At 48.2% G+C, this 1,153,433-nt stretch overlaps 1 protein-coding gene across 3 annotated transcripts; it reads left to right on the top strand.

The window, feature by feature from the left end:
- Nucleotides 1–228,217: 228,217 nt before the first annotated feature.
- On the top strand, nucleotides 228,218–1,132,091 carry HEXB (hexosaminidase subunit beta). Of its 3 annotated transcripts, none has more exons than XM_069627487.1 (14): nucleotides 228,218–228,584; nucleotides 303,538–303,686; nucleotides 346,242–346,307; nucleotides 403,176–403,222; nucleotides 473,751–473,861; nucleotides 526,218–526,319; nucleotides 658,785–658,917; nucleotides 793,410–793,590; nucleotides 793,687–793,773; nucleotides 801,962–802,034; nucleotides 951,693–951,867; nucleotides 1,101,347–1,101,437; nucleotides 1,104,822–1,104,926; nucleotides 1,131,799–1,132,091. In XM_069627487.1, exons 1-14 carry the CDS (start codon nucleotides 228,265–228,267, stop codon nucleotides 1,131,860–1,131,862), a joined length of 1,704 nt encoding a protein of 567 aa, XP_069483588.1. In that variant the 5' UTR covers nucleotides 228,218–228,264; the 3' UTR covers nucleotides 1,131,863–1,132,091. The 3 variants fall into 3 exon arrangements, with proteins under 3 accessions (XP_069483588.1, XP_069483587.1, XP_069483586.1); XM_069627486.1 differs by lacking the exon at nucleotides 951,693–951,867 and adding an exon at nucleotides 996,531–996,705 and having other exon boundaries at nucleotides 228,246–228,584; XM_069627485.1 differs by lacking the exon at nucleotides 951,693–951,867 and adding an exon at nucleotides 1,097,310–1,097,484 and having other exon boundaries at nucleotides 228,249–228,584.
- The last annotated feature ends 21,342 nt before the right edge of the window (nucleotides 1,132,092–1,153,433 follow it).

The following is a 1,153,433-nucleotide window of genomic DNA, read 5'->3' as shown; positions in this document are numbered from 1 at the left end:
CTTTCCTTCATTTTAGGCAATCTCAGGCATCATACAATGTATTCCTGATGTTGCACATGATCCTCGTCAGAAAGGAACCCGTTTCTCTCATTTAACGCTTGTGTCTTCAATCTCTTGTACGGTCTCATTGGGGGCATGATCTAATAGCCACAGCTGTTTCAGATGAAATGTCTGGTACTGATGAAGTCACTGGGGGTCATTACGAGTTTGGAGGCAGCCCTGGTGCTATTAGCGCCATGGCTGCCTCCAAACTCGTGTCCGGGTCCGGGTTTCTTGAATGGGGATTTACCGGGAAATTCCAACCTCTAAGGACCCGGTAAATCCCCATTCAAAATACCCATCCCCATTCCCATTTGAGCCCCCATAGGGCTCAATGGGAATGGGGAGGGAGCCAATAACGGGCCCGTTATTCACGGGCCCGTTATTAGCTCCCTGGTCCCTTAGCAGCTCCCGCTAAGGACGGCTGGTAAAACCAGCTGGCCTTAGCAGGACCCGCTAAGGGACCTCGTAATGCAGCGGTAAGGGGTTAACGGCACCGGCATCCTTACCGGCGCCGTTTACCCCTTAACGCTGCACGCGTAATGACCACCACTGTGCCTCTGTCTGCTTTCATTGTATTACACAACAATTTGAGAGCATTTATAAATGGCCTAACTTTATCATTAAAATACAAAAATGAAACAACAAGCACCCTTGACTCGCACATGTTGCTGTTGTGCAAACTACCATCTGTGTATTGAAAGGGACACAGTTAAAGTAAGAGGAGTGGGAGGCAGCCTTTTCGGCTAGTCACGTGCTGCTGTGGCCATAGGAAGACATACAGACCTTGCATGTTGTGACATAGTTTGAACCATACCAAGTTCGGTTTGGCAGAAGAGGCACACACTCTCTATCAGGCACAAAACATCAGAGTATATGTTATTAGGGTTAAGCTACATTATGCAGTAAACACCTAGAACCCTCAACCTATTTAGAGAATAGCTTGCTTTGTTTCTGTCAGCAAATATAGCCACTGGCCTAGTTTCTCTTTTACAACGACCTTTCAGTTATACACTTTCATAGAGTTGTTAAAATCATTAAATAACCTGCTTTGTCTATTCACAAAGAATCTCTTTGTTTAAATGAAAACAACCATTTGCACAGCAGTTCAAAACAGTATCATGCACATTATCGCAGAATTTATTTAATATGCATTTTCTTGTAAAAAATGATTCGAACATGAACTTCACATTAACGTGTTGCTATTTACACAGTATTACAATTCTTCAATCAATCAACCAATTTCTTCCTTATTTCGAAAACATTAAGTTACCATAAAAGAATAAAATAGGCAGATCAAATGAAAAAACACTTCAATAACATTTCTTCCAATACTACATTTCTATCATTTCACCTAAATAGCACAAACATTATTAAGATTACTTTTCAGATAACAAACAATTTAAAATGTTATCCTACAGATAATCAAATTCAGTAGCAAGCTATATGAACGTAAAACACATGTTAGGGAGATATAAGAAAATTCAACCTTTACTAGCGTAATCCTAATAAAGGATCCCTAATCGTTAAAGAATCTCAAATATAAGAATAAATAGAAAGTGCTGAGTACAAATCAGGCAAAGATAGTATGCATGAAAAAGCCATTCTGGCATGCCTTAACGGCTGCCCCACCTTCTCAACATTGGTACACGATTTATTTTGTCCATAAACCTAAATAGGCGGGGCTGTCAGGTGCTAAGTCTTGCGCAGGGGCAGCACGTACACCTACCTCCCCGTTGGGTCTTGGCACCCGGTTTGGTAGACAACACGGGTCACCGCGACCCGCCGGGGAAAGAGGGTTAGGGTCCGTTGATTGGATAGGTAGAGGGTTGTTTGGGTAACCGGGTAAAAGGGGAGGAAGGGTAGGAATGGGTTATAGATAAGAAGGGATTTTAGGAAAGGTCCGCCTTGGTGTTCTGCCTGGGACTCCTGAGATCGACGGTACTCCGCCCATGCACGCTTCCACACTCCCAACCTACTTGCCCCCAAAACTCTGTGACTTCCATACACGGTTCACTTACAGTATGGAAACACCATGGGAAAGGACATTATGAACACGCTACAGTTTCTGACATAGAGTTGGCAGTTTCATCTACCAACCCACAAGGTTAGCATTATCAATAACACCCAACACCTTTAAAAGTAACCAAATGAGCACTTAGCTTCGTTTGATGGTACCGGGTGGCGTGCCAGGCGACTGCCAGAGTTCGTGCCGTTAGACTACGGCGGCGCAGCGGGTTCTGGCCACTGATACAGTGGGATGCCGCTACAAGGGAATCAGAAACAAGAATGAGCTCAGGTCGCGGACTGGGCCCGTCACATTACTCTCACACGCTGATGTGTTCCCCCTAGAATCTGCAAGGGCCGTGTTGCTTCACACGGCAACAAATAGTGTAGACTGGGTTACGATCGCCCCAAGAATCTGCAAAGGCCGTGTTGCTTCACACGGCAACGAAATAGTTAAACTGAGTTACGAGGTGGCCACTTGGCCTTAACTAGTATCTCCGGAGCTTTCCTCAGCCCGGCGCTCATACTGGCTAGGAAGTTGTGGGAGAATGAACAACGTTGCATGCACTACTGTTTTGTTCTGTGAACCAACGGTTCGTAAAAGCAGAGAAAAGCACTTATCTTGCCGGAGGCGCGGGGCCTGCAGAGGTCACAGGCGGGGAATGGCCCCGCGGGTCGCAGCCTGCAGGAGCCCTCAGCCTACACGTCCGCTCCCATCCGAGTCTGTTAGCGCAAGCGGGGATCCGTGCGCTCGTCGCGCGCATGTGCGGACCGTCGGGCGTTGTCCCACGTAGTTCCACTGCTTGTGAGCAGGCGAGCTTGCTGGGACTTGTAGTTCTGGCTACCGGATGGCGTTTTCTGCCATCTGCAGCCAATGTTCTGCAACGAGGACACAACAGTGTTCTGAAATATAGTAATTTATGGCTCCTACCGGACCTAATCCCCACACTGGACACAGCTGAGGCAGTGGGGGTCCTGACAGTACTCCCCCTCCCAACAGGTCCTGCTTTTGCAGGATTGTTTCTATGAAACAAGCGCACTAGTCGGGGTGCATGTACATTTAACGCTGGTTCCCATGAGCGTTCCTCGGGCCCATAACCCAACCAGTCCACCAGATAATACAATTGTCCCAGATGCAAGCGAGAATCCAGAATCGCTTTCACCTCGAACTCAGGAACCCCATTCACAGTTATCGGGGGAGGTCTTTTGGAACGTATGGAAGCCGGGGCAGGTTTGAGTAGTGCTACATGGAACACAGGGTGGATTTTCATTTGTGTTGGTAAGGTGAGACGGACTGCTAATGGATTGATGATTTTTTCTACAGGGAACGGGCCTATAAACCTGGGTTGGAATTTGCGTGGGCCTATCAAATGCAGGTTATGCGTGTTTAACCATACCTTGTCCCCAACCCTATATGTTGGAGCGGGTTCCCTGTGTATATCTGCATATTTCTTATAGGAAGCTTTAGCCATGTCTAGATTGACTATTATACCACGCCAGACATTCTCTAAATGTGTCTTGAGCTGGGTCATAGCGGGTACATCAATATTGGGCAAATGTGGCACTGGTTGGAAACGGGGATGAAAACCATAAGTCCCATAAAAAGGAGTCACCTTAGTAGAACTATGTACAGCGTTATTATACGCTAGTTCCGCCAGCCAAAGAACATCCACCCACGTGGATTCGTTATTGTATGTTGTCATACAGCGGATGTACTGCTCCAAGGTCTGGTTCACCCTTTCCGTTTGCCCGTCTGTTTCGGGGTGATAACTCGTGGATAGTTTCAATCGCATCCCTACAGTGGCACAAAAGGCCTGCCAGAAACGTGAAGTGAACTGCGCTCCTCGATCTGAAACAACATGTAATGGCATGCCATGTAAGCGGACAATATGTTGAAGGAAAAGGTGAACCAAAGCCCGAGCCGTAGGGATTCCTTTGCTGGGTATGAAATGAGCCAATTTTGTTAAAGAATCCACTACCACCAGTACAGTGGTATATCCCTGACTTAATGGCAGGTCCACTATAAAATCCAATGATATGGTGTGCCATGGTACTGGCGGAGTGGGTAGAGGGCGCAAGTGCCCAGCTGGTTTTCGATGGTCTGATTTGTTCCTCAAACAACATTCACATGTTTGTATATACTGTTGAACATCTTGCTTGAGACCTGCCCACCAGAAATGTCGAGTTAACAATTCACAGGTTTTTGCATTGCCGGGGTGCCCCACAAAAGGAGAATCATGACGGATAACTGGTGTGGGTAGATATAAGGCTGTTCCAAAAAAGGGTAACCCATCCTTCACGGTTTTCTTCTTGTTTGGGTCGTTCCACTGGGCCAATTCCTGTGCGGTTAATGCTTTCCTGATTTCCGTGAACATGTCATCTACCACTATAGATCCAATTATACGAGTTGGTGGTACGATAGGCTTTGGCTCTTCCGATTGATCGGTTTTCGAGTCTGGTTCTGGGTAGCGAGACAAAATATCAGCCTTCCTGTTCTCCACTCCAGGGCGGAATGTAACTACAAAATCGAAGTCCGCGAAATACATGGCCCATCGCAATTGTCGGGGACTAAGCGCCTTGGCGGATTTCAGGAATTGCAGATTTCTGTGATCAGTCAGGATTGTTATAGTGTGCTGGGCCCCCATCAGATAGTGACGCCATTCACTGAATGCCGCTTTAATGGCTAGTAATTCTCTGTCCGCTATTACGTAGTTACGTTCTGCTGGTAAGAGGGTACGAGAGTAATACGCTACTGGGTGCAACTGGCCGGTGTTATTCCGTTGGGACAAGATAGCTCCTAGAGCGTAACTTGAAGCGTCGGTTTCGATGACATAGGGGCGAGTAGGGTCCGCATGTGACAACACTGGGGCTGTAGTGAATGCCTTCTTTAAAGCTTGAAAGCTTGTTTCTGCGGCCGTATCCCATTGGAACACTACTCCTTTCTTCAATAGGCGAGTAATTGGTTGTACTTTTCTCGCGAACCCATCAACAAATCGGCGATAAAAGTTTGCAAACCCCAGTACTGTCTGCACATCCTTAACTGATGTTGGTGACGGCCAATCCATTATAGCCCGTACTTTGTTTTGGTCCATGGTTACTCCTTCTGGTGAAAGGATTAATCCTAGGAATTCCACCGTTGTTTGATGAAAAACACATTTCTCAAGTTTTGCATATAATTTGTGTTCCCTCAAACGTTGTAGTACGGCTTTTACATGCCCTTGATGCTCTTCCAGATTCCGAGAGTAGATGAGGATATCATCGATGTAGACGATAGCAAAGATGTCCAAATATCCCCGCAGAACCTCATCCAGGAAATGCTGAAAGGCGGCGGGTGCGTTACAGAGGCCGAATGGCATAACCTGATATTCGTAGAGCCCATACTTGGTTCTAAAGGCAGTCTTCCATTCGTCTCCCTCACGCACCCGCACCAAGTGGTAAGCCCCTCTTAGGTCGAGCTTGGTGTAAATCTTTGCATTCCGCACCTGGTCTAATAGAGTGGGTATTAAGGGCAGAGGGTACCGGTTCTTGATCGTTATCCTGTTGATTGCCCTGTAGTCAATACAAGTCCTCAAGTCCCCGGTCTTTTTTGGGACGAAGAACAAGGGCGACGAAACCGGTGACATTGAGTGTCGAATAAACCCATTAGCCAGATTAGTCTCAATGTATTTCCGGAGGTGTTCGTTTTCAGCCTCTGTTAAAGCATAGATCCGACTACATGGCAACGCTGCTCCAGGCTCCAAATCTATCCTGCAGTCAAACGTCCGATGAGGCAGTAGGGTTTCTGCAGCAGCCTTACTGAAAACATCCCTGTAAGCTTGATAGACAGTTGGTAGGGCTTCCATGCTCCCAACCACATGCCCTTGGTTTGACACTGGCTGGATTTCCGGGATTCCGGCGGAGGGTCGACAGCAATGTTCTGAGCAATAACTGGATGTAAAACGCACTGAGCCCTGAGTCCAGTGCACTTCCGGATTATGAGTTCTTAACCAGGGTAATCCTAAAATCATTCCAAACTGCGTTGCCACAATTACATCGAATCGTATGTCCTCATTATGTCCAGAGGTGCATTCTAAATGTACCCACCTGGTCTGCTTGGTTATAGGACCCGACGTGAGCGGTGATCCGTCCACTGATTTGACCTCCTCCGGACACTCCTTGTTGCTAAGAGGTATTCGTAATTCTGATGCTAAGTCTTGGTCAATAAAATTGCCTGTTGCTCCAGAGTCCACCATTAAGGTTACGGGCACTTGTTGGTTTGCCCAACTAACCTGACCAGAAAGTGTCACATGAGTTACCAGCGCATGATGGGTATTTGCCAAAAGTCTCGGGGTGTTTTCTAGTTGGCTCGCCCAGGCCACCCTCACTGGCGAGCTCTCTCGTTTCCCGGCACGTCTTTCTTGGGTTTGTTTGGACATTCTTTAACGAAGTGTCCCCCCTTACCGCAATACAGGCAGAGTTTTTCTCTGCGCCTCTTGTCTTTTTCCTCTTTAGTTAGAGGCCCACGTACTGTTCCTATCTGCATGGGTTCTTCAACTGATTTCTCGGGTCTTAATGCCTTAGGTTGTTGATCTAACCTAGCCACAGGCCTTACATCCCATTTTCTTTTATCCTGCCTCCTTTCGCTTTGCCGTTGATCCAGTCGCAACGCAAGATCAATCATTGAGGAACAATTGTCCGGTTGAGGATCCACTTGTACAATGAGATCTTTCATCTCATCACGTAACCCTTGATAAAAGAGGGCTAAACGTTTTTCTTCCGGCCAATCTGTTTCCACAGCTAAGCGGTTAAACGTGGTTACATAAGTCACGAGATCCTTTCCACCCTGACGCAGAGAAAGCAACTCCCTATCCTTGATTAAAGTTGCAGCTTTGCGGTTAAAGATCTTTCCAAATTCCTCAAGAAAAACGTCCCAATCATACAGTATAAGATCATCCTTAGACACAAGGGGGGTGGCCCAAGACGCTGCGTCTCCACCCAGATACGATATCACAAATGCAGTCCGAGACTGGGCGTTGCGAAAAATGTTCGGCTTGGTGATAAAATGCAATTGACACTGCATGATGAACTGGTTGTATCGTTGAGGGTCCCCATGATACCTTTCTGGAGCTGCTAATGGTAAAGGAGGTTCCGTTGACACATGTACTTGGACTGGGGTGGGTAGAGCGGGATCCCTGGGCAAGGGGGTAGCTTGAGCAGTACTTTGCAGAGTAAGTGTGTGCACCTGCCCTGCCAGATTTACATAGTCCTGGCGAGTAGCCTGTAATTCCCCTTTTAAATCTCGCAGGGCCGCTAGTACCTCCTCCATGGTGTCGTGCTACCCAGGCGCTTGACGATCCTTGGGCTTGCGCTACTGTCAGGTGCTCAGTCTTGCGCAGGGGCAGCACGTACACCTACCTCCCCGTTGGGTCTTGGCACCCGGTTTGGTAGACAACACGGGTCACCGCGACCCGCCGGGGAAAGAGGGTTAGGGTCCGTTGATTGGATAGGTAGAGGGTTGTTTGGGTAACCGGGTAAAAGGGGAGGAAGGGTAGGAATGGGTTATAGATAAGAAGGGATTTTAGGAAAGGTCCGCCTTGGTGTTCTGCCTGGGACTCCTGAGATCGACGGTACTCCGCCCATGCACGCTTTTACACTCCCAACCTACTTGCCCCCAAAACTCTGTGACTTCTATACACGGTTCTATTACAGTATGGAAACACCATGGGAAAGGACATTATGAACACGCTACAGTTTCTGACATAGAGTTGGCAGTTTCATCTACCAACCCACAAGGTTAGCATTATCAATAACACCCAACACCTTTAAAAGTAACCAAATGAGCACTTAGCTTCGTTTGATGGTACCGGGTGGCTTGCCAGGCGACTGCCAGAGTTCGTGCCGTTAGACTACGGCGGCGCAGCGGGTTCTGGCCACTGATACAGTGGGATGCCGCTACAAGGGAATCAGAAACAAGAATGAGCTCAGGTCGCGGACTGGGCCCGTCACATTACTCTCACACGCTGATGTGTTCCCCCTAGAATCTGCAAGGGCCGTGTTGCTTCACACGGCAACAAATAGTGTAGACTGGGTTACGATCGCACCAAGAATCTGCAAAGGCCGTGTTGCTTCACACGGCAACGAAATAGTTAAACTGAGTTACGAGGTGGCCACTTGGCCTTAACTAGTATCTCCGGAGCTTTCCTCAGCCCGGCGCTCATACTGGCTAGGAAGTTGTGGGAGAATCAACAACGTTGCATGCACTACTGTTTTGTTCTGTGAACCAACGGTTCGTAAAAGCAGAGAAAAGCACTTATCTTGCCGGAGGCGCGGGGCCTGCAGAGGTCACAGGCGGGGAATGGCCCCGCGGGTCGCAGCCTGCAGGAGCCCTCAGCCTACACGTCCGCTCCCATCCGAGTCTGTTAGCGCAAGCGGGGATCCGTGCGCTCGTCGCGCGCATGCGCGGACCGTCGGGCGTTGTCCCACGTAGTTCCACTGCTTGTGAGCAGGCGAGCTTGCTGGGACTTGTAGTTCTGGCTACCGGATGGCGTTTTCTGCCATCTGCAGCCAATGTTCTGCAACGAGGACACAACAGTGTTCTGAAATATAGTAATTTATGGCTCCTACCGGACCTAATCCCCACACTGGACACAGCTGAGGCAGTGGGGGTCCTGAAAGGGGCAGAACAGAAGAAATTAAATGAATCCTCTATGATTGACCCATTACAAAAGCACCTATTCTTTTTGAGAAGGACTGTTAACTGGGCTATCCCCACTATCTGCTATGAATAGCACATTTGTCGTTAGGCGCATAAAAATGTCTCTTTCTGCAGATAAACAAACCATGTCAAATAATGTATAGCTTATTCTCTGGCAGAGAGGAATTTCTGAGCAATCTCCCTGCAAATATCTTTATAGTTCTTCACAGACTTACTTTAAAAGTCCTCAAGGCCGAATTTGCTTAATTCTCAGTCGCAGCTTTGATGAACATCAGAGTTCATGATGTCTTCAACTAACAATCGGGTTAAGGTAAGGTGTTTACTCTTCCATAAACGAGCCCAATATATTACTGGCTGTATGCCTATATGGACCTCAATGTAATTCAGGCTACATTCCATGTGCACTGGATAAACCGGGAAACCCTGCAGTAGACCCATTAGTGCACGTAGGAATTGATTTTGTTAACCTGAATTTCCCCAGGTCTAAAATATCACCAGGCGCCTGAACCGTGAACTGTGTTCTAATAGAATATCTCACATTTTTTCCCCAAATCTCAGCACACATCCATTCACCTGTATTAATTTGGAGACTTGGTTTTTATTATGCTGAAGCCAACTGAGGTCTCGGGACAGAGAGACACCTAAATAGGAAAAGGAGGATACCCAATAAATGTTCTCTCCCATGGCTGCAATGGGTCCCAAAGGTCCCTTTAGTCCCCAATGCACATGACCTTTGATTTCTTGTTTTCCTTTATATCTCCTACTCCCATGTAATCTACATAGCCCTTTACCAAAACTTGAACAACTTTATGCGTTTGTGCAATCGACACCCCTTCATCAGCATAAGCAACAACACAGATTTGTCCAACCATCCCTGGAATATTATCTGTCAAGTTCTGTGGGGAGAGAGTAAACATATAAATTAAATAATAACGGGGTCAAGACACACCCCTTTCATACGCCATGCATACTTTGAAACAAAAGTGTTAATCTACCACATCAAACTCTGGCTGTTAACGCCTGAAGCTTGTTTTTGAGTATTGAACATAGTGATGTATAGGGACAATTTGTTTCTTAGTGAAAGTAAGCTATAGCCTATTAGAAGATCAATCTTTGGCCTGCTCTGTATAAGGGCACACAAGCAAAAACTCTACTAAAATCTATATATTTCTTAGTTTTAACAGCCCCCATGCCCTATGGGTACACCACTGTGTCATAAAATCCTGGCTATGCCGCCACGTGGGGACCCTCCGATGGTTGGAGGGAATCTCTGGCACCCTTCCTGTGGAGGAGATGGCTCTCCTGGAGCCCTTCCCCCAAGTAGTGGGTCTCAGCAGAACCCATGCGTGACATCAGTGAAATCCACCAAACATCAGATGGAGTCTGAAGTGGTCTCAAATTGGATGGATTTTGTTGTTGAAACACTGCTTTTGTAATGCCAAATCAATATTTAGAGATAGCGGTGTGTGAGACCTGTGCAAAAAGATCCTGCAAAATGTTATGTGCTAACTATGCTGTACTCAATTAGCCTAGATAGACCATATATTCCTCCGTCTAAACTAATACTCATTCTGAAAAATAATGATTTGCTGTCAAGCATGCTGTGACGAATCCCAAGGTATCGTCACTGCTTTAGATGGGGAAGACAATCCCCCCATGAGGCCAGGGAGGTGAGGCAGCTACCCGATAGTCCCCCTGAGGGTGTTACTCAGTGGGAGGACCTCATGGGGAGGGAAGACCCCGTCGAGAGAAGTGACCAAACAGGTAGAACACAGTACTCCTTCAATCCTCCCACCCTTACACCAACCCCTTTTCTATACCCTTGCCAAGTACCACAATGTACTGTGGCAATATCTTTCTAGTGGAACCCATTGAGGGAAAAGACACTGGCACAGTATTCAATGGTAGTACTGAGACGAGGAAGAGGACGCGAGTAAGGGAGATCACAAGAAGGAACAAAGGTACAGAGTCTAGCCTTTGTGGCAGTGTGGTTGGTCAGCTGTCATTCAAAGACCGATCGGGGAGAGAAGGATGGCATCTTCATTCAAAGCTTGATGTGGCCTGAGCACTTCGCAAGGGCTCTGCAGACACTCAGCAGGGAGAAGCCGACGACACGCAGGAGGAAGGCAGACATGTAGGGAATCGATGAAGTGGGAAGCAGACCGTGGGAGAGGAAACTTACTTGCTGGTTACCAGTGCTGCCGCGCCGACATCCATGCAACGGGAGACTGCAAGGAGTGCACATGAAGGACAGCAGAAGGTCCTGCTGATCCCAAAGTGCTGCCATAACTCCTGGGCGACCTGCAAGCAACCAGAGAGGCAGGGCCAAAGCCCTACAGGTACAGGGGTGGCTAATCTAAAGGTTGGGGAGACCTACAGAGCACATGGGGCACAAAGAGGAGTGAAGAAAGAGCAAATACCCAGCTGAGAGTCCTAGTGGATAGGGTATGGAACCCAATGAACTTCGTGGAAATAAAATAAACTCACAGACCTTGGCAGGAGAGTAAACCAGAGCTGTGGAGTGAGGCAATATTGAAGCAGGATGCTATTGTGAAGAATCCAGTGAAGGGGGTCTGGGACCCATATGGGAAAGAGATACCCCAATCCATAAGAGGGAGAATTATGAACGTTAAAGAAACAAGAGACATTCACTGACCATGGCAGGAGAGTAAACCAGGGCTGTGTGATAGAGAGAGATTGGAAAACCAGAGTGTTGTGAGTGCATATGTGAAGGGGGTCTGGAACCCTGGCTGGGGGAGTGTTCCCCAAACTATATTCAAGAGGTGCTGCGAACACGCAGAGACCTTGGCAAAAGAGTAAACCAAAGCTGTAGGTAAAAGTGGATGAAGAGAGACAAAACTGGCAAGTGAAGAACCTGGTGTACCCTACTTGGCAAGAGAATGGGCCGAGAAGGGGGGTATTGTGAATGGTGTCTGGGTCTTACAATAAGTGAGAAGAATAATTTTCTAGGAGTTCATTTTGCTTACTTCGCCTTTGCAATTCATTCACGTTATCGTTGCAAACAATGAGCCTTTCACAGAGACTTTCGAGTGGGCAATGAGAGAAACCTTAGGGTGTCTCCCTGACTAGTCCCCGCTGATCTGTCATCCAGGTGGCCAGGACACGGCCATTGCTATTGGATACAGTTCCTGGGGCTGGACCAGTGAAGAAGGATCACCTGGATGGGGGGTCCTCGGGGAGTGGAAGTGGGACACCGACAAGTGAGATGCGGTATCAGCCTCCTTACAACACCCTTTCCCTAGGATGTTTTCCTACCATGAGGAAACTCAAACACTTTACCCCCCCTCCATCTTTTCCAACACAAACACTTTTGCATATCATAAAGGACGACGGACTAACACCAGAGCCGTTTACCTGATATGTCCCAAAACAAAGGTCAGACAAAGTCAGGCAATTGACCAGAATAACACACAGCTGGCAGCCCTTTCCCTTCCTCACAACGATAAAAGGTGGAGCATGAGTGCACAATACAAAGAAGGCAGACTGCATGACGAGATAGCTATTCAGACAAAGCAGTTAAAGAGGAGGAGAAAGGCGGTGAGAACCGAAAGGGTGACAAGGAGAGAAGCGACCTTGCCCTTCCTGACCCAAACCCGCGAACCTTCCGTGGAAGGAATTGTAAGACCGCGAACAATAGCCAGACTATGTTGCAGCAGATGTCGACGGTATACAGAGCATGCCTACACTGAAAAGCAGGACAAAGAAAGATGCCTGCTACTGTGGTACCGTCCTTGACTCCAGGTATGAGGAAAGCCAAACGGTTCATCACAGCCGGTGAGTTGAGGGGAGAACTGATAAGAAACCGAACTGTGTTGAATGAAAGTCGCAAAGCGGCACATTGAGGAAAGTTCAAAGAACTGTAAACTGTTAAGGGAAAACCAGCTGCAGAGGGGTTTGGCACCATGTAGGTGCTCACTGAAGAGACCCTGGTTGGTCCCGCGTAGAATGAAACTACTGATACCAGAAGGCTGTAGGAGAGCTGCAAGGAAAAGGTCAAAGTGGTCAAACAGGGGTCTAGCAAAATCCCTGTACAGTCGAAAGTCATTGACCGACAAACCATTGAGAACGCAAGGGAAGTGAATCCCACATTTTAAGAAAGTAAAAGGAATTGTGAGTTGGCAAGAGTGAACCTGACGAAGGCATGGCAATGGAAAGGGGTGAAGTCTGAAGTCCCAATGAACAGTGTGTTGACAGGAGTGAACACAAAAGAGGGATGTCCACAGTGAACTGTTTAAAAAGACATTAAGATTTGTGAATGACACAAGTAAAATTGATTTAACAAAAGCTGTAGTGAACCCGACTGAGGGAGGCAAACATTCAAGAATGGTATGAGCCCGGAAGAGGGGGATGCAGGGGTGAAAAGACATCACCGAACACGAAAGCAGAAAGGAACTTTTGTTTACTATTTTGAACACATCAGATTCTCAGAGGCAAGAGACTTTTTGTAGAAAAGAGACTTAACCAACGAAGGTCCCGATAGCTGAGAGCAGAACTGTTGTCTCGTGCTGGGAAAGCTCGAGCATGTGCTGTCTTTAGGAGTTCCACACTAAAAACATGGGGAAGGAAGAACCCCGGCTACCACATCCTGACTTATCATTTGTGAACACTTATTTCTGTCCTGTAAATCCTATCCAACACCCTTTTGCATTAATTGTAAGGATTGGCAATAGGTTTTTCTTAGTATAGGCCTTTTTATTTGACAAGACGCCACTAGGACTGCCTTATGATTATTTGATGGTCGTAGCTTGTTCCCATCTTAGATTTAGGTTTAGATTAGGCTTTTCAAAACCCGCATATACAGATTAATAATAACCCTTGAACTGTGATCACTTGTGTCTGTCTTTACTGTTGCCATCATGAGTTCCTTACAGCTACTTCCTTTCGCCGGACCACTCCGTTATTCGGTATTGCTGATTTCACAGATGTCCTTACTTCAAAGTTAATTCACAGGTCTGCCTTTCTTCGCATCTCATAATCTTGCCACTTCAAACTTTCTTTAACACACACCAGTCTTTCATGTCACTTGCCAACTCAACGGCTGTGTGCATTTCTTTCTTGATGGTACAATTTCTAATTCACAAGTCAAGGTTAGTAGCACAGGCTTGGCCTCGCAACTCTGCCGTTCACCCGGGAGGGTCACTGGCATCCTTGAAACACAATGTAGCCTTTGGATGTGGGATCTGGCCTTCTCCACGTGTCTTTCACCAGCTGGTGGAAACGACCTCCAGTAGGGAACTCTTGTGTTTTTCGACCCGTTGCTCTCGTCCTTTGGTCTGTCGCTCTGCTCCAGTAGGTTTGCATTTGCCCTGGAAGTAGTGCTCGTACTCGTGTTCCGCCTTGTTCAGGGTGTGTCTCTCAGTTCGGCCTTTTATTCGTGTGAGGAGAGCTAACGGGTATCAGGCGCATGCACTTAAAGTCAAGTGCCTGACTTTGCCTGACCCGATTGTCAGGATGTGTACAGTACGATGTATGAGTGTTTGTGTTGTTACTCTCAGTCACCCTCTTCCTCGGCCGAGTGGTTGTGTAAAAAGGGGGGGAGAAGTTGGGACCTCAGAGAATCCTAAACAATAGGACGGGCTAGATGAACAAAAAAGAGGAGAATACCACATTTCAACATTGGCTGCCTCACCCACACTCCCCGAAGACCCCACAACCAGGTGATCCTCCCGCACTGGTCCACCCTGTTGGATATATTTTGAAGTTATATCTATTACTTTGTGATATTTTTTTATTATGGTGGTATTTCTTGTTAATATATTGTGGTAACTGATTGGGGTATTTTTATAGTGGTGAGACTAATTTCATTGCCTAATAATTGTTTTTTTACCAGCGTCACTAACAACAAACAAAATACTGGACTTGATACACTCTGGATGAATGGATGAATGGTTCATGCCCCCTTGTGGTACCTTATGTACAATATCACACTACACCCTTTTGGCTGAGTTTCAACAATTGTAAAGCATGCAACTGAAATACTGCACATTCATTCAATCGCTCTAAATAAACAGCACACAGCAGCTACTTAACTTTTGAGATATTTCTTACTGCGCACATCTCTCTTTTTGTTTCTCAAATAAAAGGGAAGAATGTGGAATAAATGTAAAGAAAGTTAAAGTTACTTTAGAATCTGTTTTTTATCGTAAAATAGAAATATGCAATGTACACAGAATGACACTTATGATGTCCACACTGTATTTCACAGTGCAATAGCTTTTAGCGCTTTATCAGTGCCAAGTCTTGTCAACTGTCCTTGGCATAGTGGAAATACACTTTAAAAAAAACACAGTGAGACTTTGCTATACATAAACAAAGGATTACATGAATGTTAAAAATAGACAGCACCTAAAATGAAGTGACCTACTTAATCTCGACTACCTGATTCATTCAAAACAACAGCCCCTCACTTAACTTCATATTTACCTAGCTATGTTGGCAGTATTTCTAATTAAGTTTGGCATGGAGATCTTCCTCAATCTTTCCGCATGCCTCTCCCAGGGTCACTCAGATAACGACTGCTTCAGCATCAGACAGCCTTCCAGCACTGAATTCCGTCTCTAGCCAGCCCCTGCTTCTGCGTCTCTCAGTGCCCAAAGATGAATGAAAGTTACTCCCTCTCAAAACCCTTTTCATCAAATCCCCTTGTCACTCAAGGGAAACACCTCCCCTTGAGCAGATCACTCCACTGAAATGGCACTTGCTTTCATTGCTGGAGAGCAAAAGATACATCTCTCCTTGAGCTTCCTGCTCTAATACAATGCCCTGTTTTCAGTAGAACGGATCTTCACATTTATTTTGTTTATCCCCAGCGCAGATTCAGCCTGCACGTTTAATTTCCCATTTCCAGAGCATCATGCATTTTCCCAATATAAATTCAACTTATTTCCTCATGGACTAATTTGCACTAAATGTTATTAAGGGATTCAGTTACATGTTAACTGGGGTTGGGTTAGTATGTTCATTTATGTTAGTATTATGTTAAGTGAAGCTCAGTCCATTGAAATAACATCCTGAAGCAAAGTGCAAATTTCAAGCATGTGCTCTGTGCATTGGCATCTATTTAATTCTGCCTAAGACTCACACTCTTGGGTCCAGAAATGAGTTTCCCCCCCTTGGATCCCTATTGCAGTTCAAACCCACTTAAACATGTGCATGCTAACATTTTGAACCTAACCATTGAAATGTAGGGTCTCAGAGCCCCTACACCTACAACACCCAGGAACTGCATCTAAAAGTGATGACCATGTCCTGGCCACCTGGATGACAAATCCCAGAGGACTAGCGGGTGAGACACCCTTTGGTTTCTCACACCTGTCATCTAACAAACGGTTTGACTTTTAGAAAACCAACAAATGCCCCTGTTTTCCAATCCTAGTAATGCTCTCCAAACAGAATGTCACAGTTATTGCACAGTTATGTACCCTAACATGCTTATACTGCAGCAATACTAACCTCACTGTAAACCCGGTGTTTCCTAATACGCCTATTTTCCTTTTTAGTGCTAGTGCTGCAAACCTGTTTGTCAGTTTGCATTAATTGGGGGCCTTTTTAGGAGTATATTTACAACTTGTGGTTAGTTAGTAATACAGCGCTTTCATCGCTAACTGGAGCCACTGAAGGAACATGTTTAAAAAATTGTTTCCAAGTACCAATTCCTATAAATGCAGCTTGTGGCTTTAGCGGCAATGCATTTCAAACTGCTGTTCAAAATGTTATGCATCATTGCCAGATCTTAGGAACCACAGTTACTAGTAAATATGTCAAACGAACTGCTCTTATTTTCCCTAACTAACACAACTCATGACATGTCTCTCAATCCCTCCAAACTATGCAGAAAAGCTGCTTTGCAAGAGTATTGTTTACCTAGTGTCCATTATTCGGAACCACAATATCCAATACATTTATCAAAATAACTGTTCCCATTTTTTTGAACTAACAGGAATGTATTTTACCAAATCTACAAAGACCTGACACAATTTCAAACGTCATTGTAGGTAATATGTGATTAACACCAATAGTACGACGACTTACAAAATGAGTTTGTCAACTGTGCTATCCACTTGTATGCTATGCAAAAGCATCATGAAGAAGGACACATACAACAGATTCCAAATGCAAATAAATCAATGTTATTAAATCAAATGTCTGGAAGGAAAAAGGATTAACTTTCCCTGTGTTAAGGTGGGATTTCCCTATCTAAATAAAACTAAGGAGAGTCCGAGTCATAAAGTTCAACTTAAAAGGTTGTCCATGTCCAAAACCTATCCTTGCCCTCACAATTACAATTAACTAATGTGTAGGGATGTCAGCAACCAAAGGAAAATAGTGTTTAAGCAGTTGCACAAAGAAAAGTCTCAACATTCCCCTCCTTGGATTTAGGATGCACTGGTATTATTCAGGTTTCAGGGTTTCTTTCCTCAAAGCAGGACTCAGAGTTCCCTTCTCCAAGTTCCAAATCACATAGTTCAAACAACCTTGAAATAAAATGCTCCTGTCAGGACTCAGGGTCCCCTCCCCAAGCTCCAAATCAGCCAGTTCACGCAACCTTGAAATGAAATGCTCCTGGTCAAAACACAGGATTCCCTTACCCAAGTTCCAAGTTACACAGTTCAAAGCAAATACAGAATACCCTTGTCCCACAGTTCAGTTAATGTTGTTTTTAATGTTGTTTTAAATATTTGTTGAGTTGATTTGCAGTTTTTAGACAGGTTGAGAATTTCACTATAAATCAGATTTCAATATCCTTTGTTCGCATACTATGGTTGATTTAGAGTGATAGTCTCTTGTATTTTAAAGTTCCTTTTCCCGTTTGGGTTTCCCACACCTTAATTCTGAATTGTAGCAAGGTTTTACTTCAGTTCAGTGTTTCCATGCAGCCTTCTGCTGTTATTGTTGGGACTCCAGTTCCTGCTCCTCAGCCACTCCTGTGGTGGTCCTCCAGCACAGGGGAACGAGCACTTCAAACAGGAAGAAAAGGGACAGCCTTCCCATACGGCTCCCTTCACCTCTTCCAATTTGTTCCTCTCCCATGCCACGCAGTATGGTTCTCTGCTCATGCACCGGCCTCCTGGTCCTTCTCCTATTGGTCTCTTTTGCTGTTGGGCTGGGCTCCCCTTATACACCTGCAGCCTCTTGACAGGCCGCAGGTGTGGCTGACCAATTACCCTTGCCTGACCTTAATTAAAGGGACATACCTGACCTTCACTACACTTAGCAACCATCTTCCTCGTCCCAGTACTAACGTGGTAAAAGAGAATAGTCTTCATTGCTCTTGGGGGCCTCTTCTTCATCCCAGTACTGTGTCAATTGTGGAGACATGAGGGATGGTAGCTTATAACAGCCCATGAAGGTTGGGGAAGGGCTGGGTTGGTTGTCAATAGGGAAAGGGGGAATACCATGCCTCGCCCAAGGGCACCCCACTCCCAGTCCCCAAGGACCCTCCAACCAGGTGATCCTCCTTTGCTTCTCCACCCACAGGGTCAGGATTCCAGAGTGATGGCCTTTCACTAGCCACCTGTGCAGAGGATCCAAGGGGTATAGGAGTGAGAACACCCTCAGGATTCTCAAAGCGACCTCTAAACATATAAACAAGCATTACAATTAATGTAATCTTTCCTTCACTGTTAAAAATATACAATCCTCTTACCAAGATATGTAGATATTACTGGGTTATTACATGTCTAAAGTGAAAAATTCACCTAGGATGTAAAATCGTTGTATGAACCAGAATTGTAATCTGAAGTTATAATACTGTATCAAAATGAAGTTACATACAACATTTGTCACTTTTTAGAAATGGTAGCAACATACGTTGATCCATTTGTAGCAACATAAATTACAAAATGTATTTTTGATACATTCTTAAGTTTCAAATGGATATTTCTCATGTAGAAACATAGTATTTCAAGAATGTCTCACAAAAAACACCTCGAATCCCATTCACCATCATGCCTTTTCGGGTTCCTCGCCTCCTATTTGGAAATCCAATATTTCTCTCTCTGAGATAATAGTTGGCTAATTTTCCTTCAACATTACTATTGTGGACAACTTCTAAGATGAGAAACTGCATTTGTGCCACTATATATTGTTGTTCTTTAAAGTGTAAGGCAAACAATGATTTTTAAAATATATCCTCACATTTGACTTATGCTCTGCCCACCTCTGCTTTGCCTTGATTGTGGTTAAATCCACATAAATAATGTCCACATGGCATTGTTTTACACAGACAATGTTTTACACAGAAACACTTCAGTATAGGCGCGTTATAAATGACTTATCATATCATATAGGTCTCGATTCATGGAATTAACGTGCGCCGAAAATTCCCGCACAGAGGTGCCAAAATGTGCGAATTGCAGTAAAAGTGCGAAAATCGCAGTGCAAGTGCGAAAATCGCAGGGAAACCAGCGCACATCGATTCATGGAAGTCCGTGCGCGAGAAAAACATTGGATGTGTGCTGAAAAAGTGCGCCGCGCACGCCGGCGCACAGGTCATCCAACAGCGTGCGCCACGGCGACTGCGAAATAGCACATAGCGCGGCGCACATCACAAAAGTAGGCGGAACACGGGGCGTAATACTCGGAATGGGGAACAACGCGTGAAAATATGGGCGTCACGGGGGAAGTACAGGAGGCAAGTGCGCGGAACGCCCACACGCTCGCCTACAACCCGTATTCATGGAATCGAATAGGGCAAACCAGCGCACGGTGAAAGACGCGCACAGGGCCAAACAAGTATGCCACAAGAAAGCAGGCGGTAGCGTCCCTGCGCCTGAAATAAATGTGCGCCAAAATGTGCGCTAACAAAAAGCACCCATATACAGCCATGATGAATGGTCCATACAGTGGCCCTCTAGGACAAATGAGGTGCAAAGGGGTACCGACAAACACGGACACCCGCTGTGTGAAAAATAGCACGTGCGTGTGTTCCACACGCGATTGGCCTGGGTACGTGTGTTTTGGGATGCACGGGAAGTTCCACACGCGTTTGGCCTGGGTACGTGTACTTCGGGGTGCTCGGGAAGTCCCACACGCGATTTCAGCAGGGTACGTGTATTCCGAGGTGCGCGGGAAGATTCACACGCGATTTCAGCAGGGTACGTGTATTTCGGTGGTGCCGGGGAATGCTACACGTGATTTGGCCGTGTGGGTCCTCCCAGGTGTTCCCTCTACACCCTCCACGGCCCCTGCAGGCAGCCCACACCACAGGGGACTACCCTGCACCCCTGCTCATGTCCCACAGGCAACCCATCCACCATGGCCATGCCCCCCAGCCAACCCACATGTCACCTTGCACTACTGATCACCAACACATGTCTCCCAGCACCCCCACCCCCCAGCACTGTGGGGCACCCTCCACCAGGCCCCCACTCATGTCCCCCTGAACCCCCACCCCCAGCAGTGCAGGGCACCCTCCACCAGGCCCCCACACATGTCCCCCTGCACCCCCACCCCCCAGCAGTGCAGGGCACCCTCCACCAGGCCCCCACTCATGTCCCCCTGCACCCCACCCCCAGTATCCAGGGGCACCCTCCACCAGGCCCCCACTCATGTCCAACTCATGTCTCCCAGCACCCCCACCCCCCAGCACTGTGGGGCACCCTCCACCAGGCCCCCACTCATGTCTCCCTGCACCCCCACACCCCAGCAGTGCAGGGCACCCTCCACCAGGCCCCCACTCATGTCCAACTCATGTATCCCATCACCCCCACCCCCCAGCATCCAGGGGCACCCTCCACCAGGCCCCCACTCATGTCCCCCTGCGCCCCCACCCACCAGCATCCAGGGGCACCCTCCACCAGGCCCCCACTCATGTCCCCCTGCACCCCCACCCCCCAGCATCCAGGGCCACCCTCCAACAGGCCCCCACTCATGTCTCCCATCACCCCCACCCCCCAGCAGTGCAGGGCAACCTCCACCTGGCCCCACTCATGTCCAACTCATGTCTCCCAGCACCCCCACCCCCCAGCATCCAGGGGCACCCTCCACCAGGCCCCCACTCATGTCCAACTCATGTCTCCCATCACCCCACCCCCCAGCACTGTGGGGCACCCTCCACCAGGCCCCCACTCATGTCCCCCTGCACCCCCACCCACCAGCATCCAGGGGCACCCTCCACCAGGCCCCCACTCATGTCCCCTTGCACCCCCACCCCCAGCACCCAGGGGCACGCTCCACCTGGCCCCCACTCATGTCCCCCTGCACCCCCACCCCCCAGCATCCAGGGGCACCCTCCACCAGGCCCCCACTCATGTCTCCCTGCACCCCCACCCCCCACCAGTCAGGGGCACCCTCCACCAGGCCCCTACTCATGTCCCCCTGCACCCCCACCCCCCAGCATCCAGGGGCACCCTCCACCAGGCCCTCACTCATGTCCCCCTGCACCTCCACCCCCCAGCATCCAGGGGCACCCTCCACCAGGCCCCCACTCATGTCTACCTGCACCCCCACGCCACACCAGTCAGGGGCACCCTCAACCAGGCCCCCACTCATGTCTCCCATCACCCCCACCCCCCAGCATCCAGGGGCACCCTCCACCAGGCCCCCACTCATGTCGCCCATCACCCCCACCCCCCAGCAGTGCAGGGCACCCTCCACCAGGCCCCCACTCATGTCCCCCTGCACCCCCACCCCCCAGCATCCAGGGGCACCCTCCACCAGGCCCCCACTCATGTCCAACTCATGTCCCCCTGCACCCCCACCCCCCAGCATCCAGGGGAACCCTCCACCAGGCCCCCACTCTTGTCCAACTCATGTCTCCCATCACCCCCACCCCCCAGCAGTACAGGGCACCCTCCACCAGGCCCCACTCATGTCCAACTCATGTCTCCCATCACCCCCACCCCCCAGCAGTGCAGGGCACCCTCCACCAGGCCCCCACTCATGCCCAACTCATGTCTCCCATCACCCCCATCCCCCAGCAGTGCAGGGCACCCTCCACCAGGCCCCCACTCATGTCCAACTCATGTCTCCCATCACGCCCACCCCAGCACTGCAGGGCACCCTCCACCAGGCCCCCACTCATGTCCCCCTGGACCCCCACCCCCCAGCACTGTGGGGCACCCTCCACCAGGCCCCCACTCATGTCTCCCAGCACCCCCACCCCCCAGCCATGCGATTTGCCTGGGTACGTGTATTCCTGGGGTGCGCGGGTAGTCTCACATGCGATACCATCAGGGTACGTGTATTATGGGTCCGCGTGAACTTCCACACGCGATACCAGCAGGCTACGTGTATTACGGGGTTCGCGGGAAGTTCCACACGCGATTGCCCTGGGTACGTGTATTTCGGGGTGCGTGTGACATTTCACACGCGATTTTGCAGGGCACGTGTATTTCGGTGTGCGCGTGAAGTTCCACACGCGACTGGGCCTGTGAGAGTGGGGTACGTGTATTCCAGGGGTGGGCGGGAATATTTCCTCGCGACTGGGCCTGAGAGAGCGTGTTACGTGTATTCCTGGGGTGGGCGGGAAGATTCACACGGTCGCCTACAACGCGCCAAAAAATAAATGGTCCAATCCTGAAACACGTACGCCAGCATGAAGCAGGCGTACGTCAACCCGCGCAGCATAAAAGTGCGCGCAAACAACAAACAAGCTCAGACGCCAGGATGAATATACCGTTCCTAGCAGCAGTGGCCGTGGGCTACCAAAGGAGGAGGAGGAGGATAGTGAGGGTCCGATTTTTCACTCCCAGAACCAGCCTTTTTGGGATGCCTGATGACCAGGTGTATGGGAGGTACAGGTTTCCACCACACATAATACCGGACCTGGTCAGTGAGTGGGAGGATGACCTCACATCACCCACCCTGTGCTCCCAAGCACTCAGCCCCCTGGAGAAGGTCCTTAATGTACTGCACTTCTTGGCCACTAGATCATTTCAGCGGACAAGTGCCATAGTGGGTGGTGTGTCACAGGCCACGCAGTCACTCTGCCTACACCAGGTCTTGAACATCATCACTGCACGCCCATCAGTACGCAGGCACATATACCTGCCCAGGACACCTGCAGAAAGGCAGGTTGCCACCCTGGATTTCTACGGTGTGGCACAATTCCCCAAAGTGCTAGGTGCCATTGACTGCACCCATGTGGCACTATGTCCCCCCAGGGCATCTGAGCACATCTATAGGAACCGCAAGCACTGGCATTCCATCAACGTCCAGGTAGTATGTAATGCCAAGGGAATCATCACCTCAGTATATGCCAACTATCCAGGGTCCACCCACGACAGCTTAATTTACTGAATGTCTACCCTAAGCCGGGACCTAGAAGCTGGGCGGCATGGCGATACATGGCTGCTTGGTGAGTATGAATGCCACTGCACATGCATGCATGTCAGATGCAGAGTTATGTCACTACCCCACTAATGATACCCATCACCTCCTCACCAGGGGACAGTGCCTACCCTCTGAGCACCCACATGATGACGCCAATCCGGAACCCCATCACACCTCCCGAGGTAAGATACAACACAGCCCATATTGCAACCCGGGGCATAGTGGAGCGCACATTCGGAGTGCTCAAGTCATGCTTTCGCTCCCTTGACCGTTCTGGCGGGCAGCTGTTATATGCGCCCCCAGTAGTGTGCAGGATCATAGTGGCAGCATGTGCCTGCACAATGTTGCAACACGCCGGGGCCTGGCTGTGGACATGGTGGTGCCCCCACATCCCCAACCACATGCACGCCAGCTGCGCATTGGAGGGGAAAGGGCACGGGGTGAGGCAGCCCGTATGCAGCTGGTGGCTAATTACTTCACATAGAAATCACACCCCTGTGGAGTGCACACAGCCCTGGCACATACCATCTGATAAGCAATGATGACTCGACCTGACAATTATGATGAACAAAGGGACAGTCAACTGTCAGAACCATAGCAGCCTGAGATTGTTCATGTAGAAGTGTCAGAATGTGTGCATCCCTACCTACACAAACACCACCAATGCAGTGTCATCAAAAGACACACTTCCATGCAGCAGAAATGAATACCCACTTGCAAAATACTACATGAGAACAGTGCCATGTCACCCAAACCCTCCCCGGCACGGCCACACAACACACCATGGCATGTCATGCAATGTGAGAGCAAACAAATTAATCCCCACAACATGCCCCAAGTGTCACCAACTACAGTGTCCCTAAAGGAAACTGGCCACACATGAAATGTTCACAGTAATGCAGGACCTACAAAACACATTACCAAATACTTACCATGAATACCAATCACCTACACAACCTCCAACCTACCTTAAACATGACATTACAGACTTAAAGAAATTGGTAGCCTCACTACCTGATAATGCCAGCACTTCAAACACTTCCAAGTATACAGTGTTAGCGCCACGCAAGAGTGTAGGTGCACTGCTTACAACATGGACTCCAGTTCCAAGGTAGACCGCCTTGTGAAGACATGAGAAATGGACCTGCAAATTAGGAGGATGAGATGGATGCAGAGGCACATATCAATACACCATGCAGTGTACAATACAACAACTATATGCACTATGAATGTATACACAGTATTGACTACAGACTGCCCACACATCAAATGGGAGTCCAACGTCACCATGTACGTCAATGTCACTTGGGCACACCCTTTGCAAGCCCATGGAAACGGGAAGCAGGAGGGGTGTGTGTCACACAAACCCAAGCATCTGACCCAAATTCATGACAAGCCTGCATGTGCCCAGCCACAATACAGCATATGCCCATGGGAGCCACACAAGGCAACACACTGTCCAAAAAAAAAAAATTTAAAAAAAAGAAAAAAGAAAAAATTCAAAAATGTCCGTTAATGGGCCCTGAGGTGTGGGGGAGGCCACCCAGGAGGTCCGAGGACAGGGTGCACACCAAAACCCACCTGTGTGGATCTTGCGAAAAAAAACACCTCCATGGGCTCATGGCCTGCATGGCTACCCTATTGTGAGAGAATCACTGCTGTCGCTCTCCTCACCCTCTGCAGCTGTATCAGGAGGTGGTGGCACTATGGGAGGCAGCCCACGCAAAGCCCTAGTGTGGTCCTCCATGGCAGCAAGCATGCGGTGTGGAAGGTCTCGTTCTGGAGGATAATTGTGCATAGGTCCCCATGCAACAACTCACGGGATGCCCGGACCTCCGCCCTAGTTGCCTGCATCTCAGCTGAGAGCGTACGTGTGAGACGCTCCAGCTGCTGTTCTGTCCTTCTGTTTGTTGAAGCCTCAAGCTCAACAAGAGTCGTCCTGAGGTGAAGGAGTTCCACCTTCAGGGCTTCCCTGTGGCCCTGGGACTCTATGGAAATGGCTTCCCGCAGAGTCGCCAGTGCCGCCCGCCTGTCCCTGTCAGACGCCAACAACTCCTCCGTGTGACTGGCAGATGGAGTCTGTTGCCTGCTGTAGTCGCTCCATCAGCCTTTCGGGGGGACAATGGAAGTGGCCACCCTATCCATGGCCTGAGCCATCATCTCTGATGATGCTGCCTGTTGGGTTGCCATACCGTATATGGATTGCTCCCATGCGGTATTGCCAGGTGGCGTATGGCCACCACGTCGGCGGCCACCACACCTGTCTGGGGCAAGGCAAACTGCGCCTTGCTGTGCCGGCACTGCCTGAGGCTGCAGGACTGCATTCCCCCTCTGATCTGCTGGCCCAGGAACAGGATCAGATGTTGCGGAGTGTGACCCTGCATCCGTAACCACCAAAGGCGTACCTGCCAACAGTGACATCCCCATTGAGGGTTCTAACCCTGGTGCAGGTGGGTCAGACAGAACAGAATCCCTCCCAGGAACACTCACCTGCGACGGCACATAGGTCTCATCATCCGAATCGACACCTGAATACAGCTCGGGGGAGGCGCAGCCAGAGACACCCCTTGAGAGCACGACCTGCAGCAGTTGTGGGTTCTCACCCACCACCACACCACGTCCCTCACTGGTGGTCGGTCGGGCCTGAGACCCCTCCTGGGTCTGCACCATCTCCACAACCCCAGCAGTATCAAGTGCATCATCCCATGCAAAGACATAAAAGAAAACAAATGGAAACAGGCATTAGCACTATGGCACACAGGGCTGAGAAGCTACAGAAACAGTACTTGATTGGCACATGTCACACATGACTAAAACCCTCCCATGCATGCACCATCACTGCGTGTGAAAGGGAGGCAGTTGGTACACATTGATGACACCAAGATGGAAGATGAACACATTTGCTGCATGCTGCCTAGCAGTGGCATCACACATTGGCCTGTGATTGGCAGGTCAAATACACATGCCATCACACAGATGGCATGTACCCTAGCCATCAAGTGAAGAGGGAGAGGAGGGCACCAATTGTTCATTCAGTCTAGGGTGCTCATGAAATTGATTTTTTCATTGAAATGGTTCAAATGTTTAACCTGGAGCTGCCAGTCCAAAATGGTCCTATAGCACAGGGACATGTCTAAACAAATCATATCCAGGAAACAAAGCCAGTCCACTGTACCATAGCCATGTCAGACATGTGACAATAGGACTGAGAAATGCCTAGTAAAAGTGGTGGTATGCAAACAATCTGCCTGAATAAACAGAGGAAAATAAGCAACAATGTTGTGGCAAGATGACACTTCAAGGGCAACTGGCGTGGTGTTGGGCTAGATGTCTAATGTTGGCAGAAGGGATACTGCTATACCCAAATGCTGGTGCGCAGAATGTATTGGATGAGGCACATGGGTAACCCAAACCACTCAGGCACACACACCCTCACCTGGCACCCAAACAGAAGCCCTCACACACACACCATGCACATGGATGACACACACATGCATGTGCACTCACCGGACAATGCCTCGTAATCTGCCAGTTCTCCCACGCCTTGGATCTGTTCATCCGTGACGTAGGTCCCAGCAACATGCTCATGTGGAGTGAGTTCTATGTCCTCTGCTGGAGACCCACCTCCAGTCACTAGAGTAGCCGCATGACTTGAGGCCAGCTCATTCTTTGCCCTGCGCTTCAGGTCATTCCAGCGCTTGTAGCATTCATTAGCTGTGCGCCTCACGATTCCAAGGGCACTTATGATGTCCGCGATGGTCTGCCAGTATGCCAGACTTTGTGCAGGTGTGGTCTTGGATCCTGCAACAATCACCATTTCGCGGTCATGTGCGGACACATACTCTACAAGTGCATTCAGTTCGGCCTCAATGAAGCTGGGCTTCCGTGACGGGCCGGACTGTGAAGCCGTGTCTGGGGCATCAGCCTCTACTGGACGAGCACTCTTCCTCTTCCGCTTGGAAGGTGGTGGGGATCCTGAGTGTCCTACGCCGCTCTGGACACTAGGGGCAGGAGCCCCGGTGGACTCTGTACTAGGAGTGTGGGATTGCACACTCAGCATGGTAGTTGGTGCAGGCATTAGCTCAAGTGTGATGGTGTCAGGGGGAATGTCAGCAGGATGGACGTGGACCGACACTGTCCTGGCTGGGTGTGTGAGAGGTGGGGTGGATGGAGCCGCAGCTGCCCCTACAGCCTCCCCAGCCTGCCTAGGCGGGGCAGCAGATGACCTAGCTGCCCCTGATCCACGTGGCCTGATGACACCAACGTGCACCGGTGCACGTGGCCTAGACCTGCTGACCTGGAAGTCAGCCATGGAGTCACCCTGTGCCAGGTCTGGTTCCACAGCGGGCTGGTCCAACAAGGGCTGAGCATGGATGGTGTCAGCCACGTTACCCTCAACCAGGGGGGGGGCATGGGTGTCCCTGACTGCTCCTCCACACATGGGGGGCTAGGGGCACCCTGCAAGTCAAGGCCACGTCCCCTACCGGATCCACCACGGCCACCACTTGGGGCTCGGCCACCTTTGCCACCCTTACGGCTTGTTCGCCTCCCAGCCATGGCACTGATGTTATTGTGCGTATGGGAGTCGCTGTGAACTATTGTCCTGGGCAATTGGGGGTCAAAGGGGTTGGGTACCAGATGGTAATCATACCCTAGTGCTCTAGCAAGGCTGTATGTCACCCCTGGGGAAAGATGACGGGTCACGCAACGCACAGGCACCCCAAAAAAGGGAAGTAAGGTGCACGCAACCCCTCCTAGACCACGTGTGTGGAAAAATAAACCTGCACTACGCTGTGGCACCCAGATACACAAGAATGAATGTATGCGTGTCACACGCAGCCTAGAATGACCTCTGAAGGGGTATGCGACACACGGGGCAAGCACAGATGTTAAATACGTGCGCGACTCACCGTCTGCAAGGAACAAAAGCGTGAAAAAATGCACGTGTGCGCGTTGGCAACACCCCCGCCAAAAGAAGAATTGTGCGCTGTCTGAGGAGACAGGACAACAGTAGAAGGGAACGCTGTTTGAGGAAACAGGCCCAGGAAAAAGAGCAAAAGAGAAAAAGCTGTCAGAGGTAACAGGGAGTACGAACTTTAAACGCTGTGAAGTAAATCGCGTGTGAACCGACAAGAAGTACAGATTTCACCCACTCGCTCTCCACGAAAAGCACGTACAAGGAAATGGCGTTCTACACGTATCTTTTATACACATGTCACAGATGCGCACACGCGATGAGGCCATTTCCACAAATTACACGCTTTGACACTCGGACGTGTATCTTTTTTTTTACACGCGCCATTCTCTACAGCCATGCGCGTGACATCATAGATGCGCATGGGGGCCTTTGGGCCAATGAATTAACGTACGTGTGCTGACGCGCTTACGCGCTAAGGGCCTTTCCTCGAATTACACACAGACGTGCAGGAATTTCACGTGCCAAATCACTCCGTATCAAGCTGGCCATGCGTAAGCACACGGAAGACCACGCTCCTGCCCAGAAAGCCAATTTACTGCCCCCCAGAGCCCCAAGCACGCTCCCACCTGCCATCTGCTGCTGCCTGACTGCCTGCTGCCCACGTGCCCTGCCATTTGCTGCCTGCACATCAGCCAGGGGTGCTGTTGCTGTGACCACCCCTGCTGGAACCGAAGACTCCCGACTGGGATTCCATCGCTCCACAGCCCAGCCCCAGGACCCAGTTGCCCACCCACTCCTGCCTCTGGGGTTGTCATGTCGGGCACTGCAACATCTGGCACCACTGACAATCCCCGGCCAGAGAGGCAGAGGGGCACCAGCTTCACTGCCACCGAAGTTGGTGTCCTGGTGAAGCAAGTCCTGGGGCAGTATGATGCCCTCTTCGGAGGTTCCCGCGCCGACAAGGAAGGACGGACTCGGATCTGGACGGACATCGTGACTGCCATCAACGCAGAGGGGGTGGCAGTCCGCGACTTCCAACACGTCAAGAAGCGCTGGGAGGACTTCAGGTCCAGGACCCTCAACAAGGCCCGGCGCCTCTTGAAGGCAGCGGATGCTAAGGGGCGCCGGGGCCACTTGTCGGAAGATCAGATGAGGGTCCTGGAACGCATATCCCCAGTGCTCCACGTCCAGGTCCTTGAGAGGCAGACCCGTCTGGAGTCGAGCGGTAAGTGTACATGCATCATGATTGTAAGCTGTGCGTGTGCTGATGTGCCAGTAGTGTGCAGGTTGCACATCTGTCTGTATGGGGCCGAGTATGGGTGGGGGTGTACAGGGCCATGAGGCTAACACATGCGAGGGCTGTCATGTGTGAGACATGGATGGTGCTTGTGTGTGTAGGCTTGCATGCCAAATGCAGTTGTGTGGGCACACATGTTTGGATGAATGTGTATGTAAGTAGGCATGTTTGTGATGTCACACATGTATGTTGTTTTCAGCTGCATGTATCAGCACTGTGTACATGTGCATGTGTGTGTATTTGACAAGGGTGCAACAGTGATGCAACATGGATGCATGTGACAGCGGGATGTGGAAGCCTGATTGGCAGATGTGACATGGATGCCCATCTGAACACTGCGACAGTTGGCAGAGGTGTACACATGCATGCAAGTGTGGTGGTGTGCGTGCATGTGTAGTGTACTCCCTGTGTTGCATGTGATGTCTGGCTCATCTTTGCCTGCTCATGCTGTTGTATGTGTATGGATGGTGCTGGCAGTTGTGATATGGCTGCGGTATGGCTCATGTGTGCAAGTTGAAATGACATGTGTGTTGGCGATTGTGATGCCATGTCTGAGGTTTGCCAATGCCACTCATGTACAACTGTCATGTGTGTATGTGTCCATTGTACAGTGCCCTGATGCCTTTGTTTTATTTCTCCCTGTCTGCAGCGTCAACTGATGAAGAGGGCGGAGAAGGTGCTGTGGAACACAGCGGCGGGGATCGCACTGCCAGCCGGGGACGCAAGGCCCGGCTCCCCTCCCAGGTTGTGATCTCGTCGGGGAGTGAGGAGTCCGGTGCCGTGTGCCAGGCCGCAGCTGCCGGGGGGAGGTCCAAAAGGCGGAGGTTGGAGTTGGACTCCTCAGCAGCAGAAGGGGCAGCTGGGACCCCACAGGGCCCAACGGGGGAAGATGGCACGGAGTCATCCAGGTTGGTGGGGGGTTTGGTGGAGGAGGAGGCCGTGCAAGCAACAGAGACGGGGTCTGGAGGTGGGGATTCCACTGGTGCTAGTGGTGCAGTGCAGGACCAGGGACAGGAGGCAGCAAAGGCCGCCGCGGAGGTGCCTGTGTGCACTCCTGTCCCTGATCCTGCCACTGCATCATCTTGCACCAGCAGGGATGCCCAATCAGACTTCGTCGCCCCAGACTTCGTCGCCCCATCCAAGGGAAGAGGGCAGGAGCCCTTTCCCCATCGCTGGAAACCGTAACAGCTGGTAAGCTGCAACGAAGGCCTGCCTGGCCTTGTCCTACTTCCTGCCTGACCCCCGCATGCCGGGCGCATCGCGGCGCCACAACGAGGCTAAGCCTCGCTTATCCAGCTCACTACATCCGCCGGCAGGCGGATGTGCCGGCGGCCCTACGAAGGCCATACAAAGGCCTGTTGAGAGCCTGTCTGGCCTCACTTCGTCGCCCCATCCAAGGGAAGAGGGCAGGAGCCCTTTCCCCATCGCTGGAAACCGTAACAGCTGGTAAACTGCAACGAAGGCCTGCCTGGCCTTGTCCTACTTCCTGCCTGACCCCCGCATGCCGGGCGCATCGCGGCGCCACAACGAGGCTAAGCCTCGCTTATCCAGCTCACTACATCCGCCGGCAGGCGGATGTGCCGGCGGCCCTACGAAGGCCATACAAAGGCCTGTTGAGAGCCTGTTCGGAGCCATAGGGGCCAGGAACTCTGCCCTAACCGCTCCAGCCGCAGCAGCACACCACGGAGGAGGGCAGGAGCACTAGCCTCCTGAGCCGAGGAGCATCTTCAGCTACACACGGTTCGGCCGTGCTTCAGATCACCCTGCCTCACCGAATTCCCTCAAGGGCGAGGGTTGCCATCATATCACAGTCAGGTACGCCCATCGTGCATATTTATTGATTTCCAGCTGCACGTCGAGTTCTGAAGCGCAACGCTTCTTGAGAATCGACTGACTTCGGCAGATTCTTCCGCCTGGCCCAGCAATGGCGGGCGCATCGCGGCACCAGAGCGAGGCTCTGGCCGCACGAATCAGCTGTTGACCTCCCCATTCATAATTATCCCCTTCCGCCGGCAGGCGGGAACGCCGGCCTCTCAACAAAGGCCCGCACTAAGGCCCCTGTTTGTCCCCTGTTCGCCTCCGGAGCCTTGGAGCCAGTGTCTACTCGGACCTTTAATCCATTGTGAGTAGAGGGGATACCCTCAGTCTACACTTTTGTGCTTTCTGGTATGTCTTCTGCTACTCCGCAATCACAAACATTTGAACTCGGTTATTTTCACCTTCGATAACTGTTTGCTACATACGCTTATGCCTCCAACTCCGCCGCCTCTATGCGTTACTGCTGCCACCTCTTAATAGTACAGTCATTTTCAGCCCCTAGTGCTTTATGCCTCATGACTGCTATTGGTTGTGCCCTTTGGTCGCTTACTGACCACTGTAATTGTGTTGTGCCTTATGGTCGCTAACGGACCACTGTAATTGTGTTGTGCCTTATGGTCGCTAACGGACCACTGCAATTGTGTTGTGCCTTATGGTCGCTAACGGACCACTGCAATTGTGTTGTGCCTTATGGTCGCTAACTGACCACTGCAATTGTGTTGTGCCTTATGGTCGCTAACTGACCACTGCAATTGTGTTGTGCCTTATGGTCGCTAACGGACCACTGCAATTGTGTTGTGCCTTATGGTCGCTAACGGACCACTGCAATTGTGTTGTGCCTTATGGTCGCTAACTGACCACTACAATTGTGTTGTGCCTTTGGTCACTAACAGACTACTGTAAATGTGTAAGTGTCATATGGTCGCCCTCGCGATCCTTACCAGACCACGCGCGCTTAGACTCTACTAGGTCAACATGCCCCCCACCAACAGTCTAACTACTGCAAACTCTCCTCTGTACTCTTTCAGTACCCTACTTACCAGACTGCTGCCCACCCTTCTCCTCCTTATACTGCACTCTGGCTGCATTGCACTATACCATACCACCACCCCTATCTACCACTCTTACTTGCATCACACCTCAACTATGCCATCCCACGCTCACCACACCAACCCTTATCTTAACAACCCAGCCCTCTGGATCCAGCACTTCGCCACCAGACCTTTACCTAACCTACCCTGCTCTATCTCCTTGAGAAATGCTAGAGTTGGCTCGCGTCTTACCCACGCTTCCCATCATTTAGCTCACCGCATCAAACTGCCTCTCCCTTTGTCACCACCCACACTTTCACCTAATCTACCACCATCTTCCAACTCCCCTAACTCAAACAATATCAAAGGCGCGCTAATCAACGCCAGATCACTCCCGGCTCACGCCCTAGAAGTAGCTGACTTGATCCTCAACCTTGACCTCGACTTTATAGCAATCACTGAAACCTGGCTCCACCCAGCTTCAGGTCCTCTTCTCTCCCTCGCTATCCCTCCAGGCTACAACATTATCAGACATGACCGTAATTCCATCCAATCTAAGGAGGTGGCATCGCCATCATCCACAAAAACGCTCTGAACTTCCACATCTCAGCCACACATCACTCCTCCACTCTGGAAGCACTGACAGCTAAACTAGCTGTCACACCTAACCATTCTATCACCTTCCATCTACTCTACCCGCCACCCGGCCCACTATCCACCTTCGCGGAGGACCTCTCTAACATCTTCACACACAACACCAAAGCTATCTCCCAGGTCATGATACTGGGGGATTTCAACTTAGGCCTCCACGACCCCAAGGACACTGCTGCTTCGTCTATTGACAACATCCTCACTAATGCTGGATTCACTCAGTTCCTAAACCAACCCACCCACAACAAGGGCAGAACCCTTGACTGGCTAGCCGCCCTCAACTGTCCCATCAACATCACCTCTAACCAACAGTGCGCCTGGACAGACCACAACTTAATTACATTCAATATTGAGTCCAAACCTATCAGCCTCCCTCACAACATTGCCCCGGCTATGGCCACCCGTAACAAACGCAACATTACCTGCGATAGACTCCTCCCCCTCCTCCTTCCAGCTCTCAATGACCGGGATCCCTCATGATCTGACCCTACGGCCCTGGTCGACACATTCAACCGGGCCATGCTTATAGCCTTAGACACCATTGCACCCTCGAAACTGAGAAAATCTAAACCTCAAGCCCACCTAAACTCTTGGTTTACACCCCATCTCAGAGCTCTACGCAAAGAAAAACGAATTGCAGAATCCCACTGGAGAAGCAATCACTCTCTAGCTAACAAATCACGCGTACTCCTGGCCACCCTTAACTACAAGGAAGCTATATTCCAGGCAAAAAAAGACACATACAACAAACGCATCGAACAAGCCAAATCTAACACCAAAGAATTGTTTAAAATCCTAAAAGAACTTGAAACTCCTGTTACTCCACCTGACACCTGTACCAAAGATAGCACCTGGTGCTCCAAAATCCAAGAAGCTCTCCTAGGTAAGATTGCCACTCTCCAAATTAAAATCAACAACAAACAATCTAGCCTTCAATCCAACCCTCTACAGATCCCTATACCTACCATAAACCTCTCTATCACAGACTCTCTGACTCCTTTTAGCTTCTCTCCACTCTCCATTCTCGAAGTGGAAAAGATCATCACTAGCCTTAAACCGTCCAATTGTCAGGGTGACCTTTGTCCTGCACCTATTATTTTTTTTTTTTTTTAACTTGTTTATTTTCGGTTGGCATACAGGAGAACAGTTTAACATGTCTAATCAACACTTTATCACAGCATAAATATAACATCGTCTATCCCCCGGCACCCAAACCCACTTCCTAGTCCCAACAGTTCACAGTGGATTGTCCCTTTTTTCCCCCCCCTCAGGTCCGATTCAGGGCTCATACGCTCCTGTCTCCTCCTACCTCGGTTCGACATCCCCACTCTTCTCCGGGCTTACGTCTCCAAGTCCTGTAACTGGCTATCCTCCGGGGCCTGCTCCTCGCTCGTCTGAGACTGGTCTCTATCCGCAGCTCGTTGGGCCTGTTGCACTAGGCGCGGCTTGTATGTAAGCGCCGGGAAGCGAAGGTCATAGTCTATCACCGGCGACCAAATGTTCGTGAAACGATGGAGGTGGCCTCTGTTTGCCGCCATGACTTTCTCAGCAATGAAGATGTCCCAAATTTTTAGCCACCACAACACTGTTAGGGGACCCTCTGGAGCCTTCCATGCCCGGGCTATTGTGATTTTAGCGGCTAGGAGTAATTGAGTGATGAGAGCTGCAGATGTACCCGATCTCGGGTAGGTGTCCGGTATCGGGGTCCCCAGCAGCAGCGATTCTGGTTCCAGTGGTAGCGGGATCTGGGTTATGTCTGTGATGGCCGCTATACATTGGGTCCAAAAGGCCTTCACCACCGGGCATGACCACCACATATGTAGATAGGAGCCTGGCAGGCCACATCGACGCCAACACTGTGGGTCTAGCGACTGATTGAAGTGGTGTAGTTGCAGGGGCGGGTAGTACCATCTCATGAGCAGTTTATGTGCGCATTCTCGGTTGGTGATGCAGAAGGAGGATGAGTGCGTGCGGGACCAGATATCAGTCCAGTCTTGATCCTGGATTGGATGCCCCAGGTCCTTTTCCCACCGAGCCATGTAAGTCGCTCTATTTGTCAGGAGGTCCTCCTGGAATAATCGATATAGTGTCGAGATCCTCCCTCGGGCTGGAGGGTCCGTCACCGTCAATTCCAAGGCGTCCTGGGCCCGAGTGGCCGCCTCCCGTGTTTGGGGTTGTGTGCACCAGTGTCTGATTTGGCAGTATGAGAACTGTCCGACTCCGCTAGATTAAACGCTCTTTTGCATTGGGCGAATGTCAGCGGCTGTGTTCCCTCAAATAGTTGGCTTAGGGAGCTGAGGCCTCCCGCGATCCAATTTTTAAAGTTCGAGGGGTGAGCTCCCGGCGAGAACGCTGGATTGTGGAAGACTGGGGCTGAGGGGCCCAGGGTTCTCGGAATACCTCTGAGTTTGCGGGCCCAATCCCATGCCTTCAGCGTGTGCCTGGTTGAGGATAGGATGGCTGGCCATGTCCGGCGCAGCGCAGATGGGAGGTGTAACAGGAAGCGCAGTGGGAGGGGTAGTCGGGATTGCTCTATGTCCATCCATTTGGGGCGTCCCAACGTCATAGTCCACGCCCGGGTGTGGGCTATCTGCGCCGCCATTTGATATTTTTGAAGGTCCGGGACCCCTAGGCCCCCCTGGCCCGGAGCGCAGAGCATGGTCCTCCGTGGAATGCGGGCCTTTTTTCTCCTCCATATGAATTCAAGTATCTTTCTCTGCAGTCTCTGTAGTTGTGGGCGGGGGACAATGACGGGGAGGGCTGAGCATGCGTATAGGAATCGTGGCAACAGATTCATCTTACAGGCCGTGATACGGCCTATTAGGGATATTTCCTGCTTGTGCCAGGTGTCTAGGTCTTTTTCCAACGTTTTCATCAGAGGCGGGAAGTTTGTCCGGTAGATGTCTCCCGGGTCAGCGGGGATCTGCACCCCGAGGTAGGGGATGGAGGTGTCATTTAGTGGGATTGCGCATTGGGCGCTGAAGGATGCCTTGTCTCTTTGGTCTAAGCCTATCCCCATTGCTGCCGATTTCATCAGGTTAATGGCGAATCCGGACACCCTTCCGAATCGATGGATTTCCGCTAGGGCGGCTCTTAAGGAATGTGAGGTGTCTGTGATGGATAGCATCACGTCATCAGCGTAGAGCGCGATCTTGTGCTGGGTGGTGCCTACTTGGGGGCCTTTGATTCTGGAGTTGAGGCGGATCCGCTGGGCCAATGATTCCATAACCATAGCGAATAGCAAGGGAGAGAGGGGGCACCCCTGTCTGGTGCCGCAGGTTAGGGAGATCGGGTTAGACAGGAGGCCGTTCATTTGGAGGAGGGTGGTCGGGGATTGGTAATTCGCTAAGGTGAGCTTTAAGAAGGTGGGCCCAAAACCAAACGCTTCCAGGGTGAAGCGGAGGAACGACCAATCCACTTTGTCGAAAGCCTTGGTCGCGTCCAAGGCTAGGAGGGTGAGTTTCTTCGAGCTCTGTTTGGCTATCTCGATTAAGTTGAGGACTCTGCGTGTATTATCTGTGGTGGCTCTGTTTAGGATAAATCCAGTCTGGTCTGGGTCTATGATGTCTGGAAGCAACTTCGCTAATCGGTTCGCCAAGACCTTCGAGTAGATATTCGTATCCAGGTTTAATAAGGAGATGGGTCGGTAAGCTGCAATGTCGCTGGGGTCTTTTCCTGGTTTCAACGCTAATACCGTTATTGACTCTTTCATTGATGGAGTTGTTGATCCAGATGCGGCGAAGGAGTTGAAGAGTGTCATCATCGGAGCTAGTAGCTGGGGCCGGAAGAGTTTGTAGAATCGGGATGAGAAACCATCTGGGCCCGGGGCTCTAGTTCGTAAGCTTTTAATGGCCTCATCGATCTCTTCACTGGTGATCGAGGCCTCCAACTCTTCTCTACTCGTGTCTGAGAGCTTCGGTAAGGCGGCTTCCCGTAGGTAGGATTGCTGTTCTTCGCGGGGTCTCTGGGTAGCTGACATAGTTTCTGTTATGTGGGCTTCTGCGATTCTCAGCTTCTCCTGGTCAGCAAATTGGACTATACCCTGAGGGTCCCGGAGGCTTAATACAGTGTTCCTTCTCTTGGTTCTTGCCAGTTTTTCCACCAGGAATTTATTTGCTTTGTTTCCTCTGGCGTAGTAGCCCTGCTTCGTTTTGGTTAGCAGCTGGGCTGTATCCTCTGCGTAGTGGGCCTCTAGCTTCTTCCTGGCCATCTGTAAGGCTCGGTAGGTTCTTGGGGACCAATTTCTAGCCTTGCACGCCGTCTCTGCCTCCAGGACCTTGTCCTCTAGCGTGCGTCGGGCCTGTTGTTTTTGCTTATGGTAGGCTGCTCCCCGGGATATCAGAACTCCTCGCACCACGGCCTTCATTGCGTCCCATGTGGTCGCTGGGGAGGTGTCTTCGTTTTTGTTGTCCTCGAAGAACTGTTTAATTGTTTTGGCTATCACGTCTCTCGTGGCCATGTCATTTAGGATCAGGTCGTAAAGGGACCATCTGCGTCTTGGGGGTGGGTCCGGGTTGTAGGCTCTTAGCGTTAGCGTTACGGGTGCATGGTCTGAGTGGAATCTGGGGCCTATGAGGACGTCGTCTGTGTATGATAGGATCTGTGGGGATGCTAGCAGGAGGTCAATGCGTGAATAAGTTCTATGCACGTAAGAGAAGCATGAGTAGTCTCGCTCTTCTGGGTGGAGGATCCTCCTGGTGTCCACCACTTCGAAGGTTCGGAACAATCTCAGCAGAGCGATCGCCAAGCCGAAGTCTCCGCGTGCGGGGGGGTGTGATCTGTCTACTAGTGGGTTGGGGACTCCGTTGAAGTCTCCCCCGATGATGGTCTGACCCTCAGCAAATGGTAGGAGGGAGCTTTCCAGAGCTGAGTAGAATGCTGCCTGTTCTTGATTCGGAGCATATATTGAGATCAGCGTATATAGTTGGCCGAGAATCCGGCATTTCACCGCCACGAAGCGGCCATCGGGGTCCTGCTTAGAGTCTAGAATTTGCGGCCTCAAACCTTTGGCGATTAAGATAGCCGTGCCACCCTTCTTCGTTCCATTTGATGCTAGGAACTGTGTTGGGAATTGCCGATCTCTGAGTCTTGTGAAGTCCGCTGGGATCAGGTGTGTCTCCTGTACGAAGACAACGGAGGCCTTGTCATTCTGGAGGCGTTGTAGGATCGCTTTCCGTTTCTGTGGGGCGTTTAGGCCTCTTACATTCAACGTTAGGAACTTTAGTTTCTGGATCGGTAGGGGGGCCTCCTCCTGGGTGTCTTCTGGGGTGGGGTACTGATCCTCGTGGGAGGGCTGGGGGTATTCAGTCTTCATTTTGTGATTCCGGGTTAGCCAGGTCCTCCTGCAGCCAAATTTTTTGCATCCTCCAACGGGAGGGTAGCTTTTTATCTGAGTGGGCCAACCAACGGGCAGGCGAATTTAAACGGGTGGGAGAACTCCCAACTGTGTGGGGGGCCGAAGTTTTCAGCGCAGCCTCCACCACGGCCAACAGGGCCCAAACAGTTTTCCTCGCCAACGGGGCGGGGGTCGATCCATCGAGATCGGTTCGGCTCCAAGGGTGGGGAGGTGACATACTCCTTGGAGAGGGGACTGGGCCGTTCGGGGCCCGCGGCGCTGCCTTGCTTCATTTTGGCTCCAGAGTCGGTCCCTGCGCTATGGGAATCATTTTGCCTTACGGCGTCTCTGTGCCGTCGACCAGGGTTGCTGCCGTCTCTTGGGTGATTGATCCGGTTCCTCTGGCGGGAGGTGTGGACTGGGGGTGGGTGAGGTCCCCGGGGAGCTCGGGGGTACGATTGACTTCGCGTCCTCCGGGTGGCTAATTTTACGTAGAGTACCTTGGTACGAGAATTGCAGTGTGGCTGGGAAGAGCCAACGGTAGCGGATCTGCTGACTCTGGAGGAACTGGGTCAAAGGCTTGAGAGCTCTCCTTTTCTGTATGGTGATTGGGGAGAGATCTTGGAATATTTGCAGGGGGGTGCCCATGAATGACAGTTCATCTTTGGTGCGGCTTATCGCCGAGATGGCCTCCTTGGTAGCGTAGAAGTGTACTCTAGTAATGACGTCCGGGGGGCCGTCTGAGTCTGCTCCCCGTCTCGGGCGTAATCTATGAGTTCGGTCCAGGACGAGTTGGGGTTTGTCCATGAGCGGGAGGAGAGCTTGGAAAAAGTTGCCTATATATTCCGGGAGCTCTTTATCTTGGACCGTTGTCGGGACTCCACGGATGCGCAGGTTATTCCGTCGGGCTCTGTTTTCTAAGTCCTCTTGCTTATATGTGAGGATCTCATTGCTGGATTGAAGAGCTCGGATCTCGCGTTGCATTCCTATTATTGTTGCATCATGGTTCTGGGTTAAATCTTCAACCTCACCTATTCTCTGTTCCGCTTCTGTGAGTCGTTGATCTGTCTGCTCTAGTCGAGTGGTGAGCTCCGTCATGCAGGACCGGATCTCGGTTTTAATGTCCCGCATGAAGGCCATCAAGTCATCTCTGGTAGCGAGATTACCCTGTTCTTCTGGGGGCTTTTGCGGGGTGAGTTTAGGCGTGGAGTCCGGTTTCCGTGTCTTGTCTGTTGTCATGAGCATGGTGGAGATGTCTGCAGTTTTGGCTGGTCTGGTGAGTCTCGACATTTTGCTCAAGCTGAGAGCCCTTGGAAGGGCGCTTCGGGGGGGATGGTTAGGCTCCAAGGTAGCTGCGTGGCCCCCTTCCTCCGCCGGCTAGGTCTTTGGTGGGCAGGGGCGCCCCAGGAAGCCGGAAGGGGGTCTGTATCCGGAGCGGGGGACCTCCACTCCCGGGGCCCAAGGTGGAGTGTTGGGAGGCCGGTGGAAGACTCCGGTCGTCGTCTCGCCGATTCCCCCAGCTGATAGTTGCCAGTGATGGAAGTGGGGGGGGGGGGGTCTAGGAGTTGGAGGGCTCCGGGGGCTCGGTAGTCTCTCCAGGGAGCCGGGAGCTCAAGACGGCGGCCCTCCGAAGAAAAGAGCAAGCTGGGAGCGACCCTGGCCTCCGCTTCAGCGAGCTCCGGTGGGGGAGGGGCGGGCCGAGGGGGGGCCCGGAGTCGAGCCCCAACCCCAGGCCGGGGGGGTAGAATGGAGCAGTCGACTCCTCAGCAGTCCCCGACCACGGGGCTCAGGATCGGGGCGGCGGGAGAGAGCCGGAGGTGTTATAGGCGTCTCATCGCTGGATGCTGGGGACGATGATGAGGGATCCGGGTCGCGGCCGCCATCTTGGCCCGTTGTCGTGAAAGATCCGCGCCAAGTTCTGCGACCTCGTTCTCGGCGCTCCTGGTATGATTCTCTTCAAACTTGGAGCGGAGGGTGCGGGAGAGGTTCCGCCAGCTTCTCCCGTCAGAGGGACGGCAGCAGCATTGCTGGAGCCGGCTCAATCTTAGTTGAGGCCGCGGGTCCCTACGGAGGCCATCAGCGGAGCAGCCTCATCCGTGGCGCTCCAGGCCACGCCCCCTCCTGCACCTATTATTAAGGAAGCAGCTCACGACCTAGCACCATTCATCACTACGCTCATCAACTCCTCCTTTAGCTCTGGGATTGTACCGGACAATCTTAAGGATGCGTGGGTCATCCCGCTTCTGAAAAAACCTACCCTGGATCCCAGCATACCCACAAACTACAGACCAATTACCACTGTACCTTTTTTACTAAAAATCCTTGACCGCGCGGCCTACCTACAAATTCAGGAATACCTTGAATCAAATAAACTTCTGGGACTCAGGCAATCAGGGTTCCGGCCTCGCCATGGCACTGAGACCGCCCTTATCGATTTAAAAACGCAGATCGAAGATCTCAAAGACAAAGGCAAACTGGCGTTATTACTTCTCCTGGACCTCTCTGCTGCTTTTGATCTTGTCAATCACAAAATTCTCTGCCATCACCTCAAATCAGCCGCACATTTCTCAGAAAATGCCTCTACTTGGATCAGATCCTTCCTGGATAATAGATCAATGCGCGTGTTTTCCCCACTTGCGGCCGCACCACCCGCTCCGGTCTCTTGTGGTGTGCCTCAAGGGTCTTGTGTCTTGCCCACGTTATATAACGTGTTTACCAAACCCCTTTTTGATATTTTGGACCATTTGGGCGTCACGTATACCAATTACGCTGACGACACACAGATACTAATCCCCATCACAGGAGACTACACAACTGACTCCCTCGCCATCAACGCCATCTACCAGGTCATCCAAGCGTGGATGGCCCAACACGGCCTCTGCCTAAATGATGAAAAGACAGAGCTCCTCATTCTTGGTTCACCTCAAAAACTCACTAAACTTGACCCTGCTTTCAAGTCTTTCACCATTGATGGGAACACCATCCCTATTGCTAAGGACACGAAAACCCTAGGGATTTACATCGACTCAACCCTATCCTTGACTAGACAGTCCAACGCAGTCTCATCTGCAGCAGCGTATACTTGCAAGCTCATCACCGCCTGTCGCCCGTTCCTAACCACTGCCAACTGCGTAACCTTGGCCAGGACCCTCGTACTATCCAAGGTCGACTACTGTAATGCCCTCTATCTAGGTACTAATCTCCGCAACTTAAACAAGCTACAAATTGTCCAAAACAATGCGATCAGAGCGGCCCTTAACATTCCTAGGCGCCAGCATATATCTGACACCAGGCGCAACCTGCACTGGCTCTCTATCCCATATCGCATCTCCTTGAAGTCCCTGGCTCTCACACACAAATGCCTCCACAACCAAGCCCCTCGCTACCTGGCAAACAGATTCTCTTTCCACAATTCCACCAGACCTCGCAGAGCGGCCCAAGCCAACTGCCTTGTCATCCCGCGTTTTAATCTCCAAAGATCAGGTGGAACCAGCTTCCCCATCCTGGCAGCCAAACTTTGGAACTAACTCCCCAATGACCTTAGAGCAGAACCTTCCTTCCTGAAATTCAAACACCTTACCAAAGCTTGGCTATCCGCCCAAGACAGCTAACACCAGTTTACTGCCCTACTTGCACTTTGACCTACTCTGCATCCCTTATTAACTATCCTGTAAATCACTGCCTTATCGATATTCGCTTGAATGTATATTTTGTAAAATTTGTAAATCTTCCTGTAATACTCCTGTAATACTTTGTCACATTGCCTTGTCATGCTTTCATCTTGTTGTAACTAAGTTAAGCGCCCGGTTGCCCCTGGGCCTGGTGCGCTATAGAAATAAATAAAATACTAAAAATACTAAAATACTGCATCCAGACCCGTTTTCAGCCAGGGGATGAGCTCACAGCAACTGGTTTTCCTCTGCCTGCGGACGTGGCTATCCGGGTCCGGGTTGAGCCTGTCCTGACTGGTGTGGCGTTGCGTCAACGGGCCATGCGAGGTGACCTGCAGTCTTTTCATGAGGAGACTGCACGTCATCTCGAATGGCTCGTTGTCCGCGTTGGCCTACTGGGACAGGTCACCCAGGCCGGATTCCTCCGTTTGATGGGGCTTGCTCCGACCCCCTCCTCAAGTGAACCCCTATGCGCCAGTCGTCCTCCGTGCCTTCTTCCCACCCATTAGTCACCTGGGTGCCCTGTGGAGCTGCCTCTGACGGTGCGGCCAGGCTGGTGGAGGAGGCATCCCTGCCACAGTCGGGAGTCGGACGTCCAGCAGGGGTGGCCACATCAACGACTGCACCCCAGCCAGCAGAGGATGTGCAGGCAGCAGGAGGCAGTGCACGGGCAGAGGCCCAGCAGCAGCAGCAACGTGGTGGGAGCTATGATGGCTCGGGGCCTTCGACATCGGAGGGGCAGGCATCGGCCGGAGGGCAGGAAGACCCAGGACGGGAAGTGTCTTCCGTGTGGCAGCGGTTGGGCCACGCCATAGATGCGGAGCGGCAGCGGGCAGAAGAGGCACGGCTCACGATGGTCAGGGCGGAGAAGGCGGGCCGAGTGCCTTGAGGCAATCCGCAGGGAGTTGGAGGTGAACATGTCGACGGCCCTGCGGACCCTCGGGGCCATGCAGGAGGACCGCCCCGGGACATTGAGCAGGAGTTCGATGATGCCCTGGCCCGGAACATCCCGAAGTGAGCCGTCGGACTAGCCCGCCGCCCCTTGTAAATAGTTCTGTAGTTAGTGTTTCCTTTGGTTTTGCATTTTTTTTGGACCTTTTGGATAATGGGCCACATTTTTGTAAATAGTTTTTTTTTTATTAGGTAGTGTTATTAGATAGGTTTCATTTCTTCTGTTGGGATCATGGACCCTGGATTGTTTATCTGTATATAGTTGACTGTTGTATTTTCATGTTTTTTTATGATTTACCCATGGAGCAATGGTTTTCGATTTTATTTTTCCATTGGATTTACTTTTGTGGACTGTGACTTTGGACACCTTTGCTTTGGATTATGATTTGTGGTTTTGCATTATTTCACGGACATGCTGTTATTTTTGATTCAATTTATGTTGCTTTTAATACATATTTTTACTTCAAACTTCAATGTGTAGTATCATCTCATTGGTTTCATGCATTTCATGATATGGGTTTTGACATTCACTGACACCCATTGGGTGTATGTGAGGGACATGTGTTCATTTTCCAAACTTGCAATTGGGGTTCTATCATGTTATTGCCATTTCTAAGTGGGTGGATGCAATACTCGGGTGGGTGTTTGGCCTTTGGAGGCTGACCATAAGGGCCAGGGATCTAGATTGTGATGACATGTTGGCTGAGGGACATGAGTGGGGGCCTGGTGGAGGGTGCCCCTGGATGCTGGGGAGTGGGGGTGCAGGGTGACATGAGTGGGGGCCTGGTGGAGGGTGCCCCTGGATGCTGGGGAGTGGGGGTGCAGGGGGACATGAGTGGGGGCCTGGTGGAGGGTGCCCCTGGATGCTGGTGCGTGAGGGTGCAGGGGGACATGAGTTGGACATGAGTGGGGGCCTGGTGGAGGGTGCCCCTGGATGCTGGGGGGTGGGGGTGATGGGAGACATGAGTGGGGGCCTGGTGGAGGGTGCCCAGCACTGCTGGGGGGTGGGGTGCTGGGAGACATGAGTTGGACATGAGTGGGGGCCTGGTGGAGGGTGCCCTGCACTGCTGGGGGGTGGGGGTGGTGGGAGACATGTGTGGGGGCCTGGTGGAGGGTGCCCCTGGATGCTTGTGGGTGGGGGTGCAGGGGGACATGAGTGGGGGCCTGGTGGAGGGTGCCCTGCACTGCTGGGGGGTGGGGTGCTGGGAGACATGAGTTGGACATGAGTGGGGGCCTGGTGGAGGGTGCCCTGCACTGCTGGGGGTGGGGGTGGTGGGAGACATGTGTGGGGGCCTGGTGGAGGGTGCCCCTGGATGCTGGTGGGTGGGGGTGCAGGGGGACATGAGTGGGGGCCTGGTGGAGGGTGCCCTGCACTGCTGGGGTGTGGGGGTGGTGGGAGACATGTGTGGGGGCCTGGTGGAGGGTGCCCCTGGATGCTGGTGGGTGGGGGTGATGGGAGACATGAGTGGGGGCCTGGTGGAGGGTGCCCTGCACTGCTGGGGGGTGGGGGTGATGGGAGACATGTGTGGGGGCCTGGTGGAGGGTGCCCTGCACTGCTGGGGGGTGGGGGTGCTGGGAGACATGTGTGGGGGCCTGGTGGAGGGTGCCCTGCACTGCTGGGGGGTGGGGGTGATGGGAGACATGAGTGGGGGCCTGGTGGAGGGTGCTCCTGGATGCTGGGGGGTGGGGGTGATGGTAGACATGAGTGGGGGCCTGGTGGAGGGTGCCCCTGGATGCTGGGGGCTGGGGGTGCAGAGGGATATGCGTTGGTGGGCAGTAGTGCAAGGTGACATGTGGGTGGGCTGGGGGGCATGGGCATGGTGGATGGGCTGCCTGCGGGACATGTGCAGGGTAGGCCCCTGTGGTGTGGGCCACTTGCAGGGGCCGTGGAGGGTGTAGAGGGTACACCTGGGAGAACCCACACGTGCAATTCACGTGTGGTGCTCCCCACGCACCCCTGGAATACACGTACCCTGATGGAACTGCATGTGATACTTCCTGCGCACCCCTGAAATACACGTACCCTGCTGCTTTTGCGTGTGATACTTCCCGCGCACCCCTGGAATACACGTACCCTGCTGCTTTTGCGTGTGATACTTTCCGTGCACCCCTGGAATACACGTACCCTGATGGTATCGCGTGTGATACTTCCCACGCACCCCTGAAATGCACGTACCCCGCTGTTTTTGCGTGTAATACTTCCCGCGCACCCCTGGAATACACGTGCCCTGATGGAATCGCGTGTGTTACTTTCCACGCACCCCTGATGTACACGTACCCAGGACAATCGCGTGTGAAACTTCCCGAGAACCACTGAAATACACGTTCCCCGCTTGGCGTTTGCTGTTTGGCAGCCCTGTGAACTGGTCCTGGGTTAGCGCAGCCCTTTGCAATGATTTGGGAATTTTGAAGGCTTTTCCTTGCGCGAGGGCGTTCTTGGGGGCGTAACTGGCGCTGCTGCAGGGTCGCTGCGCCACTCTGCGCCACGGCTGGTTTCGGAGGCTAAAATCCATGAATACGCTGTGCGATGAAAAGGATTTTTTCGCACGCGGCTGGCGCAGTGTATCGCACGGGGACACTGTGCGCCAGTCGCGTGCGCCACTTTCTATGAATTACCCTGATAGTGTCACATGTAGCAAAGTCCTATAAAGCAATTACTCTCTCTGTATATGGATGTGGTATCATCTCCCCTCTGATAAGGTTATCAAAGTGTTGGTAATTGTAACAATGATATGTGCCTTGTCTTGTTTGGTAATGTAGGACGCCATTTCCACATCAACTAATCTACTGGTAGAATTTTCCCATTTTTCTGTATGCTTTTCTTAATTTGTTTTACTTCCTTTTGAAAGGTGGTAACGTATGTAATCCCTAGTTGCTTTTTTTGCTTTTGGCTGAAAAAAAGTGGTGCTCTAAATGCCCACTGTTCACTCAACAGTCGGTTTTAGTAACATTGCACTATAACCACATGCAGGATTAGAAATAATCCTTCTAACGCAAAGAAATTCACTGTACAGCAAAGTCTTGGGATGAAACTCCATGCATGCAATAGATTATTTGTATCAGTTCTCTTAACACATAACACAGTAATGTTTTGTCACTCATAACATTTATCTTCACATCCAGAAAATGAACACAGTGAAAACTGTAAGTTTCTGTGAACTTGATTGTTCATCTTCTCCATTCACAAGATTCTCTTTCAAAGGTGCTATTGACCCTTGCTCGATACCAATTATATTATCTTTGTACCTTTTCACATTTTCAAATTATGCTGTAATCTCAGATTATATAGTATAAAACCTGTCTCCAAATAAAACATACATCTATTCAGTCAGTTAAAACAGATTTATTTTGGTAAGATAACATAAAATATCATTCAGTACAAAATGTACATAGAATGCAGAATAATCTGTTCAATTAATAAAAATTAATTATCAAACAAAAAGAAACATCAGATTTAAAAACACTTTAAACAAGAGAATGACATAATTCAAATACAGTTTGCTCAATAAAACATTAAAATCAATACATTTCTTCCTTAATAAAATGTGCCCATTGACATATCTTCCTCTTATCACTACTGCTACTCTTTTTGAATGAGATAGATATTTTCACATAAGCATGAGCCATGTGTCTCCCATCAACGTTCCTGATATATGAAGGTAGAATTGATCTGTGTATCTGAAGTAGTGTTTATTGAGAATCAGCTTCATTAAACTAATAACAAAAATTCTTTTGGGCTCTACAGTGCCATGATGAAATCGAAACCACTCCAAGACCAGTAATCTCTAATCATGAGGCATGTATGCATATACACTTGTTAAATCCATGGTAAGCAAGACGTCAGTCTCAGGATTAAAGATGACAATTTCAAGTGTCCCTTAAATATGTCAAAGTGTGTTGACTACATGGGTGCTAATGGGGTGTTTAAAAAATAAAATAAAAAAAGAAACATACCTTTGCTGGAAGGAGCCAGTCCATCACAGTCATCAACATTGAAAACGGACTTAGCAACTGCGGCGCCGGGCCGTACAGAAAAGGCACGTTTCTTTTTTTCTTTTAAAAAAAGACACACCATTAGTACTCGTATAGGGAACTCTTCAGAAACCTGGAAGCTGTGTCCTGGTGTAAATTAAATGTTTCTTTTGGCTGTTGACAAAAAGAACTTCAAATTATATGACACATGAACACAGCAGGCCTGCATAACTCTACTGCTAAAATAATACAAGTTACAATAAAGTGATTGTCTCCCATGTGACAAATTGCATAAAATCCCTGGTAGAAACCAATAATTGCATGTCGGTGCAGCATGCCAAATGTGAAGTGAAATCATTAAGTATGTGCAAATTGATGCAGGTGCTCTTTTATAGTACAATTAGCACTGGGCAGACTGTGAAACATAGGGGGTCATTCCGAGTATGGCGGTAGGGGGTAAACGGCACATTCCGAGGTCCCTCAGCGGGTCCCACCAGGAACGGCTGGTCCAACCAGCCACACTTAGCGGGACCCGTTAAGGGACCATGGAGCTAATAACTGGCCCCCAATCTGCAGGCCCGTTATTAGCTCCTTCCCCATTCCCATTGAGCCCTATGGGGGGCTCAAATGGGAATGGGGAATGGTTTTCGGAATGGGGACTTACCGGGTCCGCATAGGTCGGAATGTCCTGGTAAGTCCCCATTCCGACTACCCGGACCGAGTTTGGAGGCAGCCATGGTGCTAAAAGCACCATGGCTGTCTCCAAACTCGGAATGACCCCCATAATTTCGGTTTGAGCACTGGGGTGCAGCACTGCCACAGGATCAGTGCAGACATCAGATGTTTAGCAACACTGACGTAAACACCTGTGGCCTCAGCACACAAAGGATGCATGATCTCTATCGGCAGCAGAACAGGGCAATATCAGTTAAGAAACCAGTCATGCTACAACTCCATCTAGTATTCATCCCTAGAATTTCACCTTCAGGTGGCCTAAAAAAATAAGACATTATTATTGTGGGTTACACGCATTTCCTTAGGGGAGAATGTTCTAGGAATTTAAAATGATGCTCCATCTTTCAAGGGGAGACATGTGCAATTCAATAATAAGAAGTTACTGTATGTTAATGACAGATAACAATGGCTTTATCCTTCAACCTCCACAGAGTGCAGAAGGCAATATATTAGTTGGCTAACATTTTCTGAAGAGTAAGCATCATTTGTAGACCAGATGTTTGCTGTCTGTTTTGCATCTATTCCCATTGCAATGGAGATTAAATCTATCTCTAGCCCTATGCTTAGTTGCAATTATTACTTTGGCCTGAGATATTTTCAGGCGGATACCTCTGTTATTGTCTAATCAGGGTGCTCAGTGGTCTGGCAATGCACACCCACAAAACACCCATTGGATTTTAGCTGGGGAATTCACATACTAAAAGGTTAATGTAATTATTTCAAACCTCCCCTATACCAGAGAGAATGGACGTTCTTGGTGCTCGTTTGAATGATAGAGAAGCTGTATGGGTGCAACACTGGTGTGGTTTGAGGCTGGGGAGTTTGCTAAGCAAGAAGAACAAGTTACTTTCCCCTGGTAATGTTCTTTCGACTGGATGGTCCTCCCACGTATTCCTCATCTTTGATCTTTGATATTCAATATCTAGCTTCAACTGCTTTGGAATTGTTTTTTCGGCAGAGGGCGCTGTGCGTCGATGCAGTCAAATCGATGTCCCTGGAGGGCCCCCGTCTCGAGGATGATTTCATCGAAGGCATATATAGCCCGTTGGCTTCAGTTCTGTATTTTCGTACCATTCTCAAGTAGAAATTCCCGCATCAACATGGGTTTGACCGTACTAGGCTCTGAAGGAGCGGAAGCTGCAATAGCATGGGAAATTCTACTGCAGGTTAGGCTGGGAGGGCGATGAGGAACACATGGGAGGAACATGCAGTCAGAAGAATGCTACCAGGGGTAAGGAACCTGCCCTTTAAATGGATTGTGTCCTACCACGTATTCCTCATCTTTGATAGACTCCCAAAGCAGTGTTTGTTTTGGTGGAGGGAGTAATAATTTTGTCATCAATGGTTTCCATGAACAGAATGGAGGACAGCTTTTCCAAAGCTTCCATCCTCAGTTAGGGTAGAATCAAGGCAGTAATGCTTAGTGAAAGTGTGCATTGTGGACCATGTAGCTTCCTCACAAATGATTTTAATAGGAACCCCTCTTTCTAGAGCAGAGGAAGTAGCCATGCTGCTAGTGGAATGAGCCCTCAAACCTTCTGGAGGATCCTTTCCCATCAGCCTGTAGCATTCTGAAATAGCTAGTATAATCAACCTGGATAAGGTCTATGACCCAGTCTATGACCTATATAACCTATCAAGTGTTAGTCATCCAGACAAAGTTTTGTTAACCTTGAAATGTAGAAGCTCAGAGCCCTACGTGGATCGAGCCTGTGCAACTTCTCCTCCTCCTCCTTGCCAAGCTGAGGTGGAGTACAGAAAGTGGGTAACACAATGGGCCTCATTATGACCCAGGCGCTAAGTGTTTAACGGCACCGTAAAAGGCTGCGGCGCCGTTAAACACTTAGCGCCTAATTACGAGGTCCCTTTGCGGGACCCGACCTTAACGGTTGGTTTTACCAGCCGTTAAAGTAGGGACCCGCAAAGGGACCTTGGTGCTAATTACGGTACCGCAATTAGCGGTACCGTTATTAGCGCCTTCCCCATTCCCATTTAGCCCTATGGGGCAAAAATGGGAATGGGGAAGGGCCATGGCGGCATGGGGAATTACCGCCCCACCAGCCTCGGAATGGGGTGGTAATTCCCCATTCCGCCATGGCGGACTCCGGCATGGAGTCCTAATGAGGCCCAATGTTTTGTCCTTATTGAAAGTCTGAAATGACCTTAGGTAGAAATGAAGGTTTAATCCTCAGGAAGACCTTGTCCTTGTGAAACACTGTAAATTGTGGTTTAGAGGAAAGTGCCTGCAACTCGCTCACTCTACGGGCTGAAGTTAGTGATACCAACAAGATAGTCTTGAAAGTTAGTAACCTTAACGGACATGAATGGAGAGGTTCAAAAGGTGCACACATAAGATAACATTTTAACACCATAATGAGGTCCCAAAAGGGAACTGAAAGGGAGATGGAGGGAACACATTAGTGAGTCCCTTCAGAAATGGTATCGCTAAAGGTATCTTAAAATATGAAGATTCCTCAGACGAGCGCTTGTAGATGGATAGCACCGTCAAATAACCTTTACTGGTCCCAAACTGGAGCCCCAGATTGGCTAGGTACAGTAGAAAGGATAGCAAAGAGTCCACATTCTTGTTGATGTGCCAACGGCAGCGGTACAAAGACTTTGTTGCTGGCCTTCTGGCCGACAGCAAAATCTTCATTAAGTCATCCGGCAGGTCCCATTCCTTGTATCTCAGCCTCTCAGAAGCCATGCGTGAAGGCTAAGGCTGAGTGTCTTCACCCCTGGATGGAGAATCCAACCCTCCTCTTTTGAGAGAAGGTCCTCTCTTTGTCGAAGACGTATTGGAGTACAGATGGACATGTCCAGAAGGTCCGGGTACCACAGCCTCCTGGCCCAATCTGGGGCAATTAGGATCATGGATTTCCTGAATCTTCTCAACCTCCTGATCATGTGAGGAATGACAGGGAGTGGAGGAAACACGTATCGGAGTGGAAACTCCCAGTCCACCACAAATGCATCTCCTAGAGCTCCTCTTGGGGGAAGTTCCGTGGAGCAGCACAGTTTGCACTTCCGGTTAACAGTGGTCACGAACAGATCAACTTGAGGGGTTCCCCAAAGGGTGAAGATCTCTTGAAGGACTTCCTGAGCTAGTTCCCACTCGTGGGAGACTGTGCTTTGCCTGCCCAGAGCATCTGCCACCGTGTTCTCCTCTCTGGCTAGGTGAACTGCTGATAGACAGATTTCTTCTTGTATTACCCAGAACCAGAGCTGCATTGCCTCTCTGCACAGTGGTAGTGACCCTACACCTCCTCTCTTTTTGAGGCAGTACATGGCCACTGTGTTGTCCGTCATTATCAGCACATTCTTTCCCCATACAAAAAGCCATTCTTTCAGATGCTGAGACAGTCTGCCTCCCACTGGGGTGTCATGACTCAAGACCTCCTCACAGAGGTTTTGAGGCAGCTGAAGCTGTGGCTGTTGGTAAAGATACAGCTGCCTGAGAAGGCTTTGCATTGGTCCCTCACTTAGGTCTTGAAGATTGACCCAAAGTGTATCTTGCTATCTTGACATCGAATGCACCATGATACTTAAATGCTGCCATGTATCAATTGTCTTATTCTGAAACTGTGGTTCACCACACCGTTCACCACACAGTTCATATAGGCTATCCAGCTTTTGTTGTCCAATGGAGCTTATAAAAACAGTGTCTACTCAAGTTTCAGCTCGGTAATCTAGCTATGTTTCATACCCAAGCCATCTTCAGGACACATAAAATCATTCCTGATCACATTGGTGTGTGTTACCAACTTGACACAGTAAGTGACTAGACTTGATTTTTTCATATCTGATAATATAAGTGATGTAAATCTCAGCAGAACACTCCATTTATTTGGTGTGCTGGACAAATGTCTTTCGCACAAAGTTGTGATCATCGTCCTAGGTTTCATTTCTCTGTAGTCTGTGCAGTTCTTTTTCTTCACCAATCCTTTGTCCTTTGCTAAATGGCCATAGAGCCATTAGCGTCCAACAAACGCATATGGAACACCACTGAATAGAATGGGTGTGCTATGCTGAAAATTAGTTTGTTCACAATAAATTTTTTATTTAGGATCTACGTGTAAATCCTCAACTTTAGTCAAAGTTCTTTTTTGATAAGTGATGAAATTTGATGTGGTATTCTCTTCAAGTTAGGAAATGTCTCTGCAATTGTTGAAATTAGCAATACAACTGTACAGCTGGAGGTTCACACTCTCAGTATTCGGAAGTGCTGCAGTTTCCATGGCATGTAAACCTTGCAATGATGAATATTCTATTTATTCGAGTTGAATCAGGGATCTAATGGGCATCTGGGACATGCCAGCATTTTAAGAGGCTTTCATTTCCATGAAGTGTGTTCCAGTCGTTGCAATCTTCATCACCAAAATGTGTTGACTCCAGCCTCCTCCCATACCTTCAATGTCCACCATCTGGTTATAGCATTCAACATGCGGTCTTCGTTCCCACCATAGAAATGCAGTTCCATAGAGTGTATGAAAACTGAGGGGGCGTGGCCAGAGCCGATGCGGTGAGGCGCGGCTGATTGTAGCTCCTGCCGAGATCATGTTCTGATCCTGCAAGCGGCAACCAAAACGACTTAATTCCACACCAAAATACACTCTAACGCACCTCAATCCAAAGAGAATCGGTGTGAGTAACCGGGGAATCCGACGGGGAACTGGGGACCCTCGTGCTTCAAGATGGCCACTGGGGCGTGTGGGAGAAGAACGCAGCACGGCCCGTGAGGGTCGCTGGCCCCGTCGGGCACTCGGGTTCGGCTCTCCCTTGCGGGTTGTCAACTGCTTTTTGGTACACTGCCCTGATCGCCACTTGAGGAGTATTGCTGTGGCCCGCCCTGCGGGCCGGATTCAGATATTGTGAAAATAAGGTGAGCCATCTGCACCCCACTGCTGGAGAGCAGAGATACGTAGGAGCTCCTCCTTACACCTATTCCCACTGCCACGGCCGGCAGGACGCAGGACTGGCATCCCTCAACTTTAAACAACGCAGTGAGTTGCTTTGCCTGCTGCAGCACCCCGGCCCCCCAGACTTGCACGGAACTCGGAGAGGCCAAATTGTGGCACCATACAGCTGTGGGAGTGGGTTTGGGTGTGGGCGTGGTAGACCCAGATGAAATTCATCCCCTCTCCTCTTCTCTTGAACACCTGCAGCATACTGTCCACTGTTGCCCCTGCTTATGGATCCGGACCGCACAGACCCTTTGCCCTGCAGACACTGATCGGGAGACCCAGGAAACTGTGGTACAACCTGGCCCCTGCCACAAAGACCTGCCCCAGTTAAATTCCCGAAGCCACGGGCAAACACGCTGGCATACACGTTTTGGAACATTGACAGGGAACGCCTCCAGACCCAGAGCCCTGGACCCTACATTGCACGCCACTGCACTAGTAACCCGCACAAGGCGCCTTGACTCCTGGAAATGTGGGCACCAATTTGCGGATCCCTATAACACCTGGAAGCCCCGTCCACCTGGGGACCTATCTACCGCACACCACCATTGCACTGCAATGGCACAGGCAGGACCACTAAAACAGCACCAGATGGAGCAGTGCCTGGTAACATACTACAGGAGTTGCAAGATCATCCTAACAGTGAGATAAGACATTGAGGGCATATCCCTCATACGAGTATACTGCATTATGTCACCTACCAAGAGAAAGAACAAAACAATGACCATGGAATCATTCATGGTCCAGGGCAAAACATGCTCCCCCATGCAAGTCAAAAGCACAAGCCAGCAGCAGGCCCCCGCAACCCTACTTGAGCGACAAGAAAAACAGGTTCTTGCAGCAATAGCGGGCCTAGGCTCGCCCATGGAGACAAAGATTGACATACAGCTCCTACGGCAAGATGTCAGACAGCTAGCTGAAATAGTCACATCTTCTGAAATGCTCCTGAAAGAGACATCGGACCCTATCAAGTACCTAGAAAAGAGGGTCAAGGAACTCAAAAAACAGAACACCACACTGGAACTACGTACGGAAGACACAGAGGGCAGGTTGCAAAGAAACAATGTGGGGGTGCTTGATATACCAGAAGGACCAGACCCTACCTCTTACGTGGTAAACCTGCTGTTTCAAGAGATTGGGCCAGGCAAGCTCTTGCATCACCAGGATCCTCAACTTTCGTGACCATGCAGTCATTCTACAACACTCCAGAAATGGGGCGAGATAACATGGGACAACGCAAGGATCGCTATCTACCAGGACTATACACCAACAATTCAAAGGGCCAGGAATATCATGTATACCTATAAAAGCGAGGCTAAGACAATTGGGACGAAAATACATGCTTCTATATATATCCTGCAAGAGTTGACATCCTTTAAAAGGCCAGGCGCAATTCTTAGATTGCCCAGAGGGTGCGGTCATGCGGATGGATCATAACGACCTGACCAACAAGAAAGATGCAGATCCGTGATACGCAGGGTGCACAGTAAGTCCTCCACAGCAATGGTGGGCCTAATTGATGCGCCTAAGTGCTCAAACAAACTGCATGTGTACCACTAACAAACTGCATGTGGGTGAACTCCCAACTCTGAGCCCATATGCTAAACTCCAACCACCTTTAAACGAGATACACCATTACTACCCGGCACTCTGTGCCCCTAGTCTAGCATGGAACACTAATATTTGCTGCTGCTAATGTCCTCACCCTACCGTTGGGAGCGGAACCCAGCTACCCACTGTTGATCTTCTTAACCCACCCAAAGTTGTTAAAGGGCTCCAGCCCTTTTGCTGAACCCTATACCTAGTACACAATGGCCAGACCAGGCCTTGAGGATACAGGTTCACCTGAACAACCTGATGTTGTTGGACATCAAGTTCCAGTTCAGTTATTGTTGTTCAGTTTACGGTTGCTCCCTTTCTACAAAATCCATACAACATGACTCTTAAGGTGACCCATTTGGCAAATGAGTCGGGCACCGGGGGTCCTGATTTGGGCGGTTGCAATATCCAGGCTCACACCGAAAACCTGCCGAACTTCATTCAATGCCGGCAAGAGGCTAATAGAAATATAGCACCTGAACGGTATACCGGGATGAGACACTTTGGCCTTGAGAGGGCCAGCCGACACTTAGTGCAAAGATGACCACTTTAAAAATAATGTCCTGGAACGTATGGGGCATCGGTTCATACTAAACAGAGTGAAATCCTATGTACAATGCAAAATAATATAAACACCTACTCCCCGAAGGACAGGAGGCGCTGCTGGCCTACTGGGGTGGAACGGGATATGGGGCCACCTATTCTAAGTTTGCCAGAGGAGTGCTCACCTGGTTTGACAGCACACTGCCCTTCCAGCTAAGGTAATCAGGGATACGGAAGGGAGATTCTAATTGTCAAGGAGTACCTTGAACATAGGGACATTTGTATAGTCAACTCATACTTCCCAAACCACAAAGTTCCTGCTCACACGCACCCTCCAAGTAAACCTGTAGCAGCCAAAAGCAAGGGCTTTATCCTATGGGGCGGGCATTTTAACTGTGTAATAAACCCTATGAGGGACAGATTGACTCCACCAGGTGCCAGTCTCTCCCCGGCCTCCATAGCCTTGAATGAGATGCTAAAAGACGTTGACCTGGTAGATATTTGGAGGGAAATACACCCTGACAATAGGGGTTACTCTTATTATTTATCCTCCTAAAAACTGCACATACAAATTGATTAATTCTTTACGACATCAGTACACCTTGCAAAACTCACCAGCGCAGAATACTTAGGCCGTACAATGTCAGACCACTCCCCGCTGGTAATTGAGTGGTGCATGGCATATCCTAGACCGCCTATCCCGACATGGCGCATTCCTACTGGGGCCCTAGCTGACGCAGCCTTTAGGAAGACACTATCAGACTCTCTACTTAATTTCCTTGAACATAATGTCAGAAGCGTGAACAGTTGGGGCACCATTTGGGAAACCATTAAAGTGGTGGCCAGAGGTAAGGTCATAGCCAGTGCTGGGGGCATTTGCCGGAAACTGCGGGAGGTCCTAGAGTCCACAGAAGAGGAAAAATAAATGCTAGAATCCCAACACCCAGGTCAGCAGTCACTGGAAGGGAAATTGACAGAGGTATGATCCAGGTGCCGCAATGCCTGAGAAAGACTGGCCAAATTTGACTAAACTGCACAGATAACCCGAGCTCACACAGAAGGGGACAGGCCTGGGAGAATACTGGCATGGCTCTGTAAATGAAAGCACCCCAAACCACGATGCTCTATGACGAATGCGGGGCCTCATGGAGATGCCAATTAATGATTAATTAGACCTTTACCTCTTTCTTTACACAATTATACAAACATGATAACCCAGTTCCCCAAAAAGATCTAGATGAGGTGTCAGACAGCCAACGAGATTCCTTAGACCTGCCCATTACTGTTGAAGAACTAAGAACAATGGCACCTACCTATGCAAACTGTTTTATGCATAGATTCAAAAGAGAACACAGCTTAGATCATATGGTTTGGAGGAATTATATATCACTATGGGCCCGGTACATAGATGATATCTTTGGTATCCGGACCGGCATACCTGAGTCGCTGCAAGAATTCTTCATATACCTCAATACAATTGATCCGAGAATTCAAAGTTCAACTTCTGACATACATTTTCTTGATGTTTCCATTCATGTGAACCAGGACAAATATCAGACAAGTATTTTCCAAAAAGAGACGGACCGGAATAACCTACTTCATTAAGCTTTCATCAACCAAGCTTAATAAAGAACTTACCATACAGCCAGATGATGAGGGTAAAGCGGATAGTGAATGATCGGCAATTTATGATAAGGAAATAGAGAATATGGGGAAGAAATTTGAGGCGCGAGGGTACAAACTAGAAGAAATAACAGCAGCTAAAGACTGTCTGACATCCACATTGGACAGAACTAAACTTAAGGATTCAACAGGGACACCCATGGTTTTTGTCTCCTGTTTTTCTATACAAAGCAGTCGCATCAAATCTGCAATCAACAAGAACTGGCATACCTTAACCAATGACTCCAGAGTGGAACATTTGTTTAGGGACAGTCCCATATTTGCATACAAAAGGAGTGCAAATTTAAGAGACAGAGACTCTTCAAGACTAGACCACCTGCCCGCATGTTATCAACATCCAGGAAAGGTACCTTCCTGTGTCTACATTGTAGCAACTGCAGCTTTATCACAAAAGGAGACACTGTAAATCACCCCCGCACAGGAGAGAAGATAGGACTGGACTGGAGAGCTATGCCTTCTGTGATACACCGAACATAATATATGCGATCAAGTGTCCTTGCTGAATTTATTACGTTGGGCAGTCCAAAAGACCAGGAAAAACACGATGGAATGAACACAGATCCTGTATTCGCACCATAATGTGAACTCGGCTGTAGCCAGACACTGGAACACCTTGAAACATAATATTAACCAGATCCGCATCCAGGTTTTGGAAGTGATAAGGCAACATAGTGCACACAAAGACCTTGGTAGACGTCTCAATCAGCAAGAGACATAATGGATTGATCAACTGGACTCTTTGAGACCAGGGGGAATCAACGAAGAAATTAATTATGTGTGTTTTGTGGAAGGAGAAGACCTGCCTAAGTAGAACGCACATCTTATGAGTGCCTAAAATTAGCGGTTTCATCCACAATAGCCTCACTACACTTTACATAAGATACAGAGGCCATGCAAAAATTGGAGGAATTAAACCACATCGATCTACACATAAATAGACTAACACAGTTTATAGACAGTGGGTCGGCTTCCGGCAGTGGTGCCAACTAGGGCCCTGCAGGACACGAGGCAAGGGTGACACAGTTGTCACCTCTTGCTTTGCACTGCCTCCCACTTTACAGTACAATGACACAGCGTCGGTGTCGGTAGCCTGTTGTAGCCCGCATATGGGCCCAGCCGACTTCTTGAATAGGACAATGCCTACAGGGGGAAAGTGAGTTGCACCACAATCATGATGTTATAACATCAACCTTTGTGTAAAGACAGCAGCATCTATATTATACAACTAACAGTATACATTAGTTTGCAGTTAATCCTTCTATGGCATATAACATGATAATTAGCATTTAGTATTATAATTCCCGATTTAGCATTTTTCACAAATTGAAACCGTAATCAGCCTGTCACGTCTACAGATGCGGCAGCACATGCGTCGGCTGCTTGTCAACCGGCCGACACAAGGATATCAGCATTTACTACCATAGATGCTGGCTCTTCCAAGCGGCACACACCACACTAATTTGGCAGGAGTTAAGGTAAGCATGGATCAACCTCAGCGCAGGAGACATTTATTATGCTAACAATTATGCTAACAATGACATTTTGTTCACGTAGTAACAAGTGCTTCCATTTATTTTGCACACAGAGCCATATTCGAGCAAGCAAACATTAACTCCTCAGGTAGGAATGAATTACCCCTTTCTAGCTGCACACGGTTGGCATTGAATGCTGATTATCAACATTACTATGTCTTTTGTGAACCTGAGATACATAGCTTTTCGCTTAAACTCAGGCATTGCCATCTGAAAACACCATTATTTTTTACATATCTAGGTGCTTGACGCTCCTAAGAATACATGCCACTGTCACACACAGTGACAAACAAGATTCAGGTATTGATCATCTTGTCTGGTATAGAAATGTAATATATCAGAAACATGAGGATGAGAGTAATGTACATGTTGATTCCCAGTTTTGTTCTCACTTTCATTTTTTTCTTCTTTTTCATTTAATTTTTCTTTTATTTTTATACTTTCTTTGAACTGAGCATTCTTCCAACTGATGGTATGTGGTACTTATAATATTATTATTGTGTAACACGATGGACAATTTGACTATGATTTTTCATGGCTTATCTGCTTGCATGAATGAAACATTTGAAACATATTCCAATATTGATTAACCACTATGTCGAATAGAATATAATGATGAGGAACTGTATGAACCATATACAGTGCCTTGAAGACCTGATGACTGACCCAGTCCGAAATGTATTGGCAAAGACAAACCTGGCACTGAAAATCAGGCAATCTTCATGCCTCGATATTAAAGTTTGGAGAGTGGCTACTTCACTATAGACATACAAGCTTTGGTTTTTGACTTTCATTGTGTGAACATTTGACATTAAGGAATGTCTTTGAAGCAACTCCATAAGGAGAGCAGTAAGTGAGCACACTTTGAATCAGATTGGCTTCTGGTTCTCTCTTCTGTTTGAAGAACTAAGTGAAGCCATAGCCTGCTTACCTACCTGCAAAGCCCCAGGCGCAGATGGACTCCCCTCAGAATTCTACAAGGCATACACTACCACTCTGACCCTGGTGCTTCAGAAAGTATTTGCAGAGGCTTACAACACTGGCACACTACCATCGGGCATGAGGGAAACCCTAGTGATATCTATCCCCAAATCCAGGAAACCAATGGGCAGATGCGACTCATACAGACCTCTGGTCATGCTAATCTGGGATATAAAGATAATCACAACAGTACTAGCAAAACGTCTTTGTAGAGTTATTACAACATTGGTACATGTAGATCAGACAGGGTTCATACCCGGTCGCTGCACGGCCCTGAACCTCTGAAGACTCCAGCATATCATAGACCAAACACACACCAGCAAGGAACAGTATGTGGTGGCATCCTTAGATGCCACCAACGCTTTTGACTCTGTCTATTGGGAGTGGCTGCTTTCATTGTTACATAGCTTTAGGTTAGGCCGGGAGTTCATTCACTGGATTAAACTTCTTTACTCTTCCCCGGTGGCACGACTGAAATCAGGTAAACAAATATCTGGAGTATGGTACATACAGCAGGGTACCCGCCAGGGCTGCTCGCTTTCACCCATGTTGTACGTACTGGCCATGGAACCCACTGCAGTGTTCCGACGACAGGAATACCTGGCAGCGGACATCATGATAGGCAACTCCAAACACTTAATATCGCTCTATGCAGACAACGCCCTATTCTACCTTTGTGAGCCCCCAACATAATCTCCCCATAATTCTGGAGGTACTGGACAGATTTGCAGAACTATATGGGATTTTGATCAATAGACAAAAATCCTGCCTCTTTGACCTGGCTGGTCTCCGAGAGGTAGACGAGAACACTTTGATCGACATGCGACTCCCCTGGAAAACTATATCGCTTAGATAGCTAGGCATCCAAATTGCACACACACCTATAGAAACACACAACTGCAACACGCTCCGGGTGATGGGAGGCCTTGAGAAATCCATTCCCTTCTGATCCAGACTGCCACTGTCAACTATGGGCAGAATGATCGTATTCCCGAGATTCCTCTACAACTTTACAAATATTCATCATTATATATAGGGCAGCTTTCTTTCGTCATCTCGACTCAGTGATCAGAGACTGTATATGGGGTGCAGGTCGATTCAAACTAGCTCTCAATGTATTGCAGTCACCTTACAAAGACGGAGGGGTACAGTTACCCAACCTCGAACTACATTACCTGGCTGGCTTTGTTACAAAAAGGCTAGCAGATCCCCCCACACCAGAATCGAGACTATTGCAATAACTGGTGGCCCCAGCCAGGCTCAACTAAATCCTATGGCTCTCTGCGAGCTGCGCAACCACTTCCCCATTGCTGGTGAGACTAGGCAAGCAGATCTGGTATAGGACAATGAAACTACTTAATATACATAACCCATACTCGCCTACATACTGATAATTGCCGATGTGTGAAAAAGCAGGGCAGACCAGGGAGCTGCTAAGCGTTGGGAGGAGTGGGGGGTCTACATATGGGGGGACATGAATGACAACGGCCAATTCAGGGACATAGACAATTTAACACAACAGTCAGGCCTGCCCAAAGGACACTTTCTGCAATACATGAGAGTAAAGGGAGCTGCAAGATGCAAATGGGAGGGTGGCCTGCTGAACCGGAAGAGACTGGGCTACTAGCCTTAATGTACACGCTAGAAGGTGGTTGGAGACCTGTGACCCGACTACATAGTCTCCTGCTGGAAGGGGTCAGCATTGGGGACCCCAAACTGAAATTAAGATGGGAAACAGACATGGGTTCTGTCATCACTGACCAAGAATGGGAACAAGCACTTAACTTACCCAAACAGGTGTCCCAAAATGCCAGGTTCAAATTACTCCAAATTAATGTGCTTCATCGTACATACATGACCCCCAACAGGATAGCTAAGTTCAACAAGGAAGCACAGCCACAATGCTTTCAATGCCACCAAGATGAAGCAGACCTCATGCACATGTTCTGCGGGTGCGTCAAGGTGCTAGCCTTCTGGTCTCAAATCGCACGCGCATGCAGGACCGCAGGGGTTGTCAGATACTCCTGGAGCTCACGGAAGTGTCTATTGGGAACATACCCTAGACAAAGTAAACATAAGCATGTCACTAAATTCATGGACCTAGCATGCATACTCACGAAACGAAGGATTGCACTGTCCTGGAAATCACTAACGGACCTGCACTACACACTGGCTCCATGACTTGAAACCTGGTGTGAAGCGCAGTCAAGGGCCTGGGCAAAATCCAGACCAGCACAAGATGATAATCTTGCTATCACCTTTGAAGCCTGGACATCGTTGGTTGAAGCTATGTTCCACCCGTCAGACAACAAACCGCCATTAAAAGTCCAGAATGTTTAGAATACAGCAACACACAGTAAATGCAGCCAGACCCTGGGCTAATGGGTCACCCCACACTGAACTGGTAGATGAGTCTGAATTTGTATGGAATGTTTGTTTGTTGTTCAGTTTAACGAGTTCTATTGGCTTTTCTGACCTACTATACAATTAGTCAAGACATGACTATCATTCCCTTGGTCATTGTGTTTTACTGCAATTGTTACACTGTATTTGAAAATGCCAATAAACACCTTTTAAAATAGAGTGTATGAAAACTTTGCCAAGGCACATGTGGAGTTGGCTGATTCAAGAGCCATGCTCCCAGCAGAAAATACCTTTCTTGACCAGGCATCTACCCTTTTATCATCCCTATCCGGAGGGATGGTCGGATAGGCTGCCTGTTTTGAGGTAGTGATTACCACCTGCACCACCAGACTTACTGGGTTAGGGTGTTTCGATAAGTAGCTGGGGCCAATACTTGATGGACAGTGTTCTTATTTACTGTCGGACTAGACTCCGGTGCTTCCCAATTGGCACTTACTCTCTTCTGAAGAGCAATGTCAAAAGGTAAGATGGGATCCTTTTGTGGACCTTTACCCAGGATGTCTATAAGGTCATCTTGTTCAAAAGGGACTGCAGGTTTGCTCCATCCCAGGTAATTGCTACCCTGGTCATCAACTGCCTGTAAGAGGCATCTGGATACTCATCTGTCTCAGGCTTTCCAAATTCTAATTCCGGTGAAGTGCTCACTCCACTGGCAGTCTGCAGATTTTAATATAGATCCTTCAGTCAGGGACAGTTGGTGTGCCATACTACAAACCAAAGGGCGCATCATTATCAGATGGCTCATTGTCCTCATGAATAGAGGTCAGAGATTTAAAGAAATCCTTTCTTGGTAAAGGAGTGAAGCTTTTTTTAGGTAAAGGCGTTGAAGGCTTCGAAAGGTTCAAGCCTAATGCCTGTGGAGTCGTCCATGTCTTTGAGGAAGATGGTTTCAACTTCGATGGCATTGATGGCATTGATGGCCCGCTGGCGCTGATGGCGCAGCTGGCGTCAATGACCTTGTCTTGTTTTTCGACTTATGACTCAAAGGATTCCTCGATGATTTCTCATTGTGTCAAGGCCTCGACTGCTCTCGATGTGGATCTGGCCTTTGTCCCGGCCTAGAGGGCCCTTTTCTTACCAGCTTTAGAAGGTGCGGTAGGAGCATGGCTTGTTGAGGGTTTTTGGCTCTCGAATATTTTAAGCATTCCTTGCCGGAATGCTTCCAATTCGGCAGGTGTGGAGTCCTTAATCAGACGAGGAAGTCGAAGTAGGCGATTTATGGTACCGCTTCTTCGACTTCGACGACAATGAGTGGTGGGAGCCACTCCTTGACCTGGACCTTTTTGCCTTTTTTCTTTGAGGAGAGTCGTCTCTCACTTCATCAGAAGAAAGTTCCTCTGATGGGATAGTCGATGGGGATTTCTTAGAGAATCTACCGACCACCGATTTCCCCTTATGCTCCTTCAGAGCTTTTCCGGTCATCGATTTACACTTTGAGCAGGCCGAGGTCTTGTGTTCCACACCGAGACACCACAAGCATACTCCATGTGGATCGGTAGGTGACATTTTGGCGTCAAAGTCTTGACACTTCTTAAACCTGGTCTTCGGGGTTGTCGGTGTTGAAGACATGTTTGTATATTTTGCGAGGAAATAATGAAGTGAGCCGTAGTTCTCGAAGCGTAAGCTTGCTTGGAAAAACGGAACTGAAGTCAATGGGTGCTGCTTGTGCTATATATGCCTTTGATGACATCATCCTCGATGCAGAGGCCCACGAGGGACATCGGGTCGACTGCATCGACGCACAGTGCCCTCTGCTGAAAAAAACATTCTGAAGTGGCTCAAGCTGGATTTTGAATATCAAAGATTAAACATGAGGAATATGTGGGAGGATGCAATCCATTCGAAAGGATATGTTTTCTTAATGTGGCATGGCTTTTATTTACTGCCATTAAGGCAAAGCCAACAGGAGTATGTCTTTACATGGGGATACTGGCATATAGTTGCATAGCCAGAGAGATGTGTCGGAAGCAAGCAGTGTTTGGTGCGGCTTGACACAGTGTGAATCGTAGTGAGGAACTTTAATCTAACAGACCCCTCTGTGTTCAATGTTCCTCAACAGCGGTTGGGCCGTATGGTGTCCTGATGGAGTTGGAGCTCCGATACCGTACTCCTCGCTTTTTGGTCCTTTTGCCAGCTGGCAGCTGGTGCTTGGAATCTAGCAGGCATCCACCAGGCAGAAGTAGCGGTGCAGATTTAGTGGAGTTAGTGCAACATAAGAGGGGCGGAGCAGCAAAAATGCAGCGATAACGCTATTACCACTGGCGAGTTTCTGCCCATTTGTAGCGCTATTACCGCAGCGCAAATAGCACCACGGTAATAACTCCCAGCATGCCCCATAGAGTCCAATGGACTCTTAAAAAAATGGTGACTTACAGCCTTAACGCAACTCGGGATCCAGGGCTAATAGCATAGGACTGAGTTGCAGTAACGTTATTTGCATTGGCGGTATCCCAGCGGATTTACCGCCGGGATACCGCCAAAGCTCTGATGAGGCTCTGAGAGGAGCCAGAGCACCTGGGGCTTGGTGGTAGCTGGAACACCAGAGGAGAATCTCAGGGGTCTAAGGACCGTGTAAGGAACATGAGTTTAAATGGTAAGGGAACTTGGTTCCTTGGGACAGTGTTCACTGGGCCTTTAGGTAAAGGCTTAGTGAGAGTTGCATATACTGCCCACGGACTGTGGTACGTGGAGCTCACCAGTGGCATACAAAGTGGTAGGGTATAGTAATGTTTAGTTGTATAGCGCCTATACACACGGCCAGTGTTTCAAAGCGGTCAATAGCCTTAGGGTGTGCTCAGCGGCAGCAAAGGTCCAGGAGGAGGCCAGGACGCTAGGAGGATGGGTGAGTTGGGCTGCCTCTTAGCAATAGATAATATGTTATACAAACCAAGATGTTCTTGTTTGACCCTGTGCAGCTCTCCTGTTGAACCCTAGTTGCATTCATATGCAATTCTTTCTTTCTTTCTTTTGTAATTTGACAATAGTGGTCTGAGTACCCCCTTAGGTAAATGATTCTCCTGTGTATGACTTGAGGAGCTGCACCCCTAATATGGAGACCAAGGCTGATACAAAGGTAGACCAAATGGAATTACAACTACATGGCCCAGAGTTAAATCAGCCTAACCAGGTACATGAAGATGAGGGACTCATTAACTCTGAGAGGCAAACCTCTCCTTATAAGAGGTACTAGAGTCTCTTGGCATAGCTTACCCCCTCAAAAGAGTAGGAGGGCAGGTGGAGTTCGGAGAAATATCAAAGCATGCAATTTTGCAGTGCAAAGCAGTCGACCCTCACAAGAAAGAGCATCAGACATGGTGATAGATATGGAGAGGAACCAAGTATGTGAAATTGTAGGAATTGATACAAAGAGCAGTGATTGTGAGACTCCAGAAGATAATCTAAAGAGGCACGTAAAGAACAAAATATCTTTGAAAACAAAACTGGAAACAAGAACAGCAATATGAAAAATTACTGACTTTTACCCTACGGCAGGGAGAAGCACCACAATAGTTAAACACCCAAGCCCTGCAATGACTCCAGAGACACAAATATGAGAGTTAATCACAATATGGTTAATGGTCTAAGCATACTCGAGCTGGCGAAAACAGAGTTATAGATGCAATTATTTGATCCGATAAAGGAGTCCGAGTATTAACAGATGCTGGAAAATTAAACGATGCACGTAACAATGAATCTCCAGATTCTTTGATTAGCACAGTCATGGATTCGATCTACACAGAACATAACACTCCGAGCTCGGCATCCACGAGTATATCGGAAACTTCCAAACTTCACCACACAGTGAGGGATCAGGATAATAAAACTAAATTGCCTTTTCCTTCCATCTCAGCTTTAAATATGGTGTTGAGCACATTTGCTCATCTTTATGACAACATATACATATGGAGGTAAAAGCTCAGAAAACTGATACTAACTGAAATTAAACACCAACTGAAAGACCTCCAGACACCAACAGCATTCACTAAATTGACATCACCTAAACAAGGCTGGGTAAAAAACCTAAATAACCCAAATAATGAATCAAAGCAGTTAGAGGTTTCTGCGGAAAGTCATGCAGTGGTATAGTTCCAACAACTGATGTCGAAACAAATCAAATAACCGGAAACAAACCTGAGTCTAAACCAAGTAGCACCAGCAACAGTAACAACACTTTGTGAGAATCTAAAATCACTGAGCTTCCTCTGCGGTCAAAGAAATCCAAAAAGCTAAAATGTAAAAATGTCAGTAAACATAAATCAAGAACATTTCTAAGAACCTTGATGGAGGAAGTAGAGAGCATAGCAAGAGATGCTGATGGAAGATACGTCAATGATATTTGACACTGTTAATCGAAGGAAACTGTGGCATAAATTCCATAAATGGCAAATATCTAATTGATTACTAGCAGTACTGATGGCAATCCATGGCGATTCTAAAATACGAGTAAGATTGGACACACAGAGTGCCATCACCAATGACATCCCATCATTTAAAGGCTTGAGACAGGGATGCGAGCTGCCACCCTGTCTGTTTAACTTATACGTGTCAGACATGGGCGATTGGGTGATTTCCTGGAAAGGGTCACATTTAGTTCTCCAAAATTGGGGGTTAAAAAATGTGTTGGTTAACTTAAACCAACAAAAGTCATCCTTCTAGATCACATGCAAACAGGCCTTCAAATTCTAATTGAGTCTTAGAATGTTTACAGCTGAAAATGATCTGACCATTAATTCCCAATAAACCCAGGTCAAGAGATTTACCAGACTTAAATCCAGAAGATTAGAATATATAAATAAAGTAGGTGAAATTCGACTCACCACGGTGGAAGAACTCACTTAAACTTAGATCATACCCAAGTAAGGGAGCACAAAGGGCTGACATTGTGGCAAAAGCAAAACCATATGTCAGTCAGTTGAAGTGGGTCAATTCCAAGTATGGAAGGTTCTCTTTATTACTGATGATACCATTTTACAAAAGTAAAGTTGAGCCAGCACTGGTATATGGTCTTGACATTAATCATCAAATGAAAGATTTGATATAAAATCAAAGGCTTAATTTTGAGAGGTGCCCTATGTAAAAACTGGAGGGGGGTGTCTGTACTTCTGCTTTCTATATAGTAGAGGAGAGGCACAGAGGCGCCAGCCAAGATTCTCTAATCCGTAGCTATGGTCGAGCAATCAAGGTCTAGCTTCTCAGAAGGTGATGCAGGCTGGTTCTTAAGTACAATGTAGTCACCAGGCCCCCATAAAGGAATGTCCACACACTGTATTAGTTAAAACACAGTCTTTATATAATTAATATTCAAGGTTATGTACACTATCACAATAACTCACTTAGTGCTCAGAAAATCAATAATGGTAAATATATACAGTTCTAAAGTGGTACCACAATTATAATCAGATCTCATTAAAGTGCATCAACTATACTGTCAAAATGCCACACAGATCAATAAAGAGGAAACCAGCAGTAGAGAGGGGAAGGAAAACAAGATGGTTGAACAATTGGCAGAATACTGACCTTTACCAACTAGGCACAATTCCGTGTGGAGTTCCCCCCACCTGGGCAACCTGTAAAGCAAAGATGTATCACAAGCCCAGTCCATATATTGTTCTACGAGTCTTATTTCCCTCTACAATAGTTCTACAGCCCCAATGTACCTGGAATTGTAGAGTTCATCGTCGGGGAATCGACAGCCCTTCTTGAGAGCCCTCCCTTTAAAGCATGAGTCACGGGTTGTCGAACGTCCGACGGAGAACAGGGTGAACTACGGCGGTGAAGTGGCAGCTTCGTTCCTAGCGGTGCTCGTCGACGACGGAGCATTGGCGTCCTGCAAGGAAGAGGTGTGCGGGGCACCTCGGTGACGGTAGTTCTGGACCGCAAAGAGATGTTGAAGAACTGTGGCCCAGCAAGAGCGTCGAGTCGTCGGCGTCTCTGTGGTCTTTAGGTGGCGGGAAACCCACCGGCGGATGCTCTTCGGCGCGTCCACGGTCGGGCCTTCTCCACCGGGATAAAGCGGGCGGCGAAGCAGATGAGAGCGTCCTTGGATCAAATGAAGTTCTTAGGCAAACGGGAGCACGGCGGCTCCATTCGGCGACGGCGGTCGTCGACAGAGGCGGACAACAGACGGGCGCTTCTCTTTGGGATTCTGCAGCAGTCCCCGACTCCGGTCAGCAGCCTGTCATAGGTCTGTCTACCAGAGAGCTTTGGCAAAGATCAGCTGGTGCACGATGGTCCCTCGTAGCTCGGGAAGAGGGTGCCTTACCAGATCCTCTCTGGGTCAGTCCTTGGAGACACAGCAGCTTTCAGATTGATGAAGGAGAGCAACAGCAATTCTTCTCTTCCAGCAGGGCTTCAAGGTTAAGCTTCAGTTTCACTCCAGTTACTCTTCATCTTCTGAACACGAATTCTAGCAGTGAGAGGCCCGCAGATATACTAGTTGATCTCCCATTCATTCTGCTGGGTCACACTCAGGCAACCAATCGGACCAATCGGTCAGAAGGGCATTCATGCAGGCAAGCATCCAATCAGGTGCATAGTGCATTCAGGCCATTCACTCCTCTCCAGACACTCACATTAAGTTATGCGTATTGGGACAAGTACCCAGCCATTCAACCCTCCACACTGCATTCATACCAGTTTCGGGCAGGGCTGTCTCAGTCATTGTGTCAAACACCAGATACTAGACACCCACAACACAGAATGCGTTTTCGTCACACGTCACACACTCCATTCACCCAGGACCCACCCACAGGGTGTACCCACAACATACAGTCACTGGGAAGGCTCCAGCCAGTCTGGCCTGGACTTGACAACAACTCCATATATGGAACTTCCACCCAACAGCCGGTCAGGTCGAAGGGACAGAGTCGGGGCTTCCCAGGACTTTGGGAAAACAAGGTAAAAGGCAATAGAAAGCAAGAGGCCATGGGGGCCATCTTGTTTCCTATCAGGAATCAACTGATTCCAATGGCAGGGCCTGGGTATCCCAAAATGGAGGATACTCAGAGGACCTGTCAAATTCAGCACGGAGCTGCCACCAGTCCATACCCTGCTCTGTGGGCCACACACAGGTGCCCAAAAACATACACTAGGGGCACAGGGTTGTACCCTCACCCATGGGTGCCATAAGGGTATCCCCTGGGTCTGTTCACCAAACCAAAATAGAGAGCTGCACCGCCAGGAGTCCCACATGAACTCCTGCACGAAAAACATGACAGAACACACGATAAAAAGCAGTAAAGGACAAGGATACGGAGGCCCTGTCCCTCTGATGCATTTCCAGCATCACACCCTATTACTCCCAAAGTGTGTCCAGCAGCAGTGATCAGACACAAATTAGGACTGTAAGGACTGATCTAGTTAGAAGGCTGGTACCATTGGCGGAGAATTCAATTATACAGGCACATTTTAATGCCTATTACAGACTCATTATATTTACATCTGAAGTTGAAAATGTTAGAAAAATAGAAGTGGGCCATTTCAAATCCTGTGAAACAATCTTGAAGATCATAGATTTGAATAGTGATACTCTCGCTGTTAATCCAATTGAGATTAAGAATAAACTGGTTCAACACGAGAAGCGATCCAAAAATACAAGCTATATACTTTCTATGGATATTTAGAGCCTTTGATTTTATTCCAAAATACCTAGGCAAATTTTCCATTTCGTATTGGCACTCACATATTATGCGTTTTTGATTTAATTTACTGCCAACTGGTTAAATACATACTCTAAGAAGCCTTCAACCTAATACAATTGGTAATTGCCAATACTGAAAAGTAGGAAATGAAAAAGAAAGTCTACATCATTTGGTCACTGTGTGTTCGGGCCTAAATCTATTAAGATATCATTTTTTTCAGAGGTTTGTACATTGTGTAATCACAGATTATATTTTGTATCGAGTTTTAACAGGAAAAAAAACGTCATTAACTATTGCACTGATCACATTTTTAAATACTATTAGTATACTTAAAAACTAGCTTCAACATACATTTTATGGACTGTGAAAGATCTGGGGATTTGTATGAAATTCCAACAAGTAACACCAATGTGAATAGTAACTGTTATCATCACTTAACATTATGTTTTGTGAACATAGTGTGTCATTTTTTTAAAACAAATATATTTGAATTGTATGTTTTTGTAAAATAAAAGGTGTGAGGAACTTCTTGAGGCATACCAACGTATGGGCCTCTGCGCCCTAGGGTCTCTTGTAGTTCGAAAACGGTGACGCATGCATATGAAATTCAAAACAGAGAAATAAGTCCCTCAACTCCGTTTAGCATAAAGTAGTGCATTGTTACTTCATATTTAATCATGCGCCACAAGAAAAGTAAATATTTTCACACAATTATTTTTCTGTGATCCAACTCAAATTTTATTTAGTAGCAATTTGTATTTCAAAAAATGGCCCTTTGTCATAACACGTGATTCGGGGAACAAAGCCCATTCTAAAATCAGGGCTAATTTAAAAAAACTATATTTTGTATCATTTTTCAAACAGCTTGAGTAAGGGGTATGTCATGGGTTAAATCCCTCCAGAAAAGTCCTTTGTTTCCAAAGTTTGTGCGTTCCTACCCGCGTTCACTGAACGGGTTATCACAAAAGGCCACTTTTTTAAAAACAAATTGACACTCAATAAATTTTGAGTTGGATCACAGAAAAATAACTGTGTGAAAATCTTTACTTTTCTTGTGACGCATGATTAAATATGAAGTAACAATGCACTATTGTATGTTTTTGTACTTTGATATGTGTGAAAGGTTTCTTAGTAAACTATAACACAATAATTTTTATTTTTTAATTTTTTTAATTAATTGTGTTTAATCAAGTGTGATTTTTACAAGATTGATTTCGTATCAATTCAAGTTGAAGTCAAGTTAAAACCCCAACAGCCCTGTAGAGTCCTCACAGCGACCGACCATTCATGTCCACACTGAGCAGCCTACTCAGGTTTCACTTTGGTCCTGGGCGGTCTTTTGCGTGTTGATGTTTTTCAATGCCAAGTCCACCATTCTTACAATTGCCAAAGACCATCTGGTGGTTTCACCTGAGATTAATCAGTTCCAGATCGTGTCTTCATTGATGGTTACCGATCCTGTGAGTAGCGGCCAGAGGTAGACTGCTCTATATTGGCTCATTTTTGGGTATGACATTACCAGGTGTCTTAATGTTTTCCGGATGCTCCAGATTTTTGCAAAGACGGCAATCATTCGAGCCTGAAGTTGATCTTATGGCTAAAATTTCATGCATCATTAGCAGATTGAGTCTTGCTTTCATGAATGTTTTTCGTAGCAATTTGTTCGGAAATTTAATGCATTAGTTCAGAGGGGTTTTAACTTTGTTAAATGTGTGAGGAAGGTGCATTAAGAGTTTGTTCTCCTTTGTTTTCTTGATGGTGTCAATCCAATCTTTGTAGTCCATTTTTGTTTTTACCCTTTGCGGGTTGTTCTTCAGGTCGTCTTCTGTGCAAGCAATGCCATTCAGTTTTGTTTTTTGATGTTTGACCCATTTGTTGAGTGTTTTACATTTCTCACCCTTGATTTCATCAGCTATCAGTTTGTAGATCGGTAATGAGTCTGGTAGCAGTATTTTCCTGTAAAGTTGCATAGAACTTTGGGCTACGGAACCCGCTAGTGATACGAGGCCCAACTCGCGCCTGATAGCGATTATAGACGTCGATTTGGGCAGACCCAGAACTGATTTCCAGATCATTCCTTCTAGCTTTGACCATATGGAAGTGAGCATCGTAAGGGTTGCATCCATTCCGTATATGAGTGAGGGGACTGCTTTTGCTTTATAAAATTGAATTGCCGGTAGCAACAAAAAGTTTCAGAATTTGGTGTCAATAGATCTTATTTGGGCAGCTAGCTGCTTTGCTTTAACCCATAACGTTTCCTGCATCATTGTCTCTTGAGTTGATCCATCAATGATCACTCCCAGATATTTGTAGTGGGAGACTATTTCTAGTTTCAATTCGTCCAGGAACCAATTCTGTTTCTTGGCATTTGCACTATTGGTCTTCTTTTTATCCAAAATCTAGATTTTTGTTTTGTTTTTATTGATTTCCAGGTTGTTGTCGTCTATATAGCGTGCCAGGTTGGTCAATTTGCGCTGTAGACCGATTTGGGTGTGGTCTATGAGAATCAGGTTGTCAGCATATAATATTCTTGAGATCAGTGTTTTTCCAATTTTCGGGGGAAACGCTCTAATTTTGGCTTCAGAGTATTGGTAGTCCCCCAAGAAAGCAGTGAAGAGAGCCGGGGCTAGAGGACATCCTTGCTTCATGTTGGAATTTCTTCAGAGAGGGTCCCTTGGCGATTCAGTCATACACGTATCTTTGTGTTTGAGTGTAGGGCAATAACTGGGCCTAGAATTGAATTCGGACAATCCCAGGCTGCCAATTTGTACCACAGATTTTTTCGGTCGACTTTATCAAAGTCTTTGGATAAATTGACGAACGCCAGGTAGACTTTGGGCGACCCGGCCTTTACTTTTGATTTTAGGATGTTCAACAGCAGGATGTTCATGGATGTACCACCGTTTTTCTTGAAACCCATTTGGAAAATGTCTGTGTTTTTTTCCCATATTTGTAGCCTAGTCAGCAGCAGGGAAGCGTATATCTCCCCGATAATGTCAAGGAGCGCTATAGGTCTATAGCTCTCTGGATTTTCTCGACTTCCTTTTTTGAAAATCGGGACGACCGTCGCATGCTGCCAAGACTCTGGGATCATTTTCGCTTTTCCACAGTGTCCAAAGATTTTACTTATAATGATTGCCCATTCGCCAGGTGATTGCTTCAAGTCAATTTTGGTCAGGCCGTCAGGGTCAGGGGCTCTGCAGTTTTTGAGTTTGACTATCACGTTTTCAACGTCTTCCGGATTTGTCAGATCAGCCCATGTTGAGGCTAGGTCTCGTTGGGGCGTTTGGTTGCAAAGTGACAGAAAATCAAAGAGGGATGCGAAATGTGTTATCCACTTCTCGTCGGTTACTGAGTTTGAAATGTCATTGGTGGTCTGTTTTTCATTAAAGCCCAAAAGTCTTGAGATTTCTTTGTACTTAGAGTTCTCAGCATTTCCTCGGAGTCTTGTTGGTATAATGCGAGTCTGTGGTGTTTTGTCCATCTAGTGTAAGCCATTGATTCTGTTTCAAATAATGGCCATAATTCGGCTGTGTTTGCCTTTTTTGCTTTTCTTTTCAATTTCCTAATCCATCTTTTTTTCCCACCATGGCCTTGTCATATGTATGTTTGAACTGTTCCCCGGTGTTTTTCGGTCCTCCAGGCTTTGTTTTGTAGGCCACTAGCAGTGGTGGATAGTTAGGTCTCGATTCTTTTAGCAATGTAGAGTTCTTAGCTGCTAGAGGATTGTATTTAGTGTTGATCTCCATTACGTCTGCTGCGGACAGACGGAGTCGTGTTTGTTGTTTGCTTACTGCAACATTGTGGTTATAGAGATGTTTTGTGGGTCGATTTCCCAGACATGAGAAATGAAGGAGATTATGATCGCTATGGGTCGTTCTTTGAAACTGAAAAGTTTGTATATTGGGCACAAGTCCATTGCTTACAAAAATGTAGTCCAGTGTTCCCTTTACGTTTTCTTGTTCCCAGGTTGGCTCAATTTTTTGGTACAGAAACATTTTTGCCACGTTATGGAGGTTTCTGGGGGTAATTAGGGACATCCATGCCTTGCCTCTTTCCTTTGCTGTTGCTGAAGGTTTTGATCCACGCTACTCTTTCCTTGTTCATCACATTTGGTGTTCAAATCGCCGCAAATAATGATGCCAGTGTTTTCATAGTCGGCATATATTTTATCGATCAAGTCTGCTGCCTTTGTGCAGAAAGCTTTATTTGTTGTTCCTTGTGGGTTCCAGTAGGTTTTAATAATGACTTGCCTTGAGGAAGTTGTTCTGTCTAGTTCTGGTGATTTATGAGTCCATATTGTTGTGATTGCCAGCATTCCGTAGGATTCTTCTAATTTTTCAATTGGTGTTATTCCCGATCCTATACGAATAGCTGTCAGCAGACCCGATGATGGGCGCTGCATTAGTGTTTTCACGGCAGGAGATATTTCAATCGTGTAGCCGTCTAAGGATGGTTTTTCACTCAGCCATGTTTCTTGTAGGCAGAGAATATCAAATTCTCCCAAGTCTACATCCCCAACATTCGTAAAGTGTGAGTGACCTCTCGTGTTCCATGAGGCCAAGGTAAATACTTCTCTGGGGTTTGCGTCCGCAGTTTGTTGGGATCTTGTGATTGCAGGTGCTGTGGACGCTGGTTGTTGTTATTTGTCCCCTTTGCTGGAAAGGGCTGATTTGAAACAAGTCCATAGGCCGGTTGGATTTTTGTCTTCTGTGGAGTTCTTCCGGTTCTCGTATCTTGTTTTTCCATTTCTCTCTTCTGAGGGCTGTGCGAGACGTCTGGGTGCGTGTTGTATTGGCGATCTGCCTTGTTTGCCTCTTGTTGAATGGGTATGAGGAGAGCTCTTATGTCTTGTTGGGGACTCGTTTGTCCTGTGCGTCCAATCCTTGTTGCTGGACCTATGTCGGTAATGTCTTTCGTTCTGATCCTTGATTGATTTGTAATTATACAAATCTTTTCGACCAACGGTATAGCCTATCCGGTTATTTCTGTACAGCTCCTCTGTCTTTGATGTATATCGATTTTTATGGTGGTCAGTTTCTGAGATTCTTTGATGGTTTTTAACGTTGTTTACCGTGACTGCGAGTTCAGTTAGCGTGAAACGTAACTGTTTGATTTCAGAGGAGGGTTCTGGGGTGATGTCACAAAGGGCGTGTGGCTTGACATGAAGATAGGCTTTCGCTATGTTTTTTCTGTAGTAAGGTTCCAAGAGTGCCAGGTCCTCAGTCTTCATTTTTTTCAGTGTGTGTTTCTTACTTGTAATTTTTAGGACCGTTTTTCTATTCAGGACCATGTTGCCCTCAGTGTTTTCAGATTGCTCTATTTTGAAGATCCGTAGTGATTCTTTTGGTCTATCATTTTTCTTGAGGTAGTGGCTGACGTCTTTTGTGGCTTTTTGAGCTTTTTTTATTGAAGGGATGTTCCTCTGGTCCTCATCTTCGTTCTTTCCACTTTCGCTTTGATCATAATCCTTGTTTTGTTCGCATGAGTAATTTGTTTTTTCGGACGGAGGCCTTCTAGTTGTTTCATTCTGGGCTGGCTGCCTATTGTGTTGCGTTGCTGTTTTAATTCCCTGCAGTACGATATCCGGGGTCCCTGGGGTCACTTCTTCCACTGGAGTCTGAACGTCGGTCTCAGGTTCTCAAGGCCCCGAGTCCCAGTGCTCGGTTATGTTCATCAAGCCCGAGGCTGCCAAAAATTCTTCTGTCGATTTGGGTGATCTGGTCAGATCTACCACTTTTGTGGACCTCGGTGGATCACTAGTAACGCCCTCATGTATTCTGGCATTATCAATATTAGTCGTGGATCCTACTTGGCTCTTCCCTTGAGTAGTTGGAATTTTGAGTATGATCTTTGTACATCCGAGCTTCAGTAAGGGCTGTTTTTTTTTTGACGGTTCTTGACTCCGTGTAGTTTCTCTTTCTCTTATAAGATCCGTTTGGTCAAGCGCTGTCTTTTTTTCTTTTCCTTCTTTGGGTTTGGAAACACCTGTCAAGGTGTTGATTACGTCAATTGTTGATAGTGGTTTTGTCGGTTGTATTTTCTTTTCCAGGGTCGTATTCTGGTTGGTCGTTGCTTTTTGCATATTCTTTATTGCTTCTTCTAAAGTTGCCACTTTTGTTTCCCATGTTTTCAAATGGTTGGTGTTAGTTGCTTCCATCGCGGTTATATAACCCTCAAGAAATGTCAGTTTGGTGTTCATAGTGCCAATTACAGATGTGTTGTCTTGTAGCGAGTTGTTAATTGCTTCGTATAATTTACAAAATGGTGCCAGGGTGATTGTGATGGCCGACATGATTGTCAACATGTCTGTTTTTTTTTGTTGGTGAGTCTTTTTGAGGCACTGTGGATATTTCACTCTGTCTTCTATTTTTTGGTGAAGAGTGAATGATGACTGGCCGCTTGTTTGTACGTGATGAGTCGAAGTTTGCTATCTCCTTCGAGTAATTAAAGTCCTGCCCTGCCCCAGCTTCTACCGGAGCTGACGGTTTCCTTTTTCTTGGTGGCTCTGAGGTCGAAGTGTTGGTTTTCTCTGATGTTAAGAGTTCTCTACCCGTATTTAAATGTGGATTTGTCCAGGCATATTGTTGGTCCTTAGCCCCAAGGTCCTTTTCGGACTCGACTGATTTTGTTGAGGAGGACCCAACGACCACAATCAGATTGTTCAGTGGGTCTGAGGCATTGTTTGATTGATCGAAGATGCTGATGTTAGTGATACGTTCCATGGGTGGTCTTTTTTGGGCTTTTGTTTGGCCGCTTAAGGTCGCTTGCTCAAGTGACTTATAGTCATGTCCGCTTTAGGTAATTGCTCCAGTAACTAACAGCCTTTTTTCTGATTGACCTCTTGTGCCTGGTGTACACTGGGTTGTTCCTGAAAGGAGACGGCAGTCTGAGTGCTCCTGGAGCGTGTCTGTTTAACATGATTTGTTAGCGAGTGATGTATCTTGTATGGCCTCTAATATTTCAGCGTCGGATAGCCCCATAGCTGCATCTAGTTTCCGTTTCTGATGTTTTGTGAAATAGTCTTTCAGTAGGCACAATAGCAATGGGTTAGGTGGAAATTTGGCAGTTGCCCCCTTCTTTCTCAGGCCTTTTAGAGGGTTTTTTACTGACGATTTTTGCGTGCTAGTGTTTGGCTCCTGTGTTTCCTGGTTTGGTCTACTAGGTTTTGGTTTTGATTTATAACGCCTTTTTTTTCCTGTTTGTAAACTTTTTTTTCACGTAATGTGAACTCTGTCATTCATTGGGGATTTGGTTTCTTCCCCTCCCCCATCCTCACTACTGGAGTCTTCTTTGCTGTTGACGAGGTCGCTTTGAACCGCTTCCTCCGAATGCTCCACTGGACCAGAACGGGGGATGGGGCCTTCCTTATTGTTGGCATAAGCGGAGGTGGGAGTAGGGGTGTATATTTCTTCAGGATGATCTAAGGGTTTCATTCCAGTAGGAGGGGGATGTACCAAAGCTGTTACCTTCTCTTGTTTATTGTCCGTTGTTACCTTCAAAAGTATATCTTCTTTGTTGTTATGACCCAGTTTAGCCTCTTCTGGGTCATGAAAGTCTGACATAGGCTGCCGCGTTCGTTCTAGTGGTAGGCTCTGCATTTCTGGCTCCAGAGTGTAGACCTTGACAGTCTTTTCCCCGCCTAATCCATTTTCTTATTGTTGATCCGGAACCTGGACCGTACCCCAATGTGATGGCGGGACCAGGATTTTTCCCTTCTCTTGGTCGCGGCCCGGCACCAGTACAGTTATAACACACTAATACAAAATAAAAACATTCAATAGCCAGCATGAACATGCTTTGTTATGGTATCATTACTGGCATTATGTGCAAAGCAAACATGAGTATGATCTTATGTGGGAAAGCTGGCATATATTGGTGCACTAGCATGGGCATGTGTGGGCGCAATCCGTAGGAGTGATAGCATACTGTGGGCAAAGGCATTATGAAAATGCGTTGCAAAAAGCTCCTGTGCATTGGTGGTGACTTGGCATCTAATGGATTTTTTTTCATGCTTTACCCTACAAATCCGTTTGTAATCAATGTTGCTTTTAACTGATTTTTACGTAATTTGTCACAGAAAAGGTACTGCAAAATGCACCACTTTAACCTAGTATTTAAAATAAATTCTTGGGAGGAGAACGCTCCTCCCCAGATCCCCCTTCATTTGTTCAGTCTTGCTCCTTACGTTCATACGCTCCTGCGCATTTGTCCGTGGGCAGAACACACATTTCCTCTGTGGTCTCCCCTTAGGGTGAGCTCTACTACATTGGGACCAGGACCCACTTTTTGGGCAATCCTGGCTATGCCTCTGCACCCCCGCTTCTCTCATTTTTTGGGGAGTGTGACACACCTGAAGGAGTCTCACCAGCTAGTCCCCTGGGATCTGTCATCCAGGTGGCCAGGACAGGGCCATTGCTTTTGGATCCAGTTCCTGGGGGTGAACCAGTGCGGGAGGATCACCTGGATGAGGGGCATTTGGGGAGTGGGAAACTGGATGGTGAGACGTGGTATCCCCTTACCTCTAACATCTTTTCCCCATCCTACCAGGTAGGACTAACACCCGAGCCGTATACCTGACATGTCCCAACACAAGGATCAGGCAGAGTCAGGCTATTACTAATCATTACACACACCTGACTTCCATCACACTTCCCCACATGGAAAAAAAGCGGAGCACGAAAAGCACACTTTGAGCAAGGCAAAGCACATGAGGAAGCAGCAGTTCCAAAATGGAAGTTTAATACGAGGAGAAAGACGAGAGGGTTGCAAGGAGGGAAGTGCCCTTGACCTTTTCAGAGGAAAACCGTTACTTTCACAAGCCTCCGAATATAAGAAACATAAGACCTGGAATTAAAGCTGGAAAAACCTGCAGTGTGTCTCAGGTAAACAGGGCTCCCCCGTGCCGATAGCCCAGTTGGGGAGGAGCGTTTGCCGCTGTGGTACTGTGCATGGCTCCTACAACAAAGCAGTGCCAGTAAAGACAGCACAACCGGTGAGTCGGGGAGACTGATTGCAGACGGTCTGTATCAGAACCAAGGTGGCAAGCAGCAACATTGTATGGAGAAATCTAAAAGAGAACAATGTGTGAAGTGTATGTGACGAGTGACGTGAATGTGATTGAACCGCAAAGAACTGATTGAACTTTTGAAGCCAAGATAGATACTGTATGCAGAGTGGTCTGGCGCCACGTGGGTGCTCATTCAAAGGTCTCTGTTAGATATCCAACTGAGAGGTGGCAAATGTAAAAAGGGAATTGTGAAATCTAAGTGGTCCTGCAATAGGTCAAGCTAACCCCTGTGCACATTCGAAAGTCTTCGATAGTTAGTACGAATTGAAATTGGTCCGAGCCCGGCTGAGGGAGACTAATTGTGTAAAAGGAATCTGAGCCCGGCTGAGGGACATCCGGAGTGTACCATGAGATACCCGAGAAAGAATATTCTCTGAACATTGGAAACAGGGATCTGAGCCCAGAAGAGGGGGATCTAAACTAACAATAGTTGTATAAAAGGGATCTGAGCCCAGCTGAGAGGGATCCAGGGTGAAGAGTGAATAACCTGAATGGAGTACATGTAAGAGGAAAGGAACTTTTCTTTTTTTTTTTGGTAGATGAGGCCCTCTGAATCAAGAGACATTGATGAGTAAAAAAACTTGGGCACAGAAGGCCCTGTTGCCGGTAATTGAACTGTATCCTCGTGCTGAAGAAGACCGAGAGTGTGCTATGCTCGAGGGAACTGCCTTTTCCCGTGCTGAAAACATGGGGAAGGGAGGCCAACGGCCCGAAGATCTTGACATATCATTTTTGTGAACACTTCTTTCTTTTTCATAAACACTACCCCACACTATTTGTATTTAGAGGTAAGGATTGGCAAAATTCTTTTTTAGTATAGCCCCTTTTATTTTTACAAGACTCCACTAGGACTGCATTATTATTATTTGATGGTCGTAGCTTGCTCCCATCTGTAGATTTAGGATTAGATAGGTGTTCATCACCGCCTTGTTGAAGTTCAATAAACACCCTTGAACTGTGGTCACTTGTGTCTGTCTTACTGTTGATACCATGCCTTCCTTACAGGTGAGACCATGAAGTTCCAATTCTTCTTCACACAAGGATTAGAGATGTTAATGTTAATGTTAAAGGACATTTGTACCGCGCACTATCACCACCGGAGTGGTTGAGGAAAACATACAAAGTCCTCTCAGACACAAAGCTGCAACCTAATTCCTCTACCATGTAAAAGGGTGAGGCAAACAAATGTGTAAATCCTCCTTTACCAATGCTAGAAGGAGGCAATATATGTTCCACCGCTCAGCAGAGCCACTACAATGGACCAGACAAAAACACAATTGGGAATCCCTACCATGTGTTATGAAGAGATTTGGTCTCAGTCTCAGAAAGGATGTGTGATACTGAAGGCTGGCGAGACGGATGAGAACAGTTATGTTCTGCAGCTCCATTCAACGACTACATGGGGGAAGACGTGTCCTCCATGCTGCCTTCGTCCTCAATGTCCTCGGGCCACTGTGGTATCTCTCGACTACTTAAAACCTGGAGCTTGCCATGGCCACCTATTTTCTTAAAATGTGTCACATTTGCTGTGATCTGCGTGTGCCCTTGTTTTACAATTATCATGGCCCTGTGACAGTCAATGAGGTGCTCAAAGGGGAAGCTTGAACCCTTCACCTACCTGAAGCAGGAGAGAGCAGGCATTACCGTTCACTGGGGAAGATTCCAGCAGACACAAGAACAGGGAGGAGCAGGAATCCCTAGCTGGTTCACAAGCCCGCCAGCCTAAACAGACTTCCACTGTCATGCTTTCAGCTACAACCATTTCCAAAGGAAGTGCACTGACACTATCAAAGGATGGTCAAAATAGGGGCATTAATTGATTGCAGGGGTTCTAACTCTGTGAGGAACTGAATACATAGATTTTCTTGGGGATAGTGAAAATACCACAAATGAAAATCAGTGTTGTGCTGACTGTGGAAATGTATATAATTTGGTGGTCACAAGCGCTTTATAAATATTGATACAGATTCATAGATGTATGTTTGATTGCTAGTAATGATTCCTAGTAATTGCATGTCTGCCAATACAATATTGTTCATACAGGATTACCGTATGTGGCCCATAAGCTATTGGATGCAGCATCCCTGTGTTTTGATGTTTCCGTGATAGAAACCCCTAATCCAAAGGATGGCATGGGAGGAGAAGATGGGTACAGCCATTCTATGTCCAGGTACTATCAGTGCATGCCCATGTGCAGCATCACGCCCGGCTGGAGCCTGGAGGACTCATATAGAGCAAACATTTTCCGAATCCTATCAATATTTCTCCAGGCAGCCATTCTGCACCTAAGCACTGCCATTAAAACATACCACAATTGTAGCGCCTCCCACCCAGATCTACTCTAGAACTGTAGGCAAGGCATGAAGGCTTTTGATGCATCACCATACTTGAACTCAGAAAGAAAAACAACACTCTTTTTTTGTCAAAAGTATTTTTATTGATTTTCCTCATTAACAGAGTTAATATGTATCCCTCAAATCGGCATATCATTGAAATGTCAAAATCTCTTTCCAGCAACAGACACTACCTTGTTTGTTTCTATCTCAATATGCCATTATCACTTTCATCCATGACAAAACTTAAATGCTTGGAATACATCTGTGGACCCCAGGAAAATATATCACAACTTCCCAGCTACATTTCTTTTTTGCGGCCAATATGTGGACTCACTCGATAGAAAGTACACAGAACTCCAGTAGGTCAAGAGCCCTCGGGTGCATTGAACACATCAGCTCCCACTTTTCATGTACAAGTTATCAAGCAATAAACTTTCAAATTTGAAGGCAGACAACAAAGGATCACCTCAAGGGAATCGGGAATAGCGCTATTAAATATCGAAGAGGACACTCAAGGCGACCCCATAGAAGGAGAACAGGCGAAATCGATGACGCATACGGTAAATCAAAGGCAGGTGAATGGTCCTCCAGCAATCGACAAAAGAGGTCTTGCCGAGGCCTACAAAAAGCAGACTGGAGAGCTCGACTAAGAGGCCCACCGCATAAACTCAACACTTGACTGATGACTAGGGTGCCTTGGAGAACAGTAACAAAGCAAACATGGTCAAAATACGCAATAAAACACAAATTGAACGGTTCGAGACATCTTGGACTTTTTTCTGTTCAGGTAACCGATGGGAGAGCTAGGACTCTCCGCACCTAACCCTGGGAAGATGGGTGAGCCACAGTCGGAGCTTAAGACTTCGGGATTCAATAGGTACTGTGCTCACACCAGGGGTCTGTTATAAGGAAGGGGAGGGGGAGGGGAAGAGGGTTCTTCAATGAAGTTACAAGAGAGGTTACAATGTTGGTATGGAGTGAGGGGATTAAACAGTTCTGGGGGGGTGGATTTCCCATTTTGCTGATGAAACTGATAGTTACCGCAACAACTACATGCTGGAATGTATCTTGCTCAACGCATAAAATGCACGCAGAACATAATTCAAGTGTCTATCCTGGAAAGTGCAGGGACTTAATACCCCACAGAAGCGCAGCAAACTGGAACATTTCTTGAGGCGTCACCAACCTGACTTGGTGGCACTCCAATAAACCCACATAAGGAAGGCGGACAGAGGCAAACTCCGACAACAGCAATACCCAATTATATTACAGGCGTCAGCTGATTGCAAAGTGGCGGGGGCGCTTATAGCAATCAGAGAAGGCCTGGGGATTCACGTTATCTGTACAAAATTCCATAAAGAGGGCACATTTGCAATATTAAAAGGGTTGGCCACCAAGATGACGGTAGCTACCATATATGCCTCAAATACTTGCCAAGAGGGCTTTTTGACACATGTTGCCGGGCAATTAGAAGCTTTTATGGAGAGGGAATTGCTATTGATGGGGGACTTTAACATAGATTGGGATCCAGAGCGGGATCGCAGCAAGTTAACTAGATTTGGTACACTTTCCCCCTCGGTAACCCTGAAGAAGAAATTTGCAGATCTGTCCCCGGTGGATGCTTGATTAACAAAGAAGGGGGATGAAAAGGGATACACATTATTTTCGCATGTACACAAATCATTCTCTCGAAAAGATTATGTATGGATTTCCACTCCACTCCTGGGCCTAATTTCAGAGATCCAGACCCATACAATCACCCTCTCAGATCATGCCACAATTGTGGTCGATCTTAAAATCCCTAAAATAGCAAATAAATTGTGGTCATGGAGATTCCTGCTAGCTCTACTACATGATCAGGTGGTAAAGATGAAACAGCACAGCAAATAAAAGACCTTTGCATTGAATCAGGTGGGGGAACTCTCAATGAATTCCATATTGGATGCCTTTAAAGAAACCCTAAGAGGGTCACTTATAGCAGCAGAGGCTAATAGATGCAAGAAAAGCATAGCCTTAGAAGTAGAATTGGAGCAGGAAGTAGCGCAAATCCTAAAGAAAATGGAGATGAATTCAGACACCTGAGTGCATAAATAAAATAGAGCTGCTTCTGTTCTGCAGACCAGCTGCTAGTTAGTAAGCTTCGCCAAAAGGCAGCCTCAAGGATAATTCAACAGATTAAACTGACCTCAGGGGAACTTACTTCAGAAACTACAGACTTTCTACATCAATTCCATTTCTTTTATTCTACTCTATATCAATCAGAAGGCCCGATGCGCAATCACAAGTTGATTACTTGACGTCAGTCAATCTTCCTCAAATATCATCGTCAGATAACCAAAAATGAAATGCACATATTACACAGGAAGAGGTATTTTGCGTTATCTGTGATCTCCCCTCGAATAAGTCACCTGGCCCAGATGGCTACCCAGCCAGTTTTTATAAAACATTTAGCAATATACTGGTCCCCACAATGAACATTCCGTCTTGGACTCTGGACAAATCTCCCCCTCCATGGGCGAAGCGAAAATAATTATTTTTCCAAAACCAGGCAAAGACTTAACCAACTTCGGATCATACCGTCCCATAACATTAATACATTTGGGTGCAAAAATGTTCACCAAAGTTCTGGCCCACCGATTAGCAGCATGTATGCCTTTTCTTATTCACCCAGATTGAATGGGTTTCATCAAACACAGGCAAACACATGACAACATTAGAAGAGTATGCCATGTTCTGGAAAAGGTGGAAAAGAAACAGATCCCAGCGGTGTTAGTATCTATATACAACTAAAAGGCTTTTGACCGAGTAGAATGGTCATTTCTTTTTCTAACCTTAAATAGGATGGGATTCGGCCCAAAATGTATACGCATGATTAAAGCCAACTATAGTAATCCAACCGCCCGCCTATCAATAAACAGTCACATTTCTCCTCCTATCTATCTGCAAGGGGGAACCAAATCAGGGTGTCCTTTTTCACCATTGCTGCATACACTCCACCTAAAACCATTCTTGACAAAATTCCAACAGTCACAGGAAATAAAGTGGATACAATTTGGCGGCGTCCCTCACAAAATCATGGCATACGCTGATGACATGTTGATCATGGTTACAGACCCAGCTCACTCATTACAAATTGCTACCCGTCAATTGGCAGATTTTGGTAAGGTGGCAGGATTCAAAGTTAACATGACTAAATCCGAGATTCTAAACTTATCCCTGTTAATTGAAGAAATGCAGGACATTCAAACACGAACAAAACTGGGGTGGGCCAGACCGGCATCAAACTATTTAGGGTGATAATCACTCCCACAATTAAGAATTTATACACCACTAACTAGTCCACGCTGTTAAAGACTATAGAAGCACAACTAAAAAGGTGGGACCCAGTTAACATCTCATGGCGGGGAAGAATAAATTAAATTAAAATGGTGACCCTTCCTAAAGCGTTATCAATTTCAAGCACTTGCAGTCAAGGTACCGAGGTCCTTCTTCCATAGAATACATAAAGCTGTTTCTGCGTTCATTTGGCAGAATAAAACCCTGAGAATTGCACTAAGTACACTAATGTTTCCAACTGAAAGGGGAGGGGTGGGGCTCCCAAACTTTTCAAAATACTACAGTGCAGCCCAAATAAGGGCGATTAAGAAATGGTCAATGGGTGGGTCGGAAAAAAGATGGGTACAGGTGGAACAAGCATTGGGGGGACCCAAGGTCCGGGAAATATTGTGGCTCACGAAAAAAGACAGACCTCCCAAAATACATGCGAGCGATATAACTGGGGTCACAAAGGAGGTTTGGGATAATTCTGTAAAAAAGTTCAAATAGACAACATACCCCTCTCCTCTTACCCCCATTTTCTTTAACCCAAACTGTTTCAGAATGGTTTATCAAAGTATGGAATTTTTTGGTGCTGGAATGGATAACTTACTCGATACAAGGAGATCATAATGCATTCTCCAGGGAATGACGTGAAGGGCTGGATTTCCTACACCAGGACTATATTGTGATTTACTGCCCGCGAAAACTGTGCATATTAGGCATTGCTTGATTTACTATGTAAATGTGGAGCATATATGCTGGAGGTACATTCAGTTCTTTATGTGTGATAATCAGTTAAAATGGGAAAGGAAGTACGGGGGTGGGCTTATAGGGGTTGGGGTTAGGGAGGGGTAGCGGGAAGTTAAATTGTACACGTATTGGAAATGCAAATAACACATATTAAAAAAAAGTTATCAAGCAATAGACATCATTTATTAATCAAGAATGTCACCACTTCACTGAGAAGGCCTGAGGTAGAACACACTACAGTGCACGCTTCCATTAAAGAAAAGGGCCTTACGTGTAGAGTGATTCTTGCTCAATCATATTGCAGAAAAGGCAGAGCGAGAAGCATACCACAGAGGAGTAGAATGGCAGGGGAAAAGAAAAAAGGACACACTAAGGTTACAGATCAAAGGTAATCTGAGTGGTACTATAGTGGAAGATGATGATGATTAGAGAGACAATTTAGCCCATTTACTGATTACTTTGTAAGGCTTTTGATAAATCTATGTCCTCATTCATCGCGGGCCTTTCATAGGGTTGAGGAAAATCTGTCACCGAAATAGTCCTGGACAGGTTTGCAAAGAAATACATAAATTGATAAAGGCGATGTGGGGTGTTGTTGTCAAGTTTTACATGAAGGTGAGGCAGAAGGGAAAACACCAAGCGTACACCCTGGAGCAGCGTGGCGACTGTTCACACCAGTCTATACTAAGTTTCTTTAAGTGTTGGATGCTTCAGTCCCCTGCACACATTCTGTACTTAACTGGTCAGTCAATAGTTAATACATTTAATGTATATTCGTTCTTGTAAAAAAATGTAATTTCACATATGTTATACTAGCTACATGATATCAACACATATACATTTTACATTGGTTATTCAAAATAAACCAAATTAAATCTTTTTTGTCGAACTTTTAATCACATAACAATACAAATCTTGAATCTTGAACTCTACACATTTCGGGCTCGGCCCTTCCTCAGGAGCATATAGTTTTTGGTGGTTTATACTTCTTCACACCTTGTATTATATCTGGAGAATAAGTAAAAGTGAATATATTGTAAATTAACTCAAGTTTATCAAAAAATCTCAAATTGGTCTACATTTTCTTTGCTCGAACAAACTCATCATTGTGGATTAATCACCTGGTTGACTTCTGTAACTACATTAGGTTGGAAGTATCTTCTCTTTACTTCAAGTCCGTTAGCTCCAAAGCACTTTAAGAAGGGAGACGATTCACACCTATGAAAAATTAAATATTAGCCAATGTGATTTATGGTTCTACCACTGTCAAATAATATCCTGTTAGAAAACATGTGGTAGGAATCAAAGATAATGGGCCTCATTACACGGAAGGCGGTAATCCAGGGTGCTATTAGCACCCTGGACCATGCCGGTAAATTACCGGCACCGCCTTGGCGGAAAGGGGATTTACCGCCCCATTCCAAGGTTGGAGGGGCGGTAAATCCCCTTTCCGCCATTGCCCTTCCCCATTCCCATTTCAGCCCCATAGGGCTCTATGGGAATGGGGAAGGCGCTAATTACGGCACCGCAATTTTGCGGTGCCGTAATTAGCTTCGAGGTCCCTTAGCGGGTTGGTACTTAACGCCTGCAAGAAGCAGGCGTTAGTTCCTCCATCCCGCAAAGGGACCTCGTAGTACGGCGGTAAGGGTTAACGGTCACCGTTGCCATTAACGGTGACCGTTAACCCTTACCGCCGTCCGTGTAATGAGGCCCAATGTGTGTACCACTCAGTTGCTGTGACGATTGTGACGATTGTGTGCCAATCTTGAAATATGTAGCGGTCATACAACTTGAATCAGGTTCTGATGTAAGCTTCTTGAAAACACCTCTAAAAGCAATGTGTTTGTGTGGTTAGGAACAACCAACTGTAAAATATAGTCATTCTTAACTAAATATAACAAGTGTGAAGAATCTGAGGGCAGACGCTTCCTGATCCTGACCCTGTGGGTGGTGTACTCAGGGAGGATCACATGGAGGGGCAGACCTAGAAGACTGGGATGAACCCCTTTTTTACCTTTCCCTGTAATCCCAACCTTTTAATAGCTTTTTTTTCCGCAAACTAAAGAAGTGGAAAACCCGAACTTTGATGAAACAAACATGTCCCTGAATTCCAGGGGAACTGAGACGAGGAACAGAGATGAAGAATCATGTAGATGTAGTAGTCAGGCAATTAGGCCTAATAGCCATTGCAGGAGTCAGGCAATTGAAACTATTTGCTCACACCTGAAGCCAATTGTCAAACCTGTGAGGCATGAAAGGGCCCAGCAGGAAAGCAGGGGAGGAAGGAGTTGGAGCAAGAGCTGGAAAGCTGGTAGTAGTAGTAGCAGAGGAGAAGCACAAGGCTAGCAGTACATGAGGAAGTGGGAGCGCAGAAGGGGCGCCGGAGCATGGAGACAACAGATTTCACCTGCAAGTTCTGAGAGGGTCCTATTGCAGAGGCTGTGTAGAGGAAGACATGCTGGGAGTAAAGTTTTCCCGATATGAGCCAAGGTGCTGTGATTGTAGAGCTGTGACCATGCAGTAGCCCAAGGCCAGAAGCAGAAGGCAAGCAGAGGGTCTCGGGAGTGAAGGAGACTCCCAACTAACATGGCCAGATCGGAGACACTCGTGCTGGAGAAGGGAGTGTGTCCCAAGTGAGCCCAAAGTAGTATCAGAGGTTGAGGAAGTCGGGGAAGCAAAGCAACCCCCAAACACAGTGTTCCTGAAGCTGGTGAGTGAAGCAGAGTGTTCAGATTCACTCAGCAAGCCTTGCCGGTAACTGTAACCAGTTCTAAAGTGACTTGCGTATACCTAAGTGAGTAGAAGTTGTTTGTTATCCTAAAACAGACTCTTAACAATGGGAATGAAGTGTGCACTTATTCGGAAAGCTGGATTGATAGCATGTGAAAGTAAAGATCATTATATCCATTGTTGAACTCTTTTTGTATCACTGGAGTGGTCGCGTGTCCTAATTGTAAAAAGAGACGCTTGCTGAAACCATTCCGAAAAAACCTAACATTCATGTATCACAAGAGTTACAAGTAAAAACTGCATGAAAGGAAGGTTGTGCATGACCAATTGTGTTTCCCGAGGGAAGTCAGAAGTTACCTCTGTGATATTACACGGGAATACAATTACTTTCACTGCATTAAGTCTACAAATCTACCTGAAAGAGTGGTTGTGTGTGCCTAATTATGTTTTCACTTTTAAGACCAACTTTGTACTGTTCTGAATGGACATTCTTTATTTCAAGAAGTTGTTATACTGAAGTAGAGAACAAGCCAAGAGGTGAACCTTTTTCATAGTGAAACAAGTCCAGTTTTAACCCGTCAACCTAATCTGTGAAGTTGTCAACGGTCCAGTGGCCTTGTTACCTGAAGCTGAAAGAGTGGCACTACAGATTCTGGGTAATTACTTGGACAAAAAAGGTGTGAGTAAAGCTGGGGTAGGGGAGCTGGGTGCTTGTAAAGGATAATAAAGAATATTAAAGAAGTAACCTGTAATGCTGAACACTGTTGAAGCTGAGAGGAAGTCAATCTTGTTGGCAAAGGTAGGTTTATCTTTGTGGCAGTCAGACAGACGGAAGAGGCAAAGGTCCCACAGACATTAATGAAGAATTTTCTTTGTTACCGTTTCTATAAGAACTGAATGTACAAGACACATGAAAATGCAATTGATGGTTGTTGGATGTAGTATGATTTGTATAAATATGATTTCCTTGACACATTGCAATATCATTATAACCAGCGGAGAATTTCCACACTGTCAATACATGGAAAACTGATGGGCATGTAGACTAATCTACCATCCATAACTGTTGGGATAAACACACTGTAGGATTCTCTGCTCAATCAAGTGAGCTTTTGATGTAACATTGTGATTTGACATTTGATTTATTAAGCATCATGTTGACTTCTGTATTCTACTAAAATCATGTTACACATAGAAGCAAGAGTGGACATGGGTATACTAACCATAACCATCAATTGTGACAAAGGACTCTATTTGTCCTACAAACAGATCCCGAACTTAATGCGATGTATATGGACCATATCTATCAATTGTGACAAAGGACCCTTTTTGTCCTATAAATAGATCCTGCATTTAATATGACTTAAAGAATACTTATCAAGCAAAACGAGCTAGTCCCCATTGAGTGAAAAGACATTTTTTCATCCTATAAACAGATCCTGAATTGAACATGACTTAAGGAATACTTATAAAGCAGAACTCGCCATAGGCCTACACCAGAAGGACCAAGCCGTAGCGCTGACTACGAGATGTCAATATTTACATATCCCGAATTACGTCATGATGCTACAGCATCAACATCTATGACATTGTTCAAAGAGAGGCAATTTCGGGCTGCATGCAGGACGTGACATTTCTGATGAGTGGAACGCGGGAGTGAGAGGTATGCTTAGCGTTCAGATATAGACCATGACAGTCTATTGAGCAGCTTTTAACAGCTTGATTATGGAATCATCAGAATATTTTTTACTGATCTCTTTCAGGAACATCCTGTATGGCCTGAAATTAGAGATTTATATCTGACCATCAAAGGACACAAAACATAGAAATAGCTAGGTGCACTTGAGGAGCCCCCCTATGACTGGTGAGTGGTTTACACTTATCCTAGTATGGACTGTAGAGTTGAGAGTAGAAGAGTCTTGTCCACAACAGAGAAACTACACTGACTTTCCTCCATAGTTTTATCTGTTGGTTGTAAATCGAAATCTGAGTTTACCATCTGCTCAAGTGAGGCGAATAATAGATCACAAGTATTGTGTAATGTAAAAGTAGACATATTTGAGATTTTTGGATAAAATTGCGATTTTCTACAATGTGTTCACTTTTATTTATTCTCCAGATATAATACAAGTAGTGAAGAAGTACAAATCACCAAAGGATATATGCTCCTGAGGAAGGGCCCAGCCCGAAACACATAGCGCTCAAGAATTTTTATTGTTCACTGATTAAAACATCATATACACAAAACAGTTGGAATTTTGTTTATTTTGAATAACCAGTGTGAAAAGCCTATGTGGTGATATCATCTAGATAGTATAACATATCTGAAAAAAATTGTTTACAACAACAAATATACATTAAATGTATTAACTATTGACTGACCAGTTCAGTACGGAAGGTGTGCAGGGCACAGGAGTGGCCAACACTTAAGGACACTTAGTATAGATTAGTTCAAGTTACAACTATCTGTGCCAGAGCTGTCTTTTTCTCCCCCGCACTCCAAAATATCATATGAACATTGTTAGGAGCTATTTTTAAATATCTAAACTTGACCTCCTAATAATGGTGTGCCGGCCACAATAGGTTTTTCTAGACTGTTCACACCAGCCCAGATATCCCAGGCTGAGATGGTGCTGGGCACGTCATGTAAAGGTGACAACAAGCCACCAAGGATACTGTGACTGCTTAAGCTGTCGAACCCCTTCGTCTTCCCGTCCCTCCACACTCTCCTCACCTGAGTCTTCAGAGTGACCTGAGTTTCGTAGATTCCGCCGGCTCAGGTAGTCCCGTTCTTTTTTAGGTAGAACTTGCCTGTCTCGGTGAGAAGCCACAGTGACTGCTGAATAGACAGCCGCCCTGGGGCCCCTTTTCCTGGAACAGGCCGGACAAAAGGGAAAAAACCCACACGTGGGAAAAACCCTTAGGAGGCTTCTGGCAATGAAGTAGGTGAAGATCCAATTTGTAGCAGTAGGACTGGAAGCAGAGACGAGATCCACAGGGTTGAACACAGGAAGCAAGTCCAATGCGACACAACTCGGGGTGAGAAGGAAGCCAATGAACAACCGGCCCGAGGGAAACACAGGCGCGGTAGGAAAAAGAGAGAACCTACAGGAGAGAATACAACAGAAAGAAGAAAAGGAAAAACTGGAGAACCGCGAGTGAAAAGAGCGGCAAAGAGGAGAAAAAACACCCGCCGCCGGAGCAGCGAGACTAGGAGGAGGAAGCGAGGAAGTGCCGAGAGGTCGGCGAGGAAGAGACTGGAAGAGGTAAGGCCGCCGCCGGTAAAACAAACCGGCCGACAGAGAAGGAGAGGAATCTCGTACCCAAGGATAAGGAACGAGCAGGCAGAAATGACCCGCCGCACGCCGAGGCGGGCAGAGGGCACAGCTGGGAGAGCGCAAGAACCAGAGCCGCTGGAGCGAGGACCAGCAAAGGGTTGAAACGCAGCGACTGCCGGGCTTGAGGGGCAGATAACTTCCGGCAGTGCTGCGATAGGCAAATAACTCGAGACCAGACACAAAGAAGGGACTAAACCGCCCTACCTGCCGGGTTGCAGCCTCCAACGTGGAAGGAGCCACCACCCGCGGTAGCGATTGCGGATGACAGATACTTCAAGACCTTTGCAAGGATTGGGCAGATGACTTACAGAAAAAAAAGAAAGGCACTCTAGACTCATCTCCTTCCTCTGACTTTTGAGATCTATTCATAATAGATTAGTCTTGAAAAAATATACCACTACTGGACCTGCAAGATCCTCTTGCGATCTACACATATGATACTCCAGATGGAGACTAGGTGCCTCTACTGAGGATCCAGTTGACCAGATGGGCTCACTAGTGTTTAATCCTGCCAATCACCCCCATCCCAATGGCAAAGAATGGATTCCTCTTAATCATGTGGAAACCATTAAATATCATTTCCTTATAAACTGGTTGGAAGATGCATTAGAAAGCTCATGTTACCGAAGTTATTGAACTCAAATTAAAGGCCTTTTTTTCAAAATCTATAATCGACATAACAAAATGGGTAAACAGGATGTGGGCATGCTGCCAGGACAGGATGCTAAACAGAAAGGGTTCAGTTATTAATATTTTGGATATGACAGAAGATGGCAAAGGCAATGAGCAGTCTTGGTCCCCAAAATCATCAGTGGTTGGGTTCAAAGAGTGATTTGCACAAAAAGGGATCACATCAAGGAGGCGCGGCAGAAGATGGCCGCCTAAGCACGTAGCTCCCGCTCCCTCAACAAAACGGCGATGATATGGAGAGATTCTACCTAGTGAATTTGTGTTAAACCACACCTACGAAGAGACGACAGCGAGAAGAGTTGGAGAAGTAGGAAAAGAAGCAGTTAAAACTGACTTTAGGGGACAAACTGGCAGCACAGAGACGGGAGGCCCGCCGAAAAGCAGAGCAGAGGAGCATCCCAAAGTTGGTGACCGACGCAACTGCATGGTGAAGCCGTGAGCAAAAGACTTACAGACCGTAAGGAAACATTATTATTGGTCACCAGGAGAACAAGGCGAGCCGGACAGGCGTGAGCCCCAAGTGCCGACGAAAAATAGTGGCTCAAGTAGAAACTCGGAATGGCACCTCGTTGAGAAGAGCCTGGTGAGGAAGACAGCAGGGAGAAGTGGCCTCGCTGGCAAAAGTAGCAACAAAGCGAAAGCAGTGTGGAATGAGCGGCCGACAGCAGGGAAGGAACAAGCAACCCTGTTGCTGAGAAGTAACCCAGTAGTAGAGTGGGCGGAGTGGGCGCCGAGGGAAGAGGCTGGAGTACAGACGGAGCAATCGATGAATAATTGGGGTACGATCGGGCCCCCCTGGAGCCCAGATAATCGCACCACAGACGGCGGCCTGTTTCACAAGACCCCAGGGAGTGGGACAACTGGGGGAGACCGAGAATGAACACGAATGGGCCAAGCCCGTAGAAACTGCAGTCACAACTCATGCGGGGGGACACAGTAGGCACTAAAGTGACATACGCTCTTTAAGGAACAGCCCGACACGGTAGGCATGGCGCGCATGCGCAGAGGCTGCACCGACCACTGATAGCCCATCAGCCTCGTACAGTAGGGGCACCCCTGCGCTGAGGGGGACAGTGAATAGTTAAGAGTTAAATGCCTCCCAGCGGTCCGAGTGAACTGGGTGCGCAGCGCATGTGCGCCTCTGCCTCTGTGAATGTAGGAGGCCCAGAGGTGCGGATCACCAGTGACGAAAGAGTGCGTTGAGACTCCCCAGGGAGGGAACGTTGCTCTGGGTTCAACAGGACTGGAGTGTTAACCCAGTGGCAAAGCCAGCTTCACACAGAAGCGATGAAGAGGATAGGAAGGGGCGGAGAGATACTGAGAGGAGAGTGGGGGACCCCCAATCTGGGCTCCTTGAACTTGAGAAGGCCACCAGCCAACAGGACCAGCGAAGAGGGGAAAGAAGTGCCTAAATAGGCAACCAGGAGGAAATACAATCAAAAAGAATCTCCTGGCCAGAACAACGAGACGCACGAAAAGGTGGACACAGCGGACTCTGAGGCCGGGCAGCACAGGGTTAGAGAGTACAGAAGCGGTGCACATTTAATTGGGTTGAAATAACCCTGCAAGTCCCACACCCTGCTGCACACACAAGGTACGAAAGCAGCAGGGAGGAAAATGCTGGGGGATCGGCAAGGGCAACCGCCCGATACCCACGGAAGTAATATGCAAGAGGGAGAGAGGCCTGCCCAAAAGGGACCACAGGCTATGCACAAGTGCAGAGGACATAACCACAGAGCAATCCAAGGGGGTATGAGAAAGCACTGCCAAGCGAAGTGGTGGAAAGAGGAGGTAGCCACACACAGGCGGAGCGTTGAGAGAAAGTACGGACGGAGAAGGGAGAAAGTGGCACTGCCACGGCTGGAGAAGGGTGGTGGAACACAAGACCACAAGCAGGTGGAGATAGAAGCTGGAAAAGAAACCCATGTGGAAGATCAGAGAGCTAAAAGGAGAAAAGGAAAAAGAACTCAAGGGCCGGGAAGGAGGGGTCATGGAATATAAAGAAGACAAGGGGGGACCCACATCGGGAGGCAGGAGAACCATGAATGGCACAATTCTGCAAGTAGGGAAGCAAGGTGGGACGACAAAGAGACCCCTAGAGGTGATAATGACGATGGAAATGGACATTTCCATGTTCTCAACTAAAGAAGACTCAGGACACATCCTAGCGGAAATCAAGGCTCTCAGAGAGGACATACAAGCCTCACTAGCCGACCTGTCTGGCAAAATGACCACAGTGGAAAGCAAAGTGGAGGGGCTTGAACACAACCAACTCAAATCAGACGTGGTTGAAATGAGACTGGATGCCGGGATGACGGAGCTGGAGCTTCAGGAGGAGAAAGTGATGCTTAAAATGGATGACTTGAAAAAACAGAGAAAGACACAATAACATAAGGATACTAGGATTGAAAGAAGCGGCTAGGGAAACCCTAAGGCAAGTGGAGTAAAAGGCCCAGGCTCTGGTGCATCAACTCTTTGAAGCAGAAGGGGGAAAGACAGTGCAACTCGAGACAGCACACCGAGGAGGTGAAGCCTATGGAAATGGCACCTGCTCCATAGTGGCAAAATTCCTGCACTACAAAGTGTCATGACCTACAGAACTTGCCCCTTTTGGACTTCCTGGTCCTTGTCTCAACGGGGCTTGCACTCCCTGGTACTCCCAACATGGCGTCCAGCATGAAACACCTTCCTCGCTCTACACGTTGGAAGTAGCGTGTTCTATTAATAGACCATGCCCACCGCGGCTCTGCGCGTCTCAATGCTATTGCGAAGTAGCGACCAGACGTGTGCTCCATAGCTCACGGTATTGCTTCCCTGATTCTGTCCCTACTAACTCCATTCCTATTCCCTCTCCTTTCTTTCTTACTTCCTGGACTCATGTGCTGAGTGGTGCACTTTCTTAATTTCCTGGATTCCTGAATCGTTGCATGCCGGAACTTTGAATGCACGCTGGAGTCGGAAGAGACTTGTGCAGCCTTATTCAAGACCCGATCCGTCCGCAAGAAGGCATCGACCAAGAAATCCAGCAAAGATCAGACACAGGTGGGAAGGGGGGAAATCCTTGACACAAAGACAGAATAGATGTCCTGAATAGGGCAAAGGAACAAAGGGAAGTAGACTTCAAAAGCTCAAAAGTCATGTTATACCAAGATTTCTCGAGCCTCGCGCTCACTAGGCGCAGAGACTGTAGACCTCTCACGAAGTGGTTAAGGGAAAAAAGAAATTAGGTACAAGTGGGGCTACCCTTTTTCACTGCAGTTTGTGGTGAAAGGAGTGGACTACCGCATAATGTCAAAAGAAGAAGCGGAGCAGGCCCTCGGTCACCTCACAGCAGATATCGAGGCTACACCAAGGAGTCCCCAAGGACCATCCACGAGTGGAGATAGAACGAGACCTGCACCAGGCCCTCAAAGGAGGAGAAGAGGACAAACAGGGAGGAAAAAGATGCGACTAAACGGACCATCACCCCGTAAGACAACCGAGACCTTGAAACAAAGTTCAGTTATGGTTTTGAAAAAGCGGTTAACTCCAGGGAAGCATGCATTAGCCGAGACGGAATTGGATTCCAGGTGAAGGGAGAGGAAATCAAGGGAGAGTCATTAATCATGAGAGGGTGGAAAAGAGGGCAGGAGGGTTCAATCACAATGGGGAAAGGTGATGCTAAGAAGGGTCTGGTTGTGGTGGGCATACTAAACGTGAAAGGTCTTAACTCCCCAACAAAGAGATCATTATTTGTGAGGGAGTTCCGCAAGGTCTTGCTAGACGTTCTCTTCTTGGTGGAAACCCGCCTAATACAAGGGGAAGAACGAGCACTGAGAGGAGGGGGAAAAGGACTGGTCCACTGGGCATCTGGGAATATCAAAAGGGGAGGTGTCGGTATAGTGCTACACAAACAGTGCAGGCTACGGGACTGCATAGCCACAAGCACGTTTGGAGGGAGCGAAAGTACTACTGGCAGCAGTTTATGCTTCCAATCCGGGACAAGAGGAATTCTTACTCAGGGCGTTCAATGCAATACAAGGCCTCGATGCGGACTTGTATATAATAGCAGGGGATTTTAATTCATGGGCAAATGAAACCTGGGACAGGAAAATGAAGGGGGGCTGGCTGGAAAAGGGAGAAGACACAATGGGGCACCTGGGAAGGGCCATGGAGATGCAGGGCCTAGTGGACGTGTTGAGGAGTCAGCACCCACAGGAGGAGGGATTCACCTTTTTCTCAGTGCCGCAAAAAACATGTACAAGGATTGACTACCTACTCATAAACAAAGATCAGGGCACAAAGGTGATGAGTAGTAGTATCAGGCCGATGGGTTGGACTGACCATGATATGGTCATGATGACCCTGGATGTGGAAGGGCTGCACAGACCAGAGGGTACCTGGCGCTGTAACGAATCACTCTGGGGAGACCCACTCTTTGCGGACCAACTAGACAAGGCAATAACTGAATACTTTGAATTAAATGACACTGGGGAAGTATCCACAGGGGTGGTCTGGGATGCGGGAAAAGCAACCTGGAGGGCCCTCCTGATCAGGGAGGGTGATAGGAGGACAAGGGAGAGGGGACTGAGGGATGAAAGACTGAGAAAAGAGATAACAAGAGTCGGAGGAAAGGGTGCATGCTACAGATGGGGATGAAGATGAGATTAGGGAAGAGTTGTTATCAAAGAGGGCGGAACTAAAAGCACTGGGGATGGGGGAAACCTTATGGAAATTGAGATACCTTAAAAAGAAATACTATGAAAAGGGGAACAAAGTGGACATGCTACTGGCAGCAAGACTTCGAGCACAGAGGGCAGAGAGATGGGTGTCCACACTGGGAGGCCCCGAAGGAAGTGACCGGTTATCGCCAAAAGATATTGCTGAAGGCTTCGCCTGATACTTTGAGACACTATATTAGTCTGAAGCCCCCGGGGTGGAAAATATAGTGGGGAAATGCTTGAAGGTAGTGAATATGACTAGACTCACATGCCCAGAGGTGGAGTTCCTGGAGAGTCCAATAACTGCAGAAGACGTGCAAGACGCAATATCGTGTCTTCCTAACTGAAAGGCCCCGGGAGAGGACGGATACACCATATGATTCTATAAAAAGTATGCTGGGGTCCTATCACAGCACATGGTGAAGTTATACAATCATATTTTGGACACAGGGAAAGCGCCAGCAACATTCAGTAAAGCCCTAAGATCGGTTATCCCAAAGAAGGAGAGGGATCCGGCCCAATGCTCGTCATACCGCCCCATCTCACTTTTAAATGTGGGCGAGAAAATATTCCCGAGAATCCTAGCGACATGACTTGAAGGGAAATTACCCTGTATAGAGCACCCGGATCAAATGGGGTTTATAGCGGGTAGACAGGCCCCCATGCGATTCGAACGACACTAGATCTTGTGGAACATATTAAGGGACACCCGGGGGGACAGGCACTACTAAGTTTGGACACGGAAAAGGCCTTTGATAGGGTTGAGTGGGACTTCCTCTTCGCTATACTACAGAAGATAGGGGTGGGAGATAGAATGTGCCGCGCGATTGGGGCAATCTACTCGGGACCTACGGCACGGGTGGTTGTAAACAGGACGAAGTCAAGGGAGTTTGAGCTAGGCAGAGGTATGAGTTAGGGATGTCCCCTATCACCCTTATTATTTGCATTGACAATGGAACCACTGGGGGGAAAAATACGGGACGATGACCAGATAAAGGGGATTAGGGTGGGGGCAGAAAACCACAAGGTGAGCATGTACGCAGATGATATACTGCTATATCTCTCAGAGGTAACGGGATCGGTTCAGAAGGTACTGAAGACACTGGAAGATTATGGGAAGGTATCAGTTTTTAAGGTAAACATCAATAAATCAACTCTCCTCCCCCTGCAGGAGCAAACAGAGGAGAAAAACAGGGAGTGGGCGGGACTAGGGATACCAGTGGAAAGGGATAGCATATAATACCTACGGGTAGGATACCAAAAGACCTGGAGAACCTATACGAGTGTAACTTCCCTCTGTTGTTGCACAGACTCTTCAGTGAGCTGGAGACTTGGTCTAAATTAACGATCTCCTGGCTGGGAAGGTTGAACTCAATAAAAATGATGCTTCTCCCCAGGGCGTTATACCTATACCAGGCACTGCCAATAGAGTTGCCTGATTCGCATTTTGCAGAACTGAAAAAGAGAACAGTAAGGTTTATGTGGCAAGGGAAGAAGCAAAGGGTGGCCTACAGTCTACTGGTGCAACCCAAAGAGAAAGGTGGAGTGGGGCTACCTGAGATGCACACTTACTACAGAGCAGCCCAATTTAGAGCTCTGATTCCACATTTGCAAATGGAAAAAGGCAAGCAAAGAGTAGGCATAGAGAACCCCCTATTTAGAACTGTCACGTTGAGAGAATAGCGCTGGGCACCTGGCGAATGCAGCCCCTAGAGGAGTTCACTCACACAAGATATTAGGCCCGCTAAGGAGGCTGTGGAGGGTCAAAAGGGAGATGGTGGGAGTCACAACTTGGCCATCACGGCTAAGTCACATATGGGCCCCCCAGGTACAAGATTGTATACCGGGCCATGAGAGATTCCAGGACTGGTTTGACGCAGGATTGGAGAGAATAGGCCAGTTCCTAAAGAATGATGAATTTATAGACCTAGGGGAACTTGAGGAGATCCTGGGTATAGGGAAAATCTCAGTATTTAAATACTTACAGCTGAAAGGGGTATTAACGTCAGACGTATGGAAGGCGGAGATACAGAGGGAGCTGATGCGGATGGAGAGGATACTAGACAACGAGAGGGAAATGAGGTGACTCATCTCCAGGATGTATCAGGCATTATTGGAGGCACAGGGGGGAGTAATTGATACATTTAACAGAAAATGGGAAAAAGACCTGGGACTGGAAATGGAGGCAGAATAATGGAGGAGGTTATGTGTAAGTGCACGCCGTACATTGGTGGCCTGCCAATATAAACTACACATGCTCAAACTTCTATATAGGTGGAAGTGGGAACCGGTGAGGTTATCTCAGATGTTCCCAGAAGCGGGCCCTCACTGGTGGAGGAAATGTGGGCAAGTGGCGGACTACTGGCACAGGTGGTGTGGGTGCGAGAAGGTGCAGAAGTACTGGAAGGAGATCCTGGGATGGATAAAGGGCCCGGAGGGAGTAGACAGGTGGCTGGACCCCCTATTAGTACTGTTTGGAATGGTGACGATGAAGGGGCACTGGGTGAAACTCCTACATATGCCTCACTACCTGCTACTGGCGGCCAGGGTATGCCTGGTAGAGGGATGGAAGAGAGAGGGGCTTCCGAGTGAAAGAGAATGGGCTGTGAATGCACTTGACCGGTACAGAAGGGAGCAACTAACGAGACAAATCCATGACCTGACCCTGACAAGGGCACTGGAATGGGTGGCCTTTCTCGAGAACTATGACCCGGAGAGGCCACAGATGGAAAGTGAGAGGGAGGTTACGGGGGACAGGGAGGGCCTAGTGGGAAAGAAGTGACTACAGTACCCTAGTTGTGAATAGGTGGAGTGATGATTGAGAGGCGAGGCTAGAATTTGATACTGGGGGAAGGAGAAACAAACAATACGGGTGCACCTCAATGTAGACCCTGCGGAGGGGATAAAGACCCCATGAGTGACCATGGCAGGAAGACTCTCAGCAAATGGTGGAACAGGCTGTTGTAGGAGCTGGAATATGGGCACTGAAGGAATCCCTGATGTTGCAATCCTGGAGCCACACAAGACTCAAAAGCGGGAAGTCTAAAGGGTGGGTTTGAGGAGGGGGAGTGGAGACGGTGAGTTAAAAGTTACTGTTGGGGGGGAGAAAATGAAAATTCATATGGTAAAGTTTTGTTCAAAACGTGAAATGCTGGTTAAGCATGTTGTAATTATGCAAATTCACCAATAAAAAATATATTTGAAAAATAAAAAGGCATCACATCACGACAAGAAGAAAAGTCCATTGGCTGCCCATTAGAGAAAGAGTCCTGCTCAAAACATTAGCCATTACTCACAAATGCCTAGCCAACTCAGCCCCGCTTTATCTCTCAGAAAAAAGGTAGAGTCCACTCCTTTAGGCCCACTAGAACACCATACACCGACAGATGATTGATTCCCAAAGTCAAACGCACCAAGGCAGGTGGAGCTAGGTTTCCTTTTATAGCAGCAAAACATTGGAACTCACTGGCCCCATTGCTCAGAGCTGAACCCTCCCATAGAGCCTTCCGCAAAGCACTCAAAACATGGCTGTTCGTATAAGACCAATATGTATTGTGTATTACCTCATGCCAAAACTCTATGTGTATGCCTTGTATCATATGTCTAAGATTCCTGTATATGCCATGTACCATATGCCTAAAACTCCTGTAACAGCGCCACGATGCATGCTTTATAAATTAATAAAATAAATAAATAGAAAATGTGCTATATGGGTGTTGCAAACAAATCTATATCCAACCCCAAATTAACAGGTTTGGCTGATCCAATGTTACAGATTCCTCTGGAAAAGCACTATTCAGAGACTTCATGATGAAAGATGTAGGTAAATAGGTCTCTCCTTTTATGTCCCTGGACAGAGCGGGAACTTCCCTACAAAACCAGGTATTTACCTAGTCCAGTCATGACAGGGGCCATTTGGCGGGCCAAGCCCAGGCTTCCGATGGTCCCTACAGTTCCAGTGTCATGATTCCCTGTTATAGGGAAATCTTGTCTGACCGCAACACTTTTCAGAGAGGCATTGTAGAATTCAAGTTTGTTACACCTAATGCGTAGCATGTCATCACGCAAGACAGGAGAGTCTACAATCATGTTTTACCCCACTGTGCCTTACCAGAGGAGTACTATTTGCATATCAGTCTGGTCCCACCCACAAGGGCAGCCAAGAACTGACAGGAGCACCATCAGCAACCTGTGGCATGTATGTCTGCCTTGTTGGGCAACAACAGTGAGGTGAGACTGTGTCTTTCGAAAGACAGAGGGCAAGCAGACCGCATCTGTCGATGGGCAAAACCCCAAACTTTTCAAAATTGGACAAAAATGTGATATCCCCCCTACTGAGAAATAACATAGCCAAATAAACCTGTTCTCTGGAAAGGTGCCCACTTGGGAGAGTCTACAATCATGCTTCAGGTCACTGCTTTATGTTACGATGATTTGGTGGGTTTCATCAGAGTTTCAGATGCTCAAGTAGTGGATTGCTTTTATCCAATATTCTCTCCTCCAGGGTTACTTTTCATACATCTAAACATATGAAACCTGTTTCTAGAGGTATTGAAGACATGTCTTTTCTGGAATACAATGAATTGCCTCAGAGACTACGAATCGGCTGGTCTCTGTTCAGCTTCCACATTTGTCACTTTTTAAGCCATTCTATTCGCTTTCTTCCTTTACATTATCTAGATGTATCAAATGGTATATGGCGCAGGCAGATATTGACGTATCTGTTTATGGGTTCCATTGCTCTAGAGGCCCCATGGGACCCCCAGGCCTTTTTGTCTGCTGTCAGATTGGAAGATGTTCTTAAAGCAGATGAGTGGTAAAATGCTTCAGCCTTCTATACTTTTTACTGTAAACCTACTGTTATGCCACTTACCTGGGGGGAGACGAGACGCTCCCGGTCCTGGCGGATCTATCCGAGGTTTCGGTTAGCAGGGAGAGGAGTCTCCCGGCGCCCGAGACCTCGGATAGTATCCGTTGTGCGCATGCGCCACAGCCCGCGGAGGCCAACGGCTTGCGTTTCAAGCCTCGTTGTCGCTCCGGGGTTACGGGCTGCGCATGCGCAAGGCGGCCTGCGCTCCACGCCTCGGCTTCATGCCGAGGGATGTAAATAGCGGCTGTGTCGGGAAACGAATCGCGTCTTAACGTGGTTCGTTCCTGACCAGCCGTAGCAGCGCCTACCTCCTGTTTGGCCATTCTCCTGTTTTGCCTCCAGCCGGGTTCCTGTTCTTGGTCCTCTTCCCTGCCTGCCTTCCTGGGTACGGTCCTCGTTGGCTCTCCCGGATTCCAGCCCTCTCTGGGCTCTTTGGGAGCCTTCCTTGTTGCCTACCAGGAATCAGTCTCCTTTGCCTTTTGGACTCACCCTGCATTTGCTCACCCCTTGGCTTCCCGGACTATTCTGCTACCATTGGCAAGCCAATCCCTTTACCCTGATTTCCTGCCTACAGGGTTTCGTTTTGTTCTCTGTGGTACCTTGCCCCTTCATGTTATCAAACCTATTGGTTGTCCCCAGAAGGATCGGTGCACTTACCTGGTACCAATAGCCAGCGATCAGTCCATCAGCCTGGCCTCTCCTGTACGGACGTCTTTCAAAAGTCCCGCCACCACAGGTGCTGTCCGACCCAGGGACACACACCTTAACACCTACCAGCCATGCCTCAATTGTAATTTTAACGAAGCTTTGAAAGTGCACAATACGAAAATCTGTGCCTTTCCATATCATTTTGATTATTCACGATTGAAAGCAATCATTCTATCAAAGAAACAGAGGCGAGTATTATTCCTCCTCTCCCTCAGTTCATTATATTTTCTCTTGTCCAGCCAAACCCCCTCGGATGCAACTAAGGGTTTTTTCCAGATTCAATGTCCAGATTTGGCAATGGCTATAAACTGTTAAAATGTAAATTTAAGATCATCACCTTTATTCTAGTCCTACCTAAATGACAAACGTATTGTGTCTGAGGATCGCTGACTAAAGAGGATGCATATTGCAAATGGGAGAAGATATTGATAAGAAGGATAGCAGATTGGGCAAGTACACTAGAGAAAGGACTAAACACATGGAGATTCTGGGACTGGTAGCTCAAATAAAATGTCTTTCTATTCTACTGGGAATAATAGAAACTTCAGTTGCTGTAATCTAAAATCATAGAAGCACCTGGAGTGTGCTCTAGTTAGTCAAATAGCATGTGCCATTCGTTTCAAGTTTTGGCATTGATCCTCAGAGAGTTTCTTTAATGATCTATATACTGCAATATTATTTTAGAATTGGGTACGTTCAATGAAGGCGAAAAGGTATGCACGAAAACGCTAGCGCAATGAGCTTTTATCTGTTTTTTTCAGTCTAATAAATGTTTCTTTAACTGTTAAAAATGAATTAATATTTATGTACAATTTTCAGATACTCCTTTCTGTGTTAAAAATAGATGATCTGTCTGTTTTACGATGCGCTTTTGCACACGGTTTCTTTTGCAAACAAGATTTACTAGAACAGAAAACAGGACAAAGGACAGCATAGGCGTGGCAGTGTGTGGAATGCAGAAAAAGGAATTTGACCAAAGATCACATGGGTTTAAGGAGTGGCTCCAGCGAAAAATAAGCAGCCACAGTGACACAAAGAATACAAAAAGTGAACTAGAAGCAGGAAACGACTCTAAAAAATTCGGCACTAATTTGCTAACTCGAGTCACCTATTAAGGATTTATTTAGCAACTGGTGCCATTAATATGCCACTTCGCCATTTTGCAGTGAAAAGGGATCCCACACCCTAGAGAGCACGTTTAGATTGCCTTTCTTAAGTGACTGTTTAGGATATTGGCTCACCTGATAGCTGCCTTTTTGTTTTGCAGTGCAAAAAACAATTACCCATGACAATCATGTGCACAACAAACACTGTGATCTTTAGCTAGGTTTTAAGGAGAGTTTCTGTGATGTACATAATCACTGAAGTGCTGTGTACCAGTAATAAAGGGCATCAAAGGAACACTAGATGCTATTGTGTGAGGCCTCGGATCTCAGCCAGTAACCAAGGTATCTTTTTGTGGTGGCGCATAATGGATTTGGGTTGATTTACCGAAGTCAAAAATATTGCTGCAGAATTGACCGTAGTCGATTTCGCAGCGATTCTGTTTGTACTTCAGCAAAACCACCCTCATTTTACCCCTAAATCAAACCCCCAAACTCCCCACTTACCTTTTCACTGGCCGCCGCAGCCGCTTCTCCTATACCCCTGCAGCGTCAGTTCCGTCCGTCTAACGCGGGTCCGATCTGAAGCCACAGGGTCCCCTTTTCTTTTCTTTTTTTTTTTCTCCCCTGCTTCCATTGTCAAGGAAGCTGGGAATATCCCCGCAACCCTGAAGCTCATAATACCGAACATGAGGAGCGGGGGACACCACCGCAACTCTGCACCTCATATTCGGTATTTAGAGCCAGCTAACTGCCCACCAGAAATCCAAATGATTCAAGGTCAGTGGGGGATGGTGAATATTTCCATTGAAAGGACATTAATATTTCCCCCATTAATTAGTGCAGCTAAAACTTGAACTCGTGCATTTTACAGACCACTTTTTTGAGAAAAATGTGGTAAAAGCCATAATATTTACAATTGGTTCTGAAGGATAACACATGAAAATAAATCCATTACATGCCAAGCAACCAGTAATACACAGAAGGATTTTACTGTCATGATACCTATATGCCCATAATACATGCCAGCATTGCCACTGCAAAACACTGTCATGCTATTGCTCCCACATTACATGCCAGAATTGCTACTGGAACACACTTTCATGATGTTGTGCCCACAACAAATGCTACTGTTGCCACTGTAAAATACTTTACTGATGTACCCATAATATACGCCAGCATTACCACTGTAAATCACTTTCCTGATGTCACTGCGCCACCCTCCCACTAAACAAAAACATGTCCTCATCACACACACACTGACACAGACACACAGACTCACTCACACACGTGCTAGTTATTCAAACTGTAGGACACATGCATTGCACAACATTCGAAATGCTCTTGCATGCACCAAAACAAACAAAAACGTTTAAAAAATGTACCTTTATATGTGCTGATTTTCTTCACTCTTCTCTCTGGTCTGAGCAGGGCAGCAACATTCAGAATCATGGCAGGCAATGGAGGGAAGAGGTGAGACACAGGAATCTCAGAATGCTGCAATCATCCTGTGGATAACAGGTTGTGAGTGGTGCTTGTGTGGTATTGCTCAGCTCAGTCCAGCCCGCAATCACAACTGTTTTGTGAAACAAGTTTCAGCCAAACCTCAGTTCGTTAGGCAGCAGTGAGCACTGAGGAGCATTGAGGAGGAGCAATAGTGCCTCTTGCATAACATCCTCTTTAACATTGGAATATACACAACTTCAGTGTTAAGTTTTTTTGGTCACTAGTCCACAGAGATTGGGGTCCTGCCAGGATCGCAGCATGCAGTAATTGTTTTTCAGCCTCTATAGTATAGAAAAGATAAGTCGGGCGATAGTTCTGGGTGTCTGACCTGTAGGGATTGGAAGGCGAGGAATGGAATATTGTAATGGAATTCATTGTGTGCCTCTGTCACTCTGTATCATCCAAGGAGTTATTACCATGTGCATAGTGTCATTGTGGCAATCCATGTTTTAAAGTCTGTCTATAATGGTGTTGTTGTCACTGTCTGGCTTTCCAGCATGCCTAAAGAGGCTTCCTCAATCTAAGGATGAAATCTCCACTTCTTGCAAAACACTGATTTGTGGATAACAAATTCACATAGGGTTTCAAAATTAATTACTGTGCATGGGTGACAGCTAACAGGGCCATCTGAAGTACAGTGGTAACTTTCCCTTGGGAGTTCAGTTCCATAGACTGGGTGAATGGAGGGCACTTTGGCATGCCACTTGGCACACAGAGTGCAGCTCTTCCTCCTGCACATTTCACTTGCCTCGTTCATTGATTCCCCATGTGCCCAAGAATTGTGAGCTGGGATGGAGGAGATGGCACAGTCTGTAATGAGCATTTAAAGAGTACATTTAATGGGCCACTGATGAGTCATTCAGCAGTGTCTTAGACTTGCTGCTGGATGATGGTCAGACAATTGCCACGTCAAGATGGCCTTGCGATTTCTTTTACAGCTACATTAGCATGGCATTTGTAATAGTTGTCCATGGTATCTGTGTACCTACAGATCTGATTGTAGATAAGAACCTTCTTCAGTGTTCTGTACGTTCTGGGGACCTGCTTTGATTCCCTCTTGGCTGAACACACAGGAAAATAACTCCTTGTGTAGTGTGAGTCCGTAATCGGTCGCTGAAGCCTAGCCCTCAATTTGGCTGGTGTTCAACTTGTGTTGTCATCAACTGAGAATTATGTCCTGTCCTGAAACACATCTGCTGTGGACGAGATGCCAAGTCCAGTCTGCCATATTTTTGCAGACCGATATTCATGGAGAACTTTGTGATTAAACGGTATTGCTTATTCAGTTTCAGCTGATGGTAGCTGGCCTGCTTTTCCAACAAGGAGAAAGCTGTGGCTCCTGTCAGGTCAGCAATCGAGTCCTTTATTTTATTATTACATTTTATTTTATGTTTTTATTAAGCATAAATCTAGTTTTCGTAAGCAACATAGCTTTTTACATCAGAGGGGGTTACAGGCGTACATTCGATGGTTATCCTGGGAATAATCCTTACAAAATTGCTTTTATTACCAGCATTCTGTTTAGGGATGCAGGAAGAGAATGTATGGAATGAAGTCCTTGTACACCCAAGTAATCAACTGAGCAATTTATTAGGGATCAGAACAGACTTATAACAGTGTTCATCATCGAAAAACAATTGATAATTCGCTCAGTGCTGAGAACAAGTTACTTACCCGTGGTAACGTGCTTTTGATTGGATGTTCCTCCCACGTATTCCTCATCTTTTGATAATATCTTTCCAGCTTCAGCTGCTTCGGAAAAATGTTCTTGACAGGGCGTGTTGTGTGTTTTCTCATCGAGTAGATGTCCCTCGTGGGCATCCATTCGACTGTAAACATCATCATCAGTATATGTAGAGCACACAGCGCCCGTTGGCTTCAGTTCTGTTTTTCCCCCTCCCATAGAGGAATTACAAGGCGTGCCATAGACCGTAGGCTCATTGTAAAGACACGTACATTCTACGGTGAGGTAGGCTGGGAGGGGCGATGAGGAATACATGAGGGGAACATCCAATCAAAAGAACGTTACCACGGGTAAGTAGCTTGTTCTTCTAATGTATTGTGTCCTCCCATGTATTCCTCATCTTTTGATAAACTCCCAAAGCAGTTATAATTTTAGTGGTGGGAGTATGAATTTTATTTCATCCTTAAATGTTATCATGGACGGAATGATGACTGCCTTCCCAATTTGTCCTTCTTGACTGGAAGATGAATCCAGGCAGTAATGTTTCACAAAAGTGTGAATAGACAAGCAAGTGGCCGCTGAATATATGTCTTTTATTGGAACACCTCCCTGAAGAGCAGCTGAGGTTGCCACCCCCCTTGCAGAATGTGCTCTTAAAACTTCCTGCAGGTCTTTACCCACTAACCTGTAACATTCCCCAATAGCCAGAATAATCCATCTGAAAGGGTTTGTTTTGTGATAACTAAACCCAATTTAGGACATGTATAGCCAATGAATAATTGGTCATTCTGACGAATTGTGGACATTCTTGATATATAAACATTGAGAGCCCTTTTGGGGTCCAGCCAATGTAATCTTTCCTCCTCCTTTCCAGGATGAGGAGGTGGGTAGAAAGATGGTAAAATAGTTTTTTGTGACAAGTGGAAGTCAGACACTACTTTTGGTAGAAAAGAAGGTTTCACCTTGAAAACAACCTTGTCTTTATGAAAAACAGTGTATGGGGGTTTACAGGAAAGTGCCTGCAAATCTCTTACCCTGGGGGCTGACGTCACTGCCATTAGCAAGACCGTTTTTAAAGTAAACAGTCTTAATGGGCAAGAATTAATTGGTTCAAAAGGAATGCATGTTAGAAATGTTAACACCAAATTGAGATCCCACATAGGTACTTGGAATGGACCCTTTACAAATTGAGCAATCAGAAGGATTTTAAAATTTGATTCCTCCTCCGAAGAGTGCTTAAAAATTGAAAGCGGGGATTCCAAGATGGCGGCATTTGAGTGAAGACGTGTCGCCCCGAGCTCCCGCACCGCATTTATTAAGTAGCATGCAGAAGCAGCTACGACGGCGAAGTTGCCCTCCCCGGGAACCGTTTGGTGTGGAGGAATCACCCAGAAGACGTACGGCCGCTGCAATACCCCTGCTGCAGCCGCCGCACTCCGACGCGAAAAAGGGAGCCCCGGGGCCTGCCGCCTGCAGTGGAAGAGGCGGGCACCACTCCGAGAGACTGCCATGGGCCGGAGCAGATCCAGCGGCCTATGTGCCCCCCTAGGGGATATTGGTGAGCCGCGGCCACCGCAGAAAGTGATCGGTGGTGTCAGACCCGGGGTGCCGCCGCTGAGAATCGCGGGCCTGCAGCCTCCCGTGAAACAAAAGGGGGGCGCCGGGAGCCAGCGCACCCAGATCCAGGAAGGTCGGCCGGTCTGCAAGCGGCAGCAGGACTGTGGCAACGGATTGGTGGCGAGGCTGACACTGCGAAGGCGCCGCGGCGGTGCGCCTGCTGAAGTGAGTCGGGACCAGCACTGGACGAGACCTGGTCCCGGCATGGCAGCTGGGTGCAACCCTCAAGAGGAAGATATCTCCCCCCAGCAGGGGGTGGAGGTCTAGCCCCAGACCGTCACCTCACGTCAGATATCCAAGTAATTGGGGGGGGTAACAGGGGACCACAAATGAGTAGTAATGAAGGTGGGGCCCCCTGCTTGCCCCCTCCCCTCGCAGCCGTGACAGTCTGGAGCCCGAATAGCGGGTGAGGAAGTGATCCCCCCCATGAAGAAGGCAGCTAGCAGGGGCCATGGGATCCGGCACCGCTTCACCCATCCTCTTAGTTCTACAGTCCAGGGCTGACTTGGGCTCAGGGAGCCAGAACGAGACCCCAAGAGGAGGGCAGTCTCAAATAAGCATTGTGCCTACACGGAAGTCTTCATAAGTGGGGGAAGGCCCTGAACTGCTAGCACACGGCTAGGTAGCACTGCAGACGCATCTGCCCTGATATAAAAGAGGGGGTGTCTGGGCACAAAAATTAACGCCGGAATCAATATTGTAGAGCAGTGGAAAGTGGTACCTTCCCGGAGGTCCCCCAAGCCCCGGCAGGATGTCCAGAAGTAAGTCTAAGGACACCCCAGCCTCATCTAAGATGGTGAAAAAGTTTCAGGAGGGGTCACTATCCCAGATCTGGGCAAAGGATCTTGGAGAGCAGAGACTTCAGGATCCCAAAGACGGGTTCATGCTGGCTGCCCTGGTCACCACCCAAGAACCGCAAGACCCGCCTGTTACCCAAGTACTACTCAGCACCCTTCTTGGGAAATCGTAGAGAAAATCACGGAAGCAGGGCAGAAACAGCTGGACGCGTTAAGGGAAGACATAGCCGAGGGCCTACAAGACATAAAAAGGGACCTCAACAAAATGCAAGAGAGGGTGGACACGAATGAGAGGGCCATACAGGAGTTGACAGAAGAAGCACGAAAAGCAGACTCCCTTTTGGAACCCCCAGTTGCAGCAACTCATAACCTCGAATTGTGGGCTGAGGACTTGGAGAACAGGTCCAGAAGGTCCAATATACGGGTTAAAATCATTGCCAGAAGCAGTCCAGGATCACGATCTGGTCGAAACAATGAAATCAATATTCAGAGACCTCATGGAAGCTGACCATGCGCCGTCTCCTATTCAAGGTAATTTGAGATAGATCTTGATGTAACTGAATTTCTATACCATTGTGGGTTATCTGGCCCGCCTTCCTGGCTGCTTGCAGGATCCTCTCTTTCTGTGTATAACTATGGAATGCCACTAGTATATCCTTTGGTCTCACTTGCGGTTCCTGGCGCTTCGGCCCAACCCTGTGGCCCTGTCGAACTTAATGTCATCGATCTGGTTTATGATTTATTCATCATTGCCGCGGGTCTCCTAATGGATCGATTTGCGGCATCCCCCGGCTCATAAGCAAGGCGAATCCCTGAGGCATCGACTGCTGCCTGGCAAGGCGACATCATCATCCCTGAAGTCCGATTTTGGCCCGTTGTTCCGAGGCCCCCTGCCTCCTCACACAGCTTCCAAGATGGCGGCCGGAGAGTAATCATCCCGCCGTCCCCAGAACGGAACACAGTGAGCAGTGGAGCGGATCCCCTGCGGCTGGACCCGGGCTGACGTGGGCCCCCGGCTCACACTCCGCAGCAAAGAGGTGGCCCGCTCCTCCCATATCGGTGGTCCCGCTGCCCACACAGCTTTGTGGAGCCGCGGCGGCTCCCTCCCGGGGAGTCGGGCGAGAGCGGTGGTGAGGCCGACATCCGCCCACCCGGATCGGCAGCGGGAGTGGACCCGCCGAGATTCAGCGGGGCAGCGGGCCTCGCTCAAAGGGAGGGCCCGAACGACACACTGAGGCGGCGACTCTGGAACCTCCAGTCTGGCCTTCACTGGCGACCAAACGACCTCCTGCGGGATCCTGCGGGCGCTGCCACCGGCCCTGCTTTGCCCCGCTACCCCACGCCAGGATTCCGACACGAGAGTCGAGGCCCCCCTCCATCAGACGGCCCGACTCCTTTCAGGGGCGCCCCGGCCCACTCTCCTTTGGCAGGCTCCCCATAAGCCGGGCCCACGGACCTCCCTGAAGTTCCTACGCAGAAGCAGCTGCTGATCTACTGCTCCCCAGCCTCTGAGCCCGACTCAGCGAACCCGAACGAGGTAGGAACCTTCCTAAGTTTTGAAGGGGCTATATCCACCCGCTGCTGCCCAGAAGACCTGACGGCGCCCTCTGTCCAGCCGGAGTTCTCTCGGTGCCCCATCTCTGGGACTTCCTGGGGCGCCCCGGCCCACTCCCGCTGCCCATATTGGATCCTGGGTCCCGTCCGCAAGGCCCCCCCAACCGGACATGTTCCACCTGCCCTCCTACAGAACCCGATATTGGCCGCGCCGACACTGCGGCCCTCTTTCTAACGCCACGGAGGCAAAGCCTGGTGATCCTAATCCCGTCTAACGCTCTGCCTGTTCACCTGAGTCTCTCTACCCCCTCTGACCTCGGGTCCTCTGGCTCAGTAAGCCTCACCTCGAGAACCCTAAGCATTGCAGTCACTGCCGCCCGGATCTCCTAAGCCCGACACAATGTCGAAGCCAACGAAAGCAGCCAAACCTTTGGACATCTCCACCATGCTCTTAGCGGCGGACAGGACGAAGAAGTTAACTCCACAAAAACCCCCTGAGGAGCAAGAAAAGTTAGCCACCACGGAAGACATCCAGGCCTTCATGCAGGACATTAATCTTGTATGTCTATGTATGTCGGAACTTACCACGCGGATGGATCAGACGGATCACAGACTGACCGAGGCGGAACAGAGGCTGGGCGAGGTCGAGGACCTGACCCAGAGCCATGACGCCGCGATCCTAAACATGAGACGAGAGATCCTGGTGCTGCAGACCAAGAATGAAGTTGTGGAATTCAAACAAGAAGACCTAGAAAACAGGGCACGACTAAATAATCTGCGCATCAGAGGAGTTCCATCAACTATCTCAGACAAAGAGTTGCCAGAATACATTGGCAATTTCTTTCAAGCCCTTCTTCCAAACATGGATAAATCCCAACTTATCCTTGACCGCACTCACAGGCTACGACCAAGACGGGGGGTGGACTCAGACGGCCCCCCGGACGTAATTACCAGGGTCCATTTCTACGCTACTAAAGAGGCCATCTCTGCCATTAGCCGCACCAAAGATGAACTCTCATTCATGAGCTCCCCACTGCAAATTTTCCAGGACCTCTTGTTAACAACCTCACAGAAAAGAAGAACCCTTAGACCCCTAACACTATTTCTACAGAGCCAGCAAATCCGCTACAGATGGCTTTTCCCCTCCACTCTCCAATTCACGTTCCAGGGAACTCAGCACAGAATCAGCCACCTAGAGGACGCCGAGTCCATTCTGCACCCACGCTCGCCGGAGGCCTCGACCGCTCAGTCCCCGCAGCACTCGCCCAGGAACAGCAACCTTGGTCGAGGACTCAGAGACACCAAAAGATGAAATGATACAGCCCAGTCCGGGGCTCTAACGCAGATTGATCCAGAGAAGAAATCAAGATCCAGTAACGCTGCGGGTCCCGAGCGGCCTATACCCCACTCCAAGGAGTATGTCACCAACTCACCCTAGGAGACCAACCCCACATAGTGGTTGGACCCCAGCCCTGTTGGCTGGGGGAACAGTTAGGGCCTTGTTGGCCCTGTTGGCCCGCTCATCGAAAAGTTTACCCTCCCGTTGGAGGATACAGGAAACCCAGCCACAGGAAAGCTTTGCTGACCTTGAGCCACAAGATGAAGAATTAATACCCCCATCCCCCCCGCGGAGAGCAGAACCCCATCCCGGAGGACACACAGGAGTCCCCCCCCACACCAGAAACTAAGATTCCTGACCCTGAATGTCAGAGGCCTCAAACCCCCACAGAAGCAGAAAGCGATTCTGAGACGCATCCAGAATGATAAGGCTTCCATTGTCTTCCTACAGGAGACACATCTGATTCCAGCTGACTACACAAGGCTCCGAGACCGATAATTTCCACTACAGTTCCTGGCGTCTGGTGGAACGAAGAAGGGTGGCACAGCGATCTTAATCGCCAAAGGCCATAAGCCGCAAATTCTGGACACTAAGCTGTGCCCTGAGGGCCGCTTTGTAGCGGTGAAGTGCCGAATGCTCGGCCAACTATACACTTTGATCTCAGCATATGCCCCGAATGAAGACCAGGAGGCATTCTACTTGGCCCTGGAAAGCTCCCTCCTGCCGTTCGCTGAGGGCCATACCATCATCGGGGGAGATTTCAACAGAGTCCCCGATCCCTTAGCAGACAGATCACACCCTCCGGCCCGCAGAGACTTCGGCTTGGCAACGGCTTTACTCAAAATGTTTCGAACCTTAGACGTGGTGGATACCTGGAGGGTCCTCCACCCAGAGGAGCGAGGCTACTCGTGCTATTCCTATGTACATAGATCCTATTCACGCATCGACCTCCTGTTGGCATCCCCGCAGATCCTGGCATACAGAGATGGAGTCCTCATAGGTCCCAGAATCCACTCAGATCACATACTCATAATGTTAACGCTAAGAGCTCATGACCCTGACCCGTCCCCAAGACGCAGATGGTCTCTCTATGACCCGATCCTAAATGATATGGCCACCAGAGACATAGTGGCTAAAACAATAAAGCAGTTCTTTGAAGAAAATAAAAACGAAGATACCTCCCCGGCGAATACATGGGACGCTATGAAGGCCGTGGTGAGAGGCGTGCTAATCTCCCGAGGAGCGGCCTATCACAAACAAAAACAACAGTCTCGCCGCATCCTAGAGGACAAGGTCCTGGAGGCGGAGACGACATGTAAGGCCAGAAACTGGTCCCCAAGAACTTACCGTGCCTTGCAGACAGCTCGAAAGAAATTAGAGGCCCATTACGCGGAGGACACAGCCCAACTTCTAACCAAAACAAAACAAAGTTACTACGCCAGAGGAAACAAGGCGAATACATTTCTAGTGGAAAAATTGGTAAGAGTCAAGAGGAGGAATACTATTATAGGCCTCAGAGACCCCCAGGGTGCTGTCCAGTTCGCAGATCGGGATAAGTTGAGGATTGCAGAGGCCCACTTGACGGAGACAATGACGGCTACCCCAAGACCCTGTGGAGAGCAGCAGTCCTACCTGCAGGAAGCCGCCTTACCCAAGCTCTCAACCCCAAGGAGAGAAGAGTTGGAGGCCCCGATCACCAGCGAGGAGATTGACGAGGCTATTAAAAGCCTAAAATCAAGAGCCCCGGGGCCGGATGGTTTCTCAACTCGATTTTTTAAACTCTTTCGACCCCAGCTCCGAGCCCCAATGACTACTCTCTTCAATTCCTTCACCACCTCAGGATCAACCACCCCATCGATGAAAGAGTCGATCACAGTACTAGCGCTGAAACCAGCAAAAGACCCCAGAGAGATTGCGGCGTATCGACCCATTTCCTTATTAAACTTAGATGCGAACATTTACTCAAAGGTCTTGGCAACCCGATTAGCGAAGATTCTCCCGGACATTGTAGACCCAGACCAGACAGGATTTATTCTAAACAGAGCCACCACGGATAACACTCGTAGAGCCCTCAACCTGGTCGAGATAGCCAGGCGAGCCTCGCAGAAACTAGCCCTGCTAGCCTTGGACGCGACCAAGGCTTTTGACAAAGTGGACTGGTCATTCCTCTGTCTTACCCTGGAATCGTTCCGCTTTGGGCCCACCTTCATAAAGCTAGCCTTAGCAAACTATCAGAGCCCCTCCACCCTTCTCCGTTTGAATGGCCTACTGACCAGCCCGATCTCCCTGACATGCGGCACCAGACAGGGCTGTCCTCTCTCTCCCCTACTTTTTGCTATGGTTATGGAACCCCTGGCCCAACGGATCCGCCTCAGCACCAGAATCAAAGGCCCCACCCAGTATAAGATCGCACTCTACGCTGATGATGTGATGCTAACCATTACAGACACCTCCCAGTCCTTGAGAGCCGCCCTAGCTGAAATCCATAGATTCGGAAAGGTGTCAGGATTCGGCATCAATTTCGTGAAATCTTCAGCATTGGGGATAGGCTTAGACCAGAGAGATAAGGAATCCTTCAGTTCCCAGTGCGTGATCCCACTAAGTGACAAATCCATCCCCTACCTCGGGGTTCGGATCCCCGCTAATCCTGAAGACACCTATCGGATAAACTTCCCACCCCTGATTAAAACCTTAGAGAGAGACCTGAACTCCTGGCTTATGCAGGAAATATCAATAATAGGTCGCATCACGGCCTGTAAGATGAACTTATTGCCACGATTCCTGTACACCTGCTCGGCCCTTCCCATCATAGCCCCTCGCCCCCAGCTGCAGAGACTTCAGAGGAAGATATTTGAATTCATATGGAGGGGGAAGAAAGCCCGCATTCCATGAAAGACCATGCTGTGTGCCCCGAACCAGGGAGGCCTAGGGGTCCCTGACCTCCGAAAATACCAAATGGCGGCGCAGATAGCGCACACCCGGGCCTGGACCATAGCGTCGGGGCGCCCCCAAATGGATGGACATAGAACAATCCCGGATACCTCTCCCCCTGCGCTTTCTCTTGCACCTACCGACTCCGCTGGGGCGGTCGTGGCCAGCCATCTTGTCCTCGACCAAGCAGACGTTGAAGGCATGGGATTGGGCACGCACATTCAGAGGCATCCCGAGAGACCTGAGCCCCACAGCTCCAGTCTTCCACAACCCGGCCTTCTCACCTGGAACTTCCCCCGCGAACTTCAGAAACTGGATAGCCGGAGACCTTAGCTCCCTAGGCCAACTATTCGAAGGAACCCAGCCGCTGACTTTCGCCCAATGCAAAAGAGCTTTTAATCTCTCAGAGTCAGACAGGTTCTCTTACTGCCAAATCAGACACTGGTGCTCACACCCCCAGACTATGGCTGCTACCCGAGACCTCGACGCCCTGGAATTAACTGTGGCAGACCCACCTGCCCCAGGGCGTATCTTGACGCTGCATTGACTACTCCAGGTGAACCTATTATCAGCCAGAGCAACTTATATGTCGCAGTGGGAGAAAGATCTAGGGCATCCGATCCAGGATCAGGCCTGGACCGATATCTGGTCACGCACACACTCATCCTCTTTCTGCATTACTAATCGGGAATGTGAGCATAAACTTCTCCTGAGATGGTATTTCCCACCGCTTCAACTACACCACTTCAATCAGTCGCTGGACCCACAGTGCTGGCGCCGCTTCGGCTTGCAAGGCTCCTACCTACACATGCAGGGGAGGTGCCCCATGGTGACAGTCTTTTGGACCCAATGCATCGCTACCATCACAGACATTACCCAGATCACCCTGCCACTAGAACCGGAACCACGCCTGCTGGGGACCCCGATTCCAGGCATTTACCCAAGATCAGGCGCGCTTGCGGCCCTTATCACACAATTGCTCTTGGCCGCGAAAATCACAATCGCCCGGACGTGGAAGTCCCCAGAGGGCTCCCTAACGGTGCTGTGGTGGTTGAAAATCTGGGACATTTTCATCGCTGAGAAAATCATGGCGGCAAATGGAGGCCGCCTCCACCATTTCACAAACATTTGGTCCCCGGGTATAGACTACGACCTGCGCTTCCCAGCGCTGACATACAAACCACGTCTGGTGGCAAATGCCCAGCGGGCTGCAGACGGGGAACAGGCTTGATTGGCAGAGGAGCAGGCCCCGGTAGACAGCCAGAATCAGGACACGGATACGGAAGCTCGGGGATAGAGGTGGAAGACTCTTTTGTGTAAGATATGACAGGGGATGAGAAGCATGGGATCGAACTTAATTGGCGAAGAGACAGTCCACAAGAGGCAGACAGAACTAAAGGGTGGTAGCGGGTAGTTGGGGATATTCAACTATGTGTTAATGCTGCTAAAAAGTGCTGAATGTATAAGCAAATTTTGTTTTCCTGTGTGCTAACCAAAAATAAACAAGTTAAAAAAAAAGCCTTCTCGGCGTTGATCGCCAGGAGAAGGGCCGGTTTGTTCTTTTTCTGTGACTTTTCGACCAGGTGGGCCAGTCTTCTAACATTGTCCGATGTTTGCCTGCCTTTAATAAACCCTGACTGGTCACTGTGTATTAGTTTGGCATAGCTCTCAACTCACCCGCTTTTGGCAGGTGTCGCTCGCCTTGAAAGCAGATGAATCACCCGCCAAGTCCCTCATACACCCATTTACTTCTATGTGCCTCTCACCCGCCAAAAAGAAAATCGGGGGTTTTCACCCGCCTTGGTGACAAAAAAGGTTGGGAGCTATGAGTTTGGGGAGGATTGATTCAAGGCGATTGGCTAGAACCTTGGTGTGAATTTTGGCATCCACGTTTATTAAAGCTATTGGGCGGTAGGATGTGCAGTCGGTCGGCTCTTTACCCTTCTTGTGTATTAGAATGACTTTGGCTTCGTTCATAGAGTTGGGGAGATTTCCTGTGGATCCTAAACAATTTGGTAAGAATGGGGCTTAAAACTTCTTTGTGTGTCTTATAAAATTCGGATACAAACCCATCTGGGCCTGGGGCTTTGCTGTATGGTAGGTTATTAATCACCCTTCTAACTTCGTCCGTAGTGATCTCCACTTCCAGCGCATCCCTATCTTCCTGAGAAATCCAACGGCACCCTGCTTGACGCAGATAAGCCTCCTGATCTGCACTTGTAGGTTCTCCTGATTATAGAGGTCAGAGTAAAATTTGCAAAATTCCCACTCAATGTCGGGATTCTTGGTAAGGTGGCGCCCTCTCTCCCCCTTTATTTTTAAGATTGTTTTGTCGCCTGCCACCTTCCTTAGCTTTCTGGCCAACAAGCGGTCCGCCTTATTGCCTTTGATATAGAACCTTTGACGCAGCCAGAGGAGATTTCGCTTGGCAGCCCTTGTTTGTATAAGGTTCAGCTGACCTCTCACTGCCCTACATTCCCTTTTAGTGGCTACTGACATCCTAGTGCCCATACGAGCCATGACTTCCTTGAGTCTGGCTTCTAGTTGTTGCTCCTCCAATCTCAGCTCCCGTTCCCTTCTGGCCTTGATTGCTATGATCCTACCTCTAATAGTAGCTTTGAGGGTATCCCACCAAATTTGAGGGGTCGTGGCCTCCCAGTTATTGTGGTTGGTGTACTCAAGTACTTCCTCCTCTATTTCCTTCACCAGGATTGGATCACAGGACAGCGCGGCCGGGTATCTCCATTTCCAAATACCTGGGGGCCCCTTTGGTCTAGCTATTGAAAGGGTAAGTGGAGCGTGGTCACCAAGGGTAATTGCCCCTACTTCCAAGGCTATAGCTCTTCCGAACAATGGTTTTGATATCCAAGCATAGTCTATCCGTGAGTGTGACCTATGTACATGTGAATAGAAAGTGTATCCCTTAGCATCGCCGTAAAGTTCTCACCATGCATCAACCAGGGTCTGAGCGCACATTTTCTTCACCAGGTCCCCTGATGGTCCCCCCTGTGCATCCCATGAGTTAGAACTCCTGTCTTTGATGGGATCCAAGGCTAAATTAAAGTCTTCCAGTAGGAGGATATTCGCCTTGGCAAATTTCCCTAAGCGGGTGACAATGTTTTGTATATAGGAGTCTTGGGCATGATTGGCTGCATACAGGGATGCTACCGTGAAGGACTCCGCCTTTCCCTCGAGTATCACCGCTAAGTATCTGCCTTGGTTATCCCTCTGCAATGCTTCGATGGTCAGATCGAGCCCATCTCTCAGGGCGATTAAGACTCCCCCTTCTTGCTAGCTTGTGTAGCCTGTACCTCTCGTGAGTATCCCCAGAATCGTATCCTACCGGTGTCCCTAGTATGCATATGGGTCTCCTGCATTGCTACTACATGGGGATGTTCCCGCCTGAGGAACCTCTCCGCTTTCTTCCTCTTAACCTGGGAATTAAGGCCATTCACATTTAGTGAAAGCACCTTCAGTGCATACGAGCTAGCTATATGAAAAGGTTATGCGAGACCTAGTTAACCCAGTTGTACCCCCTGAGCCCCTCGCCGTATGCTCCTTGATGTGTGCACTCGATTCGTGGGCCACTGGACGGGCCCTCAAGACCTGAACCTTGGATCGGCCCCCCCTCCGCACATCTCTGCCGCCTCCTCCCACCGCCCCTTCCAGGCGAATCCGGCTGGCACCGAGCACCCCTCGTGATATCACTACGAGAGCCGGACTCAATAACAAACCCAGAAACTCCCCACGCGGAATTTGCGGGAACTCCCCTTCCCATTCCAAGATGTCGGTTCCCTCCCTCCTACCCATTGCATCCCGCTCTTGTATAGGCGATAGCCTCTGATAGTCTTATAAGCACTTTAGTTCCAGTCTGTGTGTGTCCTCCCCAGGGTTGAAATAGGGATATGGTTTGTGATCCTTAATTTTCTTGTAGAGCCCTCTTCCCAGGTTGGTCCCCCTGACCTGGCACCTGGTCTTGGGATTGGGATCTGCGATGGGATTGTTTTCGCTCCTTCCTTGATTTCTTTGGGCCCGCTTCTGACCATTCCCAAGGCTTCTGGGAGACTGCTCGCCCAGTCGGGGACGCTCGTGGCGGTGGTGTGTCGTTCTCGAGGCCTAATGGAGCTATTCCTTGGTCACAGGTTGGAATTTTATGATTCTTCTCCTGCCATAGAAAGCTGAGGACAAATGGATGTAGCCACCTGTACCGCACTTGATTTTCTCTTAGATGGGCCAGGATCAGGGCCATGCGCCGTCTCCTATTCAAGGTAATTTGAGATAGATCTTGATGTAAATGAATTTCTATACCATTGTGGGTTATCTGGCCCGCCTTCCTGGCTGCTTGCAGGATCCTCTCTTTCTGTGTATAACTATGGAATGCCACTAGTATATCCTTTGGTCTCACTTGCGGTTCCTGGCGCTTCGGCCCAACCCTGTGGCCCTGTCGAACGTAATGTCATCGATCTGGTTTATGATTTATTCATCATTGCCGCGGGTCTCGTACGGAGGCCATTACAGGAGCGGCTGCATCGTTCGCGCTCCAGGCCACGCCCTGCCAAGAAGGCTTTTGATCGGTTCGAGTGGGGGTTCCTGTTTGCGGCTATGGGTGAAATGGGGTTTAGCCTGGGTTTCATCACGCGAGTAAGGGCAAATTACCGAAACCCAGTAATCCGGCTAACAATACACAGCCAAATATCAGTCCCTCTTAGGGTAGGAAAGGGCACTAAGCAAGGCTGCCCGATGTCACCGCTCCTCTACGTGCTTCACCTAGAACCATTTCTGCAGACGGTGAGAGCAGCCGAGGATATAGAGGGGGTCCCATTTGGAGGCGAGGATCACAAGATCGCTGCCTTCGCAGACGACATGATATTGTCACTGACCCAACCGATCACCTCCTTGCTAGCAGTGGTGAGGGAATTGAACAGGTTCAGCCAAGTAGCAGGCCTAAAAATCAATACCGACAAATCTGAAGTGCTCCCTCTCACCTTGTCAGCTAGCGCGGTCCAGGACCTCAGGAAGGCTGATAACTATAGATGGGTTGACTCTTCACTAAAGTATTTGGGAATTCATCTGACCAAGACCACGGGGGATTTATACACGGCAAACTTCCCTCTGCTCCTTCAGAAGGTGAAATCGAAACTGGTGGATTGGGGCCCCCTCGAAATCTCGTGGTTGGGTAGAAGAACAAGTTACTCTCTTACCTGGTAACGTTCTTCGATGGGATGGTCCGACGACATATTCCATTTCTATTACAGTAATCACCACAGCTGTGCTGCCTCGGAAAATCTTTCGGCGTCTGCGTCCTGCGTCGATGACGTCGATACGACGCCCTCGAGGACCTCCTCCGGCGGCCGACGTCAGTGGATGTTATAAGTAGGACGCACAACGCCCGTAGCCTCAGTTGTAGTTTTTACCCAGAACATGTGGCACCAGTCTTCTGCCAGTCTGACCACACAAAGCCTTGCGGAAACGTAAGCTGCAATCGCATAAGAAATTCTGTAGCGGGGAAGGCAGGGAGGGAGCGATATGGAATACGTCGTCGGACCATCCCATCGAAAAAAAGGTACCAGGTAAGAGAGTAAATTGTTCTTCGAAGGGATTGGGTCCTCCGACGTATTCCATATCTACGACAGACTCCCAAAGCAGTACCAATGCAAGGAGGTGGGAAAATAATTTGGAAAACAGAAATCAAATTGCGGAGTAAAGGACCGCCTTGCCAAAGGCCAGATCCTGCCCCCGGATGGAATCGAGGGAGTAGTGACGTACAAAAGTATGTACCGAAGCCCAGGTGGCTGCATCACAGATGTTATGAATAGGAACACTCCTCTGTAGGGCAGTAGAGGCAGCCATACCCCTGGTAGAATGGGCCCGTAAGCCAACCGGTGGGTCCTTACCCGCCAAGCGGTAACACTCAGAAATAGCCAAAATAATCCAGCGAGACAAAGTCTGTTTCATCACAGCTTGTCCCAAACGCTTTCCCGCGTAACCAATGAAGAGTTGATCGTCCACTCTGACACGGGACATGCGTGAAATATAAAAGCTTAACGCTCTCCTAGGATCAAGCCTATGGAGCCTCTCCTCTTCCTTACCAGGATGTGGAGGAGGATAAAATGCCGGAAGAACAACCTTCTGGCCTAAATGAAATTCCGACACCACCTTCGGAAGAAAGGAAGAACAAACTCTAAGGACAACCCTGTCCTTATGAAACACAGTGAAGGATGGCTTAACTGAAAGTGCCTGTAACTCACTCACTCTGCGAGCGGAAGTGACCGCAACCAAAAATACAGTTTTAAGAGTTAACAGTCACAAAGGGCATGAATGCAAAGGCTCAAACGGAGCACCCATCAGAAACTTGAGAACAAGGTTCAAATCCCAACCGGGCACCTGGAAAGGTGACAGAGGGAACACATTAGTGAGCCCTTTCAGGAACTGAGAAATTAAAGGAATTTTAAAATAGGAACACTCTTCAGACGAGTGCTTAAATATGGACAGCGCCACAAGGTAACCTTTAACGGTACCCAATTGTAGGCCCCTGTGGGCCAAAGAAATCACAAAAGACAGAACTACAGGAATGTCACATGAAAAAGGATCCACATTCTTAACCCTGCACTAGTCGCAGAATTTACACCAACGGCAACGGTACAGGGACTTTGTTGCTGGCCGTCTGGCCGAGAGCAACACCTCTATCACGTCTTCAGGGAGGTCCCAATCCGTATACCTCAACCTTTCAGAAACCAAGCGTGAAGGTTGAGGGATCTGACCTCTGGATGGAGAACCTGACACCCCTCCTGTGAGAGCAGATCGTCTCGTTTGGGAAGACGACGTGGAGGACAGATGGACAAGTCGAGAAGATCCGGGTACCACGTCCTCCGGGTGTCATGATGCCTACCCCCGGGCATCAAGACCAAGCCCATCAGCTCCGGAAGCAGGCATCCAGATACTTATTAAAACCCCAACAGCCCAGGCTGGGGGTTGTTTGGGTTCAGTCCTGGCGCCTTAGGCGCCAGGCTCATCACAGAAATCAGTTCATAGACTTTACTTACCTGATGCAGACCATGCTACTAGTGAGTCCAAGCCAACGTGAGGCCTGGATGGGACTATTTTATTACAGGGACTATTTTTTACTCGAGCGTGGTTCTAGGGAACTTCTTACCTGGAACTACTTTGGAGGCTATTTAAAATACACCCGAACAACTGCACACGCTTCGCGTTATTCTGCATCCAGCAGCGTAACGCTCACCATGCCTGCAGTCTGCATCCAGTCTTCTGCCACGCCCGCCTCGAATCTGGAAGCTCCTAAACAAAGAGGAAAGAAAGGGACAAGGTTAGAAAACAAATTATTTTTGAATTCCTCACCTGATTCCGGATCCATCTCGCCTCCGGACCTGGAAAGAACACCATTTCTGTACGCGTCGCATCTCCAGATGCAGCGCTGCGCCATACTCACCAGTCCTCGCTGCATCCTTCGATTCGGCGCTGCCTCCATAATTTCTTCGCCAAACTCCGGCACCTGGGGGACAAAAGAAAACAACAAGGTGAGCCGTGAAAACCAACAAATATAACTCTTATCACCATAGACTTACCTGATTTACCACCGGAGGCATTATTCTATAACTCTCCACATCTTCATGTGCCGCACCTGCAAAGAGAGAGAAAACAACACGTTAAACACGTGCAACATTTACCGGACAGTGTCAGGTAATACAGACTCTTACCTGAGCGCCACCAGCTGCCACAAGAGCATCTTTTCACAATCTCAGCTGCAAGACAAGGAAGGAAGGGGGGACAAGAGTGAAACATCGGACATATTGAACTCTATGAACTTGATACTTACTGGGCCTTGCCAGGAACCTCAGAGTCAATACTCTCCAGAACTATTCCACGCGTTCTAACCAGTGAAGTAACTGGCATCAACGCGCCCCTGCAATCCATGCAGGATGGAGAGCTCATCTTTCAAGAATATATGGTGAGATTGCTGAGGGGGCACTTCGGAGGTGATTAGTTGGGAGGACTGTGGGGGGTGCCATCACCTGAATCCACGGGTGGCTAAATCCATCTCTCCACTTGCAGGAGAATACTTCTACGGGTTAAGCAGACAAGATTAGGAGGGCCAGTCCAGTCAGTCATCTCTGCACTACGCATCACGTTGGTGGAGACCGCAGCTGTCCGGATCCGACCGATGCCCCTGTGGGAGCCAGGTGAGCATAACAGAACGCGAAGCCTCTCTATAAATCCCCACCCGGGCGTTACGGAAACCTCAGAAACCGACCAACTGGCCCAATTATTGGGGGAACTTAGGGCGGAAGTGCTCGCCAAGAGACTAATGCCCTCAGGAGAGAACTGATTGTCTGGAAGGAGCGCACTGACGATCTGGCTAGGCAACTGCTGAAAAACCAAGCAGGGCAAACACCTTTACCAGGACTCGGGGGGAATCCAACTCCTGTTTCATCAAGCAATCCGGTGCAAGTGGTTTTACCAGGGGCTATTCCTTTAGCTCCACCTGAACGCTTTGCTGGGGACCTAAAAAGGTTGGCCATATTCCTGAACAATGTCACTTGCACTTTTTGTGCAGACCTGGAGCTTTTCCAAATGACCAAGCCAAAGTAGCTTTTGTATTATCATATTTGAGTGGCAGTGCGGCTGACTGGTCGATTCCACTAGTCAATCAGGATGACCCTCTTCTCCGGGACTTTCAGGGTTTTCAAATGAGCATGCAAAGACTATTTGCCAGACATTCCCAGGGACAGGCCCTGGATAACAAACTTTTATCCCTACGACAAGGTAACCATGATCTGTTAACCTATATCGCAACCTTTAATAGGTTGGTGGTGGAAACCGGATGGCCAGAGGTAAAACGAATTACACTATTTCATCGTGGACTTCGGGGAGAAACGATAAAGATGTTTTGGCCCAAGTTGTGGACCCACCCCAGGATATATAGACTTAGTGGTCCAATTAGACCACCGACTTCAGAATAGAAAGGCTGACCGAGCAAAGTTCGAGAATCGGGTATTGGTTAAACCCAACGTCACCCCCAAAGGAACAGATGCAGCAGAACCTATGCAGATCGGGGGGGGGGGTTAAGGGACCCTTAACTCAAAAGGAAAGAGAAAGGAGACGGCAGATGCAATTGTGTCTATACTGTGGGGCCTCAGGACATTTTCTACGGGATTGCCCTATAAAACCATCCAAGAAAGTAGTCGGAGTTGCTGATAGAAATCAAACAGAACCTGATTCGGGAAACGACCACGCCCGACAAGCATAGAGGTCCGCTTGCCGAGCTTGAAGAAGGACACTCAGACCTCGCACCTAACCATACCAATGGTCCTTATTGATCAAAGGCAGCCATCACGTATGCACACAGTAAGGGCATACATTGATAGCGAGGCCGTAGGAAACTATATGGACCACGAATTGGCTTCTAGGATGAATCTACCTTTCTGCAAAAAAACCTCTTCGGATGTCATCACCACAGTTGATGGAACTGAAATTGCCTCTGGGCCTGTAACTCATTGCACCACAGAAATGACACTGTTGGGTCAAGATGGGCATCGAGAGACTATTCTGTTTGATTTAATCAAAGCCCCGCAGTTCCAAATAATACTGGGGATACCTTGGTTGGAAACACGTAATCCTTGTATTGATTGGCGAGAGAAGAGAATAACCTTCCCGGATTGTGCACACACCTGTTACCCTGAAAAACCTTGAACAAAGGCCTGGCCACAGTCGCTAATCCAGTCGTGCAGTTACCTCAGGAATATCAAGAATTCCAGGATGTTTTTCAAAAAGAACAGGAAAACACCTTACCACCTCACAGATCATACAATTGTCAAATCGACCTCAAACCCGGTGCACAACCTCCATGCAGTAGGATCTACGCCCTTACGGAACCCGAAAACCTTCACCTACGACAATACTTGGACCAATACCTTGTTAATGGCTTCATTCGTCCATCCAAGTCCCCTGCATCCTCAGCTTTATTCTTCGTGCCTAAAAAGGAAGGTGACCTCAGAAAGTTCATAGTCTACTGCGCATTAAATCAGATTACGGTGAAGAACCGATACCCATTGCCTCTAAACCCCGAATTACTAGACCAAGTAAAGGATGCTTGCATCTACACCAAATTAGATCTCCGAGGGGCATATCATCTGGTACGTGTAAAGAAAGGCGACGAATGGAAGACTGCCTTTCGCACCAAGGACGGATTATTCGAATATCAGGTGATGCCCTTCGGGTTGTGCAATGCACCAGCAGCCTTCCAGTATTTTATGAACAATTTCCTTCGTGAACTCATTGACGTCTGTGTTGTCGTATCCATAGACGATATTCTAGTGTACTCCTCCTCAGAATCAGACCATGTTAAGCACGTGCGTGCAGTCCTAGAGAAACTACGCCAGCAGCAGTTATATGCAAAATTGGAAAAATGCGTTTTTCATGCTACAGAAGTTGAATTCCTTGGATTTATCCTGACTCCAAAAGGAGTCCGAATGGACTCTCGAAAGGTGGATGCAATTCTCAAGTGGCCATCACCCAGTTCAGTTAGAGGGGTACAAAGCATGCTCGGATTTGCTCATTTTTACCGCAGATTCATTCCGGATTTCTCTCATGTTGTACACCCTATCAAGCACTTTTGCGAAAAAACAAACGCTTCTTGTGGACCGAAGAGGCTGAAAAGGCCTTCCAAGAGCTGAAAGCGAAATTCACGTCTGCACCTGTCTTAAAGCATCCACGCCCTGAACTTCCATACATAGTTGAAACTGATGCATCCAGTTTAGCCATGGGAACTGTCCTGTGCCAGAAGGATCCTGAAACCGGTCAACTTCACCCAGTAGCATTTTGGTCCAGAAAGTTCTCGGCACCCGAGTTAAACTATGCCGTTACCGATAAAGAGTTATTAGCCATCAAATCCGCCTTCAAGGCTTGGCGGCATTATCTTCTCGGTGCCAGGCATACCATTACTGTAATCACCGATCACCGGAACTTGCAGTATTTAAAAACAGCCAAGGCCCAATCGTTGCGCCAACTTCGATGGGCATTGTTCTTTGCCCAGTTCAATTTCGTGATCACTTATCGACCAGGCTGTAAAAATGGCAAGGCAGATGCCTTATCCCGAATAGGGATGGGAGAAGCATACGCGAACCCGTAACCGGTGCCTATAATTTCAGAACAAAGAATTCTTGGCACAGCTACTCTACAGACACTAGAGGATATTCATGTAAAAATCCAACAACTCTTCGATCCAACAGCCCTGCAGGACTGGGTAAAGAAAGGCCCGGACTACTCAGTCATCAATGACCTACCTTATTATCAAGGGCGACTATTTCTACCACACAAGGAACTACAAGAACTAGTCATCTACAATTATCATGACACCCTGATGGAAGGGCACCCAGGTATCGCAAAAACTGAAGCTAAAATTAAGAGACAATTCTGGTGGCCCACCTGGCGAAAAGACGTAAAGTCATTTGTGATGTCTTGTGGCATTTGCGCCCAAAACAAAAGTCAGAAGAAAAAAACAGCTGGCCTTGGAGTAAGTCCCGGTTTAAGTCCAGCTTTGCCGCTACATGCTGTTGCTGCTCACTTGGACTCCTTGTGTTTGCTGCATCAACGTTTGACTTTTGGACATTATACTACAGCCTCCAGAAGGTGATTCTGAACAGCAGTATACTACGTTTGAAAGTAGTATATTTGGACCTTATATTTACTGTGTTTTCCTTTTCTAGGCTTTGCTTGCACTTCTGCGGGCGGCGCTATAAAACCGCACCGGAGTAAGTCTCGGTTTAAGTCCCGCTTTGCCGCTTCGCCGCGGCGTCGCGAGTAGGGAGTAGGAAAGGCTATTTGTGTGTTGAACTTTATGGTCTTATGGTGTTAGAGTGCGAATAAGTTGAGATTAATAAATCAAAAAATCTTGCTGGGATTGCATGGTTAGCCATATTATATGCGCTCATTACAAAGAATACACCATCGATTCATGCATTTTTGCCCGTATACTCTAAAGACAAACATGCCGGATACAGTTAACGGTATAAGCGTTTCAGGAATCACTGATTTAACAACTCCAAAACAAAGGAAATTAGCCTGTATTTCCAAAAAGTCTATTATCCTGACTCCCATTCTTCGGACTCCACTTGAAAATAGAGATATCCGCTCTTTCTGTGCAAAACGTAAAGAATGTATGTCTGAAGAAATCTCTACCGTGCCGTCCTTGTTCACATTAACAACGCCCAAGGCTAACACCGTAAGTACTGTATCAAGTGTGCCTGTAGGATATGAGCCTATTAATTGTTTGCCTATTGTTTCAGATAATACCATACTAGCAAACATGCAATCTGAGTCAATATGTCAAGAGGCAAGAAATGTTCTGCCAATGGTGTGTCCGCTAGCCACAGTTTTTGAGGTGTCTAGTCATGGGCATGACTTACCTGATTTTTCTGATGTGTCTAACATATCCTTACACGTTAATGATGAAAAAATAAATAAATCCCATGAAGAATTGTCGTCTGGGGCAGCAAATCAAGGTATCATGGGCTCAACTATTAATTCTGTACATGACTCTTTTTTATTACCCACGCCCAGACGTTGTCTACCAATTAATACTTCTGCAAACCCAACACAAAATTTGGCTCTAATTGAGATCACGTTAGCAGCCGTAAATACTACACTAGCCAGTTTGTATAAATTGTTTGAATCTCTTGATCAAAAAACATCATCTCAAGCTTTACAAATACAGCAGCTGGCTGAAGGAATCGTGAGCTTGTCAGATACTATCCAATCGCTCCCAAAGTGTATTAGCAAGGTTGACATGGCTGTAGGTCCTGATCAGCCCATGATTGTTACACAAGAACTTAAAAAGGCTGCCGCCCCTAACTCGGCGTTACCCTATTTCGAAAATATCATTCGCCCTGTAACATCCTCTGCCCCTGACTGTGTGTCTATAAATGACTCTTGGATCAATCTCGACAGGAGTCCAAAGCAAATAGCGAAAAATAATACGGGCATTACCAGACAGCCTTTTGTTTCACTTGTTGACTTGCAGAAAATAGCCAAAGTCCGCAGCGCTCGCTTAACAAAGGCAAAATCCAAAATTAGACCCAAAAAGAAGGATGTGATGAATTGTCAACGTCAGGTGGTCTTGCAAACTTCATCACCAGTTTGCATGTTCGATGTCCCAAACAATATCCCAGAACCTCCCACCTCTAAATCTACTGTCTCCATTGGTGTGGGCGCAGTGCCCGTTGTGAATCCAATGACACCCCATGCACCAACTGAACATGCTCCTCTGTCAGAAATTATTGATTTAATTAATGAATCAGATAATAGGAATTTGCCGTCTAACTCCACCTCTTCTCATCCTTCACAAATTCCGATGAATATTGCCTTGAATACTAAACATGGTCAATCTATTGTAGGATGTCCAATGGGAAGGCAATCTATTAGCCAGTTTGAATTACAAGAACAGATGTCCGCTATAAAGGTGGCTGTAGAGGCATATTTGAATGAACGTGCAGCATTATGCCCCTCTGCTAATATTGCAAATGGGTCCAATTTGAATTTGCAAACACTTACACACCTAACACATACTAATTCTAATCTCATGAATACTGTGCAAAATCCATCAAATGATCATTTGGGTGGTTGGAAAAAAGTACGTTTTGCAGCTGAGTTTGGCTCCACCAAAAGAAATGAGGACATTGCTCCCGTCCCCACACCCAGAAAACAAGGTGTGAAAAAACGTAAGCAGACGAATGGCAATACATTTGCGAATTGTCACTCTCTAATCTTAAAATGTAGAGATGCGCCCCATGAACAATACGATCTATGCAGGGCTAGCGTCCTAAACATCTTTGGGGACGTAAGCAACCTCCAGGATATTGCGTCAAGTGATATTGATCAGGCCGAATTTGTTTGCAACCAAAATCTCGCAATTGTTCGACTCTGGATCAAATCTGGGCTACTTCTAAATTCGATCTGGAAGGAAAAAATGGCACTCTTTAAAATGGGCTTCCTTATTGCCCAAGATCCGGAACGTTTGATCGAAGAAGCGAAAGAGTCTGAACCATCTGTGCCCACTCCAATTGTGTCGCAAAACTCCTCTGAATGTCTCTATTCTTATTGTGGTCCAGCACAAATTCCAAACAAATTTACTTCCAGTAACTTCCAAACATAACCATTAATCGAACAACCTCAGCTAAAATATAGTTTACTTTCATGGAATACGAGAGGCCACTCCCATTTGCAATGGGCAGGTTCATCCAACATTAATAAATATGATAGTGTGGCCCTGCAGGAAACTTGGCTGGTGACTACTCCCACATGGGATGATCACGATGTTATTTTGCTCCCAGCCTCTACGGCCTCCAGAGGGAGACCAACATCTGGCCTTTTAGTGGCAGTAAAAACGAGTAAAGGATTAAGGATCACTCAATGGGCCTCTCCCAACAATTTCACTCAACTAGTTAAAATCAAAAGCTCTGTGCAATCTCTGGCCTTAATAAATCTATACCGTAATCCATTAGGACTGACTGAGAACACCTTTTATAAGGATCTGACTGCAATGCTGGAATTAATAGCCTGTGACAACTCTGTGGGTGACACACTGATGGTTGGGGATCTAAATCTCAATTGTATTAGCCCGAAAACACCTAGTCAAAAGCGTGAGACCAAAGTTTGTGAAAGATCATAATTTATATTTGGCTAATGGCGCTATCTCAGGCGATATTCCAGCTAGTGCAACTTGGGAAAGAAGAAAATCCCAGTCAATTATTGACTATGTGTTCGTATCTGATAGCCTTTTTCATAAGGCTACCCAATTGAAAGTTATAACTCAGACTATCAGTGATCACCACATGATAACTTTTGAATGGGATGGCCTTCTTGATTCTATAACATCGTCTCAACGATGGTCAAAACATGTCTTAACTGTTAATACTGCGAGAACCCGTTTTAAATGGACCCCTGCATCCCTCTATGATCTTGAGCTTGCTACTCAAGGATTGCTCATCACTAAAAAGGATTTCTATGCAGATATCCTTCCAAGCTTTGGTACAATGTTTGCTGACAAATCATTTGATATTCGCGTACATAAATATCAATATGACCAAACTATGCAACAAGCAAAACGTGACTACAGAAAATCTATAAGAGCTACACGAAAAATGCCTTTGGGTACTCGACAAGTGACACAACAGAGAATTAAATGTCAGTATAGAAACTGGTGCCGCTTTAGAAGGGCCACTTTATATCGGCAGGATGGTGAAGCCTTTCTGGCGGCTGCAAATAACAAAAAATCAGCTCAAATATGGTCCTTACTTAACAGTGCAGTGTCTCCATCTCAACTGAACCTACAACTATGTGGAGTCACTGAATCTCAGTGGCTTGAGCACTTCCTGAAATTGTACTCTGACCCGATGTATGCAGATTTCAAGTATATATCCACTACATCGAATCACTGGGATTTGGAGTGCTCACCCAGTATAGTTGAGGGTTTAATTAAAAAGTCTTCTTCCTCTCGTGCTGCAGGGCCGGATGGGCTAAGCAACTTTATGTTTAAACAGAACCCCTTGGAATGGGCATTGATTTTGAACAACTTATTTCATCATATTATCTGTTGTAAAAAAAATTCCAACATCATGGCAAAGTTCTATACTGGTTCCTATTTTCAAAAAGGGCGATAGGGAATCCCCGGGGAGCTATTGTCCTATTGCCCTTCTTGATGCTCCCGGGAAGATCTTTGCTCGCCTTGTCTTCCGGGATTTTTCGCGTTGGACTGAGACCTATCAGCAGCGAGATCCTTGCCAAACGGGTTTTGTAGCCGGTTTGGGAACGTCTGTCAATTTACTAACCCTCAATGCCCTGAAAGCCCAAGCACAGTATTCTAAACAGTCAATGTATTTTGCATTTGTTGACCTTCACACAGCCTTTGATTCTGTATCTAGAACCAGACTGATGAACAAACTACATCTAGCTAATTGTCCTAAAACCTTATGTGACATTATATATGCCTTACACTCATCGACCCCCATCATGATCCGTTTGACTGTTTCAGGCCTTCTGTCAAGTGCAATTCCGACATTTTGGGGGTTGAAACAAGGCTGTGTGTTGGCCTCTGCTATTTTTAATTTCTTTATACAAGACGTTAAATACATTTCTTCTGATGTGATCTCAGATTCGCCAAAAATGAATGGTACCTCTATGAAAGCCCTGTGGTACGCCGATGACTTAGTGTTGGTATCCAAGACGCCCATAGGCCTTCAAAAACTTCTGTCTGCTCTTCATGAATATTTAATATTGAATGAGTTGATAATCAACCTAAATAAGACGCAAGTGGTTGTTTATGCCCCAAGGTCCACCAAAAGAAGATCTTTTGAGTGGAGAATTGATAACAGAATTGTTGAAGTTGTTCCAACATATTTATACCTGGGAATTTTATTTGATGGCTCCTCACCTGTGGATTCGCACTCAATCACATTGGACCATAAGGTCAAGTCTGCTATTTCACAAACTAAAATTATTCTGCACAAATTTGGAAAATTTACGATTAGCCCGGCAATAACATATTGGAAACAGAAAGTAGTCCCAACTATATTATATGGCCTTGAAACAAAAAAAATCGTCTGTTCAGAAAGCTTGCATAAATTAGAGGCAAAATACTGGCAAGCTGTACTACAACTTCCTAAATGTGTTCCAGGTCCTTGGTTAAGATTTGAATTAGGTTTGACATCGTTGAGTGCTGAATACCATTGGAGATTATGTGCCTTGTTTCGGAAATGTCTCATCTGTGATAATTCCAACACTATATTGGCATCTCTATCTCACTATATGTAAACCTCGGACCATCACTTTGTCAAAACATGGATGGCTCAGATTCTCAAAATCTTGGCAAGAATTGATTTGCCCCTAGAAATGCTTATAGGTCAACCAAAAAAGGCAAAAGAAAAATTGTTCAGATTTGATTGGATTGAAACAAGAATGGGATGTTTATCATATAAAGATTTCAAAATGCTAGCCCATGAACATAAAACGCTGGCCCCATATCTAAAACAAGCTCCCTCTCTGCAGTTAAGGTCTACTATCTTACGGCTATTGGTTTAGGCCCTTTTCTTCTCTTCTTTTTTTCAAAGATTCTCCCTTATGAATTGCTTTTAAAGCTCTTTCTATTTTTGAATTGATTTTATTTTGTTTCAAATTTTAATATTAAGTCCGAATTGTTTTAGATACTATGTTTTACCTATTTGGACTAATTACTGTACTTCATTTTTAACTAAATGTTTTGTTGTTTCTTTTATAATGTTAACGTTGAATTTTGCATATAATTGTAAATGAATTTGTTCAAAGATTGAAAAAGTTGTTCATTCAACTATATTCAATAAAAAAAAAAACAGCTGGCCTTTTACAACCTTTGGATATTCCACCTACACCATGGCACACCTTATCTTTAGACTTTATTACAGATCTACCTCCATGTAATGGATTTAACACCATTCTAGTTATTGTGGATCTTTTTTCCAAGATGGCCCACTTTATTCCTTTAAAGGGATTACCTTCTGCTTCAATTCTGGCCAAGGAGTTCCTCGAAAACATTGTTCGAATACACGGATTTCCTTCCGTATTGATCTCTGACCGAGCTAGTCAAATCATTTCACATTTTTGGAAGAAATGTTGCCAATTGGCGCAAATCGACGTGAGGTTATCAACCAGTCACCATCCCCAGACCGATGGTCAGACGGGGAGGACCAACCAGACCCTTGAACAGTACCTACGTTGCATGCTACACCAGACCGAAAGTAATTGGAAAGATATTTTATGGATTTCCGAGTATGCATACAATAACTCTGTACATTCACGAACCGGACAAAGCCCCTTTTATACCATATATGGACATCACCCTCGAACCTCAGAACTAGATTCGCCTCAGCACTTAGCAATGCCCGCAGTTAGTCATTTGCACTCTACTATTACACAAGCCTTTAAGGAGGCAACAGAACATTTGAAACAAGCAAAAGAGAAATATAAGAAAAATGCTGATCAACATAGAAGTGAAACTCCACAATACCAGATTGGGGATCAAGTTTGGCTGGCTACAAAACACATACCTTTGAAGGGAACTCGGACTTTTAACCCTAGATATTTGGGACCTTGCACCATTAAGGCCATTATCAACCCGGTGGCCGTCAAATTGGAATTACCCTCTAATATGGGAATTCATCCTGTCTTTCATGTTTCACTTTTAAAACCAGTTCAACCAGGAACAAGATTAACCAAACCACCCGACCCCATCTTGATAGATGGAGAACCTGAATTCGAGGTAAAAAATATCCTGCACTCCAAAATGGTTAAATCAAAACTTTTTTATTTAATCGATTGGAAGGGCTACGGTCCACAAGAAAGGTCATGGGAGCCTAGTGACCACGTTCATGCACCTCGGTTGGTGAAGAGATTCCATCGGGACTTCCCAGACAAACCAGGGCAAGGGGAAGAACAACTTTAGGAGGGGCCTTGGGGGGGAGTGCTGTCATGATGCCTGCCCCCGGGCATCAGGACCAAGCCCATCAGCTCCGGGAGCAGGCATCCAGATACTCATTAAAACCCCAACAGCCCCGTGGGGGCTGTTTGGGTTCAGTCCTGGCGCCTTAGGCGCAAGGCTCATCATAGAAATCAGTCCTGGCGCCATAGGCGCCAGGTTCATAGACTTTACTTACCTGATGCAGACCATGCTGCTAGTGAGTCCGAGCCAACGTGAGGCCTGGATGGGACTATTTTATTACAGGGCCTATTTTTTACTCGGGTGTGGTTCTAGAGAACTTCTTACCTGGAACTACTTTGGAGGCTATTTAAACCATGCCCGAACAACAGCACACGCTTCGCGTTATTCTGCATCCAGCAGCGTAACGCTCACTGTGCCTGCAGTCTGCATCCAGTCTTCTGCCACGCCCGCCTTGAATCTGGAAGCTCCTAAACAAAGAGGAAAGAAAGGGACAAGGTTAGAAAACAAACTATTTTCGAATTCCTCACCTGATTCCGGATCCATCTCGCCTCCGGACCTGGAAAGAACACCATTTCTGTACGCGTCGCATCTCCAGCTGCAGCGCCGCGCCATACTCACCAGTCCTCGCAGCATCCTTCGGTTCGGCGCTGCCTCCATCATTTCTTTGCCGAACTCCGGCACCTGGGGGACAAAAGAAAACAAGGTGAGCCGACAAAACCAACAAATATAACTCTTATCACCATAGACTTACCTGATTTACCACCGGAGGCATTATTCTATAACTCTCCACATCTTCATGTGCCGCACCTGCAATGAGAGAGAAAACAGCACGTTAAACACATGCAACATTTACCGGACAGCGTCGGGTAATACAGACTCTTACCTGAGCGCCACCAGCTGCCACGAGAGCATCTTTTCACGATCTCAGCTGCAAGACAAGGAAGGAAGGGGAGACAAGAGTGAAACATCGGACATATTGAACTCTATGGACTTGATACTTACTGGACCTTGCCAGGAACCTCAGAGTCAATACTCTCCGGAACTCTTCCACGCCTTCTAACCAGTGAAGTAACTGGCATCAACGCACCCCAGCAATCCATGCAGGATGGAGAGCTCATCTTTCAAGAATATAAGGTGAGATTGCTGAGGGGGCACTTCGGAGGTGATTAGTTGGGAGGACTGTGGGGTGTGCCATCACTTGAATCCACGGGTGGCTAAATCCATCTCTCCACTTGCAGGAGAATACTTCTACGGGTCAAGCAGGCAAGATTAGGAGGGCCAGTCCAGTCAGTCATCTCTGCACTACGCATCACATTGGTGGAGACCGCAGCCGTCCGGATCCGACCGACGCCCCTGTGGGAGCCAGGTGAGCGTAACACCGGGCCCACGCCGGAGCAATGAGGATCATCCGGGAACCGAACCTCCGTAACCTCCGCAGTACTTGCAGGATGATGGGGACTGGAGGAAACGCGTACAGCAGTGGGAATAACCACTCCACCACGAACACGTCTCCTAAGGCTCCTTTCTGAGGAAATTCCCACAAGCAGAACCTCTCGCACTTCCGGTTGACACTGGAGGTGAAGAGATCCACTTGAGGGGTCCCCCAAAGGGCGAAGATCTCCAGGAGAATCCCCTGAGCCAACTCCCACTCGTGAGAGATCGCGCTCTGCCTGCTCAGAGCGTCCGCCGTCTCGTTTTCGTCTCTGGCCAGATGAACTGTTGAGATCAAAACTTCCTGCTGGATTGCCCAGAACCAGAGCTGCATCACCTCCCTGCACATAGGAAGTGACCCTTTTTGTTGAGGTAGTGCATGGCCACTGTGTTGTCCGTCAGGATCTGGACATTCTTCCCTCGCACAGTCGGCAGAAAAGCCTTCAGGGCTAGCCTAACGGCCCTCAGCTCCAACAGATTTATATGGAGTCTGGACTCCGACGGAGACCAACGACCGCTGACTGTCAACTCGTGGGCATGAGCGCCCCATCCCGTGAGGGATGCATCCATCACGATCGTCACCTCCGGCCAGGGTATCCAAAATGGAGCCCCCTTCATCAGATTGTCTTCGACGGTCCACCACAGAAGGTCCTGGGCGACCGAGGATGGCACCTGAACAGGGTCTGACATCCTGCCGGAGGACTGAGACCACTGGAGCTTGAGTGCCCATTGCAAAGATCTCATCCGCAACCTGGCCTCCGGCACCAGAAGAATGCAGGATGCCATGAGGCCGAGCAATCTCAAGAACTCGAACGCTGGGAGACTCTGGGCAAGCTGAAACTTGTGCACCATCTGCTGAATGTGATGATCCCTCACCTGGGGAGGAAAACAGTGCCCCAGGGACGTGTCGAGCACTGCTCCGATGTACTGGAGCCTCTGAGTTGGTGTCAAATGGGACTTCTTTAAGTTGAGGGAGAAGCCCAGCTTGTGGAGGGAGTGGCAGGTGACTGACAGATGATCCAGGACTTGCTCGGGAGAGTGCGCCCTGATCAACCAATCGTCCAGGTAGGGGTAGACGTGAATCCCCCCTTTCCTGAGGTGGGCTGCCACCACTACCATGAGCTTGGTGAAAACCCTTGGGGCGGAGGTCAATCCGAACGGCAGGACCCGAAACTGAAAGTGCGCGTCGCCAACCACGAACCTCAGGTACTTCATGTGCTTTGGATGTATTGGCACATGAAAATAAGCGTCCTTGAGGTCGAGAGACACCAACCAGTCCTGAAGTTGAAGGGCCTGGAGGACTTGAGAGAGAGTAATCATCTTGAACTTGTCCTTTCTGAGGAGTTTGTTCAAACCGCGCAAGTCCATGATGGGTCTCAAGCCCCCTTCTTTCTTGGAAATCAAAAAATAAGGGGAATACCATCCCTTGTTTCTCTCCGCTACAGGCACCAGTTCTATGGCGCCTTTCTCCAGCAGGGATTGAATTTCCTGCGCAAGGAGCGGATCCGGACTCTTCAAAGAGAGATTCCCCGGTGGATTGTCTTGAGGCCTCTGCCAGAAAGGAAGACAGTAACCGTGGGTTATGATCTCCAGAACCCACACATCTGAAGTAATGGCGCGCCACTCTGCAAGATGCTGCGCCAGCCTTCCCCCAACCGGCGAACCATGGGACATGAGGCAACTGCCCGAGCAGCCTTGGCACCTCGAGTACCTTGTTTTCCACCTCTGGCACTCCTATGGTGGCCCCTTTGACTGACCGCTCCTCTCGATTTACCAAAGGATGAGTAATAACGAAAGGAACCTCCCCTCCATTGCTGTCCCCTAGGACGAAAAGCCAGAGGTTGTCGAACCCAACGGCTTTGCTGCAGCTTTTGAGGTCTACACCCTCTCAAGGCTCTCGTCAGCCTTGCTGCCAAAAAGATGTTCCCCGTCAAAGGGCATGTTGAGGAGCCGGGCCTGCACATCAGGAGGAAACCCCAACTTACGCAACCACGCAAACCTGCGTATCATGGTCCTCTCCGCCATGGACCGGCTGACGCAATCTGCCATGTCCAAACCCAACTGAACAGCCTCACACATGGCATCCTTGCCATCCTGAACAATGGCAAGGAAACCATCCCGTTCGTCCCCTTCGGGAATATGTTCAGCCGCTAAGGAAACACAGTTCCACGGAGTGTGCGTGAAATGTGACAAGGCACATACGGAGTTGGCCGCATGAAGCGCCATACCCCCTGAAGAAAACACTTTCTTTGCCCAGCCGTCAAAACGCTTGTCGTCCCTACCAGGAGGGATGGTATGATACAACGCCTGCTTTGCCGGGGCCGTAGCCGCCTGCACCACCAAACTCTCCGGATTGGGGTGTTTGGGCAAGTAGCAGGGGTCGCTACTGGCTGGGCGGTATTTTCGCGGCAAAGACTTGCCCACTGCCGGGAGACTCTCCGGAGCAGTCCAAGCCGCCGACACCCTCCTCTGTAGAGCCATATGAAACGGCAGTACCGTGTCAGTTGGTGGGCCAAGGTCGAGGATATCCGTAAGGTCATCCTGAAGAAACTTCCCCGGGGGAAAAGACCATCCCAAGTACTCAGTGACCCTCGACATAAGGCGCCGGTACGAGGAGTCGGCATGAGTGCCAGGCTCAGGCCTACAAAACTCCACCTCCGGAGAGGTGTCCAGCCCGCTAGCATCGTGCAGGGACTGCCTCAGGTCCTCAAATTGGCTATGGCCCGAGAGAATCTCGTCTGGCACCGTATTAGGAACCATGCCATCATCAGAGCCCTCATCCACCTCTGAAATAAACTCAAGATGGCGGTAAGAAGGCACAGAATGTGAACCAAAGCCATGCTTGGCCTTGGCCAGAGCCTTTCTTGGGGGATCCACCGAGCCTCGGGGTACCCCCGTCGACACAGCCTCGAAAGGCGTCGAGGGCATCGAGTGAATCGGCGTCGACGCCAAACGCGGCGCCGACAGCATCAATGGCGTCGACACAGGCCTCGAGGCCGGAGCCCCCAGCATGTCCTTCGACAGCCTGGGTGCCGATGGCACCGATGACTTCTTCGGAGTCAGTCGACGACCTCGGTGCCACTGACGTCGACGTCTTCCTCGAAGACATCACAGGTTCACACGGTCTCGAGCGCGTCGAGGACCGGGACCTGGACCGGGCATGATGAGAACGATTCCCCTTGTCCGAGCAGGACCTCTCCAGCGAATCGTGCTGACCACCCGAGCCCGAAGGCGGGCGAAAGGTGTCTTTCGACCGATCACGACCGACCCCACTCGAAGGCCCGGACGGACCGGTGCCCTGCGATTCGAGAATCGCTAACATTTTCTTCCCGAAGGAAGCCCATTCCTCCGGCGTCGCCTGCTTGGTAGGGTAAGCGATCTGCCGACGGGCAGAGTCCTCGGAAGAGGACGGGGAAGGCGACCGATGATGGCGCTTCCGGGAGTGCCTCGAAGAGGCAGAGGAGTGGCGGGACCAACTCTGGGATCGAGACCCACTGGACTTCCGACGACGACACGGAGATTCGCCTCTCAAATCGTCTGTCGAAAGCCCTGCAGACCTCAACTTCTGTGGCTTAGACACCTTACCTACCGATAACTTCTTCTTGCGCTCCCGCCAGGCTTTAGACGTGAGCGACTGGCAGTCGACGCAGTCATCCGTGTCATGGACCTCCCCGAGGCACCAGAGGCAGGCGTTGTGCGAGTCTGTAACCGACATCTTGGACCCACAGTCCCCGCACTTCTTAAATCCCGGACGCGGGGTGGAAGACGAGGTAGACATCCTTCACGAAGAAGAAACTTCACAAAACGAACAAGTTCGAAGAACCGTGAAACAACAGAAACTCCAAAGAGTCGAGGCGCGCCGAGATTCCCGAAGCAAACACGTTTGCGGAAAAAACGGAACTGAGGCTACGGGTGTCGTGCGTCCTACTCATAACATCCAGTGACGTCGGCCGTTGGAGGAGGTCCTCGAGGGCGGCGTATCGACGTCATCGACGCAGGACGCAGATGCCGAAAGATTTTCCGAAGCAGCACAGCTGTGGTGATTACTGTCATAGATATAGAATACGTCAGAGGACCCAATCCCCTCGAATCAACGCCTTAAAGATGACAATCTTGCCCCTGCTCCTTTATTATTTGTCAGCCCTCCCTGTTCGAGTCCTGGCGACTTTCTTTAGGACACTACAAAGAATAACCAGTGGTTTTGTCTGGAACCAAGAGTGGCGGCTTCACTCGTGAAAGCTTTGTCTGACAGGGGTGGGGGAGCAGGACTTTAGGGTATACTATCTTGCAGCATAGATTAGAGTCATCAGAGATTGGCAAAGAAATGACAGAGGGAAGGTGTGGAGGCAGATGGATAGAGCGGTGGTGGGAAAGGACCTGGAGGGGGTTCAGTGGTTGCCGAGGCATGATATGCCTTCCCGAATGTATTGCAGTGATATAACATCAAATACAGGCGATGCATGGGATCAAGCCATTAATAGGGCACACATTACCACGTTCCCATCCCCGTATACGCCCCTACATGGTAACCCACAATTCACTCCAGCAGTCACCAATGCGCTGACCTTTGATCCTTGGTTCCAGGGGGGCTGCCAGATTGTGTGGGATATGTTGGTGGGGGTCGAGGTGAAACAATTTGAGCAGTGCAAGAAAGACTTCGGCTTGGGGGAGAAATAGAGATTTTCCTATCTCCAGATCAGGCACTGGGTCTCCCAGCAGTCGCTCAAGCAGGCGGGCTTGTGCTCCCTCACCCAGTTCAAAAAGTACTTAGACACTGACACGGGGGACAAGGAGGTGTTGTCGTCCATTTATAAACTCATTAAGCGGCAAGAAGCCTTGCAGTCCAGGAATTATATGGTCAAATGTGCGCCGGATGTAAGGACGAGCATAGAGGAACCGGAATGGGTAAAGCTGTTGTCTCAGATCCCGAAACTTGCAAGATCCATTCAAATTCGGGAGATGTGGCTGAAACTGATGCTGAGGTGGCACCTAACCCCAACCACGTTAAATAAAATATACCCCAATGTATCATGGTTGTGTTGGAGGGATGTGGCGCAGTGGGCTCCTGGGCTCATGTTTGGTGGGAGTGTCCAAAAATTGACCCCTTTTGGTCTCAGGTCCAGAGTTCGGTCGCCCAGGTGCTGGAGTTTAAGCTGGTTCAAAAGAGAGGACTGGGCTTATTAGGCCTTAACGGGATGCTGACAACTCTTGCCACTAGAGCGGACTGCAAACTTTACGTGATAATGATGTTGGCGGCTGCGCTGGTCCTTGCTCGGAAGTGGAAGTCGAGGGATCCACCACAGGAACATGAGTAGGTCGCTAAACTGTGGTCATTGGTGGCCATGGAAAGGCTCACCTACTCTATCCAGGGGTCTCACATGCGATTCACGTCGGACTGGGCCAATTTGCTAGCATACCTAAAAGCGGGAGCCCGCCGGGCCTGGTGTCCCAAGGCTATGGAACTACTGGGCATTATTAGCCCACAGGACGAATCGGACCTGTGAAGACATGTGACTGTTGGCGCAGCTACCCTTTGGGGAGGCCGGTTTGAGAACCTGATTCAACGACCCACCCTGGCAGCCCAGCAGATTTAACATGCATTATGTTTCTATTTCTAATGTCGATGTTATGCTATCAGCAGACCTCTTGGATCTGGAGGGGGGGTGGGAAGGGAGGGAGGTGGGGGGGAGATGTTGCGGGAAAGGGGTTTTTGTGTACTTGTTTCACTGAAAACTGTTAATAAAAACTTATTGGAAAATAAATTTGAAAGCGATGCCAGATATAATTTAATTTTGGAGGGCAGATGAACATGTCCAGAACGTCCAGGTACCACGTCCTCCTGGCCCAATCGGTAGCAATTAGGATCATGGATTTCTCGAACTTTCTCAACCTCCTGATCACATGAGGAATGACAGGGACTGGAGGAAATACATACAGGAGCGGAAACTCAACTCACAGTCCACTATGAACGTGTCCCCTAGAGCTCCTCTTCGGGGAAATTCCGGGAGCAGTACATGTCACATTTCCGGTTGACACTGATCATGAACAGATCCACTGGACGGGTTCAACGAAGGGGAAAGATCTCTTGAAGGACTTCCTGAACTAGTTAACACTTGTGGAAGACCATGCTCTGCCTGCTCAGAGCGTCCGTCGCTGTGTTCTCCTCTGCTGCTTGGTGAACTGCCAATAGAGAGATTCCCTCTTGAATTGCCCAGAACCAGAGCTGCACTGCTTCTCTGCACAGTGGTAGTGTCCCTATACCTCCTCTCTTTTTTGATGTAGTATATGGCCAATGTGTTGTCCGTCATTAGCAGGACATTCATTCTCCGTACAGAGGGCAGAAAGGCCTTCAGCACTAGTCTGATGGCCCTCAGTTCCAAAAGATTGATGTGTAGTTTGGACTCCGATGGAGACCAATGACCGCTCATTATTAGATTGTTGGTTTGTGCTTCCCAATCCGTGAGTGAGGCGTCCGTAACTACCGTTCTCCATTCGGAATGTGGTCTTTGCAGGCCCACCACATGAGATACTGTGCTACTCTGCTTGAGACCATTGAGTCCTGAGAGCCCTTTGGAGGGACCTCATTCTCAGGCACCAGATAAATGCAGGATGCCATTAGGCCGAGCAACCTAAAAGAAATCAACGGCCGGGAGACACTTGACACTCTGGAATTTGGTGACCATATGCAGAATGTGTGGAGCCCTAACCTCGGGTGGCAAGGCTTTTCCCAAGGATGCATCCAGGACTGCGCCGATGAATTGGTGCCATTGAGATGGTATCATGTGGGACTTCTTGTAATTTAGGGAGAAGCCCAGTCTGTGGAGAGAGTGGCAGGTTGCGCTGAGATGTTCCTGGGGTGATCGGGTGACCGAGCCCTGATCAGCCAATCATCCAGATAGGGGTAGACGTCAATCCCCCCTCTCCTGAGACTCGCTGCCACAACCTCCATAAACTTGGTGAAAACCCTCGGGCGGAGTCCAGCCCAAAAAGCAAAACTCGAAATTGATAATGAGAACCGCCAACGGCGAACCTCAGGTACCTTCTGTGCTTGTGATGGATTGGCACATGAAAGAAATAACATTGGGTCAACACAGCACATAGGATGGGCACAGACTGCAGGACCTGTCCGTGATGATAGTGAAAAGTGGCCTCTTGAATAGCATACAGGAGAGTTTGGAAGCTCAAGTACTAGATGTTCAATGTTGTTCAATGATGTTCAATCTCAAACACACATGTCTGAACATAGATATAAGATTTATGGGACACTATGGACAACTTTGAACCTGGGACCATCAAGGCAACCACACCAATGACAAACCTGCCAATACCAGCAGCAGTTGTGGGGCACTACATTTCAAAACCCTTAATGGAATGAATGAGGACACAATACACTAACAATGCCAATTGATTGGCACCCTTTCTTGAACACGAGGCATATTTATTGGGCATTACAAATAGTCACACAATATGCATGCTAGAAATCATAAGTGACTGCATACGGCCAATAGGCTGCCAACATGGACACTTACCTCTTATTTTATGTTTCAGTGTACACAGTGGTGCAAAATGTAGCTTTATTCGACACGTCATTAAAGCAATAACAGAAAAACAAAAGTACAATCTGGTGATAGACAGTGCAAGTGCAATACATAATATACATACATAAATTCCAATCACTGTAAGAAGAGAACTAATATCATAACTAATAGAAGAAACGCGATAAAATTGTAATTTCATTATAATACAGGTCAATAACATTAAAATATAAAATAGTAGTAGAGAAACATTTCTTAGCACGTTGAAGCCAAGCTCTATAAATAAAGTTTGCAACAACTAAAAAAATATTATTGTGCAGGGTAGATTTACATAAAATAAGAGCATAATAAAGATTGCCCACGCTAATAGCTCAGGAAGTCTTCATTCTATTAAAGACAAGGAGGCGAGCATTATGCTATTTCTTTCTTTATTTACTGCCATGTCAGCACTTTAAAACTTTCAACTTTAATACTGAACATTTCTGTTTTTTAGAAACAAAGTTTGGAAAACAGAATGCAGAAGTTTAAAGATCCTCTAGTCCATAGTCTTATTCGATCCATCTGCGTCAGGGAACTACAAGCCCCATGAGTCTTAGGTCTGAGGTAGTCCTGACCTTTCCCCTCTGCCCCTATCCGAGGGCAGCCCTCTCCATAAGAACCCCTCTGGCCAGGTCCTTTCCTCTTTCTTTATGTCTGTCCACTTGAACAACTTCATTTCTGCAAACCGAACTGTCCATTATCATTGAACAGAGAATTGTTCCTTGAAACTGGGAACTCTTGCGGTCCAACATGACCAACTTGAACAGGTTTCCTTCCACTGTTGAGTAGTGTTTCATCCGGCCGTCTTTTGCTCTTCTCCTGTAAATATTGGAGAGCAAATCATGAGGGTGGGAATGAGCAAATGAGTTATCTCATAACAAATATAGCAATGCAGACAATAATCTTGCCATTCTGGGTGGGATATAATGCTCGCCTCCTTGTCTTTAATAGAATGAAGACTTCCTGAGCTATTAGCGTGGGCAATCTTTATTCTATGACAAGACAGGAGGCTCGCATTATGCTTGTTCAACGCTTGCTACCACCATATTCGTAATCTCAGAAACAGGCTTACAATAGAATGTCTTAAAGGTTGATTCGGAAGACCAATCTGCTGATTTCATAATGTCCTGAAGAGACACTCCTGTCGCAAAAGCTTTGGAAGCCATCGCTCCACTAGCAGAGTGCGCCCCAAAAAGTGACAAATCAATTCCAGCCCATTGCATAATCTCTCTCACCCATCTAGCAATGGTCGAAGATGCTACCACATGATAAGGCTTCCTGCACGCTATAAGCAGCTGTGACACCCCTCGCGGTCTAAGATGCGCTGTTGCTTTTTCATAATCTTTAATGCACTGCGCAACGCAAAGCTTCTTATTACTTGTGAAGTATGGGTAGTCTATTACTCTCGAATCTGTCTTAGTTCTCTTGAAAATGGTAAATGATACCCCGTCTGGGTAGAATATTTTCCTATCGACTTCAAGCGCTTTGACATCAGAAACTCTCCTACAGGAAGTAAGGCAGAGCAGCATAGCTAGCTTTCCTGATAGCTGAGATCGGGATACATTTTCGTTATCTGACCATCTGAGGAAAAGACGAAATACGTCTCTCACATCCCATAACACTTTATACTTGGGTTCCGGTGGCTTCTTAAGCTTCATCCCTCTTAGCAATCTCACGACCGCTGTTGGTGGTGTTCTCCCACCGTGTTACCTTCCACTTTTTCGTGACCCGCTGAGATAGCGGACCTATAGACACCCACTGTTCTGAAGGCGCCGCCTTCTTGAAATTTAAAAGCTAAGAAGTTGAGAACCTCTACTACAAGAGCTGAAACAGGATCCACACCATGGTCCGAACACCAGGTAGCCCACCCGTTCCAAGCCGCACCATAGCTCCGAAGGGTGGAAGGCGCCCAGGAATCTCTGATGCACTCTGCAGCGAGCTGTGAAATTCCTGGCAATTCCCATCTTTTCCTGAAACTCTGCAGGCTATCAATTGCAGCGTGCCGGCTGCTATGCGTGGGTGAGGTTGCCCTGATGGGTCGAGAAGAAGGTCCGGCAGAATGGGAACTATCCTCGGAAAATCCGTAGAAAGTTCCATCGCTACTGGAAACCAGGGCTGAGCCTTCCACAAGGGTAGGACTATTACGAGCTCCGCTTGATCCCTGCGAATGTTCGCTAGCGCTCTCGTTATCATAATGAATGGCGGGAAGGCATAATGCACTGCTCCTGTCCATGATTGCAGAAAGGCGTCCGTGCCCGCTGCATCCGGGTCTATCTTCCAGCTGAAGTATACTGGCATCTGAGCATTCAGTCTGGACGCAAACAGATCTATGTGGAGGGGCCCCCAGAGTTCCTGCAATTGTTGGAAGACTAGGGGGTGAAGTTTCCAATCGCTGGAGTCCACAAGATAACGTGAATTCCAGTCTGCCACTTCGTTCAGAGTCCCTGGCAAATACTCCGCTGATACGGATATTCTGTGCTGGAGACAGTAATGCCAGAAGCTCTTCGCTAATTCTGCCAGCATTTTGGATCTTGTTCCGCCCAATTTGTTTATATACCTTACTGCAGAGATATTGTCCATCTTGAGCAGGACACATCACTTTACTCTTTCTTTCCTGAAGGCACGAACTGAGAAAGGGCCCGCCAGTAGCTTGAGGCAATTTATATGGAGCTGTAACTCTTCCTCTGACCATTTGCCTCCTGTCTGCACGTGTTTGCACCTGGCTCCCCAACCTGATCTGCTCGCATCTGATTCTATTACCAGATCTGGGGCGTCGGCGAAAATGGCGCGACCGTTCCAAGCCTCCATATTCTGTAACCACCAATGGAGCTCTGTGAGGGCTTCGTGGTCCAGAGTTACTAGCTGGTGGTATCGAAGGCCTTCTTGCAGATGTTTTATTTTGAGCCGCTGTAGAGCTCGATAATGAAGCGGTCCCGGAAAAATCGCTTGAATAGAGGCTGCTAGCAGACCTACTACTCTGGCTAGATTGCGAAGCGAGATAACCCTTTTCGCTATCACAGCTCTGAGCTCCTTCTTGATCGCTCTCACTTTGTACCCTGGGAGCTCGAGAGATGCCTTCACAGAATCTATTGTGAAACCTAGGAATTCTATTCTCTGGACCGGAGTCAGCTGAGATTTCCCCAGGTTCACTAAAAAACCGAGCGAAGTCAGAAGTGAGAACACCCACTGGACGCTCTTTGTCAATGATAATTTGTCTGGGCCAAAGACGAGGATGTCGTCTAGATAGATAATAATACGAATTCCTCTCTCTCTGATGGCAGCTGCCACTGGTTTCATGAGCTTGGTGAAGGCCCATGGAGCGGAGGAGAGGCCGAACGGGAGGCAGGAGAAACGCCATACTTCTCCGTTCCATAGGAAGCATAGATACTTCCGAAACGCTGCTGCTATCAGAATCGTAAGGTATGCGTCTTTGAAATCTAGGCGGACCAGCCAATCTCCGGTACGCAACAGATCTCGAAGAAGATGAATCCCTTCCATCTTGAAATGGTTGTATACCACCCATTCGTTTAGATCTTTCAAATTTATTACGGGCCTTATTTTGTCCCCTCTGTGAACCAGGAACATGGTGCTGAGGAAACCGGGAACCTGTTGGGACTCCCGCTCTATCGCGCCTTTGCTTTCTAACTTTGTGAGCTCGCAGTGCAGGAGCGCTGCTTCCGCTTGCGTCATGTGTATGCGGCGAGGTTCTGCTGTCTGTACGGGTGTTCCTATAAACTCTAAACGCAGCCCCACTACTGCTTGCAATACCCAAGCATCGCTTGATAAGGCTTGCCATTCGTTCAGGTAGTGGAGAGTTCTCCCTCCCACACGCAAGCTTGCGGTACTCACCCGCTGACTGCCCCGGTTGCCGGTACGATCCTCTTCCTCTTCGCCCTCTTGGAAATCTTGTTCTGGCAGGGAAGAAGGTATCCTGCTGTCTAGACTCCCAGTAATTTGACCGTTGACCTTGGGGTCTTCGCTGGAAGGTATAGCGACCGGACGAGCGTCCCCTATGTCGTCCGGATCCGGCAAAAACTCACCCGGGAAAGATCTTCCTGATGGAACTCTGTGCTCTCTCTAAAGCAGCATATGTGCCTACGAATTGAGACATTTCTTTAGCAAACGTTTCGCCGAACAACAGTCCTTTGGCGCCTTCACCTGCCTCATAGCTGGTGAGATCACTGAATTTGTTATCTATTTTTAACAGGACTCCTCTTCTTCTTTCTGAAGAGATGGCACAGTTGGCGCTGCCTAGGGGGCATACCGCTCGCTGCGCCCAGTTACCTAAGACTGTCACGTCTACTGGGATACCGGTATCTTTTGATTTCTCCGCCAGATCCATGATCTTGGCTAGGGGCCCTGAGATGTCTAGTAGCTTGTCTTGACACCCCCTCCAGGCACGGTCTACTCCTTTCCTTATATCACGAGCTGCTTTGGTCACAAAGGTGACCATCTTGGGGTCTAGGTCTGGAGTATCTGCAAGCTTATTCGGCAGCTCTGGTCTAGGGCACTCCGACCTCATGCGTGACCTTACATCCCTTTCTAGGGGTTTTCTAATGTGCTGGGCCATGTATGCTGCCACTCTGGGTGACGGCTCCCAATCCGATGACTTGGTATGCCGAATGGCCTCTGGATCGAACATGTCTGTTGTATTGTCGATACCATGGGGGCCTTCAACATCTCCATCGATGTAATCTTCCTCCTCACCCCCTTCATCGTCGGGCGAATAGCCCTCGTCTTCGTCCCCTAGATTGTACACCCCTAGGGCAGGGGGTCTGTCCTGACTTTCTTTTTTCTTTGCCAGGAAGGCTTATTTAAGTCTGGCGACAGGGTCGCCTTCCAATTGGGGAACAGTGTTAACCCTTTCATCAATACCCGGGGGGGGGGTCAAAGAGTGCTTGCTCTTCCGGGCTACTTTACACCCCTTCTTTTCAACCCCTTTCTGGGGGTGTCCTGCCGACGTTCCTTCCTCAGGGCTGCTAGCCCGCCTTTTCCTGGCTGTAAGCTGTTTCTGCTGTTTAGCCATAATCATTTCTAGAGTCTCCAGCCTTTTCGTAATAGGTTGCACCCCCTGTGGGACAGCTTGAATCAAGGAATCTCCAAGTACCTTCTTAAAACTTAATGATAAGTCAGAATCTTGTTGGGAAGGGTCTTCTACCCACTCTTCTTGGCTCCATTCTGGGGAAGAGGAAGGAGTATTAGTGGGGATGCCAAATGTAGCCATGTCCTTGGTGTTGGCAGAGCCAACTGTGAGGAAGTCAGCAGTTGGAAATGCTTCTGCACACTTGTTAACACGTGCTGTATTCCCTTTTTTTTTTTTTTTTCTTAAAATTCTGACTGGAGCTCTATCCAACCAACTTCCTTCGTTCTCTGTTCGTGCGCAATGCGCGCGGAAGCTGGATTCCCAGGGGACGCTGGGAACTGTGGAAGGTTCCAGCTCCCCTGGGTCCTAACGGCCGCCGTGTTCGCCGGCGCTGAAATACGGAGAGAGAGAGAGAGCGGGGCGCGGTAGTCTAACGCGGGCTAAATCTGCACGCGACTCCGGCCCCAGCTCGCTCACAACACTCTTCTTACCCGCGTTGTGTGGGAAACTCGCTGCGCTCGCGCTGCCCTAATGATACGCGCCACAGTAAGAACACGCGCGCGTTCTGAGGCGACTACAAAGTCATTGTAAATGCGTTTCGTTTTCCTGCGCGAGCCGTTGAAAATGAGCAATAAGCATTACTAAGTGTATTACAACAATATCCAAGCAATTAATATCCATATACAAGTGATATAGAGTTCATCTATCTCTTCTACAGAAGAAACAATAAATCATGTCACCTATCTGTTGGCAGCAGAAAGAAAGAGGAAAGGACCTGGTCAGAGGGTTTCTTATGGAGAGGGCTGCCCTCGGATAGGGGCAGAGGGGAAAGGTCAGGACTACCTCAGACCTAAGACTCATGGGGCTTGTAGTTCCCTGACGCAGATGGATCGAATAAGACTATGGACTAGAGGATCTTTAAACTTCTGCATTTTGTTTTCCAAACTTTGTTTCTAAAAAACAGAAATGTTCAGTATTAAAGTTGAAAGTTTTAAAGTGCTGACATGGCAGTAAATAAAGAAAGAAATAGCATAATGCGAGCCTCCTGTCTTGTCATAGAATTGACACAGTTAACATCAAATTATTTCATAAGTGGAATCAAATAGGCCCAAATTCGCAAATCACTCGGTCCTTAACATCAACGTGGATGGCCATAACCTTGAGCAAGTACATTCTTAGGACTATTTGGGGCTCAGGGCCATGAAAATGGGTTTTGGAACTCGCAACTGGACATAGCGCGCACCAGCCTTGAGAAATCTAGTGGTGGAGTGCAGAGCTTTTTTAATTCTCATGGCATGGGGGCACTTTGCCCAGCTATTGAATTATATAGGAGGCAGGCACTTACATCTGCCTCCTATGGGGTGGAAGTATGGGGCTATAATCACTGGCAGTCTGGATTTAGTAGAAAATAAGTTCTTGAAGTGTTTATTATTATTATGTTCTGGGACATCTAATGCCTTCGTCCATATGGAGGTTGGTCTGTGACCCATCGGCCACAAGCTTTCAACAAAGCTGGTCTTGTATTCACTAAAACTGTGGTGCACCCCTGTGGTTGAATTATATTGTGAAACCATTGAACACTTGATTAGCAGGGATGGGACTTCGGGCTTACCTTGGGTTATGCACATGAAGAAAACCCTAACCAAGTTGAATTAAAGAAATCTCTGGTGTCATCCAGAGACTATCAACAAAGTCACTGTTTCAAGATTTTTGAAAAGCGATACCAATTCATAACAGGAATGAAAATAGTGGTTTGTCCAAATTTGAAGTTAGGCCTTTAGAGAGACTCAGCTTCACCTTACCGAGGAGGCCCAAGAAGGCCGGAAAATGTGTCTGGGTTGCTGATGGTACTCTTGTTCAGAGGAGAATTGCATAGCATGTTGGTGCTGGGCTGCCCTTGTGGGTAGGACAAAGACTGATATGCAAATGAATATTTCTCCTCTGTGAAGGGTGCAGTGAGCTAAAACGTGGTTGTAGACCCTCCTGGGTGGAAGAAATTGCACAGAACAGGGTATTTGACCCATGTTCCTTCTCAGTAAATGGGCTCCCACACTCCTTTTCAATTTTCCTTTTCCCCACACCCACCCCAACCCTAAAACCCTAACCCTAATGTAACCCTGAATCTAACCCTAGCCCCAACCCTAACACTAACGCAAATGTAACCCTTAATCTAACCCTAGCCCCAACCCTAAACCTAACCCTAGCCCCAACCCTAACCCCAACCCTCACCCTAATGTAACCCTTAATCTAACCCTAGCCCCAACCCTAACCCTAACATAACCATTAATCTAACCCTAGCCCCAACCCTAACCCTAATGTAACCCTTAATCTAACCCTAGCCCCAACCCTAACCCTAACCCTAATGTAACCCTACTGCGAAAAAACAAATATTATTCATTTCGATACTACCATCGAAATATAGTCCACGAAAGGGTACTTCGATGGTAAGGCTTTTCGTTGCATATAATTCGATGGTATGGTGTTAGATGAAATTACATTCGATGGAATGACTAGATACCGTTTAACATCAATGTACTGTTCTTATGATCTGTTATCTTTTTAAGAATCTTTTACCACGACTGTTGATGAATTTTCTTTGTAGAAATACGTGTTGTAATGGATTAGCACTGAATAAATTAAATTGATGAATTAAAAAAAATGCATAAAATAAGCAACACTCAAATCTGTATAAACTAGGCAGACAAATAAGAAATGGAACAAAGGCTCAGGGGCATCATTACAGGAATGGCATACAGAATTATAGGTCAAATTCCAGGGCTTCTTTAAACAACCGGAAGGAAGTGTACCTAGTCTAAAACGTATATATGATGATCTCGCAAGTTGTGGTTTAACAAGATATAGGCATGGTTGAAGCCATGATCGTGACAAAAAATATTAAATAGACTACACTGTTTGTGCAAGCCATTTAGTGTCATGGAAATTAAAACCTCATCATTCGCAAATAGAAGTAGTGACAACCTGTCAGTACCCAGCATATGGGCATTAACCCCTCTTCTGCTGGGAAGACCGTGGAGCCAACCGGGATATCAAGAATGTCGAACAGTGGATTTACAAATAAACAAAACAAGGTTGGCGCAAGGACGCACCCCTGATGGACTCCTTTTTGAATAGTAAAGGAGTCAGTCAGGTCTCCTGCAGGGGACCATCTGATTGCAGCTACATTGCTGCTGTACATAGACATATAGACATAATGGATTTTACTAGGGAAATCGGAATGCTGATAGTTAAACGTAATTTTCCTGCAATATACAGGTCCTCAGATTTTTTAAAAATGTTTATGTAAAACGTTCAATGAAGACATTTCTGATTTTTTTGTTAGTTTTGATGTACATACTGATCATAAAACAGACAAAATGAAAAAGTAACTTTGACCATTAGAGATGCAATGCAATTACACCACATGGTGAAGTCCCCTGCGTGACTTTTGATAACCAGAGTGGGGTCATCAATGGGGCCATGTGCTATCCGAGCTAATGAATGCTGGGCCCCGGGGAAGGTATAGGGGGAACCCCATACCACCCTCAAATGGTCTCCACGCTATTGCATGTGTCAATCACTGGTAAGACCAACCCTATACCATCCAAATTCACATCGACAAAGGGGGTAGTCACAGAGGCTATCCAACCCCTATCCACCATACCCCTCCCAGTGACCCCCACAGGAAGAGGGAGATGGCCTTGGCCCTAGCCCTAGGGAGACTCATTCACATACGGTGAACATAGTTAGAGGGATGTTCAAGTTCTCGGCCAGAACCAACAATCTAGTTTCGGTAAGGAAGACTCTCCCTTTAAGGGAACAATGTTGCAACATTTGAAAGTCCCAGTGTGCCAAATTGACTTCTGCCCCGCATCAGTACAACAATGAGTAGAGGCTATACCTTCTACTCAGCCCTCACACTTCTACAAAACAAAACAATCATAAAGGTAAAACAGGCACAGTTCATTGATATACCTTCTTCGCCTTTTGTGGTAACATGGGCGAGGGAAGTGTGATGAATCCTGTGGAGCCATTACTAAACCCCAGCCTAAAGTCTCCTCCCATGAGGCCATGGAAGGCAGCCGCTACCTGATGCCAACCTTGGGACTAGTGTCAGAGGAAAGGATCACATGGGAGGAAATGGCTATTCAGGGGAAGTGGTGACTCCACTAGGAGAGATGCAGTATTCGTCTTATGAAGATGAAGATGAAATAATTCCAAGGTATTTAATGGCACACTATCAATACTTCAATCCTTTTAATTTCAAGGTTCCAGAAACCTGTTATAAAGAACCAGTTAAAAAGAGTCAAATTGGTACCTTAGAGGCTCAGGGGTTAAAAACAGGATCATTTGAATTTCGTGATTCTATCCTAAAGAGAACCTTTCCATGTAATGTGAAATTGCAGTCTCTTTATCATGAAACCCCTTTCTCTGGTACCTCACAGTCTATAGAACAATCAAATGTATTTGAAAATAAAAGAGAACAACTTAATTTCATTCATTCTCTTAGAAACTCCCAATACCCATAATGCCAAAGGTACTGGGGAGAAGAAGAACTCAGAGGCCATGGGGACTCAGACCTCAGAAGTATGAGTATCCAAAGGTGTGGTCTCGTCATTGCCAATTAGAGCACCTGAGCTGGATATTTAAGTCCCAGGATAGGAGCCAGCAGGAGTAGTCATAGTTTTGTTGTAATGGTCTCGGAGGTATAGCTCAGGGGCAAGGCGCTCGCCTTGGAAGCAAGACGCTGATGCAGAGCAACACAGGCTCGATCCCCGGGTCTGTGATTAGATACCTCTGGTTATTAAGCACATTATAAATGACCAATTATAATAATTAATTAATATTTAAGTTGAAGTGTCCTTGCATCCTAGTTGCCCAACTTGCTATAAGTCTAGATACCTTATCTAAACTTTTACTCTCAAAGATGCATTTTAATGGTTTGTGGTCTGTCCTTATGACAAATTCAGTCCCTCACACAAAGTTCTGAAATGTCTGCACAGTCCAATGGCACTTCAAAACACCTCCTTTTCCAAGAAAGAATAATTCTTCTCCGCACCCCTCAATGCTCTCGAAGCATGGGCAATAATCTCTTTGTCACCACCATTCTCCACTTGCGATAATACAGCTCCAATGCCACAATCACTTGCGTCCAAGGTAATTATACTCCTTCTATGCATATTAAAGCTTTTCAAAGGTTGAGCTAAATCAATTTCCTCTTTTATCATGAAAAACTCTCTTTCACATTTTTCATCCCAGGTAAACTCTTGCCCTTTCCTTCACGATGTCTTCATCTCACACACTTTATCAGCAAAACTCTTCATTAACTTTTGGCAGAACTAAATCATACCTAAAAATATACATAGCTCTCCTTTTGTTTTCGGCCTTTCTACACTTCTTATTGAAGCCATCATGCTCCTTTTTCGCCTTACCCCATCTGCAGACACTTCATGTCCCAGGTACTCTACCTAGCGTGCTTTAAAAATAAATGTGTCCTCCCTCAATGTCAAACCTCTTCCAAAATCTTATCATGGTCACTTTCCGGCTCTCCACGTACCAACACATCATCCTGGAAACAAAACACACCTCTTATTGCTCTAAACAACTTATCCATAACTTTCTGGGGGACCGAAGACGCCAATACTAGACCAAATGGCATTCTTCGAAATCGGAAAATCCCTTCATGCGTTATAAACGCTGTTAGTTTTCTACACCCCTCCTCCAGCTCTATTTGATAGTATGCTGAGGCCATATCTAACTTAGAGAAGACTCTGCCATGGCCAACATCTCACACATATTTGGCAATGGGTGCCTATCCACCACCACGCATTTATTCAGTTCATGCAGATCCACACATAATCTCAAATCACCCGATGCCTTCCTCACAACCACCAACAGTGAAATCCATTGAACACCTCCAGCCCTTTTGATAATACTCATTCAGAGTAATTCACTTTTTAGTCAGTTTCTTAAAACCATTGGAAGAGGACGTAACTTGGCAGATACAGGTATACTCCCTTTTTGTTCAATTATTTGGTGCCTCATCCCACTCACTTTGCCCACACCTTTCTTAAACAAGTTTTTTAATCTTTCACACAACGATGAACCCACATGTAACACTTGATCAGCTGTGTTGGGATCTAATCTTATTTGCAATCTCTTCTGATCACGCAACCCCAACAATGTTTCTCCTTTTTTTTAGTCACATAGACCTTTCCTTGTGAGTCCCTTGCTTTGAATTCAATTTTTGCCGAGAAATACCCAAGAAGCTTAATCTTATCTTGATTGTAACCTCCTGGTTAGATACCTGGTTCCATCAAATTCAACACATCTCCCCCAATTTATTGTTCAAAAACACAGCATAAGTGACATTTTCGAACCAGAATCTGCCATCATAGACACCTCCTTGCCATTTACAGACACCACAGCCGCTCACATTCTTCTTCATCCACACCTTGAATAAAATTCCTTGTAATGTTCTCAACATGACAACTTTTCTCCTCTTCAGAGGATCCTCCTTGACCTTCCTCTTCAGTCACGTATAACATCCTTTTTTGATTAAATTGATAGTTCTTGCAACAATTCGCAAAATGCCCTCTTCTCTTGCATTTGGCACATGGAACTTGTCAACCGGGGCATGACATTGACCCAGCAAAATGAGAATAACTGGCCCATCGAAACATAACTGCAGTCCTTTCATGCAGTTATTTTTATTGTGACCAGCAATGTTCCCTCTAATTATTTTTCTCTAAGTGCGGAACTGGTTGACTTTCGTGCACACTTTATTGTCCATGTGCGCAACTGACTCACGAGGTAAGCCATTTTGTAAGCATGCATAGTTAGTGAGCTACCATCTCCGAAGACAGTTTGGAAAGGAATTACCACTTCCAAACCACTGCAATTCTTTACTAATCTGCATAGAAGGAGCATCTTACAACACTGTTTCCAAATACATAGGTTAAAAAAAAAAACATTTTATATGTGATTATAAAGAGAACCCATCAACCAGTTCAAGACCTCAAGATATACCAGAGTAGCTAGCAAAAGTACTCCTGTGCAGAGTAAAAAGTGTGCTTTATGCCACTGGAAAAACACTCATGTGTATTACAAAAGTTTTGCATTTCGTAACCGATGTGGCTATCAAAAATCAGACCAGATACAATATTTGCAGATGGCATAAAGGCAACTAAAAGGAATGTGTCAGAAAACATGCCAATAGGAGTTCATGCGCAACTTTAATTAATTCAAGGGCCATGAGAACATGCCTCTCATAATTTGTGTATGTCACGACCCTTGCCCCTGGCCCTCACTGGCAAGTTAGCCTTCCAGTTAGGGCCAGGTCATAGGCCTTAAAACCTCATCCAAGACTCTCTTGGAGTCAGTCCTGGCGCCAGGGTCATAACCATCATGAAGACCAACATTAGAATGGGACTATTTACTTGTGATTATTTAACTTGGGGGGCGGGGGAGGTTCAGCCAACATGGAGGAACACACATAGCTCAGTTACAAGGAACTGAGCTATGCGGTCTAGTCTTTTGGGTGTGGCAGGCCTGGGACTACTTTACCTGGACTACTTTCGGTGTGGCAGGCCTGGGACTATTTTACCTGGACTAATTTACCTGAGACTATTTAAACCGCACCCAAACAGCAGAACAGGCTTTGCGTTATTCTGCTGTGGGCAGCGTAACACTCACTGGGTCCAGTTCTTTGATACCAGCTTACCTGAAACCAAGGGCCTGCAGAGAGAGAAAGAACACTACGAAACTTACCTGGAACAGTATCCTGTCTTCAATCCATCGCCGACTTCAGTTCCACTCACCTGAAGGTACGAACTCCATCATCCAGCACTGCATGCATCCTGGAATACCATAACCTGGAAAGAGGAGAAAGAAAGACAGCATTGGTCAGCGTTTACTCACGTTTCCTCCCGAATGAAGAAAGCCACACAATTCTTATCTGGTTAGTCATCTCCTGGTCAGTATCATTGCTGGAACATTACGGCGCTCGGCGAGGAACATCACAATCTGCAAGGAGAGAAAAGACACAGGTTAGCAATATAAAAGGCGAAATAGCACCACGCATCGCGCATTACTCACCGGGCAGCATCGCGCACACCGCGCTTTCGCCTACCGGCCCATGCTCATCTTCAAACTGCATGACAACACCACAATACCTTTCCATACCTAAAATGAAAGCAGCAAGACATTATTATTCGAGCTAAGAGGAACATAAGAACTGCATATAAAGACTGTAAAGCAGCAACCTACGGAGTCGCAGCAGGCCTGGATTCCCACAGGGGGGCTTGCACCTGTAAAGTAACTTGGTGTTAGGGAGAATTCTCTTATAAGGCTAATTTTCCAAACCTAGTGAGTCCCCCAGCAGCTTTGCTGGATTTTTGGGGTTTGTTTTTTTCTCCTGCTAAGAGTGAGACTCTTTTCCTCCCACTCTTAGGCATGATTTGAGGTATGTCTTTGACTCTTTGTGTGCTTATGGGCTATGGGTTTTTCTTTTTTTACTCCATAGGGTATCATCTATTTTTTATGTGTGCGTTACACAGCACCCTCAGTGCAGTAACACAGGGGTGTCATAGTGACCCCCAAACATAGACCCCATACCCTGGGACTGACTACTGTCTCCCAGGGCTTGTAAAGTCACCATTGACTTCACTAGTCCTAAATTGTGAACAGAACCAGTACAAACCATCATATTGTGGAAGTACCGGAAGGGGTTAATTATATTTCCCCTGGGTCTGTTTTCAAGGGGGCACTGTCCAGTCCCCCCTTGTCGAGTTTCTGGCTGGTGGCAGTGGTTACCACGCGAAATATTCCACCAAATGGTGCCACTCTATCTGGGTTCCACAGGATGGGTGGGGAGGGGAATTGGCACCCTGAACTGCGTTGCCTTAGCAACTCAAGTCGCACTCTGTTCTGATGGGGCCAATGGTGAGCGGCCCGGCTCACCACTTAGCATGTTTGCGTGATAGCTAGGCTGTTGAATGGGGGTTTTTCTGCATAAAAGCAGGGCCTTTGGGACTGGAACTTCAGAAGTTGCCACAGGACCTAAGAATCCAAAGAGGGAAGAAGCTGAGCCATCTGCAACGATGACACCACCGGTGAAGACCTGCTGCAACGAACTCACCACTTTCCCAACGACAAGAGAAGATCTTCTGCTGGACGAGTCTTCTTCCTTTGAGCTGGTGGGACCAACCAGTTCGCCCCTTTCGCCTTCCAAAGACGTCTCTTGGTCGATTCGCCCGTGCCAAGCACCCCGGTGGCTGGATAGCCAAGCTTCACCACTTTGACCGCGAATAAAAGGAACGCACCTTTTACCGACAAACTCTGCAGCTGGTTTCATCCCTGTACGGTGCAACCACTCTACGTTTCCTCCTCGATGAGATCCTCTCTTCCCCTGGTCGAAACAATGAACTGCAACCACGGCCAGGAACAAGTGCCACCGCTGGAGCTTCCTCTCTCTTTAAGGTACTGTGTCCTGCCTGGCCTCCCTTTCTTCGGTTTGCCCAAGGTGACCCTTAAATCCTTGGCTTTCCAACTGGGTTGGCCCCAGACCTTCTAACTTTACCTTCTTGAATCACCCCAACCTCTTTTGAACATTCTGCCAAGACTTTTAGTGCATTTTAAACCGTGTGATCCTGGGCACATTTCGCTTTGCTCCATTTAAAGTGGGCCTGGCCTATGAACTTTGGCTCTACAGTGTATACTGCCTTTTTTCCCCTTGCTGAGAACTCCTAAAAGTGTTGGGACCTGTTTTATTTCTATGCTCTGCCTTTTTCTCTCCCTTTAACTGAACTATTGCAGTGCCATCAGGTTACGCGCTCACATCTGTTTTAACAAATCGTGGTGTTTTAACTCTGACTTGTCTGATAGTTATCAAGGGAGGTGTGTATACTTTACCTGACAGTGTTTTAACTTGCTTTTGATTTAGAGTGCTGGTATATTGCCTAAAGTGTGTTTTAAATAAATAATTATACACTCTTTATACAAAGCTCTGGTCAGTGTTTGTTTGCTCTACTGTGTTTCTAGCCCTATTGTGTATACTCTATATACTGCCCTTCTCTTCTTGAGAGAAGTCTGACTTCTCAGCCACAGCTACCAGGTAAATCTGGGTGGTACAGACTGCTACCAATTGGGTTTACTGCTTACTCCTGTAGTCTTAATCTTTTTGCAGTATTCCCCAAGGGAACTGCACAGGATTCTGCCTAACACTGGTGTACAGCGGTGGGATTTGTATTGAGTATACATTTTAGAGTGCTTCTGATACTCTAGTGCAACTAACCACAAAGCTTAGCACTGTAAACGCTACAAGTCAACTATGGAAAGTTACAGCCAGGAGTCCCTTTCTGCAAAAACTGCTGATTGTTTAAGAGTTCTTTGTAGACATAAGGATCTTCCTGTAAAAGGCAAGAAAATGGAACTGATAGAAAGATTGTTAGAGAATCAAAGTCTGGGTAGTGGTTCAGAGGAGCCTACCTCCCCAGCAAATGGAAACCACAGTCATGAGGATGATATGAATCAAAGTAATGATAGTATTGTTGTAGAGTTAGAAGAGGAAGAGGACACTAATGTAACTGTTCCCACTGGCCCTCTGCCTGCTTGCGCACCTCAGCCTGTGTCTACTGGACCTTTGTCAGGTCCCACACTAAGTCCTGCATTCATTGAACTGGAAAAAATCACACTTGAATTAGAGTTCAAAAGAATTAGTGCCCAATCTGAACAAAAGCACCAAGAACTAAGGCTCAGAGAAATGGAGCTCAAGCATGAGCTAGAGATGAAGACATTGTCTGTTGAAAATACTTCTCTCCCGGATCCTCTAGAAGTTCCAGTCCCAAAAGACCCTGGATGCCTAAAGAGATTGTGGGTATGTATGAACCTAAATTGGATGTGTTGGATTGGTTGGCTATGTTTGAATATAATCATGGGCTCCAGGACATCACAGGGAATCAGTTGCTTCCTTGGTTGTTCTCTAGGCTCCACCCTGTTGCATCTGATGTGGTAATGGAGTTGGGGGAGGTGGATAGGATGGACTATGAATGTGTGAAGCTAGCTTTAATAGCTAGATTTGGGAAGACCCCTTCCCAGTACCTTAAGAGGTTTAGGACCCTCAAAAAGCATGATGGTACCCCTTGGGCTACCTGGGTGAGTGAAAGTTTGAAAAACTTAGAGGGATGGATTAAGGGTTACAGAGTGAACACTTATGAGGGAATGAGAAATCTTGTTATGTTGGAGTCAATTTATGATGCCTGCTCTCCTGAGCTCTGACAGCACTTGGCTGATTCAAAAGAAATAGATTCCAAGAAGCTAGCTAAGGCTGCTGACTTGTGGGTTGCCAACAGGGCTACTCACAAGGATTCTGGGGTAACTTGGAAAAAGGATGAGGGAAAACAGCCTAAAAAGGACTCCAAAGAGAATTGAAATACTTCCAATTCCAAAGAGGGCCCCAAACAGCACCATAAGGGTAAGCCACATGGGAAACCAAATCAGGCTAGTGTACCTTCTGGTCCCAGACCAGAAGGATGTCAGAACAAGCCACCATTCCAGAAAGCATTTGGAACATGCTATGTTTGTAAGGCTACTGACCATGTGAAAGGGGATCCCAGAGGTAAGGGTAAACCTTCAGGGGTCCACACTGTCTCCCTAGCCTTCGCTCCAGAGGAGGAAGTACCAATGACAAGTGGAAACTTTCTACTACTGGCTGATGATCCCATTGGAGTCTCAGCCAGTGTTTCTTTAGTGTCCCTGGGGTTGTGGGAACAACAGAATTTAGATGTATATAATTCTATCCCAGATAATACTAAAGAGTATTATAAGGACAGTGTCCAGGTGAATAGTCAGGAGACTCCTGCCATTAGGGACACTGGGGCCAGCATAACTGTGGTGGATGAATCTTTTTTCATGGCAGAGGAGGTTGTTATGGCACCCAAATGCAACACCAAGTTAGCTGGAGGGCCTGTGCAGATGTGTCCCCAGTTACCAGTTCTCATCCAGTGCAATGATATGACTGTAAAGATACCTGTCAGTGTACAATGTGAGGTACCAGGAAGTGTTCTGTTGGGAAATGACCTGAAAACTCTTGGAGTTGTGTCACATACCCCCAGACCTCTTAGTAAAAGGTTACAGGAACTAACCAGACCTGCAAGGGAGAAAACCCTGAGAGGTTCTCCTAAGGAGATGATAGAAGAAGAAATCACTTCTACTCCACTGGAGCTACTTACTGCTATAGCTGAACAACCAGAAGCAAAGGGGAAACCCAAGACTTCTAGAAGGAAACCAGCAGCAAGCACTCCAGTGCTTCCTACAAGGACTTCCCCTAGGTTCTCCAAAGTTACACCTGTAACTCCACCTCCAGCTGAGGCTGAGAGGTCGGTACAGCCCTGTGTGGTTGAACTAGACTCTGAAGAAGAGCTAGTAGGAGGCCAAGAACTTATTGGAGATCTGGACCCTGCTGACCATCCTGAGCTGCAGTCTTTACTGGCAGAAGGTGGACCCAGCAGGTCAGCTTTTCGTAAGGGACAAAGAGAATGTCCAACTCTGGAAGGTCTCTGCCACCAGACAACTTCTCAGGCTGATGGACAAGAGCCTGGGAAGTATAGGTTGCACTGGGAAGATGGCATCTTCTACAGTGAACCGACTGAGTCTGCACCTGGAGACTACAAACGACTTGTAGTCCCTCAAGAAAACAGACTCCAGTTCTTGCAGCTAGCCCATGAGATTCCTTTGGCTGGTCACTTGAGTTTCAAGAAGACCAATGAAAGGCTCTTACTCTACTTTTATTGGCCAAAGATGGGGGCTGAGGTAGATAAGTTCTGCAAGAGCTGTCACACTTGCCAAACTTCTGGTAAGAGTGGTTCCAAGAATGTGGCACCTTTAGTGCCCCTCTCAGTATTGGGAGTCCCATTTGAGAGGGTAGGGATTGAAATTGTTGGTCCCCTTGATCCCCCAACCTACTCAGGCAACAGGTTTATCCTTGTTGTAGTAGACCATGCTACTAGGTACCCAGAGGCAATTCCTATGAGGACTGTTACAGCTCAGGCTGTGGATAAGGCCCTCCTTGGTATTTTTTACCAGGGTTGGGTTTCCTAAAGAGGTAATCTCTGACAGGGGGTCACATTTTATGTTCCACTACATGAAAGCCATGTGGAAAAACTATGGAGTTACCTACAAGTTCTCTACCGCCTACCACCCACAGACAAATGGATTGGTTGAAAGGTTTAATAGAACAATGAAGAGCAAGATAGGTGCTTTAGAGGAACCCCTTAAAAGAAAGTGGGATATTCTACTGCCATGCCTTCTATTTGCTTATAGAGAAATCCCTCAGGAGGGAGTAGGTTATAGTCCCTTTGAACTTCTTTATGGCCATCCAGTCAGAGGTCCATTGGCCCTGATTAAGGAGGGGTTGGAGAGTGCTCCTACCCCCAAGCCAGTCAGAGTGACTGACTATGTGATAGGACTCCGGAGGAGAATGTCACAGATGATGGGCCAAGCTAGTGATAATTTGAAGGCTGGTAAAGCTTTGGTCAAGCATTGGCATGATCAAAAGGCTAACATGATGAGTTCACTCAAGACAAGGTAGTTCTTGTTATGATTCCAACAAGGCAGAGGGCCTTGCAAGACAAATGGATGGGACCCTTCAAGGTTGTGGGAAAACTTGGAGAGGTGAACTATCTGGTGTACTTGGGCAATCCCAAGGAGGCTCCCAGAGTCTTTCACACCAACAGACTAAAAGCGTATGTCTCTAGACCTGAAGTAGGAGCCTTGATTCTAGCTTCAGCAGATGAGGAAGAAGGGGGTAAACCCCTCCATGATCTCCTCAGAGGCTTACCTTTGGATGAAAAGATTGAAGGAGTTAATCTCTCTTCAAATCTGACACCTGAGCAACAAGAGGAGTGCAAATCTATGTTAAACCAGTTTGCCTCCCTGTTCTCACTTTCACCAGGCTTGACCCCTTGGGGCCAGCATGATATACTCACTGGTGACTGTCTGCCAGTAAAAAGCAGAGGATACAGAATGTCAGAGAATGTAAGAACTCACATCAAAGGAGAGGTCAGCAAGATGCGTGACCTCGGGGTAATAGAGCCCTCTACTAGTCCATGGTCTAGCCCAGTTGTGTTAGTACCACAGGCAGGATCCAAAGAATTGAGATTATGTGTGGACTATAAGAGCCCTTAATGCAGTCACCAGGACTGATGCCCATCTTTTGCCAAGGACAGATGAGTTGGTGGATAGACATGGTACAGCCAAGTACCTCAGCACATTTGATCTGATGTCAGGCTATTGGCAAATAGCTCTGACAGACCATGCCAAGGAGAAAACTGCATTTTCTACCCCATTTGGCTTATACCAATTTAAGGTTATGCCTTTTGGACTGAAAAATGCACCTGCTACATTCCAAAGGATGGTAAATCAGGTTCTGGCTGGGATGGAGGACTTCTGCATGGCATACTTGGATGACATTGCAGTTTTCAGCCAATCCTGGGAAGAGCATGTTGACCACCTAGGACATGTTTTGCAGGCTCTAAAGCAGGCCAATCTGACCATAAAGGCAAGTAAATGCCAGATTGGACAGAGTAAAGTGGTCTACCTTGGACATGAGGTAGGAGGTGGAGAAATAAGGCCTTTGCCCAGCAAGATTGAAGCTGTGCAAAATTGGACAACACCTACTACTCAGGCCCAGGTGAGAGCTTCCCTAGGCCTCACTGGGTACTACAGGAATTTCATAGAGAACTATGGGACCATAGCTTCTCCACTGAATGTGATCTCCTCTCCTAAGTTCCCTAAAAAGGTCAGATGGAATGAGGAGTGCAAGCAGGCTTTTGAAAACCTGAAGAAAGCCCTTTGTCAAGCTCCAGTGCTAAGAGCTCCTGACTACCACCAAACTTTCATTGTACAGACAGATGCTTCTAATGCAGGTAAAGGTGCAGTCCTTAGTCAACTGAATGGGAAAGGTAGGGAACACCCCATTTGCTTCATCAGTAGAAAACTGAAGGATCCTGGGACAAGGTCGGCAACTATTGAAAGAGAGTGTGTTGCCATTGTGTGGGCTCTGAAGAAGTTTAGGCCATACTTGTATGGTTCTACTTTTGTTATTCAGACTGACCACCAACACTTGAGATGGTTAATGCAAATGAAAGGGGAAAACCCAAAACTATTTAAATGGTCAATCTGCCTCCAGGGGTTTGATTTCACCATTGAGCACAGGTCAGGGTGTCACCACCAAAATGCTAATGGTCTCTCTAAGATGTTTATAACCGACTAGAGGTATGAGATTCATCCAGGAGTGGATTCAATCCTCCTGTCCCTTAGTAAAGGGGGGAGGGGCGAGTGTTAGGGAGAATTCTCTTATAAGGCTAATTTCCCAAACCTAGTGAGTGCCCCGTCGGCTTTGCTGAATTTTTGGGGTTTGTTTTTTTCTCCTGCTAAGAGTGAGACTCTTTTCCTCCCACACTTAGGCATGATTATAGGTATGTCTTGAACTATTTGTGTGCGTATGGGCTATGGGTTTTTTTATGGTAACATCTATTTTTTATGTGTGTGTTAAACAGCACCCTCAGTGCAGTAACACAGAGGTGCCATAGTGACCCCCAAAACATAGACTCCATACCCTGGGACTGACTACTGTCTCCCAGTGCATGTAAAGTCACCATTGACTTTACTAGTCCTAAATTGTGAACAGAACGAGTACAAACCATCATATTGTGGAAGTGCTGGAAGGGGTTAATTATATTGCCCCTGGGTCTGTTTTCAAGGGGGCACTGTCCAGTCCCCCCTTGTTGAGTTTCTGACTGGTGGCAGTGGTTACCACGCAAAATATTCCACCGGAATATTCTCTATGGGATTTTCCCATTGATTTTAAACGCACCACTTTTTGGTGCAATGTTAAAGATACCGCGGGTTTATTTATTTAATATTAAATCAACGGTTGGGTCTTTTTGCCAGAACTCTTTTCTAAAATGCCGTTTGTGTCTGTCTCTGTAACTCTGACCAAGGTCGAGCCCTTTGTTTCACTTTTTGGCGGGCTTCTCCACAGAAGCGCTCCAAATGGTGCCACTCTGTCTGGGTTCCACAGGATGGGTGGGGAGGGGAAAAAAGCACTCTGGACGGCGTTGCCTTAGCAAATCAAGTCGCACTCTGTTCTGATGGGGCCAGTGGTGAGCCGCCCAGCTCACCACTTAGCATGTTTGAGTGACAGCTAGGCTGTTGAATGGGGGTTTTTCAGCATAAAAGCAGGGCCTTTGCGACTGGAACTTCAGAAGTCGTCACAGGACCTAAGAATCCGAAGAGGGAAGAAGCTGAGCCATCTGCAACGATGACACCACCGGTGAAGACCTGCTGCAACGAACTCACCACTTTCCCAACGACAAGAGAAGATCTTCTGCTGGACGAGTCTTCTTCCTCTGAGCAGGTGGGACCAACCAGTTTGCCCCTTTCGCCTTCCAAAGACGTCTCTTGGTCGACTCGCCCGTGCCAAGCACCCCGGCGGCCGGATAGCCAAGTTTCACCACTTTGACCGCGAATAAAAGGAGCGCACCTTTTACCGACGAATTCCGCGGCTGGTTTCATTCCTGTGTTGTGCAACGACTCCACTTTTCCTCCTTGACGAGATCCTCTCTTCCCCTGATCAAAACAATAAACTGCAACCACTGCCAGGAACAACTGCCACCGCTGGAGCTTCCTCTCTCTTTAAGGTACTGTATCCTGCCTGGCCTCCCTTTCTTCGGTTTGCCCAAGGTGACCCTTAAATCGTTGGCTTTCCAACTGGGTTGGCCCCAGACCTTCTAACTTTACCTTCTTGAATCACCCCAACCTCTTTTGAACATTCTGCCAAGACTTTTAGTGCATTTTAAAACGTGTGATCCTGGGCACATTTCGCTTTGCTCTTCTTGAGAGAAGTCTGACTGCTCAGCCACAGCTACCAGGTAAATCTGGGTGGTACAGACTGCTACGAATTGGGTTTACTGCTTACTCCTGTAGTCTTAATCTTCTTGCAGTGTTTCCCAAGGGAAGTGCACAGGATTCTGCCTAACACTTGGTCGCTGCTCCCTCCCCCACATCTACGCGCCCCTGCCACGAGGAGCAGGACGGAGAATCCACCTTTTACAATATTAAGACCCATCTTTAACCAGACACCTTACCAAGGGACCGGGAGACGGTTTGAGAATGCAAATCATCCAACCAGGGCTGGGTGGCGTCCCCGTGGATACTAGGTGAGCGTAACAGTGTAAGGATGATAATTGCATCAGAATAACTGCACCACAGAATATGATGATCAAAATCCCCTGGCTTCCACATTATGTTGTCCTGTGAGTTACTCCAAACCAGCCTTACAGCTAAGAGACTTATACACCACCCATTTTTAATCCCTAAAAACAGAAACATTTGCCTAATAAAAAAGGGAAACAATGAACACATAGGACCCAACCCCTGTCTTCTGCCCAAAAAGCGCCACTGATATTTTTTCTCCTCAGTGACCAGCATATCAGTGACATAGGAAGGATCTCTAATAATAATTCTGACCAATCTCAAGAGGAATTCTAAGGGCAAAGAACATCTTTTAATAAGCATGAAGTATCTCTGTTGGCAAAGATAATTACTTTTTTTACGCCCTGAAAAATAATTTCACTCTAAGTAGGAAGCAAATTCTCATCGGAGCCTTACTTGTAACCCTGACATAGATGTAAAATGACACGGTACATAATACAGACTATAGTTTTTCTGCCCACCCTTCCTCACCACAGCCCAGACAACATTCAACAAGAGATTTACTGAGGTTTCCTATAGAGCCCTGTTGAAGTGAATCATATAATGTATTCCTTTTAGGTTAATAGCATTAATGCTCAGAGGTACAGCAGCTTGAGAGACTTCTTCTGTAACTAGGGTTCCGTCTGTAATTCATTGTTATCAATTAAACAGGATGCAGTGGGATGCTACAGTCAGTAAACACAGAACGCATGTTTATATTGAAATGCCCTCAGCAGCTGAGCATAGAAAGAAACAGAAAGTGTTTCTAGACTGTTACTAGAGTTTCCTTTTCCTTCAGCAAACAAAACACATTTTCTACACTGTACTGTACTGTACTGCAAAACAACTGACTTGGTTTTTGACAGTTACTGATTTGTTCATCACCCGCAAGGAGGGTTCTCCTGAGCCCTTTCACCCGTACCCTTCCCCAGCTCCTGTATTCACCTCCAATACTAATTGACAAGGCATTGTAAAATGTGAGAGATTGTAGCAGCGAAACGCTTATTGGCATATTTTCACACCCATAATACTTTTAGTGCCTCACCTGTTACGCTCACCTGATATCCAAGGGGACGCCACCCAGCAGTAGGGACTCTGGTATCCTTCTCTGCGGTTCCCAGGTGTGACCAGAGGGAAAGTTCTGCCTTATTGTTAATTCAGGTGTGCTCTCCGTCCTGCCGTCTTAGAATGCGATCTAGTTACTTCAATGATGCCGGTCCGTTTTGAGTCTTTCAGGTAGGTCTTATTGCTGTTGTATTTTGTTGTTATTATTGCATGCCTTTCTTGGTTTAAATAATGTCTTTTTCTCTTCCTTAGGTGCGCGGAAGTCCAATGTGATGCATTGGCTGAATTGGGTCTCGCCGGTAAATGATGGCGTATTAAGAGCGCCTTGATGCGGTAAGTAGGCGCTATGCGCAGCGCTATGATGCCTTGCCTTTGCTAACCTGGTGTCTTTTCTTTCCCATAGATCGCGGTGCTCACCCGGTGTATGAAATCCCGAGGCAATGCTGGTCGAGGGGTGACTTGCGAGGTAAGATTTTCGGCACAATTCGTTATGTTGTAAAAGTGTCTAATGTCTTGCTTTTTCCTTTTTTGCAGATCCACCGGTCCGGGAGACGTGCTGATCCTAGGATGCTGTTCGCAGGAGCTGTGGGCGGCTAACGATGAAATTACAGGTAAGCTGCTGCTGTTAACGATGTCCTTTTGTCTCTTTACAGATGCTGTTCTTCCGAGGTTTGCGGGTACAGCTGAACACGATGAGCGTCACGTTGCAGGATTGCAAAGTAACGCGAAGCGTGTTATCCAAGTCGGGTGTGGTTTAAATAGATTCAAGAAAGTAGTCCAGGTAAAGTAGATCCTAGGCTACCACACCCAAAAAACTATACCGCATAGCTTGGTTCCAAGGAGCCAAGCTATGTGGATGCCTCCATGTTGGCCAAAGGCGCCAGGACTGGCCCCAAGACGGCCTAGGCAAAGGATGCCTAAGTTTGTTGGAGACCCGAGCCAAGACCCCTCCTGGCCCATGGGCTTGCCAGGGGGGTTTCTGGATGTGGGTCGTGACATCACCATGATATTATAGGCATTTTAAGAAAATGTGATGAATCTGCAGGTAAACAATTGTTTTGCAGTGCACACAAGATCGTTTGCAACCTATTCCACCCTTATATTGTTGGGTAGGATTATACAACTGATAAGTGAAATCATTGTTGTATAGCATTGAGTTACAATATCATTTGTTAAGGTTTATGCCCAATGCAACTCTGAACACTTAGAAAGGATGCAGATTGTTTGAAAAGCATTCTACTGTCTGAATATCCATTGCCCTAATACTATAAACAAGTAATACCTGGCATAGCCCATGCCCATTATCCCTTGCAGGCCAAGTAAATGATATGCAATGTTGCTCTCCACTTATAGAGTAATGTTAGCAATGCTAAAGTAGGAGACTCTGAGTATGACATTGGTCTTCTCAAATTCCTTAAAGGGCAAATTAATATTTGAGTTTTATAATGTGTTAACATGAAAGGAACCACTTCAAGGCGCTTGCGTGACATACGTACTAAGAATAGGAAGCATGGGGTGAGGTTATACATCCAAGTAGCCTATTTATCTACAGTCAGTAGCTGATATTTGAGATGATAATTAGGTTAAAAAGTGTGGGTGATGCTTTTATTATTAATATTATTAGTGTATTTATTGAGCGCGGACCTGGCTTCGGGAATCAACAGAGTGCTTTGCACTTGCAGGCGGAATAACACAATGAGGGAAGCAGAGAAAAAGGGGGATGGGAGCTAACGGGGGAGGGCTATAGTGTGCAATTTGCAGCAAGGGATTTACAAGCAACCAGGGGAGGAGACAATGTGGGGCAGATCACAGAGTCCCAGGTACAGCGGGAGTGTAGGGTATGTGGATGTATGTGTTACAGAGGAGCCATTCCTTGAAGAGGAAGGTCTTGAGCTCTTTCCTGAACTGTAGCAGCAATGGGGTGAGTCTGATGTTGACGGTAGGAGGTTCCAGAGTCTTGGAGATTAGACAGAGAAGGATGTTCTTCTCGTTTTTTCCTTCCTGCACCGTCAGTTTTCAAGCCTTCACATTTCCTTACTTCTGGTGGATTGCAGGCCTCTGGAGATGCTGAGTTTCTCAGTGGGGTAGCTTGGGGACCTCAGGGTGACAGCCTAGTAGATGATTCAACAGGATTTGAAGATGATACACGCTTACATAGTAGGGTAACATAAACGAGCTACACCAGAATATCATGACTAGTTAGTTATTTTAAGAGAAAGCAACTGTCAGGTAATTGCTGTGGCTTGTGCCTCAAAGTTTTTTTGCATAAGTGAGAATTGCCTTTGTGCGCTGCTAAAATTCTTCTGAGCGACACCCAGAAGGAACATTGGTCACCAGGTTCTTTGGTAAACCTCGCCTTCCCTTTCTTTCTTTGTCGTCCCTCGGCTACATTTAATTCACCTCCACTTTTGTTTCGCAATTCTCCTTTTCAGATAATTTTGCAACACACGCCATTGAGTGTTACACATGTTTAGCAATGTTCAACACCTCGTCCAATCAGGGCTCGTCCATTAGCCATAACTCTTCTCTGATTTTGTTGCTATCGCAATGGATCATAAACTAGTCTCAAATATGCTCACCAGAGGACTCTCTGAAGTTGCATGTCAAGGCCAAATGGCGAAGGGCTGTGACATAATCCTCTACACTCTCCCCTTGTTCTTGCAACCCACTCCAAAATTGTATCTCCCTAGAATGGTACTAGTTTTGCGATAGAAATGTAGGACCAGTTTGAGTAGAGCTAAATCATGTTCACTTGTATTGTCTCCCCCATCATCACAAACAAGGGGGAGTAATGTATCATAGATGCGATGTCCTACATAACCATCAGGAGCGACAACTTCCTATCAATTGAGTAAGAATTTCCACATGCTACTTTAACCCTTTAAGTGCCATGGTCCCCCCCCCCCCCAGTGCCAAGGCATTTTGTTGGTGATTTTGGTATGTCGCCAATCAATGCCTTGTAACTTTTTTGTTACATGAGATATCTCGGCCAAATTTGGCCCCTTCTTTTCCTCACATGTAGGCGGTCGTAACGGCCACCCAGGAATCCTAGGTTGCTGTAGGGGTGTCAGAGAAAATAACCAAAAAGGGGGAACATTTTGTGTTTTTTCAAAAAGTGTACAAAGAAGCCTGTGTTTTTTTCCTTGTAAGAGCTAGGAACAAATGGTTTGCTGTGAGGAATTCCCTAAATTCCTGGCTTTCAAGAACAGATTGAGTGGAAACGGAAAAAAAATATTTTGATGTGGTTATCAACCGTTTTGTGAGAGGTGCGCGATTTTGGCCATTTTTTGCCAATTGGACATGCGTGGACGGAATGGAAGAAAAGGGTAGGAAAGCCGAATTGGAGGACAGAAAGGCATACATTTCCGAAAAGGAGACAAAATTCCAAGTTTAAGAAGGGGTGATTTGCACAGGTCAGGCAACAACTAGGTAGGGGAAAATTCCATAGTTTGGGGAAAAAGCGTGAAAATGACTGAAAAAAAAGGTATGTGGTGGACATGGTTGGCTTGGTACGGCATTGGCTTCTATGAATTTTGAGAAAAACAATGCTCCGCTACATTCCGCCGACCTTTGCAGTTAGGAAATCACACATTTTTTGTAGTGTTTCAAGCAATACCACAAGCCAAACACAGAGCCATGGTACACAGAAGTTTTATGCTTACGGCCTGAACAGACGTACTTAGCATGTGTACATCAGGAAAACCAATGTGGTGAGGAATGGCAAGCATACATTTTTTGAAAGAGCACCGGCAGACCTTTTCAAGGGTAGGTGACTTGTGCAGGTTACAAAAGTGTATGGTGCCCAAAGAAGTGACTAAATGTAGGGCACATTTGGGAAATAAAAGGGTTGTGTGACAAAGGGCACCAGCAAATGGGTCGAAACGTTATGAAAACCACACAAACACAACAAATGTCATACCTTCCCGCGTTCCCACACGTGTTCCTATGAAAACGGTACCTCACATGTGTGGATGCACCTACCTGGACGCAAAGGGGAAAGCCTAAAACACGGCTAACCCCAAGTCTTTTCCGACAGCTGAATTTCACGATTTTTTTCAGAAGGGCACACCATACAGATATGGGCCTAGGGTGTCCAAGCCACCAAGGAAAACTGGGAACCCCATGCATTTCTGAAAAGAGGACACCCGTGGGAATCCAAAGATGTCGAACTTGCGCAAATCTCCCCAGAATGTATTACCCACTAGCCCCGCCAAAGACCCACATGGGAGAAGGGTGCCTAAGGCCAGGGATATTACCGCCGACTTTGCTGGAGCTCTGGCTGGTCTGCGTTACAGCTTCTCCCCACCAGGGAGTCCCGGTGGTGTGCCAATACCTCCTCAAAGGGAAAAGCTGTAATGATGCCCAGCCGCAACTCCAGGACGGTTGGAGGTGATGTCCCCGGCTTTGGACATCCATGTACCATGTGGGTGTACCGTCCCCTAAGCACAGCGGCTGCTCCAGGGATCCCCGGCAGGATCCCCATTCCTCCCCGGAGGTGACACCTGTAACGTAGCACAGCCAGAGCTGCAGCCTGGGCTTGCAGACAGACAATCCACATGGGAGGCATCCACTCCCAGGGAAACACCAATGTTCTGCTGGCATGGGGATCAATTTGTGGCCTGTCCCAGCAATTGTGTCCCAGCCCACCAAAATATCTGCCCAGACGGCCCATTCCCACCCACACCACCAACAATCCGGCCCCAGTCTCACCCACCCCACTGACAGCGGGCCCTAACCATATAATAATAAAAAACAGTACTCACATAACGTTGCAGCTGCCCATGTAGAAAACGCTGTAAACAAAACAAAAAACATGTGTTACCTACGGTCACCCCAGCAAAAACAAATCTACACTCATACTTTCTAAGCATGCCCCCCCTTGCAAGCCATCCCTGGTGGTCTACTGAACCTCCCCCCTCCCCCCCAGTGAAAACACATTTGTCCCTTCCTACGGGCAGATATCTGCCCCCAGGCCGGGCTGCATGAGGTGCCCGCCCACATTCCATTTGGAGTGGGGGGAGAAGCCCACCCCAAAACATCGGACAGGCCCCCCAATGGATGGGACAATAAGGTTTGGCCACCCTGGGGGCAGATTGGCACACCAACGTGCCCATCTGCACCAAGGCAAGTTTCGTAAACAAAGAAACAAACTGAAAATGGCAGGCTGCACTTTAGGGGGGGCTGAGGGGCACCCTAAACCGCCGGAAAATTTCTAAATGTAATGAGGGTGCACCTCTCCACCCCCACCCCAAATGGAGGGGTGGGTCATCTCATGTAACATTCCCTGGGGGCAGATAAGGGGAGGGCTGTTATGTCCTCCTCCCTGGGGTCAGGTGTCCCTTCCTAGGAGCAGATATCTGCCCCCAGGGAGGGCTGCATGACATGGTCCCCACTCCATTGTGGGTGGAGGGAGGGTGCCACCACCCCTTCCCATTACAAAATTCCCCAGCGGTTTGGGGTGCCCCAGAGCCCCCCATAAAATGCTGTCTACCATTTTCACTTTTTTCCTTTGTTTACCCAACTCCCCTTGGCGCAGATAGCCACAACAGTGTGCTATTCTGCCACCAGAGTGCCCAAAACCTACTGCCCCACCCATTGGCGGGCCTGTCTGACATTTTGTGGTGGTCGTCTCCCCCCCACCGCAAATGGGTGGGGGGGCAGCTCATGCAGACCTCCCTGGGCCTCCTACGAACGGCTGCGTGAGGTACACCACCCCTCCATTTGGGGTGGGGGAGGAAAGGGCCACCAAAAAATGTGGAACAGGCCCCCCAGTGGGTGGGGCAGTAGGTTTTGGGCACCCTGGGGGCAGAATGGCACACTATTGTGTGCATCTGCGCCAAGGGGAGTTGGATAAACAAAGAAAACAATTGAAAATGGTACACTACACTTAGGGCGGGCCACACCAAATGAAAGTGGGGCCATCTCAATCAGCCCTCCCTGGGGGCGGATAAGAGGGGGGCATCTCATGTAGCCCTCCCTGGGGTCAGATGCCCCTTCCTAGGAGGAGATATCTTCCCCAGGGAGGACTACAGGGGGTGCCCCCATTTCCCCTTGGGGTGAGGGGGAGAGGGCCTCCCCCTTTTCCGTAAGATAAATCCCTGGTGGCTAGTGGCCCCTCCACCCCCACCCAAATCTCCCTTTTTGTTTTGTTTTTTCCTTTTTTTTCATATTGCCCCCTTCCCTGGAGGCAGATGACCAGTCATCTGCCCCCAGGGGGGCCATAACCTGCAGGGAGGCCTGCACACTTATTCCTGGTGGCCCTCCCCCCTCCAATTAGATGGAGGCCACCTCATGTACTCCTGCCTGGGTGCAGAAATATGCCCCCAGGGAGGGCTACAAGGGGTGGCCCCCCTTTCCACTTTGTGTGGGAGGGGGAGGGCCAACACCCTTTCGGGCAAAATAAATCCCTGGTGCCTAGTGGCCCACGCACCCCCACCCCCATCCCCATCCCTGTTGCAGGTCACAATTATGTTTTACTTTTTTTATTTTGTCCCCTTCCCTGGGGGCAGATGATCAGCCATCTGCCCCAGGGTTTTCCATATGTGCCCCCATGCTTTGGGGGCCGGGGGGGAGTGGGCTGCTTACTGCAAGCAGCCCCCACCTCCCCCCTGCATTCAAAAGACATCCTTGGTGTCTAGTGGCATTGCTAGCCAGGGATTGAACACTCTGCGCCCGATCTGTGACAAGCAATGCAATCTCCCATTTCCAACGACACCTCCCTCGATCTCCGGCTTGAAATACAGCCGGAGATCGAGGGGGAGAAAGGTGAAGATTCACCTTTCATTTTCACTGTGGCAGCCCTGCAGGGATTGCTCAAAAGAAAGTGCCAAAAAGGACAAGCTATCTCGTCCTTGGCAACCTGGAGGTAATGTCAAGGACAAGATACCTCGTCCTTGGCACTTAAGGGGTTAATGTAATGCATATCCCCTTTTTTCCACTGGGCCCATTTCACTTTAACCAGAGGCCATGTAAACTGGAGGCCCAGGTACACCTGGCATTGCCATGTTAGGTATTTTCTATTTTTTGCTAAAGTTTTAACACTCGGTTTTTAACACTGCTTAATTTCATTGCTGAGGTAATTTCCCTTTTTGTTCTTTATAACCTCTTTTTTGTCAAGAACCTCTGCAAAGACTTTTGGCCGAAGGTCATGTGAGCACAATGCTAGCACTCCTTGGTAGTTTTGACTATAGTAAATTGCAAGACCTTTCACTTTTTGCAGCAGTGTGCCTTTGATTGTCAGACAGAAATGAAAACAAAACGCTGTACACGCATGCGCGGTAATCCTCTCATGGGCAGGCCAGGCACCGTTGTGGTCTTGTGGACCTTGTGCAGCGCTATTCTTCTGTCGCACATGGCAGTTATCCTCTGATGCACACGCCAGGCACCGGTGTGGACCTGTAGGCCTTGTGCAATGTGCTATTCCTCTGTCGCTTCTTCTGACAAAGTTACGTCAAGAGTACGCGGCTGGCCTTACTTGTATTTTCTTTGACGCCACCATTCAACAGCTTTCCCCACAGTCGTGCTTACTCTCGGATACACTTGAAGCCTGTCTGTGCCAATGCCATGCAGGTGGACCGGAAACACTTGATTGGAATTGACAGAGCGGCTAAGGCTGTACACGCTGCTGGGGGTCTATGTTTCTCCTCAAGGTATGTAAATCCTCATCGCCATTGATAAAATGATGGCACACACCCACGTGTAGTACTTTAACATAGGATTTATTAAGAGATAACATCACAGACCCCCAGCACAGCCAGCTCCCTCCCAGCTCCTTCTCCAACCAAGAACTCAGAACACAACAGAATAAATACATTCCATATGGAGGGTTTACTTCCTCACACTCCACACAACGCATTACAACTAAAAGCTTGTATTTCACATTGCCAACAGTAAAGAAATTGTGAAACCATGTCAGAAGACTGGTGTAGAAAATACTGGAATAAAACCAATAAAATGGAAGTTACTGGTAGGAGTTTTCTTCCTCGCAGACGAGTATACTAGGAAAGGGCCTGTAGTAGTTAGTCCTTGCAGGCGAGCGGACCAGGAAAGAAGTTGGTGATTTCGATAGCCTTGTGGCCGAAAGAGTTGTGAAAAGAATCTTTGTTGAATGTAAATAACTTATATGCTTTATTCAATGTTGACCAATCATAGCATCAATGAAACAAGTTGTTGTTTGCTATCCTGAAAAAAGAATGTTATTTTCAAGAAGAATTGAGAAAGAATAACGTGTTACTTTGACAAGAAGAGGTTTTCTATGATAACAGAACAATTACATTTAGATTTTGGAACTTGTATGTTAGAAGAAAGTCAAACATCCATGAAAAGAGATACTGTGGAAGACATTGGGCCTCATTACGCGGTCAGCGGTAACCCGCCAGTGCTACCGGCAGGTTGCCGCTGACCTCGTAAAACTGTTTCCGCCACCTGATATCCCGGTGCCACTGGGATATTACAAGTCCCGGCGGCGGAAACTGTATGTTCCCATTCCCGTTGAGTCCGACAGGAATCCACGGGAATGGGCACACAGAAGCACTGGCACCGTTGCAGATGGTGCCAGTGATTCAGTGGAAACCATGCATGCACGGGACGGTGCTTCCGCCAGGTCAGACCTGCCTGGAGCACCAGACACTGCAGGCGTACTCGTAGTCTGGTGGTCCAGAAAGGGTGCTGGTACGTTTTATTCCCATTGTGTTGTTTGAACTATTAATCAGTGGTGGTAAAAAGGACATTTGTTATTTTTTCCAAGGAAGACTCCGTGGTTGGAAAAAACTTTCTATTTCTCTGAATAGAACTTTGTTGGAACAGAATTATGCTTTGAGTATTCATGAATAGATCCAGGGTAAAGGAATACAACCCTGGTCACAAGGAGTGCTTGAAAGACATATTTAAGTTTGAATTGCAAAACTGTCTTTTTGTTGAATTAGACGTCAGCCATAGTTTTCTTGTAATTTGATTGCATGTATAAGTGTGAGGAGCAGAAGGATTTTGGACACTAGGTCTGTTTTTTTTCAGGTTTTGGCAGGAATCTCTCTGTTAGGTTAGGGAAAGTGAGGCGTTTATCGCAACCCTTTTTACTTTGAATAAATGTCAAACTTGAGAAAACTTTACCTTTGTGTCTGTCTCACATTTCCGACCACCCGCACAAGGCTATACTCTCAAGAGGGGTATAAATGTGAAACAGTAGCAACATAACCAGCAACATACAACAGTAAAAAAATAAAGGAATGTCCAATCAAGCCTCTATAAATATACATATACTTTAATTAAACACAGTATATGCAATAATAACTAGATAGAAAACACTACGAAAACTCACCTTTGTATAAAGAATGCAGGATGTGCAAAAATAACACAAAGTACTACCCGGGCTAATGAGATTGGTAGAATGGATTAAAGTGACCTAGCCAGTCGCTAGGCCCCATAAATGAACCATGAGGGCAGTTATCAGGCAAGAATACCTTTGCTGTTCTTGGCGGATTGACAACAAAGAACCAGGCTTCTTAGCGCTGTGCTGAAGGTTCGATTCGAATGCGACAGTTGAAGTAGTCCAAAAGGCAAGCAGATGTTGAGTTGGAGTCGAACTGAAGGTTGCTGCTGTTTGAAGCGATGTTTGAGTGATGCAGATCATGGAAATTGCCAGGTTCAGTTCGACTGTCGAGATTCGACAGTGGACAGGCTTAGGTCAGGACGTGCAAGGTTAGTCGGTTCGATGCTGTACTTGAAGGTCACTGTTCGGGAAAAACACAATGGCCAGTTCAACCATTGACTGGATCGGCAACGAAAAGGCTGGCAGTTCAACAGCGGTTCCAGCATTGCAGGTGCAACTATGAGTTTGAGTAGAGGCAACAACGGGCTTTAGCTGGCGCAGTGCTGCAGCAAACTTCTTCAAATGTGCGGTACTCCGGTTCAACGGGCAGTGAGTGCCAAAGGCAGCTCCGGAGGGTCCTGCTGGTTCGATCGGGGTCAAACTGGCTCAAATCATGTTTTGCAGCGGTGTTTGATGGCAGAATTGGAGGAATCCTGGCTGTCTTAGCTCTCAGATGCTATGAGTTCCACTCCAAGGTTTCAGGGGCAAAAGAGGTCCTTGTTCTTGGGCTACCATACATGGGGAAGGCTGGCACACACATGCAGGAGTCCTTCAGCATGGTGAGATCCTAAGTACCTATGTGGCTGGCATAGAGGCAGGCCTGGCTTCAGCAGCAGGTCTCCACCAATGTGTCACTAGGATTGGTAGGAAGCCAAGCTTGCCTCTGCCGTGGATTACCTGTCTTGACCCACAATTGGATAACTTTGGAAAGGACTTCCCCCCAACATGGTCCAAACAAACTCTTTTTCAAGGGATGAAGACCAGAGATGAATCAGAGAGTGTGGAAGATCCCTTCTTTTAAACACAAATGCCCACGGGTGATTGGACTAAAGCAAGTCTGTTTTAGGTGTCCAATTCCTGTTCTTGGAACAAGTGGCCTTTACCTTCTGACATCATACCCAAAGTGGAGGGGACAGGAAGAAATAGAAAGTATAGAGAGAAATAAGATAGTGTAACCTCTACCCAACTGTGTGGAGCTCTCTCTGTCCGCACTAACCCCACCTCCTTATCAACAGCCAATCATTCAATCACTTTATTTGGAATAAAAATGACAAAGTTCATAAAACAGTTGCAATACTTACAAATTGACCACTATGTAAAATTCATGCAAAACGAGTTTGATAAATCCCAGGATGTTGTCACTGCTTCTGTAGGGGGAGCCCCTTCCCCTGAGGCCAGGAAACTCAGGCCGCTACCCAATAGTCCATCTGTGGTGGTACTCAGCGAGAGGATCTTGTGGGAGGGAAAAACCTCTATGGGACCAGTGACGAATATTGTGGGAGAACGTGGTATCTGCCTAACACCTACACCTCTCCTTCACACCCACTCTCTCATCCCTACCCTCCTATACCATTTAATTCTATAAGACTCAAGATGTAGGAAAGACTGAGTCAAGGAAGAATAGCAGTAGGTATTATCAAGATTCAAACCAAGAAACTGTGACAAGGAAGAAGTGCAGATCCACAGGGATCAATCATCAATCAGATGAACTTGAGAGAACGGTGTAGTCTCCAACTACATAACTTACTGGATACCGACATAAAAACTGACAACGGACTCGCCGAAAGAGCAGATTCTCCCGGGAGGAACCGAGAGTGTGGTGGACGCTCACCACAGAGAACAGAAGGGGGAGACTGGAGTGCTGGAAGACAAGAAGCACGCCAAGTGACAAAGAACTGAGAGGCTGGCTGGAGAGAGCGCCGGCAGCGCAGCACTGCAGGACCATGTGGTCTGGTGGTGAAAGACGTGCCGAACAGGGTCAGGAGCTGCTCCACAGTGTCAGAAAGCCAGAGAGAGACACAGGGAAGATTGCGACCAGCCAGAGGGCTGCAGCCCAGACCCTATAGGTATTTGGGTGGCTGAGCCTAAGGTTGGGTGTCCCCAAAGGGTAAAAGGAACCCTAAAGACATCAGTGCATGTAAAGTGGGAGAAAGAGGCTAACCCCTACGGACATTAAGAGAAAACATATCAAGGACACTATAACAAGGAGAATAGGCTCTGGGAGAAGAACGTATCAGGTAAGAGGGATGCCTAATCTTCCTTATTACAGTACCTGGGGGGAAGACGACCTAGGGCTGTCAAATGTCAGAGGGGAATGAGAAAAAAGCTGTAATTCCTTTGGACGCAGAACTTGGCAGGAGAGTAAACCAAGTTTGCATATGAGATTAAGAGACAGTGAAGAGAACTATTAGAGTAATACATATGAACACAGAACTTGGAAGGTGAGTAAACCAACTCTGTGTTTGAAACTATGAGACCTGGGAGAGAAGGGAACCAGGTCAGCCAGGCAGGGTCAGGGACGCACCACAGTAGAGTGAAGGAACATCAAAACCATGCTTCTTTGCTGCAGCACCTGGTAGAGAAGAGAGCCAGGTCTGCCAACCAGAAACAGAGTCCCACCACAGTTTGGAGGAGCATCAAAACCATTCTTCTTTGTTGCATTAACTGGTAGAGAAGAGAACCAGGTCTGCCAACCAGGGACCACGTACAGTTTGGAGAAGCATCCAAACCACTCCTCTTAGTCGCAGTGCCTGGGCAAGAGGTGAACCAGGTCTGCCGACCTGGGTCGGGGACCCATATATACGGACAAGGAAAGATAGACCTTTTTCCTCACCAGTCGATACTGAACTTTGAGAACTCTGAAACCCAGAACGATCTTTCATCCAGGGGAAGGGAATAATTTCTCTGGACTAGAAAGATCCCCTTTTGATTTGATTTAATTTAATAGAGTGTGAGGGTGTTGGGAAGGAGTCTAGTGCTTTTCGTCATTCCCAAGTTTCCCAAGCGCTTTAGAATTAGACAAGACTTCTGTTAACTGTTTTACAAGCACTAAAAAGGTCCTGGGGGGAGTAGGGTCACTAAATAAAGATAGGTAGTATTTAAAATATAAGGTGCAAATAACCATTAGTTGAAAACATGTGTAAATGTTATTCTGTGTAGCTTTAAAATCTCAAAGCAGGCTCTCTGCCAGAAGGAATGCAGCCTGTGGCAAAAGTAGACTACAGGCATTGTGTCGCCAAGGCTAGCTCTCGCAGAGCACACAAAGTGACTGATTGAGCAGCTGTTCCTGTCCATCAAAAGCCCATGCAGACCAAGAATAGGAGCATGCACGTGCTCATGCACAAAATGCAACATTATGTAAAAATAAAGGTTTTTATGAGAATTACTGGACCAAATTAAAAGATCATTTTATTAAGTGAAGTGTTGAAAGTATGGCGGGAATGTGTGTGTATATATGAATGTTTACAACATAGCAATTGATGCTAAGCAAGAGCTAAAATGTATTCCTGAAGAGGCAGCAGTATGTTAAGCAGGATTGGTCTAAATGTAAACCTGGCCATGCAACACTGGAGACTACAGCATTCCTTGTATGGCAAGAAGAACAGTTTTGGATGAGCTCTGCTGGTATCCAGTGACCAAGTTGAAGAGTATATAAAGGCACCTGCTGGCCATTAGTCTGCAGGAGCCAGCCAAGTAAGACAGCATGCTGGTCGGAATGGCAGAGTCCTCTGCCATTCCCCCCAATCCTCATCCTTGTAAAGATTAAAGTTTGTTATCACTTGCAAGATAGACTAATGGCCTTAATTCCCTAGATGGATGCATTTACTCTGGTGTGAGCGTGAACAGGGGGTACCCCAATATATTTAAGAGCTACAAGTATGGGCTACCTTGCAAGGGACAGAGTTAGGATTCTAACATAGGACTGTGGACTTTTGCTTTTGGACATTCTGACAGAGACATTAGTATTTTATTTTGATGAGTCAGGGATACTCTTCTTAGAGTTAGGGCAAGATAGGGTTTTCTTTTAATTTTCTCACATTAATAAAAGCCTATAGCAACATACTTTGCGAAGCCAGGCCTAGTCACCAAGAAAAGAGCCACGCCCAACTATAGTGATCGATCCCCTTAATCAAAAATCCCATGTATATTAAGCGACTTTAGTGGGAGCCATTTAAAAAGAAATCCCTTCTGCTCACTGAAGCAGGGCGTGGCTCCAGATCGACAGGCCAGCTTCAGAACTGAGGAAATTCAAGTGAACAACGCCCACTTGAGTATACTCTTACAAGTGATAACAAAATGGGAACATGTATGTATGATATTATGGTGATGTGAATGGTATTATGGTGATGTGAATGATACTATGATGATGTGGAGGATGTGTGAGGTCAATGGAAAGGAATAAAATTGGATAGGATAGATTGAATAGGATTTCAAGTGATGTGTTTAAGGAGTAGATTGGATAAGAGGTGGGTTATGTATTGAAATTGTCATGTATTTCTGTTTTTCTACTCTTTATAATTGAAAGGGAAGGTAAGGGATCCTCAGCCATAACAGGTTGAGAAGGTAGTACCAAGCATTATTCTTTTATGACGATAAAAACAATATGTGGCATTACAAAGGATATGAGGAAAAACAGTAGTGGCTCGGTATAAGGAATGGGTTTGGGTGGTAGTCAATTATTTTTTGTATATTTTCTCTTGCTGTCTCATGTGGTAAAAAAGGAAGGAAGGTGGATGAATTGCAGTGTGTGTGTGGGTGAAATCAAAGTGAGAAAAAGTAAGGGGGTGGGGGAAAAAAGTGGGTTGATCTGTATTTTTGAAGCACGTGCAGCATAGCAGTAGGGTTTAAATGAAGCATTAGGTTAAAGCTCTCCCCCAGCTTATAGACAGAGCTAGTAAATGGATATATGAATTTGAAAAACAAACAGCAGGCGTAGCCTTAGCAGTAGGATACTTTAAGAGTTTACTGGTCACCATAGCTGGGGACCAGGCTGGGGACGGTGGGCAGTCATAATTTCGAAAAAAAAATGTCGACAGACAAAAATGTCGACAAAAAAATGTCAAAAAAAAAATGTCGACTTTTGTTTTTTTAATTATATATTTATTTCAGGGGTTCGGGAGTTAAAAGAAAAGGGAAAAATTAAAAAAATAATTTAAAAAAGGGGGGTTGGGGGGGAACCCCCCCATTTAAAAAAAAAATGCATTAAAAAAAAAGTCGACATTTTTTTTTTCGACATTTTTTTTTCGAAAATTTGACTTTCGACATTTTTGTTGTCGAAATTATCACTATAAACCGCTGGGGACATATGGGCAAGGGCTGGGGTAAGTCTTGCAGATAATGAACATGATGGAGCAGCCTTTAATGAGGTACCCAGATACCCCTGACTTACATTCTTTAATTCGGTGCACAACGGGTGATGATGAGGACCCAGTTAGGTTTATTTTTAAGTTACATGACATGTGGAGAGTTGAGACAGTACCATTTTTCAATTTTATTGTAAAGAGGGGACTACCCAAAGAGGTCCAGAACGCACTAGGTAAAATTGTGGGAATTGAAGCCAATGGGTGGCCAGAGATACAAAGTATAATAATCCACAATTGTAAGAGAATCAAGGAGCAGGACAGGGAGATAGCCCAGAAGCAGCAAATTGACGAGGCAAAACTAGTGGAAAAGAAACTAAATAAGGTTGTCGTTCAAGCACCAGTGAAGGCACTGGTTCAGGGGGAAAGTACAGGAGATACTCAACAAATTGGGAATGCCACAACTGCAGCACTATGGGGTAAAGGAGGACAGGGACAATGGGGTGGGGGGGCAGTACCCCAACCCACAGTGGCTGGTACTGTGATATGCGCATTACAGGAAGGAATGTAATCAATGAAAGATGTTACGTGTGTGCACTTATCTCGCACACATCAGGGGCGGTTGTAGGTCATTTGGTCGAAAACTTTTGGTTGACTGGACAACTGGTCGACACCATTTGGTCGAAAACCAAATGGTCGAATGTTTTTTTTTTTTTTTTACCCCTTTTTTGTTTTTTTTTGGGGGGGTCCCCCCCAACCCCCTTTTTTTTCCTTTTTTTTCCCACACGAAAACCCACAAAACACATATATAAATAAAAAAAAAAAATTCGACCATTTGGTTTTCGACCAAATGGTGTCGACCAAATTGCAGTCGACCAGTGCGCAGTCGACCAAATGACCGGACACCATCAGGGGCTCCTAAGGTTTTAGTTCCACATCCGGTCCCAGTTACAGAGGCACAATGCTTGGTACATCTTGCACTATATGGGATAAAGGGCACATTCCAGTCACATAGTGTGCAGTTGAGGAGCATTGATCTAGACCCAGCGTTATGCAATGGCAACAGAAAAATACCGCCAGTGTCTACAAGGACCATATTTCTCCTTGGGAGGTTACTCAAATGACAATGACAAACGGCAGGGCACCACAGTGATGTGCCTGGCAGATGGGCTGATCGTGTACAGTGGAGAAGAAATATCCCAAATAGAGACTATGTGTGCGCAAATATGGTCCCAACACATCACAAGGCTAACATGGATTGCAACAATGAAGAAGCCAGTGCAAGTACATAGAGCCATAGACTCAATGAAGGAACAGTTCCTGGTGGCACACAGTGCAACCACACTCTTGTGATCCCTGGTATGACAGAAGGTACGGCAGCAGTGATGGATTACTACTGGTTTTGTGGCCAACGAGCCTACCTGCACCGCCTGCCATCTTGGAGGGGCAAGTGTTCACTGGCCACCCTGCACTCAGGGCTACTAGTAATCCTGGAAGAACACCTGAAGGGAGAAGAAATGCCTGTCTAGGTGCCAACAGCTACTCTAGCACCTAAAGAAACAGAAAGAAGCTTGCAGATCTCACAAGAATTTGGTATGCTGCCAGAAAAAGGACGATTTCAATGGCGGGGAAGAAAGAAGAGATCAAACTGTCTCAAAAGACTGTTCCGCACTGCTCAGAGGAAACCTGACGAGTATCGGCTTTTTAGCCCAGCAGAGACTTTCTTTGTCATCTTTTTTGGCTCCTGGGGTACAAGCAGCTGCTGCAATCTTCTACCCCGGAGGATGGCGAGAATGAGTCACTATACCACGTCATCAAGGCCTTGCACAATCAAGGTGTTCAAATGAAAAAAGAAGGTGGAGTTCAGAACATAGATTGGCTATCGCTTGCCTCTGATTGGGTCTCGTCATGGCTGAAGGCAGCAGTAAAAATACTGGTTCCTGTGATCGTGTTCTTCTTGGTTCTCTTCTGCACGTACCAATGGGGTCTCCGATGAGGTGTTCCTATAGTCCCTAATAGTGCAAAGATGATGGTATCAATTGGGGGATCTAAAACACCTTGCCATACAATAAACAGCTAAACTTAAAAACTAATATTTCTGGGGTTATAGATATGTCGGGTGGGGTTGAGTTTGTTACTGTAGAAGTAATGAAAGGGGGGAATCTTGGGAAGGAGCCTAGTGCTTTTCGTCATTCCCAAGTTTCCCAAGCGCTTTAGAATTAGGGAAGAATTCTGTTAACTGTTTTCTAAGCACTACAAGAGTCCAGGGGGGAGGAGGGTCACTAAATAAACATAGGTAGTACTTAAAATATAAGGTGCAAATAACCATGAGTTGAAAACACGTGTACATGTTATTCTGTGTAGCTTTAAAATCTCAAAGCAGGCTCTCTGCCAGAAGGAATGCAGCCTGTGCTAAAATTAAGTAGACTATAGGCATTGCGTCACTGAGGCTAGCTCTCGCAGATCACGCGAAGTGGCTGAGCAGCTGTTCCTGTCCATCAAAAGCGCATGCAGACTAAGAATAGGAGAATGTACGCGCTCCTGCATGCAATGCAACATTATGTAAAAATAAGGGTTTTTATGAGAATTACTGGACCAGATCAAATACAATTTTATTGAGTGAAGTGTTGAAAGTATGGCGGGAATGTGTGTTTATATATGAATGTTTATAACCTAGCAAATGATGTTATGCAAGAGCTCAATATGTTCCTGCAGAGGCAGCAGTATGTTAAGCAGGATTGGTCTAAATGTAAACCTGGCCATGCAACACTGCACACTACAGCATCCCTTGTATGGCAAGAAGAAAAGTTTTGGATGAGCTCCGTCAGTATCCAGTGAGCAAGTTGAAAAGTATATAAATACGCCTGCTGGCCATTAGTCTGCAGGAGCCAGCCAAGGAAGACAGAATGCTGGTCGGAATGGCTGCCATTCCTTCCAATCCTTATCTTTGTAAAGATTAAAGTTTGTTATCTCTTGCAAGATAGACTCATGGCCTTAACTCCCTAGAGGGGTGCATTTACCCTGGTGTGAGCGTGATCAGGAGGTACCCCAATATATTTAAGGGGTACAACTATGGGCTACCTTTCAAGGGACAGAGTTAGGATTCTAACATAGGACTGTGGACTTTTGCTTTTGGATATTCTGACAGAGACATTAGTATTTTATTTTGCTGAGTCAGGGATACCCTTCTTAAAGTTAGGGCAAGATAGGTTTTTCTTTTAATTTTCTCACATTAATAAAAGCCTATAGCGACCATGATGACCCCCCTGTGTCAGAGTCTTACTTCTGCACCAATACATTTGGTGTCAGGAGTGGGATCTGGCCTGGTTGATTCAAACCGGGGAACGCTAAAATTCACCAAATTTATAGACAAAGCAACCGCACCAACAGTAGCCACCCAGGAGTACACTGGGTTCAACCTGTGTAGTAGCCAAGAGTGGACTATACGGGGTGATGTGAACATTCTTTTGCAGAATAATGGGAAACACTCTTATCTTGTTAAAATCTGGGATAAGCTGACCCAAGGGATTTTGGAAAGGGCAGTGTAGTCAGCAGATTCTACTGGCATGGAATTTTTGCAGACATTAAAAATGTTGTTTTGACGTGCCCATCATATCAAAAGACTGACCCGCAAAAACCTCCTCCAGCAACCCCTACCCATTATAGACATCCCTTTTTCTAGAATAGGGATGGATAATGTAGGGCCTATGGAACCTTCTAAACTTGGGGATCGATACATACTTGTTATCTTAGACTACGTCACCCATATACGGAGGCTTTCCACATGCAAAGCAACACCTTGCAAGAGATATTAAAACATCTCCTCCTATTTTTGTCACGGGTAGGCTTATTTATTTATTTATTTATTTGTATTGCGCCGGTAGCTCTCAAGCTTCGGGGCGCAGAGACAAGAACACAAGAGACAGACGATGAACAATAAACATGTAACATGAGACGTTAGAGAAAAAGAGGCATGGGGTGGTACGATTATATCTTTTACTTAAAGATGTAAGTTTTCAGTAGTTTACGGAAACATTGATAGTTTGGTTCTATCCTTAGCTGGCCTGGGAGGTTGTTCCATAGGCCTGCTACAGAAATGGGGAAGGATTTGCTTTCCCCGTTTTTACATCTGAAAGGGGCCACAACAATCAATCCTTGTTCAGCCGATCTTAGCTTTCTGGTGGGCGTGGATGGGGTGAGTTTGGATTTAAGATATGCAGGGGCTTTACCAAAAATACATCTGTGTGTCAGTGTGAGAGATTTAAATTGGACTCTCTCCTCAATTTTTAGCCAATGTAGTTCTTTCCTGGCTTCGCTGATGTGCTGGTTTCTGGTTTTTTGTTTGATGATTCTTACTGCATTGTTTTGTAGAACTTGGTAGCTGTGATAGCAATTTTTGTTAGATCCTAGAATGAGCGCGTTGCTGTAGTCAAGGCACGGTAAGATGTTAGCTCTTGCGACCGTGGCGCTGTTTTCTTCGGATAGGTATGGTCTTCCCTACAGAAATGCTTACTGATCAAGAAAATCCTTCAAATCAAAACCCTCAGAACATCTGTATATCACCCTCAGACAGACGGTCTGGTGAACGGTTTAACCAAACACTCAAAATAATCCTTAAAAAACTTGTCGAAGCAGACAGTAGAAACTGGGACATGATGGTTCTGTGGGCCCTATTTGCCACTAGGAGACCCTTACAGACCTCCCTGGGGTTCTAACCCTTTGAACTTCTGCATGGATGTACTGGACATGCTAAGGGAGATCTGGAAAGAGAGGGAAGAAGCCATAGTACCCTTATCCCAAACAACGCAGAGAATGAAAGCTTATATGGTGCTTGTTGGGGATACAGTAAATCCCGATTTGGCCAAGGCCCAAGAAAATCAGAAGGACCAATATTACAAAAAAACAACAACTTGTTATTTTTCCCTTGGGCAAAAGGTCCTAGTCCTCCTTCCCACATCAGAGACTAAAATGCTGTCCCATTGACACTGCCCTTATGAAATCATAGAACAGACTGGTCCATGTACTTACTGAGTCTATCAACCCAAAAAGTGCCTTAAATCACAGATCTACCACGTAAATCTCTTAAAAGAGTGGAAGAGTGATCCCGTAGAGTCATCCTCAGTGGTAATGGCTAGTCTGTTAGCTGAATAAATTGGAAGCCTTAATTTAATACCTAATGACCTTCCTCTACCACAATGAAAGAATATCCAAGATATTTTCCATCTGTTTCCCAATGTGTTCAGCTTTGAACCCGGGAGAGTCAAGGGGATCTACCACCATATTCGCAGACCCCTGGGGAATGTTATAAATTTAAGACCATACCAGATCCCGGAAACTCGAAGGGACATAGTCATTCAGGAGGTGGAGAAGATGATAGAAGACAATATTATTGAACCATCACAGAGTCTATGGTCTTCACCGATAGTCCTGGTAGCCAACCCGGATCAACGGTGGCGGATGTTTATCGACTTTCAAAAGTTGAACGCGGTGTCCCAGTTCAATAACTATCTGATGCCAAGGATTGACAACCTAATGGATTAGCTGGGCACCACCATTTACATCTCCACAAATGATCTGACCAAGGACTATTGGCAGGTCCCGCTGAACCCTGAGGATAAAGGAAAAACATCCTTCTCCACCCTAAGGTCCTTCCCTTTGGGCATCACGGTGCCCCGGCCACCTTTTAAAGGCTAATGGACCGTTGCTTCAACCCAATGCAGTTTTTTGTGGGGCCTACTTGGACAACATCGTCATACATAGCCAAACTTGGCAGGAACACATGACCCATCTCTACCAGATCACAAGAGCCTTACGGCAGGGCAGACTAACCGCCAACCCAAAGAAATGCCACCTTGGTAATGGGATGGTCCAACCACAATTAGAGAAAGTTAATGATGTGAAAGAAACTCCCATACCTAATAGGGCTAGTAGGCTATTATAGAAGATTAATTCCCCAATGGTAATTTATTACTTCATGCCGAACTGACAAACTGAAAAAGGCACAACCACAAAAGATAAAATGGGGGAAGGAAAACTAGGTCTGCTTTGACTCCCTTAAGTCTACCTTGTGTAATGAACCCGTCCTTAAAGTGGCATCTTCAACAAGGAGTTTGCACTACAAACGAATGCCTCGAAAGTGGGTCTCAGACCAGTTCTGGGCCAAGTCTATGATGGAATAGAACATCCTGTGCTGTATATCAGCCGGAAGTTATTCCCTAGAAAAAGAGTGTATGCTACAATAGAACTAGAGGCCTTAGCAATCAACTGGGCAATAGGACATCTCTGTTATTACCTCACCGGGAAGAAGTTCACCCTAGTTACTGACCACTCCCCTATCAACCCTAGGATTGTGTGCTGGTTCCTCGACCTACAGCCTTTTGTTTTAGTGTGGAACATCGCAAGGGCAAGGAACAGGGGAATGTGGATTTCCGGTCCGAATTTCCTTCAGGGGATGAGGTATCCAACAGCATGATGGGAAATGTATGTGATTAATCCCAGTATGTCATCACTGCTTTTGTAGTGGGAGCCCCTTCGCATGAGACCATGGAGATGAGGCGGTTACCTGATAGTCCCCCTGGGGGTGATACTCAGCATGTGGATCTTGTGGGAGGGGAAACCCTGTATGGGACTATTGACGACTATTGTGGGAGACAGCGGTATCTGCCTAACACCTATACCTTTCCTTCACCCCCACTCTCTCCATCTCTACTGTGTGGGGTCAGAAATGTGAGTCAGACAACTTATTGAAAGTTTTTCCAAAGATGTAATTTTATTAAACTCAAAAAGGGTTTGATAAACATCTCACTGTCCCTACCCTGACGAGGATATCCCTGCCTAAAGCAAACTAGATGAAACACTCTAACAAAAGGATTCTTTCCCTCACACTTGTACACACTTGTACATACAACAAACTCAATAAGGTACCATATGGCAAGTGAGATACAAACCAATCAGCAGTTTTATTCAAGACCAAGTAGCAGTTTCTCCTTACAACCTGGGTGAATCACCCTTTCCCAGATTCAAACAGGATTTCAACTGACATTTAAAAAGAATAAGGAAATCCCATCCTGCAACAAAGTTCCAATATAGTTCCAAGTCTTTCAAATGAATTTAACCCACGGTTCAAAATGTTCAACAATTCTTTGGTCCCTCCACTTGAAACAGATAGTTCTATATACCTTTTCTTCAAAGTATAAGGAAGTTTCCAGAGTTTATCAAGAACAACAAACAGGCTTGCGTCAGGATGACTCTGTAATAATTCACGACATACTTGCATCAGCATTGTTGGTTTTCTAGGATGTTTCCACAATTGATTCACATTGTGCTTTTGTGGACTTGCCACTTCTTCTTCAACACTTTTAACCACACAACAGTACTTCAACAACTTTTGCCTGATTCAGGCCTATACTACAAGGTTCCTTCGTCCTGGTGTACTCCCCTACCAGGACTATCAAAACTACTATTACTTCTACAATTACTGTTGTGGTTTATGTTTATCTTCAGACAACTCAAAACGGTGATTGGATCAACAACAATTTGGATTACTTCTTTGGGGAAAACAGGAGACACATTGATGCTGTTTGTTCCACACTTTTCATTGCCACGTTATGCTCCTTTCCTCTTGCACAACTTTTTTCAGAAGGGCAGCCTTCCTGCCACTCTTATTTTCCCCCTCTTGCATTCTCACTTCTGCTCCTTATGGCTTTGGAAATGCTCATTTAGGTCAGTTCCCTCTGATACTTATCTGTCTTCCTCTGACAATAGGGTTTACAAACAGCTTGTTTCCTAATTGTTCCCTCTGGGCTTTGGCAATGGTTTTTTATATTTATTTCTACAAATATTGCCCCCTTGTACTGTTGGTCATTGTTCTGACCTTTAAACTCACAATGATAGTCTGATGTTCTGCTTGCCAAGCTCTGGCACTCTCTCCACTTTGCATTCAGTTGGTATGCAAAATAATTATATTTCTGCTGTAAATCAGTTCAACATACATTTCTGACACTTTGCTTCTTTTCTACTATTTCGGTATTCAAAAGACCCGTTTCGGGCCAGCAGGTAGTTAAGGAGCACTCGGGGGTGACAACACACATGTTAATTCACCAGATTTGCTGTGCGCGTCCGTTCCCCTTGTTGCATTCGGTTCTTGGCTTCTACTGCTCCGGGCGACGTGGAAAAAAGCATTGCTTGGTTTTCTGTGGCCCACGCTGAGCAAAACAGGAGCGTACAGGGCTCCTAAGGCTCTCTGGTGCTCACCTGCCAGCGGAGTCTGCATTGTTGGCGCGGGGGGGGCCTTCTTGGCTTCACGCATCCTGCCGCGTTACCTCTGCAACCACAATCTTCAGGGGGGAAGCTTGTAAAAATAACGCATTCTGCTGCACAACCTCTGCAACCATGATTTTCAGGGGGAAAGCTTGTACAATCTCTGCACCTGAGGTCTCTGTAGGAAAAGACCCTCTAAGAACCGTACTGCAATCAATGGCGGTTCCACCTTCCACTGCTACTTTTCTCTATGGCCTGCACCTGAGGGGGCCTGTTATGCCTCCCAACTTCCATCGGGGTGGGTCATTAACCCTATTAACCTGCAACTGGCAAGCTAGAGCCTCTGCATCCCTTTTTTTTGTGCCAGTACTTTTAGCATTATGGGACTTGAAGTTCCCAATGTTCAAGTTGCTCCTATTAAGGGGATAATTAATCAGACCTTTATCTTTATTCTTAATTATCATTTTAAAAGGAGTTTCACAGGAGTCTACTAAATGGTTTGGTTCTCTAGGGGAAGCAGGACTCTCACAACCTAATAAGTTAACATTTAAAGATTCAACTTTAATGTTCCCCTGCTGAACATGGAACAGCGGCCTCCGGGGGAGAGAGTGCAGTCAGCACCAGAGGGACAGCGGAACCCACGGGAGGTCCCTTCCACCCCCCACCAGTGAACAGGAACGGACCTTAACTGCCCAGCGGGGTCTGGCGGTACACCATACCCTGTGTGTCCCGTGCCCACTCCACTCACCTAGCTGGACACCCCGGGCGGAGCGGGAGGCACGAGACCCTAATCATCCGGATGCCAGTGACCAGCCAGCAGCCCCACATCTACGGTACCCACGCCCCGACTTCGCAGAGGCGGACTGAGACGCATCCTCCCCTCTAACGCTGCTGCCTTCCTCGCTACGTCTGTGCTGGGAAATATACATCCATTGCCGATCCTCAGGATCCTTGCCAACCGGACTTGGCTCCCACGAGCCCGCTGAGAACTTCAGGGTGTCATCCCCAGCAACTTCCCCTCTTACCGTGCTCCACACACCTCGGCTCCAACTGCTCCCAAAGGCTGGTTTGCAGCTGCCACTTGAGACACCTCGGCCTTGGCTTCCACTCCTGCAGAGGTACCTCGATGAACCCCCTAGTTCCTAACCAACGCCCTTAAGGGCCTGCTCTGGTTCCAGCTTCCAAACAGGACCCCCGAACCGTGGAGCACCACAGTGGGTGAAATTACTGGGGCCTCACCCTGACTTTAACCCCTCGGAGCCCACTGCCCTCCTGTGAAGCCCTGGAGGCCCCCCCCCTGGTTCCACCAGCCTGATCTCCCACCACCTGAGTACTCGGCCCGGTGGCGATCCCATAGGGAGCCCTGTGACCCGTCTAAGCGTTGGAGGCGCTCATGAACTCCCTAACTATACATTCCAAAGTACGCTACTAGCGGCTTGTGCCCCCACAGGGGAGTTGACCAAGGCCTGACAGCTCCCCCTCCACCGACTGAAGCAATAGACATCGTTGAACTCCCTCTACCTCAGCTGCTCTACCCCTAAGGTTGCACAGGAGTCTCCTGACCAGAGCCTGAAGTGATGGCAAAGCACCCCCAAGAACTCGGACATCTCCACCATGCTGCTCTCAGCTGACAGAGGGAAAAATACTGAACCCCCAAAACTCACGCCATAGAAGCTTGCAGAAGATAGAGGAATGCTGGCAACCAAGGAGGACATTCAAGCCTTTATGTTTTTAGGACATTTAGGACATGTATGCTGGAGCTCACTACTAAACTGGAGCGGACGGATCAAAGGGTCACAGATGCAGAGCAAAGGCTAGGGGAGGTGGAGGACTTGGCCCAAGAACACGCTGCAGCCTTCGTGGAAGTCCAACACTTGATCCAGGCTCTCCTTGATAGAAATGAGATTCTCGAATTCAAACAGGAAGACCTCGAGAAAAGGGCCCGCCGCAACAACCTCCCGATCCGCAGGGTTCCCTCTTCGATTCTAGACAAAGACTTGGCTCCCCGGGTTAATGTCTCAGCCTCCCGTTGGAGGCTAATGTTAACATTTTAGCCCCCCCATTGGAGGCTGTTGTTAAAACCCTGCCCACGCGGTGACCTCAGGCTAACCGAACCTCTGAACAATGACTGACCTCCTCACTCCTTAACCCCCGCACCGGGTACGCTCAGAAGACCAAGACACTCTCCCTCCGCACCAAAAACGTAAATTTGTCACGTTAAACGTTAGAGACTTCAATTACCCTCCTAAAAGGAAATCTGTGCTTCAACGTTTACAAGACGGGGAATCTTCTGCAAGAGACGCACTTAATTCCAACTGACTTTCCCCACCTTGGCAGCAGATTTTTCCCACAGCAACTCTTGGCTTCCAACGGCACTAAAAAAGGAGGCACCGCGATCCTCTTCACAAGAGGGGTAAGACCACACATTCTGGAGACCTTGCGCTGCCCGGAGGGCCGCTACATGGGGGTCAAATGCCTTATTTTCTGGCTAGCTGTACTCTCTCATCTCAATCTATGCCCCAAATGACAAACAAGAAGAGTTCTATAGAGTTTTGGAAGAATCCCTCCTCCCATTCATCGAGGGCCAAACAATTATCGGATGAGACTTCAATGGAGTCCCCGACCCGCTGAAGGACAGATCACATCCTCCGGCCCCCAGAGACATTAAACTGGCGTCAAGACTTCTTCACCTATCCCGAACCTTGAATGTAGTGGATGCTTGGAGAGTGATTCACCCCAATGAAAGGGACTACTCTTTCTATGCATACGTGCATAGAATCTTCTCCCAAATTGACCTCCTCCTAGCCCCCCCTCAAATGTTGGCCTTCACCAAAGACATCATCATTGGTCCCAGGGTACTTTCCGACCACACACCAGTTGCCCTGATGCTCCGGGCCCATGACCCCGACCCTCCTCCCTGATGTACTGGAATCCATATGATCTAATCCTAAATGACATGCCGCTAAGTGAATCCATTGCTAAGACAATTAAGGACTTCTTTAGGGAAAACTAGAACGAGGACACTTCCCCAGCTAACAACTGGGACGCTATGAAAGCGATGGTCCGGGGAGAACTGATTGCCCAGGGAGCAGCCTTCCATAAACGCAGACGGCAAACTCGCATTGATTTGGAAAACAAGGTCCACGAAGCTGAGGTCGTCCATCAAAGGCTGGTCCCTGAAATCCCAACGAGCCCTACAAGTGGCTCGAAAAAGGCTGGAGGCACATTATGCAGAGGACACAGCGCATCTATTGGCTAAAACCAAGCAAGGGTACTACGCCAAAAGCAATAAGGCTAATAAGCTACTAGTGGACAAACTCGCCATGGCAAAAAAAGAAATACCATCCTGGGCCTACACGACCCTCAAGGCACTGACTAATTCACAGAACAGGACAAACTGCGAATTGTGGTCACCCATCTCTCGGAAACTATGTCGGCATCCCCGAGGAATCAAGAAGAACAACGAAAGTACCTGCGAAATGCTGCTCTTTCCCGCCTTAAGAACTCTGCGAGAGAAAGCCTTGAGACCCCAATCGCAGGTGAGGAAGTTGAGGCAGCTATCAAAAGTCTCAAATCCAGAGCCCCGGGCCCAGATGGGTACTCAACATGCTTCTATAAAAATATTCTGCCCCAATTTATAGCCCCCCCTGACAACTCTATTTAATTCCTTTGCCATTTCAGGGACCATCACCCCTTCCATGCAGGAATCTATCACAGTTCTCATTCTTAAACCAGGGAAAGGTCCCAGGGATAACAACTCATACAGGCCCATCTCACTGCTAAACATCGACGTTAATACACACCAGAAAATCCTCGCAAATCGATTGGCAGGCGTCCTCCACGACATTATAGACCCAGATCAGACAGGGTTTATAATGCATAGATCGACTGGGGACAATATCCGTAGAGTCCTGAACCTGATAGATGTTGCGAATCAGGACTCGCAGAAGCTTGCTCTGCTGGCCTTAGATGCAACCAAAGTGTTTGACAGAGTGGATTGGACGTTTATGCGATATGCCCTTGAAACTTTCCACTTTGGCCCATCCCTCCAAAAGCTGGTGGTAGCGAACTACCAGCCCCCAAGAACCCTTCTTAGGGTCAATGGCCTCCTGTCTGACCCGATTCCTCTGACCTATAGAACTAGACCGGGATGCCCCCTCTCTCTCTTGCTTTTCGCCCTGGCCATGGAACCCCTTGCCCAGCGAATCCGACTGAACCCACAGATTAAAGGCCTCCAAGTGGGTGTCATGATCACTGCTTCCAAGGAGCCAGGACCAGCCCAACGTCCTTGGAAGCAGGCCCCTAACCCTAACCCTAGGCACCAGCTGGTCCCCACTGGGACCTTTTGGACCTTGTCCTGGCGCCGGTGGCACCAGGCTCATCAAAACCATTGGTCCCGGCACTGGAAGCGCCGGGCTCATATTAGGTGTGAGGATGCTTGGGTGGACTTACCTGCAGCAGACCATGCTGCTTACTTACCAGCCACTTAGAAGCTATCTAAGAACAGGAACTACTTTCTTACCTGGGTGGGGCAGCTCCACTCCCTGGATACAGCACTGGAACTCTTCTGGAAACTGGAACTCTTTTCTTACCTAGGCGGGGCCGTGGAAGAAGACGCCTCATCACTCCAAGGCTATTTAAACCACACCCGATAGATGAAGCGTGCTTCGCGTTATTCTGCATCTGCAGCAGAACGCTCACCGAGTCTGCTCCGGCTTTTCTTCTTCTGATCCTGGACCTGCAAGAATCCTACTTACCATTTCAGTATCCAGACATCATCAGCACCTGCAAAGAACAGAAACAACAGGTTAGCAAGGCGAACTTTACACGCAGTACTTACTCACCTGATCCATCGGCTGCGGCCGCTTCTTCACGCCGCATCTCCACCTGCAAAGGCAAAAGCATTGCCATACTTACCGGCACGCTGTGAATTCCGGATTTCTTCGTTCTGCATCGCCGCCTGTAAAGACAAAGTATCGTTAACAACTTACTGGCATTCCGCGGACTCCGGCGCTGCAAACCAATATCTGAAAGGCAAAAGAAAAGACATTAAGCAGGTATTTACTTACGTCTATCACGCTCGTCGCAATCAAACGCCTGCAAATACTCCGGCGTCTCTTTAACACGAACTAAGCTGCAAGGAAAGAGACAGTTAGAGCGCTTGCCATACTTACGAACTTCCAGGCGCTTCACTTCATCTTCCATCTCAAGAGCCCTGCAATACATAAGGGAAAAGCATTATATAGAGTCTGCATATAAACGTGCCATGCATTTAAAGACTATAAAGACAAAAGGTGTCCAGAAACTCACCGTTCATGCAGATAACGACGGTAACCATCCTCTGAATTCAAGAGGCCTATGTTTCACCAGTGAAGGAACTGGCAACGGCACCCTGCACCAGACGCAGATGGAGAGCCCAGCATTCACCTATATAAGGTGAGCACGTTGACCTGGGGGGGGCTCTATGAAAAAGCTGGGAAGAGAGACAGAGAGAGAGGGACATTCAACTACCCAGACCATTAACCCCCATATTCTTTCACCTGCAGAAACCTCACTCTTCGAGTCCGACACACAGTGCGAAGAGGTTCGACCCCAGAAGCCAATCGAGTCCTGCACATCACTTTTCGAGTCACAGACAGCTTCCTGCCAAGACCCGCGCCTCCGTGGGAATCAGGTGAGCGTTACAGAACGCGAAGCCCACCACAAAACTCCTACCCAGGCGCAATGGAAACCTCAGACACTGATCAACTACCCAGTTGCTCGGGGAATTAAGAGCAGAAGTACATGCAGCTCGTCAGGAAACGAACTCTCTAAGAAGAGAACTGATAATTTCCAAGGAGCGATCAGAGGACCTTGCTAGGCAGTTGTTACAAACGCAGGCAGGACAGACACCTTTGCCCGTTCCAGGAGGGAGTTATCCTTCTGCATCAGCTTCAAATCCAGTGCAAATCAATCTGCCCGGTAATGTGCCCTTGGCTCCGCCCGGACGCTTTTCTGGTGATCCAAAGAAATTCGCAGTGTTCATCAACCAGTGTCGCCTACACTTCTTATGTCGAGCAGCTGCATTCCCAACAGACCAGACCAAGGTGGCTTTCGTGCTTTCTTATCTCAGTGGCAGCGCTGCAGATTGGTCGATCCCTTTAGTCACCCAGGATGATCCGGTTTTACATGATTTTCAGGCCTTCCAGTCCAGCATGGAGAAACTGTTCGCAAGACATGCACAAGGGCAGGCCTTGGACAATGAACTTCTCTCATTACGACAGGGTAGTCAAGACCTCTTGACTTATATAGCCTCCTTCAATAGACTCATAGTGGAAACACAATGGCCCGAGGACAAGAGAATAACGCTTTTCTACAGAGGCCTGCGTGGAGAGCTCAAGGATGTGTTAGCGCAAGTTGTGAATCCTCCACAAGAATGTTCCGACTATATTGACTTAGTTGTCCAATTGGACCATAGGCTACAGAACAGGAAGGCAGATCGTTCCAGATTTGATACCCGAGTGTTTTCTAAACCACAGACCTCGAATAAGGGAGCTGACACTGTGTTGATCCCATGCAAATAGGGGGCATGAAAGGACCTTTAACCCAGAAAGAGCGGGAAAGAAGAAGGCAGCTGCAATTATGCCTCTATTGCGGAAACTCAGGACACTTTCTTCGGGACTGTCCAGTGAAACCAGCTAAGAAGACTGTAGGAGCCGCGGATACCTGTACCACAAAGTCTGAGCAGGGAAACGACCTCGCCCGACAAGAGTAGAGGTCCTCTTGCCGAGCGTTAAGATCTGTCCCGTGACCTCGCATTTCGTGATACCCATGGTCCTCATTAGTCCTGAACGTCCGGATCGTTTGCATGCAATCGAAGCTTACATTGACAGCGGAGCAATCGGTAACTATGTGGACCGTGAAATGGTATCAAGGATGTATCTACCCCTTGTCCCTAAGGCAGTAAAAGACGTCATCACTACTGTGGATGGCACGGAGATAGCCTCCGGACCAGTAACGCATGCCACCCAAGAAGTGACGCTAGTGAGTCAAGATGGACACCGGGAGAGAATCGTGTTCGATGTAATCAAGGCCCCTCAGTTCCAGATCATTCTGGGAATCCCTTGGTTAGAGAAGCACAATCCTCAGATCGATTGGCGAGCAAAGACGGTTCAGTTTCCAGAGTGTTTTACCACTTGTTATCCTCGGTCTGATGTTTCACTGGCGGCAATCTCTTCTGAGGAGGTTCCCAAATTACCTCCCGAATACCAGGAATTCCAAGACGTCTTCCGGAAGGATCAAGCTAACACCCTGCCTCCTCATAGGTCTTACAACTGTCAAATAGATCTGATACCTGGAACAACTCCTCCTTGCAGCAGGATTTATGCCCTCACCGAACCAGAGAACCTTCACCTCAGACAGTACCTGGACCAATACCTAGCTAACGGGTTTATCCGTCCTTCAAAATCTCCAGCTTCATCGGCTTTGTTCTTCGTTCCGAAAAAGGAAGGAGACCTTAGGACTTGCATAGATTACCGTGCCCTGAATCAGATCACCGTTAAAAACAGATACCCGTTACCTTTGATCCCTGAACTCCTGGACCAAGTCAAAGATGCATGTATATACACAAAGCTGGATCTCAGAGGAGCCTACCACTTGGTACGGATAAAAGAGGGCGATGAATGGAAAACGGCCTTCCGCACCAAGTACGGGCTATTCGAATATCAAGTGATGCCCTTTGGACTGTGTAATGCTCCTGCTGCTTTCCAATATTTTATGAACGATGTCCTTAGAGAACTCATAGACGTGTGTGTTGTTGTCTACATTGACGACATCCTCGTCTATTCATCATCTGAAGAAGAACATCAGAGACACGTTAAAAAGGTTCTTGAGAGATTGCGTCAACATAATCTTTTTGCTAAGCTTGAGAAATGCGTTTTCAACGTAACGGAAGTCGAGTTCCTGGGATTCATATTGTCACCTAACGGAGTCCATATGGATTCAAAGAAAGTTGATGCAATTATCAAGTGGCCATCACCAACCTCTGTAAAAGGAGTTCAAAGCATGTTAGGATTCGCTAACTTTTACCGCAGATTCATTCCTGAATTTTTTCGGATAGTCCAGCCCATTACCGCTCTGTTGAAAAAGAACAAACGTTTTGAGTGGTCTTCTGAAGCAGAACAAGCTTTTCAGGACTTAAAAGCTAAATTCATTTCTGCACCTGTTTTAAAACATCCTCGCCCAGAACTTCCTTACATCGTGGAAACGGATGCTTCCAGTCTTGCTATGGGGGCAGTGTTATCACAAAGAGATCCGGTCACACACCAACTACATCCTGTTGCCTTTTGGTCCCGCATGTTTTCGCCTCCCAAGATCAACTATTCAATTACAGACAAGGAACTTTTGGCCATCAGATCGGCCTTTAAAGCCTGGCGGCATTATCTTCTAGGAGCCAGACACACAGTTACCGTAATGACTGACCACCGCAATTTACAATATCTAAAGACAGCCAAAGCTCAATCTTCCAGACAGCTTCGCTGGGCTCTGTTTCTAGCAGAATTTGACTTTATAATTACTTATCGACCAGGCAGTAAGAACGGAAAAGCAGATGCCCTCTCCCGGATGGGAGTAGATGAACATTTGACCAATCCAGAACCAATACCCATAATTCCAGAACAAAGAATTTTGGGTTTGGTCAGCGCTCAATCTTTTGAAGACATCAAGACCATGGTTAAATCACTCCTAACTCCGGGCGATTTACAAGATTGGCAATTAAATGGGAAAGAATTTTCAGTGGATCAAGACCTACCATATTTCCGAGGACGATTGCATTTACCCTGTGAGAAAATACAAAAACAAGTAATCTCCTGTTATCACGACTCTCTAATGGAGGGTCACCCTGACATTACCAAAACCATGGAAAAGATTAAAAGACATTTCTGGTGGCCGTCATGGAAAAAGGATATTAGAGACTTTGTAATCTCCTGCGGTGTGTGTGCCCAGAATAAAAGTCAGAAGGAAAAACCAGCAGGCCTACTACAGCCACTAGACATCCCTCCCTGTCCATGGCATACCCTGTCCATGGATTTCATCACGGACTTACCTCCATGCTCGGGCTATACTACCATTTTAGTAGTCATGGATCTATTCTGCAAGATGGCTCACTTCATTCCTCTAAAGGGTCTACCATCAGCCTCAGTATTGGCCCGAGAATTCTTAGAAAACATCGTTCGGCTACACCGTTTTCCCTCGGTTTTAGTCTCCGATAGGGGAAGTCAATTCATCTCTCACTTCTGGTGCAGTTGCTGTCGTCTAGCCCAAATTGATGTAAGACTTTCAACTAGTCACCATCCCCAAACTGACGGACAAACCGAAAGGACAAATCAAACTCTAGAGCAATATCTACGTTGCATGCTCCAACAAACTGAAAACCCCTGGAAGGATATTCTTTGGATCGCTGAATACGCTTACAATAATTCGATTCATTCTGGAACAGGAAAGACTCCCTTCTTCTTACTATACGGACACCATCCTAGAACCTCTAACCTGGATCCTCCCCAAGAATTCGAAGCACCTGCTGTGGATCACTTGCACTCGGAGATCACCCGTGCTTTTAAGGAAGCCTCGGCCCATCTGCAAAGAGCTAAAGCTCAATTCAAAAGAGGAGCAGATCGACACCGTAAAGAGGCTCCTCACTACGCTGTAGGAGATCAAGTCTGGCTATCCACTAAGCACCTGCCTCTAAAGGGACCCCGCACCTTCATCCCGAGATACCTTGGACCCTATCTCATATCTGCCATAATTAATCCAGTGGCTGTCAAATTGGAGTTACCTACGCATATGAAAATACACCCAGTATTCCATGTCTCCTTATTAAAACCTGTGCAACCAGAAACCCGATTGACTGAACTCCCAGAACCGGTTTCGGTAGATGGAGAACTTGAATTCGAAGTAAAGAACATCCTAGACTCCAAAATCTCCAAATCTAAGTTATATTATCTGGTTGATTGGAAAGGTTACGGCCCCCAGGAAAGGTCTTGGGAACCTTCAGAATACGTCCACGCACCTCGTCTGGTCAAAAAATTCCATCTGAATCACCCCGACAAGCCAAAACCCCCGGAGAAGACACGCTTAGGAGGGGCCTTGAGGGGGGTACTGTCATGATCACTGCTTCCAAGGAGCCAGGACCAGCCCAACGTCCTTGGAAGCAGGCTCCTAACCCTAATCCTAGGCACCAGCCGGTCCCCACTGGGACCTTTTGGACCTTGTCCTGGCGCCGGTGGCACCAGGCTCATCAAAACCATTGGTCCCGGCACTGGAAGCGCCGGGCTCATATTAGGTGTGAGGATGCTTGGGTGGACTTACCTGCAGCAGACCATGCTGCTTACTTACCAGCCACTTAGAAGCTATCTAAGAACAGGAACTACTTTCTTACCTGGGTGGGGCAGCTCCACTCCCTGGATACAGCACTGGAACTCTTCTGGAAACTGGAACTCTTTTCTTACCTAGGCGGGGCCGTGGAAGAAGATGCCTCATCACATCAAGGCTATTTAAACCACACCCGATAGATGAAGCGTGCTTCGCGTTATTCTGCATCTGCAGCAGAACGCTCACCGAGTCTGCTCCGGCTTTTCTTCTTCTGATCCTGGACCTGCAAGAATCCTACTTACCATTTCAGTATCCAGACATCATCAGCACCTGCAAAGAACAGAAACAACAGGTTAGCAAGGCGAACTTTACACGCAGTACTTACTCACCTGATCCATCGGCTGCGGCCGCTTCTTCACGCCGCATCTCCACCTGCAAAGGCAAAAGCATTGCCATACTTACCGGCACGCTGTGAATTCCGGATTTCTTCGTTCTGCATCGCCGCCTGTAAAGACAAAGTATCGTTAACAACTTACTGGCATTCCGCGGACTCCGGCGCTGCAAACCAATATCTGAAAGGCAAAAGAAAAGACATTAAGCAGGTATTTACTTACGTCCATCACGCTCGTCGCAATCAAACGCCTGCAAATACTCCGGCGTCTCTTTAACACGAACTAAGCTGCAAGGAAAGAGACAGTTAGAGCGCTTGCCATACTTACGAACTTCCAGGCGCTTCACTTCATCTTCCATCTCAAGAGCCCTGCAATACATAAGGGAAAAGCATTATATAGAGTCTGCATATAAACGTGCCACGCATTTAAAGACTATAAAGACAAAAGGTGTCCAGAAACTCACCGTTCGTGCAGATAACGACGGTAACCATCCTCTGAATTCAAGAGGCCTATGTTTCACCAGTGAAGGAACTGGCAACGGCACCCTGCACCAGACGCAGATGGAGAGCCCAGCATTCACCTATATAAGGTGAGCACGTTGACCTGGGGGGGGGGCTCTACGAAAAAGCTGGGAAGAGAGACAGAGAGAGAGGGACATTCAACTACCCAGACCATTAACCCCCATATTCTTTCACCTGCAGAAACCTCACTGTTCGAGTCCGACACACAGTGTGAAGAGGTTCGACCCCAGAAGCCAATCGAGTCCTGCACATCACTTTTCGAGTCACAGACAGCTTCCTGCCAAGACCCGCGCCTCCGTGGGAATCAGGTGAGCGTTACAGTGGGCTCCTCCCAACATAAGATTGCACTATATGCCGATGACGTGCAGATATTTATCACAGACATCTACGCTTAATTGAAGCCAGCCCTTGCTGAGATTCGCAGGTTTGGGAGGGTAGCGGGCTTTACCATTAACTTCGGGACATCAGTGGCCCTGGGGGTTGGATTGATGCCAGGAGAGAAATGGAGTGAAAAGGTTATCCCTTACATCGGGGTCCAGATTCCCGCCCGCCTTGGGCACGTCTATCAGGCAAACTTTCCCCCATTGTTCAAAGAGCTGGAGAAAGACCTTGACCGCTGGCTCTCACAGGAGATCTCACTTCTTGGCCGCATCGCCGCCTGCAAAATGAACCTCCTGCCACGGTTCCTTTATACTTGCTCCTCCCTACCCACTACAATCCCCCTCCCTCCCCTGCGTTGCTTGCAGAGGAAAATGTTCCCCTTCATTTGGAGGGGTAGAAAGTCGAGAATCCCCCAGAAGACTAGGGTGGGCAGTTCCATCTTGGGAGGATTGAGGGTACCTGACTTCCGCAAGTATCAGGTAGCAGCACAGCTGGGCCACATTCAAGCTTGGGTCATCGCCTCTCGATGCCCAAAATGGGTAGAGGTAGATCAATCTTGTCTGCTCCCTCCCCCTATGCTTCCTTCCTTACACCCCCCCCCCTGCTCCGAACCTGCCCAGGAATCCTGTCTTCTACTAAACATACATTAAAATCATGGGACTGGGCCTTGAGACATGAGGGTATCCCAAGGGGTCTAGGCCCCTCTTCTCCGGTCTTTCACATCCTAGCCTTCTCGCCAGGATCCTGCCCCTCAAACTTTAAGAACTGGGTCGCGGGACGCCTGCAGTCCCTGGGCCAACTCCATGAGGAAGAACGACCGCGCTCTTTTGAGCAATGCAAAGCAGCCTTTCAGTTGACGGAAGAAAACAGGTTTACCTATTTGCAACTCCGACACTGGCGCTCCCATCCGCTGACCCGTGTAGCTGCGCTTCGTGCCCCCAGACCCCTCGAGCTCACCATGAAAGACCTACCATCATGAGGGAAAATCTCTACCCTTTACAAGTTACTACAAGAAGACATTCTTACCGCAAGGGCCCCCTATATGTCATAGTGGGAGGAGGACCTGGGGCACCCCATAGAGGACCAGACCTGGGTAGACATCTAGTCGAGAACACACTCTTCCTCCTTTTGCATTACCAACCAGGAATGCGCACACAAGCTACTCCTACGATGGTATTAACCCCCGCTCCGCCTGCACCAGTTTTACCAGACCTTAGATCATTTATGTTGGCGCCGATGTGGTCTCCCGGGGACCTATTTTCATATGCGGTGGACCTGTCCAATGGTGAAGGAGTTTTGGTCCCAATGTATTGCTACAATAAAAAACATCACTCAGGTGACGATCCCTCTGGAACTGGTATATGTCCTCCTAGAAACCCCAATCCCGGGCACCTACCCAAGAACTGGTAGAATGGACGCCCCCCTAATACAACTCTTGCTGGCCGCAAAGTTTATGGTAGCGTGCCCCTGGAAATCCGCTGATGGCCCCTTGATGACGCTTTGGTGGCTAAAACTCTGGGACATCCTGATAGTGGAGAAATCACTGCAGCAAATGCTGGCCTTCTTCACTGCTTCTCGAACATCCGGGTGCCACTCCTTGACTATGACAAGTACTTCCCAGCGCTAACGCACAAACCCGGCTGATTGCACAGGCCCTTCAGTCAGAGAGCGAGCGGCAGGCATCTACCCACCCCCAGCTGAGGTGAGGTTTTATCTGTTGTTTTATGATGTTATGGTCAGCTGTGTGCTGGTTTAAAATAAATATGTTTAAAATATATATATATATATATATATATATATATATATTGAACTGAGGTTGAGCCAGGCGAGGGAAGCCTGAAAGACTTATGTGAATTCTTTGAACTGTGCATACTACCCACCTTGAAAGAACTCTTAAAAGAACTCAATTGACCTAAGCTTGGGGAAGGGAGCTGAGAACCAACTCCTTTTCCATTCTGAGTTTCTTTTGATACACTCTTTTATTTTTCATACATTTTCCCACAATTAGTTATTGTAAAGCATGAGGGTAAGTACAGGATGCTGACAAAGACGTTTTCCTTTGTTTGACTGACTGGCATGGACTATGTTATTTTACTGGTTGAGACTACTCCCATTATAGAATTAGGGCCAGCTAGGAAGTCTCCAACCCCATTCAAAATGTAATAAAGGTGTTGAAACTTTAATCTTGTGTCTGTATCTAACTTGTGATACAATGCCTGCCTCACAGATAGCCATTGAGGTTTCATTGTCGGGTGTTTCAGCAACTTCATCCTACGAGCCATGCACGGTGGATAAAACGAGCAGCACAAAAAACGCAGTATGCCAGGTCTTCTAAAGTTGAACGGATGCTTTCTACCCTCAACAATGGTTTCAAATACTGTCCTCTCAAGAATTTGAGCTCATCGCAAACTAATACGAAATCAATAACTGTTTCATCACCATGGCCACAAAGTAGGCAAAGACCTGAATCATTCAGACCCCAAGATTTTTATAAAAGTAGCTACTCTGAGTGTACCCATCCTAAAGCTAAGAAATAGAGCTCGGACATACGTCGGTTTAATAACATCAAGGCAACTTGCAAACCTAAAGTCTGCCTTAGACATGAGGTACTATGGCCCCAGTCTTAGCCTATGACCAGAGTACTCCAACTTTTTCCTGGCCCATATTTGGGCTGCTTTTTTAATTCTCCTTTGTGCTGCCTTATTTGTGCTCACTGGATCTTCCTACAAGTTGGGCTCATTCAGATCTAGTAAACATTTCTTTACGTGCACATGTGTGAAACCTGAAGATGTCTCACTTACTAGTCCCTGGGGATCTGTCATCCAGGTGGCCAGGACATGGCCATCGCTATTGGATCCAGTTCCTGGGGGTGGACCAGTGCGGCAGAATTCCCAGGATGGGGGGTCTTGGGAGAGTGGAAGTGGGACACCGATGGTTGAGACGCGGTACCCCCTTCCTTATCACACTCTTTCCCCATCCTACCCCGTAGGATATTTAAAAACTCTACCCCCCCTTTCCTACACAAACACTTTCTCACACCGTGAAAGACAAAGAACTAACACCAGAGCCGTTTACCTGACATGTCCCAACACAAGGGTCAGGCAGAGTCAGGCAATTGCCGATAACTACAAACATCTGACAGCCATTTCCCTTGCCAACATGGATAAAAGGCGGAGCACAAGAGCACACTTTGAGCAAGGCTGAATATACAAGAAAGCAGCTATTCCGGGACAGCAGTTCAAACAGAGGAGAAAGGCAGAGAAAACCGAAAGGATGACAAGGAAGGAATTGCCCATGCCCTTTTCCACCCAGACCAGCAAAACCTTTGATAAAGAAACAGTAAAACTGGGGATCGCAGTTTCCGAACAGTGTGACAGATGTCAATGGTACAGAGGGCCCTCCCGCATTGACAGCCAGGGTGGGGAAAAGAGCTTGCCGTTGTAGTATTGTCTTTGACTTCAGCAAAACAAAAGCCAACAAGTTCAGCGTAGCCTGTGAGTCAGAGGAGAGGGAACTGATAGTGGAACGGACTGTGTTAAGCTCATGGTTGCAGTGGCAGCATTTGTGTAAAGAAAAGAAGATAATAGACAAAGGACTTTTGTGAACAAATTAAGTATCAAAGTTAGAGTGGTCCAATGCCACGTGAGCGCTCATTCGAAAGACTCTAACGAAAGCCCCGCTCCTGAACAAGAAGGATATGTTGAATTGAGAAAACTACAAGAAACAAGAGGCCCTAGAGGATGCCGATGTGAAATGTCAAAGTGGTCATACAAGGGTTAATCCAAAACCCCTTGTACAATTAAAAGTCTTTGACGCGTTGTGAAATGAACTGTGTTACTTTGGAAATTGTGAAACCTGCACTTGCCATAGCATCACAGAGTGACCAAGCAATACGTGACCGTCCTTTGAAAGTCTCTGTGTGAATTGGCAAGTGTTGTGGAAGGCAGGTGAAGGAAGGTCTGATCCCAGATGGGGTCCTAAGTAAATGGAAAAAGGTAACCCGGAGAATTGTTTAAAAAGACATTAAGACTCCTGAATATTTTAAGGTGATGATGAATTGAAAAGCTAAGTGAACTGCATGTCCACAGTGAGTTGTTGGTCAGAACCTGATTGATGGAGGCTGACGTTGTGAAAGGGATCGGAGCCTGGCTGAGGGGGATCCTCGGTGAAGAGTAATTGCCCAACGTGAAGAAATAGAAGGAACCTTTGTTTGTTGTTTGTGATACATCAGGCCCTTGGAAGCAAGAAACTTTGCATAAAAGAGACTTGGGCACAGAAGGCCCTGATATTGGAAAAGGAACTGTAAACTCAGCCCAGAGAAGCCCAGAAGTGTGCTGTGCTGGAGAGTTCTGCCTTGTCCCGTGCTTCAAACGTGGGGAAGGGAGAGTCCGGCATTAACATCCTGACTTATCCATTTGAGAACACTTCTTTCTTTCTTTCTTTCTTTCTTTCTTTCTTTCTTTCTTTCTTTCTTTCTTTCTTTCTTTGTGAACATTATCCCACACTGTTTTGTATTTAGAGGTAAGGAATGGCAATAGGTTTTTCTTAGTATAGGCCCTTTTTATTTTACTAGACTCCAGTAGGACTGTATTATTATTATTTGATGGTCGTAGCTTGCTCCCATCTTAGATTTAGGTTTAGATTAGGCGTTTATCACACTCATTTTTACAGTTTAATAAACACCCTTGAACGGTGATCACTTGTGTCTGTCTTACTTTGCTACCATGTCTTCCTTATACATGACCCAGGGGAAACCTTCACCCGCTTCTAGATCAAGAAGATTTTTAAGCGCATCACGTTATTTGCTAAGGCCCTTTGTGCGCCATAGTCTAATCCAGTACAGAACTGGGTGAAGAGGGATTACCTGCTCAAGAGGACGTACATCAAGCTCGAGATGCACTAAAGCATTCGGGTAGCATTAAAAGATTCTTTAGGAACTTGTTTTCCACCCTTGCTATGTTCTGAGCATTAACATAGCCCTAAAGTTTGGCATCAAAAGGAGCAGCTGGGATTGCTTGTTTTTGTAGTAACTGAATGGCTGGAGACACTGCTCCCTTCCCAGGTCTATTAAAAAAGGATCTAGTTGCCCCGCTGCATTTTTCTAGGCTAATTCAAGCTTTGTCTAGTTGGCTGGTCCACAGTCCATTCTCATAGAATCTAATTCCCAAATAATCATAAGAGGGCACTTGTTCCAACCTGCAGCCGGCCACATCAATAGTCAAAGCACAACATTTAGATAACTTTAGTTTGAAGACCAATACCTTTGTTTTGTCAATATTTAAATTAACATTTAGGTGCTCAAATTACCTCAGGAACGCTGCAAGAATATTCTTAAGCCCCAGAGGGGTGGTAGACAGGGGAACAGCATCCTCTGCATAGAATAATGTGGGGTATTTGTCCCAAAACTATTTTCGGACAATCAGAGCCTTCGGGTAACAGTATATCAATGATCTCTTCTATATAAATAAGGAACAAAAGAGGGGCAAGCATGCAGCCCTGTCTAACATCTTTGGACATTTTAAAAGGGACTGTAACATCACCATTTAGTCCATATCAGACAACTGCCTTGCTGTAAGAATAAAAGGCTTGAATAAGCGAAATCAGATGCTAGAACTTGCCAAAGGATATCACAGGAGACCCCAACAAAGGCTGCCATGAGGTCCACGAATACGGCATACAACTTCATCTGCCTTATAATGTTGTACTTTTGGATTAAAAAGAACAAGCGGTAGGTTTGATGAAACGTACTCTTACGCTTCTGGGATCCAGTCCGAAGGTCACTTATGATCTCATTCTCATCAACCCAGGATTGTTAATGGGAAAGAATGGCCTTTTAAACATTTTCCCTGCACTATCCAAAAGCGAGATTGGCCGGTAATTTACTGGCGAGTCTCTATCCCCTTTTTTATGAATGGGAACAATCATGGCTTGTTGTCACGAGGCGGGAACTGTACTGAGATTAATTTCTGCATTAAAAAGTCTTGCCAGCATTTTGTCCCTAATGATCAATTTGTAATTGTAGAGACCGATTGGCAAACTATCAGGGCCAGAACCTTACCACAATTCTGTGACTCTAATACTTACAAATTTCGCTGACTCCAAATTGGAAACCAGCCTTACCACAGGATCTTTCGAGTCTGCGTGTTGTCACAAAGGCTCCATCGATGTCATTGCTGATAAGTCCATCGTAAAGTTCTGAAGAATTGTCAAACCAGATGTTCGTAGGTATACAGCGCTGTAGTGCCATGTCCCCATTAACTTCTACACCTGAAACTAGTTTTCCAGAAGGAAACACAGTCACCTTGCTCTTGCGCTTGTGCAAGCCAAGTCGTTTAGACCGGATAAATGCATCTTTTTCTCATAGAGAATTCTGTTGCAGTTAAGCCTGCAGATACAAAGTTCTGCCGTGTCAACAGCAGGGCCAACATCTAGACAGGCAAGTAGCAGGTTTTTAGCATCTCTACACTCTCCATCATACCAGCCTGCAATCTTAGTAACCTTCTTTGCAACCACAGACTTTGAGGTGGTGATGAAGGGTAGCAGTTTTTCAGTAAGATTGCCAAACTCACTTAGGATGTCCAAATCAAAAGCCCCAGTACTGCACATTTTTTCTAGGTTGCTCAGAATGGCTTCATATAAGGCACATTTCTGGTCCAGTTCCTCGATTTTACATCATTTAACCGATCTACTGGCATGACCTGTCATGGCAACTTCCTGAACATGGCTATTCATTGGATGTGGGGGTTCTATACCCTTTGCAAATAAGAAAGTAACAGAAAGTGGTCTGTGATCACCATCCAGAACTTCAAATCTTACAACCCCTCCCCAGTCCTTGGGCAGGACCAGGATATAGTCAATATTAGAAGACCCATTAGGGCGATGATAAGTCGAATTAGCTGGCTAGTCCATAGCAAATCGTCCGTAACATGCCCTTAATTCCAGGTTGAAAATGGTATGGGCAGTATCGATCGCACAGCAATGGGCTCCCTTTGGAGGAACAGCCGACAGTACTGGATATCCCAGGCACAGTCTTGATCTTCACACATAACTTCCAACTCTCTAAGGGGCTCAAACCGGAGGTAGAAATCTCCAGCAACCAGGATGTGAATTTTTGCTAAGTCAAACTCCCCCCATGAGAATATCAGGTCATGGATCTTATCTAAAAGTTACTGGTGGTGTATTTGGCCTATTCTAGGCATTGAACAGAAGAATATGGTTGCCCTGTGGTGCATAAGCCACAACATGTTGTAAATCTACAGCTCCAGTTGAGCGGGTAACATTGTTCCAATTCAAGCTTAAGTCCAGCTAGATAAGCATCCCTCAGCAGGGTCTTCTTTTAGGGCCCTTCCTGGCTGGAATTTGAATCGTTGGATAGCCCTGTAGGGCTAGTTCCTCCATAGCCCAGGTTTCCTGAAGCAATATCACCTGAAAGCTCCTTACAAAGTCGGTCCAACAGGACACTTCCATATTCTTAAAGTCCCATGCAATGTACCACAAGATCGGTTTGTAAGGCAGCCTGTGAGCAAGGTCCTTATTTCCCTGCATTAGCCAGTCTACTTCTTCGAGTCCCTCTGCCCAGGCTACATCTTCCCTCCTTCTAGGCACAAAGGCCAGGAACCTACTATTGGGGGAAGCAACACTTATCTTATGGGATCCATTCCCAGTGCACTTCCCTTGCGCGACTAGGGCCCATAGTACAGATCTGGTTAAGGGCATAGGCTCTAACAACAATTAGCGAGGACTGAGGTGGGTAGGTCCATAAATCTATTGCAAGAAGACTATCCACCAAATCTCTGGACCAAAGAAATATCTGAATATAATAATCTGGACTGTTGTGCATTCTCACCCGGATACACCTAGTGATGTCCTCCCTGATAATAGAAACACAGTCTTTCACATTTCAGATCAAATGGGCGCATTTGTTTATCAATGAATCTGGATCCTCAAAAGCACCCTGGGCCAGCCTAGGGACTTTAAACTGAGTCAAAAAAGGTTCTCTGATCATTCCTACATTATCAAAGTGGGCCCCAGGATTGACATGGACATTGAATGGCACCCTTATCCTGCTGTGGTTAGGAGCGTTATTAGACTCATAACGGTTGATAATGGCAGTAATAGAGCTCACATCAGTAGTAGGTGCCTTAGCTCTCGAGACCCAGTTAACTCCAGTGTTATTGGACAAATCCCCTTGTTGGCAGAGATTGCGATTATCAGCATGCCCCATTTATGTTTTATCCTCAGGAGTCCATGATAGTCCATTACTCATACATTCCCTCCCCGATGGGGGTTTCACTGGATGATCCTTATTATAGGAGGGAGCAAGTCTAAGTTTGCTCCGTGGCTCTGCTTTAAGTGATAACACATCAATCTTGTCTTTTAGAGACCTAACTTCGCACACCAATTCTTTCAAAAGACTGCCGAGCTTAAATTCATTTATAACTCTGAGTTCGCTGATCAGTTCTGAAATCATGGTTCGGAGATGGCTAGTAGAGCCACAAGGATTAGTATCTGAGGCTTCAATTCTCTGTACAACCATGAGTTTAGATCTGCCATTAGACTTACTGCAAGAACATTTATTGCCCTTAATCCTAGGCGCGGGCCTCCTTTTTTTTTATTGCCCAATCCTTTTAACTGGGCAACTAGCTAACATATTGGTGTCATCTAGGAGAGCAAACCTGTTGGATAGAGGGATAGTGGGGTCAATTGTAGCAACCTCCTATGCTAAAAGCCGCACTTCCCCCAGCTCCTCATCACAGAAAACTTTAATAAACTCTGGGTCCGGGTCAAAAAGGTCCACTACTTCTGATTGTGGATTAAGTTAAAACATGTTGGGTACCATACTTTGAACCTCCCTCAGTTTTTTAATTGGCAACATTTTATTTTTCTCCCCCTCTTGGTCCGGGTGCTTCTCTGCCTCAAATATCAGAAGGGGGTCGTTAGATATCCTACTATCCTTGGATACCCCACTGGCTAGCAACAAGTTTCCATGAAGGATAATGGGGGCTAAATTATCTGGGGGGCTATTAGGAGGCACAATTGCCAAATCATCTATCATGCGATTAGACCCAGCACTCTTAGCCAGCATACTGTTGCACTCCCCCAAATTCCTATTGTTCTCGGAATAATCTAGGTCATGCAACAAAACTTTAATTTCAGATATTAGAGTATTGACCTCTTTAATAGGTAGACTTTTTTTTACAGTTTCCTTTGTTTACCTTTTGGGGAAATGGAAGTAATTGCCTTTCTTTTAGACATATTAAAACTAATAAAATTGCAGAAATTGTCACACTGATACACTTGCTAAAACACCCTTAAAAACCACTGGGTAAAAATTAAAATACAGAATGAGGTCCAGATAAATGTAGACTGTGCGCCCTTCTAAAAGGGGCCCCTATGGGACCCTGACGTCTATGGAAACAAGGCGAGTCACCACACACGACAGAGACGCCAGACACGAGGTTGTATTCCCAATGCTAGGGTTTTATTGCAAAGCAAAAGTCTCAGTTGGCCAACTCGGTCTCGACGCCCTGCGACGTGTATCTGTAGACCTCGTGGGACACAAGAGAGTGAATTACGTACATCAGTTACATATATACAAAATGCATATCAAACAATCAGCTATGACATGGTTAACACCCCTCTTCATTGGGTTTCTTTGAACTTGGTGTGATGATGGACATCTCCGACCACTATGACACCTTCAAACATCTATTCTAGTAACAATTTGCAATCTGTGAGTGCGTAGGCATCTTTCGGTTATTGAATAGAACATGGCGCTTCTGTTCTTGGAAGCGAACTACACACAGAGGGAGTTGCATTACGGACCTTGCTGTCTATCAGGTGCTATTCACGTCCTGGGAGCCAACATGCTCTAGCGGGCTCAGCAAAGGGGGGCCGTTAGAAAAGCATAATTCAAGCCTTTAGCGGTATTATTCTAACATATTCTACCATATAACGAGACTGGCTGGCAGCTGTGAAAGGATTAAATGCCCTGCAGCTCTGCTTCAAGGCTACATTAAGGAGGGAGCCGGGCATTCTTCCTGGCGCTGCCTACGTTTGTGTTTCAGCGAAACTCTTGTTATCCTCTCGGCCCTGTGGCCTTGTCCTTTTCATATACAGACAGCAATGTTCCACAGTCAAGCAGTGTAAGCGGAAAATATACTGCGAAGCAATAGGAACAGAAAGCAATGAGCAATGGTTAGAAAACAAAATAGCGATTCTTGTTACATCAAAATGGCTGTTCATTAGAACACTCGAAAACCTATATTCTGTCCTATCGTGCATGAGACGGTTGGCCCACGGCCACCAAAATACATTTGCGGTCTCAAATTAGATTTCTAGACTGACACTTCTACCTCCGGGTTTGGAGCGCTATACAAATAAAATAAACAAACAAACAAACAAACTACTGAATTACACACAAGTAAAATAGCAAGATTGTCAGAAATATAACCTACTACAAATCAAATTGGAAGCAGCCATGATCAAGGCCATCTTAACCATTTTTGGAGCCTGGGGTACAGACAGCCTTGCCCCTCTCCCATGAAACTCATGTCACACCGCCCCAAAATTCATGTCCCCCCAGAAATCCATGTCCTCCCACCCCAAAACGATGTTGTCCAATGGCCACACCAAGCTACATTAAGCCAGACCAGATGTTTCAATAACCAGGATCCCCCCACTAGCAATGTACTAGTGCCTTGCTACCGCTGTGTGCTGCCCCTGCAGTCTGTCATTTCACTACGTTGCATTTTACAATATGTTTTTGCTTTATTATGGCCACTTGTCGGCCCTGAAGACGATGCTAGTTAATCGTTTTTGTGTTTGTCCTGAAACGTGTATCAGGTTGACCACATTTACAAATGTCTTTTTATGTACTCCATTAATTAATTTAATATGACCACTAGATCTCTCTTACAATATAAAACAACATCTTTTCAATTAATATGGTTTTTCTGTGATTGGATTTGTGGTTAGTAAGTTTAGTTAGCATGATTCAATGTTTTGTTTGTCCTTGTTAACTGTGTGTCACAAGTTCTTAAATTACAATTTGTTGCTTAACTCTAAGGGCCTCATCACGAGTTGGGCAGTAACGCCAGTGCTATTAGCTCCGGCGTTAATAGCCCTACCGCCAACCCCCCGGCGCTAATAGCGTGGGATGGCAGGTTTGGCGGAACGGGAATTGCCCATTCCCCATTGGGCTCAATGGGGAATTTTCACGCTCTCACCGCCGGCGGATTTCCCGCCGGCGGTGACCGTGCAAATTTTTGGCGGATTTCCGCCCAGCTTAGAGCTGGGGAGAAATCCGCCAAAGCCCTGATTTGGCGGACCCTTAAATCATGCGGTAATAGCGCTACCGCCAGATTTAAGGGTTACTGCCAAACTCATGATGAGGCCCTATGGGGCGGTAACGCCGGCGCTAATAGCGCTGGTGCTATCTGATCTACCACCAAACCCACCGGAGCTATTTCATGCTCATACCACAGGTGTATTTCCCGCCGACGGTATGAGCGCGGATTTTCAGCAGATTTCCCCCCAGCTCAGAGCTGGGGAGAAATCCGCCGAAGCCCTGATTTGGCAGACCCTTAAATCCGCCAGATTTAAGGGTTACCGCCAAATTCGTGATGAGGCCCTGTGTCTTTTGTCCATATTGAGCACTTGCATTTTGATGAGTTTGTTCTTTTGATACATTTTCATAACCTTATTACATTTTATCAAGATTTGTTCTTAGTTTCCTAAATCAGGATTTTATCAGAATCATTTTGATATTGTGGTAATTTATATGTAGGAAGGGATCATTATTTTGGTAGAATGATTCATTGTGATAACAATGTTGTATGTAAGTATTGGAGTTTTTCCCTTATTTTTGTGGAGGAGAGCGTACCTAGATTGTTTTGTTAGGTCTCTAACCCCAGCTATTGTCCTCAGTAAGGAGTTCCCCCCTTGTTTCATTTGTAGAACACATTGCATGGCACTCAAGAAACTAAAACGACTGGAAGACATCACATCAAGGCACTGCAAAACCGCTCAGAAAATGCTTTCCCTGACTCCCAGAATATCTAAACCTCAATACAGGACATCCTCATGTATCAACAATTGAAACCAAACACCTCTTACATTAATGCAACTGACAGAGACCAAAAATGCAGACGTCATATGCAAAGCCAAACAACACCCCACACATTTTGACTAACCTTCAATTTCTCTCCACCTAACTTGCCACACACATAACTTGGACTTGGATGCCTCCTATATGTCACACCTACAAAGTTTACAAGCATGCAGAGCTCAGTGTACTTCCAATCTGCAACCACAACACTAATGGACAACAATCATGCCTTTCCCTCTCCTCCTAACTAACCAAACCCACTCACTCTCTTCCAGATCCTCCAGAGCACCCACCGGCAAATCATGCAAATGGCAGTGGTGCACTGTACCAATCCTAATAACATAAGTTATATTTAGTCAGGTTAGTTTATTATGTGATTTCTGTATGTTTAAAGTAATCTCTAATTGTCAATTATTATATTGGCCCCAAGAAGCCAAGCATTAACACATATCAGTAGCGAGAGCTGGTTAGATATGTTGCCACGTTTCTAAATTGCAGACACGGGATCAAATTCCAGCTTCACTACTTTACCAAGGTGTGTGACAGTAGGCAATCATTTAATGTCACTGTGGTTTATCTGACCACATTTGGAGTCCCTCGCCAAAATTATGGCTTGTAAACAAGTGTTTGTTTTTTTTACTACAAGAAATGTGTTGTTTCCAAATGTGTGGGGGTCTTGGTTATAGTTGATGAAGCACTCCCTTGTGCACCCCCTTCTTAAGAAACCCTCTGCAGATCCCTCCTGTCCGTCCAACTATCGCCCTATCTCCATTGCTCCTTTATTGGGCAAACTCTTGGAAAAGCTGGCCATCTCCCAGCTTAAACTTCACAGTGAATCTGTTGGTTGTCTCCACAACCACCGGTCTGGCTTCAGAGCGCCCAGAAGCACAGAAACTGCTCTCCTTAACATCCATGACGACCTGCTCTCAAACTTCGATTCTAACCTTCCTTCTATTCTCATTCTTCTCAATGCTTCTTCTGCTATCGATACGGTCACCCATGCCATCCTGCTCAACCGGCTCCATGATAACCTGGGTATCAGTGATCAGGCCCTGGCCTGGCTGACCTCCTTTTTCACTGACCGACCCTCCAAGGTCCAACTGGGGTCCTTCCTCTTGTCTATCTCTCTCTCTCTACATGTGGTGTTGCCCAGGAGTCTAATCTTTCTCCCTGGCTGTTCAACCAATACATGGCACCTCTTGCCCACTGCATAGCTGCCCTCTGCTCCAACTGTCAGTGTTATGCGGATGCCAGTCAGCTCTCCTTCAGGCTGCCCTCAGCCGCCTCTACTCCTTCTCTCATTCCTGACTGTCTCCCCTCAATTCAGGAGTGGTGTGCCACCAATGTTCTCTGCCTTAATGCCAGTAAGACTGATGTCCTCCTTATCGGAACACTCTGGGTAAGGCTCTTGTAACCAGGACTAATGTCTGCCAGCGAGACTCCCAGGACCCCCCTTGTTATTTGCAGGGGTTTATATAGGATGGCTTGCTGTGATGGTGTCACTGGAGTTGGATCATGGTTTCATCCCAATCTGTCCTTTTTCCATAATAGGGATGCTCCAAAGCCTTCTTTCTTCGTTGTCAGCAGTTTTGTCAGAGCATGCTGTTGTACATTTTACAAGCTACGCAAAAACACACTGGGCTTCATTATGAGTCTGGCGGTAGCCATGCTCATAAAAACGGCACGGCTGCCGCCAGAGTCCTTTTTTAACCGGTGCCCGGCAATGGGGATGTACCAGGGCATTACGGCCCAGGTGGTCCCGGTAATTACCCATTGCCGGGCGCCGGAATATATTACTCCCCATTCCCATTGAGTCCCATTGAACTCAATGGAATGGGGAGGACAGATGCACCGACACCATTCATGAATGGTGCCGGTGCATCCATCAAGGTCTGCGAGTGGGTGCCTTACCGCCCGCCAGGTCAGACCGGCCAGGAGGAAAGGCACCCGCTCGCAGAATTCGTTGTTTTCAAGTCCAGAAACAACGATACCGGCAAGCTTACCGGCACCGTTGTTTCCGGACCGACAACCATGTAATGATCCCCACTGTAGCTCATGCTTTTCTCCATTTTGCTAACTATGCAAAAGCACACTGCAGCTCTGCAGACATTTACAAACCTTGAGACCTAGCCCAAGGAAAAACGAAACATTATTTTTATGTACAATTTTCATTAATTCTATCCATATTTCACTCCTCCTGCTAACGTTATCCGGGTCCTGTAGTTTTCTCCACACTTAATACTTATAATTTATCCCATTCTGCATTTTACCGCACAAAAACATGTGAGTCCTATTTGTAACGCGCACGGACTCTTGATGGACAGTGGACAGCTAGTGAGTACGTTCATGCTGGCCATGGTGTCAGACACCGCACACTAAGCCTGTAGTCTATTTTGAATCCCACAGGCCACATTCCTTCTGGGAAGGAGGGGGAGTTTGACCCATCTAATCCACTAGTTAAACTTTTAAAATGCCTGAGATCGGACATTACAAATGTATCCAACTAATAGTTAATGGCGCCTTATATTTAGACAATAAATACCTTCTTCAGTGCTTGCCTATGCCTGTGTATGTGATTATGTTGGGTGAGACCTAAAGTTAAATACAATATGCAAATAACAAGGGGGGACCTGGGAGTCTCTCTGCCAGACATTAGTCCTGCTTACGAGAGCCTTAACCAGAGTCTTTAGCACACTATCTTTCACAGAGGACAAATATCCAAAACATATCAGTCTTTGTCCTGCCCTGGGGCAGTCCAGCACCAAAATGCTTGGCAATTCTCCTCTGAACAAGAGTACCAACAGCAACCCTAGACACATGTTTCGATCTGGTTGGACCTCATCAGGAGGGTGGAGCTGTGCCTCTCTAAGAATAGTGAGCAAGGGGTCCACACCTGGATTCCCCTAGTAACACAGGGTCAGACCTAAAGTTCCTTACAATATGCAAATAACAAGGGGGGTCCTGGGAGTCTCTCTGCCAGACATTAGGCCTGGTTACGAGAGCCTTATGGACTACTATGGATGTCTTGGCAAATGACATTGGTGGCTGAAACCCAATCCATAGTATGGCCCAGATGATGTGTAGGGGCATGGATTTGCTGTGAGAAACATAAATTGGAAAGAGCCAGTTCTAATTCGGCAGCTGGAGGGTCCTCCGAATGTCCAAGCCAGTAGTTAAAGTCTCCAAGGATAATAAACCGCATGTTGGGCTTTAAAAGGGGTAACAAATAATTAGAGAGGACTGTGGAATAATTTGACATCAGAGTAGGTGGGCGATAAATTAATAAAGAAATCACTGTAGTTTCGGCAGTCATGCCTATTTTAATATGCAGAGACTCAGTACCTTCAATGCATGGACTTTGTACTACCCAGATCAAAAGGGTCTCTTTAAAAATAAAGGCGACACCACCACCTCTCCCTTCTAGTCGGTCAAAGTGTGACATAGTGTACCCTTCAGGAAATGCTAAATTAAGAATAGTGACAAGGAGTCCACGTTTGGAGTCCCCTAGTAACTTAGCGTGAGACCTAAGTTGTATTGCTATGTTTTGTTACTTTTACTATATAAACCCTTGCCTGAAACTACTTTGTAAAGAAGGAACAGGGAGAGGGACAGGAGAAGACCGTTCAGGCAGCAGAGTCCTTTGCTACCATCCTCATTTTGTAAGATTAAACTTGCTATCCTTACAAGATCGCCTTTTTGCCTTATTTACCTAGAGGGGTGCATTGATTCTGGTGTGAGCATAATTAGGGACATCCTTACAAGTGGGGACTATCCTAACATGCTCCCTGTTCCCCCCGTACTTTGCGGAAAGGCTCCAGGCCACGTCGCCAGGAAAAAGAGCCACGCCCACCTACTGCTACGGGTCCCCCTAAGCAAATAACATGTGTTTCCTGATCAGTTTTAAAAGGAGCCATTTAATAGAAATCTTCTTTGCTCTCTGAAGAGGGGCGTGGCTCCAGAGAGAAGGACAGGCCAGTATTGGACCCCATAATGGAGGAAACCTGGGTGAACACACATGTAAGTAGACTCTTGTAAGAGATAACAAGAAGGGGACATGTGTGTATGACAGTATGTAAGGTGTGAATGGTTGAAGTACAAGGTCAATGACATAGAGTGGATAGGACCTTTGGTGATGTGTTAAGGTATAGATACAATAGGACCTTTGGTGATGTGTTATGGTATAGATTGGATAGGATTTCAGGTGACGTGTTAAGGTATAGATTGGATAGGAGCTGGGTTATGTATTGAAATTGTCACGTATTTCTGTTTTTCTACTTTTTACAACGGAAAAAGGGAGCCTCAGCGTGTAAAGACTGGGAACAAAGGAAGCTTCAGAGTATAAAGACTGGGAGGTAAGGGATCCTCAGCCCTAATGAGAAGGTAGTGCCACGCAGAATTCTTTTATGACGATAAAAGCAATGGGACTCTCTGCATGTAAAAAAAGCTGAGAAGGTGGTACTGTGAGGATACAAGGAAAAAATAAGTAGTGGCTCCGTATAAGGAATGGGCCTGGATTTCAGTCAATTATTGTAGTATATTTTCTCTTGCTGTCTTTAGTGGTAAAAAAGAAGGAAGGTGGATGAGCGGCGGTGTGTGTGTGTGAAAACAAAGTGGGAAAAAAGGGGTGGGGGAAAAAGGATGTTGATCTGTATTTTTGTGTAACAAGTAGCAGCGTGTGCAGCAAAGCAGTAAGGTCTAAGTGAAGCATCAGAGACACGCAATATGAGCATGGGGGAAGAAACTCCAATAAGACACATGCATAGAGCCCTGCCACTGTACTGTGACAGGATAGAACATTATAGACAAGTGGTGTTGGAAACAAAGGCAGGGGAGATGTCCTGCTCCTGGCCAGAGCAGGGCTCAGATAACAGAAACACGCTAGAATGCATTTCCATCTTTTATCAGCAGAATATAAGGGAAAGAAGTTGCAAAAAAGAAAAGAGATTTTAGATCTCTGGCGGTTATTCGAGGATATGGAAGGCCAGGAAGATAAAAAAGAAAGAGATCCAATGTAAGGGGATATACCCGGTAACGCCTAAACCTGCAGTAGGGTATACAAATCCAGTCTATAAGCCTCCAGTGGTAGAGAAATTGTCGACAACAGTATCATCAGGATCAGCAATTAGGGGGGGACTCAAGAGCTTTTGCACCTCCACCTCCATATAACCCATCCACAAGCGCTGACATGTCCATAGCATCAGTGTACCTAGGGGGTTCACAAGCAGATATGAACAATTAGTTAAGAGCATTGCAGGAAAGGTTGGTCAGGTTAAAATAATCTGGAAAAGTACCACCAGAAATAAGGGTAGAAAATAGGGGATTGGAAGTCAGGAGATTTTTTGGTTAGATTCAACCCTGGGGCAATAAGAAATGTTTGTGTCGAAAAAGATGATGGGGAGAGGGTATGGACGGTTCTGGGATAAGAAGTCGAACCAGCAAGGGAAAATGAATAGGAAGATCTAGGTGGCAGAAATAATGAAGAGTCTTGGCAAGAAAGAGATCACGGAGTGGAGGCGGCGAGAATCCCCTCCCGCCATAAAAGGCAGTGGGAAGGGATAGACCTGGAAATCGACCAGATTTAATGGTGGTAGTTAAAGATCAGAAAAATACTAAAAAGGGGGTTGAAAACAAAATAGACATGCAGATGCCTCTTATACATAAAGGAGTAGGGATAACGCAGTATGTGCCATGGCCTCAAATGGACAAAAATAATTTGAAGAAAGCTCTCCACCAGCTTACAGCCGGAGCCAGTAAATCGATCTATGAATCTGAGAAACAAACAGCAGGGGTAGCCTTAGCACTAGGAGACCTTAAGAGTTTACTGGTCGCCATAGTTAGAGACCAGACTGGGGACATATGGTTAAGGGCTGGGTACCATGGGATAATTCTTGCAAATAACGAACATGATGGAGTAATCTTTATTGCAGTAAGGGCAAGGGAATGGGGTGCCCTACGAAAGATGTACCCAGATACCTCACAACTTACATTCTTTAATGCAGTGCTCAATGTGTGATGATGAGGATCCAGTTAGGTTTATTCTTAAGTTGCAGGAAATGTGGAGAGTTGAGACAGGAGGTCAATGGGACCATTTGGTACAATTTTTTCTACTTCATCGTAAAGAGGGGATTACCAAAAGAGGTCTAGAAGGTACTAGGTAAAATTGTGGGAGTTGAAGCCAAAGGGTGGGCAGAGATACAAAGTATAATAGTCCACCATTGTAAGAGAATCATGGAGCGGGACAGGGAGACCGCCCAGAAGCGGCAGACGGACGAGGCAAAACTAATGGAAAAAAACTAAATAAGGTTGTCGTCCAAGCACCAGTGACGACACTGGCTCAGGGGGCAAGGACAGGGGATACTCAACAGATTGTGAAAGCCACAATTGCGGCACTATGGGTCGAAGAAGGACAGGGACAATGGGGTGGGGGGACAGTACTCCAACCCACAGTGGCAGTAGGAAGGAGCACCAAGGGGAATAGGTAGATTTCAAGGAGCAAGAGCAGGAGGCTTTGGGGGGATAGGGCCCTGGGGAGGAGGATTGGGAACATCACAGTGCGGGTATTGCTGGAGAGCATTTTGCAAGGGAATGCAGGAAAAGGCATGGGATGGGATTTAATTATGGACCATTATCTCCAGGGCAGGGATTCCAAGGGCCTCAAGGAATGGGACATCGGAATTTGGGTGAGGGGGTCAAAATCAGTTCCCTTATGGGGCTGACAGGCAAGGGCAACGTGGGCAACAACTGCAGCAGGGTGAGGGGGAGAATGGGTGCCCCGTTTCAAGGAGTTACGATGGCGGGCGGTGGCCATTTTTCATTCACCGGGACAAATACATATTCTGTTTAGGACAGCCCACAGAGATCACTCACGTGTCCAATCCTATTGACAACTACACACCCTGAAGAGGAGCCCTTGGTGGAGGCAGAAATAGGAAACAAGCAATTTATATTTATGGTAGATTCAGGTGCAACTAAATCATGCATTATGCAGGGGAACTTTCTATTATCAGGTAAATCTCTTGACATGCAGAGATTTTCTGGGGCTTTTTCTACAGTTCTATACACTGAGGAGCTGGACATAAAAGTGGAAGGAAAGGTAGTACAAGCCCCCTTGCTATATTCAGAGAGTTCCTCTGTTAACTTGTTGGGTAGGGATCTGCTCAGTAAACTAAATGTAACTACGTAATTCACAGATGAAGGGGTAGTGTGTTCCACTCCAGGAATGTGTGTAGCTCGAGCAATGGTAATAATTGATGCAATGGCAAGAGAGTCAGTAGTCCGTGGAGTTCCTGTGGTCCCGAACATATTTGTCTATGGTCTTCAGGTGCTAGAAAAAGCAGTGCCTCAAATGGTGACAAAATGTTGGCAAGTGCCCACAGATTTTATTTTCTGACCCATGGTGCCACCCGAGGAGTTATTTGAGGACAGTGAGCAAAATGGAGAGATAATTTTGGACATCTGCAACCCATGGGATATCTGTTACGCTCACCTGGTTCCCGCAGGGGCATTGAACGGAACTGGACAGCAGTGGTCTCCACCAGCGTGACTCGTAGGGCGGAGATGGCTGACTGGACTGGCCCTCCTATTTTCGTCTGCTTGACCCGTAAGAGTATTTTCCTGAAAGCAGTAGCCACCCGTGGATTGCGAGGATACCTGCACCTAATTCGTTCCCACTGAACACCTCCGTTACTCCCTTTACTGTCCTCACCTTAGTGCTTGAAACAATGAGCTCTCCATCCTGCGCTGAGTGCAGGGGCGCGTAGAATACCAGTTACTTCACTGGATCGAAGGAATAGGATGAGTTCCAGACGAGTAAGGACTCCGGGGTAGGTGGCGCGGAGCCGTAATTATATAGTCTTTAAAGTTCCAATGTCTGCTAATCACTCTTTCCCCTTTTCTTTTATTTGTCTTGCAGCTTGGTCCGAAAGGGATTCTCCTGGTTGGCAGCAGGTTGCGCTAAGGTAAGAGTCTGTATTACACAGCACTGTCCAGTAGAAAATAATGATTCTAAATGTCTCTAACCAAGTGCTTTTGTCTTTTTACAGGTGCGGCGTAAGAAGATGTTGGATGCCGAAGAGTAATGCCTCAGGCGGCAAATCAAGTAAGTGCCTGGCGGTAACCAAGATTGTCCTTATTTGCTCTCGGCTCACCTTGTTGTTTCTTGTCTTCCTCTAGGTGCCGAGAATGCAGCTACGAAGAGATGTAAGCTGCGCCGGATCGTGCAGATGCTGCGAAGACTGGTAAGTATGGCGCGGTGCTGCTGCTAGCGGTGCGACGCGTTTATTTTCAAAGTCTTTTTCCTTGTACAGGAATGCAGTGGATTCGGGAGCCGATGAAGATTAAAAGGTATGTTCTTGCTCTAACGTTTTCTTCTTCTTCCCTTTCTTCCCAGGATGTGGTCCGGACTCGGAGCGGGCGTGGCAGGTAACAGGATGCTGACTGTAAGCACGGTGAGCGTTACGCTGCAGATTGCAGAATAACGCGAAGCGTGTTCTGCTCTTCGGGCGTGGTTTAAATAGCTTCCAAAGTAGTCCCAGGTAAATAGTTCCAAGCACCACACCCAAGTAATAAAATAGTCCCTGAAGAAAAGTAGTCCTCCTCAGGCCTCACAAAGGCCAATGCTTGAGTTCCTTGCAGCATGGTCTGCATGAGGTAAGTTTGACCGTATGAGCCTGGCGCCTACAGCGCCAGGACTGATCCCATGAATGAGCTTGGCACCTACGGCGCCAGGATTGAATCCATATAGCCCCCAACCGGGGCTTTGTGGGTTCCAATAAGGGACTGGATGTCTGTCCTCTGGACTGATGGACTTGATCCGGAAGTCCGGGGGTAGGCATCATGACAGCACTCCCCCTCAAGGCCCCTCCTAAGGTTGTCCTTCTCTCTGGTCCTGGCTTATCTGAGAAATTCTGATGGAATTTCTTCACCAACCGGGGTGCATGAACGTGGTGACTAGGCTCCCATGACCTTTCTTGTGGCCTGTAACCCTTCCAGTCGACTAAGTAAAAAAGTCTTGATTTGACCATTTTAGAGTCCAGAATGTCTTTAACTTCAAATTAGGGTTCCCCGTCTATTAAGATGGGGCCAGGTGGTTTGGCTAGTCGTGTTCCAGGTTGTACTGGTTTCAGAAGTGAAACATGAAAGACGGGGTGAATACGCATAGTTGAAGGTAAGTCCAATTTAACGGCCACTGGGTTGATAATGGCTCTAATAGTATAAGGTCCCAAATATCTAGGGTTAAAGGTCCGAGTTCCCTTTAAAGGTATGTGTTTCGTAGCCAACCAAACTTGGTCCCCAATCTGATATTGCGGGGCTTCACTTCGATGTCGATCTGCAGTTTTCTTGTATTTTTCTTTAGCTTGTCTCAAATGTTCTGTTGCTCTTTCAAAGGCTTGTGTAATAGTAGCGTGTAGATGGTTCACTGCGGGCATTTCTAAGTGTTGAGGTGAGTCGAGTTCAGAGGTCCGAGGGTGACGCCCATATATGGTATAAAAGGGACTTTGTCCGGGTCCTAAATGCAAAGAGTTGTTGTATGCATATTCAGCTATCCATAAGATTTCCTTCCAGTTGTTTTCGGTTTGATGTAACATACAACGTAGGTATTGTTCAAGAGTTTGGTTGGTCCTCTTCGTCTGACCATCGGTTTAGGGATGACGGCTGGTTGACAGCCTTACGTCGATTTGAGCCAATTGACAGCATTTTCTCCAGAACTGTGAAATAAACTGGCTACCTCGATCGGAGACCAATACAGATGGAAATCCGTGTATTCAAACTATATTTTCAAGGAATTCCTTGGCCAAGGTCGAGGCTGTAGGTACCCATTTCAGGGGAATAAAATGAGCCATCTTGGAAAAAAGGTCCACTATGACGAGGATGGTATTTAAATCTGTTACACGGAGGGAGATCAGTGATAAAGTCTAGGGATAAGGTGTGCCATGGTGTAGGTGGAATGTCCAAAGGTCGTAACAGACCAGCTGGTTTCTTCTTCAAGGTCTTGTTTTGGGCGCAAATACCACATGACATCACAAATGTTTTCACGTCTTTTCGCCAGGTTGGCCACCAAAATTGTCTTTTGATCTTGGCCTATGTCTTTGCGATTCCAGAGTGTGCTTCAATTAGAGCATCATGGTAATTGGAAATAACTCATTCTTGTAATTTTTTGTTTGGTAGAAATAGACGACCTTGATAGTAAGGTAGATGATCGTTAACTGAATAATCCTGGCCTTTGTTTGACCAGTCCTGTAAGGTTGCCTGATCGAAAAGTTGTTGGACCTTTAAATGGATGTCTTCCAAAGTTTGTAGAGTTGTTATGGCCAGGATTCTTTTCTCCGAAATTATAGGCACTGGTTCAGGGTTGGAATATGCTTCTCCCATTCCGATACGAGATAAGGCATCTGCTTTACCGTTTTTGCAACCTGGTCGATAAGTAATCACAAAGTCAAATTCCACAAAGAATAAGGCCCATCTAAGTTGACGTGAAGATTGGGCCCTGGCTGTCTTTAAATATTGCAAATTCCTGTGATCGGTGATTACAGTGATGGTATGCCTAGCACCGAGAAGATAATCCCGCCAGGCCTTGAATGCAGACTTGATAGCCAATAGTTCTTTGTCGGTAACTGCATAGTTTAATTTGGGTGCCGAAAACTTTCTTGACCAGAATGATACTGGATGAAGTTGGCCAGTTTCAGGATCCTTCTGGGAAAGAACAGCGCCCATGGCTAAACTGGACGCATCTGTTTCAACAACATATGGAAGCTCGGGACGTGAATTTTTGTTTTAGGTCCTGGAAGGCCCTTTCTGCTTCTTCTGTCCATGAAAAGCATTTATTCTTTCGCAAGAGTGCTGTGATGGGGTGTACAATATGTGAGAATTCAGGGATAAATCTGCGGTAGAAATTGGCAAACCAAAGCAAACCAAAGCATGCTTTGTACTCCTTTAACCGAGGTGGGTGAAGGCCACTTAAGGATGGCGTCCACTTTTCGAGAGTCCATTCGAACTCCATTTGGGGTCAGGATAAATCCAAGGAATTCCACTTCTGTAGAGTGAAAAGTGCATTTTTCCAATTTTGCATATAGCTTATGCTGGCATAGTTTTTCAAGGACTGCAGGAACGTGCTTAACATGGTCTGATTCAGAGGAAGAGTACCCTAGGATGCCGTCAATGTAAGCAACAACGCAGATGTCAATGAGTTCCCGAAGGACATCGTTCATAAAATACTGGAAGGCTGCCGGTGCATTGCACAGCCCGAAAGGCATCACTTGATACTCGAACAATCTGTACTTGGTGCGAAAGGCTGTATTCCATTCATCGCCTTTTTTTACACGTACCAGGTGATATGCCCCTCGGAGGTCTAATTTAGTGTAGATACAAGCATCCTTTACTTGGTCCAGTAGTTCCGGGATCAGAGGCAGCGGGTATCGGTTTTTTACCGTAATTTGGTTTAAGGCGCGATAATCTATGCACGTTCTAAGGTCACCTTCCTTTTTTGGCACGAAGAATAACGCTGAGGCTGCTGGAGACTTGGATGGGCGAATAAAACCATTGACAAGATATTGATCCAAATATTGTCGAAGGTGAAGGTTTTCGGGTTCAGTAAGGGCGTAAATCCTACTGCATGGAACTTGGGCACCAGGTATGAGATTGATCTGACAATCGTATGATCTGTGAGGTGGTAGCGTGTTTGCTTGATCTTTCTGAAAAACATCCTGAAAGTCTAGATATTCCTGAGGTAACTGAGTAGTTGAATTTGTGACTGAGGGTGTGGTGGTAGCATTTGTACTTGCATCGTCAGCAGGTCTGGGTAACATTATAACTGTCTCCTCAGGAAATTCCTTACTTATGGAGGCTTTGGACAGCTGTTGAGTAGACAACCATTTCATCAATTCCTCAAATTGTAAAGTTTGACACGTGACTTTAGAATGTAAAGATTCAAAAAGTTTACACAAACTGAACACTGCTGTATTAATTGCTGCAAGAGCAGATTGTATCAGTAGCAAAGATTGTGCACTGTGGTCAGTAGGATAGGTTTGGGTGGGACGTGGGGTTGGTAATGCAAATGATTTGAGCATAGGTAAGGCGTTCGCATGCAACGCGTCCAGGGACGCCGAGGTGGCACTGGATCTATATTCAATACCCCGAGTAGAGTGACCAGATTCATGTGTACTTGCATGAATTTAAAGTGCCATAGAGTCAGATAATAGTTGGGGAAATGCTATTGGAGAAAAAGACAACCTTGCGTTGTTTCCCCCTTGGCAATTTTTGGTGGATTCCATCATTGTCATGTCTGATATAGGCTGTGTGTTGATAAGCCTAGGTGGCGAACCGTGCTACACATGGACTTTCCCAATGGTCAGGGGGGAGGGAGTGTGTGTCTCACTTGCTGAGCTAGAGACTAGAGACACTGATAAAGGTATATCTGGTCTGGAATTTGAAAAGTTAAAAGGAAATCTTGTTTGCATAGTGCCAGACCGAGGTGTAACTGATGAGGCAGTAAAGAAGGTTTGCAAAGGCAAAGCAAGTTCAGGGGGACCTTGTGAAGTTGGATTAGACTGACAAGCAAGCGACAATGGTAAGATGGAAGGCATACATGTTGTTAGTTTATAGGAAGTATAGGACGTCATTATATTAGGTGTATTGAGAACACAGTATTATAACACAACAGAAAGAATAATAAAGATGAATAAGTAAAACAGGGTAACGTTCAGCCAAAAAATAAAAACGAAGAAAAAACAAACCACTCAGAGGTAACCACTCAGCTCTGCGTTGATCAGTCTAAAAACAGAACCCCAATATAAAACCAGCAAGAGAGCCAATAGGTGTTACAGCGGGTACTTCACCCAAACATTTAAATGTTTGTCCAAAAACAAAAAATCAGAAATACATGTAAAATTAGAGCAAATCTTCTCCAAAACTTAACAAAACTTAGCCGCAACTCCGTGACTACGCGGCTAAGCGGTACTTATCTCGAGTACTTGCCCGAGAGGCGCGCGCGCGATGCGCGTGTTAAGAGTTCAAATACAATGTCCAATGGATGAGCCAGAAAACAGGCCAATCCGTGCCAAATGGAGGTGGGCCAATAGCAAGTGTCAATCACACTGATTCCTCAGTCCTCTGCTCGTCACGGCTCTTCACAGCTCGCAGACGGCACTCCAAACGAAAAAGCGAACTGGCAGCAGAGAAAGCCACGGCAAAGCAGTACTTATCTCGAGTACTTGCCCGAGATGTGCAGCCATCTATACCGATGCTCATTTCTGATCGTAGCTTCCATATGTGGATGGGTTGTCAGATTTAGTATTTTGGATTTATGGGTGTTGATTTTCAGACCTGCCACTTCCCGGAATTCCTGCAGCTCGCTGTTCAAAGCTCTATGAGACTTTTTGGGATCTTGTATCGCTAGTAGAATGTCACCCGCAAAGGCGGCTATTTTGTGCTCAGTGCCCCCAAAAGTTATTCCCCTTATCTCACTATTCGTCCTGAATGTTTCTGGTAAAGATTCCAGGTGGATCGCATATAGTAGGGGTAATAGGGAGCAGCCCTGCTTCGTACGTTGGACTTTAATGGCGGATGACAGCTGGCCATTGATTGACAAGCATATGAATGGGTTTTTGTAATTGGCCTTAATTCTTGACATAAACCTCTCCCCAAACCCCATCTTCTGCATCGTGAGGAACAATAATTGCCATTCGACCCTGTCAAAAGCCTTTTCAGCGTCCAGGGCAGTCAGCAAGGTGGGTGCTTCACTTTTATTGGCTTTGTCTATAAGGTGGGCTACCCTCCTTGTATTGTCACTTGTTGGCCTTCCCTTTATAAAGCCTGATTGATCCGAGGAAGAATATCTTCTGGGTGATTCGCTAAGATTTTGGTATAAATCTTGGCATCTACGTTGCTCAGGGCGATCAGTGTATAGGAGGCACATGCTGAGGGATCTTTACCATGTTTGGGAAGCAGGACTACCTTTGACTCCTCCATAGATGGCGTGATGACCTCCGTTCTTCCTATTTCGTTAAAGAGGGAGACCATGTACGGAAGTAGCGATTCCCTAAAAGCCTTATAAAATGCTGTTGCAAATCCGTCGGCCCAGGGAATAATTAATAGGTAAGGATGACATAGCTTTCCTCACCTCATCCCCCCATTATCTCCCTCCTGTTCCAATATCAACCTTTCCAGCCCAGAGATTTGTGTGAGCGGCTGCCTACTAGCCAGGTACTCTTCCTGCTCTTCCTCAGATGGCCCCTCGGATGTGTATAGTTTTGAGTAAAACCTCCCAAATTCCCCAATAATGTCATCTATGTCTGTGCTCGTCCCCCCTCCCTCTATCTAGATGTTCAATAAGGTCTTGGCTTTCTCCTCCCTTTTCAACATCCTCGCCAGTGACCTATCTGCCCTGTTTGCTTTGACATAATAACTCTGTTTGAGAGACAGAAAGGAACGCTCTGCTGCTCGCACCTGTATCATCTCCAGCTGTCCTCTCACTGCTCTGTATTCCCTCCTAGTTTCTCCGCTCGAGCCTGCCCCCATTCGGGACATCACCTGCTTCAGCCTCTCTTCGAGGTCGTGTTCAATGCACCGTAGCTCCCTGTCTCTCATTGCTTTCAACGCTATGATCTTCCCCCTAATGGTTGCCTTAAATGCATCCCACCTTATCTGTTGACAGGTGTCCCTTTCCTTATTATCCCCAAAGTATTCTTCTATCCCCGTCCTTATTTCCTCCCTCAGCGTTTGGTCTTTAAGTAGCTGGGCTGGGTATCGCCATTTCCATGTTCCCGGTGATCCCCCCTTCCTCCTGATCCATAGCATAATGGGCGCATGGTCCGAGAGCACCATGGGTCCCACTTCCATCCCTGTGACCCGGCCCAGTAGAGCTTGTGATGCCCAGGAATAGTCAATCCTGGATGATGATCGGTGCATGTGAGAGTAGTGGGTGTATCCCTCCCTTTCACCCTCTCTCACCCTCCAAATGTCCACTACCCCTTCCATTTTCACCACAGGTCCTTTGAAGGCCTGCCCTGTGCTCCTAGCGTCCTCCTGCTTCTGTTGTTGCCTGGGTCCCATGCCATATTGAAGTCCCTTGTGAGTATTATTGGGCAAACTTCTCTAGCCTATTCAGGGTCACCTGGAGATCGCGGTCTTGACCTTGGTTGTGAGAAGATACCGTGGCAATGGTGTATCCTTCACCCTTGAGGTTATGTGCTATGTACCTCCCCAGGGGGTCCCTCTCCATCTCTTCTATTGCTATATCCAAGTTATTACTGAGGGCTATCAATACTCCTCCTCTTTTGGTCTTGTCGTTCCCTTGGCATACCTGTTGAAATCCCCTTAGTCGCACCTTGTCCCTGTCCCGGATATTGACATGTGTCTCCTGGAGGGTTGATATGTCTAGTTCTTCCCGTTTTAGATAGCTCTCCAATTTTTTCCTTTTTATTGTGGAGTTTATGCCATTTATATTGATGGAGATGATCTTCAACCTCTTACCCTTCAACATCCTCCCTCGGGTTGACTGCGTCGTGCTTTATTTGTGGCCACCCCTGCCCGAACCCCCTCGCTCCCCTCCCTTCCTTTGCCCCCCCTTTCCCCTGTATGCCCCCTGCTAGGGGTGCACAATCGGCCGCTAGCCCCTCTTGAATCGCTCACTCGAGAATTGAGCCCCTTCCTGTCGCCTGCACATGCACCTGCAGGTACCTCCATACCCCTTCCGAGATATCCCCCCCGCCAACCTCTCCCGGGACCTCTTTGTGCTTTCCCAGTCAAGGCCCTCCCCAGGCTTTCCCTTTTTGTTGGTTGCCCCCATGGTTCTCCATGGTAATCACTGCCACTATTAACCTGCATCACTCATTCAGGGAAGCTCTCAACACTAGCAATCTCCCACTACAAATGTATCCCCAAATCTAGGTACAACAAACCTCCGATGACTGTTACATTACGGATACCTACTGTACAATAGGCTCAAACCTACGGCCTTGTGAAGCCTAGCCCCCCACCCATGCAGGATTCTTGAATCTAGGTGTAGCCTCCTCCTTTTGTTTATTATATGTTGAGGCATAGCTCTCAACCATTTGTCTCGCAATGGCGGGTGAAATCACCCGATTTTGTTTTTGGCGGGTGAGACGCCCATTGGAATGAATGGGCGTGCAGGAGGCTTGGCGGGTGAGTCAGCCCTTTGCAAGGCGGGTGACACCCGACAAAAGCGGGTGAGTTGAGAGCTATGGTTGAGGCCTACTGCCCTTTGAAACCTGGGTATCCTGCCCACTATACAGGATTCTGAAATATAGGTGCAGCCATCTTTGTCAGCCTTGACAGCACACATGCATCTCCTAAGCTAAACTCACTAGAATTTCCAACCACATCGACTACAGTCAACAAGGGCATTCTAACCAAGGATAAAAACGCATTGAGACCACACAAGTGGGGAACGAGCGCTATATAAATAACCAAATAAATACATATACAAAATATGTTATTTTTGTAAAGCATATTTAAAAAACTAAAGACGAAAGCTAGTTAAAAAAAAAATACAAGATTGTTTTTTTTCCCTCTATCATTGCAATTGCCCTACAGTTTCCAAGAGTACAAAAAGGGGTTGGGGTTACTAAAAATGTGGGCCGGGTTTCAAGTGCGGTTTTTTACTTTAAACAAAGGTGGCAAAGCTAGCACCATACCTGTGTAGACGAGCGCAAAGAATTTAGCTAAACATAGGGATTTTCGCAACTGTGGGAAAAACGTCATTCATTTCGAAAAGGGCCCCATATCTCCCACTAGTTCTGCCCGAAGCCCCCAACTGTCCCTGCGATTAAGTATACCTGCCTCACGTAATAGACTGTGCAGACTAACTGCGCATGTACAAACTGAGACACTCCCTGGATGTCACGTGACGCGGCTCGGTCTCTATGTGCACACTGTCACTGAGAACACATCCTCACGCTCTTACCATGTTGCGGCTGCTTCTTTTGGTGCTGCTCTCGTTTTACCTCAGCGAGGGGTTCCCCGGGGCCCCTGAGATGATGAAGGAAGAACGGCAGCATGAGGATGAGGGGACGCTTCAACTGCGGCTCGAGCCTTCCGCCTTCGGCTCTCTGTGGCCGCTGCCCCAGTCGGTGCGTCTGTCCCCGGAGGTGTATCTGCTCTGTCCCACTACCTTCCAGATAGTGCATGGGACCCATTCTACGGCCGGTCCGGCTTGCGCCATTTTACAGGATGCCTTTCGCAGGTACAGTACGACAGCAGAGTGTGACTGGCTGTAACATTCTCACGCCAAGGAGGGGTTCGCTTCCCGTTGCTTGTTATATCACGATGCAATAGCCATACCAACCGTACCATGAGTGATGCATTCCCAAACTTCGAGTCATTGAGCAGTCATTAGCCCTGAATAAAAATTCAATTTGCGCACCTCGGGTAAATTAAGATTAAATACATGTGAGTGAGACTATTTACACGTTGCATCAAAAGTCACACATAGTTTGTTTGAATAGAAACCCCGTGATATTGCCATCACGTCCCCTGTTTCTAAAAATTAATTTTGTTTTGGAGAAAAAAGTCACAAGTTGACTATTCTCACGCCATAGTCTGTAAAGCAAATGTGTGTTTTTACAAATTGCACTCGTGCAGGCTGGTCTCTTCTCCGGCCATTCTGCCGTCATCAGAAGCATGAGGAAGTAAGCGGTCATGAGACACGCAGAGTTCCTCAGTCACGCGACTGTGCTGAGTGTGCTCCGGTGATCCTGAACATTTGGTGGCTTATTTTTCTGGCCACAGAAAAATGAACACATCTTGCACAGAGAGCTCTGGTTAAATGTTCTCACTGTAAAAGGTTAATTACGATCCTATAATTTGATTTGAGAGTGCTTTTATGTAAGGCACCACCCAGGATCAACATAAAGTAAAATAATGTGTACCACAACATGACCTGGAACTCTTGGTAATATCCTCTTTGACATCAAGCTGGAATGCCATTTTAATGTGATCCTTTTATACACAATTTATCCACGGGTATGCCAAGATTCACACAAGTATGGAGATGCCCAGAAAAATAAGCCACCAAACTTTCAGGTTCAACTGAGAACACAAGCATTTCAAATTAGTGTGAACTAAAACTCTCGAAATCTGCCTTGGTAATGAAACCCCATTATCATAATGCTTTTTAGAACATGTCCACCTTTTGCAGAACTATGGTACGTCTAGCAAGAGTGAGACTCACCAATGCAACCTCTCGCAAAACATTCTTCACCTGCTCCATTACGCCCTTCAAACGTTTGATGCATCTATTTTCCGCTTTCCTATCCTTTCCCTAGCACAATTTCGTGCTTCCAGTAGAAAAAAGTCTGACTCATGGGGGGGCATAGTTCGCCACTCCTTGGACGAGCTAAGTGATCCGATACCACGATGGTGATTTGGCTCGATATATAAAAGCATTTTAATATAGCATAACTAAAACTTTGGATCTCTCAGCCGTCTGCCCAATGGCGGATTTCAAATCGTTAATTTCCACAAGCTCAAGGTGTAAAGTGCACAGTTGCCAACTTTTTATTGCAGCACCAGGAGTCTGGTGACTGATTGATTTATTTGGACTTGTAAAGCGCACTAGCAGCCCAGGGGCATCGAGGCGCTGTTGCATGAAATTGTTTTAGTTACAGGAGGATTACTTAGCTCATGGTTACCGTGAGCGGGTAGCCTAACAGTGATACTTTAGCAGGGAACGTACATGGATGATTACAGATTTGGTTTGTCATACAGTCACAATGAAAGTTGCATCACATATAAAGTGGAACGTGCAGCCTAAATGGGACAATGGCACCAGGAATACTTATTTTACTTATTTAAATAAACGGCATAGTTTTTACTTCTTTCCAGAAGGCTATATGCGACTCAATACAATCAATAAGTGGGTAATGTGTTCCAATGGGTCGCGGCCATGACAGGGAAACTAGAACCTCATGCGCAAATTCTCCGGGTTTTAGGAGCGAAGATTCTGTTGGTGTAAGCCGTTCTTGTGGGTCTGACTGATAGGCTTGACTGTTCTTTGAGAAAGGTAAAGAGGTGCCAGGTTGATGAACTCCTGCGTGTGTCATGGCTGGAAGGGTGTACACAACCCCTCCCTAACCTCTAAAGTCAAATGAAATGCGACCCCCCCCCCATCATAGTTGGCCCATGTTACTGAATCGTGAATAACTGGTCATTATGCAGCAGCTAATGGGGGTGGGGAGAGAGGGTTAGGGAGAGGTTGTGAATGGGCAGGGGAAGTTAAGAAAACCGGAACAAGGATTGTGCTCTAGCACCTGCAAGTGTCTCTTGTGATAGATGGGATTACTAATAAAGATCAGTCCAAATAACTGGGCAGATAAAAGAATATGGCAAAGTACTACTTTATTCTCAATTTAATAAGGCAGGGCAAACTGGCAGACATCAGACTGATGCTTGCACACTCTCAAACTTGATTACACAGCGGTTTTATACCTCAATATGTGTCATCTATGACATCATCCTACGTGGCAAACCGTAAAACCTATTGATGGGAGGGATTGGTTAGGGGAACATATCTGCTTATACAACACATGGGAATTAGTACACCATTGGCTGTCTCTTATCTGTAAGGCACACCTCAAACTACCTCTAGATAGGTATAATACTGATTATAGGAGACAAAATGGCAGTGGATGGGTCTATGCAACATTGCATAGCAAGTTACCCCATAGACTCACTGATTGGCTGGCATTCCCACTGAAGGCACGCCCTTATACACTCACTCCAGAAAAGACAGCTAGCTAGTGAAAAAGGCCCAAGACATCGCTCGCAGGGATAACTAGTAATTGTTTCTAGAAAATAGTAAGTGTGTCATCAAAGAACTCTGCTTCTGCCAAACTTTCTGGGTTCCGTTGGTACGTGTGGCATGTTATAAGCACAAACGACATGACTGATGACGTATTTTCACACCGTACAATTCCACAATACTAATTGTTGAAGCTCTATACATGTAGGGCCGGCTACATAGGGGATGCCAGGCCATTGGTGCATCTTCATCTGTCCATCTTCGTTCACATGGGGGTTGCTGGGCTCGTCATCCACAGTGAGATTTGCCTAATAATAATTAGCTACTTGGAAAAGAAATGTTATTTTATCGTTGTAACTGTGAACCTGGCAGGCACAGAGATGGGCCTGGGGGAGAGCCGAGGTCATGCTAACTTACACACTTCACTCCTCGATAAGTCAGCAACTTCCAAGGCCTTCCATCTTCGTTTTAAGCTATAATTTGAAACCAGTCTGCACCTCACTGCGGAAATCAATGACCCATTTGTGAAGGCACGATAACCTTGCTTTCTGATCTTGGTGATCGATCGATGGGTGTAACAGTTTTATAGTCGGTGGTCTGGGTTTGGATGATACTGTGGTATTGAGGGGTCTTGGGATAAAAGCATTGTAAAGCTGTATTCTTTTTATTTTTGTTTGGGGGTCATTGGGGCAGGAGGGCCTTTCTATGTGGGATGGTAACTGCCAAGAGGTGCTCTGCTCCCTTGATGTGATATGGCATTTGTAACGCGCCTATACACAAGTGTTTCAAGGCGCGACGAGGCAGGGAGGGGGGAACAAGAGGAGACAGACAATGATCCTACTAGGCCAGGTGTCATTCAGATCGCGCAAGTGCATGGGTAGGGGGGACGGGAAAAGTGCGAGGGGGGGGGGAAAGGGAGAGGGGAAAGTGCAGTACAGGGTTAGTAACGAAGCAGATAATTAAGGGCCAGCTGGTGGCAAGTGCAAGGTAAGTGCAGACAAGTGCTGGGAAGGGGGGCTGTAGGGATACAGAGACAGTCCCGCAGTGCAGGGGTTGCCAGGAAGGCAGTGCAGGGGAGAGTGGCTGGGCCAAGGACTGAGAATGGTGAGTGGCCCAGTAGCTGATTCAGTACAGTTTCAGTGATTTAGCAGGGGAGAGGGCGAGAGAAAGCAGAAGCAAAGAGGAAGGTTTTGAGGTGCTTCCGGAACCGGAGATGGTTCTCCTCAAGTTTCAGGGAGGCAAGAAGGCTGTTCCAGAGGGAGGCCCCTGCTGCGGAGAGAGATCTCCCCCCAACTCGTTGGTTGGAGAAACGGCTGACCCTGAGGGGGTTGGAGGCGGATGAGCGAAGTGCTCGAGAAGGAAGATATTTAGGAAGGGAGAGTTGAAGGTGTTTTGGCCCCAGGCCTCAGAAGGCCTTGTGGACAATGCAGAGGGTTTTGAACTTAATCCTCGCAGCCACAGGGAGCCAGTGTAGCGATTTCAGTCCTGGAGAGATACGGTCCCTGGGCTTGAGGCCAAGGACCAGTCTCGCAGTCCTGTTCTGGATGAGTTGCAGAGGGCGGAGAGTAGAGGCTGTTACAGTAGTCCAGCTTTGAGAGAACCAGGGCTCTGGAGACAGTGAGCTTCTGGGGGAAGGAGAGGAAAGGAAGGATACCTCTGAGGAGGTGCAGCTGGTAGTGTGACTTCTTAGAAACTTCAGAAATGTGAGGAGAGAAGGAGAGTGTGGAGTCGAAGATGACCCTGAGGTTTTTTTCCTTGCAGGAAGAGGGCCAAGAGAGCCCGGCCAGAGAGCTGCAGGGAAGGAGGGAGTGGGTGTGCCGATGAGTAGAATCTCGGTCTTACTGGCATTAAGGCAGAGATCGTTGGCGGCATGACCGAGCATGAAGGCCTGTAACTTCTAAGACAAGTAGGTGTTTATGAATCTCAGAGACCTGCCTAGGGTGGGGGTAATGTCCTTGCTTGGGATGTGGATCTAATGCTAACCTATATAGTGCTGCTCACCGAGCTTGGGCCTGTGTTCCAAAACTAAGTTGGCGTTCACACTCGCATCTACTATGTAGCCTCAAATGCCTGCACTGCCGTGATTGTGCACCCACCCCTTTAATCCCTGGATGTGCTTTCTAGCGTCTGTTTCTCTTTCGGCATCGCCTCGTGGGCGTGAAGACCCTCTCTCCTTCCCAACACTACCCAAACTTGGACTTTCGGCTCGCTAGCAGCATGTAAGCAAAACGAAACCCGGGTGCTTGAGTCACGTCAGATTACTCACCACTTTCCAATTAGTCCATCATCTCTCATCAGTCTGACCATGAGCTAAAGTTTCCGGTCTGTAGTTGACCTTGTAGCTTGCTCTCTGTTCTGGGACATTCAAGGGAGTGTAGGCACATTACTATCTTCACCCACAGCTTAACGAATAGCCCTTGTTTTCGATTTCTGAATCACGTGTGAGGAGACCACAAATTTGTCCATTTCGACCTCTTATTTACTGCTATTTGATTCATTTAAGCTGGGTGTCATGGCTCCTCTTGGCCTCTGGAGACTTGCTCACTCCATCTGTAGGAGCCTTATCCATTGTTAGTTGTCCAATACTTGGCTCTTGCAAATGTTTTCTTCTTTAATTTAAGAGATGTCTCGCGTCCATAGCTTATCTGTCTGCCTCCCTCTGTGCCTTGCACATATTCTTTAAAAATTGAATCATTGACCCAGGCCAACATAAACCCTTCTTCATTTTGCACACAAAGCTGTTTTCTAGCATCCCCTCTCTCTGCAACCGTGGTCTGTCTCTGAGGTAGCTAGATTAAGTCTTGACACAAGCCGGTGTCCATTTTCCAATTCTGGTCATCCTAACCATGTTATATATTACTCTATAGCAAGCTTCTATATGTCTCATCTACCTTGCGTTACTGTGTATTTACACTTATTGGTCAGCAAGTTACTTTATCTTCTTTTGCATATGAATACTTTATCATTTTGTACAGGTTTCTCTTGTCACTTCAGTTGCATCGTCAAGTTTTTTCATATTGTTTCAATATGTCTTCGCACATATTCATGACATCACTCTGCCCTCGTCAGACTTCACTTGGCGCTCCATGTTGTCCAATGTTGCGTGCTGACATCCTTCCACTCTTTCAGTGCGAGGAGACATTCAATACCGAGTGCATATCATCTTTCGTACACTCTATGCAGTATATGGACAACACATGGAGTCCCATAGAGGGCTCTTCTCCTACTGTTCAAATATGACGGCAGTGAGTGGGCGGGAGTGAGGGACAGTGTGTCCATCTGCTCCTCTACATGATTGGTGATTCTTGAGTGGTAGGAATGGTGGCAATTCCTGACACCTTATTTAGATGCCTCTTTACCTGGTAGTGCACAGCCCTTGATTCTGTACAACAGCATAAACTACGCGAAGGTACAGCCATTACTGCTGTGCCGAGCTAGGCGCAGCCCTTTATAATTTATTTTATTTATTGAACATTTGTAAGCCGCCTATAGAGCAGAAGTGTTTCCAGGTGCCACAAGACAAAGGTGGGGGGGACAGAGGAGAAAACAATAACTGACCTTCTAGGCCTTGTGACATTCCTATCGTGCAGTGACGGTGACGAGAAGTACAGGAGAGAGGGCACTTCAGGGTGGAAGGGATGGGATAAGGGAAAAGGGAGGAGGGGGAAGTGCAGGAGGGAGGGCCCCCCCAGGGGCTGGGTAAGTGCTCAGGGGGAGCCCAGGAAGGGTAAGTGCCAGGGGAACCAGGGGTAAGGCTCAAACTAGTGCGAGGACGGTGGTGGACAAGACTTGTTGGCTAGCCGGGAAAATGCTATTTATAGGGGTGCTGGGGCAGACTGATCGAGGAGGGCCTGGCCCCTGTAAGACTCGTAAGAAACCTGGCAACCAGTCGCAGCAGCAGGGGGGCCATTAGCGAGGGAGGGGCAGAGGGAAGGAGGAGGAGAAAAGGAAAGTATTGAGAAGCTTCCAGAACTTAAGGCGATCCAGGTCAAGTCTGAGAGGGGCAGGGAGGCCGTTCCAGAGGGAGGCTTCTGCCGAAGAAAGAGATCCACCCCCCACTCTCTGCTTGGAGAAACGTCTGATCTGCAGAGAGTTGGTAGTGAGGTCCCAGGCTTCGGAAAGCCTTGTGGATGATGCAGACAGTCTTGAATTTGATACTTGCAGCCACCGGGTGTCAGTGAAGAGATTTTAGGCAGTCCCTGAGCGCCAGGCCAAACGTCTCACAGTCCTATTCTGGATTATTGGAAGAGGGCAGAGGGTGGAAAGGGGCAGATTGAGGAAGCAGCTGTTTCAGTAGTCAGCCTGGAGAGGACCAGAACTCTAGAGACCTCAAGTTTCTGGGGGAAGGTGAGGAAAGGGAGAATGCCTCTGAGGAGGTGAAGCTGAAAGTGGGCGTTCTTTGCAAGGTCAGCGATATGAGGTGAGGAGAGAGGAGTCCAAGATGACACCCAGATTTTTTGACTCGCACAGGGGTGAGGGGAGGGTGCCCAACGAGGGCGGCCAGAGAATATGAGGTAAGGAAGGGGCAGGAGTACCAATGAGGAGGATCCCAGTCTTACTGGCATTAAGGCAGAGATCATTAGCAGCACAAATGCCTGAATAGAAGGCAGACAATCGGTAATGAGAGGAGGTAGAGGAAGGAAGTTTAAATGAGAACTGTCATCAGCATAACACTGGACATGAGGAGAGAATGTGGAGATCAAATGGGCAAGAGAAGCAATGTAGATGTTGAAAAGCCACAACGAGAGTATGGAGCACTGAGGGATGCCACAAGTAGATAGTAGGTGCAGGAGAGGAAAAGGGCCAGTTGAGCTTGGTTGATCACAAAGGAAAGGGGTCAACCAATCCAGTGCCCGGTCTGTGATGCCCAGGGTATCACAGAGCCGATTTATGAGGGTGCATGTTTGACCGTGTCGAAGGCAGAGGAAAGATGGGGATTGGAGTCAAGGTTTGAGAACAAGACTTCACAGGTGTTCAGGAGAGCAGCTTCCGTGCCTCTGGCTGCTCTGAAGCCAGACTGGTGGTCGTGGAGACAGCCAACAGATTTTGTGTGATGGATTAGTTGGGAGATGATAAACTTCTCCAAGAGTTTGCCCAAGAAGGGGGTAATGGGATTGGGAGCTAGTAAGCCGGGCAGGAAGGGTCAGTAGATGGCTTTTTTAGGAGGGAGTGCTTGAGCGGTAGTGGGAAGGAGCCAGTTGCAAAGGACTGGTTGCAGAACTCGGCCAAGGAGGGAGCGAGGGAGGCAATGTTGTCCTTAATGGTTCTAAAGGAGCAGGGAAGCACCTGTTTGGAGAATCTTTCCTAGAGTAGGCTTTTTTGGTGGCCTCTTCTGTGGCTATTGGTGAGAACGAGGAGAGTAGGAGGGAAGGAGAGAGAGAGAGGCAGCTAAGGGAGGCCTGCGAGGTGGTGGTGGTGGTGGTGGAGGGAGGGAGGGAGTAAGTAGAGGAGAGTGAGGCCAGGATGTCCTGAGTTTTGGTTGTGAAGTGTGAGGCGAAGGCTGTGCTGAGGGCCTGGGAAGAAAGAGAAGTGGACGCTGCAATATTGGCAAGTTCCTTACAGGTTTTGAAAGGTTCATCTGTATTGTTGGTGGCCCCAGAATTGCGGGCTTGGATACTGGCCTGCTTCTTGGAGCTGTATTGCCTTTGGAGCAGGGGACAGGCCAGTTTGTCAGAGTGGTATGCTAGAAGCCAGCCACTTCCGTTCCGCAACTCTGCCCTTAGTTTAATACCTGAAGAGCCGGCTGACTATGCCCCCATGTACTGCTAACGCAACATATAAGCACACATAATGATGGTGTAATTTACAGAACATAAGCCACATTCAGCTACAGTACAAAGCAAGCAAGTGAAGTACAAACAAGATGGCAATTAACTCAAATACATGAGCCCTGGACTTGAGGACTGTAAAATAGTCCACTCTATTTAACCTTGTTACTTCACAGGGAAATCCACAACATCTGCAAACATGTAACCTTTCCAAAAACTCCTGCATCGTGGGAACCTGGTTAGGTCTCAACGAGCATGTTGGTACTGGCAGGTAATCGCCAGCTCAGCCCTTGTGAAATTAGCAAGCCCAGACAGCCTGCGGGCAAGTGAGTTAGAATTGGATAGCCTTGCTCAACATGTGGCAAGAATCATTGCCCTGGAACCTGCCCCGCTGCTTCAGACCGCGCTGTCTTCCTACCCGTGCCGTCACTGATAATATGCACTGGCAAGGGAGGAGCCTTTAACAGCGTGACGGATTTACTGCGCATTGTGACACGCCTCACACCTCTCCATGGGAGATGTAGCTGACGAGCGCGGTCTGGGGTACCAGGCCGACGCAACGGTCGGACTTATTAGCCTGCGTCTGGTGGCTCTGACCAGAGACCCCCAACATCCTCCAACCTACCGTTCCTGAAAGTATGTCTAACTGCTTACTTCCTCATGCTTCTGACTGCTGCAGCATGGCTGTAGAAGACCCCACATTGCACAAGTGCAATTTGTAAAATAACACACATCTGCTTTACAGACTATAAGGTGAGAATAGTCAACTAGTAACTTTCTTTCTCCAAAACCCATACATTTTTAGAAACCGTGCACATGATACCTATCGCAGGGTTTCTTTTCAAACAAACTCGTTTATGTCCACTGCTTATGAGTCAACCTGCCAAGGACATGTCAATACATACAGCTACAAAGTTGGCGAGGCAGAAAAAGGGCATGCCCTGTGACCTTTCATGTAACGTATTTAATCTTAATTTACCTTTTATTCAGGTTTGTCAGGTGTCCTCCAAGGCAAGTAACGACTGGAACACCAAAGTAATCCAAAAAGGAGCGTTTGTTTTTATTTATTGAATTTGTAATGCGCGCCAAACCCGAAGGTATCTGGGCGCAGAATACACAGGAGAGCAGGTATGTTAGGCTCATGTTACAGACAACGAGGACAACAAAGGGGAGACAAGTTAGAATATTGACATGTTCAGGATAAGACAATTTACAATATTGACATTGTTTAGGATAAGTAGTGCGGATATAGGTCCTAGTACATTACAATCCGTAGTGAGAGGTTGGACGTGGGTATAGGGTCGGAGGGGGCAGGGCCACGTCGGAGCGTGGGTCATGCAGTTTAGGAGAGTGTCGGTCATGGGATGAGGAGGGGGGTCATGGGAGCGGACAAGTCAGGAGTTTTTGGAAACAAGCCAGTTGATGGTGTTGCGCCTGAAGTGTCGAAATGGTTGATCCTCTCTAAGTGATGGATGGAGGTCATTCCAAAGTTATGTTGCCAGGACGGGGAAACTGCTCCCTCCTGCCTTTTTTTAGTTTGAATCTCGCCACGATCAGTTTGGAAGAGTTGGCTGTTCTGGTCGGTCGAGTGGGAATTTTCTTGATAATTTTTTCAGATAAGTGGCGTGGGGCCGCACCGTTCAGACATTTGTGGCTGAGGGATAGCATTTTGAGGGTAATTTTATCATTGGTGGAGAGCCATTTATTCTGTCTTCTTACATGTGAGATGTGCTCCCTCCGAGGGATCCCACAAGCTGATCTCGGTGCATTATTTTGTAGAGTCTGTATTTTCTTGATAATGCTTCTGTTGGCTCCTTAAAGTGCATTACAGTAATCCAACTTCGACAAAACAAGGGCCCTAACCAGGATCAAGCAGCTTTCTTTGGAGAGAAAGTGTTTACATGATCTAATCAGCTGGTATGTGTAAGCTGTAGAGGATGACTTGTTTGTTTAGACTGAATGTTGAGTCAAGGTGAAATCCTAATGTTTTGACCTCCTTTTGCCACTTTGATATTATTTCCATCAATATTGAATGAGGAATAGTCGGGGTTAAATTTGTTCAGGTTAGCTGCCAACCCAAGTATGAGGAGTTCTGTTGTATCGTCATTCAGGCATAAACTATGGACAGCCATCCATGCCTGAATGATTAGATACATTTTTTTCACCGGAGCCATGTATACACTATAATCGCCAGTAAGTGGAATGAGGATCTGGGTATCATCTGCATAGTTGGTGTAGGTGATACCCAGACAGTTTAACTTAATGAACAGTGGCTTCGTGAAGATGTTGTACAGTGTAGGCGAGACACATGAGCCTTGTGGCACGCCACAGGTGATGGGGATGGGGTCAGCAGAGTCAGTGGCAGAGAAGACTCTCATTATCCTATTATTCAAGAAGGATGTGATCCATGTAATGGCATCCTTTAGAGAAGTGGGCAGCACTGGCCAAGTGATGACACAGTACTTTATGGTCGACCAAGTCGAAATCGGCCGATAGGTCGAGGAGAGGTAGGAGGGCTGTTTTACTGGTGTCCTTGAGGGTGTCAATTTGGGTCTTTTCTGTGCTATGTTGTAGCCTGAAACCTGATTGGCAGACGCCTAGTAGGTGATTAAGCTCAAGGTGCTTCTGAATATGGATGTATGTCACTTTATCCAGAATTTTAAGACGAAACAATACAGTAGTGATGGGGTGGTTATTGGTAGGGATGGTGGGGTCCAAGGATTGCTTTTTTATTAGGGGACAAACCCATTATTCTTTTAGGTTGCTAGGGACAGTTCCTGAAGAAAAAGGGGCGTTGATTAGCTTGGCCATGAATAAAGATAGGTCTCTGGCGCCGTCCTTAATAAGTTGGGCAGGACAACTATCTCCCTGGCAGTTGGATGGTTTGAGTGAGAAGTTTTTGTTCAACCTCTAGCGTGGAAACTTTAGAGAATCTGAAGCTAAAGCCAGGATCATTAGCTCTCTCTGAGGGGGACAGCATTATTGTCAGTAGTGGATAAGGTTGTTTTTTTTTTAATTTTTATTTTTTTTGTTCGCAATTATTTTCTGTAGAAGGGAGATTTTGTTGGAGAGGGCATTTTGGATGTTGGTACACCAATGTTTGTCTTTTATGCAATCATCTGCTTGTAGAATGGGTGTTTCCTAGTTATCTTAGGATCGTGAAAAGTTCCTCGGAACTAGAGCTGGCCTTCTGAATCCTGTTATAGGTTTCTTATTCAGATGGTATTTCTTTTTTATAACGTGCAATACAGTTGACCAAGTTTGTTTTGTTATCTGCTGTAGGGTAGACACGCCAAGTGGATTCTAACTTCCTTTTTTCATCTCTTAGTGCTTTTAGGTGAGGCGTGAACCAGGGGTTCAAGTGTGCTTTTGGTTTACCTATTCGCAGTTTGAGTGGTGCTACTGAGTCTAGTGCACCTGGTCCCTACAGTCTTTGTTATGCCATAATTAAAAGGTTGGTTCGGTCAGAAGTATTATTGTCCCTATGGTTCGGCCATGTGTTTTAACCATAAGTTGATCGATCTTACAAACATTTCCTATGCACCTTACCAGAGTTTTCGTCTTTTGAACACCAGCGAAATCAGGCAGCAGGGTGTGGCCATATTGTGATAATCTCATCAGTTGCTGCATCGCCCTGGGAGGACTGCCTTTGCGGTACTAAATCATATCCCCCGCCCCTGAGCCTGACATCACCAAATCATTGATATTCTCTGCCTCTCTCCATGACGTTACTGGTCAGCATAGCCAAACACGCCCAGTCGTCACCTATGCGACTTGCCGCAGAACCCGGACAACAACACATGATCTCACAACACAGCGCGTCACGATTCGGAATATGAAACTGTACTTTAAAAGGAAACAGCAAGACTGTACAATTGGTAAAGTACATTTATTTCACATTAAATGCTTCGAAAACATTCGGCGATTGACATATTCAATCAAAATGGAACTTTTTTTTGTTTGCTCTCGATCTGCAAATGTTTATCGTGAGTCACGCGCTGTTCCTTTTGGGTACACAGGGTGTTCGTTTTGGGTGAAAGAAGCACTTTGGAAGCACGGTGAATTGCAAGGCTGGTACATCAACTTGGCACTAGACCAGCGTAAAGGTTATGTTCCTCCTAATCGCTGGTACAGTGTAAGGGCATATCGGCCCTTGGCGATCGTCCCAAAAAAAGAGTCAAATAAATCCAGTGATTGACATGTAGCTGCAGCTGGCGGTTGAAGAAACCATCGGTTGGGGTCTGGAATAGATGACAATCACAGAATGGCAGGATGTACCTGTTTGCAAAACATGAAAATAGAAATGTGTCTCAGTAGCCGATCTTTATTACAATTAATCATTTAACTTATTAGTACAGATGTGACACAATGTGAACGGAGAGAACACAACGTGGAAAGTACGCCGCTATTTGCTTCCGAGGATAGTGCAATGGAGTATGTTCAGCTCTAAACGTAATGCGTAAACTGAGGCAACAATTCAAGGTGCACAATGTAATGATTTATTAGCGTTGAACCAGGGGGAAACGAGTGGTGGTCCAGACCAATTTTTTTCGACCAAATGTCTGGCAACCCTACATGGTGTCCAGTCAACTGTTCGAAAAAAAACTGGTCGACTGCAATTTGGTCGACGCAATTTGGTCGAAAACCAAATGGTCGAATTTTTTTTTTATTTATATATTTATTTTCCGGGTTTTCGTTTAGTAAAAGAAGGGGTTTTTAGAGAAAAAAAGGGGGTTGGGGGGGGGACCCCCCCAAAAAAAAAAGGGTTAAAATAAAAAAAAAAAAAAAATTCGACCAAATTGGTTCGACCATTTGTCTGGTCGACCAATTTTTTTCGACCAAATGTCTGGCAACCGGTCTACATGCGTATCGCTACTGGACTGCCCACTTGCCCGGTAGAAAGACCAGCACCAAGATGAGGCCATCCGGGTCAATGACTGCACATTCAGTCAGATATAGATCAAGACTCTGGTCGCTTTTGAGCAGTGCCGCATTAAACCCTGTGGAGGCCCCTAGCAGTCAAAATGTCGCCCCCCCCTTGCAAATTATCTCCTGGTACGTTTTTAATTTTCTGCACCACTTTATTTGGATCCATTGTCACAGGGCCCCTAAAAGGAGTGGGGCCCATAGGCCGGTGCCTACTGGCCTAATGGATAATCCTGCACTGCTTTTAAGCATCATCTGGGCTTACTCCCCGGCTCATTCATTGTCCCTTGCTCCACTATCTTCTTTTCTCTCTTGACATCTACCTCTGACCTATTGCACTCCCATGTACTATATTTATTGCATCTTTCTGTACATGTTTACTGCCTGTATTCTAATGTAACTATAACTTGTTCCTTATTTGTAATGACAACCATCACTTAACTGTACCTGCCATTCATTGTTGTGCAAAGGTACGCGCCCGGATGCCCTCGGGCCTGGTGAGCAATACAAATAAATAAAATACAAATACACAAAGGTTGTACTTGCGCTTCATTGCAATATGCCCCACAGAAAGAACAAGTATAATGTAACCCAGCAATAAGGGTCAGCTATTGATATTTGGACTAGTTCCGGTATAAAATTGTCTAAAGCGAAACTTGCATTATATTCGGCATTTCCATTCTCTTGGAGTAATGCAGACCGTAACGCAGACTCCGTTCGTGTCAACGATTCTTCATAAACTGAACTTACATGTAACTAAGTCCAGTTTTGCAATGGACAACCTTATCATATCTTACGTTATTATACCCTTCCTTCAATTCAATCCCTTTCGGAATGGTCCCCGTCTCTCTAGGTTAAAAAATAATAGAAACCTATACTGTGTGTGCGACGCGTGGGCCTCCTCAGCTCCCAAGCAAAAATTCAAAGCTGCTGACCTTCACTCACAATGAACATACATTCTTAGTTTGCAACATCTCGTGTCAACCCATCCATGAGAACTGGAATTGTGAAGCACGGGCCCTGGAGGAAAAATTTGGGGGCTGTCACTGCTCGCTGTTCGTGGTGCTGCTGAGGGGTAGGGGAAACTTGCCAATGACAGAATGCGCCCAACTCCAGAATTGTATCTATCAAACACAAAAATTGAGTCAAAGTGTGTCTAGTAATAGACCCACCTCTGCTTATCTCACAGCCTCCTACCCCATGGCATGTTTTCACAGTCAGTACTAGGCACGCAAGAAGTATCTTATGTAGCCTAGGTCTCATCCCTTTTGTGTGATGAGCAGTTATTCAGCTGTTTGGGGAACTGGATGGTAAGGCAACTGCCGAAACCCAAAGATTCGTACACACTGTTATCCATCAGGCCCTACCACGATAAATGAAGGTCCCACAGTAGCTCGACAAAACTGTGAAATGTGAAAGCAGTGTTACATTGTATGGCAATTGTAAAAATGTGACTTTTTAAAAGAAAAGGACAAAGAGGATAGATTTCAAAAGAGAAATTGCTTACTTTAGAACACTTTATGAAAACTTTTTTGGCAAAAATAAAAACGGATGGTAATCATTTGTACCGGGATTTGACAGTTCAATGAGCTCTGCTTTGGTGGACATGGCACGTTTGCAATGTTTTGTGGCAATGTATGTGTGCTCTTATCAGATTTGTGCGCAATTCCATGAGTATGCATCTCTACGACATTAATAATAAGATATTTAACAAAATAGATTTCCATTTCCTCATATACTGGTTTGACCACCCATTTTTACTTCTTTTCGTAAAGGCCATAGTGTAGCGAAGCATCCCTAAGTTTCCTGCAGTCCTAGATTGTTCACGTCCTACATTCTCGTTATGCGCTAATACCCCTAGTAATGTCCTATACTTCATCCCTCCGATGCCGAAATGCAATCTCTTTGGCCTGTACTTTAGGCACATAGTGTGGAACACCTCCAAAATCTCCTGTGTGACAAAATTCTGAGAGTCCCTTCAGATCTCTTGATAGTTTTATCAAACACACACAATCTTCTCAAGGGCTTTGTGTGGAGGTGAAGATGGAATCAACCACTTCTTCTTCCGTGCCTGCTCCGGGGACAAAGGGCCATGTTCACATTGGTGGAAATGTTGGTTTTCTGTCCAGTGGTGAACGTTGGAACAGTGGTGCATTGGTGACCACCATTTTTCCAGTAGAATTTCCACAGACCGATCACATGTTTTGGAGCTCCACCAAAGATGGTTGCTGAAAGACTGGGACCAGTGAAATACTTTCCAAACCTTTTTCTTCCCTGCAGCTGAGATTTTTTTTTATTGATTTGGCAACATGCCATACATCAAATTGATGTTTAATATTTGGAAATTGCTCTCATTATCTTGGCTATTGAAACGTGTCTGTCTGTGGCTGAGGTCGATTTGCATTCCCCTCAATTGTAGATCTTCCATTGATTTTATGAAACCAGGTTTATCCATGGCCACTGAGGATTTACATTCGGACACCTGCACGACCACCAAACTCACAATTTGTTTACTTTCCATGTCCTGAAAGTGGTATGTGCAGTACTGGGCAGAAAATCCGGGGCTATCACACTGTCCATCGCCGGCTAGCCTGAACCGTTTGTCACAGAATGTACTTTGAATAGACAATTGTTCAATTTTCCAAGCTTCACTAATGTCAGTGAATAGATAATCACGTTGATATTGGTAGTACTGTGTTTTAGAAATGAAATGGAGTCCCACAAACTGACAGACTGTATAACTTCCTGAAACTGGAGCCTCTGTTGGCATTAGTGTGCACTGATTGCAGGTACACCAGGTGGAGACGCTGTTCATGCGACTAGGCTCAGGCTCTTGATCTGTTGAATCGTCCTTCCAACTGTCATCCGATGCCCCACTGTTTCCGCATCTTTCTCTTTCCAGTAATTCCTCCTCTGAATACTCTGGCTCGTACTGGTAGGGCATTATTGTTTGCCATTGTGTGGTAAACAAATGAAAATAATGTATAGTGATGGTACTGGTATCTGTTCGCACTGGCTACAAGCAGCGAAGGTAGCTGACCAAAGCACAGAAACGAGTCACAGAATACTCAAAGAAATACAGTGAGAGGAATGGAATAGAAAATCTGCTGTTGTGTGTTGTGAAACGGTCTGTTTACGCTTATTTAGGAAAGAGGCGTCCTGCCATTTCCAGTGCGACGCATCATTAGCTGAAGCGCAGAGAATGTTGATACGAGATGTGCTTTGGCGTTGTTAAATGGGCGGTACGCATCTAGTGATTTCTGGCTCAGGGGCTGGGGGGTATGATTTAGTGCCGCAAAGGCAGTTCACCCAGGGCGATACGTCAACTGATAAGATTATCACAAGATGGCCCCGCCCTGCTGCCTGATTTCGCTTGTGTTCAAAAGACGAAAACTCCAGTAAGGTGCATAGGAAATGTTTGTACGATCGATCAAGGTATGGTTAAAAACACATGGCCGAACCATAGGGACAATATTTCTGACCGAACCATTCCATTAAAAAAAAACCTCAATTTTATCTGGGGACGCATACTTCGTTATATGTTTAAATCGGGCCTGGAAGTTTGAACTCGTCCCTAATCTTTGTCTAGTGATAATGGACTCTTGGTGAATAAGAAATGGTGTACTGTCTGTGAGTGAGGAACAGAGGGAGCGAGTAGCTACCTATGCCTGGCTAGTTGTGTGGAACTTGACATTTTTACCCATGATTTAAAATATCAACTTCTGAAATTAACTCCTGGACACTCAACATTATCGTCCCATTACATAAAGAAGGATCACATACTGTGCCTAGTAATGATAGATTACTAGCTATGCTTGATGTCTTGGCTAAAATATTTGACCATTGTTTACTCCGCTTTTTCGTTCAATCTCCCTATCAATGCGCTGATTTTTACCTTGATTGTCAAAGGGAAGAACATGTACAATAAAACTATATGCAGTGCTTTGTTACCTACACAGCATCTTTTGTCTGGAATGGGAAACTGTGGGTAAAGCTGCATAAGTGGTCTATACCCCGAGTAATTTTAAAATCTTCACTGTCCTCTAGTCTGAAACTACAGTTCAATTGCGTATTCAAGAAGGCATGCTTATACATCACATGCCCACTAAGAATTGTCTAAAACATGGCAGCTGTCTCGCACTCACCATTGTTAATCATTAGCTGACTTAACCAATGAATTTTGAGGTTGTCACTCAGTAAAGGAAACCGGGATCTTGGATGGCTGGGTTATGCCGAAGACCTTGTCCTAAGCTATCTCTGGGGGAGAAATACATTTATTCTGTAACACACTTTAAGTACGACTTAGACCTGTGATGCACACAGTAAAAAATAATGTATTACTTATATTGGTCAACTAGGAAAATCTAGTCTTGTAAACGGATACCAACGGATAATTGTTGGTCTTGGAAATTGGCTGGCGGTACAGGTGTTTTGGTTCTGTAACAAAGTTGAGACTTTTTAGAATGAAGCATTAGATGGAGTGGATGTACTTTTTTATCAATTTATTTCAGAGCGAAGCGGAGTGAGGCAGAGTGTTTCAGTGTTCCAGTTTCTGGAGTGCCGAGGTGGTCCCATACGTGGGACAGAATGGAGGATTCTCCGTTTCCAATCTTTGCAGCCCGTACTAGACTCCAAACAAGATCGAAGGTGAGCAGGAGGGGAGCCTTTGAAATGGTCTTCTCAGCCAAGAGAAATCTGAGTCCTCAATCGCGGCGGCAACTCTATCCAAACCTTTACCAGCAGACCGGCTGGATAACCCCTGCGCCTGGTCTAACCTCTCAAAACCAGGTATGGCATGTAATGGCCTTACCCTGGCCTTGAAAAGGAACTTGGTCGCAGTTAGTGACACGAAAGGCCCTGGTAGACCCCCCCCCCTGCCCCCCAACACCCCCTTAAAGCTTGCCCCCGGAGCCTTAAGCAACCTGTATTCCCTGGCCCTCTTCACAGGCGAGGAAGGTTTTACTAACACCCTAGAACTAACTGATGTGGAAATTGTCAAGGTGGTTGCAGGTTCTGAGCTAACCAAAAGGAAGTCCCCCCAGGGGAATTATGCTAGACTCGGGGGAACTCACCCGAGGGGAAGAAACCAGGATTTACTATTGAAGCCAAACCGAATAAAATAAGGGGGAGCCTGGGAGAGTGGCCACTCGTGAGCCTCAATGGTGGCTCTCAGAGAGTGCTTGCACCTACCACAACCAATAAATCCTCAGAATTGGTCAATGGTGGTGACTTAAAAAGCGAACAAATAACTTCAAGGTGCGTAGACCCAGTTCCCCCTATAACCTTGCCATCTAAACTCGCTGTCTCTAATAATTCAGCCACCAAGGGGGACATTGCATTTGTGGTGGAGGAAGAGTGGCTCCCCCAGGCCTGTAACTCCCAGGCTAAACTTCTTCCTTGTCATTCCACCCCGAAAAAGGAGTTTGCCGTGGTCCGAATCAATTCGGCAAATGAGGCCCGATTGAAATATTTTCTACATCTACATTGAATGATTCCGTATTCTCACTGCAAACTTTGAAAGGGCTGGTGCCTTTAAGGCCCAGCCTTCTGTTCTAGCAGCTTTAACGTCAACCTTTACTCCTTTTTTGAGGCTGTATGATTTCTTGAATGGAAGTTTGAAGGATCACGCAACTTTATCGGCACTTATCAACTCAAAACTGATATACATGGAAATCATCACTTGACTACAGTCCAAGAGTTGACCAGGAAGCAGAGTGCTCCAAAAGAATTCAACAAAACCTTTCAACTACCGCTCTTTGGAGCGGGAGGAAAAAAAAAACCTCATGGACTCTTTGCTGTATTTACTTCAAGTTAAAACTTCTATCCAGGTACAGAAGGCACAAAGGGCTTCAATGGGCCTGACAGAATTTCCACATTTGCCATCCCGATTGCCCCCAGAATTTCCTTTAAGGGAAGAGAAACCCCAGAGCGGAAATGGATGGGGGCCCCCGAATGGCAAGTTGTCCTCCAAGGAATTGCCCTTGGACAGGGAAGCGTGCAGACAAGAGCTTTTGAACCCAGTGGCTTCTGGCTCTACTGAACTGACAAAGGAGCGGTTAGCACCCAGAGATTGTCCTGTTATGGGGCTTAAGGAGGCACAGCGCCACCTCACTGATGAGGTTTGACTAGGCCGAAAAATGTGTCTAGGGTTGCTGTGGTACTTGTTCAGAGGCGAATTGCCTAGCATTTCAGTGCTGGACTGCTCCTCGGTAGGACAAAGACTAATATGCAGGGATATTTCTCCTATGTGAAAGGGACAGTGAGCTAAAGACTTGGTTGAGACTCACACGGGGGCCATCCACCCAATAACAGGTCAATGGGCTGTGTTTGTGCCGGTAGAGGGACTCTCAGAAACCCCCTTGTTTTGCTCACTATTTGTGGCCACACTTTGCTGTGCTGTAAATACAGGTTCTCATAGTAGCCACAAGACCTCTTGCACCTTATTAACCACTACACTGTCCTGCCTGGTTATACACGAGATGGTCAAATTGCCCCCCTCGTTGCGGACTGTCTGTGCTAGAAGCCTCCCCGGCCTCTCCTGCTCCCCATATCTCTGTGCTGCTACCGCCCTATCAAAATAGCGCAGCTCTGTCTGCTGCTTCCCGGTATTCATCCAGCTGCATTTTAATTTCTCTGCTAATATGTGGCGACAGGCTTCTTTCATATTCCATCTATAGTTTTGCAAGGGATTCCTCACGCCTCCTTTTGTTCTCTCCTAATATCACTAAGTACCCCAAATTCAGTGAAATCGCGACCCACCTCATGTAAACTTTAAACGCCTGCCATAGAACAGCCTGTTTATTCACTGGTCCCTCATTGTTTTCAAAGAAGTCTGTGATATGTTTCTCCATACTTGACTGAAATACTGGGTCTAGTAGGGATGTGGCCTTGAAGCGCCATTGTGGTCTCTGGGCGGTGGGTTCCTTCTGGGATATTCAGCAATAGCAACACGGTGGAATGATCAGACCGTGTTCTGGGCAGTATCCGTGTCTCGGTTACCCACCCCAGCACCCTCTGCGATGTTAACCAGGGATCTATACGGGAATGCATATCCTACACTGACGAAAAGAAAGTAAAATCCCTCTGTGTCCCATGTAACGAACGCCAAACATCTCTCAAGCCCAAATCTTCAATATGTGCGTGTGTGTATTTTAGGTGCTGCATTCGTCAGGGGCCTGGGGTGGTCGGCGTGGCGGACGTGCGGTCAAGTTCAATGTCCAGTATAGTATTAAAATCCCTCTTCGAACTCCATCGTCGACATTAGGGCCATATATGTTCATCAACAATACCTTGCCACTCCCCATTTCCCATGTACAATCACATATCTGCTGCATGCATTGCTTTCTGTTGCGTAATCTGTGAATGGTAGTAACTTATGGACCAGGATCACCACCCTGGGCGTTGGTCGAGTATGATGTGTAATAGCGCTGTTCTGCCCAACCCGGGTCAACCCTATGCGCCTGGTGTTCTAGGTGTTCTAATAGGTGCGTTTCTTGCAAAAACAGTAGTTTGACCCCTTGTCTATTTATGTATGCTATAACCTTTCGCATCTTCATGGGTATACCCAAGCCTCCCGCATTCCATCTCAATAACTTCATCACAGTCTGTCCATTTCTAGCCATCATCCCTCATATAACTCCGGGTAATCTCCACAATCCTGTACCACCTCCCAGTTCACCCATAATATGTCGTCCTCAACGTGTGCTTTCTATTTAACTGTTAAACCCCAACTTCCCTCCAGATTCCTCCCCCCTCCCTCATAGTCCCCATACATTGACTATGTTCTGCCCCAATCCCGCTGCCCTCTCCCCCTTCTCTATCCAGTTTAACAGAACTGTGCACTTGCATTGGGAGGCAACTGCTTCCATGGTGCCCAGAGTTCACGACTTGCGCACTATTTAAACTTTAGCCGGGCTTAAAATGCTATGAACATTTTAAACCAACGTTACCAAAACGCATTGTGAATTGCCGAGTTACTGATGAGATTCAGTACATTCAACATCTTGAGTACGTTCACCGGTACACTGCCCAGCCCCTTATAGATGCGTTTCCTCCAGCACGGGCGTGGGCCTCATTCTAACTTTTCCACAACTGTTGCCAAGAACACATTATAAATTGCGCATGCACTGGCGAGGGTCAGAGCACTCAGCTCGATGAGTATCTTCACAGGTGTGCCACGCACATTCATTTTTTTTTTTTTTTTTTCTTCTAGTCGCTACTTTTCTCCTGCCATTGTTTCTCAGGCAGGGGAATGTTGGCCTCCACAAATGATGCCACCTCCTCTGGGAACGTGAAAAAAATAGACCTTGTTTTAAATTGCATATGTAGCCTGGCTGCGTATGGAATAGGGTATCTTGATACCTGATATGGCATTTATAACGCACCTATACACTAGTGTTTCAAGGCGCAACAAGGCAAGGGAGTGGGAACGGAGCAAAGACTGAGACAACAATCTCACTAGGCCAGGTGACCTTAAGATCGCGCAAGTGCAGGGGACAAGAAAAGTGCAGGGGATGGGAAAGGGAGCGGGCAGTGCAGTGCACAGGATAAAATAGAAAAATAAATGGACAATAAATACATTGCGGCCAGCTGCTGGCAAGGGTAAGTGTATACATCAGGTGTCAGTGGTGGTACGGGGGCCGATACAGAAACAGTCCCCGAGTGCATGGGTTGCCAAGGGGGCAGTGCAGATGTGCAACCGTTGAGGAGGGTACCTGGGCCCGAGATCAAACGGTAACCAGTGCAGTTTCAGGTTCAGCCAGGAGATCAGCATGAGATCAGCAGGAGAGAGGAGGAGAGAACGCAGAAGCAAAGAGGAAGGTCTTGAGGTGCTTCCGGAACGGGAGATGGTTCTCCTCGAGTTTGAGGGAGGCTGTCCAGAGGGAGGCCCCAGCAGAAAAAAGAGATCTACCACCAACTCGTTGCTTGAAGAAGTGACTGACCATGAGGGAGTTGGAGGTGGATGAGCGAAGAGCTCGAGAAGGAAGATATTTTGGAAGAGAGAGTTGAAGGTATTGAGGCCCCAAGCGGCCTTGTGGACAATGCAGAGGGTTTTGAACATCATCCTTGCCGCCACTGGGAGCCAGTGCAGAGATTTCAGTCCTGGAGAGATACGATTCCTTACGCTCCCTTCTTAACCCCAATGAATGTTCGCCTCTCCTGCTGTACCGCCAGTGTATAGTCTGGGAAGATGTGAATCACACTGGAGCCTATCTTCAGTTCTTGCTTCTCCTGCGCAGCTTTCAAAACCCTGTCCCTGTCTCTGTAGTTCATTAGCCGTGAAATTATCAGCTTTGGGAATGCACCTGGTTTAGGTCTTGCCGTCGGTGTCTTGTGTGCACGTGCCACCACAAACATTTGAGACCAGCCCGGTCCCCTAGCAAGTCAGTATTTCCTCCACATCCAATTCCATGGGTCCCTTCAGGGCATCTTCCGGCACACCTATGATCCGGATATTGTTCCGCCGCGATCTCACTTCACCTTGATGCTCCCGAAATCTTTTTCCGTGGTTGTCGCTGTGTTTTGCAATGCCACTATGGCGTCCTCCACCGTGCTGATTTGTGTTTGTTTCCATGATGCGCTGTGTAGCCTTTTCCAGCTGAGCCCGGATCATGGTGACGCTGATGGTGATACCATCTAACTTCTCATTAATGGAAGAAAATCCTTGCTGCATGATGGTCATGACTCCCTGTAGGTCGGCGGGAGGTGATGCAGGAGTCATCGCTGGTGATTCTTGACTGCTTGCCCCTTCGCTTGCAGCGTCCATTTGCTTGGCTGTTGGCTTAGTGAATCTATCCATTGTACTGCTCTTTTTCGGGGCTGCCCCTTTAGACATTATACTGGACCACTGGGTGGCTTTACAATTATAATAGGATGGTTCCCCTCCCCCCCATTCTATCTAACAATAGCCCTCAGTTACATATGCGGGCCTCCTACATGAAGAACATGCTCAGTTCTGCTGGCACAGATGCTCAATGAGTCTTGCGGCACCACCCCCATTCCTTGCACCCAAATCGTTCTCGGGTCACTCCGTTGTTCCCAAGGTGTATGTGGGAGGCAGGAGGGGGCACAGGGCAAGAGTGGAGCTGTCGAGTTCACTAAGTGTTCGGGCTGGCCCACACCGCCAGGACCTGATCTCTGTAAGAGCAAGTCTTACACCACAGGAAGGGGAAATCCAAGCGACACTGACACAGGGTGGTTGTACCTCAGTTCTTGTGCAGGCGGCACAGCTCCCAGACATCCATACCGTGGACCCTCATCTCCTGACCTTCCCCAGGAATGAAACTAAAAATATTAACAGCCGTGTTGACTTTGGCTCTCCTCCTCTGACTGAACCTGATGGGGTTCTCAGCATGTGCCCCCACCCCACAGCCAGCATCCCAGTCTTGGCCTGGCTGCAGAGCTTGATGCTATTATGTCTTGTGGTAGTTTAGGCGAAGCACAGAGATTATACTATGGTACATGTGAGTATGAACCTGTGGAAGCCAGCAGTAGTATGCAGTATCCGAGCACACCGATGCCTACCTGCTTTCGTGTGCGGCGTGGGAAATGGCCTAAGTATTATCACATATGGTGTCCCGGCGGCTCCGAATTAGCTGAGAGCCTCAGTCACTCGGCTCCATCAAGTCTCCCGCCGCACCGTGTCACCCTCCTGGCATTTATCGAGCTAGCAGGCCGCTGCCATTGGGTCGAATTTGCCCGTTCCGGCAGCCCGCAAGCAGCTTCCTACTAGTCAGCATGGCCCTACACACCAGAAGGGTCTGAGTCCTCCATACATGGGTCCGCACACGTGGTGCAGGGTTTCGGATGCTGTGATATAATGGTTGTTTAATTTCTGTTTGTATTTCGGCCCAATGTGGAATACCTTCTGTGCAGCTTTACAGGTGTTCTACACTTGCCGCACACTATTCCATGGCTGTGGCTAGAGGCAGGCCTCCCCTGCTCCTTCAGACCCCTCTGGCAGCGCTGGTAGTGCACAAGGCCAGTGATGCAGGTTACTCCTCCTCCCTTCGGCGCGGGGTGAATGCAGCAGGCACACCCACCGGCCACTGCAGAGTTGTCTGCAAGGTGGCTCGCTAGCGCGTAGCTCTCCCCGCATGCACTCATTCTCCACACCAAGCCTTGCAGCGACACGTCTCCCCTGTCCTCCGGCATTCTTGAGGGACGCCACCGCATGCGGCTCTGACGGCCGCCGCAGTTGGTCACTGTATCTACACCCCATCTGGGCCCACTAAAGTTTGCCAGATATCCCCGGCGCAGCTAAAGCAATCCTTCTGCGTCTCGATCAGGCTGTGCTAGCCCCCTTTCATACCTCGTCAGACAGTTTTGTGGCAAGACCTTCCTTATTACTGCTTAAATTGTGCCGAGAGCCCTTTACACCCACAGAGTTCACACGATGGTGTCCATTCAGCCAGACGCGTAACAGCGCCCTCCCAACCCCCAGGATGGACCTTTTTTGTTTTTGGAACACTAGAGGGTTCTCCCATTTGACCACAGAGAAGGACATCAATTCTGGCAACATGGACATTATCTGCTTGCAGGAAACGTGACTATTGATTCCTCCAGTCTACAATGGCTACTGCTCCTAAATTTAATCCAGCTTTCATTGGACCCAAAGGGAGGCCCTCGGCGGGCCTCTAAATATTGATTTTAAAAACAATTTAAGAGATTTTACTGTGGTCGATTCCATATGTACTAATTGCTTTATTCAGGCCACATGCATAAGAACGAGCACGTCTTCTTCGGATCGCCCAAAATGCCTGTTGATAATGTATACTGGAATCCCTAGGGGATTGAAAAGTTCCTCCGGGCATTTAATGACGTCCTAGACCAATTTAATAACAAATATGATTGATTTAATTTGTGTGGGTTGTGACATCAACGCCCCCTGTCTCCTTAGATGTGGGTTGTGGAACGATACAGAGGGGGGCTTGAAGGGCCCGAGATACATGAGCGCTGTGGCTTTGCTTGAGCTAATGGAAGACCTTGACCTGCATATGGTCAATGGTTACGGCGAGGCAAATGTCCCCCGGCCCCTACATGGTCCACCTGGGTACATCCTTCCACATTGGATTATGTGTTTGTTTGTTCCAACTTAAACAAGTGGGTTTCAGGCTTGAGAATCTGTCCAAAAAATATTGATCACTCTCTTTTGAGACTATCTATAAGAACTAGCGAGGGCCCCCCCGTGGCAAGATGTCAGAACTTTAAAAATTAATTTTGAAAAACTAGGGAATAGAGAAAAGGCTGTGAACTATACCCCGTTACTAGCGGCATTTAGAGCCTCGAATAACACCACAAAGGACGGCCCCAGAGTCGCGTTTATTATGCGGAAATAGGGTAGGAAAGAACAAGATGAGAGGAGAAATAGGTCGCCTAAAAGGATTAAGGTGGGGGTGGATGTATTGAATCTAATCGCTAAGAGAAAACAAATATTTAGAAACTGGGCAGCAGCATACACGGCTAAATTGTTGCAGACGACTCGGAGTCCATGCTTGCAAAGGTATTGAGGAGGTACACCAGAGCCATTTGGGAATTACTCAACCAAAAGGGCAAAGGGGATGACCCGCCAGTGATCAACATGGTTTCAAAATAGGCGACTCATCTCAGGCTCACCTTTGACTCGAGGGCAGTGGGTGTCAATGTTTTGATGAGTGATCTGCTATGGCTCATTAACAAAGTGAGCAGATCTGGACTCCCCGGCCCGGATGGAATCCCAAATATGATGCTGAAGGTGGCCCCGTATGAATCAGCGTCCTTTGTTTTCGATATTTAAACGGGTCCTAAAAAACAGACCATTCTGCAGTGACCGTCCCATTACACAAAGGAGGTGATGGGGATGAACCGGAAAATTACCGCCGCTCCTTGGCATCATGGGGAAGATCTTTTGGGGGGGGGGGTCTTGTTTCATTTGCAAAAATTGATAGTTTACTCGGATAGAGCGAACCCCAGACAAACAGGCTTTATCAAGGTTGTGGGGATGGACCTGAATTTGTTTCTATTGAATATTCTCAAGGGAAATGCAACTGATAAAATGGTATGGCCTTTATAGACATTAAGAAGTTTTTCAACAGCATGGACACGGAATTACTCTGGAAAACATGGAGTGGTGGAGGTGTCCCGATTCCCTGCTAGCTGCGATTTAAAGCTTTTATATACAAACGGCAACGTTCGAGTGAGACTTGACGCTCAGGGCCTCTTATCCCATCCTATTATTATTTATTACATTTATAGAGCGCACAAGCAGCCCACAGGCATTGAGGCGCTGTTACTTGCAAGAGCTTAGGTACAGATTACAGAGGTGGTAACAGTTGTAGGACGCATTTACGAATCGGTACATTATTACATTACTACAGTTTTATGCAATGGGTCAGGGATTAGTCATTCATAGCTGATAGATGGGACTTATGTAAAGCGAATAGTTTTCATAGCTTTATGAAGGAGATGAGGGAGGCCTCCCCTCGAAGCGTGGGAGGTAGGACATTCCAATGAGTGGGTGCGAGATATGGGAAGCTGGAGCCACCTGCTCTGGTTCTTTTTACTAGGGGCACACAGAGCATGTTGGTATAAGGTGATCTGGTTGGGCTTGTAGAGGTGGCAGGGTGGATCCTTTGTGAGAGGGAGTCCGGAGCACTGAGATGGATGCACTTGTGGGTCAGTGTCGGAGCTTTGAAAATAATTTTTCCTTTATTGGGAGCCAGTGAGCTAATTTCCTGGCCTCCGAGATGTGTTTTCTCTTGTAGATGATTTGGGCTGCATGGAGAGCATTGGTCTTTATGACTTGGAGCCTCTCTGGGTTTTTGGTGGAGGTCCCAAGAAAGAGTATGTTGCAGTAGTCTAGCCTAGAGCCAGTGATGGCTCTGGCTATTTTGGTGCAGTTCTCTTTGGAGAGAGAGGGCCTGGCTGCGTTGATTAGTTTAGCATGATGGGCAGCGGAGGATGCTATTGCACTGATTTTCCTGATAGCGTCGAGGATGAGGAAGAGGGGGCGTGTAAAGATGTTGTAGAGCATGGTAGAGAGGCAGGAGCCTTGGGGCACACCACAAAGCATGATGGTGGGCGGGGCAGAGGCCAAGTCAGAGAATACTTGCATAGTTCTGTCTTGTAGGAAGGAGGTGATCCAGGTTGTGGTGGCAGAGGACATTGTGATCTACGAGATCAAATGCAGCAAAGAGGTCAAGGAGTAGAAGTGCTGGTTTACCCAGGTCTCTGGCATCGTCCATCTGGTTTTTTAGATGAAATAGGGCGGTCTCAGTCCCGTGTCTAGGGCGGAAACCAGATTGGCGGAGTCCTAGGAATTTATTCTCTTCAATGACGTGCTGAACCTGCAGGTAAGCTGCTTTGTTCAGTATTTTGAGGAATGGGACAGTGGTGATGGGTTTATAATTGTTAGGGGAGGTAGGAGTTTTTATTTATTTATTTTAAAAACATTTTTTAAGAGGGCGGTCCCAGGCTTCCTTCAGGGAGGAGGGGGTCTTTCCCTGTGGCAAAGGAGGCATTGACAAAGGCGGTCAGAAATGGTGCTAGGGTTTCGGTACAGTCCTTCATGTTGATGGTGGCTGGGCAGGCATCACCTTTGCAGTTAGAGGGTTTGATGTTCCTCATTAGGGTGATGTCTTGTTCCTCTATGGCTTTAAAAGCGAAGGGTTTGTGGTGGTCCAAGCATGGGGGGAGAGGGGGTAGGGGCGTGAGTATTGGGCAGCGCTTGTTTAGTAGCTAGTATTTTATCTTGGAGAGAGCTCAGTTTGGTTCGCCTAGCCGTTTGGATTTCATCGCACCAGGCTTTCTCTTTGGTGATGTTCTGGGGGGCACATGTGAGAGTCTCTCTAGCTCCCTGAAGATGGTGAAGATTTCTTTTGTATTCGATTTGGCTTCTGAGATCCTGGATTCAAAGGTGATTGCCTTCTTGTATTTGTTATAGCAGGCTTTGAATTCAGTTTGTCTTTGTCAGAATGGGAGGTTTGCCACTGTGAAGTGCAGCCCCTAGAATGGGTAGTGGGTTTGGATTTACGGGGTTTGAGTGGGGCTATGGAGTTGACCGCTGCTTTGATGGCAACATCATGGGCTGATGCAAGGATTTCTGGTTCAGAGGAGAAAGGTGGTCTGAAGGCTGGGCCTTGGAGGAAGGGCAGTAGTCTTTCCTTGGTGAGTTGGCGGGAGCTTCTTGCGAGGGCTGGTGGCAGGGGTTGGGTTGAGGGGTTGGAGGAACTGTGGGTGGGGATGCTAAATGTGATGGATATGGTGGTCAGACCATGGGGTGGGAGTGTTGCCTGTGATGAGTGGGCAGTTATGCTGGGCAATCCAGTAGTGTTCTGCCCAGGGTGTGGGTGGGGTCACAGATGGTGTTCTTGTAGCCTAGTGTCTTGAGGGCTGAGTTAAGAGATTTGTCTGCTGGGTCCTTGGTGTCAAAGAGGCCTAGGTTGACGTCCCCAAGGAGAATGGCTTTCGAAGGTTTTTTTGAGGTTGTCCGAGAGGAGGTGGGTGAGGGAGGCTTGGAAGTCTCCTGTGGGGCCTGGTGGGCGATAGACGAGGTGAATAGCAATAGTACAGTGGGGGGAGAGAGGTTGATTTTGACTTGGAGGTAGTCACTGTTGTGGTTCAGGCATTTCTCTTTCTGATGGAGAGGCGGTCTTTGGCAATAAGTGCTACACCTCCACCTTTAGGTGGGCGATCTTGTCTGGTGATAGCCAGGGGGCAGTGCAAGAGAGAGCAGGACCCGTGGCTTCATGTAACCAGGTTTCGGTGATCGTGAGCAGATCAAGGTCGTGGGTGGTTATGAGGTTGTGGATGCCGTGGGCGTTAATGGACCTGGCGTTGGCCATGGTACATTTGAGATGAGGTTCTGTGGTGGATGGGGGGGGGGCATAGGAGGAGTGGGTGAGGTAGTGGGCAGAGTCATGTTTGGCACATATGCAGTACAGTTGGGGGTGTTGGGTTGTTGCATTGGGGGGCTCATTTTCAGTGGTGGCACACAGGTAAAATCACATTTGGCACAATAGCAATATAATTGGCGGTAGAAGATTGGTGCATTGCAGGTTTTGCAGGTTTTGCATTGGGGAGCTCATTTTCAGTGGTGGCAGACACAGGTAAAATCACATTTGGCACAATAGCAGTACAATTGGCGGTAGAAGATTGTGCTCCGTTGGCAGATATAGTGGAGGTAGCATTCTGTGCAGTAGGGTTTGTAGTGGGGCGGATAGTTCTGGTCTTGCTGTCACAGTGAATAGGAGTCTGAATACGAGAGCATAGCCGTGCATTGTGGGTGGTCGTTGGGAGGGGCTGGGAGTTGGTGGTGGCCTCATGAGTGCGGGAACCTAGTCTGCGTAGCGGCAAGGCCTGGGTTTGGATGGAGTTGGTAACAGCCAGTCCCCTTACCTTTTGGAAGCACATAGCGTTGTGGCAGATGGCAGATGAGCAGCGAAGATCTGCAAAGAGGAGTGCAGGCCTTTTCCTCTGGCTTTCCCCTTGCTGCTTTGCCTGTCGGCTCACTCCTTCTCCCTTTAAGGCGGGTGGGAGGAGCCGGCAGGGCTGGCAGGCAAATGGAACTGCGGGCTGCAGGCGGGAAAACGCAGCGATTTGGCGGCAATTTCAAATTTAGGAGGTCGTCACGGCGACCAGCCCGTCCATATTGTGGAGCTCTGCCGTGTGCGCAAGGCCCGATGCAGCTGGGGCACCAAAAGAAATGGATTGAGCAAAGTTCCGCTGGAACAGCTGATCGGAATGGCCCTAGACTGTTTGCCTTAAAAAAGAAAGTCTTCATACTGACATTGCAAGCTATATTATTGCATAGGAGATTTGGAAAATCTTCTTTAGAACCAGTGATTACTTTCTTTAAAGGTGACCCTGGTTTTGATCTTTGGGGCAGAGGGCTTTCTCTTTACATCTTATAAGATATGGGCCTCTTAGTTTTTTTTTTTTAAGAAAGATTTTGAAGTTGCTGAACTCATTAGATATGAATTGGGCCATATTTCAGTGTACGCAAAAACAGTTTGGAAAACGTTATCCTTATTCTGCAAGTGCTTATTGGCGCCCCCTGCAGCTCCATTTGAAATTCTCAGCTGTTGGGGGGGTGGGGGGGTCGGGGTGGGGGGTGAGGTAGGAGTTTCTGGAACCCTGGGCTCCTGGAACCCTGGGCCATTGGAGCGTTGTTGTCGAGCTTTGGTTGAATTGCTGACATTAATATTGAGGTCCTGCTGACAAACCCGGATAAAATGAAGAAGAAAATCTGGGAGCAAGACTGGATCAGCACATTTGAGGATGGAAGCAACCATTGAATGCAATTTTTATAATCGATTTACAGTCACTGTTGGCTTAATTCCCTTGGGTGATTCCTTTTTAGTGTTTAGGTTCTTGCTATGATTAGCTTTGTTGATACTTGTATTGTGACTGCAGCAATACTTGAAGTTGAATTTAAGTACCAATTGTGCGCTTAGTCCTTCAGAAGAGAACAAAATCACTTTCAGACTTAATTGTGGTGTTTAGATTAGGTTTATTCCTGTTTTATATTATGGTGGTGGTGTTCACCCTTGTTGCTTAATAAATCTGGGTCTTTGGAATAACAGGATATTGTATGATTAACAATACAATGAATCTGCATAACTTAATCTAGATGCCACAATTGAGTATGAAAGTGAATTTTTCTCTTCTGAAGGACTGTGAGCACACAATTGGTACTAAACTGAAAATAAAAACCATTGAATGCAATTTCATTTAGAGAAGGAGGTCAAGGCATTCGGCATAAGGCAACAATACCTAATGCTCTTCCCGCTCCCTGTGGTAGAGGACCCAGTTTATGAGACGAAGACTTAATTTATTCCCCACCAATGACAATTTGAAGATGTATGGTAAATCGAAGCCTGAGAATTGTAGATTTTGTAGTAGGGGGTGGGAACTGGTAAACTGTAGGAGGCTGAAGGAACTAAGAACAATGTTTCTGGGCGATTGTATAGCCAAAAGGCACAGCAAGGAGGCTGATCAGTACTGGTTGCGCCTTATGGGTGGTGAAGATTTCTCTATCTTTGCGGCAATACAATTTTTGAAGACGATATTCCAAATACAAAGAGGGGCTAACTGCCACTTCTAGGCTTTCATTATAAGTAGGGGGTATATTTGATCGCTAAAGGTGAGCATGTGCCGGTTTGACTTTAGCTTTTTTTCTTTCAGATGGGACGGGGCTTGGAGGACATTTGGGCAAAATCAATGCATAATATATTGTGGACAGTTATATTTGACAAAAGGTTTTTGATAAGTTTGTGATAAAGTACAATATTCATTAACACGAAAACAATAATAAAAAAAGCAATACTGTTCTACAGTTATCTGCAAAATATTAGGAGAGCATAACTTGCAGCCTTAACAAACGGGAGAACTGAGTTGGTCATACCATGCTCCACCAGGAACCAACTACAAAGTCTGGACTGACTTCACGTATTGTATGTATTAAGGGCTTTTGCTATTAACAACCAAGCTCTGTATATGTATCTAGATGTAGCCAACACAAATATTTTGCATGTTACTTAAACACAGAAGTGCCTCCCTTAAGCTTTGAATCCCAGCGTTAATTAGAATTGGTGTCAAATATCTCTACCTCCGCCTCGAGGTCTTATGGCAGATCAGTGCAGTGTCTTTTTTTTTTTTTTTTTTAAACAAACACCTTGGGCATAGAGCAGACTCCTGGTTTTTCCATAGGGATGTAAAGCTCGCCAGCATCCCTAATCTGAAGCGAAAATATATAAATTTGTCGTAGGCATTGCTGATTAGGTCAACATATACCTTTCCGGTCTTAAGCAATCTGTTATCAATGTTATCCATAGCGGTAAACGTGATCAGGGCAGGGCATCAGGGATTACATCGTTTCTCACCCAATTATTAATGGCTAGGCTTACTGTCTCTCTTCCACTCCTATTAAGAGATCTGATCGTATTCACCTTAGAGAGACCTCTACTGAACTCAGCCAGTTTAAGCCAACCACTAAGCTTAGAACATGCACTAGCGCTTCACGGAAGGATCTTAGCCCTTCCTTTCGCCACAGTCTTATCCAATATTTCACTGGGTCGAAACTCACTTTTTCAACACAGGCAAGATACTCAATTCCAGGTACATTAAGACGATGGCGTGCAAGGTGGCAAGAGTAACTGTTTTCTTAAGAACTTCCTTTCACACGAGTGCAAGATATTTAATTGCGTATATATCCCCATATTTCGGCCCCATATACTTCTGCGCTCTAGGATTGATTCTGGAATAATTTCAGGGTCGGGGGGAGACTGCACCCCTACTGTACATTTAGGCTTCTTCTTTCCTTGATCTTCTGTCTCTTGTATTTAGGTCTATTACCTCACGTTCCAGGCTTACATGTTTTTAAGAAACCGTGGTTATACAGAGCTTTAATTGTTGCAAAAAAACAAATATTAGGATTGTGGCAAAATTCATCGTGGGGGGCTACAAGTGTATATGCGCTGTGCCCACCTCATTCCTGTAGGCATCGCTGTGTGGAGGGATTTCTTCTTGGTTCTTCTGTGGCCTATTCGGCACTAGTGTAATAATGAAGAATGTACTGATGCTGCAGGTAAGTCCCAATATTATGTTACATGTTTCATCAGATCAAAGTACATGTAAGTGGACCCATCTGTGCCCACCATCCAGGTAACTCTCCTAAAGGTCACTTGTGGAACACCAGGGGCATGGATATTTCAATATTCCATATGACATCCAAGGCATTAAATCAGCAGTCTTGCATAGCAATTTGCTATGCAATTCTGTACGTTTGCTAATTAAATTGACAGTTGTGTAGCAAAGTTAGCTATTTAAGTTACCCTGTTCCATTATTAAAGTGCTGCTCACCCGGAATGCCTCTCTGGCTCTCAAGGATCTTGCCCCCCTCTTCTCTGTTCACTGCAAGTTCAAAGGGGCTAATGGAGAGAGTGCAATAGTTATAATTTCCTTCTTCTTAAGTGTCAAAGGCCTGCGAGGCAGTACTAGGCAAGATTCTTTTTCAAACAATTAAAAAACAGAAATGATAGCTGATACTTTTATTAAGCTAACTATATCCTCTTTGGCAAAGACCAGACTGTGTAACTTTGTAAAAGTTATCCAATTCCATTCCTAACAATTTAAGTTGTTTCATGATGCATAACTACATCATTGCTTCTGTAAAACACTGCATTGTCTCCATGGTTTACAGTAAAGATTAGGTTAGTGTATCTAAATCGCAGTGTCAACTAGATTTGTTTGTTTGTTGGGGACGATGCATCACATTGATGAGTGAACACTTTTGAACATGTACATGTCACGGCCAACTCCTTTCAATGGCAAATCTAGTTCTGTGACCTGCTATTTACATTTATCTGTGTAACTGGTGGTTTTATACCAGTTACACTGAAAATGAGATGGCAGCAAACCTACAATATTCCACCTAGTTTGACCAGTTCTCTGCCTGCTATGCCAGCTACTCTTCTTAGTCTCTCACTTTCCTTCCTCTTAAATAATGAGTGCACAAGGTGAGGATATACCTTTTGCTCACCCCAACCTGGTATAAGGGACCCCACCAATAAGACTCAGACCAAATAAGTCAAGTCATCCATTTATTCAATTTAAGCATTCGCGAAAGGGCATGACTTCTTGCCCATTCAGAAGACTGCGCAGGAGTGAGCTAAGCATTCAAATTTCATACAGCTTATATACATTTTGGTTAACATTGCATTCAATAGCTGGCACGTAGTCTAGACAAAAATCGCATAGTCATTGGCAGCTGGTTGCCCGCCCTGTCTCACATGTCTTTGTTCATGCAAAAGATTTCTTGCAAACTCATTCTGTAGTTTAACAGTTATCACACAGTTCGGGGAAATTGCTTGTGTGGTTGCATAACTAATGCATATCTTCCTCGACAGACCTGCGTCCCACCCCCACCCCTGCTCTGCTCTTCTTGAAATACCAAAGGTCTTTGACACTTCGGAGTAAGGGCTGATAGCTTGTGACTAAGGTTTCCGAGAAGGGATTATCTTGCTGAAAACCTGAGCACCAACTAAGCGACATGTCCAGCCCTCCAAATCGGAATCCACAAAGCGTCCCTTTTTGCTCATGTTTGAGCAAGATCAATATGTATCAATCTTATTTAAGTCTTGCATTTCTTTCAGCCACATTACCCACTTATACTCTGTTTGCATCCACATGGGCTGGCTTTGTGTCGATTATTTTATTCACTGTTCTACCGCAGCAATTTACAGAACACCCTACAAACATCAGTAAACGCTGCACACAAAGCTGTCATGATGCTTATGCCCGGGGACCCAGACCAAGTCCAGCAACCCCGGAAGCAGGCATCAAGTTACCCCCAAGCAAGCCCAACAATCCCGCTAGCGGCTATTTGGGTGCAGTCCTGGCACCTATGGCGCCAGGCTAATATGGAGGCTCAGTCGTGGCACCATAGGCACCAGGTTCATAGATTAAAACTTACCTGATGCAGACTATGCTGCAAGAGCTCCAAGCCAAACGAGGCTTGGAAGGGACTATTTTACCTAGGGACTATTTTTTTTTTTTTTTTACTCGGGTGGGGCTGGGGAGGAATACTTACCTGGGACTACTTTGGAGGCTATTTAAACCACGCCCGAAGAGCAGCACACGCTTCGCACTATTCTGCATCCAGCAGCGTAACGCTCATCGTGCCTGCACGTCTGCATCCAGTCATCTGCACGCCTGCCTCGAGTTTGGAGCTCCTAGAAAAAGGGAGCAAGAAGGAGAAAAGGTTAGAACAAGAGCAATACCTTTGATCCTTACCTGAATTCCTGATCCATCGCGCCTTCGAGCTGGAAGAAAGAAGTTATTTTATGCGCGTCGCCTCACCTGCTGCAGTGCCGCGCTTAACTCACCGGCCTTCGCAGCATCTTCACATTTCACCGCATCCTCCTGCATGTTACCGCCGCACTCCGGCACCTAAGGAGAAGACCAGAACAGCAAGGTAAGCCAAGGGAATACATAGAGGAATACCCCCATAGACTTACCTGATTTTACCACCCAGGGTACTATTCTTCTTCACAGGTAGGCGCAGCTTCCACTGCATCCTAGCCGAACCCCGGCCCGTAAGGCGAAACAAAAGGACAGCAAGGTGAAACCAGGGACAAACAAGGGGGAACCCTCCTCACCACAAAAGACTTACCTGATTTTACCACCGGAGGCATTATTCCCCGAGACCTCATATTTTCTCTCAGCGCCTGAATAAGGGAGAAAGCAACAGGTTACATATGGACATTATTTTATCGAACTGTGTTGGATAATACAAATCCTTACCGGAACATTACCGGTTGCCACGAGGAACTCTTCAGTAGGGTCAAGCTGCGACCTGCAAGGAATCGGACAAGAGTGAAAGTCAGGCATTTGAACTCTTACGAACTACATACTTACGGCATCTTGCCGGGAATATCGGAGTCAATATTGTCCTGGAACTCACCAATTCCTTTGAGCCAGTGAAGCAACTGGTTATCTACGCGCCCCTGCGCTCAATGCAGGATGGAGAGCTCCTCTTTTCAAATCAGGTGAGACTATAAGAGGGAACATCCAAGGTGATCAGTGGGGAGAACAGCGGGGTAAGGGGGATTTACGGTCAACTCCACGGGTGGTTAATTCCCTTTCTCCACTTGCAGAAGAATATTCCTACGGTCCAAGCAAACGAAGCTAGGTGGGCCAGTCCAGTCCGTCATCTCAGCCCTACACGTCACATTGGTGGAGACCGCATCAGTCCAGTCAAGATCGACGCCTCTGTGGGAGCCAGGTGAGCGTAACAAAAACACAATCCTGCATTTCCATCTCATTTGCCATTGCTTCTGCCACCTTACCTGAGTTTACGCTGATACCTGCAGGTTAAGTTCTGTTGCTTGGCTGGCTCCTAGTGCCTAGCGTTCTACCCTAGTGAGCAGCCTCTCGCTCTTATAGCTTACGTTCCCAACCCTATTTAAAGCTCCAGTGTCTTTGTACCCTAAACGTACAGTGCGCACCAGTGGCACTTTCACCGAAGTCCCACGTCTCGTTGTGCCTTGTCCAGGAGGGACGCTGGAGGCCCTTCAGGCTAATTGCCCGATGTCTTCAGTAAGGCTGTACAATGCTCTGATCAACAAGAGTCAATTTCTCCTTAATAATCAAAGTTCATCACACAGTTCTTACTCGTTGCCCGGCACATATATCATCCTTGATCTCAGATTGTGTTTAGGAACATCCGTAGGGAGGGGGTCTTGGGGTGCCGTCAACAGTTCCGACTGGGGGATCGGCGGATGAGAACTTGAGCCCCGCCAACTTTTTTACATGGTTTGCATGATACCAATGTGGCTTTCCATTCACCTTCAGTGCCGTTTGGGTTGTTAACAGGACCTGATACGGCCCTTTCCAGCGTGGCTGTATTCCACCTGTGCATTCAAATGCCTTGACAACCTACTCTCCAGTTGTCAGTTCGTGCCCTGGCCCAATCCGCGACACTGGGGCAGCATCCTTCACCTGCGCATGTATAGAAAGGAGTTTGTTAGTCAAAGCAATAGTATTGTTGTAGTGCTGGCCATGTCTGTTCAGACAATTTTGTAGGACTTGTGGGTGGGCGGCCAATTACAATTTCAAACGGGGATAGGCCATGCGTGCACTTTGGGGTCACCCTCCTGCTCAACAGGGCTAATGGTAACACATTGGGCCCTTTCAGGCCTTTCTCTGCACATGCTTTAGCCAGTTTGTCCTTCAGTACCCCATTGGCACGTTCAATCAGACCTGCTCACACCACCACTTGCCCTGTAAAGTGTGGCCCATTGTCGGACCATAGGTAGGTGGGAACTGTACAAAGGAACCCAATGCTTCAATATGCATTTTGCAGTAGATGTCGCTCCATTGTCTCTTTGTGGGAAAGCATCCACCCAACCAGAATACCCACGTTTCATCACCAAACAATATTTGTACTTGTTTACTGATTCCAACTGTATGAAGTCCATGTACACAACATCAAATGGCTGAGTGGGCAGCTGGCTATGACCTTTTGGAGCCTGCACGCATTTCCCTGCATTCTACAGGATTCATATTTCACATCGTCTGGCCCACCTTCTACAATACTGGCCAATATTTTTGTTATCCCATACTGCTTTCAAAGGCCGCTCCATGGTGCTCTATTCACATGCGTTTGTCCGTGGCGCACACTCACTACAACAGGGAGAAAAGCACTTGGTAACATCCATCTCCCCATGTTCTTGTTCACCCATGCTCCTGAGTCTCTTTGGTGTATGTCACCGTTCATCTGCCAATTCTTCTTCTCTTCTCCTGTCGCTTCTTCCTGAATCCGGGCTGCTTCAACTTCCTCTGTACCACCTCCCTCTTTCCCTTTATATAAAAACATTCCCCCTTTGTCATTCAGTTTTCTGCCGCAAATTTTCCACCCATATCAGACACATAATCTGTTATTTTCTGATGAGCGGTGCATTTAACTATTGCCACCCTCGTGGGCAGTGCTAGGGCTTGTGTATTAACACTGCATGCTTTACTTTCGTCCCTTGTGATGTTAGGATCCCCCTTTCCCCTCGCAGTTTCCCAAAGCTAGTCGCAACCCCATGGGCATAAGCTGAATCAGTATATATTGTTATACACATGCCTTCACTCTTCCTCAATGCTTGTATCAGAGCACTTAATGCAGCTGCTTGGGCTGAATTCTCTGTTACCTTTCCCATATCGACTGTTATTGATAATGATGTGTTATTTATATAGCGCCTTAGTCCAAAACGCTTCACAGAGCACATATTTTCATACAATATCACCCAACCGAAATTGGTACTCCTTTATCGACCTCGGAAGGATGAAAGGCTGAGTTGGCCTTGCCGGGATTCAAACCTGCGACCTACAGATCGCACTCAGATCGCAGCAGTGAGCGCTCAACCTGCCAGTTGTTACTGCATAACCTGCTACTGTTTCTCCTGTTTCCAACTTATAGCAAGATCCCATCACCATCCTCTAAGGGCTGATCCTGCAAATCTATTCTCCCTCTAGTTTCCTCTTCTGTTCTTACCACACAGTCCTGCCTTGGGCCATCACCCTTGGTTGGAATGGGTAACAATGACGCTGGGTTAAGCACATTACATCTTTCAATGTTTACATTCCTGCTAAATGTATACATTTCATACTGGGTTAGTCTGGCAGCTGTCAAATGCTGTCTGCATTCTATTCAATGGCACACCCACAGCATGATGCACTCATACAATCAATTCATTTCCTACTATAATGCTGGCACTCTTCTTTAATGCTAGTGCCGCTGCTGCTATTGCTCTCATACAAGGGTGGTAGTCCCCTTGCTACTGCGTCTAATCCTGTGGAAAAATGTGCATGGTCTTTGCTTCCCACCCTGTTCTTGCGTTAATACTGATACCGAACAACCATCTATTTTATCTATTTCATCAAGTAGTAGTTAAAATACCTTGTCACAATTGGGCGTACCCATGGCTGCAGTGTTACATAAGGCGCTCTTCAACGCCACGTACCCCTCTTTCATCTTTGTTCCATTCGAAGGGTATGTGGTGTTTCTCATCCTCCAATGTTTTTAACAGGGGCTTAGCTATTACTGAGAATTCTGGTATCCAGTGCCTACAATGTGACAAAATTCCCAACACCTTTATTAATTCCTTATATGTTCTGGGAATCGATGCTACTGAATGCCTGAATCGATGCTACTCGGTCTGTTGACAATGACCGCCCTTCCTTTGATGAAACGTAGCCCAAATAGTCAACTTGTCGCTGTGCATATTGCATTTTTGCTAAAGACACTTTGTGATTCTGTTTTGCCAGGTGAAACAGTACCATAATAGTCTCTTCCTTGCAACCTTCCTTCCTCCCCCCCCCCCCACACACATCACCAAGCTGCACTTCAGCAGAACCAGCAAAATGGCTGCGCCGGCTCCTGTGAGCACCACTGCCTCACCCCAAAACTGCATTTTGCAACGACAAAAGACGGCTGCACCACACGACCAAGCACACATTGGGCAGGGTGGAACAAGGGGGCACACCGAAAAAGCCTGCCAGGGTGTTCTCACATGTACAAAAGGAGAGTGAAAAAGCAGCGCCGCCCTGCTGCAAGCCCAAAATTCCTATTGGAAAAAGAGAATATTTCACCGTCAAAATAATCCCGCTCCGATGCCATTTGTCCCTGTCCTTCATCACACCACCTTTATCAAAAAGACTGTCATGCCCAGCCATATTCACACTGTGCTCCATCAGAAAATAGCCTTATTCCTGAAAGACTGGCTGTGCCAGCCAAACCTCAGAAGATCAAAAAAAGGCTTTCCTTTAGCTACACGGGAAACGCTTAAATTTTGTTACAAAATGTCAAAAATCACTGCTTGAAAAGAAAATCACAGCCCTCTGTGCACATGTCAATCTCATGAAGACTTTTGCCTTGTACAGAAAGTTGCGTAAAATAAGCTGACTACAGCTACAACAAAGCTGACCAGATTTCACTGCCAGGCCAAAGTATAGTTTACTCTACTCCAGAAAAGGCCTAGATTAAGAAAATCCCACTAAAATCCCATTAAAAAAATAAAAAATAAAGAGGGCAGGCTATGACACCTTAGAGAACCTCCCTCTACCTTCCAAATCTCAATTCACCAGCGAGAGACCTATTTTCACCTCTATATTGTCCCTGTGATATATCTATCCCCCAGCCCAAAAACCGCACTTAGAATTCAAGTATTTCACCCGTTTTTCCTCAAATTCGTTTGTGTCATTCTAAACGGGAATTGAGTAAATTGCAAGTTTTCCTACGTGTCATTTGTCTGCAGCATGCTCTAAACTTTCCACTTGTTTTTGAATTGTATACCTTTTGCTGATCCATTGCCTTGTGGTTGCCAGTGATACAACAGAGTTAACAAATGGGCTCCTGGTTTTGGAACCTACTCTGCCGAGTAGGGCTACTTATGAAACAAAAATACAAGTGAATAAATAGGTGGGGGTATTTACTTGAGCACTCTCCTTTCCCCTGTCATCCAATGTGTCTACACAAAGAAATCAATCTTCCGTGACCAGTTTTGTGCTTCCAGGACCCCGCGCTCCTGGAGTCACTCAGCACCCTGTGTGGACCTTTCGTCTGGATTAACACGCTACTAACGATCGTCCCCACCCGCCAGGATACCTCCTCTGGGCCAGGCAAGACAAATGTTTTTTGTTTACACCAGCGAGACTGAAGCCTCCATTTAGAGAATCCTAAGGGGACATCTACAGATGAGATTAGACCCCCGTCAAAGAGCCCGTGGCAACAATCGCCCATAGCATGAATATCAGGTTCATATAACAACCCGTCCTGAAGAAGGCCGTGCAAAAGATGAGGCAAAGCAAGCCCACAGACGGCTGAAACACCCCGGTGTAGATGCATTTTTTCAAAACCTCAGTGTACTATCGCAGACCTCGGAAAGAAGCAGTTTTATAACTTATTGTTTTTTGTCACAAATGTTCACTTGTTTTTTCCGTATATGACTGTCTTTCTAGGTATTGACAGCAAAGGATTGAAACCATTAATGACTTTGTCCCAGCCGATGGGGAGCCAGAAGGTGCGGATGATACCCAAAGCTTCACCTCCAGATTAAGTCGGGGATTTCCATTCCATGATGACAAGGCCATCTTCCCTATTTAATTTTGTAGCAGAGGAGTAGAGGAAGGAAGGTTTCCTCTACCAAAGACGGGCGTCAACTAGGAAGACAATCTGTCCCGTTGCTGGATGTGGATGGGAAGAGGGCCTGGCCTTAATGAAGTCCCCAAGCTCTGCACTATTGAATTGAGACTGACTAGAAATAAATACAGGGTTCTGGACTCTACCCTCAAATGTCTCCACTTGCAAGCCATCCCTGGATACAGGGGTTTCGGCCGCAGCAAGCAGTTGGCAAGTCCATCCTCTGACTCTATGGTCCCGCCGGTCCAAGAAGAGAGGAAGCTAGATGCTTCAGGGAAACGCATCATCTATACTGCAGCATCGACCATCAGGACTGCTAACGCTCTAGCCACGTATGATAGGGAGTTGTGGTTTAAACTAGGTCTACTCCTGGAATTCTTGCCGGATAGCAAGAGAACCGAAGCTCGTACTATTTCAAGAGGGGGAGGTGGCCTCCGATCATGCCATCACTTTGGCCATGGATGTTGCGGATTCTGGCTTCTGCTAAATGGGGAATGCAATAGCGCTTGGGCATCAAGGTTGGCTGAAGGCTACCAATTGTAGGCCTGATGTTCAGGCCAAGGTAGTGTATATGCCTTTCAACCTGGATAATCTATTTGGAAAGGCGGTGGATGAAACACTGCAGGCCATTAAAACGGACACAGAACCTGCAAAGTCTCTAGGAACCCTGCAGCAGCGCCAATCTTATTAGTTTTGGTCCTCCAGGAGTACGTTTGGAAGATCTTTAAAGGGATACGCATCCACTTCCCACCGTCAGCCTTCCCGTTCCACGGCGCAGGAATCATTCAGAGGTTGGTCCCAGGCCTTCGGTGGAGACTTGCAGCGCCGATGGCGCCCGCAAGTCAAACCGCAAACCACCAACAAAGGATTGACTTGGCCCACTTGCGCACCCCAGTGGGAGGCCGTCTGTCAAATTCCGTCGACGCCGGTTAATACAGCACTACAGACGAATGGGTGCTGGACATTCTGCAGAAAGGGCACACTGAAATTCGAACGCACGTTGTATTCCACCAGCAATCGGGAAGGAACAACACACTGCCCAGCTGCTCTGGGAAGTGCGTTCCATGCTAGCAAAGGGCGCAGTGGAACCTCTCCTGCTGTGACTCCGGAGCTCTGTGGTATACTCCAGATATTTTCTAGTCTGAAAGGAGTCAGGGGGGCTCAAATGCTGGATTTGCGACTCTTCAACAAATACCTAAGGTCCCAGAAGTTCAGGATGGTCACGTTGCAGCTAGTGCTCGGCCAACTGGAGGAAGGGGACTTCATGACAACTCTCTATCTGGAAGATGCCTACGTTCACTTCCCTATTCATCCAAAACATTGGAAATTCCTTTGCTTCGTAGTTCTGTGTAATCGCTACCAGTTCAAGGCACTACTCTTCGAACTGAAGTAAGCCCCAAGGGTGTTCACGAAGTGTTTGGCCCCGATGGCAGCGCATCTACATCTCCAGGGCATACATGTCTACCCGTACCTAGATGACTGGCTCATCCAGTCACGTTTTTGTAGACAGTGCAACACACACAGGAGACAGAGAATCTGAGCTCTGTAAGCAGATGTATTATCAGATATCCGAAATCCTGCATAACGCCATCGGAGGATGTTCTGCTTCTGTGGGCACATCTCGACACAGTGGCGTCTCTAGCTTTCCCCTCAGAAGAGCGCATGCTGGCCATCCTTGGGAAGGTGCATCGTCTCTCCACCATCAAATCAGCAACCATCCTATCAAGTCGCTGCTGGGCATGATGTGCTCCTGCATACATCTGATCCCGTACTGCAGGATGCAGATGAGGTCACTCCAGGAGTTTCTGGACTGCAGGTGGCACCAGGCCACGGGCAATTGGTGAGACAAGTTGACGCTCAACCTGTAATTCAGGCAAGCCATCCAATGGTGAGGGGTGCGCCCTCACCTTACGTGGGATTCCCCATTCCGAACCCCTGATTTTCAGGCAATGGTCACCACGGATGCCTCGCTGGATGGGTGGGGCCCACACCACACAGTCCCATGGCAGATTCCTTTGGCTGCTGGAGGAAATGGATCTACACATCAATGTGCTTGAGCTTCGAGCAATGTTCTGGGCCCTCAAGTCGTTATTGCCGCGGCTGAAGGGCTGAGTGGTAAGGATTTTCACAGACCCCACCACCACGATGTTGTACATAAGATAGCAGGGCGGAACCTGATTTCCCCCTTCTGTCGTTGGAGACGCAAACTCTATGGCACTGGGCGATCCTTCAGAACATGTTCCTCGTACCCTTTCACTTAGCGGGTATTAAGAGCTCCATAGCGGGTGCCCTCAGCAGGGAGTTTCGATCTGATCACGAATGGGAGTTACAGCAGGACTGAGTAGCCCGGCTGTTCCTCCAGTGGGGTTGTCTGGAGATCATGGCGGCGAACTCCAAATGCGAGCAGTTCCCCAGCAGGTACCCACAACCAGGGATCTTGGAGAATGCCTTCTCACTCAGATGCGAGGGTCAATTCCTGTATGCCTTTCCTCCAATTCCCCTTCTGCTACGAGTCCTCAACAAAGTGACGCGTTGCATCTGCAAGATGATATTCCTTGCCCCAGCATGGCCCAGTCAGATATGGTACCCAGACCTGCTCTGCCTATCTGCGGTGCCAGCCATCGGGCTGCCTCCTCTGCGCTCCAGGGAAGGCGGAACATCCTACATCACGATCCAGCGTCAATGAACCTCGCGGCCTGGCTCCTGCAGCCTTAGAGTTTGGCCACTACAACATTCCGGTGGAATGTTAAGCTGTTCTTGCCAAGGCCAGAGCGCCCTCTACGCTATCATGCTACAGTTACAAATGGAAACGCTTCACAATGCGTTGCAGGACGCAGGGCGCAGGGCATCATGCTGCTGCGTGTCTCTGCTCCTCGGCTCTTGCCTTACCTGCTCTCGCTGGCCATTTCACTATACACCTGTTCACCGACAAAGCCATTGTTATGGTCTCACAGGCTGGTCAACATATTCGTGAAAGGTCTCTTTACGTCTTTCTCCTCATTAAAGGCTCGGACCCTGGCATGGGAGCTCAATGTTGTCCTCACAAAGCTCATGGTACCTTTTTATTTGAGCCTTTACATTGTGCGACTCGTTTCTTTCATGGAAGGTTGCGTTCTTGGTAGCGCTCACTTCGGCCAGGCGGATCGGGGACATTCAGGCTCTTTCCTGCAAAGACCCCTACTTATCGTTGCAACCTACTAGGGTGGTACTCCGCACTCACCCCCTCCTTCATGCCGATAAGATCCGTCTGAGTTTCACTTCAACAAATCTTTAGTACTTCTAGTCTTCTTCGCGAATCCTGTTTCGGCTGCTGAATAGTCACTGCATACGCTGGACATTGCTCGTACCTTGAAGTTTTATGTGGCCCACTCGATGAATTTCTGGTAGACTTCTCTGCTCTTGGTGAAATTTGGCCCTTTGAATCAGGGGAAGGCCCTGTCCAAGACCTCCCTATCCAGGTTGCTCTCTTTATCATGCATTGTCATTGTCTGGCCGACAGACCCCTTACAGGCTGGCCGAGAGCCCACTCCACTAGAGCCATTGCTGCTACGATGGTGTTTCTCTCTGGGGTTCCCCTGCTGGACATTTGCACTGCTGCTTTGTGGAGGTGGACGCACACCTTCACAAATTTCTACCGTGTGGAGAGGGATTCCAGGGAGGAGTCAAGAGTCGGCCAAGCGGTGCTGCGAATCCTGTTTGCTTGAGGTGAGTTGGTTCCAGGGGCAAGGCATAAATTAGTTTTCAAACATGATTAGCAGTTTGCCAATTAAAATTTTGTTGATTAGCAAACTCACCCATTTGATTAGAAATTGTGTACTAATATTTTTAATGTCACCAGAAATATTTTGCATCCAAAACATAAAATGAGCATCCATACAGCATTTGTGTGCACTGCTTAAGTAAGATATTAGTGAGACAAATCGGACCTTGCAAATTCTTTAAAATTCCACTAGACCTGCAGGTTAAGTAATTTAGTTTACCTACTGAACCTAAAAGAAATGCATACAACCCACAGCAACTGGTGACAAAAACTGTAAATGCGCTTTCTCCATGTCACCACAAACCCACTTTGGCACACTATGCACAGTGAAACTTATCTGACATTTACTGTAAAAAGTAAATGTTACATAAGTTTGAAACATCCCCTGAAATTGGTAATCGCTCTTCATAAAATCTACTTGATTATGTGAGTGGGTGAGTGAACTTTGCAAAATCTGGCTGAGTGTCTAAAATGTAAAATGATAGATAAGATAAAAAGGTTCTGAAAATAATTCGGCCAGCAATCTCCTGCAGGTGCTACTATAGTGCAATCCTAATCGTAGAGCAAAGTGAGCTCTGGAGGCCAACTAAAGTGTGTGCTATTGCAATAGATGTGTCAATGTACAGTTTGGATGGAGCTATTAATAGATTTTTTTTTTATTTTTATTTTTTAAATATATTTATTGTTTTTTCAAAATACAATACAACCAGCATCATCGACATAGTAATCGGTCATGTGTCAATAGTAACTCCCCCCCCGCCCCCCCCCTCTTCCCTCCCCCTAATGCAAACCCAGACCGGGACGTTGGGCAGTCTACTGTTTGTGCTAAGGTGAGCCTGGGCTGTCCAGGTCTTCGCCTGAGGAGCTGTCCTCTTTAGGGCGGAACAGAGCTGCTGTAAGGGCTATCCATTGTAAAAGGTCCTCAGTCGCCAATTTTTTGTTGTCGGTGCGCCAGCTCCCAGGCCCCGGTTTCGGCCACAGTCCATCTACGAGGTCTTCCCACCATGTTATGAGTCTAGGGGCGCTGGGGCGCTTCCAGGCCATGGCGATACGCCTTTTTGCCAGAATGTACATTAAATCCTTGAGTCTGTTAAGGGGCTTGTTCTTTTTGCCTCGCGGGTATGAGCCCAATAAGCAGGCCCTGGGGGACTGCACGTCCAGCGTTATGTCCTCTTCTGCTACCCTAGCTTGAATTTGAGACCAGAAGGTCTGTATGGCCGGGCAGGCCAGAACATGTGGGTCAGTGAGGCTGCGGGTTCTTGGCATTTGGGGCACGTCGCTTCACTGGTGCAGCTGAATCTTGAGATGACAGCTGGGGTAAGGTAGGCTCTGTGGATGATATAGAATTGAATGAGCTGGAATCGGGCATTCCTGGAAACTCTCTTGTGGTATTGTGTTATTGTTTCCCATTCCGTGTCTCCAAACTGCGTGTTTAGTTCAGATTCCCAATTGCCTTTACATTTGAGTTCGTTTTGTGTGGTGTTGTCAATTAGGATCTCATAGAGCCTCGAGGTTTCGTGCCCTCCTTCTGCGACGCTCAGCAAGTTTTCGATGGCCTCGTGCCCAGCGCAGAGGGATTCTGCATCTGGCCATCGCTTCTTGAGCTTTTCCAACACCGCCCCGTGTAGGAGGAACTGACCCAGCGGGACCCCTGTCAGCTCGTGCAGCTCAGGAAATGTGTGGATGCCATCCACCAGGTCACCCAGGGTGGTTCCCATATGTTCCGGATCGCTTTCCGGTCCTCTGGTCTGTTGGACATGATGGCAGCTATTGGGATTTGTGGGGTGTAAGGGTCGGTCAGCTTGACCGATTTGCAGGCCCGGTTCCAGATCTGGGTGCCCAGGCGGATTAGGTGCGTATGCGTTTTTGGCGCTGGTTTGATCCAGAGAAGGTCCCTGAGCAACCACGGTGCGTCTGGGGGCTGTAAGAGACGTGTGTCTGTTGAGGCGTCGTCAGCCATCCACTGAATCACGCGCTTGAGCTGGGCTGCTATATAGTAGAGCTCAAAGTTGGGGGTTTTTAGGCCTCCTTTGTCGTACGGTCTCTGTGTTATGTCTAGGGCGACTCTGTGCCTTCCTTCCCGCCATAGAAGTTTCCTGCAAAGTTTATTCAGGTCTCTGAAGAAATATTGCGGGATATTGTAAGGGACATTGGTGTAGTAGGCGCGGGAGCGCCACCATTTTAAGGAGTCCCGCCCTACCAGCCATCGAGAGGGGAAGTTTGTACCAGAGGTCAATTGATTTAGCCAGGCCTTCCTTTGCCCTGCCGGTTTTTAGTGCGTGTTCGGCTACGGGGTAGCGGTGGATCATGACACCCAGGTATTTGAATGTGGTGGGTTCCCATTTGAGGGCTAGTGGGGGGAGGTGTTCTTTCTCAATCTCGCTAAGGGCAGCCAGAGGGAATAGGCAAGACTTGCTGTGATTGATCTGGATCCCAGTGCATCTGTGGAACCCGTCTAGTGTTTCGAGAATGTAGGGGAGGATGTGTTTGGGATCTTTTAGGTAGAGGAGCATGTAGGATCTTTTAGGTAGAGGAGCATGTCGTCCGCGTACATGGAAACAAGTTGGTTCACTCCATTTATCATTATACCCCCGTCTCCGTACTCCTGCCTGAGGTATGCCGCCACTGGTTCGATCGCCAAGATGTAGAGCAAAGGGGATAGGGGGCACCCTTGCCGGGTGCCTCTGGCCAGGCTCCATTTTTCTGAAAAGGTGTTATTGGTTCGCACTCTGGCGGTGGGATTGGTGTAGATGAGTTTGACCCAATCCATGAAAGCCGGACCGATCCCCATCTTGGATAGGGCGGCGTAGAGCCATTTCCATCGGACCGAATCAAAGGCCTTGGAGGCGTCGAGGGACACAACTGCGTATTTGCCGGGTATGCTGTTTGTGCTGTGTATGACGTGATGCAGCCTGCGCAGGTTCTCTGAGATGGAACGGCCCTGCACGTAACCCGTTTGGTCCTGGTGTATGAAGTGTGGGATGGCTGCCTGAAGCCTTCTGGCCAGTAGTACTGTAAGGATTTTGTTATCTACGTTTAGCATGGACAAGGGATGATACGAGCCGCAGTCAATGCTATCTTTGTCTGGTTTGAGTAAAGGGATGATGGTGGCTTCAGCCATGGAGTCGGGGAGGTGGCCTTTTCCGTACGCCTCGTTGTATACTTTGGACAATAGGGGGGCTAGTATGTCCTCGTAGGCTTTATAAAATTCACCTGGGAGGCCGTCTGGTCCCAGAGTTTTCCCGGAGGGCAGTGACCTGATGGTGGCCGTGACCTCGTCTGGGGTGACAGGGCCTCCGAGGGGGTCTGCCAGGTGGTCTGCCAGGCAAGGGAGCCTGATGATGTCCAGGACATCGTCAATTGCGGAGTCTAGGGGCGGGGCGGGATCGGAATAGAGGGTTTGATAATATTCCTTGAACGCTGCATTGATCCCCACTTGCGTGTGGAGGGTCAGGCCATCTATGTTACGGATAGAGCAGATGGGGTGCCTGGGGGTTTCCCGCTTGTAAAGCCACGCGAGTAGTTTCCCGGGTTTATCACCTAGGGCGTGGTTCCTTTCAGTGTATTTGGTGTAGCTTAGTTTCCCCAGTGTCTCCCAGTGTGTCAGGCATGTCTGTTTGAGTTCGATCAATTTGTGCGTATGGGCTTGGTCAGGGGATGGTGTTGCTTCGAGGGCTTGGAGTTCGGCTTCAGTGTGCGCTAGTTGGGACGTGATGAGTTTTAGGGCCCCTCCAGCGGCGGCTATAGCTATTGGTAATTCTTTTGCGTAAACATTTAGTTGGCCTTGTGCACTCCTTATGTAAGAGGAAGTAAGAGACTAAGCAGAGTAGATGGCATAGCAGGCAGAGAACTGGTCAAACTAGGTGGAATATTGTAGTTTGCTGCCATCTCATTTTCAGTGTAACTGGTATAAAACCACCAATTACACAGATAAATGCAACCAGGAAGTCACAGAACTAGATTTGCCATTAAAAGCAGTTGGACGTGACCTGCTAAAGTGTTCACTCATCAATGTGATGCATCAAGTTTAAAAAGGACATCCTTGTCTCCAACCCAGGCCTCCCTATCGCTGACACCTACACTAGTGCCTGCTCCAAGTAAACTCTTACTGACATCCTCTTTTTCGTGCCTTCGTCTGACCTATGGACCCTTCATATGGTCTCTGTGCTCTCTCCTTTCTCCTCTTCTCCCATTAATGGTGGCACCCGTTGGGATGTCCTCTTGGCCTCCTTCCACTCCTCTAAGGCTATCATTAATGTCTACGCTAATGGGACCGTCTTGGTCCAAGGTCCTCAGGCCAACCTTCACCTCTTTGATAGACGCTTCCCTCGCCTCATCAACTTCCTTTCCTCTCCTGCTGTCCCCCCTCCTCTGTCCTCGGCTACCTTGCCTCTACCCTCCCTTCCTGCCCCCTCTCATGCTCCTTCTTTACCTCCCTCTTCTACACCTTCGCAGGGCTTACCTCTGATCTGTACCCCTCACCGCAAGTCCTTCAAGGATGGCAGCCTTCTCCACATTGCCACTCTTAACTCTCGCTCTGCCATCAAGCATTCTTCTGATATCTGTCACCTTCTTGAGCAACTGGACCTTGACGTCCTCGGTCTCACTGAGACATGGTTCACGGCCAGCTCTGTCACCAGCCTTGACACACTCCTACCTGACGGTTACAAGATCCTCTCCGTGCCCAGACCCAACCGTGCGGGGGGCGGGGGGGTGTGTAGCCCTTATCTTCCCTGAGTGGATTCCTGCCACTGTCACTCCTACGCAGACCTACTCCTCTTTTGAAGGCCTTGTCTGCCGTCTCTCTCTCTCCTAGCCGTTCCCTTACCGTGGCTACTATCTATCGGCCACTCCTGTCCTCAACCACTCAACTCCTCTTTCTTGGTGACTTCAACATCCACTTGGATGCTTCCTGTCCCCCCACGGGACTCTTTCGTGACCTCTGCGACTCTCTCTCTCTTCTCCCGTCTGGACCTACTCATTCTGCATGGCACACTCTTGATGCTCTGATCTCTTCCGACCTTCCCCTCTCTGTCCCTCTCTCCACTCTTCTCTCATGGAGTGATCACTTTCTCCTATCCTCCCACCTCACCCTCCCTACCCCACAGGCAAAGCCACCCTGATCACTGCCACCCACCTTCTCGGTCATCCGACCCATGAAGCGCGTGTCAGTTGAGGCTTTCGCTGCCACCTTCTTGCCCCCACCTCCCCCTTCGGCTGACTCCCACCCTGACACAGCCCTCTCCATGCTCCACTCTGCTATATCTGATACTCTTGATATCCTTGCCGCTGTCATGAGAATCCGCCTGAAGCCCAAAGCCAAATGTAACTCCTGGTATGACTCGGATCTCGTCGCCCTTAAACGCGAGTGCAGGGTGGCAGAGAGGAAATGGCGTGCCTCATGTTCATCCTCTGATAAACTGGCCTGCCGCCTGCTCCAAAGGCAATACCGTCTCTCCGTTCTCACCAAGAAGAGAGCCCTTATCCAAGCCTGCATCGCTGCGGCATCAAACAACTCGGCCGAACTCTTTAAAATCTGCAAGGAGCTTGCCAACCCTGCTGCTGTCTCTACCTCTCCTGTCCCCTCCCAGGCCCTTTGCACTGCACTGGCCTCTCACTTCATCTCTAAAACTCAGGACATCCTGTCCTCACTCTCTTCCTATCACCTCCCTCCCTCTCTTCCCGGCTCTTCCTCTGGCCCTTCTGCAGCCACCCCTCCTGCTCTGCCTTTCCCCTTTTTTCTGCTGACGAGGTTTCCAGACAAGTCCGATCTATGACAGTCTCGTCTAAACAGGTTCACCCCTGTTCCTCAAACTATCAAGGACCACATCGACTCCATGGCTCCGGCCCTGGCTGACTTTTGCAACCACTCCTTCGCCTCTGGAGTCTTCCCATCCCCCCCCTTAAGCACTCCCTTGTGCACCCTCTTCTTAAGAAACCCTCTTCTGACCCCTCCTGCCCGGCTAACTATCGCCCAATCTCCATCACTCCCTTCCTGGGCAAGCTCCTGGAGAAACTGGCCATCTCCCAGCTTAACCTCCATGCTGAATCTGTTTGAAGTCTTCATCACCATCAATCTGGCTTCAGAGCCGCCAGAAGCACGGAAACGGCTCTCCTGAACATCCGTGAGGACCTGCTCTTGAATCTCGACTCCAGCACTCCGTGTGTTCTCATCCTGCTCGATCTCTCTTCTGCCTTTGACACTGTCAACCATGTCATCCTGCTCAACCGTCTCCGTGATAACCTGGCTATCACTGGTCAGGCTCTGGCGTGGCTGACCTCTTTCCTCTCCAATCGACCCTCCCAGGTCCAACTGGGGTCCTTCCTCTCTGACATCTTTTTCTCCACCTGTGGTGTCCCCCAGGGATCTAATCTTTCCCCCTGGCTGTTCAACCAGTATCTGGCACTCCTTGCCCACCGGATTGTCGCTCTCTGCCCCAACTTTCAGTGCTATGCGGACGATACCCAGCTCATTTTCAGGCTACCCTCGGCCTCCTCCTCTCCTTCCCTCATCTCTGACTGTATGTCTGCTATCCAGGAATGGTGTGCCGCCAATGACCTCTTCCTTAATGCCAGTAAGACTGAGATTCTACTCATCGGCACACCCACCCCCTCCTTCCCTGCAGCTCTCTGGCCGGCCTCTCTTGGCCCTCTTCCTGCTCCTACCTGCAAGGCAAAAAACCTCGGGGTTATCTTCGACTCCACACTCTCCTTCTCTCCTCATATATCTGACGTCTCTAAGAAGTCACACTACCAGCTGCACCTCCTCAGAGGTATTCTTCCCTTCCTCTCCTTCCCCCAGAAGCTCACTGTCTCCCGAGCCCTGGTTCTCTCAAAGATGGACTACTGTAACAGCCTCTATCTTAATCTGCCTGCCTCCACTCTCCGCCCTCTGCAACTCATCCAGAACAGAACAGCGACACTTGTCCTTGGCCTCAAGCCCAGGGACCGTATCTCTCCAGGACTGAAATCTCTACACTGGCTCCCAGTGGCTGCGAGGATATAAAGTTCAAAACCCTCTGCATTGTCCACAAGGCCTTCTGGGGCCTAAATACCTTCAACTCTCTCTTCCTAAATATCTTCCTTCCTGAGCCCTTCGCTCATCCGTCTCCAACTCCCTCAGGGTCAGCCGCTTCTCGAAGCTACGAGCTGGGGGTAGATCTCTCTCTCCGCGGCAGGGGCCTCCCTCTGGAACAGCCTTCCTGCCTCCCTGAAACTTGAGGAACCATCTTCGGTTCCGGAAGCACCTCAAAACCTTCCTCTTTCTCTCTCCCTCTCCCCTGCTAATTCTTTGCTGAAACTGCACTGATTCTGCAACTGGGCCACTCTCACCGACCCCGGTCCTGGGCCCAGCCACTCTCCACTTGCACTGCCTCCCTGGCAACCCCTGCACTGCGGGACTGTCTCTGTATCCCTACAGCCCCCCCTTCCCAGCACTTGTCTGCACTTACCTTGCACTTGCCACCAGCTGGCCCTCTTTATTTATTTTATTTTATTCTACTTGCCTTGTACTGTACTCCCCCCCCCCCCCCTTCCCCATGCATTTGCTCCCTCCCCCTACCCCTGCACTTGCGCGATCTGAATGACACCTGGCCTATTAGGATCGTTGTCTGTCTTCCCCTTGTTCCCCCCCTCCCTGCCTCGTCGCGCCTTGAAACACTTGTGTATAGGCGCGTTACAAATGCCATATCATATATCATATCATCCCAACAAATCTAGTTGAAGCTGCGATTTAGACAAACTAACCTAAACTTTACTGTAAACCATGGAGACAAATCAGTGTTTTACTGAAGCAATGCTGTAGTTATGCATCATGCAACAACTTAAATTGTTAGGAATGGAATTGGATGACTGTTTTCTTATAAAGTTACACATTCTGGTCTTTGCCAAAGAGGCTATAGTTGGTTTAATAAAAGTATCGGCTATCATTTCTATTTTTTAATTGTTTGAAAAAGAATATTGCCTAGTACTGCCACGCAGGCCTTTTGCACTTAAGAGTGAAGGAAATGATAACTATTGCACTCTCTCCATTGGCCCCTTTTGAACTTGCAGTGAAAAGAGAAGTGGGTGCAAGTTCCTTGAGTCAGAAAGGCATTTCTGGTGAGCAGTGCTTTCATGGAACAGGGTAACTTAAATAGCTAACTATGCTACACCAGTGTAAATTTATGTTGCAAACGTACATAATTATGCGACACTGCTTATTTTATGCCTTGCAGGGTTAAGTGTTGTACTTCTGTTGAGCCTTGCCACCTCCCGTGGTTATGTATATGTTACTGCTTTATAATCGTATTCATGAGCATGTGAATCCATGCCAGGCGCCATGCTGGAGAAGGTGCAAGTTACTTACCTGTACCTTTTGTTCTCCAGCATGCATCTGGCATGTGTTCACATGCAAACCCTCTCTCTGTCCCTGCTGTGGCTCTTCTGGGTTCATAGTAGTACCTCATGTACTTTCAATCTGAAGATGGCTGCCGGGGTGGGACTCAGGGAGTCGACAGTTATTGGATGGGTACAGTATGGCCCGGTCTTCAGTGAATATCGGGCAAAAGGTAGTATTCAAGCTTTTAAAGCAATACAGCTTTTCATTTCGTACCAAGGATTCCCGGCCCGACAAGGGGAATATTCATGACCAAGTGAATCCATGCCAGACACATGCTGGAGAACAGCTACAGGTAAGTAACTTGTTCCTTGCAACTCCTTACCAGACAGAATAGTCTTAGGACCAGCATTATTAGTAGGCTCTGTCTAATAGAAGCACCCAGGCGTCGTTATGATATTCAATACCCAGGACCAGAAAGAAGGTCCACAAGGACTCTGGGCAGACATGGAGACCAAGTATTGTGTTAAAGATGTGGTGACCGTGTCTGTGATGTTACTGACGTAGCTGGGTATAAAAGTACAGTATTCACTCTTCACATTTGGTCATGCCCTCCTTGTGAGGCTAAGGGGATGTTCAGCGCCATACTTTTCTGGAGGATCATCATTGGGCTGGTTACCTGCTCACAGGACCGCAAAGGCAGGGAGGATGCAGTAGCATTTGCAATATCCTTAGCCAGTCCTGACAGCCGGGTCAGGTGGTCCTAGTTCATCCGAACTCCGACCCATTCTGGCAATAAACACTTCCCATTTAGTGCTTCTTTATGGGCAGGGATGCATTGGGAAGGTGTGGATATACTGAGCCGCAAGTAGGGCCTAGCCCATGTAATCTCCCCTCCCACACCAAATGGGCAAGCAAGCGTAAGCTTTGTCTTCACAATTGAAATATGTGACGTACCCGGATTGGGCGAAGGTGAAATCTGTGTCAAAAGAAAAAAATGTCACATTATTAGTGACTATACTGGCATTGGTCAAAAGGAAATCTCGACACTTTGTTTCCCTTGACTAGTGTATCCCCTTTGTAGCATATAAGGCCTCACATCTCTGAGCCACTTAGTAGAGTTTTGCCTTTCTGAAATAAGTGTTCACCACTTTTGGCTGCTGGAAAGTTGCATTTGCATTTGTATGTGAATGCAGTCTGGGTAGTCCAAGAAAGGATTTATACGACATATTGAGTTTGCAGCGCATAGTTTCAGGGTTTGCAGGGCTAGCCAGGACAATGGAGACTGGTCAGTCCAAAGATCTTCCCACACCTATCAAGGGTCGCCCAACACATTACATGTACACTTGGTAGAACAGCAGGACAAAATTTGTATTACCAATTCGTACACAAAGGTACCTTCAAATCACATATTTAGCCTCTTCAGTGCCAAAGACGTCCTTGACACTACGTTCACAGTGCCAAGGATGAGATGGCTTGTCCTTTCTGGCACTGTGTTTTGAGCGATCGCTGCAAAGCAGGGATTGTGCAAAATTTAAATCCAACCCCCGGGGCTATCTGAGGGGGAGGTCCCCCCCTTACGGGCCGGGGGTTTGATTTCCCTCAGTTTCACGTTAGCGTGGGTAATGCACGCCGACATGAAACTGAAAGTAATTTTCACTGCAGCAGCCAAAATGGCTGTCACAGTGAAATTGAAAGTTGAGTCTCCACATTTCCAACCCTCGATCTGCGGCACTATTGTGCCATTCAGATTGAGGGAGGTGACGTTGGAAAGGGGAGAATCTCCCCTTTCCAACACCTTTTTTTGAAGCATCGCTGGGCGCGGATCGCTAGATCCGTGCCCAGCAATGCCCACTAGACCACCAGGGATCTATGTTTAAAGTGGGGGGGGAGCGCTTACAATATAAGCGGCCCTCTTCTCCCTCCCCCGGCTCCTGACGCCCGCAAGCCCAAAAGGATGGGGTCCCCATCTGGCCATAGGGAGGGGGAAATTATTTATTTTTTTAAATAAAAAATACAGGTGGGGTGGGCCCCACTAGGCCACCAGGTATTTATATTTATGAAAGGGGTTGGCCCTTGCCCCCCCACCCCCACCTTAGTGGACGCGGGCACCCCATGAAGCCCACCCTGGGGGCAGATTTCTGCTACTAGGAAGGGGCACCTGCCCCCAGGCAGGGCTACAGAAGATGCCCCCATCCATTTTGATGTGGGGGCAGAGAGGGCCACCAGAAAGGACCCCAAAGCATGGGGCTGAAGGTTTGGGCCCCCCAAGTGGAAGGGGCAAAACAGGTTGTTTTTTTTTTTGGGTTTTTTTTTTAAGCCTTTTCCCTTTGCACCCAGGTAGGTTCACCCACGCATGTGAGGTACCGATTTCGTCGGGACACCTGTGGGAATGCGGGAAGGTTGGAAATGTGGTGTTGACTGTGTGTTTCGGTGGATGGGTAGAGTGAAATGTCAGAAATAATTTTTTCTGACTTTGCGGGGGGTTGTGGGTAATGTATTCTGGGCCGATTCGCGCAAGTCAGACTCTGTGGATTCCCACGGGTGTCCTCTTCAGAAATGCACAGGGTTCCCTGTTTTCCATGGTGCTTTGACACCCTAGGCCCAAATCTGTAGGTTGTCCACGTGAGCAAAATTCCTCAATCTACTGTGCCGAAAGACTTGGGGTTACCAGTGGTTTAGCCTTTTCCCTTTGCGCCCAGGTAGGTGCACCCACACGTGAGGTACCGTTTCCTGTCGGGACACCTGTGGGAACGCGGGGAAGTACGACATTTGTTGCGTTTGCTTGGTTTTCATTTCGACCCATTTGCTGCTGTCCTTTGTCACACAACCCTTTAATTTCCCAAATGTGACCTACATTTAGTCGCTGCTTTATGTACTATACACTTTTGTAAGCTAAATAAATCGCCTACCCTTCAAAAGGTCTGCCTGTGCTCTTTCAAAAAATGTATGCTTGTCCTTCCTCACCACATTTGTTTTCCTTATTTACACATGCTCAGTACGTATGTTTAGGCCGTAAGCATAAAACTCCTGTGTACCATGGCTCCGTTTTTGGCTTGTGGTTTTGCTTGTTTTGTGAAACATTACAAAAAATGTGTGATTTCCTAACTGGAAGACGGGGGAATGTAGCGGAGCATTGTTTTTTTTTCTCAAAATTCACAGAAGCCATTGCCTTACCAGGCCACCCATGTCCACCACATACTTGTTTTTGTTTCTTTCTGTTATTTTGCCAATTTTTCCAAACTATGGACGTTTTCCCTTCATAGTTGTTGCCTGACCTGCCCAAATCGCCCCTTCCTAAACTTGGAATTTTGTCTACTTTTCAGAATTGTATGCCTTTCTGTCCTCCCATTCAGCTTTCCTACCCTTTTCTTGCATTCCGTCCACGCACGTCCTATTGGAAAAAAAGGCCAAAATTGCCTACCTCTCACAAAACGGTTGGTAACCATATCAAAATGTTTTTTTGGTTTCCACTCAACCTGTTCTTGGAAGCCCAGAAAATGGGTAATTCGGCACAGCAAACCATTTGTTCCAAGGAAAAGACCACAGGCTTCTTTGTACACCATTTTATTGGAATTTTCTGGAAAAACCCAAATTTTCTCCCTTGTTGCTTAATTTCTCTCACCCCCCTACAGCAAACTAGGATTCCTTGGTGGCGTTACCACCGCCTACTTGTGGAGATAAAAAGGGGCCAAATGTGGCAGATATCTCGTGTAACAAAGTTACAAAGCATTGAATGGCGATGTACCGAAATCACCAAAAAAGGCCTTTACACTGGGAGGGAAAACCCATGGCAGTTAAGGGGTTAGACTGTCCAAAACAATGGTGTGCTTACTCTGATGGTTCCTAGGAGGCATCAGACATGATGCATCAAAATTAACTGGAGTCAATTATTCAAATGGGGAAAAAAACTGCTGAAGATGTGATGTGCTTGCGCGAGGTTCTGTGCTAGGCCGAGATTGGTTCAAAGCCTTTGGGCTCGCTGCTGGGGATCCTGTGAACCTCTCAAAGGCCTCCTCGATCAGTAATGAGTCATCTTCCTCTAAACCCAACTCATCGACCTCCAGACATGAAGGTCTGGCACTGGAAGAGCTCCTGAAAAGCTTTAAGCCTCCCAAAGGCATCAAAGGACCCACCGGCCCCTGGCCTGCGGAGGGGGTTTTGAGAGGAATCCTTCCTCCTTCAGGCTGGCGTGCTACCCCCTGTGTGCTCTCCTTTCCTCTTAGACACCTTGACGCCTGACTGTGGAGCCCAGCACCCTTTTAAAACTGGCTGCCAAGGCCACACCCTGCGGAGGGAAGGTTTCTTCATCCTCTGACCATTCCTGGTCTGATAGTAGCTTGTTCTGTGCCATTTTATTATTTATCTTGTTCTTGTTCGGTTTTTTTTTTTTTTTTTTTTTTATATATATACACACGAGCTGACATCTGAAAGGCACATCTGCTGTCAATTAACTTGCTACACCTGAAAAGGAAATGAAGACATGCCTGAAAAGGAAAAGAAACACAGCCTCCCCGAAGATTGATGGAGTCATGAAAACGTACATTTTGAGGAGAAGTCAAGTTTTCCTGCATTGACTGGCAACAGAGTGTGTGGCCTGTCACTATTTCTTAACCACATCTGCTGTCAAGCCTCTTGAGGTCTTTCTTGAGTGTGCGCTCTGTTCCGTTTTCTCCCTGCGCTACCTTTCCATCCTCAGTTTACTTCTGAATGCTGGAAGGGGAACTGTGTCACAGGTGGGTGGAGGAGATGAGGCGAGAGCAAGTTACCCCCGCGTCCAGCTTTGAGGGTACCCAGCTGAGTGATCTGTTCTGTCGGCGGCTCTGTCGCCCGCTTGCATGGGCCGTGGAGTACGTCGGCACTCCTTTTCCCCTGAAGGCACCTGAGCGCTTCTGCTCGCAGAGTGGGCGCCTACCTGTGAGGGGGAAAAGGCCTAAATAGCACTGTTGCCCCCCCTATCCCACTGCAGCGATGCATTCAGCCCGGAAAAAATGTCATGGACGCTGTGGAGTGCGGCTCGCTGGAAATGAGACTGTGTGATGCGGCCCCGCTGCTGCGCTGACTGCCCATGTTGCTGAAAGACAACGTGAGTCCATTAGGAAAAAGCAGTAAAAGAATACTAAATGTATTCGTCTGCTGCTGAAAGGAAGTCTAAGGCTGTTACAGGGCTGAGAATGACCTGATTGGAGGGTCGAGGTGATGTGGTTGGTGACCTGAGCAGGGACAGAACAGACTCTTGGCCAGTGTAGTTCTTATTGTTTTGTTGGTTCATTTTAAGTTGGAAGATTTCAGCAAATATGCATCAGTGAAGCAGTTGTTTAAGGAGCGTTATGTTTGGCTGAAATTTGGCAGCTTTAGCTTCTAATAAAGAAAGAAGCACAATGCTCGCCTCTGGTCTTGACATAGAATTGTGATTTGCCTCTTGCATGTGTTTTGTGCACCTCTCAAGCTGCAGCACAGGGACTGGCACCATTCTAGTTATCGGACATGCCCTCTTCATACTAGACAAAGGGAACACTCATCTACTTTCAACCAACCACTTTTTATATCCCAGGGAGCGTCCCAATAACTCCAATAGAGGGGACAAACCGCATTCAAAAGAAAGAATATCCTCTGGCTAGATTAGATTAATGAAAATGCACCTTAATAATGTTCTCATTAAAATATATTACTGATGAAGTCCTATGTCAAAGTAACCCATCCACACAGAATAATTTCTTTATAATAGAAACATTAACTGAAAATGGTGACCACACGTAATTTGTTGAATCAAACTCGCAAAAACATCTGACATGAACCACATTGCACAAAATGTCATCATAAAGGAATACATTCTGCACATAATTCGGGAAAGGCTTTGCAGCAATGCAACACTGCACAAGACATCCAAGTACACGTGGAATAAAAAAGAAAGCGCACTGATGTAGGAATATTCAGTTCCCATTTCTAAAACTGCTGTGTTATGGAGCAAAGAGGAAGCACATTGATGTTTGTGGTCCGTTCCCAATCGTAACATAGCCAACCGGTTTCACAGTTGGGCCTCTTTTCTGGCTGTATCTTCATCAGAACTAAACCCCATACATCAATTCTAGAAGTAGAACACAACCACTTGTTCTTCTAAAAAGAACACCAAACGCCAAAAGATTGCCCTGTTCCTCTGCAAATTTCCTGTTCCACTAAAATGTTTTCTTTAGAAGGCCATCAAAGTAATCCTCCATCATTTTTCATAGACCCAAAATGAGTTGATAATTTAAACTATTATCAAGTTCTTTGTTCATCTTAGATGGAGCTGATCCGATTTCCAGGAGCACAGTTCTAAATCATGGGCATGTGTATACATATGTGCTAAATGCCATATCACGAGATTGAGGGGGTAGTGGATCTGCAACTTTGATTTGCTTTGCACTCCCAAATCCCATTTTTCAATATCCAGGGATCATTGGAAGTTTTAGTCCAGATTATCGATAGAGCCGTAGCTTCCAGGCTCTTGCGCTACACACTGTTGACTCTGAATCTCTATCTGCATCATTGCCACCGGCTCTGGTCTCAATGGAACTGTCCTGCTGTGAATTACATCCTACCTCTCAAACCGATGCCAACACATCCAGCAGAACCCCAACAGATCCCAGCATTGCCTAGTAACTTCTGGATTGTCACATCAAGTGCCCTGCCCTCTTCAATCTTAACATGGAACCACAGGTGGAACGCCCCAGCAACACAGACCTGCAGACTCACCGAACGATCAAGTGCATACACTGTATCCATTAACTGAAACATTTCTCCTTCATCGAAGCACCTACCAAAAACAAGCCAAACAAGACCTCCATACCTTCTCCCATTAAACTCCATAATGAAAGTCCAGAACTGGCTGAGTAAAACTAAGCGTAATGGATTTGCACCAACTCTCACCCATGCTTACCTTTTTGAGTCACTGTCTGCTTCAAAACAAGACCCAAACAGTATGGCATCTGGTCTCCAGTCAAGCCCTTCGTCCTTGCCCACCATAGCAGAACTGTCAACCCATGCACGGCCATCTCCCAACTGGAAGGTGGCCACACTCTGCTCACAGGTTTCCCAGATGCTACACAAGCCCCAGGATGCCTCCTCAGTGGACTAAGAAAATTCAAGCACACCATCCACATCCTTCAGATGCTGCCCTTTACGCACACATCCTGTTCGCGAGAACCCGCTCAAGATCACCTACAGTGCAGTCTCAACCATGGGTCAAAATCTGCCCTGGAAATAATGTTTAAAGTGGGCCCATATTAAACCTTGTCAGCTAGACCAACCGTTTTCCTACTAGAACACTTGGAAATAATAGTTTATCACTCAAAAGCCCATTGTGTTGAGGCCTACCGGAATATCTCCAGAGTTTCCTATAGGCCAGTCAACCCCTTGTCACAACCAAAACACCACTCTACGTGGCCGAGATACTTGTCCCCTCCAGAGGCTAGTACTCCACCAGCAGCCACAACATTGCCAGATTGGAAACCATGAATTTCAAGAGGGATGATGTGCCTTTTAAGTCTATGCGTGTCAGGCTAACATCTCTCCTTGCTGCACTTTAGGAAGGACTTGAATATTCTACTCTTGATCGAACCCTTAAGTTCCTGATCACTTAACACTCTTGTTGAGCTTCCTCCTACTGTGCTCACCCTGCGACGTCTGCTAGGCACCAAACCTGTAACATTCAGGATACATTCCCCTATTTACAACACCCTGTTGTTTCCCAGCTGGGTTTACACTTTTTAAATCCCATACATGCATGCATACCAGGGTTCGTAGAAAATGTATTGATGCACCCCATAGAAATGTATGCTGATGTATCCATCTGTTGGAATATTGTCTCCTCTGGGCCCCAAGCAATGCTACAAGTGATAGAAAGCATTACCAATGTCTCTAAAATCTGAGAGCGAACAAAATCTAAAATCGCTTGTTGTATGGGCTGCAGCTATTGAAGCCCTCCATCCCATTTTCTCCTGTTGCTATGTCAGAGCAGATCAGTCTGATAAAGCTTTCCAGCCCTTAATGGCAGGAAAATGTCATCTGAGCAGGAAAAACAGCAACTGCAGACAAATTTTGTTTCTCCCTTTTGGGCTCCATCAGCAAGGTGTTTGTGCCTCGCTCGACACTCTACAAGAGGTAGATCTCTGGATTACCCCACTCGCCTAGGGTGAAAGGTGGTTATAGACAATCGAACAAGCTAGGTTTACTTTTGGTCGTTTTCTCTAGAGGACGTCTCACCTTGTAGGGTAAATGTGAATACTTTTTTTAAGGCTTTCTTTCCTGAGTGAGAACCTTAATCCAGACGTAGACCCCTTGCTCTGGCGCCCACACCGATCTGCGGGTCACTGTCTGGGGCTGAGACGCAGAAGAATTGTATAATGTTTGCATGTGTTTTGTGACTTGAACTGTTTTAATATTGATATATTTTTATAGCTTGTAAATCCCATGTTTAAATAAGTAAAAGAAATAGAACGTAGATGAAGGGATTTCAGACCAAATAGACTGCTTTATCTAACATGTTTTTTCCATCAATGATAAATCTCTCTAGCAAAGGAATCTCTAAATTGATTGCGAGTGATTTAATTTCTGCTTCAAATAGACGAGCAGGATGACTCTTGATAGTCTAGGTGGCACTATAGCTCAGTGATCTAAGCACATGCTTCCGAGATCAGTTTGCAACCTACATTTGTACTCTTCTGGCTTTTATACTTCTGAGTTGGACAAATTGAGTAATACTGGGTATTCAGAATAACACGTATTCCAGTGCATCCAATTCTGGGGAATTTGGTATAAAGTTCAACCATGATATTTTTATCTTGTATGAAGCGTATTTTGCCTTTCCACTGTCCAAAAAATGTTTGAATTTGTATCTCTGTTTACAATATAAAATGAATTAAACATGAAAGCCTCTTAACATCTTAATATGCAGGGCGAGCACAGCTTTAGATGTCAAATTGGGGTTACTTCTCACAAATCTGGCATACGGAGATGGATGTGAGTCTCCAGTGATAAGAGGGTCTAGAATGTATCTAGGGTCTGCAGATCGGGGACTGGATAGGAAGTCCTTTGGTTTAAGCCGATAACCTCTCTGGTTTCTTCTTTTTGCATGTACTTAAATCTGCCCCCAAGACCCAGTAAAGTCACAAATGTAGAGTTACGTTGTAGGTTTAATCGTATTCCAAATTTTCAATTGCACAAAGTATTCAAATCATGGCCAAATACCTACAATTCTGGGGATTCGAACCACTTATTTTCCCAAGCCGATGATCAACAAAAAACTCATTGTCTTGTGGTTTGACCAAAATGAACCTGATGAATAGAAGTTCGACCTAAGACTGCAAAGGAGCAATTGAGATTATGTCTAAATGCACATTACCTGCTGAGTAGATCTGTATGCACGGTGCTCCACCAGGAGCAGCATGCCCCCCTCCTATTTTGCTTATCGAGTTAGTGGCAGTTGTCTCCATGGAGCAAGAGTTTTCTAATTGGAATGAGCCTTGCTTTCACTTGGGCTAAGGAGAGATAATATTTTGCACTAGAAGAGGAGGTCCTTTTTTTCACTCCGTTGTGCAGTTTCCCATCATGCAGCATTTGATATTTGGACTGCTTCACATGACAAAGTACTTTATTTATTTTTTATTTATTTGTAGCGCGCGCCAGGCCCATAGGCATCATAGGCCGTGCTCTTTGCGAAATTTGAGATGGTAACAATGAAGATTACCAAGGCTTATAGCGCCCGGAGTCTTGATTCTATTAGACACAGAGGCGAGCATTCTGCTTTAACTCTTTAATGCCACTCCTCCAGCAGCCTTTTTAGAAAAATCTTTATTTTATTTTTTTAAACAGTGAACCAAACTGTAACAAAACTTCCTCACAGGGGACTACACATCCCCAGAAGTCCCTTTGTCTGTGTATTTTGTGCTTTTTCCAATAACCAATCTGCTCTCCTCATGTCACATCCTTCCTTCGACAACTCCTCTTTCTTTGATGATCAAATGAGGAATAAAGTTCAACTGACAGTCTCAACACGCAAGTCACTGCAACGCGCGATACCATTCTGTCCAAATCCTGGAAACATCTGCATAGCCTGTGCCACCCTTGACTAATCCAACCGCTCACTTGTTCTGGTGATGGTCACCTAGGAGTCAAACAAACCCATAATTGGGAAGGTAATACAAGCTTTTCCTCTGCAATCCATCACCCAGCATATATATCAGGCAGGATAATGCTTGCCTCAGTGTCTTTAATAGAATCAAGAGTCCCGACGCTATAAGCCGGTGTCATCTTCATTCTATGTCAAGACCAGAGGTGAGCATTATGTTGTTCAAAGCTGTTTAACACCATTGAAGCCAGAGATGAAACGGGCTTAAAGTAAAATGTCTTAAAGGTTGCTTTAGTAGCCACTCGGCAGACTTCATAATATCATGCAGTGAATCCCCTGCCGCAAAGGCTTTAGATGCCATTGCCCTTCTGACCCAATGGGCTCCAAATATCTCTAATTCTATACCTGCCAAATGCATGATTTCTCTGACCCATCTGGCTGTGGTGGCTGAAGCAACCGCATGAAAAGGTTTCGTATGCGTGATCAGCAACTGATGCGCTCTGCGAGGCTTTACACCTTCGGTAGCCTTCTCATAGTCTTTTATGCATTAAGCTACACACCATTTCAGCGATTTTGGAAAATACGGGTAAGAGATGATGGATGATCTACGCTTAGTCCTCTTAGCGATATCACAGGCCACCCTTTCTGGGTAGAAAACCTTCCTGTTAATCTCTAGGGCCTTCACATTAGACATTCTTCTACAGGACACCAGACACAGAAGCAATGCTAACTTACTGGATAGCCTGAGGATGGACAACTGATCATTGGCCGGCCATTGTTTAAAAAGGCGGAAGACCACTTACACATTACCGAGCACCTTATGCTTGGTCTTTGGGGGCTTGCGCAACTTCGCTCCTCGCAATAGTCACACTACGACTGACTGGATGTTCCCAGATCGGCAGGCCGTCGCACTTCTGTGTCCTGCTGAAATAGGGGACCTGTACACTCCTATGGTTTTGAAATGCCCGCCATTCCTGGACAATTCTGCTAGAAAATTGAGGACATGAACTACAGAGGCAGAACCAGGATGAACACGCTGTCATGATGCCTAGCCCCGGGCATCAGGACCAAGCCCATCAGCTCCGGGAGCAGGCATCCAGATACTTATTAAAACCCCAACAGCCCTGGCTGGGGGCTGTTTGGGTTCAGTCCTGGCGCCACAGGCGCCAGGCTCATAGACTTTACTTACCTGATGCAGACCATGCTGCAAGTAAGGCCTGGATGGGACTATTTTATTACAGGGACTATTTTATTTATTTATTTTTTTTCTCCTCCGGCGTGGTTCTGGGGAACTTCTTACCTGGAACTACTTTGGAGGCTATTTAAACCACGCCCGAACAGCAGCACACGCTTTGCATTATTCTGCATCCAGCAGCGTAACGCTCATTGTGCCTGCAGTCAGCATCCAGTCTTCTGCCACACCCGCCTTGAATCTGGAGCTCCTAAAACAAAGGAAAGAAAAGGACAAGGTTAGAAAACGAACTATTTTGGAATTCTTCACCTGATTCCGGATCCATCTCGCCTCCGGACCTGGAAAGAACATCATTTCAGTACGTGCCGCATCTCCAGCTGCATCGCTGCGCCAAACTCGCCAGTCCTCGCAGCATCTTTCGATTCGGCGCTGCCTCCATTTCTTCACCGAACTCCGGCACCTGGGGGACAAAAGTAAACAACAAGGTGAGCCGAGATAACCAACAAATATAACTCTTATCACCATAGACTTACCTGATTTACCACCAGAGGCCTTATTCTAGAACTCTCCACATCTTCATGTGCCGCACCTGCAAAGAGAGAGAAAACACATTTACAGGACAGCGTCGGGTAATACAGACTCTTACCTGAGCGCCACCAGCTACCACAAGAGCATCTTCTCACGAACTCAGCTGCAAGACAAGGAAGGAAGGGGGGGGGGGACAAGAGTGAACATCGGACATATTGAACTCTATGAACTTGATACTTACTGGTCCTCGCCAGGAACCTGAGTCAATACTCTCCGGAACTCTCCCACGCCTTCAAACCAGTGAAGTAACTGGCATCAACGAGCCCCTGCAATCCATGCAGATGGAGGGCTCATCTTTCAAGAGTATAAGGTGAGATTGCTGAGAGGGCACTTCGGAGGTGATTAGTGGGAGGACTGTGGGGGTGCCATCACTTGAATCCACGGGTGGCTAAATCCATCTCTCCACTTGCAGGAGAATACTTCTACGGGTCAAGTGGACAATATTAGGAGGGCCAGTCCAGTCAGTCATTTCTGCACTACGCATCACGTTGGTGGAGACCGCAGCCGTCCGGGTCCGGCCGATGCCTCCGTGGGAGCCAGGTGAGCGTAACGCACACTGTACTGTGCATCACTCTTCCCACTAGGCCCAAGCATCATCATAGTTCCTAAGGGTGGAAGGTGCCCACTAGTCCTTGATACACTCTGCAGCGACTTCAAAAAGGCCAGAAAATGTCCTGTATTGCCTGAAATTCTGCACGCTAGAGGTTGCCGCAACACTGCTGGCACCAGCTGATGATTCTAACCCCCCACTAACTCCCTCCGGGCTGGTTCGCTGGGACGAAGTCACCCTCACAATATCCATCCAAATAGGAAACCACGCTTGCGATTTCCACAGCGTCACTACTATCCCTGACTCTGCTCCCTCCCAACTGTAAAGGTACGCATCCGTTCCCAGCGCCCCGGGACCCAACCTCCAACTGAAGTACCTGAGCGTCTGTGCATTCATCTTGGAAGCGAAAAGATCGATGTCGCAAGTCTGGAAGAACAAAAGTCTGTGCAACTTCCAATCGCTGGCATCCTTCAGGTACTTGGAGTTCCAGTCTGCTACCACTTTCTGCTTACCATGGAGTTATTCCCCTGCTATCTTCCTCTCTAGGCAATAATGCCAGACGTCCTTTGCAAGCTCCACTTGCATCTTCGACCATGTTCCCCCTAATCGATTAATGTAACTCTCTGCCGAGATGTTGTCCATCTTTAAGAGAATGCAGCAATTCACTCTCTCTGGCAAATGCTCTTACCGCAAACAATCCTGCTAACAGCTCTAAACCGTTTATGTGCAGTTACAACTCTTCCATGGACCATTTTCCTCCTGTCTGCAATTGCCAGCATCTTGCGCCCCACCCAGACCTGCCGGCGTCCAATTCTATCACTAACTCCGGAGATGGCCTGCCTTTCCAGGCTTCCATGTTTTGCAACCACCAGTCTAGCTCTATTTTCCCGTCCTAGTCTAACAGTACCAATTGGTGATATTTGACATCTCCCTGTAGGTGTCAGATCTTCAGTCTTTGCAGCGCTCTGTAATGTAAAGGGCCTTGGAATATGGCTTGAATCAAGGATGCCAGAAGCCCTTCTATTCTGGCTAGATTCCGAAGTGTAATATGCGTCTTTTTTTAATCCGACTTTTAACTCTTTCCTGAGCGCTCTCATTTTCTGCTGCAGCAGTTCCAACGTGGCTTTCCTGGTGTACATTTTGAACCCCAGGAACTCAATCCCCTTCCTCAGGAATAACTCTGACTTCTCCTGTTTGATCAGAAAACCTAGAGGGTCCTGCAAAGCACTCACCCGTTGCACTTGCTCCACCATCGCTGTCCTGCCCTGCGCTACAATCTGGATGTTCAAGTAGATGATCCTGATTCCCCTGTCTCCGATGGCCACTGCTAGCGGCCTCTTTACCTTGGTAAAATCCCAGGGGGTCGATGCTACCCCGAAGAGTAGACCGGCAAAATGCCAACTCTGCCCCTACCATAAGAATCTGAGCAACTTCCTGTTGTCTGGGGCCACCGGGATGGTCAGGTAGGCCTCTTTCAAATCTAGTCTCGCTAGCCAGTCTGCTTTGCGAAGAATACCACTGAGAAGGTGAATACCTTCCATCTTGAAGTACCTGTAAATGAGCCAGCAGTTCAACTCTTTTAAATTGACTTCCCCCTTCCTGTGGTCCAGAAGCACATTGCTGTAGAAGCCAGCTTGCCCCAGCGGACATTGTTCTATCACACCCTTCCCTAACGGCTTGCTCAATTCTACATTGAGGAGCTCCTCCTCCACTGACATCCATGATGTTTGTCAGGGGTCCAATAAGGTCAAGGACTTTATCCTTGAAACTCCTCCAGGTGCGGTCAATGCCTTTCTTGATGTCCTTCGCTATGGTGACAAATTTTGGGGTTTAGTTCCAGCGTGTTCGTAACCTTGCCGGGAAGTTCTGGCCTCTGACACTCTGCCTTCATCCTGAAATGAACCTCCTTTTCCAGCTGCTTCCTAATTTGCTGTGCCATGTACTGGGCCACCCTCGGAGAGGGAACCCACTCGGCAGACTACAGGTGTCGTATGTCATCGGGGTTGAACATGTCTCCCATGTCATCCGCTTCCTCCAGTTCAGCTGTGGGCAATTGTGCTGTCTCCTTAAGATGACTAGGCTTATTGCTTCCATGGCCCACCTCATCGTATAGATGGTCATCACCCTCCTCTTCATCGTAGGTTGCATCGCCTTCATCAGCGCCACTTGTATTTTCTGCCCCTGGGGTACGGGTAAGAGGTTCGGTACTGCCGTTCTCCCAAAAAAGACACTTTATAGCTTGCAAAATAGGTCGGCTACCTCCTGGGGTGTCTGATGGACCACAACCTTTTTTACCCGGTTGGGGTATAAGAGGGGATGCTCTTCCAGGTCTGATCTTCACCCTTTGACGCATCCCTTATCTTATGATGTTTGGATAACATACCCTCGCCAGGGCTGAACTCTCCTTGTTTTCTGAGGAGTCATGTTTTTGCAGTAATGAGATTCCAGCGCATGTAGGCTCTCTTGAATGGGTTGCACCCCTTGTGCCACTGCAATGGCTAGTGATTCACCTAAGAGTCTCTTAAAGCTCAAGGACATACAGGTCCTCATATCTTCTGCCCCTCCTCCTTACTGTAGTCAGGAGTTGAGCTTTCTGGCTCCTTTTTACTGCACAGTGTGGACAGGCTGAGGTATATGTGATCGGGCTCAAAGCCTGTAAGATGGCTGCCTCGTGTGTGCAATTGGCACTTTTATCTCTGCCTGAATGAAGCAGGCTGCTTGTTGAGAGAGTGCAAGTCTTCTCGTATTCCCGTGGACTGCAGCTTCATACAATCAATAAGGCGCATGCGGGCGCACCAGAAGTGAGGTGCTTTCCTTCCTAAACCGGATGCAGCAACCCAGTAGGGTTCCAGAGCCCCCAATGGACTTTAATATTGTGCGCGTCTGGCACGCAAGTAAGGTAAGGTCCTTTACTCCAAGCAATTGGTAATCGCCTGTGGACAGAAAAGCTCGCCGGGCACTCCTCCAGTGTCGCAGGGAATGCTATTGTTACCTGAGGCAAGCTAGGTCCCGGAGCGCTCCCTGGGGACTGTCACGCGTGACGTTATGTACGCGCTCCTTTTGGCAAGTCATGGTTCCATAAAGGATGGAATCTCTAATGCTACGCCTCAAGATATGAAATTAACCTCAAATGAAACGTAGACACACCAGTCCCCCATGATGAACGTGGGTATAATTAATACTGTCAACCCCCCACAAAAACATTTGTAGAAGCTACACCATCAATCTTGAAACAATCGGAGGCCATAAAGGTTGACTTATCTGCTTGGAAGAGCAACAAAGAAACAGGAGTTGAAGGCAGGATGTGACATGAGTGTGCTGAGATAGGATTGGTTATTGGAAAAAGCACAAAACTACAGTCACAGGGACGTCTGGGGATTTGTAGTCCTTGTGTGGAAACGTTTAGTTAAAGTATTTTTTTTTAATAACTTTATTTTTAACTTTTTTTTTTACTGTATCAAATAAGCAGTGCTCCAACAGGGAGCCGTCTAATGCAATCCCCAACAACAATCCTGCCGCCCCTCCGCCCCCCATCCCCGTGTCCACCGTGACTTTGAATGCCGCTATCCTTTGTCTGAGTCAAATGGAAAGTTTTCCACGTTGCCCCTGTGTACCTCCATCCCATGGTCTCTCGCTCTGGGGGCTTGGATTGTCCGAGTCTGAAGCTTCAGCATTGTTCATCAGGTAAGTGATGTATGGCCCCCAGATGTCGGGAGGGCGCGCATGTAAGGGCAGGGTTCGGATAAATTCGGTGTCCATATCTTGACAGAATGTTATATCCTTTTCCCAATCAGCTATCTTGGGGAGTGGGCCGCGACCCCACGACATAGCAATTCTTCTACGTGCCAGCACCATGAGGAGCGCTGCTAGCTTGCGTGACGCTGGCTGTAGATATTTAGTGAGGTCGAGAAGCGGACCCAGCGGCAAGGGGGGGTCATCTGTTCGCCTATAATGTCGGATGTTATTTGTATAGCGGAAGTCCAGAAGCGCTGGATACCAGGACAGCCCCATGCCAGATGAAGAAAATCAGCGTTGGCAAATGTGCATCTCTCGCACTGGGCTGACGCTTCTGGGTGGTGTCTATGTTTCCTGACTGGAGTGTAGTATGTTTGGTGCACAAAGGTAAAGTGTATTAGCTTAAATCAGGAATTTAACGCTATCTTTTGAGTCTGACGAAGAATGTAGGCCCAGTCTTCCTCACTAATCGGTCCTTGTAGCGCTGACTCCCACCTTCGTTGCACCTCGGGTTGAAGTTTCCGAGTGCCCCCCACCAAGGATCCGTATAGAGTTGACACCAGTCTACCTTCACCTTGCGCCAAAATGGTGTTGTGTAACAGATCCCAGGTGGGGGGTTGCTTAGGGAATCTGGGGAACAGCCTCTGAAGGGTGTGGCGAAGTCTGAAATAGAGACAGACATCCAGGGATGTGTTCCCTCCTCGGTCTTTTGCCACTTGGGGGGGGGGGGGGGGGTCAGAAAGGTGCCCCCTGGGAAGAGGTCTCCCAGCGATTTAATCCCTATTTTATCTATCCATAACAGGAATACTCTTTCGTTCGTGAGGGAGATGCCGGGGATACATTTTATCGTCAGTAGGGGGGAAAATCGTATAGCCACTCCGTATTCGCCAGCAATCTTTTTCCATATCGCATATGTGGATAGGACTGTATTCAGCGTTTTATGCGGCACGGGAATGTGGCTTATTATGACTGCAGCTAGCAGGTCGGGGGAAGCCAGGGCTCTTTCCACTTGCACATGTGGTCTGATATAGTGGGTTGAGTACCAGTGGCTTAGGAATTGGGCCTGTGCCGCCCAGTAGTATTTTTCTATATCGGGGAGAGCCAGGCCTCCTTTTGATATTGGTAGAGTAAGTGTGTTGTATGCTACCCGTGCTGGTTTCCCCGCCCATAATAATTCAAGGATCGCGCTCTTGATTTTTGATAGAAAGGATTTGGGGAGAAGTAGCAGGATATTTGTGAAGAGATATAGAAGTTTGGGGAGAATAACCATTTTTGTCAGTGAGGTCCTGCCCCACAACGTTAGTGGTAGAGATTTCCATCTCTGAATACGTTCTTGTAATGACTGTAGTGTAACTACATAATTGTCTCTAAATATCTCGTGGTGGCTTCGTGACATCTTGATCCCCAGATAGCGCACCTTCGAGTTTTCCCATTTGAACCCGTGGTCATCTGCAAACTCCGAAGTGCAAGGGGTCAGGGGGAACACTATCGATTTGGAATGATTGGTTTTGAGGCCTGACATTAACCCGAATTTTGTTACCTCCCGCATTACGGGGTTGAGATTGGTTTGGGGATCACTGACGAACAGCATGACGTCGCCTGCGTATAGGGAGACAATTAGCCTGTGAGGACCCAGCTTTATCCCTCGACCTAAATGCTCGGCTTGCAGCCTTGAGGCCAGGGGTTCCATCACCAGGGCAAAGATAAGGGCCGAAAGTGGGCAACCCTGTCTCGTTCCGCGTTCCAATGTGATCCCTGTGAATTTGGTGTTCCCTAGTGTAATGTATGAGCGTGGTTTGTTATATAACAAAGCTACTAGCTTCAGGAAGAAGTTACCCAGACCCATCTGCCTCAGTGTTGCGAACATGAAGGGCCACTCGACTGAGTCAAACGCCTTCTCGGCATCTAATAATACTGCTATTGCCTGCTTCGCCGGGTCCAGGGCCTCAATGACGCCAAATAGTCTCCTGATGCCGTATGTTGTACTCCGCCCCGGGATGAACCCGGCCTGGTCACCCAGCACCAGTGCCGGCATCAAGGGGAGCAGTCTGGTTGCCAGAATTTTAGCTAGGATTTTGTTGTCTAAGTTGATCAGTGAGATCGGCCTGTACGAAGCGCAGTTCTCTGTAGGTTTTCCAGCTTTGTGCAACATCATTACGTTAGCTTCGCGCATCGTGGGAGGGAGTGTCCCCGTTCCACCGCCTCCTCGTAGACCTACAGAAGGAGGGGGGCCACCACCTCCACGTGCGCTTTGTAGAACTCGCCATTGAGTCCATCGGGACCGGGGGCTTTGGTGTTAGGCAAGGATTTGATTGCTGTCTGAATTTCTTCGAGCGATATGGGCGCGTTCAAGAGTTCGCGCAGGTCCTGGCTCACCCAGTACAGTTCCGTGTCATTGAGGTACTCTCGTATCTCTACGGGATCTGATGCTCCTTTTGAACTGTACAGGTTTTGATAGAATTCTCGGAAAACATTGGAGATCTCCTCCTCTGTGTAAACCCTCTGGCCTTGCGCATCCGCGATATATTCAATGCGGGGTGGGACTTTGTCTATAGTCAGTAGCCTGGCCAGCAGTGCACCTGGTTTTTGCCCCTCTCCGTATTGTCTGATCTGTTGCCTGCGGCCCAGGAACTTCAGTTCGCGGTCCGCTGTCTCCTTGAACCCCAAGAGTTCTTTTTTGAGCTCGGCTTGGGTGCGTGGGTCTGGAGTATTGGAGAGGTTTTGTTCTAGTTCCTTCAAACGACGCTCCTTGTCGGATAATTCGCCTCGGATCGATTTCAACAAGCCATTTTCTTTAGTCAGGCAAATTCCTCGTACGTAGCACTTGAGTGTTTCCCAGATGGTGCATACGGAGTCGACTGAGTCTTGGTTGATCTCCAGGAAAGAGACTATCTCATGACGCAGTTCTGCAGCAAATACGGCGTCCGTGAGTGAACCGGGCTTGAATCTCCAGTTCAGGCCAGGCACTGTTACGCCCGCCAGGGTGACCTCCAGTAAAACCATCGGATGATCGGAGTAGGACCTTGGCAGGATATGGCACGCACCCCATCTGAAAGGGCTACAGGAGGATGCCAGGATATAATCGATTCTGGAACTGGTGTTGTGTACCGCTGATCGGAAGGTGTAGTCCCTGCTGTCCTGGTTGTGTCTTCTCCACATATCAGATAGATTGAAGGCCTGACAGATCTCTCGAACCTGAATACTGGCCTTGGATGGGTTTCCCGATGTGTTATGGGACCTGTCGAGCCTGGGGTCAAGTGTGGTATTGAGGTCTGCACCCCACACCACAGTCGTCGCGTTGGTCGCGTCCAGATGGGACATTACCCAGTTGAAATTATCAGGTCCATCTGTGTTCGGTGCGTATGAGTTCACCACCACCACCTCTTTCCCTGCGATTATCCCCTTCACCATTAGGGCCCTCCCCTCAGTGTCTTTTTTTAACTCAATAAAGCTGAAATTAGTTCTCCTGTCGATCAGGATCGCCACACCCCTGGCAAATGAGGAGTAGGATGAGAAGTACCGATGACATCCCCATGACCTGGCCCAATGTTGTTCTGACGTGGGCAGCAGGTGAGTCTCCTGGAGTATCGCTATGTTGATTTTGTGTCTCTGAAGATATTGAAGAATTCTCCTCATTTTCATAGGCTGGTTGCCACCACGAATGTTCCAGGTGGCGATTTTCAACCTTGCCGCTGCCATCTAGAGGGGTCAAGATCATCATGTCGAGACGAGGCTCGCGGGATTGGCTGGAGTCGCTTTCCATAGAGGAGCAAGGAGGACGTGGCTATTGTTAGATGCATAGTTCTTCGTGTGACTGTCGTGGAACTGGGGTATGCGGGTTGTGGCGGTTTTGCTAAACTAACTTCTCTCCCCTGCACGGGCAACCCCCAACAAGCCCGTGATCAACAAACCCATTTTAACAGTACAACAAGCATTGCTGTGCTCGGGGCGCAGGTGGCCCTCCAAGAGGGGGCTGGCTCCCTTCTTCGGATGCAATGATGAACTGTGGTGGTCGTTTCTAGTCAACCTTGAAGTCTCGTGCGGCCGTTTTGGGTGTCCTATAGGCAAATTTTACGGCGGGTTTCTTCTTGGTCTGTCGCCCCTTTGCGGTTTTCCGTTGACAGTAGCGGGTCTACAGCCAGAGCGATCCAGATAGTCACTTGTCTCCTCTGGGGTGTTAAAGAACTGGGTCCTGCCCTCGTGTTGAATGCGGAGTTTGGCTGGGAAGAGCATGGAATATTGTATCTGGTTCTCTTGCAGTCTGCGCTTTACTGCCATGAACGATCTTCTCTGTACTTGGACCGCTTGGGAGAAGTCTGGGAAAAACTGGATCTTGTCGCCGTCGTACTGGAGATCCCCTTTTTCCCTAGCCGCCCGTAGGATGGCATCTCGATCCTTATAGTTGAGCAATCTCGCTATGATTGGGCGGGGATTAGCCCCGGGGATTGGTCTGGTGTTGGGGACTCGATGAGCTCTCTCCACGACAAACAGTTTGGACAGGATTTCTGTACCAAAGAGGTCCATACATAACTTCTCAACGTAGTCTTCCATTTTCACGGTAAGTTGTCGTTCCCTGGCTCCCACGATCCTGATATTGTTGCGCCGAGAACGGCCCTCCAAATCTTCGTTTTTGGCGCTTACTGCTTTCTTTTGCACTTCTAGGGAGGCCACTCTGGTCGTTAGAGCCGCTGCACCGTCGTCGAGGTCAGACACTTTCTGCTCGACTGTGTCCAGTCTGTCGGCGTGTTTGTCCAGCCGGTGCTGGAGTAGGTCGACCTTGGAGGAGAGTGCGTCGAGTTTGCTTCCAAGACCTCCGATTCCGGCATTAAGTTCAAGGAGGATTTCCCTGATGTCGAACCCGTGGGCCTCCTCTTCATCCTGGGCTGCGGCCTGGACGGGAGACTGCGCTCCGCTGTTCGAGGTGGTTGCTTTGGTCGCGGAGCTGCCCTCGAAGTTCAGCTTTTTTTGAGATCTGTCGGTTTTCCTCGAAGTCGCCATTGGTGCTCGTGTTGCAGGGGCCAGGGAACACCGGGAGGCGGCCCAGAGGTCCCGGGGCGCCCGGCTTGTCGTTTTCTAGCGGTGTGACTCTCTGGAGGTCTTGCCGCTGGGCCGGTTTGGACCGTGCTGTGTCACGTCTCCTTCAGCGGGGGAGCCGGGGATCCACCCGGGGCGAGCGAGGGCGCGAGGGCGCACGGGGCGCGCGTACCTGATCCTCGGCGGCGCCTGGAGAGCCCCTCGGCGTCCGTCCGCGGTGGCTCCTCCAGGATTTTCCTTCGTTTTCGCCAGCTCCGAACGGCACCCCCGAGTCCCAGGCCCGCTCCGCCGCCGGCCCCTCCGCGCCCGTCCGCACGGGGAAGGGGGGGGGGGCTCTTCACCGTCGAGGAGACGGGACTCAGCGTTCGAGGGTCGACGGATGAATACCCCGTTCTGCTCGGATTCGCCTCGGCTACAATCTGGAGGCGGCTGCAGACAATTTGCGCACCACAGAAGCTTCGATTGGTCAGGATTTTAGGGGAGCTCCGCGGAGCTCACAGGGAGGCCGCCATCTTGGACGGCTCTCTAGCGCCCTCTCACGTTTAGTTAAAGTTTGGTTTACTGCTGAGGGGGATTATATATATATTTTTTTTCTTTTTTTTTAAAGCTGCTGGAGGAGTGGCATTAAAGAGTTAAAGCAGAATGCTTGCCTCCGGTTTTGACAGAGAATGTGTTGGAAAAGTCTGCTACTTAATGGAAAGCGTTCTTGCAATTTGGAACTGCAGTTTTTGAAAATATTTTGCTTTTTCTTCCAGATATTACGAATATGTTTTCTCCTATTCTAAGTGGAATGAGATTCCAGAGCAATCCTCTGCTGACGGACAGTTGCTTCAGCTTGAAGTCACAATTACTGAAGCAGATCCAGAATGTGATCACTATCCTCGCATCACTTCAGATGAGTCTTGTGAGTATACAGTGTTTGTAGAATGTACAGTGAATACAAGAAACCACTGAGCAGTTCCCAGTGTTTTGAAATGTTAATAGGTTTGAAATTCTGTACGTCTTTTCAGAAATGATTAAACTGCAATTCATGACGTGCAATGTCTGTTGTTGCTATACGTCTCCCAAAATACAACCCTCCCCATTGGTCGGACAAATGTACGTTTTTAATCTTGTGTATGCCCTGCACACAAGGCTGCATTTTAGGGATCATTGGCAACCTCTCCAATTTCATTCAATTTGTTTCTTCATGTTTCCGTTGGTGACAGTTAACCTTTTATTTGTCAGGGTCAGAGATGCTATGCCTAGACAATTGGGCATCTTTTCACATTCTACATGGGGCCACATACACTGCTAAACGTATGTGGGGGTGGGGGGGTAGGGAGGTCATGGTTTTGAGCACATCCGATGGGATTTTGGGTCTGAGGTTCCTGTGGCTGATTGACCTGTACTTTTGCATTTAACCTTTTATTGGATCGTGATTATATAAAAAAAAAAAACGAATTAGCCACAGGTTTCCAAAACATTAAACTAGATCGAGACAACCCCAACATTTAGGTCGTAGGCATGTCATAATCTAGACATTTCGTTTGTGTTCCTAAGAAGACACTATACTGTTGAACTTGTTCAGGTCACGTCTATATCTAAGACAGCCTTGCACCTTTTGGATTGTGTCATTGTAAGAACTTTTGAAAGATCAGTCTGGAAGTATTTCTGATTTGTGCTTTGAGTAATTTCCTTGATCTATGTATCTGTAATGTCTTTTGTGCTTACTCTACTTTAAACAAGCCAATTGGAAATGGCTTATTGCTGCCTTTCACTAAACATTTTCTTTTCTTTTGTTCTACAAAAGATTTTAAAATGTACATTTTTGTTTCCGGCAAGAACAATTGTGGCGTAATTTATGTTTACTTGTTAAGTTTTTTGTTAGAACTGTCAGAACATGGTAAAATAAAGTACAGTGCACGTTTAAAAACAAAAAAGAGTATGATTGAGCTTGCCACGTTTTGAGCCTGTTATCTTGCCTATGATTGACTAAATTGTGAGTCTTTGGGAGCCAAAAGGCCCTGTTACTTTTGGATGTAGTGAGCTGATTGAGGATCAAGAGTATGCTTGCAGAGTGGTGGGGAATGAGGAGCTAGAAAGACCTTTATTGGACAGTGGCACAGGAGGGTTTCACAGCAAGTATAGGACTGGCTGTGGTCTGAATTGGTGATTTGTGGGGTAGAGATTGACTATCATGGCTGGGAAGCATTGTAAAGATTTTGATGCATTGAAGTGTGGTGCTAAATGAATTTGTGGTTACTTCCCACTTTGGTACTGCTATGGGAGGTAGCCCCAGACGTAGGATTGATTGTGTGTGGTTAACCTACATACGTATAGGAACCAGGGCTAGCTGATGTATTCCCATTCTCTTGTGGATCTCGTCAGTGAAACAAAATGTTTCTAGTATGAACCTTTGGTAAAATAGTAACAGTGGCTGAATGAGCCGCCCCTCTTAGTCACATGAACAGAGACCACCCGAAAATGCCTCCAGTTATCCAGCAACTGAAGAAAAGCAACAGCATTGTAGAATGATTGGCAGGGAATGCAGCTAAGATCTGGCAGCCGGCACTCAAAGCCCCAGCCAGTCTAGAATGTATAGCACTCCCCGGGCATGCCAGAACCCCTTTTCCCCCACCCCCAAACAATTCCTTGAGGTGCCCTTCGCCTACCGGGCCAATATTTTTGTATTTCTAATTTTTGTACATCTACATTTTGCTGTCTCATGGGTACAAATGAGTTTAAGAGAAATCAGGTTGACCTGAAAGGCCCTGGCAGGAGCAAAGTCGCATTACACATTTAATATTGGGGAGATAAGGATCCTGGCTCTGAACACAGTTTTGGACAGCTGCATCTGATTGTATAGGGGGGGGGAGTCAAAGACTCGCAGATGAACCCCATTGAGGAAGAGAAGTGCATGGAGTTTTTTATTGGGAAATTTGGGTCTGAGCACACTAGCAAAGGATATGAGCAGACCATGGCTTTGAAGTAACGATTTTATTTCTTTTAAACTTTGTTTAGTAAGGGAATGGTTCACAGCAAGACAATTCAGATAAGCAGTGCAACACCGCATGTGCATAATTTCGACAATTGACAAGGGTGGTCCTGGGAGTCTCTCTGCCAGACATTAGTCCTGGTTGCGAGAGACTTACCCAGAGTCTTTAGCTCACTATCTTTCACAGAGAAGAAATATCCCAAACATATCAGTCTTTGTCCTGCCCTGGGGCAGTCCAGCACCGAAATGCTAGGCAATTCTCCTCTGAACAAGAGTACCAACAGCATCCCCAGACACGTGTTTCGGTCGGGTTGGACCTCATCAGTAGGGAGGAGCTGTGCCTCTCTAAGAATAGTGAGCAAGGGGTCCACGTCTGGATTCCCCCAGTAACTTAGGGTGAGACCCAAAGTTACTTAAATATGCAAATTGACAAGGGGGGGGTCCTGGGAGTCTCTCTGCCAGACATTAGTCCTGGTTGCGAGAGACTTACCCAGAGTTTTTAGCTCACTATCTTTCACAGAGAAGAAATATCCCAAACATATCAGTCTTTGTCCTGCCCTTGGGCAGTCCAGCACCGAAATGCCATAATTTCGACAATGACAAATATCTATGGCAATGAGGCAGGTATCGTCACCTAAGGTGATGGAGTAGGTGTTACATCAGCATCAGATCACATAGGTACAGACGTAACAGCAACCATATATCTTTGGGACGACAGGGCGTCAGGACTGATGAGATAAAAAGTTCCTCATCGTCATTCACCATACATAAGTCTTTCAGGAAATTGGATCGGGTAGGCCTTGCGGTGGATTTCCAACATTTAAGGATGCAGCGTTTGGCAATAACACACGATATATTAAAAAAACCTTCTTGTGGTTTCCTTCACCTTTCCAATGTCACCAAACAGGTATTTCAGGGGGGACAGAGCGGCTGGGATCGCCGTTATCTCCTCAAGGAGCTCAGCCACTTCTCGCCAAAAGTCTGCAATAACAGGGCACGACTAGTACATGAGATACGCTCCAGCATCGGGGGCGCCACATTTCGAACATGTCCCTGTGCAACCCTCTACAAACTTAGCCAGCCTAGCCAGGGAGTAATGTAACTGGTTCAGGATTTTAAATTGAATCAGTCAGAGTCCTGAGTTCATAGAGACCGATTTGGTGAGTTGACAATATCGGGCCCATCTCGCGTCATCGATCTGGGTACCCACATCCCGTTCCCAGGTTTCTCTAATAGTGTTTCGTGAGGGGGAATGTGTTTGCACCAAGGTGTATAGCGACGAGACTCCCTTATTATGACCATCTGTCGTCACCACAGCTCTGATGCATTTGTGTGTCTGGGGTTCTGCCGGGAAGGTAGGCCATTTAGCAGCAAAATCTGTTCTCATGCGATGGTATTGAAGGCGCTTAAGCTGGCCACCCCCGACTACATCCATGAAGTCTGAGTTCACAAAACATGCCATCGGGGAACATGTCTCGCATCCTGAAAAGTTTATTTGGGTTCCAGGTTCGCTGAAGGGCCTTGTCAAAGGTCGGTGAAATACTAGAGAAGTTCCACAGGGGTATATCTGGGTCATAGGGGATCTCCAGGCCAATTCTCCTGTAGATCCTGGACCAAGCTCGTGTGGTGATGTATACTGGGTCGAATGGGCAGATGTTACCTTAAGTGGGGTTCAGGAGGACAGATCGTATATCATTAGGGCGGACTGCGTGCTTTTCAAGAAGAATGTGTGGGGCTTTGTCTTCAGGGTCAAACAAATGTTTCACAAATTGTGCCTGTGCTGCTATACAATATAATTCAAAATCAGGTGCCGCAATACCGCCCTGTGAGTATGGCTCCACCATCTTGTCCCAGCCCAGCCTAGCAGTTTTCCCGTTCCAAGTAAAGGAAGACGTCAATGATTTAAGTTTTGCAAAAAAGGGTTTACCGGGCCAAATCGGGATGTTGTCGAAGAAATATAAGAGTTTGGGTAAAACTACCATTTTAAGTAGGGCCACTCGGCCATATAAGGACAGAGGGAGATTAGCCCATAGTTGGAGCTTGGTCGAAAGGGTCAGAAGCAATTCGCAGTGATTATGCAAGTACAGCAGCTGTCTATCTCTGGCCACCATGATTCCCAGGTATCTTACCTGAGTGGGGGCAGCCTTAAACCCTGTAATATGAGATAGGGCACCTGTACTAGGGGTCAATGGAAATATTTCAGATTTTGGGACATTGATTTTATATCCTGAATATTCCGAGAACTCGTGTATATCAGACATAATGTGTTGCACATTCTCATGTGGGTCCCGGACATATAACAACGTATCATCCGCGTACAGTGATATAATTTGGGGAGGACCAGTCCTCCTGAGACCTCTGTGCGAGTGGTGCTGACGGATATATTCCGCCATCGGTTCAATAGTGAGTGCAAAGAGAATGGGCGAGAAAGGACAGCCCTGTCTGGTCCCTCTGTGTAAATGGAAAGAAGGGGACAAGGTGTTATTAGTTAGGACCTTGGCAGATGGTTGGGTATATAGCAGCCGGACGCATATAATAAAATATGGCCCGAGTCCAAACCTCTCGAGTACCAGGAAAAGGTATGTCCAGGAGAGGAATCAAAGGCCTTTTCGGCATCTAGGGCCACTACAGCCGCTTTTGCCTCCGGATCTATTTGTGCCAGAACATTAAATCATCGTCTCAGGTTTAAAGCTGTAGATCTGGTCGGTATAAAGCCAGCTTGGTCTGGTGGTCAGCACCTTGGCGAAGATTTTCGCGTCAGTGTTGATTAGAGAGAGGGGTCTGTAAGAGGCCATATCCTGTGCTGGTCTGCGTGGCTACTGACGGACTGTAATGACTGCTTCACGCATCGAGTCTGGAAGGATACCACTATTCATAGCCTCCTCCCACACTTTCAGTAGTAGTGGGGCCAGCTCACCCTGAAATTCTTGGTACAGTTCGGCGGTCAGGCCGTCTGAGCCGGGGGCACAGCCACCGGATAAAGATTTAATGGCCGCAGTGAGTTCTTCAATAGTAACGGGTTGATCCAAAATGTTTCGTGTCGTTTGGGTAAGTGTTGGGAGATCGAGGGAGTCTAGGTACTTGAACGTGTCTTCCCTGGTTTTAACATCATGATCAGAGTACAGAGTAGAAATCAGCAAAAGTAGAATTAATGTCCCTTTCTTTATTGACCGTGACCACAGCCGGGTTCTGGATACTAGCGATTGGAAGGTGCCTGTCTGTTCTAAGCATGTTAGCCAGAAATCTCCTCGCTCTATTGCTCTCCCCCTACCTGCGGGCCTTAGCCGGGGCAGCCATGTATAAGACCTTCCCTTTTGGCTAGCTCATTGAATTCCTTGAGGGAAGCGTGAATCTTAGATAGGGTTTCCTTGTTCAAGGTGGCGCTATATTCCATCTGTAATGCGTCTATTGTGGCTTGAGCCACACCCAGTTCCCTTCTCACTGCTTTCAGCATACCCGTAGACTTACCCAGTATAGTACCCCGAATCCAAACTTTGAATGTCTCCCATAGGGTAGCATAGGTGCTCACTGAACCCTTGTTTAACTCCAGAAATTCCTCAATTTCAATATGTAGTGCCTCACAGATTATGCGGTCACTAAGTATCGCAGAGGGCATTCTCCACCAGCCGGAGGTGGGGGGAGTCATCTAGGCTGATGTCTAGTGTAATCGGCGAGTGGTCAGAGTGTGTGCGTGGTGTATTGCACAGTCAGTGATCGCCCCAGAGAGGGATGAACTAATGAACCAGTAATCTATACGGGAGTGGGAGTTATGAACAGATGAGTAGAAAGTCAATTTCCTCTCATATGGATGTAACGTGCGCCATGCGTCAACTATATTGGTCTGTTCCATCATCTGTCTAACAGTAAGTGCCGCTTTGGAAGGGGCCCTGGGGGAGGTGGATGAACGATCCAGGGAGGGATCATATTAAAATCCCCACCCCATATTTGCGCCTCTCCCGATGTGGACAGCATATCGAGGATTGTGCAGTAAAATAGCGGATCATCTATATTGGGACCGTATGTGTTAATCAGTAATATTTGCCGTCCAGCCACCTCCCCCCCATACCAACACGTATCTACCTAGAGGGTCTATCTTACTAGAAAGATACCTGAAGCATTGAAGCATAGCTTGGGATGTATAAGTGTCAGGACTCCCCTGGACTGTGCCGAATACGCTGAAGTACCTATGAGGACCCCTTCGTGGGAGGAATTTGGTATTGATACTCCCCAGCGCATGTGTTTCCTGTATCGGAAGGATGTGGGGGTGGTGGCGTGTAATGTATGCAGCAATTTTCCTTGCCTTGACTGGATTGTTGAGACCCCGAATGTTCCAGGAGAGTAGTCTAATGCTTAATCCACCCTTAGTCTGCGCCATAGTTGCCTAGCGGAAGGAGCGTTTGCCAAGTATGGCGCCATTGTCTCAAGTGATGTAAGAGTCCTGCTGGAAAATAGTCCTCTGATTTTAACTTTGTAACATCCCCAACCATGCCTGGCATAACACCAGGAAAAGCTTTTACCTGTTTCCCCCGCCAACACCCACCCGCATCATCAACCCCAACCCGATGTATCCCATCAACCATAATTTGGGAAGTCTCCTGGGGGTGTGAGCTGTACTCACGTGACCGACCACCATGAGGGGGGGGGGGCACACGGCCCTACGACAACATATGGTGGACAGGGCCACCACGCCGTCAACGGGTTATTGAACTTGTGGCAAGGCAGTGTGGAGGAAGTCTCATCAGCCAGCATGGTCCTCCGGTTCCGCCACCGACCGGGGTGACAAGTTGGGGTTAGTCTCCCGGCTCCCCGGGGGAAGTGGGATTGAGGCCTCGACATATATCATGGCTTCCGTTGGATTCTCAAAGTGTGCTCGGCCTCCATGTTGGATGCGCATTTTAGCCAGGAAGACAAGTGCATATGGGATCGGGCGTAGTCTCAGCTGTCTCTTGACCGGTTCGTAGGACCTTCTCAGCGTTTGCACATTAGTTGAAAAATCCGGATATATGTGTATCCTGTTGTTTTCATAATGTAGAGAGCTTTTTTCCCTGGAAAGCCTCAGGATAGCGTCTCTCTATAATTTAGGAGTCGGGCAATGATCGTGCGGGGCGGTGCTCCAGGCATAGGATGGGGGGGGGGCCAGTGTGCGATGGGCCCGCTCCACGAGAAAATGATCAGAGAAAGCATCGGGGCCCAAGAGGGATTTCAGGAGGTTTTCCACCTGGCGTTCCATGGAACCTTTTCCAAAGGATTCGGCTACCCCGACCAGGTGGATGTTGTTCCTCCTGGAGCGAGATTCCAAGTCCTCGCACTTATTCAGGGTTTTCTGCAGGTCACCCTTTAACTGGGTGATATCGCGGCTGTGTTGTGCTATCGAGTCCTCGTTTACTCCAATTCTGTTCTCCGCCTCCGTAGTGCGTGCCCGTTCCTTGTCAACCCTTGCTTTCAGAGAGTTGATTGTGGCCCCTATATCGTCCAGTTTGCTGTTAACCGCCAGGAATCCACTCTGGACCATCGATAATAGTTTGTCCACTCTCTCGTTCTTTGGAGATTCCGGTTGGCTGCCTGGGGGCTCAATGGGTGTCTCGGCAGACCCATGTGGCTGGGAGCTGGCAAAGGAGTCCATCGGACTAGTTTTCTTGGGGCCCATACTTTTCTTTTTGCTGTGGCGCATATATTAAATCTGTTGGGTTGCGTCCACACACGTTCTGGTGACCAGTGGTAGTCAGTGGTCAGCGATCGCCGGCACTTAGGCGTGTGACTCAATCAGCGTAGTTTGTGGGCAGCATGTGCTGCATACAGGGAGGTGAAGGCAACACTGCTTGTGTGGCAGGTAAGGTATGTGCAGAGGAAATGTGCCAGAGCGTTTTGGGAGGCACCCACCTTATGTATCAGCAGGCCCCGACGAGCGAACGCAGCTGGTACGCCGCCGTTTGCGAGGTCCGACTCGGTTTTCAGTTACGGATCAGCCCGCGGAGCAGCAACGGCTCAGGAAGCGGGTCGGCACCCCGCTGAAGAAAAGTAATGTTCTGTCAGGGCCGGACTTGCGGTGTACACCCGGGAGGAGAACCGGGGGCCAGCAGGATATATTCACCGGCAACTCCGAAGTGTGTCATGAAGACACCCGGCAGCAAAAAGGCGCACAGCGTGGCTCCTCCCCTCTCCGGCCTGTAGGCGAGCTGATGCCTCCGGCTGTCGCGTGATTTCTCTGGAACCGTGGTCCGGGTATGCCGCCGCCGCGCTCACGATGTAGGTTTCCAGTCAGATATCTCAGGATTGAGCCAGCGTTTATGCAGGGGAATCAGTGGAATGATGCCGCAGGTCTTCCGCTGCCGATAACAGATGTTTATTGGCGTGTAGGTGGCCCCGAACAAGATTAAATTTATGGTAGGATATGTTACGGGCCGGAGCTTTCCCTTCAGGTGGCAATTAACGATTTAAAGATCTTCTTGTTGGATGATGTAAGATTTGCAATGAATCAGTTTAATAAGTCAAGAGCAGCAGGTCTGGAAGTTTTGCCACAATGCATCTTGAAATAAAATTGCGAAATGTGGTCTTGTATCTTATTTGCGTTGTTTAAAAACTGTTTATTTCTGAATTGTATTCCTGACTCCTGGCGGCAAAGCATGCTAGTCCCCATTCACAAAAAAGGGCTCAGGGTGGACATTAATGACTATGGGCCTATATCTCTGCAGAACACAATTTTTGCTCTTGCATCTTGCAAAAATTACAAGCATGGGCCAGACAGAAGAACACTGAGCATTTTCGGAACCGATTTCAGGAAAGTTGTGGGCACCCAGGTGGAAGGGCTTATGTTCGTGTTCAAGGTATTTGTACCGTGCACCATCACCAACGGAATTGGTCCCCAGGCGCTCTGGAGGATCTGTAAACAAAAAAGGAGGGGTGGGGGTTAGTAGGGTGAAGTTGGAGTAGGAAAGTGAGAAAAGTGGTGTCCTGTTGGCAGCTTCAGTTCGGTTTTCACCGTGCGCTGAGCTTGGGTGTAAATTATCAGATCGATGCCGGTCCTCATGTGCTGTTGGTACGAGTTATGTGTTTGTGAGTTGTTGCAATGTTGTGAAGTATGTGTGGTTTGCTGTGCAGAGTATTGGTTGTGTGGGTTTTTGTGGGAAGGATGCATGCAGAAAGTTTCTTTGTTTAGTTGGGTTTTTTTCTTCTAAGTATTTGCATTTCTTTGTTCCACGTCTGAATGTCCTATGGAGTTTGTATTGTCGTTTGTCCGTCTAGTTGTTGTGTGATTGGGGTGGCAGGTTTCCATCTGAGCTATTTCGGAGGTTTGTGTGCCAGGTTGAGGCACGCATTGTCCCCCGCTCTGGTATTGGTGCTGTATATTTTACATTCATTACCTCCCTTCCCACCCATTTCCATGTTGGTGATCCATAGCTGCCTATGTTTGCTCTGTCGACTAAACCTGTATTGAAATGTCATCCTTACCCTTCCCTCCTGATCTCTCCATATTCATTCGTTGAGTGATCATAACTTATATATTTTTCAATTTGGTAAAGTGATATGCCTTAAATTGTTCTTCCCCTTCCCTCTGTTTATGGGAGCTAGAATAGGGAGATGGGGAGGATCTGTTCCCTCTCGGAGTATTGTTACCACTGCCTATGTGCCCAATATGCGTTCCTAATAGTTATGGGGAGAAGAGCCAGGTTTTGAGTAGTTTTCTAAATATGTGATCTCTCGTGTTAGTTATGTTTTTGGAAGATTGTTCCAGGTTTTCGTTGCAAGGTGAGAGAAGGAAGTTCCTCCGAATTTTCTTTTGTTGTATGGTTTTGGTTCCAAATGGATGTCACTGCTAGATCTGTTGTCTAGAGTGGTCTTGTTGGGCGATAGACGTTTATCTGCTCTCTTAGGAGCTCTGCTCCTTGGCCGTGGATTGCACTGTGCGTTATGCACATTGATTTGAACTTTATTTGCCGTTTTGGTAACCAGTGTAGCGTTTTCCGAGCTGAAGTGATGTGTTCTCTTCGCAGTGCTTTGAGCAGGAGCCTGGCCGCTGAATTTTGTATGCGTTGGAGTTTTTTTAGAAGTCGCTCTGGCATTCCTAGATATAGACTGTTGGTGTAGTCTACTCTGGATATGATGAGAGCGATTATGGTGAGCTTTTTGTGGGCGAATTGAGTGGAATGGAAGGATCCTTTTTACTGCTCTTAGGAGGAAGAAGCATTTCTCTCGCATTGGATCTTTCATGGATTCACATGCTGTGAATATTTCCCCGTCGTCTGGCTGGGAAACCTCTGACTTTAACTCAGCGTTTTCCTATGGAAAACTTCGACACTTTAGTGTCCTATCAATTTCCTTTTTGGGTGATTCAGGCCCCACAAATAGGACGTCTGATATAAATAGCCCCGCCCCTGCGGCTTCCCTTCTGATTTCAACCGTCTCCAAACTGTTGGGATCACCTTGTGTTTTGCACGTGCGTTTGGTATCGTGGGTGAGGATATCGTCTGTAGCCCAGAAGAATTCTCTTTTTCGGCCTTGTGCTACCTGCGGCTTGAAGGTGTACGAAGGGGATGGTCATATGGACTGTCTTTACTGTCTCTACCCCATCACTCGGCTGATACCTGAGAGATATGTCAGGGGTTTTCGCAGAAGACCTTGAAGGGCCGTAATCGACGACTCATATGTAGGCTTAATGAGGGCAAGTACCCGGCTTCTGAGGAGGGTTCGGCCTGGGAGAGCCAGTCTTCGGGAAGAGAGAAGTCCGCGGAACATCGCCGAGCAGCGTCGGCTGAACCTCCGGCGAAGAAGCATCGGGCTGCATTTCCTCAGTCGGAGGTGGGGAAAGGCAGTAAATCTTTGTTGAAGCCGCAGCAGGCGAAGACGAGTGGCTCTTCGTTGTCCAATCATGGTCGGTCGGTCCGCAGGGGGGGGTCTGGTGGTAGGCCCGAGAAGTCTACAGTGTCGTCCAGGGACCATCACAGGTCTTCATCCAGCCGAGAGTCGAAGCACGGTCTGGTTCTTCCCAAAAATCTGGGTCTCCAGTGAAAACGAAACCGGGAGACGTGGTTCAGACGACAAGCTAGTCGACGGTTACTCCGTCGACGGTGGTGCTGCAGTCTACGGTCCCGTCATCAACAGTGGGGTCATCAGCGCCGTCCACGACACTGACGAATAGTGGTTGATGCTGTCATCATCCACGCAGATGGAATCGGCAGGGCTGTTGTCGACGGGTGGGGCTTGGCAGTCCGCCGCCTTTGTCTATCCTTCCTGAGAACATTTTACAGCAAGAACCAACTACATTTTCTGTTACTTCGGAAGTGGAGGAGGAACAGGAGCAGGTGTTTGACCCGTCTGCTCTGGCTCTGCAGAGTCTGAGGCCTTCGATGTGGGTTGGAATGGGGGCTGGGCCGCCCGGTTATCCGCTGGTTAACCCGCAATCTCCGCTGTCGTTGCGAGTGCTGTCTACGCTTCAATCTTTGTTGGGGCAGGTGGATGCAAGGTTGCCTCCAGTATCTGGTCAATCCATTGAATGCTATTGCATCTAACACCAATCCATCGAATTAGAAGCATCAAAATTCCATTGAATGACCATTTTGTTGTCTATAATTCGATGGATCCATCGAAATGTGCTAAATTGGATTAGGGTTAGGGGATAGGGTTGGGGCTAGCATTAGATTAAGGGTTAGATTAAGGGTTCGGGTTGAGGCTAGGGTTAGATTAAGGGTTGGGGGGGCTAGGGTTAGATTAAGGGTTCGATTAGGGTTGGTGTTAGGGTGAGTGGGGGTTGGAGGCTTGGCGTTGGGACCCCTCCCCGTATATACTTAAAAACGTTACAAGGAGCTGGCCAGTGCCAAAATTCTAGCAAAAAAAGTATTGAAATGCTATTTATTTTATTTATGTATTTATTTTACATGTAAAAGCTCATTTCCATTGAAACCAGTCCATTTATATTTTCGATGGACTGGTTTAGATGGAAATGCACTTTTACATGTTAAAGATAGCCCGTCGATGTTTTGGCAGTTGATGCTTTGCATTAGATGGTTTGGTATGTAGATGCTTTTTGTTTTCGACGGATTGACCATAAACAGTTGCCTCCTCCTACGAGTCTGGCGGCGCCAGTGGTCGAGGTGTTGCCTGGTGAGGTTCCTAGGAAGTTTCCTCCGGCACGTTTGCCATTGCCGTTGCTGGTGGGGTTGGGCCGTCCACGGTCTCATCCTGAAGAAGGCGAGCTACCTGAATCTGACCCTGAAAGTGTCCCGCAGGACACCCTTTCTACTGTAGCATCATCATCATCGTCGCCAACGAGGGATGACGCGTGGGACACAGACGTGAAGGTGGAGCAGCGCCGTAGTCCCGCGCAACCCTTGCCTCCGGATGATTTTGGGGTGTTCCATGCCCTGATGTCGAAAGCATGTCTGGACTGGCACCTGAAGAGGAATGTAAGGACTGCTTCCTCTTCGACCATATGGGCAAGCGGAGGAAGTCTGTCTTCTCCGTGCCGATTCTTGACCACGTGTGATAGCAGGGCCTGCTCACGATGCACCACCCCTTTTCAGAGCCGGCTGTGAAGGGTCGTATTTGAGAAGAAATTCAAGGCTCCGTAGTCGACCCCTAGATGCAGAAAGGACGGGACTTCCAGGCTCAGCAAAAAAAAGTTTGCAGTCCTCTGCATCTAAGGGGAGGCAAACTAAGCCTCAACAATGACTGCCATATGGACAATCGACTGGGGGGCAGGGTCGCCATCCACGACGACAAGTGGAGAAAGTTAACATCAGATCGATGGGTGCTAGACACAGTATGTCTTGCCCACTCTTTGGCGTTTCGGCGTCCTCCGGTCCCTATTATGCCGGTGTATGAGCTGCAGCCGCATCTTCCAATCCTGCGGCTGGAGGTGGTTCTCATGCTAGAGAAAGCGGCAATGGAACCAGTTCCGGTTGTGGAGGAGGGCCAGGGGGTTTACTCCTGGTACTTTGTTGTGAAAATGCCCAACGGCAAGTGGAGGCCCATTCTGGATCTTTGGGCGTTGAACAAGACTCTGCAACGCCTCAAGTTCAAGATGCGCACCCTCCAAGATGTCATCCGGTTGGTGCAGCCGGGTGAGTTCCTGGCAAGGTTCGATTTGCAGGACGCCTATTTTCACATCCCTATGTGGCGGAGGCACTGCAAGTTCCTACGATTTGTGGTTCCCGCTCGTTCGGCAGACTATCCAGTGGATTTGGAGGACCAGTGCCGAGTGATTCTGGTGGCCCCGTTCTGGCCCAGGCAGACGTGGTTCTCCGATCTCTTACATATGGTGGTGGAAGAGCCAATTTGGTTGGGAACGGCTCAGGATCTCATGTCTCAGGACGACGGCAGGGTGTGGCATCACAATCTGGTATCTCTCGGCCTGGCAGCGTGGCTCCTGACCACTCAGAGTTCGGTCATTTGAAAATATCCCAAGAATGTCGACAGATTTTAGAGGCAGCGAGGGCGCCTTCCACAAATGTCTCATATGGGCATAAATGGACGAGATTCTGTGAATGGTGGAAGGGTCATCTTGGGGTTGAACCTTTGAAAGTTTCTCGGGGCCAGGTTCTCCGTACCTGTTGCACTTGGCAATGGGGGACTAGCATTGTCATCCATGAAGGTGCATTTGGCGGTGATTTCTAGGTTCACGAGAAAGCGCCTTGCTGCTCCCCTGTTCAGTGATCGTTTGATGAAGCATTTTCTGAAGGGGTTGTTTCGGACATTTCCTCCAGTGAAGAATGTTGCACCGGTGTGGAGCCTTAATGTGGTCCTTTCGGCTTTGATGAAGCCTCCTTTTGAACCCATGTCGACTGCTTCCTTGAGGTTCCGCTCATGGAAGGTGGCTTTTCTAGTGGCAATTACCTCGGCCAGACGGATGTCTGAATTGCAAGTACTGGTCATTGAACCTCCTTACCTGAGATTTGTGAAGGCTGAGGTTCTCCTGGCCACTAACCCGCACTTTATCCTGAAAGTGCAAACGGCATTTCGCAAACTTGCCTCTATTGCTTTACACACAAGATGCTTGTGGTCTCGTGCAGAAGGGATGTGACCTAGTAGTTCAGGCTGGACTGCCCCCTTTGGGGTGGAACCAAGCCTGATTTGCATATGGTCTTTCCCCTTCAGTAATGGCTTGGCAGGCGAAGAACGATGGTCTGGAGGGTTGCCCAGAGCAATGCCAGTGGTTAAGATTCATTCTAAACCTTCCAGCCATCACCTTTGTTTTTGCTGGGCTGGTGCTCTGCCAAGTTCGGTTTGCCACGGGATGTAATTGTTTTCTCCGTTTTTAGAGATGATCATTATTTCTGTTTTGCCCAGGTGGAGTTTGAGGTAGTTAGAGTTCATCAAGCTGTAGATTTCATGAATGCAGCTCTCTAGTGTTGCATTTTTCTTAGTGTCTTGTGTTTTGTAGACCATTTGTGTTGTCAGCGTAGTTGTAGAATGTGAGGCTGTATCTTTTAATGAATGATCTTGATTAGTTGAGCCAGGTAAATGTTGAATAATAACAAGAAGAAGGATGATCCTTGTGGTAGTCGGCATGTGGATTCTCTTGGATTTGAAAGGTTTGATCCATATGGTTTCTGTTCTGTTTGCTACGAAGGATTTAATCTATTGTAAGTCTAGATCAGTGATTCCAATTTATTCAAATCTCCTGATGAGGATGTCCTGGATGACTCTGTCGAATGCTGCAGAGAGATCTAGAAGTATTGGAGCAGTGCTTTTGTTGAATCTGCGTTTGCCTTTAGGTCATCCCAGATTGAGAGAAGTGCCGTTTCCATTCCTCTCATTGGTCTGAAACCTACTTGTGCCTGGTCCAATAGATGATCTTCTTCTATGAATTCTAAAGTTATTCTATAGATGCATGTTTCGCTGGGTATGGGATGTTGGAGATGGGTCTGTAATTGGAGAGATCATCCACGTTTCCTGCTGTGTCCTTGAGGAGCGGCTTGCAGTATGCTGATTTGAAGGATTGTGGTACGGGCCCTGCTGAAATTGAGTGGTTGAAGAGGTTTCGGTAGTAAACCTTGGGTGTTCCTTATGTGAGGATTGATTTGTATATGCCCTGGGGCAGGGATCCGTCGGCGAGCACTTTTTGTTGCTTTTGTTTACCAGTTGGACAAATGTCTCTGCTGATATTTGGGATGAATTGTAGTTTGTTTGGGTGTTCCTCGTACGGGTGGGTTGCATACTGTGGTCGCATGATCTGCCTTTTATGGTCCGTTGGATGGTGGCTTTTTTTTTTTTAAGTGGTCTGCGAGGTAGTTGCATAGTCTCTTTGATGGTATTGGAGCGTTGTTGCAGCCAGGGTTTTTATTTCTATTTTGTTTATTTAAACCATTCTTTTTGGGTGTTGGGTGCTTTGATTCTGTTGTCAAAGTATTTCCTTTTGGCTTTTTGGTTTTCCTTTTTGTATGCGTGGACTTGTTGTTGGAATTGTAATTTCATTTCATGACGCTGAGTAGGAGGGTAAACCATTTTGCTGTCGCTCTTTTGCGTGATGGGGTAAAAGGTTTTTCTTTGGGGATCTCATCTATTGTTGTCGTGATCCAATTGTGAAGTAGTTCTGTTTTTTGTCCAGGTCAGCTTCGTTCATAGTGATTGTGGTTTGCTGATTTCCAGTAGTTCAGTTAGGTTGCAATTTTTGATGATCCTCCAGTTTCTTTTCATGATAGTTGGCAGTGTCCTGTTGCTTGATTATTGGTGTGGCCAGCTTTATCACGAAAGGGATGATTAGGTAGTTGCTATAGATGATCTGAATTGGTGGTGCCATGGTAATGAGATTTTTGTTGGCGAAGATGTATGGCCTGCCATGTGGGTTGCTACTTTGACTAGTGAATGTAATTTCATTGTTTCCAGTTGTTTGGCTAATGATTTTTGTGTGGTTGTGCTTTCTTCATCGAACCAGATGTTGAAGTCACCGAGGATAATCAGGTGATCCTGCTCGATGACTAGATTGGTGAGTGCTTCTGTGAAGGCGTCTACAAAGGTTGCTTCGTAAGCCAGTGGTCTGCATTCCAATATGAATTTGATGTTTGTTTTGGGATTTGTTGATGCGCGAAGGATTAGCGATTTGTATTTTTCCATTTTTTCCGGCCTGCGCCGCTCCTACATAGAATTGTGAATGTTAGCATGCCCACACCTAGATAGAACTCTGAACATAGGCCTGCACTGCTTCTAGATAAGACTGAAGGCCAACAAGTGCACACTCGGAGGAAACTGTGAATGTTAGCATGCTAAAGGTCGGGTAACCCACTAACCACTATAACCTCAAACTCTGCATACTTATCTCACTCAAAAACTCGCACAACCATCTCTCGCACCACAAGCCGCACGCACTTCACAACACTGCAACAACACATAAGCCGGACCAACAGCACACGCGGACTGACACTGATCCAATACCTGCACCAAAGCTCAGTATCTGGTGTATACCGAGCTGAAGCTGCCAACAGAACACCACTCCTCTCACTATCCTACTCCCTCTTCACCTTACTAACCCATCCCACCTTATCGTTTACAGATCCGCCAGAGCGCCTGGGGACCAATTCCGTTGGTGACGGTGCGCGGTACAAATACCTTTAACATTTAACATGTTTAGAGGGCCTTCCAGTTTAATTTATAGGTGTTCCTTGTGGGCTATTGCCAGTCCCCCGGCTCTTTTGTTTTTCCTGTTTGCTTGGACGCACTTGAAGTTTTCAGGCAGGAAATTGTTGAGTGTGACTTTGTAGTTGTCATCTAGTTATGTTTCAGTTATGACTAGGATGGCGATACCTCTGTTGCATAAGAGGTCGTAGATTTCGATGGCATGTTTGGCCATAGACCTAGCGTTGATCAGGTTGCAGTGGATTTTGGTGTGCTTAGATTTGTTCAATGATCCCTGTTTTGATATTATGGTGTTCCGTTGCAGTGTTTCTGTGATGTTGTGCCCGATTGGTTGGGGTTCGTTGGAGGTTGCTTCATTGTTGAGTAAGTCTGTTAGATTGATAGCTGGCCTGCTGTATTCTTCGGCTTCCTTGTCTTTCCTATTTTGATTCAGTTGTTGGCATTGCACTTGTGTTCATGTGATATATGGAGTGGAGGTGTTGGTGTGTTACCATTTTTCTCTTGGATACTTTATTTTGGGACATCAGATCGTTCTTATCTTGTTTGGGCATGTCAGTGTCATTGGAGGTGTGTGACCCTGTGCTTGTAGCGAGGTATGGAGTAAGGTATAGTGATTTTTCTCTTGTGATGGTGGTTCTGTTTGTTGTGTTTGCTGGGGTGCAGTTTGTGGTTGTGGAGACTTCCATTTGCAGCGGTTCAAGGTGTGGGCCCGTTGATTGACCCTTGTTCTGATTCTCTTTGGCCATCTCCATCACCAGTTCTTCGTCGGGGCATTTTGTCTCTTTGGTAGTTGGATTGGAGTGGGTATTGAGTTTACAGCGACAGTAGCCCGCTTGCTTGGCATTGTGTTTGGTTATTTTGCGGTTTTGGTCTCTGGGGACCCTTTGATGGTGGTCTGATTAGTAGGTTGCTTTTACCGCTGTAACTCTATTTGGGGTGAGCTGTCTGGGCGGGGTACTAAGCATAGGGGGGATTGCGCTGAGGATTGGTGACGGAGGGTTGTATCACTTGGGTAGTTCATAGTTACTAGATTTGGTGATAGCTAGGTGATCTCAATGACCGTAGAGGCCTAGGATTGAGGATGGTATTCAGTGGTGATATCCACCTGGATTGAGATTCCTAGATGTGTGGGAAGGCTAAGTTTCGTCAAGTGGTTTACTGTGACCAGATACCCTTTGGAATTTGGGTTCTTATCCTAAATTGGCGCATAGAATAGTATAAGCGTTGCAGGCATCCCCTGTATATTGCTTTTTTGGACTTTTAAGTCTGGTTTTGATAGAGGGACGCTATGGAAAAAACTACAGTCCCTAAAACATTTCTTTGGACCTCTTGTATCTGATTATCATGAAGAAAATGGGCTCAGGATCTAATTGATTGAGCGGGGTTGGCTGTCAAAGAATATCTTGATAAGCTTGGTAACCAGAGAGGTGAAACACCAGTGCATTCTCTCCCCCCCCCCCCACTCCCCACCAGGTTAGGTGATCTGAGGAACAGATGGGTAGCCAATTCTGAAGACCCGATTCTTCTGGATGAAACACCAAGTGGGGTACAGCGGAGCCTGGAGTTTGCACACACATATGCACAGGATAGAATATGCCGAATCTTTGCGGGCAGGGGGCCAAAGATACTTGTTCATGATAAAGTGTGTAAACTTAAAAGTAGAAGAATGTAAATACTTGGGTTTTATTATTTCCAAGAATGCAGGCAAAATGTGTTTTCTTCAAAGATTACAACAGAAAATCATCCCATTACTATTTTGATCGAATGAGAGGACAATACTCATGGTTGCCCATGATGGAATAATGCTGGTCAAAAATGGTCCCTGTGTTGATTTATGGTTTGGCAATCCACATTAGGATTGAATGGAAGGGTATTGATAGACTTGAAGGTTTCATACTAAGATAGCTTTGGATGTCTACCTTTGTGTACCCCTGTGCAAGCTATTAGTGTAGAGTTAGCACTACCATCTTTCAGGGTACACATGATGAAAAGGAGGCTTATGCTTTTTGCAAATATGCTTCATGTCCAAGCTGATTTTTCCACTATTTGGGGCACTCTGTATATCCTACGTTCTAGGAAGATTTTCAAGACGTTCTGGAATTTCTGTCTTTATAGCAAAGCTGGATGGCTCTCTGGAATCCCCTGAGGGAATAGGTATTTTTAGGGAAAAGATAGAGCTGTGGGAAAGACAAAGTGAAAACGTGCACTTTGTGAGTAGGCATTCACTCTCGGACTTAGCACTAATATGGCATACTGCAGACAATGTTCTAGCAAGGACGTGACTAGGTGTTTTTATGCATTTTAGATTAGATTTTCTACCTGACTGGGGCAGATTGCTTGCAAGAGAAATAATTCTCTGAACACACAGAGCATGTAGGATCTGCAAAAGGATGGGAAGCGTATAGACTCTGCGCCACCTGTATGTAGAGCGTGTAAACTTGGGCCCTCTGAGACTGCAGTTTCTCGAGCTACTTCTTAGGGAGTTGAGATTAATGATGTGAAAGTTCTTTTGAAATTGAGTTTCATGGCTCTCAAATTGTTATGGTTGATGCATCCTATACATTCTGGAAAGCTGTGGAAGATCTATATTTTTTAAATTGACAATTTGAGGGAAAGTGTTTCTAGCTTTCCTGTCTTTTTGTGTCTTGTCATAAAGTTTGTCTAAATGTTCTATATTGTAAGAATGATTTTATGGAAGTATATTTTATATATGAATTTCTATTATATACATTTGCAGCTCAACAAGGCTTTCAATTAGATGTGCGGAGTTGTGTGCAGTGGTTAACCTATGTTGGTATTCCTTACCTGCTGTGCTATCTGAGAATGCTTTGTTGTCCTACTGATTACTGCTATGGCATTTAGAACACTGGTTAATATTTTTTATTATTGTGTTTAGTGCAAAGTACTTTTCACAAATAAATAACACATATAATTAAAACAAGATACATATTCAAATTAAAAATAACATGGCTACTATTACAACACCTTACTAAAAACCAACACATCAATCATTAAAACAAACTAAAAATATGAATTTCTAAAACTCATATACAATCGTCAAATAATTTCAATAGCTTTGCAATGTGCAGAGAGGTACTGCCAGAGCTAAGCCAGTAATTCCAAAATTCCTGACTCTTGATCATATCATAAGCTCAAGCAAATTAAGTGCGACACATGGTTATTACATGTTTGGCAGTTTCAGGTACATTATTCAATTTACATATACGAAGGTATCATGTCAGGGGGTAGCTTCAATTTAGAACCACACACCATTAAAACTGGTAATTGATTTATATGGTGCATTAAGATTCGTTCACGAACAGCAGGATTAGACAAGTGTGTATATAATTAGTCTGAATCCCATGAATCAAATTTTGTATGACGAGCTGGTTTCTGTTGGAAATTGCCATCCCCACTGTCCCCCTTCAGTGCCCACCCCCAAAATGCACTTTGATCAAATCAGCATATGCTTAATGTTTTACTTAAATTTCAGAATTCAAATTACTGCCAATTGCAGCCAACCGAGTACATTTAGGAGGGAAAAGAGAAGCCATAATATCTAGTTCTGCTTGCCTTTTTTTGTGCCATTCCCCGAAGGGAAATCAATCCCAATTCCAATCTTAAATATTCCATTGGTGCAGTCTGAGGGAGGTTCAAGATTTCATGCCAGAATTTCCCCTCTAATAAATGTAACCATGCAAGATCCCTCATTTTCAGAGCATCAAGACAACATACTATAGTTAGGCAAAAACTCTGCTTATAAAGAGAGGGGGTGACCCCTAGACTGAAGACTGAAGCCTGCAGTCTGCTTTGTAAAAGTATCACAAAGCACACAGTTGAGCAGCTCCTCTGCTTGTACCAACTCTTGCCAATCTCAGTGCCCAGATATGAATAACTATCAACATACTTGATTATTTCTTCCACCGTGGCCAACACTGGCCTTTTAATCCTTTTTGTTAGCAAACAGCATAGCTTAACTGTTAAGATTGGTTACAAAACTTGGTGAGATTATTTGTCCAAATTCCACGTCCTAAATGACATACGGACGACCGCATAGGCTATTTTAACATAGCAACAGTTAACTTTCATCTTGGTACACAACTATAATCACCTATTCTCCATACATAATACTAATGCACTGCAACCTGGTACAAACGCGCCTCTATAATTCTTGCTACAAAATCACAAGCGAGTGGTGCTGCGGTTCGCGCATGGAGCGCTACATGTGGATTAACCTTAAATTACCTCTAGTTCCACTGAGAAGCGCCCAACACAAGAGATATGGGTACAACCCAATCAGTACCTGGTACTGTGTTCACATTTAGTTTAATCTTTAGCGCCTTTTCTGTGTAATAGCTACATACTAATAGCTCTAATTTTAGTGTACATTCAACAGTACTTGCAACTCTTAACTTTCATGTATCCCAGGAATTGTCGTCTAGGCAGCCCTGTCTGTTGGGTTAGGTTATCTAAGTCTCAATGATGGCATCCCATGTGGAGACTCCCCATACCTCCCAGTGCGGATGGTTGCCAAATCCTCCCTAGGTTTACATACATCTGCCAAAATAGGAGTGTTGGATGATTAAGGTTGACGGTTATGGAGGAGCTTCAGCGCTCTGGACCAGATTTTCCTGGCCGGGGTCACTAGGAATGCTAGGGCATTCATGCAGCTGGCCGGAAGCCATAGGATTTCTTTGAATCGAGCGGGTTAGACTAAGCGTTGAAGCAGCATTGACTCGGAAGTGGGGTCGTCGGACAACCATTACGTGACAGTGCTTAGTTGGGCGGCCAGGTAGTATATTTCCAACAAAGGTAGTTGTACACCACCTGCACTATATGGTAGTGACAAAACATTTAGGGAGAGTCTGTGACGGTTTGGACCCCAAAGGAAATCTGAGTTGCGTGTCAAGGAGACTAAAAAACTGGGCCCCAATGTAGAAGGAGACATTTGTGAAACAGTACAGGAAACTAGGGAGGACAATCGTCGTCACAATAGCAATTCTACCCATAGTGGACAGTGGTAATGGGGACCAGAAGGAAATTGACCTTTTAAGGCCTTTCGAGACCTTAAGAATGTTAGTGTGTGGGTGCCCTTCTGTGTGTGTGATGTGGATACCCAGATATTTGAAAGAGTGCACCTCCCACCCAAGACCTAAACCTGGTAATGAGTCCTCACTCACCCTTCCGAGGCTGGCCAGGGGGAAAAGGCAGGGTTTCTGCCTGTTAAAGATTATCCCAGACAGTTCTGCGAAGTTGTCTAGTACCATGGGGAGGTTATGTTGCGGTTCGCATATAATACAGTAAGATGTCATCGTTGTACAATTGATATCAAATGTCGGGTTCCCCCCATCAGAATGCCCACGCTCAGGTATTCTTGGTGCAAATATGCTGCGAGAGGTTCACCAGCCTATTTTTATCAGATGATGAATGTCAAACTTCGGTGGCGGGAGCCGAGGCTTTGTCCGCAGACGAACAAGCTTCAGAGAGTTTTTCGTGCGACACCCTTGCTGTCTTTCAACGTCTTAACCCTGTCGTGTGGCGATCTTGTATGAGATTGCCCAGAGGGCCAGGACTCAGTGGACCGTTCACTGGGTGTAGAACATTGTCGAGTATTCGACTCATCTGTCGAATATCGACTGGGGCTTATGTGTTTGTGGTGTGCGCTTTTGTAGCGCTGCCGGGTGTAGTCCCCACAACATGGCCGCCGGCCTGTCCTACGGGGTCAGGGGCCTGCGCTTCAGTAGCCGAAGTTACTCCGGTGCCCTCACCTTCCGAAAGTACGGCATCGCTGCCATTGCTGAAGGCTCCCTCTACCTCAATGGTCTCGAGTTGCCTGGCGTAGTGGGCCCAGCGCTTAGTGGAACGGTCCTTCAACATCATAGGCTTGAAGAGCCTGCACGCTCAACAAGACGTTTCGACGTGGTCTCTGGAGACACAAGTTGCAAACTAAGTGTTTGTCTACCCTGGGGAATTTACGGTTACACTAAGGACAAGACTTAAATGGTGTGTTTTTCCCTAATTTTGGTTTATGCAAATGGCAGCTGGGCGAACAAAGTGTAGGAAGGGGAGAATATGCATTCTAAAATGGCCTAACAATGGCGGCCCCCCCTCTCTCCCTACTGTCTGGGCCGAAACTGTACCGTCTGTCACGATGGTCTCCGACGGGCAGTATTCTTTCTCTTTCCTTGGCGTGGTGTTACGGCAGTCTATGGAAAGAAAAACTATCGTAATTATACAAAGTCAATGGCTTATCACCGAAAGGAACTCCGCTATACGCGTCCATCTAGCATGGCGGAAAAGAACAATCTGAGGGGCCTCGACGCGTGAGGGATCATGGGTACAGTGGACGTCACACTAGGGATAGTATTACTGGCACGCCCTGTCGACGTCCCTTTTTCGAGTTTCGAAAACAACTGTAATACTCTGCAGCTTCTTCGAGATGTCGGCCTATGCACCGCATGTGAATCTAAGCAGATACAAGCATCAGAAATAAGATTACGGTGAGATATGTATCGACAACGGGCACCCCTGGTGAGGTCCCACGACGTATGTCCCACAATTTAGAAATCTGTCTTCCTGATGTTACCCTTGCAGTTGGAGAGGTGTATAACGGCTTCACCCAGCGGATGAAGCTTTCCAAGCCGAAGCTCCGCAGTGATGTGAGCAACCATTCCCAATAGACCGCGTCAAAGGCTTTAATGGCGTCTAATAATGCCACTGCATAGCTCTCCGTGCAGGGATCGGTCTGGTCAATGATGTGCTGTAGCCGATGGAGATTCAGGGCAGTGTGGCATCCTGGGACGAACCTAGTCTGGTCTATAGGTATCTAATTACTCTGCAAAGATGCGCCGCCAGCAGTGGTAAGTATTTTAACGTTGTAGTTTAACATGGCCAGGGGGCGGTATGAGTAACACTTGACCATAGGCTCGGCCGGTTTGGAGATGGGCATAACCAAGGTCTCTCTCATGCTAGCCGGAAGTATGCCCTCATCGAAAGCCTCCACAAAAAACGTTATCGAGCAAGGGAACCAAAGTAGCGCTGTAGGTCTTAAAAGGTTAGGGCGGAGTCAATCGCTCTCTAGGGTTTTGTTGGTAGAGAGGGAGGCTATAGCATGAGAGTTCTTCCACTGTAATGGGCTTGTCCAGTAGGGCCCGTTGTCTGTGTGAGCAAGATTAACGAGCGAGCCTCAGTGATATTATTTTGGGGTACCTGCCTGTCGTGACTATACAGCTGTGTGTAATATGTAGTGAAGACGTCATTTATTGTGAGTTGGGATCTGCATGGGGCCCCGTATTGGTCATGGAGTAAGGTAGTCCAGGGTCTAGGATGTTTTCTCTTGCAGAGCCATGCTAATAATCTACCAGGTTTTTCCCCCTTCAGCGTGCGACCAGGCTGTGCGTGTGACATAGTCAAACTTTGAGAGCATTTCCTATTCTTACAGACAGCGGGTCCGGCTCTCTTCTAGTTTCCCCTCAGCAGACCGCAGGTCTGTGTGCCAGGCCTCCTGAGTTTGAAGTTCATCCTCCATAGCTTCTAGGTCTTCCCGTATCTTCCGGCATAGTTTCTGGCGTATGCCGCTAGCACCTGCTATCACCTTGTCCCTGGTCACCACATTCATTGCTTCCCAAATAGTGCCCCATTCTTTTAACACTTCCAATATTATGTTCTAAGAAGTCAGTCAGGGAATCTTGGAGCGACTTTCTGAAGACCGGGTCAGTCAGAGCTCCCACCGGCATATGCCAAGTCTGCATGGGGGACCTTGGGCTTGTGGCGTTCCACTCAATCACCAAAGGTGAGTGGTCGGAAATGGAGCAGCCCAGATGTTCAGCGCTGCATAGCTCGGCCATCTGTCTCGACCCAGCAAAGAAATAATCGATTCTAGTGTGCAATTTATGGAGAGATGAGTAATGGGAGTAGACTCTAGTGTCGGGGTGTAAGTCTCTCCAGACATCCACCAGGTCTGAGTCAGTTATTGCTGCGTTTAAGGCAATAGTGGCAAAGGGTGGGCCCACGTGAGGGGGGGGGGTGGTCTGTCCATTGCAGCGTCCCTTAAACAGTTTGTCTCCACCCGGTAGGAAGAAGCCGTCGCATCTTGACGCAGCAGAGCTGCTTATAGTACGCACATGAGATGAGATGGGATGGTATCGTTTGGGAACTAAGAATTCACGATGCAAATTTCCCTGTGTTCTAGATAGCCTTTCAAGATTACGTACCGTCCCTCCCTGCCCCTCTCCACGTCTAGTAGTTGGAGTGGTAGTGAATCGTATTTCCAGGTGAGCACCCCGCTAGCAAACCTGGAGTATGAGGCCCCATATTCTGTGCCACCCTTCAAAATCGCTTCCTGTTGTCTGCCAGCAGGTGGGTCTCCTTAATCAGTGCTATGGATACTTGTTTGCGCTTCAGGAAGGATTTCACTCTGAAATTGGGGGTCTATATGATGCGCATGCTTTAAGACCTGCCGGAGTGCTGTAGCGAGTATAGCTGGGAAAGGAGGATTATTATACCTACCAACAGATTGGACATAGGGTAAGCACCCCAAAAATAATGGAAGGAGCCACGAGGGACATGGAGTGGGAAAGACTGCTCTAATTCGGTGAAAATAGCAGGGGGCTAATTTCAGCCATATAAAAAAATCCTATTCAGAAAAGGGGGATGGGGACAGTTGGGGTGAGGGGCAAATGGCAAGCAGGCTTAAGGAGAGTGTTCACGGACAAGGAATAGGGGCATGCTATGAAGGGGTGGTGTCCATATACCTCAGAACAGCACCAATAGCTACAACATAAGATTCTGCATAGGTGGCATTATACACCGGCACGACTTCACAAAATGTATACCTCAAACTCTCCACTGTGCTGGCAGCAATGCAGAGAGGAGGGAACGACGGAGCATGTTTGGTCGGTGTGCCCTCAACTCCAACATTTCTAGCAGGAGGTGAAGTCGAGAATCTGCGGGATATTAAGGTTTGATTTGGAGCTGGATGGGCCACTGGCGCTCCTTAACTTTACAACAGAGAGGTAACCTAAGTTGGGAGGGAGAACAGGGACGCTGTGTGAAAACCTGCTTATGGGTGCCAGGCGGCATATAGTGAAGCAGTGGAGGCAAAGAGTTGCTGTCCATAATACAATGGTCCTAGGCAATATGGGACACTATAAGCATGGAAACTATTAGGGCAATAGTTTGTGGTAAAGTGAGGTTTGGCATGGTTTGGGCACCCTTTCTTACATACACGCTGAATTACTATACTCTGTTGTATATCCCGACAAGGCTAAGGGGTGCTGACATTGAAATACCTATACTAGGGAGGGCTCGTCGGGTGGGCGACAGTTAATGCTAAGTTGCCTATATGACTTTTTTAAGGGAGAAAAAATTAATGTATTGCTGTCGTTGACATTGACTTCAAAATAAATGTAGATCTGGTTGAGCAGAAAAATGGATGCTAGTGTAACTGTATGAAGAAGTAATCTTGATTTGTGGTTGCACCTGGTACATAAATTCATTGAAATTGTGCAATTCCATTAGTGTAATGGTCCCTTGCATAAACCGAAGATATCATAGCTCGACAGTTTTTACATTCACGTGCAGAGTGTAGGACCTTCTCAGTCTCAAGGTACAGCATAAAGGTGTTGGCTTAGCTCGGTGCCATTGCAGCACCCGTTGAGGCCTGTAGCCTGGTCAGTTGCTAAGAGCAACAGCCAGGCGGACTGGGAGCCTTACTCAAGACGGATTACTACAATTCCATCGAAGAAACACTGCCTCTCGTGTCGCAAAGCCTACTGCTTGCTATGGGGATGCTTGGATTCTGGAGCACCCGATTCCTTTTGCCTTGCATCTATGCTGGATGTTTGCCCTGACTGCCTACCTCAGTTTTCTACTGTATCATGCTAGCTACATTGTTGCTGTCGTCTTTTACTTTCTGCTACCTTTCTGGGTTGTCAACATTCAATGGTTTGCACTGTCGCTGTATCACGAAAATTAGGTGGCTGGTCCTTCCGATGTGGTGTTGGGAAATCTCTTTCCTGGGCCAAGTTACCAATCACTCCATCCCAGGAAGCAGTGTTTTTTCCACGCTGCTCACTCGCAGGACCAGACTGGAAACCCAGGAGTATGACATTACACTAGACCGTCAGAAGACCTGGATAGCAGTTACAAGGGAACTAAATAACTTGACGGCTTTTGTGTAATGTAACATTCCAAGTGATTTAATTAGTGTCTTTACCAAAAGGACCCAAATCAATCTAAAGGTGACAGATGGATCGGACGCCTGTAACTGCTCTGGAGCCGATTGAGGCACGTTTGTGGGATGTCTTGCGCTAGGGATTTCTGTTGTTCTATGTCCAGACCGGAGCCGAGCATTATGCTTTTTATTCTTTATTAGCTACTCTGTAGCAGCCTTTGAAAACTTTAAATTTGTCCCTTTTTTATTGTTTATTTTTTTTAAAGCCCAGAATTCAACTGTAGAAATAACAATAAATGAACAAAAAAGGGTTTACTATCCCCCACGGTTCCTATTTTACGCAGCCCTGAGTGCCGCTCTCTTCCAATCCGTGTGCACTCCTCTCCTCCATGTCGAGCCCTGCCTGGGTCCCTTCCTCTTCTTTTTGCTGCTCTTTGGCAGATGAGTACTTCCAAAAATTCCTCCATTCGATTGACTGTTATTCAGTGTTTTATTATTTATTTTGAATGAATTGCACCGTGGCAGTGACCCTGTAAGCAGTGCACCCGATCGATTTCACTCGTAGATGGGTTTGATGTTCTTTTATGCATCAGGAATGACTGTTAATATATGACCTTGTAAGGATGGCAGCTGATACAACACCTTCCCGTGAGGAGATTTAGTTTCATGGACCAAATATATATTACACTGTCCCGTTTTATGCTCCAGAGCGCCCACAAGCAGCAAGGCTCCAGCCACGAGCACGCCGATAGAAGATGAGCTTGAAGGAACAGAACCATTGCGTTTGAGTCGGAAGCACTTGGACACCCTAGATCGACGGACTGGGGCCATCCCCCAGAGTAGCACTCTACATGGCACAGAAATGGCAAAACCTCCCAGAGAAAGGGACCATATTCCGACTGAAGGCAGAATGCCCTAGGCCAGAGCTGCCGGGTTAGGTGGCCGAGACCCCAGAGCTGGACCCAAAGATGCTCACCTTCGTGGCTAAGGCATCAAAGGATGTCAGGAAGAGCATGGCCCATGCATGGAAGTCCTGTCATGACAAGGTCCTTGACCTAGCTGGGCCCATAGCAAAAATTATGGAGCTTGCAGAGCGAGCAAGAGACACCGGCCAGCCGGTAGATGTGAAAGTGCTGTCGAACTGGGCACCGCGCACAGTATGTATGCTTGGAAACGCAAATTGCGCCATTTCCTCCAAGAGACGGAGAAGCATGCTATTAAAGATCGATAACAAGCTGGGCGACTTAGCTTCTTACAACACAGGAGAACGGCTGCTCTTTGGTGATGCCTTCGTCAAAGAAGTTAATATGTTCATGGGGACATTCACTACATTGAAAAAACACAGGTGTCCAGAGTTTTTGCTGGGACTGGCAGACGCATGGATCGCTCGACCGGTCGATTTAGTTATCGGAGGAGACCCGAGGGCGCAGTACTGGTAGACTAGGCAGCAGGATGCGGCCTTTCTGAACAGCGGCAGGAGCTCCAGAGGTTGCGAAGTAGAGGGTTCTACAGGCACTACAGGTGAGAGTGCATGGCACACAGTGCCCGCCAGTAGGGCACAGGACCAAACCATTTCTTTTTAAAACTTTATTTATTTGACTTGACAACACACAGAAAAAACAGAGGGGGGGGGGCACACAGCACCAGCAGCGATAACAAGTAACATACATCTTCACCAGTATACCTTGAATTATCTATGGGGGTTCAGGGGGATCAGGTAACAGACGGAGCATTGGCATTTGAATCAAAGGAGACACAGGTCACATGAAGAACAACCAGGAGAAGATTGAGCAGAGTTTGAAGGAGAAGACATGGCGGACATGTAATCGCGGAACCTTCGCCAGATGTCTCTTGGCCGTGCATGTGGGTGCTGCATTGCGCACCAGGCCTCTTCCGTGTCATGTGCCCATGTAATTGTTCTAAATCATTGTGTGTAGGTGGGGTGCCTTGGGCCGGAGCCAACATAACAATATGTAGCGGACCGCTAGAAACATACAGAGACCCGCCAGTTTCGAGTCACGCCCCAACTGGGGAAAGTCATGGAAGAGACAATGCAGTGGGGTGGGGGGGCAATAGTGTGCTCCAAGATGTCCGATAGCGTGGAACAGATGTCGGTCCAGAATTGGGTCAGGTAAGGGCAGTGCCAGAGCATATGGATGTAAGTTGCTTGATCCGTGCCGCACCTGGGGCAGTTGGGAGGAGAGTCAATGAACATACGATGTAGTCTCTTAGGTGTATGATACCTACCTGTGCAGTACCTTAAATTGTATTAACTTAAATTTCGAGTTGTAAGACACATCGTGGGTGTGAGCACACATTCGGGACCACCCCTCATCAGTAATCTCGACCTCAAGAACCTCCTCCCAGCTGCGTTTCAACTTAGTAAAGGGGGGGGGGCTGCTCTAGCATGCAATAAGGAGTAGAGTCTCGACCCCTTTCCTTTGAAGGAGAAATGGGAACAGAGTTCTGCAACTATGGGTTCATCAGGCGGTAGCGTGGGGAAATCGGGGTATCTGGATTTGAGGTTCCTCCGGAGGGAGGAGTATTGTAGCCACACTGTGGGCCGACGCTTGAGGGAAGGAGGGAGTTCAGACCACTCAACGAAGTTGCGCAGCTCGTATGTATCGCGGAGCGTCAGAAAGCCAGCGTCAGCCCAGTGGGATACGATAGATTGTGGGATGGGTGGGACATCAGGGAAGAAGTGCCATAGTGGCAGGTCCCCGTGGAATGGGTGTGGTATCCACCATAGCCCAGAGTTTGGCTAATGCGAAGGATGTGCTAGCTACAGGGTCTGCAGAGTCAGAGTCGGGATGTACGGGTTTAAGGAGAAGGGAGCCAATCACCCGGTCAGAAACTGTTAGTTTCTCCAGCATGGGGTCTGGCATGGATTCACATGCTCATGAATGAATATTTCCCGTCGTCTGGCCGGGAATCCTCAGTATCAGTTTCGTTTCTGATCTGTCTTTCTCAGTAGTAACCAATCCCTGGTCTTTGGGTCATACTGCCCCCAGCCAATGACTGCCCTCTCCCTAAGCCCCGCCCCTGGCAGCCATCCTCAGATTTTTACTGCACGTTCAAGTATTGGGAGTCCTCGTGCTTAGCTCTCGAGCTTTTGCTGTGTTTTTGCGCTTTTTTCAGGAGATTTTCTCATTTTTTCGGTTAAATAGAGCCTCAAGCTCCACCGTTTCTACTTCCGATCCACGGGGATCCGTTTCGGAGTTTCTACGCCCCTCAAGGGTGAAGATTTCATCGAGTTACGCTTTTGGAGGATTCCAGAAGTTCCGAGGCCTACCCCGGACATGGCCCAGGAGAAAGGGAGCTCGACGCCCAGGAAGCTGTTCAGGACCTGCCCTGGATGCCAGCTTCAGAACGTTTTCAAGGAGGACGAGCATTCGTTATGCCTCTACTGTCTCCATGAGGACAAGACGCACAAGGAAAAGGACTGCGCGTTTTGTGGGAACATGTCGGAGCGGACCATGAAGGATCGCCACCTCCGTCTCGCCAACTGGCTGGAAGGTAAGAGCCGGCCAGGCGAGAAGAAGAAAAAGAAGTCTGAGCGGTCTTCTAAGTCCTGTGAGGGTGCTCCGGCGATGGGGGCCCAACAAAAGGCTAAGCACCGCCAGTCCGCGGGCACCGGGAGTGCCGAACGGTCGGGCTCCTTGGCTGCCAGGCAGGGCGCATCCTCCCTGGCGCCATCGACCACGAGCCAACGCTCTGGCTCGGGTAAGAGGAAGTCCGAGAACCCGGTGAAGCTTCTGGAGAGGCCCCGGTCGATCTCGAAGATTCCGGCAGAGGGGGAGCGAGGCTTGGACCACCCCCCCCCCCCCAAGGTGAAGGCCCCAGGCATACAGAAGGTGACGTTGGCCTTAATTCACCCTGCTAAGACCTCAATTGAGGATGTCGCCAGGGCCCTGGCTCAGCCTGTGGAGGCTACACCAGTGGAGGCGCCCTCAAGTACCAGAGTCTCCCTGCCACCGCGGAGGGAGTCGTCTTTCAGGCCCATCGAGAAGACCCCACGAAGTCCTCGTTGGAAAGGGTGGGGGAGGGGTTGGTGGCCGTCGTGGATACGGACACGACCTCTGAAGAGGAGCTCATCCAAGTCGTAGAGGAGGCCCAGCCCATCGGGAGGGATCCCGACGAGGGCGACGACGAGGGCGATGGTGACGCAGACGAGGCTCCTCAAGAGCCCTTGCTCCCGTCATTTCCGGCGCCGCAGGACACCTCGGTGGCCATTTTGTCAGCCATCCAGTCCTTATGCTCGAAGATAAGGACTAGGTTGCCCCTTCCCCCCGACGGAGGTACCTGAGCCAGACCCGACAGGGGAACCGGAGCCAGGACCTTCGGAGAGCCCACCACTTAAGAGGAGGAGGACGCATCCTAGGCCTCCTCTCCCGCCCCCCCCCCCCAGTCCACTACCCACGGGGATGATACAGGCATGGATACGACTACGACCGGTACGGATGACGACGGAGGCGACGACGGGACGTGTCCCCCATCGCCCCCTGCCCGGGCGTCCCCGCCTGACGAGATTGGATCCTTCCATGCTATGATTTCCAGGGCATCCAAGCTATTCCAGCTCTGCCCCGAAGAAAAGAAGGAAGGGTTCCTTTACCAATGGCGCGAGGCTAAAAGGAAGACGGTCCTCGCCGTACCGCTTCTTGATGACCTCTGGGATGAGGGGCTCGCCCTCCTCAAGAACCCTGCCACGGCTCTTGCGAAGAGGGACCGGTACGAGAAGAAGAACCAGGTCCCCGACGCTGCCCCCTTGTGCCTTAGGGCGCAACCTACCCCGGATTCAGTCGTTTCGGCGGCGGCCAAGAAGAAACGCGGGGGCATCGGCCTCGACTTCAACCTCCCCGCCGGACGGCGAGGGTAGGAAGCTGGATGCGATGGGACGATGGGTCATCTCGTCTGCAGCGACGACCATCAAGGCGGCCAACGCCCTGTCCATCGTAGCCCGCTACGACAGGGAGTTATGGTTCAAGATCGCCCCTCTGTTGGATTTCCTTCCGGACGCCAAGAGGACTGAGGCCCTGGAAATCTTACAGGAAGGTGAGATTGCCTCGGACCACGCCATTACGGTGGCTACGGACATCGCCGACACCGGTTTCCGTCAGTTGGGCAACAGCGTTTGCCTGAGACGACGAGGATGGCTCAAGGCAACGGATTTCCCGCCAGGACGTACAGACCAAGGTTTTGGACATGCCCTTCGATGGGAGCAACCTTTTTGGCAAGGCGGTTGATGAGTCCCTTCAGGCGAGCAAGACTGACACGGAGACGGCCCATGCACTGGGTGTGCTCCAACAGCGACGGCTGTCCTTTCGGAGCTCCGGAGGCAGACAGGGTGCCTCCAAGGGAGCCGGCAGCAGCTCCTCTACGTACCGTCAAGCGGCAAGATCTTCGTCGCAGGAGGCCTACAGGGGACGCGGCAAGTCAGGTGGATCCCGTCGTCGTCGCCAAGGTGGTCAAGGAGGCAAAGCGGCCTCCAAGCAAGATTGAACCGACCGTCGGGTCGGGCCCCCGCCGAAGCACCCCGGTGGGAGGCCGGCTGACGAAGTTCGTCGGCGTGTGGGAGTCCATCTCCACCGACCGTTGGGTGCTGGACGCCCTGGCCCTGGGGCACGCCCTCGAGTTCCACAAGAGGTGCCCCCGCATTCCTCCCGTGGCCAGGAAGGAAAATCGCGTCCCTCAACTGCTGTTGGAAGTAAGGGCGATGCTCAGGAAAGGTGCCATCGAGCTCGTTCCAAAGGGGCTTCGGGGTTCCAGAGTTTACTCAAGATACTTCTCGTAAAGAAGACAGAAGGATGGCGTCCCATCCTGGACCTGCGACGACTGAACAAATACATCAAGGCACAGAAGTTCCGGATGGTCACCCTCCAGCACGTGCTGGGACAGCTGGAGGAGGGTGATTTCCTGTCGTCGTTGGACTTGGAGGATGCATACTTCCACATCCCTATTCTAAAGAGACGCCGTAAGTTCCTCAGGTTCGTGGTCAAAGGGTGGCACTACCAGTTCAAGGCCCTCCCGTTCGGATTAAAATCGGCGCCCAGGGTGTTCACCAAGTGCCTAGCACTGGTGGCGGCGCGGCTGCGCCTGCAGGGGATCCACGTCTGCCCTTACCTGGACGACTGGCTCATACGGGCAAGGACAAGGGAGCTCGCCGTGGAACACACTGCAAAGACCGTCCAGCTGCTCACGGACCTGGGGTTCTCCATCAACTTTCCAAAATCCCACCTGGTCCCGTCGCAAGTCGCCCTGTTTTTGGGAGCACAGCTCGACACAGTGGCGCGGCGGGCCTCCCCGTCGGATAAGGACCATCCTGGGAAAGGTGCAACGTCTGCTGGCCACGGACGTGGCCAGAGTGAGGTCTATCGAGTCCCTCATCGGAATGATGTCCTCCTGCATTTATCTGGTGCACCAATGCAAACTTCGGATGCGGCCCTTGCAAGAATTCCTCGACGCCCACTGGATCCAGACGGGCAGCTTCGAGGACAGGATCCCGCTCGACGAAGCGTTCCGTCAGGCGATACGATGGTGGGGTGTCCGCTCTCATCTGACGGCGGGAACAGGTTTCCTAGCCCCGGCCCAACATGCGACGACGGATGCCTCCCTGGAAGGTTGGGGAGCGCACACCGGGGGTCTCCACGCGAGAGGCCTTTGGCTCCCGAAGGAGAAGACTTTCCACATCAACATTTTGGAGCTCCGTGCAGTGTTCTGGGCCCTCAGGTCCACAGTTTGAGAATTCTAAACTGCCTTTCATTATTCTCATTTAAATAGCAAGGTCCTGTTTTATGTGATCCCTTGGGTAAAGGTCCAAATTTATCCCAAAAAGTCATTTCTGGTTGGTGAGTGAGCAGGTCAAAAGAAGAATCTTTGTGGGACAAGACGAGCAGAGTTGCTGCTGGGACGCAGCGCTCTGATTGCTTGAAAAGACTGTAAAAGACTTTGGTAAAACTCTGAAGTGTAAAGAATCTGGTTACAGCGTTGTTGAAAACTACATATATGTTAGATAGGTATTTAGTGAGAGAGGTCAAGAAATCAATCCTGTCAGAAGTTTAAACTGTGGAAACGTTTGTAATTAAAAGTTAAATTCAGTAACGCATTCGCTTGGATTAAAGTGCACGCTGCAACGTACCATGTGTTTCTGGACATGGATGAATGTGGATGAGTGGATGGGTAATGTGAACTTCAGTTAACGTTTAGAGACCATTCCCTTCTGTGTTCGCGCAGTGATCTGCTCCCTCAGGTGTTTTTTTTGGAGCAGTCGTGCACATGCACGTGCAAGTTATTAGTGTGCATTTCAGAAAGTCACTAATCTCCGTATGCATGTGTAGTGACGGAATCGTCGTTAAATCGAGTATTTAATGCTAGCGCTTCAGTGCGCATGTTTGGAGACTAGCATCTTTGCTGTAATTAGACTAGATCCTTTAGAGCAGTCATAACGGCCGTCATGGAGAAGTGTCTGCGGCCGTCATGCGCATGCTCAGGATCTAGTGAAGTGTTCCCAAGAGTTTTTGCTTGCTTGCGCATTCTAAAAGCACACGATTACCGAATTTCCTATGTTATTTCGTAATACGTTCAGCCTCAAGTTGTTCGAAATAAACAAGGAACAAAACTTCAAGAGGAAATTTAATGAACTATTTTGCACAAAGTCACATAATGTATTGTATTGTTTATTTATAGAGCGCGCCTGGCCGTTAAGCAACTGGGCACTTGCAGTGAAATAAATCTTGGGTTATAGGTACATGAATATGTTAAAATTCTTGGGTTACAGGATCATATATTACAGTTGCATTACATTTCTTAGGTTACAGTATCATATATTACAGGCACATATGTCGAGCATTACTTACAAGGCATTTTTACTTACAAGAGAGATGTTACATTTTATCAGAATCTATATATAGCACTGTCGGATGACTTACGGTATAGATAAGTAAGATGTTTGCAATGAATATACATAGTATTTGGTATAGTTGGGGCATTTAGCGGTCGTTATTTTTAAGCCAGAGTTTAGCGTTGGCTTTGAACACATGGAAGGAGGGGGTGGCTCTAAGTGCATCTGGGATGGAGTTCAGTTTCAGAGGAGCAGTTAATTCTATATGAAAACCTTTCAGCTCTGCAGACAGAGACTGCTTTTGGTGTTCTGAAGAGAGTTATGAATTCACCGAGGAGTGATACAACTGCTTAGTTTGTTCAGTGAGACTTTCAGTACTGCAGACAGACCGATTCAAGTGTGAGTATCTGCCGGGAATAGCGGATTGGAACTCCCACTATTTGCAGGACTCGGAAGTGGTGTCCGCACGCCTACAATGCGAGTGCCGACCATTCAGTATGGACCTCTTTGCTTTCAGGCTGAACACTCAGCTGTCGAGTTACTACAGCTGGAGACTAGATCCAGAGGCACTAGGGACGGGAAGCCTTTCTGCAGCATTGGGCATGGAGTGTTCACTACGCATTGCCTCCCTTCGCGGTGCTGGCGAGGGTCGCTAGCAAAGGTCCGCAGAGACCGAGCAGAAGAAGTGATGGTGACAGTGGAATGGAAATCTCAGGCATGTTTTCCAGTTCTGAAGGAACTGTCCTTGGATTTCCCGCAGAGGATTCCCTATCGAACGGACCTGCTGATGGGAGCAGTACACCCCTTAGTGCAAGAGCAGAGTTTGTCTCTGATCGTGTGCAGAGTTCCAGGCACAGATGGAATAAGCCAGGACATTCGGAGGAGGCTACCCAGCTCATCGAAGTGTCCTGGGCGGCATCCACCACCAGGAACTATGGTGCCGCATGGCAGGCCTGGGAGGGATGCTGCAGGAGTAGTAGTATTCCTCGCATTTCTGCTCTTGTAGTACAGGTGATAAACCTTTTTTTTTAGTGACCTTGTCCGGTCAGGCAAGAGCATCGAACGGTGGGAGTGTACAGAAAAGCCATTTCGGTGGGCCACAAGCTAGTGGATGATGCTCCAATAGGAGCGCATCCAGCAGTTATTAGGCTGATCAGAGGGGGTGAAAGTTAGTAAGCCTCCCCTACTAAAGTACTCTTCCTTGTGGGATGTAAATATGGTCCTTCAGCTATTCGACCAGTGGCCGCATGACAACCTGCTGTTGGTGCAACAACTATCTAGCAAGCTAGCTTCCCTTCTGTGCTTAGTTTCTTGTAGGCGCGTCTCAGATGTCAAAGCGCTAGAGATTGACAGAAAGCTATGTGCCCCGTGGGGAATAGCATTCAGCATAGCGCGGTGCACCAAGACCCACTCCACGATGATCTTATCCCTATTTTCCGCATAATACCAAGCTATGCGTAGCAAAGTGCATTAAGAGTTACGAAGCCGCTACGGCAGAGGTCAGGCCACACTGTGTGTTACAGCTTTTAATAGCACGCAGGAAGCCCCACTAAGCAGTAGAATCCGTCACCATAGTGAGATGGGTGAGGGAGATGTGTCAGTCTTTGGAGCACATTCCGTACTGGGAGTCATGGCTTCCAAGGCCTTTGCAATAGGGGTGTCTTTGCAAGATATTGTGAAGGCAGCGGATTGGTCAAGTGACTCCACGTTCAAGACTTTCTATTTCAAGCCGGTATTGGCAATTGCTGCGGTGGTATTAGAGGGCTTGATCGGGCTCACTACTTTGAACTGGCTTTGAACAAGCATAATGCTCGCCTCTGGTATTGAAATGGAATGTTTATCCAAGCTTACAGCAGAGGGAGTCTTGATTCTATTAAAGACACAGAGGAGAGCATTAGCCCTCTCAGCGAATACGCATTGAGTAACAAAATGTTTATGTAATTTTATTAACGAAGGAGCGTATTCCCCTCCCTAATTGTCCATTCTCCATTGCTGCAAGAGAAGACCAAAAGAACGGCTGAGCAAGTATGAAGCGATCAGTCCGGAGCGGTGGAGTTGGTGCCCCAGGAGTTAAGTTGTGATCACTCCAGAAGCGAAGTTCCGGTTCAGCACACTGGAGTGATGGGCTGTTTTGGTTTTTTGTGTCGGACTGTTTGTTCAGGAGTGTCAGTTTACGTCACCCAAAAGAAGAGCAGGGGACCCAAGCAGGGCTTGAATTGGAGGGGAGGAGTGTACCAGGAATGGAGGCGAGAGGGGCTCTCGGGACTGTGAAAAAGAGAGGAATTATGGGGTTAGTAGTCCCTTTTTTGTTTGTTTTTTCTACAGTTGATTTCTGAGGTTTAAAACAAAAATGGAAAGATTGAAAGGCTGCTAAAGTAGCTAATAAAGAAGTTAAGCATAATGCTTGCCCCTGTATCTTTAATAGATTCAAGACTCCCTGTTCTGTAATGCTGTGTAATCTTCATTCTCGCACACAGGACACCTACTACCAAATCAGTTGTGTAATGTTTGATGCTGTACTCGTACTGTTACTGGAGACTGGTGCATTGTAAGAAAATGTTATCAAGCCCATGTTCAAAGTTTCCCTAACATTAACCCTAACCCTGAAAGGTCTTAGAACTTTATCCTGAAAGTTTGGTCCGTCTGGTCAGACTTTTTCACTAGTAAGAACACCTGTGATAACTTGGCAAAGATGCAATGCGTTGCACCCTAAAGACTTTGCTGTGGGGCTTGTGTGGAGGTATTTCGGCCTCCATTAGGAAAATAGGCGAGCAGAAGTTTAAACATATTGAGGAGAGTAAGGACTTGGAAGAGAAATGCGGTGATAGTGACTTTTGGAAATTATATTTTGAGTCGGCGCTGCAGGGGCCGATTTGGTTTAGTAGCATTTTTATTAAACTTTTTTTGCAACTTTATTTAAATCAGTTGCATAGGAATAAATCTTGCAACATTGGTACATAGTAATAGCAGTTCTTTGCAATAGATGCACAGTGAACCCATCGTCCTTCCCCCACAGTTCATCTGTTACATAGGACACCTTTGCTGGGGTGGCAAGGCCTGCTAGGGGATTGAGGAGGGGGATAGTGGGTGTTGTCACTTGGGTCTCAAGAAAAGTTTCGCCAAGCGTGGTTGGTATGTTTGCGCTGGGGATACTTGCTCACATTCCAGTATTGGGGCCCGAATGTCAGTGAAGCAGTGAGGCGTTCCTTCCTTAGCTGCTGTGACCTTTTTCCGTGACCAAGATGTCCCAGATCTTGACCCACCCTAATTGTATCAGCGGGCCCTCCCAATCTTTCCACGGGTGGGCTGGAGTGATTTTTGAGTTGAGTAATTAGCCTGGCAGTTTTTCCCGTCTTTGGGTAGCTCTCCGGATGTTAAGTCCCTAGTAGCATTACCTCCAGAGTCATTGACAACACCGCATGAGTGACAGCCTCGATAGAATTGGCTACTGTCTCCCAGAAAGTCTGTGCCACAGGGCAATCCCACGACATATGAAAATAGAACCCATATGCCCCACATTGTCTCCAACATGTGGGATCAAGAAAACTCTCTCAAACTGCTGTAAGTGTGCTCTGGGATAGTACCACCGGTATTGAAGTTTAAGGGTGCATTCTTTGTTGGTAACCCATCTAGTGGCTATGTTGTTCCTGTATCAGATGTCGACCCAAGTTTGATCGTCTATTCAGTGATCCAGGTCAGCTTTGCAGTGAGCCATGTATGTAGGTAGTATGGTTAGCATATTGTCTTGCAACAGTTTATAAAGTCATTAGATGGTTCCTCTCCGAGGGCCCTCCTCTAGCGTGAGTTCTAAGGAATTCAGTTCTCTTGTGGCCCCTTGTTTCATGTGTGGTTGGGTGAGCCAATGTCGGATTTGGATGTATAAGAATCGGTCTGATTCCGACAGGGCGAACCTGTCTTTGCATTTATCAAAGGTGAATGGTGCGTCATTCTTGAAAAGTTAAGTCTGCAGCCCTCCCCGACTCCAGTTCTTAGTTAGCCGACCTCAGGCCTGGGGTAGTGTCAGGATTTAGAAAAACTGGCGGTATGGGCCCACTCCCTTAGGGGTCCCCCACACCCCCCCTTTTTTTTTTTGCCCAATTCCAGATTATCAGGGTGGTTCTAGTGGAGGCGAGAGTGTTTGTCCAGTGTTTACATGACTCCAGAGATTTGTAGCACAGAGCCTAGCTTGTTCAATGAGTACCCATTTTGGAGGGTTAGAGGCACCCATTCCACCCTCTCCCAAATTTGGTGGGGCCCGTCGCGGCCTTTTTGTGCAATCCGCGCTCCACTGCATATAAACCGGGAGACCTGTCTCTGACGTTGAAGGAGTGGTTTTAGGAGGACTTCCATTGGGAGGGTCCAGCACAGGTATAGAAATCTGGGCAGTAGGTTCATTTTACATGCCATGATTCTTCCCAAGAGGGAGATCTCTTGGGATGCCCGTCTCCAGGTCACTAAATAGTCAAGGGAAGTTGGCTGCATATGATATTTCATCGTAGATGTGCTCCATTCCAATGGCAAATAGCCGCAGGACCTTTTTTCTTTTGTCAGTCCTAGCCCCAAGGCTCCTGATTTAGCATAATGATCGCGAAGCCTGCAACCCTTTCAAAGTAATAGTTCTGCCAGTGCTTGCAGTAAGAGGATTGGCTATTAGTGAGTGCGAGCATTATGTCGTCGGCATAAAGGGGACTTTGCATTGGACCCCCTTTATCACCAATCCCTCAATAGTGATGAGGATTCGTTGGGCGAATGGCTCCGTAAGTAAAGCAAAGATTAATGGGGAAAGCGGGCAACCCTGTCTCGTCCTGCAAAGAGTGGTATGGGAGCCGTGAATGTCTGGTTAACTTTTGGGACCGTCTTTGGGTATCTACAGGTGGCTAATAGCATTTTACAGAAAGGGGGGGGGGGCAAAGCAGAAAACTTCCAGGGCCAAACGCATCAATGACCAGTCAACGCTGTCAGATGCTTTGGTAACGTCTAGGGTAAGTAAAGCTAGTTCAGTGTTCTGTTGTTGCTATTTCTATTAGGTTAATGGCTCGCCGTATATTGTCCCCAGTGCTTCTTCCTAATATAAAGCCTGTTTCGTCGGCGTCAGTGATTTTGGGAAGTACATGCTCTAGTCTATTTGGCAGCACTTTAGAGTACATATTGCAGCCTTCTTTTAATAACAGATACCCGAGGGACCTGCTAGGCCTCATGCTTAGTTCAATGCAAGCTTTTCAATCCAAATAATTGTCTTAGTGTGCAATGCTTTTTATACATGGCTTTTTCAACCCAGGAACCTACAGCTACAGATAAAAAGCCGGACAACTGCATACACATTTCATCCTTAATAGGATTTATCATTGCTCTAGGGTTTGACATTCTTGTTGTTGGAGCATGTTTCACAAAACACCAATGTTACAACCACAAGGATGTTGCAACCTTGAAACTAGTCAAACATTTGTAAAAAGTAGCACATTCGTCTCTGAATACTTTTGTAAGATTCCATTTGGAGCGTTCAGTGGGGTCCGAGACTCTAAATGTGTTTCCAATTCAATTTCTCACGCACAAAATTGTGTGCTGCATGTGCCTGCACCAACAATTGTACTCGTCTTTGGCAGGCTTGCCTCCTATCTATCCAGCAGTTTGTTTTAAATCTGGCGAAATGTGGGCAAAATCCAGTTTGTGAAATCTGGGCACATCCGCAGTCCTAACTTTTTTTTTTTTTCTTTTTTTTTTTTCTGGTATTTTATTTGTTCTCGGTATGTGGACCCAGGCCGGGTCTGTAGCAAAGTAAAAGGCAATCAGATTTTTAATGTGTGCCATTGTGGCCTATAGATTTTTTAACGGGGCATACAGATACCCAACTAGCAACATCTTTTTTAAGAGTGGGGATATTGCATCCCCTCGGCCACTCCCCAATCTTAAACAAGGTCGGGGACCTAAAGGGTTGCAACATTTTTCCATACAGGCCACTAAGTGCCAGCGTGGGGCATATTGTGACCCTCTTGGGATTGTCCTCGTCAAAATTAAGGATGTGTGCAGTATGCCCGAGAAAGGAAACTATGAATGCCTGTTGGCTTGAAACCCACGTATCCTGCAGATAATCCACACGCCACCACTCGCTCCTGCTGGGCTGGGGTGAAGCGGCTACTGGCCCTGGTGTTTTGTAATGGGGGAGAATTGTTAGTGAACACTTGAGTGGGGGCTTGCTAGGGTGAGGGGCATGGCCAATGGCCATGACTGACCAGTGTCTCCCTGGTGGAGCAGGTAGATGGTGGGTTTGGGCTGATATACAGACCCCCCGGGTAAAGTGGCTACAGCCATGGTTGTTGGCCTGTTGGCCCCAGTGCTGTTTGATTGGACCAACTAACTACCTGTGGCTTTTGGGGGATGCAAAACCTTGCCAAAGGCTATGCCCCCAGAAGGTAAGCTGATCATGAGCAGAGGCCATGACCACTGCCAACTGCAGTTGATAGGTTAAGCATAAATTCTCAAATCAAATGTATGGGACAGCCACATATGGGTGCTGATAGAATAGGGAGACTGGCTATCAGGGAAGTGCTGACATGTAATTTACAAAAGATATGTATGTCAAAAGAAGTTTTCAAGTCTATGTAGAATCTCGAATTTGCAGATCGGGAGATTATTTCTGATACGGTGGCCCAGTATGGAGAACCCTCCGTGTCCTTTAGTTAAGCAGAGTGAGGAAGGCATATGTAACAAATGTAAACAGGAGGTTGTGGCTTGTATTTCAGGAAAAGATAATTGGGTGCCGAACCGTGGATTTTATAAAATGAACACAAGACTTCGAAGGCAATCCATTAAGAAATAGCCAACCAATGCAATGATCGTTGAGCAACGGAGACACAAAGTGCATTGGTAAATTGAAAATGAGCCAGACATCTGCTTTCTTGGTAACCTGTTCAGTAAGTTATTTGAAAGTCTGGCATTAAGAACATTAGTCTATTAGAGACGGGAGTTAATCAAGGTGCTGTTGCCTTGTCTTGGGGAGGCCCACGGCATGACTGAAGATCATGCCCTGGACAAATTGACCGCTCAGAATGGCTCTAGGCCATGCCAAGGAGTAATATTTGTATGTTTTTAATTTCTTTCAAAACCTAGGAATTGAGTGGGGAAAAACCTGTGGTTAAGGGAATTTTATGGTACCGAGTTTCAATTAAAAAAAAAAAAGGAAAAACATGTTTGCAATTCAGTGGAAACCTTGTTAGAGGGACGTAATGGTTGCAGTGGAGAAACGCCCCAAATTTGATCTATGTTAAATATGCAGACAAAATTCAATTCACCACTATGCACTATTCGTGATGTCTTATCTTACTGCGTGACCCCAAAAATCGGATTTTCTAAATGTGTTTTTATTTTTTGTTTGGCCCACATTTTATTTGAAGGGACAATAACCAATTTGAGATACTAATTTTTCTTTAGCCTCTTATTTCGTGTGTGATGTTTAGGTACGTCCATGTCCTTTATGTAGGCATACGTGGAGTCACAGGCAGGGTATGGTAATGGCCAATTTCTTTAGGAACAATAATCCACTAATTGGTTGCATTTTACTTTTGCTCTTTAATCTGCCTCCTTTTTAGGGTTTTCTTTCACTATACACAATATGCAGTACAACACGAGTGGACATCACTGTTTTCTGGTTTACCCTAGACTGAGAACTTTGCAGGCACTTTGATATGTTTGCTTGGTCCAGTTTTGGTGACTTGGCTTTAGGTTCATCATGCCAGATTGTAGATCGGCTTCTTCCAAGACATACACTCAATAGACCTGTTGCTGCTAAGGTTTCTGAAATGCATTTCTTTGCATAGCCGCACTCCACCCCCTCTCCCTTCAATTCAGTCAACGTGTTTTGTGAACATTCATATAATCTGACCAAAATGTACCTTTTTCCTTTTAGACCAATTAATTGTTGAAGAAAATGTTGCTGTGTTAAACGCTAAAACGGTTTGGGGTGCATTGAGAGGTAAGAAACCATTTGATGTGTGTCAATCCATGTATACAAGTTTGCTATTACATTTGTAGTTGTGAGCTGGTGATGAATGTACAAGTATATTTCGTAAGGAGATTTAAGTCCAATTTAGGATGCTTTTTTCTTTTAACGAAAAATGTAAATGCAAAAAGAAAAGTATGAAAAAGGGGGAAAAAGGAACCGAAGCCAATACAGAAAGTGGGCAAAGGTGCTTCGCTAAAGTTGTTAAAGCATTTAGACCTTTCTGATGGTGACATGAATACTTTTTTAAAATGGATTCCATTTGTAAGATTTCTGTATGAAAGGGTCTATATTTTTTTTTAAACCACCTTCAGTTCAGAAATTAGCAGGAATGTATTCAGCGATGAATCCAAACTTTCAAGTTATCTAATTTAAAGTGTTCTTTGTAGCTTTCTATGCCACTTTGGTGGACTCTTTCTGTACGAAAAGCCAGTTGGTGTAGTCCCCCCCCCCCCCCTTTTTTTAATTACCCTTATCAACACATGCTTAATGACAGGGCACTGTACGGTCTCATGCAAAGTATCCATGGTCATCGATCAATAATTGTTTTGTATATATAATGTTACTAATATGCAGGGTTTACGAAGAGCAATAATTATGTTCCCAATTTCATATTTTGCACACTATATATACACCGCCCCTAATCCTATTCATTCAGTGTACATGATCACCTTTCTTTTGCCATGTAATGGCTAAATCACTGTAAATAAAATATAACCATTTTTATAACTTTAGTGGGATGTTGCCATTGTCTTTGTGGGCTGCAGGTTGGACTGGGCCCACTTTTTCCTGATTTTTAGATCATGCCTGAGATGAGCCGGGCTACTGCCCGACCCCCCCCCCTGTCCCAGGCTGCTCACCTATTCACACCACAAGATGAACAGACACCACTGATCCAAGCCAGCATGATGTATATATTTCTGAGGCTTGTGCATCTGCTTAGAATCGCATACTTTTCTTAGGCTGACATCTAGTGGTTGGTGTGGAGTATGATTCTTGTAATGCTATCCCTACCATGATGTGTGCTGTACCCATAATCATTCACGCGTTAAGATCCTCAGATTGTTTTTTTTTTTCACCCTCTGGTTGGTCATACTAGTTCTTCATCAGAGTTTGTTGGTTGTCATGGAGCTTTTAAAGTAGGTGATTAACAGACCGGTTTAATACTACATATCGCCTTCTTTGCCGAGACAGCTCAACCGTACCTGCCGGCTTTCGACAACAGCTTTGCAGCTTTCAAGGGCTCTGGAGGATCAGCGCACAATTGCCTACAATTGTTCAGGCTTCGGCCTACGCAGTAGACAGGAGAAACACTAACATTAAAAGAGAACGTCTCCATACATTTCCCCCCATAATATATATTCTCTCTGTTCACCAACATTGACCATGGAGAAAACTCCTTTTAAATTTTGCCCCGCATGTAACCAGAGGTTTCCCTGCCAGAATGCACACAACGTGTGTAGCCATTGTCTTCCAAGAGACCACCGGGAGGCCAAATGTCCAGGGTGTAGCCCAAGACGCTGACGTATCGATCAAAACGCTGTGCGGCCTACACAATGCAAGCTGAGGCATGGGCAAAATACCCTTCCAGCGTGTAGAAATCTGAGGCCGAGCAGGACAGTCCCGGTTTCATTAGTGACGTTGATGAGACGTCTGATTGGGATACTGAAGTTTCCCAGGTGCCAGTCCCCAGCTCCGAACGGCAGGCATCACGCTCTGTTATGGATGCTTACTCTGACAAGGCCAAACCTATAAAACGCCCGCATGGGGCCGGCGAGGTGCGCAGACGCCAAGCAAACAGAACCAGGCTGTTTCACAAACATACACATCGCCCACTTTGGCTGTTTCAACGCATTTGTCGAAAGGCACAAAGGCATTGCTGGAACACGTGCCCTCAGCAAGTGGATCAGCATCTCCAAAAACCTCTGCGCAGAGTGGTGCTCTCTTGCCGCATGTCACAAAACATCACACACACGCAGAGTCTTCCTTGTTCCACACCGAAAATAACTGCACAGTCGCATAAACCTAAATCACACACATCAAAGCCAACCATTTCGGCGTTGATGGAAATCAGTCAGGGTACACAGGTAGCACGTCCCCTTAAGTGGATGCACTTAAAAACAGGAAAGTCAGGAGGATTGTGTTTTTTTCCACTGCAAGCCATTTCTTCTAGTGGTGTTTGGGCAAAAGATGGATTTGAACAAACACTAGATAAGATGACCTCTTTCAGGGATTTCTTTTTAGACAAACACCCTATAAAACGAAAAGTTGTTGTACCGGAAGAGGCAGAGATTCCATCTAAAACAGCTATAATAGATCACGCACACACTTGTGTGCAGCCATAATTGAGCTGGGTGCAGATGAGGATAAATTGGCAGAGGAAGATCCATACACTGAGCCAGATGACTACACTGTTCCATCCCTAGATGTCCCGGATGTTCCATATCTCAACCCAATCATGATCACATTTTGCATAATCGTCATTAAAAAAAGTTGCAACTTTTTTTTTTCTTCCTAAAATTGACACCCTTGAATCTGAGGATACTGATTTCGTTGATATTCTCAAAGAGAAAAAGCAAATAGGTCAATATATCCCATTATTGGAGTCTGTTAAGAGGAGATTAATACCATCCCTCTCAGCACCAGCTCTAACCAGAGCCATTAACCCGCACATTGAGAAGGGTTTCAAGCCAGCACCTAAATACCCTCTTTTTTATTAAAGGGCGTCCTAACCCCGATTATCTTGTAGTCTCTACTACCTTTAAAACCGCTGGCATTCCCTTAGCCACATCAAAGGCACCTTGTGATAAGGAGAGCAAAAAAGATGTATGCCCTAGGAAAAAAGGTAGCAATATCGGCTGCTTTTCAAATACAGATTGCTAATATGATATGATAGAGCACAATGGGATCATGTGGAGAGCCTTATTTAATGGTACCCATGAGCCCCTTAGATCTGAAATACTTAAGACTCTAACGGAGAGCAAGCAAAGAGCCAACACCATAATCAAGAACACTCTTGATGCTATAGTTACTAGTAGAATGGTTGCAGAGGGGATCCCTCATTAAAAGACATGCGTGGCTAAGAAATTCTGGGTTTGGATCAAAAACCTCACTGCTAAACATGCCTATGGAAGACATGTCCTATTTGGCAAAGCAGTGGACGATGCTCTCGAAACTGGAAAAAACAGGAAAAAAATACTTTTAAAATGTAGGACAAATTTCAAACAAATGGCACATTCCAGCAACGACATTCGCCTCAAGCCTAATTAATACTCAGAGCGGAAATGTGGGGGTGCAGAGTTCTCATGCATCATGGCAACACTTGGGAACTCGCTCCCAAAGGAAATATAAGCAGAAGATGCCCTAAACTGCTAATAACATGGCTCTTTAACATGGCTTTTCTGTAGCCCTGATCTTCCCGGAGTGGATCCCTGCCTCTGTCATTCCTACGCTTGCCTGCTTCATCTGCATTCTCTGCCTCTCTCTCCTAGCCATTCCCTTACTGTGGCTACTTTCTATCGGCCACCTGGTCAGATCGCCTTCTTCCCCTCTGAGTGGGTGGACCTCTCCTCTTCCCTCCTGGTCTCGACCACTCAACTCCTCCTTCTTGGAGACCTTAACATCCACCTGGATGCTTAATGTCCTTCGTCTGGACTCTTTCGTCATCTCTGTGATTCTCACTCTGGGCCTACTCACTCGGCAGGGCACACTCTTGATGTTCTGATCTCTTCAGACCTTCCATTTTCTATTCCTCTCACCACTCCTCCCTCCTGGAGTGATCACTTTCTCCTTTGCTCCCAGCTCACCCTCTACTCCTCAGGCCAAGCCAACTCCAACACAGCCACTCACCTCCTTGTTTATCCGACCCAGGAAGCGTGTGTCAGTTGAGGCTTTCGCCGGCACTTTCTTCCCCCCTCTCCGCCCACCCTTGGCTGACTCACACCCTGACACAGCCCTGTCCATGATTCAGTCTGTTATATCTGATACTCTCGATGTTCTTGCCCCTCTCACGAGGATCCGCTTGAAGCCCAAAGCCAAGTGCAGCTCCTGGTACGACTCAGACCTCGTCGCCCTTAAACACAAGTGTAAGTTGGCTGAGAGGAAATGGTTGGCATCTTGTACATCCTCTGACAAACTGGTCTGCCGCCTGCTTCAAAGGCAATACCGGCTCTGTCCGGAGCAAGAAGAGAACGCCCATCCAAGCCTGTGTCTCTGCAGCATCTAACAACTCGGCCAAACTCTGCAAGGATCTGGACAATCCTGCTGCACTCTCTACCTCTCATGTCCCCTCCCAGGCCCTCTGCACGGCTCTGGCTTCTCATTTCAGCCCTAAAACTCAGGACATCCAGTCCTCTTGTTAAACTGTATTCATACAATACCGTCTTGTTATGAATATTGGCCTAAGCCCATTTGCGTTGCACAGAAAACCGCGTTTGAAATGCTCTGATTTCTAATCAACTTCACTGCCATTTTAAGAACGATCCGCCATTTTGATTTTAACTCTTGCTTTGTGTCCTAAAATGGTGGACTGTGTTTACAGCCGAGCCGAACGACCTTTGAGTTCAGTCAACATTTAGGCTGACTGAGAGCAGACGGTTTGTTCTGTGCAAATAAACAGTGTGACTCGTATGAACTGCAATCCAAGTGTTGTCTGCGCTCACAAGCCTCATCCTCAATGTAGAGCAAACTCGATCTGTGTGCTTTGGTTGTAATATATTGGTTCTTTCTTGAAACTAGGTTTACTATGAGCTGGAGATCCAACACTGCCATTGTATCTTAATGGACAAGCAAACTTGTTAAATATGTTAAACAATATTGTCATATGTGTTCTGTGAACTGGGCACGAAGCCTGTAAATTAGTTTGGAGAGGGGCTGGGCAATGATTGGAAAAATGTATAAAAGAACCTGCATTAAGATGTCCAGCACTCTAACTCCTCACTGTGTCTGCTGGTACACACTGCGAGGTGTTGGGAGCCAGATTGCTATCTGTTTTGCTTTGAATCTGTACAGAAATAAAGATACTTGTATCTTTCGACCCTTGATTGGCGTATTTCATTTTGTGGTACTAAGCCTCGATATTTCTTTGTTCTTTCAGATGGTGCCCGAATAGGGATCCTCAAGATTGATGTCACCTTGCTGAAAAGAAGACGCGGCTACCGGACCGGGAACGGAGAGTGAAAAAAGGGGGCCCCTTTGCATGAAACGGGACACCTCTACAGTACTTCACAATCCGATCCCGGAACGGTGAGCAAGCGGTTCAAGAGGGCATCTTGACGAGGGTCCCCATATCGAGGCAGGGTCTTTGCCGAAATCGCCATCCACGAGGATCCTTTGTAATCCGATCAGACCTCCTTAGATTTTGACATCCGGTGAGTCGTGCCCCAATTCCTAAGAATCCTGATATTGGTTGCAGCTTTGCACTCGCGAGTACAAACAATGCCAGGTAACACCAGTAATCTGACATGCCTGGGAAATTGCCTGTTTCAGGGGTTTATTCTGTAGAGACAGACAATCTTTGGGACGTTGCTAACCGGCGCCACCTGTTGGCTCACGGGCTTGTTTAATGTACTCCAAGTATGGCCTCAATAGTATTGTATTTAACGATATTTGGCACAGACAAACTAGACATGCTTACGAATTTCAGTGGCCAGTTCATGGTAGTTTTGAAATTGCCCGTATAGAGTATTTAGAGTCTATATTGTTGAAGAAAAAGGCTAGGCCTGCAGCATTTGCTGTAATTAAGGATTGGAGAAAGGAAGCTATACAGCAACTTAAGAGTAAAGAGAAACCTGCACGTTGACGTATGTCTAATACTGAAAAAGCATTATTGTATGATCAACAGAAACAGTCGGAATCTATTAGAAGTATGGATAGGGCTTTTCAATTTGAGTACAGAAAATATATCCGTCTCAGGATTTTCATACCTCGGACGAGCTAATCAATAAGCTTTTGAACGAGCGTAGGACAGTTGCCACTGCACCACCTCCTTATGTGACTGTCCCTGTTGTTTTACCTCTTCCCGTTGTTGCTCCTCTTCCTGTTGTTGTTTCCCCTTCTGCATCCTCGCCCGACAGTTGCTGTTCCCTTAATTCCGTCTTTATCGGCAGCGGTAGTGTCTCCCCTGCCTATTGGAACAATATTTGTCTGAACTTTCTTTCCCAAGTGGTTCTGCTCCACTTGTAGCAATTGAAGGGGCGAGTGCTGATTCAAGAATAGTGACTCTCGGTACAGTATCTTAAGCTAGAAAAAGAGAATTATATGCATGGGCTAAGAAATATATAGAAGGTGAAACATCAGCTGTCTTAACTGCGATTTCTGACCAAGAAAGTATTCCCGAACAGAATATTTTGATAGAGGGGATGGGAATGTATTTGGCTGATGTTTGGAGTGATTTGATGGACATGAATGTCCCACAGGGATTGAGGGATTTAAATGTCCTAGCTCGCTTAAGGGACACTGCAGAGAAAGTACATGAGCCTGTTGGGAGGGTATTTGAGTTTAAGAGGGAGCTAGACCGGTTACAGCACGATGAAATAGATGGTAATAGATTGGAAGCCTCATATGTGAAGGAACAATTTCTTGCTTCATGTAAACCAATGAGTGAAGAGACGCGTATTTGCACATGAGACGCGCTTAGATGGATTTGGGATGTTTCAATTTCTCCCATTGAAGTATATGACCCGTTTAGTCAGTATGCTCCGGCTATGCAAAGGAAAGTTACAGGTAATGGTAGAGTACCTACAGGATGAGTTTTTGAAGAAAAAGGTTTGTTGTCCCGCAGATTTGATGGTCATTTATAAGAGGGCATTTTTGCCTGATACTGCTTTGACTACTTTGTCGCTCGATTTAGCTTTGTTTAGTGAACGATCAGAATTGCCTACTTCTCAATTGCCAATGAGCGAGGTTCCTCCGAAATTCGTTCCTAAAGTAGAAAATCCAGCTAATGCTGCAACAGGTGTAGCAGCCGCTACTAATGAAGCTCATTATGTCTCAGTTTGTTCATGTCCCATTTTCTAGATAGGAAGTGAATACCATTAGACAAACGATTCCACATATCAGGAAAAATCCAACAGGATTTTATAAAGCAATTGAATCTGTCTTGCATTTCTTTGTTTTCACGCTGGGTGATATAGATTTGATGTTCCCTGTGATCCTACTTGCTGATTTATGGAAACTGATTAGAACTGTAGATCAGGCAGGACTGGGTGACACATGAGTTAACTTGGTACAGATAGATGGAGAAAGGAATGCTGGTGAGAAACCGCCACAGGTGATATTGACACTGCCAGACAGAATAGTAACTAAATTGAAAACTTTGGTTCCAGAGAGAAGAATAGTTTGGGACAAGCTTACAGCTTGCGTCCAGGCGAAGTCTGAGGGCGCTACCGAATTTTTTTAATCGGTTCAAACAAGTGTTTTCACATTTCAGCGGTCAGGACTTAAGTACAGAGTCAGGAAAAAGGCTGTTTGTAGACAAATGTGTGCGTGGATTGTTGTCTGATATCCAATCACAAATTATGACTTCCGAATTCGCCTGGCAAGCTAAATCGCAGTCTGAAGTATTGCACATGACATGGCTCAGTATTATGAGAATAGGGTCAATGCTGAAAAAGAGAAGCTAGAAAAGTTGACTTGAAAACAAAAGTTTTGTTGCAGCAAATAGTAAGAGGAACCAGAGGTGGGAATGCACAGGTTAGAGGTCAGTTTGCACCACAGAGTAATGCACAAATGGGTCCTGTACACATGAACCAATGTGCCTGTTGCAGACAAGGTCATTTGCAAGCACAAAACCTGATCCTTCAGCAGCTTTCGAATAACACGTATGGTACCATGGGTAGACAATCCAGAGGCCGCCCTGGGATAGGGGGTCCTGGTAGAAGTCAGTTTGCTCAGAATCAACAGGATAGTCAGCAGCATAGTGCTAATAATGGGAACAATTTTAATAATCCTTTGACTGTCTATTTTTCTGAGGATCTTGCATTTGATGATGTACTGTTCCGTTAGGACAACCCGAAGCAGAGTCTGGATCCAGTACCTATTCCCATCTATCAGAAAGGGCCCTACGTTGTGGTGAAGGTGGGGAATAGGAAGCATCTATTTCGAAGGGATTGTGTCCTCTGACGTATTCCACATCTATGACCGTAATCACCACAGCTGTGCTGCTTTGGAAAATTGTCTGCGTCCTGCGTCTATGATGTCAATACGCCCTTCGAGGACCTCCCCCGATGGCCGGTGTATATGTAGGACGCACAACGCCTCTGTTTTTTCTGTGAACGTGTTCGCTTCGGAATCTCAATCTCGGTGTGTCTTGGTTCTTCTACCTGTTGTATCGGTTTTTGGTTCCTTGTTCGAATTGTCTTCTTCAGTATCTACAGGGACGCGACCCAGCCGGTTTACTCGCTGGTATACTTCTCAGTGGTGCCCAGATGTGGTCTGCGGGGAAGGTTCTGCCTGAAAATACAAGAGGACTGTGTTCAAAACTATCGACCGGGGTAAGTATCCTCCCTCCACCCTGGTATGATTTCAGCCCCTCTGGGGCACTCTCCTCACCTTGTGGTGGAGTTAGGTGTGTTCTCCGTCCTGCCTTCTTTGCAGGGGCGCGTTGTCTTTCGTGGGCGTGTGCGGTCCAGTTACTTCACCGACGCCAGCCCGTTTGATATCGTTCAGGTAGGTCTTATTGCTGTTCTTTAGTATTGTTGCTATCCTACATGCCTTTCTTGTTTAATAATGTCTCTTTTTCTCCCTTAGGTATGCAGAGCTTCAGTGCGGCAAACTGGCTTGGTTGAGCCTCGCTGGTAAATGATGGCGCATTAAGAGCGCTATGATGCGGTAAGTAAGCGCTATGCGCAGCGCTGCAATGTCTTGCCTTTGCTAACCTGTTTTTTCCTTCTTTCCTTGTAGGTCGCAGTGTTCTTCAGCACGTGTGGAATTTCCAGAGTGGTGCCAGCCGAGAGACGACCAGCCAGGTAAACCTTTAGAGCAGTTCATAATTTGCTGTCTTATGCTTTCTTTAATGTTGTCTCTATCTTCCTCTTTCAGGTCGTTCAGTCCGGGAGGCGTGCAGATTCAAAGAAGCTGTTCTCGGGAACTGCGAGTAGCTAAAGATGAAGACTGCAGGTAAGATGCTGCTGCTAGCGATGTTCCTTTTGTCTCCTTGCAGGTTCTACTTCCCCCGAGGTTTGTGAGTATAGCTGGACACGGTGAGCGTCACGTTGCAAACTACAAAGTAACGCGAAGCGTGTTGTCTTGCTCAGGTGTGGTTTAAATAGCCCCAATAAAATAGTCCAGGTAAAATAGTCCCTAGGCTACCACACCCAAAACACTAGACCGCAATCTAGGAACCAAGCTATGTGGATGCCTCGATGTTGGCTGACAAACACAATAAAGTAGTTCCAAAACACATTTTTTTTATGGTGTATGAGCCTGGTGCCATAGGTGCCAGGACTAAGCCCCAGGAGGGCTTTTGAAGAGGATGCCAGGCTCTAGAGGCCCGAGTCCTGACTCCACCTGGCCAATGGCTTTTCCAGAGGGAGTTTTGGGCGATGGTCATAACATGTACCCTGAGGTCGGGCTTCAAGAAGTGCTGCGGCTCCAAGATGTCGCTTACGGACCCGCACAACGTCTGCCTGTGGTGCCTCAGCGAGGACCACGCTACCGATGACTGCGACAAATGCCAGTTTTTAACGTCGAAGGCCTTGCGGGAGCGGAAGAAGCTTTCTGTAGGTAGGGTTTCCAAACCCCGTAAGTTGAAATCCACTAGGCTTTCAACTGACGATTCGAGGGGCAACTCTCTGTGTCGGCGCAAGTCCAGGGGGGGTCTCGGTCCCGGAGTGATTCCCACCATTCCTCTGCCTCTTCTAGGCACTCGCGGAAGCGCCGTCACCGGTCGCCTTCCTCGTCCTAGGACTCTGCCAGACGGCGGGTAGCTTGTCCCAACAAGCATTCATCTCTGGCGGAATGGGACGCATTTGGTAAGGAGATGATGACAATTTTCGAATCGCAGGGCTCCGTTCCGTCCGCGCCTTCGAGAGAAGCCAGCAAGGAAGGAAGACGCTAGGGCCACTGCTCGCACGCCTTTGGGCTCGGGTGGTTGGCGCGATCATCGGGAGCCGTCTAGGTCCCGAACGGGCAAGGTAGATTGCTCTAGCCGTGCCCGCTCCAGGTCCCGGTCCTCGACGACCTCGAGACCGTTGGAGCGTGTGAGGCCTTCTAAGAAGGCATCGACGCCATTGGCGCCATGTCTGTCGGGACTCTCGAGGCTCTGCCTCCGAGGAAGTCATCGAGGCCATTGGCGCTGAGGCCGTCGAAGGACACGCTCTGCGTTCCGGCCTCGAAGCCGTTGTCGAAGCAGTCCGCACCTCGTTTGTCGACGCCGATTCAGTCAACGTCTTTTGAGGTGGGTTTATCGGAGGTGCCCCGGAGACCGGTGGAAACCCTGAGGAAGGCCCTGAGTAAGTCAGTGAGGCCTGTGTTTGAGCCTTTTTCTGTACCCTCACCCAGGGATTTATTCCAGATTTTTGATTACATCCCTGAGGTGGATGGAAGGGTCAGATGTGGAGGGGTTTGTTCATCCTGAGGTTCCCGAGGACCTGTTGTCTGGTCATAGCCAATTGGAAGACCTTTGTCAATCTTTACATGACGCAAGTGGTCTTGATACCTCCCCAAGGGTTGAGTTTGTCAGGCCTGAGCCCGGTACACATGCTGACTCCTCGTACAGGTGCCTCATGTCGAGGGTGACGGAGTATCTGGGGTGGCCTGCTCCTTCTGTGGATTTTTTTGCAGGATAACCTGACCAGATATCCTTGTACAATGTCCACCCACTGACCTGGTGTTGCCTTTTCATATGGCCTTACAAAGAAGCGTTGCGGCAGCTTGGACTGCTCTGGAGAGTCTTCCGGCAGTAGATAAGTCGTTACCGAAAAAATACCGTCCAGCCAGTGGCGACTCCTGCTGCTTGTCCACGCACCCCACTCCGGAGAGTTTGGTGGTACAGGCAGTTACTGCCCCAGCGAAGCAGGTGTCGTACCATACAATGCCTCCTGATAGGGAGGGCAAACGCTTTGACGGTCGGGTGAAGAAGGTATTTTCTTCTGGGGTTATGGCTTTAAAAGCAGCCAACTATTTGTGCCCTTGCGAGATTCACTACTCTGTGGAATTGTGTATCTTTGGCGGCTGAACAAATTCCTAAAGGGGAGGAACGGGATGGTTTTCTTGCCCTCGTTCAGGATGGCTAGTATGCCATGTGTGCATCCGTTCAGTCGGGTCTGGACGTGGCAGACTGTGTCAGCCGGTTCATGGCGGCGAGCACCGTGATGCGCATGTTTGTGTGGTTGCAGAAGTCGGGGTTTGCTCCTGATGCAGTCCCGGCTTCTCAACATGCCCTTTGATGGTGACCATCTTTTTGGCAGCAAGGCTGACGAGAGCCTTGAGAGGTTGCAGTCCTCAAAGCTGCAGCGAAGTCCTTGAGCGCTGCAGTGCGTCAACATCTGCCTTTTCAGCCTAGGGGACAGCAATTGAGGGGAGGCTCCTTTCGATATTACTCTTCCTTTGGTAGATCGAGGGGAGCTGCCAGTCAAAGGGGCCAACCTAGGAGTACCAGAGGTGGAAAACTAGGTACTCAAGGTGCCAAAGCCGCTCAGGCAGTTGCCTCTTTGCCCTCAGGCACTGCCGCAGGCACTTCCGCTCAGTAATGAGGCATTGTCCCATGGTTCGCCGGTTGGGGGAAGGCTGGCGCAGCATCTTGTAGAACGGCGTGCCATTCCTTCAGATGTGTCGGTTCTGGAGATCATAGCCCACGGCTACTGTGTTCCTTTCCGGCAGAGGCCTCACGACAATCCACCGGGGAAGCTCTTTGAAGAATCTGGATCCGCTTCTTGCACAGGAAATCAAATCCCTGCTGGAGAAAGGCGCCATAGAACTGGTGCCTGTAACAGAGGAACAAGGGATGGTATTCCCCATATTTTTTGATCCTGAAGAAAGACTGGGGATTGAGACCCATCATGGACTTGCGTGGTTTGAACAAGCTCCTCAGGAAGGACAAGTTCAAGATGGTTACTCTCTCTCAAGTCCTCCAGGCCCTTCAACTTCAGCACTGGTTGGTGTCTCTCGACCTCAAGGATGCTTACTTTCATGTGCCGATTCATCCCAAGCACAAGAAGTACCTGAGGTTTGCGGTTGGCGACTCGCATTTTCAGTTTCGGGTCCTGCCGTTCAGATTGACCTCCGTCCGAGGGTCTTCACCAAGCTCATGGTGGTGGTGGCAGCGTATCTCAGGAAAGGGGGGATTCATGTATTCCCCTACCCGGACGATTGGTTGATCAGGGCGCGCTCTCCCGAGCAAGTCCTGGATCTTCTCAGTCACCTGCCACTCCCTTCACAGGCTGGGCTTTTCCCTCAACTTAAAGAAGTCCCACTTGATGCCTCCCCGGCGGCTCCAGTACATCGGAGCAGTGCTCGACACATCTCTGGGGCTGTGTTCGCCTCCCCAGGTGAGGGCTCATTACATTCTGCAGATGGTGCACAAGTTTCAACATGCCCAGAGTCTCCCGGCGTTCGAGTTCTTGAGGTTGCTCGGCCTCATGGCATCCTGCATTCTACTGGTACCAGAGGCCAGGTTGCGGATGAGATCTCTGCAATGGGCTCTCAAGATGCAGTGGTCGCAGTCCTCCGGCATGATGCCAGATCCCGTTCAGGTGCCGTCCTCGGTCGCCCAGGATCTTCTGTGTTGGGCCGTCGAAGGCAATCTGATGAAGGGGGCTCCTTTTTGGCTACCGTGGCCAGAGGTAACGATCGTGACAGACGCATCCCTCATGGGATGGGGAGCACATGTGAACGAATTAAAAGTCGGCCGTCGTTGGTCTCCGGAGTCCAGACTCCATATCAATCTGTTGGAGCAGCGGGCCGTCAGGCTTTCCCTGAAGGCTTTTCTGCTGTCCGTGCGGGGGAAGAATGTCCTGATTCTGATGGACAATATAGTGATCATGCACTACCTCAACAAAGGGGGGGGGGCAGGGTCTCTCCCACTGTACAGAGAGGCGATGCAACTCTGGTTCTGGGCCATCCAGCAGGAAATTTCAATTTCGGCAGTTCATCTGGCCAGAGATGAAAACAAGGCGGCGGATGCTATGATCAGGCAGAGCAGGGTCTCTCACGAGTGGGAGCTGGCTCAGGAAGTTCTCTTGGAGATCTTCGCCCTTTGGGGGACCCCACAAGTGGATCTCTTCGCCACCAGTGTCAACCGGAAGTGCGAAAGATTCTGCTTGTGGCAATTTCCTCCAAGAGGAGCCTTATGGAACGCGTTCGTAGTGGAGTGGTGTTTCCCACTGCTGTATGCATTTCCTCCAGTCCCCGTCATTCCGCAAATGTTGCGGAGGTTACAGAGGTTCGGGTCTCGAATGATCCTCATTGCTCCGGCATGGGCCAGGAGAGCATGGTACCCAGACCTTCCCGACATGGCCATCTGCTCTCCACGCCGTCTTCCCTACCGAGACGATCTGCTCATGGGAGGGAGGTTGGGTTCTCCATCCAGAGGTCAAGTCTCTCAGCCTTCATGCTTGGTATCTGAAAGGTTGAGGTATAAGGATTGAGACCTCCCTGAAGATGTGATGGTGTTGTTGCCTTCGGCCAGACGGCCCGCAACAAAGCCCCTGTACCGTTGGAGAAAGTTCTGCGACTGCTGCAGGGTTCAGAATGTGGATCCTTTTTCATGTGCCATTCCTGTGGTTCTGTCTTTTTTTGCTTTCGTTAGCCCACAAGGGCCTGCAAGTGGGTACCATTAAAGGGGTACCTAGCGGTGCTGTCCATATTTAAGCGCTCGTCTGAGGAGTGTTCTTATTTTAAGATCCCTTTTGATTTCTCTGTTTCTGAAAGGGCTAACTCATCTGTTTTCACCGTCGCCTTTCCAGTTGCCGGGATGGGATTTGAATTTGGTTTTAAAGTTTCTCATGGGAGCTCCGTTTGAGCCCTTACATTCTTGTCCAGTTTTAACCTTTAAAAATATTTTTAGTTGCGGTTACTTCCGCACGCTGAGGTAGTTGCAGGCACTTTCTGCCAAACCACCGTTCACTGTATTCCATAAGGAGAGGGTTGTCCTTAGGGTTCGTCCTTCTTTTCTTCCGAAGGTTGTCGTAATTTCCTTTGTGCCAGAAGGTAGTTCTTCCGGCATTCTGTCCTCCTCCAGATCCTGGTAAGGAAGAGGAGAGGCTCCATAGGTTGGATCCTAGGAGAGCTTTAGGTTTCTACATCTCGCGCATGTCCCTGTCAGAGTGGACGATCAGCTCTTTGTTGGATACGCTGCAAGGCGTTTAGGTCAAGCTGTTTCTAAGCAGACCTTGTCCCGGTGGATCATCTTGTCAATCTCTGGATGCTACCGTCTGGTGGGTAAGGACCCTCGGGTAGGCTTACAGGCCCATTCTATTAGGGGTGTGGCTACCTCTACTGCTCTGCAGAGGGGTGTTCCCATTCGTAATATCTGTGAAGTAGCCAGATGGGCCTCTGTCTATACCTTTGTAAGACACTACTCCCTGGATTCTATCCATGGGCAAGATTTAGCCTTTGGTAAGGCGGTCCTCTATTCTGCAATTTGATTGGGTATTCTAAAATATCTAAATTCTTTTCCCATCTCCATACGTTGGTACTGCTTTGGGAGTCTGTCATGGATGTGGAATACATCGGAGGACACAATCCCTTCGAAGAACAAGTTACTTTCTTACCTGGTAACGTTCTTTCGATGGGATGTTCTTAAGACGTATTCCACATCACACCCTCCCAGCCTGCCCCGCTACAGAATTTCTTATGCGATTGCAGCTTCCGTTTCCGCAAGGCTTTCTGTCCTACTGGCGGAAGATTGGTGCCACCCATTCTGGGGAAAAAACTACAACTGAGGCTACGGGCGTTGTGCGTCCTACATATAACATCTGGTGACGTCGGAGGTCCTTGAAGGGCTTATCGACGTATTCGACGCAGACACCGAAAATTTTCCGAAGCAGCACAACTGTGGTGATTACTGTCATAGATGTTGAATACGTCAGAGGAACATCCCATCGAAAGAACGTTACCAGGTAAGAAAGTAACTTATTCTTTTAATAGATACAGGAGCACAGAAGTGTTCCGTTGTTCGTTTGCGGGTTCCAGATATTCCACTGTCAGGGCAGAACAACATTTCTGTAGGGTTCTCTGGTACGCCAGTGGTTAGTCCGGTCTCTCAGCCAGTACCGATTTCACTGGGGCCATTCACTGATTCATGTCCATTTCTTTTGACAACGAATTATGGTGAAAATTTGTTGGGGCTGAATCTGTTAAAAGAATTGAATGCTGTAATTTACTGTTCTCCGGATCGAGTGCATTTAACGATTTCACCTCAACGAACTCCTGTTTCACAATTCTTGACTAGGCCTTTACTGACTGAATTGGATATGGTTCCGGCATGTTTATGGGCGGTTGATGATAATGACGTTGCGATTTTGCAAATTGAGCCTGTTAAAATTGTGTTGAAACCAGGTGTTAAACTACCACGTATTCCACAGTATAAGATTTCAGCTGACGGTGAACAAGCTTTAAGGAGTATAGTTTCTGATTTTGTACATCGGGGAGTGATTGAGGAAATTGCAAGGAGTTTGTGTAATAGCTCGATTATACTGGTGTATAAGAAAGGGGATAATGCAATTCCTTCATTTTATTATTGATTTGCGTGCTATCAATAAGATTGTTGCTCCACAATTTCCGATTGTGCCAGATGTGACTACTATATTGACAATGATTCCAGCTTCAGCTACTCATTTTAGTGTACGCTTTCTTTAGTATTCCTGTACATATATTTGTTCGCGTTCACCCTAGGGGGATGCTTGTTTACATTTACTCGTGTGCCACAAGGGCACACTGAGAGTCCAAGCATTTATAGTAGATCATTGCAGGAACAACATGATACGCTGGAGTTGCCTTCTACCTTTACATTGTTGCAGTATGTTGACCATCTCCTTTTAGCTGCAGAATCTGAAGTTGCTTGCAAAGAAGGCACTGTGTTGCTGCTTATCCATCTAGCAGAACATGGCCATAAGGATTCATTAAAAAGGTTTCAATATTGTCGACGGGAGGTCGCCTATCTAGGCTATCTCCTGTCAAACACGGGGAGAAGACTGACACCTGAACGGATATAAAGCATCTCTAGCATGTCTGTCCCAAATACAGAGGTTAGAGCCTTGATAGGCATGGCTTCATACTGTAGATAGTGGATCCCTAACTTCTCATTAATGATGAACCCAATGTTGGCATTGACAAAAAAAAGGGCATTTCTTTGCCTTTACCGTGGAACATGGATTGCCAGAAAGCTTTTGATCTTCTCAAGGCTGCGTTGTGTTCAGCACCAGTTTTGGGCACACCAAATTACGACAAGGCCTTTATTTTGTATGTGCATGTGTCATGGCCAGAGGCCCCATAACACAAAAACCACTCCTTCTAGCTAGTGATGGGGGGAAATGGGTCACTTGACTCACTTATGTCCTTTTGGGACCCATAAACACAGGGCCCGGGCTGGACTCGGTCCTGGCGCCTTTGGCGCAAGCCTCATTTAGAGATGTGAGCAGGAACACTTTATTTCAGTGCAGGAGTGCTTTTATTTTACAAGAACTTTCCAGGAGCTGAAGGCCTTTATTCCAGAGCACATCCTCATGTGCTAACTCATCGGGTGTGGCAGGCAGGCTGAACCTGGTGGGTGTGGCTACAGAAGCTCAGCTATATAAGCTGCTCCATCCTTGAGGCCGGTGCTTTGCGTTACTGTGCACTCGCGTGCAACGTGACGCTCACAGCCGCTTGGACCAATTTACTTACCTTTTGAAACCAGGCGTTCTCCTGCATACTCCCCTCCAGTAAGCCGGTGCTTCATCGCTTCATCTGCAGACTCATCTCCTGACATCCAGTGATCTTGATCCCGACACTGCAGCACCTCGCTCTGCATCCACAAACTCGGACCCTGTGAAGAAAGACCAGGTTAGAACATCCAGCCTCGGGCCGCGCCGCATTTGAACCCCGCACGCCCCTAGTTAACAACTTACCAGCTACTGTACCGCTGCAGCTTTGTTCCTCGTTCCCTCCGGCTGCTGCCTCAAGCTCCGCAGCTTCTACGGCGCCGGCAACATCACCTGCAAGAGAAGAAAGCAAAAGAGCAAACCTCAAAATCGGAACGGACAGCAGTACAAGACCACAAACTTTACAATACAACAAAAACAGACGAGGAAAGACAAAGGCAAACAGGAAAAGTATAGTGGCTTAGTTGCAGCAGGACTGGACTACCATGTGCAAGGGACCAGTGCAGGAACTTGGTCCACATCATACAAGCGCCCCTGCCAGAAGCAGCAGGATGGAGTGCCCGCCAAAACTAATCAACAGGAGCATATCCGAGCAGCATCACCTATTACCACCAGTCAACACAGAGTGCAGAGGGCGAAGTCGGACCAGAGCGACCTCACCCCCGGGAGGGCTGCAGTTGTGCCCCTTCGCCTCCGGAGAGACCAGGTGAGCTTAACAGCATGAATGTGATGGAGGCGCTTTGGCTGCGTTAACGCAGGAACATGGGGGGGGGGGGGGGGGCGGGGAGGGCGATGCGGTTATTTTTCCTCCACGCTTGACCCTGTTGCATGCGCTTTGCCGAGATGTTTGAGAGCTGTTGCTGCTACCACTGCATCTGTATAACAAAGTGAGGGCATGGTTCTGGGTCACTCCTTAACCGTAATGGTACCTCACTCTGTAGAAGTTTATTAAACAGAACGCAACATCTCACATCAGCACGATTAACAAGATACGAGCTGATTCTGTCGCACCGAATATCCAAATTAAGAGATGTTGCTCATTAAATGCGGCCAAACTATTGCATCTTCCGCAAGAAATTGATTGCAGTGACACAATGTCACATGACTGCCTCTATACCACAGAACAAGAGACTAAGGGCAGACTTGATGTAAGTGATACACCGTTAAAAGATCCACAAGGGGAGATGTTTTGCCATGACTCCTGCTTCAAACTTCCGGATGGTACATCTGCTGTTTATGCAATCACTACATTAAGCACTATTGTGGAAACCAAAAGAATTCTGCATAACTCCGCGTAGGCCGCAGAGCTTATTGCATTGACTCGAGCTTGTGAACTTTCCGAAGGGCTTAGCGTGAATATATTTACGGACAGTCGGTATGCCTTTGGGGTGGTTCACCACTTCGGTCGATTATGGTCAGAGCAAGGTTTCTTGACCTCAGATGGAACAAAGGTACAACATGGTACTATGATAGTTCGGCTACTTTCAGCACTTGCGCTTCCTACTCAGTTAGCAATAATAAAGTGAGCAGCACACCAGAAAGTAACGGATGATGTGGGGAAAGGAAACGCTTTTGCTGACAGAATAACCAAAGACTTACAACGATTTGCATTCCAGAATGTATATAACGAAAGAGGTCACAAACACTTGTGTGATAGACGTACAAATTGGTTGCATAAAAGACATTCAGGCTGATGCCACTCCAGACTAACTTAAATAGTGGGCTGAGGTTTCAGTTAATCTTATGTCACCGCTATGGTTAAGATGGCTCATGGTCCAACTCTCATATGTGCCAAAAAGATTTGTAAATTGTTAGAACCTGTCGGGGGATAATGTAAATATCTCCAATTGCTGAGCGTTTTGTCCAAAATTGCAAGGTATGCTTACAACATAATGTTGGGAAAGGTACATCGACACCGAGGGGTAGTTTTGGTCCACCCCTCTATGCCTTTTGACGTTATACACTTTGATTTTTTCGAAATGGAGCATTGTCAGAATTATAAGTATGTTCTAGTAGTTATTTGCGCTTTCAGTAAATGGGTCGAAGCTTTTCCTCTAAAAGATGCCACAGCAATGACCAAGGCGAAAACCATGCTGAAGGAATATTTTCCTAGGTTTGGTTTGCCGAGAGTCATTTGGTCGGACAATGGTCCACATTTTATCGCTGCTGTTATCCTGCAAGTATGGGCGGGATTACAGATAAACTGTTCCATTCGGCCAGACACGCTCAGAGTGCTGGACTTGTAGAATGCCACAACGGTATATAAAAGAATAAGATCGACAAAGTCTGTGCAAATAGCAATTTGAAATGGCCAGATGCCTTACCAATAGCACTATTGTCCATGCAGACGACTGCACAATCAAAGACCGGGCTCTCTCCTTATGAGATAATCATGTGGAGACCAGCCAATATTGGAATGTACCTAAACTCAAGCTGCTAAAATGTAGATGATTTGCTCCTTTCTGAGTACTGTGACCAGTTAACTCAAAACTTGTATTGGATTTATCAGCAGGTGTGAGAAGCCCTCGCAGTATAGTACGAGGGTCCAGTTCATCGACTCCGACCTGGGGACTGGGTGCTTGTAAAGTCATTTGAAAGAGCCTCCTGTCTCGCACCTCGCTGGAGATGACCGTACCAAGTCCTCTTGGCCACACAGACCGCTGTACGAGTGGAAGGGAAAAGACACTGGATACACGCAACGCATATCAAGAAGATTCCTTTTCCTCCACCCAACGACGATGGGGAAGAGGAGGAGATTGTTCACTTTGATACTCATCACAAGCCTGTTTTGTCTATGGAAATCCTTCTCGAGTCCGTGGGACCTGGGGAGACTGCTGCTTTGCCTTCAAGTTCTCCTTTTCTTCACCGTTGAGCAATCTTGCTTCCACTTCATCACTTCCTTCAGGAAGCGACAACACTCTGTTTGCAGATCACACCGTACCTGGAGTCTTGAGGTACGATATGCATCTGAGACACCAGACTTGGAGCACAGCATTGGCTGTGCCCACAAGGAATCATTGTTGAACCAGTCCCTTGTCACTCTTTCGCTGAAAAATAAATAAGAGGCAGGGACTGGAAAAGTTACCTTCATGCAAGATGGACCAAGTGGTCAGGAGCCACCGACGGATGAACTAAGAGCCTAATGGAGAGGCTTCTAAACAGACTCTGAGAAACCATGTCTCTTCCTAAATCCACTCGTGCGGAGCAAGCTAGTGGTCTCGTGGCTGATAAAGAATCTGTTCATCGAAGATCATAGTCCCTGAGGATCCATTGTTTTTTAATCATAGTTCTGGTCTGTTTCATAGTTATATTTCTGCTTGGGTTCTAGTACATAGAAAGGGTGCATCCACTTGATAAACTATAACCCACTGAAATTGTCTCCACTGGGTCTCCACCTTTCTTGCATCTGCACACTCTTCCTTCTCGAGACTCCCAACATAGACAGGGTTATCATAATAACACTCTCCTAATGATCATGAATGCAACCCATGCGATTCTGAACAGAACAAATTGCTGAGTGTGGTCACACTTGCCACAACACGGCGAAAAGGGACTGGGCTGGTTTATTCATCCTCTTCCTTTAACTACTGCATGCTATACCTCGCTCGGAGCATTCTTCTGGTCGTTGGAAGGATAGTATTTCTGGGAACTTCGATGGGACTAATCTGAATAAATTTGAAAAGCGAGTCTTAACACCTAAGGGATGTTCTCTATTTGCAAATAGAAGCAAACTCAAATCTTGCTTCTATTAGTGATTGAAAAGGTCTAGAGAGTCTATCAGAAGGCCTGATTTTCTTCAAGATGGCTCCCGTAGGCAACCAGGGTGCCATGCCTCCTTCCTATACTATTATTCATAGCCTCAAATCTGTCTTTCTGTACACAAAGGGAAGGTTCTCAGCTAATGGGTACATTCAAGGGTTGTACTAACATTGCGAATCTAACCAGTGAGGACAGACCTTTGTATGAAGGAGACCTTGTTTACTTTGTTTGTGGCAATGAGGCTTATCCTTGGTTAGCCAGACATTGGCAGGGTACTTGTTACTTGGGCATCTTGTTACCAGAGGTATATGTGGCTACCACTACTGAAGTCTCTGGAGCTCATCCAAGGTGGGATGAGAATGCTGACACACCTTCACATGTCATGGGTGATGTAGCAAAATCCTTTGTGCCATTTTGGGGACAGATCATGAATTCCGAGGATATCAGAAGACTAGCAAGGGTACTGGAAAAGACCATCAATAGGACCACTGATATTCTGTACAACATGACGCTGGAGCAAAAGGCAATTAGATTAGTGGCCCTCCAAAATAGGATGGTGTCGGAACGTCATCCTAGCTGAGCGTGATGGGGTATGCAAATTGGTGGGATCCAGGTGTTGTGTTTTTGTACCCGACTCCTCCCCTACCATATTCAAGGTAATACAAAATCTGCATACCTTGAGTACTGAAGTACATGTCCCCGAGGGAAACTGGAATCTTAGTGCTTGGTTCTGGGACTTCCTACGATCATGGGGTTGGAAACTCTTTGCAGTCCTCATGATAGTTCTTGGTGTTATATTGTTTTGTTGTTGTTGTTGTGTACAGCGTCTCCCTGCCATATATTCGATGTTAGGAGGATGTTGTATGCAAGCGATAGGTACACTAGGACCAAAGGTACATGCATCCAAGGACACTGCTAATGTTTTAGTAATGAAGGATATTACTGTGAAGGAACTTATGGCGATTGATATTTCTGAAGAATGTGATTCAGGATGTATGCACATTGAGGCGTGGGTTTTTCAATAAAGTGAGAGTAATGCTCTTGGCTTGGACCAAAAGGAGGGTTTGTTGAACTGTATTAATATAATCCCGTATTGTTATGAATATTGGCCTACACCCATTAGCGGTGCACAGAAAAAACGCGTTTTGAAATGCTCCGATTTCTTTTTTTTTTTATTCAGTTTTATTAAATTTTCAAAGTTAACATTTATCTTCATTAAGGCAACACAGAGGAACAGTTACATCCATGAGTATAGAGCAGACTTATCATCATCATTCTGTTCTACGTCATATAGTATCATCAATAAACGATTAATACAACCAAGAGTGTGCACATAAAGGAAGTAAAAATAGAAAAAAAGCATAAATAAAATCAGAATATTGAACATTCTTTACAAACGTTAACAATTTTTCCCATCCCCCCTCCCCTGCCCCGAGAAAGAGTCAAGTAGTTTAGGGGATAAGGTATTATGGTGCTGCGGTCGTCAGCAAGGGTGAAGTCTTTGTTACGTGTGGTGTATTTAGGGGTTCGACATGTGAGAGGAGCGCCTGAAACCTTTGGGCGGCGTTTATGTAATGGTGAAGGGGGGGGGGAGGTATAGCTCAGAGAGGCGGAAGTCAGTACACTCTTCTCAAGAAACATGATTTATTACATTCATGATGGCGGGGGTCGTCAACATCTGAAGTTGGGTATTCATTACACGTGTGCGCTCTCAGAGTCTGACCATACGAGCTCGGATTGTGTCACTCTACCGTGGAGGGATGCAGTGATTTTTTTCCCATGGTACATATGTTCACCACCACATTGATCCACTCTTGTTTGGACGGGGTCGTGGGCGATTTCCATTTAGTAGCAAGTAAAGCTTGCGCCGCGAGCAACAAATGGGGGGGAGGGGTTAGGCCCCGTACCTTTGTCCATTCATCTTCAATTTTTTCGAGGCTGAACAAGACTAGGTGCGGATCCGCATCAGTGTGCCTGATCCATCCCAGGACCTCATCCCAAAAGATCTTGATCTTGGGGCACCCCCACCACATGTGCCAGTAGTCTGCAACATGCCCACATTCACGCCAACAGGAGGGGGTAGAAGATTGGTACATCCTGGATAATCTATACGGGTCATACTGCCAGCGATGTAGAAGTTTTATGGAGTGGAGTTTATATTGACATGATGTGGAAGTACGCGAAGCCATAGTACACATTTTGTCCCATGCACCATCTGTATCCATCACCATATCAGTCTCACATCGCCGTCTGAGTGTAAGTGAGGATCTACCACTTACGCCCAGGAGTAAGTTGTATATGAGGGAAATCAGGCTCTTCCTATCCGTCTTGGAGTCTAGCATTTTTTCGGAAGGGGTGAGATCTCTACTTAATTTTTCCTTCCACTCAGATTTGGTCAATACCCCTTTAATTTGTAAATAATGGAAGGTGGAGAGGACTCCAATATTTAGGGCTTCTATTAACTCTGGGAGGGTGATAAATGAGTCACTGCGGAGGAGCTTGCCCACTCTTTCTAGTCCCACTTCAAACCATGTCTGGAACCTCTCGACATTGGGGATATAGTTGTTAATGCCCGGGGACCATAGATGACTCAATGGGGACGGCCATGTCGTGATTCCCGTCATCTCCGAACCCTCTCGCCATATATCCCATATAGCAACAAAGAGCGGGTGGTTTCTCGTTCTCCTCAATAGCCGGTTTCGTGGAGCCCATAACCATTCCCCAAGTGTTGCTGGGGTCAAGTAATAGTTATCCATCGCTACCCATTGTGGTTCTTTGTGATTGCGTAGGTGGGGGACAAACACACGCATTTGGGCAGCGGCATAGTATTTCCGGAGATCAGGGAGTCCCACCCCGCCTTTGTCTTTGGGCAGCGTCAACATAGAGTAGGCTATCCTGGCCCTTTTCCCCCCGCCACAGGAATTTTAGAATTTCCCTCTTCACCTCAGTAAAGTATTGTTCCGGTATTTTAATTGGAAGCATTTGGAAGGGATAAAGAAACCTCGGGAGGGAGGTAATTTTGACAGCGTTGAGGCGGCCAAGCCATGAGATCGTCAGTTTATCCCACCTGGCCAGATCTGCGCAGAGCTTGGTAAGAAGTTGTGGGAAATTTGCTTCGTACAGGGAGTCTAATTGTTTCGTTATGTGTACCCCGAGGTATTGCATCTTGTCATGTTCGATCGACAGTCCCAAGGAGGAGTATTTCATAGTATTCGCCTCAGCATCTCCCTGAAGGGGAAAGAGCGTGGATTTGGCACGATTGATCTTGAAGCCCGAGAGGCGACCATAGTCCTCCAGGAGGAGGATGGCTCGGGGGCACCGATTTCTCGGGATTAACCACATGTAAAAGAATATCATCGGCATACAGGGCGAGTTTATATTCAGTGTGTCCTAGATGGATCCCTTCTATGGCTCCATCGCCCCTGATCTTATGTGCAAGCGGCTCAAGTGATAGGGCAAACAAGATGGCTGAGAGGGGACATCCCTGTCTAGTGCCTCGCTTCAGTTGAAACCACCTGGAATACTCTCCGTGGCAATAGGAGACGAGTATATCGCTTTAATTCCCCTTCTAAGGTTTGGGCCTAGTCCGATTTTAAGGACCTCCATTAAGAAATCCCAGTCCACCCTGTCAAATGCTTTTTCAGCATCAATGGAAAGCAACGCACGGTTGGTATTTAGGTTGTGGGAGGCGTGCACCAAATGTAATGTCTTGCGCATGGTATCTGCACCTTGGCGGCCAATTATAAAGCCCACCTGGTCGGGATGGATAAGGCGGGGCATGAGGGATTCAATCCTAGCTGCGAGAACCCTGGAGTATATTTTGGCATCTATATTAAGTAAGGAGATGGGACGATATGATCCACACTTCGTGGGATCCTTCCCCTCTTTCGGGATAACTGCTATGAGTGCTTTGACAAATGAGTCTGGAGGATTTCCTGTTTCTAGAATTCGATTGAATAAACCAACAAGGAAAGGTGTGAGTTGCGGGGCGAACGTTTTGTAAAAACCTGCGGTATACCCGTCCTCAACCCGGGGATTAGCCTAATGTAAGTCTCTTAATGGCCTCTTGGATCTCCTCTCCCGTTATAGGGGCATCAAGCGTATCTGATTCAGTTCGTGTCAATTTGGGCATAGCAACGTCATCTAAGTAGGATCGAATGCTGGGAGTGTCTGGGTCGTCTTCAGGGGTGTACAGGGTCTCATAGAAATCCGCAAAGGATTCCAGAATAGTGGGGTGGGGGGTTCCCACACCCGGTTCTCCTTCTAGTATCTCTTGAACCCTACGTTCTGCTCGTTGGGCACAGAGTCTGGCCACTAATAGCGCGTCAGCTTTGTCCCCTTTCTCATAAAATTCTGTTTCAAGAGGAGGAGCTTGCGGGCTATTTGCTCATGTTCCAGGAGGCGGAACTCTTCCCTTTTTTTTTCCTTGCTTCTAGAACTTTGTCAGGGTCAACAGTGTCCCCTTTCTTTGCATTGCTTTCGAGTTGGGTAATTTCTCTACGGATTCTATTTTCAATTAAGGCCCTCTTTTTTTTATTAGCTCCGTCCCGCATTAGGATTCCCCTCCATGTTGCCTTACCAGCTTCCCAAACCCCCTGTTTCGAGACTTACCCAGTATCATTCATTCGGAAATATTCTTCAATTTCAGTTTCCATCTCTAACTTGAAAACAGGATCCTTCCATAACGTCTCTTTACATCTCCATTGTCCGCATCTAACGGGCAAGGAATCCCATACTAAATCAACGGATACCATATCGTGATCGGACCATGAGATGTTTGCGATTCGTGAGTGTGTGGCCGTGTCAAATAAGTCACTGGAGGAGTAAAGGTAATCTATGCGAGTAAACGTATTGTGCGGGGCCGAAAAAAAGGTGTACTCTTTCTCCATAGGGTGCATGCAGCGCCACACATCGATCAAACCATACAAGTCCATCATAGTTTTAAATTGAGTGTGATCTCCTCCACCTACGGCCCGTCTTTCTGGGTTACCGGGGTGCCAGTCGAGATCCGGGTCTGCCCATATGTTAAAGTCACCGCCAAGGATGACGTGACCTGTTGCCTCTAGCATTATTTTGGGGATTGTTTTGGATAGAAATCGGAGTTGTCCCACATTGGGGGAGTAAATCGTGGCAATCGTAATGGACAACCTTCCAATGGTCCCCGACACCAGGAGAGCCGGACCCTCTGCATCAGACCACATTTTCGAGGCCCTGAAATCTAGCCCTTTTCTGATGAGTACTCCCACTCCCCCTTTCTTTAGGGGTCCAGAGCCCCAGAATTCTAACCCAGCTCTTTTTCCCAGGATTGCCCTTTCTTCACCCCTCATATACTTGGTCTCTTGCAAAAAGAGTATATCCATATTTGACCTTCGAAGTTCTCTAAAAAGGAGTGATCTTTTAGTAGGTAAATTAAGACCTTTGACGTTGAGCATTCCCACCCTCATGGTGCCCCTGGTGCATGGTTCAGCGGTCAGTATAGCAACATTTTTGAATGCTCGTGTGGACCTGATGATCGCTGTAACTTCAACCCCTAGAATTTGGAGACAAGCGTACCAGCATTTCCCCTTTTAAGACTTTCAAATGTTCCCTCGATTCAAGCCACATTCTCTTCCCGGTTCCCCACCCACCACCTCCCTCCCCTCCCTGAGTTCGGTGGCATTCGATCGTTCCCAGTTGAAAGCACTGGTCTGAAATCGAACCACTAGAGGGGACCGTTACCTCACGTTCCCCGTACCTGATAAACATCACTAATGTCCAATGAGCCCCCTACAAGCCACCCCCGATAATCAGTTGAGTGTCATATAGGTGGAACATTCAAAACCATTTTCACAGCACATAACTTCAAATTCTTCATGTTAAAGGTTAAGTCAATTTAAATGCATTACACTCGTTCGGTGTCAGCTGCCTCCCTCTGGGGAGCCATTTCCTCTACGGTACTTCCTCGAGCCCTTCACCTTCCTCCGTTTCGGGCCCTGCACGTGCCATTCCCCTTGGCTTCTAGGTGGTTGGTCGCGATGTTCTTCGTGTTCCTGCGGGCCCAGTAGTTCGGAGATGCATGCTTTGATATCTTGCTCAGAGTTTAGTCTAATTTGCGTACCTGCATGTTCAAAGGAGAGGGAGAAGGGGTATCCCCACCTGTAGCGTGTCCCCACTTAAGCCAAGTAGTAAGTGGTTTGCACATTTTCCGTAGAGCCAGGGTCCGAGACGAGAGGTCCTGGAAAATAGTTATTTGAGCTCCACTAAGGGTGATAGCACCCCCACTCCTCGCTTTCTCCAACACTCTCATCCTGTCCTGGTAACGGTGAAACCTTGCCAACACCGATCGCGGGCCTTCAGCTCTGTGAATGCGCTCCGTTTTAGGTTCATCAATGTTGTCTGCGACGGGGAGCTTAATGATGTCATGGAGAGTTGATTTCAAGTCCTCCTCCATTTCCCCTTCTTTCTCTGGGATCCCAAAGAAGCGCAGGTTGTTCCTCCTTTGCGATTTTCCAAGTCATCCATCTTGAGTTTAAATTTCTGTTCCCTTCGTTCCAGTTCTGTTATTCTATTGTCTAGCTGTGTTTCGAGGACGTCGATTGAGGCCTGGTTATTTTCAACTCCTTCGACCCTGTCTTCTATGCTGTCAAGGCGCTGTGTGAGCTTGCCGATTTTCCCTCCAATGTTGGCTCCCATGCTTCTTATTTCTGCTAATAAGTCTTCCGCTATGTCTTCCTTCGTAGCAGCAGTTTCTTTATCCATAGTGGAAGATGCAGCCATTCCGGACTCAACGTTGAATCGGGGTGACGTTCTGTAAGCGTAGGCAGCAAGCCTCTGTCGGGCGTTCATGCGTCTATAGACCTGTTTCCTACACGTTGGTTCATGGAGTTGCCGGAGTACTCACTACCACAGAGGAGGCACACGCCCCTGTTCTTTTCTCTTCCTTCCTTTACACCTCGGCCGGAGCAAGGTGTGTCAAGGGGCCTTTCCCTCTGCGGAGCTAATGTTTTCGCGCCTTGTAGTTCGGGCAGGGTCTCTTTCCAGTGTTAGCAATCAGTTACTGGATGTTTAATAGTTCTTCAGTGGATTTTGGTCATCTCTTCGTGACAATGCTGCTGTTAAGGCGCTCAGTACTTTCTCGACCCTCTGGGGTCATCAAAGGGGGAACCAGGACTCCGGATGGTTAAGAGGATCCCCGCCGCATATGGTGGAATCAGCAGCGTGGGGTTCCGTGTTCCACGAGGGGAACGCTCGTTAGGGCTGGCGCATTATGGCCCTCCAGGCTTGGGCCGCAGAGTAAGGTCACTGGTGTCCCAGGGGTCTGGGGTATTGGGATGGGAGGAGGCACACGCCCTGGAATCAGGGGCCCTATCCTCCCATTTGAAATGGTGGAGTTCTATGGGCTGTGTGGCTCAGTGGTGCTTAGTGGTGGGCCAAAAGTGCCCAAATGCGGCCTGGTTGAGGAGTGTCGTGCTGGTCCCCACGTAACGGGGGGAATGTTCCGCTGATCGCGGTCATGTTGGCCCACCGGGGCCCTCAGATGAGGTGGGGAGGCGATGGGAAGACTGTCCGGGCCAACACCCACAGGATATGCGGGAGGCAGCTGGAAGTCGGGCCCGTGCTGTCCGCGTTGCACAGTTAGCCGGGGCAGAGAGGGAGAAATGGAGGCCTTGCGCGGGTCGAGCTGCGCAGCGCTTAGATGAAAGCGGGCTGCAACGCGCTCCGAGGAACGCGCAACGGGGGCCGCGGATAGGCTCTGCGTATCGGGAGCATGTGGGACTCACCAGCGTGGGTCTTCATAAAAGTTGTGCCGTATCCGAAACTTTGGGTCTGCCGTAGGGTGGGCGGCGGGAGCACCCGCCACACGTCAAGGGCTCTCCCACTCCCCGAGAGCCTCCAGGCCAAATGTCGCTGATAAAGCCGGGGCGGGGAACCGGAACAGAGCCCGGCGGCGTCACTGGTCTCTGGCGGCTGTGGGCTGCTGCAAGGGTGCCGCGTAGGAGGCCCTGGGGGGGAAGTTCGGGCTGCAGCTCTTTTCTCCACCGAAAACGCTCCGATTTTCACCGGAATTTCGCCGACTGGGTGGGGGCCAGGGTCCGCAAGCTTGGGCCGTCGTTGTTTAGCAGGTGGGGGGTGGGGGGGGCAAAAGTGGGGGCTCAGAGCACTTTTTGGGGACCGTGAGACAGAGTTCACGCGGAGAAGATCTTCATCTGTGCGCCCCCTGGCGGCCACCAATGTTCCGATTTCTAATCAACTTCACCGCCATTTTAAGAACTATCCGCCATTTTGATTTTAACTCTTGCTTTGTGTCCTAAAATGGTGGACTGTGTTTTCAACTATAGCTGAGCCGAACGACCTTTGAGTTGCGTCAACATTTAGGCTGGCCGAGAGCAGACTGTTTGTTCTGTGCAAAGAACCCTTGTGACTCGTATGAACTGCAATCCAAGTGTTGTCTGCACTCACAAACTTCTTCCTCATCTAAACAACGGAACAATGTAGAGCAAACCCAAACCATTTGCTTTGGTTATAATATATTGTGTTCTTTCTTGAAACTAGGCTTACTATGAGCCGGAGACCCAACAATGCCATTGTCTCTTCATGGACAAGCAAACTTGTTAAATATGTTAAACAATATTGTCATATTTGTTATGTGAACTGGGCACAAACCCTAGCATGTAAATTATTAGTTTGGAGAGGGGCTGGACAATGATTGTAAAAATGTATAAAAGAACCCGCATTACGATGTCCAGCACTCTCGCCCCTCACTTTGTCTGCTGGTACACACTGTGAGGTGTTGGCAGCCAGATGGCTATCTGTTTTTCTTTGAATTTTTACAGAAATAAAGATACTTGTATCTTTCGACCCGTGATTGGTGTATTTCATTTTGTGGTACTAAGCCTCGATCTTTCTTTGGTCTTTCACTCTTTCTCTCTTCCTCTCGCCCTCCCCCACACCCCTGTCTCCCTCTACTCCCTGCTCTTCCTCTGGCCCTTCTTTGGCCACCTCTCCTCCCCCTTCTCACCCTTTCCCCTGTTCTCCCCAGACGAGGTTTCTAGATAAGTCCGATCTATGAAAGTCTTGTCAAAACAGGTTCCTCCCCGTTCCGGAAGCGCCTCAAGACCTTCCTCTTTGCTTCTGCTTTCTCTCCTCCTCTCCCCTGCTGAACACCTGGCTGATGGTGAAACTCCACTGGTTACCTGGCCACCCTCTGAGCTCGGGCCCAGGTCCCTTCCCCTGCCATTTGCACACCTGCACTGCCTCCCTGGCAACCCGATGCACTTGGGGACTGTTTTCTGTATTCCTTCAGTCCCCTACTAGCACTGGATGCCTGATGTCTGCACTTACCCTTACCCTTGCACTTGCCACCAGCTGGCCACACTTTTATTTATTGCTGTTATATATTCTGTTTACTTTTATTGTCGATCCCTTGCACTGCACTATCCCCCTTGCACTTTCCCCCCTCCCCTTGCACTTACGATCCCAATGACAACTGACCTAGTAAGATGGCTGTCGGTCTACCCTCTGTTCCCCCTCCCTTGCCTCGTTGCGCCTTGTAACACTTGTGTATAGGCGCGTTTATAAATGCCATATCATATCATAACTCGCCAAGCTAAACAGGAAAGATCAACAAAGGAAATTATCAACACATCGAAATGAAAACAGCAAAACTACACACAACCTGAGGAACCAAAACATGAACATCAAACGAAATAAAACATTCAACCACAAATCGCCATAGAATAGTATGAGCTCGACAGATGAACCTATTCATTGCACAAAAGGACAGACAAATCTCCACTAACCCTACTAAAAAAAAAATACTACAATATCCTGCATACTCATCGTCAAACACTGAACAAAACACACTTGTACCTCTACCGCAGCAAAAACCTAAAACCACCACAACTGCATGCACTCCACACCCAACCAGAAACTGAACCAACTACACACATTACCCATACCCACAACGCCACATAGCGTCTACCAACCATCACACAGTGACTGGTTTTTCCGAACTGAACTACCAACCGCTCATTAAAGCTCTTGCGCTTTTCTCTCTCAATCCCACTAAGCAAGTGCTCCCAGCCCTCCTTCCTTTTCAGATCCGTCAGCGCCCCTGGATACCATGAAAAGGGCAGCAGTGCGTGGTATAAATCACAATAACATAACATGTCCGCCTTTGCAACATAGAGGTTCTTTTTCGAACAGCCATAGTTTTCATAATCAAAGCTACCCTAGAACCTCAGGCGAGCCCATGCCTCGGGTACAGTTTCCAGCTCGTGATATAGCCACCAGGGACAATTATCCACATCTCAATCTTCTTTTCCCAGACAATTTAGAAGTTGCTTTAGCAGAGATGGAGGCCAAGCCGCTCGATGTTCTATCACACCCATCAAACAATGACTCCCAGTTTCAGGTCCCCTCCCATAGCACCAAAGTAAGGGGTTGCATTACATCATTCACTGGCGTTGTCAACAGTAAAACACTGGCATTGTGTGGAATTCTGTGTAGAAGCCCACAATCACCCACCAAGACACAGAAAGATACCTTTCAGCAATCAACAGATTCTTCAAGCCAAAGTCTCTACTGACGAAAAAATCAATAAAACTCCTTCCACCATCGGAGGTAAACAGCAGTATTTATTCTGTGTACTTCTTGGTTTAAAAGAAAGACGAAACCAAACGTACAATGCGCAAGCTCAGACCAGCAAATACTTATGTCAAACCACAAAAGTTCAGAATGACCACGTTGCAGGAAGTCATCCCATTGCTCAAAAAGGGAGACTTGATGGCAACACTAGACACGAAAGATGCATAATTTCATATTTCAATGCTGCCAGCGCATTGAAAATATCTAAGGTTCAAAATACGGTTGGCGCACTACCAATAGAAGGTGCGTCCCTTGGGAATCGCATCAGGCCCTCTGGTATTCACAAAGGTACTGACAGTGGTAGCAGCACTCCTCTGCAGAGAGCTTATCCCACTGTACCCTTATCTGGATGACCGGCTAATAACAGGGGAAACACTGGAAATGTGTAAACAAAATACACAGAAAACAATACATCTGCATCAACTGGATTTCTCGATCAACGAGAAAAAATTAAGCCCAATACCCAGTCAGCAAATGCAGTTCCTAGGAGCAGTTATTGACGCATAAGACACTTTGGCCTTAAACTACAATAAGAGGGTCCAAAACATACTAAAGCAAATCCCTTTTTATGCAGTCGGTCGTCAGATAATGGTTAGGAAGGTAATGCGACTTCTCGGCATGATGCAATTTCATTGTGCTGCATTCAAGGCTGCACATGCCCGCAGTGCAACAGTGGATAATGAAACAATGGTCACAGGCGAAAGGCAATAAGGATGATCTAGTGGCGATTTCGCAAACAGTGCCTAGCACTTCAGTAGTGGACAAAGGAGAATATGTTGCAAGGGAAACCCTTTGTCAATCAGTCAACACACTTCACAATCACAAATGCTGCATCACTCTCAGGATTGGGAGCCCATTGTCTCCACCATAAAGCTTAGGGCATGTGGACGGGGATATGTGCCGAAAAGCAAATCAATATTATCGAATAGCTAGCCGGTTACAAGGCAGTATAAGCTTTCCAACATCACTGTATAGGAAAGAATGTTCTAATTAGAACAGCACAACCGGCGTGTTTTAGATCAACCGTGCGGGACTCGCTTAGTAAATTTGTCATCAATGGCACAGAAGATTTGGAAATGGAGCCTCTAAAGAGGAATATATCTCCGGGGGAACACAACTGCCTAGCAGGCACATGAAGCAGAAACGCAAATCAACCCTCTGAGAACGAGTGGGAGGTATATTCAGACATAATAAACATTTTTACACGTGGTGGCAACTAAACATAGACCCGTTTGCCACAAAGGAAAATGCCTAAGTTACTCCACCAGGTTCACCAGAAAGGGTCCGAGGGGAACGCACTGTGGATCAGTTGGTCAGGGATATTTGCAGACACTTTTCCTCCGACGCCACTCTTGGACAGAGTTATCCACAAGATGCACCAAGAGCACTTGACAACGATCATAGTTGCTGTAATGTGGGAATTTCAGACATGGTACTCCTACCTACTGAGGATGTCAGTTTGCCCACCAATGAAGCTCACCTGCCCTTACAACATGTCAACGAAGCAAGGGTCAACTTTGCATCCACATCCTCAGATAACGTTTTTTATTTTTGTTCTTTTTATTGGCATTTAGAATATAACCGGTAACTACCTACCCACCCCACCCCAGGTACTACCCGACATTTCGTAAAGTACATTTTGGTCATGGTACCCTGTATGATCATGTTTACATCATACAGTGCTGCATTTGCCTCAACATTCTTGATAGGTGGGTGCTGATTGTACCTCATATTAGTTTGCTTACACAGTTCATCCATGTCCTGTTCACCCCATCAGTCCATGGTTTAAGCTAGGGTGTAGTAGGATCCATCTCCCCATCATCAGATTGTCTGATCAAGAATTGTGTGTAAGCATCCCACATACCTCAATCACCACACCGGTTACGAGTCATTGACCCCCCCCCCCCCAACCACTTTCCATATCATTACAATATAGAACATCCACCCTCCATTGAGATAGCTTTGAGCTCTGTCTCCTCGGCCCCCCACAGCAATGCTACCCATCACTTAGCCAGTATTGGGAGCAACCCAACAAGTTTGAGTGTTTGGGCACCGTTTTAGTGTAACCTAGCAGAGCCGGATCCGCTGATGGCTCTGCTATCTGCTGCCCTGTGATACCGCTGACCACCTCGAATACCTGCTCCCAAAATTTTCATATGGCAGAGCAGCCCCAGGCCATGTGGAGAACGTCCGCCAGCATACTATTACATCTGGTGCATCTACCCAGAGTATTCGATAAATAAATATTCCTTCAGTTTAGCCAGTGTGTAGTAAAATTGGTGTAAGTATTTGAAGTGCATTAATGTAAACCTTGCGTTGATGGCTCCTTTTCTACTTATTTTGTAACAGTATTTCCCCATTTCTCCTGAGATCTCCCATCCCAAGGTCTACTCCCCTTTCCTCCAAGATGAGGCCCTTGCTGCCTCACCAGATCTGATGTTCATAGCGTACAATCCTGATATTACCCTACTACATAGCCCTCCCTGAAGCAATCTGTCTAGTATGCGGGAGATCTGCGGTTGCTCAGGAGATATAGCAAACAATTGGCGCATGGCTACCTTCAGTCTATAGTATAAGAATATATCCAGAGCAGGTAGTTCCCCCTTCTCCTTCAACATAACCGATGTCATAAACATCCCATTAGGGAAGAGTTACCCACAGTGCGTCACTCCCAACCTTTTCGTCAGGGCCACAAACCCTGCCTCACTGGTGATAGGCATTCTGGTATGTGCATCACAGGAAGCTTAGGGGATTAGAGAACCTCCCCCGCCCCTACTCCCCACCCCCAGTGTTGTGTTCTATGCAAGTCCACCATATTTTACGTCCGTTCTACTCTATCTGGTGCTGTAAGGATGACTGATCACAGCAGGGCTGGCGCCGCGATTGCCCTCTCTAGCTCCACGTGTCTTCTGTCCCCCTTGCATTTCATACCAGTACCGGAGAAACCCCGCCTGTGCCACATTATAGTAGGTTTAGAATTCAGGTAGTGCCAAAATCCTCCCCCGCTCCTCCCACCCCCGTATAGGCACTGCTAGTTTGTCCCAAAACACCCTGGCTTGTTTACCCACTGATATGAACTGTAGTACCACTGATTTCAGTTCTCAGAAGTATTCCCCCAATGCCATTATTGGTGGTTCAAAAAGTCCTGCACAAACCTAGGGAGTAACGTCATTTTAATAACGGATATCCTGCCATATAGATTAAGAGGAAGGTTATTCCATCTAGACATAGCCTCCTTCGCTTGTTCCAGGACCCTTATATAATTGCTGCAATACACAACTTGGTTGTCCCTTGCTATATTTATCGCTAAGTAGCGGGTTTGGACCATATGCCACAGGAATCCCCACCCATCTCGGTACCGCTCAACCCTGTGTGTTAATGGGAAGAGGACCGTTTAGAAGCGTTTACCTTTAGCACCAAGAGTTCCCCAAATTGCTGCATATCCAGCATAATTGGATAATTGGGTCTAGATTAGTACTGGCGTCCTTAATGAACACCATATCATCTGCATACAGTGATATCACTAGCCTGTGGGCATGCAGTTGGACTCTGCGGTGCAAGTGCATTTCTCTTATTCTTTCCGCCAATGGCTCTATTGCCATGGTGAACAGCAGTGGTGAGAGGGGGCACCCCTGTCGTGTCCCTCTTTCCAGCGCTATAGTCGGTGTTAGCTGACCATTCACCCTTATCTTGGCTACCGGTTCTGTGTATAATAGTGAGACCATGGCTATAAACTGCTCCCCCCATACGTCGCAATACGGAGAACAGAAACAGCCCCTCGACCAAATCAAACGTTTTAGTGGCATCAGGTAGGGCTGCCACTATTGAATCCTCTTGTTGCACTGCTGCGATCAACCCAAACATTCTCCTGAGCCCATATGAGGTAGAGCGTCCCAGTATGAAGCCCACCTGGTCCGCCCTCACCATCGTTTGCATCATGGGTGAAAGTCACGACGCCGTTTTTTTTTTGTTGTCTCTTAAGTGATATTGGATATAGGAGGCGCAGTCATTGCCAGGCTTATCCGGCTTTAGTAACTCCACTACCATTGCCTCCCTCAGGGATTCTGGCAGTTGCCCCTCCTCCATGCTGTGTTGAAACATCTTCAGCAAATGGGGGGCAAGCCTGTCAAAATAATGTTTATAGAATTCCGACGAGAACCCATCGGGTCCCGACAACTTCCCATTTGATGGGGATTTGATAGCGTTTATCACTTCTGCCAATGTCGGTGGGCGGCTTAACTGTTTCCTTTGGTCATCTGTGCACCAATGTAAAGCCACTTGTTCTAGATACGTGTCTATCTCCACCTGGGAGGCCCGGATTTGGGAGGAGTAGTATTGATCGTAAACCCCAAAGAACTGCCGTACTATCATTGTCCTCAAACCAATCCACCCCTTGCGCATCTGCTATCGCCAGGATCCTGCCTCTAAAGATTCTCCATCTTATTTGCCTATGCTGACATCCTTCCCGGGGCCTGCCCCTCCCCGTATTGACGCATCGCCACCTGGCCCCCAATGTATTTAACCTCTTGAGTGCCAATGCCTGGAAATCATGCAGTTGTTTCAAAATCTCGGCTTGTTCTTGGTTTGTTGGGGTAGGTGCAGACATTTGCATTGCTCGTATACTACTTTGCTTAGCGGCCAGTTAACTTCTGATTTGCCTTAGTATCCCTGATTCCTTAGATATGCATTCTCCTCTAATCACACATTTGAAACATTCCCTCAGTGTCCCCGCAGATCTCACTAATCCTTGCATTAATTCAAAAAAGTTGTCTAGGGCTGTTAAGATTTCCTGAAACACTGTCTGTGAGACCTTTGCTTTTGAATCGCCAGGGGAGCTTCTCCTTCACCTGGCTCAACAGTTCAATGACCAGTAATACGGGGGCATGGTCTGACAGGGTGCGAGCTAGGATTCCTACTTCCCTCACCAGCAGTGACTGTGTCACCAAAGAAAAATCTAGCCATGATAGCGAGTTATGGTACGCAGAGTGGCATGTATATTGCCGCTTATTTTGGTTTCTGACACTCCAAACATCTTCAACCTCCCATGTGAGAACCGTACCCTGTAATCTACTTGTCCTCCCTACCCCCTGTCCGGTGACCATCCCCGGTTCGGTCGTATGCGGGGCTCATGACTGCTTTGAAGTCGCTGGCCCAGATTATCTCCCCCGGTGGCAGCTTCCCCCAACTCTGTTCTATCCAATCTAGTGTATCTACCATATCCTGATTTGGACCATAATAATGAACTAGCATGTATAATTTCCCCTGAAATAGTGTAGTGCCCTGTACAAAAAGAGCCCTACCCTCACTATCGTGGACAACATTGGTCTGGCGCAAATCAAAAGAGCTATGTATATGGGTGCCTACAGCTTTTGCATATGAGGAATGACAAATATCTGTGGCAGTCCCAGCTCTTCCCAAATTTAGACTCCACCTCTGGTGTTAAATGGGTCTCTTGTAAGAATGCAATCCCAACCTGATGCCGCTGCATATACAGCAGGACCTTCTGACACTTTGACAGGCAGTTTATCCCCCTGACGTTCTGGTAATGAAACTAAGTGTTACCATTGAACTTTGTTAGAGCATGGGTATCTCCAGGAGTTCGGGCTCTTAGACCTATTGCCCCACCCACCTCCTTTTGTTTGCACTGTGTAGGCTCCGCACAATGTGAGTGTGGTATGGTATTTGTACTGGTCTTACCCCCCCACCGACCACCCCAATTTGTCAGTATGCTGCAAGCCCTTGTCACCCCTCCGCAGGTCCCCCCAGCACACCCCATTCAACATCTTTCTGGGCTACCCCACCCCTTTCAGCTGAGAACCCCCTCCACCGCCCCAACTCATCATCTGTATCCCTACCCAACATTACGTGAAACCTGAGCTTTCGCTTGAGGGAATACCATGAGTCCAGCCCTTCCCACACGCCTATACAGTTTCGTAGTTGCGATTCGACCCTCACGGATCCGATTACATTCCAGTCCCAGTGGTGTGCATTGTTAAAGGATATGTCATCAAACTTGTTGTCACCCGTTATTTCCTTGTTACCTGGTGTTCCTTGGTTGCAGTTCCAAAAAGGCGTTGGCCTCCTATGGAGTGTGAAAGAAGATTGCTCGCCCTTCATGTTCTATACATAGCTTAGCCGTAAACAGCATGGTGTAGTGGATGCCTCCATCGCATAGTTTCTTGACTTCAGTGTATGTCCCCCTAGAAGCTTGTACCTTGTCTGAGAAGTCAGGAAAAAAATGTGATTGTCTCCTTTGTAAGTCACTGTCCCTTTTTTCTTGAGCTTTGCGTAGAGCTGTGTCCCTGTCTTGATAGTTTAACATGCAAGCTATAGTTGGACGAGGTGGTGCCCCTGGAATCTGCTTCTTCCCACTTGGTATCTAGTGTGCCCTCTCCACTATGTACACCACAGAGAACTCCTCCGGCCCCAGGCCATCCAGTAGCATCTCGTCCACAAGGGGTTCCTTGTTTCTCTGCTCCACTGACTCTGGGACTCCGATAATTCCTAGGTTGCTCCTTCGTGATCTAGACTCCAAGTCATCCTGCATATCGGCAAGTTCTTTCTATGCCCGCTTCACCAGTGACATATCTCTGGCCACCAATGCAGACTTGTCCTCCACACCGGACACCCTTCCCTCTACCTCGTCTAGGCTCTCTCTGTGCTTGTCCAGGTGAACTTGCATGTGGTCAACCTTGCAGGTAAGAGTGTCCATTTTCCTTTCAAGGGACTCTATGCTAGTTTGCAGCTGGTTAAATATTTCCTTTGTCTTGAAAGGCTCTAGCCGGATCTTGGGGTGCCGTCTGGGTCCGTACCTCTGGGAGTTCCTCCATTGGTTTGCCTCTTTTGAGAGGGTGCGTCGAAGGGCAACTTGGACTATTGCTTGTTCCCTTTGCCAGACTTGGACATCTCCACCACCCTTGGAGCCTATATGAACGCGAGGGTGCCGTACTACGTGTAGCTCTTCTTCCTGGGATGTATCCCTTATTGCTTCTGTCAAATGCTTTCCTGTCAAAGCTCCTATGGCCCTCTCCGATCAGGCCCAAGACAGATAGCCTGCAGACCTGTAATAGAAGAGGAGGCTCCTCGTATTTGATAGGATTCCATGTTATGAACAGATCGTATGTCCACTATCTCCACTAGTCTGACAGTTTTTTCCGCTTCAACGTTCTCCATACAGGCCCGTTTCCGTGACTAATCGGGGTCCAGTCTAGCCCTTGTCATGTTCAGGCGTCTCAGTGTCGGGGGATCCCTGTATCGGGTCTCCTAATCTGGTGTGGCCCTTAGGAGTACTAGATTCTATTGTTTCCACTGCTCCGGTCACTGTCTTTTGTTCACTGTAGTGGCTGCAGGTGTTCCCTATGAACTATAAAATGACATGCTGACAGACTGTTGCTATGTCCCTTATATCCAGCTGTCCAGTATCTTGCCTCACTCCACCACCATTCACATGGACCCCACTGCTGTATGGGGCCGACCCTGTTACTGTCCACAGTTCATGCCGGTTTCCACCGTTTTTAGGGTAACTCCTGACCTGATTGTTATGGTTATCATCCAAGGAGACTGTCAAGTTATAATCTCCCCTTCTCCTCCTGATTTATGCCCCGCCCACAGCCACACAAGACTCTGCCCCTTCGCACATGGCCCTGCCCACCTGTCAAAAAGGTAAACTCGATTGTTGTAGCCTTCAGTTTGCTTACTATAGCATTGAAAATAATTAATTCAATGCTATAGTAAGCAAAATGAAGGCAGTGTCGCCGCCGAAATAATAATGCTTTCAATCCATGTCATTGGATTGAAATTACTATTATTGTTGCGGCGGCGCTCTGTGTGCTTACTATAGCATTGAATGAATGATTTTAGTGCTATTGTAAGCAAAATGAAGGCCGTGCCGCCGCCGAAATAGTGCTTTCAATCCATGTCATTACATTGAAAGCAGCATTATTTCGGCAGCGCCGCTGCCGCCACCTTCATTTTGCTTAAAATAGCACTGAAAATCATTCATTCAATGCTATAGTAAGCAAAATGAAGGCGGCGCGCAGCAGAAATAATGCTGCTTTCAATCCAATGACATGGATTGAAAGCAGCATTATTTCGGCTGCGGCACTGTCTTCATTTTGCTTACTATAGCATTGAATTAATTATTTTCAGTGCTATGGTAAGCAAAATGAACATGGCACCGCTGCCTTAATAATAGTGCCTTCAATCCAATGATATGGATTGAAAGCACGATTATTATAGTGGTGCAGGCAGTGGGCACGAACATTTCGTGCCGTTTCCGGGTCCCGTCACAATCTCCACCTGATTGGCTGCCGCCGGCAGCCAATCAGGTGGAGAATATGACAGGACCCGGAAAGAATCTCAAAATTCCTGAGATTTAAGGATCTTTTCCAGAGAAATGCTTGAAATTCTGGAGTCTCTGGGAAAAATTCTAGAGATTAGGCAGGTATGGTCCAACATCAGTACCCCATGTATGTAGCACTTCACGTCATCCTGGAGGCCGCAGCTAGCCTCAGTCACCAAGCGCGGTCGGGGCTCAGTGAGTTCCCACACTTCTCCCATGCTTTCCCTATCGCTGTTGCCTTGCAATGCTATATCTGATAATGTCGCAGTTAATGGCACTGCAGTGCCGCCCGGATGAATTGCTCACAGCAGGGGCGCCGAGTATGGGGGGCTCCGGGGCCTGAGCCCCCCCCCACTCCCCTCGGCCGGAGAGAAGTGATGCAGCATCGATGGCCCTGTGGCGCTGCCCCGTGATGTAACACGCATGCGGCAGCGTGATGTTGCACGCCGCCGCCGCGTGCTGCATAAATAAACGGGGCGTTCCCGGCCGCAGCAGAGCGACCAGGATGCCCGAACTGCCAAGACGTGTGTGTCTGTGCAGTGTGGGGGCTTACGGGACCGCATGGGGGCCCCGACCGACCCCCAACAGTGGCGACGAGTGGATGCGGATGCTCGGGCCCGGCGGTGATGAATGTCATAATTTTTTTACATGGAAACGGAATGGACGGCATTTCGTTTCACGCCGTGGCTGCAGATCGCACATGCGGCTGGCGGCCATTTTGTCAGCAGGGCCGTGGAACTTCTCCAAGCTCCGTTTTGGATGGGGAAGGTGATCCAGGTCTAATTTTTGGACACACTGCTTGCAGGCAGTCGAACCTGCATATATACATGCCCAATTTTTGATTTTTACTCCACATTTGGGCCTCCTACGTCGAGTGAGAGCAAGGAGAAGGGCTAAAATGGCAGGGCCTGCCTAGCCCAGATTGTTTTTTTTCCTTCTCTTCTTCAGCCAATTTTTGGAACTTTTACACCCCCTGGTGGAGGGGCACTGTGCTTATTCATCCTCTTCATCAGGCTGCTGTGGCCTCTTCGTCCTCTTCATCAGGGCGGAGTACTGCAGTGGCGAATCCTCAAGTTGGCAGTCATCTTCTTTCTACTTCTTCAAAGCTGAAGGCAAGATTCCATCATCCCCTCCCCAGGTTGGACTGTTGCTGTGCCTGTGCAAGGGGTATCCAGGTGTGTGGTGGTGGTGGTCGTGGATGACTGAGTTGCGGCCCCCAGGTCCCAGTGTGGGGGGGTGCCTGTGCGCTCAGACCCATGAGTGGCGCTGGTGGGCAGGACGGTGGGCGCCCTGCGGCCGCACCACTACCCCAGGACGGCAGCCAAGCGGGAGGTCAACAGCAAGCTCCTCAGGCTCTAGTGCTTCCAGTTCTACAGCCAGTGGCCGCTCCACAGCTACCCCCTCAACCCCAAGTAGGCGGCCAAGCTCCTGTGCCTCAGGGGCCACCGGTGGTGCAGCCAGTGGCCCAAGCGCGAGCCCATGGAGCCCTGCAGCCCATCCCAGAATTTGATGCATCGGGCCCGCCGTCCAGCATGGGGCCTAGGTGGAGGAGGTGGGTTGGTCGTCTCGACATGTACTTCTGGGCCGCCCAGGTGACGGATGACGACAGCAGATGGCTATGATGCTGTACTCCGCTGCGCCGTCGGTCCAGGACATTTTTGAGTCGCTTCCTGCAGGGGATGGCAGCTATGATGCAGCCAAGGCGGCACTCCTCGCCCACTTCCTGCCCCTTGCCAACGTGGACTATGAGAGGTTTATCATGCTGTCGGCCAAGCAAAAGGACGATGAAACATTGGACACTTTTTATGGACGCCTACGTCGCCTCTCCCAGGGCTGTGCGTGGGGAGACGCAGAGGACATGATGCGCACAATGCTAATTCAGGCGTGCTCCTCAGGCAAACTCAGAAGGCGGGTATCACTCTGCCCCGCATCCTGGAACTGGGCCGCTGCCATGAGTTGGCGGATGCTTGAGCAACAAAGATGGAGGCGGGGTCCCGCTCAATAAAGTCTGAGGAGGTGTGTGCTATGTGGCGTGGTGGTAGAGGAGTGAGAAGACCTGGGGTGGGACCCCGGGACAGAGCAGGGAGAGCGGGGGAATCGTGCCAGAAGTGTGGATACGACCTCCCTCACCCGACGGAATGTCGGGCAGCTGGAAAGACATGTAGTAGGTGTGGCCTGCCTGTCCATTTTTCAAGAGTATGCAGGGCTGCCCTGCCCGTGTTGGTGCCGAGAGGACAGGCTCGAATTTAGGTCCCGCGCCAGAACCGCCCACTGAATGTGGCCCAGGTGGACCAGGGTGGGGAGGATGCCCAGGAGGATGAGGCTGAGGAGGATGAAGAGAACATTTTCTTGTCTCCAGTGTGGAGGTCCTAAAAGGAAAAAACAGAAGGCAGCCGAGGTGTGTGGTTGAGATCAATCATTCGCCGGTGCTGGTGGACACGGGAGCCTCGGTCAATGTGATGGACAGGGGGCACTATGATGCCCTTGATTTTCCCCCCCGAAGCTGCTCACACCGAGGGCCCGCATATTGGAGGACTGGAACCAATACCAATGGATGGTGCCTTCGTAGCGAAGGTGGAGCATGAGGGCTTGCAGATCAAAGCCCGATTCTACGTGACGCCCGTGAGCAACAACACTCTGCTAAGTTGTGCTGCTGCTGAGGCCCTCGGAATTGTCAGCTTCGTGTACTCTGTGTATCTTGAAGACATCAATGACTTGCTCGATAAATATGCCGCCCTCTTCAATGGCATTGGAAGGATGACTGGTGACCCGGTGAGGTTGCACATCGATGAGTCTGTGCAGCCTGTTGCCCTGAAACGCCGGAGGGTACCGATCCATCTCAGGGAGCAGGTGGATAAGGAGCTGGACAACCTGGTGAATTTGGACATTATTGAAAAGGTGGAGGGCCCCACTCCCTGGGTGTCCCCGATTGTGGCTAGGAAGCCCAAGCAACCTGACTCATCTGTGTAGATATGAGACTCCCCAACAAGGCCATTAAGAGGGGGCGGCATCTCACTCCCACCATCGATGACATTATTGCGGAAGTGCAAGGGGCTCGGTTCTTTTCCAAATTAGATCTCCGAGCAGGATATCACCAGGTCGTTCTCCATCCGGAGTCTCGGTATATCACCACTTTCACCACTCACTGGGGGCTCTACCGATACAAGAGACTCGGCTTCGGAGTGTCATGGGCTGCAGAGGTTTTTCAGAACATTATTCGGGGTGCCCTCGCAGATCTGGAGGGTGTCTTAAACATCAGCGATGATATTCTGGTGTTCGCGAAGACCGAGGTGGACCATCTGAGAAAGTTGGGGAAGACCTTTGAGAGACTGCAATCGCTAGGTCTCACCCTCCACAGGGACAAGTGAGTTCCTACACCCTTCCATTGAATTCTTTGGATTTGTTTTTAAAGAAGGGGGTGTGTCACCAGACCCGAGGAAAGTCCAGGACATCCTCCAGAGTCGGCATCTGACATTAGGAGTTTCCTTGGCATGGTGACATACTGTGGGCGTTTCATCCAGAACCTTGCCTCAAGGTCGGAACCGCTCAGGGCTCTGACGAAGGAATCAGTCTGGCACTGGGGCCCACTTGAGCAGGCGGCCTTTGAAGACATCAAAAGCGCCCTGACAGCGGAGGACACCATGGCGTTCTTAGATCCGGCGCTAACATCAGAGATCGTTGTGGACGCCAGTCCGTTTTGTCTAGGGGCCGTCTTAACACAGGTGGACCAGGACGGGAGCATCCGGCCAGTAGCCTATGCCAGCAAAGCGCTCTCTGAAACTGAACAAAGATACTCGCAGATTGAGCGAGAGGCTCTGGCGGTCCTATGGGGCTGCAGACACTTTCGGCTCTAGGTCTTGGGGCGTCCAGTGACGGTGGCGACGGACCACAAGCCCCTAAGGTCAAGGAAGAACTCTTTCTCAGCGTCTGGCCTGCTGCTGCTGCGAGGTGACCGGATCGTGGTCCCCCCAGTCAAAGGTAAAGGATGTGATCGTTCTGGCTCACCATGGACACCAGGGTGCCGCGAAGACTAAGGCCAGGCTGCGTCTGAAGGTTTGGTTTCCTGAACTGGAGCAGAGGGTCGATGACTTTGTGGCGGCCTGCATATGGTGCCAGGCAGCGTCTCCATTACAGCGAGAGCCCGCCATTGAAGCGATGCCCCGGGGCACGCGGCCGTGGGAGGTTGTCCATGCTGACTTTGGGTCGACATCTGTGGGCACCATTTTCTGGTAATCTTCGACGAATATTCACAATATCCAGAGGTGGAGTCTGTCGAATCGGTGGCCTTCGAGCATGTGGTCGCGGCTGTAGAGAAGGTGTTCGCAGCTCATGGTTTTCCACACACCTTGTGCTCAGACAACGGATCGCCGTTCCAGAGTGAGCGGTTTGCGGAACTCATGGAGAGCTGTGGGGTCCAGCACCGAAAGATATCCCCATTGTGGCCCAGGGCGAACGGAGATGCTGATCGCACAGGGACAAGGACAGCCACTCCAGCGAGCCCTGTATCAGTTTCTAAGGGTGTACCGCGACACCCCTCATGCATCCACGGGGGTAGCTCCGGCAGAGGTCCTGTTCAAGCGATGCCCCCGGGGTCCACTACCCGAGGTTGGGGAGAAGGAGCCCGGGGTGATTGACAGTCAACAGGTTGAGGTCGACCGGCGGGTAAGGATTGAGTAGGAAAACCTGCGAAGAGGGCTCCGGCCCCATCGGCTGGAACCGGGGGACGAAGTCCTCATCCGTAATCGACACCCCCACCCCCACGGAAAGCTTTTGCTCCCTCCAGCACACCTGTGTCCCCTGCCCGGGAGACGTCTGCTGAAAGACTTCACGTGCCGGAGGTACCCCCAGAGGGCTGGGCGAGGGAAACCCGCTTACCTCAGCGATTATGTTTTGGGACAGTTGGTCAATCAACCTGAGTAAGGGGATCCGGGTGGTTGACAATAAACAGGTTTGGGCAAGTTGTGTTAAGTAGCACAGTTTGTGTTTGTGTGGCTTGCAGTGTGTGTTAAGTGTTTATATGTTCTCCCGAAAAAGGAGGTGTGGCGCTGCCCCGTAATGTAACACGCATGCAGCGGCGTGATGTTGCATGCCGCCGTGTGCTGCATAAATAAACAGGGCGATCCCGGCCGCAGCAGAGCGACTGGGAAGCCCGAAATGCCAAGATGTGTGTGTCTGTGCAGTGCGGGGGCTTACGGGACCGCATGGGGTCCCCGACCGACCCCCAACAGGCGCTTTCCATCGATAATGCATCACTTCTCTCCGGCCGGGTAAAAGTGCGAACATGTCCGCTTTAGCCCTCCACTCTAGGACTCATTGGTGTATGGTCCTGGAGGGGAGGGTTTAGGCAGCGGTATTCAAACTGTGGGGCGCGCCCCTCTTGTGGGCCGCAGCCTCATGCACAGGGGGGGCGCGCATCCACAGTTTGAAAAACAAAAAGAGGATAAATGACCAAAGGATCGGGCTGTTGCTTCATCAACAAGCAGAAGCCCGATCCACGGCCCCTGCCACAGATGCTTAGTGCGACAGGGGCTGGGCCTTTGTGAGGTCTCAGGCTCCATTAGGAGCTTATTAATGAAGACAAAAGAAAAAGCGCACACCTTCTTTTGCCTTGATGATGGTCATCGCGGCAAAAGAATGTGCTTTTTTTTGTCTTCATGAATAGGCTCCTAATGGAGCCTGAGGCCCCACAAAGGCCCGGCCTCTGTCGCACTATGGGTGGTGGCTGAAATCGTCCCTGGGGAGTAAGGGCCGGTTTCAGGCCATGCTTGGGCCGGTTTGAAAACAACAATTCGGAAAAATTCATTTTTTTCAAATTTATTTTTTCATTTATTCTTCAAAAACCTTTCATCCTTCTTGGGTCGATATAAGTACCAACACAGGTTGGGTGATATTGTATGCATATTTGTTCTATAGAAAAAAGAGCTTAAGGGTAAGTGTTATATAATACCATATTATCATGTGGCCTTGGAAGTCTGCTTGGAGTCACAGTATTTTGACAATATGGATCTATACACACAGATATTAATGATACGTATGGTGATCCATTCTTGTATGAAATGTATATCACCTTAGTGAAATCATAACCATAATTTTCGTAGTGTAGTTTACTTGGGAACAATACTATTTGATGCCACTTCTATTTTGTCAAGGGGTGAAAGGTTATGTTTCATCGCTTCCCGGGATGTCACTTTGGTGTGGGGTCAAATTACGTCACTTCCGGTAATATCAAAGGTCAAGTGTCGTGAGGCGAGGGGTGGGCCACTTTTTTGAGGCGAGGGGTGGGCCACTTTTTTTTGAGTGACCGGGCCTATTTCTTGTCCCAGTCCGACCCTGGGTGGCAGCAGTGGTGTGGAACTGCCCAAGTGTCACAGAAGTGCTAGAACATATTTGGGCACAGGCACCTACTGTTTTACAAATTAAGCACTTGGTGTACACATGCAGTTGCAATTAAATGTTCATTAAAAAAGTATTCCCTCAAGAGTATGCTATCACAGAGAAACGGGGACCCCAAAGCCAGGTCAACTACCCCCTCCCAGGTGTGCTACTGAACAGGTAGATGTAAGTCGAGAGCCAACCAACCTCTTCCTCCGATCTGTGCTACTGTACCATACAAATTAGGGGGAATTGCTCTCCTGCAGCCTCTCACAGTCATCGATTCTTGATGATTTACTGGTGCAGTCACAAAAGATTTTTTGGGGGGTTCATTTTGTTTACAAAAGTAACACATTGCTAAACCCCCCTGGCTGCCAGTTCATTGTCCTTCGAGCGTCCGAGGCTCCCTACCCCCTGAGAGCCACCAACCTTGGGTGCTGTTTTATAACAAATGAAAGACGCAGACAGAACAATAACTGTGTGAGTCAACTAAGAGATGAATGCACTCGTGCTCCATTCAGAGAGGCTTTGAAAATGTAGCTCTGACAAATCGGAGAATCGGGGGGGCAAAGAAGCACTGTACATCTCCGCTCCCTCTTCATGGGTTTACGGTTACTACCTGAAAGGTTGCCAGCAGCTAACCTGCCATCCTGTCCCAACTCCATGCCTCGTGTGCTATTCCCTGGTCAACCAAACCCTGTGAACTCATAGGCCGCATAAGACCCACAGAAGTCTTTTTTACCGCCCGTCCTGAACGTTTCTTGCACTAGTGCTATTAACGCGTGCAGCTCCAAGGTATAATAACAACCAGTGTTTGTGGGTAAAGGGCCGGCATGAAGTCTCTATTTCAGAGCCAGAGTCAAATGATAAGGTGCTTGTGGCAGTATGGAGTTCCAGGCCTCTGCTTGGACGCCGGGTTCTGCAACCTTTAGCTCTGCAGATGTGTTGGACTACAATGCTCATCAGCCCCAGCCAGCATAGTCCATGGTGATGGATCATAGGAGTCGTAGTCTAAAACATCTGGAGAGCCACATGTTTAAGACCCCCCTGGCTTTAAGGAACAGGAAGTAAAATAATCCATGAAAGTAACAGGAGTATGACATTCCTGGATCTACATGGGTAGAATAAAAGTATACTAGAAGAACAGCCTGGGGGCATCAAGTTTATGTAGGATGGAATGGTGGGGGTCTGAGTCACCTGAGGAGACAAGGGTATCTTACAGGTCTGAAACCTGGTAATCCACTTTACAATAAAAGACAACATGGAGAGAGGTAATGTCACTGTGTGGCCTGTAAATCTGCCGAGATGCCACCAAACTGTACTACCATTACTGCCACTTGGTCTGGTGGTATTACTGCCGGATTATAAGTCGTGGTAGGCAGTGTTAGTCCCCCTTAGAGTCCATAGAACTCCATGGTGGATTTCAGCGTTATTACTGCTGGTAGTAATTTTGCTGGTGGTAATATCCCAAATTGTTCTATTTTGGGCAGTATGGTGGAGGAAATACCTCCAGCTTCTTGCTGGAGGATTTTCCTCTGCCTTTGCCCTCAAACTCATAGTTTGGCGGTGCGATAATGTGGCTCTATACAGTATTACCAGTGTTGCCAGTCAGAACTCATTTACCTCAGCAATGTATTCAGTTCTCTGTTTTTTGTCCTGACGCTTAAAATGTGCGATTTGCATTACAAGCTGTGTGCCGCAGACTGCTTCCACTCTAAGCGGGTGAGAAGTTGGGACTGTGGGGACTGAGACGGCAGGACTTTTCAACCTTTTGACACGAGGGGCCTTCACTGAGTCTTGGGGGGGGCATCACCTCCTACGGGATATGGTACAGTATAATTACCTCATTGCTTTCTATCACTGGTTCCTCTACATCAGCTTCTTGCTGACATAGAAGGGGTTTGTAGCTGTTCAGTGGGCATTCAGTGGTTAAGATTTATGCTGGCTTGCCATCTTGTGATAAAGGCAGCTATTGACCTTAAATTTGTCGCCATTGCAAGTCTCACTTCTCCCACAGCAACAGCAGAGCCTGCTTGCCAGTGCCTGATAATCCCAAATGTCTCTGTAATTTTATGCTAAGATGCATTTTATTTTTAAAAGGTTATTTTACTCACTGAATGCTGATCAAGTGTTTTAAGGCTGGACTTTAACTGGGTGCTTGTAATTGCAGCACAAGCACTCTTTACAATCTAAACTAGAGGTGTGTTTACAATGTTGATTGTTCCAAAATACATCTCCTAGTGTGCTGCTTTGGGCAGGTGGCCCCCTTTAAGCTGTACACAATGATACATTGTCTGGTTGACATACTATGTGATTTGTGTATTTTATAAAGGAAACTAAGACCACTAGAACTCGCCACCCCAGAAACTCCCAATCCCACCTTTTGGGGCATTCCTGTGGATATGGGAACACAGAGGAAATAATTAATAAAAAAAGTATTTGCCTTCAAGAGGAAGCTAGACCTTTGCAAAAGAACAGTTGGAGCTGCACCCTGCACCTCGCAACATTAAGGTCCAGCTTTGATGAATACTTCCTTGAAGTAAATGCTGGCATTAATGACTGGGTGATGCAGACTTTCCTGGCAGAGGAGGTGGTGCATCATCCATTTGATGGCCAGGAACAGCTGATTGAGGTTCAGTCGGACACTACTCTGCAATCTGAATTTAGGAACATTTCAGTGGGTGAATTTTGACTGAAGGCAATCCTGGAGTATCCTACATTGGCATGGTCTGCTATACAGTCGCTTTTACCCTTTGGGTCTTACTACTTGTGCGAAATGGGCTTTTCAGCATTGGCTTTTTTACTGACTCCTTCATTTTTTGAATAAGGGGTGTTTCAAATGAATGTTGAAAACCCAGAAAGTGGGAGTTTTTAAAACATGGAGACAACCATGGCTACAACATTTAGACGTGAGTGCTTCCATCAGTCCCAAACATCACTTGGGTGCAGGGTGAGCCTGGGTAACTGCTTTTTAACATTGTACACTACTTTACCAGAATTTCTGGTAAACTACAATTTTAAAAACAGTTAACACTCCCCCCCATAGTCTAAATCCACACTTGATTGCATTATGCTTCAGCCAGGATTGCATTATACTTCAGCAGCACATCTGATTTGTCCACTGAAAGGTTTAAGATTAAGCTACATCCCTAACTCTATCTGGTTACCCAGAGGTAACATCTTAGCAAATTTCACTTGTGGCTGGCCAATCTACAGCAGCACTATTGTAAGTTTGAATTGTTGATGTTTTACTGAACTATGGCACCACACACGTTTGCTTGGTAGTTTTTACTCAGGAAACGTCTTTACTTCTAGTTTCCCTTAAATTGGGAACTTTTTTTTTTTTGGTGGTGGTACTCCACCTTGCAGCTGTACCTTCTGTTTAGCAAGCATTTCATTCTCCCATCCTAGTTGTGTTGCTGGACGATTATAGAGCGGTGGAGTAGGGGCAGTGATGTCTTACTCGAAGGCTTAAATCTCCTTTCTTGACTTTAGTATATGCAGTGCATGCTAGCCAATGTTTCCACTGTCCTGCGCTGCGCGCGCCAACACCCGCCCGCCCCCGCGCGCCGTTGCACCAAGTTGGCGACTACATGCAAATTTGCGGTCATATAACTGCCAGTGATGTCACTTCCTGCATTTGCCCCCCCCCCCCCCCCCCCCCTTCACCCCCTGGGAAAATTCATGTCGGCTCCCCTGGCTCCCAGCCGGCTTAATTGTTGTGGTGTTTGCTGCCTCACGCGCTGGGGGGGAGGGGGGTACGCTGATGGATCCTGCAGCTATCCCCTTCGGGCCCACATGCATGCGCTCCAAACACTGCCGTTGCGGGAGATGCACACTCCACACACACTCCACACCGCCTCTGACTGCTGTGGTTAGTCTGTTGGTGAATGGGCTCTTTATGGCTCTTATGGGCTCTGGAGGATGACAGCTGCTGATAAGGAAGTCCTTTCCCCCTGCCACTCAGCATGGTCGGGTCTCCGGCGTCTTCCCCAGCTCCCAGCTGCTCTTCGCAAGGGCCGAGTACCTCTGCACACCACGTGTTAGGCCCCAGCTTCCAAGAAGTGTGCAACCGTGACGCTGCAGGCAGCATGTACATCCTTTCCCCCACTCCACAATCCGGGGCACTGTCCGCCAGCTACACCAGACCCGTAGGGGACCACAAGGAGGATTCCCCTACGCACCACCAGCTCCAACCGCCGGCTCCCGCTCTGCCCTGTGCATCCCGCTCCCGCGGGTGCCGGTCAGATAGTTTACTCAGCTCCCTCCTCCTCCAGCATCTGGGACTCCCTGGTCTCTCTCCTCGCACAGTGCCACCAGGCAGCGACCAGATACACACTCCTCTGCACTGTATAAGAGTCCCTCGTGTCTGCAACGACACCTCCACGCTCCAAGTCCAAGGATGCGCGTGCTTCCACACGCGCTAACTGCTCCTCTTCTTCCGTCACCTCCGGACACGCAGCAAGGCCTTCACATATTTCCTGGAACTGTGCTTTCCAGGCACCGATTTAACTCAGATTTCGGGCGATGTGAGGGATGAGTGTATGCATACACAACACTGCCTCAGAACATAGCTATTGTCGGGGAAGCCTCGAGATATTTGCCAGATCTCTGCAGGTGTGTAGGAGCTCACAGGCTCGCACCCATCTTGGCTAGGCTCTCTAGCCCCCCCCTCCCTCAGACAACCAACTTATCAGCTTGGCTCCTCAGGTCATAGTTTGTCCATCTTAATTTACCAAGCAGATGCATGGTAATAATAAAAAAAGCACGTACACTAGACACTGCTACTTTAACGAATGGAAAACATATTTTTCATATGGCATAAAAAATCAAATGTAAATCCAGTTGACAGTTGAACTTTCTAATGTAGCACACTATCTACTTCATGTATTGGACTCTGGTCTAGTCTTTAAATTTTTTTAAAGTCCATTTAGCTGCACTTTCTGCATACACAGCATCACAAAGTAAAGTTTCATAGTGGAAATTCCATTTGTGAAATCCTTCATGGAGGGAGTCTGATTGCAAAGCCAACGCCCCCCGCCCCCACCCACCCCGGATGGGATTTAAATACAGTTCTAATTAGTCTCATGTGTCCCCCTTTTGAGCCCATCCATAAGGAAGCAAGCCTCACATTTCTTACTTACAAAACTGCTTTTCTTATAGCTATCACTTCTGTAAGAATGGTAAGCGAGCTCCAGGCATTGTCCATTTCAGAGCCTATTGTCGCAATACTTAAGAACAAGGTGGTCTTAAAGCACCCACATTTTGCACCAAATAATTTCCAGATTCCATGTCAACCAATCTGTTGCACTTGCCGCGTTTCTTCAAGACCTACACAACTCTAGCGAAAGAGCTAGATGTTAGAAGAGCTGTCATGTACTACCTCAACAAGACAAAGCAATTTGGAAAACAGACCAGTTCTTTATTAGCTCGCTTCAAGAAAAGAAGGGGACCCTTTGTCAAAGGTAGCATTTCAAATGTCCTTTTGGAAGCAATATTCAGAGCAGCCACATGGAGTTTAGTTCACACATTCACTCAACATTACTGTGAAGATACACAAGCAAGGAGTGACTCCCAGGTGGGACACGCAGTGTTAAAACTTGTTTGTCTCTGTTATTTCTAACACCCCACCTCCTTCTCCTTGTGCTACTTGCTAGTCTATGCAAAGCATGTGATTCTAAAAAAGATCCAAAAGCCCCCCTGAAGACCAACATTACCTACCTGTAATCGTCTTTCTGATGCTTGTATCTGCTTAAATTCACACGTGCCCACCCTTCCTTCCCTTGTTGGAGTAGAAGGTACATGGACGATATGTAACTCTTCACACCTTTTTTCCTTGTGTTGCTGGAAATTCCTTATTTAGAGACCGGGCCTCTAAGTCCTTGTCTTGTCCTATCGCTTCTTTGTGTGTGTTTTCTTTGTTTTCTGCCACTGAGGACTAGCCTGGACCTCTGGCAGTGAAGCTCTTAATGTTTTCCTTTTGGTGATTGGGATACCCTTATGGCACCCATGGGTTGGGGGAGGGGGATACAGCCTTGTACCTCTTGTGTGTTTTGGGGCACTTGAGTGTTGCCCGCAGGGTATGGGCGCTACATGCTGACTTGGCAGTGGCTCCGAGTGTCATCCATTTTTGGGACACCCAGGCCCTGCCATTGGAATCAATGGATTCCTGCAGGGAGGCAAGATGGCCCCTGTGGCCTCTTGGTTTCTATTGCCTTTTACCGTGTTTCCCAAAGTCCTGGGAAGCCCTGACTCTGTGCCTTCTTCCTGACTGGCTGTTGGGTGGAAGAACCATATATGGCTCTGGGGCTGCTTCCTGTCACTGACTGGAGCCTACCCAGGGGCTGTGTTGCGGGTACACCCATGGGGTTGGACCTGTTTGAATGGACTCTGAAGTGAGCTTACATTCTGTATTGAGGGTGTATGGTTTATGTGTGTGACACAATGACTGAGACAGCCCTGACTGAAACTGACATGCATGCTGAAAGGCTGGGTACTTGCCCCAATCCACATCCTTTGTTACGAGTGTCTGGGTGGAGTGAATGGCCTGAATGCCTGGGATCCTGATTGGTTGACTGAGCCTGGCTCAGCCAGAGTGAATAGGGACCAAATGTGCAGAACGGTGGACCACTCACTCACCGGACCTCTCACTCACCAATTTGTTGAGAAGCTGAAGTCGAAGCTGAAGTAAGAAGAAGCTGTTCCTTGAAGCCCAGCTGGAGGAGAAGTCTGCTGCTGCATTTTCTTTGTGTAATCCAAAAGGACTGATCCAGAGAGGACCTATGAAGGAGACCTCTCCCCGAGCTACGAGGCACCATCGTGCAACCTGCTACTCTTCATCCGAAGTGCCCTGGAAGCTAGTCCTGTGAGCCTGCCGCCCAGGGAAGGGGCCTCCTTGAGTCCTGAAGAGGTGTGCCCAGACATCTCGAGTCGAAGTCTATTGGTGTCGCCCAGGGTCCTGAGGTGCGTTTTGTGATCGCTGGAAGCCGTTCCTGTCTACCACCCAGAAGAGGGGGTACCCTGGCATAGTGCTACTGGGCACCTGGAGCTGAAAAAGTTCCCAACTGCCTAAGAACATTTCAAAGGACATACCACTGACCACTTTTTACCACCGGAGAGATTCCAGAGTCGCTGGGTGCAGTGCATGGTTCACCAGTGCTTAGAATCGCATGCTTGTCATAGGCCGACATCTAGTAGTTGGCGTGGAGTATTGCATGACTTTTTCGAAATTGAAAAGGCACGGAGACAGGGTGTGTCTGTAATACTGCCCCTAGTGACGTGCACTGTACCCATGGTCCTTCACTCATAGATGTCCTCAGATTGTTTTTTTCCGTCATCAGTGTTGGTCGCATTTCACAGAGTTCCTCGCTAGAGTTGCCATTGATCACTAGACTTTATTATTGCTACTTCTAATTCCATTAATACTTTGCTACCGTTAATCTTAACGACTGATTTCGACGATCGCCTCCACGAGAACAGCATTGATTGACGAACGTTCAGCCATCTACACAACAACCCTGCTCGACAGCCCTTCTTCACGCCTCAGCCTACATAGTAGGGAGAGTGTGGGGGGGAATAACATTTACATTCTTATTTAGATGATGCTTCTTTCACCTTTTCCACTTTTGTCTGTCTTCCAGCCATATAATGAACATCTTGAAACCAAATGTTTCCCTGGAAGGACACAACGTGTGTAACAATTTTCTCCCTTGACCACCAGGAAGCTTGGGGCAAAACCTGGAAACTACTTCGACCGGTTTATAGTCCTAATGTCGAAAGTCAAAATGTCGAAAGTCAAAATGTCAAAAAATAAATGTAGAAAAAAAATCTCGAATTTTATTTTGACGTTTTTTATTCGAAATGGGGTGGGGTTTCCCCCAAACCCCTCTTTTTTTTTTTTTGTTTTACCCATTTTTTTTTATTCCCGGACCCCAAAATAAATATATAATTAAAGAGGGAATTCTACATTTCTTTTTTCTACATTTTATTTTCGACATTTTGACTGAACACCACTTCGACCAAAGATGCATAAAGACAGATGGTTGAATAGCTGGGCAGCTTATGCGATTCAACCCTTGACTAACACGGTACAAGCAAACTGAACCAATGTATATTTGCTGGAAAAACCTTTGTTAAGGTGCAGTTAAGTTGCACAGATTTAACGCAACAAAGCCCTTTTAGTTCGGCAGATGTGTGACGTCATCACCAGATTTACTCGGCACGTTTCTGTTGATGTCCCCCCCCAACCCCATTGTGCCATTTTGTATGTCATAATGAATCCCTTCTCTTATAATATATATATGCTCATGGGCTTTGCAACGGAAATGTGCAGACATAAGCTGGTCATGACTTCCCATATCCGCTGAATTTCAAGGGTTTTGTTGTGTTAAATCTGTGCAACTTAACTGCACCTTAACTAAGATTTTTTCCAGTGAATTTCAAGGGTTTCGCTGTGCCATTGTTTATTATGCATGTTGCACCTACAGGTTTCCTTGGGCTGACTAGCCATGGCCTGATCATCTGTATCCTATTTTGGCTTCAGCTTAAAGTAGTAAAACCACTTTTTATTTGATTGCCTCTGAGCATGAAGAGAATACAATCTGTCCAAACACCCTCTCAATTTGAAGAAAATCTAGGTCTGGCTAGAGCTTCTTATCGCTAGTCTTAAAATCCAACGGACCAAAGGTGTTTTGTATCAAATCCATAGTCCAGGGATGAATCCTTTAATTGCCCAACATCTATAGTCCCATTTGTAGGTGCGTAGATAAATGCCAGACTTTACAAGTGCAGTGTATATACTAGTGGAACTACCCAAAGGACACATTCTGTGACGCTAGTACAATGACACAAAATATCTGAGCTCAGACGGGAGCTTCTCCTCTCCGAATAAGAGAGGATCTAATTCAAACTCGATGGTATGACTTGTAAATGTGTCTATGAAGAAGCCACAAAGTGCCACAAATCTAGGGTAGATTTGTTTATCCCAGGATGAGAACAGAGAGCCTCAGTTGGTCTCCCTTTTTGTAGCATTCCAAGAATTGTATGGCTCATCATTCAGCATCAGCATAGTTATGCTTTTTAATTTAAGGCACTTGATTCTCCAACAACTCTGATTCAGACAACCGAACAATGGCAACTCCACTATTCGCTGGCATTATGTCTTTCTGAATGCTGTATCTTTTGTTCTTTTACCCTTGTGGCCTGGGTGCAAATGCTGGTGGGTTTGTGTTTGCTAGTGTTTTATTGCTGCCTTTTACCTACCCTTCCCAGCTATCCCACTTACCCTTCTGTCAAGCTCTCATGCCATGCTGCACCCTCTTTGTAGTCTGTTGCTGTGTTTACCCTTGCTGTTATTTATGCCCACTCGGTAAGAGTGTTCACCTGGAACCTGTCTTAACAACCTGCCTCTAACAATGTGAGCTAATCATTAACTTTATTTCTCAGCGAAGTCTTTGTTTCACTAACCTATCTCTGAGAGGTTTTATGTGATCTATAGCAGGATAAGGGATGTGCAGCTCTTAGATATGCCATGTCTTCACCCATCCATGGCCTCATGCCAGCCACCAACACATCAAAAGTGTTTCCCCCACCGTTTACGCTTGGCTTCTTCCTCTTGCTGGGGTGCTTTTGATAGGTCCCAGCAGTCAAATGCGTGCAGGTAGTTGCTCTTGTTGTCGGGTCACCCAGGAAAACCTTTGATGGGCTAGCAGATAGTTTGGACTTCCCATTAAGTAGTCCAAGCTTCTGCACTAAATCTTTGCTGGGCATTGTGGCCACTGCACTGCACATCCTACAACACAACCTGGTGCAGCACTTTGTGAGGTTTTGGAAGTATTTGAAAAATGGGAACTTTTGGGCGAAATGTATACACCTCTTAAAAGCTATTCCTTTACCACAAAGAAACACTTATACATTGGTAACAAGGGGAGAAAACAGGGCTTACCGGGGGGAGATACTTAAAGCATGGTTAATGACTAGCATCTGGGGTGCAATAGTCAGCGTCGATGCATTAATGTTTTGTTTACGTGTACAGATAAAGCTGTTGATTTAGTTTGTTTATACAGTCTTTCTCTAAAGGTAATAAAGCCCCAGTATTTACCTCATAGATCAACGCCCATTAGGTTATGAGGTATGTGAAAATATTTTATTTCAAGGCTAATCTGGTCAGAGATGACCCAAGATTTTTTGTAAAGATTATTAGATAATCTAAGGGAGTGATCATTTTGGTTGTATTGTTTGGTGTACTTGTTTTGAATACTGAGACCTTTGTTATTAGGATATTAACCACCAGATTGTAGTGACATTGATGCGAAATCGAATTGAGGGAAGTGGTCAATATTTTTTGCTCCATGAGTGATTACAGCAAACTTCACTTGAAAATAGTCATTATTATAATAGGACACAGTCCCTTAATGAGGTGTTACCATGTGTGGTCATAATTAGTGCAGTTTGGCTTATTGGATTTTGGATTAAGAGGTGGTGCACACCTATATTAGCAATTAGACATTATAAATTTTAGTACTTAATCGCATGCATAATACCTTAAATTGCTCTTCTCTGTTCACCCATTTCCTGTTCCTCCAATTTCGACTTTTATATTTATTATTCTTCCATTCAATATATTTAAATTAATGTTGGTTGTTGATCATTTATTACATATTAAGTCATATGTATGTGTTGGATTTGTATTTCTGTATATCGCAGCCCTGAGGAAGACCTCTTAAAGGGTTGAAACACGTGTTGGCTGTCCATGCTCAATCGGGAGCAACACTGTTGTGACTGTTGGATCAAATAGATTGTATTGTATTGTATTGGGTTGCGCTGCAGATGGCTAGTTTTGTTACAATATACTGATTTGCCTGTCCAGTACTAAATACTTTTACATGGATGCGTGTTCATTCTGGTGACTTTTTATAAATGATTGAACCTTTATAATTTTAGGGCTGGAGACTTTCAGTCAGTTGATCAACGAAGATGAATTTGGCGCAGTAAGTATAATAAAGCCGAACACTGTATGTATTGAATTCATTAAAAAAAGATTCCAGCTCCAAATTCTGCCTTGGATTACTCCTATTATGTTTGCTCATTGTCCACAAAATTCTTATTTAGGGCTAGAAACCACTTCACTTCACTTTAATTGTTCGTTTGGGATACATGTTATTTATGAATGACTAAGAACAACCATGTAGTTGGCAAGCAACTGCCAAGAGAAAACCTGAGTCTTCAGTCTCCATGGGTGGTATTCTCTTCTTTATCCAGTATAGTGTCAATTGGCTATTTTTTGTTTTTTAATGTTTGTGTTCAGAACAAACAAACTTGCATGCTGTCCCCTCAAGAGGACGAGCCCCAACATTGAAATTCGTTTTTCAGCTTTTAACATCTGGCAGATAAACAAAACGTGATAATTTAATGCACACTTGAGATATCAGCCACGTATGACAGAGCCGTATTACTTGCACAAAGCTTCAAACCATATACAAGGCCTATGCTTCTGTATTAATGCATTTTGAATATTTTGCTCTCCTATTACATTTATCCATAACACAGTGGTTCACATGTTATGTGGAATTTTAAAATGTTTAAATGTACTGTTTGAGGGGATTGGGTCCTCCAACGTATTACATATCTATGACATGTAATCACCACAGCTGTGCTGCTTCGGAAACTTTTTTCTGCGTCCTGCGTCAATGACGTTGATGCGCCGTCGTCGAGGACCTCCTCCGACGTCATCCGATGTGATAAGTAGGACGCACGACGCCCGTAGCCTCAGTTCCGTTTTTTCCGCGAACGTGTTGCTTCGTGCATTTCGGTTACCGCCTCGACTCTTTGGAGTTCTGTTCTTCTCGGTTCTTCGAACCTGTTTGTTTTGTGAAAATCCTTTGTGTGAAGATGTCTTCTACTTCGTCTTCGACCCCGCGTCCGGGCTTCAAGAAGTGCGGGGAGTGTGGGTCCAAGATGTCGGTGACTGACTCGCTTGACGCTTGCCTCTGGTGCCTCGGGAAGGCCCACGACACGGATAACTGTATCGACTGCCAGTCGCTCACGTCCAAAGCCTTACGCGAACGTAAGAAGAAGTTGTCGGTAGGTCGGGTGTCCAAGCCCCGGAAGTCGAGGTCTGTGGGGCTTTCGACGGATGATTCGAGGGGTGACTCTCCGCGTCATCGTCGGAAGTCTCGTGGGTCTCCTTCTAGGAGTCGGTCTCACCACTCCTCAGCCTCTTCGAGGCATTCTCGGAAGCGCCGACACTGGCCGTCTTCCAGGTCCTCTTCGGAGGACTCTGCCCGGCACGTCGCTTACCCCACCAGCCGTGCGACGCCGGAGGAATGGGTTTCCTTCGGGAAGAAAATGCTGCTGATTCTTGAGTCGCAGGGTACTAAGCCGTCCGCGCCCCCGAGTGGGGTCGGTCGTGAGAGGTCGAGAGACACCGCTCGCAAGAGTGGTCGGCACGAGTCACGGGAGAGGTCCCGTTCGGACAAGGAGACTCGTTCTCGACGTACCCGTTCCAGGTCCCGGTCCTCGACGCGTTCGAGACCGTGTGCACCTGTGAGGTCTTCGAGGAAGACATCGACGTCTGAGGCGTCGAGGGCGTCGACGGGCTTTCTCGAGGCTCCGGCTCCGAGGAAGTCGTTGAAGCTGTCGACGCTCAGGTCGTCGAAGGACACGCTCGGGGCTCCGGCTTCGAGGGCTGTGTCGACGCCGCCGATGCTGGCGGCGCTGCATCGGACGTCGATGCCGATTTCCTCGACGCCGATCCTCTCGGCGCTGATGCCTGTACTCGCGGCGCCGATTCGCTCGACGCCATCGACGCCTTTCGTGTCGGAGGTGGCACGGGGAACCCCCTAGGAAGGCTGTGGTTAAGAGCAAGCACTCTCGGGTGCCTTCTTTTCGCCACCTTCAATATATTTCAGAGGCGGATGAGGATTCTGATGGCCTGGTTCCTAGTCAGGTTCCAGATGAAATTGTCTCGGGCCATAGTCAGTTTAACGATTTGAGGCAGTCACTGCATGATGCCAGTGGACTGGACACCTCTCCGGAGGTGGAGTTTTGTAGGCCGGAGCCTGGCTCTCATGCCGATTCCTCGTACCGGCGCCTATGGCTAGGGTTTCTGAGTACTTGGGATGGTCTGCTCCCCCAGGGGAGTTTGTGCAGGATGATCTAACGGACATCCTTGATGTTGGTCCCCCAACTGACCCGGTACTGCCGTTCCATATGGCTTTACAGAGAAGGGTGGCGGCGGCTTGGACTGCTCCGGAGAGTCTCCCGGCGGTGGGCAGATCCTTGTCGCGAAAATACCGTCCAGCCAGTAGCGACCCCTGCTACTTGACCAGGCACCCCACTCCGGAGAGTTTGGTGGTGCAGGCGGCCACGGCCCCGGCAAAGCAGGCGTCGTACCCTACCATCCCTCCTGATAGGGACGACAAACGTTTTGATGGCTGGGCGAAGAAAGTGTTTTCTTCTGGTGGTATGGCGCTTCAGGCAGCCAACTCCATTTGTGCCTTGTCTCATTTCACTCACACTCTGTGGAACTGTGTTGCGTTAGCGGCTGAACATATTCCCGAAGGGGACGAACGGGATGGTTTCCTTGCTATGGTCCAGGATGGTAAGGATGCTATGTGTGAGTCCGTTCAGTCGGGTTTGGACTTAGCTGAATGCGTCAGTAGGTCCATGGCGGCGAGCACCGTGATACGCAGGTTTGCGTGGTTGCGGAAGTCGGGGTTTGCTCCTGATGTGCAGTCCCGGCTCCTCAACATGCCCTTTGACGGTGAACACCTTTTTGGCAGCAAGGCTGATGAGAGCCTTGAGAGGTTGCAGACCTCAAAAGCTGCAGCGAAATCGTTTGGTGCTGCAGTTCGCCAACCTCTGCCTTTTCGTCCTAGGGGACAGCAGTGGAGGGGTGGTTCCTTTCGCTATTACTCGTCCTTCAGTAAAGCGAGAGGAGCTGGCAGTCAAAGAGGGCAACGCAGGGGTACCAGAGGTGGACGACAGGGTACCCGTGGTGCCAAGGCCGCTCGGGCAGTTGCCTCTTTGCTCTCAGGTAACGCCGCAGCCGCTCCCACTCAGTCATGAGGCCATGTCCCATGGTTCGCCGGTTGAGGGAAGGCTGGCACAGCATCTTGTAGAGTGGCAAGCCATTACTTCAGATGTGTGGGTTCTGGAGATCATAACCCACGGCTACTGTCTTCCCTTTCGGCACAGGCCTCGCGACAATCCACCGGGGAACCTCTCTTTGCAGAGTCCGGATCCGCTCCTTGCGCAGGAAATTCAAGCCCTGCTGGAGAAAGGCGCCATAGAACTGGTGCCTGTAGCGGAGAGGAACAAGGGATGGTATTCCCCTTATTTTTTGATTTCAAAGAAAGACTGGGGATTGAGACCCATCATGGACTTGCGCGGTTTGAACAGACTCCTCAGGAAGGACAAGTACAAGATGGTTACTCTCGCTCAAGTCCTCCAGGCCCTTCAGCTTCAGGACTGGTTGGTGTCACTCGACCTCAAGGATGCTTACTTCCATGTGCCGATCCATCCCAAGCACAAGAAGTACCTGAGGTTCGCGGTTGGCGACTCGCACTTTCAGTTTCGGGTCCTGCCGTTCGGATTGACCTCCGCCCCGAGGGTTTTCACCAAGCTCATGGTGGTGGTGGCAGCGCATCTCAGGCAAGGGGGGATTCACGTCTACCCCTACCTGGACGATTGGTTGATCAGGGGGAGCTCTCCCGAGCAAGTCCTGGATCATCTGTCCGTCACCTGCCACTCCCTTCACAGGCTGGGCTTCTCCCTCAATTTAAAGAAGTCCCATTTGACGCCAACACAGCGGCTCCAGTACATCGGAGCTGTGCTCGACACTTCCATGGGGCAGTGTTTTCCTCCCCAGGTGAGGGCTCTTCACATTCAGCAGATGGTGCACAAGTTTCAGCATGCCCAGACGCTCCCAGCGTTCGAGTTCTTGAGGTTGCTCGGCCTCATGGCATCCTGCATTCTTCTGGTGCCAGAGGCTCGCCTGCGGATGAGATCTTTGCAGTGGGCACTCAAGATGCAATGGTCGCAGTCCTCCGGCAGGATGTTGGACCCGGTTCAGGTGCCGCCCTCTGTCGCCCGGGACCTTCTATGGTGGGCCGTCGAAGGCAACTTGATGAAGGGGGCTCCATTTTGGCTTCCCTGGCCGGAGGTGACGATCGTGACGGATGCATCCCTCACGGGATGGGGAGCTCATGCCAACGGGCTGACAGTCAGCGGTCGTTGGTCTCCGTCGGAGTCCAGACTCCATATCAATCTGTTGGAGCTGAGGGCCGTCAGGCTAGCCCTGAAGGCTTTTCTGCCGACTGCGCGAGGAAAGAGTGTCCTGATCCTGACGGACAACACAGTGGCCATGCACTACCTCAACAAAAAGGGGGGGGGGTGGCAGGGTCACTTCCTCTGTGCAGGGAGGCGATGCAGCTCGAGTTCTGGGCCATCCAACAGGAAGTTTCGATCTCGGCAGTTCATCTGGCCGGAGACGAAAACGTGACGGCGGACGCTCTGAGCAGGCAGAGTGCGATCTCTCACGAGTGGGAGTTGGCTCAGGAGATTCTCCTGGAGATCTTCGCCCTTTGGGGGACCCCTCAAGTGGATCTCTTCGCCTCCAGTGTCAACCGGAAGTGCGAAAGGTTTTGCTTGCGGGAATTTCCTCCAAAAGGAGCCTTAGGAGACGCGTTCGTGGTGGAGTGGTCATTCCCGCTGCTGTACGAGTTTCCTCCAGTCCCCGTCATCCCGCAAGTGCTGCGGAGGTTACCGAAGTTCGGTTCCCGGATGATCCTCATTGCTCCGGCGTGGGCTCGGAGGACGTGGTACCCGGACCTTCTCGACTTGTCCATCTGCCCTCCAGTTCGTCTTCCCTACCGAGACGATCTGCTCTCACGGGAGGGGGGTCAGGTTCTCCATCCAGAGGTCAGATCCCTCAACCTTCACGCTTGGCTTCTGAAAGGTTGAGGTATAAGGATTGGGACCTCCCTGAAGACGTGATGGAGGTGTTGCTTTCGGCCCGAAGGCCAGCAACAAAGTCTCTGTACCGTTGGCGTAAGTTCTGCGACTGGTGCATAGTTCAGAATGTGGATCCTTTTGCATGTGACATCCCCATGGTTCTGTCCTTTTTGCTTTCTTTGGCCCACAGGTGCTTGCAAGTGGGTACCATTAAAGGTTACCTGGCGGCGCTGTCCATCTGTAAGCGCTCGTCTGAAGAGTGTTCTTACTTTAAAATCCCTTTAATTTCACAGTTTCTGAAAGGGCTCACTAATGTGTTCCCTCCGTCACCTTTCCTGGTGCCCGGTTGGGATTTAAACCTTGTTCTTACGTTTCTTATGGGTGCTCCGTTTGAGCCTTTACATTCTTGCCCTTTGAGGCTGTTAACTCTGAAAACTTTGTTTTTAGTTGCGGTTACTTTCGCTCGCAGAGTGAGTGAGTTACAGGCACTTTCAGTTAAGCCACCTTTCACTGTATTTCAAAAGGACAGGGTTGTCCTTAGAGTTCGTCCTTCTTTTCTTCCGAAGGTAGTGACGGAATTTCATTTGGCCCAGAAGGTTGTTCTTCCGGCATTCTATCCTCCTCTGCATCCTGGTAAGGAAGAGAGGCTCCATAGGCTTGATCATAGGAGAGCTTTAAGCTTTTATGTTTCACGCATGTCCCGGGTCAGAGTGGACGATCAACTCTTCATTGGTTACGCTGGAAAGCGTTTGGGGCAAGCTGTGACGAAACAGACTTTGTCTCGCTGGATTATTTTGGCCATCTCGGAGTGTTACCGCTTGGCGGGTAAGGACCCACCGGCTGGCTTGCGGGCCCATTCTACCTGGGGTATGGCTGCATCTACTACCCTGCAGAGGGGTGTTCCTATTCGCAACATCTGTGATGCAGCCACCTGGGCTTCAGTACATACGTTTGTACGTCACTATTCCCTCGATTCCATCCGAGGACAGGATCTGGCCTTTGGCAAGGCAGTCCTTTGCTCTGCTATTTGATTGGCTATTCTAAATTTTGATTCTAAATTCTTTCCTTCCTCCTTGCTCTGGTACTGCTTTGGGAGTCTGTCATAGATATGGAATACGTCGGAGGACCCAATCCCCTCGAAGAACAAGTTACTTTATTACCTGGTAACGTTCTTTCGATGGGATGGTCCGACGACGTATTCCATATCGCTCCCGCCCTGCCTTCCCCGCTGCAGAATTTCTTTTGCGATTGCAGCTTACGTTCTGCAAGGCTTTGTGTCTGACTGGCAGTTGACTAATGTCACACGTTCTGGGAGAAAAAACTACAACTGAGGCTACGGACGTAGTGCGTCCTATTTATCAAATCGGATGACTTCGGACGTCGGAGGAGGTCCTCGACGACGGCGCATCGACGTCATCGACGCAGACACCGAAAAATGTTTCCGAAGCAGCACAGCTGTGGTGATTACATGTCATAGATATGGAATACGTCGTCGGACCATCCCATCGAAAGAACGTTACCGGGTAAGAAAGTAACTTGTTCTTCTATTCCTAGGTAACCCTTTTAATATGTCCATTATGTTTTAAATTCCTCACCTTGAATAACTCAATCGCTTTTCTGCTTTTACCTAACTTTGTATTCATTCCTTAAGACCGGTTGAAGAATAACCACATTCAAATCTAACAGTTTTCCAGGCTCGCACCCAAATCACTACTTGTTTAAAAGTATTGTTTCAGTAGTTAGGATGAGCACTTAGGCTGCATAATCTTGATTGCGGCTTCCCTGCTTGCGTGCATTCAGGTGCAATATTTGTCAATGTCCTGATTTATTGTTTTTTTAAATTTTATTTTCTTTAATGTTTTTAAACCCCAGGAGATGTGTATCCACATAACTATCACCCAGCATGGGACAATCTCTGGAGACCTGCTCCTGTTTACTGCTATGAAATCATGTGTTACTTCATTGTAAGACATTCTTAAAATATGGCCATTTATCAAACCCTTCCTATGGAATGTGGAAGTTCCATCTTTGTCCATGTGGAACAACAAAAAGTTGAGAGTTCTACTAGGCTTTTTTAAACAGAATAACATTCATTGTAGTTTACTACTCCCTCCATCAGTCTACTGAACATTATGTTGGAGTTGTGCTGAATGAATATTACTGCCTAAAATCTGGAGCGCACAATTAGCCTGCCACATATATGGGCCTGAGCATCTTAGAAGCTAGCCTCTGTGAACAACCCCTTCAATACAGTAGCATTTTATCTAATCTTGCAAAATATTTGGGCATGAACTAGGGCCTAATATTTAGGATAGATGTTTCCGGGTAGTATAAGTTGACCATTTGACCTGCCTCCAACTTTCTTAACACTCCAGTATATGCTTGTTCTTTATAAAACGCCTAAATAAATATATTTGATATTATGATCATGCAGTAGGTCTGAAGTGATTTCTCCCAGATATTTTAAAGCCTCCAAAACACAAGTCAACAAATCTTGCTAAATTGCATTGGTATGCAAAAAACATTTGCACCAATTAAGCTGTACCTGTGACTAAATGACTACTGCTCTGCAGGAAAACACGGATGAATAGTGGAAAAACCACCTCTTTGGCCCAACTATAATACTGAACCAACAGGGATCCCAATCCTTTGCCTCTCTTGGTAAAATGGACTGAGGCCAGGTTACATCTTCAGGATCAGTGTGCGCTGATAACAGCAACCCAAACAACCTAAGTAGAATGGTTCCAAAATAAAAGCATGTCCAATCGAAGTTATATCAAAATTGAGACTTTTAAACAATACAAATGTAATCGCAAACAATGCACACTTTTGAGAAAGAGCTTTCTGGGTAGGAGTCTCAGTGAGGTGAAATGAATCAGTGGGATGAGACATTCTTTGAAGAAAGAGATATTACAACTACCAAAATACATAATCTTGTTGCCTCAATAATCGAACTGATCCACCTGTTGAATACCTAAATATGGGTAATGGCACCCAAATCCCCTGGGGTATGAATGTGGAAAAAAAAACAGTCTTGATCCCATAGAGCTTAATGCTTCTCTAACTCAGAAGAGGGAAATAGCACAAAGGCTATTAATAATAATCGCCAAAAGCCTAGAAAACATTATTCTTCTTTGCAAGCCAAACTGGTATCTGTTTTGTGTGATATTCCTTCAATTAATGGTGTAGAACGCAAATCAGTAAATCAGTAAAGAGTTGGAAAAACGCACTTTGTCAAGGTCTTCAAGTCCGTAATTCCCTCAGTACTGGGACAAGGAAGAGAGATGCAGAGAAACGCTACTGTGGGAGCGGTCTCCTAATTATTGTAGCTGGACCTACACCTGAAGGGGATGGAGAGGCTTAAAAACCCCCTCACATGCAGGGAACCCTGGTTGCAGCTGAGAGGAGAAGCCTGAGGTGAGAGAAGACGCCGGCACTATGGAAACGGCTGAAGTGCTGGCAGGTCCTGAGAGATTCGGTTGCAGAGGTTGCAACGCTGGCAGCTGAAGAAAGAGCCACTTGCCCAACAAGAATTCATTGTGCAGAGTTCGAACAGCTGGAGGAACCAGGTGGCAGGGTTTTGCACAAGGCCCTGTCCGGAGCAGAAAATGCACCATTCCTCAGTGGCATGAGCGGAGGAGGACCAGAGGAGGCTGTCCACCCGACCGCAAGGAGCCACAAGTACCAAAGACCAAGCGACTTACCTGGTGAGTTCACAGCTTGCAAGGGACTCTGGAGTGCCCCAAAGCTGTCGGCGTGTTAAGGGCAAGCAGCTTCACTCGCATATGACTGAAAGCAGCAATAACTATTTTTGAATACTTAAATATATAAAACCAACAAAAGTCTTAACTGTTAAGATAAAATTACTGTGTAAAAAAGCGCATGAGATTGTGGAAAGCCCAAAGACTGTGGAAGCTGGAAAAGGTCTAAAAATGTACAAGCAATACCCAACCTAAAAGAGTGTTAATAACCAACAATCACCCTATAACCAACAGTGCTCAATGCAAGAGGGGAATACGGAGAGGCTTAATGGTTGTAGGACAGCAGCAATGCTTATATGCCCCGAGACACAGATCAGGTGATAGAAACCTCCATTGCCAATATAGAAGAAACATGAGACTGTCTTTTGGAAATTATTTGGTTGTTGGTGCAGAGGGGAAAGAAAGGTGGCAAACAGGCTTCCCTTCTGGAGAAGGTTATCCAGGTGGAGAGAGGGATAGTTGCAAACGAGTCTTGAAGAGCTTTAATGTGGTTCCTTGTTTCCCCGTAACTAGTTTTGATGCTAGAGAAGTCTAATGAAGTGGTTATTCTAAGCTGGAAGTTACCACTGAACCACTTTTTGATGAAGAAGTAGACGAGCAGGCAAGTATACCCGTATGGCAAGAGGTTTTTGCCTAAAAAGGCCTGGTAAAGGAATTAACCAGGTAGTAGTTAATGCAAGTGCTGAACTGTGGTTCTAAACAACTTATGTTAAATTGTGACACTCCAAGAAGAATTGTGAAAGCTTGTCGAGGAAAAGGTAAAATTCCTTTTGAAACCAAACTTGTTTTAAACCATCCTGACCAGGACATTTGTTGTTGCTCATCTAAACGAATAAGATGATCCCTGTTCTTACTCCAGGAGGAGTTGGAATAGACTAGGGGCCTCATTACGACTATGGCGGTATTCTGTGGTAACTCCGCCGTGGTGGATTTAGCGTTACCGCCGCGTGTTGCTGTGCAATTTCTGTCGAATTACGACCTGGCATGGTTGCGCACATACCAATGGCGGTAACGGTAATTTTGCCCAGGCAGTTACAGCTGAACAACCCGTGGTACGACCTAATTCCGCCAAACAGTAGTGGAATTACTGTTACCGCCATGGCGGTCAGCGAAATTTCCACCAGTGGAAATTTATCATCCCTATAAAAGGAAGCACCACAGTGGCCATTTGTAAATCGCAATCCATCGAATATCTTGTGATGGGAGTGCCATCTAGACACCCAGCTAAGCCCAAACATGTCGGCGGGGGGGTGGCAGGGTGGGGTGCCGGGGAAAGTGCAAAGGCAGGGTGCTCAATATAAGAAAACGTAAGCCCAAATTCATGGAACAGGAGCTCATGGTGTTGGCAGAGCAAGTGGCCCTCTCTGAGGAGCTGTATGGGGAAACACACAGGAAGACCAGCCAGCAGCGCAAAAACCAACATATGGATGGAAATCGGGGACAAGGTGGTGGCCCTAGGGCATGTCCGTGAGGTTGAGGACATGAAGAAGAGGTGGAATGACCTCAAGGCCAGGGTCGGGAGCCTCATCTCCAACCACCGCTGGGAGACCGCTCTCACTGAAAGTGGCTCAGTGGAACCCTTGGACACTGTGGGAGGAGATGGTCACAGGGATATTATGCATGGCCAGGATCAAGGGCGTGGGCACGGCAGGGCTAGGAGCCAGCAGCCAAGCTGAATTGGGCGAGTACCACAGTGACGCATCCACTGATAAATGGATAACCCTGCAGGCATTCACTAACACCCACACTGGCATGCAAGCAAGCGACGTGACCCCCAGCAAGCAATTGTCATCCATGTGAGGCACCAGGGCAAAATGACAGCAACCAGTGGCCACAGAAACCCCCCTGACATGACACCCATGCAGTCAACATAGCCACCATGCAAACATGCAACTTGTCCCTATCCATGGATGCACAACTCTTATAGTTGGGTCGCATCCACTAGCCCCTCGGCTACTATGGCCCATGTACAGACATATTGATCAGTACACATCTAATAACATGGCCACCGGACCCAAACACAGCCAAATGCACTGCACCACCAGATACCTGCCACCAAGAGACATGATGCACCACTGGACAGGACAGCCTGTAGCCAAACACATCCCAGGAATGCACCACCAAAACAAGCCGGCCGACCCACACCTGGCTGTCCAGATGCAATGTATTCCATGTACACAGCGGCAGACTCATGGCGCCAGCCCCCTGAGGAGGCCCAACACACAGTGACGACAAAGAACAAGTGACAGTGAATGTTGATTGGACAAGCACCTCTTCACCAATGTGTTAATGTACATCTCAATTTGTCCCAACAGGAACACAAGACACCCAGGAAGGGACTGAGGAGCCTGCCCCCCCCCCACGACACCAGCACCAACTACTGCAAGCAAGCAGCCAGGCCAAGGCAGGTTGGGGGAGTAGGAGTGTGCCACGAGGAAGAGGCACTAGGCCTTCAGGCCACCGAAAGTCACTTGGGCTGCCCAGACGGACAACTCCACAAGTCCACCACATATCCCAAGCGTGCAATAGGTTCCTGAGTTTGCCGGGCCTAGAGACCCAAGCTACTCCTCACTGATGACGCCCAACAAGGCTGAAACATGTCTTGGGATGCTTGTGGTCTCGTGCAGAAGGGATGTGACCTAGCAGTTCGGGCTGGACTGCCCCTTTTGGGGTAGGACCAAGCCTGATTTGCATATGGTTTTTCCCCTTCTGTAATGGCTTGGCAGGCTGAAGAACGATGGTCTGGAAGGTTGCCCAGAGCTTTGCCCGTGGTTATGATTAATTCAAAACCTTCCAGCCTTCACCTTTCTGTTTTGCCATAGGTTCCACCAGTGACAAGCCAGGACACAACCACATCAAGTCTGACTGCAGATGCATAAGTGGGTCAGAGTGTGGACCACAGACTCCATTCAGAGCAGGCCAATGCAGGCAAGGTTGCCAAGGAGGAGGGTGCCTTCCCTGCGTCCAGCCAGCTAACATTCCCCTGTCCGCTAATTCACACTGAGTCCTCCCGCTTGCACAGCCCTCCCCACTGCACACACCAACATCCCGCTCTGCCCTGTGCTATGCGGGGGACTCTTCTGACGATCAGGCCAGGAATGCTCGCTGTCAAGGTCAGCATGAAGAACATGACCAAGACCAATTACCACGGCCAGTGCCTTCCACCACACTCTAGGCCATCTGAACCGCATGGAGCAGAGGCAGGCGCAAAAGCGTGCCATTGTTCAGGAACATTTGGGGTATGTCTCTGCAGGAGCACAGTGACCTGCAATGCCAGCCTGTGCCTCACAAGCCAAAGGGTGCGGAAGCTGGCTGAACAAATCTCCTCATCACATAAGACCACGGCCAGAGCCATACATCTCGGCATGTACCATCTGCAGGGGAGCTCACAGTTTGCTACCCCTACTGAGGGGTCATTGGCTAGCACCCCGCCCAGGTGCTCGCAACGGCATTCCTCAAATGCAGCTAGGCCTGCGGACAAGGTGCACAAGCTCTGATGGGCGCAGTTCTTGGTGTTGTGGGTGGGAGTTGGTAGTTGGGGTTGGGGGGGAACCGTTGGTGTTGGGATGGGGTCACTTTGTTGCCATTAATAAACGCACTACTACATCCCATCCCTTTTCCTCCATACTTATGGGACATTCCTCCGTCCTGTGGGACGGGACCGGAGCACTTTGTAAAAAGCATCACATTTTTTTCAAACGTGTCCTTCCTCTCTTTTTACACGGGGTACCGCACGTAGCCGTAACCCTGCTCTCCTTAGCTCCGCCCAGCGCATCACCCATCAGTCCTTTTCTCCGCACGTTTGGGACTGGACGCACTCGCAACTTCAGAAGATTTGTTTCCTTCCAGTGTCCTTCTATCCTGCTCCGGCTTAGCGGTTGCGTGGTAGTCCGTCTATGCCGTTTTGGTTAGATTTTCCTTCTTGTTCTTCCTGCGAACTTCGCTTCGCTAGGGTGGATCCCCATTCTTTGTTTAGAGTGGTTGGGCCTGGATCACGGGTGGGATTCATCCTTCTACTGCGATTACCTTTCGGTCCTGGCACTTCAACGTCATCTGGGGCGGTGTGAGGAGGTGTTTCGGCACGTTCCTCCTCCGCATTTTCAGAGTTTCTCCAGCATTGGATCTTTCATGGATTCACATGCTGTGAATATTCCCCATCGTCAGGCTGGGAACCTCGGTCATTTTTAAAAAAGCATTTTCCTATGGAGAACTTGACACTTTAGTGTCCGATCAATGTCTTTTTTGGGTGCTTTAGCCACCACCAATAGGATTTAGGCTATAAATAGCCCTGCCCCCGCGGCTCCCCTTCAGATTTCAACCGTCTCCAAAGTGTTGGGATCACCTCAAGCTCATTCTGTTTCTACACGTGTTGGTGCGTCTTTGTTGTTTCTTTGTGATGTCTTCAAGAAAAGCTTTGCTCCGGCTTTGCACGACTTGCGGACTGAAGGTGTATGAGGGGGACGAGCACATGGACTGCCTATATTGCCTTTACCCTCATCACTGTCTATTCTTGTGAAATCTGTAAAGGGTTCTCTCAGAAAACGCTTAAGGACTGCAATTACCGGTTGGTGTGTTGGCTGAATGAGAGTACCTACCCCTCCTCTGAGGTGGGGTCGGTTCGTAGCCTGGCGTCTGAGAGACCTGGTCAAGCGGTTCTTCACAGTCTGTGTCCGCTGAACCACCGGCTAAGAAGTCTCAGCCTGCCTCTGGTACGGAGAAGAGTGGTTGTGCCTCTTCGGGTAAACACCTGCCGAAGGGGGCTCTGTCTTCCAAGCATGGACATTCGGACCAGTCCTGTGGGTCTGATGGAAGGCCCGAGAAGTCGACTTCACTGATGAACAACAAGAAGTACTCTTCGAAGCGTTCCTCTTCAGGAGACCATCGTAGGTCGTCCTCTACGAGAGTCGTCTAAGCACCGGTCCAGTGGGACCAAGCAGACTGGATCGCCTGAAAAATCTACACCGCAGGTGGCGGTTCCAGCTACGTCATCGTCAACGGTAGTCCGTCGTCGACTGTTGAGCTGCCAACTACGATTCCTTCCTCCACGATTCCAGCGGCTGCGGTTGACAAAGGCCTGAGGCTCTCGTCGTCGACAGCTTGTCATCGACAGGTGGGGCGTGGCAGCCTTCTGCTTTTGACGCTCTTTTACCTGACACACTCCTACAACATGAGGCGGTGTCATCGGAGGTGGAGGACAAATGGGAGCAGGTGGTGGGACCGTTGGGCCTCGGCTTGCAGTGTGTTGGTCCTTCGACGTCGAGGGGGACTGGCCCACCCAGTTACCAACTGCTGAACCCGCAGGCGATGTTGTTGCTTGAGGTCCTGTCTACACTACAGTCCTTGTTGGGTCAACTGGATTCCATATTGCCTCCTCTGAATCTGGTTCCGGTGGGGCCTATCGTCTACGCTACAGGTGTTCCTCCGCGTTCGACAGCTGCGGCTGAGTTGCCGGCACCTCAGCCGATGAACGAAGACGGTCCTTGTTCCCATCCTGAAGCGGGTGAGCTGCTGGTCTCTGATTCAGCCTGTGTGCCTAGGGACAGCATGTCTAATGGCTCGTCATCGACGTCGAGAGATCCGGCGTGGGATTCGGATGTGGAGGTGGAAACACCTCGTAGTCCAGGACAACCATCTCCGCCTGATAATGTTGGTGCGTTCCACCCCATGATGGCAAAGGCTTGTTTCAAATTCGGTTAGACTCCAGAGGAGGAACGCAAAGAGTGTTTCCTGTTTGACCACATGGGCAAGAGAAGAAAAGCGGTGTTCGCCGTTCCTATCCTGGACCATGTGTGGCAGGAGGGCCTACGCACAATGCGCCATCCTTTCTCAGAACCAGCAGTCAAAGGGAGGCTGGAGAAGAAGTTTATGTCCCGGACTCTACACCGAAGTGCTTGGTTTTGCAGCCCACCCCTGAGTCAGTGGTGTCGGCAGCAGCTAGCCGAAAAGCCAGAACCCAGCACAATTGTGTTACCCCTCCCGATAGTGACGCCCGAAGGCAGGATGCCTTCGGGAAGAGGGTTTTGACTGTGGGAGCGACGACGGTGAAGGTGGCCAATTCGTTGGCAATCATGGCTTGTTACGATCGCGAGAGGTTGGCTCGGCTGGCCCCTCTGTTGGAACATCTACCTGAGGAACACCGTAAGGCTGCCATGCTATTTGTGCGCAAAGGTGAGGAGGCGTCAAATCGCAGGATTCACATCGCCATGGATTTGGCAGAATCTGGTTTCAAACAGATTAACAATGGTGTGGTACTACATCGACAAGCCTGGTTTAAGTGCACAGACTTTCGCCCAGAAGTACATTATAAAGTTCTGGACATGCCCTATGAGGGGGAGCAGTTGTTTGGGGAAAAAATTGATGAGGCCCTCAAGGGTATGAAGGAGGACTCTGACACGGCAAAATGGTTAGGAGCTTTGCAGAGTGGATGCTCGTTTTGCCCTTTTCATCCCTTCCGTGGAGCGTCAGGAAACGCCGATTTGCTTCCTCCAGAGACCGGAGTTACAGTTGGTCTGGCTACTCCTCACAGGGGTATGGGCGGTCGGCGCAATCGACGCAAAAGAGCCGAGACTTTCAAGCCTCCAGGAGGAGAGGACAGGCCTCTTCCTGAAAAGGTAGACAAACTAAGCCACAGCAATAACTGTCTTCAGGGAAATCTGCTGGCGGCAGAGTGGCACTACCCAAATGGGGCAAGATAACCTCAGACTGATGGGTGTAGGACATGGTGCGGTCGGGCCACTCTCCCCATTCCTCCAGTGTATGCCGTGCAACCTCATCTTCGCATTTTACAGCAGGAGGTTGTACTTAAGCTACAGAAAGGGGCTATATTATTGGTTCCGGTGGCTGAGAAAGGCCAGGGGGTTTACTCCCGTTACTTTGTGGTGAAGAAACCCAATTTTCGAAGGTCCAGAATGGGTCGCCACTTGCCAAGACTCTGCAACGCAGAAACTACGGCAGAAAGTGGCAGAGTGGAAAATGGGTACAAGAGTATCAGTCAGGACATACATGTCGCTGCTGGGGGCCATGGCGTCCTGCATTCCATTGGTGAAGTCGTCTCTTCACGAGTCTGGTGCAGGAGTTCCTTGCCGATCGGTGGGCTCAAGAGTCGCGGATCGTGGACCGACCAGGTGGTCATCGATGGCGACCTGGTGGAAGCTCTTGGATGGTGGCAGTGCCCGGACAATCTGGTACAGGGCATGCCGTTGCTGGAACCAGAGATTCAGGTTACAATTGTGACGGATGCCTCTCAAACAGGGTAGGAGGCGCATCTTGAGGGCTCGCAGGTCCAGGGCCTGTAGTCTCGGTTGGAGTCAGGGTTTCACATCAATGTGCTCGAAGTGAGAGCGGTACATTGGGCCCTGAAATCGTTTCTGCTGCGCATACGCGGCTCGGTGGTGAGGGTGTTGACTGACAATACCGCCACGATGTTTTACCTCAGGAAAACTGGGCACGCATTCCAGTGCTCTAGAAAGAAGCTCAAGAACTGGCATTGGGCCATGTCGCACGACATCGGCATTGTAGCGTTTCACCTGCCGGGAGTGATGAATGTGCAAGTGGACTCGCTCAGCACGGAGGTAAACCAGCTTCACGAATGGCAGCTGAAGGAGCAAGAGGTGTCCATGATCATCCGGATCATCCTTCGGTGGATCTCTTTGCAACGCGGGAGAACAAGAAGTGCAAGGAGTTTGCCAGCAGATGGGCTCAGCCCGAGTCTCTATGGGATGCGTTCTCGTTCCTGTGGACGGACCGTTTCACTTACTTGTTTCCTCCGTTTCCACTCATTCGACGGACCCTCCAGTGGATTCGGAGATAACCCTTGCTGTGTGATTCTGGTGGCCCTGTGCTGGGCCAGGCAGCCATGGTTCTCAGATCTACTTCATCTGTCTGTGGCGGAGCCGGTTCGGTTGCAAGTGATGCCGGACCTTCTGTCTCAGGACAAGGACGCTGTCTGGCACCACAATCCAGGATCTCTCAACCTGACGGCTTGGCTCCTTATTTCTCAGAGTTTAGCCTGCTGAACATTTCTGGTGACTGTCGACGCATTTTGGAGGCGGTGAGAGCTCCGTCCACGAATGTCTCCTACGTGTGTAAATGGAAAAGGTTTGGTGTGTGGTGTAAGGGCCAGCCTCGAGAGGACCCTTTGAACATTTCACCAGAGCAAGTTCTACCCTACTTATTGCATTTGACAAACAAGGGTTTGGTGTTCTCCTCCATAAAGGTACACTTGGCAGCAATTTCTAGATTCACTCGTAAGTGGCATGCTATGCCTCAGTTTAGTGATTGTCTCATCGAGCATTTTCTGAAGGGGTTGTTTCGAAATTTTTCTCCAATCAAGAAGTTTCCTCCAAGGTGAAGCCTCAATGTGGTTCTGTCAGGTCTGATGAAGCCTCTGTTTGAACCTCTGTCATCAACGCCCTTGCAGTTTTTGTCTTGGAAAGTGGCGTTTCTGGTGGCCATTACTTCGGCTAAGAGGATGTCTGAGTTGCAAGCTCTGATTGTGGATCCTCCATACTTAAGGTTCTTCAAGGACAAGGCGGTGTTGGCCACTAACCCGCATTTTATTCCAAAAGTGCCAACCACTTTTTATAAACTTTCTTTGATTGTGTTACCATCGTTCTTTGCTTCCGTTTCCACGTCTGCAGAGAGGGTGTTGGCATACGCTGAATGTGAAAAGAGCATTAAAATTTTATCTGAGTTGTACTCAGTAGTTCAGACTTTACAAACAATTGTTTGCGGCTTATGGACCGTCAAGGGACGGGCAATCTCCAAGCAGGGACTGTCTCGTTTGGTGTCATCTGCTATTTCATTCTGCCACACTAAGGCTGGGAAAGCCTTTGGGGAGAAGTCCTAAGGCACACTCGACGAGGGCTACGGCTTCGTCGGCGGCATTATGGTCAGGGATTCCGCTGGTGGACATTTGCTAGGCGGTCTCCTGGTCAGTGCCGCATACCTTTACTCGACAATACTGTCTGGGACAGCAGCATGGTTAGGATGTACAGGTGGGACGTACAGTCCTGTAATGCGTGTTTCAGTAAGGTAAGCCCCGCCGCTTCGGGGTGTTCATTTGAATGTTGTCACTGCTGGATTTCTTGTCTCATGTATGTGATTCTATGCTGTTTTGGTTTGCATTTGCACTCCTCCAATGCATGATTGATACTGCTATGTAATCTATTCACAGCATGTGAATCCATGAAAGATCCAATGCTGGAGAAGGGAGTAGTTTCTTACCTGTAACTCCATTTCTCCAGTGTTGGTATCTTTCATGGATTCACATGCGCCCGCCAGCCGCCCCTGTATGCAAACCTGGTTCGGTTTGCCTCTACTTTGGAGGTTAAAATCTGAAGGGAAGCCTCGGGGGCGGGGCTATTTATACCCTACGTCTTAATGGTGGTGGCTAAAGCACCCAAAAAATACATTGATAGGACATTAAAGTGTCAAGTTTTCCATAGGAAAACGCTATTTTAAAAATGACAGAGGTTCCCAGCCTCAAGACGGGGAATATTCGCAGCATGTGAATCCATGAAAGATACCAATGCTGGAGAAATGGAGTTACAGGTAAGAAACTACTCCCTTCATCGACGATAAGAGACGCCCGGTAAGTTCTTGAGTTTTTAGGACACCCCGACCGGGGGACTCAGTCCTGGTCTGAGAGCGGCTTCAAAAGCTCAGTTGCCGGGGTTTCCCCTGGGGTGCCTTCCAGACCTAACAAAAGTACCAGAGTTTTCTCCCAGGGCCTCCGTAAGGGGCCTGCTCACACCAGATTGCAATCTGAGACCCCTCCTGTGGGGGCTATTCAACGGCCCAGTCGTACTGAGGCGGTGGGTACCGGAGCTTGCTTCGAGGTCTCCTTCTCTGCAGCTTCCCATACAGACACTGACGCTTGCCCCGTGGCCCCGGTAGAGGTTTTCTGTACCGATCCAAGGTTCGAGGCCCCTCATGAGGGAGCTGTTACTGGACTCTGGTCCGAGGTTCCTATGTCTGAGGCGAAGGTGACCGATGGAACTGAGAGGCCTGTCAAGGTCTTGTCTGTGTGAGGCGGATTCCTCATCCTTCCTGCCCTGGTGGTGATACCGGTTCAGTCGAGGTGGCACAAAGTGAGCGTAATTCCTGTGTTACCGGCGTGGCCGAGGTTCCTCTTTTAGAGGCTAATATGGCTGAAAGTATGTCTCAGAAACATCTTAGGCCACACAGTACCGGCTCTGCCAAGATTCCTTGTGTCAAGGCTAAAGTCAAGACCCTTGACCCGACTGTAGAGACCCCTGCCTCACACATGTGACGCAGTTCTCCTCCGGCGCTGACAAAATGGCACCCGTGCAAACTACAGCAGCCATTTTGGACTCTTCCCTTACACCTACGACCTTGGCGTTGGATGCTGGGAGCATTTTTTTTTAGGTGAAGATAGTTTTCCTTGTGCGCCGTTTTATCCAGTTTGACTGGAATGCTCGGATGCCGTTACCGCACACGGTCTAGCTTCCTGCGGCATCTGTGCCATTGATCTATATCAATCGGGCTGGAGAGGGCGCTTCTTGGCAGGCTTCTCCCTTACGGCCCTGGAGCTACTCCTCTCATGAGACCTCCACCCGCCCCAGTGTCTAAGCCTTCGGCAAATGATGCCTTTTTTTTCGGAAAATATCAGAACTCATGCACTCTGACCTCATGAAGGAGTATTTCAGAGGTCTTTTTAAGGAAATCTGTCTCTACCGTTTGGCCCCCCTCCAGCCCTTCTGCCCCTGCCTCTCTTGTCTCCAATGGACAAGTCTTCGACGGAGCCCAATGTGACGCAGGTCGATCTCGACACATTGGATGACACGGAAGGGGATCAGGATGGCGATGACCAGCCCCGCTCTGTTAGGGCGTTCAATGACTCGGACTGGACATGATGGCTCTTCTGGATGTTCCAGTACCTGAGGCACCTCCTCTGCAAGAAGGGGTGCTTCCTGGGACATTAACCTTGTCTCCTGAGGAGCACACCGGCTTGTTCTTCCAGAAGGACGTTTTGGCCGAGGTCCATAAGGTCTGGGATAAGCCACACTCTGGACTGCACGTTAACAAAAAGATTGACGCTCGCTATAGGCTTCGTACTTCGGAGGAGGTAGCCTTAGCGTCTTGCCCGCTCCCTTCCTCCGCAGTGGTGGCGGCCGCCACGCTACAATCCAGACCGGCTTCAGCATCGTCTAGAGTGGTGGCTCAGGTTCTGGCCAAAGAGGACAAGCTCCTTGACTCTTTGGGGAGGAAGATCTTTGCTAATTCGGCCCTGCAGTTGCGCCAAGCGAACTCCTTTCAAGGACCCTTGCCCACTATTGACTGTCATGACGGATTTCTCCCTTCTGGGTTGGGGTGCGACGCTCGATCCTCTTCAGGTTTTTGATCTTTGTTCGCCATAGGACCCTGGTATATTTTTGGAACATTTTGTGGGATCCAACCCTGCTACCACTTACATTTGGGATTTAACCCTGTTATTTTTTAACATTGCTGGGATCAAACCCTGTTATTACTAGTTTAAGGATTAAAAAGACTGGGAACTAGAGTGCGCTCCTGACCTTTTCTTTTTTACAGATCTTTAGAGCGTTTCATTTTGTCCACGGATAATATGTGCATCATTCAGGCGGCCAGGAAACACTCTACAAGCTCTCAGTATAGAAGTAAATGGCTTTGTTTTTGCCACTGGTGTTTGGCTATGCAGCTGGGCCCCAGGGAGGCTACTATCGACATGGTCCTGTCTTTTGTTAAGCATCTGACAGAGTCTGGCATCCATGTCTTGTCCTGCAGGACTTATTTATCGGCTGTTGCCGCTGATTTGTCCACTGACCAGTGCTCGTTTTCACTGTCTAATCCAGTCATTAAAAGACCCTTTGCGGGACTGATGCATCTTTATCCTCCTGTTCACAACTTGCATCCAAGGTGGGATTTGAATGTGATTCTTACGGCCTTGTGCCATAAGCCTTTTGAGCCCATGGCTACTGTCGATTTTAAGTACCTTTTGTGGAAAGTGTCCTTTTTGATTGCTGTGACTTAGGCAAGGCGTTTAAGTGAGCTTCAGGCCTTGTCGGTGGAGCATCCATTCCTACTTTTCATAAGGATAAGGTTGTCCTGCGGACGAATCCCATCTTTCTTCCGAAGGTTGTCTCTGATTTTCATTTGAATCAGTCAATTTCATTGCCTGTCTTCTTCCCAGACCCGGCCTCAGAGGTCGAAAGGGTTCTGCACTGCCTGGACGTTAGAAGAGCCCTTTAGTTCTATCGAGACAGAACATCTGAGCTTAGGAATTCTTTGCAGCTTTTTGTGACCTTTGGAAATCTGCAAGGAAAGCCGGCCTCGAAAGCAACCATCGCCTGATCGCTGCCTGTATTTCTGAGGCGTATACCATTCAAGGTCTTCATGCCCCAAAGGGAATTCATGCTCATATTGTGCGGGGCAAGGCGGCTGCCGTTGCCTTCTAAAAAATATGTTCCCTGGGAGACCACCGCGAAAGCGGTTGCGTGGGCTTTTGGCTTTTTGTAAGCATTACTGTCTGGACCTGAGCTCCAGGGATGATGCTCAGTTCGGTCAAGCTGTGCTTAGGAACCTGTTTCAGTAAGGAGTTTGCATCCACCCGTAATTCCTGTGAAGAGTGCTTGGGAATCTCCCATAAGTATGGAGGAAAGGGGACGGGACGTAGGAGTATAATGAAGTTACTCACCGGTGACTACCTTACTCCTAGTCTATAGTCCCCTTTCCTCCATACGCCCGCCCACCATCCCCTCTAAAAAGTTTCCTGTTATTGTTTAAAGGTCATAGACCACGCGTAAAAAGAGAGGAAGGACACATTTTTGAAAAATGTAATGTTTTTTACAAAGTGCTCCGGTCCCGTCCCACAGGACGGAGGAATGTCCCATAAGTATGGAGGAAAGAGGACTTGGAATAGGATTAAGGTAGTTACTATGGTGAGTAACTTTATTATTGAATCTTTATCCATATGACTGTTTTCATTAGATGCAATTCTGACATATGGATTCATTGCATGTATGGATGTCATGTCTCTAGAATCAGAAATAATTATCCATGAGCTCCTGGCAGACCATTCGGTCTCCCCTTGCGTTCCCACGTATGGGCTGTGGTGCCCTGTTCCCTCCATCCTCTTCCTCATCAGAGCTGGGTGGGGGGGTGTCATTGTCGGGAATTTCAACATTCCTGTGTATGCACACGTTGTGCAGCATGGCACAGACAACTGATTTTCCCTACATTTTCAGGGCTGTACATCAGTGCACCACCTGTGTGAGGTAGGCTCCCGAACCTGAATTTCAGAAGGCAAAATGTCCACTCAATATATGCTCTTCTCTTCTGTGCCTCATTATAGGCTTTCTTCTGTGGTGTAGCAGGGTTTCTCATGGGGATCATTAGCCATGCCAACTGTGGGTTTCCAGCGTCACCTGCAATACAGGGATGGACTGTGTGAGACATGGCGGTGTGAGGGCCATGGAACAAGTCAGTGGTCCTGACGTGTGCCCAAATGTGCATGACTCAGTGGATGGTCAGGGTGCACCTTGAGTGCATCAGGCTAGACGGGACATGGGCTACATGGCTTCCTTGCAATCATACACGGTGTGGGAATCGGAAGTTATGTGGTGTCTGCTGTGACATTAGCATTGCACGGTTATATGTGATATTACCGAAGCAAATTTCAGAGTGGTACATTTCTATGCAACCAAAATACTGAAAATACAGATTTCGTAATTTTTGGGGTGGGGGGTGTCATCAGTGATGTCCTGAATGAGATTTGTGATGGCATCTTTGATGTCATGGGTGTTAGTCCTTGCAGTGCACACTGGTGGCACGAGTTATGGTTGTTGAATTTTGTTTTTGTTTTGGTTTTACCTGTAACCATAACGTTCCTGTAACAATGTTTTTCCATTGAATTTAACAGGTTTTTTAGTTGTGCAACTTAACCATAACGTCCCTTTTAACAACTGCCTATTGGTGCTCTTTTCTGTAACGTACACCCTGACCACCTGATTGGCCAAAGGACACAGTCCCATGTCTATTGGCCAGCATGCTCAAAAACGCAGAATGTGGCACATGTCTTCAAGTACCACCAGGGCCGCGTCCCACTCAAGCCGGAGGAGTCCTTCCTATTGGCGCGCTTTCCTCTGACGCACACCCTGAGCAGCACATGATAGGACAATTGCTACAGTCCCGTTTCCATAGGCCAGCATGGTGAGGAGCGGCGAATGTGGCACGTGCGGGTCCCCAAGTGCGTTGAGGGCCGGTCCCCATTGCAGCAGGATTTCCTCTTCCTATTGCCTCACATCCTAAGCAACTCATTGGACGATCCATTTTCATGGCCGCCACCCGCAGAATCCCTCATGTGACTTTCCTGCTGTGTACGGGCGTGTGGGAATAACGTGCAACCAGGGCAGGGGGAGTTGGTAGTAAGGGGCTACTCTTAAAAAGAGTATTTCTTTTTTGTGTAGATACTTCTACAAAAACACCTTTTTTGTCTGTTTTCATTAGCTTTTGTTTTCTTCTACGCACATTAGTTCAGTAAACTCTTCACTGCATTCTGTAGACAAGCAAAAAAAACTGCTTTGCCAATGGATGACGACAAAATGCCATTTTCTTGGAAACACTCTGCATTTCCACAAGTAATAAGGTAATTGTTGCAGAAGAACATTGCACGAGCGGACAAAAACGTGTACATGCTTCTGTTGATGAGACACCTTTCTTCGTCTGTCACGGAACAACATCCATGAGCAGTAGGCTATACTCTTTGTGGTATTATAGATGAGAAAAGCACCTTGGCGGTGGGAAAAAACGTGCTCGCGACATCCAGCAACCTCCTAAGTCTACGGAACAAATGTAGGCAAGGCAGGTAACCCATATGCATGCCGCCATAATGAATTACGCTAACATGTACTACTGGAAACGTGGCAAGGTCTTTGCAAAGTTCATGCATATGGAAGAAATGGCACTCATGTACAGCGTTGCACAATACGTCCGCTCCTCCCGAAACAAAATTGCAGCCAAAGTTTCTTTTATAGCATAGTTGTGCAGATCTATTACAAAGGGATCACCTACAGGCAACACAATACCTTTCGCCATGTCAGCCACCCTCAGTATGCATAGTATGTGCAACCTTTTCACCTCCCCTTCCTGTTCACCACACTACCTGATTGGCTAATCCCCACATTGCCATGGCAATTGGGTAAGGAGGTGTAAAGGGCAGATTTTGCCACGTGCGCCTCTCAAAGTAGCGCGTGTACGCTCCCCTGTAAAACTGGAACAGTCCTTCTTCCCTTTGCACTATCTTCTCTACAGCTCTACTTCATTAGGTTACTGGTAAATCGGCACACACGCTTCCACCAATTGCATTAAAGCTGCCATCATCGAACACTGTCACTGCTGTAGAACAATTGAAATGTACCGTTACACCTTTACAGCACAAATGTCGTGCCATTCCAAAGAACGTCCACTTCAAAGTTCAATGAAAGTATGCACGATTTCTCCATCCACATAGCCACCCAGGATGTGGCACGTGCCATCCTCAAAGTACTGCGTAATCCACTACCTTTTCTTGACCGTGAAGGTGGGGTGGGGGTGCTTTAAACAATATGAAACTGGGCAGGGGATTCGGTCTTCCAGCGTAAATGTTTTTATTTTTTGTTTTTTTTTGTTTTTTTTTGTGCGTGCTTTTTGGGGGTATTTTCTCTCTATATGCATTTTGTTTGCTTGTCACATTTTTACAACATTCTGGTCAATGATTCTTGCACAGTGTGAAAGAAAACGGCATTGCCAATGGCGCTCAAATGGCATTTCTACAGAACCACTGCATATTTTGCGACTGCATGATCTCATAGTGGGTGGAGAACATGCCAGCAGTCTGCATAAACTGACGCATAATTCTGTTGATAACACACCTCCTGACCGCTTGCTGGGGACAAATTACACTGTCGTGGACCCACACTGCTCTTGGCGTTATGCATGAAAAAAACACTTTGGCAGTAGGAAATATATGCATCACTGCGGTCAGTAACCTCATCAGTAGACAGATTAATTGTCTGCACAACATGTACCCCAAATGTGCACTTCCATAGTGCACCGCGACACAGTCCACGTTCGTGACGGACGCCACATATCTGCAAAGGCGAACCATCCCGCCGAAACTCCAGTCGCCCTGACGGGCCCAGAAAGCGTCCACTCCTTCCAACCCGAAATTACCAGCAACACCTCTTTGTGCACCATCTGCACAGGTGTTGCGTGCAAAGGTATCACTGACGATGAGCACCTTGCGTCTCTCCATGTCGACCACCCTCACGACACAGTAGTGTGACGAAATGGTACCGCCCCTTCCTATGAACTACGCCCTAAACTCCTAATTGCCTATTTCCCACAATTCCATTTCCATTTCCACCCTGCTCGTAATGGGAGGATGTGCACGTGCACTTTCCCATTTACAGTGAGGGCCACAACCCAGTAAAGCTCTGACAATTCTTCCCTTTGCATTGTCACTTTTTGCAGCACTCAAGAAATTGGGTGCTGTCACATTTCAGAACATGCATACACTGATCACATACAAAGCCTCTCTGTACATTGCACACTGTCTTTTCTATACATCACTCCTTATTTACTGTTAAACACTCTGAGTACACGTTCCATTTGATTGCAAAGCCCCTCCACCAGAAATGTCTGCTAAAGCCGGCACTATTGCAGCATCCACACACATCCTAACACGCCCCAGCCCACCTTTAGGTATGCACACAACATTGCAAACCTTGCCACACCCACCGCAACACTACACATCCAAGCAATCGACCATGTGGGATCCTAACATTATGCACAAACATTACATACGTAGCGGCAGTTCTACCCATCTCCCCAAACTGTAAATCACTGTTCACAAAAACGTGTCACACTTAGCAGAAGCCACAAACATAGTGCAGTTTGCACTACCATTCCCACGCTATTGTGTCACTGCCAACCTATGCAGACCACCTTCACAACATTGGGCCTACTTCAATAAATCTGCACACAGCAGAGTAACCAACCACATACAAGCTGCCTTTCAACCATACCCACTTCCATACTCCCATTACATACGCACTGCACCCTGTGGCCACACTACTCATCTTCTCACTGCACCGACTGCTGCCGCCCACCAAATACTGTAGCATGTTCCAACTATCACCACAACCATAGAATGCACAATACTCTCTTTGCAAATCACTTGTTGTAACGCTCACCTGATATCCCCTGGGTCGTCTGGAAGGCTCTGGGATCTGGAACCCTCGATACGTAGTTTCTCAGCACGGAATAACGAATCTGCAATCACAGAAGGGGGGATTTGTGATAACTGTCTCTAATGGGTGAATCTCCCACCTCCCTCTGACTGATCCCTCTCCCACTGAGTCTTTCTCACCTTAATTGTTTGTAGGGTGAGCTATCCGTCCCCCGTCCTGCGTCTGGTGCAGGGGCGCTTTGCGTTTGTTGGCGATCTACCCGAGTTGCTTCACTGGTGCAGTGCGCCTTTCTTCGGGTCCAGGTCTGCTGTGACCCCGACTCTGCTGGTAGGCAGGTTGGTTTGTAAATTGTAAGTCTTAGTTCTGTTTTATGGTGGAAATCCCCTTAATCTCTATCGTCTTTTCAGGTGCGAAGGTTTGATGCTGTCGTACTGGATAAAGAGGCATGTTCTAAGGTAAGGGAAAGCGCAGTGTTCTTTATTGTCTTTTTGAAGCTAACCTATGTTCTCTTCTCCTCACAGGCTGCTGCGGTGCTACGAGTGGATGAGAGCACGATGAAAACTGACGCCAGGGATCCGTTAAGGTAAGCGCTATGCGGGCATTAAATATTGAAAGCGAACATGAATATTTCTCCTTTTCTCTTGCAGGGTGCTGCCGTGGAGTTCTGGATGCAAGCGATGCGTAGCACAATGGAATTCGGGTAAGAATGATGGAATCCGATGTTTTGGAAGCACGCGCGTTCTAATATTATTTTTCTCTCTCTTGCTTTGCAGGTCGCGATGTTTGAACGGCATCAAGGATCTATGAGACCTTTACATTTGGCAGCTGGTGGTAAGACTTTGGTGATTGGGAACCTTTGGTCAGGGATCTTTGTACAATGAAACGTTACCTAATAAATCACTGCTAACTGTGCCTTTGGTCTCCCTTTATTTTATCGGCTCACTGGCAAAGTAAGGCACCTTAAAAGCTGAGAAGTAGAACATTCAGCACTGGCTCCAGGAGCCTTTTTGCAGAAGTTTTAAGGCCCTTAGGGTTCCGGTGGGAGCCTGCTTGTGGCACAGCTTGTGACCCCTAACAGTGGTCATGACACTTGTGCTGCTGCAACATGTCTATTTCTCTGCCGCTTTCACAGAGGGGAATTAAATATATCTTTGTCCTCTGCAGCCCAGATTCGAACATTGCTGAATGTTCTACTTCTCAGCTTTTTAGGTACCTTACTTTGCCAGTGAGCCGATAAAATAAAGGGTGAACAAAGGCAGTTAGCAGTGATTTATTAGGTAAAGTTTCATTGTACAAAGATCCCTGACCAAAGGATCCCAATCACCAAAGTCTTACCACCAGCTGCCAAATGCAAAGGTCTCATAGATCCTTGGTGCCTTCCTGATGGTGCCTCACCTCTGTTGTATGGTCCCGTATTAGAACATATAGAAAATGTATTGGTCCCACCTATAGCCATTTCAAAGCAAGTGTCATTGGAACTGCTCTAAGCCTACCGGATCCTTGTTCGCAATAGTTAGTCACGGCATAGTCTGTGATTTCAACTTTTATATGAACTGAGGTTGAGAGTGGACCTAGGTAGCACTGAGGCCCTGGATCACTTAGATTTGGATCTGCAGTCTTTGATGCTATGTCCTAAAACCTTTCTATCCAGCGGTGGTGGTGTCACTCTATTATACAGAGGCACGTTTAATATTCGAGAGATCAGTCTTCCTAGTAATGATAACTGAAAACTATTAATAAAAACTGCAAGCGGCCAAGATGACTCCATCACCTTAGACCTCCTGTACAGGCCGCCAAGCCATAGACCCACTTTTGATGAAAACCTCATGCACCTGTTGGGGAGTTGCATCAAGCCGACCTCCAGATCCCTTATATTAGGGGACTTCAATTTGGGGTTTAATAACCCCTCAAACAATGTCACCACAGCGGTGGCTAAAGCCCTCACAGACCTCGGCTTCACCCACCGTGTGGCAGCACCCACCCATGAGGGAAGAACCTTGGACTGGGTAGCAGACCTAAACGACCACATCGCTATCCCATTTGTCTCGCCATGCCCTTGGTCAGACAATCACATTGTCATCTTCACACTCCAGTTGGCCAAACAAAAAGCCCTCTCCCCCACAGCCCTATCTCCTGCCCTCTCTCAGAGCATGTATAACATCTCTAAAGAATCTATCCTGCAGCCCTTAACCCCTCTCAGACCACACAATCTCCTCTCCTCAGACCCCACCACCTTGGCCAACCTGTACTCCAGCACCTTAACATACGCCATTAACCTTGTGGCCCCCTTAATGCCTAGGAAAGCTAAACCAGTCAAACATGGCAATGCCTGGTTCACCCCTGATCTGCAGGCCCTACGCACCAAAAAAGACTAGCAGAGGGGGTTTGGAGAAAGAATTAGACAGCCCAACTAAGCCGCCTTCAACTCCTTCTCCAAAGAATACGAATGAGCCACCATTACCGCTACAGCTTTTAACTCTAGAATCACCAATGCTAGTTCAAGCCCCAGAGAGATCTTTCAAATCCTACGAGAGCAAGAATCCCCAGCCGCACCACAGTATTCCATTGCCAAAGACAAAATATGGTGCACGAATATTCAGAACGCTATGCATGCTAAAATCTCCTTGCTCCAACAAAACATTGCGTCAAAACAAGCCCTCTTCTCCACACCCACCACCCACATTACCACTCCCCCACACTGCTCACCTCCATTCCACTTCAGAGTACTATCTGAATCGAAACAGTGAAGATCCTAAAAAAAAGCTTGAACCATCCAAATGCAAAGGAGGCATCTGCCCCGCAAACATTATTAAAGACTGTGCGGAAGACCTAGTCCCCTTCATCACCAGATTTATCAACACATCCTTCACCTAAAGTATAGTCCCAGATGCCCAGAAAGAATCATGGGTGCACCCTCTGTTGAAGCCCATGCTAGATCCCTCAGTCCCCAATAATTACCGCCCTATCACCACATTCCATTCCTCCTTAATATCCATGACCGAGCAGCCTATGACACAAGGCAGTCATTCCTAGAAACGCACCATATCCTAGGCGTACGCCAATCAGGTTTCCGGCTAGGGCACAGAACTGAATCTGCTTTACTAGACCTAAAAAATCATCTCAATGCTTTCAGAGATGAAGGCAAACCAGCCCTCCTCCTCAATCTCTCCGCCGCCTTCAATCTGGTCAACCACACAACCCTTTGCCAACCATCTTACTAAAACTGCTAATTTCTCCCATGAATCCTCGACCTGGTTTGTTCTCCTTCTTAAAGGGCAGATCCATTAGTGTTTTCGCTGAGACAGCTTGCACCCCCCATCCTCCTCACCGGCAGAGTGCCACAAGTATCCTGAGAACCCCCTCCCTATACAACCTTTTCACTAAACCCTTATTCAACCTCCTGGACTCCCTAAGCATAACATGCAGAAACTATGCCGACAGCCAAATCCTTCTCCCACTGACTGGCTGCTACGACACTGACTCTACCATGATCAACAATATATACTCAATCATCCAAGCCTGGTTGGCTACCAACCACTGTTACCTCAATGACAAAAAAAACGAGATCTTGGTAGCTGGCTCACCAGCCATGTTAAAGGTCAATCCTAAATTCACTGAATTCACCATAGACTGCATCCAAATTCCCATTGTAAACACAGTAAAAACTTTGGGGGTTTACTTGGATGCATCCCTCTCTCCATCCAGACAAGTGAACGCAATCTCGTCCTCTGCTGCATATACCACCAAACTCATTAATGCAGCAAGACATTTCCTCTTGCCGGCCAACTGCCTCACCATCGCCCGAGCCCTCGTAGGGGCAAGACTAGATTACTGTAATGCGCTCTTCACAGGGGCCTCACAACGGAACATCCAAAAACTCCAAGCAATCCAAAAATAACGCCCTACGGGTGGCCCCGAACATTCCCAGAAAAGAGCACATTTCACCAGCAAGAAAAAAAGGCACATTGGCTCCCCATCAGTCGTCTTCAAAACCCTATCCATGACGCATAGATGCGTGGAAAAGGTGGCCCCGGAGTACTTGTTGCAGAATTTCAGGCGTGCAAAATCCACCAGACCCATCAGATCCTGCCATGCTAACCAACTAGTGCCTCCTACCTTCAAGAAAGTCACTGGTAATGGATCAAGCTTCCATCACTAGCCGTGCATCACTGGAACGCATTCCCCCCAGCCCTATGGGCAAGAGGTCATACTGGCCCTTCTGGAAGGCACTAAAGACTTGGCTCTTCGCATAAAATTCACCCCATTTGACTGCGTATCATGTCTCTGTTCCCCTACATACAACTGGTTTTGCAAGAGCGCCTGATGCCTGAGGCGCTTTACAAATGCAAATAAATAAATCAAAGAAATACTCAAATCTGTGGGCTTTGGGAGGTCAGTTCTCAAATGGTTCACATCTCTATTGTATCAAAACATCCAATCAATATCTATACCCACATTTGCCTCAAGTTCATTTTACGTTGTGGCATGCTCGGGGGGCTTTTGCTGGTAGCCTGTTCTTTTTAATATTTACTTACAGCCTCTCATGAGACTTCTCTGAGTCACTATGTTTAATTAGGCAAGTGAAACTCAACTTCTCAGAGCTCCGATTGTCCATCCTGCTAAACCAAATGTTTGAGAAGTACAGGCATAGATGCAGGAGAACAGTCCGAAACTGAATTCCTCCAGTACAGAGAATCCGGTAATTGGTTCAGCCAAATTGTGATTTTATTCTGACCTCTGTTCTTGCAATCAACTACTCCAAAATGGCGACCAGGCCCAGACAGGGTCTCTCATGCCCCATTTTAAGACGGCAATTACAGCACTTGCATCAAGCAGAGTAAAAGAGCTGTGGCTTAAGAAGCAAAGCCTATTTGTTGAAGGAGGGAATATGACACTGACTGTGAAGCCCTATCAGGTAGAGCCACAGAAGCTACGCCTGGTGAGCCTGTGTCCGTAGATGGGGTGTATGCACAGCAGATATAAATCGGTGAACATATTGCAGAAATTACAGAAGGGTGTGGGAGCCCCTCTAATGAGCACGAACATGGAACAAATGCCCTGTTCTATGGAACTTCTTCCACTCGGGAGCGTCTACAACCACGTTTTGGCTCGCTGTACCCTTCACAGAGGAGAAATAACCATTTGCTGATCAGTCTGCTCCCACCAATAAGGTCAGTCAAGCACCAAAATGCTAGGCAATTCTCCTCTGAGCAAGAGTACCTTCAGCACCCCAGGCACGTGTTTGTCTTGTTGGGCCTCCTCAGAGAGGTGAAGCTGACCCTCTGGGTGGACGTCTGGATTACTGTGGGTTACTTGGAGTGAAATACAAGTTTTACAGAATTACAAAAGGGTGTGGGAGCCCCTCTTCTGAGAATGAACATGGGTCAAATACACTGTTCTATGGAATTGCTTCCACTCAGGAGGGTCTACAACTACTTTTAAGCTCGCTTCACCCTTCACAAGGCCGGAACACATTTCTGAGGTTACTGATGTTGCCTAGTGTTTCGGTGCTGGACTACCCTTGTGGGTTGGACCAGACTGATAAGCAAATGGTTATTTCTCCTCTGTGAAGGGTGCAGTGAGCTAAAACGTGGCTGTAGACCCTCTTGATTGGAAGAAATCCCATAGAATAGGATATTTGACCCATGTTCTCTCTCAGTAGATGTCTCCCGCACTCTTGTTGAACTCCTATAGCAGAAAATGCACACTTCGAGCGATCACTCTGAGGGACTTGATGTTAGGGTTCTTGGTGAATCTGCAGTTGTGTGGATAAGTATGCGATGAAGTCTGTGATTAGAAAACACCCTCCAGGGCAGGTATTTACTGCCATAGAAACTGTGACAAGACTTTCCCTGTGCCAAAATCTAGAGTGAAGTGCAGCACTGTCAGATCAAGCTTGCTCACCGCTCCTCTAGGCACCTCTGTGGGTGTCTGAGCCACTAGTACACCCTGCAGGGCAGTGGCTGGGTCGTGCTGGAGATCATGCGCTAAGAGGTTGGAGACATTTTCGGAATCCAGTTGTGGCTGCACAAGTGTAGGGTGTTCTATCCCTAAGCCAGTGAGCTAGGCACTATTATCCCTGAAAGTGAGCCAGGCGCTATATCCCTGAAAGTGAGCAGGGCGTTCTATCCCTTTTAGGGAACTTGGTGCTATATCCATTTAGGTGAGCTGGGCGCTGTATACCTATAGGGGAGCTGGGCACTATATCCTTGAAAGTGAGCTGGACACTACAGTATATCCCCGAGACTGTTCGGAAAGGAGTTTTCAGGAAGCATGCTAGGCGCTATGATTGTGTGTATGTGCAGTTGAACTGTTGAGCACATAGTGGATGAAGAAGTAAAGACCAGTATCCCTGTCCGACAGTGCACACTGATGTATTATAGGTTCTATTCATTGCACCTTCTGTTCCAAGAGAACACATTTGATTTTCAGGGAAACGTCTTCAACCTTTGTTCCCTACCCACATCGTTCTCAGCACTCCGATCTGTCTTCTCAAGACCGACATGCAGCACCGCCTTTGCAAGGGCACAAGAGTATTACACCTCACCCCTTCCTACCTACAAGAAAGGAATCTGCTCCTTCATTTCAGCCTTGGTCTCTGCTCAATCGACTTGACTACACCAGTATCACTACATGCACTCGCTCCACAACCTCTTCTCCACACACCAAGCTATGCTTCCACACACTTACAAAATCTCCTCTAGGCTTTCTGCTGTGGACTTGTTCAAGATCTTTAACATTTGCCCCTTACCCCCATTTAGCTCCCTTTCCCCAACACACCAACTTGTCCCTTCCCATCTTTCCTCATTTTCTCCTGCTTCTTCCACCAAACTAACCCTTATCTCAAGGACAGCCAATGCCTCTGTTGACCCATTTGCCCTGCAGACTGTCACCGAACACCTGCTTTTATCTTTCTTATTTAATTCCTCCCTTCCTCTAAGTCTTGCCTGCCTGCCTCAATGTAGCTACCATTCTAGCCATCCTCAAGAAGCCTTTGTCGTACCCATCCTGGTGCCGAGCTGCATTTCTCTTCCCAGGGGTGAAACAACTCTGCAGCCAGCTCCAGCAATCTGTTCTATTAAAACAGACAATGTGTTACAAAACTGGTCTGAGCGGAGCAACAAGCACAATTGACCGTCCACCTGTGGTGTGTTAATGGGAGCTACAGAGCACTCTGAAGCTGTGCAATTCTGCTCTTAAACACTCCTACCGCAAAGGCAGTGTGATCAGCTTTTCAAGCTGGTGGAACCTGTGCACAGCAGTTTTTCTGCCCTCTGCAGCCTCATCCACCACCCACCCCCACATAAACGTGTTCAAAGGAGTAAAGCTAGGCCTCCCTGATAGGGGCTCCTTATACTGGGGCAAGAACCAGACTGAGTACTTGGCAGTATATCGGGGGGGGGGGCGTACAGAAGTAAGCTGTGAAAGAGAGAAGACACACTACCCCAGCATGTTTGCCCATCTGTAAGTACTCAAACGTGGCAGGTGGCAAGACGATTAAACCTTCACTAGCAAATAGGATGGCCAACTATAAATCTGACAGTCACATGGCAATATAAGGAGACAGACAAAGTGGAAGTGGTTGGTTTGGAAGATGCTGTTCGAATGCAAATCATGAGGAGCTGATCCTCAGTCAAGTGATAATGAAAACAATACCAGGCGATACCACAAGCAGAAAAGGTACGATGGGAGTGGGCCCCTCTCTATCCATGCAGATCTGAGAAACATCTGTCAGAACATCTGTTAAGGACTAAGATCTCAAGCCTTGATTTCACAGTGAGAGACTTGTAGGTGCAGGTTTCCGAACTAATCTAAGATGCAAATACACTAGAGGAAGAAGCGGAAGACACAGAAGTTTGCTTACGTCGCAATGACGTTTGGATAGTTGGACATTTTCGCAACACTTTTTGGAAAGGGTTCAAGAAGCACTTCTAGAAATTACGGAGTGGAGGAGCGGACAAGTGGCCTGAAAGTGGCCTGTGTGGTCCGTGGGAGTCTGTTGAGCGGGACAGCACTGCCCCTGAACTTAGCTTCATGAGGTCTAGAGGGTCAGGGCTTAGTGTCAGCGCAGGCGGGCGAACAGATCCACACATGCAGCCCAAGTACTAAAGGAGTCTGTACCTGCTAAGGCTTTTAACCTTCGGGCCAGTGACTACAAACAAACTGGTCTTGGAGGGTTGGGTCCTTATTGTGGGTGCGGCAGCATTCTAGAGTGTACTCAGAAATAGTCTAAGATCGGGGAGACAGTGGGGAGAAGACCTTTGATCTGCTGGTTGGGCATACTAAGCTATATGCGGGGTAAAAACATGAGGTAACCCCTGAGGAACAAAGGTACGCACGCATTAATGCTGGTTGCAGAAGTGCCGATATTGCTGTGCTTGATAAGCATATGGGGACCACAAAACAACGGATTACGTACTCGCAGGCTGCTCAAACAGGTGGGGGCGGGTGGGGAGGCAATAGCCGATAATACGCTGGCAGTATAAATGAATAAGACCATTATGGATTGTGATGTTTCAGGATCTGTTTTTATCACAAGTGGAACAGGATGCAAACATATCCATACTTGAAGCTTGCGTGAGCCTGGAACAGGAAATTCAGACAATTGAAAGCTTGAGGGACCAATTGAGTGTTACCCCCGGCCTATTCGGTATTTCAAATCCGTTGGAAGTAATTCCTGACACCTTTGCACCAAATACGTGCAATACCATTGAGATGCCTGTTACAAGGGAATATATGCCTCAATTGCCCTAAGGCAATGACTCGACATTCAATGATCACTCAGAAATGGGTGAGAGTACACCTACAACACGTAACGTAGTACTGCAATGCTTCATACGCCTCTGACACTGTGGCCTATGAGGTAAGAATTAACTCTGGTCTCTTGACAGAAATAAGGACACTTCTTCAGAACGGAGCTAAGCAGCAAGAACGCTCCAGCAAGGACTTATTTGAGGCTTTGTTTTGTGATGCACCTAGTATAACTACTACTGAAATTTCAACAACTCAAACCTGAATGCCTAGCTGCAGTAAATCTAAGAAGGAGGTAATATCGGCTGACAATTCTATTAATAATAACTCCAGTCCAATATTACAAAAAAGAAAACTAAGAACATGAAACCTGAACTCTATGAGAAAAGGGTCACGTAAATTCCTGCGGAAAATCATTGCAGCTGCAGAAAAATATCTGTCAACCAAGGCAGAATCTCTACAGCAAGGGGAGTCTTTGCCAGTGAGAGGTGATGTCCAGTCAATGAAGGTGATGATGAATACTGTTGTAAACCGCTCATCTGGGTGCAAAGATCTGTCCAGTATACCTTCTCCTCTGCCTCAAACATCTGCTGGTGCCCCGAAACCAAGAAAAAACAAACAACTGCCAAAGGTGGTGGTCGGTGGGTCACCTGAACGAAAGTTAAATGATTAGGTGGTGGGATTGCAAAGGGTGAATCTGGGAGATGAACTGGCTGGAGTGGGCCAACAAGGTAATCCAAAGATTAACATAGATGTGGGTGACCAAAGGGGAAAGCGAGCACTCCACCCCAGGGCGCACAAAATACTCTCAGCCAACAAGGTGGGTGGTTCCCCACGCGCACACAGTGGGAAGGAGCATTGAACATGTACTTTCTAACGGCTCATAAGGATGTGACTAGCAAAAACGACTGCCTGAATTTGATCTTTGAGTCCGTTTTTGAGAAAGACTGGCACATACCTTTGAACCGCCGAAGACTATTGGCCCTGATGTCAACTATCCTGGAGCTTAACGCAATTTCATCAGCAGATCTAAGGTTGCTTCGCATATTTGACCGTGCTTAGCTGGGGAAATGTGCAGTTCATTTCCACTCTAAAATTATAGTTTAGTGCTTAGACAACAAGAGGAATTCCTATTGAATAGTTTTGAGTGTTACCAGTTGCACCATGGAGAAGGTGCACCTAAAAATCATCAGAGACCCAATCTTGCAGTGAATTGCTATTTTGACCAAGAACAAAGGAAGTATGTGCCATTCAAACTTGAAAATCTGAGTTGAGGATGGCTTGCTACAGCGCTCCCAGCCTCGGCAAGGAGACCCGGCTTTTAGGGACTGGAGTACTCCTAAGCTGGAACTCACAGGGTCACAACTTCTTTGAGTAGGGATAAGAGAGGGGTCTGGGACAAATACGATTTTATCCTCCTCCAAGAGGCATGGTTAAGGGAAACCCCAGTATGGGAAGATTAAGAAAACAAAAGAATGCTAATGTACTGGACCCATCTAGGGTTACTCTTTCAGGGAAGCAATATAAGTTTGATAAAGATATCCAGGTGCAAAAAATGCCAAATGAGGAAGAATGTTAGGAATTTGGTCAAATGTGTATCCAAATGTTGGGAGGAGAAACAAGGGGGTGGAAAAGGGTGCTAAAACAGCAATTTAGAAATTGATGTAAACAGCATCAGTACGGGAAATACATGGCAAATCTAGATATAATAAGCAAAATTGTTACACAGGACACCTGTGCTATATGGTGGACTCTGAATAATAAAAGCAGCTATCGGGCATACCACCAGCCCTCCAGAGTTTCGGAGGAAGTATGGGTAGACTAGTTCTCTAATAAATTTGGAGTTGATCATAGCAAGGGGAGAATCTGGAGTGCTATGAAACCCCCCTGCAAGCTTCCTCTCTTCCACTGCCTATGTTATTTGATCGACTTGATATCGAACTCACTATTGGAAGTTTAAATAATTTCTGAGCGTCTGGTCTAGATGGAGTGATGAGTGGTATTCTTAAAAGAAACCCAGCGTTGTGGGTGGGTATCTTGTACCATCTGTTCACTCACAACGTTAAGGACGGTAGTTGTTCTATCTCTTGGAAGTCCTCGACAAGTATACCCATTTTCAAGAGAGGGGACAGGGAGAACCCTTCCTGCTATAGGCCAGTTCCTGATTGACACTGCATCAAAGATTTCTGCTACACTTCTTCTTGGGGAATTGACCACATGGGCTGAGGAAGCTAATATATTAAGCCCTCTCCAAACTGGTTTTAGGAGAGGTAGTGGCACTACAGTTGGTGTGATTGCTTTGAAAGCATGTCTGTCTGAGATTGGACCCCTGATGGGTCAATCACTGTGGCCATAGTCGATCTGTCCGCCGCCTTTGACGATGTTAAAATCTCTGAGCTCTGGTCCAAGTAGTCGGCCTGAGGGATAGATCTGGGCTTGTTATGCCTGATCCAATATTCTTAAAGTCAGATTAAACATGCTGGGTGAGTTAAGGAAGATGCTATTGATTAAAGGCATACACCAAGGGTGCATGCTAGCTCCCACCTTATTTAATTCATATCTAGCTGACCTCTGGGCAAAAAGCAGGGGGGGGGGTGGTGGTATGTGCCCAAGTTTCCCAGTTTGGAAGTGAGGTGCCTTGCATATGATTTAGTAGTAATAGACTATATACAGATGGGCCTATGTCAGCTGCAAGGCCTAGAAGATAATCTGACAGCAAATCATCTGCATATCAATCCAAAGAAATCATAGGTAATGGTTAGTACAACACACAGGAAAATTAAGAGCTTTGTTTGGAAAGTGGGAAATACACACATTGAGAGAGTTTAATCAATTTGTTATTTAGGCTTCACTATATCAGTAAAAAAACATCAGGAGTATCTTAGAGCACGAATGGAGGAACAAATGTACCCTTGTATCTCACTACTGATGGCCATAAAGTTCAAACTCTGTGCATTCACTTTAATAACATTCATTAAGTTCTATAAAACCAAAGTGTCCCCAATTATTTTGTATGGCTGCAAACTGTTGAATATTCAGGACAGAAAATGTGTTAATGGTGTTGTCTAGGATTTTGAAGCAAGCACTGGGCCTTCCAAACTCTCTTCCAGTCAGTGTCATTAGACTTGAACTGGGATTGACCTCCTGGTGGGCACAATACACCAGGAGGAGTTTGTCTTTAATGGACAACTTGGAGCAGGCAGGTAAATCTGTCTTGGGTTATCATGTAAAGGTGTTAATATCTACAGAGACTAATCCTTATTTAAAGTATACTTAGGATTAGTCTGCAAATCTCACTTATTGTTGCTTTGTGCTTTGGTTAGTATGATAATGATGATTTTTTTTCAGAGTTGACTAAGGTAACAGAACAACACATTAATCTGCCTGGTATAAATGAATTCTAAAACTGGAGCCTTATAGGAATTTTTATTTTAGTTGTAAGATGTGGGTGTGTCTTTTTTTGCGAGACTTTGATTTGTGAGATTTGGTTCGTAATGTGCTTTTTTAAAATGTTACGACATATGTATTTTATAAACATTGTGTAAATGTACTTGTTGTATTAAAAACACAAATTAAAAAAAGAAAATGAAGGTGGTCCGAAGCTCCAATTGTAAGGACAATGTGTAAAGGCTATTTACATCGAGTGTAAATGGAAGCATGTTGGTATCCACAATGTGCTTTTCTTGAATTTCTTCTAGCTGTCTCAAGAAATGGGCTCTGTCTTTGAGGTAGGTGGAGGTTTGTTGTACTAGAGGTTGTAAAGTACGATCTAGATAGATGGCCAAAGGGTCAAAGATGCTTTCAGTTCCTGCAACAATTGGTCTGAATGGGGATTCATTATGTTATGTATTTTGGGAAGTGACAAAAAAACCAGAGTAACCGGACATTTTTTAATCAAGAAGTCACTGGTGTTTTCAGTAATCCATTCCATACCTTCCGCTTTTCCACAACCTCTTTCATTGTTTTCTGTATTGAAGCAATCAGGTCTGAGTCCAATATGAGGTAAGTACTTTGGTCATTTAGCAGGCTGTGGCATCCCTTGGTGTAGAATTCAGTATCCATAAGGACAAGGGCTCCCCCATTATCGGCAGGTTTAAGTGTGATGGAGGAGTCATCGACTAGTTCTTTGATTAACTTCAATTGGTGTTTTCTAATGTTGTTTTTGTCAGAGTTGGTATAATTAAATCGCCTTAAATCCTTGGTAGTCTTTAATTTGAATAAGTTAATAACGGGATGATTGACCTGTGGGTGAAAAGTACTCTTATTTTTCAACTCCAGATATTTACATGTTTTGCTTTTTTCGACTGCTTCAGGAAGCGAGTCGAATATCTTTAATTCCATTTTACGTATTAGTTTGAACAGATTAACAACTGCTTCAAATTTGTGGTGTTGTTGGTTGGTATAAACGATAGACCTAAGTCGAGGGTATCAATTTGTGATTTCGTCAGCTGTTTGATCGAAATATTCATGATAATAGATTCTGTTATTTGTGTTTCTGGCGTTGCTTTCTTTTTCCCACTTCTGGCTTTCCTCCTCCTAAAAAAGGGACTTACGTTGAAGTAGTTGGTGCTGTGCTCGGGGATGTTTATTTCTTCACGACTATTGTCTGGTTGTGTATTTGGAGTACTGTATGGTGTTTGAAGAGCCTGTAAGGGGATCTCGTTCTCACCGCTAGTTAGGTCACTGCTATCACTATTGTTGGTAGGTCCTGGTGGTCTGGGGTGGGGAGGTCTGGTTGGTGCATATCTTGAGTTATTGTAGAAATCTTGCCATGTGTAGACTGTCACGTGCATAGTCTAGGGTATCACGCCTGAATTTCCTAATTTTGCACTGATCAATGTCCTTTTTATGAGTCCAATTTCTTGTTAGTGTCTTCAAGGATAGTAAGTCATCTGCCTATTTGAGCTTGGAGAGTTGCCAATTCCTCTATCGTCAATAAAATGAGGTCAAGGTAACACTTATTTAGAATTTGTTCCCATAGTTTCACAAACGTTTGATTGTCCTTGCACAAAGTGGGTCTGAGATAGACAAGAAGTCCTCTGGGAATCTTTTTACTCTTGAACTTGCCCCCAAGAGATATTCTGGTTACCTTGGCTTCAGTTCAAGGCCAGGACTGCTGGGTGCAGACTGGTGGGAATAGTGGGACGACTGAGGCTCAATCTAGTGATTGGTCATGGCTTGCAGGTGTTAGGCAGAAACCTGTGCAGTTCCCTTTGGGAACACTGCAAAAGATTTAGGACTACAGGTGTTAGCAGTAAACCCACTTGGTAGCAGTCTGTACCACCCAGGTTTACCTGGTAGCTGTGGCTGAGCAGTCAGACTTCCCTCAAGAAGAGTTGGGCAGTATGCAAAGTATGCACAATAGGCACTCGGACACAATAGCACAAGCAAACACTGACCAGAGCTTTGGTATCAAAGTATATAATTATTTATTTAAAAACACACTGTTTGAAACACTCCAGCACTCTTATTTGTAAAACACTATAAACAGTTACTATTATGATATATAAAACCCTTATTCCTTATCAGACAAGTCTTAGTTAACACCACTTATTTCCAGACAGAGGTGAGCGCTTAACTATAGATGGCACTTCAATAAGTTCATGAAAAAGGGAGGGAAAAAGGCAGAATATGTGAAGATACACCACTCTAAGATTTAGGAACACTTTTAGCAGGCAGAAGAGCAAAAGTCACTGGTGAGCCAAAGTCCATAGGCTGGGCCCACTCTTAGAGAGAGCAGAGCACAAATGCGCCCAAGATCACACAGTTACACTAGGCTTTGAAAGTCTTGCAGAGAGTTCGAAAAGAGTTTAGAGAGGCTCAGAAAAGTTTAGCCACGGTGTCCCAGGCTAACCCAGGTTCGAAAGCCGGGGGCTAAATCTACCCCGTACAGTCGGTGGCAAGGGAAGCCAGGCGGAACACGGTACCTTAAGTGGAAAGGATCCTCGAGCAGTGGCAGTTGTTCCTGGCAGCGGGTGCAAGTCTCGGCATCGTCCAGGGGAAGAGAAGATCTCGACTTGGAGGAAGGATGAAGGTCGTTGCACTGCCAGGGGAGAAACCAGCTGCAGAGTTTTCCGGTTAAAGGTATTACCCTTTATTTCGCGGTCGTGGTAAAACGTGGTATTCCGGTTACCGGGGTGGTGGGCACAGGCAAGGCGGCTGCGAGATGCGTCGGGAAGGCGAAAAGACGGTGAAACTGGTTATCCCCACCAGTCAAACGAAGAAAACTCTCCAGTGGGAGATCTCCCCTGTCGTTGGGAAAAGTGGTGAGACGGTCCAGCAGGGCTCCACCGGTGGTGTCGTCGTGGCAGGTCGGCTCAGCTTCTCCCTCCTCGGATTCTTGGGTCCTGTGGCAACTTCTGACGTTCCAGTCCCCAAAGCCCTGCTTTTATGCAGAAAACCCCCATTCACTCAGCCTAGCTGTCACTCAAACATGCTAAGTGGTGAGCCGGCCGGCTCACCACTTGGGCCAATCAGGACGGAGTGCGACTTGAGTTGCCTAGGCAACTCAGTCCAGGATGCCTAAATCCCCCTCCACCCCTCCTAAGTACCCCAGACAGAGTGGCACCACTTTGGAGGGCTTCTGTGGAGAAGCCCGCCAAAAAGTGGAACAAAGGGCTTGACTTGGGTTGGAGTCACAGAAGAGAACTCAAACGCCATTTTAGAACCGAGTTTTGGCAAAAAATACCAATCGGAGAATTAATAATAAATAAATAAACCGGCAGTATGTTTGAGGCTATCGTAATTAAATAAATAAAGATAGTAGCCTCGAACAATGGGAAAATCCCATAGAGAAATATTTGCGGTTGAATATAAAAAGTAGTATCCACTGCCACCAGCCAAAACTCGATCAGGGGGGGACGGAGACGTGCCCCCTCGACTAACAGACCCCGGGGCAATCGAATTTCCCTGGCCAGTACGTCCACAATATGATGGTTTGTACTGGTTCTGTTCAGAATTCAAGATTAGTAAAGTCAATGGTGACTTTACATGCCCTGGGACACAGTAGTCAGTCCCAGGGTATGGAGTCTATACTGGGGGGTCACTATGACACCCCTGTGTTACTGCACTGAGGGTGCTGTGTAACACACATCACAAAAACACATGAAGCCCTATGGAGTAAAAGACCCCATAGCCCATTAAACACATCTAGAGTCAAAGGAACACACTGAAATCATGTCCAAGAGTGAGGGTAAAAGAGTCTCACTCTTGGCAGGAGAAAAAAATAAACCCCAAAAAATCCAGCAAAGCTGCTGGGGGACTCACTAGGTTAGGAAATTCAGCCTAAACAGAGAAGTCGAGGGGATTGGGTCCTCCGACGTATTCCATATCTATGACATGTAATCACCACAGCTGTGCTGCTTCGGAAACTTTTTTCAGCTCCCGCGTCGATGACGTCGATGCGCCGTCGTCGAGGACCTCCTCCGATGTCATCCGATGTGATAAGTAGGACGCACGATGCCCGTAGCCTCAGTTCCGTTTTTTCCGCGAACGTGTTTCGTGAATCTCGGTTAACGCCTCGACTCTTTGGAGTTCTGTTCTTCTCGGTTCTTCGAACCGGTTAGTTTTTGTGAAAATCCTTCGTGTGAAGATGTCTTCTACTTCGTCTTCGACCCCGCGTCCAGGCTTCAAGAAGTGCGGGGAGTGTGGGTCCAAGATGTCGGTGACGGACTCGCACGACGCCTGCCTCTGGTGCCTCGGGGAGTCCCACGACACAGATGACTGTATCGACTGCCAGTCGCTCACGTCCAAAGCCTTACGTGAACGTAAGAAGTTGTCGGTAGGTCGGGTGTCCAAGCCCCGGAAGTCGAAGTCTGCGAGGCTTTCGACGGATGATTCGAGAGGAGACTCTCCGCGTCATCGTCGGAAGTCTCGTGTGTCTCCTTCTAGGAGTCGGTCTCGCCACTCCTCAGCCTCTTCGAGGCATTCTCGGAAGCGCCGACACCGGTCGTCTTCCAGGTCCTCTTCGGAGGACTCTGCCCGGCACTTCGCTTACCCCACCAGCCGTGCGACGCCGGAGGAATGGGCTTCCTTCGGGAAGAAAATGCTGGCGATTCTCGAGTCGCAGGGTACTAAGCCGTCCGCGCCCCCGAGTGGGGTCGGTCGTGAGAGGTCGAGAGACACCGCTCGCAAGAGTGGTCGGCACGAGTCACGGGAGAGGTCCCGTTCGGACAAGGGGACTCGTTCTCGACGTACCCGTTCCAGGTCCCGGTCCTCGACGCGTTCGAGACCGTGTGCACCTGTGATGTCTTCGAGGAAGACATCGTCTGAGGCGTCGAGGGCGTCGACAGGCTTTCTTGAGGCTCCGAGGAAGTCGTCGAAGCCGTCGACGCTCAGGTCGTCGAAGGACACGCTCGGAGCTCCGGCTTCGAGGACTGTGTCAACGCCGCCGATGCTGGTGGCGCTACATCTGACGTCGACGCAGATTTCCTCGGCGCCAATGCCTGTTCTCTCAACGCCGGCGCCGATTCCCTCGACGCCTTTCGTGTCGGAGGTACCCCGTGGCACGGGGGAACCCCCTAGGAAGGCTCTGGTTAAGAGCAAGCAATCTCGGGTGCCTTCTTTTCGCCACCTGGAATATATTTCAGAGGCGGATGAGGATTCTGATGGCCTGGTTCCTAGTCAAATTGTCTCGGGCCATAGTCAGTTTGACGATTTGAGGCAGTCGCTGCATGATGCCAGTGGACTGGACACCTCTCCGGAGGTGGAGTTTTGTCAGCCTGAGCCTGGCTCTCATGCAGATTCCTCGTACCAACGCCTTATGACTAGGGTTTGAGTACTTGGGATGGTCTGCTCCCCCAGGGGAGTTTGTGCAGGATGATCTCACGGACATCCTTGATGTTGGTCCCCCAACTGACCCGGTGCTGCCATTCCATATGGCTTTACAGAGAAGGCTGGCGGCGGCTTGGACTGCTCCGGAGAGTATCCCGGCGGTGGGCAGGTCCTTGTCGCAAAAATACCGTCCAGCCAGTAGCGACCCCTGCTACTTGACCAGGCACCCCACTCCAGAGAGTTTGGTGGTGCAGGCGGCCCGGCCCCGGCAAAACAGGCGTCGTACCCTACCATCCCTCCTGATAGGGACGACAAACGTTTTAATGGCTGGGCGAAGAAAGTGTTTTCTTCTGGTGGTATGGCACTTCAGGCGGCCAACTCCATTTGTGCCTTGTCTCGTTTCACTCACACTCTGTGGAACTGTGTTGCGTTAGCGGCTGAACATATTCCCGAAGGGGACGAACGGGATGGTTTCCTTGCTATGGCCCAGGATGGTAAGGATACCATGTGTGAGTCCGTTCAGTCGGGTTTGGACTTGGCTGAATGCGTCAGCAGGTCCATGGCGGCAAGCACCGTGATACGCAGGTTTGCGTGGTTGCGGAAGTCGGGGTTTGCTCCCGATGTGCAGTCCTGGCTCCTCAACATGCCCTTTGATGGTGAACACCTTTTTGGCAGCAAGGCTGACGAGCGCCTTGAGAGGTTGTAGACCTCAAAAGCTGCAGCGAAGTCGTTGGGCGCTGCAGTTCGCCAACCTCTGCCTTTTCGTCCTAGGGGACAGCAATGGAGGGGTGGTTCCTTTCGCTATTACTCGTCCTTCAGTAAAGCGAGAGGAGCTGGCAGTCAAAGAGGGCAACGCAGGGGTACCAGAGGTGGACAGGGTACCTGTGGTGCCAAGGCCGCTCGGGCAGTTGCCTCTTTGCCCTCAGGTAACGCCGCAGCCGCTACCACTCAGTCATGAGGCCATGCCCCATGGTTCGCCGGTTGGGGGAAGGCTGGCGCAGCATCTTGTAGAGTGGCGTGCCATTACTTCAGATGTGTGGGTTCTGGAGATCATAACCCACGGCTACTGTTTTCCCTTTCGGCACAGGCCTTGCGACAATCCACCGGGGAACCTCTCTTTCCAGAGCCCGGATGCGCTCCTTGCGCAGGAAATTCAAGCCCTGCTGGAGAAAGGCGCCATAGAACTGGTGCCTGTAGCGGAGAGGAACAAGGGATGGTATTCCCCTTATTTTTTGATTTCGAAGAAAGACTGGGGATTGAGACCCATCATGGACTTGCGCGGTTTGAACAAACTCCTAAGGAAGGACAAGTTCAAGATGGTTACTCTTTCTCAAGTCCTCCAGGCCCTTCAGCTTCAGGACTGGTTGGTGTCTCTCGACCTCAAGGATGCTTACTTCCATGTGCCAATCCATCCCAAGCACAAGAAGTACCTGAGTTTCGCGGTTGGAGACTCACACTTTCAGTTTCGGGTCCTGCCGTTCGGATTGACCTCCGCCCGAGGGGTTTCACCAAGCTCATGGTGGTGGTGGCAGTGCATCTCAGGCAAGGGGGGATTCACGTCTACCCCTACCTGGATGATTGGTTGATCAGGGGAGTTCTCCCGAGCAGGTCCTGGATCATCTGTCCGTCACCTGCCACTCCCTTCACAGGCTGAGCTTCTCCCTCAATTAAAAGAAATCCCATTTGACGCCAACACAGCGGCTCCAGTACATCGGAGCAGTGCTTGACACTTCCCTGGGGCAGTGTTTTCCTCCCCAGGTGAGGGCTCTTCACATTCAGCAGATGGTGCACAAGTTTCAGCATGCCCAGACGCTCCCAGCGTTCGAGTTCTTGAGGTTGCTCGGCCTCATGGCATCCTGCATCCTTTTGGTGCCAGAGGCTCGCCTGCGGATGAGATGTTTGCAGTGGGCACTCAAGATGCAATGGTCGCAGTCCTCCGGCAGGATGTTGGACCCGGTTCAGGTGCCGCCCTCGGTCGCCCAGGACCTTCTGTGGTGGGCCGTCGAAGGCAACTTGATGAAGGTGGATCCATTTTGGCTTCCCTGGCCGGAGGTGAAGATCGTGACGGATGCATCCCTCACGGGATGGGGAGCTCATGTCAACGGGCTGACAGTCAGCGGTCGTTGGTCTCCGTCGGAGTCCAGACTCCATATCAATCTGTTGGAGCTGAGGGCCGTCAGGCTAGCCCTGAAGGCTTTTCTGCCAACTGTGCGAGGAAAGAGTGTCCTGATCCTGACGGACAACACAGTGGCCATGCACTACCTCAACAAAAAGGGGGGTGCAGGGTCACTTCCTCTGTGCAGGGAGGCGATGCAGCTCGAGTTCTGGGCCATCCAGCAGGAAGTTTCGATCTCCGCAGTTCATTTGGCCGGAGACGACAACGTGACGGCGGACGCTCTGAGCAGGCAGAGGACGATCTCTCACAGGTGGGAGTTGGTTCAGGAGATTCTCCTGGAGATCTTCGCCCTTTGGGGGACCCCTCAAGTGGATCTCTTCGCATCCAGTGTCAACCGGAAATGCGAAAGGTTTTGCTTGCGGGAATTTCCTCCAAAAGGAGCCTTAAGAGACGTGTTTGTGGTGGAGTGGTCATTCCCGCTGCTGTACGCATTTCCTCCAGTCCCCGTCATCCCGCAAGTGCTGCGGAGGTTACGGAAGTTCGGTTCCCGGATGATCCTCATTGCTCCGGCGTGGGCTCGGAGGACGTGGTACCCGGACCTTCTCGACTTATCCATCTGCCCTCCACGTCGTCTTCCCTACCGACAAGATCTGCTCTCATGGGAGGGGGGTCAGGTTCTCCATCCAGAGGTCGGATCCCTCAACCTTCACGCTTGGCTTCTGAAAGGTTGAGGTAAAGGATTGGGACCTCCCTGAAGATGTGATGGAGGTGTTGCTTTCGGCCCGAAGGCCAGCAACAAAGTCTCTGTACCGTTGGTGTAAGTTCTGCGACTGGTGCAGAGTTCAGAATGTGGATCCTTTTGCATGCGACATCCCCATGGTTCTGTCCTTTTTACTTTCTTTGGCCCACAAGGGCTTGCAAGTGGGTACCATTAAAGGTTACCTGGCGGCGCTGTCCATCTTTAAGCGCTCGTCTGAAGAGTGTTCTTACTTCAAAATCCCTTTAATTTCAGAGTTTCTGAAAGGGCTCACTAATGTGTTCCCTCCGTCACCTTTCCTGGTGCCCGGTTGGGACTTAACCTTGTTCTTACGTTTCTTATGGGTGCTCCATTTGAGCCTTTACATTCTTGTCCTTTGAGGCTGTGAACTCTGAAAACTGTGTTTTTAGTTGCGGTTACTTGTGCTCGCAGAGTGAGTGAGTTACAAGCACTTTCAGTTAAACCACCCTTCACTGTATTTCAAAAGGACAGGGTTGTCCTTAGAGTTCGTCCTTCTTTTCTCCCGAAGGTAGTGACGGAATTTTCATTTGGCCCAGAAGGTTGTTCTTCCGGCATTCTATCCTCCGCATCCTGGTAAGGAAGATGAGAGGCTCCATAGGCTTGATCCTAGGAGAGCTTTAAGCTTTTATGTTTCACGCATGTCTCGGGTCAGAGTGGACGATCAACTCTTTATTGGTTACGCTGGAAAGCGTTTGGGGCAAGCTGTGACGAAACAGACTGTCTCGCTGGATTATTTTGGCCATCTCGGAGTGTTACCGCTTGGCGGGTAAGGACCCACCGGCTGGCTTGCGGGCCCATTCTACCAGGGGTATGGCTGCATCTACTGCCCTGCAGAGGGGTGTTCCTATTCGCAACATCTGTGATGCAGCCACCTGGGCTTCAGTACATACATTTGTACGTCACTATTCCCTCGATTCCATCCGAGGACAGGATCTGGCCTTTGGCAAGGCGGTCCTTTGCTCTGCTATTTGATTGGCAATTCTAAATTTTGATTCTAAATTCTTTCCCTCCTCCTTGCTCTGGTACTGCTTTGGGAGTCTGTCATAGATATGGAATACGTCGGAGGACCCAATCCCCTCGAAGAAAGTTACTTTCTTACCTGGTAACGTTCTTTCGATGGGATGGTCCGACGACGTATTCCATATCGCTCCCTCCCTGCCTTCCCCGCTGCAGAATTTCTTTTGCGATTGCAGCTTACGTTCCGCAAGGCTTTGTGTCTGACTGGCAGTTGACTAATGTCACACGTTCTGGGGCAAAAAACTACAACTGAGGCTATGGGCGTCGTGCGTCCTACTTATCACATCGGATGACGTCGGACGTCGGAGGAGGTCCTCGACGACGGCGCATCGACGCAGGACGCAGACGCCGAAAAAAGTTTCCGAAGCAGCACAGCTGTGGTGATTACATGTCATAGATATGGAATACGTCGTCGGACCATCCCATCGAAAGAACGTTACCAGGTAAGAAAGTAACTTGTTCTTCTCCCTAACAGCAGGTACCCTGAATAGGAAAGAATTGGACCTTGTTTTGCCTTCCTCCGAACATCAGTACAAATTCTATATAGTTTGTTGTGGAACACCCGTGGCAATACCCACTTCTTCACTAACCCGGCAGTAGGTGCCTTTTATAAAGTCCAAAATGATCATAAACTTACAAGAAACCTAGTTAATGGGCCTTCCCATTACTGATGGTTATGATTGTAATTTCCCGTCAGCTAAAATGGGCCATCAGGGTGGCCGTTCGCCTGGAGGGCTACTGACCCTAGTTAAATCTAGCCTGTCATATAAAATCATAGAGCGTAAACCACACGTTTTAGCTTTATAGTCACCCATGTTAGGTCATTCATTGTTATCAATTGTGACATCTTGGTTCTTAACATTTAATGGCATCTAGGTTGTGGGAATCTAGAAATTGTTCTCAACCATAAAATGAACACAATCAACGAGTGGCTGGACAAATGGGTATGCGGTTTGATCCTCCTCTCTGGAGAATTTAATGCTGCCTGCTCTGAAGTAGACACCACTAGAACTACCATCACAGGTATCAAAGGGATGCATTATTGTAGGAATGTATGGGTAAAGGCACTTGTGGGATTAGTGATGTTGAATGGGGCTGCCACGGGTGATGCACCAAGTCACTTTACTTGGTTTACGGCCTCTTACGTCGACATTAGATTATATATTTACAAGCTCAAAATTGTTTGAGTAATGTAAATTCTTGTCCGTGCTTCCCACTGAATGTAGTGATAATGTGCTGAATGTGGTGTTTACTGTCATGATGCCTACCTCCAAGGAGCCAGGTCCGACCCAGCAACCCCAGAGGCAGGCATCATTTCCCCCAGGGGAGTGCCAGCGGGCCCAAGCTGGGGCCCTTTGGACGCAGTCCTGGCGCCTTAGGCGCCAGGCTCATGTTGGACCCCTGTCCTGGCGCCTTAGGCACCAGGCTCATAAAGCTAGACATGTGTTCAAGTGTTTTAATGTGCACTCACCTGATGCAGACCATGTTGCTACATCCAGGCCCTCTTGAGGCCTGAATGGAACTACTTTACCTGTGGGACTACTTTCCACCCGGGTGTGGTCAGGGAAGGATACATACCTGATCGGTGGAAGGATACACACTTGGAACTTCTTCCAAAGCTATTTAAACCACGCCCGATCAGCAACTCACGCTTCGCGTTGTTCTGCTCCTCGCAGCTGGACGCTCACCGTGTCAGCTCCTGCATCTGGACTTCAGCCACGCATGTCAGTATCCTGGGTCACCTGCAAAGGGAGACAAGAGACCTTACCTGCTAAATCTGCACCATGGAGACATCACACCGAAGATCCTGAAAAGGAAGACATCATTTTTGAAAGCATTTCGCTACGATCGCTGCAGCGCTGCATTTCACTCGCCTTTCCTGGGCGCCTCCATCTTCAGCAGCGATCATCCGGATCCACAGCCACTTCCCAGAGCCTAGAGAGAAAAAGACAAGAACAAAAGTGAGAGAAGGAGGGGAATGGGAAAAGCTCAGTTTCCTTCTAAGCCTTACCTGTTGGGTCATTCCCATTTCATTTCGGGTCTTGCCGCTTCCAGGCATTTTCCGGACCCCGGCCCCTATGGGGGAAAAAAGACAGACATTGAATGAGTGAATGCAAAGACATTACCCGAGCGCTCATCCAGAACTTACCTGTCATTTACTGGAACTGCACGCTTCACTTCGGGTCGGCGCCATATCTCCGGCATTCCGAACCCCGGCCCCTAAGGGGAAAAAGACATAAGCATTAGCGTTTGCTGCAATAAGACAATGAACATTATTATTAAGCTTGAACTTTTGAACTTGCAACAGTACTTTTTCAGCGCCTTACCTGAATAGTCAAGCTTATTTGAACTCCCATCAAACCTCAATCCAGTGAAGTAACTGGGTTTCAACGTACCCCTACATCAGAAGCAGGATGGAGAACTCATCCTTCCTGAACCTAAGGTGAGACTTACCGGGGAATCGTGGAAGGGTATCGTGGAGGGTTGGAAGAGAGTGGGAGGCTTGAGCATTATTCTGTCAGTAGGTAATACTCCCTTTTCACGCACAGGGGAATATTCCTGCGAGCCAGAGAAGCCAGAGTAGAGGGGCCCTTCCTGTCCATCTTCAGAGTCCTGTGCTTCACCATTGAAGAAGCATCAGCACTCGAAGCCAGACCTGCGCCTCCGTGGGAATCGGGTGAGCGTTAGTTTTGTGGGGATTGGGTCCTCCGACGTATTCCATATCTATGACGGTAATCACCACAGCTGTGCTGCTTCGGAAAATCTTTCTGCGTCCTATGTCGATACGCTGCCCTCGAGGGCATCCTCCGACGGCCGACTTCACTGGATGTTATAAGTAGGACGCACAACGCCCGTAGCCACAGTTCCGTTTTTTCCGCAAACGTGTTCGCTTCAGAGATCTCGGTGCGCCTCGACTCTTTGGAGTTTCTGTTCTTTCGGTTCTTCAAACTTGTTTGTTTGTGAAGTAAAAGTCCTTCGAGATGTCTACCTCTTCTTCCACCCCGCGTCCAGGCTTCAAGAAGTGCGGGGACTGCGGGTCCAAGATGTCGGTGACTGACTCGCACGACGCCTGCCTCTGGTGCCTCAGGGAGGCCCATGACACGGATGATTGTGTCGAATGCCAGTTGCTTACGTCCAAAGCCTTGCGGGAGCGCAAGAAGAAACTGTCGGTCGGTAAGGTGTCCAAGCCCCGGAAGTCGAGGTCTGCGGGGCTTTCAACAGACGATTCGAGGGGCGACTCTCTGCATCGTCGTCTGAAGTCCAGTGGGTCTCGGTCCCGGAGTGGGTCCCGCCACTCCTCTGCCTCTTCGAGGCACTCCCGGAAGCGCCGTAATCAGTCGCCTTCCCCGTCCTCATCCGAGGACTCCGCCCGTCGGCGGGTCGCTTATCCCACCAAGCATGCAACGCCGGAGGAATGGGCTTCCTTCGGTAAGAAAATGCTAGCGATTCTCAAATCGCAGGGCACTGGTCCGTCCGCGCCTCCGAGTGGGGTCGGTCGTGATCGGACTAGAGACACCGCTCGTACGCCGTTCGGGCTCAGGTGGTCCGCACGATTCGCAGGAGCGGTCCCGCTCGGACAAGGGGAATCGTTCTAGTCATGCCCGTTCCAGGTCCCGGTCCTCGACGCGCTCGAGGCCGTGTGAGACCGTGTTGTCTTCGAGGAAGAAGTCGACATCTGAGGCGCCGAGGTCGTCGAGGGACTCTCTCTCGAGGCTCCGCCTCCGAGGAAGTTGTCGACGCCCTCGGTGCCCAGGTTGTCGAGGGACACGCTCGGGGCTCCATTCTCGAGGCCTGTGTCGATGCCATCGATGCTGTCGGCGCCGTGTTCGGCATCGACGCCGACTCGATGCCTTTCGAGGCTGTTTCGACGGGGGTACCTTGGGTCACAGTGGAACCCCCTAGAAAGGCTGTGGCCAAGGTCAAGCATGGCTTTGTTCCCCATTCTGTGCCCACTTTCCGCCATCTTGAGTACATTTCAGAGGTGGATGAGGGCTCTGATGATGGCATGGTTCCTGATACGCTGCCAGATGAGATTCTCTTGGGCCATATCCAGATTGAGGACCTGCATCAGTCCCTGCACGACGCCAGTGGTCTGGACACCTCTCTGGAGGTGGAGTTTTGTAGGCCTGAGCCTGGCACCCATGCCGACTCCTCGTACCGGCGCCTTATGTCTAGGGTCACCGAGTACTTGGGATGGTCTGATCCCCCAGGGGATTTTCTTCAGGATGACCTCACGGATATCCTCGACCAGGGTCCACCAACTGACCCGGTACTGCTTTTCCATATGGTTCTACAGAGGAGGGTGGCGGCGGCTTGGACTGCTCCGGAGAGTCTCCTGGCAGTGGGCAAGTCTTTGCTGCGAAAATACCGCCCAGCCAGTAGCAACCCCTGCTAAGTGACCAAGCACCCCACTCCGGAGAGTTTGGTGGTGCAGGCGGCTACGGCCCCAGCAAAGCAGGCGTCGTATCCTACCATCCCTCCTGATAGGGACGACAAGCGTTTTGATGGTTGGGCGAAGAAAATGTTTTCTTCAGGCGGCCAACTCCGTATGTGCCTTGTCACGTTTCATGCACACTCTGTGGAACTGTTTCCTTAGCGGCTGAACATATTCCCGAAGGGGACAAACGGGATGGTTTTCTTGCTATGGTCCAGGATGGCAAGGATGCAATGTGTGAGGCCATTCAGTCGGGTTTGGACATGGCAGATCCATGGTGGCGAGCACCGTAATACGCAGGATTGCGTGGTTGCGGAAGTCGGGGTTTTCTCCTGATGTGCAGGCCTGGCTCCTCAACGTGCCCTTTGACGGTGAGCATCTTTTTGGCAGCAAGGCTGACGAGAGCCTTGAGAGGTTGCAGACCTCCAAAGCTGCAGCGAAGTCGTTGGGCTCTGCAGTTCACCAACCTCCGCCTTTTCGTCCTAGGGGACAGCAATGGAGGGGTGGTTCCTTTCGTTATTACTCATCCTTTGGTAAAGCGAGAGGAGCTGCCAGTCAAAGGGGCCACTGTAGGAGTGCCAGAGGTGGAAACCAGGGTTCTCGAGGTACCAAGGCCGCTCGGGCAGTTGCCTCTTTGCCCACAGGCAACGCCGCAGCCGCTTCAGTTCAGTCATGAGGCCATGTCCCATGGTTCGCCGGTTGGGGGAAGGCTGGCGCAGCATCTTGTCGAATGGCGTGCCATTACTTCTGATGTGTGGGTTCTGGAGATCATAGCCCACGGCTACTGTCTTCCCTTTCGGCAGAGGCCTCACGACAATCCACCGGGAATCTCTCGTTGCAGAGTCCGGATCCGCTCCTTGTGCAGGAGGTTCAAGCCCTGCTGGAGAAAGGCGCCATAGAACTGGTGCCTGTAGCGGAGATTAACAAGGGATGGTATTCCCCTTATTTTTTGATTTCTAAGAAAGACTGGGGATTGAGACCCATCGTGGACTTGCGCAGTTTGAACAAACTCCTCAGGAAGGACAAGTTCAAGATGGTTACTCTTTCTCCAGTCCTCCAGGCCCTTCAACTTCAGGACTGGTTGGTGTCTCTCGACCTCAAGGACACTTATTTTCATGTGCCGATCCATCCAAAGCACAAGAAGTACCTGAGGTTCGCAGTTGGTGACTCGCACCTTCAGTTTCCTGTCGTTCGGATTGACCTCCGCCCCGAGGGTCTTCAGCAAGCTCATGGTAGGGGTGGCAGCGCATCTCGGGAAAGGGGGATTCACGTCTACCCCTACCTGGACGATTGGTTGATCAGGGCGCACTCTCCCGAGCAAGTCCTGGATCATCTGTCCTTCACCTGCCACTCCCTCCACAAGCTGGGCTTCTCCCTCAACTTAAAGAAGTCTCACTTGACGCCAACTCAAAGGCTCCAGTACATCGGAGCATGGGCGTGTGGCATGGGCTACTCTCCTTGTCTTGGCTTAGGAAAGAAATACCTTGACAGAGACTTGAAGAAGTTGAAGAAACCACTAAAGTATTTTGTGGATTAATGCAGAATCATCCCGACAAATTATATCGCTGAAGGTACTCCACTCCTTGGTTCCATGAAGAAGGCTGTGACCCACTAAGGCCGAAACGTCCTGGGACTCCCTTACCCTTGTGGTGTGGCGGGGTCCCCCCCAGATCCAAGTAGAGATTCATTTCAGGGACGTCGATCAACTATATATTTTTTGGTCACCCTTTAGCCTGGCTTAGTTAGACCTATCCAAGGACTTTTACCTTCGAGGATAACTGTCTACAATTAGAAAAATGAAATGTAGTAGCAGCAACAGAATGTCGTTATACTTCTGTTAGCATGCACATGTATGACTTTGTCCTATCTTTTGCTACATCTCCTTCTTTTTTCTACATTTTTCTCTATTTAGTTTTATATTTGTTTATATTTTGTATATGTGACTTTGGTGAAAAAATGTACACCTGTATATTTTGTACTTATAATTTCTTTACAAAAAATATGTAAAAGAACAAGGACAGCCACTTAATAAAAGCTGTTCTTTTACAGACTAATGGTCTAGCACAAGTGGATTATTATGGTTCTCTTATGTACTGCTATCCTTCGTAAATACACAAATGGTGATACCCAAGGATAACACATTGTCGTTAAACCTAGGCTGCAATCAATAAGCGGCAGTCGGCTTAGACTTTTCCAGTCAGGACACCCCCACTCTTTGTACACAATTGTTAATGGCCCACAGTCCTGAGTCTTGGTAGGGCTCTCCCTCCCGTATTTTCTTGTTTTCTTCTCGACACGTCCCTAGGGCAGTGTTTTCCTCCCCAGGTGAGAGCTCATCACATTCAGCAGATGGTGCACAAGTTTCAGCATGCCTAGAGTCTCCCAGCTTTCGAGTTCTTGAGATTGCTCGGCCTCATGGCATCCTGCATTCTTCTGGTGCCAGAGGCCAGGTTGCGGATGAGATCTTTGCAATGGGCACTCAAGCTCCAGTGGTCTCAGTCCTCCGGCAGGATGTCAGACCCTGTTCAGGTACCGTCCTTGGTCGCCCAGGACCTTCTGTGGTGGGCCGTCGAAGGCAATCTGATGAAGGGGGCTCCATTTTGGCTACCCTGGCCTGAGGTGACGATCGTGACGGACGCATCCCTCACGGGATGGGGAGCTCATGCCAACGAGTTGACAGTCAGCGGTCATTGGCCTCTGTCGGAGTCCAGACTCCATATGAATCTGGTGGAGCTGAGGGCGTCCGACTTGCCCTGAAGGCTTTTCTGCCGACTGTGCGAGGAAAGAATGTCCTGATCCTGACGGACAACTCAGTGGCCATGCACTACTTCAACAAAAAGGGGGCGGCAGGGTCACTTCCTCTGTGCAGGGGGGCGATGCAGCTATGGTTCTGGGCAATCCAGCAGGAAGTTTCGATCTCTGCAGTTCATCTGGCCGGAGACGATAAACGAGACGGCGGACGCTCTCAGCAGGCAGAGAGCGATCTCTCACGAGTGGGCGTTGGCTCAGGAGATTCTCCTGGAGGTCTTTGCCCTTTGGGGGACCCCTCAAGTGGATCTTTGCCTCCAGTGTCAACCGGAAGTGTGAAAGGTTAGAGTGGTCATTCCCACTGCTGTACGCGTTTCCTCCAGTCCCCGTCATCCCGCAAGTGCTGCGGAGGTTACGAAGGTTTGCTTCCCGGATGATCCTCATTGCTCCGGCATGGGCCCGGAGGACGTGGTACCAGGACCTTCTCGACTTGTCCATCTGTCCTCCACGTCGTCCTCCCTACCGAGACGATCTGCTCTCACGGGGGGGGGGGGGGGGGTCAGGTTCTCCATCCAGAGGTCCGATCCCTCAACCTTCACGATTGGTTTCTGAAAGGTTGAGGTATAAGGATTGGGACCTCCCTGAAGACGTGATGGAGGATGGAGGTGTTGCTTTTGGCCAGAAGGCCCGCAACAAAGTCCCTGGTCCGTTGCCGTTGAAGAAAGTTCTGCGACTGGTGCAGGGTTAAGAATGTGGATCAGTTTTCATGTGACATTCCTGTGGTTCTGTCTTTTTTTGCTTTCTTTAGCCCACAGGGGCTTGCAAGTGGGTACCGTTAAAGGTTACCTGGCGGCGCTGTCCGTATTTAAGCGCTCTTTGAAGAGTGTTCTTTTTTTTAAATCCCTTTCATTTCTCAGTTTCTAAAAGGGCTCACTAATGTGTTCCCTCCGTCACCTTTTCAGGTGCCCGGTTTGGATTTGAACCTTGTCCTCAAGTTTCTGATGGGTGCTCCGTTTGAGCCTTTGCATTCATGCTCTTTGAGACTGTTAACTCTTAAAACTGTATTTTTGGTTGCGGTCACTTCCGCTTGCTGAGTGAGTGAGTTACAGGCACTTTCAGTTAAGCCACCCTTCACTTTATTTCATAAGGACAGGGTTGTCCTTAGAGTTCGTCCTTCCTTTCTTCCGAAGGTGGTGTCGGAATTTCATTTAGGCCAGAAGGTTATTCTTCCGGAATTTTCTCCTCCTCTGCATCCTGGTAAGGAAGAGGAGAGGCTCCATGGGCTCGATCCTAGGAGAGCTTTAAGCTTTTATATTTCACGCATGTCCCAGGTCAGAGTGGACGATCAACTCTTCATTGGTTACGCTGGAAAGCGTTTGGGACAAGCTGTGACGAAGCAGACTTTGTCTCGCTGGATTATTCTGGCAATTTCTGAATGTTACCGCTTGGCGGGTAAGGACCCACCGGTCGGCTTGCGGGCCCATTCTACCAGGGGTATGGCTGCCTCTACTGCCCTACAGAGGGGTGTTCCTATTCGTAACATCTGTGATGCAGCCACATGTGCTTCTGTCCATACTTTTGTACGTCACTACTCCCTCGATTCCATCCGTGGGCAGGATCTGGCCTTTGGCAAGGCGGTCCTTTGCTCCGCAATTTGATTGGGCATTCTAAATTTCTGTATTCTAAATTCTTTTCCCACCTCCTTGCATTGGTACTGCTTTGGGAGTCTGTCATAGATATGTAATACGTCGTCGGACCATCCCATTGAAAGAACGTTACCAGGTAAGACAGTATCTTGTTCTTTGAACTGGATGGTTGCAACAAAGGAGAGCTCACCCAGATGGTTAGTTACCCACCTAAACGTCCTAAGGAATAGGATTAGCTGGATCCCTTCTAATCTACCTCGAGTTTTACAAGTTCTTTACAAACTATTTCTGCTGGAAAGTGAATTTGGAACGTTCTGTCCATTTAGATCCTGTGCCCCTGTGAGGGGGAGCATTGTGTAACCAAGCACACATCTATGATGCAGAGTTAGCAACAAGAAAACATATGCAAGCACTTATAGGACCTATTAACAGAACCCCTACACTATTGGTGAAAGCAAGAAGGGTTTTATTAATAAAGTCAGACTGGGCTATAAGAACTGGCTGAAGTCCTACCATGCACTAGATGCCAAAGGGAAGCGGAAAAATGCTTCAAGCTCTAGCTAATAATACCCAAACATTTTGGTGTTTGCTTAATGATGCTCGAAGCCAATCACCGAAGAATTATGGGCATCATATTACTCGACTGTATTTGCCAACTCTGGGGAGGATGACTTGTGTGGTAATCGTGATCAGCCTTCGACTGACCCTAACTGGAAGATTCTGGTCTCTTCGATGGGATTGAGGAAGTTGTATATAGAATTAGTGCCTCCCGGGCGCTGGGGCCCAATAAGTTATCCCGCCTCCAATTCAAGGGAGACCCCCCACATGTTGGCCGTTCTTTTATTTTTTTTAACAGATTTCCAAGACATTTTGCTTCCCCACTAGCTGGTTAACTGTGCATGTAGTGTAAATCTGACCCAAGAACTGCTGACGCATTGCAATTCTGGATGCCGACTGCAAGATCTTTGCGGCCTTGCTGTTGGAGCACCTGGAGGATTGGCATTGGTCGGTAGAATTTTTAAATGGCAGACGGATTTCCGCAAATCTATGGGTACCTCATTGAACAGCTTTGTACTGAATTGTACAATGAGTCTGGTGTGGCTGGCCAAAGATGACCCAATTTTTCTTGCAAGTATTAATCTGTTGTCATTGTTTGACGCGGTCAACGCATCACTCCTCTAGGCAAAATGACATGGATGGGGGATTGCAGAGGGACGGTTGCAGCTCAACTCCGGTCTTTATGAAGGGTCGATGTACAACTTTGTTTGAATCAAGGCTTTCTCTACCGATGCAGAGATGCCTCGCGTGGGGTGATGCAGAGTTGCGTGTTAGCACCCTGCTTCTTTAACTTGTACATGTCCAACGGGGTCCTCAGGGTAATCTTTGACTCAACACTTTCCTTCTCCGCCTACATCTGTCTCTAAAAAGTCAAACTTCCTACTGCACCTCCTCAGAGGTACTCTGCCTTTCCTCTCCATCCCCCAGACGCTCACCGTCTCCCAAGCTCTGGTTCTCTCTAGGTTGGACTATTATAACAGTCTCTTTCTAAATCTACCTGCCTCTACTTTCCGCCCTCTGCAACTAATCCAGAACAGGACTGCGAGACCTGTCCTTGGCCTCAAGCCCTGGGATCGTATCTCTCCAGCTCTAAAATCTCTCAAATGGCTCCCAGTGGATGAAAAGATTAAATTCAAAACCCTTTGCATTGTCCACAAGGCTTTCTGGGGCATGGGTCCAAAATACCTTCTGCTATCCCTCTGCAAATACCTCCCCTCTCGAGCTCTTCGCTCCTCTACCTCCAACTCCCTCAAGGTCAGTGGTTTTTCAAAGAAACGAGCTGGGGATAGATCTGTCTTTGGCTGGGGCCTCCCTCTGGAACAGCCTCCCTGCCACTCTAAAACTTGACGAGAACCATCTCCGGTTCCGGAAGCACCTCAAGACCTTCCTCTTTGCTTCTGCCTTTGCTCCCCGAATCCCATGCTGATCTGTTCTCTTGGCACCTGGCCACCCTCTGTCCTCAGGGCCCAGGTACCTGCTCAACCCTGTCACCCTCCCGCACTGCTTCCGGGCCACCCCTTGCACTGGGGTCTGTATCTGTACCCATACATTTTCCCACCCCCTTTTTTCTTCTTGCACTTATCAGACCTACCCTGCCTGCCGCCTTAAACCCAGCATTTGCCACTTGCTGTCTGCTCTACCACCGTTTGTTGCCTTTATTATTTATGAATTATTTATCTGTTTCTCCTTTGCTCCGCACTTTCCACTTCTCCCCCTTCCATGCACTTTTCCCCTCCCCCTCTCCCATGCACTTGCACGTTCTCAATGTCACTGGGCCTAGTAAGATCGTTGTTTTGTTATCCCCTGTTCCCCTCCCTTGCCTTGACGCGCTCTGAAATACTTGTGTACAAGCGCAATAGAAATCAAATATCAATTCAATTGAACGTGGAAGAGTGTTGTCTGCGTTTGCAAGCCCCAAGATTGGAAATCTTAGTGTTGTAGCTTGCATATGCCGACTACTTCCTTTTATTCGATTGTACACAGAAGGGCTTACAGGGTTTGCTGAATGCCTTTTCTACCTTGCGAGGGTTCACAGTCTGAAAGTTAATCCACCAAAGTCATTCACTGTACTATGTGGAAACGTTATACTGGGTTTAGCTGGAGTTTGGATTTGGAGCCAATCAAACTGGTTGATCATTTTACCTACTTGGGCTTTCCTATTTAAAAAAACCCACTAAAGCAGCACACTAGAGAAAAGCTTAAAATACTTATGAGTGCGTTCCTAAATCAGTTATTTCAAATTGACTATAAATATGGTAAATACTGATTGGGCCTCATTCCAAGTGTGGTGGTCCGGAAACAAGGGTGCTGGAAAGCTTGCCTGCACCCTTGTTTCTGGATCGCCACACTACGAGTCTGCCTGCTGGGGCCGCTGCGCCCAACAGGTCTGAACCTGCTGGGCGCAGCGGCCCCGGTAGGCTGATTCTTCATGGAAGCACCGCTGGCAACTATGCCGGCGCTTCCGTCTCCCCACTCCCATAGAATCCTATGGGAGTTATGAAATCCGGTGCCTGATTTACCGTGCCGCTTGGACTTATAATGCCCCGGTAACACCGGGAAGTCGGGCGCTGGATTCAGTGTTATGGGGTTGGCGGCAAGCTCACAATGAGGCCCATTGTACCCTGTATTGATGTTTTTTGAAGGGACGATTGTCCCTAAACTTCTCTATGGGATTGAGCGGATGGATTATCGATCTTGGGTTATCTACCTGACCTGGAGGGATTAGTGTTTAGGAAGATACTTCGGGTTCCCAACAGTGCGTCTATTGTGGCCATTAGGTACCAGCTTGGAATTTCATCTTTAAGAGGTAGGGCATGTTGGAGGTGTCTTTTGTATAGAAAAATTGTTTACCCTACTAAGAACTTTGTTTCTTGACTTGAAAATTATTTCGGAAACCTCGGGGGACAAGTATATTAATACCGTCTTATCCTTCTGTCTATCACAACTTCTGATGGTGGGGATCTACAATGGTGGACCTTGTTGGTAACCCATGTGGAATTAAGCAGCTGTTATATCTACATGACTAGTTCAACACTTTGGACTCCATGCATTCTTATTGATCACTGAGTCACCTGTGTTGGGAAGGAACTAGGGTCTTCCTACTCCCCCAAGCGCTTTAGGATTAGGCAAGACTTCTTTTGACATCTTTCAGGCGATATAGTCAGGGGGGGCACTGGGAAGGCTTTTTCATGCAAATATAATCACATACACAGACGTGGGCAGGCACTGAAGAAGGCAGTTATTGTTTAAATATAAGGCGCAATTAACTATTAGCTGAATACATTTGTAATGACAGATCCTAGGCAAATAAAAAATCTTAAGTGCTATAGAGGAGTCGAGCTCCGTCCCAGAAGGAATGTGGCCTATGCTAAAAATGGATCACAGGGCTCATGCAGTGTAGTCACTAAAGCTAGCCCTGGCAGAGCACAAGAAGTGACTCACCAACTGTCGACTGTCCGGGAGCCCATGCAGGCTAAGGACAGTGATTTTACATGCTCTGTGCCAGATAAAAACATGAGTAGAATGAGTGAAATATGGAGAGAAAGACTGGAAAATGTTTTTATATAAAATGTTCATAGGTTGCAAAAATGAAGGAAAGCATATAGCTATAGTGTATTCTTAAATCAGCTAGCAAAATGTAGAGCAACATGTTCTGACAGAAACTGCTGACAATAAAGAAAGGAAGACTTTGGAGCATCCTTTGAATGGAAGCAGTACGGTTTGGGATGGAGCCATGACCTATATCCAGTGACACAACTGCAGCCAGCCAAGGAGTATATAAACCCCTGCCTGGCATCACTGTGGCAGGTGAAAGGAACGGATGAGGGGACAGGAGAAGACCATTCAGAAAGCAGAGTTCTTTGCTACCATCCTCATTTCTGTAAGATTAAACTTACAATCCTTACAAGATAGACTCAGGGTGCCTGCTACCTTTTTGAAAAACGTTTGCAAGGAACTTGAGGTTGGTCACCTTGAGTTACCTAGGGGAACCCAGACGTGGTCTCCCTGCTCACTGTGCTCAGAGAGGCACAGCTCCACCTCAATAATGAGGCCCAACAAGTGCTGTTGGTACTCTTGTTCAGAAGGGAATTGGAAGCATTTTGGTGCTGGACTGCCCATCTGGGTGGGACAGACTGATGAGCAAATGGATATTTCCCATCTGTGAAAGGTACAGTGAGCAAAAAGTGATGGCTGCGAACGCAAAGTGGGGAAAAAACCACAGAACAGGTTATCATGCCATGTTCTTTCTGATCGGGGCGCCTGCTTCCTTTTTTGGAAAATTATTTATGAATGGTCCTTTTTTTTTTTTTAACAACTTTATTTCCGATGGCAGCATATTCAAACAGTTAAGCACATGAGACAAACCTGTCCCTTACAATCAAGGGCATACATTAAATTGACCAATCTTCCTCCTCTTGTGTCTCCTTTCTAAATGCCCCTGGATATTCGGAGTTTGTGCATCCATCTCCTCCAGAGGACGGGGCGAGGGACTCTAAGAACGTAGTAACTTTTTCGCCAACTGTGGCTGAAAGGTTAATGCCGGGAACTGGCGTGGTATTCCAGGACCGGGGACCAGCAGTCAGTGAAGCGGTGTAAAGCTCCTTCCTTTGCCGCTGTGACTTTTTTCGGCCACCAGGATCTCCCAAACTTTTATTTATCCACCATAGGGACACCAAGGGGCCTTCCTGTGTTTTCTATTTGTGGGCCATGGTTATATTGGCCGCCAGCAGCAGTTGCGTGAGCTGTTTGGCGGTGCGTCCTGTTTTGTTGCGGTAGCACTCCGGTCTTGCTACTCCCAGTAGAATCACCTCCGGGTCCATGGGCAGCTTGCGTTGGGTTATAGCCTCAATGATGTGTGATCTCTTCCCAGAAGGCCCACGCTTTCTGGCATTCCCACCACAAATGAAAGAAGGTCCCATGTGCACCACATTGCCTCCAACAGCTCGGGTCTATGGATATTTGGAAATGGTGCAAACGGTCCAGAGGGTAATACAAGCGGTGGAGTTTCAGTGCGCATTCCTTGTTAGTGATATATCTTGAGGCTGAGTTGATCCTCGTCCAAATGTCCACCCATGTTTGGTCCTCAATGGGATGCCCTGGGTCTGCTTCCCACCTGGCCATGTACAACGGATTGGTCATCAGCATGTCCTGCTGCATCAGTCTGTCGAGCCTAGTAATCTGCCCCCCTGGACCATCCGCTAACATTTGCTGCATCCATTCCGGGGGAGAAGTCTGGGTTCCGGAGACTAGGGGAGAGAGGGCCTAGGCCTTTTTGAAGTTTCTTCCTGTGCCGGGCCCATGTCCATGTGTCTAAAGTGGTTCTGGTGGATTGTCCGCCAACGACTGCGAGTTGTGCCTGAAATGTGAAGCAGGAAGTTCAGCTGCAGTGGGCATTTAGCCTGTTCAATTTGTGTCCATTTCGGGGGTTCATCTGGTCCACACAGGTCTTGGCGTTTGACAGTTGAGCCGCTATGTATTAGTTTGAGAGGTTTGGGAGACCCATGCCTCCCCATTTGGCTGCTCGGGTAATGACCTTCAACGGGATTCTCGCTCGAACTCCCCAGCCCCCCCCACCCCCAAATGAATTTCGAGAGTTTCTTTTGTAGCTGCTCCAGGGGTGGTTTTGGGAGAGGAACCGGTAGGGTTGAGCAAAGGTATAGAAATCTAGACGGAAGATTCATCTTACATGCTGTGACTCTGCCTAGCAGGGAGATTACCTGCCCCTCCCAGTGCTTCAAGTCAGCCTCCAACTCCTTGAACAATGGGTGGAAATTTTCAACTTATAGCTGTTTCGGGTCTGCAGTAATGTGTGTCCGGAGGCAAGATGAGGACATGGTGTTCCATTTCAGTGGGCACTGCGTTTGGAGGATTTCCATGCGGTCTTTGCCCAAGTTCACTCCCAGTGCCTACAATTTAGGGTACTTTACCGTGAACCGTTCCACCTGCTCAAAGACTTTCAGTTCCTTTAGTGCGGCGGGGAGAGAGGATTGACAGTTGGTGATGGAGATCATTACGTCATCCACGTATAGAGAAATCTTAAATTGCTCGCCATTTATGTCCATCCCAGCTTTTCTGTCAATCCAGCGAATTCTGTGAGCAAACGGTTCCATCACGAGGGCGAAGATCAATGGGGAGAGTGGGCAGCCCTGTCTCCTCCCACACGAGAGTGAGATCGGGCCGAGAGTTTTGGGTTCACTCTCAGTGATGTCTTCAGGGCTTGGTAGTTGGCTAGCAGCATCCTGCGAAATGTAGGGCCAAACTGGAAGGCTTCCAGCGTGAGTCGCATGAAGTTCCAGTCCACCTTATCAAAAGCTTTAGTGGCATCCAAGGTTGGAACTGCTAGTTCCTTCCGACCATGGGCGGCCACCTCGATGAGGTTGAGGGCCCGTTGAATATTGTCCCCTGTGCTTCTTCCTGTGATAGAGCCTGTTTGATCCGGGTCTGTGATGGTTGGCAAGACCAGTGCCAGCCTGTTCGCTAGCACTTTAGAGTAGACGTTTGCATCTACATTGAGTAGACATAGTGGCCTATATGATGTACACTGCTTCAGATCTTTTCCGGGTTTCAGGAGCATGATTGTAGTGGACTCTTGCATAGGAGTTATGGTGCCTGTGTCTCGGAACGAGTTGAAAAGTTCTGTCATTGGGCCCAGGAGGAGGGGACGGAAGAGTTTGAAGAATTTGGGTGTGAAGCTGTCGGGGCCCTTGGTTTCGAGGAATTGCACAAAACCTTGATCTCTTCAGCTGTAATGGGGCCCTCCAAAGATGACCGATATGCTTACGATGAGCGTGGGAGTTCGGCGAGCGCTTCAAATTGTTCCTGTTGCGATTGCGATGTGGGAGGAGGCTGTCAGCGTGTCGGCAAGATGAGATGTAGCCACCTTTAATTTCGCCTCTTTCCCATAGAGGATTGTGCCTTCTGGGCAATTTATGGCAGTGATGAGGTTTTGGCTAATTTGCTGACCAGGAATTTGTTAGCTTTATTGCTGTTCGCATAATAGCTTTGTTTTTGATCAGGATCTGGGCAGTATCTTCCACGTAGTGAGCCTTCAGTTTGGTGTGGGCCAGTCTCAGACGTTTGGCTGCTTTGGGTGACCATCTCCTTTTCCAGCTGCTCTTTTCTCTCGGCATTCATTTTCTTATATGCCGCTGCCTGAGCTATTAGTTCTCAACCCCCTCCCTGTCAATCCTCCCGCGGATCACTGCTTTCATGGGTTCCCATGTTGTCGCTGTGGAGGTAAGGTCCGGCGAGTTCTCCTTGAAGTAGCTATGAATCGCTTTGGTTATGGCATCTCGGACCATCCTATCGTGTAGCGTTGGTTCGTAGAGGGCCCATCATGTTTTCTCCAGGGGGTCGGGATTGAAGATCCGGACAGTCAGCAGTATTGGTGCTTGGTCGGACAGGACCCTTGTACCTATCTCTACTTCATCCGTGAACAAAAGCAATTGCGGGCTTTCCAGTATCATGTCTATCGGAGTAGAGGAGCGGTGGACGTGTGAAAAGATTGAGAAGTCAGCGTTTTCCGGATGGAGGAGCCTCCAGATATCTACGACCCGAGGGTCTTAAATATGTGTTAGTGGCTTGGTGCAATTTTGAAGTCTCTAGGCACAGGGGCGCCAGACTTGTCCAAGGGTTTCAGGACCCCATTAAAATCGCCTTATATGACTACTTGGCACTCGATAAAGGGGAGGAGCGTTGAGTCCAGTTCTGTTAAGAAGGCTTCCTGGCCCTCGTTCGGGTCGTAGATCGCAATTAGCGTGTGTAGCTGGTCGTAGAGGTCGCCTTTTTATTGCAATGTAGCTGCCGTCCGGGCTTCGTAGGACCTCCTTTTCCCTAAAAGATGTTGCTTTTTCTAGTAAGATCGCCATGCCCCCTTTCTTGCTATTTCTAGATGCCAGATATTGTGTTGGGAATGCACGTCCACGCAGCCGTGGGAAGTCCTCCGATAGAAAGTGTCTCCTGGAGGAACACTACTGAGCCCTGGAGGTCCTTCAGGCGCCAGAGGATGGATTTGCGTTTTTTGGAGTAGTTCAAGCCTCTAACATTCAGTGAGTTATAACGCAGCTTCATGTGTGGTGGGAGGACATCTTGTTGTTCTATTTCAGCTGTCAAGTGGGGAGGGCTGCTGGTGGGTGGGGGGTTGTCTTCTAGTGCTGGGCTGTGGATTCTGTTCCGCTGCAACCAGGTTTTTACTTTATCTGATCCGGGACCAAACGTGGCCCGCCAAGGAAGGGCCCAACCAAAAAACTAGAAATCCAAAACTTAACTAAACTAGGTCCAGAGGGCCTTGGGTCCATTCAATCGGCTGGGACATATAGTGGGACGTCCGGGCACAGAGTGTGTTCCGGCACGGAGACCAGGTTGCTTTGTTTGCCTTAAGTGGCAGGTGGCTTTCCCCCCTGGGGACCTTCAAAGGTTTTGCTGCGATTTCGGGGTCGAGCTTTGTATTTTACCTGGCGACGGGCTTGTCAGATCCTTGTCTGGGGTCGATGGTTCCCCTCTCATAATGCCTGCCGCTTCTTCGAGGGAGTGGATTATATGTGTCTGTCATTCAAACGAGAATTGAAGTGTAGCCGGGAAGAGCCACCGGTATTTGATCTTTTGATTCTGGAGGAAGATGGTCAGCAGCCTCAGGGCCCTGTGTCGCTTGACTGTGGTGGGCCCGCCAGGTCCTGAAAGATTTGTATAGAAGCCCTCTGATATCTCGGGCCCCCCTGCGTGCGACTTGCAGACATTATCTCCTGCTTTGTAGAAAAGAAATGGACCATGGTGATTACTTCTGGTGCGTCTGTTGTGGGGGAGCCCCTAGGGTTTCAGTCTATGGGTGCGGTCCAGCATGAGTAGCGATGAATTGCAGTCAGCAAGGAGAGTTTGGAATGTAGGCTAGCAGGGCTTGGTCTGATACTGAGCTGGGAACCCCTCTAATGCGGATGTTATTCCTGCAAGCCCTATTTTCCAAGTCCTCCTGCTTGCGGTGCATGTTCTCGCTGTTTTCTTCTAGGGTTTGGAGTTTCCGCTGCAGTTCTGTAATTTGCGTCGAATGTTCTAGGACTTGGTCCTCTGTTTCGCCAACCCTGTGTTCCACCTCTTCCATTCGTTGTCTAGCCCCTATATTTTGGTCGCAACCTCTGTCATGTAGTTGTGGAACTCCATCTTAATGTCCGCTAAAAGGGCTTGAATATTGTCCTCCGTGGCCCATTGGTCCTGGGACCTTTCAGGTGATGTGGCTTGGGCTCTGGTGGGGTCTGCTTTTCTGGGTTTCTCCTGAAGGTGTAGGATGCTGGCTGTCTGCCGATTTCGGGTGCTTATGCTTGGCCATCTTAGTGCAGGGATAAGAGTTAGATGGGGCAAGAGCTTGGCAGTAATGGGTTACCAGTTTCCAGTTAATGAACCAGTGTGTTTAGTCCAATTGCGAGTACCTGGGGTGTATGGTGGTTTTGTGCAGCTCCTAAGTTGTATGTCCTTGCAATGGGACCGCAGTCTTCCCTCCCAGAGTTAGTGCAGCTTGGGACATGGGGAGATGGTCTATGCGGCTAGGCAGGACGAGACCTTCATGTCTCCCAGTGTGGTTTTGCAAAGAAGTGCTGGAGTGGGCCCCTGGCCCTAGATGCTGTGGATGGAAGGCCTACCCAGCTATTGGTGTCTCTGCTGACCGTGTGGAGGGCCCTTCTTTATATGTTGGGGCCTGTGTTGGCTTCCTCTGTCATGTGGGCCTCTATGATGGTATGCATGCAGTGCTGTCGGCTGAAAGTCCTGCTCATACTGGCCGGGGGCGAGGTTTCTGGGTGAGCCCTGGCCCACCGTCGCTGCTTCTTAAGCCCTTACCGGTGGCGCTGCGTTGTCTTGTTTTCCTTCACACACCGCGGCAGGTTGCTGTGACACTTCTGGCACGGGCTGGTCTTCACTCGTGGCGGTCTGGGAGAATCTAGGCTCTGCGGTGTGTGCAGCGGGGGTTCTCCCCTCCAGTGAGGCTTCTGACGGTGAGCCGGCGTATGTCCCAGTGAGGCGCTCAGAGCGCTTTTAGATGGGCTTGCTTGTCTGCAGGCCCACTGCCTGAGGGGCCCAGTTGCTGTGGATAGCTGTGGCGTCTACGGTGTGGGCTGGGGTTCACATGTCCTTCCCTATGCCCCGGCTTCACAGGTGGCCAGGGCAGATCTGGACCCCGCTATGGTGCGGCGGGGGTCCCTCCCTTCAGTGGGGCCCCTTTAGCTCGCTGGCACCCTTCCCAGCTGTGGCGCTAGAGATGTTGTGTCCTGCCAGAGCTTTCAGAGTAGGCTCGGGGATGCACGCAGCTTTGCAACAGAGGGTCGCATTGGATCAGGCGTTTGCTCCCCAGTGTATGGTGGTCGGGCGCGGCCTCCAGGACCTTGCCGCTTGTTCTTCTTCTTGCTGATAGATTTTTATCCATCAGCTGTGATTTTTGGATACCGAGGCTTGAGCCTCATTACTCCATCTTCTCAGGTTGAGTATGTAGTCGTGGGTTTGTATTCTTCTTGGTCTGTGTGGTCTTGTCACAGTAGAGCTGGTTTCACAGGGTCTTCGCAGTGATGGGCCGTGGGTAGCAGTTGAAGGGGTTTGCAGTGGTGGCAGAGAGTCTTCTGATCAGAGGGTTCGGGTTTAAGGGGATATGAGGACAGCAGAGCGGGAGCTGCGCTTGCCCAGCAATGAGGTGGCCAGCTCCTCCTCTTCTGATCCCGGCGTCGTCAGGGTGCCGCCGTCTTGGTCCCGAGCTTCTCCCTGGCGCTGCTTGGGAGCGAACATTTGTGGTTTCGGGGCTCTGATTTTCCCCCAGATCCAGGGCAGCTGCTCCAGGGGGGTTCCGCCCACTGCCAAGTCGTCTCTGTGCCTATTCAAGCTTTTAGTAAGGGCGTATAGTGGCTAAGACCCAGGCGTCCCACGGAGCTATTAACGAGGCGACCTCATTGGCGGCGCCTCAAGCCAAGCCCCATGAATGGTCCTTTTTAATGGTATGAAATGCATGTTGTAATTGAACTTTTTTAAATGATTGTTGCAACAAGTTTTATAATTAAAAAATAGTGAGCAGTGAATGGTGCAGACAACACACAGGGAAAGTTCCCTCATGCTGACGGATGTTAGCGTGGGTCAGTCCAGCTGGCTACCGTCCGTCCCATCGCCTTAAACTGTTTATTTTCTTCTCCCCCGATATTTAGATGAAGTTCGTAAGCAAGCCAGGTGCCAATGCTGCTTGCAGCTGAGGCTGAGCCCGGCGCTCTCAGGGCTCAGCCGTGTGGCCGCCCCTCGCCTCCACACTGCCATTGTTGGTCATGCGGTGCTCGGACCAGCGCTAGGCCAATGCATCACACCGGCCGTCATCCACTCCATATTATCAGATAAGGCCACCTCTCCGCACCTCTTCGATTTGCGAGCCGGACAGGTCTCAGTTCGCTAACCGCCTGCTCAGCAGCAGCGCATCCCAGGTGACGCCATTTTAGGATTGGCAAAAAGTCTGCGATGGTGGGGGTACAGCTCGCCAACAGGGGCACCGCCAAGCCCCAAACTTGCACAGAATTGGCATAAGGGAGTCCCCTACCCATTGGCACCATCACCGACGCTGCATCCGAGGGGGGAGAAATATGAAAGGCTGTTGCAGGCATCCCCACGATCAAGAGCCAAAGCAGAGCAGGTCTACATTGCTCTCTGGCTAAGCCACGCCTCCCCCACCACGCCTCCCCCACTCCCCCTTTAAGAAGATCTTAATAGCAGTGACATGGGCCAGACAGAGGTGGTTCTACTTTTGTGCAACACATCACATTGCCTGTTTGCCATTAGCTGCTGCCTAAGCATCAGCGGAAGGTGCTTCATCATGACCAAGTATGGCTGAGCCTGGCAATATGACATCTGAGATCATTGATTTTAACCTTTTTGGGGCAGGAGTGTGTGCATATTTTGCAGGGAAAGGGCTGTGTCCACCAGAGGCAAACAAAAAGGGAAAAGGTTCTGTGGCTAGGTTTGCTGTCGGGCTTGCACCCAATTCTGTCAGCCTCCGTTCGCGTTTGGCTTGATCTGGTTGGCAGCATTCCTGTTTAAAGATTAAACAGTCTGTCATCATTAGTTACAGAAAAAAGAATGGGGTATGAATTGTTCACGGTCCTTGAGGTTAAGGAGATTTTGAAGTGCCTGCCTAGCAGGTTCCCTGCTGTGCATCGGTCTGCTCCGACCTGGGAACTGAACATGATGCTATCCAAGCTGATGGGATCGCCATCCGAGCCTATTTATTCTTCTGACCTGCTCTGTCCCTTGATGAATATGGCATTCATTATGCCCATTAGTTCAGCATGAAGGGTGTCCGAATTGCAGACTGTCACAGGAGCCTTTTGTGCATTTCTTCAGGGACAAGGTGGTGTTGGTGATTTTCAGACAATCCGAAAAATTGTTAGTTTCCTAGCGAAACCAGAACGAATGGCATGCTGTTTTGAAGGAAACGGGCACTAGAACTTTATTTGGACAGGTCAAAGACTTTCAGACAAATGTTCATTGCCCTCTTTGCTATGAAACAGCATGCCATTTGTTCCTGTTTCCGTAGGAAACGAAAAACGTTTTAGTTGTTCAACTGTCCTAACTATCTGAAAACGTTGTTGGTCATCCAGGGAAACTGGAACTTATGGTATGTTGTTGCTAAGCGGCACGATGTAAAGTGCATTACATTTTGTAACAAAAAGGCCAGCGGACTGTTGCCAGGAATGGTGATGGAACATTCAACGAGTGGCAAGGTGCGACTTGCACCTTGTTTGCCTGCTGGAGATTTTCAAGGCAGCTACATGGAGGAACATGCATGCGTTGACTCTGCATTACCGCTTGGACTCTACATCGCATGGAGATGCATTGGTCATCCATGCAGTGCTGAACAGATTTAAGATGAGGCTCCTTTCTGCATCAGAGTACAGAAGCTTTATCATGTTTCCTTGTATTTAACATTGTTTTTGCTCCATTTGCTGTTTGGTATTTTGTATTCTAAACTATGTGAGTCTACACAATGCTACAGATTACCTACTTCCCTGTAAGTGTAGATCTCCCCGATTGGCGTATTACAGATTCACATCTGCCTCCCTCCTCCCCTAGAAGGCTTGAATATGTGGTATATAACGTGCATCAAGAAGCCTGAAAGTGATCTGTAGTTTTTGAAACGTGGGCAGGTACCACTGGGAGTACCTGAATGGCCTTTCTGTTCATGAACTGTTAAAGGAGCAGTAGCCTGTTTATGTAGGCTTTGTGGATTAAGAGAAAGGAGGGTTTACGGTGGCTCCTGACAATCGAAGTGGGACGGATGTGAAAATCTAAAAGACCCCAATACTGAATATCTACACTTAGAAGTACGTAATTAATTTGCTTGCATATTCATGTTGCATAAAGGCTATTAGTCTGCAGATGGTTTCATGGAGAATATGTATTTTAGTTCCTAGATGTTTTAATTGGTGCCCAGTCAAAGTTTACATAGTTTCGAAATGCAATACGTTTGAAAAAAAAGGATTGGAAAAAAAAATATCGAATGTTTTTTTTTGTTAATGTTTTTATTTATTTTTTGTTTCGTATAGGAAAAATTAGTGTTTTTCCCCCAAAACAGGGGTTTGGGAGGGGACCCGCCCAACCCCCAAAAAAAAGTGCACTCAATTTTTTTTTTTTTTGTTCCTTTTTTTTCGAAAGTATTGCATTTCGAAACTATGTATTTGAAACTTTCACTATAAACCGTTGTTATTTTAATGTTGTACTTTAGTTATTAACAAAGCTTTCCGATTCTGTTTTTTGTAACAGTTCCAAATAAATAAGTCTGAGATTAAGGATTTCCCAAGATTTGCACACAGAGGAATTTTAATTGACACATCAAGGCACTATCTACCTCTGCGGACTATATTTTTAAACCTGGTAAGTGTTATTAGTTGTATTGAATGTTCAGTTTTATTCAATAGGTACGATTTCATGATTGTTTGGATATGGATGAGAACACCAGGGTTGACCGGAGAAAGCATACTAAAAATATATGCTTGAAATACAAATATTTCTTCAACTGATTTATATAGGATTTGGTCGAAGTTACGCAACTCCTTCTGCATGGCTCATGGTGAATACGTCAGATCTCTACTCCCTACCCCAAGAAATCGCCTTAAAATATACCTGCAGCACCCTTTTACACCAACAATGAAACTTCTTTTTAAACTAAAAGTATAAAGGCGAGGGTGTTCCTATGGGCCCCTTACAGGGACATCCCGAGGGCAGCGAGAGAGCACCCCCACTGTGGAAGAACAGTACAAATAGATCCATTTTCACTTGGCCCACACCTATGGCGTTGGTGTGCCCCCCCCCCTTAACCTGATGAAACAAGGGGGGGTATGCCCAGCAATGGTCAGATGGCCGTGAAAGGGGGATGGGGGGGGGGCAGCTGTTTGGGGAGGTCCACTTTTGGGACTATAGGGAAGTGTAGGAGACGGGCCGTGACAGGATCTCAGTTTTTGAATACTTACAGTTGAAGGGGTTGCTTACCGGTCCGAAGTGGAACACCTGGCTCTCACGGAACCTCACCCAGTTCGAGAGGTGACTCGATCGGACCACTACCCAGAAGGGGGCTCTCTAGTATATACAAGATGCTGGTCTCATCCCCAAAGGTGGGGAGGTTTACTTTAAAGAGATAGTGGTCAGAATTAGCAGAGGGAGAAATTACAGATGAGGACTGGGCCAGAATCTTTCGGGTGACATTCCCCAGCATTCACCTCCACCATTGCACACAATTTCAAGATGCTCCAAGGGTGGCATAGGGACCCGCTGAATATTTCAAAAATGTTTGCAGGGGTGTCCCCCCCCCCTCACCCTGTGCCCTAGAGGTTGTGAGATTGTGGGGGTCCCTTGCACAAATGTGGTGGCATTGTTCCAAGATCTGCTTTTTTTGGCAGGAGCTCCTTAGTTGGATTAAGGACCTTGTGAGGATCCAGCTGAGCCTCGACTCGCTCCAGATACTACTGGGAATCCCAGCCAAGGACCGGGATGAGTACAGATTGCCTAGGGTGTGTGAAGTGATGCTGCGGGTGGGTCGACTGGCGGTGGCTCAACATTGGAAGACTGGATGGGTGCCTTCAAGACAGGAGTGGGAATGTAAACTGTGTAATATCGCCATGCAGAGATTGACCGCCACTGTAAATGATTACAGGGAGTAATTTTTGGAGGAATGAGGGTCATTGATGTCAAAGTTGAAGGGCGCAGGGGACTGACTTAGAGACTGAGGGTGCGGATGGGGTTCACCGCGGTGGCCCGCGGAAGGGAGCCAATCCAAGACTTTGATTTGTTCCACGGGACTTGGAGTACTGAGCACCCATCCCTGAGTGGTGTTACTGTTGACTGAACTTTTGGCCCCTGAATGCACTGAACAAGTATTGGGGGATGGTGAGAGGGAGTGGCGGGGTTGGGAGCTAATGTTGTTTAATAAGACTGTAAGAAACACTGTTATTGAGTGTTCAAAATGCAAATAAAAAATGTAAATAAAATAAAAATACGAAGATACATTTTAATCTGTACTGTGGTCCTAAATTAATTGCCACCAAATAGCTTTTCACCATTTATTGTTTAGATATGTTTGCATGTCTAGTTGTGTCTCCTTTAAGGTGCTTACTCACTTCAAACTGAGAAACGCCCTAATTCCATTTCTTACCAAAGAAAATCTACTTCTGCCCCAAACACTAATTTCTGAGGCTTGTAGATCTGCTTAGATCACATGCTATGCATAGGCTGACATCTAGTGGTAGTTGCGGAGTATTACATTTTTTGTTTTCGAAACTCAAAGGGACGTATACAGGTCGTCAGTAATACTATCCCTAGCTAGCCTAGTGTGAGGTCTAATGTACCCATGGTCCTTCACACGTCGAGATCCCTCAGATTGTTTTTTTCCGCCATCGTAGTCAGACGCATATCGCAGAGTTCCTGCTTGGCTGATGCCATTACTTAGTAAAAGTGTAATCTTAGTATTTCTTTGTCCTTTCGACAACTGTTTACAGCAAGATCTCCGGCAACGGCTTCGAGGACAAGGCCATTCCTCAGCGACTCCCGTCTCGGCGATCCTTTGTCTACAGCCTTTCAAGGCCCCATCGAGCCTCGACCCTACACAGTAGAGAGAGTGGGGGAGGTTCATTTTCCAGTCTCACTAAGCAAATGTATATTCCCCTTTACTAGCATTTACTGTGCCAGGCTGCCATCCTTGTACATCATGGAAAACACTCCTTTAAAATGTTGTCCTTCCTGTAACAGGAAGTTTCCCTGCAAGGACACAGTGTGCAAACTTCGTTTCCCCTGAGACCACTCTGAAGAACAGTGCAAGTCTTGCAAACTGCTCAGGCCAAAAACTTTAAAGGACAGCAAGACTAAACGCTAGTCCCACCACGCCATGCAGGCCTAGGCCACCATGGACATCGAGGGAGCCTCCAGCGATGGCCGCATCGGCGTCCTGAGTGATGCCAAGGGCGATCGGGAGCCATCTGATTCCCTTGCATGAGACCCCAACAGGCAGGCCGGCGGTTCTGCTACAGGGATGACACCCGGCGGCTCAAGCACTACCAAGTCGTATCACCCCAGCACATCCCCCACGGCCAAAAGTCGACCAAGTCGTCCGATAAGCCACACATCGGCATCAAGGGGAAGGTCCAAACGTTCTCTGTCCTCTGGGTCATCACGGTCGCCATCACAACACGACAGGCCCGGGAAACAGACATTGAAGTCTGTTTCCAACACCACGTCTATATCTGGGAAGTCCTTGGGTGCCGACGACCAAGCATGGAAAGCCGCGTCGACTGCCTCGGGAAATAGCTCAAAATTGAGCGAGTTATTTAAAAAACACGTTCCTGACGCCCTACTAAAGGCCAAAATGTTGAAAAACCATAAATCTTCGACACACCAGGTGAAAAAAGTTACAGGCTACTAAAAGCCAGGATTTCACTAAGCCTAAATACACCCTTTCAGGGGCTATGCATTATAAGACCCCTGTCCCAGAATCTACTCCTGCTCCCTCTGTGTTGCCAACCTCCTCCCAGTGGACCGCAGAACGATTCGATATGGTCATGAGGAGAATGTCCAGTTTTATTAACTTCTTTGACGACCACCCCTGGCCCTCCACATCCTTCAGGGGGACCCCACAGAGCGGGCAGCAGTCAGCTAGCCTGCTGCCAAAAAAGCCCACCTGGACACCACAAAAGCTACCACCTAGTCACATCAGGACCTTGGTCAGGACATTTGTTATTATGGCACTCGGCTCTCGGGAGACTGGGTCATACGCAGATGACAAGAGGACACTGGAGACTTGGATCAATATTATTGCGATGATGACGTATACATCATAAGTCCCCAGACCACACCGACCCACCGGTGGCTGACTCCCCGGTAGACCACCAACTGCAATATAATGACCTACTTCTAAATGCTGCAGAATACTAGACACTCAAGAAGCCCAAGTCGACAAAGTCTTTGTGGAGGACATCCTTAGAGATAAAAATATCGGCAACTCAATTTATCCCCCTATTCAATCTGTCCAGAGACGTATTCGACCCTCTCCACTTACACCCAATTTGACACAGGCAGTCAACCTGCGCATCAAAAAGATTTTTTTTTTACATTTGTTTTTATTGTTGACAACATTTCAATTGTATGGTTACTTAACGATACGGTAACCCCCTCCCCGCCCTCCCTCTCTCCCACTTCCTCAACTGTCCTGGCCAAAATGTTTTACATCACCAGTTTCATCACTGTGATTATTGTGAGTCATTTGTGTCGTCGCCTGAGGAGCCATCTCCCTTGGGGCTAAACAGCGTCACTGTTAGTGCCACCCATTGGAGTAGATCATCCGAGGTGTCCTGTCTTTGTTGGCTCTGAGCTGTCTCCCAGGCGACCGTTTCGGCATTCGTCCATTTGCGCAGGTCTTCCCACCACGTTGATGAGCACGGGGCCTGAGGGCGCTTCCAGTTCATGGCGATGCTTCGTTTTGCAAGTATATACATTAGGTCCCTTAGTCTGTTTAATGGTCTGTTCTTCTTGTTTCTAGGATATCTACTGAGGATACATGCTTTTGGTGTGTGCACCTCCAGGGTGACGGCCGCCTTGGCTTTGATTTGTGCCCAGAAGGTCTGTATGATGGGGCATCCACAAAACATGTGTGTCATCCCTGCTAGAGGTTCTTTGCATCTAGGGCATCCCACGGCCTCAGCTCCTCTGAATTTGGAGATGTCTGGAGTGAGGCACGCTATGTTCATGATGTAAAATTGTATGAGCTGGAACTTGGCGTTTCTAGATACCTTCTTGTGGTATCTCGTTATGTCCTCCCACTCCTTGTCATCGAACTGTGAGCCGAGTTCCCGTTCCCACTTCTCCCTACGCTTAAGGCTTTGTTGGGTGGAGCTGTCAAGCAGTGTTTCGTATATTCTGGAGGTCTTGTGGCCTCCCTCCGCTGCCCCCAGCAGGCTCTTGATGCTTTTGTGTCGGGTTTCCAGGTTTTCAACTGTGGGCCAGCGGGTCGCTATTCTTTTCACTACCGTGTTGTGCAGTAGGAACTGTCCTGCATCGATCCCAGAGGTTTCCTGAAGTTCGGTGAAATTTAAGATACCCTGATCATCCACCAGATCTCCTAGGGTGGCATCGCCACTTGGTTCCCATATGCCTCTTATTGTCTTGTGGCTCCCTGGCCTGTCTGTCATGATGGCAGCAATCGGGATCTGCGGGGAGTAGGGATCTGTAAGTTTGGCAGCCTTGCAGGCTCTTTTCCATATTTGGGTACCTAATAGGATCAGGTACGGGTATAGGTGTTTTTTTTCCCGGCGCAGCCCACAGCAGGTCCCTGAGTAGCGTCTGGGTGACTCCTGGCTGCAACAGGCGGGTGTCTGTTGAGGCCTCGTCGGCCATTCATTGGATCACATGTTTCAGTTGTCCGGCTAAATAGTACAGTTCGAAGTTGGGAACCTTGAGGCCCCCTTTGTCATAGGGTCTCTGCATTATTTCCAAGGCAACTCTGCGCCTTCCATCTTGCCACAGAAATGTCCTGCAGAGCTTGTGTAATTCATTGAAGAATTGTTGTGGTACGTTGTATGGTACGTTAGTGAGAAGTCTGGGTAAAGCAACCATTTTTAACAGACCCACTCTGCCCGCCACCAAAAACGGCAACCTGCTCCAGAACTCCATTGATTTTGCCAGTCCCTCTTTTGCCCTGACTGTATTTAGCGCATGCTCCGTCTTGGGGTCTCTATGAACCCTGATGCCCAGGTACTTAAAGGAGGTGGGTTCCTGTTTCAGGGCTAGTGATGGGAGAGCTTCAGCCTCCTGCACGCTCAAGGCCGCCAGGGGGTACAGACGGGATTTACTATGGTTAATCTGGATCCCTGTGTATTTGTGAAATCCCTCTAAGGTCTCTAATATAAAAGGCAATATGTGTGTGGGGTTTGTTAGGTAGAGGAGCATGTCATCTGCATACATAGAGATCAAGTGATTCACCCCGTCTTTCACTATGCCTCCATCTCCATATTCTTGTCTAAGATATGCCACCACTGGCTCAATAGCAATAATATATAACATGGGTGACAGGGGACATCCTTGCCTGGTTAGCCTCCATTTGCCTGAGAAGGTGTTGTTGGTGCGTACTCTGGCATCAGGGTTAGTGTAAATGAGTGTGACCCATTTAATGAAACTGGGCCCTATTCCCATCTTGGACAGGGTAGCCAGAAGTCATTTCCAGCGTACCCAGTCAAATGCCCTGGAGGCATCCAGGGACGCCACTGCACATTCCTCCTGTCTACCTTCGGTACTGTAGATGACATGGTGCAGTCTACGTAGATTTTCGGTGATGGTTCTGCCAGGCACATATCCCGTTGTAACGCTCACCTGATTCCCGTAGAGGCGCCGGTCTTGACTGGGCGTATACCGTATCTTCAAAGGTGATGTGTAACACACGGCTGGCTCTTTGGGCTGGACCTCTGTGCACTGTATGTCTGACTCGAAGGTTAAGATGTCTGCAGATAGAAAATATGGGATTAAGGAACTGGGTTATTGAATGTGTCTCTCTTCTTCCCTTTCTCTTCTCCTGTAGAACCCCAAAGGTTAACGCTCTCACCTTAGGTAAGTGAACGCCGTGCTCTACATCTGCCTCGGGGCAGGGTGCTGTAACCAGTTTCTTCACTGGATAAGGGGAGCAGGCCTCTTGACTTCAGAGGACTGCTGTCCGTCGTTTACTGCACGAACGGTAAGTTTCGAGTAATTCTAATGTCTTTAAAGTCTTTAGTAATGATGTTTCTTGTTTTGCAGGGTTCCGGCGATGGCGGATGACGGGCTGAAGTGAGTTGAAGATGGAGCCCGTGTGATGAATAGAAGCGCCTGGAAGCACGTAAGTAAGCGCTTGTTGCCTGCTTCACGATGCGCTCTAACTGTCTTTTTATTTTGTAGGTACAAGTTCGGAGCGGCTGCAGGGTGCCGGAATACCCACTGGGTTAGATGTGGAAAGGAGTAATGGCACGTGAGTATTAAAGTTCCCCAATGTCTTTAAACGCACCTTGTTTTGTCTTTCAGATGCGGGATGCAGCGCCGAAGGCCTCCGGAGCGTGCGAAGAGTTGGTAAGCTTTTGTCTTTCAGATGCCGGAATGCAGTGTGAAGACCTCCGGAGCGCACGAAGAGTAGGTAAGCCTTTGTCTTTCAGATGCCGGAATGCAGCGCGAGGCGTTGGTGACAGCCGATGGACCAGGTAAGTGAAGAGCTGTCACTGAAGACCGTAATGCTAACCTGTTCTTTCTTGTCTTTATAGGTGTGGCTGAAGACTGGATTCAGGATGGTAAGCCTTTTTCCTTAGGCCCAGGATCAGATGCAGAAGACACAATGAGCGTTCTGCTGCAGAGGATGCAGAATAACGCAAAGCAAGATTCATCCATCGGGTGTGGTTTAAATAGCCTCCTGTAGTGCTTAGGTGTCTCCTTCCACAGCCACGCCTAGGTAAGAAAAGAGTTCCTGCTTTCCAGAAGAGTTCCAGTGTTCTGAATCTAGGGAGTGTCTCCTGCCCCACCCAACAGGAAAAGTAGTTCCAAACAGAAGAGGATCAGAGGCTCAACTGGCAGGCAAGTAAGCAGCATGGTCTGCTGCAGGTAAGTCCACCCAAGCATTATGAGCCCGGCGCTTCCAGCGCTGGGACTGGGCATATTTATGAGTCTGGTGCCACTGGCGCCTGGACTGGGTCCAAAAGGTCCCAATTGGGACTGGTTGGCACTCGGAACCTGGGTTATGGATCTGCTTCCAAGGGAGTAGGGAAAACCCTGACCTTTTGGAAGCAGAGATCATGACACCCGTTTGGTCTAGGTGGATCAGGGTAGGAATGGCTTTGCGCAACCTCATAGCCAATATTGCCGTCAGTATCTTGTTGTCTGCATTTAGTAGGGACAAGGGTCTATATGAGCCGCACTTGGTGCTATCTTTGTCAGGTTTTAAAAGTGGTATAATGACTGCTTCCCTCATAGTATCTGGGAGTTGGCCTAGATCGTATGCCTCGTTAAGCACTTGGGAGAGTAACGGAGCTAGTACATCCTCGTAGGCCTTGTAGAACTCGCCTGGGAGTCATCCGGTCCCGGTGCTTTCCCGGAGGGAAGCGATCTGATAACTGACCTCCTCAGGGGTAACCGGACCTTCTAGGGACTCTGCTACGTGTTCCTCAAGATGTGGCAGCCTAATAATGTCCAGCACATCCTCTATTTCTGTGTCTATTGGCGGTGAGGAGTCGGTGTAGAGGGCCTGGTAATATTCGGCAAATGCTTGGTTTATGGCAGCCTGTGAGTGCGTGTCTATGGCGTTGGCGTCGCGGATAAGGCTGATGGGTTTTCTGGGGGCTTCACTCTTATAAAGCCATGCTAGTAGCCTCCCCGGTTTATCTTCTAGGGCGTGACTTCTTTCGATATGTTTGGCGTAGCTGAGCTTTCCAAGGGCCTCCCAGTGCTGTAGGCAGGCCTACTTTAGTTCGACTATTCTGCGTGTATGGGCTGGGTCTGAGGAGGCTATGGTTTCTAATTGCTGTAGTTCTTTCTCGGCACTCGCTAACTTTGACGTGATGGATTTTTGGACTCCCCATGTGGTGGCTATCTTTTCCCCTCTGACCACTACTTTATATGCTTCCCAAGCCGTGCTGATGCGCTGGACACTGTGTTAGTCTGCCAGTAGTTTGTCGTACATTGTCTAATTTGCTTCCTAAATGCCTTGTCTAACAGTGCTTCGCTTCTAAGTCTCCATGTGGGTATTGGGGGTCTGGGTGCCATCATTGTCCACGAAGTAATTAGGGGGGAATGATCTGATAGCACTCTGGCCAAGTATTGTGTGTCCTCAACTGTATCTAAGTGTTCCTCGCTCACCAATAAACTGTCAGTTCTAGTATGTACTGCGTGTGGAGGTGAGTAGAAGGAATAGGTTCTGCCTTCTGGGTGCTGGGCTCTCCAGAGATCTTGCAGGGCATATTGTTGTAAGAGGGCTTTCGATATTTTAGCTCGAGGGGAAGGGTGGGAATGTTTGCTATCCGATCTGTCCAACCGTGGATCTAAGGTGCAATTGTGGTCCCCTCCCCATATTAAAGTGCCATTTATACTTGGATGAGCCGGGTGTACAACGAACGGAAGAAGACTGTTGCATCGTGGTTGGGGGCGTATGTGTTCACTAGGCAGAGTTCTCTGCCTTCGATAGTACCGTTTAACAGGGCCATTCTACCTTTATCTATGTTAGTGTGCGTCAGAATAATGGGGATGACGGAGGGGACCCATATTAATACTCCTCGTGCATAGTTGGAATATGTGGTGCCTATCAGGGTTCCTCTCCAAACTTTAGCCATTGCTGCCAGCTTTTGTGCATTCAGGTGGGTCTCCTTCAGTAGGGCGATTCCTATTTTGTGTTGTTTGAGGAAGGTATAGACTCGGTGCTGCTTAATGCAGCTGTTCAAGCCTCTAACATTCCAGGACATGACTTTGTTATTCGTGAATGTGGTGTGGGTATATGGGTGGGCTGTATGGTGGCGCCTTCGCTAGGTCTATCAGTTTATGGCGTGGTGGCCGTGTAAAGACTGGTAGGGGGTGGTCTGTACTTCTGCTCTCTATATGGTAGAGGGGAGGCACAGAGGACCCCAGCCTAGATTCTCTATTCGGTAGCTATGGTCGAGCAATCAAGGCCTAGCTTCTCAGGAGGTGATGCAGGCTGGTTCTTAAGTACAGTGTAGTCCCCAAGCCCCCACAAAGGAATGTCCACACACTGTATTGGTTAGAACACAGTCTTTATATAATCAATATTCAAGGTTATGTACACTTATCATAATAACTCACTTTGTACTTAGGAAAATCAACAATGGCAAATATATACAATTCTAAAATGGTACCACCCTTTGTATTAGATCTCATTAAAGTGCATCAACAATACTGTAACAATGTCACACAGATCAATAGAGTGAAACCAGCAATAGAGGGAGGAGAGAAAATAAGATGGTTGAGCAATAGGCAGAATACTGGCCCCTACCACTAGACACAGTTCTGTGTGGAGATCCCCCCACCTGGGTAACCTGTAAAATAAAGATATAGCACAAGCCCAGTCCATATATTGTTCTGCAAGTCTTATTCCCTCCTATAATGTTTTACCCCCCCAATGTACCTGGTGGAGTCGAGTTCTTCGAAGAGGCTTCGACAGATCCTTCTTGAGCGACCCCCTTTCAAGCGGGAGTCACGGATCGTCGAGAGGCGTCGAGGAACTCTGCGTTTGGCGTCGGGGAATCGACGGCCCTTCTTGAATGCCTTCCCTTTCAAGCGGGAGACACGGGGCGTCGAACGTCCGTCGAGTAACTCGGGGTTCGGCGTTGGGGAATCGACGGCTCTTCTTGAATGCCTTCCCTTTCAAGCGGGAGACACGGGGCGTCGAACGTCCGACAACAAACGGGGTAGAACGGCGTCGATGAGGCGGCAGCTTCGATCCAAGCGGTGCTCGTCGACGTCCTGCAAGGCAGAGGCGTGCGGGGCACCTCGATGACAATTGTTCTGGACCGCAAAGATTGTGGAGACGGGGGCCCAGCAAGGGCGTCGAGTCGTTCGAGTCTTTGTGGTCTTCGGGTGGCGGGAAACCCACCGGTAGGTTTCTCCTCAGCGCGTTGGTCGTCCTCGACTTTCTCCGGCAGGATAAAGCGGTCGACGGTGCGGACGAGGGAGTCCTTCGATTCAAATGTTCTTAGGCAAGGAGCGGACGGCTCCGGTCGTCGGCGGCACGACGTCAAGTGGTTCCCACGGCTGGGCAACACAACTTCGACGGGCCTCCAGCGGTTACACAGACCTGCGAACCCTGGTCGACGGCAATGGACTTCGACGGCGGCGATGTCCGGGTGCTTCACTTCGATCTCCTTGGCGGTCCCGTCTCGGGTCGGCAGCCTTTCGAGGGTCTGTCTTCCAGGGCGCTTCAGCGAAGATGGAGCGGTGCTCGATGGTCCCTCGGAGCACGGGAAGAGGGCGCCTTACCAGGTCCTCTCTCGGGTCAGTCTTCGACGATTTCGGCAGCCTTCGGATCGGTCGAAGCAAATGCAGCAGCAAGTCGTCTTCTTCCAGCTGGACGTCGAGGATCAGCAGTTCCAGTTACTCTTAGAGTAGAAATTCAGCTCCAGAACGCTTCTGAACAATTACCAGTGGTGAGAGGTCCCCAGATATACTATTCTGTCTCTCATCCACACTGCTGGCACACACTCAGCAGCCAATCATACAGAAAGGCATTCATGCAGTCAGTCAGCCAATCAGGCACACAGTGCATTCAGGCCACACTCCTCCCTTTCAGACACTCACAACAAGGAATGTGGATTGGGACAAGTACCCAGCCATTCAACACTACACACTGCATTCAGGCCAGTTTCGGGTAGGGCTGTCTCAGTCTTTGTCTCTCATGCCAGAAACCAGACAACCACAACAAGGAGTGTATATTGGTCACACACTCCATTCACCCAGGTCCCACCCACAGGAGGTACCCACAACATAGTCACTGGGAAGGCTCCAGTCAGTCTACCTGGGCCTTCACAACAACACCATATATGGAACTTCCACCCAACAGCCAGTCAGGGGGAAGGGACAGAGTCAGGGCTTCCCAGGACTTTGGGAAAACAAGGTAACAGGCAATAGAAAGCAAGAGACCACAGGGGCCATCTTGTTTCCTATCAGGAATCAACTGATCCCAATGGCAGGGCCTGGGTATCCCAAAATGGAGGACACCCAGAGCACCTGTCAAATTCAGCATGGAGCTGCCACCAGCCCATACCCTGCTCTGTGGGCCACCCACAGGTGCCCAAAAACATACACTAGGGGCACAGGGTTGTACCCCTACCCATGGGTGCCATAAGGGTATCCCATGGGTCTGTTCACCAAACCAAAAGAGAGCTGCACTGCCAGGAGTCCCACATGGACTCCTGGGCAGAAAACAACACAGAACACAATATGAAAAAGGACTACAGGACAAGATCAGGGAGGCCCTGTCCCTCCAATGCCTTTCCAGCATCACAGGCCGGTCATGGCGTGCTCCCTTGGCGGCTCTAGATCGATCTGATGATGTGTGGTGATCAAGGTGGTTCAGGTTTTCCCCTTTTAAACAAATGAATCGGGATTTCAACAAACAGGTTCCCTTCCCATTGAACTATAAACTGGAGTTCAGAACTAACAAAACTAGTCTAGCGGGGTTCCCCCCGTTCTGACTCTCCCGTTTCCGCTCCATTCGACCTACCGTCTCTTGGCGCCCTGCGGGTGGGTTAATTGCCCAAAGAGATTCGGGAGTGCGGGACAAACTGCCTCGGTAGTGTCTGTTATCGGGCAGTACATGTTCGGTCAGCTCCGAGTCACTCGGTGGTGCCGCAATCTGCACGTTAGTTTTTTTTCCGTACTTTTTCAGAGGGTTATATTAGTTGTTTTTCCTGGGGGTGCCATTTTCCCCGTGTTTTGCGCTGTCTTCCTTCTATGTCTGGGATCAGCTCCCTAGCCATTCATTCGTTTACTTCTGCCGGTGTATCAAAGAGGTACGTTTTATTATTTAGGATGACCTTTAATCTGGCCAGATACAGTAGCATGTATCGCAAGCCCGCTTCTTTTAGTCTAGCTTTTATGTGGGAGTATTGAGCTCTGCTTCTTTGGACCTGGAGGGTATAGTCCGGGTAGATGGCGATTTTGGCGGAGTCTCTTTCTATTCGGCCCCCTGTTCGTGAATGGGCTAGGATCGTCTCTCTATCTTTGGAATTGAGGACTTTGGCAATTATCGGCCTTGGTGGATTCCCTGGTGGTGGGCGTTTAGTTAGGGATCGGTGCGCCCTTTTGATAGTGAACCCCTGTAATAGTTTCCCTGCTCCGACTTCCTGCAAAAGCAGATTCTCCACATAGTTTGTGGGGTCATTTCCTTCTATTCCCTCAGGCAGTCCGATAATTCTGATGTTACGGCGTGCGTGCGCGCACTTCCGCCTCGTCTGCCCTGTCTTCGAGGTTCTTTACCTTTTGGGCTAAGGCTTCTACCTCTCTCAGGAGGTGGGTTTTGGCCTCAGTGTTTTCTTTTACCTGGGACTCCAGTACCTCCGTTCTGCCTGCGATAGCGCACAAGTCTTGTCTTAGTAGATTTAAATCAATGCCCACGGCGTATATTTTGCCCTCCATGGTTTTTTGAAGCACCATGATGGCCTCGAGGAGTTGCGAGTTTGCAGGTTCGGGAGGCCCTTCCTCGACCGTAGTTGAGGTTGTGGTGTCTGGTTTAGTGGCGCCTGCGGCTGCGAAGGCCTCCATAGTTGTCTGCCTGTGCTTGCCTCTGGTGCCGTTTACAGACATCCCCTGCATGCTGGTGAGCTTGCCGTGTCCTAGTGTCAGTGGGTGCCTGTAGCTATGCAGTTTTAGTTAGGTATGTGCTCGGCTTGCGTAACTGTACTATTGTGGAGATCTTGGTATGGACTCTAGCAATTGTCTGGGATTACAGTCTGTGTGTGCTCTTAATATTCACAGCTCCTTCCGTACATTAGAGCATGTGGCTATGCAATTCTGGTTCAGTCATGAGCCCCGTAGCACTCTTTGCGTAGCTGTGTTATTCCAGTAAATTTTGTATGAGCTCCAGCAAGTGGCGTTCTCAAATCGCTGCGATCAGGTGCAGGAATACGATCCGTGTGGGCTCTAAGTGTTCGCAGCTCCTAACGTTGCCCCAAAGCATTCAGCCTGCTCTGTTACCACAGAACAATGGGGCTCTTTCCTTCCTCAAGGCCTCACCATGGGCCCTTTTTCGGTCCGCTTGGCGGGTGCAGTGGGCTCTGTCCGCTGCGTCGGGCGGTCAGCGTGTGCGGCTCTCACAGGGCGCGGTCCCCTCAATGGATCCTCGGCGAGAGGGCAGGCCGCGTTGCGTGGCGCATTTGCCGGGCTATCCCCCCGCTCCCCTTCCGCTCCGCACCTCTTGGTTCGGTGCCGCTCTCGGGCGCACCCGGTCCCTGGGTCCTGGCTCCCCTGGGTATGCTGCCGCCGTATCTGCTCCGCTGTCTGCGCTGCCAGTCCCACGCTGGAGGGGGTCACACGAAGGTGGGTCCCGGTTTCAAGTCGCCGGTTGCGGTGCAGTTTGCCCGTCGGTCGGCGGGGCCAGCTGGACGTCTCCTGTTGCCAGCACGTCGTTCGGTTGCAGCCAGGGTAAGCCTCCTCGCTTGCACTGCACCTCGGTGTCCGGCGCGACGCTCAGCTCAAATGTAGTCAGCAGGCGCCCGCCATTTACGGGCCCGCACCTTCTCCTTTCACCACGGTTTTTCTCCACTTAGGGGGCACACAGGGGTCCCAGACTTCAGTCGGTGGGTTGTTTGGCACTTCTCAGCAGTTTCGCGGGTTGCTTTTGTAGTTTCCCTCGGTAAAGGTGTAGATTGATAGCAATATGTTGGACGCATCGGCGGAGGTGAAACGAAGCTCGACTCTTACATGATGGTTGGCCACGCCCCCCGTGCATCAAAAAGATGTTTAGACCAGCCCCCTTATACATCAGGAGGCAGCTACAGCCTGACTCTCTAGTAGTCACTACTACAAGAAAGAGAGCAGGAACACCTCTGGCCTTTGCCGAAGCCCCTCCTGTCAAGGAGAGTAACAAAATCTACACCCTGAGCTGGAAGGTAGCTTCCTTGGCAGCCTAACAAACAAGGATAGCTAATAACACAACGCTATTAGCCAGCTAGAATTGCCACAACAAATGGACTCGGTCCCAGAGCCACTAAAAACACCTCTCGCTCACTATCGCTTAGGGAAAACAGGTAGCCATCTTCATCCTTAAAAATAACCTGGACGCAGCAGACAATGCAGGAAGAATCATGGCAGAAGGCACACTGATCAAACGCCACGCATGACTGTCAATCGGACTTCAAACTAGAAACCCAGACTACCCTCTTAAACATGCCCATTAAACCCAACGCTTTATTTGGCAAAGCAGTGGAGGATGCACTTAAAAGCGCAAAGGAGCAACATTATACCCTCAAATCCCTGGTACAGCTCACTAACAAACCCTTTGGGCACAGAGGGGGCTCAAACTCTCACCGGTTTAGAGGACAGAACTCCCAGCGGTCCTCTGGGCAAGGTTCATCCTGGGCTTCTTCATAAGGGCAGTCCTCCCAACAGGGTTTTCAAAGCGGCCAAAGAAGGTCTAGGAGTAGGAGCAGGTCCTGCTACTGAAGAGGGGCCTCAACCGCTCATAAGCAATGACCACCCGCTACAGTTTCCCTCTTCCATACCATTCCCGCAGGTCGGATTTCACACATTTTACCCACGCATGGGAGGGGATCACTTCAGACAAGTGGTTACTGTCTATCGTGGTGGGGGGGGATTGCATAGAGCTAATTCAAATACCAGCCAACCACCCGCCAAGACAAAGACAGACTTCACAGGAAGAACGCATCCTGTTGGAAGAGGTCAAAGCACTGCTACTAAAAGACGCCATAGAAATTGTCCCTGCAAACCAGGTAAGCAAGGGTATTTTTTCAGTGTACTTGCTTGTGATATGATATGGCATTTATAACATGCCTATACATAAGTGTTTCAAGACGCGACGATGCAAGGGAGGGGAAACAAAGGGTGGACAACGATAACATCTTACTAGGCCTAGTGACATTGAGATCACGGAAGTGCAGGGGAGGGGGAAGAAGAGCAAGTGCAGGCCACAGGATCAAAAACAAGTAGTGCGGCCAGCAGGTGGCAGTGCACGGGTTAAGTACAGACAACAAGTGTCTGATAAGTGCAGGTAAAGGGACTCTAGGGCTGCAGATACAGACCCAAGTGCAATGGTTGCTAAGAGGCAGTGCAGGTGTGCAACTGGGAGGGCGGGGATGTGGGCCCGAAGTTCAGCGGGTAGCCAGGTGACCAGTGCAGTATCAGACAGGAGACCAGCAGGGAAGAGGAAGAGAGAAGGCAGAAGCAAAGAGGAACGTTTTGAGGTGCTTCTGGAACCGGTGATGGTTCTGTTCAAGTTTCAGAGAGGCAGGGAGGCTGTTCCAGAGGGAGGTGGCAGCAGAAGAGAGATCTGCCCCCGACTCGTTGCTTGAACCGCCTGACCCTCAAGGAGTTGGTGGTGGAGGAGCAAAGAGCTTGTGTAGGAAGATATTTCTGAAGAGAGATTTGGAGGTATTGCGGTCCCAGGCCCCAGAAGGCCTTGTGGACAATGCAAAAGGTCTTGTACTTGATTCAATGCAGAGATTTTAGGGCTGGAGAGATACGATCCCTGAACTTGAGGCCAAGGACAAGTCTCACAGTCCTGTTCTGGATGAGTTGTAGAGGATGGAGAGTAGTCAGGCAGATTTAAAAATAGGATGTTGCAGTAGTCAAGCCTAGAGGGAATCGGAGCACTGGAGACAGTGAGCTTCTGGGAGAAGGAGAGGAAAGGAAGAATACCTCGGAGGAGGTGCAGTTGATAGTTTGACTTCTTAGAGACGTCCGAGATGTGGGGCGAGAAGGAGAGGAGTCGAAGATCATCCTGAGGTTCTTAGCCTCACTGGTGGGAGTAGGAATAGGGCCAAGGGAGGCCGGCCAGATAGTGGCAGAAAAAAAAGGTGCAGGTGTGCCGATAAGGAGGATCTCCGTCTTACTAGCATTCAGACAGAGATCATTGGCGGCACACCACTCCTGGATTGCAGACAGACAATCTGGGATGAGAGAAGAGGTAGCAGAGGGGAGCCTGAAAGCAAGCTGGTTGTCATCTGCATAGCACTGAAAGTTAGAGCAGAGAGCAGCAATGCGGTGCGCGAGAGGTGCCAGGTATTGGTTGAACAACTAGGGAGAAAGGTTAGACCCCTGGGGAACACCACAGGTAGAGCGAGAGAGAGAGAGAGAGGGATAGATAGATAGAGGAGAGGAAGGACTCAAGTTGGACCTGGGAGGGTCGGTCCCAGAGGAAAGAAGTCAGCCAGGCCAGAGCCTGATCAGTGATACCCAGGTTATCAGAGAGTCGGTTGAGCAGGGTGGCATGGTTGTCTGGGTCAAAGGCAGAAGAGAGATCAAGTAAGATGAGGACAGAGGGGAGATGAGCATCGAGGTTAGAGAGCAGGTCTTCATGGATTTTCAGGAGAGCAGTTTCCATGCTTCTGGCTGCTCTGAAGCCAGACTGATGGTCATGGTGACAACCAACGGATTCAATGTGAAGATTACGCTATCAGATGGCCAGCTTTTCCAAGAGTTTCCCCAGGAAAGGAGTGATGAAGATCGGGCAATAGTTAGCCGGACAGGAGGGGTTAGCTGAGGGTTTCTTGAGAAGAGTGCTTCAGGGGGAAGGGAAGGTTGCAATGACGAAAGGGTGGTTATGATATGATAGGTTATTTATAACAAGCTTAATACCCAGAGGTTGCAGAAGTCGGCCAAGGCTGGAGCAAGGGTGTCAATGTGGTCCTTCATGGTTTTAGAAGAACCTGTTTTGATGAACCTTTCATAGATCGGACTTGACTAGAAACCTTGTCAGGGGTGAAGGGAGAAAAGGCAGAGAAGGGAGGTGGTTGGCCACAGGGGGCCTGGTGGAAGAGGAGGGAGTGGATGGTAAAGCGAGAGAGTATGAGAGGGTGGACAAGATGTCCTAGGATTTAGAGATGAAATGAGAAGCCAGGGCCGTACAGAGAGCCTGGGAGGGGGACAGTAGAGATAGATTTTAAAGAGTTCTGCCGAGTGTATGGATGCCGCAGAGACGCAGGCTTGGATGTGTGGATAAAGGACTTGCGTGTAAGGGCGACGAGGTCTGAGTCGTACCAGGAGTTGCACTTGGCTTTAGGCTTCATGCAGATCCTCCTGACCGGGGCAAGTACATCAAGAGTGTCAGAGATAGCAGAGTGGCGCATGGAAAGGGCTGTGACAAGGTGTGAGTCTGCCAGAGGTGCAGGAGGGGGAGAGAAAGAGGCGACGACAGCCTCAACTGAGACACGCTTTATGGGTTGAATGACCGAGAAGGTGATGGCAGCGTGGGGGTTGGCTTAGCCTGAGGGGTAGAGGAGAAAGTGCTCACTCCAGGAGAGAGGAGTGGTGAGTGGGTTAGAGAGGGGGAGGTTTGAGGGGATCAGAACATCAAGAGCGAGTTGAGCCAGAGGGAGGAATAGAGGTAGAGGGTCGCAAAGGTTGCAAAAGAGTCCCATGGCCGGACAGGAAACATCCAGGTGAATGTTGAAGACTCTGAGGAGGAGTTGAGTGGTCGAGGCCAGGAGGGAGGAAGAGCAGCCTGGCCACTCGGAGAGGAAGGAGGTGATCTGACCAGGTGACTGGTAGATAGTAGCCGCAGTGAGAGAGTGACCAGGAGAGGGAGAGAGCCTACAGACCAGGCATTCGAAGGAGGAGTAGGCCTACATAGGAATGATAGAGGGAGGAAGCCACTCTGGGAAAATCGAGGCTACACCCCCACCGGAACGGTTGTGCCAAAAACAGATTCGACAATATACCCTGTCCTAGGCCTGCACCCTGCAAAACACCCATGTCAAGCCACATAAATTCCTCATGACAACGCTACAGGAAGTAATCCCTCTGCTGAAACAGGGGGACTTCGTAGCAACCTTGGATATGAAAGATGCATACTTTCATATTTCAATGTTCCCAGCGCACAGAAGATTCTTGCACTTCAAAATAGCAAACCAACGCTACCAATTCAAGGTGCTACCCTTCAGCATAGTCTCCGCTCCAAGGGTATTCACCAAGGTACTACCGGTAGTGGCAGCGCATCTGTTAGGCAGAATCCATTGCAGTTCCCTTAGGGAGCACTACACCAGATTAGGACTACAAGTGAGAGCAGTAAATCCCCTTTGGTATCAGTCTGTACCACAAAGATTTAGTTGGTAGCTTTGGCTGAGCAGGCAGACTTCTCTCAAGAGGGAGATGAGCAGTATTCAGGGTTTACACATTAGGTCCACTAGACTATGGAACAAGGAAACACTGACCAAAGCTTTGTAGTTAAAAAGTAGATATATATATTTATTTTATACACTTCTAATAAAACACATGTAGCACAAGTATTAAGCAAGTTAAATTAAGTCAAGGAAAAATATACACACTCCCTATATGAAAAGTGAACCAGAGTGAAAACTGAGCAAAACGGCACAGTGAAAACTACACACAAGGGATCATCTAACAATTCCTCACAAGGGAGGGAAAGCACAAGTTATTCAGAAATAGGCTCTTATACACTCTAGCAACACTCCCCATCAGTTGTGAACCAGTTCAGCAAAACTGCATCAGTGTAAGCAATACTTAAAATTAAAACCGAGCAAAATGGCATTTCACAATGATGTTGCAGTGGGAAGAAAGAGTAGTTATAAGAAAGGGGTGCACCACACAGTTCGAATGGAGAATCAATCTCGAGAAGGCAGGTCTAACAAATGTGACCAGAGTCAGTAGGCCTGTGCCAGGGTTATTGGTACAAGGCAAGGGCCCGGGAGCAAAATGTTCTTGTAGCTGCAGTCAAGTCTTTGGTTGATGATATTTGAAAAGGTGATTGCAAAGGTTGAAAAGACAACGTTAAGAGAGAGGGGGCGGCCAACCCAACAGGTAGGTAAAGGATTTAAAACACCTTTAGCACTACCGCGAAGAAAGGGCGGCCTGGCGGAGCAATGTACCTTAAATTGAAGAAGTGGCTACTGTGGTGGCAATTGTTCCTGGTAGTTCCTGCAGTTCAGGTGATCCAGCAGAGGAAGAGATGCTCTCGTCGTGGAGGAAGGTTGAGTTACTATACTACCCAGGGATGAAACCAGCCGCGGTGCTGCCCGACGAATAAAAGGTACGCTCCTTTAAATCGCGGTCCGGGTGGACTGGTGCCTGGCTATCCGGCCTCCGAGTACAGGGTATGGGAGATTCGACCAAGGCAGGTCCGGGAAGGCGATTGGCAAATTGATTGGCCCCACCAGCTCAAGGGAAGAAGGCTCTTGCAGGTGAAGATCTTCTCTCGTCGTGTGGAGAAAAGGGTTGAGACGCTGCAGCAGGGCTTCACTGGTGGTTCAGTTGCTTTGGCTTCTCTCCTCTTCGGCTTCTTAGTTCCAGTGGCGACGTCTTGCTCTTCCAGTCCTCAGGACCCTGCTTTTATGCATAAAGATTCCCATTCATACAGCCTAGCTGTCACTCACACAGTGGAGTGGCCATCTTGGCGGGAGACCCTCCAGCCTATCAGGATAGAGTGCGACATGGGTTGCTGAGGCAACCCTGTCCAGGGGTCCTACTCCCCCTCCCACACAATGGACCCACCCCAGTCTCTGGCGCCGGAAGGAGGGCTTCTGGGCAGAAGCCCGCCAAACGGACGAACAAAGGATCCCCGACCTGGGTTAGGATTGTAGAGAAAGACACGAAAAAGGTGTTATATTAAAGTTCTGGCAAATAAAACCTACCGGAGCAAAGTTAATATTAAAATGCACCGGCGGTTTGTTAGAGGCTGTCCGAAAAAGTGGTAGCCTCGAACAATGGGAAAATCCCATAGACAAAGATTTGCGGTCGAATATTTATGGTAGTAACCACTGCCACCAGCCAGAAACTTTTATAGAGAGGTACTGTAGGGTACACTCTCGAAAATGAACATGGGGGGGTGGGGGGAACTATTAATCCCTTCCAGTACCTCCATAGTAAGATGGGTTGCACTGGTTTAGTTCATAGGATTTGACTAGTAAAGTCAATGGGGACTTTACATGCCCTGGGAGATAGTCAGTCCCAGGGTATGGAGTTTGTTTGGGGGTCGCTACAACACCCCTGTGTCACTGCACGGAGGGTGCTGTGTAACACAAGTGAATAAAGATGGTTCCTATGGGGTTGAGAAGATCCCATAAGCATTAACCACAAAAATAGCCTAGAACACACATAGCAAAAATGCCTAAGAGTGGGAAAGAGTCTCACTCTTAGCATGCAAACAGAAACAAACCTTTGAAATCAAGCAAAGCTGCTGGGGGACTCTTTAGGTAAGGGAAATTAGCCATAAAATGAGAATTCTCCCTAACCGCATCTACGCAGAGAATCAATCCCAGTGTACCCTTAGTACCCTTAGCTGGACGAATGGCTGATAGCAGGGGAATTCCCCCCAAATATGCGAGCAAAATACAGAGAACATTCCTCTCCTGTTCCATTTGGGATTCTCAATCAATGAGAAAAAATCAAGTCTGTGCCAAGCAAGACAAAACAGTTCTTAGGAGCTGCCATAAAGACAGAAGAGTCTAGTCTTTCCGTCAAACGAAAGAGTGCAAAACATACTGCTGCAAATACCTCCATATCTAGCCGGTCGCCAAATAACCGTATGCAAAGCAATGCATTTGCTCGGGATGGTGGCATGCATTTACCTGGTTCCGCACGCACAGCTGCGCCTGGGTCCAATGCAAGAGCCGCTAGCAGTGCTCAAAGCCCTGCAAGCTTTCCAAGAGCACCTGTCAGGTCAGACAGTGCAAGTCCTCACGGTAGCACCACTGCCATGTTTTACATAAATAAGGAGGGGCCACATACTCTCCAAGTCCAGGCTAGCACAAAAGAATTTGGAAGTGGGCACTCGAGCGGGGCATGTTTCTAACATCGCAACATGTTCCAGGGAAACTCCGTTCTCTGGCAGACTCTTTAAGCAGAGATCCTCTACCCAGGAGCACGAGTGGCAACTCGACATAATCATCCTAAACAAAATCTTCTCCCTGTGGGGTTAGGCCCCTTTAGACCTGTTCTCCACAGGCCAAAACATGCAATGCCCAGACTTTGCATCCAGGTTTCCCCAACACAGGTCTAAGGGGAACGACCTGTGGGTGACCGGGAAATTTGCCTACGCTTTTCCCACCCAACACCGCTACTGAACAGGTTGGTGAACAAGATGCACCAGGAACAAATAACACTATTCCTAGTTGCTCCTATGTGGGCAAGACAAGCTTGGTTTTTACATCTGCGTAAACTGGCGATGTGCGATCCAATCAAACTCTCGTGCCCCTAAAACATTCTCACACAGCACGGGGGGTCAAAGATTCCACCCGCACCCTCAGTCTATGAACTTGGCAGCTTGGCTCCTGAAGTCATAGAATGTGGGCATTTAAAACGACCTCAAAGGTGTATGGAAATCCTCAAGGAGGCAAACCAGGCACTGTTATTTCAACAAATGACAAATGTGGAATATGGTGCCAGTCAAAAAATATAAACCCAATAGAATGTACTCCATCACACATCCTCCACTTACTGGACTACGGGCTGGTATATACCTCCATCAAGGTTCACCTAGCGGCTCTATCCGCGTACACCACTTCCCAAAGCAAGGTGTTTTGGTGAAAGCTCCCTGTCATTAAGGCATTCATGGAAGGAGTAAAAAGACTCTACCCTCCCATTTCAAACCCACCTCCAGGGTGGGATCTAAAGGTGGTGCTTGCAAAGCTCATAGGACCCCCCCCCCCACCCCCTTTGAGCCTATGCACAAATCCAGCCTTAGCCACCAGAAAAGCCGTTTTATATGTAAGGTGTTTATCACCTCCATAAGAAGAGTCCGTGAACTACAAGCTTGTCAGTGCACGACCTTTTCTTTGTTATCCACAAAGACAAGTTGGTATTAAGAACACACCCTCGTTTTCACCTAAGTTCATATCTAAGTTCCATGTCAACCAGTCCATTGAACTGCCAGCTTTCTTTTAAAACCCTCAAAGCTCATCTGAGAAAATAACTCTATACACTAGATGTAAGGAGGGCAGACCTTTACTATGTAAACAAGACAACACTGCTACAAAAAACAAACCAACTGTTTGTCTCCATGGCACCTGGCAGGGAAGGTGATCACGTCTCAAAGAACGCCATCTCTAGATGGATAGTGAAATGCATAAAACTCTGCTACTCTCTATCAAACAAAACTCTGCCTTTCACACCAAGAGCTCACTCTACCAGGGGTACAGGAGCTACTCTGGCATTCATTGCAACCGTCCCGCTGGATCCCATTTGCAAAGCAGCTACGTGGAGCTCCATACATACTTCATTGACGCACACTGTAAAGCAGATGCACAGGTGGAACAAGCAGTGCTAAAACATCTAGTTGCTGTCGTACCTTCTCATAACCCACCACCTTCTCTAGACACTGCTTGCTAATCAATGCATAGCATGCGATCTAAGCAGATCCACAAGCCTCAGAGGGGATACACTACTCACCATAATCTTATTACATTACTCCCCTGTGGAGTAGAAGGTGCATAGTTGTTTCTCTGGCTTTATCTGCTGTCATCTGCTTTATCACATCTGTACTCGCGCTACACTTCATGCTACCTCATGTCAGAAACAAAAAAAACAATCTGAGGGACCTCGATGTGTGAAGGACCATGGGTACAGTAGACTTCAAACTAGGGATCGTATTACTGGCACACCCTGTCTGTCCCTTTTTGAGTTTTGAAAACAAAAAATGTAATACTCTGCGGCTACCAATAGATGTTAGCATATGCATAGCATGTGAATCTAAGCAGATACAAGCATCAGAAATAAGATTGTGGGGAGTAATGTATCCCATACTGTTGTAACTGTGCAAGAAATGTTTTTACTTCAAAATAAATGGTGTTCTTGGTGTTCTCAATAAAGAAAAGTGTCTCCAGGTTTGCTGGTAACAGTGATGCAAAAATACTGTTCCAAAACTAGGGTGATGCTCCTTTCCCCTAGGTCTATTATCCGTCCAAGAAACTGGATACCACACAAAGAATTCTCTTGTACCAAGTATAGGTTTCGTTTTAATAGTTCTTTTGGTGAGTCCCAGACTCGCAAAAGTATTTTTCATAAAATGTCTCTTCTACTCGGACCCAGACCTTCCTGGCTTTAGACTTTGGTTTCTGATATGGGCACGGGTCCCAGACTCGCACAGGTTCGCTGTCCCTTGGTTCACTCTCCTGCCAAGTATGCAACTTTTTTTGTCACTTTTTGGTCCCAGACACACTTCATCCAATTCTTATATTCACTCTCGAGTTTCTCCAGACCTCCAACATTTTCTGGTAAACCTGTGTACCTGTTCTGTCTCTGTAGTGAATGGCGGGGTCTGCAGCGGTCCACAGGCGTGTCTCTGGTTCCTTGTCCTCCTGCCTTGCAAGCGGCTTTCGGATGCCCGGGTTGCCTGGTAGCAACCCTATAGGTCCTTCTCTCTCAGACCTTTGTTGAATTTTCTCTCCCCTCGCTTTGTGGCTTCCCACTTGGCTTCTCTATGCCTGCCCAGTGCAGATGCCCTGCTGTTCCTCCTCCTGAGCATTGTTCTCCTTGAGATTCACAGGAGAGCCCGTTTTTGAATTCCCACGCCAGCCTGCTGTTTACTCAGTCACTTGACTTTGTGAAAAAAAACTAGACCGCTCGCATGGTTTCCTCAGTCATCTTCCTCATCCCAGTATTGTTGTATTCACTCTGTGGCAGAATATTCAGTATTCACTACATAGAGTGGAGGTTTTCAAGTACATTAGAGTCATTAACCCTGCAACAAAGTATATGGGTTCTGCCTACAAAGGAGGGGGAGAGATTTGGTATCTGAGAGGGGATGGGTGTATTAAGTCGGAAGAATACTGCGTTCTCTGAGAATAATTGTCCCCAATTCCATAGGGGGCTTCCCTCCCCATGTTCTCCTCCCTCAGTGTACACCCCGGGGGATTTCTGAATACGCACAGCCCTTGCCCCATGGAAAAGGTGTCCCTCTGTGGAAGAAGCAGCGATAGCCTCCGATTCGTCACAGTGGGTAAAACGCCAAACAATTATTTTTAATTGGTTTTCTTATACTCCTACGTCCCGTCCCCTTTCCTCCATACTTGTGGGACATTCCGTCCTTTGGGACGGGACCAGAGCACTTTTGTTAAAAAGAATCAAAAATGAAATTTTTGTCTTTCTTTTATTTTTACATGGCCGTAACGCCCGCCCTCATGAGCTCCACCTTGCGCATTGCCTTAAGTCCTTTTCTCTGCCGGGTTGGAAGCACTAGCATCACTGGGAATTCTTTCTTTTTATTCCCTTTGTCCTTCCTTCTGGCTCCAGTTAGTCATCTTGTCCTCCGGCTGGGATTCGTGTCCTGTTCATTCTGTGAACGTCATTTCGCAAGGGCGGATCCCCACTCTTTGCCTGGAGTGTCTAGGCCCGGGACACCGTTGGGACCTGTGCTGTCCTTGCACTCCAGTGTCGTCTTGTCAGGTGGGAGGAGGTGTTTCAACACGTTCCTTCACCACATTTGCCGTTCTTCATCGGCGAAATAAAAAGAAACTTCCAGTGAGTTCTTTGCTTTTTAGGGCCCCCGACCAGGGGACTCCTTCCTGGGATCTTCCAGGACAAGAGGGGGCTCAAGTAGCTCTTCTACCCGGGATATCCCTGAGGTGTCCCGCAAGGGGCCTAATGGGTGCACCAGAGCTTCTCCGAGGGTCCCCGCAGCAGACCTGCCGAAACTGGGTCTGCTTCTGAGGTTCCCGGTTTGGGGGCTAAAGTTGGGCCCAGTTCTTCTGTGGTTCTGGGTACCAGGGTTTGCCCTGAGGTTTCCGCATCTGGAACTCCACGCACTGAGTGTCGGACTCGAGGCCCCTCTCGAGGGAGCTAAACGTACCAGGGTTCAACCTGAGGTTTCCCTTCCTGGGGTACATCCCTCAGCCTTCCCACGCTCACGTCTGTCGAAGGGGCAAAGAAGGCAGTCGCACACCACAAGTCTTCCAGTGCCGCCTCTGCTGAGGTTCCTCCACTGGAGGCTAATTCTGGGACAGTCTCTAAGGTGTCCAGTAAACAGCCTAGGTCTGCCAGTACCGTCTCTGCCGAGGTTCCTTGCTTCAAGGGTAAACTGGCACATAAGGCCCCACATTCCCCTGAGGAGACTATTGCCTCACTTGCTCCTTTAACGGAGTTCGACTTGGTTGTTGACAAAATGGCGCCCCCAACGGTGTGGACCACTGTGGCCATTTTGACTACCTCTTTTACACCAACGTTCACTACGGCTGGTGCTTGGGGGGGGGGGGCGGGGGGTTTGGCGGGGGGGGGGAGGGCTCTCTTTTTGGGCCAGAGCAGCCTTTTCCACGCTATGTGGATAACAACAATCCGTTCCGCCCTCCGATGGATTGACGTGCTCGGACATCGCTGCCTCATACAGTCTAGCTCCCTCCTGCATCCGCACTCCTGATCTATGTGGACCCAATTGGTGGAAGTCCATCCTGGCAACCATCCTCATTTCGTTCATGGGGGTATGCCCCTTCCGAGCGGCCTCTGCCCCCTCCAACGCCTAGACCTTCGTCCGAGGATGTGTTTTTTGGGAAATTTCAAATGCTGATGCATGCTGATCCCATGAAGGCATACTTTAAGGATCTGTTTAGGGGAATGTATCCTAGGCCTTCTGTACTGCCTTCTGCTCCGGCAGATCCTAGGCAGGTACCGCTGGTGCCTCCTCCGTCTCCACCTATTTCTCTGACCTCCTCCACCACTTCCTCCTCTGCCTCCACTTTCCCTGGTACACTTTAGGACCTGAGGCGGTAGGCGCCGCAGATCAGTCTTCTGCTCCTGCTTCTCTGGACGACGATCAGGCGGACCAGGACCGCAATGAACCGCCCCGCTCTATTAGAGCATTTCACGACCGGGTGCTGGACATGGCACTGCTTGACGTTCCAGTACCCGAAGGCCCCTGCTCCACAAGAGGGGGTGCTTTCTGGAGCCTTCACTGACGCCTCAGGAGCGCACCAGCCTGTTCCTCAAGAAGGATGTTTTGGCTGTGGCCTGTAAGGTCTGGGAAAAACCTAATTCCGGGCAGCATCTCCACAAGAGGATTGACGCTTGCTATAAGCTTCATACCTCTGAGGACAAATCTTTGTTGGCTTGTCTGCTCACTTCGTCGACGGTGGTGGCTGCAGCCACCCTCCAGTCCAAGCCGGCCTCTACATCCTCCACTGCAGTGACCCAAATCCTCTATAAGGAGGACAAGCTTCTTGACGCCATTGGTAAGAAAGTATTTTCCAATTCGGCGCTCAAGCTTCGTCGGGCTAACACTGACCTTATCCTGGCAGCTGCCATTGTCAAGCTATGGAGGGAACTAGCCGATTTCCAGGAATGTATTCCTGTGGACAGGCTCTAGGACTTCAAAGCCGGTTTGTCTGATGCCAGAGTGCTGGCACAGGTTCTACTGGAGACTGCGGCACACCACGTAGATTCTTCCGCTCACGGCATCATGGTCGGGGCTGACCTCTCCCGCCAAGTGTGGCTCCGTGCTACAAAGTTCTCAAAGGATTTGCAGGACAAGGTGATTGATCTTCCTTTTGGTAAGTAATTGTTCCATTCCTCCACAGATGAGGAACTAAGACCAAGGCAAGCACTCAAACAGCCAAGTCTTTATCGGTCCTGGCGAAAGCTCCAGCTAAGGCTCCTTATACACAGAGATCGGAGTCCCATTCAGGGGTTTTCGGGACCGCTGTGTGCGCCGATCTGAGGCTCTGGCTGGCGGGTCCCACCGTAAGCAGCGGAGGCAAGGTGGCTGGTTTTTCTCTCACCAATCAGTCTCCTATCCTGGGACAGGTGGTCTACCTGCCGACAAATCATCCAAATGATATTTTGTCGGTCGCACAAGACTGCGGTGGGAGGACGAATTGGGTCTCATCTGGAGGCATGGCAGACCATCACAAAGACTGATGGGTTTTGTCAATCGCATGGGCAGGCTTCCGCTTGCCCCTCCCCGCTACCCCACCTTTCATCTCTCCCTTCCAGCCGACTGGGTCGCCCTCCCTCAGAGCAGAGGTACAGAAACTTCTAGACCTCAGAGCGGTGGAGCTTGTTCCCTTCAGGGAGCAAGGGGAGGGCTACTACTCCCCATGTTCAGTGCCCAACCAACCTGGCCTGCGCACAATCCTCTAGCTTTCCCAGTTCAATCTTTCTCGTCCCTAAGAGAAATTCAAGATGATCACACCCTGCCAGATAAAGTCCTCTCTCCGGAAGGGCGACTGAATCAGCGTGGTAAACCTCCAGGATGCATACATGCACATTCTGATTTGGAGTCCGCATTGAAAATATCTGCAGTTCTGATGCTTGTTAATCTGCTTAGAATCACATTCTGTGCATATGGTCAGACATCCAATGGTAACCGCAGAGTATTGCATCTTTCGGGGACCGGAAGGGGACGTCGGCTTAGGAGTGTCTGTAACACTATCCCTAACGTGACGTGCAGTGTACCCAAAACACCTCGCGCTGAGGTCCCTCAGATTGTTTTTTTTCGCCCAGATAACTGGTGGCTCTATAGCGAAGCTCTTACATAAGAGACATTGTTTATCTTAAACCGACTTGTCGGTTATTCCCCCTTTAAGTCACTTCGACGGCAAGAACAGATTTGACGAAGACTGCGGGGGGGGTTGGGGGGGATTTGTTTACGGCAGTGGATTTTGGCGCCTAAGATCCAGCGGCTGAAGCATCCACGTGTCCGGGCCCTCTGGCCAGCCTTCACAGTAGGGAGAGTGGGGTCTTTGTATGTCTTTCCTCTTTCCCCCTCTTTACCTTCTAGGTCTGGTCATCTTTGTTTACACCTTTCACTATGGAAGGGACTCCCATTTAGGTTCTGCCCTAAGTGTAGGGGCAGATACCCGTGGAAGGACGAGCACAGGACGTGCAACTCCTGTCTCCCCTTAGATCACAAGAAGCGGTGTGCGGCTTGTAAACTCCTTCGACCTAGGGCCCTTAATGAGCGCCTTGTAAAGCGGTGGGCCGCGTATGGTATGTCGTGGACGGAACCCTCTTCCCCCACTGCCACACCTGCCGAAAGTGACGGGGGCACCTCCAATGACCAAACATCAGTTGCAGATGTGATAGACCTCGAGGCGGACACTTCTAGGTCCGCCACGCCCGTCCCCGACCCTTCAAGGCCTGATGCTACTCTCGCTTCAGGGACAACACCTGGCAACAGGGGTGTACAAAGAACGCATTACACTAAACGCACAACCCCTCTACCTATTTCGACGGGTACGTCGAAAAAGGTGAAAGCGCCTGCAGCGCCGTCGAAAATTTTGCTGGATTCCTCTGATCGTTCAGATCAACAGCCTTCCCCGCATCCACAGCAGTGTTTTGCGACTGGGCATTCCAAAACAAACCAGGGCGCTACCCCTAAATCAGGTTAACATGTCGAAGCACAGAATTTTGACGCTCAGACGGTCCCCTAAAGGGCCGGTAGGCCCAAAATCTACAAATAGGCCTCAAGGCGAAAAACCTACCGCTAGGCCCTCCAACGCCGCGGCAAGCGATAAATCTACTGATAGACATTCGGACCCACTAACTCACGCCGATTCGGCGGTGATTGAACACAGTATCGCAAGAATTACTTGGGCTGATTCCTATTCCATCAAAAAACCTGGGGCAGGCCGGGGACAAATCTATAGATACGCCATGTTGCCCCGATTCTTGCGATGACTACGAGGACAGTCTGGAGCCTCTTTCCAACACCCTGGGTGACAACTTTCGGCGCCAAAGGACAGAAGATGACGTTTTTCCACCCGTAGGCCCTTCTGGTTCCACTAAGTGGACAAGGTAGAAATTTGAAGGGTGCATGGATCGTCTTGAAAAAATTATACATTTTTCTGAACATGCTTCCCCGAAAAGATCTTGTGGAGAACCTAATCTTAAATCGGCTTCACATTTCCAAGAAGATCAGCCCGCGGTCCCTGTCCTTCATGAAGACATCGTCCAGATGGATACTTATCAGGACATTTTACAGTGAAGATGAAGAACCTTCCTTCCTGCAGGGCTACAATGAGGACCAGGCGGATGCCACGGACAATTGGAAAGAAACCCAGCAAGTGGGGATGGACCCATGGACGCTCCGCCAACAAGATCAGGATGCTGATGTTCTGTGCCTGGATTCTCCTCCGTCCACCCCGGCTCGCCAGGCCTCGCCTGTAGACTACCAGATGGCCTTCAATGTCATGTTAAGGAAGGCAACAGATCACTTCCAAATCACTACTCAGGAAGCGGTACCCGAGCAGGACTTTGTAGAAGACCTTCTCAAAGAGAAACCCCCTCAAGCCAGGCCATTCCTCTCCTTAATTTGGTTATTAGAAGATTGGGCCCCTCCATGGTGTCGCCAGCTCAGACCTAAGCAGTGCACTCAAGAGTAGAAAAGTTATTTCGGACAACTCCTTCGGACCCTCCACTCCCGACCCCCGACTCTCTTGTAGTGACTACCACCCGGAAAAGGACAGGAGTACACCTTTCTACAGGGGAGGCATCTCCGGATAAAGAATCCAAGAGGTTGTATGCCTTAAGTAAGCATGTTACCTCGGCTGCTGCATATACTACATGCATAGCGAATAACACTACGCTGCTGGCGAGTTATGCAGGTGCTCAATGGAACCTAGTACAGGAAGGTCTCCAGGAGGTTCCAGAACCAGTCAGGTCCAGGCTTCTCACCATTGTGGCCGACGGCAGGCAAGTAAACCAGAATGCATTAAAGAACACTCTGGACACTGCTGAGACAGCAGGCAGATCTTTGGCCCAGGGCACTTTACTTAAGCGGCACGCTTGGCTTTGTAACTCAGGTTTCAAGCCTGAGACACAGGCCGCTCTTATCAACAAACCCAATGAAGAAAATCGATGAGGCCCTGGAAACGGCCTAAAAAGAGCACGAGACTCTTAAGTCCCTGCAACAGATTACTCAAAAACCTTTGCCCCAAAGGGGAGAAAATTCTTGTTGGTCCTTTCGAGGGCAGTCCCGTGCAAGTCAGAACAACTATAGCATGGGAAACTTTAATGCTGGACAAACCTCAGGAAGCCCTGCATACTACCCACCAAGGTGTCGGCGACGCAGCAAAGCCAGAGGTAGAGGCCCCAATCCTAGAGGAGCCGCAGCCTCTGGTCAGAAATGACCATCAGATCAGTTCGGACCAGTGGGTCATAAAGGCGGTCGCCCACGGGTACTGCATGGAATTCGTCCGACCTCAACAATTCAGACCACCGCGCCTCTCACCGGACCGTCTGGAGATCCTGAATCAAGAGGTGGAAGCGCTGCTGGGAAAGGGCGCCTTAGAAGCCGTCCCTATTAATAAGGTAAACAAGAGTATTTATTCAGTGTACTTCCTTGTACCCAAAAAAGACCTCACCATGCGCCCTTTTGTAGACCTGTGCCCAGCGAACAAGTTCATAAAACCTCAAAAGTTTTGCATGGTAACGCTACAGGAGGTGATCCCACTGTTGAAACAGGGGGACTACATACCAACATTGGACATGAAAGATGCATACTTTTATATTTCAATGTTGCCAGTGCACAGGAAATATCTAAGGTTCATGATAGAAGACAGGCATTACCAATTCACAGTGCTCCCCTTCAGCATCGCCTCGGCGCCAAGGGTGTTTACAAAAGTCCTGGTTGTAGCAGCAGCAGCACTGCGCAGACTATCCGTCTCGGTTTACCCTTACCTCGACGACTGGCTCATAAAGGGGGACTCGTACGACACATGTTTTTTGAACACGCACAAGACCGTAGACCTTCTGTTCAGTCTGGGTTTCTCTATCAACGAGAAAAAATACAGTCTTGTACCCATTCAAATAAAGCAATTTCTGGAGGCTCTAATCCGGACGAAAGACGGCCTAGTCTTCCCCTCCAAAGAGAGGGCTCAGAACATTCTTTTTCAGACCGCTCAATATGTAGCCAGTCGGGAGGTGATGGTACGCAAAGCCATGCGTTTGCTAGGAATGATGGCGTCATGCATATACTTAGTTCCCCGCACGCGGCTGCGCATGCGTCCCATGCAAGAGTGGCTCAACAGCCAGTGGTGTCAGGCCAGCGGACAATGGGAAGATCTGGTAGTTGTCTCGACAGCCCTTGTTCTCTCTCTGCAGTGGTGGTCAAGGGAAAACCTCCAGAAGGGGAAAACCTTCACCAACCCTGCAGTGGAAGCCACTCTCCCGACAGACTCATCTCTTACAGGGTGGGGGGCTCACCTGCTTCAGCAGACAGCGCATGGAGTGTGGTCCCCAGTAGTGTCCAACCATATAAATTTACTGGAGCCATTAGCTTTGTTCAAGGCATTAAAGGCCTTTCAGATGCAACTACAAGAGAAGACAGTGCTGATTCTAACAGCACTACAGCCATGTATTACCTGAACAAAAAGGGGGGCACTCACTCTCCAGGGCTATCCAAGCTGTCCCAAAACATTTGGATGTGGGCTCTCAAACACAAGATGTTTCTGTTGTCCCAATATGTTCCTGGGGAACTCCATCTTCTGGCAGACATGCTCAGCAGAGATTTCCCTCTGCCCATAGAATACGAATGGCTTCTGCACAAAGACATCGTGTCCAACGTCTTCGCAGAATGGGGCTTCCCAGAGATCGACTTGTTCGCGACTCAGGAGAACGCCCAATTCCAAGACTACGCCTCCAGGTAGAGCAAAAGGAAAACCTGGGGGTCGTGAAGTAGCAGTGCGCTAGTAAATGCCACTATTTGATAGAAGTATGTGGATCTGCTGCGTCTCCAGGTACCCCCAGAACAGCTCCAAGGGGAACGATCTCTGAATAACATGGTCAGGGATATTTGTCTACGCTCCCCCCCCAACCCCCTCCGACGCCCCTTCTCAACAAGATAGTGCACAAGATGCACCAGGAATCAGTTACCATGATACTGGTGGCCCCCATGTGGTCTCGCCAACACTGGTTCGCTCATCTAATGGAAATGTCCCTCTCCCCACCAGTAAAACTACCCTGCCCGTAAAACGTGTTGCCTCAGGACAGGGGGGAGACCCTACACCCATGCCCACAAACTCTGAACTTAGCAGCCTAGTTCCTGAGGTCATAGAGTTTGGACACCTACAGCTCCCTCAGAGGTGCATGGACATACTCCGGGAAGCTAGAAAACCTAACACCCATTATTGCTATGCCAGCAAATGGAAACGTTTTGTCATCTGGTGTAATACCAAGGGCGTCAATCCCATCGATTGCTCACCCACACACATTGTGCTGTACCTAACCCATTTGTTGGACTCAGGGTTGGTCTTCAATTCCCTAAAGGTTCATCTGGCTGCTCTTTCAGCCTACACCACATCACAACAGAAGGTGTCGTGGTGGAAGATACCGGTGATTAAGGCCTTTATGGAAGGGGTTAAGAGGATTTATCCTCCCATTTCTCACCCAGCTCCTGGATGGGATGTAAATGTGGTTTTAACCCTTTAAATGCCAGCGACGAGCCGGCTCGTCAGTAAAAACCGCTCCAGGTTGCCACCGACGAGCCGGCTCGTCGGTGGCACTTAAGGGGTTAATGAGGGTGGAAATGTTGGTGGGTCTGGGCGGTGAATACCGCGATTTAAAAAAAAGCCATTGGCACTGGGGGGGGGGACCTCAATGGCACTTAAGAGGTTAAACAGGCTCATGGGATCTCCCTTTGAGCCAATGCATAAAGCAAGTCTAAAAGACCCTACTTATAAGACTGCCTTCCTAGTGGCTGTCACTCCTATCAGAAGCGTTAGCAAAGTACAAAGTACAGTCTAGACCCCTTTGTTACAGTCCACAGGGATAAGGTAGTTCTGCGCACTCATCCCAGATTCGCGCCTAAATTCATCTCGAAGTTCCATGTGAACCAATCTATTGAACTACCTTTTTCCAGAATCCCACTAGCATGGCCGAAAGAAGCCTACACACACACTAGATGTGCGCAGGGCAGTCATGTTCTACCTGGAAAGAACAAAACCACTGAGAAAAACAAACCAATTTTTCATTTCAGTAGCAGCTGGTAGGGGGGGGGAGATCCTGTCTCTAAATCGGCTATCTCAAGGTGGATTGTGAAATGCATCACACTATGTTAAACTCTTGCTAAGAGAGAACTGCCCTTCACGCCTAGAGCACATTCTGCTCAGGGCACTGGGGTGTCCATAGAATTCATTGCAAATGTTCCCCTAGAGTCCATTTGCAAAGCGGCAACCTGGAGTTCTGTACACACCTTTATAAAACATTATTGCCTAGACACTCATTCTAGGTTTGATTCTCAGTTGGGAAAAGCAGTACGAAGACATCTTTTCTCTACTGTTCCTTCTCACAACCCACCTCCAGCTCCGGGTACTGCTAGCTAGTCTATGCACAGCATGTGATTCAAGCAGATTAACAAGCATCAGAAGACATGCATTACTTACCGTAATAGCATTTCTGATGATTGTATCTGCTTAGATTCACATGCGCCCTCCCTGCCTACCCGCTCGGGGTGGAAGGAACATAGACTTATTTCTACTTTCTCTCTTCATGTACTCGCTCACAATAGCCTTGGGCTCCCTCATGGCAGAAAAAATACAATCGGAGGGACTTCGGCGCGTGATGGTTTTTGGGTACACTACACGTCACGATAGGGATAGTGTTACAGACACGCTTATGCCGACGTCCCCTTTCAGTCCCCAAAAGACAAGACGCAATACTCCGCGGTTACCACTGGATGTCGGACCATATGCACAGCATGCAAATCTACGCAGATACAATCAGAAATGCTATTACGATAAGTAATGCATGTCTTCTCCATGGGAGCAGAACACTTCCAGTTTCGTGTACTCCCGTTTGGTCTCAGCTCAGCACCGTTTGTGTTTACGAAGATGTCGGTCAGCATTCCTCAGACTGCAGGGGATTCATGTATACCCATACTTAGATGATTGGCTCCTGCGCAGTCCTTGTCCATAGACGGCCTTGACCAATCTTCAGTCACTCCTTCAGCTCCTGTTCCATCTTGGGCGGTCAGTGAATTGGCGGAAATCATCCATGCCGGTTTCTCAAGACCTGATCCTTTTGGGTTTGCGTTGGAATACGGTCAGTGTTCTTAACGACGGACAGGATTGCAGACTTGCCGATCACGTGTCCGCTCTTCCTCCAGTCCTCGCACATGATGGCCTGGTGGTCTCTACACTTTGCGTGTCTGAAGATGAGGCGCACTTAGCTAGCTCTTCTGAGCTGTTGGTCCCAGTCTTCGGATCCGAATTCCAAGATGATTCCATTTCCATCATGCATGCTGGCTGATCTACAATGTTGATCATCTGCCAACAACCTTTGTGTGGGCCTCCTTTCAGGAGCCTGCCCACAAGTACTAGACTCCTCCCATCTGGGGTGGGGAGCGAAGCTGCGTCACCTCGGATTATTCGACTTGTGCCCGCCGCAGGACAGATTGTTTCAGATCAATTACCTGGAACTCCTGGCTGTGTTCCTGGCGCTCAAATCTTTTCAACCGACTATAACCAACAGAGTGCCACAGAATTGTCTGTGCTAATACGGACCAATGTCTTACTTCAACAAGCAGGGCACCTCTCCTTGTGGATCTTGCCATACAAATTTGGGACTGGACCATCCAGTAAAATGTTTGGCTCCTGGCTGTACACATCCCGGGTAACAGCAATGTGACTGCAGATTCACTCAGTCGGCAGCCAGTTACAAGTGGGAAATGAACAGCGATGTCCTCTCTAACATTTTCCATCAATGGGGCACTCCAGAGGTGGTCCTCTTTGCAACTTCTTCAAACAAGAAACTTCCTCTTTATGCGTCCAGGGACGGGCTTGGAGTGTCCTCCCAGGGGGACGCCCTCTAGATTCCATGGAACCAACATGAAGGTTTATGCCTTCCCTCCATTGCCACCGATTCATCGGTCCCTCTGCAAGCTCAGGAACGCATCGAATTGCATTTCATGGCTCCTTTGTGGCCAGCCATATTCTGGTTTTCGGGAGCATCTGTCGGTTCTTCCCCCCGATCAGATTGTCGCAGATACCCGACCTTCTTCACCAGAGCAATCACCAGCTGTGCCACCCCTCCCCACAATCGTTCAGCTTGGCGCCCTGGTGCCTGAGTTCAGATCTTTAGCGCAGTTTAATCTGTCTGAAGACAATATGCGCATTAGCCAAGTGGCCAGGAAACCTTCTATGTAATACAGGAGCAAATGAATCTGTTTTTGCCACTCGTGTTTAGCTAAATAGCTCGATCCCAGGCATGCTTCGGTTCACACCATTCTATCATTTGCGCCTCAACTGGCAGCTTCTGGCATACATATTCTGTAATCAAGAATTATTTATCCGCCATTTCGGTCTACCTGTCCACGGACAGCTGTTTTTTTGCTTTGACTAATCCAGTCATCAAAAGGCATTTTGCAGGCCTTCATCTATTCCTGCCGCTGCAGATTCCTCACCCCAAATGGGATCTAAATGTGGTCCTCACTGCGTTATGTCACATGCTGTTTGAACCCATGGCCACTACCGATCTTAAGTACCTCTCATGGAAGGTTGCTTTCTGATCGCAATAACTTCGGCAAGGCGAGCAAATGAGCTCCAAGCTCTCTCTGTGGAACATCCGTTCCTCACTTTCCACAAGGATAAGGTTGTGCTTCGCACTCATCCTTCCTTCCTTTCTAAGGTGGTTACTGATTTTCATTTGAACCAATCTATCTCCTTACCAGTCTTCTTCCTGAACCCGGTATCTGATGCCGAAAGAGTTTACACAATTTGGGCATCAGGCGAGCCCTGAAGTTTTACCTCAATAGAATGAGTAACTCAGAAGCTCCTCACAACTCTGTTCCCTTCGGTGACCCTAAAGGGAAACCAGCTTCGAAAGCATACATCTCCTGCTGGATTGCCTCGTGTATTTCAGAGGCCAATAAGATCCAAGGCCTTCAACCACCAAAGGGCATCCATGCACATCTAGTCCTTGGCAAAGCGGCTGCTGTTGCCTTCCAAAAGTATGTCCCTTGGGAGTCCATTACCAAGGCGGCTACGTGTGCTTCTCAATCGGCTTTCTGCAAGCATTACTGATTAGACCTGAGCTCCGGGGCTGATGCCCAATTGGCTAGGCTGTCCTCAAAAACTTATTCCAGTAAATATATTTTCCATCCACCCGTACTACCTGTGGGAAATTCCCAAGCACAATCATAAGTATGGAGGAAAGCTGACGGGACGTAGGAGTATTAGTTACTCACCGTAGTGACTACCTTACTCCTAGTCCATAGTCCCCTTTCCTCCATATACCTGACCGCCGTCACCTCTAAAAATAATCCTCTATTGTTGCTTAAATGATCTCAGAACTGCCGATAAAAAACGACCAAAGGGCGATGTGCGGTTGCGGAGCTCAGGAGGGCGGGGTTACGGCTACATGCAGAGGTCCCACGTAAAAATAAAAGGTCAAAAATTAAATTTATCATGCTTTTTTTCAAAAGTGATCCCGTCCCGACGGACGGAATGTCCCACAAGTGTGGAGGAAAGGGGACTATAGAATAAGAGTACGGTAGTCAATATGGTGAGTAACTTTGTTAGAATAATGCATGAGAAAACACATTAGACAACAAAAGTGCATAGAAGAATATTTTCTTTCAAATACACTACCAGGATACTGGCTTTTACTATGGGGGTTAAAGAATACCTTTTCATGCGGACTGTGCCAATAATACCAGTATTTGTAATGCATAAAGAAAGTCTATGCTGGATGTGTCATTATATGCCAGTGTTCCTTCATAACACTCACATGTTGGCTTTGAATGTATTGCCACTGCAAGAAAGCCTGTCCACAGAGGCTGTGTCTATATTTCTGTCTATTCCCATGTAAGGACATGTTCCTATTGGCTTTGCCCATCATGATAGTAATGCCATTGCAAGAAAACATGACCGTATTCTCACATAGGAATACACTTGTTGGTATTGTCCCTGTTATTGTGGTAATGCTAGTAGTGCTACTAAAAAGCAAATCTGTCCAAACTAGCTGTGCAGATGTAAGCAGATTTACTCCTATGTCCCGTCCCCTTTCCTCTATACTGTTTGGGCGTCCCTTGCTTTGGACGGGAAACAGAACCTTTTTCACCAGAATAAAATGTCTTTCCCTTTAAATTTAGATGCACGCGGAGGCGCGGCCAGCGAAGCATGCACTCCCTTGACTCCACCCACTGGCACCACTCACCAGTCCTCTTTTCCACATTGGCGGGTGCGGACCGATTTCACCAGCGATCCTGGGTGAGGCCTCGAGCCTTGTAATTCCACATGCACTTCCCTGGGAATTTTTTTCCATAGTTCATTCTTTAGAATAAAGATACTCTGTCCTCCGGTGCCACGCTCCTCCCCGGCACATGGCGGCGGGATTCCGCAGGTGTCCGGCCTGCAAGGGTTCCTTCCCTGCGTCGGATCCACACACACTCTGCCTCCGGTGCCTTGGTCTAGACCACGGCTGGGAGGCGTGAGACATGCTCACCCAGTGTACGTTGAACTGCTTGGCCAGGTGGAGGGAACTGTTCTCAAGATCACCGCCGGAGAACCTTAAGGAGTATTTCAGGAGGGAAGACCAGGCCAAAGGTAGGTGCTCTGTTCTCCTCGGCACCCCGTAAGGGTGACTCCTTCCCAGGGAAGCGTCCAAGCGGGACGGGCCTTCCAGGTCCTAAGACCATCAAAGGGACCAAGGCTCCATAAACTATCGGCCACCCGTCCGAGGTGTCCAAGTGCCTGAGGGGCCACAAGGCCCTAGTACTGGGCATCTCCCAAAGGGGCTCTGGTCTTCTACTGGGCTTGTTCCCGAGGGGGCGCCTAATCTCAGTACCTGCACTATCAGCATCCTGGCAGAGGGCCCTCTGCCTCCCAGTACCGCTTCAACCTCCGGTACTTGGTCGAGACCAAGTACCCGTGCAGGCCCAGGTTCCTGCACCCTCCCCTCCGCCCAGGTGCACATCATTGCGGCTACTCCTCCCACACCACAGCCACCGGCACTGCCCAATGGCACGACACAGATGGCAATGAGGACCAGGACAATTCCTCCTCCGCCAGGGCCTTCCATGAGGCTGGTCGGCGACGCTGAGTATCTGGGGACCCCGCAGCCACAGGTTGAACAACCGGACGCAGGGGTATTGGCAGAGGTGTTGAACATCCACTCAACCACAAGGACTAGCATCCCTCTGCAAAAGGATGTTGAATCCTTGGCAAAGAAGGGCTGGGTACAGCCACATTCTACACAACCGACTAATAAGCGCCTGGATGCCAAATACAGGCAGGTGGCGGAGGGAGATCCCCTTGTGCTGTCGGTGCACCCTCAGCCTCATTGCTCAGTTATTGCGGCAGCCTCTGTATATTCTAAGCCACAAGCCTCCACACCTGCCCCTACATCCACCCTCCTAGGAAAGAAAAGCTCTTGGAGTCCTATAGAACGAAGATCTATTCCAACACTGCACTTCACTGCGACAGTCCAATGTGGACACCATGCTTGCAGTGGTGAACCAAAGGCTTTGGCGGGAGATAGCAGACTTCCTCCCTGAACTTCCAAGCACACAGCCAGGCAGATTCATGGTAGGTCTGGCAGAGGTAAAGATGGGGGCCCAGGATATCATGAGTAGACTGTGGCACATATAGACACCGCAGGCAGGGCTATTTCTGTTTCCACCGACATGAGGAGGACAGCTTGGGTGAAGGCAAATAAGTTTAACCTCTACGTACAGGAACATATTCTCGGGGGGGGGTACCTGTTTCACTTAACTATGGATGAGGAGCTGGATATAAAGAAACTGCTCCCAACAGCCAAGTCCCTGTCAATCTTGGCTGAGGCCACACCCTAGACCTATTGCCAGAGTCACCCACGCTCTAATAAGGTCGTACCTTCAGTAGCTTCAGGGGCTTTCAGGAGCGCTGCTCTAGACAGCCCAACCAGTCGCTAAGCCAGCCCCGACGCAAACGGCACAAATCCTCAGAAAGGGGTTCTTCCATTCCCCCTTCCAGGCACCAGCATCAGAAGGAAAGAAACAGTGACAGTGCCATCCAGACCCATCGTTCTCTGGTTGGGTGCAGGCTTGCCTTTTAACAGTCAGTCCTTGTGGGCAAGGTTCACAGACACATGGATTCTCTCAGTGGTTTCCTCAGGCTTCCGCCTGCCGATACTTCATATCCCAATTCTCCCCTATCCCCTCCACAGATTGGGACAGTAACTCTAATGGCGGAGATCCGCTTGCTCATAGCGAGTCGGGTGGTGGAGGAGGTTCCAGCCTCAGTGAGGCATGGGCTTCTATTCCCCTATCTTTGCCATACACAAAAAGAACCAAGCTGGCCTGAGTTTTACTGGACCTGTCAGCCTTGACCCTTTCCCTACCCCTTCAAAAGTTCAAGATGGTTACGCCTGCACTCATGGCGGAGACACTGTATGGGGGAGACTGGATGTGCTCCCTGGATCTGAAAGATGCTTACCTGCACGTCCGATTTGGGAGCCCCATAGGTCCTTCCTCCGGTTCAGGATCATGGACTTTCATTTCCAATACAAGGCCCTACTGTTTGGCCTCAATCTGGCTCCGCAAGTCTTTACAAGATTAATGAATGCGGTGGCGGCCTTCTCCATGTGCAGGGCCACCACCTTTATCCATACCTCGACGATTGGCTTGTACATGCAGATTCTCCCAAGGCAGTGCAGCACACGATGACCAGCCTCATGCACACACTGCACGAGTTGGGGTTCTCCATCCTCAAGAAATCAGTTACTTGGAATGGATTGTGTCCTCCCATTTATTCCTCATCTTTGACATTCGATATCCAGCTTCAGCTGCTTCGGAATATTTTTTTCGGCAGAGGTTGCTGTGCATCATTGTAGTCTACTCAGTGTCCCTCGATAGCGTCCGTCTCGAGGGTGAAGGTATATATAGCACACACAGCACCTGTTGGCTTCCGTTCCGTTTTTCCGAGTAACCTCACGCTCCGAGAAACTAAGGCGTGCTTCTTTTGTTCTATTTGCAATGTCTTCTTCCTTGACAACTACTAACCCGAAGACCGGGTTCAAGAAGTGTCAGGACTGCGGCTCTAAGATGTCAATAACCAACCAACATAGAGTATGTTTGTGGTGTCTCAGTGTGGAGCACAAGACCTCGGTCTGCTCCAAATGCCAGTCGATGATCGTAAAGGCTCTGAAGGAACGAAAGGGGAAATTGGTGCTAGGTAGAAACTCCAATAAATCCCCATCGACCTTGTCGAAGAAACCTTCGGTCGAGCTGAGAGGCGACTCTCCTCGAAGGAAGAAGGTTAAAAGGTCCAAGTCGAGTTGCTCCCAGCACTCCTTGTCAAGGAAATCCAAAAAGAGGCACCACAGGTCGCTTTCTTCGACCTAGTCGTCAGACACCTCACCTGAGCGGTATCTTGTCCCACAAAGGCCTCCACTCCTGCCAAATGGGAAGCATTTAGGTCAGAAATAAAAAAATTATTTGAAGCAAAAACCCTGGACAAGCCGTGCTCCTACCGTGCCTTCTAAAGCCAGTAAGGAAAGGGCTTGAGCCAAATCCTGCACGCCTTCCAGTCCGGGACGAAGGTCAGATCCTCATTGAGAGCCGTTGAGGCCTCGACGAGAAATCATCAAAGGATCCTTCGAGCTGTAAGTCGAAACATAAGTCGATTTTTGAGGTCGGCGACGCCGGCTGCGCCATCAACGCCGGCCACACCATCTACACCTATGGCACCTTCGACACCATTGATACCTTTTTGAAGCCGACATCGACTTTAGTAAAAATATTGACCACTCATCGAGTGTGGAGTTCAACATTTCTGAAACCTGCAAGGCCCATTCCGGATAAGACATATATTCCTTTACCAAGGAAAGATTACTTCAAATCACTAACCTCAATTTATGAGGAAAATGAGCCATCGGATCCCGATGCACCATTTGGGCTTCAATATGGTACACCAAATGTGCCTGATATTTTTATTTCAGAAGAATCAAGATTAAAAGATCTTTGACAACTTGCAAACAGCCAGTGGGATAGACCTTTCATCAGAGCTAGAATGTTGTAGACCTGAAGCTAGTTAGCATGCAGATGCATCATGTAGACAGTTCATGTCTGAGGTTTTAGACTACTTGGGATGGAGTAGGCTTACCCTCCCCTTCGAGCAGGATGATCTGACGGACATCCTTGATAAGGGTCTGCAAATGGTCTCTATTTGACCATTTCACATCGCTCTCCAAAAAAGGGTAGCAGCAATTTGGGAAACGCCAGAGTCTAATCCGGCAGTAAACACAAACCTGAATAGAAAATACCACCCATCTAGTTGTGACCCCAACTACTTATTAAAACACCCCACTCCAGAAAGTCTGGTGGTGCAGGCAGCTACGGCAACCTCAAAGCAAGCAGCCTATCCTACCATCCGTCGAGATAAAGATGAAAAGAGAGTAGATGCATGGGCAAGGAAAGTATGTTCTGTACGGAGCACGGCTCTTAAATCAGCCAACTCCACATCTGCCTTAGCAAAATTCTCATTCACTCTATGGGACTGTATTTCCATGCCAGCGGAGCACATTCCCGAGAGGGCGGAAAGAGACGGATTCTTGGCTATTGTTAGAGACGGCAAAGAAACCATGTGCGAGTCTCTTCAATCGGGTCTGGATTCTGCTGACTGCATCAGCAGAGCCATGGCAACAAGCGCCGAAATACGCAGATTTGTTTGGTTGAAGTCGAGATTTGCACTGGATGTGCAGCCCAGACTCCTTAAGATGCCTTTGATGGGTCTCAGCTTTTTGGCAACAAGGGGGACGAAAAGCCTTCAGAAGCTGCAGACCTCTAAGGCGGCAGCCACATCCTTAGGTGCCGCTACTAGGCAGCCTCAGCCTTTGATGTGTAGATCTTTTTGCTACTACTCCTCAGTTGGAAGAGCGAGGGGAATGGCTGGTCAAAGTGGCCAAAGACGATTACCTCATGGTGGACGAGGGAGAGGTGAAAAGTCTGCTCAAGCAGGGGCATCCTTACCAACAGCCACTGCTTCAGCTGCCTCAAAACCTCCCTGAGGTCACGAAACACCAGTGGGAGACAGGCTCTCTCTGCATCTAAATGAATGACGAGACATTACTTTGGATGCTTGGGCATTGGAAACCCTAGCCCAGGGTTACTGCCTTCCCTTCATTCAGAGACCTCGGAACCATCCAATGGGGAAACCACTGTAGAGATCCGGATCCACTCCTTGTGCAGGAAATGTTGACCCTACTAGAGGCGCTATAGAACCAGTGCCTGTAGCGGAGAGGAACAAGGGATGGTATTCTCCATATTTCCCAACACCCAAGAAGGGTGGAGGACTGAGATCCATCTTTGACTTGAGATACTTGAACAAGTTCCTCAGGAAGGACAAATTCAAGATGATCACACTTTCTCAGATCCTTCAGGCCCTCACTCCAGGATTGGATGATGTCATTGGACATTCAGGATGCTTACTTTCATGTGCCTATGCATCTCAAGCACAGAAAGTACCTGAAGTTCACTGTTGGCGCTTCTCATTAATTAGTTTTGAGTTCTGCCCGAGGGTTTTCACCAAGCTGATGGCAATGTGTCTCAGGAAGAGGGGGAATTCACGTCTACTCCTACCTGGACGATTGGCCGATCAGGGCTAGTTCTCCCCAACAAGCCCTGGATCGTCTCAACATCACCTGCCACTCTCTTCACAGACTGGGCTTCTCCCTCAATTACCAGAAGTCCCAAATGACACCTCAAAAGCTCCAGTTCATTGGGGCTGTACTGGATACATCCTTGGGGAAAGAGCTCACCACCCAAGGTGAGGGCTCAAAACATTCTGCAGATGGTTTCCAAATTTCAGAGTGCCCAACGTCTCCCGGCGTTCCACTATTTGAGGTTGCTCGGCCTCGTGGCATCCTGTTTTTCTGGTGCCAGAGGCTCGCCTGAGAATGAGATCCCTTCATTGGGCTCTCAGAACACAAAGGTCTCAATTCTTGGTAAACATGCCAGACCTACTTCAGGTTCCAAGCATGGGCGCACAGGATTTACTGTGGTGGGCCTGCAAGGACAACATTCTGAAGGGAGAACATTTTTGGCAACCATGGCTAGAGATCAGAGTAGTGACTGGTGCCTCACTCACGGGGTGGGGAGCCCACACCAACGATCTGGAAATCAGCGGTCGTTGGTCTCCATCGGAGTCCAAACTACACATCTGTCTTTTAGAGCTGAGGGCAATCGGAAGGCCTTTCTACTCTGTCCTGAGAATGTCCTGATAATGACGGACAATACAGTGGCCATTTTACTACCTCAGCAAGAGAGGTGGTGTAGGGTCACTACCACTGTGCAGAGAGTCAATGCAGCTCTGGTACTGGGCAATTCAAGAAGGAATCTTCCTATTGACAGTTCACCTAGCCGGAGAGGAGAACACAGCGGTGGATGCTCTGAGCAGGCAGAGCAGTCTCCCACAAGTGGGAGCTAGCTCAGGAAGTCCTTCAAGAGATCTTCACCCTTTGGGGAACCCCTCAATTGGATCTGTTCATGACCAGCATCAACCTCAAGTGCAAACTGTACTGCTCCAGGGAATTCCCTCCAAGAGGAGCTCTAGGAGATGCGTTCGTAGTGGACTGGGAGTTTCCACTCCTGTATGTGTTTCCTCAAGTCCCGTCATTCCTCACATGATCAAGAAGTTGAGAAATTTAATTGCCCCAGATTGGGCCTGGAGGACGTGGTACCCGGACCTTCTGGACATGCCCATCTGCCCTCCAATACGTCTTCCACAAAAAGAGGACCTTCCCTTGGGAGAGCAGGGCCGGGTTCTCCATCCAGAGGTCTAGACTCTCAGCCTTCACGCATGGTTTCTGAGAGGCTGAGGTACAAGGATTGGGACCTCCTGGATGACGTAATGGAGATTTTTCTTTTGGCCAGAAGGCCAGCAACAAAGTCCTTGTACCGTTGCCGTTGGAACAAATTCTGCAGCTGGTGCAAGGACAAGAATGTGGACCATTTTATCTGCAAGATACCCAAGGTGTTCTCTCAAACTATACCTAGCCAAGTTGGGGCTCCAGGTTGGAACAATTAAAGGCTTTTTGGTGTTGAGTCAAATGCATCAACGCCCAGCGCCCTCTCCCGAAAAGTTTTTCCAAAGCAGCTGAAGCTGGATATCGAATATCAAAGATGAAGAATACATGGGAGGAATAGCCAGTCGAAAGAACGGTACCAGGGGTAAGTAACCTGTTCCTCCCACTTGGTTCTTAACATTCTTGGGCCTAATTTGGGACACCAGGTCAGAGAGAATCTTCCCCTCCCAGGACGAGATCAATGCGATCAGGTCGGCCACAGGGCATTTCCTCGGCAGATCAGGAACATCGGCATGGTGGGTTCAACACTTGACTGGAATTATGGCAGCATGCCTCCTGGTGGTGCCACACACGAGGCTAAAAATGAGGAGGCTGCAACTACACTTTTCGGCCTTTTGGAATCAGGAGACTGGCACCCAATCAGCCTTTGTCAGCATACTACAACACCTTCACCAGGATCTCTTGTGGTGGAGGACAGACAAACCTGTTAGTGGGCAGGCCATTCCGGCACCCTCTACCAGCGGTCACCATTACCACAGACTCGTCCCTGGGTGATGGGGAGCTACCCTGGAAAGTCACTGTTCATGGACTCTGGTCAAAGAAGGAACAGCTAAAGCACATCTGTTCGCTCCAGATGATGGCCATCTGGCTGCCCTGAAAGCTTTCGTCCCTGTTATCAGCAGCAAATCAGTCTGCATTCAGATGGGCGGCTGCACCTGCATGTATTACATCCACAAGCGGGAGGAGGGGGGTCTACCAGGTCTCCTCTCTGCAGATTGTCCAACATATGCCAGTGGGCCCTTTCTCACAACATTCATCTTTCGGCGGTCCAGCTTCCGAGGGAGTCAAACCTGGAGGCAGACACTCTGCAGGGCCTTGAATACTGCCAGCAGTTCCAATAAGTTTATGTGGTTAGATGCTACCGCTGGGGGCCACATGCCATGCACCGTCTGATGAAAGAAGTCAACGATGTGGAAAAGGAAGGGGCCGGAATTCTACCCCTCGAAGCTCCCCTCGAAGCTCCCCGGCCTCAGTCCAAAAATGACCCGCAGATCTGGGTCCCCCTCCATGCCTCCCCGGTCGGGGGGCCGGCTAACATCATTTCTTCAAGCATTGGAGGGTAGAACTACAGACCAGTGAGTACTGAAGACCGTCGCTCACGGTTAATGTATAGAATTCTGCCGGATCCCCCAATTCAGACCTACACGTTCAAGACGCCCGACACCAGAACATCTGCACATCCTGCTACAAGAAGTCGAGACCCTGCAGGAAAAGGGCGCCATAGAATTGTACTTTTAGGGTATTTTTATTCAGTGTGCTTCCTTGTACCCAAAAAGGATCTCACCATGCGCCCTGTACTAGATTTGCGCCCAGCGAACACATTTGTGAAGCCTCAAAAGTTTTGTATGGTCACCCTGCAGGAGGTCATCCCCCTGCTCACACAGGGGGATTACATGGCAACATTGGACATGACAGATGCATACTTTCATATTTCAATGTTGCCGGCGCACACAAAATAGCTCAGGTTCAGGATACAAGACAAGCACTATCAGTTCAAAGTACTACCCTTCGGCATACCCTCAGCACCAAGTGTATTTACAAAGGTAGTGGCAGCAGCACACCTGCGCAGGCTATGCATCCCGGTTTATCCTTACCTTGACAACTGGCTCATAACAGGGGACTCTTACGAGACATGCCTGTCAAATACCCAAAGGACTATAGACCTTTTATTCAGCCTGGGATTCTCATCAACGAGAAGAAATCAAGTTTAGACCCCAGTCAAGTTAAGCAGTTCCTATGGGCTCTAATTCGAACAAGGGACGACCTTGTCTTCCCCTCCAACGAGAGGGTCCAAAACATGTTTCAAATCCCTCACTATGTAGCCAGTCGAGAGGTGATGGTACGCAAAGCTATACAACTGTTAGGAATGATGGCGTCATGCATTTATTTGGTTCCTCACATGCACTTGCGCATGCGTCAATGTAGGAGTGGCTCAACAGCCAGTGGCGTCAGGCCAGCGGACAATGGGACGATCTAGTGGTTGTCTCTCCAGCCCTCGTTCTCTCGCTGCGAAGGTGGTCGAGAGAGAACCTCCTTGAAGGTAAAATCCTTCACCACCCCCGCAGTGAAGGCAACTCTCTCACTACAGACTAATCTCTCACATGGTGGGGAGCTCAACAGCTTCAACAAACAGCGCACAGAGTTTGGTCGTCGGACATAGCATCCTACCACGTAAATCTGTTGGAAATGTTGGCCGTTTTCAAAGCACTGAAAGCTTTTCAGACACAACTGCAGGAGAAGACGGTCCTGATCCTCACAGACAGCACCACGGCCATGTATTATCTAAACAAATAGGGGGCACTCACTCTACAGGGCTGTTCAAACTGTCCCAGAACATTTGGAAGTGGACTCTCAAACGCAACATATTCCTGTTGTCTCAACATGTTCTAGGGGAACTCCATCTTCTGGCAGACGTACTCGGCAGAGATTTCCAACTACCATGGAGTATGAATGGCGATTACACAAAGACATTGTCTCCAACATTTTCGCAGAATAGGGTTTCCCAGGGATCGACTTGTTCGCAACTCTGGAGAACGCGCAGTGCCAAGACAACGCCCCCAGGTACCCCTGAATCGTTCCAAAGGGAACAGACTCTGGATCACATGGTCAGGGAAATTTGTTTACACTCCCCCCGACTCACCTACTCAACAAGATAGTGCACAAGATGCACCAGGAACCTGTCACCATGATATTGGTGGCCCCCATGTGGGCCCGCCAACCCAGGTTTGCTCATCTGATGGAGATGTCTCTCTCCCCCAGTGAAGCTACCTTGCCTGTACAACATGTTGCGGGACAAAGGGCAGAAACTCTGCCCATGCCCGCAAACATTGAATTTAGCGGTCTGGCTCCTGAGGTCAGAAAGTTCGGACACCTGCAAATCCCTCAGATGCATGGACATACTAAGGGAAGCGAGGAAACCTAACACCCGATATTGCTATTCCAGCAAATGGAAGCGCTTCGTTATCTGGTGCAATTCCAAGGGCGTCAATCCCATTGACTGCTCCCCCATGCACGTTATATTGTATCTGACTCACTTGACTCGGGCCTGGTTTTTAATTCCCTTAAGGTTCACTTAGCTACTCTCTCACCCTACACCACGTCACAACAGAAGGTGTCGTGCTGGAAGATACCAGTTAAGGCTTTCATGAAAGGGGTCAAGAGAATTCATCCCCCCATTTCTAATCCAGCTCCCGGATGGGACCTGAATGTGGTATTAACCAGACTTATGGGGTCTCCATTTGCATAAAGCAAGTCTCAAGTATCTTATCTATAAAAAAAGCCTTCTTAGTGGCTATCACTTCTATTAGAAGGGTTAGTGAACTACAGGCCCTCTTAATTCTAGACCCCTTTGTTACAGTTCAGAGATAAGGTTGTTCTGCGCACTCACCCTAGATTTGCGCCTAAATTTATTGCCAAGTTTCATGTGACCAATCATTAGGACTGCCTACTTTCTTCCAGAACCCTACTAACATGGCCGAAAGAAGCCTACACACATTAGATGTCCGTAGGGCAGTCATGTTTTACCTGGACAGAACTAAACCACTGAGAAAGACAAACCAATTTTTTGTTTCAGTGGCAGATAGTAGAGCAGGGGATCCTGTCTCTAAATCTGCTATCTCAAGGTGGATTGTCAAATGCATCACACTATGTTAAACTCTTGCTAAGAGAGAACTGCCCTTCAAGCCTAGAGCACATTCTACTCGAGGCACTGGGGCTTTCTTAACATTCATTGCAAATGTTCCCCTAGAATCCATTTGCAAAGCGGCAACCTGGAGTTCTGTACACACCTTTACAAAACACTATTGCCTAGACACTCATTCTAGGTCTGATTCTCAGGTGGGACAAGCAGTACTAGGACATCTTTTCACTACTGTTCCGTCTCACAACCGACTTCCAACTCCGGGTACTGCTCGCTGGTCTATACACTGCATGTGATTCTAAGCAGATTAACAAGCATCAGAAGACATGTATTACTTACCGTAAAAGCATTTCTGATGATTGTATCTGCTTAGATTCGGCGCCCATCCTTCCTACCTACTCGGATGGAAGGAACATGGACGTCTTACTACTTTCTCTAATTTCTGTACTCGCTCATGATTGTCTTAAGGCTCCCTGATGGCAGAAAAATAAATTACAATCGGAGGGACCTCGACGCGTGAGGGATTTTGGGTACACTACACGTCACGTAGGTATAGTGTTACAGGCACGCCCATGTCGACGTCCCCTTTCGATTCTCGAAAGACAAGATGCAATACTCCGTTGTTACCACTGGATGTCGGACTATATGCACAGCATGCGAATCTAAGCAGATGAAATCATCAGAAAAACCTTTACGGTAAGTAATGCATGTCATATTATCTTGTTCACATGTATTCAGAAATAGATGTTAGTCACATTTTTTGATGCACTTTATTGCTGGCTTTTTGCACATTGTAGTCAGTCATTGATGTGTTTTTTTATATATATATTTCTCAGGCTTGTGCAATCTGCTTAGATTCACATGCTGTGCATAGGCCGTCATCTAGTGGAAGCTGCGGAGTATTAGTTTGTTTTTCGAAACTTGAAAATGGGCGTCGACACAGGGCGTGCCAGTAATGCTATCCCTAGTGTGACGTCCACTGTACCCATGATCCCTCACACGCTCTCAATGAAAGTCCAAGTCAATGCTGTTATTAGCTCGGCAAACATCAATTTTAACCGCTGTGACCTCTGCTCTTGGAATATCACTGTGCCACCATCGCCAGACCAATAATTAGTGCTCAAAAAGATTATTGTAACTCTCTATATTCTGGAGCACCCAAATACCTGATCAGTCTCAAAACTGTATAAAACACAGCTGCCAGGATTGTAACGAACACATTGGGACGCATGCACATTTCCTCAGTATTTGGGAGACTCCACTGGCTGCTTGTGAAATTGTGCATTCAATTAAATTTCTTACCTTGGTTAAAAAATCTGTCCATGGACACTACTTACCCCCATTCAGCAGAAATCTGGAAATATACACCAGTGCACGTTCCTTAAGATCTATCTCCTCAAACCTACTGTCCTTTTCTAGATTTGAACGATCACAAGCTCTAGGTCGTGCAAGTACACTTCTCACAGCCAAGCTCTGGAATTCTTAACCAGACAGATTGCATCATATGGAGAAGCTTCTTCCATTCAGAAAAGAAATTGAAACCTTCATTTTCTAACTCTTAATCCCCCCAGCATTTGTTGCAAGTAGTTGGAGCGCTTAGCACAATAAACCTACAGATACAAAATAAAGCTGTCTGGAAGGTAAAATGTGGGGGTTCTTTTCAGAACCTCTAACAGAGGATGTATGTATGTATTTGATGATGGGTATGTGATCATATTGACCTTAATGTTTCCTTACTTAATTTTAATTTAAAATATTAATTTTAAACCACATTTTAAATTTAATTTAAAATTTTAACTTTACTCCTCTACTTGCCCCTCCCCCTCTTTAATTGCTCTACATACTGTTTTGCTAGTCTTCCAAATTATTTGCTTCCACTGTTATTTTGTTATCGTTAAATATGTACCCTATTTTTAAAATGTACAGCGCTTTGGTGTAAAGCGCTATATAAACCTAATAAATACTAAATACTACTAAAGGCCTAATACATCATTGTATATTTTTATACTTTTCCAGATAGAATTATTGGAGTGCTCTGCTCTCTCATTATAGCCCTAAAACACTCCCACACCCCTTCTGAGTATAAGGCTTGCTGCTCTGCTGCCTACATTGATTGTGTTTGGCTAGACTTGACTTTCCGGTTCACCAGAATAGGTTGGCCTCCCAAAATCCTCCCTAGGCTAAATTAGGAGATGCATCTGAACACCGATGAACAAAACAACTGAGGTGGCTGCTGTAAAAGGACCTCTTAGCATGCCTTCCTGTCCCCCGGCAACGTTTAGGTGCTTGAGTCATTTTGGCAGTCAGAATGGTTGCTTCTCCTTAGCCAAATGATTTATGTTGCTCTGTTAGAGCAAGTGAATCTACCCCCCCCCCAATTCCAAATTCAGGGATCTTTTATCCACAACTGGTATGCTCTCATCTGAAAACGCGGACTCACTTCGTTAGTCTCTGATTACAACCACCTATCTGCCCCAAGCAATTTGCTATTTTCTCCTCACACCATAGTCACTGAAAAAAATCAAATGCATTTGTTTGCAAGGCGTTCCCTAGAATTTTCGCCTCCCAAAGGATAGGGCTTTTTTTATTTCAATGTTTTACCTCTCCCTCAACTAATGCATCAAACTCTTGCCACTCCCTACAAGACTGATCCCAAAATCAAACCATCCATGCTCCATTTCCACTATTTCCAGTGTAGCACTGGATACAGTCCGGGAAAGCTAGTTTGAAGTGAAATGGCCAATAGTCCGGTTTGGTTTAGAATTTCGCTGAATATGTTAGTTTGGGGTTGTCTGGGACTTGCAGTTTCGCTTTACCCTTTATAGGTATGGGACTCCGTTCCAAGAATATAAATTACTGTTGGTTAGGAATCCAGAACTGGTTGAAAGTATCACACCGAGAACGTTTAGAAAGTGGTATTTTTCCTTCAGGGAAAGTGAGACTTAATAATCCTATGCTTTGCTTGCCCAAGATTATCCAGCGTAGTCCATGAGTAATTTTAGGTACTTTGCTCTTACTACAAAAAGGTGAACACTGAACACATGTATACACCCTCCTTTACTAGCCACGCAGCCTCAGCGTGGCATCCATCCCTTTTGCTGTTGTGCTTTTAACCGCCGTTTTGTCTAGAATAAGAAAATATGTATCAATTGCATCCTTATATTATAAAATATTAAGACTTATGCATTGTTAACTTCAGCAAATGTATTATTTTTGCATGCTACATGTGAAGTCTTTTTGGTTAATTCTAGCCTTTTTAGCCATACTTTTAAAGCACTGGAGCACATGGCAAAGTTAGCAGGGACTGACATATTGCACTAACCAAACGGTGAAGCACGTTTTGGTGCTTCATTACAACAAAATGAATGTTACTACTAGTCTTTTTTTTTTTAATTACCCACATACAGTGAACCATGCAAAGGTCCATACGTCTGTTATCAACATTAAACAACTCCTACCACAATCATTGCCTTTTCCAGTGCTCGTGTTAATTATTTCTTTACTGCCAACCACATTCTTTTATTCTACACTTTCAAACATAACCTGTTGATTTTAACTACTGTCCCTTGTTTGGAGAGCCCATTTTCAAGGAAAGGTTACCCACCCTCAATCACTTTGTGCATCCCAAGTACTGCCAGACTCGTAAAAGTTCTTACTGGAAAGTGCCTGTCTCCTGCTAATCAGCTGGGATAATGGCCTTATAGTTCCAGGGTGGGGTTTGAGAAACTAGTAGGAGCAAAGAAGGTTACTTGCTTCCATGTGGTTCAATATACATTTAAATCCACTGTCCTCTGTAGTAGCGCGTTTCTGAGTGAAGCCTGCTGTTTTACAATCTGTCACTAGTCTCGAAATTGATTCCGTTTTTGAGTCGTTAATTCGAAACTTTACCTTGTTGTAAGAGGTTGTCCAATGTAATCATAGATGGCTAGAAGCCGACCCGCCATAGCATGATCCCATCTGATAATCACAGTAGAGCAGCACGCCGTCTGCAATCCAGGGTTGCCATATGCAACCAGATTTCGATAAGATTTCCTTCTATTCAATCTTATTCTTAAAGTCTTTGTGTACGAGCACTGCAACAGTAAGGGAGCACATTTCTTTGCCTTTCAAAAGTTAATAATGTGACCAACGTACGCGTGGAGTAGCAGCGTTATAGCAGTGTCTGACTCTTTTGTTATTGTTAATAATTTTAAACTGTGATGTTCTGCTTGTCAAACGTAGATGTAGTTAAAGACTAACATTGTTCCTAAATCTGCTGTTTACAACCAGCTCAGTATCGATAGTTTGAAAGATTTGCAGTCCCCACATCACTGAATGTCTAACAAAAAATGTGTTCATCGTCTTCTGGAAGTTGACTTTGTCATAACGCTTATTGACGCATTTCATTAAAATCCGAATGTTTATTTTCTTTTGTTCAGGATGCAATGGCTTTCAATAAGTTCAACGTTTTGCACTGGCATATTGTAGATGACCAATCCTTCCCTTATCAAAGTGTGTTTTTTCCAGAGTTAAGTAACAAGGTGAGTAGTAACGGTTCCTGTAATAAAATATAATAATTTGCTCTTAGTAAATGAGTGGGTGTATACCCTTATGAAATGGTTATTAACGGTCCAAACCTTTACATACAACTTACCCTTCTTAAACGTCAAAGAATGGTGCAGTTTGCTTTACAACTCCATCCATTTGTCTTGTAAACACGTTTTTTGGTCAACCTTGGCATGGAGCACTTTGCTAATCATTTTGTGCACGTAAAATGAAGTGCTCTCACATTCTGTAAAGATATGGTTAATGATGTATCCCGCATCTAAGTGATGATTTTCTTTTAAATCTATTGTGTGAATAAAGAGGAAATCAATTGCGCAAAATGTTGTGGTGCCTTTCTCGCAAACTAATCTATTTAAATGAAAAAAATATTATGCCATACTTGCTCTATGTGCCTTGTTGCCCCTTGTCTGGGGTGGTCCGCTTATCTGTTTTCTTTACTATTGTATTTAATGGGGGGAAACCCTGAAAACCCTAAAATGTGCTACTCTCACGCCAAAATTGGCAACCGGAAGATTATCCCTATGTGTTCCCCCTTCCAACAAAACCTCTTCCTCTAACCCACATATGCAGTTGGTGCCTGTAAACCAAACACACCTGCACAGATGGGACACCCAAACATGTTTCGCAACTTCAAAATAAGTTATTTGATAATAATTTGAATAATTGCACCACGGCATGCTACAAATTTGCCCACGAATATAATTGGTAAAGTAGTACCGAGGTGTGCTGCATGACTTGAAACCAGTCCAGTCAGAACAATGCTTAGGATGAGAGTAATTCTTGATTGCTGCATTTGAGTGTGCTTGTGTAGTACAAGAGGGGAATGAGTCTGACAAGGTTGCGTGGCTAATCGGCAAACTTCCCCCCAGAATGTTGCTCCCGGGGTTGTGGAAGCCGGGGAGAAAAGATTTAAAAAAGCAGGCAGTGCTCTTCAATTTTGCGAATACTCCTGCCAAATACCTGGAGGTTCAGAGACCACAAGAGAAAAGTGAATGACACTTGGATCTATCGCCTAATGTGAATGATTCTATGAAGAACTTATGTGAATAGGTTAAAGCCCACAAGATAGCCACTTTTGAAGGCATGATAAACACTTGTTAAGCTGGAACATATTTTTGCTTCTTGTTCCCCTGAGTTGAACCCGCATTTGGCAGATTTGTTGGTTACAACTCCTTAGAAACTGTTCATTGCTTCTGAATATTGTTTTTTCCATAAGGACAAGAGTGCTTCTGGTAAGCATGTGGAGGGAAAACAGCAGAAAGAGTACTGAAAAACCTGGTTCCCATAAGGCCCATAAAATGTTTTACTAAGGGAATAAGTCACGTGGAAATAAAGTAAAGGGTAGTGGGGACTTACCACCCCAAGCACAAATCTGGCCACAGTAAGCCTCCCTATTTAAAAAGATCCTCCGCATCTTGTGTAATCTGTGGAGCAAGTGACCATGTAAAGCGGCCCCCAAATTTAAGGCTGTAAGACCTTCAGGTCAATTATAAGATTATCCTTATCTGGCATTCCCTTATGAGGAGGGAGATGTACTCACAGGAGCAGCCTTTTTTTCTGTTTTTTTTAAACTTTATTGAACGACTCATGTCTCAAAAACAGTCATACAGTACAGGATTAAATTCTAACAGCAGATACAGGGCAAATACATCAAATAACCAGTTTACTGTCCGGATAAGGCAGACATTTGGGCACTTAAGCTATTTTAAAAACATACATTGCTGACCGGGAGGACACAAAGGGTCATGGGGAATCAGGCCACCCTCTGGGCAGCTCGGGTGGCCCACGCAGACAGTGCAGCGACGGAACATCTCCCCTCCCCCAGCCATAACCACTAATCAGACTGGGTCCCTATTGCGGGACTGCAAATAGGCTATGAAGGGCCTCCAAATATAGGTTTTGTGGCCCGCAGAGGTTAGCATATTCTTTGTCCTAAAAGGTTAGGTCTTTTAGCCATGTACCCATCACCGGGGGGCGGGAGGGGGGGGAGCTTGTCCACTTCAATATACAGCGCCCGACTAAAATCATACAGGTCAAAGGTAGCTTCCGGTACTACTTTGGCAACCCCGGGAGCCACCCAAACATACCACATAGCAGATCACAAGGGATAGGCTGCCCCAGCATTTCGGAGATGGTATCTGCCACCCCCTCCCAGAATGAGTGCAGTTTAACACAAGACCAAGGGGGTGGAGGGGCAAGCTGAGTGCAGAGACCCCTTATTCCCGGGAGAACACCTGATGTACTTCAGTAGCGGAGTAGTACGGGGAATTTCCGGAAACCCAGGGGACCACTCTCTGAAAGCAGCTCTCATTCTAAAGTACTGTAACCTGCACTGAAAGCCTGCCCCCATCTTCTCCTCAAATAACTCCTGCCTGACGAAAGACTCATCTGGGAACATGTCTTCCATACGGCTGATGCCTGCCCCTGAATAATGGCTTTCTCACATGTCGGCGCTAGACTCTCCATATTCCAAAGGGTAATACCCGGGTCAAAGGGAAGGTCTACCCCCAGCTTTCCATGCGTGTATTGTACATGCCACAGGATCCAATTTGCATTTTTCTGACACTCTGCCAGAGATCAGCACTCCTTGAAGAGAGGACAGGTCCACCGAGCCTTGTTCTTTGCACACATGGGGGGGGGTTCCTGGGCCCCCGGCATATCCATAGCAATGCTAAATATAGTTAGCATGCTAGAAAGTATACTTCCACATCTGTGCACCGATTCCCCGCCCCCTCTCCCTGTCCCAAGGAAGGGTTAGCGTTTCCCAACTAAGTCGGGGACTCCGTGGATGCCATGCCAGCTTGACCAGTAGAGCCTGTACCTCCGTAAAGTAGCCCAGCCCAGGCCACAGTGGGATGTTGTGAAAAATATACAGGAGCTTGGGATCACTATCATCTTGGCGACCGCGACCCAACCCAGCAACGAGAGGGGGGAGCCTGCACCACCTTTCCACCCTAGTCCTCAGGGTATGCAGATATTTTATATGGTTGTGCTCTAATAGTGTTTTGTCATTTCTGCTCACCCGCACACCCAAATATATAACCACCATCTGCTCCCATCTATATCCTTCAGTGTTTGATGGTTGAACCGTTATTTCATTTAGAGGAAATGGAGTGAAATTAGCCCTGTTGATCCTGAGACCCGAATCCTGCCACCTCTTGTGTCAGCAGGGCCAAATTGCGTGCAGGTTCTTTGAAATATAAAATTGCATCGCCTGCTTATAGTGAGATCAGCTCCCTAGTACCTCCCCCCCCCCCCTCCCCCAATCACCAAGCCCCTGGTTCCATGGAATCTGCGGAGTCTACCCGCCATTACCTCTATCGCTGCCGCAAAAATCAAGGGTGAGAGCGGTCATCCTTGCCTGGTCCCCCACCCCACTCGAAGATCCGAGACCTTGTGTCACCGATACCAATTCAAGCACATGACCCAGCATACAGCAACCATACTGCCGAGAGAAAATATTGTGGGACCTCCAATTGACACAGTTCTTGGAATAGGTAACTGAATTCCACAGAGTTAAATGCCTTTTCCATGCACATTGGGGTCGATCTGGGCCGTAATTGCGAACAGCAGGCATAAGTTTGGTGATGTCGACCTACCTGGTATAAAACTGGACTGGTCCGCGTGTATAATGTGAGATATGTGGGAGCAGGCGATCCGCCAACACCTTAGCAAATATCTTTGTCAAGATTCAGTAAGGTTATTGGACGGTACGAAGCGCAGTTGAGGGGGGGGTCCTTGTCTGGCTTCAGAATTAGCGTTATTACTGCCTCTTGCATTGTTGGGGGAAAGACGCCCCACCGAAATGCCCTCTTCCAACACCGATAACGCATGTTCTTAAGCATGGGGTCTGGCATGGATTCACATGCTCATGAATATTCCCCGTCGTCAGGCTGGGAATCCTCGGTAAAGAAAAAATCAGTATCAGTTTCGTTTCTGATCTGTCTTTCGTAGTAGTAACCAATCACTGATCTCTGCGTCATACTGACCACAGCCAATGACTGCCCTTTACCTAAGCTCCGCCTCTGGCAGCCATCTTCAGATTTTTACCGCACGTTCAAGTGTTGGGATCCTCGTGCAATTGCTCTCAAGCGTTAGTGCTATTTTTCACGTTTTTTCTCAAAAAATTGCTCTTTTTTTCGGTCAAAAGAGCCTCAAGCTCCACCGTTTCTTCATCTGATCAATGGGGACCCGTGTCGGATTCTTCTACGCCCCTCAAGGGTGAAGATTTCGTCGAGCCACGCTTTTGGAGGACTCCAGAAGTTTCTCAGGCCCATCTCGGACATGGCCCAGGAGAAGGGAAGCTTGACTCCCGGAAAGCTGTTCAGGGTCTGCCCTGGATGCCAGCTTCAGAATGTCTTTAAGGAGGACGAACACTCACTTTGCCTTTACTGCCTACATGAGGACAAGACGCACGTGGAGAAGGACTGTGCGTTTTGCGGCAATATGTCGGAGCGGACCATGAAGGACAGCCATCAACGTCTCGCCAACTGGCTGGAAGGAAAGAGCCCGTCAGGCGAGAAGAAGAAGTCCGAGCGGTCTTCTAAGACCTTTGGGGGTGCCCCGGCGACGGGGGTCCAACAGAAGGCCAAGCACCGCGAGTCCGCTGGCACCGGGAGCGCTGAACGGTCGGGCTCTACGGGCGCCAGGCAGGGCGCATCCTCCCCGGCGCCATCAACCACGAGCCAACGCTCTGGCTCGGGTAAGAGGAAGGCCGAGCACCCGGCGAAGCTCCTGGAGAGACCCCGGTCGAGCTCGAAGGCCCCATCGGAGGGGGAGCGAGGCAGTGACCCTCCCCCCCCCCCCCAAGGAGAAGGCGGTGAGTGCACCTAAGGTGGTGAAAGACTTAATCCATCCGGCCAAGGCCTCTATCGAGACAGTCGCGGCGGCCCTGGCTCAGCCTGTGGAGGCTACACCAGTGGTGGCGACCTCGGGGCCCAGAGTCTCCCTGCCACCGCGGAGGGAGTCCTCTTTCATGCCCATCGACAGGACCCCCGTGAAACCTCAGACGGAGAAGAAAAAGGGGGGGCATGAGGTCATCGTGGATTCGGCCTCAACCTCTGAGGAAGAGCTGGTCGAAGTCTTAAGCCACAGCGTTGGCGTGGAAGAAGACCAGCCCGTCGGGAGGGACCCCGACGTAGGAGACGACGAGAACGTCGAGGGTGCCGACGGGGCTCCTGACCGCCCGTCGGACTCACCTCAACCAGTGCCGCAAGACAACTCGGCGGCCATTTTGTTGGCTATACAGTCCTTATGCTCGGAGATAAGGACGAGACTGCCGTTACCACCAACGGAGGAACCACTCCCGACGGGGGACCCGGAGCCAGGCCCTTCTGGGAGCCCTCCCCCTAAGAGAAGAAAGATTCATCCTCCACCTCCTTTTCAGCCATCGCGCCCTGTTCAGCCCTCCTCCCCGTCCACGACACGTGGGGATGATACGGGGACTGACACGGCCGCGACGGGTACAGACGACGAGGTTTACGACGAGGATCTCCCGTCACCTCCCACCCGGGCTTCCCCGCCCGACGAGATTGGATCGTTTCACTCCATGATCGCCAGGGCATCCAAGCTTTTCCAGCTCTGCCCGGAAGAGAAGAAGGAAGGTTTCCTTTATCAATGGCGCGAGGCCAAGAGGAAGACGGTCCTCGCTGTACCTCTACTGGACGATATTTGGGATGAGGGCCTCGCCCTCCTCAAGAACCCATCCACGACGCCGGCTAGAAGGGATCGGCGGCCCCCTTGTGTCTTCGGGCACAGCCGACCCCGGACTCGGTCATCTCCGCGGCGGCCAGAAAGAAAGCGGGGGGAGGGGCGCGGCCTCTACGTCGACCTCCCCACCAGACGGCGAGGGAAAGAAATTAGACACGATGGGACGCAGAGTCATCTCGTCGGCAGCGACGACGATTAAGGCGGCCAACGCCTTGGCTATCGTAGCCCGCTACGACAGGGAGTTGTGGTACAAACTGGCCCCCCTGCTGGACTTTCTACCTGACAAGAGGGTGGAAGCCTTAGAGATCTTGCAGGAAGGAGAGGTGGCGTCGGACCACGCCATTACGATTGCGACGGACATCGCTGACACTGGATTTCACCATTTGGGCAACGGCGTGTGCCTTAGGCGGCGTGGATGGCTAAAGGCTACCGACTTCAGTCAGGACGTGCAGACCAGAGTCTTGGACATGCCGTTCAACGGAAACAACCTGTTTGGGAAAACAGTGGACGATTCCCTTCAGGCCATCAAGGCGGACACGGAGACGGCCCGGGCTCTTGGGGTTCTCCAGCAACGGCGGCCGCCCTTTCGGAGCGGCAGAGGCAAACAGGGTGCCTCCAAAGGTTCCAGCGGCAGATTTTCCACCTACCGTCAAGCGGCCCGTTCGTCGTCACAGGAAGCTTACAGGGGACGAGGCAAGTCAGGCGGACCCCACCGTCGTCGGCAAGGAGGACAAGGCGGCAAAGCCTTGTCGAAGCAGGACTGAACCGGCCGTGGGGTCGGGCCCCCACCGAAGCACCCCGGTGGGAGGCCGGCTGGCGAGCTTCGTCAGCGTGTGGGAGTCCATCTCCACCGACCGTTGGGTGCTGGACGCCCTAGCTCAGGGTCACGCGTTCGAGTTTCTAAAGAGGTGCCCGCGCGTCCCCCCTGTGGCCAGGAAAGAACATCACGTCCCTCAACTTCTCTTGGAGGTAAAGGCGATGCTCAAGAAGGGCGCCATCGAGCTCGTCCCAAAGAGGCTTCGGGGCTCCGGAGTTTACTCAAGATACTTCCTCATGAAGAAGAAGACGGGAGGATGGCGTCCCATCCTGGACCTACGACGACTGAACAAATTCATCAAGACACAGAAGTTCCGGATGGTCACCCTCCAACACGTCCTGGGTCAACTGGAGGAGGGCGATTTCCTGTCGTCGTTGGATTTGGAGGATGCCTACTTCCATGTTCCCATCCTAAAGGGACACCGAAAGTTTCTCAGGTTCGTGGTCCAAGGGCGTCGCTACCAGTTCAGAGCCCTTCCCTTCGGATTGAGGTCGGCACCCAGGGTGTTCACCAAGTGCCTCGCACCAGTGGCGGCGCAGCTGCGCCGAGAGGGGATCCACGTCTACCCGTACCTGGACGACTGGCTCATCCAAGCAAATACGAAGGAGCTCGCCGTGGAGCACACGGCAAGGACCGTCCAACTACTCACGGACCTGGGATTCTCCTTAAACTACGCCAAGTCCCACCTGGTGCCCGCGCAAGACGCACTGTTTCTGGAAGCGAAGCTCGACAGTGTCGCTTCTGGCCTCTCCGTCGGAGGAAAGGACGAGGGCCATCTTGGGCAAGGTGCAGCGGATGCTGGTTGCGGACGCGGCCAGGGTGAGGTCCATCAAGTCCCTCCTCGGAATGATGTCGTCTTGCATTTATCTCATCCGCCTGTGCAGGCTCCGGATGCGCCCGTTGCAGGAGTTCCTGGACGCGCGCTGGATCCAGACGACGGGCAGCTTCGAGGAGAGGATCACACTCGACGAGAGTTTCCGACGAGCGATCTGGTGGTGGGGCACCCGCGCGCATCTGACGGCGGGCATGGACTTCCAGACCCCCGGCCACCAGGAGACAGTGACCACGGATGCCTCCCTGGAAGGGTGGGGAGCGCACACCGAAAATCTGCACGCGAGAGGCCTTTGGCTTCCGACGGAGAAGTCCCTCCATATCAACGTCCTGGAGCTCCGTGCAGTGTTTTGGGCCCTCGGGTCCTTTCTTCCGTCCCTCAAGGGCAAGGTGGTGAGGATCTTCACCGACACCACCACCACCATGTTCTACATCAGGAAGCAGGGCGGAACAAGGTCCCCAGCCCTGTCCAAGGAGGCGCAGGATCTGTGGCATTAGGCTGTCACCCAAGGGATGTTTCTGGTGCCGTTTCATCTGGCAGGTATAAAAAACACCATCGCCGACTCGCTCAGCAGAGAGCTGCGCTCGTGCCACGAGTGGGAACTACGACAGGATCTAGTGGACCGCCTCTTCCGACGGTGGGGCACACCCCAGATCGATCTGTTCACGACGGCGACGAACTCCAAGTGCCGGAGGTTCGCCAGCAGGTTTCCCCAGCCGAGGAGCATGGGCGATGCTTTCTCGTTCCCCTGGGAGGGCCTGTTTCTATACGTGTTCCCTCCATTGCCATTGCTGATCCGGCTCATCAACCAGCTCAAGAGGTCACGGTGCAGGATGATCCTCGTCGCACCTGCGTGGCCGAGGTAGATCTGGTTCCCAGACCACCTGGACTTGTTAGCGTCCCCGTCAATCAAGCTGCCAGTGGACGCGGATCTTCTCTCCAGGGAAGGAGGCGCCATCCTCCATCACTACCCGAAATCGCTGAACTTGCAGGCCTGGCTCCTGCAGTGTTAGAGTTTGGAGGTTACGACATACCGGCCGACTGCAGAGAGGTTCTTGCAAAGGCCAGGGCATCCTCAACTCTTAAATGCTATGGACACAAATGGAAGAGGTTCGCTGTCTGGTGCCACGCACAGAAGATTAACCCTCTACAGATTACGGCTCCCCAGGTACTGCCGTACCTTCTGACGCTGGCCAAGGCTGGACTGGCGCACGCGTCCATCAAGATTCATCTTGCTGCGATCTCCCGATACACCATAACCACGGGGCAGACGTCTTTGTGGTCTCATCGTCTGGTGAAAGAATTCATGAAGGGACTGTTCAGATCGTTCCCGCCGGTGAAGGCTCCGGCCCCGACGTGGGAGCTCAACGTGGTGCTGACCAAGTGTCATGATCTCTGCTTCCAAAAGGTCAGGGTTTTCCCAATTCCCTTGGAAGCAGATCCATAACCCAGGTTCCGAGTGCCAACCAGTCCCAATTGGGACCTTTTGGACCCAGTCCTGGCGCCAGTGGCACCAGGCTCATAAATATGCCTAGTCCCAGCGCTGGAAGCGCCGGGCTCATAATGCTTGGGTGGATTTACCTGCAGCAGACCATGCTGCTTACTTGCCTGCCAGTTGAGCCTCTGATCCTCTTCTGTTTGGAACTACTTTTCCTGTTGGGTGGGGCAGGAGCCACTCCCTAGATTCAGAACACTGGAACTCTTCTGGAAAGCAGGAACTCTTTTCTTTTTTTTTTTTTTTAAACTTCTTTTTTATTAGCTTGACAGCACAACAAACAAAAACAAGAGGGAGCCACATAGGACCAGTGCAGAAAGCACGCAATGAGAATTACAGGCAATACAATTTATATCAAAAGATGACGTTTTTGCAGAATGGAGAGTGCAAGTTATCAACGCATACATTTTAACATGACATCCACTATGGAGGACCGCCTGGGGAGGCAGTGGCAGAGGTTGATGGCGAGGTCAGGGCAGAGATATAGTCACGAAATCTCAGCCAGATATCCCTCGGCCTGGAGCGGGAACACTGCATCGCACTCCAGGACTGCTCGGTGTCGTGAGCCCATGTGACCGAGCAAAGCCATTGTGTGTAGGTAGGGGCTCTAGGGCGGAGCCAACATAATAATTTGCAGCGAACTGCCAGCAGCATACAGAGACCCGCTAGTTTCTTGAAATCTCGAGGCAACTGAGGGAAGTCATGGAAAAAACAATGCAGTGGGGTAGGGGTTATCGGGTGTTCCAGAATGTCAGACAATGTAGAGCAAATATCTAACCAAAACTGGGATAACCGGGGGCAGAGCCACAACATGTGCATATAGGAAGCCTGGTCTGCGCCACACCTGGGACAAGAGGGGGGATTAGCGTCGGACATGCGATGAAGTCTCATAGGTGTATAATGATATCTGTGCAGGATTTTGAACTGGATGAGTTTGAATTTAGTGTTAAAGGAAACCTCGTGGGTGTGGACGCACATCCGAGCCCACCTCATCAGTGATCTCTGAGTCAAGATCCCTCTCCCATTTGCGTCGAAGCTCGGTGAAGTGGGGAGCCGCTCTGGACTGTAGTAAGGAGTAGAGCCTCGACACTTCTCCTCTGAAGGAGAGATAGGAGCAGAGCTCCTCCACTATCGGTTCATCCGGGGGCAGGGCAGGGAAGTCTGAGTATCTGGCTTTGAGGTGTCCGCGGAGTGTCGAGTACTGTAGCCACACCGAGGGTCGGCGCCTGAGCAGGGGGGGAAGGTCAGACCATTCTATGAAGTTTCCCTGCTCGAAGGCGTCACGCAGAGTGAGGAAGCCCGCGGTGGCCCAGCGGGTGACCACTGAGAGTGGAACGTGCGGGACACCGGGCAGGAAGTTCCACAATGGGAGATCCCCGTGGAACGGATAGGGAGCGTCGACCATGGACCAGAATTTGGACAAGGCCAGGGATGTGCTGGTCACTGGATTCGCAGAATTCGGGTCAGGGGGGGATCGGCTGGAGGATCAGGGAGCCAATCACACGATCACATACGGACAGCCTCTCGAGGCGAACATGTGGGGGGGGGGTCAACAGTATTGAACCAAAATGCCGCAAACTGTGATTGGGCCACCACCCAGTACCTGACAAAATCGGGTGCACCAAAACCTCCCAATGCCTTAGAAAATTTGAGGCGAACAGCCCCGGAGTGCCACAGGAAAGTGTTACATATGCTGCGAAGCATTCGAAAAAAATTGTCCCCCGGCCAAAGAGGCAGATTGGTAAATCGGTACAGTAATTGGGGCAACACAATCATTTTGAGTATACCAATCCTGCCTGCAAGTGAGAGGGGAAGTTTAGACCAGCTGGTGGCCTTGGCCTGCAGGGTAGTTAGATAGGTGTGGAAGTTATCATCGCGCAGCTGAGGTGTGTGCCGGGAGACCACAACCCACAAGTAGGTAAAGCTGTCAGGACACCAGTTGAACCCATGAAGCTCGGGGGGAGCCTGTGTGGAGTCTGTGAGCGGAAACAGTACAGATTTAGAACAGTTAATCCTCAGACCGGATATGTCACCGAAATGGGCCACATCCTTCAGTATGGGCAGAAGGTTGTCTACAGGGGATCGAACATAGAGCAGAGTGTCATCAGCGTAGAGGGAGATTATGTCAGTCTGGCCCGATGTGCGCAGCCCTCTATGCGAGTGTGACTGTCTAATCATGTCGGCGAAGGGCTCCATGGCAATAGCAAAGATAAGCGGGGAGAGGGGGCATCCCTGGCGAGTTCCTCTAAAAATCTGGAGGGGGGAAGAGCACCTATCTTCTGTGCGGACTTTGGCAGACGGGGCGGTATAAAGGAGCTTTATCCAGGCACGGAAATTAGGACCGAAGTTACATTTCTCAAGAACACACCATAGGTATCTCCATGAGACTGAGTCAAAAGCTTTCTGCATGTCCAATGCGGCCGCCACTGCCTGATTGGTAGGGTCGATCCTGGTGATTACATTGAAAAGTCTCCTCAAATTCAGGGAAGTGGACCTGCCGGGAACGAAGCCGGCCTGATCCGGATGGATAATGTGGGCCATGTACGGGGCCAAGCGGTTAGCAAGTAGTTTGGCAAATATTTTAATGTCGCTATTGATCAGAGAAAGGGGACGGTATGAGCTGCACTGCGTAGGGTTTTTCCCTGATTTAAGGAGCACTGTAATCAACGCCTCCCGGAGGGACGGTGGAAGTATGCCACTGTCGCATGATTCTTCCCAAAGCATCAGTAGATGCGGTGCCAATTGGGTCTTGAATAGCTTATAGAAGTCCATCGGAATCCCATCGGGGCCGGGGGCTTTACTGGATGCGAGGGACTCAATGGCCTCCACAATTTCCTCTAGGGCGAAAGGCCTCTCGAGGGAGGCGCTGGCGTCGTCTGACAAGATCGATAGAGGAAGACTCTCCAAGAAGGAGTTGATGTCAGAGATCTGGGAACTGTCTACCTCCGAGTACAGGGACGTGTAGAATGCGAGAAACTCAGAATTGATGTCCTGAGGGGAGGTGGCAGGTGTGCCATTTGGTCTAGAAATGGCCGGGATATGGGGGGCCCCAAACTCGCGGCGCAGCAGTCTAGCCAGCACTCTGCCGGGACGTTCACCCTCGCCATATCTCCTCGCAGATTGAGGAGAATCTAGGAACCTGACCTCGCGCTCCGCCAGGCCACGAAACCTGTCCAACTCAGAGCCTAGGAGCGCCAGTGTGGACGGGGAGTGGTCCGCCGCGTGTTGGGTTTCATAGGCGGACAGGGCCGATTCGCAGGCAGCAATACCGGCACGGATGTCCCTAAGTATGCCACTGCTCTTGGAGATGGCAACCCCTCTAGTGTGTGCTTTAAAGGCCTCCCAGAGCACCGCATATGTTGGGACAGAATGTAAGTTAAATTCGAAATATTCCTCAATAGAGGTCTCGAGCTCAGACGCAAAAACTTGGTCAAGGAGTGAGTGGGGGCTAAGTCTCCACTGTCTAGTTTTATTGGCATCTAGTCCCCAGTTCAAAGAGTAGTAGAGGTGAGTGGTCCGATAGTGTCCTGGGAAGAATGGCTAAGTGGGTAATGCATCTAACGAGTATATCTGTGACAAGCCACCTATCTATCCTGGAATGGGAGTCGTGCACAGAGGAGTAGAAGGAGTATGTGCGGTCATCAGGATACATCAGGCGCCAGGGGTCTACCAATGCCAGGCGGGGGAGCGAGGTAAGGATAGAGTATGCTGCCTTAGAGAGTTGGCGGGGACGAGAACCCGATCTATCCAGGTTGACATCTAGTATCGTGTTAAAGTCACCGCCCCATAGAATGGGAATTAGGGGGTAGCTCTCGAGTAGAGTGGCCAGGTGGAGGTAGAAGTCAGGGTCGTCAATGTTGGGGCCATATATGTTCAGAATGGCTATCTCCTGTAACTGTAATATACCAGTGATGAGTACAAACCTACCGAGTGGGTCTATGTGGGAGTGCTGACAGGTGAACTTCAGGCTTTTATGTATTAGGGTGAGGGTGCCACGGCTCTGAGTGGAGTAGTTAGTATAATACCTCTGGGGGCCCCATTGTTTGGCAAAACTCGCACAATGCTCCGAGCGAGCGTGGGTTCTTAACTCCGTGGCGTTCAGCGTGAAGCTGAATCTGTCTCATCTTCCTATGGTTGCCCAGTCCCCTGACGTTCCAACTCATAAAGGTAAGAGCCGTATCAGCCATATTTGAGGGGGTGATGGTGGAGTAGATAAGTGTGGATTCCAGTAAGGTGAACGGGGTGTGCCCGTGTGGTACGCGGCCCTCCGGCCATATGTGTGAATTGATTGCACATGGTGCCTGCGGCGCCTCTAGAGGCTGTCAAGACTTTTACAAACCATAACATTCCCAATTTACCCCCCACCCACATCCCTCCCCCAATCAGAGGGACGAAACCCAAGCACAACCACAACAAAAATAAACTTTTAGGCATCAACGCCTGGGGGTCTGCTTGCGGCCGGGCCATGGCGCGCCGGACCGGGAGAGCGTAAGGAGATTTATGCTATGTAGTAGGATTAGGCAAGGCGGTTTAGAGTGCATGCGAGTTGCCTCAGGACCAAATCCGTGGGAGGGTGGGCCCAATGGAGATCGGGGTGCAGCCGTGTGATAAGACGCGGTAGCAACATAGATGGGTGCATATTTAGCTAGATGGAACCTGGGTTCCGCGATCAAATCAAACAGAGTGACTGGGATGAAATGTCGGATGACTCCGGGAAGGGACCCTTAAGAGATGATCGTTACAGTTAGTGGTGTAACAGCAGGGTGCGAGATACACCCACACAGATAACCACCGCAACATGAGCCACAATTAAGTACGATGAATAGGGGCAATCGCGGGGGGGGGAGCACCGTGGCATCCCCGACCACGGCCCAGTTACAACAGCAGTCATCGAGAAACCACACCACCAATGTCAACCCCGCCCAGATCAACCAGGAAAGTGTTCATCTATAAATTTCGAGGCTTCTTCGGGGATAGTGAAAAAGTGTGTTTGATTAGAGTGTACAATCCTCAGTTTGGCGGGGAAGAGCATGGAGTACTTGACCCCCAGGTCCCGGAGTCTCTTTTTCACCGCGAGGGCGGTCTTACGCTCCTGCTGCACAGCCACAGAATAATCCGGGTACAAGTGTATCCTCGCCGCACCAAGATGAAGCTCACCCTTGGCCCTGGCCGCACGGAGCAGGGCGTCGCGATAACGGAAATTAAGGATTCTAGCAATGATAGGGCGGGGTGGGGCACCCGGCCTGGGTCTCGCGGTCAGAGAGCGGTGGGCACGCTCCACTGCAAATTGTGCCGAAAGCTTGGGGTTATCCAGGAGGGTCAAGAGGGTGTGCTCCACATAGTCCTCCATGGGCTCACCGATATCGTCCTCCGGAATGCCGACGATGCGGAGGTTATTCCGCCTAGAGCGGGATTCAAGGTCGTCATTTTTCTTTTCAACCATAGAGACCCGGCTGGTCAGGGTGGCCACAGCCGTGCGAAGGGAGACCAGGTCGTCCTCTGCGGTGCCCACCCTTGTCTCGATCTCAGCGACCCTGCTGTCTGTCCTTTCGATATGGGCCTTTATGGATGAGATGGTCCCATTCATATCGTCCAGCTTAGTGTGGAGCGCGGTAAAACCCTCGCGCATGTATTCCAACATTTTTTGCGAGTCGTCGGAGGTAGAGGGAGTTGCGATGACTGGCGACTCCTCAGGGGGGTTAGTGAGTGGCCTGGAGGGAGTTTTAGCAAACATATTTAGCGAGGCCTGCCTCTTGTTGGACCCGGCTCCCTTGGTCATGCTGCCGGAGCGCGTGCGGCGTCCAGGATCAGGTGCAGGTATGGCGGGATGCCTCCCGATCGACGGACCTCAGGGCGACCAGGTGGGGAGAAGGGAAGGTGTGGAAAACAGCTGACGAGGCCGGGGAAGGCACCAGGGGTCCACGACAGAGCAGACAGAGCGAGACCGTCGGGTACAAAAGACCAGAGGGGTAGGCCAGGAGTAAGGTTACTTGTGGTGTGTAGGGGCGGCTCCGCAGTTGTGGGGGGCATGGACCCTTCCTCCAGGGCTGTTGGCGGGCCACTGGCAAAAGCCCGAAAGCGCTGGAAGCCCACACAGTTGAGCCGGCTGGTAACAGGTGAGGGAAGCCAATCGTCCGTGGGCTAGAGGTAGTTCTGAGAGGGGTATTGCATGAGGGTTGCCCAGTGAGGGGTCCAGATCCAGAGTTAGGGGGGGGCAGAGATGAAGGCCGGAGAGAGCTGCGGTGCCCCAGAGCAGGTGTAAGCTGGGGCTCAGGGTCCAAGATCGCTGCAGGCAGAGTCCACTGAAGCGGGTAGGGGACAGCACCGTGGTTAGCACGGCACGTAGGCTCAGCCGCGGCCTGGACCGTGGGAGGCGAGAGAAATCCAAGCGGCCCCCTCCCCCCGAACCCCCCTACCTTGTGGGTCAGGGGGGCAACGCCTCGCTGGAGGGGGGGCGCCGATGGTAGGTGGTGCGGAGAAGCGGGGGCCTGCAGCGACGACTCCGCGGCACGAGACTGGGAAGCCAGGTGGTGCGGCATCACGAGCGCCACGGGAGCCAGCAAATGCAGGTGATCACGGGCCCAGACAGGGTGCGTGGGGTCCCCAAGAAGGGTGATGAGGCAGTCGATGGAGCACAGGCCCCCGCGGGAGCCGGCCAGGACTCCGGCGCCCCTCCCCCACGGCGGCCCACAGCGCCACGCTCTGAAGTGGAGGGGAGAGCCGCGGACGTTGGAGCCGCGGGCGGGCGGCCAGGCGCACTCTATCCCGGCCGAGTCGAGGGTAGCAGTGCGGTCCCCAGGGGGGGGCCGCGAGGGCCAGAAGTCCGCAGTAGTGCCGCGGATGTGCTCAGGAGGCAGCACCGCCTGTGCGCAGGAGGATAGCAGCAGCAGAAGAGTCCTTTTTTCGGGTTAGTACGCTCTCCCAACACGGAGCTCCGCAGTTAGGCGGCCACCTTACTTCGGCGCAACAGCGCCCCCCCAGGAACTCTTTTCTTACCTAGGCGTGGCTGTGGAAGGAGACACCTAAGCACTACAGAAGGCTATTTAAACCACACCCGATGGATGAATCTTGCTTTGCGTTATTCTGCATCCTCTGCAGCAGAACGCTCATCGTGTCTTCTGCATCTGATCCTGGGCCTAAGGAAAAAGGCTTACCATCCTGAATCCAGTCTTCAGCAACACCTATAAAGACAAGAAAGAACAGGTTAGCATTACGGTCTTCAGTGACAGCTCTTCACTTACCTGGTCCATCGGCTGTCACCAACGCCTCGCGCTGCATTCCGGCATCTGAAAGACAAAGGCTTACCTACTCTTCGTGCGCTCCGGAGGTCTTCACACTGCATTCCGGCATCTGAAAGACAAAACAAGGTGCGTTTAAAGACATTGGGGAACTTTAATACTCACGTGCCATTACTCCTTTCCACATCTAACCCAGTGGGTATTCCGGCACCCTGCAGCCGCTCCGAACTTGTACCTGCAAAATAAAAAGACAGTTAGAGCGCATCGTGAAGCAGGCAACAAGCGCTTACTTACGTGCTTCCAGGCGCTTCTATTCATCACACGGGCTCCATCTTCAACTCACTTCAGCCCGTCATCCGCCATCGCCGGAACCCTGCAAAACAAGAAACATCATTACTAAAGACTTTAAAGACATTAGAATTACTCGAAACTTACCGTTCGTGCAGTAAACGACGGACAGCAGTCCTCTGAAGTCAAGAGGTCTGCTCCCCTTATCCAGTGAAGAAACTGGTTACAGCACCCTGCCCCGAGGCAGATGGAGAGCACGGCGTTCACTTACCTAAGGTGAGAGTGTTAACCTTTGGGGTTCTACAGGAGAAGAGAAAGGGAAGAAGAGAGAGACATTCAATAACCCAGTTCCTTAATCCCATATTTTCTATCTGCAGACATCTTACCCTTCGAGTCAGACATACAGTGCACAGAGGTCCAGCCCAAAGAGCCAGCCGTGTTACACATCACCTTTGAAGATACGGTATACGCCCAGTCAAGACCGGCGCCTCTACGAGAATCAGGTGAGCGTTACAGAACGCAAAGCCTACCACAAAACTCCCGTCCAGGCGCTATGGAAACCTCGGATACCGACCAGCTAGCCCAGTTACTTGGGGAACTAAGGGCAGAAGTGCATGCAGCCCGTCAGGAAACGAACGCTCTAAGAAGGGAACTGATTATTTCCAAGGAGCGAACAGATGATCTCGCTAGACAATTGCTACAGTCACAAGCCGGACAGACCCCGTTACCCGCATCTGGGGGAAATCTTCCTTCTACATCCTCTATGAATCCAGTGCAGATCAACCTACCTGGGAATGTACCTCTGGCTCCGCCCGAACGATTTTCTGGTGACCCAAAGAGGTTTGCAGTATTTATCAATCAGTGCCGGTTGCATTTCTTATGCCGGCCAGCAGCCTTTCCAACTGATCAAGCTAAAGTAGCTTTCGTGCTTTCGTACCTTAGTGGCAATGCAGCAGACTGGTCGATCCCTCTAGTAAATCAAGATGAGCCGGTCCTCCATGATTTTCAAGCTTTTCAGCTCAGTATGGAAAAACTGTTCGCAAGACATTCACAGGGGCAGGCCTTGGACAATGAGCTTCTTTCGTTGCGACAAGGTAATCAAGACCTTTTGGCTTATATTGCGTCTTTCAACAGACTGATAGTGGAAACTCAATGGCCTGAGGACAAAAGGATTACGCTGTTTTATAGAGGTCTACGTGGAGAGTTCAAAGATGTGTTAGCCCAAGTAGTGAAACCCCCACAAGATTGTTCGGACTATATAGACTTAGTCGTTCAAATAGATCACAGACTGCAGAACAGGAAGGCCGATCGTTCCAAGTTTGATGCTCGAGTATTTTCCAAACCGCCAACTCCTTCCAAAGGAGTAGACTCCGGGGAACCCATGCAAATAGGGGGTCTGAAAGGTCCTCTAACACAAAAGGAGCGGGAAAGGAGAAAACAGTTGCAATTATGCCTCTATTGCGGAAACTCAGGGCACTTTCTTCGAGACTGTCCGGTGAAACCTGCCAAGAAGGCAGTAGGAGCTGCAGTTACCAAAGTTACAAACTCTGAGCAGGGAAACAACCTCGCCCGACAAGAATAGAGGTCCTCCTGCCGAGCGTGAAAACCAGTTCCGTGACCTCGCATTTCATGATACCTATGGTCCTCATTAGCCCTGATAATCCGGATCGATTACATGCAATTGAAGCTTATGTCGACAGCGGTGCCATTGGCAATTATGTGGATCATGAAATGGTTTTGAGGATGAATCTAACTCTTTGTCCCAAGGCTGTAAAGGACGTCATTACTACGGTGGATGGTACGGAGATAGCCTCCGGGCCAGTAACGCATACCACTCAAGAGGTGACGCTAGTAAGTCAAGATGGACACCATGAGAAGATCGTGTTCGATGTGATCAAGGCCCCTCAGTTTCAGATTATTCTAGGAATACCTTGGTTAGAGAAACACAATCCTCATCGATTGGCGAGCAAGAACGGTCCAGTTTCCAGAATGTGTCTCTACTTGTCACCCTCCACCTGGTGTTGCACTGGCAGCAATTTCTTCAGAGACTCCCCAGTTACCTCCCGAATACCTAGAATACCAAGATGTTTTCCGGAAGGATCAGGCTAACTCTCTACCTCCTCATAGGTCTTATGACTGCCAGATAGACCTGATACCTGGATCTACTCCTCCTTGTAGTAGAATTTATGCCCTCACCGAGCCTGAGAACCTTCACCTTCGACAATACCTGGATCAATACCTGGCAAATGGGTTTATTCGTCCTTCCAAGTCCCCTGCTTCTTCAGCTTTGTTCTTCGTTCCAAAAAAGGAAGGAGACCTTAGAACTTGTATAGATTATCGCTCCCTGAACCAGATCACCGTTAAGAATAGATATCCGTTACCTTTGATCCCTGAACTCCTGGACCAAGTCAGAAAAGCATGCATATATACAAAGCTGGATCTTAGAGGAGCTTACCACTTGGTACGAGTAAAAGAGGGCGATGAATGGAAGACGGCCTTCCGCACCAAGTATGGGCTATTTGAATATCAGGTCATGCCCTTCGGACTTTGCAATGCCCCGGCCGCCTTTCAATATTTTATGAACGATGTCCTCAGAGAGCTCATAGATGTGTGTGTTGTTGTTTACATTGACAACATCCTCGTTTATTCTTCATCGGAATCTGAACATCGGAAACACGTGAAAATGGTCCTCGAAAGATTGCGTCAACACAAACTTTTCGCTAAGTTGGAAAAATGTGTTTTCAACGTGACTGAAGTTGAATTCTTGGGATTCATATCACCTGGCGGAGTGCGTATGGATTCAAAGAAGGTTGATGCATTTCTCAAATGGCCATCACCATCCTCCGTAAAAGGTGTGCAAAGCATGTTAGGCTTCGCTAACTTTTACCGCAGGTTTATCCCCGAATTCTCTCGAATAGTCCAGCCCATCACTGCCTTGTTAAAGAAAAACAAACGTTGTGAATGGTCTACCGAGGCGGAACAAGCTTTCCAGGATTTGAAGACTAAATTTATCTCTGCACCAATCTTAAAACACCCTCGCCCCGAACTCCCCTACATCGTGGAAACTGATGCTTCAAGCCTTGCCATGGGGGCAGTTCTATCACAAAAGGACCCGGTAACCAATCAGTTGCATCCCGTGGCATTTTGGTCCCGCAAATTCTCGCCTCCTGAAATCAATTACACAATTACTGACAAGGAACTTCTGGCTATCAAGTCTGCCTTTAAGGCTTGGCGGCATTATCTGCTGGGGGCCCGACACACCGTTACTGTGATTACGGATCACCGAAACCTGCAATATTTGAAAACCGCAAAAGCTGTAATGCTCACCTGATTCCCGTAGAGGCGCCGGTCTTGACTGGGCGTATACCGTATCTTCAAAGGGGATGTGTAACACACGGCTGGCTCTTTGGGCTGGACCTCTGTGCACTGTATGTCTGACTCGGAGGGTAAGATGTCTGCAGATAGAAAATATGGGATTACGGAACTGGGTTATTGAATGTGTCTCTCTTCTTCCCTTTCTCTTCTCCTGTAGAACCCCAAAGGTTAACGCTCTCACCTTAGGTAAGTGAACGCCGTGCTCTCCATCTGCCTCGGGGCAGGGTGCTGTAACCAGTTTCTTCACTGGATAAGGGGAGCAGGCCTCTTGACTTCAGAGGACTGCTGTCCGTCGTTTACTGCACGAACGGTAAGTTTCGAGTAATTCTAATGTCTTTAAAGTCTTTAGTAATGATGTTTCTTGTTTTGCAGGGTTCCGGCGATGGCGGATGACGGGCTGAAGTGAATTGAAGATGGAGCCCGTGTGATGAATAGAAGCGCCTGGAAGCACGTAAGTAAGCGCTTGTTGCCTGCTTCACGATGCGCTCGAACTGTCTTTTTATCTTGCAGGTACAAGTTCGGAGCTTTAGAGAAGCTGAAGGGTGCTGGAATACCCACTGGATTCGGCGTGGGAAGGAGTAATGGCATGTGAGTAATAAAGTTGCCCAATGTCTTTAAACGCACCTTCTTTTGTCTTTCAGATGCGGGATGCAGCGCCAAAGGTTCCGGAGCGTGCAAAGAGCTGGTAAGCTTTTGTCTTTCAGATGCCGGAATGCAGCGCGAGGCGTTGGTGACAGCCGATGGACCAGGTAAGAGATGCGCTGCCACTGAAGACCGTAGTGCTAACCGGTTTTCTTTGTCTTTACAGGTGCTGCTGAAGACTGGATTCCAGGATGGTAAGCCTTTGTTCCCTTAGGCCCAGGATCAGAAGCAGAAGACACGATGAGCGTTCTGCTGCAGAGAATGCAGAATAACGCAAAGCAAGATTCATCCATCGGGTGTGGTTTAAATAGCCTCCTGTAGTGCTTAGATGTCTCCTTCCACAGCCACGCCTAAGAAAAGAGTTCCTGCTTTCCAGAAGAGTTCCAGTGTTCTGAACCTAGGGAGTGGCTCCTGCCCCACCCAACAGGAAAAGTAGTCCCAAACATAAGAGGATCAGGGGTTCAACTGGCAGGTAAGTAAGCAGCGTGGTCTGCTGCAGGTAAGTCCACCCAAGCATTATGAGCCCGGCGCTTCCAGCGCTGGGACTGGGCATCTTTATGAGCCTGGTGCCACTGGCGCCAGGACAGGGTCCCAAAGGTCCCAATTGGGACTGGCTGGCACTCGGAACCGGGGTTATGGGTCTGCTTCCAAGGGAGTCGGGCAAGTCCTGATCTTTTGGAAGCAGAGATCATGACAAAAGCCCAATCCTCTAGACAACTCCGTTAGGCATTATTCTTTGCCGAGTTTGACTTCATAATTACCTATCGACCTGGTACAAAGAACGGTAAAGCTGATGCCCTTTCTCGGATGGGAGTGGAAGAACACTTGATCAACCCTAAACCTGTACCAATCATTCCCGAACAAAGAATTCTGGGTGTAATCGCCACAGAATCATCCATAGAGGAAGTTAAGGATAAAGCCAGGCAACTTGTAACTCCAGCAGACATACAGAATTGGCATCTGCAGGGAAAGGACTTTGCAGTAAAGGACAACTTATTGTATTTCCAAGAACGATTATACCTACCCAGCACAGATTTACAGAAAAAAGTAATCTCTTGTTATCACGATTCTTTAATGAAAGGACATCCCGGTATGGCCAAGACCTCAGAAAAGATCAAGCGCTACTTCTGGTGGCCGTCTTGGAAAAAAGATATCAGAGACTTTATAATGTCCTGTGGAGTATGCGCCCAAAACAAGAGTCAAAAGGAAAGACCAGCAGGCCTCTTACGCCCTATTGACATCCCACCTCGCCCTTGGCATACGCTTTCTATGGACTTCATCACCGATCTACCTCCATGCTCCGGATACAATACGATTCTAGTAATCGTGGACTTATTCTCCAAGATGGCGCATTTCATTCCGCTCAAAGGCTTGCCAACAGCAGCAACTCTGGCCCGAGAATTTCTCGAAAACATCGTCCGACTGCACGGTTTTCCTTCGGTTCTAATTTCGGATCGAGGTAGTCAATTTATTTCTCATTTTTGGCGAAGTTGCTGTCGGTCGGCTCAAATTGATGTGAGACTATCGACCAGTCATCACCCTCAGACCGACGGACAAACCGAGAGGACCAATCAAACTCTGGAACAGTATTTACGCTGCATGCTGCAACAAACTGAAAAAACTTGGAAAGACATCCTTTGGATAGCCGAATATGCCTACAATAACTCTGTCTATTCGGGAACTTGGAAAACCCCGTTTTTTCTTTTGTACGGCAGTCACCCTCGAACCTCGGAGTTGGATCCCCTCCAAGATCTTGAAACGCCAGCAGTAGACTACCTGCATTCTACAATCACCCAAGCCTTTAAGGAAGCTGTTTCTCACCTTCAAAGGGCTAAAGAACAATACAAGAAAGGTGCAGATCAACATCGGAAGGAAGCCCCTCAATATCAAGTAGGGGATCAAGTCTGGTTATCCACCAAATATCTACCTCTAAAAGGGCCACGCACATTCAACCCAAGATACCTTGGTCCCTATTCCATCATTACCATAGTAAACCCAGTAGCGGTCAAGTTGGACTTGCCCCCGCACATAAAGATACATCCGGTCTTCCACGTCTCTCTATTAAAACCCGTGCAACCTCAAACCCGACTAACTAAATCTCCAAAACCTATCCTAGTTGATGGAGAACTCGAGTTTGAAGTAAAAAGCATTCTGGACTCCAAGATCTCCAAATCTAAACTATTTTACCTAATTGACTGGAAAGGCTACGGCCCCCAAGAGAGATCCTGGGAACCTGCTGAATATGTCCACGCTCCTAGTCTAATCAAAAGATTTCACCGAACATTTCCTGACCAGCCAAAACCCCCGGAGAAGCCCGGTTTGGGAGGGGCCTTGAGGGGGGGTACTGTCATGATCTCTGCTTCCAAAATGTCAGGGTTTTCCCAACTCCCTTGGAAGCAGATCCATAACCCAGGTTCCGAGTGCCAACCAGTCCCAATTGGGACCTTTTGGACCCAGTCCTGGTGCCAGTGGCACCAGGCTCATAAATATGCCCAGTCCCAGCGCTGGAAGCGCCGGGCTCATAATGCTTGGGTGGACTTACCTGCAGCAGACCATGCTGCTTACTTGCCTGCCAGTTGAGCCTCTGATCCTCTTCTGTTTGGAACTACTTTTCCTGTTGGGTGGGGCAGGAGCCACTCCCTAGATTCAGAACACTGGAACTCTTCTGGAAAGCAGGAACTCTTTTCTTACCTAGGCGTGGCTGTGGAAGGAGACATCTAAGCACTACAGGAGGCTATTTAAACCACACCCGATGGATGAATCTTGCTTTGCGTTATTCTGCATCCTCTGCAGCAGAACGCTCATCGTGTCTTCTGCATCTGATCCTGGGCCTAAGGAAAAAGGCTTACCATCCTGAATCCAGTCTTCAGCAACACCTATAAAGACAAAAAAGAACAGGTTAGCATTACGGTCTTCAGTGACAGCTCTTCACTTACCTGGTCCATCGGCTGTCACCAACGCCTCGCGCTGCATTCCGGCATCTGAAAGACAAAGGCTTACCTACTCTTCGTGCGCTCCGGAGGTCTTCACACTGCATTCCGGCATCTGAAAGACAAAAGCTTACCAACTCTTCGCACGCTCCGGAGGCCTTCGGCGCTGCATCCCGCATCTGAAAGACAAAACAAGGTGCGTTTAAAGACATTGGGGAACTTTATTACTCACGTGCCATTACTCCTTTCCACATCTAACCCAGTGGGTATTCCGGCACCCTGCAGCCGCTCCGAACTTGTACCTGCAAAATAAAAAGACAGTTAGAGCGCATCGTGAAGCAGGCAACAAGCGCTTACTTACGTGCTTCCAGGCGCTTCTATTCATCACACGGGCTCCATCTTCAACTCACTTCAGCCCGTCATCCGCCATCGCCGGAACCCTGCAAAACAAGAAACATCATTACTAAAGACTTTAAAGACATTAGAATTACTCGAAACTTACCGTTCATGCAGTAAACGACGGACAGCAGTCCTCTGAAGTCAAGAGGCCTGCTCCCCTTATCCAGTGAAGAAACTGGTTACAGCACCCTGCCCCGAGGCAGATGGAGAGCACGGCGTTCACTTACCTAAGGTGAGAGCGTTAACCTTTGGGGTTCTACAGGAGAAGAGAAAGGGAAGAAGAGAGAGACATTCAATAACCCAGTTCCTTAATCCCATATTTTCTATCTGCAGACATCTTACCCTTCGAGTCAGACATACAGTGCACAGAGGTCCAGCCCAAAGAGCCAGCCGTGTGTTACACCTTTGAAGATACGGTATACGCCCAGTCAAGACCTGCGCCTCTACGGGAATCAGGTGAGCGTTACACCAAGCTCATGGGACCTCCGTTCGAGCCTCTGCACTCGGCTCCGTTGAAGTTCTTGTCGTGGAAAACAGCGTTTCTTGTGGCCATCACCTGTGCACGAAGAGTGGGAGAGATCCAGGCCCTTTCCTGCAAGCCCCCGTACTTGACTTTTCACGACACGAGGGTAGTGCTCAGGACGCACCCCTCCTTCATGCCCAAGGTGCCGTCGGACTTCCACCTCAACGAACCCTTGGTGTTGCCTGTTTTCTTCCCGTCGCCTTCGTCGCCGGCCGAAAGGACTTTGCACTCGCTGGATGTGGCTAGAGCGCTGAAGTTTTACGTGGTCCGCACAAAGTGTTTTCGCAAGACGTCACAACTTTTTGTGAACTTTGGACCTGTCAATCAGGGGAAGGCTCTCTCAAAGGCCTCCATTTCCAGATGGCTCTCCGGCTGTATCATGTACTGTCATCGGTTGGCAAACCGACCGCTGCCTAGCCGTCCGAGAGCCCATTCCACCAGAGCGATTGCAGCTACCACGGCGTTCCTATCTGGTGTGCCCTTGCTGGACATCTGCAGGGCTGCTACGTGGAGGTCGACGCACACCTTCACGAAATTCTACTGCGTCGATCGGGATTCCAGGGAGGAGTCCAGGGTCGGCGAAGCAGTGCTGCGCAATCTGTTCGCCTAAGGTGAGCCTGGTGAGGAGGTAAGAATTGCTTAATGTTGAGTTTGATGTAATGCTTAATGTTGAGCCTTTGCCACCTCCCGTGGTTATGCATGTGTGTACTGCTATGTATTCTTTATTCATGAGCATGTGAATCCATGCCAAACCCCATGCTGGAGAAGGAACAAGTTACTTACCTGTAACTGTTGTTCTCCAGCATGGGTCTGGCATGGATTCACATGCAAACCCTCCCGCCTACCCCTCTGCGGCTCTTCACTTGGTCATACTGCCACTTCACGTGCTACCAAATCTGAAGATGGCTGCCAGAGGCGGGGCTTAGGTAGAGGGCAGTCATTGGCTGTGGTCAGTATGACGCAGAGATCAGTGATTGGTTACTACTACGAAAGACAGATCAGAAACGAAACTGATACTGGTTTTTTCTTTACCGAGGATTCCCAGCCTGACGATAGGGAATATTCATGAGCATGTGAATCCATGCCAGACCCATGCTGGAGAACAACAGTTACAGGTAAGTAACTTGTTCCTTGTGCCATCTCAGGGCCCCACTCATTGTAGAATTCCGCCGTTATTCCATCTGTGCCCAGTGCTTTGGAAGAGGGCATCTCATCAAGTGCGATGGGTGTATCCAGTGCTTCCGCCTCTTACAGCTTTGGTTGGGATGCTTCACTGATATAGTCCTGTAGCTCTGCCCTTGACATTGTGCCCTGCGACGCATATAACTTCTCGTAATAGTGACGAAATGTGTCCACTATTGCTCTCCGGCCTCACTACCACCTCCCCCTCCACCGTTCTCACTGCCGTTCTTTCCCTGCCACCCCTTTCTTGCCTCACCGTTGCTGCCAGCAATCTGTCTGGCCTACCCTCCTTGCCATACCTACGGGCCATTACTGGGCGAGTCAGGTATTTGACCTCCCGTTCCGCCAGGTCATTAAAGCGGTCTAGCGCTACCCTTAGTTTAGCCAGGGAACAAGGACCTCCTCCCATATCCACCTCTCCTTCGCATCTTTTGACTTCAAGCTCAGTTTCATTCAGTTGCCTACTCTCCGCATCGGCGTAAGTCCAGGGGGGTCTCGGTCTCGGAGTGGATCCCGCCAATCCTTTGCCTCATCTAGGCATTCACGGAAGCGCCGTCACCGGTCGCCTTCCTCGTCGGAGACCTCCGCCGATGGCGGGTGACTTGTCCCACCAAGTATTCGTTACCGGCCGAATGGGACACATTCCACCAGCAGATGATGGCGATTTTTGAATCACAGGGTACCGTTCCGTCTGCGCTTGCGAGAGAAGCCGACAAGGAATGAGCTATAGCCACCAATCGCACACCTTTGGGCTCGGGCGGTCAGCGCCATCATCGGGAGCCGTCGAGATCCCGATCGGACAAGGTTGATCGCCATAGCCGTGCCAGGTCCCGGTCCTCTACGCCGTTGAGACTGTCTGAGCCTGTGAGGCTTTCTAAGAAGGCATCGACGCCGCCGTATCAGTCGAAGGACACTCTCGGGGCTCCAGCCTGGAAGCAGTTGTCGAAGTCGTTGGCGCCTCTGTCGACGCTGGTTCTATCGGCACCCTCGACGCCTTTTTGTGGAGAATTTACCGGAGGTGCCCCAGAGGGCTGTGGAAGCTCTGAGAAAGGCTCTCAGTAAATCTGTGAGGGCTGTTTTTGAGCCCTACTCTGTTCCTTCTCCCAGGGTGGATTTGTTCCAACCCTTGGAGTATATTTCAGAGGTGGAGGAGGGTCTGATGAGGAGAGGGTTGTGCCTCCTGAGGTTCCTGATGACCTGTTGTCTAATTGTCAAATGGAAGACTGCCATCAATCTTTACATGATGCCAGTGGTCTTGACACCTCCCAGGAGGTTGAGTTTGGCAGACCTGAGCCTGGTACACATGCCTAATCCTCGTATAGGCTTCTCATGTCGAGGGTGATTGAGTACTTGGGGTGGTCTGCTCCATCTGTTGATTTTCTTCAGTATAATCTGACAGACATCCTGGACCAAGGTCCACCCACTGACCCGGTGTTGCCATGTCATATGGCATTGCAAAGAAGGGTGGCAGCGGCTTGGACTGCTCTGGGGAGTCTCCCGGCAGTGAATAAGTCTCTTCTGAAAAAATACTGCCCGCCAGTAGTGACCCCTGCTACTTGTCAACGCACCCTACTCCGGAGAGTTTGGTGGTGCAGGCGGCTACGGCCCCAGCAAAGCAGGCTGCATACCCTACCATCCCTCCTGATGGGGACGACAAGCGCTTAGATGTTTTGGCAAAGAAGGTATTTTCTTCTGGGGGTATGGCTTGAAAGGCAGCCAACTCCTTTTGTGCCCTGACAAGATTCACTCACACTCTGTGGAATTGTGTATCGTTGGCGGCTGAGCCTATTCCCGAAGGGGAAGAACGGGGTGGTTTTCTAGCCCTTGTGCAAGACGGCATGGATGCCATGTGTGAATCCGTTCAGTTGGGTCTGGACATGGCAGACTGTGTCAGCCGGTCCATGGCTGCGAGCACCATGATACGCAAGTTTGCGTGGTTGCGGAAGTCGGGGTTTGCTCCTGATCTGCAATCCCGGCTTCTCAACATACCCTTTGATGGTGTCCATCTTTTTGGCAGCAAGCCTTTAGAGGTTGCAGACCTCGAAAGCTGCAGCAAAGTCGTTGAGCGCTGCAGTCGGACAACCGCCACCTTTTCGTCCTAGGGGACAGCAATGGAGGGGAGGTTCCTCTCGATACTACTCTTCCTTTGGTAGATCGAGAGGAGCTGCCAGTCAAAGGGGCCACCTTAGGAGTACCAGAGGTGGAAAGCAAGGTACTAGAGGTGCCAAAGCTGCTCAGACAGTTGCCTCTTTGCCATCAGGCACTGCCGCAGTCGCGTCCGCTCAGTCATGAGGCCATGTCCCATGGTTCGCCGATTAGGGGCAGACAGGCGCAGCATCTTGGAGAAAGGCATGCCATTACTTCAGATGTGTGGGTTCTGGAGATCATAACCCACGGCTACTGTCTCCCCTTTCGGCAGAGGCCTCAGGACAATCCACCGGGGAAGCTCTTTGAAGCGTCCGGATCCGCTCCTTGCACAGGAAATCCTATCCCTGCTGGAGAAAGGCGCCATAGAACTGGTGCCTGTAGCGGAGAGGAACAAGGGATGGTATTCCCCTTATTTTTTGATCCCCAAAAAAGCACTGGGAGATTGAGACCCATCATGGACTTGTGTGGGCTGAAAAAGCTCCTCAAGAAGGACAAGTTCAAGATGGTAACTTTCTCAAGACCTCCAGCCCCTTCAAATACAAGATTGGTTGGTGTCTCTAGACCTCAAGGATGCTTACTTTTAATGTGCCGATTCATCCAAAGCACAGGAAGTACCTGAGGTTCGTGGTTGGCGACTCGCATTTTCAGTTTCAGGTCCTGCCGTTCGGATTGACCTCCGCCCGAGGGTCTTCACCAAGCTGATGGTGGTGGTGGTGGCAGTGTATCTCAGGAAAGGGGCATTCACGTCTACCCCTACCTGGACGATTGGTTGATCAGGGCATGTTCTCCCGAGCAAGCCCTGGATCATCTGTCTGTCACCTGGCACTCCCTTCACAAGCTGGGCTTCTCTCTCAATTTAAAGAAGTCCTATTTGACACCTACCCAGCGGCTACAGTAGATCGGAGCAGTGCTCGACACATCCCTGGGGCTGTGTTCACCTCCCCAGTTGAGGGCTCATCACATTCTGCAGATGTTCAAATTTCAACATGCCCAGAGTCTCCCGCCGTTAGTTCTTGAGGTTGCTCAGCCTCATGGCATCATGCATTTTCCTGGTGCCAGAGGCCAGGCTGTGGATGAGATCTCTGCAGTGGGCTCTAAAGATGCAGTGGTCGCAGTTCCTCGGCAGGATGTCCGATCCCGTTCAGATTCCGCCCTCGGTCGCACAGGATCTTCTGTGGTGGGCCGTCAAAGGCAATCTGATGAAGAGTGCTCCATTTTGGCAACCGTGGCTGGAGGTGACGATAGTGACAGACGCATCCCTCACGGGTTGGGGAGCTCATGCCAATGAGTTGACGGCCAGCGGCCGTTGGTCTCTGTCGGAGTCCAGACTCCACATCAATCTGTTAGGGCTGCGGGTTGTCAGGCTAGCCCTGAAGGCTTTTCTGCCGTCTGTGCAGGGAAGAATGTCCTGATTATGACAGACAATACAGTGGCCATGCACTACCTCAACAAAAAAGGGGGGGCAGGGTCATTCCCGTTGTGCAGAGAGGCGATACAGCTCTTGATCTAGGCCATTCAGCAGGATATTTCGATCTCGGCAGTTCATCTGGCCGGAGATGAAAACGTGGCGGCGGACGCACTGAGCAGGCAGAGCACGGTCTCTCACGAGTGGGAGCTGGCTGAGGAAGTTCTGTTGGAGATCTTCAGCCTTTGGGCTCCCCGCAAGTGGATCTCTTCGCCATCAGTGTCAATCGGAAGTGCGAAAGATTCTGCTTGCGGGACTTTCCTCCAAGAGGAACCTTAGGGGACGTGTTCGTAGTGGAGTGGTCCTTCCCACTGCTGTACGCGTTCCCTCCAGTCCCTATCATTCCGTAGGTGTTGCGGAGGTTACGCAGGTTCGGTTCCCGGATGATCCTCCTTGCTCTGGCATGGGCCAGGAGAGCGTGGTACCCAGACCTTCTCGACCTGTCCATCTGCCCTCCACGCCGTCTTCCCTTCCGAGACGATCTGCTCTCACAGGACGGGTGTCGGGTTCTCCATCCAGAGGTCAAGTCCCTCAGCCTTCACGCTTGGTATCTGAAAGGTTGAGGTATAAAGATTGGGACTTCCCCGAAGACGTGATGGAGGTGTTGCTTTCGGCCAGAAGGCCCGCAACGAAAACTCTGTACCGTTGGGTAAAGTTCTGCGACTGATGCAGGGTACATAATGTGGATCCTTTCCAATGTTCCATTCCTTTGGTTTTGTCTTTTTTGATTTCTTTAGCCCACAAGGGCCTGCAAGTAGGTACCATTAAGGGTTACCTAGCGGCACTGTCCATATTTAAGCGCTCGTCTGAGGAATGTTCAGTTTCTAAAAGGGCTAACTAATGTGTTTCCACCGTCACCTTTCCAGGTGCCGGGGTGGGATTTGAATTTGGTTTTAAAGTTCCTAATGGGAGCTCTGTTTTGTTTGAGCCCTTACATTATTGTCCGTTGCGACTGTTGTCCTTTAAAACTGTATTTTTAGTTGCGGTTACTTCCGCACGCAGAGTGAGTTGCAGGCACTTTCTGCCAAACCACCCTTCACTGTGTTCCATAAGGACAGGGTTGTCCTTAGGGTGCAGCCTTTTTTTTCTTCCGAAGGTTGTGTCGGAATTCCATTTGAGCCATAAGGTAATTCTTACAGCGTTTTATCCTCCTCCACATCCTGACAAGGAAGAGGAGAGGCTCCATAGGTTGGATCCTAGGAGAGCTTTGAGTTTCTATCTCTCACGGATGTCCCGGGTCAGAGTGCACGATCAGCTCTTAGTTGGTTATGCTGGAAGGCGTTTAGGTCAGGCTGTTTCCAAGCAGACCTTGTCCAGATGGATCATTTTGACGATCTCAGAGTGTTACCGTTTGGCGGGAAAGGACCCTCCAGTAGGCTTACAGGCTCACTCTACTAGGGGTGTGGCTGCCTCCACTGCCCTAAAGAGGGGGGTTCTGATTCGCAATATTTGCAAAGCAGCCACATGGGCCTCTGTCCATACCTTTTGTGAGACACTTCCTTGGACTCATCCATGGGCAGGATTTGGCCTTTGGTAAGGCAGTCCTCTAGTCTGCAATTTGATTGGGCATCCTAAATTGATGCAATTGTAAATTCTTTTCCCACCTCCACACGTTGGTGGTACTTTGGGAGTCTGTCAAAGATGTGGAATACGTCGAAAGACACAATCCCTTCGAAGAACAAGTTACTTATCTTACCTGGTAACGTTCTTTCGATGTGATGTTCCTGTGGCGTATTCTACATCATACCCTCCCTGCCTGCCCCTCTACAGAATTTCTTATGCGATTGCAGCTTACGTTTCTGCAAGGCTTTCTGTAGTCATACTGGCAGGAGATTGGTGCCACACGTTCTGGGGAAAAAATTACAATTGAGGCTACAGGCGTCGTGAGTCCTAGATATAACATCCGGTGACGTCGAACATTGACTGAGGCCCTTGAGGGACAGCGTATCAACGTCATCGACGCAGGACGCCTATGCCGAAAAAGCTTTCTGAAGCAGCACAGCTGTGGTCATTACTGTCAAAGATGTGGAATACGTCGGAGGAACATCCCATCGAAAGAATGTTACCAGGTAAGGTAAGTAACTTGTTCTTTGGCGGCATGTCTCTTACAGTACTTATCCACCTTATGTGGGTTAAGTCCCCGCACATTTCAGCTGATCACTTTACTCACCATTGTTGGGCTGGGGGCTATTTTGGGCAACATCCCCCTCATTTTCACCTGCCCAATTCATTTGCCGATTGCTGATCAGTTTCGTGACCAACTCCCCTGAGAGCTACCCCCAATCACTCCCCCAGACCCTAAACAAGCCCCCAGCTGATCCACCCCCAACTTTCAGTGGTTAGAGCCCCCCACCCAACAGCCCTCAACATCCAAATTACCATAGGCCACAGCCCGGGGTCGCCAAACTCCGCCACCCAAGTGACCTCCACCTCTCCAGACCTCGAGGGGAGGACCTCACAGCCTCATCTTAATATGCAGCATGGCTGATTCATCACTTTCTCAGGCTTATGAAATACCAATCGGAGAAAGCCTGCGTGTGACAGCCATTTAACCAGGGACCATTTGAGCTCAACTTTAGCATAACACGGGAGCTTCATGCCTCCTCTACTCCTACTCTGGTACCCAACTTGAAAGGCCTGGTGCGTTACTTTGGCAGGGATCCAAGATTGTCTTGCACCGCACCAGGGTCCATTAAAATGAGTTTGGCCTCCATGCTGGACTCGTAGTTCGGACGGATATAACATGGATACTGCATCCCACGGTCTCGGAGCACCCTTTTGGCCGCCAGGAAGGAAAGGCGGCCTTCCGGACTAGAATGAGACTCTAGCATTTTCATATGAGATCCCCAAGTTCTCTTGCCCTGCGGAGTATATTATCCCTATAGTTCAACACTCGCGCAATTATTGGGGGATGGGGGGTGAGGGTTCTGGGCAGGTCTGGGGGCTACCTGTGACACCCGGTGTGCCCTCTCCACCAGGAATTGGGCAGAACAGGGGGGGTCCATGCAGTACCTCCTTGATGAATTTTTCCATGAAGACCTCCATGTTCTGCTGCAGGGTCGTCTCTGGGAACCCCACCACCCGAATGTTATTTCTTCGCCTCCTTAGGCCTCATTTTTATCCTTGATGGTCTTCACCTCTTTACGCAGCTCCTGGATCGTCTGCATCACTTCGCTGTTGGTATCTTCCAGCTTGCTCACCTGGAGCGCCACCTCAGAGGTTCTGCCACTCTTTTTGATGCGTTCCTGTATCCTGTCAACTTTGTATGCCATCCTGTCAAGCTTTGTGTTGATAGAAGCAAAGCCTAACCCCATTTCAGCTAGTACCAGGCCCAACTCCGACATCTGGGTATTCCAACTCGACCCAGCAAGTGCCTCGGCCTGGCTTGGGGACTGCGACTTGTCTGGCATATCCCGGGTCAACATAGTCTTCTCGTTCTCCCTGTGTAGCCCTTCTTTCTGGGTGAATGGTAAGCGGGACTGCCACGTATTTCCCTTAGCTATATAGCTCTCCGTATGGCGCACTGCATTGTCCCACCAGCACGCGCACAGTTAGGAGGCTAGTGTGCCCTAGTTGGTCTTCTCCCCAAATCAAACTCTGTCGATGACCCCTGAGCAGGGCCAGATCTTGGGGTCCCTCCCCCGTTTTCATGCACTTATATTAATTTGCAGCACAGCACTAGTGCTAATCTGCCTATATAGTCTTATCACGGGAGTCCTGTCAGATATTCCCAAGCAACTTGTCCTGCATGTTGGGCTACGTTGGGCTCCCCTTCTTTCTGGCGCCTTCAGCAGTGACGCCTTGTTCACAGTTCACATATGGCACCCCAAGTTCACCCCAAAGGGAGCATTATGGGCCGCAGGGTGTGACCTCTTACCACCCTGCATGCTCAGTGGTTTCTCAAGTGGGTATTCCAGGCCTCCGGTGTTTACTAGCTGCCTTCCTCTGCTTCAATCTCCAGGGGCTGCTGTTCTTACTGTGTTGCCCCAATGTGTCAGACCAGGCCAGGTATGCACACCTCTGCAAGTGCCTTACCACCTCCGGTGTCGAAATGTTTGTGACCAGACTTTCCCCAAGCAGTTGGCTCCAGTTAATGGGTGTGATGCAGGCAACTGTGTAAGTCTGAGGGCCTGGGACTACATCCCGTTTTGGCCAAAGGGTGGCAACCCCTTGCTGGCAGGAGCTCATGTCTTTCACCCCAAATACCCCGGGGGATACTTCTCGCCTTACCTGCTACTCGCCTGCCTTCCGCAAGTCGTCATCCTCCTCCGTAGTCTTGGTGCCCCTGCAAACATCCACTTAGCTGGTGGTGACCTCCGGCGCGTTTTCCTCCAGCGTCCAGACCCTCAACACCTCAGGCACACAGAGCGTGCACCACCACCAGCAGCATTCCAGCTGGGGAAACACGCCGGCCCATCGCGGCTCTCGCGACATTCTTGTGCAGGCTCTGCACACACTTCAGGGGCCGGGCTCCCCCAATCTCATGCGGCGGACCCACTCTTGCGCCAAACGGGGGCCGGCTCCCTCCCCTTGGTGGGAGATACAAATCCATCTGTGCCTCTGTGCAACCGGGGAGCGGCAATCCTCCAGTCTCCCCCATCACCTCAGCTGTGCTCCTCCTCTGCTGGTCGGTGGCACCAACGGAGCACCCACATCTCTCGCAATTTTGCCGGACTCCGTACAAGCTGTGGGGGGGCTGCCCTCCCTCCTCGGTCCCTGTCAAGGCACTGCCTCGCCAGGTATCCACTACGCTCGGATGCATGTATTCCGCAGCTCACAGGGCTTTCCTCCAGCCCATGCTCAGCGTTTACTTCAAGTCGAGCTCCCAGGCCATCCATGCTCTTAGGGTCGCTGTTCTAATTCAGCTCCACTGGGGCCCAGTCGAGGATCAAACTTGGGCAGCCAGCTGACTTCTTTGCAGAAGTGTTTCCCCAGCTTGGGTGCTAGCATTGTCTCCGATGGGCCACGTTTCAGCCTCCCCTCTTCACCGGTCTGCCACAGAGCTCACAAAGACGCTGCCATCTTGGCTGCGGGCTCTCTAGCGCCCCCTTCACTTCCGATTTACTGCCCTGCGGCGTTGAAGTAGAAGTTACTCTGTTGTTGCTTGGGTCCTGGGAGCCACACGTTGCTGAAGCTTAGGCTTCCATCCTTGAAGATACCATTCTTATTTTAAGAATAGTGTATTAGTAGATGGTACAGAAACCAGTGCCAACAGGGACACATAGGCTAGTACGACTGTGGTGGATTCCACTTCATTAAACTCGTAGGCTCTGGCCAGAGCTCCTCTGAGACCCACAAAGTTAGATGGAACCCCTCAGACTTCCAGCAATGCCAGTTGCCCCAGAATTGCATGAGAAGGTTAGGATTCATGTAAGTGTCCAGAGGCAAGTTCCAGGTACGTTTCTGCTGGGGAATGATCCCAAAGACTTGGGTCTTGTGGGTGAAACAGCAGAAAGACCATGTGTACGGTCTCAAACTAGGAAGGTTACTTTATCCAAGCCTAAGGGGAAGCCCAAGCCCAAGGGGAAACCTGAGGCTAAGTCGTCAAAGGTTCCTAAAAAGGGAACATTTCCTTCCCTAAATTAACTTCATCTGAGATTGAGATAACTAACCAAACCCTTGAACCTGATGAGGAAGGGTTGCCTGAAGTATTCAACCCTTATGATCACCCAGAACTGCAGAGTTTATTTACATAAGGGGGACAAATGAAGGAAGAAGTTAGTCTGGGCAGCCCTGTTGGCGGGTGAATCCCCTGGGGAAACCTAGCATGTTTTGGGACTGTGGGTTGCTGTATAGTGAACCCATAGAGTCTACAGGAGGCGACATAGGTCCCTCAGTATGTGAGACCCTTCCTCCTGAAGCTGGTGCATGAAGTCCCTATTGCCCTTGCAGGTCATCTTGGGACCAAGAAGACCAAGGAGAGGTTATCCATGTGTTTCTTATGGTTCGTGTCCTTCCACGGATTCCTCATCTTTGATATTCCCGAATTCCCTCTTGCAGCTTTAGAAATCTATCGACAGCAGAGGGCACCATGTGTCGTTGGCTGGAGGACCCTCAGCGCCTTTTATTCCCACCCTCAACTGGGACATTGACGCTGGTATAAATGGCACGCACTGCCCCCGTTGCCTCTGTTCCGTTTTTCCGTATGCACAGCACACTTCGAACGGTTCAATTGCCTCAGTAAATTTTCTACTGCGTTTCACCCATCTACGAGAATATCAACTCCGAAGACCAGTTTTAAAAGGTCTGCGGACTAAATGTCGATCAGTTCCGCACGGAATTTGCATCTGTTGTCTTGGTGCGAAGCATAGGGTCGACTATTGCTGGTCATGACAATCAATGACCGTTCAGGTCTTGAAAGAGAGGAAACTAAACTTGTCTTAGGTTGGTTGGCTTCTAAATCACCCACGTCTTCACCTTCACGTCTTAGGGGTTTTTTTCTGCAAAAGCCCAAGAAGCGCTCAAAACACAAGATTTTGGAGCAATTTTCACCATTCTTCATCATCGTCACCTCGGCAAAAATCGAATAAGAGACGCCATCTCATCATCTTTTGAATAGTCAACTGACGATTCAGAAGTGGGAAGAGTTTAGACTCAAAATGTTGGCAGTGTTTTCAAAGGCGGCTCCTACCAGTCCCTAGAAAAAGCCAGAGAAAGCTTCCAACTCCATCGCACCTATAATGGCCAAAGGGGAGTCATCAAAGGCTACTCCTCGCACGCCCAAGGTCCCGGTCGAATGCCCGAGGCCCATCCTCAAGAAGCGTTAGACTGTGTGGTTGTCACGAGAAAAGGTTTTGGTGCTGACACCTTAGACGTCTACCGCCGACCCATCAACGTCTTTTAAGCATTTGTCGAAGGACTTTTTCATGTCCATGGGGTCTATATTTGAGGAAGAGTATGACACTGATTATCCTTATGGCTATGCTTCTGGCACTCCAAATGTGCCAGAGCAGCTTATTTGTGAAAAAGCCAGGCTGGAAGATCTGGCAACCTGCTTAAAGAAGGCTAGTGGACTTGACACGTCCACCTGAAATGGAGTTCACCTCACCAGATCCTTCTGTTCATTCTAGTGGGGCTTGTAGATCTGTTATGAGAACGGTTACAGAGTACTTTGGGTGGGTTTGACCTGCCAGGGTCATAGTGCAGGATGAGCTAACAGATGTCCTGGGCAAGAGACCCCCCGCCCCCTCCTCCCAAACATCGAAAGAGCCTGTTTTTCCTTTTTATTCAGCCCTAAAGAATAGAGGCCTTTTACAATTGTTAGAAACCAGATACCACGACTGCTTTCTTCAAGGATCTGGCCTGAAAATATAGGCCTGACAGACAAGAGATTTGACATTTTAGGCAAAAGGTTTTTTCTGCTGGTTGCATGGCTCTGAAAGCTTTAAATGCTTCTTGTGCTTTAGCAAATTATTCTCATACTTTTATGGGATGTTGTGGCACAGGCAGCAGAACATGTCACTGAAGGAGAAATGAGAGGAGGCTTTCGAGGGGATTGTGTCCTCCGACGTATTCCATATCTATGACGGGTAATCGCCACAGCTGTGCTGCTTTGGAAAATTTCCTGCGTCGATGACGTGGATACGCTGTCCTTGAGGGCCTCCGTCGAGCCGACGTCACCGGATGTTCTAAGTAGGACACACAACGCCTGTAGTCTCAGCTCAGTTTTTTCCGCAAACGTGTTCGCTTCGGAGATCTCGGCGCGCCTCGGTTCTTCTGAGTTCTATTCTTTCGGTTCTTGGAACCTGTTAGTTTGTGAAGATTTCCATGATGTCTTTGTCGTCTTCTACCCCGCGGCCGGGTTTCCAGAAGTGTCGGGACTGCAGTTCCAAGATGTCGCTGACGGACCCGCACAACGCCTGCCTCCGGTGCCTCGGTGAGGACCACGCCACGGACGATTGTGACTAGTGCCAGTCGTTAACATCGAAGGCCTTGCGGGACCGTAAGAAGCTTTCTGCGGTAAGTTGGCCAAGCCCCGGAAGTCGAAATCCACTGGGCTTTCGACTGACGATTCCAGGGGCAATTCTCCGCATCGTCGGCGTAAGTCCTGGGGGTCTCGGTCTCGGAGTGGGTCCCGCCATTCCCCTGCCTCTTGGAGGCATTCACAGAAGCGCCGTCACCGGTCGCCTTCCCCATCCTCGTCCGAGGACTCCGCCTGTCGGCGGGTTGCTTGTCCCAACAAGCGTTCCACTCCTGCGGAATGGGATTCATTTCGTAAGGAGATGATGGCGATTTTTCAGTCGCAGGGCTCTGTTCCGTCCGTGCCGTCGAAAGACGCTGGCAGGGAACGTGCTAGAGACGCTGTTCGCACGCCTTTGGGCTCGAGCGGTCGTCGCGATCACCGGGCACCTTCGAGATCTCAGTTGGACAAGGTGGATTCCTCTAGCCATGCCCGCTTCAGATCCTGGTACTCGACGCCCTCAAGACCGTCGGAGCCTGTGAGGTCTTGAAAGAAGACATCGGCGCCAAGGCCGTCGAAGGACACGCTTGGGGCTCTGCCCTCGAGGCCTGTGTCGAAGCCATCGGCGCCACGCTCGACGCCGATTCTGTTGACGCCTTTTGAGGAGGCTTTATTGGAGGTGCCCCGGAGACCGGTGGAAACTCTGAGAAAGGCCCTGCAGAAGTCAGTAAGGCCTGTATTTGAGCCTTTTTTTCTGTGCCCTGATCCAGGGATTTGTTCCAGCCTCTGGATTAGATCTCTGAGGTGGATGAAGGGTCTGATGAAGGTATGGTTCCTGATGAACTCCTGTCTGGTCATAGCCAGATGGAAGTCCTGCGTCAGTCTTTGCACGACGCCAGTGGTCTGGAGCCCTCTCCGGAGGTTGAGTTCGGTAGGCCTGAGCCTGACACGCACGCCGAGCCCTCGTACCGGCGCCTTATGTCGAGGGTGACGGAATACTTGGGGTGGTCTGCGCCACCAGTGGATTTTCTGCAGGATGACCTGATTGATATCCTTGACCAAGGTCCACCAACTGACCCGGTACTGCCATTCCATATGGCTTTGCAAAGAAGGGTGGCTGCGACTTGGACTGCTCCGGAGAGTCTCCCGGCAGTGAGCATGTCTTTGCCGAAGAAATAACATCCAGCCAGCGACCCCAGCTACTTGACTACGCACCCCACTCTGGAGAGTTTGGTGGAGCAGGCAGCGATGGCCCTCGCAAAACAGGCGTCATTCCCTACCATCCCTCCTGATAGGGACGACAAACGTTTTGATGGCTGGGCGAAGAAAGTGTTTTCTTCAGGGGGGTATGGCTTTACAGGCAGCCAACTCTGTGTGTGCCTTAGCACGTTTCACTCATACTCTGTGGAATTTTCTCTTTGGCGGCTGAACATATTCCCGAAGGGGAGGAACGGGATGGTTTTCTTGCTCTTGTTCAAGATGGCAAGGATGCCATGTGTGAATCCGTTCGGTCGGGTCTGGACATGGCAGATTGCATCAGCCGGTCCATGCCGGCGAGCACCATAATGCGCAGATTTGCGTGGTTGAGGAAGTCGGGGTTTGCTCCTGATGTACAAGCCCGGCTTCTCAACATGCCCTTTGATGGTGAACATCTTTTTGGCAGCAAGGCTGACGAGAGCCTTGAGAGGTTTCAGACCTCCAAAGCTGCAGCAAAGTCGTTGAGTGCTGCAGTTCGCCAACCTCTGCCTTTTCGTCCTAGGGGACAGCAATGGAGGGCAGATTCCTTTCGATATTACTCATCCTTTGGTAGATCGAGAGGAGCTGCAAGCCAAAGGGGCCACCGTAGGAGTACCAGAGGTGGAAAACAAGGTACTCGAGGTGCCAAGGTCGCTCGGGCAGTTGCAACTTTACACTCTGGCAATGCCGCAGCCGCTTCAGCTCAGTCATGCGGCCATGTCCCATGGTTCGCCGGTTGGGGGAAGGCTGGCGCAGCATATTGGAGAATGGCATGCCATTACTTCATATGTGTGGGTTCTGGAGATCATAGCCCACGACTACTGTCTTCCTTTCAGGCAGAGGCCTCACAACAATCCATTTGAAGAGTCCGGATCTGCTCCTTGCGCAGGAACTACAATCCCTGCTGGAGAAAGGCGCCATAGAACTGGTGCCTGTAGCGGTGAGGAACAAGGGATGGTATTCCCCCTATTTTTTCATTTCGATGAAAGACGGAGGATTGAGACCCATCATGGACTTGAATGGTTTGAACACGCTCCTCAGGAAGGACAAGTTCAAGATGGTTACTCTCTCTCAAGTCCTCCAGGCCCTTCAACTTCAGGACTGGTTGGTGTCTCTCGACCTCAAGGAAGCTTACTTTCATGTGCCGATCCATCCCAAGTACAAGAAGTACCTGAGGATCGCGGTTGGCGACTCGCACTTTCAGTTTCGGGTCCTGTCGTTCGGATTGACCTCCGCCCACTAGGGTTTTCACCAAGCTCATGGTGGTGGCGGCAGCGTATCTCAGGAAAGGGGGGGATTCACGTCTACCCCTACCTGGACGATTGGTTGATCAGGGCGCGCTCTCCCGAGCAAGTCCTGGATCATCGGTCAGTCACCTGCCACTCCCTTCACAAGCTGGGCTTCTCCCTCAACTTAAAGAAGTATCATGTGACACCTACTCAGCGGCTCTAGTACATCGGAGGAGTGCTCGACATGTCCCTGGGGCAGTGTTTCCCTCCCCAGGTGAGGGCTCATCACATTCAGCAGTTGGTGCACAAGTTTCAACATGCCCATTAGGGAGAATTCTCTTATAAGGCTAACTTCCCAAACCTAGTGAGTCCCACAGCAGCTTTGCTGGATTTTTGGGGTTTGTTTTTTTCTCCTGCTAAGAGTGAGATTCTTTTCCTCCCACTCTTAGGCATGATTTTAGGTATGTCTGTGACTTTTGGTGTGCTTATGGGCTATGGGGTCTTTTACTCCATAGGGTATCATCTGTTTTTTGTGTGTGTTACACAGCACCCTCAGTGCAGTAGCACAGGGGTGTCATAGTCACCCCCAAACATAGACTCCATACCCTGGGACTGACTACTGTCTCCCAGGGCATGTAAAGTCCCCATTGACTTTACTAGTCCAAAATTGTGAACAGAACCAGTACAAACCATCATATTGTGGAAGTACTGGAAGGGGTTAATTTGATTGCCCCTGGGTCTGTTTCCAAGGGGGCACTGTCCAGTCCCACCTTGTCGATTTTTCTGGCTGGTGGCAGTGGTTACCATGCAAAATATTCCACTGGAATATTTCCTATGGGGTTTTCCCATTGATTTTAAACGCACCACTTTTTGGTGCAATGTTAAAGATACCGCCAGTTTATTTATTTAATATTAAATCACCGGTTGGGTCTTTTTGCCAGAACTCTTTTCTAAAATGGCGTTCGTGTCCGACTCTGTAATTCCAACCAAGGTCGGGCCCTTTGTTCCACTTTTTGGCGGGCTTCTCCACAGAAGCCCTCCAACTGGTGCCACTCTGTCTGGGTTCCACAGGATGTGTGGGTGGGGGAATTTCCACCCTGGACTGCGTTGCCTTAGCAACCCAAGTCGCACTCTGTTCTGATTGGGCCGGTGGTGAGCCGCCCGGCTCACCACTTAGCATGTTTGAGTGACAGCTAGGCTGTTGAATGGGGGTTTTTCTGCATAAAAGCAGGGCTTTTGGGACTGGAACTTTAGAAGTCTCCACAGGACCTAAGAAATCCAAAGAGGGAAGAAGCTGAGCCATCTGCAACGACTACACCACCGGTGGAGCCCTGCTGCAATGACCTCACCACTTTCCTGACGACAAGAGAAGATCTTCTGCTGAAAGAGTCTTCTTCCTCTGAGCTGGTGGGATCAACCAGTTCGCCATTTCGCCTTCCAGGATGTCTCTTGGTCGAATCGCCCGTGCCAAGCACCCCGGCGGCCGGATAGCCAAGCTTCACCACTGTGACTGCGAATACCAGGAACGCACCTTTTAACCAACGAACTCCGCGGCTGGGTTCTTCCCTGGGCAGTGCAACGACTCCAAGTTTCCTCCTCGACAAGATCCTCTCTTCCCCTTGTCAAAACCACGAACTGCACCCGCTGCCAGGAACAACTGCCTCCGCTGGAGCTTCCTCACTCTTTAAGGTACTGTGTTCTGCCTGGCCTCCCTTTCTTCGAATTGCTAAAGGTGACCCTTAAATCCTTGGCTTTCCAACTGGGTTGGCCGCAGACCTTCTAACTTTACCTGCTGAATCACCCCAACCTCTTTTGAACATTTTTACAAAGACTTGAATGCATTACTAAACCGTGTGATCTTGGGCACATTTCGCCTTGCTCCATTCAAAGTGGGCCTGGCCTATGAACTTTGGCTCTACAGTATACTCTGCTTTCAGTAACTTGTTTTCGTCTCTTAAAAGTGTTGGGAACTGTTTTTTATTTTTATGACCTGCCTTTTTCTCTCCCTTTAACCTAATTATTGGAGTGACATCTAAGTTACGCGCTCACCTCTGTTTTGACAAAAAGTGGTGTTTTTGACTTGGACTTGTCTAGTAATTGCTAAGGGAGGTGTGTATACTTTTCTGAGAGTTGGAACTTGCTTTTGATTTATAGTGCTAGTGTATTTTCTAAAGTGTGTGTTAAATAATTATATACTTTTGATAACAAGCTCTGGTCAGTGTTTGCTTGCTCGGTGTTTTTAGCTCTATTGTGTATGCTCTGTATACTGCCTAACTCTTTTTGAGAGAAGTCTGACTGCTCAGCCACAGCTACCAGGTAAATCTGGGTGGTGCAGACTGCTTCCAATTGGGTGTACTGCTTACTCCTGTAGTCTTAATCTTTTTGCAGTGTTCCCCAAGGGAACTGCACAGGATTCTGCCTCGCAATGCCCAGAGTCTCCCGGCGTTCGTATTCTTGAGGTTGCTCGGCCTCATGGCATCCTGCATTCTTCTGGTGCCAGAGGCCAGGTTGCGGATGAGATCTCTGCAATGGGATCTCAAGATGCAGTGGTCACAGTCCTCCGGCAGGATGTCGGACCCTGTTCAAGTGCCGCCCTCGGTCGCCCAGGACCTTCTGTGGTGGGACATCGAAGGCAACCTGATGAGGTGGGGCTCCATTTTGGCTACCCTGGCCAGAGGTGACGATAGTGACGGACGCATCCCTCACGGGATAGGGAGCTCATACCAACAAATTGACATTCAGCGGTCGTTGGTCTCCGTCAGAGTCTAGACTCTATATCAATCTGTTGGAGCTGAGGGCCGTCAGGCTTGCCCTGAAGGCTTTTCTGCCTACTGTGCGCGGAAAGGATGTCCTGATTCTGACAGACAACACAGTGGCCATGCACTACCTCAACAAAAAGGGGGAGGCCAGGCTCACTTCCTCTGTGCAGGGAGGTGATGCAGCTGTGGTCCTGGGCCATCCAGCAGGACATTTTTATCTCGGCAGTTCATCTGGCCGGAGACGAAAACAAGACGGCGGACACTCTGAGCAGGCAGAGCGCGATCTCTCACGAGTGCGAGCTGGCTCAGGAGATTCTCCTGGAGATCTTCGCCCTTTGGGGGACCCCACAAGTGAATCTCTTCGCCTCCAGTGTCAACCGGAAGTGTGAAAGCTTCTGCTTGCGGGAACGTGTTTGTGGTGGAGTGGTCCTTCCCACTGCTGTATGCATTTCCTCCAGTCCCTGTCATCCCGCAAGTGCTGCGGAGGTTATGGAGGTTCGGTGCCCGGATGATCCTCATTGCTCTGGCATGGGCCCGGAGAACGTGGCACCTGGACCTTCTCGACTTGTCCATCTGCCCTCCTCGTCGTCTTCCCTACCGAGACGATCTGCTCTCACGGGACGGGGTGGGTGGGGGGGTCAGGTTCTTCATCCAGAGGTCAGATCCCTCAGCCTTCATGCTTGGCTTCTGAAAGGTTGAGGTATAAGGACTGGGACCTCCCCGAAGACGTGATGGAGGTGTTGCTTTCGGCCAGACGGCCTGCAACAAAGTCCCTGTAGCATTGCCGTTGGAGAAAGTTCTGCGACTGGTGCAGGGTCAAGAATGTGGATCCTTTTTCATGTGACATTCCTATGGTTCTGTCTTTTTTGCTTTCATTGGCCCACAAGGGCCTGCAAGTGGGTACCATTAACGGTTACCTGGTGGCGCTGTCCATATTTAAGCGCTCGTCTGAGGAGTGTTCTTATTTCAAAATTCCTTTAATTTCTCAGTTTCTGAAAGGGCTCACTGTCTTTCCATCATCACCTTTCCAGGTGCCCGGTTGGGATTTGAACCTTGTTCTAAAATTCCTAATGGGTGCTCCATTTTGAGCCTTTACATTCCTGTCCTTTGAGACTGTTAACCCTTAAAACTGTATTTTTAGTTTCAGTTACTTCCACTCGCAGAGTGAGTGAGTTGCAGGCACTTTCTGTTAATCCACCCTTCAGTGTTTCAGAAGGACTCAGTTGTCTTTAGGGTTCATCCTTCCTTTCTTCCGAAAGTGGTGTCGGAATTTCATTTAAACCGGAAGGTCATTCTTGCAGCATTTTATCCTCCTCCGCATCCTGATAAGTAAGAGAGGCTCCATAGGTTGGATCCTAGGAGAGCTTTGAGTTTCTACATTTCACGCATGTCCCTGGTCAGAGTGGACGATCAGCTCTTCATAGGTTTCGCTGGAAGGCGTTTGGGACAAGCTGTTACTAAGCAGACTTTGTCTAGATGGATTATCTTGGCAATTTCTGAATGTTACCACTTTGCGGGTAAGGACCCTCCGGTAGGCTTACGGGCCCATTCTACTAGAAGTATGGCTGCCTCTACTGCCCTGCAGAGGGGTGTTCCTATTCGTAACATCTGTGAAGCAGCCACTTCGGCTTCGGTCCATACTTTTGTAAGACACTACTCCCTAGATTCTATCCATGGGCAGGATCTGGCCTTTGGCAAGGCGGTCCTTTACTCTGCAATTTGATTGGGCATTCTAAATTCTATACTCTAAATTCTTTTCCGTCCTCCATACGTTGATACTGCTTTGGGAGTCTGTCATAGATATGGAACACATCAGAGGATCCAATCCCCTCGAAGAACAAGTTACTCTCTTACTTGGTAACTTCTTTCTATGGGATGGTCCGACGTATTCCATATTGCTCCCTCCCTACCTGCCCCAATACAGAATTTCTTTTGCGATTGCAGCTTACGTTTCCGCAAGGCTTTCTGTGGTTATACTGGTTGAAGATTGGTGCCGCATGTTCTGGGGAAAAAAATACAACTGAGGCTACGGGCATCATGCGTCCTACTTATAACATCCGGTGACGTCGGCTCGACGGAGGCCCTCGAGGACAGCGTATCGACGTCATTGACGCAGGACACAGATGCCTAAAATTTTCCAAAGCAGCACAGCCGTGGTGATTACCTGTCATAGATATGAAATATGTCGTCGGACCATCCCATTGAAAAAACGTTACCAGGTAAGAGAGTAACTTGTTCTTCTCAACCTTATTCAGCATGGCAAAGATGCAGCATGACTATCTTTACAATCAGGGTTCAAAGCTGCTGACTGTGTTGGTCGGTCTATGGCTGCCAGCACTGTAGTCAGAAGATTAGCATGGCTATGTAAATCGGGCTTTGCTCCAGATGTGCAGTCTAGTGTGCTAGACATGCCCTTTGATGGCTCTCAACATTTTGCCACAAAAGCCGATGACAGCCTAAAAAAACACCATGCTTACAAGGCAGCTGCTTAGTCTCTTGGTGCAGCTATACGTCAGTCCCCAACAGACCCGGTCAACTTCTTCTCAGAGTTGGAGGGTTCGTTCCTTTTCTATTTTATTCTTCCGTTGGGAGAACTAGAGGACAAATTGCCCAGATGGCCCAGAGAAGACTATCATGCAGAGCAAGAAGGTGTGGCGATAGTTGCCCATGTGACATCTGCCTCTCTCCCTTCGCTGCAGCCACAGTACCAACATCACTTAAGTTCTTGTCTCACAGGACTCTGGTGGGAGGCAGACTGACCCAGCACTATGAAGAATGGTTTAACATTACTTTGGATGCTTGGATGCTGCAGATGGGAGCCCAGAGTTACTGTCATGTTTTTTAAAAAGGCCCCCATATTCCACCCCCCAAAAGGGGATGCAGTCGTAGTGGACTGGGAATTTTCACTCCTGTATTCTTTTCCACCAGTCCCAGTCATTCCTTGGGTCATCAGGATATGATATGATAGGTTATTTATAACACGCTTAATACCCAGTGGTTTCTAAGCGCGGACCCGGGGATCGAACCCATGTTGCTCCGTGTCATCTTGCTTCCAAGGCGAGCACGTTGCCACTGAGCTATCCTCCTGGGACAGGAGGTTAACTTCAGGAAATCCATGATCCTGATTGCTCCGGATTGGGCCAGGAGGACATGGTACCTGGACCTTCTGGATATGTCCATCTGCCCTCCAATTCGTCTTCTTCAGAGAGCAGATCTGCTCTCCCAAGAGGAAGGCAATCTTCTCCATCCAGAAATCCAGACTCTGAACCTTCACGCGTGGGTTCTGAAAGGTTAAGCTACAAAGACTGGGATCTCCCAGAGGACCTTCTGGAGGTGTTGGTTTTGGCTAGGATACTAGCAAAAAAAGCGCTTTATCGCTGTCGTTGGAATTTATTGATCCTTTCAATTATGACACTTCCACTGTATTTTCGTTTCTGTTACACTTGGCCAACCAGGGGATTCAGGTGTCTACTTCTAAAGGTTACATGGCTGCACAGTCTATTCTTAAGCGCCCGCCAGAGCAAGGCTCTTATTTTAAGATTCCCATTGTTATTCAATTGCTCAATGGACTAAGGACTATCTCCTCTCCGGTTTGATTCATAGTTCTGTCAACTTGTTGTTGAATTTCTTAATTGGAGCCCCATTTGAGCCTCTTGAGTCTTGTCAGCTCAGGTTACTGGCTCTAAAAACTAGTGGAGCTACAAACTAGTGAAGTGTCGAAAGCGGTTGTGCATGAAGCGTGACCCTCCCGGGAGGCTTGACACGTTTTCTACTTCCTTTCCTCTAACTGTTCCTCAGCTGTCGTTGAGAGTAGCGAGATGCAAGCCCCTTTGGGGAGACAAGCTTTTCTGCTTGCGAGCGCTCACGGCATACAGTGAGGTGTGCTGAGAGCCGAGGTGGGGGAAACTAATCTGACATTGAGTCCAACAGCATTCCTGCTTTATCTGCCATAGCAGGTAACTTTTAGGCAGCATGCAGTCAAGTTGAACCACGTTGTGCTGATGGCATTTAAGCTGGTGCATTTGCAGTCCTGATGGTGACCCTTCGGTTCCTTAAGTTGGGCTTCCCTTCAGTGGCAACTAAGGTAACTATTGTGCCTAATTAGTGGCAAAACTAGCTGTCTCCCCCAAAGTGGGCTTATTTATTGACAGAAACGGGAGTTACTGCCCCCAGATCAGTGCGGGCATTTCATAACTCTACCAGAGGGGGCTCTAAGGATTTTTAACAAGCATACAGAGAAAGGAGTTGGGCATAGTTATTTACGTTGGCTTATTGTCATAATCTGTGTGGATTGATTATGGCTGAGTGTTGTGGTGAAGGGCAGTGATGTTACTAACATTCTAGGTGGAATGTTGATGTGGTGATGTCACTGGGATTCTAGATGGAATGTTGGTGTAGGTTTGGTATGCAAGGTTCTACTGATGGCAGTTGGACATAAGATTCTGGACCAGATGGATGTCCCAGTGCTTTCTCTACTTATGAACTTAAAGAATAAACATACATGTGAAATAATTACCTTCTGGAGTTACATGATTGAGAAGGAGGCTTAGATTATATCACTTATGCAATGGTACAACGCTACTATTTTCACTTAAACGTCTAAAGTGTAAGTTTGTCTAGTAAGCAACTCCAACTTGATTTTAGTCTGTTCTGACTATTAATGCAACGCTTCAATGTTTCGGCTTCATAGCCTTTTGAAACACTCAGACATGTCAGTACGAGAGCAAATGCTGGAAATGGCAAAGGACCTGCCACTTCCTGAATCGCCCCCACTGGCTCATCAAGTAAATGGGGAATCTAATGCAATGCAATCCAAAATGACAACTATTCAAAGTGACATAGTGGGCCATGTTAATTTTAGAGTGGAGGAGCATTTACAATTTCAAAACCAAGGGGGGCCAGCGGGAAGAGGGCTCCATACCTGCACGATATCGGACAAAGTGTGAAACCGAGTCGCTGAAAGACATTATGAAAGAGGCTCGCCTGGGGTAGCCTTCTCCCCATCATTTTATTCAGAGGCGGGAGACTGCGAAGACCAAAATGATTCAAGTACTTCCTATCCCTCAACTCCCTGACTGGTATCGGGATCGTCTTTGAGACAAAACTTCTGTTGCCCACAATATCGGCAGTCATTTGAATAGGAATCCAAGGCACAAGCGCCCCTGTCAACCCTTCATCAGGTGATATCAACCTCTGAAGGTTTATATGAAAACGTTAAAGCCGAGGTGGGCTTCCATACAGTGGTATTGGGGTCATCCAAAGTAAACTGGACATTCTGTGCCAGCGTTTTGGAACAAGGGAACCGCAGTGGGTACCACAATCTGACGAAAGGTCCGATTTATGTCAAACGGTGTCTATTCTTCAAAAGTTAGATGTAGAATGTGGGAGAAACCAGTCCCAGATTCTGCTCACCAGTGGTGGAAGTGCTCATGGAGCCCCACATCAGTTATCAGCAAATCTAATTATGATAAGCGATAGTAACATAACTATGAGAAATGAGAGAGAGAGTGATAACCGACTCGTCTGTGATAGTCTGATCAGGGATATTCAAAGTGTGGCCCAAGGAAGGACCAGTAAGAAGGCGTCTGGGGGGAAAAAGAAAAGTCTGACGATGGCACCACAGAAAATAATGAAAGTCGCATAAGGAGGAAGTCAGTAAGACGTGTCCCAGTGAACGATTGAGGAATCTGACTATTCCTGAGGCCCTGGCGGCGCAGAAACAAACATATTTGACTGAAAATACAGTAAGGGTTACGACCATGACTACTATAATCGACAATCCTCCTGAAGAGGAGGAATTGGAGGCCTCCAAACTGGCTTTTGTGGCTTGCAATGTAACAGAGGGAAGGTATCAAGTTGGGAACACGGAGCACATTCCACTGATATTGGAAACAACTAAATGCTCTTTGTATACGCAGTGCGAAGGCATAATGTGTGGGGGTGCCTCTGCAAAATGCCCAGCACCAGTGAGTTAAATAGAACTCCTGGTGTAACGACGGACTAAAGCAGTGTGTCATACGCAGTAGATAATGGGCCACTAACCGAGTATTCCAGGACAAAGTCCCTGTTGAAATCGGGTATTTAATTCAGAAGGGCTTCTAGCATCAACGTCCACTAACATCAGAGAATCTGACACACAGATGGTGGGGGGGAGGGGGTGTCATGGAGCATCTGGTGAAAGGGTTCAGGTTTGGAAGACACAGGGAGAGGCCATGAGGAGAGAGGCCAGGGTGTGTTTTGAAATGAGGCATATCCCGACTCAACACAACTTCCGAGCAAAGTGCTCCACAAGCAGAGTGATCGGCCAAGTGCTGCCCTGCTATGTTTTCCACAGAAAGAACCAATGTCGACACAGAGAAATAAATAGAGCGCAACACTTTTGAGAAGTTGTGCACGAGAGGGAGAACACTACACACCCCAGAGTGGCCTCGATATCACAGTGGATGGTTTTGTCCATCAAAGAAGCCTACGAGGGGCAGCACAAGCCACTGCCAGCGAACATGCACGCCCACTCTGTCAGAGCAGAGGCCACGGCCATTGCATTCCAGCGGCAGGTTCCGTGGCAGGTCATCAGCGGGACGGCCACCTGGGCCACCCCTTCGGCTTTCTGGAAGCATTACTGTTTGGACGCCAGCTCGAAGTCAGATGAGGCTGTCAGACAGGCAGTTCTAAGGAATCTGTTTTCTTAAGGAGGGTCTCCTCTCCACCCTGGGGCTAGATTCAGTTGTAATCACCCATGCAGAATGGAGGAAAGGGGACGGGACGCTAGAGTAATAAATAGTACTCACCGTAGTGACTAACGTACTCTTAGTCCATTGTCCCCTTTCTCCAGCATTGGATCTTTCATGGATTCACATGCTTTGAATATTCCCCGTCGTCAGGCTGGGAATCCCCGGTACATTATATATAGACCCTTTCCCGTAGGAAAACTTTTTCGACGCTTATGCGTCCCATCCACCTCGTTTTGTATCATGCGTGCCCGTACCGTCAGGACGTCATGATATAAATACAGGCCCCGCCCCCCCTCAGATTTCAACCGTCTTTCAAAGTAGTGGGATCCTCGTGTTTACTACTAGTGAAAACTAGGTTGTTTTGTCTGTTTCGCTTCGGCGAAGTTCAAATTCTGGAGAATTATGTCTGGAAAGGCGTTATTTCGCCCGTGTGCAACCTGTGGCCTCAAAAAGGTTTATGAAGGAGACGGCCACATGCACTGAATCTACTGTCTCCACCCGCACCACACGGCGGATACATGTGAGATATGCAAGGGTTTCTCCCAAAAAACCCTTAAGGACCGTAAAAGAAGGCTGGTCGACTGGCTTAATGACGGAGCGGGTGCCTACCCGGCTTCGGAAGTTGGCTCCACGGCCTCCAGGAGCAAGTCGGAGCCTCCATCGAAGAAGGTACGGCCAGCAGAAATTCGCGCTGAGGACAAGCATAAGGGGAAACATGCTGGATCCTCCTCATCACATAAAAAGCCCTCCTCCTCCTCCTCATCATCTAAGACTGAGAGGCTAGCGCTGTCAAAATCCTCCTCAGGGGACCGTCTTAGGTCTTCCATGAGTCGAGAAGCTTCAGCCGGGAAGTCTGCATCGAAATCGACGACGAAGTCTAAGGGCTCGACAACGACGACTGGCTCGTCGACCTCGGTGTCATTGACGATGCCTATTACCGTTCAAGCAGCAGCGGTTGGGATTCCTTCGTCGACGGAGACTCAGTCTATGGCTTGGCTGCCTGAGGTCTATGACCCGATCCCCCCTGAGGTCTTACTGCAGCCAGACACGGCCTGCTCGGCGGAAGGGGAAGGTGACATGGTTCTGCAGCCATCGGATCTAGGCTTACGGCCTTCCACGACGACGGCGACGAGTGCGAGCGGGGGTATGGTACCTATATCATCCACGTTACTGACCCCCCAGACGGTTTTGCCTTTGGATGTGCTTAATACTCTTCAGAAGCTCCTGCAGCGGCTGGATACGCAGTTCCCTCAACCTGGGACGTCATCGTCACTTTTGTCTGTACCTTCCGTCGACGAGCAAATGTGTACGGCTCGCTCGACGGCGAAACACCCACCGGCTCCCCAGGCGCTGAAAGATCGTCCTCGAGCTCAGGAGGAGGGTGAATTGTCAGAGTCCGACTCTATACTGAATGACTCGGGGTCAGACATCTCCCTGTCACCGTCGAGGGACCCAACATGGAATTCGGATGTAGAGTTGGAGTCTACGAGGAGCCAGACACAGCCATCTCCCCCATATGATGTGGGAGCCTTCCATGCAATGATGGGAAAAGCTTGTTCCGAATTCGGCTTGATTCCTGAGGAGCAGAAGAAAGACTGTTTCCTTTTTGACCATATGGGTCAAAGGAGAAAATCGGTATTTGCCATCCCAATCCTTGACCACGTGTGGCAAGAAGGTCTCAAAACGATGCGCCATCCGTTCTCTGAGCCAGCCATAAAGGGACGGATCGAGAAAAAGTTTAAAGCTCCGGAGTCCACTCCAAAATGTCTAACATCACAGCCTCTGTCTGACTCGGTGGTGTCGGCAGCAGCGGCTAGGAAGGCCAGGGTCCAGCAAAAATGTTCAACGTCACCGGAAAGCGAGGCTAGGAGGCAGGACGCCTTTGGAAAGAAGGTGCTCTCGGTCGGAGCGACGACAGTAAGAGCAGCCAATTCCTTAGCGATAGTGTCACGATATGATAGGGAAATGTGGCACAAACTAGCCCCTATCCTAGAACACCTGCCAGACGAACACCGGAAAGCAGCTATGTTACTGGTGCGGGATGGCGAAGAGGCCTCGAACCACGCTATTAATATCGCAGTTGACCTAGCAGAGTCTGGTTTCAAACAAATCAACCATGGAGTAGTGCTTCGTCGACAAGCGTGGCTCAAATGTACTACTTTCCGTCCTGAAGTACAGTACAAAGTCCTGGACATGCCATGCGAAGGGGAACACCTGTTTGGCGAAAAGGTTGATGAAGCGCTGAAAGGGATGAAAGAAGACACGGACACGGATACTGCTAGGTCCCTCGGCGCCCTTCAAACGGGTAGAAATTTTCGCTCTTCGTCCCTTCAGGGGTGCTTCTGGAAACTCCCGCTTTGGAGCCTCGAGGGACCGTGGATTTAACAGGCCCTCGTACTCTTCACAAGGGTTCAAGGGTTTAGACGAGCGTCCCAGTCGGCACGTAGAAGCAGGGACTATCAGGCCTCCAGGCGGCGAGGCTCAGGTCCGTCGTCAACGAAGAACAAGCAAACCAGCAACCAATGACGGCCTTCGGAACGTCCTGGGGGGTCGAGTCTCATCACTTCGACCGTTGGAAATGCATCACCACAGATCGATGGGTCCTAGACACGATTCGCATGGGTCATGCGCTGCAATTCAAAGACAAGCCTCCGCGTCTTCCTCCTTTATTCTCGACACAGCCCCACCTCCGAATCCTACGACAGGAGGCGGCGCTTATGTTGCGAAAAGGGGCGGTAGAGAGAGTTCCTGTGGCACAGGAAGGACAAGGAGTTTATTCCAGGTTCTTTGTTGTCAAAAAGCCAAACGGCAAATGGAGGCCCATTCTCGACCTGAGGGTACTCAACAAGTGGCTAAAGAGCCTAAAATTCAAAATGCTAAAGCTCCAAGAGGTTATCAGGTCGGTGCAACCCATGGATTATCTATCATCACTAGACCTTCAAGATGCTTATTTTCACATCCCAATACGCCCACGACACAGGAGCTATTTAAGATTCGTCGTCGGGAGAAAGCATTTTCAGTTCAAGGTCCTCCCGTTCGGGCTCAAGTCCTCCCCCAGGACGTTCACCAAGTGCTTGGCCCCTATAGCGGCCCATTTAAGGAAGGATGGTCATCATGTCTATCCATATCTAGACGACTGGCTGGTCAGAGGTTCATCCAAGGAACAAACACGAGACAGTCTACGAGCCACAATGTCCATCTTACAGGAACTGGGCTTCGCAATAAACTTCAACAAGTCCTCCGTAGAGCCTTCGAGGACCTTGGTCTTTCTAGGAGCGGAGTTTCATACACACACGAGCCTGGTGAAACCATCCAGCGAAAGAATTCAGAAACTTCAAAACAAGGCATCGGAATGGAGAGGCGGTACCAAGGTCTCAGTGCGCAAGTACATGTCCCTGCTAGGGACCATGTCGTCCTGCATTCCGTTGATAAACAACTGCCGTCTGTTTATGAGGCCTTGCCAGGAATTTCTAGCGGACCGTTGGGCGCAGAGCAGAGGTCGCTGGTCCGACAGACTGGTCGTCGACGAACAACTAGTTCAAGCACTCGGCTGGTGGAGAGTGTCTACTCATCTAACGAAAGGGATGCCTCTACTGGAACCAGAGTTCCAAAAGACGGTGGTGACGGATGCATCGCTGAGCGGATGGGGAGCTCATCTGGATACGTTACAGGTACAAGGCCAGTGGTCTTTGCAGGAGTCCTCCCTGCATATCAACCTGCTAGAACTGAGAGCAGTGCGATGGGCTCTGAAGTCTTTTCTTCCTCAACTGAGGGACTCGGTGGTGCGTGTCATGACGGACAACACCACTACGATGTTCTACTTGAGGAAACAAGGAGGGAAACGTTCCAGGTCCCTATCGACGGAGGCACAGAAAATCTGGCATTGGGCCCTGCAACACAACATGCAAATCTTAGCGTTCCACCTGCCAGGAGTGAGAAACGTGGAAGCCGTTGCCCTCAGCAGAGAAATGAACGAAGTTCACGAATGGGTGCTGAACGACCAACAACTTCAACAAGTATTCAAGGAATGGGGACACCCTTCCATAGACCTGTTTGCAACGATGAACAACAAAAAATGCCATCAGTACGCAAGCAGATGGCCTCAGCAGGGCTCACTGGGGGATGCGTTCTCATTCCCATGGACGACCAAATTCCTGTACGCATTCCCTCCATTTCCCCTTGTCCGGAGGACGTTGCAATGGATCCTCAGGTACCCATGTCGGGTAATTCTGGTGGCCCCATACTGGGCCAGACAGGTGTGGTTTTCAGACCTACTACACTTAGCAGCGGCGGAACCGATGAGATTCCAGAAGACCCCCGACCTTCTGTCTCGACAGGAGGGTGCCGTTTGGCATCACGACCCGGACAGCCTCAAGTTGACGGCCTGGCTCCTGACTTCGCTGAATTTGGTCGGCTAACGATTCCGGAGGACTGTCGGCGTATCCTGCAAGCGGCAAGAGCACCTTCCACAAACGCCTCATACGCGTACAAATGGAAAAGTTTCTGTCATTGGTGTGAGGATCAACCAGGTTTGGCCCCGCAATCGATTAAGCCGGAACAGCTCCTTCCATACTTGCTGTTCTTAGCTCAAAAGGGCCTGTCGGTATCGTCAATAAAGGTACACCTAGCAGCCATTTCCAGGTTTACTCGTCGACGGCACTCGGCACCATTGTTCAGCGACCGCCTGATTAAGCACTTCCTTAAAGGCCTCTTTCGGAGTTTCCCTCCAGAGAAGAAATTTCCGCCGGAGTGGAGCCTCAATCTGGTCTTAACGTCTCTTATGAAGCCTCCTTTTGAGCCAATGTCATCATCGTCTCTAAAGTTTCTGTCGTGGAAATTGGCCTTCCTGGTGGCCATCACTTCAGCCCGACGTATTTCAGAAGTTCAGGCTCTAATGGTAGACCCACCATACTTACGATTTTTTAAAACCAAGGTAGTCCTAGCCACTAACCCACAGTTCATACCAAAAGCTCCTTCGGTGTTCCATAAACACTCCTCTATTGTGTTGCCTACGTTTTTTCCGGAGCCATGCTCGGGAGCGGAGCGCATGCTACACACATTGGATGTAAAAAGGGCTCTCAAGTTTTATCTTCATCGTACGCAACCGTTCAGAGAAACGAGACAGCTGTTCGTGGCCTATGGTTTGGGGGCTAGAGGAAATGCCATTTCAAAGCAAGGACTATCAAGATGGGTGTCATCTACCATTTCGTACTGCCATTCCAGGGCAGGGAAGCCTCTTCTACGACGGCCAAGAGCTCATTCAACTAGAGCAACGGCATCGTCGACGGCACTGTGGGCCGGAGTCTCTCTAGGGGACATCTGCATGGCGGCTACCTGGGCGGCTACACACACCTTTACCCGCCATTACTGCCTGTCGCAGCAACATGCCGAAGACACCCGGATGGGACAGGCGGTGCTTCGACACCTATTCCAATAAGGTAAGCCCCGGCTGCGTGGTTGCATCCTGTGGAATTTATGACTGTATGTGGTTCGTTTTTCCTATGTTAACTATTACTGATGTATACATGATCATAGGGAACGGCCTTTGCGAAGAAAGTATATGGGTTTGCATGCACGCCTCCTTTTGGGGGTGGTACTGCTATGTAATCTATTCAAAGCATGTGAAACCATGAAAGATCCAATGCTGGAGAAGGGAATAGTTTCTTACCTGTAACTCCATTTCTCCAGCATTGGTATCTTTCATGGATTCACATGCGCCCTCCTGCCTCCCCTGAACATGCAAACCGGTTCCCCCACTACTTTGGGGGCCGAAATCTGAGGGAGCGCGGGGGCGGGGCCTGTATTTATATCATGACGTCCTGACGGTACGGGCACGCATGATACAAAACGAGGTGGATGGGACGCATAAGCGTCGAAAAAGTTTTCCTACGGGAAAGGGTCTATATATAATGTACCGGGGATTCCCAGCCTGACGACGGGGAATATTCAAAGCATGTGAATCCATGAAAGATACCAATGCTGGAGAAATGGAGTTACAGGTAAGAAACTATTCCCTTCCTCCATACGTTCCCCCCCGCCCCCCCATCTCCAACAATACTGGTGTCATTAGGCAATGTTAAATATTGTCGATGCGTCAAGGGGGACTGAGGAGTGGTGCCAGTGGGCGGAGTAAGGGGAGAAAGGCTCAGTCTACTGTCCTTAGCGAGGGACGCCCATGCAGTATGGAGGAAAGGGGACTATGGACTGAGTACCTTAGTCACTACGGTGAGTAACTATTAATTTCTTCTACTAGCCTAAGAATGGGGGTCCAGGTAGATGGTCATTGCAGAACTTGAATTACTTGTCAGTTGTCTGGCAAAAAGTGGAAAAAAAGAGTCAGGCTCATCTGGTACCACTCATTGTATTGAGTGTACCATTTGAGATTATATGGATTGACATTGTTTTTTCCCTTAATTCCTCACAATAAAACAACGGGTCACCAATTAAAAAAATATATATATCTGCAGATACTCCAGAAGTCTTTGTATCCCACATTAAAAGAAAGAGCCTAATTCTGAACTATAACAGTCCCTCAGGAAGAACTTGGCTGTTCCTATGCCACCCGCTATCCCTAGAGAGTGCTGGTGTACCGCCTATCTAATGGGGATGGAGGGAGAGGAAGTTTCTAAAGCTAAATTGATATAAAAAATATATTACACCTATAGATGGCAAAACAATCCTAGACACTAGGGTAGAGTCAGGTGGGGATATTTCTAAATTGTATTTTCCCCCTTCCTGAGTTATCACAAAAGGATCCAGTGGGTAGTGCCCTCAATATATCGCACCTTGGCTACAAACAATTAACACTGTATCCAACTTGCTAGTAAAGGATATCTACAGGTTGGTCGGTTAACCGGTTTCGATTAACCGGTACGTTACTTAACTTCACCTTCTTCATGACCTTACAAACTAGAGATCAACTCCATGTCGTATCACCACACTTTTGGGAATCCACAGGTCCTAATTATCTGCCACCCTTTTCTGTTCGGGGAACCTGTGTCCTCTTACCCTCTTAAGTTTCCTATGTTGGGTTGGACTCCTTTAACTTGCCGCATGATTCACTTCTGCTATTGCATGCGAGTCAGAGGTCGCGTGCAGATATACAAAGAAATTTCCTTTTGTGGCGGGGAGCCATCTCTAATTGCTTATGTGTCATGCATCTACTCCCAATAAGTATCGGTCATATATTTACCTTCACAAAACTTGGACAACAAGAGTTGCTCATTCTCCTCTGTTCTGTGTATCTGCATACTGAGCAACACAGACTGCCGGCAGAATGTGATGTTACTAATAGGCTGCTGACTAGAACCTGTGCTTCACTCATTGGTGCACACAGGCCCCATCTTGGGTGTATGATATGATATGGCATTTGTAACGCTGCTGACTCTACATCCTGTCCTACTAATTTATAACTCGCCTATACACTAGTGTTTCGAGGCGTGACGAGGCAAGGGAGGGGGAACAGAGGGAAGACGGACAACGTTTCTACTAGGTGAGGTGTCATTCAGATAGTGCAAGGGAAGTGGGGGAGAGGACAGTGTGGGTGGTAGGAGGAGGGAGACACTGCAGTACATGGGATAATAGAAAATTAACAAGAAGTAAAAGTGTGCTGGTGGCATGTGCAATGGTAAGTGCAGGCATCAGGTATCAAGTGTTGGTAGTGGGGCTGTAGGGATACAGAACAGTCCCGAAATGTGGGGTTGCCAATACGCAGTGCAGGTGTGTGACTGGCGGGGGAGGGGACCGGGCCAGAGGTCAGAGGATGGCCAGGTAACCCGTGTAGTTTGTTTCAGCCAGGAAATTCAGCAGGGGAGGGTAGTAGAGAAAGGTTTTGAGGTGCTTCCGAAACCGGAGATGGTTCTCTCCAAGTTTCAGGGAGGCTGTTCCAGAGGGAGGCCCCGGCCGAAAGAGAGCTACCACCAACTCATTGCTTAGAGAAACGACTGACCCTGGGGGAGTTGGAGGCAGATGAGTGAAGAGTGGTGCCAGAAGGAAGATATTTAGGAAGAGGGAGTTGAAGGTATTGAGGCCCAGGCCCCAGAAGGCCTTGTGGACAATGCAGAGGATTCTGAACATAATCCTCTCAGCCACTGGGAGCCAGTGCAGAAATTTCAGTCCTGGAGAGATACGATCCCTGGGCTTGAGGCCAAGGGCAAGTCTTGCAGTCCTGTTCCGGATGAGTTTCGGAGGGTGGAGAGTAGAAGCAGGCAGATTTGGAAAGAGGCTATTGCAATAGTCCAGCCTAGAGAGAACTAGAGCTCTGGAGACAGTGAGCTTCTGGGGGAAGCAGAGGAAAAGAATACCTCTGAGGCGGTGCAGCTGGTATTGTTACTACTTGGAGACGTCCGAGATGTGAGGAGAAGAGAGTGTGGAGTCGAAGATGACCCCAAGGTTTTTAGCCTCACTGGTGGGAGCAGGTAGTTGGCCAAGAGGCCGGCCATAGAGTGACCGGAAAGGAGGGAGCGGGTGTGCTGATGAGGAGAATCTCAGTCTTACTGGCATTAAGGCAGAGATCATTGGCAGCCTACCACTCCTGGATGGCAGACAGTCTGAGATGAGAGAGGGAGAAGAGGTGGCTGAAGGTAGCCGGAAAATGAGCTGAATGTCATCCGCGTAGCACTGGAAGTTGGGGCAGAGAGTGGCAATGCAGTAGGCGAGAAGTGCCAGGTATTGGTTGAACAGCCAACGAGAGAGGTTAGACCCCCTGGGGAACACCACAGGTAGAGATGGAAATAGAGGAGAGGAAGGACCCAAGTTGAATTTGGGAGGGTCGTTCGGAGAGGAAAGCAGTCAGCTGCGGCAGGGCCTGACCGGTGATACCCAGGTTATCACAGAGACGGTTGAGCAGGATGGCATGGTTGACCGTATCAAAGGCAGAGGAGAGATCAAGTAAGATGAGGACACAGTGGGTGTTGGAATCAAGGTTGGAGGGCAGGTCTTCACGGATGTTCAGGAGAACAGTTTCCATGCTTCTGGCAGCTCTGAAGCCAGACTGATGATCATGGAGACAACCAACAGATTCAGTGTGAAGATTGAGCTGGGAGATGGCCAGCTTTTCCAGGAGTTTTCCCAGGAAAGGAGTGATGGAAATTGGGCGACAGTTAGCCGGGCAGGACGTGTCGGCAGAGGGTCTCTTAAGAAGAGGGTGCACAAGTGAGTGCTTCAGGGAGGAAGGGAAGACTCCAGTGGCAAAGGAATGGTTGCAGAAGTCGGCCAAAGCAGGCGGCAGGGAGTCAATGTGGTCCTTGATGGTTTTGGAGGAACAGGGATGAACCTGTTTTGACGAGACTTTCATAGATCAGACTTGTCTAGAAACCTCATGTGGGGATAAAAGGGGAAAGGCAGAGAAGGAGGTGGGGAGAGGTGGTCGAAGAAGAACCGGAGGAAGAGCATGGAGTAGAGGGAGGAAGGGGAGAGGAGGAGAGAGAGGACAGTATGTCCTGAGGTTTAGAGCTGAAATGAGAAGCTAGTGTTGTGCAGAGGGCCTGGGAAGGGACGGGACAGGAGCGGTAGAAACTGCAGCAGGATTGGCCAGTTCTTTGCAGATTTTATAGAGTTCAGCTGAGTTGTTAGATGCCGCAGAGACGCGGGCTTGGATGTGAGCTCTCTTCTTGGTGAGGGCAGAGAGCCGGTATTGCCTTTGGAGCAGGCGGCAGGCCAGTTTGTCAGAGGATGTACCAGAAGCACACCATTTCCTCTCAGCCACTCTGCATTTGCGTTTGAGGGGTGACTAGGTCTGAGTCGTACCAGGTGTTGCACTTGGCTTTGGGCTTCAGGCGGATCCTCATGACAGGGGCAAGAATATAGCAGAATGAGGCATAGAGAGGCATAGAGAGGGCTGTGTCAGGGTGTGAGTCATCCAAAGGAGGGGCGGGGGTGCATGAGAAAGTGGCGACGAAAGCCTCAATTGACATGCACTTCATGGGTCAGATGACCGAGAAGGTGAGTGGCAGTGCAGACGTTGGCTAGACCTGAGGGTTGGAGCGGGTGAGCTGGGAGGAAAGGAGAAAGTGATCAGTGGTGAGAGGGATAGAAAGTGGGAGGTCTGAGGAGATCAGAACATCCAGAGTGCCCTGCTGAGTGAGTCGGACCAGAGGGGAGCATAGAGAGTGAGAGAGTCTCGCAGAGGTCGCGAAAGAGTCGAGAGGAAGAACAAGCAGCATCCAGGTGGATGTTGAAGTCGCCAAGAAGGAGGAGTTGAGTGGTCGAGACCAGGAGGGAAGAGGAGAGGTCTGCCCATTTGGAGAGGAAGGAGGAGATCTGACCAGGTGACCGATAGATAGTAGCCACAGTAAGGGAATGGCTAGAAGAGAGAGAGAGCCTGCAGACGAGGCATTCAAAAGAGTAGGCCTGCGTAGGAATGACCGAGGCATGAATCAATGTCCTTTTTAAACTTCTTCCTACCAGATTTAGTGAGGAGAGCAGGATAGTCGCTAGAGAAGCACAAGTAGTTTGGGAGAAGAGAGAATTGGAAGTGAGAGGGAAGGGGAGAACAGTAGGAAAGGGCACAGGGCAAGGGTGCAAGTGGACGAGACAGAGGCGAGACAGGTTGCTGATTGAACAAGACGACTGGCTCTTAGATTTTAAGACTATCGCAATGCAATTTTGAATACTACAAAATGCAATTTAAAAACGGGAGGAAAAGCACACCTAAGTTTGAGGTTCTGCTAAGTGGAACAGGGGGTAAGCAGGGTGGCGTGAGGGTATAAACCAGGTAGTCGGCTGGCTTCCCCTGCGGACACCTGCAGACACAGCCAGGAGCCGCCTTTGTGGGATCCGCCCTTTGCCTAGAGGCCCTTAGCCACAGGGGCTGCCAGGCAGAGGGCTGTCCTAGTAAGGTCAGTGATGTAAGAGGGGAAAGGCCAATCATGGGGGTGGGTGGGCTGGGAGGCAGGCGGGAAGGAGGGGAAGTAGGGAAGGGAACCACAGAGGGAGCAGTACACGGGGGAGAGGGGCACAACTTTAGAAATGCAAACTATGCAAAAGGCCCCAAGGGGCTCTCACCAGATGGGTAATGAAGCCAGCAGCCACCCGCTCAGCCAGAATGGAATCATAGTCCGTTAGTCAAGCGGTGGGTATTAGTTCCAAATCCCTTCTTAATGGTTTTCATCTGCCATCAATGCCTCAAGGGGCTATAGTAGTAATAATATAAGTATCTGATGTAAAATAAGTATGCATCTATGGTGTTAAATGTGCATATTTATTTTCTGTGTCTGCCCCCTGTCATAGTCTACATTGCCGCACTTCATACAAATAGCTCCCATCACGCGTACGTGCAAATGTCAATCATCTCTCTGTTAAAATTGGGGCGGGAGTAGACTATCTATTCTGTATTTTGGTCAGCATGCTGAACATGTGCTTCCTTTCTATGTGTCAACCACTTTGCTGAGCATCCCATGCTCTATCCATGTACATGTCACACAATACACTCTTTTATGGCAAATGTGGAATAGTCTATTAGTAGACTGCACTTTGTAGTGCTCTGCCATAGGGTGCTCCCTCACACGCTAGACACTGTTTTGTGCTCGAGTCAGTCTTGAGTCCAGTGTGTCAGCTTGTCCAGGTTGGGCGAGATATAAACTCGTACTCACTGCTTCAGCCCTTTTTATTTATTGAATACTAACAAATATAGGACTCCTTGCTAGTGTCAACTAGCTTGTGCCATCGGATGTTCCTGTTCAACCCTAAGGTGTCGGCTTTTAAAGGAAAACTCCAACATTGTTCTCATTTCAAGAAAGTTGCTGCAAAAGTACCCTCTTCTGGGGGCATAGGGCTGCTCCAAAATAGTGCACTGTAAAGGGTCTTCAGTGTGATTTGCTGCCAAGTGATTAACCAGGGGAGGTGTAATTTTTTCGTCCTGATACTAGATTTGTGTTCCCGGACCCGCTTTGTTTGCCAGTCTCATCGTCATACCAACATACCGTAACTGGCATGGGCATGTTGTGATGTATATATATTTCTGGAGCTTGTGGATCTTCTTAGATCACATGCTCTACATAGTCTGACATCTAGTGGTAGTCGCACAGTATTACAAGATTTGTTTTCGAAACTCAAATGGATGTCGACAGGACGTGTTAGTAATACTATCCCTAATGACGTGTACTGTACCCATGGTCCTTCATGCATCTAGGACCCTCAGATTGTTTTTTCCGCCATCAGTCAGTTGCAAATGCAGAGTTCTCTTCCATGCTGTGCCTTTAATTAGTTGAAAGTTTACTTGTAGACTTTCTTTCCTTATTGTTCGCTTTGCTGCACGGCCAACAGACTGCTTGACTGCTTTCGATGTACAATCTCATCGTGGACAACTCGACTGATCGATGACCAGACGCAGCCTACTCAGGCCTTTTTTGGGCTTCTCGCCCATTACAGTAGAGCGAGAGAGAGGAGGTGCTTCATACTGACCTCTTTAGAGAATGCATATTCTGTCCTTCCCGTTCCCTCGCCAATCTGCCCTTGTAAAAGAATAATGGACAAAACTCCCTTAAAATGTTGCCCTAACTGCCACCAGAAATTCTCTTGGAAGGACACGCACCAAGTGTGCGTTTACTGTCTCCCGAGGGAATCACCTTTTTTTACCTAAAACTTTAAAGGATCGGCGCACCAAATGCTGGCCGGCTGAGGCCTCAATCGACGTGATGGATGACTCCAACGAGGGCAGTATGGGGGTCATGAGTGACGCTGAAGGTGAGCGGGGTTCATCGGAACCCCATGTGTGGGCCCCCGTCTCCAATAAGCAGGCCGGTGACTCTCTGATGGAGAAAACACCTGACGGCCAGAGCACACATGCCCAAGAACACCAAGCACAGATCCCATGGCCGACTTTCGACGGTACCGTTGAGTGTCAAAGCCCATGAGGTGTCCTCGGAGAAAGCCTCAGATTCTTCACTGTCCTCTTGGCCATCACATACACTTTTGCCACATGACAGGCCTCCGAAACCAGACCCGAAGGTCACTTCGGGCACCGCACACAAAAAGGCCCACCTTTCGTGCGCCGAAGAACAGGCCGCAAAAGGCATTTCGGTGCCCCCCAAGAAAACGTTGAAAATGCAGGAGTTAATCCAGAAACACGGCAGTGGTCCCCTGCTTAAAGCGAGGTCGACGAAAAAGTCACACATTTCAACGCCTTTGTACACAGGCTGCAAATTCCCCCCCGTAGACTTTCAGGGGCTATGCGCCACAAAGACCAGACTCCCTCCCAAACCACCCCTATCACGTCAAGCTTCCAACCTTTGTGTGATAAAACTCCTGAACAATTTAATACAATTTTAAGGGGGCTTTCAAGTTTTGTGGACTTTATGGACAGGCAGCCAGATCAACTAACATCCCTTAGAGATGCCTCATAGCCAGGGGCCCCAACACAACAGTCCCCTGCCAACAAACCTCGTCTTGAGCCACAGCCTAGCACCTCTGCTCTGGGCAACCCGGCCTCGACTTACCAAGACCCCTCTCAGCTCATGTACTATGATGACCCCTCAGGGTCACAAGACTTGGTGTTTCAAGGGAACCTTTATAGTCAAGACCAGGACCGATTTTATGATGACATTTAAGGAATCTAGTCGCCGGACCAGCCGGTAGAAGATTCTCCCGTTGATGACCAACTACAATACAATGAACTGCTACTAAAGGCTGCTCAACACTGTAACATCGATGCTCAGGAAGCACAGGTCGACAGACTTTGTGGAAGACATTCTGGGGTGAAAAAAGGTCTGCCACCCAGTTTATTCTGCTCCTGTAGTCTGAACAAAGACACATCCAGCCATCCCTAGTGGTGCCTAGTCTCACAAAGGCAGTCAACCCTAGAATAGAAAAACAATTCAGACCAGCGCCCACTGACCCCCTGTTTATTAGGGGTCATCTTAAACCTGTTTAGTTAATGGTACCCACTACCAGAAAGAGGGCAGGCACACACCCGGCATCGGCAGAGGCCCTGCCAGACAAGGAAAGCAACAAAAAAAATATATACTTTCAGGAGAAAGGTCACCTCCTCAGCGGCATACCAAGCCTGAATGGCCAACAACACTATGCTTCTAGCCAGTTATGACACCAATGGGATGACCTGGAATGCCAAATCGAAGCCGTCCCGGAACCCTTGAAGGCTCAATTGTTAGAAGGCAAGCCGATGTCAAACTGCATCCTCCACGCCTGTCTCAGACAATCTGTGTTTAAGTTAGAAGCTCAGGCAACCCTCCTAAACATGCCGATGGAGCATAATGTATTGTTCGGGACAGCCGTTGAAAACACCCTTAAGAGTGCTAAGGAAGAATACGAAACTCTCAAATCCTTTGGCCAGTTAACAAACAAGCTCTGTGTTCAACGGGGCTCCTCAAACTCTAGAAGGGGTCAGGGTGCTCAACGTTCCTCTGGGCTATACTCTTGGCGGACAATCCTCCTCTTGGGGCCAATCGCAAGGTTTAAGTTCCTCTTCCAATTTTCAGAGAGGAAATGATATATATTTTATTTATAGCACGCCCATACATAAGTGTTTCAAAGCGCGAAGGGGCAGAACCTCACCTGGGAGAGGCTTCACCACTCCCAAACAATGACACACCGCTTCAGGTCCCCTCTAATGCCACTCCAGTAGGAGACCGAATTTCACAATTCACCCACACATGGGAGGGGATAACGTGATACAAGTGGGTGTTGTCCACCGTGGCAGGCGGGTATTGTATCGAGTTGTTACAAAACCCATCCTACCGCCCACCAAGAAACAGGAAAATGTCAACAGAAGAAAAATGCATACTGTTGGAAGAAGTAAAGGCACTGCTGGAGAAGGACGCCATCAAGATCGTCCCAGCAAACAAGGTAAACCAGGGTAAGATGGACTTTCCTTGCACCGAGTACTAGTTCTGCGCCCTGTGAACAAATATGTCAAACCCCAAAAGTTTTGCATGAATATGCTTCAAGACGTAATCCACTCCTAAAACAGGGGGACTACATGGCAACATTGGATATGAAAGATGCATACTTTCATATTTCAATGCTCCCTGCGCCCAGAAAATCTGTTTCAATATAGCACGAGTTCACTACCAGTTCAAGGTGCTCCCCTTTGGCATTTCCTCAGCACCAAAAGTATTCACAAAGGTACTCTCAGTAGTGGCAGCACACCTGCTCAGAAAGTCCATGCCAGTATACCTTTATCTGGACGACTGGCTAATTACCGGGGAATGTCCTCAAATTTGCAAACAAAATACTCAAGACAATAGACCTTCTTTTCAATCTATGCTTCCCCCATGAACGAAAAGAAATCAAGCCTAGTTCTCAGCCAAATAGAACAATTTACGTGAGCTATTCTAAAGACAAAGGAGGAGCTGGCTTTCCCCTCAAACGAGAGAGTACAAAACATCCTGTTGCAAGTAAGGTTGGTTGGCAGATAACTGTATTCAAAGCAATGCGCTTGTTCAGAATGATGTCCTCATACATTCGCTTGATTCCACAGGTGCGTCTGCGCATGCATCCAATGCAGGAATGGTTAGCAAAACAATGGTCTTAGGCAAGCGGTCAGTGGGACGATCTAGTGGTTGTTTCGCTAACCCTGGTTCAGGCTCTTCGCTGGTGGTCCAGGGACATCCTGCTAAAGGGAAATCTCATCGGCGTTCCACCAGCACAAGCGATCTGAACTACAGGCACCTCATTGGCCGGATGGTGGGCTCACTTCCTCCATGACACAGCCCACTTCCTGGAACTATTGGCAGTCCTCAAGGCTCTTCAAGCCTTTAAGCAACATCTTACAGGTCAAACAGTGCAGATCCTTGCAGACCGCGCCACTACAATGGTCTACCCAAACAAGTTATCCCAGAAAATATGGAAGTGGACACTCAAGCGGAACATGTTCCTTACATCTCAACATGTTCCAGGGGAGCTCAATTCTCTGGCAGACACTCTAAGCAGATACCCTCTACCAGAAGTACACGAGTGACAACTCGACAGATTTCCTAGACCGAATTTTCACAATGGGGTTACCCCCTGTTAGACTTCTTCACCACAAGCCTAAAAGCACAATGGCCAGACTTATGGCCAGACTTCGTGTCCAGGTTTCCCCAACCAGGGTTCAAGGGGAACGCCCTGTGGATGAACTGGTCAGGGAAATGTGCTCCCCCACCCCCTCCCGACAACGTTCCTGAGCTAAATAGGGCACAAGATGCACCAGGAACAAGTAACCCTAATCCTGGTTGCTCCTATGTGGGTGAGACACCCTTGGTTTCTAATTCTGCTAAAACTGGCGATGTGCGTCCCAATCATGCGCCTTTGCCCATACAACATGCTAACACAAGGGAGCCTCTGTCCACCTGCTCCTTCAATCTATGAACTTGCCAGCTTGGCTCCTGAAGGCATATAATTTGGCCACTTGAATCTTCCACAAAGGTGTATGGATAGCCTAAAAGAGGCATGAAAACCCAACACCAGACACTGCTATTTCAATAAGTGGAAGAGATTTATGATATGGTGCAAGTCTCAAACACTAAACCCAACAGAATGTTCCCGAGCTAACATTCTACAGTACATGCTTTACCTACTAGACTCCAGACTAGTATTTCCACCCAAGTGCATCTGGCGGCCCTGCCAGTTTACACCACTTCACAGAACAAGGGGTCCTGGTGGAAAGTTCCTGTCATTAAGGCATTCATGGAAGGGGTAAAGAGGACATACCCCCCCGACCCCCAATTTCCAACCCTCGACCGGGTTGGGATCTCGATGTTGTGCTCTCCAAGCTCTTGGGTCCACCCTTTGAGCCTATGCACAAGGCCAGCCTAAAATATCTAACTTACATGACTGCATTCCTAGTAGCGATCGCCTCTATAAGATGAGTCAGTGACTTACACCCTTTCTTCATAATACACAAGGACAAGGTTGTCCTCCAAATGCATTCTAGGTTCTCACCTAAGTACATTTCAAAGTTCCATGCTGATCAATCCATAAACTTCCTACATTCTTTCAAAATCCATCTACCGTAGCAGAAAGAAGCCTCCATACACTTGATGTACAGAGGGCGATCTTGTACTGTTAAAGGGGTAGTCCAGCTAAAAATGTTATTTAAAAAATAGATAGGCAACAGTAAAAAAAAAAAATACTAGCGCTTTTTTTTTTTTAAACTTCCTATGTACAATTTTGAGCTATTCAAGCTCAAAATTCGCAAAAGCAAGCACATGGTCGCATCCATTTTGTGAAATGGATGCCCGCCTGTGCTGGCTTTTGCTTTTGCGGCACTAATGAAGGAAAAGCCAGCCAGCTGTAGTAAACAAAAGCTTCCGCTGGGTGGCTTTTCCTTCATTGGTGCTGTACGCGGAGGACTGGGACCGGAGACCAGAGCAGGAAAGCTGCAGCTGAATCTCGGTAAATGCTATTTATTTTAAAAAAAAAATGAGCACTAGTTGCGTTTTCTTTTCTAAGTTAACTTAGAAATAAAACCGCAGCTTTAAAAACGTTGTATTTATGTTTGCGGTCGCTTTTGAAGCAAAAGCCAGCACAGGCGGGCATCCATTTCACAAAATGGATGCGCCCATGTGCTTGCTTTTGCGAATTTTGAGCTTGAATAGCTCAAAATTTTACAGAGGAAGTTTAAAAAAAAGTGCCAGTATTTTTTTTTTTTTTTTGTTGCCCATCTATTTTTTAAATAACATTTTTAGCTGGACTACCCCTTTAACAAAACTAAACCTCTAAGGAAAACAGACCAACTTTTTGTCTCCATAGCACCTGGACGAGAAGGCGATCGCGTATCAAAGAACGCCATATCCAGATGGATAGTCAAGTGCATACAGCTCTGCTATTCCCTGTCTAAGAAAGTCTTACCTTTCACCCCCAGGGCTCACTCTACAAGAGGTACTGGAGCTACCTTAGCTTTCATAGTAAACGTCCCTCTAGATGCCATTTGCAAAGCTGCTACATGGAGTTTCATCCATACGTTCACACAGCATTATTGCATTGACACTCTCTAATGCAGAATCACAGGTGGGAAAATAGTTCCTAAAACTTTGCCACTGTACCTTCTCACTTCCAGATACTGCTCGCTAATTTATGCAGAGCATGTGATCTAAGCAGGTCCACAAGCTCTAGAACCGATACATTACTCACCGTAATCGTATCTGCTTAGATTCACATGCACCAACCCTTCCTCCCCTTCTGGAGTAGAAGGTGCATAGATGTTTTCTGGGTTATCACTGTGCTTAATCACATCTGTACTCGCGCTACACTTCATGCAACCTCATGTCAGAAACAAACCATTTCAGGGACCTCGACGAGTGAAGTACCATGGGTACAGTACACGTCACACTAGGGATAGTATTACTAACACGCTGTGTCGACGTACGTTTTCGAGTTTTGAAAACAAATCTTGTAATACTCCACGACTACCACTAGATTCTGCACTGTGCATAGCATGTGAATCTAAGCCGATACAAGCACAAGAAATACGATTAGGGTGAGTAATGTATTATATATATATATATATATCTATCTATCTTGTGGAATCTGCTTAGATCACATGCTGGGCATAGGCCGACATCTAGTGGAAGCTGCGGAGTATTAGTTTGTTTTTCGAAACTCGAAAATGGGCGTCGACACAGGGCGTGCCAGTAATACTATCCCTAGTGACGTCCACTGTACCCATGATCCCTCGCGCGTCTAGGACCCTCGGATTGTTTTTTTCCGCCATACTGGTCAGAAGCATCCCGCGGAGTTCCCTGGCCATAGCCATAATTCTTACAAAAATCTTAATATTTCACCATTTCTCCACCCCAATGTCGAGACACCGAACTTCGACACTCGACGCTGGAAACGGAGATGAAAATCAACCGTCGACGGCTGCACGACGGATGGGGGCTTTGGAAGGCCTCTGGCCTCGGCCCTACAAGTAGGGAGAGTGGGGGGTGGTACATACTCTTCACTCCCATATATTTTCATATATATTCCTACACACTAGCCCGCGGCCACAAGGTGCGTATGGAGGGTACCACATTCCAATTTTGTCCCAAGTGCAACCGCAAGTACCCTTGGGTTGACACACGCCACGTGCAACCTCTGCTTGCCGAGGGACCACCCCGAGGCTAACTGCAGAGCGTGTAGTAGGTTTAAACCTAAACACTAAAGGACCGTTCGATCAAGCGTTGGGCCCACCACGCCAGGCGTCAAGAGGCCATGGCAGCGGAGGGCGCCTTCAGCGATGGCAACGACCCCGTGCTTTAGGACGGCGAAGGCAACGTGGCATCTAGAAAAAGCCAAGCGCATGTCCCCGACCTCGGAAGGTCGTCCGGCAGGGCAGCTATGGGGAAAACCCCAGCGACACGAGCGCTACCCACAGCACTTCCACCAAACACAAGAACTCCCACTGAGACTTGGCGCGCACGTCGAGTTCTAGGAAAGAGGCACACAGAACGGTCCACCGAATCAGTTACCTCTGGGCGTTCTCGGTTTAGATCGCCGCATGACTCCAGGCAGCCATCCACTGTTGCCGAAAATGCCTCGCTCCCTAAGGTAACGGAGGTTTGATCGTCAGAAGATGAAGCCGACCTCTATCCCCAGGCCGCACTCCAGGAGTCGGCATCAGCAGACCGCTCGACGGCTTTTCCCGAGTCCCAACCTCCACACTCTAGAGATAGGGACACTACCCCTGAAGCTTGATGCCAGACGTCGGAAAGCTCTGAGGGTGCTAAAAAGCAGGGCAAACACTCTTCCACCCACGGGGAGGGGGGAAAACAACAGAAGAAGCATTCTTTACCTTCTTCCACACCTCAGAAGCAGTCAGACAGATCTCAGTTTTCCACTCCACAGAAACATACAGACAAGTCTCAGTCTTCTGTCATTTTAAAGACTCCTGCACAAACCCATATGTCCAGTCAGGATAAAACAGGGAAACTCTCCCAGGAAAGAGTTATTCCCAGCTCTAAGGAGTGGTCTAGTGACGACATAGACAGTCATGTCTAGGATGTCTTCCTTGGCAGACTTCTATGCCAAGAATCCTGAGCACTTCCTCACCCTCAGGCTCTAGGGACCCGATACCCCCAAGTAAGAAGCCCCAGGTTGAAGCTCCAACACGGTCTTCGGACCCTTTCTGTTTACATACATACTCTCAATAGGATGATCCACCCTTTATTGAGGATCCAGATTTGGGCAAGTTGGGAGGCCAAACTGGGACGGGCTACTATGGGGATGACAAGGACCAAGAGGAGGAAGAGGACGACCCAGAAACCTACAGGGTAGAATCCCCAGTAGACAAAGATCCCCCGGTTACCTACTCCCCGGTCGACAACCAACCTCTCCTGAATGAAGTTCTGTGCAAAGCGGCAGAACACTTCCACATTGACACCCAGGGAGCACAGGAAGAGAGGGACTTTGCCGAAGAATTAGTGGGAGAAAGGAGACCTGTTGCCCAGGCCATCCCTATCCTTAAATCGATACAAAAGAGGATAGACCCTTCCCTTGTAAATCCAAACCTCACCAGGGCGGTAAACCCCAGGATAGAGAAACTTTTCAGGGCAGCCGAATCAGACCCACTGTACATAAGGGGGCAACTGAAACCGGACTCCCTGGTAGTTAAAAACACGCGAAAGAGGGCGGGAACACCCCTGTCATCGTCCGAAGCTCCTCCCGACAAGGAGAGCAAGAAGATTTATGTCTTGGGTAGGAAAGTAGCCTCCACCTCCGCCTACCAGGCAAGGATCGCCAACTCATCACCCTACTGGCGAGTTAAAACTGCCACCAGTGGGAGGAAGTCGCGGCACTCATGGACTCCCCCCAGAACCCTTAAAAGGCCAATTGGTACGGGTTGCGTCGGAGGGAAGAGCCGTGTCCGGTTGCATCTTAAAAGCAACCTTTGATGCCGCGGATAATGCCGGCAGATTGATAGCAGAAAGCACTTATCAAAAGACATGCTTGGTTACGCCAATCTGGGTTCAAACCCGAAACACAAGCATCATTAATCAGACCATCCACCTTATGGCGATTTTGCGATTTGCAAAAAAATCGCAAAATTTGCCATTTCCCGCAATTGCGGCTATAAATCATTAAATGAGCCCAAAAAAGACACGTTAGCTTAGTGTCTTTTTTCACGCTCATTTAATGATTTAGAGTGAACACAGCTGGCTGCTGATTGCAGCAGCTTGAGGGTTAACACCTCGGCTCTGCGTTGCAGGCCCAGGATTGGGGGAAGGTCACGCAGGCCTGGGAGATGCACAGCATTTGGCTGTGACCCCAGGCACCTCCAAGGCTCATTGAGTGCCTGAGCTGACAGTTGGTGAAGCTAGCCAGGTAAGCACTGGCCTGTCCACTCATCTGCCCCCAACTCAGAGCACCCAAAGAGGCCACTGGACTGTTTTCATTCCCGGCGCTCGAAAGGAAAGTAAATTACTTTCCTGTCGAGCGCCGGAAAAGAAAGCATAAACTTAATGCTTCCTGACGCTCGTCTACAATTGGTATCATGCAGCCCAGCCTCAAGGCTGGGCTGCATGATACCAATTGAAGACTCTCGTAGCTGTATTAATTTCAAATTGCTTTACAATTGGCATCATGGGCTGTATGATACCAATTGTAAAGCAATTTGAAAACGAATACAGCTACGAGCGTTTGTATCATGCAGCCCAGCCTTGAATCAAGGCTGGGCTGCATGATGCCAATTGAAGACTCTCGTAGCTGTATTCGTTTCAAATTGCTTTACAATAATTGTAAAGCAATTTGAAACGAATACAGCTACGAGCGTTTGTATCATGCAGCCCAGCCTTGAATCAAGGCTGGGCTGTATGACACCAATTACGCACAAAATTGGGTGTTAAAATTTATGAAAGGCAAATGCCATTCGTCCTGTGCAATTTTGGTGGTTATGCAAAGCCAATTTAATGATATATGCATATTTCACCTTGATATGCTAATTTCTGATGACCTCACATGCCATTGCATTTGTTAATGAGTTCCCTCCCCCACTTTAATTTGTAGGACTTGACCCCTGGTAGTGTTGTGATGTTTCATTTCTGTTTGTGGGTGTGTTTAGTCACCATGTGTGGGTGGCATAACCAAGGAATTATGACCACCCAAGAGAGTTCATTGTTTGGCTAGGTATTATGGGATTGCAGTTACTGCCACTGCATTGCCCCTGTGTCTTGGCCTCATGGATTCCTTCCATGGAGAAGTGTAGAGTTTTTCCCCCTCTCTCCTGGGGTCATAGGACAAGCGAAAAGCAAACCTATGGGCTTCAACCAGGGTTACACTTTTGAATTCAAGCCTATCTGTTTATTTGCTTTCCACTTGTCTGCTGGAAGTAGTGGCACAGCACCATTTCCTTGGAGCTCATCAGACTGTATCCCCCTTCCCCCACCACAATCCAAAATGTTAGGCTGTGGTGACTCGACCTGGCTGTCCTACAGAGCGCAGCCAGACGGAACACATTTTGTTCCTCACTAACAAAAGCCTTGCAATTACTTGGTTTTAGGCTAAAAAAGATGTTAAATGATATATGTTTCAACGTTAGAAAATGCCGCAAAAAACGCAGTTGGGTGCCGCAATTTTTTTCTTTTTTGTGCCGCAATATTTTCCATTTCATGCCGCAATTTTCTGGAGGGTCTGATTAATAGACAAGCCGGTGGAGACAGATCTACTGTTTGGTAAGGCGGTATAGGTCGCCTTGAAAAATGACAAGTATGAGTACGAGACTCTCAAATCCCTAGGCCAGTTAACCAACAAACCCCGAATCAAAGAGGGAATGGCAATTTTCATCGCCCACGCAGACAAAATTCCCAGAGAGGAACAAACTATTCCCAGGGGCAGGGTACACCATGGAACAACAACCAGCAGCCTACATAGGGTTATGGCAGGGGTAATAAGAGGACATGGTAAAGGTAGCCCCAGTAGAGGCGGCGGCACGCCTCCACCAAAACGGTGACGTTCCGTTCAGGGTCCCTTCTCATGGATCCCCAGTAGGGGGACGCATTACCAACTTCACCCAAGCTTGGGAAGCGATCATCCGACAGATGGGTGCTGTCCACAGTGTCCGCAGGATACTGCATAGAACTGTTAGAGCGTTCCCGGAACCACCTGCCACGTCAAAAAGTATACTCATTAGACCACCATCCTCAAAGAGATCGCCAATCTTCTAGCAAAGGACGCGATAGAACTCGTCCCGGGACACCAGGTAAACAAGGGTGTTTATTCAACTTACTTCCTTGTGCCAAAAAAGATTTGACAATGCGCCCAGTATTGGACTTAAGGCCTGCAAACAAGTATGTCAAGCCCCAAAAATTTCACATGACTGCTCTCCAAGAGGTAATCCCCCTCCTAAAAAAGGGGGATTACATAGCAACATTGGACATGAAAGATGCTTAGTTTCATATTTCCATGTTCCCAGCGCACAAAAGATACTTGCGCTTCAAGGTGGACAGTCAGCACTACCAGTTGAAGGTACTGCCCTTCGGGATAGCCTCGGCTCCAAGGGTATTCACCAAGGTACTGGCGGTGGCAGCGGCACACCTACACAGGGAGGCAATCCCAGTGTACCCTTATCTGGATGACTGCCACATCACGGGGGAGACCCCAGTAATTTGCAGAACAAACATTCAAAGAACGATCGACCTCCTCTTTGAAGTAGGTTTCTCCATAAACGAGAAAAAGTGAAGTCTGGTGCCAAACAACTCCAAACAGTTCCTATGAGCTGTCCTAAAAACACAAGAGGGGTTGGCCTTTCCATCAGAGGAAAGAATTCAGAATATACTGCTGCAATATCAGGCCGGTCGCCGGATAAAGGTACGCAAAGCAATGCGTTTGCTGGGCGTGATGGCGTCATGTATTTACCTGGTCCCCCACACACGCCTGCGCATGCGTCCCATGCAAGAATGGTTGGCGAAACAGTGGTCTCAGGCAAGTGGTCAGTGGGACGATCTAGTGGTTGTTTCGCCAACACTGGTACAAAGCCTTCACTGGTGGACAAGAGAAAATCTGTCCCAGGGGAAACCCTTTTACGATCCCGAGATGCAGGCGGTAGTCATAACCGATGCATGCCTGACAGGGTGGGGAGCTCACCACCTCCACCGCACAGCTCAGGGACTTCCGGTCTCACTCAGTGGCCAAGATTCACATCAACCTGCTAGAGCTTCTGGCAGTATTCAGAGCACTTCAAGCGTTCGAGCCCTACCTGCTGAATCTGTCAGTGCAGATCCGGACGGACAGCACTACAGCCATGTTTTACCTAAACAAGCAGGGAGGGACTTGTTCGCCAAATCTGTCCAAGCTTGCCCAGAAAATTTGGATATGGGCACTCAAACGGAAGATCTTTCTGTCATCTCAACATGTTCCAGGGGATCTCAATTCTCTGGCGGATGCTTTGAGCAGAGATCCCCTCCCAGAGGAACACAAATGGTGTCTACACAGAGAAATCGTAGAAGATATCTTCTCTCGGTGGGGTTTCCCCACTATAGACCTATTCGCCACAAGCGAAAACAGACAGTGCCCAGGATTTGCATCCAGGTTCTCCCAGCCAGACTCCCAGGGGAACGCCCTGTGGATGAAATGGTCAGGGATGTTTGCGTGCGCTTTTCCACCAACACCTCATCAGGAAGGTGGTCAACAAGATGAACAGAGTCAATGATGCTCGTCCTAGTTGCTCCCATGTGGGCCAGACAACCGTGGTTCTGTACCTACGCAGACTAGCGGTGTGCAAACCCATCAAACTCCTGGGCTGGTACAACCTACTGTCCCAGCACCAAGGTCAAACAGTGCATCCTCAACCCAACTCAACCTAGCAGCATGGCTCCTGAGGTCATAGAGTTCGGACATCTCAAATTACCACAGAGGTGTATGGACATCCTAAAGTAATCTAGGAAGCCAAACACGAGGCACTGCTACTTTGACAAATGGAAACGATTCGTTATCTGGTGCCAGAATAAGCAAGTCAACCCAGTTGATTGCACTCCTTCAACAATTGTCACATACATGCTCCACTTGCTGGATGCAGGACTGGTATTTAACTCACTGAAGGTACACCTGGCAGCGCTGTCAACATACACCGCATCCCATAACAAGGTGTTGTGGTGGAAGATACCAGTGGTTAAAGCTTTCATGGAAGGAGTAAAGAGACTTCACCCTCCTATTTCAAACCCACCACCAGGATGGGACCTTAACGTGGTGCTGTCTAAACTCATGGGCCCCCCCTTCGAACCCATGCATAAAAGCAGTCTCAAACACCTGACTTATAAGACAGCCTTCTTAGTAGCAATAACATCTATAAGACGGCTCAGTGAAATTCAGGCTCTCAGTGCAGGATCCATTCTTTACAATTCATAAAGATAAACTGGTTTTACGTACACACCCTAGGTTCTCACCTAAGTTTATATCTAAATTCCATCGAGCTTCTGGCTTTCTTCCAAGACCCACAAAGCTCGGCTGAGGTGAAACTACACACCCTAGATGTGCGTAGGGCGGTCTTCTACTATGTAAACAAGACCGGACCGCTAAGGAAAACAGATCAGCTGTTTGTCTCCGTAGCTACAGGCAGAGGGGGAAATCGTGTCTGTAAAGGTTCCATCTCTAAGTGGATTGTTAACTGTATCCAGCTGTGTTACTCTTTCTGAAAAAACTCTGCCTTTCACGCCAAAGGCCCACTCTACTAGAGGCATTGGGGCCACTCTGGCTTTCATTGCAAATGTACCCCTTGACACCATTTGCAAAGCAGCTACTTGGAGCTCTATTCACACTTTTACTCACCACTACTGCATTGACACCCATTCCAAAACAGATACTGAAGTGGGACAAGCGGTTTTAAGACATTTATTTGCTCATGACCCTGCTCACATCCCACCTCCTTCTTCTAACACTGCTCGCTAATCTATGCACAGCATGTGATCTAAGCAGATTCAACAAGCCTCAGAAGAGCTGCATTACTCACCGTAATCGTATTTCTGATGCTTGTATCTGCTTAGATTCACATGCGACCCACCCTGCCTCCCCTCTGAGAGTAGGCGCATGGATGCTTGTAGTCTTATCTATCGATCTGCTTGGATTATCTGTACTCGCGCTACTCCTCATGCTACCTCATGTCAGAATGTGAATCTAAGCAGATACAAGCATCAGAAATACGATTACGGTGAGTAATGTATTATATATATATTTCTGATGTTTGTTAATCTGCTTAGAATCACATGCTGTGCATAGGTCCGACATCCAGTGGTCACTGCGGAGTATTGCATCTTGTTTTTCGTAGTCGAAAAGGGGACGTCGACCAGGCGTGTCTGAAACACTATCCCTATAGTGACGTGCGTTGTACCCACAATCCCTCACGCGTCGAGGTCCCTCTGATTGTTTTTTTCCGCCCAGCTTCTGGTCGCCTTCACGCGGAGCTCCTCGAGAGACATTGCAACCCTCGACCTTTGGTCGTTTCTTCTACGAAGATTAATACAGCACTCCCTCGACGCAGTGTAGCTGTTCTCCGCCGAGCAAAATCGTCGACGGAGGGTCGACCGGAGGAAATCTTCGGCGCTGCCGAACACGTGGCCTGGCCTCGCTGGCCACATACAGTAGGGAGAGTGGGGTCGTGGGACATCTCTGGGTCTTTCTGAGAATGCCTTTCCCTTTCCCCTTCCTTTCCCTGGGGGTGTTTATCGCGATTTATTGCCTCTGCTATGGAGAGGACACCATTTAGGTTTTGCCCACTTTGTAAAGGCAAATTCACTTGGAAGGACAAGCACTCACGGTGTAACCGCTGCTTGCCCCTCGATCACAAAGAGGAAGGGTGCGCGGCTTGTCGGCTTCTGAAGCCTAAAACTCTAAAAGACCGTAGGGTTAAAAGGTGGGCGGCCTACGCGATGTCGAAGGCCGAAGGTTCACCCGCCGCTGCTACCACCGACAGTGACGAGGAACGCGATGACACGACCTCCGCCACGGAAGTCGTAACCCCCTCTAAGGAGCGCTTACGCGCTTCGTCGTCTGTCCCCGGCCCCGACGGGCTCGGCTCACGCCCTGCTTATGGGGATGAACACCCCGGCGACACTGACGCACACAAAGATTCACATAAAGATAAGCACACAACCCATGGCTCTTCTTCGTCTAAGTCGAAGAGAGCTTCGGCGCCCAAGGAGACGCAGGTTCCACCGGCGGCCTCCTCGGACCGTTCGGGTTCGAAGCCCCTCTCGCAACCGCAGCCGCGACCTGCGACTGGGCTTTCGGCAAACAAGGGCGCCACCACCAAACCATCGGCCGGTGCGCATCAACAGAAGGCGCAGACCGCCGTACAGCGCTCGATACCCATAGCGTCGAAAACTCAAGCTTCCGCCGACAAGAATGTCGCCGATAGCTTAGCCAGGATCGTTGTAGCCGACGCCCAAAAGCGTACGCCGAAGATTTCGTCGAGCGTTACGCATAGAGCAAAGGATACGCCGAAAACACCCGAAGGAAAGCAGGGACTACCCCCTTCAGTCAGGGAGTCTCCCGACACACCTGAGGGTTTTGAGGAGGGCGACGGGACACTTTCCTCGACGCTTTGGGAGAGGTCGAGCCATTTCGAGGTAGACAACTCGAGTTTTCCCCCGCTAGACCGCTCTGGGGTACCCCATGAAACTATGGAGAGACTCCACCTCTGTATGGAGAGGATGGAAAAGTTTATGAGTACCCAAGCCCCTCTAACTCTCAGAAGAACTAGAGAAGGGCCTCAAGACGACCCCAGAGCCAAAATACCGAGGCTGGTCGATCCCCTGCTGGACACAGCCTCAGACTTCCAAGATGTATATGACCTCACTGGGGAGGAACAATACTTCGAGGAAGAAGATAGATTTCATGGACAACGAAGGACAGAACCAGGAGGAATGTCTAGAAGACAGAACAGACATTATAGAAGAAGGCTTCGGGATTAGCCCAGGAGAAGGACCTTCGCACCCCTGGCAATCACCATCAGTGTGTTCCGACACTGATGCCCTAAATCTAACTCCTCCGGATAATTCTCCAGTTAGGAACACGTCTCCAATTGACGATCAGCCTACTTTCAATGCACTGTTGCGCAGAGCAGCAGCGCATTTCGAACTGGACACGGGAGAACTCTCTCCAGAATTAGACTTTGTAGAAAGAGTCATTAAAGAAAAACCCCCGGTCAGCCAGACCGTTCCACTCCTCGCCTCAGTTAAAAGGAGGATCACCCCGTCGCTGTCCACTCCCGCATTGATCAGAGGGGTCAATCCACGGATTGAGAAACTTTTCGCTCCTTCACCCTCAGACCCGCTCTACATTAGGGGACATTCCATACCGGACTCCCTAGTTGTATCTAATACTAGAAAGAGGGCAGGGGTACCACTTTCCACCAGTGAGGCACCCCCTGACAAGGAGGGCAAGAGGCTATATGCCCTTGCAAAAAGAGTTACTTCCTCGGCTGCCTTCTCAGCAAGAATTGCCAACAACAATTCCTTGCTTGCGAGCTACGCAGACGCGCAGTGGGCCAAACTGCGCAAAGACGCAGAGGAAGCACCGGAGCCTTTACGTACACGCCTACTGTCGACTATTGGCGAAGGAACACAAGTGAACCAGAGCATTGTAAAAAACTCTCTGGACGCGGCAGAAACAGCAGGACGTTCCCTGGTACAAGGAATACTCCTAAAGCGCCATGTATGGCTGTGCAACTCAGGCTTTAAACCGGAGACACAGGCGTCTTTAATAAATAAACCTGTCGAGGACGCCAACCTCTTCGGAAAAGCGGTAGATGAAGCCCTAGAGATGGCCAAAAAAGAGTTCGACACTATCAAGACTCTTGACCAGATCTCTAAGCCCACTACCAGATGCGGCACTATCAAGACTCTTGACCAGATCTCTAAGCCCACTACCAGATGCGGCTATGGCAACAAGCGCTTTTTTCGTGGCCAACGGCAACAACAACAAGGTCACCATCAGCAATACCCTGCCACCAATTACCAAGCCAATAGTGGCCAGTACAGCCAAAGAGGCCAACGCCGGGGCAAAGGGAGAGGTCGGGGATCCACCCCCAGAGGCTCCCAAGCCCCCAACAACTCCAAGTGACGCGAAGATTCGCGTCCCCTCCCATGCAACACCGGTCGGGGGCCGGATAACATCCTTTCTTCCTGCATGGGAGGAGATAACGTCAGACCGTTGGGTACTTTCCACCGTAGCCCACGGATACTGTATCGAATTCAACAGTTCCCCATCCTACAGACCCCCGAGGGGACGGCGGTTGACGCCGGAACATCTTGCCATCCTTCTTCAAGAAGTACAACAACTGCTGGAAAAAGGAGCCATAGAGGTCGTGCCTCTATCTCAGGTAACGGAAGGTATTTATTCAGTGTACTTCCTTGTACCCAAAAAGGATCTAACCATGCGCCCTGTATTAGATCTCCGCCCAGCGAACAAGTTTATCAAACCCCAAAAGTTTCGTATGGTGACCTTACAGGACGTGATCCCGCTGCTTTCACAGGGAGATTACATGACAACATTGGACATGAAAGATGCATACTTTCATATTTCAATGTTGCCAGCGCACAGAAAATACCTAAGGTTCATGATAGAGGGCAAACACTACCAGTTCAAGGTGCTACCCTTCGGTATAGCTTCAGCACCAAGGGTATTCACAAAGGTACTGGCAGTGGCTGCGGCCCACCTGCGCAGGTTGTCCATCCCAGTTTACCCTTACCTCGACGACTGGCTCATAACAGGGGACTCCTACGAAACATGTTTCTCCAATACCCAAAAGACGGTAGACCTTTTGTTCCAACTGGGCTTCTCCATCAACGAAAAGAAGTCCAGTCTAGACCCCAGTCAAATCAAACAATTTCTAGGGGCTCTAATTCAAACAAGGGACGGCCTCGTCTTCCCCTCCAAAGAGAGGGTCCAAAACATGCTGTTTCAGATCCCCCAATATGTGACCGGCCGAGAGGTGACGGTACGCAAAGCAATGCGCTTGCTTGGAATGATGGCGTCGTGTATTTATTTGGTACCTCACGCGCGCCTGCGCATGCGCCCAATGCAAGAGTGGCTCAACAGCCAGTGGTGTCAGGCCAGCGGACAATGGGACGATCTAGTGGTGGTCTCGCAGGCCTTGGTTCTCTCGCTACAGTGGTGGACAAAGGGGAACATGGAAAAAGGAAAACCCTTTGCCACACCCGCGGCGGAAGCCACTCTAACCACAGACGCATCCCTCACAGGATGGGGTGCTCACCTATACCATCAGACTGCTCACGGAGTGTGGACTCCGAACGTAGCATCCAAACACATCAATCTACTGGAGCTACTAGCGGTATTCAAGGCGCTAAAAGCCTTCCAAGAACACCTACAAGGCAAGACAGTAATGGTCCTTACGGACAGCACTACAGCCATGTACTACATCAACAAGCAGGGGGGCACCCACTCTCCAGGCTTGTCCAAACTGGCCCAGAATATATGGAAGTGGGCTCTCAAACAGGACATGTTCCTACTATCACTACATGTACCCGGGGAACTCAATCTGCTGGCAGACAGACTCAGCAGAGATTTCCCCCTGCCCGAAGAGTACGAATGGCGTCTGCACGAAGACATCGTCTTCGACGTCTTCACACAATGGGGATTCCCAGAAATAGACCTGTTCGCAACCCTGGAGAACTCTCAATGCCTAAGTTACGCCTCCAGGTACCCCCAGAACCAATCCAAGGGGAACGGTCTATCGATGCAATGGTCAGGGAAATTTGTTTACCCTTTTCCCCCGACTCCCCTTCTCAACAAGGTGGTGCACAAGATGCACCAGGAACAAGTGACCATGATACTGGTGGCCCCAATGTGGGCCCGACAGCCATGGTTCGCTCACTTGATGGAGATGTCTCTATCTCCCCCAGTAAAACTCCCCTGCCCGTGCCCCCAGAACATGAATTTAGCAGCTTGGCTCCTGAGGTCATAGAGTTCGGACATCTACAACTCCCGCAAAGATGCATGGACATCCTCAGGGAAGCCAGAAAACCGAACACTCGCCACTGCTATTCTAGCAAGTGGAAGAGATTTGTCATCTGGTGCAGGAGTAAAAGCATCAACCCTATTGACTGCTCTCCCACACATGTGGTACTATACCTGACCCATCTCTTGGATTCAGGCCTAGTGTTTAACTCCATTAAAGTCCACCTAGCGGCACTTTCTGCATACACCACCTCCCAACTCAAAGTGTCGTGGTGGAGGATCCCAGTTATAAAGGCATTCATGGAGGGAGTAAAAAGAATACACCCACCGATAGCTGACCCTGCTCCCGGATGGGACCTTAATGTGGTACTTACCAGACTCATGGGCTCTCCATTCGAACCCATGCACAAAGCATCCCTTAAACATCTTACTCTTAAGACTGCTTTTTTAATAGCTATCACCTCCATCAGGAGAGTAAGTGAACTTCAGGCTCTTTCTATTCTAGACCCCTTTGTTACAGTTCACAAAGATAAAGTGGTTCTACGCACTCACCCTAGGTTTGCTCCGAAATTTATTTCTAAATTCCACGTAAACCAGTCTATAGAACTACCAACGTTCTTTCAAAATCCTTCCAATTTGGGAGAAAGGACTCTGCACACACTTGATGTACGCAGGGCGGTCATGTTCTACATGGAAAGAACTAGACCATTGAGGAAGACTAATCAGTTCTTCGTCTCGGTGGCAGCAGGAAGAGAAGGAGATGCGGTTTCAAAATCCACTATTTCTAGATGGATTGTTCAATGCATCACTCTCTGCTATACTCTTGCTAAGAGAGAACTACCCTTTAAGCCAAGAGCACACTCTACTCGAGGCACGGGGGCATCCATAGCATTCATTGCAAATGTTCCCCTTGAGTCCATCTGCAAAGCGGCTACCTGGAGTTCTGTGCACACCTTTACAAAACACTACTGTCTAGATACACACTCTAGATCTGACTCCCAGGTGGGACAGGCAGTATTACGACACCTTTTCTCTACTGTTCCTTCTCATAACCCACCGCCAACTCCGGGTACTGCTCGCTAGTCTATGCACAGCATGTGATTCTAAGCAGATTAACAAACATCAGAAGAGAATGCATTACTTACCGTAAAAGCATTTCTGATGGTTGTATCTGCTTAGATTCACATGCGCCCACCCTTCCTCCCCGCTCGGATGGAAGGAACATAGACTTCCTTTATATATTCTCTCTCTTTCTGTACTCACTCACGTCTAGAAGGCTCCCTCAGGGCAGAAAAAATACAAACAGAGGGACCTCGACGCGTGAGGGATTGTGGGTACAACGCACGTCACTATAGGGATAGTGTTTCAGACACGCCTGGTCGACGTCCCCTTTTCGACTACGAAAAACAAGATGCAATACTCCGCAGTGACCACTGGATGTCGGACCTATGCACAGCATGTGAATCTAAGCAGATACAACCATCAGAAATGCTTTTACGGTAAGTAATGCATTCTCATATTTCTGACGTTTGTTAATCTGCTTAGAATCACATGCTGTGCATAGGTCCGAAATCCAGTGGTCAGTATTGCATTTTGTTTTTCGTAGTCGAAAAGGGGACGTCGACAAGGCGTGTCTGTAACACTATCCCTATAGTGACGTGCGTTGTACCCACAATCCCTCACGCGTCGAGGTCCCTCAGATTGTTTTTTTCCGCCCAGCTACTGGTCGCCTTTACGCGGAGCTCCTCGAGAGACATTGCAGATTTCATCTCCTCGACCTTTGGTCGTTTTCCTATATTAATATAGAACATATCGATCCCCCCCTCGACGCTGTTGTGAAGCTGTCTCCGCCGAGCAAGATCTTCGACGGAGGGGACGAGCAGAGGAGATCCTTCGGCGTTGCCGAACATGTGGCCTGGCCTCGCAGGCCAAGTACAGTAGGGAGAGTGGGGGTCGTGGGACATCTCTAGTTCTTTTCTGAGAATGCCTTTCCTTTTCCCCTTCCTTTCCCTTGGGGTGGTTATCACGATTTATTGCCTCGGCTATGGAGAGGACACCCTTTAGGTTTTGCCCGCTTTGCAAGGGCAAGTGTACTTGGAAGGACAAGCATTCACGGTGTAACCGCTGCTTGCCCCTCGATCACAAAGAGGAAGGTTGCACGGCTTGTCGGCTTCTTAAGCCGAAAACTCTAAAAGACCGTAGGGTCAAGAGGTGGGCGGCCTACGCTATGTCGAAGGCCGACGCTCCACCCACCGTCGCTACCTCCGACAGTGACGAAAGCTACGGAAGTCGAAAACCCCCCTAGAGAGCGGACACGCGGTTCGTCGTCTGTCCCCGGCCCCGACGGGCTCGGCTCACGCCCTGCTTATGGGGATGAACACCCCGGCGACATTGACGCACACGAGACCACACATAAGCACACAACCCATGGCTCTTCTTCGTCGAAGGCGAAGAGAGCATCAGCGCCCAAGGAGACGCAGGTTTCACCGGCGGCCTCCTCGGACCGTTCGGGTTCGAAGCCCCTCTCGCAGCCGCGACTGGGCTTTCGGCAAATAAGGGCGCCGCCCCCAAATCATCGGCCGGCACGCATCAGCAGAAAGCGCATGCCGCCGTAGAGCGATCGACACCCATAACGTCGAAACCACAGCCCTCCGCTGACAAACGAGTCGCTGAGAGCTTGGCGAGGATCGTGGTAGCCGACGCCCACAAGCGTACGCCGAAAGACTCGTCGAGCGCTACGCAAAGGTCGAAAGACACGCCGAAAAGACAGGGACGATCTCCTTCAGTCGAAGGGATTCCCAGCACACCTGAAGGCTTTTCAGAGGGCGACGGGACACTTTCCTCGACGTTGTGGGAGAGGTCGAGCCGTTTTCAGCTACAAGACACCAATTTTCCCCCGCTAGACCACTCAGGGGTACCCCATGAAACCATGGAAAGGCTCCATCTCTGCATGGAAAGAATGGAGAGGTTTATGAATACCCAGAACCCTCCCACTCCCAAGAGAATAAGAGAAGGGCCTCAGGAGGACCCCAAGGGCAAAATTCCAAGACTAGTCAATCCCCACCAGGACACAGCCTCAGACTTCCATAGTGTGTATGACCTCACTGGGGAAGAACATTATTTTGAGGAAGAGGATGATTTTATGGTCGAGGAAGAGGGACGGAACCAGGAGGAAGGTCTGGAAGACAGCCCAGACTTGGTAGGAGAAGGCTTCGGAGAAAATCCAGAAGAAGGACCTTCTCACCCCTGGCAATCCCCATCAATATATTCCGACACTGATGTCCTGAACCTAAATCCTCCTGACAATTCACCTATTAGAAACATGTCTCCCATTGACGATCAGCCCACATTTAATGCCCTGTTGCGCAGAGCAGCAGCACACTTCGAACTGGACACTGGGGAGCTCTCCCCTGAATTAGACTTTGTAGAAAGAGTAATTAAGGAGAAACCCCCGGTCAGTCAGACCATTCCCCTCCTCGCTTCGGTGAAGAGAAGAATCATCCCTTCGCTGTCCACACCCGCACTAATCAGAGGGGTCAATCCTAGAATTGAAAAACTTTTCACTCCTTCACCCTCAGACCTGCTGTACATCAGGGGACATTCCATTCCGGATTCCCTGGTAGTAACCAACACAAGAAAGAGGGCAGGGGTACCACTTTCCACCAGTGAGGCACCACCTGACAAGGAGGGCAAGCGGTTATATGCCCTTGCAAAAAGAGTTACATCCTCGGCTGCCTTTTCGGCAAGAATTGCAAACAACAATTCTTTGCTCGCTAGCTATGCGGACGCGCAGTGGGCCAAACTGCGCAAAGACGCCGAAGAAGCGCCGGAACCATTACGTACACGCCTGCTTACAACTATTGGCGAAGGAACCCAGGTCAACCAGAGTATTGTGAAGAGCTCTCTGGATGCGGCAGAAACTGCGGGACGTTCCCTAGTTCAGGGAATAATCCTAAAACGCCACGTATGGCTGCGCAACTCAGGGTTCAAACCGGAGACACAGGCGTCTTTAATAAATAAACTTGTTGAAGACTCAAACCTCTTCGGGAAAGCGGTGGATGAGGCTCTGGAGATGGCTAAAAAAGAGTTCGATACTATCAAAACTCTTGACCAAATCTCTAAGCCCTCTACCAGGCGCGGCTATGGCAACAAACGCTTTTTTCGTGGCCAACGCCAACAACAAAACCAGCAGCAACAGTACCCTGCCACCAATTTCCAGACCAATAGTGGCCGGTACAGCCAAAGAGGACAGCGCCGGGGCAAAGGAAGAGGGCGAGGGTCCACCCCCAGAGGTTCCCAAGCCCCTAACACCAAGTGACGCGAAGATTCGCGTCCCCTCCCATGCAACACCGGTCGGGGGCCGGATAACATCCTTTCTTCCAGCATGGGAGGGTATAACGTCAGACCGCTGGGTACTTTCCACCGTAGCCCACGGATACTGCATCGAATTCAACAGTTCCCCAACATACAAACCCCCGAGGGGACGACGCATGTCACCGGAACATCTTGCCATCCTTCTACAAGAAGTACAACAACTGCTGGAAAAAGGAGCCATAGAGGTCGTGCCTCTATCTCAGGTAACGGAAGGTATTTATTCAGTGTACTTCCTTGTACCCAAAAAGGATCTAACCATGCGCCCTGTATTAGATCTGCGCCCAGCGAACAAGTTCATCAAACCCCAAAAGTTTCATATGGTGACCTTACAGGAAGTGATCCCACTGCTATCACAGGGAGATTACATGACAACATTGGACATGAAAGATGCATACTTTCATATTTTAATGTTGCCAGCGCACAGAAAATACCTCCGGTTCATGATAGAGGGCAAACACTACCAGTTCAGAGTGCTACCCTTCGGCATAGCATCAGCACCGAGGGTATTCACGAAGGTACTGGCAGTGGCAGCGGCCCACCTGCGCAGGTTGTCCATCCCAGTTTACCCTTACCTCGACGACTGGCTCATAACAGGGGATTCTTACGAAACATGCTTCTCCAATACCCAAAAGACTGTAGACCTTTTGTTCCAGTTGGGCTTCTCCATCAACGAAAAGAAGTCCAGCCTAGACCCCAGCCAAATCAAACAATTCCTAGGGGCTCTAATTCAAACAAAGGACAGCCTCGTCTTCCCCTCCAAAGAGAGGGTCCAAAACATGCTGTTTCAGTTCCCTCAATATGTGACCGGTCGAGAGGTGACGGTACGCAAAGCAATGCGCTTGCTAGGCATGATGGCGTTGTGTATTTATTTGGTACCTCACGCGCGCCTGCGCATGCGCCCAATGCAAGAGTGGCTCAACAGCCAGTGGTGTCAGGCCAGCGGACTATGGGACGATCTAGTGGTGGTCTCGCAGGCCTTAGTTCTCTCGCTACGGTGGTGGACAAAGGAAAACCTGGAAAAAGGGAAACCCTTTGCCACACCCGCGGCGGAAGCCACTCTAACCACAGACGCATCCCTCACAGGATGGGGGGCTCACCTCTCCCATCAGACTGCTCACGGAGAGTGGACTCCGAACGTAGCATCCAAACACATCAATCTTCTGGAGCTACTAGCGGTGTTCAAGGCGCTAAAAGCCTTCCAGGAACACATACAAGGCAGGACAGTGATGGTCCTTACAGACAGCACCACAGCCATGTATTACATCAACAAGCAGGGGGAACCCACTCTCCAGGTCTGTCCAAACTGGCCCAAAACATATGGAAGTGGGCTCTCAAACAGAATATGTTCCTTCTGCCACAACATGTACCAGGGGAACTCAATCTGCTGGCAGACAAACTCAGCAGGGATTTCCCCCTGCCCGAAGAGTACGAATGGCGACTGCACGAAGACATCGTCTTCAACGTCTTCACGCAATGGGGTTTCCCAGAAATAGACCTGTTCGCAACCCTGGAGAACTCACAATGCCAAAGTTACGCCTCCAGGTACCCCCAGAACCAATCCAAGGGGAACGGTCTGTCGATTCAATGGTCAGGGAAATTTGTTTACGCTTTTCCCCCGACTCCCCTTCTCAACAAGGTGGTGCACAAGATGCATCAGGAACAAGTAACCATGATACTGGTGGCCCCAATGTGGGCCCGACAGCCATGGTTCGCTCACTTGATGGAGATGTCTCTATCTCCCCCAGTGAAACTCCCCTGCCCGTACAACATGCTGTCACAAGACAGGGGCAGGACACTGCATCCATGCCCCCAGAACATGAACTTAGCAGCCTGGCTCCTGAGATCATAGAATTTGGACATCTACAGCTCCCACAGAGATGCATGGACATCCTCAGGGAAGCCAGAAAACCTAACACTCGCCACTGCTATTCTAGCAAATGGAAGAGATTTGGCATCTGGTGCAGAGGAAAGAGCATCAACCCAATTGACTGCTCTCCCACACATATTGTTCTATACCTGACCCATTTATTGGATTCAGGTCTAGTGTTCAATTCCATTAAAGTCCACCTAGCGGCACTTTCTGCATACACCACTTCCCAACTCAAAGTGTCGTGGTGGAAGATCCCTGTTATAAAGGCCTTCATGGAGGGAGTAAAGAGAATACACCCCCCGATAGCTGACCCAGCTCCCGGATGGGACCTTAACGTGGTACTTACCAGACTCATGGGCTCACCATTTGAACCCATGCACAAAGCATCTCTTAAAGACCTCACTCTTAAGACTGCTTTTCTAATAGCTATCACCTCCATCAGGAGAGTAAGTGAACTACAGGCTCTTTCTGTTCTAGACCCCTTTGTTACAGTTCACAGAGATAAAGTGGTTCTACGCACTCACCCAAGGTTTGCTCTGAAATTCATCTCAAAATTCCACGTAAACCAGTCTATAGAACTACCAGCGTTCTTTCAAAATCCTTCCAAATTGGGAGAAAGGACTCTGCACACACTAGATGTCCGCAGAGAGGTCATGTTCCACATGGAAAGAACCAGACTACTGAGGAAGACTAATCAGTTCTTCGTCTCGGTGGCAGCAGGAAGAGAAGGGGATGCAGTTTCAAAGTCCACTATTTCTAGATGGATTGTTCAATGCATCACTCTCTGCTATACTCTTGCTAAGAGAGAACTGCCCTTTAGGCCAAGAGCACATTCTACTCGAGGCACGGGGGCGTCCATAGCATTCATTGCAAATGTTCCCCTTGAGTCCATCTGCAAAGCGGCTACCTGGAGTTCTGTGCACACCTTTACAAAACACTACTGTCTAGATGCACACTCTAGATCTGACTCCCAGGTGGGACAGGCAGTATTAAGACATCTTTTCTCTACTGTTCCTTCTCATAACCCACCGCCAACTCCGGGTACTGCTCGCTAGTCTATGCACAGCATGTGATTCTAAGCAGATTAACAAACATCAGAAGACAATGCATTACTTACTGTAAAAGCATTTCTGATGGTTGTATCTGCTTAGATTCACATGCGCCCACCCTTCCTCCCCGCTCGGATGGAAGGAACATAGACATCCTTTTTGTATATTTCTCTCTTTTCTGTACTCACTCACGTCTAGAAGGCTCCCTCAGGGCAGAAAAATACAAACAGAGGGACCTCGACGCGTGAGGGATTGTGGGTACAATGCACGTCACTATAGGGATAGTGTTAGACACGCCTTGTCGACGTCCCCTTTTCGACTACGAAAAACAAAATGCAATACTCCGCAGTGACCACTGGATGTCGGACCTATGCACAGCATGTGAATCGAAGCAGATACAACCATCAGAAATGCTTTTACGGTAAGTAATGCATTGTCACATCTATCTATCTGTGGCTTGGGGAATCTGCTTAGATCACATGCTGTGCATAGACCGACATCTAGTGGAAGCTGCAGAGTATTACAGTTGTTGTTTTTGAAACTCAAACGGACGTCGACAGGGAGTGCCAGTAATACTCAGTAGTGTGACGTCCACTGTACCCATGATCCCTCATGCGTCGAGGTCCATCAGATTTTTTTTTTCTGCCATGCTAGACTGTTGATTATAGCGGAGTTCCTTTCGGCGATAAGCCATTGACTTTTACAATTACGATAGTTTATCTTTCTATCCTTTCATCGACTACCGAAACACCACGCCGGTGAAGGAGAACTGCCCGCCAGAGAACACTGCGACAGACTGTACGGCCTTGGAAGGCCCCCCGGGCCTTGGCCCAGACATTAGGGAGAGAGGGGTGGAGGCCATTTTAGAATGCATATTCTCCCCTTCCTACACTTCTTGCCCAGCTGCCATTTCCATAACCCATAATTATGGAAAATAGACCATTTAAGTTTTGCCCTAAGTGTAATCGTAAATTCCCCTGGGTCAACAAACACTTTGCTATTTGTGTCTCCTTGTCCAGCGTGCAGGCTCTTCAAGCCTAAGACATTAAAGGACCGCTCTACGAAACGCTGGGCCCACTACGCCAGGCAACTCGAGGCCATGGAGGTAGAGGGTGCCTTTAGCAATGGCAGCGACGCCGCACTTTCGGACGGCGAGGGCATCGGAATAGCTCCGGCTACTCGAGCGCAGACCTCCAACCCTGTAGGACAGGCCGGCGGCCATGTTGTGGGGCCCACACCCGGCGGCGGCAGCGCTACAAAAGAACACACCACCAAGCACATAAGCCCCAGTCAACAGATGAGTCGAATATTCGACAATGTTCAACCCTGTGAAAGGTCCATTGAGTCCCGGTCCTCTGGGCAATCTGGTTGAAGATTGCCACACGACAGGGTTCAACCGTCGAAAGATGACAGGGTTGTTGCACGAAAATCTCCTTCCGAAGGCCGAACATCCGCGGGCGAAGCCTCGGCTCCCACACCCGAAGTTCGACGTTCATCGTCTTATAAGATGGCAGGCCCGAAGAAGTCTGTGAAACACTCCTCTGGGCCCCAGGGTGGAGAAAAACATCATAAAAAGTCCTCTAAGACCCCTCCTAGGGAGAAAACATCACAAAAGGGAATATTATTCAAGCCCATAGAGAAACCTAAGGACTCTAGATCAAAAATGACACCTCCCACTGATGAGGATATAGGTATTTCCCCTCAACCTATTGTGATCCCAAGTTCAAAGGAATGGTCTTCACAAGATATTGATTGGGTTATGCGAAGAATGACCTTCATGGCTAATTTCTATGAAAAGAACCCAGATTACTTTCAAAGTTTCCACTCCACTCCTACCATCTCAGCCCCTTCCTTCCGGCTCTCAAGCCTCTGCCTTACCCACTCAACCCCCTTCTAAGGTTTCGCTCTAATATCCATTTACAAAGCACAGTTATAGATCTATATGACCCTGAAATAGAACCAGAAGACCAGGAGGATCAGCTGACCCTCAACTTAATGAAGAGGATACAGATGAACTTTATTATGGGAGATGATGAAGACCCAGACGCAGACCAGGAGGCTAACATGTACTCCATAGATTCCCCTCTTAATTGGGACACTCCAGTGGTCGATTCCCTTGTCGATAATCAACCCCTCCTTAATGAAGTCTTAACCAAAGCGGCGGAACACTTCCAAATTGACACACAGGAGGATAGACTTCTCTGAACAAATACTGGGGGACAAAAAGACAGTAGGTCAGTTTATCCCACTACTAAAATTGGTCCAACCCAGAATACAGCCTTCCTTAGAAGCACCCAATCTCACACGGGCCGTTCACCCGCGTGTGGAAAAACTATTTAGGCCTGCACCATCAGACCCCTTATATATAAGAGACCAATTGAAACCAGACTCTTTGGTTGTTAACACGACAAGAAAGAGAGCAGGCACACCCCTTGCTTCGTCCGAGGCCCCACCGGATAAGGAAAGCAAAAATATATATACCATGAGCAGAAAGGTTGCTTCCTCTGCAGCCTATCAAACTAGAATAGCCAACAACGCTACACTTTTGTCAAGTTACTGCCATAAGTGTGAGGAGATTTCTTTGTTACTTCCGTCTGCCCCGGAGCCACTTAAATCACAACTATCAACTTCAATGCAGCTGCCAATGCCGGAAGAGTAATTGCAGAGGGGACTATTATAAAGAGGCATGCATTGCTTCCCCAGTTAGGCTGTAGGCCAGAGACACAAGCCACTCTAATAAACATGTCAGTGGAACCTAATGTGCTCTTCGGCAAGGCTGTGGAAGACCCACTTAAGACAGCAAAGGATGAGTATGACACTCTTAAATCTTCAGGTCAGTTTCAAACCAGCCTACTGGTCAAAGGGGTAACAGTAATTTTTGCTGTTGTCAGGGCCAACATTCAGAGGATCCAGCTACAATCAAGGCCAAGGTTCCTATGGCAATCCAGGACGGGGCTTCCAAGGCTATCCACGAGGACAACGCAGAGGTCGTGGTGGTCGGGGCAGAGGCCCAGCTCGAGGTGGCAACCCACCTCGGAGCACGTGACATTGCGCTCCAGGTACCCTCCTATGCATCTCCAGTAGGAGGATGCATTTCCAACTTCACCCACGCATGGGAGGGTATTGCCTCAGACGGATGGGTGCTGTCCACGGTAGGAGTGGGCTACTGCATAGAACTACTTAAACGTCCTCACGACCACCCCCCACGACAGAAAATCCATTCAGAGGAACATCAGCTGATCCTTCTAGAAATAATAACAACTCTTCTATTAAATGACGCCATATAAGTGGCCCCAACCAACCAGGTAAACAAGGGTATTTATTCAACTTACTTCCTTGTGCCAAAGAAAGATCTAACCATGCACCCTGTATTAGATTTAGGCCCTGCAAACAAGTATGTCAAGCCATAAACGTTCCGCATGACTACGCTACAAGAGGTAATCCCGCTACCAAAAAAGGGGGATTACATGGCAACACTGGATATGAAAGATGCCTATTTTCATATTTCAATGTTCCCAGCGCACAGACAATTTGTGTTTCCAGATAGCAAACAAGCACTACCAATTCTAAGTGCTGCCCTTTGGAATAGCCTTGGCTCCAAGGGTATTCACAAAGGTACTGGCGGTAGTGGCTGCGCACCTGCACAGGGGAGCAATCCCAGTGTACCCTTACCTGGACGACTGGCTCATAACATGGGAATCACCTCTGATTTGCAGACAAAACATCCAAACAATTAACCTCCTCTTTCAATTGGGCTTTTCAATCAACACGAAAAAACCAAGCCTAGTGCCAAGCACTTCCAAACAGTTCCTAGGAGCTATACTAAACACAGAGGAAGGATTGGTCTTTCCCTCCGAAGAAAGAGTAAAAAATGTTATTGCAAATACCACATTATCAGGCTGGCTGCCAGATAAGGATGCGCAAACCAATGCGTTTAATCGGCATGATCGCATCTTGCATATACCTGGTTCCTCATGCGTGCCTGGACCCATACAGGAGTGGTTGGCGAAACAGTGGTCTCAGGCAGTCAGTGGGACGATCTAGTGGTCATTTCGCCAACACTTGTACAAAACCTTCGCTGGTGGACGAGAGAAAACCTAACGAGAGGGAAACCCTTCTTCAACCCACAGATACAGGCAGTGGTCACAACGGAGGCCTCACTGGCAGGGTGGGGGGCTCACTACCTTCACCACACATCTCGGGGTCTGTGGTCTCTCACTGCAGCTCAGAAGCACATCAATGTGCTGGAACTTCGGGCAGTATTCAAAGCCCTTCAGGCATTCGAACCCCATTTAACAAACCTGTCGGTGCAGGTCCTGACAGACAGCTACACAGCTATGTTTTATAACAACAAACAGGGGGGGTACACGTTCTCCAAATCTATCCAGACTTCCAGAGAAAATCTGGCAATGGGCACTCAGACGGAAAATGTTCCTGTCATCACAACATCTTAAGGGGAACTCAATGCTCTAGCAGACTCATTGAGCAGAGATTCCCTTACCAGAGGAACACAAGTGGCATCTACACGAAGAAGTTGTAGAGCACCCCTTCTCTCAATGGGGTTTCCCAACTATAGACTTATTCAACACAAGCGAAAATCGTCAATGCCCAGACTTCGCGTCCAGGTTCCCCCAGCCAGGCTCCAAGGGGGAACGCCCTATGGATGAACTGGTCAGGGAAATTTGCTTACGCTTTTCCGCCCAACTTCTCTCATGAGGAAGGTGGTGAACAAGTTGTACAAGGAACCGATGACGCTTATCCTAGTTGCTCCTATGTGGGCAAGACAACCGTGGTATCCACATCTGCGCAAACTGGCGATGTGCGACCCCCATCAAGCTCCTGTGTCAGTACAACCTACTCGCCCAGCACAAGGGACTAACCGTGCACCCACAGCCACAATCATTGAACTTGGCAGCATGGCTCCTGAAGTCATAGACTTCGGGCATCTCAATCTACCACAAAGATGCATGGATAACTTGAACGAATCAAGGAAACCAAACGCTATGCACTGTTATTATGACAAATGGAGACGATTCTTAATCTGGTGCCAGACTAAGCAGATCAACCCCATAGATTGTACTCCATCTAACATTCTAACCTATATGCTCCACTTGCTAGATGCAGGGTTGGTGTTCAACTCCCTAAAAGTCGACCCGGCAGCCTTGTCTGCCTGCACCACTTCCCATAATAAGGTCTCGTGGTGGAAGGTACCGGTCAACAAGGCATTTATGGAAGGGGTAAAGAGACTCCACCCTCCAATTTCGAACCCACTGCCAGGTTGGGACCGCAATGTGGTACTCGCTAAGCTCATGGGACCCCCATTCGAGCCTATGTACAAGTCCAGTCTGAAACACCGGACTTATAAAACTGCCTTCTTAGTAGCCATCACTTCCATAAGAAGGGTTAGTGAAAGCCAAGCATTGTCAGTGCAGGATTCTTTCTTTATTATACATAAGGACAAGCTGGTTTTACGTACTCGCCCTAAGTTCTCACCTAAATTCATCTCCAAATTTCATGTAAACCAGTCTATTGAGCTACCGGCTTTCTTCCAGGAGCCCAAAAGCTCTGCTGAGGTAAATATTCACACACTAGATGTGAGGAGAGCAGTCCTCTACTATGTAGACAAGACCAGACCGCTAAGAAAGCCAGATCAACTGTTTGTATCCATAGAACCAGGCAGAGAAGATGACCACATCTCTAAGAATGCCATCTCTAGGTGGATAGTCGGATGTATCCAACTGTGCTATTCCCTATCAGATAAAACCCTGCCTTTTACGCCAAGGGCCCACTCCACAAGAGGTACTGGAGCCACTCGGGCTTTCATTGCAAATGTCCCATTAGAAAGTATTTGCAAAGCAGCTACATGGAGCTCAATACATACTTTCACTCAGCACTACTGCATTGGCACTCATTCCAAGACAAATACACAAGTGGAACAAGCGGCTCTAAGACATTTATTCGCTCATGAACCTTCTCGCATCACACCTCCTTCCACTGCTAGCTAATCTATGCACAGCATGTGATCTAAGACGGTTCCACAAGCCTCAGAAGGGATACATTACTCACCGTAATCGTATTTCTGATGCTTGTATCTGCTTAGATTGACATGCGACCCACCCTTCCTCCCCTCGGAGAGAAGGTGCATGGATGCGTATGAGCTTGTCTAATACGTATCTGCTTGGATACAACTGTACTCGCGCTACACCTCATGCTACCTCATGTCAGAAAAATAACAATCTGAGGGACCTCGACGCGTGAGGGATTATGGGTACAGTGGACGTTACACTAGGGATACTATTACTGGCACGCCGTGTTGACGTTCCTTTTCGAGTTTCGAAAACAACAACCTTGATACTCTGCAGCTTCCACTAGATGTCGGCCTATGCACAGCATGTGAATCTAAGCAGACACAAGCATCAGAAATACGATTACGGTGAGTAATGTATCCCATATATTCTAACCCCTGCTGAGTTAATGTCTTTTGGATCCATAGTTTTCCATCATATGTTAACGTTTTAGATCTCCTGATTTGCAGACTTGCTGCACATGCCCTGCACGGAGCATATCCTGTCAAACCCCTCTCACTCCTCAGTTCTGTTTGTATCAGTGAGTTTGGATGTTTCAGGTCAGCAGTTTGTACTAATCCATCCCAGATGTTTTTTGTGCTTTTAATTATGAAATGTGTTTTAGATCGGACAGTCTTCCAGGTGTTCAAAATTGGCCATAAGCGTGGGATCTCTTTATTTTTCAAAAAAGGTGTGAGTAGCTAAATACCGCTGTGATACTTTCCTACCCTTTGTCCTCTGCTCCAAAGTAATATCCCAAGAGATGTTTCCGGGCCCTTTTCGCAGCTCTTTGGCAACTTCTGGAGGTATCCTCTTTGTACCAGACAATCTATTCATGCCTGGGATTGCTGTTTGTACTCATTCACCTCTGAGCATGCCCGTCTGAACCGTATAAATTGCCCAAATAGACATTTTCTTTGTATACTCAAGGTGGCTGTGCAAGAAGAGGGGCGAAAAACGTGAACTGAGGCAACAAGCACAGTGCATGCTATTTATACCAGCGTCAATGTCCCGTTGAGGGCGGGAATAGAAGCCGCCGAGGGGCCGCCAGTCGACGAAGCACAACGCCCTCTGCTTTGAAAAAATGTCTAAAGCTGCAAGCCGGGTGTTGGGAATATCAAAAATGAGGGATCTGGGGGAGGAACATCCACCAGAAAGATCATTAGAAGGGTAAAACCATTTGTTCTTCTAGCCTAAGATGGGGGTCCAGGTAGAAGATCACTGCAGAACTTGCATTCATTGTCATGCTCTGGCAGCAGGTTTATCCTGGTGGTTGTTGCTTATGCCACCAGATAGCCTGATCCCATCCCACTCAAAACAGTGACTGGCAAGTAAATTGTTAAAGCATTGTTAGTCCTCTTTACTAGGACTGGTTTCCCCAAAGATTATATGTCTTATATAAACACCAACATTGTCTAATTATATGCAGTCCATGTGGAAGGGGTGTGGGGTGTCATATAAATTAGCATCTGCCTACCATCTATAAACCATTGGCCTAGTAGAGATACAATAGAAATCTCAAAAGCAAGATTGCAGCTCTTGAAGAGCCTCTGAGAAGGAAGTGGTACCTTCTGCTACATGCTTAGAGAAATACCTCAGGAAGGGGTTGGCTTCAGCCCCTTTGAACATCTTTTTGGTCAACATGTAAGGAGACCCTTGGCCATCATGAAGGAAGTGGGAGAAAACCCCCCCCACCCCCCACCTACTTTAAATGGGGAACACTGTGCTAGGACTAAGGAGGAGGATGGCCCTTCTGATCACTTAGTTTAACGGGGGACAGGATGATAGCTCAAGGGCAAAATGCTTGTCTTGGAAGCAAGACGATGCGGAGCAACACAGATTTGATCCCCGGGTCCACACTTGGATACCTCTGGGTATTAAGCGCGTTATAAATAACCAATTGTAATAATTATAATGACAAGTTGCAGGCTGGCCAAGCAGAGGTTTGACCAGAAGGGTTCTCTAGTGCATTTTAGCCCAGGCCACAGAATCTTGATCATGGACCCTATAAGGCCTCGAAGACAAATAGGCCCTTGGCAGATAGTTGCAAGACTTGGTGAGATTAACTTTTTGGTGGATCTTGCATGCATAATTGGTCTGCTAGAGTTTTCCACGCGAATAGATTGAAGGCTTCCATACCAGGAATTCAAATGGGAGCCCTGCTTCGGTTTCATTTTGGGAGGAAGATGAATCCTAACCTCTCCCTGATCTGTTCAAGGTAGCCCTTCAGATGGCTCCATTCAGCATGTTTGCCCCCTGTTCTCACTAACTCCAGGCCTGACACATTCGTGTCAGTATGACATACACCGGGGATAGTGTTCCTACCAAAAGATAGCAGTTACAGAATGTCGGACAGAGTGAGTGAGACTACACATAGTCTGAGGCCACTAAGACGTTGGATTTAGGGGTAATAGAAACCTCTAGCACTTCATGGTCCAGTCCAGTTGTTCTGGTACCAAAAGCAGGCACCATAGATGTGAGGTTCTGCGTGGACGATAGAAGTCTTAAAGCTGTCACTAAGACTGATGCTTCACCTGTTTTACGAACTGTTGTTACTGGATAAAATGGGTGCTGCCAAGTATCTCAGTACTTTTGATCTTAATGCAGGATATTGGCAAATATCTCTGACAGAAAATGCTAAGGAGAAGATCTAATTCTCCACACCTGAAGGGTCTTCACCAGTTCAGGTTAATTACTTTTGGCTTAAAAATGCACTTCTCGCTTTCCAAAGGTTGATCATGTCCTGAATGGGGTAGCTGATTTCTGCATTGCACATCTCGATGAGATTGTAGTATTCAGCCCTATGGGAATTGTGTTGCTGGCTCTTCAGCAGCCCTACTTGTCCATAAAGGCTACCAAGCACCATTTTTAAAAGATTTTTTTTTTTAAAAGCACTCGCACAGCCCGGGGGCGTCGAGGCGCTGTTACAGCAATATGTCTCTTAGCTGCGTATTTATACCTGGAGGTTCCTAAGTGCGGACCCGGGGATTGAACCTTGGTTGCTTCGTGTCGTCTTGTTTCCAAGGAGAGCATGTTGCCGCTGAGCTATCCTCCCGAGATAAGATTGGTCAGGTCAAAGTTCAGCGACAAAATTCACCTTCTGCCCAGCAAAGTTCAAGTTGTATAAGACTGGGAGATTGACCCCTACCACCTAAACCCAAGGTAGAGCTTTTCTAGACCTCACTGAATATATGAATTTAATGTCCCTTTGACTATGCTAGTCACTCCTTAAAAACTCTGCTTAATGATTCCCTTTACCATGCCCTTGTTATCAGGGGATCCGACTATTGGACCCTTTATTTTACTGACTGATGCTTCCACCACTGAAATAGGAGCTGTCCTCAGTTAGTTGACGAAGGCAGTGAACAACCTATATATTTTATCCGCTGTCAGCACAGATCTTGGAGAAAAGGACGACTCCTGCAGCCATTCGTGAGATCCTCGTTGGAGCCAAGACACCTACGAAGATGTGCCGGCTGGTGACGACTCAAGGGCAACCATTGCAGTGAATCGGCATTGCTTCCAGCCGGCCAGGTTCCGGTGAAGCCCTGCTCCTCTGCTAGATATCAAGAAGACACTTGTCAGTGCTTTCACCCCTGGAACGGTGGGAACAACTTGTGTCAATACCTGCTCAAGGATCCATGCCTTCTAATCCTTCGGAAGTGTCCCTGGGCTGATGGTTGATTTACCAGCTCTCTCCTGGGCTACCTCGCTGCAGCTGTGGCTGTTCAGAGTGCATTGTGGAACTTGGAGGTTCTTAAGCCTGTACTACAAGACTATTGATCCTCCTTTTTGTAGTCTTCTTGCATCAGTGAAGCCATGCATGACCTGCTCCTTTGTCCGTCTGTTAAAGATCCCCTGTCGCCGCATGACCCTAATGACTCCAGTTGCAATCTGTCGTCTTCACTCACCTGACGTGTCCTGAGGTCACCTGCTTCGCAGATGTCTTCATCTTTCCATTCCAAGCGTGTTTAGTTGGATGGTTCCTGGAACTGAGATTCCACCACCACCATTGCCTGAAACAAAATCCCACAGCCGAAAGTTACCTGGACCTGTGACTCCTCTATCGGCCATTGCAGAAGAAAGTGTTCCCAACAAATTATGGAACCTTAGCAGTGCTCTCTGGAGAAGTCTGAGTCTGGGTTAAGTTAACATAACTGTTGGTTTTCCCCTTGTCTCCAAGATCAGTGGTGATCGGGTCAAGGATCCCCTCCTAGTGCTATTCTAGTGTAGTAGGAGTGCAAGATCTACTTACCTGAACTTTCCTTACCTTTTTGGAACTTCGAGTTGCAACCACTGGCATTGTCCAATCACATAGCAAACCTTCCTGATAATAGGACTTTGGAACGGATGACTTTGGAACGGATGACTTTGGAACACAAGGCCCAGAACCATTTTAGGCCTGGACTTTAAGTGATGGGGAATTGTTTGTGTTGCTCTAAAGTGCTCCTACTGTTTTATTTTATGCACCTGGTTACTTGCCTGTTTTACAGTGGTTTTGAAACCTATCGGGGATGTCCTTTGGGGGTATATATTCTTATTTTTCATTTTTTTTCTTCATTTTTTTTACATGGAAGCGCCTGGGCTGTGGCCAGCGCCATGTGGCTTAGTTTCGAATGGATTGTGTCATGCCACATATTCCTCATCTTATGATAATTATATCTCCAGCTGCTTCTGAAATTTTCTTTTTTTTGTTTTCCGACAGCGGGCACTGTGTGCAGTGTTAATGTCCCTCAAGGGCCTCCGTCCGACATCGTCAATATAAGTAGCGTACGCAGCACCTGTTGGCTTCAGTTCTGTTTTTCCGAGCTAACGTTTCGAGAGAATTATGGCGGGCTTTAAATGTCTTCTTCGTCGACTGACGGCCATGTTGGGCTTTAAGAAGTGTCAAGACTGTGGTCGAAGATGTCGATCACTGACCATTGCTGCGTATGTCTGTGGTGTTTGTGTTCCAGGCACCGTACCTCCGATTGTGGCTCCTGTTGGGCGATGACCGAAAAGGCTCTTGGGGAGCGTAAAGGTAAAGTGGTGGTGGGGAGGTTGCTTTGAAGTCACCTTCAAAGAGGTTAAAAAAAAGACTAAGTCTAGGGATTCTTACTGATGCAAAAATCAAAACCGTCTCGATCGAGAAGTTGATCGTGCCATTCTTCGTCTTCTTCGAAGGCGGCCAAGAAGAGGCGTCATAGGTCACATTAGCACTCCAGTGAGTCCTCAATGGAGGTAATCGGGTGTCCTACGAAATCCGATTTCACTACAAAATGAGATGCATTTCGGAGTGAAATGCTGTGAATCTTCGTGAATGAGGACTCGACCCTCTTGAAGGACAAGCAGAAGAGCCATGCCCCAGTCGCTCCGCATAAGGATGACAAAAGGAAGTCGAAGACTAAATCTTCGAAACCGAGCTTGAAGCTGGTTTTGCATATAGAGAACTCGATCTGATGAAAAATCTTCAAGGGCTTCGAGTCAGAAACCTAGCCCATAGAGGGTTCTGTCGAAGAAGCGCAAGACATCAAACTTCGCCAACCCAGCCGGTATCGAAGCCGTCGATTCCAAAACCGAAGTAGATACCATCTAAATCTACACCGATTTGATTTCGAAGCCATTGTTGACAACTACGAAGGCTACTTCAACATTATTTAATCTTGTAGTGGTACAGGAAAAGGTTTACAAACATTTACCTAAAAAGGACTATTTTACGTCTGTCAGCCATATGAGGAGGAACCTCTCTCTGATGACCATACACCACCTTTTGGACTACAGTTTGGCACCCGTAATGTGCCAGAGGAAGTAATATCTGATGAGTCCATGCTAAGATTTATACAATAACTTTCAGCCAGTGGGTTTGATACCTCGCCAGAGATAGTTTCGCAAACCAGACCCTACTGAGCATGCTGACTCATCATACAGAAAATGTATGGGAAAGGTTATTGAAATCTTTGGATAGAGTAGGCCCACTCCATCTTTTGAGAAAGATGACATGACGGACATCTTGGACCAGGGTCCTCCGAGATCCAATTTTGTCCTTTCACATGGCATTACAGAAAAGGGTCTCTGCAAATAGGGAGATGCCAGAAACCGTGGCTGCAGTAAATAAAAGCTTTGCAAGGAAGTACAGACTATCCAGCAGTGACCCAGAGTATCTCACGAAGCATCCCACACCAGAAAGCTTGGTAGTTCAGGCTGCTACATCTACAAAGCAGTCGGCTTACCCATCCATCCATCCATCCATCCATCCATCCCTCCCTCCCTCCCTCCCTCCCTCCCTCCCTCCCTCCCTCCCTCCCGATAGGGATGAGAAGAGTGGATGCCTGGGTGAGGTGTTCACTGCGGGTAGTATGACATTGAAGTCAACAAATATGACTTGCATATTATCTAGATTTAGGTTTACCCTGTGGGGCTTTTGCTATGGCGGCTGATCACATTCCGGATGGAGAGGAAAGAGACGGCTTCCTGGCAATCATCAAGGATGGTAAGGAGGCAATGGGTGAATGTCTCCACTCAGGTTTGGAAACTGCAGACCGCATCAGCATAGCCATGGTGGCACAGTGTTGGGCAGATTTGTGTGGTTGCGGATGTCTGGGTTTGCACCAGATGTGCAAGCTAGACTACTCAGCGTGTCCTTTGATGGCTCGAGGCTGTTTGGCAGCAAGGCGGATGAGAGTTTTGAAAAGCTGCAGACCCCAAAGGCGGCAGCTAAATCCCTTCGCGCAGCCATTCGGCAGCCTCAACATCCCCATTCCGGCTCATCTTCCTGGAGGGGTAAGTCCTTTCGATTCTACTACTCATTTGGAAGAGGACCAGCCGATCAAAGTCGTCGGAGAAGATTCCCTCGTGGTGGACGAGTGAGAGGTGCTAAATCAACCCAAGCAGCGGCAGCATTACATTCGGCTGCTGCTTCAGCCGCCTCTAAACCACACTGAGGCCTTAACCCACAAGACCCTGGTAGGAGGCAGACTTACTCAGCATCTGAACGAATGGCGGGGCGTTACTTCAGATGCTTGGGCACTGGAAACTGTGGTTCAAGGTTACTGCCTTTCTTTTCCAAAAAGGCCTCCGGATAATCCACCGGGGAACAACTTACAAAATTCCAGATCCGCTCCTTGTGCAGGGAATTTTGACCCTGCTAGAGAAAGGTGCAATAGAACATGTACCTGTAGCAGAAAGGAACAAGGGTTTGTATTCCCTATACTTTCTGATCCCCCAAAAAGGACAGAGGATTGAGACCCATTTTGGACTTAAGAAACTTGAACAAGTTCCTCAGGAAGGACAAGTTCACGATGGTTACCATTTCTCATATTCTTCAGGCTCTCCAACTCCAAGACTGGTTGGTATCATTGAACCTTCAGGATGCTTACTTTCATGTGCCAATCCATCTCAAGCACAGAAAGTACCTGAGGTTTGCGGTTAGAGGTTCTCATTATCAATTTCGAGTTCTGCCATTTGGGCTGACCTCCGCCCGAGGGTTTTCACCAAGTTGATGGTGGTGCTGGCAGCGAGTCTCAGGAGATTTGGGGGGAGGGGGGAGATTCACGTCTAGCCCTACCTGGACAATTGGCTGATGCAAGCAGGCCCAGGAACATCTCAGCGTAACCTGCCACTCTCTTCACAAATTGGGCTTTTCCCTCAATTACAAGAGGTCTCGCTTGATACCATCCCAAAGACTTTAATTTATTGGGGCAGTCCTTGATCCTCTGGGAAAGCCTCGCCACCCGAGGGAGAGCTCAATACATTCAGCAGATGGTTCCAGAATACCCAACATCTTCCGGCCTTCAATTTTCTGAGGTTGCTCGGTCTCATGGCATCCTGCATTTTCCTGGTGCCAGAGGCTCAGCTGAGAATGAGATTCCCTCCAAGGGCTCTCAGGACTCTGTGGCCCCAGTTTCAGGCAGAATGTCAGACCACCTGCAAGTTCCGAACAGAGTTGTTCAGGACCTTCTGTGGTGGGTTTGCAAAGACAACATTCTCAAGGAAGAATCTTTTTGGCAGGCCTGGCCGGAGATAACTGTAGTGACGGACGTCCCACTCACAGGGTGGGGAGCCCACAGCAGCAATCTGACAATCAGCGGTTGTTGGTCTCCATCAGAGTCCAAATTACAAATCAACCTTTTGGAGCTGAGGGCAATCAGACAAGGCCTGAAGGCCTTCCTGCCGTCTGTACGGGGAAAGAATGTCCTGATAATGACAGACAACACAGTGGCCATGTACTACCTCAACAAGAGAGGAGGTGTAGGGTCAGTATGACTGTGTAGAGATGCAATGCAGGCTGGTTCTGGGCAATTCAAGAAGGAAGCTGTATCAGCAGTTCACCTAGCCGGAGAGTAGAACATGGCGATGGACACTCTAGCAGGCAGAGCAGTGTCTCCCACTAGTGGGAACTAGCTCAGGAAGTCCTTCAAGAGATCTTCACCCTTTGGGTAACCCCTCAAGTGGATCTGTTCACGACCAGTATCAACCGGAAGTGCTAACTGTTTTGCTCAAGGGAATTTCTTCCAAGAGTAGCTCTAGGGGACACGTTAGTTGTGGACTGGGATGTTCCCTCCAGTCCCTGTCATTCCTCACGTGATCAGGAGGTTGAGAAAGTTCGGGAAACCCATGATCCTCATTGCCCTGGATTGGGCCAGGAGGACGTGGTACCCTACCCAGACCTTCTGGACATGTCCATCTGCCCTCCAATACACCTTCCACAAAGAGAGGATCATCCCTCGCAAGAGGAAGGTAGAGTTCTCCATCCAGAGGTCGGGACACTCCGCCTTCACGCATGATTTCTGAAAGGCTGGGATACATGGATTGGGACCTCCCAGATGACGTAATGAAGATTTTGCTTTCTGCCAGAAGGCCAGCAACAAAATCTTTGCCGTTGGAACAAGTTCAGCAACCGGTGCAGGGATAAGTATGTGGATCCCTTTTTATTACATTTGGCAAATCTGGGGCTCTAGATTGGAACAATTGAAGGTGTCACGCCGCGCGCTCGCTCGCGGGCGCCACTTACCTGTCCTGGGGTCCCTGGTCCACGGCCGCAGCGGTCTCCTCCTTCATGGAGGCTGTACCCGCGGTGGCGTCTCTCCTCACGCCGACCCGCGGTTCGGATGGGGGAGTGTCGGAACATGCGTTCCAAGCCTCGCTTTGACCCCGAGCCATAAAAGGGCACCGCATACACAGGGACAACGCGTCTCAACGCGGTTGTTACTGTGTATGCGCTGCTAGAGTCCTGGCACTCGTTTTCCAGCCCTCCTGTTCTACCTTTTCCTGTCTAGCCCTGCCTCATTTCCTTATTTCCTTCTTGCTTCCAGGCCCTCCTACCCTTTCTTCCCTATTTTGCAGATTCCTTGCCTGTTCCTAGTGTAGGGATTCCTTGCCTGTTCCTGGTTCAGGGTAGGGGAGGTCCTGTCTGGGTTCCTGGTTGTTGTGAGGTATCCCCTGTCAGTACTGCTTTTCCTTGCAGTCTGCCCTCCTTTGCCTGTCTTGTGCCCTGCCGGTACCTGTGCCTTACTGCCTTCTTGGAAGTTCCTGTGTTCAGCCCTGTTATCTTCGGTGATTTCATCAAGCCTTATCAGCCAGTGGAAACACTGTCCCGACGCCACGCAAAATTCTGAGAAGTGCCACCCGTGGCGTTGGGAGTTGGTTCAGTGCCGTCCTGTCTTATATCGTCAGGAGGGGATTGGGCTAATTTCTCGCGCTACCCATTCATCGGCCATCATACATCGACATACTGGCAACCTCAACTCCACGGTCTACAGAAAGAAGAGGTAACCCACGATCTCGTGAAGATTCGTTTAACAGATTGAGACGCCTCAACCCCAGTCCCGACATGGACGACATGCAGGAACTACGTGAAGAAATGCGTGCCATGCGTCTTGAAATGACCACTCTCTGCCAGGAGAACAACACCCTCAGACAAGCGTTGGATCGGTGTTTGGCTACTCCCGCACAACCTGCCACACCGCCTGAGAACTCCATGGCTTATACTACTCCGATGAAGTATGATGGTGATCCGCGTCGAGTGGCAGAGTTCTGTACCCACTGTCGGATCCATTTCCAATTCAGATCTACTCATTTCGCTCAAGACAAGGCTAAGATCGGGTATATCCTTGGAAATTTAACCGGCAATGCACTCGCTTGGGCCGCACCTTTAGTCTCTACTAACAGTCCCCTGTTGGGTGATTTCGCTGCCTTCGAGAAAGCCTTTTTGGACGTCTTTAAACCGCCCAATTTGGCAGCCATGGCTCAGAACCAATTAATGGAGATCAAGCAGGGGTCAGGTGACATAATCCACTACATCAGTCGGTTTCGACAACTAGCAACCGATTCACAATGGCCCGAAATTACTCAAAAAACCTTGTTTCGTCGGGGACTACGAGAAGAGTACAAAGACGAACTGCTGCACATTCCGGAGCCAGAAACGTTGCCAGCATTGGTGGAACAAGTCTTACGCATTGACCACAGGTTAACCGAACGACGGAGTGAACGTCGCAGATCTGACAGATATCAATCATTTCTTCCAGCACAGAACCCCGGACCGGCTGTTTCTACCGATGTGGGTCCAGAACCCATGCAGTTGGGTGCCATCCGAGGTCCGTTGTCCGAGACTGAAAAGAAAAGAAGACGACAAAAGAACTTGTGCATGTATTGCAGTGGTTCTGGCCATTTTCTAGGCACCTGTCCGCTACGTCCTCTGAAGAAGCAGGAAAACTAACAGGCCCGTTGTTTGAGGCGAAGGCAGCAGCGGGCCGCCTTTCTGAATCGGTCCTTCCCCCCCATGAATTCAGTGCCCTTGTTGATCCTGAAAGTCGGTGTTGCCTGGCTAGGGAAGTGTGTGAAGACCTGGGCCCTTCTGGATTGCGGAGCATCTGGCAACTACATCGATGCCTCGTTCGCGATTGCCAAAGGGATCCGTTTACATAACAAGGAACGCCAAACAGTTGTCGAGGTGATCGATGGTTCTACTTTGTCTTCTGGTCCGGTTTGCCAACAGTCTGATCCCTTGTGGCTCTCTGTGGAAGGGCATCTCGAACGAATCTCATTGGACGTCATCAAATCTCCCTCATTTCCGGTGGTACTGGGTTTACCATGGCTGCTGTATCACAATCCCCAGGTCGACTGGCCCGCTCGTTCCCTGGTGTTCTCTGCGACACATTGTCCTCGCGACTGTGTACTTCACGAAACCTTTCCTGCAATATTGGAGTCCCTCAATCCTGCTGAAGTATCCGCTCGTTTATGTGCCACTCAATCGGTTCCTCATGAATATGCTGGATACAACAAGGCGTTCTCCAAGCCTGAGGACATACCACTGCCACCCCATCGGCACTTTGATTGTTCCATTAACGTCCTGCCTTGTGCGATTATTCCCCACGGCAAGATCTATTCGTTGACGCAACTCGAGAAAGGCGTCCTACAGGAGTACATTACGGATTGCCTCAACAAGGGCTACATCGTGCCGTCCAAATCCCCTGCAGGATTCCCGTTATTCTTCGTCAAGAAGAAAGAGGGCACTTTGCGCCCTTGTATCGACTATCGTCAACTAAACGAGATCACGAGGAAAGACAGGTACCCGTTACCACTCATCCGGGAAATCATCGAATCCCTGAAATCCGCACAAATCTTCACCAAGCTGGATCTAAGAGGGGCCTATCACCTGGTGCGGATTAAGAAGGGAGATGAGTGGAAGACGGCCTTCAAAACACCTATCGGTCACTTCGAGTACAGGGTAATGCCGTTTGGACTCTGCAACGCCCCGGCCGTCTTCCAGCGGTTCATGGACAATGTCTTTTCGGACCTTATTGGGATATCTGTCTGGGTATACCTTGATGACATTCTGTTTTTTTCTGACACTCGTACTGCACACGTGGTGCATGTTCAGGAAGTCCTCCGTAGACTAATAGACAACGGCCTGTATGCCAAAATTGAAAAATGCCAATTTCATAAGGAAAGCATGGAATTTCTGGGTTATGTGATCAGCAACACAGGAGTACAGATGGATCCCGCAAAACTGCAAGCTATACGAGAATGGAAACCACCACATGGTGTGAAGTCGCTTCAAAGGTTCTTGGGCTTCGCCAACTTTTATCGACGCTTCATTCCACGTTTTTCTCAACTAGCCAACAGTCTAACCCGCCTGACTAGTACCAAGGTGCCGTTTCTCTGGGACACGCAGGCCGAGGAGGCATTCCTGGAATTGAAAAGATCTTTCATGTCGGCTCCTGTTCTTAGACATCCAGATGATGAAAAGCCATTTGTGGTTGAAACAGACGCATCGGACTATGCAATTGGTGCGGTCTTACTACAGCAAGATGCAATCATGGGAATAGAGCGCCCGGTGGCATACTACTCAAGGAAATTGTCAGTGAGCGAGAGAAACTATGCAGTGATAGAAAAGGAATTATTAGCGATAAAAGCTGCTTTCGAGGAGTGGCGACATCACTTACTGGGTGGGAGGTACCCGGTGGTGGTTCGCACGGATCACCGCAATCTACAGTTCCTGCGCTCTTTACAATGCAGAACCTCCCGTCATGCTCGTTGGGCCTTTTTCTTTTCGCAGTTTGATTTCACCGTCACGTACATCCCTTGTTCCCAGAACACTAAGGCTGATGCCCTGTCTCGGTCTTTGGAAAAAAACGTTGAAGATGTCAAGGAACCGGAACCTCTGATTGCGCCCAAACATTTTCTATCGATGGTGACACCCCAGCTCCAACAGTTGATTGAGGCCACACAAACGGATTCCTCAAGATCTCAGATACTACAACGTGATGACATCAGAGAACGTGACGGCTTGTTGTTCTTCAAGGATCGTTTGTACGTGCCCACCTTGGAACTCCAGAAAATCGTTCTACAAAATTGTTATGATTCCGTCGTTTGCGGTCACCGTGAAGTCCGCACAACACAAGAACTGGTTGCACGGCAGTACTGGTGGCCTGGATGGGCTACACTGGTAAAGCACTATGTGGACTCCTGCCCTGTATGTGCCCAGACCAAGATTCCTCGCAAAAGGCCCATTGGTCTTCTGAAACCCACGCCTATTCCTCCGTACCATTGGCATACCATCGCCACGGATTTCATCGTTGACCTACCCCAGTCTGGTGGTTTCACGTGTATAATGGTGGTGGTGTATTGTTTCACCAAGACTGCCCATTTCTTGCCCTTTCCTAAACTGCCCACTGCATCCCAGATGGCACGATGTTTTCTACACGAGGTGTATCGTCTTCATGGCCTTCCGGAGAAGATCCTGTCAGATCGGGGGTCTCAATACATCTCTGCCTTTTGGAGCCAACTGTGTCGGCATTTGGACATTCAGCGAGCCCTGAGTTCCGGCTATCATCCGCAGACTAATGGACAGACAGAACGTACCAATCAGACCCTTGAGCAATACCTACGTTGTTATGCCAATGCTACCCAAGACAACTGGTCGGAATGGTTGGATACCGCGGAAGCGGCTTACAACAACGCTGTTCATTCCGCTACCGGACTCAGCCCTTTTTTCTGCTCTACTGGTCTTCATCCCAGACTGCTGCCTGTTCATCCTACATCTTCCAGTGCTGTTCCATCTGCAGATGCCCTGGTGACTCTGATCTGCGATCAACATCGTCTGGCGGCCGGTACCTTGGCAGCGGCACAAGCACATATGAAGGAGCAGGCTGACAAGAGACGGAGCCCTGAGCCTGTCCTTCATGTTGGGGACATGGTTTGGTTGTCCTCTAAGAATCTACCAGTACGCAACTTACCTGTGAAACTAGCCCCCCGCTTTTTTGGTCCTTTTCGCGTCATAGAGCGTATTTCGTCTGTTGCCTTTCGTTTGTCTTTGCCTCGCTCTTGGAGGGTTCATCCTGTCTTTCATGTTTCCCTTTTGAAACCCTACGTGCCCGATGTTATGGGCCGTACCTGTTCCCGTCCTGCCCCGGTTTTGGTTCGGGGGGTCCCTGAATTTGAGGTGCAGGAGATATGTGATTCACGGATTTGGCGGGGTGCTCTGCAGCTCCTGGTCAGTTGGAAGGGTTATCCTGCTTGTGACCGCACTTGGGAACCGCGCTCCTTTGTACATGCACCGCGCCTGGTTCGGGACTTCTATCTCCGCTTTCCTTGGAAACCCGGTGCTCCGGGGTTGTCCGGGAGGGGGTATGGTGTCACGCCGCGCGCTCGCTCGCGGGCGCCACTTACCTGTCCTGGGGTCCCTGGTCCACGGCCGCAGCGGTCTCCTCCTTCATGGAGGCTGTACCCGCGGTGGCGTCTCTCCTCACGCCGACCCGCGGTTCGGATGGGCGCCGTGGACGCCGCCATCTTGCGAGGATCTGCGCATGCGCGGATCGTCAGTATTCGGCGTCCCGCGCATGCGCAGTGTCGGAACATGCGTTCCAAGCCTCGCTTTGACCCCGAGCCATAAAAGGGCACCGCATACACAGGGACAACGCGTCTCAACGCGGTTGTTACTGTGTATGCGCTGCTAGAGTCCTGGCACTCGTTTTCCAGCCCTCCTGTTCTACCTTTTCCTTTCTAGCCCTGCCTCATTTCCTTATTTCCTTCTTGCTTCCAGGCCCTCCTACCCTTTCTTCCCTATTTTGCAGATTCCTTGCCTGTTCCTAGTGTAGGGATTCCTTGCCTGTTCCTGGTTCAGGGTAGGGGAGGTCCTGTCTGGGTTCCTGGTTGTTGTGAGGTATCCCCCTGTCAGTACTGCTTTTCCTTGCAGTCTGCCCTCCTTTGCCTGTCTTGTGCCCTGCTGGTACCTGTGCCTTACTGCCTTCTTGGAAGTTCCTGTGTTCAGCCCTGTTATCTTCGGTGATTTCATCAAGCCTTCTCAGCCAGTGGAAACACTGTCCCGACGCCACGCAAAATTCTGAGAAGTGCCACCCGTGGCGTTGGGAGTTGGTTCAGTGCCGTCCTGTCTTATATCGTCAGGAGGGGATTGGGCTAATTTCTCGCGCTACCCATTCATCGGCCATCATACATCGACATACTGGCAACCTCAACTCCACGGTCTACAGAAAGAAGAGGTAACCCACGATCTCGTGAAGATTCGTTTAACAGGTTGTTACCTAGCAGCACTTTCCATTTTCAAGCACTCTTCAGAGAATTCATATTTTAAGATGCATCTGATGGTTCAATTTTGGAAAGGCCTTACTAATGTTTTTTTTTTTATTTTTAAGTGCATTAGTTAATTATGAACTTTTAGCATCAAACACGTTTTATTGGTAAAACATATTGATGAGAAAATCCCTTAAAATGTATAGGATATTTGCATTACATTTTCATACCTACAACAGCATTATTAAAAACCTAGTTAACAGTAAAATTCTTTTGCTTTTACGTTTTCAACCAAGCAACTACACGTCTGCAACCTGATTTAAAATTCAAAAAGTTACTTGGTCAACATACCGAACACCATTTCAAGTCATTAGGTACAATGTAGTTCACTATTTCTTTCCAGATCATAAATGCTGCAGATTTAGTAATGATGGATTAGGCCCCATAAATGGTAGCCCAAAATTGGTCCTTACTGATATCAATATTTGAAACATAGCCCAAATATCCCTTTATGTATCGCTCTAATAATGCTGGGCAAGCTGTAAGCAGGTGGCAACAAGTTTCTATGCGGCATACATCTGTGTTAATTTCACCTTTATTCCATTTATCCGTATATATTCCCTGGTAGGGCGGATGTTAAAGCGTAAATAGAGCGGAAAACGTTTTCTGGTGCGCTCAATTTCAACATGTAACCGCGTGGTTTATTTGTGTCAATGCTCTGATGGGCATATTCCAAAATATGAAGAGCATCAACATTGCAGGACTTATGCCATTGTTTAGTCTTCTTTATTTTGCTTTCATAATTCGGATTATTCTGTAATATCTTCCAAGCCCAAGGCCCTAATAAACTATGTAGCACTGTGTTTGAGCTCAATGAAGTGATTATTTTCGTGCTCATCAAACTTAGCAACTAAGTGTTGCAGCATGGCATTTGAATTCAGATTTTTTTTTTTGCAGCATTTTTGCATATAGTAAGACTCTGTACAAGCAATGCAGTTCTAAGGGAGCTCTGACCAAACTCTGCCTCAACCGGCACAGATTGCGGTGTATTAATCACTGTCAGTAATATGTTTGCCTCGCTATAGTTGAGCCAAGTTACCTGAGCCTCCGAAAGAACCACCATGACGTAGATTATACCCGGAATTATGGAGTTACGGTATATTTCAAGTAATCCTTGTATTTTATACCCCCATTATGAATAGTATACTGTCTGGCCGCTAGCCATTTATTCAAAATTGTACTTGAACCATAGTTGCCATAAGTTGATCTTGTCGCGTTAATGGTGATTGGAAATCCTAGGTAAACCTACTCATTAACATTTTCGAGTACCTGACCATTTAGTTTGAAAATCTTCAAGGCATTTCACATGACCTTTTTCCCCCCAAACACATCGTTTTAGTTTTGCTTGTATTAATCTCCATATCATTTTTATTGGTATATGTCATCACAGCCAATATCTGTTTGATCAAACAGGATATAATCCGCATAGGATAACCACAATAAAGGAAACCCATTGATTTTAGGTGGAAAATTACGTATTTTCAGTAACTCTAATTTAATGTCTGCCGTATGTAAGTTATACAGCAAGGGAGCGAGCCCACAGCCCTGTTTGAGGCACCTATTTGTAAGCTGATATTTAGAATATACTCCTGATACATTTAATCGTATCGTGATAGATGTGTGGGAGTATAATTGTTGAATGAAATATAATAGAGTTATCAATATCCATGGCCGCCGGCTTTTCCCAAAGTTTAGGTCTTGAGACCAGGTCAAAGGCTTTACTAAAATCTATATAGCAACAGTAAAGTTTCTTCCTTCGTTCTTGTTTAGTTTGAGCAATAAGATACTGCAACACTATTATGTTAGTAATAGTGTTGTATCCTTTCCTAAATTCCATCTGTAAAGGGCTTAATAGGTTATTTTCATTAACCCAAGTAGTTCATTTTTTCAGTATAATCGCTGCAAAGAATTTCTGGCTACAATTGTTTATAGCTAGCAGTCGATAATTATTCGGGTTAAGCCTTTCACCCTTTTTAAAAATGGGGACCAAAACAGATCTACACCAGCTAGCCGGGAGTTTGTCTGAATTCAAAATGTCATTAAATAAATTAAGAATCTTTGCCCAAAGCTGTGGGTCAGCCTTCAGTGCCACATTCGGGATGCCATTGGGACCTGGTACTCGAGAGCTCTTAATTATATTTATTTCATTCTGAAATTGAGTGCAAGTTTCAACACTTTCTCTTTCTGCATACTATGCAGTCGCAATAAAATTGCACCAATCACTCCATAATTCGGTTAATTTCAATTGGGAGTAGGCTCATCTTGTGAGCAGTTAAATGTGACCAAATCCTTCTGGGATTATAAACCGAAAGCCATTGGAATAATCAAACCCAGTTTATAGTGTTCATCGATCTTTTGTGACACTTCATCCAATTTCTGTACTGTTTGCACTTTTTCTATTAGCCACTTTTTGCGCCATATTAGTGTTTTTATCGCTCTTAATTTCACTACATATTTTGTGATAGAGGCTCTTATGTTTGGCAGTTATTGGGTCAAACAATATTCCTTTTGGCCTGTCATTCCTAGCTGTTCTCTTTTTTAAATGAGTCTGTCTAGGATTTATTTTATTTTTAATGACATCGAGGGCCCAATTAGCATCTTCTAAGGCTCTTAATATATCCGAGTTATGATGTTGATCATTTACATCTTTTATAGTTCTGTCAATCCAGATAAGGTAATGAACTTTGTTTACTTCAGCGTCAACTATCTGATGCTAATTAAAAAGAATACCATTGCAATGTGCTCAAAATATGTTAAGGTCGCGGTCTTGCACGGAGGTAGCACTCCCCGTTGGGTCTTGGTGCCTGGAGTAGTGACAACACAGGCCTCCTTGACCCGCCTGGGAAGGAGGGTTGGGGTCCGCTGGTTTGGATAGGTAGAGTGAGTTAGGGAAACCGGGTATGGGATAGGAAGAGGTTATGGATGGGTAAGGGGATGTTAGGGAGGAATTCACTATGATGCCCCTCCTGGGGTTCAGAGATCACTGGTGTTTTGCCCACGCTCTTTCACACACTAGCACTCTCACTCTTTAGGCATTCAACCCTCCCTAGCCTCTCTGGCCCTATTAGTTTCATTGACCCAGATGTGTTCTCTGGCACGTCATCAACACTTTCACCTGGCGTGTCGATGGCGCTGATTGTTCCTGCCACAACCAGCAAAACAAATGTCTTCTTTACTGTGCTTTACAAACACTTAGTGAACCTGCAAGTACCCTGAGTATTTAGAAGTTACCCAGTGGTTTGCAAACATCATGCATTATCCAGCATTGGATCTTTCATGGATTCACATGCTTAGAATATTCCCCGTCGTCAGGCTGGGAATCCTCTGTAAGTTATATAGACATTTTCCATAGGGAAACATTCCGACACTTTTGTGTCCTATCTGCGTCGTTTTGGGCCGCGCACGCCGGCACCACTAGGACGTAGAGGTATATATAGCCCCGCTCCCTCAGATTTCAACCGTCTTCCAAAGTATTTGGGATTACCTCGCGTATCTGCTATTTGGTTAGGTTGTACTTTCTACGACTGTTTTTTCTTCTCGAAGAAATGTCTGGAAAGGCGTTGTTTCGTCCATGCGCTACATGCGGTCTTAAGAAGGTGTATGAAGGGGATGGTCATATGGACTGCATTTACTGTCTTCATCCTCACCACACAGCGGACACATGTGAAATGTGTCCGGGCTTCTCCCAGAAGACCCTCAAAGACCGAAAAAGAAGCTTTGTCGATTGGCTCAATGACGGGGCGGGTGCGTACCCGGCATCGGAGGTGGGCTCCACGGCCTCGAGAAGTAAGTCAGAACCCCCGATGAAGGCGCGTTCTGCTGAAAAACGCCCCTCGGAGAAGCATTCGGAGAAACATTCGAAGGCCCCCTCTTCGCACAAGGCGTCATCGTCTTCCTCCTCGTCTAAAAAGGAGAGAAAAGAACCATCTAAATCCTCCTCAGGAGACCGTCATAAGTCTACCTTGAGTCGAGAGGCCCCGGTCAGCAAGTCGGCCCCGAAAGCGGCGGGAACAGCAAGGCCCTGCGCCACTTGCTTCGTCGACGACCCGCTCGTTCACGCCGGCGTCATCGGCGGCTCCTCCCACAGTTCAGACTGCGGCTGTAGGAAACATATTGTCGTCGACTGTGGTTCCGTCTATGGGATGGCAACCGGAGGTTTTCGACCCCGTTCTGCCTGAGGCCCTGCTACAACCAGAGGCAGCTTTTTCCATCTCGTCGGCTGACGAGGAACATGGCCCGGTCGCCCACCCAACCGATTTTGGGTTGCAACCAACCAGTGCGGTGACGCTGTTGAGTGGGGGTACCATCCCTATGACCGCCTCATTACTGAACCCCCAGGCAGTGCTGTCCTTGGAGGTGCTAAATACGCTGCAGAAGCTGTTAGAGCGTTTGGACACAGAGATACCTCAGCCCAGTGCCCCGGCACTGCTACGGTCTACGCCACTTGTCGACGAGCCGGGCCCGGATCCTCGCTCGACGACCAGGATTACTGCCGCTTCCCAAACTGCGGAAGATCGCCCTCGCCCACAAGAAGAGGGAGAACTACCGGACTCTGAGACCGCGAAGTGTCGGGTTCAGACATCTCACTATCCCTCTCAGGGGACCCAACATGGGACTCTGAATCGGAAATGGAAGCGCCGAGAAGTCCGGCGCAGCCATCACCACCTGACAACGTGGGGGCGTTCAATGCCATGAGTAAGGCGTGTGTTGAGTTTGGCCTAGTCCCTGAAGAAGAGAAAAAGGATTGTTTTCTTTTTGATCATATGGGCAAGAGAAGGAAATCCATATTCGCCATCCCTATTTTAGACCATGTCTGGCAAGAGGGCCTGAAGACCATGCGCCATCCTTTCTCGGAGCCGGCAGTAAAAGGTCGTTTGGAGAAGAAATTCAAGGCTCCGGAATCGACGCCCAAGTGCTTGACGTCTCAACCTTCGCCGGAATCGGTGGTGTCTGCGGCGGCGGCGGCTAGAAAGGCCAGGTCTCAACATAAATGCACGACTCCACCGGACAACGAAGCCAGGAGGCAAGACGCTTTTGGCAAGAAAGTGCTGTCGGTCGGCGCGACTACAGTTAAAGCAGCCAACTCCTTGGCGATTATATCTAGGTATGACAGGGAAATGTGGCACCGGCTGGCTCCTATCTCGGAACATTTGCCCGAGGAACATAGAAAGTCCGCCATGTTGCTAGTACGGGAAGGAGAAGAAGCCTCCAACCATGCTATAAATATTGCTGTCGACCTAGCCGAGTCCGGATTTAAGCAAATCCATAATGGCGTAGTACTACGAAGACAAGCCTGGCTCAAGTGCACTAGGTTCAGACCGGAGGTGCAATATAAAGTCTTGGATATGCCGTGTGAAGGAGAACAACTGTTCGGTGAAAAAGTTGATGAGGCCTTGAAGGGCATGAAAGAGGATGCTGACACGGCGCGGTCACTCGGAGCCCTCCAGAGTGGTAGGAATTATCGTTCCTTTCAGAGGGGCTTCTGGTAACTCCCGGTTTGGGTCATCTAGAGACCGAGGTTTCAACAAACCCTCCTACTCATCCCAAGGCTACAGACGTGCGGCCCAGTCTTCTCGTAGAGGCAAAGATTACCAAACCTCCAGACGGCGGGGTGCCTACCCTTCGTCGACGAAAGATAAACAAGCCAAGAACCAACAATGACATGTTTCAGGACGTCCTGGGGAGCTGAGTGTCTCGTCACGTCGACGAGTGGGAGCGCATAACAGACCAATGGGTTTTGGACACGATTCATCTGGGCCACTCTCTACAGTTCAAGGACAAGCCACCACACATTCCACCGGTGTTCTCGGCTCAGCCCCACCTTCAAATACTACTGCAGGAGGTGGCGCTTATGCTGCAGAAAGGGGCTATAGAACTGGTCCCGGTGGCAGAAAAAGGACATGGAGTGTACTCCCGTTACTTTGTCGTCAAGAAACCAAATGGAAAATGGCGTCCCATTCTGATCTACGAGCACTCCACAAACTGCTCAAGAATTTAAAATTCAAAATGCTTACGCTCCAGGAGGTGATCCGATCGATACAACCCGGAGATTATTTGTCGTCGCTAGACCTCCAGGACGCATACTTCCATATCCCGATGCGTCGACGAGACAAAAGATTTCTACGGTTCGTCGTCGTACGAACCCACTATCAGTTCAAGGTCCTCCTGTTCGGACTAAAATCGTCCCCCAGGACGTTCACCAAATGTCTGGCTCCAATAGCAGCCTGTTTAAGAAAGGAAGGTCGCCATGTGTACCCTTATTTGGACGACTGGCTAGTGAGAGGATTGTCTCCGGAAAGGGCACAAGAAAGCTTTGATGCCACTATGTCCCTCCTACAACGTTTGGGCTTCGCAGTGAACTTCGACAAGTCCTCATTAAAGCCATCAAGGACCTTGGTCTTTTTGGGGGCAGAGTTCCACACACAGTCGGGGCTGGTGAGGCCATCCCTCAAAGGTTCACAAACTGCAACAAAAGGCATCGGAATGGAAGGTCGACACCAGAGTGTCAGTGCGAAGGTACATGTCCCTGCTGGGGACCATGTCGTCCTGCATACCCTTGATCGACAATTGTCGCCTCTTCATGAGGCCTCTTCAGGAATTCTTGGCGGATCGATGGGCACAGAGTCAAGGGCGCTGGTCGGAAAAGTTGACCAACGGCCAGGCCGTGCAGGCTCTTCATTAGATGTATGGAAATTCTCCACCATTGAAGGGAATGCCCCTGCTGGAACCTGCGTTCCAGAGGACAGTGGTGACGGATGCTTCTCTAACTGGATGGGGAGCTCATCTGGGGTCCCTACAGGTTCAGGGTCGTTGGTCATCGGAAGAATCCACCCTTCACATCAACCTGCTAGAGTTGAGGGCGGTGCGTTGGGCCCTGAAATCCTTTCTACCACAGATAAAGGGCCCTGTGGTAATAATCATGACAGACAACACAACAACAATGTTTTATCTACGAAAGCAGGGAGGAACTCGCTCCAGGATCCTGTCGACGGAAGCCCAGGAGATCTTGCATTGGGCCCTCCAACACGACATACATCTGTTGGCGTTCCACTTACCAGGAGTAAAAAATGTGCAAGCAGATGCTCTCAGCAGGGAGATGAATCGTCTACACGAATGGGAACTGAACGACCAACAACTGCACCGTGTCTTCGCGAAATGGGGTCATCCGGCCCTCGTTCTCTTTGCGACGAGAGACAACAAGAAATGCTCACAATACACAAGCAGGTGGCCACAACAGGACTCGCTAGGGGACGCATTCTCCTTCTCGTGGACGGGCAAGTTTCTGTATGCCTTCATCCCCCCCATTTCCTCTCATCCGGCGGACTCTGCAATGGATCCACAGATATCCATGTCGGGTGATCCTGGTGGCCCCGTATTGGGCCAGACAAGTATGGTTCTCCGATCTACTTCACCTTTCAGCGGCAGAACCAATGAGGTTCCAGAAGATCCCCAACCTTCTGTCTCGGGAGAAAGGGGTCGTTTGGCATCACAACCCGGACAGCCTCAGTCTGACGGCCTGGCTCCTGATTTCTCTGAGTTTGGCACGTTAGCGATTCCAGCGGATTGTCGTCGCATTTTGCAAGCTGCAAGGGCACCTTCCACGAACGCTTCATATTCATACAAATGGAAAAGGTTCTGCATATGGTGCGCAGGTCAACCAGGTTTGGTCCCGCTGACGATCACACCGGAGCAGCTCCTACCATACTTGTTGCTCCTGGCTAAAAACGGGTTGTCTGTGTCATCCATAAAGGTGCATCTGGCTGCCATCTCGAGAATTACTCGGAGAGACATTCAACTCCATTGTTCAGTGACCGCCTAGTTAAACACTTCCTTAAAGGGTTGTTTCGAACCTTTCCTCCCACGAAGAAGTTTCCTCCGATCTGGAGTCTAAACCTGGTTCTTGCAGCCCTGATGAAACCCCCTTTTGAACCAATGTCGTCGACATCATTAAAATTTTTGTCTTGGAAATTGGCTTTCCTGGTGGCCATTACTTCAGCGCGACGTCTGTCAGAAATACAAGCTTTAGTGATCGACCCTCCGTATTTGAGGTTTTACAGTAATAAAGTTGTGCTGGCCACTAACCCGCATTTCATACCTAAAGTGCCTTCCATGTTCCATAAACACGCTTCTATAGTGTTGCCTACATTTTTTACAACACCGTCTTCGGTGGCGGAGAAGACTCTCCATACATTGGACGTGAAAAGAGCTTTAAAATTTGATCTCCATCGCACTCAAAGCTTCAGAGACACGAGACAACTTTTCGTAGTTTATGGTCCTGCGGCTAAGGGTAAAGTGATCTCCAAGCAAGGACTATCCAGATGGGTGTCTTCGGCCATTTCTTATTGTCGTTCCAAGGCCGGAAAACCGCTAGAAAAGCGTTCAGGGGCCCATTCGACGAGATCTACATCGTCGTTGATGGCGTTGTGGACCGGAATTCCGCTGGGGGATATCTGCCAGGCGGCTTCCTGTCGGTACCACACACGTTTACCCGGCATTACTGTCTCGCACAGCAACATGCTGAAGATACACAGATGGGGCGTGCAGTACTACGTCACCTGTTCCAATAAGGTAAGCCCCAAGTGGGGGTTACACCCTTCGGCAACTATGCTTTAAAGTATCGTGTTTTTCACTGTTAACATGCTATAATGTGATGTGTTGCCATGGTAAATATGCATTGTGATTATTGCGATGTTGGTTTGCATACACGCCTCCAATGTTTGGGGGATACTGCTATACAATCTATTCGAAGCATGTGAATCCATGAAAGATCATATGCTGGAGAAGGGAATAGTTTCTTACCTGTAACTCCATTTCTCCAGCATTGGTATCTTTCATGGATTCACATGCGCCCGCCTGCCTCCCCTGAGCATGCAAACCAGAGATTCCCCCCCCCCCATACTACTTTGGGGGCCGAAATCTGAGGGAGCGCGCGGGCGGGGCTATATATACCTCTACGTCCTAGTGGCGCGGCCCAAAACGACGTAGATAGGACACAAAAAGTGTCGGAATTTTTTCCTATGGAAAATGTCTATATAACTTACCGAGGATTCCCAGCCTGACGACGGGGAATATTCTAAGCATGTGAATCCATGAAAGATACCAATGCTGGAGAAATGGAGTTACAGGTAAGAAACTATTCCCTTACCTCTTGTTAAAAGACACACCCATAAATTAACATTAGCAACAGAAACAAATGAATGCACTTAGCTTCATATCATACGTTGGCGAGTTCTGCCTTGAACCGATTAACATTCTAGCCGGGCCGTATGAACGGCGGAACGCTGCTAGAATGAAATGAAAACGTTAATGAGCAAACCCTATCCCAGCTGTCTACGACAAGCAACGTAGAGAGTTAGAGGGTTAATGGTGCCGGCGCCCCGACTCTAGTGCTGCAGGGTTCGGAGTCTAGCTTTAGTGTGAGCCTCAAAGCTCCGTATCACTGCCTGAGCCTGGACATTGCCTGCATTGACTTCGTTAGTTTTCACCCTGCATGCAAAGTTTCCCAGTTCTAGTAGCATGCGCTGTCGGTAACATCACAAATGCACTGATATGTTCTCTTTAGCAGGGCCTGCAGTGTTCGCAGGCGGGGAGTGGCCCCGCTGTTGGCAGCCTGCAGGAGCCCACTGACTCACGTCTTCTCTCTCTGATGGTCTGTAGCGCAAGCGGGGATCTTCGTGCGTTCTGTGCGCATGCGCAGTAGGTCGGGCATTGTCCCAAGGACTCCCAGAGGCTTGCGGGTGCGTGAGCCTGCTGGGGAAATGGAGTTCCTTGTTCCTTTCCACGCTCCTGAGGGCTTTCAAGTCCAAATAGTTTGTTCCAAGCCTTCTGCCTGCATACACCAGAGTAAAATTCTGTAATAAGGATGTTTATATTTTCCTTTTACCCTGACCACCCAAACACACTGCTGCTGGCAACTCGGCACCTCCCACTACCCCCAACCACTTGCGAGTGCCTGACAAAATGGCATGATTGCTAAGGGTATTAAACTTTGTCTTAATGGCTGTACACTTCATTGACAAGTTCTGGGAGACTAGCACATGATCTAGATGTAATTTATGTACACTATTAGTCCATGTTACAACTTTTTGTTTCTTCTCAATAAGCTAATGGTGGTTCACAATCGGGTCCGTAGTCAACATGAAGCTAGGCGAAGGCATAGTTGAAACATTTCCATTATTAATAACATTACTTAAACTGTTAGTGTTACAATCGCCCGCAATTCATTATAAGGCCCTGAAGAGATTTTTCATGCCAAATGATGATCATAGCCTGGATCTCTATTTTTGTGAAATTACCTCCTGGTGGGTCAAACACATTTATTATAAAAATCTGCATCTCCATAAGGTCTTTAAGACCCAATATAGCTGCCACAACATAGGGGGAGAGGTTATTCTCCAGCATGGGGTCTGGCATGGATTCACATGCTCATGAATATTCCCCGTCGTCAGGCTGGGAATCCTCGGTAAAGAAAAAACCAGTATCAGTTTCGTTTCTGATCTGTCTTTCGTAGTAGTAACCAATCACTGGTCTCTGCGTCATACTGACCACAGCCAATGACTGCCCTCTACCTAAGCACCGCCTCTGGCAGCCATCTTCAGATTTTTACCGCACGTTCATGTGTTGGGATCCTCGTGCTATTGCTCTCGAGCGTTAGTGCTATTTTTCCATGTTTTTTGCTCAAAAACTTCGTTTTTTCAGTCAAAAGAGCCTCAAGCTCCACCGACTCTACATCCGATCAACGGGGACCCGTGTCGGATTCGTCTGCGCCCCTCAAGGGTGAAGATTTCGTCGAGCTACGCTTTGGAGGATTCCAGAAGCTTCTCAGGCCCGGACATGGCCCAGGAGAAGGGAAGCTCGACGCCCGGAAAGCTGTTCAGGGTCTGCCCTGGATGCCAGCTGCAGAACGTCTTTAAGGAGGACGAACACTCCTTTTGTCTCTACTGCTTACATGAGGACAAGACGCACGTGGAGAAGGACTGTGCGTTTTGCGGCAATATGTCGGAGCGGACCATGAAGGACCGCTATCAACGTCTCGCCAACTGGCTGGAAGGGAAGAGCCCGTCAGGCGAGAAAAAGAGGAAGAAATCCGAGCGGTCTTCTAAGACCTTTGAGGACGCCCCGGCGACGGGGGTCCAACACAAGGCCAAGCACCGCGAGTCCGCTGGCACCGGGAGCGCCGAACGGTCGGGCTCTACGGGCGCCAGGCAGGGCGCAACCTCCCCGGCACCTTCAACCACGAGCCAACGCTCTGGGTCGGGTAAGAGGAAGGACGAGCACCCGGCAAAGCTCCTGGAGAGGCCCCGGTCGAGCTCGAAGGCCCCATCGGAGGGGGAGCGAGGCAGTGTCCCCCCCCCCCCCCTCAAGGATAAGGCGGTGAGCGCACCTAAGGTGGTGAAGGCCTTAATCCATCCGGCCAAGCCCTCTATCGATACTGTCGCGGCGACCCTGGCTCAGCCTGTGGAGGCTACACCAGTGGTGGCGACCTCGGGGCTCAGAGTCTCCCTGCCACCTCAGAGGGAGTCCTCTTTTGTGCCCATCGATAGGACCCCCGTGAAATCCCCGGCGGGGAAGAAAAAGGGGGGGCAGGGCGTCGTCGTAGATTCGGCTTCAACCTCGGAGGAAGAGCTGATCGAGGTCTTAAGCCACGGCCTTGGCGTGGAAGAAGACCGGCCCGTCGGGATGGATCCCGACGCAGGTGACGACGACATCGTCGAGGGTGCCGACGGGGCCCCTGATCGCCCGTCGGATTCCCCTCTGCCAGCGCCGCAAGACAACTCGGCGGCCATTTTGTTGGCTATACAGTCCTTATGCTCAGAGATAAGGACGAGACTACCGTTGCCGACGGAGGAACCTCTCCCGTCGGGGGATCCTGAACCGGGACCTTTTGGCGTTCCTCCGCCCAAGAAAAGGATTCACCCTCCTTTTCAGCCGTCGCGCACCGTCCAGCCCTCCTCCCCGTCCACCCGAGGGGATGATATGGGGACTGACACGGCAGCGACGGGTACGGACGATGAGGTATACGACGAGGATCTACCGTCGTCACCTCCCACCAGGGCTTCTCCGCCCGACGAGATTGGTTCGTTCCACTCCATGATCGCCAGGGCATCCGAGCTTTTCCAACTCTGCCCTGAGGAGAAGAAAAAGGAAGGATTCCTTTATAAACGGCGCGAGGCCAAGAGGAAGACGGTCCTCGCGGTGCCTCTACTGGACGACATTTGGGATGAGGGCCTCGCCCTCCTCAAGAACCCTTCCACTACGCCAGCTAGAAGAGACCGGTACGAGAAGAAGTACCGGGTCCCGGACGCGGCCCCCCTGTGCCTCCGGGCGCAGCCTACCCCGGACTCCGTCGTCTCCGCGGCGGCCAGGAAGAAAGCGGGGGGGGTGCGGCCTCCACATCGACTTCCCCACCGGACGGCGAGGGAAAGAAATTGGACACTATGGGACGCAGGGTCATCTCGTCTGCAGCGACGACGATTAAAGCGGCCAACGCCTTGGCTATCGTGGCCCGCTACGACAGGGAGCTATGGTACAAACTGGCTCCCCTGCTGGACTTCCTACCGGACGACAAGAGGGCGGATGCCCTGGAGATCCTACAGGAAGGTGAGGTGGCGTCGGACCACGCCATCACTATTGCGACGGACATCGCCGACACTGGGTTTCGCCTGTTGGGCAACGGCGTGTGCCTTAGGCGGCGTGGATGGCTCAAGGCTACGGACTTCCGTCAAGACGTACAGACCATAGTCCTGGACATGCCGTTCGATGGGAACAACCTGTTTGGGAAAACAGTGGACGATTCCCTTCTGGCCATTAAAGCGGACACTGAGACGGCCCGGGCCCTTGGGGTTCTGCAGCAACAACGGACGCCCTTTCGGAGCAGCGGAGGCAAGGGCGCCTCCAAAGGTTCCGGCGGCGGTTTCTCCACCTACCGTCAAGCGGCCCGCTCGTCGTCTCAGGAGGCCTACAGAGGACGAGGCAAGTCTGGCGGACCCCGCCGTCGTCGCCAAGTAGGTCAAGGCGGCAAAGCCTCATCGAAACAGGATTGAACCGACCGTGGGGTCGGGCCCCCACCGATGCACCCCGGTGGGAGGCCGGCTGGCGAGCTTCGTCAGCGTGTGGGAGTCCATCTCCACCGACCGTTGGGTGCTGGACGCCTTAGACCAGGGCCACGCGCTCGAGTTTCAAAGAAGGTGCCCGCGCGTCCCCCCCGTGGCCAGGAAAGAGCTTCACGTCCCTCAGCTTCTCCTGGAGGTAAGGGCGATGCTCAGGAAGGGCGCCATCGAACTCGTCCCAAAGAGGCTTCGGGGCTCCGGAGTTTACTCGAGATACTTCCTCGTGAAGAAGAAGACGGGAGGATGGCGCCCCATCCTAGACCTGCAACGTCTGAACAAATTCATCAAGGCGCAGAAGTTCGGATGGTCACCCTCCAGCACGTCCTGGGTCAGCTGGAGGAAGGAGACTTCCTGTCGTCGTTGGATTTGGAGGATGCCTACTTCCATATTCCCATCCTAAAGGGGCACCGAAAATTCCTCAGGTTTGTGGTCCAAGGGCGTCCCTACCAGTTCAAAGTCCTCCCCTTCGGACTACGGTCGGCACCCAGGGTATTCACCAAGTGCCTAGCACCGGTGGCGGCGCAGCTGCGCCGCGAGGGGATCCACGTCTACCCCTACCTGGACGACTGGCTCATCCGAGCCAAGACGAGGGAGCTCGCCGTGGAGCACACGGCAAGGACCGTCCAACTTCTCACGGACCTGGGATTCTCCGTGAACTACGCCAAGTCCCACCTGGTACCCGCGCAAAACGCACTGTTTCTGGGAGCGAAGCTCGACACAGTGTCCCTTCTGGCCTCCCCGTCGGAGGAAAGGACCAGGTCCATCCTGGGCAAGGTACAGCGGATGTTGGCTTCCGACGCGGCCAAGGTGAGGTCCATAAAGTCCCTCCTCGGAATGATGTCGTCTTGCATCTACCTCATTCCCATGTGCAGGCTCCGGATGCGCCCCTTGCAGGAGTTCCTGGACGCGCGCTGGATCCAAACGACGGGCGGCTTCGAGGAGAGGATCACACTCGACGAGAGTTTCCGCCGAGCGGTCCGGTGGTGGGGCACCCGCGCGCATCTGACGGCGGGCATGGACTTCCAGACCCCAGACCACCAGGAGACAGTGACCACGGATGCCTCCCTGGAAGGGTGGGGAGCGCACACCGAAAATCTGCACGCGAGAGGCCTTTGGCTCCCGACGGAGAAGTCCCTCCATATCAACGTCCTGGAGCTCCGTGCAGTGTTCTGGGCCCTCAGGTCCTTCCTTCCGTCCCTCAAGGGCAAGGTGGTGAGGATCTTCATCGACAACACCACCACCATGTTTTACATCAGGAAACAGGGCGGAACCAGGTCCCCAGCACTGTCCAAGGAGGCGCAGGACGGTGGCATTGGGCCGTCGCCCGAAGGATGTTTCTGGTGCCGTTTCATCTGGCAGGGATAAAAAACACCATTGCCGACTCACTCAGCAGGGAGCTGCGCTCGTGCCACGAGTGGGAACTATGGCAGGATCTAGTGGATCGCCTCTTCCGACGGTGGGGCACACCCCAGATCGACCTGTTCGCGACGGCGACGAACTCCAAGTGCTGGATGTTCGCCAGCAGGTTTCCCCGGGCGAGGAGCATGGGCGATGCTTTCTCGTTCCCCTGGGAGGGCCTGTTCCTCTACGCGTTCCCTCCTTTGCCACTGCTAATCCGGCTCGTCAACCAGCTCAAGAGGTCACGGTGCAGGATGATCCTCGTCGCACCTGCGTGGCCGAGGCAGATATGGTTCCCGGACCTTCTGGACTTGTCAACGTCCCCGCCAATCAAGCTGCCGGTGGACGCGGATCTACTCTCCAGGGAAGGAGGCACCATCCTCCACCACGACCCGAAATCGCTGAACTTGCAGGCCTGGCTCCTGCAGCGCTAGAGTTTGGAGGATACGACATACCGGCCGACTGCAGAGAGGTTCTTGCAAAGGCCAGGGCGTCCTCGACTCTTAAATGCTACGGACACAAATGGAAGAGGTTCTCTGTCTGGTGCCACGCACAGAAGATTAACCCTCTACGGATTACGGCTCCCCAGGTACTGCCGTACCTGCTGACGCTGGCCAAAGCTGGACTGGCACACGCGTCCATCAAGATTCATCTTGCTGCGATCTCCCGATACACCAGAACCACGGGGCGGACGTCCTTGTATCGCCTGGTGAAAGAGTTCATGAAGGGACTGTTCAGATCGTTCCCGCCGGTGAAGGCTCCGGCCCCAGCGTGGGAGCTCAACGTGGTGCTGACCAAGCTCATGGGACCTCCGTTCGAGCCTCTGCACTCGGCCCCGTTGAAGTTTCTGTCGTGGAAAACAGCGTTTCTTGTGGCCATCACCTCCGCACGACGGGTGGGAGAGATCCAGGCCCTTTCCTGCAATGCCCCGTACTTGACTTTTCACGACACGAGGGTAGTGCTCAGGACGCACCCCTCCTTCATGCCCAAGGTACCGTCGGACTTCCATCTCAACAAACCCTTGGTGTTGCCTGTGTTCTTCCCGTCGCCTTCGTCGCCGGCTGAGAGGACTTTGCACTCGCTGGATGTGGCTAGAGCGCTGAAGTTCTACGTGGACCGCACGAAGTGTTTTCGGAAGACGTCACAACTCTTTGTGAACTTTGGACCTGTCAATCAGGGGAAGGCTCTCTCGAAGGCTTCCATTTCCAGATGGCTCTCCGGCTGTATCATGTACTGTCATCGGTTGGCAAACCGACCGCTGCCTGGCCGTCCGAGAGCCCATTCCACCAGAGCGATCGCAGCTGCCACGGCGTTCCTTTCTGGTGTGCCCCTGCTGGACATATGTAGGGCTGCTACGTGGAGGTCGACGCACACCTTCACGAAATTCTACTGCGTCGATCGGTATTCCAGGGAGGAGTCCAGGGTCGGCCAAGCAGTGCTGCGCAACCTGTTCGCCTGAGGTGAGCCTGGTGAGGAGGTAAGATGCTTAATGTTGAGTTTGATGTGATGCTTAATGTTGAGCCTTTGCCACCTCCCGTGGTTGTGCATGTGTGTACTGCTATGTATTCTTTATTCATGAGCATGTGAATCCATGCCACACCCCATGCTGGAGAAGGAACCAAGTTACTTACCTGTAACTGTTGTTCTCCAGCATGGGTCTGGCATGGATTCACATGCGAACCCTCCCGCCTACCCCTCGGCGGCTCTTCACTTGGTCATACTGCCACTTCACGTGCTTCCAAATCTGAAGATGGCTGCCAGAGGCGGTGCTTAGGTAGAGGGCAGTCATTGGCTGTGGTCAGTATGACGCAGAGACCAGTGATTGGTTACTGATTTGTATATACTGTATATAACATTTGTGCACCTATTTTTGTATTATGTATATTCCTCGTGTACTGTAACCAAGTTTCAAAAATTCTTGTAAAGTCTGCGCCCTGATACCCCCGGGTACGCTCGCGCATTATAAATAATAAAACAAACAAACAAACTACTACGAAAGACAGATCGGAAACGAAACTGATACTGTTTTTTTCTTTACCGAGGATTCCCAGCCTGACGACGGGGAATATTCATGAGCATGTGAATCCATGCCAGACCCATGCTGGAGAACAACAGTTACAGGTAAGTAACTTGTTCCTTATCTCCATACTGATTTAACTCAAACATGAGTCTTGCCCCAATTGCCAAACCCCCGCTGGCCCTCCCTCTAACCGAACGTAGAGCAAGCCCATGAATAACATGAAACCCATCCATGTAAAAGCGCTCGGTACACCAAGTCTCCTGAAGGAAAAAAAGTCCTTGCGAAGAATGAATTCAACACCACGTTGATGGACCAGAAAGGAACGATATCCTCTGGTATTCCAAACAATTGTAATAATCTGATCCTTTCACCATCAATTTGATCCCTGTTGGATACATTCTGGCACCCATGTATGGATATCTTCCACTTGATTGTGTTCATCTTCACCGATCAGAGAGTAGAGAGCTTCTTTAGCTGAGTTGAAAGCTGTAGATGTTGAGATCGGTTTATGGCCTGCCTTGTGAGGTCCAGAGTTTTTAGCTTTACGTCAAATGCTCAAACGAAGGCCCAGGTCTGCCAACTTGGCAACGTTTGATCTGACTAATGCCAATGCAAGGTATGAGAAAAGTTCAATCAAGTCTCAGTTTGTCCAGCTTCCTAAACCTAGGTAGTTCAATCCGGAGGATATCCGAGGTGTCTATATTGGGTAAGAGTTTCATGGTTTTTAATTAGTACGCTCGATTTAAGAAATAATTCTAAAAATATTCCTGCGGGTGTGATTCCGCCAGTATTTTCCATCAACTTAATTCATCCGGGGACATTTTAAGTGAAGACTTATTTAAGTTCCTTTCACTATTAAGTAACGATGAAATACATTGAGGCTCGATGCTAATGGTTTTTTTCTGACCAGTAGCAATAATCAAGATTTAGGCAGCAGCAGGCAGATCTTGCATTTGTCGAGCTAAGCAACGTTTTTGGCAGTTTGTGCAGCTCCATTAGGGCCGGTCTATTCTTATGGTTCGGGCTGTGTGGTCCTTTCAGTAAAGCTTGTCGTACCGTCCCATCAGCCCAAGTTTTTTTTAACCATCTTTGCTTTTCCGCTGATCTGAACAACAGAGTAGGGTGGCTCAAGCAATACTTTAGGCTCATGTATTCTATCCTTGGACCCAGTTTCCTCAGGCTGCTTGGGAATGGCCAATTTGACTTTTTTTTTTTTTTGCTTCGTGGTTGCCATTTCCATGTTTCCTTAGAAGTTAAGGCAGGTGGGATAAATACTTACTCATAATCCCGTTTTCCTAGATTAGGTGCCTCTTTCGGAGAGTGAATGTACGGACATGGAGCCAGGCCAGCCAGCTCCTTTTCAGAAACAGAAGGTATTAATGATGCTTTTCCAACCTTACTTAGCACAGATTTTGTTATGATTTTCATGGTTGGTATTTTCATTTCCTGGGTTTTGATTTAGGTGGCTTTCACTAATTTATTTAAAGATGCCTTCATTGATATCTGTTCCCTGGCAATATTTGCTATCAGCCGAGCTAACGCATCTATCTTTACCATCAGTCTATCAAAGGCCCTTTTAGTGCATTCGGCATTATTTATCTGAGCACTTTCTTCTTTAGTATCCTCATCCTCCCCATTAGAGGCATCAGATATCGTAGTATAGTGGTCATCGGGTATGGAAGCAAGAGCTGTGAGATCCGGTGTATAAGATATGTTACCACCTTCCTCATTAAGTGGAAGATCTGTAGCACCCCCTAAGGAAGCTCACTGCAGACCAACAACCAGGTTTAATTACTTGTTGTTTGTCCGATGTTGTATCATTCAGGTTTTTATTTCTTTCCTTGGGGGGTGCGGGGAGTGCATTCCAAAGGGTTTGGGATTTCTCAAAGAAACTTGTTATAAATGGTTGAGGCTTACCACCTATGTCTGGTGTGTTCATGCCCTCGGTGTCCATAACTGCGTTTTCCCACATTTCAAGTTTGTTCCCAGCATTTTCCTTCCGACAGTTTCGCACTGTGGAGTGATGCTTTCTGCTTTATGGATGAAGACAACAGTAAAGACGGACAATCTTTGTATATGCTCTCTTACCTATGTGTCCAATTCTTCGTCTCAGCAGAACACCAGAGACACAATAATCTCTCCCACACCAGAGCACAGACGCACACTCTGCCGCGCTGTTCCCAGCTTTTGTAGATCAAGGGAGGTAATGAATGGTAGTGTCACTGAGTCACACCAGTTAGGTCGATCTGGTGAGCAAAGTATCACTCAAAATGTCGGTATACAGCAGTATCGCAGGCCCAAGGGGGGCTCAGGCAGTATACAATTCCGCCCGACACAAGTTACTCACTCGCACTCCAGAGCATAAATACGCCTTTCGAAGGGATGCCCGTAGTTTCTGGGGAAGGGGACAGGAACAACTTTCAAGTACAGTGCTAGGTGGCTAACTCATAAAGTGGAGAATGTCAATCCCAATAGTCCAACTCTCCCCATCACCAGAGCACTAACAGCACTACAGAGTTCGATGTGTATCACTCTGCTAAGACACCCCCGGCCCACAAATGCAAGACATGCAGACAAGCCCAAGCCTAGACCCGTGCACTGGCATAACACCCCCCCCCCCAACCAGCGGCACGGTCAGGAGGCGACCGAAAACAAAACTGCTTTTCGCCAAGCTCACCCAGAGCAGCTCTGCTGATGCGGTCAACCAGAGGTTTGTGTGCAATAGCTGCATAATCCTTCTCTGATACCACCGAAAAAGAGCAAATCGGCAGAGTCAAGCCTATCTGTGCATACATGTAAGGCAAAGCCGGGCCAAACGGCATTGGTGGCGAAACCTTCATCGACGCCATTGTCAAAGGCTCCATCGACGCCAGTGTCGATGCCTTCGGAGGTCACTTTGACCATTTTGAAAACTCTGCCTAATCCGGAGAAGGCTTATAAACCAATACGAAAGAAAGACTTTCAAGTCTATGGCCTCAATTTATGAGGAGGAGCTAGACTCTGAGGAGGATTCTCCCACTTTTGGTTTGCATATGGTACGCAAAATGCCTCCAATCAGCTAGTGGCATAGATACTTCGCCAGAGCTAGATTTTGGTAGACTTGGTCCGGCCAGCATGCAGATTCGGCATAAAGGGGTATCCTGAATAGTCATTGAATTTATGGGCTGGAGCAGGAATTCTCCTACCTATGAACATGACGATAGGACAGATATCCTGAGTCAAGGTCCTCAGAAGGACCCAGTTTTGCATTTCATGCAGCCCTTCAAAGGAAGGTCATGTCAAACTGGGAAACGCCAGAATCTGGACCTGCAGTAACCAGGAACTTTGCCAGAAAATATAGGCCTTCTAGCAAGGATCCGGACTATTTCACTAAGCACACTACACCTGAAAGGTTCAGGCAGCTACATCGACCAGGCAGTTTGCTTAACCCTCTTTTCCCCTTGATAGGGTCGACAAGAGGGTTGAAGCCTGGACTCGAAAGATCTTCTCTTCAGGCTGTGTGGGCTTGAAGCCTGCTAATGTTACCTGTACTCTTTCGGGGTTTACCCTGTGGGACTGTGTTAGCATGGCGGCTCAACACATTCCGGAAAGCGAGGAAAGAGGCGGTTTCCTGGCTGAAGTGAAAGATGGAAAGGGGTCAATGGGGGGAGTGTCTCCAGCTTCTAGCACCATACTACGCAGGGTTGCGTGGCATAGGAAGCCAGGCTTTGCACCGAATGTGCAGGGTAGACTACTCAATATGCCCTTTGACGGCTTGAGGTTGTTAGGCAGCCAGGCGGATGAGTCTGGAGAAGCTGCAGACCACCAAGGCGACGGCTAAGTCACTTAGCTTCTCCATACATCAACCTCAACAACAACCCTATCTTCCTGGTGGGGGTCATCCTTTTTGTTTCCATTTCCCATTTGGAAGGGGAAGAGGAAAGGCTAGACAAAGGGGACAAAAGATATTCCTTCATGGTGGTCGGGGCAGAGGTGCTAGATTAGCCCCAGCAGCGGCAACTGTACCCTCAGCCGCTGCTGCAGCCGCCACTAAGCCGCTCCGAGGTCTTGGCCCACAAGACCCCAGTGGGAGGCAGAATCTCTCAGCATCTGAACGAATGGTGGGGCATTACTTCAGATTCTTGGGCACTGGAAACAGTAGCCCAGGGTTACTGCCTTCCTTTTCAGAAAAGGCCTCAATCATCCACCAGGATACAACTGTTAAAATTCTGGATCCGCTCCTTGTGCAGGAAATTTTAACCCTGCTAGAGACAGGTGCAATAAACATGTACATGTGGCAGAGAGGAACAAGTGTTGGTATTCCCCCTACTTTCTCATTCCCAAGGAGGACAGAGGATTGAGACCCATCTTGGACTTAAAGTTGAACAAATTCCTCAGGAAGGACAAGTTCAAGATGGTAACCCTTTCTCAGATCCTTCAGGCTCCAACTGCAAGACTGGTGGGTATCATTGGACCTTCAGGATGCTTACTTTCATATGCCAATCCATCTCAAGCACAGGAAGTACCTGAGGTTCGCGGTTCTCGCTATCAGTTTCGAGTTCTGCCATTCAGGCTGACCTCGCCCAAAGGTTTTCACCAAACTGATGGCGCTAGTGGCTGCAAGCATCAGGAAAGGGGGGATTCACATCTACCCCTAACTGGAGGACTGGTTGATCAGGTCTGGTTCACCCGAGCAAACCCAGGAACATCTCAGTATCACATGCCACTTCCTACACAGACTGGGCTTCTCCCTCAATTACAAGAAGTCCCATATGTACCATTCCAAAGACTACAGTTCAACGGAGTGGTTTTGGATACTTCCTCAGGGAAAGCCTCACTTCCCGAGGTGGGAGCTCAACACATTCAGCAGATGGTAACAAAATTCCAGAATACCCAACATCTTCCGGCCTTCAATTTTTTGAGGTTGCTAGGTCTCATGGCATCATGCATTTTCCTGATGCCAGAGGCACGGTTGAGAATGAGAAGCTTCAATGGGCTCTCAGGACTCAATGGTCCCAATTTCCAGGGAATATGTCGGATCTTCTGCAAGTTCCAAGCAGAGTTGCTCAAGACCTAATTTGGTGGGCTTGCGAGGAGAACATTCTCAAGGGAGAAACTTTTTGGCAATCATGGACGGAGATGAAAGTAGTGACGGATGCCTCACTCACAAGGTGGGGATCCCACACCAACAAACTGACAATCAGTGGCCGTTAGTCTCCATCAGCGTCCAAACTACAACAACCACCTTTTGGAGCGGAGGGCAATCGGACTTGTGCTGAAGGCCTTGCTGCCCTCTTTATGGGGAAAGAATGTCCTGATAATGACCAAAAAAACAGTGGCCATGTACTACATCAACAAGGGAGGAGGCGTGGGTCACTACCACTGTGCAGAGAGGCCATGCAGCACTGGTTCTGAGCAATACAAGAAGGAATCTCTGTCAGCAGTTCACTTATCCGGAGGGCAGAACACTGCGGCTGATGCTCTGAGCAGGCAGAGCACTGTCTCCCACAAGTGGGAACTAGCTCAGGAAGTCCTTGAAGAGATCTACAACCGTTGCGGAACCCCTCAAGTGGATCTGTTCACGACCAAAGTCAATCAGAAGTGCGATCCGTATTGCTCAAGGGAATTTCCTCCAAGAGGAGCTCTAGGAGACGCGTTCGTAGTGGACTGGCAATTTCCACTCCTGTAGGAGTTTCCTTCAGTCCCTGTGATTCCTCACTTAATCAGGAGGTTGACAAAGTTCAGGAAAATCATGATCGTAATTGCTCTGGATTGGGCCAGGAGGATGTGGTACCCGGACCTTCTGGACATGTCTGTGTGCCCTCCAATACGTCTTCCACTAAGAGAGGATCTTCTCTCGCAAGAGGAAGGTCGGGTTCTCCATCCAGAGGTCGGGACACTCGGCCTTCACGCATGGTTTCTGAAAGGCTGAGATATAAGGATTGGGACCTCCCAGAAGACGTAATGGAGATTTTGCTTTCGACCAGAAGGCCAGCAACCAAATCCTTGTACAAGTGGTGTTGGAATAAATACAGTAACTGGTACAAGGATAAGAATGTGGATCCATTCCTATGTGGTACACCTATGGTGCTTTCTTTCCAGCTGCATTTAGCCAATCTGGTGCTCCAGATTGGAACCATAGAAGGCCACCTGGCTGCGCTTTCCATTTTTAAGCGCTCCTCTGAAGAGGTCACTTATTTCAAGATATCATTGATTGTGCAATTACTAAAGGGTCTCACTAACATGTACCCTCCAGTCCCATTTCATGTCCCTATTTGGTATTAACATTTTTCACATGCATTCCATTCAAGCCATTACATTTATGTCCTTTAACGCTCTGTACATTAAAAACAGTCCTACTAGTGGCTCTAACATCAGCCTGCAGGGTGAGGAGTTACAGGCTCTTTCTTGTAAACCTCCTTACACTGTCATCCTTAAAGTCAAACCATCATTCCTGCCTAAGGTAATCTCCGATTTCCATTTGTCTCAAAATAACACTGCCAACTTTTTATCCTCCTCTCCCCTCTCTTCCCCCCACCCCAATGCAGGTAAGGAGGAAGAAAGGCTCCACAGGCTAGACCCAAAAAGGGCTCTAAACTTTTATATATCAAGACTTGCTAAAGGACAACATGACCAACTCTTCATTGGCTATACCAGCCACAAATTGGGCCTGGCAGTAAGAAAACAGACTATATCCAGATGTATAATTTTAGCAATTGGAGAATGGTGTAGACTGGTAGGTAAAGAACCTCCAGATGGGATAAGGGCTCATTCCACTAGGGGCATGGCAACTTCTGTGGCTCTGCAAAGGGGTGTCCCGGTAAATCTGTGCAGCAGCCACCTGGTTGTCTATGCATACTTTTGTAAAGCATTACTGTTTGGACTCGACCTCCTCTCAAGGAGGTATTTTTGCAAAGGCAGTTCTTCATACGGTCCATGATTAAATTTAATTGGTACTCCCTCCTCCAAATTGTCACTGCTTTGGGAGTCTTATCAAAGATGAGGAATGCGTGGGAGGACACAATACATTCGAAGAACAAGTTACTTACCCCTGGTAACGTTTCTTCGACTGGATGTTCTTCCCACGTATTCCTCATCGCCCCTCCCAGCCTACCCCGCCGTACAAATTACGTGCTTTACACACTGTGTTTTCTGAGAGCTTGCTGTCTTTGGGTTCGCCTATTCAATCCCTCGATTGATTGGAACGAATAAACGGAACTGAAGCCAATGGTCACGACTCGAGCTATTTGTACAGATGACGACGTTGACGCTCTACGGCAACCATCGAGGGACATCGATACCACAACATCGAGCACAGCGCCCTCTGGTGAACATTTTTTTCCAAAGCAGCAAAGCTGATGATACAAATATCAAAGATGAGGAATACGTGGGAGAAACATCCAGTCGAAAGAATGTTACCAGTGGTAAGTAAATTGTTCTTCTAGGTTTTCAGTGGCATTCCCTTTGAATATCCTTTGTAGGGCAGCATATGAACCATGCCAGTTGTGAACAAGCGTTAGCAGAGCAAATGGATTTGACTGTCCTGTTTTATGTGTAGAGCAGCTACCAATTCCCAAGTAAATTTCACACCATTACACGTGATGTCAGTCTTGAAAGTAAGTACTTAACATAAAAAGGCACCAGTGAAGAATTACAAATGCAGTTATATAATAATTGGGATATCTGAAACTTCCTATTATGTTGAATAGTCTATGGAACAGCTGATTCGATAATAACTTGATAACTCTGTTTATTTACCTCTTCTTTTCTTTAACACTTTGCAGGGAGCATATCAACCATACACTCATGTCTATACTCCTGTTGATGTCCGTTTGGTAATTGAATATGCACGTTTTCGCGGTATAAGAGTTGTGCCTGAGTTTGATACTCCAGGCCATACAGAGTCATGGGGAAAAGGTGAGTCTTACACAGTAATCTTCTTTTGAAAATAAATTGTGCAGAAGAAATGGTATCTGGTCAATCCATCGAACACCAAAGCATCTAATACCAAACCATAGAATTATATGCAACGAAATTCCTTTCCATCCAGTAGCCATCTTGTATATAATTTGATGGATCCATCGAAATTGGTGGGGTTAGATTAGGGGTTAGATTAGGGTAAGGGCTGGGGCTGGGATTGGGGCTAGGGTTAGATTAAGGGTTACGTTGGGGTTGGGAACCCCTCCACCGCCCAATATACAAAAAAACTTAAAACGTGGCCAGTGCCCAAATTTCAGCACTGGACAGTTTTTTAAAGTTACCAAAAAAAACATTGAAATGCTATCTTTTATATGTAAAAGTGGATTTCCATTGAAACCAGTCCATTTATATTTTTGATGGACTGGTTTAGATGGAATAGTACTTTTACATTTAAAAGATAGTCTGTCGATGCTTTGGCATTCAATGCTTTTTATTAGATGCCTTGGTTTGTCGTTACTTTTTTCCCCGATGGAATCACTATAAACCGAAGAAATGCATATGACTTAATAACCAAATCTGCACTTTTATGACCATTCTAAAAGATCACAATGCTTTGTATATTATTGGAGGCATGTTGACTATGCTTTTCAGTTGTTAAAAGAACTATGACCCCTGAAAACTAATGATATCTGAATGGATCGATGTCTTTGGAATTTTACCAGAAAATAGGTTGGCCATCTCAAAGTATATGGACCTTGTTCAATGTCAATTCTCAACAGTTGAGTCCTAGTAAAAATGTATTTCTCTTGGCTGAAACAATTTCTGAGGCTTGTGGATCTGCTTAGAAACACATGCCGTGCCTAGGCTAACATCTAGTGGCAGGTGCATTCTTTTTTCGAGTTTAGAAAAGGGACGTCGACTGGGCTTGCTTGTAATACTATCCCTGTGTGATGTATATAGGACCCATGATCCTTCACGCGACAAGGTCCCATATTGTTTTTTTCCGCCATTGTGGTCGGTCGCATATGCAAAGCTTGTAGCTTTGCTACCAGGGATAGATTGCAGTGTTACAAATAAGGTTCGATGCAAGATGGCCACCAAACTGTGAGGACACGGTAGATCGAGCTCCGTGCCCCACATGAAGCTACTTAATGTGAAATATATAGACTAAGTGCGCCGCAGGTTTGGATCACTTAGACCACCTTAGAAGTATGCTGTAAAGATGGTTTGGAAGCACTGCTGAATCGGAGACACCGCGCCCGCTGCAGCTGGGTAACGCGAGCAGCATAGATGTGGAGCCGGCCCCCTGCGGGATGTTACACAGACCTCGACAACCAACTGGGATTGGTAACATCGGCCATGGCAGCTCCCCACACACACACACACACACCCACCATCCCAAGGAGGATAATTGCAGAGCAGGGGGGAGTATTGAGTCACTCTGTTCCATCGGCGCTGAGAGATTGAGGTACGACGCCCACGCCGTGCCTGCTTCACTGGAGGGAGCCCGGGGAGATAACGGAATGCATTGGCTCCAGCAAAGATAATGAAGGTACTGGCCCAGGGACAAGCTTTGGCCGCTCTCCTACCCGGCGCAGCTTCAATCCCCTAAACTCCTCCCCAAGAGTTACAGCCGATTATATTGCTACCGGCAGAGCTTTGGACTGCATGCCACCTGCAACATTACTTCAGTTAACTCCCTGGTGGCAGCAAGTTTTATTTGCACGTCTTCAGCATTGGATGGGGGTGACGCAGTGTGATTTGAGTGACAAATTAGTTGCTTGCAGCGCAACGCACTAAGTTTGGTTTCCTGGAGAGTGCATTAATATATTAAACATAACGGTGGAAGTGTTTACTAGGACATAAGGAGGCAACAGATACGAGCAATCTCTACATAACACTCGCCCCACCCACTCTGAGCTAATCACTGAGAATCACTTAAAACAACAATGCTGGAGCGATGGTTTGAAATCCTGATGTGCAACTACTGTGGAAGAGACATTTCCCCTCATTTAGCTTGGGTAAACCTAAAGGCAATGGTATTAACACTGCAATCTCCTGGAAAGCTAAAAATAGAGCTAAGAACTTTGAAACCTAGTTATCCGATATTGGTAGAAAGACAATTCTGGATACGTACTCGGTCAGTGTCAGAACCTAAGAGTAGAACGTACTCGGTCAGTGTCAGAACCTAAGAGTAGAAGAAAAGCATGCACCTCTTCACTTCCTCCCATGCCTAAAGTCAATCCGATAGGTAGCTGCTGGCTCAAGTCGGGCGGACCTATAAAAAATCCGGAACACAAGGTAGAACGGCACAACAGGACAACCCGGGCATTACGATGGCGGCCTCCAAAGAAGATATGGAAAGATGCTTTCAGGTTTTTCAGGACAAACTGACCGCCTCCCTATAAACACAATATGACAATCTTACTACATAGTTTAAATCCGCCATGGCAGATATAAGGAAAGATATTGCATCCTTGGAGGAGAGAACTCATGCAAATGAGCAGGCATTACAAGACTTCGCACAGGAATCTGTGAAGTCAGAGGTGCAACTGGAACAATTAGCGCAACAACATATAATGTGGAGCAGCAATGCAAGGGTTTGGAGAACAGATCTAGACGGTCCAATATCTGCATACAGACTATTCTTTAATCACTCATAGATTAGGCTTTGAAGTAGGAAGATACTGGAGTCTTTAAGGACTTATTAAACACTGACAAGGAAATGGCAATCCCCATGGATAGAATTCATAGAGTTGGTCCAAAACGTCAAGACCCGGGGGCCCGCCCTAGAGACACGTTGGTGGCACTGGAAAATTACCAGCAGAAGGAACGAATTCTTAGGGAAGCCAGGAATGTGACGCAAATTACCATTACGGGAACAACATTCATTTGTATCGGGATCTATCCCCAAGGACACTACAAAAGAGAAGACATGCGTGAGTGTTGGGGAGAATCCTCAGAAATGTTAATTCCCTCCACCATGGAGACCCCTAGCAACTTTGCTGGATTTTGAGGACTTGATTGTTTTAAGCTGGCGAGTGTGAGACCCTTTTTCCCACTCTATCATGTATCTTAATGTGATTTTATCCACTGTTTCTTTTGGTTGTGGAGTCTGACAAACTCCATAGGCATCATCTTTTACATTTTGTCACACAGCACCTTCAGTACAGTGGAACAGGGAAGTGTCAGATTTCCCAAAGGGTTAACCACCTTTACTTGGATAAACTCCTGTTTCCAAGAGCAGTAAAGTGAAATTGACTTTACTTACCATTTTAACTTTCTAGACCCAGGACACACTATCTTAGAATAGAGTGCTGGAAGGGTTACTTAGTTGCTCCTTTGTCTAGATTCTCATGTAACATTTTTTGTTACCCTTTCCTCACTGAATCGCTTGTGGCAGTGGTATCGTTGAACTACCATGGTGTGCCTTCACCGCGGGCTGCGTTCGCAAATACAGTAAAGCACTCCCGGGAGCCATCTTTGTCAAAATTGCGCCCGGTCTTCTTTTTTCGCCATTTGTTTGTGGAAAAGTCCTTCTAGAGATTTGCTCTGCGCGCCAAACCAGGTTTGGTCTCTTTGTTCATTTCGCCCTTTGGCTGGGTTTCTGAGTGAAACCCGCCTCTGGCTCCAGAGTGTCTGGGGAAGGCAAGAAGTGAGGGAGGTGCCCGAAACGCCCTGTGCTTAATCTCCTAGGAGACCCAAATGCACTCTGTGGTGATTGGCCAGCTGATTGTCCGGCAAGGACAGCCACCCTGCTGGGTGATTGACAGCTAGGATGAAATGAATGGGAGAACTGAATAAACGGAGAGTCCTTTGGCTTGGAAGGCAGAGTTGACCACTGGACGAATGAACAGAAGAAGAGCTTGAAGAGGACACCTGCTGCAACTCCTGGACTGTTGGTTTGCCCGGCGAGGCCCTGCTTAAGTGCTGAAACGCCAAGTTCGCATCGACGGAGAAGCCCCTGCACGGACGACTTCTCCCCTTGAGTTGGTAGGACCAATCAACTCCAAAGTAGCCACCTAGACATCCATCTCAGAGCTGGTTGAATTTCCAGAGTTGCTGCTGGAAACCATATAGCCAGGGAGAGGAACACCAGATTGTGTGCGTTGCTTTTAAGCTGGCCTAGAGCTTTTGGAAGATCCTCCGGACTCCCAGGAAGTAGGACTGACCAAGCCTGAGCCCCCTCAACAGAGTGCGGGACCCCAGAAGCAAGGAAATTGCATCTCGACAGCCAGGAACTGCAGTGTTGCTATTTGCGGTAGACGCGAGGAGCTGAAACACTGAACAGCCACTGAAAGTGAATTTTGCCAGTTTTGACCGTCCCAGTGCATTGCAGGAGTTCCCTGACGTCCTCCCTCTTGTCCCCACTACTGAGGCCCAGGAACAGTGAGACCTGCAGAGTTGCACAGGAAAGTCATCAGCTGCATCTTTTCTTCCTCTTTAAAGGTACTGTAAAAAGTCTGAGAACTTACCTCTTACTGTAGAGTGCTTGTAGCGTCTACAACTCAAGTCTAATCAGCTTGTGCCCCTACATTTGATTCTTCTTTCCATCAACTACTCCTAAGAACCTGTGCAAAGACTTTTCCATGTGCTTACCAGAAGTGCTTCATCCTATACAAGACTTTTTGCCCATTGACTTTGGCTTAGCCTATTGATTTATTTATAGAGCGCTTTACACCAAGGCGCTGTACAATGGAACAACAAAATGCAGAGTAATAACAACAAATAACAATGTGAGCAAAGTGGCAACTTGAATCATTCAACAACAAAACAGTGCAAAGAGCAATTGACTGAGAGGGGAGAGAAGTGGAGTGCGAACAGGAGAGTGAAGGGAGGGGCGGGGAAGGATTGAGTGAGTAGAAGGGGGAGAGAGTGTAAAATAGAAAAGGGAAGGTGGAAAGGGAGGGGAAGGATTAGAAGAGGGGAACGACGGGGGGGGAGTAGAGGGGGCAGCGGGGGCTTCAAGGTGGGGAATGGAGGAGGAAGGATTTAAGGGAAGTGCGAAATGAGATGAGGGTAGTGGAAGAGCGGATTGAGAGGGGGAGAGAGTTCCAATGCAGAGGAGCAAGAAGTTGGAAAGAGCGGAACCGGGAGGAAGCGCAAGGGGAAGGAGGTACAGAGAGCAGGAAGTGGTCAGCAGAACGAACGGAGCGAAGGGGGAGTAGGAGAGAAGGGAGGAGAAATAAGGAGGGGCAAGACCATGAAGGGATTTGAAAACAAGGCAGAGAAAGTGGAATTTAAGTTGTAGGTGGAAAGGTAGCCAGCCTAGTCGAGAGAGTGAAGAGGAAATGGAGTCACGGGAGGTAAGGAGACAGAGGGTTCGAATGGCAGAGTGGTATATAGATTTAAGAGGGGCAAGCTGAGATGAGGGAAGACTGAAAATTATAGAGGAACAGTAGAAGAGTGAGTGAGGAGATTGGAGAGTGAGGAGATTGGGAGCTTGGTAGCATGGAATGTGAGAGAGGGACGGATTTTGCAAATATTGTAAAGTTGGTATCTGCAGGAGCGGGAGGTGAGCGAAATGTGTTGCGAGAAGGTGAGAGAAGAGTCAAAAAGAACACCTAGGTTGCGAGCATGAGTGGAGATAGGGAGATTGGAATGAGGAAAGTGGATGAACGGGGGAGGAGAGGGAGAGGGAAGAGAGTTAGCAAGGAAGAAAAGGACTTCAGTTTTATCCGTGTTAAGTGAGAGAAAGCGTGAGGACATCCAGTTCTTGATGACTGTGAGACAAGAGGAGAGTTTAAGGTGGAGGTCAGATGTGAAGGAGGAGAAAGCGAGAAAGTTGGGTGTCATCCGCATGGAAATGATGGGAGATGCCAAAGGAGGAGATGACGGGGGCAATGAGGGAGGTATAGAGAGAGAAGAGGAAAGGGCCAAGTACAGAGCCTTGAGGAACACCGTAAATCAGAGGGAAGGAAGGAGAGGTCTGGCCTCCCCATGAAACAGCAAAGGAACGAGAGGAAAGGTAAGAGGAGAGCCATTTTAGAACAGGGCCTTTGAACCCGAAGGAGGAGAGAGTGTGGAGCAGGAGAGGATGATCGACCGTGTCAAAAGCGGCAGAGATCAAGGAGAACAAGTATGGAGGATTGCTTATCATGGCGAGCAGAGAGGAGCGAGTTGAGAATCGAGCTGAGCGCAGTTTCAGTGGAATGTTTGGGACGGAAGCCAGATTGGAAAGGAGGAAGGAGAGACAAAGGAAGAGAGCTGAGAGTAGGCGAGGCGTTCAAGGAGTTTAGAAAGGAAAGGCAGAAGAGAGATAGGTCTGTAGCTAGCAGTGAGCAGTGGATCAGCAGAGGGTTTCTTAAGAATAGGAATGATCGTTGCATGTTTGAAAGCAGAGGGAAAGATAGATGATGAGAGGCAGGAGTTGAAGAAAGTGGTAAGGGATAAGAAGAGGGTACATTTTTGGGATGAGAACGGAGGGGAGAGGGTCAGAGGGGGCGGCTGTGGGGTGGGCTTTGGATAGAAGGAGGATACTTTGGAAGGGGAAACGGAGGAGAAAACTGGCATGCTGGAAGGAGGAGAGGGGGGAGGAGAAGGGGGAGGAGAAGAGAAGGAGTCAGAGAGGGAGTTAATTTTTTGTCTGAGTGTGATGATTTTGGAGGAAAAGTAGTTGGCGAAGTCAGAGGGAGAAAGTGTGGAATTAGATGAGGGGTCAGGAGAGGGAGGAGAGAGGAGGCAGGAAAGAGTTTGAAAAATCTGACGAGGTTGTGAGGCTTCAGACTGTAGAAGGTTAGAGTAGTAGGTGGATTTGGCCGTAGCAAGGCAAGAGTTGTAAAGTGCATGGTAGGAGAAGTAGGAGGTTTGATTAGAGAGCAAGGGAGTTTTGAGCCAAAGTCTTTCACGGCGCCTGAGAAGGCGCCGCATAGAACGAAGATGGGAGGTATGCCAGGGTTGAGGAGGTTTCTGATTGGGGCAGAAGAGAGAAAGGGGATAGAGATGGTCAAGGGCAGTGGAGATGGTAGATGAAAGGGAAGAGAGCATCATCAGGAGAGAGTAGTTCAAAGTCATGGTGAGATGGAAGAGACGAAGAGCAGGTGTCAGAGAAGAGGGTAGTGTCGAAATCACGCAGGTCACGACGTGAGTAGATTGGAACTGAGGGATTATTAATAGTGGAAGAAGAGCGAGGAGAAAGGGAGAATGAGAGTAATGCATGGTCAGAGAGATAGACAGGGTGAGAGGAGACAGGGGAGGAGGGATAGGAGGAGTTGAAGATGAGGTCAAGAGTGGAACCAGAGGAGTGAGTAGGGGAGGAAGGAAGGGGGGAGAGGAGGTAGGAGTCAAGGATGGAGAGGAGGGGAGAAGATTGGGGGGGGAGAAGGAAGATGGATGTTAAAGTCGCCAAGCACATTTAGAGGGGAGGGAGAAATAAGTGAGAGGAGGTGATCTAGGTTTTCGAAGGAGGAGGAGAGAGGGCCAGGGGGACGATAGATGATCAGGAAGGAAATAGGGTGGGGAGAGAATGATTTGTAGAGGAATTCAAAGGAAGGAAGGGAAGGAGGGAAGAGATGTGGAGGAGGTGTATTTGGGGTTATACGGGAGATCGACAACTCCACCGCGGCCAGAGGGGCATGGAGTATGGAGGAAAGAGGAGGAAGAAGTCGTTAGGGAAGCTGGGTCAGAGGTATTATGAGGGGGAATCCAGGTTTCAGTTGGGCAGAGGAAATGAAGGTTAAGACGAAAGAATAGATGGTGTCGCCGCGGTTTTATTACAGATGGATCTGGTGTTCCAGAGAGCAGTATTGATGAGGGCAGCATGGTTGGAAGTGGGAGGATAGAGAAGGTGAGCGCGGTGAGAAAGGGAAGGAGGGTGGCTAGGAGAGCGGGGGAGAGGAAAGTGGAGGGGGCTAGGCATCAGGAGGAGCGAGGAGAAGGGAGGAGTAGAGGGCAAGGGGGGAAGAGGGAGAGGCGGAAGGAAGAAATGACGGATCGCATAGGGTCAGGGGGAGTAGGTAATGGGTAAACAAGTAGAGTCCAAGTGAAGATGGCACAAAGGTGGACTCAAGTCAGTGGTGTGAGACAGCCAGGAAGGGATAAGAGTCAGAAGGTGCAAGTTTGCTTGACTGAGATTGGAGGAGACCAGGTGTTTGAGGCAGAAGGATGGGGAGGAAGTTCTGAATTGTAGCAGGAGGTCACAGGTCTAGTGCTAAAAGTTTACCGGCAGGACCCAATTTGGTCAAAAGGAGTAAGCACTCAAGGGCGTGGTTGTAGAAGAACTGCTGTCTGAGACGAGAAGGAAAGTAGCAGTTTAGGCCCGCTGTACCAGAGTATGAGCCAACAGGTTATAAGGTGGAAAAAGGGCCGATGCAGAGAGAAGTCCAGCCAGCGCCCAGAGATAGATAGGAGTAGGTATGCAAAGTGATGATAGGGGAGACCAGCAGACTGCAGTGGGTGGTATGAGAGCAGAATGAAGGTTACCACAACGCAGGGCCGCAGTTCATTCCACCACTCAGGAGGACCTGTAGCTGGGTCCAGGTGCGGCTGGAGTTTCGCCAGAGCTCAGTGCAGTGGAGAAGGGTCCGTTGAGGAGGCGCCTCAGAATCACAGTGGGGTTGGAAGGTGGAGGACCCAGGAGGAGGTGCCAGGGGATCCGAAGACTGATCCACAGAGTACTTCAGAGCTGCGGAAGGGATGCACAGTGCTGCTCGTCTCAGCCCAGGAATAGGGCAGAGACAGATGGAGATTCCAGGCGGATCCAACTCTGGCACAGTGGGCGAGAGGGGCTGGTGAATGGATGGAGTGCACCGAAGCCGCAGAATGGACACACAGATTTGCCTCGATGATATCCGGACTCTGGAGCCAGCACAGCGGATGGATACAGGCTTGGCCAGATCCTGTGTGGTGCAGAAGAGGCTCACAAAGCGGCGATGTTGGTTAATCACCGGGACTCCTTGTATGGAAGAGGGGGGTTGGGACCCCGTGTGCTGAAGAGGATCCCGGTGGTCAGGAGAGATCCCAAGTTGGATTAGGTGCTGGCTAGGTAGATGGCTGTGACCCAGGAGAGGTGCTCCAATGGCTGCAGAGGGCGGATGGAGGGACAAGGGGATAGTCCCTGGCGTCAGGTGTGCAGTGGTGGTGCTCTGGTGGCTGCAGGGGGGGGGGGGTGATGGAGGGTCAAGGGGATTGTTCCTATTGAATTGTGTGACTCTTCTTGAAGAATCCAAAAGTATTTGCCTGCTTAAGAATATTTAGGTATCTTGTGTTCTAATAACCTTTGCCTTTTACCAATTTCTAAAAGTATTCTAAATGCCAACTGTAAGATATTAACGTCCCAAGCAACCTAGTTATTGAAGTCACCTGTGGGTGTAGGTTATGTCTGTGGGCCATCCCAAAAGGATCTTTACTGATTTAGAAACTAAGAGTGTACAGTAGTGAAGTGTATTTGTGTGTTACTATTATATTTGCTCCCTTCTGAAGAAGGCTTTATAACTGACTGATAAATTAATAATTGTTTATGCAAGAAACCTTGAGTGTAAGAGTTTATTTGAATACCTGTAACTGTGAATCTGTGTAACTCCACTACAGCTCACATTTTTCCTCTTGAGATAAGCCTGGCTGCTCAACATGCTACCAAAACTGTGTAGTACACGCTTATAAACAAAGGTTGGGTTGCCTATACCTGTAGTCAGTTGTTTGTAGTGTTCCCAGAGGGTACTGCATTCAAACTTTGCCTAACAGTGGGATCCTACAACACTTGCAAACTCACAAGATATCTTACAGATGGACCTTCTCCTTTGGCCATCTATTTACTTGGGAAGGTAAACAATATCGAATTACAACGAAGGAGGAGGGTGCTCGAATCTTGCACATGGATCAGGAAGACCAACCAGGCCCTAGATTTGGCATGCAACCACACGCCCCATGAGGACCAAGATATTGGGAATGGACAAGGAAATAAAGGCTCTCCACCATGAGAATCCCCGGTACCTTGAAGGCTTGAGACTTATGTGACAATGGATAAGATACCTTTCCTTTATCAGAATAAGGTTGTTTGGATGTAACAGTTGGGGCACGTTAACGGCTAATTTTGGAGCTTAATAAAGACAGAAATTAGGGTTTTAGGATAACCTGCACATATGCCTGACACATGTGGTGGGCCATCTCTGAGGAAAGAATAGCAAAGATGGTCTGCACCAGGGAGAAGGGGAACTTGTTGGAGGACTGTTGGGGAGGGAGAGGGTGGGTACGGTTAGGTAGGTGGTAGGAGAAGTAGGGGGAGCGGGAGGGGTGAGAGCCTGTACACAGAACCAATATCAATGACAAAGAAAGGATCAGTTGGGATTGTGTATTGAAGGGGGTAGGATGGTGTAAAGGTTTTACATTCAGGGGTTTGGCACTGAATATAAGGAGGCCGAATATTCCCGTAAAGAGGAGGAAATTGGAATGGCTACTAAATATGCATCAGCCCGACTTTATAGCTTTAAAGGAGATGCATATCAAATATCGGGACCGACATAAGTTAAAATAAAGCAAGACCTGATAATTAGACAGGCTAACGCAAAGGGGAAGACAGTGGGGGCCTTTAAGACAAATCTACAGATTTCCATTAGGAAGATGCTGGCTGATAAGGAGGGCTGCTTTGTTATACATTGTTGTGCAAATGGGCCCGATGACTTTAACTCTGGCATCTTTATATGCTCCAAATACAGGTCAGAAGGGCTTCCTGAAGTCGGCTTTGTTTAACTTACAACAGTTTGGTCTGGGAGAAATGATAGTGATGATGGATTTGAATATCGTCTGGGACGCTATATGGGAAAGAAGCTCTAACACTACATAGGCTAGACCCCCACCCTCATTAGCCCTCAGACATTTGACCCGTTGGCCCTTAAGGACATGTGGCCTAACCTGAAAGACGAACGGGCTTGCACATTCAGAAATCCTTTTCCAGGATAGATTTCTGGGCGTCCATTGGGTTGATAGGAAGTGACACAAATTGAAACCATACAATTACTATCTCAGATCGTGCCCCTCTGACTATGGACCTTAATCTTAATGTAGCCGTACCCACACTCTGAAGTTGGAAATTTCCGAAAGAATTGATATCAGACCTAATCGTATGTGAAGAAAAAGAGGGGAAAATTGTGAAATATTTTGATTGTAACTTGGACGGAAATGTAAGCATAGACCTGGTTTGGGGTGCGTTTAAAGCAACCCTTCAGGGCAAACTTCTCGTGATGCAGGCTTACAGGGGGAGGCTTAGGCGTAATATGGAAATAGAGTTGGAATTGAAGTAACAAAAACCTTAACACTAATGGAATCGGACACATCCCGAGTCTTTATAGACGTTACCGAATAGCAAAGGGGAAATTAGAAGGACTACATACTAAACAGGCAGAAAAAAGCTTCTATCTAAAGCAGAGGATTTATGTTAAGTAGATGGAATGTTAGCCAGACAGTTAAAACAGAAACCAGCATCCTCAATAATTCAAGGGGTAGAAGATACAACGGGAAAGAAAATAACAGTGACAGAGGGTATCGTAGCCCAGTTCCAAGCATTTTACTCTAGGTTATATCAATCAGATTCCCCGGATCAATAAGCACAAAGAAATTGTCTGTATGCAAACCAATTGGAGAAACTTTCAGAAGAAGATGAAGCATATCTAGAAAATTATATCACTCAAGAAATACTATTGGTTATAACTAATTTCCCAACAGATAGAGCCGGTACCGGATGGGTATACTGCCTCTTTCTTTAAAACGTTTCAAGGAATTTCGGTCCCTAGACTAACAAATCTAAATAATTCCTTTGCTAAAAACTGTAAAATAACAGCATCAATGGAAGAGGCTAAAATATTTTTCATTCCAAAGCCAGGGAAGGATTTATCTAAATGCGGTTCTTACTACCCGATCGTGCTCATGAATATCGATGCAAAAACGTATACAAGCATTCTTGAAAATCGGCTTGAGGACCTAATGTCTGGTCTTATTCTCGCTGACCAGACAGGATTTATTAAAGGGTGACAAACCCATGACAATATACAGCAAATTTGGCATTTAATCAAAAAGGTGGCTAAGAGGACGCAGCGGTTTTGGTGTCATTAGATGCTGAAAAAGCATTCGACCACATAGAATGGCCCTTTCTTTTTAACACCTTACGAACCATGGTGTTTGGTCCTAAATACTTGGCGATGGTTATGGCGAACTATGTGAATCCCTCAGCTAGATTGCTTATTACGGCCAACTCTCCTCTAGGGTTTCTCTTTGCAGAGGTATGAAGCAGGGTTGTCCTCTCTCACCTCTTATATGCATTACGTTTAGAACCGTTATTAGCACAGCTTCGACAATCGGAGCAAATAGAATGTATATCCTTAGGGGGAGAGAGCATAAGGTAATGGCATATTCTGATGACCTGCTCCTGATGATCAGTAACTCATGTATATCGTTACCCGAGGCCCTTGCCCAACTGGAAAGATCTGGTAGAGTAGCTGGTCTTAAAATCAATGCCACAAAGTCTGAAATTCTGAACTTGGGTCTTAAGCAAATTATCGAAAGCGATGAAGGAGACACAGCTTTGATGGATGTGTCGGAGCGTCTGGGTTTTAGGAGTAAATATAATTTGTTCACTCGGAACTATATCTGGCTAATTTTTGCCCCTTAGACAAAATCCAAAAGTTGCTCCAATCCTGGTGCCCTTTAATGGTGCCATGGCTTGGGCGGATTAACTCAATAAAATTGGTGATCCTACCTAAGGTACTATACTTATTTCAGGGGTCTCCCGATCCGAATCCCATTTTTTTTCTTCCAAAAGCCACATAAAATGTCAAATATAAATGGGAAAATAAACCCCGTAGGACTGCATTGAAAACACTAATGCTTCCTCCACACAGAGGAGGGGTGGGCCTTGCCAATTTTAGATATTATCACGCAGCACAACTGCGAGTTATTGAGGATTGGTTTAGAGAAGACACAAATAAAAGGTGGAAACAGATGGAAAGAGCTATTGTGGGGTCCCAGAATGGCAGTGAAACTGTGGTTACCTAGATCTGACAGACCTTGGAATATACATCATAGTATGATTACAGGGTTTGTGGAAGATGCATGGGATCAGGCTGTATGCCAGCATGCATTTACATCATTTCCCTCTCTGTTTACCACTCTATTTGCGGAGCCACAGTTCACTCCGGGAAACTGCAGGTTCATTTCTCGAATGGAAAAGGGAGGGATGCGCAAAGTTCTGGGATGTGTTTTTGGACCAAGAGACTAAATCTTTAACGTTCTGTAAAGAGGAGTTGGCTCTCCAAGAGAGGCACCGCTTCCAATACTTCCGAATTAGCCACTGGCTGATGGCCCCATCCAACAAGTCGGTGGCGGTAAGATCACACACCATTTGAGCAGTTTGTAACGTCAGCTCAGGGGATAAACATTTGATTTCCAGATTATATAAACTCATAACTGATGAACCTGCTAGTGTCCCCACATTTCAACGGTATCACTACATAATATCCCCAACAAAAATATCGCCATAGATATGGCCGTTTGGTTCGCCATAGGCGATATTTTTGTTGGGGATATTATGAGGGAGCAGGGGTTGCGGGGGTGTCCCCCGCACATTAAAAAAGGATGCGGATGTTGTAGGGGTGTCCCCCGCAGGGTCCATGTGTGAATTTCGCCGCAAGAATATGGCGATATTTTTGCATCACAATATTTTTGCGGTGAAATTAACACATGGAACCATTTCAACTGGCCTGGGCAAAGACATTGGGGTATATGCCTACAGAGGAAGCATGGTCGTGGTTATGGTCAGATATTTGGAAAATGGCGATCTATACAGATCAGGGAATTTTTGATTAAATGAATGTACCAATGGCACTATACCCCTGAAAGATTACATAAAATCTCCTCATCCGTGTTGGCCTTTTGCTAGAGGGGTTGTGGGGAAAGAGGCGATTGGGTGCGCATATGGTGGTCATGTCCGAAGCGGTCTCAATTTTGGGAGGGTTTGCAAGAAAATATGAAGGTAACGTTTGGATTTAAGACGGAAAGACCTCTTGGAGAAAGTCTTTTTTGGTCTATACACAACAGGATAATGAACAGTGGCTGAAATATCGGAGGAAAGCATTCTATGTTCTTCAATTGGCTGCATTACTAGTCATAGATCAGAAATGGAAATCAGCAGATCCTCCACACACACGACTGCTATTCTAAGCTATGGAACTTCGTTTCTCTGGAGTGGATTACATATATAATCCAAGGTGAGCAAGCTACTTTTTCAACGGAATGGGTGCCGATCTTGAACTTTCTTTACATGGATTTCACGGAACAGCATTGTCTGCGAAATCTGCAAATTCTGAATATTCTTTGACTTATCCTATAATATTAGCATTCTGTGTACATGCGAAGGTGGGAGGGTTAGGGTTCGGGGGCGTGTGAGTGTAGGAGGTTTTGAGGTAGTGGGGCCTGCGGAATTGGTGTTTTTATTTTTTATTTCTGTAATAAACGCAATACAAAAAATAATTAATATTTAATATCGTTATCTTTCGACAGTCGTCTGAACAAACTATTCTCCAACGTCCGCCGACTACCGGCTGAAGCTTCGTTGAATGTCACTTTTTCAGCAGCTGGCTACGTCCTTCACCAGGCTTCAGCCTCTGCAATAGGGAGAGCGGGGGTCTTCCACATTTAGATTCCTTTTATAGAAGGTCTCTTTCCGCTTTCCTTTCGACTGATATTTGTCTAGCTGCCCCTAAATTTAGACAAAATTATGGAACGGATCCCCTTTCATGTATTTTCTTCCTGTAATCGAAAATGTCTCTGTAAAGATGCACACCGAGTATGTAACAATTGCCTTCCACGCCACCACGCCAGACGGCTTTGCGATTCCTGCAAGCTTTTTTCAGCCGCCTACAATTACAGGTACACTAAGTGGTGGGCGGCCTATGCCATGCAGGCCAAATCAGATTCCCCCCACCGACACTGTTGGTTTGGACGAGGAAAAGCTTGGCATCTATAGCTTCGTTTTGGAAGCTGAAGACTTCCAGGAGGAGTCGGTAGACTCCCATGTGTCTGTCCCCACCACGACTATGAAGGCTGAAAGCACTAACGGGGAAGTGTATTGGCGAAAAAGCAACACGTGCACTCACTGAAGCACACAACCCCAATCCAACCTTTGATGGTATCGTCGAAAGGGGCTTCCACGGCAACTACACATTCATCGAATGTTTCAATGGAAATGATCAAACACTCACATTCGAAGCCTGCAGCGGTTTCGCATTTGCGCTTGCCTCCTGGCTCTCCATTCAAAAGCAAGTTGCCGCCTGTACACCCGTCGATTCAGATACATAGAAACAGCAGTCAAAACATATTTCCAAACGCAATGCGTGGGAGAAAAACACACCAAACCAACACCACAGCCACTTACACAGCCATGTACGTCCCTTGTCGCTACTCCAGTAACCTCTTCTACTAAGGCTTCTGAAACTTTGTCCAGATCCCTGCATGGTGAAAGATTTGTAGATCCAGAAGACATTGTTTGCACTTCCTGGAGCCCCAAGAACAGGTATATGGACAAAATAACAATTTGAAAAAACTATGGACAGGGTGTCTGAGTTTTTAACCTGCATGGAAAGAGATCCAATAAAAAAACCTCTGCTTTTAGAGGAGGGGGAGCCACTTCCCAAGTCTCCCACATGCCATCACTCTCCACCACACGATCTCTCTCAAGATACTTCTAACCTTTTTCAAGATGTCCAAGACGATCAGGGTCATTTTATATTATCTCCAAGATGAAGGAGGTCTTTGGCAAGGGGATGCTGATCAGGGTACTCTGCCAGCAACTCCCACTCATGATACCCTAAATGAGCCAGATGCCCTATGATCCTCTCGAGCAGCCCAGAGACTAGTCTCCCATTTGACAACCAACTTATTTTTCATAATCTGCTTAAAAGAGCAGCAGAGCATTTTCAGATCCATGTAACAATTTCGGAGCCTGACTTTGTAGATTACATCTTACAGGAGAAAAAGGCTGTCTGCAAGTCTATTCCTCTATTAAATTCTATCAAGAAGAGAATTGCACCTTCCCTTCTCACACCATCACTCACATGGGCAATAAAACCACAAGTGGAGAAAATGTTCAAACCTGCACTGACCCTCTATATATTCGGGGTCATGTAACGCTGGTAGTTACTACCACTAAAAAGCACGTTGGAGTACCGGGGCATCCCTAGATAAAGAATGCAAAACGCTTTATGCAAAATGGTCACTGCTTCAGCCGCTTACTCGGCACATATTGCCACTAACACTGCTCTGTTAAGCTACAGCAGTGTCCAGTAGGGTTTACTCCAGAACAACTTAACTGATGTCTTCGAGCCAACTAAGTCTTAATTAATGAACATTGTGAAAGAGGGCAGGTCGGTTACCCATAATATTTTGAAAAATGCCCTGGATGCCGCAGAATCAGCAGGCAGAGTGAGGCACTATTGGCTGCGTAAGTCTGAGTTCAAACCAGAAACTCTTGCCACCCTAATTAACAAGCCTATTGAGGAATCAGTCTTGTTCGGCAACTCTGTGGATGAAGCTTTAGCGTTAGCCAAGAAGGAACACGATACGCAGTGCTCCAGATAAGATAAAAATCGAAGTCCAATTCCCAATGGGAGTATTTTTTAAGTGAGTAAAAATGTTTTAACTGAAAAAAACAATGTTTTCGTAATAATTATTACTTTGCACCTAGTTACTCATACTCATTAAAAGATATTTCTTCCGATGAGCCAATAATAATTCTTCTCCAGCATGGGGTCTGGCATGGATTCACATGCTCATGAATATTCCCCGTCGTCAGGCTGGGAATCCTCGGTAAAGAAAAATCAGTATCAGTTTCGTTTCTGATCTGTCTTTCGTAGTAGTAACCAATCACTGATCTCTGCATCATACTGACCACAGCCAATGACTGCCATCTCCCTAAGCCCCGCCTCTGGCAGCCATCTTCAGATTTTTACCGCATGTTCAAGTGTTGGGATCCTCGTGCTATTGCTCTCGAGCTTTAGTGCTTTTTTCGCGCTTTTTCTTAGGAAAATTTTCTCTTTCGGTCAAAAGAGCCTCAAGCTCTACCGTTTCTTTATCCGATCAACGGGGACCCGTGTCGGATTCTTCTACGCCCCTCAAGGGTGAAGATTTCGTCGAGCCACGCTTTTGGAGGACTCCAAAAGTTTCTCAGGCCCATCTCGATCATGGCCCAGGAGAAGGGAAGCTCGACGCCCGGAAAGTTGTTCAGGGTCTGCCCTGGATGCCAGCTTCAGAATGTCGTGGAGAAGGACTGTGCGTTTTGCGGCAATATGTCGGAGCGGACCATGAAGGACCGCCATCTGCGTCTCGCCAACTGGCTGGAAGGGAAGAGCCCGTCAGGCGAGAAGAAGAAGTCCGAGCGGTCTTCTAAGACCTTTGAGGGCGCCCCGGCGACTGGGGTCCAACAGAAGGCCAAGCACCGCGAGTCCGCTGGCACCGGGAGCGCCGAACGGTCGGGCTCTATGGGCGCCAGGCATGGTGCATCCTCCCCGGCGCCATCAACCATGAGCCAACGCTCTGGCTTGGGTAAGAGGAAGGCCAAGCACCCGGCGAAGCTCCTGGAGAGGCCCCGGTCGAGCTCTAAAGCCCCATCGGAGGGGGAGGGAGGTGGTCACCCCCCCCCAAGGAGAAGGCGGTGAGCGCACCTAAAGTGGTGAAAGCCTTAATCCATCCGGCCAAGGCCTCTATCGAGACAGTCGCGGCGGCCCTGGCTCAGCCTGTGGAGGCTACACCAGTGGTGGCGACCTCGGGGCCCAGAGTCTCCCTGCCACCGCGGAGGGAGTCCTCTTTCATGCCCATCGACAGGACCCCTGTGAAACCTCCGACGGAGAAGAAAAAGGGGGGGCAGGAGGTCGTCGTGGATTCGGCCTCAACCTCTGAGGAGGAGCTGATCGAAGTCTTAAGCCACGGCGTTGGTGTGGAAGACCAGCCCGTCGGGAGGGACCCCGACGTAGGAGACGACGAGAACGTCGAGGGTGCCGACGGGGCTCCTGACCGCCCGTCGGACTCCCCTCAACCAGTGCCGCAAGACAACTCGGTGGCCATTTTGTTGGCTATACAGTCCTTATGCTCGGAGATAAGGACGAGATTGCCGTTACCACCAACGGAGGAACCTCTCCCGACGGGGGACCCGGAGCCAGGCCCTTCTGGGAGCCCTCCTAAGAGAAGGATTCATCCTCCACCTCCTTTTCAACCATCGCGCCCTGCTCAGCCCTCCTCCCCGTCCACGACCCGTGGGGATGATACAGGGACTGACACGGTGAAGGCACGCGTCCCCAGCCAGCACGATCCTCCCCGCAATGAGAGACAATGAAGGACTCTCCCAAATCGGGAATAAGGCCAAGACAGAGTGCGGGTGAGCTTAAATGGGAGTTTATCAATGAGAATACGGCATGCAAAGAACTCTGCAAACTCCGAGAGCGCTCTGTCTGACAATAGCAAAGACAGGCATATATATTTACAAAAAACGTCATAAAAACCTACGCACTATAGGGGGCACAAGTTCAACGGGATTGGGTGGCGACGATTAACTATAGGTGCTGCTGCGATGTGGTTGGCCGTGGCTGGAGAACGTCACTGGGCAGCCTCGTGGGTTGGGCAGGGCCTGGCAGGTTGGCAGAGTTCATCCGGGCGGTGTTGTTGTGCCATCGCGGCCAGTGTCAGAGATGAATGTCTTTTCCTGACTTATTTGCCCTAGGCCATGCACACCGCAGTCATTCAGTCATTTCAATATTATCTTCTTTAGTAAATCTTCCAATAGGTTACTCTACAGGTTAATGCAACACAGGAGGAATGTACCTTGTGAGGTGTCTGGAGGTAATACGTCAGGACATGGTTACCAGTGTCCTGTTGACCGGGGCTATAGGTCGAGGGGCTAAGCTCCAGGGCCTGGGACGGGCGGTACACAACTTTCTGCCTTGTTAGAAGTTGTTATGGATGTTCCGCTGTGTGTTGTCAAAGTGTTGGGTGTCCTGATTGCACAGGGCCATAAGTTTAAGATGATCCGGTGGGCTATGGGGTTTACTAGGGGGTGCCTTTAGAAGTGTGTGTTCAGGCAGAGGTTTACTGCCGTGCTGTAAATAATGCAGGTGGCAGGCCGTGGCCTTGGGTGCCGCAGAGGGGGCTCCAAATCTTTGAAGCGGCTCCAGTCTGGTTGGGGGGGGGAGGCAGAGTAGCGCAGCGCGGGCCTCTGCTCTCATGTCTTGGCAGCCTTCACAGGGTGGGAGGGGAACGGCCTTGCATTCATTTCACAAAGGTGTCTCCCTCGTGTGTTGCCGATTTTAGGTAAAAACATCACAAACATTTGAACACTCTATAATACTTATTCAAAATCATTTTGAAACATGCATTTAAACTTTGCTGGATGTGTTTCGATTATACTCAGTCTGAGCACCTTATCCGTACACTATGTTTTAACAACTACAGTATTTAGTTATATGCATATACATTTGCAGTGAGTGAGGTAGTATTGGGGGTTGGTGGAGTACATGGAAAGTAACTCGCCACTGTACGTGGCGGAGGTGGCACGTGAGGGGCTTAGACATACACGTGTGACGAGTGCATTCTCGCACACTCTTCACACGTGCCCGTGGTATGGTTACATTCGTTTTCTTGTGTACCCTAGCAGCATCAGTTCATTTGTGGCGTGGGATCGCGGGGCGTGTGGCTTTCAGTGATACTTATGAAGAATAATCCCCCGGGAATGCTTCTAACATTTGCACACCCCTGCAGCGGTGTGGGTCCTTCACGGCTGGTGTCATGTACGATAATTGCACAATTTCACAAATTTCTTTACTAAGAGTGGTTGTATGGAGAGGATACATATGTTAAAAGTGGTTTCTTACATTCATATTTAGGTACCTGTCTGCTTGCAGCAGATGACCATTCTACAGATCTTCCCATCGCCCAGGCCTTGCTGACCGGGTCATTGTGGGAGCAGTGATACACTGCGGAAGGTGAACTGTTACAATGTTAATGTATTACGCTAGATCATGCCCGTCTTGTTCGTGGGAACGGGCTTGCAGCGGATCTACCATAGTGCTGCGGAGACAGGGAGGACAAACTATCTGAAGGAGGGGGCCGCGCTGCAGCGCGCTGAGCTCACACCATCTTTAGCAGACAGAAAATGGTTTCTGAGGCCTAGCTAAATTTAATATGTGCGGGCAATGTCTTCAGCAGGTGAGCCATCCACCACCTGGGCCCTGGTGGTAGGAGGGAATGCCCGATGAGCCATGGCCCTCACCCGGGGTGGAGATGTAGGCAAGGAGGGGGGTCTTTTGGACCACTCCTCCCCTACATTTCCCCCCTTTTGTTACTTAAGTAACAAATACTTTAACTCCTCCAACCTTCTACACTCCACTTCGTCCATCACTGCCTCGTCCCATGCAGGTGTGCCTTTTATGGGCATCCATGCTCTGCACACCCCCCGTAAGCTTTCCCCTCTTCTGGCATATTCATCTGGGGTACAAGTCAGGTATATACATCCGCCATCTCCTGCCAAATCTACCCACACCTCCTGGTACCATTCTAATACACGGGGCTCTCTAATGGTGGTGTGCCATGCTTTATCTATGATATCTTTGTCGTGATAGATAGGCACTAGCTGATATCTTGGTGTGTCATCTGTTCCTGTTTGGACCTGTACTTCCTGCATGTTTTGTATTGTCCCACGGGTGTTGCCCATTGTCACCATCATCATTGCACCATTAGGTACTGCGTTAGCACAACATCAACGGGCCACCTGGCACAGGCAAAAAATTAAAAGGAGGAACACCACAGCTGGCATCAAAAACTTCACAGTTGTTCCAAGCCATGAGGGGACCCAGGAGAAGATGTTATCGAACCATGTACTCTTCTGCTCCGCCTTCTATTTTCATTTTTTCTCCCAGGTTGTGGACTGCTTCGATCACATGGGACAGGGAACCATTTTCTGCGTCTTCGGAAGGTACGAAAGTGCAGCAGGCACTTCCGATTTTTCGGCAAACACCTCCATTCATCGCCGTCAACAGGTCCAGGACATACCTGTTTTGCATGGTCATCAGCCGCAAAGCCCTTAGTTCCACTTTGATTACGTTAAACCCTTCTTCAGTGTCGTTCGCCAGCTGAATCAGTTCCCAGCGTGTTATCTGGAGCCATTTTGCATTTGCTCTTGCTTGGACACTTGAGACCAGTGAGGCAAAGAATGTTTCTGCTGAGTTGAATAATCGATATCTATCTGGGATCTGGGCCAATAGTTCTGAGGATTCCTTTGATATGTAGTTTGACGCACGTCTGTTACGGGTGAGCACTTCTCCCTTGCTTCCGGAAGATAGGACGTACATTTGTGACTCCGCAGTTGGCTGGGCTGCACTCTGTTGCCGGCGTTCCGGTGTCTTGTTGTTCCCGTCAATGTGGCTTTCTGGTATTACCATTAGGGCTGAGTGTAGAGTGGCCATTGAGCAGCTGCCACTCCACGACGGGGGGAGATGTAGGTATGCCTGGTTGCCGCATACCCAGTACGTGTCCATAAGGGCCGCTGTCCCTTTTCTCAGATCTGGGATGGTGAGGGTCTTGTTACAGTTCTTGTTTGTTCCCATGGAGGTCTTCCCCTCCCCTTTGAAACACAGTTCATAGTCTATTTGGCTCTGTAGTTTGAAAGGTTTTTCGATGGCGGTTACCCAAGTTAGTTTTGAAATGTGTTCTTTCCATACTGGTGTGCATGTTTCTTCTATCCACTGCAATTTCTCTGGTGCCACACCTCTCAGTGCTTCCGCCTTGCACATTACTTTTTCATCCTTCCACTTGTTATCAGAAAAAAGTGTCCCTTGTATTGCAAAAAACGGTTCTTTCAAACATATCACCCCTGCCGTCTTTGGATAGCACGTTTTCTCGTTCTGCAGCATTTGAAAAGTAACTTTGTGTGCCTGGAAGGTGTTCTTAATCCTGCATAACGTGAGATGAAGGAGACATTGGGCATCTATAATTGGCAACTCTTTGGGTAGCAATACTTTTGGTGTACCTGAAGCGTGAGGAATGAGGGAGCAGACATAGCAGCTCTCATTTGTTGTTTGCTTAGCTGTAGCACTCATATCCGCATACCATTTATTTGTTTGGTGGGGGTGTCGTGGGTCTTCCATCTTATCTAAACCTAGCCCATAGTACTCATCATACTTACTCCTCCCTGCTTCCCTCCTCCGTCTGTTGTTCTTGTTCCTCATGTACTTCCCAACTCCCTGGGCGAAGGATAAAATAGACCCCCCTTTCTCATTCCCGCCTCCCGCGGCCCATTCATCGTATAAAATTTTGTGTGCTGCTATCATCTTTTCCCTTTCGTCCCCGAGTTTATCTTGCAGGTTTTTTAAGACGGGGGCAGGTTCACTGGTGGGGGTATCATACAACCACGATATTGCAGATGGATTTCGGTCATTTAAGCTGCGAGCATTATACCTATACATCACTGGTGGAGACACTGTGTTGTTTTGCATTCCACCCTGTGGCTCTTTCTTCTCTGATATGGCAGCATTGGGTGGTGTGGTGTGATAACCCCATACAAGTTTAGTTCCATCCCATACCAGAAAATCACCTTCTCTCGTATTGACACTTGTAGTTACATTGGTCCCAGTGGTGCTGTTAATCCCAGTGCTGTTAATCCCTCCCCCCTCGTTCATCTCGATAGAGATGAACGCGACAAACCAATATGTAACCAGGCCAAACATTAGCATAAAAAACATCGTAATACACACAGACAATCCGCACTCATACGAATATCTACATCTCTCATTTAATAATTCTCTCATTCTGTTAATTCTATCCGTTGCAGGCTGCCTGTTAGATGCCATGGTAGTTCCTGGTTGAGATATAAAAGTGCATTAAGTGCATGCATGTAAACATTTTGTTGGCACCATTAGGGCCGTTATATGTTGACGGGAAATGGAGGTGGGTAGGGTTGTAGGGAGGGGAATTCAGATAAGGGTGTTAACAAGTTATAATTTGATCATTTCATCAATCACATAATGGGCATAAAAACAACAAAAAAACAAATAATCAAGAAAATGCAACAATACTTCATCAGTCACTTTCCCATTCGTGTTCATTGCTGACGCACACACACACAAGTCGATGTTCAGACATTTTGTTCAGTTAAATTGGTTGCTGTTGTCTGTGCCTCCTCATCTGCCTCCTCTTGCACATTATTATAAGCTCTTCGCACATCTGTCAAGTGTATCCAGTACCGCAAGCCCTTCACTTTTACAGCTGTGGGCGTGCAGAACACTACCTCGTATGGGCCGTGGAACTGTGGTGCATTCCATCGACGCACAAAACTCCTGACATAGATTAGTTCGCCTGGCATTAGCTGTAGCTGCTGCTCAGGTTCTGTGACAGACCCTGTTATGTTTCCCTCCTCTCTAGTGAAGGGTGGGGAGAGCTGCCGTGATATTACGTGCGCTGCCCTTGTTAGTTTTTTCAAATAGTCTGTGAATTCTTCTCCTAATATCGCGGCGCTTCTGTGTGCATCTGAGTGTTCGCGCAGCGGGGAGTGTGCTGTGTGCATTCGTCTCCCAGTCACGATTTCGTGCGGGGACAAATGGTGATCTTTACTTGGCTGATTTCTCAATTCAAATAGCGCAAGGGGCAGACAGTAGATCCAGTTCTTTTTAAGTGAAAAGCAGAGTTTTGATAGCCTGCCCTTTAGTATTCCGTTCATCTTTTCCACTACGCCATTACTTTGAGGATGATAAATCGAACACAATTTGTGTTTTATTCCCAATAATGCAGTTACTTCCTTGAAAAGTTCATTTACAAAATGAGTACCATTGTCTGAGCGAATCACGTCACAAATTCCCCAGCGCGGGAATATTTCCCTCACTAGGAACTTGGCGGTGCTTTTGGCATCAGGTCGTGCACATGGTCCAGCTTCCACCCACCGTGAGAATGGGCACACAACCACGATCATGTACCGTGCGCCATTACACCTTTCCCCCATGTCTGCGTAATCTATATGCAGTTCTCTGAATGGGCCAGTGGGTTTAGGAATTGTTCCCCGGAGTGTGCGTAGTGTCATTCCTGAATTGTAGATCTGACATGTTGTGCATTCCATTGCTAATCGAGATACGTGCTCCTGGAGACAGGGCACGAACCATTCTTCCTGTATTTCTGCTGCAATGTGCTGTTTGGTATTATGTGCGGGGAAGTGTAGCTGTTGAAATGCAATTTCTAGTAACTGTATTGGCATTACCACCTTTCCTGAGTTATTTTGCCGCCACAGCAGGTCTGTTCCCGACTTGCTGCACCCCCGTTTTGTCCACATCAATTTTTCCTCTGCACTAGCTCCTTCCTGCAATTCTAGTATTTGTGATATGGGCATCATGTTGTACCCTTCTAGGGGCTCTTCGTTTCTCTTATGCTGAAGCATGTACTCACCTGCGTCATATTTTTGAAAATAGGAAGCCTCCTTGACGGCAGCATCCGCTGCCGCGTTTCCCAAAGACACAACGGCCGCGACGGGCACAGACGACGAGGTTTACGAGGATCTCCCGTCATCACCTCCTCCCCGGGCTTCCCCGCCCGACGAGATTGGATCGTTTCATGCCATGATCGCCAGGGCATCCGAGCTTTTCCAGCTCTGCCCAGAAGAGAAGGAAGGTTTCCTTTATCAACGGCGCGAGACCAAGAGGAAGACGGTCCTCGCTGTACCTCTACTGGACGATATCTGGGGTGAGGGTCTCGCCCTCCTCAAGAACCCATCCACAACGCCTGCGAGAAGGGATCGGTACGAGAAGAAGTACCGGGTCCCAGACGTGGCCCCCTTGTGCCTTCGGGCACAGCCGACCCCGGACTCGGTCATCTCTGCGGCGGCCAGGAAAAAAGCGGGGGGTTCCTCGGTCTCTACGTCAACCTCCCCGCCGGACGGCGAGGGAAAGAAGTTGGACACGATGGGACGCAGAGTCATCTCATCGGCAGCGACGACGATTAAGGCTGCTAACGCCTTGGCTATCGTAGCCCGCTACGACGGAGTTGTGGTACAAAATCGCCCCCCTGCTGGATTTCCTACCAGACAAGAGGGCGGAGGCCGTAGAGATCTTGCAGGAAGGAGAAGTGGCATCGGACCACGTCATTACGATAGCGACGGACATCGCTGACACTGGATTTCGCCAGTTGGGCAACGGCGTGTGCCTTAGATGGCGTGGATGGCTCAAGGCAACTGACTTCCGTCAGGACGTGCAGACCAGAGTCTTGGACATGCCGTTCGACGGGAGCAACCTGTTTGGGAAAACAGTGGACGATTCCCTACAAGCCATCAAGATGGACACGGAGACGGCCCGGGCTCTTGGTGTTCTCCAGCAACGACGGCCGCCCTTTCGGAGCGGCGGAGGCAAGCAGGGTGCCTCTAAAGGTTCCGGCAGCGGATTTTCCACCTATCGTCAAGCGGCCCGTTCGTCGTCACAGGAAGCCTACAGGGGACGAGGCAAGTCGAGCGGACCCCGCCGTCGTCGCCAAGGAGGACAAGGCGGCAAAGCCTCGTCGAAGCAGGACTGAACCGGCCCCACCGAAGCACCCCGGTGGGAGGCCGGCTAGCGAACTTCGTCAGCGTGTGGGGGTCCATCTCTACCGACCGTTGGGTGCTGGATGCCCTAGCCCAGGGTCACGTGCTCGAGTTTCTAAAGAAGTGCCCGCGCGTCCCCCCCCGTGGCAAGGAAGGAACATCACGTCCCTCAACTTCTCTTGGAGGTAAAGGCGATGCTCAAGAAAGGCACCATCGAGCTCGTCCCAAAGAGGCGTCGGGGCTCTGGAGTTTACTCAAGATACTTCCTCGTGAAGACGACGGGAGGATGGCGTCCCATCCTGGACCTACGACAACTGAACAAATTCATCAAGGCACAGAAGTTCCGGATGGTCACCCTCCAGCACATCCTGGGTCAACTGGAGGAGGGCGATTTCCTGTCGTCGTTGGATTTGGAGTATGCCTACTTCCATATCCCCATCCTAAAGGGACACCGAAAGTTTCTCAGATTCGTGGTCCAAGGGCGGCACTACCAGTTCAGAGCCCTTCCCTTCGGATTGAGGTCGGCACCCAGGGTGTTCACCAAGTGCCTCGCACCGGTGGTGGCGCGGCTGCGCCTGGAGGGGATCCACGTCTACCCCTACCTGGACGACTGGCTCATCCGAGCAAAGACGAAGGAGCTCGCCGCAGAGCACACGGCGAGGACCGTCCAACTACTCACGGACCTGGGATTCTCCATAAACTACGCCAAGTCCCACCTGGTGCCCGCGCAAGACGCGCTCTTTCTGGGAGCGAAACTCGACACAGTGGCGCTTCTGGCCTCTCCGTCGGAGGAAGGGACGAGGGCCATATTTGGCAAGGTGCAGCGGATGCTGGTTGCGGACGCGGCCAGGGTGAGGTCCATCAAATCCCTCCTCGGAATGATGTCTTCTTGCATTTATTTCATCCGCCTGTGCAGGCTTCGGATGCGCCCGTTGCAGGAGTTCCTGGACGCTTGCTGGATCCAGAAGACGGGCAGCTTCGAGGACAGGATCACACTCGACGAGAGCTTCCAACGAGCGATCCAGTGGTGGGGCACCCGCGCGCATCTGACGGCAGGCATGGACTTCCAGACCCTGGGCCACCAGAAGACAGTAACCACGGATGCCTCCCTGGAAGGGTGGGGAGCGCACACCGAAAATCTGCACGCGAGGGGCCTTTGGCTGCCGACGGAGAAGTCCCTGTATATCAACGTCCTGGAACTCCGTGCAGTGTTTTGGGCCCTCAGGTCCTTTCTTCCATCCCTCAAGGGCAAGGTGGTGAGGATCTTCACCGACAACACCACCATGTTCTACATCAGGAAGCAGGGCGGTACCAGATCCCCAGCCCTGTCCAAGGAGGCTCAGGATCTGTGGCATTGGGCCATCGCCCAAGGGATGTTTCTGGTGCCGTTTCATCTGGCAGAGATAAAAAACACCATTGCCTACTCGCTCAGCAGAGAGCTGCGCTCGTGCCACGAGTGGGAACTACGACAGGATCTAGTGGACCGCCTCTTCCGACGGTGGGGCACACCCCAGATCGATCTGTTCGCGACGGCGACGAACTCCAAGTGCCGGAGGTTCGCCAGCAGGTTTCCCCAGCCGAGGAGCATGGGCGATGCTTTCTCGTTCCCCTGGGAGGGCCTGTTCCTATATGCGTTCCCTCCATTGCCGCTGCTGATCCGGCTCATCAACCAGCTCAAGAGGTCACGGTGCAGGATGATCCTCGTCGCACCTGCGTGGCCGAGGTAGATCTGGTTCCCAGACCTTCTGGACTTGTCAGCGTCCCCGTCAATCAAGCTGCCAGTGGACGCAGATCTTCTCTCCAGGGAAGGAGGCGCCATCCTCCATCACGACCCGAAGTCGCTGAACTTGCAGGCCTGGTACCTGCTGACGCTGGCCAAGGCTGGACTAGCGCACGCTTCCATCAAGATTCATCTTGCTGCGATCTCCCGATACACCAGAACCACGGGACGGACGTCTCTGTGGTCTCATCGTCTGGTGAAAGAATTCATGAAGGGACTGTTCAGATCGTTCCCGCCGGTGAAGGCACTGGCCCCGGCGTGGGAGCTCAACGTGGTGCTGACCAAGCTCATGGGACCTCCGTTCGAGCCTCTGCACTCAGCTCCGTTGAAGTTCTTGTCGTGGAAAACAGCGTTTCTTGTGGCCATCACCTCTGCACGACGGGTGGGAGAGATCCAGGCCCTTTCCTGCAAGCCCCCGTACTTGACTTTTCACGACACAAGGGTAGTGCTCAGGACGCACCCCTCCTTCATGCCCAAGGTGCCGTCGGACTTCCACCTCAATGAACTCTTGGTGCTGCCTGTTTTCTTCTCGTCGCCTTCGTCGCCGGCTGAGAGGACTTTGCACTCCCTGGATGTGGCTAGAGCGCTGAAGTTCTACGTGGACCGCACGAAGAGTTTTCGGAAGACATCACAACTTTTTGTGAACTTTGGACCTGTCAATCAGGGGAAGGCTCTCTCGAAGGCTTCCATTTCCAGATGGCTCTCTGGCTGTATCATGTACTGTCATCGGTTGGCAAACCGACCGCTGCCTAGCCGTCCGAGAGCCCATTCCACCAGAGCGATCGCAGCTACCACGGCGTTCCTATCTGATGTGCCCTTGCTGGACATCTGCAGGGCTGCTACGTGGAGGTTGACGCATGCCTTCACTAAATTCTACTGCGTCGATCGGGATTCCAGGGAGCAGTCCAGGGTCGGCCAAGAAGTGCTGCGCAACCTGTTCGCCTAAGGTGAGCCTGGTGAGGAGGTAAGATTTGCTTAATGTTGAGTTTTGGATGAAATGCGTAATGTTGAGCCTTTGCCACCTCCCGTGGTTGTGCATGTGTGTACTGCTATGTATTCTTTTATTCATGAGCATGTGAATCCATGCCAGACCCCATGCTGGAGAAGGAATAAGTTACTTACCTGTAACTGTTGTTCTCCAGCATGGGTCTGGCATGGATTCACATGCGAACCCTCCCGCCTGCCCCTCTGTGACTCTTCACTTGGTCATACTGCCACTTCACGTGCTACCAAATCTGAAGATGGCTGCCAGAGGCGGGGCTTAGGGAGATGGCAGTTATTGGCTGTGGTCAGTATGACGCAGAGATCAGTGATTGGTTACTACTACGAAAGACAGATCAGAAACGAAACTGATACTGATTTTTCTTTACCGAGGATTCCCAGCCTGACGACGGGGGAATATTCATGAGCATATGAATCCATGCCAGACCCATGCTGGAGAACAACAGTTACAGGTAAGTAACTTGTTCCTTTCTTCCTGTGCTGCTAAATACACTACTGGTCCAAACATATCCATGGAGCTGTGTAGGTGAAAACAGTGCCTGGTTTGGTGCGCTATACAAATAAGGTCCACTGTCTATTTCCTATATTTTGTTGGGAGTATTTTTACTCAACACTTTGATTTTTTGGGAATATGTGGCTATTTTTTTAGGCAGTAAAAGTGGCTGATGCATATCTGTAGGGCCGACGACCCGCTTAAGACCCTAAGCCAAATATTGATACTCCATAGAATTTCTATTAAAACCTTACTACCATCTGCCGGAAAACAGAGGGATGTCGCAAGTACATCAGCTCATCCTGTCAGTGGAACTGAGGACTTGACTTCCAAAAGGAGCCATAGAAATGGTCAATTTTCTAGAGGTAAACAAGGGTATTTATTCAGTGTACTTCCTTGTAGCCACGAAGGACTTGCTCACACAGATCTAATGCAGGGCGCATTGTTATGTCAAGCCACAAAAATTCTGAAGGACTACACTGGAAGAGGTAATCCTATCTATCAAACGGGGATTACATGGCAACATTGGACATGAAGGATGCATATTTCACATTTCAGTCTTGCCAGCGCACAGGAAGTCTAAGCAGATACAAGCATCAGAAATACAATTACGGTTAGTAATGTATCCCATATCTTTTTGGGTGAGGGGTATCCATTTCCCACCCCTAAAATCCCACCCCAACCATTTGCCCAAAAGATTTAACCCTTTACCCCACCCACACATACATTCTCATTTTTCATAATAAACGTTTCGGTATAAAAGCATGTCTTCATAAAAGATTTGTTATAAAGACTTCATACCTTCTTTGTTTCCATAGCCACTGGAAGAGAAGGGGGGCGGAGGGGATCCTGTCTCAGTCGGTTATTTCAAAATGGATTGTGAAATGCATCCAGATGCGTTATTTTCTTTCAAAGAGAACTTTACCTTTTGCACCCAGAGCGCACACTACTCGAGGCACAGGGGCTGCATTAGCTTTCATTGTAAATGTAACTTTAGGTGCCATTTGCAAAGCGGCTACCTGGAGTTCTGTTCACACCTTTACACAGCATTACTGCTTGGATACTCAGTCCAAGAGTGATTCATGGGTGGGTCAGGTGGTGTTAAGACATCTGTTTGCCGCTGTAACTTCTAATATCCCACCACCATCTCCTAGTACTGCTCGCTAGTCTATGAGCAGCATGTTATTCTAAGCATATACACAAGCCTCAGAAGACCTGCATTACTTAACGTAATCTTATTTTTGATGTTTGTATCTGCTTAGATTCACGTGTGCCCGCCCTTCCTCCCCTCTTGGAGTTGAAAGTACATAGACCTATTACACCTTCTTTATCTTCTATACTCGCTCATCACTTCATGCTCCTTGTCAGAAACAAAACAGAGGGACCTCAATGCATGAAGGATCATGGGTACATTACACACCAGACAGGAATACTCTTCACCTACCATTAAATGTCAGCCTATTCATAGCATGTGAATCTAATTAGATGCAAGCATCAGAAATACAATTACTTTAAGTAATTATCATGTAACCTCTCTCACACTCTTGCGCTCTTTCTCGCGCTCTTGTGTGCTGACTCGCACTGGCGCGCACTCTCTGGTGCGTGCTCTTGCTCTCTCTGGCGCCCGCCCCCTCTCGCTCGATCTCTGGCGCCCGCCCCCTCTCGCTCGATCTCTGGCGCCCGCCCCCTCTCGCTCGATCTCTGGCGCCCGCCCCCTCTCGCTTGATCTCTGGCGCCCGCCCCCTCTCGTTCGGTCTCTGGCGCCCGCCCCTCTCGTGTTCTCTGGCACCTGCCCTCTCTCGCAGTATAAATCTTTGGTATTTACGGTGCTGGAAAAGGTCTGCTGCTTGTATTGTGGTTTACCCGATTCCCATTCATCAGCAAGCTAGATAGCCAAAATATCAGATGTCTGGGTTATACTCGCAAGAAATGAACATTATTCACACCTTCCATATCGACCTTAATCAGGAGTCTGGCAATCTTTGTAAATGGGGGTGGGTGGAGTGCATACTCCGCTTCCAGGCCCTGGGAAAGATGGGGAGCCTTCGCCCAGGTGTGGCTGAAACAGACAGGGGAGAGGAGCAGGCATGCTGCAAGCCTGAGAGAAAGGAAGGGAGGCTGTGAACACGAACGAGCATTTGTCGAGTGGAGAATTGTCAAGGAGGTGGTAGGTAGAGCAAACAAGAAGGGAGTAAACGGAGCATTAGATAGTTTATAGATGTAATGCTATTGAATATTTCCTGTTGGGAGGCTGGGAATCCTAGTTAACAATGACTAGTTTAAAGAGTGCACATAACGTTTTTTTTTTTTTCTTTTAGAGTCCTTAGTTTTGTTTTGAGTCATTCATCCTTTAGCCAATAGCTAGTGCCTCCATTAGCTCTACCCCTGGAGGGCATGTTTAGATTCTTTACCGCAAATTTAGAGTTGGGAGTCCGCACCAAAATTATCACTTTATTCTGTTTATTTTTCCCAAGAATATTCATACTTCGTTTCATGAAAGCTACAGGTAAGTACTTTATTTTGTGGGGTTTGGGGGCATCTTCAGTATTCGGCGCTCCTCTACAAGGGACATAGGTTTACTCTGTTTTTGCAGGAGTTGGGCCCCAGTGCAGTTTCCGTTCTCACCTCACCATAGTTGATAAAGCCAAGAGGAGCTTTTTTAAAATCTGCTCTGATTGCAGAATGAATGCTATATATATGTGCAAGGCAGACCTGAGTGCCTTTCCTGGCTTTACTCTGATCAAAATCTGGAGGCATGCTATTTTTGTCAGTCTTTATCCAAAAAGTCTTGAAAAGATCGGCTCAGAAGATTGGTTAATTGGCTTGATGAAGGCTCTGTGACCTCAGACACTGCTTCAGTTAGGAGTTGTGCTTCACTATGTTGTAGAAGGACCCTAGAGAGAGCGCTACTTCTTCAAAGAGAGCATGGTCGCATGAGAAGTTGTTCAACCTTTTTGCACTGAAGGGTGATTCCACCCATGCTCTTAAGGTTCCTCATACCTGCCAGGCTTGAAAAGCCTACCTCTTTTTCCTCACATACTGTCCGAGTCGTGGAAGAGTGGTCTACAAAATCCTAGACGAGACTGTCCATGAAATCCTCTGACGACTCCGTCCTCGGGCCATAACACTTCTCATGCTTTGGTGACCGCCTACAGCTGCAATGTTGATGCCTTTTGTCTATTAAGCTTAAACAGTCAATAGCTCGGTCTACGACTTCAAAAACGCCTATGAAGTTGAAAACATTGCAGACTGCTCAGTCACTGGCTTTGTCGGCAACCTCATTGACGATTGTTAGGAAAGCTTTTCTTTTTGCCGCTTTCCTCAGATGTCTATGGTACAGTTTCATTTTTCTTTTTTTTGACTGCTGACCTGACTTTTTGGAGCCAAGTAAACCCTTATGCTTTACTTCCCTTGCTTTGTGCTCATTTTTATGGGGAAATTTGATCAGTTTAGAAGACCATCTCCCCTAGTGAATTGCTTGTATTTTTAAAGCTGCACACATCACTTTAAAGTGAAGTACAGTAAGGATACTTTGTTAACCTTTTTTTTTCTCAAACTTTTATTTTACAGACTACAATGTTAATCATAAAGAGCGTATGACACAAATACAAAGGTTTGTGTGACAAGCATTTTGTATACAAATTGAATTGCCCCTTGACTCCCATCCCCCATCTCTGCTTCCCCAGCTACATACATCGAGAAGACCGGACCATCTAACAGATGCATCCTTTGGTAAACATGCTCACCCAATACACGGTCTCCACCCCTTTCCTCACAGCAGTGCAAAATGTTTCAACATGGATGGTTTTGTAACCATCGCCGGGTACTGTTCAGCGTATTCAATACACGGCAACATATCAAGACAAATTTGCCATACCTGCCTTCATTAATGGTAGTAATCTTTTCGGGTACCAGAATGTCTCTGATTTTGACCCACCCCATAAGGAGTATGGGGCCCGCTGAGTTCCTCCAATTGCGGGCAGTCATTATTTTGGCCGCTGTTAGATGTCCGATCAGGGAAGCCAGGTGACCTGACGTGGGAAATGTGCCTTTCCCTATCTCCCCAGCAATAAAACAATAGGGCCCATTGGGAGCTGCAGACCTGTGACGGCATTCAAAGCACTTCGAATGGGTTATGTCCTCCCATGTATTCCTCATCTTTTGATATCTCCAATATACAGCTTCAGCTGCTTTGGAAAAAGATTTCATCAGAAGGCGTTGAGCGTCGATGCGATCGACTCGATGTCCTTCGAGGGCCTCCGTCTCAAGGATGATCTCATCGATGGTATACATAGCACACACAGCGCCCATTGGCCTCAGTTCTGTTTTTCTGAGTACGCTTTTGCTTTGGGAACAACGGCACACCTCATAATTGTCTTCGAAAATTGTCTGTCTTTGGCTCCAACATCCCCAAAGACCGGGTTTAAAAAATGCAAAGACTGCGATGCAAAGATGTTGCTGATGGACCCACATTGAGTGTGCTTGTGTTGTCGACTACTCCATTGGCATCTGCCTCTAAACCATTGAAGACATTGACGCCTTAACCAGTAATTCAGAAAACCTTCACATCTTTGCCTAGGAAGGATTTCTTTAAGTCACTCGCATCCATTTTTGAGGATAATGAACCTTATTATAACAATGATCCACCCTTTGGATTGAAATATGGCACTCCTAATGTCCCTAATAGCTTCATATCAGATGAATCTAGGCTGCAGGACCTGTGTGAAAATGTACAGACTGCCAGTGGAGTGGACACTTCACTAGAGTTGGATGTTGGTAAACGAGAATCAGATTAGCATGCAGATGCGTCTTAGACAATAATGACCAAGGTCATAGATTATCTGGGATGGAGCAGGCCTGCCCTCCCATTCGAACAGGATGACCTCACAGATATACTGGACAAAGGTCCTCAAAAGGATCCTATCCTACCCTTTCATGTCGCTCTACAAAAGAGAGTAAGTGCAAATTTGGAAGCATCGGAATCAAATCCGGCAGTCAATACAAATTTGACAAAAAAATATAGGCTGTCAAGCAGTCACCCCAGCTACTTGTCATAACATCCTACCCCAGAAAGTCTGGTGGTGCAAGCATCAACCGCTACCTCCATGCAGGCTGCCTATCCAGATCGGGATGATAAATATAGACGCCTGGTCAAGGAAAGTCTTTTCTGCTGGGAGCATGGCTCTCAAATCGGCCAACTCTACATGTGCCCTTGCGAAATTCACCTACACCCTATTGGACTGTATTTCCATGGCGGCTGAACAGATTCCCAAAGGCCTTGTAAAAAATGGCAAAGAGAATCCGGTTTGGATTCTGCTGACAGTATCAGCAGAGCCATGGCAGCAAGCACCTTCATACGCAGGTTTGCGTGGTTAAGGAATTAAGGATTTGCACCAGACGTGCAGTCTAGACTCCTTAATGTGCCCTTTGGCGGATCGCCTCTTTTTGCCAACAATGCTGACCAAAGCCTTGAGAAGCTGCAGACCTCACAGTCGGCAGCCAAGTTTCTAGGTGCCGCCATCAGGCAGCCTCAGCCTTTTCACCCCAGTGGACTTTCTTGGAGGGGTAGATCCTTTCGCTAATACTACTCAGTTGAGAGAGCGAGAGGAATGGCTGGTCAAAGAGGTCAAAAACGATTCCCTCGTGGTTCAGCCACCTCAAAACCTCTCTGAGGTCTTGACTTGCGTCACCCCGGTGGGAGGCAGTGTCTCAGCATCTGAAACAATGGGTGGGGTATTACTTCAGATGCTTGGGCATTAGAGACCATAGTCCAAGGTTACTGCCTCCCCTTCATTCAGAGACCTCCGAATTATCTAACTGGAAACCTTTTGTTCAAGGTTCCAAATCAGTTCCTTGTGCCTGCTATTTTATTATTTTTTTATGTATGTATTTATATAGCGCTGCAACCCATGGGCATCGGAGCGCTTACGAAAAAACGTGTGAGAAAGTGACAGGACAACAGAAATGAAGATTAGGGTTTGAGGCCTACACTGGTGGTTTGGGTTCTATTTGAAGAGCTGTTTTAAGTTTCTTTCGAAAGGTTAGGTAAGTTGTTTCAGTTTTTAGGTTCAGGGGCAGTTCATTCCATTTGGTGGTAGCCTTGGTAGCAAAGGCTCTGCCTAGGCCATTTGCTCTTTTGTGGGAGGTCCTTTGTTACTGGATCTCAGATTGCAGTTCGGCTCATACCAGGAGAATTGCTTCTTTAGGTATTCGGGTGCCTTTCCGTACAGACAGCGGTGGACTAGTGTTAAGGTTGTGAATAATATTCGGTCCTCTATGGCCAGCCAATGGAGGCTCCTCCTCTCGCCTGAAATGTGTTCTCTTTTGCCTTTGCCCGTTATTGTTCGTATGGCATTGTTTTGGATTGTCTGGCATTGTTTTGTGTTTTTGGTGCTGGCTCCGAGAAGGAGGGCGTTTCCGTAATCGAGTCTCGAAAGGATAGTGGCCCTGGCAATTGTTGAGCTATTTTGTTTGTTGAGCAATGGTCTGATGTTTCGGAGTAATCTTTGATGGTACTGACCGTTTCTTTTGAGATAGGCAACTTGGGCCTCTGCCCCCAGTGATGCCTGTAGGTAGATGCCCAGTGTCTTTACTTTTTCGGAAACTTTAATTGCCATCTCTTTGATTTTAAATGAGGAATAGGAGGTATGGAGTTTTTTTCAGGTGCTGGTGGACCAGAAAATCATGAGCTTGGTCTTGGAGCCGTTTAGGCACATCCAATTCGCCTTCATCCATGTTTCTATGAAGTTGTATAGGGTGGATAGTTTTTCACTGTCTTGGCAGTAGTTTCTGCTAAATTCCAGGAGGTCCAGGAGTATCAGTAGGCCCGATTTTGCCTTTGTCCAGTATGGCCAGCATTTCAGTTTGGAGATCCAACAGTGCGGATTCTGGTACTGGGCAATTCAAGAAGGAATCTCTCTATCAGCAGTTCACCTAGCTGGAGAGGAGAACGCGGCAGATGCTCTGAGCAGGCAGAGCAGTCTCCCACAAATGGGGAACTAGGTCAGGCAGTCCAAGTGATCTTCACGCTTTGGGGGAACCCCTCAAGTGGATCTGTTCGCGACCAGTACCAACCGGAAGTGCAAACTACTGCTCCAGGGAATTTCTCCGAAGAGGAGCTCTAGGTGACGCGTTGGTGGTGGACTGGGAGTTTCCATACCTATATGCATTTTCTCCAGTCCCAGTTATTCCTCATGTGATCAGGAGGTTGAGAAAGTATGTGAAATTCATGATCCTAGTTGCCCTGTATTGGGCCAGGATGACGTGTACCCGGACCTTCTGGACATGTCCATCACCCCTCCAGTACATCTTCCACAAAGAGAGGACCTTCTCTCGCAAGAGGGGGTTCGGGTTCCCTACCAAGAGGTCAAGACACTTGGCCTTCATGCATGGTTTCTGAGCGGCTGAGGTGCAAGGATTGGGACCTCCTGGATGAAATAATGGAGATCTTGCTTCAAGCCAGAAGGCCAGCAACAAAATCTTTCTAACGCTGCTGTTGGAATAAATTCTGCAGCTGGTGTAGGGAAAAGGAATGTGGACCCGTTTCTATGCAAAACGCCAGAGTTGTTATCTTTTCTGCTATATTTGACCAATCTGGGGCTCCAGGTTGGAACCATTAAATGTTATTTGGCGGCGCTTTCCATCTTCGAGTGCTCATCTGAGGAAACAGCTTATTTTGAAATTCCTTTGTTACAATTTCTAAAGGGACTAACTAATGTGTTCCTTTCATCTCCTTTTCTGGTTCCCGTTTGGGACCTTAATCTTGTTTTAAAGTTTCTCATGTGTGCACCATTTGAACCACTCCATTCATGTCCCTTAACACTACTAACATTCAAACCATCCGGCTAGTAGTGTTAACATCAGCCCATAGGGTGAGTAAGTTGCAGGCACTGTCTTCTAAACCACCTTTTACAGTCTTTCATAAGGACAAGGTCGTCCTTGAGGTCAAACCTTTATTCCTACCTAAGATTATATCATATTTTCATTTGGGACAAAAGATGGCATCTACTTTTTACCCTTCACCTCATCCTGGCAAGGGAGAGGAGAGGCTACACAATTTTGACCCACAAAGTGCTCTGGGTGTCTACATTTTAATGATGTCAAAGTTTCGTCTGGATGATCAACTGTTTATAAGATACACTGGTCATAGGCTTGGACAGGCTGTAACCAAACAGACCTTGTCCAGATGCATTATTTTATCTGTTACTGAATGCTATAGGCTGGCCGGGAAAGATCACCCAGAAGACTTGAGAGCCCATTCCACTAGGGGCATGGCTGCTTCTTCTGCTCTGCAAAGAGGTGTTCCTATAAAAATGATTTGAAGCAGCCACTTGGTCTACAATGTGTTACTGCCTTGACGCCACCTTAAATCAGGATGGAAGCTTTGGGAAAGCAGTCCTTCAGTTCACAACAACCCTTGATGACAAAATTCTTATTCCCGCCTCCAAAACCAACACTGCTCTGGGAGTCTATCAAAAGATGAGGAATACGTGGGAGGACACAATCCATTTGAAGAACAAGTTACTTATCCCTGGTAACGTTATTTCGACTGGATGTTCCTCCCACGTATTCCTCATCGCCCCTCCCAGCCTACGCCGCAGTAGAATTTCCATGTTATTGCAGTTTACGCTCCTTCAGTCTGGTATGGTCTAATACGCGTTAATGCAGATAGTTCTACTGTAAGAATGACAAGAAAAAACAGAACAGAAGCCAATTGGCTCTGCGCGTGCTATATATACCTTCGATGACACCCTTGAGATGGAGGCCCTCGAGGGACATCGTGTCAACAGCATCGACACACAGCTCGCTCTGCCGAAATGTTTTTCCGAAGCAGCTGAAGCTGGATATTGGAGATATTAAAAGATGAGGAATACTTGAGAGGAACATCCAGTCGAAAGAACGTTACTAGGGGTAGGTAACTCGTTCTTCTTTCAGAAATGGTTAATCTTCCCACATAACCATAACATATGTATCAAGGAGCCCTCCTCCAAACACCCCCATCAACAGTTAGAAGATTCCCTGTTCATCGTATGCCGGCGTTGAGGCGTCAAATACCACCTACAGCACAGTTTTTACACACACTCCCTGTCCGTGGCACACCTGGAGGCTTTGTACATTCAGAGCCCATATCTGGTCCCATGCTTTATGATTGATTTCAACACCCAAGTCCTGCTCCCGTATGGACATGTAGGGAAGTCGAACAATAGGCTCCGACATGTCCAGCAAATTATACAGGGTCCATAGTTTAAATTAAGCGGTAGGGGATTGAAGTGTCGGCTCCAAAGCATTAGGGGTCTAGTAGCCCTAGCCTTGTAATCGGGTGGATTGCCCAATGCCTATGTGGGGCGTACCAGAACTGTTCTGACTCCTCTAAGCAGAAGGCTTAAATTATAAGAAGATCAAGTGTAGCCCTTCGTTATAAATCTTCTGAAGCATCTCCAACCCCCCAGAGATCCAATGCATGGATCCTTCTCCTGCCACCTTGGCAGGCCCTGCTGAAAAGCTGGATTGCTCCAGATTGGTGTGAGTGGACCTAAGGCCGACAATGTTCCCCATCGATGTGATTCTCTTTTCAGGTAGTACGGTATGTGCTTATAGTCGAGGACAGTGGCAATAGACCTATGGCACTCTTGCTTCCAAAGGGAGCTATATATGGGAGGTAGTGGCACCTGAGTGCTGGCATGCACTTTGATCTTTCACTTGGGTCTACTGTCATTTCGCCCTCATGTTATGATGTGTGAAACCTGTGCTGCCAAGTTGTTCCGAAAGACACTTGGGACACCCAACCTCCTGTTCTGCATTCACTGCAGCAAAACCTTTGGGAAATTCTGACCCTCCCCCTCCCCCGTAAGGGTGCAGAAGGAAAACTACACACAGGTGGCATTTCTCTGCTTTATACGCTTTTTATTCAAAGTAAAAAGGGTTTGGGGAAAGGCCTAACTATCCCTAATTATCCCTAACCACCTAGAGAGGTTGCCCTGCCTCAACAAAAGAATATCATGTCCACTGTCCTGTGTCTAGTCGTAGTCCTGTGTCTAGTCCTTTTTCCGTCCCACACATTTATTCTAAACAAAGGAAAACTGGGTGTCTTATTGCTTCCAGAAGGAGGCCTCTCTCGTTCTGGATGTTGACACCCAGGTGCAGTTCTGCCAACAATATATAAAGTTCAAATGTTCACAGTTTACAAGTTCAGTTAACCCTGCTCGCCTAGGGGAACCTATTCCTGTGTTCTTGGTTCCTTTTATTTGCAAAAACAACTTTCCTCACAGATCTTCTTGGGAATTCTTCAGTTCGTAGCTCAAAAATTATCCTTCCCAGTCTCTTGTCGGGTCTGGTTCACCAACCTGCCAGACCTCACCATAGACTTCTCCCATAGGATATCAAGCCTGGTTAATTCGCCTGCCAGACTTAACTTCCACAAGTTTCCCTTTTGTTGATATTCGTGTTTTGGGCTCCAGCCCACTGGTTATGATTCTTCTGCTGTTGATGTGGGTCCTCAACCCTTATTTACTCCACTGTTGGGATTTGCCCTCTTTCAGCTGGGTCCTAGACCTTGTTCCTTTTGCTTGACAGGATCCCTGTCCCTTCATTAACTAGTGTCCACTTGGACAGACCTAGTGTATTCACCTGCCAGGTACTGTCCCACCTAGGTGTAATTCCAATGTTGTTATCTGACTGTATGCCTTGGTTTCTATTCTCTTGTGTCCCTTGGGACGTGTTTGTCTGCTTAACACAGTTCGCAATGTATTGCAAGTTCTCTTTCTCACCCCATTGTGTTCTTCAGGATGTTCTTCCTGGGCCTATAACAATTGCAACTATTAGTATGTTTCTTTTTTCATCCCCTAGTAATCTTTGTGGTGTTTTTATAAAGTTTGTAAAGTTTGTATTATATTGCCTTTCACCTCCCTTGCGCTCTTCGGGATATTATCATTAGCTTGCTTACCTCCCTTAACTTCCCCACGCCCTCTATTGACACGTCCGGCACTTTCCCTATCTTTAGGAACTCTTGGGGTGGCCTCTGGTCTCTTCAGGAGTTGGAGCAAAGCTTCTTCACTCCTGCTGTGCTCGGTGTTCTTCTCTCCGTGGCTCTGCAGCGCATCTCTCTCGCCTGCAGCCGTCCGCGTCGCTCTTCTCGGTCGGGCTCCGCTTGTCTGGCTTTCCGTGTCTCTGCCACCCATCAGGTCTATCGCAAGAAGACCTCTTGGGCACTTGTTGCAGTCTGAATCCTGGTCTCCAGTTCTCTGGCTGTTCGGTATGGGACTGACGTCTCCACTGCTCCTCCAGGGCTAGCTGTTTGAACACAACAACCTCCTAGTGAGTCCCTCTTCCCATTTTACCATCCATCTTGCCTTTGGGGGGGCAGCTTCAATGTGTTTGTTGGTTCTGCGTCCTCCTTGCTTCATCTTCCTTGTTGCAGTGATATTTTTAGTCTGGTTTGGGTGAGTCTCCCTCATCCTCTGCTAAACCATAACAAATAGTGGTGTGGGGGACCAGAGGGACTTGAGTGGGGAAGAGGAAAGGTGGGAATGCCAAAGGGTGGGGATGAATACGGCGTACACCAATCCCATGAGGTCTTTCCCCTCCCATGAGATCCTCCCGCTGAGTACCACCTACAGGGGCACTATTGGGTAGCGGTCTCACTGTCCTGGCCTCATGGAAAGGGGCCTCCCCCATGGAAGATGTGACAATACCCTGGCATTTCGTCCCCCCCTCGAATTCCCCAAATGAATTGGAGGATGCTTCCCTATAATTCCCGCAAGTTGCAGCCTGGAATTCTGACAGGCGGGGCATAGCAATAATATAAAAACCTTGGTATCCATTTAATTTTCATAATGGAGCTTCCAAAGAGTGGCGTGTGTTCCGGAGGGTCAGAATCACATCCTCAACATACAATGACATCTTGTATTCCGCTCCCCAACACTGACCCTGTGTATTCTGGTGTTATTTTTGATGTGACATGCAAAGGTTTGATTGGCCAAGGTGAAGATTAGGGGTGACAGTGGTCAACCCTACCCAGTCCCTGAGAGATCCCCAGGCTTGAAGTGTGACTCTCATTTACTTTTATTATGGTTGGTTGGGCCTGGTAGTTAGTGTGACAAATCAGTTTCCAGGGCACCAGTGGAACAGGGAGGAATATCTGTTTCTAAACCATCTATCAGCCACACACCTCTAGTACACCAGAACGGTTCTGAACAGATTGGAAAGAAAAGTCCATGATAAACCTCCTTGGCCAATTTTGGTAACGTGGACAAATGCAGAGTTTTAAAGAAGACCCAAGGATGTACGCTGAATAATGACATGATGGTAGTCGGTAAAGTAATTAATCACAGTCGTTCAATGATGCTTGGTTTCAACACAAAGGGAGCAATGGATCATAAGTTGTCACTAGGGGCATTTGGAGAGGGACAGAACCACAATGTACCTTGTGCTTGCAGACGTTCTTGGTGCTCGACCGGGTCGAGTCGGTTTCAGGGCGCTTTGCAGCTTCTGTGACAGAGTTCAGTATAAATCCAGTGAGGAGACCTTGGGCCATACGCGACGTGTGTGCATCTGAGGAGCACAGCCCCCTCCTCTTGCTAGCGGGACCATGGCTGCACGCCACTGAAAACCGTGGCATTATCCGCAGAGCATCTGGGAGGGGATCCTTGCTGCATAACATGGCAGACAGGGCTGGGGCACAGCCAGACAGAAGGAGGGAGGCAGCATTGAACATGGTGGTGCCCCTTGGACGATACAGATTACTGAGGTTGCGTAAGTGACCTCCTAGTGCCACTGGGTATTTGGTTGCAAGTAGGGAGCCCACAGCCCCTGATCAGCCCCCAGGAGAGGGCCCTGCTGAAAACGCTGTTGCGAAATAGACTACCAATAAAAGGGGACATGAGGTACAACATTGATCAGCCGAGACGGATTCATATTGCCCACAGATAGCCCCTACCATCGGCATATACACCAAGACACTGCTAATAGAAGGGGTGAAAGGAGACACCAGTCTGAGTGTCCAGAGAGGGCTTACTGGCCATAGTAAATGAAGCTGGGGACACCCAGGGACATTTGGCACCTGATAAACAAAAGGCAGCACCAGGCCCGGGCTGATTTGAGGGGCAATCCACCTATAGGTCACCGAACAGCAGTGGTGGTGAGGGTAACGTCCTGCAGCGTGGGACCCTTTTGTTCACGAGCAGCTCCGACAGCGGGTACATTATATTTGACAGCGGGCTCTGGGCTTCGCCCGTGAGGTGACATATGGGGGTGCAACAGGAACACATTACACAGAGGAGTGTCTCCCTGGGATCTAGAGCTCGGTACGAGTCAGTGCGACTATTTACGTAATCCTGAGTGCAGAGGAGATGTCCAAGTCCAGCAAAGGGGGTAAGCAACAATCCAAACTGCATTTCAACACTATCTCAGACAAAAAATAAACAAATTGAGGACTCCCCGGACGCAGGATCCCAAACGGTTTCGTAAGATCCTGCAGTAGCTTTCCAGGACATCAAGGAGATGTTTAATCATTACAGTCCAGCATACAGTCCCTAGATGGGAAAATTGACACTTGCCTGCAAGGTCGATCACATGCAGGTCCGACTGGACAAACATGGGGAGAGGCTGGACGAGGAGGAGGGTAGGGTGTCTACAGTGAGGACATGTCCGCTTCAGTGACCAGGGATATGTCGCTTGTGCAGCGGGTGCTAAAGGAGCTGGCTGAAAATCAGGATGATCTGGAGTCACGACCCAGAAGGAATAACCCAAGAATAATCAGGGTGCCAGAGCCGGTGGAACGGAGGAATAAGGATCCTCTTGTGGAAGAAATACTGAGGGAAGAGCTTGGGTCGGAGGAATTTTCATTGGTGTTCATTGTTGAAAGGGCACATCAAATCCGCAGCAGGAGAAGGCCAATCCCAGGAGCCCCACCTCGCCCGATCTCGGATGTTAAAACTATCGAGATAAGACACTGCTCTCCGCAAAGCCAGAGAGAAAGATATGGTAACTTATAAAGGAGATACAATAAGACTTTTTCTGGACTTCTCGGACAAGGGTCAGGCCTCTAGGAGAACATTCACGAAGTCAAAAAGCAATTGAGGGACAGAGGTATTCGCTATGCCATGTTCCCAGCCAAACTTCGAATAGAGCAGGAAGGGCGTGTAATCTTCTTCCAAAGTCCGGAGGAGGCCAATGCCTTCTTGGAATTGCAACCAAGACATCCACGTCAAAGAGGGAACAATGGGTGACTACACATCTGGTGACACATCCTTTACTGATGTACGACACTTGAGACCAGTCGATAGATAATCTGAGTCTAACGGGTTGGAACCATAAGATTTTAGAGGTGTGGAGGATGGCTGGGCTCCCAGCTATCCCCCCCCCCATGCAGAAGCTTAAGTTATTTATGTGGGCAGGGGAAGGGAGACTGCTGATGTGTTGGAGTGATCAGTGGGGGTGGTGGGAAAGGGGAGTTAAAGAATCTAGCGTGTGGGTTATGTTGATGGGAAATGGAAGAGGGGTGGGATCAAAGAAGACTTGACAGATTGGGGTTGTCGGCGGAAGCAGGTTGGCAGGGGGGCTCGGTACGAACATTATATCATGTATGACATACATGGTGTCCATGGGGAATGCCCAGGGGGCACATGGAAGATGGTCAACCCGAGGGGCTACCTCTAGGGAGACATATGTTCTAACACAAATCAAGGACACTGCTTAATCTCATCACCTGGAATGTCGGGGGACTAAATTGCCTGTCAAAATGCAGGAAGGTCTTGCTATATATGCAGCGACATCAGGTGGGGATCACCTTTTTACAGGAGACTCACTTAACTTCTGAGGTTGAAGCTATACTCGGAAAACGCTGGGGTTGCCATAGGTACTTTTCATCTTACTCCTCATACACAAGGGGGGTTAGCACCCTTCTACACAGTTATGTTGGGATTCGACAGGTCAATGCTGTCAAAGATCCGAAGGGTAGGGTTCTGGTGGTGCAGGGTACTCTACAGGGGAAACGCTATACTATTGTTAACTGCTATGGTCCAAACCAAGACTAACACTGGATTGGCTTGCTCAGCAGCTGGGAAAATTACCACCAGGAGAGATACTCTGGGATGGGGATTTCAATGCAGTCATGAGCACAATACACGACCGAATAGGGTCTGGATATCGATCAGGGAGCAAGGGGACAAACAGAATACAGAATACATGGTATGTGCCTCATGTGGGAGGTTGAGGATATATGGAGGTGAAGGAACAAGGGCGCGCAGCAATACACACATCACTCTGCCCCCCATAATTCTGTCTCACGACTAGGTTTCTTTCTGATATCAAAATCTCTACTGGAACGGGTGGAGGGGGAAGCGATTATGGCCCGCACTTGTCAGCCCATACCCCTGTGCTATTGACTGTTGAAATATCGGGTTGTGTAAGAGAGAAGCTCCCTGTAGATTTAAAAGTGAGGGTCGTACAGATACTGTGTTCCTGGATGGCTTATCAGAGGCTATAGACTCCTTTTTTTTAAACCAATGAGGGTTCAGTGAAATCTCCCGGGACACTGTGGGAATGTTTCAAATGTGTGATTCGAAGTGAGTGGATATCCAAGGAATCAGGAATTCTAAGGCAAATAAGGAAAGAACTTGCTGCTAAGGAGGGGCACACCTTAGAGTAATGAAAAGTGACACCTACCCCATCACATCAGGAACAAATCGTGATTCAGCACCAGCTGCAGGATTTTCAGGCGTTAGCGCACAGAGAAGTCAAATACATATGGGGGGGGCAGCCATTCGTCAATATCAGGTGGGGCAGGCCCCTGGCAGGACGCTTGCGAGAGCAACTAAAATGGACAATCTCAGGGGCAAGGTCCCGGTGATCACGGACGAACATGGGGTGGATAGGTTCGAGGGGTTGCCAGACATTTGGTCGAAAAAAATTGGTCGACCAGACAAATGGTCGAACCAATTTGGTCGAAAACCAAATGGTCGAAATTTTTATTTTTTTTATTTTAACCATTTTTTTTTTTTTGGGGGGGGGGTCCCCCCAACCCCCTTTTTTTCTCTAAAAACCCCTTTTTTAACTAAACGAAAACCTGAAAAATAAATATATAAATAAAAAAAAATAATTCGACCATTTGGTTTTCGACCAAATTGCAGTCGACCAGTTTTTTTTCGACAAGTTGACTGGACACCGGTTCGAGGACAAGGAGATAGTCCAACAATTCAATGGGTTCTATGACAGATTACATTCCTGCCAGACACTGGTTTCCCAATTAGAGATGAATGCATGTCTAGATCAGGTGGCACTACATTGGTGCACAGAGGAAAAGAGGGAATGGCTGGGACTCAGTCTGACTTTAGAAGAGGTGTTGAGCGCTATTAAATCTCTACCGTGTGGGAAATCTCTGGGACCAGATGGATTCACATCAGCGTTTTGTAAGTACTATGCTGACAAAATTGCCCCCCACCCGTTACACATGAATCAGCAGAGGATGGGCAGCTGCCGGAATCCTTGAGGGATACCAAGGTGGTGATTTTACTCAAACCGGACAAGCCTGTCAATGACTGCTCTTCCTAACGCCCAATATCACTTATTAACATTGATAATAACATTCTAGCGAAAATCATGTCATCCCGATTGTCACCTCTGATGCCAATGATGGTAAGAGAAGACCAGGCGGGTTTTATACCGGGGCGCTCCACCTCGTATGGGTCGAGGATGATGTTCGGGTTGATAGCGGAAGTGCGGCAGGAGGACCCAGTGGTGGTGGCCCTTTTAGATGCCACCAAGGCGTTCGATTCAGTCAAACGACTCTTCCTATTTTCTGTGCTGCACTGCATGGGTTTGGTTAAGCAATTCATAGCCTTCGTGTCCCTATTGTACACAAATCTGGTGACTAAGATAAGGGTGAATGGGCAGTTAACATCAACAATCGTGCTGGGAAGGGGAACACAACAGGGGTGCCCAGTCTCCCCTTTACTGTTCGCTTTGGCGATAGAGCCATTGGCGGAAAGGATTAGAGAAATGCATCTTGATCGGGGGGGCGGGTCCAGCTGTTCACTCAAAGTAGTGATATCGTTGTACGCGGACGATATGGTGCTGTTTATCAGGGACCCCGAAACTAACCTGGACCCAATCATGCGCGATGTTCATTGATTCGTGGAACTTACAGGGCTGAGAGTGAATGCCACCAAGTTGGTTCTTTTTCCACTGACTTATATAGTGTAACAATACCAGGATGGATGGGGTTCTAGTGGCATATGGTCCAGTTTCGTTATTTGGGGATCAATATAGCAAGGGACACGAAGGTTGTATATAGCAGCAACTACTTGAAGGTCCAGGAGCAGACAAGGGCAGACATATCCAGGTGGAAGAATCTATCCCTCGATCTGTATGGTAGGATTTCTGTGATTAAGATGACATTACTCCCCAGGTTTCTGTATGTATTCCTAAATGTCCCAGTAGCGGTACACAGGGATTAGTTTCGAGAGGTGAAGTCAGTGATTTTGCAGTTCATATGGGCAGGTAAACAAGCTAGGGTCTCCTGGGGCAAGTAAGTGGGCCCCATTCATAAGGGAGGACTTGCAATGCCAGATTTTGAAACATGCTATGAGGCACAAGCAGGGTTTCTCACTTACTGGTTCAGGGAGACAGGAGGCATGTGGAGGTGGAGAGAACACTGGCGGCACCGACCCGCTTAATGTACAGCACCGGGGAGAGCACGCCAAAAATGCAATATGGTGGATGTAACCTGCAGGGCCTGGACCCGTATAGAACGCAAGAACAGAGGGGAGCCTTTACTCACCCAGACTCCCGGTAACTGGGACGTTCATAAAGTTGGAGGCACTGAAGGAGAAAGGGGAGGTATCCGTGCTGGATATGTTCCTGTACTATAGATGAGGGTGGCTATGCATCAACTGCTCCAAACCTTTCCCAGGCAACCACCGATCGCCAGCATATTGGACGAACTGCTATAGGGAGGTCTTGGCAATAGAGCGAAGTCTGAGTTGTATGCTTTGAGACTTAGCTCTGGGGAGGAAACGGAAGCCTCCCCACAGGAGGAGAGGGGAGCAGTCCTTAGGTGGGGAATTCTCGGATGGGGTCTGGCTGTAGTGTTGAGATGACAAGCAAGGGGGCAATTAATACGAGGTTTAAGCGGATCCATTTCAAGTACCTGCACCAATTCGATTTCACACCAATACAATTGAAAGGGTATTTTACAGACGCCTCAGGCCAGTGTGTCAGGTGTGACTACTTCAGCAGATTTCCTTCATGTGGCCTGGGAATGCCCTACTTGACTATGGTTTTGTGAACAGGTGTTTGAGATGATCCGGGGTGCCACAGGGCAGGATGTAGAACCGGACCCACTGATGGCACTGTTGGGTTACACTAAACAGATCCTTAGGCATGCACGGAGATTGCTCAGTGGTGGCAATGATGTGGGGAGGAAAGCGAAGCCCAAGAATAACCCAGTGGAAAGCGAACATCATTTATTGTAATGATATGGAAAACGGATGGGGTGCTCCATCCCGCAAGCAGCAGGGAGCGAGACTTATATGGGACCCCTATGTACAATTTTTGATCAGACAACCAGATGATGGAAGGGTGGATGCTACCACACCCTAAATTGAACTACAGTAGCCAATGTGGGCTAGACATGGTTGCATCATATATGTGGACCCTCTACACCCTACTTCCCTGTTTTATGTATTAGTAGAAGCACAGTGAAGCACAGATTGTTATTTGTACAATGTAATGGACAGCAAATGGACTGTATCATGTAAAATGTTGAACGGTGCTGAGGGGAGGAAATGGGACAAGGGGAATATTGGCACATAAGTGTTGCTATGTTCATTTTAAATACCAATAAAGAAAGTAAAAAAAAATAAATTAAAAAAACATACCAAGAGTACACTTCAAACCGGCCCACGTGGGGCCTGGCTGCGGAGGTTAACAAAGGAGAGAGGAAAACCCTAACAACCTTTGATGTGCACTGTATCAACCTGAAGCTAGCTCCCAACCTTGGTATAAATGGACAGTGAAATGCCATGTCTGGGACTGAGTGTATTACAGTAGTCATCCCCACAGGGGGATCCCATTCAGAATGGTACGAGTACGTGGATTGAGAGCGCCAGAAAGTCTGGTCCCGCTGCAGCTTCGAAGGAGACCTGCCACTTTAATCAGGAACCACAAAGATGCATTGACCAGAGAGACCCTTTGATCCACAACAGACAGGAAGAAGGGTGGGACTTAGTATTACATGTTTTCACCCCTTTTACCTTTTCTGTTGCAAAGCAGTCTGGTTATGACCTCATGCATACTGGAGATTGTTGATGGGGAACCAGGATTGGTACATTAAGGTAGGCTTATAATAATAAGAGGGGGCCCACCAATAACATTAGTCACAGGACCATGTTATTGGTGTGCCCCCTCTTATTTTTGAAGACTTCTCATTTAACAAGCGCTCCTGATGAGCTCCATCCCTCACGCAGGTTCAAATCAGGTGGGGGTCCTGCTCCTCTCCCACAATGGCCCAATGGCTGTGCTTTTAATTATATGCATGGGGCGTTGCATCCAAGACGCTGGCACCAGGCAGTCAATGTCCCCCACGCTCCTCACCTACCAGCCAATTCATCGCCGTGGCCATGCACCGCATGATGCAGTTGGTATTCCCTCTGGTGGACTCCACACTTCAGGCTTCACTTCTGTCGGGTCGTGGGCTTGTGGGTAGAGGGGGCCCAACCCGCCCCACAGTGGAGTTCTCCGGTCTCCCCGAACAGCAGCCCCGTGGCCCAGCAATGGATGGACAGACCCTTACCCTGGAGCAGTTGGAATCTTGCGTCTGGTGTCTTCCCAGTAGTCGTCCCAGTTTCCGTCTAGGCGCGCTCTTCCGACCCGTTCACTGCACTTGAGGGCGCAGACCTCCAGCTGCACAGGTGGGCCGGGTCCATTTTCTCCACACTCTCCAAGCAGCTAACCTGGTCCTCCGCGGCAGCCAGTGCTTGACAAGACTGAAAGTTTCACGCTTCTACCTGCCGGCGCCAGCCGCCAGTCTGCTTGCCAGCAGGGACGCTCCGTCCCCGTGGCTGCTCCCAGTTGCCACCCCGACAAGTCCTGTGGCCTGCCTGGGGTCAGCAGCCGTCCACCATACGAGGATCAGTTGGGTGCTGGCTGGGATTTCGCCCCGCTGCAAGGCACTCGCAAGCCGATGGGCTTCCCCAGCACCACTTCTCCACACAGCAGGTCTCACCAGCTCATGGCGCACTTAGTCTGCTCCTCCTCTCCCGCTTCAAAATCGCTGCCTCCTGGGCCTCCTCTGCAACATCCGAAACTGGGCGTTTATAGCACGGAGCGATCTGAAGTTTTACCGCAGTGATGACGTAAGTGTTCCACAGCACAACACTTCTCTGGTAGATGTAAGTCAGCAGGGGAGCCTCCAGATAGTTGCCGGATCTATGGCGGTGTGTAGGAGCTCACGGGCTTGTGGCCATCTTGGCTGGGCTCTCTAGCGCCCTCCCACTCTGCTAGTATTTTAATCGCTGCCACCATCTGCATGGCTCAACAAAACGGCAGGCTGGATCCATGAAGCTTTGGTTAGTTAATTACCTAGACGGGTCTCAGAGCCCCTCTACTGAGAACCAACACAGCCCAATAACCTGTTATATGGGGAGGTTCCCACTCGTGAGAGTCTACTACCACGTTTTAGTTTATTGTACACAGAGTTTATTGTATTCACAGAGGAGAAATATGCATTTGCATATCCGTCTTTGTCCCACCCACAAGAGCAGTCCGCTTTTTCAGAGGAGATTTGCCATTATGGTGCTGAACTGCCCTTGTGGGTGTGACAAAGACGGATATGCAAATTGAATTTCCCCTCTGTGAAGGGTGCAGAGAGCTAAAACGTGGTTGTAGACCCAAAGAAATTTCATATTAACAGGGTATTTGACCCATGTTCCATCTCAGTAGAGTGGCTCCCACACTCCTTTGTAACTTGGTTAGTTAATTCGGCACGCCAAGGCAGGGGGAAGGTTTGGCCTTCCCCCTTTTGACATGCATCATGTACTCCACCTGTTGAATCCCAACTAAATATGATGTGGGGGTGGGAGGGGACTGCGCCTGTAGGCTATGCCCACCCTGAGTTAACAGATCTATGTGTACGTCGTGCATAGGAAAAGGGGTGCGGATTAGCCCTACATTTTCCGGAACTTGATCTACCATCATTCAGTTTAATTTAAAATTTAAAAAAGCACTGGCTTGTGCTGGATATCCATATCTAATCCCTGTAGAGATATGGGGCAACGTAAAAGCATAGGGTTCTCCCCTTGCATGGACATTAACCATGAAGGAGGCCGGTGGTCTGTCTGGATAGTAAAGTGCTACCCAAAGATGTAGTGTTTCTACTTGTTTACAGCCTACAAGGCTGTATACGCCTTCTTTTATTATTTTTTTTTTTTTTTTTTTTAAACAATGGCCCAGTTCCTTACCTCTTTTGTCAACTGCAGAGACACAATAAAGGGTAAAAATAACAAAATACAAAAATAAAGAGGGCAAGAACCTCAGCCAGGGTGGAAGAATATATTGAAATGTTGCCAATAATATAGTATTGCAGGTTTGGGTTTAAGTGGTAAAAAAACCAAATACAGTTCAGTTCAAAAAACGATTTTAAAAGTTGGGATTATGGCAAGCTTCAGGGGGGCAGGGAAGGGGAATTGAATGGGGGTTGGGCCCCCACACCATTAAAAGTACTTTATTGGTTATGTATAGGTATGATATAAGTTAGTTTAGGGCAATGGTCTTCAAACTTTTTTGGCCTGGCCCCCCCTCTGAGCAAAGTTTGGGCTGGCCGGGCCCCCCCCAAAGTGCCATATGGACAGTATGTAGAAATCGCTATGGACTTTTGTGTGCCGTCACTCCACCCTACTCCCAGTACGGACCCTGGGCTCTCCCCACCCTACTCCCACCACTATCCCAGTGCTGCCGCCCATCCTGCTCCCACCACAGTCCCATAACACAAGCAGATACGCATCCATACACATTTAAATAAAACCTAAATCGCCATAAACGTACCTTCTGCAGGGGCCTGCGCTTGGTTGCTAAAATGCCCCGCTCCAGATTGCTCTGCCCGTATGTGTGCGGGGGCGCAGGACCACCCCCTCGCAAATACATACATGCAGTGCCCCAGCCAGCATTTCCAATGAGCTATGCAAGGCTGGCAAAGCAAAACATCCCCAGTGTTGCATGGCTCATTGATCATGAGCGGCTGGGGAAATGAACTGTCAAAGGCAAACAGTGTTTCCCTTTGACAGTTCAGCCACCCCAGGAGCACTCCCTCAGCTGGAAAAAGCAGTTGAGCTCAGTGTTTCACTGGGCTGGCTCCTCGGCTCCTCCATAATGGGTGAGGTGGCCAGTGGGTGGACACCCCCTCGCCCATTATGGATGAGCCGGCAGGCTGGGACTGGCCTATAGGGTAATGGGGCAATGACCGTACCAAAAAATGCAAAATGCTATTGTAGGCCAGTCAAAATGGGCCACTTTTTTTGCCAATGAGGCCCAGTTTGAGGAGTAACTTCACTATGCAGCTAGTAGTTTTGACTATTGTTGCTGAATAAATATTCTTTAAATATCACAATTTGTTTACATTTGAACAAAAAACAACCCCTTGGGGACTATTCAAACAGTCTGTGACTAAAGGACTGAATATCCATTTTCATCTGCTCGCCATTTTTTTTATTGGTGCCTAAGACAGTTTTATGGTCCAGTCTGGCAATGTGAGCTGCCCCTTCCAATTTCCTCCAATCGGGAAAAAAAAAGAAAATTGAAAAATAAATGTTTTCTTTTTTTTTTACATTTCATGCTGGGCTCTGGCGCCCCCCTCACAGTTTGATGACCTCTGGTTTACGGAAATTAAAATAAACTAGTGTACAATCTTTGGAAAAGACAAGATTTTATTAACAAGAAATCCACTAGATGGCAGTGTGAGACCATGCATTCTAAATATAAGTAGATATAGGGCACAGTGTAAAAGGGCTTTCACTGGCCTTCCGGGCGTGCCAGTACTTCATCAGTTCCTGACTGGCCTCTAGGTTTTTCGTCAACTGTTCCACGTACTTTGACATTCTAGACCGAAGGCCAAGTGCATAGTCCACCGCATCTCATGTAGGGGATGATGGGTTGCCCTCCCACCCTTCTCTGCGCTTGCATGATCTGAATGACACAAGGCCTAGAAAGATCGTTGTTTTGTCCTCCATCTGTTTCCCTCTCCTTGTCTTGTCGCGCCTAGAAACACTTGTGTACAGGCGCTTTATAAATGCACTATCATAATCCCTCTTTCACTAGACTGAGGGAACCTCGTACAAGGTGTCTAAACAGAAGCTGAAAGGGTCTAAACCCATGTTCTGAGGCACCTCTCTGTAGGTGAATGGAAGAACTGGCAGGAGAATAGCCCATTTTCTCCTCAGGTGCTTTTACAAACAACCTATCATGCTTTCAGGGTCTTGTTGAACCGATCAACAAGCCAGTTTGTGGATGGAAGGATGTAGAGAACCGGTAGGTGACTCCACACTCTTCCCACATAGCTTTCTTTTACGCTGATATGAAGTTTGATCTCCTGACAGAAACAACTTCCTTGGGTAATCCATCCTGGGAGAATATCCCAACCAGATCCTTGGCAACCACAGGGGCTTTGATGCTCCTCAGAGGGACATCCTCTGGTATCTTGTGGCATGGTCAACCACACCATCAAGATGTCTGTTCCCGGAGATGGTTTTAGGCTCCAAAGGACCCACAATATCCATGCCTATTCTCCTGAAAAGCACCCAACCACGGATACTGGAATTAAGGGGGCCTTTGAGGCACCACCTGACTTGCCAGAAGCTTGATAAGTCTGGCAGGACCGTACTAATTCCTTAACCATTACACTGAACTGCGGCCAGTAAAAGTGCGCAGACAACTGGTTCGATGTCTTAGTCACTCCCAAGTGACCCACTAAATTAATCAGGAGAGCCAAATCCAAAATGAACTTTCTGTGACGTGGTCAGTCACCAACCTTCTGGTGCATTCATCCTCAGTCTTTTGGCTCACTGTACAGGAGTCCAGCCTCGCCCTTAGCCTGCTCCCCTGCATGCTTCCACAGGCCTGCCAAAGTGGGACAAGCTTTCTGGGCTTTAAAGAAGTCAGCCTGATCTGGTCCCCCCAGCTGATGCAAACTCATCCAGCTTGTAGCAAAACAAAAGGGGTGATGTCTGGAAAGTTTTGAATTAATCTTAACCTCTAGCATTGCTCTGGGCAACCCTCCAGACCATTGTTCTTCACCTGCCAAGCCATTACAAAAAGAAAAAGACCATATGCAAATCAGGCTTGGTCCCACCCAAAAAGACAGTCCACCCCAAACTGCTTCGTCACATCCCTTCTGCATGAGACCACAAGCAGCCCCAAACATGTTTCGGCCTCAGCAGGCCATATGGTATTTCCGCTTCTGTAATGGCTTGGCTGGCTGAAGAACAAGTCTGGAGGGTTGCTCTTAACAATGCCTGAGGTTAGGATTCACTCCAAACCTTCTAGCCATCACCTTTTTGTTTTTCCCAAATTGCCAGACATGGGTCCCGAACCTGCTGGACCAAGAGACCCAAGCTACTCCTCGCTGATGATGCCCAATGAAACAAAACGTGTCTTGGGATGCGCGTGGTCTTGTGTAGAAGGGATGTGACCTAGCAGCTCTGGCTGGACTGCCCCTTTTTGGGGTGGTATCAAGCCTGATTTGCATAAGGTCTTCTGCTTCTGTTATGGCTTGGTAGGCTGAAGAACGATGGTCTGGAGGATTGCCCAGAGCAATGATAGATGTTAGGATTCACTCCAAACCTTCTAGCCATCGCCTCTTTTTTGTTCTGCACAACGCATCCAACTTGGACATGCCCTTCAGATCTCGGCTCACCTGGTCCTCCTCCTCAGGTTCCTGTGCTGCGCCAGGCAACTCTGAAGAGTCTTCAATCTGGCAGCCTCTTGGGTCCTCGATCTCGTAGCTGCTGTGACTATTCTCGATCAGGAAGATCATTACCCAACAGACATGGGACTGTGATGGAGCTACACAGTGCTTGTTAGGGAGAATTCTCTGTAAAGGCTAATTTCCCAAACCTAGTGAGTCCCCCTGCAGCTTTGATGGATTTTTGGGGTTTATTTTTTCTCCTGCTAAGAGTGAGATTCTTTTTACTCCCACTCTTAGACATGATTTGAGGTGTTCCTTTATCTTTCAATGTGTTTTATGGGCTATGGGGTCTTTTACTCCATAGGGTCTCATGTGTTTTTGACGTGGGTTACACAGCACCCTCTGTGCCGTAACCCAGGGGTGTCGTAGCGACCCCCCAACATAGACTCCATACCCTGGGACTGACTACTGCCTCCCAGGGCATGTAAAGTCACCATTGGCTTTACTAGTCCCAAAATATGTACAGAAACCAGGACAAACCATCATATTGTGGACGTTCTGGTCGGGGCAATTCAATTGCCCCGGGGTCTGTTGTTCGAGGGGACACGTCTCCGTCCCCCCGATCGAGTTTTGGCTGGTGGCAGTGGATACTACTTTTTATATTCGACCACGAATATATCTCTATGGGATTTTCCCATTGTTCGAGGCTACCAACTTTAATTATTTAATTCTTATAGCCTCGAACATACCAGCGGTATATTTATTTAATATTCATTCACCGGTTGGTATTTTTTGCCATAACTCGATTCTAAAATGGCGTTTGTGTTCTCTTCTGTGACTCCAACCCAAGTCGAGCCCTTTGTTCCACTTTTTGGCGGGCTTCTCCACAGAAGCCTCCAAAAGTGGTGCCACTCTGTCTGGGTACCACATGGGGTGTGGGAGGGGGTGTATGCACCCTGGACTGAGTTACCGTGGTAACTCAAGTCGCACTCTTGTGTGATTGGCCCAAGTGGTGAGCCAGCCGGCTCACCACTTGGCATGTTTGACAGCTAGGCTGAGTGAATGGGGATGTGCTGCATAAAAGCAGGGCTTTGGGGACTGGAACCTCAGAAGTCGCCACAGGACCTAAGAATCCGAGGAGGGAGAAGCTGAGCCGACCTGCAACGAAGACACCACCGGTGGAGCCCTGCTGAACCGTCTCGCCACTTTTCCCGACGACAGAGGAGATCTCCAGTCCGGAGAGTCTTCTTCCTTTGACTGGTGGGGATAACCAGTTTTGCCTTATTTTCACCTTCCTGGAGCATCTCGTGTCCGCCTTGCCCGTGCCAAGTACCCCGGCAACCGGAATTCCACGGTTTACCACTACCACGAAGAGAAGGGTAGTACCTTTTAACCGAAGAACTCCGCGGCTGGTTTCTTCCCTGGCAGTGCAACGACCTTCATCTTTCCTCCACGGCGAGACCTCCTTCCTCTGGACGAAACACCGACTTGCACCTGCTGCCAGGAACTACTGCCCCCTCCCCCCCCCCCCCCCTGCTGGAGCTTCCTTCACACTTAAGGTACTGTCCCGCCTGGCTTCCCTTGCGTCAGATCGTTCGGGGTGACAGTAAAGCCTCGACTTTCTAACCTGGGCTAGCCTGGGACAACCTAGCTAACGTTTCCTGACTTTAATTTCATCCTTTTTGTGCGAACTATCTACAAGACTCTTTGGGCATAACCCCACTGTGTGAACCTGGACCCCTTCTGCTTGCTCTCTCCAAAAGTGGGCCTGGCAATTGACTTCCTTGCTCTCCAGTAGAACTCTTCCTATCCTGCCTTACTGTGGTTCTTTTAAAAGTATTGAAACTTGTGTGCTTCCTTAACTCTGCCTTTTTCCCTCCCTTTTTTTTATAACTTATTAGAGTCATCTTATGTTAAGCGCTCACCTCTGTCTGAAAATAAGTGGTGTTTCACACTAAGACTTGTCTAATAATTGAATAGGTATGTGTGTGTGTGTGTATGTGTATATATATATATATATATATATATATATATATATATATATATATATATATATATATATGATAGTGACTGTGTGCTGAATTTACTTACCTCTTTATGCTAGTGTAAATCACAAGTGTGTCTTTAAATAATTATATACTTTTACACCAATGCTCTGGTCAGTGTTTGCTTGTGCTACTGTATCTCTGTACCTATTGTGTATACTCTACATACTGCCTAACTCTTCTTGAGGGAAGTCTGACTGCTCAACCACAGCTACCAAGTGAATCTGTGTGGTATAGACTGCAACCAAGTGGGTTTACTGCCAAACACCTGTAGTCTTAAATCTTTTGCAGTGGTCCCTAAGGGAACTGCACAGGTTTCTGCCTAACAGTGCTGGGTCGTTTCACCTAGCCAGCTGAACTCTTATCGCCAAGGGGCACTTATCTGTCAAACCCACTGATGCTACAATCGGGCCCATCAATAAACTGCCCTGGCTGTACCCACTGCCGTGTGACTGCAGTGCGGCTAGACGCAGTGTTTCGTACCGCAGGAGTTCTGTCCATTGATATACACATGTTCTAGATAGAGTTGAGTATTATTGGGAACTGGGATCTCTTCTGGAGACCCCGTACCATTCCCACTTGGTGTAACCAATCCCCATGCAGCAACTCCTTGGCCTAGTGGGAAATCCTCCTCTAGGAGGCCAACACTAATGATTGCTTCTTCTACGAGTCTAACATTCACTATGGCTTGCTTGGGTAAGTCCTTGCGAGCAGGATCCCCTTTCCTATGGCCCAGTTCCTTACACACGAAACAACCTTTGGGTGGTGAGCATGTAGGTGTCCCAGTGTTAGGGGTACCTGCGCTCTTCTTTCCGATGTGTACAGCTGAACTAAAGTTTTGGGATTTCCCTTCAGTCTTATCGGGACCGGACTTCGTAGAGGAGTGGGTTGGACCTTTGTCCTTCCCATCCTTAACTTTTTTGGCCGAAGATATCTCTTCTGGTTTAGGTGTGCTCGCCTGAGCCTTTTTCTGGACTCAAGTACTTGCAAACCTGTCGGCAGCCTTTGCAAGCTACCTACGGTCTGTAAAAGTCTTGTCCACAAGATGCTGGTGTAGGTCAACCTCATAATTCTGGAGTACATGCTCACACGCAATAAAATGGTATATCCCTTTTTAAATATGTCAACTTTTTTTTATCAGAAACCCACTCGCTCAGATATTTCAACGACAATTGTGTGAATGCTTGAAATGTCTGCCCACTTTTCTTTTCGAGCTCTCTGAAGCTCTTGAGATACTGTTCTGGAGTTTTATAGAATTTACTGAGGAGGGCCGCCTTCATGCTCTCATAAACAGGCCTTTACTCGGGAGTTAACTGAAGAATTGCCTTAGTGCCTGGTGTCGGTAAGCGACTCATCAGGGCTGCACTTCACAGTATCTAGTCCACCTCATGTAGCTGAAAAGCAAGCTCAAGCACTTCAAACCAGTCAACGATATCCTTCCCCACCTCATAAGCCTGCACTAAATCTTTGGGAATGTGGCACTGGGGTTTATCCCAGGCACCCTGGTTTGGAGCCACTACTACTGCTGGTCTTGCTAGAGGTGGATCTGTTGGCCTCCTTGTCGAGTGCCAGTCTGTGCAGCTCTATGGTGGCCCTATCCTGCTCCATTGCGACCTTGTCCCGCTGGTTTGTTTCTTCAGCACTATTCTACTCTCCTGCAAGAGGAGCTTTCTAGCTGTTAAATCGTTAACAGCTGGGACAATTACTGGACCACTTGGAGACTGCCCAGGCCTGGGACCTGCGCTATGCCGCATTAGCCCCTGACCTCCATGACACTCTAGAGTGTTCAGAAACAACACTTGACCCCCAGCGGAATGGTTTGCGAGAAACACTGCTCATGCTGTCTTCCTCGTCCTGTTCCACTACTCCTCCGGGAAGATCATCTTCATTCAGCTATTCAGGGTCCAACCTGTCCCCTGGGGTCTTCTCCCCAACCACCCTCGCTTCTACCCAAGCTTGGAGGCTGGTCAGCAACTCAGGTTTATTAAACTTAGTGCTGTGGCAGTCCCCTGTCTTGGCATAGGACACGCAGGACATCCTTGGTCATGACTTTCACAGTCTCTGTCAAGATCCTTCATTATTATAAATGCCTAGCAGTGTTTTAAATGTTGCCTGCAACAGTACTTTTATCGTTGGGTGACTAAGCTGTGCGCAAGGCTCCAACTGCCACCAATGTGACAAATCAACTTCCAGGGCACCAGTGGTCCAGGGATGAATATCTGTTTCTAAACCATTGATCATCCCTACACCTCCAGTACACGAGAAGGGTTCCAAACAGATTGGAAACACAAGTCAATTATAACACCTCGTTGTCCGATTTTTGTAACATGGATGGAACGGCAGGCTTATCTCCGAAAGGAAGTGGATCATTGGTTAGTTGCAACACAATGTAAATACAATTATTACCCAATGAAGAGACTGTCCAGTCAAGGTTGTATAAAAATATCTACTTATCACAGCAGACAGTTTTAGCACATTACAAAATAAAACCCACCCTGTAAAGGAATGCAGAGAACAGACAGTTTCAAAGAAGGAAAAGGGTTGCACTCTGGATCCTGACGGAAAGGTAGTCCGTAAAGTAATTCATCGCAATAGTTAAAATGTCAGTAGGGGCCTTCGTCGAAGGACTAGGGGACAGAACCACAATGTGCCATTTGCTTGTAGATGTTCTCGGTGCTCAACAGGGTTAAGTCAGTTTCTGGGCGCTTTGCAGCTTCTGTGACAGAGTTCAAGATGGGAGACAGATGCGCATACCAGGTTTGAGGCAGTTGAGGCTGCCGCCTACCCCCCTCCTCTTTTTGTCACCAGCAACGTGGTCTGCACTAAAATCACCCACCTCACAACTCAGCGGCCCTACTTTCCCAAACGGTTCTCCCCCATTGTTACCCTCCCTCACTTCCCTCTCTCGCCCATAATTTGGCCCCCTACAAATCTCACCCACTGCCCCCCCCAGCCCAGCTTGCCCTCAACCCCCCCTAACCTGATCCACAATCCACTTCCTGCACTCCCCATCCACTGCTCCCCTCCATTCTCTCCTTGTTCACCCTCACTACAGTTACCCCTACTGCATCTCCCCCCTCCTGACCAGAAGTATTAGCTGCCCCCTGCTTACCTCAACTGCTGCTCCCCATAGCCTGTCGTACCTTGGCCTCACGGCTTAATTTACAGGCCGCCTCTTCATTGGCCATTGCTCCTTGTTATGCTCTGTACCTCGCATCAGTCCTGTCCCTTTCCCTTTCCCACCTCCCCTCCCTCCTGCCCTTTCCCTCAAAATTCTCTGCCTTATCGTCATGACCATCTCTTTCAACCTCCCCTCTCCCCCCCACCCCTACTCTACCCCACTCCCAAACACCGCAATTGGATGTCGTAACCTCATCTACCCATACATTTCTGATACTTCCAATTGCATCAAAGTCGCCCTCTAGAACACCAGATCTAATTGCAACAAAACCACAGCTGTCCTTGACTTATTCTTACACCTCAACCTCCACTTTCTCTTTATCACCGAAACCTGGATACCTCCCCACAACACCTCCGTGCCTGCATCCCTCACCTCTTCCTAATCTTCTTTCGCACATGTCCTTCAATCCTCAGGTCGGGGAGGTGGCATAGGTGTTTTTTTGCCCTAACTTTACCCCCTCCCCTGTTCCACTCCTCTACCTATCCTTCCCTCCTTTGAATTTATGTATAAAGTCTTTAATTCTCCTCATGCCATTTCATTCCTCATTATTTACCGCCCCTCTGGCCCCATTGGTTCCTTTTTATGAGGACATCAACCATCTCCTCAGCCTCATCACCCCCAGTCCCACCCCACTAATTGTACTTGACGACTTCAATCTCCATCTCTCCTCTAACCCTCCCAATTCTCCTCTTATCCTTTCGTGACTCCTACCTTCTCACTCCTCTCCCCTCCTACTCACCAATCTGGTTCCACTATTGACCTCATCTTTACCTCTTCTTTCACTGCTTTTTCAATATCTGCCCTACCCAACTATCTATCTGACCACTCCTTACTCTCCCCCCTCCTCTTTTCCATTTTCCGAGATGACATGCGCAACTTCGACCTTTCTCCTTTCCTCTCCTCTTGCTCCTCTTCCCTCCACTCTCTCTCCCACTTCTCACCTCTCTCTGCCATTGAGGCTTCTTCCACCTTAACTTCTTCCCTCACTTCTACTCTTGATCTTCTTTACCCTCTCTCCTCGTTCCGCCCTTCTCGGCGACCTGCTCAACCTTGGTTCTCGGGTCATCTTTTCTCCATGTGCCGCCTTCTCAGATGCCTTGAGCGATGCTGGCGCAAACACCCCTCCCCCTCCAACCAATCCACATACTTCTCCTATCATACCCTCTTTGACTCCTGCTTCAACGCCACTAAACAATTCTACTTCTCTGACCTTCTCCACTCTCAATCCTCTTACCCTCGGCATATCTTTCAAACCTCAGCTCGACTTCTCCCCCTCCCCCTATCCCTGATCATTCCATCACCTCTCCTCTCTCTGACACTGATCTTGCTGCTTTCTTCTCTAACAAAGTCCTCATTCTCTGCCAATCTATCCTCTCAACCCCTTCTTACTCTCCCCCTACACCACCAGGTACCACCTGGCACTCCTTGCCCACCCCATCGCCGCTCTGTCCCAACTTTCAGTGCTATGCGGATGATACCCAGCTCATCTTCAGGCTACACTCGGCCTCCTCCTCTCCTTCCCTCATCTCTGACTGTCTGCTATCCAGGAGTGATGTGCCGCCAACGACCTCTGCCTTAATGCCAGTAAGACTGAGATTCTACTCATCGGCACACCCACCCACTCCCTCCTCTGCAGCTCTCTGGCCGGCCTCTCTTGGCCCTCTTCCTACTCCCACCTGCAAGGCTAAAAACCTCGGGGTCATCTTTGACTCTGCTCTCTCCTTCTCCCCTCACATCTCTGACGTCTCTAAGAAGTCACACTAGCAGCTGCACCTCCTTAGAGGTATTCTTCCTTTACTCTCCTTCCCCCAGAAGCTCACTGTCTCCAGAGCCCTGGTCCTCTCAAGGCTGGACTATTGTAACAGTCTGTATCTAAATCTGCCTGCCTCTACTCTCCGCCCTCTGCAACTTATCCAGAACAGGACTGCGAGACTTGTCCTTGGCCTCAAGCCCAGGGATCGTATCTCTCCAGCAGTGAAATCTCTGCACTGGCTCCCAGTGGCTGTGAGGATTAAGTTCAAAACCCTCTGCATTGTAGACGAGTCCTTCTGGGGTCTGGGGCTGCAATACCTTCAACTCTTGTTAGGCAGAAACCTGTGCAGTTCCCTTAGGGACCACTGCAAAAGATTTATGACTACAGGTGTTTGGCAGTAATCCCAATTGGTAGCAGTCTGTACCACCCAGATTTACCTGGTAGCTGTGGCTGAGCAGTCAGACTTCTCTCAAGATGAGTTAGGCAGTATATAGAGTATACACAATAGGTACAGAGATACAGTAGCACAAGCAAACACTGACCAGAGCTTTGGTGTAAAAGTATATAATTATTTATTTAAAGACACACTTGTAAATTACACTTGCATAAAAAGAGGTAAGTAAATTCAACACACAGTCGCTATACAACCCCGATTACTTATTAGACAAGTCTTAATGAGAAACACCACTTATTTTCAGACAGAGGTGAGCGCTTAACCTAAGATGGCACTCTAATAAGTTATATAAAAAGGGAGGGAAAAGGCAAAGTTATGAAAGCACACAAATTTCAATACTTTTCAAAGAACCACAGTGAGGCAGGTTAGCCAAAGTCTATTGGAAAGCAAGGAAGTTCAAATGCCAGGCCCACTCTTAGAGAGAGCAAGCGAAATGTGTCCAGGATCACACAGTGGGGTTACGCCCAAAGAGTCTTTGTAGATGGTTCATAAAAGATTGAGATCAAGTCAGGCAAAGTTAATTAACAGGCCCCACGATAACCCAGGTTAGAAAGTCGATGATTTACTGTTAACCTGAACGATCTGTTGCAAGGGAAGCCAGGTGGGACACAGTACCTGAAATGGGAAGAACGCTCCAGCGGGGGCAGTTGTTCCTGGCAGCGGGTGCAAGTCTGTGTTTCGTACAGAGGAAGAGGAGGTCTTGACGTGGAGGAAAGATGAAGGTCGTTGCACTGCCATGGAAGAAACCAGCCGCTGAGTTTCCCGGTTACAAGGTACTACCCTTTTCTTCGCGGTAGTGGTAAACCATGGTATTCCGGTTTCCGGGGTGCTTGGCACGGGCAAGGCGACCACGAGATGGTCCAGGAAGACGAAAAGACGGGCAAACTGGTTATCCCCACCAGTCAAAGGAAGAAGACTCTCCGGACTGGAGATCTCCTCTGTCGTCGGGAAAAGTGGTGAGACGGTTCAGCAGGGCTCCACCGGTGGTGTCGTCGTTGCAGGTCGGCTCGGCTTCTCCCTCCTCGGATTCTTTAGGTCCTGTGGCGACTACTGAAGTTCCAGTCCCCAAAGCCCTGCTTTCATGCAGAAAACCCCCATTCATTCAGCCTAGCTGTCACTCAAACATGCTAAGTGGTTAGCCGGGCGGCTCACCACTTGGGCCAATCACACAAGAGTGCGACTTGAGTTGCTGAGGCAACTCAGTCCAGGGTGCCTAAACCCCCTCCCACACCCCCTGTGGTACCCAGACAGAGTGGCACCACTTTTGGAAGCTTCTGTGGAGAAGCCCGCCAAAAAGTGGAACAAAGGGCTCGACTTGGGTTGGAGTCACAGAAGCGAACACAAACGCCATTTTGGAACCAAGTTTCGGCAAAAAATACCAACCAGTGAATTTATATTAATTTAATAAACCGGCGGTATGTTCAAGGCTATATTAAAAAGTGGTAGCCTCGAACAATGGGAAAATCCCATAGGAATATATTCGTGGTTGAATATAAAAAGTAGTATCCACTGCCACCAGCCAAAACTCCGGTCGGGGGGGACTGGACAGTGCCCCCTCGCACAACAGACCCAGGGGCAATCGAATTGCCCCAACCAGTACGTCCACAATATGATGGTTTGTACTGGTTTTGTTCACAATTTAAGACTAGTAAAGCCAATGGTGACTTTACATGCCCTGAGAGACAGTAGTCAGTCCCAGGGTATGGAGTCTATGTTTGGGGTCGCTACGACACCCCTGGGTTACTGCACGGAGGGTGCTGTGTAACCCACATATCAAAAACATATGAAACCCTATGGGGTAAAGGACCCCATAGCCCATAGAACACATACAAAGTCAAAGGAACACCTCAAATCATGTCTAAGAGTGGGAGAAAAAGAGTCTCACTCTTAGCAGGAGAAAAAATAAACCCCAAAAATCCAGCAAAGCTGCTGGGGGACTCACTAGGTTTGGGAAATTAGCCTTTACAGATAATTCTCCCTAACAACTCTCTTCCTAAATATCTTCCTTCTCGAGCTCTTTGCTCATCCGCCTCCAACTCCCTCAGTGTCAGTCGCTTCTCCAAGCAACGAGTTGGTGGCAGATTACTCTCTTCGGCTGGGGCCTCTCTCCGGAACAGCCTTCCTGCCTCCCTGAAACACTAGGAGAACCATCTCCGGTTCTGGAAGCACCTCAAAACCTTCCTCTTTGCCTCTGCTTTCTCTCCCCTGCTGATTTCCTGATGAAACTGCTCTGGTTACCTGTCCACCCTTTCTGATATCTGGCCCAGGCCCCGTCAATTGCCCACTTGCACTGTCTCCCTGGCAACCCCTGCACCTGGGGACCGTTGTTCTGTATCCCTATAGTCCCCCAACCAGCACCTTTGTCTGCTCTTCCTTGCACTTGCCACCAGCTGGCCGTTTATTTATTTCTTATTGATTCCACTTTTTCCCCTCTCCCTTCCACCGCGCACTTTCATTTTCTCCCCTTCCCATGCACTTGCACGATCTGAATGACACTTGGCCTAGTAGGATTGTTGTCTGTCCTCCCTTTGCCCCCCCCCCTCGCCTCATCGTGCCTTGAAACACTTGTGTATAGGCGCGTTATAAATGCCATATATCATATCATATATCATACTTTGTCCTCATTCACTCCTGTTACTCAGTCTGATGTGGCCCTCCTCTTATCTAAAACACATCCTACTGCTTCTCCCTTTGACCCCATTCCTATCTCCCTTATTCCTAAAATCTACCCCCTCCTCATACCCTATCTTACCTCCTTCTTCAACACTTGTCTAGCCACATCCACCTTTCCTCCTCCTTTTAAGCATGCGACAATCATCCCCATTCTCAAAAAACCTTCAGCTAATCCCCACCTTGCATCCAACTATCGCCCCATCTGCCTCCTACTATTCCTTTCTAAACTTCTTGAACATATTGTCTATTCTCAACTCTCTACCTTCGTCTCTAACCATTCTCTCCTCCCCCCTACCCAATCTGGTTTCCGCCCTCGCCACTCCACTGAAACTGCTCTCATCTCTCTCCTTTCTACCTGCTACTCTAAGCACTCCTCCATTTTTATCCTCTTTGACCTCTCTGCTGCCTTTGATACTGTCGATCACCCTCTTCTACTTCATTATCTCTCATCCTTTGGCTTCAAAGACTCACACCTTTGCAGTTTCCTGGAGTGGCTGCACCTCCCCTACGTATCCTCTCAACCACAGCGTACCCTTTCTCTTCTCACTTTACACTTCCCTTTTAGCTCCTAGCATCGCCTCCTTTGGTGTCTCACACCATTCCTATGCAGACAATACCCAGCTCTTTCTCTCCTTCTCTTCTTTCTCCTGACATCCATCACAAGCTTTCTTCTTGCCTCACCGCTATTAAATCCTGGATGTCCTCTCACTTCCTTACCCTAAATACGGACAAAAATGAAGTCCTATTCTTTCCTGCCACCACACTTCCTCCTCCCTCCCCCTTTCATTCTCTTTTACCCTTCCCAACTCCCCTTCTCTCCTCACGCCTGTAACCTTGGTCTTCACATTGACTCCATCTCTATCTCACCACATTTCTCTTACTGCCAGATCCTGCCGCTTTCACCTTTATAACATCCGTAAAATTCGATCCTTCCTAGCCTTCCATGCTACTAAACTCTTAATCACCTCTCCCATCTTCTCCAGACTTTTCTACTACTCCACTCTTCTCTTCGGACTCCCCGCCACTCACCTAACACCCCTTAAATCTACCTACCACTCTGCCATCCGCTCTCTCTGCCTTCTCTCAACTCACAACTCCATCTCCTCTTCTCTCGCTCCTCACTAGGTTGGCTCTCCTTTCACTCCCAGCTCAAATTTAATTTCCTCTGTCTTGTCTTCAAATCCCACTATGGTCTTGCCTGACCTTACCTCTCCTCCAGCCTCACTTTCTATACTCCTCCTCGCTCACTCCGCTCTGCTGATCTTTTCCTACTCACTCCTTCTCCTCCACCCTGTGACCCTTCCCGCTTCTGCTCTTTTCAACTACCCGCTCCTTTCCACTAGAACCACCTCCCTCTCCCCATCCGCTCTATTTCCTCCTACTGTGCTTTCCGCACTTCTCTGAAATCCTATCTCTTCCATTCACCTCGCTAACACTTTTGCTTCCTCTCCTACTTTGGTCTCTTCCACCATCTACTCCTCCTACTTCCTCTCTTACTGTGATCCTTCTCCGCTCATGCTTAACCACATCACTTATGTAAATTGTACCTTATACTGTTTTCTGCTTCTTGATTCAATTTCTATGTAATGCTTGTTGTATTTTTCTTGTTTCTTTTGTAAAGCGCTTTGGCGTAAACCACTATATAAAAATGTAATAAATACAAAATACACGGCGGCTTGGGGTCAGGAATCATTCTCTGTGCTGGTCGTTTCTGAGGCACTGGTCGAGGCGTCTCGCCCGACGTTGGCGACTGCGGCATAACAATAGTCAGCGGTGCAGTCAGTTGCAGCTCTAGGGGCTCGACTGGCTCGAAAATGTCTGCTAAGGCTGAGGTCGGTAGATGCTTGTCGATGCACCCTTCCTAACTTCTTCACTGGGCTTGTGTCTTCCTTGAAGGGGGACAACCCAAAGCTCAGGGCAGTGTTGCAGGCAGCTGCCTTGTCCTTGGTTTGGTTCAGCTACTCTCTGGCACTTCCCACCAAGGAAACCTGCTGCAGAGCCTAGCAGGGCATGCTGTGTGCTGGCTGGGTACTGGTTCTGGAGCTGCTGGTAGGTGCTCTGGATTCAGTATCTACCTATGTTCCCTGCATGGTGTTTAGGGGAGGAATCTTGCTTCCCTCTTGGATGTCCTGGCCTTCCTTCACTGGCGGAAGATGTAAGGCAGACTCTACCTTCAGCCAGGGTCCAATGCTGAGTTCTTCTTGCTACTCCTTGCAAAGTCTTCCGATTTGCCCAAAAGAGGGGCTCCACCCTCTCTTAAAGTCAAATGGACCACAGGGATTGGTGTAGGCTTAGCCTACCTTAATGAACCAATCCTGAGTCCCCACCAACAATCTCCTATATGCAAGAGGTCATAACCAGAGTGCATTGCAGCAGAAAAGGTAAACTGGGTGAAAACCTGTAACACTAGGCACCACCCTTCTTCCTGTCAGTTGTGGATCAAAGGGTCTTTCTGGTCAACGTAGTGCTCTGTGGTTCCTGATTAAAGTGGCAGGTCTTCCTTGAACCTGTGACTGGACCAGACTTTCTGGCGCTGTCAATCCACCTACTCGTACCTTCTGATTGGGGTCCCCCCTGCGAGGATGACTACTGTTCTATAAGCAGTCCCAGACATGACATTTCACTGTCTATTGATACTAAGGGTGTGAGCTGACTTCAGGTTTACACAGTGCATATCAAAGGTTTTTAGGGGTTTCATGTCTCCTTTGTTAACCTCTGCAGCCAGGCCCCACGTGGGACTGTTTGAAGTATACTCTTAATATGTTAATCAATGCCACCACTTGCAGGGCTCAACAAAAGGACAGGGTGGAACCATGGCGCTGTTAATTAGGCTGGCCATGGCAGGGGGAAGGTTTGGCCCTCCCCCTTCTGAGATGCATTGTGTACTCCACCTGTCAGATCCCAACTAAATATGATGATGGGGGGTGGGGGGATTGACTGCTCCTGTATGCTGTGTCCACCCATAATACACAGGTCTATGTGCAAGTCATGCAGTGACCACTGGAAAATGTATGCAGATTAGCCCCACACATTTTCCGGAGCTTGATGTACCATCATTCAATTTCATAGAAAATAAAAATAAAATCCCAGGTGAGCGCACACCCACCATGTGGATGGTTGAATTCCTCGCAGTTGGCGAGAACCACCTTACTGAAAATGGGGCTTATACCAAAGGCACAAAGAGCACCCCCTATGTGTAACCCCAGTCCACCCTGTCAAGTGAGGGACAGAAGGAACCAAAATAGTTTTTTAATGGCAGCCATAAAGATATCTGGCCCTGAGGTCTTGTTTTTCAGTGTCTTCATTGCCCATTCCACTTCAGAGGGTTGACTAGAACCCTCCAAGGTTTCAGCGATCTGTGGGTAGCCTCTGGACCTGAACCTCCTCTAAGTAGTTCCCGTGATGGGTTTTCGCCTGTGAATATATTCGAGAAATAGTTTTCAAAAAGCAACAGTTTAGCTGCATCGTCACCGCCAAGTATGCCATGGGAATTGTTCAAAACCATGATGTTCCGGGTCCTGAGTTTAACTTGTACACCAGAGGACGGTTTGCCTTATTGCCTCAGACATGGAGTATTGCTTGGTTGTGAGTATCGCCTGCTGTGACTTGTCTGCTCGATGCACTTCCAACTTTCTCCGCGCTGAGTTCAGGTTACAAAGTGCCGCCCAAGATCGCCTGCTTATGTATACTTTCCTCTGTTCTGTCCTCCGTTTCCAACTGCGCCTGGGCCAGTTTGCGTTTCCTGGTAAAGGCTACAATCCTGCTACCAGCTTGCCGCTTACTACTGTCTTCATATCATCCCAAATCACATCCATTGGGTGATTCGTGTTAGGATTTTCTCTAAAATAGTTGGATATAACCTCTGCAATCTCCTGCGACAACACATGATCCCTCAATAACTGATCATGCTGCCTCTACGGTTGACCAACCTGTTGGGGCCTACCCGAGATTGCTAGTGATAGTTAAACTGGAGCATGATCCGAGAGTCTGCAAACTAAGCTCCGCTCTCCGAATACATGGCTAAAAAAGCGCTAGGGATCAATAGTGCGTCGATTCTAGAGAATCCCCATACACGTTTGAAAAGAATGACGAATCCCTATTCTCCCTGTGAAGTAACCTCCATGCATCAACCACCCCTAACTATCGTAGTAGGGTCCCAAGCAAAATGGCGTATTTATAGTCTACGCTGCTCTGTGGTAGAGATTTGTCAAGGGCCAGATTGGGGAGCAAGTTGAAATCACCCCCTATCACCACCTGCCTTTCTGCGAATGCTAATGCTTGGGTAATGAAAGCCTTCCAATAGTGGTCCTGCCTGCTGTTGGCCGCATGGATGGAGATGAGTGAATTTGTGCTCAAGCAAGAAACCCCTCACACGTATGAATCTACCTGCTGGATCACGTAGGACCATAATTGGCACATTTCCTGCCACCAATATGACGACCCCCCGTTTCTTTTCCCCACTGGAGGCAAAGTATTGCATCGCCCTGGATCAGATGGGTCTCCTGTAATAGCACGACTGAGATAGACAGTTCTGTTAACTTTTGGAGGACTGATTTCCTTTTCACAGGGAAGTGCAGGCCCTGCACGTTCCATGAACCAAAAACAATCTCCTCCTCCTCCTCCTGCTCGTAGCCTGGCACTGTCAATGACATGGATCGGATCGTGAACTGCTATGCTAGCTAGAGAACCCCTTGTGACAGCATTTTGCACACACAAGCTATGGGCCGCTAGACACTCTGCCAATGCTCATAACTCCCTGACCATTGCCAAACAGTCAGTTTTTCACAAACGTCTGTCCATCGATTTTTAGCAAAGCCCAACAGTGTAAGGTTAACTCCAAACCTTAGTACTGGACATACTGACTTGGAGGGATCTACGACCCCACAACCTGGGTAGCTCCCCCGCCACCAAGAAACCACAGAACTATCCGGCTCCACACCTTATGGTGCCAGGAATGCCTCGGAGCAAGACAGGCAGGCCATGAGTCTCCAAAGCAAGACACGAGTCCTCAAATCAAGGTGCAGCAAACAATGTTGTACTATCCTGGTCCCCAATTCAGTCATTCCCCTGCTGCTCACGCCGAGAACCCCTCGGCTTTCTCGACCTCCCTGCTCTTGTCCACAGGGCTTCCGGAGCACAGGGGGAGCTGGCATAGTCATCCTCCACACTGGCGTCCCCATCTTAAGATCTGAACAGGTGCTACCTCTCCATCATCTTGATGGAATACGGTTTATCTTGATACGAAAAGATGAATGCAGTTGGGATTCCCAACTAATATGGGATCTCCTTAAGTCTTAGCCATTCCGCCATCGAGCAGAGTGCTCTCCTTTTACTCAAGGTCATGGCAACCAGACTTGAAAGAGAGACGGGGTTCGATTGTTGGTTTAGTGTGGTGAGCAGCCATTCCCCAGCATGGGGTTAGCATAGATTCACATGCTCGTGAATATACCCCCGTCGTCAGGCTGGGAATCCTCCGTAAAAAGGAAAGCAGTCTTGCTTTTAAATCTTAAACTGCATTTCTCCCATTAACCAATCACTGATGTCTGGGTCATACTGCACCTATCCAGATCTGCTGAGGTTTCCCTGCCAAGATGAAACCGGACCATTACTGCAATTCCTTGCCAGCGGTGATGCCGTCAGCATCTCCGAAGCAAAGACCCCCATTGGCGAGACCACAGTTTACCACCACATCCAGGACCAGGACCCCGTCGACGTCTGCACCATTGACGATCCTGTCTACAAAATCAGGGTTACACTGCCTGCCCGGCCCACATCTACTACTGCTCCAGCCACAACTACTAATGAAAATATTTGTTCAGAATAAATAATGCGTTTCTGAAAATTAATGTCTGTGTGGAAATGCTGCCTTACAAATATGAATGTAGACATGCTTAAACTATTTCAACCATAAATGATAGGTCAAACTTTGATTTCATGCCAGAGGCACTATTTGTAGTATTGGCCCCAGTCAATTCTAGACAGGAGGCAGGAACATCAAAGAAACTGTTGCCACCTACATATTCTCTCCCCAGGTCTATGGTGCCCCTAATGGAGGTAGCAAGGGATCCTGTCATGCAATAGTCCTTACTGGAATGCTTCTTTTCGGACCATGGAGGGGACGACCTAATGGGTGTAGATCCCAGCAAGGGGCACTAGCCCTCCGCCAGTACAAGCCCCAGCGGTTTGTCAACGGGGCTCTGGAGACAGGTCTCTGGACATTCTTACTATGTTGCACACTTTGGTGTTAAAAATACAACAGTGCTCCCCTGCCCCCCGATGGCTTCGGAGGGGATCCCCCACCCACATGCACAGATCACCAAGACCACGACAGACACTGCCCTGCATGTCCAAAGCAACTCACCCTCCCCCCCCCCCAACCCCCCCACACTGAGGCGGCCAACCCTCCACTCCGGCTGTACCGATGGTGGATCCACTCCATGCAGACACTGGAACAGACCCAGACCGGACGGGAGGATAGCTCTGTGGCAACGCGTGGGTCGTGCTAGCAAGACCACGCTGAGCAACACAGGGTTTGAATCCTGGACCCGCGCTTGAAAGCAAAAAACTGGGCACGTTATAAATAAAACTAGCGCCTAGATACCTCTGGGTTAAGCGCACTGTGAATAAATGCAAAATAAATAAATACAAATAAGTATATGGGTACTACAGAGATGGATGAGTTTGATTTCGTGCCACCGTATGCAGGGCTGTTTGGTGCCGATGATTCTTCCCCATCCACCACACCCAAGCATTGCCTCCTGATGATGAAGTGGCCCCATTCCACTTGATGCTTTCTAGGGCATCTACTCTCTTCCACTTAGTGCCTGAAGAAAAGAAAAAGGAGGGATTTCTTTACTGGAGAAGTGCGTCATCCAGGAAGACCGTAATATCCGTTCCTCTGCTGGACGATGTTTGGGATCAAGGCCTAGCTCTCATGAAGACCCCGAGCTCTACTCCAGCAAAACGGGACAGGCTTGAGAAACAATATAGGGTGCCTGAATTGGCCTCTCAATGCCTCAGATCTCAGCCATCCCCAGGCTCTTTAGTTTCACCCGCCGCCAGTAAGCGTCAGCAAACCCGTCCTCCAAATTCATGGTTCCTCATGACCAGGAGGGAAAGAAGCTGGACATGATGGGCAAGCATATCATCTATACTTTTCGGCGTGATCTACAAAGCTTTAATCCAACACTTCAACACCATCAGTATTTGTTCTCCCTCCTTCACTCTATTCTCCCCTCAACGCGGATGAGGCAGCATCTGCTATTTCCTCATCTTTCCTCTTGTCTTGATCAACTCTATCCCTCGTCTGCTTTTCACACCACCCGGAATCCTTCTCAACCTTGGCTATCCCCTCACCTTTGCTCCAAGCAGCTGCTTATTCGCCGACTTGAAAGGCGTTGGCTTAAATCTACATCTAACCATTCTTCCTACTTTTCCTCTCACACCCTCTACGACAACTGCTTACTTTCAGCAAAGCGGGCTTATTTCTCTGATCTTCTCCACACTCAATCCACACATCCTGGGCGTCTTTTTCAAACTCTTGCACGACTTTTCACCTCCCACCCCTGACTATTCTCTTAAATCCACCTTGTCTGCTTTTGATTTTGCTAATTTCTTCTCTTCGAAAGTCCTCTCTCTTCGTCAAGATGTTGAAGCCTCTTCCCCTAGGCACACCACCTCCTCCTAAATATACTCCTGCTTTCATTTCTCACTTATTTCCTGTTTGTAATACTGACTTTCTTCTTCTACTCGCTAAAGCTCACCCTACTGCTTCTCCCGCTGATCCAATTTCTTACGCTCTCATTCCTAGGGTCTATTTTCTTCTTGTACCCTATCTTGTCTCTTTTTTAACATCTGTCTTTATCCATCTTTTTTTCCTGCATCCTTTTTTTTTAAAACTCTTTATTGGGATTTTAAACAGCAACTACCAACACAACCCCTAACTTTACTCCCTCCCCCACCTCCATTCCCCCCTTCCCCCCTTAGCATTTCCTACCCAACAACAATAACTGTGCATTAATCCCAACCGGCCGCCCCCGCCCCACTTCCCCCCTCAACGTCCAAATCCACTATCCAATGTCCACTCCGTCCTCTCGTCGCAGCATGCAGTCCAACACCAACCATAAGTCCTTTGTAGGGTAGGCGGCTTCCTGCATCCTTTAAACATGCATCTATTATTCCCATCCTAAAAAAAGCCTACAGCTTATCCCTTGATTGTTTCTAACTTCCGTCCTATCTCTCTTCTATCCTATCTTGCTAAACTTTTAGAGAGTATTGTCTACTCCCAGATCTCCTCATTTGTCACTGATCTTTCTCTTCTCCCTCAATTGCAGTATGGTTTTCGTCCCCTTCACTCCAAAGAAACTGCCCTGATCTCTATGCTAAATTCCCTTCTTTCAGCTCGTCACTCTAAACATTCCTCCTTTCTTATGCTTCTTGACTTATCTGCCGCATTCGACACTGTGGACACCACTCTGCTCCTGGCATTGCTTTCTTCATTTGGTCTCAAGGGTTCTGTTCTATCTTGGTTTAATTTTTATTTGACTAACATAACTTTTTCTGTTTCCTGGGCGGGCAAGACCTCTACATCTTTCTGTCTTGACCACGGGGTACCTCATGGGTCAGTTCTAGGCCCCTTTCTCTTCTCTCTGTACATCACAGCTTGCTGCTATTATCTCCTCCTTTGGTCTATCACATCGTTTATATGCGTATGACACTAAACTTTTTTGATCCTTTTCGTCTTTCTCTCCGCATACTCCTCACTTTCACAGCTTGTCTCGTCGCCATTAAATCTTAGATGTCTTCACTTTTTCACCCTTAACGTAGGGAAGACTGAGGTCCTGTTCTTCCCTGCAAACTCTTCCTCATCATCTTCCACCCCTGTTCATATCCTTCCCACCCTCTAACCTCCCAATCTCAACCACAGCTCGTAATCTTGGTCTTCACTTTGACTCAAAATATTTCTTTTTCTCATCCTATTGCTCTTACCTCTCGCTCCGGCCGTTTCCATCTTCACTGTATCCGCAAAGCTTGCCCTTTGCTCATCTTCAAAGCATCTAAACTTTTAATTTCCTCACTGATCTTTTCTCGACTCTTCTATTGTTCTACTTGGTTCGGTCTTCCAAGTTACCGTCTTGCCCCTTTAAAATCCATCTTTAACTTTTCCATTCGCTTACTGTCGTCTTCCCTATCGAGATTCTATTTCCTCTTCTCTCGCCATATCCAGGTGGCTCTCTGGCTGCATCATGTACGGTCATATTCTGGCCAACGGACTTCTTCCAGGCCGGCCGAGATCCCATTCCACCAGAGCCATCGCAGCAACGACAGCATTTCTCTCCTGTATTCCCCTGCTGGATATTTGCCTGGCTGCGAAGTGGAGGTCGGGGCGCACCTTCATGACCTTCTACTGCGACGACCGGGATTCCAAGGAGAAGTCCAGAGTCGACCAGGCGGTGTTACGCAAACCTGTTTGTTTGAGGTGAGTCTGTTCCAGGGGTAAGTGGTTGTACTTCTGTTGAGCCATTGCCACCTCCCGTGGTTGTGTTATGTACTACTGTGTATTCGTATTCATGAGCATGTGAATCCATGCCAGACCCCATGCTGGAGAAAGAACACGTTACTTACCTGTACCTGTTCTCCAGCATGGGTTCACATGCAAATCCTCCCTCCTACCCTGCTGTGGCTCTTCTGGGTTCATACTGTCACTTTGTGCTTTCAAATCTCAAGATGGCCACCGGGGGTGGGCTTAGGGAGACGGTCTTCATTGGATGGGTGCAGTATGACCCAGACTTCAGTGATTGGTTAATAGGAGAAAGGCAGTTTTCAAGCTTTTAAAGCAAGACTGCTTTCCGTTTTCCAGAGGATTCCCGGCCTGATGACCGGGAATATGAATGAGCATTTAAATCTATGCTAGACCCATGCTGGAAAACAGTTACAGGTAAGTAACGTGTTACTTATGTGCTCTTTCAGCGAGAAGCAGTGCATTTGGGTCAAAACATCTGGGCGTCTGCCCTGATTCGTGGCTGACCTAATCCTCCTGCGGTGGGTCTGATCCAGTTTCATTGTGTAGTCGGCCCGCAGCGCTTGTACGGACCAGAAGATGTTTGTGACAAATTCCGGGAGCTCATCTAGTACCGAGAGTGGATTTCCCCGGATATGAATGTTTCTGCAGGAGCGATTTGCGGCATCCTCTTCTTTGTCTTCCAGGGCATTGCAGCGGTCTCCCAGGAGCTGTTTCTGATGAGTACATTCACCCACCTCATGTGCCTGTTCACAGACCATGTTCTCCACTTGGTTTACTCTGTCTTCAGCCTCTGAGACTCTTATATCCAGTGCCAAAATCGTCTGGGAGCAACACGGGCAGACGGTGAGGGTAGTAGGGCCCACAGACTTGAGTCCAAGTCGCCAAAACTGTCCCTAGGTGCCGTCACCAGTGGGCCTCTAAAGGATGTCAGCCCCACCAGTGGGGTAAGGGGAGCCGAGCATGATGTGCTTGCCTGATCCAGTCCAGGGCAGCGTGACCCATCACACCCCTCTTGCAGGCTGCAGTGGAGTCCCCTGCTGAGCCTCCCCTCCTGTTCCCCAGCCAACGTTTGTGTGTGGCCTTTCACTATGGAAACCGCGCGCTGGGACCACCCACGAGGCCGCCGCTTGCCAGACACGCACTCCCAGAAATCTCCGATCACGGCCCCTGGAGCACCGGAAATTCAGGAAATCGCCAGGATGACCTCCAGGCACGCCCCGGGAAGTAGCTGTACTTTCAGCTGGCCAACGCTGCCATCCATAGTTGGCCAGGCAGTCGGTAGAGGAGCCATCTTGCATTTCACCCCTCATGATGTCAGAGGCTCTTGGGAAGCCCTCCGGCAAGATGGCACACCTAGCCACGCCTCTCTAACTTTTTCATTTGTAACCTTGTGATACAATGACCATGTGCACAGCATAAGTTAGTAGTAGTGGATATTTTTCTCATGCTTGTTAGTCGTGCACTATAAAAAGGTCCCTATACTGTAAAATGGCAGTGCCACTTGATTTTTCTGTCCTTTGGCCATTTGAGCCTCTGCCTTATTCCTGTCCTCTCGAGTTCAGAATTTCCATATATGGAGAGATCTTTCTCGACCAAAGCCTCTGCTTTCTAGAAAAGGTGTGTTGTGTGTGTTCACTCAGTGCACAATCTCTTGGCTTTACCATCAACTGTGTCTTCTCATCCGAAGCACACATCGCTAAGAAGACCCAAGCAGCATGGTTCCAGTTTGCACTCCTCCACAAATTCTAGCCTTTCATCCCTACCCCAAGTGTCAGAACAGTTGGTCAAGCGCTGGTATTTTACCTCTAGGACTGTGGCCATGCCCTACACTTAGAAGTCCCAGATACCACCTTGGCCTCTCTAAAATGTGTCTAGCACGCCGGAGCATGGCTCAACACAGGACAAAGAAAATGTTACCACATCACCCGCAGCCTCGAGAGGCTGCTCTTGCTTTCCCTTGAAGCGTGCATCATGTTCCAGACAGTCATCACCCGCAATGCAGTCACAAGCAGAACAGCACCCTAGCCGGCTGAGATACTAATCATCTCTTAAGTCCAGTGCCCAACAGAAACAAAACACCAGGCTAAGAAAAAAAAAGAATTGTATCAAGGACAAAAAAGGAAAAGGCCCTTTTCTTCCTACACACACGGTCTCTGAAACAAGCTAGCAATGAAGACTAGCCTTACCCTCTCCATGTTACACTTCAGGAATTATCCGAAAACCTACTCTTCCAAGAACATGTCACCAATTGTTGATCACTCCAATAAACCCTAATTCTGCCCATCTGGATATCATTCCTCACCTTCTCCCCAATGAATCACAGCTCCTCTCCTAGCCCTGCACCTTTATTTGTAATCACCTGGGTGCTTCCCATATGTTCAGCTCTCCGTTGCTTCCTATCTGAGTTTACACTTTATAAATCCCATACATACATACATACATACATACATACATACATACATACATACACATGCAATCTATGTAGGAGTTTACCATTATAATGGCACATCCTCCTAATTGCGAAATATACTTCCCTACCATCATAAACGATCCCAAAGTAGACATACCATCACACCAATTCTGTGGGGCTGTAGTTCAGCGGGGAGAGTGTGAAAAAATTAGAATTCAAATCCCTGCTTTTTCCCTTAACCGAAGTGTTTGATCCTGTCATTCACGTCATCATGCAGGGCTCCTATTCCCTTTTTTGAAACATTTAACTTGTTTATAATATGCATTAAAGCCAGAAATATGGTTGGACAGCCCTTGCCAGCTTCAATGGTGCAGATCCCTTACCATTGGTGTGCCTGGTGGCGACTCCAGTTCAAATTCTGGATAAAAGTAGGACTTGTGCACCCATTCGACAGATCTTCATTGGGGCCAAGACCCATATGAACAAGTGAAGCCTGCAGCATTTCCTCCAGCCAATTCCCGGTGAAGCCCTGCTCCTCTGTCCTGATCAGTGCTTCGACCCCTGGATTGGTGGGAACAACCAGTCTTCACCTCTGCTCAAGTATCTGTGCCTTTTGAGACTTCAGAAGTGTCCCTGGACCACCCGATGGATTGACTTGCTCTCTCCTCTACCTCTCTGCAACTGTTATAGTTCAGAGTGCACCTGTGGAACTTAGAGTATCTTCAACTTGTGCTGCAAGACAACTGCTCCTGTAGTTTCAGCCTTCCAGTCCCAACAGAAGCCGTGTAAAGCCTGTTTGTTTATTCACCAACCGAAGAGCGCCTGTTGCTGCATAAATGAGGTGACTCCAGTTGCATCTCACCTTGGCTCCCTGGAGGTCTTCTGAGGTCGCTTGCTCTGCAGAAGTAGTCTTCCTTTCGTAGCAACGGTGGGCAGTTGGCTAGCCACTGAAACCGTAATATAGGTACCGCACCGACAAACTAAATTTCATGTGCCAAAAACTATCTCTGCAACCCCAACCACTGGGCCTCCCTTGACCGGACTAAGAACAGAAGTACATGTCCCCAACAGATTTTAGAACCTCTAAAGTGCTCTCTTTGGGAGTAATGGGGTTAAGTTAACATACCCATTTTGCCTGCTGTCCTCCATGGGGTTACATGGGCGTTCGGTTCTGGCCCATCTTTCACTTGCCCGACTCAGAACAATGATGGTCCACTCTAGTGTGGTAGGACGGAGGGAGATACTTAACTGAATGTCTCCTAACTTATTGACCACTTGATCGCAACCACCACTGCTGCTGCTCAATTCAATAGTAAACCTAACTCAACAGTGTCTTGTGGATCTGGCGACTCTATGCAACTAGGCTCCCATTCCATCTCACAGCTGGTCTTAGTAAGAGTTAGGGATCTAATTGTAGGCTTGCTCATAAGTGTTTTATCTATGTTTATTTAATTTTATAATTGACCTTTAGTACTGGTTTTGAATCTGTTTTTATACTTTACCACTTTACCGCATAGTTATTGAACGTCTTGCCGAATGCTTATGCCAACTGTTGCTTAACTCTATAGAGTTGAGCATAGAGTCGGAGGCATGTTGGAGGTGCAAGCATGGAGGGCACATTTCAGCACATGATATGGGAGTGCAATGTTTTGAGGGTATTCTGGCAAGGAATTGCAATGAATATGAGCAAGGGTTTGAGATTGGATATCTATTGCGAATATACAACCGTTCTAATGGGGGAAGAGGATGTAATAGCTGAGCTTCTCTAACGCGGAAAAGATTATATTGAGAGAATGGAAAAATTAGCTAGGACCTTAAGTCAATGCATGGATTATCGATAGACAATGAATGTCATTAATGGAGAGCGTGTTTCTGTACAGAAATAAGAGAAACCTTTATGAAGAAATCTGGGGGAGGTTTTTGGAGTTGTTTTAAATTGACTGCTTTCTATATATGTAATCCATGTTATAGTCTGTGAAATCTGAGTGTATAGTTCAACGGCAGTGCAATGTACCTGTGAGATGAGAAGGTGACCAGTTATGTACACATTTCTGTGAAATGTCTTTGATTGTAATGTAATATAGGTTTATTAATAAATGTGAATACAAAAAACTGTTGCTTACTGTGTAACGTTAAGTGTAGGGGCTCTTTTTAGGACCCCCAATTCTGGATGCATGTGTATTTGATATTAATACTCCTCAAGGTTTCATACTTCTCTAACTGGAATTATTCGAATGCTCTGTCTCATTGTAGCGCTACACCATTCTTGCACCCTTAGTCTAAGCCTTGCTGCTCTGCTACCTATATGATTGGGTTTGGCAAGACTTCAGTGTCTTTCCTGTTCACCATAATAGATTGGCCTCCCAAAATCCACCCTCATGGTTGATTTTGAAAATACATCTCAACTATCATCATCTCCAAGTATTTATTCACTGATGATCCAGTCAACTACCATTGCTTAGTCGACTCTCTTCTACATACCGGTCAACAATACATCGGCACACTGAGAAGTCTCTGCTCAATTCACCTAAAAGGCATGAACAGCCTGTTTTCACACACCAACCTTTTGCTCTTCCCACTCTTTTGGAGCCTTCAAATATTCCTCTGGAGGACCTCCAAGAACACATCATTGACACTGACTTTGAATGTCCGGAGGGTGTGTTCTAAGGAGTTATCCTTTCACCAGATACACTCAAATACCATCAAAGCTCATGTCAAATACAATGGAACAGCCTGGCCCCTCACAATGTTTACCAAGTCCCAATGCGCATCATCTCTCCATGGACATTTTTGGTACCATGTAAACGCTGGTATCTGAACTTCATAAAAGGGTCCAGACTTTTTCTTCAAGACTGGGCCCCGCACTTAGAATGATATATTTTATTTGTATTATGCTTGTACACAAGGGTTTCAGAGTGCTACAGGGCAAGGGAGAACAAAAACCAACTATCTTACTAGGCACAGTGACATTGAGAACGCGCAAGTGCATGGGAGAGGGAAGGGGAAAAGTGTGTGGGAGGGGGAGATTTGGAAAGTGCGGAGCAAGGGAAAACAGATAAATTAATTAATAAATAATAAAAGGCAACAAACAGTGGTAGTGCAGCCAGCAAGTGGCACGTTCTGGGTTTAAGGCAGCAGACCGGGTATATCTGATAAGTGCAGAAAAGGGGGGGGCTGTATGGTTGCAGATACAGACCCCAGTGCAAGGAAATGCCTGGAGACAGTGCAGATGGGTGGCAGGGTGAGCAGGTACCTGGGCCCGGAAGACAGAGGGTAGGCCAGGTGACAGTGCCGAGAGAGAGATCATCAGCAGGGGAGAGGAGGGGCGAAGGCAGAAGCAAAGAGGAAGGTCTTGAGGTCCTTTTGGAACTGTAGATGGTTCTCCTCAAGTTTGTGTGGCAGGGAGGCTGTTCCAGCGGGAGACCCCAGCCGAAGACTGAGATCTACCCCAAGCTCGTTTCTTTGAAAGACTGACCCTGATGGAGTTGGAGGTAGAGTAGCAAAGAGATCAAGAGAGGAGGTATTTATCGATAAGTGAAGGTATTTTGGACCTATGCCCCAGAAAGCCTTGTGGACAATGCAGAGGGTTTTGAATTTAATCCTTGTGAGCCAGTGGAGAGATTTCAGGGCTGGAGAGATATGATCCCAAGGCTGGGAGGCCAAGGACAAGTCTTACAGTTCTTTTCTGGATGAGTTGTATAGGGCAGAGAGTAAAGGCAGGTAGACTTAGAAAGAGGCTATTACAATAGTCCAACCTAGAGAGAACCAGGGCTTGGGAGACAGTGAGCCTCTGGGGGAAGGAGAGGAAAGGCAGAGTACCTCTGAGGAGGTGCAATAGGAAGTTTGACTTTTTAGAGACCTCAGAGATGTGGGCAGAGAAGGAAAGCTTTGATGCCAAAATGAGCCTGAGGTTCTTAGCCTTGCAGGTGGGGTTAGGAGAGGACCTATGGAGGCCAGCAAAGAGGGTGAGGGGAAAGGAGGGCGAAGGTGTGCCGATGAGGTGGATCTCTATCTTGCTGGCATTCAGGCAGAGATCGTTGGCGGACGCCAACCCTGAATGGCAGTTAGGCAATTGGAGATGAGGCTGAGGGAAGCCTGAAAATGAGTTGTCAGCATAGCATTGAAAATTGGAACAGAAAATGGCAATGCAGTGGGCAAAAGTTGCCAGGTATTGGTTGAGCAGCCAGAGCGAGAGGTTAGACCCCTGGGCAACACCACAGGTAGAAAGGGAGATGGATGAAAGGAAAGAGCCAAGTTGGACCTGGGAGGGTCGATCAGAGAGGAAAGAGGTCAGCCAGTCCAGAGCCTGATCAGTGATGCCCAGATAATCAGACGGTTGAGCAGGATGGTATGGTTGACCGTGTCGAAGGCAGAAGAGCGATTGAGTAGGATGAGGACAGAGGGAATGTTAGTCAAGGTTGGAGAGCAGATCTTCACAGATGTTCAGGAGAGCAGTTACCTTGCTTCTGGCAGTTTTGAAGCCAGACTGATGGTCGTGAAGACAGCCAACAGAATCCGAATGAAGGTTAAGCTGAGAGATGGGCAGCTTTTCCAGGAGTTTGCCCAGAAAAGGAGTAATGGAATTGTGCGATAGTTAGCCAGGCAAGAAGGATCCGCTGTGGGTTTCCTGAGAAGGGGATGCACATGAGTGCTTCAGAGGGGAGGGGGAGAGGGGGTGGAGTCTCCTGAAGGAGTGGTTGCAGAAATCGGCAAGGGACAGAGCGAGGGTGTCAATGTGGTCTTTGATAGTTTTAGAGGAACAGGGATAAACCTGTTACCTGTTTTGACGAGGCTTTCATATATCGGACTTCTCTAACGACCTCGTCAGGGGAGAAAAGAGGAAAGGACAAGAAAGAGGGTAGGGGGGTGGCTGAAGGAGGGTGAGCATTCAAAGGAGAAAGGAGAGTAGAGGGTGGACAGTGATGTGCTGGGTTTTTTAGATTAAGTGATGGGCAAGGGCATTGCAAAGAGCCTGTGAGGCAACAGGAGGAGTAGAGACTGCAGCAGGGTTGGCCAGCTCCTTGCAGATTTTAAAGAGTTCGGCTGAGTTATTAGATGCTGCAGAAACACAGGCTTGGATGTGGGCTCTTTCTTTGGAGCAGGTGAAAGGCCAGTTTGTCGGAGGATGAATAGGAAGCCCTCCATTTCCTCTCGGCCGCCCTACACTTACATTTAAGTGTAGCTAGGTCAGAGTCATACCAAGAATTGCATTTGGCTTTGGACTTCAAACAGATCCTCATGACAGGGGCGAGAGCATCAAGAGTCTCTGAAATAGAAGAATAGAGCAGTGATAGAGCTGTGTCAGGATGTGAGTCAGCCAGAGATGGACGGGGGAGGGAGAGTAGGTGGCGGCGAAAGCCTCCAATGACACACGCTTCATGGGTCGGATGCCCGTGAAGGTAGGTGGCAGTGTTGGGGTAAGCTTGGCCTGGGGAGAAGAGAGGGAGAGATGAGAGGAGTGGAGGGAGTGATCGCTGCAGAAGAGAGGAGTGATCAGAGGGATGGAGAGGGGGAAGTTAGAGGAGATCAAGGCATCAAGTGTGTGCCCTGCAGATTGAGTCAGGCCAAAGGGGAGGATAGAAAGGGAGAGGGAGTCGCAGAGCTCACGGAAGACTACAGAGAATGAGCATGGAGTGTCAAGACGGATATTTAGGTCACCAAGGAGGAGGAGTTGAGTAGTTGAGGCCAGGATAGAGGAGAGGTCCGCCCACTCAGAGAAATGAGGCATTTTGACCAGGAGGCCGGTAGATAGTAGCCACAGTAAGAGAATGGCTACGAGATAGAGCCTGCAGACAAGGCATTCACAGGAGGAGTAAGTCTGAGTGGGAATGATAGAGACGGGAATCCACTCATGAAAGATCAGGGCTACACCCCCACAGAACTGAGAGGATCTAGGTGCGGAGAGGAGAAGAGAAGGAGCCAGAGTTGGGACAGAGCAGGTGGAGGAAAGAGGGGGCAAGGTAGCTGAGGGTGGAGAAGAGGGGAGAGCAGGAGATGAAAGGAAATTGATAAGGCGAGGGATGCGCTGTCAAAGAGGTGGAGATTAGCCTGAGGGCCATGGACCATGACATGCCATTAAGGTAGACATTAATGATGACTTTAGAGGAGTCGAAGGAAGCTATGAAAACTTTGCAGCGGGTGCCACCATTAATGGTGAAGGAGACCGGTCAGAGCACAGAGACCATGTGAAAAATCCATAAATCTGGCGAAGGAATGACAAAGAGGATGTCTATCTGGAGGAGGTGCTGGAATAAGTATCAACGATGGGGAGACTGGGTTGGAGGCCAGGATATCCTTTTGAACTTCTTCCTACCAGACTTGGTGAGAAGGGAAGGATAGTTGGAGAAGCAGTTTGAAAAGATAGGAGAAACAGAAAGCGCCATGGGAGTGGTAGTGAGGAAAGGAGGGAGATGCAGGGGGAAGGCGGGTAGGAAGTAGAGCAAAGAGAGCAATGAAGTTACTGAGCCAGCAAGTTACAGAGAAGCAACAGTTACAAGCAAAGTGCAGAGCAAGTTAGCAAAGTACAGCAAGATTTGACGTTCAAACCGAAAGCAAAAACACCAGCCTTGGACGCTAAACCGCCTCCTTCCCGGACTATCTCAGCAGAGGAACAACCAACCTCGCACCACCATACATGTCTCTTCATAATCTGAATCTCAAGAGGGTATACATCCAGATTTAGCCCCACTTACTCCTCGTCCACTGACTAGTTTGATTACTGGGTGCCTGCCGATGGGGAGCCAGAAGCGCTTCCACCAAGAGATTCGCCTCCCCTTGACAAAAGAGGCAAAAATGTTAGACATCCCTACTGCATAGAGGAAAGTTTTCCTATACTAAGAGAAAAGTCACAGAGAACAATTCCATTCTTGGATGATCTTGGGGAAGATGCACTACTAGCCATGAAAAATCCCTTCACTGCTCCTTGGTGATGTAGCCAGGGACTGACTTCAATTAAATTATTTTTCTAGGTGTCTACACAGTGAGATATCCATTTGACTCCCGATAGGATTCTTCTGTCTTTGCGCATTACACCGAGGAGTAGTCATGAGAACTCTCAACATACATATCTTCAGATCCATTTCATCAGATCTAAATTTCCAGATACAAATATACTTCTGAAATATTCACCAATTTCCCTTGATGTCAATTTCTATTCCCCCCAAATAAAAAGGGGCCTGGAATTAATCTATTCCCCTTTAGAGTATATTTCCCTTCAATTATACTTCACCTTGCCGTTGTACTTTTCTTTTGTCTTTCTGACAGACAGGTGACCACCCGCTTATGGATTACTTCTTCCCCCCCTCTAGGAGCAGGTGGGCATCAGTCAGCAAGATTGGGTCAGCTTCCCTCCATAGCCTGGTTCCCTCTTTTTGTACTGGGCCTGTCTGCTGTCTTTTTCACTGAAGATGGCCTGCGGCTTTAACTCCAGGTTGAACTCTCTTACAGTGTACTGCTAGTAATGAAAAAGTGGTCCAAAAGGAAAGCAATTTATTCCATTCTCCTTTCTGTTGTCAATTCTTCTGTCAGTCTATCCATCCCACTCAGTGAGTGGACCAGTTAATCCCCAGAATCTATGGGTTTGGACTAGTTTATAGATTAGTAGCACCCATTCCCCCCTTTAGAGGTGGGTCTAATTTCTCTAACCTAATTGGTAAAATGTAATGTTCCAAAAGGGGCATCACACTAATCCATCCCAATCATACACATTGGATGTATTCATAAAGAGGGCAGTCAATTGAGAATAACTTCTACACCCATTTTCCCTCCCATTTAATGAGATGTCATCTTGGATTATTCTACATTGAACAATTGTGGTTTTCTGGAACATCATGCCCCTGACATGTGACTGTGTTACTAATCCAATTGCTCTAAATTGGGTGAACCCGATGATGTTAGTCTGATTTCGGCAAGACATTGCAGCCGAGCAGTTGACGTCCTCTCTTAATGCCTGCCCCCTCACCTCAGTCATACCAGTAGAAGAGCTCTGTGTAACACCAGTTATTATCCCAGTACCACATCAGACAAGTTATGCACTCAGACAACCACATCGGATGTATCCTCGTACTGAAGTGGTGGAAGGATGTCAACATAAACCATTGGATGTAGAATGTTGTAATTGCAAGTTTACACAAGTAAAGTGACGTCATGAAGGCAAGATGCAAGGACGTACAGAAATGATATGCAGATACTTAAAAAAATGAAGGTGTAATTTCAGTGTAACAAAGTAATCGAGTGTAAAGATATGGATAAATCGTCTATGATGGCTAGACGAGTGAGATGAAGCTCAGCGAATGTACATATGCAGAAATGCAAGGTAGATGAGACATATAGAAGCTTGCTGCAGTAGAAACAATAATGTAAATAGTGCTCATGATGAAAAGATGAACGTTGGATCGTGTGGAAACTACCTCTGAGACAAACCAAGGCTGCAGAGTGGGGAGACGCTGCAGTAACAGCTTCATGCGATGATCAAAGAATAGCTGTTTTGCTAAAACTAAGAATGACACAGCAGGGCATCATTGAAAACTACAAAGGGAGTTAGCCAGGATAAGCTATACATGAACGGCACATTTCTCTTAGATTAACCAGAAGCGAAAACATCTGCAAGTGCCAAGTATTGGACAATCAAGGATGCAAAAAGCATATGTAAGATGGAACAACCAATTCCCCGGGGGCCAAGAAGAGTAATGGCACCAAGCACAATTAAATCAAATAGCAGTAAATAGGATGAAAATGATACATTTGTAGTCTACTAACACGTGATTCAGAACTTGAAAATAAGGCCTATTCATTAAGCCTCAGACAAAGATAGTGGTGTACCCTGACTCCCTTAAAAGTTCCAGAGAAATGGTCCAAATATTGCCAATTGTCTAAATCGGTATCGTTAAACGCTGGCCTTCGATTATCAATCAGCTGCACTATACCCCGGTTAAAATGGCCAAGTTTACCAAAACTGTTCTGGGGAATGCCAGAAATGTGGAGATCCATGTGCTAACTCCTTTCATATGTATTGGGCATGCCCTTTAATTGCTGGGTTTTGGAGGGAAGTGGCTGAGATCAGTGAAATCACGCAGATTCCGGCCTGCCTTACCCCTCAGAAATATCTGTTCGGGGCCATTGGTAAAGTGGCTGAAACAACTAGAAGACTGTTCAATGTATCCTGTGTGATCGCGAAAAAATGTATATTACAATGTTGGAAAGCCTCACATGCACCTTGTATTGATAACTTTCTCTATGAACTGTCAGTTGTGAATGAATGTGAGGAACAGTTTGTGCTGACGATGCCCACAACAAGCCGCCCTAAAGACATTTGGGCCCCTTCAGAAGGTACTTATGTGAAATGGTTCCGATGATGACTTGTCTTCTGTAACATCGCCATGATTGTGTAAGATTTAGCTGTGCAGTATCACCAAAGTTATATCGTCCTATTGTATTTGTATTGTACCGTTTGTAATCGACATGACCATCAATAAATAAAGTTTAAAAAAAAAAATAAGGTTCCAGAGAAGAAAACCGCCAGCAAGCTCAACTATAAAGGAGAAGCTTTGGCTTTCGGCCTAACTGATGAGAGATGGTAGGCTAATTGACCAAAGTGGGCAGTGTTCTGACGTCGTTCTCTGCACCTGGGTTTCTTTTTGTTCATGTGCTGATATTGATCCGAATGTCCAAGGTTGGGAGAGTATGAGTGGTGGTGAAGCAGCATGCTGTACAAAGTTGTAGAAGGCAATCCGCTGTTAGTATCCTTTTTGTAATCAGTATTATACATATTTTAGAGGTAGTTCGAGGCATGCCCAAGAGATAAGAGGCAGCTAGTGATGTTATTAATACTTCTATATACCTATAGTATGTTTGTTCCCCTAACCAATCCCTCCCCTCGTTATAGCGGACATACATTGAAGTATAAACTCTTTGTGTAGGAGAAAAGTAACAGATTGTGTAAGCTGCAAATTGTTAATCTTGCCATATTTCCCTACTTTATTTGAGCTGACAAAGTAGTACTTTGCCATGTTCGTTGAGTCTGTCCTGTTATTTGGGTCTGAGATCATTTATTTTGGTAGTTGTATTCTGCGAATGAGATACCCTCTAGGGTGCCACTGCACATTATGAGAACGGTGTGGGTGGTTTAAGGTCCAGTGGGCCTGGGCCTAGATCTACACTCCTGGATGATCGACGTCTTCCGCCATTAGCCAGAAGATCGTGGAGCTTCTTGTGGAGAACGGGGCGCATGCACACATGGTTGGGCACGCAAAGTATTTTCTGCTGGGAGTGTGGCGCTGAAGTCAGCCGACACCATTTGTGCCTTGGCAAGATTTTCACTCACTCTGTGGAATTGCGTCTCTCTAGAGGCTGAGCATATTCCTGAGGGGGAAGAAAGGGATGGGGTCCTTGCTCTCGTGCAGGATGGCAAGGATGCCATGTGTGAATCCCTTCAGTCTGGGTTGGACACGGCCAACAATTGTAGCCGGTCCTTGGCTGCGAACACTGTTATACGCAGGTGTGCGTGGTTGTGGAAGTCTGGTTTTGCTCCAGATATACAGGCCTGTCTTCTGAACATGCCCTTTGATGGCTCTCATTTGTTTGGCAGCAAGGCTGATGAGAGACTTGAGAGGTTGCAGACCTCCAAAGCATCTGCAAAATCTTTGAGTGCAGCAGTGCGTCAACCTCCGCCTTTTCGTCCTAGAGGACAACAGTGGAGGGGGAAGCTCCTTTCGTTACTACTCCTCTTTTGGTAGGACGAAAGGAGCTGGCATTCAAAGGGTCAACGAAGAAGTACCCGTGGTGGTCGAGGAAATAGAGGTTCCAAAGCCGCTCAAGCAGCAGCCTCTTTGCCTTCAGGCGTTGCAACAGCCACTCCAAAACACCTATGAAGCCATGTTCCATTGTTTGCCGGTTGGGGGCAGACTGCCTCAGCATCTCGAAGAATGGCGAGTTATTACTTTGGATGCGTGGGTTCTGTAGACCAAAGCCCACGGCTACTGACTGCCCTTCCTAAAGCAGCCTCCCGACAATCCACTGGGGAGTCTCTTTGAAGCTTCCGGATCGGCTCCTTATTCAGGAAATCTTAACCCTGCTGGACAAAGGCGCTATAGAACTAGTGCCTGTAGCGGAGAGGAACAAGGGATGGTATTCCCCATATTTTTTGATTCCAAAGAAAGACGGGGGAATGAGACCCATTTTGGACTTGGGTTGAACAAGTTCCTCCGGAAGGAAAGGTTCAAGATGGTTACTCTTTCTCAGGTCCTTCAGGCCCTTCGACTTCAAGATTGGTTGGTGTTTCTGGACTTACATGCTTACTTTCATGTGTCGATTCTTCCAAAGCACAGAGTACCTGAGGTTTGCGGCTGGCAGCTCGCACTTTCAGTTTTGGGTCCTGCCATTCGATTGATCTCCGCACCAAAGGTCTTCACCAAAATAATTGTGGTGGTGGCAGCGTATCTCAGGCGAGGGGGGGGGGTGGTGGGAGAAATTCACGTCTACCCCTACCTCGACGACTGGCTGATCCGAGCACATTCTCCGAGCAAGCACTGGATCATCTGAGTCTCACCTGCCGCTCCCTCCACAATCTGGGCTTTTCCCTACATTTCAAAAAGTCACATCTGACACCTCAACCGCTCCAGTGCATCGGGGCTGTGTTGGACACGTCCTTGGGAAAATGTTTGCCTCCCAAGGTGAGGGCTCATCACATTTTACAGATGGTGGACAAATTTCCCCATGCCCAAAGTCGTCCGGCTTTCGTATTCGTAAGGTTGCTCGGCCTCATGGCATCCTGCATTTTTCTGGTGCCAGAGGCCAGACTGCGGATAAGATCCCTGCAATGGGTCCACAAGATGTAGTGGTCCCAATTCTCAGGCACGATGTCTGATCCCATTCAGGTTCCACTCTTGGTCTCGCTGGATCTTCTGTGGTGGGCCAGTGAAGGGAATCTGATGAAGGGGGAGCCATTTTGGCAACCTTGGCCGGAGGTGACTGTGGTGACGGATGGCTCACTCACTGGATGGGGGGCTCATGCCGACGATCTGACTGCCAGCGGTCGTTTGTCACTGTCGGAGTCCAAACTTCACATCAACCTGTTGGAGCTGAGAGCCATCAGGCTGGCCCTGAAGGCTTTTCTGCAGTCTGTGTGGGGAAAGAGTGTCCTCATTGTGATGGACAACACAGTGGCCATGCATTACCTCAACAAAAAAAGGGGGTTAGGGTCACTCCCGATGTGCAGAGGCAATGCAGCTCTGGTTCTGAGCAATCAGGCAAGGAATTTTACTCTCAGTAGTTCATCGGGCCAGAGAGGAGAATGCGGCAGCGGACACTTTGAGCAGGCAGAGTATGATGCATCTCGAGTGGGAATTGGCTCAGGAAGTCGTCCTGGAGATCTTCGCCCCTTTGGGGAACTCCACAAGTGGATCTGTTTGCAACCAGTGCCAACTAGAAGTGCAGGAGATTCTACTCAAGGGAATTTCCTCCGAGAGGAGCCTTAGAGGACGCTTTTGTTGTGGATTGGTCATTCCCACTTCTGTACATGTTTCCTCCGGTCCCCGTCATTTCTCATGTACTAAGGAATTTGCAGAGGTTTGGATCCCACATGATCCTCATTACTCCGGATTGGGCCCGGAGAGCGTGGTACCCGGACCTTCTAGAGATGTCCATCTGTCCTCCGCCGAGGGAGAGAGGGAGGGTTTTCCATCCAGAGGTCAAGACTCTCAACCTTCACGCTTGGTTTCTGACAGGTTGAGATATAAGCAGTGCTCCAGATAAGATTTTGAGGTGGGAGTATTTTACGCATGATTTTTCAAATTGGAGAGTACATGCAATTTCAAGAGTAAAATAAGTTTTCTCCTCTTCAAGAGTAAAATTTATCCAACACATACACCCAATGCATACGTTAAATCAGACCCATAGACCAAAAGCGTTGTAGATCAAAGTTGTCTGGCTTGTGCAGAGCTCTTCACTCCAGATGCAAATTGCACATCCCGTCTGGGCACATAGTAACAGCACATCACTCCACTTTATAATGGCATATATCCTCCCTGAACATGCTAGCTACGCATCTCCTCTTGACTCATACTAACGGTTATGCCACATACTCTGTGCACATGGTAAAGGCACATCTCCTTTCAGCATTTTCAGAGATGTGCTGTTAGCAATTGAAGAGCAAATTTATGTCATTTGCATGTGTAAATTGCGCCTTAACACCATGCCCATGTTAACAGCACATCTCTATGCATATGCTAATGGCAGACATTGTTTTCATGTATTGATAGAACACTTTCTGTTTAGCAAGCCTAATATTTGCACACGTTGACAGGACATATCTCTACCCATAGTGACCTCAAATCTCTTCTCTGCGCATGCTATTGGCACATCTCATCTGCTAATGGTGCATCTTCTCCACGCACATACTAGCGGGACAAATCTCTGTACATGCGTGCTAACTGCGCGCATGTGCACAGAGATGTGCATGCTAACGACATGCCTTCTACGCACATGCTAATGGGACGTATCCTCTTTGCACATGCTAACTGCACATCCCATCCCTGCACGTACTAACTGCACATCCTGTGCAACAACGGGATGTGCAGTTAGCATGTGCAAACTCCACATCCTGTCTATGCACATGCTAATGGCACATCTCGGCTATGCATGCCAATTGCCCTTCTGTTCCATGTACTATGGGGACATTTCTTCGCTGTGAGTGCTAATGTAGCATTTCCTCTGCCCATGCTATAACAGCACATCTCCTCTCTGCCAGTCTTAACAGCAGGGCTCCCTCCTGCACAGGCTAAACATTGCATCCAAAGAAAGGGTGGAAAGCTACTGGGCAGGAGGGCTGCCTGCACTCATGTCCCAATTACGTGACGCAGCCTTGATGGGTGTGGCGCAGAGGAAAGACCGCAGAGGAGTCACTTCTTTCTTACAAGAAATGCAATAATGAAGAATGACCATTCACACAAGTTACTATCAGTGTTGGAAATGGACAAAATGTACTGGGGCCAAATGTACCCGATTTTCCGACTCCCCTTTCCTTATTCAGCCTGACTCGAACATGTTCTCGCCAGCCCCCACCACAATGCCCAACAGTGCTCCCCTGGCATTCTTCTCTGTTTTGCTGTAATAAATCAAGTACCATTCAAAATGGGATAATAACCGTTACCACAGTGCTTAAAAGCTGAAGGAATTTGGCTAAAAGCGCTCTGTAAGAACACATACTCCCTTTCGCCCTGTTATTGGCATAGCCTCCGTACACATGCAGCAGCACATCTCCTCTCTGCACATGCTAACTGAGCATCTCTTTTCTGCATGCGCCAGTGGCACATGGCCTCCCTTCATGTGCTATTGGCAAATATATTCAGTTCAGGCTAATGGAACCGTCCATCCCTGCATGGGGTAATGGCCCATCCCTCGTGTTCTAGCCCAACAGCAAGCACACGTCTTACTACAGCCAGCATAACTATATAAATTATACATTACAGAGCAGGTTTGCAACAGGCAGCAAGTAAAGGAATAATTGCAAATGTGTTGGCTCCCACTCCTTTATTTCTGCACTTTGAGGGGAGAGGTGGGGGTGGCTGGTGGCTTGGGAGAGTAAGCCGACCTACCTGACCTCTCTCCCATGCAGGGCCACAACAAAACTTAGATTTCGGGGGACAGTAGGGGGGGGGTCGTGATGGGAGGGGCCACTTCAGAAAATAGGAAGGGCAAACTTGGAGGCTCTGCCCCCACTGTTCTACCCACCTCTTCCCATGGTCTGGTGTGGGGAACAACTATTGAATAGTATATTTTAAAGCGCAATATTCAGAGAGGTGATGGAAGACTTTCTTGAAAGTAACAGCTTTTAAAGTTTTACTGCTTTTGTTCAAGTACATTTTTCTGAGCACACAGTCAAACTTTAACACCGCCAGTTTGGGGGAAAGACTTCCCTCACCTCCCTGCCTATCAAAATGCAAGTGCGCACATCCAGGGGTACACCTAGGCTAAAATGTAGGCTGGGGCTAACCCTTCAAATGTTGGGAGATACACTAACTTCAGAGACTGTGGAGGAATGGAAAACTTACTTGTGTAGGCGCATCTAACTTTATTACTCATTGTAATAAGAATGTTCTAGTGCAGCTTCAATGTTACAATCCGTTAACTGCTCTCTCCTTTGAGTTTGAAACACCCACAGATGGCAGATGGTGTGCAATGAGACTCAATATCATAGCCTAACAGGGCATTGCAGAGTGTGGGGCAGTACTCTGGACGGCCCAAGCACCTTCAGTGGCTGGGAGCAACAGGGGAGAAAATGTAATGTTGGTTCTACCACAGTCTACTATACTAGAATCTCTGGTGCACTGACTGGCAGGTGACACTATGTCTGCCTGTCAAATCCAGTGTTACAAGAATGGGGGAGGGCCAGTGCAGCAATAATGCAGTTCTATGCAGCACTATTGGAGCCACCAGCAGAGGAGCACCAGTATACACCAGTGTGTCCCTACACTTACTAAAACTGTCCTTTCCTTTTGTAAGGGTATAAACTTAGAAGCACTCCAATTTTTGCAATTGAAGTCAGGGTGAGATTACTTTATTTGCCCAGCATCACACACTTACGCTAAGCAGCGAAGCTGGGATTTTAACCCGTTCTTTCAATTTGGGCAGGCCACCTTCTTCTGCGCTTACTTGGAACAAAACGTTTGGTTTTGGGTGTCAAGACCTAAAATAATACTGTCTTATAGAGTTTACTTGCATAGTAAAGCATCATAACATGTAAATCCTTATAGCAGCATTTTGTGCCAAAATATCAATGTACCTTTATTTTCCACATCCTGCATGGAAAACTAGAAGATGCAAAAGGCAAAACATCCTAGATTTACCCACTTGTTTTTTAGCGCTTTAAAAACACCCCAAAAAATAAGTTGTGCCATAAACTCACTTAGGTTTGGAGATTCGTCACAAACATCCAGCGTGTTATGTATGGTTATTAAAGAATATTCAACTAAGGACATCAAAGCAAACTTTCTGCTTTTTAGCATATCAAGATATTAGACGTTGGGGTATTTTAAAAGGGTGCATGCTTTATTGTGTTGCTTGCTTAGCTGTCACAGATTTGGTCTTTCATTTGGAAATTCACCATCATGCGTAAGAATGGCTATGCTGCTGACAAAAGAAACGCTACAGTGCCGTCTAGTGGTGGAAAGTGTTTTTTTTTTAATGAATAAATCAAAGCGTACACGGTACGCAGAAGAAAATGAAATCATCCGTATTTGCTCATTTTTACATTCGTAAAAAGGCACAATACGCACGTTATTTGGAGAAACATCCAGTCGAAAGAACATTACCAGTTGGTAAGTAACTTGTTCTTTGTTTGGGTTTACGGGTGCACTCAACTAAGGTTGTGGACACTTAATCGGCCTTACAGAGGGGAGTACCAGTACAGGACATCTGTGCTGCTGCCACTTGGTATTCCCTGCATACATATACATAATATTATTGCCTGGACTCTGTATCGCAACAGGAGGCAACATTTGGGAAAGTTTGTTCCCACCGCCTACATCCTACTGCTTTGGGAGGGAATCAAAGATGAGGAATACGTGGGAGGACACAATGCATTCGAAGAACAAATTACTTACCCCTGGTAAAGTTCTTTCAATTGGATGTTCCCCCTGCGTATTCCTCATTGCCCGTCTCATCCTGCCCCTCAGAAGAATTTCTATATTTTACACCTACACCTCTTTTGTGCCTTTGAAGAGGAAAAAACTGGAACTGAAGAAACTGGTTCAGTGCGTGCTGTATATGCAATCAGTGACGTCATGCTCTAGAGCGGACGGAGGCCGTTGAGGAGCGTTGAGTAGATTATGCACGGTGTCCCGTGTGAGAGAGAAAATTCCGAAGCAGCTTGTGATAAATTAGATGTCAAACGTGAGGAATATGTGGGAGGAAAATCAACCAAAACAATATTACCATGAGTAAGTAATTTGTTGCCTATTCATGTGCTGCTTGTGCTCTTGTGTAAAACTTGATCTGGTGTTATATTTCCTCGATCAAAGAATTTGCTGCGTCTTTCTGGCTTTGCCAAGCACATTCTCTCATTGTCGGGTAGAGACACTTCTAGAGTTCACTGAAAACTCTTTGGCCTTTCACCTCCAACAAATTCAATGACATTGATTTTGATTTTTCTTTCGAAGTCAGTTTCTCCTAGGACTCCAATCTGTTCTGGATCCATTGGATCAGGTTCTTTTGGGCTCAGCAGAAAGTGACGGGAGAAGGGGAAGAGTGGCTCTTTGCATGTTGATATTAAAATGCATAACCTTTTTATCTCTATAGGTGTACGTCGGGGTCTTCTTTGTCTGTCCCTAGTCATCCGAGTAATTGGTGAACAGTAAATGAAACCAAATGGTGAATACAAATTCTAATAGTTGGGAATGTTTGTTCATAAGAAAGAATACAGAATATTTTGTTATGTGCAAAAGGGCAAGTGGGGCCCCGCAGGCAGCGTAGTCCTTGGTGAAACGCACTGCTCATCTGTTTGAACGTTAACTCATTGCATCTCCAATAGGGCTCTACCTCCCTCAGTGCGCAGGCTTGTCGCGCATCTGGCACTCACATGATGCGTTGCCAACAGCTTGGCTCAGAAGCGTCACATGTCAAGTAATGTTTACAGTAAACTATATTCTGTTTTTATAAGATATATGTAGATTTTGCCTTGACTTACTTTGCTGCTTCGCGTTAAGTATACTCCTCGCCCCAGATCTTGCCATAGCGGACTCAAAGGTTAATAATGAAGGTGATTGGGAAGTTAGATTAATGACCATGTGATTTTAAAATACTTTGATTTGTATTGGACTCCAGCCATTATGTAACAATTCTTAATGCTGTTGATAACCTAAAATCAAAAAACCCTTCATACACATGTAATGGAATTTCTTCTTTTTTTTTTTTTTAAATGTATTTATTGGTTTTAACAGAATAACAAAAACAAGTATACATCACTTGAATATCAGACAAATAGTCAAAAAGTAACGTAACCCTCCCACCCCCACCCCCCCAACTCAAGACCAAGTAAACATTATTGTCCCATTACGATCGGCCAGATTGATGGCTAGGGAAGTCCGATCCATCCGAGGCATCGTCAGAGTTATTAGGATGCAGAAGTGGCTCAGTCAAGGCCACCCAGCGTTGTAGTTCTCCGCTGGAGTCTAGCCTTTGTTCAAGGATTGCCGTTTCCCACGCGCCAGTCTCTGCCGTTATCCATTTAGTCAGGTCCCCCCACCACAATGCCTCATGCGGGGCCCTAGGGCTCTTCCATCCCATGGCTATGCGCCTCTTCGCAGTTATGTAGATCAAGTCTTTGAGCTTGTTCAGAGGTTTGTTTTTGTGGTTGCGTTTGCATCTGCCCAGGATGCATACAGCGGGGCAGTTCACCTCTAGCTCGATGTCTGCGTCCGCCACCCTCCCCTGAACCCGTGTCCAGAAGTGGCGTATCACCGGGCAGCCCCAGAACATATGCGTCATACCCGCCTTCGGCTCCCTACATTTGGGGCATAGCTGGACCTCGGCTCCCCTGAAATTAGATATAGCCTCTGGAGTTAGGTAGGATCTGTTAGTGATGTACAGTTGGATGAGCTGCAAACGGGCATTCCTGGAGACTTTTTTATGGTAGTGGGTTATTTTCTCCCATACGGCATCCGTGAAGTCTAAGCCGAATTCGATTTCCCATTTTGCTCTACATTTAAGCTCGGTGTTGGTCGTGCCCTGGAGCAGGGTTTCGTACAATCGCGAGGTTTCATGGCCGCCCTCGGCTGTATTCAATAATGCTTCTATGACCGTATTTTCCGTCATGGGGGTGGTAGCCTCCGGCCATCTGACCCTAATGGCGTGTGTCACTGCCCCGTGGAGCAAAAATTGGCCAGCGGGTAATCCCGTAGTTTCAGTAAGATCAGGAAAGGACATGATCTCTTCATCCCGCATTAAATCTCCCAGGGTGGCCACTCCGTGAGGCTCCCATTGGGTGCGTGATTCGTGAAAGCCCCATGGCTGATGAGCCATAATTGCTGCTATAGGGATTTGAGGTGAGAAAGGATCAGCTAGCCCCACAGTTTTGCACGCTCTGTTCCAGAGCTTTATTCCAAGTCTAATTAAGTATGGAAGGGGCTGCGTGAATCTGCCCTGTGCCCACAATAGGTCCCTCAGGAGGAGGTTGGGTAATGCAGGTTGGAGGAGCCTAGTGTCCGAGGTGGTCTCATCGGCCATCCATCGCATCACATGCCTCAGCTGGCTCGCCAGGTAGTACAATTCGAAATTAGGGACCTTAACTCCTCCCCTCTCGTAAGGTCTTTGGAGTGTGTCCAGCGCCACCCTGTGTCTGCCCTCCTGCCAAAGGAACCGTCTGCATAGTTTGTTTATGTTTTTAAAGAAGGAGGGGGGGATATCGTAGGGAACGTTTGCAAAGTTATACAGTAGGCGGGGGAGAGCAACCATTTTAAGTAGACCGGCCCTACCGGCCATCGAAAGCGGAAGCTTACCCCAGAATTCCATGGATTTTTCTAGAGCGTCTTTGGCTCTCACCGTGTTAAGTGTATGTTCCGTGAGTGGGTCCCGGTGTATGGTGATTCCCAGGTATTTAAAGGAGGTCGCTTGCCACTCCAGATCCAGGGCGGGGAGGGAAGGGCCATTTTTATATAGGGCGGCTAGAGGGTAGAGGCAGGACTTCTCTTTGTTAATACGAATACCCGTGTATCTACTGAATCCGTCCAGTGTTTCTAGGATGTAGGGCAGGAGGTGTTCGGGGTTATGTAAGAACAATAGCGTATCATCCGCATACATAGAGACGAGGTGGGTCTCTCCGTCAATTACAATACCCCCATCTCTGTATTCCTGCCTGAGGTACGTGGCTACGGGTTCGGTGGCGATGATGTATAGCATCGGGGAGAGTGGGCAGCCCTGGCGAGTGCCTCTATGTAACGCCCATTTGTTTGAGAAGGTCCTGTTCGTGCGCACCCTAGCGGTGGGGTTGGTGTAGACAAGCCGGGTCCATCTCAGGAAAACAGGTCCTATCCCCATTTTAGCCATAGTGGCATAAAGCCATTCCCAACGCACTGAATCAAAGGCCTTGGTGGCGTCTAGTGACGCCACCGCGTATTTCTGAGACCTCTGCTCCGTGCTGTATATAATATGATGCAACCTACGCAGGTTCTCTGTTATGGAGCGACCGGGCACGTAACCCGTTTGGTCCTGGTGGATCAGGTGTGGAATTACCCTTCGCAGTCTACTAGCTAGCAGGGAGGTTAGGATCTTGCAATCAACATTTAACATGGAGAGGGGTCTATATGAGCCGCAGTGCGATCCGTCTTTCCCGGGTTTCAGGAGAGGGACAATCACCGCCTCCCTCATGGAGTCGGGGAGGGCACCCCGCTCGTAGGCTTGGTTAAACACCTGTGCCAACAGTGGGGCCAAGGTCTCCTCATACAATTTATAAAATTCCCCGGGGAGGCCATCAGTGCCTGGGGACTTACCGGTCGGGAGTGACCTAATGATTGCCTTGACCTCATCTGGGGTGATGGGTTCGTCCAAGGCTTCCGTCATATGGGGCTCTAGCCTGGGTAGATCTATGTCGTCCAGGATGTCCTCTATGTCGGAGACGTCCACGGGTGGGGGTTCGGCGTATAAATTGCTGTAAAAGTCAGAGAACACCGAATTAATTTCGGTCTGGGTGTGCACTAAGGAGCCATCTGGTTTGAGTACTTGGCAAATGGGGGTTCTGGGGGCTTCTCTCTTGTACAGCCAAGCTAGGAGTTTACCAGGTTTATCACCTAGAGCGTGGGTACGTTCAGTGTGTTTGGCATAGCTCAGCCTACCCAGGGACTCCCAATGTGTGAGACAGGTTTGTTTGAGGTCAATCACCTTCTGTAAATGTTCTGGGGATGGATCTAGTCTGCCTTCGAGCTCCCCTAACTCACTCTCTGCATGTTCTAAGGAGGAAGTAATCGACCTCAGTGCTCCGCCCATGGTTGCAATCATCTCCCCTCTCAGGACCACCTTGTATGCCCCCCAGGCGGTGCCTATGTGTTTAACACTGTTGAGGTTCCTTTCCCAGTAGTCTTCAGTCCTATCAGCGATGTGTTCGCGGAGGGCTATGTCTAGGAGAGCTTCAGCCCTAAGTCTCCAGGTGGGGACCGGGGGTCTAGGCGGGTAGATCTCCCAGGTGGCTACTAGTGGGGAATGATCGGACAGTACTCTGGGCTGGTACTGAGCACCGCCGAACGTTGCCTGTTGTTCTAGGCTCACGAAGAGGTAGTCTATCCTGGTGTGGACTGCGTGAGGAGGGGAGTAAAAGGAGAACACACGTGCATCTGGGTGCTGTTCTCTCCACAAATCTTGGAGTTGTAGCTGCTGTATCAACCTTGACAGAATTTTGGCAGGCGGGGAAGGGCGTGTATGCTTATCGTCCGACCTGTCTTTCAGGGGGTCTAAGGTGCAGTTATGGTCGCCCCCCCATATCATGGTTTGGTCCCTGTAAGGGCCGAGGCGTGGATACAGGGAGTGGAAGAAGGTGGTTGCATCATGGTTTGGTGCATAAGTGCTGACTAGACAAACCTCTCTCCCTTCAATGGTACCACATGCAATTGCCATCCTGCCCTCATTGTCTGCTTTGGAGCCGACCAACCGGAAGGGGACAGAGGGGTCCACCCAGATCAGGACACCCCTGGCGTAGGAGGAGTAGGAGGAACCTATCAGGGTGCCACGCCAGGCCTTTGCCAATGCTTTCAGTTTGTCCGACGTAAGGTGTGTTTCTTGTAGCAGGGCTATTTTGGTTTTGCTTCTTTTAATATAGGAGAGTATGCGCCGTTGTTTCACGAAGCTGTTCATGCCTCTGACGTTCCACGTCAGGATTTTCAACGTATCGGCCATGTGGGATTTGGGATTCTGGTGGCTATGTCCAAAGCCCCCGGGAGCACCACGAGTGGCCGGAGGATCGTGGGGGTCCTGTGGTTTCCTGGAGATTCGTGCATGCGGGTCTCAGCCGGGTTACTTGCGTCCCCGAACCTCTGCTTCGGTGGCTGCCAGCCTATCCAGCGGAGGGTAGGTGCCTCGTCCGTGCTGACTGAAATGGATGTAGATGGTCTTGGTTGTCCCTGATTCGGGCACTTAACGACTGTGCCAACTTCCCCTGTCCCGCCCCCCCGTAACTGTGAACTTCCCCAACATAAACCAGGTCGAGTGAGGAGCTCCTCACTATGACAGACCCGTTTCCGCTCCTTTAGACCGAAGGACGGTCGCATGGTGCCCTACGGGCGGGTAATGAATACCCTTAACAAGAAAGAACTTCCAGGGGTAGGAGAGTGTTCGTCCGGGCGCCTCGTGTTATGAAATCCGGTCAGCTGCGGCGTAAGTGGCCGTTCCATGGTGGGGCCTCCGAAAGGCACCGGGGCCCTGGGAGATGGGGCTCAGCGGGGTTGTCGTTTCTTGACTTCGACATCTGGGATCTGCTCCCTGTCCATCCAGTCTCGGGCCTCTGCCGGGGTATCGAAGAGGTGAGTTCTGTTGTTTCGTATCACCTTCAATCTGGAGGGGTAGAGGAGCATGTAGGGTAGGCCAGCAGCCTTCAGTCTTGCTTTGGTGTGTATGAACTGTGCCCTCTTCATTTGCACCTGAAAGGTATAGTCAGGGTAGATGGATATCTTGGCTGAACCCCTGCAGATCTGGCCGCCTGACCGCGAGAAGGTGAGGATGGTTTCCCGGTCTCTGTAGTTAAGTACTTTTGCGATCACGGGTCTGGGTGGGCTGCCAGGAGGGGGTTTCGATGTGAGGGATCGGTGAGCCCTTTCAATTACAAAGCCCTGAGAGAGTTTTCCTGCTCCAATCTCCTGTATCAGGAGATTCTCTACGAAGTTCGTGGGGTCCGATCCCTCGATGCCCTCCGGGAGCCCCAGGAGGCGAATGTTGTTGCGGCGTGCGCGCCCCTCTGCCTCCTCGGCCCTGTCTTCCAGGTTTCTAACTTTTTGTTGAAGTACATCGACATCTTTGAGGAGCACTGTCTTAGCTTCAGTGTTCTCGCGGACCTGGGCCTCCAGCACCTCTGTTCTGCCGGCCAGGGATCGAACGTCTTGGCGCAGGAGGTTCAAGTCTATGGCGACAGCGTCTATTTTATGCTCCACGGCAGCCTGGGAAAGTTTGATAGCTTCAAGGATCTGTGTGTTACTAGGTTCCGCTGAAGGCCCCAAGGGGTCGGGCAGGTCTGCAGCAAGAGTCTCGCTCATGTTATCTGGCGCTGTGGGCCCCGCCGCCGTGAACGTGTCGATGGTGGTCTGGCGTTGCTTAGCCCTTGCTCCTTTGGTAGACATGTCAACTGAGCCTCAGGGCTTCACTGCTGACGAGGCGGCCGAGGTGAGCCGCGATGGAGTGGCCGAGGAAGCCGTATCGGGTGGGCCGCGATGGCGGGTCGCTGTATGCTGTGGGCGGCTCCGTAGGCGCAGGGGGGACGGGTAGTGTGCCGTTTCTTCGGGTTACCAGGCCGGGCACGCCTGTGTGTGTCGGTTGCGTTAGTCCCCCCCGCTCACCTCGAAGGGCCTCCGAGGCCCTGGCTCCCGGTTCTGTGGCTGGCAGCGCCCTCGTCCGGGACGTTCCAGGCTGGTCGTCCCGTTGGCACCTTCCGTCGTTCGCGCTCCAAGCTTCACGGGTGCCCCGCAGGACCCCCTCGTCAGTCCAGCCAGGCGTTCGTGTGTCCTCGGCCCTCAGCTGAGTGTTACGGCGCGAGCGGCTTCAGGGCGCGGGCCGCCGCGTCTTGCAGGGCTCGGGAGCCGCCATCTTGGCCCTGGTCCGCGGGATCGTGTCGCACGGTCTATTGGGCGAGACCGGTCCTCCAGGGTCACAGGAATCGACTCGCAGGTGCAGCAGGATGTCGGCCCTCGGTGAGGCGGTTCGTGGGGTTCGGGGCCCCCGAAAAAAGTAGTTAAAAGCAGCTTATGATGGTCGCATCAAGCGGAGCGCAAGGAGCGAACGTCCTCTTCACATGGCGGTTAGCCACGCCCCCCGTAATGGAATTTCTTGATGGTCTGATTTTTAGGATCAGATATGGGGCAATACAATTTAAAAAAGAATTGATTAAATGGGGAGACGTGAGTATGCTACAGCATTTCTCAGAATTCTGCGGAATATTCAGCCATCCTTACTTGTGGTCGATCCTTGCATACTATGCAAATGGGAATAAACCAGGTACTTTATATACTGATAATGTATGAGATATTGTAAGCCTTCCATCATCTGAAACCACCCAATATAGACTTGATGCCTAAAGTTTGATGTTGGCTAGAAGCTTGGACCACATCCTTGTGTTGCCAAACCCCCTCTAGCAAGATACACGGTAGAATCTTGTGGATTGCGAAGTTCCTTATCGCCTAGCCATAATAGTCACTCTTAATGCTTTGGGTGGTACAAGATCCTGAATATTCAGCAACCAAATTAAGTCAAGTATTTTGTTTGGTCATGTTTCTGTTGTATGCATTGTGTAAGAACTGTCACTTTTATGACCTATCCCCTTGCTTCCATACTACATGGGCACCCCACCCCCTAAACGGGACAGGACATAGCAATTTACACTGCACCTTTCCCTTTAAATGTAAAGATGTACAAGAGTAAATGGCATCTACATGTTGTAAGGGAGGCATGGTATCGCAAGTATGACAATGGCACAAAAGTTACCAGTTTCAAAACCTTTATTAGATTCTTGGGGTTTGGATAAACTCCTACGTCGCCCTATAGCTATGATGGGAGGTCTCTACCATCAAATAATAAAGGAAACGCAGTCCTAGTCAGTCTGTCAAATCAAAATGACCTACACTAACAAAACCGAATGCCTTCCCTATCTCTTATACAATAAGTGTGTAAAGGGGAACGTGTATGTAAAGAAAAGTCAGTGTCAGATCTCCTCCCCATGTTGGACAACACGGATTAAGGTGGTCCCCCGTAAATGGGATTACACACTCTAGCTCAGGTTATCATAAAAAGGCAGTTCATGACGTGGGTCGAGGCCCGCTTGGCCTTCCACATTAAAGTCACTTATGCCAGCTTTCCAAACGTTCTTTTACTGTTCAAGAAATGTTCACGTAGGTCTCCCTCTGTCAGGCTCGGATATTTCAAGGCATCAATAGTTCACATAGAACTCCCTCGGTCAGCAGAGACCTTTTAATCAAAAGGTACCTGATTCAATGTAGTTCTCCCTCAGCCATTCACAGCACTTGCAGGGGTTCCCTTCCCCAAGCTTCATTCACATTCTTTAGGGGTGCCCTTGCCCTAACTTATTTCATGTTTCCGGTCTCCCCCAGCCGGGTTTGGAACTTTCACTGATGTCTAAGACTTTCGAATGTGCGAGGCTTTTACCATAGACCTCCGCAGGACCACTTCGACTTTCACTTCAGCTTTCCCTTAATGTTTATTTGCTGCAATGTCTCTTCTATTCCACATAAAACGACAGGTAGTGATTATATTTCTTTCTTTTACAATACTTGAAGCTGCTTGCCCTCCAACCATACCATCTAATCCCTCGTGTGATATCTGGCCCTAGACAGCGCTGGTGTGCCGCTTATCTAGGGTTGGGGGGGGGGGGATAGATATGAAGAGGCTTGCCCTAACTGTTTCAGGCAATAAACTGTTTTGTTAAATTTCTATAACCTTAACATCATCACCATTGAGGTCTCTACCAACTCAGAACCCAACTGTATATTCAGGGCCTTAAAGGTGAAATAATTTTCTTCTTTATTCTTTTTCCCTGGTTTGGCATAAAAATATAACTTAAAAATGGAAAAACATAGAAAGGGATGAAGTCCCCGTTCCCAAGTTGCCTCTGCGTGTCTCTTAATCAGCGGCGCTCCGTGTTTTGCTGAGTTGCCTCACTCTCTGTCGCAGCCTTGTACTGCGGGGGCCTCTTCTGTGGCCTGAGCACCTTTGTTCTCCTGTCCCCCCGGAGGTGGAGAGGTCGGGCGGCCTGATTGTCTGCCGCAACGTTATGGGAGGGCTCCTGTGCATTTTCAGGGCCGGCGGAGCCTCCTCTCGCGATCCCTCTTATTCCGCCTCTCATATCTGGTGGACTTCTGGGCGGGGAGAGGGGGCCCCTCAAGTGCAGCGTTGCGGTCCCTGGTCCGAGTGACTTGTTGGCCCGGTTGTTCCCCAGCAAGAATGGTGTTGGGCGGGGTTGGGGGGTTGTAATTAATCCACCTCCAGCCAGATTATGCGATTTGTCCCCCCTCCCCCCCGGTCCTTCCCTCCATCCTCACCTTGCTGCGGACGTCTGTGTCTGCCATCGGAGGGCCACCCCTCTGCCGTGGGGTCCGTTTGTGTCACCTCCTCTGCTCCTGTATCGGTGCTCCTCCCTGTCAAGCACCGGCTCCTGGTCTTGGGCTCCCACCTGGAGGAAGGTGTTCCATTGACTCTGCCTCCAGTGATTTTGGGATGCAGGTAGACCAGTATCTCCTGCTGTGACTTCAGTAGATGACCCCCTTCCATTGGGTTCTGGATGGTGGCTGGCGAGGGGAGCACTTCTATCCCTCGTGGAGGCACTTTCCTCCATGCATCCTGGAAGCTGCCCTGTCTCTTGAAGCCCCGAAGGGCTGCCTTCTTTGGGAGGAATCCACAGGGAGTGGGGGAGTCCCCTCCTGGTCGGTGGGTGGGGGGGTATCCCTCCCGTGTGGCGGGCTTCAGTGCCCCAAGCTCTGTCCTCTTCCCGTCCCAGGGGCCGCGCCAGCTCTCCTCCCCGCCTCTGTCTTGTCCTCACCCCCCACTGGATCTGGGTTTGTTTCGACGAGGCTCCAGTTGCTCCCCGGCTTTATGCTTCCTCCAGGCCCGTGCACGCCTCTGGAACGGGCCGTGGGTTCCTCCGAACAGAGTCACGCGCCAATCGTATCCCAGCGCTAGCCCGGGGACGGAGCTCTGATGGGGGGGTGGGGGGGGGGGGGAGTGCGCTCGCCCCTTGCCTCCACCCGTACTCGGCGGAGTCTCCGTGCCAAGCAGGTACAGAGAGTAGGAAAGAGTTGCACTTCAGAATTCCCAATGCTTAATTTTTTATTGCTTTATTTTCGTGGCCCGACGGGGGAGACTCCTACGCACGTCTCTTAGCCGCGGCCGCCATCTTGGAATCCTGGCTTAAGTCTTTTCTTGACACAAACTTGCCTTTCATGTTTTTCGCTAACTCACCAGTTATGTCCATTCCTTTCTTGTCTTTGCAGCTTTGACACACGAGTCATGGTTTATGTTTAATCATTTGTATTGCGCACCGCGGTACCCGAAGGCTTAGGTGCGCTCACAGAACAATAACAATACATACAAGCAGAAATTACAAAAAGCAAAAAATCCACCAACAAGGCAAAACAACATCCAAAATAAAAGTGCAAAAATAACACAAAGTAATAAAAGTGACTGTAAATTAAAGAATGGACTATGCCTGAAACAGAAATGCATAAAAACATAAAGGTGACTCCTACGCAACTGTGGGCCCAATTCTCATGTAGGTGTTAAGTACCGAAAAAGACGTTAAAAGGCTTAACCTTTTTGGTACTTCAGACCTATTCGGAAGGTGGCGCATTCTTCCGAAGTCGGAAGGAATGCCCCACTTTTGGAATACATGTGGCGGTTGCTACAATGGGTTGGAAACCAACCTAGCAGCCTCTACATTCGTAAACTGGCTTTTTGGAAGCGTATTTTTGTGGCACTCCTCCAGTTTAATATGTGCGCTAAACTAGCGCACATTTACGGTACCCTTTTGGTGCTGTTAAACTGGAGGAGTGCCACCAGTGTAAATGGAAGTGTCCATACACCCGTGTTGTATATGGACACTTTCATGTACACCAAAGCAAGCAGCTAGCAACGTTGAAGCTGCTTGCTTTGGTGTACATGAAAGTGTTCATATACAACACACGGGTGTATATGAACACTTTCATTTACACCAAAGCGAGCAGCTTCAACGTTGCAGGATGCAACGTTAAAGCTGCTCGCTTTAAATGATGTTCATATACACCACACAGGTGTATATGAAACTTTCCTATACATCACATTAAGCAGCTTCAACATCGTTCAATGTTGAAGCTGCTCACTTTGGTGTATAGGATCAGCAGCATTTTCGTTGAATAACAATTGCTTCGTTATTTAAGGAAAATGCTGCCGAGAGTATGCAATCCGCCTATTTCAATTAGAAACGGGTGGATTACAGCGAAAGCACTGTTGTGCTTTGCGATGACGCCCAGGCCCACTTCAGAATAGCAGTGGTGCCTGGGCGTCACAAAATGGCGCAGTGAATCGTGCTATTTAGCACGTTCACTGCGCCATGATGAGAATCGGGGCAATGAGAGACATCAAAGAATTAAATTACAACTAGAGGACCCTCTGGGCGCAGGTCTCTACACTGTCTTAAAAATGCAGGTAAGGTGCTAGAGCCACATCCCACTAAAACGCAGTCCTTATTAGATGGCATACACCAGTCTTTGAGGTCAATACTGCAGAGAATCTTCAAGTCCGATAGTCTGGCCAACCCTGGCCCAGTTCTTTGTCTTAGCCATGCTAGGACCTTATACTGCAAGGCTTCTTTAGGCCCCTTACCATTGACCTTACAAATATTGGTGATGACAAGGTTTCTCTGGTCCATCACAAAGTCATGAATACTCATGACCTCAGTTTTGGGCATCTGACATTTTCTTATACGCAGGTTCAGTGAGGATCCCAGTTTAGGAATGACATTCCTCGATATAGGTTGATTAGTCTTTTCTGGAACCAATTTCTGAGCGCAGTTCCGGGATGGGAGCACATATTTCCACTGCAGGACTAATAATGTCAATATTGGAAGTTTGAGTACTTTTAAAATAGTCATGATGGGCACCGGGGTTTCCTCACTGCGGGAGTCAGTTTCCTCACTGCGGGAGTCAGTTTGTGAGGTTGCTCGTTATGTGAGCTAGTTTGACCGGCCTTATCCAAATTAAACCACAGGTTTGGCCTCGCATCTACAACTGTCGTTCACCCGGGAGGGTCTCTGGCATCCTTGAAACACAATGCAGGCTTCTTCTTGTCTGGGATTTGGCTTTCTATGTGTCTCCTTCACGGGGTTTCCCGGAGGCAACAACCTCCTGCAGGGAACTTCAGGATTTTCCTACCCTTTTCGGTCCCTCGATCGGTTGTCCTGCTCCAGTGGGTTCGCCTTTGCCCCGGAAGATCTGCTCCTTCTCATGTCTCGCCTTTCTCAGTGTGTCTCTAATGTTCCACCTTTTATCCGTGTGGGGGGAGCTTGATGGTATCTCATGTATGTGATCAAGGTCAAGTGCCTGACTTTGCCTGACCTGATTAACAGGACAGGGTTAGCGACAGGGTTAGCGTCTTTACTCTGTCGCCCTCTTCCTCGTCCCAGTGTTTTTGTAGAAGAGATGCGGGAGTTTGGGGCATTGCAGAATCCTAAAACATCGGATGGAGTATGGGCACGGGAAAGGGGGGGAAGATACCATTTCTCGCCCACTCCCCAAAGATCCCTCACCCAGGTGATCCTCCCGCACTGGTCTACCCGCAGGGTCTGGATCCAAAGGCGATAGCCGTGCCCTGGCCACCTGAGAGAGAGATCCCTGGGGACTTGCAAGTGAGACACCCCTTGGTTTCTCACAGTGCTCACATTGCCTCCCACGACCATAAGCACTGCCCATCAGCACCTGTGTATGCCCGGTTACCTGCATCTGCAGTTTCTTTTTTTCCCCCACAAGTTCTCTTTTTGCTTTTTTTAAATTTTTCTTTTTAAAGGTTCGTATTTGTCTCAAGTGCTCGGCTCTCAGACAGGGTGCCTATTCTAACTTGCCTAGGTTAGGACCACCTTTGCTGGATGGAGACACACAAACCTGCTAGTGAGGGACTCCTCCCCCCAACAATGGTGTTCAAAGTTGCTTTTTCTATGGAAGGTTGGCAAGCTACCTTAGAGGAGACCTCTGTCCCTGGCCTCTGGTTCAGCAAAAAACTCAGTTGTCAAAAACTTCCCAAACCTCAATGGGATTTTCAATTATCTCAGATCCTTCACCCTCTGCTTCAGGGCAGGGTTGTGTTGACCTGGTGAAACCAGCAAGGGGACACTAGCGATTGACCGTGGCATTGTGGGATTGGACCATCCAGTACGGCATCCTTTTCTATAGTGCATCTCTAGGCGAACTCCACACACAGGCAGGTAAATTCAGCAGGCTTATTGCGAGGAACTCTGAATGGAGGTCTTTTGTCTCTGGGGGACTCTATTGGTTGGCCTCCCTTTGACCAGCGCCAACTCAAATGTGCCTCTAGTTTGCCCCATTTATGGGGCTGTGGAAGGGGTCCTTGGGGCGGGGGAAAAGAATACCTTGCAGATAAATTGAAGCGACAATCACTTCTTTGCATTCTCTCCCACTCCTCTGCTTTAGGAAGTGACCATATAGCTCAGACCTTCCAGCTGCAGCTCAGTAACCCTCATAGCCACTTATAGGTCATGAAGGGTATGGTTCTCGGACTTGCTCGGCCTCATGCCCGATGTTTTCCTATCTGTGGCAGTATCTCCCATCCCAGCAGGGTGGGTTGGTGTTTCACCCTTACCCTCAGTCTCTAGCCTCAGCGGCTTGGTGCCTGAAAAATTGCCCCTTTGTCACCTGGGTATATCTCATGAGAATTTGAGGATTCACTGTCCGAAATGCGATGCCGCCAATGCTAATGCATATGGCCCTGCCCCCTGGTGGCAAAATTGTGGGACGAGGTGGCAGAAATCCTAGAGGAGATCACTTCTATCCCTTCTTCCCCCTCACCACTAAAATACCTGTTTGGGGATATAGGTAAAGCGGCTGAAACCACTAGACGACTATTCAATGTGGCATGTATAGTTGCTAAACGTTGCATATTAAAGAGCTGGAAGTCAATTAATGCACCCCGGAAGGGTGATTGCCTTAGAGAACTCACTATTGTGAATGAGTGTGAAGAACAATTTATTTTGACTGTCTGCAACATGCCGCCCTAAAGACATCTGGGCCCCCTTTAGAAACTACCGCTGTAACATGTTATCAGATAATGACTTTACCCCACCCCTCGACTACTCCATGAAAAGTAAAACAATGTTTGTTGTGCCCTGATAAGCTTGTTGTAATGATGGAATTATGGGGTGATGTTGTGATGCTTTGTTCTGTTGTAACTCTCTTTAAAATAAAGTTTTTAAAAAAGAATTTGAAGATTCAGGTGCCAAGAAGGCTTCCACACGCAGCTGTATAAGAATAAAATGACCCCGTTTGCCCCTAGGCTCAACTACATTAATCTGCTTTCCTGCCAATGGGATGATGTCCTGTCACTGCCTACCCAGCAGGGCGACGTTCAGATCAATATGTGTAGGATTTGCCTGAATGCTATCAGAGGTTAGATATTCAGATTAATAGACCGCCTCATAATTTGGACAGTGTGGTAAAAATGCTGTGGTAATTCTGTTACTGCCGCATTACCACACTGCCCAACTACGAGTGGAGAGGAGGAGGAGGAGGAGGAGGAGAGCTAAGAGCAGGAGGTAAATACGCCACCTTTCTGCCAAAATAACTGCAAAATTGGTGGAATAACTGCCGGCACAAATTCCACTGACCTCCCCTTATGGACACCAATTAATTGGGACTTACACCACCTACCACCACTTGCAATCCAGCAATAATTCTGCCAGACCATGTGGCAGTAACGGTAATTCCGGTTTGGTGGTATCTCGGCAGATTTACTGCAGAGCTATGTGACGGGTCCGTAATGCGAAGCGGACTGCTATGGTTTTGTCAGTGTGAAACATTTTATTAGCAATAAAAAGTGCAAATAAATCCTCACTAAACCTACTCTACCAAGGAGTTCCCTACTTAGTCTAAGGGAATTCTCCTAACATGCACAAAACTGGCACTCACACTAAACAACAAAACATTCAAAGCAAATTATAAACATAAAATATTTTATTACCAAACAACCAGTGACTTAAATGACCTTCGCTTGTCCTGGAGAGAACCCTTCCCATGATTGTCCAAAGTCAATCTCTTTAAGTGTTCATAAAGAAGCAACTTCTTGAGTCCGTTTTTGTGAGTTCCAAACAAAAATCCACTGGTAGCAGTTCTTTGACTTTCAAGTTTCCCTTCCAATTTCAGTAAAGAGAACACCACCAAGGGTAATCCTGGACATCCTCGTTCCAGGATTGTGTTGCCACAGTTCAAATGTGGAAAGAACAACTTCAGCTTCACCAACTGTCCATGTATTTATAACTTCTGCAGTGTCTTTGATCTAATTGTCAGGATGCTTCTTTTCAGGGTGTTGCTGTCTTCTTGACAACCCCTTTCTACTACTGTCACTGTGGAAGCAGGCTCCTTTGCCCCCACTGTATGCTACTGCTTCTACCACCTTCAATAGAACATTCACTGACAGTATTATACACAGCTACATTTCTGATAATTCGACTTGAACTTGGTATGTTATGATTGATGGGCAATGTAAAGATAAGACTCTTAGACCTCCACGGGTAGGCTGGGGTATAAGAAAAGGCAGCCTCTTTGCCTCTTCTGTCTGCCTTATTGCCAATAGGATAATCTGCCTCTGCTTCCAGACTGCCACTTTCTCAGCTTCAACAATCTCTGCATTAGATTGTTGACATAGCTTTATTCACACCTTATTGCTTCCAGCAGCTACCAGCTTTGGATAACCTCGTCACACTTGTATCGGAGGACACTGGACTTTTAACAACTTCAACCACTTCAGAGTATAGGTGGTTAGATTTACATAAGGCTGGTTTCACTTTACAAGGGTTTTGCCTACTTGCTTTTGTAATGCTTGTTCTTCTCTGGAGTCGTCAACTTTTATATTTTAAAAATATTTGTTCTGGATGTTACAAGGTTCAAGCTTCACCAGAGAAACAGATTTACGTACGTGCACACAACCACTGGTATCTCATAGCTGTAAGTCATTCTATTCCCTTTGGTTAACACAGAGTTAGACTTTGACTTGGGTCGGAAACTATCATTGAATGCATGTTACCTCTTTGATGGAATACTCCTTGTAACAATGAGTGAAAGTGCTGACCATGATGGCCGCTGCCTGAGAGGCTCCGGAAACGGCGGCCGCAAAATTTGCTGAAAATCCTGTCTCTCTCGCATCTCATCTCCCGTAGCAGCACCGGGGAAGAGTTAGCGGAATATGCAGGCAGGCCGAGAGGCCTGATCTTAGCCATGTTATTGCCTCTGGTGCTCTCTGTTGTAAGCGCGCGAAGTTGCGGGGCCCAGCGTGGTGTGTGGGGGAGGTGTGCCCGGCCCGAGGCGCGAGACGGTGGAGCCCGTGTCAGTCGAAGGAGTCGCTTGTCCCCCGTGCTGGAGACCGACGACTGTGTGCTGGATGACTGTTGAAGCGCCTGCATCTGAGGCTTTCCTGCCCAGGCCCGCTGGATTGTTAAGCGGGGGAGAGAGCTGAGGGGGTGGAGCTGCGGACCTTGGAGCAGTGGAGGCACTGGTGCCTTGCCGGGATACGAGCGCCGGCTGAGGCAGAGATCTGCCGGTGGAGGACTGTGGGATGCTGGGCGCTCGCCTCGATGAGGAGGGGCGGAAAGCGCATCCCAACTTGGCGCAGTGTGTCAGGGCTCACTTGCCTTGGGGCGAGCTGTAGGCTCGGCTCGCTCCGAAGGCTCCTCTCCTGGCTCCGTGGAGTGAGCCCAAACAGCGCTGGATAATCCAAGTAGGTGCTGTGCTGGAATCCCTTATTTGCATGCTGCGGTATCACTCTGTGAGGATGAGGAGGGGCGGAAAGCGCATCCCAACTTGGCGCAGTGTGTCAGGGCTCACTTGCCTTGGGGCGAGCTGTAGGCTCGGCTCGCTCCGGAGGCTCCTCTCCTGGCTCCGTGGAGTGAGCCCAAACAGCGCTGAATAATCCAAGTAGGTGCTGTGCTGGAATCCCTTATTTGCATGCTGCGGTATCACTCTGGCGCAGGCCCCTTGCTCTCTGAAGCCATACTGTTGAAAGGGATGGGGTGGAGGTGCTTGGGTAAATTAGCGCACACCTGGTTCCTGGAACTTTCATCCCTGCTGAGTGTTCTTTTGGTGGGGTTCTCATCTGCAGCGGAGAGGCTGGGTGATGCTTGTAAGGTTGGCTGGACGCTATTAATGGACACTTAGTGGCATTTGAGGAGCTGGCTGGGGAGATATAGTAAGGACATTGTCCCTTGCCAAGTATTCGGAATACTAGAGAGCTACCCTACATCCTGTCTGATGCTGAGGTGATAGATACGATATTTTATTTGTATCGCTGTACACAAGTGTTTCAGAGCGTGGCAAGGGAGGGGAAACAGGGGAGAAACAAAACGGCGTTCTCCGGCATGGGGTCTGGCATGGATTCACATGCTCATGAATATTCCCCGTCATCAAGCTGGGAATCCTCGGTAAAGAAAAAATCAGTATCAGTTTAGTTTCTGATCTTTCTTTCTTAGTAGTAACCAATCGCTGATCTCTGGGTCATACTGCCCCCAGCCAATGACTGCCCTCTCCCTAAGCCCTGCCTCTCGCAGCCATCCTCAGATTTTTACCACACGCTCAAGTGTTGGGAGTCCTCGTGTTTAGCTCTCGAGTTTTTTGCTGCATTTTCACGCTTTTTCAGGAGATTTTCTATTTTTTTCGGTTTATTCGAGCCTCAAGCTCCACCGTTTCTACTTCCGACAACGGGTATCCGTTTCGGAATTCTTCTACACCCCTCAAGGGTGAAGTTTAAGTCGAGTTTACACTTCTTGGAGGATTCCTGAAGATCTGCGGCCTACCTCAACGGACATGGCCCAGGACGGGGGAAGCTCGACGCCCGGATCCAAGCTGTTCATGTGCTGCCCTGGATGCGGATTGCAGAACGTTTTCAAGGAGGACGAGCACTCGCGTTGTCTCTACTGTCTTCATGAGGACAAGACGCACGTGGAGAAGGACTGTGCGTTCTGCAAGAACCTTTCGGAACGGACCAAACAAGATCGTCGTTCCCGCCTCGCCGCCTGGCTGGAGAAGGGCACGGCAGGTGAGAAGGCGAAGAAAGTCTGAGCGGGCTTCTAAGTCCTGTGAGGGTGCCCCGGCGACGGGGGGCCAACTGAAGGCCAAGCACTGTGAGTCCGCGGGCACCGGGAGCGCCGAAAGGTCGGGCTCTTCGGCTGCCAGGCAGGGCACTACTTCCCCGGCACGTTCGACCACGAGCCAGCGCTCTGGTTTGGGGAAGAGGAAGTTGAGAACCCGGGTAAGCCGCTGGAGCGGACCCGGTCGATCTCGAAGGGGGGAGCGAGGCGCTGACCGTCCCCCCCCCCCCCCCAAGGCGAAGGCCCAGGATGCACCTAAGGTGGTGAGGGCTTTGATCCACCTGGCAAAGGCCTCTGTCGAAGTGGTTGCTGTGACCCAGGCGAACCTGTCTGAGGCTACGCCAGTGGAAACGGCCTCTGGGCCCAGAGTATCCTTGCCGCCGCGGAGGGAGTTCTCTTTCCAGCCCATCGGTAAGACCCCCGTGAAGCCCCCGGCGGAAAAAGAGGGGGGGGGGCAGTGGCCATTACAGACTCGGAATCAGCCTCTGAGGAGGAGCTGGTGGAAACCGAGAAAGGCATCAACGAGAGGTCCATAGGCCTCAACGAGAGGTTCGATCCCAGGGGACGGTCCCGGCTGACGTGATCCAAGATAGCAACAATGTCGATGTAGAGGGCCCAGTGGAACGGCCATCCCGTCCGTCGCAGCCATTACCCGAGCCCCAGGATAGCTCGGCAGCCATATTGTTGGCGATCCAATCCTTATGTACTGAGATAAGGACGAGATTACCACGGACCCCGACGGAGGATCCAGAACCGGGCCCGTCGGGAAGCCCTCCGAACAAGCGTAGGAGAGTCCACCCCGCTCCGCCCTTCGTGCCTGCGAGACCTGTGGACCCCTCGTCCTCGCCGGACCCTAGAGAGGATACGGCGACGGCCACAGCGACGGGGACGGACGTTGACGGTGGCGATGACACAGCGGACATCCAGTCATCACCCCACCCCCCCACCCTCCCCCCACGCGGGCTTCCCCAGCCGACGAAATTGTCTCTTTCCACACCATGATAACCAAAGCATCCGAGCTCTTCCAGCTCTGCCCTGAAGAACAAAAAAAGGAAGGTTTTCTGTACCAACGACGAGAGTACAAGATGAAGACCGCCCTCGCGGTGCCTTTGCTCGACGACATCAGGAACGAGGGGCTTGCTGTCCTCAAGAACCCTTCCACGGCACCAGCCAAGAGGGACGGGTACGAGAAGTACCGAGTCCTGATGACGCCCCTTGTGACTCAGGGCCCAGCCCACGCCGGACTCTGTCTCGGCAGTGGCTAAGAAAAAAGGCAGCGGGTGCGGCGGCTTCAACTTCCACTTCCCCGCCAGACAGCGAGGGCAAGAAGTTGGACTCCATGGGACGACGAGTCATCTTGTCGGCAACGACGACGATTAAGGCAGCCAATGCCTTAGCGATCGTGGCCCGCTACGACAGGGAGCTATGGTTCAAGATAGCTCCCCTGCTTGACTTCCTACCGGACAACAAGAGGGCGGAGGCCCTAGAAATTCTGCAGGAAGGCGAGGTGGCCTCAGATCACGCCTTAACTGTGGCAACGGACATTGCCGATACTGGATTTCGCCAACTGGGCAACAGAGTTTGCCTCAGACGACGAGGATGGCTCAAGGCGACAGACTTTCGCCGGGACTTCCAGACCATAGTGTTGGACATGCCGTTCGACGGCTACAACCTCTTTGGTAAGGCGGTGGACGAGTCTCTACAGTCCATCAAGACCGACTCGGAGACGGCCCGGGCCTTAGGGGTGCTTCAACAGCGACAGCCCTTTCGGAGCTCCGGAGGCAGACGGGGTGCCTCCAAAGGTTCCAGCGGTGGCTCCTCCACTTACCGCCAGGCGGCCCGCTCCTCTTCCCAGGAGGCCTACAGAGGTCACAGCAAGCAAGGGGATCCCGCCGTCGTCGCCAAGCAGGCCAAGGCGGCAAGGCCACCTCCAAGCAAGAATGACCCGGCCGTGTTGTCGGGCCCCCACCTAAGCACCCCGGTGGGAGGCCGGCTGACGAAGTTCGTCAGCGTGTGGGAGTCCATCTCCACTGACCGTTGGGTGTTGGACACTCTGGCCAACGGGCACTCACAGGAATTCCAAAAGAAGTGCCCTCGCATTCCTCCCGTGGCCAGGAAGGAAAATCACGTCCCTCAACTGCTGTTGGAGGTAAGGGCGATGCTCAAGAAAGGTGCCATCGAGCTCGTCCCCAGAAGGCTCTGGAGCTCCGGAGTCTACTCAAGGTACTTCCTCGTCAGGAAGAAGACAGGCGGTTGGCGCCCCATCGTGGACCTGCGTCGCTTAAACAAGTACATCAAGGCGCAGAAATTCAGGATCGTCACCCTCTAGCACGTGCTGGGACAGCTAGAGGAAGGAGACTTCCTGTCGTCTCTGGACCTGGAGGATGCTTACTTCCACATCCCTATTCTAAAAAGGCACAGGAAGTTCCTCAGGTTCGTGGTTCAGGGACGCCACTACCAATTCAGAGCCCTACCGTTCGGATTAAAGTCGGCACCCAGGGTTTTCACCAAGTGCCTGGCACCAGTGGCTGCGCCTGCAGGGGATCCACGTTTACCACTACCTGGACGACTGGCTAATCTGGGCAAGGACAAGGGAACTCGCCGTCAACACACGGCGAGGACCGTCCGGTTGCTCACGGAGCTGGGGTTCGCCATCAACTACCCCAAATCCTACCTAGTTCCATCGCAGATAGCACTGTTTCTGGGAGCAAAGCTCGATACAGTGGGGCAATTGGCCTCCCCTTCAGAGGAGAGGACCAAGACAATCCTGGGCAAGGTGCGGCGCCTGCTAGACACGGATCGGCCAGGGTGAGGTCCATCAAGTCCCTCCTCGGGATGATGTCCTCATGCATCTATCTTCTACCCCTTTGCAGACTTCGGATGCGTCCGCTACAGGAGTTCCTCGACGCCCGCTGGCTTCAGGCGAGGGGCTGTTTCGAGGACAGGATCCCTCTCGACGAGGAGTTCCGTCGGGCGATCTTATGGTGGGGCATCCGTGCTCACCTCACGACAGGCACGGAATTTCAAATCCCGGCGTTTCAGGAGACTGTGACGGACACCACTCTGGAGGGTTGGGGGGCCCACACCGGAGACCTCCACGCAAGAGGCCTTTGGCTCCCGGAGGAGAGGTCTCTCCGCATCAACATTCTGGAGCTCCGAGCAGTGTTCTGGGCTCTCAAGTTGTTCCTTCCGTCCCTCAAGGGCAAAGTGGTGAGGATCTTCACCGACAACACCACCACGATGTTCTATATACGGAAGCAAGGAGGCACCAGATCCCCAGCCCTATCCAAGGAGGCCCAGGATCTTTGGCACTGGGCCATCGCCCAGGGGATGTTTCTGGTTCCCTTCTACCTGGCAGGAATAAAAAACACCATCGCCGCCTCACTCAGCAGGGAGCTGCGCTCGTGCCACGAGTGGGAACTGCGCCAGGATCAAGTGGATCGACTCTTCCAGCGTTGGGGCAAACCCCAGATCGACCTGTTCGCGACGACGCCGAACTCTAAGTGCCAGAGGTTCGCCAGCAGGTTGCCACAGGCGAGGAGCATGGGCGATGCTTTCTCATTCCCTTGGGACGGCCTGTTTCTATACGCGTTCCCTCCATTGCCGTTACTGCTCCACCTCATCAACCAGCTCAAGAAGTCCAGGTGCAGGATGATCCTCGTCGCACCGGCGTGGCCGAGGCAGATCTGGTTCCCGGACCTTCTGTACTTGTCAACGTCCCTGCCAGTCAGGCTGCCGGCGGACGCGGATCTTCTCTCCAGAGAAGGAGGCACCATTCTCCATCATGACCCACAGTCACTGAACTTGCAGGCCTTGCCTCCTGCAGCACTAGAGTTTGGAGGGTACGATATCCCGGCTGATTGCAGAGAGGTTCTTGCAAAGGCCAGGGCGTCCTCAACTCTCAAGTGTTATGGTCATAAATGAAAGAGGTTCTCTGTCTGGTGCCGTGCACAGAAGATTAGCCCTCTGCGGATTACGACCCCTCAAGTGCTGCCGTACCTACTGTCGCTGGCCAAAGCTGGACTGGCTCACGCCTCCATAAAAATACATCTGGCTGCCATCTCCCGATATACCAGGACTACGGGACGGGCGTCCTTGTGGTCTCATCGCCTGGTGAAGGAATTTATGAAGGGACTATTCCGATCATTCCCGCTGGTGAAGGCTCCTGCCCCGGCGTGGGAGCTTAATGTGGTGCTGACCAGGCTCATGGGAGCCCCATTCGAGCCTATGCATTCGGCGCCTTTGAAGTTCCTGTCATGGAAGACAGCGTTCCTCTTGGCCATCAACTTTGCGCGGCGAGTGGGAGAGATTCAGGCCCTATCTTGCAAGCCTCCATACTTGACTTTTCATGACACGAGGGTGGTGCTGAGGACGCACCCCTCCTTCATGCCCAAGGTGCCGTCTGACTTCCATCTCAACGAGCCCTTGGTGTTACCAGTTTTCTTCCCGTCGCCTTCGACGCCGGCCGAGAGAACTTTGCACTCGCTGGATGTAGCTAGAGCGCTGAAGTTCTACGTGGACCGCACGAAGAGTTTTCGGAAGACATCACAACTGTTTGTGAACTTTGGGTCTGAATCAAGGGAAGGCTCTCTCGAAGACTTCCATTTCCAGATGTCTCTCCGGCTGCATCATGCATTGTCACCGGTTGGCAAACCGACCGCTGCCCGGCCGTCCGAGAGCCCATTCGACCAGAGCGATCGCTGCTACCACGACGTTCCTGTCTGGTGTGCCCCTGCTGGACATCTGCAGGGCTGCTACATGGAGGTCGACGCACACCTTCACAAGATTCTCCAGGGAGGAGTCCAGGGTCGGCCAAGCAGTGCTGCGCAACCTGTTCGCTTAAGGTGAGCCTGGGGAGGAGGTAAGAGATGCTTAATGTTGAGTTGTTGTATTGCTTAATGTTGAGCCTGTTGCCACCTCCCGTGGTTGTGCATGTGTATACTATGTATTATTTTGTTCATGAGCATGTGAATCCATGCCAGACTCCATGCTGGAGAAGGAACACGTTACTTACAGGTAAGTACAGGTAAGTAACTTGTTCCTTCTCCAGCATGGGGTCTGGCATGGATTCACATGCAAACCCTCCCACCTACCCCTCTGCGGCCCTTCACTTGGTCATACTGCCACTTGGCGTGCTACCAAATCTGAGGATGGCTGCCAGAGGTCGGGCTTAGGGAGAGGGCAGTCATTGGCTGGGGGCAGTATGACCCAGAGATCAGTGATTGGTTACTACTGAGAAAGACGGATCAGAAACTAAACTGATACTGATTTTTTTCTTTACCGAGGATTCCCAGCCTGACGAAGGGGAATATTCATGAGCATGTGAATCCATGCCAGCCCATGCTGGAGAACAACAGTTACAGGTAAGTAACTTGTTCCATCTTACTAGGTCCAGTGACATTGAGAACGTGCAAGTGCATGGGAAAGGGAAGGGGGAAAAGTGCATGGAAGGGGGAGAGTGGAAAGTGCAGAGCAGAACAAATGAATAATAATAAATACAATTAAATAGATGATGAAGCAATACAGAGGGAGTGCGGTCAGCAAGTTGCAAGAGCTGTGTTTACGGCAGCAGACCTGGGTAAGTCTGATAAGTGCATAAAAGAAGAAAAATAGTTGCAGGGTTAGGGGTGGAAACTGGGGCAGCCACCACATCTGCAATAACAAGTACTGGCGTATTGCGCTCAGGCGGCGACATGGGCAACCACAAAAAACAGGTGAGAATGGACCAGTTCACCTGCGCCGACCAGGCTCAAGGCTCGGGCTCCGGTTCACAACCACATGCTGCGGAGCAAGTGGATATAATTGCCCTGAACCAGACACTTTTGGCATTGAAGGGTAGCACAGATAGCCTCGGGGCTAAGATTGACGCCCTTTCCAACAAGGTGGATATTTCAGCGGTGCAGATTGAGAAGCTTTGTGGACGCATGGGGGACGCTGAACAGAGAATTGGAACAACTGAGGATAATGTTACGCAGCTGCAACGCGACATGACTAACGTGCAGCAGACGGTTAAGAAAATAGCGGCGAAGAAAGAAGATGGACCGCGCAAGGAGAAACCACGTTCGCATTCTGGGGGTCCCGGAATCCACAAACATAGACCACATGGAAACGTTCATAGAGAAACTCCTTGTTTATATACTTGATAACCCACCCCCCCCCCGCTCTCTAAAATGTACATGGTGGACCGCGCTCACCGCTCGCTGGCGGCGAGACCACCTCCGGGCGGCCCATAATTGCCAGAATCTTCTGTTACCGGGACAGAGACGCTATCCTGCGTGCGGCACATGAGAAGAAAGAGCTGAAATGGGGTAACTACTATTCGCTTGTAACCTGATTTTAGCCCAGCGGTTCAAGACCAGAGGAAGACTTTTCAAGCGGCGAAGGAAATTCTTCGGAAAAAGGGATAACATATGCAATGATGTACCCAGCCAAGTTGCCTGTACAGCACAAGGGATCAGCAGTGTTCCTTACCACACCAGAGGCAGCGACACAATTCGCTAGAGATTTACCTGACCCGGGGGGCTCGCCTGGGCATTAGCCCTGAGATTTAAATGCTATCGTCGGAATGGTGTATCTTACACAGGGAGGACTAGGGCCGGGATTCCCTGTGGCCCTTGGAGAAGATGGAGAGACTGATCATTCTGGGGCCGTTGCCCTATGGAGCCATGGGCCTGCCATCGGAGCCCCAATAGCCGTGGGAACTGCGGCACTGTTTGGTCACAGTTAAGGGCATGGGACGGTTGCCGTTAGGTTATGGTTTCTGGTGTGAAGGAGGGTTTGCGGGGGGGGGGGTGAGGTGGGGTGCAATTGGGTTGATCTGTGTTGTTTAGTTACACTTGGGGTTGTAGTGCTCTGGCTCGTCTGCAACAGGTTTTCTATGTTGTCCTCTCTGCACGAAGAATACGAATGTGGGGCAGGCCCTAGGTTATGAACCTTCATCATTCAGCGCCTATAAGGTAATGACATGGAACATTAGGGGTTTACGAATCAGAAAAGGATACGGGCAATAGCTAATTTTGCTAAGGCTCACAAGGTTAATGTACTATGCCTGCAAGAAACACACTTGGCTAGCGATGCCCCTCTTCCTGGGCTCACTGGATGGGGAGTGCATAGATATTGCTCATATTCTACACATTCTAGTGGAGTTACCACGTATATTCATAATTCCCTCCAGTTTAGACTGTATGAACAAATTAGTGATGAAGAAGAACACTTATAAATATCTACGCGCCTAATACAGATACCCCTGACTTTTTCTATCAATGTACGCAACATATTTATAAATTCCCATTTTATGAGATTGTGTGGATGGGGGATTTTAACCTTGCTTTTACACTAGAAATGGACCGGTCGACTACGGCACAGCAGGCTCTCCCTCGGGCAGCAAAGGCATGGCCTGAAATATCCACCTATCGTAATCTGTATGATGTTTGGCGGGGTGAACACCCAGGGACTAAGGAATTTACTTTTTACTCGGGGGTCCATCATAGTTCATCGCAGTGACTATTATGGCAACTTGCTCAATAGCACGCACAGTTACGGCAGCCGTTATACTTCCTCGGACCATTCGCCAGTACTGGCCTGCTTTGCTGGCCTTGCGCAGGCCCCTGGACGGCGCCGTTGTAGGTTTAGAGCCTTTGCTTTGGAAGACGGGGCGTTCAGGGAAGGGATAAGGCAAGCTATACAAACCTTTTTTGAAATTAATAACGGTTCTGTTCCAGACCGAAATACATTTTGGGACACCTTCAAGGCGTACATATGGGGGTGCTGTATATCCAAAGGGGGGGAGAGGGCGCTGAAAATGATCCAGGGATCCATGGGTAGACTTGAGAGATGTATCCGGGACCTGGAGAACGAGGTGGGGAGAGGGGATACTCCTGAACTGCAGCGAGAGCTGAGGGATAGCAGGGAGGAATGGCGGAATGGCAAGCACATTTTTTGGTTACCCTATTGCAGCAAGTTATGGTGAGGGGGATAGGCCGAGCCCTTTCTCCCCTAGTCTATTTGCCTTGGCCATGGTGCCACTGACATGCCATATCCGGGAAATGCATATTCAGAAAGGCATATGGGTAAATGGGTCGCATACGATTATTTCATTATATGCGGATGAAATTCTGTTATGTTAAATATCCCAATAGTAATTTTTATTAACCCATTAAATCAGGAGGTTGTGAGGTTCGGGGAACTGTCCGGACTTCGGATTAATTGGAACAAGTCAGAGATTCTGCCTCTGGGGGTACTGCAAGAGGAGATTGAGGGGAGTTTTCGATGGTGTACTCTGGGCCTTCGATACGTAGGTATTGCAGTGTCCACCCCTCTGGCCCCCGGGCAGTTTCTGGTCTCGAGTCAAGAGGATGATGGTCAGACTGGTGTGGGCGGGCAGGCAATCCCGTATCGCCTATGAAACTTTGACAGCAGTGTATGAAAATGGGGGCCTGGAGTATCCGAATCTACAACTGTAATATTTGGCGGCACAGCTGCAGTACGTGGCAGGGTCGGGTGAGCCACATTCTAACATACCACATATAAGGGTAGCTGCTGCTGTATCCTTTCTGGACAGCCTGCTGGGCACGCTATGGGGGAATGGAGGCCAATCCCCAAGGGAGGAGATCCATCCGATCTCGGTGTCTTGCCAGGCATGGAAACGCCTTGCACAACTGACTAGGTCCTCTCTGAATTATCACCCTAATTTGCATATATATGATATTATTGGGATTCCGCTTACATCCGAGAAGTCATTTGAAGACCACTTTCAGAAGCTGGAGGTTTGGAAGTTGGGTGATGTAGTGGTAGAGGGGCGGTTTAAATTGTGGGATGAATTGCGGGCTCAAGGGGAACATAATGCAGTGACTCTACTTCAGTACTATAGACTGAGAGGAGTGTTAAAGTCAAAATGGCCAGATTTCCTGAGGGCCCCTACGCCGCATATAGTGAAACATGTTGTCCGACCCCTGACGGATAAGAAGATTGTTGCTACTACATATGTTGATCAGGAGTGACAATGAAACAGCGAGACAGGGATTTAAAGCGGCCTGGGAGGCTTCATTGGGAATGGAGCGAGACACAATGGAAGCGGGTGTGTATGCAGACTAGAACGATTTACTAAATGCCAGGCATAGGTTGGTGCATTATAAATTCTTACACCAGGCCTACTATACACCGCAGAGGCTTAGCAGGTTTTACCCGGAGAGGGACATAGCATGCAAAAGATGTGGGGAGGTGGCAGCAGATTTCTATCACATGGCATGGGCATGCCCTAACATATGATCATACTGGGTCGAGATACTTTTCGCCGGTACAATGGCTTCTGGCATTAATTGACGCGGAGTCACGGACTGATAAACTGTTGGGTATGGCAATTGGGGTAGCTCGGTATGTCCTGACCAGGACCTGGGGCAGGAATGCTCCTCCGTTTGCAGCCTGGCTTGAGAATGTGTGAACTGAAGGAAACTAGATATGCTGCCCCCTACTAGTCGACCATTGGACTATTGGGGTCCTTTTAGACAATACATGGCAACAGAGGCGAGATTGGAGCAGAATTTAGTGGCAAGTGCCTAAGGGTGAGATGGGGAGATAAGGAGGGTGCTCTTTTCGATGGGAACGCGCTGGAAAGGGGGGATTGCTAAATTTATATCTGAAGAGGTTATTTTTTTTCTGGTTGAGTCAATGTGATAAAGACTAATGTAGAGAAGGTAGACGAGCTGTGTAGATGGGAGGGTAAGGGGGAAGAGTGCAGGGAGGTGGGGGGTATGGGGTGGGTATTGGGAGGGGTTATTCAATCGGGGTTTATGTAGTTTGTTATTGTTTGTTAAAATCAATAAAGAAAGTTTTTAAAAAAACATGCAGAACACCACGCTGGAGGTTTGTGACAAATCTCCAAACCAAAGTGAGTTTTTTAGCCTTTTTTATTCTGTCTTAAAGCGCTGAAAGTAAAGTGAGTACATAGGGAAAAAAAAAAACAATGAGTGAAAGTCCCCTTCCAATTTCCGAATGGTTTAACAAAGCGTTCTTACCCTAATTGGAGACACAACAAGCCACCACTCTGATGAAGGTATACAATTTAACAATGGGAAATTAAAGGCTTTTGTTATACGCAAGCACTCGGGTTTTCATTAGACGTGCGTGTGATAAATTTCCATTGTTCAAAGGGCTTTTCACGGTAATAGACAACTTAATTACTCAAGTTAAAATTGAGCTGGTAACAGTTACCGTCAAGGTTGTTAAAGTGAACCTGGCAACAGAGCTTCACTCACCACCTCCAAGAACACTGTGGTCGCAGAAAACTTCCACTTCCCGACTTTTCCTCCTCCTGCTACTACTTAAGGCACTCATGGAACCCACACACCTCTACAGCATGGGTGTCTCTCTGGCCCAGTCTCAACCACAGGGAGTCTCCTTCACTCCACTGTCCCTTGGCTTGCTTCTGCACACAGGCCTCAAGTTGCAGCACGATCACGGCTCTGCACTCACAGCCACTAGGCACACCTGGGAAGACTTTCTCTCTTGACAGGTCTCTCAGTTGCAGCCACGACAAGTCAGGGTTTGTGAACACAGGACCAACTTGGAACCTGCAGGTATGATATGATATGATATGGCATTTGTAACGCGCCTATACACAGGTGTTTCAAGGCGCGACGAGGCAGGGAGGGGAGGAAACAAGGGGAAACAGACAACGATCCTACTAGGCCAGGTGTCATTCAGATCGCGCAAGGGTGGGGGAGGGGGGGAAGGGGAGGGGGGGGAGTGCAGTAAAGGTAAGTGGCGTAAAGTAATAAATAAATAGGGCCAACTGGTGGCAAGTGCAAGGTAAGTGCAGAACAAGTGCTGGAAAGGGGGGGGGGGCTGTAGGGATACAGAGACAGTCCCGCAGTGCAGAGGGGTTCCAGGGCATCCGTGCAAGTGGAGAGTGGCTGGGCCCAGGACCGAGGCCGTTAAGAGTGGTCCAGTTGCAGAATCAGTTTCCAGTTGGTGAAACCTGCTTTGCTCTCGTCCCGGGGCCCCATCAGTGAGCACACTTCCTCATGAACTGCCAGCCTTCCAGCACTTGCTCCAGCTTCTTCCACCTTCCCCTTCCTGCTGCAGCCTTGTATGCTTCTCAGGTGTGGGATTTGTCGGGTACAGGCCCTTAATGTTAATTGCCTGACCATGTCAAAGGTTGTTAGGCTTACTTGCATGTCCTTCACTTCTGCATGCCTCTTCAGCCCGCTTCTCTGTCTGTTTTCATAGGATTCTGAGACATGTAGTTCACTTTAGTGAACTCAGGTTTTATACTTTTAAGGGTAGATTTATTTCCATTTGTATTTTTAAAAGAGGGATTATGGGCTTTGACCTTATTAGAGAGGAAGATGGTGTAGAAAAGGCACTATTTCCACCATTCGTTACAGTATACCCTTGGTATTGAGGAGGATATTTGTTTTTAGGGACACCCAAGATTTGTTCATTTGATGTTAGAGGTTTGGATGTTACAACCTTAGGTTTTAATATAGAGTTAGGAGGTAGGGTGGGCACTGAGTTAGGAGGTAGGGTGGGCACTGCTGAATTTCAGGATTTCGCTAGTTCATTCACAATTATTTATGGGGGCTCACCCTTTAGCCTAGGCACCAGGTTTAAGCAATATCCACAAAGTAGGGATGGACAATTTCCATCCTTGGATGAGCTTGCTCTCACTTCCCTTGTTTGCTTCCAATTAACTCTCAAAATGATTTGAGACACTTCGTTCAGTGGTTAAGTTTCAAATTATCAATCCACAGTTCTTTATACAGAAATATTCTTATTTATTCCTGACCAGTCAGTGCCACAATATTATTGCCAATGTATTTCGGACCTCCGTCCATCATCGGGTCTATTAACACTACTATTTGTAAATCAGTGACGCATCCACCATTGTAATCCATTCCCAATTAATCACCATGAAGTGAAATACGTAAAAAAAAAATTGTAAAGAAAATTACACATACCAGGTTATGATCCGCAGTGGGGTTCAATGCAAAGATACAAGAAACACAAATTCATTGTAGACCATTGTTAGACACTATTTTCTTATATTAATTCAAAGTATGCACTTAAAGCTCTCTACCTGTTTGGCTTTTTAACCCCCAGAGAGTATGTTCATCTCTGTAGAAAGTATTTCTATGCAGCACGTGTTCTGTATGTTAAATGTTTGTATTCATTACTACCATAAGTTTGAATTACAGCCCTCCTGTAACCCTGCTCATTATTCTGCTCGTCTCATTCTTACCTCTTAGTTACTTCGCTGTCTTGACGCGCTGGCTTCCCAAAGGAGCTGCCGCTGTCTGTGGTAGCGTTTATGAGCGCTACTCATTTACGCGCGTGCGCGCAATGTCCTATTCTGTACTGCTAATCACTCTCGCGCATGTGATTCTGCCACCTACTCTCAATCTTCTTATTCCAAGGACGGATTGTGACGGGTACATTTGTGCACTCTGTCACTCTTGCCTTGTTTATTTATTACATTGGGAAATTAAAGCAACTATTGTTGATGCTACGTGCGTAGCTTTACTAATATACATGTCGGTCAAATGCACGCGCACGCGCTTCGTCCACTATACTATTGGGGGCCCACGCTTGCACTTGGGTCTCATATATCGTGTCTCTCCTTAATCCACACCTGGGAAAATCTCTAACTATTGCCTGTATTTCTGTCAATATTGCAATGCCCCTTCTCCAAATTACTATGTTTACAATTACCAGGGAAAAATACATTCGAGGACCAATTACCAATTTGTTACCCTTGCTAAAGGATGACGTTCACATAGATAATCATGTCTGTCATTCAATCAAGAGAATCCACTCCCAGGCAGTAAATTACTGCCTTGCGGCCACAGGGGGTTGATTCCCTGCGGGACATATTGTGGATTCTCTATTTGTATTTCATAAAACACACTATTTCGCCAAATTGATTGCAATTATATCTTTCAAATGTTGATATTGTCTGAAAGTTCACAAAAAGCACATGAGGTTCATCTCCTCATTTATGCCCCCTGGCCTCAGGGAGTCAAGTCGATCTATCCAGAATGACTCTCGTTGGTTCAATCTCCTTCCCAAATCTTCATGCGCATTTTGTTGTCTGACTTCCAGGATTTGTATCCTCATCTGGCTAATATTATGCTTCATTGAGTTCAAGTGTCTAGCCACTGCTGAGTTCACATTGTTGTTCCGACTGCACGATTTGTGCTCATTCCATCGTAGCTTTCCTGGTCTCTTTGATTGACCTACATAATAGATGCCACACAGACATTTGATGCCATAGATTGTTAGGTGTGTCGCATGTTGCGTATCCCCTTAGCTTTGTTTTTTCGCACATACGGGGGTGGTCTCCAGTATCTCCTTTTGTTATAAAGTTACAGTTACTGCAGTGTAAGCAGGGATATGTTCCTTTTCTTGATGTCTCTAATGATTTCTTTCCAGGTCTTGTCTTCACCAGTCTATCTCTTAGGTTTGCACTCCTCTTGTACGCAAAGGTAGGTGGTTCCCTAAACAGGTGTTCGACTCATGTCATTTGTCAATGTGCTCCAATTTTTCTTGATTACACCCTTGATCATGTTGCTCTGTACTGAGTAACATGACACGTAGACCATATTCGGTTCTTTCTTCTCTTTCTTGGTGTCACTGATTGTGGGTTCCCTCAGTCGCTCTTTGGCTGCTTCTATCTCTGCAGGTTTATACCCTCTTGCTTCAAAACTTTTCCCCATGTTCTCGATCTCTGTCGCACATGTTCTTGGGTCATTGACAATAATTTGAAACTTAACCACTGAACAAAGTGTCTCAAATCATTTTGAGAGTTAATTGGAACCCAACAAGGGAAGTGAGAGCGAGCTCATCCAAGGATGGAAATTGTCCATCCCTACTTTGTGGACAACCTTAGGTTTTACCCCCTCAGTTTTACTAAGAGGTTGAGAGATGTTAAAATGACAATAAGCCATAAGCTATTCTGGCATGGTGGTAAAATCATCCCTTTCCGGGGATCAATGTTGCCTTATCCCACGGATTCGCCTCATTCCCTGGGCCCTGTCGCCAACAATCCTATCTGTATAGTTGCACACCCTATATATGTACATTTTTAAAGACTGGAAATCTATTGTGACAAGCCTGGGTGCAGAGGAGGTAACACAGCCCTGACACGGAGTTGGAACAACGTGAAGAAACAAAATGGTGTCCGAAGAGTATCAGACACTCCCGTCCCCTGCACACCTTCGTGCTGTAGAACATCCGATATAATGGTAAGTAAATGTTAATACATTAATGATGAGATAACAATGTACAGAGACAAATTCTTTTGTCCAGTTCTTTTATGGTTTAAAGTACAAGGCACGATGCATTTTGGGGAAACAGAATTCCCTTCATTAGGTGCAGATGAAAGAGTCTAAAGAATAATAAATATGGTAAACGTAACATCAGATCAACTTAGTTGCAAGTCTGCGTCTATGTAGCAATACATCATGTGATCATAAATTAAACTAATGTACAAGAGTGCTATAGGCAACCGTATGGGGAATTCACAATCAATAGTTTAGCGCAATAGGGGCTCCTGAATGTTGAACCCCAGAGAATGAATCATATTGTTGAACAGATCATTCAGAAACATGGGAAATTCCAGTGCAAGTGTCATGGAAAACAGGTAAGTGTGCAAGCATGCAGGAAAAGGTGTGTTTCCCATATCCATAACACCGGAGATTTACTGATATTGATGAACATATCATTTAGAGTCATGGGAGATTGAAGTGTGTGTGTGTGTGTGTGTGTGTGTGTGTGTGTGTGTGTCTAACACAGCAAGTGAATGTGCGTGCAAGCATGCGGTGGGACGGTGCGCATCCCATATCCATAAAACCTGTGTCTTATTATGGAGGGTACATCAAAAATGATGGGAAAAGTACCTGGACTGTGCTCAACACTAAGTAGAAAAAGCAATAAAAAATAGTGAAGAGCACATAAAATATGTATAAAAGAAGCACCATGTGCACAGTGTCTTTAAAAACCCAAAATGGGGAGAAGAGAGGGTTACCTATATGGATATATTGTATCCAAAGTGCATTTGTTTATCAGCGGATGTGTGCTCAGAGTGAGCCGTTTCATGTCTGGTGTAGGCGCTGAAGCCACTGGTCTGCAGGATACTAATCTTGCGTCAATAAAGAAGCTGTAATGGAAAACAACTTATGTAGATAGCAAACAGACTAACGTGCTCAAGTGGATAATGAACATAGAGTTGAACTCTATGCCAAAAGGAAATACAGTACCTGCGCTGTGATACAGAGAAGTCCTGCTTATGTTGCGGTCGGAGACACGATCGTGACTATGGTGTGTAAAGTAACCATGTTTCTGATGTTTGTTAATCTGCTTAGAATCACATGCTGTGCATAGGTCCGACATCCAGTGGTCACTGCGGAGTATTGCATTTTGTTTTTCGTAGTCGAAAAGGGGACGTCGACAAGGCGTGTCTGTAACACTATCCCTATAGTGACGTGCGTTGTACCCACAATCCCTCACGCGTCGAGGTCCCTCAGATTGTTTTTTTCCGCCCAGTTTCTGGTCGACTTTCGCGGAGCTCCTAGAGAGACTTTGCTATACTTGCCACGGACCTCGGTCCTTTTGTCATAACTTAATATACTGATAACGATCCCTCCCCCTCGACGTTAGCTGTGAAGCTGTTTCTCCGCCGAACAGATTTTCGACGGAGAGGAAGAGCGGAGGAGATCCTTCGGCGCTGCCGAACACGTGGCCTGGCCTCGACGGCCAACTTACAGTAGGGAGAGTGGGGGTTAAAACTTTGTCTCTTCTCTTTGAGAATGTCTTTCTTTCTCCCCTTTCTTTCCCTTGGGGTTGTTATCGCCAGCTATTATTGCCTCAGCTATGGAGAGGACACCATTTAAGTTTTGCCCACGCTGCAGGGGCAAATATACTTGGAAAGATAAGCACAAGCTCTGTAATCGTTGCTTACCCCTCGATCACATAGAGAACAGCTGCGCAGCCTGCAAGCTCTTAAAACCCAGGACTCTTAAAGAACGTAGGGTTAAGAGGTGGGCGGACTACGCAATGTCGAAGTCGGTTTCCTCACCCGCTGCCGCTGTTACTGAAAGTGACGAGGAGTGCGATAACTCGACGTCCGTTACGGAAGTCATGAACCCCCAGAAGGAGCGCTCCCGCTCCTCGTCCGTCCCCGGCCCCGACGGGCTCGGCTCACGCCCTGCTTATGGGGATGAACACCCCGGCGACAAGGACGCACACAAACCCCATAAGGCTAAACACACTACCCACGGCTCTTCTTCGTCGAGAACGAAGGATCCATCAGCGCCGAAGGGGACGCAGGGCACTCCGGCGTCTACCGCAGACCGTAAAGGTCACAAGCCCCACCCGCAAACGCAGCCGCGACCAGCGATTGGGCTTCCATCTAACTCGGGCGCTACCCCAAAAACATCCGACGCAACGCTCCATAGAGCGACCGTCGAGGTACAACGCGCAACGCACACAACGTCGACACCAGAGCCCTCGACGGACAAAATCGTGGGCGAGAGCCTAGCGAGAATTGTCGCCGAAGACAAACGTACGCGGACGACGAAACAAACGTCGAATACCGCGTCGAAAAAACATAAAAGTAGCCAGGAACTCCCCCTTTCTCCAAAGGATGCTTCCAAACTACCTGAAGGCTTTTCAGAAGGAGACGGGAACCTCTCGTCGACGTTGTGGGAGCGTTCGAAACGATTCGAAGGCGAAAACACTAATTTCCCCCCTCTAGACTATTCAGGGGTACCCCATGAGACCCTTGAAAGACTCCATTCTTGCATGGAGAAAATGGAAAGGTTTCTAGGAAACCAAGACCCACCCACTCACAAAAGACCAAGAGAATGGCCACAGGATGACCCTAGAGTCAAGATTCCTAGGCTGGTTGACCTCACTGAGGAGGAGCAATACCTCCAAGAAGATGAGTGTTTGGGTGGAGAAGAAGAGGTAGAACTTGAGGAAGAGGGGTTCGAAGAAGATCCTTACACCACTGCTACAGGGTTTGAAGAGGATACAGCTACCTCGCAGCCCTGGCATTCACCGTCAGTGCAGCCTTGGCAATCCCCATCAGTACATTCAGACCCTGATGCCTTTCTCCCTTCTCCTCTCAAGGATTCACATGGGAACTCCTCTCCCATAGATGACCAACCTTCCCTCAATGCACTATTGCGCAAGGCAGCAGCGCATTTTGAGATTGATACAGGGGAAACTCTTCCAGACATTGACTTTGTAGAAAAAGTCATCAAAGAAAAAGCCCCTGTTAGCCAATCTATTCCACTTCTGGCTTCTATTAAAAGAAGAATTTCTCCTTCCCTTACTAACCCAGCTTTAGTAAGAGGGGTCAACCCTAGAATAGAAAAGCTCTTCAGCCCTTCATCCTCTGACACTTTATGCATCAGAGGACACTCTATTCCGGACTCCCTTGTGGTTACCAACACAAGAAAAAGAGCAGGGGTGCCACTATCCACTAGTGAAGCACCTCCAGACAAAGAAGGCAAAAAACTCTACGCACTCGGGAAGAGAATCACGACCTCCGCCGCCTTCTCTACTAGAATTGCTAATAACAACTCACTTTTAGCTAGCTACGCAGATGCACAGTGGAACAAGCTGCGCAGCGAAGCAGAGGAAGCACCTGAACCTCTGCGTTCTCGCCTGCTAGCTATAATATCAGAGGGCACACTGGTAAACCAGGGCATCGTTAAAAACTCCCTAGATGCCGCTGAGACGGCTGGCCGCTCCCTAGTGCAGGGAATACTTCTCAAGCGCCACGTTTGGCTACGCAATTCAGGTTTTAAGCCCGAAACCCAAGCCTCCCTCATAAATAAACCCATTGAACAAACGCATCTGTTTGGGAAAGCAGTAGATGAGGCCCTAGAACATGCTAAAAAAGAGTTTGATACCATCAAGACTCTTGATCAAATTTCTAGGCCCCCTAACAGGCGAGGCTATGGTAATAAACGCTCCTTTCGTGGCCAAAGACAGCAGCAGAACCAACAACAACAATATTACTCTGGCTCCAACTGGCCCACTAACCAGGGTAACACCCAGTTCAGTCAAAGAGGCCAACGCCGTGGCAAAGGAAGCGGTCGTGGCTCCAGCCCCAGAGGTTCCACGCCCAATACCAGCAAATGACCCGAAAATTCGGGTCCCCTCCCATGCATCACCGGTCGGGGGCCGGCTAACATCGTTCCTTTCAGCATGGGAGGGAATCACGTCAGACCGTTGGGTATTATCCACCATAGCCCACGGATACTGCATCGAGTTCAACGGTTCCCCGAAGTACAAACCCCCACGGAACCGACGCATGACACCGCAACACCTCTCCATTCTTCTTCAAGAGGTGGAAGAACTACTGAAGAAAGAAGCTATAGAGCCCGTCCCCCTATCACAGGTAACAGAAGGTATTTATTCAGTGTACTTCCTTGTACCCAAAAAGGACTTAACCATGCGCCCTGTATTAGATCTGCGCCCAGCGAACATATTTGTCAAACCCCAAAAGTTTCGTATGGTGACCTTACAGGAGGTAATCCCACTGTTATCACAAGGGGATTACATGACAACACTGGACATGAAAGATGCATACTTTCATATTTTAATGTTGACATCGCACAGAAAATACCTCAGGTTCAAAATAGAGGACAAACACTACCAGTTCAGAGTACTACCCTTCGGGATAGCATCTGCACCAAGGGTATTCACGAAAGTACTGGCAGTGGCAGCGGCCCACCTGCGCAGATTATCCATCCCGGTATACCCTTACCTCGACGACTGGCTCATAACAGGGGATTCTTACGAAACATGCTTCTCCAATACCCAAAAGACCGTAGACCTTTTGTCCCAACTGGGCTTCTCCATCAAGTCCAGCTTAGACCCCAGCCAAACCAAACAATTCCTAGGGGCTCTAATTCGAACAAAGGACGGCCTCGTATTCCCCTCCAACGAGAGGGTCCAAAACATGCTGTTTCAAATTCCACATTATGTAGCAGGCCGAGAGGTGACGGTACGCAAAGCAATGCGCTTGCTAGGGATGATGGCGTCATGTATTTATTTGGTACCTCACGCGCGCCTGCGCATGCGCCCAATGCAAGAGTGGCTCTACAGCCAGTGGTGTCAGGCCAGCGGACAATGGGACGATCTAGTGGTGGTCTCGCAGGCCTTGGTTCTCTCGCTACGGTGGTGGACAAAAGAAAACCTGTTATTAGGGAAAACTTTTGCCACACCCGCAGTGGAAGCCACTCTAACCACAGACGCATCCCTTACAGGATGGGGGGCTCACCTATCCCATCAGACGGCCCACGGAGTTTGGACTCCGAGCTTAGCATCCAAGCATATAAACCTGCTGGAACTACTAGCGGTGTTCAAAGCACTGAAAGCCTTTCAGAAACAGCTACAAGAAAAGACAGTGATGGTCCTCACAGACAGCACCACAGCCATGTACTACCTCAACAAACAAGGAGGCACTCACTCTCCAGGACTGTCCAAACTGTCCCAGAACATATGGAAGTGGGCTCTCAGACACAACATGTTCCTACTGTCACAACATGTACCAGGGGAACTCAATCTTCTAGCAGACAAACTCAGCAGAGACTTCCCCCTGCCCGGAGAGTACGAATGGCAATTACACAAAGACATCGTCTTAGACGTCTTCACTCAATGGGGTTTCCCGGAAATAGACCTGTTCGCAACTCTGGAAAACTCACAATGCCAAAGTTACGCCTCCAGGTACCCCCAGAACCAGTCCAAGGGGAACGGTCTGTCGATTCTATGGTCAGGGAAATTTGTTTACGCCTTTCCCCCGACTCCCCTTCTCAACAAAGTGGTGCACAAGATGCATCAGGAGCAGGTTACAATGATACTAGTGGCCCCAATGTGGGCCCGGCAGCCATGGTTCGCTCACTTGATGGAGATGTCCCTATCTCCCCCAGTGAAACTTCCCTGCCCGTACAACATGCTGTCATAAGACAAGGGCAGAACACTGCATCCATGCCCTCAGACCATGAACTTAGCAGCTTGGCTCCTGAGATCATAGAATTTGGACATTTACAACTCCCACAGAGATGTATGGACATCCTCAGGGAAGCCAGAAAACCTAATACTCGACACTGCTATTCTAGCAAATGGAAAAGATTCGTTATCTGGTGTAGAGGTACTAGCATCAACCCAGTTGACTGCTCTCCTACTGACATTATTCTATACTTGACCCATTTACTGGATTCAGGTTTAGTGTTCAATTCCATTAAAGTCCACCTAGCGGCACTTTCTGCATACACCACTTCCCAACTTAAAGTGTCGTGGTGGAAGATACCAGTTATCAAAGCCTTCATGGAGGGGGTAAAGAGGATACACCCTCCGATAGCTAACCCAGCTCCCGGATGGGACTTAAATGTGGTACTTTCCAGACTCATGGGCCCTCCCTTCGAACCCATGCACAAGGCAACTCTTAAAGATATCACCCTTAAGACTGCTTTCCTAATAGCTATCACCTCCATTAGGAGAGTAAGTGAACTACAGGCTCTTTCTGTACTAGACCCCTTCGTAACAGTTCACAAAGATAAGGTGGTTCTACGCACACACCCAAGGTTTGCACCTAAATTCATCTCGAAATTTCATGTAAACCAAACTATAGAACTACCAACGTTCTTTCAAAACCCTTCCAGCTCGGGAGAAAAAAGTCTGCATACACTAGATGTATGCAGAGCTGTCATGTTCTACATGGAAAGAACCAGACCACTGAGAAAGACTAATCAGTTCTTTGTCTCGGTGGCAGCAGGAAGAGAAGGAGATGCGGTCTCAAAATCCACTATATCTAGATGGATTGTTCAATGCATCACTCTCTGTTACACTCTTGCTAAGAGAGAACTACCCTTCAAGCCAAGAGCACATTCCACTCGAGGCACGGGGGCTTCCATAGCATTCATTGCAAATGTTCCCCTTGAGTCCATCTGCAAAGCGGCAACCTGGAGTTCTGTGCACACATTTACAAAACACTACTGTCTAGATGCACTCTAGATCTGATTCCCAGGTTGGGCAGGCAGTTTTAAGACCTCTTTTCTCTACTGTTCCTTCTCATAACGCACCGCCAACTCCGGGTACTGCTCGCTAGTCTATGCACAGCATGTGATTCTAAGCAGATTAACAAACATCAGAAGACAATGCATTACTTACCGTAAAAGCATTTCTGATGGTTGTATCTGCTTAGATTCACATGCGCCCACCCTTCCTCCCCGCTCGGATGGAAGGAACATAGACATCCTTTTATATATATATTTCTCTCTTTTCTGTACTCACTCACGGCTAAAAGGCTCCCTCAGGGCAGAAAAATACAAACCGAGGGACCTCGACGCGTGAGGGATTGTGGGTACAACGCACGTCACTATAGGGATAGTGTTACAGACACGCCTTGTCGACGTCCCCTTTTCGACTACGAAAAACAAAATGCAATACTCCGCAGTGACCACTGGATGTCGGACCTATGCACAGCATGTGAATCTAAGCAGATACAACCATCAGAAATGCTTTTACGGTAAGTAATGCATTGTCATACAAGAGAAGAAAGTAAAGGAAGGATTCTCAGAGGTGGTGCAGACAAAGAAATGGGACTAATGCGTGTTGGATGTTGAAGTAGTAACTAATTGGAAAGTGAAGAAAACGCATGCATTTGGGTGTTTGCAAAAAAGAGTAGTTAGAAATTCTCAAATTATATGTTTAATATTCAAATAAATATGCAACTGATGTCATATGTGGTAGTGATTAGAGTAAAGGAGAGTGTTGCTACTGGCTGTATACAAACATTTGACAAAATCCAATTGCGTGTTAAATAAGTTATATTAGGAAGTAGAAAATATCACTAATCGCTGGTGGAATATAGTACGTAAGCATGTAACGGATGCTAAATGTATCCATCTAGACTCAAAAAGGTAAAAAAGATAAATGAGTGGCAACGCGCATTCCAATCATCATTTGTCACGTTAAGACATAATACATGCGGTAAACAGATATATCGCAAGTGTACGTTCTGTAAATCTCATGTTAGTAGATACATTGAAATTAAAATAAACAACGCAGTTACAATTAGGCAACTACAGAAGTTGGATATTGCTCGCTAAACAGAAGTGTTAACTGTATCAATCAAAGGGTCAATCCCAAGCCGGGTAAATGGAATTACACAACATTGGACAGCATGAATATAAAATGGGTAACTTCAGGTACAAAGCTCATTGGTCTAGGTTAGATCTAGAATTGCATTTCTTGTTCCATACAACATTATAGGTAGACAGTCTGTCATATGAAATAGTGTAAATTGAACTCTTCGTTCATCCATCTTGGGTGCACCATGTCCAAAAGATGGATCCAGTGCATTTCTCTGTCTCCTCCCAGGTGATTCTCCCGCAGTACACCACCCCCAGGTTTCGGATCAAAAAGCACCTGCCCTCCCCAGGCCACCAGGGAGGAGACTTTAGGGAGGGTTTTGGTGCGGGATCCGCAGGATTCTTCAGATACACGTTCATGAGGCCCAGTGAATTCAGCTAACCCTAGGGAGGGGCTTAATTGTTGTATCTCCCCTTTCCAAGAACCCTATCCTTACTGTATTAATTGCAGCCTTGGCACACAATATTTTATACCCATGGCATCACTGGACATCAGCCCAATGTGGAAACAGTTCTCCTAGTGGTGTTAACGTGTGCTAGGAGAGTCTGAATTCCAGACCTTTTAAGCCTGTTAACCTTTCACATTCAGAAGGACAAAGTGCTTATACTTTGACCTGTTATTTCCTGACAGTCACTTAATTTCGCATTCATTTGGAGGAGCCAACGTTTTTTTTGCCTCATGCTAAGGAATTTCCCAAGTCAGATGCTCTCTTTGTAACCTTTTGATGCTAATCACAAGGTCATCAAACCTCTAAGACATCTGTTGCAAGATGGTCTCTGCCATTCTGAAATTCCTACAAGACATGAAAGTGGGGTCACCCCGGGGGATTGCATGCTTCTAAAGTAAGAACAAATGCTATGGTAGTGGCTTTTTAGAGGCAGGTCTCAAGCGATCTTATGAAAAGTGACCACCTGATCTACTTACAGACTATTTTATGGGCAGTAGTTCCCAAGTGGGTGCAGACTTTCAGCAGGCAGTTTTCAAGCATCATTTATCAATTGGTTGAGGTTCTTCTTCCCTCTGGGTAGGTTATGCTGTGCTATCACCCAAACAGCATGCCGTAATGGGTAATATATGTATGCAGTAACTTCTGTATTCCTAGTCTGTAGGCCCCTTTCTTCCATGCGACCTTCCCAAATTTAGAATTGGTGTTGTTGAGACTGACATGTGAAAATAGGACTCCTTGGCAAAGCCAGAGGGTTTGACTTGCAGTGACTGAATGGTGCCCTATAGCAGTGGTCTTGCACACCTTAACTTAAAGGGGAAGAGGACGCTCATACTTTTTGATGGAAAGGGGCTATGAGTGCAGTAGTCACTATGGTGAATAACTTTTCCTTTTCGTCGTATTGCCTTTGCAAGCCAAGAAAATGTATGTGTGTGTATATATATTATATATTGTCAATTTATGGTAAATGTAGGAGATGACAAATTATGCATAGTGTTCCGTTGCCATATGTTTGCCTACTATGTTCAAATTTGCTCCTGAATGCTTTAATACCTTGATCATACAAAACAATGTTCTTTTCTATTTGTTATAGCCTTTTTGTATTTTTTTTTCTTGCCAGGCCAGAAAGATCTCCTCACACCATGCTACAAGGAAAATGTTCCTACTGGCACATTTGGGCCTATAAACCCCATTGTAAATACAACATACGAGTTCATGGCCAAGTTCTTTCAAGAAATCAGCAATGCATTTCCTGATGCTTATATCCATTTAGGTGGAGATGAAGTAGACTTTAGTTGTTGGTACGTTTCTTTTCAGTAAAACGGTTACACTGACCCTGCTTTGATTATTGTTGGCAATTAATTGACTTTTTTTTTTAATACATTTTCAATTTATAGGAAAACAAATCCTGATATAATAAAGTTCATGGAGGAAAGGTCCTTTGGCACTGACTACAGTAAACTTGAGTCTTTTTACATTCAACAGTAAGTGTGATTGTAAAGTCCTTTTCTTTTAATACCTATTGAAATCCATTACAAAATGGAGTTGATTTTAAAACATTGCTTTCTGTACTTTGATAGATTTGTCCATGACTACGAAATCTTTCCTAAAACACATTTTAAAATGCCATTTGACATTGTTGTGTTTATTTGGAGCTAGCGGTACCACCTTGCATTGCCCGGGTATGCATGTGGGCTTCTGCTATATCCTTGCGTATATTTTATTGTGTCAGAATGTCCTATTTTTGAAAAATTGCAAAATCGGCAATCTCCCGGAATCGCCAATACTGATTGCACAGGGCCGGACCTGTTCCACCCAAATGGGTGGCGTTGGTCAGATTTCACTATCGCCAGTACACCCCAGACTGGTATGCCAACCTTGGGCCAAAATGTTAGCCCACCAACTGTTATGGGCCTGGAGCCAACCCCGAACATACAAATACACTTTCACAAACATATATAGATTACGAAACTGTACTAGTGAGTGGCCAGGTGTTAATCAGGGAAGATGTGTTTCTCTACAGCTCTCATCACCTTTTGGGAATATATAGTTTAGCGTTGAAATATCTGGCCATTCAGGTTTTAGAAATGGAGAGCCAAAACGTGGAACAGCAGCGTGCAAGAAAATGAGCAAAATGACTAAAAATCAATACGTATTAAAGGTGTGCAAATGGGTACTACAGTTTAAAAATGAGTGTCTCTTTTTCTTTTTGGCCACTGGGGGCGCACAGGTAAGCATGCTTTCCGTGTGAGCTCTGCCACAACGGTCCAAAAAGAGGATTGAGCCCCCACTTTTGGACCCCCCCAGCAGATAGACAGCGAGCGGCCGCCGTGGTAATATCCCCCACCCCCAACCAGCAAAAATCCCGGGGAAAATCAGCCCGAAATTACCCTAGAAATCGCCACTCTAAGAACATGGCCCGCTGGACCGGGGCTAGTGAAAGCAAAAGTGAAGCAGGCGCACATGATTGAACTGACTTTCTGCCACTGACTGGTGGCCCGGGGACGCCGTGGACAACCTGCTTCCGTGTGAACCAACCCCCACCACAACACTCAATGATACACGGCTGGTTACAAGAAAACTGGCAACCAGATGCCAACTAAGGAGGACTAACTCTGCAGGAAGGTGAGCGATCTTCTGGAGCCCGCAACCTGCTCTCCCCTACAAATACATCAATAGAGCCCACGAAACCCTCTTCAACGGGGAGCGCGTCCCTGCCCTCCGCCTTGCAGTCTGTGGCACGGAGCAAGAGACTGAACTGTTCGGTAGGAGAGGCTGGAACCCTCCATCCAAGTAGGGCTAGGAGCGAAAGCGCGCATGGAACATTCAGTGATCCCAAGAACCATCCGACTAGCGGAGCTCGAGGAACGCTGCCCTGAAGTGCGCCGGGAGCTGTGCTCACATGCCGAACTCCAGGACAACAGACAACTCTCAGCGGAAACTCGTAAATTCAGCCTGCCCTTGAAGAGCGAGTGAGAGACAGAACATCGACTGATTAACTGGCAAGGCCATGAGCTTTGTGAGGTGCCGCGGGCGAAAGAAACTGGAGCCTTTGTCAAGCGTCTAAATCCAACCTGAAACTCTACAGGGGCCGCGAGCAAGGCGAGGGCGGAAGTGAACGCTGACGCACCCCCACGGCCCAGTAGTGTCTAGGACTGCATAAACAAACCTGCGCACCCCAGCACTGATTACTTAAGTGGCACGAAAAACAAACAGGCACACCCGACGGCTGCGATCGCATGAATAGCCGACCCTGACCCACTCCACGACCCCATAAGGAAACAAAACAGTGAGCAGAGAGCGAGGCAAAGAATGCACCAAGCGCAAACTGCCCAAACACATGAAGCCAATTGGAAAATGACTTCCACAAGTAAGTGCAGAGGCACAATTGCAGTGAATTGAAAAATAACAGTTTCTAAAGGCACGACAATAAGAGTGATTTTGTGAACACTCCCAATGTGTTACTAGTGGGCCCCATCGACCCCTAGCGTACCCTACACCTGGACCTCAGCGAGCTACATACCCCCTCATAACGGGGAATAAAAAAAGGAAAAGGACCCCGAAAGGAGTGAAAAGAGAAGTGGAGGAGAGCCCACCGTAAGGGACAAAGTACTACTACCCTCCCTTCTTTTCCTCAAAGTGAACATAGAACGGTCCGCAAGCACTCACAGGGCCAGACGCATCTGAGGCAGACTCGACAAAAGCCCTAACAGTGCCGCCTGCTCCTGGAATCAACTTGAAGACACCCTACAACATACACAACCCAAGGAAGATAAAGTGGCGCAGAAGGAAAACTCGGCACTACCACACATGTGAAGAAAACGTAAGTGAACTGCCTCCACCCTAATAACAGATCTACTAAACCGAAATCCTATTGAAATTAACAGACTCCTTCACCCACGCACTGATCACGGTAATCCCCAAAGAGTGCAGAGATCCCAAAAAATGTGGATCATATCGCTCCATATCCCTGTTGAACCTAGATGCTAAAATCTCTCCAAGGGTTCTGGCTGCCAGACTAGAGACACTAATGCCTCAACTCATTCATCTCGATCAGGTATGCTTCATACTGGGGAGACAGGGCTGACGCAATGCGCAAAACACTTCATTTAATTTACGCGTCCCAAAACATGCCCAACGACCCTGTCCTCTCAATAGATGCAGAGAAGGCCTTTGACAGGATAGAATGGGGATTTCTGAAAGCAAGCCTACGCACGGTTGGGATAGGCCCAAGGTTCAGAAGGGGAATACAAGCGGTGTACACATCCCCTAAGGCCTCTATATTTGTGAATGGGGAATACTCCAGATGGTTTGAGTTAAAACGAGGCACACAGCAGGGATGCCCCCTTTCAGCAATCCTCTTCGCTCTCTCCCTGGAACCCCTGGCACAAAAAATGAGAGCTGACCCCCGAGTAGAGGGAATGCATTTGGGGGGAATTGAACACAAGGTGGCCCTTTATGCAGACGACATACTCTTACACATGACCAGCCCCTTGACATCCATCCCCCAGGCTCTTTACTAGAAGAATATGGTCGACGTTCTGGGTTTAAAGTCAACAAAGCCAAGTCGATTCTCTTCCCCCTACAAGGTTCAATGGACGCAAACGTGGACACATTTTCCGTATTGGGTCTCCAGATCGAAAATCTTAAACTAAAATACTTAGGCATACACATCACTAGAGACCTAAAGGGTCTGTACGAAGCCAATTTCCTTACTTTTCTCCAAAGGTTCCACGCAGACCTCAGCAAATGGAGCAAACTGACGATCTCATGGTTGGGGCGACAACGCCGTAAAAATGGTGCGTCTCCCTCGACTCCTGTACCCTTTCCAAATGCTCCCCATAGAGATGCCAATGAACTTCTTTGTGGAGACCAGCGGGTGCGGCAGTACTTGCAGCAGCCTGTGCCCGGTTTCGGTCCATTGACCTTACGATCCTGCGGGTGGCTCCCTGCATATAGTCGCGTATGGCCTGGAGGTGTAGTGTGTGTGTGTTGGCTATGCCCTCCATCTTACATTGTTGCCTCTCCATATCGTCCAGCCTCTGGAGGATGGAGTGTCTTGGTGTTAGGTGGTGAATGAGTTGGGAGCTCTGCAGAGGGTCAGAGCTTAAGCTTGGTGAGCCATATGAAGGGGTGTCCTAGTCGGGCTTGGGTGTCTAGACATGCTGGTGGTGGGGAATTCTCTCAGGGCTTTGTGCCCCTACATCACCCTGTGGCACTTGGCTATATTCTTCCTGAGTGCCATGGGAACCGATGCCAGCAGGTATCTCCTCGGTGTTGGCCACTGCAGCTGGCTGTGTGGCTGCAGTAGGTGTGGAGGAGGTCCTGGTGGCACGTGGGGTTGGTGCAGGGTCTGCTCTACCACCAGCATGCTTGGCCTTGCTGCGTCCAGATGTGTCATGGTGGGACTTGCGCTTTGGTGTTGCATGTGGCCGCCCTTCAGGGGTGGTAGTGGACCTTGAGGTCCTGGAGGTGGCAATTCCTGACGGGCCTGCCCCTTTAGCCGCCTCTCAACCTCCTTGGATTCTTCTGGAGCTGTCAGAGTGCCTACAGGGGACAAATTAAATGTCAGGTATGGTGCATTCACGTGAGTTGGCATGCAAGTAACATATGCTATTGTACAGACTGAAAACCCACCCATTTGGCCAGATGGCTATGGTTGTTCAGGGGACATTGCATGTGGCCACAACATTGTAGGAATGGTCATAGCCACGTTTGTGTGACCCATGGCCAAGTGGCCTTTGGCCTGTGTGCAGTGAAGGCGGGATGTCCATGCAGGGTCAGCTGAGTGGGTATTCCATACGTGCATGTGATCCTGAGGGTCAAGCATATTGTGGATGCGCTCATGGTCAAGTGCTGGCATGCAGATACAGCCTTAGTAATAGCAGCAAATGGGATGGTGAAATGTCTTCATTCACCCACATCCACTTGTGACGCGCGCCTTGTGGAGTGCATATCGTGGCTTCGTCTATGGCACTGCCATGGCTTTCTGGGACGCTGCTTCAGCAATGAGCGGTCTGCTGGCTTCTTTTGTGTTTGGCTTGCTGCACTCATGTAGGTGCAGGGGGTTATGTACTTCCATGGGTTTCGTCTGCCATGCCAGCATGAGCCAGCCAACTGGGCCCGCCACATGTTGGTCTGACTACTGCACGTGTCATAGTTACTCACGCACCACATTTCTGCTGGCATAAGGTGCACCAGCAGGGATGTGGGGTGCTTTACACTTGGATTGGTCGCTTGCCACACCTTCACACTGCCGAACCGCTAAGGGGTGCACAGGGTGCCCTAACTCCAGGCTACTATGTAGGGTGGCTGATGTGGCCCCATCACTTCCATCTGATTGGCCGGCCCAGCTGCTGGGTCTGCTGGTGTGTCCCTGTCCACCATCATTTTGTGCTAGGCTGATATGTATGCATGGTCATTTGCTGTGTGGATTGGAGGGTGGTGGGTGACTCGCCTCCTGGCTGCTGGCACCCGCCTCCTTTCCACTGACTCCCTCAATACCCTCCCATGTCGAGGATACTACTACACTTCTCCTCCCAAGGTGTCAGGACCAGGGGATTGATGGTACTGCCTCCTGTTGCCATGGCCTCCTGCCGGTGTTGAGAGAGTCCCCAGTTGTTCCACCTCTTGCGGCAGTCCTCTGTGTTATGGGGAACGCTGCCTACTGCAGTTGTCTTCTGGCTTATTGCCAGCCAGAATTAGGTTTTGCTGTGCCTGCTCCCATACACCTCCCTGCAGTGTCCCACAACCTCATCTGTGAGGACAACCAGCTTTCCTTGACTAAATGTGAGCTTACAGAGCAGGTTTTCTAGCACCTTCCCTCGGGTCCGCTCCTGAGACATGTTGGCAGTCACTTTCAGGTTCTGGTGGCTCCTGGAAGTGGGTGATTCAGATTGGATTCTGTTTTTTAAAGATGACGCCGCCATGCTTCCTGTTCCGGCGTTTACGCTAACACCGGCAGTGGCCTGTGAGAGCACTATTAGCTCTGGGATTTTGTTTTGGCGTTAATACTGCTGAGTGGTATTAGCGTTACCGCCAGAGCGGTGTGCCTGTTTTTGCTAGGTTGTGATGCGGCGCTAATGACTAACAGCGCTGCCATGCGTAGTAACACTAATTGTGCCCGGTGGATTTAGCGCCAGAATATCGCTAAAGTTAGTGTTTTATTGAGTGTCTTCATGCATTGTTGGATGGTGGGAAATGGGTCAATGTTAGATAAAGTTGAACATATTTTGTCATTTTTTTTTTCTTCATGCGCCACTGTACCCTTGCTCCTTTTACCCATGCTTCTGGCTCTTCACTAGATTTTTTTCCTCTCAACTTTCATTGCTTCCTCTGTACTAGCCATACCTGTATATCTATCCGACCACTCGCTCCTCTCTATCACTTCTTGCTCCTATTTCTCACATCTCCTCTACGCCTTCACCCAAAACATTCTTCCAACGTGATCTACGCAACTTCAACTCCTCGCTTTTTCTCGACACTTGTACTACTATTTTTCCTTCTCTCGCGCACTTCTGCTCTTTCTGCTGATGAGGCCTCCTCTACTTTCTTCAACTCTTTCTTTAGGCCTCAACCAACTTTATCCTCTCTCTGCTTTTCACCCCACCCGCAAACCTGCCCAATCTTGGCTTTCCTCTCATCTCTGTTCTATGCGGCTGACGCTGGCTTAAAACTCTATCTCCTTCTAATTACTGTGCTTATTTCTCCTATCACACTCTCTGAAAACTGTCTAAACTCTGATAAACACTCCTATTTCTCAGATCCTCTCCAGTCTCAATCTGCCCATCCTAGGTGACCTTTTCAAACTTTAACTCGGCTTCTTTCTCCTTCTTCTCCTGATCCCTCTATTAACTCTACTCTCTCTGCGTCTGATTTTGCTCTTTTTTTTCTTCCAAAGTCAATTCTTTACATCAGGACATTGTAAACTTGCCCTCTTCGAATGCTGTATTCTCTCCCACTCCTACTCTCCTGACTTTCTTTTCTGACTTTGCTCCTCTCTGACTCTGATGTATTACTCCTATTGGCTAAAGTTCGTCCGACAGCAGCTTCTGCGGACCCTATTCCATCTGTTCTTATTCCTAAAATCTATCCTTCTCTCGTACCATTTCTTGTCTTTCTTCAACATTTGCCTTTCTATTCCCATGTTTCCCTCAGCCTCTAAACACGTAACCATTATTCCCATTCTAAAAAAAAAACCTCAGCCAATCCTCTCCTTGTTTCTAATTTTCGGCTGATCTCACTTTTACCCTATTTATCTAAGCTTCTGGAGCGCCTTGTTTACTCTCAGATTTCCTCTTTGGTAATGGTCTCTCTTCTCCCACGCTTTCAGTCTGGGTTTTGTCCCCATCACTCCACTGAGACTGCTCTGATCTGTGTGCTTAACTCTTTTTTTTCAGCTTGTTACTTTAAACACTCCTCCATTCCTATTCTTCTTGATCTATCTGCAGCTTTCGACACCGTAGATCATTCTTTGCTTCTGGACTCTATTTCCTCATTTGGTTTTAGGGGCTCTGTTCTTTCTAGGTGCTCTTCTTATCTGTCGAATAGAACTTTCTGTCTCCTGGGGTGCTAAGGTCTCTTCACCTCTCCCTCTCGAGCACGGTGTTCCTCAAGGGTCAGTCTTGGGTAATTTTCTATTTTCCCTTTATACTTCAGTACTTTCTCCTATTTCTTCTTTTGGACTTTCACATCACTTTTACGCCGATGACTGCCAACTCTTTCTATCCTTTTTGTTCTTCACTTCGGATATTCACCACACTCTTACGACCCCCATTAAATCTTGGATGGCGTCTCACTTTCTCACTTTAAATGCCGGAAGACCGAGGTCCTATTCTTTCCTGCTAACACTCTTCCCCCTCACACGCCACCACTGTCTATTTCCTTCCCTCCTTCTACTCTTTATATTTCTTCTACTGCACATAATCTTGGTCTTTACCTGGACTCTAATCTCGCTTTTGTTCACATTTCTCACGTCTCGCTGCTGCCGCTCTCATTTTTATAATATTTGTAAAGTTCACTCTTCTCTCACTTTCCGCGCAACTAAACTTCTTATCTCTTATTTTCTCTCGTCTTTTCTACTGATCTTTAGCCTCCCATGCTCTTGCCTTGCTCCTTTAAAATCGATTTACCATTTCTCTTTCAGTTTACTGTTTTCTCTCCTACCATGACTCTATTTCAGCTTCACTTGCCTCACTCAGCAGGCTACCTTTCCATTCCCAACTTAAATTTCCTTTTCTCTGCTTAGTCTTTAAATCTCTTTACGGGCTAGCTCCTGACTACCTTGCTGCACTTTTTTGTTCTCTCAGCTCTTCCTGTCTTTTTAGGTTGTACATTCCCCGTCCTCCTTGTGCCCAGTCCCGTTTTCATTCCTTTCAGCTTCTTGCTCCTCTTCATTGGAACGTTCTTTCCCCTTTCTCTTCGGTCTTTCACTGTTTACTCTCTTTCGTGTATCTTTGAAAACTCACCTTCTCCACTGTCCCTGATTGTTTGCTACCAGAATTGATGTTTGACCTATACCATTGATCATTATTTTTTTGTACCTTTTTGATTTTTACTTAGTGCAGCGTTTTGGATTAAGGCTCTACATAAAATACAAAATACTGTAGGAAAGTACTTTGGGCAATTATGCTGTGTTATACATGTGGTATTCTTTTTTTTTTTTTTTTACAGAATCCTGGATATTGTTTCTTCTGTAAACAAAGGGTACATGATCTGGCAGGAAGTTTTTGACAATGGAGTCAAGGTAGGAAGTTGATCTGGTTTTGTTTAATTCAGTTTGCTGATGATTTAGTCGTTGGAAAGCTTACTAATCTCAAACTGTCCAAGCATGTCTTTCCCTACTCTTTTCCTGGCTGCTATAGCACATGCTCCAACTGCAGATTTGCTTTGCCTGTTTCATTTACCCCACTTTGTTCGCTAGCACCTTTTGTGTGCCACACCCATTCTACCTGTATTCAGCTAATGGGATTGCAAAGACTTTGCTTGAAGGGATTGTATAAAATATTAATTGCTTGATCCAACTATATCAAATAGAAAGACATTTTATCACATTTCAGGAAGGTAATATATAGAATATTTGATGTTTTGTATAGCACTACAGACTGGAGGTAATGGTTTCAGAGTTTTTTTGATGTACTGGGGTTATAGCCACTAGTTAAAAACAACAATGCTGGTACTCCATTTTGAACCGCTGAAGGATGAAGGTATGAGAAGGCCTGGTGAGGTTTTTGAAACCGTACTTGCGGCAGCTCGTCATCAAAGGTATACATTAAGGGCATTGCTATCCAACCACCGTAACATTTGAATCCATGCATATTTTAGCAATAGGAACATGGAGTGGAAGATCATTCTTGTAATACAGGGGTACTAATTTATATTTGAGGAGCAGGAACTTAAAGCAGCTCCCAATCCATCAGTCATCACCTGTTAAGCAGATGTTACCTGGGTAACCAGGAGCTAGTGTGTGGAGCACCTCCAATCTAACTTGCGGATGAAATGCAAACTCTATATTTCTGCCATTACATATCATTAATGTTTTACATGTCCCTTGGGTGTGCCCGTCCTTTTATTTGTTTTTAAACTTTTATTTTCCAGAAACAACAGTCCACCACTATGAACCCAGCACAGAAGTTCACTTAACAACGTAGTCAACATTATCAATCAATTGGTCAATACCTGGCCACTTTTGTCCCAATTATCATACACACCCCATATAGCCTGCTCCTTCCACAGGTTCCAGCCATCAGTTCATTCCCAGCTATTTCCATGACCCAGTAAGCCCCCCCCCCCATAATCCCCACAGGGTATCCATCAAATTTAGGTGCATTGCCTGCCTTTCCCGCCACTAGTCGAAAGTAGGATTTCAGAAACCTGTCCTTGCCCCCATGGGGAAGTCTGTTTCCACCTGTGCATTAGAGATCAAATAAAGCTTGTACGGCCCCCTGATGTCTTTCGGCCTAGCGCACAGAAGCATCACTGCACTGTGTTCCATCTCCATGTCATTGCAATATAGCACATCCTTTTCCCATTGTTCAACATTGGGTGCCCCCTCCCGCCCCAGGTCATGGCCACTCTTCTTCTAGCAAGTATTAACAATAGCCCCACCAGCCTCCTTGCATGACTGCCGATCTCCTTAGTATACCCCAACAAAGCTATTAATGGGGACAGTTTGACATGCTCCCCAATGATCACAGAAACCACTGGGAACACTAGACCAAAATTCCTTGATACATGGGCAACTCCATGCTAAGTTAACAAAATCCGCAGGTGAGTGCAAGCAGCTTACATTCATCGGGAATTTCCGAGTAAAATCTGTGCAAAGCTGCCGGCATATAATTCAACTGGTTGAGGATTTCGAAATGTATTCATTATATTTTTTTTATACTTTTTTTAAAAAAAAAATGTTGTAGAACCATAATAACTTATAGACTTGCATAAATATGTACTTTGCATCACATCAATTCTTGGCAGTCTGCACACCTCTTCCCTCCAACTGCCCCCTCCTCTACCCTGGCCTATATCGCATCAAATAGTTCCACCTCCCTTCTTTTTATTTTTTTTGTTTGTTCAACCAAACATTTTATTAGGAATTTTCAAATAAGTTCACAGTGACATCAGAAGGCATTTCAAGTACATACAGATCACAACACAAGTTCATTAAAGATGATTCTTTTTACAGGGTTCGTTCATGGGGCCTTGCTCTGCACGCCCTTTCAGGAGGCCTTCACTGTAGCCTGCTCATTCCCCTTAATGAAGTCCACATTGTATCCAGCGCATTAATGGGGTGGCCTTCTGGTAATTCCTGGGTATTTTTCTGCATAGTCTATAAAAGGTGTCCACGTGTTTCGGAAAGCGTTAAAATTCCCTGAGCGGCTCGCTGTTATTTTTTACGCTACTATGATTTCCCAACATTTCATCCACCATATTGGGATTGAGGGGCCCTCTGGGTTCTTCCATAGCCGGGCCATTGTGATTTTGGCAGCTGTTAGGTGTGTTCACAGGTGCGCTATCTGACCCGTGAGTGGGAATTTCCCTCCCCCAGTTTCTCCCCAGTGTTATTCCCGGGTACCACAGGATTGTCAGCCCAGTGATTGCTTTGATCTGTTCCATATAGCTGCCCGCCTATACCTGGACACATCAGGGTCTCCCAGTCCTCCTAGGTTCCTCCCACGGACCATGATATTCTTAGCAACCCAGGGTTTCTTTCTCCCCAGCCCCACATATACATTTTAGTATATTTCTCTGCAGGGAGATTAATTCGTTTTCAGGGATGTGTACCGGGAGTGCAGCACACTGATAAATTAGTCTAGGTATTAAATTAATTTTTACTGCAGCTATACGTCCGAGCCAGGAGATCTCTTGTTTTTTCCAGTGCTCCAGATCCTTCCGGAATTCACTTAACAGCTACGGGAATTTGCTTTGGCAAATTCACGAGGTATTGCTGGGGATCCGTACCCCCAGACACTCAATTGCGGAGTTCTCCTATGGAACGGGGAGCAGGGGGCTGAGGTCATCCCTCTGTTTCCTTGAAAGGTTAACTGTTGGCGCTGATGATTTATCGTAATTCACCATTAATCCGGAAACCCTGCCAAACACTTAGATCTCCTCCCAGAGGGGATCCAGCGATGCGTTTGGTTATTGTTAAGAGCACATCATCTGCATATAGTGCAGCTTTATACTCTTGTCCCCCCCACTATGAGTCCCTGTATCTTTGGGTTTTGATGGATCTTATCCGCGAAAGGCTCCATGGATAAGGCGAACACCAAGGGAGATAGAGGGAAGCCCTGTCTTGTTCCTTTGGTGATATGTATTTTCTCCGATCTTATGATGTTGGCCCGCAGTTACGTTGAGGGGTTTTGATAATTAGCGATTGTCCGGGTTACAAAAATACCACCTCCCTTTCTTTAGTGCCCTGTGTAGCGGTGTCCAAATCCGCAATTTACTAGCTATATGCGTCTACCCCGCCCCCTTCCTCTTGTTCCGTGTTCCGTCTCACTGCTTCTTGCCACACCAGTTTCTTCATCTGCCCATCTTAACAGGTCTCTCCACCATACTTGCACTACAGGCCTTGCCTGGCTTTCCATCTCGTCGCTATCATGCTTTTCGCCAGTAAATATGCTAGATCCTTACGCTTACTCGCATGTCTAGCTCTCTTGGGTCTTGTGAAGCCCCCTAGCAGACACGCCAGGGGTGGATTCGATGTCTAGAATGATATTAGCTTTTGCTAATGCTTGGGCTATCTCTGCCCAGAATCTCCCATCTCTGTGCAAGCCCAGAACATGTGGACCAGATCTGCATTAATCTCTCCGCACTACGTGCATGATTGTGTTGCTCCCCAGCTGAACTTTGCTATCTTGTCGGAGTTAGATATGCTCAGTGTGTCACATATAATTGAATCTGTTTGGAGCCTTGCATTTCTGGACACCTTTTTGTGGTATGGCCTAGCTCTAATCCACATTGGTTTTGACATTGGATCCTGTAAAGCTGCTTCCCAGCTCTGCTTTGTTTGCCCTAACTCTTTTCCCACTTTAGACATCAGTGGCTCATATATTCGCAAAACTTTGTGTCCACCATCCGACACATCATAGAACGTCTCTATCGTTTCATCTTATTGCAAGGGCACTTCGAACTCAGGCCATCTACGTCTAAGACTCTGCAGAAGGCAGGAATATGCAAGGTGGTGTCCCCGATGCACTCCAATCAGTGGTCAGTTCCTCAAAATCCCTAGGCAAACCCTCCTTTAGTACATCTCCCACCGTCTCCACCCCCCCCCAGGGTTCCCAGTACATTTAACCTCAATTGTTCATCAACCCCTTCTAGCGCAACAAGCGGGATCTGGAGGTAATATGGTGTTGTGTTCCCCATAAAGTTGCAGGTTCTATGCCTCATTACACACCCCAGCAGCCAAGGGTGAGCAAGCTGTATGTGGGCCGGTTATCCATATCACTTCATTAAGAAAAAACGGGGTACACGTTGCTCGCAGCAACCATAATTCGGGCGTTTGTTCATCAGACAGCCATTTAGCTACAAATTGCACTAGCAACACTGTATGCTTCAAAATCGGGCAATTTTATACCCCCATGTGCATATGTATTCTGGAGCTTCCACAATGCCAGCCTGCACCTTGAGTTATGCCACAAGAAGATCCTGCATATACTATGCAGCTTTTTGAAGCACAGTTTCGGTATCGCAAAGCACAGTTTCGGTATTAGCAAAATAATGGAGTCTCTGCAGTACCACCATCTTTAGCAACGCTGCCCGTCCCATCATGGATAAATGGCAATCTTGCCCAGAAAGACATACATGGAGTTTTCAATTTTGTTCACTGCTCTCACTGTGTTTTATGTGTGTTCAATTTTAGGATTATTATAAATGTCAACACCTAGGTACCGGAATGTATCTATTTCCCATTTGATTGGTAGCACTGACAGCTTATGAACGGGCATCCCAGCGTATCCTCCCAAAGGGAACAGACTCGACTTTTGTGGATTGTTATTCTTGACAAAGCAGCATATCGTTCCCTCACATCTAGAATGTATTGCAAATTTGTCTCGGGGTGCTGCAAGTACAGGAGCATGTCATCTGCGTACATTGAGATCAAGTGCCTCCCTCCCGGAGTGACTATATCGGCATCCCCATATTCCTCCAGTAAATAGACCACCAGTGGCTCCAACGCTAAGATGAAAAGCATCGGGGACCACGGGCAGCCTTGCTTCGTACCTTGGCTTAACTGCCATTGTTATGAGAGGATTGTGCCCATTTTGACCCTCGCGATCGGTTCACTGTATAGCAATCTTAACCATTTGATGTTCATGGACCCTATTCTGAACGTTTTCAGTACCGATAATAGCCAAGGCCATCTGACAGTCAAATGTCTAATGCCGCCACCGCGAATTGCTGTGTATCATCTCGGGTGCCATCTATTACATGATGCATACGTTAATGTTAATAAAAAGTTACTTGACTTGTTTGATGCTTTAAAAATATTTACTACAGCTTTAAAGTTATATAATATATTAATGTATTTTGTATTAAAAATAAACCAGTGACTGTTACGTTTTGTAGTAAAACGTGTCTAAAAATCTCCATCTATTGATTTGTGGGTGTTGCTCTGGTGTCTTTGAAGTAAGCTTTACCTGATTGGCTCTGCAGTTAATGGAGTCGGTATGATATGATTGGGTGGAAAGTATGTGCATTTTTTACCAAGGCAGCAATTTTTTACTGAATCATGCAGCGGAACAGGGCTCTACAGCATACATGCCAACCCTCCAGATTTATTGCTATTTTTCATGGTCTCCTGCCTAAAATAAATGTAGCCACAATGCATTTCTATGAGAAAATGTAGGTCTCACGATTTCCCTGACAATCTCCTTCCCAGGTGCGTCCAAATGTTGGCATGTATGCTACAGGCTGTTGTCATAGTGGGAAAAGGGCATGCAATGCATCTGCCTTCTGATTATAATGCCAGGTAACACGCCGTGCAACGGGAGGCCTGGGTGGTCACTGCCTTAGCCGCACGCACAGCAGACCCCAGAAGGACCCTGCCCCCAAGCAGCTGGGGACAGCATAGGTAGACGGGGGTGCCATGCAACGGGAAGGGGCGGAGTTAAGGGACCCTTAGGGGAAAGGGACGGTAAATGGGTAGGGAAGGGAGGCTTGCCTAACCCACACAAGGGGTGTATAAAAGCAGCACTAGCAGGGAGGCACCCTTTTTGCCAGGACTTGGAGCTGAGGAGAACAGATTATTTTCCGCAGCCCCCACTTGAACATAACATTGTTTCTGACGTTGAGGTAGCTATGGCTAGAAATTTAGTTGTCCTGCCCTCCGGTGCATAGCCGATCTCTGCTCGGGCAAGATGCGGCAGTGAGTCTGTTGGTTCAGCCTGACGGCAGAATGGCTGTGATGGCGCCTCCCGTCCATTTTGGCTGGAATGCTTGTTTAGTTGACAAGCGCAAATAGGGAAACTTTGCATTGCTTTCTGCAGCTGATGTCATCCCGGCGCCTTATCGTGAGTTTGCCCTAAGTGTTGCTGTTCATAGTGCATGTTACTTTGCGAGCACAATTTAGTAACAATGTATGGCTTTATAACCGTGATTGTTTTACAAGGCTTGTCAATGTGCGGTTTTCATTAGATGTGCTGTTCCTTTCTTGTTATGGCCTGTGTGGTCGCCTTGCTACCAGGTACAACTGCATTTTCGCGAACTGGTCGGGTGCTGCTTTTGTTATTTGACATGTAAGGACAAGATCAATGCCTGCACCATGCTTTAGGCCCGGTTCCTTTGCGCGTGGTTCGGTTTTTAATAAGGAAAGCAGGTTGTCCTGCATGGGCTCTGGCATGGATTCACATGCTCATGAATATTCCCCGTCGTCAGGCTGGGAATCCTCGGTAAAAGAAAAAATCAGTTTCATTTTAGTTTCTGAACTGTCTTTCTACTAATAACCAATCACTGGTCTCTGGGTTATACTGCCTCCAGCCAATGACTTCCCTCTACCCAAACCCCTCCTCCGGCAGCCATCTTCAGATTTTTACCGCACGTTCAAGTGTTGGGAGTCCTCGTGCTTTAGCTCGCAAGCTTTTACTGCGTGTTGTGTTTTTCCGAAGAGTTTACTCTTTATTTTTCGGTCAAATCGAGCCTCAAGCTCCACCGTTTCATCTTCCGATCAACGGGGACCGGTTTCGGAAATTTCTACGCCCCTCATGGTCGATCGTTGAATTTAACTTCTTTGCGGATTACAGAAGATATTTGAGGCCTACCCCGTGTGGAGATGGCCCAAGACAAAGGAGACTCGACGCCCGTCGGGTCCAAGCAGTTTAGGATCTGTCCAGGATGTGGACTACAGAACGTCTTCAAGGAATATGAGCACTCCCGGTGCCTCTACTGCCTTCACGCTGACAAGTCGCACGTGGAGGAAGACTGTGCGTTCTGCAAGAACATGTCTGCCCGGACCATGAAGGAACGTTGTATACGACTCGCTAACTGGCTGGAGGCGAAGAGCCCAGCAGCAGGTGAGAAGAAGAAATCTGAGCGGTCTTCTAAGACCTTTTGAGGGCGCTCCGGCGACGCGGGCCCAATGGAAGGCAAAGCACTGCAAGTCCGCAGGCACCGGGAGCGCCGTTGGTTAGGGCTCCTCGGCAGCCAGGCAGGGCGCCACGTCACCGACGCAGTCAACCACAAGCCAACGCTCCGGCTTGGTGAAAAGGAAGTCTGAGAACCCGGGTAAGCTTCGGGAGAAGCCCCGGCAGGTCCTGACGGAGAAAGCCAAGGGGGAGCAAGGCGGTGACCCTCCCCCCATGGTGAAGGCCTCAGACGCGCCCAAGGTCGTGAAGGCCCAGATTCACCCGGCTAAGGCCTCGATTGAGGGATTTGTGGCAAGCCTGGCAAAGCCTGCAGAGGCGACCCCAGTGGAGACGACTTCCAGGCCTAGAGTTTCCCTGCTATCCCGGAGGGAATCGTCTTTACAACCTATCAAAGATCCCTGTGAAACCCCAGGATGAGAAAGGGGGGGGGGCAAGGTAGCCTTAACGGACTTGGATACCTCTTCCGAGGACGAGCTGTCTGTCGTCAAGGCAACCCTGGACAAGAGGTTCGAGGAGAGGGCCCGAGGGAAGGATCCCGACGAGGCGGGCGTAGAGAACGAAGTTGGAGCCGACGAACGGCAGATCGACGAGAAACCAGACACCACCAGCGCTCCCATCGCAACCGATGCCACCGCCGGCAGACAGGCAGGATGACATTTTGCTGACACTACAAACCCTGTGCACTGAGGTAAGGACGAGGCTACCTTTGCCTCCAGTGGACGGTCCAGCACCGCCTGGACCGTCGGGAAATTCTCCACCCAAGCGGAGGCGAGTCCATCCTTTACCTCCACCCCCCGCCCCCACTGAGGGATGAGACTGAGACGGGGACAGACGGGGGTGAGGAAGGAATGGATCTCCCATCACCCCCGCCCCGGTCTTCCCCTCCCAACAAAATAGACTCCTGTCACGCCATGACCGCCAGAGCATCAGAGCTTTTCCTCTAGCTATTCCCCGAAGAGCAGAAGGAGGGCATCCTCTACCAACGATGGGATGCCAAGAGGAAGACCGTCCTCTCAGTCCCGTTACTGGATGACATCTGGGACGAAGGACTGTCCCTTCTGAAGAAGCAGGCCACGGCCCCTGCGAAGAGAAGTAGTACCGGGTCCCAGACTCTGCGCCTGTGTGCTTCAGGGCACAGCCGTCCCTGGATTTGGTGGTCACCACGGCGGCCAAGAAGAAATCTGCGGTGGTGACGGCATCAACTTCCACTTCTCTACCGGACAGCGAGTGGAAGAAGCTGGACGCCATGGGATGATGGGTCATCTCGTCGGCTGCGACAACCATCAAGGCGGCCCTCGCGATCGTGGCCCGCTACGACAGGGAGCTGTGGTTTAAGATTGCTCCCCTCCTGGACAACCTCCCAGACAAGAGGGCGGAAGCCCTTGAAATCCTGCAGGAAGGCGAGGTGGTGTCGTATCACGGCCACGGACATCGCCGACACTGGTTTTCGCCAGATGGGCAATGGCTTTTGCCTTCGCCGGTGCGGTTGGCTCAGGGCCACTGACTTCCGTCAGGGTGTGCAGACCAGGGTACTGGACATGCCCTTAGACGGGAACAACCTGTTCGGCAAGGCAGTGGACGAGTCACTGCAGGCCATCAAGGCGGACACCGAGACGGCCCGGACCTTGGGCTCTCTCCATCAGCAACGGCTGTCCTTTCAGACCTCCGGAGGCAAGTCTCAGGATGCCTCCAAAGGATTTGGCGGCCCGCTCTTCGTCGCAGGAAGCCTACAGAGTCTGCAACAAGGCCGGTGGACACAGTCCTTGTCGCCAAAGGGCACAAGGTGGCAAGGCCTCGGCGAAGCAAGACTGAACCGGCCGTGACGTCGGCCCCCACCCGAGGAACCCGGTGGGAGGCCGGCTGGCGAACTTCGTCGGCGTATGGAAGTCCATCTCCACCGACCGTTGGGTGCTGGATGCCCTGGCTCGGGGGCACACTCTGGAGTTACAAAAGAGTCCCCATTTTCCACCAGTGGCCAGGAAGGAAAACCACATTCAACAGCTGCTTCTGGAGGTACGAGCAATGCTAAAGAAGGGTGCGATGGAACTTGTCCCAAAGATGCTCTGGGGCTCCGGATTATGCTTGCATTACTTCCTCGTCCGAAAGAAGACTGGCTGTCTGGTGGCCCATTCTAGACCTCCGCCACCTCAACAAATTCATAAACTCCCAGAAGTTCTGGATGGTCACCCTCCAGCACGTGCTGGGACAACTGGAGGAAGGCGACTTCCTGTCGTCTCTGGACTTGGAGGATGCCTACTTCCACATCCCCATACACAAAGGCCATCAAAAGTTTCTGCGCTTCGTGGTCCAAGGGCGGCACTATCCGTTCAAGGCACTGCTCTTCGGTTTGAAGTCGGCGCATAGGGTCTTCACGTGCCTGGCACTGGTGGCGCTGCCGCTGCGCCTGCAGGGGATCCACGTCTACCCCTATCTGGACGATTGGCTCATCCGAGCGAAATCACGAGAAATCGCCGTCGACCACACAGCGAGGACCGTCCGCCTGCTCACAGAACTGGGGTTCTCCATAAACTTTGCGAATCCTGCTTGGTGCCATCGCAGGAAGCCCTATTCCTGGGAGCCAGATTCAACACGGTGGCAAAGCTGGCGTCACCGCCTGAGGAGAGGATGAAGGCCATCCTGGCCAAGGTACAACGGCTGTTGACCACAGAGGTTGCCAGGGTGAGGTCCATCAAGTCCCTGCTTGACATGATGTCATGCATCTACCTCGTGTGACTGCAGGTTGCGGATGCGGCAGGAGTTCCTCAACGCCTGTTGGGTACAAGTGACAGGAAGTTTTGAAGACAAGATCTCCCTCAACGAGACTTTCCGGCAGGTGATCCGGTGGTGGGGCAACCGTGCGCATCTCGCAGGGGGCATGGACTTTCAGACCCCAGCGCATCAGGAAACGGTGACGACGGACGCCTCCCTGGAGGGATGGTGCGCGCACACCGGAGATCTCCACGCAAGAAGCCTTTGGCTCGCGGAGGAGAGGTCTCTACACATCGTCCTGGAGCTCTGGGCCGTGTTCTGGGCCCTCGGGTCCTTCCTCCCGTCCCTCAAGGGCAAAGTGGTACGGGTCTTCACTGACAACACCACCACAATGTTCTACATCTGGAAGCAGGGGGGCACCAGATCCACAGCTCTATCCAAGGAAGCACAGCACCTGTGTCACAGGGCCGTCGCCCAGGGGATGTTCCTGGTAACCTTCCACACCAACTCTCAGCAGGGAGCTGCCTGTGCCATGAGTGGGAGTTCCGGCAGGATCAAGTGGATCTCCTATTCCGACGATGGGGCAAACCCCAGATACATCTGTTCGCGACGGCGACGAACACCAAGTGCCGGAGGTTCGCCAGCAGGTTTCCACAACCGGGGAGCATGGGCGATGCATTCTCCTTCCCCTGGGACGGCCTGTTCCTCTATGCGTTCCTGCTGTTGCTTCAACGACTCATCAGTCAACTCAGACGGTCCCGGTGCAGGATGATCCTCGTCGCACCAGCGTGGCTGAGGCAGATGTGGTTCCAGGGCTTTCTGGACATGTCGGCGTCCTCTCCGCCCCCAGTCAAGCTACCGACGGACACAGATTTTCTCGCCAGGGAAGGATGCGCGATCCTGCATCACGACCCAGGATCGTTGAACCTGCAGACCTAGTTCCTACAGCGCTAGAGTTCGAGACCTACAATATCCCGGCGCACTGTAAGGCGGTACTTGCCAAGGCCAGGGCGTCCTCGACTTTTAAGTGCTATGGACATAAATGTAAGAGGTTCTCTGTCTGGTGCTGTGCACAGATGATCAACCCTCAATTGCTGCCGTACTTGCTGTCGCTGGACAAGGCTGGACAAGGCTGGTTGGCGCATGCATCCATCAAAATTAATCTGTCAGCTATCTCCCGCTACACCAGAACTCCTGGGCGGTCATTGCTGGGGTCGCACCGCCTGGTGAAGGAGTTCATGAAAGGACTGTTCTGCTCGTTCCCGCCGGTGAAGGCTCCGGCCCTGGCGTGGGAGCTCAATGTGGTGCTGACCAGGCTCATGGGCCCTCCATTCGAGCCTTTGCATTCAGCGCCGCTGAAGTTCCTATTGTGGAAGGCAGCGTATCTTGTGGCCATCACCTCCACATGACGAGTGGGAGAGATCCAGGCCCTCTCCTGTAAACCTCCATACCTGACATTCCACGAGACGAGGGTAGTGCTGAGGATGCACCCCTCATTCATGTCCAAGGTGCAATCGGACTTCCATCTCAACGAGCCCTTTGTGTTACCCGTTTACTTCCCATCGCCGGCTGAGAGGCCTTTGCACTCGCTGGATGTAGCTAGAGCGCTGAAGTTCTTTGTGGACGGCACAAAGAGTTTTCGGAAGACATCACAGCTGTTTGTGAACTTTGGCGCTGTGAACCAAGGCAAGGCCCTCTCCACGGCTTCTATTTCCAGATGGCTCTCCGGCTGCATCATGCGCTGTCACTGGTTGGCAAACCGAACGTTGCCCGGCCGTCCGAGACCGCATTCAACCAGAGAGATCGCGGCTACTACAACGTTCCTGTCTGGTGTGCCCCTGCTGGACATCTGCAGGGCTGCTACATGGAGGTTGACGCACACCTTCACGAGATTCTACTGCGTCGACTGGGATTCCAGAGAGGAGTCCAGAGTCGGCCAGGCAGTGCTGCACAACCTGTTCGCTTGAAGGTGAGCCCGGTGAGGAGGTAAGAGATGCTTGATGTTGAGCCTTTTCACTTCCCGTGGTTGTGCATGTGTATACTGCTATGTATTCTTGTATTCATGAGCATGTTAATCCATGCCAGACCCCATGCTGGTGAAGGAACAAGTTACTTACCTGTAACTGTTGTTCTACAGCATGGGTCTGGCATGGATTCACATGCGAACCCTCCTTCCGACCCCTCTGCGGATCTTCTCTTGGTCCTACTGCCATTTTACATGCTACCAAATCTGGAGATGGCTGCCAGAGGAGGGGCTTAGGTAGAGGGCAGTCATTGGCTGGGGGCAGTATGACCCAGAGACCAGTGATTGGTTATTGGCAAAAAGACAGTCCAGAAACGAAACTGAACCTGATTTTTTCTTTTACCAATGATTCCCAAACTGACAACGGGGAATATTCATGAGCATGTGAATCCATGCCAGACCCATGCTGGAGAACAGTTACAGGTAAGTAACTTGTTCCTTATCCACTACTTCCTTCTTGGGCACTCACAAGGATTGCCTTTGTTGCCAGGCTGCAGGGGTGCTGTCATTGCCTGGCTGTTGGGTGTTTTGCATCTGCCCCTCACGATTAAAATGGGGGCGAGGGGCAATATGGTTGGGCTGTATTTTAATTTACCTTTTGGGTGCCGTTTTTGTTCAATGCCATAGAATGATTGGATCGATGCCCGTATTCTCCTTTATAATTATCCTGCAAGATAGCTTGATGCGATGTGCCCTGGCGTGATATAGGGAGTGCTGGCGTGTGCCATTAGTGGCGTCGCTAAGGGAGATTCTGGGGGTTTAGTGCCCCCCCTGAAGTCCTGTGCCCTCCCTTGTGCCCCCCATCTAAGGCGAGCAGTGACTGTGTTCTCTGTTCGTTGTGTTATTTGTGACACTCACTGAGGCAAATGTCTGCAGTGTTAAGTGACTTCAATTCAGCAATCCCACTAAGTCAGTGCTTCGTCTGGGACGCCCAAGGGAAGCCCTTATTTATATATTTTTATGACGAGTTATACTCTGGATGATAAACCCTTATGTAACGCCCCTCTCTTTGAATCCCCCTGACCTCACTGAGCCAAGAAGTAGGTTTGTTTGCAATTTAAAAGATTTATTGGAAAATTTAAACAATATATATCACACTTTTATAATAAATTAATATTTGATATCACACTTATGAGTATAACGTCGATCAACAATGGATAATGTTATACTAGCACACTTATTATATTACTTAGGAGTTGGTACGGAAAGAACAAGGTAGCTGGGAATGCTTTATGGTTTCAAGGGGATGCAAAGATGAATAAAAGGCAGTACAGAAATAAACTTGATATGATTTCAGCAAAAGATAATATGATCACTTTCTCTGACAATTTACTCCCTCCCCCCCCTATGCAATGTAAGGAGATGGAAGTAACGCACACAGTCTTCAGGAATACAATCGCAGTACAATACGAATTCAGTTCCCCCCAGCAAGCTTAGAGAAACAGGGATGATTTTAAACACAGGCAAAGTACTTTAAATGTGGTATGCAAAGAAGGGGAAAAATATGCTAAAAATGATTTTAATTCCCTATAAGAGATTCAGGGTGGGTGATAGCTACTTCAAATTAGTTCAGGATCACTTTAGCAATGCTCTATGAATGATCGTCGGGTTGCAAACGAATTTCAGCAAAGGAAAGCAAGAAGCTGCTATTTTGACAAGTGAAGAAATTTGAGCCAAATCGCAAATCGTGGCACTTTTTCCGAGTGCGTCCAGCTAAATCTTGCTTCTAGCACAAACGGTTCAAGAGATACAGACGATTTCATGAAGGTAGATTTTCAGAAATTAAATAATGATTCAAAATGGCAAATGACACTTTTACAGGCTTAAAATCGGAGAAGGGACACACGATTCCTATGATGCAATTCTGGACAGGTTCAAATGTTTTGAATCAGATTATTTTAAGCTAAGAGATGGGTTCTGCACAGTTCTAGCTGGGTACTCGCACTATGAATTTGAAATAGGCCGGCAGGGTCTGGTCAGATTGGGACTGGACTCCAGGCGGTTGGTTCTGAAGTCACAGCTATCTGGGTCCGCTCTGCTGGTCTGGATCTCTGGTTCTGGTCTCTCTGGTTCTGATCTGGTCTGTGGTTCTGCTGTCGGCACTTCTTTCTGGGTCTGCTACCGGTTCTGACCAAAGTTCTTGGCAAAGAATTCAACAGCTCGCCCGGCTGTAGAATAGTTTGGTTGGATTGCTGGATTCTGAAGGCCTGCTGAAAAAGGATTTAGCTGGGGGTCCAGGCCTCTCTGCTTTAAGTTCTGGAGTGAAGTTCTGGAGTTCTCCGTCAGCGTGCTGCGCAGGAATTCAGTTGAAGGTTGGAAAATGAATGTCCCTGTCTGGCTTCCAGTTGCTTTTTATGTCTTTTGAAAATGGGTGTGGATGCTAACTTTCTTTGCCCAACCCACTCACGATTTGCTAGGTCAAGGATTTCTCTTTGACCTGATTTGAGAAAGGAGCAGTGAGTCAACAGGTGTCATCTTTATGGCATACAGAAAGAACACTCCCCTTTGCTTTTACCTTAGAAAATCATTTTCATAACTAAACACATTTCCCAGATACACAAGTGGTTGACATTACATATACACATCATATATCACATAAGGTAGTTTCTGTTCCAATTTTGATGTTTCTAAGAGCTTGGATTAAGAAATGACAACATTTTGCGCTTTTTGGTTGGTTTACCAATATTGGATTTTTACCAAAAATAACACAGATGTACACCGCCTCTCTACACATATTCCAGTAAATTTTCATTTTTCTAGCGTGAGCCCTGTGTCTGCAATCTCCATAGTTCATGGGGTTTTGCCTCAGAACATGGCACAGAGTTCGAACACCCCTTAAAATGTGCACAGAAAAATCACAAGAATAATGATATTATATAATTTTGACAAGTCCGTACTATGAATTATCCATCTTTTTTAAAATTATGCTCTAGCCCAGTGGGGTGTGGTTTCCCAAAGCACATGGTGGAATTTCTGGTTTGTCGACTTCCTCCAACTCAAGTTGCTCACAGAGGCACTGCCCCTCCCCGTTTCTCTCAAAAGGAAGCCATTTACGACCCCCCCTAATTTAACATTTGCCTGAGCCAAGGAAGGCTCATTGTTCAGTTTCCTGCAGTCCCCAGCTGCTCATCCCCTAATCCAATCAGGGAGGTGTCCTCTCCTTTTGGTGGGGGCAGCAGAATGCAGCCAGGCCTGGGAAGAGTGGCTGAGCAAGTTTCAACTCCTGTCGGGGGTAGTTGCCAGGCAGAATTCAATCTCTTTAAGCCAGGCTTCAGCTAAATGTCACTTTTGTTCCCAGTTTTTCTTCATCCAAATCAAACTTACAATTTTTACACATGCAGCTAGAACGCTGATTCTAAGTTCAAAACTATGACATTTAACAGTTGCAAACTATGTGACACTCCAGTAGGTCACTCATTTATTTTAAACATTTAGATTTTAGTGTCTTTCAGTCCAATTTCACTTCAGCTGCTGACATCCACGGCTCAGCCAGTTTCATTATGAACATTATTTTGGGCTCTTTCTCTTTCCAGATTTTGTATGCACACAAGAATACATTCTGCCAAATGTCTGCTGGTATTCAGTGAGATTTTTGAATATCTTGCAATGTTTAAAATAGGCATTTTTAGCTTGCATTTCAGAGGAACAAAGGTGATTTCAAAGCGCTTTTTGAGCCAACCGGCACTGTTGTTTTTCCTTTTGCACACATTTCACCCATGGCACTCCTGGCCCATCACGCTCGCACTGGTCGGTGGTAGGTCAGGCGACCATTTTGGTGTGCGCAAAAACTGCACGGTTTTTCTGGATCCTGGCGCAAATGTGGGCTTTTCCGCCATCTTGGATTTCCTAAGCCCACAGCACCAATGTTGCAGCATAATAACTCGAACATGAGTCAAAACCCCTGACAGCAGATCACAAGGCAATACTCCTTTTGTCTCAAAGTCAGCAGTGATCAAGCAGCTTGCAGCCCCTCCCATCAGAATGTAGCCACGAAACTGCTAATGATGGGCCATTAGTCACTGAATGGTTTCGTGCCTGTATTCTGATGGGAGGTGAAGTGCAGTGGGGTGTGGATCGCTGGTCTGTACAAAAGCCTATCTGCAGGAGTGCTTGTGACATCACACATTACCTTTCATAGCCGGCCCCCTCTACTTGTCTGTGCCCCCCCACTTTTGTATTTGGCCCCCTCCTAAATTTGATTCCTGGTGACGCTACTGGACTCCCATGTAAGGGTGAGTTTTGAAACAAAACATACTTTTTATAACGTCTGAGGTGTCCAGCAGGGGTCGCCGTTTGTTGAAAATATCGGAGCCACAGACATTTGGTACGAGGTGTCCACCTTCGGAAGGATAGCATTTTTTCTAAAGGAGTAAGGGGAGAGTCCATCTGTTAACTAAAGTATAGGGAGTGCAAGTTTAAAAAAAAATGTTTTATTGAGGTGCTTTCTTTATGCTTGGGGGCTGATTAAATGTGAGCCTTTGGTGGATAGTATCCCAACAGGCACATATAAAATAAAAAATAAGTTTGCTACATTGGGATAGGGATACGTTGTAATATTGGGCGTTTCAATAGGGCGGTTGGGTAGTCATGCGAGTAAACCTGACGTTTCTTAGTGGCCTATGTTGTAATAGTGGATCATTTAGGAGGAGAACGTGGAAAAAAACGTAGTCCATTGTAGCTGAAGAATCTGTATTCCCTTTGATAGATGGTGGGCAGTTCATGCATATTTCTGTAGTTTCAGTTTCACATATTTGTTTGCATTTGAATTGATTTTATAGGCAGGGCCGTGCAGCACAGTCCTAGCAACATGAACCTGCAGTGCAGACACCGGCACTTGTGAGAACTCAGTACGAAGTTACACTGGCTTCATCTCGTTGGCGCTCAGGTTAGAGTCCCTATAAGATAAGGGAGGTTTAAAAACAATGGTAATTTTGTTTTTCTGTCTTGAACTGCCCTCCCGTGCGAGAGGCTTACAATGATGATGTGCACAAATCGGATGGTGCGATTTCGAGCATTGCTATAAACCCCCTTTACCGTTGGTGCTGAAAGTCTTTGAGACACTGCGTGCCTTAGGGCCACTCCTTTTGGTCAACTACTTGCCAATTGTGTATACGTGGGCAAGCCACACTACCTATCCCTCCTATAAACGTAAATGCACGTATAGCTAGATTGTGTCCTTGAGTTGAGCACTAGAACAATATATGCATTTAGAGTGCGTGGCAAATAAGTTTAACGTCGCCATGGTATTCCTTTTATATTTCGGTTGATATTGTTCATCTTTGCCAGTCTGCTGTTCTCTTTGCCATCTTATGTGTTGGGTGGTACTCTGTTTGGCTCTTCCCCCCCCCCCCCCACCCCCACGTCCCAGAGACACTTCATCTTGAATTTTGGGTCATCTTCATAGCAGCCCATTGGAACTGTGCCATCGGTTGAGAGGCATTCAGTGCTGGTCAACGGCACGTTACGGGTCGGGGCTTGTAGGCTCATACTCCTAATAGGAAGAGGGAATTTGAGAGAAGCAATTGCTGTGGAGTAACAATGAGGGACTTCGATATTTACCAACTGCCGCCAGGGTATTTTTAGGCCAACGATTGTCTGTACAGCATGGGGGAAGAGTTTTCAGGTGCCCATGTTGGTCGCTGTACCACCTTAAAAATGTTTACGTTGCCGGACTGATATACGCTTTTTTGCACCCTGGCCGGTCGCCTGGCCGCGAGGGCAACTTCTCAGGAGGCAACACCATTGAGGTGGCTTCAGGGTGAACTTGTGTGCAGGGTGCCACAGAACGGAGGTGGCGGGGCTTTAAGTGGGGTAAGAAATTGAGGGGGTCCATAATCTGGGGACGCGGCTTCCATGATGGTCGGGGCCTGGAAAGTACACAAACCATATTAAGGTACGCAAACAAATATATAAATGTATGTAAGCATTTATATATTTGTATGCGTACATTACTATGGTTTGTTTACTTTGCAAGCCATCTTTTATAAATATAGAAATATGTTGCATATTTCTATGCTTATTTTTAAAACAGGTGTGCACATAAAGTTATATAAATGCTTACATTTATATATTTGTTTGCGTGCCTCACTATGGTTTGTGCGCTTTTCAAGCCTTGAAATGTGCAATATATTTTTATGTTTATAAATATGTCACGCAGTCCCCAGGTTCGCCAAGGGTTAAAGATGCCTTGGTGACATGTGGAGGGGAAACAAAAGGACAGTAACTTCCTCTTGCAACCCGTTGCGCAAGGGGTCACCAGAGGAAGTTACAGTGACTGACAGATGTGCTAGCCAGCCACAGAGCAGTGTCTGGCTGGCACTTCTGTCAGATTGCCTGACTCAATGGTGGGTGCATCTCCCGTCGCGCTGCGGCTCTGGCGGGATAATGTGTCCCGCTGTGATATGTTGGGACCAGGAGGGCCCCGGCTCAGCCACACTTTTTGGAGACTTGGCCCCAGCCTCCTTAAAGCACTGGGGGGTGACGAGGAAGTACGTATGCCGATTTGGAGATAAGACTGCATGCTTTAAAATACACAAAACTACTGTTTTCTTAGGGTTCACGGCACTTGAAGGGCCGCCAAAAAAATTGATAATTAACAAAGCCGCAAAAAATGAATTAACAAGCATTTTAGGTAATTAACGCACAATTAGTGATTTTGCAAAAGCCTTGCATGCTGACTTCAAAAAACGAATGCCCCACTATTTGTCACGTAAACTGCTGTTGGCTTGCTAATTATCATTCACCAGAGATGCACACTTTTTATTTGTTTTGTTTTGCATAAGGATGGCCGATTGTTCATTGCCACTGTGAGTAGGGACTGGTTTAGTGCATCCCCTCTGATTTCGGGTGCTTGGATAGGTTTACTGAGGGACCAGGTGTGCTGTACCAATAAGATAGTGTAAGGGTGTCCCTAATTTCGTTCACACCAGAATCAATACATCCCTATAGGGAAATAAGGCAAAAAGGCGATTGTGTAATGATCAAAAGATTAATCTTACAAATGATAATGGTAGCAAAGGACTCTGCTGCCTGAACGGTCTGCTCCTGTGCCTCTTCCCATTCCTTCCTGCCAAAGTGGTTTCAAGCAGGGCTTTATTTAGGTCCTGGCTTGCCATGGTGGTGATCCTGGAGCTGGATCATGACTTCAGCCAAATCGGTCCTTTTTCCATAATAGGGATGCTCCAAAGCCACCTTTCTTCATTGTCAGCAGTTTTGTCAGGGCACTGCTGTTCTACATTTTGCAAACTATCCAAAAACCCACTGCAGCTCTGCAGACTTTTACTAACCTTGAGTTCTAGCCCAAAGAAAACTAAACATTATCTATTTAGACTTATAATTTTTATCTCAAAATGCACTTTGCTGCACAAAACATGCAAGTCATATTTTAACTTGCATGGACCCTTGACGGACAGTGGACACCTGGTGAGTCAGTTTGTGCTGGTCATAGTGATGAACACTGCACACTTAAGCGCCTGTGGCCTACTTGGATCCCACAGGCCGCATTCCTTCTGAGGAGGAGGGGGGAGTTGACTCCTCCACAGCACTAACTAAGCTTTCTTTTAAAATGCCTGGGATCTAACATTACAAAGCGATCAACTAATAGTTACTTGCGCCTTTTATATATAGACAATAACTACCTTCTTCAGTGCTCCTCTATGTGTATGCAATTATGTTTGCATGAGAGAGCCTTCCCAATGCCCCTCCTTCCCCCTAGTCCATTATAGTGCCTTTAAGACATCTTGCCTAACTTTAAAGCGCTTGGTGGTTTGGGGAGGAACCTGGTTCCTTCCCAACAATGGCTCAGCGGTTTTAGCACTGGCATCTGCCAATCGCAGTTTGATGGAAAACATGGCTTTCAACCAGTTAGCACAGGGGAACGTGATGAACTATTTGAAAAGTGGCCATGGCTTGTTTGCAAAATGTGTCAGCAAACGCTCTAGTGAGGAAAGCATTTCCCCACCCCACCTTCCTTTTTAATTTTAAGGTAGAGCTTGGGTAAAAAATGTATAGCAGCTATGACAATTCATTACTTGGGGATTTACATATTTATTGGGTATTTATAATGCACCTATACAGAAGATTGCAGGACAAGGGTGAAGGTCACATTAGGGCAACAATGGAAATGTCAAATTTTAAACTAAGGCAGGTCTGCACCAAATACCCTTTGCATTTTCGAAACTTAATGTAACATTTCAGAGACAAAGAACAACTTCTGGCTAGGATGAGGTAGAGCGGCAGCCGTGAGAGGCAGCAATGCTGCAGCCGGTGGAGTGGCACCGCTGGTTTCCGGTGTCCATTTTGTAAACTAGGAAGGTGTGCAGAGTGAATTTCTGTGTTCATGTAAGCATTTAATACCAACTTTGCGCTTTTCGATCCAGATTTAATCAAAGAAAGGGTTGCAGGTTGTTTCCGCAGTACCCCTTTTCTTGAGTGTTTCTCTGTTGTACATTCCTCTTTTGGTGGAGGGTGGCTTGGCATGCAGTTGCATAAATTAGACGTTTTTGGGCAACAGACTGTGAAATTGTTTCATTAAGTACTCCAGACAAAGGACACTCAAAGGAAAGAGCAACCAACGGGGTATGGTTTAAGTGTATTTTTATGGGATGCACTGGTATGCACACTGTAGTATCTGTGTGCGACCTGCATTGTGAGGACTTGACCATTCTCGCAGCGCTGCAACAGGGGAACTGCCACACCGGATTGATGTATTGCTTCTTGAGTTTTAACAAGTTCACATACCCAGGCTGGTTGAACCGTATATTCAGATCTTTCAGAAGAAAAGGTTGGTGCTTTGACATGGGATGGGAGGGGGCTGAGCAGGGCCACCGCCCCAGAGAACAAAGCAACGGAAAGAGAAGTGATCTTCTCCCCCATCAAAAGGGCTGGTCAGGCGGTAGGAACGAAAGGTTAATCGAAGGTGAAATTACTGACCCGCGTAAGGGTACGTCACCGATGGGGCCAACAGGGTTGAATTATTGTGCATACTTGTGGTGTCACTGCTAACAGATTTCTGTTTGTGTTGTCGTAGGAGATGGAGATATCTGGATTAGTAACAGGAAGCAATTTTATTGGTTATGTATCGATGGTAGACAGCATGGTTAGAAACTAAACTTTAAATAAGCACTGTGTACGCGCACAGTGACAGTCACAAATGTGCAAGGTAACTGGTGCTTTACAAGCCCTGGGGGATGGAAATGTTTCATCATGCTTATAAAATGCTTTGCCACTGATCAAATAAATGTTTGCAACCTCTGCATCTTAAATCACCTGCAGGAGCATGGACGCTGGGGATGTGTCGGCATATTGGTAACGAGGGGAAACTCGCAGGCATGAATTTGGGGGGGGGCGCATATTAGTACCCATTTGTGTTTAGTGTAAGGCACTCTGGTTGGATCCCTTTTTCCCCAGGGTAAGAGTATACAGGGGGGTGGGGTGCTCTGGCTGGCGCAACTTGGGAGTTAGGGGGGAGGGCAGTGGGGATATGAGCAGAAGGAGAAAGCTATCGGTGCAGAGTTGGTAGAGGGTGAAATGAATAGAGGGTGAGAGGGAAGGAACAACATTGGGGGAATAGGATAATAAATGGTACACGACATCGTAAGGAAGAAATGTTGGCTTCCCAATGAGATGATGGACTTTCTGGTCGGAGTGAAACAAGTATTCTCCAGAATGGGGTCTGGCATGGATTCACATGCTGATGAATATTGCCCGTCGTCAGGCTGGGAATCCTCGGCAAAGAAAAAAAATCAGTTTTGTTTCTGAACTGTCTTTCTACTAGTAACCAATCACTGGTTTCTGGGTCATACTGCCCCCAGCCAATGACTGCTCTCTACCTAAGCCCCTCCTCTGGCGGCCATGTTCAGATTTTTACTGCACGTTCAAGTGTTGGGAGTCCTCGTGCTATAGCTCTCGAGCTTTTACTGCGTTTTGCGATTTTTCAAAGAGTTTAATCTCATTTTTTTGGTCAATCGAGCCTCAAGCTCCACCGTTTCTACTTCCGATCAACAGGGACCCGTTTTGGAATTTTCTACACCCCTCAAAAGCGAAGTTTTCGTCGAGTTACACTTCTTGGAGGATCCCAGAAGACTTTGAGGCCTACCTCGTGGACATGGCCCAGGACGAAGGAAGCTCGACGCCCGGATCCAAGCTGTTCAGGAACTGCCCTGGATGCGGATTGAAGAATGTGTTCAAGGAGGACTAGCATTCTAGATGCCTCTACTGCCTTCACGAAGACAAAACGCACGTGGAGAAAGACTGTGCGTTTTGCAAGAACATGTCAGAGATGACCATGAGGGATCGGCGGATCCGCCTCACCAACTAGCTGGAAGGGAAGAGCCCATCGGTAGGTGAGAAGAAGAGGTCCGAGCGGTCTTCTAAGCCAACGCTCTGGCTCGGGGAAGAGAAAATCGGAGAGCCCGGGTAAGCTTCTGGAGAAGCCCCGGTCGATCCAGACGGAAGCAGCCGAGGGAGAGCGAGGTGGTGACCCTCCCCCCAAGGTGAAGGCCTCAAGCGTGCCAAAAGTCGTGAAGGCCTTGATTCACCCAGCTAAGGCCTCTGGCGAAGCCTGTGGAGGCTCCCCCAGTGGAGGCGACCTCAGGGCCCAGAGTTTCCCTGCCACCGCAGAGGGAATCCTCTTTTCAGCCCATCGATAAGACCCCAGTGGAAAAAGAGGGGGAGCAGTAGCCATCGCGAACATGGATATAGCCTCTGAAGAGGAGCTGGCTGGAGTCGTGAAGATCCTCAACAAGAAGTTTGAGGAGGTCCGGTCTCACGGGAGGGATCCCGACGAGGCAGACGAAGAGGTTTCCGCGGAGGATGCCACTCCCCAACCGTCGCGCCCGTCGCAGCCGGTACCCGTGCCACGGGACAACTCGGGAGCCATCTTAATGGCGATCTAGGCCTTATGTACGGAGATAAGGACGAGGTTGCCCTTGCCCCCCAATGGACGATCCAGCAGAGCCTGGCCCGTCGGGGAGCCCTCCTAGCAAGCGGAGGAGAGTTCAATCCCCCGCCCCTCCAGCCTTCGCGGCCCCCACAGCCTTCATCTCCTTCCCCCTGATCATAGGGAGGACACGGGTACAGAGACGGCCACAACGGGGACGGATGACGGCGGTGGTTACGACGGGATGGGCCTTCCATCACCACCCCCTTGGGCCTCCCCGCCCGACGAAATTGGCTCCTTTCATGCCATGATTGCCAGGGCATCCGAGCTCTGCCCCGAAGAACGGAAGAAGGAAGGTTTCCTCTATCAACGGCATGAGGCCAAAAGGAAGACGGTCCTCTCGGTCCCGTTACTTGACGACATCTGGGACGAGGAGCTGTTGCTCCTGAAGAACCCGTCCACGACCCCTGCCAAGAGAGACCGGTACGAGAACAAGTACCGGGTCCCAGATTCCGCCACTCTGTGGCTTAGGGCGCAGCCGACCCCAGATTCGGTCATCTCGGCAGCGGTCAAGAAGAAGGCGGCGGGGGCTACGACTTCAACCTCCCCCCCCCCCCCCCCCTTGGACGGCGAGGGGAAGAAACTGGACACCATGTGTCAGTCTAGAAAAATGGATACCTCTACTATGTAACCGCAAACGTATTTTGGTGTCCGTGGGCCAACCGTCTCATGCACGATATGACAGAATATAGGTTTTCGAGCTTGCCAATGAACGGCCATTTTGATGTAACAAGAATCGCCATTTTGTTTTCTAACCATTGCTCATTGCTTTTTGTTCCTATTGCTTTGCAGTATATTTTCTGCTTACACTGCTCGACTGTAAAACATTGTTGTCTGCACGCAAAAAGGACAAGGCCGCATGGCCGTGAGGATAACAAGAGTTTGTTGAAACGAAACGTAGGCAGCGCCAGGAAGAATGCCCGGCTCCCTCCCGAATGTAGCCTTGAAGCAGAGCTGCAGGGCATTTAATCATTTTTGCAGCTGCCAGCCAGTCTCGTTATATGGTACAATGTTAGAATAATACAGCTAAAGGCTTGAATTATGCTTTTCTTACGGCCCCCCCTTTGCTGAGCCCCGCTAGAGCGTGTCGGCTCCCAGGACATGAATAGCACCTAATAGATAGCAAGATCTGGAATGCAACTCTTCCCCCTCCCCCCCATATGTAGCTCGCTTCCAAGAACAGAAGCAATGTGTTCTATTCAACAACTGAAAGATGCCTCTGCACTCACAAATTGCAAATTGTTACTAGAATAGATGTTTAAAGGTGTCATAGTTGTCGGAGATGTCCATCATCACACCAAGTTCCAAGAAACCCAATAGAAGGGGGTGTTAAACATGTCATAGCTGATTGTTTGATATGCATTTTGTATATATGTAACTGATGTACATAATTCACTCGCTTGCGTCCCTCGAGGTCTAGAGATGCACGTCGCGGGGCGTGAGACCGAGTTGGCCAACTGAGACTTTTGCTTTGCAATAAACCCTAGCTTTGGGAATACATCCTCGTGTCTGGCGTATCCATCGTGTGGTGACTCGCCTTGTTTCCATAGAAGTTAGGGACCCCTAGGGGCCCCTTTCAAGATGGCACCCGAATAGGGACCCTCCCCCACTTGTTCCATCGCATAACGTTGTAATTGAGTAAGGCGGAGAACGGCGAGAATGGGACAGTCGAGCCGGGATCAAGAGGTGTTCGAGGCGCCCTGTAAAAGTGATGAGAGACTCCTTTGCAGATCTGCACACATCTGATCCCTGATCGACGTGCCTGGCTAGAGAACAAGGAGGCGAAGGTCCTGAAACGAGGCCGAAGCCAGGAAACGCAGACACGTCAGTTTACAGACGACTTGATCAGGTGAGTCATTCCCCGATTCAAAGTAATCCTGATATTGGTTGAGAGTTGACTTTGCAAAATCAAACGCCCTAGGTAAGGTTGATTAACCAGGGGGAAGGTTGAAACATGCCTGGGGTATTGTCCACCTTAGCAGGGTTTTTCCGCTGTGGTAGACAATCTTTGGAAGATGGCCAAATTGTACCACCTGGGGGAACGCTGGCGTATGAGATGTATGTAAAGTATGGAGTGGGTGCGATAATATTCTGAGACTTGGCATAGGAAAACCAGAAAGCAACAAGACCATCAGTGGCCGATTAATGGTAGTTTTGAGATAGCGAGAATAGATAACTTGGAACGGGTGTTGATAAGAAAGAAAGCGCGTCCTGCAGCATTTGAGACTATTAAAGACTGGAGAAAGGAAGCAATGCTCCGATTTAAAAGTAGAGCAAAGCATGCGCGCAGGCATAAATCGAAAGGTGAAGTAGCGGAAGAGGAGGAGTGGACTGAGAGTCTAAGAAGGGCAGGTAGGCGTGACCAGTTGAATATAGAAAAAAATATATCCACAACGAGAATTACACATAGGCGATGAATTGATAGAAAACATATTGACCCATACAAAACAAGGCCCAAGATCAGAAGTGGGGCCAGACACGTCAGTAGCTATTGCCCAAACCCCGCCCATAGCCCAAGCTCTCCCTCCGGTAGCTGAAGCCCTCCCACAGCCACAGACCTTGCACGTAGCACTTCCTATTTGCCAACCAGGCCCACAACAGACACTCCCTGTTCCCATTGTCCCATCCGCACCTCCCGCCTCAGACAGACTCGGTACCGTCCGTTCCTGTCATGATGCCTACCCCCAGGCATCCGGACCAAGCCCATCAGCCCCAGGAGCAGGCATCTAGACATTAGTAAAACCTCAGCAGCCCCGGCTAGGGGCTATCTGGGTTAGGCGCCAGGCTCATAATCATTACTTACCTCAGGCAGAGCATGCTGCAAATGACTCCAATCCAACATGAAGCCTGAAAGGGACTATTTTTCTACAGGGACTATTTTTTACTCTGGTGTGGTTCTAGGGACTTCTTACCTGGGACTACTTTTGAGGCTATTTAAACCACACCCGACCAGCAACACACACTTTGCGTTATTCTGCATCCAGCAGCATAACACTCACCATGCCTGCAGCCTGCATCCAGTCTTCTGCCATGCCTGCCTCGAATCCGGAGCTCCTAAAACAAAGAGGAAAGAAAGGGACAAGGTTAGAAAACAAACTTATTTCTATTACACTCCTGATTCTGGATCCATATTGTCTCCGGACCTGTAAAGAACATCATTTCTGCACGCGCCGCACCTCCAGCTGCAGCGCCGTAACATTGTCACCAGCCTTCACAGCATCCTTCGGGTCGGCGCTGCATCCATTATTTCTTCGCGAACTTCGGCACCTAGGAGACAAAAGAAAACCACAAGGTGAGCCGAGGGAACCAACAAATATAATTCTTACCACCATAGACTTACCTGATTTACCACCGGAGGCATCCTTTTGTGACTCTCCATATTTTCACGTGCTGCATCTGTAAAGAGAGACAAAACAACACGTTTTCCTCATGCAACATTTACCGGACAGCGCCGGGTAATACAGACTCTTACCTGAGCACCACCAGCTGCCACAAGAGCATCTTTTCACGAGCCAGCTGCAAGACAAGAAAGGAAGGGGGGAACAAGAGTGAACATCGGACATATTGAACACTATGAACTTAATACTTACTGGACCTCACCAGGAACCTCAGAGTCAATACTCTCCGGAACTCTCCCGAGCCTTCAAACCAGTGTCCACGCCCCTGCAAATCCACGCAGGATGGAGAGCTCATCTTTCAATTTATAAGGTGAGATTGCTGTGAGGGCATTTCGGAGGGGATTAGTTGGGAAGGACTGTGGGGGTGCCATCACTTGAATCCACAAGTGGCCAAATCCATCTCTCCACTTGCAGGAGAACATTTCTACGGGATAAGCAGACAAGATGGGTGGGTGACAGACACGTGGGTGGAGACCGCAGCTGTCCGGGTCCGCCCGACGCCCCTGTGGGAGCCAGGTGAGCGTAACAGTTCCTCCTGGGGTTGAAGTTGAAACCGCGGGGGCAAAAGGCGGGACTGACCAACGGGGATGCACGAGGGTAACTCACAGCGCGATCAGCAAAGAAAGGAAGGTGGAATTGCAGCAACAGGCAGAGATGTATATAGACGGGAATGATGGAACGGCAGCATTGGCTTCGATGTATGACTTCCGAAGAAGCAACGAAAGACAGGTAGTTTTGGAATGCATGGGTGAATATTTGGTGGAGAAATGGAAACAGTTAATTGGGAAATTAACACCGCAGCGAATGTTAGATTTGAATGCATTAGCACGCTGTAGGGAGAGGGATGAAAAAGTGAGAGAACATGTATATGGACTTTTTTAACTTAAAGATGAATTAGATAATGATTATGCCGAAATGTTTACTACACCTGGGTACAGGAGTAGGGATATCGGGAGACATCGGAAGGGAAAAAAGGGGTCACATAATAAACAGCAGCAGTCACCATCACCAGGGCAGAAGGAGATGGTGAACAAATTATCGTTGCTAAAACAGATGGGGGCAGACTTGAAAGAATGTCTATTGAGAACACAGTAAGTAGTAGGACATGATGTAGGGAGAGGGAACGCACAAGGAAGGAGTAATTCGAATATGCATGTGGGTACAGTGGGACCAAATCAGTGTGCGTATTGTAAGGAGGAGGGACATTGGCGAGCGCAATGTCCGCATCGGCAGAATAGAAATGGGTCTGGTCAAAGGAGACAGCATAGAGGACACCCAGGAGCGAATGGACCAAATAGGAATAGTATGCAGCAGCATCACAATAACAGAGGTAATCAAAACCAAGGCCAAAACCAAAATGCCCCAAACCAGAGTCAGGGACAGCAAAATCAACAGTATGGAAACCAGAGTGGGGGAAATGGAGGAAAGAGTGGGAACGTTTTTGATACACAACCAAACACGTATTACAGTAACAGCAATGATTACACATCGGACAATGTGTTATTTCCCCAATAGGACAGCCCAGGACAGGGGTCGGAACCAGTGTCTATTCCCGTGAATCAGAGAGTACCCTACGTAGAAATGAGTCGGGAATGAGGAGCACCGCTTTCTTGTAGATTCAGGAGCGCAGAAGTGTTCAATAGACCACCACTTGGTTCCAGATATACAACTGTCAGGGCAAAAGAATGTTTCCATAGGGTTCGCAGGTACACCAGTCATAAACCCAGTGTCCAAACCAGTCCCAGTTACAATAGGACCATTTACTGAACATTGTCCTTTCCTTTTAACAGAAAATTGTGGGGAGAACTTGTTGGGATTAAATATGTTGAAAAAATTAGGTTCCGTTATACATTGCACGGCAGATGGAGTGTTCCTAACGATTTGGCCACACGATGCCCCTGTGTCAAAATTCATGTCTGAAACTTTACCAGGAGAACTAAGTAAAGTGCCAATCTGTATATGGTCAATGCATGACAATGATGTGGGATGCTTAAAGATAGAGCCAGTAAAGATCATTTTGAAAGAAGGTGTTAACCTACTGCGAATTCCCCAATACAGAATTTCGGCTGAAGGTGAGAAAGGATTGAAGAGTATTGTTACAGATTTGGTGAAATTAGGGGTATGAGGAAATTACAGGCAGTACATGCAACAGCCTGATTCTTCCAGTTCATAAAAAAGGAGGCAATGAAGTACCATACCGTTTTATAATTGATTTGCGCGTATTAAACAAGGTAGTAGATCCAGTTTCCTTTAGTGCCAGATGTCACTATGATATTGATGATGATACCTGTTTCAGCAGAATATTTTAGTGTAGTGGATTTGAAAAACGCGTTCAGCATTCCAGTGGACAAGAACAGCAGATATTTGTTCGCGTTCACATTAGGAAGACGATCATTTACATTTACGCGGATTCCGCAAGGTTACACGGAAAGCCCAAGTATTTACAGTAGAGCAATTAAAGAGCCGCTAGACATGCTAGAATTACCAGTGGGTTGTGTACTCTTGCAATACATATACAATCTATTGTTAGCTGCAGACACAGAGGAGGTTTGTAAAGAAAGCACTGTATTACTACTGTCACATGGCCATAAAGCTGGTTTGAAGAAATGTCAATATAATAGAAAGGAGGTGGCCTATTTAGGCTACCTACTTTCAAAAGAAGGGAGAAGGCTAACGCCAGAACGCATGGAAAGTATTTCTTGTATGCCTATTCCAAAGACACAAAAAGGAGTCCGAGCCATAATAGGCATGGCTTCATATTGCCGACAATGGATTGGTAATTTTGCGTTAATTGTGAAACCGATGGTGAATTTAACTGAGAAAGATGCGGTCATGCTGTTACAGTGGGATGAGGAATGTCAGAAAGCATTTGATGAATTGAAAACTGCATTATGCTCGGCTCCAGTTTTGGGTACGCCGAATTATGAGAAGGTTTTTAGACTGTGTGTGAAAGTGAAGGATGTGCATTGGCGGTTTTGACACAGGAACAAGGTGGAAGAAATGGGCCATGCGGCTATTTTTCTTCTGCGCTGGACCCTGTAGCGCGCTCACTACCACGATTTTTGCGATCTGTCGCGGCGGCTGCTGCGTCAGTGAAACAAACAGAAGGGATGGTATTGGGGCACACTTTAATTCTGATGGTGCCACATGCCATAGACGTTCTATTAAATAGGTCAGACGCAACACCTCGCCTCTGCCAGATTGACAAGATACGAGATTATCTTGTTTGCGCACAATATCCAAATTATGAGGTGTAGCGCTTTAAATCCTGCAGAATTAATGCCACTACCCATAAACGAAATTGGGGAGAATGAATCACCCCCCCACGATTGCTTAATGGTCACTGAGGAAGAAACCAAGGGGAGAGTTGATTTAGGTGATACCCCTCAGAAAGAGCCAGATGGAGAGTTCTTTTGTGACAGCTCATGTTTTAAATTACCAGATGGCACGACAACTGCCGCATATGCCATCACTACCCTAGAGAGCGTTGTAGAAAGTAAAAGAATTCCCTACAATTCGGCACAAGCCGTAGAGATAATAGCATTAACCAGAGCCTGCAAGATTTCAAAAAATTTGAATGTGAATATATATACTGATAGCCAGTATGCTTTTGGGGTGGTTCATAACTTTGGTCGCCTCTGGGCTGAGAGAGGTTTTTTGACATCACTTGGCGCCAGAATTCAACATGGCCCTTTGATTGTACGATTGCTGTCTGCACTCACGTTTCCAAAGCACCTAGCAGTAGTGAAATGCGGGGCTCATAAAAAGGTAACCTGCAAAGTGGGAGAAGGAAACACGTTTGCAGACAGAATTGCGAAACAAACTGCCACTGATTTAAATACCAAAATGATGACGGTTTAGACTGAGGAAGTACCCTGTATGATAGAAAATGGAATTGCCACTGTCAAAGAAATGCAGGCCGAAGCTACGGCCGATGAAATACAGGGGTGGGCAGAGGGCTCTGCTGAGTTAGATCTGGAGGGTTGTTGGGTGGACAAGGGAACTAGAAACTGGATGTTGCCAAATTCGTATGTGACTGCAGTGGTCACAATGGCCCACAGCCCTACCCACATCTGTGCGAAAAAGATAATACAGCACCTTTCTACAGTATGGCAGAATGTAAACATAAAAAAGAATGCAGAGAGGTTGGTGCAGAACTGTATCACGTGTTTGCAACACAATGTAGGAAAGAGCACAGACTCCAATAGGCAGTTTTGGCCCCCCTCTATGCCATTTGAGGTGATCCATTTTGATTTCATAGAGATGGAGAGATGCCAAAACTTAAAATACGTCTTGGGGGTGATCTGTGCATTCAGTAAGTGGGTGGAGGCATATCCCTTGAAGGACTGCACAGCAATGAGCACGGCAAAAGTAATGCTTAAGGAATACTTTTCCAGATTTGGCTTGCCCCGTATCCTATGGTCCGATAATGGACCACATTTTGTGGGCGCAGTGGTGTTACAGATATGTGCTGGTCTTCAGATTGATAAGAGATTCCATAGTTCAAGGCATCCGAGTTCTGCCGGTCTTGTGGAGAGGCACAACGGGATTCTTAAATCAAAGATTAGCAAGATTTGTGCGGGAAGCAAGTTGAGTTGGGTGGATGCAGTACCAATAGCACGATTATGCATGCGTACGTCTGTACAGGCTAAAACTGGGCTCTCCCCGTACGAGATCGTAATGGGGAGGCCGGCAAATGTATGATGCGCACCACAGCCAAAACGACTTAGTGAGGTAGAACATCCTGTGCTTAGTGCGGCCTTTTAATGCAGAAATTGTGTTTGATTCATCAGCAGGTGCAGGAGGCATTACCAGTGAGATACACCGGTCCAGGGCACGCGCTGGAGCTAGGCGTCTGGGTGCTGCTAAAGAATTTTGAAAGAAAGTCATCGTTAGCACCCAGGTGGCGCGGGCCCTATCAAGTACTCTTGGCGACGCAGACGGCAATAGGGGTGGATGGAAGGAAGTCGTGGATCCATGCCACCCATGCCAAGAATATTCCAACTTCACTGAAAGACTTGCCTGACCCAGATGACCGGAAAGAGACAGCGGTCCCAGAAACGGAAGAAACTGTTGGCAGTAAGCAGCCACCAAATATGCCAAAACGAGAAGTGAAACTCGAAACAAAGCCTGAGACGATTGCCAAAGAGGGGGAAGGGCAAAGAGTGCCCCAACGTTGCCCAGCAGAATCGACATCACTGCTGGCCGACACAAAATCTGCCTTGCAAATACCAGCAGAAACAAATCGTGTACCCCTTTGGCGCCCACCAGCACTTGCCAGCACGCCAAAAAAACAGTTCTGCATCAATAGCACACCAGCACCTGCAGTAGCGCCACAGGCTGACTTTGAGGTTGAATCTGGAAGTGCACCGGCACTGTTCACGGATCACACGATACCAGGAGTAAGGCGATACAACTTGCGGCCTCGAAAGACAAAGTGATCCGCAGTTCTTTTTGGTGTTTATGTGAACCTCTGGTTCAGCTCATGGACGGAGAAGGAACTAGAGGTGTAGAGGAGAGAAGCGTGAGAATTGTGCAAGTCAGACAATTCAAGACTCGCGGCTCCTCGGTGCGATCATAAAAGTACATGTCAGGAACCGGAGCGGACAAGCTGGACGCACATGGCTCTAAGGCAATAAGATAACTGATCCAAGGTCCTCTGAGCAGTATGAGAAAGGACAAGTGATCTTGCCTAAAAACGAATAAACAAATCCAGGCTATTAAGGACTGGCAGAACTGAACTGTGACAATTCTGTTGCACTTATTGACATCAGTGCAAGCGCGACGAAGAGCGATATCCACGACGAACTGTGATAAGGAAGAAGGACGACGAGAAACATTCCGGGACCGGTTCCAGTCTCCTCCTGCACCACCACTGCTGAGAACGAGTCAATTATAAAGACTAAGCTTAAGAAAAACGCATGGTAAAACAAATTGTATGCTGGCACTCACAATAATGTGCTTTGAGCGTGATAGCACCAATATCGACAGCCCTAATATTATGGTATGTGGAAGCGATACATCCATTAGAAATGTTTTTAGCAATAGTTAATATATCCACTACTGAAAGCCCGGTTCAGGTGATTACTTATACCCTGCCCCCAATGGAAGAAAGACACAGGGAAGGTTTTGGAAATAATACATTATTATTAATCATGAACATGACACATGCAATTCTGAAGAAAACAAATTGCTGGGTATGTACCCATTTTCCACAGCATGCTGGGAAAGGAATAGGGTGGTATGTACAGCCATTACCATTACGTTCTGCATGTAGTGCATCTTTAGGTGCAATGTTCTATGGGAAATGGAATGAGAGTAGTACGTGTCAATTAGACAGAACCAACATGAATGATTTTGAGGAGATAATAATGAAGCCCTGTGGGTTGTTTCCATAAAGCGCAAGTAATAGCCCCAGAGCCCACGAGGAAAAGTACACGAAAGATAACATGACAGAATAGACGAGATAGATTGTCCCCACCAGAAAAGACATCTGTAACAACGTTTCGTGTAAGAACAGAAGGCGACAAAGATGCAATCCCCCCATCTTACACGGTGAATTATAGCCCAAGAATTGTCCCTTTCTGTCTAAAAAAAGAAAGGCTCTTTTTTTAGTCGGAACATACACTGGATGCATGAATACAGTGGTATTAAAATGGGAAATAGAACCAGTATATGTAGGTGATCCAGTTTATTTTATATGTGGAGAGAAAGCATATCCTTGGTTGCCCAGAAACTGGGGAGGTACATGTTGCCTAGGTCTACTGTTCCCAGGAGTATTCCTCTTAGAAACAGCAGACCTGGCCAGACTATCCAGAACTAGAGTCTAAAGGACTGACGAGGGTGTTTTGATAGCAACTGATGTAGCAAAATTATTAGTTCGATTCTTAGGGTAGATAGTCAACTCCTATAATATAAGGCAGCTGTCCAGAATACTAAAAAATACCATAAACACAACAACAGATATACTATTTAACATGACGTTGGAAGAAAGAGGAATCAGGTTAATGACGCTGCAAAATAGAATGGCTCTCGATGTGATCCTGGTAGATCGTGGGGGAATTTGCAAAATAGTGGGATCAGCGTGTTGCGTTTATGTTGATGACTATTCCCCTACGATCTTTGAAGCGATAAAGAAAATGCATGTCCTAAGCTCTGAACTCCCTACTGGAGAAGGAAGCTGGGGAATAGGGTCTTGGTTTTGGGGAATACTACGTTCTTGGGGATGGAAGTTGATTTCAATATTAGTAGTGGTGTTTGGAATATTCCCGACGTGCTGTTGTTGCATACATTGCCTACCAATAGTTTGCGCTGAGGTAACTGAGGGATGTACGGAAGGATGTATGCATATGACGACGAAGAAAAAATAACCTCATGGTCGAGCTGACCAAGACCCAAATGAAATGAGAACAGTAAAAGAGTTGATGGCAATAGATATTGATGAAGATGATGATGTTTACGATAGCATGCAAGATTCAGACATAAGTATTTCAGACTCATCATCACTAGAGGAGGTTTTCAATAAATAGATGAGACATTTGGCATATGGCCAAAGGAGGGTTTGTCAGTCTAGAAAAATGGATACCTCTACTATGTGACCGCAAACGTATTGTGGTGGCCGTGGGCCAACCGTCTCATGCATGATATGACAGAATATAGGTTTTCGAGCTTGCCAATGAACGGCCATTTTGATGTAACAAGAATCGCCATTTTGTTTTCTAACCATTGCTCATTGCTTTCTGTTCCTATTGCTTCGCAGTATATTTTCTGCTTACACTGCTCGACTGTAAAACATTGTTGTCTGCACGCAAAAAGGACAAGGCCGCAGGACCGTGAGGATAACAAGAGTTTGTTGAAACGAAACGTAGGCAGTGCCAGGAAGAATGCCCGGCTCCCTCCCGAATGTAGCCTCGAAGCAGAGCTGCAAAGCATTTAACCATTTCGCAGCTGCCAGCCAGTCTCGTTATATGGTAGAATATGTTAGAATAATACAGCTAAAGGCTTGAATTATGCTTTTCTTACGGCCCCCCCTTTGCTGAGCCCCGCTAGAGCGGGTCGGCTCCCAGGACACAAATAGCACCTAATAGATAGCGAGGTCCGGAATGCAACTCTTCCCCCCCCCCGTATGTAGCTCGCTTCCAAGAACAGAAGCGCTGTGTTCTATTCAACAACTGAAAGATGCCTCCGCACTCACAAATTGCAAATTGTTACTAGAATAGATGTTTGAAGGTGTCATAGTTGTCGGAGATGTCCATCATCACACCAAGTTCAAAGAAACCCAATAGAAGCAGGGTGTTAAACATGTCATAGCTGATTGTTTGATAAGCATTTTGTATATATGTAACTGATGTTCGTAATTCACTCGCTTGCATCCCTCGAGGTCTAGAGATACGCGTGAGACCGAGTTGGCCAATTGAGACTTTTGCTTTGCAATAAACCCTAGCTTTGGGAATACAACCTCGTGTCTGGCGTATCTATCGTGTGTGGTGACTCGCTTTTCCATAGACGTTAGGGACCCCTAGGGGCCCCTTTCACATGGGGCGACGGGTCATCTCGTTGGCGGCAGCGACGATTAAAGTGGCCAACGCCCTAGCGATTGTGGCCCGCTACGACAGGGAGCTTTGGTTAAGATGGCTCCTCTGCTGGACTTCCTCCCGGACGACAAGAGGCCGAGGCCCTGGAGATCCTGCAGGAAGGCGAGGTGGCGTCGGACCACGCCATAAAGGTGGCCACGGACATTGCTGACACAGGTTTCTGTCAGTTTGGCAGCGGTGTTCGTCTTCGACGGCGTGGTTGGCTCAAGGCGACCGATTTCCGCCAGGACGTGCAAACCAGAGTTTTGGACATGCCCTTCGACGAGAATAACCTGTTTGGCAAGGCAGTGGACGAATCGCTGCAGGCCATCAAGGCCGACAAGGAGACGGCACGGGCCTTGGGGGTTTTGCAGCAACGACGGCCGCCCTTTCGGAACTCCGGAGGCAAGCAAGGTGCCTCCAAAGGATTCGGCGTCGGCTCCTCAACGTACAGCCAGGCGGCCCGCTCCTCGTCGCAGGAGGCCTACAGGGGACGCGGCAAGTCAGTAGGAGCTTGTTGTCGGCGGCAAGGTCGCTGCCAAGTAGGACTGAACCGGCTGTAGAATCGGGCCCCCAACTGAGCGTCCCGGTGGGAGGCCGGCTGGCGAAGTTTGTCAGCGTGTGGGAGTCCATCTCCACTGACCGATGGGTGCTGGACGCCCTGGCCCGCGGGCACACTCGGGTTTTTAAAGAAGTGCCCCCGCATTCTACCCATGGCCAGGAAGGAAAACTATGTCCCACAACTGCTGCTGGAAGTAAGGGCGATGCTGAAGAAAGCGAGCCATCGAGCTTGTCCCAAAGAGGCTCTGGTGCTCCGGAGTGTACTCTCGATACTTCCTCGTAAGAAAGAAGACCGGCGGTTGGCGACCCATCCTGGACCTTCGTCGTTTAAACAAGTACATCAAGGCCCAGAAGTTCCGGATGGTCACCCTCCAGCACGTGCTGGGGCAGCTAGAGGAAGGCGACTTCCTATCATCGCTGAACTTGGAGGATGCCTACTTTCGCATCCCCATTCTAAAAGGACATCGAAAGTTTCTCAGATTCGTAGTCCAAGGACAGCACTACCAATTCAAGGCCCTTCCTTTCGGATTGAAGTCAGCACCCAGGGTATTCACCAAGTGCCTAGCACCAGTGGCGGTCTGGCTGCACCTGCCGGGGGATCCACATCTACCCCTACGTGGACGATTGGCTCATCCGAGCAAAGACAAGGGATCTCGTCGTCGGGCACACAGCGAAGACCGTCCAATTGCTCACGGATCTGGGTTTCTCCATCAACTTCGCCAAATCCCACCTGGTTCCATCGCAGGTCGCACTGTTTCTGGGAAAAAGGTTTGACACAGTAGCGCGACTGGCCTCGCCGTCTGAGGAAAGGACGAAGGCCATTGTGGGAAAGGTGCAGCGGCTGGTGAAAATGGACGTGGCCAAGGTGAGGTCCATCAAGTCCCTTCTTGGCATGATGTCCTTGTGCACCTTCCTAGTGCGCCTGTGCAGACTGCGGATGCAGCCACTGCAAGAGTTCCTCGACGCCCGTTGGTTGCAAGCGTCGGGCAGCTTCGAAGACAGGATCTCGCTCAACGAGACCTTCCGCCAAGCAATCCGGTGGTGGGGCACCCGCGCGCATCTGGAGGCGGGTATAGACATCCAGACCCCGGCACATCAGGAGACAGTGACGACGGATGCCTCCCTGGAAGAATGGGGAGCGCACACCAGAGATCTCCGTGCAAGAGGCTTTTGGTGTCATGATCTCTGCTTCCAAAAGATCAGGACTTGCCCGACTCCCTTGGAAGCAGACCCATAACCCCGGTTCCGAGTGCCAGCCAGTCCCAATTGGGACCGTTTGGACCCTGTCCTGGCGCCAGTGGCACCAGGCTCATAAAGATGCCCAGTCCCAGCGCTGGAAGTGCCGGGCTCATAATGCTTGGGTGGACTTACCTGTAGCAGACCATGCTGCTTACTTACCTGCCAGTTGAACCCCTGATCCTCTTCTGTTTGGGACTACTTTTCCTGTTGGGTGGGGCAGGAGCCACTCCCTAGGTTCAGAACACTGGAACTCTTCTGGAAAGCAGGAACTCTTTTCTTACCTAGGCGTGGCTGTGGAAGGAGACACCTAAGCACTACAGGAGGCTATTTAAACCGTCCCGATGGATGAATCTTGCTTTGCGTTATTCTGCATTCTCTGCAGCAGAACGCTCATCGTGTCTTCTGCTTCTGATCCTGGGCCTAAGGGAACAAAGGCTTACCATCCTGGAATCCAGTCTTCAGCAGCACCTGTAAAGACAAAGAAAGAACAGGTTAGCACTACGGTCTTCAGTGGCAGCGCATCTCTTACCTGGTCCATCGGCTGTCACCAACGCCTTGCGCTGCATTCCGGCATCTGAAAGACAAAGGCTTACCTACTCTTCGCATGCTCCGGAGGTCTTCGCACTGCATTCCGGCATCTGAAAGACAAAAGCTTACCAGCTCTTCGCACGCTCCGGAGGCCTTCGGCGCTGCATCCCGCATCTGAAAGACAAAAGAAGGTGCGTTTAAAGACATTGGGCAACTTTATTACTCACGTGCCATTACTCCTTCCCACGCCGAATCCAGTGGGTATTCCAGCACCCTTCAGCTTCTCTAAAGCTCCGAACTTGTACCTGCAAGATAAAAGGGACAGTTAGTGCGCATCGTGAAGCAGGCTACAAGCGCTTACTTACGTGCTTCCAGGCGCTGCTATTCCTCACGCGGGTTCGATCCTCAACTCTCATCAGCCCGCCATCCGCCATCGCCGGAACCCTGCAAAACAAGAGATATCATTACAAAAGACTTTTAAGACATTTGAAGTGCCCAGAACTTACCGTTCGTGCAGTTGACGGACAGCAGTCCTCTGAGGTCAAGAGGCCTGCACCCTTATCCAGTGAAGAAACTGGTTACGGTACCCTGCCCCGAGGCAGATGGAGAGCTCGGCGTTCACTTACCTAAGGTGAGGGTGTTAACCTTTGGGGTTCTACAGGAGAAGAGAAAGGGAAGAGGAGAGAGGCACCCAATAACCCCAGTTCATTAATCCCATATTTTCTATCTGCAGACATCTTACTCTTCGAGTCAGACATACAGTGCACAGAGGTCCAGCCCAAAGAGCCAACCGTGTGTTACACATCACCTTTGAAGATACGGCATTCACCCAGTCAAGACCGGCGCCTCTGCGGGAATCAGGTGAGCGTTACATTTGGCTCCCGGGGGAGAGGTCACTCCACATCAACGTACTGGAGCTCCGGGCTGTGTTCTGGGCCCTCAGGTCGTTCCTTCCGTCCCTCAAGGGCAAGGTGGTGAGGATCTTCACCGACCACACCACCACGATGTTCTACATCCGGAAGCAGGGAGGTTCCAGATCCCCAGCCCTATCCAAGGAGGCGCAGGATCTGTGGCACTGGGCCGTCGCCCAAGGGATGTTTCTGGTACCCTTCCACCTGGCAGGAATAAAGAACACAATCGCTGACTCACTCAGCAGGGAGCTGCGCTCGTACCACGAGTGGGAACTACAACAGGATCAAGTGGATCTGCGATTCCAACGATGGGGCAATCCCCAGATCGATTTATTCGCGACAGCGACGAACACCAAGTGCCGGAGGTTCGCCAGCAGGTTTCCCCAGCCGGGGAGCATGGGCGATGCCTTCTCATTCCCCTGGGACGGCCTGGTCCTGTATGCGTTCCCACCGTTGCTGCTGCGACTCATCAACCAACTCGGACGGTCCCGGTGCAGGATGATCCCCGTCGCACTGGCGTGGCCGAGACAGATCTGTTTCCCGGACCTTCTGGACATGTCAGCGTCCCCCCCAGTCAAACTGCCGACGGACGCGGATCTCCTCGCCAGAGAAGGAGGTGCCACCCTCCACGACCCGGGGTCGCTGAACTTGCAGGCCTGGCTCCTGCAGCACTAGATTTTTTGGAGGGTACGATATCCCGGCAGACTGGAAGGAGGTGCTTGCGAAGGCCAGGGCGTCCTCGACTCATGTGTTATGGACATAAGTGGAAGAGGTTCTCTGTCTGGTGCTGTGCACTGAAGATGAACCCTCTGTGGATCACGCCCCCCCATGTGCTGCCATACCTACTGTCATTGGCCAATGCGTGGCTAGCGCACGCCTCCAAGATACATCTAGACGCGATCTCCCGCTACACCAGAACTCCAGGACGATCATCTCTGTGGTCCCATCGTTTGGTGAAGGAGTTTATGAAAGGATTGTTCCGATCATTCCCGCCGGTGAAGGCTCCAGCCCCGGCGTGGGAGCTCAACGTGGTACTGAGCAGGATCATGGGGCCGCCATTCGAGCCCCTGCATTCGGCACCGTTGAAGTTCCACTTGTGGAAGACTGAGTTTCTTGTGGCCATCACCTCTGCAGTGGGAGAGATCCAGGCCCTCTCCTGTAAACCGCCATACCTGACTTTCCACGAGACGAGGGTGTTGCTGAGGACGCACCCCTCCTTCATGCCCCAGGTGCCGTTGGACTTCCATCTCAACGAGCCCTTGGTGTTGCCTGTGTTCTTCCTGTCGCCTTCGTCGCCGGCTGAGAGGACTTTGCACTCGCTGGATGTAGCTAGAGCGCTGAAGTTCTACGTGACCTTACGAAGAGTCTTCGGAAGACATCACAACTGTTTGTGAACTTTGGACCTGTGAACCAAGGGAAGGCCCTCTCGAAGGCTTCCATTTCCAGATGGCTCTCCGGCTGCATCATGCACTGTCACCGGTTGGCAAACCGACCGTTGGCCAGCCATCCGAGAGCCCACTCGACCAGAGCAATCGCTGCTACCATGGCGTTCTTGTCTGGCGTACCCCTGCTGGACATGTGCAGGGCTGCTACGTGGAGGTCGACGCACACCTTCACGAGATTCTACTGCGTCGACCGGGATTCCAGGGAGGAGTCCAGGGTTGGCCAGGCAGTGCTGCGCAACCTGTTCGCCTGAAGGTGGGCCTGGTGAGAAGGTAAGAGTTGCTTAATGTTGAGGTGATGAAATGCTTAATGTTGAGCCTTGCCACCTCCCGTGGTTGTGCATGTGTGTACTGCTATGTATTCTTATATTCATGAGCATGTGAATCCATGCCAGACCCCATGCTGGCGAAGGAACAAGTTACTTACCTGTAACTGTTGTTCTCCAGCATGGGTCTGGCATGGATTTACATGCGAACCCTCCCTCCTACCCCTCTGCGGCTCTTCACTTGATCCTACTGCCACTTTATGTGCTACCAAATCTGAAGATGGCTGCCAGAGGAGGGGCTTAAATAGAGGGCAGTCTTTGGCTGGGGGCAGTATGACCCAGAGACCAGTGATTGGTTACTAGTAGAAAGACAGTTCAGAAACTGAAATTGATTTTGCTGCTGCTTGAGAACAGTTACAGGTAAGTAACTTGTTCCATATGAGGGTTCCCTGCGAAAAAGTGTGGTTGGCTTGTGGTAGGGTGCACTAGATGCCCGATGGTCTAAGAGCAATCAGAAGGATGACACAAATGGGGTAATGTGATTGTAAAACAAATGATGTGAAGGAACACCATCACAGAGTTAAGTGCACTATGTCTGGGAATATCAGAGAATCTTAGGGAGCTACGCAAAGGGTGTGGTAGGCTGACGTTGTTTATCAATTTGCTGTTCGAAACAAAGCAAAGGACCTGGGAGAAATCTAATTCAAATGTGCAACTTAAAAGAATATTTATTCAGCAACAAAGTTCAAAATTGCTAGCCGCATGGTAAAGTAACTCACACTTGTCGAGGCGGGGAAACGATACATGGCTGTGGGGCAACTTCAAAGTGGGGGTGAAAGGCAACATGAGATCTAAAATAGGTTTACGCCACTAGAGGTTAGCTGGCAAAAGGGGAAGGGGGTGTTGGCAATGGCAGAAGGGTTCAATAGAATAACGAAACATCGTTGTGGGGCAACTCCAAAAGGTGCAACAAGAGGGAACTAAACTAGGCGTGGGGGTACCGAGGAGCAATTTCCTGGGCCGGGCCCTAGGGGTGCTAAGGATGAGGGGACTGGGGCGAGGAAGCTAGCTAGGAAGGTGGCTGATGAAGATGGGTGAACTCCTTGGCGTCGGCAGCCACTGAGCAGTTGTGGGGGGGGATTAGGGCAGGAGGCGGAAGCTGCTAGCAAGCATAAAGGTAGAAGTGTGCAGGGAAACAAAATAGGTTGGGGAAGGAGCAGGGGGGTCCAAAGGCACAGCAAAAGGGTACATCAGCTGGGGTTGTTAGTGGAGGACATGGAGGTCGGAAACAAAGACGGGGAAAGGAGTAAGAGAGGCGGGAAGAGGTCAAGAAACAATAGAACCCAAGGATCAGGTGAGGGGGTCCAGATACCCGGGGATGCAAGGAAAGCATAGAAGAGGACAGCGGTTTGGGGCAACGATGGGAAAGAAGGCAACTCCATGGGGTGGGAGGGACCAAGTAAATGGGAAGATTTCAAGTAACCTGGAAAGCGTTAAGGGGGCAAGGGCAGGACACATGGGAAACTTCAGGGCAGGAGCAACTGGGTAAGATGACAAGAATCCTGGGGAAATTGGCACTGGGTAAGAGGTCAAGGCACCTAGGTAACGTGGAAAGGCATAAGAGGTCCAGAGACCGGGGAAATTAGTAACTTGTCAAAGCACCTGGGGATAGGAGTAAGAGGAAAGAGCCCAAGGTACCTGTGAACAGGGAATTTTCTAAGAGGTCCGGAGTCCTGAGGAATGAGTAAGAGGTCAAGGCGCCTGTGGATAGGAGTAAGAGGTGTAAGAGTTCAAAACACTGGGGCAATGGAGAATTGTTTAAGTGGACAGGAGACTTGGGAAATGAAGAACCGTGAAAAGAGGACAAAGCACCTGGGCAATGTGTAAATGTGTAAAAATTGTTAGTAACCTGCTAGTCACAAGAGAAGATAATCTGTGGAAAGTACAGATGTGTAAGGGCACCAGCTCAGAGCAGAATCCTGACGGAACACCTGTAAGTTACCTCCTGCCTAATAAAGCAGCTGCAGCCTTTTCCACCCACAACCCGAGTCCGGGTGACATTACAGGGTGGGCATGTGGGGCCAAAACGATGTACAGATCAGCAGGGATTTAGAATGAAGTGGTACTCAAACAGGGACTAGGTTTCTAGTTTGGGCTGTTGCGGCTATGCACGTCTTTCCCATGTGCTCTCCTTTCTGTCCTTGGAAAAGCCCCTGGGCCAGGCGTCCGTTTGTTCAGCGTAGCTGTACACGGCGTGATACTCTGTGACTCGCACAGCCAGGGCTTTCTATAGTACGAACTACGACACTGTGGAGAGGGTATGGTTGCCACTGCCGAAGGGAATCTGCAAGACCCGAGTGGTGTGCCAGGTTGCTCAGTAGCTGCAGAGCAAATCCCCTGACCACATTCTTCACCTGCTTTTTAGGGAGAAGCAGGATTTGACCACCATTGTTCCAACCGTTTCTGCGGCGTGGCCGACGTGCACCGCCCTAGGGTCCAGTGACCCATGTTGCAACACGCCTGCTGTGCCAAGCCGCAGCAACGCACGTTGACTTGAAGTACTATGTACCGAACTGCTCTGCACTCCTCACGCTGTGTCCATTTTCACTGAATATCCGAGCACTACTTTAATCTTCACTGCATCGTCCCAAGCTGCATTAGTCCACTCTTCTTCAGTGCCCGTGCGCTTTCACCTGAAGCACAGTGTGTTATTACCCTTCCGTGTTCCCTGGGGTGGATTTACATCTGAAATCCGCCGTAAATCTGGATGAATTAATCTAGCGGTGCCACCACCACCCACAGGTTACAGACCTGTGCATAGTTGGTAAGGAAACCACCACTGAAAGTTGGATTCACGCCCTGCAACAATATCAACGATGGGAGAAACACCCATATGTATGGAAAGGCACTGTGACAAACGCACCAACCACTCCACTCCCAGTAACCTCCAGGGGCCACGAAATGGACGTTTGGACGCATCCGAAATCGCACTCTTGGCTAACGGTTGGGAGTGGTACGGAAAGTGGTACCGAGAGGATATCGCCCTTTTTAGGAATACCTATGGCTGTAGTATAGTGAGAATGCAGAAGAGGGATTTGAAGAACAAAGACTCAGGCAGGGCCTCGTGTCATTACAGATACCGTTGCCGTGTTCTCACCATTACATGTGCAGATGTACCCACACGGGCGGGGGGGGGGGGTTCTTCTTTGCCAGGGCATGCGTCCATTCCCACATTAAGAACGGAAGCACAATGCATTGTGGACTGGTTAATGCTCAGTGGCACCCTTCACAAAGAAGTAGGCGCCTCTTCCAGTGCATTGGTTTGGGGTCATCCCACTGCAGCATTCTTTTAACGGGCTAACTATGCACCCACTAACCTTCACCGTGACCTCTTTCCCCTTTTATAGTTTGGGCTGTTATGTGATGCTGGAAGCGCTGGTCAAAACTACTGGTGTGGAAAAGGAAGATGGAAAAGAGGTCGGTGTGGCGGGGACCACCTTCACCTGTGGGCTTTGTTTGTGTGTTTACCTATCCCTTTACCACCATTGACTATTCAAGTCCCTATCGAAATTCCCACCTACTACCCGCACCACAGCGTCCAAATCAAACGACCATGGGACGACCTTGAGCTTCTGTACGAAGATGGCACTGTTATTTCTAAACTGCCTTCTGAAAGGTGCTAGCTTAATTGCAGTTGAAACTAACTTTCGGTGAACTAACAATCTAGTAACCAAGTGTGTCGACTGACGCTTGTATTATAAGCAATATGTTATAAAAAATGTTCCCTGCGCTTGCGCAATCTGAATGACACAAGGCCTAGTAAGATCGTTGTCATGTCCTCCCTCTGTTACCATCTCCTTGTCTTGTCGCGCCTAGAAACACTTGTGTACAGGCGCGTTATAAGTGCCATATCATATATCATGTGTGTCCTTGATCTGTTACTTGCACCGAATTCCTGCTGCATAAACGTTGGCGAAGTGTGGCTCTAGCATAGGCATTAGACAAGAATTGCCAGGGATTGTCCTCATCTGGTCAGGTACTGAGAACATCTGCCAACTGTTTCCGTTTCATGACCAGGTAGTGCTATTATGGCAGTGCATTGAACATGCCTATCCCATGCCAATGCGTGTTTTAAATGCCCAGGTAATGTTAGACGAAAAGGGATACAGTGGAAGGCGAACCAGGCACCCTCTATCATATCATGGATCCGGGGGGTATTCTGCAATCCATTCTGACCTCTGATCGCTGTCTCCTTGAACCCCTGTCCAGTCTCTGCGCCCTTATGGAGGACGGGTGGGGAGATTTGTGCATGTTTAGTGGATAATATGGAATACATGGGGCCAGGCTGCATAAAATGAATTGGGAGGTGCAAATTAAGAATGTCGTGCTAATCCGCTGTTAGTGGTAAATTACAAAGGACATTTTCTTCACAAGGCTGAAACAAACCAAACATTTACACCAAGATAGCCACAAATACTAAACAAGCATCGTCAGTGGGTTTTGTGTAGACATGGGTGCGGCATATGCCAGGCAATGTGCCATCAATGCTAGCAGCTGCAAAATATCAGCGCCTGGCACATTCCTATCTACACACAACCTGAAACGGCTGGCTATGCCAAAGCTTGTTTTTACAGGACTTCCGTAAAGGACCCACACTGCTTAATCAAGTGGGTGAAAGCAGACATGGTTAAGTAGCGCCTTTATAGCTCCAATGAAACCATTACCATTAACTCCCAGGAGATTGCTTTGAAGAAACACCGACAGGGCACGTGATGTTGAGGCTCCATAAAGCTAGCTCCGGGAGATTCCAGGAGGGTGTGTTTTGGGCAGGGAAAGGCAGGAAGTGGATGCAAATGGCCATACTGGTTAGCATGGGCAGTCAATAGGTGGGTAAAAAACCAAACACCTATAAGCATTGTGTCCCTCTTCATATACAATCTCTCCTTAGCTGTGTGCCAATGCAATATTTTCGGCTTGTAGGTGGTGTGCTCCTTATATTTTAAACTATTAACACTTGCAATAAAAAAAATCTGAATACACTAGTAAACGTGTTCAATTCTGTCTTAAATATTGCAAGATGGCTGAAAAGACATACTGCAGTTTCAAAACAGGCAGCATGTAAATGCCTTCCAGTGCACTCGGCTCCATGGAGTGAATTGCACCTCAAAAGAGCACCTGTCAAGGTGCATTCCAGAGCATGTGGGCGTTTTCAGAGTTGCACGTCACAGCATAAAAGTCATTGTGCACGAGAATATTCATTCAGCAACTTTCCTTGAGGCAGCGAACATAATCTTAATGACTGCCAGACACATTCTATTGTCTTGGCTTTTGTGTACAAAATCGAATGCCTGCCTTGTTGCAGTCAAACGGAATTGAGTGCATCATGGGCGAGTATACATTCTTTATTCTCAAGCATTCATTTACACGTGAGCATCACATGTTCTGGAGTTTCCAAGCCAGCTCTGCAGAGCCTGATACCTCTTTTACCGTTAGGGGTCCCGTGCAAAGCCCTTGCCTACCACATTAGAACAGATCGGGCCAGGAGCAACGTTGTAATAGGGGGGCAGGTGCTTCGGAGGTGTTTCGCAAGAACACCAGCAGATGTGTACATTGCTGACCACGTTTAGTCACACATCTTTTAAAGCAGTAGGAAAAGACAATGCCACATCAACAGTACTAGAGATGTTTACATACATTGGAAGACATCACCTATGGACACGTTCAAAAAGATCACATGATTATCTGAGCAACTTTTTCCCAGTACAGTGGAACTCGCAACCCCGGTGACATTGGCAAAGGCGCATGATGCACCTAGTGTAGGGGTGTGAACCGTTGGCTGTCCAGATGTGTTGGACTATCATAATAAAAGGGCTCCTGGTTGCGACCCTATTCTACCCAGGAGGTTCAATATATAATCAAAAACAAATGAACGGGGTCAAGGAAACCAAAATAGACACTCCTGTGGTTAATTAACACATTTTTACAGTGGTTATTACTCATTCAATTATTTTAATGTAAGCCACAACGTGACGCATATCTACGGCAGCTTGGCACAGGAAGCTGTCATTACAAACAAAAATCAACAAATGGTGCAAGTGGTGTTAACCCAAGGTGGCTGCCTTGGATTGTGATTCAAGAAGAAAAACGTACAGACCCTGATGACCAAGAAAGGATAACATGGGTTACAACATTATAAACACAAAATACAAAATAGTACATAGTGCTAGATTGCACAATGGTAAAACGGTGCGTGTGTTAGAACACTGGGACTTGAAGTCATGTAGTCAACACAAAGGTGTTTCAGCCCTAAAAGGCTGGGTTTATAGCCATTCTTGTGTAGACCTTTGTAAGGGATTTCAATCAGGCACTCACCCAGGTCTCGCCTAGCATGTAGCATGCGATGAAACCCTTATTTATTTTTGTCTATAAGTTCAATATTCTGAACGATATACCACTCATATCACACCCTTCTCAAAATACCCCCTCTCGCCCAGGTCACATTGAACCAGGAATCAGGATAGGTTGTAAGGGTAAACATTTACTTATTTATTTAATATTCAAATCGCACATAAGTTTAATATATATATTTCTGAGGCTTGTGGAATTTGCTTAGATCTCATGCTGTGCATAGGCCGACATCTAGTGGAAGCTGCAGAGTATTAGTCGACCTAGGGCATGCCAGCAATACTCTCCCTAGTGAGACGTCCACTGTACCCATGACCCTCACGCGTGTAGGACCCTCGGATTGTTTTTTTTTGCCATACTTGTCGGAAGCATAGTTGCGGAGTTCCCTGACTTTCAGCCTTTTTGTCATAGTTCATCTAATATTCCCTGTTCTTTAAATCACACGTTGAGATTCCGAAGATCGACGCCGGTCCAAAGAACGAACAGCCGTCAAGACTGCACGATGAACTTTGGGCCTCGGAAGGCCTCTGGCCTCAGCCCTGCAAGTAGGGAGAGTGGGGGGTGGACATACTCAGTAGTTTATTTCCTACATGCACTCCCCCGCTGCCATAGAATAACATATGGAGAGTACTCCATTTAAATTCTGCCCCAAGTGCAACCGCAAGTTTCCTTGGGTGGATAAGCATAACACTTGTAATATCTGTCTGCCTAGGGATCTCCCCGAAGCTAACTGCAGAGCGTTTAAGGTCTTTAAGGCTAAAACACTAAATGACCGCTCCACTAAACGTTGGGCCCACTACGCCAGGCAGCTCGAGGTCATGGAGGCGGTGGGTTCCTTCATTGATGGAAGCAACGCCGCCGTATCGGACAGCGAGGGCACAGGGGCATCGATATGTCAAGCGCGAGTCCCCGGCCTCGTAGGATTGTCCGGCGGGGCAGTTATGGGGACCACACCCGGCGACATGAGCGCTACACACACTACTGCACCTAAGCACACTAACCCCAGCTGAGACTCGACACTCGTGTCGAGTGATCGGAAGAAAGAGGCACAAAGAGAGCAGTCCACAGAAACGGTGTCCTCTGGCTGTTCCAGATCGAGATCGCCTCACGACAACCGTCCACGATTGCCAAGGGTGCCTTGCTCCCCAAAGTTACAGAGGTATGGTCGTCAGACGACGAAACCAACCTCTATCCCCAAGCAGCACGCTTAAAGTCTGCTCCGGCAGTTCTTTTCATGTCTGCCTCCGAGTCTCGACTCTCGCCCTCGAAAGCTTCAGAACCTTCCTAACAAACCGAATCTCGGCACTAGGCGTCGAAAGATTCTCAGAAGGCCAAACATTCAGGTAAACATTCCTCTACTCATGGAAAAGGGGACAAACGGCAGAAAGTCATCAGAGAAAGCATCTGTAACCCAGGTCCAGAGGGACAAGCATAGATCTTCAGAGAAGGATAAACCTAAGACCCCTGACCCTGTCACTAGACCTAAAGTTATCCCTCACACTCCACATGACATGGGAGAAGAGGAACATCAACAAGAAGTGGTCATCCCCAGTTCCAGGGAATGGAGCTCTGATGACATCGACAGGGTGATGACAAGAATGTCTTCTTTGGCTAATTTCTATGAGAAAAACCCTGATTATTTTCTGAGCTATCAGAATACCCCTGACACCTCTACTCCTTCAGGATCCAAGGACCCTCCGTCTCCTAATAAGAGTCCTCGTAATGAGACTCCAGCTCAGGGCCTGATTTCGGGCCCTCTCTCTATTCTACCTTACCATCAGTATGCTGAAGATCCAGACATACAGATACTGGACGAGCAAGCAGGGGTCGACTATTACGGAGACGACGAGGACCATGAAGAGGAGGAGGAAGACTAGGCAGGGGCATATAATCTAGACTCCCCAATCCCCAAAGATCCACCGGTAAATGACTCGCCTGTGGATAATCAGCCACTACTGAATGAGGTCTTAGCTAGAGCTGCAGAGCACTTTCAGATTGACACTCAAGGGGCTCAAGAGGAAAGGGACTTTGCAGAGGAAATCATGGGGGACAAGAAGTCCATTGCCCAAGCCATACCAATTCTGAAGTCTATCCAACACAGAATTGACCCCTTCCTCCTCACCTCTAATCTCACCCGGGCAGTCAACACCCGGATTGAAAAATTATTCTGGGCCGCCCCTTCCGACCCACTTTAGATGAGGAGTCAGCTTAAGCCTGACTCGTAGGTAGTTACTACCACCAGGAAAAGAGCGGGGACTCCTTTAGCATCACCTGAAGCTCCCCCAGACAAGGACAACAAGAGGATATATGGTCTAGGAAGGAAAGTGGCTTCCACTTACCAGGCAAGAATCGCAAATTCCACCACTCTGCTGGCAAGTTATAATTTTCACCAATGGGAGCAAGTAGCTGCCCTCATTGCCTCTGCACCAGAACCACTAAAGGGCCAGTCAGCCCAGATTGCGTCGGAGGGTAGATCGGTGTCCAGGTGCATTCTGAAAGCGACCTTTGACGCAGCAGATAATGCAGGCCGGCATATTGCAGAGAGCACTGTCATCAAGAGACACGCTTGGCTGAGACAGTCAAGGTTCAAACCCGAGACCCAGGCTACTCTTATCGACATGCCGGTGGAACCGAATGTCTTGTTTGGGAAAGCGGTAGAGGAGGAACTCAAAACTGCCAAAGAAGAATACGATACCCTTAGGTCCCTGGGACAATTAACTAACAAATCCATGAACCAAAGAGGGAATAATAATTTTTGTCACTCACACGGCCAAAATTCCCAGAGGGGTTCTAATTACTCACAGGGGCAGGGTACATCGTGGGGTGGAAACCAACAGACTATCCAAAGTTACACCAGAGGTAAGAAAAGGGGCCGTGGTAGAGGGAGAGGCAGCCCATGTAGAGGCGGTACGCCTCCCAGCAAACAGTGACGCTCCACTCAGGGTCCCTTCCAATGCATCCCCAGTAGGGGGGGGGCGCATTTCCACCTTCACCCAGGCATGGGAAGGGATCACCTCGGACAGATGGGTGCTGTCCAGTGTCCGCGGGATACTGCATCGAACTGTTGGAGCGTCCCCCCTACCACCCTCCAAGACAATAAATACACTCCCTGGACCACCAAAAGATCCTCCTCGAGGAAATCGTCCATCTTCTCGCAAAGGATGCGATAGAACTCGTCCCGGGCAACCAGGTAAACAAGGGTATTTATTCAACTTACTTCCTTGTGCCAAAAAAAGACCAGACAATGCGCCCAGTCTAAGACTTACGCCCTGCAAATGTCATGCCCCAAAAATTTCGCATGACTACACTCCAAGAGGAGTTCTAGAGTTTATAGGCAATCTCCCCTCCCCAAACAAGAGGGGAAAACCATTTTGGTAAATGACACTTTTAAACTGACAGGTGAGAATGGCTTCGTAAAATAATGCAAAAGGGTGCAAAAATGCTTAAATGGAGAAAAGTTCTAAGGAAAGCAACACTAAACAAGTCTTAACACACATGAGTTATGGTATAAACACCAGTACACACTTTAGATCACAATGGGATAGAAGAAGCACTTTGAAATGGGCAAAAGACACATGTAACTTGGGCTAAAATTGCAAATTTGTGGCAAACTTTTACTACGTGATATTGGAGAAAAACAGGTCAAATACAAAGTTCAGCAATGCGTTTCTTAGTTGTGGATGTAGCTAAGGGTCTTAGGTATCAGTGAGTTGAAATATCGTTTCTATACTTAAAACTGAAGAAGTTATAGAAGTTTTAGTAAGAGGCGTTTTGTGAAATAGGCGCGAAAATGAAAACCGGGATTTGGTTTTAAAAATGACAGATGGGTTTCTTTATACTATATTAAGGACTATGAAAAAAAGGATGCCACACATGAAACTTCACAGCTACGTGGCCAGCACAACCAGTCCGTGGTGGATACTTGATTTCTGGGATTTACTTTAGTTATTCAAAATCACTAAGGAGTTATAGTTTTGTAACACAGGTGAGACAATCGGCGCAAGAAGGATTCTAACAATACTAGGATTCTGAATTTAAAGATGGGATCGGTTGAGATTGGGACAATACAATGCAGATATACTATGGGTCACTGTTCTTCCTATTATACTTGCAGTACTTTGAAATTAAATTGGACCGTCAGCTCTGGTCATAGGGTGGATCAGGTCTACCATCAGTAGCGCGGTTCTGGTCAATTTTGGACTGCGCCTCAGGCTGCATTAGGATTGTCCCTTATGGTTACTGGACACGGCAGATGACAGGATGCAAGTTTCAGCGGGCAAGCATTAATGGTAGCAAGCCAAGCTGAATCAGAATTATTGTTTTATGTTCTGGAGGTTTGCAATTGGGTCAAGCTAGCAAGAGTTCTGCAATGCTAAAGTCAGGATTCTGCAAAGAAATCTGGATCTTCAGGGAATTCTGGAGTCCGCTACAAGATGAAGAGTTCTGGAATAAGGTGCTGCACGGACATCTGGATGGGTCCTGGAAGCAGTCTGTGTTATGTGTAGTGAAACTCCTATATTTATACATTACAAAGTTTATGGCGTAGGCAGAACTTCAAAACACACCCATATGTCTAAGTGGCTACAGGCATGTGCTTTGTTCTGGTTGGCGGTCTGAACCGAGCCGTCATCTTTTATGACCGGATTTGGGAACTCCCACCTTGATTTTGACCAAAACATAACTTTTGCACAAATGTGCACTTCTAACATTATATACCCTAATAACATTGGACACATATATTTTATATCCCATTGTCTACATTCACATTCACTCCCCATCTTTGTGCGAGCTGTCTTGGTTATTCTACAGATTTTTATCAATTTCAACTATAACTGTTTGGATTAATCATTTCTAATTCGGTACATCTCTTGGCGTTGATCAGTGGATCATGTACATACAATTTTAGGTTTGCAACCTTGATTGTTCTACTACAATAAGACAATTTTCATAACTTTGGTTCCATAAATGGTACAAGTTTAATCAATGTCTTTAAATCACAAGGCTGAAATAAGATTAATCTCTACCAATTTTCAGATGCGTTCCTCTTTAGGTTGCTCAGTTAAAGAGTTCTAAACTTTAATCAAATATAAGGATTTAACATCAAAGTTCTCCTTGGTAACCTCCCCTTTTCAGGTCGTAGCAGTCCAGTCTTTTGATCGTGGGGTTGGGGGTGTGTTCCCTTCCTGGAGGGAAGTTCCTGCCCCTCCATGCAGAGGTCAATGCTCAGCCTGTCCTTTGTTCTTTGGCTCCGTCCCAGACGAAAGTCTACTGAGGTCCCATTGTACTGCTTGTTGTCATTATGCGGGAACCATTAGCATCACTTGAGCCTTCCTGTAGCAATGGAGTGTCAAGCTGAGATGTCAACTTTCCCAGGCCAGGCACTGTCAGACCAGAATTAACTAGTTGATTAACTCCAGACTGGGTTCCTGTAAAATTCACCTACAATAATGTATTTAAAAGATATAAAATGATCAGAGTTTATAATGGAGTTTGACATTTTAAAGGAATTAAGCCCTTAAGCCCTTCACAGAAAAATGCTTTAAACAGGCAGATTTTTCACTTCCTCAGGAGAAAGAAAACACTTTTTTAAACTGGGCTTGACAGCCAATTTCCTTAGGCAGCTGTCAGGCAGTGATGCCTGTATTCCTCTGACTGCCTGGAGAATCTAGGATTTCCGCACACTTTCCTTTCCATAATTCTCTGGGAAAATGACTGAATTTTTAAGGGCATTTTCGGATTTTGCCCTTCTGTGGCCTTTTTTCAGATGACTGATGACAGCAGTGATTCCTGCTTTCACACCAACTTTGCCTGTGTGTGTCTCAGGGTGTGCAGCTCTTTTGTGGTTTATACACCATGCACAATTTTTCAGATTTAGTGCGCACAGGGGTTATCGCCTCCATTTTTGGCAGTTTTCTTTCCCCATTGGCAAAGGGATGCAGTGTGGCGCATTGGCGCGGATACAAATATTCCACACCTTCATCAGGACGGAGAACTGAAAGTTGGGAGTATCCTGTGTGTTCTGTCTGGGAAATAAGGCAGAGAAACGGGTCAGGAGTTTGGGTGATTTCAATTGAAGAATTATTAGTATTTAATTAGTTCACAATAAATGCGTGAATCACTGGTGCATGTCTCACGAGGGAGACCAGTCTTACTGTGTCTGGCTGATTGGAGCCACGCAGGGGAGTCACGGACCATCTGGTACAGATCAGCAGTCTGTCTGGGACAGGAAATGTCCTGGTATGCTAGTCCACTCTAGGGGAGAGGACTGCATGAATTAGCAATGTCTAGGCGGTGCTAGAAATTGAATCTAGTACAGGTGGTGTGTGTATGTCCTATGCAGAACATTTCAGCGCCTTACCTCGATAATGTAGTTAATATCAGGTAAGTCAGAGAGGATGTCAAAATGTGCGCACCTGAAATGACAAGAGAAAAGCACGGGCGGAAAGACCTCCATTAGAATAATTGGTGGATCTCGGCGCGTGTGTCTTAACGCGGCACCCTGAGTCCTCTACTTTGTGCACACAACCCACTCGACATGTGGTCATGTGCGTTGTATGGGTGTGTGTGAACAGTGAAGACAAGGTCTGAAGTACATCCTATCTTGATTCAGCATAGGAACCAAATGTCAGGGCCTCCAGCAAAGCTATCCCGTAGTCACGGCCACCGCTGTATATATAGCTGTGGCCATTTTGGGACTGCCAACGTGGCAGGTTTCGGCAGTCTGTGGAACGGGGTATATACAGGGAACAGGGGCATATGCAAGCTTGCGAGATAAATATCGGGCATAATACGAGTGTAACTTGAATTGTAGTAAAGAAAGAATCCAATGTTTATATTGGTTGCGATGGTAACCAACCATGGCTGTAGCAAGCAGTTTAAGCGGTAGTGACTTGGACAATAACTAATCCGACATGTCACTGCTGCACTCCTGCATGTTGCTGGCACGAGATCGCACGTTGTCCCCCATTAACGTGAAAGCCAGGGGTGACACGGAAGGCATACCAAGAAATCTGTGTGCATGTTATGAACGGGCCAATGAATGGAGTGGAATCTGACACATATGGTTGCAGTCGCATAATAAGCCATGAGCATGCAAACTAAACACAATGATCAAAAAAGCCATAGTTTCAAAATCATTGTATGCTTGACAGAAAAACAGTGCTTGCTGGCCACTCAGTGGTTGGATGATTATCTGCTATTAACATTGAGTCCGTGCAGTGTGCTAACTAACGGGTCCATAGTTACATACTAACGCACACGGTTACAATCGCATGACAAACTGGCACAGATGGTTGCAGTGGCATAATTAGCTGAAGGAATACAATACTTTTGAACACATACTAAAAGGCCATAATTACAAGGTCATGGTACCCTTCACTGTTTTACCATTGTACAATCTAGCACTATGTACTATTTTGTGTTTATAATGTTGTAAGCCATGTGACCCTTTCTATAGCATCAGGGTTTGTTTTTTTGATTTTTGTTTGTAATGATTGAGCTTCCTGTGTCAATCTGCTGTAGATACACGTCACGTTGTGGCTTACATTAAAATCATTGAATAAGCAACAACTACTGTTAAAATGTGTTAACCACAGGAGTGTTTGTTTTGGTTTCCTTGACCTTGTTCATTTGTTTTTGATTATATATTGACCCTCTTGGGTACAATAGGGTTGCTACCAGGAGCCCTTGTATTATAATAGTTCCAGTGCGGCCTGTGGCTGTGGACACTAAATTGACCCAGAGTGGTATTTTTTGCTTCATTCTCCACACACTGACCAACAATCTCTGTTATACTATCATGGAGAAGGTTAACATAGTCTCATACACCGATGACTATTTAAAAAAAATAGCTGGGAACCACATCCACCCTCAGTAGTGAGGACAGTATCCTGACCAGAGGCCTCTTGAAAGACGAGCAGGAAGTACTAAACCAAAAAAAAGAAAGACCAATCAGTACAAGATGCTAAAGATAAACTTGAAAAACTAGAAATAGAGAAGTTTAAGACCATCACGATAGATCGGAAAATACAGAAGTTTAAGAAAGACCTTCAAAACTATGCTGAGGAGAAGACTTATCCCTATCTTCACGAAACCTATTACACAGATTTGCAACAAGGCAACTACAATAGGAGTAACAGGGCAGTTACATTCTCTGGGACATCATCCAGCAGTGACAGTGTCCCTAACATTGCAGGTCCTTCAGGACCACCACAGCAACACCCTTTTTTTCAAAGGGGCGTGCAACCAGGTCAGCCGAGGAGGAGACCAACACCATCAGGACAACAAATGAGAACCCGCCAGTTGTATTCGAACCAGGGACAGAGGACAGGATACCCATTTTCAACATATCAAAACATCTGATCAATCAAGCAGAATGAAAGACTTTTGGAAAAGGGGTTTTCGTACCCGCAGCCAGGGCCAGACCATTCGAGACAGAAGTCGAATTGAGGAGATTTTTCAGGAACATCCGTTTGAAATATTTCTTTGAGATTTTCCTCCATGAACAGCGAAACACCCAAGAGACGGTGGCAAACCACAGACCCGATCAATGTGAGAACACCACCGGTCTGAAAATGAAGTCTACTTTTTACCCACCTCCCCTTGTGAATTTGAGACTTGAGAAATTGTTCACGAAGGCTGTCACCTCGGGTCTATGTAAAAACAACTATTATCTAGACGATCTACAAAAGGAAGAGAGCCGCGCTACTCTGCCTGAAGAACGACAAGTCTATCACCATTAAGCCAGCCGACAAGGGCGGTGGCATAGTTATCATGGACACCGAAGACTACGATCTGGAATGCCTGCGCCTCCTGGGAGACAGCGAGGCTTACAAGGTTCTCAGCCATGACCCTACCAAACACTTACAAGAGGAGATCAGAAGTCTGACGCGGCACGCGAAGAACAAGGATGGATATGCAAAGAATGCATTTTCCTCAATAAATCACTCTCCGTTCCCCCGCATACCAGCGTTCTACATCTTACCCAAGGTTCACAAGAACGCCGAAAAACAACCACCCGGCAGACCTATTGTCTCTGCATGTGACTCCCTGCTAGAGCCTTTTTCCCTCTACACAGATTTCTTCCTAAAACCCCTTTGTCAACCAAATGGTGTCATACCTTAAGGACACCACCAGCACCATTCACATACTGAATGGGATAATCATACAAGACAACGACATCCTAGTCACCATGGACGTAGAGGGGCTGTGCACCTCAATACCACACCAAGAAGGTCTAGAAGCACTGAGAATGTTCCTAGACTAAAGGGACGATACCACCTCTACCCCCCACAAATTTCATCCTCTAATGCGTGAGACTTGCAATGTCTGAGATTTTTTTCCTTTTTGGAATCAATTATATAAGTAAACCATAGGTGTTAGCATGGGGGCACTTTTTGCACCCGATGACACCAACCTCTACATGGCCAAGTATGAAATCGACAACATCACTGCCATAGAAAACCCTAATAGGGACAACATAATCACCTGCTGCGTTACGTTGATGATGTGCTACTGATTTGGAGAGGCACACAGCAAGACCTATTACTGTTTCACCAGTGGCTCAATCAATGTAACGCACATATCAACACCATCCAATGGGACTACCACCATATTGATTTCCTGGATCTCCACATCTACAGATCCGGAAACCAACTGAAGACTGAACTGTACTGCAAACCTACAGACCGCAATCGTCTGCTCCACTTTGACAGTTACCATCCCGACGGTCTGAAATATAATTTACCCTACGGGCATCTTCTACGCCTCAGAAGAAATTGTTGTAATGTTATCCCATGTTGTAACCCATGTTATCCTTTCTATGGCATCAGGGTTTGTATGTTTTTCTTCTTGAATTGCAATCCAAGGCAGTCACCTTGGATTAACCCCACTTGCACCATTTGTTGTTTTTTGTTTGTAATGATTGAGCTTCCTGTGTCAATCTGCTGTAGATACACATCATGTTCTGGCTTACATTAAAATCATTGAATGAGTAACGACTACTGTAAAAATGTGTTAATTAACCACAGGAGTGTTTGTTTTGGTTTCCTTGGCCCTGATAATTTGTTTTTGATTACATAGGTGTTGGACTACAACTCCCATTATCCCTAGCTGGCCTAGTCAAAGGTGAGATATCATGGGAATTTTAGTCCAAAACATTTGGAGAGCCGCAGGTGGCAGACCCCTCACTTAGTGGCGGTGAAAGATCCTAAAATGACAGGAACATGTGGAATCTGTGTATATCTTCCCTGACCACACCTCTTATACGGCCCTTCTGGATCAGCATCGTTCAGTGGGGCGTCAGCACCGGATACCTAACTCGGTCCACTAACCTGTGCAAAATTGGATGATGCCCACTGCAAATCCTGTGAAAAATATGAGTGTCGATACCAAAGGGCAGGATGAGTGCATTGTCATGCTTTTCTGTGAGTTAGAGATCCCACACCGCCTCTCCTTTAGACCCTATTGCTGGGTGCACGAGGGTAGGAAAACATGAGGCAAACGCTACTACCATCGAGTGGAACCAAGTTGAGCGCATGGGATGCTGGGAAACCAGGAAATGAAACACTGAATCCTGGTCTCTGCCCATTAAAGGGCGTGCACATGATGATGGTAAACCCAGCACCCGTGACACATGACCCTACAGGATCACCCCCCTCATCACCGTCCCAAGAACTTTGTTAGTAGACTAGCTCAGCCTAGGTGAGGTAGATATGTATGAGGTGGTTTACCACAACATCAGCACGTTATATATTTGGGGATATTGTTGCTCACTTTTTTCAAACACATTGTGAAGCAGTAAAGAAAAAACGATGAGACAATAACTTCAGTAGGCACGGCTTCCGTATGAATTTTTTAAAGGCAGCCTAAGAAATATTTAAGACCCTGGTCTGCAAAGAATAGCTCCCCCAGGCATCATTTTTGGCACCGTTTGCAGCAGGGAGTTAAAGCTGTGAGGGAAGTATTCTTTTCTAAATGTAAGGGCTCGGCGGGTCACGGCTGTGTGACTGCACGTTCGAGAGCATTGCCTCCTATTTGCAATTGTGACGTGTGAAAGATTCTGCCCAAATGTGCTCACCAACTGGAAATCCTTGTCACTTTTTTTTTCTTATCAGGAGAGACCAAGATGTAGGCATCACAGTGTGCGGACCCAGTAGCCCCGGACCCCCCAACATAAGACATGGGTAGTTGGCCCGGCTCTGCCTGTGCACTGCACTGGCAATGCGGTATTGCTTCATTTATTGACGCATCAGCGTTATGTCACTCCATCACCTCTCTTAAAGCAACACCACCATACTCCTAATTTTTCTTAACAACGAACCGCACGGAGTAAAGCCAACAAGCTAACCCCCCCTCCATGTGAACCTTTTAACACACATGCTATAACAAATGAACTGCTCAACACAGCACTTGCTTTATTAACAGCACAATCCTTCAAACGGGATGGGCTGTTTCTTAGCTTTCGCTGGGGGTACCTCCGGATCCTTCCCCATCTTGATCTTCTATCCTCTGCCGGACCTGGATTAACAGGCTCCTGAGGTATCCACTCATCCTTGGCTCCCCCAACCTCTTCTTCATTCCCACTCATCGGGGTGGGTCCTGTTTGACCACTCTCGCCTAGTTTTTAAAAGAAACTCGAGTTCCTGGTTACTGTTGTCTTGCCATCGGATGCAGTGACCATGGACCCCTTTACCTCCACCACACTCATGGACCGGGGTTCATAGATCAATTAAAGTTTACCTTGAGGGTGTCTATTCCTCACCAACACCTAGTATCGAGGTGACAGATGGGGCTGCAAACCGCAACGGATGTTCAGACTTTCATTTCTGGATCTCCTCTCTTCCAACACACTCGTCAATATCAGTGGGTGTTTTCGTTTCTAGGTCTGGTAACAACCCGCACGGGCATCTCTTGAACAGTGCCTCCACAGGGGCGACTGGCTGAGCAGTGTGGAGTCGCTATGTATTCCCTCTTAAACGGCTATAATGCCCTTCACAGGCATTGGTCCTGGCCATGGGCAATGTGAAAACCTTGTTTAGAGGTCGCATAAACCATTCTAGCTCTCCATTCGCCCTTGGCTACACTGGAGAAATCGTTCTGCGGCTTATTCCACACTCCAACATGAGCTGCGTGAAACTTTCCCCTTGGAACGGTGGTCCGTTATCCGAACAAATTTCCTTCGGGAAACCATGCAAGGCAAATACCTTCTCCATTATTTGCACTGAGTGCCAACGACGTGGACTCCACAAACTCCACCTTCAGATACCGTGTCCACTGATCAATGAACACCAGAAAATGGGTGTCCTGACCTGTGGACCCGAAGTCCACATGTACCATCTCCCAGGGACAACAACTTCTTGGCATGGGCTCGATCCGCGCTTCTCATTGCCTCAGGGCTGCCACTTGGCACCGCACACAGCTCAAATTCGTTGACCCAACTCTCTAGGTTCGGGAACCACACCTGAAGTCTCGGGTGCGCTTTGGTTTTGGCAGCACCCTGGTGGTCCTGATGCACCAATGCATTTACCTTCAGAATCTTGACTGAGGGAACCACCATCTTATGCCCCCTTAGTAGTAATCCTGACTCAGTGAAGGATAGTTAGTCTCTGACCCTCCACAGCTGTTCGAGCATCACACAGGGATCCTCGGTCCGTTTATGCAGCCCCATGAGAATCCCTTTCCATTCTCCCCTGTGCAATGCTTCATGGAGGAGGCGGAAACACTCATCCTCGCCCAATTCTTCAGTCAACTCCTGCAGTGACATGGAATTTGGGGTTGCTGACACAATTGCCAACTGGAAATACTCCTCTGCTTCAGCTTCCCCTGTCTCTGATCGACTGTCTCCCCACCCTGGATGCCCCGAGAGAAGGTCTGCAGCATTATTTGACCCAGGGCGATAGACCAGACATACCCCATGTTTTCCAACAGGGCAAGCATCCAACGCTCAATACGGGCATGTGGTCTTGACAACGATCTAGCCATGATCGATATGAGGGGTTTGTGGTCAATGACCACAGATACTGCTCTCCCAAAATGTACAACCGGAAATGCTGGTACCGCCAGAGCGTCCGTTTCTCTCTGTCTGTCTCTCCTATCTCCACCTCATCTCAGATAGGGCTCTGCTTGCAAAGGCCACTGGTCTTACATTGCCGCTCAAATCATGTTGAGCCAGCACTGCACCCAAACCAAATGGGCTTGCATCCACTACAATCTCCGATGCCAGGGTCTGATCAATAAATGCCATGGTGCCATTTGCTGTGAGAGCTTCCTTAATCTCGTCAAACACTGCGTCCTTCTTGGTTAGGTTCCTCAGAAGATTAGACAGCGTGTCAAGGTTCTTATGCCGGTAAGATAGCTCGGTAGGTTGAGCGCTCACTGCTGCGATCTGAGTGTGATCTGCAGGTTGCTGGTTTGAATCCCGGCAAGGCCGACTCAGCCTTTCATCCTTCCGAGGTTGATAAAGGAGTACCAACTTAGATTGGGTGATATTGTATGTAAATATGTGCTCTGTAAAGCACTTTGGATAAAGGCGCTATATAAATAACATATCATTATCATTAATGAATCGGTCACAGTATGTCACCATTCCCAGGAAACTACAGACTTTAAACACCATCTCGGGATATTTTGCTTCTTCAATGTCCTTCGCTTTCCCCGGGTCTGGCGACACACACCCTTCCTGGAATACAAAACCAAATAAGTCCATTCTCTTCTGGAAGAACTCACATTTGTCCTTGTGTAGCGTGAGACCCAGTGACTTGATTCTTTCCAGGATCATCTTTATCTCCATGTGTTCCATTTCCAATCGTGCAAGAAAAAAAACAGAATATCATCACTGATGTTTAAAACGCTATCCAGTTGCGCCAACACTCTCCAATGATGATCTGAAACTCCTCAGCCGCTGATGAGACCCCTAAACTGAGCCGCTTGTAGCGGTAGGGCCCCTTTGTGTGGTGAATGTTGTAATGTACCTCAACTCAGGGTGCAGGACCACTTGATGATATCCTGCCCTCAAATCCAGTTTAAAGAAAAATATCTCCCCCTGTTGGTCCGCTACAATATCAATGGTGGGCGTCGGGTGTCGTTCTCTTTTAATGGCCTTATTTGGTAGGCGCATGTCCACACAAATGCAAACTGAGTCTGGCTGGTTGGGTTTCCTAGCCAACACAATAGGGGAAACCCACTGGGGCGGTCCTTCCACCTTCTCAATAATATCCCGCTGAACCAAGTGGTCTAGTTCTTTGTTGCCCTGTTCTCTCAGATCAAACAGGATCCTCCTATGTTTTAGGGGCACTGGACCGATCAAGTCGTCAATGTGAAGCTTCACAGGTGCACCCACCAGCTTTCCAATGCCAACAAACACATCTGTGAACTTCTCTAGAACAGCCTGAATGTCCTTAACATACACCCCATAGTCAAACCTCACAATGTTCAGCCCTTCTGCCGCAAAACACAACTCTGCAACGTGTTTTTGCCGATGTCTGTGATGAAAACGTGCCTTAATGGTGTTAATGCCATGATCAACTTTCGAAATGAAATGCCCCCCTGGGCAGAATGAGTCTCCTCCAAACGTAAAAATGTGAACCCTAGGCCGGCTCAGTTCTGGAGGACCAGGCAGTGCCTCAAAGTGTTTCAATGCCATGTGTACACAGGCTTGAGACTCTGTACCTCCTCACCCTTTTTTGTCCCTCCCCCCTCCCCCCGGCTTAGCTTATCCGAGTTGGATCACCAGCACTCCTCTGGGAGATTGCCCAGCTGCTCAGGGATCAGACAGTGGAACCGGTCCCAACAGCAGATGGGGGCTCTGGCTTCTATTCCAGAGTGTTTGCAGTCCCCAAGAATAACCAGGTGGGCCTGAGAATGGTGCTAGACCTCTCCTTCCTAAACTTCTTTCTACCCTTGGAAAATGTCAAGATGGTGAAACCCGCGCAGATCGCAGAGGCTCTCTTCGAGGGAGACTGGATGTGCTCCCCGGATCTCAAGTATGCCTACCTCCCCATCTTTCAACCGCATAGGAAATTTGTTCGGTTAACCGTGATGGGGTATCATCTCCAGTACAGACTGCTGCCGTTTGGTCTAAACTCGGCCCCAGAGTTTGAATACGGTGGCGGCTTTACTCTGGTTACAAGGGCACCACTTGTACCCTTATCTGGCCGATTGGCTGGTGAGTGCCAGCTAGTCAGCCAGAGCGCAGAAGTCATGCCAGAGGCTGGCCAATATTCTATTTCAACTCAGCTTCTTGATCAATCAGAAGATGTCTCGCCCAACCCCTGCGCCAGTGCTTGTCTTCTTGGCAGCCTAATGGAACACAGTGGCTCACCAGGTATTCCCCCACGCTGGACTGGCAGCAGGACATTCAAAAGGCAGCACATCACTTCCTGGAAAGGAGCGAGACCACAGCGTGGTGGTTGCAGCACCTTCTGAGGCTACTAGCATTATGCCTGTTAACAGTGCCCAAAACAAGACTTAAAATGTGACGCACCCAGCTGCAAGCTGGGAGGACGACTATTCTCCAGCATGGGGTCTGGCATGGATTCACATGCTCATGAATATTCCCCGTCGTCAGGCTGGGAATCCTCGGTAAAGAAAAATCAGTATCAGTTTCGTTTCTGATCCGTCTTTCGTAGTAGTAACCAATCACTGATCTCTGCGTCATACTGACCACAGCCAATGACTGCCATCTCCCTAAGCCCCGCCTCTGGCAGCCATCTTCAGATTTTTACCGCACGTTCAAGTGTTGGGAGTCCTCGTGCTTAGCTCTCGAGCTTTTGCTACGTGTTTCGCGCTTTTTCAGGTGAATTTTCTCGATTTTTCGGTTAATCGAGCCTCAAGCTCCACCGTTTCTACTTCCGTTAACGGGTACCCGTTGCAGGATTTTCCTACGCCCCTCAAGGGTGAAGATTTCGTCGAATCGACATCTTGGAGGATTCCAGAAGATTTGCGGCCTACTTCGAGATGGCCCAGGACGCGAGTTCATCACCCGGACCAAAGCTGTTTCGCAGCTGCCCTGGATGCGGGCTGCAGAATGTGTTTAAGGAGGACGAACATTCGCAATGCCTCTACTGTCTTCATGGGGACAAGACTCATGTAGAGAAGGACTGCCAGTTCTGCAAGAACTTGTCGGAGCGGACCATGAGGGACCGTCGATCCCGTCTCGCCAGCTGGTTGGAGAAGGGCTCAATGGGTGAGAAGAAGAAGAAGAAAGGGTCCGAGCTGGCTTCTAAGTCCTGTGCGGGCGCCCCGGCGACGGGGGCCCAACACCAGGCCAAGCGTCGCGAGTCCGCTGGCTCCGGGAGCGCCGAAAGGTCGGGCTCTTCGGTCGCCAGGCAGGGCGCACCTTCCCCGGCACCGTCAACCACGAGCCAGCGCTCCGGTTCGGGGAAGAGGAAGTCTGAGACCCCGGGTAAGCTTTGGGAGAAGCCCCGTCCGATCTCGGGAGAGGGGGAGCGAGGTGTCGCCCCTCCCTCTAAGGAGAAGGCCCAGGACGCACCTAAGGTGGTTAAGGCCCCTACCCAGCAGGCAAAGGCCTCTATCGAGGCGATCGCGGCGACTCTGGCCAAGCCGGCAGGGACCCCGCCAGTGGAGACTGCCTCCGGGACTAGAGTTTCCCTGCCGCCAAGGAGGGAATCCTCTTTTCAGCCCATCGTCATGGCCCCTGTGATGGAAAAAGGGGGGGGGCACAGTAGCCTCCTCAAGCTCGGAGTCAGCCTCGGAGGTGGAACTGACCGAGGTCGTGAGGAATCTCGAAGTCCAATTCGAGAAGGTTCGATCCCGCAAGGAAGATCCTCGGAGATAACCGAGGAACCTAGGCCTCAGGATAGCTCGGCGGCCATTTTGTTTGCAATCTAGTCCTTATGCTCTGAGATAAGGATGAGATTACCACGGCCCAGGCCGGAGGACCCGCAACCTGGCCCGTCGGGAAGTCCTCAGAACAAATGACGGAGGACCCAACCCTCTCATCCGCTCGCCCCCGTAAGGCCTGCAGTTCCCTCCTCATCCTCCCACGAGTCGGGAGATGAGGGTGCGGTGGGCTCGATGACGGGTTCTGAGGGCGACGACGACGGATCGGGTCTCCCGTCGCACGGGCCTCTCCGCCCGACGAGATTGGCTCATTCCACGCCATGATCGCAAGGGCGTCCGAATTGTTCCAGCTCTGCCCGGAGGAGCAGAAAAAGGAAGGTTTCCTCTATCAGCGCTGGGAGGCCAAGAGGAAGACTGTCATCGCGGTGCCTCTAATCGATGACATCTGGGAGGAGGGCCTGCCGGTACTCAAGAACCCCTCCACGGCACCAGCCAAACGGGACCGGTACGAGAAGAAGTACCGGGTCCCCGAGACCGCTCCCCTGTGCCTCAGGGCCCAGCCAATACCAGACTCGGTCGTCTCGGCGGCGGCGAAGAAGAAAGCGGCGGGGTCAGGAGCCTCAACGTCGAATTCCCCTCCGGACGGCGAGGGAAGGAAGTTGGACGCCATGGGGCGACCGGTCATTTCGTCGGCGGCGACGGCGATCAAAGCAGCCAACGCCCTGGCGATCGTGGCCCGTTACGACAGGGAGCTCTGGTTTAAGCTGGCCCCCATATTGGACTTCCTACCGGACGACAAGAGGTCCGAGGCCCTGGAAATACTTCAAGAAGGCGAGGTGGCGTCGGACCACGCATAACGGTGGCAACCGATATTGCCAATACCGGGTTCCGCCAGCTGGGCAACAGAGTTTGCCTACGACGACAGGGTTGGCTCTGGGCGACCGACTTCCGTCAGGACGTCCAGACCAGGGTGTTGGACATGCCGTTCGACAGCAGCAACTTGTTCAGGAAGGCGGTGGACGAATCCCTCCAAGCCATAAAGACGGACACAGAGACGGCCCGCGCCCTAGGAGCCCTTCAGCAACGACGGCCCTTTCGGAGCTCCGGAGGCAGACAGGGGGCCTCCAAGGGATCCAGCGGTGGCTCGTTGTCCTACCGCCAGGCGGCACGCTCCTCGTCTCAGGAGGCTTACAGGGGTCGCGGCAAGCAGGGAGCACCTCGTCGGCAAGGTGGCCAGGGCGGCAAGGCCACCACCTCGAAGCAGGACTGAACCGGCCGTGGCCTCGGGCCCCGACCGAAGCACCCCGATGGGAGGCCGGCAGACTAAGTTCGTCGGCGTGTGAAAGTCCATCTCCACCGACCGTTGGGTGCTGGATACCCTGGCAAGAGGACACTCTATCGAATTCCTGAAGAAGTGCCCTCACGTTCCACCTGTGGCCAGGAAGGAAAATCACGTCCCGCAACTGCTGTTGGAAGTACGGGCGATGCTCAGGAATGGCACCATCGAGCTCGTCCCGAAGAGGCTCCGGGGTGTACTCAAGGTACTTCCTCGTCAGGAAGAAGACGGGCGGCTGGCGCCCCATCCTGGACCTTCGTCGTTTGGACAAATACATCAGGTCACAAAAGTTCAGGATGTTCACCCTCCAGCACGTGCTGGGACAGCTGGAGGAAGGCGACTTTCTATCGTCGCTGGACCTGGAGGATGCATACTTCCACGTTCCCATCCTCAAAAGTCACCGAAAGTTCCTCAGGTTCGTCGTCCAGGGACGCACTACCAATTCAGAGCACTGCCGTTCGGATTGAAGTCGGCCCCCAGGGTCTTTACCAAGTGCCTAGCACCTGTGGCGGCGCGGCTGCACCTGCAGGGGATTCACGTCTACCCCTACCTGGACGACTGGCTCATCCGCTCAAAGACGAGGGAACTCGCCGTCGAACACACTGCGAGGACCGTCCAGCTACTCACAGACCTAGGATTCGCAATAAATTACCCAAAGTCCCACCTGGTGCCGTCGCAGGTGGCCCTGTTTCTGGGAGCAAAGTTTGATACAGTGTGGCGCCTGGCAGCACCGTCGGAAGAACGGACGAAGACCATTCTGGGCAAAGTGCAGCGCCTGCTAGCCACGGACGTGGCCAGGGTGAGGTCCATCAAGTCCCTCCTGGGGATGATGTCCTCTTGCATCTACCTGGTGCGCCTCTACAGACTAAAGATGCGCCCTCTTCAAGAATTTCTCGACGCCCGTTGGATGCAGGCGACGGGCACCTTCGAAGATAGGGTCCCCCTGAACGAGGTGTTCTGGTGGGCGATTCAGTGGTGGGGCGTTCGAGCGCACCTCACGGCGGGCAAGGACTTTCAGACGCCCGCGTACCAGGAGACGGTGATGACGGACGCTTCCCTGGAGGGTTGGGGCGCCCACACCGGAGATCTCCACGCAAGAGGCCTCTGGCTCCCGGAGGAGAAGCTCCTGCACATCAACATCCTGGAACTCCGAGCCGTGTTCTGGGCTCTCAAATCGTTCCTCCTGTCGCTCAAGGGCAAGGTGGTGCGGATCTTCACGGACAACACCACGACAATGTTTTACAAACGGAAGCAGGGAGGCACCAGATCCCCAGCCGTATCCAAGGACGCACCGGATCTGTCCACTGGGTGGTCGCCCAGGGGATGTTCCTGGTTCCCTTCCACCTCGCAGGAGAAAGAAACACCATCGCCGACTCGCTCAGCAGGAAGCTGCGCGCGTGTCACGAGTGGGAGCTGCGCCAGGATCGGGTGGATCAACTCTTCCGACGATGGGGCAAACCCCAAATCGACCTGTTCGCAACAGCGACGAACTCGAAGTGCCAGAGGTTCGCCAGCAGGTTTCCCCAGCCGAGAAGCATGGGCGATGCGTTCTCGTTCCCCTGGGACGGCCTATACCTGTATGCGTTTCCTCCGTTGCCGTTGCTGCTTCGACTCATCAACCAGCTCAAGAGGTCCTGGTGCAGGATGATCCTCGTCGCACCGGCGTGGCCGAGGCAGATCTGGTTCCCGGACCTTCTGGACTTGTCAACGTTCCCACCCATCAAGCTGTCGGCGGACGCGGATCTTCTCTCCAGAGAAGGAGGCGCCATCTTCCACCACGACCCGGCTTCGCTGAACCTGCAGGCTTGGCTCCTGCAGCGCTAGAGTTTGGAGGGTACGATCTACCGGCCGACTGCAGAGAGGTTCTTGCAAAGGCCAGGGCGTCCTCGACTCTCAAATGCTACGGTCACAAGTGGAAGAGGTTCTCTATCTGGTGCCGAGCAAGAAGATCAACCCCCTACGGATTACGGCCCCTCAAGTGCTGCCGTACCTGCTATCGCTGGCAAAGGCTGGGCTAGCCCATGCCTCCATTAAGATTCATCTGGCGGCGATCTCCAGATATACCAGAACCACAGGACGGACGTCCCTGTGGTCCCATCGACTGGTAAGAGTTTATGAAAGGACTGTTCCGGTCGTTCCCTCCGGTGAAGGCCCCGGCGTGGGAACTTAACGTGGCGCTGACCATGCTCATGGGGCCCCCATTTGAGCCGATGCACTCTGCACCGATGAAGTTTGTGTCGTGGAAGACTGCATTCCTGGTGGCCATTACCTCAGCACGACGAGTGGGAGAGATCCAGGCCCTATCCTGCAAAGCACCGTACTTGACTTTCCATGCCTCGAGGGTGGTGCTTAGGACGCACCCCTCCTTTATGCCCAAGTTGCTGTCGGACTTCCATCTTAACAAGCCCCTGGTGTTACCTGTTTTCTTCCCGTCTCCTTCGTCGCCGGCCGAGAGGACTTTGCACTCGCTGGATGTGGCTAGAGCGCTGGATGTGGCTAGAGCGCTGAAGTTCTACGTGGACCGCACGAAGAGTTTTCGGAGGACATCACAGCTGTTTGTGAACTTTGGACCTGTGAATCAAGGGAAGGCTCTCTCGAAGTCTTCTATTTCCAGATGGCTCTCCAGCTGCATCATGCACTGCCACCGGTTGGCTAACTGACCGCTGCCAGGCCGTCCGAGAGCCCATTCGACCAGAGCGATCGCTGCTACTACGGCGTTCCTATCTGGTGTGCCCCTGCTGGACATCTGCAGGGCTGCTACGTGGAGGTCGAAGCACATCTTCTCGAGATTCTACTGCGTCGATCGGGATTCCAGGGAGGAGTCCAGGGTCGGCCAAGCAGTGCTGCGCAAACTGTTCGCTTAAGGTGAGCCTGGTGAGGAGGTAAGAGATGCTTAATGTTGAGTTGTTGTATTGCTTAATGTTGAGCCTTCTGCCACCTCCCGTGGTTGTGCATGTGTGTACTGCTATGTATTCTTATATTCATGAGCATGTGAATCCATGCCAGACCCCATGCTGGAGAAGGAACAAGTTACTTACCTGTAACTGTTGTTCTCCAGCATGGGTCTGGCATGGATTCACATGCGAACCCTCCCGCCTACCCCTCTGCGGCTCTTCACTTGGTCATACTGCCACTTCACGTGCTACCAAATCTGAAGATGGCTGCCAGAGGCGGGTTTTAGGGAGATGTCAGTCATTGGCTGTGGTCAGTATGACGCAGAGATCAGTGATTGGTTACTACTACGATAGACAGATCAGAAACGAAACTGATACTGATTTTTCTTTACCGAGGATTCCCAGCCTGACGACGGGGAATATTCATGAGCATGTGAATCCATGCCAGACCCATGCTGGAGAACAACAGTTACAGGTAAGTAACTTGTTCCTTATCGGCCAAGGTGGCCATACCAGAGGTCCTAGAGGGCCACTTGTGCCTCGCCCCATGATCACCGGCTTACTGAGTTGATGATTGACTCGAATTCTAGCAACTGGGGAAGTACATGGTAAAGACACCAGTGACAAAAACCACTCCTCTGGCCCCATCCTTTTCAACAGTGTAAACAAGAAGGGCTTTTCGACGGAGTCAAACGCCTTCTCAGCATCCAGTAGTGCTGCCACTATTGTGATCTACTACCGGCATAACCCAAAAATACGACTCGAACCATAAGACGTGGACCTGCCCAGTATGAAACAAGATTAGTCTCATTTGACACAGCAATACATTAGGTGAGTCAGTCTGACTGCCAGGATCTTGACTAATACCTTATCTAAATTAACGAGATGGGACGCTAGGATGTGCATTCCTCCGCCGCCTTGCCTGTCTTAATTGCTATAGTGACCACTGCCTCTCGAACCGTGCCCAGTAAAAGGACTCTGTCAGCCAAAGTGGCCATACCGGAGGTCCTGCATCAGGATCTCCAATGGTGGTTGTAGGTAGACAATGTGATGAGAGGTGCGCCCCTGTAGCCCCAACACCTGTTATCAGTACGACAGACTCATCCCTGAAAGGCTGAGGAGACACTTGTGAGGGAGAACTGCATCTACAGGATCTGGAGCGGACCGGAGAGACAGTTGCACATAAATGCACTGGAGCTCAAGGCCATTGGCCTTGCACTGAGCGCGTTTTTGAATAGTGGAGGGCAAGTCACTGCTGTTGAGGACCGACCTCTCCACCTCAATGTTTTACCTGAACAAGCAGGGGGGGGGGGGGCACTAGATTGCCTGCCCCGTCTCCTCGCAGTGGAGATCTGGGAATGGGGCCTACAGCATAGTATTTGTCGGTGTAGTACAGCAATATGGAAGCCGACACGCACCACAGGTTGGGCAGCAACACCCGAGGGTGAGAGTTGGCCCACATAATGTTGATGCTGCTCTTCAAACAGTGGGTGGGGGGCACTGCAGGTAGACCCGTTTGTGTCAAGAGTACACTCACAAGTGCCCCCTCTGTTTCATAGCTGGGGCAGGGTCTCATCTTGCTGCGGGACGCCTTCTTCAGGAAGGTAGTGCCGAAGATCAGGACGTTTTGTCAACATCTCTCTGATCTTATCGCCCCAAGATGGAAGGATAACTCGGGGGTAACGTTCTCACCTTGGAAGCAGGACGACATGCAGCACCACAGGTTCGATCCCCGGGTCCGCGGTTAGAAACCTCTGGGTATTAAGTGCGTTATAAATATCGTATCGTATCAAGATGGCCGGCAAGGGTGTGGTTCTCAGACCTGCAGCACCTAACAGTGATTGGACCGGTGACCGACCCAATCGAATCTCCATTTTTCCTCTCAGCAAAGGTGGGCAGGGTTTGCTTCTGGGCAAGAGATGACCAAATTGACCTGGTCACTTGTCCACTAAACAATGAGCTGTCTTTCGTGGCGCACCTGTAGCATTCAGGAGTTCAAGTCGACACCTGCCACACGTACCTGGCAGCTATCAGTGTTTACAAGAACTCATCCGATTATACGTTCACAGCAGCCAACCCAGTCGTGAAAAGTCACTTGAAGGGGCTGGAGAGGCTTTTTCCACCAGTGACTAGGCCGCAGCCATTTTGGGACCTCAATGTTGTGCTGACAGCCCTGACTCGTAGGCCATTCAAGCTCATGTTGCACGTTCAAGGAGGTAATTCTCCTTGGACTCAAGTCGGCCTGACGCGTGATTGAAATTCAAGCGCTATCGGCCTGCAAGCTGTTCTTCCACAAAGACAATGTGGTCTTAAGGACTCAGCCCAAATTTCTCCCAAAGATGGTTTTTCAACCTTTAAACTGAAGCAGGAAATATGCATACCTGTTCTTTTCCCAAACCCATAGTCAGAAGGAGAAAAGACATTACACCTGCTGGATCTTAGCAGAGTGCTTAAGTTCCATCTATCCTACACAAAGGACATCAGGAAGACGGATGCACTCCTGGATACATTTGGAGGTACCTTTCCAGGAGCAGAGGCATCAAAGCTCTCCATTGCCATGTGGAATGGTAGCTGCGATTCAGGAGTCCTACAAGGCATAGCTGCACCAGCTGAAATTCACGCACACGCGCTTTGAGCAAAAGCCACAGCGGCGACGTTTCAGAGGCATTCCTCATGCGACGTTCATCAGCAAAGTGGCTACTTTGTCTGCACCGTCAGCTTTCTGCAAACATTACTCGCTGGACACTAGCTTGAGAACAGATGCAGAGTTTGGGCAGACAGTTCTGAGGAATCTGTTCGCCGCATCTTAGGTGTTTCATCTCCACTTTCCAATAACAGGGGTACATTGTAATCACCCATTAAGGATGGAGGCAAGGGGACAGGACTAAGGAGTAATGGAATGTTCTTCATCATAGTGACTATAATACTCCTAGTCCGAAGTCCCCTTTCCTCCATACAAGCCACCTCCATCCCTGTGGATGGTATAAAACATGGCCAAGTTACTTGTTAAGAGCGCCTGGCGTGCAAAGCGACCAAGGTGAGGCGACTGAGGGCGGGGATGTATGGCATGCGTTCGCCAGGATCATTCCCCTCCCCCCACCCACGCTACTGGCATCACATTTAAAGATTTAAAGGGGAAGCTTACCGTTTTTCGCAGGAAGGTCCGGTACTGTCCCTGTTCTGGGGACGCCCATCAAGGATGGAGGAAAGGGGATTTCGAACTAGGAATATTGTAACATTCTATTTTTTTACAGATGTTCAGCACATATCTACTGCCAGACAACAAGAGGGCATTTTGCACAAAAACTAATTCCAGTGTGAACTAGGTTTAGGACCTTCTTAACATTGTTTCCCCCCAGTCTAATGAGGTTGAGGGTGGTCAAAGATGCCAAAGTGACCGAACACCACACAATTCCTAAGTGTGTTTTGAGCCCTGCTGGGCAGATACAATTCTTTATTACATTGTATGACCCTGTTGAATCTGGTATCTGTCAGGTGGTCACTTGACTAGCTCACAAATAATTGTACCCCTCACCCCTACACTTCCCGAGGTGTGGCAACTCTCCCTTATATACAGGGCATTTGAGCCGTCAAGAATGCCACCCCACACTCACAATCGGGCCTTTATTCCAATACTAACTGTAGACTTGTGGCAGCATGTCGATTCCCAAGTACACTTTAAACATCTAGTGAACCTCCTGTCAAAATTCCCCTCCGGTTACTCAAGCCCCACCAAAGCTTTACCTCGGTGAAGAATGGCTTTGGAAAGAATACGCAAAGCCATGTTAAGTGTTATATTAGTGTTCATTCATCCATCTATTCATCTAAGTGAGCACCAACTGTTAAAACCATGATTGGTTTGTGACAGTCCATGCCTGATCTTCCTCAACCTACAAAAGTGGTGAAACATGGCTGTTTTAATGTGTACATTTTTGATGGAGGGTTGTAAAACTGGGTCTGCCCCTAAACTTGCAACTAATGAGATTGTCATTGCCAGACTAGAACTATACTATCAAGTCTCTTTGCCAAGCTTGATATTTCAGCGAGCAGAGCTTCCTGGACCTTTCTCCTCCCAGATTATGCCATGCCATTTCCACCCATATAAAGCATGCAAATAGTTGGAGAAAAAACAATGCAGACCAGATTCTTTATTATGGCCATCTACTCATACAACCAGCCAGCCAATCGCTTAACCAATACTTTCTCTGTTTCATTTCATGAAACCTCCACATCCCCAGCATTAAGATTGATTTGTAGACTGATTATGAGAGGCTATTCGAATGGATTGTGTCTTCCCACACAGTCCTCATCTTATGATACATCTCAGCAGAGGGTGCTGTATGCGATGCTGTCGCAACAATGTCCCTTGAGTGCCTACGTCGAGCATCAAGGTCATCATTAATATAAATAGTGCATTCAGCGGCCGTTGGCTTCAGTTCTGTTTTTCCAAAAGCTTTTGCATAGTGTTTAATGGAGCGCTTCATTTTTCTTCATAGAAAATGTCTTCATCAACTCCAAAGTCTGGATTTAAGAAATGCTACAACTGCGGTTCGAAGATGTCCATTACCGATCCTCACCGCTTCGGCCTGTGGTGTCTGGGCTCCGGGCACCGTACCGATAGCTGCTGGTCCTGTCAGGCCCTGACAGAAAAAGCTCTCAGGAAGCGAAGAGGTAAAGTGGCAGTGGGAAGGGCGGCTTCAAAGTCTTTGAAGAAAGATAAAAAATCCAGCGAGTCTAGAGATTCCTCCCGGCGTAAGAAATCGAAAAGGTCCCGGTCAAGGAGTCGATCGAGGCAGTCTTCTTCCTCAAAGAAGGGGGGAAAAGAGATGCCCTAGGTCTCTCTTTTCATCATCCGATTCCTCTACTGAGGTAATCCGATGCCCAACAAAATCTGATTCCCCTAGAAAATGGGATACGTTTAAATCGGAAATGATGCAGAATTTCGACCCCCTTGAAAGAATCGCCCAAAAGCCATGCCCTGGTTGCTCCTTTGGGCGATTTAGGGGAGTCGAAGGCTACTACTTCGAAGCCGAGCATTAAGCTGGCAATAGATTGAGAAAGTTCTCGACCCGACGACAAGTCGTTGAGGGAATCGACTCGGGAGCAGAGTCTTTCTTCGATACCTTTGAAAAAACACAAGTCGTCGAAGAACTCAACGTCTTTGTCGACTCCATCGGAGTCCAACATCTCGACGTTGAAGCCAATGCTGAGTAAGCTGACGCCATTTCCGAAGCCGTCTTCGGCACTGTCGATGGTCGCTTCGACTTTGTCGAGGCCGTTGCCCATTCCGGACAAGGTTTACAAACCTACTCTGAAGAAAGACTTTGTCTATGTCCTCAGTATATGCGGAGGAACAGCCCGCTGAAAAGGATTCCCCTCCTTTTGGGTTGCAATTTGGCACTCGGAACGCTTCAGAAGAGCTCATTGAGACTAAAATGAGAGAACTTTGATTCTCTCCAGTCGGCTAGTGGTCGTGACACCTCGTCAGAGCTGGAATTTGGCAGGCCTGACCCTTCGGAGCATGCAGATTCAACCTATAGGAATCTCATGAATAGGGTCACTGAGTATATGGGCTGGAGCAGAGCTTCCCCTACCTAGGAACAGGATGAAATGACTGATGCACTGGACCAAGGCCCTCAGAAGGACCCAATTTTGCCCTTCCACAAAGCCCTTCAGAGGAAGGTCACTGCAAATTGGGAAGCCCCGGAAATTCTACCTGCTGTTAACAGGAACTTTGCTAGGAAGTACAGGCCTTCCAGCAGCGATCCAGAGTACCTGACCAAGCACCCCACACCTGAGTGCTTGGTAGTTCAGGCCACCACATCAACCGGGCAATCTGCTTATCCCCCAGATAGAGATGATGGGTAGATGCCTGGGCACGTGAGATTTTCACATCAGGCAGCATGGCCTTGAAATCTATGCATGTCACCTGTTCTTATACCCTGTGGCACTGTATTGCCATGGCATCTGATCACATCCCAGGTTTACGTGGTTGAGGAGGTTGGGGTTTGCACCGGACGTGCAAGCCAGATTGCTCGACATACCCTTTGATGGCTTGAGGTTGTTTGGCAGCAAGGCAGATGAGTCTGGAGAAGCTCCAGACCTCCAAGGCGGCAGCTAATTCCCTTAGCGCCTCTGTTGGACAACCACAACCCTATTCAGGCTCATCTTTTTGGAGGGGTCGTTCTTTTCATTTCTATTCCTCAGTTGAAAGGGTATGAGGACAGGCCGGACAAAGGGGACAAAGAAGATTCCTTCGTGGTGGACGAGGAAGGGGTGCTAAATCGGCCCCAGTAGCAGCATCTTTACCCTCAGCCGCCTCTAAACCACTCTGAGGCCTTGACCCACAAGACCCCGGTGGAAGACATAATTTCTCAGTATCTGAACGAATAGGCATTACTTCAGATGCTTGGGCACTGGAAACAGTAGCCCAGGTTTACGGCCTTCCTTTTAAAAAAAAAAAAAAGACCTCAAGATCATGCACCTGGATCCAACTGTCAAAATTCCAAATATGCTCCGGCTGGTTTTTATCCAGATTTTAATATTCGAAGTGGTGTGTAAGTGGAAGCAGTCACTGCAGTCTCCAGCTTTTTCGTTTGGAAATTTGTGCAGCAACTTGGTTGGAGTCCTACCTCTCTGTTTACCACTACTGGCTGTGCAGGAGTTAAAAACTCCCAGGACCGCGAAGTGGTGTGTAAGTGGAAGCAGTCACTGCAGTCTCCAGCTTTTTCGTTTGGAAATTTGTGCAGCAACTTGGTTGGAGTCCTACCTCTCTGTTTACCACTACTGGCTGTGCAGGAGTTAAAAACTCCCAGGACCGCGAAGCGGAGCGAAGTGGTGTGTAAGTGGAAGCAGTCACTGCAGTCTCCAGCTTTTTCGTTTGGAAATTTGTGCAGCAACTTGGTTGGAGTCCTACCTCTCTGTTTACCACTACTGGCTGTGCAGGAGTTAAAAACTCCCAGGACCGCGAAGCGGAGCGAAGTGGTGTGTAAGTGGAAGCAGTCACTGCAGTCTGTGCAGTCGGCGGAGGCAAGGCGGGGAACTCCGTTGGACTATCCACCCACCCATAACTACCAGGTAAAATCTGCATTGCCTTGAACTAGGACTGCCCTATTGACATTTTCGCGATATCTACGAATTAGTGCAGTGGAACTGGTGGATTTTGCTATTGTCCGTCTTTTAAACTCAGCGAGTGTCCAGTGTAATTGCTTGAGTAATTGAAACGTGTCGGTGTTTCCTTTACACGTTTAAAACATCTGAAAGAGCCGGCGTGTGTGAGGAGTTAGAGATACCTTGTAGAACGGTTACGGGATACATTCCCGTTCGAATACAACCTCCATTCCATCTCTGCGCAGGACGCGGGAGAGGGGCTGAGCGGCGACTGTGGGCTTTGAAGCCTTTGAGCCGCCGGCTGTAGTATTGCGATTACTCTCCGTGCAGGCAGTGGGAGGAGCGCCATTCGGCGTCTGCTGGGCCCTCTAACAACTGAGCCGATCGGCTCCATTGCGGCTTGATCCTTAACTGACAAAGCGGGGGTGGAGTAGAGCGGCGCCTCTAAACATTGCAGCCGCAGAAGTGTGCTCTCACAGTTTCACTGTGCTCTGCGTCCACGCGTGGGCTTTGTTCTAACACACGCAAAAGACGCAGCTGCTCTCTGCCTTACATTTCCCCCTGCTGGCGGACCTTTGAAATTTCTGATATCTAATCTCATTTCTGCTCTCTATTTGTGAAACCGCCTCATGAAATTAAGGAGCACTCCATCTCAGGATGAGACGGGACCCCTAGAATGGGAGGATCCGGAATTGAGGAAATCTCAATTGGAAAGTGGAGCTAAATGCCCTATTGAGGAAAACAGTACGGACAAAATGACAGGTTGGGGAATCGCAAACACGAATCCAAGCGCTTGTGCATGTAAATCCATGCTTCTCCCTTGCCTCTACGCCTGCCAGATGTGTAGAGACCTTGGATTCTGAACCCTCCCTAACTGATAAGTGGAAAAAAGGGCTAGAATACACGATAACAACAAACAAAATTCACAAAAAAATAAAAGACCATTTTGGGGCCACTGAAATAGTGCCTGAGAAAGCCACTCATGAACTAAATGATATATTATCAACCCCCTCAGAGGATGCCTGCCAGCAGGATGTTTATGACAATTGCCACTCTGCTCTGGACATGAATGCTCCAAGACTGAGCACTCTAAATCTCTCAAGCACTGAAGACATCCAAATACTTGAAAGCCCAGCGCAGGTTCTCCAACTGGCTGAAACACCTGCTGCATTCAGCCCAAATGCAACACAGGAAGAAACTGTAGCTGAGAAGACAGAGTCGAATATCAACACATTAACTGCTCTCAGCTACGTGCTGAATTCTTTGGTCTCTGTTTTTGAGCTCCTGAAATCCGAAGTTCAAATTCAATCTGGGTCCATGATGGAATTAACGAAAGAGGTAGCCACTTTGGATGGTTCCATAGCAGGTTGCTGCAATGCCGTTAATTCATGTGTTTTGCCGAAGTTACAACTGATACAACTGGAATTCACCAAACAAGGTCTGGATATCTCTGCAATACACAGGTCCATTGCAGATATTCATAAATCCAAAGAGGCCGATAGATCCTTAACACAGGAACTACTAAACCAATTCCAAATGTATAATCGAAACTCACAGGGACACGTGGGAACAGAGTCTATGGAGGCAGACCCCACAAATGATGGCGAATCATCTCTTTCAGCGTCCACATTGGAAGAATTTATGAGACTGGCAAATATGAATGAGGACCTTTTTCAAGTGGTCTCAATGGAAAAACCCTTAAAAACCAATATCGCCAGTCAGCTGGAGACTCAAGAGGTTGCAACAGAAGAAGTTGCACCTGCAAGTTCACATCAAGATAGAAAGAAAATGAGGAAGAGGGCAGCAAGAAGGACCAAAAGAAACAAAGAAAAATCCGCACAACGGAAAAGAGACAACTCACAAAAAAAGACAAAGAACCAGAGTAAGGCAAAACAAAACAAATCGGTCACTAACCTTTTTGTTAAGAGAATTGGAAACAATCATTTGGCACCCACAGAGGAGGAGAAGAAGTCTGGCGATCTAACACCCTCCATCTGTTCATTAAGGGGGGGGGGATTTACAGAGCAAATATAACCACACAAATCCTCCTCAATCTGCTCATGACAAAGAACTATCGAACACCACTAAAGACATGGCTGAACGCAATATGCTTACGAAGGGATCCCAAACAGAAAACCCGCCGGATAAACCAGCTATAGCTCATGTACCATCTAAACCAAAGAAGTCAATACCTTTGGCCCCCATATTTTTGAAAGGCAAACAAAAGTTGAGAGCAAATGTGTCACTGAATGCTGGTGAAAATGTGGTGGTGAAAAAGTCTAGCGTGAAGATTGCGCCAATCTTCTTGAAGAAAAAGAAAAATAGTGCCCGACAGATTCTTACTGTACCAAGTGACTGTGAACCAAATAATAGTGCAGATGCGAGCTCGCGAGCCAGAGCCCAACCATACTCACCATTGGACGCTCTGGTAAAAGTAATCTCACATAGGGAGTCACAGAGCTTACAGCGTTTGGAGGCAGAGCCGACAGTGAGAACGAGAAATACAAATGACATCATGGAAGCAAGATGGAATAGTGGGGAGGATGCAAAGGTCCACAGATCTGAAATCAGGAAAGCAGTAGATGCTTACATGCAAGGTCTCTCCATTCCTCCACTCACAAACCCAACTTCATTAACTAACCACCACAAATCACACAATGATGTTGATAAAATCGTGGAAATTGGGAACCAAGCACAGAAGGGAATTGAAATTGGAGGGTCTGTCCCAATGATCCAAGGAGCAGCAATATCAGTGACCAGCGCCACAAACTTAAATGCAAACACTTTAAGGATCCCCACTCCTACACCCGATTCTGACTTAACTTCCCATCCATCATTGGGCTTACCTGCAGACTTTTCAAAAGATGTATTAACGCTGATCAAAAATGCACTAGGGGACTTGGTTGTGAACACAAAAGAGAAAACGAACAATGTGATCCCTACAAAAACTGTCAAAACACAGGATATGTTGGCAATGGGAAAAGTCACTCCTCGAGTGGCACTGTGTTCTATGATTGTGAAATGCAGACCAGCACCATGTACGCAATATGACCTGAATAGAAGAGCGATACTAGCAATCTTCTCAGACATACCGCTGCTCGAAGACATAAATTCAGCTGATTTAACCTTGGTGGAATTTATCTCAAATCAGAACTTAAATGCAGTTCGAGTGTGGTTTCAATCCAGAGCAATTCGTAATCTGGTATGGCAGGCGAAGAACTCATTATTCGACCTAGGTTTTCAGCTGGATACAGAAATGGAGGACACATCAGAACCCAATGCGTCAAACATTGCAGAACTCATGCCAAGGGTAAAAACTGACGTTGCAAATGGCCAAGATTCAAATCAATTGTCAAATGACAGGAATATGTGTGTATTTTATTGTATCAGTAACTCAAATTAGCTATCTAATCTGACAAAGTTATCCCCCCTTACTTTGGTGAGCTGGAACTCGCGGGGATTCAAACATTTGCTGAATAACAATGAGAGTGGCCTAAACAAATTCGACATAATTTTGCTACAAGAAACCTGGTTACTAAGTCCCATACTCTGGTCAGGATATCAAACGCACTTGAACCCAGCTAGGAAGCCCATTATAGGCAGACCCACTGCGGGCCTGCTGGTGGCGGTAAAGGATGAACCAGGAACAATGTCACAGATATGGGCTATGCCGAATACTCATATGCTCCTTATAAGGGCGGTGATCAACGATGACACCTACGCAATTCTGAACATATATTGGAATCCAGCAGCTATTACTACGGAGTGCTTCTTTAGGGACCTGAATTTGATATTTGACATTGTATCTGCGGATGATAAGATTCTGTACTTCATCTTAGCAGGGGATTTGAATATGAACTGCTTGGCAGCAAATGGGACACATAAGAGTGAGAAACTGTTACAATGGAACACAATGGTTACTCACAGAAATCTGCAAATGCTGAATGGTGCATTTAACACTGACATGCCCCCCGCACCAACTTGGAAGAGAGGAAACTCTACATCTACAATTGATTATATATATGTAAACTGTGCCCTATGGTCAGCAATGTGCTCCTTTAGTGTGTCCTCGTCTGCGTTAAGTGACCATAATATGTTGTGTGCTAGTTGGCAGGCCAGGGCCAAAACTAAGGTTAGTAAACCAGAGCCAATAGGTGGCGGCTGCATTGTGGTAAATGGTGGTAAGAATCGACTCTGATGGTCAGAGAACGCCTTATGGCACTTCAATCAAATTTTACACGATTCAACTAACTCCATTAATTGGCAAACCTCAGACATAGGATTGACATATAGCAACACAATGCAACTATTTAGCCAACAGAAGGCGGGTCATTCCAAAAGAGTGAGCCATATCCATGTTTTTGACAGTTCTATACTCACTAGGAAAAGGGCTTATCGTGCCGAGGTAAGAAGTTTAGCAAGGCTTCCTCTCGACATTAGACTGGATCTAACTAAAAACAGTCTAAGAGACTTATTTCAGTCAGGCTTTGTCAAAGGCATGGGCACAATACCGAACATTTTAGCACTTTCGATGATTCAATCGGAGCAAGCAGATGGTGGACTCCCCTTATATCTGGGGTTCATTGATTTCAAATCTGCCTTCGACTACATTGACAGAAACATGTTAATAACCAAACTCAGACAACATCAGTGTCAAATTTCTCTCACAAATCTAGTGGCATTACTACACACCTCTACATCTATGCGAGTTAAATTAAACATGGGAGGAAGACTATCACCTGCCATCCAGACCCACAGAGGAGTGAAGCAGGGTTGTGCTCTTGCCTCTTTCCTATTCAACTTCTATATTCTGGATATAGGCCCTGTTCTAATGAACTGTGTAACAGATGCGCCTCGTATAGGCTCTCAAAGGGTTCCCTATCTACTATACGCAGATGATCTGGTACTATTATCCTGTACACCTATAGGCTTACAAAACATGTTAAATCAACTAGGCACATATGCAACATCAAACAACCTTGTGATCAACACAGCTAAATCCCAAATATTAGTGTGTAAGAACAACTTCACAAAAAAATATCACCTTGAGTGGTCTCTTCTAAACTGTGTATTAACCAAAGTCGTCAAATATAAATATCTTGGAGTTTATATTGAACATAAAAAAACCCTAAGTACCACGACAACTGAAACTAGGGTGAAGTTAAACTCCTTGATTTCACAATCGAAAATCATTCTCAGAAGATATGGGAAATTCACAGTGAAACATGTTGTGCAATTTTATAAGGCCAAAGCAATTCCAATTCTGCTATATGGTGTTGAGGCCCTGGTCCCACAAAATCGTAAATTTTGGGATAGCATAGAAGCTAGATATTGGAAAAAAGTTTTAACACTTTCGCCAGGAACACCTTTGGCCATATTGCGACATGAATTGGGTCTGATCTCCCTATATACCCATGTATTATGGAAGCAATGCGCTCTTCTCCGAAAAATGTTGGATGGTATGGGGAAACGCAGCCTTCTACATGTATTGGCCCAAAATTTATTAACCACCAAAATTGGTATGTCGTTGAAGTGGAGAAATCATACGCTAAATGCGATTTCTGATGCTTCAGTAACGATCGAGCTTCTATTGACAAATCCTGATCGTGCCAAAAACAAAATTCACCAAGCAGACTGGATATTCAACATGACAATCTGCTCAAAACTTAAGGATTTTAACCCCGAAGCATTTGGTGTTAAAAGGCATGGGGTAATATCAGAGTATCTACTAAAATATCCATCACCTACATGCCGTCAGAAATATTTAAGATTCAGACTAAATCAATATGAAACTAATGAGATTTTATATAGAAGGAGAGTAATATCAAAGGATCAGAATTTCTGTCGGCACTGTAATGACAAAGGACAATGCGAAACATTGCAACATCTTATAACTGAATGCCCCGCCCTATATAACATAAGAGCAAAATGCTTTGGAAATAAATTGTTGGTCCAGAGTGGTACTAGTCACAGACAGTTATGGAATCTCTTATTTTCTAACCCAAGATTAACAATACAGCTTGCAATTGTGCAATTTCTTAATCAAATATTTCCTGATACGAAGACTGCTTGTATCTATGTGAAGTAAAAGGCAATCTGGTAGTCATAACATTATACATTTTACTGTTTTATGCGGCCTTGTAATGATTTGTAATGAGATACAAAGAATGATTGACTTTCTTTTAACGTTGTAAGTATGGAAATGTAACTACAAAAATGATAATGAGTGTAAATATTTGAAAAGCTGGTTTACCAGCTAAAACAAATAATAAAAAAAAAAAAAAAATATTCATTTATCAGCAAACATTTACTGGAAACGCAAGCTGCATCGGACTGCCATTCCAGCATAGCCGCCAGCATATCACTCCGCTCCAATTCAATTTTACGGAGAGATGGGGCGTGGCTCCGCTTAATTTCTGTCAACCCACCATATGGCCTACCCCTCTCCCCATTCCCCATGCAACACTTTGATATGTACTGAATCAAAGCCTTTGGTAATCGGTGAATCAAGCAGTAATGTTTCCTGCAAGCAAACTATGTTAAAGGACACAAACCAATCCTGATTATTTAATATATTTTTGAAGCCTCTGGAATTCCAAGAGGCCAATTCCCAGTTGGGCAATCAAGAGTCCTATCCAGCCCTAGTTCCTCCCTCAATCCTGAAATCTTGGCCTTGACTCCAGCCATTGTTCACTCGACTTTGTGGGCCCCCTTGCACATATTCCCAAGGGCTATTCATATCAACATGTTGCGCAGGTAATGATCCCCGCCCAATCTGCCTATTCAGTGGGTACCCATTGGAGCGCTCAAATAAGCGGCTCAAATAGATACAAATCTGATCCTTTTGTACCTTTACTTTTTGAGGTGGGTTTTGGGGTAAATTGTGCTGAGATTTAAGTTTTTCCCTTTTATAGGCAATATATGTGACGGTTGTCTTAGCCACCGTGAGTTGTCACTTTGGCATACCCAAGCTCTGCTCTTCTATTGTTCAGGAGGGGGGCATTGGGATTTCACGTTGGGCTGCCCTGTTGTCCCGGCCCTGAGCCTGGTCATTCACTAAAACTGATTTTGAAAATATTGCATACCATTTTTCCTTTTGGTTACCCCACCGTTGGACACGCATATGGTTTTCCTACTTCCACTAACTTTGAGTTTGTAGGCCCTACCAATGGTGTTGGGGTAAAGTCCCTTTAAACACAGCAACCCCCCCCCTTTGCCAAGTTGTTTTCTCTATTTTCACCTCACTTGCATGCTCTTCCCTCTCTAGACCCCGTCTATTGGGTACATTGAAATATTAGTTAAGTCAAAAGGACTGTCCTCCAATGGCTCCATAACCTGGGCTCCTGATTCACTGCATCTGCATTGTTTTGGCTTCCCAAGTACTTCTTTAGGGCTCTTTGCTTTGTTTGACTTAAAGAAATCCCTCTTCTTTTGTTCAAGATCTACATTTTCTGCTGCCATTCACCTGTCCACCTCAGCTGTTAGGTTTCTCAGAAACTTTGTTTGACGGGTAATTGTTTTTTTTGGTTTTCTTTTTGAGGGAGATATTTTTCTTTAATTGAGGGGCCGCTCAAGCCCCTCTGTGGTGGATGTTTCACCTTTGGACTGCTACATACCATAATGTCACCCTGCTCAGAGGACACCCCTAGCATAGAGACTGGCGGAAGCAGTGCCTTGAGTAGGTTATCACTTTGCTCTGGTTGGCCAATTTTCACAGCTACCCGATTGGCCAGGATCGATTCTACCCCGATTTCCGATGCCTGGCCGACCCAAGTTTTTGTTTTTCTCTGGAGTTTTTTCCCTTTTATTAAGTGTAACATTCTGAATGGTAATGGCGATTTATATATCCTTCCAGAAAGTGTACCTCCCCTACTAGTTCCCTCAAGATCTGTGTAAAATCTCGAATTTCAAAATTGAGGGAATTGTACCTTCTGTCCATAGAGTCGAGAAGCTGGGCTTGGATTGGGAAGGACAGTTCATCAACCACTGTTGCTGAGTCCTCCACCCTACCTACCTTGTCCACCCCACCTGAGACCTGTTCCTTAGGGTCTTCTCCACGTACTTCACCACGGTGAGCGTTTTACGCAGCCCAATTATATCTTTGTAACTCTGACATAATGGGCAAAAGTGCTATACTATGAGTTTCTGCAATTGACGGAACTTTACCAATGTGCTGATGCAACATTATTTCTGTGAGGCCAACCTCACAAGCAGGGGATTCTGGAATGGACCATTGGTTGGTTTTAAAGTCCAATGAGAGCCACACTTATTTGGCCAACTCAAGTGAGATGGCTGGCGCCAAAATTGAAACATCAGAAACCGTCACCCTCATATAACATGTCATCGGTGGCAATAGATCCTATATTGCCTTCGATGTCGGACAGTACTTGGTTTATGTCACCTATAACCCCCAAAACAGTATACCATCGGTTAAAGACGGAACATACTCAAGGCCTTCAGTACCAGGCAAAACCTTTTGACCAAAGGCAGGATCTTCAGAGGATTCCACAGAGTCTGGCCGCGGCCAAATTGGGAGGGGGAACCATTTTTTGTTCCAGATTTGAGCCCTCTCCTCTTACCTGTGGTTCTGTGGCAGTATCGTTTCTTTGCTCCGTTATTCAGGGATCTGCAATACAACCCCTACTTCTTAAAGTTACCCCCATTAGCCTCCTTTCACACCAGTCGCCAACCAATATCCACTTAAAGGCACCGTTTTTTTACTAGTACAAAATATCAGTTGGGTGTGTTACCACAGGTATGTAAACTCTCAGGCCACAAACCACATACTCAACCAAAACTAAACCAATGCTTTATTAATCACAAGAAGAGCCTAGCTTCATCAGCCCGTACGCTAAATCCCACACAAATGGAGAACACTGACTTCATACTTAGGAGGCAATTTTCTGGGATGATACTCTAACATACTTTGCAGATGATAGACCTGTACTCTGAGGCCCGATGGCCCACCAGTGTCCCTCAGTCAAACACAAATTGATAAGCACACTTAATAAAACTGGGTTTAAAGGCTTAATAGCCTGCAGTCACCGCACAATAAGTCTATGCTTTGCAGTTCTTAAAGCTCCTTTTAAAGAGGTAGTATTGAGCTAAAAAAAAAAACAGCGTTGAAAGGCCACCAGCCCAGTCACCCCCGGATAAGAAGCTGTTGATGTCCAATACTGTTGTATCCACACTTTGCTGCAGTCCGCGAGCAACTTCGGCTCCTTTGTCCTTTATAAATGAGACCATGTGTCAATGCGTGAAACGTGAAAGTAAAACACAAATTAACACCACTTAAAACCAGAGTTCAAAGGCTTAATAGCCCGCAGTCACCCCGCAGTAAAAGTCTGCTTTGCAGTTCTGAAAATTAATTTTTAAAAGAAGTAATATTAAGCTCCATAAGAGCCTCAGCGTTCAAAGGCCACCGGCCCGCAGTCTCCCCAGGATAGGAAGCTATTGATGTCCAATACTGGTGTGTCCACACTTTGCTGCAGTCCGTGAGCAACTTTGACTCATGTATCCTTTATAAATGAGACTGTGTTAGTGCACGAAAGATTACAAAGGCAGGCGGATGGTCCCACACACCTAAATGGAACAAACGTGATCAACGCTCCTATCAGTCGGAGCGTTCACGGTTGTGGATTGTCTTTTAAACCCTCTGATGCAGTTATCTTCGGGGGGTGAACCTGATGCAGTTACTTTCCGGCGGGTGGCCCAACCCACCAAACGCTACTTTAGATCTTGTATAGGGTTATCAGCACAGCACAATTTCTTTTTCCTTAAACAGCCAGCCTAGTAATACGTAGCGACTTGGACGATTCACACACGCAGCTGGCAAACACTGCCCAATTACAGCGTCGGCTGGGACTTTTATGAAACACTGATATGTGCAGGGCTCCTCCTCTGTCCCACGGAACACAGAACACCCTGCCGCACACCACTGCGCTCCGCGCTTGGCAGGAGGTTTTAACCTCTTGTTCTGTTACTGCCCCTGGGCCAGCAAAACAGTAGTATGGCCTCAAAAGGAGATTTCTGGGACTCCAGGAAACAATGCGTAGCAACGAGCAGAGTAAACCTCAGAACACACTTCTGCACCTTTGAAATTGCAAAAGCTAAGCGAGCAATGCCATTCAAGCCCCAGAGCACACAACTCGGGACACAGGGGCAACTCTAGCTTTCATAGCAAATGTGCCCTTAGACGCCATTTGCAAAGCTGCCACTTGGAGTTCAATTTATACTTTCACACAAAATAACTGTTTAGATACACATTCTACAGGTGATGCACAGGTGGGACTGGCGATGTTAAAACATCTTTGCCGCTCTACCTTCAAATAACCCACCTCCTTTTCTAAGTAATGCTTGCTAATCTATGCAAAGCTTGTGATTCTAAGCAGATCCACACGCCTCAGAAGACCTAGATTACTTACTGTAGTCGTATTTCTGATGCTTGTATCTGCTTAGTATCTCATGCGTCTGCCCTTCCTCCCCTCTTGGAGCTGAACGTTCTTGGGTAAAACCTAGATTTGTTCACACCATCGTAGCTTATCTAGTCTCCAAGCTTACACTGTATACTCCCTCTAGTCAGAAAGAAATAATCTGAACGACCTCGATGCCGGAGGGATCATGGGTACAGTAGACTTCACACTAGGGATAATATAACAAATGCGCCCAGTCGACGTCCCTTTTCAAACTTTGGAAAAAAGGTGCAATTCTTTGCACCTACCACTAGATGTTGGCCTATGCAAAGCATGTGAATCTAAGCAGATACAAGCATCAGAAATACGATTACGGTAAGTAATGTATGAGATACATATATATTTCTGAGGCTTGTGGAATCTGCTTAGTTCACATGCTATGCATAGGGCGACATCTAGTGGAAGCTGTGGAGTATTACAGTTGTTCGAAACTCAAAAAGGGACGTCTACAGGGCGTGCCAGTAATACTATGCCTAGTGACGTCCGCTGTACCCACGGTCCTTCACGCGTCGAGGTCCCTCAGATTGATTTATCCGCCATCATGAAGGACGCATATCGCAGATTTCTATTCGTATATCGCCATTTGCTTATGAAAAATGAATACTAGTTACTCTTCCTGTCCTTTTCCGATCTGACTTTGACTTGTCTTCGATGCAGTGAAAAGGACGACCGTCGAAAATTATTCTAGACTCGACTGACTTTCTGCCTTGGAAGGCCGCATCAGGCTTAGGCCTTAACAGTAGGGAGAGTGGGGGGTGGTCATTGCAGAATGCATTTTCCTCCTTTCCATTTCTCGCCTGACTGCCATTCCCCATAGACATGGAGAACACTCCTTTTAAATTATGCCCCACGTGCAATAAGAACATTTCTGTGGATAGACTAGCACTGAGTGCGCAACTTGTGTCTAGCGCGTGACCACGACGAGGGGCATTGTGGAGCCTGCAAGCTCTTCAAAACAAAAACTCTTAAAGACCGAAGAATGAAACGCTGGGTCCATCATGCCATGTTGGCTGAGGCTGCCTTGGACGTGGATTGAGCCTCCAGTGATGGCAGCGCCGCGGTCTTTACAGACAGCGAAGGCAGTGCAGGCCCCCGACCCCAAGAGACAGGCCAGCGGCTCTGTTACCGTGGATGACACCCGGCAGCGAAAGCACTACCACTACCCCTGCCACTAAACACACATCCAGGGGCCATGATTCGACACCGTCGACCAAACAGTGTCAAGGGGGAGGTCTACAGAATTCCTGTCCTCTGGGGGCTCAAGGTCCTGATCGCCCCATGACGGGCACCGCAAGTCTAAAGACAAAGAAGACGCTGTCCCTAAAACATCGACCGAACGTCGGCAGACAAGGCTACGGTCAGCTCCAGTGCCGAAGTCGACAACTTAAATCGAAAACTGCTGTAGGCTCTAAAAACACTAGTTTATCCCACCTAGTAAAAAAGCACGTTCCTGAGAGCCTGCTAAAGTCCAAGCACTCTAAGAAACACTTCTCCAAGAGCCCCAATCATAAAGAGAAGTCCGATAAGGACAAGTCTACCCCAACTATTAAGGAAAGCCGAGGGACAATCCACACCCCAGAGCCAGTCTACACCACCAGGACAAGACTCTACCTCTCAGTACCCTGGTGTCATTCCCAGTTCAGCCCAATGGACTGCGAAAGACATAGACGGGGTCATGACTTGAATGACCTTTATGGGCAATTTCTTTGGAGAAAAAAAAAAGGCATACCAGAAATTTGAAGTTACGCCTCCTACAGCTGAGGCTTCCAGCCCCCAGCTAAAATAGCTCGACTTGAGTGTCTACCTGTGTTACGTACAGCCCAAACAGTACAAGGTGATCTGTATGGGGTTCATACAGACACTGAGGATGATGATGAAAACTACCAGCAGTCTGATCATCATTATTATGATGATGAGGAAGATTAGGTGTACACCCTGGCCTCACCAACTCATCAGGACCCACCAGTGGCCTGTTGGCCAGTGGACAATCAGCCTGTCCTTAACGACATGTTAGTTAAGGCAGCTGAACACTTTGGTATCCAAAAACAAGAAACTCAGCTTGACAAAGACTTTGTCGAAGATATTTTGGGGGACAAGAAGGCTGCCACCCAAATCATCCTGATTCTACAGTCAGTCCAAAGGAGGTTTCAACCTTCCCTGGAGACACCAAACAAGACACAGGCAGTAAACCTGCGAGTAGAAAAACATTTCCACCCTGCTCCGTCTGACCCGCTCTACCTCAGGGGTCAGCTTATGCCGGATGCGCTCGTGGTTACCGCAACCCGTAAAAGGGCAGGGACACCACTAGCCTCTTCAGAGGCACCCCCAGATAAGGAGAGCAAAAAGCTCTATACTATGGGGAGGAAAGTAGCGAGTTCTGCAGCTTTCCAGACTAGAATCGCCAACAATTCAACACTGTTGGCAAGCTATAATTGCGAAAAAATGGGACGAAATAACTACCCTCATAGCTTCTGAAGTCTCAACAAGCCCTGGTAACAGCTGACGGCAAAGCAACTTCCAGCTACATTCTTAAAAATAACCTAGATGCCGCAGATAATGCTGGCTGAATTATCACGGAAGGGACCATAATCAAGCACCACGCTTGGCTACGCCAGTCGGAGCTTAAGCTTAAAACTTAGGCTACGCTATTTAACATGCCGGTGGAACGAAAGATCTTATTCGTCAAAGCCGTAGAAGACTCCTTAAAGTCTGTCAAGGAGGAATATGACACCCTTAAATCTCTCGGCCAGCTGACAAACCACTAGGCTAAAGGGGCGGAAGCAATTTTCACCGGTTTTATTGCCAAAATTCTCAGTGGCTCTGGTTACGGACAGGGTCAAAATTCTTCCTGGAACAACCAGGGCCAAGCCTCATAGGGTTACCAAAGATGCCAGCGCTGATCTTGCAGCCAGGGGAACTGCTCCACATGTAGAGTTGGAGGAACATCTCCTAAGCAATGACAGCCCGCTACAGGTCTCCTCCCATGCCCCTCTCCAGTAGGGGGACGCATTTCACCCACGCGTTGGAGGGAATCACCACAGACAAGTTTGTGCTATCGACTGTAGCGGGAGGTTATTGTGTGGAACTCGTCCAAAAACCATCAAAACCTCCCCCGTGTCAGAGAAAATCAACAAAGGAAGAACAGCTCATCCTTCTTGTAGAGGTCAATGAGCTGCTTCTCAAGAAAGCCATAGCGATCGTACCGTTGAACGAGGTAAACAAGGGTATTTATTCAACCTACATCCTTGTGCCAAAAATCTATCTATGCACCCAGTGTTAGACTTGCACCCTGCAAACACTTATGTAAAGCCACAGAAATTCTGCATGACAACGCTACAAGAGGTAACCCTCCTGCTAAAGCGGGGAGACTACATGGGAACACTGGAACACATATGAAAGATGGCTATTTTCATATTTCAATGTTTCCAGCACACAGAAGACTCTTGCATTTCAAGATAGCAAACCAACACTACCAATTTAAGGTGCTACCCTTTGGAATAGCGTCAGCTCCAAGGGTATTCACCAAGTTACTGGCGGTGGTGGCAGTGCACCTATGCAGGGAGGCAATTCCAGTGTACCCCTACCTGCACTACTGGCTGATCACAGGGGAATCACCCCATTTTTGCAAACAAAACACCCAAAGAGCCATAAACCTTCTCTTCCAATTAGGCTTCTCAATAAATGTGAAAAACTCAAGCCTTGTTCCAAATGCAACAAAACAGTCCCTAGTAGCTGTCCTAGACACAGAAGCAGGCTTGGCCTTTCCATCCATGGAAAGAGTTCATAACCTTCGATGGCAAATGCCTCAGTATCAAGCCTAGATAAGCGTACGCAAAGCAATGCGTTTACTAGGCATGATGGTATTGTGCATATACCTGGTCCCACACGAACGCCTGTGCATGCGCCCCATGCAGGAGTGGTTGGCGAAACAATTGTCTCAGGCAAGCGGTCTGTGGGCCGATCTAGTGGTCGTTTTGCCAACTCTAGTACAAAACCTACGCTGGTGGACAAAGGAAAACCTGTTAAGAGGAAAACCCTTCCATGACCCGGAAGCGCATGCGATCGTTACAACAGATGCATCTCTCTGGGTGGGGGGCACATTACCTTCATGGTCTGTGGACTCACATCACTGCACAGAACCACATCAATCTGCTGGAACTCCTGGCAGCATTAATTCAAAGTGCTTCAAGCATTCGAACCGCAGCTGGCGAACCAGGCGGTTCAAATCCTAACAGATGGCTCCACTGCAATGTTATATGTGAACAAATAGGGGGGCACACACTCTCCAAGTCTGTCCAAGCTGGCACAGAATATATGGAGATGGGCACTCAGACAGGGGATGTTCCCACCCTGCCAATACTTTCCAGGGGTACTCCACATTCTAGCAAACTCTCTAAGCAGAGATCCTCTACCAGAGGAACACAAGCGGCAACTAAACGCAAGTGTCGTAGACCACATCTTCTCTCATTGGGGTTCCCCACGCTGGACTTGTTCGCTACAAAAGAAAATAAGCAATGTCCAGACTCCGCCCCCCCCCTCCCCCAACCAGACTCCAAGGGGAATGCCCTATGGATGAACTGGTCAGGGTAATTTGCTTACGCTCCCCATCCCCCCCCCCCCCCCCTGGACTCCCTTAATGAGCAGGGTAGTGAACAAGATTCACAGAGAACAGATGACTCTCATCCTAGTTGCTCCCATGTAGGCAAGACAGCCATGGTATCCACATCTGCACAAACTGGCGTTGTGTGATCCCATCAAACTCCTGTTTCAGACAAACCTATTAATCCAACACAGGGAATAACAATACATCCTCAACCACACTCCATGAACCTCGCAGCTTGGCTCCTGAGGTCATAGAGTTCGGACACCTTAATCTACCACAACGGTGTATGGATATCCTCAAGGAGGCTTGTAAACCATACACCAGACACTGTTATTTTAACAAATGTAGGAGATTTGGAATTTGGTGCCAGTCTAGACAAACCCCATAAAATGTACTCCATCCCACATTCCAAATTATATGCTCCACTTTTTAGAATCGGGGTTAGTATTCAACTCCATAAAGGTTCACCTGGCGGCTTTATCAGTGTACACCACTTATCAGAGTAAGGTATCCTGGTGGAGAATTCCAGTAATTAAGGCATTTGTGGAGGAGGTAAAGAGACTCCACCCTCCAATTTAAAACCCACCGCCAGGCTGGGATCTCAGCAAGGCCCACTGGCTGGAACTGGTTTCTTTCATCTGCTTCTCACTGGGAGTGAGGTCCTGTTTCCACCCTCCTGGCCATCTGTTGTTCTCCTGCACAAGTGGAGTTTGTGCCTGGCTGCTGACCATTCCATTAGGTAGGTGCACTTTCTGTGCATTACTGCACCTCCAGGGGAATTATTGAACCTAAAAAATTGAAATTTGAAGAAGAAAAAAGAGGAAATTTGCATAACATTGTTGGAAAGGACTGTTTTATTTGGCATTTTCATCGTGCAGCCACTTTTTGAGCTTTTTAATACCTGGAGTTGCCTTGCTATTTTGAAAGCACAAGTTTTTCCCCTACTATTGCTGCTTATTTGACTGTTTTTGGCCATTCCAAATGGCCGCCGTGGTTTTCTTTCTTGTGTCAGCAGGCTGAGTGGGCAGACCTCTCCTCCCTCCTGGCCTCTACCACTCAACTCCTCCTCCTCTGTGACCTAAATATACATTTAAACTCTCCTTTCTCCTCCTCCTGTACTCTTCCGTGACCTCTGTGACTCCCTCTCCCTGTCCATCCTCCCCTCTGGCCCGACTCACTCTGCAGGGCACACACTCGATGTCTTGATTCTCCTGACCTCCCCCTCTCCATATCTCTGAACACTCCTCTCTCCTGGAGTGATCACTCCCTCCTCTCATCTCATCTCTCCCTCTCTTCCCCCCCAAGCCAAGCCTACCCCAACACTGCCACCTACCTTCTCGGACATCCGGCCCATGAAGCGTGTCAATTGAGGCTTTTGCCTCCACTTTCTCTCCCCCCCTCCACCTTTGGATGTCTCACATCCTGAAACAGCCCCATCTCTGCTCTACTGTTCAATTTCTGATATGCTTGATGCTCTTGCCCCTGTCATGAGGATCCGTTTGAAGTCCAAAGCCAAGTGCAATTCCTGGTATGACTCTGACCTAGCTACACTTAAACGTAAGTGTAGGGCAGCTGAGAGGAAATGGAGGACTTCCTTTACATCCTCTGACAAACTGGCCGGGCGCCTGCTACAAAGGCAATACCGATTCTCTGTCCTCACCAAGAAGAGAGTCCACATTCAAGCTCATGTCTCTGCAGCATCTAACAACTCGGCCAAACTCTTTAAAATCTGCAAGGAGCTGGCCAACCCTGCTGCAGTCTCTACCCCTCCTGTTGCCTCCAAGGCTCTTTACAATGCCCTTGACTCTCGCTTAATTTAAAAAACCCAGGACATCCTTTCCACACTCTTGACCCACACCCCTCCTCTTCCCTCTCCATCTGTGCTTGCTGACCCTCCTTTAGCCACCCTCCCACCATCCTTCTCGTCCTTTCCTCTTTTCACCCCTGGCAAGGTCGCCAGACAAGTCCGATCTATGAAAGCCTCGTCAGAACAGGTTCATCCCTGTTCCTCTAAAACCATCAAGGACCACATTGACACCCTTGCTCCGGCCCTTGCTGATTTTTGCAACCACTCCTTTGCCTCGGGATCCTTCTCCTCCCCTCTCAAGCACTCCTTTGTGCATCCTCTTCTCAAGACACCCACAGCTGATCCTTCTTGTCCAACTAACTATCGCCCAATTTCCATTACTCCCCTTCTTGACAAAGTCCTGGAAAAGTTGGCCATATTTCAGCTTAACCGTCATTTCAATTCTGCTGGCTGTCTCCATGACCATCAGTCTGGCTTCAGAGTTGCCAGAAGCACGGAAACTGCTCTCCTGAACATCCGTGAAGATCTGCTCTACAACCTTGACTCTAACATTCCCTCTGTCCTCATCCTCCTTGATCTCTCTTCTGCCTTTGACATGGTCAACCATACCATCCTGCTCAACCGTCTCCGTGAAAACCTGGGTATCACTGATCAGGCTCTGGGCTGGCTGACCTCTTTCCTTTCAGATCGACCCTCCTTGGTCCAACTTGGGTCCTTCCTTTTATCTATCTTCCTCTCTACCTGTGGTGTTCCCCAGGGCTCTAACCTCTCGCCCTGGCTTTTCAACCAATACCTAGCAACTCTCGCCCACTGCATTGCCACTTTCTGCTCAAATTTCCAGTGCTACGTTGACGACAATGAACTCATTTTCAGGCTGCCCTGTCACCTCCTCTCCCATCTCTGATTGCCTAACTGCCATTCAAGATTGGGGTTCCGCCAATAATCTTTGTCTGAATGCCAGCAAGACGGAGATCCTCCTCATCGGCACACCTTCACCATCCTTTCCCCTCACTCTCTGGCCGGCCTCCCTAGGCCCTCCTCCTACCCCCACCTGCGAGGCTAAGAACCTCTTGGTCATCTATGACTCCACCCTTTCCTTCTCTGCCCACATCTCTGAGGTGTCTAAAGTCAAATTTCCGACTGCACCTCCTCAGAGGTACTCTGCCTTTCCTCTCCTTCCCCCAGAAGCTCATGGTATCCCAAGCTCTGGTTCTCTCTAGCGTGGACTATTGTAACAGCCTCTTTCTAAATCTACCTGCTTCTACTCTCGGCCCTCTGCAACTAATCCAGAACAGGACTGCGAGACTTGTCCTTGGCCTCAAGCCCTGGGATCGTATCTCTCCAGCTCTGAAATCTCTCCATTGGCTCCCAGTGGATGCAAGGATTAAATTCAAAACCCTCTGCATTGTCCACAAGGCTTTCTGGGGCCCGGGTCCAAAATACCTTCAGCTATCCCTCCGCAAATATCTCCCCTCTCGAGCTCTTCGCTCCTCTACCTCCAACTCCCTCAGGGTCAGTCATTTTTCAAAGAAACGAGCGGGGGTAGATCTGTTTTGGCTGGGGCCTCCCTCTGGAACAGCCTCCCTGCCACTCTAAAACTTGAGGAGAACCATCTCCGGTTCTGGAAGCACTTCAAGACCTTCCTCTTTTCTTCTGCCTTCGCTCCCCCTCTCCCCTTTTGATCTGTTCTCTCTTGGTACTGTGCACCTGGCCACCCTCTGTCCTTCAGGCCCAGATACCTGCTCACCCTGCCACCCTCCCACACTGCCTCCTGGCCACCTCTTGTACTGGGGTCTGTATCTGTACCCGTACAGCCCCCCTTTTTCTTGCTGCACTTATCAGACCTACCCTGTCTGCTCCCTTAAACCTAGCACTTGCAAATTGCTGGCTGCATTACCACTGTTTGTTGCCTTTATTATTTATTTATTGTTATTTATCTGTTTCTCCTCTGCTTCGCACTTTCCACTTATCCCTCCTTCCATGCACTTTTCCCCTCCCCCTCTCCCATGCACTTGCATGTGCTCAATGTCACTGGGCCTAGTAAGATCGCTTTTTTCCTCCCCTTTTGCCCTCCCTTGCCATGTCGTGCTCGGAAACACTTGTGTACGAGCGCGATAGAAATAAAATATCAATGTAGTATTCGCTAAAATCATGTGACCCCCCTCCATTCAAGCCTATGCATAAGTCAAGTCTTAAACACCTGACATACAAGATTGCCAGTGCAGAACCCTTTCTTTGTCATACATAAAGACAAATTGGTTTTACGTACACCTTCTAGGTTCTCTCCGAAATTCTTTTCCAAATTCCATGTGAACCAATCCATTGAGCTACCAGCCTTTTTTCAGAGACCAACTAGCTCAGTTGAGGTAAAACTCTGCACACTAGATGTGAGGATGGCAGTCCTTTACTACGCAAACAAGACCAGACTGCTCAGGAAAACAGACCAAATATTTGTCTCTGTAGCACCAGGCAGAGAAGGAGACCGCGTTTCCAAGAATTCCATCTCTAGATGGATAGTCAGAAGCATACAACTATGCTATTCATGATCAAACAAAACACTGCCTTTCACACAAAGCGCTCACTCCACAAGGAGCACAGGAGCTACTCTGGCTTTTATCGCAAATATCCCCTTAGAGCGCATTTGCAAAGCAGTTACATGGAGCTCAGTACACACTTTCACTCAGCACTACCGCATGGACACCCATTCTACTACTACTGTTTAGATGCCGCCTCTAGATCATGCGCGGCTTTTGGGCAGGCGGTTCTAAGAAACCTGTTTGCTTAGAAGGGTCTCGTCTCCACGCTGAGGCAACATTCAGTTGTAATCGCCCATACAGTATGGAGGAAAGGGGACGGGACATAAGAGTAATTGATAGTTACTCACCGTAGTCACCAACATACTCTTAGTCCATAGTCCTCTTTCCTCAATATGTCCTACCATTCTTCCCCCTAATAATACTGATGTCATTAGGCAATGTTAAATATTGTAGACGTGTCAATGGGGACTGAGGAGTGGCGCCGGTGGGCGGAGTCACCCCCGCGCGCCTCTAAATTTAAAGGGGAAGATTTTTCTGGTGAAAAAGGTTCAGTCTCCCGTCCCTCGCGAGGGACGCCCATACAGTATGGGGGGAAAAGGGACTATGGACTAGGAGTAGGTTAATCACTACGGTGAGTAACTATTAATACCCCAGCAGATTCCACCAGCCTCAGAAAGGATACATTACTCGCTGTAATCGTATTGCTGATGCTTTTATCTGCTTAGATTCACATGCGCCCACACTTTCTCCCCCTGAGAGAAGGTACATAGATGTTATGAGCTTCTCTGATATTTATCTGCTTGGATACACCTGTACTCGAGATACACTTCATGCTACCTCATGTCAGAAACAAAACAATCTGAGGGACCTCAATGCATGATGGGTCATGGGTACAGTGGACGTCACACTATGGATAGTATTACTGGCATGCCCTAACGACGTCCCTTTTCGAGCCCTACTGCCGTAAGATCTTCGGCCATGGCTTGCAAGAACAGATTCTTGGTCGACTACTTGGACCATCTTGACGTATTTTGACTGCGGCCTACTTAGGCCTTAATGGGCCTCAGCCCTTCACAGTAGGGAGAGCGGGTGGAGGTCATAACTTCTTTCCTTTAAAGAATGCTTATTTGGAAGGGTTTGTGTCCTCCGACGTATTCCGTATCTTTGATGTTACCCATTCCAGCTTGCTGGCCTCGAATTTTTTGTTCAGTAGAGGGCACTGCGCATTGACGTCCCTCGAGTCGGTGTCCCTCGACAGCCTCCGTATCGTCGCCGACGTCCTCGTCTGTTTCTCAGTTCTGTTTTCCCGCGATTCGTGGGCCTCGGAAACGTGACGCTCAGTTCCTTTCTTAAGAGAAAACTTCTTATTCTTCGAAGATTATTACCTTAATACGATGGCTTCTTCATCCGAACCATTGACTCCACGGTCTGGTTTCAAAAAATGTTGACTGTCGGAAGAAAATGTCATTAACGGATCCTCACAGGATCTGTTTGTGGTGCCTGGGATCGGAGCATCACTGTTCGGAATGCGAGGACTGTATGTCCATGACAGCGAAAGCCTTGAAGGAGCGAACGGGGAAGTTAGAAAGAGGTAAGAGCTTTAAAACTTCTACTCCCTCGAAAGTTTCTTCGGCTGAGTCGAGACATTCGTCTCCTCGTCGACAAAAGAAACATTCCCGTTCCAGATGTCAAAGCGGTTCTCATCAGTCTTCGAGATCAAAACATTCTTAGAAGAGGCGTTGTCGATCTCCCTCTTCTTCTTCCTCTACCTCCCCAGGGATTCACATCTACCCCTACCTGGACGATTGGTTGATCAGAGCAGTATCTTCAGAACAAGCTCAGATCCAGCTAGATTATGTCTGCCTCTCCCTTCACAAGCTTGGCTTCTCCCTCAACTTAAAGAAGTCACAGATGATACCATCACAGAGACTCCAGTTCATTGGAGCAGTCCTGGGCGCTTCCCTGGGAAAAGTCTCGCCATCAGAGGTGAGGGCTCAAGATATTCTACAGATGGTCTCAAGTTTCAAAATGCCCAACGTCTACGAGCCTTCGACTTTTTGAGGTTGCTGGGCCTCATGGCATCCTGCATATTCCTAGTGCCAGACGCTCGCCTGAGAATGAGATCCCTCCAGTGGGCACTAAAAACCCAATGGTCGCAATTCTCAGGAAGAATATCAGATCTCTGCCAAGTCCCGGACAGAGTAGCTCGAGACCTTCCGTGGTGGGCCTGTTGGGAGAACATCTTGAAAGGAGAACTGTTTTGGCAACCATGGCCGGAGATAACAGTAGTCACGGATGCCTAACTCACGGGGTGGGGAGCCCATGCCAATGACTTGACCATCAGCAGCCGTTGGTCTCCATCGGAGTCCAGACTACACATCAACCTGTTGGAACTGAGAGCAATCGGACTAGCGCTGAAAGCTTTTCTGCCATCGTTACAGGGAAAGAATGTCCTGATAATGACGGACAACACAGTGGCCATGCACTACCTCAACAAAAGAGGAGGCGTAGGGTCACTGCCACTGTGCAGAGAGGCAATACAGCTCTGGTTTTGGGCAATTCAAGAAGGAATCTCTATCTGCAGTTCACCTAGCCGGAGAGAAGAACTTGACGGTGGACGCTCTGAGCAGGCAGAGCAGTTTCCCACGAGTGGGAGCTAGCTCAGGCAGTCCTCAAGGGATATTCACCCTTTGGGGAACCCCTCATGTGGATCTGTTCGCCACCAGCATCAACAGGAAGTGCGATCAGTTTTGTTCAAGGAAATTTCCCCCGAGAGGAGCTCTAGGAGACGCGTTTGTAGTGGCCTGGGAGTTTCCACTCCTGCACTCGTTTCCTCCAGTCCCCGTCATTCCTCAAACGATCAGGAGGTTGAGAAGATTCCGGAAAGCCATGATCATATTTGCCCCGGATTGGGCCAGGAGAACGTGGTACCCGGACCTTCTGGACATGTCCATCTGTCCTCCAATTTGTCTTCCGCAAAGAGAAGACCTTCTCTCGCAGAAGGGTGGTCAGATTCTCCATCCAGACATCAGAACCCTCAACCTTGGTTTCTGAAAGGTTGAGATACAAGGATTGGGATTTCCCGGATGATGTCATCGAGGTGTTGCTTTCGGCCAGAAGGCCAGCAACAAAAACCTTAAACCGCTGCCGTTGGAACAAATTCTGCAGCTGGTGTAGAGAAAAGAATATTGAACCTTGTTCATGCAATACACCAATGGTGTTATCGTTCTTGCTTTGCTTAGCAAATTCAGGTCTTCAAATTGGTACAATCAAGGGCTATCTCGCAGCGCTGTCAATCTTTAAGCATACTGCTGAGGAGCCTTCATATTTCATATTACCCTTGATAATCCAATTTCTGAAAGGTTTAACTAATGTTTATCCCCTAAAGCCTTTTCAAGTTCCATTGTGGGAACTAAATCTAGTCTTAAAATTTCTGATGGGTACTCCTTTGAACCACTCCATTCCTGTTCATTAAGATTTCTCACTCTTAAAACAGTCTTTCTAGTGGCTCTAACATCTGCCAGAAGAGTGAGCGAATTACAAGCTCTATCTTGCAAACCCCCTCATACAATCTTTCATAAAGACAAGGTTGTTTTACAAGTGAAGCCTAATTTTCTCCCAAAGGTGGTCTCTGAATTCCACATTACTCAGAAAATAACCTTACCTTCGCTCTATCCTCCTCCCCACCCAGGGAAAGAGGAAGAGAGGTTACACAGGCTGGATCCAAGGCGTGCCTTGAGTTTTTAGATTCGCAGACATGCTAGGATAAGGCAAGCAGACCAATTGTTTGTAGGATACGCATGGCACAAATTAGGATTGTCAATCACGAAACAGACCATTTCAGGGTAGATCATTTTAACCATTCTAGAATGCTACAAATTGGCAGGAAATTAACCCCCTCAACATTTTAGGGCTCATTCAACCAGGGGTATCGCAGCCTCTTCGGCTCTCTAAAGAGGGGTTCGAGCTAGAGACATATGTGCGGCTGCCACATGGTCGTCCACACATACCATCACTAAATTTTACAGCCTGGATTCCTCCTCGAGCCAGGAGACAAGATTTGGGAAAAAATGTGTTGCATTCTGTACATTCTTAAAGGGAAATATTGCATTTTTACTCCCACCTCCTCTTTATACTACTGCTATGGGAGTCTATTAAAGATAAGGACTACGTCGAAGGACAAAATCCTTTTCGAAGAACAAGTTACTTTCTTACCTTGTAACGTTCTTTCGATGGGATGTTCCTCCAATGTATTCCTTATCGCCCCTCCCATCCATCCCCGCAGTAAAACTTCAAAATGGAACTGAGCAACGGACGCTGCGCAAGTCTATACACACGATGATGTCGGCGCCGATACAGAGGCTGCCGAGGGACAGACTCGAGGGACGTCAACGTGCCGCGCCCTCTACTGAAAAAAATTCCGAGGCCAGCAAGCTGGAATGGGTAACATCAAAGATAATCTCCGGACCACCATGACCAACCTGTAGCTGACTCCCCTGGGGATAATCAGCTGCAGTACAGTGAGCTCCTCCTAAAGGCTGCTGAACATTTCAAGATCGATACCAAAGAAGCACAAATGGACAAAGACTTTGTAGAAGACATCTTTGGGAATAAAAGGTCAGCAACACAGTTTATACGTGTTCTGCAATCCATCCGGAGGCGCATTCAGCCTTTTTCTACTCACCCCAACCTTACCAGGCCAGTTAACCCTCCAGATGTTCAGGCCAGCCCCTCCAACCCCTTAAAAATCAGGGGTCAATTAAGGCCTGATTCTCTCGTCCTAACTACCACAAGATAGAGGGTGGGCACGCCCTTAGCCTCTGCTGAAGCCCGCCCCCCCCCCCCCCCCCCCCCTCTGACAAGGAGAGCAAAAATATATATAAAATGGGCAGGAAAGTAGCTTCCTCAGCTGCATACCAAGTAAGGATAGCTAAGAACACCACGTTCTTGGCGAGTTACAACTTCCATAAATGGGATGAGATCATACAACAAATCACCTCCACCCCAGAGCCCTTTAAAACACAGCTCCTAAACACAGTGGCTGAGGGTAAGCAGATAGACAACTGCATCCGAAAAATAATCTGGACGCAGCAGATAATGCAGGCCGTATAGTAGCAGAGGGTACTCTTATTAAGCGCCATGCATGGTTAAGATAATCGCTTTAAGCTGCAAACTCAAGTAACCCTACCTGATATGCCAATCGAACCAAATGCCTTATTTAGGGAAGCAGTCCAGCAGGCACTGAAAAGCCCAATGCAGGAGTGGTTAGCAAAACAATGGTCTCGGGCAAGCGGTCAGTGGGACGATCTAGTGGTTGTTTTTCGCTAACCCTAGTACAAGTACTTTGCTGGTGGTCAAAGGAAAATCTGTTGAGGGAAAATCCTTTCACAATCCTCCAGTCCAAGCGATACTTACAACAGATGCCTCACTGTGCGGATGGGGAGCCCATTACCTTCACCACACAGCACATGGCATGTGGACAGAGATCACAGCCCAGAACCACATCAACCTTGTGGAACTACTAGCAGTACTCGAAGCTCTACAAGCTTTCCAGCTGCATCCAACAGGCCAAACTGCAAGTCCTCACAGACAGCACCACTGCTATGTTATACATAAACAAGCAGGGAGGCACACACTCTCCAAGTCTGTCCTGGTTATCCCAAAAATGTGGAAGTGGGCACTCAAGCGGAACGTGTTCCTAGTGTCTCAACACGTTCCAGGGGAACCCAGTGCTCTGGCAGACACTCTAAGCAGAAATCCTCTACCCGAAGAAAACTAGTGGCAACTCATCAGAGGAATTCAAGACCATGTCTTCTCCCTCTTGGGTTTTCCTCCTTTAGACTTGTTTGCTACAAATCGAAACGCACAATGCCCAGACTTTGCATCCAGGTTTCCCCAACTCTGATCCAAGGAGAATGCCCTGTGAATGAGCAGGTTAGGGACATTTGCTTATACTTTTCCACCAACACCACTCCTGAGCAGGCTAGTTGCTTCTATGTGGGCGAGACAACCCTGGTTTCCACTTCTGCTCAAACTGGCAATGTGCAAACCAGTCAAACTCCCGTGCCCCTACAACATGCTATCCAGGCACGGGGGTGTAATCGCATTTCAAAGAACACAATCTCAAGATGGGTAGTGAAATACATACAGCTCTGCTATTCCCTATCAAAGAAAACACTGCCTTTCACACCAAGAGCTCACTCTACCAGAGGTACAGGAGCTACTTTGGCATTTATTGCAAACATCCCCCAGATGCCGTTTGCAAAGCAGGTACATGGAGTTCCATACATACCTTTACTTAGCATTACTGCATTGACACACAGTCTAAAGCGGATTCATAAGTGGGACAAGCAGTGCTAAAACGTCTTTTAGCTGCCGTACCTTCTCACAACCCGCCTCCTTCTCCAACTCCTGCTCATTAGTCTATGCATAGCATGTGATCTAATCAGATCAACAAGCCTCAGAAGATCCCTTCTGGCATAATAGTAATAGTATTTCTGATGCGTGTATCTGCTTAGATTCACTTGCGCCCACCCTTCTTCCCCTCTTGGAGTAGAAGAGAAGATGCACAGATATTTTGCTGGCCTTATCGCTTTTTATCTGCTGTATTACATCTGTACTCGGCTACACTTCATGCTACCTCGACTCGTGAAGGGCCATGGGTACAGTGGACGTCAACCTAGGGACAGTATTACTGACATGCCCTGTTGACGTCCTTTTTCGAGTTTCGAAAACAAATGTAATACTCTGGCTGCAACACAGGAGATGACTTGATTGACCCAGGCTGACACACTATGGCCAAAAAGGAATAAATAATTCAAATTCAGATTTCATTCTTTCACAGGAATCATCTTCCCTGCTAACTCATATCTGCTCTTCAGAAATGGTTTAATGGAAATGATGTTGCTTTCTTCTTTTGGAATGTGTATAATTAGAGTGGAGTTTACTTTCCTATAGGGGTCATGTTTGATTATGGAAAAGTTACATTTTCCACAGAATCATGGAACAGACCCCACAAAGACAGTGTGTACTTGCAATCATGTTGAGGTCCCCACAGAGATGTTGTGTGATTACAGTGATGGTAAGATCCCCATAGAGGTGGTGTGTGATTAGGATTAGGACTATACTCGAGCCCCCACAGAGACAGTGGGCCTCATTATGGCTCCGGCTGTAACCCTGCCGGTGATACTGGCAGGTTGCTGCTGGACCCGTAAAGAATTAATGACGCCTGACTTCATGGTAACACTGTGGTATTACAACCCTGGCGGCCGCAAAGTCAGGCGCTGGTAATCCTGTTCATCCCCATTCCTGTGGAGTCCCATAGGATTCCATGGGAGTGGGGACCACAGAAGCACCGGCACCGTTAATAACGGTGCCGGTGCTTCCGTGACGGTTTGCCTACCATGGCCGATGTGTCCGGCAGGGTCTGCCCTGTTGGGCACAGCGGCTCCGGCAGGCAAACCTGTTGTATGCTGGTCCGGAAACAACAGTGCTGGTAAGCTTACCGGCACCATTGTTTCCGGACCAGCATGCTTATGAGGCCCAGTGTGTCGTCATGGTGCTGTTAAGCACTTGTGCATTAGCCACTAAATAAATCTAAATATAATACAATAAATACAAATACAAAATATGGTCTCCACAGATATGGCAAGTGATTATGATAACACCATGATCTGCCAAGAGTTGCTGTCCCAACCTGTGGGAGTGGAGGAGAGGAAGGGATAGGTTAGGTAGGCGGTACCCCGTGGATACTACTGAGAGGATCAAGGGGTCTGTGCAATTCTGATGCCAGAAGTGTGCGTGGAGAGCAAGCCTGCCCTCCACCAGAGATATGTGGACCCGAAGGAAAGCGTCATGCTTTCTTTCCCTCTGAGGCAGTTGTAGAGGAGGAGGACTGGAAAAAGCCCTAACCCCGCCTCCCTTTTGTTGTTTGCGCCGATGTTGAGCCGACGAATGGTCCGGCTGCCTGGACCTCTGCTCTTGGAACCCGCGGAATCCTCTGTATGTAGGACCCCATTGTCTGAGCACTGCTGTGACTGGAGTACGCCTTGGGTGTGGCCTTTGTGAGGATAGATTAAGACTTCACCGTTTGCGAGCTGTTCTTTTCATCTAGCTCCTCGTCAGTGATGGAGTGAAAGAGGTCACCACCCTCCAAAGGCAGGTCCAGTATGCGTTCCTGGATGTCCGGGTTAAATTAAGTAGCACGGAGCCAGGCTGCCCTCATGTCCGTGGCTATGCATATGGCCTGACTAGAGGTGTCAGTGTGGGCCACGGTGGACTCAATGTCTTGCGCCACTATTTTAGCCTCTGCCAGTCCCGCCTTGAAACGTAACTGGCTCTGCACCGCAAGTTCTGGAAGGAAGTCTGTTATATCCCGCCAAAGCCTCTGGTTAAAGGCTGCCAGCATGGCATCCGCGTTGACTTGAAGATGCAGTGAATCGTTGGAATAAAGCTTTTTACCGTACGCCTCCAAGATCTTCTCCTCCTTGCATAGCAGAGCCGCTGATGAGGAGGCAGAGTACGACTGAGGCTTGAGTACAGTGATGCCGCAGCAATCTACAAAGAGTGTGGCTGACGATGGGCCAACACCAAGAATATATCCCCCTCCATTTGCCTGTAATTGACGTCCAGGCGTCGATTGACCGGCTGGACCAAGTGGGGTTTGGGCCACGCATTTTTGGCCAAGGCGAAAATGTCCTTCTGCATCGGGATCCCCGTTCTAGCCGAGGGACGTAGCATGAGGACCTCGGCGAGCACCCCCTCCTCTGGTTGTTCGACCTCGGGTTGAGGAAGGCCCAAGTACTCTGCCAGCCCTGCAAGACGTTCGTGGAAGGTCTTGGTTGACAATGGTGTGTCAGGGTCCTCTTCCTTGTCGATGTCTACCTGGGTGTCCGGTTGATCCGGTGGAAGAGTGCTGGGCACCTAAGGCTGAGGTGTGGAGCCCGCAGCCAAAGGCTGCAGCGGAGGCTGGTATGGAACTGCCTGCGCTATGGGCGGCCGAAGCGGGAGCTGCACTGGGGCCTGCGGCGCTGGAGCCATAGGAGGAAGGACAATGGGCGCAGGTGGAGGGGCGGGAGGGAGCAAGACCCTGATGGCATCCTTGAGGATGGCCCCCATCTGAGGATAGGTCATGAGCACAAGGCACTTTTCAAAGAACCTGTCCTCGCAGGGCGGATGGGTTGTAGGTGATATTGATGGGGTAGCCGGCGGCTGATGGGGCCGTTGCAGGCCCTGACGATATGGACTCAGTGGGAACCTGCCCTGCATAAATGAAGGATAGGCCACGTACCTGGTTGACACCAGTCCCACCTTCACACTGGTTCCTCCACCTGCTCCCTTCCTTGGTGTCCCTATTGTCTGGTGCGGCGGACATTTTGTCGAGCTGCCTTCCATGTGCTGATGTCGTGTTGCTTGGCTCACTGGGCCGAGCCTCCTCCAAGACTCTTGAGTGTGGATAATGAGGCCTACCCTGCACCTCAGGTCGGGACCTGGTAGGCTTTTCGCACTCTGCGGAATTGCTGGTAGTGTTGCGTATATGCGCCCCCTCGGGCATGTTGCCGGTACAAGGGCGTAGCCCCTCGGGTGAACACCCAGTAAAAGAACCTTCCGGTTCCTCTGCACTGTCACCTGGAGGATCTATGGATCTACTGACCCCCCTCCGGCCTGTTGGCCGGTAGCTGGATTAGCCTCGGTACTTGTGCTGGTATGAGAACCCGAGAGGTACCGCCCGGTCAGGCGAGTCCATGGGAAGGAGTCTCCCTTGCGGAAAAGTACGGCCCTACCTTGGCCCTTGATCGATGTTTGAATTTAGTAGCACTCCTGCGCAGAAAACACGACAGAACACACGATAAAAAGCAGTAAAGGCCAAGGATACTGAGGCCCTGTCCCTCCGATGCATTTCCAGCATTAGAGTCCAACTTGGAGGCGGACAGGCTCAGCAGACTGGGAACGGGCTATTACGAGTGGCAATTGAACGACCTAGTGCTGCTGGAGATTTTCAGCGGATGGGGGCACCCCCAGGTAGACCTCTTTGCCTCCTGGGACAAGAAGAAGTGCCAACAGTTTGCGTCATGGCAGGGGTAGTGCCCCGGCTCCCTGGGCCACGCATTTCAGAATCAGTGGAACGGCATACGCCTTCCCACCCACACTGCTGGTCCACAGGGTGATTTGCAAGATAAAGGAGTCTTGCCACCTCAGTGTCATTCTGATAGCTCCATGGTGGACAGCAAGGCCATGGTTCTCGGAAGCTGCTCAGCCTCTCGGACCACCCATCCAGCTTCCAACGGGCCCAGCACCTCTTCTGGCGCAACAGGGGTGCATGGTCCTCCCCCTATGCCACAGAAATCGGCCCTCAGTGTGGTTCCTGAGCAGGTCATGCTAGGGCACCTCAGCCTCTCGCAGGCTAACCTAGAAATCATACAGGGTGCAAGGAGCAAGGCTACCTGGACCCAGTTTAAGATTAAGTGGACTGTCAATGGGCAGACTCTAAGGAGATCGACCCCCTTGCATGTACATTGGAGGACATTGTCTCCTTCTCTATGCACCTCGATCACTCTGGCGTGCAGGTGGACACTTGTCGCAAGTATTTGGTGGCCATATGAGCCTACAGGTATTCGGATGCAGAGGTCTTTTCCTCCACCAACCTGATAATCGAGAAGCATTTGACAGGCCTCGCCAGACTCTACCCGCCCATCAATAGGCCACACCCTGTGTGGGACCTCAACGTAGTGTTGGGCGCCCTGGCGCACAAACCACTCGAGCCAATGGCGTCTGCGGACATCAGGCTGGTCACCATTAAGATGGCCTTGCTAGTGGGCCTTACTTCGGCTCACAGAGTCAGTGAAATCCAGGTGCTCGTCGCCTCAGAGCCATATACTACTTTTCACAAGGATAAGGTAGTCCTGCAGACACACCCAGCGTTCCTACCTAAGGTACCTTCCGCTTTCCATCTGAACGAGGAAATGGTGCTGCCTACGTTCTTTGACAAACCTAAGGACGAGGCTCCGAGGGTTCTGCACTGCCTGGATGTCGGGCGTGCTCTGAAATTCTACTTGGACAGGACCAAGGGCTTCCGCAAGTTCGACACTCCGTTACCTTGGTGGGTCAAGGCCTGGGTATCCGGCATCCAAGGCCTCTATAGCACCATGGAAGATCTTGGCAATCAAGGAAGCATATGAGGGGCAGCATAAGCCACTTCCAGCGAACATGCACGCCCATGCAGTCCGTGCCAAGGCCACGGCATTCCAGTGGTGCACTTATGTTTTATTGCATAATGTACCTGGTTTGCATAAATCACACATAGCATGTACATACTTTGTACTGGCTTAAACAATACTTTCTTTGTGTTTTACCATTTCTTCATTAAGATAATATAAAATCAAATTACTACTAAACACACTAATTCTCCTTTGTTTAAAATTGTTAGTGACCCAATTCAATAATAGTATCCCTTTACCAGGGTACATATTTCAAGCAACAAGCTACTAGCTAGTCATACAAAGCCACTTGTACCCTAAATTCTCCACATTATTATGAATTACTTATACCGTGCCACATGCCCATAGATCTCAGGCCACACACGCACACCATTTCCTACTCGCCAAGAGCAAATTAATACTTGCCTGTAGCAAGTGCAAATTATGAAGCTTCATTTTGATGTCTTTCTATGTCTTTCAGCCTCTATTTGGGGTAGAAATATTGATTACTATCTCCTTGATGTAGTGACAAATCTTTTCATTCTAATACATGGTATCATATGCTAGCAAGAGTTACAATGAAGCACTTGTAAAACAATATTCATCAGCTAGCAAGTGTTTAGGAGAGCCAGGAACTTAAGCTCAAAAAAGCTACTAGGGTTTAAAACGGGTTTCTAGAGTTTGTTTGCTATAAAGAAGCATCAGGCTTGATTGCACAACAGTTCACTGTGTATACACCCTTTCCCTATTCTAGAGAATCTGTATGTAAAATATGAATTGGCAAAATTTAAAATCAATGTTTGGACATATCAGACTGTGATGCTAAATTTTCAAAAAGTCTACCTTACAATGCAATCCTAAGTATCATTCACGTTATTATAGAGAAATTAATAATTAGAACATAATCCTACTTCCTGTCCCCTTTCCTCCGTGGGAGACGGGAAAGGAATCTCCCCCCCTTCCCCCCCTCCCCCAAAAGCCTTTTCCCATTTTAAATTTAGCTGCATGTGGAGGTGTGGCCCCGAGGAGCATGCATTCCCTTGACTCCGCCCTCCGGTGCTGCACCCCAGTCCTCTTTTTCTGCCTCGATGGGAGCGGACCTTTTTCACCTGTGCTGGTTGTTGAAGCCTTTTCCCTCCTAATTACCATGTGCTTCTCCTTCCCCTAGGATCTTTCATGGTACTTCAGCTATATACCAGTTAGGCAGAATTATATGCAGTACCCTTTGGGAACACCACACACAATTAAGACTACAAGTGACAGTACAAATTCACCTTTGGTACAAGCCTGTACTACACAGTAAAGTGGTAGCGGTGGCTGAGCAACCAGGTTTATCTCAAGAGCAAGTGAGCAGTATCAAATAGTTACACAAAGGACAGCAATTACTATGATTCAGGCAAACACTAACTCAAGGTTTTCAAGTAAAAGAATATACATTTATTTTACTCTTCAGTTGTACAACATTACACTATTATAAGCAGTTTAAAAATCACACTCTTAATACACCACACCACGTCCCTTAAATCCCAGACAAGTTAAGCTCACAAAATGAAGTGGGAGCAAAATGGCAATCCAGCAGTTTAAAAGGGAGGGAAAGACAAAGTTAATAGAAATTGAACCACACCAACAGGTAAGTACTCAGGGCAGTAGAGCAAGAGGAACTACAGTGGTAGAATCAGGTAGAAAAGGCTTAAGGCCAAAGTCAATAGGACAAGTCTCTTGCTCAATATCACACGTTTCAGGGTAGTTCACAGTAAAGTTTGTGCCATGGATTCCGGACGAGGTTGGTTGGTAGAAAAGTTAGTTCAAAGAGAAGCGAAGGACAAGCCCGCGGATTGGAGACAGATTTCACACACTTTCCCCGCAGCTGAACGAAACGAGCATCTGGGTTTGCACAGTACCTTAAAACGGAGAGGAAGCTGTAGCTGAGGCGGATGTTCCTGGTAGTTCCAGCAGGCTCACGGTTCCTGAAGCGACTGTCGGACTGACACGGAGTAGGAAGACTGGGGGGTCCTGCACTACCCAGGGAAGAAACCAGCAGCAGAGTAAAGCAACAAATAAAAGGTGCGCTCCTTAAAACCCAAGCAGGGTCCGACCTTCCTGGCTATCCGGCCCACTGTAGCTTTGTACAGCGAATTTGCGCTCCGGCAAGTACATTCAAGCGCTTGATGCTGAGAGGCTGAATTTATATCTGGAGGACGTTTTATGCTGCAGCACAGTTTCGCCTGGGCCCCTTTAAGACCAATAGGTGACTGTGTACTCTTGTGGTTGCCCCTATGACCAATAGGCGTCTGTGTGCTTTTGTGGTTGCCACTTTGATCCCAATTGGATTTAGTGTTCTAAAGTACCTTATTTGTTTTTACCCTTAGGGTGTTTCCTGGATTGTGGCCCCGCCCCCTGGCCTCGTGTCACTGCCCAGACCTCTTCAAATACCCTTAATCCCGCCCACTCGCGCGCGCACCGGCAAGTACATTCAAGTACTGTTTACTGTTCACAGTGCGCGGCGCGTGACGCGGGTATGAGGCTATATACCACTAATTTTGTATGCTGATGGTGGAAAACCGTTAGGATTGTACCTTATGTGATTCTCAGTGGTAAGTTTTGGCTTAGTTCCAGAAAAGGAGAGTCTGTTTACCTACTGTAAATTCTAACTCCACTATTATTGTTGTGTGATCAGATGGGCTCATGATTCTTCGCACCCAGAAAGCTGGTCTGCCTGCAAAAAGCCCTGTACGCAGGAAGAAAAACCTGATGGCTGTGAAAAATAGGTCATCCTCTCTGGCTTGCTCTACTCCTAGACGAGGTCTAACCAGCAATGGCACACTGAGGAATGCCGATATTCGGCAATTTTGCAGTGGTTCCCTATCGGCCTTCAGAGCTAAAGCAGCTACTCTGGAGGTTAAGCCCTTAGCAATCGTAGAGTCTGATGTGCACTCTACGGAACCACATGGAAGCAGCACCTTGGTGCCTGCTGAAAATAAAAGTACTGGCTCCCCCAGTGTCGCTGGCGATACGCCCCTCCCGTTAGAGCAGTCCTTAACAGATACTGCCATCTTAAAATCCCTACCTAGCACTTGTCCAATCTCGCAATCACCTGAAACAAATCCACAAGCGAAATCAGACATGGTGATTATTGATCTAGACCCAAAGGATTCAGTGTTTTCTAATAGTCTGATGTCAGAAAATCTTTCAAGCTCCCCTGTAATGTTTTCTGATAGTGAACAAAGCTGTGAGGAATCTCTTTCAAGAAATGTCCCTCACTCTCCAATCAATATATCTGCATCCCCTATTAATGTTCTGATGTTAAATCACAGTACAAATACATCTTTCATTGGTCAGCAAGGGAACACCAATTTGTTGAACATAATGTTGCAATCAATGAACGTTACGATGCATGCCCTATTTAAAATGTTGAACATTTGTGAGCGTAAGTTAATTACACTAGATGAAAAACTGGAAAAAACACCCTATTGGCTAATTCAGAGAGATGGGTTCTCTAGCAATTGTATCAACAAGGCCAATAAAAGTGAGACTGGTGTACTTACGGCAGCCACCCAAACAGAAACAACCATGGGGTCTTCTGAACTGTGTAATAACTGCAACTGTGGAAAACCAACTGAAGTCTTCTTACCCCTATTGCCCTGTATTCCAAAGATTATTTATATGTCTATGGATCCATCAGATGCTTTAGAAGGGAATTCTAATTTAGCTGGGCAAATTAAAATTATACCGAATAGTAAAAAAGCACAGATGGAATCTCAGGTGTTAGATTTGCCTGAATCTAAACATGAGAAAAAGCTAAAAGAAATATTGAAAAAACTTCCTAAAGACCAGCTAGCACTAAAGGGTGCTGGCAAGGCATCAGTGAAACATTTCTTTAAAACCATCACCTTGCCCAAACGAAACACTCTAATAACTTCACAAGCAATCAAAGAAAAATACCATCAACTGGCACAGTCCAAAAATATTGATACCCTCAGGTTTGTGCCAGTACAGGCAATGGTATACCCCCATTGGAAGAGATAATGGAAGTATTGAATGTTGCGAATGCTAAGAAAGTGAACGAGCATGACCAGGAACCACAGAAAACCACCAAAACCTCCCTACAGAAAGTGACGTACAGGTATTGGCCAATAGGGCTAAAATTAGGAAGGCTGTTGATGCATATGTCAGAGGCCCGAAACCTGACTGTTGCCCCCAATAAATCTGACATAGTTAAGAAGGTGGCTGACTCTTCATATTTAAAACACTCTATGGCTACTCAAAAAGTACTGCTCCCAAACAAAGCTGTGAAAGTGGGGGTGTGTTGAGCATTTGTGCTTGCCCAGAAGGAGAGAAGCAGTGGCCAGAGCTTGTACCCGATCCTGTTCAGGAACCCTTGGAAGCACTCAACGATAATTGTCATGGTTTTTGTGAGGGGTCGCAGAAGAATAGATCAAGCTCTATTATCACCTTAATAGAAAACGCGGTGGATGAAGCGATGGCAAAGACTCTACCACAAAACCAACTAACTTCTAATATCAGTCTGTCTAAAGGGGTTGAAAGAAACGTAAGTAGGAAACCCCATGCACACTACTCCTTGGTGCTAGCCTGTAAGCCTCCCCCGACTACACAATATGATCTGAACAGGAGCTGTAATGGCTATATTTTCAGAAATCTCACAACTGGAGATTGTGTCCTCTGATTTTGCATTGGTTGAGTTTTCTATGAAGAGGTCCCTAAATTCTGTAAGACTTTGGATCAAATCTAGAGTTGTCCAAAATTTAATTTGGCAAAATAAAGAAGACCTTTCCAGATTAGGGTTTACCCTAAACCTGGAAAGATCAGGAAAAGGTGCGCTTCCCTTGAAAAATGGGGGTGTAAGATTTGAGGGGCAACCTTCTGCTCACTGGAATATTGGCATGAATGGTAATTTAAACAACGCGAAGTGTGTATGTTGCAATTTCCGTACGCAGAATTAACAAAACAGAAAAGAGAATATCTCTCGTGAGCTGGAACACGCGAGGGTTTAAGCACCTGATTAATAATGACCAAAGTCAGTTGAACAAATGGGACCTAGTACTTTTACAAGAGACGTGGCTCGGAGAATCACAAAATCCATATAAATGCTGCAATCAATCCAACTAGCGGTCGTCCAAATTCTGGACTATTAACAGCAGTAAAAATGGGTAAAGGGATAACATCACAACTTTGGGCTGCTCCGAATAAATACATGCTTTTGATAAAAATAATATTTGAGGAAATGGAAATGTCTGTTCTAAATGTATACTGGAACCAGATTGCCATGTCTGAAGACAAATTCTTCCTTGAGTTCAATTCCCTAATAGATCTTGTTTCAAATGATCCCAGAGTGACCGCATTGATTCTAGTGGGTGATTTACATTTGAGATGTTTAGAGCCCCCTGAAATTAAAAACTGTCTAAGGCACTCGAGATGGGATTTGCTATTTAATGCGAGAGGGCTGTTCATGCTTAATGGGGCACTTTCCCCAGATATACCACCAGTTGAGACATGGCACAAGGGCGAGAGTAAGTTGATTATAGACTATATATATGTGAGCAGTGAACTTTGGCCTTTAACGACACAATTATCTGTGCTAACAACAAATGCAAGTGATCATAACCTGTTGACAACTGAATGGAGGATGAGCACTCCTGAACCCAAGAATATAGATCTTATACAAGGCACTTGTGTGGTGAATACGGGGCAAATCGTCTATGATGGTCCGAGTCTGAGGTAGTACAATTGGATAGAAAGCTGGGCTGGTTGTCGGAGTTGGTTGACACTTGGCATGACAAGTCGAAATATGTGTGCACTGACTTTATTCAAGCCATTCAACAACAAAGGTTTAAGGTAAATCCTAAGCACGTACATTTACACCACTTCGACCCAGAAATTAAGGTCCATAAAGCACAACTCAGATCTGACCTTAGACATCTAAGAAATGAACCCCTCCCTCTACATCAACTAATAGCAAATACCCTTAGAACGTGGTACAGAAATTGGTTGAAGTCTCACCAAGCGATTATGTTTCAGGAAGACAGTTGCAACATGTTAAAAACGCTGGCTAGCAAGAATATCGCTAGAATGTGGGCTATGATAAATCAATCTGTCACACACCCCCAGCTAGCCTTGCAATCATCACCTGTTCCGTTACATCTGTGGATTGAACACTTTAGTAAGTTGTATGCTCCGGTGAAGGGAGATATACTACCAGATTATCTGAAGTCACTTCCCATTTTTCGCCTGGATTTTGAATGGTTGGAGATTTGAGCTTATTAAATCTGCAAGTACTTCAAAAGCTAGCGGGCCTGATGGGCTATCTAATTTCCAGTTAAAAATATTTCGGGCAATTCGGACCTCGATCCTGTTCAAGATTTTTTCCATGATGAATACCTCGCAGTCCTTACCGGAGTCCTGGACTCGGGCAATTATAGTCCCAATATATAAAAAGGGAGAGAGCGCGTCACCTTCCAGCTATAGACCCATCTCCCTTTTAGACATCCCAGGGAAACTATTTGCCGAAATCATCCTCGCACAGTTACAGGCTAGAGTGAAGACGTAAGGGCTGATTGATCCTTTTCAATCGAGGTTTATGTCCGGGTTGGGCACCATCCCGAATATTATTTCAGTAATTATGATCCAAGCCCAGCAAGCAGAGCGGTACCAGCTTCTATATTTGGGGTTTATAGACTTTCGAGCTGCATTCGATTCAATTGACAGAAATGTGTTATACATGAAGTTGCAGAAGCATGGTTGCCCGGACACCCTCCTCTCACTGATAATCTTGTGCCACTCAAATACGTCGGTGAGAGTTAGGATTTCCCTTGATGGCAAGCTATCCCCTCTAATCAAAACTCAGAGGTTTAAAACAAGGGTGCCCTTTGGCGGCCTTTCTATTCAACCTCTTCATTTTGGATCTGGGGCTCGAATTTAACAACTGTTCTGGAGACCCGCCTAAGTTGGGAGCACAAAAAATCTCTTATCTGCTTAATGCGGATGATCTTGTGCTACTGTCTCAAACGCCACAAGGTCTTCAAAATATGCTAAGAAATCTGGGCCTCTATGTTCAAGCGAATAACTTAGAAATTAACATCGCAAAGACCCAAATACTAAGATGCGGAAAACGGCAGCCGACACAGAGTAATATGTTCTCCTGGAAAATCCAGAATGAGAACATGCAGAATGTATTCCAATATAAATACCTGGGAGTGCTAATCAACAATACTAAAGATAGATTATCTGAAGATGAAGTAAGGAAGAACAAAATACAGCGGCTTACTTCACAATCTCGTTGGTTGATTAGGAAGTATGGGAAGTTCTCTATGAAACATATTGTTTTTATTTTATAAAATGAAGGTGCTCCCGATTGTGCTTTGCCTAGAGAACAATGTTATTGGGATCGCTTGGAATCAAGTTACTGGAAAAAGACTTTAAAATTTACCTAAAACTGTCCCGATCGCAATTTTGCTATATGAATCGGGATTGTCCTCCATGTATGCCCAGGTAACCTGGAAACAGTGTGCATTTCTCAGTAAATACCTTTTGGAACGGCAAAGTAACAACATAATGAAGGTGTTAGCCCAATATCTGCTGAAATCCACAAACACTTTTTCTATCGAATGGAGAAAACATGTATTTACTAAATGAGCTAATGCCTATATTACGGTTGAGTTGTTATCAAACCCGGTGAGAGCAAAGGCAAAAGTATTTCTGATGTTTGTTAATCTGCTTAGAATCACATGCTGTGCATAGGTCCGACATCCAGTGGTCACTGCGGAGTATTGCATTTTGTTACAATACAACCAGAGGAGGGGTCCTGGCTTGCAGTTTTGGCGGACTGGTTGGTCCCACCAGCTCAAGGGAAGAAGTTTCCTGGAGGATCTTCTCTGTTGTCGGATTCTGAAGATTCGGACCTGCAGCAGGGCTTCACCCGGCGGTTCAGTCGTCGAAGGGGTCCTCTTCCATCAGCTCCTCGTTGGTTCTTTCGTTCCAGTGGTGACTCTGCCTTTCCAGTCCCAGAGACCTGCTTTTTATGCAATTTTCCCCCATTCATTCAGCCTGGCTGTCAATCACACAGCAGGGTGGCTGTCCTGGCAAGGACAGTCACCCAGCCAATCAAACAGGAGTGCGACTTGGGTTACCAAGGGAACCCATGGCAGGGGTCGTAAGGCCCCTCCCTCACATCCTGCCTACCCAGACTTTCAGGCACCTTAAGGAGGGCTTCTGTGCAGAAGCCCGCAAAAAGACAGTGAACGAAGGAATCCACCCCGATTTGGCTTGCAGAGAAAAACACGAGAAAGACTTTAACAAAATGAAATGGCGAATAAACCCAGCCGGGGCCAAAATGAAATGTATTTGGTCAAGCGGGTTTATGTTCGAGGCTAATATAATAGCCTAAAACAATACCAGGATTATATAAGATAACCGCGGTAGAAAAATTAGGGTAGTTACCACTGCCACAAGCCAAGTCTTGATGTAAAGGGAGTGAAACAGTGCTCCAAGAGGAACAGATAAAAAGGGATAGGAATTAACCCTTTCCAATACTCCATGTAAGATGGGGTGTACTGGGTCTGTAGTTTAAAGAGACTGCATAAAGTTAATGGCAACTTTACATGTTTCTGGGAGACAGTAGTCCGTCCCAGAAAAAGGGAGTCAGTGGGAAGTCTAAAAGACAACCCTGTGTCACTGCACTGAAGGTGCTGTGTAACCCACACAAAAATGGTGCTCATGGAGTGGTGAGGCTCCAGAGCCCAAGATCACACAAATGGTAAAAACACACACAGCAAAACGCATGTAAGAGTGGGAAAAAGGCTTACACTCTTACCAGGTGAAAAAAGAAATCCTAGAAATCCAGCAAAGCTGCTGAGGGACTCATTAGGTAAGGGAAATTAGCCATTTATGAGAATTCTCCCTAACAATAACGGCCTCCGGTGCCTTGCCCCGGCGCATGTCTGACTCGACGGGCTTCAGTAGGTGCCCTTCCTGTGATGGATGCTTTTCGGTGATGGACCCGCACACGCTCTGTCTTCAAGGTCTTGGTGAAAATCACGGGTGGGATGGCAGTTTGGCGTGCAACGTTCTTGCTCCGCAGTCAATTAAAACCGGCTTGCGCGGTACAGGGAGCTCTTCTTCAGGTCTCCGCCCAAACACATCAAGGAGTATTTGCGCAGGAAAACTAAGGCCAAGGTAATTATTCTCTTTTCCAAAGCACCCTGCAAGGGTGTTTCCTTCCCCGGGAAGAAGCCGAGCACGAGGGACCGTTCCTACCACAAGTCCAGGTACAGAGGCTCCTAGAGCAACACATAGCAGCCTCTTGGAACCAGGAAACAGATTCACAGGCGGCGGCGGTCTCCATTCCGTTGGGGCTCTGCCAGGATTTAATGTGGTGGAAGCAGGAGAACACCATGTGAATCACCTATGGTTCTGCAGAGGACGAGGAGCGTTGCATTAAGTTACTTGAGCTGACAGCCATACAGCTGGCACTCTGGGCCTTCCTACCAGTGGTCCGGGGCAGTTCGGTGCTCTCCCCTGTGTAGGCTTACGAATGGGGAATGGGCCATCTCGCACATCGGGCTGTCGGCGATCCACCTTCCGGGGAAGTCCAGTCGAAAAAAGCAGACCGGCTGGGCATCGACAACTGAGTGGCAACTTGACTGACGGGACCTGCAGTAGATTTTCACGATGTGGGCCAGCCGGAGATGGCCCCATTCTGAAGGAACAGAACAGGCACTGCCATCAGTTTGCCTCCTGGATGTGCAGAGGCAGAGGATCACTGGGGCATGAGCTATGCCTACAATGGAATGGGATGTGGGTTTACGCCCCCCCTACTGTTCCCCCCCGACCCTACTAATTCTCCAGGTCATCTGCAAGGTCAGGGATGCTTTGGGGAGGCAGTTGATTCTAATAGCTTTACAGTGTCTGGCCAGACTCTGGTTTTCAGAGCTTATAAGGCTTACAACCCAGGGCCCCGTGCCACTTCCAGTTAAGGTACCCCCATTCTGCCTCAAGCAGGGGGGGTTCACCCGACTCCGGAGAGATTAGCCCTAGCAACCTGGTTCCTAAGTATGCGACCCTGAAACCGTCTCAGGACAATCGTAGGATCATTCAGAAAGCAAAAAGTGACTCTACCAGGAGTCAATACAAGAGCAAATGGACCAGTTTCTGTTGCCGGGCCAAGGAAAGAGACATAGACCCATTGGCATGCACACTCAATCAGGTTACATTCCTTCTCGGCTCCTCTTGCAGCGTCGGGGTGCAGGTTTACATGTGCTGTACCTGCCTGGCAGCGATAGGAGTCTACAGAAACTCGGACGATGTGTCGTTTACACCTCCAACCCGGTGTTAAAGAGGCATCTTATAGGATTGAAAAGGTTGTACCCAGCATCTCAAGCGTCCGCACCCAGTCTGGGACGTCAATGTGGTTGTGGGCTCCCTGGCGCATAAACCATTGGTGCCCATGACGTCTGTTGACATCTGGTTGGTCACGATTAAGACGGTGTTGGTAGCTGGTGTAATATTGGCACGCAGGGTCCGCGAAATTCAGGCTATCGTGGCCTCAGAACCTTACACCACGTTTCATCGAGACAAGGTTGTACTATGCACTCACCCTGCGTGTCTGCCAAAGGTGGCATCTTTGTTTCATCTGAATTAGGAAATAGTCCTGCAGACGTTTTCAAGATCCCAAGTCTGAGGCAGAAAATGTCTTGCATTGTTTCCCCAAATGAGATGCATTGTTGACTACCTTTCGTGGCTTAAAACCAGGATCTCCCGCCTCAAAGGCCTCAATAGGTAGGTGGATGGTGGCGGCCATTCAGGACTCGTACAACAGACAACACAAAGATGTACCAGCAAATCTTCACGTCCATGTGTCAGGGCCTAGGCCATGGCTGTCGTGTTTCAGAGGCACGTGCCGTGGCTAACCATAAGCAGGGCAGCTACGTGGGCTGCCCCTTTAGTATTATGCAATCATTATTGCCTGGATGCAGTGCAACGTTCGGACGCGCCTTTCAGGCTAGCATTTCTGAAGAACTTGTTCTCTTAAGAGCGTCAGCATCTCACCTCCCTAGGGCTATAATCAATGGTAATCGCCCATTCAGTATGGAGGAATTACTAATTAGAAGTTCTACAGCATGGGGTCTGGCATGGATTCACATGCTCATGAATATTCCCTGTCAGGCCGGGGAAAAAAAAAATGTATTGCTTAAGACTGGGTCCCTGAGTCCTGCCCCCGCCTGCCATCTTCAGATTTTTACTGTACGTTTTGGTGCAGGGGGTCCTCGAGTTTTGCTCTCTTAGCTTTTTTTTGATAGAATTGTGTTTTTTCGGCGAAAAAATGCAGTTTTTTTCGACAATTTCAAAAACTGCTGCCAACTAGTCGTCTCATGTAACGGGGCTCCGTTGCCAGTCATGTTTTGAAGATCTACATGACTAGTCAAGTGGAAAGGCCTACTTCTCACTGATGAGCCCCAACAAGGGCGAAACATGTTTGGGGATGCTTGTGGTCTCGTGCAGATGGGATGTGACCTAGCAGTTCGGGCTGGACTGCCCCTTTTGGGGTGGGGCCAAGCCTGATTTGCATATGGTCGTTCCCCTTCTGTAATGGCTTGGCAGGCGAAGAACGGTGGTCTGGAGGGTTGCCCAGAGCAATGCCAGTGATTAGGACTCATTCTAAACCTTCCAGCCATCACCTTTTTGTTTTTGCTACTTCGCACCTCGCCATGTCTGAGTAAGGCAGGAGAAGTCTCTTCAGGCTCTGCTCCCAGTGTGACTTGCAAAACATCTATGTGGAGGACAAGCACACTAGATGTCTGTCTGCATCCTGACCATGAAGCAGACCGATGCTTCATCACAATCCAACGTACATGAACCTCACGCCCTGGCTCCTGCAGCCTCAGAGTTTGGCCACTACGACCTTCCAGTGGAGTGTAAAGCCGTTCTTGCCAAGGCCAGTGCCCAATCTACTCTGTCATGCTACGGTCACAAATGGAAACGCTTCACAGTGTGGTGTAGGACACAGGGCATCACGCTGCTACGTGGCTCTGCCCCTCAGCTCCTGCCGTACCTGTTTGCGCTGGCCAAGTCTGGTTTGGCCCGCGCCTCCATCAAGGTGCACCCGGTGCCCATTTCATGATACACCCGTTCATCTACAAGGCAATTGTTATGGTCTCACAGACTGGTCAAAGAATTAATGAAGGCTCTCGTTGGGTCTTTCCCTACAGTGAAAACTCCGGCCCCGGCGTGGGAGCTCAAAGTTGTCCTCAAAAAGCATGGGTCCTCCATTTGAGCCTTTATATCGTGCACATCTCAAATTTCTTTCATGGAAGGCTGCGTTCTGGCTATCACTTTGGCCAGGCAGATAGTGAAGATCCAGGCTCTTTCCTGCAAAGCCCCCTACTTATCGTTGGAGCCTACTAGGGTGGTGTTCCGGACTCGGCCCTCCTTCATGCCGAACGTCCTGTCTTTGAGTTCCACCTCCACGAACCTTTGGTGCTTCCAGTTGTCTTTCCGGTTTCGGCTGCTGAACGGTCACTGTATACGATGGACATTGCGTGTGCCTTGAAGTTCTAGGTGGCCTGTTCAAATGATTTCCTGAAGACTTTGCAGCTGTTTAGTTCTGTAAATCAGAGTACAGCCCTGTCCAAGGCCTCCTTATCCAGGTGGCTCTCTCCGGCTGCATCATGCAGTGTCATCATCTGGCTGACAGCCCCCTTCCAGGCCGGCCATGATCCCACTTCACCAGAAGCATCGCTGCTGCAACAGGCTTTCTCTCTGGTGTTCCCCTGCTCAACATTTGCAGAGCTGCTACGTGGAGGTTGATGCACACCTTCACAAAACTCCATTGTGTCGACAGGGATTCCAGCGAGAAGTCCAGAGTCGGCCAGGCAGTGCTGCGCAAACTGTTTGCTTGGGTGAGTCGGTTCCAGGAGTAAGTGTTGTACTTCTGTTGAGCTTTACCACCTCCCGTGGTGTATTTGTTACTGCTGTATAATCGTATTCATGAGCTTGTGAATCCACGCCAGACGCCATGTTGGAGAAGGAACAAGTTACTTACCTGTAACTGCTGTTCTCCAGCATGGGTCTGGCATGGATTCACATGCGAACCCTCATTCTGTCGCTGCAGTGGCTCTTCTGGGTTCATACTAGCATCTCGCATGCTTTTAATTTGAAGATGGCCGCAGGGGGTCAGGACTCAGCCGACAGTCATTGGATGGGTGCAGTATGACTCGGTCTTCAGTGATTGGATAATGGGTGAAAGGCAGTATTCAAGCTTTTAAAGCAGTACTGCTTTGTTTTTTTTTTACTAAGGATTCCCGGCCTGACTGGGAATATTCATGAGCATGTGAATTCATGCCATACCCGTGCTGGAGAACAGTTGCAGGTAAGTAACTTGTTCCTTCCTCACCGTAGTGACTAAAGTACTTTTAGTCCATAGTACCCCCCCCTTCCTCCATACGTCCATCCTCCCCCCTAAAAAGGAACGTAGTGAGGCCGTTTAAACTGGCCGACGCGTAAAAGGGGACCGGGGTGTGGCGGCGGAGTCAAGGGAGCACATGCTCCTGGAGGTGGGGGGGCATGCATCTGCGCGCAGCTATATTTAAAAGGGGAAAGGTTTTTCTGGTGAAAAAGATTCAGTTGCCATCCCAAGCGAGGGGCTCCCATGCAGTATGAAGGAAAGGGGACTATCGACTAGGAGTATGTTCCTCACTACAGTGATTGACTTGAACCTTTCGTCAGTGAGCTCAAATCGCTTTCTAGCCGGACTTAACACGCTTTCTTGTTACCGTCTTGTAGTCTAACATCCCATTCAGTGGTGGATCGCTTCTGCCAGCAGATTCCAGCCCTGGGGAAACTATACAGCACAATGTAGAATTCTTGTGGAGCAATTCCCTTCAGTTATGTGCCTGTATTAGTTGGGTGTTACCTGGACAGGTAAAGGACAATTCTCTGGAGGGAGGAATGATGTGCGTTCCAAGATAGTCTGTCCTTTAGAGAACTGTTTCATGGTGGCCCTGCTGAGTGTAATGGCGGCTCACTCTTCACATCGAAGCGGACATAAGAATTTCAAAAGGCACACTAACACAGAGGGCCAAGCTTCGATCGATTTAAGTTGACGGCCATGTTTGGACGTTGTTGCATTAGCTGTGGCTTACTTTTGGCATAAAGTGGTGAACGTTAATTTGAACATGCACATTAACGCCAAGGGCTGTGCTCTGATCCTCTAATCAGTCTGATAACTCTGTCCTGGATTGACGGGGGGAGGGGGGGGAGAGATTCTGTGGCGTCTCCCAGTACCACCCAAAAAGCCAAAGTAGTAGTAGTGAATCTGCTGTTGCGTCTCTGCTTGATGCCGTTCTTTAAAATCAGATCCACTATGTAAAATAACATAACAAAGACTCACATTCTATGCCCTGAGAAAGGCTGAGCTTTAAATCATCTACTCACCTAGCCAAATAATATTTTGGTATTCAAGTTTTCCATTTATTGCTGTAAAAAGCCAGGACTAAAATGGCTAATCGCAGAGCCAAGTGAATTTTGGATGTCTTGAAGTGTGTTGTATAAAATAAATGGACCTTTTTGAATGGCTATATATGTCATCTGTGTAATGTTTGGTGGTTGTTAGCAGGTCATGTCCTGGTTATTTATACACACGTGGTGCTGTAAATGTTTGTCTGGGTCAGTAGGTTTTCTAAATATTGTTTGAATTTGAAGCTACGAATGGATTGTGTCCTTCCACATATTCCTCATCTTTGATCTCCTTCCTGTGTCTGACAGTGGTTCCCATCACTCGTCCTCTGCAATTTCTCATAAGAAGGCCCAGAAAAGTCATCACAGATCGAGCTCAGCATCTTTTGACTCCTCTCCCAAGCGCAAGATAGCATGTGCAAGTAAGTCCGCCTCTAAGGCAAAGACTTTTTAATAAAACGTAACTCTCAAGAAGGGGACTCCTTCTGAAAAATCATGTCCCATTACCCCATCGCGCCTCCTAAGGCTGAAAAGGCACCTTCTAAGGTTAAAGCTTGCGTGCCCTCGAGCCGGGACTCAAAACCATTGACCCCTTTAGTGCAATTTAAGCCTTGAGTCGAGAGACCTAAACCTCATTCCTCAGTGACTGAGTCCTTCGGGGTGAAAGCCCTTTGGTGTCAAGGTCTTTGTCGTCAACGCAACCCGTGAAGGTTTCTAAACCTTTACCCAAAAAATACTTTTTCAAGTCCATGTCCTCTATCTTTGAAGACCTCAGATCAGAATACTCCTCTGTTTGGACTTGATTACAGAACCCCAAATGTTCCAGAGGATCTAATTTCTGTAGAATCCAGAATGGAACACTTGTTTGTTTCTTTGAAGAATGCAAGTGGCCTTGATACCTCTCCAGAAGTGGATTTTGCTGCATCAGATCCCTCTGAGCATGCAGAGGCCTCATACAGACAGGTCTCTCATGAATAAGGTCACAGAATATCAAGGATGGGGAAGGCCTTCTGCAGTTATTCAGCAGGATGATCTTAGTGACGTTTTAGACAAGGGTCGACCGAAGGATCCTTTGTTACCGTTCCACTCTGCTTTACAAAAGAAGGTGATGGCAAATTGGGAAACTCCAGATACTAACCCAGAAGTTAACAAGAATCTCACTAGAATATATAGGTTTTCTAGTGTAGACCCTGATTTTCTATCCACGCATCCCACTCCTGAAAGCTTGATAGTTCAGGCTGCCACATCTATGTCCAGAGCTGCCACCTATCCAACTATAACACTGGACAGACGATAAAAGATTTGACACACTAGTTAAGAGGGTCTTTTCTTCCAGTAGCATGGCACTGAAATCTATCAACACTACTTGCGCCCTAGCAAAGTTTACTCGTACACTTTGAGATGTCATAGGCCTCCTCCTCTCCTTCCCTCATCTTTCCGTCTGCTATCCAGGTGTGGTGTGCCGCCATTGACTTCTGCCTTAATGCCAGCAAGACTGAGATTCTCCTCATCGGCTCACCCGCTGCCTCCTTCCCTATAGCTCTCTGGCCGGCCTCTCTTGGCCCTCCTCCTGCAAGGCTAAAAACCTCGGTGTCATCTTTGACTCCACTCTCTCCTTCTCCCCTCACATCTCTGACATCTCTAAGAAGTCACACTACCGACAGCACCTCATCAAAGGTATTCTTCCTTTCCTCTCCTTCCCTCAGAAGCTCAGTCTCCAGAGCTCTGGTTCTCTCTAGGCTGGACTATTGCAACAGCCTCTTCCTAAATCTGCCTGCTTCTACTCTCTGCCCTCTAACTTATCCAGAACAGGACTGCGAGACTTGTCCTTGGCCTCAAGCCCAGGGATTGTATCTCTCCAGGACTGAAATCTCTGCACTAGCTCCCAGTGGCTGCGAGGATTAAGTTCAAAACCCTCTGCATCGTCCACAAGGCCTTCTGGGTCCTGGGGCCTCACTCTCTTCAACTCTCTCCCTAAATATCTTCCTTCTCAAGCTCTTCGCTCATCCACCTCCAACTCCCTCAGGGTCAGTCGCTTCTCCAAGCAACAAGTTGGTGGTAGAACTTTCTTCGGCTGGGGCCTCCCTCTGGAACAGCCTCCCTGCCTCTCTTAAACTTGAGGAGAACCATCTCCGGTTCCAGAAGCACCAAAAATCTTTCTCTTCGCTTCTGCATTTTCTCCTCCTCTCCTGACCTCCTAGCTGTTACCAGAACTGCACTGGCTACCTGGATACCCTCTGATCTCGGGCCCAGGTCCCTCACCCCGCCAGCGTCACACACCTACACTGCCAATCGGGCAACCCCCGCACTTGGGGACTGTTTCTGTATCCCTACAAGCCCTTGACACCTGACGTATGCACTTAACCATTGCACTTGCCACTTGTTGGCCGTTACTTATTATCATCATCTTTTCTCATGTACTGCACTGTCCCTGCCCCCTTCCCATGCACTTGCGCTATCTGAATCACACCTCGCCTAGTAGGATCGTTGTCCGTCCTCCATTGTGTTCCCCTCCCTTGCCTCGTCGCGCCTTGAAACACTTGTGTATAGGCACGTTATAAATGCCATATCATATATAGCCATGGCTGCTGAACCCATCCGCGAAGGGGAGGAAAGAGAAGGGTTCCAGAATATTAGTAAAGATAGCAAAGAAGCCATGTGTGAATCTTTACAATCTGGACTAGATTCTGCCAACAGTGTCAGCAGCGCCATGGCTGCTAGTGCAGTGATGGCAGGATTTGCTTGCCTGCAAAGTCTGGCGGTGTGCCTGATGTTCAGTTCCGGTTATTGAACATGCCCTTTCATGGGTTACATCTCTTTGGTAGCAAAGCAGATGAGTCTGGAGACGCTTCAGCAGCCGCAACCGGCACATGCCACTTCCCAAGGTTAGAGGCATCGTCACTTGCCGTATTAAACATCCTTCAGAAGGGCAAGAGTTCAGGCAAGCCAAAGAGGCCAGATAATGCGCTTTTCCCTTTTAAAGTTAAGAGCGCGCTGAGGCATGGCTACGGGTGTAACACCACTCGGCTGGCCCAGCCAGCCTCACCTCAGCCCTTTTTTCCACATGAATGGAAACGGACCTGCCCTGTGCATCAGTGCTCATTTTCGCTGCATAGCAGCCTTTTTGCCCAGTGTTTTTCCTTTTCACTGGCGCCTCGGTTCAGGGTGCTTCTTGGTCGTCGGTGGGTTTATACTTTGGTACTTCTGTGAGGGATCCTTCCCAGCATCTGATTCCCATTCACTGTTGGGCCCAACCACAGGTGGGATTCTTGCGCAGTGTGCAACGCTCTTACTCCAAGGTCGCTGAAGAACCACTTGTCTAGGTTCAGAGAGATTTTCTCATGGTCGCCTTCAGAACATCCTTCACGCGTTGCAAATCGAAGAACACCAAACGGGTAAGTACTGTTTTTTTTTATCTGCACATCAATCAGGCGACTCCTTCCCAGGGTGTTCATCCACTGTGTGGTTTTCACGTGATCCTTGTACTGGCACGCAACCTGAGGCCTCCAAGGCTACCAGTGCATGTACTGAGGGGTCTGCGGATCCTTCAGTTTGAGAGCCGAGGTGCCGGCTGACTTAAGTATCAGACATCAGTCCGAGGGGCATGATGGCTCTAATATCAGACATAGGACTGAGGGCCACATCTAAACGTGACCCGACTACCGGGTGCCCAATGGCGTAAAGCCTACCGGAGGATACTCTGAGGCTGGTCATAATGCCCTAAAAAGGCTTAAAGTTCAGGGCTCTACACTGAGTAATCTGCCTCTGTGCATTCTACCCAAATCTACCACAGCAATGGCAACAAGTCATTTGGTAACACCTGGGCCTCAAACCAATGAAGTGTCCATCCATCTATGGCCTCATCCCCCTTCTGAGTGGTCTACTCAAGGCTTGTTTCATCTGAAAGGCATTAGGCACAAATTGCTTGGAATATCTTTTCCCCCTTCACACTGTTGGATATGCTGAGGGGAGTGGACCGTAGCTGAGAAACGCAAGAGGTAGGATTCCAGTGAGGTAGAACTGCAGTGTCTACCAGGACTCAGACAGCAGCAGCAGCACAAGCACAGATGGTATGTGAGGAGAAGTGTTTCGAACATTTTACACAGTTAATGCGTTTGCAACAATGTGGTGGCAGCACCTGCCTTCACCTCATGCCACACAACCAATGCCTACGCTGACTCCTTCCTCCACCACCTCCTCCTCGGACAATTCATTCTGCTCTTGCTCTCCCACAAATGCAGAGTGAACCCATGCTTCAGACACCGGCTCCACTCATAGATGCACAAGGGAAGGGAGGTATCGCCCTCCAAGGGCACGAAGCACTGTGACATTTCTCCTACAAGTCAAGATTCTGACTAAGGAGTAAATGCACCTTCCTCAGCCAAGGTTTTCAAGGGTTGGCAGCTTTTCTTGCCGTCCCAGCCCCTCAGCAGGCTCAGCCTGAATGATTGGTTTTGGTAGAAATCTTGTTGCTAAGGGCGATTAGTCTCTGGCATTCCAACACATCTTTCTGAAGAGGGAGTGGCTAAAAAGTGTTAAACTACACTCTTTAGATTCCATATTCGAACGGTAGGAAGGTGAGACTATTTTGTTGTCTTCACAGCCACAACCACATTTGTCCATGGTAGCAGCAGCATCTTTATATTCAAAACTGGTTGCAACATCTTCCACAGCAACATAGACGGCTGCTTGCCTATCCAGAATGGGCAAGCTTTTGGAATCATTCGGTAAAAAGGATTACCTCAACGCGGGCTAACATCTAAGACTGGCAAATGCTGGTACTTTGCTACGCAGCTGCCAACCAAAAACTATGAGGAGAAATTGGTGACTGCCTCACAGATTTGCCTAGAAGAGGGCCAGGCGGCATTCAAAGTGGGCTTGGTAGAGGCATAGATCAATGCACAAGACATGCTGGAAGCTTCAGTGTCAAACATTGACACTGCAAGCATAGGACTATGTGTGGGTGCAGACATGAGATGCTCAGCTTGGATGCATTCCACCAGGTTTATGTCCGATGTCTAGAACTGAATTTTAGATCTGCCTTTTGAGCGCACAGAGTTCTTTCGTTCTTCCACTGATGAGGAACTGGCAAAGAACATAAAAAGAACTGAAACGACTACCGTTAGCTATACTATCCAAACCTGCATCTAAAGGTTTCTCGCAACGTCGGGTCACACCAGGCCAAAGGGCCCGCTCATTTGGAGGTTACAGGGGATTCTAGGAAATGAAGGCCAGGCAACAGGAACGTTCCCCCCTAGCACTCATTGCAGGCAACAACAGCGCACAGGCACGAAGGGTTTCTTCTCGCCCTCTCCTTGGCATAAGTCTCAGAATCTAAAAAGCAATAAAAGCGTCTGGGATCATGATACCCCAGTTAGCTCGGCATGTGCCTCAGTAGCGTCATCTTTTTCAAGACCTGTGGCTACTATTCATAGTTTCAACTGGTATTCGGCTTCCTCTCTCACCAAACACTCCCACTACACCATCCCTCTTTCAGATTGGTTCTCCAGCACGCAAGGAAATATTGAAGCAAGTTCAGGGCCAGGATGTGGAACGAGTTCCCCATCCCCTCAGGAGTTGCGGCTTCTGAAGGATCTTCGTGATCCACAAGAAAACCAGGCGAGTCTGTGAGTAGTCGTAGACCTTTCGTACCTCAATCTTTCCCTTCCCTTGGAGACGTTCAAGATGGTGACAGCAGCTCGCGTCTCTCTGCAAGGGAAAATGTATGTGCTCCCTGGACCCGAAGGACGCGCATTTTTCAAGTTCCCATACGGCATCCACACAGACAAATGTCAGCGTTATGGGCCATCATTGTGTGTAAAAAGGCCTGAACTCTTATATCATATATATCCCTACTTGGACTGGCTAGTAGGATCCAGCTCTCCGGAGGGAGTGACAACTACAAGCCAGAGGCTTTTGAAAATTATATTTGACCTAGGGTTTTCCATAAATCTGAAGAAGTCTGAACTTTTTCCCCAATCAGAATTGTCTTTCTAGGGATAAGATGGGACTCTCTCGCTGAAGGGTTGTTTCCAACTCAGGAGAGATTCAAAGAATCTTGGCAGCGGTCAAACACTTTCTCTCCAGCCCTTCCACCTCAGCATGTTGGTACGAGCACGTCTGCTGGGTCTACTGGCATCTTGTGTGTGCTCACAGTACCTCTGACCAGACTTGAGATGTGAGCTACCTAGATGCAAGTTATCAAGTTCATGGGACCAGGAATTGAAACCAATCGGACAGGATCTCTATCCCGGATTTCCTGCATTTGGATCTATTGCATTTGGATCTATTGCGGTGGATGCAGGAGTGCAATGTAATGCTATGAGCTCCTTTCCAACCAACCCCACATTCAGTGTTGATTAGAACAGATTCAATCATTGAAGGTTAAGGGGCCACTCTGGAGTAACATTCAGTTCCCGGGAAGGGGTCTGAAGTGGAGAAACGGCCTCATATAAACTATCTAGAACTGTTAGTCATTGTTGCTTTCGTTCTGAGAGTCGTTCAACCAATGACACAGAAAAATATAATTTTGATCGGAACAGACCGACAGCTCTACTGCTATGTATTATATCAACAGTGGGGGGCGGAGGGGACAAGGTCTCCGTCTCCATGCACACTTGCAGTATAGACCTGGAGCTGGGCGGTGACTCAAGGTATTCTCCTCCAGGCAATTCACCTACCAGGGGAAGACCATTCTGAGGAGGACAGATTGAGCAGGCTTGCAACCACTTCTTATGAGTGGGAACTCAACCACGATATATGTGTCCTCTCTTTGCCTCCTGGACAAGCCAGCAAAGAGGAGAGGGTGCCCAGGGCACAAATTGAAACTATAGCATAATAAACAATAGCCATGAAGAAGCTCCATAGCCTTCACTGAATCAAAGTTGGGGCTATGTGAAACACTTGTCGGCTCGGCTCGTTAGATACATTATTTGTGGATCAAGTGGTTGTCCAATTGAAAAAAAATCATTAAATACAAGAATACTAATTTGCTTGCTTTTGCTATTTGTGTTAAAATCAACATGAAGTCATAATGGGAAGTTATGTTACAATTGCTTGATTATTTAATGTATGTCTACTGACACAAATATACATGTGGCAGACTAGAGGTTGTAGTGCTATCAGTTTTGGGTTTGTAACAGTAGTCCTAGCAGGTCAGTACTTCACCCTTGCAGCCCCGTTTTTATCGATTTAACAATCTGAATAAGCACTCTCTAAGATTAGCAAAGGGACAAAATGCAAAGTACAAGGTACCGAAGGCAATGGATCACAGGAAGGACATATGACCTTGACACACATGTATACTGGATGACAATGTATACGTGTGCGCCAAGATCCCATTTGCATAATTGAAGTGGCCCCTAGGGGACCCTCGCGTATGGAAACAAGGCACAATACCACACACAAACTGATACGCCAGACACAAGGTTGTATTCCCAAAAGCTAGGGTTTATTGCAAAGCAAATAGTCTCAGTTGGCCAACTGGGTCTCACGCCCCGCGACATGTGTCTCCAGAACCCGAGGGACGCAAGAGAGCGAGCATTATACAACAGTTACATATATACAAAACGAGCACCTTCCAATCAGTAGTGACATATTCAATACCGCCCATAATCTATTTCCTTTGAATTGGGTTTGATAATTGACAATTGTGACGAATGACACCTTCAGACATTTATTTAGCAACAGTTTGCAATTTTGCGAGCCTGCAGACACAATTCTTTGTTTTAGAGAACACATTGCTCCTGTTCTCGCAAGCCAGCTGCGTGCAGGGGAGACACACATTCCAGGCCCTGCTATCTTCTAGTTTCTATTTGTGTGCTAGGGGTCGACTCGCTCTCCAAGGCTCTACAGGGCTCAGGGAAGGGGGGCCGCAAAGGACATAATTCAAGCCATTAATTGTTCGTTTCTACCATTTCTACCGCATGAGCGAGACTAGCTGGCACCTGTGTAATGATGAAATGCCTTGTTGCTTACTTCCAAGGATTTGTGAGGGAGGAGACCGGACATTGCTGTCTGGGTCGCCAGCATTCTGTTTCAACAAGTATCTTGTGGCCTTGCTCTATGCATGAGCAACAATGTAATAGTGGAATAGAATAATCTTACAGCAAGCAGTTTAAACAGAAGGCAAGAAGCGAAAGATAAATACAAAAATGGAGATTTCTATTCCATCAAAATGGACGCACTTTAGTCAAGCTTATGAATCGATATTACTAGCACCAAACATATGAGGCGGTTGGTCTTCAGCCAACAATATACATTGCCTCTGTTGTGGAGGGGTATCTACTTTTTCTGGACTGACATAATGGTACATGTGTAAATATACACACCCCTCAAATGGGCCTAAGGTGTCCCTAAGGGGGTGCCATCTACTGCTGGGTGGCTCAGGCGACCAATTAGTTGGTTACAGAATAGTCACTGAGCTCATACGCAGCCATGTCCTAGAGGTTGTGGCTCAGGTGGGGAAGGGGGATGGTTTTGGGGCCTACAGAACGCTACCAGTAGATTAATTCTGCCAAGGCTGCCTAGTTTATCTCATCATTGAGATGCAACCTAACATGGTTTCATCTATATATAGAGATCTGTTCCAATCTGAATCGGTGGTTCTTGATGGGGAGGGCAAGCCGGTCAGTTGTAAGCTCGTTGGTAGGACACCATCTTATATCATCAGGGCTACGTTTTTGCACGAGAAAGTGTTGTGCAAAGGGCGCCATCACAACAGCCTTTTTAATCTACCAAAATCTTCCAGGTAATAATTCCCACATAAATAAAGTTGCATGGGCACCAATTTACATAGATGTTAGTGAAATTGCAGTTTGTGAATGTACATAATTAACACTTAGTTACCATGTGTAAACTCTGTAGTTTTTTGAGTGAAGCAGCACACCCTGCAATTACCACATGGGTGGTGACGCATAATGCTAGTTCTCAGAATCTGCCCATCTGCAGTTAAAGTGATTTGGGCAAGCCCTTCTTTGACAGTCAGGAATGGACAAGTTTGCCTTTCATATTAGAACCGCGTTTTAGGGCAAAGGAGGGCAAATGAAACGTACAGCCATTTCAAGTGACACGACACCAACATTTCTTAATAAGTCACCATATTTGATTGGTAAATGGTGAAAAAGTGGTAACACACACACACACCATTCTATCAGTCTGTTCAGACCGATCTTTGGGGGGGCCAACAGTGCCTCCTGGTTAGTATAGCGAGCCCTTTTGGCCACGCGTTTGACTACTTTGCGTGGATATCGGCAATAAAGGTTCATTTTCTTTGTAGCCTGAGGAATTGCCGTAATGTAGACTGTCCTTAAGGGCCTTTGGATGTTGCCTGTCTTATATCATGAGTGTTTCTGTCTGTTGGTTTTCTGAATAGATAAGTATATAGAATTGCCCTATGCAAAGATCTTACAAGGGCAGCATGTGACGATCCTTGTTGCTGGTAAATCGGGTCCGGGTGGCATAAGTTGGGCCATGCCACAAATTGAACTCTCCTGTGAAAATACTGTCCATGTAGCAGTGCCACATTGTAGTCAACAACAATCCCTATAGGGCCCAGATAAGAGTTGTCTTCAAATTCAGCCCTGTAGATATTATCTAGGCTTCGGGCAAAGGCTACTCTCAGAAGAAGAAGGGCACTGCTATGGAGCATAGTCCCCCCCCCCCCACCCTCCCCAAAGGCAAAAAGGTGGTTGCAGAGGGCTAGATCGAGGATTGTTACTATAAAGGCAGTGTGGACCACTTGCGGCCCTGGTCTAGAGTTAAGCCGCCTTCTGATCACTGTGAGGGCCTCGCCCAAATATAACCAGAATTTGAGGTGTGGTAAAAGTGCACTCCTTCAAAGCTATTTTATAACTGCTGTAGCGACCTTGAGGTACGATCTAGTGTCCATGGCAAGGGACAGGAGGAACACGTCGATGTATCTGCCCATTGGTTCATGTATGGAGCCACAAAGGGCAACAATGGCCCTACCTGGTGGATTCGCCATAGTTGTGTGCATTTTCAGTAACGTGTACATTATGGGCACTTTGTACCCGTCGGGAGTAAGGAATTCAGTTTACTTTTGCATTAGAAAACCCTGTTCCAATCCCTTAGCACAATTATCTAGCAGTTTGTATCGAAGTCTGGCTGATGGATCAAGGCTGATCTAAGTATAGAGTTCTTCCTTCTTTCTCTACCAGGGTTTTTCACATAGTCGTGCGGAAGCCAATGTGCCCTCAACCTTATTAATTGGCTTAATCACTAGGTTCTTGTTACTCGCTAAATATTTCAGTGCCTGTTTTTTGCTTTTTTTTTTTTTAGATATATATGGCCAGGGCAGTAGATCATTAGGGGGCGCATTTCAGATACCGTGGGACCATCTGTGGGGATATGCCTTCCCTCCAACTGCCCTTATTCCAGCATTGGTCTGCAAGATCAGAATTCCATGAACTGCAGGATTATTCTAATGGCACCACATTGGACATCAAGAGTGTAGTTCTTCGATCTGCTCCATGTCTCAGACCGGAACCATCCAGTTACAGACAGAGCAACATCCCCTGTTAACACAACAGAGAGGGTCATTGATTCATCTGGCGCCGGAAAAGCTAGCCCTCTCGTCTTGGTTCCCAAAGAGCTAATTTTGGGACATCTTGGACTGTCGCAGCAGAATATACAAATAATTCAAAAGGCTTGAAAGGGGTCGACCAGAAATCGATACAAAAGCAAATGTTCTCAATTCTGCTTTTGGGCTAAAGGCAACATTATCAAAACTCTCTCATGCTCCCTGGATGATGTACAATCTTTTTCTGCATATCTTGTACATAGGGGAATAAAGGTGGCTACGGAACCATACTTCTGATGTTTGTTAATCTGCTTAGAATCACATACTGTGCATAGGTCAGACATCCAGTGGTCACTGCGGAGTACTGCATTTTGTTTTTCGTAGTCGAAAAGGGGACGTCGACAAGGCGTGTCTGTAACACTATCCCTATAGTGACGTGCGTTGTACCCACAATCCCTCACGCGTTGAGGTCCCTCAGATTGTTTTTTTCCGCCCAGCTACTGGTCGCTTTTATGCAGAGCTCCTCGAGAGACATTGCCAAATAGTTTCTTCGACCTTTGGTCATTTGTTGTTAATATCAATAACATAGATCCCTCCCTCGACGCAGAGCTGTTTCTCCGCCGAGCAAGATCTTCGACGGAAGGACGAGCGGAGGGGATCCTTCGGTGCTGCCGAACACGTGGCCAGGCCTCGCCGGCCATACACAGTAGGGAGAGTGGGGTTTTGTGGTCTTTCTTTTCTTTAAGAATGCCTTTCTCTTTCCCCTCCCTCTCTTTCGAGGTCGTAGTCACACTTATTGCCCTCAGCTATGGAGAGGACGCCATTTAGGTTTTGCCCACTTTGCAAGGGTAAATATACCTGGAAGGATAAGCACAAACTGCAACCGTTGCTTACCCCTCGATCACCAGGAGGACGGCTGTGCGGCCTGTAAATTACTAAAGCCCACTAAAAGACCGCAGGGTCAAAAGGTGGCCGACCTACGCCATGTCTAGGCCTGATTCCTCGCCCGCTGCCGCCGCCGCCGAGTGTGCCGAGGACGGTGACTAAACGGCCCCTGTAACGGAGGCTGTAGACGTCTCAAAGGAGCGTTCACGCTCCTCGTCGTCGTCCGTCCCTGGCCCCGACAAGCCCGGCTCACGCCCAGTTTATGGGGATGAACACCCCGGCGACAAGGACGCACATGGAAAAACACCAAAGCACATACCCCCCGGCACACATTCGTCGAAGACGAAGGCAGCCATAGCGCCAACGGGGACGCCGGGCCCACCGACGCCTTCCGCCGACCATAAGGGTCATCCGCCCTCCCCGCCACCGCTTCCGCGACTGGCGACTGGGCACTCTAAGAATAAGGGCGCTAACACCAAAACCTCCGGCGACGCGCATCGCAAGAGCGCTCACGTTGCTAGCAAGGACTCGACGAGCAAAGGCTCGACGTTACATAGCGCGACGGCGACCGATCCCTCGGAAGAAAGAATGATCGCCGAAAGCCTCGCGCGCATAGCATCTAAGGACGGCCAGAGACGTGCGGCGAGTGAGACGCCGAAAACCGCGCACAAGGCCAAAGATAAGCCGAAAGCACCGGAAAACAGATCAGGCCAGTTCCCGACGCCGACAGAAGGCCCTAGCCAGCGAGAAGGCTACTCAGAAGGCGAAGGCTCTCTTTCTTCGACGTTATGGGACAGAACCAGACAATTACAGGAGGAAGAAACTCCTTTTGCATTCCCAGACCGTCCTGGCCGACCTCAGTGGACCTTTGAAAGGTTCCAGACCTGAATGGATAAACTAGACAGGTTCATGTCCATCCCAGAAGACAGGACACCCAAGAGACCAAGGGAGGCACCCCTCGAGAGTCCAAGGGCTAAATACCAGAAGTTTTATAACCCCATACAGGAGGACCCCATACAGGAGGACATATACTCTCACAATCCCACTGAGGAAGATACCTTCTTCCAGGAGGAAGAGGAGTTCACCTATGTTGAAGACCAACAAGAAGAGGAAGGTTTTCACAAGGAAACTAAAATGTGAGGAGGGGTTCCAGGAGGACACAGGCGCAGGCGACCCAAATCCCTGGCAGTCACCGGCTAGGTCGACAGACACAGGCAGTAGCAGTATAGTCATCAGGCATACTGAAACTACACCAGTCAGGAACCCTTCGCCTGCCGATGATCAACCCACCTTCAATGCACTGCTGACGAAGGCAGCAGCACATTTCGAAATTGAAACTGGGGAAGTCACCCCAGACACCGATTTCGTGGAGAGGATTATCAAGGAAAAACCCCTCACTAGTCAAATTATACCCATCCTCGCCTCAGATAAGAGACGTATTACACCTTCTCTTTCCACTCCTGCATTGGTGAGAGGGGTCAATCCGAGGATTGAGAAACTGTTCTCTCCCTCTCAATCAGACCCATTATATATTAAGGGTCACTCAATCCCGGACTCCCTGGTCATGATCAACACCAGGAAAAGGGCAGGAGTCCCACTATCTACCAGCGAGGCACCCCCAGATAAAGAGGGGAAGAAGCTGTACGCCCTAGCCAAGAGAATCACCACCTCTGCAGCTTTCTCTACCAGAATCGCCAATAATAATACCCTATTGGCAAGCTACGCCGATGCTCAATGGGCTAAGCTCAAACAGGACATCGAAGAAGTTCCCGAACCCCTAAGGACTTGTTTGCTAGCTACAGTTAACGAGGGCTCTCTGGTCAATCAAAGCATCGTCAAGAATACCCTCGATGCAGCAGAGACGGCTGGCCGCACTTTGGTACAAGGAATTTTACTGAAGTGTCACGTCTGGCTTCGCAATTCCGGATTTAAGGCGGAAACACAAGCATCCCTTATTAATAAACCCATAGAGGAGTCCAACCTCTTTGGGAGAGCAGTGGATGACGCGCTGGAGAACGCGAAGAAAGAATTTGACACAATAAAGACCTTAGACCAAATTTCAAAACCCCCTAACGGGCGGGGATTTGGTAATAAGCGCTTTTTTCATGGACAACGCAAGCAACAAAACCAACAGTATTCTGCCAGCCACTACCAGGGTAATAGCGGCCAATACAATCAGAGGGGTCAACGCCGTGGCAAAGGAAGAGGCCGGGGTTCCACCCCCAGAGGCTCCCAAGCCACCAACATCACCAAGTGACGTGAAGATTCGCGTCCCCTCCCATGCAACGCCGGTCGGGGGCCGGTTAACATCCTTTCTTCCAGCATGGGAGGGAATAACATCAGACCGCTGGGTACTTTCCACCGTAGCCCGCGGCTACTGTATAGAGTTCAACAGTTCCCCAACATACAGGCCCCCGAGGGGACGCCGCATGACACCAGAACACCTCGCCATCCTTCTCCAAGAAGTGGACCAACTGCTGGAAAAAGGAGCCATAGAGGTCGTGCCTCTATCTCAGGTAATGGAAGGTATTTATTCAGTGTACTTACTTTACCCAAAAAGGATCTAACCATGCGCCCTGTATTAGATCTGCGCCCAGCGAACAAGTTTGTCAAACCCCAAAAGTTTCGTATGGTGACCTTACAGGAAGTGATCCCACTGCTATCACAGGGAGATTACATGACAACACTGGACATGAAAGATGCATACTTTCATATTTTAATGTTGCGATCGCACAGAAAATACCTCAGGTTCATGATAGAGGGCAAACACTACCAGTTCAGAGTGCTACCCTTCGGCATAGCATCTACACCAAGGGTATTCACGAAAGTACTGGCAGTGGCAGCGGCCCACCTGCGTAGGTTAAGGTTATCCAACCCAGTATACCCTTACCTCGACGACTGGCTCATAACAGGGGATTCTTACGAGACATGCTTCTCAAACACCCAAAAGACTGTAGACCTTTTGTTCCAACTGGGCTTCTCCATCAATGAGAAGAAGTCCAGCTTAGACCCCAGCCAAGTCAAACAATTCCTAGGGGCTCTAATTCGAACAAAGGACGGCCTCGTCTTCCCCTCCAACGAGAGGGTCCAAAACATGCTGTTTCAGATCCCCCAATATGTGGCAGGTTGAGAGGTGACGGTGCGCAAAGCGATGCGCTTGCTAGGAATGATGGCGTTGTGTATTTACTTGGTACCTCACGTGCACCTGCGCATGCGCCCAATGCAAGAGTGGCTCAACAGCCAGTGGTGTCAGGCCAGCGGACAATGGGACGATCTAGTGGTGGTCTTGCAGGCCTTGGTTCTCTCGCTACGGTGGTGGACAAAGGAAAACCTGATAATAGGAAAACCCTTTGCCACACCCGCGGTAGAGGCCACTCTAACCACGGACGCATCCCTCACAGGATGGGGGGCTCACCTATCCCATCAGACTGCTCACGGAGTGTGGACTCTGAGCTTAGCATCAAAGCACATAAACCTACTGGAGCTACTGGCGGTGTTCAAAGCACTAAAAGCCTTCCAGGAACACCTACAAGGGAAGACAGTGATGGTCCTTACAGACAGCACCACAGCCATGTACTACATCAACAAGCAGGGGGGCACCCACTCTCCAGGACTGTCCAAGCTGTCCCAGAATATATGGAAGTGGGCTCTCAGACACATGTTCCTACTGTCACAACACGTACCAGGGGAACTCAATCTGCTAGCAGACGAACTCAGCAGAGACTTCCCCCTGCCCGAAGAGTACGAATGGCGATTGGACGAAGACATCGTCTTAGACGTCTTCACGCGATGGGGATTCCTGGAAATAGACCTGTTCGCAACTCTGGAGAACTCACAATGCCAAAGTTACGCCTCCAGGTACCCCCAGAACCAGTCCAAGGGGAACGGTCTGTCGATTCAATGGTCAGGGAAATTTGTCTACGCCTTTCCCCCGACTCCCCTTCTCAACAAGGTTGTGCACAAGATGCACCAGGAACAAGTTACCATGATACTAGTGGCCCCAATGTGGGCCCGGCAGCCATGGTTCGCGCACTTGATGGAGATGTCCCTATCTCCCCCAGTGAAACTTCCCTGCCCGTACAACATGCTGTCACAGGACAAGGGCAGGACACTGCATCCATGCCCTCAGACCATGAACTTAGCAGCCTGGCTCCTGAGATCATAGAATTTGGACATCTACAACTCCCGCAGAGATGTATGGACATCCTCAGGGAAGCCAGAAAACCTAATACTCGCCACTGCTATTCTAGCAAGTGGAGAAGATTTGTCATCTGGTGTAGGGGTAAGAGCATCAACCCGTTTGACTGCTCTCCCACACATATTGTTCTGTACTTGACCCATTTACTGGACTCGGGTCTAGTGTTCAATTCCATTAACGTCCACCTGGCGGCACTTTCTGCATACACCACTTCCCAACTTAAAGTGTCGTGGTGGAAGATACCAGTTATCAAGGCCTTCATGGAGGAGGTAAAGAGAATACACCCTCCGATAGCTAACCCAGCTCCCGGATGGGACTTAAATGTGGTACTTTCCAGACTCATGGGTTCGCCATTTGAACCCATGCACAAGGCAACTCTTAAAGACCTCACTCTTAAGACTGCTTTCCTAATAGCTATCACCTCCATTAGGAGAGTAAGTGAACTACAGGCTCTTTCTGCTCTAGACCCCTTCGTAACAGTTCACAAAGATAAGGTGGTTCTACGCACACACCCAAGGTTTGCACCGAAATTCATCTCGAAATTCCATGTAAACCAGTCAATAGAACTACCAACGTTCTTTCAAAACCCTTCCAACTTGGGAGAAAAAAGTCTGCATACACTGGATGTACGCAGAGCTGTCATGTTCTACATGGAAAGAAACAGGCCACTGAGAAAGACTAATCAGTTCTTTGTCTCGGTGGCAGCAGGAAGAGAAGGAGATGCAGTCTCAAAGTCCACTATATCTAGATAGATTGTTAAATGCATCACTCTGTTACACTCTTGCTAAGAGAGAACTACCCTTCAAGCCAAGAGCACATTCTACTCAAGGCACTGGGGCTTCCATAGCTTTCTTTGCAAATGTTCCCCTTGAGTCCATCTGCAAAGCGGCTACCTGGAGTTATGTGCACACCTTTACAAAACACTACTGTCTAGATGCACACTCTAGATCTGACGCCCAGGTGGGACGGGCAGTATTAAGACATCTTTTCTCTACTGTTCCTTCTCATAACCCACCGCCAACTCCGGGTACTGCTCGCTAGTCTATGCACAGCATGTGATTCTAAGCAGATTAACAAACATCAGAAGACAGTGCATTACTTACCGTAAAAGCATTTCTGATGGTTGTATCTGCTTAGATTCACATGCGCCCACCCTTCCTCCCCGCTCGGATGGAAGGAACATAGACATCTTTCTATATCTCTTATCTGTACTCACTCACGTATAGAAGGCTCCCTCAGGGCAGAAAAAATACAAACAGAGGGACCTCGACGCGTGAGGGATTGTGGGTACAACGCACGTCACTATAGGGATAGTGTTACAGACACGCCTTGTCGACGTCCCCTTTTCGACTACGAAAAACAAAATGCAATACTCCGCAGTGACCACTGGATGTCGGACTTATGCACAGCATGTGAATCTAAGCAGATACAACCATCAGAAATGCTTTTACGGTAAGTAATGCATTGTCTTACCTGGCAGCTATTGGAGCCTATCGAAACTCGGATAAATTACTATTATCCTCAGATAATCCAGTGGCTAAGAAACATCTTCAAGGTTTACAGAGAATGTACCCTACAATAACCAGACCTCAACCGGTTTAGTATCTTTCAATGTGGTTCTAGCAGCTCTGGCTCATAAACCTTTTGAGCCCATGTCATTCTCCAATATTAAGTTAATCACCTGTAAATCAGCCCTTTAAGTGGTGGTAACCTTGGCTCGACGGATTAGTGAAATCCAAACCCTCTCAACCAAGGAACCCTACCCATTATTCCACAAATACAAGGTGATTCTACAAACTTAGCCAGCATTTCTACCTAAGGTGGTATCTTCCTTCCCTCTTAATCTAACATATTATGCTGCCCACATTCTTTCCAGAGCCTACTTCAGAGGCAGATAAAGTTCTACATTGGCTAGACGTATGTAGGACGCTAAAATTCTACTTAGACAGGACCAAAGAGTTTAGGAAGTCGGGTGCTCTTTGTCACTGTCTGAGGTTCCTCTCCTGGCTCCCGGATCCAAAGCCTCAATAGCTAGATGGAATTTAACTGCAATCACAAAAGCCTATAAACTTCAGAACCAAGACCCCACCGATCGGAATCCACACACACACACACACATGCGGTAAGGGCTAAAGCTGCGGCTGTGGCATATGAGACAAGTCGCTTGGGATGTAATTAGCAAAGCTGCAACCTGTGCATCCCCATCTGCCTTCTGTAAACCTCATTACTGCCTAGATACCAGTGCCCGGCCAGATACAGCATTTGGTCTGTGCTGGAAATGTGTTTCCTAACAGCTCATAGGTACTTATATTTCAGCCCGTTCCCAGTTTAACTGGTGCTTTGTAATCTCCCATGCAGTAAGGAGGAAAGGCAACAGGACATAGTAGCAATAAACAATTACTCAGTAGTGAAGTAGTCCTAGTTCCATGGTTCCCTTGCCTCCATTTAACCTACCCACCATCCCTTATGATGGAAAGATGCCAATATGGACAGTCTTGCTCCGATGCTATGAAGGGGACTGAGGTCAGGCGTCCTGGGTGGGGTCGGCTGGGCGTGGTTACACTGTGCTCACTAAATTTAAAGGTGGTGGAGTAGCGCATTTTAGTGGGGCAAAATGGTTCTGTTACCGTCCCTGTACAGGGACACCCATGCAGTATGGAGGAAAGGGGGCTATAAACTAGGAGTACGTCAGCCACTTGTGTGTCATTTTTTTATTTATTAACACACGCACAGAGGTCCCTTTATTTGATGTTGTTTTGATTACCCATAGGAGCTCTGTTCCAATTGGATTTGTTGCCCTCAATCTCTTTACATTACAGTATGAATTAAATTGCAGCAAGAGTTCTGTGCTGACCAGTGCTTTTGAAAAATGACTATACTCTGGGGTACTAGGACCATTCCTGCTTGAGCTGCTCATAAATTAGAGAAGTTTCTGCCTCAGACCCCACAGGTACTGCGTGCCTTGGAGTCTAGAAAGTAGGATGTGCTCCGCCATGAGAGCTGGTGTTGTTTCTTCCATTAAGACTATACTTGGGTTTACTTATTTATTTTACCTATTACATTTAAGAAATGTCCAAACCCCAGGGGTATCACTGTAACTCTAACAAACACAGTAAGTTAAGTACAGCAGGTAAAAACAAAGGTAAGAGCATTAGTCGTGTTTGTCAAATAGCCAGATTTTTACAGACTTTTTGAAGGAGGCATAACATGGATAATTTCTGATGTGAGCCGGCAGTGAGTTCCAAAGAGCAGGTGCAGTGACGCAGAAACTGACACCACCTACTCTCGTTTTTGAAGCAAGTGGGAACAGGGTAATGCTGGTGCCAGATTTTAGGGAGCGCTCTGGGCGTTTCCGGGTAACGCTGTTGTTGAGGTAGGAGGGCGGGAGCGCTCTTTGTGGATACAGAGGTGGGCAAGGGACAGAGTTTTAAAGTCATTGCAAGCTTTGATGGGCAACCAGTGGGCCTCATGCCTGGTTGCCGAAATGTGATGTGAACGGTGAAGGCCTAATGCTGCGCACAAGGCTTTGTTCTGCAAAAGTTGGAGTTTGTTCATGTTGGAGGCTGAAGTGCCCATGAGCAGGCCATTACAACAGCCCAATTTTTTGAGAATGGGTCCTCTTGCCAGGGTGAGGCAGTTGCTGGTGGTAAGGAATGTTCTGCTCAGAGATAGGCCTGGGTGTGTAGGCTGTGGAAGATGCTAATTCATTGATGGTTATGGTTAGTTCAGCTTCCAAGTGGATGCACAGAGTCTTGACACAATTCAGGACCATGATAGTGGAGCCATCAATACAGGAGGAGGAACAGGATGTGTCAACATTATTTTAGCTTGTAGGGGGAACCCGCAATGAGGAGCTCGGTTTTATCTTTAAGACAGAGGTTGTTGGCCATCCAGTTTTGTATAGTGCTGTAGATTTTGTTAATGATGCAGTGTCCGGAGTGTGGTTGCCTGTGATAGGCATAATTTGCGTGTCCTCAGCAAAATTGATTTAGATGATAACTAGGGTGTCAAGGAGTTCAAATAGAGGTTTAGTATATGTATTGTAGCGTGTGGGTGACCGGCAGGACCCTTGAGGGACTCCAAGGGGGAACTGGGATAGGGCCTGTGGCAGCGTCGCCAATGAACACTGGAGTAGTGATTTGATGCAGGATGTGGTTTCAGGGGAGAACTGGAGGTCGATGTTGAGGTGGTGGCAGAGTGTGTCATGATTTACCAAGTCGAAAGCAGCCGAGAAATCGTGAAGGAGGATGGCTAGTTTGCCTGAGTCTGAATTTTTCATGTCCAGAACGGCTGTTTCGGTGGAAGCCAGGTTGTCTAGTTCCAAGTAGGTGGTTCTGTTCAAGGAAACATTGTACTTGAGAGTAGGCAATGCAGTCTAGTATTTTAAGTAGGAAAGGGACAGTGGTAATGGGACAATAGTTGGTGGGGATGGTCGGGACCAGGGAAGGTTTCTTGAGGAGTAGTGTGATGTAGGCTGACTTTATACTAGTAGGGATTTCATTGGAGCAAAAGGAGGCATTAACAAAGCCTGTGATGTTGGGTGTAAGAGTGGGGGCGCAGAGCTTAACTATGCGAGCAGGGTAGGAGGTCTCCCTTGGAGCTCGAGGGATTGAAAGATAGGATGGTAGCTAGTACAGTCTTCTGAGTGACTTGGGAGAACATGAATGGATCGGGAGATGGGGTGGAGTCGTTGGTGGGTGCTCTGGATTCACAGGTTTTAGAGGCTTTTGCTGAGTGTGACTTTTTCTGTCCCACCCAAGTTTAGAGCTACAACTCTTGGACCCATTCACCTTGTCACAGAGATCAGACTTGCAGCGTGACCCAGGGAAGTCTACATACTCTACAAGCCTCTCCAACCGGGAGACCGACCTGCAGATTCTCCCTTTTATAACATCCAGGCACATGCTGTGCTCAGCACCACAATTCTCTTGAGACTATGCACTGTGGGTCTCGATCCTCCAGGGAGGATTATTCTCCAGGAAGTATTCAACACACCTCGCCCCCAACCCCCTCGCTTTGCTACTTAGTGGATGCACTTCCCCATCGCAGGTACATCAAAAGTCAACTTGCTGTGCGAGTTTGCGTAGTTGGATTCTGCGCCTCACAGCTTCCAGATCATCCGGCCAAGGTCTAGCCACCACTTGGCAGGCCACAGCTCGTCGTCTCTGCTTCATACTCCATAATTGTCTCTCTCTGCCACTCTTCAGACACATTTGTTATTTGGCACATTGGGTGTATTGTTCCATGCTTGGTCTTGCAACGCTCGTTCTTGAGCTGCTCGGTTTTGTGATTGGCCCCACCCCCTTTGTAAGGGCTTTCAATTGAGTGCTACCATCTTCGACTGGCTCCATAGCCATAGATTCCTACTATTTAGTGGTTGTTAGCTGGGACCCATTCACAGCTTCCATTTACACAGCCTCATAGTAATTGATATATGGCATTTATAACGTGCCTATACACAGGTGTTTCAAGGCGCGACGAGGCAAGGAAGGGGGAACAGAGGGAAGACGGACAACAAACACCTAGGCCAAGTGTCATTCAGATCGCGCAAGTGCATCGGAAGGGTTGAAGAGGAAAGTGCAGGGGGGACGGGGAAAGGGACAGTGCAATAGAAGGGATAATAGAATAAATAACAAAGTACGGCCAGCAGGTGGCAAGTGCAAGGGAGAAGGATAAGTGCAGGCATTAGGTGTGGAGTGCTTGTGGTAGGACTGTAGGGATACAGAGAACAGTCCACAAGTGCGGGGGTATCCAGGAGGGCAGTGCAGGTGTGCGGCTGGCGGAGGGGGGGGGGGGACCCGGGCCCACAATCAGAGGGTGGCCAGGTGGACCAGTCCAGCATCAGTATAAGCCATGAAATCAGCAGGGAAGAGGAGGAGAAAAAGCAGAAGCAAAGAGAAAGGTTTTGAGGTGCTTCCAGAACCGGAGATGGTTCTCAAGTTTCAGGGGGCCAGGGAGGCTGTTCCAGAGGGAGGCCTCGCCCGAAGAAAGTGATCTACTACCAACTTGTTGCTTGGAGAAGCGACTACCCTGAGGGAGTTGGAGGAGGATGAGCGAAGAGCTCGAGAAGGGAGATATTTAGGAAGAGAGAGTTGAAGGTATTGAAGCCCCCGCCCCAGAAGGCCTTGTGGACGATGCAGAAGGTTTTGAACTTAATCCTCGCAGCCACTGGGAGCCAGTGCAGAGATTTCAGTCCTGGAGAGATACGATCCCTGGGCTTGAGGCCAAGGACAAGTCTCGCTGTCCGGTTTTGGATGAGCTGCAGAGGGTGCAGAGTAGAAGCAGGCAGATTTAGAAAGAGGCTGTTGCAGTAGTCCAGCTTGGAGAGAGCCAGGGCTCTGGAGACAGTGAGCTTCTGGGGGAAGGACATGAGAGGAAGAATACCTCTGAGGAGGTGCAGCTGGTAGTGTGACTTCTTAAAGCTATCACAGATGTGAGGAGAAAAGGAGAGTGTGGAGTCGAAGATGACCCCAAGGTTTTTAGCCTCACAGGTGGGAGCAGGAAGAGGGCCAAGAGAGGCCGGCCAGAGAGTGACGGGAAAGGAGGGTGTGGGTGTGCCGATGAGGAGAATCTCGGTCTTGCTAGCATTCAGGCAGAGATCGCTGGCGGCACACCACTCCTGCTGGATGGTGGACAGGCAGTCAGAGATGAGAGAGGGAGAAGAGGTGGCTGAGGGTTGCCTGAAAATGAGCTGAGTCATCCGCATAGCACTGGAAGTTGAGGCAGAGCGCGGCAATGCGGTGGGCAAGAAGTGCCAGGTATTGGTTGAAAAGCCAGGGAGAGAGGTTAGACCCCTGGGGAACACCACTGTTAGAGATAGAGATAGAGATGGAGGAGAGGAAGGACTCGAGTTGAACCAGGGAGGGTCGATCGGAGCGAAAAGAAGTCAGCCACGCCAGGACCTGACCCGTGATGCCCAGGTTATCACGGAGACGGTTGAGCAAGATGAGGACACAGGCGGTGTTGGAATCAAGGTTAGAGAGCAGGTTTTCACAGATGTTCAGGAGAGCAGTTTCCATGCTTCTGGCAGCTCTGAAGCCAGACTGATGTCGTGAAGACAACCAACAGATTCAGTGTGAAGATTAAGTTGGGAGATGGCCAGCTTTTCCAGGAGTTTGCCCAGAAAAGGAGTGATGGAGATTGGGCGATAGTTAGATGGGCAGGAAGGGTCAGCAGAGGCTTTCTTAAAAAGAGTGTGCACAAGGGAGTGCTTCAGGGGAGAAGGGGAAAACTCCAGTGGTGATGGGGTGATTACAGAAATCAGCAAGGGTAAGAGCCAGGGAGTCAATGTTGTCCTTGATGGTTTTGGGGAAAACGGGGTTGAACCTGTTTTGACGAGACTTTCATAGATCGGACTTGTCTAGAAACCTCATGTGGGGAAAACAGGGGAAAGGCAGAGAAGGAGGGAGGAGAGGTGGCTGCAGAAGGGCCAGAGGAAGCGCAGAGAGTAGAGGGAGAAAGAAGAGACACAATGTCCTGATTTTTAGAGATGAGGTGAGCGGCCAGATCCGTGCACAGGGCCTGGGAAGGGACAGGAGAGGTAGAGACTGCAGTAGGATTGGCTAGTTCCTTGCAGATTTTAACAAGTTCAGCTGAGTTGTTGGATGCCGCAGAGACGCGGGCTTGGATGTGAGCTTTCTTCTTAGTGCGAACAGAGAGCCGGTATTGCCTTTGAAGCAGGCGGCAGGCCAGTTTGTCAGAGATTGTACATGAAGCAAGCCATTTCCTTGCGTTTAAGGGTGACGAGGTCTGAGTCATACCAGGAGTTGCACTTGGCTTTCGGCTTCAGGCGGATCCTCATGACAGGGGCAAGAACATCTAGAGTGTCTGATATAGCAGAGTGGAGCATGGAAAGGGCTGTGTCAGGGGTGAGTCAGCCAAAGGGGGAGAGAAAGTTGCATCGAAAGCCTCCACTGACACGCGATTCATGGGTCTGATGACCGAGAAGGTGGGTGGCAATGATGGAGTAGGCTTGGCATGGAGGGGTAGAGAGGGTGAGCTGGGAGGAAAGGAGAAAGTGATCACTCTAGGAGAGAGGAGTGGTGAGAGGGATAGAAAGGGGAAGGTCTGAGGAGATCAGAACATCAAGCGTATGCCCAGTGAGTCGGGCCAGAGGGGAGAATGGAGAGTGAGAGAGTCGCAAAGGTCACGGAAGAGTCCAGAGGAAGGGCAGGAAGCCTCCAGGTGGATGTTGAAGTCTCCAAGGAGTTGTTCAGTGGTCGAGACCAGGAGGGAAGAGGAGAGGTCTGACCACTCAGAGTGGAAGGAGGAGATCTGACCAGGTGGCCGATAGATGGTAGCCACAGTAAGGGAATGGCTTGGAGAAAGAGAGAGACCCTGCAGACAAGGCATTTGAAGGAGGAGTAGGCCTGCGTAGGAATGACAGAGGCAGGAATCCACTCAGGGAAGATCAGGGCTACACCCCTCGAACGGTTGGGCCTAGGCGCAGAGAGGATCCTGTGGCCGTCAGGGAGGAGAGTGTCAAAGCTTGTGGTCAAGCTGGCAGTGAACCATGTCTCGGTGGGACCGAGGACTTGGGGGTCAAGTTCCACCAGAAGGTGGCAGATGTCAGAGGAGTGTTTAACAGCTGAGCGAGAGTTAAGAGTGGCAATATGGAGAAGGTTGCCACCCTTGAAAGACTTCCAAGGAGGGGTACAAATCGGAGGTACACCCTGCGGAGTTGTAGAAAAAGCCCAAGGGGGGCAGAAAGGGAAGGAGAGGTCAAGGTAGCAGAGGAGGAGACAGCAGGGGAGGCTCTGGAGGGAGGAAAAGGGTCAGCAGGAGAGGAGAGGATGTTGATAAGGCGCGGGAAGCGTCTATCATAGAGAAGATTGGCTTGCGGGCCTCGGACCAAGACGGTACCATTCAAATAAACATTAATGATGACCTTAGAGGAGTGGAAGGAGGTTAGGAGGGCATCCCAGCAAGTGCCACCATGAATGGGAGAGGAAAAGGGGGAGAGAGCACAGAGACCATCTGTAGGGTCCATAGGTCTGGCAAGGGAAAGAGGATGTCGGTGACAGTTTGCCTGGAGGAGGCACTGGTATAGGTGTCCGCGATGGTGAGGCCTGGGTTGGAGACCAGGATGTCTTTTTTTAAACTTCATCCTACCAGATTTAGTGAGGAGAGCAGGATAGTCGATAGAGAAACAGTTGGAAAAAATAGGAGATAAAGAGAGCACCATAGAGAAGGAAGGGAGAGGTGAGTGGGAAGGGGTAGGGGAGAACACTAGGTAAGGACAAGTGGCAGGGTGCACGTGGGCAAGACAGGTTGACAAATGAACAGGACGAGGGTAGAGGGAGCGCACACGCGGTCACAGGATGAGCAACAGGCACACACAAAAGAAGAGCACGGACCACGGAGGGTCCCAATACCTTTATGGCGGCCTGCAGTCACCCGTTCTGCCCAGGATGGAAGTGGCGAGCGCAGTGAACTGCTGGCTGCCTAGTCAGGCCCCAGGAAGGCACACCAGCCAATCGGGGTGCGTGCAAGGGTAGGGAGGGAGGGCGGGAACAGCAACAGAAGATCACGGAAGGGGAAGAGGGGGCAGGGGGAGCACAGACGGAGCAAGGATGAGCAAAAGGCACAAAAAAAAGTACACGGACCACAGCTACACTGAGATGTTCTGCAGTGAGTTTGACTTTCTCTAGCACAGTTTTATAAAATCTAATCTGTGCCTACATTTGCCATATCTTTGAGAGAGTATTCGTATTTGAGCAGTTTTTAAGGGGGTGTTCTAGAAGACACATCTCTCGCCAACGTCAAACGTTCAGTTGTATCTGAGCTCTGTAATTGTTACTATGAGTTAGTGATGTTTACTTGAGCCAAGTCTGTCTGGCGTCACGATTCCCATTTCTCTCCCTTTTTGTCAACTGTGGTAAGCCGGTTTGGGTGTGTTTGACCGATGTATTTTGTTTGCGGCAAACTGACTGCCTTTTATCTGGTCGGGTCCAATTTTAAACTCGCATGAATTTGATTTTGTCCCCCACCTCCAATTCTAAGGAATCGGGAGACATCCCTGCACCCCTGAATTTGCAAAATATCAGACATGGGGAGCGGGGGACACCCCTGCAAACCATGCTCTCCAGGATTGGTATTTTGCAAAATATGCGACCAAATTGCCCTGAAGGCCAAATCAACCATGTAAAAAACGATCAAATGGGTCATTGGGTCAAATGTTTTAGGTCAAATAGGCTAATACCTGGTAGGTAAGCCCACTTAATCCCTGCAGTAAAGTAGCTGCTCTGTCAGCCCTCATAGGATTTGTTATTCCTGTGGTACAATAAGGTCTACCCTCATTCTAGTTATATTTTTGAGAGCCCCTGAGATTATTCTTTGAGATTACTACAAACAAATCTAAGCAGTCAGGGGCAGGTGAAATAAATAACTGATATCCCGCGCTTTAGTCCCTTATAGCAGGATCTGTAGCCAAATCTAGGCACCACAGGATTAGTGCCTGAAAATCTGGGACTGACATCAATTGCTTAGTAGAGCTAGCTTTCTAGTGGCTTGCCTCCAGAACATCAGGAAGGTTATATACTTTTAAAATGCATCTCCTCTGCTACCTGGTAGCTGGAGAGGTTTGTCAATCAATGATCCCTGATGCAGATGAGCCATGTGTCCTGTGATGAATCTGATGGTGTCATCACTCCTTTCTAGACGGTGACCTTTCCCCATGTGGTCAAGGTAAGGCAGCTGCTACCTGATCCTGACCCTTGGGCGGCTATATGAAGAGAGATCACATGGGAGGGAGGCAGCCCTCGGGAGGGTGTCAAGACCTCATCGGACGAGACATGGTGTCCCCCTGTTTCTTTTGAGGATACCCCCGCCACTCCTCATGCCTTAATGGCATATTGTCATACATCCCCCCTCACCCACCTAGGAAAGGTACTGAAGACACTTGCACAGGATCCGTATACAAGTCCTTAAAATATGACGTGCTTTTCAAGACTCCTGAAAATACCTTTTCAGACTCTGCATATCAGTCATCAATAACAGACTTGTCTTTTAAGATCACTGGGAACTCTTTGTCCGACTTTGCATACAAGTTATCACAAACAGACTACCATTACCCTGAAAATACTGTGACTAAAAAGATGATACAAGTTATGAAGATCACTGGAAGCTGGGAGCATACGCTGTGCTCTAGTTTTTGCAGGAACAAGTCTGATGCTGGTAGATTTAAACCAGCAGACCAGCCAGCGTCAGCCTGTCAGCTGAACACTACTTCACTCAGTGATGACCGAGGAACCATGGGGCTGAAGCTGTGTCCGTGGAGCCAACTGGCTTGCCCACAAGGAAGAGGGGAGAAAACTGCAAGCAGGAGTATGGTGCAAGAAACGCCAAAAGCAAGCAAAGGGCTTCTGGACGTCAAGAGGTATTGGAAGGCAGCCTCCACATTACCGAAGCCCAGAAAGACACGGGACAAGAGGCAGAGAAGGCGAGAGAAAGCAAAATGCCGAAAGACTGCCATTGGCTTGCCGCGGGAGAACCAACAAATGCCAGAAAGACCCGGTGAGTCCACCCGAGGCAGGAGGGGTCACTGGGGCATATTGGCAACCTTGCCAAACCCGAATAATCCTAAATGGCATGTATGAAAGAGAACGAACAAGTGAACTTTTCTTAGAGGAAGCACAAACTATAAAACTTGCGTTTGTGAGTGTATGCAGTATAAGAGAAGTCCTGGCAGGATAGCATACCAGCCAGATGTAAGTTGCAAGTGTGTTCATATAAAAACATTACACTGTGGGAGCCCCTCTACCATGAACGAACATGGGTCAAATAGCATGTTCTTCATAGAGGAGAAATATCTATTTGCATATCAGTCTTTGTCCCACTTCAATTTCATGTTTTTTACCGCACATATATGACTCCGCTTAGGTTGGCCCAATTTAATAGTACCACTCCCCCACTGTGCCCTTTATGTAATGTGGAAGCAGCGGTGCTAATACACATGTTTTGGGAATGCGGGCAGGTGCAACAGTTCTGGGGTTGAATAGAACAAGCCTGCAGAAAAGCCGGGGCTTTGCAATGCAAGTGGACACCGAAGGAATGCTTACTAGGCATCTACCCCAGAATGAGTCAAATTAAACGTGGTTAAATGTATGGATATGTTATGCATACTGGCCAAAAGATCTATTGCTATGGCATGGAAGTCTGCTGGTGGCCTGCAATACGTGAGATGGCATAAGGATTTTGAACGTTGGGCTGCGGCAGAGACCAGCGTATGGGGGGGGGAGGGTATCCAGGTCCGATGTGAGTGTTGCATACGAAGCCTGGAAAACTTTGGTATGGGACATGTTCCACCTGTCCGACGACAAGCCCTCTTGAATGCACGCAAGACCCATAAGAGGAGTCTATGAAGTAGTATAGAAAACAATGAGTGAACTGTGATACCCCGGAAGCTACCCCCGACCCAGGAGTGGAGATTTATGTCCACCATGCCCCCAAGCAACTGAGTCAAAGAGGGACACTAACGGCCCACTGACCAACATGTGAAGAAGGTTCTTGTTTGTTAATGTGTTCTTAGTTGATAGTAAACAGTTATCGCTAACATGGAAAATGTTGGAAATATGCGATTGATTTGTAATACAGTGTTTGTTATATAAAGGCCAATAGAAACATTAAAAAAAAATAAAATCAGTCTTTGTCCCACCCACAAGGGCAGTCCACCACCGAAATGCTAGGCAAAATCTCCTCTGAACCTGAGTACCATCAGCAACTCCAGACACGTGTTTCAGCCTAGTCGGGCCTCATCAGTGAGCTAAAGCATGGTTGACTCTCCTGGGGGACATCCAACCAAGAACAGGTCGATGGGCTGTGTTTGTGCCGGTAGAGGGACTCTCAGACCTTTTTCATATAAGAAAAGGCCTGGCAAGAGTGTGTACCAGGCAGATGGAACTTGTAAGCATGTTCATGTGAGAAGGCCCTGGTGTGGGAAAGCATACCAGGCATCGTCAAATTGGACAGCGTGTGATATACAGTACCCAAGGAAGTCCTGATGAGGATAATTCAGGAGTAGCAAATGGCTGTGGAAACGTATTGGAGAACAGAACACCTGGCACGAGAGTACACCAGGTATCCTGAACTAGATACAGAGTAACAGCCAAGTTGTTTTCTATACCAGTTGTGTTGCTCAAGAGAAACATAAGGAACTGATATTGTTTCATATAAAACGGAGTGAAGAGAAATCCACTCGAAGGGAACCACCCTATGGAACAAGGAACTCTATCCTCCTACACTTTTACTTTGGACTTGCATATTTCCTTTTTGAACATTTGTGAAGTACTAAAGCCCCAAGGCATTTTCCCTTTTCACTTTAAAGTTGATTTGCAGAATGTGAGGGTCCGAATAGTATTTTGGACACGGGACAGTGTTTGCTTTGGACGTTCTGACATTGTCAGACCCTTTGTTTTGGTGTTACGTAGGGAAACGCCTCTTAAAGCAGACATTTCTCAATCCCATTTTATTTTGTTAAGTCTTTGACCAAAACCACAAATCCCTTGTGTCCTTGTCTCATTCCTGACTCCTCAAAGCCCTTTTAGGTAATTAGCTGTAATGACTTTTATCCAACTGTCCCGTTTTTGTTAAATGTAACACATTTTTTAAAAAGTCTTTTTATTTCATTTTGTACTGTTGCTTTGTGTTTTCCTTGTAAAACTCTAATACGAAGTGTTTTGTTCTCAAGTCTGAATTGCTCGTCCCAAAGTAAAAAAATCACTTAACAGCATTTTAATGTTGAATTCGGACCCTTCAGGAAAAGAGCAGTTTTGCATACAGGATGCCTATAAGAGGGATCCTCTAGTTCTTGAGAGCCAAATTGACTTTGTTTTCAGGATATCAACACACCTTTTAATTCACTGACGCACATTTGCAAGGCCAGAAAATCTGGAGTTGGTCCAATTGAGGGCAGATGTTGAATTCCATCTACAATGTAGCAACCAAAAAGCAAGTTTAAGCCAATGTTTTCAGGAATAGGCGAGCTTTAGAATTTGGGCACTTTAAAGAAATTACTAGCGAAAATAGCATCTATCCCAGTTAACAATTGCATATTGATGCCAAGTGTTGGGTGCTTGCATTTCAATTTGAGTTGGCTAAAGAAGGTATGTGGGAAGGTTGTGTGAATGATCTCTGAAAGTTGTATATTTCTACTGTCCTTGGAAGAACAAAATAGTCTGCTTTTCTGTCTGAACATGTTATATCCTATCTGTCAGAAAGGTTTAACCACAACAGCCTCTGTAGATGTATATGGTATAATGCATTTGTCACATCACTCATTTGACCCATATGGCTATTTTTGAGGGGTTTGCTATAAAACTGAGCACTGGGTAAATATCCTTTGCATCCTCCATAACAAGCAATGCTTGAATCTGGTTTTGACACTAGTATGAAAAAAACCATTCAAACATAAATAATGCTGTTGTAAATAATGATCATAAGTCACATGTATGCATGCGTTTGAAGTCATTTATTGTAATCTTTCCAGATTAAGCAAGACACAGTAGTTGAAGTATGGAAGGGGTCAAGGTGTAATGAAGAACTACAAAATGTAACCGCAGCCGGTTTCAAGACCATCTTGGCAGCACCTTGGTACCTAGATATCATTAGCTATGGTCAGGATTGGCAGCGATACTACAAAGTAGAGCCTCTGTGTTTCAATGGTTTGTGCACTTTTTCTTATCTAATACTCCTGGGATTATAGCACAAATGCCCTTTTATGTCTGCTCTGTTTGTTGGTGGTCAAAATATAATTTGAATTGTTTCAGTACCATTTTCTTTTGTTTTCCTTTTTAACAAGACAAGTTAAATCCGATGGTTATACACAAAGTAATAATCACAAGGAAATAAAGCAGGTGGAATAGGTGGGCAGGGTTTGAGTCCGATTCTCAGGATTAGATCTCTTCCCCTCCAGAAAAATCATCAAATGGTGTCCTTACCCAGACTGACCGAGGCAAAGAATGAGTCAGTCTTCCTTTTATGCATTAATACTTTAGTCTGCATAGTGTTTGAAATATTTAAAATGTTTATAGTAGTCAGTTCACATCATTGTGGCTTGCAAAATAGATTTGATTCACATCTGCACAAAATGGTCACATACTAAGATTTGAGTGTGCCTTTCTCTATTGAGTGGCCGAAGACAAGATCATGCTTACTTCATTTTTATACATGACTTGCAGGCATAGCTTGTGAATCGAGGAATTTCAGTTGGTAGTCTGAAGGTCTTCTGTGAAGGCCAAAAGCCAACCACCAACAGTGTCTTTTGATTTCCCTCTGGGGTCAAATAGGCACGACCCTATCTTCTGTAGAAATCAGATCATTCTGACTTGTATAAACACAGATGGATAAAGACTTCCTACAGAATCAATCCCAAGTTCTCCAGCATTGGATCTTTCATGGATTCACATGCTTAGAATATTCCCCGTCGTCAGGCTGGGAACCCTCAGTATAAATAAGACGTTTTCCATTGGAAAGATTCTGCACTTCTGTGTCCTATCTACGTCGTTTTGGGGCGCTTACGCATGACCCAATAGGACGTACAGTATAAATAGCCCCACCCCCGCGGCTCCCTTCAGATTTCAACCGTCTCCAAAGTAGCGGGAGCACCTTGTGTTTTCACTTCTTACAAGGTTGAGCTTTGTCTTTCTTTCCCAATGTCTGAGAAGGCGTTATTCCAGCCGTGTGCCACGTGCGGACTGAAGAAAGTCTACGAAGGAGATGGGCACATGGATTGTCTCTATTGTCTTCACCCGCACCATTCGGGGGACAGCTGTGAGATTTGTAAGGGATTCTCACAGAAAACCCTGAGAGACCGTAATAGGCGTCTGGTGACGTGGTTGAATGAAGGGGAAAGACAATACCCTTCATCGGAGGTAGGATCTTCACACAGTTTGGCATCAAGGCCAAAATCTCCGATAGTTCATCGCCGCTCTGTATCTGTAGAGCCTCTGGCGAAGAAGCCACGTTCTACAGAGAAACGTCCCTCACTAGAAAAACATCCGGTGAATCCGGGGGAAGACAGCAAACAAGGGAAATCTTCCTCTTCATCTTTGTCGAAAAAGGATAGAAGAGATCCCATAAAGACCTCCTCCTCAGGGGACCATCACACGTCTTCCTCGAGTAGAGACTCGATGAAGCATAGATCTAGCTCAAAAAAGGCAGGATGGCCTAAAGAGGTTGCGTCACAGCCACCAATGTCGTCAACGGGAATTCCGTCGTCGATGGGTTCATTACCTGCAGTGGCTTTGTCAACGACGATTGAAGGGGCTCCGAGATCATCGTCGACGGTGAATCCACCAGAGGTTTGGCAGCCGGCAGTGTACGATGCGGTTTTGCCAGATACCCTGTTGCAGCAGGAATAGATGCTCTCAATATCGTCGATGGAGGAAGACCGCGAACAAATTGTTTGTCCAGCCGATCTGGGCTTGCAAGGTGTTGGCTCGTCGACGGTCTCGGGAATGCAAAGTGTCCCTGTTACATCGTCTTTGATAAATCCTCAGTCTGTGTTATCCTTACAGGTGTTGACCACGCTGCAGTCTTTGAGCCAATTGGATGCAAGGTTACCCCCCATAGGTACACCTCCTGCTGTACCGGCAACACCCGCCGACAACGAACCAGGTCCTGCTCCGCGGTCAATGTCAACAACCGGGTTGCCGGCCTCTCGTCCAGTTAGCAAGGACCTCCCCCGCTCACACCGGGAAGAAGGGGAGTTGCAAGATTCAGAGTCAGACCAACGGCCTAGAGACACTTTCTCAGACATTTTGTCGTCCCCTTCCAGAGATCCTACATGGGAATCGGAGGCAGAGGTGGAAGCTCCTAGAAGCCCGGCTCAGCCGTCATCGCTGGATGACATCGGCTCCTTTCATGCGATGGGGAAAGCCTGCATTGAATTTGGTCTGACCCCAGAGGAAGAAAAGAAGGAATCCTTCTTATTCAACCATATGGGGAAGAGGAGGAAGTCAGTCTTCTCGGTCCCCATTCTGGACCACGTCTGGCAGGAAGGCCTGCAAACCATGCGCCATCCATTTTCAGAACCTGCAATGAAGGGCAGGTTAGAAAAAAGTTCAAAGCTCTGGATTCTACTCCTAAATGTTTGACCGCACAGCCCTGCCTGGAATTGGTAGTGTCGGCAGCGGCATCCAGAAGAGCCAGATCTCCGCATAAATGTACAACACCCCCGGATAGTGAGGCTAGGAGGTAGGATGCTTTTAGTGAAAAGGTCTTGTCAGTGGGAGCAACAACGGTAAAAGCAGCTAACTAGCTGGCTATCATGGCAAGATACGACCGTGAGATGTGGCATCGTTTGGCCCCCATCCTGGAACACGTGCCTGAGGAGCACAGAAAAACAGCAATGTTACTGGTTCGTGGGGGGAGGAGGCATCAAACCACTCGATTAATATCGCTGTGGACTTGGCCGAATCCGGTTTCAAGCAAATAAATAACGGAGTGGTTTTGAGAAGACAAGCCTGGCTGAAATGTACGAACTTTAGACCGGAGGTCCAATATAAGGTGCTCGCTATGCCATATGAGTGGGAGCAGTTGTTCGTGGAGAAAGTGGACGAGGCCCTTAAGGGCATGAAGGAAGATTCGAACACAGCAAGATCGCTCGGAGCCCTGCAAAGTGGTAGAGCATTTTGGTCCTTTTGCCCCTTCCGCAGAGCGTCAGGGAATTCCCGATTTGCGGCATCCAGGGATGGGAGTTTCAACAGGTCATCATACTCCTCCCAAAGTTACAGACAAGCTGTCCAAGCGACGCGAAGAAGCTGAGACTTCCAGGCCTCTAGGAGAAGAGGGCGACAATCTTCGTCCCCCAAAGGAAAGCAGTCAAAGTCCCAACAATGACGAGTTTCAGGACGTCCTGGGGGGGCAGAGTGTCCCATCGACGAGTGGGAAAGGATAATATCAGACCGTTGGGTGTTGGACACTGTAAAACTAGGATACTCTTTGCACTTCAAGAAGGTACCATCTCATATTCCACCTGTGTATTCGGTGCAACCCCATCTTCACATATTACAGCAGGAAGTGGAGCTTATGCTGCAAAAAGGGGCTCTAGAATTTGTTCCGGTGGGCGAGAAGGGTCTGGGAGTTTACTCCCGTTACTTTGTGGTCAAAAAACCCCACGGCAAGTGGAGACCCATTCTGGACCTTCGGGCTCTCAACACTCTGCAACGCCTGAAGTTCAAAATGCTTACACTTCAGGAGGTTATCCGATCTATACAGCCGGGGTATTTTCTGGCGTCATTTGACCTGCAAGATGCATATTTCCATATACCCATGCATTAACGACACAAAGTTTCTAAGGTTCGTAGTCGGTGAGAGTCATTACCAATTCAAAGTGCTTCCATTCGGACTAAAATCATCTCCCAGGACGTTCACAAAATGCTTGGCTCCAGTGGCAGCTTGGCTGCGAAGGAAAGGTCATCATGTTTACCCTTACCTGGACGATTGGCTGGTAAGGAGCTCGTCGCCAGGAGTGGCACAAGCAAGCCTAGAAGCCACCATGCAACTTCTGCAGCGGTTAGGCTTTGCAGTCAACTTCGATAAGTCCTGCTTAGCTCCCTCAAGGAGCTTGGTATTCTTGGGCACGAAATTCCAAACTCATTCAGGGCTAGTGAAACCGTCCGTGGAAAGAGTTCAAAAACTCAAACAAAAGGCGAAGAAGTGGAAAGCTGGCACCAGAGTGTCAGTCAGGAAATACATGTCACTGCTAGGGTCCATGGCGTTGTGTATCCCGTTAGTGAACTGTCTCTTCATGAGACCAATACAAGAGTTTCTGGCAGACCGATGGTCTCAAAGTCGCGGATTGTGGTCCGACAAGTTGAGCTTCATTAACGACCTCCTACAAGCGCTTCAGTGGTGGCAGCTCTCAGACAATCTAACGAGAGGGATGCCCATCCGGGATCCCTGCAGGTTCAAGGCCAATGGTCCCCAAAAGAGTCAACGCTTCACATCAACGTGCTGGAGTTAAGGGCGGTACGCTGGGCTCTGAAATCATTTTTACCACGAATACGGGGATCAGTCGTAAGAATATTAACGGACAATACAACAACAATGTTCTACCGTCAGGCAAAAAATGGGGCACACGTTCGAGAACGCTTTCGAGCGAAGCTCATGGCGTTGGGCCCTTGAGCAGGAAATAAGCACAATTGCTTACCATCTGCCAGTGGTGAACAATGTACAAGCAGACTCGCTCAGCAGAGAGATGAATCAACTGCACGAGTGGAAGTTGAACGATCAACAACTGGCGCACATCTTAAAGAAGTGGGGTCATCCTCCCTTGGACCTTTTCGCAACCCGAGAGAACAAGAAGTGTGAACATTACGTAAGAAGATGGCCACAACCTGGCTCGCTGGGGGAGGCATTCTCCTTCCCGTGGACAGGCAGTTTCGCGTATGCGTTCCCTCCGTTTCCACTCATTCGACGGACCCTCCAGTGGGTATAAAAATACCCATGTCGTGTGATTCTAGTCGCTCCTTACTGGGCGAGACAGTTGTGATTTTTGGACCTTCTCCAGCTTGTCGGTAATGGAGCCAGTGAGATTCCAGAAGATTCCGGACCTTCTATCTCAAGACAAGGGAGCAGTTTGGCATCATGATCCAGGCACCCTCAGCCTTACAGCCTGGCTCCTGACTTGTCCGAGTTTGTGGCCCTGAACATTTCCTCAGATTGCCACCAAATTTTAGAGGCAGCGCGAGCTCCGTCCATGAATACTTTGTACGCATGTGAGTGGAAAAGATTCTGCATGTGGTGCAGGGACCAACCGGGGGTGGACCCGCTAAACATCGCGTCAGAGCATGTTCTTCCATATTTGCTACACTTGGCGAAAAGAGGATTATCTTTCTCCTCCATAAAGGTTAATTTGGCAGCCATTTCAAGATTTACTTCTAAAAGGCATTCAACTCTATTGTTCAGCAATCGACTGGTTAAGCATTTCCTGAGAGGCTTATTTCGGACCTTCCCTCCGGCCAAAAAGTTTCCTCCTAGTTGGAGTCTCGATCAGGTACGGGCGGGTCTAATGAAGGCTCCTTTTGAGCCTGTCTCGTCATCCTTAATATTTTTGTCGTGGAAAATTGCTTTTTTAGTAGCTATTACGTCAGCAAGAAGACTGTCGGAGCAGCAGGCATTGGTGATAGATCCACATACTTGCATTTTCTCAAGGACAAGGTGGTGCTGGCAAACAACCCTCATTTCATACCAAAAGTTCCAACTGCATTCCACAAGCATTCTTCAATTGTGCTACCAACATTCTTCACCGCGGCCTCTTTTGCGGAAAAAGCTCTCCATACCTTGGATGTCAAAAGAGCTTTGAAGTTTTATCTGTCGTACCCAAGGCTTTAGGCGTACGAGACAACTGTTTGTGGTTTATGGGCCTTCGGTAAAGGGAAAACCAATCTCCAAACAAGGACTAGCCCGCTGGGTGTCGTCGACTATTGCCTTCTGCCACTCTAAAGCAGGGAAGCCTCTGGAAAGACGTCCAAAGGCTCACTCAACGAGATCCACCTCGTCATCGGCGGCATTGTGGTCCTGAATCCCGCTGGTGGGCTTCTGTCAAGCGGCATCCTGGTCGTTGCCGCCCACATTTACTCAGCATTATTGCCTAGAGCAACAGCATGCAGCGGATGTGCAGATGGGGCGAGCAGTCCTGCGACCTCTTTCAGTAAGGTAAGCCCCACAAAGGGGTATACCATCCTGTCAATGTACCATGATTGGGGTTTTTGTATTGCTAACGGCATGTGCGGCTCATGTAATATTGGTTTGCATTTCACAACTCCAGATGGGAGTACTGCTATATAAACTATTCTAAGCATGTGAATCCATGAAATATCCAATGCTGGAGAAGGGAATAGTTTCTTACCTGTAACTCTATTTCACCAGCGTTGGTATCTTTCATGGATTCACATGCGCCTGCCGGCCTCCCCTGAATGCAAGCGTGATAGGCCCTTACTACTTTGGGGTTAAAATCTGAAGGGAGCCGCGGGGGCGGGGCTATTTATACTGTACGTCCTATTGGGTCATGCGTAAGTGCCCCAAAACAACGTAGATGGGACACAGAAGTGTAGAATATTTCCAATGGAAAACCTCTTAAGTATACCGAGGGTTCACAGCCTGACGAGGGGAATATTCTAAGCATGTGAATCCATGAAAGATACCAATGCTGGAGAAATGGAGTTACAGGTAAGAAACTACTCCCTTCTCTACTGTGACTTTCAATGTGCAGAACCCCATAAGAAAGCATAGATTTTGTTTAATTGATGGCTATTCATTTAAGCATTAAAACCCCTTCCAATTTCTGTGCCAGCTCCAGCATGGACAATTATTTTTTTACATAGGCATATTATCCAAACCTCAACTGTAAAAGCTGCTCATTCCTGCACTGGTTCTCCCTGGAAAAAGCATAATGCCCAGAAGTAAAGTTGAATGAATTGAAATTGTTAATGTATACGCTCATTAATCTAATAGCCGCATAGACAAAGTGTTAGTATGTAAAAGTCCTGGTTCATTCTCAAGATGCTTTCAATTTTTAATTGAATATAGAATGGCTTCAGTCATCTTTTGAGGGAAGTAGTGCCTCACTTGCTAGTTATTAGGATAGCTGTAAGTTGTGCATCTGCATGATTGCAAGTAAAAGCCCAAAAAATTGTTTGTCCAGAGAAGCAATGGAAAGTGCGAAGGGAAGAGGGAGAAGAGATGTAGTCAAGGAGGTCAACAATTAATCAAATCAGTCGGCTGCAATCCTGGAACTCAAGTGTGAGTGGAAATTCTGAGGCATTGGGAGTGCTTGATGGCCAGAGGCTTGGGAAGTTCGGCATAGGTAAGCAGGGCTGGTGTCTTTGGGACCTTTCTCCAGTAGTGTTTTTAGGTTTCGCCAAGTTCCCTGGGTATTGACTGGCCATGGATTGTGGGGGATCAGGCGTATGAGTTCAGAGCCCAGACTTCATTTTAGAGCTGTCTGTCAGGAAGTCTAAGCACATGAGGTGGCTAAGACTGAGGAGCAGATGAGGTAAATGGCCAGTTAATTGCGAAGACTTTTCTGAAGGATATGCAAATACACATTGATTTAATAGTCACAGGATGCACACTCCTTGCGATTTCACTGAATGGCTTCTATTTGAACTAGGACTTTAAAGGAATATATTTGAAAGTGGCCAACTTGGGTCTAGACAGTGATCTACACATAACTCTAATTGATGTGTTTTTGCATAGAAGATTGTGATGCCTATCTTGCTGATCAGTCCCATTATTTCATTTTTTACTGGATTTATTATCTGAGTTGTGTGTGCAAAAAAGAAAGGTATGTGTCTCAGCAGATAGAACAATGATGAGCAAAACAATTCATAATCAGATGGAGTTGAAATTTGAAGCCTAATATAGAGAAACTTGATTTGGAGGTCAGTGATGTGTAGAATAAGATATGGAATGCTTGTTTAAACTTTTCAAAATTAGTAATTCGAGCATTAGAATAGGGGACAACATCAGTAACAGATGTGTTTTCTGCCCTTTTATAAAACATTTAAGTCACATTCATAAGCCCCCAGGCTGGTCACTTTAATTCTTTTTTAAAATGTAGTTCAGTTAATCCTTCTATGGCAAATTCCTTCACCATTTTGCTGCAATAGCCAGGCAAGGATGAGAAATGAGAAGTTGTCTAACTCTTTTAGACCCATCACATTGTTGAGTGCGGATGCAAGAGTGCATTCGAAGATATTAGTAACCAGATTAATGAATCATGTGCCTATATTGATAATGAGCACAATGGGTTTATCAAGGATAGGAAGACTGAGGATAATAAACATAGCTTTTTCCACATGATTGAACTGGGGAAGGTGAGAGGGCTATTGAAGTGGGGATCTAGACTCCTAACTCGAATGAAGTGTATGACCGGGAGGAAGTTGGGGGAAATGGCTTTGGACCAATTTTCTTTCTCCATCTTCAGTGTGCAGTCTACAAGAATCGGTTTAAATGGAAGGCTGGCAATTCCCATTCCACCGGATGCATTTGCCACAGCTGCTCTCGCTATCCTCTGCTCTTTGCATTGGCCTTGGAACATGTAGCTAGATTTATCAGGGGGAAGGAGAATTGGGACGGATTAGAGGTGGAGGGAAATGTATAAAACAGCCCTTTTCACACAGGATGTCCTGGTTATTCTCACCAGGCTTGCTACCTCCCTACTGATCTTGTTTGGGGAATTGGCGAAAGAGTATCAGGATTTTCCATGTTTTATGTTAAATCCAAGAGATTAATCGTATCCATGTCCCCTTCTGTTCTTTGTCATTCAATCTTTGACTGCTGCAGTGGATCAATAGTAGCATAGAATACTTAGGAATTAAAATACCCTCATTGATGAGAAGCGTCTAATGCGCTAATTTGTCAGAACCGTTAAGGGCCTTTGAAGGGGACTTGGCTAGTTGGGGCACTCAGGCAATTTCATGGTTTGGACATATTGCTGTCATGAGATTACTCTGTTTGGCTTTACCAGTTAAAATTACCAAAACAGTATTGACCAAACTACAACAGAAAATCTTTACATTTATTTAGACCATACATAAAGCTATAACATGTCTAGTCATATTTGCTATATATATATATATATATATATATATATATATATTTCTGAGGCTTGTGGAATCTGCTTAGATCACATGCTGTGCATAGGCCGACATCTAGTGGAAGCTGCGGAGTATTACAGTTTGTTTTTCGAAAGTCGAAAATGGGCGTCGACACAGGCGTGCCAGTAATACTATCCCTAGTGTGACGTCCACTGTACCCAAGATCCCTCACGCGTGTAGGATCCTCAGATTGTTTTTTTCCGCCATACTGGTCGGAAGCATCTTGCGGAGTTCCCTGGCCTTAGCCATACTTTTGCTGTTATTATAATTATAATTCTTATTCATTCCCTTCCCCACCCCAACGTCGACCCTCAACCTCGACGACGGCTGGAGAAGTCATCGACCGTCGACTGCTGCACGACGGATCTGGGCCTCGGAAGGCCGCTGGCCTCGGCCCGGGCCTAGTAGGCCGCTGGCCTCGGCCCTTACAAGTAGGGAGAGTGGGGGGTGGTACATACTCTTCACTCTTGATATATAGTTACATTTTATATATTCCTACACTTAGCAGCCCGCTGCCTTAAGGTGCGTATGGAGGGTACCCCTTTTCAATTCTGCCCCAAGTGCAATCGCAAATACCCTTGGGTCGACAGGCACGCCACGTGCAATCTCTGCTTGCCGAGGGATCACCCCGAAGCGAACTGCAGAGCGTGTAATAGGTTTAAACCTAAGACACTTAAGGACCGTTCGACAAAGCGTTGGGCCCACCACGCCAGGCAGGAGGCCATGGCAGCGGAGGGCGCCTTCAGCGATGGCAGCGACGCCGTACTTTCGGACGGCGAGGGCATTACGGCGTCGAAAGACAGCCGGCGAGCGCAGGTCCCCGACCTCGGAAGGTCGTCCGGCAGGGCGCTATGGGGAAGACCCCCGGCGACGCAAGCGCTACACACCTAACACACACCTAACACACACTAAACACACTAAGACCAACCGGACCTCGACGACGTCGACTTCCCGGAAAGAGGCACAAAAAGAACGGTCCGACTCGGTGTCCTCTGGGCGCTCTCGATCGAGATCACCTCACGACGCAAGGCAATCATCCACTCTTGCCAAGAGTGCCTCGCTACACACATTAACGGAAGTTCGATCGTCGGGAGACGAAGACGACTTCCACCCCCAGGCCGCGCTCCAAGATACCGAGACCGCGGTTAACACCAGTGAGGCCCCACGGAAGCACACAGATACCTCTCCAGACCCTCGGCGCCCGGCGTCGAAAATCTCTGGGGCCTCCAAGGGACAGGGAAAACATTTTTCCACGCACGGGGAGGGGGGGAAACAGCGGAAAGCACAGCCTTCCACCCCTGTAAAGCCATCCTCTCACCCTAGGCAGACAAGTAAACACAAGTCTACCCTTGAAAAGTCGCATAAATCATCTCCTGCTAAAGTAATACCCTGTTCCAGGGAATGGTCCAGTGAAGACATAGACAGGGTTATGTCTAGGATGTCTTCCTTGGCTGATTTTTATGATAAGAACCCAGAACACTTTCTTTCATATAACCCTCAAGGGGCCACACCCTCAGGCTCCTCCGATCCTATCCCGCTAAGTAAAAAGCCCCGGGTCGAAAGACCTGAACCCTTCGAGGTTCAGCCTTACTCCACTCCATATTCTACTCCACTCCCCAGTTACCGGGGACAAGCTTTCCCTGAAGAGGACCAGGAGTTTGAAATTATGGAAGAACAAACCGGGACAGATTACTATGCAGAGGATGAGGACCTGGAGGAGGGAGAAGATGAGCAGGAAATTTACAGAGTAGATTCCCCAGTACAAAGCGAAGCCCCAGTTACTGACTCTCCAGTTGATAACCAGCCCCTCCTCAACGAGGTTCTCGCTCGAGCAGCGGAACACTTCCACATCGACACCCACGGTGTACAGGAGGAAAGGGACTTCGCGGAGGAGTTTGTAGGAGAGAGAAAACCGGTCGCTCAGACCATCCCTATCCTCAAATCCATCCAACGAAGAATAGATCCTTCCCTGGTGAATCCTAACCTCACCAGAGCTGTCAACCCCAGAATTGAAAAGATTTTCCGGGCAGCCCAGTCTGACCCTCTGTATATAAGGGGACATCTTAAACCAGATTCCCTAGTGGTGACCAACACTAGAAAAAGGGCTGGCACGCCCTTATCTTCATCAGAAGCTCCTCCCGATAAGGAGAGCAAAAAACTTTACGGGTTTGGCAGAAAGGTAGCCTCAACGTCCGCCTACCAAGCAAGGATTGCGAATTCCACCACCCTGTTGGCTAGTTACAATTGCCATCAATGGGAAGAAGTCGCGGCGCTCATTGCCTCTGCTCCAGAACCGTTAAAGGGCCAGCTGGCTCGGATCTCAGCAGAGGGGAGAGCCGTGTCTGGTTGCATTTTAAAAGCAACTTTCGACGCCGCTGACAACGCAGGGAGATTGATAGCAGAAGGTACTGTTATCAAGAGACATGCGTGGTTACGACAGTCGGGATTCAAGACAGAAACCCAGGCTTCTTTAATAGACAAGCCAGTGGAACCCGACCTATTGTTTGGGAAAGCGGTCGAAGACGCACTTAAAAATGCCAAAGATGAATATGAGACTCTCAAATCCCTTGGCCAGCTTACCAACAAACCCCCTAACCAGAGGGGGAACAATAATTTTCGTCGCCCACGCGGCCAAAATTCACAAAGAGGCAACTATGCCCAGGGACAAGGTACACAATGGAATAACAACCAGCAGTCTACCCAAAGTTACGGCAGGGGTAACAAGAGAGGTCGTGGAAGAGGCAGAGGCAGCCCCAACAAGGGTGGTGGCACGCCTCCACCAAAACAGTGACGCTCAGTTCAGGGTCCCTTGCCACGCAACCCCAGTAGGGGGACGCATTTCCACCTTCACCCAGGCTTGGGAAGGGATCACCTCAGACAGATGGGTGCTGTCAACAGTATCCGCAGGATATTGTATAGTACTACTGCAGCGTCCCAACTCGTCCCAGGACACCAGGTAAACAAGGGTATCTATTCAACTTACTTCCTTGTGCCAAAGAAAGATTTGACAATGCGCCCAGTATTGGACCTACGGCCTGCCAACAAGTATGTCAAGCCCCAAAAATTCCGTATGACCACGCTACAAGAGGTAATCCCCCTCCTAAAAAAGGGGGATTACATGGCAACCTTGGATATGAAAGATGCTTATTTTCATATTTCCATGCTCCCAGCGCACAGAAAGTACTTGCGCTTCAAGGTGGACAGTCGCCACTACCAATTCAAGGTACTGCCCTTCGGGATAGCTTCAGCACCAAGGGTATTCACCAAGGTACTGGCGGTGGCGGCTGCACACCTACGCAGGGAAGCAATCCCGGTGTACCCTTATCTGGACGACTGGCTCATAACGGGGGAAACCCCAGGAATTTGCAGGTCAAACATTCAAAGGACTATCGACCTCCTCCACGAATTAGGCTTCTCCATCAACGAGAAAAAGTCAAGTCTGGTGCCAAGCACCTCAAAACAGTTTCTAGGAGCTATCCTAGATACTCAGAAAGGATTGACCTTCCCTTCGGAAGAGAGAATTCGGAATATACTTCTGCAAATTCTGCATTATCAGTCAGGTCAACAGATAACAGTACGCAAAGCTATGCGGTTACTGGGCATGATGGCGTCATGCATTTACCTGGTCCCCCACGCGCGTCTGCGCATGCGTCCCATGCAGGAATGGTTGGCGAAACAGTGGTCTCAGGCAAGTGGTCGTTTCGCCAACGCTCGTACAGAACCTACACTGGTGGACAAGAGAGAATCTCGCAAGGGGGAAACCCTTTTACGATCCCGAAGTACAAGCCGTGGTGACTACAGATGCATGCCTGACTGGGTGGGGAGCTCACCATCTCCACCACACAGCTCAGGGTCTCTGGTCTCACTCAGTAGCCAAGAACCACATCAATATGCTAGAGCTTCTGGCAGTATTCCGAGCGCTAAGGGCGTTCGAGCCCCATCTACTGAACTTGTCGGTGCAGATCAGGACGGACAGCACGACAGCCATGTTCTATCTGAACAAGCAAGGGGGGACTCGTTCGCCAAATCTGTCCAAGCTTGCCCAGAAAATATGGATATGGGCACTCAGACGGAACATCTTCCTGTCATCGCAACATGTTCCAGGGGAGCTCAATTCCCTAGCGGATGCTCTAAGCAGAGACTCCCTCCCAGAAGAACACGAATGGGTCCTTCACAGAGACGTAGTAGAAGATCTCTTCTCTCAGTGGGGTTTCCCCACTATAGACCTATTCGCCACAAGCGAAAACAAACAATGCCCAGGATTTGCATCCAGGTTCCCCCAGCCGGACTCCCAAGGGAATGCCCTGTGGATGAACTGGTCAGGGATGTTTGCGTACGCTTTTCCACCAACTCCTCTCATCAGGAAGGTGGTGTACAAGATGAACAAGGAATCGATGACGCTCATCCTAGTTGCTCCCATGTGGGCGAGACAACCATGGTTTCCACACCTACGCAGGATGGCGGTGTGCGAACCCATCAGACTCCCAGCCTGGTACAACCTACTGTCCCAGCAACAGGGTCGAACAGTGCATCAGGAACCCAACTCTATGAACCTAGCAGCATGGCTCCTGAAGTCATAGAGTTTGGACATCTCAAATTACCACAGAGGTGTATGGACATTCTAAAGGAGTCCAGGAAACCAAATACAAGGCACTGTTACTTTGATAAGTGGAAAAGATTCGTTATCTGGTGCCAGAATAAACAAATCAACCCGGTTGATTGCACTCCTTCCAACGTTGTGACATACATGCTCCACCTGCTGGATGCAGGGTTGGTTTTTAACTCGCTGAAAGTACACCTGGCAGCCCTCTCGGCTTACACCACATCCCATAACAAGGTCTCGTGGTGGAAAGTACCAGTGGTTAAAGCCTTCATGGAAGGAGTAAAGAGACTTCACCCTCCTATTTCGAACCCACCGCCAGGATGGGACCTCAACGTGGTGCTAGCTAAGCTCATGGGACCCCCATTCGAACCCATGCATAAAAGTAGTCTCAAACACCTGACTTATAAAACGGCCTTCTTAGTAGCCATTACCTCCATAAGAAGGGTCAGTGAAATTCAGGCTCTGTCAGTGCAAGATCCTTTCTTTACTATCCACAAGGACAAACTGGTTTTACGCACACACCCTAGGTTCTCACCTAAATTCATATCCAAGTTCCATGTAAACCAGTCCATCGAGCTTCCGACTTTCTTCCAGAACCCGCAAAGCTCGGCTGAGGTGAAACTACACACCCTAGATGTGCGTAGGGCGGTCCTATACTATGTAAATAAAACCAGACCGCTAAGGAAAACAGATCAACTGTTTGTCTCCGTAGCTACAGGCAGAGAGGGGGATCGCGTCTCTAAGGGCGCTATCTCGAAGTGGATTATCAACTGTATACAGCTGCGTTACTCTCTTTCTAAAAAGACTCTGCCTTTTACGCCAAGGGCCCACTCTACTAGAGGCATCGGTGCCACTCTGGCTTTCATTGCAAATGTTCCCCTCGACACCATTTGCAAAGCGGCTACTTGGAGCTCTATTCACACTTTTACTCAGCATTACTGCATTGACACTCATTCCAAGACAGATACACAAGTGGGACAAGCGGTTCTAAGACACCTGTTTGCTCATGACCCTTCTCACATCCCACCTCCTTCTTCTGGTACTGCTCGCTAATCTATGCACAGCATGTGATCTAAGCAGATTCCACAAGCCTCAGAAGGGATACATTACTCACCGTAATCGTATTTCTGATGCTTGTATCTGCTTAGATTCACATGCGACCCACCCTTCCTCCCCTCCGAGAGAAGGCGCATGATTGCTTGTAGTCTTACCTTTCTGTCTATCTGCTTGGATTATCTGTACTCACGCTACTCCTCATGCTTCCTCATGTCAGAAAAAATACAATCTGAGGATCCTACACGCGTGAGGGATCTTGGGTACAGTGGACGTCACAATAGGGATAGTATTACTGGCACGCCTGTGTCGACGCCCATTTTCGACTTTCGAAAAACAAACTGTAATACTCCGCAGCTTCCACTAGATGTCGGCCTATGCACAGCATGTGAATCTAAGCAGATACAAGCATCAGAAATACGATTACGGTGAGTAATGTATCCCATATATATATATTAGATTGGCCAAGGGTGAAATTTGTGCATTTCAATGTCCAATTTTCATCTAGTGAATTTACAATATAAATCTGCATATGGCAAACAGAGTGTGTTTTACTATTTCAACATGCTTTAGCCTATACTATGGGTACAAGGCCATGGGCAAATGGGGCACCCTCCCCTGGTTTTGGGCCGATTTCATCAGTGACAAATAATCTGGGATTTACACTAGGGCTGGAGAAGGTGCGCTCTAGTCATTGGTACTGCTATATGGATGCACTACTGACATTTGAAGCCTGTAAAACAAGGTTTGCTATAGGAAAGGGAGATTTCAATACATGCAATTATGACATATGACTTCATATCCCCAGGTTAAAAATGCGGGCATCAGACGATTAATCTAGAAAAGGCCTTTGTGGAAGAAATCCCTAGGGCGCGTATCTCAATGTTATATAAATAATTGCATAGGAACATTAAGCAAGAGATGCAGAGATGGGAAGAGGAATTGTGGATAACGATTGGGGTGGTTGCATGGAATTGTATTTGGGTGAGAAACTATGCATTTTCTAGATGCACCACAAATGAAGAATGCATATAGAAGTTATTTCATAGATGGTATATGCCCCCCATTTGCCTTCACAAAATGTTGGCTACCTACTCCCACCTTTGCTAGAGGTTTTGCAGAGGCATGTAAACAATGTCACGCATGTGGTGGACATGTCCCAATGTGCATATATTCTGTAAAGAAATATGTCAAGATAAAACAAGTATTAGATATTCAGTGACATATGAATTCCCTAGTGGTGCTCCCTGGTAATACAGAGGAAGGGACCTACCCAGTTCTGGGGCATGTACAAACATTGGTTACTATTGGCCGTTAGTGTAAAAAATGACAATGGCACAATAATGGAAAATGCTGTTGGACCTTGGATGCATATGTGGCGTAGGGAGGTATGGGAGATTTTGGTTGCTGAAAAATGTACTGCTCTTGTAACTGGTTATATTGCAAAATATACGTTCGTATTGTTTCCATTGAGTGCGTTTTGTCAAGGAATTAAACATCGAAAATGTAGACCAGCAATACTGAGACACTTCTGCATGGAGGGAGGGCTGCCTATTAGAGGTGGGAAGGTGAAAAACTGAAGAATTGATACTTTTCTACCTAGATAGAGGCCTCTGTTAATTGGCATATTTGGAATTACGTTTAAGATGTGCTATGTATTTGCAGGGCTCGAAATTTAGGATTTGGTGAACAGGAGCAAAAGGCAGCTCCTGGTACTGGGTGTAACCTGTTAGGCAGAAGCTACTACTTGGGAACCAGGAGCTAGTACACGGTGCACAGCAAATCTAACTTGTGTGCAAGATGCAAACTGTCATTTTGTTCATTATATATTATCCAATATCCTTTAAATGTTCCTTAGTTGTCCTTCGTTTTCTTTTATACACATTCCTAAACCTACACAGTTAATATCACGCTGCTAGGTTTGAAAAGCACCCGTTGCCTGGGCAGTCAAAAGTAGCTGTTGGCATCAAGCTAACCAGGCTCCACTTGGCCAAAACCATGAGCTAAATAGCTCCCAGCTCCTGGCAATTTTGAACCCGGATTGGCTTCCTCGTATTTCAGTATTTTATTCTTTTATGTATGGTTTTCTCATGAGTGTGAAACTGCTAAAGAAAATGGGTTTTGAAAAAAGAGGAAACTGGCGGCAGTGCTTTTCTGTCAAAACATGAATAATTAAGATATCATACTGTATATCATTTCTAATAAGATGTGCTTCAAACCATTTTGCAAGGGACATAGATGCAGGGTGACCGAATGCATGAGAAGAATTAGAAGTAACATTAAAGGGGCGGTTGTGTTAGGCCATACAAATCAGAGCTTACGATTCACTTTCAGAATAATGTAGTTTTAAAGGTTTTCCCTACAGAAAGATAAAAAGGTAGGCCTAAGACAAATTCTCTAAGGCCTGCACTATAGATGTATAAAAAGAAATGTAATCTACTCAATCAATTTAGCCACACAGTACGGGCCACATTGTGGTCACTGCATTTCTGAGCTCTACTGGAATCCCAAAAGACTGTCCAGCCAAAAAACTATTTTACAGCATTTCTGGCCCACAAATAAACACTAGCTTACCCTAAGCCTATTAACCAACTTAAACAGCAGCAGTGAATAAGCATGAGTGAGTCACCCCTTCCATAAAAGGAACTACCCACCCTAAACTTTTTAACACCTACTTATCTGATTTCTTGATTTCTCCCTCCACACCCGCTTTTCGTTGGTCCAGTCCCTCATCTACAGGCTCTAAAAGGCCCGGCAGCACTTCTGCACACATTCCCTACACCCAATCCTCTGGTCAAGCCAGACAATCATTCTACAAAATTCAAGCACTTGATTCCAGCAACACTGGTAAAGCTCTCCAATTACTATGCTTTCATAGCAAATTACAACTAGACTAAATCCTGAAACATTTGGAATGTGAAACCCTAGAAAGGCTTAGTGCGGCAAGTTATGTGAAGTGATCCTAAGAAATGGAACTTTTGGGCATTGGCAGAAAGGAAGGGTATTCAGAAATCTGTGGCCCCAACAATGAATGGCCCATCGTCGACTTCATCTAGATTCATCTAACGAGCCGAGTTTTATACCTAATTTTAAACCCAAATTCTCATCAGTTTGTAGCCAGGTCTGTGTTGTCATGGTGCTGCTTTCATACCACAGAGTCTGTCTCCATGCATCTATCACCCTTTCCATGGTCGGGTGAATCCTACATCTACAACCACGCCTATACTTATATTTTTGTTGCCCCTACACCAATTGGATTACTGACAAATGTGACTTCCTATGCATCTCCACAAGACTGCACACACCATGGGGGGTATTCACATGGCAGTTTGTGAAGGACATGGTTTAGTCTTCGTATTGTTGTAACTTGATTCTTCTTTTTCCTCAAATTTCTTAATCATTGTCACAAAAGCTAGTATACTAGACCAGCTCTTGTTTATACATTTGCGGTGATATTCAGTGAAATATAACGGACTCTAGGGGATAGAATTGAAGGGTCAGCATCTACTTTCATCAAGATGCTAAAGTGTTGCTCTTTGCAGACCTGACCAACTACTAGTGGTTTCTGCAAAGAAACATTAAGATTGTGCCTACGAAACTCATTGGAGCTAATTTTCAACACATTATTAATTTGGCGGTGGAGAACCATTTGCACTGCACTGTACACGGCTCCCCACCACCAAATTCTCATTCGCACTGCAGGGTGCAAATGTAGGGAACAAAAGGCGGCATACAAGCATATATGCTACTTTTGCCCTTCACATTTGCATTCCACAGTGCAAAATGACTAAACGGTGTAAGTAACCAGCAGTCTTTACTTTTGATTCTGAGCGCTACTTGCCATGCACATGTTGGAGAGCGTTCTATTTTCATTTGTAAATACTGCTTACCATGGACACATGGTAAGAAGGGCTCACAATGAAAAATAAACGCTCTTAGTGTTCAATAATCGCATCAGCGCCTATTGAAAAATGTCATCCTGCATTACCAAGGGTGCTGCCGCCTCGAAGGTTTTTAATGGCGCTGGCCTGGTACTTGCACAGCGCTGTGAAGTGCAGTGGGGCCACACCAGTCTTTTTATTTGCAGAGAATTTAAATATGTTTGAGATTCTTTGCAAATACGAAGAATGTGTTTGCGTTAGTGGAGTGAGTAAAAGGCACTCTCTCCATACTGTAAATGTTTGTCTTTTTTGGAACTGATCTACGGAACCCTGATGGTCCTGAACATTTTAGGGGTGGCAGGCACCCTATTGGCAGGCCCCCACTGGTCAAAAAGGTTCAGTTCATACCCGATCCTCTAAGCCTACCAAGTGGCATACATCAAGGCTTAGACATCTCAGTCTCTTTTTAGTATGTACATGAGGCCTTTTGTTCCCCTCCTCGATAAATACATTCAAAATAGCTTCTAAAAGCCCACGCAAATGATTTGCAGTGAATGGTCACACTAGAGAAGGATGAAGGCAATCAGAATAATTTACGTGGATGCCTTGAAGCTTCCCAACTCTGTGTGCAGGAGTCTCACCTCTGTTTGACTCCAAAACAGTGAGCCTATTGGGTAAAGGTAGTCTAACTGTCTTATTTGGCCCATGTCATTGGGTTGAGCCCTGCCCCCCAGCCAGGAGAAAGTGATACAAAACGGAGCATAACCTTTGACTCTTAACCTCTTATTAATGCCACAAGAAAATTAACAAATATCTTCGACTGACTAGGTTTGCTGAGAAGTTCTGAAACTTCTTGATCTACCACATAGCCAGGCTCATAAGAGATTAGGAATACTGCAATAGTTTACATGCTGGACTACAAAAGGAACTGATCCAAGACCTCTAGCTAACATGAACCACGGAACTGATCTTAAAGTGCCTAAATATCCAGGGCATAGTATACCACACATTATCTCCTTACTCAATGCCTGAATTTGACCTGAACTGTGGAACAACCACCAGCTACCCTCACAAGGACATTAGACAAAACCTTTCCCAATGGATTCTGTCCTAATCTGAAGGCATGAACTCCGTCAAAATGTTTGCCTAAAATTAACTTTAATGCAACCCTGATTGTCGAGAATGTTATCCATGTACACCTCTCTTCCCTGTTCAGCCTACTGTTGGTTTCTTTCTTACTAAACTGCTGTCCAGATTTGGCGAGGCCTAGCCGAGGGTCAATGAAGAAGTGATCCTCTATCACTCCGTAGCACTGCAGCATTTTTTTCGAGCCAGCCCTCGATCACCATGCAACAAGCTGAGTTTGGGACATTGTAGGCAGGACATACAGGAACACCGCCCAGCCGCAATGAAGGGATTTTTCACTAAATACTGAGCTTTGAGGAAGCAGCCTTTTCCTATCCAGACCCACAGAGCACTCCAAGATGGCTTCCTCACGAGGAGCGGATCGGGCCACGGACTGAATGGGCTGTGACAGTGGAGTGACTGAAGACCCCCCAACCCCCACCCTTGTGTTGGTGCTGCAACTGTCTCTGAAGGGCCACCTAGTTGTGAGGAGAGCTGCTTTTTCGCCCTCTTTCTCTTGGCATCTGGCTAAAATAACTCTGTTACAACGCATGAGACAGTGAAGAGAAATCTGGTGGGAGTGGAGCCTACCCCTTCACTTCCCTGAATTGCAATGTGAGGCTGTTGTACCAAGCGAACCCATGTGCACCATTACGGTCTAACCGCCGGCTTTATACTGAACCTGGGACATGTGACTGGGCTTTATTAACTGAAGATTTGCTGAGGCGCAGCCCTGCACAATTCAACCCCCTGGTGGAGCTGATATGAGAGAAGATTCTTTTGAAGGGTTAAACCCCATGCCCATGCCCCTGCCTATGTTCTATTTGGGGGCCTTGAGGTCAGGCATTGTCTCCACCCACCATTCCCTGATACATTTGACACTGCAGATTTCCTGGGCAAGTTACATAAAGGCTTGGGGGCAAATGCAGTCATTCACACTGCGCCACAGTGAAACATTGAGTTTAATCTCTCATCATTGCAACCCCTGATTGCCTGGCTGCTGTTGGTACTGCAGAGCAGACTGGCTTGATGCATTTGTTTAGGCTGTACTGTAATTCCTCCTACCTCACTAAGAACTGAGTTGGTTACAGGGTGGATGGTGGAGTTTCTTTACTAATTTGCTTTGGGGCCAATTATCCACCCCCAACCCCACCCTCTACCCTACTTACTCACTGTCTTAAGAATAAGCCTAATTTGCATCAATTTCTCCCTGATTTTTTTTAAAAACAATTTTATTGATTTTATTCAAAAAACAACTCAAACCAAACTTACAGTGGATGCATAATGTCGAACACCAATAAACCTACATTACTGTATTCAAGCCCACTCTATCTCCACTTCCCTCCCCAGCCTACTCCCCCTCATTTCCAGTCTTTATCTCTTGCAGTAGGGATTCCTTTGACAGAACTCATTGGGTCTTTATCAGTTGGTCCATCACTTGAAGGCCCAAATAATTCAGCTATCAGTTGCCTCCAACCCAATAGGGATCCAGCTTCTTCTATCTCTCCTTTACACGCTTCCTGCCATACCACAGTTTCTGCCTCCGCCCACTTCTGCAGATCTTTCCACCACGTTTCCATTTTTGGTCTATGACATGCTTTCCAGCCCATCGCAATCCTCCTCTTTGCTAGGACATACGCTAAATCTTTCAGTTTGCTCACATGTTTGAGCTTTATTGGCCTGGAAAACCCTCCTATCAAACGAGGCCATGCGGTATCCACCTTCATACGGATCCCTTTGTTTTCCATCTTCTGTGCTATTTCACCCCAGTATCTCTCTATCAGTGGGCACACCCAAAACATATGCACCATTCCCGCATTTTCCTCATTACATTTAGGGCACACTTGACGTCCGGCGTTTTTGAATTTAGCTATCTATTGAGGCGTCGGGTATGCCCTGTGGGTTATATACAATTGTATCTGCTGTAATTGAGCATTTATTGATACTTTATGATCTCCTTGTGCTCTCTCCCACATCCTATCACTCATCGGGGCCCTTACATCTTCCTCCCCGTCCAGTCTGAGTTGCACCACCTCCTTGCCCGCTTTGGACATTATCATCTCATATAATCTGGATGTTTTGTGTCCCCCTTCCGCTATGTCATATATCATATCAATTGTGGCATCCGGTTCCTCCGCCAATGTCACCTCAGACAGGTATCTTTAATTCGTTGCACCACCCCATGATACATAATATATTGCCCCACACTCAACCCCATTAGTTCCACTAGCTCCCCAAATTCCAGTATCTTCCCCTCCTGCCACAGATCTCCCATCGTCACTATCCCCACCAGTTCCCAGTGCTTCCTAATCATTAACCTTAGTTGCTTTTCTTTCCCCACCACTGTGACTAATGGGGGTCTGCGGGGAGCACGGGGATGGCTTTTCCATCAACTGGCACGCTCTTCGCCACATCCCACACCCAAGGCTCATCATCCTTGGGCGACCTTCCAACTCCGATTTAGGCAACCATATCATCTCTTGTAGAAAGTATGGAGCGCAGTCCCCCTGAAAAAGCTTGTGTTCTAAGGTAGGCTCGTCAGAGAGCCATTTAGCTACTTATTGTAATTGGCTCGCTACATAATAGACTTCCCAGTTCGGTAATTTAATGCCTCCTTTCTCGTATGGATTTTGTAATTTCCACAGGGCTACTGTTTCTCATCCCGTGCCATAAGAATTCTCTGCATATGCCACTCAGCCTAACAAAGAATTTCTTGGGTATTGAGTATGGGATGTTCGCAAAGCAGTGCAACAATCTTGGTAGCGCCACCATCTTGAGCATCACCCCTCGTCCCATCATTGCTAAGGGGAGCTTCACCCAAAACTTCATGCTACTCTCCAGTTTCTTAACTGTTCTCTGTGTTATGCCTATGTTCAGCTTCTACCTTATGATATATATCTACCCCAAGCTATCTAAATGTGTTAACCTCCCATGGTATCTCTAGAATCGGCAAATGCCCTAACGGGAGCCCTCTATACCTGCCCAACGGGAACATGCATGACTTACTCGGGTTCACAGCTATGCCTGATAGTTCTGCGAACCTCTCCATCACTTCTAATCTATATTGGAGATTCTCTTCTGGATAGCGCAAGTACATTAACATATCATCTGCGTACAATGAAATTAGATGTGGTGTCTCCCCAGCGACAATACCTATCGCATCATGTTGCTGCCTCAAATAAATCGCGAGGAGTTCTAAGGCTAAGATATACAACAGGGACGACCATGGGCATTACTCTCTGGTGCCTCTACTGAGTTGCCATCTCTCAGAAACTACAGCTCCTGTCTTCACTCTAGCAAGTGGTGCGCTGTATAACAGTTTGACCCATTTGAGGTATCCTGGTCCCATACCATAACTGGCTAGGTCCGCAGTTAACCAGGGCCATTTGACCAAGTCAAATGCCTTGATCGCGTTTAATCATACTATCGCCATCTCGCCTGAGTCTCCGTTAGCCTGTTCAATGACTCAGTGGAGTCGCCTATGGTTATTTGAGATGTTTCTATTCGGGACATATCCTGTTTGATCAGGGTGTATTAACTTGTTAATGACCTTCTTCAATCTATTTGCCAAGACTGCTGTTAGAATTTTGCTGTCTTGGTTTAACATCGACAAGGGCCTGTAAGAGCCACAGTCGCTACCAGGCTTATTGGGTTTGTGAAGTGGTATAATGACCGCTTCCTGTAAGGATTCTGGTAATTTCCCAACTTCATATGCTTCGTTAAGCATCTCTAGCAGTGGGGGGGGAGGAGAGTACCTCAGTTTTATATGCTTTATAGAATTTGCTTGGGAGTCCGTCATTTCCTGGGATTTTGCACATGGGCAGCTGCCTTGCTACCTCTTCTAATTCCTCTAGGGTGATCGGGGCATCTAGCTCCTCCCTCTCCTCTGTACTGATCTGTGGTAGTCCGATATCTTCCAATGTATCTCGTATCTCTTCACTGTTTCCTGCCTCATCCCCATACAGGCATCTATAATACTCTGCAAATTACTGGTTGACCCCCTCTTGTGTGGCTGCTATGCTCCCATCCTCTTTCACTATCGTTCTGATTGGGGGTTTAGGGGTCTCATTCTTATATAGCCATGCCAGAACTCGTCCTGGTTTGTCCCCTTCTGCGTGTTGATTCTATATACTTTTTATAGTTGAGGTTACATAGTCTTTCCCAGTATACTGCACATTTCTGTTGCAGGCCAAGTATCGTTTCCGTGTCTTCCTTGGTATTACTACCCCTTTCCGACACCCTTTCTAGCTCCTTTTTAGCTCCCTGCAATTCGTCAGGATCCCAGTCTGCAGTCCCCTAGACTTGGCTATAGCAATCCCCCTCACCACGCCTTGAAGCCTTCCCAGAGTGTGCCCGCTGTCTTAACGCTGCCAGTGTTAATCTCAGAATAGCTTATTATCTCCTCTCGCATATCTCCCTGAATACGTTATCTTTTAGCGCCTCTGCACGCAGGCGCCACGTGGGTATCTTTCCCCTCGGGGGTCGGTATTGCCACACTTCCATCAATGGCGAATGGTCTGAGAGGACCCTTGCTTTGTATTCCGCCTGAGTTATGTCAGTCATTAGTTCCTGCGTGACAAACACATAATCTAGTCTAGTGTATAGGCCCTGAGGGGCCGCAAAGTGCGAATACTGTCTTTCCTGTGGATGGCGTAACCTCCACACATCGTCCAGCCCAAAATCTGCCACTAATGACTGCAATGTCTTTGCAGCCAGAGTGGGCCTGTCTACCTTTGTGTCTGATCCATCTATTTTGGGGTTTAACACACAATTAAAATTACCCCCCCATAGTACAACCTTCCCCCACGCTACCGCTGAGTTTACCATAAAGGGTTCTAAAATACGCAGTCGTGTCCTGATTCGGGGCATAGGTATTTACAACACATATCTCCCTATTTTCCACCAGCCCTTTAATAACCGCCATCCGACTCCGCTGTCGAATGCAACACCCATGTGGGTGTTGCATTCGACAGCGGGGACATGTGGGGCCACCCATGCAATTACCCCTCTTGCATAGGCCGAGTATGTTGCCCCTACTACCGCCCCCTTCCACTTCTTCCGTAACACTTCCAGTTTTTCCTGCGTCAAATGAGTTTCTTGTAACAAGGCTATGTCCACCCTCTGTCTGCGCAGGTACATCATAACCTTGTTTCGAGGGGATTGGGTCCTCCGACGTATTCCATATCTATGACAGTAATCACCACAGCTGTGCTGCTTCGGAAAATCTTCGGCTCCTGCGTCGATGATGTCGATACGCCGCCCTCGAGGACCTCCTCCGACGGCCGACGTCACTGGATGTTATAAGTAGGACGCACGACGCCCGTAGCCTCAGTTTCGTTTTTTCCGCAAACTTGTTCGCTTCGGGAATCTCGGCGCGCCTCGACTCTTTGGAGTTTCTGTTGTTTCTCGGTTCTTTGAACCGGTTTGTGAAGTATTTCATGCTCCGGGCTTTAAGAAGTGCGGGGACTGTGGGTCCAAGATGTCGGTTACGGACTCGCACAACGCCTGCCTCTGGTGCCTTGGGGAGGCCCATGACACGGATGACTGTCGACTGCCAGTTGCTCACGTCGAAAGCCTTGCGGGAGCGCAAGAAGTTATCGGTAGGTAAGGTGTCCAAGCTCTGGAAGTCGAGATCTGCGGGGCTTTCGACGGACGACTCGAGGGGCGACTCTCCGCGTCGTCGTCGGAAGTTCAGTGGGTCTTGGTCCCGGAGTCGGTCTCGCCACTCCTCTGCCTCTTCGAGGCACTCCCGGAAGCGCCGTCATCGGTCACCTTCCCCGTCCTCATCCGAGGACTCTGCCCGTCGGCGGGTCGCTTACTCCACCAAGCATGTGACGCCGGAGGAGTGGGCTTCTTTCGGGAAGAAAATTTTGGCGATTCTCGAATCGCAGGGCACTGGTCCGTCCGTGCCTCCGAGTGGGGTCGGTCGTGATCCGCCGAGAGACACCGCTCGCAAGCCTTCGGGCTCTGGTGGTCATCACGATTCGCGGGAGAGGTCCCACTCGGACAAGGGAAATTGTTCTCAGCATGCTCGGTCCAGGTCCCGGTCCTCGACGCGCTCGAGACTGTGTGAACTTGTGGTGTCTTCACAGAAGACGTTGACGCCGAGGTCGTCGACGGACTCTTTCGGGGGCTTTCCTTCGAGGAAGTTGTCGATGCTATCAGCGTCCCGGCCATCAAGTGACACGCTCGGGGCCCCGGCCTCGAGGACTGCGTCAGCGCTGTCGACGCCGATTCACTCAACGCCTTTCGAGGCTGTGTCGACGGGGGTACCCCATGGCTCGGGGGAACCGCCTAGAAAGGCTCTGCCTAAAGTCAAACATGGCTTTGGTGCAAGTTCTTGTTACGCTCACCTGGCTCCCACAGGGGTGTCGATCGGAACTGGACAGCTGCGGTTTCCACCCACGTGACGCGTAGTGCAAAGATGACAGACCGGACTGGCCCACCTAATCTTGTCTGCTTGACCCGACAAAGTATTCTCCTGAAAGTGGAGAAAGGGAATTAGCCACCCGTGGATTTGAGTGATACCCCCTGCGCCCCCCACTGTTCTTCCCTCTAAACACCTCTGTCTCTTTTTATATTCTCACCTTAGGTTTTTAAAGGATGAGCTCTCCATCCTGTGTAGAATGCAGGGGCGCGTGGATAACCAGTTACTTCACTGGTCCGAAGGAATTGGAGAGTTCCAGAACAATATTGACTCTGAGGTTCCTGGCGAGGAGCCGTAAGTATATAGTTCGTAAGAGTTCAAAATGTCTGACTTTCACTCTTGTCCGATTCCTTGCAGCTTGACCCTAGAGAAGATTGCCTCGTGCGGCTGGTAAAGTTCAGGTAAGAGTCTGTAGTATCCAACACTGTCCGGTAAATGACACCTGTATGTAATCTGTTGCTTTCTCCCTTATTACAGGTGCTGAGTGAGAATTATGGTGTTTTGAGGAATAATACCTCCGGCGATAAAATCAGGTAAGTCTTTTATGGTGAAGGAGATTCCCTTGGTTTGTTCTTTCGGCTCACCTGGCTGTTCCTTTGTTCCCCCTAGATGCCGGAGTTCGGCGAAGATGAAAGGAGACTGCTCCGGCCCGTGGAGAGAATGCCTCCGGCGGTAAAATCAGGTAAGTCTATTGTGGTGACTAATATTGCCTTATTATTCTCTCGGCTCACCTTGCTGTTCTTTATTCCTCTTAGGTGCCGGAGTTTGGCGAAGAAATGATGAAAACAGGTGGATCGTGGAGGTGCTGCTAAGGCTGGTGAGTATAGCGCGGCGCTGCATCAGGCGATGCGACGCATCAAATAATGTGCGCTGCAGCAGGCGATGCGACGCGCATCAAATGTCTGTCTTCCTATTCGAAGGCGCGATGGATCCAGAATCAGGTGAGGAAATAAGTATTGTTCTTGTTCTAACCTTTTTCCTTCTTTCTTCCTTTTCTCTAGGATCTCCAGACTCGAGGCGGGCGTGGCAGAAGACTGGATGCTGGCTTGCAGGCACAGTGAGCCCCCCTTCAGACTTCACATTGGCTTGAATGCTGAGCAACATGGTCTGCGTGAGGTAAGTGAAAGCAAATGAGCCTGGCGCCTATGGCGCCAGGACTGACCCCTTCTATGAGCCTGGCGCCTACGCCGCCAGGAATGTACCCAGATAGCCCCTGGCTGGGGCTGCTGGGTCTTTCCCAAGTGTCTGGATGCCTGCGCCCAGGACAGATGGACCTGGTCCGGATGCCTGGGGGTAGGAATCATGACAGTTCTGTGCCTTCTTACCGCCATCTGGAGTTTATTTCAGAGGTGGATGAGGGCTCTGATGATGGCATGGTGCCTGACACTGTACCAGACGAGATTCTCTCGGGCGCTAGCCAGTTTGAGGACCTGAGGCAGTCCCTGCATGATGCTAGTGGGCGCGACACCCCTCCGGAGGTGGAGTTTTGTAGGCCTGAGCCTGGCACTCATGCCGATTCTTCGTACCGGCGCCTTATGTCAAGGGTCACCGAGTACTTAGGATGGTCTGCTCCCCCGGGGGAGTTTGTTCAGGATGACCTTACGGATATCCTCGACATTGGTCCACCAACTGACCCGGTACTGCCATTTCATATTGCTTTACAGAGGAGGGTGGTGGCGGCTTGGACTGCTCCGGATGGTCTCCCGGCAGTGGGCAAGTCTTTGCTACGAGAATACCGCCCAGCCAGTAGCGACCCCTGCTACTTGTCCAAGCACCCTACTCCGGAGAGTTTGGTGGTGCAGGCGGCTACGGCCCCAGCAAAGCCGGCGTTGTACCCTACCATTCCTCCTGATAGGGACGACAAGCGTTTTGACGGCTGGGCGAAGAAAGTGTTTTCTGCAAAACACTCTGTGGAACTGTTTCCTTGGCGGCTGAACATATTCCCGAAGGGGACGAACCATGTGTGAGGCCGTTCAGTCGGGTTTGGACATGGCAGATTGCGTCAGCCGGTCCATGGCGGCGAGCACCGCGATACGCAGGTTTGCGTGGTTGCGGAAGTCGGGGTTTGCGCCTGATGTGCAGGCCCGGCTCCTCAACATGCCCTTTGACGGGGAACATCTTTTTGGCAGCAAGGCCGACGAGAGCCTTGAGAGGTTGCAGACCTCAAAAGCTGCAGCAAAGTCGTTGGGCGCTGCAGTTCGACAAACTCCGCCTTATCGTCCTAGGGGACAGCAATGGAGAGGAGAGGTTCCTTTCGTTATTACTCATCCTTTGGTAAAGCGAGAGGAGCTGCCAGTCAAAGAGGCCACCGTAGGAGTGCCAGAGGTGGAAAACAAGGTACTCGAGGTGCCAAGGCCGCTCGGGCTGTTGCCTCTTTGCCCTCAGGCAACGCTGCAACCACTTCAGCTCAGTCATGAGGCCATGTCCCATGGTTCGCCGGTTGAGGGAAGGCTGGCGCAGCATCTTGCAGAGTGGCGCGCCATTACTAAAGATGTGTGGGTTCTGGAGATCATAACCCACGCCTACTGTCTTCCTTTCCGGCAGAGGCCTCAAGACAATCTACCGGGGAATCTCTCTTTGAAGAGTCTCGATCCGCTCCTTGCGCAGGAAATTCAATCCCTGCTGGAGAAAAGCGCCATAGAACTGGTGCCTGTAGCGGAGAGGAACAAGGGATGGTATTCCCCTTATATTTTGATTTCCAAGAAAGACGGGGGATTGAGACCCATCATGGACTTGCGCGGTTTGAACTAACTCCTCAGGAAGGACAAGTTCAAGATGGTTACTCTCTCTCAAGTCCTCCAGGCCCTTCAACTTCAGGACTGGTTGGTGTCTCTCAACCTCAAGGACTCTTATTTTCATGTGCCGATCCATCCAAAGCACAAGAAGTACCTGAGGTTCGCGGTTGGCGACTTGCACTTTCAGTTTCGGGTCCTGCCATTCGGATTGACCTCCGCCCCGAGGGTCTTCACCAAGCTCATGGTAGTGGTGGCAGCGCACCTCAGGAAAGGGGGGAATTCACGTCTAACCCTACCTGGACGATTGGTTGATCAGGGCGCGCTCTCCCAAGCAAGTCCTGGATCATCTGTCAGTCACCTGCCACTCCCTCCACAAGCTGGGCTTTTCCCTCAACTTAAAGAAGTCCCATTTGACACCAACTGAGAGGCTCCAGTACATCCCTGGGGCAGTGTTTTTCTCCCCTGGTGAGGGCTCATCACATTCAGCAGATGGTGCAAAAGTTTCAACTTGCCCGGACTCTCCCAGCGTTCGAGTTCTTGAGACTGCTCGGCTTCATGGCATCCTGCATTCTTCTGGTGCCAGAGGCCAGGTTGCGGATGAGATCTTTGCAATGGGCACTCAAGCTCCAGTGGTCTCAGTCCTCCGGCAGGATGTCCGACCCTGTTCAGGTGCCGTCTTCGGTCACCCAGGACCTTCTGTGGTGGGCCGACGAAGGCAATCTGATGAGGGGAGCTCCATTTTGGCTGCCCTGGCCGGAGGTGACGATCGTGACGGACGCATCCCTCATGGGATGGGGAGCTCATGCCAACGAGTTGACAGCAGTCGTTGGTCTCCGTCGGAGTCCAGACTCCATATCAATCTGTTGGAGCTGAGGTCCGTCAGGCTAGCCCTGAAGGCTTTTCTGCCGACTGTGCGAGGAAAGAATGTCCCGATCCTGACGGACAGCAATGGCCATGCAATACCTCAACAAAAAGGGGGGGCAGGGTCACTTCCTCTGTGCAGGGAGGCGATGCAGCTTGGTTTTGGGCAATCCAGCAGGAAGTTTCGATCTCGACAGTTCATATGGCTGGAGACGAAAACGAGACGGCGGACGCTCTGAGCAGGCAGAGCGCGATCTCTCACGAATGGGAGTTGGCTCAGGAGATTCTCCTGGAGATCTTCGCCATTTGGGGGACCCCTCAAGTGGATCTCTTCGCCTAAAGTGTCAACCGGAAGTGCGAGAGGTTCTGCTCGTGGGAATTTCCTCCAAACAGAGCCTTAGGAGACGCGTTCGTGGTGGAGTGGTCATTCCCACTGCTGTACGCGTTACCTCCAGACCCCGTCATCCCGCAAGTGCTGCGGAGGTTTACGAAGGTTCGCTTCCCGGATGATCCTCATTGCTCCGGCATGGGCCGGAGGATGTGGTACCCGGACCTTCTCGACTTGTCCATCTGCCCTCCACGTCGTCTTCCCTACTGAGACAATCTGCTCTCACGGGAGGGGGGGTCAGGTTCTCCATCAAGAGGTCAGGTCCCTCAACCTTCACGCTTGGTTTCTGAAAGGTTGAGGTATAAGGATTGGGACCTCCCTGAAGACGTGATGGAGGTGTTGCTTTCGGCCAGAAGGCCCGCAACAAAGTCCCTGTACCGTTGCCGTTGGAGAAAGTTCTGCGACTGGTGCAGGGTTAAGAATGTGGATCCTTTTGCATGTGAAATTCCCATGGTTCTGTCTTTTTTTCTTTCTTTGGCCCATAGGGGCCTTCAAGTGGGTACCATTAAAGGTTACCTGGCGGCGCTGTCCATATTTAAGCGCTCGTCTGAAGAGTGTTCCTATTTTAAAATTCCTTTAATTTCTCAGTTTCTGAAAGGGCTTACTAATGTGTTCCCTCCGTCACCTTTCCAGGTGCCCGGTTGGGATTTGAACCTTGTTCTCAAGTTTCTTATAGGTGCTTCGTTTGAGCCTTTGCATTCATGCCCTTTGAGACTTAACTCTGAAAACTGTATTTTTAGTTACGGTCACTTCCACTCACAGAGTGAGTTAGTTACAGGCACTTTCAGTTAAGCCACCCTTCCCTGTGTTTCAAAAGGACAGGATTGTCCTTAGAGTTCGCCCTTCTTTTCTTCCGAAGGTGGTGTCGGAATTTCATTTAGGCCAGAAGGTTGTTCTTCCGGCATTTTATCCTCCACATCCTGGTAAGGAAGAGGAGAGGCTCCATAGGCTTGATCCTAGGAGAGCGTTAAGCTTTTACATTTCACGTATGTCCCGAGTCAGAGTGGACGATCAGCTCTTTATTGGTTACGCTGGAAAGCGCTTGGGACAGGCTGTTACGTAACCGACTTTGTCTCGCTGGATTATTTTGGCTATCTCTGAGTGTTACCGCTTGGCGGGTAAGGACCCACCGGTCGGCTTACGGGCCCATTCTACCAGGGGTATGGCTGCCTCTACTGCCCTGCAGAGGGGTGTTCCTATTCGAAACATCTGTGATGCAGCCACCTGGGCTTCGGTACATACTTTTGTACGTCACTATTCCCTCGATGCCATCTGGGGGCAGGATCTGGCCTTTGGCAAGGCGGTCCTTTACTCCGCAATTTGATTGGGCATGCTAAATTTCTGTTTTCTAAATTCTTTTCCCACCTCCTTGCATTGGTACTGCTTTGGGAGTCTGCCATAGATATGGAATACGTTGGAGGACCCAATCCCCACGAAGAACAAGTTACTCTTACCTGGTAACGTTCTTTCGATGGGATGGTCCGACGATGTATTCCATATCGTCCCCTCGCTACCTTCCCCGCTACAGAATTTTTTAAGCAATTGCAGCTTATGTTTCCGCAAGGCTTTGTGTGTCAGACTGGCAGAAGACTGGTGGCACACGTTCTGGGGAAACAACTACAACTGAGCCTATGGGCGTCGTGTATCCTCGAGGGCGGCGTATCGACGTCGACACAGACGCCGAAGATTTTCCGAAGCAGCACAGCTGTGTTGATTACTGTCATAGATATGGAATACATCGTCAGACCATCCCATCGAAACAACGTTGCCAGGTAAGAGAGTAACTTGTTCTTCTTTTCAGATAGCTGTTGAGCCCCCTGACATTCCAAGTAACTATCTTAAGGTCTCCTATGGTTCATATCGTTTTTCCCGAGGCGTAGGCTCGCACCCCAACTGTGCACACTCCCCAACTATAACAAAACTTCCCCTAACTATCAACACACCAAACCCTCCCTCCCTCCCTCTCACCTTCCTACCCTTCCCCCAACAACACCCTCCCCAACTGTTGCCCAGCTTCATCCCTGGATCTCGGGCAGCCCCGCATGTAGCCCTTTCTGGCAAAAGCCTGTACTCGCAGCTCTGCAGGGTAAAGTCGCCCTAATGGCAGCCTTCCTACTAACTCTCCCTGGGGGGGGGGTAGGTTGCCTTCGTCCTGTCGCTCCTATAATTTTAGATTAACTGCGCCTAGTGCTACCCAATTTACTTGCGTGTGTTCTCCAGCATGGGGTCTGGCATGGATTCACATGCTCATGAATATTCCCCGTCGTCAGGCTGGGAATCCTCGGTAAAGAAAAAACCAGTATCAGTTTCATTTCTGATCTGTCTTTCGTAGTAATATCCAATCACTGGTCTCTGCGTCATACTGACCACAGCCAATGACTGCCCTCTACCTAAGCACCGCCTCTGGCAGCCATCTTCAGATTTTTACCGCACGTTCATGTGTTGGGATCCTCGTGCTATTGCTCTCGAGCATTGGTGCTATTTTTTCACGTTTTTTCTCAAAAACTTCGTTTTTCCGGTCAAAAGAGCCTCAAGCTCCACCGACTCTCCATCCGATCAACGGGGACCCGTGTCGGATTCGTCTGCGCCCCTCAAGGGTGAAGATTTCGTCGAGCTATGCTTCTTGGAGGACTCCAGAAGTTTCTCAGGCCCGGACATGGCCCAGGAGAAGGGATGCTCGACGTCCGGAAAGCTGTTCAGGGTCTGCCCTGGATGTCAGCTGCAGAACGTCTTTAAGGAGGACGAACACTCCTTTTGTCTCTACTGCCTACATGAGGACAAGACGCACGTGGAGAAGGACTGTGCGTTTTGCGGCAACATGTCGGAGCGGACCATGAAGGACCGCCATCAACGTCTTGCCAACTGGCTGGAAGGGAAGAGCCCGTCAGGCGAGAAGAAGAAGAAGAAGAAGAAATCCGAGCGGTCTTCTAAGACCTTTGAGGACGCCCCGGCGACGGGGGTCCAACACAAGGCAAAGCACCGCGAGTCCGCTGGCACCGGGAGCGCCGAACGGTCGGGCTCTACGGGCGCCAGGCAGGGCGCACCCTCCCCGGCACCATCAACCACGAGCCAACGCTCTGGGTCGGGTAAGAGGAAGGCCGAGCACCCGACGAAGCTCCTGGAGAGGCCCCGGTCGAGCTCGAAGGCCCCATCGGAGGGGGAGCGAGGCAGTGTCCCCCCCCTCAAGGATAAGGCGGTGAGCGCACCTAAGGTGGTGAAGGCCTTAATCCATCCGGCCAAGCCCTCTATCGAAACTGTCGCGGCGGCCCTGGCTCAGCCTGTGGGGGCTACACCAGTGGTGGCGACCTCGGGGCTCAGAGTCTCCCTGCCACCTCGGAGGGAGTCCTCTTTTGTGCCCATCGATAGGGCCCCCGTGAAATCCCCCGTGGGGAAGAAAAAGGGGGGGCAGGGCGTCGTCGTAGATTCGGCCTCAACCTCGGAGGAGGAGCTGGTCGAAGTCTTAAGCCACGGCCTCGGCGTGGAAGAAGACCGGCCCGTCAGGATGGATCCCGACGCAGGCGACGACGACATCATCGAGGGTACCGACGGGGCCCCTGATTGCCCGTCGGATTCCCCTCTGCCAGCGCCGCGAGACAGCTCGGCGGCCATTTTGTTGGCTATACAGTCCTTATGCTCAGAGATAAGGACGAGACTACCGTTGCCGACGGAACCTCTCCCGTCGGGGGACCCAGAACCGGGACCTTCTGGTGTTCCCCCTACCAAGAAAAGAAGGATCCACCCTCCGCCTCCTTTTCAGCCGTCGCGCCCCTTCCAGCCCTCCTCCCCGTCCACCCCAGGGGATGATACGGGGACTGACACGGCAGCGACGGGTACGGACGACGAGGTATACGACGAGGATGTACCGTCGTCGCCTCCCACCAGGGCTTCTCCGCCCGACGAGATTGGATCGTTCCACTCCATGATCACCAGGGCATCCGAGCTTTTCCAACTCTGCCCTGAGGAGAAGAAGGAAGGTTTCCTTTATCAGCGGCGCGAGGCCAAGAGGAAGACGGTCCTCTCAGTGCCTCTATTGGACGACATTTGGGATGAGGGCCTCACCCTCCTCAAGAACCCTTCCACGACGCCAGCTAGAAGGGACCGGTACGAGAAGAAGTACCGGGTCCCGGACACGGCCCCCCTGTGCCTCTGGGCGCAGCCTACCCCGGACTCCGTCGTCTCCGCGGCGGCCAGGAAAAAAGCGGGGGGGTGCGGCCTCCACATCGACTTCCCCACCGGACGGCGAGGGAAAGAAATTGGACGCTATGGGACGCAGAGTCATCTCGTCTGCGGCGACGACGATTAAAGCGGCCAACGCCTTGGCTATCGTGGCCCGCTACGACAGGGAGCTCTGGTACAAACTGGCTCCCCTACTGGACTTCTTGCCGGACGACAAGAGGGCAGAGGCCCTGGAGATCCTGCAGGAAGGTGAGGTGGCTTCGGACCACGCCATTACCGTTGCGACGGACATCGCCGACACCGGGTTCCGCCAGTTGGGCAACGGCGTTTGCCTTAGGCGGCGTGGATGGCTCAAGGCTACGGACTTCCGTCAAGACGTTCAGACCAGAGTCCTGGACATGCCCTTCGATGGGAACAACCTGTTGGGAAAACAGTAGACGATTCCCTTCAGGCCATTAAAGCGGACACCGAGACGGCCCGGGCCCTTGGAGTTCTGCAACAACGACGGACGCCCTTTCGGAGCAGCGGAGGCAAGGGCGCCTCCAAAAGTTCAGGCGGCGGTTTCTCCACCTACCGTCAAGCGGCCCGCTCGTCGGCTCAGGAGGCCTACAGAGGACGAGGCAAGTCTGGCGGACCCCGCCGTCGTCGCCAAGGAGGTCAAGGCGGCAAAGCCTCGTCGAAGCAGGATTGAACCGACCATGGGGTCGGGCCCCCACCGAAGCACCCCGGTGGGAGGCCGGCTGGCGAGATTCGTCAGCGTGTGGGAGTCCATCTCCACCGACCGTTGGGTGCTGGACGCCTTGGCCCGGGGCCACGCGCTCGAATTTCAAAGAAGGTGTCCGCGCGTCCCCCCCGTGGCCAGGAAAGAACTTCACGTCCCTCAACTTCTCCTGGAGGTAAAGGCGATGCTGAGGAAGGGCGCCATCGAACTCGTCCCAAAGAGACTTTGGGGCTCCGGAGTTTACTCGAGATACTTCCTCGTGAAGAAGACGGGGGGGATGGCGCCCCATCCTGGACCTGCGACGTCTGAACAAGTTCATCAAGGCGCAAAAGTTCCGGATGGTCACCCTCCAGCACGTCCTGGGTCAGCTGGAGGAAGGAGACTTCCTGTCGTCGTTGGATTTGGAGGATGCCTACTTCCATATTCCCATCCTAAAGGGGCACCGAAAATTCCTCAGGTTTGTGGTCCAAGGGCGTCACTACCAGTTCAAAGCCCTCCCCTTCGGACTACGGTCGGCCCCCAGGGTATTCACCAAGTGCCTCGCACCGGTGGCGGCGCAGCTGCGCCGCGAGGGGATCCACGTCTACCCCTACCTGGACGACTGGCTCATCCGAGCCAAGTCGAGGGAGCTCGCCCTGGATCACACGGCAAGGACCGTCCGACTTCTCACGGACCTGGGATTCTCCGTGAACTACTCCAAGTCTCACCTGGTACCCGCGCAAAACGCACTGTTTCTGGGAGCGAAGCTCGACACAGTGTCTCTTCTGGCCTCCCCGTCGGAGGAAAGGACCAGGTCCATCCTGGGCAAGGTACAGCGGATGTTGGTTTCCGACGCGGCCAAGGTGAGGTCCATCAAGTCCCTCCTCGGAATGATGTCTTCCTGCATCTACCTCATTCCCATGTGCAGGCTCCGGATGCGCCCGTTGCAGGAGTTCCTGGACGCGCGCTGGATCCAAACGACGGGCAGCTTCGAGGAGAGGATCACACTCGACGAGAGTTTCCGCCGAGCAGTCCGGTGCTAGGGCAACCGCACGCATCTGACGGCGGGCATGGACTTCCAGACCCCAGATCACCAGGAGACAGTGACCACCGATGCCTCCCTGGAAGGGTGGGGAGTGCACACCGAAAATCTGCACGCGAGAGGCCTTTGGCTCCCGACGGAGAAGTCCCTCCATATCAACGTCCTGGAGCTCCGTGCAGTGTTCTGGGCCCTCAGGTCCTTCCTTCCGTCCCTCAAGGGCAAGGTGGTGAGGATCTTCACCGACAACAACACCACCACCATGTTTTACATCAGGAAACAGGGCGGAACCAGGTCCCCAGCGCTGTCCAAGGAGGCGCAGGACCTGTGGCATTGGGCCGTCGCCCAAAGGATGTTTCTGGTGCCGTTTCATCTGGCAGGGATAAAAAACACCATCGCCGACTCACTCAGCAGGGAGCTGCGCTCGTGCCACGAGTGGGAACTACGGCAGGATCTAGTGGATCGCCTCTTCCGACGGTGGGGCACACCCCAGATCGACCTGTTCGCGATGACGACGAACTCCAAGTGCCGGAGGTTCGCCAGCAGGTTTCCCCAGGCGAGGAGCATGGGCGATGCCTTCTCGTTCCCCTGGGAGGGCCTGTTCCTCTACGCGTTCCCTCCTTTGCCACTGCTAATCCGGCTCGTCAACCAGCTCAAGAGGTCACGGTGCAGGATGATCCTCGTCGCACCTGCGTGGCCGAGGCAGATATGGTTCCCGGACCTTCTGGACTTGTCAGCGTCCCCGGCAATCAAGCTGCCGGCGGACGCGGACCTTCTCTCCAGGGAAGGAGGCGCCATCCTCCACCACGACCCGAAATTGCTGAACTTGCAGGCCTGGCTCCTGCAGCGCTAGAGTTTGGAGGATACGACATACCGGCCGACTGCAGAGAGGTTCATGCAAAGGCCAGGGCGTCCTCGACTCTTAAATGCTACGGACACAAATGGAAGAGGTTCTCTGTCTGGTGCCACGCACAGAAGATTAACCCTCTACGGATTACGGCTCCCCAGGTACTGCCGTACCTGCTGACGCTGGCCAAAGCTGGACTGGCACACGCGTCCATCAAGATTCATCTTGCTGCGATCTCCCGATACACCAGAACCACGGGCCGGACGTCCTTGTGGTCTCATCGTCTGGTGAAAGAGTTCATGAAGGGACTGTTCAGATCGTTCCCGCCGGTGAAGGCTCCGGCCCCGGCGTGGGAGCTCAACGTGGTGCTGACCAAGCTCATGGGACCTCCGTTCGAGCCTCTGCACTCGGCCCCGTTGAAGTTTCTGTCGTGGAAAGCAGCGTTTCTTGTGGCCATCACCTCCGCACGACGGGTGGGAGAGATCCAGGCCCTTTCATGCAAGGCCCCGTACTTGACTTTTCACGACACGAGGGTAGTGATCAGGACGCACCCCTCCTTCATGCCCAAGGTACCGTCGGACTTCCATCTCAACGAACCCTTGGTGTTGCCTGTGTTCTTCCCGTCGCCGCTGAGAGGACTTTGCACTCGCTGGATGTGGCTAGAGCGCTGAAGTTCTACGTGGACCGCACGAAGTGTTTTCGGAAGACGTCACAACTCTTTGTGAACTTTGGACCTGTCAATCAGGGGAAGGCTCTCTCGAAGGCTTCCATTTCCAGATGGCTCTCCGGCTGTATCATGTACTGTCATCGGTTGGCAAACCGACCGCTGCCTGGCCGTCCGAGAGCCCATTCCACCAGAGCGATCGCAGCTACCACGGCGTTCCTTTCTGGTGTGCCCCTGCTGGACATATGCAGGGCTGCTACGTGGAGGTCGACGCACACCTTCACGAAATTCTACTGCGTCGATCGGGATTCCAGGGAGGAGTCCAGGGTCGGCCAAGCAGTGCTGCGCAACCTGTTCGCCTGAGGTGAGCCTGGTGAGGAGGTAAGATGCTTAATGTTGAGTTGGATGTACTGCTTAATGTTGAGCCTTTGCCACCTCCCGTGGTTGTGCATGTGTGTACTGCTATGTATTCTTTATTCATGAGCATGTGAATCCATGCCAGACCCCATGCTGGAGAAGGAACAAGTTACTTACCTGTAACTGTTGTTCTCCAGCATGGGTCTGGCATGGATTCACATGCGAACCCTCCCGCCTACCCCTCTGCGGCTCTTCACTTGGTCATACTGCCACTTCACATGCTTTCAAATCTGAAGATGGCTGCCAGAGGCGGTGCTTAGGTAGAGGGCAGTCATTGGCTGTGGTCAGTATGACGCAGAGACCAGTGATTGGATATTACTACGAAAGACAGATCAGAAACGAAACTGATACTGGTTTTTTCTTTACCGAGGATTCCCAGCCTGACGACGGGGAATATTCATGAGCATGTGAATCCATGCCAGACCCATGCTGGAGAACAACAGTTACAGGTAAGTAACTTGTTCCTTATTTGCTATTTTCCAGTCCAACAGGGTTACAAGGTCCGTAAACTACACAATACAGTTCAAATGTCCCGAAACCTCGTGCTAGGACTGCCCTCCAGCTTATCCCTTCAGTGTTCTCATTACATTCTCCTCACTTGTCATGCTTCTGGCAATCCAGTTCCTCGTCTTGCTCTGTGCAGCCCTGCAAATCCAGCCACTTCACAGCTTCCTCTGGGGTATCAAAAAAGAACGCTCTACCTTGGTGCAAAACTTTCAGTTTCGCAGGGTATAAGAGCATGTACTCGATTCCCGCCGCACGCAGTCTCCTTTTGACCGCCACGTAGCTATACCTCTGTCTTTGTACCAGCATAGTATAGTCAGGATATGCCGTGATGTTAGTGGATGCTCTTTCTATCGTTCCCCCTTTACGGAAATACTCCAGGATCTTCTCTGTCTTTATAGTTCAGGATTTTTGCAATTATTGCTCCCGGTGGGGCTCCGGCCCGGGGATTCCTCGTCCGGGCCCGATGCGCGCGTTCAACCGTGAACCCTTGTGAAAGTTTATCTGCCCCTATCACTTGCAGAATCATGTTCTCCACATAATCCGTGGGGTCTTGACCTTCTTCTCCTTCCGGCAGGCTGACCACCCGTATGTTGTTGCGTCTTGCCCTTCCTTCCGCTTCTTCCACCCGGTTTTCGAGGTTAGCAACCTGTTTTAGTATGTGGACCTCTTGCGCATTATTTGTACTGACTTCCGTGTTCGTCTTGACCGCGCTCTTCAGGCCACTTGTCCTTTCTGCCAGTGCTCTGACATCCTGTCGCAGCAGGGTGACTTCGATTCCCTACAGCGTCTATTTTGTTCTCCAAGGCCGTACGGAGATCTGCCATGGCTGCCCCCTAGTGCTCAGTTCTGTTATAGCAGCCAAGGCCTGATGGTTTTCTCCTTCTGGGGTGCACTCCGCGGAGGCCGACGCCGCACTTTGCGCCGGGGTTGGAGGGAGTCTGCTGTGCTTTCGCTAAGGTTTCCATAGTAGGTTGCTTGCTCTTGGCCCTCACTCCTTTCACTGACATTGTGCCACCGTCCCGGCGCAGCTGGTTCCGGCTCTGCAGTGTTATCGTGCCTCCTCCTGTGCAGTCAGGCACTGGAGCATCCACTTCAGAGAGTTGCAATATGTGGCGGCCCGAGAGGTTGCGCTCCGAGTGGGCTCTCCTCCCTTGTCTCCTCTTGATTTCCGTGGGGAAATGTACCTGTAACCTGTTCCTGCCGGCCAGCAGGCGCACCCTCTCTGCCACCACCACCGTGCTCCAGACCTCCGCGGAGTTCATTGCTGCACGCCCACCTCAAGGGGAGCCGTTGTGCAGCTCTCATCCAGTCGTGCACATATCAGTACATCCAGGTGGCACTGCCTCATGCGTTTGTCAGCCCCATTCTGCTTGCCGCACCTACAGACCTGTTCGCTTCCACTGTTCCAGCCACCATCTCCAAACCTGCTAGTGCATCCGGGGTAGGGCCACCGCATCGACAACTTCAGTCTCCAGAATGCGCCCTGCACAAGCACCGCTGTGTCCCAGGTGTGCTGTAGCCCTATAGCAAGCTCATCCACATGTCATGTCCATCCAACTGCTGCTGAGCCTGCCCTGGGCGTCCCCCAGGATCACCACTGGAATTCGCTAGATTTTTGTTCCTCCTCAACAGGCTTATCATGCCATCAGTGCACCGCATGGGTGGCCATCCCTGCAGTAACCATCTCTTTATTCATGGTTCTCGTGGTCCAGCCTTCAGTTTCCTTGCCCACGTTGTATAGTGAATGCCGGCTTACAGAGAGGGTGCTCCAGTGGCTGCTCCGGACACTTCCTCTCCGTCCCGGTTCTGCCTTAGTTTCTCTAATAATGTTTATTTTACTGCCACTGCGCACAGTTTGCTTCCATAGCGTCGTGGCGCTGCGCACCTATGCTCCTTCTGCGTTGCGTGGCTCCCCTGCTAATCCTTACAGCCTCGCCACTTCGGTATGGCTGTGTGTGTACACAAGTGCACTTTGCTTTACTGGGAGCGGGCGCCTAGTGTCACGGTCTACATGAGGGCTTCCGTGTCTCAGTCCGTCATGGGAGTTTTATTTTTAATGGTATTCCTCGCCCGCTCTGGCCGATCTCCTACCTTTCACGTCTCTGCCACACTCGGGCTGCCTACGGAGGGTCCGCATCAGTTCACACGGAACCCTCCGTTCCAGCAGTCTTTCAGCGCTCCGTGCAATTAGACGCGCTCCTCTGTACCTTAGCGTCCTGTCGGGCGTGCTCCTTTCAGCCCCTTTGCTGTCCTCTCTGGCTCAGCAGCGCAAACTTTATTGCGCTATGGAGTCTCCGGTTCGGTGACGGTCTTCACATTTAGGGGCTCCTTTGTCCTGGAATCGCGGCCATTTTGTTGCCGACCCCACGGCACTTATTGAATCCTTAAAAGCCTCATTACCTCTTACGGGTCCGTCCGTTTTGAACACAACTGCATTTATTAGGGTCCTCTTGCCTTCCAATTGCCCTGGTCTTATTTTTTCACTGGAAAAAACGCTTTAAAGAGCTTGCACTCGTACGGATCAATGCACGGATCCAGGAGCTCATCAGAAGAGCAGCCTAGTCCATGGCTGCCAAGCCACGCCCCAATTTCTCCCTGATTCCCTGCGCTTTAGCCGTCCACCATGGCTTTCCCAAATCTGAAAGGCTTTCCACCAATGTTGACCCTAGCCTGGAAGAGAAAGCCACCCGGCCACCAAAGGTGATGTGTCTCGCTTCCTAGCATTGAAATAGCAAATGGCTTTATCCATGCAAGAAATGGGAGAATCTTTTTGTCACTTGAATCATAATGTTCAAGTGGTTGAAAAAAGGAACTGTACTGTCCTTGCTGCAATCAATATTTTTCACAGTCCGACCTGGAGCAGAGATTCTTTAGCTGGAAGCACATCAACGCTGCACTGATGACAAACGGGAGGGCAACGAAAACCGCTTGCTGATGAATACCATCAGGCTGCAAGGGATCCCCAAGGAGGTATCTATAAATGATCTTGTGAAATATGTTCAGGTGCTCTTAGTTTCTATTGTTGGCAAGACATCCACAACTACTATGAATTTAAATTGAACAGGTAGGGTCTTTACATATTTTCAACCATGTAAATGTGTGCTTCCTGATATCCTCAAGCGGTTGTACTATTTTAAAACCAAGAAATTTATTCTCCAGAAAGTTTGGTCGCAGGACAGAATCGCTTTTAGAAGGTCCTTCAGCAAGCTATTGAAGGACCTTGCTCCGGGCACCATTGCACAGTGACATCTCATGTAGCCATTTACAACTTGGTTACAACAAAGTTGGTGAGGGTTTCCCCCTTAAGATAATGTTTCCCTTTGGGGACTCAACATCAGTTTTTCTTGCTCCCAGCTGCCCTGGATACCTTCAACATCCCTGCAAATGAGTTGCATCTAACTAAAGCCACGGAGGTAGCCAATTCTAAAACAGCGTGATCTCAGAAATCCTCTTGCTGTGAAAGGCATTGCAAACTCAGAAGACCCTCCATGGACAGGCGCAAGCAGAGTAAGGTCTCCACTTTTCGCACTTGGTGGTGCTGACATCTTTAGACTCTTCTGTCCCTCCTGTGTATAAACCTATGAGAAATGCATGCTACTGACACACCTGTAATGAAAATAAATTGTAGTAATGAACCATGAAGATCAACACAGAACGACTGCAAGAGACAGGCAGCCAAATGGCCCTCGGAGTGGTAATCGGTGTTCTTCCCGGGTACAACTACACCAATTAGCAAATAGACTGTCATTGCTGGCAAACCGTGCAAGGATAACGTGCATTGTGACCAACGGTCTAGTAGCAGTTCCCGTGCATTTAATCCATGCTGGCCAAACTGGGTTTATCCCAAGCCTTCAGACCGATGGCATCTATTGACGAGGGATTTTGGAGTTTCCCGTAGTGCTAATGACTGAAATCATTCTATTGCTTTAATTGGAGATACCTACAGAATGTGATCAAGCATTTTGGCTTTGGGCTGAACTTTAAATTATGTATTTGCCAAGTATGCCCACCCATCTATGCGTATAAGTGAATGACCTACTCAGATCTTATACCTCTCACTCAAGAAATTTGTCAAGTTTGCCCTTTCACCTATCCTGTTCACCCTCTTGGTGGAACTACTACCTAAAGTGTGCTCAAATTAGGTAATGTACGACATTAACTTGGCCACATACAACATAATAGCTTATACACAGACCAACTACTTTTCTATGCATATTTCCATTCTACCTCATATTGTATCTCTCCTAGATACCTTTTGCAGGATCTCAAGTTTAAAATAAATTAATCACACATCAAAAATGTGCTGAAGTACAGTCGAGGGTTGCTGCCTTCCCGGCCCTTTTTGGGTTCCTCTTGAAAACGAACAAAATCTAACATTTGAGGATTTACCTTTAGAAATCCCATTGATTCCTTTATCAAGACTACTTACCTGAAACCTTACGAAATATGAAACTGAACCTTTTCAAGTGTGCCACACATAGAATTTCATGATTGACAGGATTGCAGTGATCAAAATGACCCTCCTTCCTGGGTGGTCATACATATTTCACGCCCACCCAGTCATTGTTCCTGAAAATGCTGTGTGCAACATATGGTCACAAATATTAAAAAATGTTTGGACAAGAGAGCTCCCCAGGGTTGCACGTCGCACCATGCTCCCTTTCAAACCCAACGGAGGATTGAAGGTCCCTGACTTAATGTTATTTTCTCCCTGCCCATCTGGCTCTAACTTTTGTACAGCATCTTAATCCAAACACTAGGTACTGTTTGGCATTAGGACATCATAAACTGCTCTGCCTGTTGAACAAGTGGTGCTTGCTTTCTGCAAGTATGAGCTGTTTAAGGGACTGCTTGTTTCCAGCAGCAAAAACCATTACAATATTGGGACTTGGTAGCAAAGAAAAACACCACCACGTCTTTTCCTTCTCCACTCTCACTGGTTTTGCAAAATGTGGAGTTCACCCCTGGGCTATATGTCTGGAAGACTGACCACTATACCACAATTAAGTCCCCCTAATGTTCGATAGTTGTAAGCAAGCTTTTCCCCCTTCTTGCATTTGCTAGATCAGCTTATAAGGAAATCCGGCACTGGATCATTAACGCAAGCGTCAAGAGGGGAGGAAGGAAGGACTATTGCAAGTTTGAAGATCTAATTATAGGGGAACAACCCGAAAGAGTGCCTCTCTTTTTTTAAATTGTAGCCACATATGAAGCCCCCTCATTCCTGTATGTCCAAGTCGAAGTCTGATTTATGCGTTTCATGTTTTGCCCTAGCTTGGTATGACATCTGATCTCGGACCTCCATGTCATTCGTTTGTATTCAGGTGAAAAATTAGTTCTACAAATCCTTTTCAATAGTATTTCACTCCTTCGCAGCGGAGTAAGATGTCCCCTACAGCTTCTTTGGTTTGTTAGCGCTGTTTACTCACTCAGAGCACTCTTATTTCATTAATGGTGGAATTGCAGCAAGATCAAACCATTTTTGAAAGAAAGTTTATCTTGCATTAAGTGAACCACAGGCATTGATCTGCCAATTGATCCCTTAACTTCTCTCTTAAGTAGTGAGGCCCCTGATGGCCAGTATAAGTTACAAAAGAAAAGGTAAGTTGTTTACACATCTGCGTGTGGTAGCAGCCTGTATCCCTGCGGCCCACCATTGGAAATCTTGTACAACACCGGACAACCATTGGCATTTCCCATGCTGTTTCACATTGCCCATTGACAAAACTGCATCCTCCGTACGAAATGATACCAAAATATTTTTACATTTGGAACCCCTTCATTCAATTCATGAAGCAAAATAACCTCCCAGCTATACACCACAAGCCTCCAGTTATTGACTCTTACCTCAGTTATATTCCGCAGCATGTTGTTTTGCATTTGTAATAACTGCCATGGTTTTATTGCTGTATACTATTAATTCATTTGCTCTTTATGCCGAATGAGCGCAATTTGATGTATTTTTTATTGTTCAGAATCTTTTGACAGTTTGCTCATGATGCTAGTAGCAGTTGTAATGTGATTAAAACTCATTAAAGGTATCATTTTTAAAAAGTGTGTTCACATTGACCTTCCCCTTTCCTTACCCTCTCCTAGTTTCCTCCCCTCACATGTTTGCAGACTTGGCGGGCTTGCCTTGCATGGAGCATGATAAAATTCACCTAAATACATACATACATGGATATGCTGCACTAACCTAGCATGCCACTCATGATAATCCTTTCTAATTTTACTCAAGATATTTTGTACATGTTGTGTTGTCCGTATGTGTAATCTAGATATGTTTCAATTTCTCAGTTGAAGTTAGACACTATAATTGAAGTTTGGAAGGAAAGCAATTACCAAGAGGAAATGGCCACCGTAACGGGTGCTGGGTATCATGCACTGCTTTCTTCTCCATGGTACCTAAACCGCATCAAATATGGTCAGGACTGGCAGCAGATCTACAGAGTTGAACCATTTAACTTCACGGGTGTGTCTATATATAATTATGCAAATTGAATCCATTGTACAGTGTTTGCCTTAGAAAAGTAATGTTACTGGCATATTTGAATTTTAACAAGTGTACTTCAAGAATCAACAGTTTTAGTGCAGCTTGTCGAGTGCTTAACAGAGTCCAGAGTGAAATTGGTACTTCGGAATAGGTTTAGAATATCGCACTATATAGTATTTGATTTGTATTCCTTTTTTTAAACATGTATAGTTCATTTATTTGTTGATGATATGTCGATGTTTGAAAAACGAAGTGGCTCTGTTCCATATATGAAACTTTTTTGTAGCATCCTGTCCATGCTGGGTAACCAAGAACCTTTTCATGCCCAGTGTGGCTGAAATGCGCATGCATTTGAATTGTGTATCGATAATTTGACAGTATGTAATGTCTACTCTATGCACAAAAATCTTTGCACGCTCATTTTTATGTGATGAATCACAGGATTCAGTCACTTCTCCCCAAGGGGAGCCTTTACCTGTGAAACTATTGAGGTGAGCCCGCTACACAATGCCCTCCCTGGGGGGGTAGAGGCCAACAGGACCTCACCGGGCAAGACTCCTATGAGGACACACTCTCATTCCAATGAGGAACTCCCTTCCCACCTCAATCAGCAATCCAGTGTCAATCTTGTTGGAAGAAGACGAGAAGAATCCTTGTACATCTGATACTGTTTGTTCTGTCTGAAGCAAAGTACCTGTCTGGTACTAAGACGAAGAAACCCAGTTGAGTCATAATGAATGTAGATAGGACAAAGAAGTACCTCCACAAGACGCTGGGGAAGCCTCAGAGAGTGGGAGGAGAGAGAGCAAAGTTAAGAGAAGACAGGGAAGTTCAAAGCTGCGCAGCAGCTTACTGAAAGGAGAGAAGGCGATACAACTTCGGACAAGAAAAGTAAGCATTTCTGAAAGCTCACCGATGCTGAGGCCACATACATAGAAGCACCGGAGAGCATGCTTGAAGAAGGAAGCACTGTGGAAGACGCCATCCTGACCAAAAGAAGAGAAGCCAGCTCAAAGGAAATGGGAGATCTGGCGACAGGACCCCCTGTTCATACAGGTAAAGGGGAAAGCGGGAGACCCGGGAAGGACCCCGGGAATGATGAGTAGGGTGCTCGTACAGTGAGACACAATCATATAAGAAGCGTGATAAAGATCACTGCGCTCATCGTACTCTTCCTAGTGAAACCCAAGTGTGCAAGAAAAGGGATGATGATTACTGGGCTCATCATACTCATCCCAGTAAGAAAGCAGGTGACGAAGAGAGCGAGAATCATTAATGGCAGCTTCAAAATCTTCCCAGAAGAAAACAAAGTAATACAAACTGTAACCATAAGGCGATTGGTTACAATTCTCAAGCGATAAATTGGATATTAGGAAAAGAGAAACAGTTTGATTCACCACAAGGAACTCCAGTCAGGAGGGTCTGGCCAACTCGGGCGAAGGGAAAGCCAGGAAGTTGGAAAAGTCCCCTAAGGGAACTGAACAAATTAATGCAACGGATAGCCAAGAACAATCTAAGATTGTCTACTAAGATAATGGGGCTAAAAAGCCACCCTAAGAGAAGGCAATCCTTCTCCTGGACTTCAGTTTTTTAGTATGAGTGGTAGTGTTGGCGAAGTTACGTTTTGGACAGAGGACCTATTTTTACTTTTAGTACTGACGAGCACATTAGTTTGTTAGGTAGAACAACCCATAGCTTAGGGAAAATATGGCATTTTTCATATCATTTCAATAAAGGCTTCTAAGTATGGCAAACTCTATTGTCTCCTCCTTCTGACCCCCCACATTTTACAACACGGTTAATGGCTGTTGGTGCAGCAGTGGCTATTTGTATACTTCTTTTAAGGCAACTTTGTCTGCTGGGTTTCACTTTATTTGTAATTTCTAGCTTCCTAGAAATGTATGCTTGCAGGGGGGGGCACTCGTAAGCTCGCGACCAAGATGGCTGCATCCTTCTGAGCTCCGTGAGGTAACTGCAAAAATGGGAGGCCAGACACCCTTCCCACGTCACTTACCGGGAAATACTCCAGCGAACTAGACTGGAGAGTGTCACGATCCAGAAGGGAAAGTCTAACAGTGGGAGACAGCTGTAAAGCAGCTCTTCAACCGTGCAGAGCGTTCTCCCTGAGGGCAGACGGCATAGTGTGCAGTTGCGGCTCGGCACTGCGATCCTGAAAGAGCCCACCCCGAACTACCGGTAGATGCCGCAGCGATCTGGGGAAGCTGGGTCCCCCTCCGTGGCTTGTGATCCAGCGCTGCAACTGTAGGCTGGAAGAAGGTGAGCAGGGAGCATGCACCCTGCTGTATCTCCCCTCACATGCCTGACGGACTGGCCCTGATCGTCTGGATCAGCAGCACTTTCACCCCTTTGGCGCCTGGAGCGAGCGAGGGAGGGGTGCGCACCCTTGCAGCTACACAAACTAGATCCTGGCCACGAGCTGGAGGTGGCGGCGGTGGCTTGGGGTCTCTCTCCTGCTGGGAGGTGCTGGATGCCTAGAGGCCCTGCTAATTAACTTGAGCTCCCGCTGGCGGCCTGGAACGCCTGACCGGCACCCCTGCTGGCACATAAGATCGCAGGACATGTTATCCCGCTCACTGGTAAGAGCCCTGGAACAGGGCTCTGGACTGCTGCCCTGCACATAAGGGGGGCTCTCGAGTGTTGTTGGACCGGCCTGCGGGTGACATCGGCGGCCCGACATCCCATTCTTGCTGAACAGGGATTGCTGCTTGGAGGCCCCGGTACCGGTCATGCGCATCTTTGGGGGGTGCGCTGAAAACTTGAAGAGCCAGTCTCCTGGTAGCTTGGAGTTCCTGCCACTATGCAAGACTGCATGCTTTATCAACCCGCCTGCTGGAGTGCGTTCTGAAACTGGGGGGGCTGCAAGGTCACCCGGAGCATAAGGGGTCCTGCAACTGGCACAGGAGCACCTGCAATTGTGCTTAGATGCCTTGATAGTAAATTAGTGGCCCCTGAGGGGCACCCTACATCTGAGTCTGCATGGCGAAGTGTAACAAGCAGCAGTCCCGCTTACCAGTCTCTCAGAAAAAGGGCCTGCTCAGATGGGGTGTGAAGATGCTGTCACCCAAAGACATCCCGGACAGGCCCACACAGGCTGACCTGAGTGGGGCCGGTTCGGAGGGCGCCCAGACCTCGGAACTTAGTCTGGTGCTGGCTGAGATGAGAACCAAATTTGTGTCAATTAACACTAAACTTGATGGAATGGCATACAAGGTTGATAGTATCCAAGAACGAAGAATCGAGAAAGAAACCACCAGGATTTCCGAGGCAGAACACCTTGTGGGGATTCTGGAGGACACCAGTGGGGAGGTGACACAGGCGAACCGCTTGCTGCAGAGGGAAGTTAAAGCGATCAAAGACAAGAATGAAGACCTTGATGCGCGATCCCGCAGGAACAACATCCGGGTTGTAGGAGTATCCGAATCGGTCCCTCAGCAGAACATGGAAGTCTTCATGAGATGAGCTTAGGGCCCTTTAGTAACGTGCATGCAATGGATGAGTTCAGAGAAAGTAACTCTGAGCCCAAATAACCGTACCAACTCAAGAAGATGGCAAAGTACTATTTTATTATCAATTATCTAAAACAGAGTTACAACGGACATCGGCGGACGTTCACTCAATTTCAATAGACTTTATACTAAAAATACATCCGAGGTGACGTCATACTACGTGGCAAATAATGAAAAACCTACTAAGGATTGTGATAAGCTTAAGGGGAACATCTAAGTATACATTACATTACATAGGACCTAGGATTGTGATTGGCTGCCCACTGTCAGGGGGACAATATATGCCTACCTCTAAAACATTTAATCTTCAAAACCATTAAGTACACTGTTTTCAATTGGTCTTCAAACTATAAGGTTCTTCGTTACACTGACCTCTACAATTGGTTGGCACGTTTGTGCCATGTCTGGAACATTCGGTTCACTTAGCAGCACGCAAGCCCAGACCAAGGTGAAAGGTGGTGGGCCTGACTATCTCCCCACCCAATTAGTCCAACATTTTTCATCACCCAAGACTTCTGCCATGAAGATTCTTTGAACTTGGCATTGCAAAGTATCCTTGTCTCTGGGAATACATGGGAATGTGAGCACTCCCTATCGTTGTTCTAGAACTCCAGGTTTGACTCTATTTTCATCCTTGGCTCACGTGACGGGAGACGAGGATTTGGTCCATTTTGCAGGTTTTAAATGTCTTAAAAGAACAAAACTTGGCACTCTTGGTGTTCTTTCTTTGCCCCGTAACAAGAGATGATTCATCCTTTCAAGAATAGATGGCCGACCTTGGCTGCTCCAGTTTTGATACCATGCCAGACAGCCCCGCCATGCAGCTCGACTATTTCGACTTATTTTTGCTGCATCAAAGTTCTCCCTTTCTTCTTCATGGGTCCTGGCTTACTAAAATAGATGATACTAATATCCAGCTTCTATACAGTGGTGGTTTCGCCTGCATTCTATTCACTACATATAGCCATCTTCTATGATGACTTGGTCTACCTTGCGTTTCAGCGTCTGCACAATTATTGAACGGTTGATTCTCTGCAGCACTTATACAGGTGTAATCTTTTTCGTATTCAAAAGTTCACTTGACTCTTTACTTTGTCATTAGTTTCTATAGGATCCATATATCCTCTTCAGCCAATTTTTGCTCTTTATATTCCTCCAGGGAGTTCCTCCCTCAGATTGTCGTCCCTTCAGGGATGCATTCGATAGGGTTGTCTTAATGGATATCTCCTTTCGAATATACGCTACAATATTGGCACAACTGCTGATGTCAAACAAGGCACAATCTCAGACTTCCAACATATAGGAAGTGGGGGTGGAATTTCCTGCAGATGCATGTAACTGCTACTCTACTGTAACGCTCACCTGGTATCCACGGAGACGTCACTCAGCCTGTTCTGACCTCTTACGACCTTGAACCCTTCCCTGGAGGCTATTCGACTGGAGACTGGGCCTGAAACACAGGATTGGTAGAGTTTAACACCCCTTTGTCTCTGTGTGCTTGAACCCCTTCTTCCCTGGGGTCCAACCCTTCACTTTGATCCACAGCTCACATTGTTTTCTTGGATAGTGTGCTCTCCGTCCTGCTTTCAGCGCAGGATGCGGGCGTGTTGCTGCCTAGTTACTTCACTGGCAAGAGTCCGACAGGTAAGTATAATGAGTCTTTTGAACTGTTCTCTAACTTTGTTCCTTTCCTTCCTTAGCTGATGGCCGGCGTCCGGGGATGGCGGTGTGCTGCTGAGATGAATAGCGCTGAAGGTGAGTGAGAGCGCGATGCACCCCTTTCGTATTTGCATTGAACGGAGTTCTTTTTCTGTGTCTTTCAGGTGCCGCGACGTTTTCAGCGTGGATGCCGGTTATGAAGAACAAATGCGGCAAGAGCGGTATGCGGCGCCTCTAGATGTTTCCACGCTAACCTGGAGTGTCTTTTCCCTCTTGCAGATGGATCAGAAGTTCTGGAGACTGAGTTCCCCCAAAGCGGCTGGGATTCAGGTAAGCGTTTGAAGCTTTTACAGTATTTAAAAATAAGCAAAGATTTGCAGAATGCTTACTAATGCCTTTTTTCTGTTCGTATCCCTTTTCCTTAGGAAGTGGCGTGCCGGGATGGGAATAACACCGCCGAAGATATCCGCAGAACAGAAGGAGCGATGAATGATGGGCAGAAGCGCCGCAAAGTAAGGCTGTTCCTAACGGTGTTCTTGTTCTTGCAGGAGCTGAGCGCAGAAGAAAGATGCAGGCCTACTTGAGACGGATCCGAACACGGTGAGTGTCACGCTGCAGGTGCAGAAAACGCAAAGCATATTTCTCAGCCTGGGTGTGGCTTAAATAGTCTCTGGGTATCCCAGGTGTCTCTGGGCTGAACCACACCCAAAGACTAGACCGCACATGCAGTTCTGGGAACCGAAATATGTGGGGGGCATCCATCTTGTCCCCATCAATGCACTACAAGTCCAATCCCCAATGTTATCCTATGGGAGTGATTGAGTCTGGTGCCACAAGCGCCAAGTCTGACTCCAAGTGGGTCTTTGGAGGGATGGAGAGGCCCTTGAGGGCCATGTAGGTGATCGTGGCCTGGCTCCAGCCTGACATCTTGGAGGGCTGGGGACATGAGGGGCAGGAATCAAGACGGCTACATTCCCCCCTCTGGTCGAGTCCTTGACCACCTCTTCAATCGTTTCCACTTCCTGATATTTTCTCTTGAAGTGTTTCTTTGGTGTCCATATCTTCAACACCCCCCTCAGGGTGCTGGCTGATTTTAACATGCTCATCTACACTCCAGGTCCTGTAGTTACATTGTCCATTCAGATTACAATAGAACCATCGTCCCGTCTTATGATTCTTCGGAGACAGGAACTTTGTTCCTTCAGGTGCTACGATGCTGGCCTCTATAGCTTTTCTGACAGCATCAGTCAGCTCCTGGGGTTTAGGTCCAGATTTGATATTGATCATGATCTTCATCCCCACCACCTTCTTTGCTGTTTTCTTGCTTGGGCAATCGCTATCCTGATAGGATCCAAACATAACCAGCACTAATATTACTCCAAGAATCTTGAATATATTTGCCAACCACTGTGGAATCCATGACAACAGGGAGGCAAACCAACTGTCATCTTCAATGTCGTCCGTCTCATTTTCCATCTTGTTATGCAGGTCTGTCAACAATGTTATGGCCCCTGTCAAGGTCCCATTTTCTTCATCATAAAAGGTGTGAATGTGCAACATGATGGCCCGATTTTGGCGCAAACTCCTCCTTCCATCGCTGTGATCATATCAAGGACCTATCTGTTCTGGAGGGTCATCAGTCGTATTGGCTCTCAGCTCTTCCTTGATAGAGTTGAATCCCTTTATGGTAGCATTGATTGTTTGCAGAAGCTCCCATCTGGTGATCTATAGCCACTTGGCGTTTGTTAATGTTTGGATCCCAGGCATGAATATAGTTGTAAATATTGTGGCAGTTTTACTGAGCAAGCTGTGTTCCTCAGGAATGGAGTCATATGCGGCTATTGATTTGGCTGAAAAATAATTATCTTCTTGTCCAACAGAGAAGTTCAAGCAATGATCTTTTTCTCAAATGGGCATCCACTTTTGGAAATTCACCAATGTTCAGGTCACTTTGAGGAATCCCTAATGCTGGAACATGAATGAGCACCAAAGAACATACTCCGCCCCAATCCTTGGGCAACCTTATGGAAGCTCTAGATCTACAAGCGCAATATCTGTCCATAAGGACGGCTGTCCTTTCTCCCATTCTAGGAATGTCAATTGCAGTTTTGCATTCTTTGTTATATCCCGATTCTTCCTGTGTCTTCGGAAGCACAGTGTCTCATTAACCAACAGGATTAGAACTACTGGACCTGATTCTTCTTCTACCCATGTCAGTAGTTTGACGTGTTTAGCTCATGACTTTAAACACCCATCATTCACCCCTTTGCACTTCTTGTACGTATTCGGTTTTCAGATGAGCTGCACAGGACATCATTCTTTCTTCCAATCCTTTCTTGGACTTCACTCATCCAAAGATCAACATTTTAGTTTGTTCCAAACATCCAGGTGATACAACCATTTCTGTCACATCAGTACAGTTCATTCTCTTCATCTCTTCGATGATCACCTCATTGTGTCCTGCAGCAGGATACACAAGCATCATGCTCTTCCATCCAGGTTGGAATTGTCCTCGGGTTGTACATGTTGCAAAAGGACAGAGGCACCTTGTATCTTGCTCTAGAATAGCTCTACCAATGAAAGTTTGTACTGTATTCATGGCATAGGGGATGAGCGAGCAGACACACCTACCCTCCTTCGATGCTTTCTCCCCCACTTTTCTCAGGTGCTGGTACCACTTGTTATTCCCCAAGTGTGCTGTTATCTAAATAGGTATTTATCCCTTCGCTATCTTCTTCTACATCTCTCTTGTGTCTTCCAAACTCTATATAGTAATCGTGGAGTAAATCAAAACAGTTTTCATAGTAGGGAGAACCTTAGGGACTTCTCCTTCAGCGGAAGTACTAACATGATCGAGACTGTGAAAGATGAGAAACAGAAAGACAAAGAACAATCCTGCAAGCATATATTATGCATAAGAACATAGGCATCCATCTCTCACGCCATCCTACTACCTGTTGCACATGTTTATCTTCTAGAACCGTGTCACTCTCTTCATTAATAATGTTTTAATACAATCATCAAATTTCTCTGTAAAATCTGTTCAATTATAGCAATATGGAGTCTACTTATCACTGGGCCATTTTTAGGCTCCTGTAAGAAAGTGTGAACATTAACAAGAGCAGTGTAAGATCAAAATAGGAATACAAAGATAGCTAGCGCAAGCCGATGAATGTCACTATTGGCAGGTACCATATGTTTAATCACTTAAAACAAATAATCTCCATGAAGAAATGAGTCTGGATAATGATCTTGTTTCCAATTTCTGATCAAGAACTGACATTTAGGCATATCTCTGATGCACTACTTTCTACTTAAATATGTATTTCTAAGAGTTAATTTAAAAATTCCTGGAATTCTCTGCAAGTCTTTTCACTCTCTGCTAAAATATCTATAAGGAGTGTCCATTGAATTCCAGCCCAATATAAAATCTGTATTAATCACTCGTTTTGTCGTCCTTCTTTGTCATGGATTGGGTCTGCACACACTGGAACTCCTTGTATTGCTTCTGGATTGACAATGGTGGTAGGGCAGGTCTTTCCTTTATAGATCTTCACATCGCCCATGTGTAGCCAAGCTCTTCTTCCCTGTACTCCAATCGCAGAATGGGACACTTCTTCGGTGATAAAACGGACATGAAAATGTGGCTCTTGCCACTTTCTGGTGACATTTTTAATTAGGACTAGGTTCCCAAAAAGTACCCTAGGTGATGGTAAAAGTTCACTTGGATTACTTGTCGAATTATCTTCTTCTGTGTTCCTCTACCGTCCTCACAAAATCATGCATTTCATCACAAAGTTTGGGCATCCCTGCTACACCTAGACAGGTGTGTTAGGAAAGATTTCCATTTCATGTGTAATTTTCCCTCCAGTTTTGTACCCCCCAACTTTTTGCTGATGTTAAACACCATAGTCTGCTTTGCCAGAGGAGCACAGCCTTCTGCTACACTCCCCTGGGCTTTTTGCTCACTTTAATATGGGGAAACTGACATTCCCTTAAAGACAGTCAGTACTGGGAGACTTTGTTTCCCTTAGTCCTTGTCCATGTTGCAACTTTTCTGTAACATGTTCCAAGTGCACAATGTACCTTACAGTACAGTCCACTTGGGTCTTCTGTCATTTCTAATGGCCCTAGATTCTCTCGAAGTGCAGATGTGCCTTGGAAAGGGCTGGTTGCATCTCTTCTCTTCATGTATTTTTAACCCTTTCCTGCCAGGTAAACTGCATTAACCGTGTTTGGCACTGATAGGTGGCCTGGCTCCAAAATGACCATGCCACAAGGTTCTTTGTCCTGTTCTTTGGCCATCTTGCCCTTTCACCTTCTCCAGGTCGAGTCGACCCAAGTCAGTTCTTATTTGGGCATGAATTTACCTGTGAAATGCCAAGCATTTGCGGGCTTCTGCATGCCTTGTGTGTGCTTTCATGATGTGGGTTGGACTGTCTGGTTCCAATACACATGCTGGGTCCGAGAGAGTCTGGTGTGCTGTGAATGCCTTGGACCACCGGGGTCCGAGATTGGACCACATATGGTATGCCTGTATGTGAGCAGATCTCCCATTGGCTCCTTTTCGCTTTGGCGCAAAGGAAGTTTTGGATAAGAGAAGGCTCCAGACACTCATACCATGTTGATATCTGGAGTTCTCACTGAACGAAGGATAGGATACAAAGTCCCTGAAACTAAGGAGCTGAGTCAAGGAACTGCTGGTGACCCGCTGGAAGGTTTGGCACCTTGAGCCCGCTGTCGTCCCGCTGGACCCCTCTGCATCTGGTCGTCCTAGAAGATCTGTGAAGATGCTTCGACCCATTGGAATAGTGAGACCAACTATTCTCGGCACCTTCAACAAACCCTGCAAGTAAGCCTTCTCGGAAGTGTACCTGGGCAAACCAGTGGGCTGACCAGCTTACTCAGGACCTTTGCTCTGAAACAGCTGCCGTTTCCAGGAGGCCCTTGAAACTTGGTATATCGCAAGTTCTGTGTTCACGGCACTCACACTGAATTTCGTACACTTGGCGTTCCCAGGTCTGGAGTATAGAGAGGGCACCTGAACCAGAATACACGCGGTTACCGTGTCGCCCGGCCGCGGTGACCAGCTTTGCAAACTCATTGCAACTGTGCTTCTCTGTGCCCTGAAACCTGCTACAGCGGAACTGGCCTGATCCATCCACCACTGTCCCGTTTGGAAATCAACGCTGTAACTTCGTTGCTGAAATCTGCAGAGCCGCGAGATGGCTGCATTTGAACCTGCAACCGAAGTGGACTAGACTGCCGAAGTTTGGTCCGGTGTGCGCCGGGGATCGGTGAGTAATTGGAACCCTAACCGGTGGCCCCTAGCGTGTATACCCATTTTTACACAAGAGTGGCCCCTGAGAGCCCTTCTCCTTTCTACTGCTAGTGCGAACTATCCCCAAGTCTTGAAACCTGCTCTGCCCTGTTGGGGAGAACCTCCTCGAATAGTGGGAACTTATTCTGCATCACCTCACCCACCTTCATGAGTTGCTACAGACCCTTCAAGAGACCCAATTGTGCCCATCTGCATTACCGCGTGCACCAGCATCGCAAGTACATTTGAACAATAGTTCCCCTCTTCTTAAGGACTGCCTTTCAGTTAGGATTGTGTTTGTTGCAGAACTGCCTAAAGACTCTTTGCACTACCTGCTTCCTTCCCTTTTCTAGGTGGTGGATTAACCCTTTAGGCCCCTGTGATCTTGTATATAAGTATTTTAGTAGGATTGAGTTGGTTTAGGAGTGTTACTATTAATTACTATTGTGTTGAACTCAAAGGCCTTGAAATAAATGTATTTGTATTTTTGCTATATCTACACCTGACCGGGAGTGATTTGAAGTGTCCTTTACTCTGTGTGCTCATTGAGATCTTTCAGTCACCCTCACCCCTCCTGAGACCTAGTCTTGAATGCCGCCAATGCTACCTTGATTGGTCTGGCTTGTCCAGAAGGTTAACCTGTTCCAAGAAACTAAACTGGCCTTATGAACCCCTGCCCACCAGGTGTAAGGGGCGTTCTCATTCCACACCCTTAAACTAGATTGTGCGGGTGAGGTGGTGGTCTGATCCTAACTGATTCTGAAGTGTATATAAGGCTAATGGTAGGCAACACAGCCATCCCTTTTTCAAAGTCAATTTGATCTTGGCAATCCTTTCTTTGAAGAGGCCGTTGAGTCTCTCACATAACCCGTTCGCTTGCGGGTGATAAGCAGAAGAAAACGTGTGCTTTATATTCCATAGAAGCCCGATCTGTTCAAATAGTTCATTAACAAAATGCAGCCCATTATCGGATTTCAGCAACACACACAAAGGACACACCACCACTAATAGATACCTATATCTATTATATACCTGCAGCATATTGACATAGTCAATAGGTAAATGCTTATTTTATTTATTTATTGCATTTGTTACACGCTGTAAAGACCGGAGGGGGATGTCTGTACTCCTTCTCTCTATATGGCAGAGGAGAGGCACAGAGGACACCAGCCAAGATTCACTTTTATTGGTATGTGGTCGAGCAATCGAGGCCTAGCTTCTCAGGAGGTGATGCGGGCTGGTTCTTAAGTACATTGTAGTCCCCAAGCACCCACAAAGGAATGTCCGCACACTGTATTAGTTAAAACAGTCTTTATATAATTAATATTCAAGGTTATGCACAATATCACAATAACTCACTTTGGACTCGGTTATCTATAATGGCAAATCTACAGTTCTACGTGGTACCACAATTACTATTAGATCTTTTTAAAGTGCAACAACTGTACGGTTAAATGTCACACAAATCAGTTTGTAAAGGAAACCAACAATAGATATGAGGAAAGCAGTTGGTTAGAACAACTGGCAGAATACTAGCCCTGTTACCTAGACACAGTTCTGTATGGAGATCCCCCCCCAACCTGGGCAACCTGTACAATAAAGATATATCACAATCCCAGTCCATATATTGTTCACAAGAATCTTTCCAATAGTTCAGCAACCCCAAAGTACCTGGCGTTGTAGCGTTCCTCATCGGGGAATCAACGGCCCTTCCTGAGTGCCCTCCCTTTAAGGCAGGAGTGACGGGTCATCCAAGGTCCGGCGAAGAACAGGGTGAACTACGGCGGTGAAGTGGCAGCTTCTTTCCTAGCGGTGCTTGTCGACAGGGAAGTGTAAACGTCCTGCAAGGAATAGGCATGCAGGGCACCTCAATGGCGATAGTTCTGGACCGCAAAGAGTTTGAAGAACTGTTGCCCAGCAAGGGCGTTGAGTCATCAGTGTCCCTGGTCTTTGGGTGGCGGGAAACCCACCGGTGGATGCTCCTCATCGCGTTGACGGCCTGGCCTTCTCCGACGGGATAAGGCGGGCGGCGGTGCAGACGAGCGTGTCTGTTAATCAAAAGTTCTTGGGCATCGGGAGCACGGCGGCTCAGGTCGGCGACGGCAGTCGGTGACGGTGGCGGACAACAGTCCGGGCTCTTCTCTTTGGGATTCCGCCGCAGTCCCCATATCCAGTCGGCAGCCTTTCCAAGGTCTGTCTACCAGGGAGCTTTGGCAAAGATCAGCTGGTGCACGATGGTCCCTCGTAGCTCGGGAAGAGGGCGCCTTACCAGGTCCTCTCTGGGTCAGTCCTTGGACACAGCGGCTTTCAGATTGTTGAAGAGCAACAGCAATTCTCTTCCAGCAGGTCTTCAAGGTCAAGCTTCAGTTTCACTCCAGTTACTCTTCGTAGCTTCTGAACACTGCCTAGTAGTGAGAGGTCCCCAGTTATACTTTTGATCTCCCATTCATTCTGCTGGGTCACACTTAAGCAGCATATCACTACGCAGGGCATTAAGCAGTCAGTCAGCCAATCAGGCACACAGTGCATTCAGGCCATTCTTCTCCATCCAGACACTCACAACACAGAATGTGTATTCGGACAAGTACCACGTCATTCAATACTCCCCACTGCATTCATACCAGTTTCGGGCAGGGCTCTCTTGGTCATTGTGTCAAACAGATACCAGACATCCACAACAAGAAGTGTAGATTCGTCACATACTCCGTTCACCCAGGTCCCACCCACTGGTGTACCCACAACATACGGTAGTTGGGAAGGCTCCAGCCAGTCTGGTCGGCAGTTCCCCCACACTACCATATATGGAACTTCCACCCCACACGCAGTCAGGGGGAAGGGACAGAGTCTGGGCTTCCCGGGACTTTGGGAAGATCAAGGTAACGGGCGATGGAATGCAAGAGGCCACAGGGGCCATCTTGTCCATCAGGAATCTACCGATTCCAATGACCGGTCCTGTAACGCTTACCTGTGAACTCTGCGGGGACGCCCTTGAAAAACTCTCTGGAACTTCTGACAAGAAGCAACTTCTGTAACAATGACAAGAGAACAATTTCCCTTCTTAACTTCTGCTCTTTTTCTGAAAACCTCACACCATTTGGTGACTGAAGTAACAACAACGATAAAAGCTCACCTCAATTTTTAATTGTGTGAGCTCTCCATCCTGCGTCACGCAGGGGCGCTTGTAGTGAAGAGTGGAGACGAAGGAGAGAACGCTGGGGGGGCGCACTCTGATATAATATGACTGATGTGGAACCTAGCTGAAGGGGGAATATAGCAAATAACCAAATGGTGCCTAATATACTGAGCGGCTGGTAGCAACAGTAATTTCTAACATGTTTTACCGATTGGAATGGAGATTAAGGCTCTAATAATCACTATCTCACTAAATACCTAAACTAAATATAGAAAGGGGAAAAAAGGGGCATGAAATAACTGAACAATGTGTGACAAGACCTAAGCAGAAGGCAACGTTATTCAAGGCGTGAGCGAAGCAACGATAATGCGCACACTACGGGCAATGCAAATGAAAATGTAATTATAGAATAACCAACAACCTCTGTGACAAATAGATACAACTTCTCACGAGTGCCACCCGAATCATCTAAAAAACACTCGAAACAGTACTTGCTTGAGGAACAGCAATTTTCAGTCAGGACCTCTGAGGAGGAACGAGGGGCGAGTGACAGGAAAATAAATAACCGTAAACGGGACAGGGTGCTATGAAATGGAAGGGAAGGATAATAACAGAATAAGGACAAGACTTCGGAGACTGAGGAAAATATGGCAAGGGACTAAAACAGGAGGGGCTAAATGCTGTGACTGGAATTCTGTGACGACTGCGGTAAGCGTCCGTACTGTGGGGCAGTCAGCAATGCGAAGCACGAGTCCCCTCAGGAAACGACTACTTATAGCAGAGATCGGTCAAATACTAGACTAGTAATGTTAGCTTTCTCAATGGCACAACCTGGCGGCCATTGTGGGAAATTAACTTCCATTGCTTTCAGTATAAATCTGACTTAACAGCATGACCTCTCAATATCCTTAACAAGGTTAAACCTAAGGACCCATAGACTTAATTTGGAGACTGGCTGGTGATCATGACTGGTCCTGACCATCCCAAAAAGGATGACGCCCAGGGCACCAGTCAATTCAGCACGGGGCTGTCACCAGCCCGTGCCCTGCTCTGTGGGCTACCCACAGGTGCCCAAAAACATACACTAGGGGCACAGGGTTGTACCCCCACCTATGGGTGCCATAAGGGTATCCCATGGGTCTGTACACCAGGCCGAAAGAGAGCTGCACCGCCAGGAGTCCCACATGAATTCCTGCGTGGAATACACAACAGAACACATGATGAAAATCAGTAAAGGACAAGGATACAGAGGCTGTGTCCCTCCGATGCATTTCCAGCATCACACATGCCCAGACCCTTGGGGTATCACGGCGAGGTTACAGACAGCTTATTAAAACATTAATTAGAGGGCCAAATCGGGCACAGTTACAGTAGAGTTTAAGAAGTGGAACAAAGGATACATACAGCTATGGTGAAAACTGGGGTGTTAACAACCAGACAGATAAGAAAGCATACATAAACAGAGCTATTTGCAACAACCAGGGCTACTGCGCAAGTGCAGTCCTATTTCCAAGTAGCATAATTGTGGTTATTATTGGAATTGGTTGAACAGCCAGGTTTTTAAGAATTTCTTGAAACCTGTGAAAGTTTCCTTTTTTTTGGTGAAGAGGGGGGGAGTGTGTTCCAACGTTTGCGGGCTAGGTATTGGAAACTACTGCCACCTGCTCTTGTATTTTTGTACCGGGGGATTTCTAGGAGTGGATGGTTCTTGGATCTTGGTGATCTAGCATATTCTTTTTTGGCTATAGCGTGGTTCAGGTAAATGGGTCCATTTTTGTAGAGGCATTTGAAAGTGATGCAGAGGGTTTTGAAGATGACTCTAGATTTAATGGGCAGCCAGTGGTGGGCTCTTCTGATCATGGAGATATGGTCGGATTTCCTTATTCCGAGGGCGGCTCGTAGGGCTTTATTTTGTATTAGCTGTAGTTTATTAATGTTAGAATTGGATGTTGCAAGTAATATGTTACAGTATTCAAGTCTTGATCAAATCATCGCCCTGGCCAGGGTAATGCAGTTGGTAGGGGTCAGGAATTGGTGGCTTAAGGCAATTAATTTGGCAGTATAGGAAGTTGAGGACTTCCTATAGGAAAGAGCGTTAATGTGTTTGGTCATGGTGAGGTTAGTATCTAAGTACACACCTAGAGTTTTTACATGTTTCAGTACAGGGATCATGGTGCCATCGATGTTGATGGATCAATAGTCAGGATGAAGTGCAGCTATTTTAGACTGGGTTCCCACGATGAGCGCCTCTGTCGTCTCATCGTTGAGGCAGAAGCTGTTTAAGGCCATCCATTTTTGAATTATGGCATAGATTTTGTTGATAGTCTGTGTGTCTTGGGTGTAGTTCCCTGTAAGTGGGATGAGGATCTGGGTGTCATCTGCAAAGTTAGTGTAGATGACACCCATATCGTCTAGAGCTGAGAAGAGAAGCTTAGTGTATGCGTTATAGAGTGTTAGAGAAAGTAAAGAGGCTTGAGGTACACCAATGGGACTGGGATAGGGTCAGTAGCTTCTTTACCTATGGAGACCCTAGAGGTTTGTTCTGCAAGAAAGGATTTGATCCATGTAGTGGCATTGGAGCGGAAGTTGAAGTCTTTGGCTAGAGTAGAGCAGAGTTTGTTATGGTCCACAAGATTGAACGCGGTGGATAGATCTAATAAGAGGAGGAGGAAAAGTTTCCCTGTGTCCTTATGGTGTCCAGCTGGACTTTGAAGTCCAGAAGGGCCTTTTCCGTGCTGTGATTTGGACAAAATCCAGATTGCCTGGGTCCAAGGAGTTGGTTCTGTTCTAGATGTGCTTGGACTTGATTATAGGCTATTTTGTCGAGGACTTTAAGCAGAAACCATGAGCACAGTGGAAACAATGTTATCTGCAATCAGTTATCAGTATATGTGGTTCATAACAATATAAGTAGTAACAGGACTGCCGGGTACAGGATAATACAAGAGTGAGCGGATCATAGTACTAAATCTATGCACAACACCTCGTGAGGCTGAGACGTGCGCCCATAACGTACTGAGAACGAGTTCAGCGAATGCAGGGGGGAGGGTAAATCCAGGTGCATTGAGAGTTAGTTAATAAGGGCTGGGTGACAACGTACCTTTCGACCAGCAGAGCTAAGAAGGGTTGCAGCGCTGCGCTCCCAAGCGCATAACACGCAGAACAGGGCCTTTTCGTTCACAAACCTTCTCGTGAATGGGCCGGTTTCCGCCTGCCGGCAGAGGGTTATGGGTAATATGAGGAATGATGCTTAGCAACGCGTAAACGGCCTCATTTTCATGCCATAGGATATGACGGCCATTCTTGGGGCAGGCATAGCAGGGACAAAGGCTTCTACATGATGCTGGACCACATGCAAAATGCTACGGTCAGGATGCTGGACGAGTGCTCACCTCTCGGTATGGGGTACACAAAGTGTTGGGCAAATACTCGCTGCTCATGTAGCGTGGTCCTCCACGTCGGGATGAGATGAGGTGGTGATGCTGGGAAGGGCTCCTGCCCTCTTAGAGATGCCGTGAACAGCTCTGTAAAGCTGCTCTTGCAGCGCGGTTTGCCGCATGGTTGCTGACTGTGGAGCTGTGGCTGGGAGGGGCTCCTGCCCACTCCAGGATCCGGCAGCAATGAAGATGGGGTGCAGAACAGGGCATTTCCATTTGCGGGCCTTCTCGTAAGAGGGCCGGCTTCCGCCTGCCGGCCGAGGGTTGTGGGTAATATGAGGAACGTTGCTTAGCAATGTGTGAACAGCCTCATTTTCTGCTGCAACTGACCATTTGGTTAAGGTATTACTCCCCTAATCTTTCTCAATTTATGCCCAGCAGTAAACTTTTGACACACGTGTAGTTCACCCTAAATAGTGCAATGTGTTCCAGCAGATTAGGAATGGGCCATTCTTATGCAATCGTAGCAGCAAGATTCTCTAGTTACATGCGTGCGGTAATGCAGCTGTTCAAGCGTGACCTTTATTAATGTTACTGGCATTGCTGGCTTTCCAGTGCTATCCTGTTGCCATAATGCGTCCGTGGGGGGATAAAGAACACCCCCTTTGTTTCCATAATTGTTGCTCTTCCTATGGTGCGCTTCCTTGAAGCTCTATTAGTTGGGTTATCGACAACTTATTAAACCCCTCCTGCACTAGCATTATTTAAGAACTTTTTCTTTAATACTCTGTCAAAACTCAACATTCTGGGGAATATACAACCCTTTTGGCTTCTTATTCTGTGGCTTCGTTCCTGCAAGAGATGTAATCTGTTCACTTAGTATGCGCTGCGCATTTAACGACCGCTATGGCCACTGGGAGTTGTAGTGTCTTAATGAGCCTATCCAGTAAGGATGCATGCTGCACTGAAGTGCCGTCTGCGCGGAGGTAACCCCTCCTTTTCCAACGTGCTAACCCTGCGTGTATGGTTGATGTCACATAGGCAGAGTCACTGTACACGTCGCTTCCTTCCCTTCATGTTTCTCAAGCGTGACAATAAACGCTACTAATTCTGCTGCTTGCGCTGAAAAGTGACATGATAGTCTTGCACTCGCCACTACTTCAAATCCTCCATTTAACCTGTGTCTTATTACTGCAGTGTCTGAATGCCTTTCCCCACTAGTCAGATCAATTTTCGAAGAACCATCAATAAAGAGAATCTCCCCTCCCACTAAAGCATTCTTTCACACAGGGCAAATCATCGTAAAATTCATCATAATTAGCACAGTCATGCACATGATCGCCTTCTTCTACTGGCTCAGCTATAAACGTAGCAGGGTTCACTGTTTTACATTTTACGATTTTAATTGCTAGGTTAGAAATCATTACCTCATAAGATGAAGCTCTTTGAGATGTCAATGTGCCCTTGGGTGTCTCTAAAATTGCAAATAGAGCATGCTCCACAAAGGTCATAGAGCAGCCGACAACAATACTTGTAGTCTTCGCAATCGCGAACACAGCAGCTGCCAAAGATTGTTTGCAAGGCAAGTGTCCTATCATAACTGTGTCTAAAATTCCACTGTAATAGGCCGAAGGTTTGTATCCCAGTGTGGTTCTCTGTGTAAGCACTGCTGTCATGACGATCCCATTTGTGTGCGAAAATGAATATTATTCCTCAGCATAAGTGGGAATTCCTAAAACCGGCTGTACAAATTGCATTATTCAACTCTCGAAATCCTTCTTCCGTTTCTTTAGTCCATTCTCATTTTGTTTTACCAACTTGTGCTTTCTTTAATGCTTGCAGAAGTGGTCTTGTGTATGTGCTATATTCAAAAACCCAGGCTCTAACATAGTTACATAGACCCCAAAACTGGTGCATCTGTTTCACTGTGTTTGGTTTTGAGGTTTTCATAATTGCCTCAGCTCTTTCAGGTGTCACTTTCTTTCCTTCATGCAAAATCAACTGAGCTATATATATATAACACCTCTTCTTGCCAGTATTGTAGTTTCTCCTTGTCTACTTTATATCCCTTGTCTGCCAGAATCAACTGAACAGAAATCCTGTATGAACTCCTCTTCTGTGGTGCTACAAAGATGTCATCTACGTATTGTATCACTGCACTTTTGAGATCAATATTGCTTGAGTCCAAAAATCGATGGGGACCCTTCCTCAAGAGCTATCACTGTACTCCATGGTCTACCCTCATCGTCTATCCCTTCGAACATTGACATTTTCTTTTGTACTATGCTGCTTCCAATTCTATAGGAATAGTCTGTCCACCTTCCTCATCCATCAGTATTTGTGGTTTAAACAGAAACTCATCAGGCATTCTCAGTTTTTCCCACCAGGCCAGGTAGCCATGTCAGGAAAATGCTCACTCCATATAGAGAAGTCTCTGGATCTACCGAAACGCCTCGCAGAGCTACTTGCCCTGTGAACACCAACTCTCCCATGTTTAAATAGTGTATTCCTGGAGTGGAGCAGTTCCATCATTAAATCTCTTCACAAAATATTAACGAGTGTCTGTCGTGAATATAAGAACGGAACGGACATGTCACTTTCTCCTATGGAAACTGGTAATTTATCAGTAAAATGAACTCTACTTGTAGCGCCAGAGAACCCTTGAGCATTCATGGCAATACTTGTCATTGGATATTTTCCCTATCGTATACACGAACATGTTGCTCCAGTGTCTACAAGGAAAGGAAAGGATTTGCCTCCTATCGTCACATCGACCCTTGGTTTCTCTTGGGGGTCTGGTGTCACCGATAGTACTGAACACATCAAGTCCCCCTGTGAGCTGTCCTATTGTGGATACGGGTTCATCCCCGTCCCTGTGAAAGGATTTTCTCCTACCACAGTGACGCCTCCTGTTCTGGCTTTCCAGACTTGTCGTGTGTTTGCATATTGCTGTGTCTGCATAGGGGCTTGTTGTGACTGCCCTTGTGGCAGATTCATTTGTACTTGTCCCTGCGGTGGTACCTGTTTACACCCGGCGCTTGTGTCTGATAAGATGTGTGATCTTGAGCCATACTTTCTCTGGTCTGTGTACTATATGATGGAGGAGTAGTTGTCCGCCCTCTTGAGAACATTCCCTTGGATCCCACATATGCACGCAATATGTCCTGTCATTCCACAATTTCAACATACCGGAGGAACTCTCCTATTAATCCCTCCTTGGTTATATCCTCCCTGAACATTCTGGTTCTCATTCTACGTACCTTGAAACCCACCTTGATTATTTTGAAATGCACCTCCTCTTCCTCTGTACCCCATACCTCTGCCTTGTGGTATGAACCCATATCCACTTTGATCCATCAGGTGCAGATTGTTCGCCTGCAATGTACCCATTGCTTCCTGCATACCCAATCCTTCTCCGCTTGTCAATAACGCCCCTTCTATGGCAAATTTTGACAACTTTTTCTGAACTAATTTAGCTTCCTCCATTTTCCTTTTTCTCATCCTCCTTCTTGTAATGTAATGTAATGGTATTTGTAATCGTATTTGTAAAGCGCAGCAAAGGCCTTCTCTTGTAATAACCGACAGTGGTGTACTATGGTGTACTATCGTCAGCTATATCTCTGCCTATGGCTTCGCTTCCATCCCTACTTGTTTTTTCATCTGCCTCTGTACTGACTCGGGCAACCTCTGACAAAAAATGTGGTAAAATAATAACACTGTCTTTTTTCCACGGCTCGCGAGTTTCAAGCTTCCCTTTCTCCTGAATATAAGTGATAGGGTCTTCATCTTCCTTCATTTTATGTGTTGGGATACTGTACCTTGAGTGCCCTCCAAACATCTGCTCTACAATTATCAACAGCGCTCCATCATGCACTGTTTTGTGCAGTCACACTTGACTATCCCACTCTCCTCCATATGTCATCAGCCCTTTCTCCAAGAATAGCTACCAGGAGACCTTTTATGTCCACTGTGGCCAGCGTGTTTCCTTCTGTCATTTTTTCTAATTCGTATATCCATTTCCCAGCGGCCGAAGTCAAACTAGGGAGCTTGCAGCAGAATCCGAACGGGAAGGACCTCCATTCTCACAGCGGAAAGATTTTGTGCTAAAGACCAAGACACGCTCCTTCTGATCAAGCGGATATCACCATATTGACATTATTGACCTCATAAAAATACCATCATAGTACCGACTTACCAAACAATCCTCCTGAAGAACCGCCACGATTCTGCGGCGGGGAAACACGTGTTGAGGAATTGTATTGTTTTGTTCCGCTTCATACTGCCAAGTCGAGTCCATCACAGGACCTTTTTTCCTAAGCAACACTTCAATTTAAGAGTCAATCGTACTGGCACCGAAAATCAGGATCGATCAACCATTCAGGCCACAGCCAAATTTATAATTTCCTCTTCGCAACCTTGACTTAGTGACAGTAACTAAGAACATTTCAAGTCTCAGCCAATGTGCAACCTTCTCTGAAACCTAGCGAAAGCAACCAAGGACATTTCAAGCCTTAACTAATCTACAACCTTTCCTTTTGAAACCTGGACTATAATTTCAATACCAAGTGCATACAACTAAGGATACTACAATTTTGAAATGGACTGGATTTCATCACAGCATCAGTGCAAACAAATCTACCAGGATTCCATCATTGACCTAGTGCAATTTAACTAAGGACAACATATTTGTGTATGGAGAAAAAGTTAATTTAAACTAGAACAAGATTCTTTTCTTTCATACATGCTTCAACTTCTGCTTTTTTGTTACTAACTTAAGGCTTGCTTGTCATATGTGTTTACACCTTAAGACTTGAAATTAAAAACAAAATACCTTTTTGAAATGTACTACTTGCGTCATTACTTAATTTTGAGAAGCGCAACAGGAAGGCCTCTTTCTTTTTTTGCATCTTAAATTATCCTTGTCCATCTGTGGCCATGGAATATATTGCGGTGCGACTCCCATCCCATAGTTGGATTCCACTATTAGTCTATCCATGGCAGGGATAATCATCCCTGTCCATCTCCTTCTGGGTAATGACCTTGACCTGCTCACATATGGTGGCGACTCTCCCTTCTCACTATGTGATTGTTCTCTGGATATGACGCTCCGGATATGCTATAGGATCTGGTGTTCTATCTTTAGGTTGTTCCACACCATCTCACTTCCTTATCTATTTGCAGATTTTCTTAAGGGGGACATGCGCTCCCTCCTGCCCCAAAACCTGACTCTTTCCTCGTCCATCTTTAGTCCCCAACTAGTGTGACTATCATCCCCTTCACCAGATTCAGTCTACTTAAAGACAGTGCTCGACGTGCATCACTGAACAGGCTTTCCTCCTCGCTTTGTGATTGAGGTACTCGGGATTGATCATCGTTCCCTCGAGTTTCATAATCACTTTTTCGCTTTAACGGCCGATAGACCTTATAGATCTTTTACCCAATGCTTTCTGCATCAAATCATTCTTTGTCTAACACAACTCTAGATGCTGCTGGCATTACTTCCTTTATCGGAAGACTCTCTTCCGCTCTATCCCATCGTATTTCTGTGCTCGGCCTCATTTGTTCTTTACGAATGAGACTGGCATCCAGACCCCGCTGTCTCCTTTTCCATTCTATTTCTTCATCTACTTCTCTTCGCTTTCTCGCATCCCTTCTAATTCTTTTTTCTCCTCTCCTTACTCCTTCCCTTTTTTCCTCTTCTTCTTTTCATCTTTGTAATCTTGTCCCTTAATCTTTGTGCTTCTTCCTACTTTCTTTCCTTTCCATCCCTTTCATCTATTGCTCTGTCTATTGTCATACTTTCATTGTTCTTCTGCCCGTTCTTCTTTTTTCTCTTGCTCCTCCTGATCTGCTCTCATCGCTCCAATGCTTTTCCTTTTCTGGTCATCTTCTTTCAATCTCTTCTCTTGTTCTTTCTTTGTTTAATTGTTTCTCCTTATCTTCTGTTTGCCTAACTTCTTTGATACTTTTCCCATCTATCTTAAGTAATATCTTGCTCCCATCCATTCGTTCTGTACGAGCGCCATCTCGTCAGCCTTATCCTTCTCTCCTTTCCATCTCTTAATCTCCCTGTCTATATCTGTCGATAAGTTTGATCGCTCACTCTTGCCTTCCTTGTCTTGGATGATGTTATAAATCTCTTCCTTTCTTTTATTCTCCTCCGGAATGTCGTCACTCCTGAAAGCGGGGGGTTTCATATATTGGATTAATATACCCCGTTGCTGCTTTCAGTTTTCTTAAAGGATACACCCCGATTTCCTCCATGGCAACACCCTTTTGCTTCAGGTGAGGTAACGGGAGCTGAGGGCTCAACGCGTTCCTCCTTATGCTGATTAAGCATCCACTCCTCAGCATCTTCCAGAGCTCTAAAATCGCTAATCTTTTCTCTAATTTCTTTCCTGTGTACGCAGCGTGCAAATATGTGGTCATGTGTTGTAACACCGCTTTTGATAATGATCCCCCTTGTGGCCACAGCATGAACATTTGATATGCCGTGCCTTTATCCATTCCGCACTATACTGTTTGAGCTTGGGCAGTGTCTTGCATAGGTGCATGAGATGAGTATCCCCCATAATGACGACGAGTCTCAATTGACGGCCGATACTTACCAGACTGTTAAATAAACTTTATCCTTTTGCTTACATCGCCACTTTTCAACGTTTAAAAAAAAATAAATAATTAAAACAAATATGAGTAAGCACCATCAGTCGCTGCTCAAGCCTCTAATTTCAGCAGCCTATCTATTCTCTTGCTTGACTTATCTAATCTCTTGATTGGCGTGAATTGTTTTACTATACTCAATCACTGTTACACCTCAACTTTTTTAATTTTTTACAATCTCTTATCGCTCTTCAATATTTTTACTCAACAAACATTCAGACTAGTCAAACAATACACATTAATAAACACTGTGATCACCTTATCTCTTGTCTTTATACCCTATACAGGGTTTGAAACATCACCTTCCGTAATCCTATGCGGTTTATATTTCACTCTACTCCCATTGGAGTTTGAGATGTTTCCTTCGATCTCCGAGTCAGGGCTTCTATGCGCCACCTCTTCTCTTCACAATATTTCCTGTTGCTCAAAAAGTATCACAATCCTGTCTCCTTATTTGCCATTCCCCATAGTCTACTCACCATTCGTTAATTGACTCAAGGCCTTCGGTATCGACTCCTCCTTCAATCCGACCACTTCGCCTTCCGTCTGCAGAGCGCCTGTGGTAACCGGGCAGGGATTTCATCAAAAGGAGACCTGCCCCCACCGTCTTGGTTCTTCTTGCAAGTTTATTTCTATTGGCTGCTCTCCACAGAAAACTCTGCGATCTTCCAGCTAATAGTGCCTGATCGTTGGAAAAATCTGGAGACAAACTGGTTTGGATCTTTAAGCTATGCACACCACCACTACCACGGGGGCTTAGGGCCCTTTAGTAACGTGCATGCAATGGATGGGTTCACAAAGAAACTGAGTCCGACTAACCGAACCAACTAAGGAAGATGGCAAAGTACTGTTTTATGATCAATTATCTAAAACAGGGAGTTGCAACTGACATCAACGGACGTTCGCTCAATTTCTCTCAGCGATCTTTTCACAAAACATAGACTTTATACTAAAAATACGTCCGAGGTGACATCCTACTACGTGGCGAATAATGAAAAACCTACTAAGGATTGTGATAGGCTTAAGGGGAACATCTAAGTATACATTACATATAACCTAGGATTGTGATTGGTTGCCCACTGTCAGGTGGACAATATATGCCTAACTCTAAAAAGCCATTAAGTACACGGTTTTCAATTGGTCTTCAAACTATACAGTCCTTCGGTCTCCTCAACCAAGCCTTCTGCCGTGAACATTCTTTTAACTTGGCCTTGCAGAGTATCTTTGTCTGTGGGAATACATGGGAGTGCAAGCACCCACTATCGTTGTTCTACTCTATTTTCATCCTTGGCTCACGTGACAGGAGACCACGATTTATTCAATTTTGCAGGTTTTAAATGTCTTAAATGAATAAAACTTGGCACTCTTGGTGTCCTTTCTTTGCACCTTAACAAGAGATTATTCATCCTTCGCACATTCACTCCTTTCAAGAATAGATAGCCGACATTGGCTGCTTCAGTTTTGATACCAGGCCAGACAGCCTCGCCATGCAGCTCCGCGATTTGAGCTTATTCTTGCTGCAACACAATTATCCCTTTCTTCTTCATGGGTCCTGGCTTACTAAAATAGATGATACAGATGTCCAGGTTCTAAACAGTGGCGGTTTCGCCTGCATTCTATTCACTACATATAGCCAGCTTCTATGATGACTTAGTCTACCTTGCGTTTCAGCGTCTGTACAGTTATTGAGCAGTTGATTCTCTGCAGTACTTCGTGTACATGTAATTTTCCTTTTCTTATTTAAAAGTTCCCTTGACTCTCTTCTTCGTCCTTAGTTTCTATAGGATCCATGTATCCTCTTCAGCCAATATCGCGGGACATTGTACATGTCTTGTGTGATGTCACAAGATTCTCTTTTTGCTCTTTTTCATATTCCTTCAGGGAGTTCCGCCCTCAGACTGTCTTCCCTTCGAGGATACATTCGATAGGATTGTCTTAATGGGTATCTTCTTTTGAATATATGCTGTGGTATTGGCACAACTGCTGGTGTCAAACACGGCACAATCCCAGACTTCCAACATATAGGAAGTAGGGGGAAGGGATTTCCTGCAGAGGCATGTAACTCCTCTACAGAGAGGTTAATCTGCGAGGTGCTACAGCACCCTAGCCCCCCACCCCCTGTTATCACAGTTCTTAGTGGAAAGGGCACACCGGGTGTCGCAGCAGGCAACCACACCGGGCCAGAACACACGCACGACCAATCATTGCCCACTTGCTAAATTACAGGGATGTAATTCTTTGCAGAGATTGTAGACCTTCAACACGACAATGCCCGGGTGTCATTCTACCCAGACTTCACCCCGTCTGTCCAGAAGGCTTGCCTGTCCTTCCTAGCTGCAAAGCATGCCCTCTGCGGCCACGAATTGCAGTATGCCATGTTCTATCCCTTCAGGCTGCGAGTGATCTGTGATTGCAAGTCTCACTTCTTCACCGACCCTGGTGCAGTGCAGGATTTATTTGGAGGCCCACCGGAGGGAGTGAGGCGGATACTCTGGATGAGGTGGAGCAGGACGATGGTATGACTATTGGTGATGAGGGGAGTGGGTTGTCCCGGAGAGTTGGGTTCAATGAGTGTCCTGATGGAATGTTACTAATATGTGCTGGTGCTGCTGATGGGTCCATGACTAGCTATCCCATGTAACGAGTTGGTCCAACGACTGTGAAACCTGGCAGATGCAAGGGCCTCCCCCTGGAGGCAGACGGAACAGGAGGGCCCCTTGGGAAGCAGAGTCGGAGGGGGGGTATATTTCACTGCTATTTGGGGGAGGGCAGCGTGGGTGGGGCAGGGTAGGTCAGTTGGGTGCTTGGGGGGTGTGGGAAGGTGGGACTGTTGGGGGCGGGAGGGGAGTTATATTTTGAAAATGATTCACGTCTCTTGTGGGTGAGCCCAAGTTGCAGGGGGTGGGAATGCAAAACTGGAGTGAAGGTGTATGATGACCGGGTGGGATTGGTTGGTAGAATTAGCTGAAAACGGCTAGCTGTAAAGTAATGAGCTGGAACGTACAGGGCCTCAACAATCTGTGAAAAATTATCCACTATTGTGAAAGGCATGGGGTGAAGGTAGTGTTATTGCAGGAGACCCACTTGGTTGGCGGGGCAAACAATGGGGTGGCTAGATCTTGGGGACCAAATAGGTTATACACATCTTACTCCACATACTTTGCTTGAGTCATGACATTGTTTTCGCACGGAGGAGACCATAGCAGACCCACTGGGGAGGTTTGTGATTGTGTCGGGTAACTGGGCGCACATGCCATTGACTCTCATTCATATATATATATATATATATATATATATATTAGTCCCAATGTAGACGACCCTTGTTTTGAATCACCTCTCCTTAGATGCCATAAATACTTGCACACTAATATGGTGTAGGCTGGCGACTTTAACGTAATTTTTGACGGAATGAAGCCTAGATCTGGTGGAGGGGCCGCCGCCTGTCTCGAGCAATGGAGAAGGTGCAGAGTTGTATGTCAGAACTGGGGTTGGTCGATATTTGGTCGATATTTGGCGGACAATCTGCTCAGTTGGCAGAGTACTCGTTTCCGTCATCGGTCCATAATACTTTCTCAAGATTTTTTCTTTTTTTCAAGAAAACCTGGGATCGGATGCTACGATTTGTTCTGTATGGGAGACGTTCATTGTGTTGCTGCGTGGGGGCTGCATGTCCCGAGACCTTGGGGTGCTGAAAACAATACAGAGGCAACTGACCGCAGTAGAAGCAGAAGTCAAAGTGTTAAACGAAGCTGGGAAAACAGGGGAGCGTAGACTCCAGAGCAGGTGTGCGCAACGCACTAGACCGCTTCAACAACCTAGCCGAGCGCAAAGTCAAATACCTAGCACGCCCACCAATGGCCCGCTGATATGGTGGGGAAGGTAGACCTGGCCGGCTCCTGTCGGCTATGCTCCGCTGCGACAGATATCGTCGCTGTGCGCACGGTGGTGGTGGAGCCCTACGCCATATTGGAAGCATTTCGGACCTACTATGATTTATTGGCTCCACTAGTCTGGCTTTAGAGCATCCAGAGGCACCGAAACTGCTCTTCTGAACACCTTTGAAGACCTGCTCTCTAATCTTGGCACTAACACTCCCTCTGTCATCGGTCTCCTTGATCTCTCCTCTTCCTTTGACACGGTTAACCACAACATCCTGATCACACGTCTCCGTGACACCTTGGGAATCGCAGGTCAGGCTCTGGCATGTTTAATCTCCTTTCTCTCCGACCGCCCATCCCAGGTGGAACTCGGAGCCTTTCTCTAGACTATTGCTCTCTCAACATGTGGGGTTCCCCAGGGATCTAACCTCTTCCCTTGGTTCTTCAATGTCTACATGGCTACCTTGGCATGTGTGATTGCCCCTTTCACCTCTAACTTTCAGTGTTATGCGGATGACACGCGACTATCTTTCAGGCCACCCTCATCCTCCTCCTCCTCGCTCATAACTGACTGTCTATCCGCTCTTCAGTCATGGTGTGCTGCAAACGACGTCTGCCTCAACGCCAGTAAGACTGAGATCATTCTCATTGGGACCCCTGCTCCTGCTTTCCTGTTTTCACTCTGGCCGGCCTCCCTTGGCCCTGCGCCCACACCCACCTGCGAGGCAAAAAATCTTGGTCATCTTGGACTCCGCTCACTCCTTCTCCTCGCACATCTGACCTCTCTAAAAAGTCTGCCCGCTACACCACCTTAAAGGTACTCTTCCTTTTCTCACTTTCCCCCAGTGGCTCACTGTTGTCAGAACATTGGTTCTCTCTAGGCTGGACTATTGCAACAGCCTCTTCCTCATCCTCCCCTCCTCTGCGCCTGCGCCTTCTGCAACTCATCCAGAAGAGAACCGCAACACTTATCCTTGGCCTCAAGCCCAGGGACCACATCTCTCGGGTGCTGAAATCTCTTCACTGGCTCCCCGTGGCTGCAAGGATCAAGTTCAAGACCCTCGGCATTGTCCACAAGACTTTCCAGGGCCTGGGACCGACCTACTTGCAACGCTGCCTTCCTAAATACTGTTCCTCACAAGCCCTCCGCTCATCTACCTCCAACCTTCTGTGAGTGAGCTGGTTCTCCAAGCAGAGATTTGGAGGGAGAGCCGTATCCTCAGCTGGTGCCTCCCTCTGGAATAGCCTCCCTGTCGCCCTCCGTCTTGTGCTAGACTTGCCTAAGTTCTGGAAACTCCTCAAGACCCTTCCTCTTCTCCTTCTCCTTGGCTCTCCCTTTACCCTGCTAACCTAGCCCTCTGCTCTCTCCTTCCTCTTCCTTACAGCTTGCTGACTGGCTGCCTGGTGCACCACAGAGTCTCACGGGTCACAGGCACCCCCGACAGTGCTCTCTTGCACTTGCCTCCGGGCCCTACTCCCACCCACCTTCACTGCACTTAGAATAACCGAAGAGAGTGGCTCTCTGCACTTACCCCAGTCTCTGCTGACAGGGTGCACTTGGACCACCCCCTGCCTGTGACCCCCACCCCCATGCACTTGCACGACCCAAATGCAACGTGCATGATGACCGTCTGTTCTCCCTTGTCTCCTCCCCTAAATTGCTCTTATAAAAACGCAGAATCGCTGTCAGCCTATTTGCTGTGTCTTAACTGTTAAATGTATGCTACGCACTTACTCTGCCTGTGCGGACTATTATCGTCTCAGAATTTCAAGGGCTCTGAGCTGTTGTTTTTCCCCTGGTTACCTCCCTCCTTGAGCGCTTTGAAACACTCATGTGTATAGGCGCTATATAAATGAACAATATAATACAAAGGCGGTCGTCACACCGATCCTAAAGCCTGAGAAAGATCCCCAGGAGTGTGCTTCGTACCGCCCAATTTCTCAGCTGAACCGAGACACAAAAACATTTCCAAAATACTGGCAGACCAATTACTTTCGTATATGTCTGGCCTTATCCACATGGATCAGTCCACTTGTATTCCGGGGCGGTCGAATTTGTTAAATTTGCAAAGGCGTTTTGCCATACTGGCTCAGATTGACCCAAAGGTGCAGGCAGTGGCAGCACTGCTTGACATGGAGAAGGTAATCGACTAGAGCTATTTGTTTGAGGTGTTGCGGCAGGTGGGCCTCCCGAAGTACTACCTGATGGGTGGTGTGCTTGCTGTATGCTGGCACGAATGCTCGAATAGACCTTGGATGCAAGCGATCAGCTGCCTTTGACCTAGGCCGTTGGACCAGGCAGGGTGCCTGCTGTCACCACTAATCTTTGCAATTGAGCCACTGGTGGCCCTCCTGCGGAGGTTCCACCTCACAAGAGGCCTGGCGATGAGTGACGCTAAAGAGTTAGTATCCCTGTACGCTGATGACACGATTTTGTATTTGAAAGCCCAGGTGGTTAACCTACAACCACTGTCACAGGAGGTAGCAGAGTTTGGTTGGTTCTCCGGATAAACTGGGTTAAATCCATTCTATTTCCACTGAAGGACTCTACTGACAAGCCCCTCGACACCGGAGGGTTTAAGTGGAAACAGAATGCTGTGACTTATTTGGGGATACGGGTGAGTCGGAATGCCCGGTCCGTACTAGTGGACAATCACTTAAGGTATTGAACGCGGGTGGATACCTGGTGCAGGCTCCCCTTATCGTTGCTGGGCCAGTTGGCAGTTGCTAAAAGGGTAGTGGTCCCTAAAATGCTCTATTTTCCAAAAAAATTCCAGTCTGGCCGGGTGGTAGCTTCTTTGCGGAGCTAAAGGAATTATTGCAAACATTGGCCTGGTGACCGAATCCACCGCCCCCCCCCAAAATCAGCTGGGATGCGTTGGTCCTCCCCTGGGTCATGGGTGGCATAAACACGCCAGATATGGAGATGTACGTCCTGGCAGCACAGGGGCGCTTTGAGTCGTATTTGATGCCGGACCACCCCTTTTATTCTCATGTTCATATTGAAAAATGCTTGGTCCGACCTTTCGCTTTACAAGGGCTCCTGGTGTCAAGGAAAGTGTCTGACAAGTGTAAATTTGACCTGGTGGCATGCACACTGCATGCTTGGAAGCAGATACTCAAGCGGCTCTGCGTCGACATTCCTTTCGACCCGGGCCTTCGGCTGTGGAATATTGAATGTTTGCCACCAACGTGTGATGAAGCTTTGGTTCAGGAATGGAGGGGTGAAGGAACAGAATTCATGGCAGATTTATACCCTGAATGAGTGTTCGTATACCGGGAGCAATTTATTTCTAAGATGGGTGAGGGGTTTCACCGCAGGTTGCAATACTTTAGAATGCACGCCAGCTTCAAGGAGAGGTCCCCAGTGTTTCCTGCTATGCCCCTGATGCTACCGTTGCTGCAATAGCTCCCCTTCGGCAAGGCACCTGGTTTCCACTGTGTATGGGATTGCTCGGTACGTTTCCCCCCAGGGGGCCCCAAAAGTGCCAGCAGAGGTGGGAGAGAGATGATGGATCCACGTTCACGGATAAACAGTGGGCAATGCTCTGTGAGCGTACACCTATTGGGGCGTTCAACACCAGGGTACAAATGATTCAAATTAAAAACTTGCACAGGGTATATTTAGCCGTGGCCCATCTCCATCACTTTAACTATGCTAAGTAACTATGCTAAGTCGGATAGATGCCCGAGATGCAAAGCTGAATCAGCTGGCTTTATCCGTATGTTGTGGCAGTGCCGCAAGTTGCAGGTATTCTGGCAAGGGGTGGTGGGAATAATTTCAACTATGCTCAACCAGGAAGTCCTTTGTGAACTGCTATGTTGCAGGTTTGGCTGGCTCCCAGGATCTCCAAAACGCTGCTGGAAGCTCCTAACAACGTGCATGATGTTTGTACGGAGATGCATACTGCTTGGATGGACCAGCCCATCTCCCCCAGTGGTGCGCTCTTGGCTTGAAGACTTGGTTTGGATAAGCGATATGGACAAGGAATATAGCTTCCTACGTGGATAGCAAAACAGACCCAAGAACATCTGGGGACCATTTGTGACATATCTGTTTGCCCAGCGTGCTGATCCGGAACCTGTTCGGTCTGTAACACAAGCAACGGACTAACTAGTACGGCCACATGGCAATAGTTCTGGAACTAGTCTATATGTTGCTCACCTCACGCCCCAAAGTAACTTGCCGGTTTTTCTTTTCCCTCCGATTAATGATTACTGTGTTTCCTTCCACTATGTTTGTGCACTCGTACGGTAATGCTGAGTGCTTCGGGATGTGAATCGCTTAATAAATAAAGTGTTAAAAAAAAAAAAGAAATGTAGGCTTGCAATCAGAATTGTGAAAATCTCTGATAAAATCCTAATGGGCATGTAGAATTTAAGTGAAGTGCTTTTGATTTTGCCCAGTACAATCTGATTGGTATGCTGCTTTGTAAATTGTTTTAATTTCAGCAAAATCCTGAGCTCTCTAGTGCTAAGGGGAGCTAAGAGAGGAGGGGGGGGCATCAATTCTAGAAATCCTGTAATGTAGGACTGAACATGGATTAAGAGGACCGGAGAGCAAATCCTAGTCCCATTGTTGCTCATATAAGGTCACCAAAATGATCATATGACTTGGCGAGGTACAAGCTTGTCTGTGGTAAGAGTGTTGTGTTCTTACTACCATTCTATTGATGTAGTTTGTGTTGTGTGACACTAATTCAAGACGTGTAATAGTTTAATTCCTTTCTTTACAAAGGTCCAATATTGTTTCAGGAGTAGAAAAACTCCCTAGGGTAACAAATATCTGCCTTGTGGTGTCTACACTCTCTCTGGCCCCCCTTTTTCATCTATTCTGATTATGTACATATTACCTCAACTGGATGGGTTTGCCATTCGCACATTGATGAAACTCAAATGTACAATACACCACACTAGATAGACAAGTGTAAAAAGTTGAGATCATGGTGATGATCTCTCAAAAACATGGTACAGTTAAAGGCTCTACTACACAAGGGGTTTGGAAAATCTCCTTTAAAATTTAAAGACAAAGAGGGAAGCATGATGCTTCCATTTCCTTATTCATTTTGACATGGAAGGCTTGAGAGGCACAATAAAGCAAGAAAAACAAAGATAGCTAAACATAACCAGCTCCTAGCTTCACTGTGGAGAGAAACTAGCCTTCCTATTTTTTTCCTTGACATGGACCACATGGGCTTTATATCTTCCCTTGCACTTGCTATCTTGTCCTCTTTCTTCTACTGCAAGAATTAACTGTGCAGAACTGTGATGGTTGAATTCCATTGAGAACTTGAACAATCAACTTGTGTCTCTTAAAGGATTCTTAACTGGCAACATATCGACTGGAAGCCAAAAAGATGTCTTTGGCGTCTGCCTTGTAATGAAGTAGACAAAAACAAACTTTACCAACTCTGGAGTTCCAGTCCCATACTATGTTAAATGTCGCCGGGATGTCCTCAGTTTCCACCATACGATTCCTCTAAAGACAATAGTACCAAAAATCTTTCACCATTTTCATGAGCAATCTGAATCTCATGCCGCCCAGGGGTTTTATGTAGCGTACAGCCGATGCATTGTCAATTTTTCAGCAGGATGCAACTTTCACCCTGCTCCAGGCAATTGATGTGCAGTGAGTGCTGAGAGGGGTCAGAAACGATAGGCAAAAACAAAGGTTTCTCAGTTGCAGGTATGTTTATTAAACAGATATGGGGGTATGAACGCTTCTCTGTCCCTATCCTAAGGAGAGTTTCCCTGCTTAGGAAACTAAAGATCGGTCTGTGTCAAGTCATTAAACTTAAAATAATTTTTTTTTTTTTAAAAACTGTTCTTGTGTTCAAAACATTCTAATCTGGCCCTCACACTAGAAATGAACAACTAAGGGTACAAGCAAAATGTCTCTAACATAGAGTTGGCAAAAAGGTGTTCATAATCAAAAATTAAATGAATCCAACAGAAAAGTATTTTCCAAGTAGAAACCCTTCAATCCTGAGGCTGGTTTCCTTCCCCTGGATTTTTAGGCAGAATGGCAAGTGTCTCTTCCAAACAACAATCTCCTTGGTTCTTTGAATTAGATCCAGAAAGTTCTTGTGCAAACAATACATTACATAAAATTCAACTCTTCCTTGATTTCATTATACTGGATTCACAAGTGTTCTTATTAATATGATACATTTCACAATAAGCTTCCTTTTTACAGCTTTGGTGGATCTTCTAGTATACTCCCCTGCCAGGAATCCTCTTATGGCTTCTTCAGATCCCTTAGTGTTCTTTCCTACCAGGTATATTCCCACAATTTTAAAGGTTGTATTTCATTTCAAATTGCCTTGTATATTTGGTTGCCAGGACTTCCTTTATGGACCTCTTAGATCCCCTGGTATAATCCCCTGCCAGATATCTTACCCCAGTGTCTCACAACATTCTATGCTTTTGGCGGATTGCCTGATATACTCCCCTGCCAAGAATCCTTCTCTGAGAACCTGCACATCCCCTGGTATAATTCTCTGCCAGGAAGGTATCTTCTGCACCCCCATTCCACTGGCCCCCAATGTGAACTGCCCGGTGTACTTCTTTCACCAGGACTTCTCAATTGCGCTGTCCTTTACGTATGCCACAGTTGTATCACTTTGCTGTGTTTGTATTTGCTTGCCTAAGGTAATAGTTGTTCCAACTTTCCCCACATTGACATCTCACACATAGGGGCTTGTTCAAGTTTTGCTGCTTGCACTTAATCTGGTCTTTATTCAGATGTTCTTATTCAGTCATTTGTTTATATGCCCGTCGGTATGCCCCAAGGTCCTCAATGGTTCGTACTCACCAGTACTTTGCAGCATTCCAGACCCATGGCGTGTCTCTGCGTTGAAGCCGGTTCTTTGTGATGGCCTCCTGGCCACTGCTGGTCCTTCGTCCAGCATTCCTTTTAGCCCTGCACTCAGCCACCGTGGCCTGGACTTTAGAAAGCTTCTTTTTTGTGCGACCGTATCTTTAGCGTCTCCTCTGCTGCTCCTGATAGTCAAATGGTCCTCCAAAGGTGCCTGCAGCCTCTCTCCTTTCTTCGCGCCACGCCAGCATGTGACTCTTGCGTTTGCGAGCTACCACCTGGGTGTCCCTGTTCTCCCGTTCTGCTTTGCTCTTGGCTCCGGGTGCCATTTCTACATGTCCCGTACACTTGTGATTTAACCATGCAACTAGTCTACACATTCAGTTTGGGTTTTGTTCAATCTGCATCAATTTCTTCCTCCTTCTTTGTTTCAGTACTTGGTGCTTGAGGGTTTATAGTCCATAGTGTTTATGGGATTTCTAAAATGTTTAGGAGTTGTATTTAGGAAAACATCAGAAACGGGCGATGTGTGTGTTGTGTATGTTGGAGGTAGTATGGGATTTTGACTAGAATGACAGTATGCCATCGGAAATGTTTTTGTCAAAGGGTTTTCTTTAGGAGAAAGTGGGAATGCTGTGTCTCTCCCAGTGGACTCGTCACCTCTCCCTGTCAGTCATTTCATCCCACATGATCTTCCCTCATTACCATCCCCCGGGTCAGGATCAGATAGTGGCTGCATGGCAGAAGGTAATCTCCGGGTAATCAGTGGTGACTCAACAGGATTCATCAGTGCTCTTCAGTGGACCATTTGCCCCCTGTAGAGATCGACCTGCAGTGGGATTCCAACCACACATGTTCTGATCTGATAAGATCACCAGATCCAGCATGAACAGGCCCTACCTGTCCAAGCGTATACCTGTTCTAGCCACCATGAAGCTTTACTTTTGCTTTCTTTAACAGAGGCACCATCTGGTTTTAAGGCAGTCTGTGCCCTAATAGTGCAATCTTTATTCTTAAGGTTCGCTAATGTAGAGGGCCTGGAGAAATTTCTTGACTAGAGGATGCTAGCAGGCCTATTACTCAAGCCAACCCCCTGAGACAGGCTCGATCTCTGTCTATCAGCTAGCGCAATGCTCACTTGATCATCCGAACCTTCTCCACTGGACATTTTAACACTGCTTCCAGAGTATTCTCAGTGAATCATAAAAACTAAATTTCCCTGGCAGAAACCTGAGGTTCTGCAAGAGATCTGTGGCAGTGTGAACTTGAGTTGAAGGAGCTCCTTGTCTTGAGATATTCAAATCATGTTGCTTAGTTAATCATCCTGATCCCTTGTTCTTGGAGAAAACTGCCCATGCCTTATTTCCTTGGTAAACGCCAAACAAGCTGAAAGGCATGCTTCCAAGCTCCCATCCTGGGCCTTTCCAGAGGAATTGTAGGAAGTGTCTTTGCGGCCTGATGATCAAATGGCCAAATAAGCATCCCACAGCTCTATGCGCGCTAGTCCGTCCCTCCTCTGCAGGAGGTCTGAGCATGTCAATGCCCACCATCTTAAAATGTTGGTATAGAAAAATTGTTAAATGCTTTGCGATTTCTCACCAGTCTTACTTTCTCTTTCATTAGAAAGAGGTTGCTGGCAAATCCCTGTGGATGCCAATGTGCTGGGAACAAGGAATTCCCGATTAGGTCTCAACTCTGTCCCAGGAAGAGAAATCGCTTCTAGAGGCAAAGACATGGGGGAGGGAGCATCAGTTGTACTGGTATCCCCACTAATTATATTCATAACCCCTGCATTGTCTGCAGCACCCAGGCATTGCTTGCTACAGCCTCCCAACTGTACAAAAACAAAGGGATATGACCTCCCACTGCTTCTAATACTGTACTCGCGGGGCTCACCTATAGCGCATCTGGGTGTCTTGGCAGATATTCCCCAGCCCCTGAATCTAGTGCCATGCCCACAAGAAGGGACTAAAATGTGAGTTTGTTGCCACTACTGATACAATTCTCTTCCAGCTTGTAGTACTTGTTTTTCTCCAGCATGGGGTCTGGCATGGATTCACATGCTCATGAATATTCCCCGTCGTCAGGCTGGGAATCCTCGGTAAAGAAAAAACCAGTATCAGTTTCGTTTCTGATCTGTCTTTCGTAGTAATATCCAATCACTGGTCTCTGCGTCATACTGACCACAGCCAATGACTGCCCTCTACCTAAGCACCGCCTCTGGCAGCCATCTTCAGATTTTTACCGCACGTTCATGTGTTGGGATCCTCGTGCTATTGCTCTCGAGCGTTAGTGCTATTTTTTCACGTTTTTTCTCAAAAACTTCGTTTTTTCGGTCAAAAGAGCCTCAAGCTCCACCGACTCTCCATCCGATCAACGGGGACCCGTGTCGGATTCGTCTGCGCCCCTCAAGGGTGAAGATTTCGTCGAGCTACGCTTCTTGGAGGACTCCAGAAGTTTCTCAGGCCCGAACATGGCCCAGGAGAAGGGATGCTCGACGCCCGGAAAGCTGTTCAGGGTCTGCCCTGGATGCCAGCTGCAGAACGTCTTTAAGGAGGACGAACACTCCTTTTGTCTCTACTGCCTGCATGAGGACAAGACGCACGTGGAGAAGGACTGTGCGTTTTGCGGCAACATGTCGGAGCGGACCATGAAGGACCGCCATCAACGTCTCGCCAACTGGCTGGAAGGGAAGAGCCCGTCAGGCGAGAAGAAGAAGAAGAAATCCGAGTGGTCTTCTAAGACCTTTGAGGACGCCCCGGCGACGGGGGTCCAACACAAGGCAAAGCACCGCGAGTCCGCTGGCACCGGGAGCGCCGAACGGTCGGGCTCTACGGGCGCCAGGCAGGGCGCACCCTCCCCGGCACCATCAACCACGAGCCAACGCTCTGGGTCGGGTAAGAGGAAGGCCGAGCACCCGGCGAAGCTCCTGGAGAGGCCCCGGTCGAGCTCGAAGGCCCCATCGGAGGGGGAGCGAGGCAGTGTCCCCCCCCCCTCAAGGATAAGGCGGTGAGCGCACCTAAGGTGGTGAAGGCCTTAATCCATCCGGCCAAGCCCTCTATCGATACTGTCGCGGCGACCCTGGCTCAGCCTGTGGGGGCTACACCAGTGGTGGCGACCTCGGGGCTCAGAGTCTCCCTGCCACCTCGGAGGGAGTCCTCTTTTGTGCCCATCGATAGGGCCCCCGTGAAATCCCCCGTGGGGAAGAAAAAGGGGGGGCAGGGCGTCGTCGTAGATTCGGCCTCAACCTCGGAGGAGGAGCTGGTCGAAGTCTTAAGCCACGGCCTCGGCGTGGAAGAAGACCGGCACGTCGGGATGGATCCCGACGCAGGCGACGACGACATCATCGAGGGTACCGACGGGGCCCCTGATTGCCCGTCGGATTCCCCTCTGCCAGCGCCGCGAGACAGCTCGGCGGCCATTTTGTTGGCTATACAGTCCTTATGCTCAGAGATAAGGACGAGACTACCGTTGCCGACGGAACCTCTCCCGTCGGGGGACCCAGATCCGGGACCTTCTGGTGTTCCCCCTACCAAGAAAAGAAGGATCCACCCTCCACCTCCTTTTCAGCCGTCGCGCCCCTTCCAGCCCTCCTCCCCGTCCACCCGAGGGGATGATACGGGGACTGACACGGCAACGACGAGGTATACGACGAGGATGTACCGTCGTCGCCTCCCACCAGGGCTTCTCCGCCCGACGAGATTGGATCGTTCCACTCCATGATCACCAGGGCATCCGAGCTTTTCCAACTCTGCCCTGAGGAGAAGAAGAAGGAAGGTTTCCTTTATCAGCGGCGCGAGGCCAAGAGGAAGACGGTCCTCTCAGTGCCTCTATTGGACGACATTTGGGATGAGGGCCTCACCCTCCTCAAGAACCCTTCCACGACGCCAGCTAGAAGGGACCGGTACGAGAAGAAGTACCGGGTCCCGGACACGGCCCCCCTGTGCCTCCGGGCGCAGCCTACCCCGGACTCCGTCGTCTCCGCGGCGGCCAGGAAAAAAGCGGGGGGGGGGTGCGGCCTCCACATCGACTTCCCCACCGGACGGCGAGGGAAAGAAATTGGACGCTATGGGACGACGATTAAAGCGGCCAACGCCTTGGCTATCGTGGCCCGCTACGACAGGGAGCTCTGGTACAAACTGGCTCCCCTACTGGACTTCTTGCCGGACGACAAGAGGGCAGAGGCCCTGGAGATCCTGCAGGAAGGTGAGGTGGCTTCGGACCACGCCATTACCGTTGCGACGGACATCGGACATGGGTTCCGCCAGTTGGGCAACGGCGTTTGCCTTAGGCGGCGTGGATGGCTCAAGGCTACGGACTTCCGTCAAGACGTTCAGACCAGAGTCCTGGACATGCCCTTCGATGGGAACAACCTGTTTGGGAAAACAGTAGACGATTCCCTTCAGGCCATTAAAACGGACACCGAGACGGCCCGGGCCCTTGGAGTTCTGCAACAACGACGGACGCCCTTTCGGAGCAGCGGAGGCAAGGGCGCCTCCAAAAGTTCAGGCGGCGGTTTCTCCACCTACCGTCAAGCGGCCCGCTCGTCGGCTCAGGAGGCCTACAGAGGACGAGGCAAGTCTGGCGGACCCCGCCGTCGTCGCCAAGGAGGTCAAGGCGGCAAAGCCTCGTCGAAGCAGGATTGAACCGACCGTGGGGTCGGGCCCCCACCGAAGCACCCCGGTGGGAGGCCGGCTGGCGAGATTCGTCAGCGTGTGGGAGTCCATCTCCACCGACCGTTGGGTGCTGGACGCCTTGGCCCGGGGCCACGTGCTCGAATTTCAAAGAAGGTGTCCGCGCGTCCCCCCCGTGGCCAGGAAAGAACTTCACGTCCCTCAACTTCTCCTGGAGGTAAAGGCGATGCTGAGGAAGGGCGCCATCGAACTCGTCCCAAAGAGACTTCGGGGCTCCGGAGTTTACTCGAGATACTTCCTCGTGAAGAAGAAGACGGGGGGATGGCGCCCCATCCTGGACCTGCGACGTCTGAACAAGTTCATCAAGGCGCAAAAGTTCCGGATGGTCACCCTCCAGCACGTCCTGGGTCAGCTGGAGGAAGGAGACTTCCTGTCGTCGTTGGATTTGGAGGATGCCTACTTCCATATTCCCATCCTAAAGGGACACCGAAAATTCCTCAGGTTTGTGGTCCAAGGGCGTCACTACCAGTTCAAAGCCCTCCCCTTCGGACTGCGGTCGGCCCCCAGGGTATTCACCAAGTGCCTCGCACCGGTGGCGGCGCAGCAGCGCCGCGAGGGGATCCACGTCTACCCCTACCTGGACGACTGGCTCATCCGAGCCAAGTCGAGGGAGCTCGCCCTGGATCACACGGCAAGGACCGTCCGACTTCTCACGGACCTGGGATTCTCCGTGAACTACGCCAAGTCTCACCTGGTACCCGCGCAAAACGCACTGTTTCTGGGAGCGAAGCTCGACAGTGTGTCTCTTCTGGCCTCCCCGTCGGAGGAAAGGACCAGGTCCATCCTGGGCAAGGTACAGCGGATGTTGGTTTCCGACGCGGCCAAGGTGAGGTCCATCAAGTCCCTCCTCGGAATGATGTCTTCCTGCATCTACCTCATTCCCATGTGCAGGCTCCGGATGCGCCCGTTGCAGGAGTTCCTGGACGCGCGCTGGATCCAAACGACGGGCAGCTTCGAGGAGAGGATCACACTCGACGAGAGTTTCCGCCTAGCGGTCCGGTGGTGGGGCAACCGCACGCATCTGACGGCGGGCATGGACTTCCAGACCCCAGATCACCAGGAGACAGTGACCACCGATGCCTCCCTGGAAGGGTGGGGAGCGCACACCGAAAATCTGCACGCGAGAGGCCTTTGGCTCCCGACGGAGAAGTCCCTCCATATCAACGTCCTGGAGCTCCGTGCAGTGTTCTGGGCCCTCAGGTCCTTCCTTCCGTCCCTCAAGGGCAAGGTGGTGAGGATCTTCACCGACAACACCACCACCATGTTTTACATCAGGAAACAGGGCGGAACCAGGTCTCCAGCGCTGTCCAAGGAGGCGCAGGACCTGTGGCATTGGGCCGTCGCCCAAAGGATGTTTCTGGTGCCGTTTCATCTGGCAGGGATAAAAAACACCATCGCCGACTCGCTCAGCAGGGAGCTGCGCTCGTGCCACGAGTGGGAACTACGGCAGGATCTAGTGGATCGCCTCTTCCGACGGTGGGGCACACCCCAGATCGACCTGTTCGCGACAACGACGAACTCCAAGTGCCGGAGGTTCGCCAGCAGGTTTCCCCAGGCGAGGAGCATGGGCGATGCTTTCTCGTTTCCCTGGGAGGGCCTGTTCCTCTACGCGTTCCCTCCTTTGCCACTGCTAATCCGGTTCGTCAACCAGCTCAAGAGGTCACGGTGCAGGATGATCCTCGTCGCACCTGCGTGGCCGAGGCAGATATGGTTCCCGGACCTTCTGGACTTGTCAGCGTCCCCGCCAATCAAGCTGCCGGCGGACGCGGACCTTCTCTCCAGGGAAGGAGGCGCCATCCTCCACCACGACCCGAAATCGCTGAACTTGCAGGCCTGGCTCCTGCAGCGCTAGAGTTTGGAGGATACGACATACCGGCCGACTGCAGAGAGGTTCTTGCAAAGGCCAGGGCGTCCTCGACTCTTAAATGCTACGGACACAAATGGAAGAGGTTCTCTGTCTGGTGCCACGCACAGAAGATTAACCCTCTACGGATTACGGCTCCCCAGGTACTGCCGTACCTGCTGACGCTGGCCAAAGCTGGACTGGCACACGCGTCCATCAAGATTCATCTTGCTGCGATCTCCCGATACACCAGAACCACGGGCCGGACGTCCTTGTGGTCTCATCGTCTGGTGAAAGAGTTCATGAAGGGACTGTTCAGATCGTTCCCGCCGGTGAAGGCTCCGGCCCCGGCGTGGGAGCTCAACGTGGTGCTGACCAAGCTCATGGGACCTCCGTTCGAGCCTCTGCACTCGGCCCCGTTGAAGTTTCTGTCGTGGAAAGCAGCGTTTCTTGTGGCCATCACCTCCGCACGACGGGTGGGAGAGATCCAGGCCCTTTCATGCAAGGCCCCGTACTTGACTTTTCACGACACGAGGGTAGTGCTCAGGACGCACCCCTCCTTCATGCCCAAGGTACCGTCGGACTTCCATCTCAACGAACCCTTGGTGTTGCCTGTGTTCTTCCCGTCGCCTTCGTCGCCGGCTGAGAGGACTTTGCACTCGCTGGATGTGGCTAGAGCGCTGAAGTTCTACGTGGACCGCACGAAGTGTTTTTGGAAGACGTCACAACTCTTTGTGAACTTTGGACCTGTCAATCAGGGGAAGGCTCTCTCGAAGGCTTCCATTTCCAGATGGCTCTCCGGCTGTATCATGTACTGTCATCGGTTGGCAAACCGACCGCTGCCTGGCCGTCCGAGAGCCCATTCCACCAGAGCGATCGCAGCTACCACGGCGTTCCTTTCTGGTGTGCCCCTGCTGGACATATGCAGGGCTGCTACGTGGAGGTCGACGCACACCTTCACGAAATTCTACTGCGTCGATCGGGATTCCAGGGAGGAGTCCAGGGTCGGCCAAGCAGTGCTGCGCAACCTGTTCGCCTGAGGTGTGCCTGGTGAGGAGGTAAGATGCTTAATGTTGAGTTGGATGTACTGCTTAATGTTGAGCCTTTGCCACCTCCCGTGGTTGTGCATGTGTGTACTGCTATGTATTCTTTATTCATGAGCATGTGAATCCATGCCAGACCCCATGCTGGAGAAGGAACAAGTTACTGACCTGTAACTGTTGTTCTCCAGCATGGGTCTGGCATGGATTCACATGCGAACCCTCCCGCCTACCCCTCTGCGGCTCTTCACTTGGTCATACTGCCACTTCACGTGCTTGCAAATCTGAAGATGGCTGCCAGAGGCGGTGCTTAGGTAGAGGGCAGTCATTGGCTGTGGTCAGTATGACGCAGAGACCAGTGATTGGATATTACTACGAAAGACAGATCAGAAACGAAACTGATACTGGTTTTTTCTTTACCGAGGATTCCCAGCCTGACGACGGGGAATATTCATGAGCATGTGAATCCATGCCAGACCCATGCTGGAGAACAACAGTTACAGGTAAGTAACTTGTTCCTTTCATGTATTTTGTGGAGACCGGACTCCAGAGGCTGCAGCACTGGGGTTATTATGCCCTACATTGGAGAGCCATAATTATGGTTTTCCCCCCTGCCCCTATGAAGGGTAAGATATGTGTTTTTGGAGGGGAGTCTTTTCGTGGTCACCTGAATTATTAAAATGGTTTCACTACAGCTACCACAATTCCTAGACTGCAACAGCGATTATATTGGATTCACCTGAACAGAAAGGCAACTCGGCCTCCCTGAAGAGTGTTGGTGACACGAAAGCGCTAGGAGAACAGCAGTGCAAGAAGGGATTCAACCCTGTGAACGTTTTGGCAGCAATTGGGATTTAACCCTGTGAATGTACTGGACACTTTTGGATTCAACCCAGTAATTTTATTTTTATTCTCCAGGTAATATATTGGCTAGGAACTGTAGTACGTGCCTCGCCCCTTCTTGTTTTTTTTTATGTGATCCATGTGGTCGTGGGTGGAAGAGCAACCCTTCCATGTCCAGCATTGCCAGAATTCCTGGAAGCAAAGACTCTTAATGGATGTTTGAGCTTTTTTCAGTGCTGCATATTTCTCAAGTTCTTTAGCTAACTAATCCACAAACAAGAGGCTTTGGCTTCGGAGTGCAGAAGCTCCCTAGCCTATTGCCTACCTTAAGAACTCCCTTGCGCCTTTGGTGGCCATGGTGCAATTGCCATTGGCCAGTAATCAAACTGCCTGTTGAACTCAAAGTATCAAAGTAGATGGGTACACCAGGGGTCACCTGTTTCCTTGGCACGCTGGGCCAAGTCCAGGATCTTGGCCAAGGACCCCACAATGTCGAACAGATCATCTTGACTAGAATGCCAGTCCTTGTGTATACCCCTTTTAGGGTTTTTCAGGGATTTCCCCATGAAAGTCATAATTTTGTGGTGGTGATCAGTGTTGATGCTTCCTTTTCCCCCAATCTCGGGCTGGGACGTTCGGTTCAAGGTTTTGCTCACACTTCATTATCCAATGGCTTCTGGAGGAATCCATTAGCAGAGTGCCTTTCAAGGAGTTTGGGTTCACCCGTTTATCCGCGTCCTCCTGTGGCAGGACCTCTGCCCATTTTGCATCTCGAGGCCACTGTGGTGGCACGCCAGACACAAGCTCCAACTCATCAAGGGACCCCTCCAATCCTCATCACTCGAGTCTTCCATCTTCCTCCTCGGGCAGTGTGGGTCTTGCAGCGTTTTCAGGACCTTTCCCTTTAAGTAGGGCATCCTTTAACCTTGCAGACGTCCCCCTACTCCTGATGTACTGGGAGTCGCTGCAGGATGGCCTGGAGTGTTTTCACAACTTTTTGGCCCAATATGCATCCCCCTCCTTTCGTACTCCTCTTGGTGGTGTGAGAAAAGAAAGGCTGTCTCGTCTATTACTCTCTGGGGATATCTCAGGTGGTCAGGGCATGGCCATCGCCTTTGGATCCAAACCCTTGGGGTGGACCAGTGCGGGAGGATCACATGGGTGAGGGGTCTTCAGGTAGTGGGGTGAGACAACTGATGGTGAGACGTGGTGCCCCCCCCTTTCACGTACCCATAAACCATCCTTTTTTTAATAGGATCCTCCAACATTCCAACTCCCCTGCCCCTTCTCTACACAAACACTAGGCCGAGGAAGATGGTGACTGAGAGTAAAGAGGCTAGCCCTTGAATATCTCATTGGAAATGTCCCGCTAATCAAGTCAGGCACTTGACTTTCCATACATCTGATACCCATTAGCTCTCCCCACAGGGATAAAAGGCGGAACATAGAGACACGCTCTGAGCAAGGTGGAACACGAGAAGATGAACTTTCGGGGCGAAAGCGAGCCTACTGGAGTAGAGTGACTGAGAGGGACGAGAGCAAAGGGTAGACAAACGATATGATCCCTGCAAGAGGTCGTTGCCTTGAAAGATGGGTGGAGAAGGCCAAATCCCAGACAAGAAGACCATTATGTTTCAAGGGCGCAAGCCACCCTACCGGGTGAACGACAGAGTTGGGGAGGCGAGGCCAAGCCTGTGGTATTAACTTTGACTCGTGAATTAAAACCGCAAAGACAAAAGGAATGCACACAGCCTGCGAGTTGGCGAGTTGGATGAAAGGCTGCTGTGTGTTAAGGACAGATTGAAGGTGCAACAGTATAGCTCATAATTGTAGGCTGCACGTGTGTGGATTAAATTAATTACTGATAACTGTGAAGCCAGTAATGGAGTAGCGAAGTGGTCTGGCGAAAGGAAGTAGCCCACTCGAAAGTCTCTGCAAAAGGTGAAATGTTTTGTTACAAAGTGAATGAACTCTAAAATGCGTAATGACCAAGAATAACCCTGTTAAAAAGGTAAGTGAAAAGGTGAATGTTGAACATTTTGTACGTGTGATACTGAACTACCCAGGCCAACAGACACTGGGGAAAATAACACGAGTCTGAGCTGAAGAGAAAGCCAAAGTGGTCCTGCAGAGGTCTACAGTAAAAACATTGCACATTTGAAAGTCTTCAACATCAGGAAAATGTCTGAGCTGACCGAGGGAGACCGAAAGTGTGATAAATTAGGGGAAGGGAACCCCTAAAGAATGTGAATTAAGCTTGGGGAAGGGAACTCCTGCAAGAGCTGTGATTGCAAGGTCTGAGCCTGACCGAGGGAGACCTACATGAACTTTCTGCTTTAAGAGGTCCAAGCCTGACCAAAGGAGAGCTGCGTGAACTTTTGTTGAACTGTGAAGGAACTTTTGTGAGCTGCAGTAAGTGACTTCAACGTGGAAGGCCAAGATGGCCTCGATCCACGTTTTGAATTGCCTTTGTTTTGAGAACCTGAGCCAGAGCGCGTCATCCTACCGCCTTACTCGTGGTGTCCAACAGGGGAAGGGGAGCGGACTCGGCCACATTGATTCTTTGTTACAGCAATGATTTTCCTTTGCATACATTTTCCCCTTTACACACGTTTTGCATAAGAGATGGGGTAGGCAATAGGTTTTGTTAGTATAGGCCATCTTTGATTTGACAGACGGACTAGAATTGTTTTTTTAAATAATTTGATGGTAGAGACTACTCCCATCCTAGCTATAGGGCAAAGCAAGTGTTTTTGCAAACCCAGAACATTATTGAATAAAGGTTTTGAAATGGTATCTCTTGTGTCAGTGTCATTCTTGTAATACCATGCCTCCCTTACAGCGGAAAAATCAAATCCTGACTTTGGAGGTGAAGGAGCACCTTGGAGGCTGCTGACATCACTGTTTTCTAAACTCAAGTGACGAATAAGCTCTTAAAACGAGCGGCCATCTGTACATCTGGGCCTTGTATTGCTCCTCTAGATCCTAGCTGTCTGCCATGATAATCCTGTGGCGTGATGTTGCTGAACTCAGCTGAGTGCCTTCTGTCTGGTGGTAACCAACGTATTGGCCTCATTCTCCTGATATATTTGTGCGTGAGTTGAGCTCTGTGAAAGCTCACTGGCCTGCTATGGGAGCTTTTCTGTGGCACACAGGCCTATCTACTTTCCCTTTCCCTGCATGCTGTACAATGCGTCACTGCATGGTACCTTACCTGACTCCAGATCCTCCATCCTGCAAGCGTCCCTAGCGGAGGAGGTACTACCAAGCAGAAGGGTTTGGGTTGTTAGAAGTGCTGAAATGCCAGTCCAGCGACTTATGAAAATGCTGCTGTGCGCACCGGCTCACTCCCCTGCACTCCCCACATTGCACCTGACCATTGGCACATGCTGCTTTCCCCACTCTGCTAGCCAGCACGTGGTTCAGTAAGCAAAACATACAAGCAAAATAAGAGATGACTAAAAGCGCTTTTCTGAATTGCTGCTTGAGAGGCAGCGATTTCCATCTGAATAGATGTTTGCTGTTTTTCTTCCTTGTCAACCGAGCACTGCCTCTAAATCTCCTTTCAATTCCCAGTCTCCCTCACATATTGAAGGAGGAACCTGCACTTCTTTTCCTCTGTCCCCTTTTTAGTTTTGGCTATTAGGTGGCAATGAAAAGCCAAAATTGTTGTCATTTAAATAAGACCTTTAACATAAGAGCCTCAAATATGGGCTTTGAAGTAGGGTCTGTAATGCTTTTCGATGGATATGACATTTGAAGAGGGATACAAAGTGTTTATGGATCTCTCCCATTCCGGATATTTGAGCTCTGAGCACTTCCGTTATGGCGGCCATCTTGGATGACTATCTCCAAGGCCATCTTTGAATGGTAAATATACCATGCATCCTTCAAATAAAATGACAAGTTTTCATGCCGTTACTGCATTTTTCCCATTTATATGTAGAGCAAATTTCAAATATATGTAAGATACGATTTCACAATAACACTAATGTTAAAAAAACTGGTTAACCCTCTTTTGCGTACATCCTCTAGTATATTCCCTTTTTTCCTTCTTTGATATCCCTTTCGTGTTTCCCTGATGCTGCCATCCTTACAAACACGAGTACCGACTGCAGCCCATTTCCGTGGCTAGTCTCAAAACATTTCTCCTTCGTGCTTTGCTTGGAGTCGTGAACGCAGCCAGGTCTCCAGACTCCTAGTTGATGCAAAGCTGTCAAGGGGTCTGTGCCACAGCGCGTGCTGAATAGGATGCTTATTGGCTCTGCTGTACATCCAGCTAACACTGACCATTCAAACAAGAGCGAGGGTGAGCCACAGGGTGTGTTTGGCTCACGGCTGGTGTGGGGTCACTGGTATCCGGCTCCGGAGCAGGTGAGTAAAATTCTGCTTGTGCATTGCAATTTGTCAACCATTTAACCTGCCTCATCGGCCGATTTACTTTTGTAAGACAGTGGCTAACAGAAAGGGGAAGCCATTCCAGCTCATAACATTGGTCTGCGCTTCTGGTAATCATTTAATTGCTTTCTTCTATTTGAAATATAATTGGAAAAAAGACAACCTGGTAAACACTGATGCTTCTACTGACGTGCACTATTTGCTTTTAATTCGAATGTAAATTTCCCCTGTAATAATATGAAAGAAAAAAAAAATCCAGCAAAAGTTTAAATGGCAGTAGCAATTGCTGCCATTCAAACAGAAATATGGTAAACGTACGCAGTCTGTTGGGAGAGCTTTCAGTCGACTTATAAAAAAAAATAGCGGAAATTAGCATATTCAGACCAAGTCTGTGAAGTGAAGAGAAAAGGAATTTGCGCTCTGGTCTTTGGAAACTATGGGAGATCGTAGGGTTTATTTCATATAGCAGCAGGGGGGTTATCCCTGGGTTAACATTTTTTTATAGTAAGCAAACCCTCCTGGATTGTTTGTATAGGTAGTCTAAATACTAACAATCACAATACTAACAATCACACATAAAAAAAATTGAACAATTTCGATTCTTTGGAAAAATGTTAATTCAATACATTCTTAATCACCCTTCAATTAGATTAGAAGGTATCAACAAGTACGTACAGAACAACAAATCCATCTGTACATTTACAAACATATTAAAAACCAATGTAAAGTGCAATGTGCTAGAAAGTGTCACCGTGCTAACGCTACCAATTATGTGAACTTCTACTTGTGCAAATATTGCAATTAATTTGAAGATCCTGTTAAAGATCTAGTATCTATTCAATTGCCCGACATGTTTCATTCCTCCTTTATTCAGATCTAATTTAAGGAGCTTCTTCGGGGGCTTATTTGCTTCTAACAAGCTGTGATCTAGGGTGATTTGTAACCTTCCTTTTTTTTTATTTTCTTTTTTTTTTTTTTTAAGGTAAGCAAGTTACTGCTCTGTGCTGCTTGGAGCCATACAATCTTTGAATCCTCCTTTCTAGCCGTCTGGATTAGTTGATTTGAATCCTATCGTATACATACTTAGGGTTACACCTATTGTAACCTTTTGTATTGCTCTTTTTGTCTTAGTCAGCCTGTCAGTATTTAAAGCTTGACTTGGTAGACTGTTTTATTAGGTCCTGCATTACGGCACAGCATCCAGCTTCTTGCTGCTTGCTGTTCGTGACTCTCTGTGGACAAAACATTTAAAACGTTAATTAGCTACTTCATCTGTTCTTCGTTAACTATGTTTCAAAACTAATGGTTATTGCCTGTTGCTGTAATTACTATTTTTTTTCTTCTTTAATTCCTTCTGCATAAAGATAAGAACTAATTGGGGGCTAGCTGTCTCTTGTGTATAAAATGCAAACTTCTAAATCTGTGTCTCACTTACTTGTGGGTGAGGTTCTTTAATTATTCTGTTATGAAAAGCTGCTACCCTTGTGATTTACCTTCGTTTTAGGTAAAAAGGAGGGGATGTCGTTTAGTAAGACTGTTTTTCAGCCATAACTATTGCTAAACAACGGTTCTGTGGTGTTTAATAGCGTTCCACTTGCTTGCCAGAGTTCTAGAACAGCTCCAGTACGTTGTCATTGGCTGCAGCTTCAATGTAGCATCCAGTGTCTCCTATGCTAGTCCAGCATACTACACAGACAAATCTGTCTCACTAATGGTATTTACTTGAAAGTGCACACATCCGGTTTGTGTAACACTAAATAGGGCTATGACCATATTTTGTATAGATGCCAACTTCTGTCGTAGGCTATATCTCTTTCAGCGCGATGCTTCGTTTCGAGCGTCCTCTCTTTCAATGCTGCATGGCCTCTCCCTGTGGTTTGTTAGTAACCAGAGGCAACGAAGTCTCATGGTCTAGATCTGACCTATGTACTTAATGGCAGTAAACGTGCACTCCATTTTATAGAAGCTACTCTTTCTATATAAACTGCTGTTATCCGTATTTACTTTGCCTTGGCGCATGAATCGAGCAGTATTTTACATATTGACTTCTCTTTTTGTCATGCAACTAGGCTTATTAATTCTAGTTGTAATTACATTGGTTTTCAAACGGAATCGCACTTGTCTCGAGCGTCCTAAAAACCTTATGGCACACCTGTCTTTATGTATATTTATGTTGACCCGTAATGAGTACTGCGAACTATGGTGAGCTAACATTAACTCCAATAGTGTCTTGGTCGATCCTTGCGGCTAGAAATGTTCCGTCTAGTAGCGCTGCAGCGCTCTTGTTTTCTGTTGCCATGGCACCTACACAAGTGTCTTCTAGTCACAACGCGCTCTGTTAAATACATGGTATCCTTTCACACCCTAGTCCACCAATGTAGGGCCAAGCTGTGAATCGTGTTAGCATTGTTTGTTTGGATCTTGGGAGGTGCCTGGATGTGCATAGATGTCAAATTGGCCATTATTACATCTCTTACAGTCGTATTCTTAAAGGAATTTGCTTTAATACCGCTGTTTAGAGGTCATCAATACATCAGTGGCTCATCATAGCTAGAGGTTACATACAGTGTGTCATAAATAAACTTAGGAAAAATTATTCAATTTACATGTGTGCATGTTTGTATTTAGACCACCTATACAATCAGTCCAGGAGGGTTTGTTTACTATAAAAGACAGTGGGCCTCATTCACAGAAGCGTTTTATAATGGCGCAGTCCAGTTGGAAAATGCTCTGTGAATTAGGCCCTCAGCCTCTTTCGCCAGTAAAGTTTCAAAATATGAAATAAGCTACCATCTCTAATTGCGTGATGAATGAGAATTCTGCTTGATATTGAAGAAGTCCCGGGCACCCTGGTAGCTCAAACACTGTGCCAATCAATTACATGACGCTTCGAGACACTCGGAAAATGATACCCGCTGAATTTGTTCTAATAAATTCTAACATAAATTCTTTGTATAGGCTGAGTCATACAAGCCTCACTATGGCTTGCCACTCTGCTTCTGAAAGGCACTTTTCACGTAAAAACATAGGTACCAGCTAGTGCTACTAGTAGCATTTATGAAATAAGAGTCTGCATTCATCACTTAAAAATGTAGTTGGTGTCATCTGTGTCTATGATAATGTGTTCAGATGTTGCTTAAAATGTCTTTTTTCGCACATTTCGGATTGTCTATATCCATCTAACAATGGCACCGATTAGCGTGACTTTCTTTTCGCAGTTGAGATAAAAAAGCACAGGTGGAAGAAGCAGATGGAGCGTCGTGCCCGAAGATTGCTGTTAAAATGACCCAATTCCAGGCAATTAGGCTATTGGTCATTTAGCAGGTAAAATCGGGAGATGGAAAGATCCACGACCCGAGGATAAAAAGAGGCACCACGCACTAGACATGAGTTTGTCATCTAGGGTCCCTTCCTCTGAGACATTCTGACAGACTTTAGATGGAGGTTTGGCATGAAACAAAATTTAATATGCTAAGGGGTCTGTGTTAAACGAAATACCTCGGTGCATAAAGAGTTAAATACCTAGGTGTTTTATGTATCTTTCTGTTCTGTTCAAGGTTTCTTTTTAGTAAGCCAAACAATGTTTTTAGATTTGTGGAAGACGGTGCAGATTTACATTTTATATGATAAAGCCCAACGCAGTCAAATGTACCAAAGGGCTGCCATCATAATGCATTAATGAGTTTAAAGTAGTAGCATAAGATTTAATTACGTTTTTATATTAGAGAATTACTAATCTGTTGCTCAGGGATTGTAAACTTTTGTTTAAATGCTTGTCCATCTTGCCAGCAAACCCAGGAGCATAAGCGTAGGCCCGAATCATAACTTAAAATGGGCCCCGTAATGAACTCTACTCCCAATTTTGCAATGTTGCCAGGGCTTCAGGTCATTCTCTTTGATTAAACATACTGCCATTTTCCAACCACCCTTCCATGTGCTTGCTTTGTATTCGTATTTTGCTGCATGCTGCTACCCTTCTTAATTGCAACGAGTGTGTTATAAGCCAATTTTCTTGTCATATAGCCTAATCGAGCAACGCCCTTTCTCTTTACACTTGGCCTTTTAAAAAAACACAAAGAAAATGTACCTTGTCGACTTCGTTCACCTGTCGTTACTCCCTTTCTGCAACACCTCCTCCTTTCTCTGTCATGAAAACAAGCATCGGCAATGCCAACAGCTTTGGCTTTTGTGTAGGCATTTGAAAGGCCTTTGCTAGGCACTGCCATAGTTGTATTAACCTGACATTGATGGTAGCAGTTGCAAAACGGTGCAATTATCTGCGCAGTGCCTGCCAAATACCTAATAATTATACACACGCCAAAACTGTTGGCTGCCAATGAATGCTTTTTTTTATCTGTAATTAATCAGATAGCCTCCTCACTCCCATCCTGATGCCGCACATCCTGACCTTCAGCAACTCCCCCTGCAATCTTAACTTTTCACATACTATCAAATAGCGATGCCACCGTCTCTGGGCTGCCACATTCCTCACACTTCTCAGATGTGGCACTGCCCATCTTAAACTTCCATCCGTGCAACCTTGCATGCCCCACTCTCAGCCAATTCAAGATAGTTTCCTCCCTGCGTGCCAACTAAGCATTGCACCCACACCTCATACCCTGAACCTTCCTGTGTGCTGCATACAATTGCCTCCCTTTCCCACTCACATCCGGTTTGCTTTGCCGATCCTCCTTAATGCTTCCTTTCACAACTGCCTGCGCCTCTTTCACGGTTAAACGGATCTTTATAACCACAACTTTAATTTTTGTGGCATCATACTCAGCCCTGTCCACCAATTTGTTTCCAATATCCCACAATGACTGGGGATCCACGCCAACTCACTCGCCATGCCTCCCACTGTGCATTTCTTAAACTGCTGCCTAATATGCATTGCATTATCTTTTTTTATCGTTTTTCCCTTCCTTTGTAGCTTGCAATGCACTCGGCGATTCCACAAGCACCACCACTCTTGCCCTGCGTTTCTCCATAGCTCCAATTACTGCGATATTCAATGCATTAACTCTGCTGTGCAGATGGGGACATTCTCAGATAGCCTTGCTATCTTATACTTCTATTCCTCCTTAAAGTAGTAGGCCATACCCACTTTGGTCGTTAGTGGGTCCCTGGACCCATCTGTTTACACTTGTGCTCCTTCTTTCTCCCCCAACCCCAGATCACCAACCCCAGATATCTAATCACCAATCTTTTTATCTCCCCTCTGCTCCTTTTTGTTTTTGTTGTATTTTTTTTTATCACCACCTTTGCCAATTCCATAGAAGTCTTTGGGTCGTGCAACGTCCATATGGGCAACAGCACTCTGTCGACATTCTCCACAATCTGTAGCTCCCCCACCCAAAGACATTTCACCAATCTGTCTGCATGAAACCCAAAGATTGCCCTCGTCTGTCCCAGTATCTACCTTTGTATTCATGCATCCAATTAACAACCAGGCACTTCTTCACCGGATGCCACTCACAAAGATTGACATTTCAATCAATATTTAACACTCAGTGCCTTCCTTCTCAGATCCAGGGGTAACATCCTCGCCAACACCTGTACGGCTTCAGTAGGCGGTGACCTTACTGTGCCTGTCAGAACCCTTTGTGCTCTCGCCTGGATTCTGTCCAGCATACCAAGTTGAGTTTTACTCTAGCTAGTGTGAAGTTGAGCCCCATACTTCAACACACTTCTAATTGTGCCTATATACAGCTATCTCATTCTCTTTTGGCTTCTGCCCCACTCCTGACCCGACACTGCCCTTTGTATATTTAGAAGCCATATACATTTCCCCACCGTCTTTTCCACATTTGTATTCCATTCCAAACGTGCATCTGGAGACGCTCCCAGGAATCTAAATTATGTCACTTGCGCCAACACACCTCCTCTCAATACAAGGTCCAGGCTTACTACTGTTATTATCCTATTAAATAGCATACAGACTATTTTGGTACTAGACATCGTAAAGCCCCATTTCATACACCACACTTCTATGCCATCCAATGTCCTTTGTAATTTCTCTTGGATCACACCACCTCATTTGTTTCTCACCCATATTACACCGCCATTAGCGTAGAACCCAACCTTGCATCCGCTCTCCTGGATCTGTCCTATATGCCCATCCACCGCTACATTAAAAAGGTTCCATTCTCCGTCATAACTTCCTAGGGTAATGTATTCCTCATTTTCATTCAAAATTACCTAGTTCCAAAAAAGTGTTCACCCTAGAAAACCTTTTCCATTTTAACACCTTTTTTCGCTCAATGTATAGAGCAGCCCTCCTCTCCACACCATATTGTAAGCCTTCTCCAGGTCTAAGAAGATTTTACCCATCATTTCCCTGCAGCTCAGTGCCTCTTCAATGTCTCTCATAGGAGCAATCGCTGCACTCGTGAAATTGACATCGGTTTCCCAAACCCATGTTGGAACATACTCGGTTTCTGTTCCGACTCAAAGAAGTGCATACCATTTTCTCCATCACCTTACATAGGAAAGACGTCAGAGCTATGGAACGATGGGGCCCACAAGAATCAGCTAATTTCTCCAGCATGGGTTCTGGCATGCTCATGAACAATGTTCCCTCTAAACTATGCACATGTGCGCTTGCTCAGCTTCCTTCTGGGTGCCGCTCTGAAGAATTTTAGCAGCGCACACAGGCAATTCCCATCTATCCAAAAAGATTTAATAAGGCACAAGCCACAGCAGGTAACTAATATTTGCTTTCTCTCAAAATGATACTACCTAGTGTTGATATTCTGGTCCAGACTATTTACATTGTCCTACTATGCAAGCTTGACCTTAAAAACCCTAAAACCCTTAAAGTAGAAAACACCCATAAAGGGTTAAAAAAAGAATATGAAAAAGTAACTCCATGAACAGAAGATATAACTAAGAGATGCTTAAACACAATAACCAAATGATCTCCCCTCCGAACCCATGGCTCCTATACTGGACTACCACACTTAACCATATTACCAGACAACCTTTTTTTTTTTTTAAAAAACACTTTTTTATTTTTTAACAAACACTCCAAACATTACAACCATTTAGGACATTTCACAATCAATATTCGAAATCGAATACACTTTACTGTCCTCCCTCCCCCCCCCCCCCATTGTCGTTCCACCAGTGTCAACCTCCTGAGCTTCCTCATATATCTGACATCTCATCCACGTCCTCTGCTTCACCCTCGGTCTGGTAGGGGTTTGCCATTGAGGCCACCAGTTGTCTCCAAGCCATCAGGGGCCCTATCTCCTCCTCCCCTCCCCTAGTGGCTGCTTCATACCAGGCCATTGACTCTGCCTCCGCCCACTTCAGGAGGTCCGCCCACCACATCTCCAGTCTGGGCCGGTGGGCTGCCTTCCAGCCCATTGCAATTCTGCACTTGGCCAAAATGTAAGCCAGATCCCTCATCCTGCTAATATGCTTTAGGTTCCGGGGTCTGGGGAAACTCCCGAGCATACATGCTCAAGCAGATCCAACATCAAGCACCACCCCACTACTAGCCAGTCTCGTTTTCAATTCTATCCAGAATCTGCTCACTTCCGGGCAGGCCCAGAACATATGCAGCAGCCCAGCCTCCTCCTCCCCACACCTGGGACATTTCTGTGCAGCCGAGCCCCCAAATCTAGCTATCCTGCCGGGGGTTAAGTATGCCCTATGGGTGACGTATAACTGGATCTGATGAAGTCTCGCATTCCGGGACACCTTCTTATGGTACCTCTGGGCTCTATCCCATTGGCCGTCTGTCATGGGTTCCCCCACCGCTTCCTCCCAATCGTGTCTCAGCTCCCTTCCCACCTTCGTGCCCAGTAACTCGTATATCCGGGATATTTTGTGCCCACCCTCCGAGACATCGTACATCATTTCTATGGTGGCATCAGGTTGTTCTGCAAGTACTGTTTCAGGCCACCTTTCCCTCACTCGTTTCATAATTGTAATGTACGTTATATGTTGGCCTTTATGCACCCTGGTCTCCTCCATCAAGCTCTGGAATCCTACTGCCTCCCCCTCTTGCCATATATCACTGAGGGTGGCCAGGCCCACCGGCTCCCAGTATCTGCAGACCCCTTTTATCAGCTGGGAGTCCCCCCCCACATACCACCACCAACGGGACCTGTTGAGAGAGCGGGTCCGGGTCACCCACTGTTCGCCACGCTCTGTGCCAGACCTCCCAGCCTAGCACCAGCAACCTACCCCTCCCCGCCACCTTCGCCCTAGGCAACCACACTGTCTCTCTAAGGAAGTACGGTGCCAGGTCTCCCCGCAAAAGCCTGGTTTCTGCTGACTCATTTTCCGACAACCACCTAGCCATGTATAATAGCTGTCCCACCAGGTAATACAGTTCAAAGTTCGGCAGATTGATGCCCCCCTTTTCACACGCGTTCTGTAATTTCCAGAGGGCCACCCTGTTCCTGGAGTTGTGCCATATGAAGCCCCTGCACATGCTATGAAGTTTAACAAAAAAGCGTTTGGGGATCAAGTACGGGACATTCACGAAAAAGTGTAGCAGTCTGGGCAGCACAACCATTTTAAGCAAAGCTGCTCTACCCATCATGGCTAGGGGCAATCTAGACCAGAACACCATGCTGTTTCTGATACCTTCAATCGCCTTCTCCGTGTTTGTGCTCTGCTACTATACTGTGGTATACATTTATGCCTAGGTATCGGAACGTCTCGGTCTGCCAGGGTATCTGCAAGATGGGCAACTTGTCTGGCGGGATACCCCTGTATCTCCCCAAGGGGAACACACTGGACTTCTCCGGGTTTACCGATCTGCCCGAGAGGTTGGCATAGCGATTCATCACCTCCAGTACATATTGCAGATTCTCTTCCGGGAAGCGCAGGTAGAGGAGCATGTCGTCGGCATATAACAATATCAAGTGTATCCCTCCTTCCGTTTGGATCTCCACCTCCCCATATTGCTGCCTAAGGCAGAGTGCTAGCGCCTCAAGCGCCAGGATATATAACATAGGCGACCATGGGCATCCCTGACTGGTCCCTCTACTGAGTTGCCATTTATCTGAGATCATGGTGCCGGTTTTGACCCTAGCGATCGGGGAACTGTATAACATATTGACCCATCTCATGTACCCCGGCCCCATCCCAAATCCTCTCGAGGTCGCCATCAACCATGGCCACCTGACTGAATCAAAGGCCTTGACCGCGTCCAATGGCACAATGGCCAGTTTGCCCGGGTCATCCTCCGTTCGGTCATTGACATGGTGTAGCCTCCTGTGATTGTCAGTAATGTTTCTGCCGTAGACGTAACCTGTTTGGCCTGGGTGTATCAGCTTGCCAATCACTAACTTGAGCCTGTTAGCGAGTACCGCTGTGAGTATTTTGCTATCCTGGTTGAGCATTGATAAGGGCCTATACGACCCACAGTTTGATTCCGGCTTGCCTGGTTTCAAGAGCGGGATGATCAACGCTTCCCGCGGGGTCTCCGGCAGCTCCTCCCGTTCGTAGGCCTCATTGAACATGGCCAACAGTGGCTGGAGCAGCTCCTGCCTGTACGCTTTGTAAAATTCGGTAAGCAGTCCATCTGACCCAGGCGCCTTAGACGTAGGCAGATGATGGATCACTGTGTCCAATTCGTCCGCGGTGATTGGGGCCTCTAAGCTCGCTCGTTCCAGGTCGTCCAGGGTGGGCAGGCCCATATCCTCTAGTGTTTCTGAAATTTCTCGGCCCATGTCTCCGCTTGTATCCTCGTACAAAAGTTTATAATACCTGAGGAACTCTTTGTTCACGTCGTCCTGGGTATCATAAATCTGGTCATCTTCCCCCTTAATTACTCTAATCACTGACCGGGGTGTCTCATTTTTATATAACCAGGCCAGCAATATTCCAGGCTTATCCCCACCTGCATGTTGCCTCTCCACGTATTTCTTATAATTCAGCTTGCATAGCCTGTCCCAGAGCTCTCCACTAGCCCCCTGCAACTCCCTTATCCTCATCCCATCTTCCCGGGAGGTCCCCCCTTTACGTATCAGATCCTCTAGCTCCCTTTCTGTATCCTGTAACTCCCGTTCAATGCCCCCTTGGAGCCCCCTGGATTTAGATATGGCGACCCCTCGCACCACCACTTTGAATGCCTCCCATACCGTTCCCACTGATTGCACACTACCAGTGTTAATGTCGAAGTATTCCGTGATGGCCTCCCTTAGCTCCTCTCGGAATCCTGAGTCCTGCAGGGCCTCCGCTCTAAGCCTCCAAGTCTGGATCCGTGCCCTATGGGGGGTGGTATCGCCACTCCAGGACCAGGGGTGAATGGTCCGAGAGCACCCTGGCCTTATATTCTGCTCCCACCATTTCTCCCGCTACCTCCTCCGGGGCGAACACATAATCCAGCCTAGTGTGCAGATCGTGTGGCGCTGCGTAATGCGAATACTGCCTGTCTGATGGGTGCAACCTCCTCCATACATCCACCAGTCTGAGGTCTGACAACAATGCCCCGAGTGCTTTAGCCGCTGGGGTCGGTTTGTCCAGCTTGCCGTCCGACCTGTCCACCCTGGGTTCAGGGTGCAATTGAAATCCCCCCCCCCCCCAACAGTATCGCCCCGCCCAGCAGGGGGCAGATTTTTCCATATAAGGACCTAAAGTAAGCTACTGTGTCCTGGTTAGGGGCATATAGGTTTATAACATTCACTTTCGATTCTCCAGGAGCCCCTCCGCCAAAACCATTCTCCCCTCCGGGTCTACAGTGGACTGAAACAGCACATGCGGTGCCACCCATATGACCACTCCCCTCGTGTATGCCGAGTATGTGCTCCCACAACGCTTCCCTTCCATTTTCTCTTAACCACCTCCAGTTTTTCTTTAGTGAGGTGGGTTTCCTGTAATAAAGCAATGTCGACTCTCATCCTTCTGAGGTACATCATCACCTTATTCCGTTTGAGGTAGTTATTGAGACCCCGCACATTCCAGGTCACCACCCTGAGACTACCCGACGCCATGAACATGGTATTCTGCCTCTCCTCTTAGCCGCCCTTTCTGCTCCTGGTAACACTGAGTCTGGCTCCTTACCCTCCCAACCCCAACAACCTCCCTTCCCCTCCCTGCCCCAACTACACCCCACTGCACTTCCCTCCCCTCCCCCCCCACCCCACTCCAACAAGTGCCCAGCTCCATCCCTGGATCTCAGGCCCACCTGCGTTTGGTCCCTCCTCAGAGTCCCCGAGCACAAGAACCCAGCAGGGTGTCACCGGACTACCAGTGACCTAACTAAGCTTAATGCTATGGGGGTACAAGGTTTTGCTCCCAGTAGCTCCCGCGTTTGTATTTCGGATATTGTAGTGCAAATGCAACCTACATGCCTGTTCATCCCCAGCAACCCCTTCCCCATCTATATTCCAGTCCCAGTGTCTTGCGCGACTCCACCCTGGGTGCCGCTGCCGCATATTATTTATCCTTCTGCACCTCCTGTCTGGATACTCGATTCTTGGGGGTTGCTTTGCATATCCAGCCACCCCATGGCGTCCTCCGGGGTTTCAAATAAAAGGGGTTTGTTCCTGTGGAACACCTTCAGTTTGGCCGGGTAAAGCAGCATATATTTGTGGCCCGTTTCTCGTAGTCTCCTTTTCACCGCCCCAAAGTTCATCCTGCTACGCTGCACCTATAAGGCATGCAGTTATCAACGCTGTCCCCCTTTCAATTGTTCGACCGTTCCGGAAGAATTTGAGTATCTTTTCCCGGTAGTTTAGGATCTTCGCCCTGGGAGGGGTACCTGGTGGTGGCCTCCACATCAGAGCTCTGTGCGCCCTCTCGACCGCGAACTCCTGGGACAGCACCCCTCCCGTTATCTCTTGAAGCAGCATGGTTTCGACATACTCCGTTGGGTTGGGCCCTTCGGCTCCTTCCGGCAGGCCTATAATGTGGATGTTGTTCCGTCGGGCACGTCCCTCTGCCTCCTCCGCCCTACTTTCCAAGTTGCCCACTCGCTGCACCAGGGCATGAATTTGCGATTTGTGGGCGGCGCAGTCCGCCGTGTTTGGGGCCATCTCCTTTTCCAGTTCTCCAGTGCACTCTGCCAATGCCCTAACGTCTTGCCTGAGGAGGTTCACTTCTTCCTGAACCACCCCAACTTTAAGGTCCACTGCCACTTGAAGCTCGCTCATGGCCTGTCCCAGTTTAGTCTCCCAGGCGATTTTCAAGTCCGCGGTCGCGGCAAGCACCTCCTGGATCGTGCCCGCGCCTCTGCGCTCCCTACGGCGGGCTTATCTTTACTCCTGGCACCTTCTGCCCCAGGCGATGTCTTGGCATAGTCGTCCTGTGGGGCTGCTTGCTCTTTGGTCTTATGGTCTTGTTGGCCATCGTGCTGTTCCGGCCAGGTGTGGGCCGACCTGACAGCCCTTCTCCCACCGTCCCGCTCCGTGTCAAGCGGCGCCTGGTGTTTGGAACCGACTCTCCCATGTCGGGGGTTCGCACTGGTGGCCTGTGGCCCTTCTGGGATGGGCCTATCCTCACGCGTGCTGCTGCGGGCTCAGCTAGTTCACCGGGGCTTTAATCCGGTTTCTTCTGGCTACTCTGCTTCGGTTCCTCGTGCCAGCGCCCAGGTCACCCACTTTCGCCAATGTCCATGGCCGTCCTTCCTTGGTCACCGCCGACCTTATAACATGTGGGTCCGTGCCCTCCCCTGTGACTTCTTCGCTGCAGGCGCACCCCTAACTGCTGGGGGGGGGGGGCTTTGCACCATAGGCAATGTGGGTTTCCCAAGTCTGGGGCCCCTTCACAATGGCCCGTTGTCTCCTCTGTTCTTCCTCTCTAATTGTGCGTGGGCACTAATACTGTGTCAGCTTCCTCGACTCCTGTTAAGAGCCCAACTCTCAGGAGAGCTTCCACATCCTGTGCCCAGAGTTGCCGGCCCCTGTGCCTCTTCGTTATGCCCCCAGTCCCAGAGCTCGGATCTCCACCCCAGCTGGTGTTAAGTACGGCTACCCCCCAGTAGCCTCAGGTGTCATAGTATGTGGGTCTGCACCCTCCTTAGCAGCTTCCCACTGCGGGTGCTCTTGCCTTTGTTTAGGACGCGCTGCATGCGACGCCCAAAGCGAAGCCACCAGCCAGGTGGGATGGTGCCTTCGGGGCCTCGAGCGCTCCGGCGCGACTGTCTCGGGCACCTCCAGTCTCGGCCCGGCACACTGCTGCTCCAATTGGGCTCCGGTGCAGCAGCCTCTGTCGCAGCGATGCGGCGCCATCCGCCTCTGCACTTCCACAAGTGCGAGTGTCGCTGTGATGGGCACCAGATGTTTATTCTCCAAATGTAACCTCACCACGGTCTCCCGCACGTTCGGGGCTCCTCTCAGTATCACTGTCTGCTGCCTTGCTCAATGATCCGGCGGGACCCTCCTTCGCTCAAGTTCTCCAGGCAACTCCCGTGTCGGGTGCCCTGTACCTTGGGCCTCCGTTACTGGCGTGAATTGCGCTGCGCTGGCCAGCTTGGTCCACTACAGCGTCACGGTTGTTTATGGCCCTTTGTCCACCTTCGGCCATCTTGCGTTTTCCCCACTCACGGGCCGTTCGTTTCTTGCGTCAGCTCCGGTTTCTCCGTCTTGCTGTCAATCGGGCTGTTTTAATGCTTGATGCATGCACCCGATCTTAATACTCCTTCAGGTGTTACCAGACAACCTTGACTCTGCCTACCTTGGCTCTGGAAAAAGTTCAGAGTTGTACCTAAATGCACTTTGTTATGCTTCTTATAATATGAATGTTTAAGCACAAGAATTCTGCACGCCCAAGAACACTTGGAGAAAAGACCCCTATCCTCGCAACCTTGAATCGTTCTGCACTGCAGCTAAAACTTTCAAAAACACCCTCATCTCAAACAAAGGCAACTCATTCAACACAAGGATCACCGAAGCCAGTTCCAGCTCCCGATAACTATTCTCCATTCTCAAAGAACTCGAGCACCCAGCCCCCGCCACCTCTCTTGTCCAGCAGGAAGTACGGGCCATGATAAGAAAAGGGGCGAAAGAGCTGGTTCCAAAGCGGCTCCGGGGTTCCGGAGTCTACTCAAGATACTTCTTGGTAAAGTAGATTGGGGGCTTTTGGCCCATTCCAGACCTATAGCGCCTCAACAAATACCTCAAGTCCCAGAAATTCAGGATGGTTGCTTTGCAGCACGTGCTCAGCCAACTGGAGGAAGGAGACTTCCTGACGTCTCTGGATCTGGAGGACGCTTATTTCCATATCCCCATTCACGAAAAACATCAGAAATTCCTGTGCCTTTGAACTGAAGTCGGCCCCTAGGGTGTTTACAAAGTGCCTGGCACCGGTGTCCGACCATCTGCGTCTACATGGGATACACGTGTACCCGTACCTAGACGACTGGCTCATCTGGGCCAGGTCAAGGGAACTGGACGTCGAACACACAGAGCACTGTCCGGCTGCTGACAGATCTGGGGTTCTCCGTCAACTATCCAAAGTCCTGCTTGATACCATTGCAGAACGCACTGTTCCTGGGGGCCAGACTCAACACGGTCTCCTGCCTGGTGGCTCCCTCGGATGGGCAGATGGCGAACCTGCTAGGCAAGATGCAACAGCTGTTGACACTGAAGACCACCACAGTGCAGACCATCAAATCGCTGCTCGGCATGATGTTGTGCATTTACCTGATCCGACTCTTCAGTTTGCGGATGTGACCCCTTCAGGAATTTCTGGATGCTCCGTGGATTCAGGTGTCCGAACGCTTTGCAGGCAAGATTACTCTCGACAAGAAGTTCCGTCGAGCAATGAGGTGGTGGGGCGTGTGCTCCAACATCTCCGGGGGCACGGTTTTCCAGAGCTCCCTGTACCAGGAGACGGTCGACAACAGACGCTTCCCTGTAGGGCTGGGGAGCACCCCGGACATCTCCATGCCAGAGTCCTGTGGCTGCCGGCAGAGAGGCATCTCCACATCAATGTCCTGGAGCTGTGAGCAGTGTTCTGGGCCCTTAAGGGCAAGGTGGTGAGGGTATTCATGGACAATACCGCCACAATGTTCTACATCGGGAAGCAAGGGGAACCAGATCCCCAGCGCTCTCCATAGAGGGACAGGATTTGTGGCACTGGGCCGTCGCCCAGGAAATGTTGCTCATTCCTTTCCACCTGGCGGGGGTCAAGAACACCATTGCTGACTCCCTCAGCAGGGAGCTGCGCTCTTGCCACGAGTGCGAGCTTCTACGGGATCAAGTGGACAGCCTCTTCCTCAAATGGGGCAGACCCCAGATCGCTATGTTTGCGACAGCAACAAATTCCAAATGCCAGGAATTCACCAGCAGGTTCCACCAGCCGAGGAGCACAGAGGACATGTTTTCCTTCCCGTGGGAAGGCCTGTTTCTGTACGCGTTCCCTCCGTTGCCCCTCCTGCTGCGAGTCATCAATCAACTCAAATGGTGCTGATGCAGGATGGTCCTTGCCGCCCTGGCTTGGCCGAGGCAGCCTTCTCAGCCTGTCAACGTCGCCTCCAGTCAAGCTGCCAGTGGTCGTGGATCTGCTCACCAGAGGAGGCGGCGCAATCCTCCACCACGACCCTGGATCGCTGTACCTGATGGCTTGGCTACTGCAGCCTTAAAGTTCGGAGGGTACGAGTTACCGGCGGACTGCAGGGAGGGCCTTGCCAGCACCATGGCATCGTAAACTCTTAAGTACTACGGGCACAAGTGGAAGCGTTTCGCTACGTGGTGCCAGTTTCAGAAGATCAACTCACTGAGGGTCACAGCCCCACAGATTCTTCTGTACTTGTCCTTGACCAAGGCAGGGCTGGCATATGCCTCTATCAAGGTGCATCTGGTGGCTATCTCTCGCTACACTAGATCTCCAGGACGGCCTTCTCTTTGGTCCTACTGTCTCGTCAAGGAGTTCCTCAAAGGACAGTTTCATTCGTTCACCCGCCCCCCCGCCCCCCCTCAGTGAAGGCGCCTGCCCCGGCGTGGGGACTCAACGTGGTACTGAGGCTCATGAGGGGGCCCCTTTCAAGCCTATACATCAGACCCCTCTCAAGTTCCTCTCATGGAAAACTGCTTTCCTCATGGCCATCATCTCTGCCAGGAGGGTAGGTGAGATCCAGGCCCTATCCTGCAAACAACCCCTCCTTCGTGCCAAAGGTTGAGTCCGAATTCCACCTCAACGAGCCCTTGTTGCCTGTATTCTTTCCAAAACCTTTGTCGCTGGCTGAAAGGATTTTGAACTCACTTGATGTGGCTCGTGCTCTGAAGTTGTGTGGCAGGCACGAAGAGTTTCCGGAAGACGTCTCAAACTATTTGTGAACTTTGGTCCTGTGAACCATGGGAAGGCCTTGTCCAAGGCTTTCATCTCCAGGTGGTTCTCTGGCTGTATCACACTGTCAATGGTTGGCAAACCGACTGCTGTCCGAGAGCCCATTCCACCAGAGCAATCGCTGCGACTACATTCCTGACTGGTGTGCCCCTGCTGGACATCTGCAGGGCAGCTACGTGGAGGTCCACGCACACTTTCACAAGATTCTACTGCATCGACCGGGATTCCAGGGAGGAGTCTAGAGTCTGCCAAGCAGTGCTACGGAACCTGTCGCTTTGGGTTGAGCCTGTTCTGGAGGCGAGTAATTGCTTCTGTTGAGCCTTGCCACCTCCCATGGTTGTGTAATGTTGTACTGCTATGTATTCTTTATTCATGAGCATGTGAATCCATGCCAGAACCCATGCTGGAGAAGGAACAAGTTACTTACTGAACTATTGTTCTCCAGCATGGGTCTGGCATGGATTCACCTGCGAACCCTCCTGCTGTCCCCTCTGCGGCTCTTCTTGGGCATACTGCCACTTTATGTGCTTACCAAATCTGAAGATTGCTGCCAGTGGAGGGCCTTAGGGAGAGGGCCGCCATTGGCTGGGGGCATTATGACCCAGTGCTCAGTGATTGGTTTGGAAGAGAACGACAGGTTGTAAGTGAAAGTTAAACTGTTTCTATTTTAACGTGGATTCCCGGCCTGAGGACAGGAAATATTCATGAGCATGTGAATCCATGCCAGACCCATGCTGGAGAACAAAAGTTAACAGGTAATTAACTTGTTCCTTCCCTGCTTTCAATATTGAGGGGATGATCGCTCTATTCCACCCACGTGGCATCGCCCTACTGTCCCATACCATATTATACAGTCTGTGACGAATCCCCAGATGTCGTCACCTCTCCCCTAGGGGGGGAGCCCTTTGCATGAGGCCAGAGAGGTGAGGCCGCTACCCGATAGTCCCCCTGAGGGTGGTACTCAGTGTGTGGATCTCATCAGGATGGAATCCCCTATGGGATTAGTGATGGAGTGGGGAGAACATGGTATCCCCATAACCCACCTAACCCCAATACACCTTCCTCACCAACCCCCTACAACACCATCGCTAGTGGTACTATCTGTCTACTTAAAACCAGTAAATTAGGAAGTACTGGGACAAGAAAGTGTGTAGGCTACTCAAGGGACCAATATTCCTTATGTACTGAGACGAGGAAGAGACCATCTCACTGGCAGTCCTCAAGATTACTACTGGGATGCAAAAGCATAAATGGCACCTCTATTAACCATATTGAGCTGGTTAGTCTACTTAGACTTCCTATTGGCCAAGGCACAGCTGAAATAGAAAAGGGAAATTCAAACGCAGAGAGAGATCCTCCCTGGAGGAACCAGGAGTTGCAGAGCCCACAGACAGGAGCCGAACAAAGCAGTCCAGAACTGGGCGCTTGCATGTCGGCAGAGATGTTTCAGAGAGCTGCACTGTGATCGGGCTGTCTGGAAGCAGGACAACAAAGCAAAAAAAGCAGAGCAACACTGCAACACACCTAGTTAGTGATGGCAACTATTTATGTCTGTCATATAAGGCAATTTGTAGTTTATTGGTGTCGTAGACAGTTATAGGTGCGGGGGGGATTCTCAGCCTTGGGATCTGGCTGGAGATAGGCAAAAAGGAAAAAAAAGGTTTCCAATTAGGAAATCAGCGCCCCCTGCACAGTTAGTGGCCTAGGCCTAAAGGATATTTAAACAGTACCCAATGTCTTCCGTTTCTCCTTCATAATATACTTTAGCGTTATCTGAAGCGATTCAAATGTGTTAATTTGTGAGTTTGTGATTCAACATGTGAATACCACAATGCATTTATGAATAAAAAATCAATACAATTTGGTGGTTGAGATACAATATACAATACTTTAATTTACAAAAAAAGGCCCAACGCGTTTCGAGTGACATCTATGGTGTACGTCTGAGGTTTCATGCAGGCAGTGTTGGGTCTGCCTATTCTAAAAAATAGCAAAGTATCCTGTTATGTTAGGAGTGCCTTAATGTTGTAGAATATTTACATGGACATGTGCACCAGAATCTTACTTTTGGTGGCCTCCATGGTCTCTCGTGGTTTTGGAGTTAAGGATTACAGGATGAGCATCACTACTATTAAGAATCCAAAGAGGCCATCTTTGATTTGGACTTTGTTACCATTAGCATGTAAGGTAAGATTGTCGTAACTTCTTTCCTGAGGTCTGCAATAAGGGGATATTAGAGTTATAGCATTTCCTAAAATATCCCAGTTTAATAAGTCTAATTGACCTAGCATCAGAATGCAGGGAAACATCTAGTCTTGTGCATCAATCAAACAGAGGATGAGGGTCAGAATAGCGCTGAAGAATTGTTGATGATACACAAACTGCATGTCTTATGATTTGATACAAGGATATATTCCATGGACAAGCACAGTTGATCGGTAGGTATGCGATTATGTTTAGAATATATGAATTCAAAAGCAATCATGTTTTGGAAAAAACACAAACTTATTTATTTGATGCTATGTAATGCTTTTTTCATATTCGTTCAATGAAAATGGACCAAAATCTCTCTTGTAAATTATTCTTTCTCCGTAGAAATTGTTTGAAATGAATTTTTCCCTTGATGAAGAGTGACACACTACTCAAAATGCGTTGGGCCTATTTTTGTAATTTAAAGTATCTTATATTGTATCTTAACCACCAAATTGTATTGATTATTCATAAATGCATTGTGGAATGCACATGTTGAATCACAAACTCACAAATTAACATATTTGAATCTCTTCAGATAACGCTACAGTATATTATGACATTCAGTTTCTCTTTTCTCTAAAGGAGAACGGAAGACATTGGGTACTGTTTACATATCCTTTAGGCCTAGGCCACTAACAGTGTGCAGGGGGCGCGGGTTTCCTAATTGGAACCCTTTTCTTTTAGCAGGACAACAAAGCGTCAGCTGGTCAAGAGTCGAGCGTGGTCCGCATGGGACGCACCTGAAAGCAGGAAGCCGCTGCAGAGCTCTGACAGAGGAGGAGGTATCGGAACTGGCCGAGAGACCCAGAAGCAGCCGAGGGAGACCGGTGAGCAACCAGAGGAGGGTTGGGAGACTGGGAGGCTTGCTGAGACCCAGAGGGACCATACTGCAGTGCACACAGGTCTGGGACCTGCATCAAATAAAAAGTGGCATCCAGAGTCCTTCTTTGTGGCAGTCCCCGGTAGACGGAGACCAGAACTGCCTAGACAATGAGCGAGGGAAAAGAAACCAAACCCAAAAGGGTCTAGGACCCAAGAGGAGGAAACGCAAGGGTTGTGGTACCTGAGAGAAGGAAACCAATACCACAGGGGTCTGGAACACGACAAACAATACTGGACAGGATAGTGAACCACATATCATTATTGAGAATTAAGAAGGCATTTGGATCCACACCCAATAACTGTCTCCAAAACCATTATCATAGTCACACTACCTGGCAGGATAGTGGACCAGGTGGGCTGTGAAAACGGTGAGCATTGTGAGAAAAAGCCTGGGGAAGGGAGACATACCCCTTGGTGTTTGAAAATATTGTGAAAGGAGCCAAGAGGTGGGAGACGGTCTCTTGGCATTGTGAAGAGTCTGATAAGGACCAGGAGAAAGACACGTTTCCTGGCATTGGGAAAACAACTGAGAAACCTGAGAGGTCAGTGGGAGGGAGTCCTCACCCGATCACTGAAGATGAGACTTTTTGTTCTGTGTGTTTTACTGGAACCTCAATCCAAGGAACCTTTTTTGGGACTTTTTTATATGTATCCTTTGAGAAGATAATTTCATTTGCATCACCCTGAAGTGAACTTTCGGCTATCATCCACTAGAAGGAAGCCATTCCTCTGGGCCAAGAGGACCACCCCCTTTCTGAGTTTATAGATAAGGGCTAGAAATAGGTTTTGGACAAGAAAACAGTGGGCTCTTTGCTTTAGACTGACATCCTGACGGTTTCCTTAGTATTCATTGAGGCAGGGAAAACCCTCTTAGAATTGGGCTCAGATAGGTTTTCTTTTTTATTTTCTCTCTAATAAAGGTCAATACCCAAAAGCGTGCCACCTGTGTGTCAGTCTTACTTCTGCACCCTTACAAGTTGCAACTGTACCTCCAAACAGCTAGTCAGCAAATTCTGTAGGGAAATACAGCGCGCACATCCTCTCCTGGGCTGGAGTGCCTACTCCCCTTCAAGGCTTGCCATAACTCACTCGTAGTGAAAAGCATTTCCACACAGTTCTTCCAGACCTCCACACTTTCCAATACGCTCGCAATCATGAAATGTACTTGTGATTTGTACACTTGCAAAATGTTCTCCGAAAGCATTTGCTTTACTGTAGTCATCCACCATGTCACACCCCTGCACATTAATGATCGGAATCTTCTTCTCGCCTAACCCGTCATGCATTGAAATTTCATCCATACTTGTGTCTCCATTAAAAGTACTGTAGCATTTCCTCCAATTTTCCCTTTAATGTGACCTGATTACCCGTTGGACATTTGCTCTTGCCTTTCTATTTACCACAATGTCCTCCATACTCTTAGCTTTCACAGCTTTCCTCTTGTTTCCTTCTCATGTGCCTTACAGCCACTGACCAATCCTATTTCCACCACAGAACCTCTGGTTTCCTAAACAGTTTTTTCCGAACCAGAGCCAGTCCTGCCACTACACTTGGTAACACATGAACTAATGATCGATTCAACTCTACTACTGTGGAAGACAAGTGTGACCTCTGCCCACCATCTTCTACATTTCCATCTACCATTCTACCACCTCTCTCACCAAACTTTGCCCAGTCCATATTCTTAATGTTATATCCCTGAGGGGGCAGATCTCGTCTCGTTTACCGTTCTGTCGCTTACCTCCATTATTATAGACCCATGATCGCTCCCCATTTCCCCATCCGTTGTTGCATCCATTCGCATTTATGAACAAATTAACCAAAACCCAGGTTAAATCAAGACCGAATCCCTTTCCTGTAGTTACATCCATCCTTGTACACGCTTTAGAAATCAACAATCTGAACATGCTGTCTTCTTCCAGCGCCTCCACTCTATCCCCATTTATGTCTGTCGCAGGACTATTGAAATTGCCACGGAATATATAGCTGCCCCCTTGTTCCAGGACTTGCTGTAATGCCCCTATATCAAGGGGTTTGCATGGGTTATAGAAGTTGAGCACAACTATTGTTCCATTACCCACGCGTTATTATATCAATTATATGTCCCCAGCAAACTCGACCACCGAGCATTGTATATATTTCCTTATTGTAATACCAATGCCCGTACCTCTACCCACTGCTCTGTCCTTCTTATACAAAACATACAGGATTCAAATGATAACTTTATCACTATACACCATGTATTTTTACTTAGAAAATGCGAAAAATAGTCACCTACTAACGCTTTCACCCAGCAAGAAACACGAGTGTATGTGTGAATTGTAATTACTTTGCTTGGTTAATGTCGCCAATAAACTTGACACACGCGCACTTTCTCTCTTAATAATTTGACTTGGAGTGAACTTCCTCAGATTCACATTTTTTTTTTTCAAAATATTTATTTTAAACAAACAGGATAAAATGATACAAAGCTTAATCAATCACGACATATGGTACAGAAGCAATACAGTTGGTTGCTCTTCCCTCCCCTCCCCATGATCTTAATGTTCCTCTACCTGGCCCAGCTGCGAATTATCGTTCCGTAAGGTTCTCCTGGCTAATTGGGGCTTGTATGTCAGAGCTGGATCAGATTCACATTTAAATTTACGTAACACGTGGTTGTTACTCATCCCCCGCAGTAGACTGCACCATTCACAATTTATTTCCCTTGACGAGTGCCGCCATGTGATCTGACAACCAAACCTCTTAGACTGTAGCTGGCATTTGTCTGGTTCGTCACAAAATTACATTTTGTACAACCTTGTGTGTTGTGGGCTAGAATGGTGCTGAGATATCTCTGGAATCTCATTCAAACCATGCAGGCCAAGGGTCTGGACCCAGTACCAGAGTGAGTAGTGCAGTTTGTCGTGAACCGCTGTTCTTTAGACTTGGGTGAGAGGGTGTCCGCCCTGGGTCCAGTGCTGGAAATCTCCAGTTGTACCAGGCAAGAAGCCCTCCCCCATTTTGTGGACTTACTGTTACCATTCAGGGGCTGTCAGGATTTCTGCTTCCAGCACACGGGTAAGAAATACCTGGACCTACCATTGTGTTCAGTGTAGCTATCAATACTTTGATACTAGAACCCTTTTCCACCCGGGCAAGGTTTCTTTAATACCAATAAGGGGGCATCAAGACCTCTGCTCCAAGCTATACAGATTCTGCAAACTGTCTGGTTGATCAGTCTCTGTCTGAATCCTGTTAACCGGCACGGGTGGCACATTCACACTATCCTAGAGTGTAGTACGTAGCTCCCTCCATAAATCCTGTGTTTCGGTGGTGGAGGCTTTGGTGGAATACAAGAGCCTTTGGGCTCTGCCATTAAGAGCACTATCATCCCTAGATGGAGCTGCCATGACAAGCACATGAGTAGCCACAAGAGGAAACGGAACTCCTGCATCTCCAGTATTGGAATTTCTTCTGAATAAGAGGGACTGCAATTAAATGCAGCAGTCCAAGAAACATTGTCCCTCTTCCTCGGTTCTGCCCTAGCCTGCTATAGTGCCCCATTCCAGATGTGGTTTCTCAGGCTGATCTGGAGTGTCTGAAAGATTCAGGGATGGTTATCCCAGATCAAGAGGTTGTTTCTGTCCTTGAGATGCCCCAGACTCCTCAGTGCTTGGCTTCTTTTCCAGCAGTGCTGCAGCAGTCTACTCGAAGGCCGATTGTACCGATCATGTTTCTAACTAGTATTTAGTGTTCTTGGCCAGTGATCTTCAATATCCAACAGCTGCTGATGTGTTTGTGTCCGGTTTATCCCAAGATCTCCTTCAACCCTAGTATTCCTTTGCTGGCACCTTCCTTCTCGCCCTTGATATGATATAGCCTTTATAACGCGCCTATACACAAGTGTTTAAAGGCACAACAAGGCAAAGGGGGGAGGGACAGAGGGAGGACAAAAAAATGACGATCTTACTCGGTCTAATGCCATTCAGATCGTGCAACAGCAGGAAGGAAGAAGTGCTGGAGGGGGGTGGGGGGAGTTGGCGGATGGACAAGTGCAGGACAAAGGAAACAGTGGGAAACATCAGTAGTGCAGCCAATTGGTGGCAAGTGCAGGTGCTATGAAGTGCAGACAACAGGTGTCTAATACGTGCAGGAGAGGGGACTGTAGGGTTACAGATACAGACCAAAGTGCAGGGGGTGCCAAGAGGCAGTGCAGTTTTGCAACTGGACAGGCAGGGACCTTGGCCCGAATTTAGAGGGTGGCCAGGTAACCAGTACATGGATCAGACAGGAGATCAGCAGGGGAGACGAAGAGAGAAGGCAGAAGCAAAGAGGAAGGTCTTCAGGTGCTTCCGGAGATGGTTATGTTCAAATTTCAGAGAGGTAGTGAGGCTGTTCCAGAGGGAGGCACCAGCAGAAGAAAGAGATCTGCCACCAACTCGTTGCTTGGAGAAGCGACTGACCCTCAAGGAGTTGGAGGTGGAGGAGCGGAAAGCTCAAGTAGGAAGATATTTTGGCAGAGAGTGTTGGAGGTATTGAGGACCCCGGCCACAAAAAGCCTTGTGGACGATGCCGAGGGTCTTGAACTTGATCCTTGCTACCACTGGGAGCCAATGAAGAGATGTCAGTGCTGGAGAGATACGATCCCTGGGCTTGAGGCCAGGGACAAGTCTAGCAGTTCTGTTCTGGGAGAGTTGTAGAGGACAGAGAAGAAAGAAAGAAAGAGAGAAAGAGAGAAAAATAAATTAAAAAAAACCTGCAGACCAGGCATTCAAGGGAGGAATAGACCAGCATATCCAGGAAGATCATGGCTACACCCCCACCGGGATGGTTGGTTCTGGGCGCAGACAGGATCTTGTAGCCATCAGGGAGGTGAGTGTAAAAACTTGTGACAGATCTGGCCATGAACCACGTCCTTTGCCTTCCGTTGTTCATCTGAAGGGAAGGTGGGCATCTTGACATGCCCCTGGTTGCAGCCAGACCGGCTTATGGGCATTTTGACTTGAGACATTTTAGCCGGAAACCTCAGGACATGGTATTTCTTGCTCCAGTCCAAACTCCAGAGAGGTGAGTCTCCCAAACCTCTCAGCATTAGCTTTATTTTGCTTAAGCAGTTGCCTAGTTTTAGCACCCATGGATATTCTCAATCCATCTTACTGAAGTACCACACCAAATGTGGCGGAAGTTCCTCCTAAGGGAGCAGATCTAGCTGACCCCACTTCCTCCTCTGAGGAGCTGCTACTCCCGCCTAATAGTCAGTTCAGAGATATCCTGTTAAAACCTTTTGAGGCTTTAGGCCTTGCCCTGCTACCCACTCCCAGAAAAGACATGAGGCTTTTTGTGAAAATCGTGGCCCAGCAGAGTTCGTCCTGTATTCCTTTGGCAGCCATAGAGTTTGATTTGAGTACCTTACCCTGGAAAAAGCCTTTCTCTGAATCGGCCTTGGCTAAAAGCCTGAATGTGAAGTACAGATCTTTTATAGAGGGTCCTGTAGTGGTTTAGGGAAGCTTGTCTGTGGAACCAGCTGTGAGGTCAGTTGCTTTGGGAAAAGGAAAGGTCCTGGGTTCTCATATCCCCATTCACTGGGTAAGGAAAGCAGAACATGAAAAGTGGAAAGTGGGGAAAAGTGTATTTCAATAATGAAGTCTTGCCTAAGACAGGACACCAGTGCCTCTTTTCCATGATATTAACCATCAATTTTGGGAAGAGCGGGATATGTTTGTGGAACATCTGCCTCTTTTATCTTTAAAAGAGGTTGCTTTCCTTCTTTCTATTTCTGGCAAAGGAAACATCATTGTAACTGTTCATGGTGATGTGTCATACCCCATGGCGTTGTCATGAGACAGCACACCAATTTCAAGGCAGTCATTTTAAATTCGGACATCAATAAAGGGTCTTCAACATTCCATTTGATGTGAAGACATTGTTTGCACCCAACACAGGGTGAAGTCTTTCTAAAATAGCGAGTCAGACCTGCTAACCGTTACGGCTCAGTCTTCCATCGCTGCCTCAGCAAAAACACATTTGTTTATAATTATATTTTATTTCTATAGCACCTTTTTGTCTAATGTGGGTTGTTGGTGTGTATTTGCAGGCCTTCAATGCAGAAAAGTTGAGCAACCAGGCAAATACAAGTTTGGTATTGCCTCATAGAAGAAACCCCTTTGAACCAAGAGCACACCGGTCATAACATTGGCCTAACAGGTACAGTCTTCAACCTGGCACCCTCTCATGTGATAGCGTCTGAGCGCCCTATCGTTCAAAGCACCTGTTTCTCACCAGTAGGAGTGGCCAACGTTCCAATCTATGGTGTGGGATTACAAAACTGTAGTAGATCATGGACGTAATCAGAAGGGGCTACACTTAGATGCTTAGACCTGCATCCCCTCGAGCAACCTCATCCTAGAGATTCTGAAACCTTTGTCGATACAGTGAAGGAGGTCCTGGAGTGCCAAAGAGAAGGGGGCTTTTTTTCTGTACTTCTTGAACCTCCCAAAACTTTGGAAACATAAGTGGACTAGTAATTTCTTAACCTTTATCTTGTTTTAGATCCTTTGTTAAGTGACTTCAATTCAGTACTCCAACTAAGTCAGTGCCTAGTCTGGGATTCCCAAGGGAAGCCCTTATTTATATATTTTTATGACTAGTTCATAAATCTGGATGATAAACCCTATAACGCCCCTCTCTTTGAATCCCACTGACCTCACTGAGCCAAGAATTAGGTTTGTTTTGCAAATTAACAGATTTATTTGAAAATTAAACAATATATATATATCACTTTTATAATAAATGCTAATGCTTAGAGCTGAAGGTCCTGAAATCATTAAGTAGCGACCACAATCCACTTGAATTGACTCTAAAGGCATATTCACCAAGAAATGCAGAGCTTTTCAATCAACCAATTTAGGTAAATCAAAGAGGCAATAGACTAAAAATAAACACCAAGCAACTGAGGATTTTAAACGAAATGATGGCCTCAGAAGAGATAGCTGCAGGTGACAAATTAAACTACACTGCTCTGTTGGCAGACTATCAAATAAAATACAAGCAACCAAACAGTTGCTCTTATGTAAAAAAATATGAATTTAGTCCATTGGTGTCTCTAAAAAAAAAACAACTGCAACGAGAGCTGAGAAAACTAAAAAAAGAGAAAAATCCAGATAAATTGACGCAAATGACAGCTAAAGGCGAAGTATGGAAACTGGCTGAAATGTTTTACAACGATGAGAGACCAAGAACGAGGTGAACGAATCCTGAAGCTTATGATCTGTCATCAAAGGACATATGGAATATTATAAATAATAAAACAATATTCCAGCAAGCAAAGATTCATCATGGTATCTCTAAGACCAGTTGGGAACAACACTTTGCCAAAGTCTTTGGAAGCAATGTAAACCAGCTAAAAGAAGAAACCCCTGAAACGGGCCAGTTTTGGAACGTAGTCGGATCAAGAGAAGATATATCGACAGCAATTAGACATCTAAACTTGCGAGCGGCAGGACCCGATGGCCTTTCCAATGTTACATTAAAAGCAAACGACGAGCATTGAACAACCTTTATATACCATCTATTCCAAGTGATAGCCACTACAAAGATGATCCCTAAATCCTGGAACTCGGCCATCAAAGTGCCTATCTTTAAAAAGGGTAGCCGCGACGATCCGGCCAATTACCGACCAATTGCCCTTTTGGACATCTTGGGTAAGATATTTGCGTCCTTTTTACAGCAGAAGCTGTCCATGTGGGCCACTAACCCAGGTCACTTCGATAAACGTCAGACAGGTTTCACCAATGGCGTGGGGAGAGAGTGAACCTGATGATACTGAACCTGCTGAAACTAAAAGCTTTACAACAAGGTAAAAATCTTCATTGCTTTCATTGATATGGAACAAGCGTTCGATTCCTTAAATAGAGCAACATTGTGGAACAAATTGACAACCTGGTCGTGTCCACCTGAACTACTGCAGCTCATAATGGCTCTCTACAAAGAAACTTCAATCAGGGTGCGAATCAACGAAGTGGGCGAGCTTACTGAGAAAATAGACACAAATAAAGGAGTAAAGCAAGGTTGCCCCTTGGCTGCCCTGCTATTTAAAATATTCATATCTGACATATCTCAGACTCGCTGTTGTCCCCCAAAGATTGACAGCAATAATATTAGCTGGACAATATACGCAGATGATATTGTCCTAATAGACGAAACACCAATTGGCCTGCAGAGACTCTTATCTGCACTGGAAAAGTACTTGAGCGACAAATCGCTGCAAATAAATGTAGAGAAAACAAAGATCATGTCGATTGGCAGCACCTCTAAAAGATTAACTAAGAACTTCAGATGGAATCTCGATGCATTACAGATCCAACATACACCAACCATTCCAAATCTAGGCATTGTGTATAACACCTCAATTAGAGAACATGACTGGATCTGCGATCTCAAACAACGTATATTGACATTCGCGTTGCAAGCGGCAAAACTTCATGCTGAATATGGAAAATTACATTAATTTACATTAAAACCAGTACTAACCTTTTGCATAAAAAAGGTGATCCCCTCAATAACGTTTGGCGCAGAGGCCGGTTGGAACCTGGACTACCATCTGTGGGCAACCCTTGAAGGTATTTTCTGGAGACGTATGCTTAAGCTGCCAAAGGGCGTTCCAATGATCGCCATAAAATACAAACTTGGAATTGAATCAATGCACAACATAGTTGTCTGGAAATCATTGGCCATGTTACGGAAGATGTCATTAAAGGATCAGGCTCCAGCCTATCAAATCTTCTCAAACACGGCCCAACAACAACATTGCAGAATTATGCTAAACTGGTCCAGCAGTCTAAAAACGACTCTTGATTCGGCAGATATAAAGTGGGAAACACTTATAACAACGCCCCAAATCGCGAAACAGAAACTAAGGAAGTGGAATTGGATCCAGAACTTTGAACAAAGATCTTTTATCTTCGTCAACCGACTTAGGTCCTTTAACAAACTGTTTAGATTGCCTACCTAGAAATCTCCAAAAAGTTCCCTCGGGAAAACATCGTAATCAATTTGAGACTGCGCCTGAACGCACATACAACAAAGGAGATTCAATGGAGACGAAGAGTCATCAACATTGAGAACAATCTCTGTAGGTTCTGTGAAAATGTAATCGGTAAAACATCGGATCACTGAGTGCCCTAAAATTACACAGCAACGAGCACGCCATCTTGGTTCCTTTGCTCCAGTTGATGAGGACATCGATAAATGGTGGTATTGGATACTATCTGGAACAAACGTGTCGCTCACATGTGCAGTTTGTGAATTTGTGGAAAGCATTCTGAGCGAGGACCAGTCTTAATTAATTTGAAAAATTTGGATACTAGTGTATGTGGTCTACATAGATTTTCTGTGGGTGCCTTCCTGTATATTTATGTAGATCTATGCGAAAGTTGGATTGCTTAATTGCTTTATTGTAATTTAAGTTTATTTGTAAACTAATTGTTACAATTAAAATAAAAATAAAATATATATATCACTTTTATAATAAATTAATATTTGATCGCACACTTATGAATATGACAGTGATCAACAATGGATAATATTACACTAGCACACTTTTGTAATCACTTAGGAGTTGGTATAGGAAGGATAAGGTAGCTGAGAATGCTTTTATGGTTTCAAGGAAAAACAATGATGGAAAGAATGCAGCACAGAAATAAACTGATATGGTTTCAAAGAGAGAATATAATCACTTTTCCCCTTGTGGCAATTCCCTCCCCCCTATGCAGTATAAAGAGGTGGAAGGGGAGCACACAATTTTCAGGAATACCATCAAATGCAATACCAATTCAGCAAGCTTAGAGCACAGGGATGATTTTAAAACACAGGCAAAGATACTTTAAATGTGATTTGCAAAGAAGTGAAAATATGCTAAAAATGATTTTAATTCCCTATAGGAGATTCAGGGTAGGTGATAGCTACTTAAGATTGGTTCAGGTCAACACTATCAGTGATTCATGAGGGATTGCCAGGTTGAAAACGAATTTCAGCAATGGAATCAAAAGCAGCTATGTTTTTTACAAGTGGTGAAATGAGCAAGTTGCAATTCGCGGCACTTTTTCCGAATGCGTCGAGCGTGATTACGGAAACACTATAAGGAAGTCGGTTCTGGGTTTGTTGGAAAGCTCAGGATCTTGGCTTTAAAATGAAAGTTAAATCTCGTTCCTAGCACATCTGGTTCCAAAGATACGGACAATTTTGTGGAGGTAGATTTTCAGAAATAAAGTAATGATTCAGAATGGCAAATGACACTTTCACAGGTTTAAAGTCACAGAATAAACACGTGATTTCTAATGCAGTTCTAGGCAGGTTGAATTGGATGGGATAAGCTTATTTTAAACTAATAGATGACTGGTCTGCGGTTCTGGATCTCTGGTTCTGGTCTCGGCACTGGATACAGCTCTGCTTTCTGGGTGTTTCTGGCACAAGGTTCTAGGCCAGAATCAAACAGCTCGCCCGGCTGAATCAGGTTGCAAAAGATTTTGAGGCCTGCTGAAAAGGATTCAGTTTGTGGTTTGGCCCCTCTGCTTAAAGTTCTGGATCTCTGGAGGTTGTCTGGATTTGAAGTCGTCCGGCAAAATGCTTCGTAAGAAATCAGTTTGAAATGGAAAATGAATGTCTCTACCTGGATCTCAAGGACTCCTTTTATGTCTTTTGAAAGTGGGTGGGAAGGCCAGTTAACATATTTTCTGTAGCACTAAATCATCTGATCCCTGTCTTTGTAAGATGTTGTGTCCACTTCTGACAGAATTCTGCCCTTTTCATCCAAAACACAACCTCTAAACTTTTCCAGAATGTACACAAACATGCGCAAGGAATATGGGCATCAGATGATAAAGCATCAGATTTTTAACAAACAGACATTTGGAGTAATACCTTATTTTCCGCTACTACCCCCCATAACATACCAGAGAGTCCTAACACCTCTTAAAATGTGCACAGAAAAATCACAAGAATAAATGATATTATATAATTTTGACAATTTCGTACTATGAATTATCCATCTTTTTAAAATTATGCTCTGGCCCAGAGGAGTGTGGTTTCCCAAAGTACATGGTGGAATTTCTGGTTTGTCCACTTCCTCCAAGCTCAGCTTGCTCATAGAGGCACTACTCCTCCCAGTTTCTTCCAAGAGGAAGCCATTTACGACCCCTTGATTAGCATCTGCCTGAGCCAAGGAAAGCTCATTGTTCTGTTTCCCTTGCAGTCCCAGGTGCCCCTACTCTGATTCAATCGGAGAGGTGTGTTCACCTTTTGGTGGTGCAGCAGAAGGGAGGCCAGGCCTGGGAATGCAGTTGCTGGGCAAGTTTCCACTCCTGTCGGGGGTAGTTGCCGGGCAGAATTCAGTCCCCTTAAGCCAGGCTTTAGCCAAGTGTCACTTTTGGTTCCAATTTTTCTTCATTCAAATGAAACTTAAAATGTTCACACATGCAGCTAGAACGCTGATTCTAAGTTCAAAACTATGACATTTAAACAGTTGCAACCTATGTGACACTCAAAAGTAGGTCACTCATTTATTTTAAACATTTCGATTTTAGTGGTTTTAAATCCAATTTCACTTAAGCTGCTGACATCCACAGCTCAGCCAGTTTTGTTATAAACCTTGCTTTAGGCTCTTCATCTTTCCAGATTTTGTATGCACACAAGACTACATTCTGCCAAATGTCTGCTGGTGTTCAGTGAGATTTTTGAATATCTTGCTATGTTTAAAATAGGCATTTTTAACTTGCATTTCAGAGAAACAAATGTGATTTCAAAGCGCTTTTTGAGCTAACAGGCACTGCTGTTTTTCCTTTGGCACCACGTTTCACTCATGGCGCTTCTGGCCCATCACGCTCGCACTGGTGGGTGGCAGGTCAGGCGACCATTTTGGTGTGCGCAAAACTGCGCAGTTTTCCTGGATTCTGGCGTAAATGTGGGCTTTTCGGCCATCTTGGATTTTCTAAGCCCACAGCACCAAATGTTGTAGCCTAATAATTCAAACGTGGGTTAAGACACCTGACACCTTTCTACTTGGTAAAGATTCCAGACATCTTTGTGTCTCTTCAAGGAGGTGCTAGTTATAGTCTCTTGATCGTCAGAATGCCTGCTTTCACATTCCGATCAGAAAGAAACATCAGAGGTTTGAAGTTCACAATCCGGGTATCGCCATTATCCGTATACAAGCCTCCTGTTCAATCTGAATGATGCCCAAAGTGTTGATTAAGTGCCTCTCTAGTGCAAGGGCTCCACAGGCTTCAGGTTGTTCTTTTGTGTCTCTTCCTGGATGATTGGCTCATCAGCGACTTGCAGGGCCCTGCTCTTGGAGAATTTTTAGGAGATGCACAAAACTCAAACTGTTGTTCAGTAAATCAGAGAGAGTCACAATTGTCTCCAATGGAGAGGATTATGTTCCTTGTGAAAGTTCTCAGTGCTTTGCTGGGCATGACATTTTCCTCTTGCACAAAGTAGATTGTGGCCATGAAGGAGGTCATCTGAGTGTTCCAGTTGTTTGCTAACCACTGTCTGGAATTTCATCACACCCTGCCAGCCAAAGCCTAACCTCCACCCCAAAGGCAGTCTAAATGCCCACCTGAGGCTGTGGCAGATTTTGCAGCAGGGAATAGTGCAGTGCCGGAAGCAAGTCTCTGGAAAAATGAGTTTTGGTGCTTAGTGCAAGAAAAACGACTACGTCTGAGCAGGCCGGGTTAAACAGGCCTTGCTGATCAATCACTCTCTACAACCTCACACTGTTTCAGTACCAGAGGCCCTTGCAACGTAGAAGATCTTTTTGGTGCTGCCTGAGAGTTCTTGATCTGCCCTGGCTATAGCTACTCCCAAGCAAAGGAATAGACCAAAGGATTGTGACTCCAAGTTGGGTACCAGGCCCTAACTCACTGGTAGCAGAGTTCTTGTCTCTGGAAAAAGAGGCACCGCAAATATGAGCGAGAATTGAAGCATGGTCCCGCCTTCATCGATTCCACTAGTGCTTCTGTGCACAGGGCCTGTTACCACTGATCCGGAGGATTCAGAGATCACAATTCCTGATCAAGGGATGGTTGAACTTCCAGTGACTCCCATCGCTCTACTTCCTTTTCATCGTCCTGCAGCTGTCCCCTCTAAAGCACATGCTACCAAATGTGTTCTTGATGAATCTAAATTGTCCCGGCCAGTGTTGATTAACAGGTATCCGGTAATATCCCCATGCCAGTACCCATTGATCTGGGTGTCAATCCTGCAACCTTTCTCCCCTCTTCCACATTTGGTGAATTCCACTTGCTCTTCAACATCCTTCTATTCTTCATCTAAGGAACAGGTGCATGCATTGGCATCATCCTGGCAAGAATCAGACCAGCTCCTTGATGTTTGGTTTTCTGCAAGTTCCGGAACCTTTTGGCAGAATAGCTAAGTGCCCGAGTCCTTCCTGCCCCAGTCCGTCTTCTGGAGCCAGTCCCCATTTAAGCTCAGTGGGTCCTTCCACCTGCAGCTTTGACTCCTCCCAAGGTAACTCCATACCACTCCAACTAAGCAGCTTCTCCCCCTCCACCCTACAATAGGCAGTTTAGTGGCATGATGATAAAAGACTGAGGCCTTGAAACTGGTTTGCCCTGACCCCCTCCCTCTTCCCCTTGTAAAAAAAAATCTTTGGTTAAGGGGCATTATACAAATATCAAGGTTATGGACTCTTCCACCTTCATTCTGCTTGAATCGTTAGTGCTGGCATCCAGCTCTTTCTAAGCATCTTTAAAACTAATATAGGTCATCAAAGGAGAACCCAATGGTCATCCAGGGCAATTTCTCCAGCATTGGATCTTTCATAGATTCACTTGCTTGAATATTCCCCGTCGTCTGACTAGGAATCCTCATTAATTAAAAAATAATTCTATATGTATACATTTTTCCATAGAAAAAAAGCAATACAGATTGCCCATTATGTCCTTTATGGCACCAACCAATGAGGTGGCAGGGCTTAAGCTCCACCCCAGGCACCCATCTTCAGATTTCCCCCCGCAGTCTACAAGACGAGGGGAATCCTGCTTAGCTCTGAGCTTTTATCATTTGGGACAGTGTTCACTACTTTATTCCACAATTTCTACTACTTTAACACATAGTGTTTGTGCTCTCCACTGTGTGTTTCCTGAGCTCAGGAAACTTGCACATACTCTTAAATTAAGTGAAATGTTGTCAAGGAACCTCATGGCCATGGCAGAGCCAGTGTTGAAGAAAAAAGGTGACAAAGCCTCTTATGCCCTCAAAGGGGACTGTCGTGAGGAGGAAAACGTCTATAAAAGGTAAGGAACCTTCCCTTAAACCCTCATCCTCTGGACAGTCTACCGGCCGGCCGCCGAATGGTACACCGTCCACGAACAACCATGATTCACACAGAGAGAGAGTGTGTGCCGCCGACGCCTAAGCCATCCACGGAGCGCCGTCCGTATATGACAATCAATACGGAGCAATTGTCGACATACTTCCCGTCTACGGGAAATCACTGGTGATGGTCGGAAAGAAGAAAACATCCAATGATCAGCCGGATGGGGCTCCATCCATGGCAAGAAGACAGGATGAACTGCTGGCAATACCTAGCAATATACCATAAACATCAGGGAGATGGCAGAACTTCCGGATATCTTTCTCCAGGAGGAGTTTTCGGATGTTGGGGAAGTGTCGGAAAGGCCCACACACACGCCAAAAGAAAACAGTCTGCCTCCAACACTTAACAGAGGATGTTTCAGATCCCATTGACCCTGCACTTTTACAGTCAATACAAAGGATCATAGAGGAATTTCAGAGACAAAGGGCTCGACTCTTAGCACTGTTTGCCTCAAGACAGGGAAGTTCCTCACCACCACCAAGAAGAGGGGAAAGAAGACACATGTGTATATCACCTACAAGAGTAGGTACAGGATCACCACAGCATGGCACATCTCCTTGTCCTCAGCAAATTAACCCTTTACATGCATCTTCTTGGGGCAGATCACCGCCCAGTAGGTCTCAAAAACACGAGCAATATCCTATATCATGGGAAACGTCCTGTAACAGGTTTTTACCAAGAAGTGCATCTTCAAGAAGATCTTCACCTCCATGGGCTAGTGGCACTGCAGCCTCATCCACAGTATCAGTGTCGTATTGGCATGAGGATCCATATGAGCAAGACCTGGTATGACTCGTACAGGGATTTCTCAGATCCTAAGGCACAAGAGGATGAGCCTGAAGAAGGGGAGCTATCTAGGGATGCACCAGACCAAGAAAATGAATGGGACGACTATATTATAGAAAAACAGTGAAGACTGGATGGACTCGCCAGGCGGTATTTCGCCATCTTATGATGTCATATCTTCCACACCATAATGGCTAAAGCGGATTGCACCTCCAGGTTTCCTCTGAAGAACAGTGACGACTATCCCAATTTTAAATTAAATATGGGAACCAGGGGGAAGGATAGTTCAGGCGCAACGTGTTTGTCTTGGAAGCAAGACAACGCGGCGCAGCATAGGTTTGAATCCGATCCCGCACTTAGAAACCACTTGCTGGTATTAAGTGCGTTATAAATGAACAATACATAAATAATACCCCTTATCTACTCCTGCACTGGGTTCAAGTTATGTTCAGCCTCTCTTGCCATGGCAATGATGGCAAGGTTTGACAGGGAACTCTGGCTGAGGTTGTCCAGACTGGTGAAACATCTGCCAGCAGAATTCCAAGCAGAGGCAAAACCCTTTGTCGCTGATAGTGAGGCTACATCTGATCACATGATTATGGCTGAATCTGGATTCAGACCTGAAGTCCAGGCCCAACATCTGGACATGCCATTGATGGACCGGATCTCTTTGGCAAAAAGATAGATGACTACCTTAAGGGCATTAAATCTGATACGGACACCTTGCTAGAACACGTTTGCTAAAGGATAAAGACCAGGATCGCTGCACCTTTTGCGTTTCTACCGTGAGATACAGAGGTTACAACAGGTCATCCAGCACCCAAAGGTCGTCTTCCACCTCGTATCAGATGGCCAATAGGTACCACCATTCATCAACAAGATACTCCACGCAAAGAGGCAGGTGTGGGTCTGACCGCTCAATCTAAGCAGAATTGACAGGGCGTTCTATCACCCCCCACTTTGCACTCCTATGGGAGGGCGAATAAACCAACACTTTATCATTGACTGAAGATCAACGTCTGACAAGTGGGTGTTGAAGTGGTACGAACCGACACATGTGTGCCCCCCAATCCCCTTCTCTGCCTCTGCAAGCTCAAAGGGTCCATCATCTGAAAAGGGGCATCTAAAACTGGAGGTAGACAAACTTCAGCATAAAACGGCCAAAGAACCTCTACCACAGGGCCAGAAAGGAAAAGGGTTATATTCTTGGTTCTTTCTCATCAAAAAGAACGGACAGTGGCACACAATATTCGACGCAAGGGCCCTAAACAAATTCATCAGATGCTTCAAATTCAAGATTACCTCTCTTGAGCATGTGCTCCCGTGGTTGAACAAGTACAACTTGCTGGTGACCCTGGATTTGGAACATGCGTATTTCTATATTCCCATTCACCCAGCGCACCAGCGGTATCTCTGGTTCTTGGTAGGGAACGCACATTTTCAGTTCCACAGGCTCCCTTTCAGCCTGAAATCGTCCCCAAGGGTTTTTACAAAATGCCTAGCGGCAGTTGTAGCACATGTCAGTTGAACAGGGATAGAGGCGTTTCCATATTGCAGAGGTATGCAGCGATGGCACTAGTCTTCTCCATCAACAAGAACAAGTCAACCCCTGTACCTTCTTAAACCGCTCTCTTCATCGGGATGGAGTTGTCTACTTGCATCTCGAGAGTATGACTGTCAGGCGAAAGGATAACAATGCTGGGGCTGGTTTCATAGTTTTCTCAGCTATGCCTCCACCACGGTATGTCAGTACAAATCCTTCCTGGGCATGATGTCCCCCTGTATATACCAGATTCCCAGCTGCAGGTTGCGAGGCCATTTCAGGAGACACTGGACCACCAATGGACACAAGCCTACGGCTCATGGGAAGATGACTTTCTCCTCCGACCGCCCTTTCACAGGGTTCTGCAGTGGTGGAGCAAGAGGAAAAATCTAAATCCAGGCATGCTTTTTCAGGCACCCATCTCAACATTGCTCCTCAAAACGGATGCATCCCTCTCAGGCTGGGGAGCACATCTGGGGGAGCTTCCAGCAAAAGGCACATGGTTGCCACAGGACTCTTGGCTTCACATCTATGTTCTAGAACTCGGAGCTATCCATTGCACACTGAAGTTATTCCATCCAGTATTGGCGGGCCAGGTATTCAGTCCAAATGGACAATGCAACCTCCATGCATTACACCAACAAGCAGGGAGGCATGAAGCCAGTAATTCTCTCTGCAGAAGCTATGGACCTAAATGAAGACTTGTCATAACTGTCAATTACTGAACCCTAGCTTGTTCGTCACGTATAAGGGCGGACCGAATGGTATTGTAAAGGATGATGTATTATGTATATATATGACTGCTTTAGCACTGCTCTCGCTCTCTCATCGCACAGTGTCTAGGAACACATGTCGTGAGTTGTTGAGACCTGGTCGGCTGACTGAGATACTTTATGAATAAACCAGACTTGTTTGGAATTCGAACCTCACGACTGGCGTGTCATTTAGTATATGGTTATTGTGCCTTTATTCCATATATGGTCTAACAAAGATGGCACCTGAATAGGGACCCTCTCAGTGATGCTCCATTGCATACGTTAAAGGCAAGGACGAATCGAGGATGAGGCTGTCGGACCGGGGTCGGAAGGTGTTTGCGGTGCCCCTGCAGAAGTGATTAGAAACTCCTCCGCAGATCTGTACACAGCTGATCCCTGATCGACGAGCAGTGGCTAGAGAACATTGAGGCAAGGGTCCTGGAAGCAAGGCAAATTGTGCCAGACACGTGGTTGTGACGATTCTTGGTTGCACCTGTATATGGGCGAATTGCGTCCTGAGACAAATTGATCAGGTGAGTCGTTCCCCGATTCTTAAAGTCCTGATATTGCTTGAGTGTTGCACTTGCAAGTACAAACACCCAGGGTAAGAAGAGGTAAGAGTTAATCATGCCTGGGAAATTGTCTTCCTGTCTAGTGAGATTTTTTCACTGCGGTAGACCGTCTTTGGCAACTGGCCAGGCCGCACCACCCGAGGGGTCGCCGGCACATGATATGTACATAATGTTGCCATGGAGAACTTTTCCGACGAACGCTGAGAAACTTTTCTTGAAATAAGCTTTATAGACCATTCCTTTATTTGCTCCTGCTACCGCCTGTACTGATGTTGCCATTGATAGAACAATAGACACTAACATTGGATCTGCTCAAAGAAAGACTTGGTCTACAAAGACTAGCCTGCTCCTGATCGTTATATCTATTTGTATCTTATCTGCACTAATACCAATGTTTTGGTACTTGGAAACTATGCATCCCATGAACGCCATATTGCCAACTGTCAATGTTCCCGCTATGAATACCCCAGCCTATGTGCTTTCTTACACTCTTCCGTCACGAGATGTGAAGCACAGAAAAGGTTATGATAATACACTATTATTGATTATGAATATGACCCATGCTATCTTGAATAGATCCAATTGCTGGGTGTGCTCGCATTTACCCCAGCACGGGGAAAGAGGAATGAGTTGGTATATACATCCTCTACCCCTTAGTACTGCCTGTTATGCATCATTAAGAGCTCTATTTTTTGGAAGATGGAATGATAGTGTCACCGGAAACTTTGATGGAACGAACATAAATTAATTTGAAAGATTGGTATTGGCACTGCTGGGTTGTTCCGGATTTACAAATAAGAGCAAAATGAACTCTATCGACCAGTCCCATTGATGGACTCTCTAGGCCTTACCAGTCCCTAATTACTTTCAAAATGGCTCCGGTTGGTAACAAAGATGCCATGCGCCCATCCTATAATATTAATCATAGTCTACATTCTGTTCCATTTTGCTTACGGAAAAAAGATTCCCACCCGGTGGGAACATTTACCAGATGCATGAATACTGCTGTACTTTAGCACGAAGAGAAACCATTCTATTTAGGACGTTCTATCTATTTTGTGTGTGGAGATCAAACCTGGTATATTCCTCGCCGAAACTTCTGAAATAGCAAAAATATCTAGATCTCGGCCACAACGAGATACTGCTGGGCAAATTTTTAGAAACATAGCAAAATCCTTTATACCCTTTTGGGGACAGGCAATAAACTCATGGAATATTAGAAAACTGTCCCAGGTGTTAGAAAAAACTATTAATGGAACCACTGACATACTTTACAACATGACACTGGAACAAAAAGCAATCAGGCTAGTTGCACTTCAAAATAGAATGGTTCTTGACATTATTTTGGCTGACCATGGAGGTGTATGCAAATTAGTGGGATCAGCATGCTGCGTTTTTGTAAGTGACTTCTCCCCTACAATAGTTGAAGCAATTAAGAAATGACATGTCCTAGGTTCTGAAATTTATGTTCCCACAGGTGGCTGGAATCCAAACTTAACTTCATGGTTCTGGGAACTGTTATGATCCTGGGAATGGAAACTAATTGCAATTTTTGTTCCGATATTTAGTATCCTCATATTCTGTTGTTGCTGCATACAATGTTTGCCAGCCATTTGCTCCACAATTACAAGTGAATGTGTACAGACAATTAGTACAAAAATGGTGAAGCCCACACCTCATCTGGTAAATGGTGGTCTCAAACATGAAAATGAAATAATCAAAGAATTTCTGTCCATCAATATTTCTGATTAGGATGGTGATAGCGACATGGGTAGTTCGGAAAGTGACACATGGTCTGATGAAGACACAATGTTTGGATGATGATGCTATTGGCTTAAGGCCAAAAGAAGGGTTTGGTATACCGTAAATGAAATCACATAGCCCGAATGATATGAATAGTATGTTGGCCAGAAGCAAATCGCATCATGTGACAAACATTGCAATCCGTGAAACCTGAATGTGACCATTGGGAGTCCATTTTGTAAATGCCGGCCATTTTTGTTTTTGTAACGCTTTGCAAATATATTCTATGCTTCAAATCCACACACGGTGCAAGGCCACAGCTTGAACTCTGAAATGCTAAGGTAGACATGAATGTAGAGCCGTACAGAAATACATTGTTTTCCTCTCAGTGAGGCCTTGAAGCTGTGCAAGAGCCGCGCCTAATCAGTAGCCCGAGTGCCGGTTTATCTTGCAAGCGCTGTTGTAGAAGGCAGTTAAATGTGAATTATATGCAACTAACGGTGCTCCTTCACGAAGGATGGTATTTGCTCTGCCTCAGAACTGTCTGACCCTTAGCTCATGAGTGTCATGATGCCTACCCCCAGGCATCTGGACCAAGCCCATCAGCCCCGGGAGCAGGCATCTAGACATTTATTAAAACCTCCGCAGCCCCGGCTAGTGCCTATCTGGGTTCAGTCCTGGCGCCTTAGGCGCAAGGCTCATAGTCATTACTTACCTCAGGCAGACCATGCTGCAAATGACTCTAATCCAACGTGAAGCCTAGAAGGGACTATTTAAATACAGGGACTATTTTTTACTCGGGTGTGGTTCTAGGGACTTCTTACCTGGGACTACTTTTGAAGCTATTTAAACCACACTCGACCAGCAACACACGCTTCGCGTTATTCTGCATCCAGCAGCGTAACGCTCATCGTGCCTGCAAGTCAGCATTCAGACCTCTGCCACGCCCGTCCTGAATCCGGAGCTCCTAGAGAAGAAGGAAAGTAGAGGCAACGTTGGAAAACAAACTTTATTCCAGTTTCTCACCTGATTCCGGAACCATCACGTCCCAGCACCTGGAAATGACATTCTTTCTACATGCGTCACATCGCCAGCTGCAGCACCGCGCCATGCTCACCAGTCCTCACAGCACCTTTCGATCCGGCGCTGCCTCCATCATTTCTTTGCCAGGCTCCGGCATCTGGGGCAAAAGAAATAACCAGGTAAGCCGAGAGAGCCAACAAATACAATCTCTCTTACCACCATAGACTTACCTGACTATTTACCACCGGAGGCATTATTCTTTAACTGTCCCCTTCTTCAAACGCTGCATCTGAAAACGGAGAGAAAACACGTTAAATACATGCATCATTTACCGGACAGCATCGGATAATACAGACTCTTGCCTGAACGCCATCTACCGTCACAAGACCATCTTTTCTCGAACTCCACAGCAAGATGAGAAAGGAATTGGACAAGAGTGAATATCGGACATATTGAACTCTATGAACTCTCTACTTACTGGTCTTCGCCAGGAACCTCCCTGTGGGAGCCAGGTGAGCGTAACAGGAGCCACAGCAACCAGATAATGTTGCTTGGAATGTCTCCCTGCTAGAACATTATAGCCTCCCCTGCGCCAGTGCCCCGTGTTCCCCATAACAGAAAACTGTCTTTGCAGCCTCTGCTAGAATACTAATATTTGGACTAAAAGAAGACTTGTCTTAACTGTCAATTACTGAACCCGAGCTTGTTCGTCACGTATGAGGGCGCGCCAAATGGTATTGTAAAGGATGATGTATTCTGTATTTGACTGCTTTAGCGCTGCTCGCTCTCTCTCATCTCAGTGTCTGGGAACACACGTCGTGAGGTGTTGAGACCCGTCTGCCGACTGAGGTACTTGAACCTCACGACTGGTGTGTCATTTAGTATATGGTTATTGTGCCTTTATTCCATATATGGTCTAACAGTTGGCCCTGAAGCCCAAGGTTCAAGTAAGGACAGGACATCTGCCGGGAAAGGACAATGTCCCAGCGGACAAGCTGAACAGAGATATTAATTGACCACAAATGGGAGTTGGACGACAAAGTAGTACATCGAATCTTCCACTGCTGGGGCCAACCAGAGATCGATCTGTTTGCAACAAACTGCAACATTTAGTGTCCTTGCTTCTCCTCCAGGTACCCAGAAAAACAGTCCCTGGGAGGACACATTCTCCCTGACTTGGACAGGGTGGTTCCTCTACGGGTTCCCTCCGACACCATTGCTAGCACAAGTTCTCATAGAGCCGGTGTGGGCACGTCAAGGTTTGTATCTGACCCTCCTGCGACTGTCACAAGAGACACCCATTCGCCACCTCAGGCTGCATCGGAACCTGTTAACCCAACAGAAAGGCCAAATTCTCCATCCCGGCAAGTCTGTTGCTCAAAGCCTGGTTCCTGAGCAGTGAAAAACTCGCCAACCTGACATTGTCTGCAGAATGCTGGGACATCATCTGAGCCTCCAGGGTGCAATCCACCCATTTGACTTGCGCCAAGAAGTGGAACGGTTGTACCACATGGTGTGCAACATCGCATCATATCTATAGATCAAGCGTTACCCTACCTATTACACCTGGCCAAGAGTGGTTTATCTGTCCATTAAAATCCATCTCTCAGCCATCTTCGCCTATACCTCAGGCCTAACTAACCCATCTGTCAAGGTTTTTCTCAAAGGTTTTACTACAGCAACCAGCCTGATGGCCTCTTGGAGCTTGAATACCTTCTTGTCAGCACTTATAGTGGCACCGTATGAACCCATCCATAGATGTGACAGAAGTTTCTCATCCTGGAAAGTCACCTTTTTTCATAGCCATAACGTCGGCAAGATTGGTGAGATTCAGGGTCTCTCAACGGAGCTGCCTTTCAAAGTATTTCAAAAGGATGGCGTGATTCTTGGACTGCATCCCAAATTCATCCCGAAAGTGGTCTCTGAGATGACTGTTGCAACGTATAGTATTCCCTATGTTTTTCATCTACCAATGGTCTGCAGCACTATTTTCATACCTCTTCCAGACTGTGTGGCTTTCTCAGGTCGCACTGAATTGCATATTGAAGCAAGGCCTTTCACACTGGGTGGTGAACTGCATCAGCCATTGCCACCAATCCAGAGGCAAACTACTCCCTGGCCCATCGACTGCCCACTCCACCAGAGGGAGGGCAGCGACGGCGGGGTTTCAAGTTTGAGTGGCGATAAAGGACATCTGTAGAGCAGCCATCTGGAGCACGCTCCATACGTTTGCCAAGCATTACTGCTTAGCAGAAGACGTCAGTCGGATAAGCAGTCCGCTGCCACCTGTTTTCGTAAGGTAGGAGCAGCCTATGTTCTACCCTCTGTTTAATGATGAGGTTAAACCTCAACTGTGTTTTACAAGTATATGGCATGCTACACTGCTTGGTATTCTATTCAAGCATGTGAATCTACGAAAGATTAAATGCTGGAGAAGTCTTTGTTACTTACCTGTAACTGTGTTTCTCCAGAATTGGTACCTTTCATAGATTCACATGCGCTCACCCACCTCCCCTGGGAGGCTGCTCTAAAGCCCGTCAGTCATATTGTAGTCACTATGGCTCAAAATCTGAAGATGACTGCCTGGGGTGGAGCATACGCCCTGCCACCTCATTGTTTTGGGTCATAAAGGACCAAATTGAGGTGGCGGAGGGACTACACAAGTGAGTGCCTTTTCAGGCATAATACCCAATCTGTATAGCTTTTTTCCTATGGGGGAAAAATATATATACATAATTATTTTTAATTTACTGAGGATTCCCAGTCCGTTGACGGGGAATATTCAAGCATGTGACTCTATGAAAGATACCAATGCTGGAGAAATACAGTTACAGGTAAGTAACAAAGACTTATCTGTACCAGCAGTAGCCTCCACTGCTTTACGGAAAGTTAAGGTCCTCGATTCCTAGGTTTCACACTCCTTGAATAAGAAGAGCAAAGTCTGGGATGTTCCCGGTAAGGAATCTTTCCCGAATTGTGGTGTTGCACTCAAAGTTTTAAAGTGCCTACATTCTGTCATGCCATTTTACCCAGATCCTGCCAGAAATTGGCACATTTTCAGATCAGCTGCCTCAAGATGCAGCCGGAATGTTAATTTCTCCTCATTTAGACATCCCTGCAGCAGTTCGGTAAACTGGGAAAGGGACACAGTGGCCTGGGGCATACCCCAGTGGGTTGATAATGAACTACTGCACCTATCTGAAGGTATTTCATTTAATGAACACTGAAAGACGCAGGAAAACCCCACGCTCTGGACCAGGGTATTAGTGTACCAGAGTATACTGAAAAATTGGCCCGAGGATGTTTTTATTTTTTAAAGTATCATAATGTATTTACTATGATACATTATTTATACACAAAGAATTTATCATAAACGATTCCACACATTAAATTTTAATGAGTGTTGCAACAGAGCATAAAACATGCCCGGCTCTTAATGGCCAAGCAATTACATAATTCACAAAAACCAAATCATTCATTCATTTACCGCTCATACCAATAACAACCATCGATCCACAACTCAATAAAGGTGAATCCAGAAGTTGATTCAAGGTTTATGTAAGGAAACACACTAATTGTCCCTACATAATCTTGCTATTTCATCCACATGAAATGTGTCTGATCACAATTGTACAAAATGTGATCTATTAAACATGGTGAATCTAATCAACAAAATATAACTGATCACATCCCCGAATGATGATCTCAACCAGTTTCGACATTGAATAACAATTGGAACCACGTCTTCATCAGGCGAAACAATTGATACAATACATGAACTGAAAAAAATGGAAAAGTATACCGAATTATTGCACTGTCCCCTAATAACATTCACCAGTACTAGCTAACCCATCCTTGCCACATAGTTATTTACAACAAATTAGACATAATGATAAAGTAAAAAAAAGAAACCCAACATAAAGGTAAATCTCAGAGTGTTCCAGAGTGAAAAGGGGAGGGGTTTGTGAGGCCCAGGAAACAAGAAAAACTGAGTCCAGAGGCAAAGCAAAACCTCCACCATGGCCAAAGCAGAGAGCACCGCCACCTACATTAACTCCCTCAAAGTAAAACTGGTGTTGGGAGGAAAGAAACGAATCACACTGCACTAACCTGACCAGATTGGTCATGTACTCTGAACACTCAAAATCATAGGCGCCACTTGAGTTCAATTCAAGAGATGTCTGAATCTGATAAGACAATTGTTATGCTTACTATGACTGGAACTGTCAATCATAAAAGTTACTAGTGGAAATGATTGATTGGGTGGAGGGAGGGAAATACACTCATTAATATGCTACCATAAATACTCACCCTAAACCAAAAACAATTTGGTTCAAATGATAGAGGAAACTTGATGGTTGTGTGTCCAACCGTCAATTCAAGATGTCTGTATGGAAACAAAGCAGTGTATAAGTGACTACGTGGTGATTCCAAGAGATTGTATTCAATGATATTAATCAACGTAACAATTGCGGAATAACTATATCCGTATAAATGCCTTATTGATGAATATTTGATTTAATTTACAATTGGCATGTACACACCGAATTAAGCAGTGGTGACTCTTGGCAATTTCTAGCGGATTCTCGGTTGTATTGTCAAACTGTTAGTGTAACTTCGGCTTACTGATCTACTTAGAAAGTATCGTGCTCATGTTCATCTACAAACGGATACGGAAATCGTTCCACAGAAAAGATGTATAAAATAAATCTGTTGCTGTTGCCACACATGGGGAGAGCCCAATTGATCGTAGAGAAATAAAATAAATTTACTGTTAACAACGCTGCTCTCTGTCCCTGCTATCCATGGTGACATACACTGCCGTCTAACGTTGTACACAAAAAAGCGTCTTTCCGGGTGGTCCCTCAACTGTGCGTGCGCGTAGGGAATACGTGCGGGCGTAGGGGCGTTGTCTCCCGCGATGAAGCCTCTCGAGTCTCCGTCTCGTCTGGGGGTGTTTCCACTTATATGCTGAATGTTAACACCAATTAACAAAAACACTGCAGATTACAGGACCCATCTATATGCAACTAAAATAACTCAACAAATGTATTCCTAAAGCCCACATTGTGACCTTAAAATAGATGAAATCACGAGGCAATTGTAAATAAAGGTTAATGCCTCATTGGAAATTGTTATAGAACGAAAACGGTCCAATTAATAATTTATAAGTGAAGCCCCATACATTAAACGGATGGTCAATTTGTAAAGCACACAAATTTGTGCTGCAGGAAAAAACAGTAAATGCAAGGGGCATGGTGAGAGAAATAACTCTACCTGCAATGGCTAAAGTACAGCCAAAGTTAGTAATCCTGTTGTCAAACAAAACGGAACTCAACACAAGTGGCTGACTTAATTTATGAAAAAGTGTTACAAATGATTTCAAAGCGTATAATAGATATAAATTCGATCTCCTATGTTGTTGAAAAAATATTGTAACCACTTATCAGGGATGTGCCGTTTACTGTGAATTCAACTCCCAGGATTCCAATGTGTTGAGCCCTTTGTCTAATGTTTTAAGATTAAAGATCCACAGTTGTTCCTTGTATGTCAGCTTCTTACTGGTTTGAACAGGCCCACTGGTGACAATTTTCTCTACACAGAACCATGATGGTTCTTCCACGCTATGACCCTTCTCCACAAAATGGAGAACCATGGGAGCATTCAAATTGCGAGTTCTAATTTTGGAGCGATGCTCCTTAATGCAAACATGGACCTCTCTTGAGGTTTTACCTATGTCGAACATTTTGCAAGGGCATTGGACCGCATACACCACGTTTTTGCTTTTACGAGTTGTAAAGGTACGTAAATCCCAAGTTTTTCCTTCACACAAGAAGGTGGTCATTTTCTTATAGTATTTGCAGGCTACACATGACGTACACGGATAATGGCCTACTACTGGGTTCAAGTTCGTGTCTCTGATGGTTTTACACATAGGAGGCAGACGACTTGCACAAGTTTTTGTCTCAAGTTTTTACCTTTCTTAAAGGCGAACAATGGCTTTTGGAACTTTATTGCTGTTGAATTCAAAATTCTCCAGTTTTTTAAAATAATTCTGTTACTAGCATTGCGATTCTGGCAGAAGGTCGAGACACAAACCAGTTGGTCTTGATCGGAAGTCCTAATCTGAGGACTAAGCGATTCACGATTCATGTATCGTCCTCGCTTTCTAGAATGTTTAACTAGTTTTCTAGGCTAACCTCGTTCAATAAGCCTAGTCTTCATGATATCTGCCTGTTTATTGTAGTTCATGATGTTGGAACAATTCCGCCGTAGCCGTAAGAACATCCCATATGGGAGATTCCGTAATAGGCTTTTGGGATGTTGACTGGCAAATTGCAGTGTGGTATTTCTTTCAGTTGGTTTCCTGAATAGCTCTAACTGCAGGAACCCCGATTCATTATAAATGTATAGATCCAAAAATGAAATTCTTGAAATAGAAAATTCAAAAGTGAAATGTAAATTGTGGTCCACCTGATTTAACCAATCAACAAACGGAAGCAGGTATTTCATTTAATGTCTGATATTCAGGAAGGTTTTGGACCTGCATTTTAGTGGGAAAAACGTGTTTGCCCACTAACCCGCCTGCCCCCCGCTACCCCCACACAAACACACCCCTGCACTATCCGAGTGGGTGAAGGTTTGCCTTCATGATGGAGGCCCAGAAGTTTTTAATGTGCGTCAAGATGTTAGCTTCACCAGGTACATTCTGCCTTTGTCTTAAATTCTAATTTGTATTTGTTATTATTGGGTAATTTCTTAAGTGGGCCTAACATGAGAAGCAATGGAGCACTTTAGAAGTCTTAGGTGGAAGGGCACACTGAGGGCAGCAGAGATGTATGGGGCACAGAAGTAACTGGTGAGGGTGGGCAAATTGGCAGCAATGGATCTATAACAAACCAGGGGAGGAAACTGGGTGGAGGAGGGGATAGGGGTGCGGAGGGGTGTGGTGGGGGAGAAAGCAGATCACCTAGTCTCAATTATGGGGAATGGGGGGTGTGTGGCCTTGGGGGTTAGGGAGGAGCCATTCTTTGAAGATGCGAGTTGCGCTCCTCTGGATATATTAATACAAGTGGTGGACTCTGTTGTTGATGGAACCTTATCTTGATTATCAGTTAAGTTTAAAGTTGAATGGCATTTTCACTAACTTTCACTTAGGAATCTTGCCACTTGCCCAATTCACTGCTAAATGGGACAAGACCTTTTTATCCACACCTCTGTCCCATTTACTCAATTGCAAGGTCCAAATGGCTAAGACCAATGTGGTTACAGCTTGAAGTACGAATCATCTCTGCTGCTCTGGAACTGATGAAACTATGCCCTTCCCACATAGTCTTTGTGGCAGTTGTGACATTTTTAAGGCTTGCTTATAAGAAAAGAGGAACTTGGTTGAATGTTTAATGTTTATATGCAGTTTCTTTGCGTGACCCATAGAACGTGTGGCTCTACTGCCACTTTTAAATCTTTTTTGTTGTATTTTTCCTTTGTTTTATGACTGTTTTGATATGTGGTCTTTTATGGCTTTTTTCGCTGAAATAAAAAATGTGTTGATGAAGGGGAGGAGATTCCAGAGTCTGGTGCGTTGGTAGAGAAGGCCTGTCTTGTGATTCTTTCCTTCCTACACTGGCAGTTAGTCTGCCCATGTCTTTATTTTTTAGGTATCTTTGGGACTTTAGGGCAACAGCCTTGTCAATGGTGCACCAGGAGTTGAAGATGATACTGGCTTGAGCGGGAGCCAGTGCAGTTCAGTGAGGGTCAGGGTGATGTGGTCAGGTTTGCGGAGTCATTTGAGTCATGTTGCAGCATGTAGATATGAGATGTCATTAATAACGCGCCTGTACACAAGTGTTTTAGGCACAACAAGACAAGGGAGGGAAAACAGAGGGAGGGCAAGACAAATGATCTTACTAGGCCTTGTATCATTCAGATCGTGCGAGAACGAGATGTGCAAGGGGCAAGAGGGGGTACACGTGAGAGGGGAGGGGAAAACAGGGCAGCAATGCTCTAAGTGCAGCCAGGGCAGCGTGGTTCTGTGTAGTGCAAGGAGAACAAGGGACTGTAGGGTTTCAGTTACAGCCCCCAAGTGTGTGGAAGGCCCACAGACAGTGCAAGGGTGACTGATCACGAAAGAGCCCGATACCCAGTGAGAGACTGAGGGTAGCCACTCAACCAGTCGGTACAGCAGACCGGTAGGTCAGCAGGGGGGAGGGGGGAACGGAGAAGAGTTTTGAGCTTCTTCCGGAGCTTCAGTTGGCCCAGCTAAAGTTTGAGAGGCTCAGGGAGGGCATTCCAGAGGGAGGCACCACTCTCTGCCTGGAGAAGCGTCTAACCCTTAGAGAGCTTGAGGTAGCTGAGCAAAGGGCTTGAGAAGGAAGGTATTTAGGAAGAGAGAGTTGGATGTTGTGCGTGCCCCGGCCCCAGAAAGCCTTTTGGACAATGCAGAGGGTCTTGAACTTGATCCTTGCAGCCACTGGTGGCCAGTGGAGAGATTTCAGGGCTGGAGAGATACGGTCCCTGGCCTTTAGGCCGAGGACAAGTCTTGCAGTCCTGTTCTGGATTAGTTGCAGAAGGCGGAGACCAGAGAAAGGTAGGTTGAGAAAGAGGCTGTTGCAGTATGATGTGATTGTTTATTTTAATAGCGCCTATACACAATGTGTTTCAAAGCGCTTCAAGGCAAGGGAGGAAACAAGGGAAAATACAATGTCATTCTTACAGGCCATGAACAGTAAGGATGTGAAATTAACTATCGTACTCGGCCTGGCGACATTTCAGATAGTGCAAGAGCTAAGACATAGATGGGGAACAGAGGGAGAGAGTGGGAAGGAAATGGAAACGCAGGCGACTACCATACTAGGCCTGATGACATTTCTGGTAGAGCCAGAGAAAAGCAAGAGATGAGGGAGAGGGATGCAGAAAGGTAGGGGAGGAACAAAACAAGCGACTATCATACTAGGCCTGACGACATTTCAGATAGTTCTGGAGGGGATGGGGAGGAAAAAACCAGTGAGGGGAGGGGGGATGAGACAGACGAGGTTGCTATCATGCTAGGTCCAGGGACAATTCTGATAGACTAAGTGCATAGAAGAAAGTAAGGGGAGGAGATGGGAAAAGGGAGAAGGGAAAGGAGGAGAGAACAGAGTTAGCAGTCAAAAGAGTGGAGAAGCAAGAGGGGAGAGTGAATACAATTCAGTAGTCCAGCCTATAGAGATCCAGGCCTCCAGAGACAGTGAGCTTCTGGGGGATAGTGAGAGAAGGAAGAATACCTCTGAGCAGGTGCAGCTGGTAGTGGGACTTCTTGGCAAGGTCCTTGATGTGAGGAAGCAGAGGGTGAAGTTGAAGATGACACCAAGGTTTTTTGCCTCACCCGAAGGTGAAGGAAGAGGGCCTATGGAGAGCGGCCAGAGCGAGAGAGGGAAAGCAGGAGCAGGGATCCCAATTAGAAGGATCTCTGTCTTACCGGCATTAATGCAGAGATCGTTGGAGGCGCACCAAACCTGAATCGCGAATAGACAGTCAGGAAAGGGAGAGAGAGAGGAGGCTGAGGGGAGCCCAAAAGAGAGCAGAGTGTCATCCGCCTAACAGTGAAAGTTAGAGAAGGTAGAGATCAAGTGGGCCAAAGGAGCCAAGTAGACATTGAAGAGCCAGGATGAGAGCCGAGAGCCCTGGGGAACGCCACATGTGGAGAGGGAGGTGGTGGAGAGAAAGGTCTCAAGTTATACCTGGGAAGGTCTGTCCAGGAGGAAGGTGGTCAACCACTCCAGGGCCTGATATGTGATGCCCAGGTTCTCACGGAGTCGATTGATCAGGATGGCATGATTGACCATGTCAAAAGCAGAGGAAAGATCAAGGAGGACAGAAAGTCAAGGTTAGCGAGCAGATCTTCACAGGTTTTCAGGAGAGCGGTTTCCGTGCCTCAGACAGCTCTGAAGCCAGACTGATGATCATGGAGACAAGCAACAGATTCAGTGTGCAGAGTAAGCTGGGAGATGGACAGCTTTTCCAGGAATTTGCCTAGGAAAGGAGTGATGGAGATCAGGCGATAGTTTGCCGGACAGGTAGGGTCGCAGGAGGCTTTTTTTAGGGGGGAGTGCTTGAGGAGAGAGGGGAAAGATAAGTGGCGAAAGAGTGATTGCAGAAATCGGCCAAGGCTGGAGCGAGGGTGTCAATGTGGTCCTTGATGGTTCTAGAGGAGCAGGGGAGCACTTGTTGGAACAACACTTTCATAGATCAGACTTGTATAGAAACATCGTTGGGTGTTCCCTGCGAGAAAGAGAAGGGAGGAGAGGGACAGGCAGCCAGAAGGAGGGAGAGGGAGAGGGGTCCTGAGTTTTAGTGGTGAATTGAGAGGCCTGAGCCATACAGAAGGCCTTTGAGGGAACAGGAGAGGTGGAGACTGCAGCAGGATTGGCCAGCTCCTTGCAGATTTTATAGTTCAGCCATGTTAGGGGCCGAGGGGAGGTGGGCTTGGGTGTAGGCTCTCTTCTTCGATAGGGCATAGAGTCTGTATTGCCTTTGGAGCAGGTGGCAGGCCTGTTTGTTTGAGGATGCACCCGAAGCCCTCCACTTCCTGTCAGCCACCCTGCACTTGGCTTTCAGGGCAGCGAGGTTGGAGTCATACCAAGAGTTGCACTTGGAGGTAGGCTTCAGAGGGATTCTCATGACTGGGGCAAGGACGTCCAGAGTGTTGGTGATAGAAAGATGCAGGTTATAGAGGGCCGTGTCAGTCAGTCGCAGGCGTAGGAGGAGCAGAGAAAGTAGAATGGAAAGAGTGTTGCAGAGGTTGCGGAAGAGCCCAGAGGGAGGGATTAGAAGAATCCTAGTGGATGTTGAGGTCTCAGGGGAGAAGTTGAGAGGTAGAGGCAAGGAGAGAAGAGGAGGGTCAGCCCATTCTGAGGAATAGGGTGACCTGGCCAGGTGGCCTGTAGATGGCGGCCACAGTCAGAGAGGCCAGGAGAGCTAGAGAGCCTGCAGACCAGGCATTGAAAGGAGGGGTAGGCCTGCATAGGAATGGCAGAAGGAGGGAGCCACTCCAGAAAGATCAGTGCTGCTCCATCTCCGGGTCAGTTGGTTCTGTGTTCGGAGAGGATCTTGTAGCCATCAGGGATGAAAATGTCAAAACTTGTGACAGAGCTGGCCTTGAACCATGTTTCGGTGAGAGCGAGGACATCAAGGTCAAGTTCTTCTAGGAAGTGGTAGATGTCAGGGGAGTGTTTGACAGCAGAATGGGAGTTTAGAGTAGCGACGTGGAGCAGGTTGCCACATTTGAAAGACTTCCAGGGTGCGGTACAGATGAGAGGTACGCCCAGCTGAGGTGGTAGAGGGGCCAGAGAGTGGACAGAGGTGGTAGCAGGAGGTGGTATAGTAGCCAGGGAGGTGCTGGAAGGAGTAGCAGGAGAAGGAAGGAAGTTGAGATTATGCAGGAGACGCCTATCGAGTGACATTAATGATGGTCTTGGAGGAGTGGAAGGGCCAAGAGGACCTCTCACCGTGTGCCACCATTAATGGGAGGGATGGGGAAAGGGGAGAGAACAAAGACCATATGATGGGTCCATAGGTCAGGAGAAGGAACAACAAAGGATGTCGGTGAGAGTCTGTCTGGAAGAAGCACTGATGTAGGTATCAGCGATAGGGAGGCCTGGGTTGGAGACCAGGATGTCCCTCTTGAACTTCTTCCTTCCAGGCTTAGTGAGAGGGATAGGAGATAAAGTGGCAGTTAGAAAAGATGGGGGAGACGGAAAGCACCATAGAGGGTGCAAGAAGGGAGGAGGAGGGAGCATAGAAACAGGAGCCACTGGAAAGTATGCTGTAGTTGAGGTAGTGTATTTTATGCAATGAGAGCTGACACAATAGCAGTTTATACCTTGATTTTTACAATGCCCTCTATTGGTCTGAGGAACCCCCAGTTGCTTTGTTTTCAGAACCAGACTGGTAAGCCTGGTTATCAAAAATAGGACTGCAATGTTAAGGGATGTTTGTAATGGCTACCATCCTTCCTCTGATGCCATTTTTCTTCTAAACAGCTCCAGTCTCAGACTGGACTTGCGAAATCTTGATGTAGCATTGGTCCAGCTCCATTGACGCCATTGGCCTTTGGAGTCAACTTTCAAATCTGTAGAAGGAGCAGTGACTAGTACCTCCTCATTTCAGTTCCTTTTTTCTAGGTCCCAGAGGGTCGCCCAGGAAACATGCAGATTTCTATTATAGATCATTTTTGATGGTTTTAGCCATGTTATCCCTAAATACTTAATGTGCAGGTTAGTTGTGTTGCTGCACAAATACTTTGTGATACCTGTACCGGCTTCATGCCACTGAATTCCCGTCTCAGCAGTCCATTCACCCTCAGAGTATCAAAGTGCCTCAAGTTAAACCTGTTATGGAACAAACGATGAGGGTCCATATATCTGTAAACAAAACCGGAATGGTGGCCAGCAAATCAATGTTTACGGGTCTGATCAAGGCCCTGCCAGATTTCTCGCTGTTGATTTCATGTGCAACTTTCCATCCTTTCAAATGCCATGGCTATCCGTATAAGGTATCAATGGAATTACTGGGACATATAGTGTTTCTACTTTGACAGACCTTGCTCCCAGCACCTGCCTCAGTAGACCTAAGTTATGTCCAGGTGGGGGGACTTATCATGGTTCTTATCAAAATCACTGGGCTATCAATGATTTGTATAACTGAATGAAAATGTTTATTTTAGTACAGTTTATTTCAAACTGAAACCGAAACTATTAACAAAAAGGCAATTCAAACAATGAAAATCTAAGTTTATTAGGCTTCATGAGCAGTCATGATTTCTATACTTCGAAGCAGATGCTTATGTATTGACCACCCCATTCTCAAATGTTTGGCAGTTTCGCTTGTTATACAATATCTGCTGTTCAGAACTTTGCTGCTGTTCCTTTAGTAGCTTGTCTCTACTCACCCTTTTTGCTGCACACTCTGGGTTCCTTCGTCAGTCAAACTGCTGTATCTTATCAGTTTTCTAAGCTGTTGCTACCTGCTACCTTCAATTTATTTTCCAAGCTTACATTTAAACAAAGTGTATACATCAATCATTTCTGTGTAGCCTAATTGTGGTTTAAACGTACGTGTTGAACATGTTGACTACTTCTGTGAAAATATTTTTGTTACCATGCAAGTGAAGTCTTTTTTTGTGACTTTAGTGGGCATCCTGCATAATCTAGGTATATTGTTTACATTTCTCAGCTGAAGTTGGATACCATTATAGAAGTGTGGATTCAAGGAAACTATCAAGAAGAAGTGGCAGCAGTAACATCTGCAGGATATCATGTCCTCCTTACTGCTCCATGGTACCTAAACTTCATCGCATATGGTCAGGACTGGCGACAGATCTACTCAGTTGAACCAACCAACTTTAATGGTTTGTTTTTATAAGCAGTAACATTCAGAGGTTTATCATTTACATTGTATTCTAGTGGGTGACTTCTTAATCCCTGTCAAGGCTCCAAACGTAGTTCAACGTGGGCGCTTTTTTACTACAATTTTTTGTTTTTAAATTGGGACAAAAGTGAATTCTTGGTGAGCAAATCAATATAATTTGATAGCAGGTTTTTTTAAGCTGGTGCCGAAATTTTAAACTATTTTTAATATGAAACCATTGGGCATTTTTGTACTAACCCATGCTTTGTTGCATCTGGAAATTCCCATAAATGGAACATTTATTTTTCGTCTTGGAGACCACCTTCAGATAATCCTGTACCACAAGTGCTTACTTTTGGTAAGTTCTGTGCTGAGAAAGTATTACAGTATGCAAAACATACATTTTCTAACATCCACAACAACAAAGTGGTTTAGTGTTCGTCGTTCTGCCACAAACAATTGTGTGCATGCAAGACAGTTTTAATACCATATCACAAGTGTGTTGCTTTCCTGGAACGATGGCAGTGCCCAAAAAATGACTGTTTCATGCGGTTTCATTGAATTCAGCTCGACTCCTGGCTCTAGTCTACATTCAGTAATTGCTACGATTATCTGACATTGAATGGACAGAGCTGTAGTACATAAAAACCTGTAAATGTCCTGATCACTGACTTTGGGACTATTAAAACTAGCCTGCTGTAGAATGAGGAATCTCCTCTTTCAGTGTACTGCTTTTACCGTTCACAATGGGACTTTCAGTCGTGATCTTCATAAAAGATCAGAAGCTCTGGCACAATGCAAATCTGACCATACGCACCTGCCTACAATGACATAACGCTATGGCAATGCACAAGGCAGTTTCTGTATAGGTAAAAAAAACACCTTGGTGGCAGGCTAACTTCCAATTATGATGGTCTTTAGCTGCAGTGATTTGTCTCATTGTGAGATAATTACTTGAATTTCAGGGAAACACTCACGCACGCAAATAGTGGATACAAATCTTGGCAAAAACTTGCCTAACACTAATATGTTCAGGTACCAGCAAGATTGTCTTGTCCTTACTTCCTTTATTTGAGGGGTACAAACTCCAAGTATCAAGCTACCGGCATGAAAGTCAATTGACCTCAGCATGCACACAGCACACCATTTGTTTCTAGCATGGAGTTCATTAACACCAGCGATGGCTAGTAAAGAGTACATTTTGAGATCTACTTTATTACCTTCTTGGCACACAAAGCAATTTTGGAAGCTAACGCCTGAGATTAGGTTTTCGGTTTTTAAGGATATAATTATTTTATTTGAACAGATATTTGCTTTATTGAAAAAGGTTCATTTTCCAAAATACTTACTAATATTTGGAAAGTAAGTTTGTTGTCATTACATGTGAACAAATCTAAACCTTTCTAAGCAAAGGCTTATTGAACTGAATGAACGGAAAATTGAAACTACCATTCCCCCTTTGTAAGGAAGCTTGTGTTGCTGTGTAGAGCTTAGATTTGTACTGCTCTCAATCTTGCACTTTTCAAAATGTGTAAAAGGCATGCAAGTGCCGAGAGTTTTTCATTGCAACATGCTCAACATGGAAAATGCAAACCTCAATTTTTACTGAAGATACTGGGTGTTTTGTGACTGCTTTTCGAAATGTACAAACTAAATAGAAACCACAAAAAATAGCTGGCAGGATCTGTTTTGGTTTAACATCTGACTGTTGGGAAATATCTTTTTGCTGCGTTCCTGCCATAGACTTCTATGGGACACCCTTTCTTGTTGCTTTGTTTTTACTTCTGAACTGACTTTTTTAGGTAAGTAAGGCTTTCTCCTTTACTTCACTTGCTTTGTGCTCATCTTTATGGGGAAACCGATCAGGCCATAAAACACTCTACTGGGGACTGTCTCCCTTAATGTATTTGTTTTATTTCTAAAGGTGCACAGATCACTTTGAAGTGTAGTGAGGATACTTTGTATCTTTATAACCTTTTCTTTTGAAACTTTAAGGTCCCAAATGCACTGTGTCCGGGATGGGCTGGCTGCAGCGGATATTTTTCTACCCTGCTTTGGCCGTTTTACTCATTATCACAAAAGCCATACCATGAGATTTTTCGCCTGTTCTTTGGCCATGTGGCCCTTTGCCCTTCTTCCTTCCCTCTCTGGTTCAGAATGGCCATAATATGGAGTGCCCTTTCCCTGGGAAACCGACTGTTTAGTTCCAGTACCCTGAGTATGTGTTACTGGGCAAATTGTGTGGCTAGTGGCTATCCATAATTGGATAGCCAATACCAGTTTGAATGGTACAGCTCCATACCATTGATGGACCTGGACATGCTTCCAGTCCAGATCTTGATTAAAGGAGGGCTCCTGCAGCCATTCGACAGATCATTGTTGAATCCAAGAACCCCTACGAAGAAGTGTAACCCGCTGACTACCAGAATACGGCTAATGCACCTGCCCAGAATTTCCTCCAGCCAAGTCCCAGTGAATCCCTGCCCCTCTGTCCTGATCTTAAGAAGTTCCTTGTTGGTGCTTCAAACCCCCTCTTCACCTCAAAACCCCTATTCGAGGATCTGTGCCTTCAGAAGTGTCCCTGAACCACCTGGTGGACTAACAAGCTCTCTCCTGGGCCACCTTGCAGCAGCCGTCGTAGTTGCAAGTGCATCCTTGTCGCTTGGGGAGGGGGGGGTTTGTGGGCAGTGAGGGGGAGGGATCTTCAACATGTGCCACAAGATGCCTGCTCCTGCATTTTCAGCCTTCTAGTCCCAATGTAAGCTATGCAGGGCTTGCCCCTTTGTTTGCCCATCGAAGATCGCCTGTCGCTGCCTGATTATGGTAAATCCTGTTGCAACAAGTGTTCTTAGTTCCCTGGCAGTTGCTTGTTCCGCAGAATTAGTCTTGCTTTGGTCACAAGGTTCTTCAGCTGGCTAGTGGCTGCAACCATAATACAGGTACCGTGATCAACTGAAAACTAAATCCTGTGTCCAAAACGGACCTCTGAGCTTCCCTCGACCAGACCAAGTCCACAAGAATGTGTCCCCACCGGAATCCCGAACCTCTGGTGGTCTCTGCAGAAATCAGAGGGGGGGTGGGGTTGTTAACATACCCCCCTCTTATCCATAGCATTATATGGGCGTATAATCTTGCCTCGATCCCGCTTTCCTGACTTTGATCGGTGATGGTCTAGTCAAGGATCTGCTCCTTTCCTAGGGTAGTGGGTAATTGAGAGTTTCTTACCTGAACTTTCCTTAACTTTTTTTGGAACTTTGATTCGTAATCACTGTCATTATTCAATTGCATAGTAAACCTGCCTGCTTAGTATATCTTTTGGAACTGATGACTTTAGAGCACTAGGCCCCAATCCATCTCTGTATTAGGGGATCATTGCAGTGTTGCTCTCAAGTGCTTCTACTGTGTTTTACCCATCTGATTACTTACCCGTATTGCACTGTTTTCGAATCAAACTATTTTACATCTTTTCACAAGAGTGAATGTGTTTATGTATTTTATAATAGTTGTGTGACAATATTTACATAGTGTATATTCTAAAGGCCTAATAAATCCTTGTATATTTTTGTACTTGCCTATCTAACTGGAATTACTGGAGTCCTCTGTGTGTCTCATTGTAGCTTTAGACCACTCTCCCACCCCTCCTGAGTCTAAGCCTTGTCTCTTTGCTGCCTATCTTGATTGGGTTTGGCTAGACTCCAGTGTCTTTCCCGTTCACCAGAATATTGTGGCCTCCCAAAATCCTCCCCCAGGGTTGGTTTTGGAAATCAATCTGAACACTGACCTTTCTTTAGATGTACACATATGTGTGTATGTTAAATTCATGTTAAATTCATATATGTAAATGTCTGTTTCTCTAAATGTAGGCACTGAAGAGCAGAAAAGGCTTGTGATTGGCGGTGAAGCCTGTCTTTGGGGGGAGTTTGTGGACGCAACAAACCTAACACCAAGATTATGGTATGCAATATTTTGCAAGATCTGACAATCTTTATTTTTTATAATGTACATGAATGGCAATGTTTTTACCTAACACCATTTATGTTGTTCTTCCTAGAAAATGGCATAATTGCACTTCACAATAAAGCCCTGTGGAAAAATCATGTGCGTTAGTGACTGTTGGGTACTGTCCTTCCTTCTCCCGCCTCCCCTCACACTCCCATCTAGTGGTTGGAGTAGCCTTGTATTTCAGGCCCTGTATTTCAGGCAGGAAAAGAGAGCCTCTCCAAAAGATGCGGTCCCATTCATGATTCCCCAACCATCTCCCAGTTACTGTTTGAGTCTGTTGGGCAGTAAGCACAGGTGCCTTCCCCCTGGCATTCCTGCCTTTTTTTGGTAATGCCTTTTTCATTGCAGTTTCCCCTTCCTTCTTAAGATGGTGCTTTATTTAGTTCTGTTGGCTATTTTTTGTTCAGACAGTCTACTTTTGCTCTACATCTCTTAGTGGCCGCTTCTTTAAACAAATAGCTGTTTGTCCCTTCTGGAGCCTGCATATCTTGTCCAGCGAAACTTCTATTGGTGAGTTCCTGTTAGTTTTGTGCAGGAATTGAAAACACTGAACCTGCTTCATGTCCATGCTAAAAAGATCCTGAAACATAGGCTGCTTTGGATTGTTTGCATTAGGAAATAGTGTCTTGCATGTAGAGGGATTTGGGCCTAGGTGCGGTTCCTAATTTGGCAAGCAGATTGCAAATGTGAGAGGTTCTCCTCGTGCAGGGCCATCCTCCATCTGTTTAGGCGTAGGATACACTTGGCGCATGCATTTACAAGTAGCTATTGGTGACAAAGCACAATCGTAAGCTTTGTCCTAGGCAAAATTTGGGCAGTAACGCTGAGGCACTACACAGCTTTGGACCATCCCAAATAGGCATGGCACACCCGGATAGATGTAGCTCACCTGGCCAAATCCCCCCAGAACGTCAAGTGGTTCAGAGCTTGAGTTTTACGGTTGAGTTTTATTCCTTTCCGGGATCCCACGCCAAGATGTTTATAAGGGGTAGTTGAGCAACTTGTTTTTGGGCCCAAAAGCCACCAAACGCACCTTAGTGTGTTACTCAATCACAAGAACGGTGGAGGCTAGTGTTTTGAATCAGACCTAGACTTATGTGAACTACTCTATATATAAACACAAGAGTGAGGCAATTGCATTTCCCATCACATTGCCACCAACCTTTACTCATTCGCTCCATCAGGTATCTTGTTTATTGAGCAACTTTATTTGGTACTGAAGGTTGGTTCACAGCCTCTGTACAGGGTTAATCTGTAGCCATTAACTTTTCAGTGTTGTGGACACCTACCAGACGACTAAGTGAGCTGCTGCACAAATTTGCCCAGCACTAGTGCCTGGATTCTTTCAGGTCAGGACACGATGGCATTGGTTGTACATTGTGCCAGTTTACGGGTGTAGGGGATTGGTTCCTTGTTCCTATCCCTCCTCCAAGTTCCTCACCGCTTTGGTAGTCTTTCTAAGATTAAGAATCTGTGGGAGGGAATAATCCATTAGAAGTACAAGTGATTTGCCTTTGGTCCTTTCTGGTGGGTAAGTCTTCTCTAAAACCACAAGAAACGACTGACTTTTCACTGTTCATAAGTGAGTTTATTGCAGTCCTCACCAGATTCATACTTTATGGTCTGTTCAGGACAGTACCATATGAATCTGAAATACATCTGGTTTGCTCAGAAATGGGTTCTTGCTCTCCACAGACAATGTGTTATGTCTTGACAGAAACAACAGCAAATGTTTACTGCAACAAGCAGGATGGCACAAAGTCTTTCTTTTACAGTCTCCTCTAGAAGGGAAGAGGAATGTGCAGGCAAATTCAGTTTGCAGGCTTCTATATGATAACAGATCATCCAAAAAGTAATTCCCAGGATCTTCCAAATGTGGGGGTTCACTCCCCCACATAGACTAAGTCAACACAGTGCACACCTTCTGAACTGGTTGGGGAAATTGCATTAATGCTTCATGCATTCTTTCCAAGTCTGCTTGTTCATCCAACTTTCAACAATTGATAGCTTCATTCTGGACTTTCAGATATGTTGTTCAGAACTATTCCTAAGCATAGCAAGTTTCTACATCCTGAGATTCCACTCTTAGTTCAACAAGGATTAGTTATTAACACCTATCTACCATTACTGTATTTGAAGGCTTGGGTCTTTAAAGATGAGCTTTTCCACACTTAGCTATCTCAAGAGTGATTCTATAAAACCAAATGGGACAAGTACAGGTGTCCTGAAAACACTACTTTTCAGAGAGTTGTACTTGAACAGACCCGAAGAAAGATTTTCTTAAAGTAATGAAGTAGTGGAGAGACATTTGATATGCCCAGATCGGGACATGGGAGAGTTTGCAGAGGGCTCCAGAAACTATTTGGGAGGAGGGCAGGTTGTGGAAGATTGCTAGGGCAATTAACTAGAAGAGCACACATTGTGGTGAAGAAGTGAAAGGTTTGTTTTGCTTGCAGTTTGTAACATCCATATAAAATAACAATAGACTATTTTTTTCAAAGTACATATTGCTAGATTGGTACATCGTGTTGAAAAATCATTCTTTTTTTTCCAGCCTTGTCTAAATGCATGTTCAGCTGAAGAAACCCTTAACAATCTGAATGTTTGCTTATGAGTTAAATTCTACTTAGTGCAAAACCTTTCAATAACAGTAATAGTCATTTTGTCACCAGTAGTGGATTAACTCCCAGTAATAAAGCTTTGAAATCTGAGGCGTGCGTTTCCCCTCATTGGCTTCATGCTCATTCCACGAGAGCCAAGGCAGCCTTGGGAGCCTTTCAGAGACATGTACCCATGGCAGACATCTGTAGGGAAACTATGCAGCAGAATACTCATGCCTTTTGTAAATATTAGTCCTTGGTTACATTATCTAGAAGATGCATTTGACCATAAGGTCTTGTGCAACCTCTTTGCTTAAACCCTGGGCAAGACCTGCTGCTGTCATCTGCCTAATCCTTTGGTCTGTAACATCAGATGCCTAACTAGTTGGGAAGAAGGGAGAGTGTAACTTGAGTGACCAGAAATTACCTTCTTGTGATATAGGTGCTCTTGACCCTTGCTCTCCCCCCTTAACAACACACTCCGCAAACTCCCAGCAGAGTAACCTGGGGAAAACATGCAGTTACTTGGAGGTAACGGGTGGAGATTGTTAGGGGTTTTGGCCCATGTGTATGATCAGATGCCCATGCATTAGCTTGGCACCAAAACTTTGGAGACACTTTTTGGTCCATCCTAGGATATAGTTCTACCTCAACCACCCAGTTGGCAAGTAAAAAGAGCAAGGACCAGCTATGAGATTCACCATGAAGGTAATTGTTCCTGTTTTTCATTTTATAGGCCTCGTGCAAGTGCTGTGGGCGAAAGGCTTTGGAGCAGTAAAGATGTAACACAGTTGGGTGATGCGTATAGCCGACTAACAGCGCATCGATGTCGCATGGTCAGGTAAGAAATCTTAATGGAAAAACAGGCCTCTATTCATTTAATATTTAATTGGTTGATGTAGATTTGAATAGTACATGTAATCTCCGTCTATAAACTTTGAGACCACCGAAGGAAGGGTAATTTTCAAGAACCTAGATATTCCTAGGTAAGATTTTGCAACACTTTTCAAAATTAATATTATATTTACATAGCCTTGAGTGCATACTACTGACAATAGATGTCAGCAAGAAGGAAAGTAAACGTACAAGAAGGAGAAATTTGCCAGTGAGCCCAGGAAAAGAAGATAACACTGTTAATGGTTTTACCACAACATTGACTTCCTTGGAGCAAACAATGTTGATGCCCCGATTCTGTCTGTACTTTATAAAATCTCTAAAATGTGGATTTGCCTCTAATTGGGAAACTCTCCACCTTCTTGATTATTGTTTTGGGTAGGATTATACCCTGAATATTCTAGGATGAGGCTTACCACTTGTGGTAGGGCACCCCTACCTTGAGACCAAGGCTGACAAGATGTGTCCCATTAGGAGCCAATCCTACTTGAACATCTATAAACTTTCTCTATTCTGTAGAATGGTTTTGTACATTGATGCTGATGTCCAGTAGAGTTGTAGAATTATTTTCTGCTGTACCAGTGTTATGCAGGAATTTCATGTTACGGGGATTCTAGGGCATCAACCTTTTGCTTTTTGCCTGTCTTTTGTTTCCTTGGTCTCCTTTTGGTGGCCAGAGGGGCTTCTCCACAAGTCTGCCTGCCATTACATCCCTAAATTGTATGGTATGTGTTGACCCCTAAGGTGCCCAGTCCCAGAGGTGTCTCTTAGGCACCCCATATTTGCCTTAGAGTGATTGTGTCACCGTAAAGTGGTTTAAGGGAATGTATTGATGGTGGCTGTACTTTAATTTTGGCTTCATGCAATTTTTACAGCATTGCTAGACCTTGGGGTACCAAATGTTTTTCTTTGAGTCCTGCTCCTGGCTGTTTTGTTTTCTGCGGCTTCCCTAGAATCTCGAGGTGACTTCCCATATATGCTGGGTTGAGCCTTCCACGTTGATAAAGTATCTGAGACGTTGTAACACTGCATAACACCGTATATCGGCAGGATAATTTGCTTGGCTGTGGGAGTCTAGAGAGGTGCTGCGAGTTAATCACTGTGCTGGATCTTCAGTTTTGGCTGTCCGAGGGTGCCACCAGCCATTGTCTCCTGTGAGAAACCTGAGGGTATCCTCAGACCTACTCCCCTTGGATCCTCCTCTCAGGTGGCCAGGGAAAGGCCATTGCAATTGGATCCTGACCCTGGAGGTGGAGAAGTGAGGGAGGATCACCTGGGTGGAAGGTCCTTGTGGAATGGGAATTGGGAATACTGTGTCCTACCTCAGATTGCCCTCTATAATCCCAGACACATTTACGGGCTATTGTCATCCCTTTCCCTCCAGCCCAGATAATATCAGAAGTTATTATCAAGTTAGAAGCCACAGGAAGAGGATAAAATGGAGGGGGCGGTTAAAAGCGGGACATGGTGTCCCCCTTTCCCTTATGAAAACCCCCCTTCTCCAGCATGGGGTCTGGCATGGATTCACATGCTCATGAATATTCCCCGTCGTCAGGCTGGGAATCCTCGGTAAAGAAAAAACCAGTATCAGTTTCGTTTCTGATCTGTCTTTCGTAGTAGTAACCAATCACTGGTCTCTGCGTCATACTGACCACAGCCAATGACTACCCTCTACCTAAGCACCGCCTCTGGCAGCCATCTTCAGATTTTTACTGCACGTTCATGTGTTGGGATCCTCGTGCTATTGCTCTCGAGCGTTAGTGCTATTTTTTTCACGTTTTTTCGGTCAAAAGAGCCTCAAGCTCCACCGATTCTCCATCCGATCAACGGGGACCCGTGTCGGATTCGTCTGCGCCCCTCAAGGGTGAAGATTTCGTCGAGCTACGCTTTTGGAGGACTCCAGAAGTTTCTCAGGCCCGGTCATGGCCCAGGAGAAGGGAAGCTCGACGCCCGGAAAGCTGTTCAGGGTCTGCCCTGGATGCCAGCTGCAGAACGTCTTCAAGGAGGACGAACACTCTTTTTGTCTTTACTGCCTACATGAGGACAAGACGCAAGTGGAGAAGGACTGTGCGTTTTGCGGCAACATGTCGGAGCGGACCATGAAGGACCGCCATCAACGTCTCGCCAACTGGCTGGGAGGGAAGAGCCCGTCCGGCGAGAAGAAGAGGAAGAAATCCGAGCGGTCTTCTAAGACCTTTGAGGACGCCCCGGCGACGAGGGTCCAACATAAGGCCAAGCACCGCGAGTCCGCTGGCACCGGGAGCGCCGAACGGTCGGGCTCTACGGGCGCCAGGCAGGGCGCACCCTCCCCGGCACCATCAACCACGAGCCAACGCTCTGGGTCGGGTAAGAGGAAGGCCGAGCACCCGGCGAAGCTTCTGGAGAGGCCCCGGTCAAGCTCGAAGGCGGAGGGGGAGCGAGGCAGTGTCCCCCCCCTCAAGGATAAGGCAGTGAGCGCACCTAAGGTGGTGAAGGCCTTAATCCATCCGGCCAAGCCCTCTATCGAAACTGTCGTGGCGGCCCTGGCTCAGCCTGTGGAGGCTACACCAGTGGTGGCGACCTCGGGGCTCAGAGTCTCCCTGCCACCTCGGAGGGAGTCCTCTTTTGTGCCCATCGATAGGACCCCCGTGGGGAAGAAAAAGGGGGGGGGCAGGGCGTCGTCGTAGATTCGGCCTCAGCCTCGGAGGAGGAGCTGGTCGAGGTCTTAAGCCACGGCCTCGGCGTGGAAGAAGACCGGCCCGTCGGGATGGATCCCGACGCAGGTGACGACGACATAGTCGAGGGTACCGACGGGGCCCCTGATCGCCCGTCGGATTCCCCTCTGCCAGCGCCGCGAGACAACTCGGCGGCCATTTTGTTGGCTATACAGTCCTTATGCTCAGAGATAAGGACGAGACTACCGTTGCCGACGGAACCTCTCCCGTCGGGGGACCCAGAACCGGGACCTTCTGGTGTTCCCCCTACCAAGAAAAGAAGGATCCACCCTCCGCCTCCTTTTCAGCCGTCGCGCCCCTTCCAGCCCTCCTCCCCGTCCACCCGAGGGGATGATACGGGGACTGACACGGCAGCGACGGGTACGGACGACGAGGTATACGACGAGGATGTACCGTCGTCGCCTCCCACCAGGGCTTCTCCGCCCGACGAGATTGGATCGTTCCACTCCATGATCACCAGGGCATCCGAGCTTTTCCAACTCTGCCCTGAGGAGAAGAAGGAAGGTTTCCTTTATCAGCGGCGCGAGGCCAAGAGGAAGACGGTCCGCGCAGTGCCTCTATTGGACGACATTTGGGATGAGGGCCTCACCCTCCTCAAGAACCCTTCCACGACGCCAGCTAGAAGAGACCGGTACGAGAAGAAGTACCGGGTCCCGGACACGGCCCCCCTGTGCCTCCGGGTGCGGCCTCCACATCGACTTCCCCACCGGATCGCGAGGGAAAGAAATTGGACGCTATGGGACGCAGAGTCATCTCGTCTGCGGCGACGACGATTAAAGCGGCCAGCGCCTTGGCTATCGTGGCCCGCTACGACAGGGAGCTCTGGTACAAACTGGCTCCCCTGCTGGACTTCTTGCCGGACGACAAGAGGGCAGAGGCCCTGGAGATCCTGCAGGAAGGTGAGGTGGCTTCGGACCACGCCATTACCGTTGCGACGGACATCGCCGACACTGGGTTCCGCCAGTTGGGCAACGGCGTTTGCCTTAGACGGCGTGGATGGCTCAAGGCTACGGATTTCCGTCAAGACGTTCAGACCAGAGTCCTGGACATGCCCTTCGATGGGAACAACCTGTTTGGGAAAACAGTGGACGATTCCCTTCAGGCCATTAAAGCGGACACCGAGACGGCCCGGGCCCTTGGAGTTCTGCAACGACGACGGACGCCCTTTCGGAGCAGCGGAGGCAAGGGCGCCTCCAAAAGTTCCGGCGGCGGTTTCTCCACCTACCGTCAAGCGGCCCGCTTGTCGGCTCAGGAGGCCTACAGAGGACGAGGCAAGTCTGGCGGACCCCGCCGTCGTCGCCAAGGAGGTCAAGGCGGCAAAGCCTCGTCGAAGCAGGATTGAACCGGCCGTGGGGTCGGGCCCCCACCGAAGCACCCCGGTGGGAGGCCGGCTGGCGAGCTTCGTCAGCGTGTGGGAGTCCATCTCCACCGACCGTTGGGTGCTGGACGCCTTGGCCCGGGGCCACGCGCTCAAGTTTCAAAGAAGGTGTCCGCGCGTCCCCCCCGTGGCCAGGAAAGAACTTCACGTCCCTCAACTTCTCCTGGAGGTAAAGGCGATGCTCAGGAAGGGCGCCATCGAACTCGTCCCAAAGAGGCTTCGGGGCTCCGGAGTGTACTCGAGATACTTCCTCGTGAAGAAGAAGACGGGGGATGGCGCCCCATCCTGGACCTGCGACGTCTGAACAAGTTCATCAAGGCGCAAAAGTTCCGGATGGTCACCCTCCAGCACGTCCTGGGTCAGCTGGAGGAAGGCGACTTCCTGTCGTCGTTGGATTTGGAGGATGCCTACTTCCATATTCCCATCCTAAAGGGGCACCGAAAATTCCACAGGTTTGTGGTCCAAGGGCGTCATTACCAGTTCAAAGCCCTCCCCTTCGGTCTACGGTCGGCACCCAAGGTGTTCACCAAGTGCCTCGCACCGGTGGCGGCGCAGCTGCGCCACGAGGGGATCCACGTCTACCCCTACCTGGACGACTGGCTCATCCGAGCCAAGACGAGGGAGCTCGCCGTGGTTCACACGGCAAGGACCGTACAACTTCTCACGGACCTGGGATTCTCCGTGAACTACGCCAAATCCCACCTGATACCCGCGCAAGACGCTCTGTTTCTGGGAGCGAGGCTCAACACAGTGTCCCTTCTGGCCTCCCCGTCGGAGGAGAGGACCAGGACCATCCTGGGCAAGGTGCAGCGGATGTTGGTGGCCGACGCGGCCAAGTTGAGGTCCATCAAGTCCCTCCTCGGAATGATGTCTTCCTGCATCTACCTCATTCCCATGTGCAGGCTCCGGATGCGCCCGTTGCAGGAGTTCCTGGACGCGCGCTGGATCCAAACGACGGGCAGTTTCGAGGAAAGGATCACACTCGACGAGACTTTCCGACGAGCGATCCGGTGGTGGGGCACCCGCGCGCATCTGACGGCGGGCATGGACTTCCAGACCCCAGCCCACCAGGAGACAGTGACCACGGATGCCTCCCTGGAAGGGTGGGGAGCGCACACCGGAAATCTGCACGCAAGAGGCCTTTGGCTTCCGACGGAGAAATCCCTCCATATCAACGTCCTGGAGCTCCGTGCAGTGTTTTGGGCCCTCAGGTCCTTTCTTCCGTCCCTCAAGGGCAAGGTGGTGAGGATCTTCACCGACAACACCACCACCATGTTTTACATCAGGAAACAGGGCGGAACCAGGTCCCCAGCACTGTCCAAGGAGGCGCAGGACCTGTGGCATTGGGCCGTCGCCCAAAGGATATTTCTGGTGCCGTTTCATCTGGCAGGGATAAAAAACACCATCGCCGACTCACTCAGCAGGGAGCTGCGCTCGTGCCACGAGTGGGAGCTACGGCAGGATCTAGTGGATCGCCTCTTCCGACGGTGGGGCACACCCCAGATCGACCTGTTCGCGACGGCGACGAACTCCAAGTGCCTGAGGTTCGCCAGCAGGTTTCCCCAGGCGAGGAGCATGGGCGATGCTTTCTCGTTCCCCTGGGAGGGCCTGTTCCTCTACGCGTTCCCTCCTTTGCCACTGCTAATCCGGCTCGTCAACCAGCTCAAGAGGTCACGGTGCAGGATGATCCTCGTCGCACCTGCGTGGCCGAGGCAGATATGGTTCCCGGACCTTCTGGACTTGTCAGCGTCCCCGCCAATCAAGCTGCCGGTGGACGCAGATCTACTCTCCAGGGAAGGAGGCGCCATCCTCCACCACGACCCGAAGTCGCTGAACTTGCAGGCCTGGCTCCTGCAGCGCTAGAGTTTGGAGGATACGACATACCGGTCGACTGCAGAGAGGTTCTTGCAAAGGCCAGGGCGTCCTCGACTCTTAAATGCTACGGACACAAATGGAAGAGGTTCTCTGTCTGGTGCCACGCACAGAAGATTAACCCTCTACGGATTACGGCTCCCCAAGTACTGCTGTACCTGCTGACGCTGGCCAAAGCTGGACTGGCACACGCGTCCATCAAGATTCATCTTGCTGCGATCTCCCGATACACCAGAACCACGGGCCGGACGTCCTTGTGGTCTCATCGTCTGGTGAAAGAGTTCATGAAGGGACTGTTCAGATCGTTCCCGCCGGTGAAGGCGCCGGCCCCGGCGTGGGAGCTCAACGTGGTGCTGACCAAGCTCATGGGACCTCCGTTCGAGCCTCTGCACTCGGCCCCGTTGAAGTTTCTGTCGTGGAAAGCAGCGTTTCTTGTGGCCATCACCTCCGCACGACGGGTGGGAGAGATCCAGGCCCTTTCCTGCAAGGCCCCGTACTTGACTTTTCACGACACGAGGGTAGTGCTCAGGACGCACCCCTCCTTCATGCCCAAGGTACCGTCGGACTTCCATCTCAACGAACCCTTGGTGTTGCCTGTGTTCTTCCCGTCGCCTTCGTCGCCGGCTGAGGGGACTTTGCACTCGCTGGATGTGGCTAGAGCGCTGAAGTTCTACGTGGACCGCACAAAGTGTTTTCGGAAGACGTCACAACTCTTTGTGAATTTTGGACCTGTCAATCAGGGGAAGGCTCTCTCGAAGGCTTCCATTTCCAGATGGCTCTCCGGCTGTATCATGTACTGTCATCGGTTGGCAAACCGACCGCTGCCTGGCCGTCCGAGAGCCCATTCCACCAGAGCGATCGCAGCTACCACGGCGTTCCTTTCTGGTGTGCCCCTGCTGGACATATGCAGGGCTGCTACGTGGAGGTCGACGCACACCTTCACGAAATTCTACTGCGTCGATCGGGATTCCAGGGAGGAGTCCAGGGTCGGCCAAGCAGTGCTGCGCAACCTGTTCGCCTGAGGTGAGCCTGGTGAGGAGGTAAGATGCTTAATGTTGAGTTTGATGTAATGCTTAATGTTGAGCCTTTGCCACCTCCCGTGGTTGTGCATGTGTGTACTGCTATGTATTCTTTATTCATGAGCATGTGAATCCATGCCAGACCCCATGCTGGAGAAGGAACAAGTTACTTACCTGTAACTGTTGTTCTCCAGCATGGGTCTGGCATGGATTCACATGCGAACCCTCCCGCCTACCCCTCTGCGGCTCTTCACTTGGTCATACTGCCACTTCACGTGCTTCCAAATCTGAAGATGGCTGCCAGAGGCGGTGCTTAGGTAGAAGGCAGTCATTGGCTGTGGTCAGTATGACGCAGAGACCAGTGATTGGTTACTACTACGAAAGACAGATCAGAAACGAAACTGATACTGCTTTTTTCTTTACCGAGGATTCCCAGCCTGACGACGAGGAATATTCATGAGCATGTGAATCCATGCCAGACCCATGCTGGAGAACAACAGTTACAGGTAAGTAACTTGTTCCTTCCCCCGGCCTTTATGGGCTATTGAAAGACATCTCCCCTCATTGCACCCTCATTCAACCTACTATGGTACTGGGATGAGGTGACTAGGAGTAGTGAACACTGAGTCATTTCACCACTCTAGTACTGAGACGAAAAAGAGGCCTACAAAGTGTTGCAAAGGTCAGGCATGTCCCAATTTCTCCCTTAATTGCAACTAGGCAATTTCAGTTAGGAACTCGAACCTGCAACCTGTCAGGTAGCTGCAGGTGTATAAAAAGGAGGAGACCAACAATGAGGAGGCCAGCAGGGGATCCTGTGTATGATGAGGCAGTTGTGGTGGGTCCTGCGTCAGAGCCAGAACGCCGGCTGAGTACCCCAGAGAACTGTACAGCCTAGGGCCAGGCGGGCCGCAAGAAAACCACAGGTCCTCTGTGGTCAAAAACACAGCTGGAGCTGTGGACAAGGAAAAGGAAGTAACGTGACAGACGGCCTCCGCGGGGAGGAATCTGAGCTGCCGGCAAGAACTGGAGAGAAACCTGCATGGAAGCAAAGTGACAGGCAGCATCCATAGAGAGGAAGGAGAGCTGCTGGTGAGAACTGGACTGAACTCGCGAACAGGGCTCGCGAGTGAAGGAAAAACAGGCAGAGCTGTCAAGCGAAAGGACAGCTGCCCGGAAGGACCGCCGGAGACTGGTGAGTGGAGAGAAGAGTACCTCGAACCAGGCTACTCGTGGGGGGCTGTGAGGAGACGAGTGTCGAATGAATGAAACATGTGCAGCATAAAAATAAACCCAGAGTCACGGGTTGGAAGCAAATTAAGAACAATGTAATATGCATGCAGCAAAGTAAGCAATTATGAATATTGAATATCAAACTGACCAAGAACTTTTTGAAAAAGCTTCAGTCTGATAAATGAATCTGAAGTTCAGAGATTACCTCATTGAAAGTAACGTCAGAAATAAGAATGCAAGTATAAAAGATTGTAATAGGGTTTGACAGCAAGGTGGTGAAGGAACAGAAACACCATGAAACAAACTATATGTATTAGTAGTGTGGTTCAATACAGTGTGGCGAAGTAAAGAGGCTGAGAGCCAAAGACTGGCAAAGCAAATGTGATGCAGTGTAGCAAGTCCAAAGACTGGTAAAAGGATATGCTACCTTGTGGCAAGCCAAGAGGCTGACAAGGAGAAGCCAAGCGAGTGTGAACATTCATACAGGGGCAAATACAGAAGAACCTCCTGTATGGGCTGTAAAGCCTAGGGTTTCTGGTTGCGTGACCTGTAATAGTTGGACTTTGTGGTGTGACAACCGCACCTAGAGCAGGGAACCCTCAACTGTGAAAGCAATAGGCATTACTGAAGTGAACTAAGAAGAAGTAATCTGATGGAACATTTGACCAAATCCAGAAGGAGTGTAACGTTGGTTTGGCGTTGTTTTGAACCTTGAAAGATTTAGAATAAGTGCAAAGTGACTGTCTTGAACTTGGGGAAGGGAACCCAGAGGAGTTGTGGAACTGTTCTGAAGCTAGGAATGGTAATCCTGGGACTTTTGTGGAATTTACTTGAGCTTGGGGAAGGGGATCTGAATAATATGCTCTGCGCATCTTCCAGCTCCGAACTTTATTTTCAGTCACTATTTCTGTTGCTAACATCCCTACACATTGTTTATTTTTAGTGGTGAGGGCAAGTATAGGGTTTGGACACAGACATTTAAGTTGAAATCTAAGGTAGGGAAATCCCACCTTAGTATATGGCAAGATAGGTATTCATCCATCCTGACATTTGATTTAATAAAACCTTTCTATTGGAACTTTGGATCTGTTGTCTCTGTCTTGCTTCATGTGCCTTCACACTCCATCTTGGGAACGTTTGCTGCCATGCTGCTTCCTTTTGTTGTTTGCCCTGCTGCTGAGAGCAGTTTGTTCAAGTTCCCTCTTCTTTTGGGAGACTCCCTCACTGGATTTTGCAATTCTAACTTGAAGGTAGAGGTCCTGAGAGGAGCTGCTGTTTAAAACTGCGAACGAGGAATACGACACTCAAGTCGTTGGGCCAACTAACTAATAAACCCACTGGCCAGAGAGGCAATAATAGTAATTTTCGTCGCTCGTGCAGACAAAATTCAGAGCGGTTCAGGCAACAGTCTGAATCAGGGAGTATCCTGGGGTAACCATCCAGGCCAAGCCTCACAAGGTTACCAAAGGGGACAGTGCAGATCCCATGGCCGGGGGAGGTCCTCCTCTTCTAGAGGTGGAGCCACACCTCCAAAACAGTGACTACCTGCTTCAGGTGCCCTCCCATGCCTCTCCAGTAGGAGGGTGTATTTCAAACTTTACCCAAGCATGGGAGGACATCCCCTCTGACAAAAGGGGGCTATCCACCATAGCAGGCGGTTATTGTGTGGAGCTAATCGAGCGACCCCGGAAACCATCCCCCGCAGCAAAAGACTCACTTGAAGGAAGAAAAACACATCCTTCTCGAGGAAATCGCAACGCTGCTCCAAAAGGACACCATAGAAATCGCCCTGGCAAACCAGGTAAGCAAGGGTATTTAGTCAACCTACTTCCTTGTGCCAAAAATGATCTAACAATGTGCCCAGTATTAGACCTACGCCCTGCAAACACCTATGTCAAGCCACTAAGATTCTCCAGCATGGGGTCTGGCATGGATTCACATGCTCAGGAATATTCCCCGTTGTCAGGCTGGGAATCCTCGGTAAAGAATAAATCAGTTTCGTTTCTGAACTGTCTGTCTACTAGTAACCAATCACTGGTCTCTGGATCATACTGCCCCCAGCCAATGACTGCCCTTTACCTAAGCCCCTCTTCTGGCAACCATCTTCAGATTTTTACTGCACGTTCAAGTGTTGGGAGACCTCGTGCTGTAGCTCTGGAGCTTTTACTGCATTTTGCGTTTTTTCGAAGTTTACTCTTAGATTTTCGGTCAATCGAGCCTCAAGCTCCACTGATTGTACTTCCGTTTTAGAGGCCTACCCCGTGTGGAAAAAGGAAGCAGGCCGCCTGTTGGATCCAAGCAGTTCAGGAGCTGCCCTGGATGCCGACTACAGAAAGTCTTTGAGGAAGAGCACTCTCGGTGCCTCACAATGACAAATCACACGTGGAGAAGGACTCTGCGTTTTGTAAGAACATGTCCGAACGGACAATGAAGGATCGTCGTACTCGGCTCACCAACTGTCTGGAGGGGGAAGAGCCCAGCAGCAGGTGAGAAGAGGAAGAAGTCCAAGCGGTCTTCTAAGACCTTTGAGGGTGCTCCGGCGACAGGGGCCCAACAAAAGGCAAAGCACTGTGAGTCAGCGGGCACTGGGAGCGCCGATCGGTCGGGGCTCCTCGGCTGCCAGGCAGGGCGCATCATCACCGACGCCATCAACCACGAGCCAATGCTCTGGCTCGTTGAAGAGGAAGTCGGAGAACCCGGGTAAGCTTCGGGAGAAGCCCCGGTCGATCCCGACGGAGACAGCCGAGGGGGAGCGAGGATAGAGTTTCCCTGCCACCCCGCAGGGAATCTTCTTTTCTGCCTATCGAAGACCCCCATGAAACCCCAGCAGGAGAAAGAGCGGGGGGGGGGGCACAGTAGCAGTAACTGACACAGATACCATCTCTGAGGATGAGTTGGCTAGCGTCCAAAGGATCCTGGAAAGGAAGTCCGACAAATCCAGGGCCCACGGGAAGGATCCCGACAAGGTCGCCGAAGAGAGCAACAGGGGAGCCGACGAGGAAGATGGGGCCGCAGAGGGCCCCACGCCCCAGCCGTCGGTCCCGTTGAAGCCGGTACCCGTACCAGGGGACAATTCAGGAGCTATTTTGATAGCTATACAGGCCCTGTGTACGGAGATAAGGACAAGGATGTCCTTACCCCCCCACAGATGACCCAGCAGAGCCTGGACTGTCAGGGAGCCCACCTAACAAGCAGAGATGAGTCCATCCTCCTCCCCCTTCCAGCCTTCACTCCCATCCCCTCCTCTGAGGGATGAGTCGGGAACAGAGACGGCAACGACCGGGACGGACGATGGTGACGATGGGATGGACCTCCCATCACCACCTCCCTGGGCCTCTCCCCCCCCCCCCCCACCCCTGACGAAATTCGCTCCTACTACGCCATGATCGCCAGGGCATCTGAGCTCTTCTAGCTCTGCCCCGAAGAACAGAAGGAGGGCTTCCTCAGCGACGGGAGGCCAAGTGGAAGACTGTCCTCTCAGTCCGTTACTCTACGACATCTGGGACGAGGGGCTGGCACTCCTGAACAACCCAGCCACGGCTCCCCCCCTAAGAGACCGGTATAAGAAGTAGTACTGGGTCCCAGCCTCTACCCCTATGTGCCTCAGAGCACAGCCGTCCCCGGATTCAGTGGTCTCTGTCGCGGCCAAGAAGAAATCGGCGGGAGCGACAGCCTCAACTTCTACATCCCCACTGGACGGCGAGGGGGAAGAAGCTGGACGCCATGGGACGACGGATCATCTTGCCGGTGGCGACGATTAAAACAGCTAACGCCCTCGCGATTGTGGCACGCTACGACAGGGAGCTGTGGTTCAAGATCGCTCTGCTCCTGAACTTCCTCCCGGACGACAAGAGGGCTGAAGCCCTGGAAATCCTACAGGAAGGCGAGGTGGCTCCGGACCACGCCATAACGGTGGCCACGGACATCGCTGACACCAGGTTTCGCCAGATCGGCAACAGCATTTCCCTTCGCCGGCGCGGTTGGATCAAGGCCACCGATTTCTGCCAGGACGTGCAGACCAGGGTTCTGGACATGCCCTTCGACGGGAACAACCTGTTCGGCGAGTCACTGCAGGCCATCAAGGCGGACACCGAGACAGCTCAGGCCTTGGGCGTTCTTCAACGACAGCCGTCCTTTCGGAACTCCGGAAGCAAGCAAGTTGCCTTCAAAGCTGAGTCTTAAACAACCATATGAGGCTTTGTGAGAAGATGCAAAGTTGAATTTGAATTCGGCAGTGGCCCCTCGTGCCGCCAAGCGGCCCGCTCCTCGTTGCAGGAAACCTACAGAGGACACGGCAAGACCGGAGGATCCCGTTGTCATCGCCAAGGAGGCCAGGCCGCAACAAAACAGGATTGAACTGGCCGTGGAATCGTGCCCCCACCCACCCGAGCACCCCGGTGGGAGGCCGGCTGGCGAAATTTGTCAGCATGTGGGAGTCCATCTCCACCGACCGTTGGGTGCTGTATGCCCTGGTCCGCGTGCACACTCTGGAATTTCAAAGAAGGTGTCCCCGTATTCCATCCGTGGCCAGGACGGAAAACCACATCCCTCAACTGCTGCTGGAGGTACGAACGATGCTAAGAAAGGGAGCCATCGAACACGTCCCAAAGAGGCTCTGGGGCTCCGAAGTGTACTCGCGGTACTTCCTCGTCCGGAAGAAGACCGGCGTTTGGCGACCCATCCTGGACCTTCGTGGTCTAAACAAGTACATCAAGTCCCAGAAATTCCAGATGGTCACCTTACAGCATGTGCTGGGACAACTGGAGGAAGGAGACTTCCTATCATCGCTGGACTTGGAGGATGCCTACTTCCACATCCCCTTTCTAAAAGGACATCAAAAATTCCTACGATTTGTGGTCCAAGGGTGACACTGTCAGTTGAAGGCCCTTGCCTTCGGATTGAAGTCAGCGCCCAGGGTGTTCACCAAGTGCCTAGCACCAGTGGCGGCGCGGCTGCACCTGTAGGGGGCCACGTCTACCCCTACCTGGACGATTGGCTCATCCGAGCAAAGTCAAGGGAACTCGCTGTCAATCACACAGCGAAGACCGTCCAACTGCTCACAGATCTGGGATTCTCGATCTACTTCGTGAAATCCCACTTGGTACCCTTCGCAAGACGCCCTGTTCCTGGGAGCCAGACTCGACAGAGTGGCGCGATTGGCTTTGCCGTCGAAGGAAAGGACGAAGGTCATCCTGGGCAAGGTTCAACGGCTGTTTACCATGGACGTGGCCAGGGTGAGATCCATCAAGTCCCTACTCGGAATGATGTCCTTGTGCATCTACCTCCTGCGCCTATGCAGGCTACAGATGCGGCCACTGCAGGAGTTCTGTGATGCCTGTTGGATGCAGGCGGCTGGCAGCTTCGAAGATGGGATCTCACTCAACGAGACTTTCCGCCAAGCGATCCGGTGGTGGGGCACCCGCGCGCATCTAGCGGTGGGCATGGAGTTCCAGACCCTGGCACATCAGGAGACGGTGACGACGGACGCCTCCCTGGAGGGATGGGGGGGGGGCACACACCGGAGATCTCCATGCAAGAGGCCTTTGGCTCCCGGAGGAGAGGTCACTACACATCAATGTCCTGGAGCTCCGAGCAGTGTTCTGGGCCCTCAGGTCGTTGCTTCCGTCCCTCAAGAGCAAAGTGGTAAGGGTCTTCACCGACAACACCACCACGATGTTCTACATCCGGAAGTAGGGGGGCACCAGATCCCCAGCCCTATCCAAGGAAGCGTAGGATCTGTGGCACTGGGCTGTCGCCCAAGGGATGTTCCTGGTACCCTTCCATCTGGCAGGAATAAAGAACACCATTGCCGTCTCACTCAGCAGGGAGCTGCGCTCGTGCCACGAGTGGGAACTGTGGCAGGATCAAGTGGATCTCCTATTCCGACGATGGGGCAATCCCCAGATCGACCTATTCGTGACGGTGACGAACGCCAAGTGCCAGAGGTTTGCCAGCAGGTTTCCCCAGTTGGGGAGCATGGGCGGTGCCCTCTCATTCCCCTGGGACGGCCTATTCCTGTATGCGTTCCCCCCCGACACCCGTCCCCCCCCGCAACCCCCCCCCCCCCCACCCCCCCCCCCCCCCCCCCCCCCCCCTCTGCCCCGCCGTTGCTGCTTTGACTCATCAGTCAACTCAGATGGTCCCGGTGCAGGATGATCCTCGTCGCACCAGCATGGCCGAGGCAGATCTGGTTTCCGGACCTTCCGGACTTGTCAGCGTCACCGTTAATGTTGAGCCTTGCCACCTCCCGTGTTTGCATGTGTGTACTGATGTATTCTTGTATTCATGAGCATGTGAATCCATGCCAGACCCCATGCTGGAGAAGGAACAAGTTACTTACCTGTAACTGTTCTCCAGCATGGGTCTGGTATGGATTCACATGCGAACCCTCCCACCTACCCCTCTGCTGCTCTTCTCTTGGTCCTACTGCCACTTTACATGCTCCCAAATCTGAAGATGGCTGCCAGAGGAGGGGTTTGGGTAGAGGGCAGTCATTGGCTGGGGGCACTATGACCCAGAGACCAGTGATTGGTTACTAGTAGAAAGACAGTTCAGAAACTAAACTGAAACTGATTTTTTCTTTACCGAGGATTCCCAGCCTGACGACGGGGAATATTCCTGAGCATGTGAATCCATGCCAGACCCAGGCTGGAGAACAGTTACAGGTAAGGAACTTGTTCCTTCTGCATGACTACGCTATAAGAAGTAATCCCTCGGTTAAGACCGGGGGATTACATGGTAACATTAGATATGAAAGATGCTTATTGTCATATTTCAATGTTCCCTGTTTGCACACAGAAGATTCTTGCGGGTCAAGATGCCGAAACAGCACTACCAATTCAAAGTGCTACCCTTCGGAATAGCATCCGCACCAAGGGTATTCACAAAGGTACTGGCGGTGGTGGCGATGGTGGCGGTGTACCTGCGCGGTGAGGCAATCCCAGTGTACCCTTAACTGCATGACTGGCTAATTACAGGGGAGACTCCGCAGATAAACGTTCAAAGAACTATCAAACTTCTCTTTCAATTGCATTTCTCCATAAAAGAGAAAAAAATCAAGTCTAGTGCCGAGCACAACCAAACAGTTCTTAGAAGCTGTAATAGACTCGAATGTGGGGTTAGTCTTTCCATCAGAGGAAAGAGTCCAAAATATGTTACTGTAAATACCTCATTATTAAGTCAGCCGCCAGATAAGTGTACGCAAAGCTATGCGTTTGCTAGGCATCTTGCATTTACCTGGTAGTACACACGTGCCTGCGGCCCATGCAGGAGTGGTTGGCGAAACAGTGGTCTCAGGCAAGCGTTCAGTGGGACAATCTAGTGATCGTTTCCCCAACACTAGTTCAAAACCTTTGCTGGTGGACAAGAGAAAATCATTTGAAGGGAAAACCCTTCCACGATCCAGAAGTGCCGGCGATTGCCATGACAGACACCTCACTTGACGGGTGGGGGGCTCATCACCTTCATTACACAGCACAAGGTCTGTGGACTCATGCTACGGCGCAGAACCACATCAATCTGCTGGAACTACTGGCAGTGTTCAAGGCCCTTCAGGCATTCGAGATACACCTAGCAAACCAGTCCGTGCAAGTCCTCACCGACAGCACTACAGCAATGCTTTACATCAACAAAGAGGGGGGGCACACGTTCTCCAAATCTGTCCAAGCTAGCACAAAAAAATTGGAAATGGGCACTCAAACGGAAAATATTCCTATCACCACAGCACGTTCCAGGGGAACTCGACCCTCTAGAAGACTCATTGAGCAGAGATACCCTACAAGAGGAACACAAGTGGCAACTAGACACAAAGGTCGTAGACCACCTCTTCTCTCAATGGAGTTTCCCCTCAATAGACCTGTTCGCTACAAGAGAAAATAGACAATGCCCAGACTTGGCATCCAGGTGCCCCGAGCCAGGCTCCAAGGGGGAACGCCCTATGGATGAACTGGTCAGGGAATGTTGCTTACGCTCTCCCCCGACTCCTCTCATGAACAAAGTGGTGAACAAGATCCACAAGGAACAAATGACGCTGATCCTAGTTGCTCCTATGTGGGCAAGACAACCATGGTATCCACATCTGCGCAAACTGGCGATGTGCGATCCCATCCAACTCCCGTGCCAGACCAACTTACTCAATCAACACTGGGGATTAACAGTGCACCTGCAACCTTACTCTATGAACTTAGCAGCATGGCTCCTGACTTCATAGAGTTCTGACATCTTAACCTACCCCAGAGGCGCATGGATATCCTCAAGGAGGCACGAAAGCCAAACACTAGACACTGTTATTTCGACAAGTGGAGATGTGTAGTTTGGTGCCAGTCTAAACAAATAAACCCCATAGTATGTACCCCATCCTACATTCTAAACTATATGCTCCAGTTGCTAGACGCAGGGTTGGTATTTAACTCCTTGAAGGTCCCCCTAGTGGCTTTGTCGGCTTGCACCACCTCCCATAATACATTTTGTGGTGGAAGGGGCCGGTCATCAAGGCGTTCATGGAGGGAGTAAAGAGAATCCACCCTCCAATTTCAAATCCGCCGCCTGGATGGGATCTCAATGTATTATTCGCTAAGCTCATGGGACCCCCTTTCGAGCCATCGCACAAGTCAAGTCTTAAACACCCGATTTACAAGATTGCCTTCTTAGTGCCTGTTATTTCCATAAGAAGAGTTGGTGAATTGCAAGCAATGTCGGTGCAGGATCCTTACTTTGTCATACACAAAGACAAACTGGTTTTACCTACTCATCCTAGGTTCTCTCCTAAATTCATCTCTAAATTTCATGTGAACCAGTCCATCAAGCTTCCGGCTTTCTTCCAGAACCCTAAAAGCTCAGCTGAGGTAAAACTCCACAAACTAGATTTAAGGAGGGTGGTCCTTTGTTTTATTCGTATTTATATAGCGCACAACAGCCCAAAGGCATCGTGGCACTTGTTACAGAAACATGCTTAGTTACAGAAAACATCACGTTGACATTTGTTACATATCGTGAGCAGTTTGCATAAAGTAATATTACATTTGTCAAGTGAATGTAGAGAAAGGATACAATATATGTACATAGATTACATTCTATTTATATTACATTTATATTACAATATACATATTAGGAGCAGTGGACACATTAGTAGCAGCGTTAGTTCAGGAGATGGTCTTGAGGTTTTACGGAAAGCAGAGATGGATGCTTCAGCTCTGAGGGAGGGAAGGGAGTGAGTTCCATAGTTAAGATGCAATGTATGAGAAGCCTAGCCCTCCGGTTGTAGCTCTCCTGATGCGTTGTATGTGTAACTGGTTGGTGTACTGAGTTCTGGTAGGGCGCATTGAGGCGGTTCTTGATATAGCTTCAGCTAGATATGTGGGAGCTGTGTTATTGATGCATTTGTGTGGGATAGTGAGGATTTCGAGAGTAATGCAGTCTTTAACCTGTAGACACTGTGCCGCTTGTGTGTCTTGGGATATATGGTCTCTTCTGGGGATGCTCTTAGGGCATTGTTTTGTGTGGTTTGTAATCTGTGTGTTTTTGGAGGAGGTGCCAGCCAATAGAGCGTTGCAATAGAGTTTGGCGCCTATTGTTGCTCTGGCTATTGCGAGGCAGTTGGGTGCGGATAGGTAGGGTTTAATGGCATTGATAGGTTTGGTGTTGTAGGCTGACGCAGAAGCTATAGCGCTAACTTGTTTGTTCATAGATAAATTTGCATCAATGTGGACAACTAGAGTCTTGACAGATGAAGATACAGTGATGGTGGCGATATCTATGTTAAAGTTGTTGTTTTGGGGATTTAGCTTTGTTATTGTGTTTTTCTGTCCGAGGATAAGGATTTCAGTCTTGTCCCCGTTAAGACAAAGGCCATTGACAGCCATCCAAGCTTGGATTGTAGCATAGATCTCGTGTAAGGCCGTGGCGTCTTGGTGATAGGAGTCCGATAGTGGTAGGAGCACTTGAGTATCGTCAGCATAATTGGTATATGCTACACCCATTAAGTCAAGTAGGTCGAAGAGGGTTTTGGTGAAGAGGTTATAGAGGGTGGGGGCTGTACGTGATCCTTGGGGAACTCCACAATTTATGGTTGTCGCGTCGGCGTTTGCTATGTTAGAGAAGACCTTCATGGCTCTACCTTCAAGGAATTACGTAATCCAAGAAGCTGCTTGTTTAGGGAACTGAGCTGCCTGAGTGAGTTGGGTAGTTAGTGTTTTGTGATCTACAAGATCAAAAGCTGCTGATGGATCGAGAAGGAAAAGGAGGAGCAGGGCAGGTTTACCTTTGTCCATGATCTGGGAGATTTGATTTTTTTTAAGTCTAGTAAGGCAGATTCTGTTCCATGCCCTACACGGAAACCAGATTGCCTTTTACCCAGTATGGAGTTGGCTTCTATGTATGATTGGATCTGGTTATGAGCTGCCTTGTCCAAGATTTTCAGAAGGAACGGCATTGTTATGGGCCTGTAGTTGTTGGACTGAGCTGGGTCAAGTGTGGTCTTTTTTAGAAGGGGGCGTGCCCAGGCTTCTTTGAGACTGTTGGGTACGTAACCTGTTTTGAATGAAGCATTAATGAAGGCAATAATCTGAGGGGTGAGATTGTTAGCACATTCCTTGATAATTTGGGGGGGCATATGTCTCTTTTGCAGAGTGATGGTTTGGGGTGTTTGATGAGTTCAAGGACCTCGGATTCGGTAGTGTCTCTAAAGACGAATTGGGCGTGATTTGATTACTACTCTTGGCTTGTGTTAGAGGGTTAGACTTGGTTAGGGAGGGGTTTGCAGTGGTTGTGAATTTTTTTTTTGGAGGAGCACTATTTTATTGAGCATTGCGGACTGGATGGTAGCGCACCAGGCCTTATCTTTAATTATCTCATCTGAGCTAGCCAGGGGTGTGACTAATTCGTTGAAGATTGTGAATAACTCTTTAGCTTGCGAGTTAGCCTTGGAGATCCTCTCATTAAAAGAGTTCGCTTTTGCTTCGATGATAGCTTTTTTATATTGGAGAGCTATCTGTTTGAAGAGGTTCTTATTTAAGTCACTTGGGTCTGCTTGCCAGTTTTTTTTTTCTTTCTTTCTTTCAAGTGGGGCTATTGTGTTTATGGCATTGGTAAGAGTAACGTTGAAGATGTCTGATAGCACATTAGGATCCTGAGAGAATGGTGGTGCTAAGCAAGGGTTGTTGATGTAAGGTCGGAGGTTGTCTGTGTTTTTTTGAGCTTCTTGTTATGGCTGGTGGCGCATGGGTGAGGGCTTTGGGACTAGGATGGTGGGGATAAGGAATTCAATGCAGGTGTGGTCTGTCCAAGAATAGGCAGTGTTTGAGATAATGTTGGATGCACAGTTGTGATTCGTGACCCAGTCAAGGGTACAGCCCTTGGCGTCAGTGGGTGTGTGTACTCCTTGAGAGAATCCTAGGTCTGCTAGTTATTTTGCTAGGGTTGAAGCGGATTCATCTTTAGGGTCATTGTATCCTAAGTTTAGGTCTCCTAGTAGAAGAATTTTGGAGGATTTTTTGATGTTACTGAGTCGGTGGAAGAGGTGGTCTTGGAAGTCTGCTGGGAGTCCAGGAGGCCTATACAGGATGAGGATATTAATTGAATTGTTGGGTGAGAGCGTAAGCTTGGCTGAAAGGATGTTGGCATTTCCACCCCATGCACTAGGGTCTGATAGCCTAATGGAGAGTGAATCTTTGTAGATGAGAGCAACTCCCCCTCCATTTCTGTCTGGTCTGTCTTGTCTCAGGATGGCGTAGCCTGGGGGTAGGGCTAATGAGATAGCTGGGCAGGAGGCATCATTGAGCCAGGTTTCGGTGATGCTTAGTAGGTCAAGATTATGGGTGGATAGTAGGTAATTTATCTCTAAGGCATGTGCAGGTAGGGAACATATATTCAGCAGTGCACATTTGAGAGGTGCGTATTGTGCGATTTTCTTATTTTTTTTTATTTTTATTTTTTTATTTTGGGATGTGACAATGTGTACTTATCGTAATGTGCAGTACTATGAGTCTTAGTGCGTGGTAGTGCTGAGGAGGGGTGAGGAGAGAGGGGCAATGCCTTTGCAGCTATTGGTGTGGGGTGTCGGAACAGTGCGGGTTCCTAATCTGGAGTTTCTTGAGGTGAGAGGTGGGGGTGAACATGGCAGGTGTCTGGGAAATGTGCGGTTTCTGAGTCTGTGGAGTCTGACTGCTGGACTGGGTGGCTGAGACTGTGTGATGTTATGGTCGGGTGGGGTGGAATGTGAGTTCAGTGCAAGGCAATGAGTGTGATGTGCCGGGTTTGGGTGAGCAAGTATAGGGACCATTATTGTGATGGCTACAACAAAGGTTATTTGGATGGCTAGGCGGAGTGTGGCAATGAGAGAGAGGGTGTGAGAGTCTTTGTTGTGAGTAGTGTGTGACATCTTGGGCAGCATGATGGGGAGAGTCACTGATGTGGGTGCGTGCAGCTGGTGTATGGCAGGGGAAATCAGCCTGACCATGCAGCTAGTGGAGGAGCTGGTCAGTGCGGGTAGACTAGTAAGGGTGTGTGCAGTCTGCTTGGTTGAGGTGACAGGTATCATCTATGTAAGCTTTTCAATGTTTGAGTACAAGCATGGAATTAAGCATGCTAATACATTAAGATCAGTAATGCTTCAGGACACTCTGTAATGACATTGGAGTGCAGTAGATATGTCTATACTTTACTCGTATTCTGGTATGGACAAGTGCAAAAATGCTGGGCAATGGCAGGTAGGCGCGGTTATTAGCGGACAAGGCGGAAATCACTTTCAGACAGTGCCTAGATTCAATTTTCATAGTATGGGCAAGAAATGCTCAGTAAAGGTAGCTAGGTCACAGGTGGGTAACAGATTAACAGTGTCTAGATTCGAATTTCATAGTATATGGGCAAGAAATGCTTAGTAAAGGTAGCTAGGTCACAGAATCGATTTTGAGGGGGTTATACAAGTCGTAGTGAGAAGAGAGGTAGGGCGAGGGTGCAGATTCTGTCGGCGTGGGTAAATTGTATAAAGGTAGATGGGATAATGGTAACTTTGTGGCTGTGAGGGTGCGTAGCGCGAAGAGGACAGGCGATGGGGCGCAGTGAGAGCAGTGCACCGGATATCGGTAAAGGTACCTGGGCCTCTGATAATATGGGCTTGGAAGAGAGCACAAGGTAATGGAGACATAGGAGGGGTAGCACGCTGAGCTTAGTGGCATGCCTAGGCGGGATTAAAAAGTACCTTTTTTGTATGTTCAACCTTAGAGGGGGTGTCCGGCTCTATGTAAACAAGACCAGACCTCTAAGGAAAACAGACCAACTGTTTGTCTCCGTAGCTCCAGGCAGCGAAGGAGAACGCATTTCCAAGAATGCCATCTCCAGATAGTCAGATGTATGCAACTGTGCTATTCCCCATCAGACAAAACACTGCCTTTCACGCCAAGAGCTCACTCCACAAGGAGCACAGGATTTACTCTGGCATTTATTGCAAATGTCCCCTTAGACAGCGTTTGCAAAGCAGTTACATGGAGCTCAGTACACACTTTCACTCAGCACTACTGCATTCACACACATTCCAAGACAGATACACAGGTGGTACAAGCGGTTATAAGACATCTGTTCGCCCTTGAACATTCTCACAACCTACCACCTTCTAACACTGCTCGCTAATCTATGCCCAGCATGTGATCTAAACAGATTCCACAAGCCTCAGAAGAGATGCATTACTCACCGTAATCGTATTTCTGATGTTTGTATCTGCTTGGATTATTTATGACCTTACTGATGATGCGGTTCCTATGGATCCATACATACATGATGATCCTTTTGTGGACGCTACTGATCCTGCTGATCCCATGGGGGTTTGGGAGGACAACCATCCGGTTGATAATCAACCTTGGGTGTCCTCTTCCCCTGACCCTGACATCTTTCATATGGATTCCCTTTCTACCACACCAGTCCGGCAGGCCTCACCTGTTGATGATCAGATGGCGTTTAACACTATCTTAAAGAAGGCAGTAGAACATTTCCAAATCGCCACACAGGAGGTTGTGCCAGATTCGGATTTTGTTGAAGACATACTAAAGGAAAGGCCTCCTACCAGTCAGGCCATTCCATTACTGAACTCTATTAAGAGACATCTGTCTCCTTCATTGTTAACACCAGCTCAGACCAGGGTGATTAATCCAAGAGTAGAGAAGTTGTTTCGCCCTTCTCCTACCGACCCCCTTTACATTAGGGGGCATGGCACTCCGGATTCCCTGATAGTTGAGACAACGAGGAAGAGGGCGGGTGTCCCCCTGTCTTCAGGTGAAACACCGCCTGATAAAGAATGCAAAAAGTTGTACGCACTGGGAAAGAGGGTTACGACTGCTGCAGCATTCTCCACCCGCATAGCCAACAGCACCACACTGTTGGCTAGCTACTCGGACGTCCAATGGAACCTGCTGCAAGAGGGACTTCAAGAGGTCCCAGAACCGGTGTGGGCTTGTCTGCTTGCAATGGTGTCTGAAGGCAAGCAGGTGAACCACAACATTCTTAAAAATACTTTGGACGCTGCTGAAACAGTGGGCAGGACTTTAGCCCAGGGTACCCTACTAAAATGGCACGCCTGGTTGAGGAACTCCGGGTTTAAGCCTGAAACCAAGGCATCCTTAATAAACAAGCCGATTGAAGAAACCAACTTCTTCGGCAAGGCCGTTGACGAGGCATTTGAGACAGTAAAAAAGGAACATGAGACTCAAGACCTTGAGCCAGATTACACAAAGACCTTCCCAACAGAGAGGGGGCGGCTCTCGTTCCTTTTGTGGGCAATCTCGCTCCCCTCACAACCAGTATGGTTCAAGAAACAACTGGTCTTTAGGACAAAGATGTAACACCACCACCACCAAGTATCCAACTAGAGGACAACGGCGTGGGAAGGGTAGAGGCTGGAATTCCACCCCCAGAGGCTCCCCGGCCTCAGGTCAGAAATAACCCTCGGATCCGGGTCCTCTTCCATGCCTTTCCGGTTGGGGACGCCTAAAATCATTCCTTCATGCATGGGAGGGGTGTAACAGACCAGTGGGTACTAAAGACCGTCGCCCACGGGTATTGCATAGAATTTTGCTGACCACCTGAATTCAGACTGCCGAAATCAAGACGCCTGATGCTGGAACACCTAAGCATCCTGCTGCAAGAGGTCAAGATCCTGCAGGAAAAGGGCGCCATAGAGGTCGTCCCTCTTCGACAGGTAAACAAGGGTATTTATTCAGTATACTTCCTTGCACCTCGAAAAGGATCTGGCCATGCGCCCTGTGCTAGACTTGCACCCAGCAAAAAAATTTGTCAAACCTCAAAAGTTTCGTATGGTCACGTTGCAGGAGGTCATTCCTCTGCTGACGCAGGGAGATTACATGACAACATTGGATATGAAAGATGCATACTTTCATATTTCAATGTTGCCGGCGTGCAGAAAATACCTAAGGTTCATGATAGAGGACAAGCACCATCAGTTCAAAGTACTTCCCTTCGGCATTGCCTCAGCACCAAGGGTGTTTACGAAGGTGCTGCCCCCCCCAGTAGAAGCCACTCGTCACTCTCACGACGGATGCATCTCTCGCGTGGTGGGGGGCTCACCTGCTTCAGCAGACGATGCACGCCCTGTGGTGCCCAGAAGTAGCATTGAACCACATAAATATGTTGGAACTGTTAGCCGCATTCAAAGCACTGAAAGCCTTCAGACACAGCTGCAGGGGAAGACCGTCCTGATCCTCAGACAGCACCATGGCCATGTACTACCTGAACAAGCAAGGAGGCACACACTCTCCAGGGCTATCCAAGCTGTCCCTGAACATTTGGAAATGGGCTCTGAAACACAGGATGTTCCTGTGGTCCCAACACGTTCCAGGGGAACTCAATCTTCTGGCGGACGTGCTCAGCAGAGACTTCCCACTACCCGTAGGGTACGAATGGCGACTACATAAAGGCATTGTCTCCAACATTTTCGCACTATTGGGCTTCACAGTGATCGGCTTGTTAGCAACTCTGGAGAACGCTCAATGCCAAGATTACGCCTCCAGGTACCCCCAGAACCAATCCAAGGGGAATGGTCTCTGGATAACATGGTCAGGGAAACTTGTTTATGCTTTTCCCCCCCAACTCCCCTACTCAACAAGATCATGCACAAGATGCACCAGGAACCAGTCACCATGATATTGGTGGCCCCCATGTGGGCCCGCCAACCCTAGTTCTCTCATCTGATGGAGATGTCCCCAACTCCTCCAAGGAAGCTGCCTTGCCCGTACAACATGTTATCTCAGGACAAGGGGGAAACGCTTCACCCATGCCCACAAACACTGAACTTAGCATCCTGGCTCCTGAAGTCCTAGAGTTCGGCACCTACCACTTCCTCAGATGCATTGTCATACTTGGAGAGGCGAGGAAACCTAACACCCGATATTGCTACTCTAGTAAATTGAAGCACTTTGTGTTGCAATTCCAAGGGCGTCAATCGCATTGACTGCTCTCCTATGCACATTGTATTGTACCTGACTCACTTACTAGACTCAGGCCTGATCTTTAATTCCCTGAAGGTTCACTTAGCTGCTGCTCTCAGCCTACACCACGTCACAACAAAAGGTGTTGTGGTGGAAAATTATTAAAGCTTTCATGGAAGGGGTTAAAAGGATTCATCCCCCCATTTCTATCCCGGATGTGACCTAAATGTGGTATGGACTACACTTATGGGGTCTCCCTTTGAGCCTATGCATAAAGCAAGTCTCAAGGATCTTACCTATAAGACAGCCTTCCTACTGGCTATCAGTTCTATAAGAAGAGGTAGTGAACTACAGGCCCTTTCAGTTCTAGACCCTTTTGTTACAGTTCAGAGATATGGTGGTTCTGCGCACTCACCCTCAATTTGCGCTTAAATTTATGTCCAAGTTCCATGTGAACCAATCAATAGAACTGCCTACTTTCTTCCAGAACCCCACTAACGTTGCCAAAAGAAGCCTGCACGCTATAGATGTGCGCAGGGCAGTCATGTTTTACCTGGAAAGAACTAAGCCACTAAGAAAGACAAACCAGTTTTTTTGTTTCAGTGGCAGCTGGTAGAGAAGGGTATCCGATCTCTAATCTCAAGGTGGATTGTCAATTGCATCACACTCTGTTACAATCTTGCTAGAGAGAACTGCCCTTCAAGCCTAGAGCACACTCTCCTCGAGGCACTGGTGCTTCCATAGCATTCATTGCAAATGGTATCCTAGAGTCCTTTTGCAAAGCGGCAACCTGGAGTTCTGTACACACCTTTACAAAACACTATTGCTTAGACACTCATTCTAGGTCAGATTCTCAGGTGGGACAAGCACTACTGAGACATCTTTTCACTACTGTTCCTTCTCACAATCCACCTCCAATTCCAGGTACTGCTCGCTAGCTAATCTAGGCACAGCATGTGATTCTGAGCAGATTAACAAGCATCAGAAGACATGGATTACTTTCCGTAATAGCATTTCTGATGATTGTATCTGCTTAGATTCACACGCGCCCACCCTTCCTCCCCGCTCCGGTGGGCGCATGTGAATCTTACTACTTTCTCTTTTATGTACTCACAATAGTCATTAGGAACCCTCATGGCAGAAAAAATACAATCGGAGGAGCCATGACACGTGAGGGATTTTGAGTACACTGCATGTGACGTTAGGGATAGTGTTACAGGCACGTTCATGTCGACATCCCCTTTCGATCATCGAAAGACGAGATGCTATACTCTGTGGTTACCACTGGATGTCGGACTATATGCACAGCATGTTAATCTAAGCAGATACAATCGTCACAAATGCTATTACGGTAAGTAATGCATGTCATATTTGCATACAGGTCTCGTTTTACTCGGGCATCACCCCTTCAAAAAAAGGATGTGCATATCCTGCATCCTATGCCTCATTTGTTGTAGTCGTATGATTCACAGATTGACGGACAGTACCAAAAAGAAAGATATCCCGAAGCACAGTGCATACTTAAGATGTACATTACAAGACCATGCAGGGGATTATTAAGGTAAAAATGTAGGTATAAATGCAAGAACTGAAATAATCTCACTTGAATAGTATTGCTGGCCAGTCAGAACTTGTGTTCCAGCCTCTGTTCATAGTATTCAATTTCCATATCCATTTTGTTCTATTTGGATAAGCTTTTTTTCGTGATTGCCTTCTCTTGGGTGCAGGCTTACTGTCTGAATCAGTGAAATGTGCCCAAAAACCCACTGGTTTTACACAGACCATGCTGCCCATGTAGCTGGCATGTATTGGAAACTACAAAACATAAGCAGAACACCAAACCGCTGAAGAGACATTGTGGACAGACTCTTAGCATAATGGATGAGGCTGAAATATGTGAGGTTCCTGGTTTAACAATGTTTCAGGTGGAGTTTTTTATTAATAGCAGCATTTGCCGCTTTATTACCAGGCAGTTTGTTTTACATGTTTGTGTGCTCGTGAAAGGGAGGGGTAGAAGGAAACCCCCTGCAAAGCCTCATTAATCGTGTTACACAGTTGAATGTGGTCTTACAGTTTGGCTGTGTCTTGAGTATTTAGCACTTTCTGAAGATAAGGTGATAACTGAATGTAATAAAAGCAGTAAAACCAGCTTTGTTTTCTCCTTTCTTCACAGACGTGGAATTGCAGCAGAACCTTTGTACATAGGCAGCTGTGACCATGAGTACAATGGAAACTAGCCCAAACTAGTGTATGTTTTGTAAATAAAGTGCCTAGATAAGGTGTTGATTGAAGGGACCTTAGAAACGAAATCGGATGCCATCAATTCCAACGACGTGAAGAATAATGAATACTTCATTTTGCAATCATGGAGATAAAGTGATAACAAATTATTTTTGTCTTAAACCTTTTCTTTTTACAAATTGAAATGACATTCATAAACTTTAAAATAAATTAAGATACCATGTGTCACTGTGTAATTGATTTTCTTTGAGCCATACTTTGTTGGTCTGCACCCCTAAAGTTCAGAGGTGTTTTGTTAACCACTTAAATGTGAGGACATTGGTGTGCATGTCCTCAGCAAAGCCTATGTGTTGTAGGCAGTACTACTTCTAATAGGCAGATACTACCCTGCTGTCAGTAACTGCACATTTCATTTTTACTAATATGCAGTACTGCCACTTCTCCAAGCTAAGGGAGAATAGTGTTACGCTACGAGCAAAATATAAGTATGTTGTTGTTCTAATGGATTCCTTCCTCTCACAGATTCCTCATCTTAGATATTCAATCTCTAGCACCAGTTCTCTTTGGAGTGTAGGCATATTGTTTGGTCTCTTTAATAGGCTATACTCCTCAGCCATGACCAGCTAGTTTAAAGGGTTTGTCATGGAATTTCTGCCCCATGCTAGTCCTCCACTGGAAAAACTTTGAAAATCTAGTTGAATCCCCATTCTGCTATGCCCAGTAATGGGATGCTAGTGCTCCAGTACAGGCTGCTCTCTTTGGATAAGGGCTGCCTATCCAGTCATCACTAGCCTTTATCCTCTGTGTTGGCACTGGCAACTCTTTTCTAAACCTTTCTGTTCCACCTTCGCCGGTCTTTGGCAGCGTCTTCTGACTTCGAGGGCAGCCTCTTGGATGGCCTTCATTTTGGCAGTAGCCACCCAGTAACTATCGAAGGAGATTGCATAGCTTTAGAGTGACATACAGCCTGGAAAGTATAAGACCTCCAAATCTTGCCTCATTGATTTTCTCGTTATTGCCCAGGACCTCATGGAAACCTCAGTCCATCACATTAACACAGCAGACCGACGCATCTCCCTGGGGACAGATGAGCGCCAATTCACTTGGCGGAGGACAACCAATTTCACTCGAGGTCAGGGCAAAATCCTGGGCCTGCTGGCAGATTGGTTACATCTGTTCTACTCAATTACTAATGAAGATCTAACTAAAAATAAAATACCAACTGGCAAATCTGTAGCCGTCTCAAAGACCTTGCCTAAACCCTTTCAGTCAGCCTTCACTCATAGAAAGGAGAAGAAATTCAGGTTGTGTGGGTTTTCTTGACCGAATTAAGCAGTCTGATCACTCCTCCCCTGACATCCCCAGAGTAAAGCGGCAAATAAACCACAAAGGCTTGTTTCATCAGCCACCTGCAAAGAGAAGTGTAAATGGCATACTTGTCTGGGTCCACATTTCCCATTATTGGTGTCAGTTTCCGGCAGGTTGGCATTCAATCACTTTGCATCCATGAGCCGTCTTTGATTTCCAGGGGGTATCTGCTTCTCCTTTCTCTCTTGTCCTCCTTTAAGGTAGGTTGACCGCCTCTTTTGCAAGGTCCTGACACTCATACAGATGGTGATGCTTCTATTCCAGACTTTTCACTGTACCAAAGAGAAACCAGCCTGGCCCCCCAGATGGGGCTGGACTATTCCTCTACCGCTTACTTCTCATGAAATTCAAGATGAGTCAAATTCAATATAGCCAAGCCTTTCCAGATTAATTTAGCCCTATTTTAAGGGGTTTCGCAGAGCGGATCTAAAGGGTGCATAAATATAGACATTAGGATCTGGCCTTTTTACAGGAGTCTTGAAGGTTTTGGCCTCAATTTGGCTCCAAAAGTACTTAAGAGGTAGCTGGCCATGGTGGCAGCCAAATGTTGCTTGAAGAGCAGCCACGTTTATCAGTACCCAGATGGCTTGCTTAACCAGGCTCCTTTGGCCAAAGCAGCCTTCAGATACCGTTGTGCATTTCTGGCTCTCGTCCACTAAGAAATCTGAATTTCTTTCTGAAACAGAGCATTCTGTTAAGTCGATTCCTCTGGAATTCTCAGAAGGCCAGCATTTTCCCTACAGAAGAGAAAATCGTACCGTTGAGGCACACCAGGCAAGGAAGAGACTGACTCGGCTGGGTTTTAGGTGAGTGCAACTTTGATTACACCTGTGTCTCTCGGGGCCTTTCAATAACGGTCCGCTCTCTTGCCACGCCACCCAGCACACACTTATATTTTGCACTGCACACAGCCTGGCACGTGAAGACAGCTACCTGATAAGCTTGCGGCAGGCAGCAGCATAGTTTGCGTGGTACGCCACTACTGTGATACAAGACATGCTGGATACTACTTAATCTGTCCTATTGTTTTTGTCCAGTCCCAAACGTTTGCCTTGTAGTCCTTGAGGCACCTGGGCCTTCTAATAAGATTTACATTGCTGCACACATTTTAATCAACCTTTTTTTTATCACAAACCAGTATTTGATTTAGCAAGTTTTGCAGATTTATACCAGCAAATCCAAAATTGAATAAAGAAAAAACATACTGCATTGACAATCATGCTTCGGTAGGTCATACTGTTCTTTGCCTGTTGGATTACATTAATCAGTTTATCCACTTTGATAATCTTCCCCATTTATACCACAATCACTGTTGTCTGGGCAATTTGGGTAGATGGTTTTAAAGCCTGACCATATATCTTCTGGACAGGAAGATTTGTAATCTCCAGGATTCCTCCATGTTCCACCATACTATGTCATCCATTGCTTCTCCGTTGGTGTAGATGAATGTGTCAATTTATTTAATATACAACCTTTAGCCAGCAGAAAACATAAATTAAACAATTTCCGCTTTCCCCGAGTCGCCACCTCATACTGCCCAAGCAAACGCATGGCAGGTGAACGGATAATCCGAATATTCATCAAATTCCCCAATGTTAAACACATCCCCTGCCAAAACGCATGCATGTTTAAATAATTGTCAGCTTCCAATCCACATCTGGGGCCTGTTCCAATCCTCCACCTGTGTACCCACCAGCATACCTACTCATCCTAGCGGAGGTATAATGCATCTACTGGTTATTTTCAACTGAAGTAAATGAAACCTGTTGTTTAGGGACACCTCACATGAAAGGTGGCACTAGTTCTCCACTGGTATTTCCATGACCAAGTCACTGGACCATTTTGAACAAATAGGATTTCTCAGGTATGCAGTAAATCACCAATTTATATAAAGTGGATACAATGTGTTTATCCTATACTGCAGAGAGTATGTATATCCGGCATGGGTCTATCGGTGGTTTGTACAGAAACCCTCCTCATTTAGTTTGAAATGAGTATCTCAATCTAAAATATTGGAGTAGTCGGATCGGGTTCTGGCGTGTGTCAGGGATAGTGTCAGGAATGGTGATATATTACCAGTTGGGATACATGTCCACCAGTGTATGGTACTGTAAGCAGGCCCACTGTCAACAGATACCCACATCAAGCATAGCATTTAGCAAGTGGCTCCTCCATAAGGGAAACTCCCTGTAATAGGGCTGTTTGACCTTTGTTGCATTGTATAGCTTTCTCCATACCAGAATGGTAATCCACACCGGGTCCACAACTAGGCTATTGATATATGGGGGGGCTAGTAGCCATGAGAAGGGCTTCTCTTTCATTCTCTGTGTATAGTTCCACATACATTTGTAAGGGCTCATCATCACAGGCAAACCAAGTGACTGCATGCTGTGCAACAATATAATATACTGTGAAGTTGTGTTCAGCACAGCCCCCTTTATCGAAGGGCTTAGCAAGGTCAGCTCACTTCATTTGGACAGCACTGCAGTGCCGCATGAAATTTAAAATGACAGAATATAGTTCCTTGACGAAGATTGATCCTACCAAATGGGGATGTTTTGAAACATGCAAAGCAGTGTTGCCATGACCACCATTTTGAGCATGGGATCATACCTGCTGTTGTCAATGGAAGTTTGGACCAGTGGCTAACCTTAAGTGGCAAATGGACAAGGCATGACCGTTATGGTCTTTATAGAGGGAACCATAGGAGTGAGACGCCTTAATCCCAAAATGCATGATCCCATCAGGGGCCCAGGTTAAGCCCAATGTGTTTCTTGGCTTGGACAAGATGTGGCGTCCATAAGCAGGAACAGGTGATTTCATTGGGTTAATTTGCAGTCCAGAATACCTGCCAAATTCTGCCACATCCTGTATAATAGGTTCTGATTTTATGTCTGGTTACCTAACAAATGGCAGAATATTATCCGCTTACAGAGATATATTTGTGTTTCCATTCAGTCTGATCCCCTTCTTACCATATTTCTGTCGCATTGGGTCCACCAAAGGTTCAATCACGATCGCAAATAATAGTGGGGGAAGTGGACAACACTGTCACGTACCTCTACATATCTCAATCATCTCTGAAATTACACCATTCATCAAAATTCTTGCAAATGTGAACATGTATAGCAATCGTATATAGGAAATACGTTTAGGGCCATATTAACATTGCTCCAGTACTGCATGCCTACATTGCCACGATACAGAATCTAATGGCCCTTGGGCATCTAACATTGCCGCTAAAGCTTGGAGTGTAGGATCAATATCGAGCCAACACATTTAACAAGCTATGTATGCTCAAACAAGTGGATCGGCCCTGTTTAAATCCTGCTTGGTCCGCATGGATAATGTGGCATATAAAGCATCAGTCTATTTGCAAGAACTGTGGCAAAGATTTTAACGTCTGTGTTTATAAGCAACAGCAGCTTATTATACTCTCCACATTTATCTGGTAGTTTATTGGATTTAGGAAGCACAGTAATGATGGCTTTCTGCATAGAATAGAGCAAAATCTGCAATTCTTATGCCTCCTCCCATATAGACAGTAGGTGTTTACTAAGAATAGTTGTATTAGGTTTATATATTTCAGCATAGAGTCCACCAGAGCCTGGCGCTTTACCACCTGGGAGGAGTTTGATAGCTTCTATGAGCTCCTTTGCTTTCAGCGGGCTGTCCATTAATTGCGTAGTTTCAACAGAGAGCTGGTTCAAGGGTATCTTCTCTGTAAGCTAAAGCATCTACAATGGAGCAGTCGTCTCAAGGAGCATAGCTCTCTAGAGAATTCCATGAGAACTGCAATTAATGGCAGTAGTAGAGTATACTCTTTGTCTGTTAACCTTCTGGATGCAGGAGATGCGATTTGTACCCCTAGTTTCTATGAATAGCCTACTCCGTCTTCCACAGTCTCCATATTTACAAGCTGCTGCCGGTATTCCCAGGTATTTGAATTGCCGGTCAGCATTCTCATGAAATGTTACGGTAGCTACATTAATGTCCTTAAGTAGTTCTGGGGTAAGTATAACAGAGTAGAACGTCTCGAGTCGCTTTCTTTTTCACTATTAGTAATGTTTCTACACAAAGTTTTCAATGCCCCGAATTCTGTGGCCATGGAAATTCCACGAATAGAAGCTTTAAATGCCTACCACAGAATCCCTTTATCATTCACTGCGCCTACATTTATCTCGAAAAACATGCAAACATTATCTTGTAGATGAGACGCAAGGACTGGGTCTTGTAGCACCAGTGGTTTAAGCCTCGAGCTAGATTGCCCCTCACTTTTGAGATGAATTACCCTTCTTGCAAATCACATTTCTTCCTAGTACTCCTACATCCCGTCCCCTTTCCTCCATCGCTAGCGACGGGAACGGAGCCTTTTGTTCACCAGAAAAGTAACAGTTGGCAGTATACCCCAGTCCTCTTTTCTGCATCGATGGGAGCGCACCGCTTAGCGCTCCTAGGGTAGGCCTAAAGCCTCGTAATTTCATGCGCTTTCCCTAATCCATTTTCTTTTTTTCTATTTATGTTCTGGGAACACCTTATAGCGATGCCCTCGCCTGTCCCTGGCGCATGTCTGCTGCGGCTGGCTTTAGCAGGTGCCCATCGTGCGACGGTTCATTTCCCTCCTCAGATCCGCACACGCTCTGCCTCTGGTGCCTTGAGGGAAAACCATGGATGGGAAGGCTGCTTGCAGTGCGACGCTCTCACGCCCTGGTCCCTCAGAAACTGGCCTGCATGGTGGAGGGAGTTATTCTCCAGGACTCCCCCTGAGAGCATTAAGGAATAGGTACAGAGGAAGATCAAGAAGGTAAGAGTCTCCTTCGCCACAGCACCCCGCAGGGGCGACTCCTTTCGGCGGAAGCCTGTTGACGGGAGGGGTCAGTCGGACCCTCGCACCGGCAGGAAGGACAAGAGGCTCTAGTAGCTACCGGCTTAACGGCCCGAAGGGTCTAAGAGCCTGCCCAGTTCCGCCGCAGTGGGGCCTGCTGACTCTGGCACCAGGACACATCCGGAGGGGCTCAGCTCTGTTACCGGGCACACTCCTGAGGGGGCGCCTACACGCAGCGCAGACAGCACTACCGGCCCCATGGTTGAGGGCCAACAGCCTACCAGGCCCACGCCTGATGTGCAGGGTGAGGCAGAGCTGATGCGTTCAGGCATACAGGCCAAGCCCAGCCCCACGTCAGCCACGGTCCCATGTGCAGAGGGCCCGGACAAGATGGCGGTGTGCGCAGACTAGATGGTGGCCAATCCAGAACCCCAAAGACTGGTAACGGTCTCGACCAGGCCAGAAGCCTGCCAACAGGGAGAACGGCAAAGATGCGAACCTATGGCCAGGGCAGATAGAGTTCCTACGACTCGTATCAATTGGAGCACTACGGACCCAACCTTCACGGGGCAAGCGCAGTACACTGAGGCTGTGCAAATGGGCATTTCCGCCACTGTAGATGGCTCCTGTGCAAGACTGCTCCCAGCACGCCTGCAAGGAGCGTATCTTCGAAAAGTTTTTGTCCCTTATGCGGTCCCCGCAGATGGGGAACATTGTTAAAGGCATAATTCAGGACATGCTATCCGCCCGTACTGCCACCTCAGCCGGTGCCCGCACAGCCTGCATCTCCACCGTTGTCCGTACCTCTGGTGGCACCAATCGCAACGCCTCCAGCGCCTTTGCCATCTCTAGCGGCAGACCTGACAACAATGGACCCAGTGGCCCCTACTAACGCAGGAGAAAAGCAAGACCCAGATGAGGAGGAACAGGACAGGGCGTCTTCGAAAAGGGCCTTTCACAACAGAATCTCTGGTTTAGCAGAATACCTGGGCATCCCTCCGCCCCAGAAGGAGCTGCCGGAGTCGGGGGTACTGGCGGAAATACACGCCATCAAGGTGGAATTCAGATCCGGCATCCCTTTGTAGAAGGACATGGAGGCTCTGGCTAAGAAGGGATGGCTCAACCCCCACTCCACACAGTCAGTGAATAAAAGACTGGATGTGAAATTTAGGCAGGTGGACGGCACGCTGCTCTCGTCAGTTCACCCCCACCCACTGTCATCGGTCATTGCAGTGGTGTCCATGAACGCCAAACCTCAGACCTCTTCGGCAAGCGCCTCAGCTTCAGCGGCAAGGAAGAAAAAATGCTTGAGGCCTATGGGAGGAAGGTGTACTATAATGCGGGTCTCTTTCTCAGACAGGCCAACGCTGATGCCATACTGGCGGCTGCTAATCAACGGCTGTGGAGGGAAATCGCTGGCTTCCTCCCCGACATTCCAGCCCACAAACAAGCCTCCTTCAATGCAGGGCTCGCTGAAGCAAACTAGTGGCACAGGACATCGTGGAGGTCACAGTGTCACGCCTAGACACTGCTAGCAGAGTTATCTGCGTGGCAATGGACATATGAAGGACAGCCTGGTTTAAGGTGACTGGGTTCAACCCTGACGTTCAGGACAGAATCCTGGACTTTCCTTTCGAGGCCGGCGACTTGTTCCACTCCACCATGGACGAGGAGCTAGATAAGAGCAGCTCACAGACGGACCAATCTGTGGCCATTCTCACCAAACCGGCCGCCAAAACCTTCGCACAGGGCGACGCTCGCTCTGACAGAGGGCAGACGTTTGCTAGATTCTGGGGTTTCAAGGACTGCCGAGCCAAGCAACCGGACAGGCCACCCTACCAACTTAGGCGAAAACACTAGCAGCCATTGTACAAAGGCTTCTTTCAGTCCCCCTCCCACTCATCTGCCTCCGATCCAAAGAAGCAATGACAACTCGATTTAGATCCACAGCAGCCCAGTCGGGAGCAGGTTGGCCCTGCACAGTCAATCTTGGCCCGTATGCTTTACAGAGTCATGGGTGATTTCGGTAGTCTCCTCGGGCTTCCGGCTTCCCCTACTGTCCCCTCCCCTGCCCCTGACAGATCGGGACTCCTCTCTTTCTTAGCAAAGATACATTCCCTTGTGGAGAGCGAGGCAGTGAAGGACGTTGTACTCCCTCAGCAGGGGCAGGGCTTTTACTCGTGCATCTTTGCTATTCAAAAGAACCAGGGGGGCCTGCAAGTGGTCCTAGATCTATCCTTCCTGAATCTGTACATACTTCTGCAGAAGTTCAGAATGGGGACACCAGCTCTGTGTGGTGGGAGGGGGGGTGGCTGGACGTGCTCCCTGGAATCTGAAAGACGCACATTTACACATCCCCATAGTACAGTCTTGTTGATGGGGTTGCACTTTCAATGATATGATAGGTTATTTATAATGCGCCTAATACCCAGAGGTTTCTAAGCGCAGACCAGGGGATCGAACCTGTGGTGCTCCGTGTCATCCTGCTTCCAAGGCTAGCACGTTGCCCCTGAGCTATTCTCCCGAGACAATACAAGGGGCTGCCTTTCGGCCTGAATTCAGCACCAAGGGTATTCACAAGACTGATGGAAACGCAGTGACTGCTCTGCTCAGGTTTGCGGGCCACCATGTATATCCTTACCTCGACAACTGGTTAGTCCAAGGTGGGTCCCCGGAGCAGGTCAGGTATACGACAGCCAGACCCATTAGTACACTCTACAAACTGGAGTTCTCAATCAACTTCCAGAAGTCTCAGCTGTATCCTACACAAACACTGGTGTTTTTGGGGCTGCTGTGGGATACACAGAAGCGGAAGGTGTTACCCTCTGGGGACAAGGTGGCAGTGATAAAAACTTCTGTTGCTCACTTCCTCAGCAAATCGGTAACTACGGCATAGTGGTACCAGCACCTGCTGGGAATACTGGCGCCATGCCTCCTGGCTACCCCTTACACCATGTTGCAAATGAGGAGGCTGCAGCTGCATTTTGTGGCATCCTTGGATCAGGCGTCGGGCCATCAAGGAGCCCCGTTCACTATAACGCTCACCAGCAGCAAGACCTTGCATGGTGGGGGCAGGATATGAACCTCATGGTGGGCAGGCCATTCAGACTGCCTCCAGCGGATCATACCATAAGTACGGATTCCTCACTCCAGGGGTGGGGAGGCTACCCTGTGAATACATTGAGTACATGGTCTGTGGTCCAGGACGAACCAACAAAATCACATGAACTGGATGGAAATGAAGGCCATTTGGCTCGCACTCAAGCCATTCCTCTCATTAATCGGGAGCAGTGCAGTTTGCATTCGGATGGACAATTGTACCTGCATGTACTACCTCAACAAACGGGGGCACCAGATCCCTGCCCCTATGCAGGCTGGCCCTCAGCATTTGGGAGTGGGCGATTGCGCAGGGCATTTGGATCTAAGCGGTGCACCTGCCGGGAGAGTCGAACCTGGAGGAGGACAGACTCAGTCAGTTGGGCTCAGACAACTAAGAATGGCAGCTGAACGAGAGTGTCCTTCAGGAGATTTTCAGCAGGTGGGGTCACCTGGTCACACACCTGTTTGCAACGGAGAGCAACCGGACTTGTCAGCAGTTCGTGTCATGGGAGGGGAAGAGGGGCATGGCTCCCTTGGGGGCGTGCTTCAGATCTCCTGGGACGAGATGTGGGTGTATGCATTTCCTACTACCTTTCTCATCCACAAGGTTGTTTGCAAGATCAGGCAGACACAGCGGCTGCGTCTCGTTCTCCTAGCGCCTCAGTGACCTGCCAGGCCCTGGTTCTCAGACCTTCGACAGCTGTCAGTCCAACCAGACATATCTCTCCCGTTGGGGAAGGGCTCACTTCTGGTGCAGCAGGGGAGTGGTCGTCCACCGATCCCCAGAGAGGCTAGCACTATCAGCCTGGTAACTGAGCAGGTAACCCTTCGACATCTCCAGCTTTCGCCGGACAACCTGGAAATCATCCAGGGAGCCAGGAGTCATGCTACTCAGGTAGGACGTCCTTTCGTCGCGGAAGGTTTTTTTTCACTTTTTTTTTTTTTACCGCAATTTTTTTTTCTAAAAAACCCATTTAATTTTTTAGAAAATGGGGGCCCCCCCCCCACCAAACTAAAAAAATGCGATGGGTTTTTTCAGGGGAAAAAAAGCACGGTAAAAAACCCTGCGAAAAAACATCCCGCAATGAAATGACATGGAACCGGCTACTCAAACAGTACAAGAGCAAATGGACCAGGTTCTGTTTCTGGTCCAAGGAAAAAGGAGTAGGCTTGCATGCTGGACTAGGTGTTGTCTTTTTTTGCATACCTAGCCAGATCATAGGCCTAGGTCGGCACTTTCTCATCTGCCAAGCCAGTGGTGAAAAGACATCTGGTGGGGTTAACCAGGTTGTACCTGCCTGTCAGACGCCTGCATCCAGTCTGGGACCTTAACGTACTTGGCACTGTTGCACACAAACCATTCGAGCCCATGGTCACAGTTGACATCAAATTAGTCATGCTCAAGACAGCGCTACTTGTGGAGCTTACTTCAGCTTGCAGAGATTCAGGCCCTGGTGGCTTCTGAGTCTTAAACTGTTTTATTGGGGCATGGTCGTGCTCCGCACTCGCACCAGGTTCCTCCCAAAGGTTGTCTCCTCCTTCCACATTAACGAAGAAATTATGCTCCCCACTTCCTTTCTGAACCCCAAGGAAGACGCTGAGAAGGTTCTCCAATGTTTGGACATCAGAAGAGCACTGAAATTGTATCTTGACAGAACCAAGGGCTTTCGCAAGACAAGACAGACGCCTTGTTTGTCACTTTTGGCAGGTCAAGACCTGGACAGCAAGCGTCCGAAGCTTCAATAGCTAGATGGATGATTGCAACCATCCAGGAGGCATACAAGACTCAGCATAAGGAATCACCAAGGGGCATGTACGCTCACGCAATCAGGGCCAAGGCAGCATCTGTTGCCTTCCAGCATCACGTAGCATGGCAAGCGATTAGCAGGGCGGCAACATGGGCCGCCCCATCGGCCTTCTGCAAGCATTACTGTCTGGATACCAGTGCCAAGGCTGTTGCAGCATTTGTCCAGGTTGTCCTTTGTAATCTGTTTGCCTACAGGGTTAAGCTCTCCTCCCCATTGGCGGTTGCTTCAGTGGTAGTCGCCCATACAGGATGGAGCAAAGGGGATGGGACGTAGGAGTAATTAAGTGTTACTAACGTACTCCTAATCCATAGCCCCCTTTCCTCCATATGTCCCACCATCCTTCCCCTGAAAAAAGAGCAGAGAGGTTGAGCAGTTTAATACGGCCGACGCTTCAAAGGGAACTGAGGTGTGGCGTTGGTGGGGAGCACATGCTCCCATGTCCATGCCCCACACGTGTATACATTCAAAGGGAAAGTGTTCTTTTTCTGGTGAAAAACGTTCAGTTCCCGCCCCCACAAATTACCCAGCCATATGCAACCGAATTTGTGCAAGATATCAGCCGCTTTGGTCGGAACTGCCCTGCCGCGCCGACTATGGCGTCTTACCACAGAAGCACACTATATTTACTGCTGGTAAGGAGTTTCTTAACCGGTCCTGCCCAAGAAAGAACGTTGGGATCAGCACACTTAAAGTCCATTCTGGGTAAGTGCTAACACCTTTATTTACGCATAGCATTTTAAATAAACTGGCATTAAGATGCTCATTTACTTTTTACCAGCAAGTCACTGGTGCAGTTCAAGCATTGGCATCAGGTAGGATGTAGATACATGGAAGCATGGATTATTTGTGATATTTTTACTTCCTAGACACTTAAAACAGTTGCTGCTTCTTTTGCAGTATGGTGAGCTTTTTGAGCCACATATCCCTGTGTAGGCATTTGCATTTTCATCTAAAAATACATGGAAAATATATTGTATTCTCAAATTAATTAAAAGGTGTTGTGAAGGGTCAGAAATGTGTGGCGGACAACTTGGTTGCTGTTTTTCATACGATGCCATTTTATTAACTCTAAACTGTTTGACAAACGCCTCTCTACCCCTAACCTCACAAGGGTTTCCTTACCTATCAAAATAAACTAAAGGAAACACTCTAGCAAAAGGAATATGTCCCTCACACATGTTCATACAACAAACCTAATAAGGTAATATATGGTGATTCAAATATAACATAAATAACAGTTATGTTCAACATAAACCTGATAACTGTTTCTCCCTGTAACCTGGTTGAATATCCCTTCCCCAGATTCAAACAGGATTTCCAACTAACCGTTCAAAATTAGGAAAGCTCTGTCTCGCAACAACAGTTCTAATGATAAGATTCTTTGTGCTCAAAGTCTCTCACTTGGATTTTGACCAACAGTTCAAAATATCTCTCCACTGGTAGCAGATAGTTCCACATAACTTCTTGGAAAACAAGAACGTGTGTCTGTATCACCAACAGTGATTTTGTCATGATGGTTTCACAACAGCTCATAATATATTTGCATACGCAATAATGATTTGTCGGGATGATTCCACAACTGTTCACAAGCATCCGCAATAATGCTTTGTCAGTATAATTCCACAGCAGTTCATAATATATTTTAGTAGTGTTGTCACTTCAACATTTGTAACCACACCACAGTACTTTAATTACTTCTACCTGGTCCACTTACCTGCCAGGTCTATCACTACAAGGTCCTTTGCCCTGGTGTACTTGCCTGTGTGAGGCGTCAGTAATGTGAGGTGGACAACTGTTTGAAGATCTTTCAAAATATGCCATTTTGTTTTTAAAGAAAATATATTAAAATGCCTCAGTTGCCCTAGTCCACTGAGGAATTCCTTGCCTATTCTAAAAGATAAGCGAATACACTCCAGCACAGGATAACTGGCCCTCACACTAAACAACAAACACACAAGTAAAAAAGGATGGCAATTCAACATAAGACAAACAATATGCAATTTCATCAATTACCTTCTAATGTCCTGGGAGATCTCCCTTCCCTAGGATTCAAAGTCACTACATGAAAAAATTTACAACCATAGAGATTCTTGGTGATTTTTAAGTCTGAACAGAAGTTCATCAACAAAAGGTTCCAATGGTAACAAATCTCCTCTTTGGATAATGTCATGCACTTTTCATTTCTAGGAAAAATAGCCTCAATGGTAATCCTGGCCACAATGCTTCATGACTGCCATAGCTAGATTTGCCACAGTTGAAAGCAAATGTACTATCCACACTGTTAATGTTACAATTCTCAAAAGGGTATGTTTGTCAGGACACCTTCTTGATACTGCTACTTCTACATCAACAGTGATTTCTCTACTTGCTTCACCATGACAACAGACACCTCCTGTCTGACAGTATTTCATCTTGGCTTTGACAACTGCAACGTAGCATCTACTGACAACCAAATATACCTCTTTGGTTTCAATGCTTTAGACTACTGGCACAGCTTCAATGACTTTTAGACCGACTTTGACAAGATACTTCAAACTCCTCAAGTAGACAAGGCACTCTTCCTTTGAACAGCGTTCTTCAAAGGGGTTGCCTCTCTGCCTTTCTTGTCGAACTGCCACAACAACAATAACCTGGGTTTGCCTTCAAGACTCGCCTTTTTCTGCCTGTGACCTTCTTGGGCATTAGAGGCCTGCTTCAGGATAGTCTTCACAAGCGGCCAGTTCCCCTATCCCAACTTCACCTTTCCTTACTCCAAGCTATCGGCTCACAAAATTACCCAGAAGCCTTGGTGCCACTCTTAGCTTCAGTTAATACTTGTGCACCTGTATTTTGGGTCTTTTTATTATTAGTTACTTCACAATGCTGACTGATTGCTCTATACTCTGAGAAAGGTTCAGCTTCCCACTTAGTATGGGGTACCTCTTGGCCTTAGGCAATGCTTGTTTGCTTCTTCGGTCATTTATACTATTGTGAATGAAAGGTATGTCATGTTTATACAAAGTAACCACACTTAGGCACACACGACCACTCTTTGATGTAGTTTTCAAGCTTTAAAAGTGGTTGTGTAATTGAATTCCCATAGAAGCAAAGGATGGAGTTAAGGCCTCCTTGGGGAATCGCAGTAAGGCACACGTGACCATTCGTAATGTAGTTTGGTGAAGATTGTAACTTTTCTATTGTCAGCGTTCAGTGTTCTGTAATGGTCTTCGCAGTGCTTCCTTCACTTAATTAAGTACACATAACCACTCTCTGAACAATTAGTCTTCAGTTATTGGAACAATAAGTTTAACAGTGTTGAGCTTCCAATGCGAGCAAGAAGCCTTTTGCTTTAACATGTGTGTTACAATTTCATTGCTAAAGGGATCGCTGAAAGTCTTACGCAAGTGGCAAAGGAGCTGGTTACTGTTACCAGCAAGGCTTGCGCAATGCTTTAGAACAGAGTGCTTCACTCACTGGGTTCTGAAGCAGTTTCTGTGCGGGTCGCACTGCTTCCCCGTCTTCAACTACAACTTCTACTGCTTCTGGCTCGATGGGCACCCACACTCTTCTCCTGAACAGGTGTCTCCTGCCCAGCCACACGTCTTGGGAGTCTCCTCTGCTTCCAAGACCCTCGACACGCCAGTAGCTCAGCAACCAGCATCACATGGGGGGGGGAACATTTCTCTAGCCAGTCTTCCACTGTGCAGCCTCTGCACATTAGGGTTTGGGAGGACAGGACTCTCTCAACACGCAGGTGAAATCTTCTGTCTCCATGTTCTGACGTCCCTCTTGTTCTCCCACTTCTGCTTGGTTTGCCAGCCTCGTGTCTTACTTCTGCTTCCACTGCCACAGCCTGCACTCAGCCAGCGTTCCAGCTCCTTCCACTCCTTTTTTCTTTCTCTCACTGACGGGGGGCCTTTTATGCCTCCCAGGTTCCATTATCATGATCCCAGGTGTAGGATATTAGCCTTCGATTGCCTGACTACTGCAATGCTACTAGACTTAATTGCCTGACTACTACATCTGCATGCCTCTTCAGCCCTCTATCTCGTCTCAGTCCTTTTGGAATTCTGGAACTTGTACTTTTTTTCCAACAAAGTTAGGTTTAATTATGTATGAATTACTTTTAATGGTAGCAACTTCAGTTGCTTTAATTGGTATTGGTGCAATTAGAATCAGAGTTTGACTTTAACTCGCACTTCACTCTGAAACTTCATCTCCCATAAGGAGTTGTAGTTCTCAGAGCTTACTTTCCCTAGAAACTCGGCGCAAACGGGTCAAGCCAGTCTGTGCCAGTCCGCACAGGACCGGAAATGGACGGAAGTGCTCCTTTGCAAACATGAGTACCATGGAGGTACTTCTAGCAATTGCGGTTGCCAGAGGCATTTTTGATAAACATCGCTCCACAACTCTCACAAATACAGAGACCAAAACTGATATCACAAACACCGCTAGTGAACATGTTAACATCACCACAGTAAGCGAATGCAAAGGCCGATGTACGGACGAGGAAACGACTCTTCATCTACCGACACCCTTTCGCGGGCCTTCCTGTTCAGAAATAATACATGTGTGGATCCTATTGACAATAATTATCCGCCTCCCTCTACTAGTGATCTAAATCAGTCTAGGGCAGTTCCTCCCTTCTATGGAGAAACTAGATTGATAAATGATGTCCCTATTAATAGAAAAGAAGCCATGGCTACTGAAAATAATTCCGGATTGTCTATCACTCCCACTACTAACATTAGAGTTCTCTTGCTAAACACCAGATCACTGGTGAAGCATGCTATTGAGGTTGCCACACCTATAGAAGTTAATGACATAGATCTGTGTGCCATCTCTGAAACTTGGCTGCTGGGCCCTCACTCAACCTGGCTATTCCCCCCAGGATATGGGATAATTAGATGTGATAGGAAGGAGGGCAGAGGTGGGAGGGTTGCCTTTATCCATAGGCTGTCACTTAATATATGGGAAACCAAGGGACACATAATGGAAGGGGTTGATTCCCTTTGTGTCAGAATTAGGCTAAATGCAGAAACCACACTGAATGTGCTTTTGATATACAAACCACCTACCCTAACTGAAGACTTTTTGGCGAATATCTCCAGCTTTCTTCTTTCTTCCTTGAAAACCAACTCAAGATATCTGATTCTGGGAGATAGCCTATGGCTAAACCATAAGTAAGATAATGAGGCAGCAGAATTACAAACTGCTTTGGAGGAATTGGACTTTGAGCAATTTATTCATGAACCAACCCATAATCTTGGTCATACCCTGGATTGGGTAGCGTGTCATAAAGTTGGATCAAGGGAGGTATCTGTTCTACCTTGCCCCTGGTCAGTCCATTCCTTTGTAGAATTTACCATAATAGCGGATTTCCCTACGAAAATAAAACAGAAAATGGGTACAGAAATCCTATCACGAAATTTGAAAAACCTCACTGTTAAAACTGAAGCACTACTCCACTCACTCCTAAATCTCGCCAATGTGGATTCCCCTGAGGAGCTTTCAAGAGTTATATCATCTAACCTTGAAAAAACTGCCAATATATACTAGCCCCTATAAAGAAAAAAAAGGGCCAAGCATAATGCATGGTTCACTCCTGAATTACACGTTTGAAATCGCTAACACTCAAGCTTTTAAATGTTTGAAAAACTAATAAAACACAGGATTCTCTAGGTACATATAAGAATGTGCCATCATAGAGGCCCAAAAAACTTTTTAAATAACAGAATAAAAAAGGCCCAATCTGACAGTAAGGAGCTTTTTAATATTTTAAAGGAGCGTGAATCCACAAACCACACCAGAACGGTCTATTAAAGACAATGTCTGGTGCGATTTGATGCGACAGACTATGCAAGACAAGCTGCATCTAATCAGAAATAATATTACTGAGACACCCAATAATCTAATGAGCAAGGAGACTATGAAAACACTGTATTTTTGAGAGATCTCCATCCATTCCTGTCGTTAAATGTACTGCAATCGCAGTAAAAGAACTGGAAATAATAATTAAACACTTAAGACTACCAAATGCAAAAATGATGTTCATACAGGAATGATCATTAAAACTTGCTCCCCCACATTATTAACAGCAATTTGCAAGTTTATCAATGTCTCATTGAAAACTGGAATCGTATCACAGGACCTTTTAATAAGGTTGGGTTCTGCCCATTTTGGAAAAAAAACAGTTGTCAGTTGATCTTCCCAACAATACAGGCCTGTTACTAAAACCGCCTTTTTTATTGAAAATCTTGGACCGTGTGGCCTATGAACAAATATCTGAACACTTAAAAGCTCATCCTGTATTAAACAACCATCAATCAGGTTTTCGTGTGGGCTTTGGAACAGAGACTGCTCTTTTGGAGCTTAAGTCTAAGCTACTGGCCCGCATGGATGGGATCAAAGCTTCCCTACTGATGCTGCTTGATCTCTCGGCAGCATTCGACCTGTTGGACCATTCCATCATGTACACCAGGTTGAATGAGGTGGCTAATTTTTCCCCACTGGCTACCCAGCGGGTTACCTCGTTCCTCTGCAATCGAGATAGTAGGGTCTTCTGTAGAGAGGCTGAATCTGTACCCACTACTATCAGATGGGGTGTGCCACAGGGGGCTTGCACCTCACCTTGCTTTTACAATATCTTCACTGTCCCGTTATTTGCCTTGTTAGCTCATGAGGGTGTGATATTTACCAACTACGCCGATGACACGCAATGTGTCATCCCATTGTCCGGCTCTCATGACATGGATGAAGCAGTTATCAACAAAACATTTGCCCTTATCGAAACCTGGATGATTTGTAATAAGTTAGCGCTCTACAAAGATAAAACTGAACTGCTGGTTACTGGGCCCTAGTTATGAAAGCTTTCAGTTGGGAGCTGTCAAAATCACCCCTTTGATGAAAGTCAATACATTGGGAGTGATCAGCATCTCACCATGAAACATCACGTAAGCAGTCTAGTATCATCTTATGCCTATTACATAAAGCTGCTGGGGCATCTAAGACCTTTTATCTCACAAGATGATGCAGAAACCATTGCTAGAGCAATCATAGGGGCGAAGATCGATTATTGTTCCAGCCTGTTAATTGGTGTTGATAAAGCTGTTTGACATAAACTACAAGTTTGCCAAAATAGAGCCCTAAGAGTGGTAATGAGGCTTAAGCGCAGAGATCATGTCACAGCGGCAAGACGCACTCTTCATTCTAGACTCCAGTTGAGTCTAGAATTCTATTTTGAACCTTGACTATTCTACAGAGGTGCAGACAGGTAAAGATGCCCAGTTATTTACAGCAGCGTCTGACTATAAGAACCTACGGCAGATCTTTGAGATCGAACAATCCGCATCTCCTGTTTATCCCCAAATGCAGAACAGTGAAAGTTTCTAACACAGCTTTCTTTGCAATTGCACCTAAGGTTTGGAATTCTCTCCCCCTAGAGCTAAGAGGGATGACATCTCTAGACATTGTAAAAAAGAAATTGGAGACCCATCTGTTTGATTAGGCTATTTAAATCTCTGCTTCTTCTAGGAACCAACAAACTAAATTATGATATTGGCTCATAAATGTTAATTGTTGTATGTCTTGTTGTATGTCTTGTTGCGCCTTCAGGCCCCAATGTCCATGGATGCGCTTAACAAAGTAAAGGTTTAATTCCCATAAAGTTATTGAGAGGGGCTATGAAGATTAGCCTTTACAGAGAAAGCTAGTTTATTAAAGACATTTCCACATTCATTTATAGTGAGGAACGTGTTTATTTTGGGATACCAAAAAGATCGATCTTTTGGTAAGGTTTGCTCAGATATTACAACATTAAGTTCCACAACTCGAGATCTAACATGAGTTAGGGACATTAAGTACGTCTGTGGTACAGTTTGCTTCAAACAACTTTGTAAAGTCTTTTGACTTCCAACTATTTCAACATTGACTACCGTATGTTCCAGCGTATAAGACGACGGGTGGTATAAGACGACCCCCAACCTTTCCAGTTAAAATATAGAGCTTGGGATATACACGCCCTATAAAACGACACCCGGCATATAAGACGACCCCCGACTTTTGAAAAGATTTTCCTGGGTTAAAAAGTTGTCTTATATCCCGGAACATACAGTACTTCTTTTGGGAAGACATGAAACTGATTGGTGCTGTTTGCTCCACACTTGTGATTGTCACCTGCAATTCAGAGTATGTTCCTTACCTCCTAACTACTTTCTATCAGGGGGGCAGCTGTTCTGCCACTCTTGTTTTCCCACTCTTCTATTAACCAAGTGTTGATAATGGCTTTTTCTCACAATTGCGCTTCTTTGGCTTAGACAATGAGGGTTTGGTTCTCTTTCTCTTTGGCAACGTGGGTTATACTCTGCTTGTTTCTGAATAGCCCTCCCATGACTTTAGCTATGATAATTGTCAGTCTTTGCAGCCTCTCAACGTCCTTTTGCGGAAGCAGCCTTTTTCTTCACAAACTAAGCGGGGAGCGGAGTCTGGGAGCTGAGTGTGAGAGCAGTCTGCCGCAGTCTTTGCAGCCTCTCAATGTCCTTTTGCGGAAGCAGCCTTTTTCTCCCCAAACTAACCACGGAGCGGGGAGCAGAGTCTGGGAGCTGAGTGTGAGAGCCGTCTCCCGCAGTCCGCTGCAGACGCGGAGCAGGATACTAATGGAGCCTGAAGTGCATCCTAGAACGAAATCTGCTAGGACGCCAAGCACGGAGTCCACAAATCGAACACATCCTAGTAAACTATCCATAGTCTCTATAGAAAAGTGTGCAGAGCCTCCTAGCCTGCACAAACGGCCGATCGAGCAGCACGGGAAAACTCCCACGACCTCAGAAAACACTCAACCTACACCAACTAAAAGGGAGCACCAAGCCCTTAAATACGCGGCGACCTCCAAACGAGAAGCAAGACTTACCACAAGCAAGCCCATTGCGTCCAGCGAGGGAGTTCCTGGACCCGCCACAGCAGCTGAGGGAGCTGAGGAAGCTGACGATCCTAGAGAAGTGGACCCAGCGCCCGAACATCCGCGGGAACCCGCCACGGGTGGGCTGGACCGCGGACCGAGACTAGCGAGGACCGGTGACGCGATGGAAGAGTCGGCCCACTTACTCCCTGCTGCCGCAAGCCGTGTTCCTGCCGCCCCTCGGGCGAGTGACCCTGGCGCAGGAGTGGTCGGAGGACGGCCCCTGCCCGAGGCAAATCCAAACACGGCGGGCGGAGCGGGAATATCAATCACACCGACAAAAGAAGCCAGTCCAGCCATCGCAAAAAACACGGCAGAGGATGCCTCCACACAAGGCACCTCAACTGAAGAAGACAGCGGGGCAACGGACAGCACCATCGAGCCCTCCCACCCGGAAAAATCTAAGGGAAAGTGCGGAGAGGAAACGAGCACACGGCAATCACCACTGAGACCCAGGGATGCCACTCCACCTGGCAAACCGACGGATCCCACAGCTAACCCATTATTGAAACTGAACAGTATAGACTTGCCCCGAACGGGCCAAACCACAAAACCACAACTTCACCTTTACAAAATAGTTAAGGGAGACTTGGTGCCACTTCCAACGCACAAGACGTCTCCATCCTCTGTGCAGACAAACGCAAAGAAGAAGCCGAAGGCACTGACAGCTAGAATACCGAATAACTGAGATTGCAGATCTAGAGATCGAAGAAATTTCCGATTGTGAATCTGTAAACAAATCAGAAAATCAAGCAACCAATCTCGAGGAAGATCTGATCCTTTTGCCCAAAAAAGCTGGGAAAAAGAAAAGCAAGCCAATAAAAAAAAACAAACCGAAAATTCAAAAAAAACAAGCAGTCAAAAAAGGGTTAGAAAATAGGGAAGAGGAACCTAAATCCAACGTGAGAGAATTTGAACTTGTTAAAGTCATAAAAAGGAGAAGAAGGCAAAAGGAAACTCTACCCAATCCCTTACTCTCAAGCCCCCTAAAGGCCTTCTTTACCAAACGATTCAAAAGAAAGTTAACTTCAGAATTAGAAGTCTCTGACGCGGAAATGCTTGAAATAGCGCACAAGCAATCGATGGGCAGCAAGCAGAAAATCACAAACTCTATTTGGACGCAAAAAAGAGACCTACCTAAAAACAGCGAGATCTTAAACGCTGGAAGAAAAGGACAGTACAGAACCAGCAAGGCCACAAACGATAGACCAGTCACCGCACGAAAAGTCACCTCCAAAAACCCAAGCAACGACGAGCAGCACGCCCAACGCAAGCCCAAAAAATGACCAAACCCTTAAAGGTTCAAATGGAACAAACAAGCAGAGATCCGCATGGACAAAACCACACTTGGCTACTGGCTCATTTAAAACCCCGTCTGAAACGTCAAGGGAAGGGGGAAGGTAACCATCGGAGCCCAGAATCAACTAAACAAGGAAGATCCAAAAAATGTAGACAAGCTCGACCAGAACGCCTTACCGGAAATATTAAATCAAGAACCCCTGCTTCCACAAAAAAGGTCTGATAACACTGTT

This window comes from Ambystoma mexicanum, chromosome 6p (genome assembly GCF_040938575.1).
Source record: "Ambystoma mexicanum isolate Mex_15411 chromosome 6p, UKY_AmexF1_1, whole genome shotgun sequence".
Lineage (NCBI taxonomy): Eukaryota > Metazoa > Chordata > Amphibia > Caudata > Ambystomatidae > Ambystoma > Ambystoma mexicanum.
This window is presented reverse-complemented; position numbering and strand designations above follow the sequence as displayed.

Bases quoted from the DNA above. Each gene is read 5' to 3' on its own strand.
- HEXB (XM_069627487.1), top strand. From the start codon at position 228,265: ATGTGCACACTGTCACTGAGAACACATCCTCACGCTCTTACCATGTTG. The intron at 526,320-658,784 runs GTGAGTAGTAAC...AACACTTTGCAG, and splicing joins TTCCAGAGTTAAGTAACAAG to GGAGCATATCAACCATACAC. The intron at 658,918-793,409 runs GTGAGTCTTACA...TTTTCTTGCCAG, and splicing joins TACAGAGTCATGGGGAAAAG to GCCAGAAAGATCTCCTCACA.